Below are 1,015,272 nucleotides of genomic sequence, written 5' to 3'. Positions count from 1 at the left end.
CTACTCGGCGGTTGATATCGCTCTGGCGGAGGAAGTATACCGCTCCACGTGTTGGTGCCGCGGTCATCGCAAAGTCGCTTATTGCATTCCATAGTAGATCGTGGTATGCTCGGGTTGACATTTCGACATCTCTGTGATGGAATGCTTGAGTATGGTAGGAGAAAAAGACAACTTGCTGAACTTCCTTTGTCGCTTTCGACCGAATGACCTTGAAATAGGGCACAGCTTGGAATACCCTAACAAGTGGAATCTTCAATCTGACGTCAACAACCTCCACTGTACTATCAAGGTTGATGATAGTGTCTAAGGAATGGGCGTTCTCTGTTCCAATGACCATAACGAGTTTTGAGTATCGATTGAGCGACCGGTTGAGAAGGGACTTTTCCTCGATTCGCTTCCAGTTAGGGTAATTGCTCTCCCAGTCGATGCCGCCGGCCTGGTAATGTTCCCGAATGGGCAGTCGATTCTGAGATCTGACAAGAGGACTCAAGCCAAACTTCTCCTTTTGTGCACGGAGGGACGGATTAGTTGGGTCCATAACATGTCCCCATAAAGGCGACTTGCTGCTCCATGTTGGGTAGTGCCAGTTGCATGTGAGTACCGCTTTCAATGGCCCAGACGGCTTTGACAATGAACCGACAGTGATGGCACCTTCAGCTAGACCGTGAATCTCGGAGGCATAAGCGTCCCATTCATGGTCAATCCGTACGTCGTGGGTCGACCAACTTTCCCTGCCGTAGCGGTTGAGGTAATCATCGATCGGTTCCGCAGATTCTTCTCGGTAGAGCATTTGAGTCTTGCAATCTCCGATGAAATTCTTGAGGGGGAGCATGTAGTCCCCTGTCTCGCAAAGGTCCAAAAGAATATCGCCCCACGATGACACGGTGGTAGAGGTGGAGATTCCCATGTAAGCCAAGAGCTCAGTGGTATTCTCTTGAAATGATGTTTCCGCACCCAAGCGTTCTTCTAACAGGACAGTGGTCTGCTCCTCATCCACTTCCGCTCCGCCGATATCCTGGGACGATCTTAGAACAGCTTCTACTAATTCGATCTGGATTGCGTTTTCAAGCTGATTGATATCGATGACCAGACTTTGGTCTGAGGGATTGCCGTGCTTGGGTTCATCAGATTCGAGTCTAAGTCGTTTGGCTGGCGGCTCGTGGGCAATGTATGAGTCCAATACACCTTCGCTTGTGGTATTCGTTCGAGTCGTACTGATGACATCGTCAGTATCAATTGGGCTAGGGACGAGATCAAACTGACTCTTCGAGGCTAGAGTCCTCCTATGGACGCTCGTGCTTTGCTAGATGGCTTGGGTACAATGGCATGGTCCGTTGGTTACTCGGGCCCTCATCCATAATGCTTATTGGACTGCAGGAGTGTCAGCAAAGTGTCGATGGGGGAGTCAATTCGACGTCAGAGTGCTTTCCATACGTCCCAGAATTCCGCGGTGAAAGATCCATGGCCAGGCTGTCGCTCCTCATGAGGGAATGCCATTCGACACAGCCAACGGACTTCGATCGACTCGGGTTCGAGTAATGGTGAAGTAGCAAGATGCACCCCCTCAACGAGGAAAAAATGTTGGGGTGGGGGCATGATGTCGGATGCGGAAGGAGCAGATCGTGGTTTCTGTTTTGATATGGCTGGGAGGGTGCGCGAAAAGAGTAGAGAGGAGGGAGGAGCCAAAGTGACCTAGTAATTTAATGAAGAGTCCCAGCTCACACAACACTGGCAGTATGCCTCCCAACAAAAGAAACTGTTAACCAAAACAGCAGCCTGATTCTTTATTAGCAGTATCCCAATAGGAACAGAAGATTGGCGGGTAGTTAAGGAAATACTAAAAAGAGAGGCGAGTTGAGAGCAGAAAAAGCAGTAAATTCGGAGTTTAATAAGGAGTCCCAGTCGTTACCTACCCTGACGAGGGCAGGTACGCAACTCGGCTGGGAAGAAGGGATGCTGCGCCCACACGGTCCTTCTCTTTCCCATTAACGTCAATTAATGGACAAGCTTAAAACTGATACGTTGAAAGGCACTGTAACAGAGTGTGTTGCGCTTTTTTGCTTTTTTGCTTTTCGCCCGTCAACTGCGCCTCTCAGGCATCGTGAACCTAGTCAATTGGTGTAACGGTGAGGTTGTGGCTCAGAGTGGGCATGCTGGGTTAATGTAGGTACGCAACATTAGCTGGGATGAGGAGGTGCTGTGCCTCCATGATCCCTCACCCCATTGAAGGGGGCAGGTGACTCTGCTACTCTAAAAGGCACTGTAGCAGCCGGAAGGGTGTTGCGCTTTTTTGGTCTTTCGTGGTTTGGGGCTCCTCCTTGTCGAGGCGAGGTGCTGATTGTAGACCTAGACCTAGGCGAGTTTGTTAGTAGAGATTCTTGCTTGGAGGCTTTGAGTAGAAAGTAGAGAGTATATAGGAGGAATCCAGAGAACTCGTTCAAAAGTGAGGGCCCAGCTGAGCTCCGCAAGCGGTACGCAACATCAGCCGAGGCGGGTCGAGGTATCGGTCCATACCTAAACAGCTGTTGTTAGTATAGCAAGAACATGGTGCATTCAAAGAAGTCGCTATGGGGTGGAAGATCACCTCAATCCAGTTTGGTTTTGAAAGTAACGCGGCGAAATGGCAAGGAAGAGTCGATTGAATCCTGGCTGCAACTCAGGTGGGCAACAACAGCAGCCAAGGCGAGGACATCCACGCGCTGCACCTGTGCGTGCCTCAGCTCCCGCGGAAAGCTGTCGGAGGTAGCCGACGATGATAAAGGTGCTATCGACGGTCGGAGTTGTTTATAGATGTGCTGTGCTTTGCGTCTTCGTGTAAAGAGTGGGCTGAGATGGTAACGTGAAGTGGCGAGGCAAGAGTCGGTGGCTAGCCTCGCAACGACGTATGAGACACGACCGCGTAGGACTTCAAAGCTATGCATGACGGCGACGTCGAGCTGCAGTGGTTCAGACTGGGGTTTATGCATTCTTTTGGATCGTGAACGGGAGGTGGGAAGGTCAGGAGAAGTTTAGGCAACACTGGTTGCAGCTGCGTGACAGTTGTTGGAAATTAAGTAGCCAATCAAGTAAAGCAAGCCACACCGGTCAAACTCACAGTTAGGGCAGAGTTTTCAAGGGCTTAGGGTGATTGTAGGAGAGCGGAAGCGGCGGGAGGCAGTGAACGGAGCAATCATTGTCTCTATAAATATTGGCATCTGGCAGAGGTCGAGGGACGATGACGAACTCCAAGCATCACCTCGGTCAAGAGAGGAAGGGAATTGGAGCGACATACGGACCAAATTGTTAGATCCTCCTATGCCTTATCATGTTTTGCGCCCGTGAAATGGAAGGTGTTCAATATAAACTATCTAAGTAAGACATGGAATTTTATAGACTGCGATTGTTGTCAAAGCCTGAGTTTACGTGGCCGACCTTTCTGTTGGTCTTAGGGACCTTGTTATTACTGACGTTGCCTTCGTCGGCACACGGCACTTTCCAATAGTTGCTGCTGTCATTAATCACGTCGCGAATATTTGTCGTTGCTGTCCACGTCAATGTCGTCACCGCCTCATCCAGGGGGAGGGTTTTAATGATAAGTGGTGCGAATTTTGCAAGCATTACAGGCCCGGCCCAGTAGGTTTCATGATATTAAAATTGAAAAGAAATATACTTCAAGGTCCCACGAGGAAGGGGATGAACTTGTTCACCGAGAGAAACACTCCTGCTGGTTGTGCCCTCAGGGAAAAGAAATCCTCAAAATATATATAAAACCGACATGCGACATAGAGGGCACAGGTGATAGAAACTGGAAACAAGATCCGCAGCGGAATAGCCATGTTTGGGTCTCGGCCATCAGATATATTTCTGCAATCTTTGATCCAATCCACCACGCTTCTCAAAATCCTTTCTCGAAATGTATTTGGTTGTTCATCAACTTGGACAGTCCTCTGAGACTCCAGGTCTTGAAGCGGGATGGCACGCTCCAGAGGTGGTCCCCGCACTCGCCGCAGGAATTGCCGGCGGTTTCGGAACATTTCGATTAAATAGTAACCGCCACCATAGAGACTGAAGACTGCATGATAGGTACTACAGATTCTCCACAGGAGTTGTTCGGTAGGTGTCGGAAAATGGAAATTCCATGCTGGGAGAAACAAGACGCTGAAACCGACTAAAATAGCCGCTGCAACCGGAGCGAATACCAGGTCTGGGCAGATCCAGAGGTCTGATGGGAATCTGTCCCAGGGGCGGACTTTGATGGGCCGGGAGACAATCCAGAGGTGTAGTTTGTGTGTCACCTTGACATAGTACTGCCAGTGAGCATTGATTCGAAACCGTTCTTCGCCGATAAATTCCAATGGTGTCTGATACCACGTGTCAGGCATGTTTGGGTGCGTCTGCAACCATCGAACGTTAGTAAATGTAGCCACCAGCGGCTAGGGGAGGGGAACCTTACATTGGACCTGGCAAAATCGCGGATTGCCGCGATTGTTTTGTTCTCTTTGGTGCTGATGGTACGCGGTTGCGTGATAGATGGCTTCGCGTACCACAGTATCGATGTCGAAAACATAATGAACGTGAATGAGAGCGCGGTCAGCTCGAGTGTTGTCATTGGCAAACCGATGTGGTATCTTTGTATCTCCGTGACGACGAACCAGAAGGCTTGGAAGACAGTAATGAGTCTAGCAGCACGGTTCAGAGGTTATCAACATTGAACCAGGCCGTGATGCTTACCGTGAAAGTCTATCAAGACTGTTTCTCTCTGAAATCTCCATCGTCTCCATATCCGGGAAGTCGAGATGTTTATGCAAAACCAGATAGTGTAGTTGTTCGGCATTGATGGGGAAGCCGCCTTGGAAATCGGGACTAGTGAGATGAATTCCTCCCATGTCGATGAAGAATGCGTGAGTGTATGTCCATTTTTCGCCGTTGCAAAGATGCTTGTCTTTCTGAAAAGTCTGTAGGGAAAGTTGCAGTTAGCGGTGGTCGCTCGGTACGCTTTCCATTCCAGTTGGAAAGCCAATACTACCACGGGTATCGCCAACCTTGACACTCCTCCTAGCGCTAGACCACTGTCCAAAAGCTATACCAAACAGAAAATCGGGACCGAGAATACTGATCATCGCCAGGCTGATCTTGTCGTAGAAAATGTGGTACCATTTATCGCTCGGCGAACCAACGTTTGGGTATGTCGAAACCCAGCAGCACAGGATTATGGTGATGCAGGAGGACCACATAATGTCGATGGTCCCCCTGTCGTTGCTAGAGCCAACCCATCCTAGGATTTGTTCGTCGGTGGTATTGTTCTGGGTCATCGAACCGGTCGATCTTGGATTTTGTCAAGGTAACAAGCGGGAAAGTATCGAACACATCACGACACCGGTGCCGTTAGATTGATGATTGAGAAAGAAGGCAAGAGGGGAGAGAGAGGGACAAGCGTCTGCCTGAAACAGGCATTGTATCTTTGGCCCCCAGGATTACCTCCCTTGGTAAGGACCAATAATTTAGCCAGCCTGACACCGCGTCTGCAGGAAAATCTGCCGCCAGATCTCAGTCCATTCAAGCCCTCCACTATCCTGTGGCGCTCGGTTGTTCAGGCTGCTAACTTGTATGTAGAAAGGTGAGCATGGGGGCCAAGAGAGGGCTGGAAGACACGCTGTATGGATGAACTTGAGACGGCGGAGCCTTGATGGCTAAATCAGGTTACTAGCAACACTTGGTGGCAGGCGCCGCATCAGATGGTGCTTGGATTCACTGAGATGTACGGCATCCTGGTTACTTCTCGGCAGGATCCTCCACTTTTCTAGTCATTCATATCCCAGGTAGCAGTTGTGTTGGTTGGACATGCAACCAACATGCAACGCACGTTGCTCATTGCTCCAGCCCTTGAACTTCCTCAGGGCTCGCGACCAACGGGCATCATTGCACAGCCGTTAGCCATCCCCCAATCTCCTCGCCGAATTGGAGATTTATCCTCCGCGAGTTTCTCACCTTCCCAGGTACGAGTATTTGACCTTTCCGAACAGACTTAGCCACTAAATTCGTCATCGGGCCGGGCCGCGAAACAATTATGGAGCAGAGCCAATTTGGCGGGGCTGGCTGAGCCCCTCCCATCGTGATTGCCTACGTAGCGCTATCATGGGATCAGCGGTTCGAGAACCAATCAAATCGTTGATCAACTCCCATCACACCCAGCCTCAAATTACGTAGGCCACATCGCCCCTCGTTTTCTTGAGTGCCTAGGTAGGTGTTATTATTCGCACAGCCTTTGTCACATAACCTCACACTTTTTGCCCCGCATTTAGCATCTTCCCCCGTGCAACGTTCTACATTCTCGAGGCAGTCTGAAGCAAGCTGAAAACGTTATTGAACAAGTTATAGCATGCAAACAATAGATGAATTGGTATCCAGCTAATGCTAGAAGCACCTGGGCCCTTAAGTCTCGCAGCTGATACTTGCAGAAGAATGGGATAGACGTAGTATAGAAGAAGGAGTTGAGGGGAAGATGGCAAAGGAAGGGGTCACGTGACAAAGGCTGTACAAATAGCAATAAGAGACTGTACGAATAGCAATACTCTTTCTTTCACGTGATATGAGATGGCCCCAACAGCTCCGACACCAAGGCAGACTTTCCTCCAGACAACGACACGACTACAAATTCATTCCCCTCTCGACCTGCGGGTTTCTCCCTAGCACCTGCGATCTCGAGTCAAACTTGCGAAAATGGCGTCCGATACTGAGTCTGAGCCATCGATCAACAACAACCCCCAACTTCAATCCTACTACCTCTCGCTCGAATCACGAATCGGATATCGATTGTTCCTTGGTGGCACTCGCCACTTTGGCTACTACGAGAATGATACATACTGGCCCTTTCCCATCGGCCGCGCCCTAGCCGCGATGGAGGATAAGTTGGCGGAGTCCCTCGGCCTTCCCTCGGGCTCCGATGTCCTGGATGCCGGATGTGGCGTGGGCCATGTCGCATTGCATCTCGCAAAGCAGTACGGATATCGCATCCAAGGCATTGACGTCGTAGCCCATCATGTGGAAAAGGCGAAGAGGAATTTCGCTCGCTCTGGTCTTCCCGACGGTCAGGTCTCGGTACGCATGATGGATTATCACAATTTGAAAAAGCTGGACACGGAGTCATTCGACGGCATTTACACCATGGAAACGTTTGTGCATGCCACAGACCCTCAAGCTGTTCTTGCTGGCTTCCACCGTCTTCTTCGTCCGGGTGGCCGTATATCACTCTTCGAATACGACCATGAATTGATTGATGGTTCGCCCGATGAGATGGCACAGGCAATGCGGAAAATCAACAAATATGCCGCCATGCCGACAAATGAAGTTTCTCATCCCGGCACTTTCCAAACCATGCTCGAGGAAGCCGGGTTTACAGATGTGGTTGTCCGAGATTACTCTGACAACATTAAGCCTATGACAAGGCTGTTCTTCTTGGTCGCTTACATCCCCTACATCATAATTACCTTCCTTCATCTGGAACGGTATTTCATCAACACCGTCGCGGGGGTACAGTCGTACCGAGGACACGGGCATTGGCATTACATTGCTATCTCAGCAACGAAACCCGGTGACTCGATTGAGGATGCCAAGACACGGTGATTTGATGGGGGTCGCTAAGACTCGATGAGTCCTTAGGACGGGAGTCCTTCAGGTCAGTGGGTATCTGCATCTTCAGCCTATTGGCAATGCGACTGTAGAGGTCAGGTGCTCGTGTAGAGCATTGGAGTTGTATCTTAAGTAGGGTAGCACTGGGTCTATGAATACCATTTCATGAAAGTAATTTCGCAATCTATTGAGATTCCATCTAGGTTTTTCCTAATCTGCACTGTCGTGCACCATTGGGAGGAATCGCTCGGGCTAGGTCAGCCGGTACAGCAAGTCCATGACGACGAGACACATCGCGCCGCTGAAGATTGTGTGAGGCACCATCTCCCTGCAGACGAGGCTGATGAGCTGCTCAAGGGACGCTACCAGACCATCAATGTGTGGAGAGCCATCTCGCACCCTGCAACAAACTTCCCGCTACAGGATTGTCTCGCAGATTTTGCTAGCTATAAATCTCCCAGAGAGTTGCACCAGTAAAAGGTGCCATTAAAAGCGCAATAACGCGGAAACAGTTCCACCCTCTTCTCTCAGCGGAGGGGCATGGATCGCACAGCGCCGCAATATTCTCAAGCCATCCGAACATCAGCGACAACTCAGAACGACATTCAGGAAGTCGGGGGCTTTGACGGCATAACCTCAATGCTAGAAACATGGTACCAAGATGCGCCCACCGTATCAAATTCCCTCTTGGTCCTAGGCCCTGGTTAATGGCAAGTTCACATTGCTTGTAGAAGGTGCGGTGTAATGGTGCTGTGAGGCACCTAGGAGTTCTAGTCAGTCAAGCCCCGAGTCCGCTAGTGTCTCTTGGGTGCTAGGGTTTAGAATTCACTCAGAGTAAGCGGTAAATGTATCCCCCAAGTTGTCTATTCCTCTCTGATTACTTCAACCTGGGCAAGAGTATTGGTGAAGCTAAGAGCCAGACAGTGACGAGGTAAGGAAGTCATTCATTCCAGTTGTTCGATGCGGGATCGTGTCCCGGAAAGCAGCAGTTATCCCGGATGACATAGAGACACGAAGTAGTTATGGATTTTAAATCATTGAAAAATAGTTATTGTTGCTCTACTCGCCGCAGGGCGACCCTTGGTCAATGCCATGGTGTGTCCAACAGGAATGGAGTTTAGATGCGGCCTATTTATTGGTCTTGCAGATGGCGCTTCGTTTGCGGATCTGCCCCACATCGCGATGGTGAGCAAAGTCAGTCGTCGAACCTCAAACTCCGGGAACGTCAGTCAGTTGCATCCGTCACATCCCCAGCTTCAACTAGGAAACCCGCCAAAATGACTCGATTTCGGCCATGCATCGATCTTCATGCGGGTCAAGTGAAGCAGATCGTCGGTGGCACTCTCGACAGTGCTTCCTCGGCTCTCCAGACGAACTTTGTCTCTCAACACCCCCCTGCTCACTTTGCTCAGCTGTACAGGGACAATGAGCTCACGGGGGCGCATGTCATCATGCTGGGCCCTGGGAACAACGGCCCAGCGAAGGAGGCACTGCAAGCTTGGCCAAGCGGGCTTCAGGTTGGAGGAGGCATCAACGACAAAAATGCGCAGGAGTGGATGGACGCTGGCGCGGAGAAGGTATGGAACCAAAATAGCCTCACCCTTGCGATATTGGCCGACTGATTACGGATCGGCAGGTCATTATCACTTCTCATCTCTTCCCGGAAGGTCACTTCAGCCAGTCGAGGCTGGATGCAGTGCTTGAGGCACTTGGCGGCGATAAGAACAAGCTGGTGATTGATCTCAGCTGCCGACGGCGAGGAGAGGACTCCTGGTATGTGGCCATGAACAAATGGCAGACAATTACCGACATGGAGGTCAATCAAGGTTCGTGTTCAAGACCGCATGCGCACACCAATATCTAACCAGGATCAGAATCCATCAAGGCGCTAGAGCCGTACTGCTCCGAGTTCCTCATCCACGCGGCAGACAATGAGGGCCTACAGAAAGGCATCGACGAGAAGCTAGTAGAGCGACTTGCTCAATGGTGCACGATTCCGGTTACTTATGCCGGTGGTGGCAGAAACCTTGAGGACCTAGAGGCTGTTAAGCGACTGAGTGGTGGCAAGGTGGATCTCACGATTGGGAGTGCGCTAGATTGCTTTGGAGGTTCGGGCGTCAAGTTTGACGATTGTGTGGAATGGAACAAAAAGCAAGGCAATTGAGAGGTTTGTGGAATGGATCCAGATGTCGGTTGCTCAGAGGGCGTCCACTCTTGGTCCATGGGCATGGATGGGTGTGTGGCTTTGAAACCGAAAGCCGAGAAATGCAGCCAGCAACAACCCGCAATGAATCGCACCGCATAGAGACTGAAGCAAGTTTGAGGCAGGTTTGCGGATACGGGTGGACTCGTGCAGGATGGTGGTCAATTGCATCACAAGAGGCTGGCTAGTGCTGGCACACAATGCTACCTCGGGGAAGGGCCCAAGAGTTCCTGTATCATGCATGCATGTCCCAGAAGTGCAGACCAACAGTTGACACCCAACAATGGGGCGATGGTGTTGAGAACGAGTCTCGGGAGTCTACAGTAGGCGTCGAGTCTACAGCACCAGCAAACGGGTTACATACGTAGCACTGACGCGGCGGAAATCCAGAACACAGTGAGAAACAAACACTAGAGAGCAGAGCTGATGCTTGGTGGGCCGTGCCAAAGTGCCGGCATCAGATTCTAGTGCCGAAATGGCCTCAACTGGCGCTCGGGAAGATCTCGATGCAAGACATGGCGAAGGCTCTGGGCAAGACTAGCGAGGCGATGGGTGGATATCGTGAGTGTTGTCGTTGTCCCTGGGTCCGCAGGTGCATCAACAACATGATTGAATCCGTTGATAAAGGTGCTGGCGGACTGATGATGGGAACCGGAGCATCGATGCAAACGAACGCAGACAACCGCCAGCCCGAACCTTTTTTGCCAACGCCACAGGTACCTTGGGAGCCGGAAAGAGAAAAAAAATCGGCTTGGAGGGTGGCTTTGTGATGATAACACAGACTCGTAAACAACCGCAAGCTCGTTGAGTTCCAGGGTCATGCCAGCATCTGCCGACACAGGCTCAGCCAATGTGTGCTCGCCACCCGCTTCATGCGTCGCTGCCATGGCGACTTCAGCTGTAGGGCGCTGCGCGATGCTGCAACAGCGCTGTCGGAGCCCCAGTAAAAGCGCCTGGAGGGACGACTTTAGCGGAGCGGGGTCGGGATCCCAGCGCATTGTAACAGACTGATTAGCACTCCGCCGGTCCTGCAGGGCCCCGAACGCCCAAGGGCCGTCAGCGTTAGCTCGCTTGGGGCAGCGGTTTCCACGGCAACAACCACGAAGCTCCGCCGATGTTTGTTTTCCCCACGGCCAATGAGCAACATCCCCTGTTGCGCTCGACTGTGCGTCCCTTAAACACATGAACCTCGCCAGTGCGCTCCTCCTCCCACCTGTCCATCCATCGTCAGCAACATCACTCACATCGTCGAGTGATCGATAGAGTCGCCGTTATTGACCTGCCCAGAGGGCGTGTTTTCTTCTTCCATCAGCAGACTTGTCGTCGCATTTGATACTTTGCATTCATTCTCTCCGTCGCCGGCCAGTGTTGACATTCACGCCCACCTGCGACATTCCACCTCCGTTTCCCTGGTTATACTACATTCCGCATGCCAATGCATCCAGAGTCATCCTACCTACAATAGGCACCCGACTAGATTCCCACTCACTGGCGTAGCATGGCCACTGAACAGGTATGTTCCATCGCGCTACTCGCTCGCTTGTCGGGTTGTCTCTGACACTGGATGTCCACAGGTGCACCCCTTGCGCATCAACAAGCACACTCCGAACCCGTCTACAGCAAAGATGCCCAGCGGGATCCCTCGCCCGCTCTCGGAGCTGTCTCCCACGGAAATGAGACGAAACTCCCCCAGCTGGCATCAGCACAGCAATGGTTCCCCCAAGGTTCGTTTAACTACCCTGCCAACCCCGACCATGATGTCTTGTGTTGACAACATGACGCAGAAAGCGGGCCAAAACCCCGATTCATCCCCATTCCAGTCCTCGCCGATGGACTCTGTAACCTCTCCTCGAATGTTTTGGCAGAACCGCAACACGGAGAACCTTTACAGTGGGCGAGGCGGATCACCTTCACCAAACCGACGGTCTTCGATTGAGCGACTCCAGAAGGCTTCTCGTGTCAGGAACAGCAACATCCTGGCACTTGAGCAGAAGCAGGAATATGATCCCACTCGGATCACTCAGATCGAGAGACCGCTCGCAAAGGTCCAGGACAGCCCCTTTGGGTCTTCTGGATCACTCCGCTACTCCACCAGCGACCGCCCAGTTCTCGGCCATTTTCGCAGCGAAAGCAAGACGAGTGTCCCAACAATGAGCCCAACCAAGTCGTCTGTACCTCAGCCGGTCTCTCCAACTCGGCCTATGACGCCCAGCAAAGATCAGGTGTCACCTACCAAATCATCTCTCTCCACCTCAAGGTTCAAGAGCAGCTTTGACATGGAGACTGGAACGTGGTCTGGCGATTCGTCGCTCGACGACCGCGAGCTGCCTCCTGGACGGTCGTTGCATCGTCATGCGAAGAGCGTAACATTCGACGCTGCACCTCCTCAGATCAACGAATACGAAGATGCCACACCCGACCTTTCCTCCATCGGCACTAACTCTCGCGAGGGAAGCTACGAGTCTATTGAAGATGACGATGACGATGATGACATGCTCTATGATCCCGCCCACGTGGATCTCGAGGGGGATAGCTTTGATGCGTCTCTGGAAGACACGGATAAGACTCCCGTTGTCGGTCCAGATGACTGGAGAGGAGACAGCCCCATGGTGCACCGTGGAGGGCCACAAGAGTACGAAGCCAGTCCCATGCCTGACAATGCTCCCTCAGTAGCTTCAGCCGCGCTCCCATCCCACGGTCGCACTGACTCCTCCAACTCCAACGGAGAGCATCGTCCCCTACCTCCACTTCCCCCCTTCGGCCATGCCCGCAACCACTCCCGTGGTTCATCGCCAGCCTCCCCCGGGCTCTCGGCGACTGCAGAACGGATGCTTGGGTCGCATAGAAACTTGCCTTCTCCTCCACCCGCTTCCGCCACGAGCAAGTCGGACATGCAGAACATTGGCAATGGACGGATGTCGCTTGAGGAGCGGTTGAGACTCATGATGTTGTCCGACGAGAGTGATGGAAAGAGCGCCGCAGAGCAACAGCGCGAGCGACGCCTTCGCCGAGCAACTGGTCGTGATCGACTCAGCAGTCCTGTATCTGAGCCTGAATCAACCGTCAGCATGCTCTCCGCTCAGGAAGAAGACGACGCTGTTGGTGATATCTCAGGCCTGGGTGACTACCAGTTGCCACCCCGCATCTCGCGCGACTCTATCATGCGCAAGGTCAATGGCAGCAAGACTGCCGAGCCGGAGACCGACTATAACTTCTCATCACCCCCCGGCTCCAGCCCCATCAGAAGCCCCGAGCGCCAGTTGCCTCTGGATCCAGATGTTCCTATTCCATCTACTGAGGACCCCATGGATGAGTTCTCTGAGGAGGAAGACGGCAGCGTCATCATTACCCGGATGCCTGAGGATGAGATTGAGTTTTACGAAGACTCAGACTATGAGGATGATGAGGACAAGATGCAACAGCCTGGAGATACCGATAGTGAGAGCCACTACTCGGAACCGGACCCAGTCGAGGAACAGCCACAACCAGAGGTCAAAGAGGAGGCGTCCACCCCTCGGGCAACTACTCCCACCCCGAAGCGAAGCTTGGATGAGTCTCTTCCTGATTTCGGTACCAACTCCAAGGAGGGTTCGTTTTCGCGAGGCTTTGAATCTTTTATGATTCCTGAAGCCAAGGAGGAAGAGAAGCCCGCACCTGCGCCTGCGCCTGAGCCTGAGGCCCCAAAGATGGCTGATGCCCAGGCCTTCCTGCAACGGCCCTTCACGCCCGAGCAACCGCTGTCCAAGCCAGAGTACGATGGCTCAGGATGGGGTGAGCCCGAGGATGAATACGATGAAGATCCCGGAACCCCAGAGTCCGTCATCCACCATCCCGTGCCCGACATGGAGGAGGATGAGGAGCCAGAGCCCCCCGCCGTCTCACCCGTTATCCCCGAGCGATACGCGACAATCAAGAGCGCTTCCGGCTCCAGGCTGAAGACTCGAGTTTCCAACACTCCCGCAGACATTGCCGCCATGCGAGAAGCTCGCAGGCAAGTCAGTGTCGAGATCCCAGATGTACCGGTTCTTCCCGAACGGCTTAGCAAGCGCCTCTCTCAAGACGTGAACTCGAGTATGCTTTCAACTGGTGACGAGTTCATTGAGCGACACCCCAGCTTCAAAAACCGCAGCCTGACTTTGGATCTTGACTTGGGCCTCAGCCTTGATCAAGACTTTGAGAGAGTCATCGAGGCACAAAAGGTCGCTTTTAACCATTCCATTATTCAATCACGTCAACAACTCCATGTCAACAATGACACTCCCAGTGGACAAGCGTCTACAGAATCCGCCCAGTCAGATATTAAAGAACTCAATGCTAACGTAACATCTCGTCAACAGCGCGGTTACCTTATGCGACAGAATACGAAGCTCATTTCCGCGAGCGATAAAGACACCGACGAGCCGCGAGGCGCCCGATCAGTCGGCAACTCTCCTGTCAAGGAGGATCGACCTCTTTCATGTGTTGTTGAGCCTTGGAACAGTAAGCCGCGCCAAAGGAGTACGCGGAAACGCGTAGGTGGTAGTGTAGGATATATTCCCCCGATGCCCGGTCAAGAGAGCAACGCAACCACCGCCTTGAACCAGGTGGTCGAGGAAGATATTGGCCTGGAGATGGCAACACCAGAGAGCGGAGAGCGAGGTCGTCTCTTCGTCAAAGTCATGGGTGTCAAGGATTTAGATCTTCCTCTTCCCAAAAGTAAGTCATCCACCGCAAGCTGGCTGTTTTTGAATGAGACTCTAACAAAACTAGATGAACGGACTTGGTTCAGTCTCACGCTGGACAACGGAGTACATTGCGTCACAACTGCATGGCTTGAGCTAGCGCGGCAAGCCCCCATCGGCCAGGAATTCGAACTCGTTGTTCCCAACGACCTTGAGTTCCAGCTCACCCTCAACGTCAAGCTTGAGAAGCCTGAGCCCGTCAAGGTGGCTCCTCAGGCAGCTAGAGTCCACAAACACAAGACGTCGACCTTCAGTAGGGTATTCACATCGCCCAAGAAGCGCAAGGAGCTTGAGATGCGACATCGCGAAGAGGAAGAGCGAGTCGCGCAGCAAGAGCGAGACGCCCAAACTAAGAAGCGCAACACTCCTCCTTCTGCTTACGAGATGCTATCTCCTCTCGCAGCTGAAGACGGTAGCTTCGGCCGAGCTTATGTTTGTCTCCGAGAACATGAAAGCCGATGCTTCGGCCGACCCTACATGGCCGAGGTTGCCTGCTTCAATGAGTGGGCAACTGAAGAAGCTGCCTTCGCGTCGAGCGTCAAGAGCAAGCGTGGTAACACTGCCGTCGTCCGACGAGCTCCCTACAAGGTCGGAAAGCTTGAGTTGCAACTGCTCTTCGTCCCTCGCCCTAAGAATGCGACGGATGACGACATGCCCAAGAGCATGAACTCGTCTATTCGAGAGCTCAAGGCGGCTGAGGAGAGAATGTCCCGAAGTTGGGAGGGTCACCTGAGCCAACAAGGTGGTGACTGCCCTGTATGTATCCCTTACAACACTTTTCGCGACCCAAAACTAACAATACTACAGTACTGGCGCCGACGATACTTCAAGCTGGTCGGCACCAAGCTGACTGCCTACCACGAGGCAACACGCCAGCCTCGCGCGACAATTAATCTAGCAAATGCCAAGCGACTCATTGATGATCGCCGGACCTTGACCGAAAAGGAGACCACGGTACGAGGTGGCCGACGTCGCCGATCTGCATTTGCGGAAGAGGAAGAAGGCTACATGTTTGTTGAGGAGGGCTTCCGCATCCGATTCAACAACGGTGAGGTCATCGACTTCTACGCAGATACAGCTGAAGACAAGGAAGGCTGGATGAAGGTCCTGTCTGATGTTGCCGGGCGCGACGGCGGTGACGATGACTCCCGAGCCAGAGCGAAGTGGTGCCAGCTCGTTCTTAGACGGGAAGAGCAGCTGCGCCGCCGAGCATCCGGGCGCCGAGTGAACTCACGACCTAAGAGCATGTTCCTCTGAGAGAGTGATGCTTGTTAGTTTTGGCATTTATGGTGAGCACAGGTACGAGGCAACGCCGGGATGATGGATCTATGACACACGCCTGGACCAGGAGTTCGGGGTGGGCGGATTGACTCGTGATACCTCTTTGCTTGTCTCGTTTGAGACGGTGTGGTCTGGCATTTGCGACACTGGAGTTGTTAATTTGATGAACTTTGGGATGGAGTCAGGCAAAAGAGGTGACGAGCAGTTGGATGAAAGGGGGCATTAGCGCCGTTTATGCACTTTCCAGGCGTCGGCAGGGATATGGTTGTTTCATTTTTGTTCGGTGGCACTGGTGCTGCGCATTTGGGATTTCTGTACTGTAACCCGGGGATCATAATGAATGTCTAAAATGTGTCTACAACGTTGCGGTGTTGGTTTTTGCATTGAGGGAGCCACGAGGCGCGTCGCACATTGGTTGGCGAGCATGGGGTTTGGTTGTCGCTGAGACGCTCACGTGACGCCGCTTTGAGCATACGTAGCATCCTTGCACGGCCATGTTGCCATGTCAAGCGACGACAGGCATCGCTCCACTTGGTTCTCGACAGTGGGGAGCTTGCGAGGCGCAGCGGACTCTCAGTGGCTTTGCAGCAGTCGTCCCAGTACATCTTCAGCAGCTAGCACTACGAAGCTACCCAAGTATTCGACTACAGGACCTCTCCTCCAGCCCACGGCCGACCTTGCCCAAACACCAACCTCGCCGTCAGCCTCGATCCTACGCTCGCGCCCTACTGACGCCGCTTCCTCCTTCGCCCCTCGCCGTTCTCCCTGTTCTTCCGGTCTCGTCGCGACCTCCAACCGCCATCATGGCCGGCCGTTTTGTGCGGGCGTCCAAGTACCGTACGTGCTGGCGCAAACCTCCCGCCCGCGCCGCATCCGTTCTGACACGCTGACGCTGCTCTCCAGGCCACGTCTTCGGCAAGTCTACCAGGAAGGAGTTCTGCTACGACAATATCCATATCAGCCGCAATGCGTGGGATACAAACTTGGTCAAGGTGCGTGCCGGCCCGCCGGATCAGTCCATGGTCACCTTAAGAGGCTGGCGCGCTGATTAGGGGTATAACTAGGCCAACCCCGAATTCCTCTCTGTCAATTGGGATTCTTCTGGTGGCGGCGCGTTCGCCGTCATCCCCTTGGAAGAGCGAGGAAAGGTGCCTGACCAGATCCCGCTGTTCCGTGGACACACCGCTGCTGTCCTCGATACCGATTGGTATAGTGCCCCTTGCACTGGGCTCTCGAGCGTTGGCTGACAGGCATACAGGAACCCCTTCAACGACCACATCATCGCTTCCGCTTCCGAGGATGGAAAGGTCTTCATCTGGGAGGTCCCCCAGGGCTTCACGCTCCACACCGATGCCGAGGAGATTATCGACGTTGCGCCCATCAGCAAACTAACCGGTCACACGAGGTTGGTTGCCCAGCACTCACCCCAACTTCGTCTTGGCTGGAATGCTAATCTCCACCATCAGAAAGGTCGGACAAGTCCTCTTCAACCCCGCGGCCGAAAACATTCTCGCCTCTGCGTCCGGCGACTTCAGCGTCAAGATCTGGGATATCGGCACCGGCCAGTCCCCCCTCGCCCTGAAGCACAGCGACATCGTCCAGAGTCTGTCATGGAACGCAAGCGGTGACATGCTCGTCACCACCTCGCGCGACAAGAAGGTGCGAGTGTGGGATGTCCGTCAGGAGAAGGCCGTTCACGAGTCCGCCGGCCATGGCGGTGCCAAGAACAGCCGTGCTGTCTGGTTGGGTGAGCACAACCGCTTCGCCACGACCGGTTTCTCGAGAATGAGCGAGCGACAACTAGCTCTATGGGAGCCCGGAAACCCTGAGCCCCTTGGCGGATTCACCATGCTGGACTCCATTTCCGGTGTTTGCATGCCTTTCTGGGGTAAGTTGGCATTATCCAAGTTTTTGAATGCGCTCGCGCTGACATGGAGCAGATGATGGCTCGAACTGTCTGTATCTTGCTGGAAAGGGGTAGGTTTTTCTCGGTTTTCGACTTGACGGCATAATCTAATTATCACCAGTGACGGCAACATTCGATACTTCGAATTTGACAACGACAAGTTCGAGTTCCTCAGCGAGTACAAGTCTGCCGACCCGCAGCGAGGTATTGCCTTCGTTCCTCGACGAGGCATCAACGTAAGTTTCCACTGATGGCAGGTGTTGACACAGAGCTAACAATGGCAGGTCCACGAAAACGAGGTCATGAGGGCCTACAAGACGGTCAATGATGCTTACATTGAGCCCATCTCTTTCACCGTGCCCCGACGTGCCGAGACCTTCCAGGCCGATATCTTCCCCCCTGCTACAGGCCAAAAGCCGGCTGTCAGTGCCAAGGAGTGGCTTGAGGGAAAGACCGGAATTCCCGCCAAGATTGACCTTGAGAGTATCTACGATGGCACTGCTCCTAAGGAGATTGCCTCCGACTACAAGGCTCCTGCTCCGGTTGCTGCGCCTGTTGTCGAGAAACCCGCCCCCAAGAAAGAGGAGCCTAAGCCCGCCGTAGTTACTCGAGCTCCTCCCCCTACCGCGAATGAGCAAAAGGGTTCCATTTCTGCTATGGCCTCAAAGTACCAGGACAACGAAGAGTCTGAGGAAGAGGAGGACGACGATAATTCCAGCTTCGAAGAGGTCTCGCGCCCTGCCCAGCGCACTGCCGTGCCCATCCGATCTGAGCCCAAACCTGTTGCCGCTCCCGTCAAGACTCAGACCATCCCCGCTGCTGCTCCCGCTTCTCCTGTGAAGCCATCTTCTCCCATCAAGCCCGTCGCCACCACCTCGACTCCCCGAGCCGTCGCGTCCTCCGCTTCCGGCAGCGAGCCCTCCCTGGCCCAGATTAAGGAGTTGATTGAGAATCAGACCAAGATCATCACCAGCCTGGCCACCGAGGTCGAGTCGCTCAAGCGCAAGGTCGGTACTGGTTCGCAGGACCAGAGCGAGCGCATCCGACAACTCGAGCTTGAACTGGAAGAGGCGAGGTCTTGAGAGGTCTTTAGAAGCTGCGCTTTCTAGACCAACAAGACGGTGGTTGTTGCATGTTGGAAAGTTGAATGTGGGCGGATGGTTGTAGCGACTACGTGTATATAGGGTGTTCAAAAGGCTGCGTTTCTGATGTCTGCCACTCTTTTTTGCTCTCTCATTCTTGCCAGTGTTTCCAGGGCTTCCAGGGTCGAATATTTGGTTTTTCGTTGGTTCCACTGATGCATCATGGTTGTTTTTATTCTCCAGCCTTCCTGAGTTACTCACTCTGTTTACTAGTTTCCCATACCAGATGGGATGTGCTTAACCAAGTCACTTGAACTAAGTCGAGTCATGTGTCCCCTATCTCAGTGCCGAAATGTGGTGATCCCCATCCTATGTGAGGTGGAGGCGCAGCCGCTCGAAACCCAGTCGCAGCCAACCAACAACCGTGGCTTGCTGGGAAGCAATTGTTGGTACTATAGCCAATAACTTAAGGATAATTATTGTATACTGAGTTTCATAACTGCAGTAGTCGCTCTAGGCAGGGCCGCTCTAGGCAGATGACGAGGTATTTCATGATTTATTTCTTCTTGTGGTCTTGCTGTCTGACAATCGCGCTTTGCGTGGGGGTATCGACACATCCCAAAGTCCCATCGCCAAAGGACAAAGGGTACCACGGAGTCATCGATAGACTCAGCCAGGCCTGTATTGGCCTCCTCGGGCCGGATTATTTGTTCGCATTAGCTGGCGGGCAGCTTTTTAATGCCCGCAGAAGTGTCAAGGTCGGTGTCTTTGACTCACCCAGCCAGATCTCGAGTCTAGCTTGAAGCAGAAATTCAATGCGCGTCCAGAGATCCTCCAAGGACGAGAATGGTCGTTAATGCATGCCTTCTTTGCTAATATGGGGGGCTTTATCCTCACTAGTTCGGATTATCCTGACGGGTTCCCGATTGATGCTGAACAACTCTTCTTTCCTGTGAACAAGTTCTGGCGCATCGGACAAGGGTATCCCATTACTACCCTTGAGCTGACGACGATTACACTTTTATTCCTCATGTTGGGGATTTCAAACCCGTCGTATCGTCCGCAGCGGTGCTCCGTACTCGGGACAACCGACTATTCTAGATATTCGCCGAACTGCGAGAACCTCGGTGCGTGTGCTCCTGACAGTTGGCTTTATCTTGCTAACCAGATCAACTAGACGCATCCGGAACTTCAACATACTTGGTATAGAACACCGCCTTTCTATCACGTCACAACTTGCATTTTGACAGACACTAGGCATACTACTCCAACGTCAGCTTTCGACTGCATCTTCCTCTTTTCGGTCGAGAGGTCACTGCCACCCCCTGGGACAGAATTCCTGGTGACATTTTGTACCCACTGGAATGGGGCCATCCCGATGTGTATCTCATCCCCTTGGGTCTTCTTGTCCAGGTCCCTTTCTGCGTGTCCTTCCTAAGAGCCTAGTGTTTTGCATTCCCAACCAAAACTAAACACGTAATCTAGCAGGCTTACACCGTCTATCACACTGTTTACTCTCTGGTCGACACTTTCTACTTCACTTACATCTCATATCGAGATAGGAATGGTCAGCAATCACTTCTACCCAAGGTGTCGCCTCACCGTGAGATGATTTCATACCCAATTGCTCGGGTCCCTTCCCCAACCCAAGAACCCATCAGCTCCGACAATATGGAGCTTCAGCGGCGACTACTCGGATCTATGACGAACCTCAAAATTTGGGCTGCAAGCCTCAGAAACATCTCACCAGATGAAGACCCAGATATGGAGATTTCGCTGAGGTGGACGAGCGCGTTTTTCTTTCCGACAGTTGTCTGAATTTTTCGTCGACGCTATTTCTACATTGAGGACTTGATCAGTCTTCGGTCACGCCGGCAGGGGTCTACAGCTCGGCTCAGCGAATATTTCCATTCATCTGAAGCCACATTTTCGTCATCATGTCGGATGTTCTCTATTTAATCCAGAAGACACGCGTTGTCCTGAAACGTACGATACTTGATCTGCGTTTTGGCGAATGTATGGGAAGGAAACTCGGGGATTTTGGTGTTTCGTGCTATCGCGGCTCTTGGGTTCTGGCCTGGCGTTTGGAGATGTGTACAAACAGGGGACAGGATAAACTTATGATACCCTCTACTATACACAATGAAACTTTTGCCAATATGTCCGTCTCATTACCATTGCTGACTCTATTGGGTCTTAACACGGCATGTTATGTTCGCGTATCATTTGCAACCCTTGTGTTCATCAGTCAACGCGTATCTTGTCTCTAAAATTGCGCAGCAAACAAGTCCGATGTATCAGATACCGAAGCAAGCGTGAAGACCACAATGAAAAGTCATCCCAAGCAAATGCGCCACTATCAAAGTCCTGTATACTCCTGTACTCGATGAACTTGCCAAATTCAGTAGTTCCCAAGTGAAAGTCCGCCTCAACGCGTCGTCTACCCTACACCATTCCACACTTTACACCAAAATAGTCAAAACGCGTCAAGACATTGACACAACCTTGCGATTTGTCATGACTCCGTTCAGTTAGTTCATCGTTCCCCGCTATACGAAATTCTGTTACTCGCTTTGACCCTTTCGGCTGTCAAAACAAGCTTGGCCGACAGGCGGCACAGTACATGACAAAAGGCCTACATCGGCGAGGCCTAGCTACAGATGCCCATTTATCTCCAGACAAGGAAATACTTCCGTATCCGGTATGGATGGCGGCTCGACCCCGAGGCTGACAAGAGAAGAAACAGATGACACAATGACATGGCCGAATTCATCGATGCATCAAAGAATCTGATACAGCTAGCTCCTACGCGCCGCCTCCAGCACCGCTCTGCCCGCAGCTTGCCCACTCGGAGAATATTCTTTGCATGGGAGATGGCCTATGAAACACAGCCGCCAGCCGATCGACCTCGTCGTGCGGAAGCGCAGGCCTCCTGGGGCGGATAATGGGGCCCGTCAGTTGGGGCTTTCGCTCTGCCGTCTCGGCCAAAACCCTCAAGTGGCTGGCAAGCCCGGGGATAACCTGTGATGAGAAGCTCACCAAGCAGCGTCAACCAGTCGGGGACCGCCGAGATGTGGGTTTGCCGCCGGCCAAGTTTATGCTGTCGTGCCGGGGATGCCTGCTTCACGGAGCCATGGCTGTTTCACGATAGGGGGCTTCAATGGTACGCGATGGGACATGATGGGACGTGGGGTCATGGGTCCGTCCGGAAACCGCCATAGACCGCTCCTTGATCGAGAAAGGTCTCCATGAATGAAGGAACACGATGGCGGCAAGAAATCCAGCCCCAAATCACGGTGCCGGGCCGCCGAAGAAGAGATGGACAATTCCGTTGCTGAGGAACATCCCTGGGAGCCAGGGTATTGGACTTGTCCGACAACTCCACCTCGGAGCTTTGAACCTGGGAAAGAAGATCCGCATCGCCCACGACTTACGCTTGTTAGATCCACGCGCGCCCTACCGGCAAGGAAAGGCCGCTGATGACCTTGGCGCGGGAGCTTGCTGCAAGCCTTCAAGGGAGATACCGACGAGCTTAATGTCAAGCTTGAGATGCGTCGTTTTACATGGACAAGTCCGAGGCTAGAGGATCCTGCAAGCCCCGCCAGCCACTGTGATGCAGAGAGAAGGGGGAATCCAGGAACCGCTCTTGGGAAAAGACGAACCAAGCCGAGTGACCATATGCAGGAGTTGGCTGTTATCAACGGTGTTAACGGCGCAACGCTTGTCACGGCCGGCCGAAAGAAGCAAGAAGATGCAACGGGCCCGACCTTAACCCGCCACCCGGATTGCCTAGTCACTATTTGCCACTGTAGCGGCAGATGAGGGACCACCGTCCATGGCCAAGGATCGAGACTCAGATGGCCGCTGGGGGCATGAGTCAAGCAGCGAGGGAAGAGTGCAACCGGGTCAGGCACAGTAACATCGCCAACTGGTCGTATCTGCAAGGCCTAGTGGACACTGCTAGCAAAGCCACGGGATCTGGACCCTTGGTACCCCGGAAACAAACTTGGAGGCGAGGGCCTTGGTGTCTGAGATGCGTGACTGCCTGCTTCAAGATGTTCTGGAAGATCGCGTGGCTACCCCTTGGGCGTTTCATGTACCTGAGCGCGGGAGCAGGGGACTCCCCATGAGGTTTCGGCTTCTGCACGAGAAGGAACAGACATCCCCAGGTCAGGCACGCGGAATCCCAGCGCTGGTCCAGTTAAAGAGTTGCAACCGAGTCTTCCACTTAGACTGGGGACCAAGTAGACTAGGACCGAGTTTGCGCCGGCTTACAACCCCCCGTCCCCACGCCTGGATGACGATAAGATCGGCCGTCTCACTTCATGCAAGGCACGTACTCGGGGAAAAGAGACGATTCCCTCCTCCCCGACCCAGTGCGGTGGATAGTGGCGGTGGTGACGGTGGCAGTGGCGGTGGTGCTTGCTGCTGGAGAAGATGCCATTGTTTCAACGGCTCAGTCATCGAGCCTGGGCTGTTTCAGGCCTGTTAGCAGGGCTATTTTGACAAGATAGACCAGCCAAGATCTGAAAATAGTCCTCCAGAACTGTGCCGAGTCAAGATATCCCCAGAGATAGTAGCATTCGGGGTTGGCGTTTGGCGGAGAAGTATGGAAGCGAGGACGCTTGTGGGATACCATACCACCTCCTCACCGAGCTAAACCGTCTGAACGAGGAAGGTTGTCCGGGCTGGTCTCTCGAGGCCTGGACTGGAGATGCCGACAAGCTGAACCAAAGGCCCCCGCTCCATCACTCAACAGAACCAGGTTCTATTTCCAGCCCCTGTCTTTTTCATCCTTCAGTTGGCGCCGACCTGGAGGGGATGATGAAGCCTTTGGACAACATCGTCTGGTCGAGATGTCATCTCAGCTTGTGATTCCACGATGAAGAGCGGCTCGGGAGCTCGACCCACCCACTCTTCAGGCCGCGGTCAGATCGGCCACGACCATGGGTAGCTGCTATTCCTGGCCCGTGCCGGGTGGGCGCGAGGCTGGAGGGGAAGTGGGCGACGATGAAGCATGAAGATGAGGTTGGGCTCTGAATCTGGCGGAGCCAATCGTTGCCCAGAACAGAATCCTAGACTGGACCCTTCCCCATGGAGCATCTGCGTGCCGCCAGGGAGTCAGCTCCTCAGGCCGTTGATTGGGTGTTTCGGGATAAGGTCGTACTAATTTTGGACTCTAGCCAGGCTCTGAAACGCCCGCGTCGAGCGTCACAACGGCCCGTTGGATAGGTTTGATTCTTTCTTCGCCACTCTCCCACACCCTGACGCCCCCCATTTCTTCATCAGTTTTGTGTCTTCTGTGTTTCTGCAGTCAGGCAGGCCAAATCCCCGAGGCCCAGTGGATCCCTATGCCCTCACTGATCAGATCAGATTGGCGAGCTAAACGCCCTCTGTGTTTTGTGACTCCTGGATCCTGTTCTTTGCCGTGGCCTTGTACGTGTGTAAGACCGTGGTAGGGCTAGAAACTTGTTGATGGGAATTTAGCTGCATGCGCGGCCAGAAAAAACGACCACACCTCCGGCAGATCGCCAGTCACTGGCACATGACGGTGAACAGCGCCTGTGGTTTCCTCAATACGCCCTCCTGCGGTTTGGCAACAAGTGATGGTATGAGAACACAGGCGGCCTCGAGCCCGTCATCACACCGTTTGATCCGATGAGGACCCTGTCCAATTGTGTTTCCCAAGTGTAGCCTGTCGTGATGGCGAAAATTAAAATTGCCCAAGGGGCTTTGCAGGTGATTCCTGATAGCCGATGCTACTGTAGCCCGACCACATGGGAGCCTTTCCCGCTTTCGTGTCTAAGAGCATTGGGGATGCAAGCCTTCAAGCCCTTGCGCAGCTATAAACGCGTTCAAGTTGGATCTAGTCCGAGCTCACCATCACTTAAGACGGTGAGAGTTGGTTCGCCGTTGGCGCGGGACGATCAAGCAGCCAGTTCAGGGCCTGGAGATCAAACCGCTCGGGATTTGCGTATGTGACTGGTCATGATGGAGGCGAATAATGCACCGCCAAAAAGAGGTTGCCACTCGGTCGAGCATTCTGGCCGCCACCTTCAGGGATCAGAACCTGCAAAGGCTTCGGACGAAGAAGCATTAATGCAACCGGTGGTCATCGCTGTGACCAATAAGCTACTCGTTCTAATGTGCATGACTGAGCCACGCAGCCTTCCTGCTTCATTCAAGACAGAGTAGCGTTTTGTTAGACTCTGCTTCGCATTTCATCGACGACATGTAAACGAATGGTTGTGACTGTTCAGAAATGGAATAGAGCAGACAGCTACATGTCGTCAACAAAACACGGAGATCACAAGCAGAGTGCCACCAGTACTGTGCTTCCCGGATGGGCGTCTCGCAGTATCTCTGGGGAATGCTTCGTCCTCCATCGCTGACTCTTCAACACTGGCGCTGGCGCTCGCACCGGCTTCTCCAACCGAACCTATTGGCCCACAAAAGCTACTCTTGCGCCCAATGAATACCCAAAGATGACAATGATGCGATTGATTCGATGTGGTCCACAAACAAGAATTGGACGAGCAGCGTAGCGCGTGGCTGGGCGGGAAACTGGGCTCGCCAAAGACTCACAAACACACAGACAAGAGACCGTGTTGGAGGGGGCGTGTCTCACTTCGAGGGCCACTGAAGAGGGGCGGGTGTCATTAGCGCCGGCGGAGTCTTGAGGCATCAGAAACGAGAATGACTTCCTGACGCAGTCCCGCAGGCGCGTTTCACCTTGACGAGGCCCCCTCCTCCCACACTTGACTCAGCCTTCGCAAGGGTCTGCGTGCCAGTAATCCTGGATTCCTGCCCCCTTGGGAGCCTCTGAGGCTTCTTTGCTCTGGACGGACTTTCTGGGTGCCTCGGGCCATATCCCTGTCTTGTAGCCTTGATTCCTGATGTCCGAATGGACGGTTGATGCTGTCTAAAGCGGCGGCGAGATGTAGCCGTTTTCTGCAGACCCCCGAGCGAGGTGAAAGCTGGCTGGCTGATGCAGTCTGCAACAAACGGGCAAGCGTGGGCAAGTGTGAGTAAGTGTCTGTGTCGAGAGGTGTCGATGGCTTCTCATGTCCGATGGCCCAAGATGGTGGGGTTGTTTCTTCAAACTGCAGAATCTCCAGTTTGGAGCATGGTAGGTCCGGTCGGCTTTGGAAGAGCACAACCACATTCTAGCCTAGCTAGGGTCTTCTAATGGCCTGATGTTGTGTCGAGGGCCCCATCCCTCATTACGTGGGCTTCCTAACATGGAAATGGTAACAGCCCAAGAGGGGCCGACTTGGACTCGATCTAAACAATGCTCACATGGAAATGTCGCGCAGATCATGGCGATGCGGATACGGACTCAGCCCAGGGAGTCGTACTGCGACCTCTGAGAGGGGTACCAAGACAACCTTAGACGGCTCATTTCGGTTCGAGCTGCTGGCCCTTTCGAGAGAGAAGAGGGGGACAGCCATTATCTGCGCCATATGTAGTATGTATTAGGGACGCCTAAATTCGGGTGGTAGTGTGTTACTTCTGTCGTTGCGGCCACTGATCCTATAGTGTGTAAAGCGAATCGCAGATCACAAAATCCTGCAGTGCAAGCACAGGTGGCATCGCCCTGATGTAAGGCACAATTGTACCTGTGCTGACCTGGGAGATTTTTACACATGCACCCGCAGTGACGTGCCCCAAGTAGCGTCGATTCTTCATCTTGGGAGACAAGTTTCTGGAACACGACTCTCCGGTTCGCGTGGGCAAGACGGCGAACGGACCACCTCGTCTCGCCGGGAAGCTCGGTACGCTGAGTCGCCGCTGGAGGTGTAATCAAATATCCGCTTGGCCCCGTCCTCCTCTGAGAGATATAGCGCCCTCAACCAACAGCACGAGGTGAGAGAGGCGCAGATAGGCAATCTTAACCCGATCAATATTGCTCACAACGTGGATGAGGGAAGCCGCAATGTTTGAGACAGGACGACACTCGGTGTGGAGTTGCTCGCTAATAGCAGAGACAGGACGGGACTCCCTTCAAAGGTCTTAAATGATGGCATCTGGATCCGGTAGTAGTAAGAGTACACGAGGTATATGGCATGGTATCTTACGGTGGCTTCAAGACATTAGGCCACTGACGTCGTGCCCGCGAGTGGGATTGCGACTGGTAGTATAGCTGGCATCAGCCTTAGTTGACCAAGTAGCGTCAGAATCATTTCCGGATCCAATAATTAAGCCACCTGGTCTTGGTCGGTTGGGATAATTTCGATTGTTTTCTTTGGTTTCGCGGAGACAACGCGGAGAGCCTGGGTAAGAGGACGCTAAAACCAGTCGCCTCGCCCTTGTTCGGTGGTCCACACCCGAACGAGGTGGTGATGATGGCTTGTAATCTCTCGGACTCCACAGTAGCTCGGTGTTTTGGTACGCTTGTGATGGGCAAGTCAACAGGCTGATTTCGAGATCCGGGTTATGAACAGGCCCGAGAGCTGATATGATACGGAGCCTCGGCCCTGGAAGTGTCGCCGCCCTGACCATCGGAGTTGCAGGCGCAGGAGGTTGACGGCATGGGCATCCCTGGCGCACGAGACGGCACGCCTCTCTCTCTGGTGGTCATCTTCTCCCTAACTTACCCGCTCAACAGACTTGAGCTGGTAGCCGGGGCACATCCGGCTGGAGATTGTCTCTGGGATTCTTCGAGCTAAGCTTCAGAATAACCTGCGGACCCAATCACAGGGCTCAGACAGGCGACCTGATGCGGCCGTGTTAGGAACCGCTTGACGCCTGTGTCGCGGAGTTTCCCTCCTGCTCGTTAGTCAATGTGCGTGCATGATCGCCGTCGCTTCTCAATCTCGTCGTCAATGTTGCCATGAGGGAACAACATGGGAGTACAGTAAAAGCCATGTCCTTTTGCGAGGAACTGCGAATGCTACTCCGGTTTCGTTTCCGCGATCCCCTGCCAGCCCGGTCGGCTCGAGTCTTGTTCAGCAGGTCTCGTCCGATGGTAATGGGGGTCGGTAGAAGGAAGGGGGCGTGGGACTAAGCACGCGCCCCCGGTAAGGGGAGCGAACAACCAGGCCCCTGCTCGTGTGTGTTGACATGCTCTGAATCCATCCTTCGTGGCTGTCTGTCGCCAGCGAGTCCGTCAGTGTTGTTTGTGTGCTCGGTCATCTGCGAAAGCAATGGGCAGCACTCTCCACTCGACGCCTCCCATATGCAGCCATGCTGGATTCTCACAGGCACCACAATCAGAGTAACCACACCCATCTCATCTCGCGCGTCCGGGTACACACCCACGCCGAACCCTCACGCCCATCAAACGCCTACTGCCACACCGCACTCGAAGTTGCGCACGGCACCACAGGCGCAGCCAGGAGCACAAGCCTCCTCCTGGGACGGACCCGACCCCAAGAAACAACAATCCACAGAGGGCACCGCACCCCTGGCAGCCTGTCCCCGTGGACCATGCCATGCCATGCCCATGTCATCCCTGGTCAAGGCAACGCGGCCCAGTTTTTTGGACGACCAGGGGTCCTATCAGCCCGACCCAAGACCCAAGACCAGACCCAGGATCCAGACCGAGGAGCGAGCGAGGAGAAGCGTGTACAGTACGGGCGCGAGGGGAAGGACGGTACAGAAGAGGCAAGGGACGCGCGATGAAGACGCGGTAGCACATCCATGGGGAATGAGAATTCGCCGGCCAAAAGCCAACGTGTAGCTTTCTGGTGTTCTGGCGTTCTGGGCTTCATAGGCTGGAGGCTCTCTGCGCCAGCAATAATACCGTAAGGTTTTCTGGCTGAGCACTGTATAGAACAGGACTGTCCCTGGAGCAAACAGCGTGGACGGCATGGAGCCAATGTACCTCTGATCTGTACCCGTCGGGTTTGTTGTTGCTGTCACTCGCTGTTGCGCTGGAGCGGCGCGCGCTCCGTTGGCTTGCGCCGCTGAGAGGTACCTCTCCTCCACCCTCCCATCCCACCTTGTCCCCTAAAAAAGCACCGTGCGTGTGTGTGGCTCACGGCTCACCCACTACTCGCCCACCCACTCGCCTCTGCGCGCCGCCTGGGCTTGCCCAATCCCCAATCCACCCTGCTCCTTCCCTCTCTACCTTACCTATCCTGCCCTCCCGTCGGCCGTCGACGCTACCACACAACTCATTAAACCCCCGAGTCGTCCTCACCCGCCCGTTTGGATTCTCTCTGAAATCTCTTCTTCTGTCGTTTTCTTATTTTCCCTTCATTTCTCACATTCTCCCTCCCCCCTCCCCTCCTCGCTCCACCGTCTCCGCGCCCCATTCCGGAGTCGCCCTCAACCTCGTTTCTCTTCCATTCAATAGGCCCCCGACGCCGCCCGACGCACATCACCCCCTCTTGCATCAGTCGCCCTTCGTGCTTCCATCACCACGAGGTCGCTGTTCGCTTGATGAGCATCGTCCCATCGGTCCTGTTGCCTTTTTTTCGTTATTGAATTTCTTCTCCATTCGCATACAGCTTTAATCCGGCTCGATCCCTCACTGTTTCGCGCGAAACACCCGGCTTCGATCCCCCACCATCGCCAACGCCTTGACGGTACTCTCTCGACTACTCCCAGCACCACTCGCTCGACGCAGTGGCTGGGTCTTGAATCGCATTGCAAAGCGATTCCATTATTCCGGGCTGGTCTCGAATTTTGGTCAACACGCATCATCTCTCAACACGTCGGCTCCAGGCAGCGCCTCGACCACTCACAACATCGCTTCCCTCATCGCGACCATCACCACGAGCTATCTCGTTCTCATCGGAAGCAGTTCGACCTGCGATTCAATTGAGTCGCCAAATTAGTTTGCCGGCAACTCCCAGCCTCACAGGCTTCACAACGACTGGCCGTTACTGGTCACGTCACCTCCAGACACCACATCACAACAGCCCAACATGTACCCACAACACCCCGGGATGGCTCCCCAAAAGCCGGAGACGTTCATGCTGAGCACCGAGGCTCAGCAAGCACTCCCTCACGATGCCCAGGTCGCTCTTCAGCAGGTTGATAACCGTAGGTTTACATGCATGGATGATTACCTCGACAATGAGAACTGACACTGCCTGCAGTCAAGTATTTCCTCATCTCTGCCCCCGTCGACTGGCAGCCAGATCAGTACATTCGCCGATTCTTGTTGCCAACCGGCGAATACGTGTCTTGCGTTCTCTGGTAAGCGCCCGCGCAAGACAAACGGACCCAGATGACTGTGGCTAACTCGACACGTGTTTAGGAACAACCTCTTTCACATCTCTGGAACCGATATTGTGCGATGCCTGTCGTTCCGATTCCAGGCCTTTGGTCGACCTGTCAAGAACTCTAAGAAGTTCGAGGAGGGTATTTTCTCCGACTTGCGAAACCTGAAGTCGGGAACCGATGCTTCTCTGGAAGAGCCCAAGAGCGCTTTCCTCGACTTCCTCTACAAGAACAACTGCATTCGAACCCAGAAGAAGCAAAAGGTCTTCTACTGGTACAGCGTGCCTCATGATCGTTTGTTCCTCGATGCCTTGGAGCGGGACCTCAAGCGCGAGAAGATGGGCCAGGAAGCCACTACCGTCGCTGTCAGCGAGCCTGCCCTTTCGTTCCAGTACGACTCCTCTCAGTCGCTGTACGAGCAGCTCACCAAGGCTCAACAAGCCAACTCGTCGTCTTTCAGCGCCCAGCAGGCGTCTTACTCCCAGAGCCAGTCCACTTCCCCCGTCATGAGGGCGATGGACTCGATGCCCCCTCCCCCATCCATGATGCCTCAGTCCATGCCCCCTTTAGCGGAGGGGATGGACGCAATGGTACCATATGGAGCCATGGGGGTGGCCCCTCAGATGGCACAGGCAGTCCCTGTCAAGAGGGAGCCTGATTACACGCGCGTTCAGTACAACCAGAACGGCGTTCCCATCACCCAGGGCCACCAGCGCCATGCGTCCATGCCAGCCTATGGCCTCGAGTACTCTCCGGCACCTTCCTTCGTCTCTTCTCAGTATGAGGACTACAGCAATCGAGGAATCTCCTTTGAACCTATTACGCCTCCCCAACAGGCCCTTGGGATCTCTGCTGAGCCCGCGTACATCGCCAACGAAGAGACCGGTCTGTACTCTGCCATTCCTGACCACCTGGCTAGCATGAACGGCTTGAACGGTGTGGTCCAGCTTCCTCCTTCCAATCTGGCTGGACCCCAGTTCTCCCGCCCATATGGCACAAACAACGTCTACTCTGTGATCGAAGGCTCGCCGACATATAAGCAGAGAAGACGGCGTTCATCCATCCCCCCATCTATGTCGGCAATTGCAACCACGACTGCTCCCAACACAGCCCAAACCCACAGGCCCTCTGAGCTCCGACGATCCATCTCTGCCTCGGTCGGTCCCCTGGCTGAAGGCGATGAGTCCGCGGACAACTCGCCCCCTGGTCTTTCCTACAGTGCTTCGGTGAACAGCCAGCACCATAAGGATGTGGTTGACATGTCGAGGCACGGCACTCCCCTGTCCACTGTTGAGGGAAGCCCTAACCACCACCCCATGGGACTTCACCAAGAGTTCCCTCAGCTTAACAGCGAGGAATTCCACAGGGAGGGTTCCGTGAGCGAGCGACGATCCGCACCTGCCCCTGGTAGTGGCGGTGTTGTTCGTCGCGCCCGTTCAGCCACCGTCATAGAGGTTGGACCCTACCCTCAGAAGTCCCACTCCTGCCCTATCCCAACCTGTGGTCGTCTCTTCAAGCGCCTAGAGCACCTCAAGCGGTAAGATAATTCTTGTTTCTTTTACAAACGTCCATCTTCCACACGGAATCTGACCATCGACTTAGACACGTGAGAACACATACACAAGAGAGACCCTACATCTGCCCCCATTGTAGCAAAGCATTCTCCCGATCAGACAATCTCGCACAGTATGCCTCCTTCTTTTCTTCACGTTTTTCCTTTGTCCCCAACGCAATATGCCCACCCTGCAACCCCTTCAACGCTGGAACGCAACCCAACCGTAATGTTGAGTATATGCTAATCATCACTTCTTGCAGACACAAGCGTACCCATGGTCGCGAAGACGGTGGAGAAGGACCGTTCAACCTCTCGGGTGAGGACGAGGAGGAATTCTCTGGGGAGGACCAGCTTGGTTCTCTCGAGGAAGCTTCCCCCAACTCTGAGCACGCCTATGTGCCCGGCTCCATGAACGCCATTGCCCATGGCTCAACACCACCCTCGAGCGGAATGTCCATCCCCAACACCATGGCGCCCTCGCAATCCTTCAACAGCCTTCAAACTCTTAGCATGCCCATGACCATCAGCCAGCCGGCAGCTATCAACGCTAGTGGTATGATGTAACGGAATTACGGCACGCCTCGCGATTTTTTTTTATATCTGGGTTATGACTACAGAGGATTTATGGCTTAAATTTTTTCAAGGAGAACTGCACTAGGTGTTTTCAAGTCGTCCTGTCCAGGACCTTTCATATGTTCATTTTTATGTTATTTTTATCATTTTTTTCAGAGCGTTCGTGGAGAGGCAAAACGGAGAGAACCCTGATAGATTAAGCTTGGATGGGTAGGCGGGAAATAAGAGCCCGCTCTCGGCCTCTGAGCAAGAGGAGGACAAACAGGGAGATGGGACGTGTACAGGATGCATCTGTATATAAAGCTGCCTTTCTTTTTCACGGAGGGGATGATATATCCCATGTGATACCAGTGATGGACAAGTGCGCTTGATCAGATGTGGCTAAATGCATCACAAATGGAGAGAAACTAGAATCGTTAAATATCTACTTCGTGGATGTGATTTGAACCTGATGCTAAGGTCTGTCTGGTATATGCCGTAACAGTTCCATGCGCCGTGTGCCGCGCAAATGTCAATCTCTCTGTCGCCCCCTGGCTGACCAAGGCTTCCCTATCTCCTCCCTCGTCTTCCAAATGTGTCTCTCACTCCTTCGATACCTCTCACGTCTCTGTCGCTCAGTCGCAACTCAGCTCCTCTGAGTCTTCCTATGCCAGGCCGATCAACGCCCAAGTCCCGCCCTCGATCTCTCTTCTTCGACTTCTTGCCAGTCTCCCTCTCGAGAATGACACCGTTTTCCTTGGCCTCTCTCCTGCGCTTGGACTCGCGAGCGCCAGCGGCAGCCACGATGCCCTTGCGCATGTTCATGGGCATCTTCTCCTGCTTATGAATGGACAGCTTGGAGCCAAGGGCCTGGACGCGCAGGTCGGTCGCCTTTTGGCGGGTTTTGCCGGCTGCGAAGGCCTTGGGTGCGACGGCGGTGCCGGCTCCGGCGAGTGCGGGGGCGAGGAGGTGGGACTCGGCGAGGAGACGGCGAAGTTCGAGATCCTGCGCGAGGAGGGAGGGAGCGTCTTCGGGGAGGGTTGTAGTGGAGGATGATGAGGTGGTGATGGTTTGTTCGGTGGGCCGGGAGGTTTGGTCGGGTGGGCGGGAGGCCTGGAAGCGCACTGGTTAGTCGTGATGTAGGAGAACAATTATGATAAAACCTACCATGAAGGCTTTGTATTCTCGTTTGGACATGGGTGTTGGTTTGGGTGGTTGTGCGCCAGAATGGTCTACGACTTCGATCGGTGCAGCTTTGAACGAGGTTAGTTGAAATGCTCCCAAACAGACGCTATTGAGGACATGCCTTCTTCTTCTTCGTTGGACTCGTCGCCTGAAAGATCCCCCCACTCGTCGTCGTCTCCATCTTCCTCCTCATCTTCCTCCTCGTCGTCCTCAGTGTCTTCATCGTCGACACCATCGGCGGGCGCAGCTTTGGCAGCTTTGGTCTGGCTGGCCGGGAGCGGCGAGAACTGCGCTTCAAAGTGCCGCCGGAAGATGGCGGCGGCGTCTTCCTGTGAAATAGAGGGCTCCTCCCGGGCCTTTCGCTTACCGAGGACGGCCATTTTGGATTGCGATTAGGTGGTAGGGTGCTGTCGGGCAACGGCGGTCGGGACGCTGTGGTTATGCTGGATGGAAATTTTTGGCGACGGATCACTCAGCCTTGTGGTGGGATGCGAGGCTGCCCCACTACCTATGATTGGTGACGACACAACCATGAGCCAACACCTTTCTATGCTTAACCTCCGCGTTTGCCATATCTTTTCAATAAACTAGAGCATTCAGTGATAGACAAGGTATGGATATTGCGCAATTAGGGAAACCCTGGCCCGAGTCTGTTCCACCGACGCCGTACATCTACTACCTATGCAAGTGACCGTATGCTGAGGAGCCCAAATTTCCCTGCTCATATTGTACAATCGAGTGTACAAGAAAACCAATCCGTGGTATTATATCCCAAACTCCATCGATAATCCAGTGCTCTTTTATACCCGTCCAGACATTCTTGCTCTTCTTGAGTCCTCGTCCCTTTTCGCCTCGCTCCTCGCCAGGAAGTCCTCCCTGGCCGTGTATGAATGTTTGGACTTGCCCGCCAACTCGAGTTCATCTTTGATGCCTTCCTTGTCCACGTAGCCAGCCCAATCCATACGACTCTTTTCCACCGTATTGAGCTTCTTTGCCTGCGCCTCTTTGCCAGCTTTGATCAGCGCTGCCATCCCGAGGTTGAGATCTGCGCGTTGGGGAAGCGGATCGGTCAACGGCTCAAAGGCGGAGCGGAATGCCTTTTTAGTGATGCGCTTGGCGGCAGGTTCCTCTGAGGGTGCATCTGGTGCTTGCGATGCGAGGTAGAGCTTTGCTTCGGCGGAGTCGCGGTGCACTAGCTTCTCCTCTGTGTGGACTCGGCCGGCGAAGTTGTATGTGCGCTTGATACGGATCATCGCTGACGAGTCGTCGGGTGCCGTAGAGTCGCCTGACTGCTTGTCATCACTAGTTTCTTTGGAGCTCGCGGCCTCTGTGTCTGGCTTGCCGCTGCCGTCTTGCGCTTCGTCGGTCTTCGTCCCAGCGACTGCTGGTCCTGCGATCATCTGTGCCCAGAGAGCATCGACATCGACAGTGACTGGTTCGGTATTTGTGGCATACTTGCGCTCTTCTTTTCTGCTCGAGAGTTAATATGTGCTTCCTCCATGAGACCGGATAGGAGCACTTACTCTGCTGCGCGCTGCCTTCGAGTCTTGATCAACCCTCCCTCGCCGCCTTCGTCATCCTCGTCCACTCGCTTCGACCTCTTCTTCCGTCGCTTCTCTCCTTTCTTGATAATCGCTTCGTCGCCAGAGTTGTCGTAGCCAGCATCGGCCGCATCCACATCGTCTACCGGCTTTCGTTTCTTGGTCGGTTTGTCGCCGTCGTCCTCGGATCCAGAATGGTCTGAGGCCTGATCCGCGGCCGCATCGGGCGCGAAATCGGAATCCTCGGATGAAGCATATTGCTCCTCTTCATCGAGAAGGGGATCGGGTGGCATTTTTGTGTGAGAAGGTGGGGTGGGAAAGGTTGGACGGCAGATGGATTCGCGTAAAGCGCGACGAGAAGTTCACGGTGAGTGACCGATCTGGGTGTGCAAACACTTCCGGGGAAGGTGAGTGACCAATCAGCTCATTGCATTTTACGAACCACCTTGGCCTTGTCCCTCGTTGAAGATTTCGAAACTGCTCTCTCGCAAGCCAGAACAATGCATCTTACGCACGACTGACGCCATATCTCTGTTGTTCAAATGCAATCTTCTATTTAGGAAACTTGATTAATTCACCATGACATGCATTCTCTACTCAGCGACTCACTTAGTTGAGATGGCAACTTTTGCCTTCATGACCAAAGGCCAATTAACTACATCTCCGACCTAGTGCATCCGTATTTCAGGAATGGGTGGAGCGTATCAATCATGGTTGGAAGTGCGAGTAAGGACGAAGAAGGATGGAACTGCGGAGAATGGCAGGTTGAGATTTTGGGTGGCCGGAGTGTTCTTAGTCGTGGATACACGAAGACCCAGAAGGGCCACGGAGCGCAGCCCTCAATAACGTGGAACATGCGGTGTGATTTAATGCAATGCGGTATGGGTCCTGTCTGTGACGTGCGTCGCGCCATGGGATGGCCGTCTCCTCACGGTAGTTCCGATGGCCATCCCAACATGGAGGCAATTGACAACTGTCTCGAGTTGACAGATGAACGAGCAATGCTCCGTTTCAACGGCGGTAAGTTGCCCCGGAGCAACAGAGCAAGACGGAGGCTGGCATACCAGACTAGACTGCCTAATATTTCCCAACTGCGATGGCTTGAGACACAGCCAGAGCGGTCTAGGCAGTGGTGGCGTGGGATTGTCAATCTGCCGTTCATGGGATGACATCCTGTCCCCCCGCAAACAGGGCCTAAAATAATCGGGGCGGTGGGCAAAGGCTTCCCAGTCCGAGAGCCCAACCAGCGCTGAACCCGGATGACAAGACCGCCCTCCCACCCACTTGAAGATTAAATCTCGCCCTACTTCGTCCCCCCACGCCGTCTCTTCCTTCCTTCACCTACATACCCTCTTGGCGCTCGCCCCGACGCCTGCTCGTCATGAGTTCCGACGATGATTACGAAGTCGAGGTGCCCGACCTGGCTGCCGATGACCCTATGAGAGCATTCCTGCCTACTTCTTTTGGTAAGAAGTCCAAGGAGACCGATATTGCAGCCCAAATCGACCGGAGCCGGCGAGTGGTGGACAAATCAGGCGGGGATGGCAGCGGTGGACAGGGAAAACGGCTACAAGAGCCGAAAAAGGCACACGATTCGAGCGATTCCGATAGCGACAGCGACGATTCCGGCGACGACGACGACGAGTATCCAGTCTCCCATGAGCTGGTGCTGAAGACCCACGACCGCGCTGTCACTACAGTTTCACTGGATCCTACAGGAGGGCGCCTGGCGTCAGCATCCTTGGATTGCACCGTCAAGCTCCACGATTTCACCTCCATGACCCCGACGACATTACGAGCATTTCGAAGCGTTGACCCCTTCGAGACGAAGTCTTCCGCCGCCAGCTCCGAGTCCCACCCAGTACACCATGTGGAATTCAACCCGCAGTCCGGTGGCGTGTTTCTCTGCATCTCCGCGCACCTACAAGCTCGGATTATGTCGCGAGACGGAGATGTCTTGACCGAGTTCGTCAAGGGAGACATGTACCTCCGCGACATGCACAACACCAAGGGCCACATTTCCGAAATCACGACAGGAACTTGGCACCCCACAGACAAGAACGTCTGCGTCACAGCAGGAACAGACAGCACGCTGAGAATTTGGGACATCAATAATAAGCGCTCGCAGAAGGAGGTTATTGTGTTCAAGTCTAAGGCTGCCGGTGCGGCTGGCAGGACTAAGATGACGACGGTAGCCTGGGGCTCTCCCGCGCAAGGAGGAAACAATATCCTCGTCGCAGCAGCACTGGATGGCTCACTTGTCATGTATAGCGGGAACAGCCCTTTCTCGCGTCCTGCAGGAGAAATCCGGGACGCCCATAAGCCCCAGACATGGACAGGTGGTATCGACATCTCCGCTGACGGTCGCATGATTGTCACGCGCGGCGGCGACGACTTGATCAAGCTCTGGGATACTCGAAAATTCACCAAGCCCCTCGTGACGGTTTCGCATCCCTCGACATCGGATCACTACGCAACGAGCAACATCAGATACGGACCCAATTCGACGAGCATCATCACCGGGTCTGCGACAGGCCATCTCCACATCCTAAACCCGGGCAACTTGCGGGCAGAACACGTCACCCCGATAACACCTGGATCGGCTCTTATCACCGTGGATTGGCACCCCAAGATTAACCAGATCATCACAGGTTCAGCTAACGCGGAGACTCACGTTCTCTACAATCCTACAATGTCAAGTCGCGGAGCGGTAGAAGTCATGTCAAGAGCCCCGAAGAAGCGCCACATCGACGATAACCCCGAATTCACAATGGACCAATCCGTGGGTATTTCTGGAGACGCAATTGTGACTCCAGGTGCACTATCCGGTTCGCGACGGGCTGGAGTGACGGCATCCGGCCGATCGAAGGACCCCCGACGCCCCAACATCCCACAGCAGACGCCGTTCCAGAAGAACCAGCCCGACGAACAGCGCATTGCGGAAAACATTCCCCTGGCGCGCATGCTGCACGAAGATCCGCGCGAGGCTTTGTTAAAGTATGCTGACAAGGCCCAGAGTGATCCCATGTTCACCAAGGCCTGGAGTAAGACGCAACCCCAGACTCAATATGCAGAACTCAGCGACGAGGAGGACGAGGGCCCCGACAAGAAGAAGGCTAGGAGGTGATGCGACAAACACATCTCGGGCGATTGACTGCGCTTTTTGGAGGAGACGCCCCAATAATGTAAGGCTCGTGTAACACCCCTCGTAAAGCGCCGAGACGCGTTTGCAAACGCTTTTGGTGGATGCAAACAAGCTGCCGCCTCACTTTCCCACAACGAGCCAGGACCCACTCACGCGATACGGCAAAACGTTGCCTCGATAGCAGACAGTTTGGCTACTTTACCCACATCGGCATACCCTTTGCTACAGAGTACTTACAATTTCTGGGGAGGACAAGGTATCGAAGACAGAGACGATGGACTCGGTGGTCACGTGCATGTACTCGTAATAAATTGTTCCGCGCCGTTTCCAGCCAATTGAGACATGGGTGCCTCAGGCGCAAGTTGCAGCCTGCCGTTCGTGGTCACCATGCAGGGGGGCCGTGCTGAGAAATACTGTGGCCGGCCGTCTCAATACCGCACCAACCATCACGCTGAATCTTGTCCAGTTGTGTCTTCACCACTCCCCATCATCAACGGCGAGCGCGCGCATCCAAAAAATCGCCAGGGCCCTCTCAAACCATCGGCTCCCATCTCGAGACCTCGCCAAATCCGTGTTGCACGCGATTTGCACGCCGCACCGGCACCCGGCACCGGCCCCGACGCGCCCGTCGCCACAGAACACACTTTTTCCCTTGGACAACGACATTTCGCGGGCTCTCTTCGCCTGTTCCCCGTTCTTCGTTCCTCCACGCGGCGCTCCCCAACCCGTGTGCAGCTACCATCAAACCGAGCCTCTCCCACGCGCATCCACGACGTGTCGCCAACCACTTGACGACGCTGTCCGCCATCAGCCATCCATTGCTCCTTCTCACCACCCCGACGCGCTCGCTTTCGCCCTCGATTTCCTTCTCGACACTCTTTTTTGTTTTCGCGACAACTCCACACGCCTTGACCCTCGCGCGACGAGCATCGATATCGATCCCAAACGCCACGCTCGACATGCAACATAGATAACCGGATTACGCCCATCTATTTATTGGACAATCCACTGTCGACCACCATCGCGCGTTCAACACCACCATCACCATGGCGTCGGTGCAAGCTCCCCCGGCGGTCCAGCATCCCGGCGCGCCTATGCCCGCTGGCGCGACTAAACAGCAAGCCGAGGAAGTCTTCCGAGTATGTTCCCCTTTCGCGCTGCCCATGCATGACTGAGTTTGCCGCTTGAAATTTACCGCAGTTCCCTCCTGGCTGACTCGTTTTCAGAAACTCAAGCAGATGAAGGAGCAGGGTGTGCCACCCACAGACCCCGAGTATATCAAGGCGTCTCAGTTCTTGTTGAGTTTCCAACAGCAACACAACATGCGCCGGAATCAGCAACAATACCTGCAACAGCAACAACAGCACCAACAGGCACAGCAACAACTTCAGCAGCAAATGCAGAATGCGACCAATGGTGCTTCAGTCAATGGCGTTCAGGCCGCCCGTCAACAGGTCGCGCCCCAAGGTGTCCAGCCTCCTTCTAATCCCCTAAGTGCTTCCGCCATGCCGAACCAGAACCCTTCCGCGACGGCCACCAGCGGCGCCTCGCCCTCCAACGCGTCTTCGTCAACCCATTTCAGCCAACAGCAACTTGCCTTGCTGCGACAGCAGATCCATGCGTTCAAGCTTCTCGGCAAGAACGCTGGTGTCTCTGTGCAATTGCAGCAGGCCATCTTCAACCAGCGTCAGCGCAGACAAGCTGCTGCCACTGATGCTGGTCTGGGCGCATCCTCTGCGAAGGCAAGCCAAGCCAGCCCCGACGCTGGAAAGGCTGTTGCCAACGGGCCCGAGCCTGCGATGCAGGATGACAACTCTGGCGCTCCCAAGGCTCATACCTTCAAGACTGTCAAGTCGCCTTACGGCACGAGCATGATCCGCCCATCGATCAAATACTTCGACCACTCCCAACGCAAGAACCGATGGTTCATCCCTGGCGTGTTCCCCACTGGCATCGATTTTGACCACTTGCGATGGGAGCGAGAGATTGTTGTCTCCAACAGAATGAGACAGCGCTACGCTGAGTTGAAAGATCTGCCTGGTGACCTCGCTCACTGGGACTCTTCAAAGGACACGGTTGAGGCCGATGACACCCTGAAGAGGAAGGCGATTATCGAGATGAAGAGTCTGGCTCTTTTCGCCAAGCAACGTGCTCTCCGAGACAAGATTGGACGCCAAATGATGCACTACGACAACCTAGCCATGACCACCAACCGGACCAACTACCGTCGCATGAAGAAGCAGAACGTGCGAGAAGCCCGCATCACTGAGAAGCTCGAGAAGCAGCAGCGCGATGCTCGCGAGAATCGCGAGAAGAAGAAGCACACCGACTTCCTCCGAGCTATCTACAACCACCGACAGGAGATCCAGGAGTCTGCCTCCGCGCAACGAACCAAGTCGCATAAGCTCAGCCGACTCATGTACTCCCAGCACTTCAACATTGAGAAGGAAGAGCAGAAGCGCATTGAGAGAACCGCCAAGCAGCGTCTGCAGGCTCTTAAGGCCAACGATGAAGAGGCCTATCTTAAGCTGCTTGACCAGGCCAAGGATACTCGTATTACCCACTTGCTCAAGCAGACTGATGGCTTCTTGCACCAACTTGCCGCATCCGTCAAGGCCCAACAGCGCCAGGCTGCCGAGCGTTATGCCGATGAGACTGGCGGGTCCTATGTGGACGAGGAGAGTGAAGTCGAAGATGAAGAGGAGAGTGGAAAGAAGATCGACTACTACGCTGTGGCACATCGTGTCCGCGAAGAGGTTACTGAGCAGGCCAACATTCTCGTTGGTGGAAGTCTGAAGGAGTACCAGATCAAGGGTCTCCAGTGGATGATTTCTCTCTACAACAACAATCTCAACGGTATTTTGGCCGATGAAATGGGTCTCGGAAAGACAATTCAGACCATTAGTTTGATCACGTACCTGATTGAGCGAAAGCAGCAACCCGGTCCCTACTTAGTCATTGTCCCGCTAAGTACGCTGACCAACTGGAACCTCGAGTTCGAAAAGTGGGCTCCGTCGGTCAGCCGTGTTGTTTACAAGGGTCCCCCGAATACCCGTAAGCAGCACCAGGACAGGATCCGACGCGGTGAATTCCAGGTGCTACTGACGACTTACGAATACATCATCAAGGATCGACCAATTCTCAGTAAGATCAAGTGGTTCCACATGATTATTGACGAGGGTCATCGTATGAAGAACTCGAACTCCAAGCTCAGCGCCACCATTCAGCAATACTACATTACTCGCTTCCGACTTATTCTCACTGGTACTCCCTTGCAAAACAACCTGTCCGAACTTTGGGCCATGCTCAACTTCGTCTTACCCAACATTTTCAAGTCAGTCAAGACGTTTGATGAATGGTTCAACACTCCCTTCGCCAACACTGGTGGTCAGGACAAGATGGAACTCACTGAAGAAGAACAAATCCTCGTCATTCGACGTCTGCACAAGGTGTTGCGCCCGTTCTTGCTGCGTCGGTTGAAGAAGGATGTCGAGAAGGATCTTCCCGACAAGACCGAGAAGGTCATCAAGTGCAAGTTCTCTGCGCTTCAGTCTCGTCTTTACAAGCAGATGGTCACCCACAACAAGCTTGTTGTTAGCGACGGCAAGGGCGGCAAGACTGGTGCTCGTGGTCTGAGCAACATGATCATGCAGCTTCGAAAGCTTTGCAACCATCCCTTCGTCTTTGACATTGTGGAGAATGTGATGAACCCCTTGAACGTCAGCAACGATTTGTTGTGGCGAACAGCCGGTAAATTCGAGCTGCTGGACAGGATTTTGCCCAAGTACGAGGCAACTGGCCATCGTGTCCTGATGTTCTTCCAAATGACTGCGATTATGGACATCATGGAAGACTACCTACGCTACCGCAAGACGGAGTACCTTCGATTGGACGGTACGACCAAGTCCGATGAACGTTCTGATCTTCTGCGAGAGTTCAACGCCCCCAACTCCAAGTACTTTATTTTCCTGTTGTCGACTCGTGCCGGTGGTCTCGGTCTGAACTTGCAAACGGCCGACACTGTCATCATCTACGACTCGGATTGGAATCCTCACCAGGATTTGCAGGCTCAGGATCGTGCTCATCGTATCGGTCAGAAGAATGAAGTGCGTATTCTCCGACTGATTAGCTCGAATTCTGTCGAGGAGAAGATTCTGGAGCGTGCTCGTTTCAAGTTGGACATGGACGGCAAGGTTATCCAGGCCGGTCGCTTCGATAACAAATCGTCAGAAACGGACCGTGACGCCATGCTCCGAACGCTGTTAGAGACGGCCGACATGGCCGAATCCGGCGAGCAGGAGGAGATGGAAGATGATGAGTTGAACATGCTACTCGCCCGTAGCGACGAGGAAATTGCCGTCTTCCAAAAAATGGACGAGCAGCGACAGAAAGAGAACATCTACGGTAACCGCTCCGGCCTCAAGCCACGACTGATGGGTGATTCGGAGTTGCCTGATATCTACCTGAGTGATGGCAACCCCATCGAGGAAGATACCGAGGAGGTGATACTGGGCCGTGGTGCGCGTGAGCGTACCAAAGTCAAGTATGACGATGGACTCACCGAGGAGCAATGGCTCATGGCTGTGGACGATGATGATGATTCTCCTGAAGCTGCGGCGGCGCGCAAACAGGCGCGCAAAGACAGGCGCGAAGCCAACCGGGATAAGAGAGGTGGGGATGACGAATCTCCGACAGCCAGCCGAGCTAGTAGCGAGGAGGTTGAAGAGACCCCCAAGAAGCCGCGTGGCCGCAAGCCTGTTGCCAAGAATGAGAAGCGTAAGGCTGAGGAGGGCACCGAGGAGCCACCAGCCAAGAAGCGACGTGGACCACAAGGAAGAGCCAGCAAAGTGGGCGCCAGCGACTCCCGCCTACTCCCCCAGCAACGCGAAGTGCTTCAAAAGAGCCTGCGATCGTTGTATGATGCGCTTATGCTTCTGGAGGTTGACGACATTGAGCCTCCAGCAGAGGACGATGAATCTGACGCCGGGAAGCGACTGATCATTGGGCCCTTCATCAAGCTACCTCCTAAGCGCGACTATGCCGACTACTACCTCATCATTTCTAATCCTATCTGCATGAACCAGATCTCGACGAGGATTAAGAAGGAGGAGTACGGCAGTCTCAGCGCCTTGCGCAAGGACTTCGAATTGATGATTGTCAACTGCCAAACCTACAATGAGGATGGAAGTATCCTCTATCAGGATGCGAAAACCATGCAGGTGAGTGAAATAACTGATACCCCGAGCGTAGGATTTTGTTTGGTCAGTTTTAACCGTCGGACAGGAATTCTTCAACGCCAAGTACCAGGAGCATTTGACAACACACCCCGAGCTCCAGGAACTCGAAGATGGAGGCAAGGATAGCTCGGTAGCACCCTCTGGAAGCGGTGGCACACCACAGCCGAGTGGAACTCGGATCAAGTTGATCTCAAGCAGCTCAAGGGAACAGAATGGCGGTAGCACTGCTGCCCAGAGCGATGAGGACTGAGGCGGATACTGCAGCCTCAGGACCTTTCGCGAGGACCTGTGCTGATGGACATTAAAAACAACCCGGCCGCATGGCATTCATCGGGACTTGATGGAGGCCATTCGAGACGGGGCTTCTTGGAGTGATTGCTTGATGATATATGCAAAGGCGTTAGGCAGGACAGGTGTCATGCACGTGTATTCCAGGAAAGGGGAAGGAAAGAAGGGGGCAACCAATACCATACAATGGATGGATCGTCCGGAGCCAAGGCCGGGCAATGCTGCCAAGGGTGGGCTCTGGACGGACGCCATCGAGCCTGCAAAGGGCTAAACAAGTTCGCTCTGTGTGTCTAGATAAAGTAAACTGTATTCTAATAGATGTTGATGTGAGCGTATTTTTCTTCTGCAAGACCGTAGTCCAACTTCGAATGGAATGTAGTTGTAAGAATGTCTCGTATGGCCGCCATATAGAGGCGTCAGGTGGTTTGGCGTATGTATTCTTGCTGGAGGTCACGCAGCTCCGTCGGCAGGTGTTAGCGGGTTGTTCGCCACACAGCCTTACACAGCCATCCACATCTTACACCATCGCGTCTTCCGATAGACAACTACCGACGTTCCATCGCGAGGTCAATGGCCGGGACAGCAAAATGAAGAAGACGTTGATACTCTGCTTCATCCACGGCTTCAAGGTGCGTTCTCTATGTGACTCGCAGCCCAGCGGTCGTCGAGGGACAGCTCGCTGATGCCATGTTCCGCAGGGCGGCGAAGACACGTTTGGCCACGACTATCAGTTCACCAAGCACCTTCGGGACCTGGTTGCCCATGCACTGCCCAAATTAGATGTTCGTGTGCTCGTGTATCCAAAGTATGAGACTCGCGGGGATCTTGGAGATTGCGTGAGCCGCTTCCGCGACTGGTAAGTGATGTATTGGAACGCCCACTTGAGGACTTCGCCTGAGACTGACGGTGCCCGCCGCGCGCAAAAGGCTGCAGGATAAGGTCATCGACTTGGAGGTCGCGGCTGGGACGCCGTCGCCAACCATCGAGCCGTCGGTGCGCACAATCCTCATCGGCCACTCGATGGGCGGCATCGTCGCCGCCGAGATGCTCATCGGACTGGCCTCAGAGAAGCCCATCTACTCCGAGGACGGCATCCAAAAGCCCGACTCGCCGTCGTTCAATGCCCTCATGTTCCCGTACATCCAGGGCGTGCTCGCCTTTGACACGCCGTACCTGGGCATCTCACCCGGCGTCGTGGCGCACGGCGCCGAGGGCCAGTACCAGCAAGCCAGCAGCACCATCTCGCAGCTCAGCGGCCTCGGGGCCTCCCTCTGGGGCGCCAACAAGGCCGCGCAGTCCACGGCGCCCGCAAAGACCACGGCCGGCGCGCTGCCGGCCCCGGAGCAGCCCGCCGGCAGCCCGTGGCAGAAATGGGGCAAAATGGCCATGTACGCCGGAGCTGCCGGGGCCGTAGCGGCGGGCGGCGCGGCGGCGTGGGTGAACCGCGACCACATTGGTGAGGGATGGATGTGGGCGACGTCGCACCTCGAGTTTGTCGGGTCCCTTGCCCGTCCAGAGGAGCTGAAGAAGCGAGTCAGCTTCCTCATGCAGCTGCAAGAGGAGCTCGACGTCGGCTTCGCAAACCTCTACACACGGCTAGGCAAAGCGGCGCCTTCCAAGCAAGTGAGTATGGTCGGGACGGTGCTTGGATCAGATCGCACGTTTTGCAACCTACCCAAGAGGCAGGTGGCGGGTGTGTGGAGGGAGGCTGTCAACGACAAGGCCACGGACGAGACGCATGCACACATGAGTGAGTTGTTCCAGGCGCACGATCTAGCAACAGCGATGAATAGATGGACTGACGAGTTGAGCAGGCATGTTTACGCCACAGGAGAACCCTGGATATAAGACACTATCGCAGGATGCCGCGGGGTTGATTGCGGGGTGGTTGCAGAACGGTTGGTATGAGACCAGTGTCGAGGATCGGCCCTTGTTAGAAGAGGTCGCTGCGACTTGAGGCCGCTGGGTGCTTAGTTTGGAAGGATCGCGATGTCTAGAACATGAGGCAAAGTTCTCGGTGCGTGCGACGACTCTTGAAATCTTTATGATATATATTACATTAGTCTATGCCAGGTCCCAAATCCCTACAACTCCTCTTCAATTCCATACGTGTGTTGTTGGCTAAATTCTCTCCGCCTTTTCCCCCATGCCCAACTCCACGCAAGTCCACGCAAGTCATTTCTTACAACTCCCCTGCTTACAGCCTCTACAACTCTTCTACATACAGCCTCTACAATTATTCTGCTTGCAACATCTACTGGGCCTTGCTGCTCTGGGCCTTCATGTTACGCATGATCTTGCGTCGCTGGCTCATCATGTGAGTGAAGAGCATGAACGAGCCTGCGATATGTTAGCAACAACTTTTTTGCACGGGAGCCACGCTACACTTACCAGGAACGTAGATGGCCAGAATGCCATACAGGGCCCACGGGTACATGGGGTTCAGCTCGCCAGCGGGCTCAATGGCCTTCCAGATGAGAGCGCATTCGCTGCTGATGCCAATGGGGTATAGGATGTAAAATGTGGTGTAGCGGAGCCAGGTCAGAGGTCGAGGTTGGAAGCCAGAAATCGTCATGGTAAAGAAGGAGTAGCGGATGACCTCGGTGACGGACCAGGCAATGAGCATGGACGAGTACCAGGGCTGAACGGCGAGCTGGGGGAACATGTCGACGACAGGCCAGACGAGGAGGAGGCGCGATGCGACCTGGGCGAGCGTGGTGAGGAGAGGAGCGCGGACGACGCCTGTGGGAGGGAAGACTCCAAGTTAGCAGTGGGATTGGGAGACAAGACGGAAGAATGACAATGACAGAACGTACCAAGCAGGGAATGCATAATCTCCATGGCAGCCACCGTCTGCGTCCACTTGGTCCACTCGCCGACGCCGGCGTAGACAGACTGCGGCCCGCTCTGGCTCAGCAGCGAGACGGTGCGGCCGAGGACGACGGACCAGGCGACGGCGGAAGCGAAGTTGTAGAGAATGAGGTACGTCTTGTTGAGCACCGACGGCTGGCGCTTCGGCGCGGCGGGGGCGGAGGAGGCCATTGCTGCGAGGATCCGGAGTTCGCGGGGAGATGGATTGGGCGTGCGATGGTGTGTCTTTGCAGACGAGAAATTCGCTGGTGTCGCAGCTTATGTGGATGTTGAAGGACAATTGTCATGGGAATTAATGTTGAGGATGGTGCATGCTACTCCATTCAATTTCCACATGTTAGTTGCCTGTTCCGGTTTAGCGCACCCGCAGCCCGAGACAGGGGAGCTTGGGCTCTGGGGCATTTGCATGTGCTTGCAGCTCCTTCAACATGATCCTCGCACTGGCGCTCTTCTTCTTCGCAATACAGTGTAAAGCTCCCGTCTTAATTTGGGAGGAGAATGGCTCAGGGTATTTCCTGATGGCATACCAGGTGAGAAGGATTTCTGCTGATATATCGTCCCGGTTTGTTGGAGATGGTCCCGGGAACACTCAACCTCTCCAGGGCGACTACCGTATCGACTCGATAAATTGGCCCTGTTTTTTTGGACTAAAGCTAAGCTATATAAATAAGGCTTAGATTTCCTAAATCATTAGGTATATAAACCCCCGAAGGCAATAAGTGGGAGAAGGATTCAGGGCTAATTTACTGAGTCGATACGGTATAAGAGGTTTGATATGCTAATTCTGATCGTCTATCATTACTCTTGATTGGCTTGATGCCTCAAGAAACAACCTCAACTTCTGTAGTTCGAGATCGTCTCTGCCTGTCTCGACAACTCGGTCGATCCGTCCATCCTCGAAGGCGATGCCGCGCCAGAGTAGAATTCCCAGCTTTTGTGCAAGCCCAGCATCTTGAACCCACGACGGCGATTCCGCGTCTCTTGTTGCGGTCAGTTCAAGAAGCTTGTTCCAGAACACCGTCCTCAATTGTTCGTGTTCTTCAAAGAACCGGAATCCAGTTTGTGCATCTTCAGAGCCGAGGACTTCGTCCAGGCCATACAACCCAACGCCAAATGGCAGCCATTCCCCTTCAGCCCAGTCAATTAAGCCTGTTAAACGCCCGGTAGAGGGATCGACCATGATGTTGGCAGGGACGAGATCGCCGTGGGTTAAGCACCAGGGCAAACCCTCTATATGGTCGATCCTAGAGGCGACGTCGCTTACTGTGTCCAAGAGGAAGCTTTCGGAGAGGGTTTTAAGGAGGTTAAGACGCCACCGCAGCGAACTTCCAATGTGGCCCTTCTTGAAGGTTTCATCTTCACTTGTGTGAGTTCCGGGGCGTCCATGATGGAGGCCGATGGCGAACATCTCAGCCAAATCCCCAACAAGGTGTCTTCGACATTGCCCCTGCCTCTCATCATTCAACATCTCCATCTTGTGGAACTCTTTCAGCGTCACCCCGGGGATTCTTTCCTGGATATACACATGCAGTCTTCGCTCGCCATCTACTGTGTGACAGTCTGGAACGTAGCCAATGAATTGGACGCGAGGTACCAGGCTGCCGAAGACCATTCTTGCCTCTTCGCAGACTTTGAGGTCTAGCTGATACGTGTCGGAGCGGAATTGTAGCAAATGAGTCGTCGAGATGGCCAGGGTGTATGAACAATATCCCTGTGGCCTCACCGGTGTTATCTCTATGTCTGGATAAGTCGCCTGGGCAAATACGTGACAGGCTTCTTTCGCGTGGTTGTCAAAGCCATTCCGTGCAAAAAAGTCATCGACATCTTGAACCTCCTTGCAGACCCAAGTCTCGGGAGGATAAGGAAGAGCTGGAAAAGATGTCAAGAGGGAATGTGAATGCAATGACGGCCGCTCCAGCCTGACGATCTGAGTTGACGACGAAGCCATCGTTTACGGCAGAATAAAAATCGAGTATTGGTTATATAGAGAATCGCAAGGCCAGAATTCGAAGTGAGTTCAGATTGTGGTGCTTCTTCTCTTATAATGTATTCGTATAGAATCAGGCTGCTGCCCCCCACGCTTGTGAGGCAGATGACTTCCACAGTTCCATTTGCAAGTCACGACCACGTGAGATGGCCGTAGTACCGGCCACGCATGACCCCTCTTGGCCTGCACCGTACAGCAGCGATAATGGCGCAAATTCCCGTGACAATATGTTTTAATGTGTTCATTGAGCTCGTAATTCCCTCCTAGAGAGTGACTACAAAATAGCAGTCCAGAATGCCATGACGTTCCCCATTTTGTATTCCAGCCACGCTGCCATCAGATACAGGCCAATACTTCAGTAGGTGGCAGTGAGTCTCTGCACCAAGTAATCGCCGCTGTTGATCCCGCCGTACTTCTTGTCCTGCTCGGTTGAAAACGTGCCTGGCAGAGCCTCGATGTGGCTCTCGAAGTTGGGGTTGCAAAAGTACCTAGAAGCATGTTGGCCACGTTTCATGGAGAATAAAGTGCAAGTGGCTACTTACGCGATGCTGTATCGTGGGGGGTAGGTTTGGTCTGTTTTCCGGGGCGGCTCGACAACGCGGTGGATGGTGCTCTTGATGGTGTCATTGCTCCATCGCGCAAGCAAATCACCGGCGTTGACGACAACGGTGCCTTCGATGGGGGTGGCATCGACAAACTGCCCATTTGGACTCTTGACTTGCAAACCACCGCGGTTGTCTTGGAAAAGCAGAGTGATGGATCCGTAGTCCTGGCCAAGTTAGCAATCTCCACAGGACGGCCTTGCTCAATGTCATGACTTACGCTGTGCTCTCCAGCACGCACAGCACCCGGGTTGATCTTGAAGATTTCGCTCTTGATCTCCGGGTAATGCAGCAACCGCAGGGTGTTGTCGCCCACATCCACATAGCGATCAAAGAACTCCTCGTCCAGGCCCATGCCCACAGCGATGGCCCTCATGACTTCGACGTGCAACTCCTTGCACTGGTCAAAGAAGCCGAGCATATCGGTCCGGAAATCGGGCACGGCGCCGTCTTTGGGCCACTGGTTTGGGAGTCCGTCGACGCCTTCACGGCCAATCTCGTAGCTCTCCTTCAGATCTGGCGCCGCAGCGCGGACCTTCTCGACATCGTCGATTTCCTTGAGCTGGGTGACCTTTTCTCGGCCTGGCGCCGAGTATCCGCGATTGGCCTCGGGCGTTGTCCAGCCGAGATCCAGCTTATCATCGAGCGGCTGGTCGAAGAAGCGCGCCGACGTGGAGAAGGCATGCTTGAGGTCATCGAGCGGGACCGAGTGGTTCTTCAGGTAGATGAAGCCCGCCGTCTGGAAGCCATGGAGGATTGCCTTGGCCGTCTCGGTGCGCTCTGCGGGCGTTCCGCTGAGGAAGCGCGAGAAGTCGATGAGCTTGTGCGAGGGTTAGCTGTTAGTTGAGCAGCGTGGAGGCGGGTGGTGGCGGCACGTACGGGGATGAGGAGGCCCTCCTTACTAACAGCAGCGTCGGAAGCCATCGCGGTGGGTAGTCGGGATTGCAAAGTCACGAGATGGTCACAAATGGGCGTGAATCTAGAGTTGATCGCATTAAATGAGGGTAATCAGAACAATGAGAGCAATGAGAACCACAAGCGTCGTCGCCGCAGATATAAGCCACAGCCGGGAATGCTACACCAGAATAATGGCAAGGTTCGACCATCCTCAACTCTCAGCCACGCGCCAGCCCGTCCCCTTCCTAGCACAAAGGTAGGTCGGCGCCGGCCGAGAAAGAGGAGGTCTCGTACTCCGTAGATATGATAGGCAATGGCGTCGCAACGTCATTGGGACGGAAGGCTCCCATGTGTGCTTGTCCTGCAGGACGACCCCTCAATCGGCGCTGATAAGAAGCAAGTGAGATGTCTCGCAGCTAATAAACAGCCGCCGGCCGGCCAGCGATAACGCCCTATTCCGGAGTGGGGGCCAGGGATCTCCGCGGTTGCGACCTTCCATTTCTTACCAATGTTCATTTCGGCATTGGCCTAGCATGGAAAGCCTGCTTTCGGAAGGTCTATTGGCTGTGGTTTATTTGGTTTAATTATTGACACATCGGTGAAAATCCTCGGTACTTGAGCATATTGAGACGTCTCGGCTCGTCTGCTTGACCCCGCCATCAACCCTATCATCGCATTCATCCCACCACACCACACCAACAAGCCATAAGCTCAATCAATCCTCCGTACCATCCTTCCAATACCCGCCACTCTCTTTGCTTTAATTCAGTCACGCGACCTCTCCCGAGTCACACGCCGTGCTCGTCTGAACCATGTCGTCCTCCACGCGTGTCGTCGACATTCACACGCACATGTACCCTCCTTCGTACATCAGCATCCTCGAATCCCGCTCTACTATCCCGCTGGTTCGGAGCTTTCCTGAGACGCCCGATCCGCGGCTTATCCTCCTAGAAGCAGAGGTCAAGACTCTTGAGGAGGCCACCCAAGATGCTGCCGCAAAGCTACCCGGCCGTCCTTTGACGTCGCATTATGCGTCCCTCGCTCAGAAGATGCACTTTATGGACACACACCACATAGACATCTCTGTCATTTCTCTCGCGAATCCGTGGTTGGACTTCTTGGACCCGTCTGAGTCAGGCCCAATGGCCGAGTCCGTCAACAATGAGTTCTCGAGCATGTGTGGTCAGCATCCTGGACGGCTCTACTTTTTCGGCACACTCCCCCTTACAGCGTCGCTTGACGTTGTGCTCTCCTCAATAGAGCACCTCAAAGGCCTCAAATACTGCCGAGGAGTCATCTTGGGAACATCTGGGCTTGGGAAAGGACTTGACGATCCCAATCTCGTCCCCATATTCGAGGCCGTCGCCGCTGCCCAGCTGACCATCTTCCTCCATCCTCATTATGGCCTCCCCATCGAGGTCTGGGGCCCAAGGGCTAGCGCCGAGTACGGCCATGTCCTTCCCTTGGCTCTGGGCTTCACCATGGAAACCACCATTGCGGTGACGAGAATGTACCTCTCGGGCGTGTTTGACAAGGTGCGTGAGCTGCGCATGATCCTCGCCCACAGCGGCGGAACGCTGCCGTTCCTCGCTGGCCGAATAGAGAGCTGCATCATGCATGACGGGCAGCTTGTGAGCGAGGGCAAGGTTGGCAAAGGTCGTCGGACGGTGTGGGATGTATTGAAAGAGCAGGTGTACCTCGATGCGGTTGTCTACTCGGAGGTTGGACTCAGGGCCGCTATTGATGCCAGCGGTGCAGACCGGCTCATGTTTGGCACTGACCACCCATTCTTCCCTCCTCTCACTACCGATGAGCAAGGGGAGTGGGAAAGCGTTAGCATGAATGCTGCAGCAGTCTCCAAGGCGGTGGGCGAGGGCTCGGCTGAGGCCAAGGCCATCATGGGAGGGAATGCCATCGATATCTTGCGTCTCAACGAGGATGCATGAGACTATATACTCAATATTAGCAACAGAAATAAGCAAGCCATTGTGGTATATTAAGACTACCTGTCATATGTCGTTCGTTATTCGCGTTAGCCTTTTAGGCCGCTGATTTCTCCTCGGCAAATTTCACTTCGGCTTGATGTATCCTCAGCTTCGCCTCCTGGAGGCCATTTTGTGCTTCCTCCTGCTCCTCGAATGTGGATTCTCGCTTGCTCAGATTTCTCATAGCCTGCACAGCTCTAAGCTTGTCGCAGACCAATTCCCAATACTTTCTCCTCTCCGTCCCGGAGTCGAAGACGTAGTCTCCTGGGACCACAATGACGCCATTTCGGGGCGCTTGAGGTTGTGATTTGCCGTCGCCGGCGCTGGCAGCCTTCCTGGACTTTCTTAGGAACTTCTCCCTTGCTTCGTCCTGCTTCTTTTTCTCTTTCTTTTCCTTGAGGCGCCGTTTCGCTTCGGCAAGGTCCTCCAGCTCCTGCGCGGCATCGACCTGTCGCTTCTCCTCCTCCTCGCGCATCCGTTGTTCCTCATGCAATCGCGTCCTCTCCTTCTCGATCGCATCCTTATCGCTTTGTTCCTTCTCTTCTCTCTGGCGCTTCCAGGCGTTCTCGCGAGCCTCTAGGTCGTCGACAAAGTGCTTGCGCTGGTTGTCCATGGCCTCGCGCTCCTGCTTCCGCAGCAGCACGGCCTTGATGGCATTGTCGTACGCCGCTCGCGCGTCGGGGTCGGAGAGGACATCGCGGGCGCGCTCGAACAGCTGCCACTTCTCGGGGTCGAACTTGGAGCCGGCCTTGTCGGGGTGGAACTTCAGGGAGCGCTTGCGCCATGCGCGGTGGATGTCGTCCTTCGCGGTGAGGGCGTCGATGCCCAGCAGATCGTAGAGGTCGACATCTTTTGACGCGTACTCTTGCGCGTACTGCAGTAGGTCTGCGGCCTTGGAGTCCATGGCCGTCTCGTCGGTGGTGAATTAGCGATAGGCAGTTGGCGAAGGCCGTGGACCAAGCTTCGTCTGCATGGATCGTGGTGAAGGGAAGATGGCCAGCTCGGAAAATGGATCGGATTGCCAAATGACGCGCTATAACCCGAACACAATGCGATGCATGCTAGAAAAGCGAAACAGAGCTCCTCTGAGAGAAGAAAGACTGCTCGAACAAGAGGACGAAGTGGAATCTCGAAGCCTGTCCGCCCACCAAAAAAGTTCCAGGCATCTAAATCGGCCGTCGCAAAGCGCGACCACACGTGACCATGACGTTGCCACCATCATCTAAGTCTTCTCGGACGTCGAGTCAGGTTTAGGTGAAGGTTAAAAACAACCTCCTCCATGAATCTTCAGTAATCCATGGCCTCGAGGTTATTTATGCTTTAATTATCGACACAAAGTCTACAGGCAGCAGTGTAATCATTCTTACCATACCATATCCTATCCTCCTTCTAGACTCTTCATTCAGAACACCACTCGATCTTTGTGTTTCTTCTTGGCCAATTTCACCGTCCCTAGTTTCTTTCAAATCAACGCCTCGAACATAACCCGCTTGGTTCTGATATATCCCAGATCCTCAAACCCCGTCAGTGGATGTCCTACTCCACAGTATCCGCAAAATGATAGACATTCGGCGCGCCGGCCGACAACTTCAGCAGATACCTCTCGTACGGACCAAGTGGTTCTTCAACCATAATCCGCTGCTTCTTGTCGGTGGGCGCATTCTTTTCTTCGCCACAGTACTCCCAGATCCATCGACCCTTTTTCCAGTCACTGGGGTGACCAAAGGCGTCTTTCTCCATCTCAGGATCCCAGTCAGGGTGGAATGGTACAGGATCTTCATAGTCCTCCTGAGTACGCTTCACCTTCCAGCTCTTCAACAAGGCGGGGCAGTCCCAAACGGCCTTGTCGTTGAGCCCGAGCCCCTTACAGGCGATACGAATCCGCACTGAGCTGTGAATCCGCTCGTTGGTATCCATGAGGAACCGGTCGGCATCAATCTTCGTCTTCGGATCGGTGGGCTTGTATAGTCCCGGGCTTCTGATTGTCTGGCCAGAGAGCTTGTACAAGAGGCTGCTGGCTTTGTTGATCGCACCAAGACCCCAGGGCCGAATTGGCAAGTTGCCCTCGTAAATGGGGCTCACAGCCCAGTCCAACCCCTTCTTCTTCTTCCCATTCAAGGCTACAGAGGTGGTCTCATAGTACGCCTTATTCTGCTGGAAGACTCTCTCCAAGGACGGCGCATCAAACTCTATGCCCACAGATGCCATCTGATCCATCATCCCTGGGCTTGAATTAGCCATGCGACATCACAGCCTTGAGTTGCACCGCAACCCTGTCAACACGACGGGTGTGGAACAGTCCCCCAAGGATAATGAATGATCAAACTTACAAGCGAGAGTGCAGTTGGCTATTCCCTGGTCCTCCCAGCCACCACCACAGTTTGCATGGTTTCCGGGGAACCAGACTTGTCTCAGATCCGTCGTCAGCTTGTTGCCGGGAAGCCTCTCCCAGACGGCTGGGCTGAAGGGTGGACGAGTCTCATCCAAGGCAAGGGCATGGAAAGCATGCTCGATCCGATCCGACAAGCTCGTGTCGTACCACTTATATGTGCTCTCAAGTCAGTATGGAACGGGACCAAACACAGAGTGGGAGGACTTATTCTTCATTGTCAGCGCGGATTCCCAACTTGTCCAGCCAGGCAACACGGGGGACACCCAGACTGCCCACTGTGTCCCAAACACAGACGGCCTTGATCTTGATCAGCTCACCGTCCCCACCATCTTGCTTGACACGAGTGTAACCCAAACTCTCAAGGCGAGCCCGGTACTCCTTTGCAGCATTTGGGCCCTTGGGCTTGTTGGGGAACGGCACATTGGGGAATGGATCCTTGTAGTGGTCGTCCATCCAGTGCTGCATATCCTTGAAGATTGGGTAGAAGTGCTCAACACCCTCTCGTGTTAAGAGACCCAGAGCTCCCACCATGCCGGCCACTGAACGAACAGTGAAGGCACCGCGAGAGTAGCCAACCAGGATGATCTCATCGCCATCCATGTAGTTGGCACACAGGTAAGAGTAAGTCTCTCGCATTCGCTAATGAGGCGCTGTTAGTCCGCTGAGTGTCTCAGGTCATCAGAAGGAATGCATACCTCGGAAAGGCCCAGACCAAATGCACCTCCGGTGATGCTGTCGAGAGTGTTGCTACCAGTCCCGACACCAGACTCGTAAGAGATGATTTGAAGCTTGCCGTCACTACACCTCCGCTTGAAGCAGCGGGAAATACGAGTGACGTTGGAAGGAACTTGAAGTGTGCCTTCGGATCGCAGCAAGCCGGGCTCTTCGTATCCATTGTCGCTGTCCATCCACGTCCCATCGCAGCAGGCGATCAATCGCTTGGTTGTGACGGGCGCCATTGCGAGCGACGTGGAAGAGGGAATCGAACGTTGAGGTGGGCGCTTCACAAGAACTCCGAAGGAAGGTAAAGCTTGAGAAGAATGGACACAGACCAACTGAGGAAGAGTGCGGGAGCCTCAGCAGTTATATATGTTTAAAAAAGAGGCTCTTGAGTGACAGGGTGCCTGGCAATTACAAGGCGGACAAAATAAGCGACACAGCCAAGAGTCTCCACCAACAACAATTGACAGGACCCAAGTTCTATGTAAGCTGGAAAGGGGCCAATCCTCCCTTGAGAAATGCAGGCTGACAATATTGCTCATAAACAGGCGATTTCCGGTGCAGCTTGTGAGGATGCCAAACCCAATCAGCACTCGATGCAATATTGTGCTCGGCGTCCTCAAGCCAACAGACCCCGAGGCTTGAACGACGCACACGAAGATGACGCAAGGGGCTCTCGATGATCCCGCTCATGCACGGTGAGCAAGCAACAAACACGCAGATTGCGAATCACAGGCGCTCCTCGACGGCCCGTGAGAGACTCGGCGCCCAGCCACTCATACCGACCCGTGCCCAAGGGTGACGGCGATAGGTCATCCCGTCATCCTCGGGCCTCCTCGCGACTCAGTTCCAGCTCTGGTCGAGTCTATCCCGTCTCTGCTAACATGCATGTCTCTGTTTGTGTGTCTCGATGCCCGGCCATGTCCAGACCGGTCAAAGTGATAGACATGACCGCGGCGCCAAGAGTTAGCTGAGGCAGCCCCCTGGTCGAATCATCGGGCACCAACCGCGCAATCACCGGGAGCGACACATCGTGGAATCCACAGCAGCGGACGAACGACAGGCTGCTCGATGGGTCTTGTCCTCCGTGCCATTCACACCGGTGCCAGCGTCGCCCAAGGAGGTGACGATTTTCCCACGCACCAACGACGGCCGCAGCACGCCGTCTGCACTCCGCCCTGCCGGCCCGCGCCGGGGCTGGACAGGCCAAAGAGCGGGAGCGAATACGTGCCGGGGGCTGCGCCATGTCTCACTATTTCGCTTCTTGTGTCCCGTTAGCAGCCTCTCAGAATGGCTGGATTGTCGGATCGCCGCAGCGGCTTCTGTCGGCGGCGCCACAACTCTGCCGTGATGCGCAGGGTTGACGGCTGATCGAATCCCCCGAGGTCACGACTCGCCCAAGTCCAGTCCGGGGACCAAGGTTTTGCAAGGGAGAGCCTGCCATGGTGGTCCGGTGGTCAAAATAAATCGGGCGCATGCGGGTTTCCTTTTGCTCCGCCCTTTCAGCCCTGTCGCATATCATCGGACAGGGTGGTTTTGTGTTTCACCAAATGGGCCACAAGCCTATCCTAGTGACCTCCCGCAGCGGCCACTCCGGGTTTGGAAGAGGATCGAATTCGATGAGTTGAATTCAACTTGATATTCTATGTTTCGATTTCGCGGGTAAGCTGGGACGAACGATGGATCACAGGGCCACAATTCAACAAGAGCCGCATTCCGCTCATCTGGCTTAGTTCAGCATGTCGAGACAAGCCAGTCCGAATGATCAGAGTTGGGGTATCTTCTTCCTACTAGGACAAAGGTATGTAATACACAATCGTACAGCGTCTGTCTCTCCTCTTCCTCTTTCCATTGATCAATGCTTCTGTGTCTCTAAGCCTTGTCTCAACCACTCGGGCACAAATGCCTTGACCTTGACGCCCGTCTTGCTTCCATCTTCTCCCCATTCCAAAACGAATTCATCCTCGGGCTTGAAGGTTGCGGCGGCTGTCTCCCCAGGGAGAACGTCAGTCATAATTTCCAGGCGGCAGAGACCCAGACCTATGTTGCCCACGCCATTGAGCCACTTGCCCGCACTGCGGCCACGCTTTTCAAAGCGACCAATACTCGTGGCCTGTGGAATCATGTCTGCGGTCACACTCTCGAGCGAAGTGCTCTCTGCGTGGTATGCAAGGGTTGTCGGGGCTGCGTGGTCCTTCTCGTAAACTACACATGGCAGGATGCGCTTGCGGACGACTCCACGGTGCCTAGTGCGGATTGTGAGTTCCTGACCGACGTAACAGCCCTTTCGCCAGTCGATCCCGTTCATGAAGTCCATGTTGCTCTCCTGTGGCAGGGAATGTTCCCTCGGCATCTCTTCCTGGCCTTCCGGAACTCCCTGTAGATATCGTCGAATTGTGTACGCATCCTCGGTGCTTCGCTCGATGTCAATCTCGGGTGCCTTTTGATCCAGCCGCGCAAATCGATATCCCAAGTCGGGCGCTCGGGAGTCCTGGAGAGAAAACTTGGTAGATGCCACAATCGAGTCCCAATTGGTCTTGGCTGAGTCGTCCCAGGCGTGCCAAACGCTTGCTTCGTCCTCGCCCAGCAGCTTAACAGCCAGCTTCGCCCTCAACTTATATCGCTTGATATGCTTTGCCAACGTCTGCGCCTGGCCCGCATCCACCTCGATCAAGAACCCGGGCTCGTCGGCTGACGCTCCCGAGGCGCCGTGATTGGGATACACGAACACATCGAAGAGCACTCTGCCGGTGGCGGTCAAGAAGGCCGTATAGAACCCGTCATTCCTCGGCTGCCCGTCGTTGGTAGTGACATTTGCCGTCACGATGCCTTGCAGGAACTTTGCGGCGTCGGGACCAGCAACGGAAATGAGCCGCCGTGACGACAGGGACGTGAGGCCGGTCGCGGCGGGGGAGGGCGGAGCGGGGGATGTCGCGAATTGACGACGCTGTAGCCGGCAGCTGCGGCAGATGAGGCCCGGTGACAGCTCGTGAGCGAGGGCGCGCTTCGGGAGATTTCGCATGACGGCGGCCGCGAGTGGCTGTGAGCAATGTTGCCTGGTCGTGTTGTCGCGGACGAGGATATGACTTTGGGTGGTTGATTTCAAAAACTTCCACAATGACCGATGACGTACCGAGAATGTGGACCGTGCACGCCGTCTCCCACCTCCACCCCGAAGCTCAAGCCAACGAGACTCAACCTTTAAACCCGGGGACTCATCGTCGGTCGATAGGGAAGTCAGAGATTATGCAGCTTCAAGGGTACTATTCCAGACACGGGGGATTAGAAACGGTTTTACACATTGACGATAGAACTAAAGTCAGGTTTGGCTTCTTATTAATTAGGCCCAGCATTCATGATTGGGGATGAGGACTAAATATGACGATCTGTTGTTTGGACTAAGCGTTTAGGATTAAGGATGTCTACTACTAGTATGAAGCGATTGGAAAGAATTTCGGGCATTATCAAGCTGATTACTTTAACGCACATCACCCCAGGCGTCACCTTCATCAGCACCCCCATCCTGCTCGGCCTCAACATTAACAGCTTGATACTCCTTAACAATGCCAGCTCCAATTTGATCCTCCCCAACAGGCTTAGTATCACCTGAATCCTCCTCCTCCTCCACAGCATCCTCGTCCTCAATAGTCACCTTCCTCCTCAGTAGGTTCTATCACCTTGCTCTCCTCGGTTGTAACTAGCAAGGTCGTCTCTGCCTTCAACTGGCTCATCTCCACCCGTTCTCGCATAGTTGTAGTCAAACCTACCTCAGCTGCATCGCGGGACATCGTCTGACGCATCACCGACGCCTGAGCCCGGCCTCCATCATCACTAAGGAGAGATCCACGTTTGGCAAACAGCCTTGCGAAACTTGTCGCGTTTGCTGGAGGAGGAGCTGCCGTAGTTGAAGGGGTAGGGGCTGCGGTTCACCTCATCATTAGGCATGGGGCCGAGGTCTAGGAAGTCTAGAAACGGCTTGACAGCATGCGGGCAGAATCTTAGAGCGTTGTTGTAAGCGCAGCGGTTGTTTCGCGATGCTTGGGCGTAATGAGACTCTTGTTGGCGATACCCGGAGTGATCTGCCTCTTTCGTTAGATCGCGTTTAGCTCAGCGAGCCACTCCCTCTGGCACTGAAGAAAGGCATGAAATGGGCCCACTTACTCTTCTTGCTCAACTGAATTCATGGCTGCGAGTAAGTTTTCCATTTCGCTGAATCTAGCTACAGATGTTTCGGGATCCTCATCTTCGTAGTTGTCTTGCGCAGCTTCAGGGGTAGTTTCGACAAAAGCTTGACTAGCTTCCATCCATCCGCAATTGACTGAAGCCGGCATGACACCATCACATTTTTTGGTTGTCAATGTGGATTTCTCAGCGCCTAGTCTTCCAGGGCCAAGAAGGTAACCACGTTTGGAGCTTGAAGAAATTTGGTCTACTTCATCTGCTCACGAACATATTGCCCTTGGTCCAATCGAGGTGCAAGTTCTGGGAGTCCCTGCAGTATGTTCCCTGCAGAGATTTTGGTCAACTCAGAAAAGTCCGGGACATGCTCCCACCAGCTAGCAACAGGTGAGCTAACATCAATATTGGCCATGGCCGTAATGACGGCGCATTAAGCTTGGCGGAGCTGTCTGGCTCCTCGTACCACAAGGGACCCTTGAGATTCTTGTTTCCGCCATGTTTGAACATTTTAGAACATGATTTGCATATCGCCGACGATTGGTAAATACCAGCCGTTCATCATCTGGGAATGCGACTCGAGCAGCATCATCTGGTGACGTGCCAAAGCAAGAAGGTACCTGTCCTCATCTCCGCGGTAAACACCCTCCCAGATAGTGTGTGTACAAGAGGGAATCTTCGCAATCCAAACGTCGAGGGAAGTCTTTTTCTCCTTCTAGATTCAAAATTTGGGTCTCAAGCTCGCGATGGGCGTTCTCGGCTCGCTGAGTTGCGGCCCGAAATGCAGAATCCAAATTTCTTGCGGTGCGGTTATACTGGCGAAGATCGAGTACGTAATTGCGAAAAATTGGTCGTCCACCGCGTGGAATGCCCAGAAACATTATCACTGGGCTTTCGGTTAGATAAATCCTGGACACGGGAGAGAGGAAAGGGAAGCACACTGACGAGCATATCTTGCTCCGTCCATCGAACGCCATATGTATCCAGCGTTCTCATCAATGAGTGCGAACTTGTCGGCGAAAACCTTCACATTCATGGCAGTCGCAAACATGCGCGCCTCTTTGTCTCTCAGGAACTCGCATTCATTCATCTTTGGCACCAAAAAGGAGTTCGGTACTCGTGACAACAAGACATCAGCTTTGGCTTTCGCATTTGGATATAGTTTGCCTGCATCCAATCCTGAATTCACCCGGTCGATGCATGGTGCTCTTCGTCAACACCATGGCGGACATCGGGAGCCGTGCGGACTGCTGTGGCGAAAAACCATGTGTCCTTCTTTTGTCTCTTTCGGGAAATCATTGATCGCTGATGCACTTGGCAGGCAGTGTCCACGACAGAGGTCCAAGGTCTTCTCCCTGATAATGAGCAGCCATACAAGATTTACTTGCGCGTGCCAATTGGTTTCCACAACCCCCCAGGTATCAATTCCGGCCATGCTATGCAGCAGGTTACGAAAGATATCTGTGAGGATGTATTGAAAGTCGAAGCACAGGCGAGTCAATAAAACTGTGCGCTGATCCTGAGTGATGTAGCTGCTGACAGCAGGGACTGAATGGGCTGAAATTTGCCACAACTGTCCTGTGCGTGAGGTCGTTAATGTCGAGCTGCTTGACTTTCACGCCAAATTTCGCATATGGGCTAAACGTCGAACCCACCGATCGACTTGTCTGAGGGCTGCTGAGATCTTTCCACTTCAGCCACAGGTGAAACATCAGATGGAGGCGCCGTTGGTACTTCGAAATGAGGGTAAAAAGAGCTCTAAGATCCGAACTACTGCGGCAGATTGTCTTGAAAGAGTGAAAGAATGCATTTGATGAGATGAAAGCCATGTCCGGGTCGGTGATCACGCGGAGGAGGCGAGAGTTCTTTCGGCGGAATCCATGCTATCTTCCAGCGTATTTGCGACCGTTTGGCAGATGCGAAAGGCGTCAATGATGGCAGCAGGCTAGTAAGTACTTCAACCCCTATGGAGTAGAAGCGTGGACGAGGTATTGTGAGATAGTGAGGTCTGAAATGAAATTAGTATAAAGGTTGAGAAAGGGAAAAGGAATAAAGAGGCATACAAATTTCGTTGGTTTTCGGAAAGTCCAAATTTGTGTCTCAGATGTCAATAGTCGTCACACAAATTGTACGAAATTTACTTTCAGGCGGGAGTGAGTTGGCTGGTTGTCTTGACGGCTGCGCGTCAACCAGGGAGCGGGCTTCGGGACGAGTGAACGCATGGGTAAATTGCCTTGCGGTGTGTGTCGAATAAGAGTATGAAGGGACTCTATTTTGGAGTGTCGGAGCCGTAGTAGTCTCTAAATAAAACGGTAACGCAGAAAAAGAAAAAATAATTGAGATTGTAGATGTGAAGGGGGATAGATAATATGATAATCCTAGCTGCAACCCTTTCAGGAAACAACAGCAGCTAGGGCGAGGATATCCACGCGCTGTGCCTGCGCGTACCTCACATCCCGTGGAGACCCATCGGAATTTCACAAAAGAGGAAATGGTACGTCTTTGGAGTGTGTTGTTTTGGGGCTTTGTGTGACGGGCTTCGGTTAGGACTTACCTGAGATCTGCATTTCCCAACTCATCGGACATGGTCTCGCATTTCTCGAGGTTTCTTAGGGCACAGATGACCGTATACTCATTCCTAGACGGTAGATGCTGTATTGTAGATGTACGTTAGTTTGAAGCGACTTGTAAATGATGAAGAGAGTGTATACATACCTGCTTGGGGTTGTGGCCTCTTGACCTCGGTCGCCAACTCCAGAAGGATTCGCATTCACGTCGGCCGATGCCAAGACCATAGTGACGAAGTTGTCATTTCTCGAAACTGAAATTAGCTGATACGTGGGGAATGTGCCGTCTTGTTGCATAAACGATACCCATTGTCTGAAATACGCCTCCCAGAAGCATCAGACATGGCCACCAGACTTGGACCTTGAATCCCAGTACCTTCCTCATGCTAAATTCCAAATACTGTCCATGAATCCTAGACACCGTGATCAAACTCCATACTCCCGTCGTCCCCCCGCACCATCTCACTTTTCGTCCAGTGCTGCTTGTCGAACGGATTTGGATCCCTGGTCATCGCCAACATCGCGCCTTGTCACATCCTTCAAGGGATCAGACGATCGAACCCATTCTGTCCCAGGAGAACCACTCCATTGTTTTTGAATGAGCTCGATATGTCGCTGGCGGCAAATATCTCTGTTGCTATCGATTCCATCAAATGCATGTGGGTCGTATGACTGGATCAAGTCTTGGAATTGCTTCATGACGGGGCAGCGCTCTGGCAGGATGAAAAGCATCCCATCCACGAGCTTTTGGAGATCGGCTCGGCGTTTCTCGGTATGATCCTCTGAGGATTACAGTGCAATTTTTCGCTTCTTAGCTGGCGAATCCATCGACATTGTGATTCCGTTGCTCATGTCGTTGATGCTCGTATTCATGATATGGATGGCCTGACGTACTTCATTCACATTCACAGAATTGCCTTCTTTTTCTATGCATACCTTGAAGTCGTGGAGGGCTTTAGAAAGTACTTCGGTTAATTCTTTCATTTTGCCCTGGGACCACTCGTGTTGCTTGGTGTACAAGTCCGTGAGATCGACCAAATTCCGAGCCATCGCCTCGAACCGTCTTCGTGTAGCAGGCTCGAGCGTCTTCGCATGTTCCACCAAGTCGTGGAGCGGGTTAATCACCTTCTCCAGCGTCCCCAATGGCTCATGTGGAAGTAGGTCGGTTGTAGTGTAAGAATACTCCATCAGGTCGGCGGAGGCCTTTGTGATCCAACTAACCACAGGGTGAGGGGGTGTGAAGCGCCGGCCCCATAGTTCGACCCTATCCTTGATTTCACCTGGGAGCACTCGAACCTTGTGCTCGTCCAGCCAAGCTGCCACCTCATCCTTAAGCACATTTTCTTCAGATTCACGCTTCTCCAATTTTTTAACGATCTTGCTTCCAGCAGCCAGAACATCTCCACGGTTGACGGTATATTCTAGTTGGGAGGTGGAGCGCGGAGTGGATGGGACCGTAAAATGGCGAGCCAAAGGGAGGGTCGGGCCTAAGGGAGCAAGCTGAGCACCAGTGACTGGCTCGTTCAGCTGAGCATCCGATGGCCCAGCAGGAGGTGTGTCCATGGCTATGAGTTGGACCCTGTGTCTCATTGATACCATATTAGCGTAGGTCCTAGATTGGAGGTGTCTCTGGCTTGTATTTGCCTTGGTAGCTCTGCAGATCGAGGAAGGATAGCTTGAAGAAGACGTTCGAAGGGTGTGTGTGCGGAGATCTAGAGAAACGCTTGTGCCAGCGAGCCCAAGCATCTGAAACTCACATGGATATCATCGTACGTTGTCGAAGGGGTTGGTGTCGCTTGGGTATCCAGAATGTTCCAAATCTCAACTTGAAAGAGTGTTTGAATACCGAACCAGTATGGCAGGTTCAGCCCAAGGGACGTGATAAATTGTGGTGGGACTTGGAAGGAAGGAATGAGGAGAAGTCGTGCGTTCCGAAGACGTTGAGTTGAAATACACTTCTGCTTCAGGATGTGTTGGGTTGCGCTATAAAGCCCTTGACTCTTTGTCAGTGATTCACGCTGGCTCTTGCTGCGATTGAATCCCCACCCTGGCCAAGAGGGCACACAGCCAGGGCAGGAGCGAGGACATCCGTATTAAACGTGTCTGGCCGCGGGGTTTTTTATCGTCGAGCGACGATTCATCAGTTGTTGGATGCCAGGAGCGATTCCCATCCCCATCTTGGAGTTTGGAAAGCAGCTGACGGATGGCTGTCTTGTTAGACATTGAGTGGAAAGCTGTTTGCTCCCTCCTATTCCCCGCGATTTGAAGGACGCTGTCGCAGCGCCTAATTTGAGATTCGATCCGATCACGGAACAGATGGTTGTCAACCTGCCATCGCCACACGAACTTCCTAAGGCATCAACCAGATCTCCACAACACACAGTGCTTGCCGAGAACCACGTCGACCAGTTGACAATGTGAGGGAAGTTGCATACGCAAATAGGTATGGTTTTACTCCCTCCCATGCTTAGCATACTATTCGAGCAGTCTTCCAGCTTTGATTCTGCCGCGACTCAATATGCCCTCAGAGCTCCCATTAAGTCTGATCGTCACTCAACGCTTCCCTTCAACCTTCCCTTTGGCCCAACCAATAAATATCCAAGTGGGTTTAATCTGCAGCTTATAACGCCAACGAGGAGGGAACAACCCAAGCGCAGCAATGACTGATCAAGCGTACTTGTTTAACCAGGTCACTCGCAGCTCGCACATTCATTCTGAGAATCGGGACCATCGACAAGCAAACCAAAATGTCGTCCCTCTCTTCAACCCTGGCCTTCATTCTCATCACCGTCTCCCCAGATGCATCGCATCATATATACTACTATACCTTTTCGATGGCGACAGAGAAACAGGGGGTGAGAGACCGCGGCAGGAACCGGCGTGGATAACAAGCCCGTCTTCATGCTGAAGAATAAGAACATTTTTCCATCCCCATTTATACCTCCGCTGCGCCAGCGAGCGACCACAGGAAGGCTTGGTAGAACCATGTTCTGGGGTTTGAAGTTTTTAGCCTCGAAACCCGAGGTTTGCTTGTTGACTTTCCGATCTTGGGAGGAAGATAAAACGACGGCGCATACCAGGGCGAGCAATATGAGGCCATCGGCAAGCTGAAGAACACAAACTTCGGCCGAGTCACCATAATGGGTGGTCCTGATGCCGGAAAATCCACCTTGGGGATTGAAATCTGCAATGCTGTCTTGGCTGGACCACCACAGGCTCATTGTGTGTAACGCGACAGTCTCCCCTTGGTGCAGACAAGCATAGTCGATGGTGCAGAGGACGACAATGACGACGGTGCTGATGGCATGAAAGGTGTTCTAAAATGGCCTGGCACCGACCAGATGGAGGTGATTCGCGCGAAAATCAATGAGGTCGATGTCGATATGCAAGAGACGATAGAGACAAAGGATTTCCCAGCTCCACACGACGGCTGCATCATTGGTTCCGGATAAGATGATGCACTTCAGGTGACATCACAATCCGCAGATCCGACTGCCAATGTCAATACTGAGAGCAGAATTGCTTGGTTGGCTCCCCAGAACAGACTTGTCGACGGCGCCTTACCGTACCGACTCGACATCGAGGAATATACTCATGTATGCAGATAGAAATATTCTAGCCACGTCGAATGGAAGCCGGATCTAGTCATCGTTGACGAAGCTGGCCGAATGACCGAGGCAATGGCAATGTCAATGGTCCCAGTGGCTAAATGTCCATATGCTGCTATTATGTGAATGGGTGATATGAGGCAGCTCAAACCAACCTAGCTCGACAAGATGTCGTTTTCCGCGACATGTTCGGACCCCAGCGCGAGACCAGCTACCTCTATCGCGCCGATACTCTCGGGAAGGTTGATATTGTCCTTTATTCGAAATACCTAGCTTTGGGAACAGTTGCTACGTGGCCTAATGTCTACTTTTACCACGGCCGGGTGGACATTGTGAATCAAGCTGTCACTCCTGTTACCAGTCGAATGTTGAGCTGGCTTCACAATTTCTCACCGAAGCTTCAGGTCAACTCGATTTTCTGCCATGTTTAAAATTCCATGGAGTGTCCCGTTGGTACATCGTTCACCAATCCGACAAACGCGGCATTCGTAAGAGAGCTTGTTGCTACTCTCTACCACGACAATCCCATCCAAAACACGCGGGATTCTCTTACGAAGGACCCTGAGGAGATTCGAAAAGGATCGGTCCTTGTTCTTACGGGGTACCGCCAGCAAAAGTATGAGTACAATGCACAACTCGCGCAGTTGTGCTCCGCCAAAGTCCCTGAAGGTTGTGTCTCTGTCCGCACCATCGACGATTCGCCCAGTCACGAGGCTGACGTTGTCCGTACACTGGAAGATGGTTTCATCAGCGATCACTATACCTTTTATGTCTTATATTAGCTATTATGATATGATTCTTATTTCCTAACATATAAATATCATTTCTTAGCATCTTGGGCTTATTCCAGTATCAAGAAATGTCAAGTCTTGGAAAGCTAGATGATGGAAAGCTGGACCGATGTGTTGACGGCCGTGACGAAAAGGGAATAGTGGTAAAAGATACGGTCACCCATGCTAATGTTCAATTCCCGTGAATCGTCTTCTGGTGATTGCGGATTCTCGCTACAGTGACGTCGCTGAGCTGTCAACTGTGGATATTGATGGTGCTCAAGGATCCCGATCTGTCTAATGCCTCAAAGCACAGATCACAATGGAGCGCACGCCCCTCCCCGGTCGGATCCGACACGGGCGTCCTAAGCGTGGATGCAGGGGCTTTCAAGAGAAGAAAAAATCTCTGCATACTACGTAGTACGCAGGTGACATCTCGGTGTTGATGCGGGCTTTAGTTTGCGAATGCGAGGGTCCTGCTATGGGGCGGTTTGTGGCGTGCTTCGCGAACATGCATGGAACATGCGTGGATGCATTAGCGAAGCTTCCAAAGAAGGATCGTCGTCACATCTGCGGGCTCGACAAGGGCTCGACAAAGGCCTGACAGCGGCACTCCGTCTCCATCAGTCCACCGATGTGGCACCGCGCGAAGCTGGGATTGCAACAGACTGCGAATTTTTCGGTTTAGAGATGCCGGGTTGGTGGTTTAGGTGTGTGCTCTCCTGCGGGAGGACGGCATTGCGGAGACTTGGCGGAGACTCGGCGACTCGGCGAGCTGCACGTCTATTACAAAGACGACGCCGGGCGGGGGGGCGGCATCCTGGGCTGGGAGAGGGCACCCTGGGAGAGAGCGCCCTACCAGGGGAGACGTGTGACGTAGGTGGTGCTTTCAATATGCAGTGGCCGTGTGTGAGATTAATCAACGAGAGAAGAGAGACGAGATTTGAAATCAACGCGCTTGTTGGATGCGACCTTTGCATGTGGTTGCGCGCCAGTATGAGGTTTCACAGCGTCACTGTGGTGGTCAGCGACCATTCCACTTACGGATCCAACATTAAGTAAGTAAGTTAGACATGGCAGGCGTGTGTCCAGAACTGGTTAAGAGCACCATGCGTTTTGCTGACAGAGAAAGTGAAGGTGGCGAGGGAGCAAGTTGTGAGTGGTCTGCCAAGACCTGCGAAGGAGCAAGATGATCCAACATGCCACCCTCATACCCAATAGGAGCTTAATAACAGCAGGAAAATGGAATAAAAGAAAAGAAGTAAGATAAGCATATGGGGCATGATCTTGGGTATTATCGAAATAGTATCACCATGATTTCGAGTGTGTCCCCGTTGATGTGCCACCCTACACGACTACCAAATTCGGCGAATTTGTAATTTTTCAGAGTCTGTACACCTAGACGTAGCCAACACAGCATGTTTGGGTTGCAATTACGTTAGGGGTGCCATGACAAACGCTCAGATGAGACAATTGAATATTTCATTGCGAGCATCAAGATTCGTTGGGTTTGCCTCGCCAAATCATACATGATAACCGCCATCTACACCAGCGCAAAAACGACTTCGCACCAATAACACTGCACCATCACCTTTGACATGCACACCTCCGTCATGGGAGATGGGAAATGCAATTGAGTTGAACAGACTACAGCGCGACAACTCACAACCTGCCGGTCAGTCCGCCAGTGTTTCGTCTTGGCCTGAGTATCCTCGTTTCCACCTGTCAAATTTGCAGCTTCACATTCACTAACACTTACTGGGAGCAGATGCTACCTGCTGTAAACGACTAGGGGCCGTCGACACCGGTGAGGCATGTAAGTTAGAGTAGACCCATCGGACTGGGATGCCAAGTTGGAACCCGGAGAGCTGTGGCCGTTTCCGTGGTGAAGGCGATTTTCGTATCCAGTCCCTTGAAGGACTCTCTAGACAGGGGAATAATAGAGACAGGGACGATCGGAGATCCACTCAACGAGGCTCTTGCATGCGATGTCGCATGGAGGGAGTGTGCCCTGGATGAGGTCAAGGCTCGCGACTCGGCCTCGGCATCTTGACACCACATCCTCCGTTATGGCCGGGCTCCCGATCCGTACGGCCCGTACACGTCCCATGCCGTCTGCCGAACGGCAGGAACCGGCTTCAAGGCGCTAAACACTCCAAAGAAGCGCAAGGAACGAGGAGAGAACCGGGAGTTAGGCGCGATGACGGACTCATAGTGCCGCAAGACCCGATAACGGGGTATGATGAGTTGCCATGAGGCCTGTGCGACTTGAGCGGCCAGGTGACAGTTGCAAAATTCCCAAGATCCGTGTAAGCCCTCAACATTAGCGCGTTGACGTCCCAAAAGGGTTCTGGGTTCTTTAGCTGCCGGGTTCAATACGTGCCCGTCGGGACTTCTCGGTGGGTCGGCGGCCGTGGGTCTCCGAAAGAGTGCCGTGCGGTTGCCATGGGACGCCTTGTGTGCGTGCTGGTGTCAGCGTTGGCGGTGCATGCTACGGATTCTGGAAATGGATAAGCCCAATCAACCTCAGATAGGCATTTGGTTGCGACCAATACAGTGAGAACCTGGGGATGCGTACTCTCGTGCGTGTGAGCAGGTGGCTTGTGGCTGCGGAGGTTGCTCGAATCAATTCCTCCGTCCGGGTGGTGGCGGATTTACGGCACGGGGCTAAGAGCTTGTGAGCTGCGACGTACATGCGTAGTAGTAGAAATATTCTTGAAGCTGATTCAGCGAATGAGAGATGGCTTGAATGCTTTCCTCGTTGTAGATAAGCAACCAAGTTGCGTGAGTGGCTTGCTTCTGCTGGCGCTGCTGTCCATATTCCCCTAGTTAACACCGACCGGAATTACGGGCTTTGGCTGGTGTGCGATGATGCGGGTGCTCGGGGCTAGGAGATACCAATACCACTACGTCAGTATTTCTTGGGGTCCATGGCCAGCGTGGTCCTATCGACGACCCCAGGCAAAAGCCAAAAGAGGCAGACCCCGGACTGCGCATGATGCGCAATCAATCTGATCTGAGGGACGGGATCCAGTTCCTCCGCAACGGGCATGGAGGTATCGGGGTGGTTCACGACCCCGAAAGCGAGCGATGGCTTCTACGACGCAGTTTACAGCCACAGCACAGCAAGAGGCGCAGCGTGTAAACGCAATTAAAGTTGTCTGTCGGATCGCCCAAGGGGAATACGACCAAATTAGCAGAGTCATGGACGCTCGGCTCCGGCATTGATCCACCCCACAACACAGGACCCCCTAGAAGGTTCGCATCTCATTAGGAAGCAAAGCCCCCCAGAGGTGGAATTAGGCATCGACTTAGGGCCTCCGCTCGTCTCGGTGTGAGGCTGCCACGGAAGTAAGGGGGGAGGGGGGGGGGCGTGTGCGAGGGAGGATGTGCGAGGGAGGATGTGCGGAAATACAGGCTGCAGTCATCTTGCTCTTTCGGCCGGGTGGATTACAAAATCGACGTGACTGGGATGTCGGAGTGAGGGGGAACTGACAAATCTCCATCTCCGCCCTTTTGGTTGCTGGGACGCTGACTGTGTCCAGTCAGTGTGTCCAGTGAACCTTAACCAGACCAGCGGTCAGTCAGTCATCTGCGAGGGGATGGCCGGATGAATCACCACCGCACGCCGTGCATCTGGGTTGCAATTGTGGCTTGCCGAACGGGTCCTCTGTACATTGGCCCGCGTTTCAAAGTCATGCGGAACTGAGGAACCCAGGACCTCGCTGCGAGGAGCCAAATGGAGGTGAGGAGCACGAATGGAGGTGACGAGCACGCCCTGCGATAGGTCATTGGGGGGTTGCGATTGCGACTGAGGCCCGACAACGAGGACGATCACTCACTAAGCACCATCTGGAGAGTTTACAAGGCGTCCAGTAGCGAGGCCTGGAGTTGCGATTCTTGGCGCTGTCGCAGCCAATGCCGGTGCCATTCGGACAGTCGTCGGAGTTTGGGAATCCCCGTGAGATCGCCGCATTTGCTGGGGGAAGAAGGCAGAGAGGAGCCGTGTGTGCCGTCGCCGTCGTCCCACACCCGGCGGCCGTGATGGCCCCGACGCCGAGACGGTCCCGTTTTTGCGTTGCTGTGGGCGTCGCTGCGAGTGCGAGAACAGGGGCCTGGCCAAGGCAGATCTGAACACCTTGCTTGCCCTGCAACTGTAATTCTGGTGCCTTCCCTGGCCGACCAATGTTTCCTTTTTAGACGAGACATACGTGGGGGATGCGTGGCACAGGTACGCATGTGAATGAAAAGGGGAACGGCCAAAGGGGCAGCGCAATGCCTGGCCAAAACCTCCACGCGAGGTTGTCATGCCACGATTGGTGACGAAACAACCTCCAGGCTGAGGATCAATGCCCTGTAACTAATGCCCTGGAGGGCAAAGGGCGAGCACGCTTACGTGGGCAAGGCCATGGAGGAGCGGCCGCCAGGGACTTTGGCCGAGGGAGGCTGCGTGATTGGCTCGCTTTGGTCGGTTTTGGTCAGTTTGGGCGTCGCACTCGCTCTCGCCCTTGGCTGTGGTACGGCGCAGGCGACCACTTTTCTCAGCCCTACGTTGTTGTGGTGGTACATCGCCTGTGCCTTACGTAGGATGTGCGTGGCCGAGCGAGGCCGAGCAGGCGTCGAGCGCTGGAGCCTGTGGGACGGTGCACGCACGTCGCTTTCGCTCCCCTTTTGCTGCCCTAACGCGCAAGGTTTTTCGCATTTTCGGATTGCTCGCGTTCGTTAACCACCCCGGCGCCGGCCTGGGAGGCGGAGCTACCGGGGGGGGCGTGTGGCTTCACCTCTCAATCGGCGACGGGCTTTGGGCGGGCTTTTGGGGGTTCATGATCGGCGGAGCAGCCTTCAAACTGCGCAGCAATTAGGCCATGACGGATGGACATGTTGCCCGGTCCTCCGCACCCGCGGGGAGCTGTTCAGTGGTGAGAGCGCTGTCTCTCAGCAGGGCGGGCCTTGTGCCGTGGCCCGACGCAGGGCCTGGTCACCCAGGCTGTCATCGTGACGGGGACGAGACACGGGGAGGGGAGACGGCACACGGCCAAAACGCCAAAACGTCGAAACGGTTTCCCTGAGAATGCGGGTGTTGCGATGGCTTTTGCGATGTGTTGCGATGGCTGTTGCGGACCCTCGTCTCCGTCATCAGGGTTCAAGCGTCATCGCAACTCCAAAGGGCGCGATTGCGGAGCGGGCTACGTGCGGCGTCGTGAGGAGTCATCAGTCATCCATCGACATCCATCGACCAGAGCGAGAACGATAAGGTTCGGTTGCTGAGAAATGCGGACTGTAGGCTTGCAAATGCCCCCCAAGTCCGTCTAGCTCCGCAGAGGACGACAAATCCGTTATGCTCCAGCGTCACCTCTGCGTGAAGTGTGTGTGTGTGGGTGGGTGGTTTCTAAGCCGTCGGCACCGCAATAGCTTAGGAATCCAGGAGGAGGAGCGTGCGGACGGCCGATGTCAGACCTTCGCCGGGGGTACCTGCGCAACGCTCAGGAGACACGGGCAGCCCGAAGTACCCTTGGGTGGTGAGAGACCTGGGGTGGGCTGCTGGCGGCGCCTCGCTCGCTCTCGTTCGCTTTTCGGACACATGGTACTGTCCGCCCGGGGATTTTTTATCACCGGGAGCCACACATTCGCGAGCCTATACGCCTATACGCCGCCTGCACGCCCTTGCACGCCAGCGCCCTGCACACGCCCGCACACACCCTCCCCACCCAGTATTACCAAGACTCACACCCTTCCGCGCGGAGTCACCCCAAAGACCGCGCCCCACACACGGAGTTTGCAGGCGTGCTGCTAGACGCCCCGAGTCGTCCGCGATCACTGTAGTTAAAAAGATTCTGATGCCCCGTTCTCGGTCAGTCTTTCCAAACAGTCATCTCATCCATCAGCTTCAGACAAGATCACGACATCGCTTCTAGAACTCATCTACACTGACGCAAGGATCACCACCAAGAGCCAGACGCCCCTACCCCACAACGCCCAGCTTCTTTCACCACCACGAGAACCCGGCTAGCATCACCCAATCCCACAAGTCACTGTCACCACCGCGACCCCTGCCACTAATCAGGCTTGCCGTAATCGGGATTGTTGCCTTGACTCACATCATCTACCACGAAACATCATAAAGGCAGCACACCTCCACTCTTGGAGAGCCTCTTTTCACCATGTCGACATCAACAATCAACAATATCTACAAGGCCACCGCCTCCCACTCTTCGCAATCTCTCCGCCAGACTGCCATCAAGAAGAACATGTCCATCACTCAGACCTACTACCTCGCCCACAAGGCGCGGGCCAAGCTCTCTCGCGAGGCTGCCCAACCCGATCACGACCTCCGCCTCCTGGTTGGACACGCTAACCTCCTCGATTCTCTGATGCTTGAGCTTGCCGATGCCGAGCGGGAACAAGAGCGATGGTTCAACCAGTCCGTCCGCGGTGCCAGCAACACCAAGGACCGACATGTTCAGTGGGCCGACAACGCCATCAACGAGGAGGACGAGCAGGAGTACGACTCCGACTCGTCTGATTCGGACGACTACGACTCCGAGGACGAGGATATTGAGATGACCAACACCGTCTCCGCTCGATCTCCCGCTAAGGCTGTCATTCCCCAGATCAGCCACATCGACGATATGGAGGAGGACGATCTCGAGGAGGACTACGCACAGCTTGAGCTTGTCCGAACACACTCCCACTCCACATCCCCACCTGAGCTTGTCGCGGAAGACTTCTCAGATTCATCCGACGACGACTCCATGCCCCCATCGCCCCCGCAACCCATCATTGCCGACTTCGACCAGAAGGACGCCAAGAAGCAATCGCAACAAGACGGAACAATCTACCAAGATGACTACTACCTGCCAGCTCGAAACCCCGCGAGACTGGTATCGGCCATCACGGTCTACTAAGAGACTTCTTACGACCTAAGAACTGTACCATCTTGACGACTTGTTTCAACTACCAAAAAGCGATAAAGGGCATGGCGCGGCGTTTTCATTTACTATACATCGGATACCACAGGGAGATTTTGGAAAAAAGCAATACAGCATACAGCATTTGCAGCCACACGGATACACATTGTTTCATTATGTCTTGGTATACAATACAGGAGGATCACCACTCAGCAGAGAAAGGGGTCAATCGACCAGGGAAATGGGGATTACGATTGAACGAGTTGCCGCTCCCGGAGCACCACTGGATGGGATCATGGGTTGAGTGGCAGCGCCTTTCATACAGGCCCCACGGAAGGGTAGATAGCTCACCAAAAACAGAACAGCGGGGCAACCCCAAGGATAAGGTGCACGACACCGAGAAACCAATTGAATAAACATTCAAAAACACTACTTTACTTGACTCTCTTTCATTGTGACTGTGACATTTCATCTCTCTGCCTCTCTGCCTTGCATAATGTGACCGCTCTTTGCCGTGGCAGCGCGATAAGAACTGACGCCATCGACATCCGGCAGTCCGCCAACAGTCCGCCAGCAAAGTCCGCGGGAACCCGCGACATCGGATTCCACAGAAGCCGCGCCCCCCGCGACTCGGGCTTGAGTGAGCGGCCGCGAGAGTGCTGGCGTAACTCTGTACTAAGCCCACACCCCCTGACGAGGCCCATTGACTTGACTCACCCTCCTTGCGCCGCGCGCTGCCGGCTCGTGGCTTGGCGCATCTCGATTGCAAGGGCGAATCAGCGTGCGACTCGGCTGCATCGACCGGAATTGACGGACGGGATTGGGTTATGTCAGCACGGAAATCAGTCAGCAGAAGCAAAGAGGCTTTCGCCTGTTTCTCGGTTTCTCGCTTGTCGAGCTTACTGGGCTTTTGACTTGCTGGACTTTGACTCTGGACTCTGGACTCAGTTCTCGGGGCTCGGGGCTTAACCAGGCCGTCCAGCCCGTTCTGCCGCAAGGGCGCCGCAACGCAAGGGCGTACTGTAGGCGAAAAAGAAGCGAGAAACCCGCCAAGTCCCAAAGTTCCGAGGCTGTTGATTGATTTCCCTTAGAAGCCGGCCTCCCGAGTGGCACCGCGGGATCGATGACTCTTTGCTCCATACTTGAATTTTTTTTTCTTTCCTAAATCGCCTGCGGATTGGTGTGCCGTCGGCGTCCCTGGCAAGTATCGGCTCTCGTTCCCGCTTTTTCAGTCGTTGCGAAAACCTCGTCTGTTCTGCTGAGGCCCTACTTACCCACTCTTCCCGTTCCCTACGATGCGAGGATCCACGAGACTATCGCGGCCGGTCCACCGCCCCACGCCAAGGGGACCGGGATGAGCCATGCACAGAATTTTGTATGCGCGGGTCCTTGGGCTTGAGGTGACTCGCCGCCAGCCTGGGAGCGCTCGTGATACGTGGTTGTCTGGGCTGCGTGGGCTGCGTGCACGTAAACGTGTTGGGCTGTGTCCGTAACCTCGTTGAGGCGGCCCGCTGACTGGATGCCCAATGCCCCTTCCATGATCTGATTGAAACAGGAGAATTTGCCAAATTTCTTTTTCTCATCGCTGATTCCCTGCATCAATAGTTGCTGTGGAATATTGGAGATGGTTCTCGACGAATCTGATCAACACACATCTTTGGGCCCCTTGGCCGCCAAGGCCTAGTGCGGTGTAGCTCCATCTCAGTTCGGTACTGGCCCTTAATCAGGCACCTTCATGCAAGGGCACATGGCGTGCCGGGCTTGTTGGCTTGCTGGACCAGAGCTGGACCAAAGCTGGACTGACCGCCTCTAGTCAACGGACGAATGACTGACCGACATGGCACAAGAAGCAACTTCTTTGTGAATTTTCTGTCTTAATTGGTCTCGGCTGGTGTATACGAGACCGCCGCTGGCGACCCAAGGGCCGGGAAAGGGGCACGGTGAGAGGGATTGAAGGGTCACCGCTCCAGCCACCAAGTGTTCATGCGAACCGAGACACCCCGGCGAGAAAAGGAGGAACACTATCTACACGTCCGTATTTCCCTGGAGGAGCAGGAGACGTGGCCGCGACAATGCGAGCTGGCGACTGCGAGACTAGAGCCACAGCAAGCGTCTGCGGGGCCACGGCATTGCAAATCCATACTTACGGGGGTTGGAAGCCAGAGTGCAGATTGGGGCTGGCCCTCGGGGATTTTGGGCCACCTGATCTGGATCATGAGATTGATAAGGGGGGAGCGGGAAGCACAAACGAGAAGCGAGTGGTCTGGGCATTGGATCCGCGGACTCCCGGAAAGGGGGTCTTACAGCCATCACCCCCGCAAAATCCATGAGAAGCAATGGAAACACCATCCGTAAAGGCCATTCTCTATCAGGATGTTGCAATGTCTTCTAGCTAGCATCGCTCTCGGTCCTCGGCCATCGGTCAAGCACGCCGAGTCGGCCACCCAACATCGTGAACACCATACGGCCGGTCCATTCCCGGTCCAGGTGACCAGAGAGCCCCACACACCTCCGCCGTCGACTTCCGGCCGTTTTGCCGGGGGCCGGGATCGGACTTTGGTGAGCAAACGGCTGAAGGAATGCCCTCATTGGTCATGGCACGCCCTGGCCTTGACTCATGGGGGTGCGAAGTCTGGGGCAACGGCGTTGAAGCTGGTCCCGCGGATGGACGGACGGGGAGAAGAGAAGCGGCAGTCACATCATCCCGCTTGCCGATAGAAGGCCGAGCTTGTTCGGAGAAAGCTCATGCTTGAGCGAACTTCGGCTCGTGCTCTTTGCTCATGATGCTGCACATGCTAAAGGAAGTGGTCTGCTGACCGTTGTTCCGAACCCTCCGTCTGGACTCTGGGGTATCACTGACCTGCGAGTGCAACGCTTATCTGAGACTTCCGAGACGGTGCATGTGGTATTGGCCAGCCGACCCAAACTGCTGCTATCTTGAAGGAGGGGGAGGATCGTCATAGAGTACATAGGCCCGGCATATTTGGCATCGCTGTCAGTGCGCCGACGCTTCCGCCGGTCTTTCGCACTGCAAGAATAGTGGCCAAATTTGGCCACATTAACCGAAATTGTTAAAGGGGTTGCTCGCCGCATAAGCTTAAACCCGGGGAGCCTGTAGTTGAGTATCTCCTGAGCCTAGAGGTCGACATGACGCAAGGCGACTAGGGCATTGTACGGGGGATTCATCCCTTTCTAGGGTCCCTAGAGTATATCTCAGGTACCAGGTGATGGTTTCCACAAGGACGTGCTCTTTGCGGAGCGTTGGCTGGGGAGCCATTCTTTTTATAGATCCCAGGAGGTGGTGTACTATATGTATTTCTGGACGTTCTGAAACCCGTCAGTGCATTGTTCGGACGATACCCTTGGAATGATGCTATGGCAGAGCGTGGCAGGACGGTCACTTTAATGGTTTTAATTTAAATTAACAGTCCTAAGTCAATGGATGAAGCAAAATAACATAGATGCCCGTGTTCGTGTCTATCCCCCCTGGCCATCACTGTCTTCCCGGCTGCGATCTGAGGTAATGGCCAAAATATCCGAATCTAAAAAAAGGACAAGTCCTCCGACCTCTTCACAACCCTTGTCATCAAATTATGCTTGGCCTACCACCTATCTAGCTCTCGATATCATCAAACCTCACATTGATTGGACTGACAAACGCCAAGTTGAGCCCTTTCGGTGCCGCCAGACTCCTCAGGCGATGTATTGATGCTGCGAGTGCGGTTTACCATACTACACCGAGATCAAGGGGAATTACATTCATTCGTTCATGCACGAATCTACCACGCCCTCCTGTACTTCGGGTGCAACAAGGAATTCGGCCGTCTCTTCCTCGTCAGTCAATATTGTCTTCTGGCCCCAAACGGTGTCTCTATCTCGAGACCGGTAGGATACCCACCGAGCCGGTTACTTACACATCAAAGTACGAGGGCATCGACTTGTCGAGAATAGTCTTCCGTGGCCTGAAGAGAAAATCCTGTACATCAACTTGCTCCCAGTCCGTGACGTTGGTCAACAGGAACAGGACATGACACCTAGAATGCCACTGGTGATGACCGGATTATACTGGCTGATTTCTATCTACTTGTGGTCCGCAGGCTATTCGCCAACTGGCATCTTGGCCATGTGGTTTTCAATCTGTTCCAAACCCGTGCCCTTAAACTAGGCAGTGCTGTGTCCGTCTTCGATGATCTTGAAGGTCGGCTCCATCTTCTCGCCGACGGAAGAAAGCTCCCCATCCGTTCAACGGCGAGCATTTGGGGATAGTGTCATAGTAGACGCGGACCTCGATGGAGTAGTCCTGGTGTTCGAACCAGCCACCTGCCTTGAGGCAGCGGAAGACTTCCAGTTAAAGTGCGGGTTAGTCCTGCATGCAGCTCATTAAGCACTGGATATGAATATAGTCGAAGTGGTCATCAGGTTATGGCCAATTGAGCTGGGCGTCATCTAACTCAAACTTGCAATTCACGGGGACCTAAGTTGATTGGAGAGATGAGACTGTAAAGGTCGAGGAAGATCATTAGCTCAGACGCTTAAACTGGTGATAGATCGGAGCCCGTGAAATGTGGAGAGAGGAATTGATCCGGAAAGTCGGTAGAGCCGCCAGTGTCGTCCACGGTCTGGGAATCCAACTTCACATTGCCCAAAGTCCAGTTCCCGTTCCTGCGTCGAAGACTCTCTGTGGATTCTCATCAATATGGGCTAAGAAGAGCTTATCATCCATACCCAGGGAGAGCAGGTGATGGCTAAGGCCAGTTAGACGTAAAATCATTTTGCTTTCATCGTTGGGTCCCCTAGAAAGACCAATAACTAATAAACGATACAGATGGTAAACGCACCACCATTTGGTGCCGTTGTTGAAGTTTTGGTGAGTTCTTCCTTGGAGCTTGCGGTACTCGAGGACGCTAGCGCTGATAGACGTGGCAGAGCTGGTCCTAAGACTTGTTAGGTCTCGTGTCGCATTTTCATCTTTCTAGGTCCATTTACAGTTGACTAATGGTGGAATCGCGGTCAGGTTCGTCGTCCCAATTAGGATCCTAGTTCTGTCAGAATGCGTAGCTCTACAACGGCCATCTGTTGGCGACTGTCCGCAGGCTCAGCCATGATTGCTTTCACGCTGTAGTTTTTGCAGAATGGCTCTCAGCGAAGACTCTAGTCATTGCTACTGGAGGAGAGACATTTAAGGCGGCCGGGTGGGTGGAGTGAGATATTCCAAGTCGGGCGTTGGGCCGGATAAAACCTCCGCCCCCGTTGCTGAAGCATCTACAGTAATTAGTATGACTATGCACCGGTACAACACTATTTACATGATAGCGGCGACAGTCTCGTTTCATTTAGTGCAGCGCCAATGTATTTCACCTTAAATAAAGAGTCAAGACTGAGCGAGTGTATGGAAAATTGTGTGGAAAGCTTAACTCCTAAGATACAAGACACCATTGACTGTATGAAGCCATTGTGCTGCATCATGTAAGTATGACCACATGTACACGATACGATCGAAAAAGAAATGAGTAGCGACATGATTTTGCGGTAGTGAAGCGCTAGATTCACATATCGTTAGTAGTTTAGAGCAGAGTGAGCAGGTCGACACACAAACGTCTACGACTTCCCAACGCTCTTCCTTTTCCCCCGCAAACGCTCGCGGTCTCTGTGAGGGCTTTTGGGTTGCTGTATTGAAATGATATAAAATAACTGCTACACACTATATGCTTATGGAAAGGGGCACCGGGACCTCCAATGACTTTTGTGCTCTTTCAACTGCAATCTTCAGCCCATCGAAAGGAATTTCCCACTCTGCTTCTGGCATAATGATTTTGCAACTGTTAGCCGTGGCATGCCAGATTATGTGATTTGAGAAGCTTTCCGATATCCACATGCGATATAGGGCCTCGAAAGATCGCCTATCAGTCTCCCGAAGAAAAGAAGTGAATATTTCGTCTGAGAGACCCGACTGTCTACCAAAGGCCTGGGCCGTATCGTACCGAACCCAACTCGGATCGTCTAACGAGGCCACAAGGGCCTGGAGAGTCTTCTCTGACAGAGCCGGTTGCCTACCTAAGGCAATTGCTGCAGAGGACCGAACATCACTATCCAGATCCTCTAATAAGGCCACAAGGACCTGAAGAGTCTCCTCTGATAGGGGTGTCTGCCAACTTAACGCTTCTGCAGCAGAGGACCGAATATTACTATCCGAATCCTCTAATAACGCCGCAATAGCCCTGAGAGTCCCCTCTGATGGAGCTGGCTGAATATCTAAGGCATCTACCGCAGAAAATCGAACATTACTATCCGGATCCGCTAATAGCGCCACGATAGCCTTGAGAGTCCCCTCTGATAGAGCCGGTTGCCTACCTAACGCATTTACTGCAGAAGATCGAACATTGCTATCCAGATCCTCTAATAACGCCATAAGAACCTGAATAGTCTCCTCTGATAGAGGTGTCTGCCAACTTAAGGCTTCTGCAGCAGAGGACCGAATATTACTATCCAGATCCTCTAATAAAGCCACGAGGGCATTAAAAGTCGCTTCTGGTAGAGCCGCTTGCCTCCCTAAGGCCTCTGCTGCAGAGAACCGAATAGTACTATCCGGATTCTCGAATAAGATCATGAGGGCCTTATGGGTCTCTTCTGATAGAGCCGCTTGCCTCCCCAAAACCTCTGCTGCAGAGGACTGGATATCACTGCTCGGATCCTTTAATAAGGCCACGAGGGCCTTAAGAGTCTCTTCTGATAGAGCCTCTTGCTTCCCCACGGCCTCTGCTGCAGAGGACCGAATATTACTATCCGGATCCTCGAATAAGATCACGAGGGCCTTAATAGTCTCCTCTGATAGGGGTGACTGGCTGCCTAAGGCGTCTGCCGCATTGGACCGAATGACACTATCCGGGTCCTTCAAAAGGCCACGAGAGTCTGAAGAGTCTCCTCCGACAGGGCTAGGGGACGCCTGAATACCAGAATGGTTGCTCTTTTCAATTGTATTGGAGCATTACCTCCCAACCAAGGAGCAACATATTCTATCATGAGCTGAGAAATACTCGGTCTTACGCTCAATGAGGCAAGGACCTGCACTTTAACGCTCTCGCATTCTTCTTGTAGAACTGCTTGCAGAATGGAGTCTGGGAATCCCACCTCGTTTGATAAACGTGGGTATATTTGCTTTTTGAAATTACATTCAAACAGTAGCCACTGCTTCAATTGAGCCTCTAGGTTCCTTCGAAGCCGGTTAAACTCTAGGGTCTCCTGCGATGGGCCAACTTCGCTCAGGCAATGCATGACCAGTCGTTGATGCACTGGACCCAAGAGGTCTCGTGGTTGGCCCTCGATCGTGTAAAAAAATCGACACAGTTGCACTTCATCATGGTTGGCGTAAAGAAGGCCAGCAACAAGACGCCAAAGAATATTGTATCGTATGTTGTACTTTTCCTTCTGCAGGAACTCTTCAGGATTGCTCTCTGTGACACTGGACCTCTCCCGTCGGCTGTCGAACTTCGGTGTCCAGAGCTTCTCTCCGGATGTCCACTTCCGGACAAAGTAGCGAGCTGCGAAATACTCTTGAAAGGTCAGGTGTAGGAAGTGATAGTTGAGGTGGCGGTCTTTTGGCGAGGCATCTGAATTCCGCAGAAAAGAAAGGCGTGGAAGTGTCTTATCAAGCACCAGTTTCGTGTCCTTGAAATACCTGGATATAGTTCGCAGATGCTCTGACTTAAACTCCAATACGTCGTTGTGTAGTCCCGTGAAACCGAGGTATTCAAGGAAGCAAACCTCATGTTTGACGAAGTCTTCAATATCTGCTGCCTGAATTTGGGAGCGCGTCACCCGTTCCCCACCATGCTTCTTCTCCAATTGCAAGATATCTTTCTTTCACAACTTTTCCACAATAGCTTCGTAAATATTGGTTATTGTGTCTAGTTGGATTTCAGAATCAAAGTCTTCCCAGGTGAAACAAAGTGCATCCAGTTGAATCGGGATTCTCACATGACCCTGCATAAGCCAATGATCTCGAAGGAAAGAGAGGACTTCGTTGGCTCTTGGATTAATGCTAGGGTCGGCCTCCAGATATGCTTTCACCTGATCTGGGTAGAACCCAATTGTTTCCAACTTAAGATCGGGATTTCGGACGCTAGGAGGAAGGCCGGTATGTGGCCGGGAGGTAATAATGACGTTGGGTTGGTATAAAAGATCTCGGAGAAACTCGAACATCTCGTTATCTGGGTCCAAGAGCTCGGATACTTCGTCCAATCCATCGAGAACGAACAGGGTTCTGCTGCTGTTGGTATCATTCAACGTTTGCCATAGTCTCCCAGCAGAGTGGCGGCCCCTGTCGCGTCCCTGTCCAGAAAAGTGTTGGTGGTAGAACAATTCCTCGTGGTTATACCCCAAAGATGACTGTCTTTTCAGATTCCTCAAAGGCACCCACAGCAAGCGGTCGAACAATTTTGCCCATGTGCGATGAAGTTCCGTCTGCGTTCCGTGAGTAAAGTCATAGACCATCTTTTTGCACAGTGTGGTCTTGCCAACTCCCGCGCGTCCGCGAATCAAAATTCGTCTTGGGTGTATCGTGCGCTTATCGTGCGCAATTCGTTGACCGAAGAGTGCGGCCAACTCGACTTGGATTGTCTCGTCCGGTGTCTCAACTTTCTGTCGAGCAAAGAGTGAAAATGGAGAGGGCATTCCGTTCCCTCCCCTTGTGTGACCTGCGTCCTGGCCAGGCTTCTCCACGACGGCAAGATTGATGTAACACTGATCCATCGGCAACAAGTCACCCGACAGTCGTTCGATCTTGAGCCTGTCTGCATTGTAGTGTTTGTCGCGAATCCAGGCGTCAGCATCGGCAACATCTCTCTGATTTTCACGCTCAGTGTCGCTGCTCATGTTGATAAGCAATGCCCAAAGATCCTCAGCAGAGGTGTGGCCTTCTGATGGTTCAAGTGCCCTTTTGAGTGTAGCGATGGGAATAGCCTCGCGAAAAGACGCACGCCTTTTCAAGGAAGATCTGCCTACGCTTGAGATCATGCGGTTCTGAACATCAGATCCTGGTATCTTGGGGATTGTCTCCATCAATGTGTCCAAGTTTCCCTCTCCTTCAGCCCGTCTCAAGGCACCACGTAGTTTGTTGTTCACATCACTATCGCGGGCAGAACCTTCCAATCTGTCCTGCATGTACACCAGACAAAGTGAGTACAGAAGAGATATTCCATGCGTCATGTCGATAACTATTTCATCTTGACGACAGAGTCCGCCAGAAGACTTTTTGTACAACAGAGAGTGCGCAAATCGATTGTATAAACTCTCCGCAATATCGGTGAGCTGAATTTCGAACATCACACCGCAGTATTGAGAAAGAGGGCCACTGGTCCTTGGTTCCACTCCGACGCGATAGTTGCAGGTTTTGTAGGCTCCAAACAATGGTTGCCAAATTTCGCTGACTTTTCGGTCAGGGGAGAAATTATTTAAGGTCTTCAGTTATTGAAATGTTGTCTGGATGAAAGAAGAGACGTTCTCAATGTCAGACCGGAAGTCGACCACAATTCGAATCCCTGCGAGATCATGTATATCGTCGATCACTTCTTCAAGGCTTTTGTACTGCTTGTTCTCCTTCTCTATGAGGTTTTTTTCGCGTCGGTGAAGGGATCGGCTGATAGAATCGCTACATTTGACTCTGCCGGTAACATTGCAAGAAATGGGGTTTTCGTGCAGTTTGTTCTTGCAAAATTCGACTAGTTCTTGTACCATCGTCCCATAATCTGCTTCTATGATGGGCCATACATCCTTGGCAAAGACATCTCTGGGCGGTTCGCCTTGGGGGGCTTCGCGAATCGTGCGAGCGAATTTTTCTTGGAGTGATGCATTCGAGGTGCTGCCGCTGCCTGATGGGATACAAGGTAGGGATTGTGAGTCCATGGCTTGTTTTAAGTCGGCATGTGCCAGATGAAACACAAGTGTCGCTAAGAGGAACGGTGAATGTAGAGATCGTCGGCGAGCCTTGTAAAGCAAGAAAACAAAGTTGTCCGCAATAGAATAGTTGAGAAGGTCGTAGCTAGAGGAGCGTCGTGAAAGATGTGCGAAAAATCAGCACACACCAACAATACTGCGGTACAAGGTCAAGCGCGCAATCATATTGGCAGTGTCCAGAATAGTTTGTCGGTACTCCTTTGGCGAGGTTGGGGGATGAGGGCTCGAGACTGCTGGTGACAATTTGCCTGCAGCCGACGAGGCTGGCTTATGGTCACATGATGCCCTCAAATACGGCTGTTGGTTCAAAGACGGACATCGGTAAAACTTGCATCCGACACTATTGGTGTTATGTGTGAAGGGCAGAGTTAATCGTCTTTCATTAAGTCCTTCATTCTCGCCACGACGCCGCTATATTCCATGTGACTCTGGAAGTGAATTCCACCACGGCGGCGGGATCTCGAACACGTCCCTGGGGTTGCCGCCGCGTACTGTATCATTCTTGTACATGCAGGCCATCGCCAAGTTGAGATCTGCCCTGTGATGCAGCAGTCGTTATCCCATCGCCAGTCCCCACGAACCCCTACCCACCAAGGCATCATCTTTCTCAGGGTTGCCACGGGGTGGATCACGGATAGTAGTCTTTGCCAATTCTAGAACTAGACGCCTATCCTAGAGCTAAGTAGCCAGGTGCCAATCCCGCAATCCCGGGGGTCTGGTTCGGGACACGGCGGGAACTGCTGCGACTGGCCGCACGCCCTTGCCAATCATTTTTCGATGCCGCCTGGTCAAGGGCGCTGGAAGCCGGTGTTTGTATCCAAGTCCAGTGAAACCACCGTGCAGAGAGCTGGGCGATAGGGCAGCTTCCGTGGGCCATGGCGGGCAGGCAATTATTACCAAACGGATCACAAAAGGCATAAACGAGGGCCCACTGGTGGCACCGTGTTGGATTTCAGTGGAGTCTATTAGATATACAAGTTCAATTTATCGAAGGCTTTGGGGTGTGTGTTCTTCGCGTCTTTCAATTGTCCTACACATCTGGTTCAAAATCAAGGCCTAATAAAGGCAGTATCCATGAGGAAGTACACATGGATCCAGAGGAGATTCGTCTGTACTGGTCCGGTTGGAACCCGAATGGCAATACTGTTCTTCAGTAAAGTCGCCTGATCTACTATGCTAGTTTTGCACAGTGACCTGAGAGCAGAACTTCCGGGGACAAACTCAGTGCTACCGGATATGAGGGTAATCTATCCGGTACCTCTGTTGCAAGCCCTTATCATAAGCCCGTTTGACACCGTCTCGAACAACTGTTCTAACCCGAGCTCGAATTTTTTCGAGCTAAGACATAGCTTAGCATCGCTACATACGCCATGCGAGGTAATATATGTACTTGAGAGGTCATGGGTTAGTAATGGTTATGCTTCTTAGGTTAACAGTAGGTTACAACAATTCATTACGAAGAGAATTAAGGTGGGGAGTTGGAGGCGCAAGATGCTACGACATTACCAAACCATTAGTGCGTATGGCAAGCCACTCCTGTCAAGGAGTGGACAGACAGCAATTACGAAACTCTAAGCTATGATAGGTGTGATCCCAACAAATTGAGTTGCAACCCAATTACGGAGGACCGACATCCCGAACAGTGTAGGGTAAGCGGGCGGACTGGGAAATGTCGATGGCTTCCCAAACCACTTCCACATCTTCCCAGTGAACTCTCTCAATGCCTAAATTTCCCCGCACTCGTGTGTTGGCGCATGGCTTTCTTTACGGGCTCAATATTACTGGAAAGGCACGGATGTTGAGTGCCGAGGAACAGGGGACATGTCTCTTTGGTTGGATCCCCTCAGCCAGCCTCATGTAGCCTGGACAGTATTGACGCCTCGCTGACAATAACATGGCCCCATTTGATCAGCCCCCTCGTCTGCGTCGTAATCCAAAAAGTCCCATCAAACCTTATACCCCTGTCAATTAACATTTTGTATCTTTCATACGCTTGCGTCACAGCTATGGGCATCGTCCGCCGGTTCCGCGTCGACCTAGTCTTGACCGTTGTTCAAATCAGCTTCACCAAATATCACGCGATACAAGGCACTGCCACTATGCTGGACATTGGCGGGCATTGTACGATCCTCCCGATGCTGCGTTCATATTCACAACTTCAGAAAAATCTGCAACGGCTCTGTTATTCATGTGGCGCTCGTGTTAGCACATAGTGGCTGCCATTCATTTCATTTCCACGTATTCTGCAGGTGTGCCACCGTTTTCGACGAACAGCGCATGCTGGCGCACCAGAGCAAGCCTCTCTTACCGCATAAAATACTACACCATGGCGGCCATCGTGGCCAACGTCTGATGGCCGATGACCTTCTGCCCTCGGCAATGAATTCAATGGGCAAGACAATGGTCTACAAACATTAGGAGACTCATCGTTCAATCCTTGTCGGATGAGTGGTCTTGTTCTGGCAAGACCACCACGTTCTCTTCACGAATTTTATTTATATCCTCTCGCATCGCCAAGAACGCGAGTAGATTCTCCAGCGAATGAGATTCCTCCGGGACGCCGGTGCCATGTTTCTTCGCAAGCGCTTCGAGTGACATTGCTGCATCTCGGCACATCACTGCAGCTCATGGGACCCCGGCCGGCTGTCCTCTCCACCGGCAACCTCATGTTAGCAACCAAGCCCTGTTGATTGGAGGCCCCTGATCTATTCCTTGGGCTTTCTCCACTGCCGATGGTTGGCCTTCAAGCTTATGCCGTCCCGTCATCTACCTCTCTCATACACCATCCAGACCTTGCTACACCCTGCACATGCTATTACAGGATCATTTGGTCACTACCAGAGCGAAATTGATTCCTCATTCTTCCTTAGCTCCGATATCCTTGCACACAGCGTCTGCCAAGGTTTCCGGATGTCGTAGGTTCCACAGCCTATGCCGTTCCTAGTTACGAATCCGAAGAATCATACCCACGGGACCAATGCCAGCTGCTTGCAGAATTGGATGCCCGACGAAGTCTATTAATCCACTGACTTGTCCACTAAGTTGTAACCAGGTCTCTTGGTACCTCTTCTAACAAACATCCCGGCAGGGGTCGGTGTGTGCTCTAACGAAGTCTTGGTTCAAATGACATGGCAGAATGCGGCTCGACGCAGCCAAGATGTGAAATGGCCTGGTTTAAATCACTCAGCTTAGGATATAGGCTTGTTAAGATGAGAGTGTCCTACAATTACAGCCTAGTATTTTGATGCACAGCGCTGCACTACTCTATGTAGTGACGTTCTGACCTCCCGGAAATCCGGGCTTGCATACCCCCGCTCCACGCCACTTGCACCCTCTCCTCTTGCGCGACCCATTGGTTTGTCTGTGGATGGAATCCGTTTTGGCCTGTCAGACATTTGTCACTTCCCCTCGAAGTATAAGTAGACTTGGGGAAGCTCCTCCTTGACCGGGCCACACTGTTCAAAGACAAGCAAGACCCATCCGGGAGAGCTCATACCCCTCCTTGACCTTGATCTTAGAGCTTCAGCCATGGTTTCCTCCGTCCTTCTCTTTGCCTCGATTGGCCTGGCTACTTTGGCTGCTGGTCAATGCCCTTATGCTGACCCGGCCAGTCTAGCAGCCAGAGGCGACGACGGCTCTCGTGACCATGTGACCGAATTTGAGGTCGATGATAGCGAGGGATACCTCAGCTCTGATGTTGGCGGTCCAATCGAGGATCAGGAAAGCCTCAAAGCCGGAGAACGAGGACCTACCCTGCTGGAAGACTTCATTTTCCGCCAGAAGATCACCCACTTTGACCATGAGCGGGTATGTTGCACAGCATACGACGAGAATGCCGTGATATTGACGCCTCATGCAGGTTCCCGAGCGAGCTGTTCATGCCCGTGGTGCTGGTGCATATGGAACCTTTACGAGCTACGGCGACTATAGCAACATTACCGCGGCCTCGTTCCTTAGCTCCAAGGGCAAGACTACTCCCACATTTGTGCGGTTCTCAACTGTGGCCGGATCGAGGGGTAGCGCCGACACGGCGCGCGATGTCCATGGTTTCGCGACCCGGTTGTAAGTCATTTCTCCGTGGAACAGCAAACACTGCGCTCACCATCGTAGCTACACTGATGAGGGCAACTTTGACATTGTTGGAAACAACATTCCTGTCTTCTTCATCCAGGATGCTATCCAATTCCCTGACCTGATTCACTCCGTCAAACCGTCTCCTAATAATGAGATTCCCCAAGCTGCCACCGCCCATGACTCGGCGTGGGACTTTTTCAGCCAGCAGACCACAACTCTACATACCCTGTTCTGGGCCATGGCTGGTAACGGCATCCCTCGAAGCTTCCGACACATGGTAAGGGATTTGTACCTTGATTGGATACAGAGCTGACATGTGTAGGACGGCTTTGGTGTACATACCTTCCGCCTGGTGACTGATGAGGGTGACACCAAGTTCGTCAAGTGGCACTGGAAGACCAGGCAAGGCAAAGCCAGCTTGGTGTGGGATGAAGCGCAGCACATTGCTGGCAAAAACGCCGACTACCACCGCTCCGACCTTTGGAATGCCATCGAGTCTGGACACGGCCCCGAGTGGGAGCTTTCTGCCCAGATCTTTGACGAAGATCAGGCTCTCTCCTTTGGATTCGATGTCCTAGACGCCACAAAGATCATCCCCGAGGAGTTTGTTCCTCTGCAGCCAATTGGTCTCATGAAGCTGGATGCGAATCCTGTCAACTACTTTGCCGAGACCGAGCAAATCATGGTATATTGTCCACCACATATGTCGTGAAAGACAGCTAACCCATCTTAGTTCCAACCTGGCCACATTGTCCGCGGCATCGACTTTACCGAAGACCCGTTGTTGCAAGGTCGCATCTTCTCCTATCTCGACACTCAGCTTAACCGTCATGGCGGCCCCAACTTCGAGCAGCTCCCTGTCAACCGACCGGTCGTTCCCATCCACAACAACAACCGAGACGGAGCTGCCCAGAACTTTATCCACAAGAACACCGCGCCGTGTAAGAGCTCAGGCATACCATTTGGAGTAAGGACAGTGCTGATACAACTTAGATTCCCCCAACACCCTCAATAAGGGTTTCCCCGCTCAAGCCAATCAGACACAGGGCAAGGGATTCTTCACTGCCCCTAATCGAAGAGTCTCGGGCAATCTCCTGCGTGCCAGGTCTTCCACCTTTTCCGATCACTGGAGCCAGCCCCGTCTGTTTTACAACTCCCTCACCAAGGCGGAGCAACAGTTTCTCATTAACGCGATCCGCTTCGAGACTAGCCATCTGCTGTCTGAGGATGTCAAGAAGAACGTCCTCACGCAACTGAATAAGATTAGCCACGACATTGCATTGAGGGTAAGCAAGGCTCTGGGAATTGAAGCCCCTGCCGCTGACTCGACCTACTACCACGACAACACCACAACTGGTGTCTCCATCTTTGGGACCAAGCTGCCGACTATTGCGACTCTGACGGTCGGCATCCTTGCCTCGACCGATTCGGACAAGTCGATTCAGCAGGCCAAGTCCCTTAAGACATCCCTCGAGGCCTTGGACTTGGTTGTCACAATTGTGGGACAGGTCCTCACAGACGATGTCGGTGCCACCTACTCTGCTGCCGAGGCCGTTGGATTCGATGCCATCGTCGTCGTCGCAGGCGCGGAGGGAGTCTTTACGACGAAGTCGACCTTGTATCCTCTCGGCAGGCCCACCCAGATCGTCACGGATGGTTACAACTGGGGCAAACCTGTGGGATTCCTTGGGAGTGCCCAATCTGTGGCCCAGATCGCCAGTGTTAACAAAGGTGATGGTGTTTACTTTGAGACCAATGTGGGTGCGATTGTGGATGACCTCAAGGACGGCTTGGCAACGTTTAAGTTTACGGACAGATTCCCCCTGGATAAGCAAATTAGTTGAATATGGTAGTGTATTATGCGTGGTAAGAGGCTCTTGCATAGTCTAACCCCATGATTCTTGTTGGCATGACCCAGCAACTTTCTGAATACAAGTTCTCTGACCAAGGCCTCCCCCTGAGATCTGCATCATGCTTGTAAAGGTATAATCACCCGCTTTATAGCGAGAATTCGAATATATAAATACTGCACGACATGCATGCATTGCATCGGTTTTCCATCACGTGGAGGTCGCAGAACGGGCCTCACAGGTAATCCCCCGTTTGGTCAAGAATAGAGGAGCTACGCGAGGGCAGAAAATGTCTCAAAAAGAGGGCCCTTGTTGGAAAGCACTAGACCGTGAATGAGAGAAGTTCTCACGAGGATGGGCTGGTGAAGCGCGTATGTTGGAGCGAGGGGCTGTGATAGTCCCAGGGGTGGCATGACTGCAGCAATGCAGTGTTACCATAGGGGCGAGTTGTATGTAAGTGCTGCTCTACGCGACCAATATGCTACGGCTACTGCTTCCCTAACTGTAAGACAACGGAGAATACATTTCTCAGACCATAAAACAGAGAGGAATTAAATAATACTGCCGACGACCCTAAGTTTAGAGTTAGGTCTGAGTAAATGATTCTGAGCTCTAGTTTCTTTTTATCCCGATGCCCTTGCGTCATCACTGAGTGCCAGCGAAGGTGTTTGTTCAGCTAGGCACCGAGTCGCTATTTTAGCGCCTCCGCCATCGCAACTGCCGCCTGACTCGAGCACATGAGCCTTATTTCGAGCCAAGAGGCGGGCATGAGGAAGGCACGGGGGCAGGCCGCCTCTGGCTCCTGCCCCTGCGCCCGCCGGCGGCCGAGCCGTCTTCCGACCCCGGACCTCGACCCTTATCTATCGGCAATCAATCTGCCCGGACCGTGTCGTACATAGAATTGCATCTCTCCATCGTCATCCGTTCCCCCACAATCTCGCCAGCGCCGCCCCCGAAACCTCCGAACCTCTGACCAACGACCAAGGTTGCATTTCGAACGAGCAGCGTCGGTTCTGGCGCTTCGGGCAGGCGACGAGTACGGCACACCCTCGAGACGGGACGATTCACGAGCACGCGACGCACTTCCGCCCACCATCCATGGCGTAGAGCGCAGCCAAACGAGTTATAGCGTTTCCCGGGCCACGCATCCTGCCGCGCGTGCTGGCTGGTTGACTCTCCTGAGTTCGACGTGCAATTGCCAGCAGGTTGCACCCTCAACAACACTGATCAACATCGACCGAGATAACAAGATAAGAAGACGTCATGGATCGCATTCGGAGGGCCCTCACCCGTCGCCTGTCGACCGCGTCTGAGTATGCGCCTCTCACTGGCAACGAGGAACCGACTGCCCTCGAGGGCTCCGCCATTCTCCAGGGCCAGCATGAGTTGCCCTTCTCGTGGATGGAGTACGGTGTCTTTGCCCTGCTTGGCATGGCGATGCTCTGGGCATGGTACGTCCTTTCTACGGCCTCTACATGTAGGAAATCGCATCCGTTAACCCATCAACAGGAATATGTTCCTCGCTGCCGCTCCCTACTTCGCGACCCGCTTCGCCGGGGACGACTGGATCCAGGGCAACTTCCAGTCGACAATCCAGGCCGTTTCGACCGTGACCAACTTGGGTGCCATGATCATCCTCACCAACATCCAAGTCACGGCTTCGTACCCCTTCCGTATCAACCTGGCCCTGATCATTAATGTTGTCACATTTTCCCTCTTGACCGCATCCACCGTCATGTTCCTGAGCGCTTCGCCCGCTGCATACCTTACCTTCCTCCTCATCATCGTTGCCGGCACGGCTTGGGCCGCTGGTCTCATCCAGAACGGTGCCTTTGCCTTCGCTGCTAGCTTCGGTCGCCCCGAGTACATCCAGGCCCTCATGGCTGGTCAGGGTGTCGCTGGCGTTCTGCCCCCGATTGCACAGGTTATGACAGTCCTTGTCTTCCCCCCTGTGGAGGAGAAGGGCTCGGATGAGGGCCCATCCCCATCCGATGGCTCATCATCTGCCTTCGTCTACTTTCTCACGGCCGTGGCCGTCTCCGTGGTCGCCCTCTTCGCTTTCATCCCCTTGGTGCGGCGTCACAACCACATAATCGAGAACCGCATGGTCGAGCAGATGGCTGAGTCCATGCAGAGCATTGAGGACGCTGAGCGCGCTGCCCGCAAGGGCTCCTCTATGTGGCACCTATTCCTCAAGCTGCATTGGCTTGCTGCAGGTGTCGCGACCACCTTCACTGCGACCATGTTCTTCCCTGTCTTCACAACCAAGATTCACTCTGTCCAAGAGGACAGCGGCCTGCTCTTCCATCCCGCGGCCTTTATCCCCCTGGGCTTCTTTTTCTGGAACCTTGGTGACTTCTGTGGTCGCATGTCCACCATTCTGCCCTTCTCCCTTCAGCACCGACCGTTTGCTCTCTTCGCTCTCTCCGTCGCCCGCGTTGGCATCCTTCCCCTCTACCTCCTGTGCAACATTGGCGGTCGCGGCGCTATTGTTCCCAGCGATTTCTTCTACCTTTTCGTTGTCCAAATAGTCTTTGGCGTTACTAACGGCTGGCTTGGCTCGAGCTGCATGATGGCGTCAGGTGAGTGGGTCGAAGAAGGTGAGCGCGAGGCTGCTGGCGGCTTCATGGGCCTGTGCCTGGTGGCCGGCCTGACGTGTGGCAGTCTCCTGAGCTTTACGATATCGGATCTTTAGATAGTAGAGTGATTTCTCATTACATTGCATTTTTCTTTTGGCGTTTTGTTTATTTATGATCACTGTATATGAGAAGACATTTAGCACATTTCGAGCCTGGGTCATTGCATGGGAGTCATAAATGGATGTCATGATTTAAACCCGTATAAAATGCTGTCCAGAATATGCAACCTCCGTGATATGTAACCTCCATGATATGTAACCCCCGTAATGTGTAACCGCCATGATAATGTAACCGCCGTGATAATGTAACCGCCGTGATATGTAGCCAACCCAAATTCAACCCACGCTATGCATACCAATGCTGCCTGCCGCCTGCCGCCTGCCGCCTGTAATGCACCAAATGTAAATAAATCAACCCGCCGTAGTTATGCTTGAATGCCCCGCCCATCCTTGTACACCAACAGAGAAGAAACCATGAAATTGCTAGCAGTTTGAGGCGTTTTTACCACTGGATTGGTAAAGCCCTGTAATGTGTCAGCAGGGGTGCCCTAGTTGGGATGTTGGGGGCGGGGGGCTTACATGGGCTTGGTCCTATACGGACAAACCTTCGCTTTGGGACTGTCCTTGCTGAATCGCTGGAGCATCACCTTCAGCAACGCAGGGCGGGAGCGAAGGTTGCGGATGGTTCCCTTGGATTCTAAGGGGTCGAGAAAGTCGCGCCAGGTGCTGGACAAGCCGGGCTCGCGGCGAGTCTTGTCCTGGATATTGATGATGTGCAACGGTTGGCCTTGGCGCCGAGTCCATTCGAGTAAGCACATGGTTGGCGGGTGGTAGTACTTTCCATCGCAGAGGATCCAGTCGGCGGTATAGCATCCAGATGAAATGAGGTTTCGCTCGGCGGCCTGCCACCGTTCGAACTTGACAGACGTATCCTTGAAGTCAAAATCGCCAAGACGGAGCCGGATGGGTCCTTCGGGGCCGGGGTGAGCTTTGTCGGGGAAGATCTGGACGAAACAGGTACAGTCGCGAACGGTCATGGCAAAGTTGAACATGGGGTCATCCTTCGAAGCATTGAGGGGACCATGCGGATCTGCGAGCTTTTGGACTTCCCGCAGGTCCTGTATGACCTGGTGGTTGGCCGCGCTATAGAGACTTGAGAGGATCGTCGAGCTGTTCAACTTGGCTAGTTGGGGAGCGAGTCGAAATGGGGAGCTGATATCGAGCGGGGCGTCGGGGTTGTCAAGGACCAAGGGGCACGGTTTTGTTTCTGGAACCGATCTGGTGAGGCTTGGGTCCTTGACGAAGTTGTAGAGCTCCATGGCGCATTGCCTGCACCGGATGGCTCCAGATGGCGCCGTGGGAGACTGGTTGAGCCATTTGGGCTTGAACTCGATGAGAATGCTCTTTGTGGGATCTGCAAACATTTGGGTGAGCACGAGAAGTCCCGAGGGTTCTTGGAATGCCTTACCCGTCGGCCGCATATCCTCCACTAGGAACCCCCAATTAGTCTGCGCGATAAAGGAGCCCCGAAACTTTTCCTTGCGTTGGTGGTCCATCCGCCGGAGAAAGGCGTTCAGCTCATAGACAATGTCGGAGTCACGGACAACAACGAGTTCCTGTTGAATGACGTGGTCCTTGAGATGCGACTTCACCTTGTCGGCATAGAATTCTTGTTGTTTCAAGTAGTTGTATCTCGGAGGGGCGCCGTTGGTAGGGGTTTTAGCAACGCGGAGAAGCCAGCCTAAATCGATCCATGGTCAGCCCAGATGGAATCATGTAAAAAGGAGAAATTTTACCAACCCTTGAATTCAGACGATGGAGGGTAACCTTCTGGTAGGGCCAGTTCGAAGACGGCATTTGCAGCACCCTCGCCGATCAGCTTGACGGGCCGAGCACCTCTCGGGAGTCTCTTCAGGGAATGTCGATCCCAGGAGAGCGGTGCCGCACTCCCGTTGAGCATAATGGCCATCTCGGCGACATCCTGAGAAGTTGGCCATAGGTCATCCTCGTAGTAGGGGCCGTGGGTGAGAAGAATATCAGTGTCGGTTTCGGAAGGCGTAAGCTGGCCATCAGATACCGACGGTGTCGACATGATTGGAGGCCTTGCCTTGGTCATGCAGGTCGCTGCAAGGCACGGCCAAGCCACCGGATGTCTCACGTCGGCGGGGTGGGAGAGTGAGCAGAGGGGAGAGTGGGTGGAAGTGGAGGAGGATGATTCGATATGAGAGGCGAGAAGGGAAAGTGATGGGGGACGGTCTAATGACCCAGAGAGAATTGGCGAGGAGGAGGAGGATGAGGAGGATGGAGTAGGAGATGGGGGAGGAGTAAAGCTCGCTGGAATCTGCATCAGTGTTCGTGTTTGCATTTGTCCGCTGCTGGTCTGTTTCTGCGCCTTGGTCTGGGCAGGTCTAGGTTTGGGTTGGCTGCGACGGCGTAGGTCGGGTGCGTTTGCGGGCCTCTTTTGCAAGGAGCTGGCAAGTAGAATAAGAGAGACGAGGAGAAGTCGAATGGAATGAGGGACCGGGAAGAAGTTGAAGGAAGAGGCGGAGAAGGAGAAGGAGAAGGAGAATGACAAGGACAATCAAGGTTGAAAAGAGGCGTCCGGGAATGACCCTAACTGGCCTCGCTTGTCAGAGTCTATCGTCGCCTTCTCGTTCCGGCGAGTTGAATGTAAGGCGACTTGAGGCGACAGGGTTTGGTGCAGAGTGATGCGATGCGATGCGATGAGCGGTAGCAACAAGAGGCATGTACTGTGTTGTGCTGCAGGACGTATGCGAGGGCATGTATGTCTTGTCTGCATATGTGGCAGGATACTTGGGGAGTATGAGGGAGAGGGTGTGGTCGAACAAGATCTCGGTGCAGGCAGGGAGGAGGATCGTGGGACTGGCAACGGGCCATGGCTGGCTTTTACCGGCACAGCGTCATCATGGCTTGCTTTGGACAAGGGAGAGCCGACAGTCGGACCCGACAGCGTGGGTGACGGAGAATAGGGCGGCCAGCGAGCCAACTGCGCAAAGGGCGGAGAAGACGATGACTGTCTGGGGGCGTCAAGGCGTCTAGGCGCCCAGAGAAAGAGGAGAGGTGTGGGCGTGTGGCATCCACGATGCGATTTGCCTCGAGTTCGCCGCCGCCTCCGCTGCACCTGGGAGGAGCCATTTACAAGCCAGCACGCAGACACACCACCTAAAACGGGGACTGGAGACCCCGTCGACGTGTGTACTGTAGGTACGGAGCACGGCACGGTACAGCACGTTGCGGCGAGAGGGCCTGACTGGTGCGTTGCCAGCGGCCTTGGTCTGGTCCAAAAGTCGACGATTCGATCTGGGATGGTGACGCACAGGTTTAGGCGGTTTAGGCCCTTTGCCATGGGGCCGGACCTGGCCTAGGGCCTGCGCCAATGCCAGTCATCATGGCTGGCAGCATGCTGGTCTTGCATCTGGTGGGACGTGGGACAGGGACTGGGCGTGTGTGTGGACGTGTGTGTGGACGTGTGTGTGGACTGTGTGGACGTATATAGTGTATTAGTGTAATGATGGTGCGTGCTTGGGTGCTCGGGTCTTTGGTGTCGTGGGCGAGTTGGGAGTTGGTGGTTGTCTGGATGACTCCGACTTGGGCGGAGATCTGGCCGTTCTGGCCAGCCACAGCGAGGCATCTGGCAGGGGGAGCGCCAGCGGCCAGGGGGGGGGGACCCTACAGCCACTGCAACGCCCCTACGGCCCTTACAGCCCCTACAACCCCTACAACCCCTACAACCTGACGATGGCTTTTGGATGGCTGTGCGTGGCTCTGGCAACGTTCTGGCAACGCTCTCGCAGCATACTGGTTGGCTGCCCCGAAACCACCATCGAGCGGGTGACTTGACTGACATGGTCAGGGGCCTCCAACCCGTCGAGTGGCTGTCCGTTTTGGTCAATCCACCTCCGGGGGGTGATGCGGTGCAATGCGCAACTTTGGGACCCGTGCAGGCGACGCAGCGGCCACTGCGCAAGGTCGGCCCCTTGGTGGCGATCTGCTTTGGCTGGCGACGGTTGACACTAGCTGGCGACGGCTTTCCTTGGCTGGCAAAGTACGGTCCAGGTTGTCCAAGGCCGCCTGGGGTGGTGTCCAAGGCCCATCGAGAACCCTTGCAACCCTGGTCGGGTTTCTGGCACAGCGCAGGCACAGGCACGGGGACAGGTACAGGCACGCGCTGCTTTGGGATCAGGTCCCAGGTCTGAAGCAAAAACGAGCCGAAACGGATACGGACAGGGAGGGAGGGAAGCGGGCTTGAATGCGGTCAGAGCAGCTGGAACAGGCTGACAGGACTCAGCAAGCAGGGCTGAATCCGGCTCAGCTCTCATCACGTCGCCAGCCGCCCAGCCTTGTGACGACAGACGGACGGACGTGTGGAGAAGCGGGAGGGAACTTTCTGGTCTGAGAGCATGGAGCATGGAACAGGGCGCATGGAGCTCTAGGAGGCCAACGCCGAGGCACGTCCTGTACTACCGCGCATGTACTGTACCGCCCGTGTTTTGCCCGAATCCGAATAAAGAACAATGCAGCAGTAGCTCTTCGACGTTTCATTGAGCGGCAGCTGTGGCCACGGGATCAGAAATCCAGAAACAACGTGGGCATCTCGGTCATGGCCGGAGCCAGATGATGTCACGTTGACAGCCCGCGCCCCCCATGCTCACCCGCCCGCCTGGGTCCTTCAGGTACCTCCTACGTAGCTGATCGCCTGTGGCTTTATTTCGTCACCGACAAACGGAGACGGTCAGCGTTGGCATCCACGGCATCCACGAGGAGAGGCCAAGTTGCCACGGGTGGATGATATGGGTCAAGCGATGACTCTGTTTGTTAGCCGCCGTGTCTGATGAACTGGATGAAAGAACGCCTGCTAGCCGTGTCCCGTGCGGGGCTCTCTCTGGTGGGCGCAGGGTCTTCTGGGACCGAGGCCTCACCGTCTCGTCACCCACAACCACAATCACAATCTTCGTCCATACATATCACGCACTTGTTAGTCTCTAGTGACGATGGATGCCTCCGTCTAGCACAGTACTGTACTTCTCACTTCCAACTGTTACTATCGACGCAGGGCGCAGCATAGTGCTCCGTAGACGCCCGCTCATTCTACCATTGCATGATTAGGGCCTGAGCGATGCATCGTCGTTGCGCTAAGACTATAAAATCTAAGCTTGGGCTTGGGTGATTCGCATTGTCGTTGGTGGTGATGCGCGCACGCCGACGTGTAATGCTGCCATTGTGGGATAACGAAGGCGTACCATAAGGCAAAACACAAAGTAGCACAGCCGGGGATTATCTTACCAGCTAACGAGATCCTTTCCAGCTGTGCGACCCCAGTAATCGATGTCACCGTGGTTGAAAATGCTGGTGCTGCGGCTGCGGCTGTTTGCCAACTTGGCAACTCCCCCAAGTCACGATACACCCGCATCTCGGATCTCACAGGGAGATGCTGGTTGTGCAACGCCCGAAACGGTGCCTTGCATGAGGGCCATGGAGGGCAGGGTGATGGGGCTACCGCGACTGGGTGCGATGAGGAGAGCAGGCGGTGGTGGCAGTGTGCTTATCCTACCTGACATAGTCCGAATAGGCGCTTCGTTATTGATGATCGAAGATCACCAGACCATGTGTGAGATTGGCACGATGGAACGCTACCAACTCCACTGCCCACCATCATCGCTCACCCTCTTCCCCTCACTCGTTCGTCCGTTCCCCTCAATCGTTCGTTCGCCGACCTTCGCTTCCGAGCCGCTTCCGGAACGGCCCCCATCCTCCCCCACAGTCATCCCCCTCTTGGCCTTATCATCGGCCGTCGGCGCCGGTGGTGGGTTAGATTAGGGTACAGTCCCGTTGGAAAAGTCAATACGTGCGAGGAGGCAGGGTCCGCGAGGAGAGTCGGCAAGACGGGGGGGCCGGGTGCCCGGTTGGAGCCGCTGGCCCGTGTCTTTTCGTAAGAGGCTGCATGAGGAAAGATCTTGGGTTCTTGGGGTGGGAGGCAGATTTCCTGCCCCGGAAAACTGGACGAACATCGAACCACCTGACGCAGACGTCGTCCCACAGGCCGGCTTTCACGAATATCATATGATGGTGACGGCGTTTTGAAGGAGAGAAGAACGCTGGTTCGGCAATGGACGGGATCCGGGGTTTTTTTATCGGGAGGAGGGGAATGGGTAAACACGGAGAGAGAATTGTACAAGATTAGCCATGGCCGCGCATTGCTGCTCATCTGCTGCGGGTTCAGACGATCCATCTCGCAATTAATTGAATCTGTGCGAACACGCATTGCATTGACGCACCGCACGCGTCTAGTCGTCAAACACGCCAATTCGTGCCCACGCTACGAGACAACACGATCCAGCGCATCACAGCGCGATACAACGCAACGAAAACGCAGCGCAACAACACGTCCCCGCCTCCCCTCTACCGTCCTCCGCCAGTGACCTCCGCAGGGTCACGCGACTTGGGCCCGGCCCGGCTGACTTGACGGAACCATACCCCCGTGGACCACCGTCGAACCCAACCTCGGCCTACGGTTCCGCGCCAGCCAACTTACGCGCCCCGTCCTCTGGCCCGTCCAGACCGCCGACTTTGTGGTCGCGGGCAGTTTGCGCGGCCATCTCGTGCGTGGCATTGTGTGGGAGAGTGCGTGGGAGCCGCTGGTTGAGCGAGCCCTGCAGCGACCGCCGCCGTTTTCCATTAGCGAGGCCGTGCTTCGGCGCTAGGACCACCTGTCCCGGCAGGATCGGGTCCAAGGCTAGGCCATTCAGTGCCTCGCTATTATTGACACTCGACGCTCCCCAGGCGTTTCTCGTCGCCCCTGTTCGTCCCGACACAGCGCGCACTGCACTGCGGGCAGACCTTGCTCTCCGCTATCCCGATCAACTCCGGACCCCGAGCACGTCGTCACCGTCACCCCCGGCCAGCACCTGGACTGACCATCAGTCACTTGCTCCTTGCTTCCATCGTGAAACAAACCAGCTGGACCATCATCGTGTGCGCATTCAAACCAGCCATTCTTCTCCGCTTTCACACTCCATCTCACACTTCGCCTCCTGCACGTCCACCGCCTCTCCAGGGCAACCACACCGATCTCGGTGCGCGTCCAGCTGTGGGTTGCCGGCAAGTTCTTCAAACGCATCGCGTCCACTAAATCGGTCCAGCGTCAGTTGCATTGGACGCCATCCGCCCTGGCGCCGCAGAGCCCTGCGCGAAAAAAAATTATTCCTGCAGCAGTGCCAGTGCGCCTCCCCAGTCCCGAAGCTCCCCACTTTCCTCGGCCTCTCCCCCAATAGCTAACGGCTCCCGCTCCGGGAATTCCTGTAGCGTCATCTCCACGATCTGCCCTCCTGGGAAATACAATCCATCTCCAGCCATCCGTCCTAACTTCTTCCTCTCCTCCACCGTCCCGTCACGTCGAACGTCATCTGTCAACGCCGCGTCTCACTTTACCTCCGACGACTTCGAATCCTATTCGCACCGTCGCATTTCCTTGTCGCTCCCTCGTTGCGACAGTTCCTCGGCCTCGAGCTCCAACAACACGCGCCTCTCTTGCTTCGCTTCCCGCTTACTTCCCTCGCGATTCCCTCGCTGCCGACGACGGCACCTCTTCGCCCCATCCATGGTCTTGAGAACGTAAACGCCATTTCAACATGGCCTTCAACTTCAACTGGTCGCCGCTCACGGCCGATGCCGAGTTCTACCGGCGCGCGCGCGACCTCTTGACCAAGGCTCTGAACAAATCCCCCAAGCCGCCCATCATTGTCGATGATATCCTCGTCAGCGAATTCAACCTCGGCAGTGTGGCGCCCGACCTGGAGATCCTGGAGATTGGCGACCTTGCGGAGGATAGGTTCCGAGGCATTTTCAAGATGAGCTACACCGGCGACGCCTTCTTGACCCTGAAGACGAGAGTTCAAGTAGGTGCATCTCTTTTTTTTCTTCCTGATCGTGCGTCATCTTTGGCGGCGTTTCGCTTGTGAACCCCCGGGAAGCCCCGGCATAACCGTTCGCTCCCCCCAACTTTAATTCAATGTTCCAAGATGCAATTGCAACTATTGCTATTGCACTCCGCCATTGAATCCCCTGCCTTTTGTCAACCAGACGAGTCGTTTGGTCCCCCAGATGGCTTATCGGTTTACCCATCCTCATCCTCATCCTCATCCTCTCGACTCCTCATTTTTGCCAAGCCTGTCTGTCTCAAGTATGAGACTAGCTCTCACTTCAGACTCGATGAGTTGTCACCCTCACTCACCGCCACTGTTTTGGTCCCATCTTTTTGTCTAATTACATACGCATTGAATGTTGTTTCCCTCCGTCCGGGATGCGCGTTTTCGTTGGCGCCCAAGCGTGTCTATTGAGTTCATGCGGGGAATTTGTGTTATATCAGGGCTAATATGAAACAACAGGCCAACCCCCTGAACACATACCTCTATTCCAAGCCCACCTTCACCTCGCCACAACCCCTGGCAGCTGCGTCAGGACTCACTATCCCTCTCTCCATCACCCTGTCAGAAATCAAGCTTTCGGCATTCATCATTCTCGTCTTCTCCAAGCAAAAAGGCCTGACCATTGTCTTTCGCAATGACCCACTTGAGTCACTCAAGGTCTCCTCGACCTTTGATTCGATACAGTTCGTTCGCGACTACTTGCAACGGACCATCGAACAGCAACTACGCAACCTGATGATGGATGAGCTACCCACCATTATCCACAGGCTATCGCTCCAGCTCTGGTGCCCCGACCAAGTTAACAAGGGAACTGAAACGCCCAGCGAAGCTGAAGATGAAGCGGGTGTCGACCCGCTCGCAAGCCCCCCATTGGACCCCGTGGATGCCAACGGCAACCTGGTGGATCCGAATGCCATCTCAGAGCTTACCTTGAACGGTGGCGGTGAGGTCCAATCGCTCTTCTCCCAAAAGAACCTATTGCGACTTGCTGCCTTGACGGATTCTCATCGCACCCTCTCCCTCTTCACTCCTGGTATCCGCGACGTCGTCTTCCGAGCCTGGACTGGGCATGGGGATCGATCTGATGCCTCGACACCATCCATCGGAACACCAAGCCTCACAAAGACCCACTCAATTGTTGCGGGGTCAACTACGACGTACACGTTCTCCGACTCGGGTAGCACCGCTCATGGACACCTACCGTCTCGGCCCTCGCTTGTCAGCCTCAACTCGGCTACTACTGGACTGTCATTAGGGGCTGGTGGTCGGTCACGACCAGGCCGCAAGAAGAAGAACCGAGTTGTCAACCTCAGGCGCACCAAGTCGGAGGCTGCGACCCCTGACAATGTTAGCGAGGCTTCTGATACGGCCTCTGTTGACGTGCCGTCATCAGAGCCGATGATCTCGGACTCGATCCCGGAGGAACCGGAAGACGGATCCGTGATTGCTGAGGCACCTACTCCGAACAAGGTTCGCTTCAGATCCTTGGAGGACCCGACCCATCGCCCACTGATGGCTGATCTGTACAAATTGTCCCAGATGGGCGATGGTTCCTCTTCCATCAAGGCTTCAGAAAACGCCACCGAGCCTCTATCCACCTGTGCCACGGTTGCCGCGACCAGCAGCCTGGGTGTCAACAAGGAGAAAGCCGCTTTTCTCGAAACCCAGAGCGCCGCCGGGTCTGACTCCTCTTCGGTCATCCTCGAGCAAGCATGGATCATGAAGATGGCTGGCGAAATTGCGAAACGCGTCTACGACGAGAAAAACCGACAACGCGGCACCTGGGAGGAAGGGGAAGATGCCCCACCACCAGCCTACGAAGCTGCAACCCGTTGAGTTGTATAAAGCAACTGAACCCGTATATAAATCACATCCCCACACACTCTTTAAGCGTTTTTCTTTTTCCTTGTTTCTCAGTTGGACAGGCGCTGGAGTTGAAGAGGGTTTAGGTTTTCGGCGCGTCCCGAAAGCATCTTTTATAATACATATCCCGGGCGTTGGTAGGAGATGGCTATTTGAAGAACAAAATGGTGGGCCGGACGGAGTGTTACATGACCGGCCAAGTCATGGAGGTGGTTTCGAGTTTATTTTTGCTTTCTTCCCCTCGTTTTATGACGAACAAGTCAGCAACATGTGGCATCGCACAGGAAGCGACCGCATTCTTTTTTATCAGTTTTCCTTTGTCGAATCGGCTGCGGATCCCAGGTGGATTGACTGCGCGAGTTGTCCGCATCACAAGCGGAGGTTTTGTCAATTGGGATCTGGCACTGGGATGGGATGGTTGGGATGGTTGGGATGGTTGTGGACAGGCACGGTTGGTAGGGACCTACAAAAATAGGTGGTAGGTCATTTGGAATTTTGGGATACATGGACGGAAGGCGAAGACGGCGGGATGGCAATGGCTAAGCGTGCGAGCAGCAGCAGAGACCACTCCAATTCACATCATTTGAAAGATGCATCTCGGGCTGTGTACCCTGTCCGCTTCGTGGTGTCGTGATCTTGTGGCTGTGATTGACGAAAAGCCGTGAAGAGTGAATACCGTCTCTGGTATGACGCGTCGAGTATGCGCAGTGCAGGGGAAATACGGTGTGGTGTTGTACATACAGTCTGTGGTCTGTAGTCGCACGGAGGGTAGGTCAAGATCTTATAGGACAGCGGAACAAGGCGTCCACAATCACATTCTCATCTACTGGCTGTCATACAAGAATGCTTGCGCTACCATAATCTAGGACTCGCTCGCTGCATAGGTACCTAGCCATATATGCGGCTCCTTGTATCAATACGTCCTCATTTCACGCTTGTGGTACCTCTCCACATCCCTGCGTTGGACACTTTTAATAGTTGTTGAGCCCCAGGCAGCTCGTATATGCATACTTCGATTGTCCTGGGGGCCATGTCACGACACAACATCATCTGCTGTTTGGTACCTCCGAGAGTATCAGTCTGGAGGTACTATTTTGGGACGGGATTCGGCGGTTGCGGGTTGTGGGCGTGCTCGCCGGAGCTTCCGCAGTTGCGTTACCGGGCCGGTGAATGAGCCCTTGGCTCTGGAGGAGCGCAAGGGAGGCTTTGCTCATCCGACGGGCCCGTTATTGTGGCCGATGAATCCGAAACCGAGGAGCCCTCAAATGTGCCCGAGGACGACTAGGACGAGTTCGCCGGCACGTCCTCGTTGCTCTCTCAGTCAGAATCCTCCTCCTCCTCCTTTGTCATGGCCTTGCGGCTTCGACTCTTGCGCCCTCGGTTGTTGCGCTTGCGGTCCGAACCCCCATTCTAGGAGGGCTTGACTGCAGCGGCAGCCGTGGCGTTCTCTGCCTTGAGGCTGGCCAGTAGCTCCTCCTTGGCCTTGAGCTCGGCGAGTATCTTCTTGCTCATCTCCTCGGTCTGTGCCTGGGCATCGGCCAGCTTCTTAATCTCAGCGGCCTCCGTCTCCAGACTGAATGGTTGCCCCGGGCGGTTATGCGCTGGAATCATGGCCGAGTGCTCCCAGACGTCCTGACTGTCGGCTGGCGGCAATGCGGGTGGTGCGCGGTTCTTCCCCTTGCCCTTTCCGCCCGAGGGTTTCCATCCCTTGGGGACTGCGCCTGCGGTAAGCAGGTTGTAGAAGGCTTCGTAGGGTTCGTTAAAGAGCTGCTCGTCGTAGCTCCAGGATCGGACCTCGCCGCTGCTGGTCACCATAGATTGCTTTTCCTCTTCAGTTCGACCGTAGGGGTGGAGGCGCAGGTAGTGGTACAGAGTCTGGGGCTTCTCGCCAGAGTCATTGACGTAGTATAGCTTGATCGTAATGTCGAATTCACCCCATCCGGTTTCGCTGACGAGGAATGGCTTTCCCGCTTCGCCCTCGACCACTGTAGTTCAAGGTCAGCATGCGCCGGGGGCATTAGGAAATGGAGCTTTGCCGAGCGTACTTCGCACATAGTTGGGAATCGACTCGTGGAGCTTGAACTGCACTCGCCGCAGCCAGTAAGTGATGTCGGTGTCGTCAAGGCCTTTGACAAAGACATCCCATGAGTGAGTGTGGTTGTCGGGGATGCCTGCCGGTCGCGGGTTGGTATCGGAGAATGGGCGAGCAGTGCTTCCGACGATGAACGGCCGACGGATCTGCGTCAGCTTGACGCGCTTTCCGAGCTGGTTTTGTGGCGCCATGTTGATACGGAGGGTGTCGAGAGCCTGGGGTGGTTCGGGAAGCCGTGGCGCATTCGAAAGAGGGAGGAGTCGGTTGAAGGCGACAGCGACGACGCTCGTTAAGGCGGGCCTGGATGGAGAAGATTATTTGAGGTTCAGCCTTGCAGAGGCGACACGGTTTGGTTGGCCAATGATGGCGCGTACCGGGGCGGACCACTAAAAGATGGATGGTGTTTGCTACTCGACAACGACTTTGGCCGTTAACGCACGCCTAAAGGTGGTGTGGGATTGTAGCTGGCTATGAAGACTATATGACACAGTTCAGCACTTTAATCAATTAAATGGGAGTTTGAATTAACAGAATTTAATCCCTTCCAATATCTGTCGGATTTTTGGAGTAGCCTTGGTGTTAGAGATGGGGTGGGTAATAGCGCTGAAAGTAACCCAGCGCAGCTGTAGCTTTAGGTAGCCTAGAGAGCTTCAGCCTCGGGCAAAACGATGACTTCATGATTTCCATCGGTGGCTCGTACGGCACTCGTACTGTGTATTGGGTTAGCCTTGAGACTCAATTCCAAAATCCATACCCTCACCTGAGTTGTTCTTTTACCTTGATAAACCCCTTTTCCGCCGTATTCAAAGCTGTTGAATACGACACCTCCCCACGCCTCCGGACTCGGCTCTGTCTGCCCGTCTTCCTCCGCCGGCCCTCCGTGTCTCTCGCAAATCACACCACTTCCAACACCACCACAGCCGCCATGTCCACAGTGAAGAAGCTCGTTGTCTGCGGAGGCTCTGGCTTTCTAGGCTCCCGGATCTGCCAGTTCGCCGTGGCCCGAGGCTGGGATGTGACCTCCGTCAGGTAATTTTCCCTCGCAGACGCCGCTCTCTCACAAGGTATCCAAGCTCACTTCGTCACGAAGCCGCTCCGGCGAGCCCCAATGGGACTCCGTCACCTCCTCCGCCGCGCCACCTCCTTGGGCGCACAAGGTGACGTGGGAACGCGGCGATATCCTACGCCCCGCCACGTATGCGCCGCTGCTCAATGGCGCCGACTTCGTCGTCCACAGCATGGGCATTCTGCTTGAGGCCGACTACAAAGGCGTTGTCTCCGGCAAGGAATCGCCCATCGCCGGCCTGGCCAAGGCCTTTGCTCCCGTGCGTGATCGGGGCGTCGACCCATTGGCGAGAAAGGAGGGCGAGGACATCAAGCCGCCCAACCCCAAGGACCAGTTCTCATACGAGATCATGAACCGAGACAGTGCCATCACCCTCGCCAAGCACGCCGCCGCCGCCAACGTGAGTTCATTCTGCTACATCTCGGCCGCCGGCGGAGCACCTGTTCTCCCTGCGCGGTACATTTCTACCAAGCGACAGGCCGAGACTACCATCGCCAACAGCTTCCCTGAACTGAGGAGCCTCTACATTCGGGCTCCCTTCATGTTCGACAGCTCGCGCACCCTCACCGTGCCATTGGCTGCCGTGGTCGGCTTGGGCACCATGTTCAACGGTATCACCGGTCACTATTTCAAAAGCCTCATGGGCGCCGCTGGAATCAAGCCGCTCAAGGTCAGCACCGTCGCCGAGGCCGTGGTGGAGGCGTTTGGCGATGAGACGAAGCGCGGGGTTGTGGAGGCTGCCGACATTGAGGAACTGGCAACTCAGTCTTGGAGAAAGACAATGCTGTAAGATCTTAATTGTGCTGTAACAAACGCTAGACTGTACAATACCCCCCGAGAGGACTAAATCAAATACAAAAATCTATGAACCGTCTTCCTTTTATATCATGGTGCCCCGCTCGAAGCTGTCTCGAATCTCCGCCGTGTATTTGTTGTAGAACCGCGACAGCTTTTGGTTAAACTGCTTGTTCTTCTCGTTGATGTACGTCACGTCGCCATCGTCGCCGTTCTGCGCCATCCTCTCCTTCCTCTTCTTCAGTCTCTGTTCCTCTGCCCGTTTCAGATCCTCGACTAGTCGGTCCACGGCAGCCTTGTCGGGCTTGTTTTGAGCAAACGAGGTCGAGTCGGCCGTCGAGTAGAATGACCCATCTTTGTCCACGGCGATGAGTTCGCCGTCCTCTGTCTCCACGATGTCCAGGCCACCCGAGGCGGCGGCCTTCTCAACAGCAGCCATCTTGTCCTTTTCGTACTTGTCCATATCGGGGTTGATGTTCCGCAGCTGTCGTTTGTAGATCTTGTTGCTCTCTTGCGTGTCGTCTCGGAATGCGTTGTTGTCACGAGCTGATGCTTTCTTCTTCATGCGCTTGTCCCACTTCTCGCTCTCGTCAATAGTCCAGTCCCATGCTCGCTTGCGTTCAAAGTCCTCGCCGGCTTCCTCGACATCCGCTTTGAGAAGCTTGTGAGATGCGATGGCTTGCTTTCGGTGCAGCGCGGTGAGTTGGTTTGGATCGGTGGCCAGTCTTTGGGATTCCAAGGTGGCCTCCTTTAGATTTTTCTCCGAGGATGTCTTGGCTCGGGCTTGAAGGGCTTTGAAACGGGCCATCCGGTCCTTGGCTTTGGCTGCAGGGTCGGCATCGGCGCTGGGAGCCTCGCTCTTCTTCTCGACAGTGGGCTCCATCGGGGGCGCTTCGTCTTCCTCTGGAGGGTTCTGAGTCTTGATGGCCTCGACGGGAGCTGCTTCGACTGGCTGTTCTTGGCGCTCTTGCTGATCTTGCTGCTCCTGCTGCGCTTGTTGTTCTTGTTCTTGTTTAGCGGAACTTCGCGTGGTTCTTCGCTTCTTGGCTGGAGGAGACATGGTGGATTCGAATGTATTTGTAAAGCGAAGATCTGACTAAATTTCGGACGCGTAGATGATGTGAGTAGAACTGGCCAGGGGGTTTGTTGTTATATGTTCGTCTCGTCCATCAAGGTCTACCCAAAGCCTATTCGAACATGGAATTGATGCGCCTCGGATAAACGTAGTTCCGGGGTTCAACTCCTGTGGCTGAGGAAAGAGCACCGCCACATCATATGCCGAACAGAAGCTCGAGGTCAAGACCCTCAGACCCCGCTTTCCCCGGATGTTCTCGGGCGGGACCGCTAAGCCCTAGGCGGACATTTTGGCCGTTGGGGGAATGTCTCCCCTGTTGCAGCACCTGTAACCTTCCAACAGTGGACGGCTGGCGAGCCTGGTTTGAAATCAGTCCCCTGGAATGTTTGTGTAGGTGCCGTGTGCTGCAAGGGGTAGGGGGGAATAGGCGGCTGATGACGCGGAACGTTGTCCCCAGTTCTTCCCGTTGGCCACCCTTGAATGTCGCATCGCCATTTCCGCGTTTGCAACTCATCACCTCGGGCTGGCCTCGTCCTTCCACCATCAAGTTACCGATGAGGATTCGCCCATATTTACACATGCTCGGCGGATAGAAAATCCCCAGTCTCACCAAAGATGATACGCACAGCCGCCTCCCGCAGACCGCAGGTTGCGATTCCATCACTCAGCGGCGGAGCGCATCAAGCACGCTCAAAGACATTCATCCGCCAATCCAGCGAGGACAACGATCACTACTATACCATCAACAAACTGGGGCCGTCATTGCCCAAGAAGCCCCACGATAGCAAGCTTTTTCGGATTAGCGATCTCCTTCTCGACCTCGACGACTTGGACAGCAAGCACGTGCGCCCATTTGCTCCGGACGACGAGGCCCAGCTGCAGGTGAAATGGGACGTGAACCCCACACGTGAGAGACTCAAGAGTCGTCTCGGACAGGCCAAAGAACAGCTGGATCGCTCGCGGCAAAAGTCATTCGATATCATGAACGGGCCTTTCAATGCCTGGCGACTGTCAAGTCATGACATCCTCTCAGCAGCTCTCCGTGGTGCTCCGACGACTCCGCTGATCGACTCAGGTGAGGAGGCTCAGCGGGGGGACATGGGTGACTTGACTGCTTCCGAGGTGTTGGATCCGCGCAATCGATTAGACACGTTCCACACTATCTGCTCTGAGAATGCCATATCCGACTACGCACTTGGGAATGATGAGCTACTGCTGCAATGGCTCAAGACACGCCAAAGAGTTGTTCAGCTTGGGCGCCAACCGAGTCAGACTCCGCCCTCCCCCGACACATTCATTGCGGCGCTTGACGACCAGATTTCGATTGCAAGCCTCCGCAGGCTAGTCTCAAAAGCTCTGTCGTCTGGGTTGGACACCACCCTTTTCCAGGTCTCCCAGGCCCCAGGGAAGGAAGCACCGCGCAACTTTTCATCGGCGATTCGACGAGCATGCGGGAGAATACTATTCCAATGCGACCCCCTGTATCCAGCTCTCCTCGAGACCATGGCCTTTCTGGGAAACCTAAGACAAAGACTGGCATCCGATGGGCTCCACATCGGAGGCTCTCTTTGTGGACTTGGGCTACAGCTTTCGGCTCGCATTGCCAACTCAGAGGCAACATTGAAATATCTCGGGCTTGGTTTTGAGCATAACATCTGGACCGAGACGCCTGGGCAGATGATGAAGGATGTGCTGTTCGCCCTAGAGACGTATTCGGCTCATCTTACCACACCTTCAGAGGCACCACCCCTCGACGTCTCTGGTCGTGAGTCACTCTTGCAAATTTTAACAGGCCATGGCGAAGAAGATGAGGCTTCACCAGTGTCGTTTCGATCTGTCGCTCTTCTCTTCCTCTCGGAAAAATCGACTGTCAAAGAGAGGGACGACGCTATGAAAGCCTTGAGAGCCTATATCTCGACATTGGGGAAGCTCGGGGCTGTCGCGACGTTGTGGAAGGAGTGGCGCTTGATAGGAGGCGGTGTCGAAGGAAATGCCCAAACTGGGAATAATATCCAAAACTGCGTAAACGCAGAGGACTTCGTGGCTGCAGTCAGGGCTGCACTATCAGTTGTGGCTCTGCGCGAAGAGTCGGTTCCGACGCACCTGGGACTGGCGGGCTGTGCCATGCTGGACTGGCAATCAATCGAGTTGCAGAACCCCGATGCATGGCTGGGTAGCCAGCAGGATGCTCACCCAATTGAAGGATTCCCCGACGGCGACACCCGTGCAGCGCTAGATCTTCCTCTAGATGGTTGGCTGAACGCAGTGCAGCGCGCTGCCGGGCCAAGAGGTGGTCCCCGAAGTGAGTCGGTGGGTGAGATGGCGGGCGCTTGAAACAAGGGACAAGGATGACCGGTACTTCCCTTACACAGACGGGATAGACTGTGGCGGCGTCTGATTCATCTTTGCAGATACTACTCCGTACTTTGCTAGCCAGCCAGTTGGGCATGTCAACAAGCCGCCCACAAATCTTTTTATTGTCAGGTTTCACCTGCGGCAGTCAGCCAAGGATCCGGAGGCTTCGAGGCTTCAAGGCCCCAAGGTTCAATGAAGAAATTTCCATCCGTCAAATCCGATAAAGGAGAGAGCGCAATCAATCAAACAACCTGCGCTTTGGTCTCGGACGGCGGCTTGAGCCCACTCTGGCGTAGCCGCGTCGCTCGTCCCAATAGAACAAAGTTCAACAGACGCTATTTGGGATATTAAGCGAAGTGGGCACAGCTCCATTCAGCCCTGTGGGCAAGCCAACATTCAGGGCGTTCCAGAGCACTCTAGCAGCGCAGGGAGGGATACCGCTGCTGGATGACTAGATGAAGGAGGGATGCATGTCCCGGCCCAAGCCCCCAGGAGCTGAATGAGAGGACAACAGCTCGCTATTGGCGGCTGCCCACAGCGCTGGCCCCCTAGCTGCGTCCAGCTCCCAGCCATCCCCCGCGCCGTGCGAATCATCTGCCGGTACGAGGCCTAGTTCTGCAAGCCAGGTACCACCAGCTGGATGGATACGTGCTGGATACGTGCTGGCCGGCTGTCGTCTCACCACACTCATGGCTGGGTCGGCAGGAACAGGGCAGGAACACGGGTGCCGTCATGGACAATGGGATGTCAATGGCGTCTGCAGCCATCTCCTCAGCCCCCTTCCTCCGGTCATGGATGGCCCACGATGGCGCTCGCTGGCTCGGGTACCTCGTACAGGCTACGGGATAGTGAGCTGCCGGCCTGGTCGAATACGGAGGCACCGCTGCGACACACTGTGGAGCAGCCTCCCAGGGCTTGGGCCGGCACGAGTCTGGACCACAGAGATGGTCAGCCCCGGATTCCGCCTCCGCCACTTCATCTACCATCTGCGCTGCCTCTCGGGCGTCCCAGGCGTCCCCAAGTGTTCCAGGTGTCCCAGGTGTCCCAGACGTCCCAGGCCAGGCCGCCATCCATGCTCTGATCCTAGCCCACACTCGTTCCCATCGCTGCTTATGCTTTGACACCTTGCTCTGACGCTCTGACACTTTGACGCCTTGACAACGTGGTTTCCCTCCTTGTCTCTCCCTCCCATTATTCTTCGCCTAACAACTATTGTCACGCCGAGACGTTCGTTCCATTCCAGCGGCCTCTTACACCCCATCGCGACGGTTCGTAGATCACGAGAACCCGCCTCCAATCTGGTGCCCAACGCCCAGGGCATGCCTACACCATCTCGGTGTCAGCCAGAATGCGGACCTCTCCATCTCGGATCAGCCAAGCACGAGAACACCTGGTAACCTTGGTGTTGCTGGCTTGCTATGTTGGAGTGACCGTTCAGCAGCGCGACCCTATAAACGACTTCTGTCGGAGATGGGGTCACCAAACTGCCGTCATTGACGACAAGCTCTACATCGATGGAGGATTAATCACCTACAGCGGCTCAGAGAATCCGGAGAACGTCACCAGTACGTCGTCGCGAATTCCATCGCCTACCCAAATGCAAAAGACGCGGAGCTGTGGACGGCGCCGGACAAACGAAGACTCTGCCTGCTAACAATGAGACACTAGACCCCTACTTGATTTACCATGATTTGAGCACCGTTTCCAGCTCGGGCATGCCACCGCCCCACGCGAATCTCAGCAAGAATTCGACTATCCCTAATGTTAATGGTGGAATATTATGGCCCGACGATGTCAACAAGCGAATCTACCTCTTCGGTGGCGAATTTTACGGCGAGACTCCCTGGTCCTTCGACCTCTACGCATATGACGTCCTGAACGACTATTGGGACAACTATGGATCGCCCCGGTCCACCGACATCATGGGTCTCAGCTACGGCGCCGGCCTCTCCATCTCGAGTCGCGGAGAGGGATACTACTACGGAGGATGGATGAATAGCGCCACGGACCCGAATTGGGGCGACGCCCCTGGCATCCCAACCTCGTACATGTTGAAATACGACATGGACAGCAACAGTTGGTCGAATACGACTGGACCAGACGAGGTCGGTCGTGCGGAGGGTGTCATGATCTACCTCCCCGCCGGCGACGGAGGCTTGATCATCTACTTTGGAGGTATCCGTGGGACGGGCAATGGGGCTTGGGAGGGTCAACCGATGGAGGAGATCATGATTTATGACATTCTCAGTGGTAAGAGCTACTTGCAGAATGCTACAGGCTCTGTCCCCGAGATGCGACGTCGGTTCTGTGCTGGAGCGACTTGGGTCGACGACCAGTCATCCTACAACATGTGAGTGTTGCGCATTCTGTACATTATGATGATCAACTAACTTCATTTTAGTTATCTGTATGGTGGCCTCGGCGAAGCGGAAGGTAGCATCGGCTTCGACGACATCTACGTCCTGACGATTCCCACCTTCACTTGGGTCAAGATGTACCCACTCAACACCAACCAGACAGGCGAATTCCCGCATCACAGTATGTCATGCAACGTTGTCAATGAAGCCCAGATGCTCGTCCACGGCGGCTTCTTCCCCCTGACCAACGACTGCGACTCGGAGGAGCAATGGGGCATGCACAACATGGATTTGGGCAAGCAAAACAAGGACAACTCGCCATGGGCCTTATACGTTCCGGACAAGACCAAGTACGTGGTCCCGACTGATATCCTCTCCGTCGTGGGTGGCAAGTCGACTGGCGGAGCTACCAAGACTGCACCGGCGGAGGGGTTCGCTGCCCCGGATCTGAAGGCTCTCATGACGCGCAAGGCCGAGGCTGCTGTGAGGACAGCCACCCGAGATGTGGTGGGCGCGAGCGAGACGAGCAGTGCGCCTACCAACACACCGAAACCCAAGTCCGGCCTCTCAACCGGGGCCATTGTCGGGATCGGAGTTGGCGGTGGTGTTGTGGCAATCCTAGGACTCGTCGGCGCATGCTGCCTCATGAGACGACGCCGCGGCCGTGATTCCACCAACGTGTCGCAGCAGGCGATGAACCAGTCCTATGACTACCATCCAGCCCAGACCAGTTCCCACTTCTCGCAGGGCCCCTGGAGCCCCGGATCTTCCCACTTCAACACTACGAGCCCGCCGCCTTTCCACTCGTCCAGCCCTAACACCGTTCAGTCCAACGTCCATCCGCCCGCACCGCCAGTAGAGCTGCCCACGGAGACGAACGATATGCTTCATGTGTCGCCATACGCAGAGACTCCGGGTATCGCGGAGCCCAAATATGACGCGCAAGGAAACCTGTGGGTTCCTCAGGTCACTATGATGGAGCCGAGCCCCTCGCCAGCCGGAAGCCCCCAATACGAGCACAGCCAGTCACATGTACAAAAATATGACCAGAGCTATTCGCCTTCACGAACACCTCAGGAGCTGGCCACTGAGGCAGAGAGGGTCGCACAAGGCGGGGGGAACGGCCGTCATCAAACGTACTATCATCCATGATTAGCGTTAGCCAACGGAACATGCTTTGATGTTTTTCTTTTGTATTTTCTTTTTTGAACTTGATGTTCAAATCTTTAACTTACTGGAGAATGCCCTCATCGGGCAAGGAAAGATACGGAGTATTGGAGTAGGAATATTCAGCGTTTTGCAGAGATGCTCTCGTTGTCGGGTAAAGGGATTGGGTCCTACATAAGGGTAGCCTTGGCTTGTTCCTTCCTTGCGAGCCGGGTCATGAATTTTTGGATTCTGCACATAGGTGCAATAATGTTACAGCGAGTGTAGCAGCGCGCTCTTCAGTACAGTCTTGAAGAGATGTGGTAATAGGTTAGCACGGGACACGGTTCCCTCACGGCCAAGGATATGAACAAAAAGTCTTTCGTCATTAATGCTCATTTTGCAGTGCCCAGACTGTTTGTTGTCATGTGTCCCCAGGTTTAGTGAAACGAAGACCCATCACATCATGTCGTCTCCCTCTGGCGTTGTGCGTTACGCTCAAGGATGTGAGCACAGTGAGAACGTCAGTTGAGCCGTGGCATGCGGTTTCGACATTAAGCACGCCATTTCCATATGCGGGGAGATCCAATTCACCACCTCGAAGAAGAGTACCGCGATCAATCGTTGTAATAATGCCCCAGCGAAGACACGGATCCAGCAGAGGGGTGTGTTGGTGGCTTGGTATGATCTGCTCAGGGTCCTTGGTGAGATGATACAGGGCGGAATGTGACAATCGTGCATGGGGTGTGTTAAAGACTCAGTCCAGACCCCGGATAAAGTCTCAGGTTAGGGCATTTGGAGGGTTGCGTTGAGCAGGCATGCCTGTGTGAGTTGGAGTTTATCTGGTGCATCATGGCGCGAAGAGGTTGTTTATGGCGTTTTGGCAGTCTCTCGTAAGACGTCATTGGTGAATGAATTGTATCAACCAAAGAGACCTAAGCTCCCGAGTGAACTGTACACTGTCCTGCGAGTGTAGTTGTCACTTGAGAGAAATTGATGGAACTCGGTGTAGTGTTTGCGCTTGTGTCTGACCACGGCTGGACAGCATTGCTGCCACGAGAGTCTCGCGATAACACATTTATCTAATATCAAAACCCTGACATGGCTCAAAGAGTCCCGTTGATTATATTAAACACCGCCTTGAGTTGGTCAAACACTGTAGGCCCAGGAAATGGTGCTAGGCCAGGTGCGCAATCGCAGCTTCAACTGACGCGATGCGGCTCCACGCTGAGGAGCAGCCCAGACCCCGCGATAGACAACAACAGAGCCGCAGGAAATGATGCAATCTCATAGCTGCCGCAACGGGTCCCTTAGCCTGGGTCAACTCTGGGGTAAGCTGCAGGGCCGATCTCGCCCCATGGAATGTTCCAATGCCTGCAGAGAATGGTGTGACGGGGCGGGCGGCGAGGGGGGAGAGAGCTGAGTGCCGTCGGTGAGAGCACGGCGAGCGGGCGGTTAGTTGCGGTGAAAGCAAGAAGCAATGATGCCATGATGGTGTTGTTGGGCATCATGGAAGTTACGGCCGTGTGACACCAGAGATGTCATTGACGCAGAAGACAGCTCATCTGATGATATCACGTTTCATGTTCTAGTCTGGCAGAATGGCTAATGCCTATCAGCTCGGATTGACCGAGGTGCGACCCCGTAACGACGAGAGATGGGGATGAGGAGCAGGATAAAGCTAAGGTTCACGAGTGGAAAGACTGATAAGAATGCGAGTTTGCGGTGCACATTCGGATGTAAGTCGGCATGGAACGCGCGACGGCTGGAGCGTGGAGAGTGAAGAGTGGAGAGTGGAACATGCAGCGGGTAGATTGAGGCGGGAAGATGTCCGTGGTGATTGATGGGGTGGGAGGAGACGGTGGGAGGAGGAGGAGGGGTCATGAACACCCAAGTCACTAATAAGCCGTGGCGGTTGATCATTGATCATTGATCATTGATGCAACTGTAACCGTGGTGGCAAGCCAGATACTGTAGCGTTCTGCGGCAGGCAAAAGCTGAGTTGATAGACGAGAGGTGGTAGGGCGAGATAAGCAGCAGTCACGAGGACGGCTTCTGTTAGCGGATCGACCAGCCCGAAGGAGAGAAGTGAGGAGACGAGACGGGACGAGACGACAATCGCGGCCAAGGCGATAAGCTTGCAGGAGAGAGTGGCCGGGAGAAGGGGAATCTGGAGGCTTGGGCCAAGCTGAAGAAGCTCCAAGTAAGCTGGTGATGGAACTTGACGAGTCCACTGCCACGGGGGAACCTGGCACCATGGCTGCAGTTCGGCAGCGGCTTGGCCCCGCATGCATAAGTACAGGGCATCCAGGGCATACTTACAGGGCATCCAGCTAGATTGATAGATAGTGCAAGAAGGGTCCTCTTCCCTCCTCTACAGTTCTTACTCCGTACTCCCGATAAAGACGACATCCCGCGGCCGTGGGATGGATGGTGGCAACGGCGCTTGACGCTTCGGCAGGAAGCGGAAGGGGTGGGTCGACGACCGGGCTTTGTTCAATGGATCGAGAGAGTTCCCGCAAATCACGACAAGGACAAGGACGCGCGAAGAAGCATGACGAGGAAACGTGATAAGACGACGTCAACGAGTGACGAGTCCAGGACTCCAGGCGACTCCAATCCAGGCCCAGGGACGTCATGTTCCTGCAGCATCGGGACCCTCCCAGACAAAAAGCCCATCAGCGCTACTCCTCTCCCGAGCCCTCCCTCCGACACGGCCACGGAGGCGCCGGCCGGACAAGGACCGAGTTGAGTCGAGGAGGAGGAGGAGGGGGAGGGATGAGATGAGATGAGATGAGACACCATCGCCCGTTGCCCGTCGCCCGTCGGGTCGGGTCACGATAACATGGGAATAATAATAGCCTGGCGGGTATGGCGCCTCGTGCCCATCTCGTTCGCGTCCGTCCCTTATCTCCTGCGCCTGTATGCGTTGCGTTGCATGGCGCGCCAGGGTTATTAGTCCAGATCGTTTCGTCTAGGCCGCTCGGTAGACTACGGACGAGGTAACTTGGTAGGTTCGCAGGCTTTCGCTGCTTCAACTCGTGCCCTCGTTCGCTCGACTTGTTCCGAAGAGGCTGCTGACCTCCCCCCATGCCACCACCACCACCACCACCACCATCTCGACATTATCGAGGCCCTCCTCCCCTGGCCTCCTCCCTGGATGGGAGCCCTGGGTCCAGCGGATTGGTCGGCGCCATGCACATTGAGATGAATCGAGTATAACCGCATAATCGCCCATCATCAAACCGCCCATCCACAGGCCTCGCTGCCCTCCCACCATCCAGGTTCAGCCCAGCCCAGCCCACGGGGGTTCTGTTAGTTCCCTCCATTCAGCGCTTCCCATTCCCCCCAGTTCGGCGTCTTGTTCAATGCAGCCGCAACCGCCAACGTGGGCGCCGTTCTGACCTTTTGTTTTGTCGTGAACAACACCGGCCCTGGGATTGGCCTGTTTCGCCTGTTGGGCGTCATCGTCCATTTTGTGTACGACCCCTTCTTGTTGTCTCGCTTGCACCGCGAATATCCGCTGCCAGCCAGCGTGCCAGAACGATTGGCCCGTGAGCCTGAGCACTGATGATGTGATTCTGGACCATGGCGGCTCGCTCGCCCCTCGCCCCTCTCTCTCCACGAGTTCCACGCCACAGAGAAGAAAATTCTGCTCTTCCACTGTGGATGGACGTGCACTCATATCATTTCGTTTCTGTTAGTCCGTGGTACTACGTTATGAATCCGTCCAAAAGGCGGCCCGTTCTCCATTTTCTGCGCCCGCGGCTCCAATTTGCATTCGTAGTACCGAGCAGCTCCCAATTAAACCGTGGGCTACTCCCGAGCCGCAAGTGGCCCGCTTGCCTCTCAAGGTGAGAAAGATGAAGACACTCCGGCGCTGTGTGAGAAGGCCTGTTGAGAAGTGAGCGTCGTCTCAATTGATTGGAGAGTGACATGCTTTCGCTAGGTACCTCGGTCTGGGCCCGAGACGACAGCAACAACGACGACGACAACGACGACGCTGATGGAGACGCACCCCTCCCCCCCCCCCCCCCGCGCGCGTTGTATTCCATTTCTTGCATCTGATTCCATGTTTTCCATTTTCTACGCCGCTTCCGCCCTCGTGGGTTGATGCGACTCTGTCAAGCACGCTGTCGTCGGCGGCGCAGCTCCTGCATGGGAATCACCAGCATCATCGATGTCTTGGTCGCAACCCGGAGCTCCAGGGCGTGGGGAGCTGGCCCTCGATGGGCAAAACAGAAGTCGGGGAGGTGCATGCCTGAATCCCACGGCATGCTCCCTGCCACGAGACGGATCCCATGGGGATCAATGCCATAGGATGTTACATCCAAACCTGGCAATCCCGAGCCAGAGCCGCACACACCACCCGGGGGCTGCAGATCACTTCAGAAGCCACCAACCGTGATGGCCAGGAGAATCCTAGAACCCCAGTGTCTATACTTCGCATGTACGTACCATCCGTAGTATTTTGTCACCTGCCCCAGATTGGCGGGAAACAAAATAGCCCTCGGCCTGGAGAGAATGCGTAGCTGAGGTAGGGATCATGTACAGATGGACTGACACCCCAGACAGCCAAGACTCCAAATGAGAAGCGACCCCCACTCCGCCAGTCAATCACCCCACGCCGACCCTGATGCTCCCGTTGGAATAGTCCACGTCCCAGCCGTCAGGGTGTTGTTTGCCGCAGCTGCTGTCGGGTCTCGGACCTCCTCGAGGAAGCTACCTATCGCATCGTCCATCGTGTCGTGTCGTGCTGCGTAGTATCGTGCCGCGTCGTATCGTATCGTCCTACCTTCACAGGTCAGGACTTTCCTGCCTACACCTACGGCTCGGGTCTGTCATGTACTTGCATGCCCAGAGATCAACGCAAGATGCCTAGGGCAACTATCGCCCGGTGGACCGAGGAATGGAGCGGGCGCGGAAGTGAGTGAGTGAGTGACGGGGTTCCAACTTCCAACACGGCCAGCAGATCCCATCCCATGGCCCTGGCTTGACTCGGATGAATCGCTTGCTTCTGGTCCCTTGCAAAATCCAAGCTCGTGGCCGAGCCGGCGTCTTCCTGGTGTCTTGCCCTTGTCCGGGGTGTAGCGGGCGTTGGCGCTCTTGGCCCCTCCGCTTGCCCAACTCCAGGTCCAACCCCGCAACCATTGACACCGGGAGATAGACTAGCTGCTACCAACTGTAGCCATGTAGCCATGGTTCTACCACGTAACTTAGGTAGGGAGGGGATGAGCGGGGAGAGCTAGAAGGACCACAACTGCTACTAGCCCACCAGGTCACAGCAGCTGGAACCCGACCTACCGAGGATGGCCGAGACGATGACGATCAGATGAGGCCCATTGAGGGCAATGGCGAGGGGAATTGAGCGAGAAGAGAATGGCTAGAATGATCTGAGCGGAGTCCCGCAGCTCGCGACCCGAACAGCCGCAATGCGCAATGGAACATGAGTTTAGCATGAGCGTGAGCAGGAGGGAGGCATGCCAAACCCCGGCTCCGCGCTCCGGCCATGGTGGGGGTTTTCTCGTCGACGATGCAAGAGTGCACAGGCAAAATGGAGAGGATGGAGACATCGTGCAGTGCAGCAGCAGCGACGAGGCATGGATAGGCCAGCCACACTACAGTAGTTGAGAGGGGGGGGGGGGGGGGGGGCTTGTTTTGGATGTCACAGAAACCTTGAGAGTCGAGTGGAATGAGGGCCTTGAGGAATTGGGCGGCGTGCTTTGTGTTTTCCGGATCTTGGCCGTGTCTGTGATTGTGATTATACATCATACATGGACACAGACACAATGTGCGGATGTGAGGTGGTGTATCGTCTCAGATGCTGGGACAATCCAATGCAGTTAGGTTGGCGGTGATGGTTGGTGGTTGCTGGTTAGTGGTGCTGTGTTATGCTGCGCTGTGCTGTGCTGCTTGCTCCTCGTCTTCCGACCAAAAATAAAAATAAAAATAAAAAGAGGCACCTTGCTGAGCCATGTCGAGCGACGCAATCCATGACATGTCTCATCGTTCTGCCAGCCGCATTCTCCGAACAAGTCCTAGCAACTCGGCCTGCATGAGGACCGACACCGCGATCCAATCCAAGTCCACATGCCCCGATTCCGGCAGCGTTAGGTTGGGAAAGCTTCCGATGGAAGCACGAGAGAGCATCCGGCATGCCTTAGCTACCTCAGTAGGTACAGTAGCTGTACCTACCTTAGGTAGGTACGCTGGGCCCCCGCGCGCTCCAGTGGGAACCTAGAACTTCGCACGTAGCAGCGGTAGCATTCTCACGTATCATCAATGACAGGAACAGCGTTTTTTTTCCCTTCGTTTTTGGGTTTCCTTTACACTTTGGCTCCAGGTACCCCCGAAGGGCCCGGCCAGCCGGAAGAAAGAAACGGGCCGTCGACGGGGAGGGCGGGCTGCGGGTTGGTCGAACAAGAGAGTTTCGTTGGCGTAATGGCTTTCGCAAAGACGCAAGAATCGGCCAGCAACACGCACCACGACGCAGCGAAACGTGCTCGGCGGGGTGGATGAGACGACCAGCCCTCAGTGGTCCAGCATCTAGCGGTCCAGCATCTAGCGGTCCGCAGGCTTTGTGCTGTTTCCTCCCCGGCCAGCGACTCCTCCTCCTCCTCCCCAGACCCCCAGTGAAGCCGGCCCCTCCCCAGTGACCGGTTCAGTGGGGACGCCCCGTATCTGGTGGAGAGCTCCAGCCGGGGCTCAAGGGCAGAGAGGGAGGAGAACTGCGACATGTTCTGTGCGGTGTAGGTGTAGGTGTAGGTGTACCTCGGGCCTACGCTCCGGCGGGCGGTCGTGTTATGCGTAGGTACCTAGGTAGGTACAGAACCGCCATTTGCCAGTTGTAGATGGGTCTTCTGGGCCGCTCCAGACTAATACGCTGTGCACCGCAATTCCACAATTCCACCTGGATGGACTCGTTGGCTGGCTTCGCACCGAACGAGTGAGTGCATCATCGACGCAACTGTCTGCACGCTTGTATCCGTACTACCCAACAAATTGTGCCATCAATGCCACAACTGTCACGACCCCGTCCAATCCATCGCCATCCCGTCACCTGGCCACGCCCCCTCCTCACCCTCCCCTCCTCTTCGCCGTCCACTTTTAGCCATCCGAGCCTCCCACACGCTTCTCGCTCCTGCAACCCTCCCCCCTCCATGAACCCACCGCCGCTGCACGTCGCAGCCCGTTGACTGGACCGTCCAGCCTCTGTCTCACGACCATCCGCACGCCCCTCAAACCACCTTGCTGGGGACGGCACAGCAATGGACGAGGAGCTGCTGCTGGGATGGGTGCGTGCCTGACATTGTCCGTGATGCTAGCTCCGATCGGGATGGACAAAGCCCTGCACGCGCGACGTGCGCAGAGCAGCACAAGCACAGCTCACGGCTCACCTGGAGCTCCAGTGCAGCGCCGCGCAGCACGCCGTCAAAGCCAGGCACCTGTTGTTTTGGTTTGGCCCGTTGTACCATCGAGGTCCCCTTCGCGCCAGCTTCGCGGAGCTTCCATGCGGGATCATGCCCCTCATGCCTCGTGGGTGATGACGAGATTCGCTCCAGGCGGTGCCATGAACGAGGCCCCTACTAGCCCCCAGGCATTCGTACATGCCGGGAAGGCTATGGTACGCCTCAGGTCGGCTGCATAGGTGGGCAAGGTACCTAGGTAGTATTCCCTGGTTCGCTCGACCGCCATCCAGCTTTCTTGGCTGGTTACTTGTTACTTGTTCCTGCTCCTGCTCCTGCTGCTTTCATCCCCATGCCATTCCATCCATTACTCAGTTGGCCCTGGTGCGCAAAACATACAAGAGCTGAGCTTCCCCATCCCATCCCCATGACCATCTCCCCCCCTCGCCCCTCACCTGTCCCAAGATTGATGGTCCGTGGTTATCTTTTTTTTTTCCAATCCGCCTGCTCTGATCTCCGTCGCCCATCGTCGATTATCCGTCGTCCCTCTTAGCGAAGGACCCCATAATAGCACCGTACTCCTGTTCTAAGTGTACGGTACCCGACTCCATCAGTTCTTATCAATCTGGCCGGTGTCAATTGCTCCTTATCATAGCGCCTGCCTACTCAGCTGCTAGTGCTCTCTACCTAACCCAACCCGTTCCCTCATACTGCAACGACGGTCGCCTGGCTTCCCGTTGTTATTTCGGCCTCGACGCCTTCGTCAGCGGGTGTCAGACACGCCCACACTCCCAGAGCGTCACTCACCCACGAGGCAGCTCTCCCTCACCCTCATCCTCATATTTGCTCACGCCCTCGCCTTCTCACCCTCTCACGCACAGGCACGCCGTTCCCTTAAAGAACACATTACCACCACACCACGCCACTTACACTCGCAGGGCGAATCCCCAACGGGAACGAACCCACCAAAAACGGTCACAAGAAGTCGTCCATTTTTTACCAACCAGGCCCGCTGCCGCTGCTCCTCCTGTGTTGGAGGGTCAGTTCCCTGCGCGTCCCTGCCAGTCCTTGCCAGTCCTTGCCAGTCCCTGCTGAGTCCCTGCTGAGTCCCTGCCTTGGCCGCAGCGAACTGGGACGACCGACCCAAACCCCCTGTCAGAGTCAACAGCCGTCGCGATAGTTGTAGCCTCGATTGCGGACAGCGATTGGCCGGTTTCTGCGGGCAAACCATCTCCGCTTTCGGCTCCTCGCTCACTCAATCACGACGACAAAGTCGAGTCACAGGTGCCCCAGCTTTTGGCAAGCCATCTCGTACAAAAGGTCTCGCGTGCCCCGACTTCGCCCATCTCGCCGCGTGGTCCAAGTTTTGCAGCGTATCTACGTATCTATCAAAGTCGAGTCAAAAGAGCTCCGACAAACTCCCACCGTCTCCAATCCAACCTGCGTCGTTTTTTCTCCTCTCCCCCTTACCACTTCTCCCTTTTCTCCTGTTAGCGAGAGTATCCGCTCTTCGCCAAACAAACCCAGCCGCCTAGTACTACACTACTACGCTACGACGACCGCCGCCAGAACAACGCAACAAAGAACGGCTTGACACCCCCGGCGCCCGCTAAACCACCGCCGAAAAAAACACCCCCTCATTAATCCACATCGAACCAAGGACGCCCCGGCTCCGTTTCCCGTTTCCCTCCAACCTCGACTTACACCGGCGAACTACCACATAGTTGGCTACACAAGGACTGACACGCCCACTGGACGCTTAAAAGTCTCCAGCAGCCAACGCACACATCTCCCTACCGCGCCGAACCTGAGATAGTTCAGCCTCGTCCCCACGTCGCAGATCTGCTAGTCCTGCGAGTGCCTGATCGGTGACGCAACTTCGACTTGTTCTCCCGTCAGTTCCCTGGCGCCCTTTTTTTTTCACTCCCTCGACTCATCGAGATCGGGAACGGGAATTAAATCCTGTGCCACCCTCAAAAACCCGGCCGCACCTGAAGCCTAAAACGCAGCTCCTGTCCTAGTCCGTCTTTTTTCTTCGGTCCAACACCTCGCCTGTCGCTGTCACTGTCGCTGTCGCTGTCGCTGTCCGCTGTGCGAAAATCCCCACACTAACATCCACCGACGTCCGCCGTCGGGGAATTGTCGTCCTCTCGTCCCTGCACATGCGCAGACGCCCCAACAATAATTTGCCACCGCGAAGAACCAACCCTGGCATCACACATTCTCGATTGTCCAGGCACGACAAAGCACAAGAAAAAATTTGCATCCCATTTCCCCTAGGTCCCCGTTTCTTTCCACCAGGCCAGGCAAAGGGGCACTGAATTCTGCAGCCTAGCGCCCGCGATAAGCAAGTTCCCCCCCGCAATCGAACCACTGAAAAGCGTTCGCCCACCCGCCCAGCGCCCAGTGGCTCCCCATTGCCCCTAACAGCCCCCAGGCGGTACTGCAACTACTGGTACCCGGACCTCTTTATCTCTGCTCCTCCTCCTCACTCTCCACAGCACGTTCTTGGTCATATCATCCTTCTACTCCCGGCCACACAAGGCGGGCTTGTCTCTTCTTTTTTTCCCTCGCCTCTTCCATACTTCATTCTTTTCCTCAACCCCATGCATCACAGCCGCAAGAAGTCGGGCCACGGCCTGCCCAACACGTCCATGACGGACGTGCGAAAAGCTGTCACCGCAACCGATCCCTCAAAGTACAAGCGACCCGCCATGACTCGGAAACAGACTCCCCAGAAGCTGGGCCGGAGCCAACGTGAACGGGAGCGAGAATGGAGTGAATCTTGGGAAGACGAGAGAGAGAGTTTTCCTCAGTTCTGGTATGTCTCACGTCAGCCCTCGGCTTCGAATTCATCTTTTTTTCCTTCTTTCGCCTCAACGCCCCGTCCATCCCGCCCAGTGGACCGGCGCCGGTTCCTTGCTTTTTGCCCTGGCAGGCCGCAGATGCCGTCATCCCAGGCGCCCGGCGAGCGGGATTTCGCACCATCTTTAGACACGAGAGCCGTGAGAATCCTGTGCTGACCTTGGACCTTGTTTACAGCATGACCTGCGAGAAGCAATTCATTCCTCACGACGACATGGGCTTGTACTGCTCCGACAAGTACGTGCAAATCCGCTTCTCGAGTGTGGATCTTCGCATTCCACATTCGCCTCCCCCGCGTAACCCGTCTCCCGTGAATCCGCTCCTGTTGCTAATAATATCGCTACAGCTGCCGCAGAATTGATCAGACGTCGACGTCACAGCCCGCTTCTTCAGTCCGCAATTACGCGTCTGGCAACTACCCATTCTACTCAGTCGGCAACCCGGAACCCAAGGACATCATTCCTCGAGCGTCGCCCTCGCGGCCCAGCTCCATGCACTACACTTCTCCACCGGTGACGCCCGGTACCGGCTCCGCAGCTTACCAACACACTTCGGCCATTTCAGCGCTCCGATCCTTGAATGTCCGCCCTCCGAGCCCTCCGTCGCCGACGGGCAGCTCCAACAACCTTTGGCCCTTTAGCCGCAGCGCCGCAACCAGCCCGCACAACTCGTACTCGCGACCCTCGGCGGCGTACTTTTCATCCACGTACGACGGAGGCTACTACGGCGGCGGCGCCTACACCTACGACGTGAGCTCGGGAGGTATGGACCGTCCGCTTCCCTCGCGTCACCCCGGGACGTACTCGCGGCCCAAGAGCATCGAGCTCGTGACGCCCATGGTCGGCAGATGAGGTGAAGCAGAGGCGCCGCCGCCGCCGCCGCCGCCGCAGCACCGCTTGACAGGTCCGGCGTGGCCCACCACCCTGTTGCCCGCCGACTGCCGCCTGGATGAGCAGCAGTCGGACGCAGTGTGTGACCTCTTGTCCACTGAAGGCGTCCACTGAGGGCGCAGGGCTGGGTGTGGTTGCACCGCAGAGCTGAAAGTCCTGCGGGCGAATCCTGTGGGGGCACTCGTTCTAGTGCCTCCCGCGCGCGGTCTCGGACGCAGCCCCCGCCGCGAGTGTTGCCCGAGATGGCTGATCACGATTGCGGGGGTGCAGGGATCTTTGCTGCCTCATTGCGAACACTCTGGGGCAGCAGATCCTGTGCCTGTTCCCACAAGACACCACTGGAAGCACAGCACAGCACACCCGGTGTCTCGTGGGTTTTCTTGATTTTTTTCTGGTTTGTTTATTTGTCGAAACTTGGGTGAGACCCCGTCACATCATGTACGTCTCTATTGACGGGATCTCGTCCGCGGCGCTCAAAAGTTCCTCGCATCATGGCAGCGGAGTTGGACGGCCTCCTCATCTGTCTCTCACATTCTTGCCCCAGCAGATCGGTAATTTCCCTTGACGATCCCAAGCTGGGGGCGCCGTCCGGTCAACTCTCACACAAGCCTCGCTCGCGCAGGGTCAGCCCCTGACGTCCCAACCCCGCGAACTAGTGAGAGTGCTACAACGGGTTCATCTCGTTGACTCTTCCACCCCTGAGCCTCGCCTGGCCTGGCCTGGCTTTGCCAGCGAACGGCACATCAGGGCAAACTTGGCATATAGAACGCATTGCGCATGCATGCACTGCATTGGCTGGCGGTTACCTCGGCGGATGTATAATCTTTTTGGGTCGGTTTATGGGGTTTATTGGATTTACTTTTCGTCATCTTCATCTTTTTCTTCTACTGGTTGGCTTCTGGCTTCTGGTTTCTGGTTTCTTCTTTCTGGTTTTTTCTTTGTCATGGATTCCGCGCCCCGGTTGTGTCGGCGTCTAGATCACCCCTCATCATTTGTCTCAACATACACACAAAACAGCCTCAGCCCGTCATTTGCTTGATCAGGCGAGGTATCATATCATCCATCATATCATCAACATCATCATCATTAGCACAGCACCATGACATTTTCAACGGCATATTCTGTCTTTGACAAGGAAGGCATATATACCAATCATGTATGAATCGCGCACTTTACCGCGCCGGGAACATCGGATCGCATCAGGAGGGGAAGGGAGGCATCGCATTGCATGACAGTTACATGGCATTACATGTTACGTTTTTTACACTTTTACACTTTACAACTACAACGAGATAGCAAACGCATATCAACAAAGAAACGGACCGGTCCCCGCCACGACGGGTAGAGCGGCCCTTGATTCTAGAACCCATGCTGAGCCACTCTGTCGGTGTCTACTTGGCCGCACCGAGATATGTGAAAGTTCAGCCGGTCTCGATGCCTCCCGAAAGCCAACTGATGACTAGGGTGACTTCTAGCTTGATTCAGGTCTCCCTGTCTCTCCGTCACATCGGCCTCACGCCACCTCCTCAACTACCGCCGCTGCAGGCCCACGTAGCTCCCCCTAAGACCTCTCCGGCGCTCCGATCGCCTCACCATTTCTTTCTCCGCGGGGGCCCCAGATTTTCCCCAGACTAAAAAAACGCGGGAGAAGCAAGCTAGGCCCCCCTTTCGTAGTGGTCGTAGTGGTCGCAGTGGGACAATCGAGGGGGGAAGGTCGGAACCGAAAGCCGCTGGGAGGACAAGTTTGTAATTATTAATTAGGTGCAGCTTGGAGGAACGAAGTACATTGTGCAGCTCGAGCGGTGCTCCTCTACCTCTCGAGTAGTGCTATATTGGTGCTGTACCTATTGGTGCTACTCTCTCGGTACTACGGTAATACAATGCAATGCATTCATTCGAGCAGGAACGCCGGGTGAACGAGGCGTCATGTGAGCTGGCACGCAACCACCCCCGCTCCCTTTTCTGCGTCGAGGGAGATGAGGGTTAGCACCTGGTGACCAGCAGACGAGGCAGCCGACCCGTGGGGGGAGAAACAGAAAAACGTCAGCGGCCGGTGTGGCTCCGTGCGTGTGTTGTTGTTCTCGTGAGAGTACGAGGTAGGGATGAGAGATTAGGGGGCCAGGATTAGGGGGCCTTGGGGAGGCTGAAGAGGTTGAGCTGGTCATGAATCCATCCGTGTTATGCACCTCTTTTTTGCTGATGGGCGGTTGGGGCTATTATGACCTCATTGGGCCTCGTGCCGCTTTCCAGCAGAGCCACTCTCTCCTTGACGGCAAAATAATCGGCCTGCAGACTGGAGCACGCTCCCATATTCATAATCCCTAAGTTAGCCTAGGCTACTGCTTACTCTTAGAATAGGAGTGGGGGGCCCTTTCTACGTCAGAGGCCGAGTCTGTCAAAGGCCGAGTCCGTCATGCGCCCATAGAGAAAGATAAGGGCTGGAACTCGTTCGCCAGTGGACGAGGCGTCTTGGCCGGTTTTCTCGTGTTGATCCAACCTCAGCAATTACAAGCTAGCTGTGAGAGCTAGCTGTGAGAGCTAGCTGTGAGATGGGGGTCATGTGAAGGGGCGCAACGCCGTCTCAACTTGATGGGGGAGGCCAAGATGGAGTTGACTGCACCTCTCGCCTTGTTTCATCACGTCCTTGAGGGTTGCCTAAAGAATGAGACATTGAGGCTGATGCCGGGGCTAGGTGACATCTAGCTTCCCATGCGAGTGCGGGTGCCCTTGATTTAAGTCCTTGTTCAAAAGTTGGCTTGCATCTAAAATGTCGTAGAGACAGGAGTCACATTTCCCCATCATGACTGGCATCTTTCGCCCGATAAAATACATAACACAATACATGTCAGTCCAAGTCCCCATCCCATCCCGTCTCGTCTCGTCCATCCAGTCCAGTTCAGTTTCATCCAGTGCCATCATCCCAGACCTCTCCGCCTCCGAACAGAGCGCGACCCAGCCTTGCAACCCAACATCTAACTAAGACTATTTCCCTCTCCTCGAGAGAGCCATCTAAGATCGTCGTTATTTCCACAGCGTCAAGCCATGTGATAAGGGGGGGTGACCCGCCAAGAATCAACCAGAAAACAAAAAGGCCAGGTGGGTAACCGGAGGGCAGGATCTGGGATCAGTCGCCGCCCGCTGCGCGATGGTGGACAACGAAGAGAAGTAGAAAAAGCAACCAAACAATGTCAAAAAGCAGCATCCAACTCCTAAGCAGGCCCGGGGTTTTTATTTCGTCATGCGCAATAAATCACGGTTTCTTTCCATCCCGAGCATCCACGCCGAGTTCGAGCCGTGGCCGGCTACCTCCCACCCGGCCTCGAGCTCACCATTTCTCCGTATCTTCCACGGTTCTTCGTTGTGTCGTATGCCTGGAGCACACGCGTTTGACTCTCATCTGCCTGAGAGAAGGCGTAGCCTCGCTGCTTGCGCATGCGCTGCACTTGCCGAACCTTTCGGATGGCCTTCTGGAATTGCTCCATTCTACACATTCAATCAGTATGGACATAATATTAAGAGCGGCATCATGAGAGCACACCTCGGTCGGTAATCCTGGATGTTGTACTTCTGGATCTCCTGGATGTGGTGGTACGTTTGCGGGAAGTACATGCGCTTCGCAAACTTCCACGCAATGTCTCGAATCAGACACAGGATGGCGAGAACAATGGTCTGGAGCCAAAAGACGGGGCTGCTGTAGAGCCTGGGCACTACGCCGTGATACTCATTGGACACATTGGCCATGGGTGCCACGATACCGTAGACAGCGATGAAGAGATACCAGAAAGCCATGCTACCGGGGATGGCAAGCACGTGGTACTTGGTCCAGTTGTTGGTAACCAAAGCCGCCTTGCCCAGGACAGTGAGCACAGTCGCGGCGTACAGTCCGGTTCCCCAAACCCAATGGCCAGCAATCCTACCATCGCCTTGGATGAGGTCACCATACCAAAAGAGCTCGCCGCCAATGTAGAGGATAATGGAGTGGTATACCGCATTCGCGATCCATTGCGCAAAGACCTTGAGCTTGAAGAAGTAGTTTTGTTGGCCCATCATGTACAGCTGAGGGTAGCGATCCAGGAGGCGCGCCGAGATGAACTGATCTAAGATACCAAGGGCCAGAGGTGGGAGAACGGTGTAGAAGACGTTGTAGAAGGATAGAGTCCAGGATTCGTAAATGACCTGACCGGAGAAGACGTTTTGGAATGTGAACTGGAGCAAGAGGGTTAGCTGAGGTTGGTCTAGTTGAATATTCTGTCAAACTTACCCAGAACTGTGTCATATACAAGGCGATGTTCTTATAGAATGAGAAGAGAATCGTCTTGCTCACACGCTGGTAACTCCAGGCGCCGTGGACCAGCAGCAGCTTCCGAAGATACCTGAACTGGCCAATGGCCACATCGGCACTTCGCGCAGCTTGGAGACCTTCCATACCACTGATACCAACACCAATATGAGCAGCCTGAATCATGGAGACATCGTTGGCTCCGTCGCCAATAGCGAGGAGGATTGAGCCCTTTTGATACTTCTTCACCAGCTTAACAACCAGTGCCTTTTGTAGAGGCGAGACACGACAGCAGATAACAGCCTTACACATGACGGCGAGGTCGAGGAACAACTTCTCCAGATCCTTCTCCAGGGCATAAGTCAATGACTTTCCGTCGATAATCAAGGCCAGTGTCTCGGTCTCAATCGTGCCGTCGCCCTGAGTGCGGATGGCATCAGTCTTCTTTTGGAGGTTGTCTCGAGTAGCAGCAGCCGTTTCTTCGTTGACAATCAACAGCATCATGTCCTCGCTGAGCAGTTTGCAACTCATGCCAATGTTGATAGCCGTCTCCTGTCGATCTCCAGTCAATACCCACACCTTGATGTTGGCCTGCTGCAGAGTGTGGATCGTCTCAGGGACACCGTCCTGGAGTCGATCTTCAATAGCCGTTGCACCGAGAAGGAAAAAGTCATGCTCGATAAGCTCCGCGGCTTTGTCGACTTCGTCCGCACGGTTTCCACCAACAGTCATTTGAGCGGTGTCAAAGATCTTGGCCCAATCCTGATACTCCTGCTCCGGGATTTCTCGCATAGCCAGACAAAGAGTTCGCAAACCTTCCGAGGCGTACTCCTCGAGATGCTGCAATGTGATTTCGACGTGGGGGTTCTCCTCGCTCAGACGCTCCAGGATAACAGTATCAGCACCCTTGCAGTAGCAACGAATCTTGCCGTCGGGGCATCGGTAGATGGTAGACATTCTCTTTCGGGTTGAGTTAAATTCGCAAACGGCCAGGAGCTCATACTCGAACTCCCGGTCGTTGGCCTCGATAATGACAGCTTTGGGCTTTCGTGCAGTGAACTTGTATCCGAGCTCAGCCGCACCTTGAACCAAGGCGCCCTCGTCGGGAGAAGCAGCTTGGTACTTCATAGTGCCTTTTTCACTCATTTCCGGGATGACAGTGTGACAGGTTGAGAGGAGCGACAAGAAGTGATCGATGACGGGCGCGGAGTGGTGGTTCTTCCGGTTAACCTCGAGGGCCTTGAAGTCGAAGATGCCGACTTCCGTACCATCGTCTTGCATAACCGGGCGTCGATCTTCTGGCACGTCGTCGCTGTACTGGATTCCTGCGATAGAACATTGCTTGAACTCCATCATATTGCAGGTCAAGGTTCCAGTTTTATCCGAGAAGACGTATTCGACCATGCCCAATTCCTCGACGAGACTCGAAGTTCGGCATGTGGCCGGCGTATCGGTCTTGTCGTAGTACATATCGAGATCGTCGTTGATGAGAATTCCGTGCCAATACTTGACCAGTTCGACAGTGACAAAGAGAGAGATAGGGACCAGCGCGGAGAACAAAACCCAGTAGGTGACCATGTCCTTAAAAAACACCTTCACGGCTGCTCCAGCAGTGTCCGTATCCTCCAGTTCAAGGTATGAGAGCGCATCGCCTTCGACATTCCGTTGAACGAGGTCACCGACAGTACTGACGATGCTCAAAACCATGAGCAAACCAATCAGCACCAGAACCAGCCAGTTGAGCTGCTTCTCGACCTTGGTACGCTTGATTGGGGTAGCCGTGGCATTTCGCATCAGTTTGGTCTCATGTCCCGTGAACACGACTACGCCGTACACCCAGGGAGTGTTTCGCAGGGTAGCACCTCGGAGCAGAAGCTGTTCAGGGTTGAGAGCGAGTTCCTTTTCTCCACCTCCGGATTGCATCGTCAAGGTCGCTTCGTACGTATAAAGACTGCTGTTGGGCTGTTCCGACTTGATTCGGCCGCCCAGTCTGCTCAGCTCGCTCGGCGACACCATGGTGGATGTCTCTGGCACAGCCTGCTTGATCTTGAGGTTAGTCTCGCCATCCAGGTTAGCTGTTTCGATATAGCAGAGACCCTCGGGCTCAGAACTAGCCAGAAGAACCAGGTCAGCGGGGAAGGGCTCTTCTGATTCCACTCTAATGATATCTCCCACGGCCACGTTGATCCATTGCGCCTCTGAAAATGTAGAGCCTCGTAGAACCTGGGCCTTGGACGTGTTGAGGGCATTGTCGGCCTGCTTTCTCCTATAATCTTCGACCAATTCCTTTCCAGCTGAGATGAGAAGCACCACGCCGAGGGGCGCAATGGTGGTGTACGGGTTCGTAGGCGACAGGTTGGGAATCTGCTGCAGCGCGGCAGTGAACAAGAAGAAGACGTTGGCGAACTTGGAGAATTGCTCGAGAAGGAACTTGGGTAGGAAGGTGGCAACGTTGTACTTGGCCGTGGAGATGTGGTTGTCGACGAATTTGTTGGCGGCATTGGCGGGAGGGTTGTTGAGGTAGATGAGTCTGGGACCCAGGGTTGAGGGATCAGGTTTGCTTTTCCCGAAGCCGAATTTGAAGTTGCCCATGTCAAATCCCCCCTTCTTGAATTGCTGTTGTTGCGAGGAACCTCCAACGGAGTCACCTCGTTCGTGGCCTGGCTCCGTCAAGGGCAGATCCATCTCCGAATAACCCTGGCCCATTCCCAACTTGTTCTTTACCCTGCCCAAAAAACCTCCGCCCAGGCCCAGGACACTATTTCGATTCCGCGCATTGTTCCTGGCCATACCTGGAGAGTTCTCGTTCGCCCTGGGGCCGCCGTGGTAGTAGGATTCGCCTTCAGCAGGGTAGTCGTCGTCGTCGTCGGCGTAGCGCTGGTAGTTGTTCAGGTCCGACGTCTGACTGTATTGCCTCGTCAGGTAGGGGTTGTTGCCAGAGTCGGGTCCTCCTGGGACTCCCAAGCCGCCTGCGGAGCGCGATGCTGGTGCTGTGTTGGAGGTACCTCCGCCGCCGCCGACGAAGTCATCGTAAGAGACGGACGGCCGGCCCTGGGGATCTTGTTCTTGGTTGTGGAATCGCATTAAGTCGTCATCGTTGAGGGTGGACCGCTGGCCATCGTTGTAGACGGGCTGGTCGTTGTCGAGATCCAGGAGCAGGTTGTCGCGATTGTTGGAGGGACCCCCTTGAGGCCCTCCTGGCTGGCGTCCAGCCATGCTGGCGGACAATTCGAGGTCAGGCAATCAGCTGGGGGGAGGGACGGTCGGCATGCGGAATGGACGGAAATGCAAAGACGCGAATGAGAGAAAGATGGGTGATGGGTGATGAGAGCGAGTCAGCGATGGAGCGAGGGAAGAAGCAAAGGATGGACGGTCGGTGGGAGGTCGTAATCGTGGGATCGTCGTGGGTGTCGTGCTGTCGCAACAGAAAGGATTCAAGCGCAGCTGATGGTTGAATGGTGCAGTAGTTGGTGCAGTAGTTGGTGCAGTTGGTGCAGTTGGTGCAGTGGCTCAGTGCTTCGGTTTCGGTCGGTGGCTCGGTGGCTCTGGCCCGGTTGGTTGCTGGCTGAGTTCGCCGTCCACTCTGGAGTCGGGATTCTAGGCTTGGAAAGGCTGCACAGCCTCCTTTCTGGGCGTAAGCTCGAGGGACTGGAAGGACGCACTACAGAGGACCTACGCCACTAAAAGTCGGCAGGTATGCGGCCGCGGGTGCCAGAATGCGTACGAGGCGCTGGGCTGGTGCAGTGGTGCTGGAGGTGCTCCGTTGTAGGGGTAGCGCGCTGCGCAGTGGAACGTCGACTGAGGCTCAAAGGCTGAAGGGGCGCTCGTGTGGCCAGCTTGCATGCAGCGATTGGCCGGGTCCCTGAGACTGCGTGTCGAGGTTTGGGTTTGGGGGTTGTTTCTGTGGTGAGCGGATGGTTGAGCGGGCGGGTCGCGAGACGCCTAGCGCACAGTGGAGCAGCAGGGCAGTAGTGCGGGAAGAGTACCTAGGGTAGAGGCAGAGCAGAGCAGAGCAGAGCAGAAAGCAGAAAGCAGCAGAGCACCACCGCAAATGGAACCTGCAAACCGGCATGCACGCACACACGCACACACGCACCCGGAAGCTACGGCGCCGAGTGAATGGCTGCGTCTTCGTATTTTGTCACTTGTTTGAAACTTGACAGAGCCACACTCCTGTCGTCGATGGCAGTAAATGTGGACGTGGCAGAAGACTTGGCGGGTCAACATGCCGGATTTCCCATGCCTCTGGGTCGTCGTCACTGGTCCAGTGGCCACAGCGCCCCAGTGCTAAGCTGCCCCCAGTACATAGCTGCTGCAGTGGGTGCCTACGGGTACTGTCCATAATACGAAGTATGTACGGGGTCCTGGCTAAAAGGTGCCGTAGCTGATTGCCAAAGGGAGTCTGGTTGCTGACAGGAAACGAGTCGTCCCCTGGCAATGCGCGGTCCCTAGCAGCGTCCAGTTTCTTCAAACAGTGAAGGGGATGGCATCCGGCAGTGGCCCTGTACTATGTAAAACGACAAGTAAAAAGTCTGAGCCCCTGACAGGAGCTGTCATGGGCTCTGGCGTCCTTTGGCTTCTCCTCGGGCTTCTCCTCTTCTTCCAGTGGCTCCTCGACTCTCCTCTTCTTCCCCCCCTGCCAGGTGCTGGGCTGTGTGTTGCTATTCGCGACGTCTTGCCAGAGCCACATCACCCGCCACCCAACAGGTCGTATTCGCGAGGGCCCAGGCTTCCCATGTACCCCGCCAGGCTAGCTTCGGGTATCTCCTCCCGCCAATTTCCACTGAAGAGGTACTTGTTCTCCAGGTGCCCGACTTGTGACAGGTACATCGCGGCCGACTGGTGGGGAACCCCTCGCCCCCTGAACGTCGTCATCTTCGCTGTCCCCACCTTAAGCCAGCCACTTCCATCTAGGTACTAGACGATGCTATCAAGTAAGCTCTACCTCCAACGGGATTACAGGTATCAGCATCCAAGAACTTGACATTCACGACTTACCACAGCGGGAACTACCCTTGGGCAAATGAACCAAAGGATTCTCTAAGCGCCTCTATTCTCCCCTGTGTCTCGTTGTATAATAATACCGGAAGGGTCGCTCTGAGTGGTCTTACATTACATCACACCTCAGATCTTCATGATCGGCGCAAATGCTACCATTCGTCAAAAAGAATTCTCTCAGGCGATTCCTCCCGATTCCTGGGCACTAACGCGCGCATTTAATCCCACCGGTAAATCCCAGATAATTGGGAGGATCAGCGTAGTCAGCGAACGCCTTCGACGAGCCTTGGCATCTCACTGTCAGTGTTCGCCGACTAACATCCCCTGCTCGTCTACCAAGGCTGACGGAAGAAGTTTTACAACTTCCGAATCAGCTGTACAGTGTAGTACAGTGTATGGGTAGATATCTCTCAGTAGAAGCCCTTAAGACCCTTATTTAGTACTTGAGCGATGCACTTGAGTTGGTTCTTATTATCCTAAAAGTGAGGTTTTAGTTACTGTTAGCGTAAAGTATACTTGGTAGCACATTGTATGAGACCCTTGCCCATCCACCAGTGCACACAATGTCATAATATCCAATAAATCTGTTCGTTTCCAGCTTCATGATTCATCCTCGGTCATACAAACATCCCTCCGCCTTAAAGAGATGCCTTCAAAGCCCCCTTCAAGACAGTATTCGCCCACTTGGCCACTTGTCCATTGACCGCCTCTGATGCCTGAGTCAACGCCCAGTGCGATGCTTTCACCTCCCCTCTCGTCAAGTCGTCAAAGTACTTATCCATACCCTTCGACATCGATGGCGGCAACGCCACGTCTTCCGTCGCGGTGATGAAAAGTGCTGGCATCGCAAACTTGTGGCCCTTACCCGCAAGCTCCAGCTCGTCGTCGAAGTTCAGCTTCCGCAGGCGGTACCAGTTCAGTGGCCCACGCAGCTCTGGGGCACCGTTGCGCAAGTATTCTTCCGTGTAGTACTCGATTTCCTCCTCCGAAGCCAACCGCGCGGGTCCCAGGAGCGGCAGGTTGTCGAACTGCACGCCTTCCTGCGCCTTGAAGCCGACCTCGCCGTTGGGGCCTCGGCCGCCGTACATGGCGTTCAGGAACTGCCGGACCTTCTCCTTGCCCTGGATCTCGGTCTGCACATCGGGGCCCTGGAACTGCAGCTGGTACGTAAAGTTGGGTAGGTGACCGGCAGCGATGATAGCGTCGAGCGGGACGTAAGTGGGCGACGGCGATGTGTAGGGCGTGCACACGACGAAGATGGCCTTGATCAGCTCGGGGTGCCACATGGCAATTCTCCAGGAGACCGCACCGCCCCAGTCATGGCCACCGAGGATGATCTGCCCCTCGCCAACGAATTTCTTGGCGAGCTCCTTGATGTCTGCCGCCACGCTCTTGTACGTGTACTCCTCCAGGGCCTCAGGGGCATCGGTGCCGCCATACCCAATCATGTCCGGAACGACGACTTGGAAGCCCAATGACATAAAGTAAGGCACCTGGTAGCGCCATCCGAATCCCAAGTCTGGGAAACCGTGGACTAGGATCATAGTTTCGATGGGTTCGCCCTCCGGCTTCCCCACGATGTACTTGTAATTCTTGCCTCGAATCTGGGCCGTCTCGATGCTGACCCTAGGGTCGTTTGGCACCAGTTTGGCGGAAGACATGATTATCTTCCTTTCCCTGAAGGCCAGACGTTTTGTATGTTCTGGTTACGTGTCAGCTTGTCTCTCGGAATCTTGGGACTACAATTCTCAAGCCCAGTGAGACGTCACAAAGAATACTCTCCGAACAATACCATACACGCTATCGGGACGACAACGTCCCTTAAAATACCCCAAACAACGCGACAACTCAAACCCCGGGGCAGTTACGGAGTATAACTTACGTAGTTGCGGGCTGAAGCCGACTCGATGAAGCGCTTAGCGGCTCCAGTTCAAACCAGGGGTTCTCCTGTCAGATCGAGCGAGAATCAATGGCGAGCCGACTAAAGAACCTAAAGATGGCAACCGCACAGAGAGGAGCTGAAGCGCGGTGCTTTTATATATGTCGCCGTGTGTAATGGAGACAAAAATCGGCTGCCGAAGCATGGTCAACGGTACGAGGTGGGACGTAGCTTCGGAGGCGAACTAAGACGCAGAGTGGGGGGGCCGAGGTTCAATCCGGAGGCGACTTCCCATCCTGTCTGTCACCGCCGTTGATGACGCCAGAGCGGGCTGGTGTCGCTTTGTTGGGCTGTGTGCGGTGAGCGGTAAATGTGTACCATGGGGTGAAACGTTCGTTTAGTTGTTTCGTCAGACCGGAGAGTTGATGCGGGAAGGGAGGAGCGTCGAAGATAGTGGATATGGGTTCCGCAAGACAACTCACGGGCCGATGAAGGCGCATGAAAATGGCCGAGGTAGTCCTTCTTGCGCTCAGGAGTACCCTGCAAGTTATCACACACATCTTATGACAACAATCATGCCTGTGGACCTTCATTATGGGTATCGAACAATAGTTTGGTATCTTAAAGGTTGGAACCCCCCGGCGGTAAAGGCTCCCGGCGATTGCAACAAACATTTTTCGTCCTGGCGTTAACAGCTCGTGCCACCCACGTAATCACCGGTCCAGCTAAATCCCCGTCCCCATTCCCAAAGAAAGCTCCAAGAAAATGGCAAATGGTAATACAAAGTCACGGTTGTCAGGATATGGATGTGCATGAATTCCGTCGAGGGAATATAGTTAGTAGATTACCATGTCCTCGTCAGCTTCCTCGAGCACATCCGCCGACTCGTCGTGATGATGATTGTGGTGATGATGATGATGATGATGATTGTCTTGGTTCTGTTCCTTATCCGGCGCCTTAGCCGCCTGATCTGAGCCGTTGGTGCTGCGCGTAGGCTTCTCGGCAGAATCCTCGCCAGAAGGCGCCGGCACAGGAGGCTCTCCAGGGGTTGGGGACCGAGCGGGTCGGGAACGCTGTCCGTAGTCTTTGTCGTGCCGCTTCTTCCGCTCATTGAAAGCACCTAGTTCCTTCTCGATAGTTGCTTTCGCGTTCTGTAGTTGGTCGTCGATCTCGTCTTCTTGGTCCGCCGTAAGCTTCCACGGGAGATAACACTGAGGATTTGGTCAGCTGCAAGATATGAGTGAATGGAACCTCAAGTAACGTACAATCTGTGGGTGTGCCTTTGTGCGCAGGAACTTCGCCATCGCGAGCATCTTAGAGTGCTTATTCCGCATCTGGTTCCCAAGAGTTAGCTCCCAATATGAGGTTATTCTCCAACAGGCCTAGACTCACCACTTCTTCCTCGAACGCTACCTGCTCCGACCTGCGAATCCCCGTTAATCGCGAGAGCTTCTCGGCCCTCTCTTTGTCATCCACGACCCGTTGTTTCTGCTGCCGTTCTTGTTGTCGCCGCTCAATCTCGAGGCGTCGTTTCTGCTGCGAGCTGCCGGTCGTCTGGCTCAGAGTGCTGAGCAGGCCACCGAACAGGCGCTTCCCGCGCTTCTTCTCCTCCTGGGTCGCGGACTTGCGGCGATCGTGATCAATATTCGTAGCGCTCCCGTACGAGTCGCGACGAGCTGGGGATGAGTCCCGTCTTGATCGTCGGTCGTAATGGTCGCGGTCGTCGTCATAGTGCCTAGCTCGCTTCGGGGAGCCGTCTCGGTCGTCATTTCGCGATACCTTTCTCTTGAGGTTCTCTGGTTCGATCATGTCGCGGGGGGGCGCATCCACATCCGCGTTTAAAATGGCTCCGTCCATTGGACGCTCTCTGCGACTCGATTAGCAGGTGGCATGAACGGGCCAGGATCAGGCTGCATGCATACTCCTCTACAGTGGCCATAACTGGTGGCGACAGATGTCGGATGGCTGTCGCATAAACTGGGGGCCGGTATCCAGGGTCGCGCAATATTCACACGACAAACCCAGGGCAGCCAGGAGATAAAAAATAGTTGGCAGACGGAGGGAGCTTGTCGAGGCTGAAGATCAAGTCCAAAAGGTGGGACTGTCGAACGGCCATGTCGTAGGAGCTTCTGAAAGTGGCACCAGCCACATCGGCCCCGCCTCGGCTCATCCTGAAGCGGGCGACATGATTGGCCCGTGCCGTTGGACGCCTCTCGAACTCGTCCGAACGCCGCGGCAAGGCTGAGAAATCTCCATCTAGCGGCCATCTCCAAGCTCTCAGCGTCCAACGCCATCTTCTGCTTCTTCACCCACACAACCTCCCAACACAAACCTCCCGCTGCACCCCCCTCAGGCTCCTTCGCCATGTCTCGCCATCACCCGTAAGTCCGATTTCCATTCACAACGAATTGCTGGTTGCTAACATTTCCTCCAGCGATCTCGTCATGTGCCGCAAGACGGCTGGCATCGCCATCGGCCGCCTCTGCGACAAGTGTGACGGCAAATGCCCCGTCTGCGATTCCTACGTCCGGCCCACCACCCTCGTCCGAATCTGCGACGAGTGCAGTTTCGGAAATTACCAGAACAAGTGCGTCGTATGCGGAGGCGAGGGCATCTCGGACGCCTTCTACTGCTTTGAGTGCACCCGGCTGGAGAAGGATCGCGATGGCTGTCCCAAGATTATCAATCTGGGTAGTTCAAGGACAGATGTGAGTTGGCATCTCCCCTTTGTGCTCGCGAATGTGTACTAATTCATTCCCCTCTAGTTATTCTACCAAAAGAAAACGAATCGGACAACGAATTATTAACGAAGCGGCGGCCTGGGTTGGGTCATTGGTTGTTATGGTTGCAGGAAAACGAGCTTCGATACCTTGCATCGCTGGCGTTTGGCGCGCTGTCAGGATGGGAAATGTCACTGTGAAATCTAGCCGCTATGGAATACAATAAATGTGATGCATTTTACGTGGTCATTCTTTATGTAACATGATGATGGTGACATTTTGTAGCTGTGATTACCGATTCAGACTTGAATATACAACAACCCATCCTAAACTCCTCATGATGCATGAAAGGATATTATGATACAAAACAAAAACAGATCAAATATATGTGACCTTGACTCCCATGCCGGCGGTTGTTTTGATCTTGTTCCACGATGAGCCCAGTATTCGCTGGACACGTTCGCGGATACCTCGGTGACCAAGCATGAGAATAATGCCCACGATGAACGCCATGAATCTAGCCAGCATCATGGGGTTGGAATTGAGCGACATGCCGAGCTGCTCGATTACATTGCGCAATCGCATAATGACCATTGATGCGCGCGAGCTTAGTGTCGGAGCGGCCACGGCCTTGCCGTTAGGTCTCTTGGTTTGTCGGGATGAAGCGGCCGATGGTGATCGCGCAGGTCGGTTTCGGTTCACCGCCGGGTGACTAGGCGTTTCATCGACACCATAGTCGACCTCGCTCCCTTCACGGAGTGAGCGTTCCTCTTCTATTCTCTTCCGCTCCCTCTCCTCATTCTCGGCACGCAGCCTTTTAGCCTCTTCAATCTCCTGCCGCAGCTCCTCCTCCTGCCGCTCACGTTCCTCATTAGCCTGTCTCTCCTGCTCCTCCTGCTCATCTCGGAGACTCTGCAGGGCTTGCAGAAAGGCTTCACGACGCTCGTCATCAAGCACGGGGCTCACACTAATGAACTCACGAGCGTAATCCCACTCGTTGTTACGCAGGAGAACATGTAGCGTGTATAGTTCCAAGATCTTAACTCTAGAGTTAAGATCCCTAGGGGTGTTGGCACCGCTCGCGCCCTTGACTGGCGATCGGTAGCGATTCGCCATGCGCGATTCGGGGGTAGGCGATTCGCCAAGTCGGCCGGTGATGTCGAGGTTGGGCGTGCTGCAGGCAGCGAGATAGGCCTCGAGCTTCTTCTGGTTGAATAACTGATCGCGGGCATGTGCCAGTAACAAAGTCGCGCTGTCTCAGTTAGCAAACCGGTCAAAGGGTCTCAGGCAGGCACATTCCAGAACTCACAGGTTGATGACCACATCCGAATCAACATCGCCTTCGACGCCGTGGTAGCCGTTTCTGGTCACCTCATCCCAGACCTCTCCTTCCCGGACCTTGGTGCACAAGGCCCTCCACTCCTGATTACCAAAGGCATCCTTGCCCTCTTCAGGCTCCAGCTCGGCAATAGCATTGAGGATGGTCAAGTAGAGGCTCCAAACTTTGACGCGAGTCGTCTTGGAGGCACGCGCGACGGGCGGAGGCTCGCCATCTTCGACAGGGTCGGAAAAGGCGATGAGCGGCAGCAGCGTAGTCAGGGCCTCGGGGAGACGACGCGTGAGGAAGAGGGTAGATGCTTGGCGGTATGTCTTTGAGATTTGGGAAGGCTGGCGGGAGGAGGTTGATGAGGCCGAGGCCGACGGAAGCGTGGCGGAGATGGGGGCAGCCCAGATGCTGTTCGAGAGGCCTCGGGGGCCACCAGACGTCGTCGGTAACGGGCTGAAGCCGTTGTAGTGGCCGTTGGTAGACATGGCGATGAGGGGATGACGGTGAGGTCAAGCGGAGCTCGGGACGGACATGGAAGCGATTCCGACGACGATGGCTCTCGCGAGGTCGGCGGTCAGAGTACGACCAGCGGCCAGCTATCTGCGGCGGGTGCGGGTTGAGGGGGATTGCGCAAGGCCGTGAATCAATTGAGCAAGCGGAGTGAGGTGGTGATGATAAGATGCGATGGCATGTCGTCGTGGAGCAAACAAGGAGATTGGGCGCGCGCGTCAGGGCGAGTTCGTCGACGAGCAAGGCCGTGACATGTGGTTCAACATGCCAGCCAGCCAGAAGCGAGCGAGGTGGGCATGTTTTTTCGGCCGGTGTCCTGGCGATTTAGCCTCGGCACCTGGGCCTACAAGTCAGCTGCACACCCACTGTAGCTTTCCGCTGGAGCCTTTCAGCAGAGTATGTGCGCTAATACAAGTGAGGTCACAGGGGGCGTTAGGGGTGCCGAGGACGCAGGGGTGAAGCCCGGGGCAGGCCGAGGCCAGACGACTTGCCGATGAGATGAGTTCGGAGCTCTGTTGCTCTTGTTAGATGGTACCTGCATCCCAACAAAACCTCCCCGCTTCCGGCGGCCTTTAGCGGCTGTCAGCAGGCTTTAGTGAGCTTCAACAGGGTCTAAGCGCTGTATCTCCCTAACCTCCGCCTGGATGATCCAAGCTCTCCGGAACACTGTCCAGCGAGGCACCTCCGCATTCCGACCAGGAAACACGGAGATCACGAACCCATTTGAGCTGGCAACCTCATTTCACGCACCACCTCCCATTACCTGCATTGGGTTTATAATGGAGGGTGGCTCATCTCCATTTCTCCCAGGCTCGTCCTTGTAACGGATTGCCGACCATCTGTCACAAGCCTTTTTGTTGTTGTCCGAAACACCTTCCGCCTCTTGCAGCTCGCATGCATGGAGGATTGCTCCGGACTTCGGTTGAAGCCCCGACCCACATGACTTTCCGGTGATGGGAGCCGCTAGGTTAATTTGCGGACTTCTTTCCGGGGATCATGGATGAAGGAACAATGAACTCTTGAATAAATATAGCCACATGGCCGGATGGAAAAGAAAACAATGTTTGTAGTAGACCTCGACGTCGGCTGCGCCTTCAGTTGATTGGACCTCACTTAACCAGCCTATGAAGAATCGGGAAGTTGACCTGCATCGAACCATCTCTAAAAAGCAAGTAAGCTGAGCGCAATGTTTTGCTACGATACGGCATCTATTTCGTTCTATCCAAGTAGGCAGGCCTACGCGTGTGGGTTATCGTAACTACGACCAACACAAGGCAGCCCGATGGTATCTATTGCCAGAAACGCCGTTTACCCAAATCCAGATCCTCCCAGAGATGAAATGCCTAAATGCCAAACAGTCAAGCCCCATCGTGCCATGCTACGTCGGTCGTTTTCGGGATGATCTTCGCAGCGGTGTCCCCTCCTGGGATTCCTGGACATCCTCTCGCGGGGCTTCTCGTGGAGCCTCCCGTAGACCATCTCGTAGAGTTTCTCGCGGGGTCTCTCGTGCAGTCTCTCGTGGAACTATGATACTGTCTTCCCGCTCAAGCACCGAGTCTTCCACTCCTATAAGCTGCTCCTGTGTCATCCATCCGGATTCCACGGCAAAGCAGACCACGTCCGCCGCGCATCCAAAGCACGGAACACTATCCTTGGCGTCCGGGTTTAGATACGTCCACATCTCCTTCGTCTCCTTCTTGAAGGCCGCGAGCTCCTTCTTGTCTCCGGTGAAATGACCCGTTAAGTACTCGTACAGGTACGCCAGCCAAAGTACATTAGTGTATGGAGCAAAGGCGTCCCAGGATAGAGGCCCATCGATGCCCTTGGCGTAAGGCGTATCGTGGGCCGAGGGAGGAAGGCATTTCCGGTCGGCCCGTAATAAGAATGATCTCATCTGGCGATATACTTTGCATTGTGGCGCGTGCGTGCTGGTGAAGAGGCTGAGGTCCTTTTCCAAGTCGAAGGCCACCGGCGCCACGTCATCAATGGACAAATCCTCAGCTCGGGATAGTCCGTAGTCCAAGATGGTGATGTCCAGCCCCGAAAATCCAAAGAACCCCTTGGATCTAGGACCCATCTCACGTGGAGGCCTTCTTTGCTTGATGCACAGGTTGCCCTCGTGGAGATCACGGTGCTACTCCAGTTAGTTGAAATCCACATTGCTCAATACACATATTCTTACCTCAAACATGGCAAGATCCTCGGCCCTTGCCAGTGCAATTGCCTCTAAGAAGAAGATATCCCAGAGCTGGGCCTGAGTGTCCAACTTCCAATCCTCCAATGCCTTTCCAGCATCACCCAACTCCACCACCAAGAACCGGGTGCCGTCGACATACCGGCTTGGGGAAGGGTAGAACTGCGCCCTGTCCGGGTCCTGTCGCTTCATCTTCTTTTGGAACTTTTGGTGTGTTTCGAGCAGCTCCACCGTGGTCTTCCCTTGAACCACGTATCGCTCTTTGTACACGACAAATCCAGGGATGTCAGCCAACCACTCGGAAATTCGCAGCTCGCCTTGAACGTCCTCTTCCGAATGGGGCTCCTCATCCACGAGGCCAGATTTGACTTGGGCTTTGGTCTGAGGCTTGATAGGCGATGGTAGCCGAATAACTTTGATGATACTTGTTCCGCGGTCGTTTGTGACGCGGTACACTTCTGCGTAGGATGCCTCCGCAATCTTGTCTATCCTGTCCCCTGGAGGGCAAACATCATCCCACGTCAGAGTTCGTAGCGAAGTTCCAAGTTGTTCATCTTCTGACACTGGCTCTCCATCATTCTCGTTGACCTGCGGTTGGACCTCTGGTGCAGGTTCCGGGACCTCAGTTTGTGGGGTCACATCCGTGTCTGGTTCATATGTCGCTTGGTCTTCCTCTTCACATGTTGCCTCAATCGGTTGATCTTCGACTGGTTGGTCCTCGATTGGTTGATCCTCGATAATGAGAGACACCTTATTCGATTTCCGGGGTGATCTTCTAAGAGAGGGCACTTCTTCAATTTTGAGTGAGGACACCCTCTCTGTTAAAGACTCCAATTGGTCCTTCTGTGTGTTGGACTCCGGCTGCCTGCGCACCGGGCTCTGGGGCAACTCGGCGAACAGCCGCTCCGCTTTTGATTTCTTCGATGGCTTTCCATATTTTCGGGCGGCAGTTGATCGTGACATTTTGATGGCGAGGCCGTGGACACTTGAGCATTCTGGCTTCTGTCGCGTTGATGACTCTCGCTGATGTCGCGCATTAGGGGATAGGTTCTATGTGTTGGCACGGTAACGCGTCACATGTAAAACCCAATCAGGTGAGACACTCCGCATGCAAGTGGGACTCTCCCGGTCTCTCGCACGAGAGAGTGGTGTGTCCATTACTTATTGATTTCTTCCAGAACATTTCTGTAGGGGCTTTTGGGGGGTTGTGGTAATAAATGACGTGGCGTATTTCGATGGTGAATTAATGTTGAAATTCGACGTTTTTGGTTCACTTCGTAATACGCTCTCAATGATAGAGCGGGCGAGGCACCGATTTGGATGCCCATCACCTAAGTTAATTATATAACTATTCCTCCCCAGTCACCCAACGACATCCAACATTGCGGTCCATGCGAGCCAGCACGGGGGTGTCAGGCACTTGAGATCTGGGGCGGCGGGATCGAGGGTTGCAGAACGCCACTTCGACCGTTGTCGACTGCAGGGTAAGGTATGTGAGAAATCTGGGTTGTGGCCTTTGAAGATCAGAGCTTCTTCAAGTATTAGTGTGATTGGTTCTATGGCACTTGACTAGGATCCTAGACTTGACATGCTCTTCCCCAAACATTTTATTCATCGACTTTAATACTTTTTTGTACTCCGTAGAAGCGCATAGAATGGATTGTTAGTTCGAGGAGTGTGGAGAAACAATGGCGTGACTAGGCCCTTGTCCGCTTGGCGGGACGTTATCTCACCGTGTCAAACAGTTAGAAATTGACAATCGCGACCTGGGAGCCCCATCCCAAACCATCAGGAACCCGGCATGTCGAAGCGAAAACTATTGCAAGGGATATATGCGAGGAGCCGAGCTGAGAGGCCGAAGCTGTCACTGAAGGTAGTGGCCTCGTGTTACGTACCTACCAGACTGTGTGCGACGAACGAGAGTAATCCATGCATGCCCCAGATTGTCGGGCCTGCCTGCCCCACTCTTTTCCGTCCTGATTCAGCAGGAGCTCTGCGAGCCCACTCCTCCAGTTTTCTACCTCCTGTTGGCGTGGCCACAACCTCCTCTTCCTCTCCCCAAGGCTCAAGCTTCCTCCGTCATCAACCGCGATCATGGCCGAATTCTTCAGAAATGCCTTTGGCGGCGCCAAATCTGAGGCGCCTGCCGCTGCCGCAAGCGCCGACTCGGGTGAGTTTTCCCCTCTTCTTGCCGATCCCGCGCGTTGTCGTCGTCGCCGTCGTCGTGTGGTGTGGTGTCGATGCGACGCGCGAAAATGCCCATCCGATAGCATCATGGGAATCGAGACTGACGCACAAATCCCACAGATTTCGCAGACTTCGCTGAAGCTGCCAGTCCCATCCCCGTACCCGAACCCGCCGATGCCACCATCGCCGCCGCCATTCCCGCCGCCACGGCCCCTCCCTTCACCAAGTGGTACAACATCCATGAGCGTCACTCCCTCTCCGAGTTCAAGACCGAGGGAATCATCATGGTGATGGCGTCCATCGTCTTCTTTTTCCACATCCTTGGCGCCCGCTCCAATCGCTCCAAGGCCAAGTCTTGGATCCGCGCCAATGCCTCTGCCCTCAAGAGCGAGTTTGCCCTCGTCGGCTTCGGTGGTGTTGCCACCATGGACAGCGATATCAAGCCCGACAACCTCATCAAGGAGAAGTCGCTCTTCGAGTTTGCCACCTACGCCACCGGTCGACAGAACACCGCCTTCATGGATGTTAAGCTCACCTTGACCAAGAAGTTCAACCCCATTGTCAACATTTTCGAGGCCGGTCTCGGTTACTTCATGGAGAGCTTCCCTGTCCCCCAGGATGTTATGGAGGCCATTGCCTACCCCTTCGATGGCAAGGAGAACCTGACCGTCCCCGGTATCCCCGGCTCCGCCGAGGTGCGCGCCAAGGACCCCAAGAGCAACTACGACGGCTTTGTCTGGGCTATTGTCAACAAGGACAACATGCAGCAGGCCCGCGAGGAGCGATACGACCTGTCCCTCACCTTCACCAAGGACAACTCTAAGCTCCCTGTCTGGACAACCGTAATGAGCGAGAGCGCTGAGATTACCGAGGCCCTTCTCACCCCTGAGCTGGCCGATGCCGTCAAGTCTGCTGGTGATCTGCTTGAGTACCTCATCATCTCGGACCAGCCCATTGACAAGCCCGCAACCATTGAGGAGACCACCCCTCGCAAGCGTCTCTTCCTCAAGTACCGTCTACCCTCCGGCAGTGACTACGATGCTCTCCTGCCCCTCTTCACATACTTCCTGCAACTCCCCGACGTCCTCGTCAAGGCCGCCCACTTCCGCCCCGAGGTTCTCAAGAAGGTCCGCAACACCCGTGAGGGTATGATTTCCGAAATCAAGAAGGCCTCCGAGGATGAGCGCAACGAGGAGCGCCTCCTTGAGAAGGAGAAGGCCCGAAAGGCTAAGCGCGATGCCGAGCTTAAGGGTCTCGACGCCAAGGCCCAGAAGAAGTATCTCGACAAGGAGAGGGAGAAGGAGATGCGCAAGTCGCAGAAGAAGTCGACTATGCGCGGTTGAAATTGCCCGCTAACTCGTGTCGTGTCTGCGTCAGGTTGGGTCTTGTAAAAAGATTTGAAAACCACTGTATTACTAGTATACGGCCCGCTTGTGGTAATCTGGGTGTCTATGTGCAATCTCCGCGGCTGTCATCTAAAACAAAAAAGGGCATATATGTTGCCTAGTTATTTAGTAATTTTTCAATCTGATTACAACTACATCCATCCGAACCTGATACGAAGGAATAGTATAAAAACCTGCATGAGTTACAATGAACAGAGGGAACCAATTGGTGTAAACTTTCACAGTCCATTTGCTGCGATGAGATATTGAATTTGACATTACGAACAAAGCACTTAGCCTACCTATGACTTTATGGTCTTTTTTTTGGGTTTGTTTGACCAGCCAACCCACCGTCCATGTTTTCCTCCCGCATATCCAAAAAAAAAGAGCCCCTCCACCTTTGTCAAGACGACCCGACAATATCAATGACCAAGAACACCACTCCCTAAAAATAATAAACGTACATACGGTTTCAAGTTGCGGTTACGCATCCTACACCTCGAAGTGTATCTTACAGGTTATTCCTCAGAAATACCTGTCTATCCGTGCCAGCCGCCCAGGCGCCCGATATTGGAGCACAATTGGACCTGGAACCCACCACTCTCCAGCCTTCAAGACGGGGCGAGTGATGGGCTCGACCGATTTATGCTCACCAGCTACGGCTGTAGCATTCGATGCCCTCAAGCCACACGAGGTGTGTATCACCGACTGACCAATGTCGACCATGGAGGCGGTGAGCGAGAGACCTGACCTGACGGAGTCTTCGGAATGGTGGACCTGGAAGGATCGCCGACTTATGGCATCCCTAGCCATAGATAACACACTGTATGGCTCCCTGGCGGGCCATTTATCTTCCCCGTTGCTGTTCGACATGGACTGCCGACTCAATGGGGTCGAGTGTGAATCCGTTCAAGGTCCCATCCACATACCTCCGTTTCCAGTGCCGGCCATGCTTTCAGGGCTCGGTCCGAAGCCGTACCCGAATAGTGTAGAGAACTCGTCCATAACCTGCGGAACTGACGGGAAGTTCGCATCCATCCCGATGAAAGGGCTTGCGGCATGCATGGCGGGTATGCCCGGCCTCGTTGCGTTTCCGTTTCCGTTTCCGCGCCAGAATGCCGAGGGGTTAGGAGGCAGAGGCAGCGATGCTTCGGGAGACTCCTCCTGCCTTATCTCCTGGGTTGGTACATCGTTCTTCCAGAGAAGCTCCCACTTCTTGAACCGCGAGTATTCCGACTCGCGACCGGAAGGGTCGGCAGTGGCGTCGAGCCGCGAGATGGCACGCTCAAACACCTCGATTAAGGAAGCCTCGGAACGAGCCGATTCGCCGCCAGCCGACATCTCCTTAATCATAGATATACCATTCCGCAGACCCTCGCGGAGCCTGTCCGTCTTTTTCTGAAGGCACTGGGTAATGATGACGAGAAGGGCCGCGCGGCAGGAGCTGAACTCGGTATACGACGCCCGTGCGAGGCCGATGGTATTCTGGAGCAGGTGGCACGTGTCGATGATGGTCAACGCTGCTTCGACACAGTCGGCGACTAGGATGGCACGGGGGTTCGACTTGTGAGGGGTCGCGGGTCGTTGGTTGTTCGAGTCGGTTGGGGAGCTCGAGGTGCTCGCATTGCCCTTGATGGCTTCACGAGGGAAGATGAACGGTCGGCCCGCGTACATGCGCAGGAGGCAGTATTCCAGCTTCAGATGCATATCCGCCCGCGATATGGGGGCTTGGAGATTGACCTCCTTGCGGAATGCTGTCTCTGGGAGACTGTCCCACCACTTACGGAGCTCTTCCTTCATCTCGATGACTCGGCCGAGGCCTTCGGTTATCTCATGCTTCTGGGACGTCCTGAGCACCGATCTAAGGGGAAATAATTAGCACATGGCCATCCAGGGGAATCAACTCGTTGTGACTAGGCACCCTTACATTTCGTGTGCGATATTTCCAAGGGCCTGATTCAGCCGCAGCGTTGCGAGCATGTGCGCTACATTCGTGGGGTTAGATGGCATGATGTCAGGCCGATCAACAGGCATCTCCGCATCCACATCCTTGCTCAGAATGGAAGTTGGTCGGCCGTGGTATATCCCGACTCGCCTGTCAACACGTTAGTCTCCTGATATGAAATTGGCAAACAGCTCGAGCGTACTTTTCGGTCGTGTAGGCTGTCCACCACACGCGATTCCTCGTCTCACGGATGAAAGGATCCAGCCCTTCGGCGGGGTATCGCCTGTGCAGACCATTTTGGATGGCGAGCTTCACTGCCAGGTTAAGATAGATGTACGACAGCCCCGAGGCGTCTAGCGGCAGGGTGTAGATGCCGATGAGAAGAATGGCCTGGACACTTTCGAGTGAGGCGACAGTGATGACATCGGGGACCAGCTTGCAAGCCTGCTGGTAGAACATGACCCCGATGGTGTCCTCCGAAAACGGACTGGTGTCCATGCCACCCTTGCTCGGGTCGCCGCCCCTCTCTGGGCGTGAGTCGAGATAGGCGTATTGAGTACCGATGGCAAAGACGATCCAGATCAGGCACACAGTACCAACCTCTCTTCGAGAGAGAGCGGCGGGATTCTGGTAGACAAGATCGAGCTGTTCGGCAAGCCAACCCCTTTCGACATAAAAGTAATTAGTCTCGGCGTGCTTATAAAACGCCTGGACCAAGAACTCGGCCACATATCGAGGTGGCAAAGCAGAAAGCGAGGATAGTGTGTTTGCGGACTGGAGCTCCTCGGCTCGGTAGTACTCCTTGAAGCTGAGAGACCCCGTGCCATCCTAAACAGCCATGAGATTAGACAAGCCCACGAGCATGGTATTGTGGATTGGATACAACATACAAGCCGAGCACCGTCTGGCACACACTGTTCAATCCACTGCTTGATTCGCATTGAAAAATTCCAATGCGAAAACTCACCAGAGTAGTCTGTGACAAGTGTTAATGAGTGCACTTGAGGATGACCGCGGTGCGATTGGTGATGGGTTCTTACGAGTGGTATTGTTGTCGAGCGGTTGAACAGTAAAGTTCTCATCGTCAACACCAAGATAATCTGAACCTGGCGATGCTACTACCTGGTTCTGTCGGTGACTCCTGGGGGCATCAGGGTTCTTGTCTACCGATTCCGCCATTGCCTTGAGAGTCTCCGAGTCAAAGGAAATGTTGCCAGCGTAGTGAGTGATGATCTTCTCCATGTAGGCGACGCGCTGGAGGAGCTCGGTGCTGCTGGCGCCAGTGCGATTTCTGGAGAGGGCGAAACAGAGCTATGGTCAGCAACGAAGTACAACGGCCAGCTTCGACACGAGAGATGAGTCGCAGGAGCTTACCTAGCAGCGCCATCACCAGCGCCATCACCGTCCCTGGCCGTTGGGCCTAGGAACTCACATTGGCGATGCAGACGGGTGCATCGCCGGCAGGGCACGCCACCATCACACTTCTCCTTCTGGCGTCGGCAGCCGTCGCAACTGTCAGGCGAGAGAGAGTCAGCATAGAGATTAAAGCAAGTGACTGGACAAAGGGATTGCGGGCATAGAGTGAGGTGAAGTGGGCGGGGAGTGAGTGCCAGTGACGGCATGTGACGCAGACGAGGCTGAGGCCAACGGATGAGATGTCAGGGTCTCAGAGGCCATAGCAACCAGCTGGAGGGCGGTGGCGAGGAAATAGCGATTAGGAGCAGAAGACTTACGCTCGAAGAGCTCGTTTGCGCTCTCTCTCGGCCTCGCGACGCTGCCTGTGCTTCTGCAAGCTCTGTTGGTTATCCATTCATTCAGGAGCGCGCGCGCGGCGCGGGGCCGATTGCGGCGGGCGGACGGATGGGCTCCTGGGACGCTCTTTCGGCGCGGAGGCCGGAGATCCCAGCGACGAGGGCAGAGGAGCGCGGGTTGGGTACGGCACGACGGGGGCGGCTGGTGGAGAGGCGGGACGGAGGTTGAGAACGGACGTCGATGTTGAAGGGATCACGGGTTTTGCGGCTCAGGGCTGGATCGAGGTTCGAGGGACGAAAAGCTCCATCCGGGACCCGGCGCGGCAGCAGCAGCAAGGTCGTGCGGGTGGGTAGGGGCTAATAATGGAGCCTGGACGGAGGGCCGCTAAAAAGCTGGTTTGCTAGGGGAGTGGTGGGTGCTGGAAGCTGGGATGGGCGCTGACGGGTGTTGTGAGAGCCGGTGAGCGAGTCAATGAGTGAGAGTGACTGCGTGAGTGACTGCGTGAGTGAGTGAGCGAGCTCCTGGTACCGTGCTACTGAAGGCAAGCAAGGCAGGGAGGCAGGTACACGATGTAGGTAAGGTGCAGCGGCGCGCAGGCAAGGTAAAGTACTGGATCGAGCAAGGTTGGCCTTCGGGGGAGACAAGGCAAGGAGGACAAGGAAGGCAAGGACGGCAAAAGGTAACGTCGTGGCCTGCTGGTGCGTCTTGTCACTCTTGTCAGAGACAGGTTCGCTTTACACTGCTGGGGCGGGCTGGCCTGGGTCTAGGTCTAGGTCCAGGTCTGGGGCGGCGCTCTTCTTCCTCTTGGCTGTGGCCGCGAGATAAGTAAGACGCGGGGATCGCGGCTAGTGCCATTTTTAGTGCCATTGGCGGAGTCGTTGCGCGCAAGTCACTCAGTGACTGGTCAGATTAGCCCGCTTCGGCTCCGCTGATGGGAGGATGGGAGGAGAGTCCACTGTCCCAATTGAACCAGAATGCGACCAGCAGCCGTTGGCGGTCGTCAGTCGTCCATTGCTAATACAGGCCGGGTACCTCCAATGTCGCTGTGTACTGTCTACACCACGTAGGCTGGCAGAATCGGGGCAATGAATGACAAGTGTGCTGATACGTACATAGCACGCCGCCCACCGACAGCCCCACGATCAGGAGCAGAGCGCCCGCCGCGCGCGCAAGGTACAGAATGAAAACACCTATCGAGGCAGGCTGGACGCTAGGCTATCTACGGGTCTGCTGCAGAGGATGCAGAGGATGCAATGGTGGGACGGACGTGCAGGCAACGGCATCAACAGAAGCAATTCCAGCAACAGGCCCAAGATCCAACACATACAAGGCTTGATGGCCGCGCCTGTCGTACATACGCCGTCGTCTCGGCCGTCTTCGGTCGCCGGGGGGGTGGTTGCTATACAGATTTGCTATTTGCTGCAAAGCCGTGGACCAAAGGTGCAGATGCAAGGTGGCGCAATAGCGCACGGTGGTCGGCCACAAACGCTGGTTGGTGCGGGCGAAGCCCATTGGTGCAGCGTGCGACACATTGCTTTTTGGGATTGGGGGACGGTTTTGGGATGGATGGACCTTGGGGCAGAAGCACAGCTGCACGGCGAGGGTCGGGTTGGATGCGAGGAGGTGGGTGTGCGAGTGGACGGGCTGTGAGATGGCGACCTGGACGCCCAAGTTTGGGGGGTTTTGAAGAGCACGCCTGAGTCGAGCAGAGTCGCCATTGCAGGCACGGTACGTGGGAGGCTCGCAGCGACGCGCAATAGCGATAGTGGAGGCGGTTGTGGGATAATGGGCTGTGGGATACTCCGTACTCCGTAATGGGTCGTGGGATATGGGCTGGGAGAAGACATGGGATGGAAGGACGTGGGAGTCTTTTCTCAGTACGGATGCAGCGGGCGGCGTTGGCGGGCGGAGGAGACAGAGGGGCGGAGGGAACGGCGAGTTCTTCCAGGGTCTGTCGAGGCACGTGTGCCAGGGGACCAGGATTCTACTTTATTGGGGCTCTCGGCCTGTAACAAGGCTCGCAAGCTGCGGACGGATCCAACGACGGATCCAGCAACTGGAGAAGGCCTGCAAGCGAGAAAAGCACCGAGAGAGAGAAAAAATCGCAGTAAAAAGCAAACAACGACACTCCTGACAGCCCTGACAGCCCTGACAGCATCTCCCCCGCCTCCATCAGGCCTAGTGCGCCCTTGATCCCCCCTTGCTCGTCGAGCCTCGCACCTTGAAGGCACCCTGGGAGCCCCTCGTTGAGTGCGCCCACGCGCCGTAGCACCTCATCCTCGGGCGGGGCGGAGCGGGGCGGAGCGGGGCCAACCGCCTCGAGGCAACAAACTAACTCACGTTCGAGTCTCATCTCTCACATCCCGCAACACCGCAGCACCGCAACTCGATGCACACTCCCCATGAGTGCAGGGCCGTGGAACTGAGACGCACACACGCACGCGGAGTTGCCAAGCACACGGCAGACCGGGATCTGCTGACCAAGACTCGATACCAAGACAGCGGGCTCGAATACCAACAAATGACACGCCTCCGATCCCCATTCAACCTCTCCACCATGGAACATGAAATTCCAGCCGCACTGACCAACAAGACGAGACACGACACACCTCTGTGACGACTCGCTGATTGGGGATCCGCGAGTGGAGCACCGCTTGAGCTAGGACGTGACTTGGCTTAGGGTTGGGGGGTGATCTACCGAACTAGCAACTTTTAACGTCCAAGGCATTGATTCAATTGACTATGCCGTGGCTGTACTACCGTATATCCAGGGTTCAACGTAGTTGGTGGCTCTGTTGGAGACGACATCACATGGATCTACGCTTCGCCTCACCCCCGGGATCTGGCGAATGTGTGCTTTTTGCGGGGTTGGCTGATGTTGGTTGATGCTGGTCAGTTGGTCAGTTGGTCAGTTGGCCCGCCTTGCTTATCGTCATGTCGCTCAACCATGACGACGCTCCCTCCCGTCAGCATTCGGCATCAAGCATCCAGCATCCAGCATCCAGGCTCCCAAGATCCAATATCTCTCATCCAGTACCTCATCTCGATCACCTCCCTCGCTAACCACCCCGGCAGCAGCCGCTAGGATGCGAGATGGTTTCCGATCTCCAGCATCCCGTCGCCGCCAGTGCACTACGACCCCTCGGCCAAGATATCCCATAGACACACCCTCGCCAAGCGGTTGATGCGGGTAAACTGTCTCCGACAGTCTGCGTATTTCGCCTGCCTGCACGCCTGTCAAGCTATACCAAGCTGACGGACTTTGGCTGCCGCTCCCGGCACCACGCCCCCCAGGCAGGTCGTGCTTCGGGAGACCATGTTGAGATTGGGTACATGCAGGAGGGGGCACGATCCAACCCAAGAACGGTGTTCAATGAGAGAGAATCCTGGCCTGGGGTTGTATAAGCCGAGACAACCCTTGCGCTTATCAAATATCATACTCTCCCATGTCCCCTATTGAGAACCTTAGATAGCAAGGGAGAAACTGACAGAACTCAGCGGATGACAGAGTTCCAGACTCGTCCTCGGAATTGAGGAAGCCGCCCATTCGAGGAAAGTCGACGAGCCCATCCCGTCTCGTCTCGTCAGCCGTCACCGTACATGATGCCTTCCAAAAGCAAGCCCTTGGCGTTGTCGACGCGCAACCACAATCCGAAACCTGTCGAGTGACAACTATTTGCGCTTGGCCTTTCCCAATGGTCTTGCCCCAATGTCTTCTCCCAATGGTCCGCATAACCGCTTTCGTACTCAAGTGGCTGCTCGACCTGCATGGCCCAACCTCCTTTCCCCTCATTGTTGTCCCGTCCCAAGCCCCAGACACACACACACACACACACACACACACACTCAGCGCAAACATGCCCCTGCCCATGCCCCCAGCGCCACCACCGCCCAAGCCTACCTCTGCCATATTCCCTCAGGTTCTACCACCGTTCTTAGCTTCGCCTGGGAAGGTTTGGTCGGGAGACGCAGGTTCACGGCGTAGGGGGGTAGGTAGAAGGTATTCGCGCTCCTCGGGAAGGGGTGCCGTACAGCGGCCCGGCGCCCCCAATCCTCCGCGTAGCTAGTGTGTCGGCCGAATCCGACGACAGCAAGACCCTTGTGATCGCAGATTCCCGATCCTCCGTGATGCGATGCAGCAGCCGAACAGTCGCGTCCAATCCCTTCGTATGCAAGCCACGCAGAGGGATCCAGATGGCTCGCTGACGTGCCCCGCCCAGACCACACCCAGTCCAGCCAGAGAGCAGATTACCGCTGTCACGCCTCGACCACTGCATGTTGCCGGTCGCAGCCGTTCGTTTCGTTCGTTCGCTTCTGCGATAAGATTAGCACGTGGCAGTCTTCTCCAGGCCCAGTCTTCCGGCAGACAAGGGTTGTCCGACGCAATCCCGAGTGAGCCGCGATGGGACCGGACGTGCACCGGCCTTGGGTTTCCTTTGCCGAGTTGACGTGTTGCGTGTAAGACTGCCACCCACAAGTCACTAACCAGTCACGGCTCCTGGCCATTGCTCAGAGAATGCTTACCAGGAGTGATGAGGTGAATAAAAAATAACTCAAAACGAGCCGATTGACCTTCACCAGAAATCCAGAACCGTGGTAGAACTTCATGTATTCCCATTTCCTGAAAATGTACGCCCGGCGTAGAACTACTTCGTCTTATACGACACTCGTCTGTTCCCATACCCAGGTATTACCGTATCAAATCATCATCACCCTTATTTTCCCACAGTTCTCCTCATAAACAAATGCACGCTAGTTAACATGATGGTATAAACTCCGTCCTGACAGGCCACTTTTTCTTCGAAACCAGTCGCCTAAAGAGCACCGATAACCTTGTCGAGGGCGTTGACGAGGATGGGGATGTGAGCCTCCTCGAAGATGAGCATGGGGCGGAGGCGGACGGTGTGGGTGCCGCAGGTGCCGATGTTGACGCCAATGGCGCGCATGGAGCGGACGAGAGAGGCAGGGTCCTTGGTGTCGAAGGCAATGAAGTGGCTAAGAGAAACAGTCAGTTTTGATACTCTGTGAGTTTAAGCTCGCGAACAACTTACCCCTGGTGCTTTCCTCGGAGGTTCTGGATGTACTCGGGATACTTGGCAGCGAGGGTCTCGAGCTGGTTGTAGAGGAGGCCACCGACGCGGGCAGTCTGCTCAACCAGCTTCTTGTCGAGGATCTCCTTGATGACAGCCTTGCACATGATGACACGGGCAGGGTCGCCGATCCAGCTACGTCCAAGTTAGAATCAAGTGTTGATACGGAGTGAGAAAGGGGAGACGAACGTGTTGAACTGGCGGTAAGCCTTGTCAGGGATGATCTGCTCGTTACCGAAGAAGTAACCGGCAGTCTGGGCCTTCTTGGAGAAGGTGACCATGTCAGGGGGAGAGCTCAGGTTCCAGTGGTCGTGACCCCAGAAAGAACCAGTGGCACCGAAGCCGGTCTGGACCTCGTCGGCAATCAGGGCGACACCGAGTCTCTTGGTGATCTCACGGAGGCCCTGGAAGAAAGCAGGCGAGGCGTGGTTGTCGCCACCCTCGCTCTGGATGGGCTCAACAATGAGACCGGCCACGGGGTGGTGCCACGACTTGATGAGGCGCTCAACCTCCTCGAGGCAACGCTTCTCCTCAGCGGCGTTCTCCTCGGTGTGCTGGGCGAGGGGGTACTTGAGGGCGGGGAAAGGAGCCTGGGGCCAGTCGAAGCTAGGGATATCGAGCTTGTGGACAGCCTTGGAGCGGGTGGTGGAGAGGGAGCCGAAGCCACGGCCGTGGAAGGAGTTCTGGAAGCTCATGATGGCGAGCTCGGGGGAACCGGGCTTGGAGTTGTTGAGGCAAGACTTGGTCTCCTCATCGGTCCACTCGACGCCCTCACCACGCTTGCGGCGGGTGTAAAGCATGAAGGCAGCCTTGTAGGCCAGCTCGTTGGCCTCGGAGCCGGACTGAGCTGTGAAGATGTAGCTGAGGCCCTTGGGAGCGACCTTCATGAGGCCGTCCCGGAGGATGTCAACCCACTGGTCGGAGGGGAAGTTGCCCATGGCGGGGCGGTTGACGAGGGCGGAGGCCATCTCGGGGGACTTGGCAGCCTCGATCAGGGTGGTGTTGTTGTAACCAACGGGGATGGAGGCAATCTGGGCGTAGCTGGAGAAGGGTCATGTTAGCATGGTTAAGGATGGATGGGTTGGTGGGTAAATTTAGACATACACATCGAGGTACTTGTTGCCATCGACATCGACAATGTAGTTGCCATTGCTCTTGTTGTAGTCCACAACGAAGTGGACGGCACGAGCATCGAAGATGGCATCAAGTCGCTTGGTGCTGGCCCGGGAGACGGGGCCAGGGATCTCGGTGGTAACGGGGGTCTCGACGAAGGAAGGCATCGTGAAGGGCGTGTATGAGTTGACTCTTCGGATGACTCTTGAGGAATGAAGATGAGAGATGGCTTGGACTGGAGATGGAAAAGAAGAAGCTGGGGGAGGAGCTATTATAGCAATTGGCCGTGGCTAGGCGCTGGGCCGAGGGAGAGGGCACGCCGGCCGAAGGAACCCATGCACAGCGGCCATTGATCTGCGAGCGTGGAGCTGAGCGGAGTTGAGCTAGAGCGACGTTCAACAAGAGAGAGAGGAGCGACGGGCAGCTCAGGCATCGGGCATTGCGGCTCGTGGGACGGCCGTGGGACCGGAGTCGAGGCAACCGGGACGAAGCCGGAGGCTCACGAGACCACGGCGCCGCCACATTTAGGGTGTAGCACTGGGCAGGAAGGCAGGTACCTCTAGTGTGTACTACCTACCTTACGTAGCAGCACGGGGGAGGTGGAGGTGGAGGTGGAGGCGGAGGAGGTGCAAGAACAACCTGGAAAGGCAAGGACAGCCAACCTCGAAAAGGCAAGGGCGACGGCCAAGGAATGGCAGTTTGCAAGTTGCTGCCCGTGTTTGGGGTAGGCACGGTACTTGGACCAGGGACCCGCGTTGGTCAATCTTCCTTCCCTGTTGCGCATTGGCACGAACGACGCATTTGCCGATGCACGGCGGATGTCCATGTCCCCCAAAAGCCAAAGCGCCTTGTGCAACGACAGTGAGCTGGATGTAACTTGGGCGCTTGATCTTGGCTCTTGCTAACCCGCAACAACATACCATAGCAGCTCAACAACATGGCAAAGGAAAGGAAGGCAGAAAACAGGGCAATGTCCGTGACGATTATTACGGAGCACAGCGCCACTGCCAGGGCCGCCCGGCCACTGAACCAGCCAGCTGCCAGCGATCGCTGTCTCTGATCCTCGAACCACCGACCACCCGCAACAGGACAGCTGGTCGAAGCGCCTGGAACCAGCTCCCCCACTGGCTCTTACCGACCGTTCAGTGGCCGTCTAGTGGCCGTTCAGTGGCCCGGTCCCCTGGCTTCGTTGCCCCCGTGTGACATGCCGAACCTTTTTTTTTTTCTCCTTCTCCAGGGCTCCTCAATGGAAACCAGCCCCCCCCCCCACTGTAACTACAGTGCATCGTACACCTTGGAACTGCTCCCCACTCTCGACACTAGACGCCACCTCCGTACACGCCCTCACCACACCCCATTGCGAATTAATCATGGCCGTTGCCGGTCCGGGACAGGCCCAGACCGGCCGGCTTCAACGGCGGCATCGTGCTCCTCCAAGCAAAACGCATTTGCGATCGTCGTCGTGATGGGTGGGGAGCTTGTCGATGCTGACGATGCCGCGTCTGCCCAAAGAGCCAAACCGCCAGCCGGGAGCGTTGCCGTGTCTTCGGTCAAACTCCTGACCTAGCTCGGAGGTATAAGGCATCATGGCCGCTGGGCATAGATAGGGATACCGGAAGGGCCGAAGAGAATCTTGTTTGTAGAGGACAGAGGGAGAGAAAAAAAAGATATCCATCCTCTTGATCCTGATCTTGATCTCTCCATCTGAATCTCCATCTTGATCTTCACCTTCATCTTGACCTCTGAGCCGGGCCTCACTTACACCGAGTCTCTGCACCAATCTTTCCCCTGTCCTACCATCTCCACCACGCCACCATCATGATCATGGTCGTCCCAAACACAACCACCTCCTCCAAGGTGCGTTGCCGCCCTTGTATGCTGCAGCTCGACGACCCTTCGCTACTGAAGGAGGCCTGCTACGTCAACGGCCAATGGGTTGCTGCAAAGTCCGGCAAGGTCTTCAGCGTCGAGAGTGAGTTGCAACCAACCCATCCCGTGGGAGCAGCAATAGCTACAGCCTACACCCCCCTGACCCTGACCCTCAACAATTATTTGACCTTTGCTTTCCCCCCCGTTGGGCCGTTACTCGCACCAACAGCAATGAGCAAATCCGCTGACCTGTGCATCGCGCTGCTGCAGACCCGGCGACCCAGGAAGAAGTGGCCCAGTGTCCCGAGTTCGACGCCCAGGATACCGAGGCCGCTATCGAAGCTGCCGCCGTCGCTTTTGCCTCGTACCGCAAGACCCCGGCTCGCCAGAGGGCCCGCCTGCTCCGCCGCTGGTATGATCTCATGATCGAGAACGCCGACGACCTGGCGCGTCTCATCACCCTCGAGAACGGCAAGCCGCTGGCCGAGGCCAAGGGCGAGGTCACGTATGCCGCCAACTTCTTTGAGTGGTTCTCCGAGGAGGCTCCTCGCATCTACGGCGAGACCATTGAGGCCAGCAACCCTTCGTGCCGCATCGTCACCCTCAAGCACCCCGTGGGCGTCTGCGGTCTTATCGCACCATGGAACTTCCCGGCCGCCATGATCACTCGCAAGGTCGGCCCTGCGCTCGCCGCTGGCTGCTCCGTTGTTGTTAAAGCTCCCGCTGAGGCGCCCTTTACTGCCCTTGCCATTGCTGAGCTAGCCCATCGAGCCGGTATTCCCGCCGGTGTGGTCAATATTATTACTGCTTTGGATAACACGGCTGAGGTTGGCAAGGTCCTGACCACTCACGCCGCTGTTAAGAAGGTTTCCTTTACCGGCTCTACTGGAGTAGGGAGAATTCTCATGAACCAGTCTTCGTCGACTATTAAGAAGCTGTCTTTCGAGCTGGGCGGGAACGCTCCCTTTATCGTCTTTGAGGACGCAGACCTGGAGGTTGCTGTTCGCGGCCTGATGGCCTGCAAATTCCGAAACTCCGGACAGACGTGCGTCTGCGCCAACCGCATCCTGGTGCACCGCAGCATTTATGACAAGTTCGTCAAGATGGTTCTCGACGTTGTCCAGACCTTTACCGTCGGCAACGGCTTTGTCGAGGGAACTACTCACGGCCCCCTCATCCACGGCCGCGCCGTCGCCAAGGTCGAGGAGCACGTACAAGACGCCGTGGAAAAGGGCGCTCGTGTTCTCCACGGAGGCAAGCGTCTGCCGCATCTCGGCGCCAACTTCTTCGGACTGACTGTCCTCACGGATATGAAGCCTGGTATGAAGATCTGCACCGAGGAGACTTTTGGCCCTGTCGCTGCCTTCTTTGCCTTTGATACCGAGGAGGAGGCTATTGAGATTTCCAACGACACTGATGTCGGTCTCGGAGGGTACTTCTTCAGCAAGGATGTTAGTCGCTGCTGGCGAGTGGCTGAGGCCCTCGATGTCGGCATGGTCGGCGTCAACGTCGGTAAGTTTTCCTCTCAACAATGTGAAGTTGTTTTCACGCAGAATTGACTAACACGTATTTCCAGGCGTTTTGAGCGATCCCGCTGCCCCATTCGGCGGTGTAAAGCAGAGCGGTTTCGGCCGTGAGGGAAGCAAGTACGGCATTGACGAGTTTACTGTGACCAAGATGGTCATGACTGGCATTGACGCATGAGTTTTCTTTGAGTTTTAGACGGATTACGGAGGATCATGGAATACCCAAGAGATGTGCTTAGAGAGCCGAGCGTTGGTTCTATATAATGCGAGATAGATGCGACATGAATAGTAGAACTTGCAAACCCACCAACTCAGCGGCTTCTTCGGCGTGTAAGTGAAACTGTGACCCGTATACGCCACTTAGACGCGGGCACCTATGACTATGCTACGCAACGGAGCGGCAAACCGCGGTAACGCAAGAACGCGACATGGGTGCCGACGAGACACCGCCAAACCCGCGAGGCTCTGAGCTGTGACAGAAGAATCCCTGGCAGAAGCTTCCATGGCCTTGCCTCTTTGGGTCAGAGGGAGTGGGCCATGCCATTGCCACGGCTGCCACCGAGGTGAGAGAGGGAGGGCGTCATTCACCTCGTCAACACCACGGCGAGGATCACGGGACGGCGCAGACAATGTTCAGAATCGTTCGAAATGGCCTCAAGAGCTTGAAGGATTTTGATTTTGTAAATTTTGTTGCAACATGTGCTTGATTCTGATGTGGTGGAAACTAGGATGTTTCGGTTCTACAACTCAACATGTGCAATACAAGACAAAGCTCAGTGTTGCGGTGTCAAATCTACAAACCCAGTTATGAAACCATCGAATTTTATCAATTTTGCGTACTCCCTTGCTCCTGATTCCAGTTTAAAAGCCGGAGCCGCCTGCGTGCCGGTGAGGTTATCACCATCGCTCAAGCCCCGCCACCGGCACCCGGGGCTGGTGTTGTCTTGCTGGGCCCAGGCCATTTTCGTTGCGCGCACGCCTCCCAACGCAGCAAATGGGGGAAAATAAAAACCAGATCGCCGGGTTACACGCCTCCGGTCCCATCAGATCTTGATCGCCGCTCAGCATCAAGCGACGACCTTCAGCACACGCCCTGTCCGTGGTCGTCGTCGATGCGCTTGGGCCGGCTACGGCTCCCAACCGCACCGCGAACCGGTCCGGTTCCGGCCTCACCGAGAAAGGAAGGTCACCAGAGACCGAGTAGCCCCAGAAGCTTAACTAGGTGACACACCAGAACGGCGGGAGAATTGGCTAAAGGAGCGACGATTGCAGGGCAAAGCCACACCCCGCCACGACCGGGAACGATTGCCGGCCCCACTTGGCCGCCGGGGAGGCGTGCGAACCGCGGGGAACAGCAAGCCCGTGCTCGCCGCCTCGGAGATCAAACACCACCGTGACGTCGACTGGTCATGTGTCTGGATGGGCAAAACGTGTCTTTGTACACGGACGTCTGTGTGTCACGTCAAGAGCGAAAGGGAGGGAGCACTCCCGGTACCCGTGGCAAATTGGAGCGGCATCTAGTTGCATCCGCGCGGGCGATTGGTTTCCCGGCGTTTGCGAGGAGACTGCTGGGCTTTGGCTTACAGCTGTGTCGCGACATGCTGCATCGTCGACTCAGCTGCGACACTGACAGCAAGCTTCTGCAGCTGGAGACACATTTCCGCCCGGAGGGTCTCCCTGCATGTCAAGACGCGGAGGTTGCTGATACAGACGCCTGCTTCCATTGGGCGAGCGTTGTCGCCGCTGCGAACCATACACATGTTGACAGCGATAGTCCAGAGAGAGTGTTGCGATGCCGTGATACGGGCCGTGATACGGGAGCCAGATAGGCAAAGACACGGGATTGATTACCTACGACAAACATCTCATCAGATAGACAGACTTGTCCTTCCCGCCGGCCGGTCGGTCGTAGATAGCCATGACACCAACTCTAGGCCCATTGACTAGGTAGTTATTGACCAAGTTTGTCTTAGGCCAGGCTCCGATCTCGCCCGCGGACCGCCAGACCGAAACATCCAGCAACAAGTGATGGGGAAAAAATCGACGTCTCCACCCCGGTACCTCCGTCATGGGACCGCCCCGGTGTATTAACCGCCACTACGAACGTCTCTGCGCAGCAAACGGCTATTGTAGGAACCGAGCACCAAGCGCCAAACCCCCGAGTTTCCAGCTAGCCAATTGCACACCCTTCAAATCCCCCGTGCGAGTAAGCTACATGCGCCGCCGACGGGACATGGTCTCCAGGACGCTGGCGGGGGGAAGCCGGAGGGGGACGGCGACGCCGGGGCAGTCGACCTCCGGGGTCCGGCCGGATAACAGAGCATCGCCATCGGAGGAAAGGCCATCTCCCGGGCGGGGGCGGGCTGTACGTAATAGACCAGACAGGCAATCGAGCCGCCGGTATATTCCCCCGGATTTGCGGGGCTCGACTACGAGTTGACACATTGTTTTGGCAGTGCCGGCGGCCTTCGATGCGAGGACGGGGGGGTGTGCGAGGCCGCCGTGACCGGGACGGCAGCGGAAGACTTGTTTTTTGCCCGGTGGACCGGAGACTCGTGGGCTGGGACACGGCATCTTGGCAGCACTGATGGGAGGCCAGATATGGAGTTTCATGTCATCTATTTACGTATCTCGTCCTCCACTGTTTGACTGCCTCGGCATCTATGGACCCATCCGCAGATGGCGATGCAGAATCCAGAGGCTTCATTGCCCGTATGGCGCCTCACTTGCTCTCCCCCGCCGCAGCCAACAGGCCCTCCACCCGCTTGACCTTGTCCTCGGCCGTCTGCTTCTTGTCCGTCCTGCCACAGCACGATCCATCAGTATCTCCGCGCACATGATATGCTGCGAAGCCAGGATGCGGAAAACTCACCTACTGCCGACCCTCATGGATGACTGAACCCTCACGACGCCACGCTTGTGCACCACGGCGTGGGCCTTGCCAACCGCCGCCATGACTTCGTCCCACTGGCCCTCTGCAAAGTTGACATGTTAGCTTCTGCGCGTCTCTGCTACGCCTTGACGAGAGCCTGGTCGCAATGTGGGTATAACGGGAGGAAGCGAGAGGTAAATGACTCACCAACAGTCGTCCCAGCAGAGTGCAGAGTATACTTCAGCCCGCTCGCCTTGAGCACCTTCTGCACCTCTGCAATATCCTCTGCCACAGAGACGCTGCCAGTGCCAATCTATCCCAGCCAATGTCAGCGCCAAAACGGGACCCCGAGACATGCGGTGGCAAATCAGGCACGCGACTCACGGGGAGGAGGCAGAAGTCAGCATAGCAGGCCGACGGCGTAGCAATGCTGGCGTAGTCCATCGCTCCTATGGTGCTAATTCGTTAATCTTGGAGGATTTATGCTATCGTTCGGGGGGGGTGTTGGATTGGAAGGTGGCGTTGGCCGAAGTCGAGATGAATGCGTATGGAGTGCTCGGAAGTTGAAAATGCGAGTGCCAATTGGGCAGCGAACCGTCACGGAAGCTAACAAAAACACCAACGCTGACTTACGATTCATCTCCACACTGCCATCAGCAGCAACATCTCACGCAAAGGCATCGGGGCCAATCAGATGAATCAACTTGTGGCTTTTTTTTTTTTGTGCCTTGTCATTCATGAGTCTATCTAATTGTGTTCGGTCGCCGATTTCCATCTACGGGAAACACGGCTTCAATCTCCAGATGATATAAATCTATTCCAAAAGATGCCGCAACCAAGAAAACCAACCAGCAAGAAAATCAATTTTCGGGCAAAGCCCTTCCCAATGCAAATCCGCTCCCAAAACGCCTCGCTTTATGCTCAATCAATAAACTCAGGTGCTTAAATGCCCAACCCGTCCATAGGTTGGTGTATGGGTATATGTATGTGTAGGTGGTGTGGTAATGAAATAGACGGGTCCTTACACCAGCATGATGACCGCTGCGACGAACGCGATCAGAGCAACAGGGCCCATGCCCTTGTCGCCGCGGCTGGCATTGGACTGGTCGTCGGCGCTGCTTGCGACCTTCTCACGACCGGTGGCATCGGAAATATTGTTCATGCGGTCGAGGGCCGTGAAGACGTTGCCTTCCTCAAACAAGTCAACGAGGACAAAGTTCGGGATGAGACCCCACTCGCTCTTGCAATCCTGCAGATGCAGACCCAAGTTACCGGCCTCGGTGGTGTTGGCGCTGTTGACAATTTCGATATTGGACACGTCGGGGATATAGAGCGAGAGCGTAGTGCTGAGGCTCTGGTACTTGAAGTGGTTGGCCAAGCTGAGGAAGCCGCTGGAGAGGGCGGAAGCCGCGGAATCGGCGCTGGAGGGGCGATCGAGTGTGCAGTTGAAGCCGTCGAGCGTGGCGACCTCGAAGGCAGTCTCGAAGACGTAGTCGAACTCGGGCAGCAGGAAGGCGTAGTCGGTGCTGGCGTCGATGTTGGTGATGAAGTTAACAAGGCGCCCACCACTGCTAATCATGGACGTCAAGGTGGGCCAGTCGCTAGTCGGGCTCTGCGTACTAGAAGGCGTGTAGGCCAGATCGGAAATGCCGGAGCTGTTGAAGACGGAGCCGAATTCAGAGGCTGTGGCATCATCTGAGTTGACGAGCAAGAGAGTGACGACCTCGTTGGGGTTCTGGTTCATCCAATCATAGATCTTAACCAGCCAGTCCTCGAGGGTGCCGGCGTCGAGCAACTCGCACGAAGTATGGCACAGGCGAAGCACATTGCTGGACACGTGGACCTGGGCCTGGAGAAGTCGGATGCCGGCGTTGAGGGCAACGGTGGCGTTGTTGAACTGGTTACCAGCGGCTGCGACGCTGCTGGTGCCGTCGCGAAGGAACGAGCTGCCGTGGGCGCCCATGTGTGTGATATTGTTGTAGTTGCGGCTGCAGAGGCTGGGTGAGTTGTTGCAAGCCGTGGCAGCGCTGACGGAAGCGACGGCGGCAAAGAGAGCGAGAGCTCCGGCGGTGGCCGAGCGGTAGAGTGACGAAGGAAGCATCATGAGAGAAAGATGTGGATGTGTGGTGAGGATGTGTGGTGTGGATGTGAGAGTGACTGTCTATGAGAATTCCTCGTAGAGGCAGTAGCAGCGAAGGACTGAAGTGGAAGAAAGTGGAACCCGGACAGACAAAGGAGCAGGAGAATAGCAACAGAACAAAGTGAATCCAAGCAGGCAGAAAGGTTGAAGAGGATATAGTCGATACGAAACAGAGCAAGGGACAGCCCAGACTGCCTCATCTGCAGGTAGTGGAGCTGAAGCGCAGCCCTTTGCCCCGTGCTAGAGAGAAGACAGAGAGAGCTGACGTCGCCTGGCCCCGGTTTTCTGGGTGCTGAGTTGTGTGTGTGCTGCACTGCAAGTCTTCACAGTTCTTCGGCTGTGTAATACTGTATCCCTCCCCAGAGCCCCTGTAATGGACCACCCAAACAGCGCCTGGGTCCCTAAATCGGACGCCCGACAGAGGAGGACCCCTACTATGACACTATGACACACGTACAGTACGTAGGTACGTACGTGCCAGTACGAGGCGGCGGGAGGCGGTTTGGAAGAGCCAGGCCAATGGCGCTCCCTGCAGTGGACCCAACGGGGGAAAACAGCGCTGCTGCGCCTCCCGAAACGTCAGCAGCGGGTCGGCATCTTGTACTTGGTACGCTTTTGAAACCCCTTGCGAGTTGTGGCATAACGAGCCGCGCTACGTATTCACGACTCTGGACGCACGCAGAGTGACGACTGCATCCCAACAGCGCCTGATTCGACCAATGCTGCTGCTTTTGCACTGCGCTTTGTGTGCCGTCAGAAAAAGGGCTGACCACGAGGGGTTGGAGCTATCGATGCCAAGGTCAGCACTGCCTTGTGCGGGTTTATTTACAGTGGCCGCTATAGCGCCGTCTTGGAACGGCACCACGGCTATTCGCCAAGATGCCCGTCAGCCTGGACATGGCATTCAAAGACATTGCATCGCAAGCTACAGACGGTGGATGCTAGGCAGGTAGTGCTCTCTCGCGGCGGCCTGCGTAGTAATTACATTGAATTTCCTACTCGTGTACGGAGTGCTCAGTACTCAGTACGGCCTCCAGGGTTGTTAGAGTGGATACACGTTCCGTTCCCTGCTGGCTTGGACCATGAGACAAACCGAAATGGGCTCGAGTGCTAGAAACTTGGCGTGCGAGATTAACATCTCTGATGTCACGGACTACTCCGGAAGCTCTTTGATGATATAGATCTGCACTAATTATGGGGGTCAGGATTTTTTTTCCACCGCATCTTCACAGCCCATCGAAAGAGTGGTTTCCGCAGAGGTGGCGGCGTACTTACAACAGCCCGGTATTATGAAGTAATACGGCAGACATCCAGAGCTTCATGTTCAGAGGTGATCGATCAGGCCAGGGGACCCCGTATTCAAAGGTCCACAAATATCTACCCCGGCTCCCTGGATTCTAGAATCTGGCAGGCCAACATTCGACCTTGTTCTGTCCGTATGGTTATGCATTTCGCATCTCGCATCTACAAAGAGCAATCCAGCCTCGTGTGCGCCCACTTGCATGTCATCCACACCCATAAACGTCCAGCTGCCTCGTCAGCCCCGCCACCGGATGACTGCGTACTGTACAAGCACAAGCACAAGCCCAAACGCAAGCTGCATGTACAAAAGTCGGTGGCGGTGGGGAGGCAGTGCAAGTCGCAGGACTCGAACGCTTTGTTGTCCCAGGTGTAGTGGGCACTGATGCTATTTTTATGCACCGGCGCCGAGAGCCAACGGCCCAGCGCCGAGAGCCAGAGCCACGGTGCTGAATTATACACGCGTCCCGCGCACCGCGCCAGATGGTGTGTGATGCAATGCTACAGTGCTGCAGTGCCATGATGATCGATCCATGCGACCGGCTTGGCGCAACTGCCGAACAGGAACTGTTTGAGGATTCCGCTCCGGTCCAAAATCGACATTTGCATCGTGGACACCGAAAGACTGACAAAATTCACGTCCGTCCCACTGCCAACCGCATGACATCATCGCTGCATTCACCCGACAAACGGTTTGGGTCGACGTTGGTCATCATTGAGCTGGTTTCTCACCACCATACTGTAGCTACTGCTGCACCCATCCGCCAACTACCGTTACATGTACTACGTACGTGATATTTGCTTGCGTTTGCTTATGTGATCTGCATCCCACCCGTGTTCAATGGTATCCTCGCACCGTATCACACACCATGGTCAACATCCTTACTCCGGGTCGGCATACTTCGGCTGCGTGCTGCCCTCCGCCGCCGCAGCCTCAATTTCCTTGAGCTGCTTCTGGCCCTCCTCCGTGGTCGCATCGATAATCTGTTCCTCCAAACTCAAGATGTTGGCCTGTCAACCGCTTTGTTAGCTTTTGTTCTGGGGGCTGGAGACAAGGGACACAGTCACGTACCTCGCCAAATAGACCGACCAATTCCTCAGCCTCGTCAACCTTCATGTTGCCCAGCACCTTGTTCACCTCGTCCAGCTTTCCCGACTCCAGGGCCTTCTTCATCTCCGGCTTGAAGCTTTCGTAGACCTTGCGGGCCTCCTGCTCCTCCGGGTCTTGGCTGTCCGCCGCCGGCACCTTGATTTGGATCACCGTTCCGGGCTCCACTGCGTGCAGTTGGATCTGCTCCACGCCCTCCGCCTCTCCGTCCCTGGCTCGTTCCGCAATAATCTCCCGTGACCGTGTTCGGATCTTCATGAATGTGTCCTGGACATCCTTGTAGAAGACCTCCTGTGCCTGGTGGCCCTTGGTCGTGATTCGCTTGAAAAACAGGCCCACGCCGTCCTTACCCAGAGCACGGCAGTACTGTAGGAGCAACGCCTGGTGCACGTATTGCCGAGCGAGGTCGTCCTTGTTCTCAAGGGCGGCATCAAATGCCGAGACCAGCAGCCCGTCGGTCTCCTTCTCCACCAGAATCTGGGGGTTCTGTGACAGGAACTGCAAACTCGACGAGTAATCATTGGCCCGGATCGTTCCAAACTTCTTGCCTGCCGGGGACGACTCGATTTCGTCATCATTGTCCACCTTGACCGGCTCATTCGCACCTTCAGATCCAGAGGCAGTCGCGAAGCCTGGGTTCAGGAGCTCCACCTGGGTACCCTCCGGCTTGTCTGCGGGCTTCGACTTGTTGACATGCGAGCTGTTGAACCCAGTGTGGAGACCCTCGCTGGTAATCTTCTTGCCCTCCTCCTTCTGCAGCTCCTCCAGCTTTGCCACAAGCTCTGTCTGCAGAGTCTTGACCTTGTTCTCGTGCTCTTGGATCTCCGCGACCATCCCATCGTACCTGCTCTCGGGCTTCTTCTCGTCCAGGGCCTTGTTGACCTGGTCCAGTAGAGTGGCCATCATCTTGGAGTATGTGGGGAGCTCCTTTTCGTCGCTGTGGACACCCTCGGGCCGTGGCGGCGGCTTGTCGTCGCCAGGGTTCCCAGCCGACTCCATCACGGCCTGGAAAGCAACCTCAGCGGGGTTTCGGGTGGCTGCCTCGGATGCATGGGCTCGCAGCGAGGCCAGGAGCGCCGAGATGCGCTTCATCAGGCCATCGTTGATGATGCGCTCATACTTGAGCGTCTCGATCTGATGCTTCCGCTGCTGGCGCTCCTGGTGGATCTGGTTCTGCTTGGCGCGAATGAAGGACCTCTTGTCGACGTTGGGGTGAACTTCGATATCAGAGTCATCACTGAGCTCCAGGGCGTCCTAGACGAATAGCGCGTGTCAGCAGGATCTGCCAGAAGCCGAGAGGGGTGAGGCGAGGTCAAGACTGCATACCCATTTGCTGTAGTCGACCGGCATCTTTGCAAAGAGGCTCGTGCTACCACTGGACAGTTAAACCTGAAAGTGGCGTGATACAGACAAAAAAGAATTGCCTACCAGTTGATGTAAAGAAAGAGCTGTATTATAACCGCACACAGTGGAAGATTCTGGACGGGGCTTGAAGCTGGAACATGATAGCGGGGTTCCCAATCGAGCACCCCACCATCGAGACTCGAGCGGGTGTGGCTTTGGCACCGTGCGCCACAGTCAACCACCAGTTCGCCAACCACACATTCCCCGGCAAAGAGACACGCAAGGCACAAAACACCAACAAGAAATTCACAGGAAGGGCAAAAAAAGAAAAGTCGCAGAGCCGATGAGGCACTTAATACGTTGCGTAATCTGGGAATCGAACCCAGGGCTCCCCGACGTTGCTCGAATGGCAACGGAGAATTTTACCACTAAACCAATTACGCTGGTTGATTGATGCAATGCTTGTCATGGAATTAGGTATATGTCCGCTGTGCCAGATGTATGGGTCTGAAAACGCATCATCTTGGATCAGGACGTTACGCTTCCCACTGTTGGCTTCTTTTGGGAATGGCGGCTCTCAGAACTTCACCTAGGGTCTTTTGATGCGAGTGTTGCTACTCACACACACAAGTCAAGCCTTGGAATGCATTACCGCAGTTGGAATAAAGAGGAACTTGTTCATCGAGCTGGTTGATTCTAAGTGAGAGGTTTCCCGGATTCTGGCACAGTATTAATCTATGACTGAAGAAATGTCAAGAGGGCCACCAAATGGAATTGGTCTTCTTATTCTCCCTTGGAGATAGAAGTGGTGAAGATCGTCGCATCCTCATTTCTTGTTGTATCATCTACTAGCAAAGGGCGAACACAATTGAAACTTGGTTCGGTTGGTGTAAAACCGTAGATCCGCTTTCTCGGGTCCCATTGACATTGATACAAACAGTAATACTCCTTCGCTAATGTTCTATGATACAGGCAAATAGGTATTGATGAGCCCCAAAACACCCTTTTCTCTAGCAAGACCATGCTCGTCCCAGTCTCCTCGGTGGCCCAATTAGAAATATGTAGGATCGTTATCGTCCAGCTAAGTTCTAAGCAACTCAGGACATGGTCTTCATGAAGTCGTCGAGGTCGAAACTCTCCTCGTACTGCTTGTTGTCCCACAACTCTCCTAAGTCGTCCAGCCATGCCTTCTTTCCAGGCTGGACGACATCGCCTGTTTCGAGGTCCACCATGTCCTCTTCTCTGCCTTCCATGCTATTTTGAGGCTTGTCAGATATGAGGCTTGGTCCAGAGTCTCCCAGGTTGAACAAGTCTAGGATCTGGTCCGTATCCATTGTCGAAAGACCGGCGTTTTGCTGATTGACGACGGTTGACGCCACATCAATCTTGAATCGCTGGAGGCTCAAGATCTTCTCCTCGAGTGTTCCACGAGTGATGAGTCGGTACACGTTCACCACCTTCTTCTGACCGATTCGATGAGCTCGGTCCATGGCCTGCAGATCCTTCTGAGGATTCCAGTCATGTTCCACAAAGATGACGGTATCGGCTCCCGTCAGGTTGAGACCAAGACCACCAACGCTGGTAGTCAACAAGAGGACGTCATACGACGGGTCACTGTTGAACTTGTTGACAATATCCTGTCTCTTGTTGGCCTCGACGGAACCATCAAGCCGCAGGTGAGATACTGAAGGAAGCAGCTCCTTCAAGACCTTGTTCTGAACCATGTCAAGCATCTCCTTCATCTGACAGAAGATGAGCGCGCGATGAGGTTTGATGGGTTGGTACAGGGGGTCGTTGGAGTCTCCTCCCTCGACGCCAATACCGCAGTCCACCAGAAGATCTCTCAGGGCAGTCAGTTTCGGTGCATGTCGGGGATCATCAATAGATGTTCCTTGCTTCCGGAGAATCTTCTGCGTCTCCTCGTAAAGGGTATTCCCAGGCTTCATGACCATGGCAGGCGAGTTGCACAGCTTGCGCATGTATTGCAGAGCTTGGAAGATGTGCTGTTTGGATTCCTTGTCCTCGCGACCAGCCTCGGCCTGGATCTTCTTGCCCTGTTTCTTAGTAAAGTCATCGAAGAGCTTCTTCTGCAGATCGCTCAGATCGCAGTAGTAGTTTTGCAGGATCTTCGGTGGGAGGTCGTTTAGCACCTCCTCCTTGAGACGACGCAGCAGGAAGGGAAGAACCTGCTTGTGGAGGGCCTCAATGGCGAGCGCACCAGCTTCCTGCTCCTTGGAGGACGCTTTGCTGTATCGACTCGCCGCGATTGGCTTGGCAAACCGATCCAAGAAGACCTTCTCCGCGCCCAAGAAACCAGGCATGAGGAAGTCGAACAGAGACCACAACTCAAGAACGTTGTTTTGAATTGGCGTGCCGGTGAGAATAAGGCGATGGTTACTAGCCAGTCGCTTAACCGCCTGCGTGATCTTGGCCTTGGGGTTCTTGATCAGATGGCCTTCATCCAACACGACGTAATTCCAGTTATGTTTATCGAGGATGTCGGAATCATTGCGGCACACATCGTAAGAGGTGATGACAATATCGGTTTCTCCAAGCTTATCTCTCATCATCTTTCTCTCGATCGGCGGCCCCACGTACGCGGTCACACTCAAGAATGGGGCATAGGCCTTGATCTCCTGTTGCCAATGCCCAGAGAGTGTCGGTGGGCAAACGATGAGCGACGGTAACCTTCGAGCATCAGGGGACTGTGTCTTGGCGTATTCCTCGGCACGTTGATGATGATCACTGGCAACGATGCAAAGAGTCTGGAGCGTCTTTCCAAGACCCATGTCATCACAAAGGATGCCGTGGAGGTGATATTTGTTGAGGAAGTGGAGCCAGTTGACACCTTCTTGCTGGTACGATCGCAATTCGGCTTTGATGGCCACAGGGATCTGGAATGCCTCTACCTTCTTAGGGTCCAGCAGCTGTGCGATGAAGGTTCTTTCGCGGTCTCTGCCCTTGAACATCTCCTCGGATAGACCAGGTGGGTCGGGAATGCCGGCTTCTAAAGGTACAAGCTTCACGAGCGTAGCAAAGGATGTTGTAGCGATGAGACGAATCTCGTTGTCGGAATCGCTCATCCGTCCCAGCACGGGCACGATGAGGAAAATGACATATGGGAGGATGGAATCGCCCATGACAGCGATGAGGTGGTAGATGGCCTCGATGGCACCCTGGCGGAAGCTGAGGTCGATGGGGTTGTTGATTGATGGCAGAACCTTCTCGACGAGTGCAGTCATACCATCCACGGTGATAACACTGCAAATGGTAGCAAGGCACTTGGCTGCCATGTAGCGGAAGACCGAAAGTTCCGAGTGGAGAGCTTTGATAACCAGGGGCATCATCTCCATCACGAAAGAGTGCAGAGCCGTGTCAAGAGTCGGTGTCATAGTCCGAATGACAGACATAGCATCGACAATCTCCTGTCCAAAGTTCTGCTCGGGGTCCTTGGCCTCCTCGGGGAGGCTGTCTGAGAATGCCTTGACCAGGGGCGCTTCCATGAAGGTTCGCAAACTAGGCACCGTCTCCAGCAGTTTGGCCCCATAGGTTCTTGAGAGGATCTCGAGCGCCTCCTTGGCACCGCGTCTGGTGATGCGAGCTGCTTTCGCCTCTTTGGCCCATTTGGCAGCATCGGCATGGTCAACTCTATCTTCCTCCTTTTGCATCGAGAGAACGCAGTCAGTCTTAGTGGCATGGACAGGGAACTCCGGTGTCTCTGCGACCTCGACGCAGGAGAATTTGACCAGGTTTGAAACAACCTTGTCAGCTGGGCCTCTCCGGCCCTTGTTGGTAAACAGCTGCACCAATCTCGCGATGGTGTCTGCAGATCGGATTTGCAGCAGCTGACTCTCCTCTGTTTTGACGGAATCCATGATACCCTTGATCAGAGGGCTAGGCTTCTTGGGTAGAATGTTCATTGCAACCATAGCACAAGCGGCTGCCGCCTTGATTCTGACATCTCTAGCCGCCTTGACACTCTTGGCCTCCTGAATTGCCAGGAACGTCACATCGCGAGCCTCGGCAAGTTGCTGGCTGGCAATCAGACGTTGACCTGGAGACATGATTTTCTTCAGCTTCTCGTAGTCGTCGCTAACGCATTTCTCAGCCATAGCAATCGAAAATGCGCTAGGGCCGGCCTCGGCTTCTCCTTGAACCACCACAGGAAGGGTCGGCAATCTGCTGTGGGACACCTTCCCGTGATCTCGGAAGAAGTGGAGCAGCTGCTGACATTGCGTTCGGACTCGCTGGATAAAGTTGACCAGATCCCTGTACGCTGCCGGACGTTCCGACTCTACCATGCGTTGCAGGTTATCGAGGTACCGTGAAGAATCGCCCGGAGTCTCGCAGTTCTTTGCGTACTCATCGATGACGGCACAAGCTGTGAGTTGAGTGGATGAGAAGGCGGATGAAAGTCCAGGGACTAGTAGTGCGTCGTAGTCGTCGAGGTTCGGTACTGGAACAGCAGACATGATCAGGCCCATGGCCTTGGCCGCCGATACTCGGGATCGGATCAACACGTCCATGCCAACGAGGTCGACATCGCCTTGCATCATGTGGCCATCCACATCATGGGTCAGGCTACTAGTAGGCACATCGTCAACCTTGGTCGATTTTCTTCGGCGCTTCGGGGCTCGGTCTGCACCATCGGGCGAGGACAACTTTCTGGGGACGTGTTGAACAACTCCTGGCATGGTGTAAGTGCCGCCGGATGGCTTCTGGAAGAGGGTGGCGTTCATGGGGATCGGATTGCGCGAGACTCCAATAGGGTGCAACGTAAGCTGCATCATTGGATCTATGTGTGCCGCGAACTCATCAGCAAGAACAGCAGGGTTCTTAGCCAGACTGCCGACCAAAGCCGCCCATAAGTCCATAGACATGTTTAGAGCGTCCTTGTCCCTCTCAACTAGAATGTTTTGGAAGATCAACCTCAAGATCCTGCCGTTGAGCCAGCCCTGGGATGTGTCATCGCCAAGGTTGGCAAAGGTCAGAAGGGCCTTCAAAACGGCCAGGCGAACTGATGTAATAGTGTGTCGGAGGAAAGGGTATAGGCGAGGTACGAGGAGAGTGAAGGATCGCTCCTCGTCCTGAGCTGCGGATGTCTTCATTGCCTCCAACACCTCAGGGAAGCTGCAGAGTGTGGCAAGCAGATCCATGATTCGACCGGTGCTTGCGCTGAGATCGTCACCGAGGTTGGAGAGACTTTCCCAGATGATGTTGACAAGACCATCCAACTTCTCTGGTCGCATCGTCACAAACTCCTTGGCCATCGGTATCAATGTGGCGGCACTGACTGAACGAACATCATCGTCCATGTCACCCAGGCCCTTCATGACAGCTCGAATGACACCGTCGATCATATCGCCGTCCTTCAGAAGCAAGTCTTTCCGGACTGCCACCACGTATCTCAGGCCGACCATGCCACCATGGCAAACAGCCCAAACTGGCCGATCAAGCTTAAGATCGTCCTGCATAACCATGCGATATAAAATTTGGTAGGTGCTGTAGACCGATACCGAGGGAAGGTGTTTGAGAACGGAGCCCAAGGATTGGCCGATGGTTTCCCTAATTGGTGCCACGGATGTGTCAGAGCTGTAGTCGGTAAATCGATCGAGCATTAGGACGCAGCTGAGGCGACATGCCAGGTCATCGAGCCATTTCCGATTGAGAGCATCGTTTTCTTCTCTGGTTTTCCCATGTCTTCTTCCAGCACTTCCACCGTGGACACGTATCACCTCTCGCAGACCCATTGCGGCTCCGTGTCGTGTTTCCCAAGACGGGTCGAATATATCCACCTTGAGGAAATCACACAGACGTTCGTAGGGCCACTCTGAGCCTTCAGTAGTATCCTCGGCCTCAAGTTCTGACTTGATGGGGATGACGGGACCTTTGAACTCGCTGACCACTTTGGTGTCCTCGTCGAGGTCGGCGGGTCGGTCGAGGTTGAAGTAGTCATTCACTTTCCCGTTCTTCTTGGCCTCTCCGTCGGCGGTTTGAGAGTCGTCGACTAGGATTTCGGATCCCGAAGTCAATGACCGTCTGACAGAAAGATCGCCAAAACTGGCTTTTCCCTGTGACGCCTTCATGGCCTCTCGTTTTCGTTTTCGCTTCAGCACATTCAGCTGTCTCGAGCTCAACTGAGACTCTTCAGACGGTTGGCTTTGGCCGGCGCCATCAGTTCGGTTCACACCATTGCCATTGCTAGCATCCATGGGGGCCGTGGGAGCGGCTTCAGCGCCAGAAAAGGGCATCTCCTCGTCCTCGAACTTCCTCCCGAGAAGACCCAATCGCCCGAGGAGTGTCTTTTTCTGATGCGCCAGGCGGGCTTGAGGTTCCAGTGATGCAAGACTGTATTCGATTCCGCCGCCTCGTAACAACTCTCGGCCGTGCGTAAGAATCATCTCGACGTCGAGAGACTCAAGCTTAAAGAAATCGTCGTCTGGTGAAGCCGAGTCTTTATCCTCTTCCTCCTCCTCATCCTCCTCCTCCTTTTTAATGTGGCCATTTTCGCCGGCGGGCTCCTCCTTTTTAGGCTCACTTGGAGCATCGTCGGCGTTGGGGTCGTGTAGAGGGGCATTATCTACAATTTTGCCAATTGCCGAGGCAGCTGTCCTCCTTGTCTCCCACTCTTTGTGGCGCAAGTACGGTACAACGCGGGAAAGGAGGTTAAATAATTCATCTGGGTGTTGCCTCTGCCAATCGGCAAGTTGGTTGACGGCAGTATCTCGAATTAGTCTCGTACTCCCCGTCTCGAGAATCCTGGTTTTGTTAGCTATGGGTTTGCAGTGCTTGGGTTCCCGCTGGTCGCAAAGACTTCACAAGTGAAGACAATCACCAGCGATCTTCCGAGATAGGTGGGGAACGTGTACTCACGTGACTAGTCTGTCAAGTCTGTGATGACGGTTAGGGCGGTCATGGACAAAAACGAAGCAGGAGATGGAAGCCTACCTTGATGCCATTTTGTCTGGAAGGTGAGTGCGTCAATAAGGTCGGCATTCATGACATTTCGATCTCTATGGTCAGGATGTTAGTAGCCGCAGGGTTGCAGAAATGGGGATTTAAGGAAGCACCGAGGCCAGTCATTTAGTACCCGGCGGCGCGGGACCGTGTAGCGCGACGCGACGGGATGCAGTGGGGCACCGGATAGAGATGCATGCATCCGAAGACGATGTATCTCGGAGCGCAAACAAAGTCCGCTCCGATTGGCAAGGCAAGGGATTGGGGGTACGTCAAGGGTAATTAAAAGCCACTGCCATCAAATCATGGATGCTTGATTAAAGGGCAGAGAGCAATGAATCACCCATGACGCAGTTAAATGGAGGTAAGGTAGTGTGGGGAAGAACGATCGGGATAAAAGGAACGGGCTGGTGGAAAATAGTGAAGAAAAAAATCGGCTGACGCGCGCAAGGGCGCCGAGGTGACTTGCCTGAGTTGGAGTTGGTGCAGCGATAGAGCCCCCAGGGGCAGGGTGTCGTGCGCCTTGGCTAAAAAAGCACTGACTGGTGAGGCCCCCGGCCCAGTTCGGAAGGTCCAGCAGTAGCAAGATGGGTTACCGTCTTAGGTGCATGCGGCGGAATCGACGGGCGATTGAAAGCGTGATGAAGTTGTATGACGAGGAAGGCGAGGCGATGCGAGGCGATTCAATGCGACCCAACGCGACTCAATGCGATCCAACGGGCGAAATACGAAACGGATGGATATTGTATCGGGTGGTGACGTTATTTGCTGGATCCGCCCCGGTTGGCCCGGTTGCGGAAGTTGACGGGCGGGTGGATTGGGGCCAGTTTGCGAGGCGTGGCGGCTGGGGATGCCTGAGGTGCAGGGTGGTTGCAGCACGGGAGTTGCAGCACGGGAGGAGCAGTGTAGCGGTACAGCGCGGTGCAGTGTAAGTGAGCTGGCTGGGGCCCGGGCCTGAGTTGGGAACGGCTTCGAAAATGATAGGGAACAAATAAATGCAAAAGGAAAAAAAGTGGACAGGCGCGGGATTCGGGTCCGTGGCAGCCGGCGCTGGGATGATTGATTTGGTGTTGGTTGGTTGGCTGGCTGGTCGGCTGGGTGCGTTTGGAGCTGTGGTGGTGCTGGAGCTCCTGTCGCTGGAGCTGCTGCGGTCCCGGTGGCCAGGTGGGAAAATCGGGGTGGAGGGCAGGCCGGACATTCTATATGTGTATGCTGTATTTTTATACACGCGGCGCGGCTTTGCCAGCAGGCCAACGGTTTCCCTCGCTGCGCTCGCCTAATTTCCTCTTGCTTTGCTAGCGCCATTTCCGGGGCCCCTGCTGGCTGGCCTGTTCCCTCGAGGGGGCCCACTCCGCACTCCACTGGGGCTTGTGCTGGGGCTTGAGCTGGGGCTTGACCGGCGCGAGTCGCTCGACTGGTGCTTGACGGCCTCGACGCCGACCTTGACACCCACTCACCAGCCTCAAAGTGGAGCCCGCGCGTCACTCGCTGCTCAAGAACGGATTGGGACTTGATGGGACTCGAAGGGACCCTGACGACGACGCCAACGCCCGACAGCCCTTTTTTTTTCTTCTGCCGTCCTCCTGATTGGCTGCCATCCCGCTGCCTTGCGCTCGCCGGTGCCTTTTCAAGTGCAAACCTGACCCATACCAGTCCAGTGGTAATGCCCCCAACCCGCTGCCTGCTTTTGCTTTCACGTACCTTGATACAGATGCATCTCGAGCCTCAAACTTACCCTAAAGTCCCCGATTCAACCACGGCTCATGCACGGATAACGCCCAGGACACACCCACCATCCCTCGGCCCAACTGATTTTAACTTGCACCAGGCATCCCAATTCTCTGGCCAACCCCTCTCGCCAATTCCACCGTGGTCACGTTGGTCCAGGGCGTTCCCGTCGCTCCCGTCGCTGTCAACATTCGTGATAAAAGTGCCAAACTCAGTTGCCGATTTGTTCTTCTGCGTAATCAGCCTCTCTGCGCGACGTCATGTTGGGGGACAAGACGACGCACGTGCACACTCTCATACCTACCCAGCCTTGCGTGAACGGAAGTACCTGATTGCACCCGTCATGTCGACGACCTTGCCATCTGCCTCGGACCACCGCATCTTGATCACGGCCATGGCTGATCACCGCCCTACCACGACCCCACCATCTCGGGAAGAAACACATGTCAAGCACGCACTCGATCAACGGTGATTCGACAGACCCTCCTCACGCGACACACCCACTATCATGAAGCGGTACATCCCATCTACAGACTGCCGTGCGGGCTTGAACAGGCTTGGCTCTGGTGAGAAACCTGCAACGTGTCGCTTGATACACGGCAGCTTCAGGTCGGGACCAGGAGCAAGCATTCGTAGCACGCCCATCCGAATGCTTCACCCACTCTGCCCACTCCGCATTCCCAAGTGGAACATGGCCGGGTGGGTCGGTCGATGCAAGGACAAATGGTGCAGTTCTGGGCCTTTGCGCGACCTCAACGACTGGTCCCGGAACGTTCACCAATCCGGGGGAGAGATGAGGAAACGCCGTTGCCGCGACTCCCCCTCCATATTGGTCGCCCATCTTCATCTCCCTTCCGAACCCACATGGCAGCATGTGTAAATGTTCCGAGCGTAGGCATTCTGCTTCAGACAAGGAATCCACCTCTTCCGGTAGCCACAGCCGTCCTGGAACTTGTATTTGTTTAGCTTCCGGTGTATCCTGTCGTGGTGGCTTGATTCTTCCTGGCTGAGATTGATGCGCGAGGTCCAAAGTGGCTGTCCGTCATCCGCTATCCGATACTTAGCACCGAATAGGGTGCGGGCATCACGCCACCACTTGTTACATAGTCTTTCTTTATAGCGCTTTACCTGGAAGGAACGGCGATACTATGCCACCCGATAGGAGTGATGGAAGATCAAGCTTGCCGAGTCAGCTCTGTAGCTTCAAAGCCTCGCAGCTTCACATTCGAGCTTGATGGCTATGGCATGGTGCTGCATTCTGATCGTCAGCAGGGGTGCAGCGACAAGGCCAAGCTTTCCACGGCCGGGCACGGGCCACATACGAGAACCAGAGAGAGAGCGGCACAGAAAAGGCGCCAGATTCGATGCCTGATTCACAAGGCACCAATCCACGTCGCAACCACCGTTACGCGAAAGCCCACTCTTGATCGCGGCTCTTGAGGCCGACGCGTCGAGTCGCATCAGTTCGCATCCCAAGCGCCAAAAATCACAGCCAGCGCCGGGACTGTGCCGTGTCTCGCAGACAAGCTCCTTAACCCTCACATGTTGCGCAACAAGCGCCGGCGCAGCTCATCATGTATATCAAGCAGATCATCATCCAGGGCTTCAAGAGGTATGATGCTGTGCCCGTTGCTATCTCTCTCTTGCGTCCCCCTCTCGCGTGCGCATCTCCAACGCTGACAACCCCCACAGCTACAAGGAACAGACCGTCATTGAGCCCTTCTCTTCCAAGACCAATGTCATCGTCGGCCGCAATGGCTCCGGAAAGAGCAACTTCTTTGCGGCCATCCGCTTCGTCCTCAGCGATGCCTATACCCAGATGAGTCGCGAGGAGCGGCAGGGTCTTCTCCACGAGGGCTCGGGCTCCGCCGTCATGTCCGCCTACGTCGAGATCATCTTCGACAACAGCGATGACCGATTCCTAACTGGAAACAAGGAGCTCGTCTTGCGCCGCACCATTGGACTCAAGAAGGACGAGTATTCCGTCGATCGCAAAGTCGTCACAAAGGCCGATGTGATGAACCTCCTCGAAGCTGCGGGCTTCTCGCGATCAAACCCCTACTACATTGTGCCCCAGGGCCGAGTCACTGCCCTCACCAACATGAAGGAGTCTGACAGATTGAACCTGCTGAAGGAGGTCGCTGGAACCCAGGTCTACGAACAGCGTCGTGCCGAGTCGCTCAAAATCATGAACGAGACGAACAACAAGCGAGAAAAGATCGACGAGCTCCTGGAGTACATCAAGGAAAGACTGAGCGAGCTGGAGGAGGAGAAGGAGGAGCTGCGAGGTTTCCAAGACAAAGATCGGGAAAGGCGATGCCTCGAGTACGCCTATCACCACCGGGAACAGGTCACTATTCAGTCAGCGCTCGAAGATCTCGACAACGCTCGACAGGACGGCCTCGACACATCCGACACCAGCCGACAGGAGTTTCTGGATGGAGAAAAAGCCATTTCGAGACTCGATGCCGAGATCCACAAGCTCCAGAGGGAGATGGAGCTGCTGCAAATCGACCGAAGACAACTGGAAGAAGACCGTCGCGATGGTGCAAAGGGCTTGGCCAAGGTGGAGATGAAGGCAAAGAACTTGAAGGAGGGACAGTCCGCTCAAGAACAGGCCCGAGCACAGCACGCTGCTGGCCTGGAGTCCGTACAGGCCGAGATCGCCGCCAAAGAGAATGAGCTCTCCTCCATTCTGCCGCAATACAACCAGAGAAAGACGTCAGAGGACGAAATCAGGCGGCAGCTGGACACTGTCGAGGCGACGAGGGCACGTCTCTTCGCCAAACAGAGCCGCGGTTCGAGGTTCAAAAACAAGACTGAACGAGACGCATGGTTACGACAGGAGATTAATGAGCTGGAATTGACCCTCAGTACCCAGAGGGCTAACAAGGTCGATGCTGACGAGGAGGTGGCGAGGGTCCTGCAATCCATTGGCCAAACCGAGCAGGAAGTAACCGATCTGCGATCACGTTTGGCTGGCTGGAGCGGCCAGAGAGCAGTTCTTGCGGACGAAGCAACCAAGGCGCGCGATACTCTCGACAGACTCAACGACGAGCGAAAGGTGGTCCGACGCGAGGATGACAAGTTGAGCTCGGTCATTTCCAATGCTCGCCAAGAGAGAGACAATGCGGAACGCGAACTATCCCACACAATGGATGGAGCCACTGCCCGTGGTTTGGCCACAATTCGACGCTTGAAGCAAGACCGCGATATTCCAGGGGCCTATGGCACGCTAGCTGAGCTCCTCGAAGTCAGCGATGCCTACCGACTTCCCGTTGAGCAGATCGCTGGTGCGAGCCTCTTTCATTATGTTGTCGACAATGCAGAAACCGCCACCTTCCTCGCCGACGCCCTGTTCAAGCAGCGTGGAGGCAGAGTGACATTCATGCCGCTCGCCCAGCTACGTCCCCGAAAGATGAATCTGCCGAGGTCAAATGATGCCGTGCCCCTTTTGAGCAAGATCTCCTACGACTCCAAGTTTGAGAAGGCCTTCCTGCAGGTGTTCGGCAAGGTGGTTGTATGCCCCAACTTGACTGTGGCTGGTCAATACGCCAGGAGTCACGGTGTGGATGGTATCACGGCGGAGGGTGATACCACAAACAAGAGAGGTGCAATGACCGGTGGATACATCGACCCTCGCAAGTCGCGCCTTGAAGCCGTCCAAGCGGTCAACAAGTGGCGTGAGGAGTACGAGGAGCTCATTTCTCAGTCGCGCGAGATCCGCAGACAGGTAGAGCTGAAGGATCAAGAGATCACTGCTGCCATGTCCGAAGTTCAGAAGTTTGAGCAAAGACTGCGCCAGGCTGATGACGGCTTCGAGCCATTGAAGCATGAACTAAGGAATAAGTCGGCACACCTCGAGAATGAGCGAACCCATTTCGACTCCGCAATCAAGCGCCGAGACGCTGTTGAGAAGAACATGAATGGATTCATGGAGGAAGTCGCCGCTCATGAGGCTGAGGTCGGTACGGACTTCAAGAAGAGTCTGACATCCCTCGAGGAGAGACAGCTAGAGGAACTTAGTGGCAATGCGCAAGAGCTGCAGAAGCAGTGGAACGACATTAGCAAATCTCGCCGAGACCTGGAGCGACGGAAACAGCTCCTTGAAGTTGACCTTCGACAAAACTTGCAGATGAAGTTGGACCAGCTCAACAGCCAGGCGTTTGAGAATTCCGCCTCGAACTCTTCCGCAGGCGGCCTGAAGGAGACACAGAGAGAGTTGAAGAAGGCGCAAAGTGTGCTCAAGACAGTCGAGGCTAACCTCCATGAGACTGAAGCTAAGATGGACGATGTGCTACTTCGCTTGGAGCAGATGGGTACAGAGAAGAGCGAGCGAGAGCAGACACAGCAAGAGCTCTCGGTTAGAATCGAAAAGCAGCAGAAAAGGATGGACAAGAGCCTCCGAAGGAAGGCTCTTCTGACGACGCAAGCGGCAGAGTGCGCCAAGAACATCCGAGACCTAGGTGTTCTTCCCGAAGAGGCTTTCGACAAGTACGAAAACATGGAAGCCAAGCCAGTAAGTGGTGTGTGAAATACTAGGAGAACTCGGTGATCTAATTTCATTTCACAGATTACTTCAAAGCTGAAGCGAGTCAACGAGGCCTTGAAGAAGTACAAGCATGTAAACAAGAAGGCGTTCGAGCAGTACAACAACTTTACTACTCAGCAAGATCATCTGATGAAGCGGCGCAAAGAGCTCGATGCGTCTCAAAGCTCCATCGAAGAGCTCGTCGAGCATCTGGACCGTCGCAAGGACGAGGCGATCGAGCGCACCTTCAAGCAGGTGTCGAAAGAGTTCGCGACCATCTTTGGAAAACTGGTCCCGGCCGGCCATGGGCGCTTGGTTATTCAGCGAAGGACTGATCGTCGACAAGAGCCGGAAGAGTCTGACGAGGAAGCCCGTGGAAGCGTTGAGAACTACATCGGCGTGGGGATCAGCGTTTCTTTCAACTCCAAGCACCTGGACGAACAGCAAAAGATCCAGCAGCTCAGTGGTGGTCAAAAGAGTGAGTTTGAATGTTGGATGATTGATAGAAACGCCGCTAACAGAGATAGGTTTGTGCGCTCTGTGCCTGATTTTCGCACTCCAGCAGACTGAGAGCAGTCCCATGGTCATCTTCGACGAGGTGGATGCCAACTTGGATGCCCAGTACCGAACAGCCGTCGCAGCCCTCCTGGATTCCATATCCAACGAGATCGGAACGCAATTCATCTGCACCACTTTCCGACCGGAGATCGTCCACGTTGCGGACAAGTGCTACGGTGTAACGTTCCACAACAAGACCAGTTCGATCAACTGTGTCAGCACCGAGGACGCGCTTAACTTTGTCGAAGGCCAAGCAAAGCCGGCTTAACCCCTGCCGCGAGCGTTGACCGGTATGGGATGTAATCTGGGTTGTAGCTAGCACTACGGACGGAGAACTGGCGTTGGGGTTGCGACGATTTATGCGGTAACGAATGTATTTCTGGGTGCTATCTTGTTCTGGTAGACGTAGGATGGAGATGACATTGCTCCGCGCCGCGTCGTGCTGCGATGAATACCTATTTGTATCAACAGGCCAGCAGTTATCATGGTGTTGAAAATTGCAACTCGTGCATGGGGTTTACAATCTATTGTCCGGCGTGGTGTTTCTCGTGAACGGGAGAAAAGTACGAAAGTGACCATCATCATATTACCTGCCTAACTAAGTCCAATGGAGCATGTTAAGACTGCTATCCACATCGAGGGCATTGGTGCCCCTGGATAGGAAAGTCCACCTGCAAAAGTAACTCCTGATTCGACACTGGTCCACGAGAGCTCTTTCCTCGACACATGCGGCGCTTTAACCCCCTGAATTGCATATCTACCTACCTACCTACTTACCTTAAGTACTGCCCCTCGTCCTCGCGATTTGTTCTGATACACACCAACACGAATCAATCTTTCAACATCACAATTACATCCAGTATCTCAGCAAGCGAACAAGATGGAGATCGACGCCGGAAACTTTTGGGAACTGCTCCCGACTCTACTCCTCATCATTGCCTCGTCCGACTATGTCGCCATCAACCTTCAAATGACCGACCCTGCGATCAAGGGCGAACTGACCTCGGGCGATACCATATCCCTCAACCAGGTGTACGGCAGAGTCAAGGATGCTGCACCGAAGTTCGAAGTTACCCATCTGGGCATCACAGCGCTTCACTGGAACGGAAGTAAGGCTGAACATCTTCTTCAATCAATGCTTTCGCGCTGACCAGACGCGCTAGACGGCTATACATCCCATTCCTTTAGGATCGCCATCAACCCCCTGCTTCCTGATACAACCCAAGAAGAGCAAGAGTTATCGAATCATCTTGATCGGCGGCTCAACCTCTCACAGACATCACTTCGGTTTCTCCAACAATACAAGCTCGATTTGTCTGCAGCCTTTGGCAATGCTGTTCCGTACCTCACCCGCCGCGAGTGCAACCTCGCCAGGCTACGGTTGACCAGGGAGATCTGGCCGGCAAAAACAGATCCGATGGCAATTAATCGGAAAGACGTGGCAAGCATTGTCAAATGGATTGAAGATGCTCTTCAAAATTGGCTTAAAGGTGACTCCATGAACAGTCCCGTATGTTGTCAAGTTGTCTCTCCATTGCGACGATACATGAACTGACGAGGATAAGCTTCACGTATATGATCCATCGGGGGGAAGAATGACAAAGTTGACATCAGAAGTCATACTCGAGGTCGTCCGGAAAAAGTTCCCGCAATGCCACTGTTGGAGGCATAATGATAACTAGGGAATGGTCATTTGCCACCTTGATCAAGCTACTCTGGAAGCCGTGAGTTGGCACCTAACTTCCCAAGTTTAATTTTAAGCCACAATAATTGACAGCGTTTGGAAGACCAAATTCAATGAGCTAGAGGTAAAGAGAGGAATTATTGTGAATCAACTGGGTGAGTTTGTCAACGCACAACAATTATTCAACGTAGTTTCTAATGGACTATCCCTCACGCAGGCCTGTTGTGGATTTTCGAGGCACTCAGCGGCAACACTAAGAAGTTTGCCGAAATGACACAGTTTGGGCTTAATCCTCGCATACAGCCTCCTCGTCCTGAAGTCTTGGTATCACTGGGGCAGGATCTAGAGAAGTGGCAAGGAAGTGCTGCCGAGCAGCTTTTGAAAGTATTTCGAATGGCGGAGAGCAGCCAACCAACGCTTTTGGTGCATAATGCCCTCGTAGACCTGGGGTTCCTCTACACCATGATCTCCGGGTCGTTTCCTCACACTAAAACCGCTTTTCAACATCATATCCATAAAGACCTCTTCCCATCTGTCATCGAGACCAAAGTACTTGTCACTCAACTATTCAACCCCACCGTTCACGAAGTTGAGATCCATAACATGTACCATGAAATGAGACACATGGTGCTTCCTGTTCCGACGGTGCAAGGATGGGGGCATGACATTAACTTGGGTGCCGATGGTACTGTTCTTCTTCCCTATGAAGCTGGCTCTGAAAGTAAGCTGGCTGTTTATTGCGAGCGTCCTGGGAAAACATTGACTTGGTCTAGGTTACATGACTGCAATAGTCTTTCTTAAGGCCGCCTCTGAACGATGGCAAAGCTTGAGACTGGAGAAATGCAAGACGGAGCCCGCAACTGACGACAATCAGTCGTCGGTGGAGGCTGGCAGTTGCGGCGAGGCCTCCTCCCAGAACTTGGACACAAGTCTCTCAGAAATGGACACAAGTCTCTCAGAAATAGACAATCGCCTCCCTCGTCTGTCTAACGATTTCTGGGCGAACATCCTTAACCGAATCTTCGTGGGCCCTCGCCATCTCTTGGAACTTGACGAGGAAATCAACATCGCATTCGCCAGCCCCGGCTCCCTTACTCCAGAGGATAGTTTTTGGTCACCCCAAGAGGCGTCAGAGCCCGAATCGGAGTCTCTACTGGGCTCAGAGAATTTGGGTGCTCCGGATAGCCTTCAACAACATGTCCCTATCACCTGCGAGCGACTCCTGAAGGATGCCCATGAGCACGGCGAGAATCTGCAGCTGTTTTCACGCATATGCAGGGAGGCCTTCATTAATGAGGACGAAGACCTTGTCCGGGGTCAGATCCGTGAGATAGTGCGTGAGCTTGGTGAGGTACGGGGAACCTTTTACAAGTTTCTACAGAGCGGGGGAGATTAAGGAGTGGGAGGACGGGATAGCGTTTGTTAGAGGAACCGGGGCCCATAGGAGCGGTGGAATTCTGTACAGCAAGTATACATAGTAATTGTACACGCAGCACCCAAACGCTGCTCTAGTTTTTCTACCTGTCCGCCATCATGTTGCGAACGCTGTGGAAGTACTCGGGAGACAGCTCCTTCTCGAGCTCCTCGCGGGTCAGCCACTTGAAGTCGGAGTAGCCGAAGCGGTTTCCGCCAAGGTCAGCCTGACCAGCCATAATTCGGCCCTTGAGGAAGAAGGTCTTCTGGCCCTTCTTCTCCACGGTGCCGTCGGCCTTGACGACGGGCTGAGTGACGACGTGGGCGACGGGAACACGACCTACGACCCAGGTGTTCATGTTGACACCGGCGGCCTCCTCCAGAGTTCGCTTGGCGGACTGATGCGGTGTTAGCGGCTGCCTTCGTCTCCATCATTCACTATGGGGGGAGGGAAACTCACCTCATGCAGGTTCTGGTCCTTGGGAATCACATCGGCAGGGAAGACCCAGTTGTCCCCGCTCTTGACAACCAAGTACAGCGTGCGGTCGAGCTGGCGGTCCAACCTGCGCACGTCGCCCTTCTTGTCGGCCTCGGTGATCCGGCTGACGGGGGGCTCGATGGGGACGACGTCCTCGGTGTTGATGACCTCTGCGTCGTCGCTGACGCGGGCCTCGGCGTCCTTGAGGAGGGCCTTGACGATGCTCTCCTGGTTGCTGAGCTCATCTCCGACGCGGAGCTCGTCGTCCCACGCCTTGGAGCTCTTGCCGTTGTAGACGCCCAGCTCCTTGGCGACGGTGCCTTGGCGGTCCTGAACCTTGAGGTTCCAGTCGAGGCGGCGGGCCGTGTCTGGCTTGTAGTAGATGCTGGTGATGAAGGGGGTGTTGAGACGCTCCTCGAGGCGTTTCTGGTAGAAGAAGAAGGAGTTCTCAAACGGGTGCAGCTTGCGCGTCACCAGCGGCGGCCGGGTGAGGATCATGCCGGAGCGTACGTCGTATGGCGGCGGCGGGGGGCGAGCGGCGGCCGGCGAGGCATCGGAGCTGGCACTGGCAGCGGCAGCGGCAGCGGCAGCGGGGGCGGAGGAGGAGTAGAGGCGTGAGGGAATTCTGGCGAAGGCGAGGGGGGAGGCGGAGGAGGCGCATCGGGCGCAGACGTTGGGCGATGCTGTGTTGGTGATGGCATCATGGTCAGCTTCAAACTGGTCTCCCCTCCTTGATGCCCTCGCACGACCTCGTTGCGAGGCCAATTGGGCAGTGCAGGGCTTGCGACTTACTTGAGAGAACGGCCTGCATGGCGCGTCCGCCCCTACTTGAGGCTGTCATTGTGGTGGTGTCTTGTGGTTGGCTCTTGACCGTGTGCGAGCAGCGAGCAACCCAAAGCTGTTCCGCGATTCTTGAACTTTTTCCATCCGCCTGGGCTGGTACTGAGAGTTGGAGGGTACGTACCTGCGGTCCCGCCCCATTGGACACATCCGCTGGAGGGGCCAATAGGCGGCTTACATAAGGTATCTCAACTGAAGAAGCCTCTCAGGTAGCTGGGTTCCACTGCCAGCCCTTCATACCTCAGGCACACATACCCACTCCCAGCAAGGCCCATACAAAACCAATTTCCCCAGCGATTTTGTTTCCTTTCCTTCTTTCTCTCCTCAAGGCGCTCTTTCCTTATCGTCAAGACCCGTTCCACCTCCAGAACGTCCTGACCATTTATGTGTGCCGAGAGTGACCAACGCAGTCTTTTTTCGCTAGCGGGGCCTGCAAAAGGGATCTCCTTTCATTCCTACCGGGTTCTGTTAGATAGATACTGCTGACATATCTTTTTAAATATTTCAACCCTTCTTGTGAAGGGGTCGATCTGGTGTTTAAAACAGCGCCTCGACCACATACATCGTGGAGCGAAGCAACCAAACTAGCCACCATTGGCCGAGTTCAAAATGCCTCCTTACGAGGCACTCGCTGCCGCGCCGCAATCGTGACCTCGCAATGCCCGCCGGTTCCTCAGGCTTTTTTGACTTGTCGTCGAGTGCAGACTGGACCCCTGCTGGGGATTTATCCGACCGCCGGTTCCCCCGTGACTCACGGATTTCTCGCTGGTAACTCACCGTCAGTTGTCCAGCTCATCGGCTAAACGCTTTCTGTCAGGTGCCCCATCAGACGTGTATCACTCAATGCGCGCGTGGTCAGGTTCTCATGCAACTAAACTGAAGCTGCGCCGTCTTTGATTTCCTAAACCCTAGGCCTCACAAGCCTACCGCGAGAGACGATATTTAGACAAAACTACCTACACATTGGAGCCAATCAACTGTGGCCAATAACAAGATGACCAGACCTGACCATGTAATCCGATACGACTCCCGCGCGACACCTCGCTACCAAAGCTAACAATCATGTCCACCGTGTCAAATGATGCTGGGTATCAACCATATCGACCATCCGATAATGCCAGAAACGCCTGATAAAACACTCCCGCTCGCTCTCGTCTTCGTGATTAATCAAGCCTGAAGCTCCGCGACGGCCTGGGCCACCTCCTTTGTCGCTCGTTTTTCCCATGACCGCCGGGCATCTCCATTCAGCGAAATTGTGTCTTTGACCTCGTCGTAAAGTTTCCTCGAGATGTCTCGATTGATGGTGGCATACTGTTCCGTCGTCAGCTTCTGAGCCCGCCAATGGGGTCTCAGAGCGATTTTGACAATGTCGTTGATGCTCCTCTTTTCTTCTTGGGTCATCGTCCACCTCGTCGGAGATTGTTGTTCCTCTGGCTGCGCCGGGACTTGGTGGGGTCGCCGCGGTCGGGGCTGGCGCAGCTCGAGGGGGCGACCCTCTGGTCTCATGGGTCGCGATTCCGAGTCGCTGTTGTCACTGCTCATGCGACGAGTAGGCGAATAATTGGCTGGGAGATACCTCGGCTGGATGCGCGTGCTGAGGGATAGGGTCGGGGAGAGGGGAGGTGAGCTTGTTCGACCATTCACTCTGGGCCGCGATTCCGAGTCGCTATGATCACTGCTCATACGACGATTGGGAGAGTAGTTTGCTGGAGGGTAGATAGGCTGGATATGGGTGCTGAGAGATAGAGGCGGAGATGTTGGTCGGCCGCCCACACTGGGCAATGGGGGTGGGGTGAGCGAGAGAGCGCGCGGGCTGCTGTACGCTGAGGGGGATGGAGAACCGGCTGGAGAATTGGCTGGCGACGATGCGTCTGGCGGATTTCGCCATCCGGCGACCGTCACGGACGTCTCATCTTCCGATGTGACATTAGGTTCGAGCTCTTTGAGAAGAGAAGAAACGAGGGGTGGATCGATATGGTTTCGGCCAGGAGCACCGTTCGTGGCCGACGAGGATCCATTGGTGGCCCGAACGGTCGAGGGCCCTGCTGTAGTAGCGGGTGAGGACATTGAACTGGAGCCCTCACCGTTCTGAGTCGCCAACCGTCGAGTCCGCGGTCGCTTAAGCTTGCGTTCGGGCTCCTGGACAGGTTCCCTGGGCGACGCAGAGACGGACCGCACCTTTCGCTTCCGGGAGCTGGGATTGGGGGCTGGGTCATCAACTTCGCGAGCACGATCAAGAGCGCCCCAGGCCCGCCTCTCGTCGCGAGTCTCCTCGACTGGCTCGGGTATAGGCTGCAGGCGCTCGCTGATGGCAGGTGGGATATTGTTCACAAAGGCTTCGCTCGCGCCAAGGCGATGGGCAATGTCCATCCGCTGCTGCCATCGCTCAAGTTCCCGTCGACCGAGTTCTTGGAACCGCCGGAACTGCTCGAGCTCTTCGTCTTCGTTGTCATGGTTGTCCAGGTCCAGTTCGCTCATCTCGTAAAAGCGTCCAGAGAACTGGCCCCAGGCGCCTTGCCACTCGACGTTGCGAGCTTGTCGGCGAGCCCGTCTGAGGCGTTCCCGCGTTCGAACGTGGTATCCGCGGACGTTTCGGGGATTTGGGCGTCGGACATGTTGCGGACGCGGCGATCGCTCGCCAACCTCGGCGGTTGGCGATTCATCCACGAGCTGGAAGAGATGGGAACACTCCATGCAGTACCAGTCGCCGTCGGGAATGCACTCGAGACCGACGCAGTGGGTATGGTATGCAGCATCGCAGCTATCGCACAGGAGGAGGACATCTTCCCGCTCGGCGGAGTTGCAGACCGGGCACGGGTTGCCTTGTTCCTCCTCTTCTTCGGGGTTATCGCCTAGCCACTGTTGGACGTCGAACTCGGCGACTTGTTTCTTGTCTTGGACGTTGTATTTGGAAATGACGGTGCCTGCATGGAGAAAGTTGTCAGTCAGCGGGTGGACGCATGCATGGCGGCAGGGACGAGGCAACATACCATCGACACCGTTGTACACGCGCACCGAATGAAAGGGATTGCGGCAAATGGGACAGGTGTTTGTCTTTTGAGCCCAGGAGCGAATGCAGGCATCGTGGATGATGTGGTTGCACCCGTCAAGGGCGGCGACAATATCGAGGTAGCTGGAGTCTTCGTTGTTGATGTCGACGTCGACGTCGAGCTGGACAGCCTCGGGGGCGGTAGCGGCGGGTACCGAGACGGCGTCACCAACACCACCACCATGATCGTCGTCGAGGGACGAGGGACGCGGAAGGGGATCCAGGCATATAATGCACTGCTCCGGTTCAGACATGACGTCGAATTCGATAATACAGACTGGCTCTTGATGGAAACATGTAAAAATAATCGAGAGGGGATTTGATGATTCGAGCGGAGTGGGAGCAGCGGTCGACGGTGATGGTTCTGGGGCGGGATGCTTGGGGGGGGCTAAAGCGTCGGGCCTGGGTGGTGATGTATTAGTGGGTGGTTCTGGTACAAGACGCCTGAGTGAGCCTGCTGGGAATTGAAAGAGGGAGAGTTGAGCAGCGGGCTCCAGAGGCGGTTTTCGCGCGTGTTAGGGGACCATGGCGGGGCCAATCAGCGTGCTTCGGGGGCCGGGGGTTGCCAGGACCCTGCTGGCTGGTGCTGCTGGTGCTGGCTGGCTGCTTCTGCTGCTGGCCGGCCGCTGCCCCATGAGACCAGACCCATGAGATGAGACCCATGAGGCCTAGTGCAGCGTCCTCGACGACGTCGACCGAGGGAGTCGTCTAGCCAATCCTCGGTGAGGGAAGCCTTTTGGTCTTGGGTATTGGGTCTTGGGGCTTGGTCTCTCGCGTCTGATCATGCACGAGCGCTTGGTGGTTTCATATACGTACCTATACTTTACTGCTTTCCGTCTTCTTCTTCCTTCTCAGCACCGAGTCCTCAATGACTGTGCCCGAGTACAGGACCAGAGTTGGGTTCCGATGTGGATTGAGGGATGAATCGATGGATGGGATGGTGCGAGCGCTCGGTACAGCAATAATAGCTTGCAACGACTAATAACAGGCACCGAGAAGTGGGTGGTGGCGACCCTGGTGAGATGGGTGGGTGGCCAACCAAGCGTTGAGGGTGGCCGGCCCGTCTTGTTCCCCTTTGGTGAGTGAGGAGGCAACTTTATCCGGGGAAGTGAAACTGGCAAGGCGAGAACGAGGAAGACAAGTGGAATGGGAATGGGGGCAAGAAAGAGGAGGAGAGAAAAGACAAGAGTCTCGGCTTTTAACAGCGCCCTGTTTGGGAGACGAAGAAATGCAGGTCCGTCGTCGGTCGGTCGGTCGGTCCACCGCGATGTAGGTACGGTAGGTACCTAGGGAGGTAGCTGCGCTGAGGTTGACAAGGCAGAGCCAAAGAGAGAGAGAGAGAGAGTAAAAGAGGAGACGGGGGAATTTCTGCAGCTTGCGAGAAATAAAGATGGGAAATAAGTGTAAGAGTAAGAGTCCAGGCAGGAATAGGAATAGGAATAGGAATGGAATGAGAGCACTGGGTGGATGGATGGATGACGGAGACCGGAGGGGGGAAGCCCTGATGAACTGTGCTGTGCTGTGCTGTGCTATGCTAGGTACCTCCACCTACACTATAATACTGCGCTGGACGGCTTGTCGCCGCCGCCTGTCCAGCTGGGGATGGGGAATGGGATAAGTAACTTATTAAGTAAGGGATGGATGTGCCAATGTGGATGGGCAAGCCCGGAATCTCACACGTGTGACCAGACCGGGTCATCCATGGAGTGTAGGTACCTACGTAGCCAACTGGGGCGAGAGACATGCGACTCTGGTGTGCATTCATTCGAGACCTCTTACAGTATTAACACAGCTCTGGCTCCCGTCACTTTCACCGAGAGAGTGGTCCCCCTCTCCCTTCGGCAGCCAGCCGACCATCACTTCCTCGTGCCACGCAACGGCCGTATACAAAAACAGGCAGCCCTGCTCTGCTCTGTGCATACACTGTACGATGTACGATGTACGATGTGCCATGTACCCTCCCCGACCCTCCCCTACCTTAGGGATGGATGGGGCTACCTCCTGTAGGTACAGAGTAGGCTTTTTGGGGGGGCGCAGCCGGTGGGTAGTGGGCGGGCACCACCATCTGGCACCCGCTGGCAGGGCATCTTGGTGGTGTCGAGCCGCAAGCGCTCTCAAGCATGAGCACGAGCATGCAGCATGGGGCGCATGGACAATGGACACGGGGGGGCAGCAGCAGCAGCATGGCCTCCGACTCACTGAGCTGGCCTCTCAGTTGAGTTGAGTTCAAGCGAGGTGAGGGAAACAGGGAGGTTGGTTCTGTCAGTTTTCATTCTGCTGTAAGTCGTAGTTCCGCACATGAAGCGAAGTGAGAGAAATAATTAGAGAGAGAGAGCCGGGCCTCTATCGCGCACTCCGTGGTCCTAAGCTGCCGGCCGGGTTGAGCGGCCCCGTGATGGTTCTTGTGCTGGGTCTTGGCCTTGTCTGCCTCCGCTGGATGGCTGAATGGCTGGATGGCTGGTTATCGCCGCGGTCCCTCCCACTCCCAGGCCATTCCTTCGTTTCTTTTCCCGTCTCTTTTCCCGTCTCTTTCCCCGTTTCTTGTTGGTCCCTTGCTGCCTTGGTCTCACTGCAAGACGGTCGACTTCGAACTAGTTCCCTAGTCTGTCCAAACTGGCGACCTGCGTTAGACGAGTCACGCACGCCGCATGTCGATGGGATCTGTCTGGTCGCCGTCTGCCCACATCGAGCTGTCTGGCTACTGTCTTACATTGCTTTCTTCAGCCTCTGCGAACCCTTCACGTCCTACTGCACATCATCGTCCGCGCCTCGTGAATCGAGTCATCGCCCGTGGCTTTTCGGTGCGCCTCGTTGCCATCCAGCCTTGATGTCACCTTGAGCGCATGGGTCAGCGCCCAACCCGCCAGGCACAGGGCGGATCGGGCACGGCCCCCTCATCTGCCGACGTGGCCCGCTCAGGGACATCGTCATTCTCGGCAACTGATGACGAGAACGACGCGCAGATATTTCATTTTGTTTTGATTTCTTTGTTATTTATTTTGGGGGTGGTTGGTTGTCGGCCGACATCGTGACCCAGCCGAGGGTGGGCTTCCAATGTTGGCCGAGCTGACGATGAGTTGTTCCATGCGCGTGCAGCAACCCCACTGCACTATGCTCGGGAGGGAGGATATGATAGAGTCTGACCCACTGGCCTTGTTTCGTGCTCTGCATTTGTCACGGCATCTCTTTAAATGAACGCGCTCGCGGTTGCGCTGCGCTGGCTTACAGCGGCCTCATTGCTCATCCCATCGCCCACTGCGTCACTCATCACATCACTGATAAACATCCCCTTATCCCGTGGCCGATCTACGAAGCCAAGTCTGTCGAGGGATCCCAGAGCCCAAGCCGGCAAACGTGTTGGATCCTCAAGAGCTGCCAGAATCGCATCCTAGACGAGATCGAATCTGTGCCCACGAGTCCAAAACGCCGGCCCTGGTTGGTCTCATCATCACGTTTTGGTAGTGGCCCGAACAAATCCGCATCCTCTGGTTGAAGGGTCCGAGACCATGCAATTTTTTTTTCATTGCTAATCGACCAGCCTCTATGACCGAAGATCGGGTGATGACGTCCAGTTCGTCAACTCGTAGTGTAGGCACGAAATCCATGTCCCCCCATACACCAGACCGAAAAGCAAAGCCGAAACTTCCTCCGCCAAAGTCCACTCTTTTAAACCTCAGCAATCTCCCTCAGTCGTCGCAGGGTCGATCGCATGGCGGCGGCAGCGGGGGTGCTGTATCACGGTTAGCTCTCCGTTGTTGAATCCGGCTTGGCCAGACTCGGGGTTGGACGCACGAGACGGTGTAAGCACCACCAGCAACGGTGCGCTTGCAAGACTTGCAGTCCCAGATACCGGTAGCGTTTCGTCGGACGGTGGTCTTGCCGCAGAAGGTGCAGGTGTACTTGGCGTGCTGGGTGATTTCCATCTTCTTCACCTGCTTTCGGAGCGAGGCACCATAACTGGATAGCAGTTTCGTTAGTTGTGTGTTCCCCTAGGGCTGATGCCGGACCCGAGTAGGTTGTTTGGACTTTGTCGTTGAGATCCGTCACGACCGCACAAACGGCGCCCGAAGTTCTTCCCCTCTTTGCGAGGCGTATTCCTCCTCTTGATATACTCCGGGGCGATAGTGTAGGTCGTGACAGAATCCGGGACGCAGGTCCAAAGTCGTTCTCGAGGGTTGTCGGCGATGAGCTTCGTGGGACTTACCGGACACCATATTTACCGCTGTCAGGGACGTTAGCATTTTCCTGACGATAGATCAATTGGGGGAAGGGATACGCACGTCACGCCGACCTTCTTCGTTCGCTTGGTCATCTTGGAGGATTATGTGTGGGACGTCTTGGGGAGAGTGAAGACGAGAAGATGGACGAGGGCAGGTGTAGTTGCTCTGGAGGCTGACGGCGCCGAAATGTCAAGAAAGTTAGAATTGTGATTTTCCTTAGGGCAAGCACGTGAGGGGGAAGCGAATGGGACCCACCTCCTCGATTTGTTCAACACTCGATTTTTTTGTGAAAGGGGGGAAACTTCGGCAAAACTACCTGGACGGACATGGATGACTAACTTACCTAGGTAGCTCTCCTAGGTACTACTCAATCCCCCCAGCACATTTTCGCAATACTGAATCATGTCCCATGTTCCATGTTCCTTCACCCCGATCCTACGGAGGGCTCTTTCAAAAGTCTTGTCCAAGCGCTAGTAACATCATATCCATTTATCCCTGTCGGTTACCTGAGATACATAAAGCTGTCACAGTCTCGTTAAACGGCCGCTATAACTTCAGGAGTAGTACGCTGCTGATCAGGATATAGCGGTTGCTGTATGCTGTAGCCTGCTATCCTTTAGGGCCTATAGAAATCAGGAAGTACTTAGTGTACTTATTATCTAACCTAATGATTAGGACTTACTTCTTATGGACAAGACTTTTGAAAGGGCCCTCCGTAGACCACATGCGGTTTTCGCATAGGTACTGTGTACGACAACATCGCCGAGGCAAAATGGAACCGTTTCATGGCGGCGCTCAATGCCAATCCTGTGAAGTGATGAGGCCTGGTTACAGAACCACGTTTTGTAACATGCTTGATCCAAGCAAAATATGTGAGCATTAAGCTCTTGTGAATCGGAGACATCCAGGGCATCACGGCTCTTGGCCTTCTGTCTACAAATGCTCCAAGTCAAGTGTATATAAGATGCTGATGCTGCTGAATCGCGACACGGCCCCTGTTGGACGCCCAATCCGCCCACGAGTCTCTGAGTGGGCCGTTTGTAGCACGACCGCCACTGCGGACCAGGTTTATTAGGAGGCGAGAATCATGTCAAAGCTGGCCAGGTATCGCGTTTAATATTTTGTGCATTCCCCTACCCCCCTCCGCAATTTGTTTTTTTGCTCTTTCGATATTATTTAAGTAGTAAACTCTCTGTTTGGTATATCACCGTCATTATGCCGATTAAGGAACATGGTCGCCAGTACGACGTTGTCGTCTTTGGAGCCACCGGTGAGCAAAAGGCGGAACGTTGTCAACAGGACAGGGATGCTAACGATCTCGCGAGGCTACACCGGCAAGCTGACGGCGGAATACATCACCACCCATTTGCCTACCGATTTGAAGTGGGCGGTTGCAGGCCGCTCCGAGTCGAAGCTCCAGACCGTTGTGGATGAGTGCAAGCGACTGAACTCTGACCGCACTCCTCCAGGTATGTCGTGGCATCGCCAAGCATCTGCCATATCGGGCCTTGAGATGAGCATATTGCTAACACGCACCAACGAATTACAGCGATTGAAATCGCTAACCTCAATGACGAGGACTTGAGTGCCCTGGCAAAGAAGACCTGTGTGCTCCTCACGACGGTCGGCCCGTATGCCCTCTATGGTGAGCATGCCTTCAAAGCCTGTGCTGAGAATGGAACACACTACGTCGACGTGACCGGCGAGGCTGCCTGGGTCAGCAAAATGATCAAGAAGTATGAGGAGACCGCGAAGGTCAGCGGTGCCATCTTGTTCCCTCAGACAGGTGTCGAGTCTGCGCCTGCGGATCTCACCACTTGGGCTCTGGCCAAGGCGATTCGCACTGAGCTGGGTGCTCTTACCAAGGATGTAAAACTTTCCATCCACAACATCAGGTATTTTGGCCGCGGTACTCCCAAGAGCCCAACTGACGAGAAATAGCTCGACACCATCTGGAGGCACCCTTGCCACCGTGATGGCCCTCTTTGACGTGTTCTCAGTTGAGGAGGTGAGGGCGGCGAGCAGCCCGTACGCTCAATCCCCTATTCCCCACGCGGAGCCCTCGCGGCCTAGGGATTCCATCTTGGAGAAGGTCTTTGGTGTGCGGAGCATTCCCAACCTGGGCATGTTGACAACGTCTCCCATGGGATCTACCGACATTGCTGTTGTTGAACGTACTTGGGGCCTCCTCTCGGAAACGCCATCCAGGAAGGACCAGTTTTACGGCCCCAAGTTTACGTGGGGAGAGTACCTCAAGACTCGAAACTGGCTCAGCGGCATGGCCCTCCATTGGATGCTAATTGTTGGCATGGCGATCCTCGCTCTTGTCCCCCCGGCGAGGACCGTCATCAAGCGCTACGTCTTTCAACCGGGAGAGGGCGCGAGCAGGGAGGACACAGAGAAGGAGGAGATTGAGTATCGAGGAGTTGCATACCCAGACTCTGAGAAGGCTGCTGGCAAGATTGCCTACTGCAGGACCTGGCACCGCGGTGGCATGTATTATTGTGAGTTCCAACGTCTGTGTGATGGATGGTAAAACGAGCCCGCTAACCATGTGCAGTGACGGGAAAGCTGCTAGCCGAAACCGCGGCAACCATCCTTGAGGACGACAATGAGCTGGATGGGGGAATCTACACTCCAGCTTGTTTGGGACAAGGCTTGATTGACCGACTTGACAAGGCTGGCCTCAAGTTTGAGGTCAAGCTTCTCAACGCGTGAACCCTTCAATGGGGTGTGCAACGCCATGATGTAAGGAAGCAATGAGCAAGGGGGATGCTTGACCCTGGAATGCAGTCAAATTGGATATGATGGGAGCCATATTGGAGGATACATCCTTAGATCCAGGGAAATACAGCTAGACTCGAATTTTGCTTCGACTCGCGAAGGACTCGCATTGTTTAGGTACCCTCGTGATGCACAGCATCTGTCGAGGCGTTATTCCGGATTCGCGGTAGAGTGGACTGGGCCTGGATTGGAAGCCAGCCCGCTGGAGGCATGTGCGCTGTAGAGGTTGCTTTAGTGGCTTGACCCACCTGTAAACGCCCCCGCAGTAGCTCTTCAGTGGGTCTCACTGTGGCCCATCTGGCCCCGAAATGGGACAAAACCTTCTTGCGCAGAACGTCATCACCGCAGAACATTGGCCTCGACCCCCAACAGGCTCTTCACTCGAACCGGTCCATGCCGCTCTACTACTTTTATCACCATCCAACATCGACACCATCACTATCGCGATAAACCGTCCGTCTCGATCCCCAATTCTCGTCTTCCCTCACCGTCTCTTGAGCTCAGGGACATGCACCAAGTGTTTTGATTTCGCATGTGGCTTGCTTCTTTGATCCTCGACCACCGAAACCGCAATGGAGTCTCACACCACCACATCCACGCCCGGCGCGACAACCGGCGAGGTTACGCCTCTTCTGCCCACTTCCACAACCTCGACAACCCGTCCCAAGGGACACCGTACCGTCACATTTAGCGAAAATCCCGTTACCCGCACCTTCTCGCCCATCCGGCAGCAATTGCCAGCTCGAAATCCCAATCACCACGCCTCCAGCCCAGTCACGTCGCCAAGTGGTACCAGCGGCCCTCCCATGCTCGCCGCTCTCAACAACAAGCTCCGCCGACGAAACAGCCAGAGCGCGGTGCCCGCCGTCGCACAATTGGGTCTTGGTCCCAAGATTGGCCCCCAGCGAAGCACGAAGAAGACGGAAAAGCTTAAGCTCCTGCCCAACCCCGATATCGACGAGGAGGGAGTTGACGAGGAGAGCGGGAGGGACGTCTACTCCCAATACACCCGAATTAAAGACCCCACAGCGCGTAGAGATGCCGCACGACTGGGCAAGGCAGACCGTGCCCGGCTGCCACGCGTTACAGCCTATTGTACCGCCAATCGATACGAGATGGACGGCCTGATGCGGTTCCTCAAGGGAAGGGGGAAGTCGAGGGGCGCGAACCCAAAACTCATCGACGAGTGTATATACACGCCTTACAACTACGCAAAAAGCTCCCGCAATCGCCCAGATCCCGTTCAGAATTATGAACGTCGACATTCGACGGGCGGCGAAGGCATCAACGGAGGGCAGCAGATCAGAGAAGATTTGATAAACCTGCACTCGGATGGCGCCGAATCCGGGAATGGGATCCCGCCCTACAATGGCCATGCCGACGGAGACATTGCCCACCTAGCCAACCAAGACCTCCTGGGTTCGGGCCTGGGCGACGAGAGCGCTATCGCAGATACTAACCCCGACTTTGACACCCAGATTCACACACCCGAGGTCTTCCTATTTGACTACGGTGTCGTGGTGATCTGGGGAATGACGGAGGCGCAGGAAGCCAAGTTCCTCAAGGACATTTCCAAGTTCGAAACAGAGAAGCTCGCGCCTGACGATGTCGAGACGGAGCTTTTCAACTTTTACTACACCAGAGAATACCAGGCTCGCATCTACAACGACTTCATCACGCTGCGTGACAAGACCAACTACATGACAAAGCTGGCAATTTCCCACGCCCTGGCACAGAGCGTCAAGGTAAGTGATGATTTAGCCGATTGCACCAAACAATACTAATGGCCGTGTTAGACCTCGCTCTTCGAAGAGCTCATTGCGTCCACAGTCGAGACATGCAAGGATATCCCCACCCAGATCGCCCTGACCGGCAAGATCGCACTGCGCCGCTCCCAAATCAACATGCAAATTGGCGAGCTGTTCATCCTCCGTATCAACATCCACCTGAACGGCTCCGTCCTCGACACCCCGGAGCTGTTCTGGGTCGAGCCCCAGCTAGAACCCGTCTACCAGGCTGTCAGGAGCTACCTGGAGATGGACCAGCGCGTAGGCCTCCTGACCGAGCGCCTAGACGTCATTGCGGACCTGTTGGCGGTGCTCAAGGGCGAGTTGAGCCACGGCCACGACGAGAAGCTCGAGTGGATTGGTGAGTGGTCCCCAACGTACTGTGTGAGCTCCTGCAGAGGCTGACCCCGGCTTATAGTTATTGTTCTCATCGCTGCAGAAATCCTAGTCGCCGCCGTGAATATTGTAGTGGATCTGTACATGGGGGAGTAAACCTGCAGCTCAACGGCGTTTCTTTGCTTATCTTGTTGTTTAATGGCGTGGGTGACGGGTCCCTTGCGTGTAATTCTTAAACTTGGATTAGGTCACCTCAAACGTACAATCCGGAGTGCCGATGTAAATATACAGTATTAGATAGAATGGCTTCGCGGCAGGACTGAACATGATACGCGGCAACAGTGTCTTTTGCGTGATTCCCTTCTTTCTTTTCTAGATGGCGCAAGTACCAATTCTCCATGTAAAGCCGAACGGCTCTATAGCCGAGCCATTAATGTGACAGATGATCCATAAACCCACCGAAAACGCCTCCCTGAAAAGCCTCCCACCAGTCGTAGCTCACTCCTCGGCCTTTTCACCCGCCTGAGTGTCTTGATCCTCAGTGTCGTAGTTGCCCATCTCGACATCCTCATCCTGGGTCTGGGCCTTGTCTGCCTTTTCAGACTTCTCCTCCCTGTCGTCCTTGGCTTCGCTTTCCTCCTTCTCCTCCTTGTCTTCTTTGTCGTCGTTGTCCTCCTTCTCCTCCCTCGGAGACGACACCTCGTCCTTCTCGGTCTCCTTGGCTACCGATTGCTCGAACTTGATTTGAAACTCCTCCTTTTCAGCGTCAGGGAGTTCCTTCCAGCTGCGGGCTAGCTCGTCCTCGACGTTGAGATCTTCATCGCCATCCTCCTTCTTCTTGGCCTCGAGAGAGGCTCGGTTCTCGTCGCAGTAGACTTCGAAGGCATCGACAGGCTTCTTAGAGGAGACGCCATTGGCGCGGTCCTTCGCCCGGCCATCGGCGGCGTGGGAGGCAGTCTCGGAGACGGGCGACTGGGCTTGGTTGGTCGTGAAGGAGCCCGCGGGGTTGGCCTTGGCGTCGACGTCGACGGCCATGGACTTGCGATGGCCTCGCTTGGTGCGCAGTGGCTTATCCTTGGGCTTCCGGGGGTTAACCATCAACTCAGCTAAACTGGCGAGGTCCTATTCCAGGAGGACACAAGTATCAACATTGAAACAGGGTGAGAAAGTGGACCAACGCGTTGGCTGGCCAGTGTACGGTTCCGAAAGCAAGGCAGAGAGACAGAGGAAAAAAGGCATCCATACCGTAGGAGGCGGGCTAGGGCTCCCGTCGGAGTCTTCAACATTGGTGCTGGTACGCTTGGCGAGTTGCTCAAGCAAGAAGGCGCGCTCTATCCGGAGCTTCTCGACCTGACGCTTGATGCGCGCGAGGCGCAGGCGGGCGGCATCGTTGGCGTCCTCGACCTCGTTCGTGCGGTTCTTAAGCTGGACGCACTTCCGTCGATAGGCCTCCTCGACGGAGGGGGGGAGGGCGGATGGGATGGCTGATGATGGACGAGAGTTGTCAGCTTCGGGGGCTTTCCGCTTCAGAGTAACAGGCATGGCGGATGGGATACGAGCAAGCAGTGGGCAGGTTGTGAGGTAAAGAACGATGTGTTGGAGACGAGGAGAAAGGCGATGAGGCTGGTGGATGGGGAAGGGATGCAAGGGAGAGTGAGGAGAGTGGCCAGACAGACTCGAGCCTGGTCGTGTGGGCTCCCGAGGCTGCGATTCAGAGCCGATGCAGCATCAGGATTGGAGGATACAGAAGGCGAGAGCGCCGGGAAGGCACAGTCGAGGATCATATGCATGATACAGGCACGGGAATGTGCAAAAAAAAAGAAAAAAGCAAGGAGCAGGGCTTACCGGGCATGATGGGCGGTACCCAGCGTGTGTGTGGTGTATGGTGTAGGTAGGGAGAAGGTGCGTGGGCTTGCGCTGCGCTTTGCGGCGCTGTGACGACTCCAACTCGGGCGGTTTCGACGGGGAGCGACGATGGCAGCGCAATTGGCGATGGCCAGGGATTGGATCGTGCGGCGTTATGCGGGAGGACGTGGGTCAATGGCCGGTCGTGACGGAGAACGCGACGATGGAGGAGGAGATGGTTAAGCAGGAGTGTGAAGAGCAATGCGCGCGCGGAAAATGTCCATTCACCATCACCAGCCGCGGCGCGCCAGGGTACGGGTCCAGTGGAAGCCATCCGAGTACGGTGTTTCTTTGTAGGCACGCCACAGGGGGACGAGGCTGAAGGATAGCACCAGCCTCAGGGGGGCGTCGGGTGGGGCTTGTGAGGCTGCAAGGCTGTGAGACTGTGGCTGGAGCCAAGTACAGAGCAGGCTGCCACTGAAGCCAGTTCCCTCCCCACTAAAGCCCGCTAAGAAAGCCCACTAAGAAAGCCCACTAAATCCCACCGCCCACCGCCCACCACCACAGAAGGTCCTGGATTGCCCAAGATTTTCCGAGCCAAAGGTGGGAGACTGAAGCTAGCGACGACTCTCCTCCAAAACCTCCAACCCTTCACCCCCTGAGCATCCCGCAACGACCAGACTTGCACGTATCGTGTAGTGGCCGCCAGCATGTCGCTCAACATCCCCAACGCCCCTAACGCGGGTCTCTTCAAGGGGGGCTACAACAAGTAAGTATTGCCTTCGTCTCCGTCTCTATATCTTTGTCCCTGCTTTGCCTGGATGTGGGTGAAGCTCCCCCCCACTCTCCTCTCCTCCACGCACACATACACCACATATCTATCCATCGTCACCATTTTGTCCAGCTACGACCGCCTGAGTTACTGCCATAGCCACTGCCACTTCCTCCACCTCTTCCTCTGCCACACAACTCCTCGCTGACCATTCTCTTTCTTCCCTCCTCACAGCTACGACTCCGAAGATGGCGCCGTCCTCCGCAACATCGACGCCTGCCGCGCTATCGCCTCCACCGTCCAGACCTCCCTCGGTCCCTACGGCCGCAACAAGGTCGTCATCAACCACCTCCAGAAGATGATCCTTACCTCGGACGCTGCCACCATCCTCCGTGAACTCGACGTCGTCCACCCCGCCGCCAAGCTCCTCGTCATGGCCTCTCAGCAACAAGAGGCCGAGATGGGTGACGCCACCAACCTCGTCATCGTCCTTGCCGGCGAGCTGCTCCGAAAAGCTGAGGACTTGCTGCGCATGGGTCTCAAGGCCGCTGATATTGTCATCGGCTACGAGAAGGCCCAAAAGTTCGCCCTCGAGACCCTCGAGGAGCTTGCTGTCGATAAGGTCGAGGATATCCGTGATCAGGAGGAGCTCAGCAAGGCCATCAGCACCGTCATTGCCAGCAAGCAGAACGGCAACGAGGATTTCCTTGCTAAACTCGTCTCCGAAGCCGTCCTTGCCGTCCTGCCCAAGAACCCGGCCAACTTCAACGTCGACAACATCCGCGTCGTCAAGATCATGGGTGGAAGTCTGGATCAGAGCAGAGTTGTCAGGGGCATGGTCTTCCCCAAGGAGCCCAACGGTTCGGTCAAGAAGGCCACCCGCGCCAAGGTCGGTGTGTACACCTGTCCCATCGATACCAGCCAGACGGAGACCAAGGGAACCGTTCTCCTGCACAACGCCAAGGAGATGATGGACTTCACCAAGGGCGAGGAGACTCAGCTCGAGGCCACCATCAAGGAGCTATACGACTCTGGCCTGCGCGTCGTTGTCTGCGGTGACCGAGTCGGCGACCTGGCCATGCACTACCTTAACCGCTTCGGCATTCTGTGCATCCGAATTCTCAGCAAGTTCGAGATGCGACGAGTGTGCCGCGTCGTCGGCGCCACCCCCCTTGCCCGGTTAGGTGCTCCAATGCCCGATGAGATGGGCAGCATCGACGTTGTTGAGACTCTCGAGATTGGCGGTGACCGAGTTACTGTGTTCCGACAGGAAGATGAGGTTACCAGGACCGCCACCCTGGTCCTGCGTGGTGCTACCCAAAATCATCTCGACGACGTCGAGCGAGCTGTCGATGATGGTGTCAACGTTGTCAAGGCCATCACACGAGATCCCCGACTTGTACCTGGCGCTGGTGCCACAGAGGTTGAGCTGGTTGAGAGGATACAGGCCCACGGCGAGAAGACCCCGGGTCTAAGCCAATACGCCATCAAGAAGTACGGTGAGGCCTTCGAGGTTGTGCCCCGTCTCATCGCCGAGAGCGCTGGTCTGGACGCCACCGAGGTTCTGAGCAGACTGTATGCTGCCCACCACAACAACGAGGACTGGGACACTGGTGTTGATATCGACGTGAGTTGAATGCCCCTGACTTTAGCCCAGAGCGATACTAACTCACAGCCCTAGAACGATGATGACACCGGCACTCTGGACGCCAAGGATGAGGGTATCCTCGATCTTCTCATTTCCAAGACCTGGGCCATCAAGCTCGCTACCGAGGCTGCCCGAACAGTCCTCTCGGTCGACCAGATCATCGTGGCACGACAAGCTGGTGGACCAAAGCCTCCGGGCCCCAACCCTGTATGTTCTCAACCGTAACCTACTGGTGCATTCCCTGTTGCTAACCATTGTGTACAGAACTGGGATGAGGACTAAATGATGGCGCCGCATTTAAAGGAGGCTGGGCAAGGCAAGGGAACGGTTCAATGTAAAAACCCTCGAGGCACGGATGATTAGATGTCCCCAACGAGGCGGTTTCTGCATGTGCAGGTGGATGGATGGAAGGGGAAAAACGTATGGCGTGCAAGAGAGTTGCTACGCATATCACCTAGAGTACCAACCGACCCGGGGACTTCTTATTGGAATATACCCAGGGATCGTCGCCCAGTAATGCCACACCTTTACGACAATACCTAATGTCATCAAGCTTCCGCCAAGCTGACCTCTGGGAATCCACGAGTTGTCGCACCATCGATAAACCTGTTTCAACAGTGACAAATTATTGGTCAAGGACATTGGTGGTTGAACTCATAAATTCTTCGACGTTGCGCATATCTAGCTAGCCAGGTACAGATATATATCAAGGTATGTATATATATGCATCAGTCAAAGACCGTCCGGCACATGAATTATATATATGAAAATCAAACAACCGGGAAAGTACCAGTGGTATAGGCCAAAAAGCGCAGAAACACGACCAACAAAAAACTAAATCGCCCAGAGGGCGCGACCTCGTCTCGTAACACCTATTTCTTCTCTCTCAACAAATCGGAGCTTGTACGAGATAGCATGAGAGAAACAGCCAACCATTGTGCTGTTGGCAAACAGATTGCCGATCAAACAAGAAAATCAAGCCAGTACAAGTCAAAGCCAAGATACGAGGTGCGCCTAAATGGGAAAGGGGGTATTGTCAAACTCCCCAAGAGGGGACGTTTGGATAGGGTATGATGAGATGGTATCGATGTCCAAACAAGCAGAACAAGCGCGTGCATCACACGCCGCATAAAATGCAGGTAGAGAAAAGGACATGGGGAACGTCCAGGAATTGGGTCGTTAGGGTCATAAACCAAGCCGGAAAACCAGACGCCAACCGTTGTAGCGCCGATAAAGATGCTGGAGAAAACCAGTCTCAAGAGGAGAAAACGATTACGCCTCCTCCATAATGCCAACTTCGCCGCCGCCATCCTCACGCCATTCACGGCTCTTCTCGGTGAGGCGTCTGACACCGCCGACACGGGCAGACCAAAGACCCTCAATGGGGGTTCGGAAGGTGAAGGCGCGCTGTGAGCTGATGACGCCAATCGCCTGCAAAACTGCCTTCCGGCTGTCCCGGCTGAAGACGGCGGGGTGGTTAATCCACTCCAGACTACTCTCAAGTTCCAGGTCCAAGGCATTGACGGTGGTCACGTCAATACCAGCGCCAAGGCCCAAGCCATCGTTGGAGCGGCTGCGGGCAATCTGCGACGAAGTTGGGAAGCCGTTGGCACCAGAAGATGTTGCCGAGGCTGGCGGCGAGGGGCTGTTCTTGCGATCGGGGGTGGTCGATAAGCCAGAGTGGCTATCGTTTGCAGGGTGAGGCGTCGAAGGTGTCGACCTGTTATTCATGGGAGGGATTGGGGGGAGGCCACCCTTTCCGAGACCCTTCAGAATCGAGCGAGTCTCGTTCAGAAGAGTGTGTGCACGATCGTGCTGACCGCGGCTCACCAGAGTCAGGGCTCGAGTAAGCATATCAGAGGTAAGCAATTCCATGCGACGCTGGACGATGCTGGGGTGAGGCGGAATGGGCGGCGAGTTCTGCCACGGCTTCTTCGAATTCGAGGTAGCTGGCAGCATAGTGATGGCCAACAGAGATGGTCGAGGCATGTGGGTGACGGTGCCATCACGCAGGATGTCGCCCCAGTTGAGATCGGCCTGGATCAAAGGAACCTCCTCAACCGAGAGCGTTCTCTCACCATCGGTATCCATCGACCCGCCGAGGGCCTCGAGACCCGAAACGATGTTGTCCCACGGGTCTTGAGGGAGTTGCTCCTGAGACGCGTTGTCGGGGAGAATAACCAATTGGACGAGAATGTCACGCTTGTCGCCGAACCGGAGGTCGCCAAGAGACGCCTCCGCATCTCGTCCAGTGGCTCGCTTCGTGATCTGCAGTGCGCCGCTGATTTTGTGGAACTTGGCCGGCGAGCCCTCGGGAAGCTTGAGCTTGAGCTTGACGTTCTGATGCGATAGGGTCTGCATGCTACCAAGACAGCCTGCAAGACATTCTCGGAGCATCATCCAGTCCTTAACGTAGGTGTACGAGGCCTTGGTCCTCGTGGAAAGCTCGATCATGGTATCAGGCTTATGGGTCATGCCAAGCCCGAAAGAGTGGATGGTAATCTTGGCAGCTTCAGCTCTCGAGACGACGAAATCCACGCTATCGGCATCGGAAGTGGATGCATCGCTGATCAGCATGATGGACGCAATGGGGTTGTTGTGCTTCCGTTGCATGAGCAGATCCATAGCAACGTTAGCGCCCTCAACCACGTCGGCGCGATGGCTCTTCTGGCCAACAGGCTTGATAGAGGACAAGACATTGCTCCAGCCTGGCCAAGCCTTGGTGGTCATGCCGACGATCGGGACACCACCACCTCCCGATCCAAAGGTAACCAGACCCATGCGATCACGCTCGCCAAGGGTGTTGACCATGAATTTCAAGGCATCGCGGACAAGGTTGATTTTAACTCCCTGCATAGATGAGGAGATGGGAACCACGATGACAACGTCGATGGGGACATGGATAGAGTTCAGCACCGGGCTCTTGGGGAAGTTGGTGTACTCGGTAGGAGCCGTTGTAGCTGACCGGGCACCACCCCACGAGGAGGTGACTGAAGAGACCCTCTGGGGGCGTGATGCTGATCGTTGCCATTCAAGTTCTTCGTCAGTCTCCGATACCTCTTCACGATCATATTCAGGGCTCCGCATAGGAGATGTTTCGACGGCGTTCAGATCCACCAAAGCCTGCTGCCACAACTTGAGCTGATTTCGGTTCTCAAATCGGAGGTGGAACTGGGGCAACTCGGCAACCGAGAGGCTGAGTGTTAGGACGTTCTCGTCGATGGTACCAGTCTCTGCCACCTCATTCAGGTGTTTCTTGATGAGAATTGAGCCCTTCAGCGTGCATCGTGTCGTCTTACGGGGCGCACCATTGTCATCCCATTGTTGCGCCAGCTGTGGCGGGAGCTTCTTCTCCTTAACGCAAATAAGCATCTCGGCGAACAGAAAGCATTCCAGCTCCTGCCAAGATACTTTATCCTTCCCGACCCTTAGGGTGCCATAGAGCCTCAATTTTCCGAATCTAGGTTATGTTAGCCGTCATGTCTGCGCTTCGGGGTGAAGGTGAACGCCACCACTTACCGGCTAAAGTCTAGGCCATGCCAATTATCCACGCGATTGCGTAGGCTCTCCGTCATCTCCTCCAAAACCTCTGCCGACTCATAGGGGTAGAATCGTGGCGCGCTTCTGGCAGGAGATGGCGGGCGTCCACCAAAAGCTGCGTCAATGCGGTGGTTGCTAGCAGTGGGCTGCGGTGCGGGGACACCCAAATCTTCGGGATCCGGCCGCCACTTGTTATCGGGTACCTCAACGGTAACTAGGCAAGTGAGGGTTTGCTGTTGTCGCGATCGGTTCATAGTTGGGAATTCTGAGCGGACAGTGACGATCGGAGCCGGAATGGGATTGCGAGTAATCGGGCGTGGGCTTGCAGGTGTCGTCTCCATAGCCTGGACATCGTAGTCATGGCGGCGATGAGGCCCACTCTGAGTCGTCTCGGGATATCCTCCTGACGATGCTACTCCGGTAGCCTCACTGTCGCTCCGGGCGTGGCGTGAAGTCCCATACCGCTCTGACAGGGGCGCTTCTCGACTATCTCTCATGCCTCGCGTGGCACTCTCTCGGCCGCTAGCGCTGGAAGACTGTTGTTGCATGAGCCGCCTCTGGTTGCTCTCAAGACTGGGCGGGCGCACAGTCTGGTTGTCCCACGGTGTTGCAGTAGGCGTCGGGGATAAGGCGGCTCTAGAGTCAAAGGCCGGTCGAGAGTCAAAGGCTGCTCGCGAGTCATTACCGACAGAGCGCACGATGTTACTAATTTTTTCTGTGTTCATATTAGAAACCAACTCATATTTTCAATGTGGTTAGATGACATACCAATATCGATTACATTACCGCCTCGGCTGGTATCCAGGTGAAGTGGCGCGTCGCATGTCGGGCAATATTGTGATTCGAATTCGCGAATGAACTCGTAAAAGCATGCCTCATGAGAAACATGGGAACATGAAAACTGAAGGATTCGCTCTCCACGGAGAGTGTGCTCGAGGGGCTCCTCGCACACAGCGCACTCGCTACCCACGAAAGTCCGCTCTCTTCGAGAGCGGCTTCTATCTGTGTTGGTCGCCATGACGTTGTTATCTATGCCACCGATTCGGCGCGAGACGTTGCTGAGTCCCGATCTTACTGAGGCAGCGGACGAGTTAGATCCCTGGCCGTAGTAGGTCCTAATAGATCCCGCTTTGATTGATCGACCTGGAAGGACAGAGTCAGTAAGAAGTTACTGGTAACAGTCCTCAAGATTCTTTCAGAAAGCAATCCACGATGCAGCGGGCGGGGCATCTCCAGTCCGAGGTGAGTCAAAGACGCAACAAACATACCTTTTTCTGGAAAGGTAGGCACATCAGAGAACTGCTGAGATGCTGAGCCAGTTTCAGGGCGGGAGGCGATGGATTTCGAGGAGCGAGAGCCAAGTATACCAAGATCGCGAAGGTTCGAGGTGAAGCCGTGGTCGTCGCCCGAGTTTTTGGTAGAACCTGATTGCGCGCCGTAACCCTGATTCTTGTGATGTCGACGGAACATTTACGTGGAAAACTGCTATCGTGGAGCACGATCTGTGGAGTTTCGGTGCGTAGCAAGGGATGCTAGATGAATGATAATCGCATAGCAGGGTTAACGAGTTGCATCTGCGCAATCGATCGAAGAGGTCGAGGGATCGGAATAGGGGTCGGATCTAGACGTCGCGTGAGAAACTAGTGAGGGTGTGGGACAGAGAACGGATCGTGTTTCGGGTGATGGCGTGGGCGATGGCAATTAATTAGAGGGGAGATGGCGGGGATGGCCTGTGCATGATGATGCGAGATCCAAGAAACCCCAGGCGCGAGCGAAGTTCCCTTTTGGGCACTGCAATCGCTAACTCAAAGCTGAGGGCGGGAAATGGAAGTGGTGGTGGACTGGGAAAAGTAGGCAAGATCGCGGGGGTTGCGACGCAAAATGCAGTGTAATGCGATGCGATGCGACTCTACACACCTTGCTTGCAGCACCGTCTGAGCCAGGATTGAGTGCTGCCGGTGATTGAAGTGTTCGGCACAGCCGTCAGGAATTGCTTTCAAATTCCTAGTGGAAGAGGATGTGGGAAAAGAAGGAGACGTTGGATTATCAACGGGTCGGGGCGAATCCGGCGGCTCGAGAACAACGGTCGGCCGCGGTCGCAAAGTTGGGTTACGCTGCGCTGGATTCCGATACTTTTGCTTTTTAGCAAAATGCGCGATGTCTTCCTGATCCTTGGTCGTCGCTCACTTTGGGACGTGACACCCGAATTCTTCTCCACTAACGGCAGAAGCAGCCACAATCGTCGCACCACGGTAGTCGTCAGGCGATGTCTTTGCTTTTTAGAGTCGCGGGCTCGTCCGATGAAGAATTGTCGTAGGGCCGGACAGTGGGGATCGTGTATCGTGTACGTCGTACGGCCTGTCGTCTTTCGTCTTTCTTTTTTATTGTGACTCCTTCTCAGCTGAAGGAGACGTTGGTGCGTCGTGGATGTTGAGTTGTGTTGTGCGAGTAAGTGAAGGAGTGGGTTTTGGGAAGGGGGGAAGGAAGGAGGGGGGAGACGGGAGGGAAGGAGAGTGGTAGGTACGGTAGGTATAACCAGAGAGCACCGAGAGAGGGCGGAACTGGAGGAGCGGGCGGAGCGGGCCAAAGCGACTTTTAATTGTTCGTCGATTTCATTTGCACCGTACGACCAGGACTACTCCATTGCCTCTACCTAGCAGCAAGCCCGGCCTGTTGCTGGCCCTGGTGCTTGGTAGGAGCTTGGTGCTACTCCCGACCGACACTGACCCCGTCCTCCGGACAGCACCAGGACGCTGGTGAAGGCGCTGCTAGGAGGGCGCACCTCCGGCTGGGTAACTCCCCTAGCCTGCTAGAGTGCTCATTATGGTTGCCGGGCGGGGCCCTGTTGCAAGCATTAACAGGGGTCCCACCTAGGCGACCCAGAGGTCGGTTGGCCGTCTAAGACCTGGCGGTCCAGCGGTCGCTCCAGGGGCGCCACAGCGGCTTCGACAGCGCGCCTCAGGGCCCAGGAGCTTCCTAGGTCGTCACTGGGTCCTACAAGTGGTTTTGTGCCTACCTACATACAGCAAGAGTCACGGCCGCCAGCCGGACAGCGTCGTTCTGAGCAGCCCAGTCATCTCCTGAGTCCAACCACGCCAGTCCTGAGAGGCCATCAGGGCTAGGGTCAGGGCCATTCCAGGATCAGGCCTCCAGAGAAATACCATCGCCCAGGCTAGCGAGAGCAATGGGCAAGCTTCGCGTTGGGGTGGCCAAGTTGCCCGTGTATACGGTACATCCCAAGGTACATGCTCCCGCCACGGTGCCGCTACGCAGTAGTCCGTGCGACGTGGGCCAGACAGCGGTCTTGTGGGGCACATCCCAGAATTATTACCATGGACGTCTGTCCCTGTTCTACGGGCTGGGGCCAGGGCCGTTCAGGGATCCAGGGGTTCTTCCAGGGACACCTCTGGGTTTTTGACCCGCAGAAGCGGCCAGGCAACTCGGCCGGGACCTTTTCACGTGGCCGTAACCACTGATCACCCTCTGTATAGGTATCCGCCAACTCAAGCTCCGGCTCCTGCAGGCGGCCGGCCGGCGGCTGGGCTTCCCATCGTTGTCGCCACTTCTGTGCCGTCCAGATCAGTGGGTCGTGGAATGTCGACAGCACCAATGCACTAAGGCAAGGAAGAGGCAGAGGAACGGCTGGTGTCTCACTTGAATGACTGAATACGCTGGCTCGACCCGTCCTCACACGCCACACTGCGCTCTGCAGCTGCCGACTCAACCTGACGTCGTGGACATTGAATATCTCTCATCCAAGGGGGATGTACGTGAGAGGTTGCAGATGATGCGGCCAGTAATGATGCACTGTGCATTCCATTGATGCGCCTCCACTGCGTACTGCGGGAATCGGAGCATCTCTCGATTGCTGTGTCATGTGCAGCACCCATCATGTACTCTGGGGACGGGCCGTGTGGATGAATGGAACAATGAGAGAAGATGTCAAGAATCCCCCAGGAGTTTAGCCAAGACTGTCTTGTCTCAAGTTCTCCCAGCATTTTCCCGACCCCCGTTTTTCGTTCCAAGCACGGCCACTCTCCAACCCGGCGGCCAGCGCTCACGGCCGACAACGGGTCCTCGGGAGTGTCCTTGTTCTAAAGCTTGGGACGCTGAGGCGAAGCACACGTTCGTATTCCAGTACGTATTAGTATGTATCCGTATACTATAGTAATCCTTCAACCCCGTGTTTCATTTTACATCTTGTCGCAAAAAAGGTTCCTTGTTGCACTGGCGTCCAAATCTGTCGGAAGTGGAGGAGATGCGCGTAACTCCACATCCCTGCCAGGTGTCGTATCAGACAGTCACGAGTCGACAATTGGAAGTGCTTGCAGGAAACAACTTGCCTTCGATACAACGAAGCAATACTGGGAGAAGCTGGGTAGCGTCACGATCTGCCCGGTGAGTCGCATTGCATGAAACTTGTTCTAAAAACAAGGCGAGCGACGAATCCAACCTCGAAAACTAACTACGAAGATGATTCGACAGATGCTAGGGCTAGCAAAAAGAAGACAGCGATGCACTAGAGGAAAACAAACCCTCAACACATGGCCATTTGTGAAATGCGGGCGGGCGGATAGTGATAGGGTACTGCTCCATCTTCGTTATGCACCCAGTTAACTGACGCAACTCACCCATGAGCGATGCAGGCCCCTCAGGTTCGGTATAACCCCTGTGGGATCGGACGCTGGCTGAGACGGACTGAGCAGGTGGTGGCCACCGCGGACGATGACGGCATCTGCAACGGGGTGTTACGGCGAGGTCCCTCCCGTCCCTCGTGGGAGCCTCCCGTCGCCGTTGAAGAATTCGGAGACGAAAGAAGAAATGAAGGTGAGACAGGATCCCCGGTGTCAGGGGGGTTGAGGGGTACGTAGTGTCCAGGTACGTGTGCCAAATCCGTATCTGTTCTGAAACAGAACAGCCTCCAAACGGTTGTTGGCGGCGTCCCCCAGACACGTCGACGATCCGCTCCATCGCCGGTGGGTTTTGCATGAAGCAAGCACAGTGTGAAGAGATACTGTATGCGATATTGGCAGCTGCTACACCCATCTCCCGGTTTGCCAGCCCAGACACTGAGCCAGCAAGTACGTACCCGTAGTTCTCTTACCGATGACACCCTAGTCCCAATGCCCTCAAGCCTCAATGGGAACCTGGTCATCGCTCGCCTTCCACACGTTGCCAAGGGCGGGCACTTTCGTTGACGAGAGTCAAATGCGCTGATAGTGCAGCTGTCAAGTGCACCATCGAACCGAGCAAGAGTACCGATAGCGCTCCGTGCGGCCTGCTGCCCTGTCATGTCGCCAAGCAGGGACAAGACTAGACCGGCCTGGAAGGAAAGGAGACGGGTGGCCGGATAGCGAACCCAGGATGCAACCCATGCGCTGGGGCCGGGGTTATGGCTGCAAAGGTGCACGCAACTTCCTGAGTCTTGACTCTCGTTGCGTCGGACCATTTTATGGCAGGGCTGTCTCACAAGAAACTCGAAAGGCCTGCGCCTCAGAACCACGGCAGAGGAAAGCTAAATTCTGGCTTGCCCGCGCCAGCTTATCGACTACTGCAGAGTAATAAACGCCTTGAGAAACCGCCCTTCGTTCGAGATCGCCCATAGGTAGCCATCGTTACACGAACCGTGCGCGGCAGCCGGGCGAGTGGCCTGAAGGAGAAACAAACAGCCACAACCCATCCTAATAAGTCAGCGGATAAAGTACTGGCAGCCGCACTGCCTCGGCCACGGCGGCGGCGACTGTAGCGTCTACTTTGAGCCGTAGCAAGACGAATGTGCAGCTCGACTCCTTGTTAGAACGAATCTTTGCAGTGGGCGAGTGTACCAATGCGCGTGGATGGGCGGCGTGGTGACGGTGAGCGGGGCAAGCAGGGGCCTCCCGTGTGCCGTGACATTGGAAAGAGCAACGGCGGTGGGCTAGTCCTTATATGGGTCTAGCGCGCACATGGGTCCAGCCGTGATGCACCTTGGCCCTGCGTCGCTCCTTCCCATCTGACCTAGCCTTGGAAATCTCCAATTGCGGAATCCAAATCGGAAATGAATACGCCGTTCTGCTCGGTTACCTCTTGTCCTTGTGGGACAAATGGGCCGTACATTTCCCAATCCAAGGTCACTCGCATATACAACCCGAGTTATATAGCTTTGTTTGGTTTGGTCCCTGGAACAAAGTTTCCTTTCAGTCTCTGTTGGTCTTGACGTGGCCCACCACGGGCAACCCGACGTAAGAGACGCAGCTAGCGACTGGCAACACCCGGCGGCGATGTTCCTTCTTGTACGGAGCAACGGTCAACCTGCAGCCCTTCCAACTTCCAGTCCGCATTGTCAAACGACGATAGGCTCGACTTTGTACCAACCAAGGCAGTATCCGGCTCGTGGATGGCCGTCGGTCTAGGGTGCTTCCGTGGCCCGCCCGTGTTCCAAGTGCGTGGCCCAGCGAATCCTCCGTCGACATCTGCTTCACCGGGTGGAAGAGATGAGACGAGACCGGACGAGCCGCGTCGGGGCAAGCCGAGGGGGCAAGCCAAAGGATGTCACCGGCAGACGGGCAGATGGGCAATGCATTTGAGACCCAAACAGCCACCAGCCTTCCTTCATCGGCACTCTATGCCGGTGGATAAACTCATCTCATCACAGCTCTTCACCGAATCTCGAAAACCGATCTTGCAGCTTCCCACATCCCCATCTGGTACCGGCATTATCTTGACTGCCGCTGTTCCTCCTCGCCACAGCTCCCACACACTGGCACACAACATACTAGACACCCGTCTCGATTGTGTCGCCAGACTGGGGGATGCCGGGTTAATGATTGACCAGGTGCATCACGTCCGAGCGCGGATGTTAGCGGTACCAGGCTCTCCCATGTCAGTGTGTCCCATCTAGCATTGATACCTGACCGGTCACTCTCGTGGTGACAGACACACGACTTCCTTTTCTGGGAACGGGGATCGGGTTTACCAGCGCCGACGACTCGCATCCGTTTTACCAGATGCCTCCAGTTTGTCCTAAGCCCGTTTCCTTTCCGTCCCATCCCCATCCCATTTGCGTCTCTCTCTCCGCCGCTTTCGAGAAGGATTCCAGGATCCATCTCCCACCCCCGCTCGGCACAACTTGAACGCCACGGCCCTTTCAATGCGGCGGGAGAAACACACGTGTCCAACCAGCTGCCACCCTGAACTATGGCACGGACCTAACGTGCAGACGGCTTGGAGCTTTCAACACGCCGGTCTTTTGAGGCTTGGGCAAGTCCTGGGTACAACGGCGGCACATGGCTTTGCCTCTTCAATGCAAGTTTAGCCCGGTGATGATCTTTAGTGCGCCCCATCTTAGCCCGCATTGCAGCCAGAGCGAATCACGCCCTGGAAGCCATCAGTATCGGCTCGTCATTCAGCTTGCTTGGCCCTAGAACGCAGATCGCGAGTTTCCTGTGGACGAAGCGCAGGATTGCATGCATTTTGCCGCCCGAGATCGCGCAAGCTCTTGGCGTCATCGCCAGCGCTCTTGTGAGATTGGGACAGTGTTGACAATTCCCCGCAGATTTGTTCCGTCGTCGTGATCGGTGAACCGTTATTGCTTTTTTTAATCCAAACTATTTTAGCCTTTCCATACGAACAATGACTGGTAGGCGCGGGTGTCGCTTCCATATTCCGGATTGAGGAAGCACACAGCTGACAGCCAACTTACTCCGTTGTAGGGACACTACCTAGATGTGGAGGCTGAAAGCGATATTGGCAGTGCAAGAGACTGGTGTAATGCATCATAGGAAATACGCCGACCGACTGTGAGATTTCCAGTGATGATTTGCCACAATGACTTCCAGAGCTTCCAGGTATGGCTTCCATGTAGCCCGCTCGAACCTGTCTTGCCACTTGACTGACACTGGCTGTCACCTTGCAACCACGTGGCGACACTATCACTGCCTGGCCGGGTAAGCATCCGATTCTAGAAGAGCGCTAGCTAGAGGCTCCGGGCTTCGTTGGTGGCTCAGTCCCTCTCCACGTCGATCACCAATAACAGCCCATACGCCATGTCTTCCAGCGAGCCACGAGTCAGGGCGTCTAATTGCTTGCGTCGATCTCCCGAGGAAAGCAGAGCCACGGCAAGAGGCACCGACTGGCCAACAAGTTGTCTCATCAACTCTGGCTTCCAAATTTGCAAGCATGATATTTCCATCCCCTTCCAGTCCTGAAGCAACGGATGTGCCGTACCAACTCTCTCAATATTCGCGACAGAGCTTGGGACAAGAGTTGGTATCAGAAGGCCCCACAATTGCGAGTGCCGAGGCGCAGCACTTATGCTTACCCCGGAGAGTTGGAGAATTGTGCAGTGTCCCGGCTTGCCTACTTGCCTACTACCGGCCAAGTTGTCTCTCCTTCCTCACAGTTGTTTGGGAAGTTGTTTCTTTGTCTCGGGTCCAGGGATTGGTAGCTTACTCTGACATATATGTCACTTGTTATAGCCTCATGGGTATTGCCACTATTGATTTCATCCCCGTCACCCTCCTTTTCGTCCTCATCTCCCGAGCTTCGGCCCCCCCACCGCAACTTCGCGACGACTAATTACAATAGGGCCAACGGAGAAACCCAATTGGTATTTCTTGCGAACACTTGCAATCCTTTGGGGTTGAGCGTTTAGTCTCCTACTGAGGCCTTCACTCCCCACTCGAGGCTTCATCCTTTCCACTGACCGGTTGTCGCAGCTGTCCAATCGCAACACGCCGACTGCGCTGGTCGTTATCGTGCCCTTGAACAGGGAACAGCCCTGTTGGAAACGTCTCGGCTCCTGGCTGGTCTCAATGGGTCTCAATGGGTCTCAATCACTGGTCCACCACCGGATGCACCTTGACGCGGGGAATGGCAGCAGTGAGTCCATCTTCCCCCACTACTGGATATGAAGCTGCAGACTGCAGCTCTCAATTACCTGCGTGGCCAGCCTTGCATTCCGGTTCGTCAAAAGTCCCCGTTGTGTTTCTGTCCTTCCGCCCATGTCCCGGTCTCACATTTCGCACCTGCACGAAGCGATGCTGTGACGACCGTCGCCACGCAGCTGACACTGACAAGCACCAACCAACACGCGGCCCACAGGATATTGACCACATTATTGCCCTGTCACCCGCTGTTGGGGCCGTCTGGGTGTTTTGTCCAGGTGAGCCCTGCAAAAGGTACGCGAGTTCTTAGCGACGTATTTTACCCTCGAACGCAGCCGAGTTGGGTCCCAAGTCTGTTGGCTGGCTAGGGGTTGACTAAGAACTCCTAATGGTCAGCGTTGCGTCGGTAGTTCTAATTTAATTGTGAATTCCCTCGCCGTGGAGTCGGGTTGATTTGCTTTGAGTCGGAAACATCCTCCGTGGGCCCTTTGGGTGGCAACACCTTCACTGTGGAGTAGCCGCGTACCTGGTTTGCTAAGCGAGATGGCCTTCACATGGTATCAGAATGAAGTTGTCACACAATGTGGTCCAGGGTATGGCGCGTCCAATATGACCGTGTGAATGAAAGAAAGCTGTGAACTAAATATATGCATTCGCTGGCCTAAACTGCCAACGTAACTCTTTACACTGTGGGATATTAAGATAAAGTCCGGACGACAAATTTTGGTTATGTCCTTTCTAAAGCCGTGCTGGTCCTTGTTGAATACCCTTATAACTGGATGCATTTCTAAGTACCGTGCATTCCTCTTGATACCACCTTGTGTTCCTCCTGCATGCGACGTAGTTTTGATCCGCAACATGCGGCTCTAGGCGGCCAGAAAGATTTGCATGTGGAGTAATCGACCCCGACAGTCTGACATGAGTGCATATGGCACCAAGTTGACCGCTTCCAAAGAGTTTGTTGGGACAAAAAGCAAACAAGACGTAACGTAACTGATTACACTGTAACTTCGACCTCACTTCTTTACCAAGAAGCCCGAGCGCTGAGGTTTGACGGCGGTGCGATTCCTCTTGAGCAGTAAATCCCTCGAACTTTTGGCATACTTGCCCAACTTCGGGGCCATCCGCTCGTCCACCTTCTTCGCCACGCGATACACGGTGGAGCCAACCCTTTCATCTCGGGGCCCCCTGGACTCGCGCGCAAGACTCTTCTGAATTGTGGTGATCTTTCTCCTCTTTGGGCGCCCGGCGGAGACCAACCTGTCGTCCTCGGCCTCATCCTCGCTCGACGAGTCCGTGAGGAATTCGGCGGGTAGGAGGTTGGGCACCTGGACCTTAACGGTCTGTCGTTTCCTGGTGAGCGACTCGCTCTGGACTGTGTCTTCAGCTGCCAGGGCTTCTTCCTCAGCCTTCTTGCGCTCCTCAGCTTGTTGCTTGAGGAGGGTGTCTCTTTGCTGGCGTTTACGCTTCAGCTCCGCGGCTTGTCTAGGTAGAACGGGTTAATAAACGCTCGTGACCAGGGAAGACATATAATGGAGGAGACTCACTCTCGAGCGGCCTTCTGGGCTGCTTGGGCGGACTTCTTGATATCAGATGCTACCTTGCTGGTTGACACAGCCTCTGGCGCCTCATCATCGCTATCCTCCTCCTCCTCCTCCTCAAGGGCCGGAGCAGCGGCCTTCGAAGGTGCCACTGAGACCGGCTTCGCGTCGTCTTCATCCGTGAACACCTTCATGCTCCCTTGCGCGGGTGTTGAAGTGGCTGTGGGGGCCTCGCCATCCTTGGCTCTCACCGGCAACTTTCTTTGACGCTTAGAGTCCTCCGGGCTGGCTGAATCAATGGTTTTATAGGTAGGCAAGTCCTGACCCGACTTTCTCTTTCGGGTTTTTGCTGGAGCCATTGTTTGCGTGTGGGACTAGATGGCGGAGGAATTTGGAGTGAGAGTGAGATGAGATTCAGGAGCCGTTAATGCGGCTAAGGCGCGAAAAGAAGGTATAAACGTATTCCGTGCCCTGTGCGCCGTAAAATTTACAACGACAGGGAGTCAAAAGAGTACTGTGAGTTGTTGCGTTGTTGCGTTGGGGCGTGGGTTTTGTTGTCACAAACTGGTGTCGACCAATCTCGAAAAAAAATTATATCTGAGGTCGGTTTTTCGGTGAGTGTTTGTTCACCTTGAAGTCATGCGGCCCGTGATTGGCCCACTGGGCTGTGGCTGCCTCATGTGTGGCTGGTGCTCCATCCAACCTCACGCAATCACACAACTTGGGGTCTTCAACCTCACTTATAGAATCGCTTCCCTTTCGACGAAGCGGACGAATTGGGATATCAAATTTGACCCAGCGCTCACTACTGCCACTTGTATTACCCAGTTTACCACCATGTCTCGCCATGTGAGGGCCCGGCAGATGTGCAACCAGCTGCTGAGTTCCAGCTCAGCATCACCATCGGCGGCACTCACATTGTCAAGTTTACACGCTGTTCGCTCAGGGCAGCTCATTTCTCACGAAACTTGTCAAACTCGTTCATACGCTGCGCCGCGTACGCCGCGTGCACCGCGTGCGCCAAAGGTGGGGCCATCATTTGTCGAGGTCTACAATCTTGAAGGCATCACGCTGCAGACATTTGAGGACGTGATCAAGATGTCTGGCTTGTTCGACAGTCTGCCCCCAGCGCAGTACTATGAGGTTGCACGGAGATTTGCCGAGGCGATTCAGAAGGGCTCATCTCCCTGGAGTGTTAGGCTAGCAGGACGTGAGTAATTTCCGGGATACCTCTCATATTGATCAGCGGCTAAATCAGTGGTGTCAGAAAATGCCATTTCCGCCCGCGTCTTGTATGATGTCGGCTGTATCATGAGACACATCAGGGAGCCTAGAAGCTCGCAATCATTTGCCGTTGCAATGTGGGCATCCGCCACAGACATGGGTCACCGTCCTGCCACCCTTTCCCTAGCCAGGCAACTCATCCATTCGCACGCCTGGGGCCAAAAGTTGCAATTGAGAAAGGTCGAAACCCGGTTCAAGCAGTTGGTCTCCGAAGGGAAGGACCCCAATGCCCTGACGGTTGAGGGCGAGATGCTTTACGAGCTTGGGAAGCACGACGCCGCGGCCAAGATCCTAAAACGGGCTCTCCTTCTCGACGGGGAGGATTTTGAATGGAAGTCCCAGTGCCAACTGTACCTTGGGAAGGCATACGTGAAGCTTCAACGGCCTGCAGAAGCGAAAGAGGCATTCCAGGCGATACCGAGTTCTGGTTCCTCGGAGGCGGACGTTGAGCTTGGTCAACTGCTGCGGTCCAGCGACGTGGAGAAGGCAGAACAGCATCTCTACGCCGCAGCCATCAATGGAAGACCGGAAATGTTCCGCCATCTCTCAGAGATCGCCTTCGACAATCAGACCAGAGCCACTGATAAACAGACTATGAAAGACCATCAACTCTGGGCGATGGAGTGGTCCCGCTTAGCGGACCCAAAGGAGCAATTTTGATGCTTTTGTACGAGACAGCTGAACATCTAATATCAAGAGGTTAGGGTGCCCTAGTACACACATACCCAGAGGAGAGACTAGAAGCTCAACAGTAAAAAAAATAAAAAAAAAAGACCAACCATAGTATCAACAATACAGACCATATACCCAGTCCATTCAAAGGTGAACAGTATACTCAGATAGGCGAAGGTTTCTAGTCCAACTGAACATGTAATATACATCTACTCTTGGTCGAACTACAGCTTTGATAGTATTTCGAAGTGTGTTAAATCAACGTCTTCTGCTTCTTGGATGATGTGTTGGCGTTGGCTTTACCGGCACCTCGTTTGCTCGTACTTCCCCCGTGCTTATTTTCTTGGTGGCCTCCGTTGTCGTCGCCACCAAAATCTCCTTGCATCTCCGTCTCAGCACCGTCCGGGAACATGTCACGCCAAGTCCCATCCAGGACTCGACTGTCATTACCATAAAGTTTGACATTGTAGGCCGTCTTCATGGCGGTAAGACACACGGTTCGTCTCTGTGAGAAATCAAACATTGGCTTGGGATATGTCCCCTTTTCCACCTCAGTTAACCCATTGCCCTTGATGCGGACTCCGGCCTTCTTCTGGTCTAACAGGGGGGCTTTCCAGGGCTCGTATATGTACTTCTCATCCATGCCGTTCAACTCAGGTACCCATCGGCGGATGAAATTTCCCTGCTTGTCCCACTTCTGACCAAACGCGATGGGGCTGTAACACCGAAAGTATTGAGAGAAGAAGGCCGTACAAGAAAGCCATTGCCAGTTCCCCGCGTTGCAGGCTGGTTCATGGTCCAATAGCCATTCTTCAAAGACTTCGGCACCGCGCTCCCAGTCAATATAGCATCCGCCTCTCGTGAGGAAACAGGCGACACTGTGTCGCCCAAGATGGTGTATCCATCCTTCAACCCTGAGTTGTCGCATCAGGGCGTCGATCCATGGAAATCCCGTAACCCCCCACTTCCACCTCTTGAACCAGATGTCCGCTGCCTCCGAATCCACGTGGTACTCGCCTGTTACCATGCCGGTGGAAGGGTCCCTCTTCGATGGCAGGTGCCAGGGGATAAATCGACAGTATGGGTTCTTTGCAGTCTGGGCAAAAACCGGCCCCAGTGCCGCCTGGGCTGCAAAATACATGTCCCGGAAGAGCAGTTGCCCAGTGAGACTCTCGGGTGGTGACGAAGCGCCTTTGCCAAAGGACGTGACGACGTCTTGAACGCGCCAGTAGAACTCCCGCACAGAGAGAGCTCCAAAGTGGAGGAACGGAGAGAGGAACGTTGTTGATTGCGGCTCGAACTGAGCAGGGCTCGTCATGGGCTTCTCAAATGTGGCCGTGTACCTCTTGTCCGCGATGATCTTATCAAGCATTCTCAAAGCAATGGTTTCACCTCCTCGGTGTGGAGTCGTGGCAGACGGGAAGCCCAGTTCCTCCATTGTTTCGATAGCAAAGTCTCCATTTGGTCCCGCAATCTTGTTGTATCCTGTGTCTGTTTCTGTTCTCTGCTCGGAGTTGAGGTCGGGTTTTGTCTCTGGATGGTCTTGGTCAAAATCGACAGGCATGTCCCCGGGGCCTGGGAGGTAGTCTGGAGCTGGAATCGGTTTGCGTATGTCTCCAACTTTCTTCCCTGCTGCTTGCAGTTGGGAGATTGACATGGTGGGTTTTCCCATATGTTTTTCAACGACCTGGTCACTATCCCACAAGGTTCGACCAGAACGGATGATGACTTCAACACCAGCATCTTTGGCTGCTTGGATGACAACGCTATCGCGCTCACGAGCATAGGAATCTGTATCCTTTTCAAATACCAGATGTGTAACCTTCCAGGCTTTGAAAAGTTTGGGAAACAGCGTCTGGGGAGCTTCTCTCAGCACGAATAGCTTGGACTCGGGGTTAAGCTTGGTGATGGACTCGGACAAGTCATTTTGGCAATCCAAACTGCGCATGATTTAGACACGGCATATCAGAGACCAAAAGACTCCATGATTCACTCACAGAAATTGCCATCGATTCAGCCCCCCTCTGGCCCGATAGACATAGTATGGATCCCAGGTGAAGATGGGCCACAGCACGGCGGGGTCAAGATCCAAGGCCGCTTTTAGGGCTGGGGAGTCGTGGAGGCGCAGATCGGTACGGAACCAGTAGATAACCCGGTGTTTTGTCATTTCTGTGATCCAGGGGCGATTCGGTATTCGGGTGTAGATGTCAAGTCAATGGAGTTGTGACTTCTGAGAAAGGATTTAGAAGAGGCTGGGCCGCTGCCTAAAAAAGTCATGATGTCAACGCTCGTTTGGCCCAGCCACAACAAGCACGCACTTGCGGTGAGACAAGGCTGAGAAGAACGAGCACGATCAAGGTTTTTCCCCACAACTTTATGATATTGCTTTATGTACTGAATTAATCGGAATTTTATGAGACTGAAATTGAGTCTTCAAATGTCACCAGTGTTGTCTCGCCTCCCAGTTACACGACCTTGGCCCATTCATGGTTGGAGGCCTGTTACCACTCCAATGCGGTGAGACCTCGCTCTATGACATTTTTTGCTCGCCAGGTGAACAGACTACAGCCAGGGTGATTGAGATAAGACGAATGTGATTCCCGATAATGATAGAATTACCCGTGGCCACAATACCGCACGCTCTACTCTCTTGTGCCTGAGATGCAGGTCTACATATATACGTGTAGTCACGGGAAAGTTACCCTTTCAATGCGGCCTATCAATTGGCGAATATCATTTCTAGTCGGCTTCAAGGGAGGTCTAGTTCCCTGATACTGGACTTGTCGTGGTGACCAGCAAGGAACTTACCTAGCCACCCTAGAAATCGAGCTCAGTTCCATTGGGCACCATTGGGTTGTTCAAGCTGCAGGGGCAATATCTCGTGCAGCTGAATTTGCCATCTCTCCGAATAGCGGAACGACATGCTCGGGCTGAGACTGGGGCTAACGAGTGTCACATTCAGTCTCGTCTTGGACGAGCGGTGCCGCCTCACATGTGGTCTCATGATTCCAACCAACGTTTTCACTCGTCCACGTGTCTGGAGAGAAGAGACTTCATTGTCATTCCGTGCCGTCTGGGCATAAAAGCGCGCGGCTGGCAATTGTCGGTCAGTCACCAGACCAGTGGGTGGTTGAGGGGTTCCTGGGCTATCAGAGACATTGACTCAAATGGAGATCGAATGACGAGCGCAGTTTGCCGGGTTCGCCAGGGGTCCTGCGGCGCAGCATGGGATTCTCAGAAGCCGGCAGGGGAGACAAGATGAAAGAAGAAAAACCCCATCATGCTCCTGTCTTTCGCGGGCGACTCATCGGCCGATGAGATCATGGGATGCACGGGGCGCAGGCACCGAGGTCCCGGGATGCATGTCTCAATTTGAGCTTGCCCAGGGTTCAAGACAATGCGAGTCCCATACGTAGCCGTGGCTCCGTGGTTGATTTGCCGGCGCCGTCAATATGTGTGATTTACCTTGCAGAGGGGGGCAGCAGTTGGGAGAGGGCGGGTTTTTACGCATGTTGTATTGGCCAAACTGGGACCGTTGTTGCTTCTTCGTGTCACTCCCCCACTAGACTATCAATGTCGCCAAAGGCGAATTTGGGATCGTCGTTATGCATTGGGTGGATGGACAAAGACGTGGTGGCCTTCGGGTCTGGACCAGATCGGCATTGCTCGAACCTAGGAGCTCGTCTCCTCCCAATCTGTCCGTCTCTGCATGGAGACCACGTATGGTTCGTTTTGCGTTCATCACGGACTAGCAATTTGTGCCTTCATGGTAAGTAGGGGGGTGTGCATACGATGTCTCATTATCTGGTGGCTCTCTACTCGACGCTCCCCTCAATTGTGCATTCTCACCGTAAACGGGCTCTCAGGTGCATGAACGGGTGAGGTGGCCATCGTCTCCATTAATGAGCTGAGCCGTCATTACCACCGCAAATTTCCACCATGCACCTGGTCTGGGCAAGGTGATTGATTTTGTGGCATTGCTGCGACGTCGGCTACCCTACAGTCTCTGTTGATTGCGACGAATGGTCAATGACATTATTAACCACAACTGACGTGTCCGGATTCGGCACTGACGCTCACTGCTGGATCCAAGATGATAGTGGCCCTCGCAGGTCTTCCTGGATTTGTTTGTTTGTTTACTTTCTTCCTAAATAGTCGGTGCGATTGTGGGGATCTTCTTTCCGCCAACTTTCGTTCATGAAATCTGTTTCAGAGAACTGTGCGAGCCGAGGAAGCCGCTGTTTGAGTGGTCGAGGTAGCAGAACAGACCCGCAGTTCTCCAGCGGGCCTCAATCCACAGACCATAGCCTCGAACTAAATATTTAGTAGACCCAATTTCCAGAGTCCATCTACCTGCATGAATGCTCCTGAGCTACGGACAGTATTCGGAACGAAATAAGTCCAGAGACGAATACGCCAGACACTAGCTGGGCAGTCATGGACTAATGAACACTGCACCCTAACTGCCAGCCAATCAGGCGTGCAAAACTGGGGCAAAATGGCAGCGTGTAAGCCAAAGCAACGTAGTACGCTTTGAAGTACCGTATTACTCTGGCTTGAAATCGATATCTATATGGCGCGAAGCCGGGAGGTTGGGCGGATCAGTATTGATATAGAACTGTAAACATTGAGATTGCGTTGAGATTGTAAACATCTAGAGCTGTGACCATGTAAACATACGCTTGCCCGCAACGACGTTGGGCCCGTGACCAATATTAGTAGCAATTATCAAAACAAGGACACGCTGGCGAACGCCAATCTCGACGGCGCGGGTTCCCAAGCATCGATGCTCGGGTGATCCAGGCTGCCATGAATGAAGGAAGGGTAACCCGTCGACGATTCGCGAGGCGCGGAGACGCACGGCGGGCTTGGCTCACGACGTGTTGGCCGAACGAGAAAGCAAGTGGTTCCGACGTGGGGAACACAAGGCAGAAGCGACAGTGTCCATGTTTGCCAGCACTGATGCGCTCCACAGAGTCCGTCGAGATTCTACACGATGCCTGTGTGCTAAGCCAAGGTGTGAGACACGTCATGGTGACTGGCGTCGGATTGATAGCAACACGAGGAGCTCAGCCCGAAATGGGTAGACGGGCGGTTCGTGGCAGCGCAATACAGGGCTTCTAGACTGGCGATTTGGCACAGACATCCACACACGCACACATGAACACAGCTAACAACGCAGACCGAAGGCTCGACTACTCACGAGAGGGACAAGTAAGGCGAGGGAGTTCGTATTAGCGGTTGGGCGGAGGGCACGGTGAGTCTTCGGAGGGAATGGTCGATCCTGGAGGGGAGATATCCCGGTGAGTATGTGGGGGCCGGTGGATGATTGGTAATGGACAGCTGGACGGATTGGCGGAGTGCGAACTAATTCGTGGACGCGGAAGCTGGGTGCGGAGCAGATGATGGAGATAGAGAGCACGGGACTAGGCAATCGGGCAATCCTATCGTCAACTGCAGGATGAGGTTGGCTGCGTGTGTATCCGTCCATGGCGTGAGATGGGTGCGACGTGTCGACTCTCGCCCGCAGCCAGAGCCGGCGGTACTCTATTCTTAGCAAAAGTCTCGGCGCCGGATGCGGGATTGTCGATCAGGCGAGGGAGGCGAGGGAGTGAGAAGTGAGTGGTTCAGCCCAGGAGCAATGTCTGGATGAGAGATGTCTGTCGGCCGCCGCCACTCAAGCCAAGATAAGAATGGACGAGAGGCGTCGTGTAACGTCCATTGGATGGCATCGAGTGGGCGCACGTGTAATTAGGACTGCAACCATGAGGCATCGGGATCTCTGTCGGCAAGGGCTGCTTCACTGACGGGACTGGCTGCGTAGCTCGGAGAAGGCTGGAGAGGGCTGGATGGACAGAACTCTATTGCATCGCTTCTGCTTCGTGCATCGTAGTGCCGTCCGCGATGACATGTTGGTGACACAATGGAAAGCCTCAGCAGCAGCCTCGATGAGAAGGAGGGTTGCCTCGTTTACCAATCAGGACCAGCGTCGGCTGCCGTCTCGATCTCCCCGGAAATGCCGCTACTGGGACAGCCCTACCTGGGGCAAGGCGACTAAGCAAGGTACGAGGTTGGCGATCAGAAGGCAATGCTGTGTGTGCTGTAGCTTGCGAGCCCGGCCTCTCGGGGGGGGCTGGCCGGGGAGGGAGTTTTGGAGACTGAGGGTGAGCTCGGGTGAGCTCGGGGCGAGGGCTTCGTTGTTTCGAGAGCATCTCATCTGCGGCCAGGATCTCGGCTCGCAGGGCTCCGCAGAGTGGGTTTGACAGAGATGATCAGGAATAACATCACCAACAACGAAACCCGGAGAGGCCGGAGAATTACATGGAAGGGTTCTAGCGTCGTTGCGAGATGCACTCGGCGAGAAGTCATCGAGCTTGTCGCGCGCCACCTGAACGGCGACTGCGACAGCCAGGCCGGGGATTTCAGGGCGGAACCCAGCCATTGTGTCTTCTGCAGGGCACTGACCGCGTGCACTGCTGCAATTACCACCAGCCCGGGCTGTGAGGGCTCTCGACCGCCAATGAAGCGAGCAACGGGCAGCTTTTGTGAGAGCCGTGTTAATGCTATGCTATGATGTGCTGTGCGGTGGGCACTGGACAACGTAATTAGTGTGTGGGATACTGCCAGAGCCAGAGGCGCACCCGTACCTGGGGCTAAGGCAAGTCGAGCATGGCCCCGGGACGTTGAAACATGGCTTCCCGCGCCGCCACCTCAAGTGCAACTTCTCTTCAGGGCCGAATACCGTTTTTTCTAGAGGGGGAGGCGTAGTTAAGTACAGGCCGCGTCAACGAGCGCTTCGTTCCTGGCGTGACATGACGGAAGGAATGGAGAGATGGCCAGATCCTCGGCCTCAAGGGGGCGGCGGCCACGGCGGGAAGGGAAATCAGAGACAAGGCGCAAGTGACAGCGACGGAGTCAGAGCTGCGGCCCGGGTTCATCAGCTCAATGAGAAACAAGGGGAAGAAGCCCTGGTGAAGACGACAGACAGACGAAGAGCACCGGGTGTGTGCTAGCGCCTTGATGGGAGGGAGAGAGGGTCGAACAATTTCCGTTTACTCCCCGTCTTGCTTTGCCTTAGTGCTGGCTTCATAAATTGACATTTCTTTCTTTATTCTCGTCTATTCTATGGTAGTGGTGGTGGTGTGCTATAGCACGTCTCCGTAATGGACCCTCCCGGCCACTTCATTTCTTTTTCATTTCGCTGCTGACGGGATGCTCACTGGACGCCGCTGAGCTCACAGTGCACTAAATTCGGCCTGGCCCCCAGTGACCTCCCCTCTGATGCGATGCAGCACTAGGCGGCCACTGCCAATGCCAGCCGCTACAGGCGCTTTTCGCCCACTGAAGGCCCGCACCTCAAGTACCGTATCGGTTCGATAAAATGACCCTGTTTTTATGGACTAAAGCTAAGCTATATAAGGCTTAGATTTCCTAGATCATTAGGTATTTAAAAAGCCCGAAGGCAATAAGTGGGGGAAGGATTCAGGGCCGATTTACCTACTGAGTCAATACTGTGCATCAGAGTAAGTAACGGCTGGCGATGTGGATCCCGATCAAGGGTCTAACTACGCCTCCCTCCGCCTCTGAAAAAACAAAACAAAAAAAAACAAAGGCAGCGGAATAAAATAGAGAGAAAAAAAAACCTCCCAATGTGAAACATGCGGAGCAGGCATGGGCCTTGAAACGATTTGAGACAGAGGGTTGGCCACCAAGCGTCCAGGGCTTTTCAGGGCCTTTCTCTCCCCTACTCAGCCCCAGCATTGGCCCGTCTCTGCCCTGTCCTCCAGGAGTCCAGTGCATCTCCTCGAAACAACGAACATGGCTGCTAATTGCCATCCATGTGGCCCCCGATCCATGTGGCCAACGGGCGACAGGAAAACACTCCAGACGATGGCGGGATGATTCTCGCAGTCGCAGGGGAGCCCCTCGCTCCGATCCCAGATCCCAGACCCCTCTCACTCAGCTGGCTCTAATAACAGTACCAATTCCGGTTCTAGTTGGAGCACATGTTTTTGGCCTGCTGTCGGCAAACTGCGCGCTCTGATGGGGTATCGATGGGATCACTGGAGATCATTGGGCCCAACAACAACAATTTTTTTTTGATTTATTTCTTGCTATCGGTTGTTCATGGAGGGTGACATCGTTTCCCATCGGGACCTTGGCCCGGCCTGGTGATGCTACTGAAGCCCTCGGGTAGTAGTCGGTCGAAACTCAAAGAAAACGCGCTACCATCTCCAATCTAGTTATTTACCTCCAACCGTTGTAACGCGTCTGATGCGACATCAACGTCAACAAAACAACCATCCGAGGGTAACAGCAACGGTTAACGCCGCCGCCGTCTCGCCTCGCCAGCTGGGCCTCCAAAAAAGCTGACGTGCTGCCGCTACTGAACTTGACTACCTTAGCACCAGGCCCGGCGCCGTTACGGGTGGGCTTGGTGGGCTCAGTGGGCTCGGTGGGCTCGGCGGGATCCCGTACCACGATGTCGTCAGCATTGAGATGAGACGGGCGTGGAGATGGGCCTTTGTGCGTATGGGCTTGGAGGACGAGGGTAGTGACAAGTTGCTAGCCGGTTGGAGCCCTAGCGAGGATGGAGGGGGATTGTAGGGCTTGGTCCTTCTTTACTCTCCGAGATGATTCCTCCCGCGCGGTATGATGGTCAACCTTGCCTCGCGCTGATGACTGGAGGGGCATTGCAATGTATGTCTTGTGCCTGGCCGGTCTTGTTGGGGAGTTGGGATTGACGAGTGACGGAAAGAGAGAAGAGATATTATGGAATCTGCCCCAAAGTACAACGGCAGTCTAGGTAGCCGACATATGCATGCAACAGCAGGAGTAGCAACAGTAGTAGCAACGGCAGTAACAGCGGAAGTGAGCAACATTGGTCCAAGTTGATGCACAACTGACCTTGGCCGGCTTTGGCATTGACCTTGACCTTGCTTTGGGACACACATACCTGATAACCAATGTAACCACGAATAGGAACCCTCTCCAACACCAATACGACTTGGGTATCTGGACGCGACCGAACCGACATTGCCGGACCGCTCGAGCAAGAAGCGTTTGGAGGCACCTCTGAAGCCAGGCTTTTTTATTATTATTTCTTACCCACAGACACCCCTTCTCCACTCGGCATGTATTGCGAGCTCATTGGGAGCCTGCTGGAACCAAAAGGAACGAGGCCCTTCATCACTTGCAGCACAGCGCAGCCACCACCACAACTTCGGAGATCGGACGGGGGGGGGGGGGAGGGCGCAGGGAGGGAACCCCTGTCGAGTGATCCAGGAACCAGGGCCTTTGGTGTGTGTGAGAGGTTTCCAAGGCTTTGAGCGTACCTGAGAAGTGCCCTGAGTGCCTGAGTGCCTGAGTGCCAGCCCGCCCCGGACCACTCCGGCCCCAGCCTGGCGCCGGTGTCCCGTCCACGCAACGCTACGCTGCGCACAACCATTTCTCGTCCCCCCTCCCCCATGCTCGACTATGGCATGCAATCCCGGGCATATTACAGGGCAAGGTCGCGATCCCACCACTTGCTTTTGGGGGGGAGAGATGCACGCCGTTGGTGTTGGTGTTGGGCTGCTCGATGGAGGCAATACACGAGTGAAGGTCGAGGAAGAGGCAGATGAGGAGGCAGATAGATGATAAGGTAGGAGAGGAGGTGGAGATGAACGCAAGACGGTTACGCTCGTGCTTCGCTTGCTCACTCGCTCACACAGCTCACAAAGACGCACACACGCACACTGACACTCACATGGACCTACTACTACCCAAGGTAGCTTGGCCTTCTTGCTCGTGCTCGTGCTCGTGCTCCATCAGCTCCGCGTTCCACACCCTCGCCCACTCCATCACCCGTTCACACCCTCCTCCACACCCTCGTCCGCACACTCCTGCGTCGCTTCTTCTTCTTTTAGTCCTTCCCTCTGCCGGTTTCTCTGCTCCTCCGGCCTCTGCTTCTTCTCCCTCATTCTTCTTTCGTTGGTTCCCCGTTCCCATCCCCCGTTCCAATTCCCCATTCCCCGTACCCCATTTCCTATCCTATAACACACCCTTCGTTAACCTTCATCTCAACCTCGTCTTTCACCTGAAGCCTCCTTCGCTCGGCATCGGGTTCTACGTCTCTCACTACCGTAACAATCTTTTCTTGCCCCGGCGCCCCAGCACCCACCTTTCTATACGCCTACCCGTGACGGAAGCACAGTACCCGCTTCGTCTTGTCAGACTCGGATATCGTCCTGGAATATCTCCTCACCGTCAAGGAACTCGGCCTTCGTACACGACCAGGGACCCCATCGCATTTCTCTTACACATTGTTACCGACGACATTCGCTTTTCGACTCATCAACCATCTTCCAGATCGGCGGATCTGCCCCACCCGCGATTCTCGTGGCGACATCGAGTTGACGGAGTTCGCTGGCTTCCAGCCTGCGATGCACCATCTTTCAACCTTCCTTCGACAACAGCAACTCGTTCAGCAACCCCTTTTTCGTCCTGTTCTAAAATAAGGTAGACTGCTACCGAGTGGACGGTCGTCCCCCAGGTAGCCCTCGACCCCGGCGAACTTGGTCAAGTCACCCGACTTTTGTTTCATATTCAGACAATGACCATGCAGCGTGCTATTTCCGTGACACTGGGCTCCGTGGCTCTGCTCGCAACAGCATCCATCATCGGAGTCCTCATCGTTCTTTCCATCCACATCCCTCAGGCCAGTGGCCGGGCATCCTCGCAGGTATCTGTTGCTGTTGAGGCCATCGTCCTCATCTGCATTGGCTGGCTGGTTGCGACGTATAGTTCAGCCTCTGTGCGATCTTGGTCCAGGCGATGTCTCGGAGTCGACCAGGGGCTCTGCCTTTTGGCCATCACCTTCGCTACCGTCGCAGTCGTGGCTACTCTCATTCAACTCAGCAAGGCAACCGTGGATCACCATGACAAGGTCCTCGGTGCCAACAAGAACAACTTCCTCACGGGCTCTTCAGTTGCCCTTGGACTCTCCTTTGCTCTCCAGAGCGCTTTCCTTCTGTTTCACTTCATTCTTTCAAGGTCCTCTGACCCGGCCCAATCCCTTCACTCCACGGAGGAGGAACGGAAATTACCGGTCAATCGGGTCAAGGCCATCCGGTACAGCCAGACTTCCCCCGACCCGGATATGGCAACCCGGTTGGACTCGATGACTTCTCATACTCCTGCTTCGTCCATTGGTGGGCGATCGAGATCTGGCACCATGACCTCGATCAAGTCGTCACTCTCGCATGCAATTCGCCCGGTTACTTCCAAGACTCAGCTCCTGCCAACCAAGGAACTGCGACGACCTGCCTCGATGGACTCGTACGGACCCCGAGCTAGCGGCGAGGACGCCTTTGACACGTGGGACACGTCGTCGGTTGATACCCAGAACCGTCAAGCCGTCTGGGAAGCGTCGACGCCTCCGCTGACGCAGGGCCGCTTCCTCGAGACGATTCCCGGAAGCCCGACAGTGAGCCGGACTCCCAGCCCCAACACCGAGGTGATGCCCTTTGAACCCCCTCGCATCCGACCCCGGAGCCGCAGCTACAGCCCCGTGCCCCGAAGACGGGAGCAGTCGAGCCCCATCCCGGAGCCGCCGCCATCGATGAACGAGATGCACATCCACCCCCTGTTCCGATCCGACTCGCCCGACCCACCCCCAGTTACTACGCCAGGTACCGTGGTGATCGCATCGCCGAACGCCGGACAAGTGATTACGCACCGACAGAGCGTCCGATCACTGAATCAGACACGTGTGTCGAGCAACCCGCTCTTCTCGAGCCCCCTCAGCAATCGCGATAGCACTGTACGAGACGAGCAGAGCAGCAGCAACGTCAGCATTACGGAGGAGGAGACAGATGTAGAGACAGAACCGACACCAACGCCATCAGAGCGAACGATGACGCCTCCGATTCCAGAATGGGTACTGGGTGCAGGCACTCGGACGAGTTGGTCAGGATATAACAGCCGCAAGGTCAAGGCTGATGTGGAAGGAAGCCCGGAGGAGGAGCAGAAGACGAACTGAAACACTTAACGACTTTTTGATGCGCGGATGAAGATATCCAGCAGGCAGGATCATGACTTGGACTTGGACGGGCGACGATGGCCAGTCATTCATCTCCCCTCTTTGTCTCGGGAGGACACAATTTTTCTTTTCTTTTCTTGGATATTGGGATATGGCGGACTCTACCCAGGTGTGGGTTTGGCGGGTGATACCAGAGGAAAACCTCAGCGAGGCGTTTTATGATTAAAGCCAAGTCTCCGCGCCTAGAAGCGGGAGAGATGAATGACAGGAATGAAACTAGGTAGACAAAAGTATAGATTCAAAAGAATAAAAAAAGAAACCAAAAAAGAAAAGAAAATCGGTCCGTACCGGTGAATGTGTGTGAGTTGCAATCGATGAGTGAGAGATTTGTTGATTCTGTCATTGTAGTGCTGCTGCTGCTGTTAGAGGGTTGCTGTCAACCGAGATGGATAGGGCTGATGTCTCTTGTCCGGTTTGGCTTGGCGGAGACGTGCAAGTAGGAGGTGATTACTGGGTTGTACCAAGCTGCACGGTGCGACTGGCGAAAACAGTTGTGCCTAGAGCTACTTTGTACGGTACCGATGCGGTATCTCTGTGTCGCAACTCGGAGCTCCCCCCCACCTCTCTGTGAGATGCAAGGTAAGCAAGGTGAGTTGAGGCAACGTGAGGCTTCACCAGGCACCAGAGCGACGCGCGCACCGCCACTTGGCTCCGCCGCCCAGTTGCCTGGGGTGGGTTGGAGTTGGAGCCTCGGGGGGCGTTGGAGCGCTGGAGCACTGGAGCCTCGGAGTGGCTGAACCAAACAGAAGCGCGGCTTTCCCCCACGACCCCTGTAACCCTAGCGCCCAGGCAGGCTAAGCTTGGTAATTAGCCTCTCCTCCGTGTCCAGCGGGACTGGTACAGTACCGTACAGTACAGCGACGGACACTGCGTATTATGGCGTAGTGTAGGTACCTAGCTGGCCACCAGAGCACTGCCATCTCAGGCTCCATCCATTGTAGACAGGTGCAGAACTTGGTGCAGAAACTCGGCTGCCCCACCCCGCGTTGGCAGGCGGCTTGCTGGACTGGCCCCAGCCCGGCTCTTCCTGGCGCCGTTGCCCGTTGCTTGTTGCTGCTTGTGGCTCTTGGCTCTCAACGTCAAAAGCAGCATCACCTACTCGACTCGACTTACTCTACCTGGTACTCACTCTCTCCGCCGCCGTCTCCCGCTCGCCAGTCACCTCTCCACCCTCTCCTCCTCCTCTTCTCGTCATCCACGTCGCCGATTCCTGTCGACTCGGCCCTCTCCAGCTGCCGCCGCCACTATTCAACGGCTGCTGCGCTCTCTCGCTTGCCGTGCTCACCTCTCGTCTCCCCGCTTCGCAGACTCTTTCGCCCATCATGAAGGTCACTTTCAAGGTGCGTCACCACCTGCACCTTCTGCCGTCGCCCGCCTCGTCCCCTCGGCGCCCTCGCTCGCCTATCTGCTGCAGACCTCTCGCAGCCTCGTCCATTTGCTCACCCGCTCTCTAGGATCTCAAGCAGCAAAAGTTCACGCTCGACGTCGAACCCTCCGAGCTGGTATGCCCACCCCGCGCCATCCTCCCCCACCACCCGGGCGAATTCCCCGAACTGACGACCCCCTCCAACAGATCTCCGCTGTCAAGGAAAAGATTTCCGCCGAGAAGGGCTGGGATCCCAAGCTGCAGAAGCTCATCTACTCTGGTATTTCCGCATTCGCCACCAGCCGCATTGCCCTCGTCCAATCCGCTTACTGTGATATCAGGCAAGATCTTGAAGGATGAAGAAACCGTCGGCTCCTACAACATCGAGGAGAAGGGCTTTGTTGTCTGCATGGTGAACAAGGTGCGCACCTTCAACCTTCTCGTCGGCCCCCTTCTTCCGCTGACGCTTCCGTCGTGATAGCCCAAGGGAAAGCCTGCTCCTCCCGCCCCCGCCCCCGAGTCCTCTGCCGCTCCCCCCGCGACGCCCGCTCAACACATCGCCAGCACGCCAGCTGCCCCCCCCGCTCCCATCCAGGCCGCTTCGCACTCGTCTGCTGTTCCCGCGACCCCTACCCCTCAGCGCTCCGCCGATACTGGATCTGGCAATGATGCTTCAACTCTGGCCATGGGCAACGCGCGCACCGAGGCCATTGCTAACATGGAGGCCATGGGTTTCGAGAAGCCTGCGATTGAGGCTGCCATGCGTGCTGCCTTCAACAACCCCGATCGCGCCGTTGAGTATCTCTTGAATGTACGTTAGCAGAATTGTCCACCTCGCAACGACACATTGTGGCCGCTGACATTCACTGCTCAGGGAATCCCCGACAACATTCAGCAGGAGCAGCAACAACGTCAAGCCGCTGCCGCCCCTAGTTCTGGCGCTCGACCCGCTGCCGCTGCCCAGGGCGGTGACGATGGCAACGTGAACCTGTTCGACCTTGCTGCTCAGCATGGTGGCACTCCCCGAAGTGGAAGTGGCAACAACCAGGAGGCTGCCGCCGCCGCCGCTGCTGCCGCTGCCGCCACCCAGGGTGGCGATTTGGGCAACTTGGACTTCCTGCGACACAATGCTCAGTTCCAGCAGCTGCGCCAAGTCGTTCAACAACAGCCCCAGATGCTTGAGCCTATCCTCCAGCAGCTTGGCGCCGGAAACCCCCAGCTTGCCCAGCTCATTGCCTCAAACCCCGACCAATTCCTTCAGCTTCTTGGCGAGGATGCTGGTGATGACGATGTTCCTCTTCCCCCTGGCGCCCAGGCTATCTCTGTCACCGAAGAGGAGCGCGACGCAATTGAGCGAGTAAGGACCCTTGAGCCGCCCTCTATCTGAACCTACGTACTAACTACCATCACTCAGCTATGCCGACTAGGATTCGACCGTGATCAGGCTATCCAGGCCTACTTTGCCTGCGACAAGAACGAGGAACTCGCCGCCAACTTCCTCTTCGACCAACCAGAGGACGACGAGACTGGCCCCGGAAACTAAATACGGGGCTGGGATCGCTGTGCCAGACAGTGCTTGTTACGATTATGACAGGAGGAAACGGGGCATATCCAGGCCTTGGCCAAAGTAATATGGTTGCCGGACGACAGTCTGGTTTGGAGATAGCGCGGTCACGTTACAGAAACGCCTCACAAGTTCGTGATGCCACGAAGGGACGGCGTCGCCTTATCACGGGGAGCATCTACATGGCATGATATGTGCGAAGCCAAGGCAAGGTAGTAAAGTCGACGAGATTGACGAATTCAAAAAATTTGAAGACCACATGCTTGCTGCGTCTTACCGGGTGCATCGTTTGTACCCATATTCCGTCCTAAGGATGATTGAATCCTATATCAATAACTAGGTTGATTTCTATTCCATGTGGAAAAAACCTAACGGGTATCATGCCGGTCTCCTTTGCGCCGTTCTATTGTTTTCCGTCTCCCGATCCTCAAGGCCCAGTCCTTAGGACTCTGCGGCAATGGGCTCTCCATTCAACCCGTAGATGACCTTCTGCTTGCCCTTCTTGCCCTTCTTCTTCTTGGCAGCATCATCGTCGTCGTCGGCGAAAAGCTCCTCACGCTTCTTACGCATGATCTCGGCCTGCTCGTCAGCGACGCGTTGCTGCTCGGCCTCGAAGTCCTCCTGAATCTTGCGCTGCTCGGCCTCGATGGACTCGACCGACTCGAACTCAGAGCCAGTGAAGGCCTTGTACTCGTCTAGGTCCATCTTTATCGTCTTCTCGCCGATGATGGCGGCGTCGATGCGGCGGGGGCGGTGGCGCTCCTCGCGGTTGAACTTGAGTTTGATGTGGCGGCGCTGCTTGCGGGGAAACATCTTGGAAATCATCTCGAAGTCGGTGCCGAACATGCGCAGGCCGCGGTAGAAGAGCTCCGTCTCCGGGTCGGTCCAGATGTTTGGGCCCTTGAGCTTGGATGTGTTCATGAAGGAGTTGCTGGTGATTAGTCGCGTAAAGTCGTTCTCTTCGACCGTCTCCATGTCTCCAAGGACCGCGGCGGCGCGCGCGTGCCGATCGACAGCCAGAGAACTCTGGTCGACGACAATCTGTCCGTCCACGATGCGAAATTGGGGACCTGATGCGGGAGCAGGTGCCGATGTGGTCGCCGGGCTATCTTTCTTGGGACCTGGTTCGGTCCTGTCAGGTGTTTCCGAGCCATCACGCTCTCCATCCGCGTCTAAGCCAACCTTCGCCTTAAGTCTGGTCCGCCTCTCTCGCTCTCGGAGTTCGTCGTGGCGGCTGAACTTCTTGCCAATGTGCAAGTCCTTGGTTAGATCCGCCATCTTCAGTTGTTGCAAGTCCACAATCTGATTCTCCGAATCCTCGGGAGTGATCGACCGGGCGCGCCTACTCCTAGCCTGGCCTTCTCCATCGGTCTGTGTAGGTGTTTTGCGCTTCCTTGGCTGCTTTGGCGCCGCACCCGCTCCATCTTTTGCGGTCTTCCTTGGGCGCTTCTTTGGTCGAGCGCTGTCATCCCCATCAACAGTTTCTTCTTGCGCAGTCTTTGCCGATTGTTTCCTGCTCCTTGGTTTCGGCGCTGGCTTCTCGCGAGCCTCTTCAGGTGCTTGTGATGTGGTTTCACTCGACTCGGCCGGGGTAATTGATGGTGTTGCGGAACTCTCCGTCGTCGCAACCTCATCTACTGTATGGGGCGCAGGCGTTGGAACTACCGTCGTGTCTGGTTGTTGCTCGCCATGTGAATCATCAGGGATACTGATGTCTTTCGCTGGAGCAGGCTGGACTCGTTCAGGTTCTGTGGTTGGTGCCGACTTGAGCGCGGTCGCCTCAAGCTGGGTCTCGGGCTCACCAACGGCTGTTTCGTTCTCCACGCGGGCTACCGTAGGTACAGCTTCGGGCTCGTGCGGTTTATCGCTTGTCACTTGGTCGAGTGTGGTGGTATCGTCGTGTTTCGCATTCTCAGGAACCGACTCTGGTGGGGTTGGAGATGCGTGGTGGGGTGGTTCGTGAGTCACTTGCGTCGTAACGGCACTCGAATCTACCGTCGGGGTCGCCGAATCAGGAGTCTCGGGAGTTTCTTGATGCGCTGGTTGCGACTGCGCATCAATGGACGGTTGACTCTGAGGAGGTTTCGCAGGTTGTGGTGGTGGTACTGGGGCCGCGGGGCGAGCTCGACCGGACGGGATCTTGGGCTTGAAGGCGAGCCCGCCTTTTTTCTTGAACATAGAGCTCATTATGGTAGTGAATAATCGCCAGTGTGATATTGAGGGTTTGAGAGTCGGTCAATCACCTTACATCGTGCACATCGACCTTGTTCATGAAGAGGTTGAAAATTGTATGCACCGCGAACTCTGAGAAAATGCGGGATGGTGGAGAGGCAGCCTGGTTCAGCGAGGTTTAGCCGGTATGCAAATCGATAAGGGAGTCGCCCAATTAGGCTAGCGCACCACTAAGCCCCTTTGAGGTGGAGAGAGCGCGCTTCTCGATGTGCGACTCAACTTCGAAATTTCAACTCCTGGCCTAGGGAACGTCCCATCAGCACTGCACGACTTCTTCGCGCCGCTCATTCATGACGGCACGCACGCCCTACGTCGGGACGGGACTTGGCTCTATTGCGCTCTCAGGACCGAGCCCTCGCTCTCTTTTCGCCTCACGCCTCCTTTGCACCCGTTGCCACGCGACTTCTGATGCCTCTCACAGCGACCCCCTCTGCCTCGCCTCGTCCATCCACACTCGCTAAGATGGAGGACAGGAAGAGGCCTGCCATTAGCAGCGCCGATGACTTGGCTCCTCCTAGCAAGAGAGTCGCTGTCAATGGATCCAAGGCCAAGGAAGACGCCCTCGAAATGAAAGAGGAGGGCTGGATTGAGGTAAGTGTCTGACCGACCCCGTTTCCTATTGCGAGTGCTCGCGGCCCGTCCTACCGTCTTGCCACCTCTCCTATGCTGTTATGTGAGGGCCTGCGCACTCGGGATCGCCGCATCTTCTTATCAAAGTCCGATGCTGGACCCCTAGCTCACCAAGCCAGCGATGATGCTCGCTCCTCAGCGACAGATATCCCCGGCTTTGAAGAGGCGATCTGAATGCGCCCGATTGCCCGCGCCCTCGTTCCATGCCTCCACAAACCCGTACACGTTGTTCGACGCGCTGAGTACGAAATTGTCGCTGACCTCGGTTAACCAGGCCTATACGAAAGGATCCATCTATCGACAGATGCAAGAATACAGTCGCAAGGCAGCAACGGCTGAATCGCGACTCGAAGAACTGCATAAACGATCCGTACATCATGACGATCATTTGAGAATCATTGATGCTTGGTGGCGACAGGTTCGTTTGTGCAATGCGACTTTGATTGATCATGGCTGATATTGGGCAGGTTCTTGAAGAGTTGGAACTCCTCGCAGAGTCGACCGTATCGTCCTCATCAGCCTCTTCCGGTATGAACCTCACTCCCGTATTTTGCGCGTGTGCTGATGTGGTGTCAGATCCACCCTATCTGAGTGGCGTGAGCTTCAAAGACCTCCACGATTTCCAGAAACACCTCCAAGACAAGGGCAAAGCAATCAAATCGAAAGCCGAAACGCTCCTTGCTCGACTGGCTGCCAAGCGTGGAGAGATCACCCCGGAGGCGGCCGCGCTGGAGAACAAACTTACCAAGCTTCTAGCCACGCAAAAGGAGTACCTGTTCAAACTGGATCGACTAAGCGGCGAGAAAGACCAACTCTCAGAACAACTGAATGCGGCTACTTTGCGATACTTCAAGGCGGAGAAGAAACTGGATCGGGCCAAGAGCTCACAGGTGCAGAAGTTGGAACAGCAAGCCTTTGCCAGTGCCACCCGCCCGGCAGCGTCCGGGGACAGTGGTTCGGAAGGCTCCGAGGTCAACGGGACATCTGGTGAGTTGTTGCTCAAGTACGAGGAGGCCACCGCTGCTGCGACGAAGCAAAAGGAGCAGTTGGACACCATCCTGGCGGAAATCAAAACCATGCAGGACGAAAATTCGAGCCTCAAAGCACGACGGGAAAACCTGACGGACGAGGATTTCATTCGAACGGACGTATTCAAGCAGTTCAAGAGCCAGAACGAGGACCTGATTAAGCGGATCAACAACCTGGAAGCCACGAACAAGCAGTTGCGAGAAGAGGCCGAGAAACTACAAGCGGAGCGATCCGCATTCCGCACTCAGTTAGAAGCCGACGCGAACCAGGTTACACAGGAGCTTGAAGCAGAAATTATGTCTCGAGACCAAGATCTGGCTCGCGTTCGCTCAGCAAGAGACGAAATTCTAGCGGAAAACATGCAGCGCAAGGCAAACATGGATCAAGAACGATCCTCGTTCGACCACGTCAAGGAGCTCGTAAGTGCCAAGGACGATCGAATCTCGGCGCTTGAATCCGAAATCACGCGCCTCAAGTCGAACGAGGACCAAGAGATGACCAACGCAGATGACGAGGAAATTTCACACGACGAACTTCGACAAAAGTACAAGAAACTGGAGCAAGACTTCCAGTCCATCAACCAAGAACTGCCGTCAATAGAGAAGGCGTACAAGAAGATGAAGGACCTGGCCCAGAAGAAGGTTCTCGACTTCACTGCCATGGAGGAAAGAGTGGTGATTCTGATCGCGGAAAAGAGCAAGGCGGATCAGAAGTACTTTGCTGCTCGCAAGGACGCGGACACCAGGAACAACGAAATCCGATCCCTCCGACACCAAAATAGCAAGAGCTCGGAAATCATTGCGCAGCTCAAGGACCTTGAATCGCAAAACCGGACTTTGCTGGGCAACTTGGAGAAGCAGTTGACGGATCTGAAGCAGGCAAATGCTACTTTGGTCTCGGAGAACAAGAAGATGGAGACAACGAGCCTGGAAGCGGTGCGACGAACAGACTCCCTCAACAAGCAGGTGGGTGACCTGACCAACCTAGTCAAATCCAAGGACGCGGCATCTGCTGTGGTGAGGGAGCGAAACACGATGCAGGAAACCGAGGTGGAGAAGCTGAAGGTCCGCATTGAACACGTGCAGAAGGACCGCGACAACTGGAAGAGCAAGGCGTTGAGTAACTCGTCAGAGGAGGAGGAGATGCTTCGAGTAAGACTCATGACCATTGAATCTGTTGAATTATGCTAACTCTTATCACCAGACCTTTGCTTTGTGCACGATCTGCCGCAACAACTTCAAGAACACAGCGCTCAAGACATGTGGTCATCTATTCTGCAACCAGTGCGTGGACGACCGGATCAGCAATCGCATGCGCAAATGCCCGACCTGCTCCCGAGCATTCGACAAGATGGACGTCATGCCTGTGCACCATTAAATGGGCCAGGGAGAGTGCCTCTCTGCAACCCAAGCCCACCCCTTTTCAACATTCGTGTCACGATACCTCTCTTTTCTACTTTAATTGCGTTTATCAAGCATTGTACAATCCGTTACTGCTTATTTCTGATGGCTTGGCTTGGTCTAGGGGAGCCAAATCGTCAAGGGTGGCGAGTGGATGTGGAGCTCGTCACAACCAACGTTGACGCTTCTTTCTTCTTCTCTGGGCTAGATGGTGGCTATGTTTGGAAAGTTTTCCGTGTACTTTTATTCGCCAGGGGAGCATGAGATGTGCTCAACGGCGTGTATATACTGTGTAGCAGAAGATGGCGCACCAGGCAAGGCTTACGATGGGGATGGGGATGAATAAGGGTCTGCTGGATAAATGGAAAGGCGTCGATTAAGCTACCAAAAATTCTTTGCTGAGCAGTGTGATGCTATATCCTAATTGCTAAAACACATGACTTGGAGAGTCGTTGTGGTATGTTTGTTTACCTGCGACTGGTAGAGCCGAAGCCAGTGCTCTCGTGGCGGTTGGACGTATTGGAGCCTGATGAGGATGATCTCCCGTTAGAGTTGCCACCCCATCCGGCATTTCCTCGCCCGATGCTTCCATAGTCGTGCTGGTGGCCGTCGTTGCGGTTTCCTCTCCCAGCCATATAGCCAGCCGCGGCGCCTCCAGCCATGCCAGACCAGAAGCCCGGGGTCCAGCCCTGACCGGACGGCTTCGTGCCTGGGTAAGGAGGAGGAGGATCATTGCCGGGACCCCAACCGGGACCCGGACCAGGACCCCAGCCTCCGCCAGCACGATGAATGCGGTCACGTCGAGGCCCTCGGTTTTGCTGTGCCCCGATACAGGCCGAGTAGATGATGAAACCAAGGACGAAGACGAAGATGATGGTGAAGAGCCATGCGCCCCAGTCAGTACCGCCTCGGCCGTCGTTGAACCAGCCGCCGTTCGCAAGGTTGGGATACCGTCGTTCACCCTTGCTGGTCAGGGCGAGGCGGTACTCGACGCCGCAAGAGCCCTTGAGGACGTACGGGTCATCCGGGGATGAGTAGCCTTCACAGATGACGTCGGTGCTGCCGAGCTTGAGCTCCTCGGGAAGCGACGCCGAGCAGCTCCACTGGATGTCCTCGTCGCCATAGGAGGAGCCCTGGTTGGTGCAGCGCAGCACGTCGATGTCGTAGAGGTCGCAGATGCCGCGGGAGGAGATGCACCGGAGCTGAGGAATGGCGGGGACACGGCGATGGGCCGTCTTAGCGCCATCACCGCGGAGGGTGAGGGACTCTACATCGGAGAGGAGGATGGCGTTCCTGGGGCGCGCGGCGACGGCCAGCACCGGGAGGGCGAGGTAGAGGACCAGTGTGGTTGGGATCATGGCTGCGTGGTGGTAGCTGAAGGTGGTGATGCTGTGTGATGGTGAGAGCCGGTGGAGGTTTAGTGATGACCAGGTAGCGGGCAAATCGATGTGCCGTTTGCAGGGCCCAGATCCCGGATGGCACGTTGTGCTGGATGCGTGGTTCGAGAGCGTGAGGACACAATGTTCACACTCAAAAGATGTAGATGATGAGACCACGTGGAAAGACAGTTAGGCTGCAGGGCTGAAAGCTCGCAGGCACCAGAGTGGCCAAGCCTTGAAGGAGGTGCGACGTGGCGAGGAACGTCGAACCAACCAGCAGTGGAAATAAATCACCATGACGTTTTGTCTAGGGTAGCAACAGTAGTAGGACGCCGCCTTGCACCACAAGGTGCCTCAGGTATTATCCGATGAGGCTAACCAGGACAGAATATGTTCAACAAAGTAATAATTCCATGGTCGTGCTTTCGTGCTAGGCAGTCATTCCTTTTCTTTCTGCGAATCTGGATGCACGTTCCATTTGCCCATCTCAGGGGTGAATCTGTGACGGCCTCTTCACACCTCCACCTTGGTCCACCGCGCGCGTGTTGTCTTCGCTTTTCACAACCATATATATCACCAACAAACAATAGGCGCACACACTTAGCGTCACACCCAATGGCGGGAGGCAAGTAACTCATACAATAAGGATTTGCGCGTTTACCCTAGTCTCGAGTTTTCAATCCGATACGCCCCGTCTTACTCATTATTCCCGGCGTAGTGTGAATATCTGACCACAGTCAGCCACACCCGCATCATGGCGAACCACCACAATGGGTGACTCCTTGTTGCGAAGCGAGTTCTGGGAGTGCGGCACGCGGGAGGTGCGTCACACGGCGAGATGAATAATTCCGGATGCCGACATTGGAAGGACACGGGCTTCGTCAATTCGCAATGTACATGTGGGATTCGGATTCATGGTGAGTCCAACACCCTACACGAGTGGTGCAAGATGCACGGCCCCGGCAAAACGGCCCTCCAAGTCCCCGAATAGGCATGGAGTAAGTACGAAGCGAAAGAAGCAAGGAGAAAATGTAAGCAAGAAATACTGTAGGGCTGATCGACTAGGCACGTAGTCTAGAAGGAGTCATCTACAGTGCGCGAAAGAAAAAACGACGACCCGGAGGTGGTGTGTTCCTATCATGGCAAGCTCCCAAGCGAGCCAGGCCAGGATCCGCTCGCTGGGATTCATGGATCAAGATTCCGTTGCATATTTAGCAGCGGTCCAGCCAGCGCCAGCAAAAATCAGGGGACAACACAAGGAGCAGCAGCCCCACGGGATGACTTCTCAATAAGCCCCACTAGCGTCGTACTCCCTCCATTCAGCGTCGGCCGCTGGGTCCCCTCTCTCGTCTACGGTTGGATTCAGATTTGCGACCGGGATTCGGGAGTAAATGTGAGCCGTAGCTCGTGCGGCTGCTAAGCTTTTTGGTAGTGAATGCCACGCGATTAGCTCGTCAGGAGGAAGATCACGGCGGCCGGAGCAAATGACCACCGATATCCGACCTGGGCACAAAGTCGGTGGTCGGGAGAGTCGTCTACCCGGGCGCCGGGTTCTTGCTGGATGAGAATAATGGAAGATGAAGGATGTAAAGAGGACGAGGTGGATATCAACCGTGAATAGAAAAGAAGCAAGATAAGAGGGGTAGAGAGCGAATGGTAGAGGCGCCCGTTTGGATGTGCGACATACTTCCGTGATACGAGATGATACGCGGCGTACGAGGCGTACGAGGTGTTACTGGGTGCGCCATTGAGCCTCATCGAGGTGTGACTCTGCAAACCCCCCTAGAAATTCGACTCGTACGATCCGATCGACGTGTTGTTATTGTGCTGGACTCGGCACTGCGAGTATGTGTGCAAAAAGGGCGAGGCTTGGAAAAGTCTAGGCTTCCTATCGCGTCGGGATAAGCATCGGGGTAGAGTTGCAGATGAGATTTGCGGTGACACTCTGCGCCGGAGCAGGTCGCATACGGAGCTCCGTACGGGGAAACAAATCACGGTTCCCCTTGCTCCAATCTCGACTGTGGCCCGAATGAGTGTGCGAGATGGGGGCAAGGCGACGACGCAGACAAGGCCGTGCCGGGAAGCCGATTCTTATTTACCATGACGTATTCGCCGTTCGAGACTGCGAGACTGCGAGACTCGAGACAACCTAGACCACCGACGACGCGAAAGCGAAAGCGAGAGCAGCCAATCGCAACTGGGGACCGGCCGGACTTCAAGTCGTATCCAATCCGAAAACAGGCACCGTTTCGAGATGACAAGCGGAGCGTGGCCAACGAAGCCAACTCCGGTCCCCACCCTTCGGCCGACAAAGTAGGTCTGGCTGACCACAGACCAGCAAGCGCACGCCTCGAGATGAGGCTACGGCCTCGGGCTACTGCAAGACCCCGAAACTTCCTTCGACTGCCTGCAGCAGCGATGTGAGGTGCGAACCTGTGTGAGATCGGCGGATGGGAGACATGCATCGGCATGAGTCAAGTGCTTACACCGGGCGCTGCCGGGGATGGCTCCCCTCGGAGGCGTCATGAGCGTCGGAATTGTGAACGGAGTTGGGGCCAAAGCCACATGGCGGGAGGTTATCGATCCGAGCCAGATCGCCAAGTTGCGTCTGAGGGCATCTCAGGGATCAACTGAGGATCGGAACAAAGCAGGAGAACCGTCTCACCGTGTCCCTGGGCCGGACAGTGGGGGTGGCCCCGGACAAATCTTCAGCGCCAGCGTTGCACTACGCCCCGCCTACAGTGGCCAGTGGCCGCCTGGGCGCTCTGGGGTACCTTAGTAGTAGAGGATTGCCCACGGCTTTGGGACAGTATCGCTGAATCCCTAGGTACCTAGGTAGCCCGAGATCCGAACCCCCAGTGACCGCTGCACACCCGCTGCTGTGGGTGATTTTGGGGGATGGGTGCGACCAGTCGACCACTGAAAGCCCTGTGGCTGCATGCACCGCAGCAACCCCGACAGCAGCTGCACACCACTGCAACCCTACAACACTGCAACACTGCACCGCAGCCAGGACCTCGGCACCGTGTGCACTGTGCAGGCCGAGACACCGCACCACGCTGGGGGGCGTGGCCCCAGAGACCCGGGCCGCTGGAGATGGGATGGAGATGGCGACGGAGACCAGCGACGCTAGGGAACAAGGGAAGGTGCGCGTGATCGGGACCCTTTTTGTCTTCCGCCCGACTCAACCTGGCAAGGCATGGCAAGATATTAACGCTGCTTCTCCGCCTTCGCTTTTTCCGTCCTCGTTCCATTTGTATTTATTGCTCTTCAAGAGACAGTCGCCGAGCTCTCATTCCTCCCCGAGCCCGTGTCTTGCTCTTAGGCCATGTCGTTGTCCAGTCGTTAGCGCCTCTTTCGCCGTGTTATTGCCCACCTTCATGCTGCGCTCGTCTTAACCACGCATATTTGAACCGTCGGGTTCGCCCGCTCAACTTCGCGAGCGCATTCTCCACAAACCGTCCCGCGAATCCTGCGTTGCCTTTCGGGCCAACGGCCTCCCGTCTCACGGCCGGACCTCAACCCTTCCCTCCGCAATGGCCGCCGAATCATCAGAGAAGAACTCCGGCGCCGACCGCTCGCCGCCCTCCAGCCGAGGCGATTCGACCGAGGTCGACGTAGCTCGTCCCGCCAAGGAATCGAACGCCGACCCCGAGAAGCTCGCCCTGCAAAAGGCCGACTCACAGGTCGTGTCGCCGCCCAAGGGACCATCCTCCGACGACCTGTATGCTCATCTGCCTCCCGACCAAGCTGAAATACTGCGCCGCCAGGTCATCAGCCCCGAAGTCAAGCAAGGCGTCGCTGTCTTGTACCGCTACGCATCCCGCAATGATATCATCATCATATTCTTCTCCTCCATCTGCGCCATCGGTGCCGGCGCCGCTCTCCCTCTCATGACGGTCATTTTCGGTAACCTGCAGGGCATTTTCCAGGACTACTTCACGGGCCTCAAGACGTACCACGAGTTTACCAGCGAACTGTCCCATTTTGTCCTGTACTTTATTTACCTGGCCGTCGGCGAATTTGTTACTACCTATATCTGCACCGTCGGCTTCATCTATACCGGCGAGCATATCAGCGCCAAGATCCGTGAGCACTACCTCGAGAGCTGCATGCGCCAGAACATTGGCTTCTTCGACAAGCTCGGTGCCGGCGAGGTCACCACCCGCATCACTTCTGATACCAACCTCATCCAGGATGGCATCTCCGAGAAGGTCTCCCTCACCCTTGCCGCCGTCGCCACCTTCGTCTCAGCCTTTGTCATCGGCTTCATTAAATACTGGAAGCTGACGTTGATCCTGTTCTCTACCGTCATCGCCCTTCTTATCAACATGGGCAGCGGTTCCGCCTTTATCCTCAGGTACAACAAGCAAAACCTGGAGGCGTACGCTATCGGCGGTAGTTTGGCCGACGAAGTCATTAGTTCGATCCGTAATGCCGTCGCGTTTGGTACCCAGGACCGTCTCGCCAAGCAGTACGATGACCATCTTAAGAGGGCCGAGTTTTTTGGCTTCCGTGTTAAGGGTGCCCTCTCCTGCATGATTGCCGGCATGATGATGGTTCTGTACCTCAACTACGGCCTGGCGTTCTGGCAGGGTAGCAAGTTCTTGGTTGACGGAGATACATCTCTGTCTAATGTTCTGACCATCCTCATGTCCGTCATGATTGGTGCTTTCAATCTGGGGAACGTCGCCCCCAACATGCAAGCCTTCACCAATGCTGTTGCCGCCGCTGCCAAGATCTTCAATACCATTGATCGCGTGTCGCCCCTGAACCCTACCGATGATGAGGGTGAGAAGCTTGACCATCTCGAGGGTACTATTCGATTGGCCAACATCAAGCATATTTACCCTTCTCGGCCTGATGTAGTTGTCATGAATGACGTCAGCCTCGAAATCCCTGCCGGTAAGACTACTGCTCTGGTTGGTGCGTCTGGGTCCGGTAAGAGCACAATTGTTGGCTTGGTCGAGCGATTCTACGATCCTGTCGAGGGCAATGTCTATCTCGACGGACACGACATCAGCAAGCTTAACTTGCGGTGGATGCGCCAGCAGATGGCTTTGGTGAGCCAGGAACCCACCCTGTTCGGCACTACCATCTACCACAACATTCGACACGGACTTATCGGTACCGCTCACGAGAACGAGAGCGAGGAAAAGCAACGGGAACTTGTCATCGAAGCAGCCAAGAAGGCCAACGCCCACGATTTTGTCTCCGCTCTCCCAGAAGGTTATGAAACCAACGTGGGTGAGCGAGGATTTCTCCTATCTGGTGGCCAGAAGCAGCGCATTGCGATTGCCAGAGCCGTTGTTTCGGACCCCAAGAGTAAGTTCTTCTTCTAAATATTCTGATATCCCTACTAACACTGTTGCAGTTCTACTTCTGGATGAGGCTACATCAGCACTCGATACCAAGTCTGAAGGCGTGGTGCAGGCTGCCCTGGAGGTGGCTTCTGAAGGACGTACCACCATTACCATTGCTCACCGATTATCCACTATCAGAGATGCACACAATATCGTTGTCATGACCGAGGGTCGTATTGTCGAACAAGGAACGCACAACGAACTCCTTGAGAAGCGAGGCGCCTACTTCAAGCTCGTGTCCGCGCAGAATATCGCTGCTGCCGAGAAATTAACTGCCGAGGAGCAAGCCAAACTCGACGAGGAGGATTTGACTCTTATTCGAAAGATGTCAACAAAGGATGGCCTCGTCCTGGCTGATCCCGATGACGACATTGCTGCCAAGCTTGACCGCTCCACAACAACCAAGTCCGCGTCCAGTGTTGCCCTCCAGAATCGCAAGGCTGAAGAGGAGGAAAAGTACACACTGTGGACGTTGGTGAAGCTAATTGCTTCTTTCAATGCTCCTGAATGGAAGTTTATGCTGATTGGTCTGGTCTTCTCTGCCGTCTGCGGAGGTGGAAATCCCACACAGGCTGGTAAGTTCATTCCCCGTCATACTCCAATGCAGCACCACTGACTGACATTTTATAGTGTTCTTTGCCAAGGAGATCGTCACCTTGTCTGTACCAGTCACCCCCGAGAATCGTCACCAAATGAAGAAGGATTCGGACTTCTGGAGTGCCATGTATGTGATGCTGGCATTCGTTCAGTTCCTGGCATTCGTGATCCAAGGTGTCTTGTTCGCCAAGTGCTCTGAACGACTTATCCACCGAGTTCGAGACCGCGCCTTCCGCACCATGCTTCGACAGGATGTTGCGTTCTTTGACAAAGACGAGAATACCGCTGGTGCCTTGACCTCGTTCCTCTCAACCGAGACCACTCACGTTGCTGGTCTGAGCGGTGTGACCCTGGGGACAGTGCTGATGGTCATGACGACTCTCATCTCTGCGTGTGCCTTGGCACTGGCCATCGGATGGAAGCTCTCCCTTGTGTGCATTTCGACTATCCCGGTCTTGCTGGGAACTGGTTTCTTCCGTTTCTGGATGTTGGCACACTTCCAACGGCGGTCAAAGGCTGCCTACGATTCCTCGGCGACCTTTGCCTCGGAAGCTATCTCTGCCATTCGAACTGTCGCTTCCTTGACTCGCGAACACGACATCCTGGGCCAGTATAAGGCATCTCTTGCCGAGCAACAGCGCCGCAGTCTGATCTCCGTGATGAAGTCGTCGCTCTTGTACGCCGCCTCACAGTCTCTTCTCTTCCTTTGCTTCGCGCTTGGTTTCTGGTATGGCGGCACCCTTATTGCCAAGTACGAGTACGGCATGTTCCAATTCTTCCTATGCTTCATGGCTATCATCTTTGGTGCCCAGTCTGCGGGTACCATCTTCTCCTTTGCCCCCGACATGGGCAAGGCATACCATGCTGCAGGTGAGCTGAAGAGGCTGTTTGATAGACAGCCCGTCGTGGACACCTGGTCGGACGAGGGTGAGCGCTTGCCGGAAGTTGATGGTACCCTTGAGTTCCGGGACGTTCACTTCCGCTACCCAACCCGACCGGAGCAGCCTGTGCTCCGCGGTCTCAACCTCACGGTCCGACCTGGACAATACGTGGCTCTGGTGGGAGCATCTGGCTGCGGCAAGAGTACTACGATTGCTCTTCTGGAGCGCTTTTACGATCCCCTTTCTGGTGGAATTTTTATTGATGGGCATGAGATCAGCGGGCTGAACGTCAACGACTACCGATCGCACATTGCCCTCGTGAGCCAGGAACCGACTTTGTACCAGGGAAGCATCAGAGAAAACATCCTTCTGGGAACGCCAGTCGAAAACGTCCCGGATTCGGCCATCGAGTTTGCTTGCCGCGAGGCCAACATCTATGACTTCATCGTGTCCCTGCCGGATGGCTTCAACACTGTCGTGGGTAGCAAGGGTGCTCTGTTGTCGGGTGGTCAGAAGCAGCGTATTGCTATTGCCCGTGCGCTGATCCGAGACCCCAAGATCCTCCTGCTCGACGAAGCGACGTCCGCACTGGACTCAGAGTCGGAACATGTGGTGCAAGCGGCGCTGGACAAGGCGGCCAAGGGCCGGACGACAATTGCCGTGGCCCACCGTCTCAGCACGATCCAGAAGGCGGATGTGATTTACGTGTTCGACCAAGGCCGCATCGTGGAGCAAGGAACTCATTCAGAGCTCATGAAGAAGAATGGACGATACGCAGAGCTTGTCAACCTGCAGTCCCTCGAGAAGCATTAAGATGGCGTGGGGCAGTGCCAGTCTCCCGGATGCGGATGACGGGGATGCCATGAGGAATCCTCTTGGGCGGTAATAGCTTGTGATTTATTATTGCATGGTTATCCAATAGGACAAAAGTCTGGGAAACACTTTCGCATTGGATGGCGTTAAGGGATGGATGGATACTTTTTTATACATAGATCAGGCGAGTACCATCGCGACGCGAGGCTGCCAATCTCTACACTCATGTAATGTCTTCTTTGTACATTACCTCTTATTATATATCGACGCCGCTCGAAATTGAACAAAGATTTTGCAAATTGCGTTTTAGATGTGTGCGATGAACACCAACACCCCCTACTGGCTGAGTCGGATGGATCAGGCTGATAGTTGCGCCGACTCTTGGCTCTCGACTCTTGGCGGAATATACGTAATAGTACGTAGACAGTCAGGTAGATGTCAAAGTCAAAGTCGCTGCCAAGATATTATGACAGTCTAGAATACGAGCACTCGGAAAAGACGGAAGACAGAGACAGCTGCTGGGTGATGAGTGGTAGATGAGGCTGATACTATAACAGACACTACGCATGGAGGCAAGACCAAGGCAGGCGCCACAACGCAGAGCGAGATTGGAAGAAGGCCTTGGGTGGCGCGGCGAAGAAAAGAAGACATGCGGGCTGGCGGCTGGCGGCTGGCCACGGGGACATGCTGGATATAGAACGCCGCTGTCCCTATTCCGAAGGGGGGATGATGTCTTAGGCCTAGACGCGGCGGCGGCACGCCTCTCGCAAGTGTGCTCAGGTGTGATTACCTCTATTGTGGACGAGGTAGGTTAAGGCAAGCCCGGGGTTGCGAGCTACACGTGCAGAAGGCGAACGGATGGCGTCAAAAAGGAAATACGATCGAGCTGTGGTGGTGATGATGGAGACGATGGGAGTCTTGGCAGGGGAACATGACTGGCGATTGGCCGGCTTTGAGGTTAGCTGTTAGCTGTCTCTGTGGAGGCGCGCGGCGACGGACCCGGACTTGCGGATGGAGTCGACGGCCTGGAGTACCGTACATGGCATCTGGGTTACGCGGACAGAGCGGGTTGCGCGGGAGTTGGATCATGAGGACCAAGAAGAGACCGGCCGCCTTTGATGGTTCCACAGCGGCATTCTCGAGGCTTGGTGTCAGTGAAAACTAGAGGTGACGGGCGCTCACCGGAAGGGCTACGGCGAGAGTCGACGTGCCCCATCAGAGCCGCGTACTATAGGGAGATGGGAGGCATAGTCCGCGCGGCAGAGCTACCTGAAGCTGAAGACAAACGGTGAGACTGAGGCGACGAGAGTGGGCTTTTGCAGACGGGCAGATATGGGACGAGAAGCCATGGTTGACGCAACCCACGTAGCCGGCCGGCTTCACAGAGAAACATCCAAGTCTTGACTGGCAAATAGACAAGCCAACACCTGCCGACGAGGAAACGATCCTGCCAGATGCTGGGGGAGACGGGCTCCGGACAGACAGGGGATCCCAGGCCACCAGCAATTGAACATGGAGTCTAACATGGAGTCGGGCGTGGAAGCCAATGGCGATTTGTCTTGGTGGCATGGTGGCTGCTTTTGCTCCGACCAAGCGAGATTTGACGGCCACGGTGGGAGCGCGTCGGTGGCCTCGGGCTCCCCCCCCCCCTATCCTGCGTGGCCCTCCCGTTTCTCCCATGTACAGTACTTGCGTGTATTTTTGTTTGATGCGCTCCGGAGCACCATTGCGCGTATTGTGTGGGCTGATGGCCCCCGATTGCTCCCAAATGCCGTCGCCCGGTGTCTGCTGCATGGTGAAGAAACAAAACAAGGTCGGGGGCGCCCGGGAACTTCTGCATCACGCGCAACCACGATGCAATATTGGTTCCCAACTTGGACTAGTTGTCTTGTGGAGTGAAGGCGTGGTGCTGGCGAAAGTCGAAATAGCAATCAAGCACGACAAAGGAGGCTGAAGCTAAATTAAATCTGTCTTGCTTCGTGGCTTCCTAATGATTCTCTGATTCTCAACTCTCTTCTTCTCACATTCTTCTGCTGTTCTGGTGGGTAACTTATCCTCCGCCCACGTGTGTCTCATTTCGGCCTGCGCGAAATAGCTGTAATGCGTGGGATGTTAGTGTCCCATGGCGCATGAAGGAGCACGGAACGACGACAAGCGTCGCCCAGAATGTAAGGTAGGATTTCCATGCTGCACCGAAGAAAAGATTCAAGTAGTACAATGTGAAAATTCCCTCTCTCGCCCATCCAGAGTCGCACTGCATAATCGCCATGGCCAGCAGAGGAAAAGGGCAGGCAGCTGCAGGGACCAACTTGGGAACGCCGTGCATATTACCACAGGGCGGGGATGCAGTGCATGTATGCGCTGGCCCTTGTGCCAAGATGCGTTAACAATAAGCCCTACTCAACAAGCCCGGTCTCTGGCATGGCTGGCCAAGAGCTCCGCGAGTCTAGACGCTGGGCGGGAAACCGATCTCGCAGCTTCTAGCGCTGCTGACTTGGATCGGGCAGGTTGGTTTGGAGGAGGAAATCACGAAAATGGCATCCATGGCGTTTTGGTTTCTGCCCATTTGTCCTCTTTGGTTAATTGGCAAATCTAAATGACCTCCTGCCTCCATCTAGGCGTTATTATCCCTCCATTCATCCTGGAGAGACGAGATGTCATCTCTGGCTTCTCATGTCCGGGTCCGTCCAATCCGATGGCGAGTTGTCATCTAGATGGTTCGGTTGGCTGCCAGCAAATAATGGCGCGCCTGCGTGCCGTGGAATCAGAACCGCGGATCAAGCAACGGCCGAGGGCGCGGATGAAAGCTTAACTGCCGTAGGGTCGCATTTGGGTTAGCAACTGTGCCGCTGCTGGATGTCGCGTTCCTCGAGAGGAGTCGACTGCGTGGTACGGGAGTACTGAATATAGAGCGCGACGGGGAATCCGAAAGAGGGGACCCGACTGGCAGGAGCGAGCAAGAAAGCAAGGAAGCACCCCAGCGGCCCAGTCAATAAAGCGTAGCGCTAGTCTACTGCAACCCACCAGAGCCCCAGAAGGCCAGAAGGGGAGGGAAGACCCACACTACGGCCACCCGCGTTGCTAGTAACGCACAATTGGGACACAGTGCAGGTGCTACGGCCGTAGGCTCTTGCTAGTGGTTGTCGGTAGTCAGGTACCAGCGGCAGGTGCCCCCCCACTAGGTGCCCCCCCACTAGGTGCCTACCTACCTACCTAACCAACGTCCACCGTTGCTGCCACTACCGTTGTGTACCACCGCCGCCAACACCGACCGCTATTACCTCAAGCACCGTGGATATTCACCCCGCGACCAACCATCTCCAGCAACCTCAACGCGTCCCCCACCGCTCACCTGCCACGCCAGCGGAACTGATCACCACGCCGTGCTACATGCGTACCTAGGAACGCAGATAGCCGCGCCCCGGGACGGTAGGTGACCACCAGCTCACTTCCAGGGACCCTGGCTTTCGGAGGATGCCCTTGTTCTTTGGCTGGGGTCGCCCTCCGCCTCCTTTGCCCAGTCATGCTCCAATGCCGCGCCATGGCTGTTCTCGATTCGGGCTGGGGTTGGATAGTGCTGCCTCTTCAAGCTGGCGCGCTGGTCAGCAATTATCTTCCCGCTTGATGCGGTCCCTGATTGCGTGGTCCACCCACACACCCACATGCAGCCTGACCCTGGTCTCTATCCCCGTCTTCAATCCCCGGCCCACCCACGACCAGTGCGTCCTCTGGGTCCGGCCGTCTAGTGCTTGGCCTAGTTGTCGTTCCTGGGCTTGGGGACTCGGTTGATGTTATTTCCTCCACTTGCCCGCCTGTTGCCCATCTTTGCTCCTTTCTATCTCGCGCACCGTTGCCCAGAGCCGCCGACGATCATTCCTCCTGGGCCCGCTCGTTCTCGACCTCACTCGCCTTGACGATCCCTCGTTAAGCCCAGTCCCGACGTGCTCGACCCATCACGCCCTCTGCCGAGACATCTGCTTCGCTCCTTTGGCCTTGTCTCCAATCCTCTCTCTTACTCCTTGATCGTCGTTGATCGAGGCCTCGACTCAGCCCACCCGGCCGCCGAGACAACGGCCCCGACCTGCGTGCGAGCCTCGCTGCCAACCACCTCGGACGACCACATCTCAGCTGCTCTCGTTCTCCTTCGGTCTCGACCAATCCAGTCTCTTGGCCGCTAAATACCGCCATCGTGGTCGACATCGGAATTGCTCTTCGTCTGGCCGGTCACGCACGCGGTTGGTTCTCATTCATTTGAGCCGCCATCTATCGCCTGGCACAATCTCCCCTCGAGGGCTCGTGTTCTTCACCTCAAAGACGGGTTATGACACCTCGGCCTTGACGACATCCGGCGTTGTCTCGTAACATAAAACACCGACACCCCTCATCGTCTCGACCTGTCGGCTTCTATTTTTTGTTCGGCTGCCTGTCTGTGCTGAACTGTTACCTGTTGAGCCAACCACGCTCCCTATACCGTCGACTGGGTCCATCGTGGTGAAACACGCAGCAATCTCGCCCATCCCAGCCCAGCCAGCTGCCACTACCAGGACCGCCCAAAGCTGTTGCTGAACGCGCCCAAGACAGGCGCATTTTCTCTCTCATCTTCATCTCAATCTAGTTGGGCGACTTTTCGTCTCGTCATTCGTTACCATGGCCACTTCGGCTCCCCCATCCCGCATCACTCGCCCCAGCCTTCGATTTTCCTTGGGCCTGCTGCTCGTTGTAGCTTGTCTCGCCTCAGGAACTCTGGCCCGGACTGAGACACACCACCCCCGCATCCGGGTTCGCCGTGCGATCGATCTCGCCGGTTCGGAGGCCTCGAACCCCCGAGCGATACACGACACATCCGTCCAAGACCAACTGTGGAAGCGTGCAGACTCAGCAGCAAGCGACGACGAAGAGACCACCAAGACCAAGACTGCAACAAAGACCTCAACCAAGACCTCGAGTTCGGCCAAAGCCACAACCGAATCTGAATCCAAGGACAAGGCTATCGCAACCGTCACCACCCTTACCATCTCCATCACCGACTCCGAAGCCACCTCGACAGCCGATGTCACTTCTTCACCCCTTCCCGAGGCCTTTGATGGAGATCTCGATGGCGAATTGAACACCGATGCCGACAGCAACTGCCCTACCTTCCTCGATGGCGTTCTCGCTGATCCTTCGTACGAGGCCTGCTATCCTCTCTCCATGATGCTCCAGGTAAGCTCCCACTATATATCCACTGCGTCATGCTATAAATCCTAACTCGAGATCAGACATCTCAGGGTTTCTTCAACGCCCAGAAGCAGCTACTTAGTGTCGTCAGAGTCCTGGATGCCACCTGCGCCGCCAACGTCACCTACTGCACCGAGTTCTTTGACGCCGCCGCCGCGAATCTGACAGCAGAGGCGAACTGCAAGAAGGAATACAACAACGGCGACAGTGTCGTTAAGCAGTTCCTCTTCGGTCTCCAGGCCTACGAAATGATGTATCAGGCTACTTGCCTCCAGGACCCTGATGACGACATGTATTGTTACGCAAATGCTGTCACCAACCTTACCACCGCCTCCAACGCCTACTTTTACTACCTCCCATACAATCTTACGCTTCCTGGCAGCACCGTTCCCGCGTGCAGCTGGTGTGTCCAAGAGACTATGGCTATCTTTCACACTGCCTCAGCCGATCGATCCCAACCCATCTCCAATACGTACGTAGACGCAGCCAGGCAGGTTAACACAATATGTGGCCTCAATTTCGTCAACGGCAGTCTCGCTGAGGCGACAGCATCTGCCAGCTCCATTTTCATGCCCTCTTGGACAGGCATGATCACCTCGGTCGTGGGAGCTGCCCTCATCAACACTCTGTTATAGACGGATTCCTTTGCAAAACATGGCGGTCCGCGGCTCGTTCCTTTACGGCCCTTCGACGAGGACCCTCATATTATCACTTTTAATCGCGACGCCTGCAGATCTTCCTTCATTTTGGATCTGCCTTTTCTTTTCGATACGACCATTGGTATATATTCACGACTCTGATACCCTCACCCAGTTTCCTCGGCATATTTCTTTTTACACCACTATCACGGTGCTTGTCTTATACGGCCGCGATGGAATACTCGGTTATATTACCATTTTTAATCTCGGACGGGAGGTACATCAATCATTATTTTTTAGTTCCGGTATTAGACGGATTCAATTGTCAAAAGCGAGCACAGCCCGGAGTTTGCATTTTGGGTTGGCAAAGATCTCCATTTCAACGCATGGACATCCTAACACAGAGGATGGAGGAATAGTACGGCGCAAGCTGTGGGACGCGGCCAAGGACGGATGGAATAGCCTCCGTGCCTGGAGGGCCTTTACAGATGGAACATATACGACCTCTGTATGGAGATGAAACGCAGAAGAATCTGTGATGGGTAGATGGCCTAGGCCAATGAGCTACTGAACAAAACAAGTTTAAATCATTCCTGTTTTGTGTGATGCGGTTTTATGATGTGACGTTGTGTGAGTCTTGAACACGTAAACCAAAACAGCTCACTCAATCACTCTGTCTTTATTTCCCAGTACAAAGTAGACACTAATTCCCTCACCTTCCTACTTCTGCATGTTGACTCGTATGAGGAAGGAGTTTTCCCTTTTCATTGTCTACCGTGCCGTTTCGAAGTTCGCGTAAAGAGTGAGATTAGCCAGCATGGCACTGCAAGAACTACAGCCTATTCGACCAGTTGCTCGGCTGAGTTCTCTTGCTACCCAAACGAGCCGCACCAATGTAGCACTGACACCATATTTCCGTTCCTAGTGGGATGTTGGTGGCTGGACATCCGCCGCTGGACATCCGCCACTGGCTGTCGGAACGATCTTCCGGCTGATCTCATAAGCTGTGCCGCAGCCTTTATCGTGGCATTTTCTCAAATGTTAGATAGGTTCGGTCGGTTGTTGGGGCCGACGGAGCAGGGACCAGCTGAGGAGCCTTGCAAGCCTGCCACTTCCATTGTGGGCATAGATTACGAGAGAATATTGCGAGCATGCATAAATCGTATCTCGCCGAGAAGTCCACGACGCGAATGCGGACCGATACTTGATCCTAGCATCATAGTAAAAAGGCCTCATGTTTGGGTTTCGATTTCTTGGGCAGCAGCAAATGGGAAGATTTTGTCAATCTGAGCGAACCTAGCAGTATTCGGATAAAGGTGCATGACGTGCATGCCGGTGAGGAATTAGTCTCCCGCACTCTTGAATTAGCGGCCCGGGATGTTTCCTTGATGGAATATTGGAAGCAAGTCCCCGGCTCGGTGTACCATCGGCACGGCAGTTGGACAGAAGTAACGCGGCAACATCGAGAGACAGGGAACCGTGTCCCGGGTTGATGACGGGGATACCTCTGAGCGATGGAGAGAATTGATCATTAATGCCACGGTGCACACACGCCTACGTGGTTGACTATATTTGGTATATCTGGTTGGTGATGGCAGCGTGGGGTGAACGGGAAGCTTGCCATCTCGGCCCGAGCCCCCTCGAGGTGAACGCACCAGGTGAAGATTGACGGAAAGGACACCTGTCACGCCTCGGATGAATGTAACACACACCGTCTAACTGTTTCGTGCCCGGGCTACCTTGACCTAATGTTGTGTAACTCTGCTTATATTGGCTGAGACTGCATCAAGACCGACGAGTCCAAGCTTCCCATTGAGATGTGCCCTCACCCGACCTGTCCGAACAGTCACCAGAGTGAAAGATGATTGAGGAACACCTGGCGGATTAGTCCAGGTATCTTCTAATTCGTCGGGCTGCGAGTAAACAAGAGGAGAGAAGAAGCCCTTGATTCGCATCCAGCCAGTCTTAGGTTAGAGGGGCGTCTGTGACGCGCAATCACACTCACTCCACGGCAACTCTCAATGGATAAAAAAGCGGCGCATCTGAACTTGTGCGGTTGGGTCGACTACAGATACGTCGAGCCGGGACAGCCTTCGGATCAGCCCCGGTCCCCGTCTGATCACTTGTGGCTTTCTCGACATGGCGTATGACCAGCGCAGTGGTAGGGACCTGATAAGCTTATGTCAAAGCGGAATCATGACCTACGCTGCTATTCAAGCTAGCAGGAAGGAGGAATCGAGAGGGTAGGCTTCTCAGCTAGGGGCGTATGTCTGATGGCGATATACTCGTACCTGACCCAACAACGGGCTGGGAAAACGAAAGATCGCTAGCCCTCGAGATGGATACTACTGCAGCACGCCCAAAGCGGGGGAAGAGGGGGGAGGGGGGTTATCAACGCAGGATGGGGCTGTTGTCATCGCATGACGGGGAATGACGACGAGTGAACCTAAGACATTTTTCTTTTAGTCCACCGCACCCTCGACAACTCAACCATTGTTACAGGCCGATCGAATAATTCACGCACTCAACACCAATCAAAAGTTGGGGCTGGCTGAGAGGCGCGGGATGTTGTTGCATGAGGAAACGGCCTTGTTGCCACGTCTGGGCCAATACGAGCTGCGAGCATTCGCTATGGCCCCGTCAGATGTCATATGCATCATCGATTTTAACAGGGCGGCCTCGGCTGTTGATATGGCGGAACTGCTGCGATAACTCGGCGGTCTTCCCACCCGTTGCAGCGGGCGGATTTGGCATCACAAACGCCCGTAATGGCCTGCATCAGACTGCGAGCGGGCGACTGGGGAAATGGTCTGGTGGAGGCTTGACTTGGTTTCGTCGATCCACCACACTGATCCCCCAGCTGCTAGCATGGATGCTTGGTGACGAACCAAGATGCACCACTGAGAGTCAACTGCAGGTCAGGGCCATGCTGTCAGTGCATGCTGATGCCGGCTGATCATCATCCACGGTCCGGGTCCATGGCGCTCACCTCCCAGGATAGTTTGCCCGGGGACGGACCTAGTGATGCGGTGCGGCTGCTCATCCACCCTACCTCGTCCTCCATGAACAAAATAACCTCGTGCAAAGAGCACTAGGGGTCCAGAGCTAGCAGGTGGCTAACAGCAAGCCTCAGGATCGACTGAGGCGAGGCCGGAAAGTAGCGTGCCTTGTCAATAGTCTGGGCCGAGCGTGGCTGCTTGAGCGCGATCTCCTTGCCTGATCCTCTTTGCTAGCTTGATGGCGGCGGGGATGGGAGATGATGGCGGCTACTCTCTATTCGCGTCTCTCCAGGTCGCAGTCCCCAGGTCGCAGCTAACTCGCGTACCCGAAACGTGGGAATGAATGGGCCATGGCCACGCATGATTTGCAAAGAAAGCGGTGAGGATCAGGCCTGCATAGCTCCCTTGCGTTGGATTGAGGATTGGCTCTGCTGGATTTCACTGAACCCAGTCAGTGCCGGCGAGCAGATCAACCCAAGCTGCATCGGAAGCGTGGGCCGTGAACCAGATGATGACGGGCTTCGTCTCGTGTAACGTGGGGAAAATGCCCACAACGCCAGCAACGTCGCAATCACAGCAGCTGGCTGGATCGGGCCAAGGCGCCAGTCTGAGCGGGAGAGTGCTCTGCAGCACCGCTAATCAGAACGTGGCAGCGACACCCACATCGGACGATGCTGTGCTGATACTTGCTTCTCGGCCCTGGTGGGCGGCGGCAATATTCAAGTTTGAACCTGCGGCGTCCGGCGTCCAGCGGCCGGTGTCCAGCGGGGAGGTTTCAGCTTGCAAAACCCAGCCACATCATGCAACCAGGGGATTGAAATACAGAACCGAGGCCAACGCGTGTTGGCACCTTGATCGAGGGTTGATATTGTGGTGTGGGGTTCAGAGAAACGAACGGCCTGGTCGCGGGCGCTACTGTTAGTCGGACAAGCATCCCCTGCGCTTCATCGATCCCGCTGTCGAATCAGACTCGGCCGGATCCATCCCCGGCCGTCCGCCAGCACCCAAGAAGCATATGGCCAATGACCAAAGACGGCACGGAACGCCAGGCGGGGTATTTTAGGCGGTCCAGGGTCCGAATCCCAAATACCAAAAGCAATGAACGAATGGTCATGGTCAACAAACCTGAGCCCACCCGACTTGTAGTTCTCAGAGAATTTAGGATCGGGAATCGTTCTCGGTACCGGCATCGTTCTCGGTAATTGATGAGCAGTAGAGAGTCGGCAACTCGGGCTAGGTTATCGATTGCTTGGAGTTATGGTCGAGTCTGTGAAAACAAAAAGGCACAGCGGTTCGTCACATTGTTGTGCAATTGCAGGTGGTGGATGACTTGTGCCGTGTGAGGGGCTGAAAACGCCACGCACTGGTGAAAGAGGGAAGAGACATCTCGCCCAGAAGCCTTGGTGAACAATGCGCCAATGGTACGCTAGACCAGCCCAGATAGCCGGGTCAGGATCCGATCGGAGGCAGCTGGGCGGGGAGGGGAGGAGAGATTTGAGATGGATGCTGTACTTTGAGGCTGGCGGTGACTGGGAGCCGGGGTTGACTGGCAACAAACGTTGGGAGGGTGGGCTCGCTCGTGGAGACGGTGTGAACGTGGCAGATCTAGCAGTCAGCACAATGGTGAGAATTGAGAGGCCATGGATGCTGTGATGTGCCTCGTGCGATGGGTCATGTCTAAACCGTCCGCCATGTTCCATCTAACAAGTGCTTTGAGTCCGTGAGATTTCGCTCCACAATGAGGTGCGGCTAACCGACCGGCGGCATCGAAGCGATTCCCATCGAGTCCAGCAAGCTGGGAGTCTGGGCGAACGGGAGATGGAAATGCAGGGACCGGGATTGCCATGACGCAACGATGAGCACAATGTGTTGGTAGGGCACGACAGGTTTGGTGGTGGTACGGTGATGCAGCGATGCAAGGTAGGGAGAGTTGTGGGTTGGAGGTTGCCAGTTCGTTGGTACCTGAGGCCCGGGATCAGCGGGGTGTACTCGCTTGCTGACCTCCCTGTCTGTAAGGGAGGTGCAGGCGGCAAGAGCGAGCTGCCTATCTCGGGGCCATGCAAATTCGGCTCAGTTCAGCAACATCGATCCAAATATAGCCTCCTCTACCCGTCCCTTCCACAAGGTTGCAACTACCTAGGTAGGTAAAGGTAGGTAGGGAATTGTTTAGAATACGCGCATAGACTCGCAACTATCATAGCTCGATGTGAGTGCACACGACCACATGTATATGTGCATGAATGCGCATGTGGACTTGCGTAACCACCTGTCAATCCGGTGTCATCAACGTCAACCATGCTACACACAGGTGTACGCCCCCACCACTGTAACCTGTGACCTTGACCACCGCCGTCAAACCACCACCATGGATCCACGACCAACATCTGTCCCATACCCCCTGGGCGAGTTCGCCGGGAGTGTGTGAAGCCCCCAGGAGCGTATAACCAAAGTGGCATGGTCACCTCATTCCCTTTGGCTCCGTCCCAAACAGGCTTGACCTGGGACTATCAGCCATGCATGCGGATCAACTCGCCAGCCTGGCCTGGTCGCGGTTTTCATAGAACCGTACAATGTAGCTACCCTGCTTAGAATTCTTGGGTCGAGGTAGCCAAGCATGTAGGATTGTCAAAGCGCCAACAAAACATGGCGGCGAGTGAGGCACAGGAGGGGCGAGGAGGGAGCATCCTGCCCACCCACTCTGTTCAGTAATTTACCACCCGCAGATTCACTTTTTGTCGATGATTGAGCCATAGGGCAGACTAGACCACTCCCGGGGCCTTTCTTCGCTCAGCCGGCCGGTCACCGGGCTGGAGATTTGAGATCCTTGGCTGCAAAGCTGTGGATGATGGTGGTGGCGTGGGCATGGCATCCAATAGCGCCACACTCGCGTCCACGGACACCAGCGAGTGCCCTTTGTAATTAACTCGCTACCATCGTAGGCCCTCATGACGGAATGTTTCCCAACGACTGACTAACTGCTTTTGCCTGACCCGGCAGGTGGGTTAGCGTTTTTCCTTTCCTTTCCCTTTCGTCCCCGGTAACCGGTTACTCGAGGTTTCGTTGAACTGGACGCAAGGAACTTTGGCACTCTTCAGGCAGGCAAAAGAACCAAGCTTGGACTGACTCGAGCATGTCCTATTGGCTCATCAGAGTCCGGGTCACTCGGTTAATGGGAGCTGAGGTAAGGGTACCCAGGGAAGCTCATAGTCGATTAATTCCAAAAAGAGAGAGGACAGCGTTGTGATTTTACCTCCAGCCTGGTTGGGTCGCCCACGCCCTATTACTAGCCTCCTCCCTGTTACTAGCCTACTCCCTGCACTCCCGTCCGTACCGCACGGACGCTCGTAGTGCAGCCCGCAGCCTGCATGCTCTAGACACAACCACCTGTGCGCTGACAACTACCGCTGTAGTTGGGCGGGCCTCGTTGCTCAGGTTCTTAACCCTCGTCCCAACTTTCGCGTCCCTTCCATCCTTTCCAATTCACTATTTCGCACTCAGGCCTCTGGCTAGCCCACACGAGGCGGCCTTGCGTATCCTGTCGGCCGTGTCCTGCTTGGCTCACTCTCTTGGCTACTAAGCCTCACTTCGTCTTCTGGCCGATTTCGATTTGGAACGAGAGCTTGGGCTACAGCTACCGGCTCCTCCACCCTCTCCCCCACTCCTCCACCTCTGCTATCACCATTTCCATCGCCATCATCCAAGCTCTGGCTTGCCTGCCGTCCTGCATACATCCCGCCCCTTTTGCGTCGTACCCCTTCCGATCCTACGCTCTCCTTTCTTTTTCTTTATTGTGTCTGTGTACAAGCACAGCACAGCACAGCACAGCACAGCACAGCACAGCAAATCCACGCCCCTCCGCGCTGATCGATCCCCTCGCCCCTCTGCCGACACACGCCCTCCCGTTGCTCTCATCTTCTCGCCCCTCAATTCCGCAACCACAGTACCTAAGTTACAGCTACGGCCATCACCCTACTTGAACCCACCGACCTGGGCCTCTCTGTCCTCCACCTCGGGAAGAATGCGCCGTCTCGCGTGAGACGGATTCATTGACGTCTCGTCCGTTGCTCTCACGCCTGAAGCGCCCAGTTCGCTCCGTCCGCCCCGTTTCCTGGTGGCATCTGGCCGCCACAAGGCTCGGCAAACACCAAATCCGGCCGTCTTTGGGGTCGACCAGCCGCCGCCGCCGCCGCCTCTCTCAAAAGCCGCTTCTCTCACAAGCTCTTTCCTTGGATCTCGATTCTGACTCTCGGTCCCTCGCCGCCGCCGCCTCACTGCGCCATCAATCGGGGCCCAACTGAGGGTTTGACCGGTCTGTTAGGGTCTTCCTCGTGTCTCTCCAGCTTTCGCTTCACACTCCCCCCCTGGCTGCTTAGGGTGTCTCTGTTGGTTCCCTGCCCTGCGACAACCACCACCCGCCCAGTGGACCCATCCGCATTCCTTGGACGAAGGTGGGCTGCTGGGGCTTCCCGTCGCGCTGTCCCTTAAGTAGGCCGATCTCACCCCTCATTGGATGCGACCTGGGTGACCATATAGGGTCAACCTGCCCATGTAAGTTTGCTCAATCGATGCAAGCGATTCAAGCTGCCATTTACCTCGCCTAAGCTGGACATTTGTTTCTTCTTGCATGCAACTTTTTTCTTGGATGGCAATACTCCCATCCTGAGGGCTCACTGTCCATGTCCTCCACCACCGTCGAGACTGCTGCCAACAGCTTTGGTGTCCCAGAAGCCATGGCTCGTCCATATACACCTGCCTGGGCTCCCGATTCTCGCCAACCGCCTCGCGATCCTGGCCATCACCATCCCCAGATCTATAATCAACCGCCCCAAAGTATTCGATTGCCTCCTCCAGAGAGCCTGGTATCCGGAGCGCCTGGGAGCCGTGGTCCCTCGCATCTGCAATCTTCACAGTACCCGAGGCTTGCTCCTCTATACCAGGGCCCCGATGTGCCGACCTCTACTCCGCACGCCTCACGCCCTCCACCGCCGCCTGGGCTGCCGTCTCACCACGGTTCAGCCATCGTGGTCGACCAGCAAAGGCACCATGGACTACATCCAGCCCAGACCCCGCCTATTCTATCCCCTCCCCCAAGCTCCAACCCGCCAACTTTTCAGAGCCAACGCATTTTGCACCCTGCCCGAGAACAGGCTACCCCAGGACCTCAACCTGCACTCCCCACTCGTCCTCCAGCTGTCGATACCCGTGGTGACCAACGCCCAGACATCCAACCAGCTCCCCCAGCTGCAACCGCAAAGGTACTTGCGCCCGCCGTTAGTAGCCCCCCCGTTTCCCCTTCCTCATCCAAACCGCGCCACATGAGCATTCCCAACCTCCTTAGCGATGATGGAAAACGAAGCGCCATTGTCAACAGGCGTGCCAGTGGACTAGATGCTGAATACAACCTTGAAATTCGCCAGCAGCCGGTAGCCGCACGATCGTGTGGCTTTGGAGAGAGAGACAGGAGGGTTATTGACCCACCTCCTATCGTTCAGCTCACCATCAACAGCATCTACCTCAGTAAAGCGGAGATTAACGCACGACTAAAATATCCTCATTATATCATGACTTGCTCGATTTATGATGATTCTGGGACTCAGGATGCGGCTTTCATGCCCGAGGAATACCGACAACAGCGACGACTCATGGGCTCTCTGGTCGGTGCGCCGTTTGTGGGAAAAGACGAGTTTGGAAAAGAGGGGTGCTTTTTTTGCTTCCCTGATCTGTCTTGTCGGACGCCAGGGGCATTTCGTCTCAAATTCAGTTTAGTCATGATTGACCCCTCTCGTGCAAGCGATGTGGTGCATTTCCCGGTTCTTATCGAAACTACCACCAACGTCTTCACCGTCTTCAGCGCCAAAGACTTTCCCGGAATGCAGGCTAGCACGAAGTTGACAAAGCGACTAAAGGAACAAGGGTGTATCATCTCCATCAAGAAAGGCAACGACAGGTCGAAAAATTCCAGGATCCACGATGACTTGAGTGATCAGGAGCAAGACGAAGGGGGCCCGTCTTCTTATGGCAAAAGGCAACGGCTTTCCGGTCAACAATAGCTACTCGAGGTGGGAGCTACGGGGCGTTTGGATAGGTTGCAAGGTAATCGTGTTTCGGAGACACATGACTGGGGCAGCTACTGGTGATCGGATTGGGTTTGTTTATGGTTTTACAGTTTCATTTTCCCGCCATTTCACAACGGGAACCTCTGCATATTGTTATACCCACGACCTGGCCTAGCCTCATGACATGCAGCGAATGGCCTTTTTACCCTTCTTTTAAGCAATTATATCACCGAAAGGGTGTTTATAGGGATCGGGAAACAACGCCAATATTCGGGCATGAACGAGAGAATTTTATTTGATATTCTTGGGATATTGTCTCTCGGACCCTTTGCCTGACGCAGGTGTACAGAGCCTATGGTTCATGGATGCCACTAAGTATCTTCTAACTTGCAAGCGGTTCTTGAGAATGCCAAGTGCCAATGACCACTTTCTAGCGTGCGGGAGTTCATCAATATCCATATTCACCTCGGTTGATTCCAAACCCCCGGGCTACCGTGACGCAGCTTCCGCGCAGGACATCTTACCGCTATCCCAGTAGGGGTGGAGCTGTGGCGATCCAACTCCGCCATTTAATAATCGGCGGCAGGTTTGGATTGGTGGAGTCTCAGGGAGGTAGGCGTTCCGAGACCCAGTGCGGCCTTGGTCTCAGCCAAACTCGGGTTGGGGCAGTGTGCGAGATGATGATTCGGGGACCGACGATCGATGGGATCTGCAGAGACATGATCAAGTTTGGAAACTATCTTTTCTCCTATGACACTTGTCAAAGACAACCGTTGGGAGCTGGGGTTTCAATTGTCCAGCCACGTCGCCCTGTCCCGTTCCGAAATCCTGACGCTGTGCTTCCGAGCCTATCCGCGGGGGAGATGGGGGTGATTTGGAACGGCTGGCACTCCGTCAATGTTGGTTCAACAGTTCTATTTTGCCTCAGATTGAACAGCACTGGGAGGGTGACATGGTAGCTGGTGGAGCATGCGTTCGTTCAACAAGGACGGTATTCGTTTAAAACCATAATCAAAAACACGGATCTACGAGACCTCACCAACGTGGAAATTCGAGGGAGGAAACTCTGATCGAGCCCCGCAGGAAACACGCCCCGACACTCCAGTGTTTGGCAAAAGCAGCTTGCTTCTGGCATAGAGGCGTGGGCCTCGGCATCGGCTGGCAGCAGAACTACAAGAACTGGACATGAACAGGGTGCCTAACCCGCCACTTCGGGTTCACCAATGGCCGAGGGCCCTGCAGGACAAAGCAATTTCAGGTCTCAACAAGCCCTTGCGTCGTGATGACCAGACAGTGTGCAAGGGTTGACAATTCAGTTGTCTCAGAGGGGATGTCTCAGAGGGAGGATGTCACCAGTGAGATCCCAGAGAGTCCTTGATTGGCCGGGAGCCCTGAGCGGAACGCCGCCGGACGACATCGGCTTCGAAGCCCTCGATGGTCCACTGCATTGGTTCTCTTGTTGCCGCTTTCGAGGACGCCATGGTCGGGCTCCAAGGGGCCCGAGCTGCCGAATACCACATGCTTCAAAGGAGGAGAAAACATGTGAGTGTGGTGCTTGGGCTTGTCTCGCCTGCATCTGACCAACAAGCCAGCCATCATGTCTTTTAGGGCTTGCTGCATCCCGCAGGTGACTTGCCGTCATCTCGATTGGCCGCGGGATGTTGACCCAGCCACGGGATTGTCTGTTGGGAGGGGGGCGGGGAAGACGCTCAAAGTATTGATATTTACTTGTTTTTACCATTGACGCATTCGAGATAGAACGAAGTGAGCGTCCGCCCCAAGAGGAGCAAAAAGAAATTACAAACCCAGCGGAGTGGGAAGAGATGGCGTCTTTCCCGCCTTGTTGACTCTTGCCGCAACTCTTTGTCCCAAACCCGCAATCTGCCATGACCGCCAAATGACGTTTCCGTTTCGGCTTCGCGAGCATTCCAGATGGACTTTCCAGCCCCATAGCGCCCCATCGCCATGTATTGATGGCTTTTTAGCTTCCACTTGCCGCCGTGTGCCGGGTACGGAGCACAGTAGCTTCAAACAGCTGAAAGGCTGCTCACTCGGCCATTGGGCTAGGGAGTTCAGCCACGCGATTGTGATGGAGGGTGCTGGAGGGTGATGGAGGGGAGCCGGGATGCGAGGCTGTCAAAATGGCAATCTCAGGACGATCGGAAACCGGGCGGCCTGTAAGGCATGACGGGGACAACTCTGCCGTGAAAATGACCTGTCAGTGAGACTATTCGGTCCTAGTTTGTTGGGGTGAGACCTGGACTTCTCGAAGAGGCAGGGCGGATTTTGATCGGTGAGCCGATGGCAAATCAGCAGGGTCGAGAAGGGTCCTTGGGATGTGTGTGTGCGTGCGTGCGTGCGTGCGTGCGCGCATTCATGTGTGTGGAATACGTTCACTTGTTTATGCGAGTTGCACAATAACCGATCAGCCACAGCTGCGGGCGGCCCAAAGCGAAGGCGGCATCACGAAGGCGGTATCCCAAGCCGGGACGGAAATGCGCAAGATCAATATTCACACCCCACTGGCGGAAAGACGTCGTCACAATGGCATTTGGTTCTAGACTAACAAGTTCCCTCGCCCGTTCGTGGCTTGGCGGGAAGTTTGTTGGTTGTCAACTCTCCACACCGGAAAGCCACGCGGCGAAGGATCACAGCCGGCTGCGAATGGACTTGTGCTTACCGTGCTTGTCTTCTCCATTTTATCACCCTGCATCCGTCCTCACTCCTCCTTACTCGTCCTTATTCGCCACTAACATTAAAAGCGGCTGGTGCAAGTTGAGCATGTCTCGTCGCCATGTCGGGCGGGCGAGAACCTCCGCCCGTCAACGCTCGAGTCGTGTTTCGGAAGAAGCCAACCGGTCAACCTTCCACCCCCCATGGTGCATTAGGCTGACCATCCTCCTGGAGCTTTCCAGTGGATCTCGAGGAGACGTTATTGGAATTCATTGACTCACAGGGTGGAACAGTCTCAGCCCAACATCCAAATGTTGGGTGTGTTGTCGACCTGTCGTTTTGTACAAGACAATATCCAACACTGCCTGTCTTTTCTTTTGGGGCGCCGATGCCGCTCACATCCGGCTGCGTGTTTGTAGTTGTGGTTCGCTACCCAGGAAGAAAACCCGGGATTGGCGAGAATAATTGAAGTCCCCTCGGTAACCAGAGACTAGATTTTTGACGTCAGAGGGAAACCCTTTCCGGTCACATCGTATCTATCAATCTTGAGTGAATGCCTGCCAATACCATGGATGTGGCTTAGAATGCCTCAGGATCTGGCGGCAAGCTCGCATCTCAAACACCTTGCCCGATCTGCGTCCTACAATTGATCTCTAGCTTCCTTGCCGCAGTCACCCAACGGTTATTATGCTCGTTCAAAGTCAAACACCCAAGATCTACATCACTCTTTCCACTCGCAGCTTACGGCGTCTGTAAGTGGCAAGCCTGAAATCCAAATGTCTGCATTCCTGGTTGGATGGACTGGCTCCATCTGCTGTTAAAGAGAGCCCCATGTGGTTGGGCAGAAAGAAAATGAAAGGCAAAAGAACCGCATTCCACTATTGAGGAAAGTGACCACATTAACTTAGGGCAACGACGTGTCGAAAACGGCTGATCCATCCCGGGCCGATCTGCCGATCTTATCGAGGTCTGGAGATGATTAAGATGGTGTCTCTCATTGGCCTCGTGTCCGTTGGGCAGAACAAGCCAAGGGCGAAGCTTTGATTGTAAGTTTCAGTTACTTTGCCTTACGTGCTGCAAAGTGGTTACTCTCCTCAATCGGTGCTGACACGTTTATGCAGTCGAATAGTTATCCCTTGCTTACCCTCAACATTCCTCGCCCCGAGTTTAAAACATGCTCTTTCGCCTTCCGCCACAATACGGTTGTGGTTATATCACGATCGCTGCCTACCATGATTATATGTACTGAGTGGCAAATAAAGTATATCAATAGAACGATGTGTATTGGAACATTGCATGTTCGCAGTATAATTATCACTAACTCTCCAGGGTTAGCTGTATCAGTTGAATAACAATGGCGGAAGTCGACTCCATGCCTGTGACCAATTCAAGACACTCCGAATACTCATGTTTGAGTGTTGGATCCCATTTCTCGGCAACAAATAAACGCCCCTAATTGAGTCACCGCTGAAATCCACATGAGTGTTTAGAGGTGTTTGTGAGATTTGAAAATGATGTAATTGATTCAGCGGTAGTGCTGAGAAGATATCACCAATGCCGATCATTATCGTTGTATCATAATCCTGGCTGTGAGCGAATAATGATATTACGAGGCGTATCAAAGAGAACTGCCACAAGTCCAGAGATGAATGAAGTGACATGGGGAAATATGCAGAACCGCCTGCGTAACTAGCGACCGAGAGAGTGATCACAACACTTGTTGTAGTCGCCGTCCAGTCCAGCCAATGCAGTATTTAGTATCTCTAGGACGTATGAACCAAATAAAATCTCCTATACTATGTAGATCACAGCAATAAATTGAAACGAAGTTGATGATTTTTCTTTAAATAAATGATGTGTTCGTATATATGTCCATACGTACATATGGCCCGGGTGTTGAGTCAAACCCAATCAAGTAATATGGAATGATGGCTAATTGCACTCCAATTGAGCTCTAAAGCTCAAACTCCGAAAGATCATTAGCCTCATTTTCTACCGAAGTGGTTGAAAATGAATTGATTTGACACGAGCCATATGTGCCTCCTTTGTTTCCTGGAGATGGTCGACCAGGAGATTACGGAGTGGGTTGCACAGATATGTGAAAAGGGAGGAGAATCTACCAGTGTACTCGTAGTTGAAAGGCTTCATAAGAAACGCATGATGATTGTCTCTTTTCGAGACCATGGCGCATCGAGATATTTGCGGGTGATAGTGAAGTCAGAGTGGACAAAACACCAGGCTCAACGTTTCGCGGTTAGCTTTCCCGGGATATAGCAGGTGGATGGGTTATGGCACATTGGGGCGCCTTAAAGCGGCAGTGTTATTGACCGCCATCCATCACTATAAGGCGATGTTCCAGCTTAGAGATTGGAGAGCGATTAGGTAGTTAGCCGTCGTTGATAACACTATGGGATGAAGGCTACAACGGTCCACCTATCTTTTCACGCAACGCAGAGTACCGATCAGCACTTGACTATTCAGGAGGATAATATTAAGTCATAATGACAATAAGGTGACCGTGCAGATGCCGTGTCGAATTCTCACGTTTGGGCATACCGGGAATGGTCCCTTTGTTGGCGGGATCAACCGCGGTGTCACATGCAGTGCTTGATCCGTACGCCACCAAAATGCAGATAACACACATGTACAGGCGCTTCAGGGCATGCTAAGGAACATGCTCTGGTAGAGGCCTCAAGACCGAACCATTGCATTGACAAGCGTGCGACAAGCCCACGCCGTGGACGTTGTGACGGTCACTCTTGTCACCAACTCACCTGCCACATGATTCACCTCGACGGCCCGGCTCGAGTTGCCCGATCAAGGATCTGTAACATAGGTGTACCTTCAATACTAGTAGGAAAAACAGTCTCCTTATATCCTTAATTTGATGGGTTGAAAGAGTACATCGCAGTCGGCGGAACTTACTTTAGCCCGGACGGTTCAATGGCCATCATATTTGTTGAATTGGTACTGGGAGAGACCGGATGTGACATACCCCGGCGTCAATTGCTTTCTTATCGCAAATTTTAGATGCGACACACCGCCGAGAGCAGCTGAACCGAAGCCATGGCAGCACCTTATGGGAGGGAAAAGGTGGCGCCCGCGAGTGGGACAGGGTGGCAGTGAGCAATATTGAAGCGGTCTGGTATAGGTGGTTCAGGTCTGAGGATATAGTGCTCCCGTCCTACTCGGGCCATTGTGCTGTGAGGGGCTCGGGAACAGGTGTCGGAAGTCTCTCACGGCGGTGGCTTGAACACAGACACGGCAAGCGCTTGTTGTCACACCTCGACTCAGGAGTAGTGATGCGATGAGTACTGTAGCACGAAGTACATGGGTCCAGTCGTGGGCTACAGAAGCGCTGGCCAGGGGAATGGGCTCGAAGAGTCGCGGCCGTCTTGGACCCTTTCTTGGGTGTGAGCTGTTTCTGCCTTGATGCTATTTGCGTAGATATTTTGCTTTGGAGGGAGCGCCCTGAAAACAACGAGACCAGCAAGGATGAGGTTGTGACAGGGGTAACAAGAGTCGGGCTGTATCATGGTGAGGTCCGGGCCGAATGGCGGGCCAAACCAGGGCGGAACGGCTTGCTGTTGGGTTGGTGAGTCTGGAACCTCGAGAACAGGCTAGCGTTACCTCATACAACTCCGCTGTCGGGTTCATTGGCCTCGACATGGGACGAGGCGCTGCCACATGCCGCTTCGCGAGTGGGCAGGATGGTTGGATTGAGATGTTGGCAGTCAGCCACATTTGAAGTTTTATTGAACTAGCCGATAGTTGGGTTACTTGGTGGGGTTTAAGTGTGCAAGAACTCGCTTCGAGGACAGATGCATGAGGCGAATGGATGATCATGCTGATAAGTGGTGCCGAACCAGGTTGAGCCATGGAGTCGGGAGCGGATGAGCAAGAGTGGGCCTAGTTCCTGGGATGGGTAGCAGTGCCAACACTGTAAGTTACCGGCCGGTCGTTCCGAGAGAAATAGCAGGAATGTACTGTCGGTAATTGGCGAGTTGGAGGGATGGGAACGGGAGCAAGCAGCGGCCGCCACGGCACGGCAGATGGAAATGTCCCCTGGAGTAAATATGCAGGTGAAAATATCGCACCTAAGCGTCAATACTACCGACCAATGAGAGGGTTGAGGTTGCCCTAAACGAAACGATAACCATGATCGGATCCTGATAGGTTGACGTTGCAACTTAAACCTAGATATACGCTTTTTTTTTTGGGGTGGTGATAGTGGTGACGGAAGTGGAGGAGGAGAGGCTGCAGGCTGCGGGCCGTAGGCTCGAGGTTGGCCAACTCAGAGGCTCTCTCAGGCACAGCCGTCACCTTGCAGTGCTTTGCCCAATCACATGGCCGCGGCCTTGTAGTGTGTTTCATGAGCTGTGCCCCTGAGCGCATGCTTAACCCCTGGCTAAAGAGCTGGACGGCAATAGGGCGGATCATGGCCGGGAGCAAGAGCTTATTCGCCCCGGAGGATCGCACGCAAGGGTTAAACGCAAGGGCAAGGGGAGATATGGAGCCGAAGCGCAATGGAGCAGGTACGGAAGACAGTAAGCCGCATGGTCGCCGACCTACCGACCTTTTTGTTGTCTTGAGAAGCGCTGCCGGGCTTTGAAACGCCCGGTCGGTTTTGCCTCCTGGGAAACGCATGTGAGCTGAAAGAGCACGTACTAATTCTTACATAGCTTCTTCATATGTTTGCTATTGCCAGCATCTCCATGACAAATAAATAATTAATTATAAAAATGCCCTGTAGAAGAGAGGGGGGAGACTACAAACATCAAAAGTGAAAGTTTTTATCTTACTCTAGGTATTTCTCAGGCGCCAATGCCAAGGAAACAGAAGCAAGATGCCCTCTTCTACCCCCACCCAAGCGGCCAACTTACCCACCGGGATCGATAACAACCCCTGTTTTCATCCCCCGTGGGCCAAGCTAGATCTACGAAAGGCACCGAAGTCAGGAAACGACGCATGGTGGCCCTGTAATCTCCATTGATCTGCATTGGTTGGCGGCGGGGACTGTTCTGTTCCCTTTTCTGGGTCGTCTTTGTGAGACGACGACGCCATGCAACAGGGCAAGTGCGCCTCATCCTCCAATATCGTCAATCCTCACCTTGCACGTCAGCAATCCGCATCCATCCTCCGGCAGGATGCATCTTTTAGATGGCGCAGTCGTGTCATGTACCGGTCAAAGGTCACGATGGTCTGGAAGAAAACTCAGTAGACATTTCCATCACCACCCCACCATCTGCCATGTTCCGCATGCACATGTTGGTGTGCCTCATGATGTTGCACCAAAAGCCAACACATCGTCGCCAAGCACAAACTCCAGTCTGTAGAGCAGCAGAGTAACCCGCCAACAAAGCGGAGATGGTGAGCCTCCACTCTCGTCCGGTCACACATCCCTGTTGAGGCCCCTCATCGATATTCCATCTCATCCTCCCATCATTCCATCTCGTCTCCCGTCTGCCTCAAGCCAACCGCCACAGCCCAATCTGCCATGTCAATGCGGGCGTTGGATGCAGGTACGGAGGAGGCGAGAGCCCCCAAGGCAACCCTGCAAGGCACTTGCGACCTGGACCAGCCGGAATTGAGGGCCATCTGCAGTGTTATACGGCATTATCTTTGACAACAGCCAAAGGGGCGCACACACATGGAACACACAGAACGCAACACAACCTCGGGGTGGCGTGAGAAGAGGGCGAGCTGGACCAATCCTTGGCGGCTGCTGCTACTTGACACACCTACCGTACTCCGTACTATAGTAGTAGTTATCGCGGCCATGCTTTCCTACCTCATTCTAGGGGTGAAAGGAGTGGCCTCGCCCCCTCGGCTTGGCGACCCCTGAGGCGCATCTCTGGCCCAGCATCGGCATCCATCGTTCAGCTCGCTGCAACAAGCCGAAGTGGCCAAAAATGCCACCCACAGTGCACGCGCGCGCAAGCTGCGTGGCCCTGGCCGCTGTTCTAACCACTGAGCTTCCAGGGCTTACAGGGCCGGTCCCGCAGAGGCCAGCGCTGCCAGCAAACCAGCCTTAGGCTAGGGAGACTGCCGAGCTTGGGCCCTCACCCGCGCACCCGCCCACTCACACTGACCTGACAGGCCGCCTGAGGTACCTAAGGTAGGTACCCTAATCTGAATCTCCGCTAATAAGTACAGTTTGGGGGGCTGAGGTTGCCCATCTCCCCGTTCACAAGACCTCATCCTTCGTCCAACCTCGCCCTCTTCTTATTCTTCGCTCCTTCACCCTCTTTTTCCCCTTCGTACACCGCAGAACCTGCTGAGCACGTCCTCTCTTTTTCTTCTCTCTTTTCTTGCAGCAGGTCCCACGTCTGTTTGTTCCACTCCTTCTTCATCCTCTTCTTCGTCGTCAACCTCGTCCCGTCGACTCGGCTGTGATTCACACTCGCTGCGACTCACTTGGTTGCAACACGTTCATTCTCACGGGTGCTCCGGTATCACCTGCAGCTTCTGCCCCTCACATTCACCTTCGCCTTCAACTTCACTCTCTCAATCCCTTCCAAGTGAAGAGAAATTCCACTTCATTCTTGGTTGCCGCTGTCCTAGAGACCGTCTCCAATAACTGCGTTTTTGCACTCCTACTTTCGAAACACCAAGAACACCTTCCGTTTGATTCAAACCCACAACCACCAACATCATGAAGTTCACCATCGCCACCTCCCTTGCGGCCCTTGCAGGCGCCGCCATGGCCAAGGACACCGGAACCTTCGCTGTCCTGCGCTTCAAGGGCAAGGAGTTGACCAAGGGCCGCATGGATCCCATCATCACCCCCGGCGAGACCTTCCACCACGTCCACAGCGTCATGGGTGGCAGTGGCTTCAGCATCAGCGCCACTGGCAAGGACATGCAGAACTCCAAGTGCAGCAACGCCCTCGTCAAGGGAGACAACAGCGCCTATTGGTTTCCTTCGCTCTACTTCCACGATCCCAAGACCGGCGAATTCGAATCCGTCGACCTCTACTACTTCAACGCCTACTACTTGTAAGTTCTCGCGCCATTGCCGCTCCGCATTCGACTGTTTTCGTAACGTCACAACTCCCAAGCATCGTCTTCTCTGAAGTCAATCGCTAACACAAGTCCAGCTTCGAGGCAACCAATGATGATATCAAGCCCTTCCCCCTCGGCCTCAACATGGTAGCAGGTGACGCCATGACCCGCGTCATGCCCAAAACTGGTGCCAAGGCCAACCTCGACCCTTCAAAGGGACCCGTCAACCCTGCCCGGATGACCTGCCCTCGTTTGCAGAATATCTATGACCCCCCGTCCTGGAAGCCTGATTCAGACGGTACCACGGCCGGAGTCGGCGATTCAATCAACCTGGGTGAGGGTGTGGGCTTCCCTTATCGAACTTGTGACGGCTTGTATTCTCCTCTCCGTGCCGATATTCATTTCCCTTCTTGCTACAACCCCGACGCCGGCCTCACCAACTACAAGACGAACATGGCGTTCCCCGAAGACAATAATGGAAAGCTGGACTGCCCTGAAGGATATACCCATGTTCCCCAACTTTTCTACGAGGTGTACTGGGACACTCAAAAGTTCCAGGGCCGTTGGGAAGAAGGAAAGGAAAAGGACCAGCCCTTTGTCTTCTCCAACGGTGATGTCACTGGCTATAGCAGTCACGCTGATTTCCTGGCTGGTTGGGACGAGGACCTCCTCCAGCACATCATCGACACTTGTGACACGGGCACCGGTGGCATGGACAAGTGCGAGGGTCTGTTCTACGGCTTGAACGAGGACGAGTGCACCATCGAATCCGAGATCGACGAGAAGGTCTCTGGCACCCTGAGCAAGCTCCCCGGCGACAACCCCCTCAGCGGCTTCCAGTATGGCAGCGGTAGCTCCGACGATTTTTCCAACGACGATGACTCGACTGCAACTAGCAGCAGCAAGGCTTCGGGGGGCGAGAACACCGTAAGCTCATCTGTCGCATCTTCCACCGTCAAGGATGTTGCCTCCGATAAGACCACGACCAAGTATGCTGCCGCGGATAAGACCATTGCAGAGGCGCCCACCCAGGTGACCGACTCCGCTGACGCTGTCGCAACCTCATCTGAGGCTGTTTCTTATTCAGAGGCTCCCGAAGCCGTCACCGCCAGCTCTGAATCCGAAGATGCCAAGGCCACGAGCCTCTACAGCAGCCCTGACAAGACCACATGCATACGCAAAACTCACACTGTCTGGAACACCGTCACTGTCACCGAGACGGCTGAGAGCGCTCCCACCCAGACCGACAATATCTACAAGAGGGATAGCGTTCGACGACACATGCACAACCATGTTCGAGGTCGCTACTGAACAGATGCGCCACACAGATTTATTCGCTTCTTGAACAATTGGTTCCTAGGGAAACCGAGATGGTACAATCATTTAGGACGACTCTCGGTTATAACATAGCGTATTTCGCACACGGATCTGGGGGTCTTGTAGATGGATGGTTAAAAGCGTGGGCGATCTCGGTGGGACAATTCTTCATTCACCAAGCTCTCTATGAGAGTTGGATATTTCAATTCTTAACTTGTACATTTTGAGGACATAGTTTTACTTCCCAAGGGCAGATGCGCAAACGCAACTCTTGCCCGCTATGAATTTAGGGCCCCAAAATGGGATTTAAATGATGGGCATCACCTCTCTTATCTCGCGTTGCCACAGCATGTCAAGTAAAAGCCGACTAACAGACGTCTTAACTAACACCTGATTGGGTGATACTAAGCATTTTGCTACAAACCCCAGTTTAAAGAGCACCGAAATCTTTAAAAATATTCTGTCTGAGACCAAACCCTGGAATTCATAAAAACAAAGAAAACATATGTATATCCATGTTCCGAAATGAGAGTTCGTCTTGACAGCTAAGTTATGTACCCAGGGTAAGTAGGAGCCTCCCAGGTTGAGGCGGGTGAATTCCGGGTAAACTTTCCATCCGTCGCGACTGGCAACAGGCAATTTTCACTCCCGCAACAATTCATCAACAAAACTTTCTCTCTGTTTCGACACCGCAACATGTCTCTCTATTACGAGGCGGCCGAATTCCTAGTAGGCTCGTCCTCTGGAGGAGGTAGTCTCAAGTCTCGTGTTTTTAAGAAGAAAAACCTCAAGTCTCCGCCCAGCCAACTGTATGCGCTTGTCTTGGAAAGTTGCAAATGGAGTCCGGTCATCAAGGAAGTCATCGAGAAATCCGATCTCCTTAAGCTTGAACGCAAGGTTGGCACCTCATACCAAAAACCACCCTCATTCTATTGAGCATTCGCTAATTACTGGTCTCAGCTCACGCCACCTTTGTCATTGCTCTTGGTACATGATTTATTGCTAGCCAAGAAGGGCATTGCTCTCCCCCATAGCCATGGATTACGAGCATCTGTCGAAAGACACAAGGGTCGCCTTACTTCTGAGCTTACGCGGGCTCGATTGCGAAGAAGGGCAGCGTCACTCGCGGAGTTGAAGGAGCAGATTGACAAGGAATCTGCCGGCGAGGAAGCAAACTACCCCCGATGGGTTCGCGTGAATGCAGTAAAAACCAGCTTGGAGGACCAGCTAGAAACGACATTTTCTGCTTTTGCAAGGGCTGGCTCCGTCCAGGATGTCATCACAAAGTCGGGCAAGCATCTCTTCATCGACCCACATGTTCCCAATCTTCTCGCCATCACGTCTGGAGTCGACTTGACAAAGACGGAGGCCTATACATCTGGCAAAATCATTCTTCAAGACAAGGCATCGTGCTTCCCGGCCTATCTGTTGGACCCCCGGTCTGAAGATGGGGATTTGATCGATGCCTGCTCCGCACCCGGCAACAAGACCACACATTTAGCAGCTATCCTGAAAGAACACCAGCCGGAGTTTGAGACACCACCCCAGACAATATATGCGTTCGAGAAGGATCCCAGGCGAGCGCAGACCCTGGACAAGATGGTAACAACAGCAGGATCTAAGACGACGACGCGCATTGGATTTGGCCAGGACTTTCTGCAAGTGGACCCACGCGCGGAGAGATACAAATCTGTGGGAGCCCTACTCCTAGATCCGAGCTGCTCCGGGAGCGGCATCGTTGGACGAGATTCTATGCCGGAGCTCCACCTACCAGAACTATCCAGTACCATGACGAAGGAAACGACAGGGAGGACGAACAACCGTAAGAGAAAGCACGTGGAAGTTGAAACGGAGCCTCACGCCGTCATGGTGGACGACGACGGGAACGAGACGATCATGAAATCTGACCAAGACCTCGAATCCCGATTGGAGGCTTTGTCAGGCTTTCAGCTGACCCTGCTCCTGCACGCATTCCGCTTCCCAGCAGCAACCAAGATAACATACTCGACATGTTCGGTTCACATGCAAGAGAATGAGCGCGTGGTTATGCGGGCCCTCCAATCAGATATTGCGAAAGAGAGGAACTGGCGCATTTTGCTGCGGAAAGACCAGGTTGCGGGCATGAAAGAGTGGCCCGTTCGAGGACTAACCTCGGCATGTGGAGATGATGGAGACATCGCCGACGCTTGCATACGCTCTTACAAAGATGATGGCCAAGGCGTCATGGGGTTCTTTGTCGCTGGCTTCGTGAGGGTTGGATCCCGAGACGCCGGGTCTGGGGACGACGACGAGGGCCCATATTTACGAGATGATGATGGCGCAATCATTCGAGACGTGCTTGGAATGCCGGTTCTGAAATCAACGGGAGCCCCGGTCTCGTTGAACGCGCGAGACGAGGTTGGATCCGATCAAGGCAAGAAGGAGGATCACAATGAAGATGACGAGGAAGAGGAAGAGGAAGACGACGATAGCAGCTACAGCGACGACAGTGCCGCAGAGATTGCTAGAGATGCAAGATACCAACAGGAGGTGGGGGTTTCGACCACTATCGAGGATGAGTGGCAAGGATTTGGAGATTGATCCACTCTGTCGGAGAGTAGGCAGACACAATTCGAGACACGTCAAGCATGGATAACTACAAGTGATTGATTTTCGACCACGACCAACGGTACGAGCCGAGGCACCGCGACAGCGAGCGACAACCCTGAAAACGCCGACAGTGGATGCGGCTCTGGTGGGCAGGGCCAGGCTAAATCGAGTCATATCTCCTGATCTCAGGCCATTTAAAGTGAGCCATGCGCCACGGGACTGGGTTTAAAAAAAAGGTGGTCCGCCAGCGGCTAGGCCAAGTCCGAATCCCGCTCATGAACCATTCCAAGTTGAGAAATTACCAGGATCAACCGCACCTTTAAATGGTTGCCGGACGATACAAGGTCAGCAACGGTCGGGAATAAGAGACCAGCCGATCCGCGGCTCCGTCATGGCAACGGAGGGCGATGAGAACCGAGTTTTCTGCAGCCGTAATACAGCGACGTCAGCTTTCAACAGCGAGGCTCTGCGTGGAGCCGACCGAAGACTGTTGCCCCTACCAAAGTGGCGAGGCGGTGGACTGAACTGAGAGAAGACTATCAACAGGGCTATCGGCTTTGACTCTTCGCTAGAGCCAGACTAGAAGCACGGAGTACGTGGACGTCTCCATCATCGAATGAAAGGCCGACGGGGATGTTTACTCGCTCAAAGATTAGGGAGAAGCGAAAAATTGAGCAACCCACATCCTAAATATTCGGAGCCGAACACACGGACGAGATAGTCGGCCCTTAGGCGTAGTGCGCCGCCCAAGCGCCACTGTTATTCCTAAAACAACATGGGTCCCGCGAATCCGGGCCCTGCGTCATCCTCTCCCGTCGGAGTACTGAGATAAAGCTCCGACGGACTTTCCAGGGATGGGCCACGGTTCCTCCCTTCTGCTGGGCTTCTAGGCCCCGTATCGATACACTCGTGCTGTAGAGGGCCCTGGGCCTCGGAGATGCTCCGCAGGCAAGGATGCCGGTAGAGCGGCATACCAGAAGAACGAGACGCGAGATGAGCAACATGGTATGGTTGGATGAACCTGGGACCCAGACGACCGGGATTGAGCCTCGCCTCTGAGCCGCCACGCACCTCCGATCTGGCATCCAGGATCTGCCTCGTATGCTATCTGGACGGCTTTGGCGCTGGCAATTCCGTCTTGCTTGCCGCCAACAAACGTCATGTCAGCCCGCACACTCGCCAGACGGACAAGGTCGGTGCTCTCACGGACCCGATGCACCCTTGCTCCCGCGGGATATCGGTCGGATCCACGACCCATTCCATGGACGACGGGCGTTTTTGGGTCTTGGGTGGATCTTGATTAAAAATGAACCCTGGATTGAATCTCGTCGACATGACCATATATATCTGCATTGCCTGCACCATGGCGGGTTCCATTCTGATCCCGTTCTGCTGATAAGCTGTAGCAACCGCTTATACTGACCGGCTCCTGACCATTCTCGAGGACTCCCGTCAGAGAACCAAACTCGACCGACTTCGATCACGCCACTCCCTATCTCCTATAGTGTGCGTGAATTCCATTCTTACCACGATGTCGCCGACTACGCCCTCATCCTCGTCGTCGTCGGTGACCGCCCAAGACACCGATATCGAAGCTCAGCAGCCTGACGTCAAGGCTTCCCACTTCAACCTCATCTTCGACCAAGCCGGCGTTAACCAAGCCGTCCTCAACCACAAGTATGCCGGCGAGGGCACCGCAGAGTCACCTTATATCGTCGACTTCCTCCCTAATGACCCTCGCAATGCCATGAACTTCTCTCAACCCAAAAAGTGGTTCATCACGATCCTACAGGCTATTGCCACCCTGGCCGTTGCCTTTGTGAGTACCGCCTACTCAGGTGGTCTCACTCAAGTTCTCATCGACTTTGATGTTTCCACTGAGGTGGTGATTCTTGGTATCTCCCTGTTTGTTCTGGGCTTTGCTATCGGCCCGCTGTTTTGGGCCCCGTTGTCCGAGCTGTACGGCCGCCAGATCCTCTTCTTTATCTCTTACATGGCTCTGACGGCTTTCAACGCTGGCGCCGCCGGTGCTCCTACTATGGCTGCCCTTATCGTTCTGCGATTTTTCGCCGGTTCTTTTGGCTCCTCGCCCCTGACCAACGCCGGTGGTGTCATTGCAGACATGTTTGACGCCAACGAGCGAGGCATGGCCACCGCGCTTTTCGCGATGGCCCCCTTTCTTGGTCCCACCATTGGTTAGTGAATCTTGATCAAATAAAATCGATCCAACATGCTGACTCTTATCAATAGGTCCTATTGCTGGCGGCTTCCTCGGCGAGCACGAAGGCTGGCGCTGGGTTGAGGGCATGATGGCTATCTTCACTGGTATCGTTTGGATCATCAACTCCCTCGTCATCCCGGAGACCTATGCGCCTGTGCTTCTGCGACGACGTGCTGCAGCTCTGTCTAAGAAAACTGGCAAGGTCTACGTTTCCAAGGTCGATGTCGGAAAGCCCCACGCCACCATTGGTGCGCAGTTCAAGGTTTCCCTCCTTCGCCCGTGGATCCTCCTCTTCAAGGAGCCCATCGTTCTTCTCACTTCCATCTACATGGCCATCATCTACGGCACTCTTTATCTCTGCTTCGCCGCGTTCCCTATCGTCTTCCAGCAGGGTCGAGGATGGAGCCCCGGAAAGGGAGGTCTGGCTTTCATTGGTATCGCAGTTGGAATGGTGTTTGCTATTACGTACACTCTGATTGACAACCGCCGTTATATGCGCGTGGCTGCTGCATCCCCTGGTGGCTATGCGCCCCCCGAGGCCAGACTCCCTCCTACTCTTCTCGGATCCATCCTCATCCCCGCTGGCCTGTTCTGGTTCGCCTGGACCAACGGCACTGACATCCACTGGATTGTATGCATTATGGGCTCAGCCGTCTTCGCCATGGGCCTTGTCCTGGTGTTTCTTTCTCTGATGAATTATCTCGTCGATTCTTGTAAGCTTCTCTCCACCTCCAGACGGCACTATGGCCTGTTGCTAACCCCGCTTAGATGTCATTTTCGCCGCTTCCGTCCTTGCATCCAACTCCGTTCTTCGATCTCTGTTCGGTGCCGCATTCCCCCTCTTCACGACTTACATGTACGAGGACCTTGGCAACCACTGGGCCAGCTCCATTCCCGCCTTCTTGGCTGTGGCTTGCATCCCCTTCCCTTTCCTGTTCTACAAGTACGGTGAGAGAATCCGCATGAAGTGCGAGTTCGCGGCCGAGGCCGCCACTGTCCTCCAGCGCATGCGCACTAAGCACGAGGAGATCACCGAGGAACAGGCCGTGATGGAAGCCGAGGCCCACGAGAAGGAGCGTCGTCAGAGCAACGCCTCACGCCGCCAGAGCAATGCTACTCGACGCACCCTTACCCGAGAGCAGTAAACTGCCTAAGATTCTACATTAAAACCCCTCAAAATGAGAGGCAACAAACACGCAAACAACAACTAAACCAAATCGAACAGCGGATCAACGCTCCCCCTTTATGAGAGACGACATACCATTTTGAGAAGGCGGGAGTGAATCCTGCTCTCCACTTATTCATATTATCTATATTATTTCTTTTTTTGTTCAAGAACCTAGAATACCCGGAGGCAATATAGACTTGACTCGGTTGCAGCATGGGATCTTTGGGTGTGGTAATCAGCATTTGGGCGGCGTTCTGGCTCTAGATCTTTGGACTGGAAGGCATGATAGAATGGATAGAGAACTCTACACTGAAGAATTCAGGTCCTCACAAGGAGAGGAGGTACAGCTTACTATAAGAGCTGGCGGTTTGAGCACGTATTCGGTCATACGTCTCACGTTAGGAAGACTCTCATAGGAGGGCCTTTGTATGTACCTGCTGCATCACAATAGACTTTTTGCACATAGCACAGACCCAAATACATAAACATTCACTTAAAAGCTAAAGCAAACGTCAAGTGCATGTGCTGAGGTTCGAATCAGACCGTCTGAAGGCGTGACAGTTGTAACTAAGAGTTTGGGATTCAGGGGCATGGAAGGAAGTAGCCCGCGTGGTCCTGGTACGGTGCGCAGAAACAAGGCTGTGCACAGTGTTTAGTGGCTGTGGCGCCGTGTTCAGTGGGCGGTCCGCGCCACAGCCCGGTGGGCCAGCCGGTGCGAACCAGCGCTAGGCTGCCCCTCCCCACTGTGCTCGAGTGCCTTCGTCGGTACCCTTGATAGTGTAGATTGATTGGGTAGGCGCGCTTCGCGCAGTCCAACACATCACCGCGTAAAGGCTTCATCTGCGTCCTGCAACCCGCATCCACATCCCACATTCCCAGCCAAACGTCAACACGAATGTTGACAGCGCCCAGAACGAAATGGCCCCGGCGTCGCCCACCTCCTCCGAGTTGTCGTCGCTGGCATCTTACGTGACCGCCCGCGACTCTTCCCTCGAGAAATCGACCGCCGCGAGCAGTCCCGTCCAGGACAATCCCTGCCCATATCGCGATGCGCGACACCTGCCCCGCGAGTTGAAGGACCACTGCAAGATCTTTCTAGAGGAACAGCTCTGTACGTGCCACTGCTGATTTATGCACCGCACACCTTGTCTGACTATTGAACAGACACTTGCGCCATCAACCTCCTCAATTCTATCGCGGGTTCCGGAGGATCCAAGCGCGCCTCGACCAACAGAAAGTCCATTGCGGTTCCTCCCCCGGGTCATCTCGCTCTCTTAGCCACGCTCGTCGTCCACCCGCTACATACCACTCGCGCAGAAAAGAAGGAGCACTTGGATGTGTCGTCTCAAGCTCTTGACTATCTCCGCAACCTACTCACCATTGTGGGGCCCATCAACGCGGATTTCAGAACAGCGTTTCGGTTCCATTCAATTCCAAGATTTGGGAGGCGATGGGGACAGCACACACATGCAAACGACAGTGATGCGTCTGATGCTGACGTGGATGGAGATGAAGAGCACCTTCGAGGAAAGATTTCGAACGAGAGTAGTCTATGGAGCCGTGGACAAGACTTCTGGTCCACTGTCGGTTGGGCCTTCAACTGTAGTACGTTGTACCCACATCGGTGGCAATACTGGAAGGTTTGGCTGGGGTTCATGCTGGATGTGCTCGAAGCCGACTGGAAAGAGAGGGAACGCTGCGACAGGGAGGCCCATCGAGCCACAGGCGAAGATGGCGAAATGCCGCGAGAATCGCGCGAGGAAGCCATGATTCTCATGTACATGGATCAGCAGGACGGCCGGACATACGGAATCAAGGGCATCCTCAAGGCCCTCTTCGCGGATGGTAGCGAAATATCATCCTCTGCATTCCGCGAAATATTCGACAGGGAGCCCAAGGGACCCAGGAAGCAACCCAACAAACGGAAGCGAGAACAGGTTCTCGACCTAGAGAACGACAAATTTGGCGACTACTTTGAAGAGGAGTCTCAGTCGTCGGGTATCTCGGAGCCTCCCACACCCCAGAAGCCAAAGGATAAGAGGAAGTCCGGATCTGCCGGAGCATATCAGCCTGGGTTGGTCGAGTCGATTAGCTTCCGGCTGCGGCTGTTTAAACTGCTCTCAGCCGCTACATTTGCAGCCCGGAAGCGATCTGATCTCGATCGCCTCTATGAGGGATATGCCGCTTCGGTCAAGCTATTGCCCCTGCAGACCTTTACGCTCCTCGTCAGTCAGAGACCAAATCCGCTTATCGCTGAGGCACATATCACCATCACTAAAGAACTGTTTCACATACTTCTACCAGCTTCATACAAGAACCCCGCCAAAATAGACCCTGATGCCGACGCACAAGGATCCCTGACGACACCGATGTTAGAGCATTGCTACATCCTTAACCCTGCCAACACAGTTGCGATCGAGGACAATGCCAAATTATCGTTGCTTGTCGAGAACGCCATTCAACTGCTGTGGACGTGCGAAATGATGGAGTACAGCGAAAGTTTTGCTGCGGCCGCGGAGAAGGGGATTACAGCTCGCGAGACTAAGGCAAAAAAGAGACGGACGGGCAAGATGAAAGGGGACGCGACTGACACTTTGGCGCAGGATGTCTTGGAGAATTCGGGGCACAGGATTCGGATATTGCTGGAGGCGTTGAAAACAACGAGTGAGGCGGAAGAATGAACCGGCGTTGGTTCCCTGGATTGCATCTTGTAACAACATATAGATTACCCCGTATATAGACCGTCCATGCTTTAACGAATGATGACCATAGGCCGCGGGTTATTACTCCCTCGGCGCTTAATATTGGAGATATTTTGGATCCCTGGTGTACAATAGAGTTACAGTCGGCACACTGCCCCACGTATGCTGTTGTCGCTGTGGGCGTGTAGACCGAGCCTGATTGACGAGCCGTCGCATTTGCCGTGCAACATCGGCACCTCATCGCTTCTTCGCCGGTGTCGGGGTCCAAGCAGCAGGCTGCCAGTTCTCGCTCGGGCCTTGAGCCTTGTTTGCCTTTGCCTTTGCCCACGGGTCCTCGCCCTTTTCAACTTCCTCTCTGACCGGTATAGGACGACGAGCAGCTGCCGGCCGCGGGGGTTCAGCATTCTGTGTCGGCGCAGGGGCATTGACTGGGGCCAGTCTCTGGGCGGTCTCCTCAGGGGCCTCCATTACTCGCGGCTTGGACTCCCAGCGCGCATCGGCCTGGGCGGCCAGCACCTTGATCCGCGCCTGGCGCACCACGTCGTCTTGTTGTTCGTCGAGGGTCGGGGGTTCCTGGCGGGTGTGCCGCAGCCACTGATGCCACTGCGGGTTGACCTTGACCTGGGAGTAGTGCGTCGATCGGGGGTAGTTGACGATGCGTCGCCAGCGCTCGCCGCCTTCGGTGCCGCGCGTGAGGCGGAACTCCCAGTATGTGTTGCCCTCGAGGTCATAGCCTATAACAGGGAGCCATGTAAGTCAACTGGCCGGACAGCAGCGATTGCGGGCCGGGGGAGGGACTTACCCATCAGGAAGCGCTTCCGCCATGGCAGGCGGAGGGTCTTCCACCTGTACCATGCTTGCGCAAAGGTGCCTATGCGTTTCGGGGCCATTTGCAAGTCGGCGGTCGGTTGTCGCCCGATAGTTAGTTTTGGGAGGGGCGCGATGGAACTTGGATGGGGATGAGGTCAAGATTCTGCCCGCCACCAGCCACACTATTTTTCTTTGGTGCCACACCGTGCACAGTACATATTACACCCCTAAGGTTCGAGCCATTATGCATTATGCATTATGCATGCAACCGCAACCATACATTGGGCAGCACTGCGCCACCAGTCACCAGCCACCCCAGCCCACGTCATTCCCAGCGGGTGGCGGACGGCGGACTCTTCGGCAGGATGTTAGGCGGCGTGGGGAGCGTCGTACCCAACTGCGCAATACAACTTCGCTACGGTTGCTTGGGGCCGCCAACTTCTCCCTCTTCCATCTACAATCCTCCACCATCCACGGCTGCGATCGAATCTCGCCGTGAACGAAGAAGCCCGCGACGACGGCCAGATCAACCCCCGCTAAGGCAAAGCGCTCAAAGCTGGGATCATCGCTTTGCCTCCCATTGATCCGCCTTCTTGCCAAGGCGCCCGTCTTGCGGCGGCGTTCCATCAACGGCTTCGCATTGCCGACTTGAGTAGCGAGCCACAAGTCCCACGAACCTACTCGCTGACCTCCACCGACCAATCTCCTGCAAAGACATCCGTCTGATTCAAGATGGCGTCCGTCACGTCCCTCGACAAAGATTTGCGCAAGATGCGCCTTGATAAATACACACCCGCGGCCGCAAACGAGGCCCGCTCATGGGTCGAAGAGATTCTAGGGGAACGTCTGTCATCCTCAGATCTCCTCGAGGCCCTGAAAGACGGCGTTGCTCTTTGCAAGTAGGTGTTTTGTTTTATATCCCCATCTTATGCCGCCTTGCGTTCTAACCACTTCCGCAGACTCGCGAACCTTGTTCTTCCTCCTCCAGGTGTTAGATTCAAGCAGTCGGCCATGCCGTTTGTTCAGATGGAAAACATTTCCCTCTTCCTCCGCGCCTGCCAGTCCGCGCCTCTCAACCTCCACCAGCACGATACGTTCCTCACCGTCGACCTGTACGAGCAGAAGGACCCAGCGCAGGTTCTACAATGCCTGGGAGCCTTCAGTAGAGCTGCTCATGCCGCGAACCCACAGAAATTCCCTGCGCCCATCGGCCCCAGGAACCGTTCTGATGCACTGAGCCCACAGGGAACTGGCCCTATCACACCAGCCGGGTCCCGCAATCGGGGGGGCTCCGTGACCGGTCATTCCCCGTCGGCTTATGCTGCCGCTGTTCCCCACAGGACCGGGGATTCCGGGTCAGGACGGTGGAGTCCTACCAAGAGTCCTACCACTGGGGGTGGATCTCCCCGGGCCGTGACCAGCTGGAGCAAGAGAGAGCACGAGGGCTCTACTGCACCGGCATGGAATATTGCACAGTATGGATACTTGGGAGGAGCCAGCCAGGGAAATTTGGGCATTGCATTTGGTGGACGACGACAAATCACGACGGCTGGCCCTCACGTGCCTAACTTGGCCGAGAAAGAGCGGCGTCGAAAGGAACGAGAAGCAGAGGAGGAGCGCCTTCGCCAGGAGGCAGAGGCCGAGGAACGCCGGAGGGCGGCCGAAGAAGAGCGTGCCCGTTTGGAGGAGGAGCGCAGATGGGAGGAGGAAGCCCAACAACTACGCGAAAAGGAGCGACAGGAGGCCCAGGAGGAGAAGCGACGATGGGAAGAGGAAGAGCGCCAGTGGAGGATAACCGAAGAGAAGCGGCGCAAAGAAGAAGAGGACGCCGAGGCTCGCCTAGCCGATGATCGACGCCGCACAAGAAGCCGAAGCGACGCCAAGCTGAACGGACAATTCCTTAGTCAGTACCGCGCTGAGGAAGCTGCATCACAAGACGGCGCGGCGGATGGATACAGGAGCCGAGTCCAAGAGCTGGAGAAGGAATTGGAGCTCGCGCGGCAACGAGAGGCAGAGTATGAGCGAGAGCGCCAGGAGAAAGTCCAGAGTCCTCGCGGCGGCGATGCTAAGCCCAGGTCCCGGTCAAGGGCAGCGGCTCGTGATACCAAGCCTAGACCTAGATCCCGGAGCCGGTTGGCAAGCCCTCCAAGCCGACAGGACTCATGGTCGAGGTCGGATCGCGAAGTCTTGAGCACCAAGCTTCCCCAACAGCACGACGCAGAACAACAGGAAGCTGTTATTATCCCTCCCAGGTCACCCCGTCCCCTTCCCGTGCCAACCACTGCCCAGCAGGTCAATACACATCACACGGGCAGCCGTCCGCTCCCTGTACCAACCCCTACTCAGCAAGTCAAGACGCAACACACGGGCAGCCGTCCCCTCCCCGAACCAACTCCTGCTCAGCAGGTCAGGACACACAATACGGGTGGCCGTGCCCTCCCTGATCCCATGGCATACGCTTCCAAGCCTGCTGCTCCCAAGCCCGCTGCGCCTAAACCTTTCGCGCCGAAGCCTGTTGCACCCAAGCCGGCCTTGCCGAGCCGCACCGACCGATTCCTCTTCAACAACCCGGCCCCCGCGCCGGTAGCCCCCCAACAGACCTATTCCCGGGAGCTTGGTGCCACGGCAGAGCGTGACGGCGAGGACCAGCGGCGCGCACAGAGCCAGGCAAAGACCAAGGCGAGCGGATGGGCGTCCAAGTCGCTGCTAGAGCGCGAGATGGAGATGGAGCGCCAAAGACAGCAGGAGTGGGAGGAGGCGCAGAAGGAGACAGCGGCTGCAGTTCGAGACGGCGACGGCGTGGACGGCATCGGCGGAGGCATCGGCGGGCGTTGGGATGTCGGACAGTGGAGCGGTTTCACAGGCGGCGACGGCCAGAACAAGGGCGCGCAAGGCATCGGGGCCGGCCGGAGACAGATCGTGGGGCCGAGGCCGCTGCCGGAGCCGAGGTGAGGGGCCAACGCGGAGGCTGCGGGAGAAGGAGAAAAGGTGCGCAGTTGATGGGAAGGAATCAAGGGCTACAGTTAATAGTCGTATAGATGATAGCTTAAATGCAAATTAGTCGGTCCTGGATCACCGAGCCTTGAGTATCAGAGACTGGCGACTGCTATATTGCAAATGTGACATGAACATTGATGGCAGGGCCGTAAGAATTCTTCGCATTGAAACTGTTCACTTTTTGTCTATACTCCATATCCTGTAGATCCTTCCGTGCCATGTCTAGTGGGCTATCCCATTTCGCCCTTTTTGATACACCTACGCCAGGTAAACACCAGCTCAAGTACGGTTCGCCTCGTCGGCTGTTGCATCATCGCTTGCCTTGGTTTCCTTGCCGACATTTGCCTCCTCGCTGGCCTCGTCCCGACACCGCTTACACATGCACCAACCGCCCAAGCTCCCGCTCGCCCACTCCCTGCGCTGCTGTACGGGCAGGTCGACGTCGCAGTAGTGGTTGAGAATCTCCTCGCCACGCCTGATGCCTCCCGGCCGGCCGCCCACGACGCGCTCGCGCCGGGCCTCGAGAACCATGCGGCCTCCCCATTCCCAGGTGACGTTGGGGTCGCAGTCGTGGTTGGCGAGGCACCAATAGGGGTGAACAGCGGCGACGTCTGGGCGGCCGTCTCGCAGGCTCTTGCGGGCGGATGCGGTGCCGCGGAACTTGGCGTAGAGGGTGTTGAGTGTCCAGAGGTCGTAGTCAGCCAGGGTGGCGTAGATGTCAATATCCATCTTCTCAAGCACGTGGAGTGGCGTCTCGATGTTATACTTGAACGAGAAGGGTAACGTCCACTCGGGCGGCGGGCCGGCATTGGGCGAGACGTTGATGTCGTTGAAGCGGGTCGGGACGAAATCGCCCCAGATGTACTTGACCTCGCGGACCTCTAGGGGATGGACTTCTTCGTGAGCAGAGATGGCCAGCACGCGGGTGAGGAGTAGGAGGTAGAGGGTGTCGTCTGCTTCCAAGGCATCGGGGTCCTTGGCGATGGCGTCGACGTCTTTTTCACATACAGCAGGGTGATATCGCTCTTGGGCCTGGTCGAAGCAGTACTGGGTGCAGAAGACGGTGTCATAACAGTCGGGACAGCTGACGGACTCGTTCTTGCTGCCTAGGGGAGGCAAGTCGCAGCTGCAGGCGTCACAGAGCGCATCCTTGAGGCGGTTGTTGGCTGTCAGGAGGGAGTACTCCCGGAGGACAGCCTCACCTGGCTCAATGTCCTCCTGTGCGAAAACACCAAGCTGTTTACACGTAGGGATAATTTCGTAGTTGTCAGTGTTGCTGGCTCCTTCTAAAAGCACAGGCAGGGTTGCCACTTCAACAGCGCATTTCGGGGCCATGTGGCTCAAGTGCGAATTCAGGTCCGCGAGGGACTCGGGGGAGAAACGATCGGGCTCGTGGTCATTCCAGGGATATACTTCACGACGGACGTGGCCATGGTCAGGCAGGTCGGCCGTACTGATATCGACATCGTCGCGGCGGAGTCTCCGTCGGGCCACAGTGCTGATGTTCTCCTTGGTGTTGAGCAGTTCCTGGTTTTTGGGGGACAACTGGAGACCCCGTTGGCAAAAGTTGGCGGCGCTCTGGAGAGATCCGCAGAGCAGGAGACCCATGGAAAGGATCTGGTATGAGCGAACGGAAGCCAGGGTTGCGAGGCGGCTGGTGGCATCCTGGCTTGCGTTGGCGTCGTCTTGAAGAGTGGTAAGATCATCTGCGGCGAGGCTGCCGTGGGCTAAGACGTCGGGGAGGGGCACAGCAGTATGCATCTGCAGGGATTCCAGTGCCTGTTCATGGTACTCGAAGCCTTCGTTGAAGACTTCGTCGACGAGGAGAAGGGCTCGGTAAGCATCGCTAGCGGCCAGGTCGGGATATCCCAGGTCTGAGTGGACGACGGCGCGATCGAGATACAGAATCAAGTCGTAGGGCAGACTGGAGAGTCCCTCGGTCAGCTGCAAGCGGCGGTCAAGCAGCTGCTCATGGCGGCCGGCATGGTCCATACTGAGGGACGAACTGTCGAGTAGTCACTCGACCAGGACAAGGACGAAAGGAGGATGCCGGAGTAAATTTGTGGGTATAGAAGAGATATGGGAGTTGACGGCGAGGTGGGACAAGTGCAACTAGTCTCGGCCGGTCTGAGAGAGTCGGGAAGCGGCCAAGACCGAATTTGATAGGGCTCTAATTAATTACCGGCAGTCTAAGTGCTCCAGACAAGGGTTGACAAGGGTTGACAAGGATTTACTAGGATTGACTAGAATCCATGGGGCAGCCACACGAAGTCGTCGATGGTGGCCAGCTATCGATCTGGAGCGGTGACGCAGATACTCGGAGGCAGACCGACGCTGCAAGTTGGCTAAACAAGGGTCGGTAGACGCCTCACGGAGAAGCCCGGGGAAGGGCTGAAGGAATCCTCCGGGAGGGGAGTTCCGTGTCCGATGGTGACGGGCAGAAGATGCGGGAGAAGATGCGGGAGGAGATGCGGGAGGAGATGCGGGAGGAGATGTGGGAAGATATGCGGGTGGTGGAGTTGCGGGAGGAGTCAGGCGCGGGGCCGTGAGTTGTTGTGGCAGGACTGGATAAAATGCTACGCTGGCTTCACGCATGGGCATGCGATGCGGGCGGACGAGTGAGGCTGCGAGGCAATGAGACAGCGAGGTATACGGAGTGCCAATGTGCAGGATCAACACAATGTGAAGCCTAGAGAGGTGTGGCTCATGTATGACTTTGGCAGCCAGGGACCCATTTTGGCCAAGCGAAGAACCCCAGGCAGGCCCGTTAAAGCCACTGAGGGAGCGATGCGCGCCTGGGATTGGATGCTGGAGGGTGGGACCTTAGGACGCCCAGATGCCGAGTAGCGGGGGATTGGGGAGAAAAAGAGAGGTGAAGGTGAAGGAAGCCGAACAAGAGGTGCGATGCGCCGGAAGTGGGATGCGGCAAATGAGGCGCTGAGTGAGGTGCGGAGGAGTGTTCGCTCCGGGGGGTGGTGATGAGCGTTGGTTGCGTTGGCAGCAGTTGCAAGCGGCAAAGAAAAGATTGAGATAGGGATAGAGATAGGGATAGAGATGGAGAGACTGCAACTATCAAATCTCAACCAGCAACTCAACAAATGAGGCTTTCTCTGTCAAACCATAACACTGCAACTTTGCAAGTCGAATTGTTTGGTTATTTCCAGGGTCCAGCCAAGTCTCCCCCCCACCTCTTGACCTCCACACGCACCACGGGTGGGAACCAAAAGGGGGAAAAATCAAATAAAAGTCTTCGGCCGATATTTTCCTGAGAGCGTAGTTTACTTGAAAATCAGGGCCCAGACACACCACCCCCCGCGCATGCGCCGGTCCGGTTGTGTGAAGACGACGATGCTCAGGCCGCAGCCGCCAGCGGAACGAGGTGCAGCAAACGGGCCCAGCGCTAGTTGTGTCGTCAACGGCTTTGGCTTTGCACCCGCACCACACACACGCACGCACACACACACACTCTCTCTCTATCTCTCTCTCTCTCTCTTAAACCCGCTGACATGTGCGCCAAGTGCCCAACGCTATGCATCTCCTAGTTGGGTCTTGATTGGTTCAGGCCGACACACGCAGGCACAACACAAAAAAAAAACTCAGGGTTTAGTCCTGCAGAGAAGAAGCAAGCCCAAGGACCGAAGCAACCGTTCGACCGTTCGACTACCATGGCCAGAGAAATCGAACAGAGATTTGAGAGGTGGCATGTGTGGGAGAGCTCCAGGTGGGAATGGAGGGGTCGCTCGCCCATGGTGGGGTTGCGGGAACGGCCCAATGCCACAGTCCCAGGGGGCTGGCCATTCCACTAAACCCCCTGGAAGGGACCCCACTACGTCATGACGTCCTCCCCCCTGGGGCTGCTAGTATCCAACTAGAGGTACCTATCCAACTAGAGGTAGGTACCTATAGGCAACTAACCATGCGAAGACGGGGGCACCGCCGACAACCACCGACGCTGCACGCTGCACGCTGCGGGCGGAAGTATCACCGCTGGACGGTTGGGACGACTTCACGGCGTTCGAGGCTGGACCTGTTTTTTGGGGGGTTCTTTTTTTGTTTGTTCTTTGCAGTCTTATCCCATATGCCCAGTACTGTATAGGGATGAAAGAAGTGTAGCCGAGGTTGCGTGCCACTGCTGCGTTTTTCCGTCCGCCTCCCTCGGTGACCGCCCTCCGCCGCCGAGTTATACCCATGCCCATGAACCCATGAAACTCCAAAATAACTGCTTCATCCGCACATCGCCTGCATCAACCGCAACCAGATATTCAACGCCAACCCGCACCGCACTGTACCTACCTTAGCCCAGAACCGATGAGATGACTCCCAATGCATGCCACGATTATACTATCCCCTCGTCCCCGGCCTAAACCTTGCTCTCCGGGCGGGCGACTGGGGAAAGCAACGCCTCTCGTCTGTTCTCCATCGGGATCCCGTCTCACCCAACCAACCAACACCTGTCACGCACGCGCACTCGGCACGCCACTGCGCGCATCGTTCTTACGCCCGTCGCGGCGTCCAGGTTGTCCGCTTCTGGGCTGTCTTGAGCATCACAGCATCGCATTATCGGTCCTGGTCGACCTCGCTCACACCATCTTGGCCCCAGTTGATTATTGATATTTTGGTCATCCACCACCCAAAACCACCGGCCCGCCTCGCCGGGAGTTGACCGTCCGTTTTACAGATTTTTTTTTGTCTTGTGGAATCGCAATCCCCCGCCTTCTCTGGACCCTCTCTTCGGGTCTTCTTCTGGGTCTTCTTCTCTGTTCTGGCGGGTGAACTATTACCGACCATCGGGGGTACCTTGTCGTTGCACATTGCACGCCCAGGTAACCCAGCCCAGCCTAATTAGAGGAAGAAATTCGAACGAGCTCCCCCCCCCCCCCCCCCCCTCCAAAAGTCGAAACCCCGCCCCCTCCATCCCAAATACCAAACCCACTTGTCCCAAAATCCAGCTCATCTCAACCTCCATCTCTCATCTTCATACATCTCGGGCTTTCTTGCAACTCCATCGCCAATCTCTTCTCCATCTTCCGTTGTCTCTCGCCACTCCTCCATCTATCCCCACCCCCCTCACAAGCCGCAACTCCACCGCCACAATGGGTAAGACTCAACCCAACCTGTACGCTTTCCCCAGCGTCAACGCCCTCGCCCCGGCCCTCCGCTTCTACATTATTGAGGCTCAAAACGCCGGCTTCGCCCGCCATGGCGCCTTCAAGGTCGCCGTCTCCGGCGGCTCGCTCCCCAAGACGCTCGCCCAGGCGCTCCTTGCCCCGGCCTCCGGGCCCAACGACCAGGTCGACTTCACCCGCTGGGAAATCTTCTTCGCCGACGAGCGCGCCGTGCCCCTCGACCACGCCGACTCCAACTACGCCCTCCTCAAGGCTGAGCTGCTCGACAAGCTCCCCGCCGACCAGCAACCCAAAGTCCACCCCATCGACGTCACCCACCTCGATGACCTCCAGGAGCTCGCCGACCAGTACGAGCAGACCCTCGTCGCCAGCTTCGCCTCCCGCGACTCGGTCCGCCTGCCCATCTTCGACCTCCTCCTCCTCGGCTGCGGCCCTGACGGCCACACCTGCTCTCTCTTCCCCGGCCACCCGCTCCTCCGCGAGACCAGCGCCTGGGTCTCGCCCATCGACGACTCCCCCAAGCCTCCCCCGAAGCGCATCACCCTTACCCTCCCCGTCGTCAACCACTCCGTCCGCGTTGCCTTTGTCGCGACCGGCGGCGGCAAGAAGGACATTATGAAGCAGATCTTTGATCAAAACATCGGTCTCCCCTGCGCTCTCGTCAACGAGGGTACTGGCGAGCGTTGCAGCTGGTTCGTCGATGAGCCCGCTGTCGAGGGTGTCAGCTTCCCCCGAAGAGCCTTCCTGTAGAGCCCCATCTCCAGCCCAGACACACTTATCCAGCCAAGATCGCGCTCTTGTGCCATGACAGGGGCTTCTTCACATGATAAAAAAACATGGCGACAACGGCGCGGGGCAGATGGACCACTCCGGAACTTCCTTTCCCGCATGATTCGGTGCAGAAATCAACAACGTTCATGAAACCTTGCGCCTTTACCTCCGACGGAACATAGAGATGGGATAGGTCCTTGTTTTACTGTTTTTTTTCCTTGTACCCCTTACCCACCCGACCCGAGCTTGATGACGATTTATGCGGAAACCATTTAGAGGGGGCGTTGTGAGGCGGAGGATATTTATGCTCTACCACGCCAATGCCATGACACACACACACCGAAAGTTAGAATGGGAGGTTACATTCGTCGCTACGTTGATTCATCCTTTTTTTTTTAATATCCCATCGTCCTGACTAGAGGGATTCGAAGCGGAGAAGTTGAACGGCTCGTCTGGCTTCCCTCTTCTGTCCCTTGGCTCGTTCTGCGAAACGTCTTAGTTAGAGCGGCCTTTTTCTGAAAGTGACAAAAGCAGTCTATTTCACCATACGGAATGGAATGTGACCGCGTCCACGGCGCCTTTGTGATTAATGTTGCAATCTATCCATGTATATATGCCCTGCGCTTTGCGACTGTCCCAAAATCAAGGAAAGCCTTTAATCGTCCTCTATACCACTCGCCATATCGCTCCAGCCCTGGGGGTATCATCGACATCATCATCACGGTTCATCCTCTCGATCCAGTCGTCCTCTCGTGCAAGTGCCTCCCGTTCAATCTCCTCCATGAGGCTCAGCTCTGCAAGCATGCCCTCGACTAGTGTCCGTGAATTCTCCATCATGTGCTTCAGGCTCGATTGTTCCTGGTTTTCTTCGTCTGGCACCTGGCCCAGGTCCTGCAATTGCCGTTTCATTCCGTCCAGGCGGCGGATAAGACCGGTGGACTCCTCTTTCCACGCGGCATCGAGTTCGCCGATGAAGAGGACGTCTTGCTCCTGGAGGAGAGCTCCATCACCGCGGCGGGCGTCCTCGATTTCGCACATGCGGTCAACCCAGCGCTCAAATCGTCTGATGACGCGGGCGTACCGTCCACCAGGCTCTCCCAGCGTCCACGCCCCGTTTATCACGGCATCCAGAGTCTGGATCCTGTCTTCTAGACCGCCTCCTACGGCCCAACTCCTCAGCGCCAACACATTCTCCTTTTCAATTTCTGCCTTCTCGTGTTCATCCACTTGTCTCCCCTCAGCCGCAATCTTTGCGAACCGTTCGCCCAGCTTCTGTTTCGCGCTCGCCTTCCACTCTATATCGACTGCTCCTGCATCTCGGTGCAAGAGGTGTAGTTGGAGGAGCTCCGTTTGGAGCTTGCTCGTCTCGGCGGAGGCAGCGACGTTGGCAGGTAGCTTGGAGGGGGACGGCGGTGCGAGAAAGGTGGCCGTCAGGGGTTTCGGGGCGGCAGACTTGGCCGGGGAGTAGTGTTGCTGAAGGGTTGAGAAGGCCGGCCGTAGGCGAGGCTGAGCCTGTGTGGAAGCGGCGGGAGGTTTGTCGTGGCCGGAGACCTTGCGTGTGACAGTTCGCGTTGTGGTCGAGGATGCTGACGAGGTTGAGCCTCCAGAGGGCGGTCGTAGCACTGGAGCTGCCCTGATTGAGGCGGTCGGAGCGATGGCGGTGCTCTTAGCACGGGTATGCGGGAGGGCTCGTCTCGATTGTGCGGGCGGCCCATCGGAGGAGTTCGGTCTCACCGCCGGACGAGTTCTGGTGGTGGTGGTGGATGGCGGATACCGACTCGTCTCCCTTTTCGGCGGCTCTTTTGTAGTCGTGGGCTTCAAATTCGACGACTGCCGTACGGACGACGAACGAGAGAGGCTACTTGACGCCGCAGAGCCGCTCCTCAACGTCCTCGTGGTGGTGGTGGAGGAGGCCGCGGTGGCGCTTCGAGTCAGCGGCTTGACGGGGAGCCGACTCGGGGAGCCGTGGCGCGGCTCGACGTCCTGCTTCCGCGATGGCGGGTCGTTGGCGATGGTCGTTGCTGAGGGATTCCGGAGAGACCGGGAGCGCTGGAGGGAGGAGGACATGGCGCCCCTTGTTGTTTGTTGTTTGTTTACGGTTTTTGCAGGGTGACCGGTGAGCTGACGGGGGAGATTTGGAGATCTGGGGCAAGGCTCGGTCACCGGTGAGAGTACGTAGTTCCGGACTCGGTAGTAGTGGCAGTTGCCGTAAGTTTGGGCGTCGTAGCGGCAGCTGTCAGCTGTGGGGACAGGAAGCAGCAACCCCCTGACTGCCGACCCACAGCAGAGCCCACCAGCTGCATGATTATCAAGCTAGATTCACAGCTGTCTAAGCTGGACCAGAGATCTAAAATCATATACAGCCATCGATCGGAAATCCGATATTGAATCAGATCAGATGGACCACATGGATCGGATTAATCGGGTAGATTGCAGATCCCCTAGCCTGTAAATGTGAGGAGTCAATTTCTCCCGGCAGTCACGGTAGCATCCAGCTTGTGGCGTCCACCGTCTGTCTCGCTTTGCCACGTCGATTTGCAGCGGCATGCTCCAGTATCACAAAGTCACCGACCAGAAGCAGAACGAAACTGTACGACAGCTCGTACCAGATCAACAGCGCAGGTCGTCCCTTCAAGGACGCCGCAAAATATAATGTACCTAAAAGAACCCGTAAAGAAAATGGCCGTCATCGTGAGATCAATCTCAGCGCTGTTCAAATATTCTCCCGTGTAACTACAGGCCAGCGCTCCCATTCACCCCCAGCGAGCCATGTGCGCCGAGGGTTGAAGATTGGTATCGTCAAACTTTCAAAGAAATATCCCCAATGGGCCTTCTATGTTTCCCGTACAGCCGTTTTTTGCTCACTCCTCGTATGATACATGCAACCGTGATCCAGTCCTGTGAGCGCGTTCTATGCTTTGATAAAGGAAAAAATGTGGTTTGGGTGTAAAGTGGACAAGATAAGAAGGATAAAGTTAAGGATTGTGTCAATGGGTACCCAGGAGGCCCCTAGTTCTCCGAGGATGGTGTCTAGGTTGAGAGTTTTTGCCTCAAGTCTTCGACCAGATAGCGTAGGTCTCTCTGCTGTGCATTGAGTGTCGTGAAGCACGATTCACAGACTCGCAGGTGACAGAACGTGCAGGTCCACCGGTCTTCGGCGTCCGGCTTCTCGCAACTCTGGCATGTGAGTGGGTAATTCCTGTTGCTTCGTCGGTTCATTGTTCGGTGCGCCTGGTAGCAGCGGAAGTGAGAGTCCTTCAGTGGCATTGCTTTGAAAATTTCACCATCTGAAACGATGTCATTTGCCTGCCTGGGGAAGTAGGTCGCCTGTGGATCAGCCTCACGTGTGACCTTCATCTCGGGATATAACGTTCCGTCTCGACCTTTATAGAGAAACCCTTGAGGCTCAACCGGGCCGAATCTCGGGTCCAACTCTGCTGCGGGTTGCCGTGACTGCTCCAACAGTTTAGGCGCATTGGATCGTACAGACGAACCTCGCGGGGGAAACTTGGTGGGGACATCGGCAGAATGATACGTGCGACTAGCCGGGGATTCGATAGCAGAGGTTAGCAGTCGAACATCATCCGTTGCTAACGGCGGCAAGGAGCCGGTCACTGGAGACTCGGCCTCGGCCACGACTCCAAGCTTTGGGTTCGGGAGTGGTTTAGCTTCATTGTTCACCTGTGGAGGGGCGGTGACCTGAGGGACCTCTTTCGGTTCCGGCAGAGGCTTGGTTTCGCCAAGATGTTGTGTGAGTGGGGGCAATGCCTTGCGAGCGAAGACCTTGGAGTCGGTTGAAGGTGAAATGGGGGAAACCACCCGTGCAGACGCCTGAGAGGGGTTCCTAGGGAGTTCCTTGTGAAGTTCCTTGGGCAATTCCGGGGACACCTCTGCTCGTGGCTCTGGGGAGGAGGCAGGTGACAAAGGCGAGATGAAAGCATCAACAATAGGCGTCTTGATATCTTGTTTCTGGTACTCCGGCGTCGGGGGCCGTTGTGCGCCTGGTCGGAGGGTGGACTCGCTTGCCGTGTCACTCGAAGACTTGCCCTTGCGATGAAGAGTGTGGAGCTTATCCTTAAGACGATTAATCTTAGAGCTTCCACTACCCATGGTTTGGTTCTCAGTCTCGGGTGCCTGCTCCGGTGCCGCGGCTGGAGCTGGGGCTGGGGCGTACTGGGCGGCCTGGTTGGGAACGACCCGGGGCTCGTTGCTCTGGGGCTGTTGATACGTCAAGGTCGGCGGCACCTTGACGGCGCCCTGTGGAAGGTTCGGTTGGGTCACGGGTTGGATCACGGGCTTGTCCACTGGTTGAGCCACGGGATGCGTTGCAGCAGTTGATCCGTGACTGATGATCAGTTTCAGGTCAGGGAGCTCCAAGCTCCGGTCAGTCTTGACGGATCGACGACGCCAAATTTGAGGCCGTGGTGGCGATGATGAGTCGACGGCCGGTGCTGGGTTGCGGCCGGCGGCAGGCGACGCCGGCAGACCGTATTTGACGTCCTTGGTAGGAGGAGGTGGTGGTGGGCGACTGCTCTCGAAGGTAGGAATAGGCTTCGGTGCAACATGCTGATGTTGCGTGGTTGGGAAATGGGTGGTGGTGTTCAGCTCGGTGGAGGGACTAATAAGCGGCGCCGGTTTGGTGCTGGCAGGTGGAGCTTGGTGGCTCGGCGAAGAGTTCACATCGGTCTGACGTGTGTCGGTTGTGGCATCGGATGTCCGGATCAGAGACTCGCCTGAGCTTCGCGAATATGCAGACAAGATGCTGGAAATAGACTGAGCGGGCGATGCAGGTTGCGCCGGCAATTGGTCCTGTTGTTGCGGGAGGCGTGAGGGCTGGCCGACTGGGCGGCGCGGGATAGCCATCTTGGGCGGGCCAGAGAAAGGACTGACAGAGGTGTTGAGGAGATGCAATGGGGGTAATGATGCTGGGAGAAGCTTCGCATTTGCCATACTAGTCGACCTAGGAGGCGGTGGCACAATAGGAAGCCTGGGAAGGTTTTTGGTTGGGGGGGACACGGGGGAAATCTCGTCGTAGTATTCGTCATAGATGTCGTCAAAGTCAACGCCCGGAACCTCTGGGAGAGCCTTTGACCAGCGCGAGGAGCCTGTTTTAGGCGGCTGGAGAGAGCCGGCGCTCAGCATGGCGGGCATGATGGGCACTGACGTGTCGGAAGTCGACAGGGTATCGTCAACCTGAGGTAGATGAGGTTGCGAAACGCGAGCTGCGGCAGGACAGGATGAGGGCGCGCAAGGTGGACGTCGAGGACAGTGACAGTGGGTTTGGGTCGTTAATAGCGTTGTAATGCGCAATCACAAGGCGCCAGTCCGGGGACGGTGGGCCAGCATCCGGCGTCGAGGCGAGGGTGAAGGCAGGGCGGTTTGACGTTGTGGAACCAGGAAAGAGGAGCCGAGAGGAGGAGAGCCAGGAGGAGGAGAGCCAGGAATAGACACGGGGGGGAGAAACATGAGAAATAGGGAAGCAAAGAGGATGAATGAGGGACGGATTTGAGCATCGGATGGGATGGGATGGGATGGGCTGCCTCGACAGACGACTGCTGATCGCCCCCCAGTGTCTTGGGAACCCGAAGGCCCGAGCCAACCGTTAAAGAGTTGGTGGGAACTGGGAGCTAGGAACTGGAAACTGGGAACTGGGAACGCCTTCTCTAGCTCAGGTACCTGCAGCTGTGCCTCCCAGCCTAACCCCCCGTTCTCGCCTGCCCCCCCGCGCCGCGACCGCCGCTGCCTTGATTGATTGAATTGTGCTCGACAGCGGCGGGGAACGTGGGATACCTCTCTGTACCTCTGCGGTGCAATGCATGCGGTGGGCCTTGAAATGGAGGGAGACTTGTAGCGAGCGGGGCCTCGGAGCTTGGCGCATAGTCCACTGTGGCTCCCGGTGGTTCCAGCGACCATCCCGGCCCTCCGCAGCCAGGGACTAGCCCAGATCGGCTGAAACAAGCCACGATGTCACAGCAAAAAAACTGGCAGGCTACCAAGTACGAACGAGTTACAGCGAGTCCAGCCCCAGCGTTCAGGACCATGCCAGCTGAATCCATCTCATGGCAGGCACGCACGCCCTGCATCTGGAATCCACCTTGGTCTTGAGTTTTTTTAGTGGTTTTTTTTTTTACTTCTTCTTCTTCTTCTTTCGCTACCTACTTCCCTTTACTTAATCTTAACGAGCATTGGCGTTGGACATTCCTGCAGGCAAGAGGATTGAAGCCAGGGAACAGGGAACCTAATTAAAATTGATGGCGACACGCAGCTTTTGGTGCTATGTCGGTATGTAACCTGCTCGTTGGGGAACCCACCACAACGTGTTCGTTCATCAAGTACCTGTCCGTGGTACCTGAGCCTGTGTTCCATCAGGTACCTTACATTACCGCACTTCGGTTCCACGTTGTCGGTCGCGCGTCGTTGCAGCTTAGAACGGTTGAGCACCTACCGAGGTACCTACGTATGTACAGCGCTTTTTTTTAGTGGCTGTTTTCCCTTCCCGTCCTCCCGTCTTCACGATCGGACGATGAAATATATCTGCATCAACCGCGAGGGGGTGGCTTTTTTTCCTCTTAATTCCGTGTCTCAGATCCCAACTTCTCGCCCGCCGTAGCCCCCGAGGAACACATTGCTGAGACACCGGCCGCAAGCGAGCAACTGGCTGTAAACTCTCGCCCGCAGAACAACGTGTCCCCTAGAGCCCTGGAGCCCTGGAACCCGGACGATCGACCTAACCTCTCCCTCGAACGACAAGAGTAAAGCGCCGATCGTCGGTAATAATAAGCACGATGAAAACTCCAAGGGCATCGTCACGTCACTGGCCTGTCACTTGGTCACTTTGACACACGCTCCAGGCGATCGACACCCCCTCCATCAGCTAGACCAGGGGCCTGGCGTGGTTCTCTCCATGCCCCATATCCATGATCCAACCGTCCAACGTGGTCGCCAGTTAAGTGCGACCGCCAGTGGCCTAGTGACCCTGTGGTGCAGTGGGAGGGTTCCTTTCATCCCTTCAATCCCTTGTAGCCTTGACAGGTCTGGGTCCATCCCTCCATCCATCCCTCACCATCTCCTCCTCCTCCTGTAATACGTATCTAGCATGACTGTCAATGTCAATGCCAGAGGCTCGCGGCCCTGGCATGGGGCACCCACCCTCTATTAGTGCTCAGCGCACAGATCACCTATGACGAAAGCCAGCCGCAATGCATATCCATTTCAACGGCGGCCTCTGGGGTTAGACAAGGGCCGGGAAGCCAAATGCCCAAATGTCCCAGGTACCAAAAGTCTAGATGCACCGCCGAGCGTCCCGCACCATCACTCATATGCATTTACGCGTTGTTGTTGTTGTCGTCGCGTGCAATCCGCGCCGTGCCGTGCCACACTCACGATGCGAAACATCTAATTATACTTATTTGTACTAGTTGTACCAGTTGCACCAGTTGCACCAGTTGCCGCGCCAGTCCAGCGCCAGCCCCCGTCGCAGCACCAGTCATACTCGGTTGAAGGGTAATATCTCCGTCTGCCGGCCGATCAGACAAGGGCTCCCGACACGGAGCACCTCCACCCGAGAGCCAGGAAGCATTTGTTGAAGCGAGGCCGATCCATCGGAAACCATCCTGGTTCGTGGTTCGTGTGATGTACCGCCTGCAATGGCACGGCCGCCGACGACCACGACCAACTACTCCCGTTCCCTGTCCGAGGGTGTTTCGGGACATTGGTGTAATGAATCGTCCCCCGTTGGATTGGCTATTCCAGGACTCTAGGTATTTAACTTGCCCACCACGAGGCATGACAATAAGTGGTCCGGCGCTGTAGAAGGATGCACCCGCACAATCTATTTGGTGCTGCATCATCCCCTTGATAATTACCGACTCTCCCGAACCACACGTCTCCCCATATAAAGGTCCTGTTATTTCTCTTCCCATCCAACCGACTATAGCCCTCATGCAGATCTAATCCAATTGCAGAAAATGCACCGCCTAGCGTTCTGCAGTAATATATCATCAATGATGCTGTTCGCATTTCACGAGTATGTGGCTTCCTATGGTCAGTTGCATGAGCCTCTCTACCTGGGGCACAAATCGGATACGTAATAAGCTTGAAACCCATTCAGAACACCGCCGATGTCGTGGACTGGGGAATTCTGAACTTGCCCGAAGGTACAGTCTAAATCTTCACCATCACGTCTCTTTGCTCTAGAATCACACAATGCGGTCCCACGAAGTTTTGGTTGCATTTGGCCCTATTAGACCATTCGCCGGGCCGCTTTTCAGTATCTGCGGGGGCGGCCCGCAGCCAACCCAGGTTTGCGCGATCGCAGCCCAGAATTGACTCCGACGGCAAATATCCTTCTCCCAGCTGCTTCACCGAACCGTAGTGGCCTTCTCTTCATCCCTCTGTAAACCGAGTAGTCTATTCCCGGTTCCGAACCAGTCATCCCCGCCCCGTCAGGAGCCCTGTGAGCCCGAGTCCGCCCCGGACTGTAAATTGCTTGTTCGCCGGACCGGCCAACCCCGCTTCTCCGAGCTGAAGATGCCGGCCACCGGACCCGACGCCGGAGCCTTGGGCTCTCCAACTGAAACCTCTCCCCTCCTGGGTGACCGCCTAGGCCAAAATGCCGCCAATCAAGACGCAGAGAATGGCCATGAAGATGAAAATGGGTCGGAGCTGCGAGCTGTGGCCAAGAAGATGCACGTCATCTTCCCAGCCGTTGGCCTCGGAATATGCACCGACCAGGAACTCGTGAAAGGGGCCATATTGGGCTAACGAACTCAATAGGTGTACATGGTTGCCATTGACCAGCCGCTCTACGGCAAGCTCAGCGACATCTTCGGCCGCAAGCCCTGCCTCCTCTTCGCCTACTCCGTCTTCGCCCTTGGCTGCCTGGGCTGCGGCCTCGCGCGCTCCATGGGCGAGTTGTGCGCCGCCCGCGCCGTTGCCGGCATTGGCGGCGGCGGCATGAACTCGGTTGTGTCTATCCTGCTGAGTGACTTGGTGCCGCTGCGCGAGCGCGGCGTCTGGCAGGGCTATATCAACATCCTCTGGGCCGCGGGAACGTCAACGGGGGCGCCTCTGGATGGTCTGTTAGCGGACTCGATTGGTTGGCGATGGTAATTTGACGCCCTGTACCTCCATTGTTTTGTTCATGTACATGGTTTAACTCCTCTAAAGGTCTTTCCTAGGCCAGGTTCCCCTGTGCTTCGTCGCCTTCTTCGCCGTCTACTTCGTCCTCGATCTGCCGCCCGTCTCACACGACCACTGGCTCACTAGGATGCGCCAGATCGACTTCCTCGGCGCCTTCACTCTCGTCGTCGCCGTAGTAGCCTTGTTAGTCGGCCTCGATTCCGGCTCCAACCTTGGTTGGACTCACATCATCACCATGATCGCCCTCTCTCTGACCCCAGCTCTCTTTGCCCTCTTTGTGTTTGTCGAGATCAAAGTGGCTTCCAATCCGTTCGCGCCAGGCCATATCATCTTCGACCGCAGTTTGTTTGCCTGCTATCTCGCCAACTTCTTCGGCGTGGCGGGACAAATGGCCATCATCTTTTCCATGCCCCTGTTCTTCCAAGCCGTTCAGGGAAACAGCGCGACCCAGAGCGGTGCCTTGTTGGTGCCGGGAATGATTGCCGGTGTCCTTGCTTCCCTCTTCGGGGGATGGTGGATAAAACACACTGGGAGGTTCTATTGGGTCACGGTATCGGGGTATGGAGTGCTACTCTTCGCACTCCTGCCCTTAATCCTGTCGGTATTGTTCAGGTCTACCCCTGGTGAAGTACTGGGGCTCGTGATCACGTCCCTCGGAGCTGGATGCGGTAGGACGCCGACCCGACTGTAACACGCGATATTCAAAGTGCTGACTATGTACAGGCATTACCACTACCCTCGTTGGTCTCCTCGCCAACGCTGCCGTTGAGGATACAGCCGTAGTCATCGCGTGCTCATATCTCTTCCGCTCCCTCGGTTCCAGCATCGGTATCAGCACTGGCTCGGCAGTCATCCAGCAAGTCCTCCGAACACAGCTCGCCGCTCGGCTGCCAAACGGCGATGAGGCTCATGGGATTGAGGACAAGGTGCGCCAAAACTTGGACTACATCAAGGAGCTGCCACCACACATCGCGGACCAGATTAGGTCGAGCTACCAAGCAGCTACCTTGGGTGCATTTGCACTGATCCTGTTGTACCTAACTACTTCGTTCCTCGTTACATTCTGGATCAAGGAAAGGCCGCTAAAGAGGTAAAGATTGGACTGTGGCCTTTATATAAGCTTTTAAATCAATAGACTCTCAATAAGCTTACAGACTAATCCTCGTGTGAACGTCTCACAAACAGTAGCTTGGTTGTTGAGATTCGCTTCCTATTTCATCTTAATCAGCCGATAATAGATAGATTCGCCTCAAATGCAAATAATGTTCGAAAAAGAACTTGGTCTATATTTAATCATATTCAAGAATTCAACAACGTCAAGTAGGTCAGGGTATAACCCACCATGCAGGCTCGCTATCAGTATGTAGGCTCCTCAACTCCACCGCTTCCACAATTCTGACATATAGTAGCCATCATGATACATTTCCGAGCAGTTTTCTAATGCATTGGAGTAGACATTGTGGTATATCTCGATCCGTAAATAATCACAGTTGCGGGTCCTTCGACTTGCGGATTGGTTCCAGCCCAAATATCTCATCCGAACTCAATGGGTTTCGACTCTCTGCATTTGACGTCACTTCGCCAAATAAGAAGGCATTCCTCTCACGATTTGTGCTGTTGGAAATCCGCTTTTTATGCTGAACAGGCTGCGACTTCTTGGCTGCGAAGGATGGTTGCGACGACCCAGGCTCGTCCGGCTCGAGCATCCAAGAGAAGGACGATTGGGCCAGGGTAGAACGTGTAGGTACGGGGCCAGTAGGTCGAGAGTCGGTCACTGGGCCTGCTGCCAGCGGGTCAGGGGGCACATTATCGCTGGATATGTCCATGATGTCGTGGTTTACGGGAGACAAGGCCTCGTCCTTCTTGGGTATGTGAGCATCCTCGGTTATTGTGAGTGCGGCAATGCCAATATCCACCGGGACTGGCGGCATTGGGTCGGGCTGGGTCTTGATACCTAACCCATCGTGAATGTCATTGGCTCTTGCGGCAGATATTTGATCTTCCTCCTCAAGCGGTGGGGGGTCCAGTAGTGGTACCTCCATCGACGAGTCCTCCAAGTAGATCTTGACGAACTGGACCTTGGCGGCCGCGATCTCAATAAGCTCAAGACTTTTAGCCTTATCATCGAGGTTAGATCCAGATAGCGCCTTGAGGTTGTTGACTGTCTCATCGAGCATGGCTGCCAATTGTCGATTGCGCCTCTCTAATGCCATGAGACCTCGTGCGGCGCCTTCCTCGTCGAAGACCTGTCGGGGAGACAGGGCTGTCTGTCGGGCTTCGTTTATGTTGCGTTTGATCTCTCCCATGGCGTCCCTTACCGCTTGGTTAATACCCAGCTTCTCTCCTCTTTCCAGTACCCCTTTAGCTCCCTTGGCGGCTCCTTGGAACAGTGCTTCCATGCCGCCTTGCTGCTGCATGAATCTTGACGGTGATGACAGAGGCGATTTTGCGCCGAATCCTCGATTACGGAGCGAGTTGAAGCCTCGGAAGTTCGGTGCTGCAGACCGTGAGGCATTGTTGGGTGATGATACAGTTGGCATCTTGCCAGTATACTTCATGATCAGGGACGCTCCACCAGAAGGGGAGAGGTGGTTCTTGAGGTAGAGAGCATCATCGACGAACGTATGAGGGCCATGTGGCCGGGCTGGGGGTGGATATTTTAGCAATAATTGCAAACAAACTGAGTAGTCTGCTTCTAGTACTATACGGCATTGTTAGACGATAAAAGATGAAAGCCATATAAGTGTGACTTACACTCCCATCGGATTCGAATCAACATGGCTACACAGATGAGATCTATCAGTTCCAAGGACGGGTCTACAGCGAAGATTGTATCCCAAAGAACCAGAAACTGCTCGAAAGGATACTCTCTGCTGAAAAGCAACCGGACCCATCGACTTGCCGCTTAATTAGTATCATACCACATATTGAACGGGCCGGTACGTCGGCATCGATACTCACATAAGGAAGATTTGTGGTAGGATTTCGATGTTGGTGAGATGAGCCGCCAACTCCGGATCCACTTTATGCAGGCACACCTCGTGAATGAACTTGCTTCTCTCCACGATGGCTGAGCTCTGCTCTGACATATGGGAACCTGGAGCCGAGCCGGTAGTGGATTCCTTGATCTCGTAGAAAGATTGCGCATGCTCCATCAGCCGGGCGAACAGGATAAAGGCATCATGTTCAATGAAGGTCGCATCAAAAGTCTTCAAGAAGACATCATCCAGAGCGACATCTGACGCGACGGTGGTAACGTCAAGGGCGTCTTCCTGGATGGCATAAACCATGGGAGCCAGGAGTTCGTGCATGCCCTGTCGATAGCCACCTCTCTCCGGGTTTAGCTTGCAGTACATGAAGAGGATGTCCAGGATCATGGCTTGAGTGCGAGGCTCGTGGTAGGATGCCTCATCGGGGAGCCGTTGAACATCCTGCTTGATTTCGGCGCGGATAATCTCATCCTGACGAACAGTGTTCCAAGGCGACTCGAGGTCTGTCAGTGGGAGGTGAACAACTGAGACGAATGGCACCGAAACTCACGTCGGGGTCATCCGCCAGAGGGTCGATGGTGAGCTCAGTGAGGGTTTCGGGGTGCTGGATGAACTTGAGAAAGTGATCATGCTTCTCCGCGTATAGCCGTCGTCCCTCGTCCAAGGCTTGAGACCAGCTCATGCCGGTGGCAGGACTCGATAGCAGGAACATCTAGGAGTGGGCTGCGTCAACTCAATGCCCAGGCTCTCATCTAAGGTGCGCAACTCACTTTCCAGCACAAGGAGCGACTGCCCGAGAGACAGGGGCTCGAGGGTCCGTTGTACTTGACGGCACGCCGCAAGTCGGCGAGATGGGCGCCATGAGCCTGCGTCTGGCGCCATCGCGACCTATCGGGGAGAGTTCCTATCAGTCCGCTGATGTCATGGCAAGGTTCCTTCGGCGCGCAACCTACAGCAGCTCCTCGAGGGACTTCATGGCGGGCTTGCGTAAAGAGGGGTGGGACAAGACGCGAGGTCTCAGCTCTTTGCTCTTTCAAATTCCGGCTCTCACCGAGCGGCGGAGGAGGTTAGTTGTGAGGCGTAATTCCGGTTTGAAGTCTGGACGGGCGGGATGCGGGATGCGGGATTCCACCGAGGATGCGGAAAGTCGGGCAGAGTGGGCAGGCAGCTCGGGCCCCGCTCCCAGCGCTGGAAGCGCCCGTGACTGACTCTGCTAGGGGGGCCCAGAGGGATCTAGGGCGGTACCAACTAGGGGTGACAGGGCGTCTGCGGCCTCCACATTCAGGGGCTGGCCAGTGGCCACGCCACCAGAATGCCTGGATCCGTCTCCCGCTCAGCGCCTCAATCTTGGACTGCCCACTCTAGCTCTAGCCTCGTGGCAGTTCTCCGACTCGAGTTGGCCTCTCGTCAGCCGCATCCTCGACCTCGACCTCGTCCTCGACCTGGCCCTCGCTATTCGCAACCTCTCTCCTCCGCCTGCGCAGACCCAGAAACTGATCTTGCTGGCCTCGTCATCCCCGAGGCCGGAAGCATGCATCGCCCCGTGCTTCACCATGTCCGCGGATCTGTTTGCTGAGTTCAATGACCTCTCGGATCGCCCACCACCAGCAACCCAACCACAGCCAAGCCCCTTTCACACTCAACCTCGCTTGCAATCGCAGCCTCCGCCACAGGCCGCGCCCAAGGACCCCTTTGACTTCTTCAACACTGCCAGCCATGCCTCCCCAGTAGTCGCACAGCCCGCGCAGGCGACGCAGCAGTGGCCAGTGTTCCAATCCCAGCCTGTGAGCACAAGCCCGTGGGGAATTGTGTCGGCTCCCCCGGCTCCGACGGCTCCGGCAAAACCTGCGATCGTGATTGAGGAGGACGATGACGGCTGGGGTGACTTCGAGGTAGCCGAGCCAACGGGTCCCTCTCATGCTCCAGTCCACGCCCCGGCTGTAGTAGCTAGTCCAAGCATCTCGTCATCAATCTCATGGCAGAATCCAGCTCAACCTGCAGGTCCAGCTCCAAGCATCTCTCCATCAATCGCATGGCAGAGCCCGGTTCAAACTGCAACTCCAGCTCCAAGCATCTCGCCGTCAATTTCATGGCAGAGCTCTACTCCAACTGCAACTCCGGCTCCAAACATCTCGCCATCAATTTCATGGCAGAGTTCCACTCAAACTGCAACTCCAGCTCCGAGTATCTCGCCGTCAATAGCATGGCAGCGCCCGGCTCCGGCTCCAGCTCCGGCTCCACAACCAACAACTACTCAAGGGCCACCCGCAAGGACCCGGGTTGTGCGAGCTTCCACTCTTGATCTCATGTCCAACAACCTCGTCGATACTAGTGGTCTACCACAACAACCAGCCGGAACCTCCTGGGGACAGCGGCCGGCCCAATCGTCTGCCCAACGAGCTGCGCAGGAGACAAAATCAAACGAACGAATGAAGCCGAAGCTGAAGGCGGGTCCTAGCGACCCTAATGTACTCTTCGATGCTGAGGACTTTGAACTTCAGATCCCCGAGGACGATGAGGATGAAGATGATGATGAATTTGGTGACTTCGAGACGGTCTCTCCCCCGCCTCAACCCAAACCAGCTCTCCCGAAGCCAGCTCCCGTAAAGACATCTCCGCCTCCTCCCTCCATGGACCTCCTTTCTCTAGATGACCCAGTTCCACCTCCAATGCAACCAGCCAGGGGGAAACAGCCACCTAGCCAACTGCTTGGGACGCTTTCATTTGGTTCCACGGCTATGAACTACCCACAGGCACCGAAGTCCCCATCCTTCCAGGACCGCAATCCCTTTCCCGAATTGGCCATCAAAACGCCCACAGGTCCTGCACCAAAGGACGACGGGCCCAAATCGGCCTCGCCAATTACAGCATGGCCAACTCTAGACAGCGCTGTCGAGGCCAAGCATGAAGAGTACAAAGACGAAGATGAAGGATGGGGGGCTTGGGATGACTTCCCAGCCAACGACAGCAAGAAAGGGGACAAGAAAACAGACGTTGACTCAACTGTTCCTCCAGAGAGCTGGGACTGGGATGCAGTCGACAACGTCCAGCCCTCCAAGTCCAAGATCAGTGCTGACGCTCCTCCGCCAACAAACGTCCCGCCCCCGTCGGTTATTCTTTCGGTGTTCCCGGAACTCCTGAACACGGGCGACGCGCTGTTCACGCCCATATCTGGCCAGAATACATCTATCAAGCAACGGATATTATCAGATCCCAAGGCCGTTGACTTTCTTGAGGCCTATGTTCTGCTAGCGACAACGGCAGCGCGTGTCATCGCAGGCCGCAAACAACGCTGGCATCGTGACAAGATCCTCGCCAAGAGCATGTCCATCTCCGCAGCTGGAAGCAAGGGGATGAAACTCGCGGGCGTCGACAAGACACAGTCGGCGCGCGAAGACCGCGAGGCCGCTGATGTTGCTGCGGTGTGGCGGAGCCAGGTGGGTCGGCTCCGGTCCGCTGTCGCGGCGGCCAAGGCAGCCGGCAAAGCACCAATGCTCCGGGTCCCGGAAATTAGCGAGATCATACCGGTCCACGCGGCGAAATTGGTGCCGACAGCTCCCAAGCCGTGCATCATCTGCGGGCTGAAGAGGGAGGAACGGGTGGCCAAGGTCGACATCGAGGTTGAAGACAGCTTTGGAGAGTGGTGGGCGGATCACTGGGGCCACAAAGCATGCAAGAACTTTTGGATAGAGCATGAGCAGATGCTACGACAGCGATGATGAGTTTGTGGGTGATCTCTGGCTACACTTCTCTAAGTTGGCGAGATGTGGCTCAGATATATATATCAAATCCTATGTCCAGATTATCAACCCCTGCCTTTATTCCCCATATCGTTAAGTTATCGCACTTACATAACAGCATAAAAAAAATAGATATAGAACTTAATAATAAACAAGAAGGAGAGGGGATAGACTCGCAAGAGTGGGAAATACATATTCATCACCATCTTAAGGACTAATTCGCCACTCCAAAGCTCGACCAAGGGAAAGAGCGCGGCGAGCTCACCCTGTACCAGAAGCCCCACTGCGGCCGTGTCCGTGTCCGGGCGGGCGGATCGGAGCGGCCACCTCCAGCCAGAGCCACGGAGGGTTCCTCGACAGCTTCTCGTTCTGAGCGTTGGGGCTGTTTATCACATTCTCTTTCCAAATCCGTAGACTCATTTCCACCCATTAATAATTGTAGATGGAAACTGGAACACGAGGTAGGCGAAGCCATTTTCTATCTACGCCAGCTTAGGAGGCTATGGGAGACACCTACCAAATTTAGCTCCGGCTAACAGTCACAAGAGCGTACAACCCAACCCTTAATTTTAATCTCCAATAGTCAGTCTTCTATAACTTCTATATTTCTTAATTGTTACCGTCGTTCACTGCGTTCCTTATAGCAAGCCAGTCAACTACTGCTATCTCATTCCACCTTCCCAAACATCCATGCAGTGGTCATATAGCTCGTTACATATAGCGCCTGGACTGTAAGTCTTGTACGGAACGAAAGGGCGGATGAACAGTCAATGATCCAGAGCGGCTCAATACTGCGCGATACCGTGATTATCTGACGACCATAATCGTGTCTGCTGAAGGTGGTGTGCAGGAATCAGTAGCGTCCCCGGTACTAAGGCAAGGTACAAGAGGTACATCGAATCTAGCAGCATCTCTGCCAACCAGCATGAGACCAAGCACCACGCAGCATACATAGCTCCCCACCCGGCCAAATCGTGATGCGTTGAGGCGCATGGTTAAGTGACTGCTGCAGCATCCACGACGTTACCCCACCCTGGAAAGGGCTTGAAGTGACCAATCCGCCCTGGACATAGGCTGGACTCGGTGACCGAGTCTGAGGAGCAGGCTTGAGACTGCAGCCACTTGGAGGTACCCAGACCATGAGGAGAGGAGGGAGGCACTCTATAGTAGTACTGGTAGCGTGTGATTCCGGACCTGAGAGGAGAGCACATCCAACCTAGCCACTCAAGTTATGCTGGGGCCCGGAGTACGGTTGCACTGCATGAAGCCATATACCAACGGGAAGCAAAGTGAGGCGACTGTCATGCGTATAGTGTCTGTAACAATCTAGACGCAGCCGACTGGATCGTCCTTCCATAGCACGTCCTGTCTAGAGCCCAATCCGATGCGCTTCTGGACACCCGCTCATGCGCAATGGTGACGATGGCCGCGGGATAGGTTCAGAGTAAATTAGTACTCAATTGAGCGAGTTTATTTGATGGGGAGAGGCAAAAATATGACGAGGCTGGGAACTTCGGAAGGAATCACTTGTCCACAACCCTGGCTGTTGTGCCGGCAGCGTTGTCGCACAGACGAATGGGACTGTCGAGTGCAGAATCCAGTATGTCATTGGGCTTTAGAATGTCGCTGATGCAGGGAGCCCCAAGTAGCCAGGCCTGGTCTGGGGCGGAGTTGCAAGGAGTGCCTCCACAACAAGCAAAATAATACAACTATTTTGCTTGCTAGAGAGCCCAGCGGCTGACAATGATGGCTGAGTGAAGTCAGAGCCCAGATCGATTGATCGACGTTCGACAGGTGCTGGAACCAGCCCCGCCAAATGGAAAATCTCCCGACTCAACCGCTTCCACTTTGTGGCGGGGAAGCATGACATTTCGTCACATCCATTCAAACCAGCCCAAAGGCGGCTCCTAGGTCGAAGGATGTTGACAGCTATCAAGCGGCATTGGACCCCCGTCACATTTGTCCGCAGGCTTTCGGTAGACAACGGGAGAGCGGGGACGAGTACCGAGTACGACAGACAACATATAACGTACGACGGCGCGCGGAGAGGCAACACAGACGCGACAGCCAGCCAGCCAAATCATCCCTTGGCGCCGCCGCCCCCGCGCAGAGGCGCCAGGGCTAGAATGCTTGGCTGCACCAGCGTGGTACCTTGCCTTGATCTGATTTGAGGTACACTGCTGGTCGGCTCGGCCGGGAGTGATGGGACCATGATAGGTGCGGGGAGCTCTGTTGCTTCTGTTGATGGTTGGCCGGGCTGTATGTTGATCATCACTCAGATACCGCCCAATGCTTTGAGTTTCGACGGGAATACCTGCCTGTCTCTGGCATCTCAGTCTCGCGTTACCTCCGTTCTAAATAGGGTCTTTGAGGGAGAGCAAGGCGATAAGCTCGGGGGATTTTGCGTCTGGGGTAGTAGTTGGCCATTAACACGACAGCTTCAAGGAGGGTGTGAGCTAAGGTACATGGGACGGCAGGTACTAAAGGTAATAAGAAGGTACCGTCCGAAGGGAGGTACCACGTAAGGCAAAGTTGGAAAGACGGCAGACGGGCAAGTAATAAGGTAGACAAGTGCCGTCCGTTCCTGTCCCGTGCCCATCCTTTCGCAGCTCCCACAATCACAACGGCCAGGAGCCTTGGAAAGTGTACAGGTCGGTACTTTGTCGGTAGCGGGTGTAAGGTAGGTTCCCCGCCTTTGCCCATGATCGCAGGTTCAACTTGGTCCAAGAGCCATGCGGTCGCACACATGATGATCGGCCGGGCGTCGGAGACGGCTGGCTGGTGCACAAGATGGGAAAGCAAAAAGCAGAGCCCCATCTGGGTACCTTCCCCTGTCCGAGGTGCTGGCAGAAGCACTGAGAACTGCTGGTCGCAGTTCTAGGTCGGCATGATTGTGGGTGTGTGATCCGGCAGGTGGGCTGGGCTGGAGCTTGGCGGGTGAATAGGTAGAGGTAGCTAGGTAGGCAGGCGAGGTGAGCAGGCGAGGAGGGTACTTGCTACATAGATCAGGCAGGCTCGGCACACGTAGGACGCAGTACCTCTAACCCGGTCCGCCAGAGAGGACGCACTTTGGTCACTTTTCCAAGAACTCCCATGGCTGCATGCTTGCGGTGCCATGTACAGGGAAGTACCTGGGTGGGGACCTTTCCTCTGCGTGGTCATAGCATCCCTCCTGCCCAGGTAGGTTCTGTCTCTCTGTTCCCTCCCCCTCCATGCTCTCCTCGCTGGGTCTGTCTCCTCTTTGCCAATGGTTCTGGCGCTGGCCCATTCTTCCATTCTCTGTCACTCACCTCACCTTACGTCTCTCACCTCACCACCTCTTCTTCTTCCTCCCAACCTCATCCTCCATCCTCTCCATCCTCGCAAAACCTCATCTACCGCTTCCCTCCCTCGTCTTCCTCTCCCCTCCCTCTCCCCTCCCCGTTCTTCCTCCCCCCCCCCCCACTCACCCACCAAATCCTCCTTCGGCGCCTCGCCCTCCGCATTCCGCCTCCCTTCCGCACAGCGTCCCGCCGCCGCTTTTCTTCGTCATCAGCGCTCGCGACCCTCTAACCCCGCCATATCCCGCCTCGCGAACACGACCGCAGGAAAAAAAAAGCACTGCACCGCACCACCATCTCCATTCTCCTCCCCCGCCAATCCTCGGTGTTGTCGCCTCTCCCAGCGTCAACTTCTAGGTCAGTAATCGCCCTCCGCCCAATTTTTTCCTTGTCCAGTGCGCTTGGACGTTGTCGCACCGCTCTCGTGTGTTTCGTCGCTCTAGTTGTTGTGCGCCGCACATCACTGTCGTCGCCCCAAGCATACGTGCTCGCGTGCTGTCACTACAACAAGGCTTCCCCTCCGCATCAGCAGACCTGACACTCTCTAACAGCTTCCTACCGGACAAAACTCCCTCTGTCCAACATTCGCCCTCCGCCTTTTCCAACTCCCACACACAACTTCACCCCGCATCTCCCGACATCGCACCAACCTACAAACATGTCGGTTCCTCAGGATAACATCCCCTCCAACGGCAGCGACCTCCTCGACCCCATGGACCAACTCCGCATGGAAGACCGTCTCGGACCTGATGGCGAACCCGCCCCTAAGACGGACGAGGAGTACGCCCAGGCTCAACTGACCCTTCGCGCCATCGTGTCTTCCAAGGAGGCCGGTGTCATCATTGGCAAGGGCGGCAAGAACGTCGCTGACCTCAGGGATGAGACTGGTGTCAAGGCTGGCGTCAGTAAGGTGGTACAGGGCGTCCATGACCGTGTCCTGACCATCACCGGTGGTTGCGATGCCATCTCTCGCGCCTACGCCATCGTTGCCCGTGCTCTCCTCGAGGGCGCTCCCTCCATGGGCATGGGAGGTGTTGTCCAAAGCAACGGCACCCACCGTACGTCTAACTTTACAAACTCCCCAAACGATGCACTCGTCTTGGTCTCACTAACCATTCCCGTGCAGCCATCAAGCTCCTCATTTCACACAACCAGATGGGTACCATCATCGGAAGGCAGGGTTTGAAGATCAAGCACATCCAGGATGCCTCGGGCGTTCGCATGGTTGCTCAGAAGGAGATGCTGCCTCAGTCCACCGAAAGGATAGTCGAGGTCCAGGGTACTCCCGAGGGAATCCAGCGGGCCATTTGGGAAATCTGCAAGTGCTTGGTCGATGATTGGCAGCGTGGTACCGGAACCGTTCTCTACAACCCTGTCGTTCGCACCCAGCCCGCCACAACCGGAACCGTTGGCGGCGGTAGCAGCACCAGCGGAGTGGGATATAGCACTGGTTCAAGCAGGGGCGAATTTGGTAGCCCTCGTGTGATGCGAACAGGCAATGGTGCCGACTTCAGCAACGGCAGCAGCCGGCCCTACAACCGCCGCTCTGATTCTGACGCTGCCATTCGAGGACCTCCTACCCACGATGAGAACGGTGAAGAGATCCAAACGCAAAACATCAGCATCCCTGCGGACATGGTGGGTTGCATCATCGGACGCGCTGGTAGCAAGATTAGCGAGATCCGCAAGACGTCTGGCGCCCGCATCTCCATTGCCAAGGCAAGTTGTTTCTACCCAGCGAAAGATTGACAAACGGAGAACCATCGTAATCTAACAGAAATCACACTTTAGGCTCCCCATGATGAGACTGGCGAGCGAATGTTCACCATCATGGGCACTGCCAAGGCCAACGAATCGGCGCTGTTCCTCTTATACGAGAACCTCGAAGCCGAGAAGATGCGCCGAAGTCAGATCCAGGACACCGAGTAGGCGCCGCCTAGCCCGGCTAACCGTCTAGTTGAGTTTTGCTTCGCATGTTCCATGCGACTTGCTGAGGTCGGGTTTGGCAACAACGACCTGGGCAGTTCCAGATCTGGCTTGCCGCAAGGCTTCTGTTTTCTCCGTGGATGATACCAGACGATGTAACGACGAGCACTCCCTCCCCTCCCCCCGCCAAACAGCATCATCTCAACGCCGTTCTCTTTTTCCTGTCTGTTCTCCTTCTCATTCCTATCGCAACAACGCCGCTGGCGCGAGCCTTCAATGACACAACCTGCGGTCATTGCTTGCCTCGCTGCCCTTCTTCTTGATATCGCCTCATCACCCCCCAATTTGACCGAACTCACCCCCTTTGGTGACGGTGCGATGCATCGCTATCCTTGCCATGTGGCAAACCGTCTGTATCAAATCCTCTCGACTAAACTCTCGCGGCACCCTCCTTCTCATGACGGGATACTGTTTCATGACTCTCCGACATGGCACAGTACTCCTTCTAACGACTGATGGCACCATTTCGGATTTGACCGAGATGGCTGGGGCTTAATGACCAAAAAAAATACCAAAAGAGCCGGTGATGCTCGGGACAGCGCATTCCTTTCAGGGGTCGAGAAGGGCACATCGTGGTCTTCTGCCTTGAATCTCTACTCAATCCTTACGACACGTTCCCCACCCATTCCCCACGCGCAACCGGCTTTCTCTCTTACAACCTCGGAATTCGACACACCCACGCGACCTGCGCCTACCGACGTTACCGCTCACATAATCCCGAACCACGTATCGCTCTTACATACCCCATCCCCCTTATTCTCAACGCTCACCTCACCCCCTCAAACTTGTTCCTTGCCGCTTCACACCCATGCTATGGCTTGCAATATCGTATCCAGATTTCGGGGTAGGATGTCTTGCTGGGAGTGTATCTAGTTAGGAACGAAGAGCCACAAAAATAAAACTATTTGGGCATAATTTAGTTGCCAAATTCCAGTGATGGTGCCTTTTTCCCTGCCTGCTGTGACGACGTTTGAGAATGGAGCTGCATGAGAAGCGCCACAGCGAGCACCGCCAAGTATTGTGGCGCAGCTGGTGGGGTTCGATCTGATTTGGTCCTCAGCCTCAGGGTCCTGTATGTCCCTTGACGGCTAGGGTAATGAAGCCAACTGTCAAGTTTCATGATGGCAACTCAGCGAACTTAAACGAACCTTGCTTTGGTGCGATCTCATTTCCTTCACTCCTACCTTTCCTGTCGCTCTCTTCTAGCGTTGCGCCATTACTTTGACCACCTTTTGTTTGGGACACTTGTCTGTCATTTCCTACTTCCTATCATTGTTCGCGACTTGCGTGATACCCTTCAAACACCATGGCTCGAACCAAGCAACCGGCGATCAAGCGCGAAGCGTCATCCGAGTTCTTCAACAAGACTACGGCGACCTGGGAGGATACCAATGGCAGCGGCAAGGGGGACAAGATGGCCAATGGCCATCCGGCGACGGCCAAGACGGACGCGGCGCATGAGAAGCCCGAAGCAGGTGTTGTGCAACTTGTCGTTGCTGTCGCGGGCATCTATGCTTCGTTGTAAGTCCATGATCCTCTGCTGCGGCTACGTCGCAATACAACCAGCGGCAATCCAGATGCTAACGGGCAGCCTGTCATAGCCTGACGTGGGCGTACCTCCAGGAGAAGCTCACGACGACACATTACGGCCCGGCCGACGCGCCTGAGGTGTGGCACTTCCCCGTCTTCCTCAACACGATCCAGTCCGTCTTCGCCGCAACGGTCGGCGCCGTATACCTCGTCGCGTCGACGCCCACCGGCGCCAGCATCGCACCCATCATCCCGTCCCAGCGCATCCTCGCTCCCCTCGCTCTCGTAGCCGTCACCAGCAGCCTGGCCAGCCCCTTCGGCTACGCCAGCCTCGCCCACCTCGACTACATCACCTTCCTGCTCGCCAAGAGCTGCAAGCTGCTGCCCGTCATGTTCCTGCACATCACCATCTTCCGCAAGCGCTACCCGCTGTACAAGTACCTCGTTGTTGCCGCCGTCACCCTCGGCGTCGCCGTCTTCACGCTGCACTCGGGCAAGAAGAGCAAGAAGTCGGCCCGCGCCGACGACGCCAGCACCGCCTGGGGCCTTCTCCTGCTCGGCATCAACCTGCTCTTCGACGGCCTGACCAACAGCACTCAGGACTACATCTTCCAGTCGTTCCGGCCATACTCGGGACCACAGATGATGTGCGCCAACAACATGATGAGCACCCTCGTCACCGGCGCATACCTAATCCTGAGCCCCTGGCTCGTTGCCACCGGTCTCGGCGAGTGGTTTGGCATGGATGTCGCTGGCAGTGCTGGCGAGCTCACGGCTGCACTGGACTTCATGAGCCGGTACCCGGCCGTGTGGAAGGACGTCCTGGGCTTCGCGGCGTGCGGCGCCGTCGGCCAGGTCTTCATCTGTAAGTTATCCCCATCTCCACTTTCTGCCATCTCCATTTCGCAATCTAACATGTCCCCTACCAGTCTACACCCTCTCTACTTTCTCCTCGGTACTCCTCGTCACCGTCACCGTCACCCGCAAGATGTTCACCATGATCCTGTCCGTCCTCGCCTTCGGCCACCGCCTCACCCAGATGCAGTGGCTAGGCGTCGCCCTGGTCTTTGGCGGTATCGGGGTCGAGGCTGGCATTGCGCGCCAGGAGAAGATTGCCAAGGAGGCGGCCAAGAAGGCGGCTGGGGGTGGGAAAAAGAATCTATAGACGCTACGGACGGAACGGGAGACAAATGCATGACTAGAAAGATGACGCACAAAAAGATGGCGTTGGGTGTGAATCTATATGATTTTGTTTATAAACATAGCACAGAAAGTCAACATTCAAAGATACCGACAAGTCAGATCACGGAAATGCACACATTTAATGTGAAGATGAACATCTTCTCCATTTCACTTCATGCGATTATTTAATCACATCTGCAGACCGAATCTCCACCATAGGTATAAGAATCCCTTTGCTTCCAAACTCCCTGCTATAACCCAAGATAGCAGTTGTCTTCCCCATTTGCCATGGAGTTTCCTTGACTTCCCCTGCTGCCCACTATCCCCCTCGCCGTCTGAATCAAAACTGAGCAGCTTCCTAAGCTACCCATACGCCACTCCGTTTTGTAGTCCAAGCGCAGCACGAACCAAAGACATAGAGAAAAAAAACAGAAGTGAAGACAGGCCATCGTCTAAATTACACTAGTTGGGTCAACAACATGTTGACACCATGGGCTGCACCGTTCGACGCCGTGCGCTGTGCTTTGTTGAAAGAGAAACGAGAGTAGATGGGTGGTGTCGAATATAAACGATTGATTGGGTAGTGGCGACAAAAGGAATTTTAGTTGAATACGTATCATCGTACGTCAATGTTTCGAGATCGTCGAGGCTCGAGTGCCTGCTGGATGATGCACAAGTGGTATGTCCCCCCTGTAGCAAGAACGCCCTGAAAATGCCGTGTAAGAATGTGGTCGAAAATTGCCGGTTATGTAGCGAATAAAAGAGGCGAATGTCAGATACTGGAAGCGAAGAACCAATATGTAGCTCTTTACCATGATAGCCTTTAGGCGTCTGTAAGGCCAGCCATGCATCGTGACCTCTTCATCATAACAAGTCGTCGATCGAACGCACAATCGGCGCCTCTCCCATGGTGGGAGGACTTCGAGGATCCGACACAGGTTGAGGTCCCACGAACGACGAGAATGGATCCCGGGGAAACATGCCAGCTCGGGGTGAGAAGAGGCCCTCGCTTGGTGTTGGGGGACACTCGACGAATCGCATACTAGGTGGATCGGGGTAAGAGTGAAGTGGGTTTTTGGTCATCGTTTCGACCCGAGGAGACATGAGAGCCTCATCATCTTCAGGATATCCACCGGGGATGGAAATGGTCCTTTCGACAGGCTCGTCGAATAATACCAACTTGCCAACTGGCTGCTCGCTAAATCGGGGATATGACAAGGTTTGAAACCCGAAGTTCGCAGGCGAGGAGAATCCAGGTGACGGAGGCGGTTTAGACCATGGATTCAACACTGGACCTGGTGCTAGACTTGCAGCCGGAGCGAGGCTTGGAGCTGGAATCGGAGACTCAGCCAAGGTTGGAGGGAAACCCAGAGTTGGATGGGGCCTGCCATGGCCGGATTTCGGTCGTGCAGGCAACTCACCCAACTTGAAAGGGTTCAAACGTTCCTCGGTCTTTTGCTCGATTTCCTCCGCCCATGTGTAGTTGGGTGGTGCTGAGGCTGGACCTGGCGAGACTGCTGGTCGAGGACCTGGTGTCGAGTTCCCTCTCAGTCGGTTGGGGCTTTGTCCAGGGCTTGCCTCGTTGGATCGGTCATCCGTCTCGGGCAGAGGCGCAGTTTTCGGCTCTTTAGGGTTGATTTCAATGGCATCGGCCGAAAGTGTCAATCGGTGCTTTGTTGGGCTTCTTCCAGTACGAGGTCGGAATGAGGGTGGGGATGATCGCTTTGTTGACATCTCCTTCTGGAAATCCTGCAATGAGTACATGAGTTTCATGTTGGGACTGATCCATCTGCTCTTAGCTTGTGCTGCATAATAAGCATCGTTGACTGTCATTTCGGGTTTCTGGTATAGGCCGTAGGCGATGATGAGGCTGGCAGAGCGGCTAGCGCCCTGCTGGCAATGGATAAGCACCTTCTTGCCCTCTTTGGTCCGGTTTTCAATGGTGTCGCACAATCTCATTAGATCCGGTGCAATATCGGTATTGTGGTCCCAGGGTATGTGAATGTATTCCGGGTCCTTGAAGGAGAATGCCTTCGGGGTGGTCGGTGTTTCGATCGAGTCCTCAGCAAGGGGGTACTCGAAGGCCGTAGAAAAGCTAGCGGTTGACACAGCGGTGTCAGGGATGGGGCTTTCTTCCTCAGGCGTGGGTTGTCGGAATTGGTTGAGTCTTGTCTGGTACTCCTGGGCGGCCTTTCGAATCTCAAAGGGGTTTTTAACCTCGCGGGCGACGTTAATTACCACGTCAAAGCGGGATGCTTCCTCAGCCGTGGGTTCCAGGTAGAGGAAAACGTTGTCGCCATAGATAGCAATGGGTCCGTCGGGATAACCTGGAGTCTTTAGGTCCTCGTTATTCTCGTTCTCCTGGAACGGCTCTAGCTCTGATCGGTTGGCCAATTGAGTCTTGATGGGTGATTCCTCCTCCGTAATCACGGCATCAAACGACATCTTCATACTCGACTTCATTGGTCGCAGAACCTCAGACAGACCCGATTCGTTGCGTTCTAAAACCTTGGGGAAAGTCATGCCGCCTGCTGGACCAAAGGTGGTTGACTTGAGACCAGACAGCATGTGAGGAGATGACGTTGAATGCTTGAGGGCACGGCGCTGCAACATCGGGGGCATTGCTGGTGACGCAGGAATCTCGAGCGTAGTCTTGGAGATGAAATCGGAGGTATTAGTCTTAAGACTCAACTGACTCGGCTTTCGCTTCATGGCAGGTATCATGGGCTTGATGAAGGATGGAGAAGAAGGTTCCGATACTAAAGACACCGTTGTTGTCGTCGAAGTTGCGAATGGGGGCTGAATGGAGAGACCCTTCATGTTCCGCGCCCGGCGTGGTGAAGGCGAAGTCATAGGCCGCTGCAGGCGTGGGGGGCCCGGCAAGTTAAGGTTGTTTGAGATGCTGGCAGTGTTGCTAGAGAGGTTGCCAAAGGTAGTCGCGGGGAAGCTGCTCAAAGGGATGAGGTTGACGGGGGAGTCGGGAGATGAGGACGGAGAAGGGTCCGAGAGAGAAGCTGAGTCGGTTGTGGACAGCGTCGTCGTGGGAGAAGAGTCGGTCGACTCTGACATCTGAGTGGAGGTGCTTTCGTGGTGTTTGTGGGTTGGATCCGTAGGAATCATGGCCGTGCGGAAAGGGTGTTGCTGAGAAGGGTTCATGAGCCCAGGCGCCTTAGACTCCATGCCGGCGAACTTAGGGTCCACAAGGGTGACGGTTTCTTGATCGGCCATGGTTTCGGCATCCAGATCAAACACGGTCATAAAAGAGGGTATTTGATCCTCGTACACTCTCCGATCTGTCGCTGAAGGCATGACGACAAGACGCGGTGCGGAGGTGTGGGTGTGGTTGTTGTAGGAATCTGTGGTGGTTGAGATGGCGTCGCTCCGGAGGGGTGTCACTCTGGAGGGTACAGTTCCTGGGATTGGCTGGTCGTCTCAGTTGACCACGGTACTTTCCACCGGGGACAGTATCGTTTGGAATTATAAAGTTATGTTTGAGAAGGGCGACGGGAAAGAAGTCGAACCGGGAGAAGGAGTGGCTTCGCGGACGGCGATCCGATCGAGAGTCGGTTCGAGTGGGTGGACAGCGCAGCTGGATCCTGTCACTGAGGTATGCGAGGATAGCAGTGTCGGTTGAGAATGGGTATTGGGGAACCCTTGGGGCGTCGGTCGGGGTGGTGCGAAGGAGAGAAGGGAGCCTCGCTCAGAGCGGAAAGGGCGATTCTTGGTAGGAGAAGAAGAAGAACGGGATGCGACGAGAAACAGGCGAGAAGCTATTGTCGTCGGGCCGAGCGTGTGGCAGGGAGGAACACGGACGGATCCCAGAAACGAGGTGAGACAAAGAATCGGCGCCTCGGGAAGACCATGCGAAGGAGAGCGGCTGCAGGGCTGGGTGTGGCGCCGTTATAACAACGGGATCATGATTCCCTTGGGGAGATCGACTCTTGGGGAGGTTTGGGCGTCGTGGAAAGGAAGAAGGGAGGAAGAGGATGGAGGAAGTGAGAATGAGGAAGAGAAGAGAAGAGAGACGAGGGCGCCTGGGATTGGATTGAGTTTGGCTGGTAACAGGACAGGGCAGACAGGGTAGGACAAAACAGACGCTGGGGGTGGGCGACTAACTAGGTGGGTTAGCAAGGCAGGCACTGGACGCTGGGAGTTGGGAACTGGGAACTGGGCGCTGGGCGCTGGGCGCTGGGCCACACAGGGCACCGCGCAGCGTACGCAGTAGTGGAGGCACAGGGTACTTGGGGGAGTGGAGGCGCTGTACTGTGCTGTACGCGGGGCGTTACTGTGTGTTCTCGGGTTACTGTGGGAGGGGCGTCCCAAACCCCGAGCGAGTTCGAGTTGAAGCGCTGAGGAACCGACCGACACAGCAACGGCGGCACCCAAAACTAACCTGAACCAACTGCAGCCAGCGATTCACCGGCAGCACAGCAAGCGACGGGAGCTGGGCCAGGCAGGACGTCGTCTCGGGATAGGCGACAGGGCGACAGGTGACGAGAGTCACCTAGACCCAGACCCAGGCCCAAACCCCGGACCCGGTGCCAGGCCAGGTCACAGCACAGAGCACATAATAGCACACAAGATACACCACAGACCCAGAGAGGGAGGGCGCTCTAAGCCCAGCGAGCCGAAAACAGGGGTCCGCGCTTTGCCTTTGGCCTGGCAACTGGGCCAACAAGCACTGCTGAAGCCAGCTGAGGCAGTCAGCCGAAGTGGCCAACTGAAGGAGGAATTGGGAATTGGGAAACCGGGGACTTGGGGACTTGGGGGACTTCGAGACCGAGAGACCACTAAACTAGAGGCTGGGGGGCCAGCTTTTTTCGAATGCAGCGCTACGAGGGGCCACTGACCACCCCCTGTTTCCCTTCCCGGTTAGACCATCTGCGGCCCTCTGTGCCTCTGCTGCGTCGCGCCGCGTCCTCACTGGCCCGCGACCGGCAGGGGTGCGGTGCGAAACAGGTCGAGGCTAAATATAGAGCATGCGCAGCACGGTAGGCGCTTACGCCTGGCCAATCACGGTCGCGAAACCAAATTTGGGATTCGGAATTACAGGGGGCGGGGAGGGACGAGGGTGGAGAGTTGGAGGGTTTAAATTTAACCCTCCGGCGCGCGAGTGCTCCGTCAGCAGATACATCTGAGCACTGTGCGATGGGCGTCCACTGATGGTCCTCGAGGGGACGGACTGGCAGATGTCCGAGTGCTGTGAAGGAGGAGAGCCAGGATCGAGGGAAGAAGGAATTCCGTTGAGCAGAATAGTCTCACTCTCTCCGTCGAGGACATCGCCACCTTCGCCCGAGTCTGAGTGAGACGAAACAACACGTCGTCTGTCAATGAAACACCCTCGACGACTTCGCCTTCGCCTCGCTTCGCTTCGGACTCATCGACAGACGAACACAGATCGCTACCGTCCTGAACCGGTTGCCGGGTGCCGCTCGTCCAAGCCAGACTCGCAGCCAGATCAGGGCAGGGATGCTCCAACAGGCTCAACAGCGCTGGCTGACCCTCCCCCGGTACCCCGTCGCCCCTGTCCCCCCCGTTCGTCCCCTCGTCTCATCCAATGTTCGGTGATTCGGGCGTTTGGCGTCACAGGTGGGCAGGGGGGCCGAAGAGAGGGGGGCCGCTCCCACCGTCAACTAATACTGCGTGCCGTCAGACGCCCTGTGCCCCGGCCCCAAGATGCCTGATCAGTGAGGGTCGTTGCTGGACCCGTCACGTCGTCTCCCCTTTGGTTGGTTTGTTCGCTCTCTCTCATCTGGCCTGCTACCCAGCGTCACGCCGTCACCAACGTACGTCGCAGAGAGCAGGGTCGGGGGGGCGAGAACGACCGCTGGAGGCCGAGGCTCGCGTGGCCTTGGTTGGTCCAGCCAGGCTACCGGTTCCCGAAGGATGGTTGAGATGCAAGGGTTTCTGATCTCGGGCGGCGACTGAGGTCAGCAGTTGGTTGGTCACTGGCATCCTGGGCCTCGTGGCTCGGCCGGGTTTTTGGTTGCGCCACGACGGCGCCCATCATCACCACGGCGCCTCCAGTGGCAACGGCGGCGCCAATACTGTGCTGGACGAGGAAGAAATCGCCTGTGATCCAGACGAAAGGTACGCTGCATTGTGTTGCGTCACGTCGCTCTGGGCTGCATCCATCCTTACCTGGCTGTATTCGTTAATTACCTTTATGCCTACTTAACCCCGTACGGACATGCCTAACCTGCAGTAATCAGAGAGTGAGCCACCCCGCGGAGACATATGCGCGTTATTAGGAAGCGTACTATGTAAGGCGAGTATTATTAGCATGTTAGATCCACCACCAGGGAATCACGGAAACCAGGGATCAATTAGCAACGGACAATTACGTTATCCTGGGAGTTGAGCTCAGATTGTGTCTTGCAACTCTAACTCAGCAGTCGCCCGTCGTCAGTCGCCATCTTCATCGTCATCCGCCGCAGTACTAATCAAACTGCTTCCCTGCTTCCATACTGGTAGTGTCTCGCATGCTCGGTCGGGCGGCTCCTCATTACCATGCAGAAGCACTCGCTCTAATAACGGGGAATTCTAAGTGGGCGAAACACGACCATCTGCATCCAATGTCACTGACGAGCGACCGACCGACAACTAATTGTTAGTTCAGAGGGAGCCGAGCGGCACTTCCCCATTAGCCTCATCTGGATGGGGCCGCGTCTGGTGGTAGATCAGCTAAAGCCACAGCGATAGTGGCACAGACGAAACCGCCACTTTGTACGAGGAGCTCCATTAATTGTTTGACCGCCAAGGCTATTATTATATTGCTTCCAGCCTCTAACGGGCTTTCAGCGCCTAGACGAGTGTCCGGCCCTGTAACCGAACATACCACGTACGTAAGATTGCACGCTGGGCGATCGATGCAAATCAAATTGCTCAGAACAAGGGGAGACATCCAGCACCCAGCATCCAGCACCCAGCATGCCCACCTCGACAAGAGAAGCCTTTTTTAGTTCCGCGCCGCCCCGAAGCTAACCCTCGGTGGTCGATACAGGCAGGAATCGATCTCGCTGCAGGGTTCGTCCGCCCTCCCGCGCACTGGCCCTGTCAATGCCAATGCCGGCAGCGCGGGTTGTCATCTGCTTGTCCGCTATTAGATGCCACGGGCGTATAGTAATTATACAACGCCTGACCCTTGAGTTAATAAGCCACCTGAAAGTCGCAGCAGTATTATGGGCACTGTGCCGCGCTTCTTCAAGCCCCCCCCGCCCCCCCCCCCCGGACAAACTCCCGCATCTGGAGTTCTGGAGCCCTGGACCCTTCTTGGGGCGGAGATGAGATTTGGGGTGACGCGTTTTTGGACTGGCGGGGACGAAAAATGGACGTTGGATCTGAAACGCGATTCCCCATTACAGGGTCGCGTAGCGCTTTGCACCCGTATTCATCACCCTCCCCGCCTCGTCCTTCATAATTCATTATTTGCTCGGCTATCCTATTTCTGCATTCCCATTCCGTCTGCGGTGACAACCGCCATTGCGCTTGTTTCGTGATATGCACCATGCCTGTATTACCGCGGATGAATTTGGCTTCTGTACTCTTGCGTTCATATCACGACTCATCCCAGTTTGTTATTCGACTCGGCCGAAAGAGACCTGTGAGGGGCGAAGCCTTGCACAGGCCCAGCAAAGATGACAAGCGTTTACCACCTTTCCATATTTAGGCGTCATATTCCTGTTCATGTGGTGAGATGGGATCTTTTATCCAACTCAAGCCTGGATACCTCTTCTATTTTCGAGTTACATAATGAATGATGCTGACCAAACACGATATTCTCACATCATGTTCTCGTTCCAGGCAGCTCGTGACCACAAAGCGTGGCTCGTATCTTTCTCGTGGCGAAAACATCCTCACGCCAAGTCATCAACTCGCCCTAAAGTTCCACCAACCGGGACTTTCTTGGTCGCGTGCTTGAACAGTGCCAAGCAGGTTTGGAAGCCGGCGTCCAGGGTAGGCCGGAAACTGGGTGCGCAAGGTGTAACACGAGGTGTGGTTGTTCCGGAAACCAGGCGAGGCTCAGACAGTTTGCACTGCTTCAGCTTCACATTGGAAACAACCTGACCAATGGTCCGAGCATCATCTGTGACAACAAGGCAACCAACCGGTCGGAAAATTCATTGCCATCATCCTCAAACATGATCCACGGGCGGTGGCCAGGCAGCGGCCAGGCTCGAGCTGCCTTCTTACCATTCCTGTATAAGACGAAGTATAAGAGGGGTGTCTGGCAAGTTTCAACAGGCCCCATCTTGGAGTTTCAGGTGTATCGGAACATCCCGAAACTCGGGCCAGGTCAACAACGTGTTATTACGCCTGGAGAAAATACCTTCCTTGTATGCATGTTGGGAGCCTGCTTGCGATCCTCCGATTTCAAGACGAATATCACGCCGGCTGCAACGCGGGTTGTCACTCCGTCGACACACTTGTGAATTCCGGATTCACTTCGGCCACCGCATCGCTGCTCGGCCCGGTGTCATACTGGTATCGGTGAGTGCTTCTGGTCTGGTAAAGGTTTGCCTAGAAGGACATCTGTTGGTCTGACAGCACTGTAACCGCGCTGCATGGATGGTGCGGCGTAACCTGGGGTAGCTATTCAAAAGTGGCACGGTGGTTATATCATGTATTTTACCGTCGCGGACGTGGCTTGACTTGCGCAACACAACTGGAAATCAAACTGTGCAATGTTACAGCCATTGACATCTCAGTTACAAGTCCATCGGCTTTGAGACCTGTCATGTTCCCTGTCATGTCGTGCATCCTCTTTCCATGAACGTCTACTGGAGGCACATCGACGTAGCGTCTCTGTTAACTGCGCTCGGTTTATTGGAAATTATAATTAAACCAAAAATACTCCTCCTGGTTCATTTGCGATGTAATTAATACCAGGATAAGTGTTAGTACCAAGACCAAAGTCCGCTTCGGTCTCACAAAATGTTCTTCCGATTGTTCACCTATGTTACTCTCTGCTTTGGTGAGATTACTTCTTGTGGCAATCGTTCTTAATCCGATGGTTGTCAATCTATGCCCATGATAACATAGTTATCCGCGTATACCAAGCTAGAACAAGACTAACTGCTTCTTACCGTAGATCTGGACCCGAGTGTTGAGGTTTCAGAGAATACTGCAGTGATAGTATAGGGTAGCCGACAAAGTCGGGTGGTGTATCCGAGCAATTGACCATCACCAATCTACGGAGTACAACACTGCCGTGTTCCCGGACCCCTTCTAGCGGATAAGGATATTTCGCCGCACAATTGAATTGTTCCTAGGCCTGCGTAATTCACATCAGGTTGTGGTTGAGCTATGACGAACTCACAAGGGTTTTCGGGTTCTAGCCACCGAGCACGGTTAGGAGGATATCTCCACCATCAAGGCTACAGTAGTAAACCGATTAATTGGGATTGACTATTCGGGAATGACAGCAGGATCAGGGACCGAAAAAGGTAGGATGGCACTGTTGCAACATTAGTTGCTGTCTCAATAAGCCCATTAGTTGACCTTGAAGCGTTAGTCCCTGTTCAATATTTTACAGTATGCCCGAGGTGAATGGAACGAACAGGGTTCATACCACAACAACGGTTTCCTCCAGTCGACGGAGATACGATAATTCGCCTGGGACCTGCATTGCGCCAGCTAGACTACGTACGTTGGACGCCCGTAATCAGGCCAGAAGAGAAGCTCGGTCGAAGTGAGGATTGGTTTAATTAGAGTCAATGGTCTAGAGACCCGTTGTGAACCCTAGAAACTTCCCCCTTGGGACGGTTAGCCACGTGTGATGGGTTGCTGGGGGGAGTTTGCATCTCCACATGAACTACGGAGCGATTCCCGCAAATGCACAAACGTCTTTTATGTATGAGGTGCACGGAGCGATTACACGGAGCCATCGTGCGTGGTTTGGAGCTCGATGGCATCGATGGATCTTGCAGGAGGGCACACGCACTAAGTACTTGCCCTGCCGTCAGCCACGATGGCTGCTGCGAGAAAGACTTCTATAGATTTTTTTCTTCTTTCCTTTTTCTTTTCTTTTCCGTAGTGAAACCCCCACCATGGCGACCAAGGCGTTTGAAGATTGGCCTCGCAAGTTGGTTAGAGGATGAGGGTGTGAAATGATGTACATAGTCCGCAGCTGACTTACCTAGGTAGGCGGCTTTACCAGAATAGGGGTCACGCAGATTGTCCGGCGTGATAGGGGAATCTCTGGTAAGGGGAGAAGCGCCCTAGCTCTAGACTCTGAGCTAGCAACGAGTTGACATGCTGTGCGACTTCAAGCCCGCGTCGCTCGGGCGCTGCAGGATACGGGGGCACATATGACGGATCGGATTTGGCTACTTCCAACGGGGGGCAGATACGGAGTACAGTACCTCCCGACGGCTACGTGCTTTGCCCAGGCCGGTTGCCGGTGGCTGGTCGTTTGCGATCTACGCTGCTAGGGAAGGGGACGAAACGCTTCAACAAGGGAAGAAAATTAGAGGTGGTCCTGTCGTAACAAGGGCCCCTGGGACGGATGGTCCTTTCATCGAGAGGAATGCCATGGATGTGACAAGGTTTGTATGCCATTGCAGCGGAAAGTTGGCCGCGGGAGACACAGCCAAATGATGCCGTCGTGACGGCGCAACTACGTGGCTCTTACTCCGTATGCTTGAGCCGCTTGACTCGCGAAAGGCACAATCGGGTGCGGAATTGAAGCTCAGAGTAGCAAGCGAAGAGAGACACGGCACGCCGGCTTGTCGACAATGGGCCAAGCGCCAGGAGCCAAGAGCTGAGACGGGGGCTGAATCGAGGAATGGAGAATATCCCCGTGTACAACGAAGTACATTCTGCACAAACACGAAGCTAATGCAGAGCCGCCCCTGCTGGCTTCCACTGGCTTGTCTGCGGGCTTGCACGCGAACGAGGCTCGACCAACAGCCGGCCGCACAACTGCATGGAAAATGGATCGTGGACTGACTTGACGGAGCTTTTGGGCAACGATGCATACAAAATGCTGCCAGCCTCCCGATTGATTCTGGAGGTGGCCACGCGACTGCAGCACACTGGTCTGTTTTCTGATGGTCAGTGGCACCGAGTAGACGCAGTTGGCGAGCGAATAATTCCAGCACCCCGTCATGGACTCCTCTAACCATCGACTGAGGCCGATGGCGGAACGAGACCTTTACAGGTGGTCAGATCATCCTGGGATAACCATTTCATACCGTATTCTTCATACATACATACATACATACATACATACATATATATTCATAGCAGCATACCGGGATGAACTGCTGTGGATCGGGGTATTTTGTATCTGGTGGATTGACAATCGTCCACCATGTTTCCGTCAAATCCATCCCTTGAGCGTCGACAACCCTATCCCAGAGTCCGACCGCAGAGGGAGCCTCTTGTTTCAGCACAGGGATTGGAGATGGGAGTCCCCCAGCAAGCACTTCCCATTCCCACGAGGCTAGACAACCGGCTGGCCGAAGCTCCTGGCGCTATTCCCTGGAACGGAGCCTCCCCCCCAGCCTCCTCGAACGACAACGCCCGGCCCTTGTATTTTCTAGCGATTCTTTGTGGCGGTTGAGTCCAACGGCGGCCCTTGCCTGCCCCCCGCGCTATCAATTCGACCTCCAGACGAGGTAGTTCGCAGTTAGAGGGACGAGGTGCCCCTGTCTGAAGGAAGCGCCCCTGGCCGGGCGAGGACTGAACTGGCTAGGAATCGCTGCCGTTTCCTATCGTCGAACCGGCCAAGCAGGGCGCGGACAGACGGGAGCTTGAACCTCGAGCTTGGGGGCATGGAATGGGGGCACAGAGCTCGCCGGCTCAGACGGAATGGTTCCACGGATACCACCTAGGGCCGCAAAAGGAGGGAGAGTTCTTGTAAGAGGCGCAAGGCGAGACACAACGCCGTTGTTTGCCCAACAAACTGTGTCCCACCAGTGGCCCATGGGTGAGATGTATGGAGGTTGCACAACATTCTGTATGTTTGATAGTCAGTGTGAGGGGCCGGGGGGCTCGGCGCTGGGTGCTTGGGACTCGAACCTCGTCCTTCTGCATATGGCAGGGGAGTCGGATTGCAGATCAAATCCATGGTTGGCCTACTGCAGCGGGCCTGTGTGATGTGCGTGCTCTGCAGCAATTGGGTTTGGCCTGGGTTCGAGAAAGGCGCCGCCGCGAACTGCATCCACACACAAATCCACATGCCATAATTTGAGAGTCTCCATCCATTTCCCTCCATGTCTTCCCCCCCGCCCCTTTGGCCCTTTGGCCCTTGGCCGGTTTGCGAGCAAGCAACGTGAAGGCGAACGGACGCAACGCGCCACAGGTAGTGCCTTGCTTGCGTAGTACGTAGTGCCGACGGTAGCAGGGTGGCAGGTCAAGGTAGGTACAGTACATCCATGCCTTGACCGAGGAGTCCGGAGCCGTCGACTGCACTTGACCGTCCCGTTGCCCAAAGGTCAGGTATCCATACTGCTTGATCCTGTCCTTGTTGGGTTGGCTGGTCTCCATTGGATCGAAAGGGCCCGTTCGTGGTGGCCCTGTCTGTCGTGGCCGACGTTTGCTCGCGCGCACCAAACCAAACCTTACAGACTGACAGACCCCTCCTCTTTCTCTCTGCTCTCTGCTCTCTGCTCTCTTCGTTTTTTCCCTCTCCTGGCTCATGGGCTTTCTCCTCCTCGTCCTCTTCCGCTTGTACTTCCTTCTCATCCTCTCTTTCCCTCCTGTTCGATTCCCCAAGCCTGGTTCTTTCTTTCTCTGCCCTCCTTAATCACCTAATCATCGGACCCGAGGCCGTGACCGCCTCCCGGTTTCGCTCCCCGACTTTTCTTCCCCGGATAAAACCAACCTCTCCAGCATCTGGTTGCTTGCTACCTTACCGACCTTGCTACCCCAGGCCGTTGATGAGACAGACAGAATTGTCGCTGCACTCTTCGTGCCTTTCGCCCTTGGAGGATCCGTTGCATGCCGAAGTTTGGACGAAGGCGAGACATCCGGAGCCACTTCTGTCCCGTGTTCCATGGAACGGTGTAGGACCGAGACCCGACCACGACAGTGCCACCTGTATTAATCTCTAATTATTGCGAAAGAACCGCCCGCCAAGGACTCGGAGACCCGGAAATCAGGAACAACAGCAAGCCAAACACGGCATAGCAGATTCACCAAGACCGATAACGACGTCGCCATTACCGCCCGTTGAGTGTTGCGCTTGCAACACCACTACCGCGACGACGACCACAACCACGACGACGCTTTGTGTGAGCGAGGGACCCCCCGGGAAGGGCTCCGTGTCCAGCTCCAGCGGCAGCGGAGCACTCGAATCCACCGTCAATCCGCTGCAGAGCACTTGCTGGGATGCTACAGTGGGCGACACCATGAGTGCAAAGGTTGGTTTCACCAGTGCGGGCCACTTGGGCCACACTCTCAACGGTGCCGACATGGTCCAGAACCTGCCCACCACCACGATCCCCCGTGCCTCAGCACCGAGCATCACCAACACAGATTCGCACCGCCAGAGCCACAGCTCGTCCAAGTTGCCCTCTTTTCGCTTTGCCGACCGCAAGACCAGCGGCAGCAGCACTGACACCAACAACGACGAGAGCATTGACGCTAGCGCGCAGAACCACAGCGGCATCAACAGCGCCGACGACCCCAACGGCGCCAGCGGCGCCAGCACCTCCAGCACATCAGCGGTGCTGTCGCACCCGTCGCTAGCGCACCACGCGCCACCCTCGCCAGTCTCACCCAATCCGAGCCCCGGCGCTGGCCCCGTCACAAGCCCAATCCAACTGCCATCAGCAGATACAGGCCCATTCCCAGGTCCTTTAGCAGGCCCGTCCACTGGCTCATCCACTGACCCAGGCCCCGTCGCCGCCGTTACTGGTCCCCTTGAGGCGCCAGATGTGGTCCCAGCATTGACGCTCCCAGCGACTGCCCAGAACCTTGCTCACCCGACAACGCATCACCACATCGAAAAACAGTCTGCGTCTGCATCTGCACCCGCGTCCACTTCTGCATCACCGCCGTCCGCCGCAACTTCGACTTCCATCGCCGCCATCGCCGCCGTCGCCTCACCGCCGCTTTTGCAACACCGCTCACGAACCTCCTCCTCCCAGCCCGACTCTCCCGTCTCCGTTGCTGAGCCGACCGCCCCAGCCAGGCGTCCCGCATCATTCCCCAACACATCTCCCGTCCAGGACGTCGCTGATCTGGAATCCCCGCATTCCGCATCCGTTGTCGCTCGATCTCGGAGCCGGCGATCCCTTACATCGCGCAGGTCGAATGTTGCTGCATCCTCCTCTTGCCCGCCGCCCACACTGAACTCGGATCGCCTACAGGCCGTCGAGGCCGCCCAGGCTGTCCACTGGTCATCCGACAGGTCATCGAAGGATTCTTCACCCCCCGGCCAGCGAGAATTGATCCTGCCCAAGGCGCTATCCAACTCAAACTCCCTCGATGACAGGCGAGTGTCCGTCTCGCATCGACCTCCAGTCTCGTACCGACCACCCGTCAACCACAACGCACAACCATCCACGTCAACGCCCGTTCGCGTCCCGCCAATTCGAGCCTTCCGCTCCTCTGGCTCTCGCAAGAGCCTGACCCTCGACATGCCTACGAGGCCCCGCGCCTACGATTTTGGGGACGACCCTCTCGACTCCAGCTACGACCGTACCCTTCGCGCCCTTGAGGGGAGAGTCGACCAAGATTTTCTGCTTTCGGCAACCTCCGGCTCTGGCCGTCGCGATACCCTCGATGGTGACGACACTGGTGATGTTTTCCTTAAGATTGCCCGAGAAGAGTCATCTAGGCGCCGGCCCGACGAAAATCTGCCAGATGAGACCCAGAGTGTAGTAGTAAGTCATTTTCCCTTGCGTCTGGATTTTGTTTTTCGGTGTGTGTCTCAGCGCCATGCGTGTCGAGAGACGCGGACCTGTAACCGCCTCTGCCTCGACTTCCAAAAGACTCCACATGAAAAAAAAAAAAAAAACCTAGGGATTCCTATTCTTGTCCATTTATTCCACTCACCAGTCCCTGAACCTGCGATTTGTCACTCTTCATTGCCTTGTTCGGAGCTAACCGGAACAGTCACGGGTGACACGCTCCCACCGTCGCCCACTGTCCAACGTGGTCCCGACCTATAAACCGACTTCACCTCCTCAAATCCGCCGACGACTCTCCGATCAGCAAGAGACCTCACGCCAAAGACACTATGACGATGACCGAGCGAGCGAAGTGTCTCGCATGTCCACCTACCGAACATTTGCGAGGGAAAAGGCCGCCTCAGCCCATCCTGGAGAGGACCTGGGCCGTATACGAACTACCGGTTCTAGTTCGCGAGCCCCCCCCTAACCCCTCGATCTATGGCCTTCCAGGAGTCCGAAAATGCGTCGCAGTCGCGCCGCCGACCGTCGATAACCGACAACAACTCCACGCCACAGGCGAGAGGCCCGACGTTCAGGACCCCTACTGCGCATAATCACAGCAAAGCCTACAACTCATCACCGCTGGTTAAATCATTTGATTTTCCTCCCCAGCAACAGCAGCAACAACCCGCGGCCGAAGCTAGCCAGGTTGAGGGAACCGAATCAACAACCTCCAATACTGCCCCATCAACGGTATGGGATGAGCTTGACGACCTCAAATCGCGAATCCATCGCCTCGAACTTACGGGGAAACTGCCGTCGACATCTGGTGCCGCAGTGTCGCGACTTTCTGACGAACGGCCGCCCACAGCAAACACAACAGTGACGACGATGTCTTCGTCGCCAAAGCGACCTGGAAAGGACAACCAGGTGATTGATACACTGAGCAACACATCCATTCAAAAGGAAGCTCACCCGCTACTCCACGCGGCCCTTACCAAGTCCAAACACCTCCTTGATGTGGAGGTGTACAGGGCACTGGAGTCTGCCGCAAACGATGCCATGGCGCTTTCGACGATGATGGGCTCACCGGGTCAACTTGGCCCAATTTCCAGTGGAGCCAGTACCATTGGCTCTGGGACAACCATGACAGATCGCCAACTGAGACGGAAAGCAGACAGTGTCTGTCGCAGCTTGACAGAACTTTGTGTTGCGTTGGGTGAAGATCGCGCTCAATCGCGGGCACAACACGCAGTGCAGGCTCCAGCTCCAGCTCCAGCTCCAGCTCCAGCCCCGGTCCCAGCTCCAGTTCTAATTCCAGCTCCGGCACCGAGCGACGCCCCAACAACGCCTACTCTGAACAAGACATTCTCTGGGTTTACCTCACAACGTCGCCCGAGCATCAGCGCGGAACAAAACTTGGCAAGGTCTAATACTAGTCCTAGGACCCTGTCCAAGTTTGAGGAGAGGAGACTCAACCTCCTCAACGGCAACCCTCTGCCCGGCCCTCGAACCACCACTTCAACACCATCGACCCCACTTGAGTCGATTTCCCAACGGAGGTCATCCCTCATGGTGGCGAGAACCCGCCGTGCGGGCACAGAGGAGCCCGAAGATGGCAGAAGATCGTCCGTAATGCTGAGAACTAGACGGGCAGGCACCGAGGAACCCGAGGAAGGCCGGAGAACCTCCCTGCTTGTCCGAAACCGTCGGGGAACTATGGGAGAAGATGACGGGGACCAACCCATATTCCGCTCGCCTTCACGGGCTCACACGGATCTCAATACGATGCGGAACGTGACACAGGAGCAACTTTCTCAACCTCAAGCCTCCGAAAACAGCACATTGGGGTCGTCAGCTCTCCCCCGACGCAGATTTGCATCTTCCAACTTGAACCCCTCACGACTGGCCACGCCTTTGACCTCGAATGTCCCCTCCCCTAGGCGATATCTAGAGAGATCGGGCCAGGATCGCGATGGCAGCAATGTGACAGAGAAAATCCCTGAGGAGCGTTCGCAGCGCCACATGTCAATGGGGCAGTCTTTGCTGGGTCGAACCAGCAGCATGATCAGAAGGCCAAACCGGGATAGCACTGTCACCATAACCCAATCCTCTGCAGCTGCTGGCGGCTATAGGTGACCTTTTTGATGATTTGCACCGATTTATGATTGTACTACTATACATACTTTATGCTTCTTTCGCGGGCGTGATCATTTGTTTTTGTATTCCTCGGTGGAGGGCATTCCGCATTATTTTCGCCTTTCACTTCATTCGGCTTGACGATTCATGATGAGCAACATTCCCGAAGACTCAAACGCTGTTCAACGAAGTGTACATCAAGCATTGCTCAATCACACATATACACGAGCGGAAAAAACCGAACAAAGACATGGGAAGATGGGTCTTGGTGGCACCAGAAGTACTCTGGTGCCACCAGAATGGCCACGAATCTCGGTTCAACACAGACACGGCACATTAGGGTTTCTTTTAAGGACATGTCGGATAGGGGACAGGAGTGAACGGGTTGGCATTCTAGGCAGGCATGGGTTACTGGCACCAAGGTTAATGTATGATATGGCGAGGGTCGCGTAAAGCAGATCCATTTCTTTTTGGTTAATGAACGGCAGGCATGCATTGTGTCGGCGAATATTTTGCTTCTATTTTGTGTTCCTTCTTGTGTGACGAGATGGCGGCTTATTCAGATGCAGCGTGCTTACGAAATGACTCTCAGTGATGCTGTTACATGACGCGTATGTACATGATGACGCATTCCTGTCTCTGAGCTTTATTAGCATATGGCGATTGATTCTCTGGGCATGTAGGAAGCCATAAGTCGAGTTCCTGAAACGATGGCTTGACTTGTGGCGCTGAGTCAGGCCGGCGGCGGCAGAGACTCATCAGGCGCAGCGGCTCCACAGCCTACCTCAGGCAGCTTAAGAAGCCATTGCTCTCACTCAGAGAGATGCTCTTCACCTCCTTGAGCAGGCCAACATTGCGAATTTTGTCAGAACGCTTCTACACATCACCAGTTTTCTTGCGAGATATCGACGCATTTCGCACGTCACCGCCGCAGAATCGATCTGTGAAGCAACTCAAGACCCACCAGTGCACTTCTCACCTTGGCAGAATGGCGGGGGATTCACATGCAGAGACGTCGGAGCGCGGGCACGAAGCGCTCGAGGACCGGGTTCTCAACAAGGCAGAGCGGGAGAAGAGAGGAGGCGGCCGCGGTAGAGGAGCAGGCGGCCAGAGCCGTGAGGTACTGGTGTCCAAGGCGCTGTCTAAGCTGCTGCGGCATCAGGCGGATAGTGCGAAGATCAAACTCGACGAGGAGGGATATGCCCCGTTGGGCCAAGTGGTAGGACTCACGCTGATTCCTTCGTGGCGATGAGTGCGTTTAAATTTGCGGTCGAGTGACCTGGGTTTGCACTCATCTCAAGATTGCTGTGTATCTCATCCAAGAACCCATTCTAATGCCGGCTTCACAGCTCGCTTGGGGTCCGTTGAAGTCTCTCAACGTCACCTTAGCCGACGTCCAGTCCATCGTCAGCTCCAACGACAAGCAGCGCTTCTCTCTTAAGCCCAACCCCAGCACCAACGCCGACCTCTCAACGGCCAGCACCGACGCTGCAGACTATCTCATCCGTGCTAACCAGGGCCACTCCATCAAGCTGGAGTCGGCCGCCCTGCTAGCACCCATCACCGCCGAGGAACGCAACATTCCCTCGCGCGTCCTGCACGGAACGTACTTTTACTTCTGGCCCAAGATCGTCGAGTCCGGCGGGCTGAAGGTCATGGGGCGCAACCATGTGCACTGCTCGACGGGGACGCCCGAGGACGGCGTCGTTAGTGGGATGCGCAGGGACGCGGAGCTCATCATCGAGATCGACGTCGAGGCGAGTCTGCAGGACGGCGTCAAGTGGTGGAAGAGCGACAACGATGTGCTACTGACCGAGGGCGACGCCCAGGGCGTGCTGAGCTCGCGATACTTCAAGATGGTGATGGGACGACAGTTGGACGTGGGCGTGCTGTGGCAGGACGGCGAGTGGGTGGCCGACTTACCGGCGGGCATCAAGATCAATGTGCCCATGGGCAAGGGACGGGGCGGCGGAAGAGGAGGCAGAGGAGGACGGGGAGGACGGGGAGGCCGACGTGGCTCATAATAAAGGATATATCCCCGATGACAAAAAAAGACGCAACGATATATAGTATTGCCATGAACTCATCGTGCTATTAATAATGACGTTGACTTGACCAAGATCCGGTCCTCAATATCAAATTCGCCGCCCATATTCTGCGTAATTACCATCGCCAACATCAGGTTTGGAGCTTGTGAACCATATTCCCAAGCATGGTATCGATGTCCTTATTCCGCCTCTGTTCCTCTGTGGATAACCACACGAGCACCCGTTCCGCTGCCTTGATCTTTGCCTGCGGCTTATTCGGAGCATTGCGGACGAGGCCCATGGCTTCGGGCATCAGCCCGTCGGCCCAGAAACACGGTAGACAACACCAGCCGTCGGGCTCGCAAGTGGTTATATACTGTGGAGCATCAATACCCATCATCTTGCATTTTGTCTCGATACGCTTGAAGATGGACGCGCTTTCTTCCTCGTCTTCGTTGATGTTGTCGTTGGCCAGTGACTTCACAGAGGCTTCACTAAACAGTGGTCGAGGGCCGATAGGGGCTCCATCTTGTACCTCAGCATCTTCGATCTTCATCTTCTTGGATTCGGGAGAGTTTTGCGTTGTGGGCCGTGGATGGTCAACCTTGCCTTTGCCTTTGCCGCTGTCGCTGCTGCTGTCACCACCATCACCATCGTTATTCCCTACCTCCCCACCATTACCTGAAGCATCGTCATGGTTGCCGGGAGGATAATCTGAAGTGGGCGCCCTGTTCAGCCAAGCAAGAGCCTGCTTTGCAGCGAATAGTTTCGCTTTCTATCACGGCCGTCAATATCTGGATACTAACAAGTGGCAACAACTAGCAGCATACCTTCTTCTGCGAGAATTTGGGAGCCTCCTCACCAGGAGCGTAGCCAAATCTTTCCCTGGGAAACTGCCCCTCGACCCCGGGTAGTTTGTACCACACGCGGAAGCGGCTCTGCTTAGAGAAAGGCTCAACTAGCACTTCCTCGTCCGGCTTGCACACAATCGCACCGTACTTCTTTTGAATCCATTCTAAGCCGTCCGGCTGGTGTTAGTGGTGTTGTTTGACAATATGAAAAGGAGTCAGACCAGGACTTGCCATTGAGCTCGCCAATGTAATTTCGATCATCGAGGTTCGGCTCCGGGTCGGGTGGGAGGAGAATTGATATTGCGTGTCTCTGAGCAGGGCTGAAGGGCATGGGCATTCCCTGCTCTCTCTCCCATGCCTTCCAGGCCCTGACCTTGGATTCTAAGGCGTCCAAGTCGATGGCGGTGACATCGGGTTGATCATTGCCAGGACCCATAGTGCTTGCGTTTGGGTGAGGTTGCAGTGTATAGAGCTAGAGTAAAATCAAAAATCGAAAAAATGGCGACAGGTTGCTGAGGATTGATGGGGGAGGGTATTGGTGGGTGGAAAGGTCGAGATAGAAATAGTTCGGCGGGCCGTGCGATAGACGCAATTGCGCACCATCCAAGCCGCGGGCTTGACAAGACGGCGAGCGCGATATTGGGCAGCCGACACTTGGGGGCGCTGCGTGGTCTGGTGGTGGGCTCTCCACTCAGGCTACGAATGGGGGGAGATGTTTCAAAGTGGGAAATGTCGGCTGGCGCAGGATGTCGAGTTGAGTGATGAGGCTGAGTACGGCGTGGTCGCGGCCGCAGGTGGTCTCGTTGCTGGCCAAGCTGTGGAGGACACTGAAGCTGGCCAACACCGAAAGGGCGAGGCCGATTCCAGGGCTCCCTTCTGCTTTTCTCGTACCAGGCAGATATATTTATACAGTGAACAGTATAGAATTAAAACCGCGTGCTGCATTCGTAGGTACTAACATGTTCTCCATCACATGCAGCGCGCCCCGCAGTTTGGCCCATGTACCTCACATTGTCGGTAGCTCGACATCTCCTGCATCTCAACTTCAACAACACACCCTGAAATAAATCATAATAATTATGATGAGGTTAGGATCGCACGCTCGAGAAACTTGCTTATTCTGGCCGTCTGTGAGGGGGCTGACGAGGGTCTGATGCGGACAGGCGTGGGAGGAGACGGATGACAATGGAAGCTCGATGACGTTTCGTTGCTCAGCCGAGTCGACCAACCACTGGGGTATCTACCAACATGCAAATGATAACGCCGCTGCCTGACACCAATGTACATTTTGCAGGCCCATGCAAACCAACTTTCCTGCCTCACCCTTAGCCCTCCTCGAAAAAGCCGCCGTCGTCGCTGTCGTCGTCCTTGCCGGTGGCCGTTCCAGCCTCGCGCATCAGCCGTCTGCGTTCCCTCCTGTTCATATTGGCCGGCGCGTCGCCGTTCTTCTGAGGTGCCGCCTTTTCCTTCTGCTGCTGCGTCGGCTGCGCCCTTGCAGCAGGCTTGTTCTGTGTCTGTGTCGTGGTCGGCCGCTGCTTGCGTTGCTTTCGCTCTGGCTGACTTCCGCCTTGCGCCTCATCTGACGACCGCCTTTCCCGCACCATTCGCAGGGCAGAAGGACCTTCCCTCATTGCCTGTTCTATCGTCGACCACATGGGCGGTCTCTCGGCTTCCAGCAACGCCTTCGACTTGGCAGCCTTGTCCTCGTCCTTGTCATCCTTGGCCGACTCCGTCTTGTACAAGCTGACGTACGTTTCCAGATGCGGGAAACTCTGGGTGTATGCCTCGTCCACTTCAGCAATGTGTAGGTGTCGCTTTAGTTCCTCTGTCTCCTCCGGGGAGCTGCTTTGTTCGAGCCTCTTCCGGACCTGCTTCGCTAGTCGCATGGCCCTCTTGCGTTCTATATCCCGCGTATAAGCATCCCGCAACCACCGGGGTTTCCATCTCAAACCACTTACCAAAAAAGCGGACCATGTGGTACTTGCCGATCATGGCGCTGCGTTTCTTCTGGAAAGCCTTGTCGGTGACGGTCGTCTTGTGTGCGGCCAGCTCTCGTTCGAGGTCATTGCGAACGTTGGCAGGCAAATCTTGGTTTCGTTGCAGTAGCCGGTCGATGTTGCGCGCGCGCTTCCTTGCCCATTGGGAGCTTCCCTCGTTCGGCCGGTTCTTGGACTTGCCGCTCTGTTTCTGCTTCTTGGACGGGCCGGAAGAATACGGTTCGGGAGAGCCGTGGTAGGGGGAGCCGACTTGGTCGAAATCTCTCTTGCCCATAGTGTATTGGGCCTGGTGGCGGTACTGTGAATGCCGTCGAAAAGTATCAACAACTTGAGACTGGCGTCGTCAACTTGCACAAGGAGTGTCCGTAGCTGAGCGAAGGGAACTTTTTTTTTGGCTGGCGGGGAGCAAGGAAGGAAGAATTGATCTGCCGAATCCACGAGTTATCTTATCAGCGGTGACCATATCGGGACTAGCGCTTTCTCTTCGGTGGCGGGTCGCTTTCTGGTGAAGGTGCGCTACTCCAGACTTCAAAGTCTCATGTGGGAGCTGGATGACCAATGACCGCCTCGGTCAACTCTCCGCCTTGAGCCGCAACTCATTGCGAAGCCATGCGATACATGCCCTTCACCTCCAATGGCTCCAGATTGCGGCTTCTAGACAGATCTATTACTTAACTGCCCGCGTCTCTCTCCCGAACCCTGTTCCCCTTGGAGCTGTCGCCTGATCAACAGGGTGACGCTCATATCCTACCAGCGCACTCGGCCATCGCAAGCACGCAGTCGTCGTCGCACACAATCTTCTCTTGGCTGGACAATACTTGGCTGGACAATACTTGGCTGGACAATACCACCCGTCTTCTCATTTTGGAGGCCTCGGGCTTCAATTGATACCTCTCCGCCATGGATCGACCGGAGCCTGGCCTGGTCAAGTGGTGCACCCAGTCCTCAGTCGACAGCTTCATCCACATCAACCTCCAACACCGTGTCGTCCAGGTATATGAGCCGACCGGGCACGCGCGTGCCGGCCGGTTCGATTATAAAAAGGTCAACCGCCACGATGATGTCCCTCCCCTCACGACGTACGACTGGTCCCCGACCAACCCGGGACTTCTGGCTGTCGGCACCGGGACTGGCATCGTGAATCTGTTGAAGATCGACGATGGCTCTAATGCCTATGTCGAACTCGGCCTCAAAATGTCCCGCACATGTCAGGCAGTGGCCTTCAATACCACAGGGCTGTTGGCGGTTGGCCTTGACCGCGTTCGCATGGATCAGTGTCTACACGTCTGGGATGTTAGCCGTCTATCGTCGTTCGACAAGCACACTAAAGGCTTCCCCTTGGATGCAGCCAACATTACAGATCCAAAACACCGCCTCGAGCCTAGTGTTTCAGTCTCCAGTGTCAAATTCTTTGAAGACAGCCCCCAAACACTCGTGGTCGGTATCAAGGCTCAGGGGCTACGAATTCACGATCTTCGAGGTAAGGGAAGCTCTCAGGAGCCACGAACGTACCCTCGCTAACCATGCCGACCCTTGTATGACAGATCCCGGAAGTGTTATCACTTTCCAGACGAAATGTAACAACAATCTTACAGTTGATAATGACCCGAATTATTTCGCCTCATCTGCTCTTGATCACCCCGGAATCATGATATGGGATCGGCGTGCTACGTCAAGGCCGATAGCCTCCCCTGGCTACTTGCAGGCAGTTGATGAAGATGAGCTTCCGTGGGGAGGAGCCCTCCGACTTGATCGCGTCATTGAGACCGACTCAGATCCCTTTTTGGCAGAGGGCAAACATTCCCTTATCCGTTCACTCAAATATTCCCGTGATCAGTGTGGCCTACTTGCTGTGCTGTCACGTACCGGTCAACTCAAGGTGTTGCAGACCAACAAGGAAAACCCGACTGTCATTGAAGAAAGTGGCCCCGAACTTCTGCAAGTTCAGAAATCACATGAAATGGATGTCTCCTACGTGGAGACGTCAAGGAAGAACGACCGGATAGTTGCCTTTGACTGGATCCCTTTAGGATCCACAGTCTTGCGACCGAGATTGCTTGTACTACGGGCAAATGGCAACTTCGACATTTTGGAACAGCCATCCAACACAGCTGACCACGTCTTCAAGCTGGTACCATGGCAAGCGCCCCATCGTGGGCTGGAAGGTGTGCAAAGGAATCCCCGTGATATAACCATATATCTAACATGACACAGATGGTGCTCCATATCATAGCATGATGAAATTTGAACCTTCTCAAGCCTCTGGGATGTTAGGGCCTCTTCTCATAGAGCAAAGTTTAGCAGAAGTTGCCCTGTTTGGGCCGGAGAGTGCCAAAATCAGGGCAGATGTCGAAACTACGCTAAAGTCCAACACTCTGTCGTCAATAACGATCGATGATATTGCAGCAACTGCGACCCCGTTGCCGGAAGAATTCCGCAGCGCCCCGGTTGTTGGCGCCAAGGTCCGCGCATTGCGGGCATTTGCCCGCGATGAGTTCACGCCATCTGCTTCGGTGAACGGGGTGAAGCCACGTGTTGGCGATACTAAGATGGTCCAACCCGAGACTAGCAAGTTGACTTTGGCTTCAGATAGCCTGGGCTCATGCCGAGAGATCCATGATGCTCTGTTGACTTCTCTGGCGGAGGCTGATGGTCTCCCAAGAGAGGCACAATGTGTTCTTGACCATACCATGCTCTTGCGTGCCAAGGAGAAGTACCTTTTCGATGCTGTTGCAAACAGAGACATCGTTGCGGATGATCCTTGGGTCAAGTATGTCTGGGATTGGATTGCAAGTGAGTTTATCGTTGGTCGTAGGATTCGACTTGAGCTAACTCGTACCAGGCGCAGAGGATATGGCAGATGACGGTGGTTTGATTGTGTCAAATATCGACCTCAGCTATATGGGCGTTCACTCTATATGGACCAATAACCTTGGTAAGATGCAAAGCTTTAACAGGTATGGAAACTGCTAATATCCGTCAGGCCGGAATCCTGGCTTGAGGCTACCCGCCGGAGCATCAGTACCAGATCGATCTACCTGGGAGCGCAGCATTGGGGCATTCTGCAAAAAGCACCATCTACCCAAGTTTGATGGAGCTTATACCAAGTATCCTCACCATCGTCAGTTGTGTCTCGAGATTTGCGGCTGGGGCGACTCGGAGAAGCATGACCCCAAGGGCCGTAATCGCGAGCCAGACCCCGAGTATCCAACGACGATCCACACTATGACTGCAGCGCGGGCCCTCTTCGCCGGCGACACTAAGCAGGCTATCCAAATCCTCAAGAAAGCCAGCACGGCGCATCCGGAGCTGCTCTTCGTCTCTCTTGCCCTCCAGCTCATGGGCCGTGGCGATAAGAAACTTGCCGAGGAGCAGCTGGACTTTGACGAGGCCGTGGCGTCCAAGACGGACCCCTATCTCCGTGCCATTTCGTCTCTGATTGCGACGGGCGACTGGGCCGCCATTGCCAACCAGCCTTCGCTACCCCTATCGGATCGTGCCTATGTTGCAGTCCGCAACTTTGACGATGACCAGCTCGCCGCGTGGCTAAAGGACCAGGTTGCCCAAGCCGTAACGGATGGAGACATCGAGGGCATCGTGCTCACCGGCATCACGGAGACCATGGTGGACATCTTTGCCCGCTACATCCAGAAATTCCACGACGTCCAGACTGCCACGCTCGTCCTCTCCATTTGTGCCCCTCGGTACATTGACGACATCCGCTGCGGTGCCTGGCGCAACGCCTATCGCGCTCACCTCCAGCGCCACAAGCTCTTCTTCCAGCGCACCAAGTTCGACGTCGAGTCGACCAAGCGCTCTAAGCGGGACGGCACCCCCAGCCTCAAGCCGCCATCTCGCCAGATCGCCCTGCGTTGCGTCTTCTGCGATGCCGAGACCTCGCTCGCAAATACCCGCCACCTAGGCGCCCAAGCCGTCGCCGCACCCGCGCCCTCGGCCTTCGAGACTCGGAACCCGCTGCTTGCCACCACTATCAACGCTGGTATCTGCTGCCCCAATTGCGGGCGCCATCTTCCTCGCTGCGTCGTCTGTCTCGAGGTCGTCGGCGTGCCGCGCTCTGACAAGCCGGAGGAGAAGGAGGAGACTCGCATGGCCGGGCGTTTCCCGACCTTCTGCTTGCGCTGCGAGCACGTCCTGCACCTCGACCATGCGCGACAATGGTTCGCTCGACATGTCGAATGTCCCGTGCCTGAGTGTCGGTGCCGTTGCAATTTCAGAGCGAATCCAGAGTTGAGCTATCACTAGTTAAGAGTTGGTGAATGCATGTATTCGGGGCCGGTTGGGGTGGGTGTTAATTAGTTGCCATTTCTCTCAGTTTCACACCTTTCAGCATAGTCCAAAGTGTCACGGCCAACAATTGAGATCGCTTAATGATAAAACCTCGTCGTCTCCCAAAGAGACTTTACCAAAATGTTTCCCGGGCTAATAATACGGTCCATGCATTCTGCCCTTCCTCGTCTCTCACAACACAACCGCAGCAAGGACACCTCCTATCATCGCTCATAATTCCATTCATATCTTCTGAAACCTGCCTAGAAAGCCCCGATGATGATGTACATCTTCCTATCCATGCTCCGTTCTCCCATCTACCCTCGAATGTCTCACTTTACGTCCCTTCTCATCTCGTCTGAATCTCTATCTTTCCATCTCTTCAAGCAAAACACATCTCTCTATCACCCAAACAGACAAAAACGGTGAGGTCTCCTTGTTTGAGGGGGTATCATGACCAAAAGGTTTCAAGCGGTAAGTATGAGTTTCTGTCGATGGTCTGTCGTCGTTTTTTTTTCTCGGTGATTCCTCCTCCGGTTTTCATGAAGCAGTAGCCTTGCACCAAGGGTGGTCAAGCACCTGGTTGATGTCGTAGCGCTTGGTGACATCACGTTCCAACATGCAGCGGATGAGATCGATACTCTCCTCGCTGAGTATAAAGGGGATGCGGAGGTCGCGGTCCATAATCTCGTCGATGCTGTAAAACGGGTTCTCCTTGTAGACAATGGTGTACAAGAGGATACCCAGAGCCCAGACGTCTTGTTCTGTCCCACCATATGGCTTTCCAGCAAGAACTTCGGGAGCGGCATAATCTAGGGCACCAGAGTTAGTTACGGCATGAGATTCAACGCGAAGGAGTGATGCCCACCAATGGTTCCCACAAACACGTCAAAGGGTCCGCTCTTAATGTACGCGGCACTTCCAAAGTCTATGATCTTGATGTTGCCCTCGCCATCGAGGATGACATTCTCGTCCTTGATATCGCGATGGACCACCTTGGCCTTGATATGAAGGTGGTGGATGGCCTGGGCTACTTGAACGAAAATGCTGCGGCACTCGGATTCGTCCATGTTGGCTCGCAATTCGATGTAGTCAAAAAGATCCATGCCAGGTAGTCCATGGGGTTTCATCTCGATGTAGTAGTTCACGTCGTCCTCGAAGAAGCCCTCCATCTCAACAATATTAGGGTGCTCAAACTCCGGTTTTCGCAGGTACTCCAAGACATGGATCTCTAACGGGACGGTGCCCAATTTCCTGTCCCTGGTCCACGTGTCCACGAGAATACGGCGTTTCGTGACATACTTTAGCACAATCTTCTTACCCGATTGTTTGTGACGAGCAAGCTTCACTTGGCCATATGCCCCCTGGCCCATGTCCTCGAGTATCACGTAATCGGCTATGGTCTTCTTATGGGGAGGTTCGACCACCTTGGGAACGGAGGGCTTTTCAACAGGCTTCGGCGAAGGCTTGGACTGCCCAGTGAGCTTTGCAGCCGCACTGAGAGCGGCGTCCTTCAACTGTTTGGAGAGCGAAGTTGCTGCCGAGCGCAGCTCCTTCTTGGGCGTGTCATCGTCTGACGCGATTTCTATGGGAGTATGAGCCGGGGTCTGCCCTGGGGAGGGCTGGTGCAGGGGCGTCGTAGTTCCGGACGGAGAAGGGGAGGCGATGTTGAGATGGGGCTGTGTGCCATGTAGATGGCGTGAGTAAGTAATCCACAGGGCATACACTATTTCCGAATGTGTCACTTCGAAGGTCGCGTCGCCGGCCTCTGGGTCGGCGTTCTCTTCATCACTGCCCTCAACGACAGTTTCACTCCTTACCAGGGTTTTCTTTTCGCTCTTGACAACACGCATTTGGACGTCAACTTTCAGGTCTGAACCGTCGCGGTGTTTCCCGAGGATGCCTGCAGGACTGAGAAACGCAGCAGCGGCATCGGGCCGATGCTCCTTGAGAGCCAGGAATGCTGAGGCTTTTCTGAACCGGTGCTCAGGGACGACCATGCCATCGAGGAGCTGGATACCGTCTTCGTTTATCAAAGATTGCAAAAGCTTGTCGAAATCGGGGATCAAAGCGTTAATGGGCATGCCGTCAGCCTTTTCAAACCCGAAAAGGGCACCACAAAAGACGGAATTCGAGCTTCGAACTTTGAGACCTTCTGGCTCGACCACAACGATTCCAGCCATATGGGGAAATGTGGACACGCGGAGCTCAAGTTTGCCCCTCACCTGCTCAACGGTGCATGGGATGTTGACTTTGGGCGAATGAGGACAAGTGAAGTACTTCCGCCGTGTGGCCTGTGCAAAATCGATCTCACCGGTGTTGGGATCGATGCCTTGCCGAGGAATCCGTGGGATAAGCGTCGCGATATCGAAACCTGATGGGGCGGATTCAACACCCCAGATGGGGCCTGTTGCACCAGAGACACTCTGGATGATACCTTCTTCGTCTAGACTGATGTGGGCAACGTCTTCATGGATTTCTTCCAGGACCCAAATGAGACCGACTCGCTTCTCCTTGACCCAGAGACTAGCAGAACCTGTAGCACCATTCCGCTTTTGAATGGGAACCACATCGCCACAAAGCAGGACCCCTCTAGATAGAGTGTTCTTATGGTGATTGCTACCTCTTGTCTTGGGTGGGCTTGGATCTCCACCATGGACAGTTTGAGCACGTCTTTGAGCGTAGCTGAGTGGTTGGGATCTCGAGTTCGGTTTGTTCAGAAGCTGAGCAGTGATGCCCCCGCGGCCACCAAGAAGTGCCGAAGCCGCCGAGGCAGCTGGCGTAGTTTGACCAGAAACAGCTTTTCCCTCGCCAAGGTCATCGTCGGGTTTCCGAAGGAGCTTCCGCTCAAGCCACGCTCTCCTCTCCTCTTGCACTACCTCGAGAATTCCCATCTTCCGAACCTCCGCTTTTGTGACGCCAAATACTAAACAAGCAAGATCGTTGGCAGCGATAATCGTCCATGGAGGCTTGACTTCAGTTGTGAAAATGGCTTGAGCAGCAGGGACCCATCGGTTCGTGTTCCCGTGAACAGAAGGACCCAGAGGCGAAGCCATGGACGTGGGGAAGTTGAGGGTTGATGGAGTCGGCTGCAAAAGAGGAGATGCTAGTGGTTCCTGATAAAGAGGCTGGCCAGGAAAGAAAGGTCGACCCATGCTGTCAGTCAATCTATCTTGGACCGAGATGGATCTTGTATCTGTCATTGTTCTTTTCAGGCTGGTGGGTCTAGGAGGCGGGAGAGAGGTCGCTGTGGTTTTCTCGTCTTCAACTGCACTCGCAACCTTTGAGGTGAATGTAGGCTCCGCAAGGTCGGATTTTTGGTTGCTGTCATTTCTCCAAAGGTGGGCAGGACCCGGAGGGGCCTGCTCATCAGGGCTTGAAAGTTCAAGGGTGGAAATGCGAGGGCTAAACTGCCTATCGAAAGCATTGTCATCCGACCCGCGTGTTGGGCCTGTCAGCCCTGGAGGAGTGGAACTATCATGATTTGGTAGGTTTCCGGCACCCAGAAGTTGTGCTCGGGCGATCAGCTCCAGCATATTCTGAGCATCGAGGTCACTAACGGCTCTGGCTTGCGGGCTGACAAGTCCCGGTGGGTTCGAGTTGACGGACAATCCCATCTGATCCTCCATAAATGCTATGGATCGTCTCAGGACATTCTGTCGATTGTGCATGAAGTCTTCTGGTTGGTGGGCGAAGGAAAAGGAGTGCAGCGATTCAGAGGGAAACCGGGACAGATCCTCGGAGTAGCTGGGGGACGTTGGGCCTCCGGCAAGCGGCAGAGTGCCGGTACTCGAGACCATAGCACTCATCGAGGTGGAGCGAGAGAGCGCGACGACGGAAGGGCTTCGGGAAGGGGCATTGGAGCCGGGAAGGGTTGGATTACGAGACTGAGGGTTATGCTGTCTTATCCGGCGAAGGCCAGACAGACCCAAGCCATGCTCGTGGTCGGTTATGATGGGAGACCTGGAGTTGACGTGGTGGTCAGCAGGAGGCAGGCTGAGGCGGCTCGCCACTGTTGGGCCCAGTGACACATGTTTTGCACGACGAACCTGGTGATCAACTCAAGGTCGGCGGCGACGGACGCCGCCGCATTCGCATCCAACGACATCCGGTATCGTCTGCGGTCTGTGGGCTCGGCGGCAGAGGCCAGGTTTCCAGTGCTTCGATTTTTGGGTAGAGAGAGCTGTGTTCCCAGCCTACCTCGTCCGCGATCGTCGTCTCCCGTGTGGTTTTCGGCGCCTGCGCGAGTGTCATGGTCAGCTGTCGGTGGGGGCAGGGCACTGGCGGCGGCGTTGGGGGTGGACAGTGCAGGGCGGCGAGACGGGCACGGGCACAAGCACGGGCAGGGCAATGCGTACCATGATCCTGATGTCCGCCATGCGTCTGTAGCATAATTGAGGGCGGCCGGAGAGAGGCAGCGACAACCGGTCTGGTAGAGCTGGAGAATGGGAGGAGGGATGGGGCGTTTGCGGACGGTGGACGGCGGATGGCGGATGGCGGATGGTGGGGTTCCAGAGCAGCAAATCCAAGTCTGGTTGAGAAAATGCTAGGGTATGAATCGAGGCCGTCGCCACTAAGAAAGGGCCCCTGTCACACACGGCGAGAGAGAACCAGGCCGGGCAGTCTCGTCGTGGAATATCGATACTCCAGGGCCAGAGAGAGAGGGGGGAGACTGCGGTTGGTTGGCTAGGGGGCGGCTGGCTGGGTCTGTCTGTCTCTGGGCGGGATGGATAGAGGAGACGACGAGTGGAGGAGACGGGTCGAGGGCGAGGGCCAACAAGGCTGCAGGTGACGGACGCTGCAGGTGACGACCGACGGGCTCCGGGCGTCGGCAGAGGGGGAAGAGGGGGACGTGAGAGAACGGAGGAACTGGGGGAACGGAGAATGAGGAACAGACAGACGGGACGGGGGCGTCTGTTTGTCTGGCGATGCTAGGAGGTTGGAAGATGAGTCGAGATAGGGATGGAAGCTGCCCGTCTCACTCTCCGACTTCATGTGAAGGAGGAACCTGGCGGCGCTGGTGATGCTGGGGGTGGTTTTGACAATCGAGTGGATTGGATCGCGCCAGGGTTTCGCAGGATTGATTGGACTGGATTCCATCGGCTGCCCGTGGATGGAGGCGGGTGCAACAAGACAGCCGTCTGGTTGGGCAAAGACGCCCTTCTGGAGCGGCCCCGTGGCATTTCCCTCCTTTCAGCGGGCTACAGTGGACAAAGATGTGTGAATTACGGGACAACACAACTAAATGCGGCGCTGCCGTGCCCTGGACTTTAGTAGGTCGCCGCCCTGGCGCCCTATTGTTGGGTCTGGCCTAAGCAGATGTCCTTTGTTGACAAGCCAAACCCGGACTCAGAAAAACTAACTTAAGACGCAGGTGGGCGCCCGCAACGACGCGTACCTCGGACAACTTGGACCAAGCGGCGAGTTCATCGCCGGCAGTGCATGGAAGGCAAGAAGATGGATCGTGCATGAGCTGCCATCGATGCAGGTTTTTATTTTTATTTATTTTTTAAACCTGGAGCGAGGCATGAGGCTCATCTCAATGCTTTCTTCTAGTCCCACAACGAGTTCTCGGCGAACCCACCCTCCGTCTGGTGGCTCTCGACTTGTTGGTGAGGAATGGGGACTAATGACCGCATCGCTGGTCAGTGCTTCAACGTCGTGGCTGGTTGGTCCGCTGCAAGATGGATGGATAGATCATGATTTCTTCATCAGGGACCGACATGCCCAGGGCGCTTTTACAGCATTGAACGTCTCCATGTGAAAGTCGGAATGCTGCGCGGAAGAGACGCGCCCCTGTTGACACTTCCCGGGCGCTGGGGACGCCGGAAGGGGCATAGGGAATGAGACTACGACGTATGACATGCGTAGTACGTACTCTGACATCCAGACCAGCAGCACTTCAAGGGACAAATGCCTCTCCCTCACCAGGGGCACGTGGGAGGCAGCTGCATCGCGCAAGTAACCCCTTGCGGACCCGTCCGAAGGGTGCCAATCGTTATCCCTCTGTATCATGCCCTCGGATTGCGTCAGGGTCCACTGTCCATGACTCCACTGGCGAGAGGATCAACGACTCGGCGCAGTCGGACAAAAGTCGACGGGCAAGCCTATGTGTTTGCTGGTACGAAATCGATGCGACTCTCCAGCCCTGCGGTAATCACATCTCTACAAGGGCTCACGTCGCGGGTGACGAGGCAAAGAACTCTAATGCGAATAAAAAAAAAAGTAGGACGGAAGAGGGCACACCGCAATTAGAGAGTATGCCAGCCTAAGACGAGCTTTGCTTGATCGTGGCCGTTCCTTTTCCCGTCCCCGTTCAAACATGACCAGCCGACGATTAACATTAAGTTATGGTTTGAGTGCCACAAATCAAATGGACAGGTAATCTTCGCGTCTCGGCCTCGTGCCCATTTCCTTCTTTCAACGAAATCTAGCCTTGTCCAGCAGGATATCCATAGTGCGAAGTCGCAATTGGTGTGAGAGAGTCAGGAGACCACCTGCCTTGGACAGTTGAAAGACACGCTGACTCACGAGGGCACGCGACGGCGACCTCTTGCTGCTTGCCAGTGGGGGTCAACGTACAAGCGGTACAGCGACTCTTGGTGGTCTCCACACACGAGACTAGGCGGTGTGTTGTGTTATCTTTGCGACAGGCCGCCAAAGAGTAGGTTAGGAAAAGTTGAGAAATGAAGTATTCCTGTGCGGCGAAGTGAGCAAAAAAGGTGAAGACATCGAAGGGGAAAACGACCGTCTGGAGCCGCGGACTTCGGGTGCCAATGCTAGAAGAAAAGCCCACTGAGCTGGTGCAATAATGGCTCGGAGCCGCCGTGAAGGAAATTCAGCCCCGAACACTCTACTCTCTCTAAACTGAGCAAGGTCCTCAGCAGGCTAATAAGGTGGCAAGCGATTGCGATTGCGATAAAAAGGTGTCGCGGGGTCAGTCTCCGGGGATGAGGGGCAGCGGGGTGGGTCTCCCACTTGGGATGGCCAAGGGTCCCGTCCTGCCATACCGTGAAACTCACCACAGCGACGAGGACAAGACTATTGAATTCTATTGGGGGGGAGGGGGGAGGCTTTTAGGGGCAGGCTTTTAGGGGGCTCTCATGACATCTTTTTGTCTAACATTTATGCCGCACTTATTGGTCCTGCAATAACCAATGCCCGATGATCTGGGCTGGTTGGCCTTGCTTGACCCCCGGGTGCAAGCACGACAGTGGTAATGTATCTGTGGTGCAATGTAATGCCGTAATGGCCTCAAATCATCCCCTTTTCCAAGGCTATTTGTGGCCACCTTCCAAGCCACAACCAACGGCATGCGAAGGGGCGCTCATGGCTTGGTTCTCCAGCTGTGTATCATGACTGGTGGGCGGCTGGACTGGGCTGGGACCGGCGAGATGCTCTCGAGTCAGGACCAGAGCACCATTTAGTTTGCCTCCCGGGCTGCTTGGCTTTGCGTCTTGGTCTTTGCGTACCTTGTGTCAGAGAAACCTAGAGATCCACGGGTCCATCTAGACTGTCAAGTTTGAGCGCATATTGACTTGTTGGGCTGGGTTTCGAAGCAACGGCGAGTAGCCTTTTTTAGTGAGCATATTGCCTCGTCCATCTCGCCATCCTTAGCTGCTTTTCTGGGTGTCAGTCAGTCAGTATTCTGAATGACAACCCAAGATAACGAACAACACAAAAAGTCAACAAGAGCCGGGTCTGGCGCCCTCAGCGAGATAACCGGCCACGGCCATCTGATCACGGCTCCCCCAACAACACAATGGTAGCGCACGAAGGCGTGCCACGCGGACACGAGGACCCGGTCGTCATATCGTCCTGGGATGGGGAAGGGTTGGGTGGAGGACCACACCAAGACCCCTCCAAGGCCCTCGGGACCCTCTATGGACACCCAAGACCCTGTAAGGACCCCCTGAAAATCGTCGACTGATTGGCCGCCGGGTCGCCGCTCCGCTGGGTCCTTTGGGGCTTATCCTCGTGTGAGAGCGTGGGCGGGTGTGGTGTGTGTCTGGCCAGTACGGACGAAGCAATTTAGTGACAGCCCCGGTCTTGGCTCTGGAATGTCTGCTGAGGGTTTTATCGATAGCAGACTCCAGGGTTCTCTCCCGGCGATACCTACCGTTGGGCCGTCTTTCCACAGTACCAGTCGGTACTAACTATCCAGACTTGGACCCAGACTTAGACCCAGACTTAGACCTAGACCCAACCAAACAAGGGCCGATCTTTTACAAGACGCTCTGCAGAGACCCGCTAGAAGCTGCACGCGATAAGCCAGTGAAACCCAGCGCCGCAGCCGGGAAGACAGGGTCCATCCTCCCAAAACCCGCGTGGGCCGTTGTCTAACGAAGTACTATGCTACCTGTGTAAAGGTGTAAAGGCAGTGGGCAGAGTGCCGCCGAGGGAAAGGGAAGAAAAGAACATGGCAGCCAACTTTTTTTCTCAAACACTCGCACCCTCACACGCACTCCGTCTCTCCCCTTTATTCAGTCTCGTCCCGGTGATCACGGTCATGTTCCCATCGCCCCTGGGCATGTGCCCCTGCTCGCGCACCTAGACAGAGATCTGTTTACCTACCTCTCTCCCCATCTACCTCTCTCCCCATCTACCTACCTACCTACTACCTATTTGCCTATCTCTTCCTGACTGCGCTGTAACTGCACCGCTGTACTGTACTGCACTGCGAACCGCCCCGCTGACGACCCCCCCACCATCAGCCGTCACCCTCGTCCGTCTGCTGATCTCGCATCCCCGGCTCCCAGACACCGACCGCCCTCTCCTCCGTCCTCGACAATCTCGACATTCATTTTTGCTCGTTTGCAGTTGTTGCGTCCGCGTCTGCGCCTTTTGCGTCGAAAATCGGACCCCGTGGCTCTCCTCGATCGGCCGTCCCTCGCTAGCGATGAAATAGACTGCGTCCCGCCACCAGCGAGGACCAAAGAACCCCCGACCACAGCCCCCCCACCTCCCGCCGACAGTGGCGACAGCCTGCTCTGCGAGCCTTTTCCCTTCATTCTACCTGCTCCGAGACCACCTGGATGCGAGCATAAGCGGTCGCAGCGGCTGGCGGCATCGGGTGCACGAATAGGGAACCAACCCGCCTGTTCTTCATTTTTTTTCTGCTTTGCGAATACCTTCACCCATCTCTTCCCCCACCATGGCCGAGGTGCGCGAGATGGCGTCCGGCAGCTCGAGCCCGGCCCCAGAAAGCGTCTCCACTTCGCCTTCACCTTCGCCCCCGCTTGCGCCGGACATGCCGGTCAAGATTAAGGGCCGTCACCGTCTGCTCCGCGGCATCCAGCGCATATCTTCGACGCCGTCGCTCACGGGCTTGCGCCGCTCCAGGTCTGTCGGGAGCCCCTACAGCACCCGGAGCACCCTCTCCTGCGTCAGCCTCGCCGCGACCGGGCCCCCGTCCACTCCCGGCAGCGCCCGATCGTCCACGCCGCAGACATCCCCCCTGGGATATCCGAGCTCGTCGTCAACAACCACTTACACATCCACCGGGGAGTTCCCCTTCGAGAGCATCGCCAGTCACCTGGCCGTTCGAAGAGTCGAAGCCGGCACACCGGCGTCCTCCTACGCAACCGTTCCGCTCCCCGCCGATCTCAAGGCCAAGCAGGTCCAGAAGCCCCCCTTCCGCTTCTGGGATGTCGTCCCCTACGAGGTCCAGATTCATATATTCTCCTTTCTCCGTCCGAAGGAGCTGGTCCAAGCATCCCGAGTGTCCAAGGCATTCTACAAGTCCTGTTTCGATGGTCAGCTTTGGACCACCCTGGATGCCTCAGAATTCTACCAGGAAATTCCAGCCGAGTCTCTGTCCAGGATCATTGTCGCCGCCGGTCCCTTTATCAAGGATCTAAACCTCCGGGGTTGCGTCCAAGTCGAGCATTACAAACGCACAGAGGCCATTGTCAAAGCATGCAAGAACCTTATGAATGCGACACTCGAAGGGTGCGAGAACTTTCACAAGTGCACTCTCCACACTCTGTTGAGGAGCAATGAGAAACTGGTCAGCCTCAACCTGACTGGGCTGGCTGCGGTATCCAACACATCTTGCACCATAATTTCCGAGTCCTGCCCCCAACTTGAGGTCTTCAACATTTCTTGGTGCGGTAGAGTGGATGCTCGGGGTGTCAAGTCCGTAATTACAGGGTGCCCTAGGTTGAAGGACCTTCGGGTTGGTGAGGTTCGCGGCTTCAACAACATCGAAACTGCCGAGGTGATTTTCAACACTAACAATCTCGAGAGATTGGTCTTGAGTGGTTGCGCAGACCTCAATGACGAAGCTCTCAAGGTTATGGTCCACGGAGTCGACCCCGAGATCGATATTTTGACCGATCTTCCTGTTGTTCCTCCCCGAAATCTGCGCCACCTGGATTTAAGCCGCTGTGAACTGCTCACCGATGTTGGTGTGAAGGCGTTGGGCCATCAATTGCCGAATCTTGAAGGCCTGCAGCTGTCGAGATGCAAGTTGTTGACAGACACAGCCCTCGAGCCCATTCTGGCCTCTACCCCCCGCCTGACACACCTCGAGCTGGAAGACCTCGAGAACCTCACAAACACCCTTTTGTCGGAGCACCTTGCCAAGGCGCCGTGCGCCAGCACCCTGGAGCACTTGTCCTTGAGCTACTGCGAGAACCTTGGCGACATGGGAGTGCTCCCGGTCATGCAAAAGTGTGTAGGGTTAAGGCGAGCTGATCTAGATAACACACGAATCAGCGACCTCGTCCTCGCCGAGGCGGCATCGATGGTCAACAAGCGCTCGAAGCGGTCCCTCAAGGCAAACAAGTGTCCAGAGCTCACACTGCAAATGGACGTCTACGACTGTCAGAATGTGACCTGGACCGGTATCCGAGAGGTCCTCTTCCGAAACACCCAGGTCAAACCGGCTGCGGGTCATCCCGGCCGTGTCAGCTACCCCACCGAGGTTATCGGCCTCAAGTGTTTCTACGGCTTCCAGATGACCGTGGACGAGCACCAGAAGCGTGTTCTCCGGAACGACCTTGCGTCCGCCGGCAGATTAGAGAGGAAGTGGGCAGACTACATGCAGGCTAGCGAGGAGGCCGGTATGGCGGGCGCTGGGTATCGAAGACGCAGGCGTCGGGCCCGGGAGGCTCAGGCCCTCCACCTTGACGAGGAGGATGGCGTTGTTGGCGTCAACGGTCGCCGCAGGGCTCGGACTCTAGGTTCGTGCGCCGTTATGTGAGTCGTGGGCTCCGACTACAAGAGCACACAGCGAAAACACCATTACGAAATATGACGAATCATCCCGATACTGCGAGGCAATGTTGAGGAACATGAGATATGTGCGGCGACACGGGTAGGAATCTGGGAAATATGGGTTTAGGATCGACTGGTGGATTGGATTTTTATTTCAAGGGACGGATATTTGGCTGCTGTTGTTTTATTTTGCAGCGGGAGGCGTCATGGTAGATCATTGCATCCCTTTGCCCGGGTGTAAGCCTATGGTTTTGGGCGCTGGGCATACTCTGTGCGTACAAGCAAATCATGTCATCTACATCGGCGCACATATTGCTCAGGAGGCTCAGTTTATTGAACGAGGCTCACTTACACACATAGACAGTCGCATTTTTCAAGACATCAATCATCTTCGAAGCAATTTCAATCCTGTTAAACATGCCCCCGTCCAATTTACGCCTACCGAAGTCTTCCTCCTTCGCATTACATCAACTAATCTGCAGAACGCCCCATAAAATCAAGGCTCTGGTAATATTTACGATATTTCGGTTACGCGCTCGCCCCTGAGCGACCTCCACCAGCGAGACTGTCTTGTCAACTGACCGTCCTCGCCGCCAACTATCAGTTCCCACCTTTGAAGAAACAATTCGCTGGCCTCCCAGCTGCGGCTATCCCATGGCGAGCCTGTATGTGCCCCCTTGACGCTCCCCCAGCATGTCATGTGGTTCAACGAGTCGTGAAAGAACTCATCCTCATCAATTTCATCCGCGTAAGCGATGAGATTGTCGCGGATGTCAGTGAAGGGAATAGCGTCGAGGAAGGGATGGTGATTCGTAACGATCTGCTTCCGCGTCGGCCGCAAATCAAAGTGCAGTCCTCGGAATCCGCGCTGCACCGATTCAACGAAATCAGCTCGCTCAGCCGGGTCTTCGATCTGCGGGCGGTAGAAGGGGGAGACCGAGTCTTCGGCGCAGTACATCCGTTGGGTAATGCCGACCTGGAGGCAGTTCTCAAGGAGCGCGCCTAAGGAGCACATGATATCTATGCGAAGCGTGTTCATGCGCAAATCAGGGATGACGGGTAAAAGAACGGATGAGAGGTGCACGCCGATGTGAAGGATGGGGCAGCCACAGTTGAAAAAGACGACTGGGGGAACGGAGGGGTCGACGGGATATGCTTCTGCAAGCCATTGGTCGAATTCGGGCGAGAGGATATCCTGGTCCCATGTTTCCCCGGCTCCTTCAACTTCTTCCGAAGGAGTTGTTGAGAAGGTAACGGAGCTGGTAGTGCTGGGTTGGAGCTGAGACGGGTTGATCGTCGACACCTCGAGGGAGGCCTGTCCTGTAATGTCGACAGAACTTGATGAAGGTTCCACCACACCCTGCTGGTCGTTTGACGGAACATTGACCGAGTTAGATCCCTCAGCAAGTAGCTCTAGTTCCTGGATCCTCTTCTTTTGTTTTTCCCCTGAAATGGATCATGTCAGCCAAACCAAACTTATTCATCTAAGCACATATCCCGGAGAGCCGTCCAATAGCAGTCGTTAACTCCCTTTCAGTTACTGGTTTAGGAAACAAACCCCCGTAGTACTTACTGTACGTCTTCTGGGCCATACGGTTCTGCAGGCGCCTCTTGTCTGGGTCGCGGCGGCGGACGGCCTTCCTACGAGTGGAGGGCTTCTCGGCCGGGGCGTCCTGCGTGCCACTCGGAGGATCCACTATATATCCTTCTTCCATTGTATATCAGTGTCTTGAACTGCGAGGTGCTTGGCGTAGGAGATTGTGTAAGTGGAAGCTTGCGACGGCTGCGGCCGGTGATTATGAGGGCTCATGTCAGCCAAAATGGCTGATGTCAGCCACAGCATTATGGAGTCCCACTTTTAGCTACCTAAAACTTCCTAATTTGGATGGTTCTTCATATTGGCCTAATTGGCGCCACCCTAAAGCACGACAAGATGAGGACTCTTGGGATTCTGCAGCCCAAAAAATTTGTAGCATTATTGGGGCTTATAATTTCTATACGGGTTTCTTGAATTATAACAAAGCTCGGCTGTGTATGCAAAGTGAGGTGGCACCAACCACAACCATAATATTGTGCGTAACGACTTCACTCACCAACTCCCACCTCTTAACTTCAATTTAGACGTCCAAGCCCTCAGCTAATAAAAACTGTCAATGACGAGTGAACTCAAGGCAAAGACTACGTCTCATTTATGGAATCCTCCGACAATGTACTGGGCCATTATTTCCAAACCCTGCCAGCACGAAGTGAACCAGTCTCAGCCGTCAAGCTTACGATCAACCTCCTTCATGGCATTCTCTCTTTCCATCTCTCTTTCCACCGCGTCGGCCATCTCACCTAGACTTCTAAACTTCCAAGAAAAGCCAACCTTTTCCTATCACCAGGAGGGCGCCGGTTGTCTGTGAGAGGGCGCCGCATTCCTGGGACCGAAGAGGGCGGCGCGAAGCCAGAGCTGGGCCGCTGACGCCGTTTAGGTGGGGCCGACCCTAACGTTGCACGAGATCGTCATGTCAGTACTCCGTATTTCGCTACCGAGATCCCGAGGTCCACCAAGATCTTGCATCACGCCGGGTTCAAAGTTGCTCGTCGTCGACTCAAACTCCACGCCTCTTCGAATCGCTCTCATCCGACGCTATCCGACGCTGCTTAACCATCCGCACCCACTACTCATCTGGGGAAGTCAAAAATGCCTCTCGAGGTCATCTACGTTACCCGCCACGGCGTAAGTTCCCGACGAGGACGGGCTATCAGCCGCGACAAACCCTCCTACTGAGAGCCACTTATCTCCCCTTGTTCCATCCAGTGTTGACATGCCGGTCCTGGTATCAGTTCCGGTCTACCTGGAGTGTCGACCCTTCCACAGGCATCTACTCAGCGTCCATCCCCTCGCCCACTGGCATCCCCGCAGACCCAGCCTTGACCTCCCATGGAGTCGCTCAGGCAAAGCAGATGGGTACCCACCTGATGACCCTGGACCCTCCAGTCGACGTCGTGTACTCTAGTCCCTACTACAGGTGTCTTGAGACCATCACCCCTTTCGTGGAGCTCAAGAAGCAGCAGCTAGAAAATGCACCTGCTGGAACCGACGCTACGGCGGCAACCATCCGTCCCGAGTATGGACTCTGTGAATTCTTTGGCGCGGCTCCGTTCAATCATCCAATCCCAGCGTCACCCGAGAAACTAAAGGCTTTCTTCCCGTCTTATGATGACACATACGCTTCCGCCTTGGCGCCGTCGAGAAAGGGGGAAGGGATTGATGACCTTTACCGGAGAGTTGCCGGGGCAATGCAATCCATTATCGACCGCTGTGACGCGGAAGGAAAACGCGCAGTGGTCTTATGCACCCATGCCGCCGTCGTCATTGCTCTGGGCCGTGTCCTCACCGGCCGTATTCCAGACAGTGTTGAAACAAAGGACTTCCACGCCTACACCTGCGGGTTAAGCGTCTACCGCAGACAAGGCGCACAGGGCAGCGTGACTACGGGTGAGTTTGCAGCTCAAGTGCGCTCCCAACCTTGGCTGCATTAGAGATTCTAACAAACAACGCACAGAACGCGCGTCTGGTATGTCGGCTGCCGACGCGGAAGACATGGGAAATTGGGAATGCGAGCTCGATAGCGATTGCAGTTTCCTAAGCTCTGGAGAAGAGCGAGGCTGGTAAGTTGATATCCCCACTTAGCTGTCACTTGCTTCTCCCCGCCACCAGGTGAATCATTTCAATCTCGGGCCGCGTTGACATTAAGATCAGGATGTTTTCAGGGGATGAGTCCTTTGCTGGAACTGGATCAATGTCCCAAGAGCCAGATGCGAAACTGTAGAGCCAGGCCGCGATCAGACTCGTGCCGACACTTAGTGAGATTTGCGGTAGGGCCGTGGAGGCACAGTCGCAGTCTGCTGCAGGTACTTGGTCTCCTCTAGATCAGATTTTTCCCTCCGAGAGACGGAGTGAAAGCTAATAGGCCATCAGACAATGCCCAGTTGTGAGACGTGTGAGGCCGAGGGCGCCCCATGATGGCTGTGTATGAGCGCGATAGTACCTAGCCTAGACATTGTCTGGCGCACAGACGGACCCCTACCCTAATACATGGACACACGGCGTGCCGGCTATGGAGCAGCTGCCGAGGGCTTGAAACTTGAAATAATACCACCTGAGGCTTGCATCGTGTTGCCACATATGGACATTGCCTGCCAGCGCCTCAGACATCCCTGGATCGATAGTTGGGTTAGCTACCGACCTCCGCGACGGAAAAATGGCTACCGACATTGCGGCGTTCATCCCATCTTCCTTCAAATCTCGAGTGCAAGCACATCGATACTCTAATTGGACCCTCAGGCAAGATGCTGAGCCTCCTCGTATCGGCTAGCATCTGATGACGTTGATCAACTTTCTTCTTTCTTGTAGCCACTGTGAGCATCTGTTAATTGCAGGGGGACAAGGGTAGTGTGGGAAATTATGCAGTTCATAAAACGGACTGCGGGACAGGATGCAAGGATACAAACCCAGAGTTGCCAACATGTGTTTGGCAACTCTGGTGTGGATGACTCCAGCATCAAACCGTCTTTGAGGTCACTTGCTACTAATCGGGATTGTGACGAAGGGAGTTTTAGGGACTTTGGGACGGAAGGCTAACGTGTGCCAGTGTGCTGGCGTACTGGCGTGCTGTTGGATGGTGTGATGGGGGTGGTTGGTCTATTTTTCGGACGAACACACGGGGACGGATCATGACCCCGGCACTAAACCATGATGGGCACGGGATCTCCATCGATCTGCAACCCCTTGTCCCTTGTGCTAACATCCCTTGCTGCAAGGTGCAAGGTTGAAGCCTCGCTAATGATAGTGGGGAGCGAAGCCTCGATAGTGTCCGTCATCCGGACCGGCACAGGTTAGCCACTCATCAGCCGCGGATGTTCAAGAAGGCACTCCCTTGACTACATCCGTCCCAAAACTCGCTAAGCTATATGTGTGTGTGTTCCCGAGGACGCCGGATTGCCCAAGTGCAGTAGAACCGTACCCTGATTCTGAGAAGTGATATGCGAGAATGATCACGCCGAGCCACCCGTCCGGCGGCCGGGTGACGGTGAGGCTTGGGGCATCTTGAGATGCCGCCCAGATAAAGACGAGGCTAGGGAAGGGTGGGCGGAACGGGATCGATGGCGTCTCTCTTCCGAGGTTTCTTCAGATACCGGCTGTACCTGCTTGCGGATCCGAGCAAGGTAGAAACTCTCCGATGCGAGACTTTTTCACTGACAGCGTGGGTTTGATGGGTATCTGATTGTGATCACCGAGCCTCGTGTAGCGGGGGATGGGATTTCAGACGAACACGATGCACACTGATATCAATAAGAAGTAAAACAAGACAATTGGAGACAGGGGCCGTGGCTTGGAGAGTGGGAGACGATGGTGTTTGAGTGTGGTTGTGGGAGTTCTCATGTCAGGCCGGGGCGCTTGGCGGAGGCAAAGACATGGAGGCAAAGTCAGACCGGGAGCAAACTACTCCGCGCGTATTACACAATCTAGGAGTGCAGTAGCGTGGAATCGTAGCACGCCAGCGCGAACCACCATATGAACGGTCCGTCCCCCTGGTTGAGACGTGGGGAAGATGCGTGGATGGAAGTGGATTGAAGTGAACCGGGGGAGTGGGGATGCCGGTCATCAGAAGGAAGACGATGACCGGCGGATGAGAGGAGGACTCGACTCGCTCTAGATCACAGCTCGGATAGGGCCTCAGGCAAGACTAAGAGACGTGGTCGGCTCTTGTCTGATTCGGTAGGCTCGGTGTATTGGCAGGGACGGCTCCGCAACGCCGTGTACGACTAGAGGGAGTGTGTGAAGATGGAGGGAGGAGCGAGCGACGTTGACTGGCCAGAGCGGAACAGAACCAAAACAAAGAAAAAGAAAACATTCGCTGACATGCGTCGTACCTGTACTGTAGTTGGAGTTGGTGTAGCACAAAGGCAAAACCCATCACCCCTCAACACAGAGCGGACGTCCAGAGTGCTGCAGTGGACGGAGGAAGGATCGCGACCGAGGGAAGCAGGTAGTCAACAATTAGCGCGACAGACGCCAGGAGCTTGCACCAGGAAGGAGGGACCACAGGTGGATGTTGATGCCTGAGGAACAAGGAGATGGCCCCGTGTTTTCAGAACCGCGCAGTGCACCATCCATCATCACCTGTGACGGGATGGCAGTCCCAACGTAACCCCGGCCCTCTGCTCCACGTTGCTTGTTGCGAGGCTCTGTCGGTCATATCTCCTCGCTAAACTGCGAGAGCACGGGCATCTCGCTGGTCATCTCTCACTTTACATTGCCTGCCACAACCACTAACGCCTCAATAGCAGCCGACAGCCTTCTGCACCACTGGCCGAATTGGGCGGGCAGCAGGTGGTGGCGTGCTCCAGCTTGCTACAATGTGCGGCCGGCCTAACGCGTAGTCGGCGACCGGGGCAACAAACCCCAGCCAAGAACCACAGAGCCAAAAAGCAACTCCTCAGCTGTTGGTGACACAGTTTACGTTTATCACCAGGAGTCTATGACGCCCCGATGCAGGCCCAAATGACGGCCATGCCCATGCCATACCTTACCTTGCCTAGCGACGCCTTGCTGCAATGCCCGTCCAGCTGGTGGTAGTGGTGGCTCACGCGCCGTTCTAACGGATATCAGCCGCCATTCTGGCTCTTTGAATTTTGGCCCGTTCGCTATGGGCTCAGACGCTTAATTACACCGACCAGCCGGTTTGCGTGCCGCCCGACTCCAGCCGCTTGCCCGCGTTTACTCGCGCCTGGGAATCCACGAACGTGCCGATATGGAGAAGAGAGAAGAGTGGACAGGAGCATCAACGCCATGCCACAAAGAGTTTGCCTGGTGAAGACGAGGAGAAAGCCACCGAGACTGAGAGATTGGGTGGAGGGGGAATGGCAGAGCTGAGCCTCTGGCTTCGATGACATCCCTCACCAATGTTACAACTCGCCCCTCCCCAAAGTTGGGTGGCCCTGCATCGCCATCGAGACATACAATTGGCTAGTGGTCGCACTTGTTTTGCCAGAAGAAACGACAGGTCGAGGAGTTCGAAGCCGACGACGTAGTTCGCTGTCGAGCGTCTGCACTCAAGCGGAACTGGGGCTCCAAGCATGATACCTGTCAGTTTTTCATCCGCTTTTTTTTTGGTCCTTTCCAGGATTATCTAGCCCGACTACACCAGCACCCTTGTCCTTGTATGGAGCTATGCCAGTGCCCTCCCTACCTTTACTTTTACCGTCTCGAGAGTAACATGCAGTACGGTAGCATCCCGCTAAGTCTGGTGTGGAAAGGTAAAAGATAGAGGGTAAGGGTGGAGGGCAAGCACGTAAGGTAGGGAACGAAACCATCAACCCTTTGTGCTCCACAATCGCCGATCTTGCTGTTTCCCGCCAACAGGGCCACGCGCGGCGTTGAGTCTCGACGATGCCTGCCCCCCACACAACGATTGAGCCCGTTACGACCGTGGTGGCGGCTGTCAAGGCTGCCTGTCATATGACGGAGGTTGGACGGGACTCCGCCTGCCGCGTGCGTGTTCTCTAGTCGAATACATGCCACAATCTGCCTGGCCTGCTTGGTTTGCTTGCTTGCTGACTCTCGGGGTGGTATCAAGGACATTTCGTAACTTCTTCTGAAATGGATATGATCACGCTCTCCTCGTCAACACTGTTCTAGCAGGCTGATACTAGTCGACCGCCGTGGCCATTCATTGTGGCCAATATATTGAAGGACGGGGGGACATGGAGGGGAGGGGAGGGGGAGGGGGAGGGGGAGGAAAGGCAAACAAACTTTCCCAATATCGCTATCCGGCTGTCGTCATTCAGCACCAGTCCGCCAGCTCAATTGCAGCGTCTGCGACGCGGTTGGCGGCTTGGAAGGTGCCCAGTGCAGTGGCAACCCCCGGCTTCGAGACCCTGGCCAGATGCACGTCGCAACCATCTCGGGCCAATTGAACAAGATCTGGCAAGGATCTAAGCGACAGGGTTGACCCTGAACAGTGCCAGCTTTGATTCGCGATCTAATGTGCGTCAGGACGGCTGGTCAATCGCCCCAGATGTGGGCTTCTGGCCCAGCCTGCACCTACAGTGCTGACTTTAGCGACCTCACTACTTCAGCCGCCATCATCTCGGGTCTCGGTCCCTGACCTCTCTGATCAATAGGGATCCATAGCTGGCTGTCAATCCCCTGGAGGACCGTGCGGTTCGACTCTTCAATGTCGCCCGCCTCCGGACCCATGTACGCGGCGCTGAGTCCACACAGTCACAGTGGTTAGCCAAGTTGCCGTGGATGGGTCTCTCCGCTAGCTATCAGCCCCTTGCTTGCCGGCGGAGCGGGACCCCTCCCCAAAGTGATGGGACTGTGAGCCAAGGGCGGCTCTTACACTCTCGCTGTGTGTGAGAGTGAGGTGGTGGTGGCCCAAAACATCCTCTTCTCTGTTTTTGATACGACGCCTGGTACATACGCAGATGACATACCGCTGCTCCCACATCACAAGCTGTGCAGGTGCCTTGTTTTGCCCTTCTCTGAGGCGGGTTTGAGGCCAATTGTTACCTCCTACTTGCAGCCGCTGTCTTGGAACATTATACACCCACATCCCCGCGCTCCACTGTGGATGATATACCTGGTCAGCTTGCAGCAAGCGACCGCCACGGCAAAGCAAGGTAGATCCTTCCGGGACGGGAGTGTGTCGACAGTGCTTCCGAGAGAGCCTCTCGGAGAGCCTGCCCTGAACTTACAACCACGAGACGCTGTACGTACTTGTCTCTCATAGCCGCAGGTACAGTCCTTGCCGAAAACTGCACATTGGCCCACACTGTCTGGTGGATGAAGGAGGGGGCGCCCAGAGTCCAGAAGAGGCGCTTTGCCCAACCGCATCTTGGACCTGTTGGTAGCGTCCCTTTCGTGTTCCGCAGGGGTGGCACACAGACCCTCGCAAAGTCGAGACAATCAGCGGTGCCATTTCCTCCGGGGCTTATCACTGTTGATTCAGGTACCAGGCAGGAGCAGAAGAAAAGCCTGCATTAGTAGAAGTGATTGGACGTCCCTCAACTTGGCTAGGGTCTCGACACTTTGCCGGCCGTGAGTACAAAGAGAGCCACAGCCCCTCATGTCTCGATGCCATATCTCGACATAAACCCCATGTATACAGTATTCCCGTCAATCCTCCCTTCCTACTTAAGACCTTCACCTTCCCCTTGCCTTACACCAGTGCTTTGATACGCGTCTACTTTCGACACTGTCTTGCTTCTTGCCCCGGAACCGCCTCTATCCTTTAAGGATTCGACCCGCAGTTGTGCTGTCTTATAACCCTTCAAGAGGAGACGTCCGTCTTCCTGGAACAGTCTTCGTCAACGGAAGCCCTCTTCAAGTCCCGCCTGGTCTGTGACTAATTCTCCGTCACTATGGGTATTGAGCCTCTGCTTGATGTCGTCGGGGCCCCCTCTATGGCACCGACCATCTCGAGGGGCAATCTCTCCTTGGCGGTTTTGGCCCAGCAACAGCTTCAACCACAGACCCCTCCAGGTTCAGTCTCCGGGAGCCCTAGAATGAATATTGAGGGCGAGTAATTCCCATGTGGCCTGCTAGTTGGATAGCCAACTCGTAACTAACTGAGAAAGTAGGCCTGTGTTCAGGCTCTCCACAGGAATCCACTTCACTTCCCGGTATCCTTCACCTCAACTCGCTTGGCTGCAGCCCACACGTCAGACTTCCCAGTTTGGGGGAGTTTGACCAAGGCGTCGAGGCGCTGGCCCGAACTCATGGGCCTGCCAACTCCTGGACTCTACCCAGCATCACTCGAAGCCCCTCAGTCCTCCAGCCAGTCACCCCATCTCGACCTTCATGGCCACTCAGAGACCGTAGCTTTGAGGATCCCGCCGCCGACTTCTTCGTCTCAAGAAGAGGAACGATTGCCAGTTTGAGCCAGTACGCGCTCGCCGCTGACCAGCTCCGGCAACCACTTCCAAGCTACATGGCCCTAGATAACTACCATGGCTACTCCATGAACAGCCCAGACATGGACTGCTATCCCAGCCCACCCCCAGAATACGAGAACCGACACATCAACCAGAAGTACACAACCGAAGAGGGCGACTTCATCATCTATGCGTGGCACGACAAGAAGATGAAGTGGCAGCGGATCAAGCAGGAATTTGCCGTGCGCTTCGGCTGCACGCCTGAGCGTACCGTCCAAGGACTCCAGGCCTGGTACTACCGCATGAACCAACGCATCCCCATCTGGGACCAGGAAGGCTGGCTGTGTTTTGACAACGAAGATGAGCTCGAGCCCCAGCATGTCAGCATCAAGTGCCGTGAGCGCGACAGCCAGGACAAACCAATGGAGCCCCTTGGTCTCGCCCAGCGCTACCCCGAGCGTGCTGTCAACTACTCATGGGTTGACCCGGAGCTGAAGCACAAGGCCCGCGACTGGGGTAAGTCTTTGATTTAAAATTGCTGCCCCCCCGAAAAGGATTTTGCTCTAACTATATATACAGCTGCGAAACGTGCCATGCAATACCGCGAGCGACGAGATCGGAGACACAGAAAAGAGCAACGCCGGATGAAGCTCTAGACAAAGAGCGCATGAAAGCTGAAGGCGGTGTCCGACAGTGGCATTGGCCCTTCCCCCGAGACAAAGGATTCGAGTCGTTTGCTACCAACCAATCACCCGATACGACCGGACGTAAGCTCCGACGATACGAACATTTATGTATTCATGTACTATTACCCCATTTCCTTTGTCCCCATTTATGACTACCATTTGACAAGAGACGGAGAGAAGGCAGAATAAGGAGAGGACGAGTCCCGGAGATGTTAGGTATGGGACCAGAGGACCATTGTGTCCTCGTGGCCTTATTGCCACAGTTGTACTATTAGATGATTGACATTCAAAAATAATGAGGAGGGCGGCATGAGCGTGACTATTGTTAGTGGCGTTGGGCACGGTAAACAAGTCAGCGTGTACAAAGGCTACATGATTATAGGTACTTCATAGTTTCTTTTTCTCTCGCAATGCTACTTTCCACCGTGGCTTCGTCCGGTTGGCATATTATGATTTATCTGATTTCTGTCATCACCCCCCACTAACACACGGTCGCCCCCGCGTGGCGTTGATCCTGGTCACACATCCTGGGTAGTTGAGGGAACAGGGCTGGAGTGGTCTGTCAAAGAGAAAAGAGAGCCCTCTAGACCGGTCGACGCAGCCCGGGGGATTGGCAGTCCCAAAAAAGGACCACGCTGGGTACACGTGTCTCACCCCCGTCAATACGACCCTCCTGCAGTCCCACTGCATACCAGGACCAAGAAAGGCGGGTTTTGCATATGCACTCGCCCGCGATAGGAACAGATAGAGTGCGCACGCTGTGTGGAAAGCCGAGTCTCAAAGACGCCGCGTTGCGATTGGAGATGCGCGAGGACCTTGGCAATCAACGGTCAGGCCCAACGGCCGCCCTGTGCTGCAGGTTCGGCTAGTGGACGAATGGAGATGGTGTCACGCATCACGGGGGCATTGGCGGTGTGGCTGGCTTGGCCTAGAGTATCTATCGGTAGCACAGCGTGTGTTTGTCCAATATTCACACCCACGCGTCATTGTTTGCTGCATATTGGTATTGTCTATGTTGGAGTGCCGCCCCGTCGAACATGAGGCGTTGTATCGTGCAGCCCAGGGTGTCGAGCGCCCAGTGGCCCGTCTGCACTACTTGAATGCGCGGCTTCGTTTCATGTACGCCTTGATGCGGGCCATGGTTGCATCCTCGTCGGCCCCTTCTATCACCATCTCGTCGTCGCTTTCGTCAAAGTGCGCATTGTCGAATTCCTCGTCGTCTGAGGCGTTCCCATTGCGATAGCCGTAGGGTTGCAGACCATACTCATCATCTGACGCAACCTCGTCCTCGGGGTAATCAGCCGTGTAGTAGTTTTCGGCTATCACATTTCTCCTGTTAGCCTGCTCGCCCGATAAAACTTCTCACACTGGGTTGTGCGCCTCATAATAGGAACGTACCGTTTTCATCGTCCTCGTCATCATCGAGATCATCGTCCTCGTCGCGTTCTGGTCCAAAGAACAAATTGTTATCCTCCTTGCCATCTAGGACCAGCAATCCCACATCAGTAGGAGCGACTCCCACGGTCATGGCGTGTGCCGGAATGCGGACGTATTCATCAATGACCCACTCATCATCATCGTCATCAGGATCACTGATGTCGCTCATTGCTGTGTCAACCCCGGCGGGCTGAGGAGTAGCAGGGGCGACTCCGGGGTGGCGATCCTGATATCTTTTTGCCGGGGCCTTGGGCTTAAACTTGGCTCGTTCTGACTTCTGCTTCTCCTGTTCCATACTGTCGAGGTTCGCCCCAATCTCTCTCATCACCCAATCGTTCATGTCTGCCGCAACCTTGGTCATGTCCTGATTGTGGGGGCTCGTGGCGGACGCCGGTAGAGGGGTGCGTGGTTGAGGAGAACGCGATCTGCTCTTAACACCAGGCCGCTTGAGGCGCTGCTCCTCAACCGGGCCGTCTACAGCCATCTCTGTAGTCTCATCATGCTTCCCAGGAGTCTCAGCTGGCGATAGTTGGGACGAGGTAGTGGCTCGTGAAGCCCGCTTGGTTGCCTTAGCTCGACTGCGCTCGACAAACACGGCTGGGCCATATCGTGTCTTCTTCGAGACTCCCGAACCTGGCGCATTGCCCCCAGTCGGCATCATCATTTTTCTTGAAATGTGGAAGCGTCGCGGTTCGGCCAGTCTGTCGGCATCGGACTGTTTCGGGATCTGGGTATCGGGGGCATTGCCTGGTGGTTGCGCAACCTGGGCTTCATTGTGTTTCCTCGTCTTGGAGAGGTCATCGTCGGGGCTCGAGACGTGGATGATGGGCTTGGCATCGCGTGAAATCCTCGCAGAAGCATCTGCCGGCGATTGGGTTACAGCTTGCCTGCGTTGATATACCCAGTTGCTTCCAGTCCGGTGTCGCTTCGCGTTTTCGTCAAACTCTACACGGAGTCAGATGGAATGCTTCGCAAGACGGGGACGGCGTAGGGGAGGACATACGGAGGAAGGTCACGGGTGACTCATCAACACGTTTCCGTTTGACACGGATGAGTTGTGGCGGGATGGACATGTGGGAAGGTTGGAGGCGGTTCTGTCTTCTGATGGGCTTCGATGTTTCCCAGTCGGAGAGTTTTTTGCTCAAAGGTCGCCAGCTGAGTTGAGGCTGTATAGGGGGTAGATTAGCCAAGGCCTTTGTGATGATGCGCCAAGAGACCGAAGCCAACAGAGACTGGAGGCCGGACTGCGGACTGGAGGCTGAATATCAAAGGCGCGAACTCGGAGATGGATGCGGCTGAAATTGAATCTCAGAGGTTTACGGCGTTGCCGGACTGAGCATGTGGAGATTCAGGACGCTGAGAGCCTCACCCGGATAGTGGGGGCATCTAGTGGCAGCTTAGCGTGGCCTCTGGTGGAGAGTGGGAGAGCTACAGTGGAGGGGCAGCTTAGAAAGGGCCAATCCACAGTTGACGTCTAACATCGCGCTTGATGACGGCGTTTGGATAGGTACGAACGCTCTTGGTGGCATCATATTCTGGCTGGAGCCGAATCATTGGTACCGGATTTCAGATTTCGTTATCAGGGCATTAGTACTGGAAGACTAAGGCCTGCATTGGGCAAATTGTCGGGGTTGTTCGGGGCCAGTACCACTGTCTGGCGGTGGTTGGCAGCATTCATCGGATGAAATGACAACGGATCTATCATCAGCCGATGAAGACAGCTTTCATCTCTCAACAGGGATATTCATTCGATCGGGAAGCCCGAGGTTCTTGAGGTTGGGGATTGCCCAACCACATACACAGTAAGGGAGGGCTGGCCCATCCCTTAATTATGTCTTATCTTGTAGCGCTCTCAGGGAATGCGGGGTTCAGTCGCCAATACCAATATCTGGACAAGTTCCATGTTTTTGAGACTTAATCCGCCCTCTGCGTTTGCCCAGCCCGCTGGGTCACTTTGACATGTGACAAGTCCAGATGGTGGCTGTCTTCCCCAGACATTTAGGACCATTCATGGATCTGTCGTACTGCATCAGCTGTCTTGAACGTACTTGGAGTCTGCAAGTCATGGAGTTGGGCCCTGGTTTGTGCTGGCATCGGAGCTATAGCTCTGAGGTGCGGCTAGCATTTTCCATTTTCCACCTGGTATCACAATCGTCAACATCATTCCCGTCATCGTCACCTTCGCCTCATATCATCCGCGCCCGTCGCCACCCACCGGCGCATTGCTTTTGCAGTCTTCGCCGTCTAGATTCAGCTTTGGCGCGCATTCTCCACTCCACCAACCCCCTCTTGACTTGCATTGCCTCCTTGCCTCCTTGCCTTCGATCTGTCACTAAGTTTCTCCTAGTACCTTCCCCTTACCTGTTACGTCGTCGAGTACCTGACCCGACTTTGCACGCATTCGGATGATGCGTTCTTCTCCATTAGAACCGAGACGTAACTCCAGCACAAGTCGGCCGGTACATGGTCCATGTACTGTTCCATCCCATCCCATCTTTCACGTGCACGCCTCCTGCCCAGCCTCCAGGTACCTGCCGTTTTACCGGCCGTTGCGGTGCCTTGTTCTTACCCCAACTCACTCACCACCTTCCCAACAATGCCGCCGTGTCCCAGCTCGTGTCGTCATTTCATCTGAACAGCTGGCGCTGCATCATCGTCCTCACATTTACACATTTCTCCTTTCCCTAGCTCCTCCATCCTGTCCGCCTTTTCCATCCTTGGATTCCCTGTAATGTCGTCGCGACACCTCCAACCATAGCATTGCCACCAGAGGTACCCCGGCCCGTCGTCTGATTCTCGCAGCATCCCACACCGACGAGACCAGAACTGACACGATGCCTTTCTAGCATCAATTTCCAAGATTGGGGACTCCGTAACATCTCCCGTACTGCCTTCGTCGCTCTTCTTCGCCTGACCTGATTCAACATTCTCTCCCTTCGGCACCGTCGTCCATCACGCTCGGCTCGGTCATCTAACGCCCTGACACTCCGACACTCCGAACGAGTCGCATAAAGCCGAATACTTCCTCCATCATCGCTTTTCGTCATGTCATCCAAGATTCCTTCTACCATCACCTTCAAGAGGCCAGGAACTGCGCCTCCCCTTTTCCTGGCGGGCTCCTTTTCTGACCCAGAATGGGAGCCGAAGGAGATGGAATACAAGACGGAGGACGATGGAGAACATACGTTCCAATCCGAGGTCATGATAACACCCGGCGAGGACTACCAATTCAAGCTCCGAATGGGCGAGGGTAGCTGGTGGATTTTAGCTGAGAACTATCCCATCGGTATGCTCTTTCTCATCATCCTCTCACATATGTCCATAATGTCTCATACCTTGCAGCGACGGACGACTCGGGTAACCAGAACAATGTTCTAAATGTCCCGAAGCCTGTGTCTGATGAACAGGCCGTCCCTAACGGTATAAACGACCTATTGACTAACGGCAGAGCGGATGATCCACCACCGCCAAACCCCAAAACTCGGGTCTATATCCCCGAACCTGAAACTAACAGCAAGGATGTGGCCGACGAGTTGAAGACACCTCTCTTTGCCCATGAGTGTTTGGGCGCTTATGATTTTGAAGATGAAGAATCTGAAGAGGAGGCGTGCCCAGGCGTTCCCCCAAAGTCAGACGTCAATCTGAAATCAGACGACCACAGCCCGGTCAATGTTGATCTCAACGACCCTACCATCGAGAAGTTTCCCTCCGATCGCACATCTATTCTAGATGCGTTGCGGACGATCCAAACTCACCTAGACGAGGACAAACCTCATCTCGACGACACTCAATCCTCGCCTCGAGCTGTCTCCTCTAATCGACCTAACATTGACACCGTGGACGAGATGAGCCTCTCTCCTAATAGCACGAGGACTCGAGAACACCGATTGTCCCATAGCAGCTTCGGGAGAAGTCGATCAGTAGTGTCCCTCGGTTCCATTGCAGAAGAACCCAAACCCGATGCCATCGACCTACGGGGCCCACCAGTCATCTCGTTGCCAAACCCGAACACCGCTTCAGTTCTTGAAGAACCACGATCTCCTCCGAGCGAAGAGGATGAAGCCGTCGCGATGAAGTCCTCAGAAGAAATCCCGAAAGACAATGTTAGTAAGATGCCACCTTCTCAGGATACAAGCCAGGAGTCTGTTCCCGACAAAGAGCGCATGGAACTAGCCGCCACTTCAAATGTTGTGCCCGTTCAAGTCGCAGATGCGAACTCGCTACTCACAGGCGACCAAACAAATTCTCGTTTAGTGCCACTTGGCGAAGAATCCGGGGACAACATAGTCTCTAGCCGTGTTGACACTAGTTCCGGTGCTACTCTGAAGGACAAGGCGAAGGCTGCAGTCTTAGAGAGGGGTTCTCGTCAAGAGGTGATACACGGACATAATCCCGCTGAAACTCGGATCCCAGGGCTGTTGAACAGCATGTCGGCCAACAAGCTGCCCATGTATGTGAATTGATTCTCTCTGATATGAAGGCGAAGAGTGAAGCTGACGAATTACACAGAGTACTAACCGGGGCAGTGGCTCTCGCTGTCGGGATTAGGTGGTGGAATGGCTCAGACAAGTGAACGATTTTTTTGGTCCAGTTGCGAATGCTTGGATATTGCCTACCTGCATATGAGTGAAGTGCTAATTGTGAGATGCGAGGGTGCATTGTGCGATAGTTAACGTGTGTATTTGACGGTTCTCTACGATGAGTTGGGGGAGGGTCTACTTGATAGGAATGGGCGAACACGGGAACAGAATAGGCCAACTGCTCTTCCTTCTCATTATTCATTCGATAATACAGCAAGTGTCTTTAAATTTGTTGACATGTTGATACAATTCTTTCACGAGTGATTTTTCGAGGTTGCGTAGTTCACTGTGTCGTGCAAGGTACAGCACCTTAGTCTTGCCGCAACGGACTTCCACGTGCCGCGGGCCCAATAGCTCCGACGACCGACATGGAGGTTCAGAAAAAAAACCGGCCCCAAATCACTACCGAATCTTTTCAAGCAACCGATGGCACGTCACGTCGGTCATTTCTTCACCACAAAATGCATCGGGTCACAGCAAACTCGATATGTTCGCTCTGCCTTTCAACGGGTCGACCCATCGCGGCAGTGCGCGCCCCATTGCAGTCATGCATCGCCCAGCGCTTCGTTTCGAACCACATGAAGCCTCGCCCCTCCCGCATGGTTCTCTCTGACCGAGTCGACCGACCCCCACCGTCTCGCGATGACCGACGAAAGCGCCAGAACTTCGCCCCCGGTCCCTTTGGTGGCATGAACAGGAAAGTGGCTAATGCCGACCCGGACCGACGAGGAGGGCGGAATCGTGCCCTGACGTCCAAGGACTCGAGAGGGAAGGGAAGGGACACCAAGCGAGGGGAGGACAAGGACGACCGAAAGGCGCTTAAGATGCAGCGCGCCTTGACGACTATTTCATATGGGAGGAGGACATCGGTTAAAGAACGCATGGCAGAGTACGATGCCTTTGAGAACTTCGACCTTCTTCCGTCCCTCCAGGTCGCCCTCACCGACGAGCTCTTCAAGGGCATGGTCGACATCAAGCCAACCCCCGTACAACGGCTGGCAATCCCAGCGCTGCTGGGCCAGACCTCGGTAGTGGGCAGCAAGACTCTCTCTAAGGAGACGCAATCTTTCCTGATTGCGGCCGAGACGGGCTCTGGAAAGACCCTTGCCTACTTGCTGCCAGCGATCGATGCCTTGAAGATCGCCGAAGCTGAAGACCCGGAGATAAAGTCCTACAAGGAGCGCTGGATCATTGAAAAGGAGCGACAGGAGGCAGGAAATGCAAAGGGCAAGCCGTTTGACGAGCCGCACCCTACCATGGCTCGCCCCAAGGTTATTGTGCTTGTCCCTACGGCCGAACTCGCCCATCAGGTTGTCAAGGTTTCCAAATCCATCTCCCATGTGGCCAAGTTCAAGACGGAGATGTTGGCGTCCGACCTGAAGCCTCAGCAGATCCAGCGCAACCTGTACGGGCCCAGAGGTGTGGATGTGATCGTCTCTACCCCTCACCTTCTCGCATCCATCGCCGACTCGGATCCAAACATTCTTTCCCGCGTCACTCACCTGATTGTGGATGAGGCCGACTCGCTGTTTGACCGAAGCTTCGCTCCAGTGACCACTAGCATCATTGAGCGGGCGGCGCCCTCTATGAAGCAATTTATTTGCTGCTCGGCTACCATCCCTAGAAAGCTCAACAACTACCTGGCTACCAACCACCCGAAGATGATTCGAATCACGACGCCTAACCTCCACGCCATCCCTCGTCGTGTTCAACTGGGTGTCATTGATGCCTCCAAAGATCCTTACCGCAACAACAAGGACCTGGCATGCGCTGACGCCATCTACGGCATCGGCCGCGAGGCGTCTAAGCACGAAGGCACGGTGAAGGACGAACTCGATGTTCGCCGCATCATGGTCTTTGTGAATGAGCGTGAGAAGACGGAAGAGTTAGCCGCATACCTCCAGTCCAAGGGCATCAATGCCGATGCTCTGCACCGAGACACCCCCGAGAAGCGTCATGGCGAGATTCTCGATACTTTCACATCGGCCGAGCCACTCAGAATTCCCATGCCTCAGACGGCCTCTCGTCACCGATCGTTGCCCAATGTGAGGGTCCTTGTCGTGACAGATCTGGCATCCAGAGGCATTGACACACTGGCTGTTCGTCATGTCATCCTGTATGATGTGCCTCACACAACGATTGACTTCATTCACCGTCTTGGCCGTGCTGGACGAATGGGACGTCGTGGCCGTGGTATCGTACTTGTTGGCAATGACGACAGAAAGGACGTTGTGGCGGAGGTGAAGACCAGCATGTTCATGGGACAGGCTCTGATTTAGTTGGCGAAGTGTGTGGAATATTGACATGACGTGTACGATGGGGGTTAAAATCTTGTACGAACAACGGCATTGACGCTTAACTTTTTAGGCATGAGGCATGTGGCGACATGTGTAAGGAATAGGAAGGGACTTGTATACTGCTTGAGGTGGCTGTTTATAGACGATCTCAACCTTGAAGATACCAGCGTGCAATATGCTATCAAATGACACTCTAAACCAGTTTTTGTCTGAAGTTTTTTAAGAGAATTGTTGTTGTCGTCTGGAATCCCATATTAACTTGCCGGAGCAGCTATCAACAAGCTCCGGGTGGTGGTCCGAGCGTCCGGCGTTTTTCAGTGGGCCAGCGCCCGATGCAGGTAGTCTGTATTAGTGTGGTGCGTATTACTCGGTATCTCTACCACAGTCGCGTCGCGTGTGCGGGCGTGTTTCCCTCCCACAATATCCTCGTAGCTTGAGTCCGCCAAGTGCCAAATTCCCAAATTTTCCAACCACCAGCTCTGGGCTGTCGGCAGCCAAATCAATCTCCTCACAAGGCAGCTTGAACGCCCAGAGAACCTCCCATACTTTGTGCAATCCCTGCGTTTACTCTACGATGCCGCGGCCGAAGCGTGCGCGTCGTGCGCCAACCCAGACGACCAAGCCGACGGCACGACCGCCCACCCCCGAAGTCGAAGCCAGCGATAATGATGCCCCGGGGCCGGCTCAGTCTCCAGAGCGAGGCCGAAGAAGGACGACGCGCTCCATGGGATCCCGCGCCAGTGCCGCCGACGAACAGGCAATTCGGACAGCGATCCAGCGTCGCGATGCGGCCCTCGACAGGCTAGCCAACGAGGACCTCACCACCAGCGGTAATACCCTCGATGATGCCGAGTCGGGCAGTTCCGTTGAGATTGGACGCCGCGTCATGGCGACGCCTGCTCAGAGACGGGACACCACGGGCCTGGATCTGGCTGACGACGATGTGTTCGGGGATCTCGACGACAGTTTCGAGGACGGAGATGTCCCAAGGGGCGTGCAATCAACCGACACATCATCCCTGAACCTGAGCAATTTCAAAGGGCGACGACGCCAGTCCAGCATAATTGGCCGAAACGATCCTCCAATCAGACCTAGCAGCCGTGGTGGCAACACTCCAAGTATCAGCTCGACTCTGCACTTCGGTACCTTCAGGCGACGCGCAAGAGAACCCAGCATTCTGGGCACTGGACGAAAACCGCGACCCGACGAGACTATCACGGGGCAGGAGGACAATTCTGAGAGCGAGGAGGACTTTCTCCCCGAGGCGGAGTCAACGCCCTTGAACAACCGACGCCGGACTCAGCCTGCACCCGATGTGGAGGATGAACGCGACGAGTCACCAGAAGCTGGCGACAAGCCCGGATCCAGGAAGCGAAAGAGTGAAGATGCGCTACTGAGCAGTGAGAGGCCAGAGAAGATGTCTCGTGTTGAGCTGGATGAGCCTGAAGACAATGAGGCGGATGAAGACGCCGCCAACGACAGTGATTCGTCTTCGCTGTCGTCTATCTCGTCCCCGCTTGGGCCTTCCCCTATCCTACCGGACAGACCTGTCACTCCTGTCAACGAGGATGAAATTCTTGCACCACCTGCCAGCAGCGATTCAGAAGGTGGAGCTGATATCTGGCCCGATATCCACACCTTGGCGAAGCGACGAAGACGCCCTTCTGTTACTACTCCAATTCGAGCTGATAATATGTCGGACATGTCTTCGCCACCCTCTCTAACACACTCACCCAATTTTAATGAGTCCAAAGCCCCTAAGACGAGAGGGCGTGCTGCAGCGAGGCGCCAGCCTTCTCCCGAGGTCACTACTGCTGATCTCACAAGCATGCTCCCAAAGCGTCGGTACAGGAAGGCACGAGACGACCCGTTTGGCCTGGAAAGTGATGGAGAGCATGACACCTCGGAAATGCCACAAGATGAGGACGAGTTGTCGTATGTTCAGAGTAGAGCCGCACGAAGGAGACAAGGTAGCCGACCACCAAGCCGTGCAACATCAGCCAGGCCACGTTCACGAGGCGGTCGTACGGCACACTCAGCTCTGAAACCAAGACAGACACCTGCGTCTACCAGACCTTCCGCACGAAATACCCGGACATATGCCCCTCGATCTTCCGATAAGGAGAATGAGGGCGAAGATGATGATGAAGGCGAACAGAGCCGCTTCGAACCACTCCCGGATGACACATTCGATACCGGAGACAACCAGAGCGGTGATACCCCATCAGCAGATGAGCTGAGGCAGGCCGCAAAGAAGTTCGTCGAGGTGGACAAGTGGGAACTAGAGTATGAGGAGGTCACACAAAGCTCGTCACCGCAGGGGGCGCGATGAATGTGCGAAGGAAGCTGGGGGAAAGGGAGTTGCTTGGCGTTGGGTCAAATATGGCCATCAGTATATGGGAGTTACGGGGTTCATGAGCTTGAATGATGGTTTTTGCATGTGCCAACAGCTTGGGAACAGGCCCTATTGGGGAAAAGAGGTCCATTCCAATATGCCTTCTGATATCAAATCAAAACACACTTATGCTACCATAGGCTTTTGTCACCTTGCGGGTCGTGACTTGCATAAAATATATCCGGAACGCCGTCGCGACTTGCAATGCAGTCCCTCAAAAACAGTCGTCGTGGTCTCATGCCCTCAAGTTGACGGCTTCTCTTCGTTGTTCGACAAAGGGGAGCATGGGGGCAAGTAGATTGGGATCTCGCAGGGCAATAGTGATGTCGTCGGGCAGTCTTCCAGACATTAATAGCTTCTGTGATTTAAGGATTAGTAGGAACATTTAACAGGATTTCAGATGCACGCAGATCTAGACTCACCCTCTTCAAGTTCTCAAAGCTGTCCTCTTGGGCAGTGTACTCGCGGATCACCTCGTCCGTTTCAAAGTCGACGTAGACACGGGTGTCGCGCACCCGGACGATGACGTTGTCGAGGCGCATGAATAGGCGGCACAGCAGCAGCATGCGCTTGTCATGCACGCGGACCTTGACGCTAAAGATGGAGATGCCATTGTCGTCGAGCTCGCTCTCATACAACATGACATCGTCGAAGAACAGGATCGGGTCTCGGCGCTTCAGCAACTCGATGGGGATGGGCTTCTCCGAGGGCTGGAACTGCTTCTCGGCGGCCGGGTCGACGGTGCCGGCGTAGTCGGTGGAGTAACTCCAGTCGTAGGGCTTGACAACCTCCTTGATGCCCTGCGTGGTACCCTCACGGGTGCTCTCCCAGTCGCGGGCGTAGGCGACCTTGAGCATGCGGCGATCGGTCTTGTCGACGGCGTCCAGGGCCTCCGGGGTGGAGAAGGCCATAGACCAGCCCGAGGGCGCGTGGGTGATGGCAACGAGATTGTCGCCGAAGATCATCTCGGGCATGGGGATGCCGAGGCGCTCAGTGAGGTCGTCGATGACACCGGCCTTGGAGATGGGGAGCTTGCGCGTTGAGATGCGGAAGCGGTGCTGGGCGTGCGTCGTCGTACCGGCCGCAAGCGCCTGCGGCGTCGGAAAGGGCTCGTTCATGGCGGTGACGTGGCTCATGTTGGCGCGATGCGGGAGTTTCTGAGAATTAAATAGGATCAGGGCCGCGAGAGTGAGGATGTGGGCGGCGGATGCGGAGTGATTTCAGAAGTAGGCTGCTGTTTCGAATTCGAAGTTGAAGCTGTAGTGGGGTTTGGTGGGGGAGCTCCGAAACTGCTCCAAACGGCAATGGGCAATGCTCTACCCCGCCAAAGTTGACATGATCCCGATATCGTCACATGTTGAGTTGGAATTTACACACCCCGAGAGGCACAAGGGGCGCAAATATTTTGCAGGGATGAATCAAATATCAGCTACATATTTTATCGACAGTAGGGAACGTCCAAAATTGCATAAATCACAAGCGGACCTGGCAAGTTGCAGCTAGCCTGGCTCCTCGGATGCTCGAGGACGTGTTGGAACTCGAGTGGGCTCTGTCAAGCCATTTCTAAAAGTCACAAAGGTAACGGTCATAGGAGAAAGAAAGAAGTTAATGGTATGGGATTTCAAACCCGAGTCCCTTGCTGGCCTTACCAGTTGGAGCCTATGGTATATAATTGGGTCATAGTCGCCATCAAGGGAGTTGTGGAAAGCATCATGACCTTAATAGTTGTCAGATGTACCCGAATGGTTCAGAGTTGACCACATGTATCTCCGATGAGATTTCAGGAATTATTATAAGAATCGCCCATCTCTTCTCCTTCTGCAGAATGATCCTCATACCACGACTTGTTCTTTATCTGCGAGTTCAAGTGGCACCCGATTCGCATTCTACTTATAACATTTCATCAGTCCACAGTCCACAGTCCACAACATGTCTTACTTTAACCCTCAAGAACCCCCCGAACAACTCGTCTCCGATCAGGAGTCGGAAACTTTCGACATGACCAAAGACGACCCGATACCTACCCGACGGTTTATTCGGTCGCTCACCGAGGAGGCCCAGCAGATCCTGAGGGAGTCGTCTGTCGCTGAGTGCATGTCATTCATCTACAACACTGGCTATGGGACTTGCACCAAACATTGCTGCCAGGTTCTTACAGATGGGCAACGGCCAGAGATGTTTGCTCCGGCCCTGGATCCCGAACTGAGCCCCAAGAATATCGACGGCTCAACCAAGATTTCCCAATGGTTCGTTCCGAACATGCCAAGGCTAAGATCAAATGGCCACGCCAATGCTGCGGATGTTCAAACCATCGTCTCACTCATCTCAAAGTTCTGGGAGGTGAAGTGCCAAGATGATACCAGAGCAAAAAACATCATGAACTCCTTGACTGAGGATGCGGCGTGGTTACCGCCCAATATCCTTTACAGGATCTCCGCCGAGCGCTTTGCGTATGCCAACCAACGCGCTTTCCTGCTGCTGGACCCAGCAATGGTTCAACGAGAATGGGACCTCAGATCTAAGAGGGAGGCTACTCATAAATTCTTGGAGGAAAAAGTCCTCTTTTCTCTGCCGCCAGCCTGGTTTTCTGACATGGTCTTCTGGGGCCGCCCAGCCAAGGGCTACGATGAGCTCTCGAAGGCATACCTCGCATGGCGCAAGGTCTGGTACGTGCGTGTCTTCCGGCCTGACTCCAAGTCTATTCCTGCCAGGATCGAGTTTCTCGAGTCTCGCCTCAAACGCATCATCCCAATCTTGCACCTATGGGGCAATGTCCAAAACGACTACAACCTCTATCACTACCAGGAGTTGACCCGCAAGGACCTGCGCTACACCTACGAGCAGGAACCCGAGGCTCTCCGGTACATCCTCGAGAATCTCAGTTACTGGAAGGAGGAGTGCCAGATCCTCAACGACTATGTCGGGCTTCGCCGCGAAATACCCCAGGACCAGTTCCACTCGGCCAAGCGAGCGGCGCAGCGGGCTGGAACGGCAATGGACAACCTCCTGCAAGCTGAGGAAGCTCTTAAGAAGTCCATGTGTAATGCAAATAAATGCATCCAGCAGCAGAAGTTTTATATTGCGAAGCAGCGCTTTCTGGAGATCCAACGAGCTCTTTTCGAGAAGCCTATTCCTGGGGGAAGCGAGCTGGCGGAGCTAATTAAGAAGGGCTTAGTGTGAGCTACCCCCTTACGGCTTCTAGGACGGGATGGGAAGGTTTTTGATTGGAGTTATTGCCTGCCTCGGTGCGTTGGTAAGAGAAGGCTGGAGGAAATGGGGTTTCTAGAATTGATTCCATTGGAGATGTTTTTGATACCGGAGTTGGATTTTGAGGCTGGGATGATGGCGCAAAGAAGACACCGAGGACGAGTGATGATTTAGCCATAGTAGCGTCGAATTTCGCACGAGTATAGGATACCCAGGGGCTTAAAAATTACAGGTTAGACAAATACCCATTCATGATGAAAATAGGGTGTCATTGCAACTTAAGTGGCGGTAATAATAGTGTTGTTATTATGATGGCAGCTGAGGTCCGTTGCCAGGGCTTAGTCAAAGTCGCATGTCGCACTAAGCGCCGTGTTGCCCCGACAACCGGGCACCCGCACTTGTTTGCCCCGTCCACCAGCATGACCACCACGATATATGTCTGGGCCGCTTTGTATTTGAACTCTCCCAAGCAAACACCCTCTTCATCCTCCAACTTCCTACTAACCCCAGCACTTGCGCAGTCCTCGACCACAATGGCTGCCCGTACCCTTGAGGCGCGCTTTGAGCGCATGTCCGTCAACGATGAGAATGATCCTCTCGGCGACGGGTCCAAGGTCTACTCCAAGTCCAAGGTACGACCGATTTGTTCATGATATCGACCGCATGACGATCAAGTACTGACTGCAACAGGCGGCAATTGCTTCGGGATCCTCGCAACTCCCCCACGGCGCCAGTCGACCGAACCTCTTCAAGGTTGCGCTTCAATCACAAACCAGCAACACCGTCGTCACCCTGCCTTCGCAGGCCGCGCAACGAAAAGTCGCCTCCCCTACATCTCCCCCCAGAAAAGCGCTCCCTTCCTCGTCATCCCGCGCCTCCGGCGAGACTTCCGAGGAGCAGGCCGAGGCCAAGGCCCTCACCATTCCCAAGCAGCCGAGCATGCCTAAACAATTCCACCTCGGCATGTTCGAGATCGGCCGACCCCTCGGCAAGGGCAAGTTTGGGCGAGTGTATCTCGCCAAGGAGCGAACGACTGGGTTCATTTGTGCACTGAAGGTGCTGCACAAGTGTGAGCTGAACAAGAGCATCAAGACACAGGTCCAGAGAGAGATCGAGATTCAGAGCAACTTGAGGCACCCCAACGTCTTGAAGCTCTTCGGTCACTTCCACGACAGCAAGCGAATCTTCCTGATCCTGGAGTTTGCCGGCAAGGGTGAACTGTACAAGCACCTGCGACGCGAGAACCGTTTCCCCGAGTGGAAGGCTGCGCAGTACATCGCCCAGATGGCCTCAGCCCTCCGCTACCTGCATGGCAAACATGTCATCCACCGAGATATCAAGCCCGAGAACATTCTGGTCGGTATCCACGGCGAGATTAAGATATCGGATTTCGGATGGAGCGTCCACGCCCCCGGCAACCGAAGACAGACCCTTTGCGGAACTCTCGACTACCTTCCCCCAGAGATGATCAAGCCCGGCACTTCGCAAAACTGGTACGGCGACAAAGTTGACCTGTGGAGCTTGGGCGTCCTGACTTATGAGTTTCTGGTGGGCGAGGCACCCTTCGAGGATTCGGCTCCTGTCACTCAACGGAGGATTACGCGCTGCGATATGACCATCCCATCATGGGTGAGCCCTGAGGCTACTGACCTCATTAAGAAGGTAAGCGTTCAATCCCGAACTGCGAATGAGACCTCAATGACTAACATGATATTAGCTCCTGGTGTTGGACCCTGAGAAGCGAATTCCTCTTGACCAAATTCAAGTTCACCCTTGGATCGTGAAGCACTGTGTCAAGGGAGGCGAGAAGGCTGCCAGCCGCGAGAGGAAATCATGACGATGTAATGAGGTGGCATGAACCCACCGGTATGCTAAGGGCTTAAGGCGTTTTGATATATATGGCACATCATCGAGGGAAATTGGGCGTGTGCATAGGAAGGAGTAACGAGTTTTCTTTTGTGGATTCAATCATAACAGTCAAACGCAATGAGAACGCTGTTTTCATATGTTTGTCTGGGGGTATCGTTAAATGGCATTGGAGTAAGTAGAGGGGCTTCACGCTGCTCGGTTCGGAGCCCCTCGTCGAGTCTTTTTTCTTATATAATACACGCCTGAAACAGGGTAAATTCTATCATCTGTAGACTTCGTCGAACGGCCGAGTGTCTGAGAAACATGAGTCCCAGACCTGGTTGATGACCTTGTTGGCGTGGGTCTCGTCTTTGCATTGTGGACGAGCCATGACAGACTGCATTGCCCTTTTCCGCACGCAGTTCTGGAACTGTTGTGTCAACTTCCAGTTTCCTCTCGTGAAAGCCTCTCTGGTCCACCTGCACTCTCCACTGAGCATTGACGCACGAATCTTGGTAGAACAGTTAGCATTCTGTCCGCGGTTTTATGTGGAACCAAAGTTGAGTACTCACCTCGGTGCATGCGGCGTGCTTCAAGTCCTTGCCGCCGGTCCAGTCCACCTTCCATCGCAAATGGTCCCACGCGTGCACCATCTCATGCGCCAGTGTATCCTCCAAGTGTTTCCGATCGCGCACCTCGTTAGCGCACAGCAGGATGCCGTGGTTGGGGCTGAAGCCGCCAGACTGGCGATGGACTTGGCCGTCCTCCTCCAGATGCGCGGGGCAGCGGCGGCAGACGACATTCGACCGATCTAGCCGCCCGTTGAGACCCTCGATCTTCTCGGACATGAAGCGCACGACGGGGGAGTAGGTGAAGAGCCAATCGCGGTAGTCCTCGCAACGCTTGCAGTCGCGCTCCTCGTGGACTCGGTACCGCCATTCACGGTAGTGGAATTGGCCCTCGGGGGTCATCTGGCCAGCGAGGATCTTGAAGTAGTTCATCCACCATTTCGTCTCGGGGTCGAAGCCAGTGCGCAAGGGATCGTTGACGACCTCCTTGGGCTTGATGGAGGAGGGGCTTGGAGGTGCTGCCGGGGTCGAAGTCGGTGCCGGGGATTCGGATGCCATGGCTGCGAGGAATTCCGGGGTCGTGATCTGGCCAGAGTCAATTCGCTTGGTTGATGGTGCTAGTGATTGTCCTGTCGTTGCTTGGCAAGGAACCGATCGATGTATATAGCTTTCGTGATAGTCGCCGCGACACAAGCCATCGCTCTGCCTTCTGCACGGCAGAAATTCTGCCGCTTCGGGTCGGTCCCGCACCCGAGGGCGGTGAGAACCCTAGAGCGAAATGGGTGGCCAAAACAGTCAAAGCGCCTCGCCCGACATCGGTTCTGGCGACCTCTTTTACACTAGTAACTTACGTTCCGAGTCAGGCAGCCCAATCAAGCGAACCGCTGAAGAAGGAATCGCCAGGGTTCTACAACACAGACGCCCACGCCCAACGCTTGACAAAAACGCAGTCCCACATTCAAGACGACAGGGCGTACGAAATGACAAGTGAGAGCGTCGGCCAATGTAAGCGGTGTCCCCCTCATGCATGATACGATGCCCCTGTCTTGACTCTTGAGCTCTGGTATATATATTTTGTAGCCTGGGTGTTGTTGTATCGCCCAGGGCCAAAGACTCAATCAGTCAATCACCCCGCCACGAATATTTACTGATCCCTAAACCCCGCCGTGTTGCAGATATGAAGGGGAATAAGCCCTTGACGATTGTCATCAAGCTGGGTATGCTTACTCCAGGCCTGTGTTTCCTGTCTCACCGCCGCTTTCTCGGTTGCCAATTGCCCTCGCTGACACGCCTGGCGCACAGGAACGAGCTCCATCGTCGATGAGAAGACTCACGAGCCCCTGCTGCCGATTCTGACTCTCATCGTCGACACAGCTGTGAAGCTGCGCAAAGATGGCCACCGAGTCGTCATTGTATCCTCAGGGGCCATTGGAGTTGGTCTGCGACGCATGGATGTTGAAAAACGACCAAAGCATCTAGCACAGCTGCAGGTGAGACTTGAGTCGACGAAAATCCCCCCTGTGGCAGAGATTTTAACCATCCCGCACAGGCACTGGCAGCCATCGGCCAATGTCGCCTGATCAGCCTATGGGATAGCTTGTTCAACCACTTGAGGCAGCCGGTTGCCCAGATTCTACTCACCCGAAACGATATTGCAGACGTATGAGCGCCCCGGAGTGGTGTGGGATTCGTCCAAGCTAACACTACAACCCTAGCGAACGAGATATCACAATGCCCAGAACACATTTAACGCCTTGCTGGAACAAGGTGTCATCCCAATTGTCAATGAGAACGACACTTTGGCCGTTGCCGAGATCAAATTTGGCGACAACGACACCCTTTCTGCCATTACCGCCGCTATGATCCATGCCGACATGCTGTTCCTCATGACGGATGTCGATTGTCTCTATGACAAGAATCCTCGCACGAACCCAGATGCCCAGCCCATTGAGGTCGTAGATGATATTTCTGCATTGCAAGCCGATGGTATGTATAATGTGTTTAACGACATGTGATCAAGAACTAATACGGCTCAGTATCGAGCGCTGGCTCCTCGCTCGGCACTGGTGGCATGAGCACAAAGATCGTCGCTGCCCGGTTAGGAACCTCGGCAGGAGTTACAACAATTATTGCCAAGTCCTCAAACCCAGGAAATGTTCTCAACATCGTCCGCTACCTCCAATCAAAGCGAAAGTCATCCTCGTCAGCATCCCCGTCCGCAGGGGAGCATAGTGAGGAGTCCCTCTCGCGGTCAACGTCGTCTTTGAGACTATCAACTCCCCCATCAGAAGAAGATTTGGCTGTCCCATTGCACACACGGTTCTTGCCCTCAGAAGATCCCATCCGAGACAGGCATTTCTGGCTCCTACACACTCCGAACCCACATGGCACCTTGTATATCGACTCGGGGGCTCACAAGGCGCTAATTGGCAAGGCGGGTCTGCTGCCGGTAGGAGTCGTCGATGTAAAAGGCAATTTTGCCCAACAGGAAGTCGTTCGGCTTGTTCTCGTGCAACGGCGCAGGTCTCCTGGCCCTGATGGGAAGCTCTGGGAGGCGCCTCAAGAAGTGGGTAGGGCGATAGTAAACTACGCAGCCGCTGAGATTTCTCGAATCAAAGGGCACCAGAGCGTGGATATCCAAAGCATCCTGGGATATGCGGACAGCGAGTACGTTGTGCATCGTCAACACGTCGGCTTCTTCAGGAGAGAGAGCCGGCCAGTAACGCCGACCCGGGAGATTAATCAAGCGATGATGGAATAAGATACAAAATAGATGGGGGGTCAAGCAAATACAGCGTCTTTGATTAACAAGTGCCTATCTGATAATCCAAATCTTGATTGACGTGACTGCCAATTTTTCCATCCCCGGAACGCCACTCAAATGGACAAACACCCCAACGCCAGTAATGTCCTGGTATCGACCGTCTAGACTAACCAGTCGCAAACAAGTTGTCCTCGTCACGGAGGAACTCTCCGCAGTCCGCCTGCCGGAAGCAGACAACTCCGGTGGGATCCAGCCTCCTGGCCTCAGCGGTGCTGCGCGCGGTGACACCGAATCCCAGGGGGGTATCGTTCATGCTGTAGACGACGACACCCTGGTGTTCGGGGCAGTCCTCGGACCAGCGACCGACGTGCGCCTTGACGGTGTTGCCGCCGTACAGGAAGGGCATCGTTCCGTTCTCCTTGACCCAGATCTTGTAGCGCGCATGCTCGGAAATGATGGGCAGCGCGGTGATGTGCATTCGGAACTTGCCAGACTTGGTGAACTTGCCTGGAGGGATTGGGTTAGCTGAGGAGTGCGTACCAGGGTTTAATCTTCGGGATAGCTAACCAAGACAGGTACCGAGGGATAGAAGCTTCTCGCGGGCAATGGAGGTCGCAATGTTCGCGATGGAGAGGCGGACGTAGTAAACTCGGTCCTTTACCAGTCTGAAGACGTATCGGTCGGCATTGGGAGAGTCGTCGAGGGGCGCGATGAGGTTCTTGAGAGAGTTTCCAGTGTAGGTGGCAAGCTTCTCGAAGAGGACCTGAGTCTCCTTTTCTGTGAGGGGGCGCATCTTGTCTGGAGGGGAATGGACAATGTCGTGATGCTGGTTTCACTGGTGTTGAGCAAGCGGTCGTCGTCGCCGGGGCTAGGAAAAAAAAGTTCCCAGCCCAGGCGCCGATAAGGAGCTTATCGGGGGAGTGGGGTTGGTTGGTTAGCAGATGCGCCACTCTAGCCGTGGCTGAGAGCGAGGCTGCTTGTTCGTGGCTGCACGTACCTCGAGGCCCTGAAAAGTCCTACAACAGCGCCTGGAAGCCCTTGGAGGTCAATAGAGGGGTAAATGGTTCTCCCCCAGGCAACCCAGAACGCCCCAGAACACCCCACCGCCCACTGAAAAGGGCCCTATCTCGGCGAATCGAAGTTCCCGCGAGACTGCTTCTGAAGTTCCAAACGCGCAAAAGCTTTAGAAAAGATAGGGTAAGGTACCGCCAGCGACCGGCAAACCAATCAGCGACTAGAGCCCTGCAAGCAAAGTCGCACCAGGCAATTCCCCCACCATCCACCACCGTCCATCTCAGACCAGAACAGAGGAACCAAGTGCGGTTGAGCTTGTGACTCACGCACTTCTTTCCTCGCGGCCCATCGACCCAGTGGATGAAGCCAATTCGTCTCCCCTCGCTCTCCGCACCGCTCGCAACTTCGTCATCGACATCGACATCAACATCGGCACTGACATTTGCACCGTCGCTGCCAACTCGCTCCCCGCCGTCGTTGACGCTCCATCGGTTCAGGGCCTGCGCCGCCAGACGACCTCCCCGCATCGCCTGCTCCCGCTCGTTCGCTACATCGCGACCCCTCCACGCATTCCAGGTGCACAAGCAGCAGAAGTACAAGCCAGACACCATGACTTCCTCCGCGACGACCCTCAAGGGCCAGCCCCTCGACAAGGGCGTCCTCGATACCATCCTGCGCCGGCGCCTGTTCTACACCCCCTCCTTCGAGATCTACGGTGGTGTAGGTGGTCTCTACGACTACGGTCCCCCCGGCTGCTCACTCCAGGCCAACATCGTCGATGTGTGGCGCAAGCACTTCATCCTCGAGGAGGACATGCTCGAGGTTGACACCACTGCCCTGACCCCGCACGAGGTCCTCAAGACCAGCGGCCACGTTGACAAGTTCGCCGACTGGATGTGCAAGGACCCCAAGAACGGCGACATTCTCCGCGCCGACCACTTCGTCGAGGGCATTCTCGAGGCCCGCCTAAACGGCGACAAGGAGGCTCGCGGCCTCAAGGTGGAGGAGAAGGAGGAGGACCCCAAAAAGAAGAAGAGAAAGGCCAAGACTGAGGCTGTTAAGCTCGAGGATGCCGTCGTCAAGGAGTACGAGGAGGTCCTCGCCAAGATCGACAACTACGGTGGTCCTGAGCTCGGTGAGCTCATCAAGAAGTACGACCTCAAGAACCCTGCCACCGGTGTCCAGCCCTCCGACCCCGTCGCCTTCAACCTCATGTTCCAGACCGCCATCGGTCCTAGCAGCAACCTTCCCGGTTACCTGCGCCCCGAGACCGCCCAGGGCCAGTTCCTCAACTTTGCCAAGCTCCTCGAGTTCAACCAGTCCCAGATGCCCTTCGCGTCCGCCTGCATTGGCAAATCCTACCGAAATGAGATCTCCCCTCGTGCCGGTCTCTTGCGTGTGCGAGAGTTCCTAATGGCTGAGATTGAGCACTTCGTCGACCCTGAGGGTGGCAAGAAGCACTCTCGATTCCACGAGGTCGAGGACGTCGAGCTCGTCCTTCTTAACCGCGACACCCAGCTGTCCGGCAAGACCGAAACCAAGAAGGTCAAGGTTGGCGAGGCCGTCAAGTCTGGTCTTATCGACAACGAGACTCTGGGTTACTTTATTGCTCGTATCCATCTTTTCATGCAAAGGATTGGTGTTGATGAGTCCAAGATGCGCTTCCGACAGCATATGGCCAACGAGATGGCCCACTACGCCTGTGACTGCTGGGACTGTGAGCTGTTCACCACCTCCGGCTGGATCGAGTGTGTCGGCTGCGCTGACCGAAGCGCCTATGACTTGACTGTCCATGCCAACAAGACCGGTGCCCCCCTAGTCGTCCGCGAGCGACGTGAGGAGCCCCTCGTCATCGAGGAGTGGCAGATCGATATCGAGAAGAAGAAATTCGGTCCCCTGTTCAAGAAGGACGCCAAGGCTGTCGAAGCCGCTCTTGAGGGTACCTCTCAGGAGCAGCGTGAGAAGCTGGCCAAGGAGCTGAGCGAGACTGGCAAGATCACCCTCGAGGTGGCTGGTGTCGCTGACGGCAAGGTCCAGGTTGCCAAGGATTCAATTACCATCGAGTTCCGCAAGCGAGTCGAGAACACTCGCGAGTACACCCCCAACGTTATTGAGCCCTCTTTCGGTATTGGCCGAATCCTATACTCTCTCATGGAGCACTGCTTCTGGACTCGTGGCAGCGAGGGTGGCGACGAAGCTCGTGGTGTAAGTAACACCCGTCCTTTTATTGACGAGCGTATGAGCTAACCCATTCTTAGGTTCTGTCCTTCCCTCCCACCGTGGCTCCTACCAAGGTTCTCATTGTGCCTCTTTCTTCCAACGAGAAGTTCAAGCCCCTGTTGAAGACGCTTTCCCAGCGACTGCGTACCACCGGTATCTCGAACCGCATTGATGACTCATCTGCCACCATCGGCAAGCGTTACAGCCGAAACGATGAGCTTGGTACTCCCCTGGGCATCACTATCGACTTCCAGACCGTCCAGGACGGTACCCTTACGCTCCGAGACCGTGACAGCACGACTCAAGTGCGCGCTGACGAGGACAAGATCATCGAGGCTATCAAGTCCCTCGTCGACGGCAGCAAGAAGTGGGCCGACATTGAGGCAGAGCTTCCCAAGTTTGAGGGTCAAGAGGTTGAGGTCGTTAGCCGATAGAAGAGATGGGTGTAGAGGTGATGTAAATTATAGACGACTGAGCGAACTTGGCTGCGTCGGTGGATGAGCAGAGTCAGGCTGACCATTGGGTCGAGGAATTGCCCAGATTCGATCTAGATATCCCAAGGAACAAAATAAACCAAAAAAATGTGGTCAAAAAGAAACTCTACTGATCAAATGTGCCAGACTGGTTTGCCTTTAATGTGATGACCATCTATCTAAAGAGGGCATGTAACGAAGAGTCACCACAAACTTAGGTCCTCCGCACATGTCCAATGCAGTCCTACAGTAATCTCCAATCCCTTCAACGGGATGTTCCAATTGGACCTTCCAATAGTACGCAGGTAGTCTACAGATATGCTCATTTTGGGGGTAGAGTTCCCGTTAAGGTTAAGGGGTGACCTGGAGGCCGCCGTGCAACACAGTTACCTCATCAAGGCTCAGATGTACAACAGGACACGGCATAGGGCGAAGACGGCCGTGTTTTGGAAACACGCGCTGCGTTTCGGGCCGTCGCGGGCGGTGCTGGAAGGTGATTTATTTATTCTTGGACTTTTATGGTTCGGCAGCGTCTCAGGGATTCAGGATTCAGGATTCGGGATCCAGGATCCAGGGATGAGGACCCTTCAACAACAGAACAGCCGTGGATCTGCAGACTAGGGGGCTGCAAAGACCACCATCCACATTGCTGCCCGGCGGGGATTCTGTGCTCCTTAGCCAACGGCCAAGCAGCGGTATGGCAAGCGAGACAGCAAGAGACATGGCGATAAAGGTACTCGTGGCCCTCTGTTGGTTTGTCTCGGAAATCAAAGGCAATTCTGGTTCTGGCACGTTGGAATATTACGGCGATGGTAAACAACGCCATGCAATCCCCTCCCTTGAGTATAGTGTCATTTCCATCTGGAACGGGACGAGCTGGCCGAGCCTCCAGGGGGACGGACGCCAGGAACAGACGCCAGTGACAGCCTTCACCAGGGGCACCACCATTTTACTTTGCGGAGCATGATGACTACGTGCTCGCAGAGATTGGGTTGCAATGGCGGGGCCCCTGCCCGTCGATATCTCGTCTTTGGTGACAGACGAGGAACATCCACAGGTGAAGACGGTGGGATGGTTCTTAGATGGGACGTATTGCGGCAACGCGGAGGTGATCCGAGTGCACCAATAGCGTCCGATCCGCTGGCGCCGTCGCCGTCGCCGCCGCCGATCCTGGCTCGCACGCGCTGGAACAGTGGAAAGGGCCGTCGCCACATGTTTACGGCCTCGGCCTGGCCCATGTTTGGCTTGTCAAGATATGCCGATATGATAACAATGCTCATGGCGTTTCTGTATGGAGGACGACAATGCGAGAGCCCACTGGGGGCCTCAGCAGCCTGTGTTTGGTTCATTTTGATCATTTTGATGGCCCACCCTGTCTTGCAATGAGGTGGTGTTAGGACCTGGGTCGAGCCCCTGGCATCTGAGTACATCTAGGTACATCTGCACAATGGCGATGGTGATGGCACATGGAAACTGCAGTGCACCGCACAGCAAGGCACAACCCCAGACCATTCCATGGGGCGATCGCGACGCCAATGTCACCCAAGGAGAACATCTACGACGCGTTGGCCTACCGTCACGTTGCAACCCCGACATGGACATGGTTGAGGCCAGGGGAAGACAAGATTGGACTGTGCGATTGTGCGGTGGTAAGTGGACATGGCCAAGGAACCCCAGCTCACCAGCTCACCAGAAGCCAGAAGTGCTAAGCCGGAGTAGGTACGTACCGCGCCCGCAAGAGTCCTCCCATGTACCTGGCACCTTAGGTAACTTCCAGTACTACCTACCTACCTACGTGAGTTGGTAGTTGCGGCGGGCTAGACCCGACGCCTTTGTGGCCCGCCGCCACGGGCGAAGGAAGGAATGGGGTGTGGGCTGGCGGTGCAGCCCCCCAAGCCCAATCCCAAGGTCCGCTAGAGCTCATTAGCACTCAGCACTGAAGGCTCTATGGGCCTAGGGGGATTAGTAGGTTTCTTGATGCCTCGAGCTACCAAACGTAGCCGCAAATACAGCAGCCGGGGACCGAATACACGTCAGAATCAGCTAGGCATTGGCAGGTATGTGTCCATACAACGTGCCCATACCCGTCAGGCAAACACAACATCGGGCACCTCGCAAACAAACAACAGGAATACCGGTGCAGCACGGCCGTCCGTCGCACAGCGTGTGCCTCGTTACGGAGTAGAGGTGAGCGCAATGGAGACATTGCAAAGAAGCGGGGCAGCATTTCTCCCTGACGAATTCGGCGTTTTTAAGTTGGTTGTTGGAGCAGGATCCAGGCTGGAGCAACGGAAGCTTCTGCTGACAAGTGCAAGGCGGCCTGTGGCAGAGCTTCTTGACGGCGGTGGGCTACCGCTATTCGGCAAGCCCCAATCTTATGACGGAGTTGGTAAGTGCATCAAAGGTGAGGAGTTGTTTGCTTCACCTGAAAGACGCCCAGTCAACCGACGTCGAACATGTGTACTATGGATGCGGGAGCAGAGGCCCGTCTATTAGCTGGAGTTTCCCACTGAATCGCTCACCCGCCGACTCGCTCACTGGGGACCTGTTTGCTGTGGGAAGGGGGGTCGGATGCTGCAGCGGGCAGCAGCGGGTGCTGGAGCGTGCTGGGCCTTTGCTGGGCCTTTGCTGGGCCTCGCCTGACACCTCCTTCCCCACCCCTCGTTTCCCCCCCGTCGCCGCCTCCTGCTACTTCTCCTGCCTTACCTGCTCCTACTAATTACTCCCTCTTCTTCTCCTTGGTCGCTCTCTCATCCACCCTCATCGCCCGACCTCCTCCTCCTTTCACCATACCTTCTCTGGATGCCTTCACCAGTTTGAGTCTGCGCTGTACCAGAAATCCCTGGCGCATCTTGGGGTGACTGAATCCCTGCGCAGTCCTCTGGCTCTGCGCTCCATATCCTGCCAGAGCAGGCCGCCCTCCACCCGCCCATCATTGCCGCCCAGGCGCCTCCACCCATTCCCCCCGTCTCTCGTCACCGACGACGGGCGACCTTTCGCCTTGACCGCCGCTCCAGCGAACTACATGCACTTCACGCCCTCCCCGTGAGAAGGGCTTCTTGCTGCGCCGACGACCAGATTGCGCACGGCTATTCGATTGCAGCCTCGCTCATTCTCGTATTCATTCGACCCTCGCACCGCCCACGGCAGCGCTCCCGGAGGCCGTCACCCTCAAACACCAAACGCAGCCGCAACCTGAAGCGACTCAGCGAAACAGCAAGCGTTGCATCTACCCGGCGCATCGCCACAACCACTCCTCGCGTTCTTAATTTAGTATACAATTGCGATTAATACCCTCCCATACCTCCTTGAACTCAATTCAAGATGGCTCAGAACAGGTACGTCTCTCAAACTCGCTCCTTGAACCCAATCCTCAAGAAGCGCGCCTCACGCGGCAGAGCGGGGTGAGGGGCCTTGATCTTGGTCCTGTGTTGTCAAGGCTTGTGACAACGGAACCACCAGAAGTGGCGCTCCCACGACTCACTTCCCGCTCAGCGTGACAAGGTCTGGCGAAATGGCAGTTTGTCTCCCGCGATAAAGGGTGGTGCATCTTTATTTCGCCACCAACGCCGCAGACCTTGTCCAACCATCCACACCACACCGAGCTTTGTTGTAGATGGTCGGCGACTAACAACCTACAGTATGTACGCGTCTGGCCAGTTTATGAACCCTGGCCCAGCGCCACGACCTCCCACCGACCGCCCACGCCTGGCCCTCACCCCCAACGCCAATCTTCCTGGGAGCATGGCCAACATGGCCATTTCCCCTATTCGCAGCACCGCGACCTCGACCTACACCGGTTCCACCATCTCGCTCCCAATTGCGCGCCAACAGTCCAACAATACTGATGGCATGGGAGGCGTTGCCGTCAAGAAGGAGGGCTGGGCCTCAGTCAAGGAGAGCAAGAACTTCATTCAGCCCTGGAAGCAAAAGTACCTGATCCTCCGCAAAGAATCTTTGGATTTCCACAAGACGGAGGGTGGCAAAGTTTCATATACCCTCTACTTGCGGGACGTGGTCAATGTTGGTCGAGTGGAAGCTGCGGGTACCATCTTTGAGATCAAGCGGAAGCCAGATGGCTCATCCAACAGCCCCGGCGATGATGACGGTCAAACCAAGACACTCCAAATCAAGGTGAAGAGCGACGATGATCTCTACGAGTGGATTGATTTCATCTACGGCGCCTGCCCCGGCATGGGCGGTGTCAGCAACCCGACCAACTTCTCTCACGCCGTTCACGTCGGATTTGACCCCAAGACCGGCGAGTTTGTAGGCTTGCCGCCAGAGTGGTCGAAGCTCCTCAACTCGTCTGCCATCACCAAGGAGGACTACGAGCGTAACCCCCAGGCCGTCTTCGAGGTCCTAGACTTCTACACGGACCTTGCCAAGAGAGCAGAGAACCCTAACCAGTACTCCAGCCTCACCCCTACTCCCCCTGCTTCCAGCCAAGGAAACAAGCAGCTTGGATATGGCGGTGGTTCATCAGTGGCTCCTCCTCGACCGGCGCCTCCTTCCAACGCGCCCCGGACTCCAGGCTACACCAACACTTCTCCCTCGAATGCTCCTCGGCGCCCTGAGCGCCCTGACCGGCCTGATCGCCCCCCGGTTGCGGACCAGCAGCAGCAGCGCCAACAGATGCAGGCGATGGCGCCCAACTACGTGTCACAGGAGGCTTTGAGAGAAGAGCAGCGCAAGAAGCAGCTAGAGGCCCAGCGACAGCGAGAGCAACGTGACATCGAAGAGCAAAACCGTCGCGATCTCGAGGCTTTCAACGCCGCTATTCCCAAGACCAAGGTGCCTCTGGCTCAGCAAGAGATTGGCGGCGGATACAGCAGTGCATCCCAGGCAGACCGCTACAACCCAACGAGAGCGGCTCCCCCTGCGCCAAAGCCCGCACAGTCCAACGGGCTCCGCGCTCAGAGAGCTGCCCCCTCTCCTCCAACTACATCCGCCCAGCGGCCCCAGCTGGCCACTCAGCAGAGCTCGGGCGCGCTTCGAGACCCCTCTCAAGGGCGCTCTCGCAACGACAGCCCAGGTGGCCATGCCAATGCCCCTCGGTACCCCAACGGCAACCAAGCGTCGCAACCCCGACAGCCCCAGGCTCAGGCCCAGGCTTCACGGTTGCCTGCCCCTGTTAAGCCGCTCAATGTTGCTCCTAAGCCTAGTCAGACTCAGCAGTCCGATAGTGTCAAGGCTGCCGAGGCCGCACTGACAGCTAAACCCTCAGCTTCGGAGCGAAAGCAGGATGTTCGCATGTCCACCATGTCTGAGAGTGAGGTCATGGCCAAGTTGAAGGAGGCAGTGTCCAAGGACGACCCCAACCTGTCCTACTCCAAGCAGAAGAAGATCGGACAGGGTGCTTCTGGATCAGTCTACGTTGCCAAGATCAAGGAGACTGCCGTAGGAATCGCCCGTGAGGTGATTCGCCAACAGGGACCTCGAGCCCAGGTCGCCATTAAGCAGATGGATCTTGCTCATCAACCCCGCAAAGAGCTGATTGTGAACGAAATCATGGTCATGAAGGACAGCCGACACCGGAACATTGTCAACTTCTTGGACGCATTCCTGCGCAACAACAATTCTGAACTTTGGGTAGTCATGGAATTCATGGAGGGTGGTGCCCTGACCGATGTCATCGACAACAACTCATCGATCTCGGAAGAGCAAATCTCGACTATCTGCCACGAGGTAAGTTGCTTCGTGATGATGCATTTCTATCCAATGTATTAACATATTTCCAGACATGCCAAGGACTGCAGCACCTCCACGCCCAAAGCATCATTCACCGAGATATCAAGAGTGACAACGTCCTTCTAGACGCTCGCGGGAATGTCAAAATTAGTAAGTCGTCAGATCCGGAGATGGCTTGGACCGATAGCACTGACACCACAAAGCCGATTTTGGCTTCTGCGCCAAGCTCACGGAGACCAAGTCAAAGAGAGCGACCATGGTGGGTACTCCTTATTGGATGGCCCCCGAGGTTGTCAAGCAGAAGGAGTACGGACCCAAGGTCGATATTTGGTCTCTGGGCATCATGGCCATTGAGATGATTGAATCGGAGCCCCCATACCTCAACGAGGAGCCTCTGAAGGCGCTGTATCTTATCGCTACTAACGGCACGCCTCGCCTCAAGAAGCCCGAGAAGCTGAGCAAGGAGCTCAAGGCTTTCCTTTCGGTCTGCCTGTGCGTGGACGTCAAGAGCCGCGCGTCGGCCGACGAACTCCTGGCCCACGACTTCCTCCGCCACGGTTGCCCTCTGAGCAGCCTTGCCGATCTGCTAGCATTCAAGAAGCACGCCAAATAAGGGCGAGCACTCGAGTAAATTCGAAAAGCATTCGCTCTATTCTGATTTGGCACTTTTGATGTGGTTTTGGAAGCAGAGCTGACGCATATATTCCCCCCAAATGATGGTTTGGCGTTTAGGATTGGGACGAAGTTGATTTGCACCCTTCTTGGCATGATATTGCCCCGCAGCCTCAAGCTCTCTACGCCAACTTATCCAAGGCACCATGACAGGGCGCTTATCGATGATGATGCTGATGTCCTGTGCGAGAGCTGGCAAGTAACCACATAGGCCGGGCCAGGTCACATGCGGACCCTTTGTGGCTTTTTAGGAGAGGTTCATACAGGAGGACGGCAGGTTCCCTTGTCAAGGAAACGAGGTTTACGCAAGGCTAATGTAACTGTCGCCCACATGGGAAACTATTCCCAGGAAATGACTAGAAGACAACATAGAGGAAATCAAGGATTGCAATGTTTACGTGTTTTGTACATGGCCTGCTGTACTCCGTAGAATGTATGCAGATGCTCTTGTCCAATTGTACAGCCAATCTTTGTTTAAGTGAGTGCATGTCGGCAAAGAAGCCGTTATGGGCAGAAAATTCCCAGGCCTCATGGGAATCTCTAAAAGGGGGAATGCAAATGCAAAGCTTGACCAGTAGCATCAGGATGCAGTGACCAGACGCCGCATCCACCCACTACCAAGTCGACACGCAATGAGGCAGTGGATGGGGTCTCGCTAGCATCCCATTCACAAACAGTGGCTGGCTGGAGCACCTTGCACAGCAGCGTGGGCTCTTGGCTTGGGCCACTAATACCTACGAGTTGAGTGGACGAGGAGTGCTTATGGAACACAGCCCATCGAGGCCCGCATGCGCATACGAAAGCTTGCCTCTTGTTGGTGATGTGGCTGTGGCCGAAGAGAGAGCAGGTACAGTAGGCGTCAACACAACCTAGCCCCCACTTGGCACTTGTAGTCGTGGAGACCCATGCCAGCTAGTGCCGACGTAACCCCCGGAAGTCGATACATATTACGATGAAAAGGGATGCAGCAATAAGAAACGAGGAGGGGGGACTTTACCAAGTGCCGAACCGAGAACAAGACGAGAGCCGTCGGTACGAATACAGAGGGCGGCCTTAATTGGCTATGAATGGCCGGCCAGAGGTGGGAGATGAAACGGGGGGAGGTGAACCGTCCCCTGGGAGAAAGGGGAGAAGGGGGAGAAGGGGGCGGCGGGTGCCACAAGGCGGATACCAAGCCAAGACCACAAGGGCCAGAAGGTCTAGAAGGGCCAAAAGGTCAGCCCAGTCGGGCGGGATGGTGAGGGCGGCGTAGTAGGGGGTGTCAGCCGCTGGGGAAACCAGGGCTTAGTCCAAAAGTGGTTCTTCAAGGGCCGGCCCGTCAGCATCGCGGAGGGGAAACAGCATCGTGAAGGGGAAAAAAAGAAGCAGGTCATCGATGAGAGGAAACACGGCTGCGAAGAGGAAAAGATCAGGGTGGCGGAGAGGATGGATGGACAGTGACGGCCAGCGGTGCGAGAGATAAGGGATGAGGGATGGCCAAGCAAACACAGACACGCAGATGCACCATGTAGCGGTACCAACTTACATGATAATGATAGCACACGACACCGAAACGGCTCGTAAAATGGGCGGGGGCGCTTTGCGGACACATGTACAGTCTGTAACTCACTCCGTATGCAATGCATACGAACAACTAGCTTGCTTGCATATGTGCGGGTAGGGGGCATTGTAGGGCTTGTTTCAGCATCGTGGTTAGCAATCCTCGACAGGGCAGTGCAGGCTGGTGATTGGTGGGGACATTCGTTGGGTGAAAGGGGAGCGTGTATGGGGTTGCCGCCAATAGGAAAGTCTCCAGGTGGTGTGTCGGACTGTGGAGGGAAATTGAACTATGAACGAGAGAGTGAGTAGAGTGCGTGTGTGAGAAAAGAGCTGACGGCATATCGTTATCCATCACAGCTAATGATCACAGCTAATGCATGCGATCATCGTCAGGGTGTCTAGTGAAAAGGCGGTGCCAGTGTCTGTGCCAATGGCCAGCTCCGTCGTGGCTTTCTTGCTGCGACGCACGACAACGACTCTGACGAGCGACTCTGACGAGCGACTCTGACGAGCGACTCTGACGAGCGACTCTGATGACGAACGACGCTGGATTAGCTGGCCGTTGTTTAAAACGCATCCGGGGAAGAGCCTTGGCAAACGCTAGATAGATATTTGATCGATTTTCAAACCAGGTGGACTCACAGAATCCATTGATTCATACTACCTACCTTATTCACACCTTGTGTGTCGGATATCAATCGAGCAAACACAGCATCTCATCAGTGCTGTAGTGCCGTTCGTGCTCTCTCTCTCTCTCTCTCTCACACACACACACACACACGCACACACATCGGACATCGGACAGGGGGGTATCACAAAGCGAAGGATCGGGGCAGGCAGCCTGCGCCATGGGTTGGGCCCCCTGGGAATCGGGGCGTACCGACCAGAAAGGGGACGGAAAGCGGAGAGGGAGAGGCAGGGAATAACGTACGTGGTAACGAAACCAAGGCAAACCCATCACCTCCTGTAACTTTAAAAACCACAGGTACTGTACTACAAGTGCTACGGTGGATTTGTACTTCGTACCTCCCTAGGTGGTAGGTAGGTACCGCTACTCAGGCAATATACCTTATGCGCTGAGGCGGACGGGACAAGACAGCTACTTAAGCATAGAAGCTGGACAAAGCAAGGAAGCCACCTGAATAGCGTGTCAGGTACAGTGGTACATGACCATCTGAGGCAAGGGGGGGGGGGGGGGTTGACGATGACGATGCAGAGAGAGAAGGGAAGGGAAAAGAGGGTGACAGAAAGAGATACGTTCTTCTCCCCGCCGCCGACGAAGGCAAGTCTGTCCCTGAAGTTGTGAGGGAAGACAAATTGAGGGGGGGAACTAATAAACTGGATCTATCCAGAAGTGAGTTCAGCATGCGTGCGTATGGGTGTTTCATCCTGAGCCCAGGGTGGAGGATGCTCTGTGATGCAGGACGCACACGCGTTCTCGGGTGGTTGAGCCCGAGTGTGGTACCTGGATTCGGTCCCAGTGGACACTCGTCTGGCCACTTTACTGGCTCCCAGGCCAAATAGGCCAAATCCAACGCCGAGATGCTGACTGGGGGCTTGTCCACTGTGAATCCACACCAGTTTCCACACCAGTTGCCTTTCCATCCGTGGTGCGGTGATGGAGTAACTCCGTAGGTACCCAAAAAACGAGGCTGTGAGGTGAGCAAAGTGTCCAGATACTCGCTCAGGGGCCGGCCCCCACAGAGCACACAGCTCGCACTGCCGCAACCAGCCAGCGTGCCATGTACGAGGTGCAGCGCCGGTTGCCCTCGCCGCGGCTCCCCTCGTTCGGATTCTCGAGTCGGGGGTTGCAACTGTACAGCGCGAGCACAAGCACAGGTGCGCAGAGCCCCTTCGTTGAGGGTGTGGGTGGCACGTACAGTGACAGCTCGCCACTGCTGCTAGGTAGGTACCGTAGACAGCTGAAGGCCGGGCGCCAGAGCCACCAAGAGGCCCTGCAGACTGCAGCGCAAGCCCTGGAGGCGCCCGGTCAGCGCGCTGTGCGGTGGTGGTCGCCCTCTGCTCCCTAATTAGTAGGTAGGTACCTAGCTGGGAGGACTCCATAGAACCGTCTTGGTCCGGCCTTGTTGCACTTGTGTTGTCTTGCCTGTCTCCTTCTCCTGCCGCATTCTTCCCTCTCACTCCTCCACCACCACCCCCAATTCTCCCCTTCTCCCCTCCCCCATATCGCGCGCGTCCCGTCTCCTTCTCCAGGCCCCCCCCCGAAAAAAAAACCTCTTTTTTTTCGTCCCCATGAGGCCTGTATATTGATCGTTACGTACTTTGTTTGTGCCTCTTCTTTCCCCTCCCCTCCCTCTCTCCCCGGCTCTCTGCCCCGTTTCCCTTTTTCCCTTCCTCTTTCGCATCTCCCTGGCCGCGGGCTCGGACGACGCACGCTGGGCGGCCACTCGACTCCTCTCAGTTAGCCTCTCTGGCCAACATCGCATCATTCGGCAACGTCGCTCCTCGCATTTTTTTCCCACAAACCTCACAACCTCACCCCCGACCGGCCGTCGACCTGCTTTCGACTTGGACCTCGACATCGTCACCGTCACCGACGTCGACATCGACCCATCCGATCTTGTCCTCTTCTACGAGAACTCTCCTTGTAATACCGGCTCCTGGATCTCCTTCCTGTTCGCACCGCGCTCCTTTAACCCCCCGTTCCATCAGCCCCGATCCAGCATCGCCCTCAGCACATACCTCGGCGCACCACGTTGTCCTCTCCCATCGCTAGACGCACAACACACGACACACGACGCAACGCCCGAAGCTGTCGCGCACTTGGACCTTCCTATTCTCCAGCGCCTCGCCAATAAAGACTCCTACGTCCCGATCCACGAGTCAATCCCCCTTTGCGAATAATATCCAGTGTCCGGCCCGACACCTTCCGTGTCACTGTCTCATGAGGTCGGCTAGATAATTGATAATGTCAACTGCCAGATCTGAACACTTGACTCGCGGCTACTCCTCCCAGTCCGCCAGTCAAACCCGTTCCGCCTCCCCTTCCGCAAACAACTCCCCCATCGACCATCCCTTACCATCCTCCAGGTCGCCATTTGGCATGTCTGGTGCTCTCAACCCCTCTGGCAAGATGGCGAGCAACTCGCGATCCGGGGCTGGTTCTCCGTCGCACGAGATGGCTGGTTCCAGCCGCCTGTTCTCCAAGAGGTTTGTTCATCCCCGTCCTCCTCCTCCTCTTCCCATCACCTCTTGTGCCCTCTCCCAGCCCTTTTCTTGAAACTCAGGCTGACTAGAAGTCCGTCTGTGCAGAGCTCGCGAGATTCAGGCCCAAGAAGGCGTCCCGGGCATGCCGGGAAGCCTCTGGGGCGGCCCTCCCACCAGCGGCAACTCGACGCCGCTGCGCGAGAACATCCCTGAATCCCCCACCGATGGCTTCCCTGACTTTGCCCAACTCCCCACTCCGGACACCATGCCTCAGACCCGCCGCGCCCGCGCTGGCACTGTCCCATCTCGATTCTCCCCTGGCGGTGCCGCCAACGGCCTCCTGGGCGTCGCCGGGCTCGCTCCAAAGTCGGCCAGGCCCACTCCCTCCCAGAGTCCTTTCAACAAGTCGCCTTCCCCCAACCCGGAGCCTCTCGAGAACCCCACCAACAGCTCTACCCTCCTCTCCCGCCTCCGCGCCGGATCCATGCCACAGAGGAGCCAGTACGCGCCCATTCCAGGAACGAACTCTCCGTTTGGCCCCTCCATCTTCAGCAGCTGGAACCCAGCCGGTGTTGGCCGTGAGAGGGCTTCGACTCTTGCCAGTATTGCCAGTGTCGGTTCCAACGGTCCTAGCTCTCCTGCTCAGTCCCAGTTCTCCAAAGAGGGAGGTGGTGAGTCCGATGTCCATATGAGGACTCTGGATTACCTTGGCCTCGCCGAGACCCCTCAGCAGTCCCGCGCTCAGCTGGCTACTCCATACCTGGCCAACCTCGACTTCACCAAGCAATCCAGCCGTTTCCGATCCTACTCGGTAAACAACAAGGACAAGTATGCTGATGATGACGACGACTACGATTCGGAGATGCCATTGGATCCCCAGTACGTGGCTGCTCTACAAGACCAGCTGGCTGCTACTAACGCCGCGATCCACAATCACAATCTAGCCGTCCAGGCCTTTGCAAATCAGGCCTCTGTCACTCGCCCCCGTGCTCGCACCGCCGGTGTCTTGGATACTCCTGGAAGTCGACTCATGAGAACCTACATGTCCGGCAGTACTGGCATTCCCAATCCCATTGCGCCCGCCGAGATTCGTCTGCAGGACGACAAGGATTACGAGGACCTCCCTCAGGCTGTCACCGGCATGAACCTGGGCAGATCCAACAGCCGGAATGCTGGGCTGCTGAGTGCAGAGGAGCAGGGCCTTGAAGGCCCTACCAGCGCACTCTGGCTCGGCAGCATCCCTACCTCGACCACCACCTCGACTCTGATCGAGATGTTCAAGTCCCATGGCCCCATTTTGTCCGCTCGAGTCCTCACCCACAAAAACTGCGGCTTTGTCAACTTTGAGCGGGTTGAGAGCGCCATTTCTGCCAAGGCCAGCATGAACAGCAAGGAAATCTTCCCTGGTGCTGGCCCTATCCGCATCAACTTCGCCAAACCCCCTTCTGCTTCCAACACTCCTGGCCACGACGGTGTCTACCCATCTCCCAGCCCTGATCCTTTCGCAAAGGGACAGGACAACGCTACGGGCTCTGGCTCTGCCGCTCCTGCGAGCGAGAACGCCCCTGCGGCCGCTTCCACGAACAGTGCTCCCAAGCTTGCTCCTCTGCATGAGATGACTACCGATATTGTCGAAATCGTCAAGCAGTTTGGCGCGACGGACGAGGACAGGTTCAGAATCTCCAGAAACCTGCAATCCGCGATCCAGTTCAACACCTTCCTCGAGGAGATCCCACCGATCCGTGAGCCTGCCCACACCCGAGTCCACGATGCGCCCAAGCTCCGGGATATCCGCAAGCGAATCGACAACCAGACCCTGTCGCAGGCTGAGATTGAGAACATCGCCGTCGACATGCTGCCCGAGATTGCTGAGCTCGCATCTGACTACCTGGGCAACACTGTTGTCCAGAAGCTCTTTGAGCACTGCTCCGACCAGCTGCGCGATGCCATGTTGGCCGAGATCGCTCCCCACATGGCCGAGATTGGTGTACACAAGAATGGCACCTGGGCCGCTCAGAAGATCATCGATGTCTGCAAGAGTCCCGCTCAGATGAACATGATTGTCGAGCACCTGCGACCCTACACCATCCCCTTGTTCCTGGACCAGTATGGCAACTACGTTCTGCAGGGATGCCTCAAGTTCGGCGCCCCCTTCAACGACTTCATCTTTGAGACCATGCTCGGACGCATGTGGGAGATTTCCCAGGGCCGATACGGTGCCCGCGCCATGAGGGCTTGCCTGGAGAGCCACCATGCTACCAAGGACCAGCAGCGTATGCTTGCTGCCGCCATTGCTCTGCACAGCGTCCAGCTGGCTACCAACGCCAACGGTGCTCTTCTCCTGACGTGGTTCTTGGACACCTGCACATTCCCCCAGCGTCGCACCGTCCTGTCGCCGCAGCTCGTGCCTTATCTGGTCCACCTGTGCACTCACAAGGTTGCTTACCTAACGGTCCTGAAGGTCATTAACCAAAAGGCGGAGGCCGACGCCCGGGATGTCATCCTCAAGGCTCTCTTCTTCACTCCGAATGACCAGGTGCTGGAGGCGATCCTCAGCGACCACGCCTGTGGTGCCACGTTGATTTTCAAGGTGCTTACCACGCCCTTCTTCGACGAGACGATCCGAACTCAGGTGGTTGAGAATGTCAAGAATGTCCTGATTCGAATCAAGGCACAGCCTAGTCAGGGTTACAAGCGGCTCATGGATGAGGTTGGTTTGTCGACCCGAAACTCTGGAAACAACCGCGATGCCAGCACCCACTCGGAGCACCGCACGCGACCATCTTCCAGACAGGCCAATGTCAACGGTGGCGGGCATCATCCCCAGTCAGGTCATTCCAACAAGCCATTCTACAACCCTCTGAACCCACCGTCCAACCCCCCTGGGTTCGAAATGGGCTACAACAACCAGAGGAATGACAACGTTGACGCCGGTGTTTCGTCTTTCCCGCAATACAACCAGGGCATGATGTACAACGCACCCAACGGCCCCATGGCCGCGGCCAACATCCAGCAACTGCAGTTCCAGCAGAACATGATGAACAGGGGTCCGCCACCGATGAACTACAACTTTCCCCCCATGCAGGCCGGATATGGCGGCTACAACGGCCCGAACCCGAGTGTCGACCAGTTCCGCCAGCAGAACATGCCCAATGGCAGCCCTATTCAGCCGCCCTCGTCGCACATGCCTCAGATGCCCGCTGGTCAGACCCCCTTTGCCCCTCCGGGTTTTGGTATGAGCATGGGCGGATATGGCTATGGAAACATGCCCAATATGCCCAACATGGGCTACATGCAACAGGAGCAGGGCAACCCTAGACGCGGCCGCGTAAGACATTCCTAGTTTCGAAACGAACTGCCAAGAACCCTGAGCTAATCAGATTCTGCAGAGATGATGAAACGTCGCATTTCTGTGTTGCTAAAAATGTGCCTTCTATTCTTAGACGAATCTATTGACACTTTCTTTCTCGCTTTATCAGGCCATTTCTGGCACAAGATGCCATGAGGAGTTGGGGGGATATGGGATTATCTGTCATTCGGATGCAAGACACCGCATTTGACGGCCGCGTTGTCATGATGGTCCACTTGGACCGTGTATTCTCTGCACATCTTTGGATGCCCCATCCTCTTGCTTCGATACCTCCCTCTGTCACTTTGCTTGCGGCGCGGCGCGTGGGCGTCTGGCAGGCCTTTCATGCTGTACGTCGCCGCCCGCCAAAGACAGGAGAGGCAGGACTCTTCCACGATTGAACGAACCCGGAAAAAAGAAGAAAATCATACAAAAACCAAACCCCTCCGGTAGCCGAGGCCCTGAATTCTGTTTGTTCGCTTCTCTGTAGAAAAATTGCAGCTCTTCTCCCGCAGATCAGTCTTGAGCTTGCTCTCCGTTCTGCTCTGTGGGCGAGGGCTTGGCTTGGCTTGGCTTGATTAGCGGATATAAGGGGGGCGAGACGATAGGATGATACGACGGGACAGTCTGCGAGTACTTGCTTTATGACGTGCGTCGCAACCGTTGCGCTGGCTTGTCTGTCTGTCTCTCTCTGGCTGGGGTGGCAGTGGTCCGATTGCTTTGTGAACTCGTTCACTATTCCTAGACTGAGGTAGCTAGCCAGCGATGCCTGTCGAGGATTGTATATTATCATGGAATCAAAAGGCCTGTCGGCACGTTTTGACGATTTTTTGAATTGAGTTATCCGTTAAATCATGATGCAGTAAGTGAGTGTAGCAGGATGACGGGAGACAAGCAAGGTGATTTGACGAGCCAACTGGCTATGCGATTTGCGTATTTTGGTGTCTTCAGTGCCTATGGTATATGTTCTCATCTTTCTCGCGATTCCTTTCCTTTCCTTTCCGTTCCTCCCCGTGGTGGTATCAAAAAAACAATCCCACCTCGTCCATCCGATTATGATACAACAAAAGCATTAAAAACGCAGAGCGAAGGCTGTAAAGTCCTCCATCGTCCCTTTTTCACTTCCCCGCCGATCCCTCCCGCCCCTCGAGTCCCTCTGTTGGCAACGCGATACAAAGCGCTGCCGCCCGCAGTCTGGGACCTGAGAGGGCATTTCCTCACATAACAAATCGTAGAAAGGACAACCAGGCAAATCAGAATGGTCTGCGTGAGTGATGGTGGCGGTGGTGGTAGTGCGGGGAGGGTACGAGAAAGAGCAGAACAACCAACGAAGAAAATAACCAGAACAATAACAAAGCATAATAAATTTGGGAAGAGCACCCGAGTCGTCTCTATGCCATGGTCATGATGGGAATACCAAAACCCTTCCAAACTCCTGTGTCCGTAGTCAAGGCTGGAAAGAAAAGGGGAGGCTATGAAGGGGTGCATTTGTGTGCCAACAACTCATACAATTCTATAGGGGCAAGGGGGTACGCCGTAATCAAACAAGAGTGCCAATTTTGTCGAGAAAGTCGTCATTCTCAAAGGAAAACAAGGGAAATACTAGTCGAGGTCCATGGAACCTTCAGCATGGTCGATAGTAGAGGGTGGTGTTGGTTCGGTGACCGGGAGAGCTCCAGTCTCCTTTTCATCAGGTTCGGCGATGGCCGAGTCTTGGGGGGATGGGACGTCAAGGACTGCAGTATCCTGGCCAAGCCTCGTGGCGGTGACGTTTGTGGGTGGTGCTTCGCCGAGGGCCTCGCGGATACGAGCACTCATGGCATCCATCTGAGCAAGGAGAGCTCTGAGGCCAACCTTGTCGTCATTGGTGAGCTGTCCCTGCGCAATATTGTCCACATTATTCTTTGCCATCAGGGCCAAGACACTGGGGTCTGCAGCAGTCTAAGCAGCTGTTAATATTGTGATGAGTGAAGCCGGATCAGCAAAACTTACAAGAAGCGCCGAGATCAGGTGGTCAACATTCTCCGATCTCTTCACCTTCAGGCTAGTCAACGCAAGTGACACCTGCATCTCGTCGACGGTTCTCTGCAGGTCAGAGCCCCTGGTCGGATGGTGAGCAGCATTGACAGGCTTGGCGGGCTTGGCGGGCAAATAAGACGCCCATCGAGGTTCATCCTGACGGTGTCCATAGCCAGCACCATCGCGGTGTACCCTACAAAATGGTCAGCGTAAGAAGAGACAACACTGGATCGGGAATCTCACTGCTCAATGAAATCGAGGATAATGCCTTTGGACTGAAGCTTGTGGGTATAGCCAAACGAGTCCGGGTCTGGCCAGCCAGAGTCGTCGGATGGTTCAGGCTCATCACTCCAGTCCACTTCGATGTGGCCATTGTTCTTGAGACCTCGAGAGAAGGCCGGGGTAATCGTTTGGCCTCCTTTGATCTTGCGAAATCGATGGGCTGGCCCCAGGTGAGGAGCTTCTGTCAAGACATCGTCGACATGCGTAGGACAGCGCCAGGTCTTAGGAACGGGAGGAACAGCCAGAGGGGGGTCCAGGCAATCCAGGTGCCAGTGCAATGGACAGACGCTGCACGAGACGATGGCGCGGACGTCGGTTGCCGATTTCTGGCAACCGTGGCAGAGCACTGCTTGGCCGTCTTCGCGCTGCTTGAAGAAGTCGGTAATCTCTTCGTATCCATTCTTCTTCCTGCGCACATGGATTAGGCTCTGTGGGACTGGACAGTGCGAGACGGTGACTTACTTGACGGTCTTGGCGGCCGTGGCCTCCTCATAATCGCCATCACTTCCGGCCTTGACGCCTTCGAAACGGGTCTGAAGTCGTTTCGGGAGGCTGAACGCGCGAGGGATGCTCTTCTCGAGGTTGTTCAACGCATTCGCAAAGACGCCCTTGTGCACAGGGACTCGCGACGGGTATCGTTTGAACAGACACTCGTTGCAGAACCACTCGTCGGGCAGGTTCTCAGACTGCACCATGCCCACGCACTCGAAGTGGAATGACCGAGGGCAGCCGTCGCAGCAGACGACATCGCCAGCGGCGCCGCAAGCGGAGCAATCCTCGTCATTGTCAGATGCCTAGGGGTCTCGTCAGCGCCTACATCCTGTCACATCGCCATGCAATTCCAACGCGTCGGGGTTCGGGGGCTGGCCGGAAAAGCGGATCTGCAGGGGCCGCCAAAATTGCCGTGTCTGGTGATCCTGCCTGGACGGAGGGAAAAAGGCGCCATGACCTCAACAATCTCCAGAATAGCCGTGGCCCCCTTGATGCATCGCGAAAAACCGGCATACACGCTCCTCGGAAGCTCGCCAAGAGGGGCATGTCACACATACCTGTTCTTTAGACGCGCCGTTGGCTGCTGACGCTTCGCCCAGGGATCGAGGAAGCCCTGCGGCAGTTCCTCCCTTCTTCTTCACAGGCCTAGAACGAGACGTAGAGTTAGCACAGCTCATCTCAGATGATCATCTCAAAAAGGAGAGGGGATGTGTGTCCATGGGCTCGAGGCGCGCGACCATGTTAAACGCGACATTTGAGAGAGAATGAGAATGGGAATGAGATAAGACGTGGCCTCTGACGCGCTGAGCCGTTTCTCACCCCGATTCTCGCGATGCAAGCAAAAACACGTTGCCCTCCATGTTTGTGCCCAGAGCAGTGATTGTGGTGATGGCAAACAACGGGAAAGCTGATGAGGTAGTGACTTACGATGACTTGACACGAAGTCCAGATCTCTGCTTCTTAGGCATGCGTAGCGTAGGAGTCACAGCTCGCGACCCAACAGTCGAGCTAGCTTCGGGTGGTCCGTCGCCCTGAAAGGACCAGGCCACGGGCGAGGTTGCGATGTCGACCTCGTCGTGAGGCCGCTTGCTGGCTGATCGTGTGGCCCTGGTGGTGGCTGGGATCGCCATGGACTGACGCGTTTTCCTGGTCTTCCTAACGGGCGTGGCGACCAGTTCCTCGTCGGCGCCGCGCACCGAGCTCTCGCGGACGGTGACGCTGTTGGCGAACTGTCGCGCATCTCGTCGCCTGTCCCAGAAGACATCCGGGTCTTCCCCGTCGCTGAAGTCGTCGGTCGACATGGGCACAGGGGCCTTGCCAGTGTTCTTGACTCCCTTTGATGACTTGCTGGGGAGGTTGGGGAAGAGCTGAGCAGCGGAAAGCCTGCCCGGCATGTTGGCACTGGCATGGGCCGTGGGGGTGTTGGATGAGATGGGTAGTGTGGGTGAGGTTGATGCGGACGGGCTGGACCTGGCTTTCTTGGACTTGGAGCCGAGTGATTTGCGGCGGGTGGTGATTGGCTGAGATTTTGGCGCATCGCTGGAGTCGGGTCCAGGGCGAGTGGTGGCCCCTCGACGGGCTGGGCTGCCGCTGGCGATGCTGGCTTCAGGCGATGACAGGCTCATGGCCGACGAGAGCGATGAGTCGCTAGATGCAGAGTCGCGTCGAGCTCGTTTGCGTGAGGGCGTTCTGAGCTCGCCGTTGGGGCCGTGGCCGTGGCCGTGGCCGCTGCTGCTGCTGGCCCCCGACGCCATTTTTCGGGGTGTGTCGCGGGTGGCGTGGCTGTGGGTATGGGCAGAGTGAGACGTTTTTGTCCTCTTGGCTGCTCGGCCCTCCGACTGCGGTTCCTCAGAATGCTGTAGAAGCTTGCCGTAGGGTGCGGCCTTGGGCTTGTGAGGAGTAAAACGGCTGTTGGTCGACGGCGGGATGAAGTAGTAGCAGCCAATATTATCCTTCTTGCCCTCACGCTTCTTCTGCTCAATCTGCTTCGAGAACTTTCGGAGCGTGGCCGCGTCTGCTGTCTGGTTGAAGACTTCCTCGATCATGCCCACAAAGTGGGCGCTGTGCGAGTTTTCATCGTACAAGTTCCTCAGTGCCCAGGCAGTAGGATAGCGGTAGTGTTTGAGAGCCTCATCGACGGCGGATTCAATGACTTTGTCTGTGAATTCTTTGACCTCAGGATCCGGTGGAGCAAGCTCCTTGGCCTCCTTTGCTTGCTTGGCCTCCCTGGCCTCTTCGGCCTCCTTGGCCTCTTTGGCTTCTCTTGCTTCTTTGGCTGCTTTCACTGCTTTCACTGCTTTCGCCTCCTTTGCCTCTCTCGCCGCCTTTGGTGTGGTCGGCTTGGTTACAGCAGTCGTGGAGCTCCTCCTGCCGCCTGACGACTGACGGGTTCGCTTACCCAGGGATACACGACCAGACTGACGACGTTTCGGTGCCTCCTTGGGCTCGTAGTCCTCGTCGTCGTCGTCGTCCGCTACTGCTGCTTCCACCGCTGTAACCTTTACGGCGATAGACCTCCGTCGTGGCGGTGTAGGGGGTCCTGCTAGAGGTGGAGGGGAGGACGCAACTGCCGGAGCCTTCGGGGCGGGCTCTGAGGCAGAATTTGCAGCATTTCCACCGGACGGCCGCAGAATGATCTTTCGCACGGCGGGGCCCGTCTCAGAGCCTGCCTTTTTAGCCTTGGGCAGCGATCCCAGCGGCGCCATGTTCTCCAGGACGCCATATCGAACCAGGCCGTCGTCCTCGAAGCTCGCCTTGGTCTGCACGGAGGGCTCCAACCACCTCTGCATAAAGGCCCGTGATGCCTGATTCGAAGAAACCTTTGACGCGTCGGCGAGTCCATTCCAGCTGGTGGTCTGGGGTTGGGCCGGGCTCGAATAGCGAGATCGCGTAGCTCGAGTGTTGGAAATCATGGTGCCGGGCTGGCTGGTCGCCCCTGGGCCGCGGGACGGGCAGCGCACCTCTTCAGGCCTGGGGGGGGGCGATGGTCAGCGAAGGGCACTCGCAGCGTCGGGGGGTGGGCAGCGGTTACTTGACTCTTGGGCTGCAGCATGAATTTCTGCTGCGTGATCGCGTCTTTTGGAAGAGAGGACGCGGTTTCTTGACGAGAAGAAAAGGGTGTGGGTAGGTAGGTCGCAGGCGGGCTGCGAGACAGGCGTCGGGGGAGGCGGGCGTGTCGGACAAGGGGCCAGCCCGCCCAAGCACCCAAGAGCACTACAAAAGCAACTGCGAACCACTGCTGCACAGCACAACACGGCACAGTGACGGGTACAGGCTGTACCGTACGGCAGCGAGGGCGCCCTGGATACCCGCCTCCAACCAACTGCTTGGTGATGCGTGCTTTTGTCTCGTCTTTCCTTTTGGCCCGTTTGGGCGTGGCCGGCAGTTGGCCATCTTGTCGCTGTCGTCCATTTCCATCGCGTCCTCCACCGGAGCTAAGGTCATAAGGGAGCTCCAGCGAGCTGGGGGGGAGCTATCCACCTCCTCCACCTCCAGCTACCCAGAGGCTAAACCCGCGCTCCCGTTCTGCTTGAACTTGGCTCGACTCGACTTGGATCCGCCTCGAATCGACTTGATCTGCCTCGACTTGATCTGCTTCAATTTGATCTCCCTCGCCTTGTCCAGGGGACCCAGCCCAGAAGCTCGCTCGCCCATCCCATCCCATCCCATCCCGGTGCCGGTTCAGCGGTCCGGCCATAATCCTCCCGCCCTGTCCACGCCTCCCCAACCTCACACTTGGTTGGCACTGGCACATGGCACCCGGCATACGCACAGTGAGTGGCCCGGGAGGAGAGAAGCCCACCCGCCCTGTCTAGGACTTGCATTGCCTTGCCTTGCCTTGCATTGGTCCGTCTCCGCCAGTTGCCTCGTTCATCAAGGCTCTGATCAATCTGCAAGTTGGTCGCCTTCGCCTCGCCCTGTCTCTGATGGTGGCCCCCTCCCCGACCTCGTCTTGCCCTCGCTCTCTCTATCTCCGTCACATCTCACATCCCACGAGTCATTCATATGACGCTTGTCCCTTCATTCATCTCCTCCCTCGCTCGCTCACTCACTCACTCACTCACCTTCTCGCTCGCTCTCTCGCCCGCTCTCCGTTCTCCATTCTCCTGCACAATCACACATCCACCCGTCCCCTCCTCACTGGCCACCTGGTTCTAGACCCTTCCATCTGTCCCCAGCCGTCATGTGAATCAGAGCCCGAATTGCAAACCGGAACAAACACCTAGAGTCGGTATTGAGAGAGACAGCTTGTCAGTGCCGAGCTTTGTTGGGTTTCTATATACCTGACCTTGCTCGACTACCTTAGCTAACATGAAATGGATACCGCTTCCGGGGAGCTCTACCGTCCCTGGCAGCCTTCGAGAGACCCGGCGCCGTGGAACGTCCTCGACCAACGAGGCCGGCCCCCACGACAGCCTGACCGTGGCCCGACTTGCCGATATACACATCTGTAAAAATTTGCGCCTCTCGCCCCAGCGGTCATTCAGATTGCCAACTCTTGGCCCCTGAACTGGTCATTTCTGCATCGGCTTCATTTACGCCTCGCCCTCCTTCTTGGTGGCCTTCTTCTTGTTCTTGTTCTTCTTGTTACCCGTGTTTCGGGACAGGGGCTGCTCCAAAATCTTGAGTACCTCCTCGTCCTCAATCTTCTTGTCGGACTGGAATTTACTCAGGTCAAGCGCAGGGGGGGCACCCAGCTTGGTGATGCCGTTCTTGGTGATGGCTGTCTCCTTGTTAGCATGGACCGCTATATTGCTTTTTTGGGGGCTGACTCTGCTCTGCTCTGCAGAAAATTACTTACCAAAGGTAGTGAGATATCTAGCGACCTCGCCGTTGTCCTTGTCGCCGACCAGCTCGTACTGGCGGAAGACGTTGCCTCGGACACACTCGACGACACCAGACTTGGCATCACGCTCGTCCTCTAGCTGCCTCAAACTGAAGGGGAAGGTTCCGAACTTCTTCTGGACCTCGGAGAGGATCTTGCGAGAAGTAGGTCGCTTCAGACCGTAGGTCTGGTTCGTGCGGCGGTGGAGGGTGGCACGCTGATCGATGGACTTGATCTTGCCAGAGCCAGTGCTGACGCCAATCTCGACACCCCAGACCTCACCGGCCTCGGGGACGCCATCACCCTTGGTGCCCTCAGCGGGAGCAAGCACAATCTTCTTCGTACCCTCAATCTCGTTGCGGTCGAACAGCCACGAGGTGGTGCTCTCGACAATGTTGACGTCATAGGCGCTGGTCACCTTCTCGAGGAGGCTGGTGATCTTGGACTGTGTAGGGGCCTTCTGGGCGGCGGCCTTGGCCTTCTCCTCCTCGGTGCCCTGGGCCAGGAGGCCAGGGGGCACCATCAACCTCAGAAGAAGCTCATTGGCATAGTGAGTGGCCAGCATCAGGTCGGCCTGGCGGCCGGTGATGGGCTCGCCAGCCTTCTCGGGGGTGGTGGCGATGACGGTGTCGCAAACAATGGAACCGAAGCCATCGATCTGGGCGCCGAGCTGGATCTTGATGGGCTCGCCCTCCTTGATCTCGATACTAGCCTCGCTCTCATCGGAGGTGAGAGGGGTGTAGGGAGTGACGTAGGACGCAGGGGAGACGGTGGTGGGGTGAGAAAAGCCTTGGGTCGGGTCAGTGACGGCGGCGCAATTGGGGGCGGGAGAGGTTGCGAAGACAGACCCTTGGTGACCTTCTTGCCTCGGTAGACCTTAGCGACCTCCTCCTCGATCAACTTGTCGCCCTGCTGGCAGATGTCGACGATCTTGGCGCCGGGGACGACAAGCTTAGACACCTCGGCCAAGACCTTCTCGGAGATCTGAGCAGCGGTCTTGTACTTGGTGAGGGTGTCGGGGTTACTCAAAGAGTAGTCTGGAGCTTGCGTTAGCTTCTGTTTTGCTGACGGTTTGGGAGCGGCGCGGTGGTCGCCAAGCAGCGGATGGCAGCAGTGTGGCCGCAGAGCTCTGGCGTTGTGTCGATGTAGCGGGGCAGCAACTGAGGGGCATGGGCCGCCGCAGGGCACCAACAACAGCTGGAGCAGCAGAATTTGGCCAGGCGGCAGTGGCACAGCCATGTGCACGTGTGCAGCAACGACACGGAAAAGGCGCGAGCTGGGAGAGTGACTGACCGACAACTTCCTTTTGTTCCGACATGGTGGGCGCGATTTGCTCTGACCTGGTGGCGGGAGAGGAAGGGTTCTGGGTTGGGTATGATGGGCGGTGGTGGTGGATGGATGCTCGGAAGAGAGCAAATGGGATTTGCGAGAGGAGGGGTTTGGAAGAGTTTCGAGGGTTGGTCGAGGGATGGTGGACAATGGACGGTGGACAGCGGAGGAGGGGTTATTGTCTTGTTATTAGTTAGGTTCGGGGCAGGTAAACTCGCCCCATTCATTCATTCTGTGTGCGCGGGTGTGTGTGTGTGTCTGTCCTTGTGTGTGCGTGGTGCGCGGGTGTGCGCGTGCGCCACAGAACCTGAAGCAGCAGCATCAGATGCATGACCAACCACCAAACCCAACCCCATCGAGGAGAACCTTGCTGTACCCCACAGCGGTCGTTTCCAGCTTCCTGACCTGCCTTGGCACTAGCAGCCACGCCTCGCTTCGGCCGGGAGCAGAGGGCAGCTCGGTGGAGCGGGCTTTGGGACCTTTTCACGGCGCGTCGTGGGAGCTGGAGCTCGGTGTTACTGAGGAGTGGAGGAATGACGGAATGACTTCATCCAGCCCTACTTTCCGTCTTGGGCAACTAGTTACCCTGCCCCTCCAATTAGCCTTTTTGCCTACCCTATACTAGGCGTGCCGATGGGCGTCATCACCAGGGGTCTCCTGTTGCGAGTTTCTCTTGTGTGTGCTGCAAATGTAGCAAGGTTTGCTCTAATCCATTTGTCTGCTACGTATGTTGAGGTTCAATCGCGTTGATCCTCAGCAGAATGATAGTGCTATTCTCTCGTCCATGTTAGCTAGTGAAAACCCGCATTTGCAGGCACCATTTAACATTCAACCACAGCATGACGCCAATGACGTGAGAATGAGAATACCTCCTTAAAAAAAAAAAAAAAACACGTTACAACCCTACAATGTGTGCCGAAACGAGCCTACGGAACGTAGCCACACCCGTCGCGGTTAAAACCAAAGGGTAGGTAAGGTAGACACCCCTATGATGCTCAAGCGTGTAAGAGACAAGCTGTGCCTGAGATGAGCCGCAAGCCACACTTCAAACATGTGGCGCACCGTGCATATTCAGCCACACCGCTGTGGCTGGTAAGGTACTGTATACCACGGCCAGTGCAAAATTAGAGCGCCGCGACAAGTCCTGGTACATGTCACGACAGCCTGCTCGGACAAGACAGGAGGCTTCGCATTTCGCGGCGCGGCAGAATCCTCTCTCACTCGCACCTGCACCTGGAAGCAAATCCAGCCTCACTGCCTGGCAATTTCTGGCCTCGCGCGCTGCCACACGCCCACACGCCCACCCACACATCCGCCCATCCACCATCCAACTCCACCACTCCCGCCTCGTGTCGCGCATCGAGATCCGACATCCGCGCGTCCCATCATCTCCCGCCATCGTCGCGGCCCTTTCGCTGCGCCGCGACCATCCGCCATGGCCGCTCAGCCCTCCGCGTCCTCGGCGCCCGCGACGGGCTCGTCTTCGACCGCGACGTCGGTCTCCGGGAAGGACTCAGCCGCCAAGTCCGCCGCCGCCAGCATGCCCGTCCGCACCAAGGAGACGTTCGATAAGCTCATGGTCGAGCGCTTCATCACCCGTGATGCCATTGCCGCCGCGGCGCTCGGTGGTCAGCTCGACCAGACTCGCAAATCCACCGCCGACACGCGCGACAAGATGCAGGAGTATCGCATGGTCCGCACCGACTATCGCCAATGGTTCCCCCCGGGCAGGTTATACGGCGAGGGCTACAACGGCTTCGCCAATGGCTACACAGAGAACCAGGCGCCCTCCAGGATCGTCTATCCCTCCCAGAAGCCCCGACCTGGCCAGCGAACCACTCCACCCTTCAAATACAAGCGCAAGGACATGCTGAAGCAGGCCGACCAGCACGAAGAGCTGGTCCCCTTGCGGCTCGAGGTCGAGTGGGACAAGATTAAGCTACGCGACACCTTCACCTGGAACCTGCACGAACGCCTCCTCCAGGTCGAACTGTTTGCAGCACAGCTTGTTGAGGACATGGGGTTGAAGCCCCCGGCGTTCCAGCCCGTCTACGAGCAAGTTGTTCAGCAGATGCGCGAGCAGCTCAACGATTTCTATCCCTTCGCATACACAGACGAGGACGCGCTGGACCCCGAACTCCCCTACTCCGCGTACAAGAACGACGAGATGCGCATCCTCATCAGACTTAACATTACTGTTGGACAGCACACTCTTGTTGATCAATTCGAGTGGGAGATTAACAATCCAGCCAACTCGCCTGAAGAATTTGCCGCCAACATGGCTAGAGATCTTTCCCTGTCTGGAGAGTTCGCAACAGCTATTGCCCATTGCATCCGAGAACAGACACAACTATTTACCAGGAGCTTGTACGGCATCGGCCATCCCTTCGATGGACGACCCGTCGAGGACCCCGATCTTGTCAACGCCTTCCTCCAGACCCCTCTCCCAGCAGTCTTCCGGCCCCAGCAGCAGGCCAAGGACTACTCTCCCTACTTATACGAGCTCAGCGAGGTCGATCTCGAGCGAAACGAAACCATCATGTCGCGCGAACAACGGCGACAGAAGCGATCGATCAACCGAAGGGGCGGCCCCACGCTCCCCGACCTCCGAGAAAGACAGCGCACCATCCGAACCCTCATTGTATCGTCTGTCCTCCCTGGCGCTGCCACCTCGATTGACGATACCCGTCTCTACAAGCGGGCCGCCGGTGCCAACCGGAAGCGTCCTATCCGTGACGGCGACCTTTCGGAGTCTGACGAAAGTGAAGATTCAGCGCCCGACTCACCAGCTCCCTCACAAATCACTGGCGGCACCGCCCGAACACGGGGTATGCGTGGAGCGGCAACTGTGGCCCAGGTCAGAATGGCGAACCTGGGCCGTTCAGAGACGCCCGAGACTAGCTCGGTCACACACCACCACGAGACGCGGACATCTCGCCGTGGCAGAGAGGAAACAGAGGAGCCGGGTCAACTGATTGTGACACTGAAGGTGAACCGAGATAAGCTGAGGAGGCTGCTCAGGGGCGAATATCGCACCCAGAGGACGCCTTCGCAGACGCCTGTTCCCAACCCACGCGCCACCAGCGTGACGGCACCCGTAAGGGCCATGCCTCCTCCATCTACTCCTACCGCACCTACTCCCCAGACCATTCAGAACTCCTCAACCTTCCCGCCCGGCCAAATAGGCCGTCTTCCAGCTCCCCCGCCCGTACCCGGGCAATCACCCCCTCCTGCTGTAAGTTGGCCCTACATGCCATAAATCCCCTTTCCGCAGTACTAACGTCACTTCTCTTATAGCCCCCACCGCCCGAGTGGCTCATCAACGCCCTCAAGCAGTTGGAGAAGCAGTATCCCAACGGCGACAAGTTCGAGGCTATTATGAAGTACTCCTACCTGGACCCCATCACCGAGCTTCCCACCCAGATCCAACCACTCCCCGAGGGTGTCAAGTACGCCTGGTTGCCACGCATCCGCTGTCTGGACTGCACCACTAAGCTCTACACCCCCGGCCCTGATATGACGGCTCAGAAGTTCGAGGCACATCTGAAGTTCTCGGGCCACCGCGAAAAAGTCCGGCTGCGCCAGGCTCAGGAGGCCGCTGCTGTTGGAAGCTCCGCCTCATAGACGGAGGGAAGCTCTGTTGACAGCAGTTCGTAGGAGGACCGATGCACGCTATCACGCAGCATTCAGGCATGCGCCTCTCTGGTTGCGCTACTTCGGCCTTTACTGTAGAGATGGAGATGATAGGAGGAAGGACAGGGGGCGTTTTTTTCCTTATCAAAGTAGTCTTGGGAGCAAAATCTGTACATACACACATAAGCGCCGTTGGGAGGAACGGGGGCGGACGAGGAAGAAGCGATGGGCTCGCCAAGGGGGGCCGAATCCCCCTTTTCCTCAAGGTTGGTCTATTTTCTGGAGTCTTTGTCTGGAAACTGGGGAGGTTTCCAAGACCGAATGTATAGCTGGTAGGACACCGGGAATATTCAAAGCGTTATTCAGTCACATATGCGGCATCACGACTCGATTGTAGCCGGCCTCTGAAACCACCGTGCCCATACCATACCAAGGACACCAGGAAATGAGCATCAAGAGTCTTTATGGCCACAGAACGAGAAGTGGGTATACGAATATAAGTAAATACAAGGGTCTCCAGACTCCACCTGGTATCAAAGCAGGCAGTCCGTCCGTCCACATCTGCCCAGCCATCGTTACCTCCCTCATTCAGCCTAGAGAGAAGGAAGAACAAAAACAACTGCTCCCACAAGCCTCCCATATACCTGATAAGAACCGACTTTAACCACCCGGCTACCCCGGGTTATTTTTGAACGTACACAAATGTGCTACTACTTGCGCTCCTTGATCATTCGTCGCTGTCCACGTCCATCTCGTCCTTGCCGCCCCGACGCGACCTAGTTGACCGAGAGGCACGCTGCCCCTCTGCCAACGCGCTGGCCTTAGCAGCTGTCTTGCTTCCATTGGACTTGGGCGGCTCGGGCTCCTCCTCGGACTCGGGGGCCTCCTCATCGTCCTTTGGTGGCGCGTCGTCTTCCGATTCCGCGTCGCTGTCACCATTGTTGTCTCCATCATCATCCGAGGGGGCGTCCGATAGCTCTGAATCCCGATCCGAGTTGTCCTTTTCATACTCCCACTCAGCCACGCCTTCCAGCATTTCCTCCTCGTCTTCCTCATCATCTCGCTCGGTGTAGACAGATACCCGGTGAGCACGACCGCTCCGGCGGCGCTCCCCAGGAGGCGGGGATGAGTCGCCCTTGGAAGGCCTAGGCTTTCTAACCTTACTGCTCTTCTTCGCCTTTGCCGACTTGCTCTTGCCGACACGTTTTTCCCGAATCACGGTCTTGATTTGTGTCCTAGCCCGCTTGGCAGGAGGATCATTCCGCTCACTCATGGACTTACGTTTCTGTCGAGATTTGTTAGCTCCAATCCTTCCCATCCAACCATTTTCACATACCTTCTTGCGATCCAGGGCCCTGATCAAATCATCTAGCTTTTCATCCAGCTCATCTGGAATGTATTGCTTCTTGGCAATTTCTTGAGCCACTTCGCTGGAGGGAAGGGCCTGGTAGAGTCCGGTTGGCAGACCAACCTTGCCTGGCCAGGCTTGGAAAACCCAACTCCTCTTCTCCTGCCACTTCCGAACGACGGCCTGTGCGAGGTCACTCAAAACATAGAGCCTGTCGCTTGCCTCGGGGTTGATACCGTCCCGAGTCTGCTTAACCCTTTCGGCGTATTTGTAGATCAGGGAAATGTTCTCCTCAGAAGCTACGACACCCAGGTAAAACAAGAAGTAGTTGGCGAAGTCAGCGAGATCATGAGCATCTGAGCTGTAATCGGGGTGGTGAGCCAGCAAAGGAATCAGCCTTCCCATCATGGCCTCCATGATATTCCTCTCAGTCTCGGCGTAGTATCTCACACGAGACCTGATCCAAGTCTCTACCCTGCTCTTCAACTCTGTCACTGGCTCAAAAGCAACCAGGAAGAGGATTGTGTAGAATCTCGCACGCAGCCGGCCCCTGGTGAGGTAGTTCTGGAGCTTCTCCATGAACCGACGACGGACCTGAAGCTCGCTATCTTGCACAAGCTCGGCCAATTTGTTAAAGCTTGCCGCGTCCAACTGATCGTCATACTTCCGGACGGTGCAGAGCTTCAAGATCAACTGACCAGCAAGAAGCCTGAGGCGTTTCTTATGGGCCAAGGGGGTGTCCTTGACCTTGCAAAACTCTCCCTCCATCACGACAATCGTCTTGAGCAGCTTGAACACAGGCTTAACTCGCTCATCGGCATCGGGCTGCTGCTCATTTGCAAGCACCTGATTGACCAGTGTTTTCAGAGCGAGGCACTTCGCTTGGAGCTCCTCATTCATATCCGCATCGTTAACCCACGAAACCTTGGGGTCCTCTTCCTCTGTACGAACTTGGCGCAAGATCTTTTTGATGGTAAGTTCATGAATCGCATCGTCGAAGTCCACGGTAACTGTTGGTGCAAGTCGCCCCAGCTGGCTAACAGCGGCCAGCCGGTTGAGGAAATGAGGTGACCCATAGTCCCAATCCTTCATGACTTTCTGGAGAAGCGTGGTGGCAGTGACCTTGCTCTTGTCGTCGTTCTTGGCGAGTAGAATGTTCACGGCATACTTTGCGGCTCTGGGGGGAGTGCCATAGAGTGCATATTCCATGAGGACCTGGATGAACTTCCTATCGTACGTGATGTCGTCGGGATATCTTTTGGAGTATGAGGAGTACGCTTTGAGGATATCCACCAGACCGGGGTCGTTAGGTCGCGTTTCTGATGGCACTTGGCTAATGATCTCTTTGCGCAGGTTCTCTGAATGAGCCTTGAACAGATCTGGGTTACGTTGTGAAATATCGTTGAGAATCTCGTGAGCAACCGTGGCAAACCCGTCCTTGTCGTTCTTGGAGTAATCCATGATGGTTGAAAGGTGACTTCGGTTGAACATGAGAGAGCTGGAGCGATACAAGAGGGGAATGAGGGTGTCCAGGCAGCTCGCTGCCGAGCTAGCCTGAATTTTGGCAATCAACTCATTGATCGCCCTTCGCACGGTCTTGTAGTCGCTGTCCGAACCAATGGCAAACTTCATGAGTTGGTAGTTGCGGCGCTCATTGAGCTTTGCGAACTTTTGAAGATCGCTGCGAACCCTAAGCGGATCGGGGAAGAATGTACCGAACCATTGCAAGGTCTTGTTCAAACCGGCCTTGACCTTCTCCTCGTTTGAATCGATGACACCACCGTTGTACGCCTCGCATTGCTGGATGAACACAGCAACACCTTTGGCGACCTGCGGCTGGCGAGCCTGCATGGCGAAGAAGGCCTTCTTGGCAGGGGCATCGAGCGACTTCAACATCAGCAAGATTCTCTCAGCTCGGATTTTGTCTTGATCGGTCTGGCTTCCATTTGCCTGTCCTTGGGACTGAGAACCCCCGGCAGCAGCCTTTTGCCCCTTTCCCTTGATCGCAGGGTACTTGAGAGGGACAAGGCACTCGAACATGACACGATCCAACAGGATGTTTAGATCGGGGTCATTGGCATAGAATGCATTGATAATGCGAGATGGAACTCCACCGAGACAAGCCGTGACGGCCTCCTGGCCTTCGGCTAGCTCTTCGGCACCGACAGCCCAAAGCTTTCCAAGAAGAACCATTGCATCGACTCGCACGGCGGGTTTCCTGTCTCGACACCGGTCGGCAAGGCTCGCGAAGATGGACCCCTCCTTCTCAACACCGCCATTGGCGCCAAGCTTCAGGATGATGTCACGGAATTCGAAGAGCTCGATGGCTTTGACGGCAGCTAATCGGACCTTCTCTTCGCTGTCGTTCAGCTTGTCTGCCAATCCTTTGATGAGTTCGCTCTCGTCCTCTCGACTTAGACCAATACCGCCAGCAGACGTGGATAGGATGTAACCGGCGGCCGAGACCCATGCTGTGCGAATGGTGCCAGTCTTGTCATTCTTTCGGCCAACAAAGTTGCGATAGGCAACGTGGTGAGTTTGAGCGAAAGACTGCGGAGAGTAGGGCTTGGTTAGGACATTTTCATCAGTAGGCGTTGCTGGTGCATCGTCCAGGAGTCTGAGTGGAGGGTAAGCAGTTGGGTCCAGCCCTGGGGGAGGGGGAGGTCCTGCAGCGCCGATCCCGGAGACCATATCTCCAATGGTCTCAGTGGCAATTTGGCGGAGGTGGATGTTGTCCGCGGAGAGTTCGGCCTCGATCTGAGGGACAACATTCTGGAGGACGGCTGGGGCAGCTCGCCAGAGCTCACGGATGAGGAGATGAGCCTGGCGTAGGCTCTTCAAATCTGCGTCTGAAGGTCCTGAGGTGCCGTCTTCATCATCCGAGTCGTCTCCCTGTCGATGGCCATTGGCTTTTGTGGCAAACCCAGATGCATTGAGGATGACATCGCTGAAGTACTGGCTCACATAGCGGGCCATTTTGTCCGAGCATCCGTTGCAGATGTTCTTGGCCATGACGTATGCAGGGGGCTCCGTTTTGACGAGGAGGGTAGACTGATTGCCGTTCTGTTCTCGATTTCGATTTCCTCCGGGAGTAGCAGCTCGCAAGAACTGGCTAATGATGGCGTCAATGATCGAAGCCGATACACTGCCAGACTCGTCGATTAACTGGATGAGCATCTCGGTCAAATGTATTTCGACATCCTTGGCGACCTGTTCTTCGGAGGCAGCTTTGGAGGCTGTCGATACTCCATCAAAGGTGGAGTTGAAGAGACGCAAGAGGAGTTCATCTGCACCATGAACTTCGGTGATGAGGAGAATACTCTTGACATCGGTAAGAGACATCAAGACATATTTGTGCTGGCTGTCGTAAGGATCTGTCGGATTGTGAAGAGCCGGTAGGATGTCCTTGATGAACAAAGTAAACATCATCTAGATCGTCTTGTTAGCTGGCATCTGAGGGCGAGTCTGGAGGCTGCATTGGTGCGCACCTTGAGCTGGTCGTCGGTCAAGGGGGCGTCGGGGACATAGAGCCGCAAAATATCAACCAAACAGCACGCGGTGTAGGCCTTGACGCCGCGGTCCCTGTGCTGCAAGAGGTTGCGATGGCCGAGCTTGCTGGCGACATCCTTGAGTGACTCGAGGTCGGTTGCGCCCTGGTCGAGGTCGGCAAGCTCTTTGGAGAGCCTCTCGAGACGGTCCAGGAGCGTGCCGACGGGAATTGACTTGGCTGGTCGCCACGAGAGCTCTTCGTCAAACTGTAGGCTGCGCTGCTCTCCCTCGTCTTCCTGTTCGGAGCCCTGCTCGGGGTCCTCCTGCTCGGATTCCTGGTCTGGCTGGCCCTGCTCCATGACTTCTTCCTCTTCCTCCTCGACCTCGACGGGCTTCTCAACGCGTGCGCGACGGCGCGCCATGGTGCGCTACGGGTGGCTGGCGGTCGTTAGATGCAAAAGGACGACTCCCGGGCGCTGACGGGAGGATCGATTCGGCCGTGTTTGGAAGGTTGCAGACGGCTGCGGTGAGGAAATGTTTCGAGTGGTCGCAGTGGTCGGGTCGCGGGTAGTGGCGCGCAACTGTTACGGCATCGCACCCACCAGACGGATGACGGAGGACAGTGCACAACAATGGGGATCCAAGCCAGCACCGGGCGACGGGCTCGAGAGGATCGGGTAGCTGCAGAAATTGGGGCGACGGGCGCGTGGGTTGATGGCAAAGACGCAGAGGCGAAGGCGAAGGCGAAGGCAAGTTTGAGGGAGGATGAGGAGCTAGAGGTGCAGTGTAGCTGGCGGTGCTGTGATAAGCGGAGGAAAGGTGCCGTGTGCCGTGCGTGTGCTTTGCGTGTCTCTTTGCAGGTGCCGTGCGTTTTGGGGGTGCTACGCGCGACGCGACGAGCTGGCTGGCTGGCTGTCTGTTTCCTCATTTCTCTTTGCTGGCCCATAATAGCAGCAGCCCACTTTGCAGGCCCGCCCAGTAACTTGACTTATCCTGCCCTGGCTGTGCAATTAGCGCCTCGAGTTGGCGCCACCTCCTCCACCTCCCTCCTCCACCCCCTCCACCCTAGCAGCTTTACTCAATTTATTTGCGGCTTTGGCCTTGCTTGGGTGGACCCCGCCAATGCGTGCAAGACTCGGATAGTAGAATACCTTCAGACGCTGTCATAACCCGCCTTGTTTCTCCTACAGGCACGCTTGTTGATGCGTAACTTACCTGTTCAGGTGTAAATGTCCAACATTTCAAACTTGCTGACGTTTTTGACTACTGTGATCGACCTCTCTGGTCTTCGTGTGAGGAGAGTTTCTGCTTATTTTGATCTTCGTACGTTGACCTGAGAAACCGAGATAGAAACCCCCATAACCACCATCCCTAAATAATGGTGTGGATGGCAGCTGGCAAGCGTACTGAATATCTGTAGCATCAACATTGTCCAAGAATTGATAGGAACCCCCAAGGTTACTCCTTGAACCCGAGTGGCACCCTCACATCCCACTGTCGTGTCATCGCCAGCGAGTTTTGGTCGTGACGTCCTGAGGTTGAACAAAACCGGCCATCTGCTGGGGAGATAAGAATCGTTACTTCAGCGGGAGGTGGATTTGCGTACCTACCTATGTATGCCGTGTCCACCGACCCCGATGATCTCTCATCTCTCCGTTCCTTCTCGTTAACTCTTGTCTGACGACGTCCAGTCGTGGATGGCACCGCAGACTCGACGATATGGATTTGCTTGTGGGACGAGGCATCTGCCGCGGACCCTAGAGTGAGTGCTGAGCCTCAAGGTATGATATTTAGAGGAGTTCAAATCTTTGTTCAACCTTCCCACCAAAGATCGGAGACCCCTTGAATATCCATCCCTTGCCCCTGACAAGCTTCGGCGCCCATCGAGACTGTTGGCGACTTCCTTTTGCCGATAGCAAGCCTCCCAAACCGCACCCGTATTCCCAGAAGCGGACCCTTTATCCAAAATCCGGAAGTGCATGCGTTGTGAAAATTACGGTGATACTCGGCCGTTCCATCACGACCGTTGATGTACGACTCCGGCCCTGTTTGCCTCATTTCACATCCGGGCGACACAGTCCACGATGCACGGCACACGAGGTTGTGACTCCGTCCTGGAACATGTCTATGGTTTCGCCCTGCGAGGTTTAGGAGGCATTCGTCGCACAGCTCTATTGTATCGTTTGCCCGCGGTCGAATCAATTTCATGCCCCATAACATGTAGTCCCCGTCGCGCCGCATCTTGTTGAATCTCGGCTAGGCGGGCTTCCCGTTGAATGACGAGGGAGATTGGATTAGTTTGTATGTCACGGTTGCTCTTCCTAGTCCCCCGTGGAGCATATACTTGCCTCCATCTCCTCCTTCCAAGGCACCTCCGCTCACTCTCCTACACATAACTTCACTTCACTCGCTCTTTGTTCGACCCGATTCCTATACTCGCAGGTTTGACAAGAAATCAAGAGAGCAACAGTCTGACGAAAGATACCGAGTGTAAGTTGCTCTAATTTCTTATGTTCCTTGGCAATATTTCTCTTTACCTCCTCTCCTGCCAAGGCTCACCAATCCTCCCCATTGCGCAGCGAATACACCAACGCCCATAATCGTCCAACTCAGAGATATTGTTATTGAACTAGACCTATCGTGCGGTCATGGGTTGGTGTCTTCTTGATGTTTATACCTTCGCCACCTAAGGTACAGGTGCCTGGTAGGCCCGAGTGCTGGCAGCTGTCAACTCTGCACCTCCCGCCAGCTGCGAGCCAGCTGCCAGATATGACACCTGCACCTGTTTCTCTCTCTTCCCTTCACTGATTCACTGCCAACATTCACCGATTTTCTTCTGCCTTGACCGCGGTGACAATAAACACTCCCACCGCGTTACTTGTTTTTCTCCTCCGCACCTCACACCTGCATCCTGCATCCTGCTCTTGCAACTTCCTCGCCTCGTCTCTCCTTTTCAACTTGTCTTCGTCGTCAGCATTCTGACTTGGTTTACTCTCAGCAAAGCATTGGTGCCAACTCAAGTACGTGTTGCACTTCTCTTCTTCCGTTTCTCCGTTTGTTGCTCCTTCGCTTCCCCTGTACAACCTCCCGCCGTACAACTTCCTGTTCGCCAGGCAAACCACTCCTCTCCCCAGCACCTCTTCTTTTACAAACACGCCATCCTCTAACCTGCACAGCAGACACACTCGTTTTTACCTCGGTTTAGTTACCGTCTTCGATTCAAGTAGGGCTTGCCCCTCCACCTTCGCCCCCCATATCTGTGCTGACGACTCGCGACTAGTGTCGACCGCGATGGATGCCGAGAAGGGACACGAAGTCCAGGAGGTGGACCAAAATGTCTCCAAATTCCAGAACCTCAAGACCTGGCTCACTCCGAAGAAATTACTCGTCGGCTGCGTTTTACTCGTCTGTATGCTTGCCGTCATGTTTGGCATGGGCATCCTCTCTGCTCAATATGGTAAGCCAAAGAGCCCCATTCTCCAGTCCATGCTAACTCAGGGCTACAGTAGAGTCGGAGGCTCGCTTGGATGATGAGGCCATCATGATTGAGGGTATGGGTCACGGTAGTACCCATGGTTTTGTTCGCCGCCATGATGATCACGATCACGATGGTGTTCCCATTCCTATTTCGTAAGTCCACCTTGCCATCCCTTAATTTGCCCCTCTCTGACCATTTACAGGACTCAAACTGCTCTCACTACTCTCTACAGCTTCAGCCACGCTCCTGAGGTGACGACTAAGACAGAGACCGTTACCGGTTACACCTACATCACGGTCGAAGAGCCCGAGCCGTTCACATCTGTCTCGCTCGTCACCATCGAGAGCTCTTCCGAGGTCTGCAACATGGAGGTTATCACAATGACCCAAAGCGTCACAATCACGGTTATTCCGACCCCGTCATCTCCTGAGGATGCCACTGTGACGGGTGGACCTTCAACCGTGACCGCGGTCCAGACTGATCTCTCCATCTTGAGTGGACTTCCAGATGCCACTGTTTCTGGAAACCCGGACACCGTCACCAACGTGAAGACCGACTGGTCTGTTTCCAGCGGGCTACCCGACGCGACCATCTCGGGGGATCCTGCCACAGTAACCAACGTCCAGACCGACTTCTCGATCACCAGTGGCCTACCTGACGCAACCGTCTCCGGTAGCCCTTCAACTGTCACCGAGGTCCAGCATAGTTATTCCGTGACTGGGATTATGACAGTCATTACCATCTCAGGCGACCTATACCCTCCCAAGCACACCTTGAGCACCGTCATCAAGGTCACCACTATCCAGAAGACCATCACAACGCATGAGTCCGCCATTGTCGTGGTCACTATCTCCCAACCTTACTCCGATCTCTCAACCTTCGTGGGAGCGACCTCTCAGGCTGCTGGCGAGGCCATCACCGCCGCCTCCCCTTCGCCTAGCACCACCCTTACCATCTTCGTCACCGAGACAAGTGGTGAGCCTCTTCTCTCAACTACCACCGTCCAGGTCTTTGAGCCCCCCTACCCAACCGCGAACAACACCATCGCGAATGGCGCCTCGGGCACTGTCACTGTCCTTCCCAACCCTACGACCCCTGTCGTCGTCGTTTCTGGTGGGAGCAAGAAGCCTGAGCCTCGTGGCTGGGGTGGCGGCACCGGCACTTCTAACCTTGGCTGCGCTATCATGTTGATCGCAACCATTATGTTCATGCTCTGAGCAAACCAGAGCGCCCCGTAAACCCTTGGATTGGGACGAGGAGACGCAGCCCGAGAGAGTAAGGGCTAGTTGGGGATTTTTTTGAGTCTCGTCAGATTAATTTGGCATGGAAACACTGGAAATCAAAACCACGGGGTCTATTTTGGGCCGTTGACTGCTACATACCTAGATAATAAGTCGAGATGGGGGGCTAGGTAGAGTTCAAATCCAGTGGCGTCACATGGCTGTGTTTAGTAGACCTACAAGATCCAACAGTGACTCTAATTTTGTAGCAGGCGCCTAGAATATCGAAACAGAGGCGAATCCTCGAGAAACATTGCAAACTAATGTTCCCTGTCCTTCCAAATCTTTCGACCAAACGCCTCGCCCTATCATTGAAACACCCTCCACAGACGCCATCTCTCTCTCCTCACTCAAGTGGCTCCCCCAATAAACTTGCCAAGGAGTCAGGAATAGGGGGCGGAGCCATCCTTCTCTACCTAATTCGAAATTTCAGCCAACGTGCCATGTTCCGCCTTGTGCCATGCTCCAGTGCTGGCTCGGCTGCGAGAGGAGCCTACCGAGGGCGAGCTTGGCGGGCCTTCCAGCTATCGCGGATCCGGCCGGCCGCCTTGTAAAGATCCTTGTCGCAAACACGGTCGTTGATGCTCTCGAGAACACTCGTGATCGTGCTCTTGTGGTTCGCCTCGCTCTTGTCGTCTCGGAAACGGACGATGCGCCACCGGTTTTGCTCGTCTATGTTACACTCGACAATGCGGTCATTCAAGGGATCGTTGAGGCCCTTCAGAACCTCCCACTCATCCTCGGTCATGAACACCTCGTGGAAAGGCTCGTAACGATCTGGGCCACTGTCTCCTTTGAAGACGAACAGCTGAGCCTTGGGGACGCTGTCGTAATCGACGAACGGCTCTGTCATGCCCTCACGCCTCTCCAACTCGTCGGGCTCGACCGTGGGGAATGTCAGGCGCAGGCGGCAATCCACAGTGTTCTCCTCCGGAGGCTTCCACTTGAGGATGTGTGGGTCGGTGCCGTGCTTGTAGGGCGTGTTGCGGCAGGTGAAGATAAGGCCATCGTTGCCGTGCTTCAAGCTTGGTAGGATTTGCTTGAACATCATCTCGATGCCGTAGCCCAGCTGAAAGGGCTTCATCTCCACGTAGAAGGGCTGGAATCGGAGCTCATCGGGGAAGTCCTTGAACAGCTTCTTATATGGATTGTACAGTCGTTCCTTGAAGTACGCCAACCGCTTGTCCAATGTGCGATCCATGAGTTTGTTGCCGTCCATGACGAGGCAGTCAAAGACGAGGAACCGAGGCTCAGCCTTGCCATTGGGCAGGCTATCCCAAACAAGCTCGCCATCGACTAGGGTTGCCGTATGGAATGCTCCCTGATCGTTCTCGAGAGGAAAGTGGAGGTTTCTGTTGGTGATGAACCAGTAGTCGTTCTTGCGATCGATCAGATAGTGCGCCTCTCCACCGCCTTCGTCGGATGTCGAGTAGAGAAGGTATCGGATGCCGTCCGACTTCTCGCAGACGTAGTAACTGCCGGTCAACGGTTAGCAGTGGTCTAGGAATCGGGCATTCTTCGCGTCGGGGCGTGTGTACTCTTGCTTGGTGAGCTCCTCCAAGTGCTGACGAGCAAAGCTCACTGGCTGTGCGCCGGGGAAGCTGGTCTGGTGACGGCCTAGCAGCTCTGCCACCTCCTTACGCATTGAGTACAGCAGCTGTCCCTCAGCCTTGACGCCAGGCTCGGCGATGGAGGCGATGGGGCCGTCGGGACCTTCCATGGTTGCTTGATGGGCTCGTAGAGTAACGCGTCGCGCTCAGTCGAATGGGGACGCGCGTGGTTGAATCAGTGAATCATCAAATACGACGCGGGCCAGGCTCCGTTAGAAGAACCCGGAGGCATAGTGCAGTAAAAGTTTCTTTTTCCGTTTGCACTTGGAGGTTGCGACGCAACGAGCGTTTGTCGCAACGACGCACGCCCCTTATCGATAAGGGCGTTGACGCCGCATTGCTCAGGCATCGTCTTGAACAAAGCCTGAGCAGCCGCAGCGAGGAATGATTCACCGTACAGCGATGCTGAGGAATGGAAGACTGAGGAAGAGGGATTCTATCATCAAAGTGCAAATTCATTGTTAGAATGCTACAACGCCTCTCCTAAACTGATCACCTGCATGCGTCTCGCTCTCGCAGTGACCACCAAGTTGCGTCAATCTAGGTAACCAACAGGCAACCGAGCTGTCTTGACGTGGACCAAGAAAGAAATATATGGGGCAATAACGAATCTCACACTCTCATGTTGAATGGAACTCGGAGTCCTCGAGAACTATTAGGAATCTCTAACAAAGCAGACCTGGCCACATCCGTGGGCCTTGTTCCAATCAATGCCAGGGGCTCTTCGACACCCTTACATCCCCATGAATGCCACGACGAAGAGAGCCGTCAGCTCCGTGAATTAATGTAGTTTACCTTTTTATCTCCTTGCTCATTCTCCAAGTCAAACTCGCTGATCAATACAGAAGCAGGCACATCATGCCTCATCAATCTTCTCCACTTCGGCCCTAGCTTCTTCCCATTGCAGCTTGCTCTTCTTTGCCCACTCGATTTGACTCTGGGCATAAGCCAGCTAGGTATCAAATGTTAGTATCATGGGGTGACCAATACGAGTCTAATTAGACTTACCATGTATCGCCGCAAGTCTTCTTCCTTGTCCTTCTGAAACCGCTTCAGATCCTTCAAGACGCTTGCGCTGGCATCCTTGACGTCTCGCTCGGCCGCGACCTGCGCTTGTTCCAACTGCCCAATACTTTCTCTTGTCTTTCCGATTGTGTCTCGTCGTGTTCGCTCAGGGTCAACGTCCACGACGCCCTGCACGGCATGGCGAATGGGACCGAAGATCTTGTTCGTTATCGAGTTTCCACTTGGCATCTTCTTATGTGAGGGTACGCTAGTGCTCCGCTCGGGAAGTCCTTGACTCGCTGAAGGTGTCGTTGGAAAGTCGCCGTGTGTTGGAGGGAAATCGGAGTCGATGGATTCAGTGTCCTCGCTGCCGCCATCGCGTCTATACTGGGAGCTGGGCTCCTTAAGACTTGTTGATCTCTTGGGCGGCGGAGAGATTTGTTGGCTACCTGACAGATAGTTTTCGATGCGCCGCGCTTCGGCCTCGGTGCGTTCTAACTGGTCGAGAAGTGCTCTCTTCTTGTTTAGTTCCTCACTTGTCAAGTCCTGCTGCACACGCTTGAGAACCCTGTATCTGAGAACATTCCGAACAACGCCAGCGAACTGCGCGTTCTCCCGCATCGGCTCGGCGAAACTCGCCCCAAGAGACCCTGATAATTCCTCGGTTGCAATGTACGACAAGTCTGCGGCTTGGCCGACTCGCTCAATGGCTGGACCGAGGGATGGAGCTTGTTCCGAGACGGCAAATCCATTGTATACAGACCCTAGCTCGCAAAGATCGGCTGCCAGAGACGACAAGTGATTGAGCGTCCGACGATTGACTTTTTCCATTGGACCGGTCAGGAGGAGTTCCATCTCTTTGATTGAGGCCTCGTAGGAGATGAAGTATGGATCAAGTTCTTGTTCACTCAAGTTGTGAGATTCGGGCGGGAATCGACCGAAGGCATGAGGGCCTGCCTGAATAGCCCCCGAGCTGTTGTCGTGATTCGGTCCAGCAATTGTCTTCAGCTTTGCCGACACTGGAGGAATGGGGAGATAGTTGTGGGCAATAGAAGGGTTTGCTGTATCCAAGGGCGGTGCTTTCAGCACTGATTTCGGAATCGATGCTACTGGATGGGAATGGAGAACCTCGCTCTATCATAGAGTAGAATCAGCACATGCCATCGTCGTGTTAGCAACTAATAACCTACCCAGCTGGCGTTGGGATCGAGAAACCTCCACCAAACTCCATCTGTTCTGACAATATCCATCCGGCGACAACGGTTCAGGAAGACCGCTAGCATACGCTTTCGCAGATCGATAATCTGTTGGTCCTGTTTCGCATTTGTCGGGTTCGCGGCATAGTCGGCCATGGTATGCTTCTCCGGGATGGGGGGAATGACGAGAGTGGGATGGAGGCGGGTCAAGGCGTCGCGGAGGGAGGCGAATTCAGAATATCGGCGTCGAACCTCTAGATCCTTTCCTTCCATGTCAGTACAGGTCGTAGAGATGAAGTCGAAGGCCATACCCCGGTCTTGATGGTGTACACAATGTATCTGCCGCCGCTCTCGAGGCTCTTGCCAGCGTCGGTAATGACGATGGGTAAGTCGGGATTCTCGTAGAGGATCTGCTCGATGCGACTGTCATAGCCGCCAGGCTTGCGCCGGGGGCCAGCATCATCTCTCGACACTACGTCGTCATCGCTGTCGATATGACCGGCGGCGTGGCCAAACTGCGGCTGCTCGTCATCGCTGCCAGAAGTTGGAGTGTGAGGGGGTTCGAAGGATCGGTCTATAGATGCGCAAGAAGAATAAGCAGAGTCCTGGCCGGCGCGGTTGAACCAGACCGAGTGCATCATGTTGAATGGGGTAGATCGCGGGACGGAAGAGCAGCGAGGGACTCACATTCACGAGTTGTCGGGGAAGTCGGGTTTGCGGTGGAGGATGTTTGCGAGTCGCGGCGGTCGAAGCTGGTCCCGTACGGGTTGTTATCTTCGTCGTTCCACATGGCGATAGATTGTTTGCGAGGTTGCGGGCAAACTGCAGCGTTGTTAAGCTGGCGCCTAGTTGGAGAGGCTGTGGCGGAGATGGAGCTCCAGTGGTACCGAGGGACGAGGGACGAGGATTGAGTGGTGGCTGGTGGGGGTCTTGGGAGGGGCAAGGACGGTTGACGGGAGAGTCAAGGAGACTGTTAGGCAGGAGCGCAAGTTGATTCAGGGCGCTGTCGCCATTCCGAAAGCTCCAGGAGATTGTAGAAACGGGTGCGAAGGCAGAGACAGAGTGTCGCGAGCGCGGGCGGTGTCGGCGGATGGGTTGACGTTTGGACGGGGCTGGATGGGCTGGTGGATGCGGATGTGAGGTGGTGGCCGTGCTAAGGCTTAAGCGTGAGCACCCACGTAGGAGTAACTAATGGATAGCTCTAGAAGTGGTACACGGCCTAGGTAGGTAGCCTACAGGGGGTTCTTAGGGAAGCCTGGAGCCCTGGACACGATGATGACGCTGCCAGTCAGCGCATGGGCCAACAAGCTGCCGTCGTGGATGTCATCAGGAACTGGGTACGTACCTCCTTACCACTCTTGGAGGCATCCACCAAACAGAGGCGAGCGATGCCACTGCGAAACCCGTTGAGGAATAGGGTGGGTTCCATTGCTGAACAGTATCTCTAATGTACCACACGTCACTTGTCTAACTAGGAAGCGGACCGTACGCAAGCCCCATGTGATGCGGATGGAAGTGGCAACAGTTTCGAGCTTCATGGTCATCTACTGGACGACATATCAGGGCTAGAGCCTGGTTAATACTCTGGCCGCTCTCATGCCGACAACCGCGCAGCACACACTAGTGTAGTCGTCCTCCCCGCCTACTCCAGCCGAAGGGCACTCTGGTTATGGCATCGCAAGATCCCACTTCTGTATCAATTGCTTTCAATGCATCCGCCTGGTCCCTGCGCCTCAACCCTCTGTCCTCATCCCCTTCGAGTGGTAGATATACCTCCCTTGATGAACAGCTTCAGGTGGAAACGGACCACTCCTGCTATCATCACTTATCTCGCTTGGAGCAAGATGCCTGTGGAAATGTAATCATTAGCACGATCCCGGTCCATGATTCTTGAGCTTGTGATACCTTCTGTCCCATTTCATCCTGTGAATTTCTCGGCCACGATGGTTTTGCCCCCTTGACCGATGTTTTCGTCTTATCATTCGAACCTCTTCGCGACGAGATGTAACCATGTAGAATGCGAGTCGCCTCAGAGACTGCAGCGAAGTGAGAAAATCTCCATTTACTCTGCGGTGGCGCCGCGGTTTTGCCACTCCCCCCATTATCGATGCCTCTGGTGGCCCGCGACACCTCCCTGAGCGTTAGAGCCCTGCAACATTACGGGCTCGACGTACCTTACAGTGGCGTCGTATACCCATTCGAATGGCCTGCAGAGGCAAGCTGTGACAGTATATCTGCCTCGTTTGTCTTGAAACTGGGATCTGTTTGTCCTGTCACCGGCGTGATGGATCTCGAATCTGGGCTCCATCCTGACCGACATGAAGAGACTGATGGCAGATAGTGCCTATCATCTGAGTAAATGTTGCTTTCGAAACTGCTGTTGCTGTTTGCTGCCCCATTTCCGGAAGCGGTGATTGGGAGGTGATAAGAGGGTGTCACTTGGCCCGCAGATACTGGCGTAGGCTGTAGTTCAAAGTCGTCACTGTGGACAGTTGCAACATCGGTTCGCGGAGAAAGAACCACACTCTCATCGCTTTGTTGTGCAGTAGAGGTATGGCGAGTTCGGACCGACCGGGTAGGACTCACAGAGTAAATCCTCCCGCGGTGATTGTGTGACGGCTCTTGAACTGAGCGAGAGCTTAACCTGGGGGTGGTCTGCCCGCCCCTCTCAAGTGTGACTGTGGATTGAGATCTAGAGCGGATAGGAGTTCCAGGTGCGGAGGAGCTTGCTACCGTGGAGACCCTTCCTACTGGAAGTGCGAATACGCGACTCAGCCGTTGTCTCCAGGTTGGCTGCCGTGGAGGCGATCCCATTGATGAAGGTGACAAACTGATACGAGCTGAGCCTCCACGGTGGGGTTCGGGCTGGAAGTTTCGTTGAGGGTTTCGAGATTGATAGGGTGGAACTGGGTAGACCATGGGAATTGGCGGCTGAGGAACTTGACCTGCAGGTAAGTGACCCGGAGCAGGTAAGCGACCCGGAGAGAAATGTCCCAGGGGATAATGGACAGGAACCCCCCCAGGATTGCACAGCACCGGTTGGTACATGACTGTTGATTGGAAGCTAGGGTGTTGCTGATGAATAGGTAGCTGTCCCATAACGATATTTGGCGCCGAATAGCGGCGATGCCGTCGGCGGCTGCGACGACGAGCCAGCACTAGTTCTTGGTGAGATGAGGTTATCCTACCAAGATAGTACATGTAGGCAAGTATCAGAACGACCGAAGTGACCACGATACTGAAGATTATTCCGAACCGTTGTGCTGTTGTCAAGCAGTTCCAACCGGAGCACTGATCGGTCTGGCGGCGGAAAACGGAGAAGTAAAGGGCCTTGCGGGCCGAAAAAGCCTCTATAATTCGAGCACAGAGATTCATTTTATAGTGAATCTCTTTCTTCCTCTCTCTGGTGTTTCGCGTCCTGTGCGAGGTCGTCGTTTGAGTCCCACACAGTAGTCGAGGTGCGAACCCGGTCAAAGCAATCGAGCACGAGTGCGAGAGGATGAAGAAAGAGAAAGGATGACTGAGTCGGTAGGTGCCTCAGAATGAGCGGCTGTGCTTGTAAGTTGTTGCGGGCAGCTGATAGAGAGTGCCTGCCAGCTGGCGACTCTCGTCTGCTACCTACCTAGGATTTCAGGCCATGTGGGTGTACATGTGCTCTACCATAGGTATTCTACTACCAGGGACTTGTCTGAGGAGGAAGTGAAGAACGACCATGGATTCACACCCGAGCTACGACTTGAACGCACACAATGCACTGCACCTTCTTGAGGGCAGCTTCTTGATTTGAGCCATCTTGACACCTGGGATACAGCTGAGGTCGACATTGCTAGGCTCGGCTCGATACCCGCCGTAAATAGAAATATTGGATGCTTGAGAGAAGAAAACATTAAAATCCGAGGTAAATAGGGTTATATAGTTGATAATTATTGTTTGCAAAAAGCAACAAAAAAAGCACCTCTAAGTTGACATCGCCAAGTGATGGACATGTAACTTAGCAGTTTAACACTGAGACGAGGTTGAAAAAGGCGTCTCAGCTCCATTGAGACAGCTGCAGGTGGCCTGTGGCCCGTGGTCCAGCGACCAACCACCAGCCGCGCTTTCACCCCCCGTAGCACGGGCCACACAGCCGCTCTGCCAGCTGGGGGCTTCTAATTCTCATCAGCCTGGCGACGCAACAAATTTAACACGACCTTCACTTTCACCCGCGAATAGCCACGACCGTCGTTCCATCGTCCACGCGAATCCGCGCAATCCATCCAAACTCCCGGGCCTCGCGATTGACTATGCTCTTTGGATTCTAAATTGGCCGATGAGCTGCAAGTCCGTCGACTCGAGGCGCATTGCTAGCTGCTCCGAGCGACGCGTTCCTGCTCCCACCTCCTACCCCCCGACGAACTCGAACTCCTCGCCTCCCCCATCCTTCAACATCTCGTTCCGATAGCCATGGCGACGCAGCAGAATGGCGCCGCCAATGGTATCAACGGCGACGCCGCTGCTGGCCCCGTGAGCACCCGATTCACCGACATCCCTTCTGCCATCGACATTCCCGTCCAGGGCGACCAGGAAGATGAAGCCGTGGAAATCGATCTCGAGGACCTCGTAGATGACCCTACCGAGCTCTGCACGCTTTTCGAGAATGAACGCGCCGCGAAAACATACTGGATGACCGTCGCTCTCGCATACGCAAAGCAGCACAAGATCGACCACGCCATCGAGATGCTCCTCCGTGGCGGCAGCGCCATCCAGAACAACAGCACGAACCCGCGTGATAAAGTCAGCATGATCTGCTGTCTGTGTTGGATGTACTTGTGGAAGAGTCGAGAAGCCCCTCGCGTCGCGCCAGATGGAACTCGAGTGTCCGAAGCCAAGACGAAGGAGTACTATCTCCAGCTCGCGACATCCTCTCTCAACGATGCCGCTCGACTCAACCCGTCGTTCCCACCCATCTTTCTTGCCCGTGGCGTTCTCTTGCTTCTGAGAGCATCGCTACAGGCGCCGTCCAAGACTGCTGGAGGTATTGGATCAGAGAAGCATGAGCTCCTGAAGACGGCCGTCAAGTCCTTTGACGATGCTCTCCGAGTCTCCCAGGGGAAGAATATGCTCGCACTAATGGGAAAGGCGCGTGCACTCTTCTCTATGCATAAATATCCGGAATCCTTGACCATCTACCAAGATGTGTTGCAGAAGATGCCCGATTTGGTGGATCCTGACCCCCGAATTGGTATTGGCTGCTGTTTTTGGCAGCTCGGCTTCAAAGACGATGCTAAGATGGCCTGGGAAAGATGTCTTGAGATCAACCCCGACTCAAAGGTGGCTAATATCCTCTTGGGCTTGTACTATCTTGACGCGAGCGGTCATGTTCCGGTTAACAGCGATGACTTCCTCAGGCTCTACAAGAAGGCCATGACCGAGTATACGCAAAAGTCCTTCAAGCTTGACAAGGACCTGCCCCTCACCTGTTCCACCTTTTCTAGCTATTTCCTATCCCGAAAGGCATGGGATAATGCGGACAAGCTGGCACACAAGGCTATCCAGTTTACTGATGTCAACGCCATCGCCAGTGATGGCTGGTATCTCCTGGCAAGAAAAGAGCACTACGGTGGCAATACGGAACGTGCAAGCGATTACTATCGACGTGCCGACGATGCGCGTGGAGGTGCCGATACGGGCTATCTTCCCGCGAAGTTCGGAGTAGCGCAGCTGTCTGTTCTGAAGAATGACCTCGGAGAAGCCAAACTTCGATTGGAGAAGATGATCCAGCAGTCAAAGAACCACGAAGCGATGATCCTTTTGGGTACGTTGTATGCTGAGGAGGTCTTCACGAACCAGTACAGCGACAGCAAGGAGGATAAGTCTGCCGAGCTGAAGAAGGCCATCACCCTTCTCGAGGGGGTTCGAACTGCCTGGAAAGATCCGAAGAAGACTCTGGCTCCAGATGCTTCGGTGCTCCTCAACCTGGCGCGTCTATACGAGACTGACCACCCAGACAAGGCCTTGCAGTGCTTGCAACAAGTGGAACAACTCGAACTTGAGCAGGTTCCTGCCTCGGAGCGCCCAACAGATGTGACGGATGAGACTGAAATCCGTAGCGCCACTCGCAAGTTTCTGCCTCCACAACTCCTCAACAATATCGGCTGTTTCCACTCACAAGCAGAGAAGCATGAGCTTGCTAGCGAGATGTTTGAGGCTGCTCTGAGCGCTTGCATGAGAATCGGCGAGAAAGATCCTGACATGGACACTGATGCCCTGGTCTCGACTATCAGTTTCAACCTCGGCAGGAGTTACGAGTCTCGAGCCCTCACGGATAAGGCTGTTGAAGTCTACGAAGGCCTCCTTGCTCGACATGACGACTACACGGATGCCCGTGCCAGACTTGCATACATCAAGCTCAGAAAGAACCCCAACAAGGAAGGGCCAGATGCAGTCGCCAAACTGTACCAGGAAAACAACACCGACCTCGAGGTCAGGTCACTTTATGGCTGGTACCTAGGCAAAGTTCACTCCAGGAAACGACCTGCCAATATCAATGAAGATCCCGAATTCCGTCATTACAAGCATACGTTGCAGAACCATGACAAGCATGACAGGCATGCTCTGGTTGGAATGGGCAACCTCTACTTGGCGCAAGCAAGAGAGATGCGGCGGGAGTCAGATTCAGAGAAGCAGAAGCGAAGTGTGACGTACGGCAAGGCCGTCGAGTTCTTCGAAAAGGCCCTCTCCCTTGACCCCAAGAATGCCTACGCCGCTCAGGGCATCGCCATTGCTCTTGTTGAGGATAGGAAGGACTACAAGGGAGCCCTTGGAATCTTCAACAAGGTTCGAGAAACTCTCAGGGACTCCCACTTGTATGTCAACCTGGGCCATATTTATGCCGAGTTGAGGCAGTACTCGAAGGCGATCGAGCACTATGAGATTGCTCTCTCTCGGGATGGAAAGGCCAACGATCCTCTCATCCTTGCTTGCCTGGGCCGCACTTGGTTGAACCGAGGCCGGGCGGAGCGCGACATTGATGCCTACACAAAGGCGCTTGAGTGCGCCCAGAAGGTGAGCTTCGCCATTGATGAATCATTTTGCAACATACTAACTGAACTGGCAGGCCCTTGAAGTTGCTCCGGAGCAAGTCCATTACAAGTTCAACGTTGCCTTTGTGCAGATCCAGCTCGTTACCACCGTTCAGCTGCTGCCAGAGAACAAGCGCTCATCAGAGCAGCTCGAGAAAGCAGCGGAGGGTCTCGAGGCTGCAATTACGGCTCTGGACGAAATCGCCGCCCATCCTCAGACTCCCTATCCTAAGCATGATGTTGAGCAACGTGCCAACATGGCTCGCAACACCATGCGCAAGCAGCTAGAAAGGGCTATCGGCAAGCAAAAGGAGTGGGAGGAGAAGAACAAGGAGAAGATCCAGGCTGCCAGGGAGCAGAGAGAGGCCGAGTTGAAACGCCGCGAGGAGGAACGTGAGAAGGTCTTGGAGAAGGAACGGCAGCGACAGGAGAAGATCAAGAAGGAGCGTGAAGCGATTGCAGCACGCGACAGGCATCTGGCTGAACAGCGAGCGGAAGAGGAGCGTTCTCGCGTTGAGGCAGAGATGACGACGGACAGCGAGACGGGAGACAAGGTGAAGCGGAAACGCAAGACTGCGCCACGTGCCTCCGGCGAACCGAAGCCTAAGAGGTCGTCGGGTGGAAAGAAGAAGAAGAAGGCCGAGCGAGACGATGATTCAGAGGAGGAGACGCAAACCAAAAAGAGACGTCGTCTCACAAAGAAGGAGTCGTCCAAGTTCAAGTCGGCTGAGATTGTGGTGGACAGCGACGAAGACGACGAGGACGCCCTCGAACGTGCTGAGAGAAACCTCGAACGAGATGATAGCCCTCTTACGGAAGCGGACGAGGAAGCCGCTGACGACAAGATGGAGGTCGATGACGAGGCGAACCACGAGGGTGAAGACGACGACGAGGTGGCTCCCCGTCAGCAACACAAGCGGTCGCGTCGTGGACGGGTCGTCGAGAGCGACGAGGAGGATGAGGATGAGGAGCCCACACGGGCCAAGAGCCGCTCTGATGAGGAGGATGGTGGTCGCAAGGCGGATACCAGTATGGCGGACGCTGATGACGATGACGAGGAGTAGTGAAGATACAGGATGGGAGTGCTCTATCTAGAATGTTGTGTTGTGCTTAAAAGCCTCGGGTTGGCCCCAGGCAGGTTGTACTTATATGGCTAGATGCTCTTACACCTGGACTAGGGGAAATGGAAAGCGTGCTTGCAATAATTTGTCATTTTTATCGTACCCAATGTGTCATTACCATGGTGGGACAGCTCCTACGCAGACAAAGGCGTGTCTATTGGTGACGGCCGAGTGATGAACATGATAAACGTGATTGTACATTAAACGATGCATTCCCGTCACATACGATATATAAGCCGTCTAGTCTTTTCACTCTATGACGAGAGCCACTTGTCTTTAGATGCATGTTCGTATCATTTTTCCTTCCTTTTGAATGTGCATGCGTTGGGGTCCTGTCCAGCGAAGGCGATGCTCCCTTGGACAAACATGGGGGTATGCTTAGAAGGCAAAGATCTGGTCCTCAAGCTTGCTGACGGGGCGGGCCTTCTTGAAGCCAAGGCTCTCGGCGGACTTCTTCAGGCCACTAACCATCGGAGGAGGACCGCAGAGCAGGATCTTGACGTCGTCCGCAGGTGCCGGCAACCATTTCTACAAGAGGTTAGTTCGTTGACTCGCACATGCCAAGCGCCGGGACGGAGACTTACTGTAATCATGTCGGCCGTAACATATCCGACACCACCAGTCCAGCCCTCCGGGGGCTTGTCGAGGACGTAGTGGATACGGATGCCAGCGTCCTTGGCGGCAAGGGCATCGAGGTCCTCCTTGAGGAGAATGTCTTGAGGAGTGACATTGGCAAAGATCAGATCAACCTCGGTCTTATCCCCGGCGGCCCGGCCACGGACAATGGCCCGCATGACCTGCAGCATCGGGGTGATTCCGGTACCACCGGCGATCATTCCGAAGTGCCGAACCATGTTGGGAGTGTAAGTGAAAGCACCCTTGGGGCCGCGGACACGGATAGTCTTGCCCACAACGAGAGAAGCCATGTGCTTAGAGATGTTGCCCTGGGGGTAGGACTTGATGAGGACGTCAAAGTGGCCAGGCTGGTGGTCGCCAGACACAGGAGTGTAAGAGCGGACAATTTCCTTGGTGGTGCCATCAGGCTGGGGAAGCTTAGCACCGATGGAGATGTGCTGGCCGATGGGGAGACCGAGGATGGAAGAGGGGTTATCGAGCTTGAAGCGGTAGCTGGTTACAAGGCAGACGAGTTAGAATCAAATATCGCTGTTGCTGAGGGAATTGGCAGGGGAATAGCCAAGCTGGAGACTTACATGGCAACGTTGTGGGAGATGACAGTCTTCTCCTCGAGCTCAAACTCCTGGAAGACGTCGGGCTTCAGGACCTTCTTGACCTCTGCGATTCCGAGTGTCAGTTTGCATTCCCCCTCAAAGACCCGAAGAGACAGCGGGGAAGGAAGTTACTTACTCAGGGCATTGAAGTTGTAGATGCCAAAGGCAAGGGCCAAGAGCGCAGAGTAGGGCACCCAATCGCGCTTGACAATGAGGGTGCCAAAGATGAGCAGCGCAGCGGGGACATAGACGTAGTCAATGTACTTGCGCTGGAACAGCGAAGCGTCGTCGGAGGCCATGGTTTGTGCGAGAGTGGAAGTTCCCCACCAAGACCAATATGGAGGGCTTTTTCGAAGCAAGATCTCTGGGCGCCCGGCAAGCGATTGCAGGGAGCTCAAGCGGGGGCAATGACAGCACGGTCAAGGCCAGAAGTAGTCTCACGCTCAAGACGCGAGAGCAAGGGCTGGAAGTCGGCTTGCTGCACGACTTGAGGGGGGGGTTTGGATGGCGATATAAAAAGTGTGGTGGTGGTGAGGAGAAAGCCGAAGACCGGTGGCCGAAGGACACCGAATCCCAATGTTGGACCGTTCCGTTGAGTTCTGCCACCGCCAGTGTTTTCCATTTCGGGTTAAGGCCGAAATATTCCGAAGGCGGTGACAGGAGTGGTTTCCCCCACTGGCAAAACCGGAGCAATGGAAAGAGTGGGGGAGAGATAGGATTATTAATGATCCGATGAGCCACATTCCGGGGAAACCCGCCACACCTATTAGCCACATATATCAGCCACAACGTAACAGCCACATAACCAAGCCACAGGAGACAAAAGCCACCCAATACCGCCACAGGCTCGTCTAGCCTCAACCCGGCTTGGAAGCACGTCATATGTGGGGACTTGAGCAGAAATAGGAAAGGGGCGGACATTCTCCACCTTTACTTGCCGAGGGGCTGGGACCGGCCGGGTCAGATGCAGAGTACTGCGGCGTTCCAGTCGCTCACTGGCTGTTCGTGTTCGTTCCCTTGTTCCGCCCACCAGGATCATCAAATGTGTACATTTGTGACATCGCTTCAGTACAAACGAGAGTGAGATGCCTTCAGGCTCTTAGCGAAATATGAAAGCGAACGAGTACCGATAACCCCCAATATCTAATATAGCAGGCTATTATGGTCTCAGTATTTTAGACACCTTGTGCGTTGTGCTGAAAGCTTGAAGAGGAAATGTTAGTGGCACAGGTTACCGCCAAGAAGCACACATTTTATTTAATCCCTGTATGCTATCGAGCATCACCTCCATTACCAACCCCACAGGGGCCATCCATGGCTGGAGAGGGCGAGCTGCAGAATACGATGATGACCCTGCCGCCACGGACTCGCCGGAGCTGGCCTGCTGGACAAGAGCCGCTGGCGGGTTTCACCACTTGCGCACCCAATCCTGCGCTGTCATAGCGGCGTCGGGCGCTACCGTGGTGACGGTCTGGCAGCTAGGAAGCACCACAAGAATTGCCCGAATGGTTCCAGCTCGCGATGGATCAATGAGCCGGTCTCGATTCAAGGCGGGTCGAGGAGCGTTGGCGTTGAAAACAACGGCGATGAGTGTCTCAAAGGGCTGCGCTACGGGGATCCAATAATTAGTAGTGGGAAGGCTTGGTTCATTGGTCTGGCCTCATCAAGACTCGTTCCTCGTAACCGACTCAACGCGACCAGGACCGTATGTCATCGAGTCACAAGGACTCGGGAGATATACGTCGGAGGCGGCTACACCCAAGGGACCAGAAGCCGAATCCACTAGGGAGCGGGTACGGTAAATAGATGGCTCGTGGCTTACGAGGGCTTGTTGAATCTGACAATAGAACGGAAAACACGACATGGGCAAGCCACGCCAAAACACGAGATGTCGATACGACACCGTCAGGATGCAGCCAGGGCCGCCAACGACGAAAATGGACGCCATGTGTGCCGTTGCGGGTTCGGGTGCAGGTTTCCCACCGACACCGCCGATGGCCCACTTGCGGACGCGCACGCACGCATGCACATGGACTGAGTTATGGATGCATGCGAGACAGTCGACATCTTGGAACCGTGGAGCAGCAGCGGTTTCTTGGCTTGGAGCGGCGGGTTGGCGAGTTGGCGGCGGGTTGGCGGGTTGGCGGGTCGGCGTTGGGTGGAGAGGGGTCGTCTTCTTCAGCTGTCCTTGATTCTGACAATGGGACCTGTCGACCGAGCTAAGGTGCGAAGACGGCGAACGGCAGCCATCATTGGCGGGCCGCCCTTCATCATGGGGGCATCATGGGGGCATCATGGCACTCTGTCGGTCTGTCCCTGGTTTTTGGGGTTTGCCTAAGCCCAAGTCAGCCAGGCCCAGAGACGACGCCCAACCGCCGCAACAGACAGCACCTTGGAACCTTGAACCACGCCATTTGGATTCTTGGTAATCGGGCCCTTTGGCCCTTTGGCCCTTGTTCTTGCTGATTCCTCCCGGTATTACGGGGGTGGCCTTGCTCAATATCGGTGACGTCCTGCAATCTCTGGGTTGGTTTATTCAATTCGCTGCAGCGCTCCATGCCACTGATCGAGATCTCGTTAGGGGACGTTAGTTCTGGCTTGGCGCCCCCAGTTCGGTACCCTACCGGGCTGGGGCTCCGGTTTCTAGGCGTGAGCGGGCGGCTTATCTGCCAGTGCACAGTGGAGTGCACACCACTGCACCACCAATGCACACCACTACGCTCTGTTAATCGTGGCCCGCCCGCCCAGTGGCTTCAGCGCGTCCAGCGCGGCCGGGGCCTCCCTTACTGGTGGGGGTTGTAGGGGTCGCCTCCGCCGCTACCACCCCGGCGCAGCACAATGACGACGCTTGGTGCGAGATGCTAGTGCTGGGGCTCTCTCGAATAACGAGACAGCGACCACACCATTCAACTTCTTCTTCTCCCTCCGCTGCGTTGTTGTTCTCTAACTCTACTTCTCCAAAGTCCCTTTTCCACAAGGCTGTAATCCGCCACTGGCCTTTTCTTTTTGTTTGCTTGGTTTGCCTCCTCTTTCTCTGTTCTTTTGTTCGTTCTTGAGCCAACTCATTGCCGGCGGTGGTCTGCCTAATTCGTCTCTCCAGCCCAACCACATCTTCCTCCCGCATTGTCGCCGGGCTAGGCTACGCTTCCTCTCGTGAAGTCCTCACCTCTCCTTCACACCTCTCTGGCAAATCTGTGCTTGCCTTGCCCCTCGCTCCGCCCCCGTCTTCGTCTCCCGTGCCTGGCAACCTCCAGCATGCCTGCGACGTGACCCAGACCTGACATGTTCTCGGGCCACCCTTGGCCTCGCCTCGACGTCATCCGCAACGCCAGAGCTCGTCACAGCTCCCCCGTTGTCTGGCGGCAATTCCCTCCCTCCCATCGATCCCACAACCCAACCAGCCCTCTTCCGTGATTCCCCAATCCTCCTTTACGCCCACATCGAGTGTAGCGCTGTAGCGCCTCTTTCTGGGCTTCATACCTACGTGACCGCCGCGCCTCGGCCGAGAGCTCGGGACATATCAGATTCCTCAGCTCGTCACGGTTCCAACTACCAAACCCAAATCGCTAGACCACGGACCTGGCGGCAAACCCTCCCACCACCGACGCATGCGGGAGGTCTTGGATTGATTTTGCCAAATTCCAAGACAAGTAGCCGAGTCCTGAGACAAATTGACGTCGAACCGAACCTCGATCTATCCTCCCCGATTGCCCGTTCACCTGGCTTCGCCCTGGCTCGTTGTCGCCCTGCGAGACGCCCCCTCGTACCCAACCCCGGTTGCCTAGTCCTTAAGCATCGGTCTTGTATTCGGCGACATGCTGGACGGTCCTTGAACCTCTTGCCGGATTCTCCATTCATATTCTCCCTAAGACACAATCACGACAACCGCTGGGTCCGGATCCGAAACGTCGATTATCATCCCATTTTTTAAAATGCACGCCGACAAGTGGAGGAGGAAGACCCTTCCTAGCCTCCGAGCATCTTCTCCTCTTCCAATACCGCGTGATTCCACCGAAGAAACAGACACGATGGAATCCAAGAAGCCCCGTGCCTTCTCCAAGGCTATCCGGTCCCTCAGTAATTCATCGATGGAGTCCTTGTCACATAGCCCTTCCAGAGGATCCACGAATGCACGACGACTCCAAAAGACCCATTCCGGTTCGGGTTCCATGATCGATAGGATTCACCGACGAGTCTCGAGCCACTCGCCAGTGAGCGCCTCTCCGCCAGAACTGTCCGCCACTCCTTTGGAACTACCATATACATCGATGGAGATTCTCCAACATGGCCCCCTTAAGGCGGATATCTCGATCCTCAAGGCCCGCTCTGAATATCTGGTGCTGACGGATCACTGCTTGATCAAATTTGGCAACTTGGAAGCCGCGAAAGGCGTCTTCCCGCAACTGGGTCAGCCGGTCGGAAAGAGAGGCAGCATCATATATCACACGAATAAGCCAACTGCGTCAGAACTCCGTCTTGAAATTCCCCTCCGCTCCATCGTTGCCGCATTCAACGAAGAAGGCTCGAGTCCTCGATTCGGAATCGAAGTGTGGTGGGCTTCTCAGTGGCCTAAGTTGTCATACGGCAAGATGCAACTTTTCTTCTCGCTCCCAAAGGACCGAGACGAGTGGTTAGCCGAAATTCAACGAACTTGCAAAATGAGCCTACGGCGATCTCCTGGTCACTCTCTCGTCCCCGATAACCTCAAAGCCCGCATCAACCACATCGTCGAAACCTACGAACCAACCGCACCCGACGGAAGTACCAAGATCCTGACGTTCCCTGTTGCAAAACGTATCATTGGGCTACCGCAGAAATCATCCTCTACTGAGGAGGCTCAGCACCTTGTCGACGGCTCGTCGTTTTATGTCGTTCTTGGCCCTTGCATGTGCTATTTCCTTGAAGTTCTAAAGGCAGATTGTACAACAACCGCCGGCGATCTACGGGTAAAGGTGCAGTCTTTTGGCACTGTAACAATTACCCGCTTCAAGGCGTCTGTGGCCTCGCAGGAGCAGAGATTTGTTATGTGTTTTCGGTGAGTCAAGGACAAAACAACTCCAGTTGCAACAACAATGGCTCCAGTGCTAACTAGTTTAAGTCTTCCCTTCGGGCGTGAATCCCGGTTAGAGCTTGCCAGCATCCACTATCGGCGAATCATCGAGACCATGACCAAACTCGATCGAGAACTGAAACCTATGTGGCCACAACACTTGCAACAAGCCATCTTCGATGTCAAAGGCTTGCCCCCGCCGCTCCAATTGACCTCTGGAAATGACTTGGGAGGCTTGCAGAGAAGCCTGAACGCTTACTGTGCCGCATTTCATACCCAGGTTCCCCGATGGACTATCGAATGGGATGCTCAGGCCCAGGCAGCCTTTCGTCTTCTCCCTTCTGGTGGCTCGGCATATTCCCCACTACAGCTTCTTGCCGTGTTTCGGGCATTAAGGTACAACAGTTACTTCAAAGCGCTGTCCTTTCGCAACGTCGATTTGTCGTCTCTTATTGGAAAGCACGATTACTCCCAATATGGCGATTCGGTAGTGTATAACTCTTTGAATGGTACAATCCCTGGCCCCAATATCTCTCATCAAACCACTGACGGTTCATAAAGGACGACGCATTTCTGAAGAGCATTACGATCTCCTGATGCAGGCGCCAATTCTTGTTTTGGAGATTCACGCATTAGTCTTTTCCTCCGAGTCCATCCGAAGCATCGACCTGAGAAACGTTCTGGGATCCCGAAGTACAACAAGTCAGCCAGGTCGACCTAAAGTTGACCTCGACTACGCGCGGAAGTTAACGTCAGAAGTATTTCGACCAATCCTATGGTTATTGAGGTATGGGGCGTGTCGTTGCCATAGCATCGCTATGTCCGGTAACCTCCTATCTCCAAGTGATGTTGAAGATCTAGCAAATCTTCTTGTTCTCGATCACACGTACTTGAGAAAGCTGGAGATTGCAAGCTGCGGCCTTGGAGATGCCGGACTGTCAAAAGTATGGACTGGAATTTCCGCACAGGCCGCTAGCCTCGAAGTCTTAGACACATCCGATAACCAGGGAACTGTCAAATTCGATGTTATCCAACATTCTCTCAGCGAACTTCGGGCTATCAAAAAGTTGAAAATTGCCGGAAATACCCGTCTTCATCCCGAAATTCCTTTGTTTGATGAAGCAGCACTTAACTTCTGGACCCTAGAGGAACTGGACTTGTCTGGCATTGCTGTAAGAAGGCCGCCTCTATTTAGCATTTCCCATAGCTGACATGTGATTACTAGCTTAACGAGTCAACGGTCGACTTATTGGCCAAGTATTTGAGGCAGCCAAGTTCGCTGGATCTCCGGGTCCTTCGCCTCAACAACTGTGGCCTAACCGGACAACAAGTCGCTCAGCTATTCTGGGAGATGGGCCAGGCAAGGAAGATGACGGTTTACATCAACGCCAATTACCTAGACGAAGGAATTGACAATTTGTGTGAGGCCATCTCCTGTGGCTTTGGGCCTTGGAGCTTGTTCGTGGAAATGGTCGAGTTCTCTTCGGAGATGAGCTACATCAAACTTATGCGGGCATTGACAGTCAACAAGACGATCGAGTGTCTCAGCCTAGCAGGAACGGCCACCATTGAGTCGGCCAGCGAAGAGACCTGCGAGGCCATATCAGACTTCTTTTCTGACAACGACACGGTGAGATTTCTTGACCTCTCCGGGTTTGAATCCAAACTGGATGAAGGACATCTCGGTCAAGATTTCTCAAGGGCCTTGAGCGGCCTCCGCTCAAATACACGAATCGAGCACCTTCGCGTGCGAAGCCAAATGTTGAACGTCAATATCGGGGATCTTGCAGAGGCCATTTCAGCCAATAAGACCCTGCACAGCCTGGACTGCGAGGGCAATGGCTTCAACCTTTCCAACTTCCGACATCTTGTCAGGCATATGGCTGATAACGCGACAATTCGATACTTTTCTGCCTTTGAAGATCGGGATCTTTTACAGACAATTCAGAAGTCGATTGATAAGGCAGTTCAACAAGCTGCTACATCTACACGACGACAGTCTATGATTTCCATATTTCGGGCTGACAAGGTCCCTCAGAACGTCAGTCAGCCACTGACACAACAACTGAGAGAGGGATGGGAAGATGCCGCGCAGACACTACAGCAGATCTTGACAAGAAATAGGCTTCTATTTCAGGAGGGTCAGGACGGTCGCCACGAATTAGGGGAACATGTGTCCCTCCAAGATGTGGTTGGCGATGCTGTCTTCTCCAAGGACTTTGGTGGACTTGCCCGCCGAGCGACTGAGTCTCCCCGAGTTACAGGTCGGTACGGCTCCGGCAACTTGCAAAAGAGGGCAAGCACCATCTCCTTGGCGACAAGCATGACTCGACTATTACCCGATTCAACTACCCATGGAGTGAGATCATACTCCTTTGTCTCGGGCGATGACGCCGGAAGTCCGGCGGTGGACAGCCAGAGCACGGGTTCGGCGATCCCCACGCCTCCCGAGCTCGAAAGTCCAGTGGATAGAGAATACAGTCTGGGCAACCAGCAAGATCAGGGGATTGGCGGCGAAGAGTCCCCTGATTATGATTACAGTTTTACGGATGCTCAAGATGCCGATTTTGGCCTTGAAATCACAGCGCATCGGCGGTTCTGGAGTGACGAAGCTGGGTGCATTGAAGAGGAGGATAATGGTATTCCGGTTAATGAACGGCGTGTATGAGAATGAGTAAATGGCTATGGGCGGATGGATATTCATCGTTTGGCATTTTCGGTTCGGTTTGTTGGAGTGCATTGGGAGAATAATCCGGATAATATGGCGTTCTAGCGATGTGGATGGACATCGGCTGTTTCTTGTTTTAAGGCGCATACGTGTGCTGCGAGTTCTTTGATACCCTTCTCCAGGTTAGAAAATAACAATGATTGCGTGGTCTTTGGGGGAATACTGTGTCAACCTAAGTTGGAAAGGATGCAATTTTGGCTGCGGTGACCTTGTTAGCTGCCTATGGTGACCTTGTTAGCTGTGGTGATGCCTTGTAAGTGCCAGAAACCGGCACTACCTATCGTGAGATGTATGCAAGTACACGCCATAGTAAGCTAAACGAAACGCAATTGCTGTTAGCACTCAGCAGGATGTTCCAATGCTAAAGAGAATCATCAATAGAGCACCCAATTCGGTACTATAATAATGATATTTAGTAAGATCCGTTGGTGGTATTTATCGCTCGTAATGAATAATTTTGTTTATTTTATTTTAGTAATTGAGTAACGAATGTAAACCCTTTGCCTAAGCGTGTAATGACGACTGCTCGCGGGGGACCAGGCACATGGATTAAGCTGGGGCTTGGGTGAAAAGATACCTACCTACCTATGTATTTGTACCCATTTGTGAATGTAGTTATATGCATATGAGCGAATAGTGCATATAGGCGAATAGTAATATCTACTGCTACCATTCAAACGAACTGCATTCGCCTCAGCCACGAGCTACCTGCCCAAAGTGGAACCCTACTGACCCCTGCCCGAGCCAAGCTGCTCATTTTCATAGGGGGGAGAAGAGGCATTACTCGGCGGTTGCCCAGCCCCATTCTTCTGCAGAAAGGTGGCTGCTGGCGGCGAGACGAGACGCTCCAGTCGTCATCAGCGTCGTCCACTTCATCCTCCACCATCACATACATCCGTGGATACCTGCCTCCTTATCCATCCGCCATCCGCATCCGCACCCGCGCCCGCCATCTGTTGGCTGCGACCTCTTTTGTTTCTAATTCCTTTTATTCTGATTCGTGTTCTTACTTCGCCTCATTCTCGTTACTGCGGAGCTTCCGCGCTCCTCCTGCGACCTCATTTCCTCCTCGACGACTCCCCTCGATCCCGCGAGCTTCACACGTGGTCTTGTCTTGAGGAGACGCTCGCACCGCCATGTATTCCAACTCCAACGCCTTTTTAGGCGGCAACAGCCAGCGTCCTGGCGCGCCACAGCAATATGGCGGAGGGTCGTTCAACAACTTGGCTCCTGGCCAGCAGCAGCAGCAGCCCGGCCAGCAACCAGGCCCCTTTGCGCCCCAGCCTACGGGCTTCGGCCAGGCTCCGCTACAGCAGCAGTTCACCGGGTTTCCGGCGCAAGGCCAGGGATTGCAGCCTCAACAACCGCTCCAGCAGCAGTTCACGGGCTTCCCGGGACAGGCGCAGCCCCAGCAGAGCTTCCAGACTGGCGCCCCTCCCATGCCCTCGATGCCACCGCAGTTCCAGCAGCAGTTCCAACAGCAGCAGCAGCAGCCGCAACAGCAGCAACAACCTCAACCTGGCTTCCAGATTTCCCAACCCACCGGTTTCTCTGCCTCGCCGCAGCCCGCTGCCATGCCCTCCAACCCACCGGTTCCGATGAAGCCTCAGCCGACCGGCTTCACCGAGATGGCCGCATCATTCCACACCGGCGGCACGGCGAAGCCAAGAGGCCGCAGGGCTGAGAAGGCCACGCCAAACAAGATCCCCAACATCAGGTTGTCCTTTATCACTGCCCAGGACCAGGCCAAGTTTGAGACATTGTTCAAGTCGGCCGTTGGAGATGGTTCAATGACCATGTCAGGAGAAAAGGCTCGCGATCTGCTTATGCGATCAAGGCTTGACGGTGATTCTCTATCGCTCATCTGGTAAGGCAAAGATGCAGTCCTCGCTCGAGAGGTCTCTTGATCTTACTGGGAATGAGTACTAACATTTTACACCAGGACTTTGGCTGATACCACCCGCGCCGGTCAACTGTACTTCCCTGAATTTGCGCTTGCCATGTACCTCTGCAACATTAGACTCACTGGCAAGCAGCTGCCTCCGAACCTGCCCGATACTATCAAGAATGAGGTCTCCAGCATGGTGGATATCATCAACTTCAGTGTTGCGGATGAGAGTGGCCAGGCTACCAGCAGTACCCCTGATATCAGAACCAACACCGCGACTCCGCCCACCATTCACCAACCCCAACCCCAGGCGTCGAATTCGCAGCTACTTCAGGCTCAGATGACGGGTTTCCCTGGCCAGCAGGCAGGATTTGGACAGCCCCAAGGTTTGCAGGCTCAGCAGACTGGCTTCCCGGGCATGCAGAACCCCCAGGCTGTTGGATACACCGGCCCACGCCCCCCGATGCCACCGATGCCCACAGGCTACGGTCAGTCTCTGTCGCCAAACGCCGGTGCTCCCGGTATGGCTGCTCCCCTCAATGCCCAGCCCACGGGGCGGCCTGGTCAGTGGGGTCTAGTGAATGCCCCGTCCACTGGCCTGCCCAACATCGATGCTCTGCAGGCCCGCATGATGCCCCAGCAAGGCCGTGAGGCTGGGACATACACTACCCAGGGTCTCCAAGGCAATGCTGATATTCCTTGGTCAATCACCAAGGAGGAGAAGACTCGTTACGACGCGCTCTTCAAGGCTTGGGACGGACTCGGCAAGGGCTTTATTGGTGGCGAGCAGGCTATTGAGATCTTCGGCCAGAGTGGTCTCGAGAAGCCTGATCTGGAGAGGGTCTGGACTCTGGCTGACAACGGCAATAAGGGTCGTCTTGATCTGGATGAGTTCGCCGTCGCTATGCATTTGATCTACAGGAAGCTGAACGGCTACCCCCTCCCCAACAACCTTCCTCCTGAGCTCGTCCCCCCCTCTACTCGCAACTTCAGCCAGTCCATTGGCACTCTGAAGTCGATGCTTCATGAGGAGTCAGACCATCGCAAGAACTCCGGGGCTGCTCTGCTGCCCCAGAAAACTGGTGTCAGTTATATGAAGAATCGATCATTCAGAGGAGGCGCTGGCGGTAATGCTGCCGGTCGCAAAGATGCCACTGTCTTTAAAAACGAGGACGAGCAGTTTGGATATCGGTCAAGCGCTCGTCGCAGGGTTGGGAACAACTCTCCCCGACCCGATTCCCCGTCATCTGTGGCCTCAAATGATGACTTGACCCTGGACCAGCTGAGGAAGAAGATTAAGGAGAAGGAGATCTTGTTGGATGCCATGGATTTTACCGATGAAAAGAACCATGAGGAAGACGATATTCTGGACAGGCGGGACAGACGTGAAGCTGAAGAGCTCTACCGCCGTATCCGCCGTACTCAAGAGGACATCGATGCCCATCCCGATGCGGCCTTGATCACTGGCGACTCCGATGCTGAGAGAAGGACTCTCAAACGCCAGCTTCAGAAGCTCACGGATAAGATCCCCGAGCTCGCCTCCCAAGTGCGAAAGACGGAGAGGGCCATCATGGAGGCTAGACTCGAACTATTCCGCCTCAGGGACGCCAAAGCTCACCCTAGCAGCGGCACCCCCATCATCGGAACTGGGCCTGGTGGAGCTGTTACCGAGTCGGATCGCCTTAAGGCCCGAGCAAAGGCCATGATGCAGCAGCGAACCGCCGCTCTGACTGGAAAGAAGATTGACATCGGCACTGAAGACGTCGATGCACCTAAGCGACTAGAGGAGGAGAGTATCAAGGTCAGGAACGAGAAGGAGGGTAACGAGCGCATGGTCCAGGACGTGGAAGAGAGTGTCCGAGACTTCTCCCGAGGCATTGAGGACAGCCTTAAGGAGGGTAGCAAAGATAACACCAGCGAGCACGAGAAGCGTCGTTGGGAAGATGGACTGGGTGTTGAGGACGAGGTACGAGACTTCATCTTTGATCTTCAGCGCGAAAGCCGATCCACTCGAGTCCGCGCTCAAGACAAGCGATCCGCGCGACCTTCAGTCGCTGCAGAGGAAACTCGATCGGAACGGATTGCTAGTCCTCGAGTTGAGAGCCCTGTGTCGACTTCTCGAACCGCTACGCCACCCGCAGCCGGGGGCTCTTATGCCTCATACAAGACTCCCGAGGAGCGCGCTGCTTTTATCAAGCAACAGGCCGAGCAGCGCATGGCCGAGCGGCTTGCCGCTCTGGGAATCAAGGCTCCCTCAAAGCCTGGCGAGACTGCTGCTCAGCGTATAGAGCGCGAACGAGGCGAAAGGGCCGCCAAGTTGCGTCAGGCCGAAGCAGACGATGCTCGCAGGGAAACTGAGCGCCAGGCTCGCCTTGCAGAGGAACAGGGTGTTCCTCCGCCTGCGCCTGCACCTGAGCCGTCCAAGACGGAGGCCAAGAAACCCCCACCTCCGCCCACCAGACATCGGGGCAAGAATGACGCCGCCGATGCTGCGAGGAAGGCCGAGGAGGACCAGGCTGCCAAGCAAGCCGAGGAAGAGCGACTGTCTCGTGAGCGTGAACAACAGCAGCGAGAGTCCCAGCAGATGGAGTGAGTGCCAATGCCAGTCGCGTAACATGCAATAACTAACTGATCTACGTAGGGAGCCTGCAAGAGACCCGGAAGATGACTTTGCCAAGGAACGTGAGGCGGCCGACGCTCGTCTCAAGGCTCTGGAAGAGCAAATGAAGCAAAGAAAGCTTCAAAAGGAAGAGGATAAGAAGCGCAAGAAGGCAGCCTTGGCCGAGGCAAAGGAAAAGGAATCCAAGCTAGCTGCACGACGAGCCGAGATTGAGGCTGCACGTCAGCGCGAGCTTGAGCTTCAACGCCAACTCGAGGCCATGGACGACGACGATAGCTCTTCGTCGGATGATGATGAGGGCCCTCAGCAGATCACTCCCCAGGCGTCGACAGTCGGCAGCCAGGAGCTCGAGAAGAAGGCAACACCACCTCCAGTAATCCCCTCGGTCATCACCTCGCCGCCTGCTGAAACAGAGAGCAAGAACCCCTTCTTCCGAATGATGTCCCAGTCATCTGAGAGCCCATCTGCCACTCCTGCCGCAGCTCCCCCGGCTCCTCCGGCTCCTCCGGCTCCTCCTGCCCCTCCGGCTGCGGCTGCTCAGTCGGATGCGTCTACGAACCCTTTCCACCGCATGACTCAGGAGAGCAAGGCTCCGCCAGCACCTGCGGCCCCGATTGCTCCGGTCTCTCGCCGGCGTGCTGATTCGGATGACTGGGGCTCTGACAAGGATTCTGAGGATGAGGAGTCCGACGATGACCGGCCAGGCGGTGGCAATGCTGCTCAGCTGGCGTCTATCCTGTTCGGCACCATGGCACCTCCTCGGCCGCTATCTGCTGCCGACAGGGAGTCGACTCCAGCTAGCCCGGTGCCGCTAAACACTGATTCCCCTATCGCTTCTCCTCCTCCTCCTCCGCCAATGCCCGGCACTGCTGCCCCGGGAGCGCCGCCGCCTCCTCCTCCCCCTATGCCGGGTTCCGGAGCGCCAGCGGCTCCTCCGCCACCCCCTCCGATGCCGTCAGGCGGAGTCCCTCCCCCGCCCCCTCCTCCTCCTCCTCCCGGCGGTGCTCCAGCAGCCCCGGGAGGTGGTGGACGTCCCGCGGGTTTCTTGAGCGAGATTCAGTTAGGTCGATCGCTCAAGAAGACGGCTACCAAGGATTCTAGCGGTGCAGCCGTGACCGGACGCGTTTTGGATTAATAGTATTTGCTTGCATGGGCTACGCCGACTAGGTTATCACTATAGCGTCACTAGAACGGAGGTTGGCCGGGGATGCAAGGTTGAGGAAAGAGAGAGAGTCGGTGTGTAGACTTTAGTGTTGAGGCTGGAACGCGGCTAATGGCGTTGCCAGCAGTTTGATATGTAATTGTGACCATTTATCCCCTGTATAATTGTCCGAAACCCCAGTGGTTCCTCGACTCTCGGTTCATGTCTCTCTCCGTGTGTCTCTGCGTCGCTCTGTGTCGCTCTGTGTCGCTCTATGTCTCTCCGTCTCCTGAATAAAGCCGGTTCCTGCATTGAACAAGATGGCTTGGATCTCGCGTGTCACATGAGGAGTCGAGGTTTCAGCCAGGTTCCAGTCACCCTTTGGGACCCTTTGGGGCGGTCTCAGTCACATTGGGCAGGGCGAGTGTCTTGCCTTGGAGTGGCTGACTGGTCTCAACCTTCAAGGGCATACCGAACAATCGGCAGGTTGGGCACACGGTTATTCCAGCAACGTAGTTTTTTACGGTAGCTTGCAGTAGTACGTAACAGTACCTGGTACGCACCCGCCCATAGAGTAGTGTGGGCGCACAATTTGGATGAAACAATAGTCGGCAGATTTGTACATGATGGCTGAGGCACGGATCGCGACGTCCCTGGCACGGATGTTACCCACACCTGGCCGCCGACGCCGGGGCCATGCCAATGGAACGAAACGGAGAGATAATAGAAAGACTCACGCCCCGAGAAGCCGAGAGCTAGATGGGGCATGTGGGTGAGTTGAGAGGTTTACGTATTTAGTGGTCAGACGAGAGGAGGAGCTTAGACGTGGACTCTCAGCTGGGGCATTGCGTGTAAGTCCTCGGATACCACGGGGCGCCCGGTGTAAGTGCAGGGGTAAAAACCGGGATGGCAGCTGAGAAGTTCCGTCTAAGACCAAGCCCAGCCAGGGGGGGGAGTGGGCCGCGTCGCTGGAGGAAGGGAGGAAAGTGAGAAAGCGAGAAAGTGAGAGAAAGAAGAAGAAGAAGAGTTTCTATTCGCACACGGCAGCATTGCTGCGCAGTTGAATCGATGCGCTTACCATGCGTACAGTCAAAGGGTACGTTGATCAAAAGTTTGCCTTTCTCAGGTATTGAATTGAACCCAATAGATAAAGTATGACCAGTTGTTATCATCGTCATAAGGGAGAAATAAGAATGGTTTCAAACGTCGAATTTCTTGAACTAACTGCTTTGTTTTATTATGACGATAGATATTATCAGTGCTACGTAGGATCGAGGATGCAGTCATGTGTGCAAAGGATGCGTGTGCGCAGAGTCAGGCTTGAAATCTCTTTGGGAATAACGAAACCTGAAATTCTCCGGGGGAGGAGCCAAAGGAGGGAACAGGCAGAAATTATACCCGAAAGGGAAAAGGGACGGGACTCAATGGGGAGATGCTCAGATCAGATGGATGTGGTCGGTTCCCTGAACCAGCCCGAGAAGGCGTGCTGGCCACAGAAGACAAGGGAGGCGAGGCTTTGTTGGTTGAGGGAACTAGACTTGGAGCTAGATGAGTTGTCACGTCGGTGAATCTCCCAGGCCCGGTTCCGGAAGATTAGCGTCTCATGCGGCGATCGGCAGACGGGACCATGGGACCATGGCGCCGACACGGATAATGAATCGAGGCCGGGAAGATTGGGGCTTCAGCTTCGGCTGCAATTCTTCTCTTGGCCGGCCTTCTTCTTTCCAAGCTCCACGTCGGGCCCAGACAAAAGGCCAGACAAAGGCCAGGCAAAGGCCCGTGAATCATGGGAAACTCAACAGGCGAATGGCTTCGCGGAGCGTGGTCCAGAGTGGACACGGGTTTGATTGGGGATGGAGCCACACGGGACGCGGGAGAGACGATATCGATTGGGATTGGATCTTGGACGAGGGATGGGCCTAGTGATGGGCCTACGAAATCAAGGACCTGATGATGGTGGACCTGATAGATCAGTCCTTTTTTTCTTTTTCTTTGTTTCTGTCTTTGCTTTTCTTCTCAACGCTCATCACCGGTGACCCGAGGGCGGGCAAAGACATACATGATGTCACTGGGTTCATTTCGCAGTTCACTTCTCAAAGCACCTCCGTCGTCGTCGGGACAGCAAGGGATGGGATGAGACGCCACGAGATGAGATGTCATTCACGGAAGCCGGATCAAGAGCCGACAACCGCGGTGAGCATCAGGCTGAAGCGACATGGCCGCGACCACGACGACAATGCGGCCACGACTACGGTACGGCCACAACCACGGCCACATGCGGTCGCATTTCCGATGGCCTTCATTCCTCGAGTGATTCCCGCGGAGCGAGGCCATGTTGCATATCTGCCAGCTCGGGTAGAGAGGGAATGAAGTGTGGAGGGGTCGACATGTCGGCAGTGGACACGACCTGACTTGGTTTTGCACTCCAAGGGTAACTGGAGCAAGGATGGTGTGTACTTTATACTGTAGATGGTGTTTGCAGCGGAACGGCTGCGGCTGAAGACGAAACCACCCAGCGAACGGGCAAGGTTTCGACAGCGAGCCCAAGCACCGTGGACAAACAACACACTAATTATTCTCCCCGAGGACGGACCCGGCTAGATGAATGACAGCATGCCGTTGGCAGCGTGCCGTTGACAGCCTCCGGTCCGTGTACCATCATGAGGAAAGCATGAGCACTACCTGGACAGGCAAATGCCCGATGACGCGCACCTACCGCACTGCAGTCGACAGGGGATCCTGTCCGTGGAGTTTGACTCTGGGACGAACCACCTTTGTCCTCCAGTCTCGTGCGATTGATCGACTGCCACCTCGGGGATTTACAGTTGATGCCCCCATCGCGGGCTATGCGAAGAGGGGAGGGCACGGCTGAGAACCACCGTTTCCAAGCTAGTAACAAGTCAGGAAAAGGTTCAAGCCGCCGGCCGCGTTCTTTATTAACGTAAGAAAATGGATCGTCACTATAAAGTATACAACGTGCCAATGAAAATATATGGATATGAGAATGTGTACTTGAAGCAGTGGGTTTCTCTGACTGGGTTTCGCAGCAGTACCTCTAGGCAGTTGCCAGTAAGTAGGCCCCGGGCGGGCAGCTTTGGATAATTGCAGCGGGCAGTACGTACCCCAGAGGGAATCCAAAAGCCGTAATTGGCCGGTAAAGGTGCCGGGGCGTCACCCCACCTGCTTAAAGAGGCATTTCTCCACACAAAGCCCAGTAGGCCAGCTAGGTACGTACGTACCCGTGGGTACAGCACCAGCTCCGGTTCGAGCTCCAGCTGCCACTTATTAAACCCTGCGTCAAGTCAACTAAGTAAGCCAAGTCAGCTCTCACTGACTCTATTCTATTTAAGTATCATCGAGCCTCCAGGCGCGCGCCCCCTCCCGAAGAGGGGCGCTGCTTGAGAACGCAATTTCGCTTTCGGACAGCACCACGCAAAAAGATTTACACAATGCAGGGAGTAGAATCTTATTATAGGTCCCGCGAGTAGGATATAAATCGCCAGGTTAGGGTTTGCGCGGCGGTGAGGACGATCCAACCTCGTTGGGAGCGCCATCTTCCCTCCGGAGGTACCTATGTACCCTGCGCTGCCCTGTTTCCCAGCCCTGTTTCCCACCCCCGTCATGGCGAAAGTGACCGTGAATGCGAATGACGACGATACTTGCGCCCATGACCCGGGCCTGGCCTGACCAAGGCACTGTAAAATGTGGATCCTCCGTTCATAACGCCGGACGCATCACGGTCCCACACAGCCCACGGTTGCAGCTCCGTGCAGCTCCGTCCAGCGTCAGACCCTGGAGGCGAGCCGCACATGATTGGCCACGACGCGTCGCCGTCCAAAACAACACAAAAAAGGGACGCGTCGTGTGCGACCCCAAAACGCGTCCCCTCCAAAGGCCGACTTGGCCTGGACCACCAGCGGCCGGGGCTTTCAGCAGCAATCAAACCGCCGGCGCACGCTGGCTCACGCGGGCTCACACGGGCTTCACGGGAATCTCGCTTTCTCTCTCCGTCTCCCTTTTCTTCTAATTTTCCTTCCCCGCCTAGCACCATGGCATAGCTCTCCCTTGGGCGCAAGGAAGGACTCTGCGGGGGCCAATCACGGCTGACGCAGAGACATGGCCTGCAACCCCAAGAGACTTTTCTGGTTTCTGGTTTCTTGTTTCTTGTTCCTGGTCTCGGCCCTGGTCCGTCATGTGCATGCGTGGGACGGAAAGGGAGGCGGCGGAATCGATAAGGATGGCGGCGAGGGTGGCGTTCGCTAGAAGTTCATTACGCTATCCGTATCTCGTACGGTAGCCGAGATATCCAACACAGAGGCACAGTCAAGACGTCCATACCCGAGACGGGTTTTGCTTGGCTGTGGCTGGCTCGGTACCTACGATAGAGGCGCTCCTCTCCAACTGGTTCCGGTGTGCGATGCGGAGCTGGTGTGTGTCAGTGAGAGAGTCCCCTCCCCACCGATCTGATCCACAGAGACAAAATGGTTAGCTGGTCGATCGAGCGAGCGAGAACTATCGATTTGGCGATGCTCCACGCACCACCACCGAGGCACGAGGCTCGATGCCACACCCCAAGTACAGTACGTACTACGGCGCACCATGTCGACGTTGGTGCAACTGGTTTCTCAGCAACACCTTCTGTCGTTTGTTGGGGAGCATCTTTTTCTGTGTGTGCATATCGTATCGGGCACCGCCCCGATTTCCGAAGCTGTGAGCAGGGTAGCATCGCATACTGTATCAGCAAGGCATTAGTTTCTCGCATCAACGTCGCATCTTGCCTGCTGCCGGTTCCCGTTAATAAAGGCAGGCTTGCTTCTAGCTCTGGTGCCACTTTGTTCCTTGACTGCGCGGAGCTACTGTATGTACAGTACAGAGCGTTGATGTAACCCCCTGGTGGGTGGGCAGCTTTTGGGCTTGTCTTGTGCAAGAGAGTGCGCAAAGATCGAGATCGGCCGCTCCACTGTGCTCCTCGATTCAAGCTGCCCCGGCATTTCAGTTTTGGGACTTTGGGTAAACCCTCGTCGATATATCTCGTCATCCGCTCCTCATCCTTACCCGAAACCCGCGCACTCCACGGTGGCCCCCGGCTGTGGCCCGGCTGTCGATATCATCCCATCAATCATGGCCGACGAGTAATATAGAATAACCAAGTACACCAGGCCGCGACCACTCGTCTCAAGCCCACTGCCGCGTCCAATCCCACGACCTGCCTCGGGACTGCCTGGTCCCTTCGCGCCGTCTCTCCACAGGCAATCCCACGGGCGCGTCGACGACGCCTCTAGAGGTCGATGGTCCTGCACGGCTGGACCTTTGGCTGGCTGAACGGTGCATTAACGCAGGGCTCCCTGAACAGCAATCCCTGTTCTGGGCAGCCCTTGCGCCGCTAGCCTGATACCTCGCACCGTACTGTACTGAGGACTGCATGCTGGTGGTGCAGCTTGCAGCTTGCAGCGGCATCCGCGACGGCTGTACGATGCACTTGTCCTCTGCCTATCGGTATCCCATCCATCCATCATCCCTTGACACAGAACGAGAGAGATGGTCGTTTCTCTTTGGTCGAGCCGAGCCATACGCCCATTCCGAAACCCCCGCTCTTTCTCTTGTCTCCAATAGAATTGTCTCCAATCCTTTCCTGTGCCGTGCTCCAGCGCCAAACCAACACGCCCCACGCCTGTGAAGGCGACACGCCCACGTTCACGCTCGCCTTTCATGCTCGACACTGACCACTTCAACTGCCCAACTGCTTCGATAGTCCTGCTGCTTGGACGCGATCCCTGCGACCCGTCGCCTTTCTTCCAAAACCTGTGACCTCAGAGCCCACCCGCGTCGACGCCCACGACCGCACTTCGCACCTCCTCTCGCACCCTCTCATACAGTTTCCTTTCATACCCTCTCACACCCCCCTCGACGCACCTCGCACGTCTCACACACCCCCTGGTCGCTCGTGTCAGCTCGGACGCTTCGCACCCAATCCCTAGCCCGCTCATCCTCGAATCCTCCCTGCGCCGGGCTCCACTCGGCCTCACACAGAGCCCAGAGGTCGACGTCGCTGGCTTCTGCGCTGGCCCCAACCCAACCTTGGGCCTTGGCTGAATCATTCAATCAATCGCTCAGTCAAGTCGTCAAATTGGTCCCTGCGAGCGGAGAGTGCAGGGCGGAGAGCGGAAGGCGGATAGCGGGCAGCCGACCTGTGACTGTGACTTGTTAATTGTTGGTGCACTTGAGAGCCGCTGCGAGCCTGAGCCACAGCGCCTGAAAGCCTGTCGTGCCTACCTACTGTACTTAGGTAGGTAGGTTTCTCTCCTACTTGCCTTTGCCGTGGCCCTCCCCTCCCACCTTCCATAACCTTGTTTAATCCATCCACCCATCCATCCACTCACACTCACTCACTCGCTCAACTCAACTCATCCACCCACACCAATCCGTCCATCCATCCATCTACCTAATCCATCCTCCTTCCCCTCCCTTTCGCGTTACTCCATCTTTCTTTCACTCTACCTACTCTTTCTACACCCTCTCTCCCTCGCGCTCACTCTCTCATCCTGTAACCATCACCACCGCCTCGCATTTATCTCTTCGCCGCTCCTTCGCTCTCTCCCCCTATCCGCCGCCCCTTTCACACGTTTTTCCGACGCGAGTTCCCGCCCGCTGTCACCGCCGAGCTTGCTTCTGCACGCCTCGACTCACCCGCTACACTACGCCTTGATAGCCCCCCCAGCACCCACCCACTCGCCTATTGAACGCCTCCAGACAAGTCACGATAGCCCTGTCACGGAGCCCCACAGGTCATTAACGGACTGCTCGCTCCATCCAGGTGAGCTTTGAGCCTTTTCTCCTCCTCTCTTCCTTGCCTTCATGCACTCTCGTCCCATCCCATCCTTCTCTGCCGATGCCCACCCGAACCATCCCGCCCGCGAGACCTTATCTGCTTCCCATCCCCGGCCCGGCTAACTCTCCAAGTGACATTCAAACTATTACCCATTGCCACGCGATTGAGTCGACATATCCATCCCGACTAGGCCGCCATGGCCCGGAACACGCGTTTTCCGGCCTCAAACGAGCCGCTTCACATCTTCCAAGACGACCTATTCGAGAACGCCGCTCCTATGACCAGTCACGCACCTATGCCCGCCGTCTCGAAGCCTAACCGCCGCCCCCTGACGAGCTCAAACTCCAACGTCGTCCTCAACCCACCCGCCGCCTCTCACCAAACCTACTCTCCTTTCAAGACGAGGCCGATGTCGTCACCTCAATCTACCCTCAGCTCCTCCCACGGCAGTAAATTGAATATGGTCGCCATGGCTCCTCCCTCCGGCAAGGGACACAACACCGACTCCCTACACAAGAGACCTTACCTCTCAAAGTTCAAGACCGGTCCTCAAAGACACTCGATGGACGCCAGCTTCGCCTATGGAAAGGAGAACGTCCACCCTCAAATATTCCCGGCCCCTGCCACCATCAACCTTTCCGTCGAAAACTACCACCACAAGCCCAACGGCAAGCGAGGACTCATGGATGCCGCCCCTATCAAGGACTCGAGACCCTCGAAGAAGATCAAGACGGAGCCCACTACCACCATCCCTCACCCCGACTCCTTCCCTGTCATCATCGACGACGGCGCCAAGCCACCTCACAGCTACGCCCAGCTAATTGGAATGGCCATCCTTCGATCTCCTATGCATCGCCTGACACTCGCTCAAATTTACAAGTGGATCAGTGACCACTACTCTTTCTATAGCCCCACCGATGCCGGTTGGCAAAATAGTATCCGTCATAACCTGAGCCTTCACAAGAACTTTATCAAGATCGAGCGACCCAAGGACGACCCCGGCAAGGGCAACTACTGGGGCATTGAGCCTGGCACCGAGTCTCAGTTCCTTAAGGAGAAACCCACTCGCAAATCTGCCCCCACAGCCGAGAACCTCCCAGTTATGTCGACCCGCCTTGAACCCTCACGGCCTGCTCCCCAACCTATGCAGGAGCCCACCTTGCCTCCACCGATGCCCATCAGCCAGTCTCTCCTGCCACCCCTTCCTACCTCGCAGGCAACCATGTCGATGCCCGTAGAGCTTTCATCCGATGCCACCATTCCCGTTTCTGATAACGCCGGCCCCGAGGACGCTGCGGATAAGGCTGGAGAGAACGATCTTCTTGACTCATCCCTCTATTCGCCCCTCCCCGCAGCCATGCATTCCTCGCCTCCAGTCTCTCGTCATCAAGAGCCCCGGAGCAACACTCCTCCTCCGATCTCCCGCAATCCTGCATCATCCATCACCCGATCCCACAAGCGCAAGTTTGCTTCCATGGACGATAGTGGCTACATTTCCTCGCTCGAGTCATCAGTGATGCGACCAAACCAAAAGGCCCTTTTGCTTACCTCTGAGGCTGATCGACCTCGAATCAAGCGGGGACGTGCAGAGGAAGAGATTGCACGGTTGCGAGGCTCATCTCCCTTCAGCCCGACCAAGTCCCGATCTTACTCCGCCTTTGGTCCCGTATCTTCTTCACCACTGCGACAGAACCACGAGAACCAAATGCTCCCTCCACTCACGCCAATCGTCAAGATGAAACCTCCCGTTCGCCCACCCCCTTCGGTCTCCCCAAACACCAACCTTCGCATCCACCGAGACAAGGTTCGCCACATGCTTCAATCCCCACTCCGCCGCGTCACTGGTGTCGCCGACGACGCTGTGCCATGGAGCCCTGCCTTCAACCTCGATGAGACGGCCTACAACTTCGACGATGTCCTCAACACTGCCGACTTTGATATCTTCCAGGATCTCACCAGCATGGATGAGAATGTATTTGCTACCAACGCCGCAGACGGCTCTCCAGTGAAGCGTTCCGCAAAACGTGCTCGCTTCGACAGATCTTTCTCCACATCCGCTTTAGGCGAAATCACGAACTCGACGATGAAGAAATCTATTGCTTCGGCTCCCTTGCTCAAGGCTCCGGATACGCCTATCCAGTTTCTCGAAACCCCGAGCAAAGTCTTCGAAGACCTCGGTTCGCCATCAAAGCTATTCCAGCAATCCCCGATTCGAAACCAATCCCCTTCGAAATACTCGGGCCTTTTAGAGATTCCTGGTGATGGCGACTGGCCAGGTTTGATGATTGATCCTGTCGACTTCATTTCCAACGGCAACACAGAAGTCACGGACTTTTCTGGTCTCGATATTCTCCAGGGCTTTGAGAAGATTGGGTCTGGTTCACAAAACAAAGGCTCCAAGGGTAGCAAGCCCGGTCTGGGTCGAAGCTATTCTACTGCTTTCTAGGTGGTGAAGTCGCCGGGATTACGAAAGAAGCATAATGATGAATATTAATGACTTGACGAAGACAAACACAACAACTTGGTCGAGATATAGCTGTGTCTGGCTCACCCGTGGCGAGTTAGACGTTGGGCTTGTCCGCTGTGAAGTAGAACAAAGAGGCTCGGCACATAGCCGTGCTCTCCGGTAGCTTCGCGGCTGGCTATTGACGATAATGATGATTTCGGGCGCGTACGCTCGCAAGGCTCGGGATACTGGATGGTCATTTGGGATCTATGCTTGGTTGCGTTGTTTTTTTCTTGTTTTTTTCTTGTTTTTTGCTTTGTTTACTTTGTATGTTTTGCTGCCCGGAGTTTGGATTCTACCGGGGGGGATGGAAAGGATTGGTTGAGTACGTGTGCTCTTGCGTTGGCTGAGATTGGGCTCGACTTGGGTTAGGAAGGGCCGTCTGATTACTAGGCTAGCATGATATCTCTTGTGTTCTGGACTCAATAACATTGTTTTCTATTGCTGACACTACGAACTTTGTGTACCGCCTAAGTCGTTTGCCGTGTGCAGAGTGTGGAGAGTGTCCTTCCAGTGTGAGAGCAGCTTCCTCGGCAATGGCTGTGGCTTCTCTCGCTCGTCAGTCGACATTCGAGATAGAACTCCGATCCATTCATCATACGGGTTGCTTTTTACGAGATCACTCAGGTTGGTCAGGTCAGTCAGCCACGTCTTGGAAAACGAAAATGCGTGTCATACAATTATCGTGTATTCACCGAGTCAGCCATGTCAACGGGGTATCTATTACTGGCAGCTAAAACCCTGACCGTGACTCCGCCTCCTGAACGCCCATGATGCCCATGCCCAAATTAAGATGTTGTATGTACAGAGCGACAGTTCCATCGTGTATGGGCCCTTCGCCCATCTCTAACTAACCCCTAGAGTTGGAGAAATATCCAACGAACAGGGAAACCCAATAACGTATACATGTGCTGCAGCCGCTTTTGCTACTAGTAGATGCGCATGCGGGTGGCCCAGCTCGTCTCCTTTTGGTCGAGATTGATCTTGTAGGGGAACGGGTTGGTGCCTTGTGTGGTAATCGGGGGTATGTGGTCTTTGTGGGTGTTGGCGAATGTGACAATCTTCATGGCGGTAGTCAGGAGGGTTTGTTCCATAGCGCGGCGAACCTTTGCTCTTTCTGTGGTGCCCATAGTTAGTATTAGGTCCAGCCTGAGTAATAGAAGGGCATTCGGGTTGAATTGTTGTGATGAGTATTGCCGGTGTCGGAGGACGGCGCATCCCGATCGAGTTGGAGGCAAACGAGCAGAGCGGACGGATTTCTGGATTGTACGCACCGCTTTCGGTCCTGGGCTCTGCCACTGTCACCTTGATGGTCCAGCACTCCCAACAGACCTCCTCATCACCACGGGACAGCCAGGCCTTGCGGCGACGCTTCTCAAAGAACTGGACGACGAGCTGGCCGCGACCACCGCCGGGGGCGCCGCCGTTGCTGGTGGCGTTGGCATTACCGCTGGAGGAGGAGCGCTGAGCGTCAAGTTGGCTCTCGAGGGCGGTAGCGCGCTGCTCAATCATGATCTCGAGCTCGTCATCGTCGACGTAGGGGAGGGTTAGGTCGAGGACCTCGCGGGTCTGCGGGGTGAGGGACGGGAAGAAGCGGTGGAAGAAGATGGTGTGCAGGATGCCTGCGTCTGCTGTTAGCGACACTCGGGAGACACACAGTATCCGAGGAAAGAAGACGAGGTGTATGCGACACATGCTGGTAACGGAGTGGTAGATGACGATTCCGGGATTGCGGGGGGATGTGGTATAGGGTAGCGGGACGAGGAAAGAGAATGGAGGGGGCGCTGCTGACCTTTGACGACGTCGCGGACGGAGCGGGGATCAGCAAAGACGTCGAGTATGAACTCGGGGGGGTCTTGCTGGTCCATGGCGCGGGCGGTGTCGTGTAGGCGATTCTGCGCGGCCAGGATCATTGTTGTGGGAGAAGAGGAGGTTGACGTTGATGTTGAAGATTGAAAATGCTTGATGCGGGCCTTGAAAACTCTCAACGTCACTTTGCTGAGCTGACATTGCGGAGGGGCAGTGAGGCGGCGTGTGGGCCCGGTCTTTGGTGTAGATTAGCCGAGTTGAGTAAGGTTCGCCCGGGTCGGATGACAACAGCGGGAAAGTGCCTCCGGTACCTACAGTACAAGCTGCAGAGGCATGTACGCAAGGTACCTCTTGGTACTACAGGTATGTCGTACCTTTCTATGCCACAGCAGCACGCGCGCGAGATAAGATATGAACGATAAGGGATAAAGCCGCCGGATGCACATTCCACGGCGCCCCGGGATCCGCTCAATTCATGCACCAGCCACCACCATCCACTCACCAGCCACACATACACGCTGCGCGCCTCCTCCACCTCCACCTCCGCATAATATCATATCCATCCACGATCCATACTATGTCTGCATTTTCTGGGGCCGAGGTCCGGTAACTGGCTGCTAACAACTCCCGTCTCTACCTTACCGAACCCAACGACGACAACCGAATTCGACCACCTCCCCTCTCCATCCTCGAACTTGACCCATCCGTCAACGCACACGTGTACAACGCTCCAACGGTCGTTCCCATCCAAGACCCAGGGCTCCTTTGCCCTCACACATGCTCGCATCACCTGGCCACATCTCGATCCGCCGCCTTCTATAATACACACAGCTTCCCCCATGAACCGTTAGCCAATTTTGACCTTGTCCGCCGCCGTCAACGCCATGTTCTCGTCCGCCCGGCGCTGGTTGCGCCATAACCGGACGCCCATCGCCGTCGGCGTCGGCGTCATTGGTGCTGGCTACGTCGCCACTCAATATGTCATCACCAAGATCAATGATGCGCGCGAGCGCATGAGCAGTGACCGCATCGCCAAGGAGAAGTACGTCTCACCGCCCATGCTCCCTATCCATCTCCACCTGGTCATCGACTGACTGACCATGCCCGGTGCAGCCTGCGACGCCGCTTCGAACAGAATCAGGAGGACTGTACCTTCACCGTCCTGGCTCTGCTCCCGTCAGCCACGACAGCCATCCTCGAGGCCATGAACACGGAACAAATCACATATGAGATTCAGCAGATGAAAGCCGCCAAGGCTGTCAAGAACGGTGGCGCCGAAAACACCACGCCCCCAAGTATCGCCGATACTACTTTGACCGAGGATGACAGCAAGAGCATGATTAGCGCCAGTATGCAGAGCGAGAGCGGAGTTCACGCAAGTCAGATCACGACCCCGTCACCCTTCAATGCCGGAGGGGACAATGGCCAACAGGACGGAGGAGCTACCAAACCTCGAAAGACCAAGCGACAGCTGTGGGATGACGTGACTATCAGCGGTGAGTAACCATTATGGTTTCTCCTATGTCTTCCAATGCGGAAAGCTGACATCTACGGTAGCATTGACCAGAGCCTTCACCTTGATCTACAGCCTCGCGCTGTTGACGTTGCTGACGCGGGTCCAACTCAACCTGCTCGGCCGAAGGAGCTACCTCTCCAGCGTAGTGGCCCTCGCGACGGGTGCCCAGCAGGCGACCATCAGCCTCGAGAACAACGACGACGACAACACGGAGCAGTCATACGGAAGCGACTTTGGCACGAACCGCAAATATCTGACCTTCAGCTGGTGGCTGCTGAACAGGGGCTGGGCGGACCTTAGCGGCCGGGTAGAGAGCGCCGTGCGGACCGTCTTTGGTAGCCTGAGCCCCCGTGACCTGCTCAGCTTCGAGCGTTTCTCAGACCTGACGATGGAGGTTAGAAAGCTGGTCGAGGGAGCGACTATTGAGGAGCGCCGAAAGGCCGATTGGCTCAAGTTCCTCCTCCCACCTAAGGATCAGGAGGACGAGGTGATTCGCGAGTCTGGCATCCTCGAAGATGCTCCGGCCGAAGGATCCCATCCCTCATCCCCGGCCATCCTGAGGCGTCTTCTCGATGAGACTGCCGACCTCATTGAGTCTCCTTCCTTTTCTCATGTTCTCACCCTGCTCCTGGACTCTGGCTTCTCCTACCTCGTCGACAACAAGCTGTCTACCGAGGCCTTTCAGCTTCCAGCCACGGACGGCATCGTCACCCCGGAGCTCAAGGACCAGCAGCGCTCCAAGGTCATTTTGCTGCCCAAGATCCTGTCGGTGCTGACGCGCCAGGCACACGTCATCGGCAACGGCATGCCCAATGAGTACCTGCAGCGGATGGAGCTGGTACGTGACCTGGAGGCCTTTGCCGCCGTCGTCTACTCCAGTAACTGGGAGACGGAAATCCGCGATGACGGTCTGATGGAGAGCGCCGTGGACGTGAGTGCACCAGCCTCGCAGACCAACAAGGGGACGCAAAGCCAGGACGAATTCAGCATCGTCATGGTGGATAATCAGGGGGGGTTCGAGAGTGCGTGGAACCGGGCCGTCGACCAGTAAAGAAACGGCGGTCAATGTATGTATATTCAAACACTGGGCGAAACGATCAGGCAGGGATGGATGGAACATAAAGGGCGGATACATTGGATCAATCACACATACACAAACTTCGGGGTAGAGCAGAGTATAGCTTTTAGGGTGAATTCGGGGATATCCCGTGTAACATTGGTGCCGGAGAGTTCGGCGTTGGGTATAGCTATCTCTTGTCTTTGTGTCTTCCTCTATTTTGACCAACCCCGTCAACCTCCTCCTTGACGCCGGAAGGTCGGCTCCCTGACGCTGTCTTCTTTTCCCGCTGCCGTTGGTTCCACATGCCAGCGTGTCGTCTGGACAGGCCGAGGGCCCCGGAGAAGGGGGAGGGGCGATCGAGGGCTTTGGACACCAATGACTGGCACAACCGGAGAAGGTGATGAGCCGGATCCCGTCATGCCGTCGTCACTCACTAGAGGCTCCTCCTGGCGGGCTCCTTCGTGGGCTGGCATCCTTCGTTTTTCGGGCCGTCGGTCCCCGAAAGGCGAAAGGGGGTGATTTTCCTGCGACACCTCGTGGGTTGCCGAGGATGCTCATATGAGTCCCCTAATGAATTGATCTAGACCCAGCTCAAAGAGCTCGTTTTTGACTCCGTCGCCGCCCTTGTGTTCAACAGGGGCTAGAGGATTTTTCACCACTGTTGACGCCACATGTCAGCATAACATCCTCACTGGTAGCCAGTCCATTCGTCTCAGCGCTTCCCAACTCCCGAGCGGAGAGTTCCCGCAGCGAGGAGATGAAGGTGGAGACGGGTGTACATACCGTACTCAACCCACAAGTTGATGTAAATCTGGTGCAGGACATTGCGCATGCTCGGGGTCACGGTGTCGGTGAGGATAACGAAGCGCAGGTTCGCGGGGGTTTCGTAGAAGTGAAGCTTGTACTGGGCGGTGCGGAAGCTGATGAAGGCATCGTCGTCGCCGCCGAGCTTGCGGACCATGTTGCGCAGGGAAAAGATGGTGCCGAAGATGAGCTTCGCCTCGTCCGAGGAGGTGTGCGACGTCGTGGTGGTCGCCGGGGCACCGCCGGCGCTGGCGGGCGTGTCCGGGTTCTGCGGGTGCTGGACCCAGGATTTAGAGTAGACGCATTCAGCTGGAGCGAAGGAGAGGCGTTAGTGGGGGGGGGGAGTGAGGAGGAGGGAATCATGTCGTACTGTGGCGGTCGAATATGTGGAAAGAGTAGACGGTCATGGTGTCGTCGGTCAAGGGGGACCAGGGCAGCTGTGCACCTGGTCCAGCGATGGGATGGTTGTAGAGTAGGTCGTCGAGGGTCGTCGAGGGTAAGAAATGCGATGCGCCGTGGATTTATGAGGGCGAGCGTCGAGCTGAGATGGCGGGTTGTGGCGGGTTGGAGGTGGTGGTATGTTGGGAGTCGACGTTGCAATTGGATGCGACCGACTGACGTCTTTGATGGCTCCAGATTGCCGGCGTCGGGGGGGTGCGGGGACGCTCTAGGGTAGTGAGCTGGTCGCCTGCGGCTGCGCGCGCGCTGAGCCTCAAGAAGTCCTTCAGGGGGCACCCCAGTGAAACGTCAGCAAAGGTCGAGGTCGCTAACGTCTAGTGGATGACGGATGACGGGGGACCTGGCGGCCGGGGGGTCCTTTCGCTACAGTACCTAAGGTAGGTAGGTAGGTACCTACTCCGTACCTCTAGGGAAGAAGCAAACCTGGAACGCCCTGGGAACCTTGGAATCCAGCCCTATCCAGGGGTAGTAAGCGTCCCCCGCTCGGCGGCCCGGCGTGCACTGTGGTCCCCTTTTAGCGGTAGTCTCTGTAGCCACAGCTCAGCTGGGCTGACCACTTGACCTGGCTTGGCCTTGTCCAGACTGCTTTTTCTTCCCTCTTCTCTCTCACCCCCAATCGATTTACTTTTGCTTGCTGGCCTCTTCTTTTATCTCTTCCTCATCCTCCCACATTTTCCGGCTTGGTGCTGTGCTTGTATCCGCGAGAGACCCAATTGTGCAAGTGTGAGTGTGACGTTTGAATGCCGTCGCGGGGCCATTGAGTGGAGCGGGGCACCAACACCACAGGTCTGAACTCGTCCAAGTACGTAGTACCGTCTGAACTTCTTGCTCCTCCTCACACTCCTCCCCCTACTCCTCCTCCCACTCCTCCACCAACTTCCGCTCCTACCGACGTCTTCGTGGCCTCGCCTTGCGCTGGGCACAATGCCTGCCATGGATCCCTCCGACGGCCTCCCTGCCCCCATTCCCGAGATCAAGCCCTCCTTCACCTTCCCAGCGCCCCAAGTCCATATCGACGACATAGACGACCATCCGCCGCCCCTCGTCCACCACCTGTAAGTGCCACGTCCCGCGCCCGCAGCCTCGTCGCGAAGCCTGGCTGATCGCATCATCACTATATCAGAACCGAGCCAACCCCGGCGCATCGATTTGCCAGCCCTATGCGGCACCATAAGCGAACCCCGAGCGCGCATCGCGAAGTCAAGGTACGAGCCTGTCACATGCCCCGCGCGCTGGGCAGGCGAGGCGTGGTATGCTATTGCAGAGGCTCATGGCTACAATAGGAGACACTGAATGCCCAGACTGAATTCTCCAACGAAGACGCCGATGGGAGAACCCACCATCGGGTAAACCAATACACAATCTTGGAGGAGATTGGGAGAGGCTCCTACGGCGCCGTCCATCTAGCTACAGACCAATTCGGCAATGAATATGTGAGCCGTCCCTGCAATTTGACAACCAGGCTGCTGCGCAGCTGCCATATCTCAACGCGCCTGCTGACCCTCCTCCATTGCTAGGCTGTCAAAGAGTTCTCCAAATCTCGCCTGCGAAAGCGCGCCCAGTCAAACATCCTCCGACTGGGCCCACGCGGGCCCAAGCGCATCGGCCCTGGGACACCGCTGGGTGCTGGTCTTCGCAAAAGTGAGAGCAAGGATGCGCTGTTCCTCATCCGAGAGGAAGTTGCCGTTATGAAGAAGTTGAACCACCCCAACCTGGTCCAACTGATCGAGGTCCTGGATGACCCCGAAGAAGATTCGCTCTACATGGTCTTGGAGATGTGCAAGCGGGGCGTCGTCATGAAGGTTGGACTGGACGAGCAAGCTGAGCCGTTTGACGAGGAAAAGTGCCGCTTCTGGTTCCGCGACCTCATCCTGGCTATCGAGTACTGTGAGTGACATTGAAGTAGATCGCGAATATGTGACTGACCCCGTGCTAGTACACGCCCAGGGAGTCATCCATCGAGACATCAAGCCAGACAACCTGCTCTTGTCCGATGACGACGTCCTGAAAGTCGTCGACTTTGGAGTGTCGGAGATATTCGAGAAGCCTCAAAACATGAGAATATCCAAGTCAGCTGGCTCCCCCGCCTTCCTACCTCCCGAGCTTTGCGGCAAGCACGGCGATGTATCTGGCACGGCAGCCGACATCTGGTCTATGGGTGTCTCGCTCTTCTGCCTCAAGTATGGGCGCATCCCTTTCAACAGAGACGGCATGCTGGATATGTACGACGCCATCAAGTCGGACGAGCCGCAGATCCCAGAAGATGAGAACCCCGACTTTGTCGACCTGATTCGCAAGCTGCTGGACAAGAACCCAGAGACTCGCATCACAATGAAGGAGATTCGAGTTCGTACTCCCTGAAACCACCATTTCAAGCACTGGACGCTAATTGGCTTCTCAGAACCATGCCTGGGTGACTTGCAATGGGACCGATCCCTTGCTCTGCGCCGAGGACAATTGCGTGAACATGGTGGAGCCCCCGAACGAGTTAGAGGTCAGCCGCGCCTTGACCAGAAAGTTCAACCACTTGCTCTGTGTTATGAAGGCCATCCGCAAATTCAAAGCTATCCTTGACAGGACACGCTCTGAGACGGCGGCTCGATCATCGAGCGGGAGCCCCACCACTCCCCAGGGCGTCTTCGACTCCAAGGACATTGCCAAGGCCGAGGTCATCACAGCACTCCTCTCCCAGAGACGAAAGGTCCGCGCTCTGAACCTCATAGGCAACGGCAATGGCGATTCAAAGGGCTCTGGTAGTGGCATTGGCGAGCAGGAGACCAGATTCCTCGGCATCGGCACGGGAGCCCGAGACGACTTCGCCATGGATGAGGCAACGCCAGACATTGTCTCGGACTCGCCCACTGCAGTCGACTTCAACGTCTACGACCGAGCGTATGAGAGTGCAGTAGAGCAGATCAACTCGGCCCAGAATACGTCGCAGAAGCCAACCGTGTTTCTGACCAAGCTTGTCAAGGACGCTGGAGGCTTGCAGGGAGGTGACCAGTCAGCAGTGCAGGCTTCGGATTTGCCCGCACAGGCCGCTGCACAGCAGGAGCATGAGACATCCTCGTCCACCACCGAGACACTCGCACAACTTGCCTCTAATCTGGACGTATCGGACAACAAGTGAGGTTAGCCAGTTGGGCAGCTGGCCGGCCGGAAATAGAGTCGCGAATGAATTGCCATGGCAGGTGGCGGGCTGTGGGTTGGATACCACAATGGGACAACGGCGTTTGGGGAAGAAACAGCGGAAGGTGTGTTCAGATTGATCGAGTTGGACAGGTGCGTTAGTGACACCATACATAAGCATGAGGGAACCACAAGATAAGGGTGGTCGGAAAATCCACAAGTATTCCCCGAGGAACACACATCTGCACTTCTGCAGCCGCTACCCCGGTACGGCAGCACCCTAGACTGGATGATCAACCATGCATGCTACCTGTCGAGGGGGTCGAAGTCCCTGACAGTGCTTAATCAAGGGCAGATAACCTGTCACTTTACGCCCCGGGCACGACATGGCTGTCCCACCTCGACGAATGACGGTGAATGCAAAGGAAAGTTCACCGCTGGTACCTCTCACCATGTGGAGCTGCTAATCCCGGGCAGGCACAGCGAGTTGGGGTCGAGGCGGTGGAATAGTCAGTGAATCATTCATCTTCATCTTCATCGTCGACAGAGGGCGATATGTTCGAGCTGCCTGCGGAGGTGCTACTTTGGGAGGGAACCGTGTGTTCTATTCCGAGCTCGTTTCATTGCGATCGGTCCGGGCATCAATACCTGCAAAGGAGGCCGCGCCACTTGGAACTCAATCAGTTGTCGCAGTGGCACCTGGGCCGAAAAGAAGTTATCAGTTCGGGGCCCACGCCGTACGAAGGCTGGCGGAGGAGGTTTGACAACTTTGATGGTATCCAGGCAGCCCCCACACAGTGCGATATGCGGCCCGTCACTGGAGCAAACAGGGCCTCAAGGGAGCTCACCTCTAAAATTGGAAATAGATAAGTAATTCAATATGATATACTGTAGGGTACTCTGAGTTAGCAGCACCTATCGATCCAATCCCTCACCATTCGGAGAATAAGAATACAAATCTAGTGCGTTACCTACTAAATAATAAAGGTTGTAGGGGCTTATGGTGGACTGTGCTACACTGTACAGCTGGTACGTACTTGTACCTCGGGAAGTTGTCAAACTTCCTGCGCTAGCCTTCGTACATAAGCGGGAATATTGGAGATGCCAGTCTCACGTAGAATGACTAGAGCCACGTGGGAGGCGTTGCCATAGGTACGACCTCCTGCCCAGGATTCCTAGCTACGGGGAGCTGCCGTGAGACATGCACGGGTACGGAACAGGGGCAGTGGCTATGTGACAGCTGGGCTTAGATGGAATCTTCTGTACATTGTACTGGCGTGTAAGCTCGAGGTGTGGGTTCCCGAGAAGACCTACATCAGTACCCTGCGTGGTGAATGTTGGTGAGCCACTCATGTGCGGGCGATAAAGCACGAGGCGGCGACAGAGGGAGTCCCAAGAGATGTGGCTTTTCGGTGTGATTACGGGTGCAAATTGAAGCAAAGGAAGACGGTGTGACGTCAGAAATTGCTTGGCTGGTTGAACGGTGAGGTTGCAGTAGTTGACATCCCAGGCATACCCAGCTAAAAATGTGCAGATAGCACACCCAAAATGTGCCCATTGATAGCACGGGGAGGGCGTGGGACCTGAGGCTCCGGGGCCGTATGCATCTTGCTGTGTCTGTATATAGAATTAGCGACTGATAGGTCAGCTCGTATAATTCGTCCAAGAGCACTTACTTGAAGCGTCTCATCCACTGTCGCTAATCAAGTCGCGGATATCCTGAACGAGGTGGAGATGTCGTGGGGACAATGGCCGGTGACGGAAGCAGGGGTAGTTTATCCTTGTCCTTGACAAATTTAGAGTATTTTGGCGAAGATGAAACCCGCAGCAATTGTTCGATTGTGGAAGCAGGTTGCTGGGATGATTCCTGGGGGATGGCCAGCCTCATTCTGGCAACCAAGGATGATGTGGTGCCGTATGCCTGTCTGAAGAGGATGGGATCCACAGCTTCAAACAAGCGTCTGGCCTAGGTCCTCGCGGCCTGCCTGGACGTTAAGACGAGGTATAGACTACGACCGGGGCGTATGATGCGGCTCGCGAGAACTGGCCTCTGCGCGACCCGGGCATTACTACGTGACATCTGGGCCAAGCCGGATATGGGTGTCGGCTGGCGGGCTCTCGGCAGCGAGATGCTTGGCCAGAGGGATTCGGCCTTCACATGTAAGCATCTACGATAAAAAGCTGTGGGAACTGACCTCATTTCAAAGCAGGGGAGCATCCGAGTTCGTTGTCTGTTTTCTTGGCTGGCGGGTCGCTGCAGACTGGGAACTGGCCCGGGCGCCGCAGGAGGCCTCATCGAATGCACACCGGCGGCAGACGGGGAAGTGCCGCGCTCGACAGCTCGGAATTCAGGCCAGGGACTGGGGGTGGCTGGAATCTTGGCCACTCTGGAGTCTGATGGAGGTGTCTGGAGCACCGCAGACAACGCGGAAATGCACGTCCAGTACCGACGACCCAGGGTCTACCAGGGATAGTTGATAGTCGAGAAGCGGCAACGGCAACGGCAGCAGCAGCGGCGGCGGTGGCGGCAGCAGCACCCTCGGAGAGCCATGCCACTTCACTCTTCATCGACCCGGTCGCACGGAAATGCCTCATATCCCAATTGGCGAGCAGAGCCGATTCGCGGGGACGGACGAGGCCAGAATCCTGCGCTACAGCGTGGGAAGATTAGCTCAACTGCGGACTTTGCCTCGGCGAAATTTGGCCAAGTTGGAGATCCATTGGTCGAATTCGAAAGGGCCGAGATAGGGCAGTGCGAGGCTGTGGTCCATGAAACATGCCCCCAAGCATCAGTCTTATACTTCACCTAGGAAGTCTCCCGTCGCCTATTTCCGGATGCTCAACATACTGGAAATGCGGAGCAACAGGTGCGCAGATGTCTCGCTTGTGTAGACCGGAGGCTCGTGTGCCAATCCCCAACAGAGGGAATCCTTGGGTCGGCTCCCCTTGACTTACATGCATCCGACAGATTGACGGCTGCAAGTGGGTAGGCATGTAGCGGACGTGTGGAAACGTGCATCACACGCTCCACCAGTTGCCCTGGACAGCAACAAGCGACCTCGTTATCCCCCTCTCGACTGGGCGATCCAACTTGAGATGTCGAGTGGAAGGGTCGCGAGGCCATATGGTCGGGAGGGGGTGGCTGACTGACGGTGAGGATGGCAGGGTGGCTGCTGTGGTTGGTGGTTGGTGGATTATTGAAGAGTCGGTGGAGGGAATATGAATGTTTGACTTCATAACTGACCGGAAGACTGAAGTTACGGTTCGTGATGTCAGGTACTTCCTTCCTGATCTACCTCTCCAACTACCGACCTACCTAGGTACCTACCTGGTAGGTACCTTAACCTGAGGCAACTACCATTGGAACCTTACGGTTGGTACCTGCCTAGGTTCCTACCAGCCAGCCGAAAAGCGGTGCAGGTGCAGCAGTGAGAATGAGAGGACAACCTAGCAAGAACAAGCCCATCGAACCTAACGCGGGATTGCGGGTAATGGCGTATTCGCAAGGGCGGCCAAAGTCCAGGCTGGCGGTGCGGCTGGCGCCTTCGTGGGACAAAGGATCCTGGGCGTCTTCGTGCGTTCCATATTCCAGTGGCTTTCATGCATCCTCGAATGTCTCGACCACAGTGGATGACGTCGCTGGGGTCTTGACTGGTACAGCGCGCGATGTACCCTGCCGATGCGGTGAAATGAAAGTTGGGCCTCGGCCTGTACCTGCTACGGGGTCAATCGAAACCGACGGGAGACTGTGTTGGCATCGCCGTTTCTGATCGTGGTCGGATCGGATAGATGAGCCATCTCCAAAGGTTTGGACCCTTCTCGATTTCCGAGTTTCTGTTCTGACTCTCGAGAGGCTCCAGTCTGGTGGCAGAGAGCCTTGGCACTCCACATCACCAGCGTGACTGTGTGCAAGGTGCAAGCTCCCCCCACCACCCGGCCGCCCGGGGTTCGTGGCCTTGCGCTGCCAAGAGGGGTTGACAGAATACGGTGCCGTCCAGCCTTTCCTCCGCTCGTAATTTTCCATGGCAACGAGAGTTGACGGGGAAAGAATTGGTGGGTCAAAGACCTGGAGCGTGTAGAACAAGGCAGTCCTGAGTTCGATTTTGTCCAATTCCAAAAATAGGCTCATCTTTACCGGTTGTTTGGATGGGCAATCCCATCGACTTGGTACTTAATACCTAGCCAACGGTCTGAGAGCAGCAGTGTTTCTTTCACTGCGTGGGGCTGGCTGCGTCCTTGTGGGCTCCTTGCTCTCTCCACATTTTGGAATCCCTGTCTAGCCGGATCTTGTCCATCTGGGCTGCTGGCGCTCGAGCCGTGCAGCAGCGCTGACTTCTGCGCCATTATGCTTGGCACTTCTGGTGTGGACCGGGGGCTGTCGACTCTCTCGCGTGGATTTATCATCAACGGCAGGTGTCTCGCAACACCACGAAAACACACGGCACGAGGTCGCCGTGGCACCTGCGAGAAGGTTCGGGACACGGAGGCGAAGATGGAGGCAAAAACCGGCGCACCATGGCTATGTCGGCACCATGCGCAGCACGCAGCAGCGGATATCGCGGACAGAGAAGCAGCGCAGCACAAAGGCTATCCGTGTACGGCAGGTCGGGTGGTGTCTGGGTCGCCGCCCGGTTCGTCCCAATACACAGGACCTGCTGTACCACCCTCTGTAGGACCTGCTGTAGGGCCGCTGTAGCCACAGAGCGCGCGCTCAGGTGGTACCGTTCACGGCCTGGCCCCTGGAGGCCCCTAGTGCCAGTCCCGGGCGCGGGCGCGCGTCATGGAAATGACGAAACCGGCGACGACATCCAAACCCATTGGTTCCCTTTCCTTCATTCTCCCTCGTTCGCCCCAGATTCACCAAGCCCGGAAACTTCTGCTCCTCATCCATCGTCGCAGACGCAGACGCAGACGAGGGCTCCACTGCCGTGCACCGCACCGCATTCGCACTGGTCCGCATCGCGTGGTGCATCGCTTTCTCATCCCACTCGCACTAATGTTAAACTGTTGGCTGTCTCGCCCTGACTGGACTGGGTTTCTGGACGGTTGTTCGACGAAGGGACCATGCATGAGTCGTTTCTCTCCGTCATCGTTTCCCGTCCACTTCCCGTCCACTTGTGCCCGCCTCCTCGCCATTCTCACACGCGCGCGGCTGAAAACCAAGAAGTGGCAATGTCCTGATGTCCCTGGCGTGCCTCGCTTTGCATTGCCTCGCCTTATTACTTCCGTCTACCTACGGGTAAGAACATGCTAATTGGTTGTTGGTTCCGAGGCTAACGGGCGGGTTAGAATTGACGTGAGTGACCTTCGTCTACCTTCCTGTCCCTCTATTGCGGCCATCCAGTAGTCTGCTAGCCCCCAGTTCCCGCCTGTCAAATGCCCGGCGGTTGCTCGTTTTGCCGGTTTTGATTCTCGTCGTCACTTGACTTCACTTCTCGTCTTACTAGGGGTTCACTTGCATCCCTACCATACATACCTACGTCACTTAGGCATAAGAAGGAGGAAAAGCATTTTCTTTTACTTCTTGTGCCTTTTCAAATTTGTTATTGCTGGGATTTACCTCACGTTCAGCGCATCCATCGGAAGAGATCTTGCACCTTGCTTCACCGTCGAGGGACGGGGGGCCGGGGAGCACGCCCCCCTCTGCAGGGCTCACATCGCCTCAAAGCTTGGCTCCTTGCGGGCTCCTTGTTGGTCTTTGTGCTGGCTACTGGGCTGGATGCCCTTGCTCGAAGCACATACTGTACGGACTCATTGGCGTCGGGTGCGTACCACATACTTCACCCGCACCTCCACCTCGACAGCGAGCGCTTGGCGGGTTCCGGCGTCAGGTACCTTGCCGTCTTGGCTCAGCCCGAAAGGGACCTCGCAGACCGGGACCATCCTCGCGCTGTACTTGGCTTGGATTCTCCTTCGGGTATTCGTACCTCGAAACCCGCACCCATTGATCGATCCATCCCGTTCTTCCAAATCTTGTGCCCGTCCTTGCCTCTTCCAGCCTTCCAGCCCTTCCAGCCTCTCAAGTCTTCGATTTTGCACGCCCCTCCACTCGCACGTCGTGCTGCTTCGTGCTTCGCTGACCCGGGATTTGGCAGCCGGCCAGCAGTGCATCACCACCACCCCTCCCCTTCCGGGCCCTGCTGCTCCGGGGCCTTCCTCATACCGCCGTGGCCACGGCTAGAACTCGCTCCCATGTCATCCCATGCATGCCCTGCCCTACCTACCCTCCCTCAAGAGATGCATGACATGAGAGAAGGGGGGTCGGTGGCACCTACATTGTACGGCTAGAAGGTCTGAGCTGGCCTTCTGACCCCCCTGCCGATGGAGCACGGAGGGCCTGGCTGGAAAGCCACCGCCAGCATCATCCACTCCAGCCTGCAGGTACCTGTGTTAGTTAGTTCATCCTCCCATATGTACAAGTCTCTCTGGCCCTGACCACAGAGCCAGTGGCAGAACCAAAAGACCGAAACAGGTGCTGCAGCGCCTGCCCGCCTACCTTTGCCTTGTACAGTGGCCGAGCCGGCCTACAGTCTCCACCTAGACCCTCGACCCTACCCGCTCGCCCTCGCACTTCTCTCATTTCACTCACCACTAAGTACATTACCTCAAAGCCCTCACTCAACTTTTTCCCGTCCCCGTCCTTCTCCCAAGCTTAAATTCCCGCTCTCCTATTGCTTCCTTCCACACTCCTTCTCTACTCCCCTCCTTCCTCTCTCCCCCCCCGAATCCCGTGGTCTCCTGGCGCGGCGTGGCAACCAGATCGCCCCATTTTGCCCGTGGTACGAGCAGCTCCAGCTGGGCCTGAGCCCATCACGCCCCGAGGCGTCCCTTTGCGCCACTGAGCGTCCTCCGATTTCCCTGTGCTTACAGTCGGTCCCGCGGCCCTGGCCAGCTCTCCCCCAGCGGTTCCTCTCAAGGCCCCCAGAGCAAAAGACTCCATCCACTCTTGTGCCGTCGCTGTCCTCGCCAGCTTCTGCACGACACGGCATCGCACACGGTTGGCCTGGCTGTCTGCTTGTTCGCCTCGGCACTCGTCAGCCAAGAAACTGCGCCAGCGCCAACGCCAGCGCCTGGTCTGGTTTGAGGATCTGCGCTTGCGCTCTGGACCTGTGTGTGGTTTGAGTCGGCGTCGACAATTGTTCGGTGGCCTGTCCATCAACCGCCCGGAATTGTCCAGCGCTGTGCCCTGCACTGCACCACTGCACTGCCCAGTGATCCACCACCCCGCCAGCATCCCGGCCACTGTCACCATCCACTCCGCACCCTACAACCCCTACAACTCCTACAACCCCAATACTACAACCGTCATCCATCAGCCTGCTGTCCCGCGCTGCACCACCTGCACCACCTGCACCTCGCTGCAACATCTGCACCTTGCTGCAACGGCCTGCGACTCACATCATCGTCGCACACCCGCCGCCCGCAAAACCCGCAGTGTCTTGGTTCACCCCTGCGCGACACATCGCCTTGCGCCGTGCCGCCTCGTTCTGAGCTGAGCTGTGCTTGTCCTGGTGCTCGTGCGATTTCTGCTTCCGCCCTTGCTCTTGCACCTGCTCCTGCTCTTGCTCTTGATTTTGCTGCACCTCGGTGCGCGCATCTTCTTCTACCAACACACCCTCATTCACTCTTCCCTCCGCTTCGCCGCCTCTCCCTCCCTCTCCCTGCGTCGCCGCCTCTCCTACGAAAATGCCGACTCCTCCCGTCTCCTCGATCAAACCGCCATCCGCCTCGAGTTCTAAGCCCTCGTCGATCAAGTCTCAGGAGGGCGTCAAGAAGTCCCCGGGCTTGGTCCCGCAGAATGGCACCAACGTCAACGGCAGCCCCGTTCCTGATGCCCACCTCAAGCCCTCAGACAGAGGATCTGTGAAGGAACGCTTTACTCGCATGTTCTCCAAGGAATCTGTTCGTCTGGGCACATCCACTCCTCCTCCCGCCGACCCCGCCAACCGCCCAAGAACCACTTCGATCAATGGCGCCGCCTCTCCCCTTCCCCGCAAGCCTGGCTCCATCGAGAAGGGCGCCGAGAAGCCCGTAGCGAAACCTGCAGACAAGGCTTCCTCCTCGGTCAAGCCCGCCAAAGCCCCCGCGACAAAAGAGCCTCAGCAGCGCTTCGTCCTCCTTCCCGACGCCACTGGTGGCCATGAGCACCACTTGAAATCGAGCCGCAGACAAGAGAAGCTTTCGGACATGTGGAGATCCATACTGGGCAAGAAGCAGGAGGCAGCGCCTGATCATGATCTCTCGCTCGTCTCCAACTGGGTTGATTCACTAAGACTGGAGAAGGAGGAAGCTGGTGAGAAGAAGGCTGGACCCAACGCCAACGCGACATCCACCCTTGTCGAAAAATATGGAAAATGTCAAGAAGTCGTCGGCCGCGGTGCTTTCGGCATCGTGCGAATCTCCCACAAGAAGGTGGGCGGGAGCGGCGAGAAGCTCTTTGCTGTGAAGGAGTTCCGTCGTCGACCCGAAGAGACGGAGAAGAAGTACAGCAAGCGCCTTACGGCTGAGTTCTGTATTTCTTCCTCACTTCGACACCCCAACGTTATCCATACTCTCGACTTACTCAAAGATGCCAAGGGTGACTACTGTGAAGTCATGGAGTTCTGTGCCGGTGGTGATTTATATACTCTTGTCCTTTCAAGTGGCAAGCTTGAGGTTCAGGAGGCCGACTGTTTCTTCAAGCAAATGATGCGAGGTGTTGAGTACCTGCACGAAATGGGCGTTGCGCATCGCGATCTTAAGCCGGAGAATCTCCTCCTTACCACTCGCGGCGGCCTCAAAATCACCGACTTTGGCAACGGAGAGTGCTTCCGAATGGCTTGGGAAACAGACGCCCACATGGTCTCGGGTCTATGTGGCTCCGCACCCTACATCTCTCCCGAGGAGTATACAGACAAGGAGTTTGATGCTAGAGCCGTCGATGTCTGGGCCTGTGGTGTCATCTATATGGCCATGCGCACCGGTCGCCACCTCTGGCGCTTGGCCAAGAAGGATGATGATGAATTTTATGCCCGTTATCTAGAAGGTCGACGGGACGAGGAGGGATATGGACCTATCGAGTCCCTTCATCGCGTAAGGTCTTCCTTCCCCAACGAGATTGTAGTGATGTACTAACACGATGGACAGGCGCGTTGTCGCAATGTCATCTACTCGGTCCTCGACCCTCATCCAACCCGTCGCTTGACAGCTGCCCAGGTCCTTAAGTCGGAGTGGGTTCGCGAGATCAAGCTATGCAAGGCTGGTGAAGAGGGTCTGTAATGGATACCCACCTACACGGATAGTGTGTTATCCCGACCTGGCCTTCTAGTCGACCACGTCCCCTGACAGGCCACGCCGGTACTTGCTTCGTGATCCAGACAAGCTCGGAAACGCATTATGCGCCAACGACCTGGAGCGGAGCATAACTCTTCAAGAAAGCCCCTGCTCCTCAGGGGACTCGCCGAGGCAGGATCCTTCCCCGTCCTGCCGTGGAACGGACAGGCTTCAGACGGTTCTTCTGTTCCTGCCCCAGCTGACGATTCGATGACTTACGTCCATTTGAGACTTTCCTTTTCCTTTTGTCATATGTTACCCAGCATCGGTGTTTGGCGCATCTGTTAATATACAGGGCTGTTTTTGCTTGAGCGTTTTTCGCATCCTCTCGGTTCCGACTTTGGTTCCACGACAGAGGGAAAGGGTGGGCGGTAGTTCTCAAACCAGCCGGGGTTCTTTCGGCCGGCAATATCGGGGGTAGGCTCATTTCTGTTGATGGCATCTCCAAGTCGCTTTTGTACACACAGGACGGCGCTCTACTTCAGGCCGGCGAGTCGGATGGGCGTATTCTCCAAGGCAGAACAGAACAGAGCAGAGGCAAAAATGATTATTTTTGGCAGGATTGGATATGGATCCCGGCAGGAAAATCCCGGGGCTACGTTTGTAGGGTTGGGAATGGTGAATGAATGGGCATGGAAGGACGCCGTCAGAAAGGAAGTCCATCTGAGGCGACGCGTTGGGCACGATGACGAGGGACGGGGACTCTTGTTTCTCCTGTGCCTCATGGTTGGCTAGGTAGATGTGTCTCTCTGAATAATCTCACTCGCTTTGCTGTTCTTCTCTCAAGAGAGTGAGTAGAGTGAGGTGCTTGAGATGGGCAGTTCTACTCTTTGAACACGGGGATAACTTGACATCCCATGGCCAAAACCATATACAAAACGACTCAACCCCTAACTGAATGGTGAACGTGGCGAGCGAGCGTGTCTGGAATTTCGGTTTTCAGCTCATCTGATTTCTACAGCACCGCGCAATCCCACGTCGCTGTATTTGCAATTTATCGACGCCATCGTGGGTTTTGTTCCCTCCGGCCTTCGGGTCAAGGTGGTTCGGGCAGTCTAGACTCAGGCTTCGCACGAAGCGGCGGTCGGGACCGAGCCTCTCTGTCGCCGAGTCAGGTTCCGTCGGCACAAAAAGAAGCTGAGATTAATGTGAGTGGGCCGAGGCATAGCTCACACGGGAGGGACGGGGAATGGTGGATTGGATTTAAGGTCATCACGGGGGGAATATGCTTTGACAGATGTTCTCATGTGGAGGATCTATTCAGGTCTGGACTCCTGAGTGGCCTGTCTAACTAACTACGTCAAGCCGGCAATTACACACGACATATCACATCGACCGGGCAGTCAACAGAGTACTCAGAGGAGACTAGAGCACAGAAGTTGAGCAGAGTACGCAATGCTGTAGGTGCGTATATCCCATTTCGAGTTATCCTATATGAAACTCGTCTTGTTTGCGAGGTCGACATTCCTCGACAAGCCAGAAAACCCTTTCCCTCCACCCAAACCTGACGACAAAAGGTACCGTGTGAATACAGACGATACCTGCCAAAAATCCATGCACAAACCACCAGAAGAACCCATTCACCCCAATTTCCGTCGAAGCCCTATCCAAGGGACCGATAGAAAGCCCAGTTTCCTTCCCTATGCATGGGGCCCCCAGGGCAGAGGACGACATGGTAAGAATAGCGAAATCCAAAAAAGAAACAAGTTGCATGCAATGGCCGCTTGGCATGCCCAACAGTATATATCGTTGCCCGTCCAATTTCAGAATAAAACCCCCAGGGAGAGTCCAAGGGACCTTGCCCCCTTCACTCACAAACCCCCAAGATGCGTTGACGCAAAAGACTCGTGGCGTCGTAGACAAAGACATTACATCCGCGCTCAATAAACCACCCCCGTAACCACCGGATCCTCATACCGTTTTGTGCCAATTCGGAGTAGCTGCGATGAAACCGGAAAATAATAAACAAGAATGAGGTCTGGATTACAACGCCCAACAAGCGTCAGGCCAATCCGAGGTAATTATAGTTGCAAAGCATCATCGATAGTTGTGCGATTGCATCAAGAGTGGAACAAGTCCCAAGCTCGTTCACATAATCGAATAAACTCATCCTTCTTCTGTTTTTGGGTTTCAGGGCTATCGCGTCCAGCGCCAAAGGGACCACGACGGGTAGCGGCCGGGCCGTGGCCCAGAGGCGGGCTGCCATCCTCGTATTCAGCTCGTGTCCTTCGCTTGCTGGCGCTTCGGGATGCATCGATGGGTCGGCCACCGGGTGCGGGCGAGGGGGGAGTAGGGGGCTGGTGTCCGCCATAATGCACCAGCTTGGGGAGGAGCTCAGCTCGGCCACCGGCCATGTCTTGCTGGGCCTCTTCGGCAGATCTATATTCGCGAGGGCGCCCAGGGGTGGGGGCCTGCGGGATAGGAGGGTGTCCGGGAGATGCCAGGGGAGCTCGAGCACTTCCGACATTGGGGTACAAGGACTGAGGGGCGTTGTCAGGGTGTGCTGACAGGCCCTGGCCGAAGACGTCGCTAATGGGCGGTAACCGGTTATTGGTCTGGTTGGCGGGGACGTGGTGGATGTGAGAGGTGCTCGACAAGTTCGAGGGTTGGTTGGCAATGTGGCGAGTCAATGGCGCCGGGTGCTGTCGGCCAGTAAAGCTGTGGCCCAGAGGGGCAGACTGAATAACTCGCTCGTGGGCGAACTGCTCGTGCGAGGGCGCAACAATAGACAAGCCAGGGGGGGCCTTGTTTCTGCGCGACATGCCGGGCGTCTTGGCAGCAAACCCAGACATAGGGTCCTTGTCGGGACCGTCGCCTTTGGCCGACTGCTGGTGAAGTCTGGCCTCGATAATGTGTCGCTGCTGTTCTCGCACCGACATACTTCGCTGCAGCTGCTCCTTCATGACGGGGTCCTGGGTGACAAATCCGGGAGAGAGGCAGGCGATGCCGACCTCTTGGATGCCGAGGTTATCGCGGGCCGTCAGTGGCCGTGCGGTAGCAGGCTGGTTCGATTTGGATGTGTTTTTGGAGAGGTCGAGTCTCCTGGGCCGGGGTCGCGAGTTGGGCATGCTGGGGGATGCGGGCTCTTTCTTGACGATGATCTTTGGGTTAGGGGTAAGGCCACCCGCACGAGATCTATCGACAGAACGCCAAGTCAGCAATCAACTCGGGAGTGGAATGGGGCAATCTAGACTCACGCGCTGGGAGGGGATGACTTGGAGACAGCAGCGCCGGCCTTGGGGCTGCTGCTGGTGGAGGATTGAATTGTCGCATTGGCAGCGCCTGAGGGGGCGCTGGATCTCTGGGTGGATGAAGCGGAAGGCGCTGGTAGCTCCGAATACGAGGGCCTCTCGTGAGGAGCAGGAGAGGGAGCCATTGCGATTGCTGCACTCATAGTGAACTGAGGGCGTGAAGCACGGCTGTTGTGGAGATTTGCGCAAGTAAGTAAACAGGACAGCGTCGCGATCCCTGGTCTGTGGGTCGACTCGGAGGCTGGGGTTTCGTGTTTCGTTTCTCGCGGGCGGATGTTCTTTGGGGCCCAAGCTCAGGCGGGCGGTTCAGCTCTGTCGGGGTTGTGACGGGGCGATGCCGGTGCTGAAGACAGTTTCCAGAAGAAGCAACGAGCGAGAAGAGTTGCGGACAAGACAAAGCAGGAGTGAGCGGGAGTGAGCAGTAGAGGTCGAAGCTGAATTAAAGGCTCCGTCGCGGCGATGCGCAGCGAAGAGTGCCGGATGTCGAATGGCTCGGTCGGTCGACTGGCGACTTTCGAGATTGGGTTGGTGGTTGGTAGTGTCGGCAGGTCCGAGTGTTTCGCCCACCAGAGTAGTGGTGGCGGTAGTGCGATTGGTAGCGCTGCGGTAGGACAAATAGATGGATGGTTATGCTGGGTGCAAGCGAATGGAAGGGCCGACAAAAATTAATAAGGCTATGAGAGAGTGAAGGCGATGGAGCGCGGCCGGGCCTCGGGAACCCAGTAATAGTTATTGCGTTGGATGCACGAGCAGGGAGCCAAGCGCAGCACAGGTCAAGCGCCGAGCGAACAGCGAAGGATGCAGGACGTGGGCCAGGTGGGCGGATTAGCGAATGAAGGGATTCCAGCAACCGACAACAAATGTGACGAGGCGGCGGAGGCTGCGGCGGCGACGGTGGCGGTAGTAGTGGTAGCGTAGTAGCGAAGTAGCGTAGCGGCAAAGGCGAGAGATAGCGATGGTGATGGGAACGACAATGGCAATGCACTGGGAAGCCAAAGGGAAGAAAGAAGAAGCGCCGACGAAGTTGGGTGGATTGGCGAGGAGGGGGATGGGATGGGATGGGATGGGAGAGCGGGGAGGAAGAGTGGGAGGCTCAGGGAAGAAGAGGTAAAGTAAAAGAGAGAGAGGTCGCCTCGTGCGAGGAGGGGTCGGGTCCCTGGTGATGTTTTATTTCATGCCTTGTATTTCATGAAAGGGGACACGGGGAAAAGTGACACAGTCATGGCGTCCGGTTCGTGTCTTGAAGCAATGGGTCCCCAGCCAAAGGAAAGCCAAAGGGGCCAAAGGGGGCCGTGGGCATGGGATCGGGAGGAGGAAACGGGGGCCCTGGACCAGCTAGGGGACAGTAGCACGGAGTAGGGGACGAGGGGACTAGGGGGGGGATGATGATGGCGGAACGCTGGGCTACGTGCTAGAAATGGACGAGGATTTAGAGGGGACGAGGATGGGGGTGAGGCTATCAACAACGTCCAAATCGAGAGTCGACACGACGGGGGGGCCAACCCAACCATGGCATTGGGACTCCACGTCGAGATGACGAGCGACTCAAGACCCAACGCCAACACCAACGAGGAGGCACAGCACCATTATTTCGCACACCAAGGACCACAGGATAGACCACAGGAGGGACTACGAATGTACCATGCACCACAAATGCACCACGGATGCGCCGCTGGAGCGGGCCACTTAACCACTCAACCACTGAGCCACAGGGCAACCGTCACTCTTCGTCAGCAGAGCGGGGGGCTTTCCTTCTCTACTGCACTGCGTAACATATCTTGACCCTCTCAACCCACCGCCGACACGCAGAACCCGGAACTCTAGAAGACGGGACGAGCCAAGCAGCCAGAAACAAGACCTCGCTACGGGGCAGCAGGCCCAAGTCGTGCAGGGGCCAGGGATCCAAGGCCCTTTTAACGGAGTCTTTTGTGCGTACTACGTTAGCAGTAGGAGGTAGACCATTGCAAAGGACCCCCCATCCCCTCCCTCACCCACCTGAAGCTCGCTGCTGCTGCTACTGCTGCTGCTGCTGCTGTCGCCTCTGCACGCGACCCCGGCGAGCCAAGGCCAACCATCCGCCACTCCTCCCAGTTCTTGGTCATCCTCGGAGTCGTTCTCACCGTCGCTGGCGGTTTTGGATTGATGCTAACAAAAGTCGCGACGTGGCCCCTGCTGTTTCTGATTGGGCATCTCGTCTTCCTCCCCCTGTCCCCCTCTCTGTTGCAAGCCAAACCCGCCAGTCACGAGGCTGCGATGCGCTGCCCTGAGCTGCACTGCGATGCCATGCGATGCCATGCACTGTGTTGTCGTTGCTTGTGTCTGCCCGTGTATGTTGGTGGTGTGCCGGGCGTCTTCACTTGCAGTCGGGCCCGAAGAATACGGAGCGAGGAGACGGAGAATGGGCAGTTGGGTACGGAGGGTACCACCCCGACGAGAGACCAGAGTCTAGAGACATATTAGAGGCCCGTCTCCAGCTGGAACTGACCGCCTCTTGTTGTCCATCCGGCTCTGTGTCAATCCCAGACACGTAGACAAGAAACTTTGTCGCAGTCCCTGGCACCGCCGCCGCAAATGCGCCGTCCCCCCCAACAATGAAGCCGAGGCGCTGTGCGTCGTGACACGGCCGCTGTGGGTTCCAGTGGTTTCGGAGGGGTCGCCCGCTGTTGCAGCCCTGAAGCGGATGGTGTGGGTGACGCTCCAGCGGAGTAGCACCCCGTGGCGCTGGTAAGCTAGTGGGAGGTTGGAAGACGAAGCGGCCGGCCCCAGGCCAGGCCTAAAAAGAAGAAGCCCAGAAGAAAACCCCATAGTCTTGGGTCTTAGCCTCGATGGGCTTTAGGTTGTTCGTCAGCGATCCACGACGCTGCACCCACTCTCTCTCGCAGGTGTTTCGATCCAACGCCAGAGGAGACGGAAAGGGCTCATGGTTCGTTGGTGGTTGGGTTCGCATCCTGGACCGACAGGCGGCTTGGGTAATAAGTTGCCGGTCCTAGGGCGTTCCAGAGTTGTCGATGGATGGTTTGTTGCATGGCTGTTGGAGACTTTTTGGCTGGGGGATCAGCGTCCTACGGTTCCACCGAAACCACCATCGCGTCGACTATCGACTGGTTGTCGGCTCCTTCAAGGGCTTACTGAACATGCTAGCCATATAGTAGCCACGAAATTTCATGTGCAGCAGCAGGGCACCTCCTACTTAATACACAATTTATACTCCCAGGGGAGAAAGGTTGCGTCTGGCTTCTCAGTCCCGCTGCACAACAAGCCCAACAGCAACCACATCGCAGTCAAGGGAAGGCATCAACCCAGCGATCTTCAATGCAAACTGCCAGATCATCATCTTGAGGCCAGCCATCTACATCAAAGCTAGGGTTGTCCCGTCCGTCGTCGTTTTCGTCCCCCTCCATCATCTTGCCCGTTGCCACTCGCTCAGTGGTATCCGTACTGTATGTGCGTGCGGAGTACTCCAACCCGGATCTCACTCCCTCCCACCTGCTGAAACCTGCCCCTCACACACCCCAGAACGTCCCTGACGATCTCCGGCCATAATTCTTCCAGCAAAACGTACCCCAGGCGACGCATGCGTGACCTCGCCACGACCGCTACGACCGCTGCTACCGCTTCGTCCCGAACCCCGAGCATGGCCATGTTTGAAGATGTCGATGAGGTGGCCGATGAAGCACGACATGAGGAAAATGAAAGGATGCAAGCCCTTCCGAAGACCATCTTGGTGCCTCACTGCCTCGCCTCGCAAGTCCTCACAATGTGGCCTGTTCGTTGTCCTGTCCCACTGTCACCGTCTCTCACCGTCTGCTCTTTCACTGCCCCCCTGCGGATGTGTTCAAGTCAGCTCTTCCTTGTCCCCCCAGCGCCTTCGTGGGCACTATTAGCATCCTACAGCCAAGGCGGTTTAGCTGGTCCTGACACCTGCATCTGCTGCACCATTTGGGCTCCCGTGGTTTTGCACTCCACCTCCCCTACGACGACACCCTCAGCTCTGACCCGTGAAACACACCCCCACCACCTTCTTTCTTCATCGTCGCCTGGTGCCAATCTCGAATCTGTCAAACCATGAGAAGCCCGCTTGTCACGACCATCACGGACCTCCTCCAAGTGGCGCGGGCTTGAATGTGTTGTATATAGCGACCCATGGGCCGCAGTCTTGCTCTTGATCACCCAACCTCCTACTCCAACAGACCTGGCTATCCACCAGCAGTCTCTCACAATTTCCATGGTTTGAAGACAACCATCAGGAGATCTGGCTATCTGGCACGACGAACACGATGATAGCGCTCTATTTCCGCGCAGAGCCGTCTTTGGTCGTCCTCGCCCCTGCCCACGACCCCTGTCTCTGATGGCCTCGCTGCCGTCGCCCGACTCCAGCTTGCCATTCGCTGCATGGCCAGGTTCCCCAACGCCCAGCTGGTGCACCGTCCAGTCTGGTGCCACATGTCCCTACAGCACAGTGTTGTTCGCGGCGAACACAATGGGATTATCTTGCTAGCGGCGACTGGAATGCAGATCCCGTGCCACCTGCATTGGGCTGATCTGAGCCAGCGCTCAGAGACATCTTCAGATCAGTGGCCTGAGACATCCCATCGTGTCCCTCCCCGACACACTCCTAGAACGGTCCGGTCCATGCGGAAACCAATAGTTTGTGGGCAGCTGCTGCATTTCTCGGCGCGCCGGTGCCCCGGTTGCTGACCAGCCGAGTCTCAACGCCATCCCCCCCTTGCGAAATGAAGAAAAAAAAAACGGCCGTCGACCTGTCCACCAGCGCCTCAGGTGGCTTCGCCATATTCCTTGCTCCCACGAGACATTCTGATGAAATGATAATATGTGCTGATATTCTCCATCTCACCGGCGACCGATGTGGGTTTTACCTCCCCTCTCCGTATCCACGGAAAATCTGGATGGATGTGCTTCACCTCACCTGAGACAACGTCTCAGGTCGTGAGTCTGTTGGGGGGTGGTTCCATTTGCATTTGCATGCACTGGAACTGCACTGTACCACCCCGAACTGCGCTGTTACCACACCCAAGCACCCACCAGGGCGCCGTCGTTTGGGGACTTAGGATCAAGGGTGCCCTTGCGCCTCGATTGGGTCGACTATGCGGCCATGTTTCAAGGCCGTGTTTGTTCCCAACGCTGATTGGACTGACGATCTCGCACTTCCAGATCCTCAAACACACGTCCAGTCCTGCCATTGCTTGCCCCCGCCTGTCTCCTTTTTTCGGTTAGTCCCGGGTGTTTCGATGGCCGGCTGCCTCGCCATCCAAGTCCATGTTAGGATGCGACTTCGTCCCATCTCAGCTTGGCAGACCAGCGGACGTGAGTCGTTTCAAGGCATGGCCATGGGTGGCATCATGAGTTGGCATCTGGAGCACATCCGCATTATGTTGCCCATACCGGAAATCTTGTCCGGCTTACTGGACTCAGGCGACTCATCGTGGTGACCTCGGCTGGCATGAGCCTGAATCCTTGCGGGCTCGTCGGACAACGTGGACGGCCTGGAGTGCATCCTTGCCCATCTAGAAAATCTCGCCTTTGCCTCGTGGGATACCCTGGAATATCCCTGTGGAAAATGCCATGTCCAAGAACCATACCGTCGCTGACAAATTTGAGGACCGTACGTGCGCGGCACTTGGCATAGAGGATTTCTTATTTCATCCATCGGCAATTATAGTCGCACATTCTCCGTCGCAGCCGGACACCGACATCGTATCTCCCGGCGGACGCCTGGAGTTTGCTCTACCGACTCCCGGTGCCGACCCTCCGTGGCCAACGATACTTGCCAAAGTATCAGACTGCGTCTGTTCTCGCCTGCTGCGGAAATATTTGGCCAACAATTTCCCTGCATCGCTGCAGGCAATATTCCCCATCGAAAAGTGGCTGTAAGTGCTAGCGCACGGCAATGGCACTTTAAATTATCATGCCTTTGTGTACCGTACCACGCGGGTCCCTGCTTTTTTGTACGATGGCCTATATTTGGAGTTCCCTCGATACCACGCTATATCATGCATCAGCGAATGGACCATTATCGGTTGCACTACCTAAACGGGCGCGATGACTCCAGTGGCATGAAGCTGTGTCCTATTTTGGCGACCATCTAGATTAAACTGCTACCCTACACGTGTACCCCATTTCCCGCGCCGCCAATGGTCTGCCAGGTGACAATTGCAACCCGTTTAATCTGGCCCAACAGCACTGGTGTTTTGCTGTCGCGGTCTATCGCATAATTGAGTCGGCTACCTATACAGTAGGTACAAAACAAAGCGTACCCGGTGGTGGTACCTAAATGCTGCATTACACAGGTCAGAAGGAACCAATATAACTTGTCCAAAAGTCAAATTGTCAGTATTTATCCTCTAACAATCCTCTACCTCGTTTTATTAATTTGTATTAAACAGCATTTATTAATAAATATATACCTTATATCTAAGGATTCATAAATACATACTGTATTTATTCAATTTCCCCTGGAGTTTAAACATAATAGTATAATATTATCCTCGAGTGCGAATAGCAGTACTATTAAAAATAAACCAAGTGCAGCCCGTCTCCAAATACTCAGAGGACAACAATACTTCATTTCGAGAAATGAAAGTCCAAAAAAGTATAGCACCTATGGGGGTGACTGCGCCCGCCCGAGGAGGGGCTCGAACCCTCAGCCTTGCGGTGACTTGTCTTGAGGAAGACGTAAAAGCCGCACGCTCTGGCCAATTGAGCTACCCGGGCTGGGTAATTGAATTATCACAATGCGACTCTAATATAACCTATACAGATTACCGAGATTTGTCCATTCTAGGAATCGCCTAGCTGGCTCGTGCGTGACGCCACTCTGCGCCACATGCCCCGCCACCCTGGTCCTCAAAATTTCCTTCAGTGACGGCCGGTGAACTTGGACTCGTGGGAGAAAATGCAACTTTGACTTGAAGTCAGCCTTGTTTCGTGGTCGCTTCGGAACCTGTTTCTGAATCATCAACAAATACCCACTATACTCACACTTCTCACACTTCACAATGCCCGGACGCACAAAGAAGCAGGAGGATCCCGTGGAGGACACCAACATGGAAGACGCACCGCCATCCGCCCAGGTGGAGGATGTTAACGATGAGGATGTTGAGGAGGAAGAAGAGGAAGAGGAAGAGGAAATTGAGCCTCAGCGTGTGAAAATTGTGAGTTCGGGCTACACAAACCCCGTCCAGGGAAGGTGCACCACTAACCAAACACGCAGCTTCCCGGCTCAACAGATACTGCTGCCTCGTTTGAGTTCATCGACGAGGGTCACACTCTCGGAAACGCCCTGAGATATATTGTCATGAAGAAGTACGCCATTGCCCACATGTCTAAATTGTAATCAGGACTAATATTTACAGCCCCGATGTTGAGTTTTGCGCATACTCTATCCCTCACCCCTCTGAGCCCAAGATGAACATCAGAATCCAGACATACAGTGAGTTCCATGCCAGTCCCCCATCATGCGCCATGGAGAGAGATGCTGAATACTTTCTACAGAGGGGACCGCTTTCGATGCCCTTAAGAAGGGCCTGAGCGACCTCCAAGATGTGTGTGATGTGGTTGCAGATGAGTTCTGGACGAAGAGAGAGGCATACAATGGCGAGCACGGAATTGACCGGTAAAGTCTGAACGGGTTTGGATGGAAACCATGGAGACTTGGACGGGGTGCATTCCTAAATAAAAATCACGTCGAGGCGTGTGGGACTTTTGAGGCGTTCTGAGGATTCCTTTTGCTAGAGGTTCTAATGAGATATATACACGAGCAATCGTTGCCGTTCACCTTAGTTGCGACCCTGCGTATACGTGTCAGTGGATACTCAAGCCGAGGGGATTGTTAGTTTGTTCCTAACCTCCAGGAAACCAGTCATGAAGCTCGAGGGCAACCGCTTTTCGCCGCGGAAGTTCTCAGACTTGAAGTAGGACATCATGTGGTTGGTCTGCTTCCAGAAGTTCATGGTTTCCTATCATCCAACACACGCATTAGCCCACAGCCCTTCCCAACACCCGCGGCATTTCTCGCCCGCAATGTCCTTCTCGTACCTGATACTCCGCGTGGGACTTGAAAAGGAGAACATCCACAACGGAAAGCTTGTTGGCATATCGGTATCGCTCGAATTCTTGTCGCATTCGGGTCCGGATATCCGCAACGGGCATGGGCATGTTGTACATGGTCTGGACCTCAGGCGCCTATTCCACGCTCGTTAGCTGCCATCCACCGACGGAGTGTGCGTAAGTGTAAGTGGATCAATGGAAACGAATTGTTGTGTCTTCGAAGTCGCAGAGGGACGTCGGGGGGGTTCGTCAAACGTACGGCTCGGATCCATTCGCGGTAAGAGGAGAGCACTCGACGCTTCGCATCAGACCAATTGGCCGCTGTTCCGGGGTTCAGTACAGTCAGTGCAGCGGCTGAGGGGATTAGACTCACACTGCGCCGTCTTCTTCGCAAACTCGGTCGGCGTAATGGCCATGTTGGGCAATCAATGCTCTTGGACTCGGAAACCGCGCTGCTCTGACGTTCTGGAAACCAGCCGAGATCATGAAATGCAGCTCCCGGGACAGAGACACGTGATGCGACGCCACACGCTAAAGGCTCCGCCACAAGGCGAATCCCCCACTGACGAGGCTGCCTTTCGTCAGCGAAACCACCGTAAACATTGCTATCGACGCGCTGCGATTTCGGGGCTCCGTCAAGCTACACCCTGACCCGAACAACCCTCCAGAACAACCGCGACCATGCCCGCGATCCGACACTCATCGAAGCGGAAGCCCCCGCCAGAGGGCTTCAGCGATATCGAGACCGACCTGCTCATCTTTTCGAATAAGATGAAGGACGCCCAGAACAAGCCACCGCCCCAGGGTCCCATTCACCAGGCGCAGTGGGAGATTTTCCAGATCGCCCACCAGCGGAGTCGATATGTGTACGACCTGTACTATGAGAAGGAGGCGATCAACAAGAAGCTGTACGACTGGCTACTGAAGAACGGATATGCGGATGCGATGCTCATCGCGAAGTGGAAGAAGCAAGGCTACGAAAAGGTTGGTCTTTCTCCGCGTGTGGAATCTCATTTGGACCAAGATGCTAACTCACAACCAGCTTTGCTGTCTTAGGTGCATCCAGACTAAGGAGACCAACTTCAACAGCACGTGCATCTGCCGAGTCCCCCGATCGAATTTGAAGGATGAGCAAGACATCGAATGTGTTAGCTGCGGATGCCGAGGCTGCGCTTCAAGCGACTAGAACACCTGTGTCGAAATGTCGAAAGGATCTAGAGGTGTTTGACCATGGGATTCGTGCACGGGACTTGATATGGCGTTTGGCGCAAAAGGAAAAAACAAAGAGACGGCTTCATGGCCTCCGACTTTGGAAGATACAGGTCAAATCTGACGAGGTAGAAAATCCTTCATTTGACCAGTTCATGTCATTCATAACGTCGTGCTGATCATAGCCACCCAGCTTGGAACTTCTTGATACACCTATCTTTTGGAGAAACCTGCCCTACCTCTCCCGAACCGGACACTTGGGGGAACAAAGTTCAGTGCCGACATGGCCCCCGTAAGATCTGCCATGTCCGTGTCCACTGGGTCATCGCTGTTTGATACCTTCTCTGGTGACTTCCCAGTCTTCTTAGTTGGTGTTGACTTGGGCGTCGGCTCTCCTGCCTGTGACTCTGTCTGTGTTGGTGACCCTGCCGCTTCCAATAGACTCGCGCGGCGTCGTGACTCTTTTGACTGGGTGTTAGTTGAAGAGCGACGGCGGTGATGGCCTTCAACGAGGAGAGACCTCCTGCCGTCGATGCCATCCTTTGTGACCCCGAAGAAGAAGTTCTTGGGATACATGTGCTTGTCGATGAGGTGCATACGCCGCTTTTGATGTGTCAAACACTTGCGTTCACAGCCCTCGACAAAGCATGAGTACTGTTTGCCGTGTTAGAATGCTCAATATATATGAGTATAAACCCGTGGGTTGATACATACCGTGTGCTCCCCCTTTTCCCTTTGAACTAACACCATGGGATTATGGCACTCATCGATGTGGACGCCAAGCAGGTGCTCGGTTGGAAAGTTCTTACGACACTCGAGACATCGATTCGTGTGAGACTTGGTGTAATGGACCTCGTAATCGTCGTAGGACTGGAAGGTTAAGGGTTCCTTGTGAGGCGGTAGGAAGCATCTCATGGTGACGGCGTTTTCCTCGTCGTTCTCGTCCTCGATGGCGCAGTCTAGTTGGGCTGCCTTTGCTACCGGCTGTTGGGAGACTGTGGATGATGGCCTAGTGTCCGCTCGGAGGGCGTCCGAATCTAACTCGTCCTCAAGCTCTCGTGAGCGCTTCATCTTTTTGCGGTGAGCTTTGTGGGGGGTAGTGAATTACTTGAATCAGACCGAAGGAGCGGTAAGGCGAAGACGATGAGGGCTGCGGGGGCAGGATGCCAACCAAGGACAAACCAGTCGCAATAGGGAGCGGAGAAATCGGATCGGTTCGCGGGGCCAAGAGGGAGGATTGAGTAATATGGCAGCGGCGGAGAGGAGAGTTGAGGAATCGAGATTTTGATAGTGCCTACCTAGGTACGCGAAGTCCAAATATTGCCAGGCGAAGTGGTGGTATCGATAGAAAGCCAGCCAGCCAGGGCAGCAGTTTGGTGATGATCTAGTGCCTAAAAATACAGTGGGGTTGCCGACAGGGGGTTCGCTGAAGCTCGCTATGACGAGCACCTGGGAGGCGAGCCAGTGAGCCAGTGAGGGGCTACCTATGTAGAGGGGTAACTCCAGGTGAAGTACGGTAACCACCGCCACTGACACCACTAACCACCCACCTGCGCAGTCTTCAGGTTGGCGAGCACGGACCACAGCCCACGATGAACCGGAGAGACGGGGATGAACTCCAGGTCCCAGGATCGCCCCATGAAGACTTTTGGGGCCGTTTTTTTTTTAGTCCGAAGTATTCCCACCGCACTGTACTCCGTACACAGTAAAGCACGGCACGGCACCGCAAGATCATGACCTTGAGGGGTTCCCTGTTCTCGACCCTGTCACGTCAACGGCGGCTCAGAATCTCTTCACCACGCTCTCACCTCTGTCGCATTCACTAACTCCCGTGGCGCCCGCCCGTTTGTTGCCTATTTATGCTCGTCCCGACTTGCTCTATCGATCCTCCCTCTCCGCCAATGTGTCTCTCCTCGGCCGACGATTCCATTTTCGCGAGCCGAGGCCGCCCCCAGTCTGCACAACCCGACCAGCGCCCAAGTTATGGACCGTCTGCAACTCCGTGATCCGGCCTCGAGAAAGAATGAAAAAGAAGCCCGATAGCCCGCCCCCCACCGTCTAGACCGTCGTTGCGACTCCCCCTCTCCCGGTCTCGCCTGCACGCGCTCCCGAGCTCCCGAGCACTCGCCAAGTTGCCCTTCCTGACTTTGCTATCATGGAGCCCCCGGCCGAACAGGCCGATCTCGCCGGCAAGGCCAGACAGGCGTGGCGGTATGTCCAGTGTCCTGCCGACTCATCCCCGTGCCTACGATGCCGCGCAGTGGCGGAGGCTCAATGGAACACCGGCAGAGGTTGCGCCACCCCGTCCCGTTGCACAGTCACTGACTGCGAGGTTTAGTTCCGCTATCAAGTTGCGCAAACTCTTGACGAAACAACTCGAGAAGCTTCCCAAAGATAACACCTCTGGTGTCGACATTTCTCAATTCGAGGCGATAGATTCAATTTTGGATAAGTGAGGAACCCGACGGTTCTGGCCCTCGAGCACACCTGCTGAGATTCATCCACTAGATTCCGACTTGCATGTGTCCAGACCATCTTCCTCGACTTTGAATATGCCATCGCCGAACGCGCCGACCATATCTTGTGGACGGTACATACATCCATTAACCACGAATACCGACGAACTCTTGGCCGCCTTAAGCATTTGGCTCAGGCTCCCGAGAAGCAGCAGAAGAATGACAGGCAAACCACCGACAAGCGAAATGGTGACAAGCAAAAGGCCGACAAACAGAGCCCCTCAAAGCCAAAAGGTGATAAGCGCAACGTTGAGAAGAGAAAGCTCGGGGATAAGTACCTCGCTTTCCTAGGCATTGCTCAGGAGTTCTACAAGGGATACATCCAGAGGCTGTCGGCGAGATATGACATCCCGGAGCTGAAGCGTATTGCCCAGGGCATCGAAATCCAGGAATCAGGGAACAATGATATTATCAGCCCGGTCCCCGCCCATATCTACCACATGGTCCTTAAGTCCTGCCACTTTACCCTGATTTGCCTGGGTGACTTGGCCCGCTATCAGACCCAAGCTGGACTTAGGAAGTCGAGTTATGGAATCTCGATGGCCTATTACAACTTGGCTTATGACTTGAAGACGGACTCTGGCTTCGCTTTCCACCAAATGGGCATCATCAGCCTAGAGGAGAACAAGGACCTTGACGTCGTCTATTACTTCTATCGAGGTATCGCTGTTGCAGATCCTCACCCTAATGCAAAGCAGAATCTCGAGTCCAAGTTCAAGACGATTCTACAACCGGATAAAACCCCCCCAAGGAAAAATACTCGAGCCCCCCAGGATGCCTTCATCACTTGGTTCGGAAAGCTCCACGCCGTCTTCTATAAGGGCGAAGTGCTGCCGCAGAGCTCTGAACTGGAGAGAGAAGTGTTGCATCGGCTTGGCATGGCGTCAAAGAGCTCTTCCCACACCGAGGTTCTTTTTAAAATGACGTTGATAAACATGTCAGCCTATCATGTTGCCTCTCAAAAGTACACTGGTATGTTCTTTACCTTTCCGCATCGTCTAGTCTCACTGTTGACTGAAAAAGAAACACCATCCGTCGTGGCATCCCGGTTTTGTCAATACGCCTTGCGCCTGAATTCCCAGTTCATTCTGACATTCAGCAACGTTCTCGAAGTTGAGCTCACAGATGTCGTAATTCGCGAGAATACTGACCCCAAGGCTTCGGCCATGGCAAAGACGTCTGCTACCATCGAATGCCTGCTGCCCCTACTCCGCATCTATACTATGTGGCTCGCTGCGCGTCGCCTTGAAATCTTTGGGGCAGCGGCGGTTCTTGGCTCAGCCGTCCCTGAGATGGTCAAGGCCCTTGCAAAAGTATTCACCCTGCTTTGCACCGAGACATACACTCAGGAAAACCTGGCTACTTGCCCATACCTACTGCCGGAGGATGTGAAAACTCGCGGCCTGCTCCCGCTCTCCCCGGATCAAGTCCCCGAAGCATGTCGATCCTACTTTGGAGAAAACGGAGATCTGAAGCCTCATCTGCCGTCGAAGGAAAAGCAGCTCCCGCCATTTCAAGAAACCTTGGCCAGGATTCTGGATATTCTTCGTTGCGCCTACTTCCTAGCCGAGGACAATGTCTTTCCCTTGGTGTATAAAGTGGCACAAAGGGGGCTGGTATTTGAATACCAGGAAAAGAAGCCATCCCGCGATATCCCCATTGATCTCGGCCAGACTGCAGTGACAGCTAACCTCATTATTCCCGAGATGGGAAGCCAATTTACGGATCGGCAGCGCACTGTATCTGACAGTCATCGATCGGCTAGCCGGCCCATGGTTAACGATGCTCCAGGCCCGTCCTCCAGCGTCGTCTTGGTATCTGAGCCTCAACAGCCCGTTGCCGCAGCTGACCATGCCGAAAACACCGTCATCAACATGTTGGCTCCTTTCCTCAAGCCACCGACTCCCCAGCCCTCTCATCACCTACGTCATCTCGACGAATCCTCATATGGAATGCATTCTGCGACGGCACATGAAGTTTTCGGGATGCTTCCGCCCGAGCCAAGCCCTACCCGCTCGATTCCGTCTGGAAAGTTCGAGCCTCTACCTTGGAACTGGGTTTATACACCTACACCCCACAGTGCTCAAGATCCGTCCGTGTCAATGGCCAGAGATGCGTTTGACGGCCCGACAGGTAGTCCAAACTACTCGTCGAAAGAACTAGCTCAGATGGGTGGCGATCTCGAAGACCCCTTCACCACCCCGGAACAATCATTTCAGGCTCCAGTCACCCATCGGCCCGCCAGCGGAATGACGGGGAGCCCTCGAGTTGCCTCGACTGCTGAAGAAGCCCACAGAAACAGCTTGCTGCAGTCCTTTACGAATTCGAGCGCTCCTAGGACATCCACCTTCAGCCATTGGGGCCAAAACACCACACGCGTGCCCAGAGAAACTATGCCTTCGCCCTGGGGTCATCAGCCTCTGGACGGCCACCACATGTCCTCGGCGGCATCGGCGTTCTCTCACCCGAGCAGTCTATACCAAGGAACTCCCGCCAATGGAGCAGCCTTTGGTATGCCAGCACCAAACCACTTCGCTTCGAGCCGCAATGACCAAGGATTTGGCCAAGAAAACGGCTCTTCCTCCACCCGACATTTCCAGATGGACGACACAACCTCGAGCTACGACGCGGCCATTCTCCAGGCAGCCTTTTATAACAACAGGTAGATACCGTACGCTATGTTTTTTCCGTCTTGGACACCAGTACCTATGATCCGCCGACTTGGTTTACATCCCGTCCCTGGCTAGGCCACTCAGGATGTTATCTTTGCTTGCGATGAGTGAAGCGCATTGCTACAATTTTGTGCTACTACTGCTGCTGGCATATAGCCAAACTGGCCATCGGAGCTTCTTTTTCAGCTTCGACTGGAACTCCAATGGCGCAATCGATGCTCCAATCGATGCGTTGGAGGTATGGAGATCTACTGGGTCTGCAATCTGCTCGACCTCTGTACGACTTGTGGATGTCGACTTACCGTAATACGGCAGACGATGGCTTTTGTGAAGCCAAGCGATTGGCAAGTCGGAAATTGGCTTTTTGCAAGCAGGAAGACACTCTTTATTTTCTCAAAAAATTGCTTGATCAGATACTTGCGGTATCGTGGAGGATACCGCCCCGTGTGCGAAGGGGGCCCCCTGATCCGGGCACTCCCTTTGGATGCAAAACGCCGTTGTTGAAACCGTTTTCCCTTTACCCTCAACGCCGAGACATATTCAGTCCTACAGAAGGGTATGCAAGATGAGTTGTTTTGGGGGCTCTAGGAGGAGGCCTGGTAAGTCTGCTTGGGGAAGGGGTATCTGTGAAGGGTTAGCAAGACGAAATATCTTTGTGTTAGGGACCGGCGCCCTGCCGAGACGCCACGGATGTCGTAGGGAGACATAGGTAGCAGTGAAATGCAAACAAGGAAATTTTGAGAACTTACGAAGGCCCAAGCTCCTGGATGCTGAGTCGTGCAAGCCACTGGCCCATGTCAATGCTGGTCTCGAGGGACTTGCCCTCAATGATACCAGCCAGGAGACCACCGGCGAAGGCATCACCAGCACCGTTGGTGTCGTTGATCTTCTCCGTATCAATGGCGTGGACAGGGAACTCGTGGATGGCGTCCTCGCCCTGGATGGCAACCAGGGTAGCGTCAGTGCCCTGTGTGACAATGGCAATACGCTTCCTCTGGGTGTTGACCTTGGGGAGGTTGGCGAGGTGCTTGACGACGTCCTTGGGCTCCTTGCTGTCAAGGCCGTGGGACTCGGCGTACGCGGCGGCCTCGGTCTCGTTGCCGATGACGTAGTCCCAGTAGGGGGCGCTGGCATCGACGACCTCCTTGAAGAACTGAGGGATGAAGGGGGCAGAGAGGGAGAGGACGAAGGTCTTGTTGTGCTCGGCAGCCTGCTTAGCAAGCTCCATGATGGCAGGAGGGCAGACTGTTGACTTATATTAGCGCGTTGCTGGGGTCGGATTCTGGGCTGTTAGAGTCCTCACCAGTGAAGTGGAAGCCACCGACGTAGTAGACCTCGGCGTTCTGAACCAGGCTCCAGATCTCGGGCTTCTTCAGGTGGTCGAGGTCGTAGTGGTTGGCGGCACCCAGGTCGGTGCAAAGGGATCGGTTGTGGCCGGTGATGATGGCGCCGCAGCGGCCAGTCTTCTCCTTGGGGTCGACGCGATACTCGACTCGCAGGCCAGCGGCCTTGACGGCATCGTAGAGGATGGCGGAATACTTGTCGTCACCGGCACCGCCGACGTAGACGACACTGTTGGGGGGGAGGATGTACTGGGCACCTCGGGCGCTGTTCTGGGCAGCACCGCCGGCGATGAGCTTGGCATCGTAGTTGTTGAGGAGGTCCTCGTAGAGGGGGATGTGCTTATCCTCGGCGAGGATAGCATCGTTCTCCTTCAGGTCATACTTGTCAAGGAGGGTCTGGTCACCGTACGCCTGGATGTCTGTTGTCGGGAGAGAGGGAGCAGCTCGTCAGCACGCAATCGCAGGAGAGGAGGGAGTTTACAAGCGTGGCGGTATCAAGCATTGGGGGAGACAGAAGGGAGCAAACCATGGCAAAATACATACCAAGCAGAGGGTTCTCCAGGCAGAAGAGGGAGTATTCCTTGGCGGGAGCCATAGTGTTCAATTGTCTTGCGAAGAGTTGTGTGGATGATCTGGGGAAGCTGGAGGACCTGGAGGGGAAAAGTTTGAGGAGGATTGGGGTGGAGGGGTCACCGCTAGTGGTGGGGTTGAGACGACGGCATGGGCTCCTCGGCGTCCGAGCGGCCGCGACGCCGGAGAAGGGACGTACCCACGTGCGACAAATGAGCGACGGCATTCCAGTGGCTAATGCCGCTGGTCTTACCAGTGGTCTCACTAGGGGTAGAGGTGGCATAGTTAACTTACAGGGCTGGGTGGGAGTGTGGTTGCTGCGAGACTTTAGACGGTGAACGGTAAACAAGTTACGAGGCGCTGTCCCTGAGCTTCGAAGCATTTAAACCTTGGGTGGATTTATTCTTACGCATCATACGATGTGCTGTTAGTCGCACCTGGGATTGTCAGTGGTGCCGACAGGTGACCTTGCACCTGATCCAGCTTCACCACTATTCAACTTACGACGCCAATGGCGTGGCCCGACGCATTCTCAAGACACATACTGACATCGAAGAAAAGGGACATTGTGTGTGAACGGCGAGCTGGGCTTGGCTAACGGGATCGCATCCTTTCAACCAGCCTCGTAACATTACGAGGTCATTCCTGGTATTCCTGGTATCTCACATCTTCACAGAGAACGGCCTTCAGATTTTGTGCGCCAAATGCCATAGTACTTGCCCTCGGAGCTACCAGCCTTCTGCCCTCAGCAGTACCTTCAATAGTTGCAAGCAAGCCAGTATAACACCATCCCAATGAGACCATGAATTCCAGCCACTCTACTCCTTCGTCTTCTGAGTACCACGGAGGAGACCCGTTCTCCGCGCGGCAATAAGACCAGCCTTCTGTCCCTGGGCGGCGTATCGGGAAATGGTAGAAGCCTTACCAATATGTTGGTGGTTACCCTGTCGTGTGTCATTAGCAAGTCTGTCCTCCAGTGTACCCAAAGGGGAATACGTACACCACCGTGGGGATGGTCGACGGGGTTCATGGCAACACCACGGGTCTTGGGCCAGCAGGCACCACGCTTGACGGCGAACTTGTGCTTGGCGCGAGAAGCCTCTGTAGCAAGTTGTTAGATTTCAATCTCCACACACAAAATCCCAATTGGCTTTTCGCCATTTGGCATAGGAAAACGTACTCAGGAGAGGCTTGTCGGTTCGGCCACCACCGGCAACAATACCGATCATGCCACGGGCCTTGGAGTGGACGACCTTCTTGGCACCTGAGGGGAGCTTGATGCGGGTCTTGCCCTCATCGGGGTTGTGTCCAACAACGGTGATGTAGTTGCCGGAGGTTCGGCCCAGAGTGCCACGGTCACCAATCTTCTCCTCGACGTTGGAGACGACGGTACCCTCGGGCATCTCACCGATGGGGAGGATGTTGCCGACGGTCAGGGCAGCCTTCTTTCCGGCGTAGATGAATTGACCAGTGTACATGCCCTCGTTGGCGATGAAAGTCTCGGTGACCTGCTTGAACTTGTAGGGGTGGCGGAAGACAACACGGGCGAGGGGAGCACCACGGCCTGCATAGAACTCAACGTTAGTCGCAGTCCTCGGATATCAATTTGGTTGTTGTGGGAGGCTCATCGGGGAACTTGCCAGGGTCGTGGATGATCTCGCGGACGACACCTCGGACGTATCCATGTCGCTCGGCGAAATCGAGGTTGCGGAACTTGGCGGGAGCCTTGTTCAGGCGCGTGTTGGCCGCTATCCTGCGTCAGTATTTCGATGTTGATTTCGTTCGAGGTTCGATCGGTTACTGACTGAAAATGGATCCACGACCCTTGCGCTGGTTGCGAATGACTCTACCCATGGCGTCTGTTTTCACTGGGTGAAAATAGGAAAGGGTAGATGCTGTGAAGCTGTGGTTAGAAGAGGGTCGAGGGCAGAAGGGAGAGGAAGGGAATTTACCTGGCTTGGGCCGCTTGGTGTTTTGTCAAAGAGGGCCTTGCGTGCACCTTGGCTGATAAATTTTTGTGCGCGGGATTGTCAATGGGTGGAGGAGCCCTAGCACGTGACTGGGCTTTAACAAAATTGCGGGGCCGTTGCCAGCAAAAACAGCACTTCACTGGGCTGGTGCATGGGAAGCCCCAGCTTTTTTTCTATCTTAACCGCAAACGCGAGCAGCTGTTCGCAATTGTGAGAGAAAGTACTCCGACTTAGTGCTTCGTTTGAAACGGAAGTCGGTGTACCGAACCGAATCTGCCCTCTGTACCCACTAGATACCTCAAGACCCACGAGATTTTGTGAGGAATTGTTTTTCATGGCTTGATATCGAGCTTGATGTTGATCACAATAACAGAGTTCGAGTATGATATGACGACAGAGAGCTTCAATGCATTTAAAGGGCCCCAGGTAGAATGCTTATAGATTCCGGCACCGGTTTTGGATATTTATCGAATTGTTGCGATTGATCCGCATGCAATCAGCGTGCCTGACGAGACAAACCGCCGAGCTTCTCCAAAACCCCCCTTCTCCAAGCATTCTCGGCATCTACCTGCGCTTAAAGAGATTATGCACCGCGGTGATGACTGTGAGTCCAAAAATAAGCGTGAATACCTCGCAAGGCCATGGAGGTACCTAATTGTCCATTCATCGGACTGCAATCGCCGATAGCGTGAGCCACGCCGATAGCCAACTTACACGGAAGCCAGGAACCAATAGCAATGACGTAAAATGTCCTGGATGGCGCAGACCACTCAGGAGGCAGGGGATGCACTGAAAGTGAGACTGAAATCACGTGATCGCTCAAGCATTCGAGTCTTTGAGCCGAACAGAGCTACTCCTTGATGAGTCTACGAGCCAACCTTCATTAGGACTTGCATGTTATCATCATGGCGGGTAGGCAGCGCAGAGTCTCTGCTAACATCCCAGTCGGCTTGCATCTCCATACATGACCATGCTGAGGCAAGAGGCATCGTTGAGCCACCGTATTATATCTTGCAGTGGTGATATCTCTATTCAAAACCTTTCAAACCGGGCTTTCTTAACAGATGGCGTGGATTTTTACACCGTACTCTTCAAACTCGTGGAGCCCCTATGTTGATGCGGCCTGAACGAAACGTTTCTCGGGGTGCTGACTTGTGCTGATCTGCACGGGTCCAAACAATGGGCTGCGTGTGGGGAGAGTAGCAAGGGCGACGGCTCTGAGGCATGCGAGCGCAGGAGCTCCTGTTTGTCACCTTCAGGGAGCCTTAACCCACACGGCTTCGGCCTTCCAAGTTGATTGATGTTTTGCCTGGGCCTATCAGAATCCACAAGCCTGATTTGCGGCTCGTCGTTTCGCCTAGTGGGTGCAAATCCGCTTGAGAACCTAGTTACGTCGTCCTCACTTTCCCTCCCCCACATTCATCTCAACCTCACCACGACGCGCACCGCAAACATGTCCGCCGACGATGATTCCTCCGAGCTCTCGTCCTTGTCTTCGTTGTCGCCTGTGCCCTCCGATGACGAGCTGGATGTCGCTGGCGACGAAGAGCCCTCCAAGGCCAAGGGCGGCATCCTGAAGTTCTTCCCTAAGCTTTCGGAACAGCCCCCAAAGGAACCGTCACCGCCGCCGCGCAAACGATCCCCCTCGCCGCCCCATGAATATGTGCTGGCAGATAATCCTGATATCGCTGTACGTTTTGGAACATCCTTTGCGCGTCTTTGCAGCCGGGCAATTGCCTGGCGCGTTCTGCTGTGGTTGTGACGCGATGGCCCCGGCGCGGTCGCGTACAAACGTCATTGGGCCCTGCTGACTGCTGTAGTTCATTGTCATGTTCCGAAGCCGATTCCACGACGCTTTCCCTAAATCCCTTGCTCATTTCGGACCCCAAGAACTTGAGCGAGATGTTGTCGAATCTATTCCGGGCGATCGAGTGGAACATTTTCTCTGTGCGCTGCTAGGCCTTCTCCTGAATCGCAAGCAAGACGTCAAGTACGCTTAATACTATACGCCCTGATGCGACTACACGCTAACGACTGCTGTTTACAGACCGGGACATTACGGTCGAGCACTTGAGGATGCCGTTAGTACCCATAAGAGCCAATGGGCTCCTGCTTGGGAGGAAAAAAGCCCGTTGTCTGGTGGCGGGACCTTCACCTCCATGAACCCCACGGAACGAGTTCGTCTATCCGGTACCATCCGTCCATTTCAATTCGCTGACACATTATGCAGCTTACACTACTACGAACCCTCATCCTCTGGACCCTCGCGTCGTCTGACGTTGTCAAGGGCTTGATCAACCAGTCCTACAAACAGAATCGGCACGAAGATGACGTGAACCAGCCAAGAGCAGTGCAGCCATGGGGCTCGGATGGCGACAAGCGCCGGTATTTCCTAATCGAGGGCCAGGACGATACGGCTTTCCGCATCTATCGAGAAAGCAATCCTGCTGGTGCGAACCGAACGTGGTGGAGCGTTGCCGGTACGATCGATGAACTCACCGCCCTGTCCGACAAGCTTGAGACAAAGGACGGAGGACCAAAGGCAAAGAAGCTTAGCCAAAAGATGTTGCAAGCCATCCCTCGGTTCGAAGCTGGCGAAGATGTAAGTTCTTTTTCTGCCTACCAATTACGATGGCCCTATTCTTGACGTCGTGCTAACCAAGGTGACAGAAACGCAAGCGTCGCGAGTATCGTTTGCTGCGCAAGGAGCAGTTTAAACGTCCAGAGCCGGGGTTCTCAATGTATGAAGGTCGTACCCGTGGAAAGAAGATGAAGTACACATACTCGGACGACGAAGACGTGTCCTTCTCGGACTCCACCACCAGACGCTCAACTCGAAATACCGGAACCAATACCCCAGCCGAGCCTGGGCCCGTCACGACTTCGAGTGGGAGGCAGATTAGAGCATCTACCCGACTGAACGCAACTACCGGGAGCAGTGCCCCTGGAAGTGTGCAGGGCGATACCTCTGAACTAGAAAAAGAAGGCTCCGTGGGCCCAACTGGCCGACCTCGAAGGTCAGCAGCCGTGAATCATGGCACAACTGGCTGGGCAGCAACCAGCAACCGTTCCCGGCGGAATGTCGATGAGTCGGATGATGAGAGCGAGGCAGATTTCGGAGATGATGAAGGGGACGTTGACGCGCACGTACCTGAGGAGTCCGAAGAGGAAGATGAGTTTGATGAGGACGAAGCCATGGTCGATGATGACCTGGGTGATGAACCACAAAGTCTGGTTGTAAAGTTATCGGTTACGCCACCGCAACTGAAGCGCGTGTTGGCGCCAAACCTGCAAGCTGGCAACGCCCTTCCTCTATCCAGCCTACACGAGAGAGGTGGCGAATCCGAGGCACTACTCGTTGAGATGCAGGACGCTCCAACCGCATCGTCTCCTAAAAATACAACGGACGCTGAGCATGGGTCTAAGACTGAGGCTCTGGCAGGCCGAGGCCGGCACTCCCCTGAACCAGATTCCAAGGCCGCCGACTTCCAAGCAGCGACGCCAGCACCAATCCATGTGACCCCTCTCGCTTTTAGAGGAAGCCCAGAGAAGCCACACGCGCAGCCGCTTCCTCGGCCCCTGGATATTGGTGCTAAGGAATAGGAGATATGATCTAATCAATTGTTTTGTCGGAGTTGGGGTGAATGAGGCGATACATGGCATAGAATCACTGTCGCTAAATGATTGGCATTATGGGCTTGGGGAATAGATTTGGCCCCGAATTGTTGATTGTAACTCGGAAAACCACCGGTATTCGTCAATGAGACGAGCATCAAACCGGAAAAGTTCTCGTCGAGCCCATCACCTGATGAAGTGACGATTTAAGAATGAGTAAATATCATAGGTATTCTTCGGGTTAGATTACAATATTTATGTACACTTCACTTTGGTTGGTCTCTCGTGTCTAGAACCGCCTTCTCGGACTACCCCGAGTCTGTAACGGCCAGTTGTTCACTTCATACCACCATCTGCGAGCCCGGGCGCCTATTGTGTTGCCATGTAGTCGGGCATTCCTGTTCCAATGTTGCCAGCCACATAGGAATAGGTTGTATAGCAGACCCTGCGCTAAGGGCATCATAATCTAGAGTGAGTCAGTACTGGCCCCTCGAATACAAAGCGTTTCTTATATGTACCTGATCCCTGGTTGTGATTAATACCACCTTCCACCAAGTATCTGCCTTGGAGATGCTTCGAAGGTAGCTCTGTTCGAATCGTAGGTCTGGCAGAGGGGGGAGATTGTATGACCGAGGTGCGGGCTGCAGGACGCTGTATGGGATATCTTCTTCGTCTTCCTCGTCTATTTCATCATCGCTGGCATGCCTCAAGCTTCGAAGTATCACTGGTTCTCTAGTCGAGGAGGCTGTAGACGGGTTGAGATCGAGCTTCGGATCTGGGTGTCTGTTGATATGCGCGGCTTGGATGGTGGCCGCGAGCTCTGTGGGACCGGATTCCATTGTGAAGGGAGTGTCTAGGCGTGCCCTTATTTTGGCTACGGTCCTTGTAAGTCAGAGGACGTTGACAGACGAGGGAATGAACGACCCGGAGTAGGAATCGTTGCCGGCCGGAGGGATGCTATTGGGGGTCTCCGGTGCGAAGTGTGGTGACGCCGGAGAGCGGAGCATGTGGATACTGCCGGGCGGTGAAGAGACATGGGCAGTCTGGGGGTTCCAGCAGAGAACCCTGCACCTGTGGCGTTCTCGAGTCAGGAACCAAGGTCACCAGCCTCCCCCGAACTTGACCCGACTCGCCCAAGGTGGCGGTGCCAGCGGCCCACTCGGGTACCAAACTCTAGGCACCTGGAGTCCCCTGTGGCGGATGTTGTGTGGGTGCGTGTAGGTCATCGCTTGTTGCACGATAAAAATCTGGCACCAGCATCCAACTTTCGGGAGTCTCTTGGTCCCAGAACACACCGCAACCCGGAGTCCCTAGACCCGCGAGACACGCCAAATACTTACTCGCAAAGGCTCTCAAACACACCGCCAAGATGAGCGACCCGCAGGCGAACGAGGCCGAGAAGAACGTGAGTTGTATATTTTTGCCGGTTTTTTTGCAGCCCCTCCTCTACCTGCCCCGCGCTCGCGGAGTCAACTGTCTCAACCCCAGCTTTCGTCATGGCTAACGCGCTTCCGTCGACAGATCGAGATCTGGAAGGTCAAGAAGTTGATCAAGCGCCTCGAGGCCGCCAGAGGAAATGGAACTTCCATGATTTCCCTGATTATTCGTGAGTCAGCCCCTCCGATGCTGTCATGTTTTGGAAACCGCGCACTAACATGGTTCTTTTTAGCCCCCAAGGATCAGGTCTCGCGAGCTGCGAAGATGTTGGCTGAAGAATACGTACGATACCGACGTGTTTCATAGATGCTTCCCCATGGAATACTAACACCCATCTAGGGTACCGCCTCCAACATTAAGTCCCGTGTCAACCGACAGTCCGTCCTGTCCGCCATTACCTCGACCCAGCAGCGTCTCAAGCTGTACAACAAGGTCCCTCCTAATGGTCTGGTCGTGTACTGTGGTGAAATCTTGACCTCTGAAGGCAAGGAGCGAAAGGTCAACATCGACTTCGAGCCGTTCAAGCCTATCAACACCTCTCTCTACCTTTGCGACAACAAGTTCCACACCGAGGCCCTGGCCGAGCTTCTCGAGTCGGACCAGAAGTTCGGCTTCATCATCATGGATGGTAACGGTGCCCTCTTCGGAACCCTCAGCGGCAACACTCGCGAAATCGTCCACAAGTTCTCCGTCGATCTTCCCAAGAAGCACGGCCGTGGTGGTCAGTCCGCTCTTCGTTTCGCCCGTCTCCGTGAGGAAAAGCGTCACAACTACGTCCGCAAGGTTGCTGAGCTGGCTGTGCAAAACTTTATCACTGCCGACAAAGTCAACGTGGCTGGCATCATTCTCGCTGGTTCCGCCGACTTCAAGAACGACCTCAACGCATCCGACATGTTCGATAACCGTCTGGCAACCAAGGTCATCAAGGTCGTCGATGTCTCCTACGGTGGCGAGAACGGCTTCAACCAGGCTATCGAGCTGTCTTCCGAGACTCTCGGCAACGTCAAGTTCATCCAGGAGAAGAAGCTCATTGGCAAGTACTTCGAGGAGATTAGCCAGGATACCGGCAAGGTCTGCTATAGTATTGACGACACGCTTAAAGCCCTGGAACTCGGTGCCGTTGAGATTTTGATTGTCTTTGAGAACCTTGAGATCACCAGATATGTCCTGAAGGATAGCAATGGCACCGAGATCATTCTGCACACCACCAAGCAGCAGGAGCAGGCCACCCGAGATATGTTCCTCGACAAGGAGACCGGTCAGGAGATGGATATTGTCTCTCAAGACTCATTCCTGGAATGGATTGCTGAACACTACAAGGACTTTGGTACCACGCTCGAGTTCGTCTCTGACCGATCGACCGAAGGCAACCAGTTCGTCAAGGGCTTTGGTGGCATCGGCGGTCTTCTCCGATACAAGGTCAACTTTGAGCAGCTAGCTGATCTGAGTGACGACGATGATTACTACGACGGTGAGTGACAGACGTACCTAGTTGGTTGCTTTTGCCTTGCTAACTCTGGAGCAGATTGACCAGCGGGTCCCCTCGTCACCAGCGAGGGATCAACTCAAGTTCAACCGTCCACGCACGACCACAGTGCTAGGCGCCACGAGGCGCCGAGGTCGACCGATGCCGCGCCGATGTCATTTGCTCAAAAGCGCCTGATGGGGGGTGACTGTCTCGCGCCTCTCCATCATGAACACCAGGTGTCGCGACCCAGTCCACTTCGCACAATGATGACGGCCTCTTGAGTTGTGATCGACGGGAATGGAGGTACGAAAAGCCTTGGTCTTCTCGATCATGCATGCAGCTCACAAGATGACAGCCCCCATTATGAAAAATGAATAAATCCAGACGGTGCAGCGACTAGAGGGTTCGTCCAGGCCGTCGCCAATGTGCTGGCCTGAAGAATCTGCAGTCATAGAGTAGAGTCGATGCGTGCGCTGCGGGCTCATCCATCATGCTATGGTGGTAGACGAGGAGCAGCCGCGATTGCGGAGAGTCAACAAAATACAAGTCGTTTGCTTCTTGGGCAAATTTGTTCCGGGCATTATTGCCCTGATCGTGATACGTATCCGTACTCAGTGGCCCCAAGTACACACCTGAAGTACCTAGTAGGGGTCTGCAAACAAGGGTAAGTGCTTGTGGAGGCCCTTGTGAGACGACCCTGTGTCCAGGTGCCGTCCAGAGTCTCGCCTAGTGCTACATATAACAGTGCTGTCCAAGTTGTGAAATTTATATGAGAGGTGAGATGCGAGCAACGAACCCGCGTATTGCGTATTCCGCATTCGGAGGGGAGAGCTGCCGGGGCGCTTTGGCGTGGCTTGGGTCCATGTGGGGGTGTACGAGTGCGGTGCGAGGAAGGTGCCAGGGTAGGCAGGTACGGAGGTAGGTACGTCAACATGGGAAACAGGAAACAGGCCAGGCCTCCCATCACCGTCTCTTTGTGCCAGCACATCAGTCCATTTCTCACCGTCATATCCTTTCTCGCCTCAAGACTCCAGCGCAGTGACAGCTGTAGCTGAAGTCTGGCGTCAAGCATTCCTTACCATGCCCGATCCGCCGAGCTCGACGGCACCAGCCATTGTGCAGGCCAGCAGCGCAATCCCCGTCGGCCTCAACGAAGCTGCGCTCGACTCCCCGACGTTCCGTGTCACCGCCGCCAACTTCGCCGAGCAAGTCGACGCCATAGAACGGTGGCTTAACGGTTATGTCACGTCTACCTCGCGGCTCCTCCACGACTTCCTCACCCTCGAAGAGACGATAAATACATACCTCGCCAAGACGGTGCCTACGGCTGCTGATGGCGTGGTCGACAATGACTACACCTTCCTGGCTCTCAAGAGAGTGGGCGATGGCTGGCGCGACTATTGGGTGCACATGTTGAACACCATGAAGAAGATGGATGGCACCATTGTCGAACCGATCCGAAACTTCATCACTGGCGATCTCCGACACTTCAAGGAATGCAGGAAAGCGTTGGACAACTCTCAAAGGATCTTCGACTCGACCCTGGCTCGCTATGTCAGTCAGTCCAAAACAAAGGAACCGTCTGCTCTCCGCGAGGACGCCTTTGCCGTGTACGAGACCCGAAAAGTATATCTCAAGGCGTCAATGGACTACTGTCAGCTTGCGCCTCAGCTGCGCTTCACGATGGACAAGCTCATTGTCAAGATCTGTACCGAGAGATGGAAAGAAATGAAGCGATCTCGTGAGGCAGTGAGCAGTGCGCATAAGTGGAATCATGAAATGGACCGTATCCACGGATGGTCCAAGGAGATGGAGGCCTCGGAAGGTGTCTTCAGACGGGAGTTACAGGTCGCCCGAAGGGATCTTGGAGAGACTGCGCTTGCAGGCTTCAAGCCCTCTCGTGAACTCGAGGACTACAGCACCTCAACCGTCCCCTTTCTTGGTTCTCGTGGCCCTGTCAACATACGGCTTAAGGACGGCGCGACCGTAGTCTCTGAGAAGCAGGGCTGGTTATTTCTTCGCACAATCTCTGGAAAGCCAGCAAGACATGCTTGGGTCAGGAGATGGTATTACTGCAGGGATGGAATCTTCGGCTGGTTAATCCCAGGCCCGCTGGGAGTCCTCCAAGGTGATGAGATTGGCGTTCTGCTTTGTAACGCAAAGCCGGCCGTGGGCGAGGAGAGGCGCTTTTGCTTCGAGGTCAAGACAAAGAGCCAAACGATACTACTCCAAGCAGAGACTCAAGGTGAGCTTACGGAGTGGCTGGAGGTATTTGAAGTCACCAAGAAACGCGCCTTTGAGACCACGATAAACCGTGGTAACACCAGCGTTCCGGGTGCCGTGGACCCTGCTTTCTCTATCTCACCTCCAAGCATCCCCGAATTCTCCGCAAAGACGCTTGATGCTCAGGCGAGCATAGCCGATGAGTCTGGGCTCGCCCATGAACGATCGAGTACCCTACCTATCCCTGGTCCTGATGGTGGGCTCAGTGCGAGGCAGAGTTTCGACATTAACGGTAGCTTGACTCGCCGCTCCATCACTGCTCTAGGACGGGACCTTGCTCGAGAAGAAGGCGAGAGCGGTCGAGAGCATGCGGCTAGGATCATCCAGAGGCTTGATCTTCACCGTAAGGCTACGTTCGGCAGTATCAACGTCGAGGCCGCTCACGGAAGTGGTGTAGTATCAGCTGGGGCCGCTGGTCTCATATCATCCAGTAATAGTCTGGTCCCTGGATATCCCAACACCTTTGCAGCCATGCCTGGTTCGCCTCGACAAACACCAAACATGCTACCGGCAGTGAATACACATATCGGAGCTCTTGCTCCCCTAACACTCGCAAAACCCCCCTCCATGACTGGATTGAGCCGCATCGCGGTGTTGACTGCAGGAGAGCGGGGTCCCGTGGGCAACAACAGAAAGCTGCCGGCCTCGGTTGTGGCGAATTATTGGGGAAGTAATGTCTGGGGTGCCGTCAATGCACCTCCACAGCCGGTATTGCCTAGGCTGGACGACGATGACCCTATCGGCGTGGTTGTGCCTGGGACATCGCAGGCATCTCTTGGCAAAGGACCGCAACAGTCACACACTGGCGGCGAGGTTTTCCCTCGCAATTATCCTTCTGAGCTGAGAGCGCAACATGCACAGTTCCGACTGATATTCCCCGATGCTCCCCTGGAGGAGAAACTCGTCCTAGTCTTCTGTGCGGCTTGGACCAGTTCACCCGCGCATGGTCCCGGGAAGCCGGATATGGCTGGGGATGGCCGAATCTATGTCACACCCGATAACATGTACTTCTACGGCCAGCAAATAGGACTTGTCACGGCATACAGCATCAGCCTTGACATCATTACTGAGGTCACGGCAGCACCTGGGAAGGACTGTGATTTCATCTTCCTACATCTGGGCGATGATTCTAATGAGACGGGATACACCAGGATCACCATCAAGATATTCCTGGAAGAACTCGGCCTGCTCCATACCCGTCTAAATCTTTTGGTTGACGACCTCCAGGCCGAAGAGCCCATGGAGGTTGAGGCGATCATCTCGGCATTGATTAATTTGGAAAAGGAAGAGTTAGATCGGCCAAGCCCTAGTGTGGAAAGCTGGGAAGAGGTTTCAGCAAATACCCCCATTGACGATGGAACATCGTCTGGAAGACCAGCTGGCCGAGTAGTCAACGACTTCAGCCCGCGTATTCGCCCCTCGAAATCACGAGCAAGACCCGACCACAAGCTCCATCTGCCAACCAAGGCCGTCGTGTACGAACCCGAGGGAATGACAGAGCTGGCAGCTGAACGAACCTTTGAGCTCAGTGCCAAGGCCTGCTTCCATGTTCTATTTGGAGACAAGAGCTTCGTCTTTCCCAAGCTGTACTTTGAGAGACGAGCACAGCAGATTGCGCAGGGACCATGGGCCCTGGTTGATCAGGGGCGGATGCGGCGCGACTTCGAGTTCCAGGTTGATTACAAGGACGTTCTTGGACGATCCAAGACGGCCAATGTCAATGACTACCAAGTGATTGAGGTCTTCAGTGACCACGTCACATACGTGGTCACCCATGTCAAGACAGCGTGGCATCTGCCCCATTCGTCATGGTTCAAGGTCATCACGAAGATAGTCATCACGCATGTGGCCAAGTCAAAGTGTAAGCTAGCAGTCTACACCAAGATTGACTGGTCTAAGCTTCCGACCCTATCGAAGAACTTGGTGGAACGCCAAGCGCTCCATGACGCTGTAAGCGATGCCGAGGATTTGGCAGAGGTTGCTACGGACCAAGTCCGTAAGCTGGGCGCGCGTAGTCGAACGAACAGAGCCATCCAGGTATATGGCCAAATTGGACAACAGACGGAGGTGGTGGTTTTCTCCCCAGCTACAAAAGAGTCCACCAAGAAGCAAGTTATCAAGCCGAGAACTTTGACGGCCATGATCTTTGAAACTCTCCGGTCCTTCGGGGAGAGCGCAGTGTCGTCGATCATCATGTGGGTTATCGCAGGACTGCAGAAGGTTTTCGGCGTTATAACAGCGCACGGGTTCCTTCTAGGTCTTCTCGCATTCAGCACTTTGACCAACGTGCTGATAACGTCGAGCGAAATGTCAACGTGGTGGGGCGAGCGAAGGGCCGTGGGATTTATGCAGAATATGGGAATCCGGCCAAACACGATGATGAGCAAGGCCGTCTACATTGCCGACTTGAGCGAAGCGTCTAGGGCTGCCGGCCAGGAGCTCTCGTTCCCACAGAACAGCACGTGTTTTGATACCTTCAAGGAACTCCTAGATGCTACGGACATGGACTCGCCTTGGGAGGATGCCGGTTCGGCGCTATCAGCGCCCTCGAGCCAGGCTACGGCTCGTCGACTGCGACGGACAAGACAGCGGCTCGGGTCTTATCGACATGACCTGCTTGTAGCCATGAGGGTGGTCAACAGCGTTGAGCGGGAAATGCTCCAGTCTGAATGGGAGAACTGGCTGATCGATGAGAAGTCGCTTTGTGACGACCTGGACGTGGTGCTGCGCAGCCAGTCGGAGAACAAGAAGGCGGGCAACAAGAAAAAGCGAAGCGGAAGTCCACAGAAGGTCATGGAGGCGATGTCATCGGAGCGAAGGCGAGAGTTGGAGGAGTGGCGCGACAGTCACTGTGGAAGCTGCATGATTGATCATCAAGCGGTGATGAGGCAGCGGAAACTGACGATGGCATAAATGGCGGTGTATGGTTGCATTGAAAGCATCTGGCCAGCGCTGTAGGAGACGGCGTTGTTGAGTTGGGCGGAGCAGTCATTTATTTTGAGGGACGGAAGCGAAGCGCTCTCATGACGGCCCGATGGTGTGTGTAGAAGGCCTTTATTTGTTTCATTGGGTAGATAGTAGGGTGTGATGGGATTAGGGCTTTTATGTAGAAGTAAAAAGAAAAAAACCTTGAGATTGATTGCATGCCAGGGAGCGAATTGATGTAACTAATAAGGGTTGAAGTGAGTGTGGCCACCCTTGATCATGCTGTGTGGGCACAAGTCAGTCAAATAACAACCCAGTTGCTTTCGAATGTAGGTATACGAACTAACTTACGGAGTACGAAGCCATAAGTTACGACGGTACACGTATTCGAAGCGAGGCTGGAAGTGTTCCGCGCATTCCCGGCGGGGCGCTTATCATCTGTCAGCATTGCTACGCTGCCATCGGTGATTTAGGTACTGATTTAGCGGCACCGCCGACGCCGAGCCCCCCGCTGACGTCAATGAGGCGCCGGACCCTCCAACCGGAACGAGCCTGTTCCTCCATCGTTTCCGTTGCCTTGATCTTATGGATTGGTCATCTCCTTCTTCTTCTTCTTCCTCCACCGCCCTCCCTCTCTCACCATTGAATATTTCTTGGCTATTTGATTTTTTGTCGACGGTTGAGGACCTGTACCGTTCCCACTGTATCTCCCCGCTATTGATCTCCAGGCTCCGAGAGTGTTGGTAGCATCATGGCTGGCCACCACGAGCCGCTTGGGGCCATGGCCCCCATCGATTGGGACGACGTTCCCCAGGACGATATCAAAGAGTTTCTCGAAGACATCTTGGCCGAGACGCAGACCGTCGTCGAATCCATCCCAGCACCAGCCGCGAAGCCTGCGGCCCCGAACACTGGGCGAGCCCGGTCCAAGACGGAATCGGCGGTATCAATCGGCGACATCCAGCGAGCACCCTCACAACGACAAACAGCCGCAGCCATCGGCCAAGCACAGGATCTCCGCAAGGAATGGAAAGATATCAAAATAAACCCGCGCGATAACCCGCTCGGTATCAACGTTTACAAGCTGGGTGCCAAAGATGGCCGTGGCTCTTGGTTCGCCCGACGCAGCGTACACGAGGGACTCTCCTTTGACGATTGGAAGAAAGGCCTCGACATCGAGTTTGCAGAGACTATGAAGGTTCAAGGGTCCCCAGGAAGCGGCAACATTCGAGGCATCGGCGCCGACAAACGGGTTGAGAGCCGAACCATCCAAGACGTTGGTCAACTCCAGGGTAGGTCCACATCTGCGCGCTCCTCCATCTCACGCAAGTATCAGTCATGCTGACCGTGACCGTGATGATGCAGTTTTTCAACTTTCTGCCCAGTTCCCGGGCCCGACTGCGCCGCGCGATTTCGTAACCCTGCTCCTGACTTCCGAAACCTCGGCCAAGCCCGCCGACGGGTCTCGTCCGTTGAGACAGTTCATGATCGTCTCCAAGCCATGCGAGCACCCGGAATGCCCCCCGCGTCAGGGCATCATTCGCGGCTACTACGAGTCCGTCGAGCTGATCCGCGAAATCCCAATTGACCCTGTGGCGACTAAGAGATCGCTCTCATCCCTCGACTTGGGTAGGGACGAGTCTAGGAGGCGAAGCACCGTCAATGAGAGCCATGGCGCCTCAGCGGCTGCCAATGATTTTCCCACCGCCATCGAGTGGGTCATGATAACGCGAAGCGATCCTGGAGGAAGCGTGCCCCGTTTCTTGATTGAGAAGGGAACCCCGCCAGGGATCGTCGGTGACGCGGGGAAGTTCGCCAAGTGGGTTACGTCAATGTCTGCCAAAGGCTTCGAAAAACCCGGCGAGGACGATGTCACCAAGCCTGCCGAAGCGGCGGTTGAGCTGGAGGGAAACAAAGCCCTACACACCCCAGACATCATCACCACCAATACCGATCCCACCGTTCCTATCAGCGAGCCTTTGGAACCTGACGACGCCCCGATTCCCATTAGCAATGGCTTGTATGGGATCATCACTGGAGCGTTTGGAGCAGCCAGCTCCCTGGTCGCGTCCAGCCTCCTCAGGATTGGTACCTACTCAGATGTCACCTCTAACGATAGCTTTTCCGATGCTCCAACTATCGAAGAAGAGCATCATGAAGACGACAGTGTTGCCAGCGACACGTCGTCCGTTCGAAGCTTTGCCTCCGCCCTGGAGAGGAGCGTGACCGAAGACAAATCACCAGAAAGCACTACAGAGACCCAGTCCGAAACATCCAAGTCCAACATGCAACCCAACCAGAACGATAAGGAGCTCCGCAAGCTTCAGGAGCGGCGACGCAAACTCGACGAAAAGGTGGCCAAGATGCAGGAGCGTCGGAATACCAAGTTACTAGGAGAAAAGGAGAAAGACGCAGCGACTCTCGCTCGGATGCGCGAGAAGCACGACCGCGAGGTCGCCAAACAAGAAGAGAAGTACCGCCGGGAGTTGCGCAAGCTAGAGGGGAAGCGGGAGGCCGAGCAACGGAAAGCCGAAGAGCGCCGGCGCAAGACACAAGAGCGCGAGGAGAAGGCCAACATGACGATCGAGCTCGAGAAGATCCGAGCCGAGCGGGACCTCGCCAGGCGGCAGATTGATATCCTCGAAGGCCAAGTTGGTGAGCTGCAAGCACAAAACACCATGCTGGTGAGGAAGTTGGGCAAGTTGGGGCTGCTGGAGAGGTCCGATTCTACGCCGTCGCTCAAGAGCATACGGGACTCCAAGCCAGGGTCACCGGTGCTGTAGGGGAAGATGGCCAAATTAACGATTCATGTGAAATATAAATGGGAACGTTTGGGTATGCGGGGCGTTTGGGAGCAATTGAAATACAAAATGCTCGATTTGTTTATTCTAGTCAAACATGTGTTCTTTCCTTCAACGGCCGCAATAGTAGACCAGATATGTGACCTTTGCCACTCTCCAAGACATGGCTCGCCTTTTCGACAATTCCGCGCCGGCTGGGGTCCGGGTGATGCTTCATCAGCGCGGCAGCGGCCTGAATGACGCGTGACAGGATGGCAAAGACCTGGGGCTTCGATCCGTATCCGAGAGGGCCATCCTCTTCGCTCGTCAGATGATCGACTGAGACCAGCCCTCCACATACAGACAATGTCAGATGTTTGAGGGCGTCGTCTTCTAGGCTCCATTGCATGCTCTCGAACGCAACCACCCAGCGCTGGGACTCTCTGACCTCGTCGATGAAGAGATTCTGCTCCTCGATGACGAAGAGGGAGTCGTCGAACTTCAAGGCCTCCTGGAGTTGATCCGCGAACTTGGTCTCGCCATTGTCGACACCGGGGAATTGGATGTCTCCCATGATTCGGCCTGCCACGATGCGGCGGAACGCTGGGCTGTTGCTGAAGTGCTGAGCGAGCCAAGCCACAAGCCGGTTGGCGGCTTCGATAGGGACGAGAGGTTGCCCGAGGATGTTCTTTACGGCGGCTGAGCCAATGTCCCGGATATCATCATCGTCATCGTTTAGTGAGTCATAGACGGCGAGCAGGGCCGGGAGGCATTCCTCGACGGCCCATGCTGAGTCCGTGACGCTGAAGAACGAGGCCAGAGACTCTGCTGCGGCTAGGCGGGTATCGAAGTCCTGAGAAAGCATTAATACCAAGATCAAGAAGTGAGAACATCAAGAACAAAAATAAACCGACCTTGTCGTCCAGCCCCATGTCTGACATCATGTGTCCCCAATTCTGAATGCCTGCCACAGAAACCCCTTGTCGTTGTCTTAGGATCGCCATGATACAACCGCTGATTCTGATGACGGCATTGGTGAGGCCAGGGTTCAACAAGCCCGAATGCAGGCTATTCCATAACCGAGAGAGCGATGAGGCAGAAAGAGCGGATGTAGTATTCGTCTTCAGCGAATGGTATAGCAGCTCCGTAAGATTTTGCAGGGCAACGACTCTTGGCTCGGCCGGACCGATGGCTAAGCAAACGTCCAAGTAAAGGTCGCAGAAGCTAGAGAGGTCAGTCTCGGAAAACGTTGACACGTTCCAGAGCTTCGGAATTGTCTCCAACCCAACCACCAGGCTGTTCACACCCATTTTCTGGACCAAGAGCAGATCTCGGAGATTCTCGACTGGTGTTCCAGACTCTGAGGCGGAATAGACCTCATGAATCACCCGCTGACCCCTCAAGAGAGCACTTTGGGACTTGCCGAAAATTGGAAACTCGAATTGGAGACGCCCAGCGGCTTCTGGTCTTGGAAGTGCTCGCACCATGTTCACAACCTCGAGATACGCAGCTGCGATTTCCGGGGAGTTGAGAGCCTGTATTTGACTCCAATACTGCCCAAGGAATTGGACAAGTCTTGGCACGTCACCTATGGTGTGTTAGTTGCATGGCCCACGATGTGTTCGGGTCATGGACTTACTTTGAAGACGATCTTGTACGACCTCCTGAAGTCTCTCGATGACGAACTTGAGAGATAGTAGAACACCATGTACATAGTTTTGGAAATTGATATTTGCGGGCTGCACAGACTCCGCAGCCAAAGCGGCGATGGCATCGAGCCACTTGTCATGCAGGAGACACGAGCAAAGGGTTCGAGCTGCAATCTCACGCACATGCCAAACCGGGCTAGCTAGGTACCTGGTGATGTGGAGCTGGAGTTCGTCTCGGAGTAGCTCAGGAGGACCGGCTCGTCGGATGATATCGAGTGCTGGAAAGACAGACTCTGCCGCCGCCGAGCCCATGGCTGTGGGTGCCATGATCTCATGACCCGACATGAGAAGATTGAGGAGAACCTTTGGAAGGGAAGGGTAGCGGTGATACGCAATGCGGTTGGCCTTTCCATCCCACCCAGCCTCCATGGTAGCCTTGCTTTCATGGGAGCCGAATAAGCAGTCAATGAGACTGCGCAAGAGGATCAACCCGCAGTTTCGAATAGCCCACAGTTCTGACTTGAGGCCATTAGCGGCCAGCTCAAGACACTGCAGCAAGTACTTCTCCGATTTGTTTCCAACTGCAGTGAGATACGAGCTCTTGAAAATGTCCTTTAGGCAGTTGAAGGCATGCACCTGAGGAAGGTTGGTGCCGTCGGTTTTAGAGACATGGGCTTCAAGGCTGGCAATTTCCATCAGCTTGACCATTACCTGCTCGAAGGAAGGACTTGAGGCATTGGCAGAGAGCACGCCGGTCATCATGGCAGGGATTCCTGCAGATCTTCGAGTTGTCGAAACTTGGGCGACAATGGCATCCATGGTTCCATTGTACCATTTCTCGAGCAAGGTTGGCGTTTGTTGGTCCTCAGCTTCTTGATCTAGGTGCTTGACGAATTGACAACACGTCGCGAAGGTTAGGGATACTGTTGTGAATGCGCCTCGATGCCTCAACGTGGATAGCTGAGTGAAAGATAGATTGCCTATCCTCTCGTATACCTCCCTTGATGGGTGTATTCTTCCCGATTTGGACGTCTGCTTGATGGAGAGAATCAGAGCCCGCATAAGATTGCTGTGAGGAATGTTAACAACGAAGAAAAGTATGGGAGAGTAATTCGGGTTACCTCGCTTCGTGAACTGCTCGGAAGCTGTAACTTAGAATGTCCTTGGTATCCAGCCCATCGACCTCTTCTAGGTCCTCAGGCAAATGGCCCTCTGGTGAGTCGTCGCAGAGGATGTCCCGGACAGCTGCCCACACCCGCTCGCTGCATATCATAAGTCGATCCTGGAGAACTTGCACAGCCTGCAACTCGCTTTCAGAGAACTGCAGCTCTGAGACCACCTGCCAGGTGTAGCAGAGGGAAGAAAAGTCACCATGGACTGGCGCTTCCAGGACTGCTCGGCCCAGATCCTTCTCAGCCACTGACAATTTGGTTTCGAGCCCGCTGATTAGGGTCGACAAAAGAGAAAGGCGATTTTGCTCGCCGTTCGAGAACTTGTAGAGAAGTTGACATACTCTAGCAACACCGTCGGAGTGGTCCGCTCGAGCTGTTCTCCTCGCTAGCTCCTCCGCTCTTTGCAAAAGTTCAGAAAGTTCTTCAGATGCACTGATCCTGCCTCCTGTTGACATGAGAGTAAAGCATGTGTACCGTTCATCCGAGAAGATTTGCTTGAGCACAACAGCTGAATGTTCTCGAACGTCATCAAAGGGATCCATTATCAAGTCAGACAGAGCCCTCAGCCACGTGCCGTCGAGTCGATCGAAGAAGAGCCGCTGATCATCGGATGTTTCCCATGTCTTGCCCTTTTCTCCTTCCATGCGAAGTATGAACTTGACTGCTTTTAGAGATGCAATGTGTCTTTGATAAGAAGCAGTTGGGGTCAATTCGCTGCACAGGAACCCGATATACCAGAAAAGGAACTTTTCATGACACTCCAAGTATTCAACCAGCTGCGCCTCGGGCAGTGATATTAAGTTGGCGCGATAAATCACCGTGTTTGACTTGCTCGAAGAAGTGCCTTGTGCCTCATTCTCCTTCTGGACTTGGGCAGCTGCTCGAGGTATGCTTCGCTTCAGCACGAAAATGGCACCTCTCACTCTCTTGAACATGTCTCGAACCTTACTGGAGATGTCGTTTCGGAATTTGGCATCCGACTCGGCGAAGAAGGCCGCCATATGTTTCCGTAACAACTCCAGCGCCTTGGAAGAATAGGGCCGCGTGGTTAAAGGAGAGCTGACTAGAAGAGAGAAGGCAAAGGATCGGACCTCGGGCGAAGGATGAGCTAGAACACTCTCTAGAACCTTTTCGTCGAGAATAATGGATAACGCTTCCTCGCTGGGCTTTTCATTGCCGCTCAAAGCTGCAATCATTAGCCAGTATCTTGAGTCACTTTGGTGGAGCAAATTACCTGGTTCCTCCACTAGTCCAACCTTCTTTCCAGTCTCGAGAGCAGCCAGCTGTAAGAGCGCTGGGATATCTAAGTCCAAGCTGGTACTTGCTGAGACAGCTTCGTAGTTATTCATCCTCCTCAGGAACAATAAGGCCTCTGACTTATCAGCCTTAAAAAGAGAAAGAAATATGTAATTCTTGACAGGCTCCAGGATCGAAGACTCTTCGGTTAGTGCTTCCAGCAGCCACTGGTGCCATATCTCGATAGTTAGATCCGCTGGCTTCTCGGGGGTCCGTCGGCGCAATGCACGGTACAAGACAACAATGAACCTCCCAGCAACTGGGCAAACAAAGTGCAATCTCATCCAGTGAAATAGCTCAAAGAAGATATCCTTCCATACTTCAAGACTGTCACTTGACACTTCTTTTTGCTGGAGAGTCACATAACTTGAGTAGATCTCTTCAACAGAGACGATGTCCTTAGTCAAGAGATGATCTAGGGCCTTGATTGCGGACTTGGCCAGGGGCTTAGCCGATATTCCTGCAACGATGGAGACAAGGTTGTCCAAGATCCCTCCCTTTGTCAATTGTGAAGCGTCCTCATCTGGATTCCTTCTTATGAGCCGGGGCAGTAACTCCAAGACTAATCTCATGGAGCGGTGGTTGTCTGATTCATTCCACTCGATGTAGAAATTGAAGAGCTTCAGGGTAATATCTCTGGTAAAAGCCCACACCCGGAGAACTTGTGATCTTGATTTTGAAGCCTGTTCCACGAAACCACAAAGTTTTACGCAAGAGTTTCCAGACGCTGATCTGGGCTGTGCGGCATTGTCAAGGAGTTGTGTAAAGATTGACTCGGCCCAACTATTTTGTCCGCTTAGAATACATGACTGGAAGTTTTTGGAATAAATGCGCACCTGGCCTGGCTCTCAGCTGGCTGCTCTTCGACCCATTTTGAGATGTGATTCGAGTTGGCAATTAAGTCGTCAACCTGCTGGGCGTTGTCCCGCATCGTGATGTCGGATTTTCCAGTCGATGCAGGAGGCAAACCCTTTGTCTCTGCGCTTCCCCGATACAATAGCAGCAGAATACAAGATCTAGTCCACTCTGATTAAAGAGATTTCCTCTTTATCCAGAGCTGTCGTCGTCCCTCACGGTGATCTAGCTCCAAGGCTTGGTAGGCTTTTGCGCCATAGGAGCTGCGAAGGCCCACATCACGTGCCAAACCCCGTGAGAAAATTTTGCCCTCCCGCAGTGCCCCACCACTACCGAGTCCCACACCCGCAGAATTTGGATTTTAGCAAAATCTTGAAATTCTACCTGAATCCGAACCTCAACAACACACGCTCCTGACCACCATTAGATACTAGTGAAATCTATTGGGAGACTGTCAAGATGTCGAAGATCACAGTCGGTACGATTACCCTCGGGCATTGCGCTCTAGTCTCTAGTCTAGAGTCTCGATGCCCTCGTCGCCGCAAATTGTTCTCGTGCTAACTGCGATACAGCTAATGTCCGGACGCAAGTCGCTGAGCTCTTGGAGTACTCCAACGAGACCAAGAAGCGCAACTTCCTCGAGACCGTCGAGCTCCAGATCGGCCTGAAGAACTATGACCCCCAGCGTGATAAGCGTTTCTCTGGCACCATCAAGCTGCCCGCCATCCCCCGTCCCAACATGGCCATCTGGTACGATTCGAACGTAAACCCCTGATTAGAGAAATCTTGCTGACTTGGTCGTGTAGCATTCTCGGTGACCAGCACGATATCGATCGTGCCAAGCACGGAGGTGTCGATGCCATGTCCGCTGATGACTTGAAGAAGCTGAACAAGAACAAGAAGCTCATCAAGAAGCTTGCCCGCAAGTACGATGCCTTCGTCGCTTCCGAGGCTCTCATCAAGCAGATCCCCCGTCTCCTCGGACCCGGTCTGTCCAAGGGTAAGATATCCAACCCAATTAACCGCCATCGGCATTGCTAACTCCATCACAGCCGGCAAGTTCCCCACCCCCGTCTCTCACGCCGACGACCTGACTGCCCGAATCAACGATGTCAAGTCCACCATCAAGTTCCAGCTGAAGAAGGTTCTCTGCATGGGTGTCGCTGTCGGAAACGTCGAGATGGCCCAGGAGCAGCTGATTGGTAACATCATGCTTGCCATCAACTACCTTGTCTCTCTTCTCAAGAAGGGCTGGCAGAACGTTGGTAGCCTGACCATCAAGGCTACCATGTCTCCCCCCAAGCGTCTGTACTAAGTGTACTTTTGGGATCTTGGCCTAGTCTGGAAGATTCTGTCTGCTGAAATGCGGGAGCTGGCATAGATTTCGGGTCATGGTGACAAAAAGAAAAAACACAATCAGACCACTCTACCTCGTCTCTTTCTCATGTGAAATGCCGTGTATATGCAGTGCAAAAATGGGTTGTAATGCAGTGGGCCCTGGAGAGCGCATAAACCCAAGGCACAAAGTACGGAATCACCGGTGGGCGATGTAACACGGGCGCCGCCTTTGTCCTGAACCTCTCCTCGCGCGAAGCGAAACAGGGGATAAAAATACCATTGGAGAATTGGTCAGCTTCCGTCTCCATCTCTCGTCTCCATATTGGGCAATGCGTCACCCGTACGTAGCTATGCAGGCACTCATGGAACCAGAAAGAACACGGACAATTCGCGGGGAAATGAGAATGTGGACAAGGGTGAGACATATGACACTATAATTTCGCTGGGGTGACACGTAGCGCGGGCAATAACAACAAAAGCAATGAGTGGGTGGAGAACAAAGTGAATTCATGGGCCGCCCCAAGAAAAAAAGTTGAGGTCATCATTAATTAAGTCTACGCAAGTGTGTCCTATCCCGGTATCAATTCGGGCAGCTTTTGGTGACTCGCCAAGCAACCAGACCCCGCCGCCCAACTACTCTAGACAGGGTGCCCCAAACGCCATCGTCCTCAAAGTCCATGTCGTCCAGATTTAAGTGCCGTCGATAACGCCAAACCTCCCTAAATCGCAGTCCTTCCAACCCCTTGTTCGGGAGATAGGGGTCGAGCCACGTCGCTGACGCCGGGGCAATCAGATACGTGCCGTTCTTCTCCTTCAAATACTCCTGGCTCCGTCGATCTGCGGGGGTGTCACACGTCGCGAGTTGGGACAGCTGCTCAAGCAGTAAATCGCCCTTCATGCCCATTACATCTCTCGTTGTGAGCACTTCGTTCTTGCCGTTAAGTAGCCAGACCGGAGGGGTATAAGTCTTCCACCAAATGGCCTGAGTCGCATCTGGCTGCTGGCTTAGAAACACCTGTCCCGGTACAACTCCTCCCTGGTGATAGATGCCCATCAAAAGGCCCAGGAAGATATTGAAAATAATCCAAACGGCTAGCCAAATGCGTAAGACGACCTTGTTCCTTGGCAAATGGATAGAGGAGAGCAACAGGGGAACGGTCGGTAGGAGGAATCGCGCCTCTTGATGCTGGAAGGCCGATAGGACGAGGAGACCCGAAATCGCCGAGTAAAGTCGTAGAGAGAGGTCGGGTTTGAAAATGAGTAGCGCTGCTGCGGGACCTAGCAATAGCGGCAAATTTGCGACCATGTGCTGATACCAAGGATGGATGCCATGCTGGGCCAGGTTCTCGGTCGCGGAGTTGTAGACGAAGTTGTTGAGAGGGGTGATTACGGGGTTGTTGATTAGACCGGCCCAGGTAACGGGTTCAGGGAGGTAGAATGCGGTATCCAGCGCAATGGCAATTACTGAGGTCGTAAGGGCAGCCAAAACCAGGGCTGCAAAAGATGCGGGCCTTAGGCGGCGAGTTAGTTGTGACTCTCACAAGACAGGCTCATGGGGTGATGAGTCTCACCTTTTCCAGAAGACGGGGATCAACCGAAGCCCAGGGACGAAGATAAAAGCTGGAAAGGTGATTCGGTTGAATACTCCGAAGACGGCGACTACTCCAAGAATAGTAGAGGATAGGACACATGATCGTTGCTGTGTGTTGGTTTTATCAGCTGACTTGTACTCGAGAGCCAAAATTGGGGGGGCACACGAACCCGTGCATCGGCGAGACGCTGAATCAGGACGAGACTCCACGCAACCACTAGTGTTTCCACCGAGTTGGAGAACGTATGGGTCTGATAAGTCCAGGTCACGTAGGAGGAAGCAACCAGCAGGACAGCGACGCGACGGTGCCTGGGTGACTGGATCAACTCGTGAAGCGCCCAATCTTCCAAAACGAAGCTGATGACGAACATGAGGACGCGGAGGGTCCAGAAGACGGCGATCGGGGGATCTCGCCATCTTTTCCGTTACCGATCCACAGCCATCGGAGTAGGAGCATGGGGAGACCGTAGACGGGCCATAGTGGGAAGACGCTTCGGATGGGGTTCTCGCTCGTGAATTCCCAGGTGTGTCGGACTGGGTAGCTGAAGATTTGTCCTGTTGGTAGAAAGTGGCATGTTAGTATAGCACCCTTGGTAAAGATCGACAGCCAAGCAAGCTGGGAGATGGGCATCATGCGGGGGAGCAGAGCTGTCTCCCGGGAGAGTAAGGAGTCTGGTCGCCGCGAGACGACGGAGCGCAGGAGGAGAGATTGAGCGTACCTGCGATGACCTCGGGGCCTTGGAAGTTCTCGTCGGGGTGGAGATAGCTGGGCGACAACGCAAACCACAGCCGGATGAGGATGAGAAAAAGATATGTGCGCCGCCACATAGTTTGTCTAGCAGAGCGAAGCTGGCGAAGCGGGCATGGGCTTAGAAGTAGGTCGCAACGGCATCTGGCATATGCGACTGCAACCGCAACTTTTCAACGGCACCGAGTCGGAAGACGGAGAACCGAGTTCCCGGTTACCCTGCGCAAGTTGCAAGACGTTTGTGGGCGCGCGCGTGTACGAGGGTGGACGGCGGGAGGGGATGGAGCTTGGCTGGATGTTGGAGACGTGGCGCGCGAGGGGAGTCGGAGAGTTGGAGTCGATACGTATGCTCTAGGTTGTTGGCGGCGGGCTCGAACTCGGTGAGGGGAGAGAAGCGATAGAAATATTAGGTGCAGCAACGGTGCGCTCGAAAGGTCAAGTAGGCAGATAAGGAGAAAAACATAGAAGAAGAGTAGGTAGCAGAGGGGAGCAGGGTGTATGTATGATTCTCGTGGGGAGGGGGGGAGAATCAATGAGTTTTTGGGGGTCGTCCGCACACAGAAACAGACACACCACAGTGACCACCCACACCACTGCCGGCTGCCGTGTGCAGCGACGGCAACCAAGACACCAGCGTCAAGGGTCAGACAGTTGACGCACAGGGGGTGAAGAGCAGCCCGCCGCCGCCAGGGGCTGCATCCGTCCAGTGGGAGCCAGTGGGAGCCAGTGGGAGACAGCGCCGGAGTCCGGGATGGGCGGAACCACGGATGGAGGCGCCGTTCCCCCCGATTCTCCATCCTTCGCTTCCTTGTCGAATCCGCCACAGAGGGCCGCTAGAAGGCCTTGCCTAGCATGATTTCCAGTGCTTGGCCTTGCTCCCCAGCACTCCCCCAGGGCTGTCCAGCACCTGCTACAAGATGGACACCCAAACCCCCGCCCCTAAGGGCATTGGAGTCCAGTAGCCCGCCCAGGAGGCCCCCCTAAAGCCCTGCTGGATCCTGCCCAGAGCCGTGGGCGCTAAACCGCCCTCGGCGACGATCTCAGCTCGGCGGCCACTGATACGCCGGCCACTAGCAGCAAAGCAGGCAATTCCCAGGCCCATGGTAATCTTGAGCAATTAGAATTCCCAGCGTCCATGGCCTGTTCTTGGGCCTCCCTGCAAACACGTGTTGGCCTCCTATTCTGCGGTTCTGCGCACAGCCATAGCATCACCCGATTTCTTCTGCACCACGGGAGTCCAAGTGCTCTGCACCCACCACCTATCTAGGTAGGTTCCTGTAGTCAAACCACCGGTCGTCCACCAGTCATCCACCGCTCCAAGGCGGTCGAGGGGCTTGCTGTATGCTTTTACGCTTGCACGCCTGCGAGCCTACTACGCAGTACTACCTACATAGTACTTCGAGACCTTCCCTTTTTCTCCCGGATAATACCAATGCCCCTGTCGCACCGTTGAGGTGAGGCGTGCGCGGCGTGGTTGTTGATGCCACTGCCGCTCCCCGCTCCATGTCTCGATGCCCTGCATGCCAATGCTTATCTGGGCAGCCATCACCGCCTTTGTTGGACGATTTGCCCTGTCCATCATGATTCCAGTGCACGCCACAGGAACGCCCGTAGCAACAAGACAACGCAGACAGAGACCACCTTTGCGGGGACTCGGCCGAGCAAGGAGGCTGAGCGCTCCCTTGACCACCATTTCGACCGTTTTCGTTTTCGGCTTTCTTTTGACGGAGGTGAGGGATGGTGGGCGGAGGTGATATCTGACCATGCTTGCGTAGTCGCCGTTCTCAATTGAGACAGGCCTATCTACCTACCATCCACCATGTCCCGGAGGATCTGGCCGGGGCATTCCAGCATCAAGCATCAAGCATCAAGCGTCATGCATCCAGATGGCAGCATCCGACATGCTCTGACGGCGGGGCCACATCATGGTCTGTCCAAGCGCAAGGGTTTGCACGGCTGATGCATTCGTTGATTCCTCCCAACAAACTTACTGCACTCGTAATGAAACCCCACGGCCGACTACGACGCCAGCAAGTCCTCCATTGCCCACGGCCCATAGCCCATTACGATGTTTCGGGTCATAATTAGTGTAAGATGGGCACTACCCCCCACGAATCCTCCGCCGAGCAAATTCCCGGCAATCATTGTCCGTGCTGTTTTGCAATGTCGTAATAAAGGCAAGCTACACAGACGACTGAGGCACGTCTCTGGCTGGATGAAGCATGCCGAGTCTTACAAAGGCTCCCTGGTTTGACCACTTGCCATTTCATTTCATTCGCATTATACATGTCTGCCTTCGTCTCCAGTGTATTCACGATGGATCATGACATACAAAACGAGTCCAAGGCAAACCTAAGACTTGGTGGCTCGTGCCGCCAACTGTTCAAATTGTGAGGAATGCTATGGATCAACTAGTCCGTGTATGGTGGCTACTTTTTCTCTAGACTTTTACCGGATTTCTCCCCGCTGGCGTAACAGGGTAAGTGATGAGGTCTTTTGTAAATGTGGTGATCATGATTACTGACATGACCTTGGGTTAGAAAAGATGTGAATGTGTAAGCTTTGTATTTCGTCTCCTTTGAGTATACCCATCGCTTATGTAGTTGTAGAGTACTTTGCAGGTTATTTGGAGACGCCGTCTTGAACTCCATCATAGAGTTCACAGGCTCTGAACAAACGTTAGCGAGCATACCTATTGACGACCGCCTGACCATATCGAATATGACCACAGAATTTGGAGCTCTTGGTGGTAAGTCCGTGACATTATGGCACCAACTTTCCAGTTTCTAACGGATATTATAGAGATTTTCCTCGTTGATGAAAAGCTCATCTCTTGGTACCGCGCTAATGCCACCACCGCAGCTATGATGAACAGTCCTACGAGTGAGCGTATCAACCATGTGCGCATTGGAGAACTGGAGGAGAATAAGCTGGTAGCCGATCTTGGCGCTGTCTACGCCAAGAAGCTGTAAGGCCATATTTCATCGCACCGCTTTTAACCTGCTTGCCTACTGACAAGTCAGGTCCACTTTGAGCCCTTTCGTCTCCGGTCCCAACAGTGTCAAGGTTGCCATCCGCTGAGCACACTTGAGCCGCAGAACATTGAAATCCAAAAGGCATAGTATGTTTATAACAACCTCCGCCGAAATTTGCAGGGAACTTTTCAACTAACAGAGACAAGTAAACCTTTTATCTTGCACAAACTCTCGTGCTTCGGATATCGCAAATGCAGCGCGCTTGTTTCGCCAGGCTTCTGAGAATGGGGAAACCCTAATGTGCAAGGTAATTAAATGCAGGCTTAAAAATAGAGTATTGTTATTGCGAGCCAGTCCTTTCCTCTGTCTCCGGCAGGGCTGTGACCAGACTTTCGCCAGTCACTCTGCAGCTTGGATAGAGCATATATCAAGCAAAACTCCCAAAGGCAGGACAGTATCACAAAAAATATCCACAAGAGAACATTATTAACCTCGACTCGGCGCAACTGCTGAGAGTGCACACAGGTGATCTCCATTGTAACCAAATGCCATTCCACCAGAGTAGAAGATGTGCCAAACACTTTGAGCCCCTAGTCTAAGCCAACCGATCAGACATAAAACCTATTCCACCTCCGTCTAGAGTTTGTTTTCTCAGTCATATTTGCTCTGCACAATTTTAATGGCCTCAATCACCAGTCTTTAGTTGGCTATGGACGAGCTGAGTCAGCCCCCTAATGAGTGGTAAGGGAGGGAGGGACATCGCGCCCGGAAACGATTAGGTACGCAAATCACCCAAGGGTCGATGTTTGATTTGGGTGAAGCCCAAGAATGATCCAGAAGCTAGCGAACATCAAGGTATAACACGTTACCAGTGAAGATTGAACCTGTGGACAGGGAGCGGAAGAATGTACAGAGAATGAAGGCATGTTGAATTCCTGAACATGAAAGTCGGAGGCGCAAAACAAATGACCAGTGAATCTTTGAAGGTGGCATGGGGGATAGCAATGTTCCCTCCCTCCCCAGGTACTTGGGCACCTGGGTAGGTATTCACACCTCTCGGGACATGACAAAAGGGTGCGGCGGTGGGCCGCTAGGCAGGCAGCGTTCCACTGTCCTCGGAGCCAAACCAAAAGGAACAATAACTGTGCTTTGTTGGAGCGCCCATGTTCGTAGCCTGCGCCGCCGCCTCCAGCACCCGAACCCGAAGGCAGCAGTGGCCATTTATCTCCACTGCACGGCCAACTTAAAACACCTGGCTGCGGCCCTGATGAGCCAGCCTCAAATCTTCCTCCTTTCTCCGATAGCTTCAAAAAAACATTATAAAGCACAAGCAATTCCTCCAAGATCAGGTTAAGAATTTCTTTACCTTTACTTCACCCACACACACAGCTGCTTCATTTCGCCGCACCAAACGCTTCACCCCCACCAGGCTTTGCATCATCAATCTGCCGCACAACCCTGCACCCAATCACTCCAGCCAGGCACATCCCGTCGCGTTGGTTGGTTTTTGTTTTAGCCCCCGCGCTCAGCCCAACTACTTCAGTGCTCAGTGCTCAGCGGACCCCGCAGAATCTGGCTTCTGCCTTCAAGCTCCAACCTCCAACCTGCATCACACCCGCACACGAAACGCCAACCTTCGCTCGCATCATCGCATACAGGCCTCCTGCCGACACTCCATCACCGCTTTCAGATTTATCATCTCAAGTCATCAAAATGGCCGACGGATCCATCGCCCAGAAGGTCTGGCTGGCCTCGAACGACAGTGCCATCATTGAAGTCGGTAAGCTTGCAACACGCCGCCCTCGGGCCCATCTCTCCCTTCTCTCGTCCAGCTGCTAACTGCGCGCCTAGATCGTACCGTTGCCGAGCGATCAATGTTGATCAAGAACATGTTGGAGGACGTCGGTGACGAGCTCATGAACGTCAACAACCCCATTCCCATCCCTAACGTATGTTCGCCACTCTACCCTAATGTCTCCGACGATGCTGACTCACTGCTCCTTAGGTTAACGAGGCCGTTCTCCGAAAGGTCATCGAGTGGTGTGAGCACCACCGAAACGATCCCCCCCAGGCCCAGGACGACGAGTCCGACGCCCGCAAGAAGACCACCGACATTGAGGAGTGGGACCAGAAGTTCATGCAGGTGGACCAGGAAATGCTCTTCGAGATCATTCTTGTATGTCCCCCCCCCAGCGGATCACTTGCCACATGACATGATATGCTAACCATATACAAATAGGCCTCCAACTATCTTGACATCAAGCCCCTTCTCGACGTGGGCTGCAAGACCGTTGCCAACATGATCAAGGGCAAGTCCCCCGAGGAGATCCGAAAGACGTTCAACATTACCAACGACTTCACCCCCGAGGAGGAGGAGCAGATCCGCCGTGAGAATGAGTGGGCCGAGGACCGTTAAAGACGGTGTCAGGAATTGCGGCTTTCTCTCATCACCGTCCGGGCCTCCTAAGGACTAGTGCACGCGTGATGGAGAAGGTGCAATTATGCAATGCTCTCATGCAACGGCGTTGGGATAGCTTTTGGGGAAATTTTGCTGGTTTTTACTTGCATTGACATGATATGGTCGGACAAGGCTTGCTGCGGTATCGCCATTCCGGTCGGGCTCTTCCTAGACTTCACTCTAAATGAACCATTCGAATGTCACGCTTCAGCTCCGAGACCGACTACCAGGTGCTCTGGGAGCCACCTGAGAAACTTAATTCCACGTATTTCTTAACATGAATAGAAGCTCTTATGTAACTGCTCGAGGTCATTTGGTGTCATCGATGTGACACGAAGACTCTGCGACGAGGCGTACAAACGTCGTCTCCGTCGACTTTGTCGGACGCCCATTCCCTTAAACATGGTGAGTGTGCACGTGAGCCGTCTCAGAATTCACGGCGAGTCGACGAGAGCATCCCGATGGTTCAGGCCCGTACTGATGGGGCATCAAAGTCTTTTCATTCCTTTCCCTATGACCGACCGTGACATGCAGTAATCGCAAGAATCGAGAAACCAGGCAACCTGCCCATCCCGTGCACTGATGACACCCCCATGCCGTGACAGTCCTCCCCTCCCTCCGTCACATCGCCGTGATACCATGCCAATCGAGAAGTCGGGTGTCGATGCAGAGGCTCGAGAATGGACGATTTGAGCATTTAGATACCCAGGCGGGTCTTGCGCCAGTGCCTTCGCTTAGCGTTGTAGCTGAATCAGAAGAGTTAGCAAATGGGTTCGTTGTGAGCGTCTCCCGAGAGGATATTGTATGCGGGTTTGGGGGTAAGGATTTCGTGGGAGTCGTGTTTCGAGAACCGGCGTCGCCTGGGAATAATAACGCACCGAATGTTGTTGTCAGTTCGGAGCCTGATCCATTGCGGAACCGGGCGGTTCTGCTTCTGGGCCTTGGCCAGCTTCTGCTTGGTTCGGAAAGACTTGTGGCTCTGGAAAGGAAGATTCATCAGTGTCCAGGTCGGGCAATTTCATCGCAGAGCACGCCGACGACGACGCAGCTTCGCCAGAGGCGGCGCATCGGCGGTACGCATTGTCGTCGACGGGAATGGGCGTGCTCTGGAGGGATTAGGGTCGGGCATACCGGCATCTTGTTGACGTTGCTTATCGAGTCGGTCGATGGTGATGATGATTTTCGAGATGTTGGGACGTCGAAGAATTTTGGCCCGCACGCGCACCAGAGGGCGTAAAGCCCTAGCGAGAGGGGAGGGCTGTGGGCTGGTGGCTTGTGGCTTGTGAGAGTGTGGCGCTGACGCTTTGGTGCCTGAGGCAGACAAGGCTCCACAAGGTATCGAGCTTTGACCATCAGCCGCGAGCCGAAGGAATCAAGGTTAAGGGAGACAAAATAAAGCGTCGCATCCACAGGCGGTGGGCGTCTCGGCGAGCAGGTAACGAGAGGCCTCTATGGCGTCTCTCCCAGGTGAAGCTGGATTTCTCAGCGACATGAACAGCAGTACAGTATCCTGACGTAAGCTGCGATAAGCACTCTGACATGACACTCTGGATGAAGTTCTAGAGGCTGTTCTGAACCCCTATGCTGGCATATTCTCAGACACAATCAAGAACAAGCCAGCGGTCTGAGTGTCCTGTTTTGATCAAGTGACTGTGTCTTGTGTCTGAATAAGTCCGTAGCCTCCGGGCCCAGTAGTCACGGGGGCTGTTATCCCGGCACCAGCGCCGCGGCTAGGTTGCCTAGCAGGTACCTAGGAAATACTGCTTCGTCTTGACAATCAAAATCTGGAGACCTGAAGAAGTTTGGCAGATGAATGATGGATGTTGCACATTAGACGTCTACTACGTATGTAATGATCTAATAAAAGCAATGCGTTCCGCTGGAAGAAAAGAACCGGGCCTCCCCAGCAACGGCTTGCACAGCCATGCTAGATCTGCTGCAAACAGACAGGGGAAGGGGGGACTCAGCGCGCGCCGTGCAGCGCCGTGCAGCACCCTGGAACGCCCTGTAGCACGCTGAAGAGCCCCCAGGCCACGTCGGGTTATTTTGTCGAGCGCTTGGGCCAAGCTCACGGCCAAAAACCAGCAACTTGTCCAAGGCCCGCCCATGTCCTTTTGAATGCATCGGAGGTCCAGAAAAGGGGACCATCTTCTCAGTAATTAGTAAAGCCGCCCTTCGACTTTCTTGCCACGACGACCACAAACGACAACCATAATCCAGCCATCGCTTGCGCCTCGTCCGCCTCTGCCTCTGTCCCTTTCCTATCTGCGACTGCCAACGAAGCACGACGCTCGATCTCGCCGTAACCGAAGCCGCAAGAGCGAACCACCGCCCAGTACCGACTCGACGTATCCCGGGAGGATCCGTCATCTTAATATCTATTCATCATGGGCGCGGGCATGTCATGGCTGTCCGGCCTGATGTGGGCAAAGAAGGAGATTCGGATATTGATCTTGGGTCTGGTACGATGACGTCTACAGCCGCCAGCTAGATCACGACCGCTAACCGGTCCGTCCCAGGATAACGCAGGAAAGACGACGCTGCTGTACAGGTTGAAGGTATGGGAGACCTCTCTCTCTGGTGTTATTGACGAGGAGCTCTGCTAACGGCGTCCATCAGGTCGGCGAAGTTGTCACCACCATCCCCACTATCGGTTTCAACGTCGAGTCCGTCACCTACAAGAATCTTAACTTTAACGTTTGGGTATGGCACCCCTGATGAGGAACGCCATTTGAAACCATATTTTGGCAATGCTGACACATAATCTCGTACAGGATCTTGGTGGCCAGACCAGCATCCGACCCTACTGGCGGTGCTACTACGCCAATACGGCAGCCGTCATCTTCGTCGTCGACTCCACCGATATCGAGCGATTACAGACGGCATCGGAGGAACTCTCAGCCATGCTGAACGAGGAGGAGCTAAAGGATGCGGCGCTGCTGGTCTTCGCCAACAAGCAGGATCAGCCCGGTGCCAAAGGTGCTGGTGAGATCTCAGAGGCACTGCGCCTGGGCGAGCTGCGGGACCGCAACTGGAGCATCATGGCCTGCTCAGCTGTTGATGGCAGCGGTGTCAACGAGGGCATGGACTGGCTCGTGGTAATTACTCCCTCCTTTCGCTTCCCCCTTTCGGATACTCCGTCCTGGGCGCAATATACTAACCAACCCGTCTACAGCAAACCGTATCGTCGGACATCTAAGCGAGGGTGACGATTTTCCGGTTCAGTCGGCATTGTACAACAACGAAATGATGATACTACTACCTCACGGTTCCGTCGCATCTGGGTAGACAGCGTATATGGAGAGACCAGGAGATCTCGGCGTCCAGGGATGAAGAGGGATCGGGACCGAATCCGGAGACTGAACAGCATTTTGGGTGCTCATGAGAAGGACGTGACGGCGGACGCTGGAGTCAGAGTGACATATGATAGTAAGAATATCTAATGCTATACCCAGGAACATGTGTCCTGGCTATGATTCTCGTTTGTCGGGGTTTGCTGGCCACTTCGAGTGTATCCAGCGGGTCATCCGAAGGCGCTCTCTAGTACTCCACTCGATATAAGATATTAGTCAAGAGATGGAGACCGGTCAACCAAGTGATGAGAGAGCCACGCTCACAAGGCATCAGTTAGAAAACTGAGTGCGTCCGATACATTCATGTGTATCATGCTCCCAAAATGGTAGTCAAAGTGAGTTGAGAGAATTCGAATGGAACTCGAGAGTAGAGGGTTAGTAAGCTGAGTTCCGAACATCGCTATCCAACCCCAGCTAGTGGCAGGGGGGAAAACGTCACCAGTCGATGCTACTTTTGCCGTGCGTGCCATGTGTTTCCTGGAGTGTGCGTGTCATTGACTAGACTATTGTGATCTGTTATCTGTTCCTGAGCGTACAGTATCTCGCACCGTCAAATCCCTTCGCGCAGCCAGGTATTAGAAATCAACGGCGGGTGTCCCGAAAGGTGGGGGGGGGGCCTGGAGATCAATATCCAGCAAGAATTTAGACAATGACGATCCGAAAAGATTCTTTAGTTAGTGAAGGACTGTTCGTGTCACAGAATAACGATATCATTATCTGCATTTTATCTTAGGACGGATGAGAGCAAAATAGAAGAAGAAACGAGCATGTTGAACAGCTTTATTCAGCCGTGGAGTTGGAGCCGTGCCGATTCCGGGAGTCTTCGCCGACGGCTAGCCGCCAAGCGTCCGCGAAATGCAGCGTGACCTCGCGTTCCAGCAAGGCTAGCGGTAGCAGCGCAGCGCGTTGCCACACGCGTCTACATTTTCTGACCCCTCAACTGAAGCAAGCAGTGCGATACCGCAAGCGAGGGCGAGAGAGTACGTATTGGGCTAGGAACTGTTGCATTATCGAATCCTGCCCATGCCATATGATAAATGAGTTTTCACGCTCCATCCTTGCTGGCATTGTGCTCGGGCGATACCGCCGGCAATAAGGTGAGGTGGTGAAAGATTTGAGGAGCAGCTGCTCCGGAGCACAAGACGGCCGGATGATCAACAGCGGTTGGAATTTGGTTATCAGGTTATGGCGGGTGGGCGGTGGCGTGGCTGTCATCATAGAGCCTCCAACAACGTGGTCAAGACGCTGGTCCAGTGAGAGGTGTGGGACAGAGGATTAATAAGAGAGGGTGTGAGAGTGAGAGTCTGTGACGTTGTCGTGGTTGTGACTCCGTACAGTGTGCAATCCCCCACATGGCAGAGTGCAACTCAACGCGCCGTGCGTCGTTGCTGAGCGATCACTGCATGAAGGTGACGTCGTAGAGCTAAGTCAAAATCAAAAAGTCCCCGCCAGGGCCCAGGATCACAGTTGACCTCTGAGGTGGGTGGGGGAGGATACGATGGAGCAGCCTACCCCAGGGACCAGGACCCGCGATTTGAAGAGAGTAACAGTCAAGGTTTACAAATTGCGACGTCATGAACGGATTGGCCGGCATCCGCTTTGATCCCTTGGGACGGCGCGTAGAGTGAGGGCAAGGGAAGGCGACGGCGGCGAGGTGCGGCGAAGCGGCACAAGGTGCGGCGTGGGATGCGGCATCTGATGCGGCGGGCCTAGCAACAAGGCGAGAGGCAGGGGAATGACGATTCAATATGGACGCGCAACCAGCCAGTATAGCGTTGATCTGCCGGCTTGGATTTATCCCAGTCCTGATTGGCCTCGGGCCCACGGAGTGCTCTCTTGTGCCCATTTACAGCCAGCTCGGCCAGATTCCAAATAGAATTCTCTGAGCGGATATGGCTCCGCGAAGGTCCCCGCACGCCGGCTTGCCGCTTTGGATTGGGACACTGTACGGCGACACTGTACGGAGCATGCCGACACTCGACCGAGGGGAGTTGCAGGAAGGTACCAGGACCCAACGCAGGCAGGACACAGATGGATGCAGGCGGAAAGTGCAGCAGAGTAGGAGTTGCTTAAGAAGGTGCTTCTTCCTCCCTTTTAGTCACGATTTACCTCTTTTTGTCCCGCTTCCCTTTCTGATCTCTCCAATCTCTTCCCTCCTAACTTCAACGTCCACTGCTGTTAGAGCACCACAACCTCACTTACGCCCTCTACTATTCCAACGTTTTTAACTCACGCCTCATTTTCAAAATGCCCTCCAACGAGAAGTCGGGTCACCCGACGACCCTTCGGTACAATGAGAAGCCCGTCTACACCACCTCCAACGGCGCCCCCATTGGCAACCCCCAGGGCTGGCAGCGTACCGGGCCCTTGGGTCCTCTGTTGCTGCAGGACTTCCACCTGATCGATGCCCTCTCTCACTTTGACCGTAAGTTAATTTCTTGCCCTCTTGCCTGTTTGCGCTGTCCGTGGTAGCGCTCAATTGAAGTCAATGTGCTTACACCCGATTGCCTCAGGTGAGCGAATCCCCGAGCGCGTCGTTCACGCCAAGGGCGCCGGTGCCTACGGCGAGTTCGAGGTCACGCACGACGTCAGCGATCTCACCTCGGCCGACATGCTCAACGGCGTTGGCAAGAAGACCAAGGCCGTTGTGCGCTTCTCTACCGTCGGTGGTGAGAAGGGCTCCCCAGACTCTGCTCGCGACCCCCGAGGCTTCTCCATGAAGTTCTACACCGAGGAGGGCAACTGGGACTGGGTCTACAACAACACGCCCGTCTTCTTCCTCCGCGATCCCACAAATTTCCCCCTCTTCATCCACACTCAGAAGCGCAACCCTCAGACCAACCTGAAGGATGCCACTATGTTCTGGGACTACCTCTCCACCCACCAGGAGGCCGTCCACCAGGTCATGCAACTCTTCTCCGACCGCGGTACCCCCTACTCCTATCGCTTCATGAATGGCTACTCCGGTCACACTCACAAGTGGACCAAGCCCGACGGCTCCTTCGTCTACACCCAGGTTCACCTCAAGACCGACCAGGGCATCAAGACCTTCACTGACGCCGAGGCCGGCAAGATGGCCTCGGAGAACCCCGACTTTGCCACTCAGGATCTCTTTGAAGCCATTGAGCGCGGCGAGTTCCCTAGCTGGACCGTTTACGTCCAGGTACTCACCCCCGAGCAGGCTGAGAAGTTCCGCTGGAACATCTTTGACCTGACTAAGGTTTGGCCGCAGAAGGATGTCCCTTTGCGACCATTTGGCAAGCTCACCCTCAACCGAAATGTTCAGAACTACTTCGCCGAGATTGAGCAGGTCGCTTTTTCCCCTTCTCATCTTGTCCCCGGTATTGAGCCCACTGTCGACCCCGTCCTGCAGGCCCGTCTTTTCTCTTACCCCGACACACATCGCCACCGTCTCGGCGTCAACTACCAACAAATCCCCGTCAACTCTCCTCTACACGCCTTTAACCCCTTCCAGCGGGACGGCGCCATGTCTATCCACGGAAATTATGGGAAGAATGCAAACTACCCTTCAACTTACCGTCCCAACACATATCAGCCTGTATCGCCTGTCAACACTCAAGAGCACTGGGCTGGTTCAGCTGTCCACGCACTTTTCCAAGAGGTTAACGACGACGACTTCGTCCAGGCCAAGGGTCTTTGGGATGTCCTCGGCCGCACTCCTGGTCAGCAGGATAACTTTATTGGAAACGTCTCGGGTCACCTTTCCGGTGCTCATTCGGATACTCGCAAGCGAACCTACGGCATGTTCTCGCGCGTCGACGCCCGCCTCGGGGCCAAGATTGAGGAACAGACGGAGAAGCTTGCCAAATAGGTATTTGAGTCCTCGGGCTGTTTGTAATGTGATATGAAAATTTCTGTATGATAGTCGCTCTTGGAACTGTCGTCTAGACTCTTGGGTAGTGTTGAGTCGATACCAAATGAACTCAATTCATTAAAAGAACAAGCCTTGTGAGAAATCAATGTGTGAAGTGATAAATCATGCGTATACCTCGGGTTACAATCTAATCTCATCATAATTATGTTTTGGCTGAGGTCACAAGATAAGGGCTACTCCTTTCTCATCCTCTTCGGGATCTTCATGTCTAGCATTCAACCCTCTTCGCGACTATGATGATTGCTATCAAGAACCTCTACCCCGTTCGCCTAGTCGGATCAGGTCGAGTCCCTTGCCATTCGGGAGCCTAGCCTAGGTTGAAATGTTGGGATTAACGATACTGACTGGCCAGTTATTTGGCTAAAGGATTGACTTGGGTAGGTTTGGTACGAGGGGTCTCCTCGATGATATTATTCGGCCTCTGCATCGGCATACAATGAAAGGCCCCGTCAATATGGTCAACGGTGCTCACTTACGAGGTTCTATTTCGAGGCCTGAATTTGAGCGAAATCAATTGCTTCGATTTCCAAGGCTAATATTTACAACTCCATCACCTATCGTGTATATATGCCCTAACAAGCTGCAGCGCAGAGAACCATATCCCTTTCCACGAGTGCATGTCGCTCGTTTCAAACCTCCCAACTCGAGTCCCAGCTTAGCTAATTTCTATCTTGCACATGGCCCTCCTGTCACGAATCCCATATCGTAGGGGACCATGGACGGCGCCCAATTCATCCACACCCCTAACATCTCTTTCCCCTACCCGCCGACCTGTCACGCCGGACATATATCACACCTCGTTCGCATCCCGCAAGTCATTGTATCCACGTTTCAGTGGTGTCCGAGCTTGCTTGGTCGGCCGATAACCTGGCCTATTAAGGCTTGACTTGAACGCCAGGACGCCGCAGAGGTCGTTGGGGGCCGGAGCCGGGGCCGGGGTGTCGGAGATCTGTTCAGATCTGAATCTGAAACATGCCCGGGGTTTGGACTGCTATATAGGGAAATATCTAAAAAAAATTCCCGGGATTACTTGAAACGAGGACGTCGACTGCGATATGTCAGTCTCCAAGAGAAGTGGAGTTGATCTACTACCACAGGTCCAAGTCCCCCACAATACACTACAATTCACATCACAGGTGGGTGGAACGGAAACAAAGACATTGGTTGAACATGTGTTTGTGTTCGAATTAACTAATACTGCAACGACAAGACAACGAGCAGGGACGCTTTGTAGCAAGCAGGCTTGTCCTTGTGTGAGGGAACCGCCACCGGGGCGTATCCTGTTTCCCTCAGCACGCACTAGAGTTCCAGCATCTCATGCCGCAGGACCTAAAGGTCCGGGGTGTCGGGTCATTCCTGCGCGGCAGGCTCCCGATCAACCCACTTGCGGCCCTCCCAACTCGCCCTGGGCAGGCCTAAGCAGATCCGAGCTGCATCGGCGTGCCCGAAGCGAGGGGTTTTGTAGTGAGATGAAAGCTACCATTAGCCTTGGACGATCCTCGCCATAACCCCTTTGAGCCCCAACCTCCCTAGACTAAGTCGCCTGCAGATCTCTCCTCGAAGCGGCGTCCTCCACTTACCCACCAACCTGGCTGGCAGGTCCGGTGGTGTCATGGGTTAACCTCCACGCGGCGATCCGCAGTCTTCCATGTTCTATGAGATCGGTGAGCTCGAAGCGACCAGGGCTTGTTCAGAGTCGAGGATGTTCGTCCAAGGCGAGTCGGCCAGATAAAGAGGCCCGGCATCCGATCTCTGCGCAGCAGATGTGGGACACCGGGCCCGGCTCATTAGAAGATTCCCATAACCAGCTTCGTCCTTCCATGTTTCGTGCATTCTAGACGACGCTAGGTCGTCGAACGCAAGTGCAGTGATCCCGTTGACAGCCAGTGTCTACCTTCAGCGGGCATATTCCAGATACGCCGGCTTTGGCCACGTGATGATGTGTAGTCGAGACGGCCTCGTGACAATTGCGTAAACCCAGATTCCTGTCCCGGGTTGCATCTAGTCAGGGTAGTCATCAAGCCGAATGAACCGGTGTCTCAGTCTTCGATAAGCTTGTGAAAAGAAGTCATGTTTCGGCATCAAGCCGAAAAGTCGTGATTCTGTTCGTCAAGTCGTATCAGGTCTGAAATTTTTGTGGCCATCCGTCATCGATTCGTAAAAGGTCGTCATTAAATATCATTCGTAAGTCGGGAAAAATGCCAAGGGAAGAATTGAAGCGAGTGTCGTAGATCCATCGGGATCCAGGTGTTTGTTGTTTGTTTGGGGCATCTTCCGAGAAAACCTCTGTATGCCGGAAGAGTGTGTGAATAGAGTCGAAAGTTCGGGGAATCGAGAATCCAAAAGGGAATTTCTGTCTCGGACTCGGCCGAGCGTCGTGCATTGCTGCTGTTCCTCTTTTCTTATAACCAACCAAAAGACATAAAAAAAAGGGAAAAACACGGGGGAAAAAAAAGATAGCAAGCCGCCTGTATCAAAATCCCTGCCCAGATGTAAATGCATCCAAATACCCGCCCCGGATCCAGCCATGTAGTGGTGAGGTAGATGAAAAATCCAAATAAATGGAACTCGCGGAGGTTGTGCAACGACCCGTGGAGGTGTTTCCCGGAGAGGAAAAAAGAGACCATTCCGAAAACCAGACGCACGCTTGCTGTGTTGACGACAAAGGAAATAAAATGAAAAAATAAAAACCCATTTACTGGGTTGTCAGATGCCAAGAGGGGATATTTGTTGACTTGATCGAAACACCGTTCCTGATGCAATAAACGCCGAGATGCCTTTGAGGTCGATGGTTCTATGCCGCTGAGGATTGAGAGCTCCAACTTTTTCTCCGGGAAACGTGGAAGAGAGGCGCGCAGTATTAGATGGAGGAGGTCACCACTGGATAGCTGTCCTGGGGCGCTGGTTGTCACATGATGGTCGCATACTCCTGGTAGCGATCCCAGCCGAAGCCGCCCATGTTTGCACCCATGACGCTGCTCATGCCCATGCCCAAGCTGACGCCGCACTGGACGGGAGCGAGCATACTGGGTAGAGGCAGGGCCGGGATCGGGGCCGTGGCCTGTGGGGAGCTGAAGAAGTAGCCGGCTGTGGAGTGAGGTTGGCTGTAGGCGGGAGTCGGGGACAGCTGCACGTCGCTCATACCCATGGGGGCCCAGATGGGGCTGGTGTTGGAGTCGACCGAGGTAGAGGTGACGCTGGGGCTGGAGGGCAGGACTCTCCAGGCATCCACGGCGTGCATGTTGCTCTGGAGGGTGGGCTGCGACCACATGTTGTTGACGGAAGAGCTGGGCAGCAGCGGGGGCTGTCGGATAACATCGACGACACGCGGAGGGGGAGGGAGAAGAGGCTTCATGAGGTTCGAGATGTTGGTCTTGACCTCCTCGCTCTTGCCGCACAACAGCTCGCCGGCGCCCTCCTCCTCAAGGCCCTCGAGGGCCGAGACGTGGGTGCGGAAGACGAACCTGTTGATGGCCTGAACGAAGTCCTCGTGAAGCTTCTTGCACTGCTGCTCCTTCTCGGACCAGTCGTAGGTGCTGGCCTTGGCGTCGACGCAGAAGACCTCCTTGTGGTACTCAACCAGGGCATCGATGGTGTCGACGGTGAGCTTGTAAGCGACCTCGTTGCGCAGGACCATGTCGACGTGGACGATGTAGGCCTCGACGTGGACGAGCTGGTAGTTGAGGATGGCCTCGAAGAGCGGGTTGGTGGGATCCCGCTTGAACTCAGCCTCGGGCGTCTTGGGGAGCATGAGCGACGTCAGGGTCCAGATGGCATTGGAGGACGACAGGGTCTCGGTGAGGCATCGCTGGTGCTGGGGCACGCTGTTGAGAGGACGCTTGACGCGGTTGATGCGCTTGAGGGTCTGGGTAAGCCAGGGCTCGATCTTGGAGCCGAGGACGACGTTGACTGAGGAAGCTCGAGGAGCAAAGGCGGCGGCCGAAGCCGGGAGCAGTTGCACAGGCATGTTAGTTAGGCGTCGGGGGGGTTGTAGACCGCTGTGAGTGTAGAGGGCGGCCGCGCAGGGTAGGGCAAAAATAGGCGGGGTAGGGCGGTAGCGGTGGTAGCGAGAGCCGGGGGGGCGCTTTTATCGATCAGGCTGGAACGGTGGACAACGAACAAGAATATAAAAGGAAAAAAACGGATGACGGAGCAGAGCAGGGATTGGGCGTGTGTGCTTTAAGGTGGTGGGAGGGAATATTGAGGAATCGCCTGCTAAGCTGCCGCAACCGAGAGAGAAGAGAACGTAGGACGAGGTGGTCGTGAGGAGGAAGAGAAGAGGGAAGAGTGTGGTGGTGGGTGTGGGTGTGGTGGGGAGATATAGGCGCGAGGGAAACTGGAACGAGTGCCGGCTGCCAGAGGACTAGTTGACCAGTTGAGCGAGTTTGTGTGGGCAAAGTACCCTCGCAAGTGCCAGTGGCTACCTGCCATAAGTACATGGCCATTTTACAGGCTGTGTCCCAATAGCGCATGCGCACTATGCACTATGGCTGCACTGCTGCAGGTCGGCGCAGGGAAGACGGGACCATGGCCCACCACCGAGGGAGCCCACGGCCAGCAGCCCACTCACTCACTCACTCCCAGCCCAGCGCCCACTACCGCTACGGGGGGCACGGAGCAGGGACGCCGTTCCAGGGCTGGGTCGAGTTGGCCTCACCCAAAGTCAAGAGAGCGACCGCAGGGCCGCCAAAGCATGGAAACCCGGGCTCCATACCTGCAGCTGCAAGTCCCCCCCCTCTAGGAGGGTGTGGCCTACTAACTGGGGGGGGGGGGGGGGATCTTTTTTTTTAGGCTACGCGTCGTCTTCTACACACCCTCCTCGACCTGGGCTGTGCTCTGCGACGTGCATATGCTGCTGACCCAGCTTGGTCCGCGGAGGGAGGGCGGCCAGCATGGATGATGGGAGCTATCCAGGCGTGGATCGAGGCGACAATGACGGCAGCTGAAAAGATGCGCAGGGCTTGCTGCTGCAGATTGCAGGCATGGGTTGTTGATACCGGGTACGAAACAACCACGGCATCACTAGGGAAATAACAGTGAATGCACTCCGTACTCAGTCTTCCGTCCACACAATGGTAAACACATCCTATCCTACCTACGTACATGGCTTTCCATGGGTGAGCCAGATAGCACGTAGGTAGTAAAGAGTCATCACCTCTACCCACCAGTCCACACTCCACAGAGGGGTCCCAGCGCCACGCCCCTGGAACCTCCGTGCACTCCCCCCCAGGCTCCAAGCTTTCCATGTACCGGTACCTTGGACGAGGGCGGCCCTGCGTATACACACATCGGCGCAAACGATTCGTTTCCCTCCTCTCACTTCACCTGCTCTACGCATTCCGAGACCCGAGAGCCACAAAGGGGACAGATACTCCGTAAGTTAACTTAACTTCGATGCCAGAAACACGAAAGAGAAAGGTTTATCCTCGTCAGGAATTCACAAACAGGGTTGTCTGGTCCCACCCTCGGTCCCCTTTTGTGCTTGTGTGCACGTCTGTTTCTCATCACTCCATCTCACTCCATCACTCCATCTCGCTCCATCACTCCACCACTCTTCCGTCTCTGCTCACTCCATCTCCCGTCCCCCATCTCCGGCTTCAGCCACATAGGGCCTAGCCGCTGTCATGTCTAGGCGGAAACAAGAAACGAAACAGGCGCGGGCGCGGGCGCTTCCTCGGATACCCTGCCATGACCCCAGTCTCTTCATCTTGTCGTCAACAACTTGTCGACTTATTTGACCGTCTCAAAGGACTATCTTCATCTCCACGTAAACTTTACTTCCATCCACGGCTCTCTCTACATGTCCGTTTTCCGTAGTGATACCTGGTCGGGTGTGAAATGTGATATCTATCATACAGCCGGCTTGCCCCCTCCCCCCCCTCATCACCAATATTTCCGCATCCCCAACAGTCCTAGGGCCCGCCTGAGTTCGGCCGCCTGCGTCTCGCCATGGGCATGGTCTGTTCCCTCGCCTTATCCTGTGACATCCTCAGCCAGTTGCTGACACGTCGTCTCATACAGTTTCTACTGATGAGCACGGGCTGCTTTCGCACTCCTACCCGTATCGTCCGCGGAGAGAAGGAAAGCGACCCGAGACCCTAGAGACCACGAGGACTGCAAAAGCCAAGGACTGCAAAAGCCATCTGAAGCCAGTCTAAGCTCGAGAGGGTTGCGCCGCTTATGCAAGCTACAGGATCCAGTAAGCTTCAGGTCGGATCCTGCAGCCATCTTGTTTGCACGAGAGACAGAGGCCACTGCCCATTCGCGGGGGAAGGAATCCAGTACCTTGGTACACGCCGTCCCAGCACGACTCGGCGACGCCTTCATCAAGCTCCTGAAATTGCCTATCAATGCCCCATCTCCCCCCTTCTTCGCCCGGCGTCGCGCGGGCGAGCTGAACCCCAGACCCGCGAGATGATGGTCAACCTGGCGAGATGACGTTCATCAGAGGTGCATCTTCGACCTGTCAATAATATGCGCCAGAGCGCATTATCGAGAGGGTGCGATGGGATGACCTGCATACGTATACAGATAGCATCCAACGCTACCAGGAGCAACAGGCACATTATGGCCCCGACTTTGAAACAGCTGCGTGCGCAGTCGGGTTCAAGTTAGCCCCCAGATGAGCGGATCATGGCCGCACTCTCCGTGGGAGACGGCGTGAAGCCCTGCTCTCCGTGAGTCTGTTGTTGGGTCTGGCGGGTACTGAGATCCATCGGGGTGAGTTCCAAGGAGTCCAGTCTCCCATGTCCACGATAATCCCTGATCTCCTCCCGTCCGGGATCGTCCCCTCGTTTTGGCATTAAGCAACCGTTCGGGTCGGGCATTCCCTTTCTCAACGGCCCGGGATCCATATCATATCCGTCGTTCCCGTCTGGCAGTGTCTGGGAGACAAGCCAGTCTCGCGAGGTGGTTGGCTCCGAGACTCGTGCCGCTCCCTGACTCTCTCAAACCGCGGGAATGGCCCCATGAATCGCCAAACAAAGGCGAACCACGGGCAGTAGGGGGTCAGGGACAGGCATCCAGAGAAGGAGGGGGGCCGACCAAAGCGACGGATAAACCCAGAGGTTGGAAAGCAACGACAGCCCGTCGTTGACCTTTCATACGAGGTGAGCCATCCATGCTAGTGTCGGATGGTGAGCTGAGGCGTCTCTGTCAAAAGGGCACTTACAGCAGCTGATTGGAGGTTGCCTCAAGAGCCGAGAGCGGTCCCAGGTGGGGAACACTAGACAGAGCGGTGTCAATGACTCTGATTGGCCGAAAATCGCGGCCGATAGACCAATGGCGGCTCTGAGAAGGCAGTCCTTGAAGACATCACTGATCAGAGGAGGAGCCATCAAGGAACCAAGCTCAAAGTGGAATATGAGCGACTTGACAAGACCTTGTAACTAGGACGAGACCGGGCCCCTTGAGGAATCAGGAGGCGCTCCAGGGGAGCCATTTTCCTCCGTACCACCTGGTCCCCGGGTCTTCAGGGCTCGGCCCATAACGAAGTCGGCAGTCTTTCGAAGATACTGCTACGTAGTACGCCTATCCTTGTTGTCCGGTTTCCCCTCTGGGAATTGCGACCCGCCGGCGGCCCTCCTGTCGGGCCCTTGGGCTGGGGCTAAGGGGGCAAAAATGGCACTTTCGAATGTGTCGCAAGATGGTCTCCATCTGCCGTTGCATGGCTCGGTGGCCAATGGAGCTCCTGAAGACGACAGGTAATATCAGCGGCCCCGAGACATGGACATTGCGAGGCTTGCGTTCTTTAGCTTCTCGTGTCTTGTTCCAAGACGCGTGGACAATGTTGGCGTCGTCAATGGCTCGATTGTCTTCCTCCCTGGTTGTTCACACACTTCGGACCAAGTAGGCTGCGATCCACCACCGATGCTCGGTCGCTTGGCTGACTGGCGCCGTCGCGGCGTCAAGGTGACAAGAGAAACAGAGGAATGCAGATGCACGTGCGTCGTACCCACAATCCCAAAGACAAAAGAGCCCGTGCCGCAAGTACCGATACTCGGGTGGTTGCAGAGCGGTTGTACTGGTTGAAAGGTGCAACGTTGAAAAAAAAACAGGTAGTCCTAGGCGCAGGGTCCACGAAGAGGGAGCTAGGCCGACGCCCAGCGTGGCAGGAGCGCCTGGCCGGCGTCCGATGGCAGGCGTCCGACTAGGGTTGAAGGACCAGGGGAGTGGCACCTCCCTCCAAACCTGTGGCCGTGTGGGTGTGGCTAGGGGCTGTCCGGAAAAGGTAGTTCAGGTTATTTTTGGCCCCCAGCAGTCGGCCGGTCCGCCAGTAACCGCGCCTCCTTCTCCGATCAGTCTCTCTTCCTCACCTCTGTGCCTCCGCTCTTGCCCTGATCTGCTCGGCTCCGTATCCCTCACCTGCCACCGTTACGCATGCGCGGCACTGCACCAGATGTGCGGGTGGGCAACGTAAGGCAGGTACGGTACCTCCGTCTGCACCTACACCTGCCCTGCCGCCCCCCTCGTCGGCGGTCGTCCCCATCGATCTTCGCACAGCCGCAACGACGTTCCAATTGAACCGCATGTCCATCTCCATCTCAATCTGCATATCGGACCAATGTCACATGGCCGCCAACTTGTTTGTGCCCGTGACCTGCAACCCCAGGTTTCACAATGTCTCTCGCCTTGCCGCCCTCACTGGCTCCGAAATGACAACATTTGGGAATGGCCCCCGCTGCGCCGCCCGCGTCGGCGAGAATGCTGCCATGACGTCGTCGCGCGGTCACGGGATTCGCATTTCCTCAGACACGGGGTCGCCAGGTGAGCTTTGCGCGCGCAGCATCCGGGGTAAGCCCCCAACGGCCCCAACGAGTGACGTTGATGCGATAGCGAAGGTGCAATGGCCACACGAGATGGTTGGAGGCGCCAGTTCCCCGGAGTGACTGTGACTGTCTCCTGCATTTGCCCCTCGGGACGGATTCCAGTGAAGCTGCCACTGCTTGCAAATTTTACAACATGGGCATCCCGTCCTCCGTTCTGCACTGGGTCACACGGCCTAGGGAAACGGCCCTAGCTTTTTTGCCATCCAGTTGAAGGCATTGACATACATTCCCTTTCGTACAATATGCTACACGCCCTTCTGCATCCCAGCCCCCGCCGCTGCTTCAGTGGCCAGGCCTGTGACCATCCTCCGCAATGCACCCGCTAGCAGCAGCTGCCAGGCAAACGTCTCTGCATGCATGCGGCAGGCTCCTGCATGCCAATGTCCAAACTCCTGGTGGAATCTTCAAAACACATTTGGGAATCAAGAAATCCAAAAATAACCCAGAATAAGAAAAATAGCACCGGAAGTGGTTATTCGGCCTCAAACTCTTTTCCGCCTGATGCGGGTCGGCGCGGCACCCGAAGACGGAGCGAAGCGGGCCCCACGATCGCCCGCGTCAGTGGGAAAACTGGGAAACTCGCGGCGCTGGCAGGGCAGACTGGAGACACCGAAGAGGCAGACTGGATGTCCACGGCCTTGCCCGTCGGTGGGCTCAACTTTCAAGGATTAGGCTGTGGCTGACCTCATCCTGTGGGTACCGGGTGTACCAGGTATGTGGCGCACGCAAGGACGAGGTTCCCACACTGCTGGGTCTTATCGTGCATCATCCCTTACCGTACACTGACTGAGAAATCCGATTCCCGGTCCGCATCTCGCATCTCGCATCTTTGAACCAGCATAGCAGTTGAATAATGCAGTGCGGCGTTCGGTGTGGTGAAGAGGCGGTGTTGAAAGTGACTCAGATAGGTTCAACGGTGTCTATGATCCACAGCCATAGGTCCTAGTCGTCAAGCCCTACGGGGGACCCCAGGTCTACTCCCCGACAACCTGTGCTCACCAATTGTAACACCGATAATGTAAATTTGTGCTGCCGAAACACACAATAGACTACGCAGTCCATTCTAAAAACACCTTCACGCATGCATGGGTGCACGAAGTTTCCTAGGGACAGAGCTTAAACACGGGATACGATCTATCCGAACTCTGTAGGATCTATGTGGCGAGAGTTACAAACAACTCGCCGCCTCACCCTATAGCAAGAGCATACTGTAGATACCTACCTAAGGTAGGCAGCAGGAATCATATGACTAGAATCAATAACATTTCCAACCTACAGATAAGTGGCCATAGTCATATCAAGCTTGCTATTGCCCTTGTCTCGGCACTCGTGGCCTCTCCCGCCGACCTGCTTCCGCCTCTGACGTCTGCTGCAGCGCTCACCGAGGCATGTGACTCAACCCTCAGACAAGCAAGCCCTGGCCGTCTGCATCCTCACTCTCCCCCATGAACAGCTGAAATTCCCCGTCAAACTAATGCGGCCGCCGATGCTCGGGCCACCCAAAAAAAAAAAACACCCCTTCCGTTTGTCTGACTGCACACTGCACACTGCACACTGCAGGCGGTGGGCTGCATTATGCGGTATGCGGTATGCGGTTCCCGGGTCCTCCGCCGTGGCCGTGGCGGTGCTTGTGGCGCCACCCCATACTGACTGTATCTACAGTAGGTACCCGGGTCTGCGGGACGGGAGGCCTACGCTAATTAGTAACCCGCGTCAATCGGTCAATCAACCACCGCTTTTCGAGCCTCGCAACCGGCGATAAGTTGTCGATCCAGATCCACGAGCCACAAACCTGGCTGGCTCTTCCAACGTGGCACCAGCTACCGTTCTCCTGGGTCTCTACTAACGCTTTGCGATCCCAGCTCGCCACATGAAATCCGCTTCTTCTTATTTTGGTCGTCCTGGCTCGGTCGAGCATCCCAGATTCGCTGACGTAGATGCAGGGGGCCGCCACTCCTTCGGCTCGCGGCCTTGGCCTTCTCGCCGCTCTCGCTTCGTGGCTGATGGGTTTCGCTATGCGCTCGCTGCAACGATGCGCATGACTGACCACCCTTCCCTTGGCCGTGGCCACCTGACGATCTCGCAGGGCCTCTACCGAACATCCCGGCGAGAATAAGTTGCCGCTGTTGACTGACTGGAAGAGGCCCCGGAGCTGCATCCTTCCGGCCCTGTTTGCGTGAGGGGGAGTTGCGAGTGCGGCCATGGCTGCATCGCGCGTCACTGCGATGCCGAATACGGCGCGAGAGAGGCTCACGCGTCATAGGTATTCATCAATTATCTGTCCGCATTCGCGTAAAGGGTCTATCTTTGCTCATTGCGATATCCAATTGATCACATAGCTCCAAGGATCATGTACACACACTAGGGGACTTGTGACTCCCCTCCCCCTATCCACTGCGTTTGCAGATAGCGAAGTTCAGCCAGCCTCATTGCGCCTTCAGGTCGGCATCCACACCTCGAGATATCCAATCCGCAATGGCCATGATGGTAACCATAGGGTTCACTCCACTGGCGCTGGGGAACACGCTACCGTCGGCAACGTAGAGGTTGTGAGTGCCCCAGACCCGGCCCTTCTCGTCCACCACTCCCTCGTCTGGGCTCGCACTCATGCGACAGGTACCCATCTGGTGGGCCGACGACCACATCGTCGCAGGCGGCTTGTTGCCAACCTCGCGGACTCGCGCCAGCCAAGCGGCAAAGGCCGGGTCGTTGGTCTCTGGGTCGGGGACTGGGCCGCCGGCCTCGAGGGTATTCTCGGATGACGGCGCCACGGACCGGATAAAAGGTTCGAGGCCCGTCAGCAAGGGGCGAATCTCTGTCGCCCCCGTGACATAGCAGAGTTTGGAGAGAGACTGGACGCCCTGTAGAGTGTGGGACCGGTCGTAGTCGGAGGGAGTGTATTCGATCCGGGGCCGGCCTGTTGTCGGGTCCGGGAACACCTTGCCGGTGTCGCGATCCCGCGTGATGGAAACCCAACCGTCGGTGTGGCGATACTTGATCATCTCCAACTTTGCGTCCAGTCCACTTCTCCAAGGAAGCGTGGAGAAAACCGCATAGGGCTAATATACGCCAGGTCAGCTTTGATGCGGCAAGGTCTCGAGATATAGACCGCTCCTTACCACCATACATGTCGTCTCCAGCTTGACGCCATGGCCGACCCCATCGAGGTTTTCAAACTCCGAGCAGACGCTGGTAATGATTCCTCCCTCCCACGGCCGTGTCTCTTCTTTGTATACGGCTGTGACGATGTTGCAAGGGTGGAGATGCAAGTTTGACCCGAGATGTTGGTTCTAGTGAATCGGTCAGTTCCACAACTATATCTGCAGGGCCCAATGCTTTCACAACTCACATTGATTCCACTCTTCATCAAGACCATCGGACTCCAGAGCGTGCCGGCGGCGATGACGACCTTCTTGGCCCTGATGATTACTCGCCTCTTCACTCTCTCGCTATCCGGCCCGCTCACACCACCCGCCGCATCCCTCGACGTCCACTCGCCCTCGATCCCGATAGCTGTCTGCCCATCTTCCTCGAACAATATCTTTTCGACATTGAGGCCTTCTATGAACTGAGTTCCCGCCTGCGCGGCATCTGGGAGCCAGCTTTGTGCCGGACCTCGTTTCTCTGCCGAACCGCATCCTAGATGGCAGTGGCCACAGTAATGTTCTTTGCCTGCCGTATTCAGGGGAGTTTCGCGAGCTGCCCAGCCGAGCTTCTTGCTGCCGTTAAGCAAAACCTGGTTGCGGTGGTTGTGGCGGATCTGACCTGTCCCTGCTCCTTGCACGTCCCATACGCGGTCGGTACACTCATCAAACTCTGGTGATTCGAAGAATGGGAGGCCAGTGTCGGCCCATTCCTTTCGCACAGAGTCCTGCAGTCGTAGACACACGCTCCAGTTAACAGTGCCTCCTCCGCCCCACGCACTACCTGCGGATACGTTACATCCGCTATCTTCGGTAATGTAAAAGCCGTTGTTGTCGTAGAGGTAGTTGCATGCGGCATCCTGGGTCATAGGGAGTTGGGTGGGAGGGAAGTGATACGCCTTGTCTACTACGAGGACCTTGTGGCCCGCCTCGGCGAGGTTTTTGGCACTCACGCCTCCACCGCAGCCGGAACCGACGATGGCGACGTCGGCCTCGAGAACTTGGTCGTTTTGATCGGATTCGAACTGGATAAACTTGAAATCGAAGCCTTGGCCAGGCTTCCAGTCCTGAGGCGTATCCCTATACCCCGATAGCTCGTGAAGGATCTTGTTGGTGTGAGCCGTTGTCTTGAGGGCCAATGTTGTAAATGTCTTGGCAAGGGTCCTGATACGGACTCTTCTAGAAGCGAGCCACGACTTCAGGATGGCTTCCCGAACCTGGGTGGGCTGATTATAGACGGGTTGCCAGTAGCCGGTGAGAAGAAGACTTCCCGGCCGAGTGCTGCGATGTCCAATCAGCTTTTATGATGCGATTGGGCTCATAGGCGGAAACCAGACTCACGCCATCAGGCTCAGGAACCCGGCCAGCCTGCGCTGTTGGTCTGGAGGAGTGAGGCTCAGCGTTCTCAAGACGTTCTCCCGGAAGCGAGCGTCGTCTGATGGTCGTTCCTCGAGGAATTCTAGGAGGTTCCGCTTAGTGGCAGGGCCGGCGAGCGACGCGAGTGCGTCCTCGAGCACGCGATCCAGCTCATGGTCGGGGAGGATGATCTGACCATCTTTGTCCTTAAGGGCGGTCTTGGAGGTGATGGAGGGGAGGGCACCGTCGAGGAGAGCATAAACGACGCGCCATTGGGTTGGGTTCAAGAAGTCGTCGGGCGGAGCGTCTGGCAGGGTCGTGGCCACGGGAGCCTGAGATGCCATGATGGCGATGGAAGGCGGAGAAAGCGATTTGATGGGACTGGAACTGGAACTGGAACTGGAACAACCCTCATCCGTCACGGTTACTCTTCCGCCGGCTGTAGCGAAGACTGTACCTTGTGATATTATACAAGAAGCCGAATCGATGCGGACTCGGCCTTGTCGGGAATCATTGAAAGATAAAGACTGACGTCTTGTCCGTGGAATGTTTGCTTGGGAAGCGCCTGCCCTGGTGAGGTCTGTGGCACTAGCAGGGGGCGACAGCTCTTTTCCGGGTTGGTGTGGTGTGCATTCGGAAGAAGGAGCAATAGAGGAGAAATCGCTCTCTCTTGTGAGGCAGATGTGTACTAACGCAGTATCCCATAGTTGGTAGTAAAGCGCAAAACACAGAACACAAGACAATCAGTGCTATTGGACGCCGGTAGATCCCGTCTTTGACAGCCAGGGAATATGGTGGTATCGAAGCTCCGACACACGGGCCCCGTGGGGGTCACTTCCGATCCTACCTATTTTAGCACCCTCGTCAGCTCCATCAGCTCTACAAATCTACATGGTACTTCAGCGATTACTCTTCAATTATTCAATTCCACCCCTGCCCATTTCTCGATGGTTTTGTTGTCGGAAATCTGGAAATGCTGGTGGTACTGCACTGGGACTCTGCGAGCCCTGGCCCTTCAAAACGCCCGTGTGTGTATGACGACAGTGTCTCAATGTCAAGGATTTGACGGGCGGGGATCAGAAAAATGCTTCGTTTGGTTGGCACAGAATGCGCCGCATTGTCTTGCTAAACCTCCGATGCGCATATGCGCCCACGGTGAGGTTTCTAAATGAGTTGTTGTATCTGTCACCGTAACAAGGGATCTGGCTAGAATGCACCTACCCTAGAGGGAAAGCCTCGATTAAATGTGGCGACTTTGAAAGCAAGGCTTTGGAGTCTGCCCCTGTATCCAGGTGTAGCCACGAAAACACATATTGAAATAAAGCCTAAGAACCATCATCACTACTTATAAATGCTTATTCTACCCAAGCCTATCTATGACACCCAACACCGGAAAACAACATAACCTAGAAGCAGCTATGACTCACAGACATTCATACTCATTACCCATTCCCGCCAACAAGAAATCCAGTGCCAACGGGAAGGGCATCGTATGTAAGGCATCTGGCGACATGTTTAAACCAGCATCAAAGCTTTCGCCATACGACGGTCCCTGTAATACATCCCTAGAACCTGTCTCGGCACCCTGGCTCATGCCGAGTCCCCCATTCGCATGACCGGCATAGATAGACCCCTGGGCGGAAACGATGGACGATGGTGTGAATGTGATGTTGTTTGGGCTTTCGACAGGGTTGAACATGTTGACACTTGACATGTTCCCGCTCGCCATATTTATGGGATTGGGACGTAAAGAGAATTCAGGCCCCTCTCCAAGGGATCCATCGACTGGACGGTGGTTAGCTTCCGTGGCCGAAGCCTCTTGTGAATTGTGACTATGGCGGCTCTGATGGTTATCCCAAATGGTTCGTTCCTCAAAAAGGCGCAGGAGACTATGTGCAAAAATCCAATGCTGGGATAGCTCGCGAAGAGAAAGCAGGAGAGAATCGAGCATCCGCATCGACTTAGCCGCTACTAGGGGGTTGGGCGAGTTCAATTCGCTGCTGACATGTACAAGTGCTGTGAATAGGGCGTACATGGCCGGAATAGCTAGATGACCCATGCCACTTTTGGCACGTAACGACTCGAATATTGAGGTTATGATGACCACAGCGTCGCCGCAGATATTGAGATCGCTGGCGGCTTCAGCGAAATTTTGCCGAGGATTCTGCCGAGGAGGCGGCCGATGGAGTAGAATGAGGAAGTTATTGTAGCTGAGATGAAGGAAGGATTGCCAGGTATCAGCTTCAGGCTGAGGTAGACGGAGGCTTTCGGGCAGTTGGATTATAAACTGAGCAAGAGCTTCATCGGCCTGTCTTCTTGCTTCGATTTTCTCAGCTGGAGTTGACCGTAACGCTAGGACATTTCTCATAGACTTGGAAAATATGACACATAACCTAGTGTGTTCTATGACGAAGGCAGCGTTGGTCCGGGGGACCCCTTCAAAGTGACGCTCCTGAAGAGCTAGGGCATCTGACTCATCAAGGCGTCTTTTGATTTGGTTAGGATCATATTCGATCAAGAGCTGGGCATAAACTGCACTTACATTGCTTGAGGTTTACCATTGGCAGTCGAAATTAACACGTCAAACTGAAACAGCACCCACCACAGCCGTGTCCATTCTCGCTTAGGGACGGGGTCCATTCTAGAGTGAGTCAGATCACGATGCATTCCCAGACCTAGAGCTGTTCGCGCGGCGAAACCAACCCAATACCACGAATTCGAAACAATGTCCTCAAGGTTGTCACAGCTCCAGGTCAGAAGGAGGGCAACCTGGACGTATACCCTGCGATCCTCCTCCAATCTGGAGTCGAGTATTAACTTAGCCCGGCGGAAGAAGCGCGCCTTGAGAGCCCTGTAATTACTATGGCGTGAGGCAGAAGCGTGGGCCCCAACAAGGAAGACTGCATGGAGAAGAGGGAGCGGGATCGTTTCTCGAGGATCGGGAGAGGAGTTGTATTTAGTCATGAAGTCCTCTTCATCGACGATGGGCCACCCGGTGTTGATATGATTGAAGTAGGCCTGAACTAATTCATCTGCTAGAGCTTTTTCAGGCATCTCAAGTGCCTCGGCGGGTACGCGGCTCAGCTTTCGGGCAGGATGATGACTCCCAAAATGGACCCGGTCTGGGTTGACCTGGCGAGAGCGTTGTCGGACCAGATAGTTCAGGTTGGAGAATTCGGTACCGATGAAGTACATGCGAGTATTATCGGTGATCTCGGTGACCCTGACAGCCTGGATGTCAATAAAGTCGGCTAAGTTGCGTGTGCCCTGTTCATCGTCACCATCGCCATCGCGAGTGGACGAGGATGCAGATCCGGAGCTACGGCGTTGATACCGATCCCGGCGGATATCACCACTCTCCGACACCGTTGTCATTGCCGTTGCCACGGCTGAGACTGTAGCTGAATGGGCGACATGAGGAATGGAGGCATCTGGCCAGGGGTGGTCCATTTCTACCGGAGTTGAAGGCGCTGTGGCAATCTGTTGGCCCCGCGGTTGGATGGCAACATTACGGCGAGAATGACGGACCAGGGTGGATCTTGACTTCTTTTTCTCGTAGTAGCGACATGTCGAGCTTCCTTGAGACTGACAGTTGGAACACGGAGGACCCTTTGTAAGAATGTCGCACCGGACCTTGCGCTGGTGGCAGGTTATGCAGGCTCTACCATCTGCGGTGATGACAAGGTGTTAGTTAAGATATTGAATGACATGTTTAACGAGGCCGCGAGCATGGGTGCTATAATAAGCGACGCAACAAGAGTAACAAGGAGTTAATTGAGGGCAATCGACCACAACCATAACCACAGAGGAACAAGAAAGGGACTGAACGGGAGGGGAAGCCATACTGGTTCTGCGTTTGACACCCGGTAAAGCTTGCTGGGGAGCATCTTGAGGGCGGGCACCGGCTTGACGCCCTGCGAGACGCCCTGTGAGACGCCCTGCGACTGACATGTTGCAGTATGCAGATTGGCAGCAGGGCGCGCGCCCTGTGGATATGGTTACCCAATACGAACAGCTCGTTAGTGACGGATGGTCCTTGCTGGTGCGGAGTTGAGAGCTGAGTACTGGCTGTCAATTGAAGGAGGGAGTGTCCGTACGGCTTCGGTACTTCTGACCACCGAGATGGTTCGTCTGCTCGTTTAACCGGAAGAGTCATCGATTGATCAGATTAATCGAATCACATGGCCGGTTCACGTCTGCGCTGGTGATGGGAAGAGTAAGTCGGGAGTTGGTTCTCGGAAATGGGTGGAGCCTTAAAAGCCGAGCCCCAGTGCCGCGGAACGGCCTTTCCTAAAAGACTTCCTGCCAGTCCAGAGCCTTCGGCCGGTTTGACCAATAGCGGCGCTTTCTCACCGATAAGTCTTCGACTCATTGCAGGAAAGTGGCTCTCGTTGCACTTACTCGCCTCCACAGATGCAACACCAAAGACTCGTTCGGTCACCATCGGAGATTCAGAAAAGGAAAAAAAAAATTAACGAGATACCCACTTGGAATTGAATACCCTAGCGGGGAAGTCGCATGGATGGAAATGATATAAGACGTCGAAGGCTCGTAGTCTAGGTTGGTTCGTTGCCCTACTTTAATTATTAATTGTCAAGTGCCAGTGTTAACGACCGCAACATGGCATTAAAAGAGACTCGAGTTGATACTGACGTCGAGAAGAACGCGGTCCCCCAAGATATTGTCGATACTTCCCTCAGCTCCGACGAATCTGACGAATCTGGCTGGTCGGACAATGGAGCTCCGGACCCAACAAAGTTCTCCAAGGTTAGTAGATAACCAACCCACCCTATCGCAGCCTCAACATGAAGCTATCCAAAGCACGCACACACCACACACCCGTACATACACATGAATTCACAACCAATATCCAAGATAAACTAACATGCTGCTCGGACTTATAGTGGAGGAAGCTGCACATCATCATCGCCGGCTTCACCTGCACTTTCAACGGCAACCTAGGCTCCTCAATGCCCTCGGGCGCCATCGATGCCATCTCAGAACAATTCGGCGTCACAGACCACACTCACCTGGTCCTCCTCAACTCCCTGTACATGGTCGGTTATGTCTTGGGCCCTCTGCTCTTCGCTCCCCTGAGCGAGTACATTGGCCGTCGCCCGGTCCTCATCGGTACTTTCTTGGGCTACATCATCTTTATGCTCGCCTGCTCTGGCGCCCCCAAATACGCCGCTCTTCTTATTTTCCGCATGCTCTGCGGCGTCAACGCTGCGGCGCCGACCTCGGTCATCGGTGGGCTCTACGCCGATATCCTTGACGATCCCTCGGTCCGGGGCAACGCCATCGCCTTATACATGACCGTCACTACGATAGGCCCCCTGATCGGACCCATGATCTCCGGTTTCTCGTCCCCGATGGGCTGGCGGTGGCCCTTCTGGATCGCTGCCTTGATCACAGTACCGGGCATGCCCTTTGTGCTTACCCTCCCCGAGACGTACGCCCCCGTGCTTCACAACAAGGCGGTGCGCAAGAACATGAAGAAAAGTACTGGCGTATTCGACGAGCAGCAGACTCTTCGCCCTTTCGACGCCCGAAAGATCTTCCTCCGACCCGTCACCCTCCTGTTCACCGAGCCCATCCTTCTGTTCACCTCGGCCTACCTGACACTCGCCTACTCTATCCTGTACCTCATGTTTCAGGCATACCCCATCATCTTCCAGGATTTCTATGGACTCTCTGCAGGAATGGCATCCCTTGCCTACATTCCAAGTGAGTTACTCCGATGGATTGTCTGAGATAATATTCTCGGGGTTTTGGAGTTTGCTGGCTAACCTGCGCTTTTCCCCTACTCTAGTGATAGTCGGCACCATCGCAGCCTTGGGCACATTTCTCTTTTTCACCTGGTATCGTGACCGCCAGGCAGAGACTGGTAAGGCATGGGCAAAATCCGAGATCTATCGTCGACTGCCACTGGCTTGTATTGCATCCCCATGGTAAGTCTTGGAAAAATACGATACCGGATTTGACTGACACATCGCAGCATGGTCATTGGACTCTTCTGGCTAGGCTGGACCGTCTGGGAGTCGGTTCCTCCAGTGGTGGCGATGCTGGGATCCGGCTTCTTCTTTTGCGCGGGCGTCCAGCTGCTCTTTATGGGCATGATCAACTACCTCACAGATGTATTCCGCCAGTCTTCGGCTTCGGCCCATGCAGCGGCTAGTTGGACACGGTCGACCGGCGCTATTTTGCTGCCCCTGGCCGCGCAACCTATGTATTCGAGCCTGGGACTGCATTGGGCACCGTCCTTGCTGGGTTTCCTGGCGCTGGTCATGGGAGTTATCCCCTTCGTCTTCATCCGGTACGGTGACCGGTTGGCTCGGAGCAGCAAGTCGGCCAGAGCAGCTTTCGGAATCTAGAATTAATGAGTCTGCATTTGATTTTTACAACGGGCCCACGGATAGAGGATATCGGGATGCAATTGAAATAAAAGGCAGCATTGTTTCAGGGAGTCGGAAATGAAAGTATCCACATATAGAATGGCATGATAAGTTGGGTCATACGTGACTTTCACAAATACAAGAACATTAATGTCCTCTATACTACAATATAATTCTTGGCCGCTTCATCGCCTTACAATAGAGCCAGCTTATGGATACATGACTTTTTTGAAGAATGCTCAAAGATTCACAAACCCATCAACGGTGACGTGGGGTAGTTAGTTGTGTAGTGAAGAAGAAAGCCGTTCGGTTCGTTGGCTAGATACGGCTTTATTTGAGGAGAATATCTCCGTCCGCCAACTTCTAATTCGTCTTGTTAGTCCGATAAGCACCCTTGAGATTTCGCCTTCATTCTCATTCCCCTTCTCATACCTTTCCCCCTAGGATCCACAGGGCAGTTTTCGCAGCTTCAAGCTTCGGAACTTGTGGCCAATAGCGGCGCCGCCGGACCTCCGTCAGACCAGACATCGCACGCCAGACATGGGCACCAATCAAACACCTTGTCATATACCTGGTAACATGACCTGTTTACCTGCAGGAACAGATCGAATTGAGGAAGGGCATTGGTGTGAGAAGGTGTCCGAGAGGCGCAGAAGCAACCATCCGGCGGGGAATGGCGGATGCACTCTTGTGGTGTCGGCGATTAGAGTCTTGCGATCGGGCGATGCGGCTGTTGGACTCTGCATAAACATGCTTTCATCAATCACCAGGGTCTCTCTCCGACGGTCGGCGGAACATACATTCACTGAACTGGATATGCTGTTGATGTGCTCTTCATGTTTGATGTTTGAATATCTTTCTTTCTCTTTCGGTAGAGTCGTTGTGGAACCTCCGAGTTCCCTCCCAATCCGCCCAATGGGACCTCAGTTATCCTATTCTCAACAGACCATCCTTCCCTCTTATCATATATATCCCATCAAAGCAGTGAGTGACTCCACAACCCATCCTGTCGTCGTTGACCCAGACACATTGACATTCATTCCATCCCAATCCTGCGCCAACGCCCTTTCACGGTCCCCGGTCCCGGTCCCGAGTAACCCCTGTTCCCAAAAAGTTATGCTCCAGACCATCCTGAGTGAAGATCCCTCTGCACAGCTGCACTTTGCTGGGGTGGCGATATTCCCAGTTGCAACTTGCCCTGACCTGTCACGGAGGTCCCCTTTTCCGTAATGTACATATATATATACCGCAATCGCCTTACTGCGACTTTCGCCCGACATAACCTTGGCCATCGTGGACGCAAGAGCCCAGGGTTCCGATTGCATCCACCCGTATTGCATTGGGTTTGTCGTGGCTCATTTTATCGCCCGGTATCTGCTGCTGGAGGGCATACAACTCGAGGTGCGACCTCGCTGCGCTGACTGACGAGCTTTGTGCTGCTCCCTTCAGCCGGTCGAGTCCGTTGTTGAGCATGGTGAACCCGAGCCCTTATGCCTCCTAAAGAATGGAAAGTCCTTCATCCGAAATCGACTCGTCTTCTTCCGGAGGGACTTGCCCTCCGCTTTTCCAATGCTGCCACCAATGCTTCCGCCAGTGCTGCCACCGTTGCTGCCGATGGATCTCGTTTCGTCATCGCCGACTGAGCTGTCGTGATACGCCATTCCGGATGGATCGTTCAAGCTTGGGGACGAAACGTTAATTGTGGGAATTTCCATGGGGTGTTCCGTAGACTCCCTGCTGACGATGCTCGTGCCTCGCGTGCTTGGCGACATGGGCATCTTTCCTGTCGTAGCACTGGTTGCCTGTGAAGCCCAGTCCCCAGAGCAAGTGCCAGACACGCTTCCTTCAGTGGTTTCACTAGACCGCTGCTTCCCAGAAGGTATCGACTTCCCATCTGCACCACTGTCTTCTCGGTTCCGCGTGTGGAATGGATCGCTGTTCGCCAGCTCTCGGACGGCGTCAAATGTCGATGTTGACCCATTCATTTTCTTAAATTCTTCGAGAGTGCTGAGAGCCTGGGAGAAATCCGGGGTTGGCTGACTGTCAACCGGTGACGAGTCGTGCCCATCGACATGTGGGATTGGAAGCACTCCATTGCCTACCGGAGTTGTGTCTGATTTCCGGTCTGCGTCAATCTGCGTCGAGTCCTTGTTTTCTTCTTCCACTGGAACCGCAAAACTCATAGTTCTGGGGGAAAAGGTGCCCTCTAATTTCAAAAGGCGCCTCCGAACCGGGTCATCCTTTTGTACCTTTGCCTTCTCTTCCTGCAACTTCTGTTCGAAACGAGCCTTATTCATTTCGAGCTCATCGACCGTGTACTGCATGGCGGGCATGATGTCGGCGACGCCTTGGAATAGAGGAGTTGCAAATAGGTTCATGAAGCCCAACTGGCCCTTAGACAGTGATGTCATGTCCTGTTTGGGTGGAGACATGAGCGATGATTGAATCCCCAACTCGCTTTCCATCGATGCCTGCCGAGAAAACTCTTCTGAGAGAATGTAGGTCCATTGCAGCGCGGTCTCGTGGTTTCTCGCCTGGGCAAGAGTTAGCGGTCAAGTTCGGCTCGGTTGCATTAGAGAGGTTTGTACATACCACGTTGCTAATATCAGCACATTTGATCAACAAAGAGCAGGCCAGGGTTCTGTTCTCTTCCAACTGTCGCCCATTCCAACCGTCAGTGCTGTTGCTCACCTGCAGGCGTTCCTGAACATCGCCGAGCTTCTTCATATAGTCAAAATGTAAGCCCATGTCAGTTGCCAGTATAGAGCTGATCATCAGGTTGCGCATTTTGGTGTCCTCGAAGGCTGCCGGCCAGTAGCGGCGAAGGATTTGGGAGTAGGCCGCACAGTGGAATGACTCGAGCACTGATCGGTCATTGTACAATTGTGCCAGTGGTGCGTTGAGGGTGACTAGGAAACCGTTGTTGACACCAGGGTGCCCGACATCATGGCCGATAGCGGTAATGAGCAGAGTCAAGGCCTCAAAGGGTGTAACCAAGGATGCCATCGGGGACTTTTCGGGGATCGAGTTTGCTGGGGCATTTGGAGGATAAGGAGGGAGAGAACCGATGCGCACTAAGAAGTTGAAGGTCGCCTGCAAGACATCCACTACGTGTCGGAAGTTGTGGTACGGAACAAAGCTGTTGTAGGCAGCGCGACAAGCCACGAGAAAAGAGATGAGCTGGTCTGGTGGTAGGTGAGCATGGGTGCGAACAGAGTTAAGCGGAGATGGAGATGAGAGAGCCTGACTTACCTGCTGGGATCCGCCATCGTTCGAGTTCGGACATTGACAGTGCATGTTTGAACATAGCCATAGCAGCCACCAACAATTCATCATCGGTGAAGGAGTGGGCACAGAAATGCCAGCTCCCCACCGCAACTGCGATGGCGGCCTGTCGCTCCGAGGAGACTGCAATATGAGCCTTATTGATTTGATCGTCGTTGGAAGAGGACAATCGGCATATGCCTTTCATCAGGCCTGAGACCATGGCTTCGCGAAGGTAGGCGAACGGCTTTTCCTCGTTAACGCCGACCCATGATCTTTTCCTTCCCTGTCTGATCTCCATCAGGGCCTGCTGCTCTCGCGCGGCATCCCTATGAGCCCGATAAGCACATATTTCCAACGATGTGATGCATTTCGAACTCAGAGGGCTGATAATGATGTCGACAGCGCCAAGGTCCAGGCATCTCCTTATCAGTCGGCGATTGGAGGCAAGGGAGCCTAGCGGTGCGGTGAATGGCTCGACGGCTCCGTCGGTCATCTGCTCGGTGGCGGATGTGGACTCCTCTGAGCCACTGATCATGGGAATTGGGACAACCAATTTAGACATCCCTCGTAGGTGAGCCTCGGTGATGATTTTCTGCAGCAAATCTAAGCCATAAAGGGCTTCATCCGGAGTGTGGATATCGGCTCCCTCATCAGACTCGCAGGAGGGCGAGGGTGACATGGATCTGGTTCGCGGCTCGGGGACGCGCTCATCGTGAGGAGTATCGAGTAGCACAACAGTCGGCTTCAGATCGAGCATAGATCCCTCTTGAAGTTCAAAGAGTTTTGATAGGCAGGCGGCACCTGTAGCGCACACGTGGACTGATCGGGCGGTTAGCAACATCGAGCCGAGTAGGGGAGTGGAGGAACCAACCATCACCGAAGGCATCTAGCAGAGGCTGGATGGCTTGCCTCGCCTCGCCAGATTCCCAGCTCGGTGGATCATTTTTTGCCTTACTGGCAAGAGAATGAATCAATCCCTCCTCGCACACATTGCGATCAACATATATGACGTTGCAGGCGGCGCGTTCCATGGCGTTCATGGCGACCTACCAGTCTCACGACTGGAGCACCGCGGCCCTTCGGGCAATCGATCGACCGAACCAAGAGGCTATATGGGTACAAAAGTAGAGCCTATATGGACACAAAGATGGAAATATCTTGCCGAGAAGACTTGGGGCGATTTGCGATTCGAAGCCGTATTCAAGCAATGAGCTGGGACCTATCGTGGATCGAGGTTTATGTTTGGCGACACCCAAACGAATCAACGTAAGCGCGACTCAGGGTTTGCGAAGCATTCAAGCGATCGCAAGGTGTATCGACGACGATCGAGCGCGACGGGTGGCTCGGGAGAATGGTGGGCTTCGTGGAATCGTAGGACGAGATTCCTGGTTTCGCGGTTAACGTGGGTGTCGCGGTCACGACTGCCAACAGAACGAATTTTAGATGGATGGAAGAAGGAGTCGAAGCTGGAGGTTGAGAAGAAATGGTCAGCGGGGACGAATCGACCGTGGAACGAGCCCAGTGGGCAGTGAGTGGAGGGAACACGCGCACGCAGAGCTGGGAGGAGGAAGCGGGCAGGAGAGGAAGGGAAGCGGAGGGGAGGGCGAGATGTAAATGGTGCCGGGGGATGGGGGAAGGTGGATAGAAGGCGGGCAGGATGGAATAGGTTGGGCAGGCTGAGATGGGGTATGAGACAGCGGACAGAAGGGCATCGACAGGCAAAGCTTGGTAGTAGGGGACAAGCTGCCGTCTTTAGGGTGTATTGTGTGTCTGGGCGGGTCAAGGGCCGAGCACGCGTGTGCAAGCACGATGGTGTCAGAAGCATGCAAGCTTTGGGGTCTTACCAGGAGGTACTCCAATAACACGAGCTCGCCAGCGATAGCTGGAGGGTGTCGGGGCCTGGTCAGGTAGGAACCAGGACAGGGAAAGAAAGTAGGGTAAGGGTATCGAGCGTCGCGGCAGCTGGGGACCGGGGAGAAGCGATCTGCGAGCAAGCTGCAAGAGTAGGGACAGGGCGTGGTGGCGACGGAGGACAAAACGGCCCGAGGAGGAGGGCAGATGGCAGAGCGTGAGAGACGCGATGATGCTCGTGCGACGACCAGGTGATGGGAAGTGTCTCTTGAGAAGCAGCGGGCGACGCAAAGTCAAGTTGAGGCGAGAAAAAGCGAGAAAAAGCGAAGCCGGGAGACGTGTGATCGAACGTGGTCACGGCGCGGCCAAAGCGTGGAGAAGAGAATCAGGGGCGAGCCAGATCTGACCGGATCGATGGCCGAAGTCGACGAGTCGAATTGACCAAGGAACGGAATAAGTCAAGAGTCGGTCGGGGTGGGATGCAGAGGAAGAGTGAGGGCGAGGATGAGAAGGTCTCGGAGCCGGGGGGGGAGGGAAAGCGACTTTTGCTAACCCGGGCAAGACAGCAAGGGCCTGAGAGCAGAGACGGCAGGAGACTCCGGGGGGGGGGGGGGTTAGGACGGGGTGAAAAGAAAAATAATGGTTTCGCGCAAGGCGGGAAAAAGAAAGGTGAAAAAAGGAACAATGAAAGAAGAGAGGGAAAAAAGAAAACAGGCTATGACGGGGATGACGCAGTGGGCCTGGGGAAGACAAAGCTGGATCAGAAGATCCGGCGGTTGAGAGAAGAGAGCAGCCCGGTGTGGTTTACGCCAAGGTTGGCGCAAAAGCTGGCGCAAAAGTAGAGAGGAGGAGGAGGAGGAGGAGGAGTCTGCTGCTAGGGCTGTCTATTGCTTGTTTTTACGGCGAGGAAGCAGACAGGCCAGTCAGGTTGGTTGGTGGTAAGCCAGTGGCACCAAGAGGATGGATTGCGGGTGAAGAGGAGGGCGAGGAGCACGAGAGGAAGGGTAAGGGTGAGTATGAAGAGGCGAGGGGGCGTGGGCCAGCGGCGTGGGTGGGTGTGTGTAAGAGTCTTAGCGGGAGCGCGAGCGAGGCGAGTGGGGGAAGGGATTGCGGGTTTGGATGGGACGGGAAAGGGAAGGGAAGGGAATGGGGTGTTGGAGCGGCCTGGCTGCTGTGCTGGCGGATGAGACGGGGGGCTAGCAAGACCCGTCCGGGCTACAGCGGCGGCGAGATAGTAGGAGGTAGGATTCTACCACAACGAAACGGCCGGCAGCAGGGGAGGTCTCGCTGGCTCCGGGAGGCAAAAGGGGGGGGAGAGCTCCTTGGAGTTGATGGTTTGGGGGCACACTTCAGGTGAGACGGGGGGTCAACAGAGTGGTAGAGTGGTAGAGTGGTAGCCACGAACCATGCCCCTTGCCCCATGAACAGTCTGTGCTACCACGGCGGCCTCGATGAGATGGGGTGACAGAAGTAGGGGAGCAGAACCCACCAGCATCGAGGTCGCCCAGTCGCCCAGTCGCCATGGCCGTGTCCATTTTTTGTGCGCCGTCGACGATGGTGGTCGTCGCCCGGAATAGAGGGTGAGAGCACGCGTAGAGCACGCGGCATGGGGCACGCGGCACGAGGCATCAAGGCATCCACGCCTTGGGCCGGGGTGGAAGGCTGTGGCTGGATGAGGGTTTGGGAACAATAGCAGCCAATGAGAGCGGGCGAGAGCGGGCGATGGATTGGGTGGAAGCAGGATGGAGCACTTCCGGAGGGGTTCGAGCGGGTCCAGGCGGTCGCTTGGAAGTCTTCTGGCTGTCTTCGAGAATCTGGAATTGCCACAGTTCCCACCCAAGTGACAAGGGACAGGCCGCGACGGCCACGGGGGCACCGGGAATCATTCTCGAAGCCTGGACGAAAAGGTTGGTGCAGCCAGTAACTTGGCCCTAGTACACGCCACGACCACTTTAGTGCAAGGCGCGCAGGGCGTGCGGGGCGTGCGGGGCCTGCAGAGCTTGCAGGGGAGGGGATACCTGTGCGATACAGGGGAGCTGCACCAGCTGTGCGCCAACCCAACACCTTTCACTGCCTTTAGGGGGGGGGTCGCAGGCGCAAGGTCGCGGCGAAAGGGGTCTCTGGAGCTGGACAGGTAGTGGACCGTACCGTACCCTGCTGGTAGCTACAGCAGCCCTCGGAGAGAGACGCTCAGCTCTTCATCGCTCGCCGCGTCTGGGGTGGCAGCCCGTGGCCCCCGTGTCTGGCTCTCCGGTGCCCTGTCCGCCGGTACGGGGTGGAGGTACGTGTTCGTACAGTGCAGTGGAGCGCCGTGCAGCGCAGAGTCGCAGCGTTCCAAGGGGCCGGATGGTACAGCCGGGCGGACGACAGCGAGCAGTCGACAGAGGACGGAGTGCGGAGTGAGGGCGGAGTATGGAGTATGGAGTATAGAGTACGGAGCGCACACAGTCCATGGGGCCACTGCCGTGGACGGTGGATAGGTCATGGTGCCACATCTTTCCTCTCTCCTCTCGAGTTTCGTGCAGGTCCCAGGCCGGCTCTGCAGCCTGCAGCCCAGTCCGGAACCAGCTTGGAGCCTGAGAACCAACCAGCCTGTTGGGTTTGTCTGGGCGTCAACTCGCAAGTCTGAGGTGGGCAGGCAACACAGTCTCAGACCACTGTCGCACAGCACTGTGAAGTGTGAACCGGGGAGGGCCTTGCGATTGCCCAGTCTCTGTGCCCGCCCAGTCTCTGTCTTGTGGCCACTCTCTCTGTGCCCAGTCTCTGTGTTCCAGGTCTCACCAGCGGCTCAGTGTGGACAGTGGAACCCTTTTCCTTCCCTCGCCCCCATCGAAGCCTTCGATGGAAGGATTCCATTCCATCCATGTGGCGCACTCTGAACCCTGTATCCCTGCGACCTGCGACCTGCACCCTGCACAGCCCCCCTCTCACTTTTCTTTTCTTTTCTATTCATCTTCTCTCTGGGCTTCCTTTGCTGATTCCGAGGCTCCTTGCGCACTGTGCTTGTGCGACATAACGTCACATAACATCACATCACATCGCATCACATCGCATCACATCGCATCGCATCACATCACAGTGGAGGTGTTTCTCCTCCCCTCCCCCAGCCGCTTTCTATCGTCTAACGCCCCACTAGAGCTACAACTCGTCAGAAACCTGCCGAAATGCAAGGTGCAGGCCGGGATATAGGTAGTGCACGGTACCTACACAGCTACATGTACGCATGGACCTATAGTACTGCTACAGTGTCTACTGTGCGTCGGTTTCCTCCTACCTAGATGGAAGGTGCTACCAAGAAACTGCAACTGCCCTGTGCTCTGTGCGCTGCACGTGCAGTAGCTGAGTCGGTGCAACAGTGCAGTAGCAGGTGCTATGGTGCTAGGTATGTAAGGTGGTGCTACGTAGGTCATGTACGTACAGTGCACCTGCATCGGATGAGAGCTCCGCGCACCCCGGCTTCCCACACTCCATCTCATCTCATCCCATTCCCATTCTCATTCCCCATTCGCGAGCGAAAAAACCCAAGCTCAAGCCTAAGTTCAAGCCCACGCCAAATCCATACAACTGTGACTTTGCTGGTCACGGCTTTTGGACGGAGATCCTTGGGTCCCGTCCCGCCATTCCATCTGCGCTATCAGAAAATGCCCGTGGATGGATGTGTTGCCCCGCATCTGGCACACCACACCAAATCGAAACTCTCGTCCACGTCGATGGATCTGCCTTTCCTGTCTCAGCCAAGATCAGCATCTTATTTTTGAGATGGGGAAAGGTTTGACGAGATACTCCGGAACAGGACCAGAGTGCTTGCAGTCGGGCTTGGTCGCGTTTCCCTGTTTCTGTCGCCATCTCGCCGTCCTTTGATGGTCTGCGAGGAATGCATCTTATTCAATCCAGGGAGCCCACGCTTTCAGTTAGGTAATCTTTCGAGCTTCGACTATCGCCTGCGTCTGCGCCCTCGTATCGACTGAGTCCTCAGTCTGGCCAGAAAGCGCCACTGCTGCGGACTACGAAGTACGTATTCCAAGACCCAACGCCAGAGAGGCTCCAGAACCAATGCCGAATGTGGCCAAGCCAGGACTCTCACGATCCAGCTCGACCAACGGGATTCGCTAGCGGAGTTTGCAGGGGATGGGGGATTGTGCAGAGGCAGATCCCAGGGATTTTCCCGCCCATCTGGCGCGCCCGACTAATAAGACCAGGGAACCATCGGTCTCCAGAAGAAGCAGTGATTTAGCGGGATTCTGAGATGGGGGATCATCCTGTTCTCGACCAGCATCGCCAATGCGGCATTGCGCTGGGTTATTCCTGTCCGCCAGCCCGGTCGCCCGTTGAATTCATCTCAGTTACCCAGCCATGGCGATGGCGTTGCTGCTGCAGCTGCCATTGATTCTGGCTTGACGGTCCTGGCTTGTTGACGACATGGGGACATCCACATCAAATCTATGATGCTCCATCCACTCCACTCGGCGCTCTGCCTCTCTCGCAAGAATTGCCATCTTATCACCTCACATAATCTTCTAATCGCTCAGTCAACGAGCCAAGCGAAACAATTATGTTTATCGACTCCATCGACTCCATCGACTCCATAATCCTCCATCATCAGCCGAGGTACTACACGTCAACCTCCCCAAAGCGGACAAGCCCGCTGACCTTGGTTTGACATTGGTTCGGCCACAACTCTTCTTATCCGCATCTCCCAAACAAGTGTGCCCACATTCAATCCGTCCTTCCCCTCGTTTTAGGCCTCGCCTGTCTACTATGCCTCATCTGGGCTATGGTCTCGACCATCCTCCTCAGACCCCTCAGTTCCCAAAGCCTTTTGAAGTTACCAGCTCCGTCTACGATCTTGCGTCACCTTCCGACTTCCCCTCCGGGCTGTTCTGCCCGCTGCTAGTTGACGTAGCACGGAAACCGCCCCGCTGGCCTCCACAAGCGCCCTATCTTCGGGGCCGAACCTGACAGTTCCGCCCATTATTACGTGCCCGAGAGCAAGAGATGAGGCTCCTTTGTCTTCTCCACGGCCATGAGACCCATGTAACTAAGCATTGATCGCTTGTCCATGGCCAACAACAATGCCTCAAGGCGGATATTCATACGTATGAGTCGCTGCTGTCCGCATTCTTCGGGACACCAAACGAAGCATTGGATCGCAGTCTGGGATCTACAGGATGCCTAGCTCCGTCCCCCGCTCGTCACCCCAGATAGCAACCAGACCTGACGATTACCTCCCTTCATAGGCAGGTCAGTAACGGGGTGACAAGGGTGGGAGAAGCCTGCGTGCCAAGCCTGCGACCCTGGCCAAGAACGACTCAAGGCGATTAAAGGCGGTTCTAAGCAAAGCTAGATCGCTCTCTGTCTAGTTGGTGAGGCTGAGGCTTAATTCTTGACATCGACATCGATCCTTCAGATGGCAAACAAGACGTGCAAGGGTTAGTGATCAAGACAAGACCACGCGACCCAACGACCCGGAGCCTCGTCCCGACCAAGAGCGATCGCCTAACCATGGGACCACCACATTGGCTTGCCTTCTAGCCGCCCGCAACGAAGCTGTCAGCCAACTCACTTACCAGCTCGCCACCAGCCAGCGCGATCCCCCATCCCCGCGGACATACGTCCGTACTGTACGGAGCAGGCTGTACGACATTGTGCCCACGCCCGCCGCGCGCCCTCAAACGAGCGGCCGTTCCCCGCTTAATTTCAGCCCGTCAGAGTGGGGAAGCCGACAGGTCGAAGCTATGCCCTGGCAACCCTGCCAAGCCCCGAAGCTGGGCCCTGGTTCCCTGGACTGCATGGCATGTACCCTATCTGTCAATCTGTCTGTACCTGGGGCGCATCTATTCACCATCTGCTGTGCGAATATCCCAACTATCCGTATTGACCTCTCAATTCCACTCCTCATCTGCAACCGAGGGGAAGCTCTCCGGCGCACGGCCAACACCTGTCACAACATCGCGACCCGGGTTAGCAGCAGTCACTCACAGAAGGCTCCCGAAACGCCGGGCTGGGTTTCTGCGCACCCCCGGTCGGGCCTCCCCCAGGGTCGACGCCCTTATCTTCGCAATGACCAGGGCTTGCCAACTGGGGATAACCATGACCATGGACGGCGTCACGTGGCTCAGCCGTACCCGAACGAGCTGGTCAGGTCTACCAATAGCACGAAACTCAAGGCTCAGCGCTCCGACTGACGTAGCTTTGTGACTGCTACCTATTACATCGACTATCGATAATACACTTTGCTCTGCTTCGTAATGATATGGGTTTTCTTGTCAATCGCCTTTTTGACTTTACCTGACGCGGCTCGGGGATGGAGATGCCGTACCCCGCTGCCGCTCGGCACGATGGAGAAGCCGGTGTTTGAAGTCGCGATCTGCGTCACTCGTCTTCAATGCATCTTTGAGCGTACTACGGAGTACCGTCCGCGGAGTACCGTAGTACGTAGTTCACGTCACATTCACACGGACCACCTCCGTTCGGCGACGGCCGAAAAGAAGTCATCGACACTTCCAATTCATTATTTCCTGTGACAGATATCGGTATTTTTTTTCTTCTTAATCCACATGTCCACTCCGCAGACATGGTTCATGCAGCCAAACGCCGTTGTCCCTTCGTGCAGATGCGAGGCCAATGTGTGAGCGTGCACGCGCGCTGCGTCTATCTCTCTATCTACACCCTCCCCGACATGTTGCTCTCCCAGAGTCCCGTTCATTCATTCCCTTCATGCCATGACGTACCTTTCGTCAGTGTCCCACGTTAAAGTCGTACCGCCGTTACTGTTCTTGGACAACCACACCCGCGGCGTCTCGCCGAGCTGTTTCGGATCACGAGTCTACTCGGGACGGGCTCCCTTATCGCCCCCGAGATGGATCTCAGCAACCTCGTTCGAGTCGTGGTCGCTCTCCGCTGCCGTGGGCACCGAGATGACGGCCTTGCGCTCCCAAGCGGCGTTCTGGATGTCCGCAAGCGCTGCTTGTGCACCCTCGTTGGGTGCCGGAGGCTCCGCGTGCTCGTCCGCCGCATTAGCTCCCGTCATTTCAGTGTCGGGATCGTAGTACTCTTGACCGAGGACCTGCTCATCTGCAGATGAGTCCATCTGCACCTCATCACTGGCAAATTCGGCTCCCGTAGAGTCCTCAGCACCGCTGCCACCCAGAGCCTCAAAGTTCCAAGGCTGAGTGAGATTCAAGGACTTGGCACCCACGGGCTGATAGGAGTTCTTGATATCCACGCCCTCGTCCTCGATGCTATCGAGGAGTGACTCAATTCGGTTGGGACCCTCGTAGGCGGGGAGTTCGTCCTCCTCATCCGCTGTCGGCAATGAAGTGACAGCGACTTTATCCGAACCATGACTGGCTTGATGGCGAGTTGCTACGGCTCCGATCCCAGCGCCCGACGACCCATTCAGGGAGGAACCCTCGCCGAGACGCTGACCTTCCCCCGCCTCTGTCTCGTCGTCGTCGTCTTCATCGTCGTCGTCATACTTCTCAGAGATGACTCCAAACCGTGATCCGCCTAAAGGGGTGCTGGATCGACGGCGATAGAAGAGCAAATATGCGGCCTCAGTGATGGCGGTTGTCGGGTCTGCAACATGGCTGACAGATGAATCTGAGTTGTGGTTAGCATGACAGGATTTGAGTAGCAGATAGGGTTCGTCTCTTACCATTGTAATTGTACCAACGCCCGTCTACAAAGTTCTTGGCATACGCCGTGTAATGGCCGCCTCCAAGGCCACCGTAGTGGTCGTCAACAGCGATCAGATCGTAAACTTCGTCTTTACCCTCCTCTTTCTGGATAACCCGCGTCGTGAGGTCCAGTCCCTCAATGGGGAAATCGACGAGCACATCCAGCTTGTCCCGGCGCCATCCAGAGCTGCTGAATCGCTTCAGATGAGCCACAAGAATGTCTGGTGTCTTCCACAAGTCGAACTTCTTGCTCGCTCGTCGATGTTCCTTACAGCGCGGGCAGTACCACATATCCTGCTCGGAAAGAATCTCGGCCCTCTCAAATTCGTCCAGACACTCCTCAAGCGTGATACCACGCGTTCGGCGATGGTGACGTCTCCTCTGGCTAATCTTCAGAGCAGGATCATTGAGACTCTCCAGCTCGACGAAAGTCCTTGTGCCTTGATCCTCGGTGGGGTTTCTTGGGGAGGCACCGAAGACCTTCTCCCAAGCGTCCTCATTCCAGTCAACCACCAGACCCTCACCGAGTCGGATCAACGGGCCACCATCGGCGACTGCGGGAGGTGTAGGCTGGGGCTTTACGGCGGTCAACTTCTGGGCCTTTCCGTTTCGCGCCTGCTTCTCGCGACGCTTGTTGGCCTTCTTGCCGTATTTCATGTTGCCCTTGAACTTCTTGCGCCCGCCAGGGCCTAGCTTTGACGCCCGCGGACCAACCTTTTCCTTGTTAGCGAAACGAGCGCGTGATGTGGAGACTAGATGATGTACTTACTCGAGCAGGCTGAAGGGCATCTTCCTCGCTAGACTCATCGATCATACGGGTTTGGTTTTCCTCGGTCTTGGAGCTCTCGTCGTTGGTACTGTCTTCTTCATTGGTAGATGCCGTGCTGTTTGAACTCTCGGGGCTTGGCTCATCCTCCTCCTCCGTAGCAGGCTCAGGGATGCGATCCGTGACCTTAGGGAGTGCCCGATGATGGTCAACATTTGACCAGCCCGTGGGAACGGTGCCGTCGGAGTTGTCTGTGAAGTAGCTGAGCTCGAATAGATTCTGGAGCTCGGGGTCAAGGAACCCATCTCGCTGAATGAACTTGGGCCTCTTGGTGTTGAATTGCTTCAGCATCTTAGGTTGATGCATGGGAGTGCTATTAGCATCCTTCATGGTAACATCCACAATATCATCCTCGCCTTCCACCGAGTGGGCAACAACCTTGCCATCGCCGGAAGAGTCCGCATCTGAGGCGGAGGTAATGACAACATCACCGTCAGTGTTATCTGAAGTCTCGGCCTCATTTGAGTCTTGGAATTTTGACCAAGTGGAGAATGTGGCGATCTTCTCCAACACCTTTCGTTGAATGAGGTCGATGTTGGATGCCTCCTCCTTTGTCAAGCAGATGAAGTGAGGGGGAGAGGCGCCTTCTTGACCTCGTCCAGTGCTTTGCGGTCGCCGATGGAACACAGGTACTACCATCCTCTCATAGCGGGGGTCGTCCCACTCTGTAGCATCGAGAGGGGTGTCGATATCCAACATAGAGCGGTACTTAGTCGATCGAGCCTTGTGTGGCCAGTTGGTCGGAATAATCTCTAGCTCATGGATGGTGGGGACATCGGACGACTGGATCTCTTCGGAAATGTCCTGGGTGTTGTCATAGATCTTAAAGAAGCGATCTTTGAATTCTTCGGCTCCAATCAAGCGGTCCACAGGGACGCCAGTTCGAATGGATAGGAACTGCTTAAGTTGCTCAATAGCGCTATGCTTGGGCAATTCGACCTCGATAAACACGGGCACGTCATTCAGCGGCAAGAACTTGACCGATTTTGCCCACATGTCCTCGACAGGGAGCGGAAGGGTCAAGTTGTTGAAGGGGTCAAAGGTGATGCTAATCTTGCCGCACTCGGGGCACTTTAGGGTTGACTTGTACATGCCGGTGAACAGGTCGGCGATGACGGAATCGTCTCGTTTACGGGTAATGTCCCACACCTTATCCGCCATTTCTTTAATGGCTTCTGGGTTGTTGACCATGTCATCCGTAGAGTCGGGCTTCTCGATGTACGGTTTGTTCTTGATACGGCTGAGATCCTCCTGAAGACCATCGAGGAGGAAGCCAAGAAACTCCTGGGTATCTTGTTGGCCCCAGCCGGAGAAAGTGCTCCGGCAGCGGCCAACGGTGGTCTTGAAGTCTCGGGGGCTCACCGAGCCCTTGCCCTCCATGTAGATCTCTTTGAGCAGGTTTCCATACGCCATGGCAACCTTGCCGTTGTAGCCCAATGGATTGGCTTTGTTCACCTCATCAGAGTAGGTGCCGGTGAGGAAGTATTTGGTCAACTCCTCCACACTGCGAACACACTGCAGGGCGGAGTTCATGTAGCACGTGTTTCCTAGGTTCTGAAGGCCGACGGCACCGATGCTGCGACCGGATTTCTTCTGGGCCCGACCTCGAGTCAAAGGACCGCCGGGAGCGGGACTATTTCGGCCACTGACTGGAGCAGAGGCGGAAGCCAGTGCATTGCCCCGAGTTGGAATGGCCTTGTCGTTCCCACGCTGACGGCCAGTATAGGTGCTGACCCAGAACTGGTCAACCGCCTCATCAATAACGATGGTCTGATCGGTGACAAGCTGGTAAAGCTGCAGGGCCGCCCTACCGTTGTAGTTCGGGTTGCCTGTTTGGTCGTCAAGGGGAGCCTTAATCCTCTCATTCCGGACCTGGGCGAAAGTCGCAACATCAAGCAGAAGCTTTGACCATGAATCGGCGGGATCTTGGCCACCGACACGACCAGGAGAATCCGGGGGAGTAAGGGCACGGCGAGGTTCGGAGGGGCCAGGGACGGGTATTGTCTGGGGGATCAGCCACAAGCGGACCTTACGGTCCATGGGGACTCCCGTGTACGTCTTGATCTCCCTGATGAAGGTCTGGGCGTGATAGTTGCGGCTTCGGGGGAGTAAAAGAGGGGTAGGATCCTTAGCCTTGAGAGACTGCTCGATGGGGAGCGGGCTGACCTCGGACCACAGGCGGTGGATTTGGAAGATTGGCGGGTGGTACTCGTACATGATGTTGGGTTCGGCGTCGTGCTCGGCAGTGTTGATAGCAGTGCGAACAATGGCCGGCTGGCCGTCTTTGACGCCATACCAGTCGACGACCATCTTCCAGGCATCTTCGGAGAATAATTGAAAAGATTCGTCGCCAGATTCCGGCTTGAGGCGGACAAAGATGGCGCCGCTGGGCTCCTCCATAATCTTCTCGATGATGTCGGAGTTGTCGACGGGACCGAGAGGCTCGGTTGATGGCTCTGCCTTGCTATCCTTGGCGTCGCCGCGCATGGCCAGCGCCTTGTCCACCCAGGAGCGCGAGACGAGATATGCTTGGGTGCCCTCCTTCATAGGCTCCTCCGCAAACGCCTTGAGGAGAGTCTCGATTATCTTGACCTGCTCTTGGAGAGGAGGCACCGCTGTGAAGATGTGTTAGCCATTCCCGTATAACTCGAAGAGGCGACTCTATCAGGAGTGCTTAACTTACCCTGAGAAGAAGATCCGTTGGCCGAGACGGGTGGCTCTGGAACATCGACGCTCATGGCTCGGGGAAGGGCGGCGGAGGACTGCTGGGAGGCGTCGACATCGGTGACAGGCTGGGAAGTAGCCATCTCGACATCTCGGGCCTTGGCCGCCTCGTTCTCGGGGTCCATGCTTGAAGCACGTCGTTTTAGTGGTGATGAGGATCGGTGGGGGATGTCTGCATCGCCATTCATAATGGCACGCCTGGAAACGCGGAAGGGAGACTGGCTTCTGGGGAACGGGCCAGTGTCGTCTCCCCCACGGTCGCTTTCGATGGAGAGGTCGGCGTAGGCGGACGCGCAGGGCGACGAAGCGGCGGAGGAGGCGTAGTCGGCCGAGACGAGCGAGCTGGTCTGGTGCTGGAGGCGCGGGGGCAAGCTGGAGGCGGGTTGGGAGTCGGCCCGCAGGTATGAGGGCGTATCAGGACCCGAGGCCACGGAGGCGGCGGAGAAGGAGAGGGCGGGATCGTCGTCGATTTCGCACGAGGGCAGGACGGAGTCGGGCGAGGGCGAGTCGTCAAGCGGATCCAGGCCGTGGGTTCGGGGACGGGAAAGCTTTCTCTTCTTTGAGGACGACGTCTTGACAGCGAGCTGCCCTGGCGGAGGCAGCTCGGAGGAGGCAACGGGGACGGAGGGGTCGGTGACGACGACCAGGGCGGGGGCGGGCGGCGGCGGAGGGATTGCGAGAGGAGGAGAAAGGGAGGCGAAGACGAAGGCGATGGCGATGGGAAGCGTCTTGCATTAGAATTAGACCAAGGCCGGTTTGGGGGGGAATTTGGGGGGTGGATGTGGATGGATCAGCCAGCAGAGGTCAAAAACGAGTGAGGGCACACGGGCAGCACACACCCAGACAGAGAGGCACGCACAGCCGTATCGGGGCTGTGGAGGCCGGCGGTGACGCGGTGGGGCTGAAAACAGGCCCGCCACCCAGCGGCTAACTTTAGCAGGCAGACCTGATGAGGGAGGGTTGCTACAAGACCTGGAGGAGGAGGAGGTAAGCCGTGGCAAGCAAGCCAGGGGAATAATGCCAGAAACGTCTATTACTTACTTAGGTAAGTTACCGGCTAAAGTATTTATCAACCCCCGTGAGCCAAACCAAGTTGAAGGCGACTCATCTTTCCAGTTTATGCCAAATGTCTGCCATCAAACACAGCATCCACTCCATGAAGCTAGCTCTTCCTCGATGAGATCCCATCACACCCTAAAAAAAAACCACATCCATTCGCTGCAGGGGCGAATCAGTGATGTCAAGTACAACCCATTGTCGTTGGTTGGCTCCGTCCACATGCCTGCTTTTGTAGGAATTTTCTCGCATTGCCCAGACGCAACTCCCCGCATCACCGTCCCTCGATGTACCTACCACGTTCGTACCTACATCCGTGCTACCGTTCGTGCTGCAACACATCCAGCTCACCGACCGCCTTGGAAGCACCCATGACAATTGTGGGGGACCTTGAGAAAAAAAATCACCAAAAAAATATCGCCCTGGGCCATTCCAAAAGAACCACGGTGGGTTCCCGCCAGTGGCCTGTGCCCTGAGCCAGCGCCTTGAACCCCCCCTGTATTTGTTCTGCAAAACGCCCTAAACCTTTTCCCCTCCCCCTCCCCGCCTCCAGGGAACTGACTGGCCGGCATATCGTCGCTTCGAATTGTGACACACTCCTAGTGGACGTCGCTATCATGACATTGGGTGTGTTTCCTTCTTTCTTCTCTCATTCTTACTTGTTTTCGGGCTCCCTCAGCGTCTTTGTATTCGAAATATGCAAAATATTGAATACCTACAACGGAGCTTCACAGTTGAAAGTGTGCTGATTCATGTTCGCAAATATATCATGCCAAGCCTGTGTGTGCACCAACAGTTCAGAATCCGTTCAGATCAGCACTGCGAGATGTGATTAAAATTTTCTCACCCACAAACCGACCCACTTCGTCGATGCATCTATTTTTCGGAATCAGAGCCAGTCGAGAGTTACCGGAGATAACCTATACATTACCGGCCCGGGTACATATTTCGCCAATTATGTTTGGCACAAACAGGTCGCCTGTTGTTAATAACGTGGCATGCTGAGAGCTTAATCATAAGTAAATTTAGTAGTAGTAATCCGTGCAATCGACTTGTATCACCCGAATAATCGGTGTCATAGGTAGTCATCATCGTAGCATCAACAACCACATTCAACGTCGCGACTGTACGTCTCGCATTTCTCATACTCTAGCTTCACCATAAAGGAACTCAGTTTGGTCATACGGTTTAAATTGAGATTCCGAAAGAGTTGGGCGGTATTGGTTGAGAGTAGGGCCATTCTGGGTTGAGTGGCCTCCTTGTTGTAATTGTATTCTAATTATGTTCGAACTACCAGGAGCTGTTTGCGCAAATTGCAACACCTTGGTCAGCTAGCAACCTAGTAGCTGGTGTCTTTAAAACTATGGTACATGACACCGAGCCAGTCAGACCTGACGTAACGGCCAGTCATAAGCCTATGGTGCCATCACGAGTCATCATTCTTTATGTCAAATCAGGCTTTTTGTGCAATATAGCAATTGCTTTCTCGATTCTATTCCGATATTCAACTCACCCATGAATGCTGCTCCCTCACGGTCCACCCGGGCAGAGTAGCTGGATCCTAACACTGTGTCTATCTGCTAATTCCTCCATATCTCACCGTCCTTACCGCCATACATATCATACCATACCCACCCTAGGCAGGCCTCCAACAAAATATTCCCAAAAAGCCTAATCCGGTCATAACTTCCTTCATCTACCCATGCAAGTGTATGTCTAAACATGCCCACCAAGCCCTCTTGCCAATCCGGTCGATACTTCATTCTACAACACAGAACCCAAGTCAACAACCCCTAACCAGCAGCCCCAGTTATTCATGACAACATTCTTTTACAGCTTTGCGTCCGTATCCTCATACTCGACCAAATCCTTGACTGGACGCGCCCCGGAGCTCGCGGTCAGCTTGGACTTGAAAAGGCGCACATCTGTGATTTCTGTCGCGTAGTCAACGACTGTTGTGCCGTTCAAAGCTCGCGGCTCATCGGGCTTGGTCTGCTTCACTCCCAGAATCTCAGCCTGCTCTAACAGTACCGTAATTGTCTTCTCAGGCAACTTAAGAGCCTCTCGGAGGTGATCTCCCAGTGATTCCACTGTCTGCCAGATCGATGGTGATGGGTCCTGCGAGCCCAGGCCCTCGAGGAGCCGTCGGATCTTGGTCCCTGCATCCAGTTCCTGACCGAGGAAGTACTTGGAGTATTCTTGTTTCAGTTTCACCTTCTCCTCCTCCGCAGTTTCGTGGGCCTTCTTTTGGGCATCCTCTTGTCGCTTCTGGGCACCCTCAGCTTTCCCCTGGGCATGAAGGTAAATAGCGAGCCGGGCTCGTTGGGTTGAAGATGGGTTAAAGTGCTTGTTGAAGAATTCCATAATCTCTGGCTTGGTAAGAGGCTTGATATGAGCCGCGTCGAGTTGGGCTGTTCTTGGTTAGCTTTCAAGTTCAAATATAGTCTCATATATCACTGTCACATACCAAGTTCAAAATCATAGTACTCGTTGGCAATCTGAGCCCAGTGTCGGGAAGATTCTTGATCAAGGTTCCTCAGCTTCTCAAGGCGTCGAATCACCAGGCTTCGTTTGTGGCCCTCGAATTCGGAGTCCGACATCTTTGCCAAGGTCTCTCCAAACCTGGTCAAGAATGCCTCAATTCGAGAATCGAGGTATTCTGGTGTCATCTCACTTTGGAGAAGGAACCGGAGTCCATAGGTGCCTGAGAAGCCTCGAGCACCGCTGAAGACGATGTAACCAAGCTGCTCCTTGGTCCTGAGCTGATCGAAGGCAGGCTCGTGGATCATTTGATCAATCAAGAGCGTCTTTGCACGAACTCCACGATCGCCCTTATCTCCCGCGTAGAACCACGTCTCAATACAGTGGTTGACGTTGGCAGGGTCTTTCAGTGTCTTGTTAAAGACGTAGTTGGATCCCGGAGGCAGAATGAGTGATCGGAGGATAGGCCACTGGGCCCGAGGCAAGATGCGAGGCTTCAGAATGGACTCCACCATATCCGTCACCTTTAGGGCATCCTCCCTATACATGTTACCATGCACGTAGACTTCAATGTGGAGTTGGGCCAACATCTGCTTCTGGAACAGTCGGACTGCCTCGACAGTGATGTTGGGGAGTTCGGCAGCGAGCTCCTCCACGATGTAATCCCTCTCCTCCGCGTTTAGCCAGTTGGTGTAGTCGCCCACCTGGTGATAGGAAGACTGCAACTGCCAGTTGTTGTACCCTCGGGTGAGCCGCTCTTTGATGATATCGAAACGGTCTTCTTTGATGTCAAGGTCGCGCATTGTCGTGGTGACCTGCTCTAGAAGTACTGGAAGTTTGTCATTGTAGCCGCTGATGTCCAAAAACAGGCCACGAGAATCAAGGCTGACGTTATACTGTAACCCAGCCAGCTCCGCATCATACGAGTACTCCTCGAGAGCGTCACGGACCAAGTCAGTAAATAGACGGGCCTTGACATTGTTCTCGGCTGAGTCGTAGATGAGTGGTGTCTTCAAACTGACAATGACGTTGGCGCGGGGGACCCAGAAGGTGTCATCCTTCTTCCACCACGTTACAGCACTAGTGTCGTTGCGAAGAACACGTGGGGCCAGGGCAGGCTCTGTCACTTCCTTCTTCTCAACCTCAAGTTGGCTCGGGATGAAATTGTTCTTGTGTGGTAGATGAAGGGCAGGGAGGCGCTGGTCAGGGGTTACCGAAGCAGCCTTCTCGAGGGCTGCCATCAGCTCGCCAGGGATCTTCTCATATCGATACTCCGTGCCGTACCACTTCTCCTTCTGATCCCAGTTGCCAGGGTGGTTACGAGAAACAATGGTCATTCGGAAGTTGTCTGGGCGAATGGTGGCCAGCGCATTCTCGATCTGTTGAGGCTCAAAGGTCCGCAGGCGGCTGTGGCCGCTTAGGAGCCATTCGCGTGGTAGAGGCTTCTGCATGACCGAACTAATCCTGCTCGTGAAGCGACTGGCGGGTGTCTTCTGCTTGAACTTGAAGTCTACATCTGCCATTCCCTTCTGTTCCTCGAAGATCCATTCCTGCGGAGGTGTCTCGCGGAGAAGAGAGATGTACTGGAAGAAGATCTTGACGATTTCAGGATAGTTCTTCAGGCCCTATATTGGTGCATTAGCAATCAAATTACGTCATATTTTCAAAATATTGAATTACCTCTTCCGTCAGGCGAACTTGCACGTCAAAGACGCCTGGAGTACCAGGGCACACTGGGTATGCGCCGGCGCTGAGCCCATTGGCCCATCCCTTGGCCTTGATGTAAGACATGACGCTGCCAGGGCCTTCATGTCCAATCAGATGGCTAATGTATCTGCTGGGTTGACACGCGTACAGTGACTCCTCATCGATGAATGGGAAGTAAAGGTTCAGTTCTCTTGAGTCCATGACAGGCTTCGCGAAACATTGCATGCCGAGGTCAGACTTTCGGAAAGGAACCTCGTCAAGCCACCGGTTGGGGGGGAGCTTCTTGTTGACGACGGGGGAGAACAATTCGACGACCCATTTCTGGAGAACATCGAGCGACTCCCGGCCGAGGACTACAAGCTTCATGCGGTTGGCGGAGTAGTGCTTGGCATGGAACTCGATGAACTTGTCCCGCACATTGATGCCACGTGCTTCCGGCAAGGTCTTGAGGACCTCGAAGTTTCCGGTGGAGAAGTGGCAATACGGGTGGTTGGGGTTTGAAAGGGATTTTTCCAACTGGTGAAGTCGCCAGGTGTCATTCTGCAAGTTTTTCTTGTTCTCTGAGTCAACCGCTTTGAGCTCTCTGTCGAGGGTGCTCGGGAGGAAGAGGGGTTCAATGAAGAACTGGGCAAAGCGGTCAAGGGCCTCGCGCAAAGGCGAAGGATTGCTATCACAAGGATTCTCGTCATTGGCCGGCTTGGCGCCGACATCAAAGAAGTAGTTGGTGGATGTAGGACCGGTATAGGCATTGGAGCTTCCTGAGTGAGCGGACAGATACTGGCCGTACTCGTTCTCAATCGGGAATTTCTTAGTGCCCATGAAGAGGAGCTATCCGGGTGGGCGGGGTCAGTCAAAGCTGCAGCAGATTTGGGATTGATGAGAATCAAGGAGAGCGTGGCTTACATGTTCGACGGCATGAGCCATGCCGGGGATGCCCGACTCGTCACTGAAGTTTCCAACATTGACGTCGAGGGCGGCACTGGCCTTGTCCGTCTCGGGATCATGGACTAGAAGAGCCTCGAGCTCATTGTCAAGCCGGATGACTCGATAGTCGCGGTCGTCAAGCAAGGGCTTCTCCAAACGGTCGGTGAGCAGAGTCACAGGGGCAACAGGCCCGCCAGAGGCGGCGGGGGCCTCTTCCTCGTGCTGTGAGTGAGGCATGGTGCAAAAGCAGGGACGAACAGGAAGTCAGGGACAGGAACAGGGACAGGGACAGTTAGGCCACGACACCGACACGGCACAGAGGAACCGGAATCTGACGACGGAGAGGCCGTATCGGGCGATGGTTGGCGGATTGGAAAGAACTGCACTTGGGGCGCTCGTTTGCGAAGCAAAGATATGTTGGCAGGTCGTCGTTGGATGGGCTGGCGCAAATACACTGATCCGAGCCCGGAGAATGTGCGGGTCCTGAAGTAAGGAAGGTATGGAAGGTATGTACGAGGGGAAGGGAGAGCGGGTGGGCTGCCGGGGCAGCTGTGGGGGAAGAAGATGGCAGCAAGATGGGCTACGAAGCTTTGGTGCGTGTACTGACTGGCTGTGCTGAAGGCGAGTCGCGCGAGAGGACGTACTTTGTATGTACGAGTACGTGGTAGGTAATGGAAGGTAAGGTATGCTTGACAAGCCCTGCAATGCCCAGCTCGAGGTGCTGGGGAGGAGCCTATGGAACCCTGTCGTGGCCCGTTGTAGCCTGTCAGAGCCTGTCAGCCTGTGAGGTCAGTGGAGGGCGCAGGGCAGGACAGTGGATGGCAACTGGAGGGTAGTGGATGGTAGTGGAGAGCGCCACCACTTAAGAGTAGTGATGGACGCGCCAGGGTCTGTGCGATGGAGCGATCCCCCCGGTGGAGCCGCTATTGGGGCGAGTACCCAATGTCCCGACGGCCTGGACGAGGCGGGAGGGAGGGGGGGCTTTGAGTTCGTTGGGTGCCGGTGCGCTTCCGCGCCCTGCTGCGCGTTGACAAGGGGAACCTACGGAGGATCTAACTTGGGCGAGAGGCAATCGGAATCGGAAGGAGGGAAGACCCGCGAGCCCCAAACCAAGATGCGTGGAGTTGTACGGGTTGATGTTGTCGCGGCTTGCTAGGCTCAAGTTATGAAGCTTGCGCCGGCGAATGAGTCGTGGAAGCGTACAGAGGGTACTCCGTACAGGGGCTTCAGAACCTGGGTACCTGGGATGGGAACTCAAGGGAGGCACCTTGTTGGGGCGACAATGACGGAGGCGACGGACAGCTGCCTTCTGCGACCTTCTGTGGGCTGCTGTGGCAAGCCCGCTGGTGGACTTGGGGCACGCACACAGTGGATCGTCCTGACGGACAAAGTACCTGTGAGTCAAGTACCACGCGGTAGCGCAGGACTCCAGATCGTTCGGTACGGAGACCGAGACCGTGGTCTGCCAGATGTAAGTAGGTACTTATGATGCGGGCGTGTAGTAGCCCTGTCGGTCGTGACGGGAGTGTAGCTCGGCAGGTACGGGGCTTTTGTGATACCGGCCGGGAACTGGTGAGTTTCGTACGGGCCAGTGCGGTGGGTGCCGTGCGTTTAGCTACGTCGTACCAAAATGTCCCAGTCTAGACGCCGTCGTCGACCTGTGTCTGAGGTTGTAGCTTTCCGCTGGCTCTTCCAGAATGAGAGGGAGGGGCGACAACGAAGATGACGGGCTGAGAGCATACGTCAGCGAAGCTAATGTGTAACTCAAAGGATGCCCGGATAGAGTGCTGGAACGAGGTCAGTCCTGGCTGTGGCATAAAAGGAGGTGGCGGTGATGTCGATGCCAACCACGGGAACAGCGATGGTTACTTTGCTGGAAAACGTCGCTCGTCACCATCCGCCTGGCATCAGCTACTGGCCTCTGCCCAGGACCTGCCTCACTCTAGGGGGTACGATGTTGCAGGGCTCCACAAGGTCGCCTCAATTGACACCAGAACCAGAGGTGCTAGGCGATTGTGCTAGAGTCCCCAGGTCAGCGCCAAAGGAGTCTGACAAACGACAAGGGCTGACGAGATGAGGAATATGGCGTTGCCTGGTTGGGAAGTGATCTCTCGGTGTCATCCATCAGCCTCTTACGGCTTCCACGGCTTCCTTCCACGGCCTCAGGTGAGGTATGCAATACTAAGACAGCGGCGCATTGCTTCTTCCACCAGGCAAATTGCGCGACGGTGACAATGGCCATGTGGCCCCGAATGAGAGGGATCCATTTCTGGCCCTTCACCGTCAAAGTGGCGCCTCGCAAGCCTTCCTCCCGGTGCAGAGGTGTGCAGCGGGCAGCCGATCCCCGGCCTGAGAAAGTCGCGTGGTGGATGAGCCAGCCGCCAACCGAGCCCGTTTTTGATGCGCGGGGGCTGCGGGTGAGCGCCGCGAGGGCCTTGAGGGCCACTGCAGCGTCCGCCCTGTTGCATAGTCTAGTCGCGGCAACGTTGCGGGCGGCAAGGCAGGGACAGCCCAGCTAGATATCTCGGCGATGGGTTGGGCGAGGCGGATGTGCCGTCGTTGGGTCCCCGGCGGCCGCGGTCCCTCGCATCATCCGTGCGAAGCAGCGTAGAGAGGGCCATCAGGTTGAACAGATTCCAGGTTGCAGCCGTAGATGGACGGCGTGCCGCGGCTCCAAAAGAGACCAGAAGCCTGGAGGGGACACACGCGAGGAAGAAACAAAATGACGACAGCAACAGGAAAACAATCGACGCACTCACTTGATGGTGCTGTGGGTTGTATGTAGTAAACGAGATGCCCGGCCGAGTCGGTATGCCACCTAATGCAGCTGGCCTGGCTCTGTTTCTGATAGGGCTACGGTTGGTCTCCGTGAGGGGATGAGGTAGGACGAGGCAGGTACCTTGATGGGAACCGACAGGTCAACTCCTGCAGCTTCCAGCGGTTGGATCTAGACTCTGTCTTGCTGGCGGTGGCACAAGATTTGAGATCGCCGGTGTCGCGTCAACGGCAGTACTTTGTTTGGCGCCTGTTCGCCGACGTTCGAGTAAGCAGGGGGGGCTGGTTGGTATGCGAAGCTTGTTGAGCTATGTGGTCAAATATCCCAGAATATGGCGGCAGCAACGTGGCTGAGATGGGGACATACTCAGAGAGAGAAATTGAAGAGGAAAAGAAAAACATGAGAACCGCATCCTACGCCAGTACGAGTGCCAATATATAGCTCGACTCTATATACCAATTCACGAACCACATCTCCTGTGTTGCGATTCAAGACTACGCTGACAATTCTGTTTCACCTTCGCCATGTCCAACCCTTGCAGCGAAGCCGCCCACTATCCTCAAGGGTCTCTATCAAAGCGAGAGTGAACGAGTTGTACTACGTAGTAGGCTGACCCATGGACACCCACACTGCCGCGTTCTCCTCCCCATATCTTCAATGGCCCCCGGATGTGCGTCCCTGATGCTGGCCCTTGCACTTGTTCAATGATGGACTGCCCCAGTCACTTAATCACAGGATCCGAGCTTCAACTCCCAACCTAGTGGACTTACTCGTGCCAGCCGAGATGCCGCGGCCTTATTACGCCTGGGAAACTCTCGCTAGATCATGGAATAAAACCCCTTGGCCAGGGGCGGCTTCAAGACTCACATGGCGTCCAATCCAAGGGCAGCCGAGGTGAAGTCCCCTAGACTGCACGCAACTTTATCCGTATTCCCGAATTATCCAGTCGGCACCCTTGCGGAGAATTTGAACCATGTCTACTCAAGTTAGTGCCGCTGTCGAACTCGAGAGACAAGTGACACGCGCGGTCAAGACCGTCCAACCCCATGCCATTGAGTCTCGAGAATGAGGCACGGAGTAGATATTGTGAGATTATCCAATTGCTGCCCCCTCAGTGCAACAACAGAATCAAGTATGGAGGAGCACGACTCGCGGCGCGCTACGATCCCCGCTTTGATGACTCCAACACACAGTAGATGGCACGTTTTCTTTGAGCGGGAACCTTTCCCGATGTTCATGCCTTGCGCTGCTAACTGCGGTAGCAGGGAACGAAGCGAGGGTGCTACTCTACGAACTTCTTGATGGAGCACATGACTCAATAGTACTGCGCCGATAGTTGCAACCGCTTCGGGTGGCTTCTCTGGCTTCTTCCTCCCAGACTAGGACTTGATTCATGTCGTACATCTTCACTCGCCAGCCACAGTGGGAACTCGCTTCTTTCTTCCCTCAGCAGGCCAGTGGGATTGGCACGATTTCATTCGAACTTTCATACAATCAATATTCCATTCACAGTTCCTTGTCATAGGGTGGACACCATCGTCGGCCCGATCTTGGTGGATGAATTACAGAAGTGGTTGCGGACGCTAATATCATCTATCGAACTCAAAGATGACTTGCGCAGATTATAAGGGCTAGTGCCACAGTCATTCTAACTTTGACTGCATATCTCTATTCTATGGTATCTCGATAAGCGACTCCACGGTCGTAGTGGTGGCGTTCCTTCGTTAATGCATGTAGCAGAGGTCTGATCCGCATGTGCACCTACGATGTGTGTTATTATGCTAACCGTAACTCTGCCAGATCATCCAAGTGACGACGCAAGGGAGGTAGCATGTATTGGTTGGTCACTAAACCCGAGGGCTATGTGCGCTGGTCGGTCAAGAAGCCAAGCAGTCATCCTGCCCAAAGCTCAGCACGTTGAGGCAGGGAAATGGGAACACGCGTGCTGATATAGACTCGGTGACCTGGCGTCTCTTTGCTGTGATGGGGAGGGCGGATATTGAGAGGAATCTCAGTACCCTGGCTAGGGTCGTCTACCTCTTCGATCGCCCCCTCGAAGTGCCCGATGTTGGGCAATCTACAGCTTTGTGGCCGGCCTGATGGCATTTGTAGCATGTCATGGACTTGGCGTTTGACGGCGAGAACTGGCTACCGCCACCAGAAGAAATGGAAGTCAGTTTACTAAGCTTCACTTCCTTCTTCTTTCTCTTCTCGCGGAACTCCTTTGCTTTGGCACTCTCCAAGCTCTGTCGGGGTTGTGATCTAGAACGTGAGCGACTTCGCGCGGACTGAGAGTGCGGGCTATCACTGGATGGCTTTCGCTTGCGTCCCGGGGTGGGCTCATCTGATGCATCCGAGTCTGCATCACTCGAGTCATCCGACTCATCTGCAGGTTTTTGAGCAACTGATGGCTGTATGAAAGTCAGTCAACGCTCTGGGACATTGCATTATTTCGTTATTAACGTGCCTTTGTTTTAGAGCTTTTAAAGTTGCTTGTAGATGTTCGTCCGTTCGATGGCACGTCTTCATTGTCGCCTGACTCATTAGATGAATCAATGTCACCATACCCGACGTAGACGACATTGAGTGGTGCCTTCGCAGTGTTTGTGGTTTTGGAACCAGCCCACGTGTTGTTGAGAACCCAATGTGTGTCGGCGCCAACATGCTTCTCCAGAGCCGCCAGGCGCTTGGCCTCTTGGTCATCCAGAGCAGCCTTGATTGTTGCCTGATCAATGTTCAGGTTGATGCGACCTTCTGAAGGCGACTCTCCCAGCCTGCGCTTCTTCGCAGAGTGTGTGTCCGAGTCTGGAGAACCTGTCGATGATGCTGAAGCAGCTGCCCTTTGCATGAATTTCATGGTGAGAAGTCTCGAAGAGACTGCTCTGGGTGTTTCGGGCGCCATGGTAGAGTTGATATCGAAAGCGATGGGATCGGTTTGGGTTGAAGTGGTCGTGGGCGGACTGGATCAGTGTAACAAAGATCGCGTTGTGTAAAATACGTTTTTGGAGAAGACGACCTGCAGTGAATAATCGTGTAAGGCCGGACGCTCAATATTCGGAACGTATTCGCGGAATTCGACAGTTGGCGACGACGAGGGTGTAATTTCTCCTAACGATACTTCTTTGAGCGAGCGCGTCACCATGGGCGTGGTGTAGAAATTGTTCCGGGTCCGGATAAACAGCTCCCCCGGGCTCAGACGTCTGCAGCTTGAATGCCTCACGACCCTCAACTGGCATTACGAGCCGACACCTTTGAATCGATCCGCACACCCGGTTTCCGTCGCATTTGCAATGGCCACGTCTCAATTGAGGGCAATTGGCGCCCTTGCGCGCAACGCGCGCCTGTCACAGCGTGCCTTCACCACCTCCGCCCGGCAACTCGAAGCCGCCGTCACCAAGCCCACGACCGAGACGGCCCCCGCCGCTGCCGATGAGACCAAGTCTCTCGAGGCCAACCAGGCTCCCAACCGCGTGGGCGTCTGGTCTCGAAGCCAGAAGCCTCGTGCCGTGGCTATGACTGGTCCTCGATTTGAGCAGACCGACTTCAGCGTCCAGGTACGGCAATGATCTGGACACCATCCCAGGAAACACGCGGCTAACCACCTGACAGCCTCGACCTCAATCGGCTATCGAGTTGATTCACAAACAGCCTGTGCGGTGGACTCACGATCGCATCGTTGCCTGTGATGGCGGCGGTGGCGCTGGTGGACACCCTAGGATCTTCATCAACACTGACAAGGCCGAGATTGCTTCCTGCAACTACTGTGGTATTCCCTACGTACGACACCCTATATTTGTTGCGTGCATGCTCGATTCTAGAGCTAATGACTCATCAGGCCAACGAGCATCACCGAAAGCACCTCGAATCCCTCCCCCAGACCTCGTACCCTCTGCAATAATTGGGCCTCAGCCGCCTGGAGTTTGAACGATTGGAAGCTCATCGGGACAACTCGGCGTGTCAGACACGAGATTTGGGATACCATGTACTGTGCTACAGCTTAGGAGTGTTTGCGAAACATGTATATACTACCCGAATACAACAAATGATTCAACGTATACTCGTACGGAAGTGTAAATGGTATCTGAACAACTCAACGGGTTAGAGTCCAATGTAACAAGACAGAAATACCGCTGATCCAGTAACCACGCCATGGAAGATGATCAGTTGATTTATATTGCTACATGGGTTTAGTGCTTTGAATCACGGAACCAAAAATGGTCTTTGACGAGGCAAGGCAAACAAACAAAATGTAATGGATATGTACGGGCTGTGATTGGCCAATAGCTCCCCACTGTCTTCAATTTGACCACCATCAGATGTCGTCGTGGGACTGGTCCAGCTCAACATTCTCACACCACAAGCAACTGTATGGGCTTTGCTCATGCCAACGCTAGTTTCAGAAGTCATGCTCCACGACCCTTCCCACTATCATTTCACACATATTGACTATGTGTGAAGACGAAATGGGAGGTCTTGTTCGCTCAACGCCCATGATTAACCATAGATCGCTTGTTCAGTGGCGTATTAAACCTAGAGGTTCCGTGACCATTTAGGTAGAGAAGACGGAGGTGGTGAGGGAGAAGCCCCAACTGCCGTGAGAACTATGCTGAAAAACAAAATCAGATAGATAAAAGTCTTGCCCGTATCTACACCGACAACGCCAAACACCATTGCATATTTTAATCCCATATCCAGACTATATCAGCTGGTTCCATTCTCCTCCTTCATATCCGTATCATCGCCCGCCAACACCTTTGTCTGAGGGACGTAGCCATCTGGAGCACCCGACCCAGGTGTTGCTGCAACGACGTTCCCCTTCTCGTCAACAAATTGGAAGTTGTATCGGCTTAGAAGATGGGGAATAGCGGAAAGTTGCGGCCCGTAACGAGCAGTGTTATCGTACAGCTCAAAAAGAGGGACAGCAAGCAACTTCATGTTCTTCGGTACGCTCAACACCTCTGTTCTAGGTTAGTCTCGGTCGGCAAATTCGGGGGCGAGAAAACGTACTTGTCTTTGGCAATTGGATGAAGTAGAGTTTCTTGCACTCCTTCGGTCGCGTTACATGCGCGGGGACGAAGGGGTACATGAATGTCTCGAAGTTTGGTCGCCACCATTGGGCCAAGCAATCTCCAATTTGCCAGTCACCAGCTTCTTCACCCTCACCCAGGCGCCCGACCGGTGCCAGCCTCTCGTCCAGTCGTGACTTGAAGCCTTCAACCTCGTCATCTTCGGGTCGCAGGTAGTCGCCAGGTAGCTTGAAGAAAGCATTCGCAATCTGAAGCATCAGGATGTGTGGGTGGTTGTGCTCGTGGCACACCAGGATACCCTCGCAGGTGCGGCGCATGCCATGCTCAACGTAGTGTTCCTCGAGGCGTTTCAAGCGAGCAATTACGGATGGATCTTCTTCAGGCTGCGTCTCTTTGACGCCAAATGTATAGTTGGAAAGCGGGAACAGCGTAATTTTCTCGGGTTGGTTGGAGTCGAAGGAGAGCGGGATGACGGGCGGGTTTCCTGACTGGAGCGCGGTCGAAGTAATGGTCGACATGGTGCGACGGGCGGGTAACTCTGGCTTGGAAGTGTGGTCGTGCAAATATTTTCGTCACTGCGGCGCGCTTGGGCGAAGTAGGTCGGAGGAGTGGAGGTTTGTTGAGGGAGCTGAGGTAGTGATGAAGGTATCTTGACGTGGGGAGGTAGGTGCAGCTTGAGCTCTGGGAGACAACAATTTCTGCCCAGAGTGCTTAGAATAGAAGGCGGTGTGGGTCATTCAGAGGTCGCGCGCGGCCCCAGTACCGCGCGCAGGCTCGACGGTTTACAGATGGCAATTGGATCTGAAGCGCAGTCATTGATGCAAGGAAATAAATTGTTATTGTTTATTTTATTTTTTTCTGCATGAGAAGTTGAGTGGGCATGGAACAAACATTTCTGTTGTGACGTTTCGGCCTCTACACCACCTGTGGATTCATTCGCGAGCGTTTGAATGGCTCCGAACCATCAGAACAGAGCGGAGTTTAAAGGTGCAATGGGGACAAAATTATATAGGAATGCTTGGATCAGCTTGATAAGCGATCTATTCAAAAGGTATTCGAACGTGGCTACGTCCGGGAAAGTACGTCCCGAAGGCTGGCGCAGGAAGTTTGACAACTTCCCAATAGGAACACACCGGTCTACAGTATGATACAGTGCGTACCTAGGCGGTGTTTTTCAATACCCTAGTTGATCAGCTCATCAAATCTTTATTATTTAGTACTTGGGTAATGTACGAAAGTTCAATTCTTGTTTCTAAAAGTAAGGGTTTATTGCTATTGCTTGCCTCAAGGAGTTGATCGATCGCAGAGTACACTGTGTGGGTACCGTCCTAATACCGTTTGAAGTTGTCAAACTTCCAGTCTTCGTAGTATGCATGTCAGACGTCATGTGAGTTGTGACTTCATATCACCTTCGTCAAGCTGACAATTAAGAGGCCGAGCAGTGATCCGGGCAGCACGGCGCAATCCACATTGAGTGGCTGGGTGGGTGTCTTCGTAATCAAATGTTGAGGATGACAACTTCACATCGGCATACCAAAGCAGGCGTTCCGTACCTACGGACCAATTACTCGCCGATAACGATCTAGCACCATGTCTCAACCCCTCTGCCGGATCTCGCTAGAGGTACGGGTAGTCGACGCAATGTTGAGCTAGCAGGCTCTAGACCTGGAGGTGGTGATCTTCAGTGGTAGTTAACGTTTGGTTTGGTTTGGGATCATCATCGGCTGCACAACACTGCTTGTGAATGATGCTGTCCATTCGCGCCGAATCTCTCGCCAGGGAATTAGCTGGTTTGGCTGCCAAGTAGGTCGCACGTGCATGGCTCACCAGCTGGGTTCACAAACCCGCTTCACCAAAGATGCATGGATGCGACTTATCGAGAACAGGTCCGACGCAGCCCGCCCTCCGTACTCCGTATGGGTACCGGCATTCCCCTCTCGCGCTGCCGACAGGTACGTAGATGAACGAGGAGGAGGCTGCCAGCGGGCGAGACCACTGAGCCCCAGGAGGGCTCAAGACCCACAATCATCCTCGTGGCCGTGGAGCCCAGCATCCGACCCTGTCGAGGCTCCTGCAAACCTTGGTTCGCGGGGTTCGCCATCGGCCCTCATGACGGACAAGCTCCCAGCCATCCAATTGACGGCGCACATGCACATGCTTCGAAACCATGGACGGGCTTGCCAATGACGAATGACGAAGCGAGCAGCGCGTAGGCAGAGCACCCCCTCGCTCGCCTTGCAGCCTTCTCCGCAACCGGCCAGCCAAAGTCTGTCAGCACGCCCACGAGACTTGCGATGCATTGTGGGATGCACTCCGCTGCAGTGGACAGACCGGTGTACGATAGAGGCTTAGCAGGCGTGTTAGCTACGTCGTAGCAGGCACATCCCAACCCCCAATCGCCTGATAGCCTCACCAGGTCGGTTGAGCCAGCGCCCTGAGCCCGCCGCTAGCAACAGCACAGTCCCTCCGCCGGGCTACTGGATCCAGAGGCCGCATCCAGAGGCCGGAGCGAGAAGCACAGAAGCACAGCGCTATCGAAAACCCACCACCACCACCCGTCCCACATCCACATCCACGTCCAAATCCACATCCACATCCGATTTCCTCGCCCACGCGGGCCAGCCAATTCCACAACTCTCGTCGCCCCAGACTTCTGGCACACATCTCCCGAGCCCCGAGCCCAACCGGAAGCCACACGCCTTGCGTCATGCGCATACCGAGAACGTTGCGATTGTCCACTCCGGTTGCAGGAACCTGTTAGGCGCCATGGAGGAGGCGAGGCTCCTAGAGAGCCTGCAGCACAGGCTGGCTGACCTCGACCGCAAGGTTCACGCCTATCGCCACGACATGGAGGCCGACTTCCTGCGCTACTACCGTGAGCTTCTCCACGATGTCTCTCCCTCCGTCGCCTCCCAAGTTCGCCAATCCCTTGCCAAGTCTTTGTTCGATTTTCCAGCCCTCACTCTCGACCTCGATCTGGCTGACTCACGAACGTTCGCCCGGCCCGGATCGGGCCAACGCCACCACTCTCCGCCGACTGTTGTCTCTGCCCCCGGATCGGGAGCCACGGAGCCCCCAGGGAGTCCTCGCGACCGAGAGCAGGAGCTTCGGGGTCTGTTCACCCCAAGTTACCTACCGTTGCTTGACAGTTCTCCCAGACTGCAGGCTCTCCCTGTCGCCGTTGCCGGTCCCTCCAATCCCCCTCGTCCCCTGCTGTTGCCTGACGTAGGCATCGAAGCGGAGGGGCAAGGCGTAGACATGGATCAGCAAGCAGGTTTGCAGGCATTTGAGGCATTGCAGGACGCCTTGCCAACGACTCCTCCGTTGCCTACTCGGCCACGCCACGTGCGTCAGTCGACCGATGACACAACCTCGTCGGTATTTTCAGATCGAAGCGACGTTAAAACCCCACGAAGCGCACTTCGCCGGTCTTCCAGCGCGTCCAAACCTTCGCAAAGTCCGAGGCGCGTCCGGTTCGACTTCATGGGAGCGGAGGTCCTTCCTACAGCCTCGCCACAAGCATCTGATTTCATGACTCCTCCTCCCGTCTCACCCACCCCATCAGCCGAACCTGTGCGCTCTGCGTCCATGCTAGACGACGAGTTCGAAGACCAGCCACCCCCTCGCAAGATATCCTCGTCGGAAGCATTAAGGGCCCTTTCTAGAGCACCTCTTGACTCGGGAACAGTCTGGACAGTTGTTAACCCTAACCGAGACGAGATCATTGTGGAGCAGGAGGAGATGGTTTCATCGCCTTGGAGCGACCATAGCAGCTTCCTCCCCGCAGCACCGGAACCTCCGATGCAGTCTCGCGGCCCCGAACCACTTCGAGCCTCACAGAAATTAGGAAGCGTCAGCGAAGAGCCAGAGGATGTTGACGATGATGACTCTTCCGATGAAGAGTTCCTTTCCATGGGCAAATCGAAATCGTCTACCAACAAACAAGTGCCCGCTTCACCATCCCCGACAAAAGAATCTCATGATGTGAAGCCTGACGCCCATACCGCGAACTCGCACGGCGGGCCGAAAGACGTAGACAACGACGATTTCGACGCCGAGGAAGACGACATGTTTCACTTCGAGGCTGGTGGTTTGTCCGCTCCCCCAAGGCCACGGCCAAAACCACTTCCTGTTGAGGAGGAAGAGGAGGAAGATGTGGAAGATGCACCGGAGATCAAGCCGTCATTATACGCAACATCGCCGGCAGTTCACATCGCGAGGCCCTCTCCTCTAGCGGCGGCGCCAACAACACCAACAATGGCCAAATTTCAAGCTGGCTCTCTGGGTTCATATAAAGGACGACCAGTCATCATGCCAGTGGTGCGTAACCCAGAGGTTCATGCTCAAGCCGCCTCGCTGGGGCAGTTCAATACGTTTGTAGGGGGGTTAGATGGTCGGAGCGGGATGGACGAGGGCGACCTTAACAGTTTCCGCGCCAGCGTTTCCAACATACCATTCTCCGGTACCCCTCGCAGTTTTACAGAGCGTCTGATGATGGAGGATGCAATGATGAAGAAGAAGGAAGATTCGAAGCTGCCTCAGTGAGGGCGGTTCGGGTCAGGACGGAGGAGTTTTGATTTGGGCTCTCCTGCATACGGGTCACGGCTACCGGCCTCGAATTCTGGGCACAATCACGTTGGCGGCGTTGAATCAATGGTGGCATTGCGGTGTTCATAAATGGAAGGGTGGGGATGGGGATCTTGTGAATATGAAGCATCATTCTTCTTCTTCAGCAGGCTTTGCTCAGAAGAGAATGCACTAGGGTTTGGTGATGGTGTTCAGAGGGTCAATCCAGCATATAAATCGTATATAATAAGAACCCAAGAAGTCATGTTTAACATCTCGTTGCGTGCACATGTCTGCTTCCTCTCGACGAACTAGCCCACCAATCACATTTTTCGGAATTGGTGGTTCGCCAGAGTATCACTTTACCGGGGCTATCCATATAGCGGCGTCATCGCCTACCCACTCAAACATTTGCTCTCTCTCGCTACATCATACCATTTGCAATCGAACCAGCGCAAAAGGTTCCAATTTCTCAACATGGGCGGTCTCAATCTGGAAGTCTTCAAGGTAAGAGAGACTCGATGCTTTACACTGGACGCCCAAGCAGCAGCTCACAATGACTTGTGCATTAGTTCGGCACGTATGTCATGTTCCCCATCGGAATCATGTACTACTTCGGCACAAACCTCGACGACCGCTTCGCCATCCAGGGTTTCTGGCCCAGGCCCGAGGAGTGCAACAAGCTCCCGCGTGATCGCGACGAGATCAAGGCCGAGTACGAGCGCATCGTGGCCCGACAGAAGCTGCGCCTTGCTCGGAAACTGGAGGAGGAGCGACGACTCGCCGAGGCGCATCCCGAACAGCAGCCACAGCAGAACGAATCCTAAAATGCGAACGGCTCCAATTCTCGAGGCGATACCACGGACGTGTATGATATGGATGAGAGACGGAGGGAAATTGAACCGGCATCACGATGTATTCACGGCGTTCGGAACGGGCATTGGAAGCAATCACACCTCAACTCTGGGGAAAGGACGACATTGTGTACAAGTGGATATGTTGTTTTACATGTTATACATCTAGGTTCCTTTCTACCTTGTCCCACTCTTCCTCCTCGACCGATCCTCTGCGCACGTTGGCGTAAATCGCCTTGACCTCTGGGTACTCTTTCAATCCAGAGAAAAGACCATCGAGCGTTTCGGCCATGGGGGGAGAATCGATGTTGACCTTGGTGTCTTCGTTTGGGGCCCAAACAATCTCTGAATCGAGAACCTCGAGCTCGAACTTCTGGGACAGAGCCTCAGTGATGGCCATCACTGTGTTGGGCTGGGTCCATGCCAGGAAGTTGCCGTCTGGGAGCTCTTCAACATCTTCCATGCCATCATGCTCAATTGCCTCGTCCAGGATTTCGGAAAGCGTAGGGCCGCCCTCCTTTGCCTTGAATACGGCCCGACCACGTCTCGTAAAGTAAAATGCTGTTGATCCGACGACACCGCCGGCCTTCTTCACCACAAGTCGGAGGTCATGTAAAGTGCGGGTCTTGTTGTCGGTCTCGGCATCAACGATCAGGGCGATGTCCGGTGGCATGAGGACTTCAAGTGACATGGACTCCAGTTGGGCGCCAGTGGTGGAACGGCCTTGACCTCGTGCAACGGCGGCCTCGATCAGGTGCTTCGGAATGCTTGCTGTTCGGACATGTTAGTTGCTTAGATCAGCGTGATAAAACATCAGTCGGTACCTTTGCTCGCTGCAGTAATTGCGTTCGCCAATTGGGGGTTGAAGTTCAAGTTGTCACCATACACTGCACCAGATCAGATCAGACCAGGCTCGGCAAGCGAGGAGGGTTAGTTCTACTTCTTGAGTACATGGCAATAGTCTTTGTAAAAATTTGCCGCTCGCTCATCTTCTTCTTGTCAGTGACTGCTTTGATGTGTTTCGTCTTGGACCACTTGTTGTGGCCCGCCCATGGGGCCGGTGTTGTCGTGAATGATCGATGACATTGTCGGCAGATATTCGACGATGCTCGCGGGCCAACAACGAGAGAGCTGGGCTTTGCTCGAAGCGGATGCAATGCTTGGCGGGCAGACATGTCGACTCAAACAAACGGAAGGCTCTCTAGAAACGAACGAACCTTCGTTCAATGGCCCAATATTGCTCCGTGAGCACCAGTTTATTCCCGGGTTAAGCACTCAAGCCCATTCTCGTCGACCTGACAGCTTCCAAAGATGCGCCGGGTTAAAGATCTTCCCAGACGGTGCTGTTAGGGGGGGTAGTGGGGCTTGATTGGCTACTCCCTGCACTCCCCTTGGAGCATGTGGTATGGAACGTCATGGGCGGAAGCACCAGGTAACCACTTCGCCCTTTGAAAAGACGTTGAAAAAGGCGAAACTCGGTCAAAACACAGTCCCGACACATCTCAACCTCAGCAGGGCATCGTTGACGGCGCATCGCCTTGCCCGCCATGTCAACAACCCAGGAGCCCGAAGCTCCAAGCCGAATCAGCGAGGCGGCGCAAGCCCCCCCCAACTCCGCGACGGCGAACCCTGAACTCGATGTTCAAAAGCTCCAATCCTTGCCGGCCGAACAACAAGAGCTCTTCTTGCTCACCTTCGTGTCGGGGCTGAGCAAGCATGTGCTCGAGCTGGCCGCCGACGACTGCACGGCCCAGCAGTTCTATCTCAAGAAAGAGATCTTCCAGATCATCAACCTGTCTTCTCCGCAGCCGTCCCGAGTAATAAGAAACAACCTGGGAAAATGCTTGGCACACATATTTGGGAATGGGGACAGGAAGCTGCTATTCGAGACGATCAACGACCTGGTTACCGTCATTTCTGGGGGGAAATCCAAGACCGATGCTGAGATTCGGACGAAGCATGCAGCGGTCAGCTGTCTGGGCGACGTGTTCGCCGCAGCTGGTGACAGCGCCATTGGATTGCACCAGTTGTCATGCTCCACCTTGATCAAGCTTCTCAAGTCCTCCTCGAACCATGCAGGACTTCGCGCTGCGACCCTGGCTGCCCTGGGGAAGATCGTGAGGATGGTGGAAGGGAGCATGGACGAGGTCATTGCGCGAGACGTTTGGAAGCAGGGACGCAATCACGCCTCCTCCGACAAGGGATCGCTGGTCGTTGCATCGGCTTGTCGATGTCTCAAGGCGCTGGTGAAGCATACACCCTACTTCCAAAACTCGACCGATTTCGACAAGCTGGAGTCGGCAATCTTCAAAACCTTCGACTCCTCTTCAGTCCAAGTTCGCCAAGCTGCTGCTGAATGCTTTTCCGAAGCTCTTGTGCAAGGCCACTCGGAAACTGGATTCGCTGATACCCCCGCTGGAAGAGGCAAAAAGCCCAAGTCGAAGGCTCTCAAACGAGTCTCCACCCATCCTGGCATTGGAGGAGATGACGATGAGATTCCGTCCAGGCCATCGAGCCCTGCTCCATCTGGCAGGCGAAACCAGGCACTTGCACTATCCTTGGCAGACATGCTGAAGATCTTGGCTACACACTACGTTAAACCAGCAACATCAAACAAGGCCCGAGCTGCCATCGGCATATGCTATGGGAAACTGTTCCGCCGGTTAGGCGAGAAGCTCATCGAGACCAATTACTTGACAATCGTTGAGAGCCTCACAGTCGACGTGCTCGGACAAGCGACCATCAATAATAACCGGTATCGTCTATTGATCTCAAGGAAAATCATAGATACAGTCATTCAGGACGTTGTCGGGCGAAAGATCTTGGGAGAGTCGGGACAAATCTCCGCTGCCAAGACCCTGATCAACAACATCCTGAAGAACTACCCCCAGGCCCTGACCGAGCGGCCGGAGCCCTCCAAGCATACTCTTATTACCACCCTAAGCGCTGTGTCTTCACTCATCGAGTCGTTAGGCTCGGCCGCGAACGGCTTCGCAGAAGCCTGCAGAGATGGTTTGTTGCAAGTTCTGCAACACCCGAGCTATTCTGTCCAGGTTTTCGCATCTCATTGTATGAAGACGTTCGTTCTTGCATGCCCACAGCAACTGCTTCCATGCCTATCTGTCTGCATGAACAGTCTTAACCGCGAACTCTCTTTGCTCAGCGGAGCGCGAAACTCGCCCAGGAGGTGCATAGGATTCGCCCATGGATTGGCTGCGACCCTAAGCGCGAGCCCGTCTCGTCCCCTCCATGGCTCAGTTGACATCAACAGTCGAGTGCTGACGATGGCAACGAACCTGCTCAAGTCTAGCAGCCAGTCGGAGCTTCGCGTCTCTGCCACACAGGTTCAAGTTGCGTGGATTCTCATTGGTGGCCTGATGTCACTGGGTCCAAACTTTGTCAAGATCCATCTGTCACAGTTGCTACTCCTTTGGAAGAATGCCCTCCCAAAGCCGCTGGCGAAGGACAATACATCCGCTCGGAGTTTCCTCGAGGCGTCCTTCTTAACTCATGTCAGGGAGTGCGCTCTTGGGTCAATCTTGGCCTTCCTGGAGTTCAACAGCCGGCTTCTCACCGTTGATGTGTCTAAGAGAATTGCGACAATGCTTCAAAGCACCTCTGCGTTTTTGAAGACTCTGCCATCGAAGAAGACGACCGATGATATCTCACAGAGGCTCAAACCCGCTCTGCAACTCCACGATCTAGATATGATGGTCCAGCGCAGAGTCCTGCAATGCTACGTTAAGCTTGTTAACCTCAGCCCCGCCGGCGGTAGCGAGGCTCTGTTGCAGTCCAACCTCCTCACTCTCGCGATCTCCCTTTTTGCGGACCCAGAGAATTACTCCCCAAACTCGTTGAGTGCCTCCATCGCCAACGCGGCTGCTACTTTCGAATCCATCTGGGACGTCGGTGACAACTCTGGATTTGGAATCACCGGTCTTGTTTCGGGCTCCAAAGTCAAAAAGCTCCCTGGACAACAAGACTCCATGGAAGAGGTCGCTGAGGATGACAGCCCCGAGGACTCTATCAACAGTCTCCTCCGATCGCCAATCTGTGGCAGTCTGGAACACGATGCTTCGGTGCTGTACATTGGCAACATGAACAGCTCCTCTCCCGCCCCCCACCCTCCGTCCACGGAGGTAATCAACACCGCAATCCAGTTGTTTGCATTTGCCTTTCCTCTCACCCCAGCAAAGGTCCAGGAGAGCATACTGGAGCAAATTCGAACATTTGCATCCGCAGGAGTTCTGCAAAGGGACCCAGGCCGCAAGGCTGCGATCAATGTCAACCTCGCGACAGCTATTTTAGCTACGTTGAGGGTTGCGGTCAAGGAGACACAATCCCCTTCTGGAGACCTTTCGAACCATGCTGTTGAGGCATTGCTGCAAGACATCGTCCGCGATTTTGTCCTTGATCCTGATCAGCATGTCCGAAGCCTAGGTTACGATGCTGTTGCCAGGCTCTGCAATGTTTACGGAAACGGGTTCACGAACAATGAGATCAAGTACCTTGTCGACACCATTGTCGGGAACCGTGAGCCTAGTGCTAGAGCAGGTTGTGCCATGGCCCTTGGTTCAATCCAAACCAAGGTCGGCGGCATGGCGGCTGGCTATCACCTAAAGACTATACTAGGCATTCTCATGTCTCTTTGCAATGACCCTCATCCTGTTGTCCATTACTGGGCTTTGGAGGCATTGTCCCTTGCGTCAGACGCTGCAGGGTTGAGCTTTGCCGGGTATGTTCCTAGTACTTTGGGCATGCTGGTCCAGCTCTATGTCTCCGAGACACACCACGCAGAAATATCCTCGGCCATTACCATGAATCTCGAGATGGAACTTTCCACGCCATCTGTCATCGCACGTTGTGTTGATTCCCTGATCAATGTGTTGGGACCTGACCTACAAGATTCGGCGAAGTCTAGGGAGCTCATTTTTACCCTTGTTGGGCAGTTTCGTGAGGAAGATGAGGTTCTTGTGCAAAAAGCTGCTCTGGGATGCTTTGAGCATTTGTCTCTCTACGCCCCTGGATACATGCACTTTGCGGACTACGTCAAGCTTATGCAGAAATATCTTTCATCGGAGTCTACTACTTTGCGGGACGTTGCTGTTGATGGACTTCATAACATGATGAAGAGAAATCCCAACGATGTCCTGCGAGAGGCAGAGGACGGCTTTGAGGAACAGCTATGGCTTGTTTTGGACACATGCCCAACTCATGACGGAATTCGCAACATTATCCGCAACTGGATGCATCAAACATGCCTTGTTGAGACTAACAAATGGTTACAACGGTTCCAGGCAGTGTTGAAGATGACTAGAGCACGGGTAAAGGTCGAGGATGCCCAATCTGGACCTAGGGGCGGTGGTCTTCCTGATTTACAGGACGAAGAGGTTGCTGGATTCGCGGCTGCGGCAGGCACTGCGAGCGACGAAAAAGAAGCTCCAGCTACCTCTGAAGTCGAACCCCTGCGATGGCAAGTGACGACCTTCGCCATGAGTTGCGTTAACGACATGTTCGCCCTCGTCGCAAAGGATGCAACTACAAATGGAGAGTCCCAAGCACAAAACGACCTCCAGAACAAGGTGGCAGATGTCGTCCGCATGGCTTTTTCCGCCTCCACATCAAGCGTTCTTGAACTCCGGATCTGGGGCTTGAAGATCATCGGTGCAGTCCTCAAGATGTTTGGGAAAACGCCGGATCCGGACTTTGAGGAAGCAATGCTGCTCGAGCAGTACCAAGCTCAGATCAGCTCAGCCCTCACTCCAGCGTTTGCCGCAGACTCTTCTCCCGAACTTGCGTCAGAGGCAGTCAACGTTTGCGCAAGCTTCATATCGATTGGAATCGTCACGGACGTCGACCGAATGGGCCGTATCTTGAAGACCCTCGTCACAGCACTGGAGAATTTCTCCAAAGACAGCGAAAACGCTGCCATTGGAGATCTGAAGGGGCTGAGCTCCAATGCCCAAGTGATGGTCAAGATCTCGGTCTTTTCAGCCTGGGCAGAACTCCAGGTTGCGAGCTCGGAACAGCAATATCTACTGGACGTCCTGAGACCACACATCGGCACACTGACTCCTCTGTGGCTCGAATCTCTCCGAGAATTCGCGAGATTGCGATTCGAACCTGACATTTCGATGACACTTGGGCCCCCATCCCTGTCGGGAAGTCTCGATACAATCTACGCCGCCCTGAACCGGGAAACATTGCTCCGGTTTTACCAGGACGCTTGGCTGAAGTTGGTTGATGCCATCGCCAGTCTAATCGAGCAAGACAGCGAGTTCGTGTTCGATGCCTTGGATGGTAAAGAGTCAGACGGACCTTCGACCAATGGCAAAACCAAAGGATCAGACATCAACTATCGAGATGAGCCGGTAGCGTTCTTCTTCGTACTTTTCGGCCTTGCCTTTGAGGCACTCGCAACTCGCTCCGGACAGAACGACTCTCTAGCCACGAACGAACAAACTCTGGCAATTCTCAAGGCGCTAAAGAAGATTCTCCACCCCAGCGTTTCTGGGCATGCCATATACAGACCGGACGTGTTTTCTGAGACGATGGACCTCCTCGACCGCCTTGTTCTAACGGAAGGGCTCGACGTTCAAAGCGTGATTGTAGAAATCGCAAGTGTTCTTGTGGTTTCGCATCCCTCTGCGAGAAGACCTAATGAGGAGGAAGGCGATCTCTCGGATGACATTGAGCAGCTCTTTGAGCTCACCCGAATCATCGTACTGGTTCTTGCTGGGCTGCTCCCAAATCTATCTGAAGGAAACCAGCCAGCAAGACACCAAGTGAATGAAGAAGCAATTCTCTTGATCAGGGCGTCGCTGAACGCCCTGGTCAACGCCGCCGAGGTGTTCCCGTCCATCATCAAGACAGATCTTCATGCATGCATCGTTCACATATTCGCCACCACTCTGGCCACTGCCGAGTGCCAGGAGATGATTGCACCCCAATCACTGCCCATCTTGAAGCGATTCGTTGGAAGCATGTCCAACTCGCGAAGGGGCTCCAACAAAGAGGGGCCCACGCCGACAGATATCCAGATGCAGGGCTGCCTCCGCCGTTTCCTCTCCATTTACCTCAACGCGCAGAAGCGTGAAACCCCCCAGTCTCTTACATGCGTCAAGAACTGTCTATTGGCTACGACTATCCTCTTCACTGGTGGCCAAAACCATCTGCCCGCGACTGAGCCTCTCGTTGCACGGTACCTGGACGAGTTGCTTGATTGCCTCACTGATCGAATGGTATGGACTCACACTCTCTCCGCCCCCCTACTTTGACCAAGTGCTAACCGTATTGGAACCAGACTGCCAAAATTGCAGCAAACTGTATCAGGTCTCTGCTGCTGCAGCCCTCGGCAACAGCTGCAGACCTCAGCATTGCCCGTTTCCTCTTCCCCCGCCTGATCGGTTTTGTTACTGACACCAACCCGGAGGACCCGGAAAACGCAAGGACTCTAATTGCCCATGGACTCTGCCAGTACGTGGGCACTGTGGATAAGAGCCGGGTGGTGGCTGCGATGTCACTGGTCATCCCGATGCTCATGGCGCGGGCCACTGCAGAGGGAGATGAGGTGTACCGCGAGACTAGCGCAAGACTCCTGGAGCTCGCAGCAGTGGACCAGGCGGCGTTTAGAGCGGTGGTTGGTGGAATGAGTGACGGCCAAAAGACGTTCCTCGAGGAGGTGATCCGCTCTGGGCGACAAACAACTGAACAAACAGACAAGACGGACTCTGGCGCAGCGGGCCAGCCAAGTATCGCGCTGAAGATGGACTTTGGAGGTTGAGCACGCCGTATTCATGTATCAGCCTGGGCGCAAAGGGGGGGATACCACGTGTAGTTGTCGAGCCATCAACGACGATTGTCGGTCTTTATGCAACGGCCCCTTGGCAAGCCAAGTGTAGGCCTCGTTCGTCCATCCAGGACTAGTGATGTTTGATATTTAGATCTCGTCCCTCAGCGCCCGTATACCATATCGTCACTGCAGGGGAAGTGACCAGGGTGACAGCGGGTACTGACATATATGGGATCCAGCGGTGACACGATGAGCGGACCACACTAGGCCAGCCTCTGGGTTCACCGGGCGGTTGCGGCTCGCTGACGGTATACGAGGCATCGCCACCATCGACTTCCACGACTTCTCGGAGTCGCAGACTCGTGGAGGAGACACTTGCGGCGAACGACACGGGGCCGCCGCAGCCCGGACACCGAGTTTGCCCTGCCACGACAACGCAGGCCGTTCTCGACGTTCCGTCCCGTGCGAGGTTGCACCGGACTCAATCTGCCTCCCAATGGGCCATCCTCTCAGCCGTCTCCGGGGAGCGGCCTGCCCCGCTTCCGGGCTGGCGGGTTTGTGGTGGTGTCGTGACAGTTGTCATGGTGTCACAGCAGGTCGCAGCAGGTCACACAGCAGATCACATCAGGGGTGGCAGTTGGCTGAGGCTTGTACCGCAGAGATGTTTGCTGCCCTCCTTCATCTCCGCCGGGTAGACGTTTGGCTGCGACTCGGCGATTCTGCGTGTGACCCTCCCACTCTCTGCCACTTCTCCAGTACCACGCTCCCGCTCTCCCACCTTGCCAATCTAGCCCTCGCCCGGCTGTTCTCGCTGTCATCCTGCAACATCTTAGCACCTGTCACCTTTTGTCTCGTCAGCTCCTCATCTCGGTCAGCAAACACATCCCTGCAAGACGCGGCTGACGTCTGCCCATCACCCACCACATCGCTTTGAAAACCATAGTCACCGTCTCTCTGGCCTTTAGGTGGAAGTCGTCGTTTCGAGTAATGTAACAGATGCGCTAACCGACTTCATACTCCCAATAATAATATAACCGCCTCAATGACGCCACGCCTCCCTCTCAAGTCAGCCCAAATCAGAAAGCATGGCTGCCCTTGGATGTGTAGAAAATCAAAACCGATGGCTCGTAAACCATCCCGATACCAGAAACCCAAAAGGAAACCCCGTGAGCTACCAGCCATCCAAACCCGTCTACCATCTCAAACGGGTAGCATGAAAGTAAACCATGTCCCTTTTTTCTACCTCCCTCGTCGGCCTAGTGGGAGTCGGTCATTACCACCCCAACTACCCCCATCGAAATCCACATCGGACAGGAAACACGCGAAGGCGGAGAGGGAGACGTTGCACCCGCCGGGGGGATTGCCGCCAAGATGGGCTTCTTCCTACCGCTTCTCTGGCTTGCGCGATGACCCGTCCGCAATGACAGGGCCGGTATACACGGGTTCCTCATCCTTGGGTGACGGCTTCTTGTCGTTCGTCTTGCTGGAGGAAATGGGCTTCTTGGCTGATGAGGCCCGCGTCTTATCCGAGCTCACAGACCCTGTTTGCTTAGAACGGTGGCCTTTCTCGCCCCGATGGCGGTCAATGTATTTGGGGCCCGTGGGAACCACTGGTTCCGTTCGCTTCAGTTCTTCATCAACTTCCAGGTTTGTGACGCCCTCTTGGCACAGTTTCGCCTTCATTCGCTGATTGTCGAACTTGGACTTGTTCACCCGGCCCATCACCGTCTTGGCATCTTCTGAATTTGCGAAAATGACAAAGGCATGGCCTCGGAGGTATCGGCTGTTCTCGTTTTGGGGGACTTCTAACGTGAGTGTCTTAATATTACCAACCCTGCTGTCAATCCATTTAACCACCCTTTTTTTATCTGCCTGTTGCGGGAATGGCGAGATATGCAACTTCCGTTGCTCTGTGGCTCTGTATTCAGGCTGGTTGTCCCCAGACGTTGCATAGCCGTCGTTATAGGTCTGGGACTGTGTTTGACCGTGGTAAGGGGCGGTAAATTGGGCTCCTTCGTTCTGGTATGCGTTCTGGTATGCGTTCTGGTGGCCGCTCTGATAACCGCCCTGATGGCCGCCCTGATATTGAGCCGGGTAGGCAGGCCCGAATTGGCCCATCGGGGCGGCTCCTCCGGCCTGTGGGCCGCTGGCTTGTGAGGCGTAGTTGAAGGGGTTCCCCGAATTCGCAGTCGCATAGACCGGTAGCATCCTATTATTCGTCGCTATCGATGGCTGTTGGCTGTAGTAGGGCGCTGCCACTGATGGACCAGCGTACGGTGTCGCATTTCCTTGGCCATAGCCTGTCGGGTAATTCTAGAATACCAAGAGATCCAATTAGAGGAGAAGTCCATGCCGCGGGCTACTGCCGGGTGATCATACCTGACCGTGAGAGACCCCCCGTATATCTGATTCACGCTGGGTTGGAGGAGCTGTTTGATAGGGCGACGTTTGGTAGCTCTCAGGCCGGAGCGGATCGACATGCTCCTTGATCGTAATGGGATTGGTCCCATTCGTGGCACCTGAGACAATACGACGGCCTCGGAAGAAGCCGTCGGTATTAAGAAACTCTAGTCCCCTGTCAGGTTCCGTTCTGCCAATAAGTGGGGAGTGCAGCGAGGCCTTACCCATTGCCTTATTGAAGTTCGCCCGGCCGTTGACGCGGATCCATCCAAATGTGCTAGCTGGGAAGATTTCGACTCGGTCAACTTCGACGATGGCTGAGATCCACTGTTTCACAGGATGCCAAGTGATGCCAAAGGGTAGCTAAAGACCTCAGTCAGGCTTGCCTGCACAGCAAAGAGAAAAGACAAATGACGGAAACTTACGTTAGAGATTGGGATATAGTAGATCCCTGTCTGGTCCCCTGGACCAACTACCTTCGTGGTTGTGGACATGGATTAAACGGGAGGCTGTACCAGGCCGGGTGTGCTTTGATCGATCTTCCTGTATTACGCTGTATCAGTGTTGAGGGGAGACAAGAGTGGCCGTGTGACACCACAAATGATGAGAGAACTGCTTGGGTTGGAGTATCGGAGCAGGGGGGTCTTGGAGAAAGGGGGTGCTTTATAACTAGAAGCTGGAAGAGGGGGAAGATGGATCAAAGCCAGGCACACAGCAATTCAGGGCCCATTTCCAACGTGCATGTCTGCGTATACCTGATGCTTGAATAGGCTGTCAAAGAGGAGCCCATGGCTTACCCAGCTACCAGGCATCTTAAAAGGACCTGCCCTTTACCAGCTCGGGACCCAAGTGCATCCAATCCCAGTCCCGCAAGCGCTTGGCAGCAGGAGATGCATATTGACAGAACAAGGCCGTCGAAACAGTCCAGTGCCGTCTCGTGCCTCGTGGACAGTTGATCCTGAGAACAGGCGCGGCCACATTTGGTAGCTGGCGAGTAGGCTTGGTGACTGGCTGCGGGTGCCACTCTGAATGGCCCTATAGAAACCCCAGCGATCTCAGCCTCAAGATGTGAATATGTGGGGGTCCAGTAGGTCGAGAACTCCCAGGCCAACCTCAATATGTGGGAGACAAGCCGGCGGGGCTTCGACTGCATCACGCACAAGAGTTATGCAGACTGAAGAAACTCCAATCATTCATTTCAGCTCCAACCCTAGCCCACAGATCATATCCAAGCAAGCCACAGACAAGTCCAAAGGCCCTAGGCCCATCCTTTCTTGGTCTATATGCAGAACGCCAGGTTTGTCCCGCTTTGCCAAATGACCTGTCATTTTGCGATCAATGCTCGCCCACTAGTCAGGTTGATGCGCGATCATGGACCATAGCTTGAGCAAAACTCGTTCAGGACCCCTTGATCGCGCTGCAGATATGGAGCGCCAGGATAGATCCTTCTTACATCCAGAGGGGAGGGGAGGACTTTGATCTCGGCATGGGCCGTGTCTCCCAAGCTCACCGGTGTGTTTGATGGCTGTTGGACTATTACCACGCCGTCTCAGCTCTCATTGGACCTCCTCGATGCAGAGGGGGTGCTGAATGGGGGAAGAGAAAACAAGACAGATTAGTTCTTACTGTGTACTGAGGGTGTTATGCGGTCATGCCTGACACGCCCAGTCATCACAACATAGCGCCACTGCGTAACCTTGGACCCAGGTCCGAGGAGAGCCTGTTCGACAAGGATTTTCGCATGGAATTGCCTCCTCCCTTGAGTGGTCCAGTTGCCGCATCTACAACAGGCACATTTTGGGCGATTGCCAATATGCCATTTCAAGAGGCAGTTAGTTGATCTGTGGAGTGCGAGTTGGAGCCGGAGTCTAGTGGTGATTTGAGACAAGATATGCTTGCCAATCGGTTCTCATGGATGCTTGAACAAGAAGGTATCGTCCAGGGTCGACGTGTCGTCTGCCATCAACGCAGACATGTCGCCTGCATCTCCGACCTCCTGCCCAGGAGAAAAGCCCGCTCGCCCCGAACCGACAACTCTCTCACTTCCTGTCGCCTCACGCCAAGGTGTCGGGCATTGCTCTACATCCGCACACGACACCATTAGGTAATGTTGTGCATCAGATATGAGAAATACCGGAAACTCAGTATCCCCGTCGAGCCAGGCGGATTGAGGTTTCCCCACAACCTTGCCATCTGGCAGGAACGCTTCCAGAGAGACGGGCTTAAGTCCGTTGGATAACGGATCCCAGAGAAACGAGACGCCGCGATAGTTTTCATCTTGGCATGTCACCAAAAGCAGCTCGTGAGTCGTTGGGTGCCAGGTAAAGTTGACACTCGAGTGGAACATTAGTACCGCTCGGAGTTCTGCAGCGGCAACGTCCCAAATCCACAAAGTGGACGGCGAATCGTCGAGCCTCGTTGCTAAGAGGGCGGAAGATGCATCGAATGCTAGCAAGGAGCAGCCGGGCTTCATATCCACTGAAGGCTTTCCATCGACCAATCGACTCTGGGGGGAGACCATCTGCGTGGCACGAAGGAACATGTAATTGGCACGCCCCTCGGACGACGCGCTAAGCTGTTCCTGCCAAACCTGGTGCAATTCATCAGGAACCGCATCGTTTTAGAGGTAGGAAATGGTCTCACCTGAAGTGTGTCTGTCGGTACAACGGTGGTAGGGTGAATGAGCCTCAAGCCATCCCTCCACGTCTGCGTGCCAAGCACACGCACTCCCCTGCTGTGGTCACCCACTGCACAAAAAGCGGAATCGGGACTCGGACGGCACATCTTGATCCCGGGCTCCAGATCGGCGTCCTCCCCTCCCACGATTGTGGAAGCACCAATGGAACGGAAGAATTGACCATCGGGTGTGTACAACAGGAGCTTGTGCCCGTGTGCCGGGGACTCCCACAACAGTAGCCATTTCCCATCAGGGGTCCATGCCAAACCCTGGGCGTCAACTGTTTCCGGGTACCAGGATCTTTGGATCTGCCGGGTGATGGGATGGTGAATGCTAACGGCGTCTCTCCCGCTAGCTCGCGTCAGTAGTGCAAGGTGGTGCGTCTCGGGGCGCAAGGAGAGGCCGCGGGCGACGAAGGAGGGGATATAGAATTTGGGGTTGTTGATCTCAACCGCCTTGGAAGTAGACAGGTCGAAAATGACCAGTTTCAGGCCGAAGGCAGCATAGATGAAGATCTCGGCGTCGCGGGCTCCAAAGTGGACGAGGGGTGACTTCCCGCTTCCTGCCACTGGGTTTCGAATCGCAGCGTGGAATGACGAGTCGCTTGCAGAGAAGACGTGGATCTGGTCCGTATTAGCGACAAGGATGCGCGACGACGAGGGCGCCCAGGCAAGAGTCGTAATAGGCCCCGAAAAGTCTGCTGGGAGCTTCACGACATGGACAGTCTGCAACGACTGTGTTGAGCGAACAACGATGGTCGACGACGACGAAGTGGCAATGAGCCTGCCATCAGGGCTAGCACTGCATTGTGGTGAGCCTATAGACAGGGTTTGTTAGAGCCAATGTTCAGTTGCGAAGTGAGAAGAAGACGCAGAAGAGGCGATACTGTAGAAAGGAGGGGACCAAGAGGGAAGAGATAGGACGAGAGCCAGGGGGAGACGTGTTACATTTGAAGCAGCGCGAAGGATGCATAGTGACTTAAGCGTATGGATCCGCTCGGTCGGGCATCCCATGCAAATACCGAAGACGACTTATCGTTGGAAGGGTTTGGTGATACTCCCGGTACAGAGACGGGAAGCCAAATGGCTCCTCACGTGGTCGCGAAGATTCAGACAGAGTCGCACTCGGCACAAGCGGTTGACATGGAAAGGAGTGGGAAAAAAGAAAAATAGAGACGGATCTGGAATCAGACGGCGATACGTAAGCAAGCTCGTTGCACGCTGTACCTTCTCAAATGGCCGGGTGACGGGTCAGGTTTCTGGCCTCTCGTCTGCGTGATATCGCGTTCCAGATTTGATTGATCGTCTTCAGTGACGACAGTGGGGGTATGGTGTTTACTTGCTGCCCTATTCTGGTTAGCGCCCACGACCCCGCTAAGGGAATTCAAGGGAGGAAAGACTCTGGGTACCACAGAGTAGCTGCTACTTGTCAGCGATACCTGCGTAGAGGTAGGTAGTATTTTATTAGCCTGGAACGCAGTGGTACTGGGCGTTACATGAGTAAATCGGCCCTCGTCCGCGATCTATGTTATCCAAAAGCGTACCTTATCCAAGGTAGGTACCTGGGTCTCCCAGGAAGGAAGGTACAGCGGCCACGGGATCGCCACCTTAGCTTGGACTTTGGTCTTGCCCTTCCCCTCGCTGACTCATCCAGAGTGACGAACATCTCCGGAGGGCAACGAACGTCTGGTATTCGTTTCTCTTCTCACTCTTCAAGAGGACCTGTATTTCGCCCTAGGCCATCACTTGGGTTAACGCTGTGCAACCACGCACGACGCCAACGACCGCCCTATCCACCCCTCGCCCCAGGGCACAACATGGCTTCGGCATAGGCTGCTGTCGAGCCAGGTTGTGAACGAGATCGAGGGAGCACCTTTTATTAGAACACCCAGAGGGTCCGAGGCGTGATGGCTTCGCTACGACCCTCGATGTCCCGGGTTCTTCGGGCCAGCCGCTGCTCACCCTTGTCATGCCGCTCGCCGCTCACTCGACCTCCGGTATGCAGTGCCAGGACGGTGTCAACGGCTGCGGCCGCTCACGAGGACTCAGCGGATGTGCCTTCTCCAGAGGTGGGATTCCGTCGTCAACGAATTCACGACGCCAAACCCTTCTCCGAGTTCTTGACCGACACCTTCCACCGTCAGCATGATTATCTGCGCATCTCGATAACTGAGAGATGCAATCTACGCTGTGTCTACTGTATGCCGGAGGAGGGTGTTCCGCTCTCCCCAAACAAGGAGCTGCTGACCACCCCCGAGATTATTCTCCTGTCGTCGGTATTTGTCTCCCAGGGTGTGACTAAGATTCGCCTAACTGGGGGAGAGCCAACTGTCCGGCGTGACATTCTACCCCTGATGCATCAGATCGGAGAGTTGCGTCGGCATGGCCTCAAAGAGATCTGCATCACAACAAATGGGATCTCTCTCCACCGAAAGTTGGATAGCATGATCGAGGCGGGATTGACCGGTGTTAATCTCAGCCTCGACACCCTGGACCCGTGGCAGTTTCAGATCATGACGCGGAGAAAGGGATTTGATGCCGTACAGAAGAGCATCGATCGGATTACGGAACTGAACAGGCTCGGTGCCGGCGTCAAATTGAAGATCAACTGTGTAGTGATGAGGGGAATCAATGACAGGGAGGTTCTTCCCTTCGTGGACATGACCGAGAACAAAGACATTGAGGTCCGGTTTATCGAATATATGCCTTTCGATGGGAACAAATGGAACCAGGGGAAGATGTTCAGCTACTCGGAAATGCTTGACCTCATCCGGACAAAGTATCCAACTCTCGAAAAGGTCCAAGATCACAAGAATGACACCAGCAAGACCTGGCACGTCCCTGGCTTCACTGGGCGCATCGGCTTCATCACGAGCATGACACACAACTTTTGTGGCACTTGCAATCGGTTGCGCATCACGAGCGATGGCAACCTCAAGGTTTGCCTCTTTGGAAATGCAGAGGTATCATTGCGTGATATTCTCCGTAAGTCCAACCAGGGTGAGCCCATCGACGAGCAAGCGTTCGAGGCTATGAAACAACTCGAAATGGACCGCAGGGCAGCACTAAGCGCATCAAACCAACCGCCCCTGGGACTGGCACCTAACGAAATGGAGTTGCTCAATGTCATTGGCGCTGCCGTCAAAAGGAAGAAGGCAAAGCACGCGGGCGTTGGGGCCCTGGAGCACATGAAGAACCGACCCATGATCTTAATAGGTGGGTAAAGGAGCTTCTTGTGTGATATGAAACATATGGAACTGTCGTGTTGCGGATGGTGAAATTGGACAATTATGGACACGGAGTCGTGAGGGTTAGGTTATGGAGTTATGAGTTTTGACATTGAATGGAGATATGCTGAACGAGTTCCTGTAGATCCTATGCCTACGTCCATGTATGGGGACATGCCTCGTCGCATTCGACACATCCTTGGTGACGGGGCTCTCGTCGCTGGCCACATGGCCCTCCAGCAACGGCGACTATTCTCGCAGTCTCGTCACACTGGAGAAGGCGAACGTGGGAAGCCAGAAGCCCCCCAGTTGACACACGTATCTGAGTCTGGATCGGCGCGGATGGTTTCCATCTCGGACAAGAGCATCACATCCCGGGTGGCTAAGGCGGCTTGTACGGTCCGGTTCTCCAACAAGACGGCGATCGATCTCATCCGGGAAAACCAAATGAAGAAAGGAGACGTCCTTGGAGTCGCCCGAGTAGCAGGCATCATGGCATCGAAGCGAACACCGGACCTAATCCCCCTCTGCCACCCAATCGCGCTCTCCAAGGTCAGCGTTGATCTCGACGTCAGGGGCGGCGACATGATCGAGATCTTGGCGACTGTCACGTGCGATGGGAAGACTGGAGTAGAGATGGAGGCGCTCACGGCGGCGTCTACAGCGGCATTGACGGTCTACGATATGTGCAAGGCGGTGGACAAGGCAATGGTGATTGAGGGTTTGAGGGTCGTGCTCAAGGACGGAGGCAAGAGCGGCAGATGGGAGATGGATTGAAGCGCTTTCCCCCTCCTTGGACGGGGCCATGGCGGGGCAAGCAATACAGACAATGGTGGAGAGGGCCCTGAGAAGAACTCGTGCACCTATGGTGGGGAGCACACATGGATCCGATTACAATACGACGCGGGGTTGTTTTGACGAGCGTTGCCTGGGGTCGCATAGAGTGGATATTGTCTGAGGATCAGGGCGGCAAGGGAGAGAAGAGGAGGGGGGGCCTGGGAGGCTGGAGTGTTGCGGCTGAAGACTGGAGGCTGGGGGCATGACGATCAAGCAACCAAGGCGAACCAGCTGGAGGAGCTGGAGTGATGGGGTGCAGCACGGTAGTTGTCTCGTGAGAGAACAAATACCTAGGCAAGTTACCTCTTCGGGTGGAGACATGGGTCTGTAGGTAGCTAGCGGTTAGTGGCCGCAGTTGCAGTGCGCCTTAGTGAGTCTCACAGGATGCATATTAGCTGGCAATTAAAGACGGCGAGAACGGAGTCCAAAAAAGCAAAGCATCGAGGCCCAGACTCTGAGCCTCTGAGACATTGAGGCCCCCTTTTGGTTGAGCACAGCATTACTTGCCTTGCTACGCAGCACCAGCTGGCGAGAGTCGAGACCCGGCGCTAACTCCGGCGGATGTGTATTGAGGCCTCGTGGCCCTTCCTCCGGAGCCGCTCCGAAGCCGTCGCTGTCCCTTGCAAGCAAAGGAGGGGACGGACCGTTGGGCTCGGGGCACATGACCGGCGGCAGGCGCTGGAGACGGAGGCACGGGCGGGAGCACGGGCAACGGCGGCAGAAAGGCGGTGGGAAGGCGGTGGAGGGAGGATGAGGCGAATGGGTGTGTTCGCTGCAGGTTTGATTGATCGGCCGCGATGACGATAGCGATACTCGCATGTGGAGGCCCGAGATGTCTTTGAAGCTGGACAGCAAGTGGCCAACGAGTGGCCAGCGAGTGGCTAGCGAGTAGCCAGCCAGAAGCAATTCCCAGAGGCGTACTGCAGTCGTGCATGTCATGCCTCTGACTGACAGGGATCCTTCTGGAGTGGAGAGTTTGTCCAGCCTGGGGAACACATTCGGAACTGGTCTCGGCTCAGCCAATTGCGCGGCAGCGATAAGAGAGGTGCAGACTTGCATGCCATGTCCCCAAAAGAGCAAAGCGCCGCTCTGCCTGCCTCGTCAAGCATGGGTGCTGGCTGGGCCGCCCTACTACGTTAGTATGCAGCTAGCTCCCCGGGAGTGGATAAGGTCGCATCGTGTGTCCCGGCCAGTCGAGGCGTTGGTATTGATTTCCCCATCAAGAATGACATTCATGAGCGTTGAGAGGCTGCAGAGGCTGTGGTGGAAAAGAGCTGACCCACGATGGAGCTTTGGAGTGGCATCCGTTGCTAGTTCCGGCAAAACTTGCCTCGCGTTTGAAGTTGCACTCTGGCTTCTGCCAGCTTGCGCCTCGTTCAGCGTTGTGCGGCTGCGAGCGTCCGAGACCTGCAATGTGGAGGGGGGGAGTGTCGCAGCCTTTTCATGTGTGCGCGGCTGGCATCGGCCATTTCCATATCTGTTCCAACCGCCAGTGAAACCTCATGCATGCCTGACGGGCTGTACTTGGACAATCCTCCACTGGTACAGTGATATACATAGCATTACGTCGTGTTATGTCACGTCCGCGGCGAGGTTGCTGCTGTCCGACATCTGGTGGGCGATGTGGCGCGAGCATCCACCTCCGCATTCCGTACCGTATCCGACATCCAGCATCTCCGGGCAGTTGCAAGTTGCCACGTACAGGATAGTACCGGCCTAGACCCTTCATACTCTCGCCCAGACCTTGGCCCGGATCCTTGGGGCTCTGTTCATGCCAGACAGAATGCGAGGTCGACGATCTCGGGGGCGCCAAAGCCTGGCATGCCGATCTCTCCGGAGCTCTCTTCTCTCCTGTCCATCACAGCTCTTCCCAGTTGGCAAACATACAGTAGTGGTGGCGGTGACGATGACACACGGCGTTACAAGGATATGGCCATTTGGTTCCTGAAGACGGCCATTGGCCAGCTTTCATCTCTCACTCGGACCCTCGCGAATCACTTTGACATCACTGAGGCGCTTTGGAGGAAGGAGAAAACGTGGCTGTGGCAAGACCAGTGGATTTAGTCGCACATCGGCAGCGCCTAGCGGATCTGGGCGGAGATGGTTGGAGACCGGACGGCGCGCCAAGAGGACTGGCCGGCGGAGCGCGGTACGCTCAGACCACAGAGCTATTCTCCATCAAACACATCCCCACTGTTCCAGCGCTCAATTCGGTGGAGGCGAGTTTGAAACCCGAGGTGGCGGCGAGCTGGCTGAGACCCAGGAGATGACGGCACGAGCTGGCGCGTGAGAGGCGAAAGAAGGTTGAAGGGCTGTATGCAGGGTTGGAATGACGGTGAAGGGATCCGCCTGGGTCTGTGTTTTGATTCAAGCCTCATTGGCCGTGTCGAGGAGGGATCTGTCCCGCTGATGGCAATCTGTCATGCACCTTTTGCCTGGGAATTATCACTTACAGCAGCCTACAGGCAGTGGCGCAAGGCATGGACACGAGCGCCCGGCATCGATGGTGGCATACCGATAGCGGCACAATTCAATGGAATCTACCGACCAAGTCCCGAACCAAGTGGTAGCGACACCGTCATTCGTCCAATATCTGCCTCACCGTGTCAGCCTCGAGGCTATTCGCCTGGAGGGACCCGACGTGGTTCCAAAAGCCTTCATCTTGCCCAGTGGGAGATGCCGTATTACCCAGGATGGCTCGAACGTTAGCGGTTGCTTTCTGGCGCGGCAGGGTTTGGTGGGCTTGTTGGAGGGACTGGGGAAAGGGTCACGAGACCAGGTGAGCTGCAAATGGGTTGCAGCAGGGAGGATTGATGATCCGGCTCAGCGAGAATGGTATCAAGACCGACAAGGGTTAGTCGCTGGGGCCGGAGGCGTTCCAGACGTTCTGGAAGAAAAAGCAAGTGACGGCGCGACCAAGAGCGGGAGCACTTGCGGTTCCAGGATGGCCAGGACCAGGTCCGGCCCGGTGAGCTCTCTTCAGTTTGCGCGCTCCGATGGCTTGTCTCCGCTCTGTCCCGTTCCCAGAGCGACCTGTCTACTCTCAGTTCTCACATCTCATTATTATGTCTCCCCCTTGCAAGTGAAGGCCGTCGGCGATCCTCTAGACCCACCATGTGGCGCTAATGTGTCCAGGTGGAGCATGCAGTGGAGAGTATTAGGTCATGAGAGAGAAAGGGGAACGCCGTCAGTGAAGTGAGAGACCCCTGTGGGGGTGAAGGCGTCGCCATCTTGGTCTCGCTCATGAAGCCAGACCAGAGAAGAGAAGAGAGGGGCGGGAGGAGGGGCGGGAGCGACGGTCCAGTGTAAGTGGGCTTGTGTAAGTGGTTTGGTGATCTGAAGCACACCGACAAACTGGCTGTGCAAGACCGAAGTAGTTATGTGAAGTTATGAGCCATGACGGCATGAATATAACGCAGTTCGGTGAGGGGGAAAAGCCCAGATCTTGACCAAGCGTTCGCAGGATGATCGGATCGAGAACCTGGAAGAGGAAAAAACTAGCCATGGCAATATGGCATGGATGGTATGTAGGTCCCGGGAGTTGTAGGGCGCTTAACTGAAGAGGTGCGAGATTTGCTTCTTGGTGCAGGACCATCGGGCCTGACGTGGGGGATTGACGAGTGATTGACGAGGGGTTGACGAGGGATGGTTGGAAAGTCGGCTGGATGGGGGATAGTCTATGGACAGCGGACGCCCCGTTTACCGAAACTCTACGCTTGCAATTGCAGGGCTCATTCCTTTCCGTGTCTCGGAAGTTCCTACTACGTACAACGTAGCAGTTGCTGAGAGACTTCGGAATCGGGCAGGCAGGATGCAAGGGCGGGAATTACACCACCTTGTTGCTGAGCCGGGAGGGCAAGAGCGTATGGCACGCACACAATGCATCTCCTTCCTCCAGTCGACAGCGATTCCTAAACCTGGGCCCCTCTTTATTTTTCTTTCTTTTTTGTTGATCTCCTCCAATGAGTCCTCTTCGTTCTCCATCTCCCCATTTGGATTTGAGACTCCAATGATTCTAGATCGCGGCTCCGCTGGATTAGCTCCTACGTAACAGTTGCCTCATTCAAACACGGAAGAGCATCTCATCGCAATCGCATTATCGAATCGTCTTCGCATCGTCGCATCGGCAATCCCGTTCGCTCGATCGGCCGGTCGCGTCAAGCCCCATGTCCTAGCAAGTCCGTCCCGGCGCCGACCGTGACGGTCAACTCTCAACCCGAAAACGCAAGACCGTTGGACCCGGCCCCGGGACGAGATGCAAGAGACGCACAACACGCCAGGGCTCTGTTGCTGTTGGCCGGGGTGGCCCTGGTCGGAACGACTCTTGGACGAGCAGCCTACTGCAAGACTAGAGGCTTTGGGGAAAGGGCTGTTCGCCCAGGAGCAGAGACGATCCAATCATTTACACGCCGGGCGGTCTTGGTTTCGGGCCAATTGCCGCCTTACGATAGCCATTCATCGGACCTGGTGTTGGGCTCGCTGTGAGGCTGCCATGGCCTCCCACACACGCGCGCGCTGTCGGTACACCGGTCTCTCATGCTGTTCGCATCCCTCCTCCACTGACACCCCCCCTGAAGCCCTCCATCGCCCACTCCCACACCACAAACACGGAGCGCACTCAAGGCACTGTCGCTCCCACCTCCACGAACTGGGTAAGCTGGTGGTTAGCCGGTGTTAAGTTGGCCGTGAACTGGCCGTAGCTCTCCGGGGTCGGTGTGTCGTGCAGGCACGGCTGCTGTCTGCCTGACTCGAATCGCCACGGTCGCCCCGACGGTCGATGATGAGGGTTGAGATCGCTGGACGAGTAAACCTTGACTACTTACTGTACCGAGTACATCCACTAATTAACTTCTGAACCTCGGCAGCTGGCAAAGACGAGCAGGCACTTCTTCCCAATACGTGGTAGGTTCCCCGATGCCAGCAGAAGCCTTTCTTCGACGTGGAAGCGAAACTACCTACCTACTACGTAGTAGGTACCTAGCCAGTTTTGGCAGTGTGCCATTTTGGTCACTGACATGCCCGAACCCCGGCATCTCGTTCGGATCCTCGACTCAATCGAGGACTTGACTGAAGCTCGACTCGCCCCGTCGGCTGGGCCCAACTTGATTCGCCTTTCTCCGTGGCCATCCCGGCTGTGCTCCAACTGCGGTCCAACTGCGCTCCAGCTTGGTTATTAAATCCGGGCAGGGGGGGATCTCTGGGTCCCCTTCGATCGGCCATCCCATCCCAACCCATCTCGCCCATACGCGGCGCGGTGGACACCTCATCCACACACACTCACAAACCACCCCCGTCTTTCCCATTCTCCATTCCCCATTCTCTCCATTCTCCATAGCCCCGGACCATCCAACCAGGAACTCGGGATAAAAAACAACTCATCGTCTTCGGCCATTTGGCTCTCGCCCAGTCCAGTCCAGTCTGTTTCCCCGTCTCGCACCGAGCACCTCGCGCCTCGCGCCTCCCTCCTACCACCACCTCCCACCACCTCCCACCACCTTTGTTAGCCCACCCATCCCATCGCCTCCCGCTCCATCTACCGGTGTTCTCGGTGTCCTTAATTCCCTTGTCCTCATATCCGGCTGTTGTACCTCCCGGTACTCTCAGGGCTCTCAGGGCTCCCAGTGCTCCCACCCACCACCACCTCAACCAAATACCCGCAAGCCCTTGAAGCCGGGACCATTTTGTCTTGGTCGAAAGCAACCACAAGCCAGAGTCAAAGCCAAAGCCAACACCAACGCAACGCAACGCCCAAAAACACGCCCAAAAAAACAACCCACACACCCTTCGCTCGCTGCTCTCTCTCGCGGATACTTTGCTGAGACATTGCCGAGCACGAGCGCCAACGCCCGATCCTAGCAAGCCCCAAGCCACCGAAAGCGACTTCCGCTCTTCTCCACCGCCTCTCCATCCCTCCATCCCTCCTCCATCCCGACATCCACCCATCCACCCACATTACGGACTACGGGGCACCCAAAAACAACACTTACAGGGCTCCCCCCGTCTCAGTCTCACGCAACGCTCGGTCGCGCCCATCTGGTTTAAACTCTGGCTTAACCCTCCTTCGCCCTCAAAGCCGTTGTTCACACCCTCCTCTAGTCTAATCGGTTATCTATCACATCTTCCTCGTCCGCCATTCCCCTCCGCCTTCTTCCCCCTCCTCCTACTTCTCACCTGCAAGCCTCTTGACGACCACACGATCAACTTTTACCATCACCACATTCTCCCCTCGAAATCCATCCTCTGCCACGGCCTCAGCCTCATCTTCCGCCGCCAGCATCACGCCCACATCCGCCACCATGGCCGCCGACCTCATCATGCCCACGCTGCCGGGCGACCAGCAGTCCCGCCATTTCTTCCCCCAGCAGCGCCTTCACCAGCGCACCCAGTCCTTCCAGATCCCCGTTGGACCTCAGATCTCGCCTCTAAGCACCTCGCAATCTACAAGCCCCGACTCAGTCTCAAATCCCACCTCACCCAAGGCCTACCACGCTCGCCATGTCCGCCCTGTGTACATGCCTGCCGCGCTGCGTCCCAACCTGTTTCCGTCCAAGACAATGAAGCCAAAGGCCGACGATGCTGCCTCAGCCTCGAGCTCCGACTCCGACCTCACCCTGCGACGCACCAACAGCACCATCATGAATCTGCCCGGCATGTCCGTCTTCGGCCACCGTCTCACCCGCACCTCGACTGGCGGAAGCAGTCGGAGCAGCATCGACGGTGATTTTGACTTGGACTTGTTCCCCGAGGTGACGGCCCTGCCCACCCGCAAGCACTGGAAGGTGAGTTTATTGATTGCGTTCGCCGCCCGCTTTGCCCTTGCGCGAATGTCGCATTCCCCTCGCGCCCATGTCTTATACGTCCTCATCCTGCCATGTACCACTGCATGCTGTTTCAAGTCGCGCACTATACCCCGGGTTTTGTACTCGTGACTAACACCTGCTACTCCAGGCCGACATGGAGTCCTCAGTTTGCGATGATGCGACCTGCAAGCGCTCTTTCAGCTACTTCACCCGCCGTCATCACTGCCGCAAATGCGGCAACATCTTCTGCGACTGGCACTCAAGTTTCCTGGTACCCCTTGACCAGAACGCCACGTTCAACCCCCGGGCTGCTCCCGCGCGCACTTGCAGTCACTGCTTCGAGGAATTCAAGGTCTGGTACAGCCGCAACAACAGCCAAGCTTCGAGCGCCGCGTCGTCCGATATTCATCAGGACACTCCTTCCACGCCCATCTCTGCCGGGCCAGGTGACGGCGCAATGCTCCCCCGGGGTCCCGAGATTGCGGCTAGCGTCCCTCGGGACTGGAATTGGAGCACATTCTGAACGCACTCTGCTACATCTGATTCTCCCATCGTCATTTATTGACTCACAACACACCTACCACCCCACCGCTGCTGCCTCGAGAGCCAGCGAGAGATACCCGAAGCGATTCGATTTGAGTCGCTTCATGAAGCCATGACCGAACGACAATAGATTGATAGAAATCGCACGACGATGGACTCAGGTCTCAGCCTGAGCCCTCCAATCACCCCCCAATCACCCCATCCTCCTTCCTCCTTCGGGCACTCCTCACTAGCGCCACATACACCATCACCACCCGGTTGCAGCCGTCAGCCACTCCCAGAACCCTGTTTAGTTGTTGTGATCTTCCAAAGCGAGGCGTCATGGATTAGCAGGATCACCCAGCCTGCCTTTTTTTTATCTTGCGGTCTTTTTTGGTCCGTTTATGGAGGGTTCACGCGGCACACGAGTTGTCATCTTGGCGCCCGGACCTCCTCCCAGACGGGAGGCGGGAATATTCATCGGGTTCGTCACTAATGCTTTTTTCGGCGAGAGGCGTTACGCACACACACACACATAAAGGGTGGGGTTTATGAGCCATATCAGGCACGAATACATCAGGATTTAAGTCTTGTTTTGCGGCTGGCCATGGCCGGGTCCATAGACCACAGCAAGGGGATATAGATAATTACATGATTTAAAAGACTTGAACACGTTTGCACCCTACATCATGGTGATCTTGAGTGGCTTTCGTGATTATGACAACGGAGGAACTCCGAGGTTTGTCTCGATTTAGTGATGTTGGATATATCATGTTCAAGTCGGGAGACTTGAAGGTAAGCCGTGAATGATCTTGTGAAGAGAATATCTCTGTAGCAACTCCGTGATATTGGTGATAAATATAGGGATGTATGCTGTGCGCTTCGACCAGGAAAGCAACGTGACCTACGTAGAGCACGGGGACTACTTACTATGCGCAAAATCCATCCATCCGTCATGGCAAATTACTACTGAGATGTCTGTAGTAAACGCAGCGCTGTAACAAATCCACCTTATTTTGATACGTGAAATAAAGCAAAAAGCCATGTTCAATAGAGACGCTCTATCGCTTGTTTCTTATTCCATTCCTTCTTTTGAGTCTATGCAAGTTCAGATGAATCGTACCCTATGACATGTAGCTTCAGACCTCTCCAATGCAGCCAAGGACATGTATACCCTTTAGACAGCCAAAAATACCCTAAATAATACGCCTACGTGCATGAGTAACTTCCAATTCCCCACCAGCCGTTTTTTCCTCTCCACAAAGCTCATATCCTCATCGACTCTCTACGCCTTGCGTCGGGTCTTGCCATTAGCCTTCTTCGGCGTAGACGCGGCGGAGGCCTCGTCAGACGAGCCGTTGATCATGCTCTCTCCGCCATATACCTCCTTCTCGATTCCCTTGGCAGCGTCCCAGCCAGCCTTCTCAGCAAGGGCGACGTTGTCGTTGACGCTAGGCGGGGCCTTCTTGCCACTGATCTTAGTAGCGGCGTTGCTGCGCTTGACATAGCTGGCGATGAAGAAGCTCACGAAGAGGTAAGTCAGAGGTGCCAAGTACAACACGTTGAGCCAGATAGCGAAGGTCTCGCCAGTAGTAGCGATGCATGGCTGGGTAAGGTATCGGGTCTCAGTAGAAGCCATCATCTCGACGTGGGACGGCTCGGCGACGGGCTGGGCACCAGGAATCGCGGTCTCGGCAGCACCAAAGATGTACATCTTCAGAGACTCGATTGCATTGGCAGCAACGGTAGGAATAATGGAGTCCGAGGGAGGAGCGGGCTCGCCTCCAGCGACAGGGTTGGTGCGAGTGAGGGTAACAGGGGTCGTGTAAGCCACGAAGGAGTGAACCATGGCGTTCGAGGCGCCAACAAGGAACTGGGTAATTTGCATCGAGGTGAGGGTACGCTTGATGGGCGTAGGAACCCTGACCGAGAATGCAGTCAAAGTATAGTAGAAGTACTAAAACGACGAAAGGTTAGCGTGGGGATCTCATTTTCAAAAGCATTTGAGCGCAAAACTTACCATCAAGGCATGAATGAAGGAGTTGACAAGGACGAACATCCAGATGGGAGCAGACATGTAGCGCATGCCGGCCCACATAGAGAGCATAGCACCGGCGTGGTGGTAAGTCTGGAGGGTAGAGCTGAGTTTGCCCTTGGCAAGGATGATGAAGGTATCAAGAACCTCGTAGAACTTGCTGAGGTAGAAGATCCAGCCGTAGTAAGCCAGACCCTCGTTCCACATGCGGCCCATCTCAGTGCGGCTGGGAATGCCATCCACAATGGGAGCGCCCCCAACAGCGGAGAGGAAAGAGCTCGAGGTTTCGTCGTAGTAGATAGAGTTGCCAGGGCCTGAGCTACCATGCAGACGGCAGAAGCTATCAACCGTTCCAACAAAGCCAGCGGGTCCCATCGGACTTATAATACTCCTCCTCATGGTACCGACCATACCCCAGAAGGTCCAGGCGGAGTAGACAGCCAGGAAGATGTTGTGGAGGACCACAAAGGCGAAGAAAGGGCGGGTCTTGCTGATAGCCCAAGGCTTCTTATTGCGGGACTTGTTGTAAACGTTGAGACTCTTGATGGTGACAGCATAGAGAGTGGCAATGGTCAAGGGAACCGTGTAGTCGAGCGCAGCAACAAAGATGTGGTCGGGGATATTGAAGGGGCGCATGATCGAGGCCGGGACAGCCATGGGAGAGATCGGCACCGGGGCATTGGCAGGAGGGAAGCCGAAGAGGCTGGCGTCCGGCAAGGTGCGGAACAGTTGAGCAGGGTTGGCCATGGCGACGGTTCTGCAGGTGGTGAGGGAGGTGGTGAGGAAAGCAGAAGAAGTAAAGGCTCCAGCAGCCTTGTCGTGTATCAATTGACTTGGTCTAGCCGTTGAGGGAGGCGAAGACGGTCGATGGAGGGAGGAATTGCTTTCCGTGGTGATTCGCGAACGTGTATGACCTCTCCGGAGAAGTTCTATGTGAAGGCTGAGAACGAATAGATCGGTTCCCGGGACCGTTGGGGACGATTGAGTCCTTGTTGGTTTTTCTTTTGACCGTGTGGGATCTGTTCGTCAAGAACCAGGAAGGAGATGGGGGGAGAGGAGGAGGGGTGGTGGAGGAACGGGATGGCCAAAGCAAGGCAAGCTAAGAGGAGGTATGAGGGTATAGAAGAGCGATTGAGAAGTCGATATGACGACAGAGGATTCTGGAGAAGGGACAAAGACTCGGGAGGGAGAGGAGAAGAGTGCGAGCGAGCGAGAGGACGTCTTGTTTAAGAGTCGACCTCGGGGAGCTTGCTGGGCACTTTTTTCTCCTTCGCACCTTCGCACCTGGACGGACCTAGGTACCTTACTTGCTAAGGGTGGGGGGAACTGGGGACTGGGGGCCGGGGCCGGGGCCAAGGCAGGAAAGGGCCAGGCAAGCGCGTACCGTACATGGGGCGAGATTGACACCCGCTAGAGTTTTAAAGAACTGGTGCGCAGATCGGTCGGGCCTGCCCAGCCAAATTCAGCTACCAAAGCTACCACTATTTGGGGAGCTTTGCTGGTATCTTAGAGAGGGAAGGAGGGTTACAAAATCGTGCCTCTTCTGTATAGCGTACATGAGTGATTTTAGAAGAATAAACATGTTGGAAATTTGTACTAGTTAGTGGTGGTGACGTCTTGTGCGTGCGTGTGTGTGTCCTCTGAGGTCGTGTCCAGTGTCCCATTGCATCTGGCTCCCGCGACTGACTACAGTAGCTCTACGCCCCAGGGCATCTGTGCCACCATGTGCCAATCATACCTTGAACCTCTGATGTCCCTATTGTCTCTCCCAACACGGGGCACAGATACGTTACATACTTGGCCAACCAAAATCCTGGCTTTGGATAGGACTCTCCGAAATGACGCCCAAATTCGTGTATCAAGCCGTGAAAATTCCCCTCCCTCCCCTATCGCATCACCGAACGAGGAAAAAATAAGACACGAGCGAGTGGCACGCGGTCTGGGGGGGCGAAAAGTACCACATACGTGGTAGGGTACCTCCTCTGCGGCGCCTGTGGGGTGGGTCTGGGGGACCCTGAGCCGCGGCTCGCAAGCTGGGCCCTGCAAGAGGCTGGAACATTTTGCTGGGGCTTTACTGCAGTGGTGGTTTTGCGCCAAGTACTCCAGATCCATCATGGCACTTCAACTAAGTTACTTAGACGGCTGATGACCACCGCCGTAGCTGGAAAGCGATGCGATGCGACACAATGTTGATAACCAGATAGACCACTGGCTGTAGCATCTACCCGTCTTCAATTGAGCAGTCCCAGATCGGGGACGTCAAGAGATGCCATCATGCGCGTGAGCTACGCACCCCGCGGGCCCGAGCCCCAGAGAACCTATGATGGCGGCGCAGGGCTAGACGGGACGCATCGGGATCCCGGTGTTGAGCTTCATCCGTGTCCGTTCCCCTCTCCTCTCGGGCCTCTCCCTCTTCGAGAAGCCAACGTCGAACAGGGTGTCTCCGTGTGTGTTGACACAGGTACGTAGCCGCGGCTTGGAGAAAGCGGGAGTTACGTCTCGTCTGTTAGTGGTTCTAAGCCAAACAGCCAGCCAGCACCATCTCGACGTCTGTATCTGTGAGTAGCATGGCAAGGTACAATACTTTGTACAGTGTTGCAGTTTCAGGCACGCGAGGGGGGACGCAATGGCAACTCCCACGGGTACCAGCCGGTATCTGGCAGTTGGCAGCGGACAATGCCCCGAGAAGAGCACATCCAGAGACCGAAACCAGCCAAACAGTCCCAGCAATCGCTCAGCCGATTTTTGTTGGGGAAGCACTAATGCAGCACCCGATTTTCGCCTCCCGTGGCTGTGGAGCCTGTTCTTGTCCCCATTAATATTGGGACGCCAAACTTCCAGCCTGAACGAGACGAAGACGGCATCTCCTACGCCGCCCGCAGTCATGATGGAAACCTCGCGGCGATCTTTCCATGTCCAACCTGTGCGACTCGAGCGGGATCGGATCACGCCTTCAGATTGATCATCGCCAGTTTCGTGACTCTACTTGCTACTTTCTGGCCTTGCTGCTGGCGTCGTTCATTTAGTGTGCCGATGTTGTAGCTCCAACTCCAACGGTCCAAGCAACCCCTGCCTCTGGCTCTGCTCCTGTTGTGATCTAATTGAGCGCCAGGTGCTCTACAATTGACGTATTGACGTACTGAAGCATTCCATGTACAGTATTATCCCTATCCTGGACTCCATCACATGCCGCATTCTTTCTCTCTTCCCACCTTGTCATTCCATCTGCAAGCTTCCATCCCAAATACGGCGGCCTGTGCTGGTCGTTATTGCCGACCCCGTCTGTCTCTCTCCTTGACAATGCCTTCCAGCTTTGAATTTTTTTTTTTTTTATGCACGCCGTCCGCCGAGCCGCGGATGACGACCTCACCGACCCGGACGGGCGAGGTCCTCAACAAAACCGCTTTGCGTTCTCTTCTCAGAGGTGCCCGCCCGCCCGTCCGGCTTGACCGCCCAAAATAGTACCTACCCGGTCAATATTTGGCACCCGGTGGGTGGGAGCCCTGGACCCATCAGATATAGGTACGTACCACGCACGCGACCGGGATGGACCTGAGAGCCGAGTGTCACCCACCCGCTCACCATTCGGGCCCTTCCTTCCCAAACAGGCAACCCTCATCGCCGCTGGTTGGCGCGAATGAGTTGCCCACCGCAGCACCGAGAAGATGCAACACTCAACACATGGCCGCCGAACTCTTCCGAAGCCATTATCGTATCTATACGCAGGCACATGTCAAGCCATTTGGTAACCTAGGCTCCGTCCAAAGGCTCAAAAGGGCATCAACAGGGGCATCCATCAGCAGGACCTACGTAGTACCAAGTACCTACAGCATACTGCGGTAGATCTCGCAGTCATCTTGACAAACCAGGGTCCTCATCCCCTCTCTCCATCCCATCCTCGCTTCCGCCGTTCGGCCGAGAGTGGGGACCTATCGCCGTTCAACTCTCCGTTCAACTCTCCGTTCAACTCTCCGTTCCACTCTCCGTCGGACTTACACCACCCAGCATCCAGCGACGCCAATGGCCTCTCCCTGCACGTCTTCCAGTTTCTGAAAGAGATAGAATCGGATTTACGAGTCCATAGACCCTGTTCATGCAATCAGCCATGTGTATCCCTTAGGTTGAGCCATCCCTATTTTAAGGTAAGCTCAAGTCTACGTCACGTGCGTCCTCTCATGTCACATTCATAGATCAAGACTCCAGTCAACACATGCGCACACTTAGTTCTTGGTCATTGATACATTCGCATTTATCCATATCTGCCAGTCGGCTAACAGGTTCGCGGCTTGTCAGCTTCATGACTCTGCTATCTAACTAACAATCCGACATCCAACATTCGTGCACTTATACATGGGCAGTATTCATAAGCTCCTCGCATAGGCAGCAAGTCCCTTGTCTCTCATACAGGCTGTAGCTCCATTTAGAACCACTCACCACCCAGCCAGCGGTTGAAGAAGTCAACCGACGACTCAGGCTGGTCCATGGGCACCATGTGGCCGGCGCCGTAGATCTGCATGAAGGTGAAGTTACCGCTGGACTTGACCTTGCCGTACTCCTCTGAACTGCCGTCAACCTTGAGGGACTTGATATCGGCCTTCACGAAGCCATCTTGGCCGGGCCACTCGAGAGCGTTGGTCCAGGCCTGGTTGCCGAGCCAGTTGCAGATGAAGTCAGCATCGCCGGCGTAGATCAGGACGGGAATCTTCTCCAGAATGCCGGGGACAACCTGGTGGTAGGGCTTCATCCAGTCACCAGCAAAGAGGAAGTTGCGGTTGATGTCCATGTTGCAGCTGTCGTAGCTGCTGACCTCAGCGCCGAGGGCCTCCTTAACGTGGTCCTGGTTGAGGTAGTCTGAGATGTAGCCGAGGCCAGAGTAGCACAAGTTGTTGCTGTCCTCGCACTTGCCTCGGATGTCGTAGACGTTCTGGCCAGTGCGCTGGTAGGGACCCATCATCGCGTTGTTGCAGTAGATGCTGGCAGGCACACAAGACCAGGAGCTTCCAGTCTCGTAGCAGCTCTTGATCATGCTCTGACAGCGGGGCAGAGCGTTGTCCATGGACTGGCACTCACTCTCATCAAGGACAGAGGGGTAGCCGCCCTCGCCGCAAGCCATGGGGCGGTAGTAGGCATACTGGGTGTAGCCATCGGTGAGACCGTTGCCAATCAAGACACTCTGGAGGTTAATATTTCGGTCCTCGTGAGACAGAATCTCGGAGGCGAAAACGGGGATGTAGTGGCCAGCGTACGACTCTCCGGCAATGTGGAAATCCTGCTTAGCATACTCGGGAAACTGGTGGAAGAAGAGAGTGAGAAGGGCATAGATGTCCTTGCCAGCGGCAACGGTGTTGCTCACAGAGCCACCGCTGTAGGAGTAGCCGACGTTGACGGGCTGATCGAGGAAGATGACTGAAGCATTGTTGTTCCATGATGAAGGGTTGTTGATAATCTCGAGCTTCTTGCCAATGGAAGAGGGTCCCAACTCAAGGAACAGGCCGGTCAAGGAGGAGCAGCCAGGACCGCCGTTGAGCCACAGGACAACGGGGTCATTGGCGGGATCGTTGCGAGACTCGAAGAACCCTTGAGTTCGTTAGCATGGTCCAAATACAAGTCAATTCGGGGAACTCACAGTAGAAGAGATGCTTGTCCTCATCCTCGTCATCGAGGTAACCACTGTACTGCTTGACCTTGTCGACGCCAAGGCTGGAGGGATCGACCTTCTTGGCGCGCAGGTTGTAGTTGTCGAGCTTGCCACCAACCTCACGGTGAGGTTTGCCATTCTTCTCGACCCAGACGGACTGGACGTCAGCACCCTTGACAATGTGGTCCCAGTGGCTATCAGGCCGGCGGGAGACGGGCTTGGGCTTGGTGCCCAGAGCCTGCTTCTTGAAGGCCTCGACGGCCTCGGGGACGAGCATGGAGATCTCGTCCCAAGCGGCCTTGGCCTCGGAAGTGATCTCGCCGAAGATATCCTCGAGGGGCTTGGTCCAGTCGGGCAGGCTGTTCCGGTCCAAGTCGATGACGGACTTGTCGGGGGTGCCACCCATGACCTTCTGGTCCTGGAAGCCAACCGCCGACGAAGCGGCGCCCAGCACGAGGGCGGAGGTTGACAAGCGCATGATTGCTAACTTTGCCGGGATCGATTCTGATGGTTATAGCAGTGCCGGCGATGAATGTGATGATGATGGATGCAGATGAGGGAGATACTGAAGATGGAGGAGGAAGGATGGCGGAGTGAGAATGGCGGGTGCGGCACCGACGTAATATGGGAAGGTGCTCGGCTCGAAACCGGGGGAGGAGCTGCCCAGCAACTAGGACCTGCTAAGACGTCTAGGAAGGAGCAGCATGACCCAATCAGCCCCCGTGCTTGCCCCCCGTTAGCGCTAGTGGCAGGCGACTCCAGGCAGGTACCACGTCGCTGATAACGTGACGCATGTCCGCATTGACCTTGATGAGTTATGATAAGCGCCACTGAAGGTACGAGCGGCGTTCCTGCGCAGGATGGGCTCCCTCATTACCGCCTCTTCTTCGCCGTAGACAGCGGCGATGGGAATCTCCAAGGTAGCTCCGTATGTCTTCCAAGAGCTATCGATCGCCAAATTCCGTTATCACGAGCGTCCGCGATAGCTGGAGCGAGGCGGATGAGCCGGGATTAGCCATGATCAAGGCATGACATGACGTAAGGGAGGTGCATGCCTCAATCGGTAGGTGGCTGAGAGCTATCCACCTGCATTCCATGATAACGAACAAGCACATCCAGTTTTAGTTCTAACTGGGCGAGGACATCTAGTCTGATTAGGCTCTTGCTGCGTATGAGAATTGCTTGGATGAGGCATCACAACATGAGGCGAATCGTGCCTCGGCTGCGTTGTTCATCCGGGTTCATCACTGAACGTCACCGCTCTTGTTTCAGCGTCTCGCGTTCGCAGCTGCATTGTCTCGCACGACCCCTGAAACGCACATGGCGTCAGCTGTCTAGAATGGATAACCTAGAAGGCGTGGGGTTGATTGATTGGTCGAGCACACATAACCATGTTGTTGACATTCAGGCACACGCCCACGCCTTACCGCCTTGTTCTACCCTAGACGGCGCCTTTGGAGATTCGGATCTAATGTGTCCAGCTTAATGTCTCACAGGAATGGCATAGACACTAGAATCAAGTCCTGAAATGCCGTATAGGTAGGCAGCTTGAATATACTCTCATGGATCCTGTAATATACAGATCTGGTCGAAATGGCTGGTCGCCTACAGGAATCCCCCTGGTCTATGGTGTCATCACCCAACAGCGCATCCAAGGCCTCAACAAAATCATCAAGAAAGCCTCCCAGTCATCAAGAACCGATGTGATGGCTTAAGATTTCCCCGTCACGTCCCACAATACCCTCATGTAAACCAAAAATGTGGTAGTGAGGAGATAGATACGTAACACCTACGTCTAACCCTGAGCTGTATGTCGCGATTCTGCCCTAATGTTTTCTGGATTTTAGCCCAAGAGAGGGAATGACTAGTCTACTAGAAAACGGGAGCGAAAAATCCCGAACAAGTTGTGGGCACAACACATAAGTACCTGTGTACATCTCTTGTAGATGTGTTCGGGGGAAATTGTCAGCTGAATGTGGCGTCTGGAACGAGTATGCTTTGCTACGTTCGTTGTTGGATGAAGGCTGACTGATCTCCCGCCCAAGAAGCCGACACAATATCAATTTAAATATCATTATTAGACTCTCCTATATTTTCATCTCCCATGATATCACGCTGCCCAGAAATCGGGTTCTTTATCAGACCCGGAGGATAAAATGATATCTAACCCCTGTTGGCCCCTTGTAGCGCTGTTGATGGTCGGAGAATGGAGCACATTGCTACCTTTCGGCTTCGAGCAGTGAATTAGCTTACCCATTGACTGTCTGCAAACGAACTTCAGGAAATAATTAAGTAGTTATCAGGCCCGTCCAAGTCTTTCTGGCCAGGACCCGTATTGCTAGCAGCCCTCGTACTTCACAAATCCCTTCACTTGCCAAATGGAGACGAGCAGGCAGCAGAGCAGCATTGACCATGCGACGATGCCAGATACCCAGCCTGTCTGAGCCTTTCAGCCGTCCAAGAGTCACAATTTACGACAGAGGGTCGACGCCGAGTCACTCCGTAGGCCTTTGATCGTTGGTGACTCAATGACGAGGGTTCCAGTTTTCCGATCTAGGATGAGTGGGGCATTGCGCAAGAAATTCCCCAGCGCTGTGCCTTCTGCGCTTGATGGCGGGGTCGAAGGAAAAAGTGCAGTTGCTTTATTAAACACTTTTGACGTTACCTGACTATTCCAGGACTGATTCCTCCATCCCACTTCACGCCCAGACGACCAGACGACCAGACGACAAAGCGATCCCAGCCAGCTGAATTGTCTTATTTGCATTTCTTCTTGTCCTTCATTTGCTTCTTTTTGCAAATCGCAATACACCCCGCCCACCATGTCGCGCATCAACCAACCCTCCAACCAGATCCGGCTCACCAACGTGTCGCTCGTCCGCCTCAAGAAGGGCAAGAAGCGCTTTGAACTGGCCTGCTACAAGAACAAGCTCCTCGAGTGGCGCTCCGGTATCGAGACGGACCTCGACAACGTCCTGCAGATCCCCAACGTCTTCCTCAACGTCTCCAAGGGCCAGACCGCACCCCGCGAGGACCTCGACAAGGCCTTCGGCAAGGGCAAAGCCGTCAACGACATTATCCTCGAGATCCTACGTAAAGGCGAGATGCAAGTCGGAGAAAAGGAACGCGCGGCCCAACTCGAACGTGTTCACAACGAGGTCGTCAGCATTGTCGCCAGTAAACTCGTCGACCCACGCACCAAACGAGTATATACCTCCGGCATGATTGAGAAGGCACTCGACATGCTGAGCTCCCAGGCGCACGCTACCACCGACAAGAGCGCTGCCGGCAGCGGGACTGGGACGCCGGCGACTGGTGACGATGGCGAGGCCAAGCCCCGAGTCAAGGACCACAACTGGACTGGTGTGGTTACGACTAAGAACGCAAAGAGCCAGGCCCTCGACGCCATGAAGGCCCTGATCGCCCACCAGCCCATCCCGGTTGCGAGGGCGCGCATGAGGTTGCGAATTGCTTGCACTACCAATGTCCTCAAGCAGTCTGTCAAGGGAGGTGCTAAGGGAGCAAACAGGGATGACGAGGGCGAGCAAAAGGCCCCCGGAACAGTCAAGGATATGATTCTGGGATTCGTTGAGCAGGTCGAGAGCCAGGACGTGGTAGGCTCTGAATGGGAAGTAGTAGGATTCGTCGAGCCGGGAGCTTTGAAAGCCCTGTCCGACTTTGTTGGCAACGAGACAAAGGGTCAAGGACGAGTCGAGGTTCTAGACATGGCCGTCACTCATGAAGATTAAGATGATGAAAACAAGATACCCTCATGCCTTAAACCCCTTTTGCGTCCACAATGCGCACCCGAGTCTACCATCGCTGTGTACCGATCATATCATGAGTTCACGCAATATTTTAAGAACCCCTTCCGTCATCCAATGGAACATTTGTTGTTGAATGCTTTTGATTCGTGACTCTGACCTAGAGTACAGCCCTAGCTGCGTATGCCGCAAAGCAATCCTCTCGAAATGCTCAGAAAAGATGGAGAAACCAGCCGTCACGCCTGTCCACCCAATACCAACACCATTGTTATATTTAACCACCCTTCTTCTTGGAGACACCGACGGTTCGGCCACGGCGACCGGTGGTCTTGGTGTGCTGACCACGGACACGGAGGCCCCAGTAGTGTCGGAGACCACGGTGAGCGCGGATCTTCTTGAGGCGCTCGAGATCATCACGGAGCTTGGAGTCAACACCGTTGGCCAGAATGTGAGAGTCCTTGCCGTCAACGATATCACGCTGTCGGTTCAGGAACCAGCTGGGGATCTTGTACTGGGTGGGGTTCTGGATGATGGTGACGATTCGCTCGAGCTCTTCGGAGGTGAGCTCACCGGCGCTGCAGATGCTTGTCAGTATATTTCGTCCTCGCCTGTGGTGCTCTCGGGTCCCATACCGCTTGTTCAGATCGACATCGGCCTTCTTGCAAACCAAGTTGGAGTATCGGCGACCGACACCCTTGATCTTGGTCAAGGCGTACATGACCTTCTGCTTTCCGTCGACATTGGTGTTCAGAAGACGGAGAATCTGCCCACTGTTAGAATCATGTTGGAATTCCTCGTTGTGGCCGATCCAGGTCTCGCGAAGCCGGGACCGCGCAGGCCAGCGCGGCGGTGGTGGCGACGACGTCGAAGATGCATCAGCGGAGGGGATCACTTACGAACTGGAAGTTCGACTTCTCTCCCGTTACGAGCGACATGATGGGCAACTTCGATAGGTCGTTGCCTTGTGCTCGTTAGGATTCGATGGTTCGGGGTTGAAGGTAAGAAGGCGGAGATTTCGTCGCCCTCGCTTAAGGTGGTGAATTTTCGAGCCTGTGGGGTCGCGAGTAGGGCAAGAATGGTGCGCACTAATTCGCGGCAGGACACGTGATAAACTTGGTGACCTAGGACAGTGTTTGGGGTCTGTACAGACTGTGTCGCTTGCACTGTGCTTCTCCACCTCGAGACACCAACCAAGAAGGGCCTTTCTAAGATGTGAGTTTACGAGATCTGAGAGTGCTCAGCTGCCTTATGATGAATTGCCGTCTGGATAATTCGCAATCATTTCCGTTAAATTTCCAAATTATGTGACGATTTGAGTTTGAAGTACCTAGTCGAGTTAGGATTGCGCGTACCGTGCAAGAGACCGATTTCACACTCATCTCACACATTAAGTCCTGAGGCGCTTGAAACACAGTGTGGAGTACTGGCCCCTGTCTAAGAGCTCGCCTAGCCGCCTCAAATTTTCACTGAAATCCCTAACTCTCTCTCCTTGTACCCTACAAACCCGATTCGAATCCATGTGAGCAGCTACGCGCCGCCTCCGCTCAACTCTCCATCTAGAGTCCTGTATCATAATCGCGGATTACTGCTACGGTAGGTCTTTGCTCAAATGTGACGCGCCCGAGGCGCAATTGCCACGTCGTCTTATGCCATTGCTCGATCAGCCCAGTCGCAACGACTGATCTTGAGCCGGATGCCCGTACTTTGTGCAGGCACGAGACAAGATGAACACACCGTTTTTTGAGTACGGGGTCTTTAGAGTGAATTCACCGAATGAAGACTTTCCGTAATTTATCTGTTGTTACATTTCGTACACACTCTTTTCAGTGTTCAGCACCATGTGCTCGCATGGTTCGAGTGATGCCTCCGCTAAGTAGATTCCTCAATGACTATACCATTAGCAAACCATTATTGCCCAGCCAGTGAATTGTGATGCCTGTCCAGCTCGTATGTGATACAACTACCATATGACAAAACTTGGTTCCGTGTCGATTCTTGTGCGCCTGAATACCAATCACTCCTCAACCGACATGTTGTCTTCCTACATGGCGTCAGTTCTGAACACGTAAGACTTATTGTCTCACGTCTTACCTCCTTCGGTTGCTTTAGCAGAGTCGACAGAAGCTCCGCCAGATTGGCCCTGTCCATCTCAACCGTAAGATTCGCGTTCTTGGTCTGAGCATGTTGGACCGACACTTCCTGCAGACCCCGGAGACCCAAGAGTTCATCTAACCCCAGGACATCTGTTATTCGGATATTCCGGTAAATAAGCGGAAAGTATGATTTCATCAGGTCCGTTCTTTCGCTCAGGTGCGCCAGGGTTGACTTGGAGATGCTGAGTGCCAGGCCCTCCAGTTTGGTACACTCAGACAGCTTCTTGAAGGCGGTTGCAGATTCTGGGCCGCACCAATGGACCTTGATCTGGCGGACATTACGGAGTAGCTGCCCGTTGTGCTGGAGGTGGTTCAGCATCTCACAGCAGCATCGAAAACGGACGCTCTTCTTGCGGAAGAAGATGCGGAAGAACTCGCGGTTGAGTGCCGGTCCGAGAAGTGATGGTAGTGCCTTCATCTGTGGTGTCTGAAGAAAAAAGTCTCGCTCGATCTTCGGACAGTTGCATGTGATTCTCTTGGTTGCAGGTTTGATTCCCTTTGCTCGGAAGACATTGTCGATCATGAGGTCCATGATTGTATCTCGAATCTCCATAGGTAGTCTCATGAATGGGAAGCCTTGGCTTGGGACTGGTCGGTCTGAGGTTATGTTGTTAGCCTGTATGCGCGGCTCCGACATAGTCAGGCACTCACCTGCAATCTCAAGAATCTCCGTGCACATCTCGATGATGTCGACGCATGTCTTGAGTTCTTCGGGCTCCCTCTTGATCATGTCGGCGCACTTCGAAATGGTATCGGCAATCGCAGATCGTCGCTTTGGGCTAAGGCGAACGAGGCGACCCAGCTCGGTGGCATCAATGCTCCCTGTGTAGAACTTGTCGAGCGCCTGAAGCAGGGTCTGGATGTTCCTCGACAAGCCATATCTTGCGGGTACTGACTTCATCTTGAGCATGTACCATGACTTTGACGACATTGTGTCTGGTGGTTAGAGCCTGGGTGACGAAGGTCGTAACGGTGGCTGTTGTTTCTTGCAGGTCCGCGGGCCTTGGATTGAGGTCAAGAGAGAAGGTGGTATTCGGAGGACCTCAGGCACTCGTTCAAGGCGAAAGGCTTGAATCAACGAGCGCCGGGTTCCGCTGAATCAGAGCGTCGGGGGCACTGTTCGTGGCAGGAGCGCTGTGGTTGTTGCGCCTTCCGCGTGACGTACTAAATCTCGGTTGCTGCCAATAAAGGCCAAGGCAGTCAAGGAGCAGAGCCATGATTGATCCAATGTCGACCAATTTTTCTTTAGGGGAGACTTGGTTGGCTGCCCGCTAAGTCCAGTTGCGAAGTTGATAGCGATAGGTGGTCTAGCAGAAAAGAAATCACTACTCACCAGTCCAGGGATGTCGCGCATAACTCAGCATCTGGGACTGCATCACTTGTGCCTGGGTCCAACGCAGCAAGTGTAAGAAGAGCTAAGAATACCTATGCAAAACGCCAGACGGTCTAGACCAGCATCGAGCTAGTCATGGTGGCTTCACGGGCACGGAAAGTTATTTTGTCACAGGAATTCGGAAACGAAAATCGAAGATGAAACCCCATTGTCTAGGATGTATCAATTGAACGCCGCCTTCTGGTGTCTATGCCCAGCCCATGGCCCCATGTTTAATATATGTTATGCCCTGTCTCCAAATCGCTAAAGCCCAAAAATACATGTTACTCGTGTTGCGTTGTATCAATCAAAATTAGTATGTCCCCGTATTGCCTTGATCCATGAATGTTCCATAGGCCCTGCGATGGAACCGACCGATGCGCTCTGCTTTGAAGGTCGTCTGGTGTATGGTTCTGTCTAAAATGGTCGTAATTGAGGTGAGGGTACACGCCAAGATCCCCTCACCCATGCGTCTCTGCGTCGCTGGGCGACGTCCCGCGTTTTGGCGATGAGTGCTCCGGCAGTTGCCGAGATGACACTGATCGGGAGGCGAGTGTGGCTTCTGATCGGCGGAAGAGGTGTTGCGCTGTAGGTACCGTACCAAGGCGCGCGCGAGTGGGTGTGTGAGTGGTTGGTGATTAGCGTATTGTGGCGAGTGTTGGTGGTGAGTGTGTTTGGTGGTAGCAGTCTAGACTCTCAACTGGATCCCGCTTTTGGAACTGGCGTCGAGAATCGGTGTGTCCGCTTGATTTGCGATCACCTTGCCCGTAATGGAATGGTTACGGCAGCTAAGAGTCCTGAGATGACGATGAGCCATCGCTATCGCCGCTGGGGTCGTAGTCGGCGAGGCTGGGTGTTCGGGTGCAGCAGGGGCTGATGCCGATGAAGCTGTCGCTTTCAACCTGATCCGGCTTGGATGCACCGAAGGTCCAGGTGAATTGCGATAGCATCTCTTGATGACGCAGGTTCTGCTCCGTAAGGGGCTTCTCGCTCGGGTGGACGATGCGCTTCTTCGGCTTGCTCTTGGCCTTGCGTTCCTGGGCGGCTTCCTGGGTCTGCTTGTTGTTGGAACCCCAGGTCCATGTTCGTGTACGCGTCAGACGCGATCCAGATGACTTGGACGAGACGGAAGTTTTGCTGGATGAGGAAGCGATGGTGGTTGAGTCTGCTTGGGAGGAGGCGTCGGATTCATCGGATCGGCGCAAGACCCGGCGGAAGGATTCTCGAATGGCCATGGCTGCGAGTTGAGGTAGGTAGATTGTTGGGTTGGCGGAGGTGGATGCAGACGAAGGTAGAAGTGCAGTCGATGAGTGGTGACTGTGGTTGAATAACGGTGGTTGAGTAACGATGATGATCAAGATGGGGGATCAATCAACGGGGGGGACGTTTAATAGATGAATTCAAGATCAAGGACTCAGGGCTGAGGATTGAGGAGCAGATGCCGCAACCTTATACTACGCTTACTACCTAGGTACGTGTCAAGGAAATAAGGAAATAAGGAAACCGAGAAAACCCCTCAGAACAAAGACCGTTTCGTCCAGGACCAGCCAGGGAAGAGCAAGTACCCGGGGGGGTCCATAGTGGCAACAGAGCAGCCACATTTCGTGAGAAGGTCGCCGTGGCCATGTGGTGTGGATGGCTGCGTGGGAGGAGCGGGCGGAGGATTCGGGCTGTTCACGGCGGCTTACGGGCAAGGACCCGCTCGATGAAGTCAGCCATGACCCTGATGTGCAAGGGCCCCGGACGGACGCGATAAACCGACTGGAGAATCCCTGTCGACGACCGGGGCTTCCTATGGCTTGCGGAGGCTTTGCGTCGTGGTCTGGGACAGCCTGGGGCGGCCTGGGGCGGCTTGGAACAGCCTGGGACAGCCTGGGACAGCCTAGGTGCGCCACGCCACCACCAGCGCCCAAGGCTCAAAAGGGGCAGGCGAAGCGTGGTGGTTTTTTTTTAGCCGGCCTCTGGTGCCTTTGGTGCCTTGGCTGGGAGCCGAGGCGCATCCTGCATGCGTCAGGGCGTCAAGACGACAGGGTTGGTGCGTGGTTGGCCCCCTCTGGTCAGTCAACGGCGATTGCGGATCTCCGGAGTACATACGGACTTCGCTATTCGGGCCACTGACGGATATGCACCACGTCTAGTCTGCCCTGTCCTGTCCGGGCTGTTCCCGACGGCTTTTGGAGCTGATTAGAGCAGACCCGATGCAAGACGACGACAACGTTATCAAGGCAGCGTTGGCCGGCTGCCAGCTCTCGGGACCGTTGTTCCAGGGGCTAAAATGGCGGCGGCCGCGACCTTCCACCGTGCTACGCAGTACGTGGTACACCACAAGGCCGAGCCGTCTGCCTGCCCCCGAGAGGGCGCCGCCTCGGACAAATGAAAGGGCCAGTGTGACACGAGACAGGAAGGAGAAGAAGAAAAATTCTGTTCCTGTTTCCGAACGCAGCCTCCAAGATTGATCAGCGGCTAGCTGGCTTCTCGCCGCCTTCCAGGGTCACAGCGGCTCTTCGCGGAGGGTGTCCGCAAATTTTCAGCGTCCTCCGTAGGGGCTGCCGTTGGGTCCTTCGCTACCACCCACCCTCCCATGCTCTCGGGGCCGGCGAACCAGTCCAGCCGTGGAGGCCCAGATTTTCCCCTCAATCCACTGCTGCAATTGCTGTTGTGGACTCGGGGTTCTGGTGGAGAGACGGGGTCACGACGACACTAGGCGGAGACGGTCCTGGGGTCCGCACTGTCACTTGCTCGCAGGTAAGGCCGAGTTTGTCCCGCTGCCGTGATTCTGCAACGATGAGATCCGCGCCGTTTGCAGAACTAACTCGGAGCGAGAAACTGGAAAGGAAGCATCTCGAGACATTCAAATTCAATCCCGGTCCGACAATACGCAAACTACAACGTAAGTACATATGCAACTGTCAAACCTTGACTGCATATCGTACCCGCTAGCGTCGATCAGCCAAGTCTTCACCAGTGCACCACTGCCCCAAAACCTCGCCCCCCCTCCTCCCACCCTTGCCGTGCGGTGTGAAGTCCGTAGGAACGTGGTACAGCCCCGGGCTTCCTTCCACAGGATGTCATCCCCTAATTAATAATAATTATGCCCACTGTAGCGCCTATCGTGCAATGCACTCGCCTCCAAACGCCCCGGCACTGCCGACGCCCAGCCCCCCTAGCGCAGTCAAGCCCCAGACCACAGCCGCCGATTCCCAGTTTAGTCCATCGCCTGGGGGCACATCGCTTTCATCAGTGGCAGCCACTTCACTCGGCGATGGTTCGTAGGCGCTCCCGCTCGGATCTTCGTGCTTGATCTTTCGCGATCTGCCCCGACGCCTCAGGGGAGCCCCTTCTCCGTCTGCCGAGGGTGCTCCGACGCCGCCAGCCATCGATGCCTTGGCTTGTCCACGTGTCACCCTATTTGGCTCCGGATTTGTTTCTTCCTTGATTCGCTCTTGGCCTTGATAGGCAGGTATTGTTGATGCCAGAATGGCTGACACATCGGTCGCCCGAGTTGCTACCCAGAAGCCGATGCTGACGCTCGAGAGAATTACATCCCAACCGGCGGCCCCGACGACAGGATGATCAGCTATAGCTCCAAGGACCCTCCCGAACGCGGATGTCGTCCGCTCCCAAGCGGATCGTTGCTCTACATCAAAAGGTAGATGAACGCTGTGGCGGTGGTAGTAAGCGTCGGGGGCGTTGTAAGCCAATCCAACCACCGACGCCCGGGCATGCAGCCCGAAGCTGGCCAGAGAAATGGCCCGGAACAGGTGCTCATAAGTGCCGTACGCACCGTGAGGATCCTCATACGTCTTTCCCCAGCTTGTGGGCAAGATGTGATATACAGCTAGAGGAGCAAGGCTGAGAGACCGAGTCGCAATGGCCGAATATCTGAAGAGATCTGTGTTGACCTGAAACGGCATCGACAGTATGGCCACGAAGTTTAGGGCCAGGATGGTAGAAAACACTAGCACATGTGGTGTCCAGCCGGCAGGTTTCGGAGGAAATAGTTTGTTCCTCATACGAACGTATCTGTGGGTCATCAGTGCCAGTTCGACGATGATAGCAGTCGGGCATCATACCGTGAGAGAGGCAAGGAACCATTGACTTCAACCGGGAGTGGTGACGGTGTGAGCAACATTGCCACGAAAAATACGTTCTGGGCAAAGGCGAGGGATACCAACTGCCCGAGCAACTGGTAGCACCAGAGGAGTGGGATGTTCCGACGCCGTCCTTCGATGGCGAGAAGCATGCTCCATGATACCAAGCCCAAGTCAAGCTGTTGTCCCCACCAGAATCTCCGAGCTTTCTCTGCGATGATCTCAAAGGCATCCAGATAAATAGGTGTATCACTTAACCATTGCAGAATATGAACACGGGTCGCATTTTCTCCGAAGGGGAAAATACCTTTGTCCCCATAGAACCTGTGCCCAATAAGATGGGTGGTCAGTTTATTGCTTTCCATGGGGGTTGGTTGACATACCGAGCGGGTAACTCAACACCAGAATCGCTAGCCCAGACCTTGTAAGACAAGACAGCATACGATGCGGAACCATAAACTGCCCGTATCAAGCTGAACAATGCCAGGCCGGCAAAGATGGGCAACAGCGTCTTTCTCCGAGAAATCCGCCCTCGAGTATCTTGGGACGGGCCGAGGCCACGATAGGCCCAGTGGAGACTCCGGCCGGCCTGGACCATCAGGTAGCCCGCCACCAAGAGGTGGCTAGCCACGGCGACAACGAGGCCATACCTAGACAAGCAGTGTTAAGCCCCGGGAGGAGAGTCAAGGATGCAAATATTCGCGCACCTGGTCTCTGGTTCAAGTTGGACAGGCGCCATGATGATAATCTGCGATGCTTCGTCGCTGCCGCTGTTGAAGTCGTTTGTGTGGACGATCGAATCGATGACGGAAGACGAGCCAGTGAGGGGCACCGCCGTGGGGTGCAAGTTAACGCTTGCCCAGCGCCACAGCGTGGCTGGAAACATCGGGATTAATCGGTCTTCTACGGACTGCAAACGTTCAGGTTCGGTGTTCAGTAACCACAGAAGGCATCTGAGTTGGATTTTGATGGGGAAGCGATGCCTGGCCTGCTTGCATCATCCCTGGGTCCCAAATCCTGCTACGCGCACCCTGGTCGGCGCCACGTGAATAGTTGGCACCCATGACGATATCGATATCGATATCGACGCATGGGCTTTGGAGATAAGTCACTTCAGCAACAGAGTGGTATCTATTTGCGTGTTATTTCGAGCTGAAAGCTTGGAAATTGAGAGCGACTTTGGTGTATCTACGGATGTGTAACAGTCGTCGTCTTTTTTGGTCTGGCGTCTAACCTCTCTACTGTGATTTATGAGTGTGGGTTATCCTGGTGAGTTCGTGATTACTGTCTTGTGATGTATGTTTATTATTGTGCAGCTGCTGCCTGACAGCAAAGTACCGCCATTTTGACAAGCATTATCCCCTTAGCCACCACCTTCAAGACACCCTAGCCCTGTTATAATTTTTAATATGGGATCATTCGCTGGGCGAGTAGTTCAGTTTGAGATGCCCATCATCAACACCAATGTAGGGTAGGCATTGCGTCATAGGCCCCCAGTCATGATCTGCAGCATTGCAGCTGGGGGATATCCATGGTCAGGAACAAGCAGGAAATTGAGATCGAGTCTAGGATTGTGGTCATCCTTGTTTCCCATTGCTGATGAAGTTTCAGCCTGGATCTTGGCTCGCTCTGTGTTTCTTCTCGCCAGCCTACGTAGCTGACGATCAGAGAAGTTCTGTCCCCGCACCCCATGACCGCTGTGACGGGACAATGACACCGAAAGCCAGCTCGGCAGATTGAGCGCTGGAGCACTTGGAGCACTCATCATCGAGCACACCATCTGGTCATTTCTGAGGAACGAGAACGTGCCGCTGATTTGCCAACCCAACGCGGCCCAGCCCCTGTGAGGCCCCCGGCACGACCCAAACCAGGCACCGTGCTGATCCCACACGGCACCGTTCGGTTGGCTGCAGTTGACACAGCCTTGGCCATCATGACCTTCATGACCACCAACGAAAGGGCTCAGCTTGCACCTGGTCTGCGTCTCGTGACGGCCTCCCAGCGGGACCACCTGATGGCATCGATCTGACTTGCTTTGCATCCATATTTGGCATACTCGCGCTCCCTTGCGCTCTTGCTCACCGACCTGAAGTCCTCGTTCTCATATTATATCCCGGCGCTGGTGCTACACCCCACGTTTGGAGCTTCCATCTGTCGCCGTTGGGCCGGCTCCATTTCTTCCGAAACCCGCGACGTCACGGCAACTTCACCCCATCACCCCCAAGCCCCGAGCTCCGCCATCCGTTCAATGACTGCGGCTACCGCGGCCTGAATACCTCGTCCTAGAATGACGTCGTCCTCCGAACCCGCTGCCGGCGCTCGTGAAGCTGGCCAAGCGTCGCCTTCGACGCGCCACCATGGCGCAAGCATTCCCTCTAACCGCTCCCTCGACCAACCGGCCGAGAGCTCCAACGAACGATCCCCTCTCCTCAGCAGCGCCAGCGACGAGCAAAATGGCCTCGCGGATGAAAACACATGGCTCGGCGATGGGGATGACAACCAAAACACCAAGAGCGTTTGGTACCTCATCTTGCTGACCATCAGCATTGGCGGCCTGCAGATCGCCTGGTCTGTCGAATTGTCCAATGGCTCGCCATATCTGCTGTCGCTTGGCCTGAGCAAGTCCCTAATGGCCCTGGTATGGATCGCAGGGCCTCTGACGGGCACTTTGGTTCAGCCATATGTCGGCATGCTGAGTGACAATTGCCGTCTGCCCTGGGGTAAGCGGAAGCCCTTCATGGCAGGCGGTGCCATCGCCACCATCATATCTCTCTTATTTCTGGCCTGGACAAAGGAAATCGTCGCCAGCTTCTTTGGAATATTTGGTGCCAACCCCGAGTCCGACAGCGTCAAGACAATTACTATCGTCGTTGCCGTTATCGGCATTTACGTGCTGGACTTTGCAATCAACACTGTCCAGGCGGCCATCCGCGCTTTCATCGTTGACTGTGCGCCAGCTCATCAGCAAGAGGCTGCGAATGCGATGGCTAGCCGGATCACTGGTTTTGGTAATATCGTGGGATACATTGCTGGATATACCGACCTCCCGAAGTATCTATGGTTCCTTGGGAGGACTCAGTTCCAGGTCCTCTGCGCCATCGCCAGCGTCGCCCTTGCTGCGACAATTTTCGTGAGCACCACCCTCATCCACGAGCGGGACCCTCGATTAGACGGGCCTGCTCAAAAGGATAGGCCGAACGTCATATCCTTCTTCTTCACCATATTTACGTCCATCAAGCGCTTGCCTCCCCAGATCAAGCGTGTGTGTGAGGTCCAGTTCTTTGCATGGATTGGTTTCTTTCCTCTACTCTTCTACACATCATCGTACATTGGAGAAATCTACGTCGAACCCTACCTCCAGGAGAATCCCCATATGACACCGGCTGAGCTCGATAAACTTTATGAGCAGGCAACGCGCATCGGCACCTTTGCTTTGCTCGTGAACTCGATTGTGAGCCTACTCACTAATGTCTTCCTTCCCTTTTTTATTGCACCAACCTATGATGTGCAACCTAGCACAACTGTAGGACTGGGAGAGTCGGATACTGCCAGGGAGTATGACGATGATGATGATAGGCATTCATGGTTGGATCGCCTGAGGATCCCCGGTTTCACGCTCAAGCGCGCATGGTTTGCGTCGCTAGTTCTCTTTGCCGGAGCCATGGCTTGTACCGTCCTTGTGCGAACTGTGGAGGCAGCGACGGCTTTGATCGGCCTCGTCGGTATCACATGGGCCATGACTCTCTGGGCGCCGTGGGCCATCATCAGCGCGGAGATTAGCAAACGTGATGCCCTAGTTCGGGCGCAGAAGCTTCGGAGACTGAATCTTGAATCAAGTGCCGATGGCGCTTCTTCGTCGGCCGCGGCAGATGAGAATGGAGAGTCCAGTGAAAGCTCAGAAGAAGATGAGGAGATTGACCAGGCTGGAGTAATCCTCGGGATTCACAACATGGCTATCGCAGCCCCCCAAATCATTGCGACTGTGGGTTCCAGCATCATCTTCAAGATTTGGCAGAAACCTCGTGGTACGCCCGGCGACCACAGCATTGCGATAGTGCTCGCTCTTGGCGGTGGTTGTGTCTTGTTGTCCTCCTTCTTCGTCGCAAAGATCAAAGACGACGCATCAATGCCAGCCGATGCCATGATTGAAGCAGAACAGGGCCAGGCAAGTCGGGATGTCACATCCCGGCCTGGGTCTTCATGGAGTCGGAAGTCTAGCTATGAACGGCTGTCAAGGGCAAGCCAAGGGCAGGCAACATTGACGAGGAACAAGAGCTTCAGTGGTGCAGAGATGCATTGATTTTGCATAATAATTGGCGCTCGGTTGATGAATATGGTATTTTTATTTTTGCATATGGTTTTGAGGAGCAACTAGGGCATTTGGCCGGAGGGCCACAGCCACTCGCTGTTACGCACATGGGATTTGGGTCACTTGCATCACTGGAATACACTTTGGATAAGACTTAGAGATCCAAGATATGTCGGTCTCAATGAGTTCGACAACTCCAATGTCATAAGCATGGGGGATATAACACTGTTGCTTTTGTATTGATTATGTTCCCGCTTCTGGCCTTTCTTGCTGAACAGACACAAGAATACACACATTCGGAATTGAAGTCACTGTTATGCTTGATCTGCTGAGGGACATAAAGGAACTATTAATGATTTTGTTGAAACTGCTTGGCATGGATCATGGTACTTTCTCGGACAGTAATAACAGGGTTGTATGCATCATCAAACTGAGGATGGAATCAATAATAGAGGTTATAGACTCGAACCACACCCGCTCTAGTCCGTCCTTCCGTTCCTCATGGCCAAATATTGTTATCAAACCACCCAGACCCAACTCCACACCCATCAAACTGCCTTCAAAAGCCCCAATGCATCTTCAGAATGTTGGCACCGCGGTCCCACAAGGTCCCAGTGATGTCCTCGTCTCACCAGGAAGCGGTCCCAGGCTGATGTCGAATGTGGTGAATGGGGCAAAGTAGAAACACCATGACGTGTCACCGTCACAGTACTTGTAGTCACAGTCGATGGAGTGGGTGCGAGCTGTGATGCTTGACGAGCTGGTGGTCGCTCGTGACGGTGGTGTGGTGATGGTGTGTTTGTCATGGGGAAGAGCCATGGCACTGGCGGAGGCTACGAAGATGGTGAAGAAGCGGAACGAGAGCATTGTAGTGAGCTGGCAGGCTGCTGCTATTGTTGCATAACTGGGAGGAGGCAAAGATGATGGAGAAATCGAAGCCCGATGGTGTATTGAGGCGGATTAAGACTTATATCCGTGTTAATCATCCCGCCTATGAATGTGATTCGAAGAGTGAAATGACGTACCTGGAAGCGTAATGAATGATGTTGGTGATTCAATGCCGTTGAAGACCAGTGTGGGAAGGCTGGGCTGAATGATTTTTTATACTATTCCGAAGTAGAAGTACCGTAACACAGCCGGTATTGGTAGATCACGCTCCCCTTTTTAGCCTGGATCCCGTGCTTGATAGAAGAAACGCAAACATTGGACAAGGAGCACAACTAAGCGAATTGCTTGCAGGCTGACCGTATGTTGGAGAGGCTCACCGGCGTCAGCGGGCGAGCAACGTCAGTGGTGTCACCATGCCGATACGGAAATCAATCATGTTTCACCACTGCCTATTTCCGGAGACGGCAACTTATCTCTTCCTTGAAATCTGTTGAATGAGGTTGTGGGAGATAAAATTGATATGAGAGGGGAATTTATTCAGTTATTAGCCCTACGTGTCTAAACGTCTATCCAGTACTCGTCTATAGAAGCAACCATATGCGAGAAGATACATATTTAGTTCTCCAGCGCCTTGTTCCCGGCTTTGATCCACAGAGTCACGGCAAGCGCAATGCCCGTGACCCAGGACACGCTGCGCACTCCAGCCAACTTGCGGTTCTTCTGCAGCCAGATGTAGGTGACGTTGTAGATGATGCGGGTGACAATGTACCCCAGCGTCAACATGTTGAGGGTCCGCACATCAACGCCCGTGACGTTGGCGGCTACGACGGCGGTAGCATATAAGCCCAGTGTCTCAAAGCCGTTGGCCGACGCGGCCTTGGCCCGGAGCATGCATTGTTGCTTCTGTTACGGTGAGGCGGCTGTTAGCGAGATAAGTGGCGGAGGAGGGAAGACAATAACTGACCACCTTGTCCAGTGTCTCAGACTTGGCAAGGCGCTCTTGGTGGTTACGAGGGTTGGCATTGTCGTAGTGCACCCGTGACGAGAGAACCGAGTAGGCGTGTGGTAACGCGGCACTGAAGAAGGCAGCGGGAACCTAGCGTTGTGGTTGAGTAGAAGCTCGATGAAGGACCTCGGATCAATGCAACTTGGAACATACCGAGAAATACGAGTAGTTTCGGGAGAGATCGAGGCCAAACAGGGAGTCCATTGTAGATGGTGGGAGTGTTGTAGATATAATTGCGAGGTTCTTTTGAAGGAGTCAGATCAAGTTGGAGTTGGAGGCTTGAGGAGTGAGGAGTGAAGCTGAGCGCATGCCTGGATATTTATATAAAACTATTCAGCCCCAACAACTTCTCACACGTGTACTAGGTATACATTACTGCCAATCAGACAATTGCACCGATCACTTTCTCCAGGGGTGGCATGTTAGATTGGCATAACGCCTCGATCCTAACGGAGGCCTGTCGAGCGTTGTTGGGCCCCACAACCCCAGGCTGACGGCGTTATTATATAAATTGCCGATTTTGGAAGCACGGCGACGCTCATTCTTCTAGCTGGGAGAGAGACCATGACTGACAACCTAGAGGTTTCTGACTTGTTGGGACTTTCCGAAAGTTGCATTTTCTGGAGGGTCTCAAAGGGGATCGCCTGGGCTAATTTGCACTGCCAAGCTAGTGGAGGCAGCCACAACATCCAAGATCTAACCAACCCATTGCCATTGAGTCCAGCGGAAATGCAGAGGCGCCTGTAAAAAGGAATTCATGGCCCTGTAATTAACTGGCAAAAGCACCGTGTGCTGCGGGAAGACAGATGTCACGAAAGCGGCCCACCAGGGCAAAAAGAGAGGTCTCGGAGGGAGTCGAACCCTCGCTGGCGGAATCAGAATCCGCAGTCATAACCGTTAGACCACGAAACCATGGAATTGGATGATGCCCTGACCAGAATCCTCGTCTCAAGAAGCCTTGATTTTTGCTGGTGGTGCTTGTGCGCACTAGATAGACTGTGGAGTGGAGACACGACAGCCTCCAGCCGAAGTGGGTATAGGGCAGAGGTACGGGTCCGGCCGTGTAAGTGGACTAACACCACAAGTTCACGACTACTTCATTATCACAACTACAATCATCACTTTCACTACGACTGAGTCGGGACATTCATTGCAGCTGCTTGTGGAGACTTGAGAGTGAAAATTCTCTTCGTATTTGATGGCTTCGCTCCAGATGGTGCAGACCTCGAGATGGCTGCCCACGGCCACGAAGCTTGATCTATATGTACAACGAATGTGAAGACTTTGACGTATGTCCTGCTTTAAACTGTCCAAAATGTTGAAAATCATCATCAACCACTTAAACGCCTTGGGTGTCCCTGGTCGAATCCATTTCCGACCGCCGCATCCAGATCCGGGTATCTCTGAAAGACACCATCCCTTTCCCCGCCTTTGTTTTTCCACCATCTCCAAAGATATCATTTTCGTAAATGCTGTGAGAGTGGGCACCTTAACCCAGGTAGGGCATGGGCTTGTGGAGAGTCGCCCGCTTGACGGTGTAGTTGGAAGCGGTCTGGTCGAAGGTCTTGATGGAGTTGATGAGCCAGTAGGCCTCGGTGAACGCAGCCGGGTTGGCGGCGACGTAGTCGTTGCAGGTGGAGGAGAGAGCAGAGCACTCGGCGTTGCTGTTCCAGACATCGGTAGAGCCGGCCCAGTCTCCGCAGAAGGTGGTGTCGAAGATGAGGTTGTTGTCCATGAAGTGGGTGTCGATGTCGCAGCCAGAGCCGCCGGCGAAACGGGCGGCGGGCAGGCCCCAGGTGGAAGGGTCGGGGGTGTCGCTCTTGACGTTGTTGGGGATCTGGCCGCGGGCAAAGAACCAGACGGAGATGTGGTCCGAGGTCCACTCCATGGCGTAGACGCCGCCGCCGTTGTCGTTGAAGCCGTCGCCGTAGTTCTGGTTGTCGGCGGTGTTCTGGCCGCAGCCGGTGCCGGCGTCGCCCGCGTTGCAGTTGGACTCCTTGAGGGTGGTGCTGTCGCAGGTGCCCTCGTTGGTGATGGAGCAGCCGGGGCCGGTGTGGAGGGTGATGGTGTCCTGGGTCTGGGTGTTGACGCCCTCGATGATATCAATCTCTCCAGAGGCGGGCCAGTTGGGTCCGAAGAACCACATGGCGGGCCAGACTCCGCAGATGCTGCCGGGCATGTGGGCAATGTCGGCAATGAAGAGACCGTGGGTGAAGGACGCCTGAGAGGTCACGCGGACCGACTTGCGGCCGTTGGTAGGGTTGACGGTGGTGGTGTCGACGCCCATGTAGATGGCGCCGTCGTGGTAGCCGGCGAGACCTTCGCCGTTAGCGGTCTCGGCGTTGACGTACTCGACGAAGCCATTGGTCGGGTCCTCTTCGTTGAAGAAGTCGAACGAGGTGAAGAAGTTGGTGGCATCGTAGGTGGTGTTGAGGGTGTAGGTGGCGGCCTGGGCGGCTCCGGCGAGAAGGGCCGTGAGGCCGAGAGTGACAGTTGAGGTGTGCATAGTTGCTGATTTTGAGTGTGGAGTTGTCGCTTTGAGCGCTGGAAAGAACAGACAGAAAAGGATTGTGGATCGTAGCAAGACGAGTGAAGCCAGTCACTAGGGTTTGCGAACGAAGGATACTTGAAGTAATTATCAAGTAGAGCAGGTATCAGGTCTTCTGGGTCGTTATTTTCGTCAATGAGGGGATGTGGCGGTATGTGTATAAGCACCACGAGGCGTCGCCTTGAAAAGGAATGCAAAAAACAACAATGGAGTTGTTCAAGGGCTGGGGACGGGGGGCTTGACTAGCAAGGCTGAATGAATGAATGAATGGCCGTGTTGAGGAATGCTCAGTGTGTATTGGGGATTTGGGCCAATGGACGGGGGTCTCTAGTCAATAGAGATTGTGTGAGCAACGAAACAATGACGGCGTGCCAGCTGCCGGAAGGATTGAACGGCGAGGTGACGGATCGGGTGAGGGAGAGGTGAAGAGAGGGTGAAGGACGGATGCGGTACCAGACGCTGAGGAGGGAGAGGGAGAGGAGGCAGCCTCACGGGGGAATGTGGCCCAACTATATACGGGTTCAGAGACAGTCGGTCTTTGGCTGACGACTGGCTCAGACGCCTCAAACGACGGGGGATGGCGTTGGGTGAAAGCAGCAGCCCCTGGCATATCCGCAAGCCTCGTGTACATGGTACGTACGTAGTAGTTAGTATACAGTAGAGGCAGCTCAGCTCAGCTCAGCTTGGCCAACCCAGCCAAACCCATCGCATATCGCGCCGGCACATGGCACGCTAGGTGGTATACGGGAATGTCTCTGTCTGCGTCTGTGTCTCGCAGCAGCCGGCCCCCCGAAAAGACCCCAAATAAACCAACCTCGCGAGTCAAGAGGCGGCGCCGAAAAAGGTCGTCCCTGCTCCCTCGTAGCGGGCAAGTGCGTTTCTATGCATGGTTTCTTTGTCGGTTTGGTTTCCCACGCCCCTCCCTCCCCCCCCTGAGCCTCTTCTCTTGCCTCTCTCGTCTGCAAGCCTGCAAGCCTGCAAGCCACCAAACACGACGCCAGTCCGCATAAGGTGCCCGTTCCTGGATTACAGGTTCTAGTGCCGGACAGATCTGGGCGAATCACGAGGCAGAAGCGGCCCTTGTCCTGCGAGGCGGGCAGCCGTTGTTTAGGGTTTTTTTGCTCGCAGGGGGAGTTTGTTGCAACTATCTGCGTACGTACTCCGTACAGTAGGTAGTAGTAGGTAGTATTCCCTGCTTAGACCTCCTTCGTACTGGTACTGGTCCAGACCTAGCGAGGGTTGGGATGAGATGGATCGATGGTAGCTAAGGAACACGAGACGCTCACCTTCACAGCCTAGGTACCTACCCACCCACCCAGGTACATACAGTACAGCCGCCCGTGTCGGACCGTCCAGGGGCAAAGATCGTGGCAGGGGGTGGTCGCTCCAGGGCCGGCTCCACTGTTGTACTCACTGGACTGTTCCGAGTTTGGTAGAGGTAGCGCCGCCGCATACTTACCTACGCTATGGCCAATCGCCGCAGCGAGGTTGGATCCATGCCAGGCGCGGGCTGCGGCGGTCGCCCCCACTGGGCCTGTCACTGGCGCCTGGAAGCTGCCTGGGGGCCACTCCGCTGGGGGCACTCGCTGGGGGCCACCACCCAGCCGAGAACCGTCAGTCACTGTAACCCTGGGACGGTCCACTGGAAAACGTGCCAGACACCCAAAGAGACGTGCAAGGAAACGCCCCCGCCACACTGAAGCTTGGCGCTGGGACCGGTGGATCGTGATCGTGGACAGAACGCGCAGTCCCAACGGCTCGGGGCTCCATCCCGCTGCGAGTCCACGACATCTTCCGCAAGGGACGCGCGGGCCGGGGCCTCGAATCAAGGGAGTCGGAGGAGGGAAACAACTCAGAGAGAGAAAAGAAGAAAAAGAAACAACTCGGGATATTACGAATCCTCCCCCTCCGCACAGCCCAAGACGCCAACGTACAGCACCAACCCAGCAGCGTACGTTGGCTCACTGCTGCCGAGCCCGAGGACTAGGGACCCTTCCCTTCCCTTCCCTTCCCTTCCCCCCCGTCCCTTTTTGGCGCTGCCGGGACACCCGATGTCGATAACGCACCCACTAACACCCCGAGGCAGAAGGAGGATGGAGATGGGACGGCATGGGACGGATGATACGACGCCAAGCGATGCGCCTTGAAACGGGGCAAACACCTAAAACGAAACACTTCGTCCCCCGTCTTTCCTCGCACACGCCCGCTCTTATTGGGGGCAGCCGGATCTTAGAACCGACAGACCAACGAAAAAAACGAAAGAAGAGCAGTCATGTACGTGCGTGCGTGCGTGCGTGCTTCCGTCCGAAGCACACAGACGTCGAGATGCCACTGTGGCCAGAGACACGGAGACACTATTACAGCAGAGCGACATGGTTCAGGGGAAGTCCACACCAACCTCTGCCCGCTTGCTCGCTCGCTCGCCCTCTTTTCTCTCAGCTATCCGCTATCTGCTCTCGCCCTACGCCCTCGAGAGGCTTGCGCAGGCCCCCTACGTACGCACTTGCGTAGGGCATTAGACCACAAATCGACAAACCAGCCTCGCTCAAACGAAAAACATTCCCCCCCCCCCCCCCCGTTGTCTCTCCTTTCATCTCAACATGTGACGCAGGAAATCCTCCAGCCTCTGCCTCGGAATGTTGGTTGTTCCTCATGCGAGCTTACCGCCGCACATGCTCCATGCGCTCTCTACACCGGGTACTACCACCGTAGGGCTATCATGATAGACTTTACCAGCTTCCTTCTCACCGTTCATGGCGCTTCCAGATAGATTAATAGCCGCGCGCACCTAAGGACGTCGTTCGCCGAGCCCCTGCCATGCCCCGAAACGACCCTAGTCCGCTCTCCACCGTTCGGCACCACGCCTCCAACTGGCACTCACATGCTGCCGCCGGAGTGGAACGAGGACGCCGATCCTAAATGCAGGTGTAGGGTAAGGAAGGCTACAAAGGAAGGCTCCAAAAAAAGACGGACGTACTACGTAAGTAGTAGACAAAGAGAAACCCGCGGAAGAGGCGTCATGCTTTGCATCCTTTGCATCCGTTAGGCGCTCTAAATGCCTGGAATAGATACTCGCGCATTATGCGGCTGCGCTACTACATCGTACGTGGCCTGATCGGGCTGATGAATTACCTCTTTGAGAACTGACAAACGCTGCATGTTTGGCGCGCGGTTCAGGATCCAACGAAGGATCTCCTGACGAAGGATCCAACGAAGGATGAGATGCCGTAATATCTTCAACCGTCAACCGCAGCAGCCCTACGCCAGGTTGATGCATCTTCACGAACACTATGCCGCACATGAACACACCTATGTTTGAAACGCAAGCGAGTCCCATTGCGAGCGGGTTTCATCCCAGCTTCCTTCTCACCTGCATCCCCGTACGCGTCCCATTTATAGCAATAACCTTCTTTCGCCATCTCTCCATGCATCTCCCCATCTCCGTTTCAGACACATTGCTGCTGTTCTCCGGATCGGCCGACACGGGCCATTCCGGGCCATGCCTCCGAGAGCAAGGACTCGGATCCCGCGGCCGTGGATCGATCGTCGGCTTTTGTGTAGGGGTTCTCTGCGGGGGGTATATTGTCACCTCCCTAGTTGTGAGCGGAGCATCGTAAAGGATGGCATGGGATAGCCTTTGTACTGTAGCCGCCGCGGCCTGGTTAGATTGAAGGCTCGGCGGTCATGGGGCGTTTCCGTTTCGCTCGCTTGCCCTCTGACATTGACTTGCCTCACCATAGCCGCTGTCACTCGGTAATAAGCAGAATTGGTCCATAGTCACGACATGCATCGTATCATCTTGAATGGGTTGAGATCTCCTCAGGACCTCCAAAATCCCCCCATACACTCTGAGCCGGCAGTTTGCTGATTGCTCTTTCAAACACGGGCCGATCCTTCACATCAGCCTCCTCGTTCCGGGCCGGTTCTAGAAGTTTGCTGATTCCTTGGCCTTTCTCCGTTTGACACAGCGTCGCCCTTCATCTTTAGCCCTTCCCCTTTTCCTAATCCTCTCATGCGCTATACAATGAAACGTCCCCCCCTCTCTTTGCCCCCCTCCATCATAGAACACTGACATGCAGTTCATCCCGTCTTGAAATACACAAATATGTCACAAACACCCCCTTCTCCAAGTTGAACCGCAGCATCGGAATGCTACAACGGCCCTCTTCATTGTCTGGACCTGGTGTCCGGTGACCTCTCCATCCTGCCTTTCTAATGCTTTGCGGAAAAGGGTATAAGCATCCCAGAAAAGACCAACCGATAAAATGCAGCGCCAATGCGATGCCGTCGCGTGAGCAATGAATATAAAAACAAAAGGTGCTTCGCCAGCACCAACGGCTTCCGCCATTTCGAAATTAATGATGCGCCTGGCAACAAATTGTCGCGTGTCCAACGTGGCAGTATTTAAACAAGTACGTCGTGTCCGGTTTAGTAGCCGCCTCGTCATGGTTGCTTTACAGCTTGACCTTCTGGCCGGTGAGTTTGAACCAGATGACGGCCACCAACTCCTCCTTGAACAGTTCCCAAGGGTTTCGGTTGAGCCAGTAGCTGTACTCGCGGTAGTGGTACATTTCGCCCCAGCAGTCGCGGCCCCATTCGCATCCCGCCATGTTGACCAAAAAGTCACGGTCGCTTCCGCTGTAGTGGACCGCGTCATCCGCAGGATAGTTGCCGTCCGAGTCCGCATTCTGGTTGCACGCCCCGGGTGGGAAGCTGTTGATCATGCGTTGTGGTAGGAACCCAATGTGTTGGCGGACCCAAGGTTGCGTCGAATAAAGCTGCTCTAGGGCATCTTGTTCCTTGTGGCCCCAGGCCATGTGCCTTTGTTCGTACGTCACGGGGTCCCACCAGACATCAAGAAGCTGTTCGATCCACGGGCTGCGCCGGACGAAGAAGGAACCCAGGTTGAAGCCTCCACAGTCTTGCGAGAGAAGCATGTTGACAGAATTGATTTTCCCATCGCCAACGGGACTACGTGCATCGGCATCCAGGTAATGCTCCGTAAATGGATGCGAGAAGTTGTGGGGGTTGTACTCGTTGATGTCGCGGTATATGTGACTCTCTAGCTCGTTGAAAATGTGGTCCTGTAATGAGTAAGAGGGCTCCATGACAAACGTGTTCAGGTCCAGCCACCAAACCCTGCATCTGGTCAGTCGCATTCGCAGGAGAATGGGGAGGACGCGCGTCTATGGAGACTCACCACTCGGCCTTGGGATATTTGCGCAGGGTCGCCCGGATAAAATCGACCTTCTCCCAGCTTTCTCTCCACTCGTGTGCGTACTTCTTCTTGGTGCCCATGTCGACAACCTCCAGGTCGTAGCCCCATCTCGCAACGTATTTCCTTTTGTTCCGCACGCTGTCACGCTCAATGGCCCATTCGCGTGCGCCCTTCCACTCCATGACACCACCTCCAACGTTGGCAGCCAGGATAATGACGAACTTGTTGCCTCCGCCGCCGAACGATGCTCTTCGCCAGTGATATACGAGCGCTAGAGGTTACTTGTTAGCAGGAGAACGCAGGCAGGAAGAGGCAGGTAAGACTCACGGGAATTATAGAATATTATAGTACCGAGGAGTAGCAAGAGGAGGAGGAGTAAGATCAACTTGAGCCTCCTGCCCATGCGCCCATAGATGGATCGTATCCTGCCGGCCAAAGGCACCTTTCGAAACCACGGCTGTGTTCTCTTCAGATGCTCCTTTTCTGCGTACGCTCCGTTGAAGCGTGGGAGGCTGCTCGATATGCGGCGCATGTGACGGGTGAAGAATCCTTTGTTCTGTGTCGAGAAGGACGGATATGAATTGGGGTTGTGATGCCTCATTTTGGCCGACTCCCATGCGACTGGACCGCCGGTCATGTTGGAAGGACTGGACCTGCCACTGTTGATGTTGAGGCCAGGACTTGACCAGCCGCCGCCGGGGACGGGTGACGGGCTGCGGGAGAGGGTCATGTTATCGACGGGGGTACCTAGAGAGAGGCAAGGGCGCTGGTTAGTCTAAGCGCAGCAAGCGAGTGGGAGACGGTGCATGTCATGCAGGTTTGAGACGTAGGCGGTTCGTGCATGGGTGATGGGAGGACAAGTGGACATGTCATTGACACGACTTGGGCTGAAGGATTGAACAAGATGCGGCATTGCGGGAGAGTGGGACAGGATGAGGATACACCCGAGGCGGGAAGATGAGGCGAAAGCGCATCGTGAGAGGTGAGACAGGGAGAGAGACAGTGGAAAGACAAAGGACGGAACCAAGACATGGTATGAGACATCCGCGCAATCAAGCATTGGGGGAACCACGTACCGAGAACTGGGGAGAGTGATGAATGGCGAGAGCCGGGCGGCATCCGAGGATCGATGGTCAACAACTGGCCAGATCGCTGCTCACTCAGACTGAGGGTGACGCCGTTGGAGGAGCGCCGGCGATGGTGAGACCGAAAAGGGCGGTCGCTGAAAGAGCTCGAAGAGCCGCCGAACGGCCGTGAGGAAGCCAGCTTGAATGAGGTCGCCCGATGCGACGGACACGGCCTGTGCTTGGAGCAAGTAGCGAGCGAATCGGGCCAAGACAGCGCCGGGGAGCCCCAAGAGGGGAGCACGGAGTGTGAATGCGAGACCCGGGAGCGGTGCTTGTAGTCGCAGATGCACGACGGGAGCTCTAAGCGCGAATCTACTGCAGGTGGCTTGGCCTGCGACTTTGGCGAGGATGTGGAGGCGGGTGTGAAACGTAGACGGAGTGGTGATGTCTGGCTGTAACTAGCGAACAGGGCAGACCAGAATTGATCAGTTTCGCCTCAGCTCAGGCACAGCCCAGCGCCAAGTCACGAGATTTGACGGATCGAGAGCGGGAGGTTTTTGGGTTTCGGCGAGTCGACGAGTGAGATAGCGAATGGTGTCTTGAGCTACACGAGATGTGGCTGCGTGCGCTCTGTCGCGATGACAGGTAATCCGTAAGCGATGCACGAGTACGGACAGTTGCGATGCGAGGCTGACGGGACGGATGCCGTGCTTTGCACTGGATTGCACGAATATCGAGATCCTGGGGTCGTACGGGGAGGCTTTGTCGGTCGGTAGGTGGACTGGTACTTCGAATCTCGGTTGAATTGAAGTGCGATGGAGGGGCGGATTGGTTTACTGTGAGGATTCAGGTGCACGGGGGGCAGCGATGCGATGCGATGCGACGTAATGCTGTTGTGCAACGCAGATCCAGGGGATGCGATGCGGTGCCGAATGCGACACGGTCTGATGTGATGCAAGTGGTGAGTCGTCGGTCGTGGTGGTCGTAGTCGTTGGTGGTTGTCGTGTGTCGCCGTGTCGCCGTGTCGCCGTGTCGCCGTTTGCGCTCGTCCCCTACAAAGAGCGGGAGGGATGTTGGAAGGGAAAAAGACGGCTGCCAGAGCTGGACCTGGGGTGAAACCAAAGACAACCGGCAAACCGGCCAGGTCAGAAGTAATTAAATCGCCAACGTGCTCGGTGACGGTGGGCACGGAGGCGGGGGGTTACAGGGGCGCAATCTGGACAGACTCCATAGCACTGGTCCTCTGCGATAATAGTACTGCAACAATAGGGAGTCATGAATTTCCTCGCGCTGTCCGTAGTAGATGCACTGATCCAGATGGGCCACCTTCACCGTTCTGCGAGGCGGCTAAAGCACGTCTAGCAGCGAGGACCCTCTTTTTCCAATCTTAAAATTCCCTGGCGTGCCAAATAGAAAGGCTCTCGGCAAGGCGGGATTGGATTGCCCACAACCCGTTGGGCCATCCTGGGACCTGGGAACTGGGTCGACGATAAGCCCAGCAGATGGATGAAAGGCTGCAAACAGTCGACGCTATCACAAAGGGCATGGCGCAAGGACAGAAAGAGCGGTACGGTAGTTGGAGTCAGAGCCCCGAATCCGAAAACAGAAGCAATCCGAGACTTGTGGCGGGCGCACCTCAACTCTTTAGTGTCTTCACGCCCCATTCTTCCTCCTCCATTGAGCCCATCCACGCGCGGGCCCGGACGCCCAGGTGATCCTGGCGCTGACTATTAGGTGGGAGGGGATGGTTTTAGCGTTGAAGAGGGGTTATGTTAGGTCATTCGGTGGCCCGTCCGTGCTCCTTTTCTGTGCTCCACAGGTCTGGAACGTTGGAATAATGGAAAGACCCTTCTTTTCTTTTCTTTTCCTTTTCTCTTGTTGCTGTCTTGCTATCTAGCTATCTTGCTCTATTGCTGGGCTCGCTGGTGTGCATGGTGTCTGCTTGGTGGTTGTTTGCCCGTGCGTAATTTGACGAGGAGAAAACCGCTACAGACCGTAATGCAGATGCACAAACACCATTGCATGCAAATAATCAACATCGAACAAACCACAAAGCTAGGGACAGTGCAGAAGAGTACCGATATTCAGTACCTGCAGCCGGAAAAAGCAAAGGGACCTGCTGGCTCTGGTGGCTCACTTTTCCGATTTTCAGGGGTCCAACCGCTCTCGGTGGCTTTTTGGTTCGCAGCCGCCCAGCTAGTGGACACCACTCTGCATCCACCGAGCCACAGTGGTAACACTCCACTCGGCGGCGACTCTTCTTCTTCAGAAGCGAGACTCGTCACTGCTTTCAACTGCTAGCTATGTAGGGATAACGTCCGTGGGTGTAAATGACTCTTCAATGGGAATTCAATCCACGCAGCATCTCTCTCAACTTGGCACCAAGCTTTGCAGCCGTGTCTGACCATAACCCTATTTCAACAACAACCTGGCTGCTAGAACAATGTCCAGGCTATTTTCCAGGCTCTCATCATGGCCCGACATTAGCACTTCCGCATTCTTCCTTTTATTGTCTCTGCATATTCCAATTACGGGAGCCCGCATATGTACCTGCCTGTTGTAATACAATGCACTGCATAGCACGTACCAAGTCCCCGATTGCATCACCGACGCCAAGCCCAGTCTCGTCGAACCCACTCCTCTGGGGCCGGTTACTGGAACTAAGTTTGAAATAATCTCCAATAAGCGGTTGCTTGCATGTCATTATCCGCCCCTCCCATTCTCGCCCTCTACCAAATAGGCAACTGAAAGAAAATGGAAATTGGGGATGGCGGTGTACGAGATTACGGGTGGTATGCCTCATATGTGATTCTTTTACTTCTCTCATTCTATACCCCCATTTTGGTTTGCTTTCTTATGGGCGACCACCCATCCACCTTACTTAGCGAAATGACAACATATATCACTGCGACCTATCCAACCAAGATGAACCCCTCTCCAAGTCTTGGCAAGCCGCCTCTTTTATCCTTGCCTATGGGAGCCAGCCAATGACAGGCTGCAGTTGCAGAGGACCACTTGCCATTTACCAAGTCCAAGCCTGACCGAGGCACATCAGTTATTGGATTGGCGGGGTCATCCGAACGACAAACCAGCCGGAGAACGAGGCGGAGAACCAGTACCGGGACATATGCAAACTCCCCCATCCAACAAACCCAGAATCCGGAGGTGAGATGGCCCCGCGCCATCTGGTTTAGGAATCCGTCTCGAGTTGGTTCCCGGATTGTTGGTGGCCTCGGTTTCAGACTCAGATCCTCCTCTTCCTCAGAACCCCCTGCGTCGGTCCCGTTTGAAGTTCTGTGGCTTGTGGCTTGTGGCTTGTCAGGCCCGTTGCTTCCAGTCATGTGATAACGCGCAGTGGATCATTTCTCGGCTCGTCCCTCAGCCACTCATCCTCTCCATCAACCTCACTCTGCCGACAGTTCAGTAGAGTCACCGACGACCCATCAGCTCATTGCGTCACCCAAAACGTCGCCGCACATACTGCAAGGGGTGGATCTGTGGCACGGTCGGCTGATGAGCGTTGCTGTGAGGCGGCCAAGTGGCCGTCGCAGAGCCACCGCCGCGTCAACCTGCGGGTTGAGATGCGCTAGTCGACCCTCCACCATCCGATTCAGTGATTGACGACAACGACGACCAATGAATCCACCGTGCGCACCTCCATTTGAGGTCCTCTTTTCGCCCGTCTCCCCGGTCCCTGTGTCGTATTGCCGTCGCATGGTGCAGACGCAGTCGCCAATCCCACGGCCGCGACAAGCACCCAATCACACGCGTGCCTTAGCTCGGCGCATAGCTCTCACCAATCGTAACGCTGCAACACCCTCTCCGGGCGGCTATTCCATACCTTTGATGCGCCAACTCGATCCTCCCCAGCCCAAGCGGCCTATGAGTTGTGGTCCTTGGCCTGGATTTCCCAGCAGGCTTTATTTAGCAATTTTGGCAGCCCATAATTCAAGTCCAATCATGACGATCCGCGCTCGGTCCTGTTGGGCCGTGGCGGGCCTCTGGTGTTGGCTTCCCTCCCCATTCTCTATTGACTTGCCATCGGCCGCCTGATTGTTCTCGCGAGAACAATCAGTCATAGGCCGCATTATTCCCCCCATTCATCTGCCTTTCTCTTCTTCGCTCGTGACTTTTCAACGTGCTTGTCACTTTTTCTTCATCCTCTCACTGACGTTTTTGGGGTTCTTTTCTTTGTCATTCCAAGCAATCGTCTCTTTCTTACAACTCGCAGTCTTCAAACTCCTCACTCTTTGTCCTTCGCTTTCTCAGCCATTCCCAATCGCCACTCGTAATCAGATTGCTCTCGTCGTCATTCCTTCGATTCACTACCATCTCGATATCATCAACTCCACAGAACGGTCCACATGACACACACGAGCCACATCACGACATCCAACTTTTCATGACTGAACATCGGCGTTGTCGCTTCCATATATTTGCTCGATTCTTCCTCATCGACCACGACTAATTACACCTTCAACACTACAAAACATGGACACTTCCGCTTCTCCTCGTCCCCCTCCCTACACTGCTTCCCGAGCACCGGCCCACGAGGACTGGGAGGACTGGGAAGATGATGAACCCATCACTCCCATCGATGCCGGTGAGCAGGTCTTGATCGGCGCCCCTCCTCCCCCCATGGCTGCTACACGAACGACAAAGCCCGCGGGACCGCGAGTCTCACGAGCATCTGTTATCAAAATGAAGCGGGTCAAGTCGAAACATCGGCAAAAGGCCCAAAATGCCAGGGCCGGAATCAAACTGATCACCGACATGACGGCATTTCGGCGTCAAACCCGGCTTTTACGCACCCCAGACGGCCGACCCGTCAAGTTCGTGGACGCTGCTGCCTTGAAGGCTCTTGAAGGAGAACCTTCATCGGCCTCGGTGGGAAACTGGGGCTGGCTGAAGAAAAATAAGATCCACAGCCCAGCTACGGCCTCGCCTCAGCAGCCAGCTCTGAGTCCCGATCATGAACTGTCGCCCGAGGACCGGCCTATTGTCATTGGAATCTCTCTTCCATCTGATGGGATGAGTGACCGCGAGATGAGCGATCGAGACATGTCACCCCAGACAGCTACGACTCTACACACACCTCATGATCTCCAACAAAGACTGAACGCCTTCCCCAACCCTCCTTCCTCGGCGCCCTTTCAACCAACTGGAGCCTCGACACAACAACAACAACAATCCGTGTGGTCACCAGACACCCCCACCCCCGACACAGCTTCCTCGTTTAGCCCTGCACGCTACACATCCAGCATCTACTCTCGCGCCCCATCTATCATTGCTGGACCTGCGCGCTCCGATGCCGTCCCGCCGGTTCCAGCTGTACCAGCCAATTTCAGGAAGACACCCCATCAAAGACTCATTAGTCTTGAAGCTGGAGAAAACGGTGCAGAGGAGAGTGAATCTGGTACCCCCTGCACCCTCTTTGAAGAGGACGGTACCCCGAGCCCCCAGAAGCAGGTCAAGGGAAAAACACCTGCGTTTACTCCCGATAGCGCCGGATCCAAATCTCATGGGTGGTGGGATCATGTAGTCACCCCCTTCATGGATAAAAGACTCAGCTTTGCCTCACGGAGAAAGATGGAGTCACCAAGGGACGGCCAAGGCGAGTGGTGGAATGGTTCCGAACCCAAAACGGCTCAAAGCAATCAATTCAGCCAATACCTTACCCCGACGTTGGCACCCGCCTCGTTTCAAACACCTATCGTCAGAGCACCTACACCACGCCGGACGCCATCCCCACGGCCCGAAACTACCTCGGCCGCGGAATCTGGCCCCTCGACTGCGGCCTCTTCTCCGGCTCCTGTCGAAACATTTCCCGTTACGGAGAAGCCGCGGATTATTATCACAGAGGAGGTCCATGTTGAGCAGCCGCCTCCATACTCCCCCCCTCAAAAGCAAGACGGTACCGTCCAGGTGAGATACAGGGCTGTGTTCCCTCCCAACCACCCTCTCAACGCTCAGTTCCCGCCATCTCCTGGCCCAGCTTCACCCGGCCTTTCGGCGACTATGACATCGCAGGGTGCTACTCAAATGACCGAGATCCCCCTCTCTCCAGGACCCCACGGAAACACGCCACTCTCGCAGCCTGCTCTTCCCACCCGTCAATTGGGAACCTTTGTGCCGCAGGAGCATTCGGAAGAGACCTCAGGCCAAATGACGAGAAGTGAACGGCAGCGACGCCGCCACGAGAAAGAAGAAGTGATTGCCAGGAAGGCTGGTGGCTTCTGGAGGGGCAGAGGGTGTATCCCCAAAAGTGGTTGCTTTGGCCGAACCGGCCGAGAAGGACGACAGCGAAGACGAGTCTGGATGATTGTCCTGGGCATCATCCTCTGTATCATCATTCTTACGGTCACGCTGGCTGTCGTTTTGACACGCCCGCATCACTCCGAAGAGATCCCATCGATCTGGGTGAACTTGACCGACTTCCCGCCCATGCCCACCGGAGTTTTGACAGTCGTCGGCCCGGACAATACTGTCGCTAAGGATGGCTGTACCGAGCCCTCGACCATGTGGAGCTGTTACCTGCCCAAAGAGCAACACGACTCGGGCTCTCCATACAATGCAGACCAGCCAACGGTCATCATGCAGATCCAATGGGATAACGGTACGAGAAACAGCTGGAATGTCTCCAACGGGGATGCCCCAACGCCTATTCCTCGGAGAAGTATTGGAGGCGCTTCGCACGCGAGCAGTGTGATTCGGGAGCGAGCCCTCAAGTTCAACCCTAGTCCTGACGCGCCGGACTACCAGGAGATGTTCTTCTTGGGAAACACTACTGACGACATCCAGTCGGATGAGAAAGGGGGCGAACCGACCCCATTCTACATTAGCCTGCTGGACTCTCTCGATAGTGTCGATTCCGAGGAGCTGAGCAAGAGAGCCACGTCGGACGTCAACATTAGCATTCCCGATGTCCTGCCATCCCCGGATCTTAACACAGATGGCACTCCCAAAGCCGCCGTTCTGCTTCCGACGCCTGTCCAGCAGCCGGTGAGGCTCTATGACCGCGGGCTCCCCACGGAGCACTACGGGTTCTACACGTATTTCAAGCGGACCATCTACCTGAAATCGGTGACGGTCCTTAACGATACTGGCGACACCGACGTTCCCCTGGACAAGGATGGAGGCTGCCGCGAAAGCGAGGCCGACTTTCTGACGACGTGGAGCCAGACGCGAGTTCTTGTTCAGATCTGGACCCAGACACTCGACGCCAACTCATCAACGCTGCTCTCGTCTAACGGGCAGAGCAGCATCAACGGGACAGATCTGATCCGACCAGGCACGATGCCATACCCGGTGACGGTGACTACGGACACGCACGGTGGAGACCCCACGGAAAAGTTTGTTTGGGCGTGGCCGATCAACGACCGTCAACAGCTGGACGTGGAGAATCCTAAGTTGTTGGCCAACAACATTGGAGTCGGTGGCACGTGGATCAACAAGCGATCCCGTGGGGATGAAAAGTATGGAGGGTTTGACGGTGGCACGGGAGGATGTCAATGCCAGTGGGTGAACTGGGTAGAACAATCATCATGAGATGGAGGAGGTGGAATTGCATGCATTGGCTTGGGCGTTTAGGCACATGGGCATTTGGGCATTTTAGCTCGCAAAAGAGCAGGATTATGGTATTTCGACAGATAGATTGAATCTACGAAGAATTCTTTCAAAACTGTCTGACTGACTTTGCTTTCTTCCTCTCATATCTGATTACCGTGAACATGTCGGAATAGACGAAGCGAACCTCCGTTTGGCCGCCGGCTTGTGGGGCCGTCCCGAGCCGTCATCTGCGGCCGGAAAATTCCCCAGGATTGTGAGCCGACGACCAAAACACCAACCGCATCCGATCACCACTGCCCCCACGCCGACTCCTGTTACCGAACCCGCCGTCCATGCGCCTCCTCCACCGATGCCTCTCTCGACGGCCCCTCTTCCTCCGTTGCGGTAGCCTCCCGCTCCGCAGCCGTAGCCGGTCCCTCGTCACCCTCGCCATCGAGACGTCCTGCGACGACACAGGCGTCGCCGTCCTCCGCCACTCGCCGCAGTCGACGGACCTCCTCTTCAACGAGCGCATCTCGTCCGACAACCGCGCCTTCCGTGGAATCCACCCCCTTGTCGCAGTCCGGAGCCACAGCGAGGCGCTGGCGCCGCTTGTTCGCCGTGCGCTGGCCGCCCTCCCGGATGCGGCCGAGGCAACGGATGGACACGGCGGCGACGGCGGGGGCAGCGCACGCGTGGCAGTTTGCTTCACCGAGGACGGTGTGCGCAAGCAGGTGCCGGACTTTGTCGCGGTGACGCGAGGACCGGGGATGCGCTCGAACTTGGGCATCGGGCTGGATATGGCAAAGGGCCTGGCTGTTGCGTGGGGAGTGCCGTTGGTGGGCGTGCACCATATGCAGGCGCATGCGTTGACGCCGAGGTTGGTGAGGGCGCTGGGGATGAGCATGGGAGAGGCTGAGATGGAGGCTGAGATGGAGGCTGAGACGGAGACGGAGACGGAGACGGACTCGAAGGACATCAACTCGAAAGACAGCAGAGGCCACCGGACAGGACCACACTTCCCCTTCCTCTCCCTCCTCGTCTCGGGCGGCCACACACAGCTCATCCACTCGGCCGGCCTCACCGACCACTCGCTCATTGCCACGACAGGCGACATCGCCATTGGAAACCTGCTTGACCAGACGGCCCGCGATATCCTCCCGCCCGACGTCTTCGAGGCAAGTGACCACGTCATGTACGGCCGGCTGCTCGAGGCCTTTGCCTTTCCTCCTCCGGACTCCGCCGCAACCTCCGAGTCCGGCTCCGGCTCCGGCGTCAGCTCCGGGTCTCCCCCCTCCCCCTCCGTGACCGCCGCTTACGACACCGTCTTCACGCCTCCGGCCTCCCGTGCCGCCGAAATGACACCCCCTCAAACAGGCTACCCTTGGACCATCCCCCTCCCCTTCCGCCAGTCCCGCAAGCTCGCCTTTTCCTTCAGCAGCATCTACACCGACGTCCACAACATCGCCACCGCCTCGTCCTCCTCGATGGACATCCCCGAGCGCCGCGCCCTCGCCCAGCACACCATGATGGCCGCCTTTACGCACCTGGCCGGCCGTCTCTGTGTCGCCCTCGAGGACCGCCCCGAGCTGCAGAGCGCCCGCACACTCGTCGTGGCCGGCGGCGTGGCGAGCAACAAGTTCCTGATGCATGTGCTGCGCCGCACGCTGGCCGTGCGAGGGTTCGGTGACATGGACATTGTGGCGCCGCCCGTGGAACTGTGTACGGACAACGCCGCCATGATTGCGTGGACGGGCATGGAGATGTTCCAGGCGGGCTACGAGTCAGAGTTGTCCATCACGAGTATCGGCAGGTGGCCGATGGACCCCGAGCATGGAGAGGGAATACTCGGCGTGGATGGGTGGGTGAAGAGAGTCGTGCGTGAGTGAATGATGGAAAGGAAAATGAAGAGATGTGACATGACGATACCCAGCTCTGTAACATGTACCAACAGACTTGTCAAAAAGCGCCATGCTTGTTTGTACATTACTGTAGATTATTTACGTACCCAGATGGATGGGCTTATGACTTCACGTTGAGTATGGGATCCAGATCGCTTGATTTCAAGAAAGCCTTTGTTGTACAAATTACACAGCCCGTCTTGAGTTTCTGGGCCACTAAACCCGGCCAGGTACGATGACCGGTACAAGAAACCACTCTCTATCAGCCCTTCCCTTGACCTTGCCTGCCACAGACAATGACTCGCCAGATTCCGGTCCTGCGCTTCTCTTGATGCACTGCGTCTAATCCAGCGAGCTTGTCACGTTGGTGAACTCGCCCTTCTCAAGCTTGGTCTTCCAGAAGATAGGGTTGGTGTCGTTGAAGCCGTGCTTGACCCAGCCTTCCTCCTTGACGTGGTAGAGGTTGATGAATCCACCAGAGTAGGCATCTCGGTGGGTGGCAGCCAAGATACTTCGCTTACCGAGCTCCAGGGCCTCCTCAGTAGTCAGTTCGTACTTGTACTCGGCATCGAGGACACCGTAGGCAAAGGTCTGACCGGAACCAACACAGAAGAGGTTGCCGGCGAGACGGGTGCCGTCGCTGTCGACGTAGTAGAGGGCCGGTCCCTCCTCCTTGGTGACACCGGCGCACATGGTGCCCATGCTCAGGCCCATGCCCTTGTAGCTGTAGACGAGGTTGGCGAGGATCTTGCTGGCGGCGGCGACGCTGATGCGGCGCTTGTGTCGGAGCTCGTGTAGGCGGCACTGCATGCCGAGCCAGGCGAGCCAGTACTGGCAGTCGGCAGCGCCACCGGCCATGGTGCCCAGGAGGACGCTGTTGATCTCGATGACCTTCTTGACAGTCTGCGAGGCAATCCAGTTGCCGGCGGTAGCTCGGGAGTCGGTGGCGACGATGATGCCGCCCTGGAAGCGGAAGGCGAGGGTGGTGGTTCCGTGAGCGATCTTGATGGGGCAGTCGGGGTTGGATCGATCATCGGTGGCGGCGCGGAGCCATGATGAGGGCTGGAACGAATCCGTCAGTGATGCAGGGACCCAGCTGTGGGATCAACGACGACAAACCTGGGCAACCGGGGGCATGGCAAACTTGACGGAGAGGTTGGCCATGGGGCTCGACAGCTCATCGTGCTCCTCAAAGGCGTCGTTCTGCTCGTACGACGCAGGCCGGCTGTATCTTGCCACGAGGGTATCCATCTTGGGCTATGTGAGGGAGAGGTTGAGCGTCCTGGAGTTGGTGGGATGTCGTCGGAGTCTTTTCGCCGATGACGAGGGTGACGCCGTTGACGGATGCGGGAGCGGGATGGATTGGAGGTGGAGATTCGGAAGAATGCAGAGCGAGCAGTGACGATGCAATGCTGAAGACGAAGAGCGCGGGCCCTTGTTTGGTGGTGGTGGATTCGGCGGGCGCGGAGATGTCGTCGTAGTTGGAGGGTTGATGTTGGTTGGAGATGGATTGTGGAGGTGGAAGCTCTGCGGCTCAGGCTCAGGCAGCTCCCGTCTCGCGCGTCACGGAGCTTGCCTCGCACGCTCCAGCGCCTGCGGAAGGTACCTACCTACCACACAGGCTCCTGCCAGCTGGCGACGCTGGGCGTGCTGGATGCCTGAGGTTGGTGCCTGATACCTTAGGCCTAAATATACCACTCCACTTTAGCATGTCCTCCTCCTACTTAGAGACTCGTCACCATCGATTTCATCACATCAGCTTCTCCTTACCAACAATACTCAATGCACCATTTACGATAATAAACTTGTAGTAAAATTCTCAATTCATTTCGTTGTCTACCCCATTCCAGCCCTAGAGTGCTCCCGTCTCATCCCCTCATTAGGCACGGGTGTACTCTTCCTCCAGAGCGCCATCAAGGAAACCGGCCCCAAAGTCCAAAAGGCTATCAATCTCATTAAATTCAACTTCTCCCCCAGCCCTTCGTCCGCAATCTCGCCCCCGTCTCCTTTCCCATCCTTCCCTTTTACCCGGTCCCTAGTCCCCAATGGAATTCTGTGCAATAAAACCTATACAGCTCGCAACAATGTCGTGAGAATCGATCATGTATGACCAGGGAAACATCTCTTACCCCCAGCCGAGAAATAACAAGAAACAACAAGAAACTCGAAGAGTGAAATCTGCCCCGTACAAACACCCGGTCCTCGAACAGAATAGCTTAGGGGTTTGGTGTCGTCTCCCTGCTGGATCGTCCCTCCCGCTTGCTGAGGAAGCTCCTGCGGAGGTGCGCCTTGGGGCTGTCAGGGGTCAGGGTCGGCTCCGCAGGCTGGAAGTTGCTCTTGATCGTCACAGTTCCACTGCCCACGGCGAGGTTCTTGGCTGAGCCGTCACCGGACTCGTCAACAAAGTAGACGTGCTCGCCGAGTTCATCATCGCTGCCAAACAAGTGTTCACCCTTGGCCTCCACCTTGAATTGCGCGTCTGGAGAGCAGTGGAACTTGAACGTTTCGTCGAATCCCCACTGCCCGGTTCCTGACTTGTAGTGTTTCGTCTTTCCAACCGACTTCTCCTTGGGGGAGATTTGTGTGATGATGATGTACAGATCAGACGCCGGGGGGAATCCCGTCGCACTAACCACCGTAAAGTGGGCTGTACCACCTGGTGCGCCCCCGGGCAGGGTGCTGTGGACCGACGACTGCCCGATGCTCTTAGACCGAGTGTGGCCATTGTGGCCGTTGCTGGTTGATGGGCGACCAAGGGGGAAATCCATGTCCTCCGTCGTGATGATGGGTGTTCGTCGGAGGCCGCCGTTAGCTACTGGCGCTGGCGCTGGCACTGGCACAGGCACTGGCGCAGGAGGTTCCACAACCTCTGATTCCTCCTCGAGAATATCGTTCGTATCCTTCTTACGGAACAAGCCACGGCGAACAAACGACGCACCCTTTCCAACACCGTGACCCACGACTCCGGCAACTGCCACACCGCCCTTGAGGGGAGCACCAGCCACGCCGGTGACGATGCGTCCTGGCGCAGAGCTGAACGTTCCGCCAAAGGTGGAGGTGCCCTGCCGAGTTCGGGTGACGTAGTCGGGTCGGAAGAGAAGTCGGATTCTAACGCTTCCCGACTTTCCATCTAGGATGTACTTGGTCTCCGAGGGCCTGAAAGGATCCAGCGATTCCAAGTTGATATCCGCCTCTCCCAGCAGGTCAGGCTTATCGGCAAAGTCGTAGTCGTACACGGTGACCTTGAAGTTTGCTCCAGTCCTTGAGGGAACGGGGACTTCGAAGAACTCGTTCCACGTGGGGTTGAGCGTCTTCTTCTGGACCTTGGTCTTATGGATCTCCTGGCCGTTGAGCTCAAACTTGCAGTATGGGTCACTCTTGCCGTTGCGGTCGGCAGCGGGCAGGTCGGCGGCGTCAAGAATGTCCACTCGAAGCTGACCCATATTGTTCATGCTCTCGCTGGGGTCGAGCTGCATCTTGACTGGGATGTACTTCAAGCTCACCTTGACGCTGGCAGGCCGGCCGTCCTCACCCTTGAGCTTCAGCGTCGTCGGGTTGTTCTAGATATTGGGTTAGCTGTTTGGCACGTATATCAGCTGCTTGCGAGGGGGGTCTTACCAGGCACTGTTTCAACGTCTCCAGAGTGTTGCCAGTCAATTGAGCCAAGATGTCATCGCCGTCATCGCCCTTCTTTCGACACTTCAGGGTGAGGCGTGAGACATCCAGTTCACGAATAAGGCAGTCTCCAATCTCCTCAAACTTGTGGGACTTGGTGCGAGCGGTTGAAGAGACATAGGAGGGATAGGCCATGTCGTCCACGAACACCTCTAGCAGAGTCCCGCTCTCTGGCATCTCGGCTTCCATAAGCCTGAAAATGAGCAGACCAGTCTCGTATTTGAGGAGCTCCTCGGGTGAGAGGCGGATCTTGGGAGGGCCCTTGCGTCCGTCAGTTGAAGGTCGCTCGGTCGTCGACAGTCGTCCGGTGGTTGTAGGCGTGAGAGGTTCAAGATCCTTGGTCTTGTCCAGGTTGGCGTTGAACTTGCCAGCATCCAACGATCTCGGCTCCGGTTTGGCAGCCTCCTCGTCTGAGGAGGAGGAAGACGAGGAAGACGTGTCGTTCTTGGCGGCCGCCTCTTCCTCCTGCTTCTCCTTCTCCTTCTCCTCCTCTTCTTCTTCCTCAGGGTCTGCGACATTGAGGCAGGGGTAAAAAGAAACGTTGTAGGTCAGGACTCCCTTGGCAATGCCCTTGCCGTGAATACGTAGGCCATCCTCTCGGAGCTTCTTTACGTCGTTGGCCAAGTACTCGCCGTTTTCGTCCTGCACCACGTAGTCGCCGGCAAATGCCTCAACAGATCCCAAACTCCTGTCCTTGCCGACCTTTTCGGTGTCCATCACCTCCAACGTAAGTCTGTCACGAGCGGAATGGATGGGCACATAGAGGACCTCGTCCCATTCAGGGTTGAGATCGTTTCGGAAGGTGACTGTTCGAGCCTTCTCAATACCGGAGAGCAAAACACGGGTATAGGGATCGGATTTTCCGAACGCCTCGAAATTGCGCAAATCAGTAGCCTTCTTGAAATGGAAGCGCATGACACCGATGGGAGTGACATAGCCGCCAGTGCTGGCAATGCCGGAAATGGCTACCGGCTTCCACTGTGCCATCATCTTGACACGGCCGGTGTGAGCGCCAGCCAGGTTGTACCATTCCTTTCCTTGCGCCATGCACTCCAACATCTCATCGAGCTTGATTTGGTACTTGCCAAGGACTTGATCACCAGTGAGGTCTCGCTCGTCCTTGACCGTGAGACCGAGCTTGGCCTTCTTGCGATCAGTGATGAGAATTTCCTTGGAGCCGTTGTCCCAGATAGGGTTGTTGGTGCGCTTGAGTTTCTTGGTCTGGTGGATCTCCTTGCCATTGAGGAACATGACGGCATAGGGGTTAAGCTGACCGACGAGACTCTTGGTGCCGTCCAGATCCTTGGCCTGCTCTACAGTGAACCGAAGAATACCCTGGTTGGACTCGGGGGCGGGCTCCTCCTTTCCATCCTCGTTGGTTGTAGCCGCGAGAACAGGGAAGAAGCGCAAATCACAAGAGATGACGCCGCGAGCCTTGCCGTCGGCAATGACCTCGATGCGCTCGTTCTCGTACACGTTCAGATCCTCAATGCTCTCGAGCTGGAAAGAAGCGACACCGAGCTCCTTGGACTTGCGGAAGTCATTGTGATCGAACACTTGCATATCCAGGGAGTCGTTGAAAGAGGTAATGATGATGTAATGTGTCTCGTTCCATCTGGGGTTGGCGTTGTCGTGGATAGTCTTGGTCCGGGCGAGTTCCTGGCGCCTGTTAAGGCTCAGCGAGGCATACGGATCGACAGTTCCGCCAAAGTTGTCGCTGTTCTTGAGGCCCTGGGCACCGTGAAGAGTCACAGCGAGGACACCAACCGCCTGGTCAACGGGAGATCCAGCCAGCATCTTGGCCACCTCAATGGGGAAGACATTGGGTGCATACATCATGGGTGCCAAGTTGCCGTGGATTTGCTCCAAAATGAAGGTCTCGAGACCGGGGATGAAGTTGATATCGAAGCCAAAGTTATCACCACCGAGGGGCTTGCAGACGTAATCAATCGTGGGTCGCTCAAGGAAGCACATCTCAACGCGGTCGATATGCGGGAAGGGAATCTGCAGCTTGATCTTGAGGCGCATAATGCCGGAGAAGGCCATATCTTCGACAATGACATCGAGGCCCTTGCTAATCATGGCCTTGCCGATGCGGATTTCGAGGACAATCTTGGGGTTAATTTTGTTCTTGACCTGTCGGGCAGTCATGTCGGCGGTGTCAGTCGGGGTGAAGCTGAACTTCCAGTCCATCATGACAATATCATCCTCGGTTTTGGGATAAGTCTTGACGTGCTCCATGCGCGGGGGCTTGGTGCCCAGGGTGAAGGTCTTGAGCTTCAGGCTATCGAGGAAGGCCGGGGTGGCAGAGCTAAGGACCTGATCGACTGAGTTGATGATGGTCTGGGCGAGGACGGGTTGGTAGATGGGCCAGAACTTGACCATGAACGAGTTGATCCATTCTAGCGACTCGTTGTCGTTCTCGAGCTTCTTGAGGGACATCTCACGAGCAATATCGTCGCGGAAGTTGCGTCGTACTCGGCGCAAGGAAGTCCGGTAGTAGGTTGAGCAGATGGCCATGACGAGAAATACCCAAGCGAGGCCGCCACCAAAGACGGCCACGACCCAGGACGAGATACAGGCGAAGATGATGATGCCGGTGTTGTGGTACCAGTCTAAGTCTGTTAGCCATATGTTTGCAATTCGACCCAGACTCGAAACTTACCACCGTAGAGGTGATCTGGGAGCTGGCCTTCGACCCAGGTCGCATGGTCGAGCAAGCTCTCCTGCTCTAGCATCTCGTCCGTGGGCCACCCGAGCCTGGGAGCCCATCCTGTGCGCGAGTAGGGAGGCTCTCCAGAGGCAGGGTCCTCGCCATCAGCGAGGGGCTTTCCGTCTTCATCACGGGCAACGTCTAGTACACCGTCCTTGCTCGGTTCGGGTAGGTCCTCGACAGGGCCGGTGCCATCATCAACATCGGTGATAATGGCCGCGCCCTTGGGTCGTCGACTGTTCTGGAGCTCGCGTGGGATGGCCTGTTGTACAAGACGAGTTAGCGAAAGCTTGGGGCGCAAGTAGAACGGGTAGCATACAGCTCTGGCCTGGGCTCGCTTCTGTTCGGGAGTGGCATCGGGGTCGAAGGTGAAGGCCGCGACACCGGCGTTCTTGGACGCCTCGACTATCGCCTTCTGGGCGTCGTCGGCAGTGACTGAGCTTTGGGGGTCGGCGGCAGCTTCGAGAACTCCTTGCTGCTTGAGCTCACTGGCTTCCTTTGCGGTCGACATGTCGCCGGGGTCGACGCTTGGGTCGGCGTCGCAAGATTCGTCGCCGGATCAATTGGCACAATTGGAGCTTGGCCAACCGTCGTGAGGCATCCAGAGGTTGAGAGTCGTGGGGAAGGTTGGCGAGTGGTGGCTCGAGGGGTCAGTGGGAGGTCCAGATGCCTACGCTGGGGCAGGAGTCGACTCCAGCCAGAACAGTGACGACACTATCCAGGATGGGGGAAGGGGAACTAAAAGCAGGGAAAACGAGAGAGAGGCCGGGAGAAAGAAACAAAAGGATGCGAGGTCAGAACCGGCGGCGTGCGTTTGGTTGCAGGGAGGCGGAGGTAATCCTGGCGTATGCTGGCGTATGCTGGCGAAAGGCAAGCTACCTAGGTTAGGTGGTCTGGCTGGCCTGGCTTGGACTGGAAAGTGAGGTACCATACAGTATGAGTACCTCGGCCGGATAGGTAGGTCAGGACTGTGGGTGGTGGTGTGGCTGTTTTCGGGCAAGCCACCAAGCGATGGAGAGTGGAGGATGGGCAGCGGACGGGCCGAGAGGGGGGAAAGCGGCAGGATAGAGGTGACTATTGGGATCCGTAACTCCGTGCAGAGAGGCCTAGTGGTTCTAGTGCTTTGACGCAGCGGGTGGTGGTTCGAGATAGGCAGAAGAAGGAGGAGGACGCGGGTTGAGAAAAAGAAGCCCGTGTGAGACGCGAGGCCGCCCAGGGAATATCAGTGACGAAGGGAGGGAGAATTGAATCACAACACGAAAGGAGCGGAAGGCGAAGGACAAAAAGCCAGAAGATGAACGACAAGCGCCCGTCCAGTATCCGGTACGTGTCCGTACAGGTTTCCGTGTAACGAATATCTCCACTCGCCGTGGTTGCGGCGGTCGGGCAGAGCGGTTGTTGGGAGCTGGAACTTGTGGTGGACTTGTCCTTGCGACGTGCGAGGCAGCGCCATCATGGCCTCCCGATCCAGGCAGGACCCCAGCAGCTGTCCAGCTCAGCCGGGGTACGGCCCTCCGGCCACTGAGTGGGGCTCCAGGGTGTCGGGTCGCTGCGGCTGCGTCACTCCATCAGCTCCATCAGCTCCATCAGTGATCACTCCAGCGGGTGGAGGCCGGCGCCGCGGCGCGTGCTAGTAGAGGGGGGTGGCCCTGGAATTAACCCTGTCCGAAAGCACATGTAGTTCCTGTTTTTTTTCGAGCTCAGCACACTTTTTTTTTGCCTTCTCTGGCGCTCTCACCTGCGCGGGATTGAGTTGCCTGAGGTAGGTTTTGGGTCTGTGATTCACAGGGTTTTCCACTTCGTTGGGTGGGCGACCGGTGGGTTTCGACCTCAATCTGCCATGGAGCTTCGTTGGCGCACGACGATGGGGGGCAATCGGGATCTGGGACATGGGAACTGCAAGTGTTCCTCTCCATCATCGCAATTGCGGGCTTGGACGCTCAGTACAGGAACAGTATACTAAGTTACAGAACAGTACAGTACCGTACCGTACCGTACCGAATGTGCGACATGGGGGCTGGCAATCCGGCCACCACGTTTGGGGGACACCGCATGCTGCCATGAGCTTGCTTTCATGACAATATGACGTTTGTCTTTTTGCCCGCAGCGCCTCTACGGGCCCCTCAATCAGGTGCTGCTATGGACGGACCCTCCCTTGGCAGCTCCTCGCAACCGGGGGATGAACCGGGGGATGAACTGGGAAGAGCTCGGTCGTCCAGCTCCAGGCGCCTAAAGAGGGGCGTGCGTTGGCTTGCACGGGTAGTGTCGTGTGTACTCGCCCGGTCAGTCAATTCGTGTGAGGCTGTGCAAGTGAGAGTGTAAATCTGGTGAATGTGGTGAGTCCATCGTAATCTCGCTCGACGCGGGGGTTTGATTGACGCGTGTTTCTCTCTCTCGCTCCCTTCGGCTTTCAGTTTGTCCTCCCACCGTCTTTCCCGCGTACCAATATTTTCTCAGACAATCCGGGATTCCTTGGACAATAGCAGAGCGAGGTGCTAAATCTGCGACTCCGTAGCACATCCACCTTTGAGGTTTGCCCGTAAAGTGCATCCATCACTCGGCGCACTGTGCCAGTGCCTCGCGCTCCACCCTGCCACCGCGGGGATCCAAATCTCCTCCATTCCATCCCCATCTCTCTCTTGGCCTGAACCACTGTGCCTCGCCCTCCATTGCAATATCCTTTGGTGATTTGCCCCTTGCACAGCCAAGTGCACCATCCTACTTGCGTGGAGCCACTTTTGCCGTCACCCAAAATTTCGGGAAATCACTTGACCGTCTTCCTTTGATTTCCTTTCTTTTTTCCCTGCTTCCTTTCTTCCATTTATCGAGAAGCGAGGGCCCCTCTTGTCCAACCCATATCTATCACATTCCCCTGCGCATACATAACCGACCTTGGCTAAGTTATTGTCCCAATGGGTCTACCGATGAATGGGCCTAAGTTAGGTCTCGACTAGATGGCGTCACCTATCATGATCAACCCATTGAGAGCTATCCCAATTCTCAGCCTGTGCTGGCAAAATATCCTGTCTGTGTCATCGTTGCCATTGGTCTACATAGTACCTCCAGCTCCTAAATTGACACCGCACTCTTTGCCATATCGATGTATAACTTCAGTCTATTTTTCTATGACGATGCTCTTATATCTACTTGGATATGAGCTCTAACATAGACCTGCTGCAGCTTCAGACACACGGAATTTGAGTGCCCGATTGGGCTTAAAGCACAGGCAAGATAATCTGTCCACACAGGCCAACAAGCGATCCATCAAGAGAGAAACAAGCTCCTCCCAAGCTCCTCCCAAGCTCCTCAAACGGATACCACTAACGAAAACATGCAGTTCGCTAGGAACAAAAAACGCAGCTACTAGTTTTTTAGCTTCGGGACCACGCAATCCACGTAACCCTCCAGCCCGTCGCTTCAGCTGGAACAGTTCGCCCTCATAGCCCAAAGCCGCAGCTTGCTGGAACCACCATCGCATTCTCCGTTCCCCAGCCCCTTGCTGCTGGTCTCGTTCAGTTCACCATGCCGACCGACGCCAGCCTGCAGGTTGCAACGCCACCACACTGTCGCTCGTCCCGGACATCTGCCATTTGCAACCGGAGTCACCGATCAGTCCGTCTGCAGATTGGCGAGCGCAACTCCGTGGTGTCCGTTTGTCGCACGCGCCGTCCTCTAACCACCAACCAGCGGCCCTGTATCAATCAACTTCCTGTCCCAGCTGCATTCTTAGTTCTCGGCTGGCTGGTGATCCCTGCCGCCGCCTCCGTTCCCTAGCGGTCGTTCGACGTGCGTCGCTGCAACGGGACACACCACCTGCACCTCGCAAGCCGGCCGAGTCCTGGCCAACCCCTCGAACCTAGTTCTGCGCCATCTACCGCTTGTCAAAAACCCCCATGTCCATTGTTGGTCGTTGAATTGATGAACCCTTCTTTCTTCTCTTGTGTCGGGAACACGAAGCGATCCTACCTTACCCCAACCACCACACGTCTTGGTGGACCCTGGTGGCTTATCCTGGAATCTGACTTGCAGCGTCGATCACGATGACGTCGTTGCGAACTCCTCTTGCTGCAAGGCTCGTCCTATGCAGACTACCCGGTCCAACCTCCAGCAAGGGGGTTTGGTACGACATACCACAAAGAACATCTCAGTATGGAAGCAAGATTGCAATGCAGCGAGCAAACGATTGAGTAGAGCATAATTCGCTATTGTTATGAGTATCTAACGGCTCATCAATTCGTCTCTTCCACCTCATATCCCTGCTCTTCGCATCCCTTCGCCCATGATGAAAAATGAGGGTAAGCTATGAGTGGCCGAACGGTCACTCGCGTCTAAATGCAGCAAAAAACATACTAATACGCTCGCAAAAACCAACCAGTCCATACTCCGTCCCATATGCAACGAACCAAACCAAACCAGCTCTCTTGATCAACGCTTGCTTAATAACCAAACCCGTCATGCTGATGAACCGGGCATCGCCCAGGGTGGTTGACGAACCACGCCGAAATGCAAGACCGATGAAATCGACATAGGCACTCTAGTCGTGCCATGGGAATCCCGACTGTAAATTCCTCGAGACAAATGGTGCACTCCGCATCATCAATGCAGTCCTTCTCGGTTGCCGGATACGTGTACATGCCCGTCCGTCGTGGTGCGGCTGGAGGGGCAGCTGCTTCATCTCCGCTGCGGGGTGTCCCGTAGGTGCTATGTGTCTGGATACACATGGTGATGTGGGATTCTCGAAGAGCCTCAGAGTTGGGTAGGCTCTGAGATGGGAGCTCACGGTGGCAGATTGGGCACTCATCCTCCTCTGCAATTTGGGGAGTCGGCGGGAGAGCTCGTTGCTGTGAGGACGATGCTGCTTCCCCGTGCCGGCTGTATCGGTTGGGGTATGATGAGGATGAACCGCCCGACAGTAGCCGCTCGATGGGGGTTTGATGCGTCCCGCTTCTCGTGCGGCGAGAGGAAGACCCGTGTGTTGAACTCGACCCCTGAGTGCCCTGAGAAAGTTGTCAGCATTGCGAACCCGTCCAGCCCATACCAAGCAACTTACCACAGTGATGCTCCTTGACCTAGAAGCAAGGTATTGATACTGGTCGGTGCTAGTTCCTGGGACGAAGATTGTCCCATGCCGGTTTGACGCGGGCAAAGTGCCATATTGGCCCGTAGCACTGCTCCTGGATCTTTGGTGTGAAGATCGTGGTGACATGGTCGCTGGAGTGCCTGGGCTTTGCGGTGGCGCTGTGTTGGGGTCTGGAACGCATGGATTGCATAACCTCACCCGCTCACCACCCGCTATACTGTTGATATCGAAGTATCCCGCCCCTAGGCCATCGAGTAATAGAGACTGCGGTATGCCGACATCTGAACCTGGAGGTCGGACGATGTACTGATGCGGAATGATGATCCTGTGCGGCGAACACGAGTTGCAGACAACTCTTCCACATTTCCTGCAACACGTTAGACATCTGAGATGGGAGCATCATGGGCAAGAGGTGGGTGTCAACGAACCTGCAGTGATGTTTGCGCACGAAGAAACTAAACTGCGCACGGCAAATAGGACAATAGGTCACCTCAGCATCGGGCTGCCATCTTGGGACAGACCACTCCGAGGTTGTGCTTCCTTCAACCTCACCTTGCGGCGGGGGTGGGAGCGGTGGTAGAGCTTCACTTTGTACCCCACGGGGGGATGGTAGAGGGGCGTCCATCCTTTCGCGGGATACGGGAGTCCTCTCTCTCCGAGGTTGGGGTAAGTCTGGCAAGCCTGGTAGGTCTGGCAACCCCCTCTCCTGTTCACTCCTCGGTCTGGAATGGCTTTCCGTCTGTCCAGGATGTAGGTCTAGTTGCTCGGATCGGGCATCAACTCTCGAGCGTGAGCTGCTTGCCGGCTCGTCCTCAGTCGGTGTAATCGGCAGTGCGGGCAGCGCGTTCATGAGATCAGTGTTATCTGCCAAACCAGCGATGTCTTGGGTGGGGCTATCCGGGTCAATGATTTCTGCCGTAAGAGCTCTACTATGGATTTCTTCTAGGTTGGGGGATTGTTGGGGGCTGTAGATATCGTCTTCTCCCGGCGTCGATTCCGAGAGCACGGCGGCACTTTGGCCGTTCGGGCTACTATCGTCGCTAGCCGGGTCGGGATCTGCTATTGCACCATCGTCATGTGCAGGCTGCGTGTGAATCGAGCCGGTAACTGATAGGCTGCGCTCGACGAGGTGAGATGGGCAGTCGAAGAAGAGAGAGCATTCCTGGTCGTGGAACTGGGTCGTTCGCCAAGGGCACGGCTCGGGGTTATGGTTTGGGTCGCTGTCGGCGAAGGAATCTGAAGACTCAGAAGAACTGTCGAGCAGAGATTCGTACGCCCTCGAATCACCAAAATGTAGAGGGCTTGAAGCACCCGGAGGGCTGGCCATGATGGTGCATCAGGACGCGGCCAGCAATGACAGAGAGGTCGTGTCGGGAACTGATGGCCCGTTCTCTCACGGTAGCATAAGTATCAAGTATGGCTGTGCGGGCTGGTCGGTGGGAATAAAATTCTACGAGGTTCGATATGGATTCGATACGGATTCTCGAGATTCGATGGCGGTCTGAGACTGCGAGTGGCAATATTGGGGGATGGTGGTTTGCCTCGGGGCGCCTGATGTGCGATCAGCAAGTGGTTGGCCGAGCCCAATCATGCATAAGGTAGTAGGCAGGGCGGCATGGACGGTGCGGTGACGGACCAAGATGCGACACTGCAGGTGGCATACGTACCTGGGAGATGCAGCAAGGGCGCAGGAGCACGGGAGCACACCGCGAGCCAAGGTCTGACGATGTTGCAAGAGACAGGAGATGGAGGGCACGTCGGATCGCCGTGGGTAAGAAATGTAAAAGACGGGGTCTGCCTGAGGGGAAGTCGACACACGCGATCAGCCCTTGCATGCGCTGAGGCGACGGCGACGGCGATGGCCGGAGGCTAATAAAGGCGCTGTTGGTTGACTGCCGGCAGCGCCTGGGGACGTATGCTGCAGAGCCACAGGGCCACAGGGCCACAGAGCCACACCAGAGACCCTCCCTGTTGTGGCGAGCCTGTAACCGCCTAACAAGGCACCCACACGCTAACCGTCGCGTCGCTAATCAACCGGGCGCGTGACAGGTTCGTCGGACGGACTGGGTAAGGTAAAGACGATTAAGTGACCTGGACCTCATTACAACAGGTTCAGCCTCATTTGCGAGTTGACGCTATTAATTATGGTCTGGCACAGGAAAGCCTCTATTTGCATTTCCAATTTCCGGCGTCTAACTTGAGCATGTTTCGACTCCCGAGTGTGTCTGTCTACTGCGGCCCGCTTGGTCATCCCCAGCAACGCCTAATATGGTGGCCCCCAGCACCCAGCTCATTCTTAGTTGCCCGAAGGACGCACCTCTCCCATACCTACGCCGTATTCCTCACCCAACGGCTTGCCTCCAGCAATCAACGGCTTGCTGTCCTGGAGCACATACATCATCCTCGCCCATTCCGTCTTGCTCGCGTTTTCCCACTCGTGCATCGTTCCGCGCTGGATCGTCACGTCTCCGCGCTGCATCAGCCGGCTCTCGCCCGAGTCGAGCCGGATGATGACCTGACCCTCCACCACGACGCCGTAATCGAGGCTCACCGTCCGGTGCATCGGGGACACGCCGCCGGGGCGGATATCGACAAAGCGTAGCACGGTCCCGCCGGGGATAACGATGCCCGGCTCGTTGGTCAAGTATTCGCTGTATGTGTCGACGTCCTTGTTGCCGTTGATGTCAACGGGTCGCTCGTTTGTGGTGTAGCCGAGGAAGAACTTGTCTCCGCATTCAATGACCCTGGCCGGCAGCTGCTCAGGGATTTGGGTGCTGAAAACGGCCTTGCCCTCTGCATTGTTCTCGGTGATGAACCGCTTTGGGGGGGTGAGTTCTTGGGCAGACATGTTGGTACGAGCTGGGAGTTGAATTGGTTTGATGATGAGACGAGAGATGTAAGATGTTGTCAAGACGGGATAACCTTCAACTCGCCGCCAGGGGAATGCGGGGACCTTTGACTCTTTGGGGAATCCCTCCTAGAGCCCACATTCGGAACTCCTCCCCCATCAGGGCCTCTTCTTCCAACTCCATACCCCACAAAGTTCCACGGAGTATTGGCTCGGTACGGCTCATCGTGGTGGTTAGATGCCCGCCCGGCAAGTGGGGTGTGGAGCCGAGAGACCTCTAAATGACCGTCATGGCTATTACCAATCGGAGCTGTACGAGCATTACCAATAGAATATGTGTAAGCGGCGAAATGACGGACGTTGAGGCATCTGAGGGATAATATGCCGAGTCTGGTTCCCGAGCCTCAAAACTCCGCCGGGCTGAGTTGGGATGAGGGGTTGATACGGAATATTAACATGGCCTCACATGCGAGCCTGCGGCGTCAAGTCTCAAGTCAAGGACATAATATTTTGGCATTACTTCTTAATGTATAAAGAGTATTCAACGTGTAGTGTGGGGTGAAGTTTCTAGGAAGATTTCTTGATTGAAATCAAAACCGTACGAGTTGGTGGACAAGGATACGCCATTCTGACATGTTTTAATATTCACTCTAGAAATACTCAGAGACAAGGCTGAAGTAAAGGAGATGCTGTTCTGACATTGTTTTTCAACTGAAGATATACCGTGACCCTCCATCACCTACTCAATCCGCTTGCATGCCGCCACATTGGGGACGCCGTTACCTTCTACCACCTTGGCACTAACCACTGAGTAGATGGGGATCTGTGCCAGGCCCGCCGCAACATGGTGTAGAGTCGGAAGCGACTCCCAGTCCTGGGCATCCAGCTTGACCGAAGCGTTCTTGGATCGTTGCACCCTGTTCACCTTGGATGGTACATCTTTGGACTCCTCAGCGTGTGACACCACCGTGGCATACTCGCAGTCCGCCTTCCCTGGCTCTCCAACTGCCGGAATGTATCGGTATGCCAGGATGCCATAGTCGGCCTCGCCACCAATGATGCCCCCCTCGCTCTCGGGTGCATCGTCCGTCAGGTCCTTGAGCGTCATCTCGGCGAAAGTAGCGCCTCTCCACGAGGCCTTCATGCGGAATGAGTTCGATCGGGGGTGGACCTCAATATCGCAGAAGAGCTTAGGCATAGCCAACTCCTCACGGCCTGAGACGATAGGATCACATAAGCTCTCCATCAGAATAGGGAGGAATGTGCCATCAATCGTTGACCCGTCCTTCTTGGTGTATTGCACGCCGTGGATATACAGGCCAAAGTGGTTATATCCCTGGCCGCCGAGCCAAGACATCTTGTCGAGGGTTGTCGCAGAGAAGCTTGCCTCGCAGATGGTCGAGGGAGATTTGAATTTGAACTGCTTTGTGGGGAAAAGCGTCTCGAGGTATGTCCGCGACGTCTTGAACTTGACTGACGCGGTTCTAAAGGTTCGCTGGGCGGCGCCGGGCTGACGGCGGCCAAGGTGGTCTTGGCGAGGACCAGGGAAAGGTCCGAACGAGATGGGCATTCTCCAGTAAAGGTCCTGCTTTTGCTCCCACAGCCACCTCTTGAAGACGTCCCCTGCGTGATCATACTCGTCGTGGCCGAAGTTGTAATTGGTATAGCTCATCACTGGTCGTCATGTTAGCAGGCTGGTCTCGAGTTGAACATGCGGAGCACTTACTGTCAATCTGGGGCTTGCCATCGATCCAGTCCTTGCCTGCCTGGCGAGAATAGTCCTGGATCTTATGAGCTCTCTCGTATCTGATCTTCTCGTACAACTTGAGCCGCTCAGGCACGTCCTCGGGCGCAGTACCCTTGGGCAGCACAACCGACAAAGCAGCGGCATCCTCCATAGCCTGACCGGCGCCCTGTCCCTGGTCTGCATCTCCGGTTAGCTTGTGAGTACAATGGACGAGGAGGGCGCTTACGAGGTGTGAAAGGGTGGGCTGAATCTCCCAAAAGAGCGAGCTTGTTGTTTACCCAGGTGGGCAGGTTCTCCATATCCAACAGTTGCCAGACCTTGAGCTCCTCGGGTGCCACCTTCTGGATGAGCTTTAGAAGGGCTGGCTCAAAGTCATTGTAGACCTTGAGGATTTGCTCAAGCGAACCAGTCTTGTTCCATTCTGTACATCATGTCAGCCTTCGTTTCGATTCCTCGGGAGGGCCATTCTAACCATCGGTAGCAGTGGCGTGCGACTCGGTATCGGGGTGAATGCAGACAAAGTTGAGCATCTCGTTGTGGTTGCAAGGGTAGATAACAACCCGTCTATCGTCTCCATACCACATGGATAGGCAATTGTCGAGAGCGACGAGGGGTCGGGTTTCAGGGTCCTCCAGAGCGACGCTCTTGGGGATCAGAAAGCGGAAGGCGGCCTTGCCGGAACCGAAGAGCTTCGACTCGACGCCAGTAACGAACTTGCGACTCCGAGACTGGACACTAAATCAGCACAAGCCCTCAACCATCGACTCACACGAAAGAAACGGGCGATGCTTACATAGATGCCGTCGGCGCCCAAGATGACGTCGGCCTCCACAACGGTACCATCGGCCAAGGTGATGGTTCCCTTGGCTGGGTCAACTTCCTCGACCTTGCTAGCTGTGTTGAGGACAGCGGGCTTGCCAGGCCTCTCGGTTTCGGTGGCAGCCTTCTTCAGAGCCTCATGTAGGCCAACCCGGTGAACGAGCTGCCAGGGGTGCTGCCACAGCTGGTTAGGGCCGGCGAGGTCCATTTCCTTGATGGTGGCGCCGTTGTGCTGGAGCTCTTTGTAGTGACACATGAGGTTTGCGCCGAAGTTCTCGGGGACGAGACCCCATCGTCGAAGGAGGCCGTTGGCGTTGGGGGCCATGTGGACAGCCGCGCCGACTTCGCTGGCCAGCCGAGATTGCTCATATAGCTGATTATGCGTCAGAGGAGACCTCAAATACGAGGGAGAAATCGACCTGGACATACAGTAATGTCATGGCCCTCGCGTCGAAGGCCAATGGCGGCGCTGAGACCGCCAATACCGGCACCGATGATGGCAACCTTCAAGGGATGCGGGTGGTCATGCACCAGTGGGTTCCTGGGCGCGCTGGCCGCGGTGTCATGGTGTCCATTGAGCGTCGCCATGGCTCGAATATTCCAATGATGTCGAGTTCCTGTGGTGTCGAGTTTCTGTGTTGTCAAGTACAAGGCCGATAGAAGCGAAGCAGCACAAGGGCGAGGAAAGAGAGGAGGCCGGGAATAAGAAGAGGGAGTAGAGAGAGTAGAGGCAGATCGTCGGAACGTTTCAATTACAGGATTGAGCCTTCTTTATTACCACACGACCGACCAGGCTAGCTCAACCAGAAGCCTGGCCACCTCCATGCGAGCGGCCGGGACCCGGAGTCGAGGCTCAGGCCATACAGAGGTCGAATGACAGCCGAGGCTTCGCCAAAAGCGGGCGCCGGAAGCTGTAGCAAGGAAAGACTGTCGCCTGAACTCGCGGCTGTGCAAGTCAGAGGGGTTTACGCAGGCATCACAGACCCGTCGAGATCGCATCCGGCTTGCTTGATAGGTTCCTCCACGTCCCGGCGGCGCGGTGATGTTGCACAACGCCGGTAAGTGGGGCGCCACAAGTGCGCATCACGGGGCGGGCAGTCGGGCGAACGAGGTAGGATGGGGAGGAGTCTGGGGTATCACCAGGGTGTTTCGTTAATGTAGTAGAGGCTAATTACAGCAGATGCAACTTGAGCCAGATAGGGCGTTGGTATATGTGACAACCACGAGGACTAAAGCCGGAGGGACAATCCAGTGGCATGGGGACGGACTCAAAATGCTACGACTGCTCATGGCCTCCCTCTTCAGCCTCCGTCAAGACGTTGGAGACTGTTCCCCAGAATAATGCTCTGCTAGCCGTCGTCACGCAGATCCAACCCCGCAAAATCGGCAACATGGCCGCAGCTAGCAGCCGCACTCCATCATCGGCACGGAAACCCATGTCTGCACCTTCGGCTGAGGTGGGGGGACATCCCGAACAATGCCGCAATACCGCAATGCCTCAATGCCCCAATGCCTCGTCAACTCCTCCCCGCACCCTCGCAACCATACCACCATCACCACCGGGCCGTGTAACCATGGGCGACCCTTGGCCTTGTGAGGGGTTGACAAGATGAGGGAGGTCCTACATAGAACGGATAAACCTCCCTCTCTACTCTCTACGCCATATCAATTGCTATCACAATCTGCTCGACCCCGCATCCCCGAAGCCGGTCCGTATCCGGCCGAGCTAACCGGCGACGCCCAACTTCATCGCAATAGGGGAGGAGCAGGATCCCCCTTCCTTCTTCTTCTTCGTTTGCAAAGGGAAGAAGAAACACAGAGACACAGAAACACGGAAACACGGAAAGCACAAGACCTACACCACAACAGACTAGAACAACATCGTCATGACCGCATCTCGCCCCCTCGTCGCCCTTATCACTGGTGGCACCGCCGGTCTCGGTGCTGCTACGGCTCGCCTCTTTGCCCAGGATGGTATGCGCGTCGCCGTCAACTACCACTCCAACGCCGATCGTGCCTCTGCCTTCGTCCAAGAGCTGCACTCGATATCGCCGCTGCCCCACGACGACAACAACTTCCTCGCTTTCCGCGGAGACCTGGCCGTCCGGGACGACCTGCGCACGCTGGTGCGGGATGTCGTGGGCTCCATGGGCCAACTCGACGTCGTCTTCTCCAACGGCGGGTGGACGCAGCTCCGGGACATTACGAACCTGGATGATAATGTGGTCGAGGAGGACTGGGATCGGTGCTTCAACATGAATGTCAAGTCGCACTTGTTCCTCATGCATGCTGCCAAGGAGCATCTCGACAAGACGGAGGGTGCCTTCATTACTACTGCTTCCTTTGCCGGCGTCAAGGTCAGCGGAAGTTCGCTCGTAGGTTTCCATTCTGTCCATGTCATGTCGATTGTGCCTCTGCGCACTCTTCTAAGCTAACGTCCTCAGGCGTACGCTGTCACCAAGGCAGCGCAGATTCACCTCGTTAAAGGCCTTGCACTGGCCGCAAGCCCCAAAATCAGAGTCAACAGCGTCTCTCCTGGACTAATGCTAACGGTACGCAACAATTCTGCAAGGTATAATCGTATCAAAGGAGGTGTGCTGACGAGAATAGGACTGGGGACTGAGCTTCCCACCAGAGAAGCAGGAAGAAATGCGAAACAAGACGAAACTCGGGCGTCTCGTCACGGTCGATGACGTGGCCCAACAGGTTCTTTGCTTTGCGAAATCAAGAGGTGTGACGGGTGTCAATGCTGTGCTGGATGCTGGCATGTCACTCTAATCATGACGCACCACCCAACAGGGACCCAACGTTGCTAAACGAAACAGACTAAGATCTTGATTATAGAGGGTATATCGACGTAAAGGCATGCGCCAACGGATAAAACATAATTCGCCTGCTATACAAATCATCAACATTATCATCACTCTCCAACTTCCCGATCATCGTCCCAATGGATGAACGAAATGAGCGGCCAATGCCAAGTGACATGTCTGATCTTCTTGCCCCAGAGGTAAAAAGGGACCCACATCAACAGCACCGACGCCGCGATGCCAGCCATAGCTCCGTATGCATTCTGGTAGCCCGACTCGTTGATCCATGGGTTCGTGTAGAATGAGAGGAGGAACCCAAACATTGCTGTTCTAGTTGTTAGCTCCGACAACAATAGGGCAATAACGACAACTCACATTTGAAGCCCAAGACCGATAGGCTGACTTCACCGGCCACAGGGCGATAAGCATCAATGACGTAGACGAGGCTGACACTTGCAGCTTGTGTGATTGAGAAGTTCACTATGCTGAGTTAGATGGTGTCTGCAAGGAGGTAAAGATGGCTTACAAAGACCAAGACCGATCGTCGGCATGATCCAGTGGAGTTCATGTTGAATCCCGACGCCATACATCACCAGCGCCAGCGGTGTGGTGATCATAGAGAGTGCCACAACAGGCAGTCGCATCTCAGGCTCTCTGATTCCCCCATTGCGTTGGGTGAGATAGTCGGCTACCTTGTCTCCAAAGTGGCCGCCAGCTGGGATACCAAGCAGCGACCCGATGACGGCAGACAAAAAGCAGAGGCCCGACTGGTAGGATTCAAATTCATAAGTGGCTTCGAAAGCTACGCCAATGTTGGACGACACGGCGACCAAAAAGCCAATAGTCACTGCTTGGACGAGGGCTGCCCAGAGCACAGGGGGGAGCAGAATCAAAACGAACGGGCGGAGAAACATCTTGAGCACGCTTTCACTGGTCAATGACCCGTTCCAGAAAGCCAGCGTCTTCCAAGGACTTTTCTTAGGAGGAATAGATGATTCCCCGAGTTCCTCGTTGTACGACGTTGAGGAATTCTTTTCATCCTGCAAATTGACGGTGGTGGTGGAGCCCTCGCGTTCGTCAGGTAGGCGGTGATATGAGGTTTCTGGAAAGGTAAAGAAGACGAGCACGAGCACGAAGCCGATGAGGGCGGATGAGACCTGGTATATGGTTCGCCACTCATGATGTATCGTGATGAGCCCCGAAATAATCATGCCCAAAGCGACGCCGACCGAAAGAGCGCAGTTGTAGAAAGACATAACAGCTCCTCTCTCGTGCAAGAAGAAGACATCGGCAATGGTTATGGGGGCGATGGTCTCAGCGGCGCCCGCGCCGAAGCCCATGACAATACGACCCGCGAGGAACCCAGCATATGACTTTTCAAAGATGAGCCACAACGTCGCCGCAAAGTAGACGACGTAGCTGGCAAGATATACAGGACGCCTTCCGTATTTGTTCGCCATGGGGACCCAGAAAAAGCAGCCGACGCCCTGGATGAGGCTGACTGTGGTGAAGAAGTAGGCCACCTTGGGAATGGCCGAGGTTGCCAGGGTGCCGTCCGTGGCTGCGTTGGGAAAGAAGCTGAATGCTGTGGCTACAATGGCAATCGACGGTCCGCCAGCTAAAAAATTGCACATTGTCATGGCCAGACAGACGAGCCCGGCAGTGTAGTATTTGCGCCATTGCGGCCTGGTGACGTTGGTTAGTTCCGCACTACGAGTACGAAGTCCTGCCGGACGATGCACTCACCAGTTCAACGGATCATTGGGGTCTCGAGAGGGCGTCGGAATCAGGATGAGGGCATTCGAGTCTTCATCGCGAAGCCGCACATTTCCCAACGTGTGTTTTCGGCACTTTACAGCCCTTTGGTCGACGACAATTGCGTGTGCCGACGTGACGGGGTTCTTCATGGCGGACATGATGACCCGCGATGCCCTAAGAGCCGTTGAAGGCTCTAGTGTATTTGAAAACCGAGTCGGGGCAGTCCATTAACCACAAGATAGGTCTTGGTCGCGATAAACGCGATAGGAGGAGCAAAAGTAACCAAGAATTGGATTGTTAGGGCATCATTTTGGACAGTGGAGGTTGAGAACAGGAGTGATATGACCGAGTCGAAGGCGACGCGGCACGAGCCCCTCCACCAGCTGTCCGCGGGAACCTACGTCGCAGCGACTAAAGCACTTGCCGCTATAAGACGGAGTCGGAGGGGAGGCCGAGACAGACAGGGGGTTGTGTATGGATGGGGCGCTACACATGTAGCACTCGCCGCTGGGGGAAGAATGGGGGAAGAAGGAGAGAAGAGGAGACGATGGCTGATGAGTGATGACGATGGTGATGTCTCAGGCACAATGCTTGGCGTTTAAGCATCCGCGACGACGGGGATGTGGATGGGGACTTGGGTACCCAGGTAACGATGGATCTGATCAATGCCCCCAGGTTGGCGAGACGTGAACAGCGGATTAAAAATACAACTGCTCCGTAATTAATAGCACTGATGGGGAATCTCAAGATGCCCGTCTGGCCAAGCATGCTGGTTTGACGGGGCATTTCCAGCTGGGCAACTAATTTGTCCGTGCCATCTCCCGCGTACGTATGTGCTTCGTTTCGTACACGATGAGAGGATTAGCGCGATGGGCCAGGGATGCTGCTGAGACTCGATCAAGGCTAGCTCATGCTCTCTGATGCATTGGTGCATTGGTGGCGTCAAGCCAGTCATCTGCCAAGAGCCTTGTCGACGGACTAGGGCGGATCATTGCGAGGGTGTGAGCCATAAGGCGAGAGCGAGCGGAGGATATCCTTTTGTTGGTGGTTCGTTTCTTTTTCTTTTCAGTCGTGCGCCATTGAGATCGTCAAGGGGGGGGCCTCGTTTGGGGATCGAGGGATAATGACGATCACTGGAGATGCGGGCATCGTGGAAATCGAGTAGATCTTGACCTGGAGATACGGGTACTCCCGAGAAATGATGGCAGCGGCAAAACAAGATCAGAGAGGACAAGACAGGACAAGACAGGACAAAAGGGCCCGCATCCAGTGCCCGGACATGGTAGCAAGAGTCCGGTTCCAGGAACGTGGTTGTGATTCCAGAGATAGGACAGGGTCAAAGAGAGATTCTCGTCTGATTCCGGCGGGCGTTCAGCCCGACTCCGGTGGTCATTCACCTGGTTCAAAGGGTCTAGAGCCAGGTCTGTCTACCCAAGCAAGACATTATCTGGGTCGGCGACTCGGCATGGGCCTGGGTGGAATGGAGTGGCGCTTGTTCGCAGTGCAGGATTGACCAGTTAAGCTTACATGGGATCCTCCGGATGGATCCTCTGTGCCGAGTCCCCCATCAATCTTGCAAAATGTGATGGATCAAAAACTGGACGGCGAGGCCATCCACAGCGGGCCATCCACAGCGGGACGAAGCCAAAAGAAAACACAGCCAACGTGGTGCATGCTACATATTTACCGAGGACGCCGAGGCAGGTCAGCGTACAAACCGAAGCGCTCGAAGCAGGCAGTACCTTGTCCTGCGTACGGTAGGTACCTACTACGTAGTACGTTCGCAGAGAACTGTTTATTAGGCTGACTGTGCTTGCAGGGCGTCCGAACCTGGTAAATTACCACGCAGCAATGCTCGAGGCCTCGCCCGTGGACGGCGGTTCCATTGGCCATACGGCCGATGTTACACGTTGAACTGCAGGGGCCCTGGCTCCTCCTGTGCTAAACTGTGCTAAACAAGGTTAAGAGGCTGACGACGACAGCAGACGTTTGATCTCGGTGGGAGTGACGCCAAGCCGGGAGAAGCCAGCCTGCGAACCGGGCTGCGAACCGGGCTGCGAACCGACCTGCGCAGCCATGACTAGCGATGACGGGAATGACCCTTACGAGGACACCCATACGAATACTCGGCCTCGTAGTTTTCGCATTCACGGCCTCGCTCGAGAGCCCGACGACACGGACAGCCGCGTACGTACCTGATTATGCAGGCGTCCTGCACGCGGCGTTCTAGGCCTGTTCCCGTCAACACACCAGAAGCGGCAGAACCAACCATCGAGACGCCCTCGCCCATCCAAGAGGCAAGTCGGTGCCAACGGCAGCGTACGTGCCAAGTACCTCTACCTCTCTACCCTCTACCCTCTGCCCTCTACCTCTGCCACTACCACGACCACAGTACTGCAGTACTGTTCTACCGTACGTCCACACCGCGGCCGCACGCACCCACGCACACCAACGCCACCGCCGCGTATCGCCGTCTCGAGCCTGCATCTCCAGGGCGCTGTTGAGGCTCACGCGGCGACGTTATACGTTATTCCACCTGGCATCACTTGTCGTCGCCCATTTCTAGCCTCCTGTAGTGTAGTTTCCTACCTAGGTAGTTTCCTAGTTTCCTCGCTGCAAGGGAAGACTTCAAACTCACATGGCCGCCCCCAGTCTAGTCCCGTCCCACCTCCAACTTCTCCAACACACGTCCCTCCTCCCCCATTACTGACACGGACACACGCACGACGCACACACTCCGGATTCTCACAGTCTTTACTAAATTGGCCACCCCACGACCCTCTTCTCTCCTCTCCCACTTGCGCGGACTCTCATTTCACCTCACCTCACTTCACTTACACTCGCGCCCGCTTCTACTCCCCTCTCTCGTGCGTCACGGCTCGCTCATGCCCGCCCCAGTCGCCATTGACGATTGGCGGGTCCGCTGCGCCATCGCCTGAGCCCAGCCATGGCGGGTTCATCACTATCCCACATACTCGACCCTCCGCGGCCTTCGACGGGGCCGGCGATGCTCGCGACGCAGTCTTATCCTCTCCATCCGCCCCATCTCCCCGTGTCAGGCGTCGCAGCCCCCGGAGCTCCCAACGCCTTGCGACCAGCGCTGCTCCCGCCTACCTCCGCACCCGTCGTCGCAATCCCCGGTCCTCCGGCCGGTCCTCCGCCTCCCAATCTTCCGGACTCGCCCACGGCCTCGACTCCAAACCGAGGCCATACTGGTCCCTCACTGTACGCCTGCGGTGACTGCGGCCGTCGATACTCCCGCCCCGAGCACCTCCAACGACATGTGCAGACGCATACTCTCGGCCGGCGCTTCGCCTGCCAGATCTGTGGAAAGACCTTTGCCCGGGCCGACCTGAAGAAGCGTCATGAGGTCAACCATGAAAACGACTCCTCCAAGAAGCGCCGCCGCACCGCCATGTCCCCCAACGCCGGTCGTGTCGCCCATGCTTGTAAGGCCTGCGCTGTAGCCCGTGTCAAGTGCCAAGAGGACAAGCCTTGCCAGCGCTGCGTGCGCCGCGGCTTGACATGCGTTTCGTCCGAGGCCGGGTCGACCGCCGCCATGCACCTGGTGCACCTCTCCGCGAGTGCCCATTCCACGACATCCTCCATTGCCGACAGCCTGGAAGACTCGAGTCCTCCTGCCGGATATCCCCCGCCCAGCATGTCGGGCAGTGTCCCAGGTTCTACCTCGCTAGGCGCCCAGCTCAGCGTTGACCAAGCATCTCCCTTGGATCTGACAACTCCCCCCCGGCCCGATGCTGGCCAGATGGCTACCCCGGACACTGTTATAGATCAAGGTCAGTTCTTCTTAAATCTCGCCACTACCCACATGCGGTTCCTCCCCTATTGCAACCCCCAGTCTTGCTGCATATCAACGTCGTCAAGCTCAGGACTGACCTGGCTTAGGCTCCTCTGACAACTACCCTCAAAAAATGGACATGGGAGCCAAGGTCCCGCTCGATATGGACCGTCTTCCCTTTGGCGATTTCCTCCGGGACATTCTGTATGAGCAAAACTTTGACAATCAAGACAAACTGGTTGAAGGCCAAGGCTTGGCGGTCCTAGACTTTTGCGACGATACCAACATGGAGCTCTCCGACTTCGACTTTAACACATTGGACACTTGGAATTCCGACACCACGGGCAATTTTCCGATCCAGCAGGAGACTCCCGAAACCGAAACGTCAATTGACATTTCCCAGATGCGCCAGAGAGTCGTGAAGGTCTGGACTGATTCGGCTTGGAGGTGGCAGCCCAACGGGACAGAGGATACATACGGTGAAACCAAGAACCTTCCTGTGCCAAGTGGAGAAGCCAACAGCCTTCAAGTCCGGGAGACGAGGAAGTGGCTAGTCCATGACAAGCTGGAGCAATCAGGGCGAGATCGAGTGCTCGGTCTCGTATTGAAAGCCTGTCGGCAAGAGTCGATATTCAACCGGGTCGCCGCGTCATTCCCGTCCTGCGATCTGGTGGATACCTTGATTCACATCTATCTCAACTTCCACGTATCCCAAGTATCGGGATGGATACATTTTCCGACGTTCAAGCTGAACGAGCAGTGGCCGGAGTGGATTGCTGCTGTCGCCGCTGCCGGTGCCGTCCTTGCGCCATCTCCCACGCTACGCAGATTCGGGCTCGCTCTGCAAGAGTCTTACCGTAAGTGACAAAGCCCATGTCCGCTGCGCCTTGGAATTTTGCTAATGCTGTTGCGCCAGGTCTCACTATACCATTGCGAGTATGTCAATTCTACGCTGACGAGTTCAAATCCGTCCCTTGGCGTCTTTGTTACTAACGGTCGTAGTTCGAAGAGGATCACAGGTCAATACAGGACCTGGGCCTTCTCCAGTCTCTGATTCTGACACAGGACATTGCACTGTGGAGTGGGAATCGACACAAGATGGAGATTGCGGAATGCCATCTGGTCATCCCTGTGACTGTGAGTGTGCCCAAGTTCAATATGGTAGTTCCTGGTCCAGTGCTTATTCCCATAGATGATGCGGTATCGCGGTAGGTATCAGCGGTCATCATACCCTGCCATTTCAGTCGATCCCTCAGACGCAGGAGAGGTACTACAGGAAAAGTGGAAGAAATGGATTGGTCAAGAGCAATGGAAACGGTATGTGATCATTCAGTTCCCAGTGATTATATATGCTAAGCCCCAACAGTTTGGTCTTCCACGCGCAACATCGCGATGCTCAGACATCGATGACAACCTTGACAAACCCTGCCATATCGTACGCCGAGCTTACACTTCCTTTGCCTGCGTCGGGAGACCTATGGTTCGCCAGAACAGCAGAGGAGTGGAAAAGACTGTACCTGGAACGAAATGCCAGCGAGGCCAAGAGAGCGCCCTCAGTTGGCGATCTATTGCATGATATCAACCTTCTCACGGCCAACCGACATCGCTTGGATGTGCAACTCGCGTTATCAATTTTCCTCCACGCCTTTTGGGCCTTGATCTTGGAGTACAGATCGCTGAGTGCCGCCCACCGGTCGCGTTCCTACACGCGGGGCTCTTTTGGGGGATCGGCCTTGCTGCTCAGCCCTCGACATCAACACCTAGTCCAGGACCTACACACGTTCCAAACATTGACATCAGAGTGGCCAGAGATGTCAGCACAAGAGCGAGTCGTTCTCAACCTGCTGATGATGAATCTGCACGTGTCGTTAGATGACTTGCAGCTCTTCGCTGGAAAGGAAGGGGAGGACCAGGCGCGGCGGATCTACCCAGTACTACAGCAGTGGGCCGAGAGCACTGATTCCCGATCAGCCATCTGGTATGCCGGGCAAATTCTGCGGTACGCAAAGCTGTTCCCCGAGGGTCACCTGAAGGCGTTTTACGCGGTTGCGGTGCACCACGCGGCGCTTGCGCTCTGGACATATGGCGTTGTCACGCGAGCCAACCGACGGGAATCAAGGCTTTCGCAACAGGAACCGATCTACATGGATGGACCGGAATCGCCAGCGCTGCAGAAGTTCATCAACCTTGGGCAGGGGCGGACACTGATCCGAGGACCTGGCCCGCAAACCCGGGCATCCCAGGCGTCCATTGAGGATCCGCGACAATGCATGGAAGTAGCACAGGAAGTGTTGAAGGCGAACTTTTCAGGTGCCAAGGAGGTTGTACCAGCGATTGTCGAGAACCTGTGCGGGTTAATCCGGCAGCTGGGGAATGCAGCGTGGGCGGTAGGGCTTGGTTGATAGATGTGACAGGCGTTCAGGTCAGCTGGACAGTGTACATAGTGAGACTTGACATGAAGATGAATAACATGATCTGAATGAGCAATGACGGTCGGGTTCAATTACAGGTGGTCACAATCCTGATAGGGACGAACCCGAGAGCAATATGAAGATTACAGTTATATTCGCTCGATGGAGCTATACAGACGGGTTTAGATTGTTGTATGGCGTAGCTAAAGCTAAAGTTGAAGAACATGCTCCCCGGTAGAATATTGGTCTTTTCCTGTGTCCAAGTCTATCCTCTCTTCTCCATCTTTTGTCCTCCATTCGTGTCACTGGGACCAACCATCACGGCGTCTATTGTAGTTTGTGCAGAGGTTGGACAGCTGACGACCCACGTGGGTGAGTTCCTTCTCCCTGAGAGGGCCCCACTGAAGCCTCCGCCTGCCGAACCGTCCGGCCGGGAGCTATGATGTCAGGTAGCGCGGGCAGGTGCGTTCCGTCCTCCCAGGAGAGCTCCGATACTCCTCAGCTCCTTGCTCCTCTCTCCCGCTTCATACATCTTTGGCGCCATCCTTCGTTTCTTTTTCTCATCCTCAAGTACCGGTACTGTGCGGTACATGTACATGCCTTGGCCTGGAAGTGCGACACATTCATTCTTGGCTTTTTCAGCTTCTCTTCAGCCTTCCATTGCCGTTGCTTTGGCTGTCTTGGGACTTTGGCCGGCGTGACCGACTCGCTCAAGTGGCTGCGAGGCGTCTTGCTTGCTGACTACCTAGAAGGGGGTGGCTTTCGCAATCTCACATATCACTCCTCAGCCTTGCATACACGAATAATCACACAGCACGACGGCGGCGTCTCGTTTTCAGACTTCAGCTCTCAACTTTCCGTCGGGTTTCACCGTCCCGTGAAACTTGCAGTCGCTCCTAGACTCTCGCAGCCTCCCTTGCTTGCTTATTCCTCCACACCCTCAACGCACTTTCAGCTCCGAGTTCGCCGAGATCCCTTCACCGCATCGTCACCAGGATACCGCACGGCCATGGCCTCCTCCTCAGACCTCCCCAGCCCGGCGCTCGTCGCGACCACAGCTGCCTTGGCAACCGTCGGTGTCCTCGCTCTCGCCCGCGCAGCTCTCTGGCCCGCCCGTCCCAAGATCTTCCCCAGCCCACTCAAGACCGGCTCCGGCTTGTCTACCGCCAATTCGAACTCATCTACGTCTTCCAAGGCGCTAGTTTACCACCCAGATCTGTTACCCGGTGCGCGAGACGTCGACACGCCGGTGAGTAACACCCTCCTCGCGGCTCTCGGACCTAGCGAAACTCTCGCGATGCATGTCTTGCCTGCACATGTCGAGCCATGCGTTGCTTTTCCAACTAGATCCTGACTCTCTTGCAGTATGGTAGCATCCGAGTTTACGAGTTTGGCCCTGAGACGGGCGAGAAAGTCCTCTTCGTCCACGGAATCAGCACTCCGTGCGTTACCCTCATGCCCATCGCCAACGCCCTTGTGGAGCGTGGCTACCGTGTGATGCTCTTTGTAAGTCGTCGGCCCTATTCTTCTCACTGGAGAAGGGAGACTCGTACTTACAATCCCTCCCAGGATCTCTTTGGTCGTGGCTTCTCGGACGGCGTGGCAGACCTCCCACACGATGCCCGCCTATATGTTACTCAGATGCTCCTAGCCCTTGCCTCCAGCCCACTCCCTTGGACTGGCAATCAGGCCCTACGCGTCATTGGCTACTCCCTCGGCGGTGGCATCGCTGTCCACTTCGCCAATGCATTCCCCCACCTCGTCAAGGACCTTGTCTTGCTCGCCCCAGCTGGTCTCATCCGGGCTGAGTCCTTCGGCCGCGTCTCCATGTTCCTCTTCAAGTCCGGCTTCATCCCTGAGCGCATCCTGGCTGTCGCTACTCGCAGCCGCCTCCAGAAGCCCATTGCGTCGGGTCGCAAAGGGAATACCCCCACCGCCGACGCCGTCTCTGCCGCCGCTAACGTCGCTGTGGCTGAGGCTGCTGATCCGGCTTCCGGCGAAGCTGTTACGCCTCTCGAGAGCCGTGTCTTAGAATATGTCCGCTGGATGGTGGTTCACCACCTCGGATTCGTCCCTGCCTTCATGTCCAGCGTCCGCCACGCACCCCTCACCGACCAGCACGAAAGCTGGGCTCAGCTCGCCAAGCGTGAGCCCGGCACCACGGCAATTTTCTTGGCAAAGTCGGACGAGATCATCGATCTCGATGACTACCGCCGCGAAGCCCTACCTCTAGTTGGTGGAGAAGAGAGTGTTAGGTGGAGAGTCCTGCCAGGAGGCCACGACTTTGTCATGACGCACTCAGACCATATCCTTACGGAGCTAGAGGCCATGTGGGAGACGCAGTCTTGAGCGAAGTGCAAGAAATCTTTCATCGACATACCATTTGGAAGCCATGTTGTATATTTTGAACCACGAGAGAGAGCTTCAGTGAGGAGTTGAAATACATAGAGGTGGTTATTATTTACTTCTAGGGACGGAATGGTGTTACGAGAATCGAATACAGAGTAGAATATAGATACCAATACCAAATTAACGCCGCAATGATGAGGTGCGCATATGCCTGTATATCTACCCTCGTACATGGTCCTAACATGCTCCCAGCATGGAATACGCTTTTACCGATCCAGAGCTTGGCTCTGACACTATTCATACAGTTAGTAACTCGAGCGCAAGGCGGTTGAGCGTGAAGGTTCCCACTTACCATGTGCCAATATACACCCCTCTTCTTCAGCAACTCAGCGTGGCTGCCCTGCTCTAGCAACTGCCCTTCGCCAAGGACAAAGATGACATCTGCGTTCTGCACCGTTGCCAATCGGTGCGCAACCACCACCATGGTCCGACCCTTGCTGGCTCGCTCAAAGGCGGCCTGCACGAGCTTCTCGCTCTCCGAGTCAAGAGAGCTCGTAGCTTCATCGAGGAGGAGGATCTTGGGCTGTCTGATCAGTGCACGGGCAATAGCGATGCGCTGCTTCTGACCGCCCGACAGCGAGACGCCGCGGGAACCGATGTTTGTGTTGTAGCCTTCCGGTAGGGAGACGATGAATTCGTGAATCGAGGCGTCGCGGCAGGCCTGGTGGAGTTCTTCGTCGGTGACAACGGTTGGGTCGACGCCGAGAAGGATGTTCTCTCGAAGGGTGCCTGAGAGCGAACAAGTCAGTTAGAGGTCTGCGTATGTGAAAAGGGGCAATCGTACCTTGGAAAAGTGTAGCCTCCTGGGCAACCAGGGAGAGATACTTGCGGTATTCAAACAAATTGACGTCGGTTGCGTCCTTGCCGTTACAAAGAATTTGACCCTTGTCAAGGTCGTAAAACCTCTCAAGCAAAGAAACAATGGATGTCTTTCCACAACCCGAAGCACCGACAAGAGCAGCAAACTGGCCTTTCTCGATAGTAAGATTCAGACCCTTGAACACAGGTGTGCTGCGAGTGGGATACTTGAAGTGAATGTTTTTCAACTCAAGCTTGACGCCGCCATCAACGTCGGGAATCTCTTGGGTTTTCGAGGCACGGTCTTTCACTTGTGATTCTCTCATGTTGAGAATTCGGTTGGCCGCAGCCGTAACCTGTGCGGCGTTCGGGCCAAAGCCCAGAGCTTGTCCCGCTGCCTCGCTGCCTTGGGTAATGGCCATGAAGCAGACAAAGAAGCTTATTAGACTGATATCCTTGCTTGCGAGGAGACGACCGCCGTAGTAAAAGTTCAAGGCCTGACAAGCCATGCTAGCACTGTCGGAGAAGCCGAATATGAGGCTCACCCATCTGGCCTTCTTGTAGGCCGTGACGACGTGCTCCTTCAGCAGCTTCTCGTAGCGGTCGCAAATGGAGTCTTCCAGCGTCAGAGCAGTCACCGTCCTAAAGGCACCGATCGACTCAGACGCAAACTTGGAGCTCTCTGCAAAGACCTCATTGTTCATCTTCTCAAAGCTCAGCTCATACTTGAAACGCCAGTAGGTGGTGGAGAGCATGATGGGCAAAATGACGCAGCAGGAAACAAGGGCAAGTTTCCAGGCAAAGGCAAAGGCAATGGAAATTGCTCCAGTGAGGTTAAAAAGGGCAATGAAGACGCTCGCCATGTTTATGCCCATAAGCTCCTCCAGCTGTTTTGGGTCTTGTGCAACTCGGGATGTCATGGTGCCATGAGAATGATCCTCGTCGTCAAAGAACGACGTCTTTTGAAACATGACGGTGTCGAAGTACTGCTGCTGATATTTGGCGCGGATTATGGTCGACATCCTGGTTGCAATGAAGATGACAGAGAAGTATGAGACGCCAACGCCAACGCCCAGCATCACCCACATCAGGGACCAGAAGTTGCCTTCCTTGCGCATCTTTTCGCCAGTGTACTGGAAGGCAACAATCACCTTTCCAAATAGCCACGCTTGGAGCGGCACTCCGGCACCAACGCAAGCTCCTGCAATGAGGGTGAAGACAAAGAGAGCCCAGACGTTCTTGGACTCGTAGAAGAATCGCCCGAAACTGGCGAACATGTTTTTTTGCTTTGAACCCGCTTTCTCAGTGATGTTTTCGCCTTCAGACGCTGCGATGCTCTTGATGGGCATCAACTCGGGCTTCTCGTCACTCTCATCCTCGTGGCTCGCCTCGGTAGGCTCCCCGAGGGACAGTGCTTGCGCATGGACGAGGGCAGAATACACGCCTCCTTCCATCGCAATGAGACTGTTGTGGTTTCCGGATTCTACAACCTTTCCCTTCTTCAAGACGAGGATGCGATCGGCCTTCTTGATGGTCGACAGGCGATGAGCAATAGTAATCGTAGTGCGGTTTTTTGCCACTCTATCCAGGGCAGCCTGGACAATTCGCTCGCCACGGACATCGATGGCACTCGTTGCTTCGTCGAGAATAAGGATCTTGGGTTTTCTCACAATGGATCGGGCGATGGCGATGCGTTGGCGCTGGCCACCGGAGAGCTTGGCACCACTGTCGCCGACGATGGTATCATAACCCTGGGATGCTGTGAGTGCAATGAACGTCAGGGAATCAAGAGTCGCTTACCTCAGGCAACTTGTCGATGAATTCGTCAGCGAATGCTTCCTTGCAAGCCTCCTTGACAAGCTCCCTTTTCTTTTCGTCGGATTCATCCGCCCATTGCGATCCAATCAGGCCGTAGACAACATTCCGGTAGATGCTATCATTAAAAAGGAATGGTTCTTGCTGGACAAGGCCGATTTGGGATCTCCACCATTTGACGTCGATCTTGTCCAAAGCTTGGCCAGCGGTAGAAATACTGCCGCGTAACTCAACGGGGGGGCCAGTCTCCTCAGGTTCGGGTTCCGCTTGGGTGTCATCCTCCTGCGTCTTCGCCTTCTTCTTTTTCCCCTTGTCCTTCTCTTTTTCCGTTGCTTTAGCTAGGATATGTTGATCTTGTAGCGAGTACCATTTTTGGATAAGGCCGACAATCGTACTTTTTCCTGAGCCAGACGGACCGACCACAGCATTGATCTTGCCTGACTCGATGCGCAGGTCCAGATCATCCAGGACTTTAACGTGGGGCCGGCCTGGGTACGCAAACGTGACACCCTCGAAAACAATATCTTCCTCGGCCGAAACGTCAGGGTCTTTCAGGTGGCCTTTGTCCGGCTGGGGCGCATCGATAACAATAAAAAACTCGCAAGCAGCAACTGTTGCTTTCCCCACGGCTAGTAGTGGGGTAGAGGTGCGTTCGATAGAAATCACCATCATCATGACAGAGAGCAACACCCTATAACTATCAGCAGGAGTACTGTGGTAGGTAGTGAAATGCTTACACCAGGATTTCTCCAACGTTGTCAACTCTACCCTCAAGATATGACTTTGTGCCATACCAGAAGGCAAGGCCAAAGCTCGAGTACAGTCCAAAGAACTACACAGATTAGCATAAGCAGTGAATGTGGCGGTGTTAACTCACAATTAGACCAAGCTGGGTACCAATGAGTGGGGAGAGAAGCCGACCGTGTTTCGCAGTCTCCTCGACGAAGTTGGCGTACTTTTTGGCGATGCGAGACTCGGCGCCACATGCAGCCACCATTCTGATGCTGGCCAGTGCCTCACTCGCAACCGCATTAGCCTTGCCTTCAGCCTAGTTTGGTGTTAGTTGGATGTGGCCGCGCAGGAGAGGACGGCAGGGGTACCTGTGCAACCCGGGCGTTTGCCTTGATGATGAATGGAAGAATAGCTCCGATCACAAGAACGAGAAATAAGATGACGGAGCCAGTGACGAGGGTGAGAGCCCAGTTCCAAGTGAAAGCCACGATGATTGCAGCAATGATTGTGGCATTAAACTCGACAAAAATACCCAGTTTTTCCGAGATTCCAAGTTGTAGGACATTGGCCGTTGCGGTGATGGTGGCCGTGGCATATCCAGGAGGCATCGAATCGAGAACATGGATGCTCTGACCAAACAAACACTTGATGTAGTGCAATCGAACAGCGGACGAGAGTCTAATGCCAATCATGCGGAAAACCAACTGCGGTTGTCTTAGTCATGACTGACCAAGTGTCAATAGGGGCGAAACATACTTTGTTGACGTAGTTGAGGGCAAATCGAGCGAGGAACAAGAAAAACATGTAGAGTCTGTGCCGTATTAGTAGGGGCGATGGCTATTGGGTTAAGACGCATCTAGGACGTACGCAAACTTATCAATAGTCTTTTGGAACTCGGCCTTGGTCGTGGTGCTGTTTTCTAGGAAGTAATCGGAGAATTCGCCAGTGAATTGGCCTGCAAATAAATCATCAGAGGTGGTTCGTTAACCAGGGGTTAGATTTTATGCAGTCATACCGAACACGACATTCATCAACGGCAAAGTCTATCAAAGAAAGTTGTCAACGAGAGAGTAGAGAAACGACTGTAGATGGATCAAGGAGGACTTACGACGCCGGCGCCGATGGAGGCAAGGAGTCCGGCGACATATGCGACCAAGTCCCACTTCGTTGCGTAGCTAAACACGCGCTACATGGCAATGGTCAGCATCAAGCTAGAAGTGCTGACACCAGACACGTAAGTTGCTAGTTACCATATAATCTCCAAAGTTCGCGGTTCGCTCAGGGCGGACTTTTGCCTGAGTGGCAGCATCATCGTCGGCGGTGGTCTGCGGCGTCTGGGGGGTTGAGACGGACGACGAGATACCCGAGGGCTTCTCAGCAGCTTTCTCGACTTCGCTGTCCATGGTGCTAATCTTGAAGTCAAGGCGACAAGCACATCACGGCCGAGGGTAGGAAGGAGGGGTGATCTAAAGGAAGGGACAGAGATTAAAGAAAACGGGAGCCTAGAGAAGAAGAAAACGTGGATTACAAGTGATGGACAGTCGTAAAGGCGTGGTGACGGAGGTGGCCCAAGATTTGAGGGATTCCTAATTAAGTACAGCGGGCCAAGGACACTAAGAGAACAACGTATACGAAATACGGCAGGGGTGCGTCAGCGGAGATGGTGGTGCCAGTTAGGCTGTTAGCTCTGACAACAGCTACTACCTTAAATTGACGGTTGGATATTTGGTGTAAAAAGGAGAAACGGACGTTCGAAATGGAGACGGCAGGGTTTAGTTTCGGGTCGGCGGTCAAAGTCGGCGGTCAAAGTCGGCGGTTGCGTTGATACTCCCCCCTTCTCCTCCCCATTTGTTACTTCGTAGATTTCGATGGATTCGGGCGCTCCGTTTATCCCGATCTTGAAGATGAGGTGGAAGCTCCTCAGTCTACCTCGCGCAATACCTTAGGTACATGCACGAAAGTGCGTACGCGAGCGGGGTGGGATGCCCTGCATCCGTTCAGAAACATGGATGTCGACTACTCTGAGAGCCACTGGAGGCGTTCAAATCAGCCAATGGCGACCAATGGCGAGCGAGTCATTGGACACCAGGCGTCCCTCACGCGCCGCCGCACTGTAGTCGGGGTATCGGGTACTATTCAAATCCCGAACCCCAACTGTGCTGTGGGGGACATGTATTCGGGAGAATGAAGACTTCCGATGCGAGATCTGGAGTGCGGAGTTCCAGGATCTGATACTGATACCTTGTCTTGGAAGGAAGGCTGTGCGAGAAAGCTTAACTACTGGAGTAAGTGCCATCCTCCTCGACACTTCTGCCTGGGGACGAAACCCGCGATCCCAAGGTAACTAAATTGGCTTTCAGCCACAGACAGGGTCTTGGACGCTCAAGCGAGAACGCCTCATCGCCTCGTATTCTTCGACTCACACAGTCACCAGGCAGCATCACCATGGCACCCGCCTAAGCTGAACCCAGGAGACGGACAGAGTTACGCCATGATGACCCGGTGGACGTTCCAGACACGTGTGATCTGACACACTCTTCGTTATTGAGTCGTGGTCACTTGAGTGCTCCATCACACGGCCCGCCCGCCCGACCATCCGGAGAGAAACGGGAAATGATACCTCGGAGCTGTCGCGCTGAGCAACGGTTCAATACGCGTATTCCTTGCCCAATCCGAACCCGACAGTTCTCACCATACCGAAACTGGCCATCTGGAACGCCTATGGGCCTTCGAAGTCGACACGAGGGTCATCCATTGTCCCCAACCCTTTTTTTTTTTTTTTTTTTTTTTTTTTTCATTTTCTTCTCTCCTTCTTCTGTCCAGATGGCACCGAATACCAGGGACCCGAAATCCGTAATATGAGGTCACCAAAAATGAGCCATCAACATCTCGTCTGTGCAACCCTCCTCTAAATGAGTCACCTGTAGCAAGCCACATTTCGAATGTGTATACCGAGTTTCCTTATTGAAGGCTTTAAAGCGGGTGGCCACGGGTCAGCCTCAGAACGCCTCGACCAAAAAAAAAAGGGTGGTAACAGTTGGGAGCAGTCATGTCAAGAGACGAGGCAGATTCTCTGCTCTGCCAAGGAATCGTGTCATTTTGCCGAGCTGACGAGTGACGATTATCGTTTGAGATCTACTTGATTTTCCTGCAGTGTTCAATCCATATCCAACTCAGCCTTGTAGGGAAGCATCAACGTGGTACTGACTTTTTGCTCATCACCGTGTAAAGGCCTATGCGGAACCTGGGGAGGAGCTCCGCGAACAAGCGCTTAAAAGATTCTAAACGACAGTTGTATTGATGCATATACCGGTCCCAGGTATAGGGAAAACTTTATGAATCTCATCAGGTTTTCCAGAATTCTTAACTTTGAACAGTGCAATTCAGAGCCATAGATCAATGTGACGATTCACGGACAGGCATTGTTCCCCTCCGAGCCACTGCAGTGAATGCCCCGCCAACCATGACGCGCGGGGCAGGGGACCATCAAACAGCTCCCAGCGGACTTCTAGCACACGACGGCGAGCCACTGACGGTTGCCTTAGCCGGTTTTTTCCCAGGTTTTTTCTGGCAAGTGCAATTGGCTTCTGAGTGACGCACTCTGCATGACGGGCAGGTGGGTTCCGATTGAGGAACTCCCACGCCCACCAAGCGCACAGAACGGATGACTCCAACCGTGACCAAATTCTCCCTGGCCAAACCAACACTGCGGTCTTCTCGCCTTCTGCGGCCGCCGCCCGGTTCACGCCTGTCACTCTCTCACCCTCTTCTCTTTTCGTCATCTACCATCTCTACGATCTCCACGAGCCACGCTTTCCCCGCAGGCCTTTTCCGTTCCCTCCACGCAACTGCCCCGCGCCGCGAGCAACCCCTCGAAATGGCGCCCAAGATCAAGTTCGAACTAAAGACCCCCAAGGGCACCAAAGACTGTGCGCCTCGTCCATCCGATCCGACATGTACACACATGAGAAACTAACACTATAACCAGGGGAGGGCAAGGATATGGTCATTCGTGACAAGATCTTCAGCACCATCGCTGAAGTCTTCAAGCGTCACGGCGGAGTCACCATCGACACTCCCGTCTTCGAGCTCAGGGACATCCTCTCTGGCAAGTATGGCGAGGACAGCAAGCTCATCTACGACCTTGCCGACCAGGGTGGCGAGATCTGCTCTCTGCGATACGACCTTACCGTCCCCTTTGCCCGCTTCCTCGCCATGAACAAGGATATCCAGAACATCAAGCGCTACCACATCGCCAAGGTGTACCGAAGAGATCAGCCAGCTGTGAGCAAGGGCCGGATGAGGGAGTTTTACCAGTGCGATTTCGACATCGCCGGATCCTTCGATGCCATGGTGCCCGATGCCGAGGTCCTCCGCATCATCACTGAGGTCTTCGAGGGCCTTGGCTGGAACGGCGGATACACAATCAAGCTGAACCACAGGAAAATCCTCGACGGTATCTTCGAAGTCTGCGGTGTGCCCGAGGACAAGATTCGCACCATTTCGTCGGCTGTTGACAAGCTGGACAAGATGCCATGGGCTGATGTGCGCAAGGAGATGACCATCGAGAAGGGACTGGATGAAGGTGTTGCCGACCGCATCGGAGAGTGGGTCGTCCTCAAGGGAAAGCAAGATCTGCTTGAGAAGCTTCGAAATAACGAGGAGCTGGCGGCCAACGCGTCTATGAAGAAGGGCATGGATGATTTGGCTCTCCTTTTCGAATACCTGGAGGCATTCAACGCACTTGACCGAGTATCCTTCGACCTCAGCCTGGCCCGAGGTCTCGACTACTACACAGGATTGATCTACGAGGTTGTGACGGAAGGATCTGCTCCCTCTGTGACCCCCAGTCAGGAGGGCGAAGCACCCAAGCCATCCAAGAAGAGGGGCAAGAAGGGCTCCGAGGATGACGACCGTTCCAACGACCCCACCGTCGGTGTTGGCAGTATCGCTGCTGGTGGCCGTTATGATGAGCTTGTCGGCATGTTCTCGGGCAAAAACCAGATTCCCTGCGTCGGAATTTCCTTTGGCGTGGATCGCATCTTCTCCATCACCAAGGCAAAGATGGCTGCGGACAAGAGCGCGGCGGCCGTTCGAAATAACGACGTCGATGTCTACGTCATTGCGTTTGGCGGCAAGGGCTTCCTGAAGGAGCGCATGTCAATTTGTGCCACGCTCTGGGAAGCCGGTATCAAGGTTCGTGGATTTGGTTTTCTTTCTCAATTTCTCAAAAAACAAGATCTAACATTTGTCGTTTAGGCCGAATTCCTCTACAAGGTTAAGCCCAAGGTTCCTGCCCAGTTCAAGGCCGCTGAAGTCAACGGCGTTCCCTTTGCCATCTTCCTCGGTGAGGATGAGGTCGCCGGTGGCAAGGTCAAGATCAAGGAGATGGGATTGCAGGATGGCCACCCCGAGAAGGAGGGTGTGCTTGTTGACCTTAAGGATATGACGCGAGAGGTCAAGGTCCGCCTCCAACGCAAGCGAGAGTTGGATGAAATGACACGACAGGCTGAGGGCCTTAGAGTGGTCCATGGAATCAAGGGCGACGAGGTCAAGGTCGACGAGGTCAAGGTCGACGAGGTCAAGGCCGAAGAGGTCAAGACCGAGGAGAAGGCCGAGGAGGCACCTGTCGCTGTTGAGCAAGCTCCCGTTGAGCAGGCCCCTGCTGAGCAGAAGACTCCTGCGGAGGAGCAGACGCCTGCGAATCCTTCGGCATAGATGGTTACTAAATGAATGAAACAAAACGAAGCAATACGCCAAGAATCCTCATGGGACTGCGATGTATAGAATCTGCAAGACCCGCTGACGCCACGACGATGGAGATTTGTTTTGGAACGGGGGTGACTTCGGTGAGATGTCTGTTACAGAATGCGGATGTTCTCTTGCTAGTTTCATGGAGTAAATGTTATTTTATTGTGTATCCGTGCCATCGGGCACTAACCTAGTGTACCCGCGCCTCTTCGCCGGGGAAAAACCATAATCATCTAACACGTTGAAACAACCAGAGGTTACCTCCTGGATGGCACGGATAGCACTTCCATCTCGGCCAAAAAAAAACCCCAAAAAAAAAACCCCAAAAAAAAAAAACCGTGTGTCTGCGATGGACGTGGCCGGTCGATTGGCGAGTGGTCGGACGAGGGGACGGTTCAAGACTGGACGGAGAGCAAGACGGACGCGACACGACTCTGTCTGCGACATTCGGGCGGACGCGGGAGAGCGCCACGACAGGCATAATTGGGGGATCTCGAGCTACCAGGTTCAGAAGGCGGCGAAAATGAATCAAGTTCATTAATAAAAGGCCCGTCGTACATACTACGTAGTACGTGCATCGCAGGATACCCCAGCCGCGGGAGCCCTGTGACGGTTGCATCGGGGGGGCCGGGGAGAGAGGCCACTCGCCGCAAGCGACTGGGCTCACCGCACACGATACACTGGCCGCGGCAAGAGGCGCCGTGCCTGTGTATGTGCGTCCTATATGAATGGAGTAGGAACTTATTTCTGCGAGTCATCCTCGCGACTCGATTGTCTGGGATTGGTGGCATGTTGGACTACCTACTTGTCGCCCAGACCGTGGCCATCCGCGCGCGGCCTCTCGTGACGGGTGACGGGTGACGGATGGAGACTCCCATTCTGGGTCCCTTTCTCTCTTCTCGTTTCTCCTCTCCCCCCTTCCCCCTGCCGCGGTACCGCAATTCGTACTGTAGCTATCCATCCCTTTGATTCTTTTCTTGGTTGGTTTCTCTCTTAGCGGCCCAGCTCATGCAGACCGTCCCGATTTTCCCAAGAAATGCGCAATCCGCATCCACGGGTGCCACACTGGCGTGGGGCGCTCCCCGCCAGGCGGTGGGGGGGAGGTTTGTGCAACACCGCCTATGAAGGGGCTGGCTGGTTCGTTCGCCAGGAGTCCCGAGGTTTTGCTTTGTGTAAGCTGGAGAAGAATACTCTCTGGCCTCCAACCAGAACGTCTCTGCTCCCTCGCTGGCCCCTGGACAAGGCATGACTAGTGGCCTCAGCTCGAGGTCTTGGGGATAAGTAGTCGGGCGTGGTAGCTCCCCCTCTCGAGGTCGGAGAGAAGAGGGATAAAAAAAAACACCACGTCGCGAAGCCGGTGACGGAAACGTGTTGCGTCTGTGTGTGTGTGCTTTTGTCAATCTTGCTTCCCACTTACTTGCATGCTGCCTGTGCCTCTTGCGCCGCTTCACTCGCTGTGGTGTCTGCTCTCGCGCTGCTCTCGTTGGCCGTCGCCTCGCTTGCTTCACTTACACACCCACAACCAACCACCAAAGCATACGGATACGTTCGAAGCAGTGCACCCACGCAGAAGCGCCAGCCCATTCCAACCACCCCGTCAACACACTCATTCGAGGAAGGGCCCTTCCGCGATCTGCGTCGGCCTCCGCTCCGGCAGTCGAGACGTATAAGGATTATAGCCACCCTCACATTAATTGCTTTCCGGGGGTTATCCTAGAGGATACAGCCAGTCGGCGGGCTCAGATATTGCCGGATACGGCATCGCCCGCACCAACGATCCATCTCCCGCACTGAGTGCTCCACCGGCCATCCATCACCGGCCGCCTCTCATCAACTGCTTCCGGCTACCCTGGTCTCCGATCAGATCTCGCCCGCACTCTTCGGGGTACTACAACAAGAGCCGTCCCGGGCGACAAATCTTAATCAACTGGTCGCAGCTTTCCTTAGCTAACTTAGTTCTTCCCCATTCATTCTTCTCATTCTTGGCTTTCTTGATTATCTTGAACCGCTCGAATCTACGTTCCACTCAGGCCTCCACGAAGCACTCATACCTCCCACCATCTATCCACTCGTCCTCCACACGATCAAACTATCAGCCTCCCTGTGTGTTAATCGACACATGGTCTCACCGGGACGCCCCATCATCACGCCCCCAAACTCAGACTCAGGACACTCAAGATTCATTCTCACCGACCCGTCGTGTGTCACGGCGCGGTCTCGCCTCATTGGATCGTACCCCACGCCAAAGGCTGAAATCGACGGCGCCCATATTGGCAACACAAGGCTTCCGCCACGCATTCCTGCCAGGACTCATATACCGTCCCCTCCACCAAGAGTTCCCGGTCTTGAGCATCTCGACTTTCTGTATTTCATCGGAAGAAGCACAATCATCTCATCATGATGGCGACTCTGCTTCCTCAGGCGCTGCCCGCTCTCCCCGCCGGCTGCCATGTCATATCGACGTCACCAAATCTCAACCTCCCCAGCAGCACGGCAGCCAAGGCCAAGGGCGCCAGATGGTCCGCTCCAACTTTCCCGGGATGCCTGCCCATTCTACCCTACACGTCCAGCGAGTGGGCAAAGGCCATCGCAGATGTGAAGAGAGAATACGTCAACCAGAGATACCGTCCGTGTGCAGCTCGCTGCACTGAGATATTGGACAATCTCCGTGATGCTGTAAGTCGCACTAACACGGCACTTCCGCCCATCCCAAAATACACATGAGACCTGAGACCTGAGACCATTTCCTGACTCTCCCATATAGTCCACCGTCAAGCCCGCATATCTCATCTATCTCCACTTCTACGCTGCTAGCGCCCAGGAGATGATGTCTCGCGGCTTACACCACGCCTCCACGGCCCGCGTCAACTTCCTCCATCAAGCGCGGGACCACTATCTCAAGGCGTCGCACCTCATCGCCACTCTCGACGCCGAAGAGGCCGCCATGAATTCATCTTTCCTGCGCTACTCTGACAGCAGCCTTGTCTACGACTACGACTATAGCGGCTCGCCAACCAGCATCCTCAGCTCTCAGCCCTCGGCCATGTGGAGCCCATCGTTGCGGTCCCGTGGACCGTCTCCGGCGTCGTCGTCCAGATCCTCGATAGAGTACAGCCATTCCCAGATCAAGCCGCTCAAGCTGCTCAAGCCGCTCAAGAGGACGTCCAACAGCCATTCTCAGGTATCTGTACGCCCAGATTCGCCAACCCTCGGCATAGCCCCGTTTGCCGACAGCTCGTTCCAGGACCTCCTTGATGCGATGCCATCTCCGCCCACATCTCCGGGCATCCAGCCAGACCTCCCATCACCCGCCGAGGCCGCCGAGTCTGCGCCGTCCGAGCCTGCTGAACAACCTCTCCCCAACGTCAACGCCATGCACCGGTCCTTCGCGCTCCTCTCCGGCCTGCAACGCCAGATCACCCGGCACCTCTCATTCATCGAGACGGAACTCGCCCAGGCCCGGAACCCTCCGCCGACGGCGACCAACCTCGGGCTTCACGATGATGAGCGCCGTGCGTTGGATCTGCAGGCTCGGGTTGAGCGACTGCGCGCGAGCGGGTGGCAGCGCCGGCGGTTCGACTTCCAGCGGTATGAGCAGCTACGAGAGAAGGCCATGGCCGACATGATGGAGTAGAGCTTCATCTTTCCTATTTATTGGATGGCTGCTTATCCTTTTTTTTTTTTAATTCTTTCTTTTTAGTCAAGGTAGATTCTCCGTCTGCTTTGGTGTATATCCTTGTCGGAAACCTTTGATAGGCCCGACATCCCGTCTCCTTTGTTGAGTAATGTGGGTGGCGTACGAGTAGAGGATCACGGTGTAATGTATCAATAGCATTTACGAGGGTCAGAGGTGCCGGAGAGAACACTGGTGTTTCTTCCTCCCGGAGTCAGGATTTGGGCTGGCTAGTTTACTTTGACGATACCACGTAATCATATGCAGAGTTGTAACGATATGAATTAAATCACTTGGGTGGATAATGAACTACACGGCTTCTCCCAGAAAGCACTGGTCCGAAACAAACACTTTCAATCAATGAACCATTGAGAACCAACCAAGTCGCATAGTCGTCGCGACCTATCCACAGAGTTGCCATCTGCCATGCACACCTGACTAAATCCCAGGGGCAGCCAAGAAGTCCCCAGTCTCGACAAGACCTAGTTTTAGAAGGATATCCCCACGTGTATTCCAGTCTTCGTAAACTCCCACACCCTGCAAGATTGGATGTATTCCCCGCGCCGCGTCGCCGCACCAATGCCACCGCCTCAAGCCTGGAAGCTGCCAGTCTTGGTCTCCTTCTCGACCTTCTCGGTGAGTTGCTGGACCTCCTTCTCTTCCTTATCGTCCATAATCTTGGCGAGAGCAACCTCGCGGAAGAGGTCGGACAGATCTGAGTCGATGGGGTCTTCCTCTTGCTCGCGAAGCTTCTGAATGCGTCGTGCGAGCCTGATCTTGGCAAATGCACGTCTGAGTCTGGAACGAGCGCGGGAGGCCCTGATCTCGGGCACCAAGTTGTGGTCGGTGGCGTTCTTACCACTGAGCCAGATGTGGTTCAAGGCTTGCTACACGTCGACTGTCAGTATTTATCTATCCAGAAAAGTGGACAGTGGAAACCATACCTCGCTTGTCCAGCGCTCGTCGGGGTTGGGGTTGATGAGGCGGAGGATGAAGTCCTTGGCGTCGTCACTGACGTCCTTCCAGTAGCGCTCATGGAAGACGACGGTGGCATCGGTGCACTCCCTGATCAAGTCCTGAAGCGTCTCGCTTCGGAAGGGGGAGTAGCCGCAGAGCAGGGTGTAGGTGATGACACCCATAGACCACATATCAACGGGCTTGCCGTGGCCCTCCTTTCGCATGACCTCTGGCGCAGCGTAGCCGAACGAGCCTGCCATTGTCTTGAGGGACTCGCCCTTGCCGTCAAGCATCTTGGCAATACCGAAATCAGCGAGGACAAGGTCGGATTCGAGGTCCTTGCTGAGGTACAGCAGGTTTTCGGGCTTCAGATCTAATTGCGTTTTTGTCAGCGGTGTCGGGAGACTACGGACCGAGTCGCTTTATGGACCATACCTCTGTGGACAATCTGGTTGGTGTGAAGGAAGTCGACGGCGTTAAGGACCTGCTTGATAGTCTCGGCGGCATCCTTTTCAGTGAACTTGCCCTGCTCGCAAATCCGATCAAAGAGCTCACCACCGGTGGCGAGCTGGGTTACGATGTAGAACTTGTCCTAGGGTGATGGGTTAGCTTGGGTAGGTTTGTCGGGGAAGCGAGGGGCATCAGCTTACCCTCGACTCGAACCAGTCGACAAACTGGACAATGTGGGGGTGCTTGAGCTTCTGCAGCATCTCCAACTCGTCGTAGACCATCTGTTCGTTACCCTTGACATTGCGCTTCAGGATGATCTTGACGGCAACCTTGCCAGAGGGACTGTCGGCCTCACGAACGACTCCATAGGTACCAGCACCGAGGGTTCGACCGAATCTGTAGAGAGACCTGGATTGGACGGCAAAGGTTAGGGATCTAGAATCGAGCGAGATGGACGGACGGAGAAGGGAGGAAGAAGGATCAGATCGCGTACTTCTTATCGTAACTCTCGGGTTGGCCCTGAAGGCGGTTGAGCATGCCGTGGACTATAGGAAAATGTCATGGTCAGCGGGGATCTGCAGGGAAGCTAGAAGGCTGAGAGGGTCGAAGGGCAATAGGAAGCCAGACGGAAGAGCAAAGGGGGACGCAGAAAAACGAGCGCATCGATCGTGAAGCCGAGATCAAAAGGGATCAAACGGGGCCCAACGACGGAAAGCGGGGAGGGGTGAGGCTGACGATGGTCGCAACTTACAGGCCATTGTGACGACGACGACGACGGGATGGCGGGGTAGCGGCGGTGGTGAGGAGCGAAGCGCTTGGGTGGCGATTTGAACAGACGGGTTGGAGGCGGCCGAAATTGACAAAGCCAGGACCAAGCGAGAGGCCGTTTGGAGAGGATCCGAGCCCGAGGTCGGCGAGGTGAGGCCGTTATCGAGACGCCGTGATGACGGGGAAAAGGTCGTGGGGAAAGACGGGCAGTGAGCAACAGCAACAGCAGCGGGACGAGCTGATGGGGATGGATGAGGAGACCTTTAACTAGGTTGCGACAGCTCCCACGGCACCTACGCCTAAAAAAGACTCTCGGGCCCTCCGTCCACCACTGCGCGTCGCTGGCTGCCCGCTGTCCCCGCTGTCCGCTACCCACTAATAGGGTCCCCTACCACTGCCCAGGTGCCCTGTCCGCCCCTCAGGGTCGAGGGTGGCTGTCAGCTTGCGGCCCACCAACACGGCCCCCATACAACCCACCAGCGCCCACGACGCGCCGCTACGACCAAGGTACCAAACGCAACCATCCATCCATCCGCCAAGCGAGGAGGAGGTCTCCAATCGATCTCTTCAGTGCCTCCAGTAAACAAGCCCGGCTTGCGCTTGCGCTTGCGGCGAGGTTGGGTTCCAAGGCACCTCTGACTCTAGGTACCTTACGGATAGGTACTCAACGGGACTTGAGATGGCGCTAAACACCACCACATGCCAGTGGCTGATGACAGTGGAGCGAGTGGCTCAGTGACCAGCCCTTAATCGCCGTCCTGAAAGCCACGCCTCCATCCATGGATGCCAGCCAGCCCAAGCTGCAAGCCGCCTGTGCCCAGCCCCTGCAGCCCTTGTCCGGGAGGTTGCACTACGTGGTGGCCGTGGCTGTGCACCTGGTAGCCAAGGCTGTTTGGTTCCCTCTCGCTGCGTGCGGCCGTCTTCTCAGCCGCTCATCATTCAGGAGAGGCTTCTCTCAGCCCTATCGGGTCCCGGACTCTCGGCCTGTCGTACTAGGAACTATTCTATTTGTACAGATTTAGCCCATCCACTCTCGCTTGCCCAGCCTCCATCCATGCCGGCACCCGCTGCCAAGAGATGGCCAACTTCATCTGTTAATATGCGTCAGTTCCGAGCTCAGCCCTCAGTCCATGACACCCACGTACTGGACAGAAAGTAATAGACATGGCCTGTCTGCAGGTCCATTTCTGCCTCGACTTGCACGGCGCTCCTTTTTCGTCCCAGTGAGTCACGGATTTATGGATGGACAGTGTCTGCCTTGACTGTGCTGGATAGTTCCATGGTGACTAAGAGACATCAATATTACGAAATACTGGTGCAGACTCTTTCAAATGGCGACGTTTGGTCACGTTGCTAAACTTGAAGACGTCCTGTTCGGCACAATGTGACAATGCAGATAACGGTCTCTAGTTCCAGTAGGACTAATCAATTGTTGAGACAGGGCCGTAAACCACTTGCTATGGGGAAACGACACTAAGAACAAGCCTGGCGGGCTAGGAAAGCAACAGGGTGAAGAGCGACGCTACCCTGTTTTCTCACAACAGTTATTCGCACACACAGGGATGCTTCATGCGAAAGAGAATCATGAATAGCGCAACTGAACTGGTGTTGTAGTCGAGTACGTTTAATGGGAGTAATATGTGTTCCCATGAGTAAAAAAAAATGTGTTATTACACAAATAGGAATTTGGCAAAGCAAATAGCAAATATAGGCCCCTGACCTAAGCATTATTGTAACCTACACCCACGGACTAGGAACATGAGTCAAGCTGAGGCTTAGGTGAAAGGATGTGTGTGTATATGTGCGAATAACAATGCTCCATACTAAATAATTCATCCCTTTCAAAACGCTCAGGTGCTTATCTTCCAGGGTAAGGACACCTTTGAGAAAGAATCATTATCAACGGACATGGCATCGCTAAAAACAGAATACTAATCAGTTTAATTATTTCGAAATTCATAATTACTGCCTTCGCGGGACAGCATAGTGATCGTGTCGTTAATCTACTTATGTTTGCGATGGGTCATGTACGTTTGGTTGTGTGATTGGCAGACAACTCCACTCTACAGTAACCCAGTCCGGTGAGCGCCAGCCAAATAATAACACACTATCGTATGATTTACGATGTACAAGGTATGGAGGATCAGCCTTTACCAAATGCGTGCAGCTTGTCGTGGAACTAGAAGTCAAGGGGCGCTTGGCCAATTGTCGAGACTCGCTGAGCCACTTATTAGGTTATGGTCAAGGCGCAGCTGGTCCGCCCCTCCAACAGACGACCATTCTGGGCCTGTTTGGTTTGGACCAGCTTCCTCCGTTCCACAGAACAGCCAACGAACAGCAAATTCTCCGACCTACAACCGCACCGCACACCTCTCTCGCGACACGTCAGGTCAAGGCAAGGCAGCCAGAAGGAAAGCCAAGGCAAGGCGACCAAGCATCTGAAGTGGCAAAACATGGCTGGAGCCACGCGGGACAGGCGCCTCGTCAAGGAGCTCGGCAAGGTATGTCCGCGTGCCTCTGGCTGATGGCTTCTCGCTTCTGAGAAGCAATAGAATGGCTGATCTCACGCCTGCTGGCGCACCGCAGATCCACAAGGATGGACTGCCTCCGGGTATCGAGTTGCTACAGCGCGAAGATAGCGTCGCCGGCGACTGGTTTCTCGACATCCGAGTCCTCGACGTCAACCCGCTCTACCAGGGCCAGATATACCGGCTCAAATTCCAATTCCCCAAGATGTATCCCATCGGTGCGTTGCGCCCGCCGCCCAGCGCATAGATCTCGCCCGGTTGTCAGACTAACATACATGTCCCTCAGAACCTCCTGAGGTCACCTTTGACAAGAAGCCCGATCGCCCGATCCCGATGCACCCACACATATACTCCAACGGCATCATCTGCCTGGACCTTCTCGGCCAGCAGGGCTGGAGCCCTGTGCAGAGCGTCTCAAGTGTATGCATGAGCATCCAGAGCATGCTGACGAGCAACGACAAAAACGAGCGACCCCCCGGTGACGAGGACTTCGTGCGGGGCAACAAACTGCGACCGCGCGACATCGAGTTTCTCTACCACGATAACACCGTGTAGCAGGCCTCGTGCAATTACACAATCCAAGGAGGATTTTTGAAACTACACACTGAGCTTTGCACGCATTTCTGGTGCTTTTGGCGTTGGGCCCCGGGAGGCAACCAGGCACGGACGGGACATGACACTTGACACTTGGTACGCGAGGGACATTTGGGCTTCCGGTTTTGATAGTTACTTGGGGCCGCTGACCCGGCCATATGGGCGTTCATCATCATCATACGCAAGGTAAATTCAACATGGCTCTGCCGCTGGGGAGCGATGGGTTGGTCACGACTCTGCTGGTTTAAACGATACACATACATCAAATAGCAAAGGTCATCATGATGGTTATGGCATGGGTCAGCCTGGGAGAAACGCCACCCACTGACAGATCAACATCGATACGGGTGCGGCATGTCATAACCGTATGGACGAGCTGGATAAATACCTCAAGATTCTTCTCTGTTAAATATACGCGGGTATTTACTGACAGCCTCATAAGGAGCTTCGAGGACTCTCGGGTCCGCACATGCGTGGATGTCCCCTTGTCCTACCCGAGCAACTGAATGACGTCGGTTTAGGCGACTAGGTACGCACCATTCAGTGGGAGTGGGCGGCCTGTGGCGACCTGTAGGCGCGCTGAGGCTCGGTGACCAGCCCCGCCAGAGCTTCACCGCCAGCGAACCAATTGCCCATCCATCACCAACCCAACAAACGCTCCCGCACCTCAGCTCTCCCTCTCGTCGCGAGCTTGCGTTGGGCCACCATGGCTCCTCGCACGGAATTCAGCACCGAACAGATCCGCAACAAGGCCCGCAAAGACCTTCTCTACCTGCTTGAGGGTGTAAGTAAGGCTCTCCCTCCCTCGGCCGGCCCCGCGGAGCTCCCAGCCGTCGCAAGCCAGCTCGCTAATCACTCCTGGGCAACCTCAGGTCCGCGGCAAGAAAAACGTCGTCCTTGATCGAAGCCTGGTCGGTCCCATTGGCATCATTGTCAAGGTCGCTGTACTCCAGGAGTACGGAGTCGACAAGTTCTTCATCCTCGAAAACAACAACGTCGATACGAGCCAGCGTAATGTCATCTTCATCGCGCGGGGCGAATGCGGCCGCCACGCCGAAGCAATAGCAGGTGCGCAGCCTAGATCGATCGATGCCACGACGGCCGTCTAACCAAGTCCTCCAGCCCAGGTTAAACGAGTCCAGCGCGAAAGCCAGACGCCCCATGACTTCCACATCTTCTGGGTGCCCAGGCGCACCCTAGTCTCCAACCAAATGCTAGAAGAGGCCGGCGTGCTCGGCGACGTCAACATCTCCGAGCTGCCGCTGTCTTTCTTCCCCCTCGAGAGGGACCTTTTATCCCTCGAGCTGGACGACTCCTTCCGCGACCTATACCTTTCGAAAGATGTGACGCCCAACTTCCTATTGGCGAGAGCCCTCATGGAGATACAACAAAACCACGGCCTGTTTCCGAAGGTGATCGGTAAAGGTGACAACGCAAAGCGAGTAGCCGACCTTCTCGTCCGTATGCGGCAAGAGCTTCTTGCGGGTGAAGATGCTACCGAATCCGACAAGATGGGGTTAACCCCTAGTACAACGAACGAGAGCGTCATCATCATTGATCGCGAGGTCGACTTTGTCACGCCACTTCTGACTCAACTCACATACGAGGGCCTGATCGACGAGGTATTTGAGATCCAGAACAACCAGACCAAGGTAGACACAACAGTGGTGGGGGCGTCCGCTCAGTCTTCGGCAGCCACGGCACAGAGCCGGAAGAGGACGATTCAGTTAGACTCTACCGACAAGCTCTACGACCAGCTCCGAGACGCCAACTTTGCCATCGTTGGCAGTCTGCTCAACAAGGTCGCGAGGCGGTTGCAGAAAGTGCAGAGCGATTACGAAACTAAACACAAGACAAAGACCATCGCAGAGCTCAAAGACTTTGTCAGCCAGCTGCCGGGTTACCAGCAAGAGCAACAGAGCGCAAGGATACACACGGGTTTGGCCGAGGAGATTATTAAACACACTCGGACTGATTTGTTCAAGGGACTGCTTGAGGTCCAGCAGAACCTGGCCGCCGGGGCCGACCCATCGTCTCAGTTCGAGGGCATTGAGGAGCTGATCGCCCGAGATGCTCCGATTCGAGAGACCCTGAGGCTTCTCTGCATCTACTCATGTATATCTGGGGGAATCAAGCCCAAAGATTTTGATCAGTTCCGGCGGTTGATTCTCGAGGGCTACGGATACCAGCATCTACTGACTCTCAACAATCTCGGGAAGTTACAGCTGTTCTTGTCACGGTCATCGCCGCTTGCCGGGATGATTCCTATGGCAGGAAATGCCGACCCCAACTGCACCAAGACCAACTACACATATCTACGCAAGCAACTCCGCTTGATCGTTGATGAGGTACAGGAAGACGACCCTAATGACATATCCTACGTATACAGCGGCTATGCACCACTATCGATTCGCCTTGTTCAATGTATCCTTCAGAAGCAATATTTGCTCTCAGTCACGAAAGGTGGCGGGGCCGCCGCGGCTGGAGCCCCAGCTGGTACCGGTACGCAGGGTTGGCATGGGTTCGACGAGGCAGTCAAGCATGTTCGTGGGCAGACGTTCTATGAGCATCAGAAGGGCGAGGACAAGGCTGTCAAGGCCAGAGCGCTGCTTTCAGGAAACGGCAATAAGCAGACGGTCTTCGTCGTCTTTGTCGGCGGTATCACCTTCACCGAGATTGCTGCTCTGAGGTTTATCGCGAAGCAGGAGGAGGGTGAGTTATCCCTTTCCTCTAATACCGTGAACTTATCTAACCCGATGGCTCGCTAGGTCGAAGAAATATTGTCATCTGCACGACATCTATCATTAGCGGGAATAGGATGATGGATGCGGCAATCGAGACGGAGTCATTCGCAAAGGATAACAGTGCCGCCACCCCCGCAGCCTGATTTGATTGAACCTGTATGATACCTGAGACGTGGTTGGTTGGCTGGCTGGCTGATTGAGCACAGCTCTGCGGCGATGCAAGACAGACGGAGTATGCAGATGCGGATATCTGCGAAGATGCTGAGGTAATTGTTGATCTCGACTTCAGGCTCTTTGTCGCTGGTGTCGATAATATATTGATAGATTTGAGCATTGGGTGTATGTCGTTGGAATGGATGCGAGACCCACCTCAGCAAGCTCAGCAAGCCTCTGATTTGGTCGTAGCGTCGCACGTGATCCCGCCGTGAACATGGTTTCCCCCATCTTGAGGGGCGCGAATGGCTGACAGAGTCAAGCCTTGCACCAGTGTCCTGAGACGAGAGCCGACAAAATCGCAATTGGAGCATCTGGCTGGACATGTCCTTTGGCCCTTGCCATGGATTGATCGACACCGGCAAATACATCATCGAGGGCGGCACAAGCCCGATCCAAAATTGAGCGAGTACTTCCTCAGTATATCCACCACTCGCCCAGTGTCATCGATCGTGGTAGGTGACCCGACAAGATGTGTATAAGATGGCCATCATCATGCTGATGAGATTAAACAGTTTACTCTGACCCTGCCTATATCGCCGCATAATGCCAATTTTTCTCATCTCATTCACCCATGACTTTCATTCCGACAAGAGTCGAAGTTGATCTCCGCTCCCAGCGATAGCGGTGATTTTATATCTCGTCCCCACGTATATACTGAGAAGCATCTAAGCCGACGCAGCTATGGGGTTAGGCTTCAGGAACAACCTCAAGACGGGCACTGGATTGCGGAAAGGAAGTTTGGGAGGCAAGGGAATCTTTGACTCACTGTCGCTCTCAGCGACAGTGATAGCGCCCAGTGTCCAGGTCCGAATGTCTCCCCCAACCACCCCGGACATCGCGTCATCTGCCCAGTCGCAACGGACCTCGACAGAACATACGCCAGAAATTGCGCCGGAGATAGTTGTATGGTCTGGAAACATGGAAATCGATGCTGAAAGCCCTCACGAGTCCGACGACTCGATGAGCGTGCATGTCAATGTTGGGTAAGTGGCGCCATTTTCCCAGGTTCTCTAACTGGATACCCATCTCTTCCGCCTTCTTACTTTTCTAATATTGATACAGGCAAGAAACCACTCCAGCTGACGATACCACACTACTGCATCCTACTGCTACTGGCGGCGCTATCGGCTCATTCGCATCATCGTTGTCGGCTCTGACGGAACTCACCGAACTCTCGTCAGCACCCTCGACCGTCTCAAGTAAATCGACCACTTCTGTTGAGGCAGATGGTCCCAGTGGTCAGATAAGTCAAGGCAATTCTGCCACTCTTCGGCAATCGCCTTCTCACAACGACACCGAGCGATACAACTTCAATATTCTTCCGAAGTCGTCAATCCCGACCGACCTTTCTCCTTACAAATATGCTAGCGAATGCACAATGGCGGCCGAGTCGTCTCGGCTCAATCCCTATGCACTGCACCCAGAAGAATATCATCTCTTACGCCATCACATTTCCCACACACAAGTTACAACCTATTTGAATATCAGGAATGGCATTTTACGTCTGTGGTTAAAAAGTCCTTGGGTTGGTGTGACCAGGCAAGAGGCGGTTGGTTGCGCGAATGCTCGCTGGTTCGACGCGGCAAGTGTTTGTTACGACTGGCTCGTGCGGCGTGGGTACATCAACTACGGATGTGTCCAGGTTCCTCAAGCGGAGTTCGATGACAAAGGCACCCCCATCATCAAACGTCAAAAGACTATTGCAGTCATCGGTGCTGGCCTCTCGGGGTTGGGTTGCGCCAGACAACTAGAGGGGTTGTTCAGGCAGTACGCCGATATATTCTACGAACGAGGCGAGGAACCACCTCGTGTTGTAGTCCTTGAAGGAAGAAGTCGTGTTGGAGGTCGCGTCTACTCTCGCGAATTCAAGACTAAGCCTGCTGAGGTTCAGCCGGCATTTGCTGGTAAGCGGCATACAGCAGAGATGGGCGGCATGATCATCACTGGTTTTGACCGGGGCAATCCCATCAATATTCTCCTTCGCGGTCAGCTAGGCTTGCCGTACCATCCCCTTACAGCAGACACAACAATCTACGACATTAACGGGAAATCAGTAGACCCAGTGCGGGATCAACTGGTAGAGAAGCTTTACAACGACTGCCTGGACCGGGTTAGCGAGTACAAGCACAAATTTCAACCTTCGAAACTTATTGAGGGCAACCGTGGTCTTCTCGACGAGGGACGGGATAGCCCCGGAGATGGTAGCAAGACGATGCTTCAAGCAGAAGAGGCAGCTGCGGCGCTACCACATGCTCCTCCTGTCGCCGAGCAGAACGTACCAGCAAAGGTCAACTTGGTTCCGGTATCGTCCGATAAGTTGACTGGCCGAGTTCATAACGAACCTGGTACGCCTGCCACATTGAAGGCGTCAGAAAAGGCAAAGTTTATGGGGTGGGCACTGCGGGATCAATTCGCAGAGGAAAAGAACATTGACTTGTCCAAAGCTGTTAGCGAGGACGGGGCAACTTTGGGGTCGGTTCTGGACTCTGCAATTTCCCAATACAAGGAGCTCGTCGATTTGAACGCCCAAGACTACCGTCTCATCAATTGGCACATTGCCAATCTAGAGTACAGTAATGCAACGAACCTGCATAACCTTAGCCTAGGGTTGTGGGATATTGATGCTGGTAACGAATGGGAGGGGAGTCACACAATGGTCGTGGGCGGCTATCAGAGTGTGGCCCGCGGATTAGTACAGTGTCCAACGTCGCTCGACCTGAAAACCAAGTTCGCGGTCAAAAGTATATCATACCACAGCGAAGATAGTCTCGGGTCCGCCACCATTGAGTGTGACGACGGGTCAGTAGTGGACGCAGATGCCGTTGTCTGTACTATCCCACTTGGTGTCCTGAAGCAAAACAACGTCACATTTGAGCCGCCACTTCCTTCGTGGAAAACGGACGTGATCGGGCGTCTGGGATTTGGTATCTTGAACAAGGTGGTTCTTGTGTACCGCAAGGTGTTTTGGGACTCTGATCGGGACATCTTTGGAGTGCTAAGAGAATCGTCAAACCGCCACAGCACTTCGCAGCAAGACTATTCGGGCAACCGAGGGCGGTTTTTCCAGTGGTTCAATGTATCGAACACAACAGGCCTGCCTTGTTTGATTGCCCTCATGGCAGGCGACGCAGGCTTTGAAACAGAGCACTCCAGCAATGACAGCCTGGTTGTTGAAGCCACGGAGGTACTGCGGAGTGTCTTTGGACAGGACGTTCCATATCCTGTGGAAGCGGTTGTTACCAGGTGGGGCTCAGACCGGTTTGCCAGAGGTAGCTATTCATCGGCAGCCCCAGGCATGCAACCGGAAGACTACGACGTGATGGCCCGCCCCGTGGGCAATTTGTTCTTTGCAGGCGAGCACACGATCGGTACGCATCCGGCAACGGTCCACGGCGCCTATCTGTCTGGTCTGAGGGCCGCATCAGAGGTCTTGAGCACAATGATTGGACCCATCGAAGTTCCCACGCCTCTCATTCTCCCTCGAGACTCATTGCTTCTTCGCAAGCGCAAGGAGCCCGTAAAGGATCCGAGACAAGCCCGCCTCGAAGCTTATGAGCTCGAGGTATGGGGCCACATTAAGGCTAAAATTGGGGAGCGTCCCGTTCGTCCGGGCAAGGTGGCAGGCAACGCGTATCTCCTCTATAGCAAGGCCTTCTTCGACGCAGCGCGCAATCGATGCGAAGAGAACCGCAAGCCAGGCCGAGGCGGTCGCGCCGTTCCCAATGAGGTCCGCATCATGACGTCCAAGATGTGGAAGGAAGCCTCGCCTCAAGATCGCAAACCCTTCGAAGACCAGGCCGCCGAGCAGAAGCATGGCTATGCCGAAGCCGTGCAAGCCTTCACACAAGCAGCTGAGAAATGGGATCAAGAGGCCATCGCCCTCAGGGTGGCATACGAAAAGGACCATCCCAATATTGCCAAGCCTGGAGAGCTAGCTCGCATGGCCAGGTCAGCTCAGAAGTCCCGGCGAACGAGAAACGTCAGCTACGCGGAGGACCGGGACAGTGATATGGAGTTTTAGGTTCATTATAGTTTATACATGGGCATTCGAATCACGGTCGGCGCTGGTCATTCATTTGGGGGGGGGGGAAGGCTGGTCTGGCGGCGTCATCATGGGGAAGACACCCCATCCTTTTTCCACATGTCCGGTGCTCGGAGCTTGAGGGGTTTTGACTTGTACGCAGCAACGTCCTTTTGGGCATTTTAATTTACACTTTCACGAAAACGAAATTGATTTCTATTAGACGGTCTGTGACATTTTTTATTGCTGCCACTCGTGGGGTTGTGGGCTACTAAGGAATTTATTGGAAGGCTTTGATACACTTGGGGAACCACGGGTTGGTGACCGATGGTGTTGATACAAAGGGAAGCGTCAGGCCCCGACTTGCATCTCCACTGTTTACATGTCCTCAGAGGCAGTAGCACCAGTGATAATCTCGACCAGCTCTCCGGTAATGACGGCCTGTCGGGTACGGTTGAAGAGAATCTGGTAGCGGCTGATCATGTCACCAGCGTTCTTGGAGGCGTTCTGCGGGAATTATTAGTACGGGATCGTAACTGGCAATATTTGTCTGGACTGCTTGTATAACTTACATCCATGGCATTTCGGCGGGCAGACTGCTCGCAGGCGTGGCCCTCAGCCAGAGCCCAGTACAGGGAGTTGGCAAGGCCGTACTCGCGCATGTTCGCGAGGACCTCGTCATCAACCTCGAAAGCCGAGAAGTTGGCTAAAAAACAAGAAAACCCGGTCAGTCACATGTTTACGGCCTCTTCAACCCAGGTCAGACTCACGAGACTGGACAATAGCCTCCTCGGAAAATGCCTCAATGATCGCGGGCTCGTAGGTCTGGGCGTTGACGAAAGAGTTGTACAGGATCTTGATGTCGGTGTACTCGGTGGGGAGCTGGATGATCTGGTCGGCAATGGCCTGAGCATCGGCGAAGGTAGGGACGTCCTTGCCAATGCCAGCAAAGCTGAGCTGGATAGCCTTGGGGTTGGTTCGGGACAGCTGAGCCTTGGCCTTCTCGCCAATGAGGACAAGATCGAAGGCAGGCTCAGTAAGGGCCTTGGCGCGAATGCGACGGCTGAGACCGGAGTGAATACCACCGCAGAGGCCCTTGTCGGAGGAGCAGACGATGTAGAGGGTCTTCGGCTCCTCGGACTCGACGGCCTTGGTCTCGGCAGACTCGTAGACCTTGTTGGAGGTCTCTCCGTACTTGCGAGAGTTGTTCATGGCACGCGTAGCACGGGTGAGCTTGGTGGAGGCGACAATCTTCATGGTCTTGGTGATCTTCTCGATGTTGCGGATGGACTTGAGACGGTCCTCGATCTCACGGAGGGTCGCATAGGTGGCAGCGGTTCCGGGCCGGGCAACGGCAGCTCTGCGACAAGCACACGGGCATCAGCAAACGCAGCTCTCTCACTGGCAGTAATTCCCAAGCGTCCTCAATGCGATATCCGAGCACGAATTGCGCGCGAGCCGTGGTGCTGGCGGGCGATTTCGGTGTCGTTGTCGCCCTCCAACCAGCTTCCGCAGCTCCTTCGGCAACAAAATCTTGGGGCCCGGACTCCGAGGGGGACTTACCGAGACTGCGCTGCAGTGGCAGCTCGGAGAGCTGGTCTGGCCGTTCGTGACAGCATCGTGACGGACGGAGGTATTCGGATTGAGCCTCTGCCAACGGTGGCCCAATTGATCGCGATGCTCGGATCAATTGATGGGGTAATCGGTCGTTGGAGGTCGGGATGAGTTGTATTGCGGACCAGCGTTTTGTTCTCGTCACTCTTTTCCGGTAAATTAGCGGCTACGCCCAAACCAACCGGGAGATCACGTGACTGGGCGCCTGGTAGCCGGGCACCCTCTGGGCGCTAGCACTACTTCGCTCCTCGGCAGGTTGCCTTCCCCGGCCAGCCTAGAAACACGCCGACGCCCTCTTCTTTTAGATTCCTTGCCCGCTTTCTATTCATCTTTCTCACCCAGTGCAACTTCTCTGTCCCTCATCTCCTTGTCCCAGGCGTTGAGGGGGCGCTTACTGCCGCAACAAGCTCTTTTTCCTCCCTTTTCCTACTTCGAATCGCTCTTCACAGGCCTTTCTTGTCGCTGTCTCCGTCTCGCATCCTAGTCCCTGACCTCATAGTCTCTGTTCCGCGGCCGGTTGCAGCGCGCACGACGACCACCAAACTCGGCCAACATGAGTTCTGCCAGCTCCGACGACGACCGCCCTCTTGCGAGGGCCAACGGCCGCCGTAAGTCGCCTTTTCCTCCGCTTTCCCGTCGCATTTTGGCCCTCTGCGGCGCCTCCTCGCCGCTTCAACAAAGTTTCCCCGATCAGACCTGCCTCGCCTCCTGCTACTGGCGCATACCTTGACTCGACTTGTACTAACAAAGTCTCTTTTCCCAGTGTCCTCGTCGAAAATATCGCACGCCCAGGACAGGGCCTTGGATCGCGACGGCCCCAAGAGCAACCACCTCGCCGGCCTATCAGTGCGCAACGGTCCGGTAGAGGACGACGACATGGACGTGGACGCGCCGGTTTCGAATGGCGCAAGCAAGCGCAAGTCGCGTACCTCCATCACCAAGATTAGCTACAGGGACGATTCCGACAGTGACGAAGGTGCTCCTCTGGTTCGTGATACTCCCAGGCAGAGAAAAAATTGTTGTGGGGCCAACTCAAGCTGACGATGCGATCATAGGCAAAACGACAAAGACAGGTCAAGAGAACCGCCCTTTCGGACTCGGACGATGAACCGATTATCAAGGCGAGAGGCAAAAAGCTTCCTCCCTCCTACGATGAGACGGCCCTGCCCGAGACCTCGGACGATGACCAACCCCTGGGCGTCAAGCTCTCGAAAAAGAAGGCATCTATCGAGAAGAAGGCGGAGCAGGAGGCCAAGGCCATTCGGGCTAAGAAAGCCACTCCTAGGAAGTCCATCAAGGACGAGTCTGATGATGATGTGCCCCTCGCGAGGTCGTCCGCCAGCAAACGCCAGTCAAATGGGGCCTCTTCGAAGCGGAAATCGAACGGCGTGAAGAAGGAGGAATCCGATTCCGATGCCCCAATCGCCAGGAAAGGCAAGGCGGCAGCGCCTGCCAAGAAGGGCGCCCGGGCTGCGCCAGCAAAGGCCGCGAAGAAGGTCAAGGAGAGTGACAACGAAGAAGACGAGTTCGCATGGTGGAACGCGCCGAAGCCCCAGGACGACAGCATCAAGTGGCGGACTCTAGAGCACAACGGCGTCCTCTTCGCGCCTGAATACGAGCCTCTCCCCAAGCATGTCAAGTTGATATATGATGGAAAGCCCATCAGCCTCGCCCCTGAGGCTGAAGAAGCCGCCACCTTCTGGGTAGCCATGATGACTCCCGCTTCATCCCACCACCTCGACAACCCCGTGTTCCGTGCAAATTTCTTCAAAGACTTCGCTGAGTTTGTCGATAAGTTTGGTGCGACAGACTCTAAGGGCAACAAAGTCCAGATCAAATCTATCGACAAATGCGACTTCTCGCAGATGCACGAGTACCTATCGGCCAAGCTCGAGGCTACCAAAACCAAGAACATGACCAAGGAAGAGAAGGAGGCTGCCAAGGCCAAGAGGGACAAGCTCGAAGAGCCCTACCTCCACTGCATGTGGGATGGTCGGAAGCAGAAAGTTGGCAACTTCCGCGTTGAACCCCCAAGTCTGTTCCGTGGTCGAGGTGAACATCCCAAGACCGGCCAGATCAAGACCCGAGTCTGGCCGGAAGACATCACCATCAACATTGGAAAGGATGCCAAGGTGCCAACTCCTCCAGCCGGACATAAATGGAAAGCGGTCCAGCATGACCAGAAAGCGACTTGGTTGGCCATGTGGCAGGAAAATATCAACAATGCCTACAAATACGTGATGCTTGGGGCTGCCAGTGATATCAAGGGTCAGAGTGATTTCAAGAAGTTCGAAAAGGCTCGGGAGTTGAAGAAGCATATCGGCAAGATTCGCAAGGAATACACCAAAGAACTTAAGAGCGAGGTGATGGCGGATCGGCAGAGGGCCACGGCCATGTACCTCATTGATAAGCTTGCTCTGAGAGCCGGAAATGAAAAGGATACTGAGAATGAGGCTGACACTGTGGGCTGCTGCTCACTGAAGTACGAGCACATCACCCTCGAGCCTCCCAACAAGGTCACCTTTGACTTCCTCGGTAAGGACAGTATCAGATACAACGAGACTGCCCACGTTGAAGCTCAGGTCTTCAAGAACTTGAAGCTTTTCAAGAAGGCCCCCAAGACCAACGGCGACGACCTTTTTGACCGCCTCAACGTAAGTAGATAAACCATCAGCGTTTTGTCTAGATGCCATACTAACACCCTCCCTAGACCTCGCAACTGAACAAGCATTTGAACAGCTACATGCAGGGCCTGACAGCCAAGGTCTTCCGTACCTACAACGCGTCCTGGACCATGTCAGAACTGCTCAAAGAACTGAGCCAGGATCCTCGATCTCGCGGTAGTGTTGCAGAGAAGGTGAAGCTTTACAACGACTGCAATCGTAAAGTGGCTATTCTTTGTAACCATAAGCGAACCGTCGGCGCTGGACATGAAGTGCAAATGCAGAAGCTTGGCGACAGGGTATGTGACATCTATCCTATGCTGAGCGTGAACATGAAGCTAACCTCTTCTCAGATCAAGGGCCTTCGGTACCAGAAGTGGCGAACAAAGAAAATGATTTTAGACCTTGAGCCCACGCAGAAGAAGAAGAAGGGCGCTGCCTGGTTTGAACTTGACGAAGACCTCGACGAGGAATGGATCCTGGAGCACCAACAGTTCTTGGTTGAGGAACAGCGGACAAAAATCACGAAGAAATTCGAAAAAGACAATGAAAAGCTCAAAGCCAACAAGGAAAAGGCTTTGCCTGACAAGGAGCTCAAGGAGCGACTTCTGGTCGTCAAGGAATTGGAGGCCAAGTTAAAGAAAGAGAACAAGACCAAGAAGGTCATTGCTGAAGGTCGAGGGCCAACTGTCGAGAAGTTCATCAGCGCGATTGAGAAGATAGATGATCGGATCAAGACGCTCGAGACGCAGGCTGAGGATCGTGATGGCAACAAGGAAGTCGCTCTTGGCACTTCCAAGATGGTGAGTATCTCCGATCTTTCTCTACGTCTTTCGCTTCGCTTACTCATTCATCCAGAACTACATCGATCCTCGCTTGACTGTTGTCTTCTCCAAGAAGTTCGATGTGCCGATTGAAAAGTTTTTCTCCAAGACTCTTCGAGACAAGTTCCGATGGGCCATCAAGTCTGTCGAGGATGCGGATGACTGGACCTTCTAAGTCAATCCAGACTTGTTTTTGGTTGTTGTTTTTTCGTCTTCCTTCGTCATTACCTTTGATTCTAGTTGCATTCTTTATCTGCATTTTGTGGTTTTGTAAGACTACTTGCTTTTATTCGCTCAACATTTACATCAGGGGAGCGGGGAGCCAGGCATGTCGCATACACATGCGCAAAGCGAGTGTCCACGACGCGGAGGGAGGACCTTGGATTCATGAACTTGAGGGCACGGCGAATTATACGGATCACCCATATGAGGTGTACGGCGGCACACATCTCTTATGAACGGACTCGCGCATACATAGAAGCTGGAAAAAGCGCGTGGGTCGGGTGAGCAGCGAGTGCTTGGGGAACCGAGTGGCCGGAGGGCTTCATAGCTTTGTTAGATCATACTTGCTTCTAGAACTCTGAAACGAGATATCTCTTGCTGAACACGATTAGTCCTGGTGACGTACTACTCGTTCGAGTGGCTTGCTACCGCTAACTTGAACTCTTCAAGTGTGTCAGTTGGGGCGGTCAGCCATGTCATGCTATCAATCAGTATGAATCAGGAGGAGCAGTAGTAAGCGTTGAAAGTTGATTCGTATAACAGGCATGTGTACCCAGACATTTTCTTTCATCCAATCTTTCATTGTTACTATGTGCAAATATATAATCATACATCAAATCTAGTTAGCCTTGCTGGCCTATTTTTCATCCCATCCGTAACGCCGTGCTGTTAAATCCATGATGTCTATCTATACCCGATGATGTTCATCATACGCCATCCATGCAGTGTTCTATACGTATCTATAAAAGCAAACCCAAAGGTCATTAAAATCCTTAATATCATGCATGCTCATGCAAATCCATAAATGTTGTGTCGTTCCCCCTCTTGCTTAGCTCGCCAGACTAGCCTCTTCCTTAAAAGAGTCTGACGGCAAAAGTCATAACGCCGGCCAGCATAGGAGCAAGTAGGAGCAGGGGAGAAGAGGCACGGAGGGCAGCGCCGGCGGAGATGGGTACAATCTTGCCCTCAGAGTTCATGGTCCAGCCGCTGGGAATAGCGCCAGTAGAAGGCCGAGCAGACGCGACCCAGGGCCAACCGGTCTGGGTAACCGTTGCTGTGCTGTCGTCCGCGGCAATACCGACGGGGACATCGGCGGTGGCAGTGGTTCCGGAAGCGGTGGCGGTCACGGTGATAGAGTCGCCGTTCGCGTTGCCGTTGACCGCGCCGCCGACGGCTTCGATGGACTCCCACGAACCAGAGGTGTCGGTGTACTTGTACTCGCTGCCCGTCGAGTAGTCGGTGACCTGAATGCTCTGAACCTGCATCGTGAAGGGACCGTGGGTATAGTCGGTGGGACCTTCTGCCCACTTGATGGTTCCCGCAGCGTTGCTGGAGTCACCTCCGGACCAGGCACCAAACTTGACCTGCATAGGCGTTTGCGGGTACTGGTTCTCGGCATCAGCATAGTTCAGAGTCCTGACGGCGGTGCCACCAGCCATCCAGATGATCCGGTCCTGGGTCCAATCGACGGTGTAGGTGATCCATTCCGACTGCGTGCCAGTGACATCATGGAACTGGCCTCGGTTGTACGTCGTAGTCTGGCCTTTGCCAAAGTAGTTGGACTGTATTTCGTCGGGGCTAGCACCCAGCCACTCGATGTCGATTTCGTCAAGGTCGTCGGACTGGAGGACGAGAGAGGAGACGATGCCGGCACCGGGAGCGGCCTTCATGGTGATCTCAACGCGGCCGAACATGATGTAGAAGAGGGAGGCGAGTTGCGGGGCATCGCCGCTCCGGGAGACGGTGAAGGAGACGCCGTTGTCGTCGTATGTGGGGGAGCCGGAGGCGGCGAATGAGTTGACCTCGCCTTGGGTGAAATCAACGTGGACAGACATGCCGAGGGCTGTGTCAGGCTCGCATGAAGCTGCGGGGAGGGGCTAGGTCAGCATCGATACACGGCTGGGTGAAGCGTAGAATAGCGACTTACTGCTCTCCAAGGGGTTGCAGGTGCTCCATGTCTGTGCTGAGACGGTGTCGGCAAGCAGAGCTGCCGAGGCTGCGAGGGCTGAGGTGTATGACCATCTCATGATGAAGGATATGTGGGTATGGAATGGAGAGAGTCGGGTATGTGACCAGACGCAGGGAGGGGCGGGTTCAAAGAGAAGGGATGTCGAGGTATGCAACAATTGCAATTGTGAAGCACGTGTCCGAGACAATGTTGGTTCGAGAACGACTCGGGGGACTCGACAATGTTACACAAAGGGTTGACTCGAACTTCGGGAAGAGATGTAAGATGCAGGATGCAAGATGCAAGGAGCCGAACAATGGGACAGTGGGAAGCCACGATATATGGGACGGGTAGCACAATAACGGGGCCGCGATTTCCAAGGCAGGGTTTCCCGGTTCCTGGGAATACACATCAGGCCCCAATTTCGAGCATCGCGTACGTGTTGAACGCAGGCAATTGGCCTGTTAATACGAACTTGGGAGGTTGGGAATATCTCGGCGTCACGCTTGGGGCCAGATGATGTCGTTGCGGGTGGGGCCGGAGTGGCTGGTAGTCGGAACACGGGTGGCTGGGGTGGGGCTAATGTGCTCTGAGGAAAACTACGCCACATCGCTTACCCTATACATGTTGCTTACCCTACACCACGTACTAGATAGGTCTGGACGGGATGAGTTCGATATTTAGTATCGAGTCTTGGGTTTGTTTGTGTGTTGTTGAGCTTTGAATGCTCATCCCTCATGTGTTATCGGATCGCTTACGGAAATAATATTGCAGTTACAAGGATTCATATTGTGTGGACTGCACTGATCTACCGTTAAGGAATGATGATAATTATGTGGGGTGTTGAAGCCACAACAAAACGGCTTCGAAGTTTAAAGCACAAGAAAACCATTCACATATACAGCAACTTGATATCAGACAAAAATTGAATTCTGCAACGCCCGACAAGGGACAAAGGCTCTGGGCTGCCCCAGAAGCAAGATGAATCTCAACGGCAGTTCAACTTACCCTACACAAGGTCATGCCACTACCCCTCAATTCTCACTGACGTGTCCCGACCGAAGCAATAACATCACACCATGTCACAACACAATGTTCCAAGCGGCTCCGAATGCAGTCAGTGCAAAGCAAAAACAACAACAAAAAAAAACCGAGTAATGAAAAAGAAACCTGAACGTCTGCGCCACCACCTACGCAATTCCGATGGCTCCCGCCTTCTCGTGATGCATCACGGATTTCGCATTCTTGTCACGGACAGAGTGGATGACATGACGTGTCAGACAGAAAGACGCCCCGAGAACATCCCATTCGACGTCTCATCCGCCCGCAAAACCCCTCTTCATCCGCAGGAAGACACGGCCCTGCATTTCAGATCTCGCCCTGTCCTCGGGCCCGATCCAACCGCCAAATCCCCTTGCATCCTCCCCACCCACACTCCGGTCCTTCACATGAGGCCATCCATCTCCCACCATCGCTACAACCTGTCCCAGAAGGACAGCTGATTCCCCACCCTCTGTCGTCCAAACGATGTGACAGCTGCATGCCCAATCTCCACCACAGGAAGCGTAACGAGTATCCGGGAGCCTTTATGGCGGAGCCGCCTGCTCGGATTTCAAGACGAAGGCGTCAACACTCCGGACCCCGCCGATGGCGATGGTGATCGACGGAAGGGCATGCTGATAGAGCCTAGGCATCAACCGATGTGACTTTCCAGAGGGCGTGCGTCAAACTAGCCCAAGCAACTTTGCTTCTCAGAGTTGAGCTAGACGTAATACCCTCATAACAACACACAAATGAGAAGTGACAGACTGTTTGAGCTGAGCGAACGGGTCCTCACTTGATATGCCCGAGCGCGTCAAACAAAACCCTGACAGACAAGTCCACCCACGGATGTCTGAGTAAATCGCCGAGCCAAGCAAGGAAGAAGAGAAACAAGTCTAGACTGATGTGTTGCACGCAAATGATGACATCGAGTGGTGTCTTGAGTCACGACGCCTCGGAGTGCTCCAGCGCTCCACTTGGAGATGCTCAACCGGTTTACTTCCCACGACCACGATTGGACCCATTGCCAGTCCACTTGACGCACCCTCACGCACATCAGAAGGCCCGCGTCTTGTGTCTCGGTTTCGTGTTGCTGCCCCTCGCGTCAGTGGTTCAAGACGACTGGCTGCCAGGTCCTCGGGCGCCCGTGTGAGATGCATATGAGACCTTCTTGGATCAGGCCATCAGTGATTCAAAGATATGATAGGTTTGCTCCAATGGACACGACGTGCATAACTCGCCTGCATTAGCACACAATGACCCTCGCATAGAGGCGCAATAGATCGTGCGATGAATCATGTAAGAAAAAGGAACAATATGAATGAGAGGGAGGGAAGAGACAGCAAAAGAAAAAAAAGAAAAAAGAAAAGTGAAGGCGGCACACTTTTCGGAGTGCGTCGATGTAGTGCGTCTCACGTCGAGACAAACAAAAAAAACTAGTGACACCATGGCGGGTTCAATCAGCGGTGAATGAGGCACGACGAGAGCAGAGCAAATGCCGAAATGAACTCGTCCTTCCCTGCTGCTCATTGTTTGCCATGACAAACCTTGGAAGCTTCGGATCACGTATTGCGGTGAGCCGAAGCTGCCGAAAGGCAAAACCCCAGGTCCTCGAGGTCAAGTGGGCGGTGACCTTGCAAGCCGTATACAACCAAAGACATGGGCTTGCGCTAGGCTCATCCGTTGCCGCTGGTCTTGGATATCACACTGATCACCAGGCATCCCGTTACCAAGAGGGGCCTCGTACCGCTGCATCCATCCTATATCCATCCATAGGAAGGCTTGACTATAGCCTCCGACAGTCTGCCGTTGTCTCCACACGTGCGACCCTCTTGCCGTGTTTTTGTCCCATTTCGGATCGAGGTACAGCTCGAAGGGCATGTCCAGCCCATCTTGCAACGTACGAAAAAAGAATTTTCATTTTTTCTCTCCGCTGTCTCTTTTCTTTTTGCTCATGGGGGTCATGGCGGGAAAAGTCTCACCCAACCTCCGGAGGCGGAAGCGTGGGACGACCCGCGGTCTGTACTTGCTTTTTCCTTGTCCCAAGACCGGTAGTTGAAAAGTCCACTTGGCCGAGGACCACTTTTCGACTGCTGGCTTCTTTTTTTCCCCATCAATCTGAGAGATCACAAATCTAGCGCCAATTTCGCCTGCCACGTCCTCTTCAGTGGCGTGGAAGGCCGTCCATTAGGTGTGGTCTCTGCTTTCCGAGAGGTCCAACCAGCTGTTCAGGTGAAAAGCAGCAGGTTGGACTAAGAAGAGTGGCTTGGAAAACTAAGAAATCGCCAGGTCCAACACAGAAGTTATGGAAATGAACGCATTGATCGTCTGTGGGTCGATATCAGTCATACATAATACGCCGAAGGCGGACTTGGGCTCCGAGTTGCTTTGGATCAAATTGCATGATGGTAACCAACAACTGAGACAGTCGTTTTAAGGTGTCACGTGAACAAGGTGCCAAGCACACCTTGCTTCTCTGGCATGTCTGTCATGTGAACTCCAAATGTTAGCTGATTGTTATTATAGTCAGATGCCTCCAAGTATTAAATGGTCAATTATCGGTATGGTGATCATAATGTACCACAGAGGTGCGATATGTCCCACGTAACGTAAAGCCAGTCACGAATGTCATATCAAGATACTCAGCCCATTTCATGTGACCCCACCCGATGACAGATAGACATCAAGTTGGTGATAAGTCCGGAGACGCTCACTCCATTAGATAGAGAGGCTTGGTGATAGTAGACTAGCCGGATGGTCTGTGTGTGCGTCCAGTCGTGGTGTTGATAAGTCACTGCGATAACAGTGATATACAGTAGTGTGAAAGCACAACTGCCCGCCCGGTTGTGTCAGCTCGCGTGGAAACCGGGGAAATAGAGAGACCACTTTGTGGCAGATACAGGCGGCTCAGTCGCTCACCGTCGCACTTTACTTTGTTAAGCATTGCTGTGGTGACTCGCTCAAGCCGAGGTGACGAGTCTTTCTCAGTTCCACCTTGCCAGATCGTCAACATGGATTCTGGAGGCGACATCACGAACCGAACCGGCCACCAGTTCATATCATTGAATGTTGATCTCGCGTCATGCTGGGTCGGGGCCTGAGATTGAGCTGGTGGGGTCTGAAACCTTCGAGAAGGCCCAGGGACATGGTCGGCGGAATGGCCATTCGGTCTCGCAGGGGTGAGAACCAGCGCTAGCTGGGGGTGACACCCAGACAGGGCACCCTTGGATACGGGCTGATTTCAAGCTGCCTCCACACTTGGTCGGTCGTTACGTCGGAGCATGGTGTATTGACTCGCGGTGAAGCGGACACACCATGTCTAGCTAGACGACTTAGGCCAACCTTGAGGGAGCTGTCAAGCCTAATTTGCGAGGCTCTTAGCAGCGGCCTCTGGGGTTGATCTGTGGACCTACAAGGCAGTCCCATGCTGATGAATGCATGAACGACACAAGAGGCATCCTGTCACTTGTCTGGGGGGCAGGACGTCAGCCGGGTTTCGGATACGTCTTAGCAATGACTAGACGACTCTTCTATCCGAGCCTTTCCTAGAAGATCCAGCAGAAGCCATGCGACGTTAGATTCTTGGCTGAGAGTCGCCACCGCCAGACGAAGTAATGAGGCCAACGACTCGTGAGCAATGCCGGGCTAGGGCGGAAGCATAGGCGATTGAGCCGCGGTGGACACACCATTGCTCAATGGCCTATAACGTGAGCTAATGAAGATGCGTATCTAGGAGGGGATCTTCCAGAATCATGTCAAAGTGTGGCCAGCCCCACGCTCAATGAGACAGGAAGGTGGTGGATTCGTTGGAATAGTATCGTCGCGGTGCATTTCGCCGGTCTGGAATCTGGGGAGCGTCCCAAAGGCCGGAGGACATGGGTGTTTGCGGTCCTAGTCCCCGTCGTTCTTATCAGCGAGATTGGCTGGCCACACGGCTACGTATCCGGGCCGTTGTCCAATTCCCAGCACCAGGATGCCAAGTCCCGCCGTCTTTTGGCCTCTGGAGGGGGCCCTGGGCTAGCGGGCTATTGAGACAGGACCACCATCAGGGTCCATCCATTGTCCCCCGGCCGAGCCAAGCTCGCTCGCTTCCAGGACGCCGTGCTGGGACCTCAGGATGGTACGTACTGCCGGGTCGAAAGGACCATTTTTGGGGGCTTGCGGCCCCAGGTTGATTGGAGGTGGTCAGGGTGCCGCGCCATCAATGACACCCACGCACGGTTGCAGGATTGAGGCAACTTCATTCAGTCAGACTGAGTTCTCGGGTCGGCGAAACTGCCCGGCATCTGCAGGCCGGGAAGAAGGAAATTTTTTCCTCGACGAGAGGTTGTTCTCTCATATGTAACCTCACGCCGTTGGTTGAAATCCCTGGGGTATAAGTCCGGGGTCGAGTGGTCGATGACAAGGGCCGAGGACCAACTGTACGACGGATCTTGTTGCTTGGTGCAGTCACATACGTTGTAGGACTTTAGTACTGGCCTGATCGGCGACGGCCCAACCACAGCTAATGGTGGCGATAGTCTGCCCCGAAACGGCTAGATGAGAGCGCTATACTCCCACGTCCTGCGGTTTGGGGTCGGGAGAGGGAACGTGATGACTCGTTGCAGATCGTTAGGTAAGTGCCCGCCGCATTGCTCGCACGTATCTCTATGCCACAATGCACCAGGCTGTGCGCAGCCGGTTCCGCGACGCCCAAACCCAGGACTAGCTAGTCACAGAGCTGACGACATCCTGGTACTTGGCCTGTGCCTCCCATCGGCCTACGGTGGTGTCGATAGCTTCAAAGCACGTTCCCTGGAGCTTATGCTATACAGGGAAGGCCGAAGAGTCGGCGAGGAGGATCAGTGGAACAGATAGGACCGGCTGGACCTTTGTTGTCAAGGCTTTGGTGGCTGGTTGTTGTGACGCTCGATGGCGATTAATGTTAGCGGATGAAGCAGCTTACAATTCTGGGAAGTTGGTGTGAGTGGCTCGGTGGCGACGGGTCAACGCGGGCAAAAGCTGGACGGGTGGAGGGTAGGAAGGTGGGATGGAAGGATGAGTGGCTGCCGTGGGCGGGTTGATGGGCGGATGAGGGTTGACAGATCGAAATCACAAACGGAGGACGGGCAAGCAGCGTTTGTGTGAGTGTTCACATTGTGGTACATACCTAGTGTGTGATAAGGCAGGCAGGCAGGCAAGTAGGTTGTGAGGAGGTATCGGAATGCCAATGGACGCATGTGGTTTGGCGGTTGGGGGTGCAGTTGCGCCCTCCAAGCTGAGGTAGGCTTGAAGGAAGTGACTGGATGGAGGACGACGCCATTGAAGGAACGGAACGCCACCGCTCTTCACATTCATGATTCGTTGGTGGCTCCCGGTACCTGCTCAAGTGTGCCAATGTGATAATGCGTTCGTGGCACCTTGCATTCTGCACAACGCGGACTGGTGCTACGGTGGTGCGGTGAGTGGCCACAACTGGCCGCCGTTCCTGTTCCTGCATAATGGCGGCGTCACAGGCGTCACAGGCGTCACAGTCTGCACAGCCTGCACCATGGGGGGGACCTGCACTGCAATCTGCAGCAGGACGCCGCTACCTATGCAAGGTACCAAGCAGCCAAGGCGAGGTGCACGAGGTGTCACCGCTGTGCCCCCCCGGCGGACCAGACGCAGGTGGGCGGTCACAGATGCGACACCGACAGTGAGGGCGACAGCGGCGACCAGGCCCCGTCTGGACTCGGTACCCGCCTCTTGGGATGAAGTTGACAGCCTCCAGTTTCAAGGCACTTGCCCGAAAGAGCAGGACGAGCAACGGGTGCAGCGAAGGCAGCGAGACAAGAAAAGAACCGCATGATGTGAGGACCACTTCTTCGGCGTTGACGAACACCCATGACCTGGTCCCGACCTGGCAGGATGATTCCCTGCGACATCGACTTCATCGCCGTTAGAGTGGTTCGGGGACGCTGGCGATGACTGCCTCTAGCGGCGACGATCGACAGCCGGCAGATGGATGAAGAGTCCCCGGTCCTGGAAGCCCTCGAGGGTATCGACGCGGGAGGGGTCCTGGGGGGCATGGAAGTCGTGGAGGCCCTGAGGCCTCAAGCCCTGAGAACTCAGGCAAAGCGAGGGCGTTATGCAGCTTCCTGAGTCGAGTCCCTGTACCAGAACGGTCAGCATCACCGCCAGGAACACCGCCAGCAACACCGCCATTATGCAGGCGCATGCACACTTACGCACTCGGCACACCGCGCTCGTGGTGCTTGTGGGAGGTGGGGGCTGCCGTTGCGAAATGAGCATGTGCGCGCTTTGTGCCGTGTTTGTGCCAGACACATGTCCACCCGCGGCCTCTTCCCCGCGCGCTATGAACGGAGTCCGCTCAGTTCCTGGCTAATGCAACGCCGAGCACAGCACCATCGATGACTTTTTATGCAGAGCTAGAGTTTCAGGTTCGGGATAACCTTGTGTGGCCAATGGGACGCGACCCGGCCGCTTAGCCTGCGATAGTGCAGCGGCCACAGTTCGGTGCGCGCCGTTCACAATCTGCCTGCGCTCGCCTGAGAGGCTTGCACCTATCTGCTCCCCCCACCTGGGCTTTCATCTGGTCTAGACGTGCGATGTGCACGTAGTACAGGGCGGACGGGCTCAAGAAGGGAAGGTGAGAAGATATGGACCCCGATCGACCAACGCCAAACCACACAGATAGAGTTCAGACGACGCCATGAGCATCGGAGAGAGACATCGAGCGGCCAGAGGGAGAGACATCAAAAAGGACACAGACTCATCATCAGATCATCGAGGCCGTCTAGCGGCCAACGCTAGATCCACGCACACGCTCCATGCCACAGGCTCGCCACGGGTTGGCGAAGATGTTTCACTTCCCAAATGCGACATCCATTGGTCCCCGCCGAAAACCCGGGAGCTTCTGGAACGTTGACGGCTTGAGGCCGACGCCGCGGACATTTTCTGGGGCCCGACTGTTGCAGGTCGTAATCGCGTCCAGGACGTCGGTTCAAAGAGAGAAGTTGCCCCGGTTAGAAGAGTGGGCGTTCGGTGCCATTTCCACGCTGAGCTAACCGACCCAAGGCATTGGGAATTGCAAGCCGGCTTCCAATACCCTTCTTGAACACCGCCTGCGAGGTTGGGTTGACAGGTCGTTAATCATGGGCGGGGGCCGGGCTGAAATCTATGCTCTGCTGCCCACCTCCCAGTCACTTGGGACGGGGGCCATGATTCGGCTCAGATGCTCTTTTACACCTGGAAATTCACGAATCCTGGCTGGCCGTTTGAACGTGCCCTCGCGGCTCAAGTGAGGCGTCCCAGGCTCTCTTACGATATGACACCACCATCGACAGACGGGGAGCGGGAGCAGGCGAAGCCACAAACGGCCGGAGCGTAGGCACAGTATTTGTTAGAGTTTACGACTAGCAGCGGGTTCAAGGAACACCCAAGCTCTGTTATCTGTTTGACACGAGGATGAGAGCGGCAGCGGGATTGGAAGCTGGGTTGTGCGCGTGCCATGGAACAGTGTGTTTTAGTGCAGATCTTGATCTGGGTGGTTCGCACCACCAGGCCTGCTGGAAATCCGACTCGGTGACCACGTTTGGAGGGAATGGCTGGCGGCCATGTTGAGAGGCCTGCGACCCGGTTCGCAGACCGCCGCCGTTAGTCGGTGGGCTCGGGGAATCGTCATGACAAGCCGTCGGCTGGGGTCCAAGCCGGGCCCAGTGCGAGAGGCGTTGTGGCCGCCGTCAACGCCGCCGCCGCCGCCGCCGCCGCCGTTGCCGTTTGTACGCTGCCCGCGGCCGGCGATGCATGCTGCATGGTGCATCGGTCTCGTGCGGTCGTGGGGACAGCTGAGCAGGATTCCCAGAATATGCAGCTTGGGCGGTGGCGGGAACCAGTGGACGAGGCCAATGGGCCTCACTTGGACCCGAAGAGGCACTGGAGCAGACGACAAGCGCACCCGAGCGCCCAGACCAGGCGGGAAAAAGCAATGAGACAAGGCGAGTGGCCGGACTGTGCCTCCCCGGAGGCCCAAAAGAGTTTGCCAGGAACCGCAATTGGCCGGGATCGGGGCCGGAACATACTGGATGCATCGCGGCTTGGTTTACTTGGGTCGAGCCAGGTGTTTTGGAGGGCGGCTCGCCGTCGTGAGTGGCTGGCCGGCTGTGCCATCATATTTTTGTGTGTTTCGTATTCAGCAGCACAACCTACCGTGGCAGGACGCCCTCCCAGTGGTTCTAGAGGCTACAATGCCCCAATGCCGCCCACGCAAGCCCCCCAAGCCCCAAGCCTCCAGCGGGCTGCACTGCGTAAGGTGCGTACGCCGCTCAGCGGGTTACGGCAATGCCACCAGTCCGAGACGCCCACTTACGCAACCTAGGTACCTGCTACGTATGTTGGCCGCTCACCTCATCGAGGCACGTCCTCACTCTGCCATATTGTCATCGTCACGCACTATCCACCGCCCACCTTACACTACCCACAATGCGTAATCCATAATCCACAACTACTGGTGCTGGCGTGCCCACACGAAGCCAGGTATAGTGCCATAGTGCATCAAAGACGGTTGGTACTGATTGTCCAATGCCCAAGTAGGTAGGTGCCCAAGGCCTCCGTCCCGCTATGCACCAACCATTGTGCGCGTTCGACGTCAGAGCTCACCGGGCTTGCCGCATAAAATTAATCCTGGCGGAGTCGTCGGTTTATCCCAACCCATTCGCGTTCTATCTTGACCTGGAGGGTGCAGTGGCATGACTGCTCGTATTTCTGACGCTGCGAGTGTCACCCTCCGCGACCGCATTGCGAGTTCTGTGGGCGGACTCGTAAACCAGTGGGAATCGTTGTGCGTATGTAACGGCGTCGGATACGTTATGGCATTGACGGGGATCCATGCCGGGTTGGGTCGTCCATGCGAGCGAGCAACTCAAATCAGTTCAACGGGCAGGCAAAATGCAAGGAAGGCGAAGGCAAAGGCAAAGGCGAAGGCAAGGGAAGCAAGGCAATCATTGAGCAGCAATCCATCAATCAATCAATCAAGAAAGCAATCATCCAAGAAAGTTCGGCCAGGCGCAGCACATGGAGCCAGCCAACGGCCAGTCAAGCCATTCAGCTCGCTGATCACCAACTGCCGGAACGGTTCCCACCTGTTTCGCTCGCGCCCGAATGGAATCAGACCCAACCAGAAAGTGACAGTGAGACCACCACCAGCGGGCTCCCTCCTCAACCTCGAGTCGGTGACGTCGAGCGGCGTCTCCCAAGCGTCCAAGCAGAAGCCTGCATCGAGGTGATCAGCGAGCGAGGCAGCGCGACGCCGGCGTCTGTACCTTGCATTGGCCGACTGGCGATGGGTCGGAACACAGCGCTCGAGGACGGGCGGATGTGACACGACATCAGCCCAGCGAATGGCTGTGCACATGTCGCGCCGGGCGAGTGCACAACACGGCCTGAGTGGACAAGTCAGAGTTGTGCACGGCCGTGATGAGCGAGTCGCGGTGATTCGCGGTGATTCGCATTGACTTACGAGGGCGCGGCCCTATCAGTGAGCGGGATTATGCAGCCATTGTGACGCGGTTTGCGTGCCACTTGGGACTTGGGACCGAACTGACGAGTGGGACTGCACAATGTCGCGCCCTCGACATATCTTGAGAGCGCGTCTGGTATCCGCGTATTCTACTGGCGGGTTGGGCCAGGGTGCGTGATGAGGAAACAGAGCACTTGAGTGGGAGAGGGAAGGGGGGGGGGGGGGCTGGATGGAGCAGGATAAGAGACAGGGCGAGCAAAAAACCGGCCGCTCGGGGGAGAGGATTGTGCGAGGTGTGGTGTGGGCTTGTGTGTGTGTGTGTGTGTTGACTTGTTGTGTGGACTGTGGATTGTATTGTGTGGATTGCTGGATTGTGGCCACATTCACAGACATGCATACGCACGCACAAGTACGAGACTGGGCCAAGAAACCAAGGCACAAGGTCTTGCACAAGCGACACAAGCGACGGCCGAGGGGGCCCCTACATTACGACACTACGGCGGTTCTCCGACACTGCTACACTACTGTACACTAATTTGCCCAGCTCGAGAATCAGTCGGGCATGGGTCTGTGTACGGGACTGGACTGGCTCCGAGCAGTGCTTCATATCGCGGCCCATCCGGGCGTCGAGGGCCGTCCAGAATTAGAAAGGCCTAGTGGCTGCGCCATGATGGGTGGTGTGGGCGGACGATACCAGGACACCACCGGGCCTCCACTACACGAGCCAGGGCCAGGCAGGGTCAGCCAGGGCCAACCTAGCCCAGGCCGCATCTGATGTTTCCCTTGCCCCAGACATGGTTGGACAGGGGTCTGGGGGACTCTGCCGTCTGGCCCGCCGGGTGGGATGCGGATGTGGATATGGACGTGGTGGATGTGGATCGTGGTGGATGGCCCTGCGTACCCACCCACCAACCCTGGCGCCGTCGAGTGAGACAGGACGTGGAGGCGACGGAGGGTTTTCCATCTGCCTATCGAGCCCTCTGCGTCGACCCGTGGGCGTCCAACGCCGGGCCTCGTCCTCGTACATATCAATCGATGGTCCCCGTGCCCTCCATCGCCCGACCTCTCCTTCACCCTAGGTATGATCGACAACCGTGTAGGATCTGGCGCCGTGTGAATCCTTCTTCTCTTTTATGACCTCCCGGTTCTTCCTTCTTTTGTGACTCGGTTTCTTTGCTCGGATATCCTCGTCTTCGAGAGTCCCTACACATTCATTACATCGCGGCCCTGTCGATCAACGTCTTGTTCCAGTCTTGTCCTGTTACATCTCGACCAGCTTGATCAGACACTTGAGTCCCATGTACAACAACATCCTCAACATCGCAACCACCCGAGTCACTCTATAGACAAAAGCTCTTGCTTCGCCAAAGCACTTGTCGTCCATTCACTCTCCGTCAAGGAACCGAACCACCACACCACCATCTTTAGGCCTGACTGCCGCTCCATCGCAAAACAACTGTACAATTACAATACCAAATACCTAATCTTTAAACAACAACCCAACGAAAATCACTAACACAAAGCCAAATCCAGAAGGTTTGTGCCACCTTGAAGTAACCAACACGAGCACCTGAGAGCCATGACTGACCCGATTTCCGCCTACAGCAGAGATGGAATCCACCATGATGCCTCCGGCCATGAGCCAAGCTCCCTTCTACTACTACAGCCCCGAGTCCAAGAACGAGGTGCAGCAACACGGCCACTTCTCTCCCCAGCAGCCCATGCAGCACCAGCAGCAGCAGCAGCACATCATGTATCCCATGGTCCCGACACTGCCCTCTACACCCGTCTACTCGCGACCCAACTCGGCCAACTCGCAACCTCCCACCCTCTACAGCAATGGCCCCGCGGTGATGACCCCCACTGCCTCGCCTCAGCCCATCTCTCACAAGTCTGCCATGATGCTGGAGCCTGAGATGTACGAGAACTCGTACTTCCCTTCCACCCCACCACTGTCCACCTCTGGCAGCACTATCGGCAGCCCCAACAGCTGTGAGGTGCTCCAGACCCCCATGAACCCCATGTTCTCGGGTCTGGATGGATTTGACGGTGTCAAGGAGTGCCTCGAGCCTGTTGAGGCCTCTGTCTTGGACTGGTCTAACTGCGGATCTCCTCCCATGACTCCTGGTAAGTTACTGTTCTTATTCTCAAGCAAACCACTGCTTTATGTTCTGCCCATCTTCTACGATTTGTTCATTACATCAAACACTGTCTCGTGCCTCACCCATTTTTTGGGCCACGGTAGTTGTTCTGTTCTCCGTTGGCGGCCGCTCCCCAAATCATTGTTGCGGCGGAGCGACATGCCGTGCGCTGTCATTAGTGGGGATTTCTGAGCTAACCGCGATTGGCAGTGTACCTTCAATCTCAACTTGGCAAGGTCCCCTCGCTTAACACCACTACCAGCGACCTCCTGTCAACACCCTCGCTGTCTCCTTCGCCAGCTCCCTACGCGCGATCTGTGACATCCCCGGACTTGGATGTGGACTTCTGCGACCCCCGCAACTTGACTGTCTCTGTCGGCGCAGCTGCCGCTCTCGCTCCCGAGTTTTCTTTGGCTCTGCCTGAGCAAGAGATCAAGGTTGAGCAGGTCACTGTCATCGCTGCCCCCAGCGCCCAGGCCGCCTTCGACTTCAACCCTGCCCTCCCTCACGGTCTCCCCACCTTTGAGGACTTCTCAGACCTCGAGTCCGAGGACGACTTCGTCAACAGCCTCGTCAACCTGACTGGCGAGCAGACCGCCAACGACATTGGCCGACCCCGTGCATGCACAGGCTCTTCTGTCGTCTCTCTCGGCCACGGCAGCTTTATCGGTGACGAGGATTTGTCTTTCGACGACAACGAGGCTTTCCAGTTCCCTACCCTGCCCAGCCCTCCCACTTCCGCTGTCTGCGAGGACATCCACCAAGAGAAGCGTATCAAGACCGACTGCTGCGCCGTGGCTCCCATCATGAACGTCGCTGCCAGCAACACCCAGTCTAGCGACGCCCAGGAGTGCTCCAACCACGCCGATGCTGATGGTGACTGCTCCGACTCCAACGCCTCTTCCGGCTCTGAGGGCACCCCTGCTGCTCTCCCCGCTCCTGCCAACCGCCGCGGCCGCAAGCAATCCCTCACTGAGGATCCCTCTAAGACCTTCGTCTGTGATCTTTGCAACCGCCGATTCCGCCGCCAGGAGCACCTCAAGCGACACTACCGCTCTCTCCACACACAGGAGAAACCTTTCGAGTGCAACGAGTGTGGAAAGAAGTTCTCGCGCAGCGATAACTTGGCTCAGCACGCACGGACTCACGGCAGTGGCGCCATCGTCATGGACCTCATTGAGGAAGGTCAAGTCCACAGCTATGACTCCAGCATGGTTTCACAAGCTACGTCAGACGACTACAGTACCTACGGCAAGGTTCTCTTCCAGATTGCCTCCGAGGTGCCCGGCAGCGCTAGCGAGATGTCTTCAGACGAGAGCAGTGACCTAAGCAAGAAGAAGCGCAAGCGCTCAGACTGAGCGGTGGCTTCACAGTCACAGCATGACAGACATGATTGAGAAAGTCAGCCGACTGTCTTAACATACGCCCGATACGACGCTGACGACCTTGTTCTTACTACTTCTCTTGGCCACCCGCGCGTCATTTCTGCGGGATAGGCAGTAGGGCCATTCACTTTCCTTGGGTATCACATTACCCAGGATAAAAGGAGCAAGCAAAAAAAGAGAGTGCAAGCGGTTATGAAATGCATTTACACCTTTCGAGTTCTTTGTATCAACACTTCTCAGAGAAGACCCTCCTTGCCACGCCTGAACGACATGGAGGATGCGTGTTTTTGATTTATTGTTTCGAGGTTGCATCACGGCCGCCACAAATTATCGCCAGAGCGGGCCTAGCATGGAAGGAGATTTTGAGTCTCCAGGGAAACAATTGGCGCGAAGGGCGGAATGATCCCTCTCGTTTGGAGAAGGGAGCTTTGCATTGTTGGGGAGGAGGCGAAGGATGAGGTTTGGCAGCGAGAAAAATGTCCACCAAAATTTGGCGGCTTGCCGTTCTTACGCTCATTGTAATCAACCTGGTAGCTGGACGCTGGTCCTGCCGGCTTGCTTGGACGACACTGCACTTGGAACCCGTGGGAGGAGGAGGGTCTTTGATGACCACCTTCCTGGCCACATTCTTGTGTTTACTTTTGATTCTTTGTCTGTCGTTTTCCTGTTGCTGGATCAGAGCTGTCGAGTGCAGGTGGCGTGCTGGTCACGACCATGACAGGCGCCTCATTCCTCACAACAATCATGTACACATTTAGAGAGTTTGACACCGGTCAATTTTATACAATGCTGCCACACATAATGTCTCTTTCATCTCTTCCGTGACATGATAGCATCAAACTCTTGCTCCAATGTCGCCGCTGTCGCTTATCAGGTTCATACTCAGCTAGAATGCTCCGATGGTGCCGCTTGCCAAGGCCTGGACTCGCCACACCTGAGTTGGTGCTCCGATGCGCCTTGAGTCATGGCTATTCTCACCTGTCATGTCAGTGCTTTGACGTCGACTAGGTATGAGTAGGCTCAGAGGCGTCAAAGTCAGCCGGGTAAGGCACAGCATGGGACGATCCGCCCGCGATGCCACGAACGCCTTAGTCCAGTAGATGCATCCACAAGTTGTCTTGGGTCGACGGAGAATTCAGTCGGGCCAAACCCAAGGGTTGTATCGTCGGAGTACTCCCCCCCCCCCCCCCCGCCGGCCATGCTCGTGCGACAAGGTGGCTAGCTGGGAAAACAACATAATGGAATTCCTCTAGGTGATTGGGGGTGCCACAGGTGGGTGGGCTGGTTCAGTCGCAACTAACTGGCGGGGTTGGTGCTCCGAATACTACGGGCGATCACCATCCGGAATCGATCCCCGCCATTGAGCTGAAGATGAGTTCAACGCCGGCGGTCTCGGGAGATTGCGTCAAGGATGGGACAGACCCCGACAAATGCAGTGACAACCTCGTGGCCCTCGCCAAAGGCCCGACACCCGTAAGGCACCCCCGTTGTTCGCTAGCTGGGGAGAGCTTAGCTGCGGCGTCCTTGTGCGAAGAGGCCGGCCTGCGAACGACGGTGTCGGCTAACAATTGCTAGCTGTGTTAGCCTGCAAATTAGCTTGCCCGGGTTTTGGGTATCCGGTGTTGACGAGTGGCTCCACCGACTCTCTGCCACCAACCTAAAACCTCGACTCTACATCTACAGTACACGCCAAGCTCAACCAAGGTTGAACGGAGCCGTATACCAATCGCGGCTGGTGCCGAGCAAGTGGCAGCCCGAGGCATTGACCCCAGGACGAACGCCTGCTGGATCGCCAAATTGCACTAGAAGTTCTCTCCTGGTTCCCTGTCCCCTCGTTCCCCAGCTACCTTAGACGGGATTGACTCGCCTGCTGCTCGCCAACCAAACTACCAACCAGACTACCACCCAACCAACCAACTGCTCTCGTCAGCGCCCGCAGCATGTCCTCCGAACGCCTCAATGTTATTGCGTTAATCTCAGGCGGGAAGGACAGCTTCTACAGCTTGCTCCACTGCATCGAGCGTGGCCACCGCGTCGTCGCTCTAGCCAACCTCTTCCCCGGGACCGGCACTGAGCCTGTCACTCCGGCTACCGGGGTAGGCATCCCGGCAGGTCTGCAGGATGAGTCGCGGCTGCGCTCGTCACACCCGCCACATGCCGTGAAGGCTGCATCCTCGTTTCCTCTTCCCCCGGGACTTCAGATCATTGACCCGGCGGAGTGGGTTGCGGCTGAGGCAGCCACCCGCGGCCACGGCCACGGCCACGGCCAAAGCCCAGAAGAGGAACCTTCCGAGAGAGACCTCAACAGCTTCATGTATCAGACAGTTGGCCATGAAGTCCTGCCCCTGTACGCCGCCGCCACGGACCTGCCACTGTATCGCTTGCCCATAGGCGGCCGCGCTGTCCACCACGAGCGGGACTACGACGCGACGGGCGCTCAGGACAGCGAGGAGACCGAGTCCATGCTGCCCCTGCTGCGGGCCATCATGAGTCGCCATCCTGAGGCCAATGCTCTGTGTGCCGGCGCGATCCTTTCGACCTACCAACGCACCCGCGTCGAGTCAATCGCCATGCGCCATGGCCTCGTACCCCTGGCCTACCTATGGCAGTATCCGGTCTTACCGCCCCCGTATCCCGCCACCGCCGCCGCAAGTGAGACCCAACTACTGATTGACATGGCCGGCGCGGGCCTGGAAGCACGGATCATCAAGGTCGCCAGCGCGGGTCTCGATGAAGCCCACTTGTGGGAACGTGTGTCGAGCGAGGATGGCGCCCGCCGTGTGAAGAGCGCCCTGCGTAAATTTGGTTCAGGCAGCGGTGCGGCTGCGCTTGGTGAGGGTGGCGAGTTCGAGACCCTCGTCGTGGATGGACCAGCGGATCTCTTTAAGAAGAGGATCAGCATACCTGAGCACGGTCGGAAGATCGTGCGTGAAGGCGGTGGTTGCTCATGGCTGATGTTGGGCGGCGCACGGCTTGAAGAGAAGGCAGATCCTGCACAAGACCTGACCGTGCGGACCCCTGATCTCCTCGACCCGAGGTTCAAAGCTATCCTGGACGACCTTCAGATCGGACCCCTGACCCAGGACTCTATGCAGAGTTTTCGATCATCACACCGATCGGCGTTATTGAGCGGTGGGAGCTCAGGGTCTGCAAGTGCCGACGTCGATGTGCTTTACTGGTCTGTTTTCGCTGAGCCCAGCTCAAGTGAGAGGTCGATCCAGGAGGAGACGATCCAGGTGGTGGAGAAGATCAGAGAGTTGGCATCTGCTGCCGCTCTTGATCCCTCTGATATCACGAATACCATTATCGTTCTTCGTCGCATGTCGGACTTTCCTAACGTAAATGGCGAGTATGGGAAACTGTTTCCCAAGCCAAACCCGCCTTCTCGGGTTACAATATCTTGCGGAGACCTACTTCCTGCGGGGACTAACATCGCTGTGTATCTCACCGCCCCTTGGTCTAAGAGGGCTGTAGACAGGAATGGATTGCATGTACAGTCCCGATCTTACTGGGCGCCTGCCAACATTGGCCCCTACAGTCAAGCTATTGACATGCCCGTCAACTTGCAGCAGGGAGACACGCCCGGCAACATGCGAGCCATAGGAACAGGTGTGCGGTCTATCGCTATCGCGGGACAGATTCCCCTGATTCCTGCCAGCATGTTACTCCCAACTCCTTCTGACACTTCGCACGATTTGCAGGTCGTCCTGGCTCTGCAACACTTGTGGAGAGTGGGACAAGAGCTCAAGGTTCAGCACTGGACCAGTTCCGTCGCATACTTCCCTCGAAGTGAATCCGTGACTGATATGGAGCGTAACGCCAAGGTTGCTGGCCTCGCATGGAAACGGGCTCATGGATCCCCCGAGGATGAAGATGACGAGAACGAACCAGACCCTTGGGATCTCAAGTACAATCCAGCGTACCAGACACTGGCAGGCAATGATGGGCATGAAGCAAGGCGTTCGGTCCCAGACTGGTCCATTCTTACACTCCGTCAGCAAAACGAACCTGAGACATGCATCCCCCCTATGTTTGCGATCGAAGTGGAGGAGCTGCCCCGGCAGTCTGCCGTGGAGTGGCATGCTCACAAGGGCCTGTCCAAGGTGGACGAGGGCAGCTTGGAGTTGAGCTACGATCCCGAAGTCGGGACTTCAGGTTGGACAGTATGGCGGTCTATTGTCAAAGCCGAGAAAGCCACTCTTGTTTACACCATGGTGTCTTGTAGTTTTGAACAGCAACTCGAAAGCCAGGCATTTGAGGATTTGGAAATGATGATGAACAAGGTCTATACGGACTCAATTCGACGCCTCGGATTAGAATTGGGTGTTCGGCAGTCTTATCTTGTCTACCTGGATGCCGTCGAATCTGAGGCGTGGGGACCTGCTGGAATCGCATCGGCCCGTCGTGCCATTATACCATGTCGATCGATGTGGTCTTCGTCTGGTGAAAGATTGAGAGTGGTGGCATTATTTGAGACGGCATTTTGTGCATGATATGATGACATGAGAGATGAGAACATGATACAATACAAAAGTTGTGATTTGGTTGACTATGGTTGCTATCTCTTATAAAACAAGTGCTTAACAATTATGACCAAGTCAAGAGGCCCAGTCACATAGCGCCAACGAGGACGGAATCTCGGGGGTCATGCCTAAAGATTTAGTAAGTCCATTGCTTGAGCAGGATAACGCGTCCCGGCTGTTGTGAACGAGGCCAAGATATCACCAATCTCGGCCATGTCCTTGTCGGTCAAGTCGAGGATGGTGGCATTCTCGCGGATACGGTCCGGGTTGGTGGACCCAGGGATGGGGATGATCTTGGGCATTCCTGGCTTGCAGGACAGGGCGAGGAGCCAGTTGATGGCAACCTGTCCTGAGGTGCAGCCTTTCCGCTGGGCGATGTCATCAACCTTGGCTACAAGCTCGAGGTTCTTCAACAGGTTGTCGCCCTGGAAGCGCGGGTGCGTCAACCGCATGTCGCCCTTGGGAATATCCTCGTGGGACTTGATCTTCCCACCGAGGAGACCTCTTCCTAGAGGAGCTGAAGCGAGGCGCATTAGTTCTGGCAATGTTCATGTCCTTGTTTCTCGGGGCTGGTGACTTACAATACGCGAGGACAGGGATGTTCAACTCTGCACACGCTTCAAGCAGGCCGTTGGTCATGGGCTCATTGTAGAAGAGAGATAGCTCCACTTCAACCGCGGTGATGGTGAACTTTGAAGCCGCCTCCCGCAGCGTGTGGGCGTTGATCTCACTACAAGAGATACCGCCAATCTTGCCTGCCTTGACATACTCGTCGATGGCAGCCAAGGTCTCCTCTACATAGTTGGCATTGGGATCCTTCCTTGCCGCCTCAAACTGGGCTATGGTACCCTTCGGGCCCAATGTTTGCAGGCACGCGTCGATGCTTTCACGGATGCCTTCCTTGGAGCCCCTGGGCTTGTAGTCGCGGCCGAGGCCGCCCTTGATGTTGACGACAATGCGAGCGGCGTCCTCTGGGTAACGCTCGAGATAGCGCCGCAGCAGAGCGGGCGAGTTGCCGTCTGGAGGACCGTAGAACTCGCCGCCGTTGAAGTAGTTGCAACCCGCATCAAGAGCGGCGCGGATAGCGGCGAACGCCTGGTCATCAGGGACAGCGCGGGCAGTGAGACCTGGTGAGAGGATGCGTGGTTAGAAATGAACGCTATATTGCTATGTTGTAGAGGATGAGGGGGGGGGGGGGGGGGGAGGGGGACGTGGTAATTACCCAGGAGACCGAAGCCAATGTCTCCGACTTCTTTTCCGGCGATCTTATAAGTCATGATGTTGAGGCGGTGTTATGGAGTGGTTGAAAGATGTGGTCGGTATTTTCGACTGAGGATGTTCAAGATGCTTTGCTGAGGAGATTTATTAAAACACAAAAGAGAGCTGCACCTATCCTATTTATGGCAATAATCTTTCTACGAGGCACCATAACCCTGATACTGTTTTCATGCTGTAGTCTCCTTCAAGGACCGGAGAGTGAGGAGTATGACGGAAGTAAGGCCATACCTCCGTGTACTTGGGTGCTAGTGTGGCTAGTGAAGAGCACTCGTGGCGCAGATGCCGAGATTGTTTTCCTAAAGAGGAATATGCTTCTTGCACTTGAACGCGCGCCACATTGTGGCCGATGGGGCACCGTCTTTATCTCCGCTAATAAGGCCCGGTGTTTAAGTTACAGGCCGGAGGATCAGAGGATGACGGGGCCGGTAGTGGGTAAGGGACCGGATTCTGGACGGACACAGCGGACAACACGGACAATATGGACAGCGCGGACGACACATGGTTTACTAGTATTGGTATTCACACACGAGAATATCAGTATTCGCACACCGGTACAAGTCCCTTGGCTAAAGCTCAGGGGAGACCAATGACGTAGTGTGCGTATTCGAATTCCGATACTTCAGGCTCATATTTGTCAATAAAATACACTTGATAAAAATCAATATCATGTAATAAAAAGATTTTAGTAGATAAACACTAAGAAGTAGTCTTTGAAGGATAAGATATGATTATTAGCAGGATTGAGGATGGAGTTACATGTGTGTACGAATAGCAATCCTCTTTTATGGGGCGCTGTCTGATTGGCGTTTTGCGCGGTGAAGATGAAAGATATACTGTGGACCGCATGACGTAGTAGGCCGTGCCTCTCTCCGAGACATCAATGAAGATCCGATTGTACAGATTCCGCGCAGAGTTATCTCTGGCGTGAACTTGCTTCTCAGCGAGCGGCCGACGAGAGATGTACACTATGAATTATTATTATTAGGGTACCGCGGCTAGGCTCGGAACTGCAGCGTGAAGCATGTAGCCCGTGTTAAGACTGGCGTATGACTGGTGCATCAAGAGGCTGGGTGAGCACATGGGCCCATTGGTCCGGGTCGTGTGATGTTGCTCCTGTGTCAGATGATGAACTGGGGGCCTGGGGATGCGCAGAGCTGCATTGAGTCGAGGGGACTCGGGATGGAGGCGATGGAGGCGATGATGAAGCTGTGGTACTGGAGTTGAGGGTGAGGAAAAACGAAACAATGTGTAAGATAACAACCAGAGCCGTTATCGAGCCGTTATCGAGCCGCTTGACGTATAAACCAATCCCAGACGGCTGTAGTGGTTGACGTGCTCGCGCTTCCTTCTGGTGCCATCTGTACTGCTCTCACTACTTCTCACTGCTCAACACCATCCCCAGAGATCGGGGCCTTGGCAGTGGTCCACCGTAGGGGCTTATGGCCAGTGAGGGCCACTGAAGGCCAATAGCAGTCAACCCCCCCCCCCCCCCATGCAGTGCTACCCTGAAAACCTAAAAGAAAACTGCCCGTCCTGGTACGATATAGCGGCCTTGCCCAGTCGGCTTATAGCGCCCGTAGCGCTCTCAACAGCCTCGGTTGGTCCCTACGAATGACAGATGGCGCACAATCTGCCACTAACCACCCCCCCGGCCCTTCCTGCAAACCCATCCTGCATAGAGGAGCCCTGCATCGGCTTGTGCTCTCCGTATCTTGCTTCCACCAACGATAACAGACGCTGCAAAGACGCCATCCCAGCTTCGCGTGCGCGATTGGGAAAAAGCTCTCGCCATCGCAACGCCCCCGGTCCCGCAATCGGGAACGACATCAATGGCCGAGGATGAGGCTCCCAAGCCACCGGATCCCGTCGTCCCCGCCTTGACGCGATCATCTACGGGTGGCTCGCTCTTGGGCAGGACCTCGTCTTCCATCAGCTTTCACCGTTCACCGACCACTGAGCGCATCAACGAGATCCTCGAGGTAGGCTTGCACTTCTATCCTTGTCCCAATTGTCTCGGACGACCTGCGGCGGCTTCTTGGTGGCTTGCTTTTGTATCATCAGCTCTCCCAGCTTGGGTTAGCTGGTGTGCTCACTTACTTCCCGCCTCGTCGATTTCCCTAACTCGCACCTCGGTTCTTGGGGCCCCAAGACATTGCACTTGCACAGATATGGACTCGAAGAACGCACATAGGAAGATATAATGCTAACAATCTTTGTCAATTGGCAGAACGCTCGTGAACGCGCCGAAACAATGGGCTCCGGCGCCGCACCTCCCAAGTCTCCCCGGGCTCCCGGAAGCCCCGTCAACCAGCACCCGTCTGCGAACTCGGCTCGCCTCCCCATCCCCGAAGACAGCAGCGCCGACGAGATGACGGGCATCATGTCCCGAGGCTCCGACCTCAACTACCAGGCCATCCATACCACAAACACCAACGGCTCTGGGCCTCGCGTCCGCAAGAGCTCCTCCCGGGGCTCCCGCCGCTCACAGCCCGTCTCCAGGCACTCCGACGCCTTCCCACCCACCTCCCTCCCTGATATGGAATACACCCGCCAGGCTAAGCCTGAGGAGAAATGCCAGCCGTGGTGGAAAGCCCAGCTGCAGAATTTCCAGTCCATTGAGCTGGAGAATAAGGGCAGCGTGGCGCGGGATCACCTCGCCATTGGTATGCTATTATTCCACCGGAACTTGCCATCAACTTACTAACACCCCATGTGCGTTGTAGAACGGACATTCCTTGCGTGGCTCCGAACTTCCCTCGCTTTTGCCTCTATCGGTATCGCTGTCACGCAACTGTTTCGCCTCAACACATCCCTTAGCGAGGGTAAACCAAATAAGAACACAGAAACGCTGCGACATATGGGCAAGCCTCTGGGAGCTACGTTCCTCGGCATCAGTATCCTGATTCTGTTCCTCGGCTATAGGCGCTATTTCCAAGCCCAACACTGGGTCATGCAGGGCAAGTTCCCGGCCAGTCGTGGGACTGTGACTATTGTTGCCTTTGTGGCGTTTGCCATCATGGTTGCCTCATTGGTGGTGGTAATTGTTATACATCCGTCCCCGACGTAGTAGGCGTGCCCTGTATTCATTTTCTGTGACATACTTCGTGAGCATCATTATATATGGCATGGGTTTAGGATTCTGGGAGCGATGTTTTGGTCCGGGACGGTATTGTGGAATGATTTAGATGTTCGATGCATATGTTGGAGGAGCTTTTGAGCGGGGCATGCGTCATGACTTTGATACCAGGGCGGTTGTGCGTATGGCTGGAACTAATTCCTACGGCATGATTTAAATGGACTGTTCTAAGCTGCAATAGCGGTACTAAATGGTTGTTTGAATACCCGGTGACTGGGATATGTCCTAATTTATTGGTGTTGTTGATGGTGACTTGTGACGATTCAGGCGGAGATGTTTTGGCTGTGGTGGGGTTCACCTCCAACGACATCCCACTTCATGCCTCCCTCCTCTTACTCACATACTCACCCGCCCACCCACTCTCCATTCTCCATCTCTCCACCCCTCGCCATTTTGCATTTCCCTCTTTAGCCTTGCAGCCATGGCCCCCAAAGACCCCGTTGATATTCCCGCTTTCGCCAGCACACAGCTCGCCCTGCTGGACCAGGAGCTGCAGAGCGAGATCCTCGAGACGAGCAGCCTCATTGCCAACCACAGCCCGACGGGCCTGCAACGCGCCGGCCTGGCCCTGACCAACCTCGTAGTCTCCGCTCAGCGCACAGGATTCGGCGGCCGCTCCGTGGTGGAGCTCGGGCCGGACGCCGCCACGTCCCGCTCCGGCAACGACGAGCTCCCGGAGCACGGCCTCCGGACCGGCGACATCGTCCTGGTGGCAGAGCAGCCCGCCGGGAGCGCCAAGAAGCGCGAGGTCAAGGAGCTGGAGCGCAAGGGCGCCCGAGGCGTTGTGACCAGAGTGCAGAGGACGTATGTGGGCGTTGCGCTGGATGAGGGCAAGGAGGAGGTTGCGTTTTCGGGGAGGGTGTGGGCGGTCAAGTTGGCGGATGAGGTCACGTATCGACGGTATGAGAGACACTCGCTATATTTGGCTACGCAACGTGCTGATATAGTTCCTTTGAAGGATGAACTGGACAATGGAGAAGCTGCAGAAGATGGTCGAGGCCGAGTACTCCAGCTTCATAAGAGTTCTCTTTGGACTGTCCAGTCCATCGCCAGTCCCCCGAGACCTGGCCACCGATGCTGACGTGGGAAACCTTGAATGGGTTGATCCAACCCTCAATGATTCTCAGAAAGATGCCATTCGGTTTGCATTGAGCTCTCGCGAAGTGGCCTTGATTCATGGCCCTCCGGGGGTAAGTCGAGCTCAACGTTGAAAAATGTATGTTTGTCAAATATTCTGCTAATACTCCGCTAGACTGGCAAGACGCACACGCTCATTGAGCTGATTCTGCAGATGATCAAGCGAAACCAGAGGGTACTAGTCTGTGGCCCTTCAAACATCTCTGTGGACAACATTGTCGAGCGTCTCTCGCCACACAAGCTACCTATCCTCCGGCTCGGACATCCCGCCCGCCTTCTACCTTCGGTAGTCAACCACTCGCTGGACGCCCTCACTCACACATCCGAGGCCGGAGCTATCGTCAAGGATGTGCGGACCGAGATGGACGCCAAGCAGGCTTCCATCAAGAAGACCAAGAGTGGCAAGGAGCGCAAAGCTATCTATGCAGACTTGAAAGAGCTGCGGAAAGAGTATCGCGAGCGTGAGAGGCGGTGTGTTAGTAACCTTGTCGGCGGGAGCAAGGTTGTTCTTGCGACTCTTCATGGTGCCGGTGGCTACCAGCTGCGCAACGAGGACTTCGACGTCGTCATCATCGACGAGGCGAGTCAGGCTCTCGAGGCTCAGTGCTGGGTGCCGTTACTCTCAGCTAAGAAGGTCGTCTGCGCTGGCGACCATCTGCAACTCCCCCCTACCATCAAGTCTGCAAACTCCAAGGTCAAGCTGACATTAAAAGAGGACGTGAAACCCATAAAGGGCGCGACGCTCGAAACCACACTCTTCGACCGACTCCTGGCTCTGCATGGACCCTCAATAAAGCGGATGCTGACTACCCAGTACCGGATGCATGAGAACATTATGCGTTTTCCATCCGACGAATTGTACGAGTCGAAGTTGGTTGCGGCAGATGCAGTGAAACAGCGACTCCTCAAGGAATTGGACTACGAGGTCGAGGATACCGAAGACACCAGTGAGCCTCTCATCTTCATTGATACTCAGGGTGGCGATTTCCCGGAGAGAAATGAGGAAGATGACAGAGACAATCCAAAGAAAGGAAGGGGAAGTTTACACGGAGAGAGCAAAAGCAATGAAATGGAGGCCGCGCTGGTCAGGCAGCACGTAAAACAACTGGTTGAAGCCGGGGTGCGACCCGAAGACATTGCCGTTGTGACCCCATATAACGCCCAGGTATGTTCTTCAGGCTGGGGGATCCATGTCTTGCAGAACAACAATTTTGACTTATCCCCAATCATCTAGCTTGCCGTTCTCGCTCCCCTCAAGGAACAGTTTCCCGGCATTGAACTAGGCAGTGTCGACGGCTTCCAGGGTCGCGAGAAGGAGGCTGTAATCGTGAGTCTCGTGCGAAGCAATCCGGAAGGGGAAGTGGGCTTCCTGGGTGAGAAGCGCCGACTTAATGGTGAGAGCATGATCCCTTCGCCAGCCCCGTTTTTTGCTGTCTGTTTTCGGAGGAAACATCGTTCGAGGATGGTCTCGAAGCTAATGCGAGGATTCCTAGTGGCAATGACGCGCCCGAAGCGTTCTTTGACGATAATTGGAGATTCGGAGACGGTTCAAAGGTGAGAACGATGTACCCCTTTCATGCTGAGCCTCCCAGCTGCAGTTTTAGCTCAACGAGAGTCTCCGGGAGGGTTCTATCCCCACCTTATGACGGAGTCTTACTGATGCGCTTGTATCACAGAGGGAGTAGTTTCTTGAAGAAGTGGATGCAGTTCCTCGAGGACAATGCCGACCTGCGATATCCAGACCTGTCGACGGTGACGCAGGAAGGATGAGAGCCTCGCTTGAGGTCATTCGTACACGGCAGGTCGCTTCTATTCGCGACGCCTTACTCCCAACTGAGGACCGCATTAGCGCGACATATGTCTGGGCCATATTGATCGACTTATAGCCCGAGGCCCTTGCTATTATTGGAAACTAAACAATAAGAAGCTGTCCGTTTGCTTGGATCTCGCTCCCGTAGATAGTCGAGTAAAGGCACTGGTGCTTGAGGTTGATGATCATGGAGGGTGGAGTCAAGGAGACCCCTGGAGACAAAGACACACTTCCTTTTTAGGAAACGGTCTACCGGTGTCCTGTAAGCCCCCGAAAGTGTGGTTTCTCCTCTGGTTCGTGTCGCCGATGATTCTGGGAGAGTTGTGGGCGTTTAGTTGCTCAAAAAAGTCGTGCTCACCATCCCTGCATTTGTTTCAGGTCATCCATTGCGGGACCAGTCGTGGGGGTTTGGTATCCCTGTCCCGGTTCGGACGCTATTTTCAACGGTTTCGTCCCCAGGAAAGGATGAAAACCTTGGAGTCTTGTCAAGCAGGCTTCATCAAAATTGCCCGTTGAGATGACGCACCCCAAGAATGAGATTGTAGTGAGACACAGAGGTGGTGACCAATCCGAATTCGTCGACCCGAGGCATTCCAGAGGCTCAGCCGTGCATGAATGACGCGAAGGCGTTGAGACATATTAGACCATCGCTCCTAAACTGGTAAAGTCAGAGAATTGATGGATCGGCCGTGGCCTCTCCATGTCCGGGTTGTCCTGGAAAGATGAAGTGTGGATGCATGCGTCCCAGCCACCTCGGCTCCATCAAGTACGCATGAGAGGAGACAGATATGAAAGCGACGAAGAATTGGCTCACCGAGAACCCCGGCAAAATTTGGCATTTGCTGTTCGCCAAGTTGGTTGCCGGTGGCGCCGTCATCTTTGCAGGACTGGACGACGCCGTTGTGTCGGTTTCAGGGACCCCTGACCTTGAGTTAAGTACGTGGCATGCATTTGGCGAGTCGCCGGAGCTAAGCAGCTTACTGTCCCATCTGCACAGCATAGCGCTTATTAGTATAATTAGCCACTAATATCTATTGCGCACCAGGCCATGAGCTGGAAGATCTGTTGACGCTGCAGTAAATCAAACCACGCACGGGCGAGTCCAAGTTGAGGAGGTTAGTGTCAGTGCGTAACTTACGTTGTGGAGAGATACTTTGATATGCCTGGCCAGTGGCGGATAGGATTCGCTCTAACGGGCGCCGCCAGCAATAATAAGGAGCTCTATACGACATATATCAGGCTGTCAGTAATCTTTGCTGAGTTGGCCGTGTTGAAGATCGCTGTTGAGGCCAATTGGGACGACGTATGTGATGCGCTTGGTGATGAGCTGTCACACCGTAGCTACATGCTGCTTGGTGCAGAGCCTACCGATTTGATGCATTGGAGCCTACCGGCAGGGATTGGATCCGGAATGATAAAGCTCAGGGCAAAAAGAAATAAAGTCGGGAACGCGGTAGTTGCTTCAGATGAAAGCGGAATCGCGTTCTGTAGTGTTCTGAGACCCGCCGCATCATGAGTGAGAGCCAGGGAGTCTGCTGGCCGAGTCCACACACGAAGCGGAACTGGAGTGTTGGTTGCTTTTTGCGGCGCCACTGACGCGATGCAAGTCACTTTGAGGAAACCCAGTCGGGAATTTCGAGGGCCTGGAGCCAACGATGGCTAGGGCTTGGCGAGGCTAGACTTGGAACGCTGTCGCATGTGGTTGCAGCGCGGAGCTTGCTGCAGATGCTGGAGACAATTGGTTGGGGACGGCTGGAGGTTGAGGGGCTTCGAGGCCTCGCCATCTCGCGATCTCGGAGGAAGATGATACTCGCGATGGAAACGCGTCGTATGTATCGTGGAGCTGCTGTAGCTCGAGTTGTCAGTTGGGAGGTTGTTGGCCGAGTCCCATGTCTCACCACGGACTCATAGCGCCTGTGGTGCTCTGAGGCAGCAGCTGTCTGTGGGCTCCGGAGCGCCTACCTACCTAGGTAAGCATCTGGATCAGATCTCATACGGGGCAGGCAGGTGAGTTGGGAGCTAAGGCAGGTGCATCCCTTGCACCTACTTTGAGCAAGATGAGACCTGATGAATGATTTCAGACGTGCCTACGCCATCACTCACGTGGCGCGGAAACACAGAAAGGTGTAATAAGACAGGCCGGAGACAGAGACCAGACATAGGTCAGGCAGGTGCGACACGAGCCGTACTCCTGCCGCGCCCTTGCCGTGCTCACCGGAAAGCAAGACTCCTTAGACTCCCTCAACGCAGCCACCACCAACTCGGGCGCGCCTAGAGTGCCGTGATTTGGCACCAGGGAACAGGGAGGCAGGAGCAGGGAGCCCTGCTGCTTCTTCGCCGCACCGTAAACCGTCACTCTTCCAAAACCTCGCACTATCTCCTCTCTGGACATAGTGTGCTGGCGAAGCCATCGAGAAGCCCCAGTTTGGCTGCACCCTGCATCGAGTTGGTGAGCCACAAGGGAGACTGGATACCAAGGTACTGGACCACCGCAACTTATTCAACCCGTTCTACTACCTAGGTATGTCCCTAGGTATGTACCTACCTACCTCCTGGGCTGTGGCGCTGTGGTCCGGGCCATATCCCTACCAGCCGGCCGCCGCTGCAGTCAATGACAAAGCTCCAAGCTCCAAGATCTCACGCGGACCCTAGCCCCAGCAGAGCTTTGGATGGACGGATGTGGTCAGGGCCCTTGGATCAACTACGGCGTCTGTTGAATGCTTTGCCTCTTCTGTCGATGAGACGACACGCCATCGGCCCGCCCAGCCAGCCCAGCCAGCCTAACACCGGATTCGAGCAACCCTGGTCGCGTCCCAACTCCGATGGTCTCCCGTCCGCGACTGGGTCCAAGCCCACGTCGAACACATGGCAAACCGTCCGTAGCCTCGTGCCAGGCCGACCTGTTTTCGAGGGCATCACCGCAGTGAGCCTGGGCGCCCAACGCGTCGAGGCCTTGGAATGCTGCTCCACAACGCGCCCCACGGCCGTCTGCGTCGTGAACAGGCTGTCCCTCGGAGGCTGTCCCTCGGCCGTTGAGGGTTGATAGCCGGTTCACCGCTGGTGCTGCTGCCGCTGCTGCTTCTGATGCAAAGTAACCCGAGCTGCTTCTGGATGCTGGTTGATCCCCGCCTTCCTGCCACCCCCGGTCGCCCTCCATGCCCCCTTTTGTCGTCCCCTTGTCATTCCTTGTCGTCCCTTGTCATCCGACGTGGCATTGAACATGCCCTCCTACAGCCTGGTCCTGCAAGCGCAGGTTCGCCAACCGTATCATGTACACCCTGCTGACCGGGCATTAATAGGTCCTGACCACCCACCTCCCACCATCCACTCGGACCGCTCTAAGCCCGTTCTTGTTTCAAGCCTCCTCTTCCTGTCTTGTCTTACTTCTCATTGCCCTTTCCTGCCCTTTCCTGCGCTCTGCACGGCAAGGGCGAACCTATCGCAATGCCATAAACCTGCCTCTCCCTCTTCCCCCACACTCGTTTCCTTGTCCCAAGCTTCGTCCTGTCGACTCCATCCCCGTCCCCGTCGCTCCTTAGGCGACGCTCCCAAGTCCTGTCGACTTGTGGCTTTACTCGTCATATGCACAATGATAGGCCTGGCTGCCCGGTGTAGATGAGCGCACGCATAGAGAGCTTCCCCTTTGGTCATTCCTTCATCTCGACATGTGTTGAGGCCCGCTGCCGTCCTCCATAACGTCCACCTCCCCCCCCCACCTCTTCTCTTCTCCTCCGCTCGCTGGACCTGCTTCATCGCCGCTCAACCGCCCAATTAATTCCCCTTAACTTTCGACTTAGTTCTCTCGATGAAGAAGCCGTGGAAGTCACCTCCCAACGCGGGCGGTAGTGCTGGGCCCCGGACTGGCCCGCACCCGATCCGTGGTCGAATTTCTGGTCCCGTTCCGATCTTGAGTTCCATGGACGACGAGTTTCCCATACGTAACCCTGGCTCGAACATCGCGACGCCTGTCCGCGCCGAGTTCAACGACATACAACCCGAGCCTGCCTGGTCAGGCCGAAATCAGCAACAAGCGGCTCCTCCCGTTGCCCCAAGCCCACTCAATGATGTTGTACAACCCGACAGTCTCGATCTGGGTACATCGCAGCCTATGCCCTCGCCCGTGACGACAATGCGAGCACCGCCCGTGCAGAGAACAAATACTTCTCATCTGGTCAGACGTTCCATTGTCAGTGCCGATACGGTTCAGATAAAAGACAAGGACCGCCCGCACCGAAAGCAGTCGAAGCTGCGTGGTGCTCTTGGAAAGCTTCTGGGTCGCAAGAGAAAGGCCAATGCAAACGATAGCCCTAACAACACAGATTCGGACGTCGCCTCGGCATCAACCACGCGACCAAACCATCACCGTAGCCTGACGGGCAAGGCTCCTCATCAGACTGATTCGGGACCCGTGGATAGACTGGATTCATCAAGGGCTCGGAACCGCCCATTCCCTGGTGCCGAATCCAAGCGCTCTGCCTCCCTCCCCATCACCGAGTTTGACCGAGCATTGCGATCTCATTCCGTCCGCCCCGAAGATGTTCGTGCCATTGAGAGTGCGCGCAACTCACTTAGCGCCGATTTCGGCCTATCTCAAAGACAAACAGGTCCGCGCAGGTCCAAAGAAACTGACCTCACCGGTCTCTCGCCGCGACCTGCCAGCAGCCAAGGTCGAGACAGTAGGGTGGCTCAACATGAAGATGATCCCGCAGAGATTGGACGTGCAATCACGAGCGACTTCACAGGCTCTCGACGCCGATCACGAAGCCTTTCGGGCTTACCAGAGGTTGAAGAGGACCAGGGTAAAGCTCGACGGCGCAGCGATGAGATCCGCTACTGGAGAGAGAGCTATGACCCGGCTTTCATGTCTCCGGTATCATCCAATGTCCCGGAGGGCGAAGAAATCGCGACTGTTGGCACTGAGACAACCAACAAGGACCCGCCTCAGACCCCCCCAGAACCGTTTCACTTCGACACCTTGCCCAACATGAGCGGGAATGGGGGGATGAAAATCACACACGCCGCAAATTTAGAAACCCGCGTTTGCAATCTAGAGGCTAGAGTGTATCAGCTTGAGCAGGTTCTCAACCAAGTTTGCCACGATGTCCCGAATTTTCGGCCCCAGGTTGACCCTCCATATCGACCAACCCCTCAAGTCCCAGTGGATGAAACACCCTTCGAATACAAGATAACTAGGCCTCTGACCTCACCAACGGGCCAGGCGAGAATAAACGGCACAAGGGACTCCCTTCATTCAGGAGGACAAAAGCGAAACGTCTCCGGTGGGTCGTTCGACGAGGCTCCTGGCCTCCTCGGCACATTTCGCGACTCAAATACTCTATCGGCCCTCGAAACTTCAGATCGACCCACGTCTACAGCGACCATTCGTGGAGTAAGCAGCCTTCCTACCCTTTCGAAGGATGCAGGCGGGCCTTTCACCACGGATCACTACGCCACACTCTTGGCTTTGGTTCGCACAGAACGCTCGGCCCGGGAAGCCCTCGAGTCGCAGGTTAAAAGTCTTGGTTACCAAGTCAGTGTCTTGGCCAAATCATCTGCCTCTCGAAGAGACACCCGATATGACCCACCTCCGACCGCCAAGTCGTTTGGGGACAGATCGGCGTTTGACCATGACGATGACGAAATCGAAATGAGAATGGCGATAGAGAGACATGCTCGGTCTATTGATCCCGAGGATTCGGGTATTGGTACGGGCCACGGTGACGAGAGCGAGTACTCCGAGACGTACGAGACTCCCCGCGAGGAAGGCTACAGCTTCGGTGCCTTTGGGGAGGATTTAGAAGAGGAGGACCAGGCCAAGAAGAAGTCGGCGAGGACACTCTCCTTGTCACAACTCACCCATGCGAAAAAATCCCCGGCCTCGCAGCTTCCACCACACGCCATTTGACGTGCCATCAATCCAGATTCATCTTTTATTTTCTACGATTATGACTCGCTCCCACAGCACATCTACTTTTAGCCATCTACTTCCCCCCCATTCACCTTCTTAGGGGCGATAACACCCTATGTACGATACCTCTTAAGTCAAGATTCATGAATTCCGTGCCGGGCTATTGCGTCGTCTTCAGTGGATTCTCCTTTCCTCATCTTTTCTGCAACAGCCTATGGCTTTTCCTTGTTGGCCACTTAGCGTATCCATCTCACTGTTTTGCGCAAGTCATTTTTAGCTATTTTGCATACGTTTGCGGGAACCATTGCCGCTCGGAGGGTTTGATCTTCTTTCTTGCTTTGTCCTCATCCCGGACCTTGGGCGCTCGAGGCGTCTCGGCGGTAATGTGTTGACGGATAATGCACCAAGTATATAGTCCTTAATGAAGAACATATGCATAAGGACTAACCAGTTGGACTAGAACCTTAGTCTGCCTGAGTAAACTGTTGACCTTTGAATGGACTGGGTATCAAGAGTGTAGGGTGCCTTGAAAAAAAACCAACAATAGTATCAACAATACAGACCATATACCCAGTCCATTCAAAGGTCAACAGTATACTCAGGCAGACTAAGGTTTCTAGTTTAACTGGTTACCTTTTGCAATATCTCAATAAGCTGCAGTAACAGTTACATGTTGAAAAAGGCAAAATCATGATAAATATAAAAGCTCTGCCTTACCTGCAGCTCATTGGGGTATTGGGAAAGGTAACCAGTTAAACTAGAAACCTTAGTCTGCCTGAGTATACTGTTGACCTTTGAATGGACTGGGTATATGGTCTGTATTGTTGATACTATTGTTGGTGTTTTTTTTTACTGTTGAGCTTCTAGTCCCCCCTCTGGGTATGTGTGTAGTAGGGCACCCTAACCTCTTGGTGCATAAAGGCGTTTCTAAGGGCAATGCTCTAGGGTTCATTGAATATTGTCTCCTGTTTATCATTTATGCACGGCTTGGGCCTATGTATCTATCTATTGTTTTTTATTGTAGTGCAGATCATCCTTGATACCCCAGCTGCCTACCAATGCCATGGACTTCTCATCGCCAGGTGCTAGCCTATGGTCTTGGAGTGTATCCGAGAGACAAGTCCAGGGATCCCGGCCACCACCCCATTTGAGGAGGTTTTCCTTCAGGCGCTCTCCGTTCTCGCGGCTAATGGCGGCGCCGCCCTCGCCAGCCTTGAAGACAACGCGCCAGACGCGCTCGGCCAGAACGCGGTCGAAGAGGTAGCTGTAATATGTGCTGCCGTAGCTGTGCAAGTGGCCGAAGAAGCCCTGCCAACAGGTACCTGGCGGATCTTTGGGTCCGTGTGCGAAGCGGGACTGGATATCGTGGAAGATGTCCGTAGAATTGAAGCCCGGGTTGGTAACGGCCGATGCGTGGTAGGCCTGGTCAACCATAGCGAGGAGGATCTGGTGCTCGGTGTCGATGCCCTCGAATCGCTTTGATAGGCGGATACGCTCAGCAACGAGGTCGTAAGGGAGAGGACGATCCGACTTCCAGTGGCGGGCGAAGAGAGAGAGGACTGTAGGGTCGGCGGCGAAGTGTTCCATGAGGGTTGAGGGCAGCTCAGCAAAGTCGGTGGCGCACCGGGTGCCAGATACGTTCTGGAAGTTGGTCCGAGCCAAGATGGAGTGGATAGCGTGGCCCATCTCGTGGAAGAGGGTCTCGACCGAGTAGAACGACAGGAAGGCTGGCTCCTTTGTATTGTCGCTCTTGGGGAAGTCACAGACAAGGGCAATTGTAGGAAGCTGCTTGAGCTTTCCGTTCCGAGTCGATATCTCCATGCCGTCATTGGCAGCCAGCTCGGCTGTCTCGAAGCTTGGCATATCGCCGGTCTGATCGGCGGCGACCTCGTCGATTTCACTCTGGAGAATCTCACGAGAGCAGCGCACGGTAAAGTGGGCTGGGTTTGGAGACTTCTGCGGCCGATAAAATAGATCACAGTAGAGGACTGCGACCTGCTCGCCATCATCAGATATGACATCGAGTCGCTTGACGTCGGGGTGCCATGTCTCGCCGGGGAGAGTCTCCCGTGGGACGAAACGGATACCGTATAGTCGGCTGAACAACCTAGACAGACCCTGCATTACGGTTCCTACAGAGAAGAATGCTGCAAGCTGGTCTTCCTGACGCTGTCGAGACCTCATGTCTGCCCTGATCTTCTCCATGTAAAAGTCTCTATCCCAGGCCTGAAGATGCGTGTCTGGGATGCTCAAGCGCTCACGCTTCTTCTCGATCAGCTCATTCAGTTCCCGCTGGATGGTAGGCGCATTATGGTTCCTTAATGCGAGGAGAAACTCCATGACCGAGGCAGGCGACTTGGCCATCATTCGGTCCTTCAGGGCCATGTGGCCATAGCTCTCGAAACCTGCCAGCTCAGCCAGCTCACCTCTTAGCTTGAGCATTGCCTCTAGGTACGTGATGGTCTCCCGAGATGCGGTTCTTTGGGCAACGTAAATCTCCTTCCTGGTATCCTCATCGTAAACGCTCTGCAAGGCTGCAGCTGCCTCAGACCCGACGGTGGGGAGGCTGATTTGCGACCGAACCTTCAGAGCCGCGGCCAAGTTAGGATATAAGCCGTAGAAGCGATGGGAAGGGAGTGTGATTTTCTTCTTCTCTGGCTGCATTCTTTGGACGAATGCGGAGCCAATATCACTAATGCGCGATGACAGGTCGACGAATCTATCTCGTGCAGCTTTGGGGAGATTGACGGCTGATTTCATAAAGTCCAACTTCAGCAACTCGGCGACCGACTTCTCCTCCTCGGACCACACCTTGGTAACCTCAGGGTTGGATATGGCTATTCCAAGCTGATCGCTCAAACCGGTCATGGTATTGAGTTGGTTCATGTACTGATACACCATGGACCAGGCATCGGTGGCGGCTTCCTGAAAGCGAGCGTCGGGATGTGTCATGCGCACGAAGTCGGAAAGATCCAGGACGCGGCATAGCAAGTCGCTAAGTCGGTCGAGATCCCGAACAATTGCTTGATACTCGTGAACGGTCGAAGCATTGAGGACTCTGTGAACGATCTTGGTGGCTAGCTGGAGGTTCTTCTGCGCAAAGCGAAGGAAGCCTTCCGGGCTCGTCAAGTATCGGTTCTTGAAAAGGCCCTGTCCCTTCTTCAGACTGAACTTGGGAAAGGGCCTCCCGGACGGGGAGTCGAAGAGGTTGCGTAGAACCGAGTCGTCATGATTGACGCTGGCGGCGTGGTCAACTGGAGAGCTCCCTGAGCTGGCCTGGGCGGCGGCGGAAGCGGCGGATTGCCATCGTCGCTGCAGAGGCTTAGTCGCGTGTCGTACACATTGAGTGCAGATCCAGACACGGCGGCAATTCGAGTTCAGCATGGTTGTCTCACTGGGATAAGTGTGGGCATGCGGCGAAGAGGAAAAGCAACCGGGAGTATACGCGAGTTGTAAGGGGGACAGCTGGGAAGGAAGGTAAAATGAACTGGATCACGAGGAATGGAGAATGAAGAATGGAGAATGAAGATTGCAGAATGAAGAATGGATAACGTCGAAATCCATCCTGTTGGCGGATACTTGTTGGCCCTGCCCTCCCTGTAACTGCGTAGTCGGAGTTTTGCGGCCATAGGGAGCCCCTGCCTCCCCTGCCTTGTGCCGGCTAATCGCTGGGGGGCTCCACTGCTGCTGGCCACTGTCACCCAGCGGGCCAGCGCTCACTTGCCGAAAGCCAGGCGGCGGTCCAGTGGCCGAACGGAACGGGTCGGGATTCTCCGCCTTCGTTTTTCCGTGGCCCGTGGACTCCATTTTGGCGATGATTCCATCTAGCAACGTCCGTCCACCTCGATCCCGCGTGACGTCCTCCCCTTGTACCAGTCAATTGAGCGCACAATGGCTGCAAGAGTGCTGCTTTCACGGGTAAGCATTCTCCCTCGAGCTGTTGCTTAGCTTGTTGATGCTAATTGACCTCTGCAGCGCTCCCTCGCGCCGTTGGCGACGCTTGCCCTCGGTGGCATGGCGCTGACTCCGGCTACCGTCTTCGCTGAAGGTCCCAGCAACGGCTTCAAGGTACGCTGCCCCTCTGCTGGCGAGGCCCACGAGAGGCGTCCATCATTCTAACACCTCGCAGCGCAAGCCCATCTACGACGACCTCGACGTTCCCTCCTCAAATCCCGCACCCGCGACTCCTCCTCCCGCCGCCCATCAGCCCACCGAACCCGCCGAGCATGAGCAGAGGCCCAAGGGCCCTTCGCCCACCGACCGGCTAGCCGTCGAGATTGGAAAGGTGCGCATGGTCGTTTACCAGTACGCCGTGGCCGCCGAGAACAAGGTCAACCAGACCATGGACTCTGCCTTCAACCTCGAGCAGTCCTTCACCAGCACCATCGCCTCCCTGGCCCCATCCCGAGAGAGCGGCGAGCAGCTCATGCCCGGCGCCATCTACGTCCTCGTCGCTGCCATGGCCGGCAGCATCATCACCCGGAACCGCAGCATCGTCCTGCGCGCCACCCTGCCGCTCGCCCTTGGTATCGGCGCCGGCTGGGCCGTTATTCCCATCACCATGCGCAACGTCTCCGACCTGACCTGGACGTACGAGCAGCGGTTCCCTGTCATCGCCGAGTCGCACATTAGGTTTCGTGAGAGCATTCTGAAGAGTGTTAGCTTCGCCAAGGTGCATACCGCGCTGGGAGCACGATACGTCGACGAGAAGGTGACGGATGCACGAGAGACCGTCGAGGGCTGGGTCCACAAGGGCAAATAGAGAGAGGTATGAAAAGCCAAGTTGTACCATCACATAGAGAATTCGGAACATGTTCATTTGTATCACAACGGGACCTCCCAGTGCGAGTTGTCGACCCGAGTCATCTAGATCTAGGTTTGAGAAGAGAAAGACGCGCTGATTTGACTGATTGATCGATTGTTTGCCATCCCCCATATATCAGAGTGATGTGATATGCTGTGTCTACAGACAGCAAATGCTTGTCTTCTATTCACCCTTTCCAGGGTCTCAAACTCCACTAATGCGATATGGACGACCGCATCAAAATGGTCCGTCCAAACAACGCTTTCCTTTCAAACCTGACTACCACTTCAGCCCGTCAACGCAACGGGGACCGGCTCGGATTTTTCGGCCTGGGTATTAAGCGCCCGATCAGACAAGGCCTTCTTCTTCTTCTTCTGTGTGTTATCCCTAGACTTGGCCATCTGACCACCCGCCGCCAGAGCACTCGCGTTGGCCCTTGCCTGCTTATTAGCCGCCTTCTTGGCTGCTTTTCCTTGGAGGGGTCGGTCTAGGCCCAGCTTGGAGTCGACCTCACGAGCCTGCTCCAGGTATTTATCCAAGCCAAGAGTCTGGCAGGTGCTGGCATAGCTCTTGCACTGGTTGACTGGCTGGTAGAGCTTCTCCTTTCCGGGGACTAACTGGGCCAGAAGGAATTTGGTGTTGCCGTATCGGTTTTCGACGTCCAGTGCCGCCTTGACATATTCGTCGGCAATTTCTCGCCATGGGGCAAATCCGCCATCCGCCTTGCTCCTGAAACAGCTGGGATTCTTCTCAGCCGAGGTAGCAATCATGGCACCATCCGCACCGAACTCCTCTGCGAGTTTCATGGCTTGGTCCCGGTTCTCGACGTCTCCGTTCATGAGGCACGCGACACCATACTCATGGCACACCTCTGTGATCATGCGCAACTGCCCTCGGATCGCCGCCTCTCTGGGTCGCATGGGCGTGGTTCGGCAGTGGATAGTCAGACCAGTGATGCCCGTAGCGCAAAGGCGTCTCACGAGGGTCTCGGTCTCGGCAGCCGTGTCCAACAATCTGATCTTGACGCTGATGCCGATCTCAAACTCGGGAGTGATGGTCTTTACCAGGGCTTCGAGGATGGCGCACAACTTGTCGGGGGTTTTGAGGAGAGCCGCCCCCATGCCTCCGTGGGTGCTGAAGGGCTTGGGACATCCGGCATTGACGTCGATTCCAGCAACATCGGCAGCGACCAGTCTTGCAGCTTGCACCGCCCGATCCGGATCCGAAGTGCCAATTTGGAAGATCAACTTATCCTTCTCAACCTCAGGGAGCATTCTGTAGATGATGCTCTCCTTGGCATCGGCAAGTGGCTCTTTGTGTCCTTGAGAAGAGGCACGGAACCATTCAATAGTCTTCGAGTCCTCGTTGAATCGACGAGTGGTTCCAATCATAGAGTGATCGACAGTTTCTGGGCCTATAGCCAAGCATTGCGAGTTAGCATATGGCAATCTATCAAGGGCGGAATTGTGCTACTTGCCCCAGACGAGGTCTGCTCCATACTTGAGTGCGAGCAGTCGCGAAGGCAGCTCTCCAGAGCGGACCATAGGCGCAAGGACAACCTTGCCACGGTAGTCGACGCCCCGAGGGGGGATATGAACTCGTTTGACCCCTGAATCCATGGCTCTTTTGATTATCTGAGAGAGCATGCCTTGAGAGCAGCGAAGTTTGACATGGATTCACATGCCCGAACGACTCATGACAAATTGTCGGGATGCGCGATGGGGCAAAATGATGGAATTTTTATCTTATCTCTCTTATCGATAGGCTGTGTTAGCATGGAAGTTGGCAAGAAATGTGGGCCTCAAGCCACTTATATCCGCTGCTGGATTCCCCCACAAACAAAACAAAAAGCAACAAACCACCATGTTGGCGGCGAAGCGAAACTGCGTTACATGGAGGAATCTCAGATATTGGTCTGGCCAGAGTTGACGACGTAGGTGGTCCGTTAGCCGCGCGTGCGGTGACTGCGCCAATACGCGGCTCGATGGCGCTTGTCGAATCACGGCCTCGGCATTGGCATCTATCCTAGTTCTCTCTTGCACGAGCAAGCGAGAATGGCCGCATCTCGTCCATCCTTAATTTCCGGCCCATCGACCACGGCTTTGACGACGTCGACCGACATCTCGTGATCCTGCATGACTGCAAGAGGAAGCCGAGACGCTCAGTTCTAAATCGGGTTCGAGCTAGTTCCTCATGGAGCGCGACAAGGCCGAAGTTCCGGATACGCGCTCCCCTTCTCGACTAGGTCGGCGAATGGCCCAAGTTGCGTTTTCGGTGACTGGGCGGTTCTAGTTCTTACCTAAGACTACACGTTGCGTTGCATGCCATCTTGCCATCCAACTCGCATTCAGACGTGTCAGGAAGCGGCCACGGGCCGGGGCTTGAACCACGAGCCTGGGCACGAGCTGGGGCCGGAGTCGATACGAGTCAACTTGTGAGACTGTGATGCCAAAAAGGGAGATGACTATACGAGAAGGGCCCCGAGCCGAGCGAGGTGGAGGACAAAGAAGCGCGGAAGTCGGTGCCTTTTTTTATTTATTTTTTATTTCCTATTGCCCGTGTTGCCCTATTGCCTTGTGATTCTCGTATCCTAAAAAAAGTTAAAAGAAGCTATGCCTCTCCTTGCCCGAGCGCCTCGTTAAGCTCGGCTGTCGCCGTCCCCACGAAAAGAAGATCTAGGGTTCTCACAAGGGCCGTCTCGCGCCTACACAGCCGCCGGTCACACCCTCCTTGAGCAGGTTGGCAGCGCAGAAGCTGCGGCATTCTCAAACAACACGTCCCAAATATGGTTGTGGCATACGTACTTCAGCGGGGCCATCAACGTCACTGGGATGGCGCTAAAACAAGGACCTGAGGGCGCTGTGAGGGCGTGCCGAGGGAACTGGGAGGAGGTCGTGTGCCCCACGTTGCGGGTACCCACTAGGAATTCAGGGAGATGGAGACATTGGAGGGGCGTTACAGAAGGGCTGATGGAGTTCAGGGACCAGTCGCCACTGAATGGAACCCTTGAGCTCCCCCCTCCCCCCATGGAAGCTCTGGGTCTCAGGGGTTGTTGGTTGGCTGCGTACTTCGTAGTAGGTAGTTGATCATGTTGCTGGGTTGTTGGGCCGCGGACAACGAGCAACGGAACAGCTCCCCTCCCCGTCATCGGGCACGCACTGGGCCATCTTTGGTTGCGATAGGGCTAATTAGTGGCAGCTTCAACAACCATAACGCCTCTGTTGTGGCAGGTCAGAGCTCAGCCGGAGACTATCCAGCCACCGCAGAAGAACCACGTCATGGAGTGCCCGTACTAATAGCGATAGCTATCTCAGCGCCTCACCCAATGTACATAGTAGGGCCCTCAACGGCAGAGCAGAGGCGGGCGGGTTAGTACCGACGCAGTTAGGGGATGGGGGAGTGTGGATAAGGTAGGGGGAGTGGGCGGGGCTTAAGGGTCCCCCTCACCACCCCAGCGCCGCCCATGTGTCGTCCAGCCAGGGCTCCAGGGCTCCAGGGCTGTTATCAGGTGCCAATAGTCCCAGGACACAACGGGTAGCAGCAACGCCAGTATCAGCACCGCCAGCACAACCCAACGAGCCCAGACCGTGATGCGTGATGGGGGGAGCTGTAAACAAAAGGCTCAAGGGATCTGCAAGCAAGTAATTAAAGTCCCCCCCTTTAAACAGGCAGCGCGGGCATCACCCTACCTTTTGACGTAGATTTCGTACCTCGATGCTGTCTGTCGTAGGAGGCTGTCGCTGGGGCGTTCCATGTTGATCCCTGTGTTCCTGAAACTCCCCTGGATCATCTCGTCGTTGCTGGCTCTGACGACCCTCGCACCGACTCTCTTCCTTTCTCTCCAACTTTATCTGCGACTCGGCCGTCGTCGTTGTCCTCCTCCTCTTCCTCTCACACCCTCCGGTCCCTTGTCGTTCCTCTCGCTGGCGTCCGCATCATACGGAGTCCCTCCTACACCACCGGCCAAGCAATCTTTACTCGCCATCTTGGCCCCCAAGAATCCAACCTGACGTCCGTACCGCACGTACGCAACGCCCGCTTTAACACCCCTTGGCAGCGGCCTCTCTATCCCTGCTTGCAACTGGAGCCCGGTGCCCAGACGACAAAGCAACGGGAATTGCCCAGTGTCTCCCCCCGGTCTCGGTGCCCTCGCACCCCGTTCCTATTCAGTCACAGTCCTTGAGTCGAGGCCTCTCTGCCCTGTGCCGTGTTGCAGCTTTAGGCTTGTACCACGCCCGACACTTTGCGGCGCCACGACACCACACCACCACTCCCGCCACCGCCAGCAACGTTCCCCGGCCACTACTTGATCGACCTCGACCTCGACCTTCCACACCATAACAACGACGGGCGCGGACGGCGTCAGCTTCAAATTCCTCTCCCAGTATCTCTCGTCGCCATCCCCCGTCGGCAAGTGCTAGCACTTACCCGCTGCCACTCTCGCCGACCAAAGCGCCACCTCCAACCGCCCGCGGCGATCCCCACATGTCCGCCAGTTCAATCTCGTGTCGCCTGCACCAGCCTCATTGGACGACCCCACTCCAACTATAGCATCAGCATCGTAACCGCACCGACGACGATTCTCCTTGCTCCTTCATTTCTAGGGCTTGTCTCCCAGCCTGTTCGGCGCGCTCGACGGCCGATTTCCCTTTGCCTCGAGTCAATGACGTTGCAATAGGCCTGGTATACGTCCCTCCCCCCTCGTCCCTCATACACTGTCAGCAATGGAGAACGAAGCGCCCGCCGCCGTTCAGGTTCCTGATGGCCGCTCCTCACGGAGAGACCGTTTAATGGGCAAGCTCTTCAAGGCCAAAACCAAACCCACCGAGCAGCAAGCCGCCGCCAATGTCGACGCTTTCCTACACAGCTCCTCCGATAATTTGACCGTCACCCACGCTCCCCCTCCAATCCCAACTTCGCTCCCCAAGCTGGCCAAGCTCGACACCACCTCCATCTCCCGCTATCCCCAGGCTCTGGCCGTCAACCAGCAGGCCCAGCAGAACCGCCCGCTCGCCCCAGGCGTCCGCCCCGATCCAAAGTCGGCCAGCCGCTCTCCACGACCGAATAAGAAGGGCCTATTCGTCAGGTTTGACGATTCAAGTCCGGACGTAATTGGTGAGGGCGGTGACGAGTCTGAGATACCCGTCATCGAGATCTCGAAGCGCAAGCCTCGCGCACCAAACCCCCCACCACACCGCCAGCCCGGTTATGTCCCAGGGAGGCCCCCTCCTCCTCCAATTCCAACAAATTCTGGGCCACCCGGCGTAGACGATTTCAGGCCCAAATCCCTTTCCCGTGCCCAAACGGGATTCTCCTCCATCTACACACCTGAGTCGGATGAGGAACCCCATATAGACTCTGGGTCTAAGTCTGACGAGCTAAGTTCAGCCGGGTCGGTCAACAATGCGCTGCTTCCCCTCCAGCCACCTGCTCCCAGGTTCCTTGGGAAACAGGACGAGAACAGGAGGTCGTATATTGAGATTCACTCCGCACAGATGCGCGAGGCTGAGGGCAGGGCCTTCGCTGAGGCTGCTCGTGTAGCCAGTGCCACTTCAGCGTCTTCTCACAATTGGGAAGATCCTCCCTCCGCCGTACCTCTAACCGCGTCCTCTCCAACCTCGACTCGACGACCAGGTCCCTCGCCCGAAGTCCAAGCGCCAAGACCAAATATCGAATACAGTCCAGCCTCGATCCATTCTAATACCTCTGGGTACTCTCCAACGACCGAAAACGAGCAGCTCTCGAGACAGGCCAGCATTGCCTCTCACATCTCGCGGCAGCCCAGCGTTGCCACCCCCCGTGACCCGCCTATGATGGCTAGTCGATCTCTTTCCGTTAGAGTAACCGATCCGGGAGCGGCCGACGAGGCCCTCATTACATTTGTTGAGAGGACGATGCATCTATTTGAGCTTTTCCGCCTACATGCCGAGACTATCAAGCCTTTGACAACATGCTCGTTCAAGGAGTGCGCTCGCGGAGGGCTTTGGTGGTTCATCAAGGGTCGGATGGGCTTGGAGACGGCGGTCCGAGATCGTCCAAACTCGCCCCAAGGCCAGATGCAGAACGATCGTGATCGACAGCAAGCATATGCGAACCTGGCAAAGGGATACTGGCTATGTGAGGAAATGATCCCCGAGATTTCCGAGTCTCAGGGACTCGCACCAGATGCTGAAGTCGTCGAGGTCAGCCAGTCTCTTGTGTCCGCACTAAAGAAACTAGCCATGTCCATGAAGCGAAACGGTTTCTTGCCACCAGAGGATGCCTTTCTTCCGCAAACAATCGACAAATCTGTTTGGCTCGAGTACCCACAGGTAAGTCAGGATATGATTGCCCTTCTCTCGGGAAACTGGGGTTCGGGCATGACTGCCATGACAAATCCCATGTCCGATCTCCGCCTCCTGGATGCTCTCCCTGTGGGCGACAACACGGACAACTTTAGCTACGGGAGGATGCCGGCAGACGTCTATCTCATGGAGCAGGGTCAGGAATCTCACAAACTGTATTTTCCATGTATGCTCTCTATGGTCCGGCCTGTCAAGTCCCTCAGCCTGGTATTTGTTCTTGCGAGCCAAAATGGTCACCTACAACTGGCCATCCAGGATAACAAGAACGTGGGCCCGGTGTGGGACGATGTCCGCTGGAGAAACGATACTTGCACACTTGACATTCGATTGCGTCGTGGTTTCGTCCTAGCCGTGCAGCTCGTTCAGCAAGACTACAGGATGCTATGGAACATGTACGACTTTGGGAAGAAGATCCAGACGTCTCTCTTCCCTCGAAGCGACGAGGAGATGGTTTTCCGAACGACACTGCGGTCATTCCAATACATGGATGCTGACCCCCAGTCCCGTCAGTTCCCCAAGGAGGCAGTCTCACAATGCGATGTGGCATTGTTCGAGAAACAATACAAGGAGAGTGGTCCTGCCGGTGTACGCGTTTGGCATCTTGGGTTCCGAATCGCAGTGGTAACTGGGGCTCGCACGAGGACACTAAGTGGCGTCAACCATGTGTACACGCCTTCTCAACCGATTCAGTTTGGATTCTTCCGCGGTGACAAAGATGCCCCGTCATTGTCGTTGAAATTCGACAGCGGAAAGTCCAAGGGCCGGATGGTACTCGTTTTCAGCGAGGAGAAGGCCAGAATCAAGTTTCACTCGCTCATTACCGGAACTGCCCTCGACCATGACGACAAGATCTATGCCGACGTTCCCATCAAAAGTTTCATCATTTCTCAAAGTGTTCGCGAGCCACTGGGCATGGCACCATTTTCTCGTATGCCATGGAAAGCGGCCAGGATTGTCAATGACGAGTGCGGTGGCGATCAGCCACCAACCGTCCTTGCGGACCGACTCAAGATCGTACTCGAGTATCAGAATGGCAACATGACTGACAGAGTCAATGTGGCGCCTGGAGAGTTACGGGTGAGATTGGAGGTGTCGAATGCCAAACTTTTCAGAGTTATGCGCCAACCGCAGAAGGACATGACTGTGTCGGTTTCCGAAGCTCAAGTCTCCAAGGAGATCCCGCGAAACATGGCAGACGCTCTGCAACTGCTACGGCATAACCAGACCATCCGGTCGTTTGAGTTCAACAACCTCAAGGATCTGCACGACTTCCAATTTGCCATGACAGGCTACGAGGTCATATTCGACGCCCTTGCAGTGACGTTTGCCATCTCAAGACGGCGCATGGTGGTACCAATTCACAAAAAGTGGGAGGCTGGGTATACACGAATCCAAGTGGTGCGGCAAGAGGACAGACAACTGCAGCTGCTTGCATTCTTTGAGGACTTCCACCACGGACACTGCATGAACTTTGTACTCAAGGGTACGGACATTTACGAGTCCTTCACCCGGAGCGGGAAGTCGGGTATCAAGTTTGTTGATGCCAAATTCCCGCTGCCACGGCTGCCGGCGGACAAGGACGGCGACTATGATGATATGGCGTTTGTCTGCCTCGATCTCCCGGATCTGCCGGGAGAGCATGACGATATCTCCATCATGTTTGAAAAAGAAGCTGGTAAGTAATCGCGTACCGTGATCCTGAGGGCTAGTGATCAAGGCTAACAATGTAATTCACAGACCGAGAGGCTCTCGGCCTATGTCTGCCAGCGCCGTTGAAGGGTTCGGCGAAAATGTCGTCACGATTGAAATGAGTAAATGTTGAGTTATTTAACGAGAGCGCCTACTCCACCAAGATGAGGTGAAGGCGTCAGCACAGAAAGACTATGGGGATATACCCAGCGAACCAGTGCGCGGAAGAAGTGAAAAACAAGCACGCTACAGCCATGGCGTACTTGACACAAAGATACCCATCGGGGGTCCGGAGAACACGAATAGGCCGAGAGACCGTGGAATCAGCAGGGCCAGAATACGATGAGGTCCAGAAAGAGAGATGGATCTCGGGGCTGGGAACAGTATGCGAGATACCCCGAGTCGGCCGGGGTTGGGCGGGAGATAATCTGCGGCGTTTTGGGGGCATTTGAATAGGCAGAGCCAAGGATAATGAAGAAAGACGGGTGGGGTATTCGGACAAGTTGAAGACCGAAAGGCGGCTGGCTAGAAGCCATAGACGCAAGCAATTGCCGGCGCTGCCGAGAGAAGCGGTGTGCATGTGTATACCCGGATCCTCGCCGGTTAGGTAGATGAATGGCCTCTCTCGCTGAGGGGCTTTTTGATGTAGGACTGAGATGTGGAATATGGAATGTGCAGATGGATGCCGGGTGGTAGGCAACTAGAAGGGATGAGAGTTACACAAGGCTAGTTGGCAATATCTTATTAGATGCCGATCTCCCTACCTCCTTGTCCGCATCCCCCCCTGCATGCTACATGATTTTTTACCCTCTAAGACGAGATAAAGTGATTTCTTCACTGTCCAAACTTGAGGCTTCACATCCTAGCATGTTGGTAGGTGTGTGTGGTCGCCTGTCGATTGGTTACGCACGGGGGGGATGCGCAGGCGAAGCGTTGGGAGGGTATCCGTAGACCACCGGCCGGATGTTTTAATTCCTTGTCTTGTAACATACATTATGAAGTCGACGAGCTGGAGGCAGTCCAGAAACAAGGGAACCAGACCACGGGGTCCAGTGAGTGGTGGAGGGCCCCCCTGTCGCTCAACGGTGTATGTGCTGTGGAGGCCTTGGCTTTGAGTGTTGGTGGGGAGCATGTAGGCTTCCATGACGAATGTGAGGTCACTGATTTGAGGGCAGGGTTATCACCTGTTAGTAGGTACCTTTACTTAGATGCCTCCCTACCTTGGGTACTGACCTACTGCGGTGTGTCCGCACTATCACCAACGCTGGGACTCGTCACATCCGTTGAATTAACGTATTACGGCACAGGCTCCCACTGAGTTAACGAACTGGTCAGTGCCGGACCGGGCTGGGGATGGTTGGGCTGGAAATGGAGCTGGAGGGGTCGGAATGGACAGGGTTGGATACGACGTCATCCATTTCCCCCACCATTTCAGCAGTAAGAGTACCTGGGTACCAAAGTACCTACCGATGATTGCCTCCCTTCGTTTTGAGCCTCAGCCGTCATGATGACCCGTCAATCATTGACTCTAGCTCTTTCTAAAACAGGATATACCAGGGTGCTTGCGGAAGGAGACATGATCATGGAGAGAGGCAAACTAGTGCATGAGCAAAAATGTACTCGTGGCGCGTTGCTCCTAGCTATAGAAGGAGGTAGCTTTGCACAATGCCTGTTGGAGCCTTTTATCCCAGATGCATCCGCCCATCTATCCCGAGCTGATGCGGGTCTAGGCATGCCTGCATGGATGCCAGGTAGATAATGTACACTTTTGTCTACTGGGTACCTAGTTTACTGTCAGCTTGTTAGCCTTTGCCACTCTGTATCACGCACATTGCCGCTAAGAAGGATAAGGCAAAGACAGCACCAGGGACCGCATGAGAGACAGCAAGTGTCTTGGAGAGTTGAGTGCTGCACCCGAAACTGGGACTGGTCAGGACATGTCGACATGAGTAGCGAGGTTGCCTTTTTCCTCATAACCAGAGACCTTGTTTTAGCAAACTGGTAGAATGAGCTTAGTTGTAGGTAAGTACTCGTATCCCATCGTACTTATATGCGTAACCTCTTTCCCAGCAGCTGTCTCCTGTCTTCGGATGCCATTGTTGCCCGGACCGGTGGTACTTTCCCTTACCTGACCCACGCTCCGGGACCCTGCCATCTTCCCACCCACCTCTACTCTACTAACCCTAGTCCCGACTCTAAATACCTACCACACTTCTACCTACCACTACCACTACCTTCTGTATGGATACATACCGTACGTTAGACAGCTACCGATGTACCGGGCTACATGGCCCCGAGGTATGGACGAATAAGGTATGGAGCGAGACAGGGAAGCAAGGGTCTAGGCAGGAAGCAGGGCGTCGGGCGCCAGGGTAGGTGGGCATGTAGCTATCTAATTCCCACCTTGATCCGCATCGCCGTCGTCACACGCGTGAGTCGCTGTGGCCTTTCCCGCCGGCTCATCCGCTCGTCATCGTCTACTTCTTTTTCTGCCTCGGCCGTCCTCGATTTCTTCCTCCTTCTTCTACTTTTTCTTCCTTCCCATTCCGGTGCCCTGTGGTGTTCCCATTACCCGCTCTCGTCGCATTCTCGAGGAGAGCCGAGCCGAAGCCCACGACGAACCGACCGCACCACTACAACTATCACTTCCAATTCTACCGCCCCAACATTTCCATCCCGTCAACAGGTCAACCAACGAAGCCGCCCCGCACCCACCCACACACTCGCTCTCGTCCAAGCCGTACCCGCTTCCCGCCACCCGGTGCTCAGCGCGCAGGCACCCTCAAACTACTTGGGCCGCAGCAAGGAAGCGAGGAGAAGAAGAAGAACAAGAATAAGAAAAAGAGTCCCACGACGCAGCTTGTCGTCAGCACGTGTAGGCGTCCGTCAGCGTGTCAGGCGTCGGCCAGTGTGTTCCAGCGTCAGCAGCTCCCGGCGCAACACCTCCCTGGTTCCAGCAGGCGCATCCCGGTGCCTGTAGCTGTCATGGTGATGCACCATCTTGTCTCGGTGCCTGGCCGCCGAAGAACCAGCAGTGAGTTCCGGCCAGCTTCATCCTATGTCCCCTGTCCTCCGTCCTCCGTCCTCTATCCTCTATCCTCCGCCGTGGCCTAATTAGTTTGTCCCGCCTTGCACCGCAACAATTCTCCTTGAAATATCCCCATCACATGCCCAGAAAAAGTCGAGAAAAAGCCCTATCCCGTCATTTCGCAGCCCCGGCCACACGGCGTCAAGGCTCTAGCCGTCTGCATCCACTCCGTTTGTTCCCCGGATGCCTAGCTGCCCACGCCCACCCACTCACTATACATGCCACTACATCCCACCAACCCCGCCGTCACCTCCGAATCCTCCGCGAACTGAGCTCCAGCCCGCCTAGACATTTCTCTCTCTCTGCCCCTCTCCTCCAATTTTCTCCCCCCCAGCGAATGTCGTGAGCCGCCTATCAAGTCGCCATGTTGACAAACTGGTTTGCCCAACCCACAGGCGCCCGCTCCTCGACCGAAGAGCCCCGCGGTCCCGACGGCGACGATGACACCTCCGTCATGGAGCCCGACCAGGGCAATGGTGAGTGACTATCGCTTCCTCCGAAGCCGCCGCTGTCGCATTCGCAGCCGCCGCCTCCCAGACGTCTCCGGGCCTCTGCTGACCACCGCAATCGCCTTCCAGTCCTCTCTCATATCATCTCCCAGCTGCGCCCAGGAGCCGACCTCAGTCGTGTCGTCCTGCCCACATTTATCCTGGAACCCCGCAGCATGCTCGAGAGGATCACAAAGTGCTTTCTCCCGTCTCCATATCTCGACGTATTCGGACTGACGCTTTCCCCATAGTTTCATGTGCCACCCCGAGATGCTCCTCCATATTCCCGAAATAGATGACCCTGTCGAGCGTTTCGTTTCCGTAGTCAAGTTCTATCTGAGTGGTTGGCACATTCGCCCTCCGTTGGTCACCCCCTGCCCCGAACCTGATTTTGCTAGCTACTGACAACAAGCAGAGGCGTCAAGAAGCCTTTGAACCCCATTCTCGGCGAGATTTTTACCTGCTACTGGGAATTCGACGACAACAAGCGAGCCTACTACATTTCTGAACAGACCTCTCACCACCCGCCTAAGTCCAGCTACTTCTATCTGGCCCCCGACCACCACCTCCGCATCGATGGCACCCTTAAGCCCCGAAGTCGGTTCCTGGGCAACTCTGCCGCTAGTCTCATGGAGGGCATTGCCTTCTTGACCCTTCTCAACCGGGGCAAGGACTCTGCGAGGGGAGAGCAATAGTTAGTCCACCCTTCTCCTAATTTTCTAACTTGTCCAATATTTCAGTTGAGCCGCATCGTGTAAGTGGCCGATAAGAGCTAACATCCATCTCAGCATCCTGACACAGCCCAACATGTACGCTCGAGGTATCCTTTTTGGAAAGATGAAGTATGAGCTTGGAGATCACAGCTTCGTTCGGTGTCCCGAGCTTGATCTAGTCGCCGACATCGATTTCAAGACAAAGGGCTGGGTTGGCGGTACTTACAATGCCATTGGCGGAACGATTAAGAAGGAGAGCACCGGCGAAATCTTGTACGAGCTCTCTGGGCTATGGAGCGAAGAGATGTTCATCAAGGACATGAGAGTGAGTGTTGTTGAGTCTCTCCAAGGCAGGCTAAAAGACTAACCAACGCAGACCGGCCACCGAGAAATGTTCTTCAATGCCACGCAAGCAAAGCCCACTTCCCCGGTAGTACGACCAATTGTGGAGCAGGAGGAACGAGAATCACAGCGACTCTGGGAGAAAACTGCCAAGGCGGTCAAGGAGCGGAATCACGAACTCGCTACCGACGAGAAGACCAAGATTGAGGATCGCCAGCGTGAAGAAGCCGCGCTAAGAGCTCAAGACACGGTTGAGTGGCACCCTCGATTATTCCGCCGCGTGAGCGGTGGCCCTGGTGGCCTAGAAGAAGGAGAGGAAGACCTCGAATGGGTCATTAATGCTACGATGTAAGTGCATTTATCTACTTCAACCAAGGGAAAGCAGGTCTAACAAACACCCAGCGATAATTCCGCCACTCCAGAGAAACAGGCCGAGCAAATCATGTCTATTTTCCCCATCGTCAAGGGCCAAAAGCCTAACCAGCGCCATCTCATCCCTCCCCACAGCCCTACAGCCGTCGTCGACAAGCAGCTTGGACATTTCGATGGCCGCGCCACACTCGAGAAGCCTAACCCTGAGGGGGTGAAGGCACAGAAGGAGCAGCCGCAGGATAACCTCATTGATTTCGACGAGGCACCCGCATCGCAACCCGCCCAACCCGCTGAGCAGAATGCTATCAAGCCCACGCCGAGCGAGGTCGAGATTCAGAACATGCTAAATTCGACGGGAAAGGCAGCTGACGGACCCCTCATCGACTTCGTGGCAGACCTCAAGAAGGACCTACCCGTGGACACGAAACAATAAACACAATTTTCAACCAAAGAATAGAGGGGCCAGGCGGCAAGGTTGGTTGACTACTTTAAAAGAACGGGGGTAGGCGACGGTTCGGGGCAGGGCATATATCAACATCGGCGCGGCATCAGGACTCGTTATAAAGGGATACCATTGTACATATCTGCATTATGATGGGTTGGCAATGAGTAAGAAGGATTCAACACCAACCCGGCAAGAATAATCAACAACAAAGATCATTCTTGTCGGGAACTCGACTTGTTTTGAATTCATATGAATTATCTGTATAAATGTGGCATCATCAACACACCCTAAATGAAGCTACCCAAAGCCCCTTCCTTAAACGCCATGACCCAGACCGCCCTCGGGAGTGGATTCTTTTCCTTCTCCCCTTGATCAATTGGATTGGAACCACAAAACACAACAACTAAAGACACTAGAACCGACGTCGCGTAGGCTCCGGGGTCGGCGAACGACTGACGCTCTTCTCGTCACGGCCGCGGGTTTTGAGCCACTTCTTAGTACTGAGTGTAAGGTCGCGATCGAGCTCCTCGCCGGGGTTCTTGCGGTGGATGAAGTTGCAGAAGCCGCCGCGGACGCAGCCCTCGCCAGAGTTAAGGCGGCAGCAGGCCTCGCGGAAGTCGGTCACCGGGCTAAGCTCGCAGTAGATGGGGCGCGCAGCGTACCAGCGGCTGTTGAGTTCGTCGCAGGCCTTCTGGGCAGATTCCTCGTACTTGAATCGCGCGTAGACGTTGCCGATGAGGTCTGTTGGAGGAAAGTGTTAGTACATTTGCTTTGAATAGATGGTGGAGGGGGTGGCACGCACGGTCATTGTTGTTGTCGCAGACAACGAGCTCCTCGAGCTCGCCGTACTTGCACAACTCGCACCAGATGTCCTCGTAAAAGGCGTCGAAGTGGTTCTGGAGCTGGGATGGGTTCATGCGATTCTTGGGATCGTAGGCCGGGTTCTGGTAGAGGTTGGGCATCAGGATGGTCTGGCTGTAGGAGGGCTTGACGTGTTTTCGAGAGCAGCGGTCGCCATGTCTGCAGGCACCAATTTTCTAATCCGGCGAGCGCGCGATGGCGCGAAAGTTAGCAATGCTGAGCCAAGGAATACTAAGCGAAGCTTCCACGCGCCCGCTGGGCAAGGCAAGGTGGGACTTACGAAGTAGAAGGAGCAGTTGACCTTGTCAAGCTCGGTGCCGAAAATAGAGGCGAGGAAGTTGGCCATGTTTGTGAAGATGAGATGTGGCGACAAGGTTGGTTGAGGCTGATCTGTGATGATGGTTGGCGTTGGAGGAGCTGTCTGGAGGAAGAATTGGGACGTCGGAAGATAGCCTTGCGCCACATGAGGCGGGTGAGGCTGGGTCACGTGTGTGGCGGGTTCGTCTCAAGATTATAAACTTGATTCTCATGACTACTAATGATTACTAGCGAATAGCATACCTTAATCAAAACATGTCCTAGACTTTAGCTTATTTCACGCAGCTAAAATCTCTTGATGATTTTTAACAATCATTCGGGGAACATTCTGGAGACAAAACCACCACAGCCACAAACGAAGTGGCTAAAACAAGGGCGCTAACATTGCCGGCCAATCCAGAGGTGTGGCTTGGAGCCGGTGAGACCGTTCACTAGCCCAGTCCTAAACTGGTAAAGTGGTTCATCAAATCGATTCAAGAACCAACCTTCCGAGTCTCCTGCGTCTCCAATGCAGTCTCACAACGACTTTCCCCCGCGCTTCGCGACTCACGACTCCAAACTCTAGACTGAGAAAAAAGATCGAGGCGGCCTAACACTGCCACTGATGCCAACTACGACATTACCGACAGCGGCCTGCTCCCTCTCCAACCCCAGGCAATGAATGCACCGGCATAACATCTCCTCCGTCCCCCGTCGCGTGCTTCTACAGCTTAAACTCGACCCCCGTCCCCGCCTCCCCGAACTCGAACGCGAACCCGAAACACAATGGATCAAGCAGACATCCCCGCGCTGCTTGCGCGCCTAGCCAGCGACGAAGATGCCTCGCGCAAGATGGCCGTCTTCAAGCTACAGAACTCGATTAACGACCCTGCCTTTGCCGACGTTTTCATCTCCTCGGGCGGCCTCGTCGTGCTGCGCCGCCTCATCATGACGGCCGCCGGCAACACCCTCGCCTACTCGCTCCAGAGCCTCACACGCCTCCTCGAAGTTGACATGGGATGGGACATCTTCGAGGGTCCAACGGCCAGTGACCTCGTCGAGCGGGTCGTGGAGCTCATCGTCACGAACCCACTGGTTAACATCCTCAGGGGCGCCATGTCCATCCTGGTCGCCCTCGTCAGCCATTCCCAGTCCACCGCCCTCGGAGGCGCCGCGAGCCGCACCCCCGGGACCTTTGGCTTCCGCGCCCTGAAGCCTGCCGTCGCCGTTTACCCGCAATTCTTTGAGCTGGTGATAGCCCAGCTGCAGAGTGCCGATCACGCCCTGTGCGCGAACGCCCTCATGCTCATCAATGCACTGATCCGAGATGCCGTGTCCAACGAGACCACCATGGGCGGCGGCAAGGCCAACGGGACCTCCCAAGGGGACGAGTGGTCCAAGTTTATCAAGAGGCTGCAAGACTTGGGGCTGATCAAGGCCGTCTATAAGCTCATGCAGAGTTCGGCCCTACAGGACTTGGCACATCCCCTGTTAGAGTTTCAGTCATTGACCAAGATTTTATTGAGGAAGTGGCGCGAGGTAGAGGTTGACCTGGAACGACCGGAGCATCGACGGGCCCTCAAGGGCTTGCATCTCGCCAGCGCTCCGGATCGCGCGTACGTAAACGGCCACTCACCGTCAATTGAGCAAAATGAGGCATCGGCAAAGAAGGGGAGCAGAAGGCACAATCCCGAGAAGTGGAGAAGGTTGGGCTTTGAGACCGAGAGCCCTGCGCAGGAGTTTGACATTACTGGTTTCCTGGGCATGATGGACATCACAGACTACGTGCGGAAGCATGAGGACCGGTTCCAAAAGCTGTTGCTAGAGCAGGCGGGCAAGCCGGCATCCCAACGTTCCCCCGTTGCCCGAGCGAGCTTCGCGGTCACGATGGTGCTGTATGAGCACTTTGAAGTCGACAAGGCCGACCTAGAGGACACCAAGGGGTACCAGGTGATGGAATCAAAGGACCACGACAGACTGTTTCGACCTCTTCTACTTCAGTGGTCTCGGCTGCATACAGCTGCCTTACATGCCTTTTTTCGAGTTTGGAAGGTCACTGGTGCAGAGCATGATGATTTTGAAAAGGTCGTCGAGCTAGTGCGGATCCTCGTTGACCAGGTGGTGGGCGGCGCTACGAGAACCAAGGATGTGCTGGAGGCAGAGGAAGAGATGCAAGAATACGATGTGGCGCGCCTACGAGAGCAACAAATGGACCTGCTCGAGATGTCATTTGAGGGCACATGGGGTCAACATCTATACCAAGTGCGGGAGGAGTTGAAGCAGGAGGCCTTACAGTTCGTGAAGGAGCAAAGGATCCGATGCCTCCTTGAGGGGTCGTGGTTCACAAAGCCGACGCCAAAGCGAGAGAACAACAACGGGTCTAAGCACCGACTCTTTACGCCGACGCCATGGCGGTATGCTAAGCTGTCTCACAATCGTCGATATCTCCACTATGCCGATTTCGAAAAACAGACACCCCAGGAGCCGACCCTGGAATCTCTAGGAGAGAAGATTGACCTCAGCACCATCAGTTCGGTCGTGTCCAACGTGTCGGCATCAGACGACGTAAAGAGCACGAATAGTGGAGCGACAACCAAGACTACGACGACAAAGATCACCGTGTACAGCTTTATCAACCCAGTGCATCCCAACAAGGGAATGGATACCAAGGAGCATCCGATTCTCTCGCTGTGGCCACTCAGCCACAGTCTCGCTTCTGAGTGGCTGGACGGGTTGCTACTAGTATTGAATCAGGCGCCAATTACGGCGGAGACGAACAAGTTGGTTAACATGGTGAGCGAATACGGGCTAAAGATCCGGTTGCTGAATGTGCGGATGGACTCGGCGTTCGATGGCCCGGTGCCTGGAGCCGGTGTGATTCCATCTCGAGAAGGGCTGGACGACGACTATTTCTTTGAGGTCTGAAGTGCTGAGAGAGATTTGGATTGCGACTTGGCTAGACGGAAAGACTCAAGACTCTGGGATTGGTTTTTGCATTCATATATACCCCTTTGCCCAGGATGGCCGTATGGACGGGCATAGCGAGCGTGCTTTGATGCGATGTTAGATTTTTATCAAGTGTACTAGGATACGTTGCGGCATTGGGCGAGAGGTTGAGGGGTGACATATTGCCTGTTGGTTGTGCAAAATTGATGGAGTTGATAAATGTGAAGATAATAGGACTGGAGCAGTCAACTTACTTTACGTTTGCCCCGACCAAAGTGTTGCCACCGCATCATATTATCACTGTGCGCCAAGTCATTATGTGCCTCCAAGGATTGCTAGCTTGATTACTATACTGAGCGTTCCCAGTTTTGCAGCCTAACATGGCGAGATATGTATCAAGTCCAAGAGCCGAGGCAACTCGGACATGTGAACCAGTCGTTTCCAACAGTTGCCAGGTTGCCAAGGTTAACTCAACTTCGAATCTTAACATAGATTGCCAAAATTTATTGGACACATATGAAGACTCAGAAATCGGAAAATCCCGTAGCTTATAATGTTATAGTGCTAATTACTTTCAAAAGGAAAATTGAACATCGTGTTGGTGACTGCCAAGGTATACATACATATGTACGGCTAACTAAGTATTATAAATCATGACATTAAACAATAAAACGAGGTTATTTCAGAGTGTATCCTGAATGCATTAAACGAAATAATTCTCACCCAGGGTATCAAGATCAAATACGAGGCATAACTGCGCAGTATCCCAAGAATAGCCCTTAGGTGAGGAACGAATAAGACTTGGCATGTCCTTTTTGTATAGTACGGGGATGAAGCAGTAGAAATTAACTGGTTCCACCACCACTGCCCGCCCCTAGAAGATTATCTCGGTCAAAGAGATGTGGGAACCAAGCCTTAGGTCTGGCGGATCGAAGTTCCTGAGTTGCTAGAGTCACAGCACTCGTAACAATCAGGCTGCGAGAAGGCGACTCCGTAAATGCTGGCAGTGAAGTCATAGGCCGAGTACATGCTACATTTGTACACGCCGTTCTTTTTGGCACGCGAGAAGAGCTTGCACCCCTGGGTCTGGTTGCAGCTCTTGGCACAAGTTGCGTCGCTGGTCGCATCACCAAAGCTCAGGAAAGTCTCCCTGCAGATCTCACCCTTCTTGTTGCAGATTTGGTTGCTCGACGGCTTAGAGATGAGCGAGTACGAGCTGCACGTAGCTGGGGGAGTAGTGGTTGTGGTAGGGCATGAGTAGCATTCCCGGTCATACCACTCGACACCGCAACCACCGTTGGACGAAGATGCGGAGCTGACTCCTCTGTCGTATAGAGTGCAGACGCTACCGATGCTGCGGTATGCCCAGGAGTCACAAGCGGCGTTGTTGAAGCAGAACTGGGCACATTGCGCGCGAGTGTTGGCAGACTTCATGTCAATATAGTTGACGCTGTTCTTCTTGGTGCCCTCCCTACCGCACACGGCTCCGGACAGCCCAGTGGTTTTCGGCTGGCAGACCGCAGGAGGCGTGGTGGTTGACTGGCATACGTAGCATGCATTGTCATAGAAGTAGTCGCCGCATGAAGACTTGGCATATGCAACTGCTGTGACTGAAGAGTCAAAGAGAGAGCAGATATCAGTCTTGGAGTTATATGAGAACGACTGGCAGTTTGTGTTGTCAGCGCAGAATTTAGCACAGTCTGACTGCTTCTGCTTGGTAGCGGTAGCAATAGCATGCTTTCCACTCTTAACACCGCCCTCAAAGCCACACTTGGCGCTGGATGGAGGAGATGGAGCCATCTGGTAGGCGTCGCAGGTCGGGGCTGCTGTAGTGGTTGTAGAGGTGGTGCTGCTTGTGGTCGTTGTGGACGTAGTGGTAGTTGTAGTGGTTGAACATCCGAAGCATGTCTTGTCATAAAAGTGTTCACCGCACTCAGACTTCGAGTGGGCAACAGCAGCGACTGAACAGTCGAAGAGGGAGCAGGTATGGCTCTTCGAGTTGTATGAGAAGGACTCACAGCCCACTGTATCAACACACAACTTAGCACAGTCGGACTTGTTCTGCTTAGAAGCCGTAGCGATAGGGGATTTTCCAGTGTTGACAACACCCTCGAAACCGCACTTTGCGCCAGACGGGGGAGAGGGGACCAGCTTGTAGGCGTCACATGTTGGGGCCGCAGTAGTGGTTGTAGAGGTGGTACTACTTGTGGTCGTTGTTGATTCCGTCGTGGTCGTTGTCGATTCCGTCGTTGTTGATTCCGTTGTGGTTGTTGTCGATTCTGTAGTCGTCGCTTCAGTTGTGGTTGTTGTCGATTCTGTCGTCGTCGCTTCAGTTGTGGTTGTTGTTGATTCTGTTGTCGTCGTCGTTGTGGTCGTCGATTCCGCCGTGGTGGTTGTGGTAGGAGAGGTAGCAGAGTTCTCGGGCGTCGTAGTGGGAGTCTCCTGAGGCGTCGTAGTAGGAGTCTCCTGAGGCGTCGTAGTAGGAGTCTCCTGAGGCGTCGTGGTGGGAGAAGTAGCTGAGCTCTCAGTTGTTGTGGTAGGAGAGGTAGTAGAGTCCTCGGGTGTTGTAGTAGGAGTACTCTCAGACGTAGTGGTAGAAGAAGTAGTTGAGTTCTCAGGTGTCGTAGTAGGAGTGCTTTCGGGTGTAGTGGTGGGGGCAGTAGCAGAGTTCTCCGATGTAGTGGTTGGAGAAGTGGTTGAGTTCTCGGGCGTGGTAGTGGGAGAAGTAGCTGAGTTTCCAGGTGTTGTAGTAGGAGTGTTATTAGGCGTAGTAGTAGGAGCAGTAGCAGAGTTCTCCGATGTAGTAGTAGGAGAAGTAGCTGAGTTCTCAGGTGTTGTGGTAGGAGTGTTATTAGGCGTAGTAGTAGGAGCAGTAGCAGAGTTCTCCGATGTGGTGGTTGGAGAAGTGGTTGAGTTCTCGGGCGTAGTAGTAGAAGACGTAGCTGAGTTCTCAGGTGTTGTGGTAGGAGTGTTATTAGACGTAGTGGTAGGAGAAGTAGCTGAGTTCTCGGGTGTTGTAGTAGGCGTGGATCCAGTTGTAGTCGTAGTCGAGCCGGGAGCTGTCGACATGCTAGTACCTGAGCAATCGAAACATGCTAGGTCATAGTACGGCGGGCAAACGGTACGAGCAAGTCGTACAAGACGTTGTTCTTGTCTCTCGCCGTAGAGAATACAGTTACCAGTCGTGAAGCCGAACTTGGAGCAGGCAGTCTGATAACAGGCATAGGCACATTCCTCGGACGTGGGGAGATTCAAAGTAGCAATGGTGGGAGGATTACCCGGAGGAGGGCCCTCTCCTCCGCACACTGCACCGTAAGGCGCTGCTGTGTAAGCCGTGCAAGAGGGCGCAGTTGAAGGAGTAGTGGTGGCACTCGTGGAAGTTGTCGTCGTAGTTGGAACTTTGCAAGGACCGGCGTTGATCCCAGGCAAGGCCAGGGCCACCAGGACGGCGGGAATCAACCTGACCATGATGAAGGAAATTACTGAAAGTAGGCGTTAAACAGTGACTGCAATACTGCTGAGCGAATGAACGCAACGACGCTGAATGAATGAATGAATGTAGCGATGCCGAACGAATGGATGCAACGACAGTGAACGAATGACTGTGGGGACAAGAAAGGAAGGAGATGAACAGCCAGAAACACCATCTCAGTCCACGCAGGCTTCTATATAATCGGCTATCTTACTTCATCCGTCCGGGTGCCGGCACGCGCCATTGAGGGAACCTCGAAACGGACAGCACATGGCATCGAACCGCCGAGATCCTGGCCAAGCCGTGCGGCAACACCAAGGCTACCGACCGTCGAGCCGACGTCAACGTCAACTTAACGCGAGCTAACGCCGCAGCCACCGTCGTAGTGTGATGGACAGACGAGATGCTCCCGAAAAGCCTCCTTTGTTTGACAGGGGCGGCTAGCCGTGAGGTCGTCGTGGGCCTCGTGGCGTCAAGGTGCCTGGGGCCCTTTTGAGAAACTCCCGTGCCATTCACACCTGAAGCTACGGACGAGTGTGTCCTAGTCAGCAGGAAAACGGTTACTGGCTTCGGAAACGGCATCTTGAATCGTCTTCGCCACGACAATTGTGGTGAGGTTCCTGGCGAACCCCTGGCTCAGCTATCGCTAGCTCTCTCGACTAGTCAGGGACCAGCGGCTATCTCCCAAGGAGGAGCGCCAACACGCAGCACCTTGATCGAACCGAGCTGCGAATGAGGGCAGGCACAGCAAGACACGAAATTAGGTGCGGCTGTGCCGGCGTCTGCACGATGCACGTTGGTGACTGAGGGTGTGGTGACTGACCTGACAATCAAGGGCCGCATCGGGTGTGCCTCACTAATAGAACATGGGCGAAGGCCGCCATGTTACGCACATGGGTATGAAGGATCAAATGCAATTATACAGATAAGCCCCGCCTACAGAGACTTCAGTACCTGGTACGGCTGTTGGGCGTTTATAATACGATGCTCCTGATGTTCCTGACGCTCTCCTGGACATGCCCGATCCTCAAATCCGAGCAGCCCGAGTCCCGGCTCCGACTCCACAAAATACCCCGTAATCCCGGCAGCTGGGAACCGAAAGGCCCGCCGTTGCTGCCGAGTTTCCGAGTCTTCGTCAGGGAAGCAATCGCCAAGACGCTCTGTAGGGCTCAGCGAGAACTTCTTTTCTGCCCTCACATGGGGCTCGCATGGGGAAAACCAACGTAGAAGCATTCGGAGGCCATGTCAAGCCACACCGGCCATTTTAAAATGAGGTTGCGCCCGCTTGGCTGAGAGTAGCCTAGATCACGATATGACAAGCGCCTCGCTCGTATCAACGGTCGAAATGACTTGCCGGCTCACTACACTGGTGAATCACGTTGCACCATTTTGGGATTCTCCCAACATCATGCCACACCTACTATTCGCAATCTACGCCAGGCTTCATCTCACTCCATAGCCGGCGTATCCCCCTAACTCTTCATAATTCGCTTATAACCTCCGAAGTTGTTGAGAAGGCCAGGCTTAAAATTCACTTTAGAGATATGCATTCCGATTAGCTATTGTCATCAGTGCAGGGTTGATTTGCCTGAGGGAACATGGGTGAGAAACATCAGGCAAGAACCGATCTAAATCCAGCCAAGAATGTTTCCAGCTCGCGCCATCAGTGTTTGATGCTTCCACCTCCATCCGCCGCCCCCCGAGAACGGCCAAAGCTCATTTCCTCCCCACATCTCCGAATACTAGTCCGTGGCATCGCGCTGCCGTGTCGGTTCCGAGGCTCCTTAGTGACGTAAAAGTGGACGGACTCGTTCGCTAATCTCAAGCAGAGGACACCTCCGGTGGCGCTGCGAACGCCCATTCGAACTTCAGTGCGCTCGTTTCTCTTACTTACGACAGTCCTGTGGGGTTGATCTTGTTCGGCCGGCCATAACCATGAGATACATTATACCCGGAGTGTCTGGAAAAAGAAATTACCGTCGGGTGCCTCTCGGATTACAGCAAATTGTTGGGCCCTCTTTGTTGGTCTTGTGGGTTTGATCTCAAGTGCTTCTGGCGAACTGGATTGCGACTGGTCAATCCCGAGTATGTTCCATAGACCTCTCTGAGTGTTGAAGAGCGCCGACTTTCCGGTGATTCTGACCTCCTCTTCTTGATAGCGGGAGAGGAAAGGCTAAGGCAGAACTTGATGTACTTCAATGTTGGCAGGGGCAGGGACAAAACGATTGGTGAAGCAATGGGGACTCGTCCATTCGGTATCAAGACGCACGCAGCGACGATACAAATAATCCGGAATGGATACCCCTATTTCGAACCTTCTCAGATAGAAACCTGCAGGAAAATAATACAAAGTAGCGACATACATATTATTGTCTCGACCTTGGCATTTATACCGTGAATTACCTATGTATGATAAAGTTGTAGGTTGGCAGTGGTCATTGGCGGAGTCGACGATTTCGAGCATCATCCAGGGTAGCTGACTAGACCGCTCAGCACGCATGCCACCCAAGCTCCCGATTGATTACCTTCCACTTCGTTGACCAAAGTGGATTGATATTCAAATTCGTGAACTGGATGTAATGGGAATTTGCCAGTTCATGGAAACATTCCGTTTCAGTGTACTCTTGAGAGACTTGCGGCATCACCACCCCGTTCAGGGTCCCGCCTCGATCCGAACCGCCTGTTACTGCCTCCACGCAGAAATCCTCGCGTTACTCTACCTGATCGTACGTCTCATAAATGTGTCGGATCAACTCCATATAAGAACATATAAACAGGCCCTCTGGAGACTTGAGACCTCGACGTGTTGAACGCGTTAGTGGCAGAACCAGTATTGCTTGATGTCTTCGTGTTTGGCAAACCAAGCAGTATTTTTTCCAGGTCCCGTTGAAAGAATCACCAATGCAATTTCGTCATGATCAGTCATGTATTCTCAGGCCTCAATTGCCGACGGAAGCTGCTCGCCAAGCTCCTGCAAGGAGGATCATTCAACAAAAGACAGCGCGACTATGATGGAGGCAGCAAAGTGGGGTTGTAGACAGTAGGACGGCTACCATGGGAAAGCTCCGCAACGGATCGCCGGGCACGGCGCACCGCGTGTTCCGAGCAAGTCAGCTCCGTCCGTCACTAGGAGATATGCGAGAGGAAATGCATTACAACCACAGGACAAGAGTGCCTTGAGAGGAGTGCCTTGAGAGGAGTGCCAACAGAGCAATATACATTGAGGCCCGACCAAGCCATCGATGGGGTTGCCAAACAACGTCATGCCACGCCGAAAAAAGGACCCATACAATGTGTGACTACGAGGGCCCGCAGCTGGAAGTTTACGAGGGTGAAGCCAATGTCAGAAGGAGTATGCCAAACAACAAGGCCAATGTCTCTCTCATCAATGCCCCGTCGTCTCTAAAAACGAACTAGATCCAAGCTCAACGTTACCGAAGAAGCATGCGGGTGGTTCGGGCCTGGCTCGGAGAGCCTCTGCCGGTGCAAACACCGAGGTCTGATTGGGGATCCCGTGGGGTCGTTGGGACACCAGAGATGGGGTATCGGGCATGGGGGAAGAGAGTGAAGCTCACGCAATAGCTGAGTTACCCAGAGTCCACAGTTGAAGAGGAGTTGGTAAGCGAGCGAGTGAGATAGTGCCGACCAAATTCCTTCCTTTTCGTCTTGTCTCGACAGCCGCCACAAGCAGCCAAACAGCCGAGCAGCCTCCCACCGCCCTCTCCAGGTGTTCCGGGTTCCGCGACGCCTCCCAAGGCCAAACAGAAGCAATGTGTCTCTAATCCGCCCGAGATCGACCCAAAGACAACCGGGGCCTGAGCGGAGACACACTTGGCTGGCTCTAACTTGCTTGATTCAAGTGTCGCGTGCATAAGCGGGGTGGACAATGGGATCATGGTCCGCGGGGCCTGGCCTGGTTTGCCTGGCCAAGTGAAAATTCTCCATCTACTACGTAGTAGGACGACGGGATCGGAACGCAGCGAGCCTTGGATTGGCACATGGATGCATGTGCCGTGCATACAAAAACCTGTGAGTGTGTGTGTGGTGCGTATGTATCCGTACCTCCGTACACTGTCGGTGAGCGTTGGGCTCGGCCAAGCTACGAGCTGCCCGCTTCAAAAAGGCGGCCCTCGACCGCTTCTTCTGATTTCTCCTCCTGTCTCCGCTATTCTCTTTTCTTCCGCAAGCCTTTTTCTCCGGGGGGGGTTCGTCGGAGAAGGGGAAGTCGAACGAACAAGCAAAATCCCCGCGGCATCGACCGACCTGGTCGTCGCCAGCACTGAGAGCGCAAGCCTTAGTTGCACACTCTGGAGGTCTCTCCGCCTGGTCCCTTTCCGTGCGTGCGTCTCTACGTACATTGCAGGGGGGTTCCAACGCGGCGGCTGAGCCTCATCGATTCGTCTCATTCCGCCAGGCATTCCACCAGGCATCCATTTGGCCATTGAGCGAGATTCAGGGGCTTCATCAATCCCTCCCTCTGTCAGAGATCCGAGGAATTGGACCGTGGGCCGTCGCTGAATTTAGGTACGTCAGTGGACCGCAAGCCCAACTCCCCGGAACGAAAAGTGGCCACCCCCCTGAAAGAACGCCCCAAAGCTGACAGGACGCGTCGCAGCAAATTGATTCGAGCAGGGCAATCTAAATCCAAATTCCGCCTTCGTGTCCTCTGCAAACAAAACACTGCCTCACGAACTACCGAGCTGCGGCATTCTTTCACACGACTCTCTCTCTCACCTCGACACCTCGCGTTTCGCATCTCGCATCTCGCCATCACGCGTTACAGTTCGCATCGGTATGTACCCACCCTTCGCCCTCCGTCCCTCGCCCCCTACTAGTTCTCAATATCCCATCCCCTGTGGCCCTATCTCCCCTACCGGATGAAAGTGGCTTGGTTGACGTGGCTGAAGACCAAAAAATCCCCATCCCCTTTCCTGGCTGCCTACAACCCAACTGCCTTGAACTCGGATACCTGGGCCAGCTTGTCTTTTCTTCCTCGTCTGATTGCGTGGCTCTCTGCATCATCGTGAGCTCTGGCTGACTTGCTACCTTCCTCAGATACTTGTCTGCCTAATTTCTCAGGACCCGCACGCAACCCATCCTGTCGTCATCCTTGATCAATTAATTTGGCTGCCTGACTTGCACCGACGCAACAAAAAACTTCGTGATCCAACCGCAACGACTTAAGAAGCTCGCTTGCCGGCACTCAACCTCTCACATCCATCAACACACACTCATACAACATCCAAAACACCCAAAACACACATCTCTTCGCAATGGCTCGCATCCAGATCCCCTTGGACGCCCTCACGTCCCGCCTGAACCTCGGCGAACGTTTCCAGGGCCTCCGCGCCGGTCCCCTCAGCGGTCGCTTCTCCAACCTGCGACCCGTCTCCGAGTTCTTCGACTTCAAGCGTGTCTCCAAGCCCGCCAACTTTGCTGAGGCTCAGTCCCGTGTCAACTACAACCTGAGCCACTTCTCCAGCAACTACGCTGTCGTCTTTGTCATGCTCAGCATCTATGCTCTGCTCACAAACTGGCTACTCATGTTCGACATCATCTTCGTCGTTGCCGGCCTGTTCATCATTGGCCGCCTCGAAGGACGCGATCTCGAAATCGGCACGTTCCGTGCTACTACATCCCAGCTTTATACTGGAATCATCGTCATCTCCGTACCCTTGGGTCTGATTGCTTCGCCTTTCTCGACCCTGCTATGGCTGATTGGCGCTTCTGGCGTGACCATTCTCGGTCACGCCGCTCTAATGGACAAGCCCATCGATGAGGCTTTTTCCGGGGAGGCGGTCTAGGTGGTCGGCCGCGATCTCCCGAATTTGCGCCCCAATGGGGAAGACCATCGAGGCGCAGGCGGCGGAGGGAGGAAGGGGATGCTGCGCTGTACGGATACGGGGGTGGTGACACCCGCGTAGAGGAGTTGGGCACGGATGAGGACGACACGGACTCACAAGGCGTTGGGGTTTCTACGGGGATGGTTACTCGTTTTGTTAGTGATTCTCTTCGATTCACGGGTATAGACTTGGGCGATCGGGAAGGCGGGGCTCCCCGCAGAGGGTATTTGGGAGGCTCGGACGAGGATGATGATGAGGAGGATGATGACTCGTCTTCCGGGGACGATGATGAGTACGAAGAGCAGTTGGCGCGAATGTCGCCGAGGGATAGGGAAGACTTTCTGGTCCAGTCGGCGATGGCACGAATCGAGCGGGCCCGGGCCATGGGCAGGAGTGACGTCGATCTCAACAAGCACGAACTTGCAGCTTTGGAACGACACCGAAAACGTATGGAGGAGGAGGGAAAGAAGAAGCGAAAGGGCGAACGCAAGAAACGAAAGGAACAGCGGATCGCGGTGCCGCTCACCGAATTGGAGCCTGTCTCACGCAAGAAAAAGGGGTCCCAGCAGGACCCTCTGCCTCGCTACCCATCGTCGAGCAGCAACTTGGGCGACGCTCAGGATAACCCAAGCTACCCTCGCATGGGGTACTTCCCTCCACCGGCAACATCTCGCACGCGATCGGGTACCTCTTCCTCGCAAAGACAACCCAGCCGGGCCCGAACTGAACGCGAGGGAGGCGCCTTCGAGTATTCGCAAGGGCCTGCGCCCAACACTCGCCAGGCGTCTGACACAGCGGCCGGGCAACGCTCAACCCGAGGGTCTCCTCCTGAAGACCCCTGGGTAGGTTCTCGGGGAGGCCATGATCCCTTCCAGTTCCAGACAGCGGGTCCGCGAGCTACGGCCGCCTCTCGACGGCCTGCGGCGGGCTCGAACGATTTGGCCTATCCGACCCGGCGAGGAGCTGGCGGCCCTGTCACGAGGAGCAGCCGTGGGTCCAGACGCCAGAGCGTTGACGAGGGTACAAGCGAAGAGGACAGTGACGAGGATGACGATGATGACTCCTCGGTGGGACAGGAGACAAGTTCCAGCGACAACACCGGAAACGGGGCGCAGATCCGGGAAGCCCCAAGAGGGCGAACCCCTGCGGTTATCGTTGAGGCGGATCCGGAGCCCGAATCCAAATCGCAGCCCGCCAAGAAGAGTGCATCCAAGAACCACTCCCCGGTGAAGCGAAAGCCGGCGAGAGGGGGACGACGCAGGAAGTGAGGTCCCGTGTCTTTGGACGAAGCAATGGCAAAAGCTTGACAATTTTGTAATCAATCCCTCCTAAAATTGGCATATAATAAGACGATTGTTCAACTTGTATTGTGGTAGTATGGAGTGATATTAAAAGCGATTGTTTCTATGATGTTTGTTATGATGATTGATAACATGGGGGTTTGTTGACACCTGTAAGCGGTGTGCTTGGTCAACGTGAGGCTGGCTGTTAGTGGTCCACACCCTGCACTTTCAGGTGCTATTGGTGGATGATGGGCATATTTTAGCCTTGTTTGGCCTGGTACGCACACGCTGTCCCAGGGTCCAACCAAAACCGGGACTTGGCCAGCCTCGGCTCTGCCCGCGCAAATCCCTGTCACCGAGTGACCGAGCTCTGGGGATTGGGCCCTGGGGAGCTGCTCCCTGTAACTCATGCACCGGCACTCTCAGCTAACTCATGTGCTTGGCGACTCGACTCGATTCATTTCATTCCATCTCAGACCATCATCACCCGCAAACCACCGAAACCCCCTATATCCTCTGGAATAAGGGCATCATCCGCCGATCGCTTGACTATCTTCTCCGGCCTCGTCATTCCTACGTCCTACGGAGTACATCCCAGCATCGTCACTACTTTCTCGATTAAACGTCATCCCCGCTGCTGCCGACGGAATCCCACGAGCCAAACCACCTACCACCACAAGCGCGCGCATACACAATGCCCAGGCCATCAGCATCCGGCGCATCTTCCTCGAGGACTGCGACGAAGCGACTCAGCAAGGAGCTCGACACATGGCGCGTTGAGAGCAAGGACGAGACGGGCATAGAGCGCCTCGGGCCCGTCGATGACGGCAACTTGCTCGAGTGGGAGGCCGTCATCAATGGCCAGGGCGTAGGCAGTGGCTACGATGGTACGCGCCACCTCTTCCCGCATCGCATCGATACTTGGAGCAATAGCTAACCTTTCCTTCTCTAGATGGCCGCTGGCTCATCTCCATCTCCATCCCGTCCTCGTACCCGCAGAAACCACCCAAGATGACCTTCGTCACCCCCATCGTCCATCCCAACATCGCCCTCCAAACAGGCGAGATCTGCCTCGACCTGCTCAAGGACGCATGGGCCGGCACCTACAGCATCCTCGAGTGCGTCCGCGCCGTCCGCATGCTGCTCAGCTGCCCCGAGACCGATAGCCCCCTCAACGTCGACGTCGCCGCCCTGCTGCGCGGTGGCGACACCCTCGGCACGCGCAAGCTCGTCGAGTTTTGGATTCACGACTCGGACGGTAGGTACGGCGGGCCCTAGGCCGTCGGGGCCTTTTGCGCAAGTGATTGGGTGCCGGGAAAGGAGAGCCGACGGGTTTGAACGAGTGTGCTAGTATTGAATGAGATCGAATCGAGATGAAAGCCCGGGACATGGACAAGATTGGTCTGGTTGAGGCGATAAGGAGATGGGCTACGAAGCACGCTTTTATCTGGAGTTTGGGACTGGGTTTTACACAATGGCTTTCTTCAGCTTGATTGTCGGCATCGGGATTGGAGACATTTGGGTGATTGAATCAGGCAGGCATGGGTTGAGCGACGTCGATTTGAAAATGATCAGATACCAGAACAACCAAACGCACCGTCAAGTGCGCACAAATACTAGTCAAGGGGACACTGCAGATACCGGAATTGGCGTGCTTTCCTTTTCGTAAGAATCAATGACAAGGCATCGCCCATCGCCGTGAAGGCGCGCACATGTACATACATGCCCCGTCTATCCCAATCCTCTCCCTGTCCATGCCTGCGTTCGTCGCGGTGGACTTGTATCTTACAGAAATTCACAATCGAAACAAGACCACAAAAAAACAGGAACCCTTCCAAGGCCGCCAATGCAATGCACACGGGGAAACCCCAACCCCCTCCGATGATGTATGGCGTCCGTACTCCTCGGCACCTGTCCCTTTCTCTTCCCCCTTTCTTCTCAGTTGCTTCACCGCCATTTTATTTCCTTGGTGGTTGTATGGATAGATGTATACTACAAAAACGCCGTAACCCTTACCCGCCCAGATTCGAAGACGTGTTTGCCGACGGTCGCTCGGGATGCAAGGGGCGGCGGCCGTGCTCCCTAGTGAAATGCACCGTGTCCCGTCTCTCGCATGTCATGTCGTAATAGGAGCAAGTTCGCCGAGGGGGTCGACAACCCCAGACATGAGGATCCACTACTCGTTATAATGGTAGACCTGGATGAATGTTAGGGCTTGCACACAGAATGACGTGGGTTGGGGTACTGACCTTGTAATTGGGCAAACCCCACGGTTGCCAGCCCAGCCGCTTCGCCATCTTGGCGAATCCCTCCGTCTCAATGAGGTGGTAAAAGGAGAAGGGCGGGAACATGGCACCATCGCGATGCACATCCGCTTTGACCAGGAGGGCGGTACCACCGACACCATCCAGGGGTATCACAGCTCGAGGATCGCCGTCCGCGGTTGTCAGGTACGCCATCAGCGTGCGGTAGGTCGCCATCTCGGCATAGCCCTCGAGAAGAATCTCGTCGGGGCCCATCTTGGAAGCCAACTCCAGCGCCGTTGGGCTGTCCTGCCAACTGTTGAAGTCGTAAGGTCGCTCGGCCATCTGCTTATGCTCCTCGTCATAGTACCGTTGGAAGCAGTTGGGAACGATCAGTGGTTTGTCGTAGGTAGCCAGGTCTTGAATCAGGTCAGGCGGGGTCTCAATGATGTCCGAGTCAAGCCACAAGACCCATGAGGTATCGGGGCCCAGGGTGGTGAAAAGCAATGAGTTACGAGCCTTGGCCATGACTTCCCGTCGAGCCTTCTGGTTATGCATCTTGTGTCGCTCACTCTCATCCTGAGACTGTAAGGCCGGCTCGAAATCTTGTCGCAGGATGATGATGCTCTTGAAGCGTTCTTGCTCGGGGCCGTGCTTCTGTGTCTTGTGTATCCTCTCCTGCAGTTCGGTCGTGGCCTGGTTGCCCTCCTTGGTTTTAGGGAGGATAAAGCCCAGAGTGATGAGCTCGTGGGGGTAGCTCAGTTTCAAGAGGTTGTCCCAATACCCCTGATAGAACCTGGCCATGGGGGTCAGGATCAAGACATTTTCTCGGTTCTCGATGGGCGACGTGGTGATGGTGACATTGTTCAGGTTGTAGTGGGCAACAGGCGGGGGCTTGAGCTGGATGCCAGAGCGCGAGCTGGGCTTTCGGTACGGGGATGTCGGCGGCGAGAGGTGATGCTCAGCGGTTACGGCATCGAGTCGGCGCGAGGTGACGGATGAACCAGAGGGGGCGACGAGGAAGACGATGATGAAGACGCAGAGAAGGACGCCGAGGGCGAGGGTCAAAGGGTTCGTCTTCTTAAGACGGACTGACCCCATGGGTCTAGCCATGGGCGCCGTCTGGGTTGGGTATTACCCAACAAAAGCAAGTCGAGGTTAGGCGATCGACGACGGGCGAGGATACCGACTATCTGGAGTCGGACGCTGGCATGAAGCTGGATCGAATGCGAGAAAGAATCGAGAGGCGAAGCGCACGCGCAACGCAAGAGGGTGGCGGCGGTTCTAGGGGGGGTTGAAAAGATAAAAGGGGAACCGAAAAGAGGAGCCGGGTCGCGATGATCAGACACACAGAAGAAACAATATCAGGAATACGACGGGATGAATTACCAGTCTAGGGCACCGGGCTGCCAGACACGCCAACAAGGGGATGGGGGCTCGTCCGTCTCGAGGAGGACAGCTTAGAGTTGAATTGGAGATCTCAAACTAGTTTAGCGCGTCTCAGGTCGGAGAAACAGCGGGCCGAAATGCCACGATGCTTGGTCTGGAGGGCAGTCCGAGAGGTGAAGATGAGGAAAGAGGGAGTGTAGAACAGCCAGTGTTCGGTGTACATGTTCACGCTGCAGCTGCGGTAATGCTTTTACAGGTAGGAATTGGTTCTCCGTCTCTTGCTCAACGTTGCCAAGCATGAAGTCTTCTCTCATCCGTCGCCTGCAATGCAAGGATCACTTACCCGTCGCTCCTTACAGCTGCAACTGGATGTGGTAATACCCCCACTTCCCCACGCCTTATCCCCCGATTCGTCCCAGACAATAGCGGCTCAGCCTCCATCTGCCTGTGGCTGAGAGCTATCGGTACGTACTCCGCACGCCGACGCCGAGTGCCAGCCAGGTGCCAACCCAGCCGCGTCGAGTCCACTGCACCAGCGTCGAGCCTTCTTCTCACCAAAGTCGCACTTCTTCCTTGACGCAACTTCGCCGCTTCTGCACAGAAATTTCTACTCTACACCTGAGATATCCAACCAATATCGAAGACTTCGTCTTGACCATACCCGCCGCAATGGTTGACAAAATGGATCGCGGTCTTGACGAGATCATCGCTGACACCGTATGTCGTCTTCCGGTCTCGCGCTGGCGCCAGCCTTGCGACCTGTTCCCGACTCGACTGACTCTCTCGCCAGCGACCCAACAATGGACCTCGCAACCGTCGCGGTGGAGGTCGCCGACGCGAGCCTCGTCAGGACTACCCCCGTGATGGGGTAAAAAAGGTCAGTCTCTTGCCATCCGCCGCGCTGCCTTTCTCCGGATTCCAGGGTTGACGTCGGTGTCCCAGGTTGATCTATCCTCCCTCCCGCCCGTCCTCTGATGATGCCTACTCGACCTCCTCAGCCCTCCTCGCAGTCCATCCATCGATGCTCGGAGCTTTTGGCTGTTGAAGACGGCTTGACACGCTGAAATTCGTTGCTGACCAGAGCATCCTTCCCTCCAACAGTCCTTCCGAGACGACTCCCGAAACCTCGACAGGTCAGTCGCCATCCAGAAATTTCCTTCGACCGTCCCCTAATTCGAAATAGTGAATGGGTACATGACCGATATGAAGAGAACAGTAACAACCTGCGCCCTCCATTTTGATTTTCTTGGAGTCTCACCTATTTTCAGACTCTCGCAGAGGCCCTGCTGCGCCGCGCCGTCGCCGCGAGTCGCCTGAACAGTATGCTCTCACCAACCCTTTCAACCCAAGCCCGACGATCTAACACCTTGCTCCTATAGCGACTCTAGGGGCTCAAAGGTCCGCGTAGACAACATCCACTACGATCTTACCGAGGACGACCTTGATGTACGTTTCGACTAACTAAACATACGCGCAACACGATTGCTCACTCGAATTTTAGGAGCTATTCAAGAGAATTGGTTCAGTTGTCCGACTGCAGCTGCGCTACGATCGTGCCGGTCGATCTGAGGGCACAGCCTATGTGACTTACGAGCAGAAGGAGGATGCCCAGGAGGCTGTCCGACAGTTCGATGGTGCCAACGCTAACGGTAGGTCCCAAAAGATCTCCTCTAAGGTCTCCATATGCTGAACAAATATAGGACAACCCATCCGGTTGACTCTGTTGCCTAGCGGCCCAGCCCGAAATCCCTTCGACACGGCTGTCATGCCTGGCCGCCCCTTGGCGGAGCGAATCTCTGCTCCTGGAGATAGAACTCGATCTCTATCCCCTCATCGCCGGATCGACGACGAGGATGCTTCCCGTAAGGGCATTGACAGATACGTCCCTGGCCAGGGCAGCCGATCGAGAAGCCCGATGCCTCGGAGACAACGTGGTGGTCGTCGCCCTGGTGCGCGCCGAGACAACAACAGCCGTGATACTCGAGACAACCGAGAAGGGGGCAGGGATCAGGAGGGTGGACGAGGAGGACGTGGCAACCCTCGCGGAAAGAAGACGCAGGAGGAGCTTGATGCTGAGATGGAGGACTACTTTGGTGGTAGCACGGCTGCTCCAGAGGCATCCAACACGGCGGCGGCCCCGGCTCCGGCGCAGGCTCATGCACCCGTGGACGACATGGACATGATTGAGTAACTGTCTTGCCAAAGTTCAACTATGTACATCACCAGAATGCTAAGCGCATCCATAAGCTGAAGATTACACCTTTCATGCTTTATAAACTCTTTACCTCGACCTGATTACTCGCAACCATGGAGCCTTGTTCAACAAATCGTGATTCCTATCGACCCCTCTACCTTGTTTCAGTGCGGTTATTCCCAGGCCAGGAGTAAGACAACTGGCCCTGGGTTGGTTAGTCTCCTTGTCCATCGCCAGACTGGGGAGGATACTTACACTACCCAGAGACAGGTTTCGCCCCGTCACAAACCCATTGAATGAGACATCAACACTCAAGCTCATATTCAACCTCAGACTATTTCCCCTCGATACCCCTCTCTCTTGTCCAGCTCTCGTTTCGGCCGTTGGAGATTGCTGATGAATGGTTTGTTGTCGGGTTGAGGTACCTCCGCGGGCTACAATCATGCCTCGAGACGATGCTTCCTGTGATCGTTGTTGCGCCACCATCCACTGCGTGGTTTCCGTTCGGGTCTGGAAAAATGCACCATGTGATTGTGACGCATCTTTATTGTCCAATCGAGCAACAGATGTCCGGGGATTTCGTGATGATATTGATCGTCTGGTTCCTGCTAAAGTTCGAGAAACTGTTCCAGGGCGTATCGCTTCGGGTTCGTCTGAGTCTGAAAGGTAGTCACTCTCCGCAGCATCGTCGTCTTCGTCGTCGTCGTCGTCGTCGTCGTCGTCTTCGTCGTCGTCATCGTCGTCATATTCTTCATCTTCATCACTCTCTTCCTCCGACAGGTCGATGCTCTCTATGTCATCTTCATCAGATGAGTCGAGACTGTTCCTGTCATCTTCGGAGGGTATGTATGTCCCTTCTGATGTAACGATCTCGTTTGGCCTTCGCACCTTTCGACGAGTGTGCACCGGCGCAGTGTTTGGTTGCTTTTGTTTCCCGGATTCCGACCCTGGTGCTTGGGATGTTAATTTGGCCGCCTTGGGTGCCATGATTTAAGCGGGCTTTTAAAGGAGCTGCGACGGCAATATACGTCTGGGATTTGATGACTTTGGTCACAGATTGAAGCTAACTTCACATCAATACGCTATAATTTCTGGGCGGGAGTAGTGTGTTATAATACAATCGTGTCTCTAATCGTCATGATGTAACCCTGTTGGGGCAATCGGGTGATCGAGAATACTTACCCCGCGACGACCAAATCTGGTTTTCTGGCAGCCCACGTTTCCAACCCTGGACGAGTGACGTCGACCAGCGCCGTGATGGGGGGTTACGGGTCGTGTTGAGACGCCGGCTGTTGTTTCTTGGCCTTCTGTCATCGACGACGACAGTCATACGACTATCGGGGTTCATGTAGACTCCGCAACAATGTGGATGGGGTCCGAGTCAGCCGTTACTTCAAAATGATGTATCTCGGTACGGCTGTGTGGATCTATATACCTACTCGGTATACTCCAAATATCGTACTTATTACGGTCCTCCTGATTGAGTTTTCGATTCAAAGTAGAGCTGTATATCGAGGTCGTGATGACTTGGGGCGAGTTGCCGTTCACTTACCCTATACTTGCTCCTCTGATATCTTGTGGATTAATCTTCACACTCCCCGGGTAGGTAGGCGCAGTTTCTTTTATTTTACTGGTATTGTATAGAATTAGGACATGCGTGTGCTCGCTTTGGAAGGCTATATTGCAACATATTCTCCCTTCGTTTGGCAGCATATAAGTCTTTGGCGGAATAAAAAGTAAGTCGAAAAGACTTGAGATGAACAAGTAATATTGAACATCATGAAGTTGACGGAGTCCTATAGTTGAACATCACACGGTTAATTAATTACGGCACCGAGATTAATGCACTGTCCCATATCCCCCCCCTATCATAGCTTCTCGTTTTGGTCTCATATAACCTCCCAAGGAGACAGACCTCTTAGATTGTGTTTCCTAATCGGGGAGCACCACGCCTGCCATGATTGGCCGTGTAATAAACAGACTTTGGCATACAGTAAAACTTTGCAAATCTCACACAAAGGGCAAACGCAACATCAAAACGGGCAATAGAAACTGCAATATGCAAAAAGATTCCGCTACATGCGCAAAAAAAGAACTTGATGAGACTGGGATTCGAACCCAGGAGGATTGCTCCACCAGGAAATTGAGGTGTTAAGGTTGACCTTAACCTGGCGCCATAACCAACTCGGCCATCTCACCAGATGCTGTGGTTGGAGCCATCCAAAATCAGAATATCCACCTCACGGGGATGTGCCGGCCAAAATGCCCGCCTGGTTCCCACTCTTTGGGATAGAAGATATCACCATGATTGGCTCAAATACAGACCAATACCTATTAGATTCCTGGGGGGAGCATATGCCAATTTGTGGCATATGTTTGAAGATTTACGAAGAAAGAATAATTACTCATGAGACCTATCAGTTGAGCCAAGATTATCTATTGTCGGATATATCAAGTTCATATTTAGGGGAGTATTATACATAGTTTCCCTCGTACACTTACACGTACAAAGCCTCCAGACCGAGCCTATCTGTGGCACTTCTCAGAAATAGAGGCCGTTCTCTGCAGCTAATCGGTCTTCCCAACAAAAACTCGAGAGTGTGGAACATTGAGTCTCCAGTCGTTGTTAAATCCCGGTGTTGTCTCAGCAGCAGCATCTGATGAGGTAACGAATACGCCCTCGTTCGACAGCGCACCGAATATATTGCCGAGGACGACTGGGCCGGCTTTAGGTCCCTCGTCTACGGGAGTGGGAGTGGCACCAGCCGTGCCGAACACGATGCCCGAGAAAGACCCACTTGCTGGCTTCGCGGGCGTCTCAGTTGAGGCAAAGAACTGAATTTTGGAGCCGACAGGGACAAAGTTGCCACCGTCCATGGCTTGGATGAACCTTTGCATCTCTTCCTCCTCAGATAACGAGAAATGGGTTCGCTGAGGGTCGAGCGATAGCAAGCCCTTCTTCGCACCCCAGCCACCGCCACCGCTCACTGGCCACTTGGATTAGCACTTTGCATTTACACCAGGTTGCCAGGGTACGTACATATCTGATATAGGCGAGCACCTTGTCCGTAGAGCTCCTGAAGGCGATTGGAAGTTGCTGACATCAACTCTGTGGCAGAGTGATTCTCATCAAAGGTCGCAGCTGGGTCTGGATCGTCTGGGCTAGAGATGCCGGCTCCGGATTGTGAATATACTGGGGGCATAATCATCGCCCAAACACCCATGGTAGACTGCTTCACTAGGTAGGACTTTCGGCTGTGAAGCTCATCGACCGCGGGTTCGAGTTCGTCAGACGCAGGAGTGGATTCGTTATTCAAATTCACACGCCTAACGATGTTACCGAAGCTTTCAGTTACCACGCGTGGGTGAGTGAGGGGAACCAAGGGTGCCCAGAGACCTAGATCTTTGACGGACTGCAACTGTTCTTCGAGAGGCAGAGTAATTTGTTGCCAGGTTTTCTCAATTCGCTCGCTGAGACGAGGTGATCCTTGGCTGAGATCGAATCGGCTCGCAAGGAGAGTAGAAGTCCGGCGGTTTAGGAAAGTGGTGTTGGCCAACGGGATGGTCAGATGAGGATTGCCAAAGTCGATGGTGAGAGCGGCGACTTTGTCAGCATCTTCAATAGCCTTAGGAGGCGCCGGAGTCCACAAATCCGGCAGGATCGAATCCTGGCGGCCTCGCAATATAGACAAGCCCTGCACCGGTTTGTTCTCGGGCACCGGAGGAGCAACATGGTCAACCACAGCACCGAGGACGTGGAACTGCTCTACCTTCTCAGTGCCCGACATGAAGTCGACAAATTCTTTCAAGAAGGCCTCATCTTCCAGGAGCTTTGCATACTGAGGTGTCGCAAGAATGACAGCTGCGTCATGGCGGTTGGGATTGGTCAATTTCACTTGCTTCTTGATCCCTTGAAGAAGTGACGACAGGTCCTGGGACAGGATCAGTTGGCTGTGGAACAGTGGCCCGTCGAGTAATACATACCCTTCTATCAGCACCCAAATCAACAGAGAAGCAGACGGATTCATTCCTGGTGGAATATGTTCTACGGCCGCCAGTCGCGATACTGCCCCAGGTCTGGCTCCTCGAAGCTCGCCATGCCAAGCGAAGTGCCATCAAGACAGCGTCATGTGGCTCTCGGAAAGACGGGGAAGTGGGCTAAGTCGTGAGGCGTTGTATCCAGGTATGTGACGAAGAGAAAGAGGGAGAAAGACCTGGAAAATTTGAGAAATAGCTTGGTAATAGCAAGTCACCATTGAGCTCGGTTCTCTCGAAAACATCACCATTTCTGGCTGAGGCTTCCCGAGTGTGGCTTTATCATGTGGCTGAAGCTGCCCCTCACCCCAGATGCTGCACCGCCACACGTAGCGCCTTGCCCCTCATCCCACCATGCACCACCACCCGATGTGAATGCCCGTGACTCAAATTTGTGGGCGATCTGACTATCAAGACTCTGACGCTGAGTCACTCTTGTTAGGTTTTTAGCCAATTTTCGTGTAGGACCCAGTCTGAGGCCCCATCTTACGGGCTTCATACATTCATCACCGGCACGACGTTTCGACTTGCGGTACGAGCACTTCGGGTGCGCTCAGTATCCCCAATTCGACCCTTGACGACCACGCGAGTTACTATGGCGACCAACACAGGACCAGGAAACCCAAGTAAGCATTGCTTGACGCCTATACTCGATCGGTCAGATCGCTAACCACTGGGCGGTATAGTTGCGGCCGGTGAGGGCTTTGAGCAGCCTACCGGCGCTGCCCCTGCTGGCGCTGCCACTGACGCTGGCGGTGCGCCCAAGGTGAAGACCGCAAAGGAGTGTACGTGCCCATCCTTGAACAATTACCCTCTGGCTCGATCGCAGGTCGGCTGACTGGGGTGCGCAGTGGAAAAGGAGCGAAAGAAGGCCGAGAAGCAGGCCAAGTTCGACGCCAAGAAGGCAAAGGTCACGACCGCCCCGAAACCCGCCAAGGAGAAGAAGGTCAAGGAGAAGAAGCCCGAGGAGGAGCCTCTGCCCAAGTACGTCGAAGATACCCCCGAAGGCGAAAAGAAGCGTATCCGATCTTTCGACGACCCCCATTTCAAGGCCTACAACCCCATTGCTGTCGAGTCGGCGTGGTACAGCTGGTGGGAGAAGGAGGGTCTGTTCCAGCCCGAATTCAAGCCCGATGGCACTGTCAAGGATGCGGGAAGCTTCGTCATTGTTCACCCTCCTCCCAATGTCACTGGTGCTCTGCACATGGGCCACGCCCTGGGTGACTCGCTGCAGGACCTCATGGTCCGATGGAGCCGCATGCACGGCAAGACGACCCTCTGGCTTCCTGGCTGCGATCACGCCGGTATTTCCACCCAGAGCGTTGTAGAGAATATGCTGTGGAGGCGCGAGGGCAAGACTCGTCACGACCTTGGCCGAGAGAAGTTCATCGAGACCGTCTGGGAATGGAAGGAGGTGTACCACAAGCGCATCAACAAGGCCCTAACCAGCTTGGGAGGATCATTCGACTGGACCCGAGAGGGTAGGTTCTATAATTTTGAGTATGTCAGACAAATACTAACGATACGCAGCTTTCACCATGGATGCAAACCTCACTGCCGCTGTCACCGAGACTTGGGTCAAACTCCACGAGGAGGGCACTATCTACCGAGCTAACCGCCTCGTCAACTGGTGCACGAAGCTCAACACTGCGCTCTCCAACCTCGAGGTCGCCAACAAGGAGCTGACCGGACGCACTCTTCTCGAGGTCCCCAATTACGACAAGAAGGTCGAGTTCGGTGTCATCGTCCACTTCAAGTACCCCGTTGAAGGGTCCGACGAGATGATCGAGGTTGCTACTACCCGTATTGAGACCATGCTGGGTGATACTGGCATTGCCGTCCATCCCAAGGATGAGCGATACACGCACCTTGTAGGAAAGACCGCCATCCACCCCTTCATTGAGGGCCGAAGGCTTCCCATCATTGCCGACGAGTATGTCGAGATGGAGTTTGGAACTGGTGCCGTCAAGCTCACCCCCGCCCATGACCCTAACGATTTTACCCTTGGTCAGAAGCATAACCTCGAGTTTATCAACATTCTTACTGACGACGGTCTGATGAACGAGAACGCTGGTCCGTACAAGGGCCAGAAGCGATTTGATGTTCGATACACAATCCAGGACGACCTGAAAGCTAAGGGTCTGTACGTTGACAAGAAGGACAACGCCATGACGGTCCCTCTGTGCGACAAGTCTAAGGACATCATTGAGCCCATAATGAAGCCTCAATGGTGGGTCAGAATGAAAGACCTGGCTGAGCCGGCTCTTGAGGCCGTCAGGGATGGCAGGATTAAGATCCGACCCGAGTCTGCGGAGAAAGGATACTTCCGCTGGCTTGAGGATATTAACGACTGGTGTATCAGCCGACAGCTGTGGTGGGGACACCAGTGTCCTGTCTACTTCGCTAAGATTGAGGGTGATGCTGTAGACATTCCCGAGGAGAAGCTCTGGTTTGCTGGTCGCACTGAGCAGGAGGCTGAGGAGAAGGCCAAGGCCGCCCTGCCTGGAAAGACGTTCACCCTTGAGCGGGATGAAGACGTTCTTGACAGTAAGTTGTGTAAGGCTTCTCTCTTTTATGACAGTGCTAACCATCCTCGCAGCCTGGTTCTCGTCTGGCCTTTGGCCTTTCAGCACTCTGGGCTGGCCTAACCAGACTCACGACTTGAAAACCCTGTACCCCACCTCCGTCCTGGAAACTGGATGGGATATTCTCCCCTTCTGGGTCACCCGAATGATCGTGCTTGGATTGAAGATGACCGGCGAGATTCCCTTCAAGGAGGTTTACTGCCACAGTCTCATCCGTGATTCCGAGGGCAGGAAAATGAGCAAGAGTTTGGGCAACGTCGTTGACCCCCTAGATGTCATATCTGGCATCGAGCTGCAGGCCCTACACGACAAGCTCTCCCAAGGAAACTTGCACCCTAGCGAAGTCCAGAAGGCCACCAAGTACCAGAAGACTGCGTTCCCTGATGGCATTCCCCAGTGCGGTGCCGACGCTCTGCGTTTCACCATGATCAACGCTACCACCGGTGGAGGAGACATTAACTTGGACGTGAGGATGTAAGTTTGTATACTGGACTTGTTTGACGCATACACTGACACGCAGTAGCATTCACGGATACCGCAAGTTCTGTAACAAGATTGTAAGTTACGCAAGTTATGACGAACTATTATGCGCCAACTAACGATTCTGTAGTTCCAAGCTACCAAGTACGTCCTGGGAAGCCTTCCCAAGGACTTCGTCCCTGCCAAGTCCGGCATTGCCCGCGGAAAGACCCTGGCGGAGCGATGGATTCTGCACAAGATGAACACCACTGCCCGAGACATCAATGCTGCTATCGAGGCCCGCGAGTTCTCCAAGTCCACCCTCATGATTTACCGTTACTGGTACAACGAGCTGTGCGACGTCTACATTGAGAACTCCAAGGCCATCATCCGTGACGGTACTGAGGAAGAGCGCCAATCCGCTATCCAGACTCTGTACACAGCTCTAGAGGCTGCCCTGACCATGATCCATCCCTACATGCCCTACATCACCGAGGAGATGTGGCAGAGAATGCCTCGACGACCTGAGGATAATACCAAGTCGATCATGATCGCCCAGTACCCCACTTACACCGCGGAGTTGGATGACCCCGAGTCTGAGGCCGCTTACGAGCTTGTTCTCGGCTGCGTTAAGGCTACTCGATCTTTGATGGCCGAGTACGCCCTCAAGGATGAGGTTAATGGTGAGTACTGATCTTCATATTACCGCAACCAAGTATGCTAACTCGTCTCTAGTCATCATCCAGGGTTACAATGAGACTTCCCTGACTACAATTAAGGAGCAGGTCGCTTCCATCAAGACCCTCAGCGGTAAGGGTATCAAGGGCGTTGAGATCCTCACCCCTGACGCTGCTCGACCCGCTGGTTGCGTTGCCTACCCTGTGTCCACCGACGCTGCCGTCTTCCTGCACGTCAAGGGCCTGGTCGACCTCGATGCCGAGATCGCCAAGGCACAGAAGAAGCTCGACAAGGCCCGGGCCAACATCCAGAAGCAAGAGAAGATCCTGAAAGACCCGGGTTACATCGAGAAGGTCTCAGCCGCCGTTCAGGAGGGTGACCAAAAGAGGCTGGCGGACGCCAAGCAGGAGCTCCAGAGCTTCGAGGAGACCATCAAGCAGTTTGAGCAGCTTAAGCTGGAGTAGGCTACCTAGATAGTGTGCGGTTTCGGATGGGATCTGTATTGCTTCTTCGCAATCAATGTGGAGGAAAGGTCAAAAAGACGGCCATGAAATAAAAAATGACGTACACATGTAGATCGCGGTCAAGAATTGAACAGATTAAATGTGTTTTCATGCTCATAGACTATCCATACTTGTTGATTTACTGACCCCAGCCTCCTTTCGAAGCCCCCCCTTCCTCTTTGTCCTTCCTTGCGCCGCCGCCTCCGTGCCGGACTGGCTTCGTTTGCGCAGCTTCGTGCCTCTTCAGCTCGTCTGGGACCTTGGAAATAGAGCTCTTGCTCAGGATCTGCTTCAGGTCGTACATGTTGTCGGAATCCTCCTGGCCCAAGAAGGTGATGGCCACACCACTCTTGCCGGCACGACCAGTACGACCGATACGATGGGTATAGCTCTCGATGTTGGTGGCCATGTTGAAGTTGACGACGAGGGAGACGTCAGGCACGTCGATACCACGACCCGCTAGATCGGTGGCGACAAGGACCTGTGTTTGACCGTTGCGCACTGAGCCCAAGGCCGCCTCTCTCTGCTCCTGCGTTTTGGAACCGTGCAGGGTGACGGCGGACCAGCCCATGGATTTGATATCGCGAGCGACGGCGTCGCAGTTGCGCTTGATGTTGACGAAGACGATGATGGGTGCCGCGTAGGCCCCGGAGGACAGAATCTCCTGCAGACGCTTCTTGCGGCGGTCTTCGCCGCTAATAAACTCAACGCGCTGCTCGACCGTGTCGACAGCCTCACCAGCGTTACCGATGGTGACGATGGCTGGGCGACGTAGGTATTTCTTGGCGATCTTCTCGACCTGCGGCGGCATAGTAGCTGTGTACATCATAGTTTGGCGGTAGCGATCACGGCCGCCGACGTAACGCTTCATGAGCTGGGCGTTCTCGGCATCGTCCGTGTCGGGCTTCTCGTTGGTGACGGGCAGGGCGTCTAGGATCTTGTTGACTGACTCCTCGAAACCCATGTCGATCATGCGATCGGCTTCATCCATGATGACGTAGCAGCACTGTTCTAAGACCAGCAGCTGGCGCTCGATGCAGTCGACCAGACGACCGGGCGTAGCCACGATGATTTCAGCACCGTTACGCATTTCGTAGGCCTGCTCCTCGAGGGAGTGACCACCGATGATGTTGACACAACGGAAGCCCAGGGGTTCGGCGAACTTCTTGGCCTCAGCCTCGATCTGCATAGCCAGTTCTCGAGTTGGGGCTAGAATCAGGGCATACGGGCCTTCACTCTTGTTCGCCTCGGTCAGGGGCGGCAGGTCGGAGATGTAGACCAGTAATGGCAGCAAGAACGCGGCCGTCTTTCCGGAACCGGTGACGGCAACGCCGATGAGGTCGCGAGCTTGTAGGGCGATGGGGATGGCGGCGCGCTGAATGGGCGAGGGCTCTTTATAGCCCACTTGGTCGACAATCTTGAGCAGCCGTTGCGGCAAATCCGACTCCTTCCAGCTACGCATCGGGTTTGGAATGACGCCGCCCTTGGTTGCGATGCCAAAGTCCTCCTTGAATATCCGCCAGTCTCGCTCGCGCATGTCGTCGAGCGTCTTCTCCGACCAGCGCTTGCCCAGTCCTGTCCGGTCTGCCCGCTGCCGGGCCTTCTCGCGCGCTCTGTAGAAGTCCTCCATTATGCCCTTTGCCCGGTCCCTCCCATTCTCCGGATCACGTTGCTCGATCATTCTGGCTCGTTTGTGTGCCCGCTCCTCGGCCTGGTCATCGAACTCGCCACCGACGCCAGCGAAGGAGCCTGATCGGTTGGCGCTCTGTTGGGTGTAGAGAGGGTCGTTGTCTCGCGAGGTGTCTTCATCTGCGTCCCATTCGAAGTTGAACTTGCGCTCCGTCGTGCGCATCCGCTTCTTCTTGGCTGAAAAGTTGGACTGTTGGTTTACTTCTGGGCCGAGATACCGCGATCGCAACAGTGATGCCTCGATGTCTACTGCTGAGCGCTTCTCTGCTGCCTTCTTGTCTGCCTTCTTGGCATCCCTTCCGCCTCGGGCATCCCCCCGACCTTCTCCTCGACCTTCTCCTCGAGAATCTCGGGCGTCTCCTCGACCGTTTTGCTGGTTCATGGCCCTGGGCCCTGTGGGAACTCGTCGCGAATCATTTGACGTCTCGTTGGCAGTCGATGAGCCGGTTGGTCGCGCAGCCCATTTCCTGTCATCTTCGCGCTTGCGCTGCGAGTCCTCGGTGGCCTTGCGCTTCTTGTCGTCTTCGTCCTTCTTGGCCTTTTCAGCAGCTAGTCGCTCTCGTTCGGCCTTGGGGATGAACCTGGGCTTCGCGGCAGCGGCGTCCGCAGCCTTCTTCTTGCGGAGGATCTCCTCGATGTCGAGGGGCATGTTGGTTTTTGCCTCGTCGGGATGGAGCACGGAAGAGTGAAAGAAAAAAAATCACCACAATCCCGGGGGCGCAAGAATTTGTATGGTTCTCGGAAAGCTTGTTCTGAGGCAGGCACGACGGAGTTGGCGAGGCTGTGGAAATAAGAGTTGGAGGCTGTCACGCAGCAGCCAATCGGGAGCTGCCTGATATCGGGTGGGACCACAATTGACAGGGTCGGAAAACCTGAGGTCGCAGCCTCGAGAACCGTCGAGACTCAGTCGTTCTGTCACCACCTCCGAACTACCCGCCAACCACCGCCCGCAGGACGTGCGATTGACCGGCCGCGGCGCCCCCTAAGCACCATGGCCTCCCCGTCGCACTACATCCAGCTCGCCAAGTCGCTGCCCGCACCGCTGCAGCGCTTCTTCGCCCGCTACCCGCCGCCCGCCATCCTCCCCGAGGCCGCCCCCAAGACGCACTACCAGGAGTCCCGGGCGAACCCCTTCCGATTCTACAAGCACCCCGTGACGGGCCGATGGCAGGACCCCGTGTACTCGCAACGCCGGCAGGCAGAGCTGGTCAAGATGGCGCGGGAGCACGGCATCGAGGAGCTGCTGCCCGAGACACGCAAGGGCACCGAGTACCGCCTGGCCCATCGCGTTGAGCACGGATTGAGAGTCAAGGGTACCGGTGTGGGACAGAAGGTCAAGGGTCACATCCACGAGCGACACATGATTGCCAAGTACGTGGACCATGCCGCAGCTGGGAGGCTGCGGATTTTGTTGGAGTGGCCGTGGCTAACTATGAACCAGGATGGAGAAGCGAAGAAAGGCCATGCTGGATATGCCCAAGCTCATCAAGGCCTGGAAAAAGGCAAGTTAAAATCTGCGAATGATGTATCTGATCATTCGGTTCGCAATGCTAACTGACAATTCGCAGACTGGCAAGCACGGCTGGACCAAGTTCCCGAAATAAAGAGAGCGATGAGAGAATGGACAAAAAACGGCTTTGGCGCACCTGTACATGTACCATGTATTTCTATGTACAAGAATCTCTATGAACGTCTTGTCGAAAGATTTTTACTACGCATTACCTGGATACGATGGCCTTTACCCGATCCGCTTAAATGACAGACACGAATGCATGCCCCCTTACGGATGGCGAAGTTTGGTAGCTTAGGCTAACATGAACATCCTGATGGAGGCAATTATAAGCCTAGAGAAATCCAAATGCCCTTTACTAGAGGCTCTCTTCTCAATGCATCATGTCCATGTAGACAGCTTCCTCCGTCAGCTTCCCGCACAACCCGATGTATCACGTGATATCAAACGCATCCAAAGCTTGAGAATTCCACATCTCGACATCTGGAGCCAGGGCCGTCCTCTCATCCGGGATATGAGCTCGCTAAATATACCTGAGTCGACTGCTCTCACTCATCATGGCGGCCGCACAACCCGTCGATGGGGTCACGCACTACCAAGTCCTGAATCTCACGCCCACCCTCATCGACACCCAGCACGACCCCACGGCCCTCATTAAGCGCGCCTACCACCGCGCCCTGCTGCGCAACCACCCCGACAAGGTCTCTGCCTCGCCAGCCTCAACTTCCTTTACCATCGACCAAATCACCACCGCCCTCACCGTCCTCTCCAGCCGCTCGTCCCGCACCGCTTACGACACGGCCCTGCGAGTCTCCCGCCCCGCAGCCAACGCCCAGAGCCGCGACGCGACGTTCCAGACGGGTGTTGAGAACGTCGACTTGGACGATCTGGCGTACGACGACGCGAAAGAGTGCTGGTATCGGCCCTGCCGCTGCGGAAACGACCGTAGTTATATCTTCCGGGAGACCGACCTGGAGGAGGTGGGGGATGAGGGGGAGCTTGTGGTGGCGTGCTTGGACTGTAGTTTGTGGCTTAGAGTGCACTTTGCCGTCGTCGACGACGATGAGGTACCAGAACCTGCAGCCAAAGAGAAAAGTTGATTCTTACCTGTGCCTGGCCTTAAGACCCGTATGCACCGTGATGCTTTGATACACTCCACCAATCCCGTCTATGATGGCCCAGTCAAGTGCCAAGTCATGTTGACTAATTGCCCGGCTCACATATCGTTGAGTAACAGACTGCCCCTCCCCCGCCTTTGTCGGTTAGAAATCGGAGCAACAACAAACGCAGCACGTTGCAAGGTATTATCTTGATGTATTGAAAGCAATTTTAGTATTTTTATTTGTCCAGACGGTCACGCATTAGAGTCTAAAGCAGAACCTCCAAAATGCTCTTCTTTCGGCCTCCTTGCCATTCCGTTGGGGGAAAAAAGTCAGCCCCTCCATGGTGCTTCTGTGTGTACCGAAACGATGCCGAAGCTCTTGATCAAAAACGAGGTCTTCCGTCCACTCCGTAGACACCAGCCTGCCCGAAACCTGCATAGAGTCATCATGATTGATAATTGTCAATTTACTCGGCAGCCTTGGGCTCCTCAGCGGGGGCGGGAGCCTCAGCGGCAGGGGCGGCGGCATCCTCCTTGGGGGCATCAGCCTGGCCACTGGGGGCCGTCTCGGCCTCGGAAGAGGTCCAGAGAGTCTGGTTTCCACATATTAGCTCACTAGTAATTGACCGTCGATAAGGAATCGGGAACATACGAGGTTGTCGCGGAGGAGCTGCATGATGAGGGTGGAGTCCTTGTAGCTCTCCTCGCTCAGGGTATCAAGTTCTGCGATATCCAGGTCAGTCTATTGATATGCAGCGAATCGTGGCTGTGCAACATACCGGCAATGGCATCATCGAAGGCCTGCTTGGCAAGGTGGCAAGCCTGGTCGGGGGCGTTGAGGATCTCGTAGTAGAAGACGGAGAAGTTCAGGGCAAGACCCAGGCGGATGGGGTGGGTAGGGGGCAGCTCGGTCTGGGCAACCTCAGTAGCAGCCTTGTAGGCCTCGAGGGACTTGTCGGCGGAGTCCTTGCGGCGGTCGCCAATGGCGAACTCGGCGAGGTAACGGTGGTAGTCACCCTTCCTGTTATCATGTTTTAGTCGTCGGGACGCAGAACAAAGGGGACAAGGCGGTTGGTGCGCACATCTTGTGGTAGAAGACCTTGGACTCGCCAGACTTGGCGGAGGGGATAAGGTGCTGGTCGAGGACCTCGAGGATGTCGTCGCAGATCTTGGCAAGCTCGGCCTCGATCTTCTGTCGGTACTCCTTGATCAGGGTGACCTGGGACGAGTTGCCCTTGGACTCCTCCTTCTGCTCGATGGAAGTGACTATTCTCCAGGACGCACGGCGGGCACCAATGACGTTCTTGTAGGCGACGGAGAGGAGGTTTCGCTCCTCGACGGTGAGATCGCGGTCCTCAGAGGCGACAATCTTCATGTTCTCGACCATCTCTGTGGACGCGCACCGGGTCAGCGCGAGGAACCCCTCGAAAAAAACACCAGCACAACCGGCCGAGATTGGAGATATGACATACCCTCGTAGCGCTCAGCCTGCTCGGCGAGCTTGGCAAGATAGACAGCATCATCGTTACCCATTTTGGCGGTGTTGACTAGATTCGGGTGACGGGTTAGTAAGGGGGTGGTTGTGGATTGTCAGAGAGGCGGTAAGGCACGGTGACGAGAAGGACGAGTGGCGGGCGCAAGCAAGGTAAAAGGATCAAAACAGGTGCGATTGTGACAGGGTGAAGACGGCAGGAAGAAATGGCGTTGCAGAAAACGATGGACGAGGGAAGAGGGAGATGCGCCTTGCGCGTGTGCAAATCCGAGGTGGACGACACGACGACGACTCGGTGAGGCTCCCCGCTCCTGGCCCGTCCGTCGGTGGCGGGGTTCGATGACACCTCCTGGCAGGGCGCGAGGGCAACGACGAGCGGCAATGGAGCAGCGACGGGGCGTCTCAGGAGCGTCGACGACGAAGCAGGCGAGGAATCGCGGTGGTTGAGAAGCCCGTTGGAAGGCAAAGAGGAGGGATGGGAGATGCGTGTTCGCTTTTGCCCTTGGGGGCAATGACGACAGAGGGGGGGGTAAGGAGGCACAACAACAACACAGCACAACAGCAGGAGTGCTGCGAGAGGGGGGCGACGACGTACGTACCGGGAGTCGTGGATGTTAGAGAAGGAAAGAGAGAGATCGGAGATGGGGAGAGAAAAACAGTTGCGACGGCGGTCTGAGAGGAAGAATCAGTTTTGCGGGACGGCGGAGATGCGATGGAGGTGGATGCAAGCAGGAGCAGGAGCAGGAGCAGGAGCAGGAGGAGCGTACAGTAGTAGGTCAGTAGGTCAGTGGTCAGTCAAGTCGGGGGGGCTTCGGGGTTGTTGGGGGATTGGGCAAGTTGGTTGACGAGCGAAAACGTGGGTGGATGGAAATTGGGAAGGGGCTTTTTGGGGGGCTCAAGGGGGCTCTACGTACCTATAGGTACCTTGGGACAGGGCGGTCCAGGGCAGGGCGGCACGTACAGCGGGCTGAGGGACTTGGGACTTGGGGGACCAGGCTGGGACGGACGGGCTGGGGACGGGCTGGGGGACAGGGTGAGGTGGCCACTGGCGGTGCAGCGAGCGGCGAGAGAGTGCGTGGGAGTGGCTCGCCCAGGGCGCCCGTCGCTGTTATGCACGCCCCGGATCGCCCAATCCGCGGTTGTGTTTTGCTCGGGGTGTGGAATGGGATCCCACTTGGAGTCTCACGTGCAAGCAGAGGTATCTGAGTGGTCACAGAGATCGGCCTTCTGGTCACTCTTTTGCGTGGCATGCACAGCCGCAGATAGTGCGGCTACTTGAACGGTACCTGACAGAACCAGGGGGTGGAGGGGAGGAGGGAGGCGAACGAGAGGAGGCGAGGTGGCCCCAGCACCAGCACCAGCACCAGCACCATTGGAACAGCTCCCCCTCCGCAACAAGCTCTCCCCCGTGCTACAGCAGCCCAGCCGTCTATCTCAGGTACAGGTAAGGAGGTGCGGAACAGCCCAGTACAGTACAGCCTGGACGGACGCGGTTTCAGTGACCCGACCAGGCACTGGTAAGGTACCTACCGATGGGGGGGATCCAGAGGCAGCCCAAGTGGATGTGATGATCGAGGCTCCTTTCAAGCGCTGAGCCTCCTGTATCCACCCGCTGCAAGGCCACTAATTCATCATCGCCTTGCCTTGGGTTTGCCTGTCTGCCTGTCTGCCTGCCTGCCTGCTGGTTTGCTTAGGGCTCCCACGAGGCTGCAATGATATCCCACTCGTCCAACGCACAGGACTTGGGATTGAAATGCCAAAAGACTCTGATTTGACCTCAATCTGAGCACCGGGAACGGGAAGCCGTTTCAATGGCTGTGCGTGGGCGACGGCCGTGTGTTTCTGCTCTGTGTTGCGTCGTGTTGTGCGTTGTGTCACAGGAGTCAGAGTGTGTGTGTGCGTGCCCGCGGTGGGGTGGGTACGAACGAACAAACGACGCAACGACGCAACGACGCAGCAGCAGGGAAGGGAGAGGAAGAGAGAGGAAGTCCCTCCATATCGTCATCATCATCATTGTCGTCATGCGTCCGGCTGGCTGGTACCCTCCATCCCGCCCATGGCCCCCCCATCATTCACCCCAAAACACGCCTGTACCAAGGCATTGAAGGCTTCGGGGAGGCAGAGGCAGCTAGAGGCCCGGTTCCCGCATTGAGTCATCCCCAGTCAATCTCCCGCCTTGTCCTTGTTTTGTCTCTGCGACTCGCCGCGACACCAGACACCACCCGGGATTCACTCGCAACTGGTGTTTCATGCCGCCCACTCGTTCGTTTCTTTCTTCAATGTGCCTGTGCCTGCGCCGCGTGCCTTGGCTGCTGCACCACTCACTCTCCCGTAAAGTCCCAGCCACATGGCTTTGCCACTGTGTTGAGGAGAGTGTCGTACTATGTAATTTGGCGTGCAATCGTCTGTTTTGTCTCGTCTTTGTTATCCACGCCTACCTAAGTTATCTGATTAGATCGATTTTGGCCCCAGCGCGCCTAATCCTGCCTCTCTAGCATCAATGGTTGAGTGTTTCGCCTTTGACACTGTACGACTCGGTGCCTGTCAAGAGACAATTCCCCCACTACCTGCCTCACTCTGCGTGGGAAGTTTGTCGAGTGTTGAGCGATATGCCATCAAGGGAGATAGAACTCTCGGCCGATTCCTGACGACCCCGCGCAGCCCAACTTGCTTGCCTGCGGACGTGCGCCCACGATCTCGTGATGTCTGCCTTCGCCTTACTGCCTCGCTCATCGCCGAGCCCTTTTTTTCGTCATTTGCAGCCCGGTTCACGCCACCCGCACTGTCACGGGACGACGTTTGCAGAGTAGGTAGGTGGTAAGGTGGTAGGTAGCAACGTGGTACGGAGCGCTAGCCGTGCAAGCTCCCATCTCAAGCCTGTGACGCCACAGTCCAAGTGAAGCCGTCATGTCACTCCCAGCCAATTCAACAAAGAAGGGACTTCACTCCCGGCTGTCGTAGAATCCCCGTACTCACAGAAACCACAGACCAAGAAACCCCAACCGACAGGGCTGACACCTTACCCAAGGCCCCCGACCAGGAACCCCCAGGACGCGATCCCGGACTTGGCTGCTCGAATTCTCGACGCTCGTAGGCTGCGTCCGGCTGCCCGCATCAACCCTCGTCGCCTTTCCTCCAGATCCGAGCTCCTAAGCGGAGACGGCCGGGATTTACCGCCACTGCCCGTCGTCCGCGTTACGCCGGTACCTCGCCTCCCACGGTTCCACCAAGCAACACGTCGGGTCCCCGCTTATGACGCCCAGAGTGCCCGTGACAGCCCCAGGAGCTCAATCAGATCATTCCTCCAATTGCTTGCCGGCTCGCTCACAACCTTTAACTACCCTCCCACGTCATCGTCACACCCAAAGAACACCGTCCAAACCACCAACCCTTCGACCGCACACCATCCAATTCTCGCAACCATGCTTCGAACATCTTTCCGCCAGGCCGCTGTGGCCCGTCCCCTCCGCTGCTTCTCCACCACCGCCCGCGTCATGACCGAGGGTGCTACCGGCTCGCCTCCCAAGACTGGCGGCGCAGGGTAAGTCGTCGAGCTTTTCCCCTCCCCAAAGAGACGCAATTGTCAATTGCCACACCCCGGCAATTGATTGCTCCCCGGACAGCGCTGATCATTCTTCCAGCGACGCGTTCCAGCGACGGGAGAAGGCCAACGAGGATTACGCCATCCGCCAGCGCGAGAAGGAGAAGCTCATTGAGCTCAAGAAGAAGCTCGTCGAGCAGCAGGGCCACCTCGACCGCCTCTCTAAGCACATGTACGCCAACCACCCTGCCTCCCCAATTGAAACCCCCACAATCCCAACCAAGCTCGAGACCATGCTGACCCTCTTCTTCTTCTCCTCCTTACAGTGATGAGATCACCAAGAGCCAGGGCGGCGAGCAAAACTAAAAACTCACAAACACCTCAAATTGTCGTTAACGGATAGCTCGGGGACCCGAGGTCGCGGGGAAGCTTGTTGAGGGAGATTGCTTCAACTCATCAGCACATCGCATCAAGGACATGGCAGATCATCCAGAGTTTGCCTTTCCACAGTCTAAGCTAGTGTACAAGAACATTTATGTATTGCACCCCGAGTGCAAAAACCAATCGGTCCCTCTCACTGCAACGTGTTGGCCATTACATTGGCTCCACGCCTTATATCTCTCCATCTTGCGGGGTTCCCTGTATTCCTTCCCAAACTCCAATACTAACACAAAGCGCTCTTCTCCCCGCTTCACCTCCGTCCCATGTACGATCGGTAGAAGCTCTCTGCCGCATCATTGTCCGAACCAGCGTAGTGGTTCCCCAGGTTGCTGCTCGCCTTCTGGGCTGCCGCCACCTTGCCTTGCAGGGCCGAGGCATTAGCATCGATCCACTGCAACTGCGTAAGATGGCCGTTGAGGACGCGAACAATCTGGCTCAGCTGCGTCGGTTCGTTAGCCCGTCTGTTTGTATTTGAATTGTCCGGGGCGGTACTTACAGGGTCTTCAGGCTTGACACCCTTGCTCAATGTGCCCGAAATGTCATTGATCTCCTTCACCATCTTGGAAAGGTCGCGCGACTTCTCATCCAGCTGCTGCGTCAACTTCTCAGCGAGCTTGTATGTTCTCTCACGCTCCTGGTCAGGGCCTGCTAGCTGCTCGCCAGGGCCAAGTTGCTTGGCAAACATGTCCTGGACTTCAGACTCATACCGATCTAGCCAGGCCTCAAGCTCATCCTGCTGGCTTTCGACAGCTGCCAGTTGGCGCTCGATCTCGTGGCTAGCTCGTTCGGCCTCAAAGGTATCAAGATACAACTTCTGGATCTTCTCGCCGTTTTCCACCAGGTTTCTGTCCCAAGTCGATACGGTCGTGGCCTGCTCCTTGAATTCCTTCTGGTACTTGGAGAGATCTGAAGCCCAGCGGGTCACAATATCCTCCATAGTCTTGTTCTTGAGTCGTGCCATCTGCGAAGTTGGTCCAGTCGTAGAAGCACCCAGCGCGCTTGTAGTTCCGTTCTGAGTTGCGGGCTTCGCAGCGTCCTTGGCAGCATCCGTGGTCGTCTTGGCGCCGAACAGACTGGCACTGGCCGGGGCAGCAGATGTCGTAGGCGTCGCGGTTGTCGGAGTAGTCTGGGCTTGGGTCGTGGCTGCGGTTCCGAAGAGGGCGCCCGGAGGCTTCGTCTCGGTTGTGGCTTTGACACCGCCACCGAACAAAGCTCCAGCGGTTGTAGCGGCAGCCGGAGCGGCTGTGGATGCTGCAGTTGTTGTAGGCTTTGCGCCAAACAAGCCTCCAGCAGTCGCAGTTGTCGGAGTAGATGTAGCTGGAGCGGAAGTAGTGGCTGCTCCTCCAAAGAGACCACCAGCAGGTGCAGAGCCGGGAGCCGAAGTTGTAAGCGACGCACTCTTAGCACCAAACAGAGTCGCCGCACTTGAACCAGCAGCAGGTTGTGTCGATGGAGTCGCCTGGGTAGTAGCAGTAGCGGTATTTGCGCCACCAAACAGACCTCCGGAGGCGGGAGCGGTGGTTGCAGCTGGTTTACTGCCAAAGAGTCCTCCAGAAGCGGGAGCGGTGCTCGTCTGGGCACCGCCAAAGAGACCTGACGATGTTGGTGCTGTTGTGCTGGGCAAGGCAGCAGGAGCAGCAGGCTTAGCCCCGCCGCCGAAGAGGTTGGATACCGCTGGTGATTGCGCGGTGGTATTCTGGAACAAATTGGATCCGGCAGGCTTCGCAGAGCCGGCGGGAGGTGCTCCGGCAGGAGTGGTCGATGCTAGAGAGAACATGGGCTTTGCAGGAGTTGCAGCCGTAGCAGGAATAGCTCCTTGGGCGGTGGCCGAGCTGGCAGCTTTGTTTCCAAACAAACTGTTGCCAGTGCTGGCGAAGAGACCCCCCGCAGGTGCCGCCGAAGTTGTGGCCGCTCCTTGAGTCTGGTTGGCATTGGCCTGGCCGAACAGACCACCACCAGTGCTGGGGGCACCACCGCCAAACATGTTCGATGCCGGCTTGCTGCCTGTGTTGCCCGCGCCTCCGAATAACCCTCCACTGGCTGGAGCGGTGCTGCTGGTCGCACCACCGAACATGCCTCCACTGGCCGGAGCAGATGTCGCGGGCGTGGTGGAGGTGGCGCCTCCTCCAAAGAGACCTCCTGTCGCTGGAGTCGTGGAGGTGTTTCCGCCAAAGAGACCCGGCCCAGATGAGGTCGGGGTCCCAGAGGAAATGGCTGGCGTGGATCCGCCGCCGAATAGTCCACCAGCAGGCTTAGCCGCAGCGCTGTTCTGCTGACCAAACAAACCGCCAGTGCTTCCAGCGGCAGCGGGTGTTGTGTTGTTATTAGCACCGGTCGAGCCGAAGGAGAAGCCGGTACTGCCAGTGGCACTCCCAAACAGTCCTCCAGCAGACGGCGCTGAGGTTGTTGCGTTGTTCGAAGGCGCGCTCGACGAGCTCGGGGTTCCAAAGCTGAACGACATGGTGGCTGGGGATGAGGATCAGGTTCCTCGACTCGCGGTGTCGTCGGTCGCAGCGCCTGCAAGACGAGGACTCAACAATCGGCCGTTCAATTTCACAGGGCCTTTTGAGAATTTCGTGAGACTGGCGGGCTCTCGGCGAGGATTCGCGATGAGTTGGTTGAGGGAGGTTGCGATGATGGCGATGGGATGCCGAGACTCCAAAGCCTTTGGTAGCTTTTTTTGTGGTGATGGTTGCCAGCTCCACGCGCTGGTCCAGGCGCCCAGTCGCGCCAGGCTCGCTGGGTGGAGTACGTACCGACCGACTAGACGGAATGAGCCGTCCACTGAAGCCTGCCCCACGTGATGAAGCTCACTGCGGGCGAGCTTCGAGGCTCAACGACCACACCTCCTTTCTGGCCAGTGTCAAGCAATTCCCGGGCCGACGTTGTGCTTCGTTTCCAGTCCAACCTGCCTGCTCGCTTCATTTCGGGGATCGCCGGCATGCTTTGGGCCTGATTTCTGTCATCTCCAGGCCAGCCCCGCGGTCAGACGAACCAACTCACACGAGCTTCTGCTCCCCTCGCCCCACGCTACCCATCGACTATTACATGCCCGTCTGGGCTATCGCTCGACTTTGAATAGCTCTCAGTAGCACTGTCTACCAATTTGACCACCATGACAGAGACGGAGAAGCTTGAGCCTCCGAAGGGATCTCCCATCGCGGACCCTGGAGCGCATGATTTGGGTACGTCTGGCCAACGGTAGTACGGTGACTTCTCACTGACCTGACTACAGCTGAGTCGTCCGACTCCGAAGATCAGTTCACCGACGCCCAGTCTGCACCCACAAGCCCCATTATGAGCACTTCAATTCCCACGACCCGGGTCGAAAGGATCGATGACGAGCCCGCCTATGGCGAAGTTCCGGGCACCGAAGCGTACGCCAAGCGAGAACAAGATGCTATCCCCGACGAGATTGCCGTTATCCATGACGATGCTTTGTCCCAAACATCGACCTCGACAATCGATGCGAAGGTTCCTACGACTCTTGTAGAGGAGGCTCCTGGGGATGTACCTGGATCACACTCTGCCAAGTTTGAGGATAGACGCATGGCAGATGCATCTCCCGATCTGGTCTTGGATTCTGAAGGGCGTATCAAGGAAATCAATGGCGAAAGCACATCCGGTACGGGAGGAGCAACACCCTAAAGACTTTAAAGATTTATATTGACCTCTGAATTCCGTTCGCGTAGATGATCCGCCGTCTCCTCCAGGCTCTCCATCCGAAAAGTCAGAAGTGGAAGACTCCAGCTTCCAAGCCCCTCTGGCACCACCAGTAGAGGATGGTGACGATGATGAGGAAGAAGACGAAGACGACGACGACGGTGACGGTTTCGGCGACGATTTCGACGATTTCGAAGAGGGCAACCAGGATGACGATTTCGATGACTTCGAAGATGGCTTTCAACAAGCCGAGGCCACTCCTGCTCTCAACTCTCTACCACCCCAACAACAAGCACAATTACCATTCGTAAGTCTTGTAACTACTCATCATTAGTTTGCAATACTGACAAACCCCCTAGCCCATACCTGACTTCGATGGTCTTGACTCAGAGAGTGTCATATCATGTCTGGAGCCCTTCTTAGCCGACCTCTTCCCTCCCGAGCAGCTCGATCTCCCCACCTTCCCCCCCCTCTCTAAAGAATCCTCCATCTTCCTCACTCCCCGATCTGCATCACTCTGGTCCCAGCTCGTGGCTCCTCCGCCCCTCGCTCCCCCCGACTGGATCCGATCACGCATACGCCGACTCTTCCTCGTTTCCCTTGGCGTCCCTGTTGACCTTGACGAAATCCTCCCCGCATCCAAGCAGAAGAAGCTTGTTCTCCCTTCTCTTCATGTCTCATCCACCTCTCCCCGCACATCTAGTGACTCGCGCTCTGTATCCCGGCTACGGCAAGGCGAAGGCAACACATCATCCACCTCAGTTGACACTCAGGGGAAGCCGTCAGCGTCTAAGAAGCGGAAGGGCCCTCCCCCGCAGCCAGAGCTGGATCTCGTGGCTGCCCGCCACTTGTGTATGACTACGGACGAGGCCCTGAACGGCATGACAAACGCGGAGCTCAAGACCCATGTGGCGAAACTAGAGGCCATGGAGTGGGTAGCCAAGGAGGCATTGGAGTACTGGAAGAAACGAACAGACGAAAAGCTTGGAGACAGAGAGGCATTTGAAGGTGTAATAGAAAACCTCGTGAAGCACGCAAGGAAAGTTAGGAAATAGAGGAATAATTCGGGCTCAATGACATCATCCAATCATGGGTAAAACCCTCATCAAACAATTGGCCTTGCTGCTTGTGGCGTACTTTTGTCTTTTCCGTGAGGCGGCGTGACCTCGTCATGCATTTACAACGTAACTACAGCTAGCTATCTGCTGCATGACCCCCTTAACTCCCCCCGGGGGCATGCCTGACCTTCATCCCCTTGTTTCCGAAGACCACAATAAACACCGGGCCTCATTCTTGCGCCAGCCATCTACTCAAAAGCCGCCGAAGACTGCCTTCCTTGGCATCCCGCGTTTTCAGAATTTGCGTAGCCGAAGATCGTGCGATAAGGGCTCTCAACCCGCTGATTTTAAACATTTAAGAAGTGCTGGGCTCAAGGGTGACACCGCTGAGAGTTCATGTTAGCAATGGCTCATAAAGGAGTTGAGGGAAGTAAAACTTACGCAGCGATGGTGGCCCATCCGATGAGACGCCAATGCTTTTCGATACGTCGGCTCAGAGCGACCTTCTCGCCAATGTTGGTACAGGCAGGGCTGGTCAGGACCAGCTTAGCGGCATCGTTCTTGATAGCAGCGACCTTCGCTCCAGTCGAGGTGGAACCAATGTTGACCATGATGACCTCGTTCTTGGCCAGCTTGGCGACCTTCGCCTGCTTGCCGTCGGCAGTTCGCACACCGAGCAGGCGGCGGAGGAGGTAGAAGTTAACCTCGATCTCGCTGTAAATCTCGGGCAGGCGTCCCTTGAGACCCAGGACGAAACCAACGAGACGATCGGCTCGGCAGAGGGTAGGGTCGATGCGGGTACCAACACCAATAAGGCCACCGGGGACGGCATACTTGAGGTCGTTGGCCTCAGAGTTGAGGGAGACGACACGGCTGAAGATGGGAGTGCACTTGAGAGCACCAGAATCGTCTCGGGAGACGATACCAGGTCGGATCTCAATCTCGTCGCCCAGCTTGATGACACCGTGCAGGATACTGCCACCAGCAACACCACCCTTGAGGTCGTCGATCTCGGCACCAGGCTTGTTGACATCAAAGGATCGAATGACAATCATGTGGGGGTCGATGCTGAAGTCTCGGGGAGGCACGGGGATGGTGTTGACGATGGCCTCGTTGACGGCATCGATGTTGAACTTGAGCTGAGCAGAGATGGGGATAACGGGGGACTTGCCAGCAACGGTTCCTCGGATGAACTTGAGGATAGACTGGTAGTGTTGCTGGGCGGCCTCTTCCCGCATAAGATCGACCTTGTTCTGGAGGATGATGATCTTGTCGAGCTTCATGATCTCAATAGCGGCCAAATGCTCCGAGGTCTGGGGCTGGGGGCAGGATTCGTTACCAGCAATGAGCAGCAGGGCGGCGTCCATGACGGCGGCACCTGACAACATAGTGCTCATTAGAATATCGTGACCGGGGCAGTCGACAAACCTGGTGGGGTCAGTACGGTCTCAGCTTATCCCAAAGGCGCAACTTACGAGACGTGTCGCAATAGTCTGTAGGTGCCCTCGCAACCCTCTCGCTCACAGGGAGGGTCAACTTCCTTCTCGCTCTTGTAACTTCGGTAGCATCCGGGTCGGGGGCACTGAAGGTTATCGCACTTGTAGATCTTGGCGTTGGCGTAACCCAACTTGATGGTAATGTTTCGGATCAGCTCGTTCTTGAATCGAACAGTCTGGACGCCGGAGATGGCCTTGACCACAGTCGACTTTCCGTGAGCGACATGGCCGATGGTTCCGATGTTGATAGTGGCTTGTCGGGCAATAATCTCGGGCGTCAGGGGAGTGAGGGTAGCGACGTCGAGGTCTTTGGGATCGGTTTGCGGGGGCAGCGGGGGTCTTTGGGCTGCCGGCTCGGCGATGGCTGGGTTCGACTTCTTCAGGGCGGACTTGAGAGACTTGTCCTCGAGGCCATCACCGGTCTCGTTGTGGTCGACCGACTCGCCGGAGTCGGATTCAGACTCGATGTCGTCGTACTTGGGGTCGCCGTTGGCAGACATGGTGGAGGTGGGGCAATTCGCCGGATTTCACGAGGAGTTTCGATCGGGGAGCCGCAGTCGGGGCAGTTGCGAGGGTGGAAATTGGTCGTCGGGGTCGGGAGAAAATTATACTCGGAGATTTGATGGTCTCTCGAGGGGTTCTTGGTCCTGGTGTCGTGTAGAGCCAAGTATTTGGATATTTCGCCTTGATGTTGGCAAAATTCCTCGTGTGCAGCCAGTTGGGACGACTATGACTCTTACGCTAAACCGGACAGGGCCCGATAAGCCGATAAGGATTGTTGCCCCTCCTCGGGTGAAGCTCGGTCGTACGCACCTGCCAGAACGAGCTCGAAGGCCTCTCTGAACCACGGTTTGCTTTGCCTGTGTCGTGAAGCACCTGCTCGGGGAGCTCAAACAGCTTTATTTTCATCTTTTCAAGCAACCGACATGATGGCAATCCCCTCCCACTAATCTTCTTCATAATCCTACGCCACCAACGCATCGATATTCGAAAACACGTTCGGATATATACACTCACGCTGTTATCATCGCCTCATCAAGAAGCCCGTTTGCCATGCGACAGCCCTAACCTAGCGGGAGCTTGGTGGTGTCGCGAAACCTAGGTATGTACGCAGCGGTTCGGCAGACTAGCTCAGCTCGACTAGATTCGCAATCAGCCACATAAACTAAGACCGATTGTATTCAGAGGTCAAGTCCATTAGTGCAATCATTTCAATGATTAGCAACACTAACAACCGAAGTGAAACGAATATGACCTCGAAGAAACTCAACCACAATCGGCGCAGCTAGTGATGTGGAACCTGCGGCTCGGAACTTCACCGTCCGTCCCTCGAAACATTTAGGCAACATTACCAAATCAATCAGCTATCACATGACATGACATGACTGGGGAAATTCGTCAAAGGATGTTAGTCGAATGAGATGCGGTTTGACGCACATCAGGTCATCGGGACATCACTCGATTTGAATGACAACCGATGAGCCGAGGGAGGATCAAGCGGGCAGAAACCCCGCCGTTGCATGCGACCTATATCACATTTTACCCGCCACTGCGGTGAATTTTGCTCTATATGCTAATTATAGACCTTGATTGGAGGTCAGACATGGGCGAAATTGGGGTTGCAGCGGCCGGCTCATTGATCAGTGATCGCCAAGGTGAGGGGGTACTTGTTGGGGGCGTCACCAACCACGACAAGGAGCAAGAAAAAAGCTCACTGCCGCATTCTTGTGCAGCCGTGCTATGTGGCCTCGCAGGCATATGTATCTGTGCAATATTGCAGGATTTTCTCGGCTGCCGAATGGGAGATAGAGACTCTCCGGCTCACCGAGGGCTTGACGTCCGGTCAAGGCTCCTGGAGAATTGTCAGCAATCGAGTCACTGCCCTCGACCAGAGCGAAGTCGTTGATTGCCGCTGAAGATTATTACACCAGGCGATGGAAGCCTGAGTTTGAGACAAGAACAACGTCGTCGACTATGGTTCCCGGCCAATGCTAGGAAGCCGGAGAGTCACGCCCGTCCGACCCGGAGGAAGTCGCCATGTCAGATGGCACCAGGACAAGCAATATGACCCCCGCGCACGCAAGGATGCAACAACACCTTGTCGCTGGTGCGTCGTCGGTGCGTCGCCGCGGGTGGACCTCGAGCGAGGGTGGGCCATAGCGAGGGCGACTGCGAATCCGGGTGTCGTTGTTGCCGCCGACATCTGCAGGTGGCTGGACGGCAATCACGGGCTTGGGGCAGCTGATTGGTGGTGCCGAGGTGAAGACAAAAGAGACAAAAGCGCTTGCAGCACGGCGACCTATCAAGACGGCAGATCACCTGCCGGGGTCGACCAGGGGGGCTGGCTACGGCTCCCGAAGACAACCAACCACACGGCCAGGACGCCTCTTCTCCACGATCCACGCTCTCGAGGATAGCCGCGGAGCTCCAATCATGCCGCCAAACCTCCAAGCAAGACCAGGCCAGGGATGCGACGACGCGGGCTCGAGGCCAAATGGGGTGCTGCCGGGTATTCCAGCGTCAGCCAGTGCCTATGCAGGCGTGTGCAGGCGTGGGTAGGACCGCTGCTGTGCTGTTCTGCGTTTGTTCCTGCTTGTCGTATCCTTGTTCGGCCCTGGTTTGCCTTCGGGCACCCTGCTGTTTCTCGCTGGCCTGTCTTGCGGTGTCGACCACACAAAACATCGAGTTTTCCGCCTTGTGGCTAGACCCCTCTCTGCTTGTTTCCAAACATTTCGTGATAGTCCTGCTCTCGTCCTCTTTTTGCGGCTCACTGCCTGTTTGCCTGTCTTGCTCCCTCGTTGTCGAAGATCCAACAGCTTGATCTCGCGAACCAGTCCGGCTTCCTCCCTCCCACCACTCTATCAAGCGACGAGTGTGAGAGATTGAGTGTGAGACCGCTCTGCAGCCGCCGGCCCCGTCTCTGCACCCGTCGCCACCTCCCATCACCTCCAACAAACGTGGGCGTCTAATTCAAGCCCGAATCACTTGGCCGGCGTTTGGGCCCTGCCTATCAGAACGCTTGCTCCCATCTGCCATCCATTCCATGTAAGGCCATCCAGATACTATTTGCGGTCACCCCCCTTCCCGAGTCCCTGTCCCGTTGCTGGCGTCTACTGTCGTCGAATGAGCTGGCTCCCTCCTCCCAAAGCTGCCATCCTCAAAACTCCCGTCTTCCCACATCTGCTCGCCCCGTTCGTCCTCCCTCTTGCTCCTCGATAGCTGGTCTCTCTGTTTGCTTTCGATTGATTTTATTTCCTTCTGATAATGTGCCTTCGACTGCGTTGAAGCACACTCCTCCCCCAACATCAACATCAACTCTTACCATTGCCGTCTTACACACTGCTTTTGCTATTTCTCTTCTCACTCACCAAAGATTAAGCATGGCTGGACAAGGTCCGTCGCTGCCGAAGCTGACATGAGAGCCCAATGAACCCCAAGCTGACATGCACTAGATGAGAAGAGGCGGCCTGCCGCTCTGAACCTCACACCCACCCGATCCGAGTCCTCCAGGTCATCTTCCTCGGACGGCTCCCTTAAGCCTCGCACTCCTCGTTTCGCCGAAGCCACATCGGTACACTCTCCCATTGACGCGCGCTCACCTTTCGCGGACCCGGAAAAGTCTCACATTGCTCAGGCCCAACCTGGCGACATTGGCTTTGGCTACATCGGTAACCGAGAGTCCGTCGCCGTCCCGATGACGCCCAAAACTCCCCTCAAGAGTGCCATGAAGGTGCCGGGAACTCCTGCGAGGCCCTTCGACAACCCCCTCAGCCCGACCTTCCGCGAGGAGGACATTCTCGAGAAGCGAGAGCTGTCAACTGAGAAGGAACAGGCTCGCGATGTGGTATGTTCCATCGTTTACTCACCCTCCAGAAATCACCTCACTTACACCTTGGTAGAAAATCAAGGCTCGCGTTCGGATGGCCAAGTTCGCCCTTCGCGGTGTCAACTTCAGCTGCTCCCTGATCATTCTTTCCATGCTTTCATCGACTTTTGCCGTGTTCAATGCCACCCGAGCCCTTCCGTCCCAGAGCCGCATGCCCTCTTGGGCCACCAACACCAACGCTTGGCCCCAGAAGCTCGTCCTCTCTATGGCTTGCGTGTCCCTCCTTGCCTGTATCCTTGTCTTCGCTGCGTACTTTCGAGGCGGTCACAAGCGCGCCGAGAAAGTCGGCACGTATTATACTCTGTTCGCTATCGGATGGGTAAGTTTCTCTCTGTGCTTCAAATCGAGTGTGCTGGTTCTAACATTCATCTCAGTTCATGCTCAGCTTAGTTCTCTGGGTCGTCACTGCTATCATATTCCAGCACTCCAAGAACAACTCGAACAACAAGGATATGTGGGGATGGTCCTGCCTTTCAAATACTCGAGCCCAGGTCTTTGGCGACAAGGTGGACTATGCCCTCCTCTGCCGTCTTCAGAACTGGGCCATGATCTGCATCATCATTGAGATCGTCATCGAGGTCCTCTGCATCATGCTCTACAGCGTCGTCTTCTACCGCTACTACACCAAGCGCCGCCTCTTCAAGTCCATGGATATGCGAGACCGTGCCCGCTCCGATCTCTATCTCGCGCAGCTCCGCAGCCAGTCCGCTCCCAACACCCCCGGTTTTGCTCCCAAGTCTCCTGCCCTGAGCCAATACGCCATGTCCCCCCGCCACCCTCCTGCCGCCTACCGAAACCTCACCGACATTGAGGAAAGCCCCTTCACCCCTGGAACCCAGTTCGTCGAGCCTCCGTCCCAGTTCCGTAGCAAGGGCGACTTGGACTTCAAGCTCCAGGCCCCTCCCACCAAGGCTCCCAACGCCACCCCCAAGATGGAGCAGTCCGGCTTCGCCTCCACCAGTGCCGCGCCCCCGCCTCCAGCCGCGTACTTTCAAGACCAGGCTCCTGCTGCCTCCAACGAGCCTACCTACGATGCCGTTCCCATTCCTGGTGCTTACACCGGCCAGGCCCTGCAGAGCCCGCCCCCCACTCAGACCACGTTCGGGCAGGCCCGTTAAGGAATGTGTCGAAGGGAATGACTTGCATTTTGAGTCTGCGGGCTTTAGCCAACATATGGCGAGGGCTTTCGCGACATGCTTTCTTGGGCGGTGATACCACATAGGCGTTTATTTTGGCGGCAAAGACTGTTTTCCTCGTCTGCATTTTACAGGGGACAGGAACCTGATCGTATATACCTTTTCTTAATTTTGGGGGATCTCGGTACAAATTTCACTGACAAAAGGATGTCGTGGGTTGAAGACGATGGATCTACATTACGATGGACGTAACCCTTTTTTTCTTTTGTATGATAAACCCTTACTATGATGGGGTAGCGGAAATACAGATATGACATTGAACCAAGACTACTCTCCTCTAAACGAAACGTGAAAAATCCCATTTACCTCATGGCTTTGACCGAGAGAAATTCACAAGAATATGGCGATTGATAGGGGGACTGTTGGAGATGTCTCGTTTGGAGTGGGACATTGCTCCAGCTTGGGGACCACTAACCACTAGCGAGACATGTAATGTAATCAGGGACTTCTAGTGCGAGGTATAAAGGCTGGTTCAGTTCACTTGCAGTCTAGGACAGTATCACAAATCATCTAGTCATATCGAGAGTAGGATCATAGTCGTAAAGGAAATAATCATCATGAAAACGACACCTAAATACAACAAGGACAAAAGCAGGGTGAAAAACCATTGCATTACTTTTGGTCGCCCACCGCACCTCCAGGTATTAGGTGCAAAGGACTTCCCGAGCCTTTGTCATGCAGCCAGTTTTGACCTCCTCCCCTCGATCGCCTCCGGACCGACGGCAGCGCCGTCCCAGATGGCACTCTAGAAAACGAGATCTATCAACTGCCTCGAAATCTCCGTAGACACTCCCAAGGATGCCAGACCGCCCTGCAGGTTCGGGTTGTTTCAACAGGGCAATCCGGGAAAAGGTTCTGGAAGACGATGCTTTTTTTAGATGAGGTCGGCGACGTTCATGGGCATCTCCTCGATCTGAGTGCTGTAGAACTGCTCAATCTCACGCATCATTCGGACGTCGTCAGCGGTGACGAAGTTGATGGCGACACCCTTTCGGCCGAAACGACCACCACGACCAATTCGGTGGATGTAGTTCTCGCGGTTGGCGGGAAGGTCGTAGTTGATGACCAGGGAAACCTGCTGGACATCGATACCACGGGCCAGGAGATCAGTGGCGATCAGGACACGGGAAGAGCCGGATCGGAACTCCTTCATGATCAGGTCACGCTGGGCCTGGTCCATGTCACCGTGCATGGCCGAGACAGTGAAATCACGGGCAGTGAGCTTGTCGGTGAGCCAGTCGACCTTTCTGCGGGTGTTGCAGAAGATGACGGCCTGGGTGATGGTGACAGTCTCGTACAAGTCGGAGAGGGTGTCGAGCTTCCACTCCTCCTTCTCAACGGCGATGTAGAACTGCTTAATACCCTCCAGGGTAAGCTCATCCTTCTTGACCAGGATACGGACGGGGTCGCGCATGAACTTGGTGGTGACCTCAAGAACGTCCTGGGGCATGGTAGCCGACAGAAGGACGACCTGGGTGGACTGGGGAAGGAGCTGGAAGATGTCGTAGATCTGCTCGGTGAAACCACGCTGGAGGAGAAAGCTGTTAGTACAGGGATTTCGGGTGGCAATAGGGGGGGCGGAATTTTCTTACAGAAAGCATCTCATCGGCCTCGTCGAGGACGAACATCTTCATGCCGTCAGTCTTGAGGAAGCGACGCTGGATCATGTCGTGAACACGGCCGGGGGTTCCGACAACGACCTGGGGGCCGTCCTGGAGAGCCTTCATGTCATCGCGCACACTGGTGCCACCAATGCAGGCGTGGCACTCAATGTTCATGAAGTCACCAATGGCGACAACGACCTTCTGAATCTGCTGAGCCAGCTCACGGGTGGGGGCGAGAATCAGAGCCTGGCATTGCTTCACATTGGTGTCGATCTTCTGGAGAACGGAAATGGAGAAGGTGGCAGTCTTTCCAGTACCGGACTGGGCCTGGGCGATGACATCGTGACCCTTGATAACGGGCATAATCGCACGCTGCTGGATAGCAGAGGGGCGCTCGAAACCATAGGCGTAGACTGTGTAGGGAGTGAGCGGCGTGCGGGAATAAGGGTTGTGGGAATGCGGGCGAAGAAGGACTTACCACCTCGGAGAAGCTCGGCCTTGAGGTTCATCTCATCGAAAGAGTCGACGGACTCGTCATAGTTGGACTCGATCTGTCCTGTAGGGAGAAAGCCATGTCAGTCGCGGGTGTTGCGAATAGAGAGAGAGAGAGAGAAAGGTAGAGAAATAGAGGTATTGTGGCGTCACGGCGCAGAGTGCGTGCGATGTATGTTGGGCTGTAGTGGGATTTGCGTGGGATATGCGGCCCACCGAAGGGGGGAAAACGCTCGACAGGGCATATCGCAGGGCACCACCAAGTCCAACCCCACGACAAAGCGTCAAGCGGGCAGGGCGCCAAACACGGTCGAGGGCGCGCAAAGTGGGCGGGATTGCGCTGGGCAGGGCGGGAAAGGATAGAACTCACCCTCGGGGACGTCTTCGAGTCCCTTGTCGGTAGCCATATTCGCGGAGGAGGCGGGTGAAATCTAGATCAAGCACAGCTCAATCTAGACGTTTGATAAAGCGCGGGGTGGCGGGTTTGAACAAAGAGGGCAGGCTTCGAAGAAGACTGCGCCGGGCGTGAAAAGAAGCTGGGTATTCGACTAGATCTAAGGCTCTCGCAAGAAAGACGAGAGTCGACGGGATCTAGGAAGGAGGATGGATATCGTTTGGATGGTCTTGATGCAGGATGGGAGAAGAGGAAAAAAAAGTCGATGAGGGGCGGCGCGGAGGCAGTATTTTTTCTCTTTGCTGCCCGCCTGCTTACCTACCTCGACGTGGAAAAGACGAGCAGCCAATCATTGGGGCTTGAGCAAGTGGTGGGCAAGTGGTGGACGAGTAGTGGGGCAGAAGATTAGGGTACCTCCTCCCACTCTGTGGCTCTCTCTACCTTACCTAGGTACCTCTCTACCCACTGTCGCACTCTCCCACGCCCCTCTGTGGCCCCTCTATGGCCCCTCTATGGCCCCTCTGTGCCCCTCCCTGTCGGTGCCGCACATGCCACTGGTCCCCTGGCATCAGGTACCTATCGCCTGCAGGTTTTTTTTTTTCTTTAGTGGCCAAGTCCAAGCGTTGAGGGGGAATCTTTTTTTTTCTGCCCGCTATCATTGCCCCTCCACCACCACCGCCGCCGCCTCAAAATGTGCCCCGCCACCGGGGCTTTTTTTTCTCTCTTTTTTTTCACACGAGCCATTGTGCGTGTGTGTGTTTGCTCGTTGTGAATGAGCTTGTGACGTGTGAGTGAGTTGAGTGCCTAGATGAGTGACTCGTCGATGACCGAAACCCATCCTCCGCGACTACATCCTCATAAGAGACTCGATCCTGCGAGCAAGGATCGATGAGTCAGTCGTGATTCAATCTGATTCACCCATGGTCGTCATCCTGTCGCCCGATCCCAGTCTGGTGCTGCGACCAACTATGTATGGGTACCTCCGTGCGGCTCTAGACTTGATTCCGCCTCTCGTGCCACCCACTCATTCCTCACGCGATTTTCTCTCTCACCCAGATTCGCTCTCACTACAGCTTCGTCCGCCCTGCGCTGCCCTGCGCTACCGTGCGCCCTGAATCGCTCAAGTCCCACCAAGGCCAGCACCATCGTACGGTTCCTCACTCTCCCCGCCCAGCCTTGAATTCTGTAGGCCATCAGGGACCACCCTTCTAATTGGCCTCGATACGTACTTGGATCTATGATACCCCTGCTGGTTTGTTCGCTTGTGTCAATAGCTTGCAACTTTTTTCCCTTCTCTTTCATCCTCTCCCACAACCACACCGAACCCGCGATGCCATCTCTTTTGCTGCCAGAAGGCGATCCTCGCCGCCACAGCTCACTGTGTGACAGAACTACTGATCTGACTGAGTTGACGCCTGACTCTATCCCTCTGCATCCCCTGGGCCTCAAGCCTCTAGGCAACCAATACATCTTCAATGGCCGGAATGCTCGAAGGTCCATCGGGGTCTGGAACATGTTGCCCGACGAGATTATGATGCTCATCCTGGAGCATGTAGATACCCATGAGCTCTTCAACCTTGGCCACACATCAAAGTTCCTTTACGCCTTTTGCCACTCGGACGAATTATGGAAGGCTCTGTTTCTTCGGTAAGCTTAACTCCGTGCCTCGTGCTCATCCTTGACTCCCACTGGACCAGTTGAGGCTGAGTCACACCCTGATGCCTAGTCTCTGAAAACCCGCGGTATCTATCAACTGCTATACGGGGCGGGAGCTAACCTGAGATCAGATCGGCTCCGAAGAATAGCAAATCGATCCGCTGGCAAGGATCTTGGCGGTCGACCGTACTTGGGCTGCCTGCTCCAAGCAATCAAGGGTCTCTGGTTGATTGCAGTAACGTTTTCTCCGACGTCCTCCATAGGCCCTTTGCCTGTAGCCATGTTGTTCTGTCACAGTTCGCCTCCAACATCCCCAAGGCTAACCAGATCCGCCGTTTTCAGAATTTGACATACGAGCAGTATGCCGAGAAATGGACTGAAGAGCCCTTTGTGCTTACCGAGTGCATACAGGACTGGCCCGTTTGCTCCGAGTGGTCCATCGAGTCACTCCTTGACAAGTATGCCAGCGTTGAGTTTCGAGCCGAGGCCGTGGACTGGCCATTTGCGACTTATTGCAAGTACATGGAGAACACCAAGGACGAGAGCCCCTTGTACCTGTTCGATCGCAAATTCGCCGAGAAGATGGGCATCTCAGTGGGGCACGAACCAGAGGCGGCATACTGGAAGCCAGATTGCTTTGGTCCCGACATGTTCGAGGTTCTCGGGGATGAGCGACCTGCTCACCGGTGGTTGATTATTGGGCCTGAGCGAAGCGGCTCGACCTTTCACAAGGACCCTAATGCGACGAGTGCCTGGAACGCTGTGATCCAGGGTTCCAAGTACTGGATCATGTTTCCACCCACCGCCCAGGTTCCGGGCGTCTACGTGTCGGAGGACAGCAGCGAGGTAACGAGCCCGCTGAGCATTGCCGAGTGGCTGCTCACGTTCCACGAGGAGGCGCGGCGATTACCTGAGTGTGTCGAGGGCATCTGCAAGACAGGAGAGATTCTCCACGTCCCAAGTGGGTGGTGGCATCTAGTGGTCAACCTGGAAAACGGCATTGCCCTGACGCAGAACTTTGTTCCTCAGTCTCCAAGCCTGAATCTCGTGTCTGAGGTGCTGTCGTTCCTCCGAGACAAGGCCGACCAAGTTAGTGGATTCGACGAGGGAGTCGAGAATCCGTTTGGACTGTTTTCAGAGAGGATGAAGAGCAGCTACCCCGATGTCCTGAAAAAGGCGTTGGACTTGGCCGACAGGAAGAGCGGGAGGAAGCGCAAGTGGGATACCACAGTCGGTGGCGGAGAAGAGGAACAACAGGGAGGAGGGGAGTTCAGCTTCGGGTTTGGAGGCGACGATGATGATGAGATACCCTAGAGTTGTCGGCCTCTCGGCTGAAGGATGACAATGAGCAAAAATGGTGCTTTGATATTTACACAAAAAGACGGTGTCGGGCTCGGTAGCTACAATTGACGATTGTCCCCGATTTTGTCCCCGATTTATCGACGGAGGCTAATAATGACGAGGCTTAAAATACCTACTGTTAGCCGATATGATGTGTCTGTCATAAGACGCGGGAAGGTATGGGGAAAGGGGGTATGGAATGCGGAAGTTTTACCTTTCAAACAAAGGGCGAAGAGTGATTCATTTCCAGTCTTCGGATCGGTTACGTCACCGAATAACTAAAATAACTTGGGATGGCAACATGGAACATGGCTTACAGTATCGGCGGTTGCGACGAAGGTTCAGCGCCTTGCAGGTCTTTGCTTTTTGGGGACTTGCATTAAAATAGGGGTCTGGAAGTTGGTTGATGCCGACAGGGGGTTTGTCCCCAGAACGGGTACCAACGTGGGGTGATTATAATGGGTGTTGCCGCTGCTCCATAGGTACGCACTCCGTACTCCCCACCTAATTGCCATGCAGGTCAGGCAGGACTCACGATGGAGACATTGGGACCAAATATCCACCAAGAGAATTCTCGAACTCGGATGCGAGTTTTTTCCGCGGGGTTGCAACCCGAGTGGACAGGAGTCAATTGGGAAGCAGGACAACCTCGAAGGAAGGCCCCAGCTGTCGGCTGTAACTCGAGAGAAACGCGGCGCTGCTGGAGAGCGCCAAGCCCACAGTTGACCCTGGTCCTCAATTACATATCCACCGTGATATTGAAAGGTGGATGGGTGCTAGGTCAGATGCAGAATATCTGGAGAACAAATCCCCCATGGTTACTAAGATTGGTACGCGCCGAGGGACAACTTGACACCTGGATCATGACTGTTCCCGCTGCCTCACGCTCGCATCACCACCATCACACGGGCGAACCGCCCAATGCCTGCGGGATACAACCCCACGACGGGCGCCCAGCCGCGGTGGCACTCCAATGGACGAGAGGCGGTGGGAAGCCTCCCGCAGGCGCCGGCGCCCCCTAAACTTACAGGGCGCTCCGTCCACTGAAATGGAGGTGGTGCGCGGAACGTCGCCCTTTCGGCTGGAGCTGGAGCTGGAGCTGGAGCTGGAGCTGGATGGGTGGCCTGTGGGTAGCGGGCTGGTAGCAGGTAGCTCGGCCTGTAACATTCTAGCTCCAGGAGGTACAGGGTACATCAGCAGTCGCTCGCTCTCACTGGACCACGCCCGCGTCGTGTCTCTCCTGTAGCTGAGCGTTGTTGTCTCTCTCCCCCTCCACCTGGTCATCTGCATACCTGGCCTCCTGTATCGCTATCCTATCAGCTGAGGTGTACTGAGCTGACACCCCAACAAGACGACGAGAAGCCTCCGGATCATGTTTGAGGCGAATTGACGAAACCATTGTCCGCCGTGGACGACCCAGAGCACGGCGCCGCAGCCTCAGCAGCGCTCATTCGCGTGACTCGCCGTTAGTGTCACCGACAATCTCTCATGCAATCTACCCAAGTACCACCTACCTCGTCTCGCAAGTAATTAACTCCCGCCCGGGCGTCTTATTGCCTGTATTTTTTTCTCCCCTACCTCTAGGGAGACACAGTGGGGGGGTTCCCTTAACCATAACCCATGTGAAGCCCGTCCTGGCCCGTCGTTCGGTCTTGCATCATCAAGCATCCATCAGCATCACCTCTGCTTCTTTCAACCGCCGACAGTTCTCCCTCCTCCTTTTCTTCTCTGTGCGCGCGCTTCGCTTCCGTTGCTTCTGCTCGTTGCATTCTTATTTTATTCTTCCTGTTGCTTTCGCTTCGTTTTCTTCCCTTTCTTTCTTATATTGCATCCGTAAGTGTGCTCTTGGCTGGCTGGCTGGGCTTGCTCTAACTCGCGCTCCGCCTCTCCACCTTTGCTCTGGTCCCTTTCTTCTCCGCGCTGCCGCGTCCCCGGCCACTGAAGCCAGGCTGACCATAGCTCGAGACAGCCTCTCCTCCCTTCCTTTGTCCTGCACCGCCAGGTCACGACACTCCCCTCTAGATCGACCCTTCCGCGGTCCATCCTCACTCGCCGCACCAGCTTCGCTCCTCCTCCGCTCCTCTGCTCCTCCTCCGCTTCGTCGCGCCATCTTTACCCGTCTTCCGACCCCCTAGACCCTTAGATTCCGTCCACCGCATCCCTCTCTCCACGTAATAGATCGATCCCCTCGTCAGGGGCCCGCGTCCCAGCCATGGTGTCCGACGAGCACTACGAGTTGGCTTTGCCCATCTTGCAGGATCTCACGCTGGAGGACGAGGACAAGACGGACAAGCTGGAGGACCTTTTCCGCAAGGAGACGTCCCTGACCGGTCCTTCACTCGACAACGCCATCCTGGATGCTCTGTGGCGCTATCGCGATAGCGGCGGAAGCTCCACGTCGCCACCACCCATCCGCCAAACCATTCTCCGACGTCCCTCTCCAGCATCGTGGCGCGGCTCGCCAACTCCCCTCTCCGGGTCTCCAAGGCTCGCCGTGAGCCCCCTTGCTCCTCCAGGCTTCGTCCCCTCCACCTTTGGCCGGGCCAAGTCATCCACAGCCTCACCCTTTTCGTCTCCACGAGCCTCGCCGCGCCTGGCCCTTGCGACCCCCGTGATCCCCCATAGTCCCAACCTGAACGCGTACGAGTTCGCAAGCGACCCGACCCCTGCCACCGAGATACTGGGCGAATACCAAACCGAGAACGTCGAGTGGCTCGTCAGTGACGATGCTGCGAGCGTTACCTCGTCCGTCGGCACCTCGAGTGGCCTAAATGCTGCCGCCCCCGAGTTTTCCTCCATGTCTGCTCAGTCGTCCGATATGTCGCCCTATGACATGCTACGCTCTATCCTCGGCCAGGCCAGGACTGACGAGGAGATCGAGGCTGCGCTGGCGCTGCACGGCTACGACCTGAGTGCGACCATTGTGTCCATCATGGAGAGCCAGGCCCAAGACGGCACCTTGTCTGCTACATCTTCGGAAGAGACCAAGAACGTCCTGATTGGAAAATCTGTATCCCCCAATAGCCGCCCAACCACGCCTCTCGGACAGCAAAAATCTGGGGTCATTTGCAAGTTCTACATGTCCACGGGCCAGTGTCTTCGTGCAGACTGTCGTTTTAGCCATGACCTCAGCAATCACCTCTGCAAGTAAGCCAGCCCTCTCTCTCTGATCGATTGCTGGGCGTATATCTAACGAGTTGCCCCTTTTAGGTACTGGGTGATGGGAAACTGCTTGGCTGGAGAGACGTGCATTTTCTCGCACGATCCTGCGAAGCTCATGAACAAACTCACTCTCGATGGATCCAGCACACCGCCCATCAAGGGGCAGGGAAGTTTACAACTAGGGGACCTCAACTCCTTCCCATCCCTCCAACCCGGAACCCCGGAGCAATTGAGCGCCTTCGTTGGAGGACTCAACCTCCCGTCTGTTGGCATCACTCCACCACCAGGTTTGAAACATTTCCATGGGACCGAGAGCCCGCGCGCACGATCTCGACCCGGCAGCCGGCACCAAGTTAAGGACTCGGGGGTTTCTGCACCGGCCTTTGATGACAATGATGCTTTCCCCTCGTTGGGGTCCGCTTCTGCCAAGCAGGGCAAGAAGCATCATGGCAAGCGTGGCGGCCACGGTCATGCTCACAAGGAGAACTTTGCCCCAAGTTCACTGGCCGATATTGTCAAGATGACTCCGGCTCCGGTTCCTGGATCCCCTCGTGTCGAAGCTAAGAAGGTTGGACGCAACGGCGTCGCAACAGGTGGGCGGAACGGAGAGAATAGCGCTACGGCTCAGGCGATTCCCAGCCCGAAGAATATTCCGTGGTTAGAAACGGGAGAGCGGGCGAACAGAGCCTACCTGAAGGCCCGCCAAGAGGCTATCAAGCACGGCGGCCTTCGTAACAAGTTTCTGCAAAGGTGTGTTCCTCTCCAATAGTGACACTTGTCAAGCCCAAGCTAACTGACGGAAATAGTGCTGCGCAAGCCTGGAACCGCAATGACGCCAGGGCAGCCAAGGCTCTCAGCCTGCGAGGTCAGAGCGAGAACGATTTGATGCGCAAAGCACACCGAGAGGCAGCGCGAGAATTGTACCAAGAGCGCAACAGGGGTAACTCGAGCGGACTAGAGATCTACGTTGACTTGCACGGGCTACACCCCGAGGAGGCGGTCGAGTACCTGGAAAAGGTGCTGATGGAGAACAGCAAGGAGTCTCGTGCCGTCTACGCCATCACCGGGTCGGGTCACCACAGTAAGAACGGCAAAGACAAGGTGGGCAGGGCCGTCCGCAACTTCCTCAACGAGTGGCGATACGCATACAGGGAGTTTTCGGTTCCTGGAGACCGTAACAACATGGGAGGCATCCTGGGCATCGACGCCCGCAGCTGGGACAAGTCGCTCGCGCGCGAGAGCGGAGCAGACGAGGACAAGGAGGAGGAGGAAGAAGAGGAGGAGGTGGATATCCTCAGCCAGGGCGTAGAGATCGGCGACGGCAAAGTCAGGCTGCTCGTGCGAGATCCGCCCAAGGGTCCCAGCGGGCGGCGATGACCACTCGAGATAGAAAGCAGTAAAATCGTAAAGAAAAATTCCCAACTAAATTTGCAGTCTGAAGAAGATGAATGATTGTCTTGACAATGATACATGTAACTTGGAATGTTACGAATATGCTAGATGGATAAGGTAGGTACAGGTTGGTATTGACGAGATGCCTTATTAGAGTACCACTGCACTTATCGCCTGGCCCTATATCCCTTGTATTTATAGGTACCGCAGACTAAACGTTAGCATGGCGTAGCGTCCATTGGTACCCGGAGGCTTTGGTGGGGCCGGGGCGCAGCGGGCTCTAACAAGCCTCAGAGGGTGCTGACACTAGCAAGCAACGGGACGTCATGCAAACTAGAAACGAATAGACTCGATGCAATCCGCTGCGTGGCTGCGTGTCTCACTCCTCCCCTCTCATCTCGTATCGTCCCGTCTCTCGGCTTCATTCTACTTCGTCCCGCCTCCGTTCCCATCGCCATCCCTCGCTCTCCCCTTCGCCATCGTTGCGCTCCTCTAAGCATCGTCGCTCCGGCTCCGACCCCCCGGTCCTTCAATTCGCTAGCTCCAGCTCCCTCGTCCGACTCCTCCGGCTTCGTCGTTGTCCCTCCGCTCGTTCCGACGACAGTCGACGTCGCTCCGAGACCAGCTTCGCATCAGCATGGCAGCGTAGCCCCGGCCTTTCTGTTTCCCAATTCAACCATTGCACGCCGAGACAGGGCCAGATTAGTCAAGACAAGACACGACCAGCCTCTCTCTACCTTTGCGATTGCGACTGCGATTGCGACCGTTCCTCAGCCAAACAAATACAACCCCATCGCAATACACAGCAGCCAGGATGCCTGCCGACTACCACTCTGCCGCCCAGGCCCTTGCGCTCTCGCCATCGCGCGGCTCGTCGCCTTCTCCCTCGCTTCCTCCGTGGTCGTCATCTGCCGCCGCTGCCCGCCGTCGCCTGTCCAACCCGCTCGCTCGCCCCTCGAGCCATGGCGCCGGCTCCTTCGTCGGTCGCATCGCCGCCTCGACCCAGCTCCTCGGCCAGCAGACCCTCAAGATGTACCTGCGCCTGACGCCGCTGCAGCGCCTGCTCGCCGCTGTCGGCTTCGTGGCCGCTGCCGTCTTCGGCATCCTCGCCATCATCTACTCGCACTCCTTCTTCGCCTGGCTGACCCCCTATGCCAAGTCGTGGCGCGAGATGCCGGCCGGCTGGATGCTCATCTTCCTCTTCATCTTCATCACCTCGTTCCCGCCCATCGTGGGCTACTCCACCGCCGCCACCATCTCCGGCTTCGTCTACGGCTTCCCCTGGGGTTGGCCCGTCGTCTCCGCCGGCTGCACGCTCGGCGCTCTGGGCGCCTTCATGGCGAGCCGCACCATCCTCAGCGGCTACGTGGACCGCATGGTCGGCAAGGACCACCGCTTCGTCGCCCTCAGCCAAGTCTTGCGCCAGGAGGGCATCTGGTACTTGACGGCTATCCGCTTCTGTCCGCTGCCGTTTAGCTTGAGCAACGGTTTCCTGGCCACAATTCCCAGTGTTACCCCATTGGCATTTACTCTCTCCACCGCATTGTCGAGGTATGTTGTTCTCCAACTTCCTCATCGCCGTCTCTCCATCTAGCTGTGCTAACAAACCCCTTAAGCCCCAAGCTACTCGTCCACGTCTTCATCGGCAGCCGCCTGGCCCTCCTCGCTGAAAAGGGCGACCAAATGTCCGCCGGCGACAAGGCCATCAACTACGTCAGCATGGCCATTGGCGGCGCCGTTGGCCTCACTGTCGGTCTCATCATCTACCGCCGCACCATGGCTCGCGCCGCTGAGCTCGCCCGCAATGACGCTCGCGGTGCTGCTGCTGAAGAGGGCGACGCCGGTTACGAGGATGTCGAATCCTCATCCCTCATAGACCCCGAGGACGCAGCTGTACTTATGTCCGATGACGATATCTCTCTGTGGGGCAGGGACGACGCCGTGTATAGAGACGAGGATGATGACGAGGATGCGCCCTTGAGCAAGGCCAAGACGAACCAGGACTAGAGGTTTTACGAGTTTCAAGCAAGATGTGTCATGTACAAACGAACAGGGACAATAATGGTTGGGTGTTCATGTACCGGGCAGAACCGGCGGACGGGGTCAGGTGTCTGCGGGATAGATGGCGTTCTGGGTATTGGTTTGCATTCATGTTACACAACCATCACGGGATGTAGATGATAGACGAAGATGATAAAAACAGCGTCTTTCCAGCGACGTCATACTGCGGGTTGTAATTCAATTTGGATATCATGTCGCTAATAATTGCACCGTTCTTGATCTCTCATCGGTGTGTGTGTGAAATCAAAATGTTGTAAAATCAACCAGCGTGGCAACGCTCCGTCCTTGGGATTCCTTCCCAGTTGTGGTTCCTCCTTGAAACGCCTTCGCTTATGCATTCTCATAATCCCTCGTAAAAATAAAAAATTAATAAAAAAGTACAGATGATGAACAGCTTCACTGATTTCCTCGATACTGGTTCATGAACTGAATGGCCTGGTCCATAGGGTAACCAATGAAGACGGGCCCCGTAAATATCATCTGGGGCATGTTGCCTCCACCCTTTGCCATGTCAGGGTTGATGAAGGTGGGTTGAGGAGGAACAGAGGTGTCGTGAGGAGCTTCCTCCTTCGGCGTGACAGACGGCATGTCGGGAGTTTCGAGTGCGGTTGAAGAAGGTTGGGCCTCATGGTGTGCGTGTGGTGGAGGCATCCCGAGAGCAGCAAATTTGGTGTGATCAAAGGGGCATTTCCCAGGTGCCTTTTTGGTGGGAGTCTGGGTACTTCGGACGCTCGGCACTGGACTCGGCATGCGAACTGGGGCGGCAGGCGGCGAGAGAAGCAGGTCGTCATCAAGTCCCAGTGGTTCGTATGATGGGACATGGATGCCCCATGGACGGCTGGGCGATTCGCCGACTCGGATCTCCTTGAGCGGACGGTCAAAGTTGTTTTGGCGGTCGTTGTCCATTTGGGGGGGCTCGACCTGGGTGTCCTCTGGGTCCGAGTTGACGCTAACTGCTTGGGCCCAGTTCTCAACCCTTTCATTCGGTTCTTGCACCACATCACTTGGTCGGGGCGGTTCTTCGTCTGCCTCGGGCAGCATAGGTTGGTGCAGTTGGCCGAGACCTTCGATCATGCTCACAATATCGCCATATTTGGAGTCTATTTTCTTGACTTGGTCTTCGTCACGCTGATAGCGTCGTAAACAAATTTCATGGCTGCGGGGCAGCTCATGCTTATGTGTTTCAACATAATGTGCAATCTCTGCGGGCGAGTGCTTGTCCATATAGCGAATGGGGCACTTGCCCGCTGACGAGCCATTGGTACGAGCTTGTTGGGACGTGGATTCTGCATACATGGCCGCACAGATGGGATCCGTCGACTGGTGGGGGGTGGGATCCCGTACATCATTTTGGTGGTCTTCGGAGCCGCTGGTTGTTGCCGGCTGGGAAAACGGGCACCCGAGATGGCCCTTCTTCCCCTCGACCGTAAAGTCTTGTTCTAAGGCTGTCGACATAGATGTCTCGGCACGGGACGTCTGTGATAAAGTATCTCTGCTAGAGCCGGTGGTTTTGCTTGCTTCTCCCAGAGAGGCAAGCTGGTTTGCCACCCGACGCCCGTCACGAATGACGAGAGCAATCTGATGCTGGGAATTTAGGTCGGACGACCGAGGGAGGGGAACGGGCAGCGAACTGTCCAGTGGGGTGTACGAAGGGAGCTGAAGCTTGGCCAACGTGTCGGCTATCTCAGGAGCTGCCGGGGCATATTTGTCGGCGAGGTACTGGAACTGTTTGTGGTCCTGAGTCAGCATGGTCGACATAACTGAGTCGGGATGTGAGGGCGAGTGGTGGTGGTGGTAGTGATGGTTTGTGAATGAAGAAAGGGATGATGAGGGAAGGAGAAAAGGATAAGAAGACGTCAGGTATCAGAACGTTGTAATGGTGTCAATCTCGGCAATTGAGCCAGTTGGCTGCATGCTCTTGATCTAGAGCTAATAACTCATCATACTGACGGGACCCAAAACCTGCCTGTACCGACCCGAGAGCTCCGGTATCGCCGAGCTTGGTCGGAAGGAAAAATCGGGCAAGGCAGGTAGGGGGTCCATTTCGAGTCCTTTTGGGGGTTGTGCATTGGCATAGGGTTGAGTGTGGATATGGAATGGGCAGTGAGGCAGTGGTGGTTTGATTTGAAATCCAACTAGAGAGGGAGTTGAAGGTGTGACAGTGGGTGACCTGACAGACAGGTGGGCAACTCGCGAGGTACCTCGCGCGTAGGACGTGACTTACCTGCTCATGGGCGAAGCGCAGCTTGTGCTCCAGAACAGTCTTTCGGTCCGTCAGAACCTGGACTTCGTCGGCAAGAGCGGTGAAAGCATCCGCCAGCGAGTGCGCGAGATGAAGATAGGCCATGCCCTTTTCCCTTGTTCCTGGTTCCTGAGCCCCTTTTGCGCGTGCTGCGATTATGGGAGGAAGAGGAAGAGAGAGAGAGGATGGAAGGGAAAGAGTTTGCTGAGAAGTAGGTAAGGTAGTCACGGATTGGAATTAGTGGGGAGCGTGGTGAGAAAGCTCCAGGGCCCCTTTCGGAGCGGCGGCTGATTGGTCCGATCCGGTTGCTGCGGGGACTGGCACTCCGTACAGTACGTATGCCGGAGCTCAAGGCACGCACGCCAATAATCCAACAATCCAACAATCCAACGATCCAATAATCTCCCTTGAACGACGACTTTCTTCAGCGCGACGATGGATCATCACAGAGGGACGGAGGGATGGAGGGACGGAGCAACTCCTTCCCACTTCCGATGCGTCTCGGCCATTCCTCACCGCAACGCAATGACGTGCATGGCCGACCCGCTCTCTCTCCTGGCCAACCTGGTCAACCTGGCCAATTTCTTACACGCTTTCCTCCGTCTGCGCCTCGTAGTGCGATTTCGGATGCAACATGTGTTGAAGACGCCCTGGATCGAAACATGCGATCGCCGCATGGATGGCCATCCGTGTCTCGGAGTCCTCCTGGAGAATCCCTGTCGCATAGCGGAACTGATGCGTGCAGACACGCCATCTGCCATCAATCCACGCCGTAGGTCGCATGAGAGTGTTCTCCCCTTCTCTGGGCCGTAAATATCTCATGACCAACCGGTATATCGCTTATTTGTGACATATCTGCAGTTGAGGCTGTCAGAACGGTCCCCGCATCGACTGCTACTCCTCATCTAAGAAGACTTGGAACGGTCAACCACTAGCCCAACTGCCACCTGGTATCTACTCTTTGAGCCGAGGCACCTCACTAAGCAGCTTACCCTACAGCCCTGGGCTCTCTTGCACTCCTTCGCTCCTCTTTCATTTGATGACACCAACTAATGATTCTTTGTGAAGCCCGTGAAACTGAGGTACTCGCTCGATAATCCGGGGATTACTGAAGTACCTTGCACTTTGCAATTTGAAGAAAGTTAGGCGTAGTATGCAGCCTCACCACTCCCGCTTGGTGACCCGCAGATAACGCTGCGGACATGGCCAGTTAAGACCTAATCGCGACAACCATCCACGCTGCTCTCTGATCGCTCGTGGGACAACTTGCTATCTGTCACACTCCATATGCAACGTTTTCAATCGCAGAAGGACCAGGCTAATTATCACACCACCAGAGATCCTTCACTCTTAATAGCAGGTCGCAGAGGTTGGCGAGAGAACAACACCTGGACTTGCGTGTGAGGCCCGCCTTCAACGCCCAATATCAACCATCACCACCATCGCCTCCGCCATGGCTACTTCCGGCCCCGCCATCCTCGACATCCCGCCTGCCAAACTCCTCAGCAGCAAGTCTCACGTCGTGCCCGGCCAACTCGTCGTCACTGAGCTCTTCTTCCAAGTCCCCATCGACTACGTCGCCGGCGGCAGCACCATTACGCTCTTTGCCCGCCGCGTCACCAAGCATGAGGTGCCCATCTTCCCGGCGGACGACGAGCCGCCGGCCCCGAAGCCGTATCTCGTCTTCCTCGAGGGCGGGCCCGGCTTCGGCAACCGCGAGCCCCAGGACCATCCCCTGACGCGCCCGGCGCTCGCCCGCGGCTACCAGCTGTTGCTCCTCGACCACCGCGGCGTCGGCCTCAGTACGCCTGTTAGCACCGACATGCTCACCCTCGTCCCCGGTGGCCCGGATGCCCAGGCCAAGTATCTCGGACTCATGCGCCAGGACAACACCGTGCGTGACTGCGAGGCCGTCCGCAAGTGCCTGACGGAGAACTGGCCCGACCGCAAGAAGCCGTGGTCCATCTTCGGCCAGTCCTACGGCGGCTTCATCAGTCTGTCGTATTTGTCCATGCACCCAGAGGGCCTGCGAGAAGTCTTCCTAACAGGAGGACTCGCCCCGGTGGGGAAAACACCCGACCAGGTCTACCAAGCTACCTTCGGCCGTACCATGGAGCGCAATGAGGCCTACTACGCCAAGTTCCCCGAGGACGTCGACACCGTCCGCGACATCGCCATCCACATCGAGAGCAAGGGCGGCAGCATCCCCTTGCCTTCTGGCGGCATCTTGACCGTGCCGCGTCTACTGACCATGGGGATTGCGTTCGGTGGCCACGGTGGATTTGACAACGTTCACTCGACGCTCCTCCACCTCAAGGCATCTCTAGAGCAATTCGGCTTCCTCACCCGGGCTTCCCTGGTGCCACTCGAGGGCTGGACCCCCTTCGACACCAACATCATCTACGCTATCATCCATGAGGCCATCTACTGCGATGGACCCGGTGCTCCTTCCAGCTGGTCAGCGTACCGCGTCGGAAAGGCCCTCGAGTCCTTCCCCTGGCTCAACTCGGATTTCTCGGTTGCCTCTACCGCCGGGCCGCTTAATTTCTCTGGCGAGATGATCTTCCCGCTTCACTTTGAAACCTACCCGGAGCTAAAGCCCCTGACCGAAGTTGCCCAGAAGCTAGCTGATCGTGATGACTGGCCCGCATTATACGACCAGGAGAGGCTGCGCAACAACACCGTGCCCGTCTACGCCGCCTCATATGTCGACGACATGTACGTCGACTATGAATTTGCAAAGGACACGGCAAGACTTGTCAAAGGCACGAAGGTGTTTGAGACAAATGCCATGTACCACTCAGCATTGAGAGCCAAGTCTGAAGAGGTCCTGCAAAACCTCTTCAGCCTACGCGACGATGTCATGGATTAAAGGACATGCATGCTTCAACCGGAAACTGGCTTAGACCATGGTCCCATGATGGAAATTTCATATAACGACATGATAGGTAATGAAAGACCACTTGTATAGATAGCTCGGTGCTCCGAATGCGACGCACGAATCCTCATGACAACCCTTTGTTCCAAATACCTAAAGCCTGGCCCCTCAATCGCAAAGCGCAGTCTGACCTACTCGATGACCCTAACACTGACACACGTAGTCTTTTGATGTCCGCTCGCGTTACTCCTCGTGTAAATGTGATAATGGCCCTCAGGAATTCTCCATCGAAGGCAAATCCGGCCTCAGCGAAGTTGCCTCATGCCTCATCACCGTCTCCCGCAGTATGGAAGCCGCCAGCTCCGGGTTCTCTACCAAGAACTGCGTCGTCTCCTCCGGCGCCCGTTTCCACAGCATGGGCTGCAGGAATCCCACCCGTGCGAGCACCATCTTCAATAACGGGTCCTTCTCGGGTACGCCGACGAACAGCTTATGGCAAAGACGCAGCACCTGCGGATGTGCTGCGTCGGTACCGGCCGTCTCCAGCATGTCGATGCAGGATCGCATCACCGCGTTGCGGAAGCCGTCCATGAGGTAGCGGTTTGCGCAAATGTAGACGTCGAGATTGAGCTCATACGCCATGAGCCAGGTTCGCATGTCTTCGCCCTTTATTCGAGAGGCGAGAGTGGTTACCGGCAAGGGTTGAGTCATATTGTTGACCGTCATACCAGGCCTCTGTTGATGGGGCAGTAAACCCCTGCCGGGTGGTTGCGGATGATGGTTATTACTCCGGAGTCGCCGGGCACCGCATTGCCAGCACCTTGAAGCGTCCTGTCTGACGACACACTGAGGACATTGGCAGCCAGGGCGGTGCATACCAGGATGCTTCTCCCGACTCGATTCGGCACCGCCGTCAAGGGCTCCTCGATTTCGACGATTACGTGGCGGTTGCCATGCCAAGCTAGCTGAATGGTTAGACGAACTGGACGAGCTAGATGAAGTTTCCGAATCCGACCCATCTGGGGTTTCTGGCTCAATGTCTAGCCCTTTCCCCTTATCGAGCGTGGGTTCTGAAGCTTTGGTCAGAAAGCGCTAGTTGAAGGTGACATATAAAGCGAGGATAAATACCAAGGGCATTGGCGGCAGGCATGATGGGATGGTAACGGTCTTCGTAGAGGAATGCGACAAGGAAATGGAATATCGCGGGATCCTCCTCGGGCAAGTCGATAACTTGCTCGTCGGCCTCTCTGAAGCTGCCGCACAGAGCCTTTCGAAACCACTGGGCCTTGATAAGAATGTCCCTGTGAACCTAGAAAAAAAATGCATTAGTTTGTCTGCGTTGCCGTTGCCGTGCCTTCGCAACAGAAGCCAACTATTGCCTACATGGAACGTTTGCATGTTGTGAAGCGAGCCGACTCGGACTGGGATGGGGGGAGACGAATACCGCCCATCCACAGTACTTAGCCAGAGATCCTCGGCGGCATTGAGCGGCTTCTCCTTCAGAGCATCGATGTCTTCCTGGTAAGTACAGTCAAGAACGACGACGTTCGGACGGGCCGAGGGGGCATTCATTGTGTCGGCCAGGGTATGCACCGGCATGGTCGCGCCGCTGCTCTCCGCATCTTGAGCCATTCTCGTCGCAGAGTGTGGTGATGGCGGGGGAGAGAGTCCAGAGGAGCGCGGGAGAGGAAAGGCGAGTGAATGAACAACTACAGGTACGTGCGAAAGAGCGAAAGAGCGAAAGAAGGCTTCCAATCATCCAGAGAGAGAGGCCGCTGAAACGCTCGCAGTGCATACGCTGCAGACGGTGCAGAGCTCGGCCGGCTTCACACCATCAGCCTGGGGAGCCTGGCACACCGAACCAACGGGCATGTCAACCATGGCGGTGGTGGTTGCTGGCTGCCAATGGCGAGGCGCAGCATGCATCCCCCATCTGCTGTTATGCGCGGGAAAAGTAAGCCGTGGAGACAGTGACTTCGTGAAACTGTACATATTCCCGACACAAGGCACCCAGATGCTTTGCTGGCCCCAGAACCAACAGGCACCCACCCAGACAGCAGCCCAAGTCGTGCGTTCACTGTTCGCTGTTCACTTGGTCTCGAAGCCCGTATTTCAGAGGACGGCCGAGAGCGAAGCAGCCTGTCTGGTACCACTCTTCGGGTAGAGCACCCTGCAAATGCCTGCGAGGTCTCCGCGCTTGGAATTTCCCGTCCTGCCAACCACGGATGGTTGAATGCCTGTGTGACCTGTGTGACCTTGCCGGGGGAATCATGGCGCAGCTCCAGCGGCGGCTCATCCCGGACATAACCAGCCCATTCTCTCCTCTCGCGCTGCAATCAATCACATGGCCGCATCTTGCCGATGTGACCTTCCAATGCGACCAGAATACTCTGCATGAGCGTTTGGCAAGGGAATAAGCAGCCTTAGCATCCGCCTTGAACCCCCGTTTTGTTTGATGCCTTCTTATAGTGGTATGAAATCCCGGATTGAATGATGGAAACGTCTTGCCCTGGTTGGCAGAATTTCGAATTTGGGACATCGTCTTGCTATTTTCTCGTAGCCCACCACCGCCGTTGATGACTGCACACCTTTATTCACTCCTCCTCGAGTTCCACCTGCATTTGGACTCCTGCATGTCGATTAGCCGCTGTCAAGTCCACCAAGTCCCAATCACCACTTACGCCATAGTTTGTTGGCCGACTCTGAGATAACCTTGGCCTTGACCATCAGCTTCTCCTCGTACTTTTCGTTGTCTTTCCCCTTCAGACGCAGTTTATTTGGTTGCGCCTACACAAGTCAGCAATGGTCAAATACGGAATCATGTTCCATCTGACCTGCATCAACACGGGTAGGAGTTCCATTGGATCAGCGTTGGCGATCGTCGCAATGGTTCGGAACCCGTTCTCCCAAAATACTCGACTGTGAAACTGTAAGTGAGGCGTTACTATCTGGGGAGAGCTGACGCACGCTGTCCGGCTCTTGATGAACGTGATCTTGGCCAAGGCCAGTAGCTCAGTCCTTGCACCAGCTACGAGTCTGTCTGAGAAATGGTCTAGACCGGCTGCCATCATCCTGGTATCATTAGCACCGGAATCCAATCTGCCGAGCATCGACCACTCACCCCCAGCCCATCTGCTCGCAAAATTTTATCATGCCAGCCGCAAATCCCTGACAAGTTTGGGCCAGATTCTGCACAGTCCCCCGGGGCACATCGTACTTCCGTGCTACGATGTGAATTGGCACCTCGTTGCACAGGTCGCGCAACTGTAGGGCAAAGTAGAAACGACGATAGACACGGGCTATGTCCCTTTCCTGCTGTGTGGTTTCTCGGAGGGAAGCGCCTTGGGCCCTGTGTCTAGTGAGTACCATGTGCTGCTTTCCATGAGGAGTAACTTACAACTTCAGGACTGTCGTGGGCTTGATTCCAAGAAGGCTCAACACCCGGAGACCACTTTCATCGAGCGTCTCCATTTCGTTCCGAAACACTTGCCAATTAACTGTGATCCCGAACTCCTGGACTGGAGTAAAGGTATAGAGTATGTGCATTTCACCATCCATGACGAAAGCCCGAAGTGCCCGGCTGAGTTCTTTGTGCACGAACACACCGTCGTCGGGATCGATGGCTGATGCAACGATGGCCTTTCCCAACTGCGTAGCTGTGAACATGTTTAATGAATCGCGAGTAATGAAGCCCATTGCCTCTATCTCTTCTAGGCTCGATGCGATGCATTCATTAACAAACTCTGCATCATGAGTATGACTTAAGAGCGACTTTGAGAAGTAGTCATGAATTGACTCCCGACTCAACGCCAGGCGAATCGATATCACCTCTAGAAGGGCACTGAAGATCGTCAAATATGGCACGCTTAGCGATTCACCTGGACTCACCGTTGGATCCGTCGGTTCTCCGTATTGAGGCAGCTCGCAACGTTAGGTAGCTCAGCGTGCATCAATTCCACGACCTGTTCGAGATCATTCTCGCGGCAGCAAAGATAGCTTTCTCCCACGGGGGCTTTGCCTTGTCTCCCAGCTCGTCCTCGCATCTGCCTTAGCATGGATGGTCCGACAAATTCTCTCCCCATTCGGCAGTTATGGAGAATCACTCTCCGTGCTGGCCTATTCCAATTAATCATGAGCGTTGAAGCGAATAATGTGTCTTACAAGTTTATACCAGCGGCAAGACTGCAGGTGGCGACGCAGACCAGGATCACTCCATCGTCGTATGCGGCCGCAATGAGATCCCTCTCCTCGCTCGTCAAACCGGCCTATTTTGTTAGAGATGGTCTATGAATACCGGGGACAGCTCACATCTGGATTCTGTTAGCGACAGCTATCAAAAAGGGAATCGAACTTTGTGGACTCACGATGAAATGCAACACCAAAGAGCACGGTTTCCTCAAGCACCGGGTCTATTCCAGTATTGAGGCTCCGTAGTTCCCCAAGCAAGTCCATTCTCTTATCGACCAACACAGAGTCCAGCTCATGTGGTGAGGGCATTACTCGACTGATCCAGCGTGCATCAGCCTCGCATACGCTACGGCTGCCGGCAAACACTAGAGCCCCATAACCAGCCGAGGCCGTTTCATGTGCTAAAGTCACCACAGAATTCAGCACCGGATCATAAAATTCTTTGTGAGACGATGGCTCGATTCTTCGAGTAGGAGTAGCCCGTCCTTGCGTCTGGGCAGTACCATTCAACTGTGCTGCGGTCTTAATCAAGCTACGCGTTGACCCGGCAGGGTATACGTTGCCATTGTAAACAAGATGTTCTTCAATGGGGACTGGTCGGTAGCGAGTTTCATAGCAATGTCCGTTTAACCATTGCGCCATCAAATCCATGTTCTAACGGTTTGTCAGAATGTGTGCGAAAAAAAGAATGAGGTGGCGGACGTACCGGAAGTGTCGCGCTCATCCCGATGATCTGGACGGACTGTTCTAAGCTGAGCAACTTGGTCGCTGTGAGTTCCAAGAGGTATCCGCGGTGGTCATCATCAATCATATGCAATTCATCCAGAACGACTGCCCTTAGCTGGGGAACAGAGCAGTCATCGATGGCAGTGTTCACAAGCGCGTTAGCCTAGGATAGTCTCCATTAGTTCCGATCACGCAAACAGGCTGGAGTAAGCACACCTTCTCCAATGTACAGACACCGATGTCGAAATCCTGCCAAGTCGCTCTGACTTTTCCACCACCAAAAAAGCCAACGACACGGACGGAACCTTCGTCTGCACGTCGGCGCCATATGCTTTTGTTCTCATCCGTATCTGAATCGTCAGGATACCGTAATTCTTTCACCACGTTTCGTAGCCACCGAACTTTCTCCTGGACGAGTGCGACATATGGAAGAACGAGAAGAGCTTTGGTACCCTTCTCCCCCAGTATCCTTTTGAGCATGAGAACTGGGCTATCATTAGTTGATCTGGTGACGACTTGCCGAGAGTATGATTTACTCACGGTCAGCGACCAGAGACTTGCCGCCCCCCGTGGGAGCACAATATACAAGATTCTTCTCTCCGGTTAAGAGACCCGGACCCTTGAGGCAAGCTTTCTGCCATGGGTAGATTTGCTTAATGCCGAGGGAAACAAAATTATCAACCAACTGCCTTGGGAGTCCGTATGTGGGATGAGCCAGATCTAACTCGGGATCAATAGACGCCGTCGGAGTAGCAGCTATCAGCCTTCGCTGGGAATACTCGGAAACTCCGTCTTCGGGCTGAAGGTTCACGGTGCGACTGGCAGATAGGCGGGAGGGAGCCGACGGGAGGCTAATAGCTCTCTGGAAAAGAACTGTGCCCCGGGAATCTGACGGGCGAGAGTGGGAGTCTGCCTCGTTGGACCAACTCCTTTTTTGGCCAGCGATGGACTTCGCAGCAAATGTTGTCTTTTGGTCATTGGCAGCATCCACAGTGGTCGTGTGCAACAGCCCTCGCATGCCCTTCATCTTGAGCACTGAGCAACGGGCCAACTTTGTGGGTCAGAAAAGAACTCATACATGCAGAAAACTAGAGTCGAGAGCCAAAGAAGAACCAATAATTGGGTTGTTCGCAAGGCACCCAGAGCAATGTCTGGCAGTCGTGACACCACTCTGCGGTCAGCGCGTCCCTCGAGCGTGACTGGCGAGACGAGCCAACACGCGATGTCACGTGGGTGGGAGCCTGGGCCTCCCAGAACGAAAGAAGCGGCGAAGCGCCTGCCCGGCAACACTGCAACTGTCCAGGGCCCGGCGCAGAGCCACTTAAACGCGGGGCGTTCCTGACACCACACGACAGGCTGCAGCCGATTTGCAGGGCTCCAGGAGTGGTGCCCCGCGGCGAGATACGACGCCACGATTGGCCAGCAGTGACAAGAGAGAACCCTGTGCGGTTCTCTCCGACGCCTAGAATAAACCGCCCGCTTTGACATTTCCCCTTGTCGCTCAGCGGCTGGTTTTTGGTTTTTGGCTACTTCCACCACCGCCTAGGGTAGGTACCTCAACCTGGGCAGTCCCCTTTGTCTACGGAGGGCCCTTTCAAAAGTCTTGTCCATAAGAAGTAAGTCCTAATTATTAGGTTAGATAATAAGTACGCTAATTACTTTCTGATTTCTATAGGCCCTAAAGGATAGCAGGCTACAGCACATAGCAACCGCTATATCCTAATTAGCAGCGTACTACTCCTAAAGTTACAACGACCGTTTAACGAGACTGTAACAGCTTTATGTATCTCAGGTAACCAACAGGGATAAATAGATATGATGTTACTAGCGCTTGGACAAGACTTTTGGAAGGGCCCGCCGTAGGTCTAGGTAAATCTCCCTCGCTCCAAAGTTATGAATGCAAACGGTCGCAGACGCCTTTCAATGATGTAGACGCACTTTAACTGGGTACCTCGGGAATTTAGCTAGACATGCACCTATCTACCTACCGACGGGTGGAAGTAAATTTTCTCACACGATGCACCGGTGCAGCCGACCGACGTCTTTTAGAAAGTGGCACTTTCGGGGTTGAATCAGAGTACCGCCACCCGTACAATATTGGCTCACCTCATATGGTACCGTTTTGCTTGCATGTTTAACATTTTTCCAGCAGGGCGATAAAAAGCGACACGACGATATCGCACTCATACACTGGTATTTCCCAGACCTTGGTTGCCATGCGTGTTGGAGCGTGCCTTTAGCATTCTCTTGGTCGAGTGTCGTTGGGTGCCGTGCCCCCAGCCCCACGACCCACGACCCTCCCGCGACCCTCCTCATCGGGGTTGCCCTCCCGATGTAGTCTTGATTCGACGACTGGTGCTAACAGCGCAGCCATTGCTGCAGCCCGGCCTAGGCCAAGCCCAGCCCCCAGCGCCTGTCCACCCTCGGGTCCTCCTGGATCCTGCGTTGGAGCAGCAGCAGGTGCCAGATGCACGAGTCTCAGCTGCTATCATCGGATCGGCTGATTGCCGGGCGATTCATCACCAAAGACATGTCCACCATCCACCATCCGCCATCCACCATCCCCCATGTCCACCCCCATCCCCGCGGCACTGTGAATGCGCGGGCGAGCAAGTAAGAGGGTGGTGTGGAGGTGGCCAAGTGAGAGGATAATTGACCGCGAGGGCTGCTCGGCTGGCTCTCTGAACCCCGGCCACGCCTGTATCCCTAAGCCATCCATCCATCAATTACGGAGACTGTAATCAATCCGACTACGCCATCCATCCTGGGAGGACCCTCTGCAAGAACCCATGAGCCTCATTCCGGCATCTTGAACCACCTAAGACCGCCTCGGGGGGGCCTCAAAGGGTCTCCTCAGTGGATGGCATTGGAAACTTCTGGTATGCATACTCGCGGTCGTTTGGATCGTCGACGCCTGAGTGGCAGATTGCGGCAACGAGGGAGTTGAGACATCGCCTGGCGGGACGTCGTACTAATGGCCGTGGTCAGCAAGGGGGGGGGGGGCGGCTTAAGCCCATTTGCGTGCCGCCACCCACCTGGGCCACACCTGGGATGTGGGATGCTGGATGCTTGATGCTGGGCGGATGCTTGGCCACCCACCCAACCGCCCCCCCGGCAAAGCCGGTGGAGCTACCTCCCAACGCCAGCTCAATCGTTAGCCCTATTACCGACTCACCCCGTCAGCTTCGACGAGGATTTGAAGAGCATCACCGCACATCCATTTTCCGCCGCGAAATTGGCCGCTTTTCCAAGTTGAACAGCCAAGGGGAGGCCGGCACGGAATCCGAATGATTGGATTGGGCCCATGCTATCGGGACTTGACCGCCCAGGGCCATGAGTGGCCCTCGCACCCCTAGGAGATGTCGTTGCTCGTGCATATGTACAGTCATTGGAAGCATGCGAGCTGGCCCGGCCAACTTGGTCGGCGAGGCCCCTAATGTGTAGCGAAACCCCAAACCAGGCCAGTATTTGTAGCCGAGAAAGGAAATCTAGTTGGTCGCCTTTTGCTACATTGCAAATGTCTGAGTGCGGCGGAGTGATGATGGGATGATCTGCGACTATGGCTTGAATGGTGCGCAGAGGCTCGTCATTACCCGTGACTGGTGTCAATGAGAAAGAAGGCAGCATGACGACAAGGGCATTGGGAGAGGGGGAGCGTCCCAGTGTGGCACCCTCTATTAGTCTAGAGTGAACAGCCGGAATCGCATGGAAAAGCAATGGGAACCGAAAGGCCCTGGTTCCCTGTTGCCGAACAATGGCGATACGGGGGGGGGCTAGACGGCGTCGACTCCGTGCCTACTGCCTACCTGACCTGGGCATGTCACGATTGACTTGAGGGCGTGCAAGGGTGTGTGAGATGGTGACGGGAAATGCGGATGAGTTGGCGCCCCATGCTCAGAATCGTGACGGCTTTCAAACCCGTGCGTTGCTCGGGAGGTCGAGTCAAATGTCGAGTCAACCGTTCTTCCCTCCCTCCCTCTCACACCACAGGTAAATCAACCCTGTCTAGTCGTAGTTGTCCTCCATCGGCCCAAGCTGGCGCATGACGAGTTCCCGATATGGGGGGGAGCAATTGGGGGGAGGTGGGAGGAGGGACGGGGTACCGCGTACGGCGTACATACCTACCGACCAGACCAGTCCGTCCAGGTTGTTCAGGTTGACCATGGCGGAGTCCAAGGTCGTCGCAGAGGAACAGAGGGAGGGCGTACTACGTATATCGCGGTGGGCAAAGCAGCAAATCAACAAATCAGCACCGCCGCGCCCCCCCAGAAGACTAGGTAGAGACGAAGACAAGTCAGGACTGGGTCGAATGCACAGGGCCGGCAATCGACCAGCACATGGACGACGGGAGCGAGCCTTCTTCTGGCTTGCGACGCAGAATCTTAACTCTTGTGCATCCCCCCCTCGTCGATCCCTCCATCACTCCATTGATCCATTGCCCCATCACTGGTCCCCTCCGGCCTGGCGCCCTGGGTCGTTCCGTGTTGGTGTGTCTGTCCTTTCTGCGCTTCTCTTCTGGTCTGGTCTGGCCTGGTGCTTGCCCCGGCCGGCTTGCTTCTGTGGGAGGACCTGTGGGCACGCCTCAAAGTTGGGTTGAGATCCGTCGGCTCGTCAGTGGTGCGAGACCCAGATGGGCCCGCGTGGAGACTGAGGTAACTCTGGGTGACCGGGGTGCCTCATGTCCACGCAAGGTTCTTCCGCATCACGTTAGGGGTGTGGATGAACCCTGGGGCGGGTGTGCTGGCAGCCGGGCTGCTAGCAGGTACCCACGAGGTACATGGATTCATAATGCCGCCCCCGTGCACTGCTAGTAGTGTGGATGTATCGACCAGGCCAGGGCCGCCGCCTCGGGGTGCCAGGACGTTTCTTCTTCTCCCGGCGCCTGGGAATCATGCCTCTTCCTCCTTCAACCTTGCTTCCACTCCATCTCCGAGTGCAATTCCTGTCGTTGACGCTTCGTTTTCGACCAGCTCGCACCCGATAAACCCCATTCACGCCTCGTCTCGCCTCCGGCGGGTAGAAATATTCTCTCTTAACTTTGCACCTTTTCGCCCTGCACACCCTTACACTTGCACCAACCTTACACCCTCCTCTGCCAAGTCACCACCTCCGGGCATGCCTTCATACGCGATCCGCCTCATCTCATTGCTGCGCAACTGATTTCTAGTTGGGTGTCATGGCACAACAAAATGTGAGCCTCCCCCGTTTTCGCCAAACCATTCTCATTCACACCTCTCTCGCCGGCCTTTTTTCTCCTCCCCTTCCCTCTATCTCATATGAGCCGCGTGCTGTCAAGCCCGGTCGCGACTGGAGCTCCTCTCTAACTCATCGCACAGGACTCCAAAGCTTCTGACCCAGACGCTCCGTCCGGGTCTGATTCGATGAATAGTCAGTCAGCTTCAGACGCCATGGGAAAGGATGCTGGCGGCGATTCGGCCTCGCCTTACGGGACTCGCTCTCGGAATAGGAACGGCTCCTCGCGTCCCAACTATGCCGAGGACAAGGACATTGATGCAGACGTGTATGACTACTACCAGGACAAGAAGGATGGCGACTCCAAAAAGTCGTCGCGCCAGGCCAGCGCTGCAGCAAATGGCGATGCGACTCCCCGGGGCGGCGCCATTTCACGTAAGGCTGGCACGGACGACACTCGAGGAGTGCAGTCGCAAAACGGTCCCAAGGACCAGAACTCGAGCGGCTCGAATGCTGCGACCCCGACGGCGCAGACTCCCACCGTCTCGCAGCCATCGCGGAAGCGCAAGGCCGCAGCTCAGTCCGCAGGTTCCACTGGCCAAGTGGCCTCCGCCAGCACCTCGTCGAAGAAGGCTGGGACTACTGCGGCGGCGGCAGCGGCGGCGGCAGCGGCATCTTCAACGGGCATTTCATGGCCTGAAACTAACATGTTGACGTTCGAGAATTGCAAAGCTCGCCCGGACAGACGCCGGATGGTAGCCGACGATGGCACGGTGCTGGAACCAAATGGTAACGCGCGCGAGGTCCACCGCAAATTGAACCATCGAACGGGCTAACCAGTGTTGCAGATCATGTGTACCTCGTTTGTGAGCCCCCGGGTGAGCCTTACTACCTGGGGCGCATCATGGAATTTCTCCACGCGCAAAACGACACCTCCAAGCCCGTGGACGCCATCAGAATCAACTGGTATTACCGTCCCAAGGACATTGGGCGAAAGGCGCCAGACACGCGCATGGTCTTTGCGACGATGCACTCGGACATTAGCCCGCTTACAGCGTTGCGTGGCAAGTGTCAAATCCGACACAAGGCTGAGGTCGCTAACATGGACGAATATCGCAAGACGCCCGACAGTTTCTGGTACGAGAAGTTGTATGACCGGTACATTCAGAAAAACTACGACCTTATCCCCACGACGACTATTGTCAACGTGCCCGCCAATGTCAAGAAGGTGCTGGATGAGCGCTGGAAGTACGTGCTAGTTGAGCAGGGGCGTGGCAAGGAGCTCACTAGCGCCGTTAAGCTCTGCAAGAGATGCACCGGCTATTGCGCCAGGTACGTACCACCTGCACTGCCCCACGTTCCACTTACGGAGTGGCTGACCACATGCCTCTAGCAACGACTCGGTTGATTGCGCAGTATGTCAGCACACTTATCATATGAACTGCGTCAAACCGCCGCTGTTGAAAAAGCCGTCTCGTGGATTTGCTTGGTCATGTGCCGCGTGCAGCCGAGCCCAGGAGCGGAAATTGGAGGCTCGCAACACGCCCAACATTACTGACCCGAATGGCGACGGCGATGATGATGACATGCTGGATGAAGAGGACGAGGATATGCATTGCGCCGGCACTGGTCGCACCAGCCCCTCTGATGATAATCCACACCATGAAGGCACCGCCGAGCAGGTTTACCAGGCGAGTTTATGGCCCTACCGGTACCTAGGCATGCATTGCAAACCCATCGACGCCCTTGACTACGACGACCGCATTTACCCTCGCGCGAGCACCCGTATCGGACCGAGGAACCAGGCGAATGTGGGAGCTTGGCCGGGCCAAACGGTCGAGTATGTCAAACCTCCGGAAACTAAGAAGAACGGCAAGAAGCAAACAACATTGTCCAAGGAGTCCCAGGCAGCCCTTGAGGCCCACAAAGCCCAACGCGGGAAACGGCCGAAATGGGTACAGGACATGCCCCCGGGATACACTGCACGAGGCGAAGACCACGATGAGGATGACCCCAACTGCACCGCAACTCGTATCTGGATCCCACCCACCAAGGACGCCATCTCGGAAAAGGAAATGAACGATTACATGGAGAAGGCGAAAAAAATGGCCAAAGACTTTGCGTTGCCCGAGCGCTCAACCAATCTTCAAGACGTTGCCATTGATACCTTGTACCACCACGAGTATAGCGCCAAAAGCGCTCTTGGTGCTCTGCCTGAGACGGAGAAGGCAGTCTTCAAGGAACCCGAGCTAACACCCGCGGAGCTGAAGAAATTCGAAGAAGGTGTCATGAAGTATGGCTCGGAACTGCATCTTGTCATGAAGCATGTGAAAAGCCTGTCTCCTGGCACAATCACTCGCTTTTATTACACCTGGAAGAAAACGGAGCGTGGCCGACAGATCTGGGCCAACTACCCTGGCCGCAAGGGAAAGAAGGAAGCAAAGCGAGCAGAGTCGGCTGCTAGCAAATTCGCCGACGATGTTGCTGACAACGACGACGATTCTGCGTTCGATACCGGGAAAGCTGCGGAAAAGAAGCGAGGATTCATGTGCCAGTTCTGCTCTACGACTAGCTCACGACAGTGGCGAAGAGCGCCAAACGCAACGCAGGGCCCAGTCACGGAGACTGGCGCTAAGGCTTCAAACAAGGACAAGGGCAGCCAGTACGTTGTCGCTCTCTGTCGTCGATGTGCCGAGCTCTGGCGCCGGTATGCCATCCGGTGGGAAGATATGGAAGAGGTGGCCAAGAAGGTTGCCCAGGCTGGCGGAAGGGCCTGGAAGCGGAAGCAGGATGAAGAGCTTCTCAAGGAATTGCAGGCTGCGCAGGAAATGGGTATGATGACGCCAGAACGAGCACCGACCCCGTCGAATGGACCTACACCAAGCAATGGACAAGAGCCGCCCCGAAAGAAACTCAAGGGCGCGCCGCCAGAGAAGGAGAAGGAAAAGGAGAAGGAGGCGGACCTCACCCAATCCGATGCAGGGAGTGCAGTGGGCTCTGGCGTATCTAAGAAGAAGGAAAAGACGGTGGAAACAGTTACGGCGCCAGAACTGCCCAAGGCTCGTGTCCTTCCTTGTTCCATCTGCGACCAAATGGAGCCCCAGGGAGACCAACATCTATCCTGCCGGGAATGCCGCCTCACAGTGCATCGAAGTTGCTACGGCGTGTTGGACAATCGCAATCCTGATAAATGGGTTTGTGATATGTGTGCCAACGACAAGAGTCCCCAGGTTTCAATTGTAAGTTGCCTGGTTGCTGATTGTTTGATGTTTGCTAATGCCACTGCAGCAATACAAATGTGTTCTTTGTCCCATTGAACACACGGAACATGACTTTGTGGAACAGCCGAAGCTCACACATCACAAGAAGAAGATGTCCGAGAAGGATCGCGAAAGGGAGAGGGTTGAGGTTCAGAAAGCTCGAAAGGCCGCCGAATATTACCGCAAGAGGCAGGAGGATCTCAACCGACCTGTCAACCCTCGCGAGCCACTGAAGAGGACGGCAGACAACAATTGGGTTCATGTAACCTGTGCTGTCTGGACCCCTGAGGTGAAATTTGGCAATGCTAAGGCGCTTGAGCCGTCAGAAGGTATTCCTTCAATCCCGAGGTCGAGATACGACGAGACCTGTCAGGCTTGCAACAAGAAGGATGGCGCATGCGTCTCATGTCACCAATGCCGGATACCTCGTATGTTATTCTAACATCACCACGATGACTCGCTAACGGAATTCTAGTTCACGTCGAATGTGCACGCCAACAAGGTCACGTTCTTGGTTTCGACATCGCGCCGGTAAAGGGCTCGCGTCGGGACCAATTCAACATTGTGACCATCAACGGAGATAGTGGTACGATGTCGGCAGCGGTTTGGTGCAAGGATCATGTCCCTAGTAAAACCACGGTTTATCGCATGCACGATGTGGCGACCGAATCGGGGCTGAACGCTCTGCAGCTCTATGTGCAGAATTTCAAACAGGCAGACCTCACACTCACGGGCACAGTACGCAAGGCGAACCTGATGACAACGGCAGCGAAGATGACGGGTACGCCGACGCAACCCGGCATGCGACGATCTTCGACGACGACGATGCCGGCGAGCGGCGTATGGAACCAGCAGCGGCAGGTTGAGTCGGGAGACGCCGCCTCGGATGCACGCCAACCAGGGGAGAAGGTCTGCATCACCTGCGGTATTGATGTCAGTCCAAAGTGGTGGCCCATCGACAACTCGCAAGAACGCGAGCTCACAAACGGACACTATGGCGCACTCGGAAGTGAGGCGCAGAAGTTTGTTGAACAACGAAGATTTCAGTGCCACAAGTGTCGCAAGGCAAATCGCACCACCAAACCGCACCCGCCGCGACCCTCGCCCCCCGTCGTCGAAGTGCCTCGACCACCTCCCCGCGAGCCCAGCTTGCCAGCCGCGGTGCCGCCGCTTCGAAGCCCACCACCCCCTATCTCCAACCACCGCGAACCGCATCCTGCTAGCTACGCATGGCCACCGCATGTCCCGCCTCACTCGGCCCCGCCTCACTCCGGCCCCCCTCCAATTCAGGCGCCAGCTCATGCTCCGGATCATGGTGTTGGCCCCAGATCGGCGCCAGCTTCTCATGCTTACCCACCTCCACCTCCGCCTCCACCTCGAGGCCCCTATAATGACTGGGGAGCGCGACCCGGAAGTCAGCACGGGTCTCCTCCTAGGCATCTGAACGGAGGACCGCCGCCTCTTCACAATCCACCACCGCCGATTACGAATCTTTCTTCCCTCCGACCTCCACCATTATCCGGACCCCCACCTCCGGCTCCATTACCCGTGGGCCATCAAGCTGGTCATGGCCCACAGCCTTATGCAAATGGACTACCCCTATCTCCTCGACGGGCGAACGGACCGGCTCCTCCACCACGATATGTCCATCCATATCATGGACACGCACACCACCACCCGCCCTCGCACTTGCCACCTCCTAGTATAAGTAATGGGGGGCCACCCCCGAGGAATGATGCATTTGCCCAAGGTTTGCACCCGCAAAGGACGGCTTTCTCAGCTTCCCATACCAGTCCTCCGGGCTCACGAAATGGGTTGCCACCGGCACACGAGGCACCACGGCCACCGGAGAGTCGGCCGGCCAGTGGGGCTAGTGCTAGTCCCTCTCTGAGAAACCTGCTCTCTTGAGGAAATGCCGATGTTTGTTGAAGTTGGGAGTGGAAAGTGGTGAATTGCAATTGATGAGTGGATAGGGTGTGTGTTGGGCAGCCAAGGCTCGGACAGACTCAAAGAAACGCGCATTTCTATAGAGGAACACACATAAATTAACACTGAGAGAGGGGGGTTGTTTTGTAAGAGGAGCGACGCTGATGTGGAGGCAAAGTCTTGTTGTACTCTCTGCATCAAGGGTTCAAATGGGTGGCATGGATAATTGGGAAACGAAGAACGGGAAATGAGAAACGGGAAGGAACAAGCAATGTATTGTGTTTAGAGCGGCATTGAAAAAAGCATATGGGGGACGCATGGCTTTTCTTTTAGATGAATTAACAAGGAACACGTTTGTGTTGTGAGTAAGTGATGGTATCTCCGGGAAGGGTTGGTTTTAATGCCCCTTAGTTGTGCAGGTACATCTTTCGGGGACACTATAGAGTACCTCCAGGGGTTACAGTGAAAGATATCTGCCGATAATCTCGACGCTGATAACATCTACGCCGGTACATATTAGGATGATATTACGAAGGGAGGTATGGCCAAGGTCTGCAGGGAGAATCACGACCCTAATTTTGGATCGACTACGAAGCCTAATGAAATACTTGTCTAGGTGCGCAGATCCTTTCGGTATTTTATGTATGTTGAGATAGCTTATAATACAACATTCTCGGAGGATAGTGCTGTAGGTACTCCGTAGTTTTCGTAGCGCTCCAATACCTAGGTACGTACCTGCCTAGGTACCTGCTGGCTCTCGTTGGATGGATTTGTCACCGAGGTAGGTACGTACCCACCCACCTTGGCATTGTGAGAGCTCCCCTACGTAGTACTCAGCTGGTATCGTGGCGTCTCAGGGCTGAGCTCTGGCCGAGTGGCTGAGCCTCACCCAAATTCTAACAACCAAGTCAGCTTTCCAACTGCCCATCGTCAATCCTCCCTATTCCTGTCCGCCTCCACCATCTCCTTTTTGCAAGCGCACGACGTCTCTGGCACCGCGCGACGACCCAATTGCACCTGCTTCTCCAGTTTTGCTGGCGCTGTCTCTGTCGCTGTTGCTGCGTCCATTGAAGCCCATCCTGATCCCGATCCCGATCTGCATCCACCTACTTCCGACATTTCGACGGGCTCCATTCTTACAGTCTTGGAGACTCTAGCGCTTGAAGATATTAGCACGGAGCAGGATACCACGGTTGAATTGCGGGATACGACACCACCAAATCACACCGCAATCTAGCCACGATGGCGCAAGTTCTCCTCGACCTCTTCTACTCCTTCGGGAACTGCCTTAACTGCTTCCCCGGATCGCCCACCCTCAAGATCAACAGCCGGAGCTTCAAGATCCAACGGCTCCTTGGCGAGGTAAGATACCAGTGCTCCTGAATTCGCCCGGCCGCGAGCCCGAAACGGCTTCCCCAACCCGACCGATGCCAAAGGCGGAACGCTGACCTTTTCTCTTCCTAGGGCGGCTTCTCCTACGTCTACCTCGTCGAAGACACCGCCACCCATGATCTCTTCGCCCTGAAGAAGATCCGCTGCCCCTTCGGTGCCGAGTCGGTCCAGCTGGCCATGCGCGAGGTCGACGCCTACCGCCTCTTCGCCCACGTGCCCACCATCATCTCAGCCTACGACCACTCCGTGGCCACGGAGCGCGGCGCCGACGAGTCGACCAAGACCGTCTACGTGCTTCTGCCCTACTACAAGCGCGGCAACCTGCAGGACATGATCAACGCCAACCTTGTCAACCACGACCGCTTCCCCGAGCGCCGCCTCATGCTGCTCTTCCTCGGCGTCTGCAACGCCCTGCGCGCCATGCACGACTACAAGCCCGCCGTCGAGCGCATGGATATGGGGCGCGAGGAGGACCAGGTTCAAAACGAGGGTGGCAAGTCCGGCAGGAGGATGAACACGAGGGGCAAGAGGACGGAGGAGGAGGAGGAGGGTGAACAAGAGAGGCCGCTGATGGAGGCCGAAAACCAGGTCAGCGGTGGCAGGACGACGAATCAGTCGTATGCCCATCGCGATATCAAGCCAGGTACGTCTTCGCTTTTCTCCCGTTCCGTTTTGAAAGTCCTTCTAACACCCGCTTGATAGGCAACATCATGATCGACGACACCGGCTCTATGCCCATCCTCATGGACCTCGGCTCCGTCGCCATTTCACCCATCCCCGTCACCTCGCAGTCCCTCGCCCTCCAGATCCAGGACACGGCCGCCGAGCACTCCACCATGCCGTACCGCGCACCGGAGCTCTTCGACGTCCACACCGGCACCGTCATCGACACAAAGGTCGATATCTGGTCCCTCGGCTGCACCCTCTACGCCTGCCTCGTCGGCAAGTCCCCCTTCGAGATGCGCTCCGACGAGACCGGTGGCACCCTGTCCCTCTGTGTCCTCGGCGGCGACTGGCGCTTCCCCGACGAGGGCCCCCAGGGCGTCAAGCGCTCCAGCAGCATGCGACCTCAGCAGCAGCAGCAGGCCCAGGCTGCCAACACTGTTGAGATTAGCGAGCCTATCCGCGAGGTTGTGCGAAAGTGCCTGCGTATCGAACCCGCCGAGCGACCCGATATCAACGAGCTTATCGACATGGTCCAGACCGTCATTGAGGAGCTGCCCGACGACGCCAACTGAGGGATGTTTACTGCTGGAGTTTTAATCTTGGTTAGGAATATATGAGAAGTGACGACAGAGGAGGAGAGGATGTAGGATATTTTGGATATTTTATCTTGTCTACCTGGGGGCACTAGTTTACGTACGACTTCGCTTAGCTTTACTAGGCCTATTTGCCGCGTCATAGGAAGGGGCAACGGCGTTTTAGGGAATTCCATCGATAGAGGTACTGATTGTACTCAGGCTAACCTTGTCCTACAACCATAATGCATTTCTGCCAGGTCTCCAATGATGCATAGCCTGCTGATTCCTGTCCTTGTCTATCATTCTGTCTCGTAATATCCCCAGACCCCAAGTTCAAAACCCAAGCAACACCCGGATTCCAGAGCCATCGCACTCGCATTCAATCTCCTCCTCGCCCTAAAGCTGGAGCTTGAATGTTGCCACCTCGTACGGCCGAAGCTTGATTGAAAATTTGCCATCCTTATACTTGAGCTCTTCGAGTTCGTCCTCAAGGATATTGGTCTTGGTGACTCGCTTGACATCAAATGTCGTCTCAATCGTGCCCCTGCTGTGGCCGCCCAGGGACTCGTACACTCGACAAATGATACTCTGTCCCTTATTAACATGCAGGTTCTGATCCCGGCTGATCTCCTCATCATCGTGGCCGCGCTTGATCGTATCCAGGATCAGAGACCGAGACTCGTCCGTGTTAACAAGCTTGATAGGCGATTGGGCAAGACTCGCGATGGTTGTCTTGGATCCCGAAAGCAGCTTAAGGGGGTTGTTCAAGACGTAGGCCGCTCTCACTGTTTCTGACGACAGGCTTCCCTTGTGTGGGAGGATGGCCCAACGAATGGAGTGGCGCCCCATATCTGCATTCGCATCGGGGGCCTTGGGAGATCGAAGAAGAGACAAACGCATCACCTTGCCAGCAGTTGCAAACCCGTACTTGCTGTCGTTGAGGATGGAAACTCCGTAGTTGTGTTCCGAGAGATCAGCAAATCGATGGCAGCACACCTCAAACTTGGCCATGTCCCAGCTGGTATTGTAGTGAGTGGGTCGCTTGGTGATGGCGTATGCCGTCTCGTATGAAGCCTCCGTGCTGACGATGTCGACGGGGAACTCGACCTTGAGGAACTTGGAGTCTTCGTGCCAGTCTACCTCGGCAGAACAGTCGACCTGCGAAGGCTGACCCTTGAGCGCTGCAGACAAGCTGATGTAGGATTTTACCGAGCTGTTCTCGCTGATCTTGATGTCCGTCACCAGAGTGACACGATGGGCCTTTTGCTCGAAGATGCTCGTCTGGCCATACTCCAGTGGTCTGCGGGTGTCTAGGTGATAGACCTCCACGTCCCAGGCCTGCCAGTAGAGAGGAATATCATCGAAAATGACAAACTTGTTGGCATTTCCGCCCTTGTCGACGATCTCACGATCGTTGACCAAATCACGGAGAGAGGTGATACATCCACCTTCGACGACGACGCGGAGCTGATCGTTTTGCAGAACGAAAACATTCCGCGACTCCTCCAGAACCGAGACGGCAGGCTTCTCTTCTTGTACCTTAAAGGAGCGAAGAGCAATCACCTGCCCATCACCGCAAGCAACGCCCACCTCCGTCTCAGAGATCTCGACGAGCTCCTTTCGGTGCCAGGGGAGGGTATTGACGACCGCAGACTCGTGAAGGCAATCAGAGCGAGCATCTGATACACCAAACACACTGTAAAGTTCCTTGAGCAACTTCTCTCCAGTCTTAAATACCTTGGCATAAACCTGAGAAAAGTTAGCAATACGGTATGAATGGTATAGGATAGAGCGCATACCTCGTTTGAATCATCATAGCACATGCCAATGCTGCTTCCAGGAAGACAGTCGTGAAACTGGCAAAGAAGCACGGATTCCCACATGTCGTCAATATCTCTGGTTGGGTATTTATACGACGGTTTCTTAATCGAGGCAATCGTAGCCAGCTGCTCGATATCCCTCAACATGACTTCGGCCTTTCGGTTGTAGTACTTGTTGTTGGCCTGGGTTGTGTAGGTACCTCGGTGGAGCTCAAAGTACAACTCGCCGTACCACGTTGGGAACTCGCCGATCTTGGGACTGAGTCGGTCAAAGAAGTCATCAACTGAGAGACCAAGCTTCAATTTGGGGATGCCACCGATGGTGTTGCTGATTCCAGCACATCGCCGAAGCTTCTCAAAGTGTTGCCAAGTAGGACCGCCTCCACCGTCGCCCTTGCCAAAGACAAGAAGAGACGAGCTATCCACCCGCATAGTCTTGTGTTGCGAGATGCTCCTTCTAAGATCGCCAAAATTGGCCTCGGCGGTGTAGGTCTCCGACGGGGGCATATGGCAGATGACCTGGCTGCCATCAGGGCTGACCCACATGAAAGTGGTGTGGGGGAAGTTGTTGATGTTGTTCCAGCTCAGCTTTTGGGTCATGAAACGATCCATGCCAGCCAGTCGACAGAGCTGAGGAAGTTGGCTCGAGTATCCAAATGTATCAGGTAGCCAGAAAGTACGGCAACGAGAGCCAAACTCGTTCTCAAAGAACCTCTGGCCATAGAAGAATTGACGAACAAGAGACTCGCCGCTGGGCATGTTGGTGTCGTGCTCGACCCAGCTACCACCGATTGGATGGAACTGGCCCTCGTTGACCTTGGACTTGACTCGCTCGTAGGCGGCGGGGTAGTTTTGTTTCAACCACTTGTATTGCTGAGCTTGGGAGCAGGCAAAGTTGGCCTCGGGGTAGCGCTCCATGAGATCGCACTGGTTGGTCCAGGACCGGACGACCTTGCGCTTCGTCTCAGCCCAGGGCCACAGCCAACAGCTGTCGATGTGGCAGTGGCCAATGCCGAACACAACGGGGTCCTTTCCCACTTCGTAAACGCGGTGGGAATCCACATCAGGACCCAAGATCTCTTGGGCAAGCTTGCGACACTTGATGATGGACTCTTGGTCGTTTACCTGGAAGGTATTGATGATCTTCATGGCAACGGAGAGGGCGTGGTTCTGCTCAGCCGAGTTCTCTGGAAGCTCTCGTGCAGCATCGCCAATCTCCCACATATCGAAGAGAAGCATGCGAGCCGGGAGGTTGACGGCAACGATGTCGGCCTTGGAGAGGGTGAAGTGCCTGTTAGGGTCTGGCGGCGCAATACTAGTCTTACCGTCGGGCGCATTTCCGAACATGCCATTGCATGCCATTTCAACATAAATCGTGTGCTCCTTGCCATCGCGGAAGGACTGGGGGATAATCCACTCGATGCGCTCGCCGCTACCGGTGAGGCCCTGGATGGGGATGCCGTCATGGGTCCAGATGGTACCTTCATTGTGGGCATCCCAGTGGAGCTCGATGCGCTCCTCATCATCAAGGTCACTGGGGATGCGCAGGACCACCTTGAACCAGTGAGTAGACCACGAGGGACCGAAAGAGGTGCCGACGTGGGTTTCTCTGAACTCGTGGGAAGTGGCCTCCTCGAAGGTCGGGCGGGTGGTTTCTGGGGCATCCCAGACCCATAGCTGAACGTGGGGCTTGCCTGAGAATGTGGCATTGTACATGTTCCTGCATCAATCACGTTAGCTTCGGGGATTTTGGGGGGTCAGGGAATTGCTACGTACGCCAATAGATTGACCTTCTCATATTGTCCTGGCTTATAGAACGGTTCGATACGGCCTTTCAGGATGCTCGTCTTAGGCACGCCGACGGGCCGCTCGGCCAAGACAGGGTAAGAGCCATGGCCCTTGAGCTCGCCGCCTCCACCCATAGTATGAGCGTCGAGAGGGTGACCGGGAGCGGGAGGTGCAGATCGATTGGAAAGACGTCGGAGCTTTCCTGGGAGCGGATGCCGACGCTGGTTATCGGGAGATGGCGTATGGCGGGGACAGCCGGCAGAGACAGGGAGGAGGTGGTCGACGAGAGTCTCTTGGTAGCTGTCGAGGGATGAGTGAGCAAGTCAATAGCGAGAGTGAGAGGCGGTAACGTGTGGATTGAAACACGAGAGTGGGGTGGTGTTGTTGATGGGATTGGTGGAATTGGGACTTGGGGGTGATGCAGGGTGGAAGATGGAGAGGAGTGAGCTGGGGGCTGGGAGTTGGGAGCTTTAATAGAAGCCAACTGAGCGACACGGGTTGTTTTGGGAAGCTCCTCAAGGTCAAACAAGCTCAGCTTCAGCACCCTGAGAACGGCGGAGGCTTGAAGTGGCGGGGTCTTGTGATGGAGGTGCAAGGCCCACAGCGGCCCCATCTACAGGGAGCCATAGGGAGCCCGGGTGCCGAGTCCCAGGCGCTGTCAGGCCCGGGGGGAGGACCCGCCAGCAGCAGAAGGAGCCCCCTAACAGCGGCCCTAGCATTGGAGACCATTGCGGCGCTGGTTGCGGGGAAGACCCAAGCCATTCCCCAAAGGGATCCGGCCGTGGAACCATCGGTGAGTGGGAGAGAGAGAACAAAACAAACCAAACGTACCTCATCATGGCTGGCACAGCGGCCGACATTGGCCGCGAGTCCAAGGGTTTGGGGTTGCGAAGGAGTCCAAGTGAAAAAGTATACCGTTTAAACCCTGATATCTGACGAATGACGCGAAGGAAGCTCAGGATCCGGACCCAAAAACCGCACGAGGGCGCACCCTGAGGACAAACGATGGAATCGGAGATAGGCGGACAAGGTCGAGGACGGACGGTCGAGGGCGGATGACGAGGAGAGGATGAAGAGTTGGAGGATGACAGTTTCGGAGATGGCTCAAGGCTTAACTACCTCTTCTATAGGCAGACGGCCAGCCATTAGAGTTCTCTCGTGGGTAGCCGTTGCCGATACATGCAAATGCAGCGACGTTGACAACAGTTCTTGCGGAAGTCTCAACTTTCATCCTGCGGCGGTTACGGAGCAGATTATTGACCAACCTTGAGAGTTACCCATTGCAGTTCCTGCTCCCGAAAGACATTTAAGCTCTAGATGCAAGAGCAAGGCAGACTCGTAAATTGAACCGTAATGGTTTCACGGCTTCCGTGTCTTGCCATGGTACCTTACATAGTAGGTGGTACACACGGCGTACAGTGTGTTCACGCCATGTATCAGCTGTGAACACCGTGCTCATCAAGCTGCACTTACCGCTCCACGCAGAGAGATGACGGATGATACATCCCCGTCAAAATCTTCACAATGTCACCTCAATCCGAGCACGGCTAAATTACGTCCCGTACCACCCTGATCTGCCTCGTCCCAGACGGTCGGGGCATGGCTGCCACGAACCATCTCTCCATCCCACCTCTACAGGGCTGATCCCTGGCCCCCATTTCATTCAGTGCACCATTATCTGCCCATATGCGCTCATTTTATTAGGGTCGAGGTTCATTTATTTTCTTGAAACAAGTTTGTGTGTCTTCTCATTTAAAAAGTAGGGCGCGTGCCGGCTGAGCTATGTACAGGTTTTTGTTGTACTATGGGTAGGTGGGCAAGCTAAGGTCAAAAGGTATCATGGCTGTGTATAAAAAGTGAGATGCTCTGACTCCCAAGGGTTTCTTTCGTGTGTTGGACCCATACCCGCCTGCCAGTTTGCGCCGGTGTAAAAAAGAGAAAAACACAGTACACGTGTAGATGAGTTGTCGCCGTCATTAATTTTCCATCCGAACCAAAAAGAAAAAAAGAAAAAAAAAAAGTAGTCATCATGAAGATTCACTCCGGTCATTGTCCCGGCTGCCTGAACCGGTTCCTGTCCCGTGGTGAACCACCTCGGATCCATCATCTCCATCGTACTCCATATCGTCATCGTAGAGCTCGTCGTCTTCCACTTCGTAGTACTCTTCATCTCCCTCGGGGTCATCGTCATCCTCGTCCATCTCATCAAGCTGATCCGGCTCCTCCGGCTCGCTCTCGCTGTCGTTGTCGCTCTCGTCGAAGTTGAGGACTCCCATGATGGGCACCTCGATTTTCTTGTACTGGCTCTTGATGAGATTATCGGCCATCTCAAACAACTTGGCGTCCTTGTCAGGTTGTGGGTCCTTGTCCATGGAGAACTCAGCCTCAGCCGGGTCGGTGATCATGGTGGTGATGGCGCTGCTAGGCGACTCTGGGGTTTCCGGGACCTGCTTCACCCAGCGGCGGACGACCTCAGTCCTGGTGATCTTGGGCTGTGCTGTGCGACGTCTCAGGCCCGACTTGAATCTCCTCTTCTCCCGTCGGCGTCGTCGTTGGATGCGATCCCTCACGTACCACGCCACTACCAGCATGGATGCTTGCATCATGTCCTGACACCTCTGGCGGTGCATGTTGGCCCATGCCTGGCACCTCTGCTGCTGGTAGTTGGCCACGGCCTGGCACCGCTGCTGATAGTAGGCAGCGATGCGAGAGACCATGGCGAGGTATTTGGGATCGAGGTTGGCTCCGCCCACGCTGGGAGGCGGTGGCGACTTCGAGTCGCTCTGGCTGGAGCTGCCGGCAGGGGATGAGGCCGTCTGGGGCTGCGAAGTCGGAGCAGGAGCAGGAGGAGGTATCGAAGGACCGGCAAGGGCTTCTTGCATTGTAGCCTTGCGCTTGAGACTATTTTGAAAGGGCCTTGGGACAGGAGGTTTAGGAAAGGCGAGGCTTTCCGGTGGGGGAGTCACCGGGGTGAAGGGGTTGACAGACGACATCATGGCCGCCATGTGGGCGCCTGGGCTTGGGCCGGAGACCATATATAGAGACTGTAGTATATATTGGGTGGGTTTCTAGAGACTCCCTAGAGACCCGAGTGTTTTGCTGGGGTTTGGATATCGTCTTGGCAGAGCGTTTTGGGTGTTTGTTTCCGGGTTGGCGGTTTATTCCGTGTTCGTCGGGGGGCGTTCTGGTGGTTGGATTTTGGTGTAAGTGGGTGGCGTGTTTGGCGGGTTGTGCGATGTAAGTGGGAATGCGTTTCTCTTGTGTAGTTCTGGTGTGTGCACGAGGGAACAGGCACGGGGACTCTGAGACGGTGAAAGGCTAGGAAGGGGAAAGTAGGCGTCCTTGAGCTATTGACCGCGCACAAAGGGGATATATAGGCTGGACTGGCTGGACTGGCCGTGGTGGCCGTGGTGGCCGTGCCATGGTCAAAATCGACAGATGCGGCCAAGAGAGGCCCAGGGGTCTGGCGACAAACGTGTGGCAGCGGATCCAAAATGGTCTGAGGCTCAGAAGAATCGGCCCACGCCGACCCCGCGACTTGGTGAGTGCCGTCAGATATGCTTATGCCAGCAGCACCCCATTGGCGGTGGGCCAGGATTCGGTCACGCCCAATCTATACCGTACTGTGTACTCCGTCCTGGCGCAGGGCCGCAGGGAGGTTCTAGGTCGAGAAAGGGTCCAGTTTGTGCGAGTTCGGTGCGGTGCGGTACGGTACGATGGATTGCAGCCCGGTGGGTGCAGAGCTGGCAGACCGGTGCAGTGCGGGTACAGTACATCCACAGTACGGGCTGAAGGCGCGGCGTGGCACAGCACAGCACATCACAGCACAGCAGCAACCCAAGGATGGAGGTGGCATGGATGGGCGACGTGCGGAGCATTGCTACCTCATCTAGAGACCAGAGCCCCCGTCAGCCAGCCCCGGCCAGGCCAAGCCAGGCAAGGCGTCCGCCGAACACACGGCATTGGGCATTGAGCGTGAGATGCAGCATGAGGCATGATCCGTGGGTGAGGCGTGCCTCAGCCGTGAGGGGATGATGATGACGCCGGCATGGGGCCATAGCGCATGGCATTGAGATGCGAGTTCTTGCTTTTTTGCTTAAAGGCCCAGCGGTCGAGGTGCCGACCGCCCAGTGGGTTAATGCACCTTTCGACACTGTATTTTGTCTCTGGGCTGTTGGCCTGGGGGCAGTTGGATGTTGAGTTCCCCCCCCCAACGCATTGAGGCCTGCCACCAATGCCACTGTCACTCCCTGAGTAAGTACCTACCGGAGTACGCCCATGCCACTGGACACACCACTGGAATCTTCCGGGACAACACCTCCAGCCGAGCCCTGGCCGCGCCCTGATCTCGCGCCGACCGTTCGGTATCTCCAGGGCCTCTCGGGTCTCTAGTGGCACCACCCCAGTGCCCGGCTGGACAGGCGCTCCAGGTCGCACAGGGCGTCTCCCTCCATCTCCCGCCAGAGAGGCATCTAGGCACCACCTCACCCTGGGCCGATTTACCTGTCGACCGCTGTTCTCTCCACTGGACTGGGGGGCTGTCCAGCGCACATAACACAGCGCAGAGGCCGCTAGGTACCTAACGTTTGAGTTGAGTACACGGCTGCTGCTCTGGCCATGATGATCCTTCTTCCCCAATCCATCCCATCCCATCCCATCCCATCCCATCCCATCCCATCCCATTCCATTCCATCCCATTCCATCCCAGGATCCCACCACGCAAGCCGCGGCCCGGTTTCTTCCCCTCCATCTCTCTATATCTGCCTCCAGCTGGCCCCAGCACACGCTGCGTCGGCGCCTCCATGGGCCCATTCCACCCGCTGCATGTGCTGTTCGCTCACGGGCTCCCGCGCCGCCGCTACGGTATATCTCCGTAAATCTCCCTGTGGCCCGTCTGGCGCCGTGCGTTCGTTCCGTGGTTCCTGGGACTTGGCCTCTGAGGTGTGGCCACACTGCGGGATCCACCGATGTTCGCTCTGTGTCTCCACAGTCCTTCCACTGTCCATCTCCACTGTCCACCCTCCGCTGTCCCACAGTCCATCGTCACACAAGGGAAAAATCGTAACATGGCTCTGTTCGGATGCCTCGTCCGGCTTGTATCTATATCGGGAGCCACTTTTTCGTGTTTGCTTTTCGGCTTTCTTTTTTTCTTTTCTTTGGCGCCTTGTTTCCGTGCGCCAGTCACCCCCCGTCCCGGCCTCTCCGCCTCTCCGCCCTGGACTCTCCGCCCAAATACTACGTAGGACATATCATACATGACAGTTCTCTTTGCAAACCCCGGTCCCTTGTCCTTTGTAAGCTGGAGATCAAAACATACGTCGGAGTTTGCAGTAGATGATCCCAAAGCCCCCTCCCCTGCGTGAGCCCTGCGTAAGTCGTTAGCGGCTGCACGGGAGCTCGGGAGCCCACCACAACGTGATGTGATGGCGTATTCCCCCATCCCGCGACCATCACCACATCGATCCCGACAATCGGTCCCCAAACAGCTCATCTTGATGTTCCGGCCGCATGGTGCCCCCCGTGTCTGCCATCTGCGGCCCCTGGCTCCATCGTCCGCCGCGTCTAAGCTGGATTCTGTTTCGACCGCGATTGCGGCTGTGTCAACGGTGCCTGCGTTGGCGCCAGTAGCACGAGCAGCCCGTGTTGTTGATGCTCCCCAACTTGGAGATGGAGCTCGACAAGCTCCATCAGCTGCCGCCCACTCTGCCGATAGCGCTTCCCCAGCTCATGAACATGCCCATGATGACGTTCCTCGTCTCACCTTGCGTCCGTGGCGTCCTCTCCTCCACAGTCTCCGCCCCTCACGTCTTCCTGGGCTAAGCGGCCATCTCTGGCGGTTCCTCCCGCCAGCATCTCCCCATTGCCCGCTCCAGGCCAGGGGAAACAAGACGAAAACGACCGTCAAGCTCTCGGACCTACCCCAGGGCCTCATCCAGCCTAGGGCCTCCCAGTTGTCATCGCCATCGCCGCCCCTCGATCCGCTACCCCAGGATGAACCGGCATACCCTACCGTCGTCCTTCAGGCGCGTCGGAATATGCGCAAGTTTGAGAACTGCGTACTACTAACACGTGTGGGCGGCTTCTACGAGCTGTACTTTGAGCACGCTGATGATTATGGACCCTTGCTCAATCTCAAGGTGGCTACCAAGAAGACCAATGCTGGCCCTGTGCCCATGGTGAGTCGGACCCTAAACCTCTACCAAACCTCCCACTACACACACCGGCTCGGATATGTTCAGATGCCTAGAAACACCCATAAACACACCATTCATAGGCACACCATCCATAAACACCCGGAAACACACACCCATAGACACACTCACAGATACACACACCCGTTACATCTGCAGATGCTCCCACAGATACTCTCACACTCAAACCATAATACCCCTTAACCAAAACATCTTCATCTCAAACTCACCCTCCTTCTCTAGGCCGGCTTCCCTTTCTTCCAGCTAGATCGCTACCTCAAAGTCCTCGTCCAGGACCTTAACCGCCATGTCGCCGTGGCCGAAGAGTTTCCCAACTCGGCCTCTGACAAGGTCAAGTCGGGAGGGCTGATGCACGACCGCCGAGTCGCCCGTATCATCACGCCCGGGACCCTGATCGACGAGAATTTCATGGATCCGTACGCCAACAACTATGTCATGGCCATCCACGTCCACGCCTACGCCCATCCCGGCGAGCTGCGGAGCTCGACTGCGGCGACGAATGTGGCGGCCCTAGCTCCAGCGCCAGAAGCGGCAGCATCGCCATCACCATCAGCCCACCAGCCGCCCTCAGCTGTTGGCTACCCCGTCGAGGACGTGCCACTCGGCCTGGCATGGCTCGATCTCTCGACGGGTCGCTTTGGCACCCAGCAGACCAATCTTGCATCCTTGCCGTCGATCCTTTCCCGACTCTGTCCGCGCGAGCTCGTCCTGGACCAAGATTTGGAGTCGAATCCGCACCACCCAGTCTTCCCCCTCCTGGCCGACGACCGTCACCTCATCACCTACTCACCCCAAGGTGACCTGCTCAGCCCGTCTGACTGGACCCCCATGTTGGAGGCGCCCCTGCCTACCCCTGCCGCCGCTGGCTTCTCCCCCGAGGAGGTTCTCGCCGTCGGCTTGGTCCTCAACTATGTGAAGGATCGCCTGCAGGGCGCGAGCATGAAACTGCAGCCCCCGCTGCGGCACGAGAATATGCAGATCATGGCCATTGACAAGAACAGCCTTCGCGCCCTAGAGGTCAAGCAGACCATCCGTGACGGCGCGTTCCGAGGCTGCCTTCTGCATGCTATCCGCCGCACAGTTACCAAGAGTGGTGCCCGCCTGCTCAATGAGTGGCTGAGCGCGCCCTCGACGTCCCTGGATGTCATTACTGCTAGACAGGATCTCGTCGCCCACTTCATCTCGGACGCAGATCTCCGTGACTCTGTAATACTTCTACTGCGCCGAAGCCATGACTCCCAGCGCCTGGTGCAGAAGTTCGCCCTTGGTCGAGGTGACGCTGACGACCTCATTGGCCTTGCCAACACCATCACCGCCACCAGGGACATTGTCACTCTCCTCCAAGATGCCCCGTCCGTTGCTGATGCACCTACCCCTGACTGCCTTGCCTCCTTGACCTCCCGGATAAGCCTGACTGAGCCTGTCAAGCTTGCGCGTCGTATCAAAGCCGCAATTGATGAAGATGGTATTGTCCAGCAGCACCAAGCTGAAGATAGTGAGGCGAGTCAAATGATTGCCCTCGCCGAGGACATAGTAAGTAGCGAGGGCTCGCCTGAGGATGCTGCCGCTTTACCCAAGGGCAAGCGGAAGCGTCCCACCTCTATCCGGGAGTACTATGCCGACGACAACGAGGCTTGGATCATGAAGCCAGCCGCCAGTCGCACCCTCAAGCGTCTTCACGCCGAGCTCAACTCCCTTCTCCAGGAGAAGGGTGACCTCAATGAGACATTATGCGAACGAACCGGTGCCCCGAGTCTCACCCTCCGCTGGACACCCGGCCTCGGCCACATCGCCCACGTCAAGGGCAAGGACGTCAAGAACTTTACCGATGTTATGGCGCTGTCCGCCAGCCGCTCGACACGCTCCTTTCACCTCCCCGAGTGGACGGCCCTTGGACGTCGCCTGGACCAGGTGCGCGTACAGATCCGGGCCGAGGAGCAGAACGTCTTCCACGCCCTGCGTGAGAACGTCGTCCGCAATCTCGTCAAGCTTCGCCGCAATGCCGCCGTTCTCGACGAGCTTGACGTCGCGACATCCTTCGCTAAGCTGGCTCTCGAGCAGAGTCTCGTGCGCCCCACGCTGAATAACACGACATGTCACACCATCGTCGGCGGCCGGCACCCCACTGTCGAAGGCGGCCTGTTTGAACAGGGACGCAGCTTCGTTAGCAATGACTGCCTGGTCGGGTCACCAACTGATGGCCGTATCTGGCTCATCACGGGTCCAAACATGGCTGGCAAGAGTACGTTTCTGCGCCAGAATGCGCTCATCACCATCCTAGCGCAGATCGGCTGTTACGTCCCGGCGTCCTACGCAGAGATAGGCATCGTCGACGCTATCTTCAGCCGCGTTGGTTCAGCCGACAACTTATACCGGGACCAGAGCACCTTCATGGTGGAGATGCTTGAAACTGCCCAGATCCTCAAACACGCAACCCCGCGATCGTTCGTGATAATGGACGAGATTGGACGGGGTACAACGCCCGAGGATGGCACAGCAGTTGCATTCGCATGCCTACATCACTTGGCGACCGTCAACCAATGCAGGACGTTATTTGCGACACACTTCCACCAAGTAGCCGACCTCGCCGCAACCGAGGGGTTGTGTGACGGGAATCGCGGCACTGTGCATACGTACTGCACGGACGTGGAGGAAGATGGCGAGGGTGGGTTCGTCTACGTACACAAGCTACGAAAGGGAATCAACCGGGAGAGTCACGCCCTCAAGGTTGCGAGACTGGCAGGATTGCCAGAGCGGGCAATCGGAGTGGCACGGCAAGTTTTGAATCATCATCCCATGGAGTCGGCTGGGGCAGGGCATAATCCGGGACGGGTCGGGACCGGGTGATTGGAATGATACGGCGTCACACGATGTAAGACGAGAACCAGTAAAATACGGCGACCTGTGATATATTTGTGTTAGCCTTGATACCCCTCCAAAGCAATTTCAAACATATGATTTTAAGAATATCCGTCATAGGGTGGTGATGTGTGTGTCATCAGGAGATATCAGGGTTAAAAAGCTCTTGAACGTTTGTATAATCATCCGGAAATAACGAAAACATGTGGTTGGACTAACCTTTGGAGTAGGGGAGGTGATTGGTTCATTGAACACGTTTCAGGGATCCTCTCACAGAATGGGGCACGCAATGTTGTGACCGTCGTGACAGGTTTAATTGTCCAGCAGACGATATATGTACCCGTTTTTTTTAGATCCATGATTCGTAAACCCAACCAAAGTCCTGAAAACCGGCCGTTCACCGTCGTAACGTGGCTACATAATTTAGTCGCTGTGAATCGGTTAGCATGCAAGTTGTCAATGGGGCTCGAAAGGGGCACATACAAGAGACCGCCGAAGCCCTCATCGTCCTCCTCCTCGGAGTCCTCCTTCTCCTCCTCAACGGCAGCGGCCTCAGTGGCACCGCCGGAAGCGGCACCGGCAGCAGGGGCGGCAGCAGCGTAGGCGTCGGGGTTGGCAATGCGGTCCTTGAGCTGCTCAATCTCGGGCCAGGTAATCTCAGTCTCCACGGCAACAGCCAGAACGTTCTTGTAAGAGTTGACAAGAGAGTGCATGACGGAGGGAAGGGTGGGGAAGTTGATAGCCAGGGAGATGGTGGCAACAGTGGCGATGGCAGAGGTCAAAGCCTTGAGGAGCTGCTCCTCACCAATGTCGAGAACGCTGGGAGGGAAGGTCTGGCCCTGGTCGTAGACCTGGGAGATGCCCATACCGTAGGTGAAGGGAGAGATGTTCAACATGTTGAGCAGGGTAGCCTCGGAGGGGCCGACCTTGGAGCCAGCCTCAACGAGCTTGAGATCGGTGGTGATTTCAATGGTACCACGGGCGATCTTGGTGGGGACACCGAGGGCCTGGAAGAAAGAGGTCTTGCCGGGCTCCATACCAGTGTTTCCAGCGGGAACCCAGACGTCGGCGGGAGCGAGAGCACCAGCACGGGCGGGGGCGGCGACCTTGTTGGTGAGGATGATGTCTCGGATGTCCTTGAGGTCATCGTTGGTGAAAACGAAACCGACGTTGCCCTTGACGAAAGGCAGGAGACGCTCGTACTCGGGGGAGTCGGAAACGAAGGTCTTCAAGGCTCGGCGAACCTAATCAATGGCGTTAGCAATCCAATTCTAGACATGGAGGAGCGCAGGGATCCTTACCATGGTGTTCTTGCCCATCAGGACAACACCCTTGGATCGCAGAGCCTGTCGGATCTCGTGCATCTGCTGAGAGCTGACATTGTCGATCTGGACGATGAAGATGGAGCTGTACTCCTCCAACAAGCCCTTGAGCTTATCGAAGTAGCCGGCCTTGTTTGCAGTCTTGCCCCCCATATCTTCTTACTTTTGAAGGCAGGTTGTTTAAGGGCAAGTGTCGGGTATTGTAATTTGTATGTGGTAGACGGAAGTTGTCGTGTGAAGGCAAGAATTCCGATTTTGAGCGCCGGCGATAAAAAAGTGTGTGTTTTGGACATTGGGCTGCTTAGGGCTAAGGGACACTAGTCTGTTCTGGGAATCGTAGTGGGCCGCGTGCAGGTGCAGGTACATTCGGATGTATCTTTTTTTCACATGGCGCCGTAGAGAGCTTTGAGCTTGGCGAATACGCTTAGTGACTGAACTGTCTGCAGTCTTTTCCACGGTGCCAACATATTGCCATTGGGAGCCGCATCGAAGTGCAAGATGAAGATCCCGTACAATGTTCTCCACGTCAGTGGAAATATTCTCTTTGCCGCCCGGGGAGGCAAGCTCCATTCATTCAACCTGGACGACGGGACTCATCTCTCGACATGGAAGCATCTGGATGTCGACAAAGTAGACGCTGCGGTCAAGACCATTGCCGACGAGGCTGCGAGTAAAAATCTCGTGAGCCCGGCTCCTGAGGCTGCTGAGGGAGGCAACGGCGATGAGCCCCCAGCCAAGAGACAGAGGATGGAGGAGCCGAAGGAAGAGGTCAACAAGACCGCTGACAATGAGGGAGCGCAAGAGTCGAACGTTGCAGAGGGCCCAGAGCAAAGCAAGGGCGAAGGAAAGGCAAACCAAAAGGGAAAGAAGAACAAGAGCAAGCAAAATAGCCAGCCGCGCAAGGATAACCAGATCTCAAGGGTTCCAGACCGTCCAGTTATCACACACCTAACAAGTACGACCGATGGAGCTCATGTCCTGGCCATTACCGGTCATGACAAGGCCATCTGGGTCTTTGAGCACGACGGAAAGGGTCAACTCACTCAGCTCAGCCGACGGTGAGAACCCATGAGCTCTTCAGGAAGATGGTGTACAACTCTTACTAACATCCTCATAGAACCATGCCCAAGCGTCCCAGCTCTGTCGCCATTGCTCCAGACTCCCAGATCATCTGTGCTGACAAGTTCGGCGATGTCTATGCGCTGCCTCTCATTGAGACTACCCCTCCTCCTTCTACCCCTCAGCCATCAACTCCTACGCCGGATTCATCCAAACCTGTCCGCAAGCCAGCTGCCAACACCACGACCGTGCACTCGCAGCGCAATCGTCGGGCTCTTGTCAACCAACAGCGACAGATGGAACTTGCCACGCGGTCAAAGGGTGAAAACGAAACCAAGGCCGAAAGCCCCAGCTTCGAACTCACCCTCTTGCTAGGACATGTCTCCATGCTGACTTCGCTCATTCTGGGCGAGAGCGACGGCAGAAGGTATATCCTCACAGCTGACCGAGATGAGCACATCAGAGTATCAAGATATATCCCACAGGCGTACGTTATCGACGGTTTCTGCTTTGGCCACAAGGAGTTCATCAGTTCCATGACGATTCCTCTCACAAGGGGAAATGTTCTCATCTCAGGGGGCGGAGACGAGGACCTGTTCCTGTGGGACTGGAAGGCGGCGAAGCTCCTTTCGAAAAAAAACATCTTATCACTTGCGCAAGAGATCGCGCCTGAGTTAACCAAGGTCGCTGTCTCTGGCCTTCAGACCTTGGTCTACCCCACTGAGGCGGGCAACCTCACCTACGTTGTGGCAATCTGCGAAGGGTAATGATCCTTTTATTCCCTCGAAGATAACTATACTAATTGTCCTAGAATCCAAGCAATCTTCTCCTGGCAGCTTACCGAGGACAACACTCTCAACCGCCCAGCTGTCATCCAACTTCCCGGCAAGCCCCTGGATGTGGCCCTCAAGCCAGCCAACAATGGCGAACCGCCCAGCGTCATCGCCGCCGTTGACTCCGGCGAGCAAGCTCAGGTGAAGAGCCTCGCCATCTACTCTTTGATTATGACGGATGAGAAGTTGGCTGTTGGCACGACTGCTTTTGTCAAGGATGAGGAGCTCGAGGCGGAAGAATTGGACGTGCCAGAGAAGGTGGTCCGAGGATTGCTGTACAATACAGAGAACCTGCGCAAGCAGCCTACGGAGCCGGGTGAAGAGCAGGGAGATGACCACGGCGAAGAATAGGTATATTAGAAGTAGATTGCGGCGTGAAATACTAGCCGAATGACCTTGAGTAAGGGGTTGACCATCCACTGGCCGTCATTATCCATCTCTGCGACAGTTTGGTTGAATTTGTTGCTTGTGACATCATCTCGACATCATGGGTCTTCTTCTGAGGCAAGCTGGGCAATACAACTATACAAGTGAAAATAGGAAGGCTCAAGAATCACAGAAATCGTCATGTTCATGGTCTACGTCTGCAACTACCAAACTCATTGAATCGTCTATGAACCTCCAAACGCCTTCCAGCCAGATCGAATGCTCCAACTACACCGAAACACGATCCGTCAAGCGCGTATATCCCCACCGTCCTCCACCCCGCTCGCTGCTTTCCCCAAGATGATGATCACTGCGCTGAAAGGAGAGAAGCTTCCCTCCCGTGTTTTGGTATCATTGAGAAGGTAATGATTAGGCGACGTCGATAAATGGCAACTCAACGTCCACACTCAACCGCTCTGTTGGTCCCCACGCAATTGATATCTGTTGCTCCCGAAGCGGGACATGCTGGGAATGGACGCCGTCTTTGGCATCGATGTTGTTTCTATACCCGATTTAGGGGTGCCTATGCGCGGGTCGCTTACTGCGAAGCGCACTGCACGCGCTCGCCACCGGGGTGACCATCCTCGTCGTCGTCGTCCATCATGCCATCAGGGTGGCCAAAGACCTTGTTGGAGGTCTGGCCGTCCATGTCCTCCAGGTCGGCGGGCTCAGTCATGGCCTCGGCCGGGGGGATGTTCTGCAGGTGAGCGGGAAGAATCTTTCGGAGAGACTCAAAGGCGGCCTCATCGGTGGTCCAGTTCTTTTCGGGGAACTTGACGTTGAACTGGATGTACAGGTTTCCGTGGTCGTGGTGTCGGGGGGCAGGCATACCCTGGCCACGGACCATCTTGACGGAATCTGGGGAAATTGTTAATTGATATTCAAGCAGGCATTTCGGGAACAAGAGACGTACCTTGAGCAATGGCCTCGCCAGGGAGAATGTCGATGCTGAGCCATCGCTCGTCGAGGTGCTCGATGAAGATGGTGCCACCAGCCAGAGCAGTGACCAGCTCGATGTCGCAGTTGTAGAGAAGGTCGTCCTCCTTGCGGGTGAAGCGAGGATGGGGCTTCTGCTCAATCTCGAAGACTACATCACCAGCCTGGACTCCAGGCGCTTGGTCACCCTCACCACGGAACTCAACCTTGGTGCCGCTGCGGACACCCTTGTCGACGTGGACGTGGAGGACCTTGCGGTCGACGATGGTCTTCTTGCCGTTGCACTGCTTGCAGCGGTCCTTCTCCTTGATGATCTCACCCTCGCCGTTGCAGTCAGGGCAGACGGTCTGGAATCGCTGGATCATGGGGCCCATCTGGCGCATCATGGTTTTCATACCATGGCCGTCACAGCCAGGGCACTTCTTAACTGCACCTTCCTTACCACCGAGACCCTCGCACTTGGGGCAGATGATAGACCGTTGCAAAGCCAGCTTAGAGATCTTGCCACGGTAGACGTCTTCAAGTGAGACCTTGTGAGTGTGGTGAATGGTTCGGGCCTTGGGGGGACCGCGCTGGTTCATGCCACCGAACATGCCGCCAAGGCCGCCGCCGAAGCCGCCGCCACCACCACCGAAGAACTGAGCGAAGAGGTCCTCGGCGGCCATGCCACCGCCGCCGCCGGCACCGCCCTCAAGGCCAGCCTCGCCATATTGGTCGTAAATCTGTCGCTTCTGGGAATCTGAGAGGATTTCGTAGGCGTGGGAGATCTCCTTGAACTTCTCCTCGGCAGAGGGGTTGTGGGCGTTCTTGTCTGGGAGGGGTTAGGTGAAGGGTTCAGGCCGGTATTAAACCAGGGTAACTTACCGGGGTGGTACTTTAGGGCACCGGTCTTGTAGGCCTTCTTCAACTCCTGCTCGGTAGCTGTAGGAGCGACCTGGAAACGATTAGTTTAGATGGGGTCTGCTGAGGAAGAGGGCAGAGTTGGGGACATACGCCCAGGGTCTCGTAGAGCTTGGTTTCCTTAACCATGATTGCGGTTGGTCCGGGGGGGTTCTAAAAGTGTCGGTTTGCGAGGAGGGATTTGATGACGCGAGGGAGAGGGAGGGACTCTGGAGATATTTGTAATTAGTTTTAAGTCGTAGAAACAAAGCAACCAAGAGCGCAAGAGTCGAGGCAGGGCGAGGATGACAATGCGGGCTCCAAACACAAGCGGGCCAACAGCGAACAGGAGGCGAGCGACAATGCGGCGCAAAGATGACAAAGGTGACTTTGGACAAGGGTCTTGTGCAGGCGTCGCAGGAACAAGGACGACAGTAGGAGTAAAAGGAGGGAGTAAAAGGAGGGAGGATTTGTTGAGGTTCGTACCTTGTCCACCAAAGCGTATCTCGAACTCGGACGGCGGGGCTGTGGGAGGCTGCACGGGTTCTGTCTCTTTTTGTGACTGGATCAATCGGAGGGGTTGGATGACGACGCCGGGCAGAGGGACGAGAGGCGGTCGATGTCGGAGGAAACAAGGCGAGTTGAAGCGCGGGACGGGCGAGATAACGAGATGCAGGGGGCACGAAGAGAAGGGAAGAGAAAAATTCCCGCGACAAAGAAAGAGGTTCTTCTTGATTAACAACGTCGAGGTCGAGATTAGGCGCTGGGGTTTGAGCGGACGGGTTTTGAGAAGGGAGGCTGCAGGCAGGGTCGTCGGCTGGCGGAGCGCGCGCCTCATGGAATTGTGTGGAAGAAAGTCGATTCTGTGGCGGTGCTGATAATGCACGACTTGGGGTAGCCCCCTCCGCCAAGGCGTGTTTGCCTACCTACCTTACCTAGTACGCCTAGGTACGCCTGCCTGTGGCTTGCCAACTTGTATCTACCGTCTGAGAAGGCAACCGGAGCAAGTAATCACCTATTACCAAGCAGCAAAAGAACAAGCTGGACGGTGTTTGCCTTGCGTCTGGGACTTTCTATCATTTTCCCTCTCCCACTTCCCCGCACTCGATTCCCATGTCTCGAGCATTTGCCTTGTCTGGAAGCCGACGACTCTCACGTCATGACGAGGCTGCCGGCCGAGGTAGACCACTAACACGGGGGGTACCAGTCGGCCCTGGCAAACCCCCCGGCAGCCCCCCCAAATAGTACAGCCACCCAAGTACCGCCGTAATTCTGACTGAGAATCTCTCTTTTTTTTTCTTCTCCAGCCGCAGGGTCCGATGGCGGGCTCCACTGAGCGTATCCACTGAGCACCCACTGAACGCCCACTGGACGCCCACTGAGTGGACACGGGCGACGCTTGCTTGGGTAGCATAGCACCCGACAAGCCCTTGGCTGATGCGCCACTCCTCCCATTCGCCGCCCGGGGCCTCTCATCCCGAGGCATACTCAGACCAGCTACAGCGCTGACAGAGCACTCGCCCGCCGCGGACTACCTATGCATCGGATCGGAGACATCCAGCCGCAGGCTAAAATGGATAGGTCGGAAAAGGGCTGAGATGCTGAGATGTGCAAAGGGGCCGAAAAAGCAAAACCTCACCCGGCCCTGGGCCAGCGTTGATAGCCCCACAGCGGATTGCCCAGCGTCCAAGTTCGAGGCCCTGAGAGCAACGAACGCCCTGTGGCTTGCTTTTCCACCGTAACTGTTGGGGTGCCTGGTTTCTTTAGTTCAAACGGTCGATCCAAGAACTCAAACGGCCGGGTCATTGTCCAAGATAACCTTCACCATTGGCAGCGAGTGAGTCACGGCTCGAGTTGTAATCCAGGCCGTTGCCAGTCCAAATCAGAACCCCCGCAGAGACAGGAAATTCCTTACGGTGACCATCCTTTTCCAGAAGACACATCAATTCCCTTGCCTTGTTCAATATCCCCCTGTGTACGAAGTATCTGGGCCGAAGGGCAATTCTCAGCAAGATATCGTTCGCTTGACACTCCAATTTCAGTGCCTCGGTGTGATGCATAGCGGGGGGCCGGTTGACATCATACTCCACCTGCTCCGGCCATCTCCCGATCCAACCCCGGAGCTTTGAGATGCGCTACCGAAACTACTATCAGCACTTCTGTTCCCCGTCGTATCGTGTCTGGGCCCGTTTGAAGCTATTCTGACTGGCATCGGTACATCTCTCTCATATTTTCGGCCCGGGGCGAGATGCTGCGAACGCGTCCTCCAGTATTCATATCCCTGGCAGGCATCACCGCCTCTTGTCGCCACCATGGAGAAACGATCTCTCAAGGGCAAGAAGCCAGCGCCCAGGCGCATGACCGATTCCAGGCGTGAGCAAAACCGGATAGCCAGTCGCAACTACCGTATGTCTCTATCGCTCGCGATACCTGCGCCTGGAGCTTGACGTAGCTAACGGCATTTCACAGGCGAAAAGCGGAGGCAGAAGCTGGAATTGTTAGACCAGTTCCTCGGCCCCGGTCCTGGTCTTGAAAGTTCTAGTCACAATACTTCTGTAGATAAAAACGACCACGAGAGCGAGCCAGTCATATCACAGTCGGTAATAAATCACATCGACCCTGCCGTGGACGTGGATCTCGGTATCGATGAGTATGTCGTACCGGGACACAACACCAGTTTTCAGCCAACACCCTTCATCACCGACAACTGGAGTAGTCTCTCCGTCACAACTCGTTTCACTTCGGCCGCCGTGTTTAATGACACGTCTGGGCCCTTGACGATGAATAGCAATCCATCCCAGGCAATACTCCGATCACAATCTAACCCAACGCAGACTATCCCAGACCCTCCTCTCTCTCCGCAAGTAGACGAGTCAATTGACAATGATGAATCTCTCCGTCAAGTTTTACAAGGGGTTAACAATCTCTCTGTAAACCAAAAACGAGTCCTCATCCAGCTCCTTCAACAACAGACACAAGATGCTACCACCACGTCATCACCATCGCCCTATTTCGCACCATATCCCCAATACCCGTTCAATAATAACAACTCCGCCTTCTCTCTGTCTAACAATACCCCGCTCTCCACGAGACTGCAAACCGAGGCATTGAAATTCTCCCTCGCTCTTAGTTTAACTGCAACTGCGGGCCCGTGTCAAAGTCCCAGCCAATACGCCATGAGTGCTGGCCTCTTCAGTGCCCTCTTTGCCAACTGCTACGCCCTCGGTATGTGCGATGTTCAGCCTCTCCTCACCGACGAGGGCTGGAGCGTGTTTGGTCTTGGACCCGAACTCGGCTATCACCCGTCCCAACTCTCGGTCGTCAGGGCGAAGTTCCGTAATCTGGCACCGGACCTACAGCCTTGTGATTTACAACTTACCTTTGCTCATCATCCCTACATAGTACGCTTACTTGTTTCCTGTATCCTCCGCATACTAATACATAGCTAGGACGTTCTACCATTCAAATCACTGCGCAAAAATATTATCAAAGCTCTGGATCACGAACAACTAACCATTGATGAGGATGAGCTCTGCCATGACCTTCTTAGCGGGCTAGTATGCTGGGGCTCTCAGCAGAGCACAATCGGCATGGGCGCTGCCGTACCTTGGGATGTCCGCTGCTGGGAGCCTAGTGTTTGGTTCCTACACAAATACCGCAATTTCGTTGGAGGTTGGGACGATGAGATGTGGAAGGGAGCGCGATGGTGGCATAATATGCGCGGTGAGCGCATCCAGGCTTCCCCTCAAACGGCGCCGTTGTCGTAAATGGTTGTGAGGTTTTATCGACACCATGTGATCAAGTCAGGACTAAATAACTGTAAGTTGCAGTCTATTGTTAATTAGTAAATCCGGGCTTGCCTATCAAATGTTGACCCAGGTTAGCAATAGACGGCACATAAGTAAAATATCGAGAGCCAATAATGCAAACAAGACAAATCACACCTAAACATCAAACTTCACATCATGCTTCATAGCAGTTGATAAAAGACACATCATCTGAACATAATCGTGTCGCGTAGTATTACAAAAGTCCTAACGAAGCAGAACAAAGCTTCAAGCTTCGAGGGTAAAAACAAAAAGGGGTATGGTATCACTAAAAATGCTCAGCCAAACGAATGCTCGAGAACAAGGCCGACCCAAGACGGCGGGACCAAGAAACAAGTCAAAAAGGCACACGCATGAGGCGAAATTCATCACGCCTGTTCACACCAAGCATAGTAAAGCGTCCTCCATCTGGTTCTTCCGCGAGGGTCGTGTCATGATCCTCTTCTCATCCCTTAGAAAAGTAGGTATGTCCATGTCAAGTAGGAACATGGTGTCCTTGTGAGTTTAGAAGGCATCCTCAAAGGGGCAGTCAACGCTGTCATGGCCATCGCGCTCACACACAGCGCACCACTTCTCCGGGTCCATGATGCCGCTCTCCTTGCCCGCCACAGGACCAGACTCCATCGGGTTAGGTAGGATATTGACGTTGGGAGTGGGAGGGCCAGTGTGCTTGAGCTTCAAGGTCGAGAGGGGCGCGGGGGCGTCATCGCCCGTTGGAGTGTGAGGCTTTAGCTCATCGTGACTGTTGTCGTAGTCCATCTTCACGTCACCAGTCTTGGAACCGTCGGGACCGAACATGTTGGTGCAAGTGAGGATGTCGTGGCCATTAGTCTCGCAGATCTCACACCAGAGAGTGCTTGTCTCGGTGGCGTTGGAGTAGACATCGCTCTCAGGCATCGTGTCGAGGGTGCTACCTCTTCGCTTGTGCGCAGCCTCGGGGGAGCGGGCCTCGTAGGCTTGGGCGAGGATGACAGTGTCACGGGAGTCCCTCAGAGAGGACCTGTTGTGGTTGAGTGTATTCCCTCCCTGGCGGAGTGACTCGACCTCGAGCTGAAGTTCCTCCTCTCGGCTGTTCTTCTTCTCAAGAATCGCTTGCAATTCGGAAACCTGTCGCTCGAGGTTATCGCGCGCAATCTTTATCTCAACTGCATCTCCCGCGATGAAAGAGCCGGGTCGCTGCGTTGGTGTCCTGTCTTCCCCACCAGGGATAGAGTCTCGGCTCAGGGAGTGGATGATGGCTTTGAGTCCCCTGATCTCATCGTCCTTCTGTTCCAGCTCCTTGGATGACACAGTGGGCTCTCCATTGTTTCCTGCAGCACCTGATGACGCCTTTTCACGTTCACGGCGCAACTCCGTTCTCGTTCGTTCAACTTCGCCACGCAAAAACTCAACTTCGCCGCGGGCTTCGGCCTCTCCTCGACGAGCGTCCTCTAAACCATCCTCTAGCTCCTGGACGAGTTCTTCCAGCTGCTTGAATTGGCTGGCCACCGAGTCGACGTCGACGTTTCGAGACTCGAGTTCTCGAACATCTGCCATCAATTCCTCTATTCGCTTTTCATACACACGCTCCGTCTCCGTGCTGGCCAACTCGAGGGTGTCGATAGTACTCCGAAAGTCTGCTCGATGCGCATCAAACTCTGTGGTGAGCATTGCGATCTTGTCGGTCTTTTCTCGTAGCAACTGTCGAAGCTGCACTGTGTCCTTATTGTCCAAACTGTTCCGTCTGGGTGGTGGCGGCGGTCCGTCGGCGTGCTCCATAAGTCCTTGTAGCTCGACTAGGCTGCTTTCCATCTCTGACAAGGTGGATGATTGTTCTTTGAGCTGGCGTTCACGCTCCTCGAGCTGTGATCTCAAGCGCTCAAGCTCCTCCTCGTTTCCAGCATTGCCAGCTCGAGAGGCAGCACGGGAAGCAGCACGGGAGGCAGGCCGAATCTTCATACTGAATGATGAGACGGATCCCATGCTGCCATTGGTCATGGTTCGCTGTACTCCTACTGGGGTGGCATCCTCATCCATCCCTGAAACCGACCCCAATGCAGAAATACTTCGCGGCCCAATGCTTGGCTTGCGTTCCAACTTGGACAACTTCTTGCTCGGATCACCAGCCGTCCCGCGCACGCTCTGGGCAAAGCGGTTCGTAGGGCTGCCATATCTTGGTGGCTGTGACTTGCCGGGAGTAGTCATGGACGGCCGGGGTCCGGGGGTCATCTGCATTCGGCGTACGGGAGAGTCTGGTCGGGGCAGAGAGGTTCTCGGCGGTGCCCGCTTCCCTTGAGGGCTCGGAGCGCGGGCGCCGGGGCCAACGGAGGCGCTGAACTTTGGCAGGCCGGGGGTCGGAGGTGTGTAGTTGATGGAGTTTTGGGTACCGGGCCTCAGACCACCGAAGGAGCTGGCCGTTGGCGTCAACGGGAACGAGGGAATCGATTCGCGCCGCACCAGAGCCTTGGCCACAGGCAAGAAGATGCCTGCGCCAGGGACGGTTGTGGTGAAATATGACACACTGTTATGATTCTGTCAGCACACTGCGAGCAAGACTGGACTGAGAGTAAGTGTAGACTCCAGCTTACCCTTCAACATCGCCACTGTTTTTTCCCCTCGAAGCAAAGTCCATGCTCAGCTCGACGCCGGCAAAGGTGCCCCTTTTACCTTGGACTGATCCGACAAAGCGGACGGTTCCGTGCATGCCACCGGGGACATCGACGGTGTCCCCAAGAGCAACGTCGGCGCCGAGGGCGCGGCTGGGGGTTGTAGGAATCATATTCTGGGACTGATCGCTCAGGACGGACTCGACGGCGTAGCTCTCAGTAACATCGGGGATGCTGGCGAGGGTACTCGGCGTAAGGGCAGCCAGGGAGGCTTTGCGCGGGAGCGGAGGGAGCGGCGGGAGGCCCAGTCGAGAATGGGACGAGTAGGCGGCCTTGAGATTAGGAGTAGACGCGGTGTTGGAGGGCCGTCGCAAGGATCGCGTAGGCGTCTTGGGCCGCAGTTGGGTAGTTGTTGTTGCGGAGGGCATGGTGACCTTGGTCGAGGCCAGCTGGGGCCTTATTTTCCTATCGGGGATGATTCGCAGAGGGCGTGTCTCATTTGTTTACACCCCACGCCGCAGCCGCATCCGGCAAATAGGGGGGCGACTTCTGGAGGAGAGATGCTGGCCTGTGCAACGGAGAGCAGGAGAACCAAGTTCCAAGTTCCAGCAAGTTCCGTTGCTAGTAGCTCCCGTGGACTAGCACAGGTTGCCGAGCACCTAAAAGCACCGACGACGGGAGGTGACCAGGCTGGCGGCGCGGTGTGGGCTGTGGACTGTGTGGACTGTGTGGACTGTGGGCTAATGAAGCTAATTGAAAATTCTGCGGGAAGAGAAATGAGCACGAGCGCCTGGCGATCGATCGACTTGGCGAAGGGCCCGGAGAGAGACGGGGGGTGGTTCTGATGAGTACAAGGTAGGTAGGGAGGTACCTCGAGGACGCCGTACAGGTGGTGGTGGTTGGTAGCGAGGTGAGAGAAGAAGGTCGCGGGCGGCTTTGGTGGGGTGCGAGGAAATGAAGCAGCTCAGCAGGAGAGATTGGGTGAGGGGGAAAAAAGGAAGAAGAGAGAAGAAAGAGCGAGAAGGAGGGGGATGCAGAGCGAAAAGGAATAAAGGCCAACGGGAGGCTGGTATTGATTGGTATTCGCGAATTGCAGACTGCGCGCTGTGCTGTTGAGACAAAATGCGCAGCGCAAATGGCCCGACGGACAAACGATGGAAGCAAGATGGTGGTCAACGCCAACAAGGGGGTGGCAGCGCAGCGCCCTTATGAGTGTCTTCGCCCTCAAAGGCCCTCACTGCGTGTTCACCGTCACCGCCTCTGCACGGGTCTTGGTGCAAGCCTCTGACACAGGTTCCAGGGACGACGCAGGGGAAGGACGGGCGGACGGTCAATGGCGTTCCGCTGTCCGTTGAGACCCTGCGCGGATGAGACGAACAGACTCCGGGGAAGCGCAGGGGTGGTGGCAACGGGGTTTAGGAGGGAGCGGAGAGTTGCGAGCTGCGAGCTGCTGGTGACGACGGTGACTGATGAGAACAAAGAACTAGTGAAGAGCGTCAAAGAAAATACGTGGCCATGGCGACAAGTAGATCCAGTTGGTGATGATGCTAGCAGCGGTGGGTGGTGTTGATGTCGATGTCGATGGTTCCAACCAGGGAATTCTACATCCGTCTCTCTCTCTCTCTCGCAATCAACCTCTCCCGCTCCCTCCAACCGGGCCGCCGTCGCTCTTTATTTACTTCGCCCGCTTTCCGGTTGAGGGGCCAAACATCGGCGCCCATGCACTGCGTTGTCATGATGCATCTACCTGCAGCTGTGTTTACCTGCACCTCAGCTCTGTCGCCGTGGCATCGCTGCACGAGCGGCATCACGCGTGGTGACCTCCCCGCTGGGCTCCAATGACAACCCAGGCCTGCGATGCAATCGCCGCCGAGAGCACCCGCCGTACCCTCAATCCGTCGTCCCATTCGCCCCGGCCGGTCCACCGCCGCCAAACTCCCTGCGCCGCCCCGGTTTGACGCCGCCGCTGTGGGATCGTGGGACTTCAAAGAGCTTCTCTGCCTCATGATTGACCGTTGATGGCCCGGACGCCCGGCCGGCCCCTGGTTAACGGTTAGCCTGGCCTGCAAGCCCACCGAACAGAATGTCCTGCCGCTGGCGTTACTCTGTCGCCCCGTGGGCCCTTGTCCGGTAGCCGCTGTGGCCTACCAGAGCCCAGTAATCAATCTACAGCCTGCGTCTTTGGTAGTAAGACGCATGGCCCCATCTTTTGCTGCTGTCTAGGCCTCCCAGGTCGGGAGACAGCAGGGGTTTGTGGCGCATTGCCGATGTGCCAAACAATTGCTCTCAATCCTAAGAGATAGTCAGTCTCGTTCGAGTTGATTCATTCCCCCCTCGTTGTCCGGATGAGATCCGGAAATCAAGCACCTCATGTCCGCGATCCGATGGAAGAACTCATTTCTAAGATTGCCACGATTGCCACGATTCCCCCTCGCAAGGACACCCATCCTTATTACCACCGCCACCCGCTTGAGTAGCGTTACATCCCGGGCCTGTCAGATCCCTTCACCCTGCGCAAGTAAGTGTCATCCTCGGTTCGTGTATCATCATGGAGTTCCATAAATAGGGGTATACACTTTCAGCGGCAGGCCAAATCTAAGGGTCCAGCTTCTCGTATGATTTAATGCTTTATTTCTAGAGTATTTTGCCATTCACCAATGCCACGCTTCTACCTGCGCTGTGCTCAGGTTTTCCAATCGGCATTCAGGTCCTCACTTCTTTGCTTGCTGGCGATCAATCCGTTGTCATTGGATGCACCATGGTCCGCGCTGCATAAGACCTCTTGATAGCGCTCGGCAGCTTTGTCATCGATGTTTCAACCTATGCATCCCCAAGCCCCGCGAGCGATGGAGTTCCACCCAATCTAATCCTCCTCCGTCAGCTGTGCGCATGTGCTTTGTCCTGTTTACTCCAACAAGGCATGGCCGCACGAATTTTAAGAGTAGGTAACCACGATGTGTGCTCAGAGCAGTATCGCGATTGCAATCTGTCATCCTCGGTCATAGTCGCTCCTCTTACTAAGTTGGCGAGCCGTGGTCTCTCTCGATTATGTCTTCGCGACCCAGCGGTCTGGTTCCGTCGTTGAGAACCATGGCTTCTCGATGTTGTCGCCGAAGCCGTTGCTCTTCAGCGGAATGTTCTCGGGTCCGAGGGACTTGCTGCTCAGCGAGTGGTCCACCTTGGATGTCCTCCTCAATCTCCATGATGAGGTCAGGAAGCTCTCGAATTCGCCGTCTTGAAACTTCCTTGTCAATCAGCCCTGCCTTTTCCAGTGCTCGCAAACCCCGTTTTGAAAGCCTGATCTTGTCCACAATGTCGACAATTCTATTGCCTTTTAGTTGCATGTAGTTTTTGAAATTGCGACGTCGTTCCTCCGAAGCATCGCCCCAATCTTGCTTTGCAAGCCATTTCTCGACGAAGCGGGCCTTAACCAGCATGCTAGCGCCGTACTTGTTAATTAATTCAAGAATGAACATGAGACAGAACCTCTCGGCCATATCGCGCAGGTAGTACTCGTCCCAGTGGCTATCAGTGAGCCTTGGGCGTTCGACGTCGGTTAAGCTGAGCTCGAGGGACCTCACGAGAGCTGAATACGCTTTGGCGTTGTTCAACTTAGCCAGTCCATCAAGACCTAGGAAGTTAGTTGGGCCATGGCTCATCACACTTCCAAAACTTACCAATAGTCTGTCCGGTAAGGAGAGCCAATGCTCGGAGGCATTGCATACGTTCATCATAATTTGGTCTAGTGATGCCGTAAAGCAGACCATGAGTGGTGTCGGGGTCGTTGACAGCTCTGTCACAGAGAATCTTAATCGCGATTTCTCGGATGGAATAATTCGGATGGTCCAAGAGCTTTTCCAGGGTCCCAAGCTGCAATGAGTCCTCGGTGTCTTGGGTGATGTACTGTGTCTTCGGCTGGGCCGGGGGGATCTCGTTGTCGTCGCGGATGATGGTGAGCGCAGTGAACACGGTACTAACAATGCCAAAGGTGGCCAAGCCCAGGGTCACGAGAACCACCCGCTCATCGCGAGAAAATGAGAGCAGGCTGCTTGCCCAGCTCATCTTGTTTGGTGGGGTTCTTTTGATGTCATGATACTGGCGAAGAAGGTAGTGCTCCACGTTCGGCGTCGCGGGAAGCTGTCAGGCTCCTGACGTGACGAGCATATTCTGCCACATCCCACCGCCCTTGACGAAACTAGACAGGGTTAGCGCCTCTAACATTTACAGTTGACGTCCCTCTAGTCGGTCCAGTGTTACTCAACCTCATCAGACTCCAAAACATTCCACTGGGTTCAGTCTAGACATTGTCTGAGAATTTAATTTTGTTCTCCTGTCACTAGCTCAAAAATATTTTCTCATAAAAGAAACCACTTCGGGCAGTGACCAGCATCCCAGAATATGTCTCGGAAGCTGGCTCTCAAGGGTGGGGCCGTGACGGATGCAAGGCCAATGGCCCCACACCCCATTACGGAACCGATAACGATAAGGATTTTCAGAGAAAAAATTCCCAGCTTCTGATTCTTGAAAGTCCACGGCAAGACTCCCACAACCACCAAAGTTGAGATGGCCGGCTCTCAGCTCAAGCGCCTCAAGGCGTCCCTCAGGGAGCAGGGAATTGTTGGTCCTCAGCAATCCAAGAAGCAGAAGCGACGCGTCGCACAGGATGAGCGCGCTCGCAACGAAAAGCGACTCCAGCGAGGGGTGGTCCTGGAGGGCATTCGCGAGCAGTTCAACCCTTTCGACTTGAAGCATGCCGCCCGAGGACCCAAATTCGACGTTACTACCAACCGTCCGACTGCTGCCGGCATTGCAGGTGGAATCAAGGGTCGCCCGGGGCAGACCAAGGCGGCCAGCGAAGCCAGGGTAACGACAGGAACTCGGATACATTGGTACATTGCTAACATAGGCACAACAGCGCCGAGAAACACTGCTCGTCGAGATGCAGCGTCGTAACAAGGTGGGCGGTATCATCGATCGTCGATTCGGTGAAAACGATCCCACCATGGCCCCCGAGGAGAAGATGCTGGAACGTTTCGCGCGCGAGAAGCAGAAGAGCCACAAGAAGGGTGCCATGTTCGACCTGGAAGATGATGAGCCTTCGGAGAGCTTGACTCACATGGGCAAGTCCTTGACATTCAAAGACATGCAGTCAATGGACGACTTCAAGGAAGACGACCTAGAGGAGTACGACAGCGATGGCTCCGTCCGCGAGATGCAGAGGCTAAAGCGTATTCGTTCCCTGGCCGCTGCAGGCAGCGATGGGGAAGACGAGAACGGTGAACCCGAACGGAAGAAGACCAAGAAGGAAGTGATGGAAGAGGTCATCGCCAAGTCCAAGCTGCACAAGTACGAACGTCAGGCTGCCAAGGAGGAAGACGATGACGTTCGAGCACAACTCGACAAGGAGCTACCGAACATCCATTGGCTTCTCTCCCAAGGTCCACAACGCCCCAAGCCCCAAGCCCCCGAGGATGCACCAATCGCCACCATTGCAGGTGTAGAGCGAGGCGCTTTCGAGCGGGACTTTGATCTCCAGGTCAAGAAGCTAGCTCAGGACAAGAGAGCTCAGCCTGCCGACCGTACAAAGACGGACGAGGAAAAGGTTGAAGAGGAGTCCCAGAGGCTGAAGGAGCTTGAGGATAAACGACAACGACGTATGAGAGGCGATGAGGTGACAGACAGCGAGGACGATGCCAAATCGGAGAAGGGTGCTCCGAAGGAAGACGATTTCTTCATGGATATGGGCGAAGACGACGAAGATTTTGGCCTGGGAAGCGGTCTCAAATCTCGGCCAACTGCAGCCGAGCTCGGGTTTGACGATGAGGATGACTTTCTCATCGATGATGACCTTGTGGCAAGTGGTTCTGATCTGGAGCTTCTCGAAAGCGACGACGATTCCGATGGTGATGGCTCTGATGAGGAGGACGACTTCACCAAAGGCCTGCTCAACGAAGAGGAGGCCAGAAATCCCGTTTTCGAGGCAGATTCATCGACAAAGGCTTCGGCAATTCAAAAGGGAGACGATCAAGGATTACCGTACACCTTTCCTTGCCCCCAGTCCTGCGAAGAGTTCCTGTCCGTCACAGCACCCTATCCTCCAAAGACCATCCCCACCATCGTTCAACGAATTCGTGCGCTCTACCACCCCAAGCTTGACAGCAGGAACAAGGAACGGCTCGCAAACTTCTCTGCAGCTCTAGTCGACTTTATCGCCTCTCCTTGGGATCCTGCGAAATCCCCATCGTTTTCCGTACTGGAGAGTCTCGTTCGTCATATCCACTCTCTGGCCAAGATGTTTCCAGTTGAGATCAGCAAGCAATTCCGCCATAACATGGAGGAGATGGCCAACTCACGCTCCCTTGCCCTGCAACCTGGAGATTTGATCCTCCTCGCAGCTGTCGGCTCCGTCTTCCCTACGTCTGATCACTTCCACCAGGTTGTCACACCTGCCATGTTGACAATTGCGCGTTACCTCGGACAAAAAGTCCCACAGCAGCTGTCTGACTTTGCGATTGGCACCTACCTGTCGATCCTTGCGGTCAGCTATCAGAAGCTGGCCAAGAGATATGTCCCAGAGGTCATCAACTTCTGCTTGAACACTCTCTGTGCCCTCTCCCCGGTCGCGGCATCGCAAAAGCAGGGAAGCTTCCCCATTCACAGCGCTCCCAGCAGTGTTCGGGCCGAATCTTGCAAGAAGACTCTTCTAAGGAAGCTGAACTTCTCCGATTGCCGAGGTATTGAGGTTACGGGCACACAAGCCAAGGTACTTAAAGTATCTATCCTGGACACGACCGTTCAAACCCTCGAGGCCGCTGCGGATACGTGGACTGGAAAGAGCTCCTTCCTCGACACTTTTTCACAGGGAGCCATCGTCTTGAGACATCTCAGCAGCAAGGGATGCCGGTCTCATCTGCCCCCTGCTCTGGTTGAACGGGTTGAGAAGCTTCAAACAAAGTTTGAGCGCATGCTCAAGGTGGCCCAACTCTCTCGTCGTAACCTAGAGCTACACCATCACAAAGCACTAGCAATCAAGACATTCGTGCCCAAGTTCGAGGAGACATTCGATCCCGATAAGCACTACGACCCAGATCGCGAGCGTGCCGAGCTTGCCAAGCTGAAGGCCGAGCACAAGAAGGAGCGCAAGGGCGCGATGAGAGAGCTGCGGAAGGACGCCAACTTTATGGCGAGAGAGAAGCTGCGCATGAAGAAGGCCAAGGACGAGGCGTACGAGAAGAAGTACAAGAGGCTTGTGGCCGAGATCCAGAGCGAAGAGGGACGCGAGTCGAACGCGTACGAGAGGGAAAAAGCGGCGCGGAAGAGAAAGAACAACAGGTAGAAGAAGGATATCCGGTGCACATAATACCAGAACATTTTGTTTCCATGTCCAATCTGCTGTCCCATCTACTGTCCCAACTGTGTTTGCTGCGAAGGTAATCCCTGCTTGGTGAATGAATTCTTTTAATACTGGAACGTCTCTACGTACTTGAATGTGTTGTGGTAACCTCGTCAGTTGTTGACGGCACTCGCACTGTACAGTCAGCTCAGTAACAGTACCCTGTGGGTCCCATAATCCACTATAATTCTATCAAAATACGGTGTACATTTTACCATCCCACTGTACTCTCATGCCAATTAGAAAGCAGGGGCAGAGAATCAATTCTGCCTGAAAAATCCGCGAAGCCTTCTGTAATACAGCGGCTCTCACTGAAGGTCAGCCCGAAGTACGGCTCAAACTCTTCATCTAACAGATCTCCAACAATCGACATTGCCACTTTGCTTCAGTTCCCGACCTGTGGCAGGTCTCCAATATCGCTTTCTTCATCGGCCCACGTTCGCCTCACGGCTCTTGGGACACCTTTACATCATGAGCGCGTCGCAACAGAACGGTGCAAGTGCACCAGACGACGACGATGACGACTACATGAATATGACCTTTGACGACCCTGCGCCCATCAAAGAGTCGTCCTTTCAGCGCACACAACGATTAAAAAGGGAGTCCCGCGCCAGAGGCATCATCAAATCCAAAGCTCAGATCGCCGAGGAGGAAGAAGCCGCGCGTGAGAAAGCGCTGTCGACATCCATGCTGGACGACCCACGGGCGAAGAAGAGCAAGGGCCTCGCCATGATGGCTAAGATGGGCTTCACGGGCGGGGGCCTTGGAAAAAAGATGGAGGACGGTCAGGCCCAGGGCAGGGCAGAGCCGATAAAGGTCAGCGTCAAGGAGGACCGTAGCGGCATTGGCTTGGAGAATGAAAAGAAGAGGAAGATGCGGGAAGCGGCCAAAGAGAGAGATGTGAAGATGGCCAAGCTGGATCCAGATGAATATCGCGAGCGCGTAAGGAGAGAGCGGGAGGAGGCACGCTTGGAGAAACAATTCTGGGCGGCGCAACGCGTTGCCGAAGGCATGGACGAGGAACAACCCAACATTCAAGACACCAACCCGGATGACGCCTCACCCGAGGATGCCGAGTCAACAAAGAAGCCGCGCTCAATATCATCTCGCCCCCTCAAGTCTATCCCCGTGCTGTACCGAAGCCTCGCCCGGCACCGTGAGGAAAAAGAACGCGACCGACGGATGCGGTATGACCTCGAACAGTCACTCTCCCGGCTTCCTACGTATGAGGATGACAATGAGGATGAAGACGACAAGAAGGCCCTGGGTAAGGGACATACGATATTTGCGACGGCTGAGGATCTAGACGAGGAGGATGAGGAGTTGGACGAGTTCAACGCATTGGAGATTGAGGAGCGATTGAAACGGGTGCTGGAGTACCTCCGGGGAAAGTATAGATACTGCTTTTGGTGCAAGATGGCATACGTAGACTCGGAAATGGAGGGATGCCCGGGCCTAACGGAGGAGGAACACGACTGAAAATCCATGTCCATGGCTGAAAGAGCGCAACAAGGTAACGCAGGCTGTTCAGACCTCTTTGTCAGAACATAGGCAATGTCAGGCTCTTACAAAGGCATTTGTCCTCAACCAGCGAAAACTGCGGTTTTGTTCGCCATGACAGGATCTCATTGTCGCTGCTTGTTCTATGGTAAAGCTCTATGATCCAAACTCAACCGACATAAAAAGGCATCCTTCCGCATAGCATACGAGGGATTGCACACATCAAAATCCCAATTCATTGCAAGATTATCACCACATTTCACAATCCCCACGATCTCATCATTCACTAACAACAACTCTACGGTTCAGATACATCAACAAGTGGACAGTAGGGCCCAGCCAGGAGCTGCCATACCAAAACTCTCAATTGTATCAATTGAGTCAAAATCACCATGTCTGCGGTCAGATATTTTCCGAACAATGTCGAATTTCGGGTCGAGCTTCGTGTGCTGCTCGCAACCACCGGAGACTATAACTCCTGGGGTTTCCTCGAACCCGAAACATTCCTTCACCGCGACGGACGCTCGATCAAAGCCCCTCCGGAGGGCTTCAGTTGCGTTCCACCAGAGCTCCGAGACCCCCAGGGTAACCCGATTTCCAATGGTAGTTACAAGGGGTGGGTTCTGTTTCTTGTCGCACAATCGATGCATGAAGCAGGACTGACAACGAACTGGACAATGCCCGATGGTCCCACATTGAATTCAGGTCCGCGGGTGGAACCAGGAAAGGAGTCCGCAACCAACACTGACGATATGTGGATGGTTTCTTACGACGAGGACATCAGCGAACATCAAGCCTCGGAGTACAGCTGGGTTGGTGTGAAGATCACGTCACCTGTTTATACGCCCGGCTCTTCTCTTTTCGAAGGTCTTCCCGAGGTCATTGAGGTTCTGACCAAAAAGTTCATCGCCATTGCCAACGCCGATACGCACCTGGGAGTCTTAGTCAGGCCGACAAGGGGAAAGCTGGATTTGGAAGGGCTGAAAACCATCTCATCGATTCTCTGGACGGCAGACCCTATTCTAAGTACAATCCACCCCCCTCATTGCGGACCCGGCTCACTTCGGGCCTTGGGTCTACAGTTCAGTAACGTCGCAAGAAATCAGAGACACGTCGACGTGCGTGTGGAACTTGCCTCTGCGGACAGAGTGCCAGACCCATGGGACAATCGTATCTCACCCGACAGACAACCATTGAGCCTTATCACGCACCCGGGTCAACTGAGCGCACCCAAGTTCCGCCATGGATTGAACAGAATCGAAAACGCCAAAGATTTTTCGGAACTCGTTCATCTTCTCGACCTGATTCCCATCATACATGACGGAGATCGCCGACAGCCTAGGCCCGCGTATGACTTTCAAGGACTGAAGGATGGCGACAGAGGTATGGTTGGGTTCAACCAGCACTGTGGAACCCTCGACCTTGACGCGATTTCTCATTGGGCTTGTGTCTGCGCGTTTCTAGTCTCGGCGGGTATTGAAAAGCCCCGAGCACTTGTCCACGATGATTTAAGAATCCTGCAACGCGATGTGCAACAACAAACAGTATCTCTTTTCGATTTTCTTGCCACGTGTAGTTTGGAAGATGTGGCAAAATACTATCAGCGGAGTTCGCCAGCAATGGAAATTCCCGACTTTGCCACATGGCCGAAGCTGAAGAAAGGAGTTCCAGGGCATAATTCAGAGCCCATTGTCAAGCCGGCTACATTCCCATTATGCATGGAGCAAGAAACAAACAAGTCGTATCTAAACAACCTCGGCAAGCAACTTGATAAATGGGACAAGTCAGCTAAACTCACAGACAATGGCTGTTACACCATAGGCGTCGAACTGGAGATGCAAACCCCTTCATCTGGCCCGACTGAGGAGGAGAGGGTTTCAATAATCACCGAGAGTCAATCTGAACATTGGTTTGGATCTGAGGAAGAAAAACAGAAATTCCACGACCGTTGGGGGAATGCTGCCAAACGGGGGCACGACCCTGACCCGGAGGATGGCCGAGACTACGCTTGCGGTCTTACGTTCGAGACGCGATCCCAGTCAGTTATCCAGATGGTGAAAAAGAACCTGGGTGTCTTTTTCTATAACCCTGGTACAAATACACAGTACTCCGGGATAGATCCCATCACCGCCCGGAAGAAGATGTTTGCAGAGGAAGGCGGCTCTTTCTGTGACCCCGAGTATGAGGCTGAGTGGCAGGCCTGGGGCGTCAAGGAGGACGGTTCGCTTGGAAATTCCGAGAACTGGAAAGGCTACGCGGGTCTCAACGGCATGGAGCTGGTCAGTCCCATCCTGAGAGACACGCCTGAGTGTTGGGAATCGATACTCGATATCCTTGCTGGTCTGCGGCGCACCATGAGGCTCGTCGTCGATCAGAGATGCGGAGTTCACGTCAGCGTTGGTAAAGGGACAGACCCCATGCCATTGCACTTTTACCGCAAGCTGGTCTGTCTCATGTATTGTGCTGACCCTGTTATCTTCAGCCTCTGTCGCCCGGATCGAGGGAATAATTATGGGTTCAGCCGTCCCTTGCGGGAGTGTGAAGGTGTCGGGCTGGTTGGTTACTATGACCCAAATTGGGAAAACTGCACTGCGACTCAGGACTTTGTTGACCACTTTCCCGTTGATACACTGTCGTCTAGCGATCAGGGCATCCTGAAGAAGCTCTGGAATGCACCCAGTAAGAGAGACCTCGAAGACCTCATTATCCATGCCGGAGCCAGAAGCTGCGTCAGTATCCTCCGCGTCAAAGAGACTCCCGTCCCTGGGTACTTCACAGGTGCTGTCGAGTTTCGCCATCTCGAGGGTAGTCTGGATCCCGACCTGATTCTCCGGTTCGGCCAGCTTCTGGTCGCTCTCTTCCAGTTCGCCGACCAAGCAGCACCAGAGGCGTGGCAGGAGCTCATCTCCATCTTGATGAAGTGCAGAAGCCCAGAACTCTACGACTCGGATATCCTCCGAACACTGCTCGTTAAAATCGGTCTAGGAGATGACTTCACTTATTGGACTGAAAAGATAGGGAAGAATCGGGACCTCCCAAGTGCCCAGAGCATGACAGAGTGGCGCCGAGATGATCCTGACGGCTACTTGAACAGTCTGGAAGTAGAACCACCGATTCAGTCAGAGCATGTGAAATCTCTCCGCCAAAAAGTTTGCCAAAGACAGCGAAAGCCGGGGTATACCATCCAGAAGCCAGAGGAGGGTCCTACCAAGCCCTCTAAGGTTATCAGTATTAGGGAGGAGATGAAGGGACGCACCGAGTCCCTTTTAAAGATCATCTCGTCAACCAAATCCATCCCCCGGGGCAACCTAGAGCATGTGCTCTCTAGAGCTCCAGAAGTTAGCCTCGGTGGCCAAAGGGGACCTAGAAACACTCCTCCAGAGGCTAGTCGAGGCACAGAAACCCGCCTGAGCAATCTTCTTATCCAGAGCCAAAAGAAGGCCCAAACACTCGCAGACCAGGAACTGAGTAAGAAAGAGCTCAATAACTTTGCTGGCCTAGATTGCAACGACAAAAATGGACCAGACTTCTTGGATCCCTTTCCGCAACTGGAGGGTCCGATGTTGGAGGTGGATATCACAGAGAAGGAATGGAAACTATTTCTTGGTGGCCCTTGAAAGCACCAGGTCCGGGTGGCTTATTTTGCAATACCCTCATATTTAGATAATCATGTATTTGGTTTTTTTTTTTTAGTTTAGCTTTACTCAATATCGTCAGGATAATTATGTATAATAAGTGATGAAAAATTGAAACGTCGTTGTCCCGTCCCTTTGCCGTCATCTGATGCTTCTCTATGCCACCATGTACCTCGGGCGGTAATCGGCACAAAAGACCTATATTTCATAAATCGGCTTTTCCAAAAATCATGTGCTCTTGATTCTATATTAATTGTTTTCCTTGGGCTGTGTCCCTGATTCCAGATTTTGCTGAACCGGAGGGGCGGGCGAGTCTTTCCGTGGGCTCCAACCTCCTTTCCATCCGACCCAGCCTGTCTCTCTAGGGCCTCTCGCCAGGGCGAATATCATGCCTGCACAAACAAATCCAACTAGTAAATGTTAGTGAAACTGAAGCTGAAAAGATGGATGTTATTTCCACGTACTGCTGCATCCCCCGCTATGCCTCCAACCTCCCTGGGCATAGAGTCTGTTTCCCACTGCCGTGCCTGTCAATTGACCTAGAAAGGCGCAAGCCATATATGCGGTGTTGACTCGGTTCCTCGCCTTGGGGTTGATGTTGAAAATGGCAGCTCGGTTTGCAACCTGCGCTGTTTGTACGCCGATGTCAATTCCGATGGCTTGTATAATTGGCCCTGCTATTGTAAAAGTGCTAATAAATGTTCCAATGATTGTGCCAGTCAAGGCTATAGCTTGACCGGTCAATGTCGACAGAAGCGGCACGAAGCGGTCGATAATCCTTCCGATGAAGGGGATCATGACGATTGTAGCAACAGCAGTGAATGAGAATAATCCAATCTGTAGAGATGAGTAGTCATAAGGCGGGGAGGCGAGGAGAAAGGTCAACGTGGTCCAAAAGGAGGTGAAGATACACGAGAGGCAAAAGGCAATCAGGCACGCCTGGATGAGCACCGGCTCCGTGAGCATCATGTAAGGAATTGACCAGAGTGCTCGGAAATAGTTGAGGCCATCGGGATTTGTCGAAGGATAGTCGGGCATGAAGCTGAAAAGTGTCAACGCAAGCAGATACTGTGCGCCGCAGGCGAACCAGTAAATGTTCCTCCAGCTCGTGAAGTTTGCAACGACGCCGGAAAGGACCCTGGCGACTAGCATGCCAAGAATCAACCCAGACACGACGATAGACAACAAAGACGATTTGCGATGGGGAGGAGAGAAGTCCCCGACCAAGGGAATCATCAGCTGCGGTGTTACGGTGGTAACTCCGCAGATGAAGGATAATGCTCGAAAGGCGGTAAAGCTATTGGTCACGCAGAGACCAATCCACTAGACTCAAATGTTAGGGACAAATTTGGACTGTTGATTAAGAGGATGAGTTTAGCTGACCAATGTAGCCGTTGCGACGATGAGAGAGATGATAAACGGTCGCCTTTCCAACATGTCACCCAGGGGAAGGACGAAGACGAGGCCCGCAGCATAACCAGCTTGCATCAAAGTTGCAACTTGAGAAGACTCTTCGTAAGTGACATTAAAGGTTGAAGCCACTTTATTAAGAATTGGCTGGTTGTAGTAGAGATTGGCGACTGTGAAGGTTGAGGCCTAGCGGGATGAAACATTTTGAGTTAGGCCGAGAGTGATTAAGACTTGAGACTTGAGACATGAGACATGAGACAAGAGATTGAAACCAACCATGGCATAGAGAACACACTGGGACACTGTGAGGGCCGGCGGAGAGTTGACATCCCATCGACAGTTTTTAGGTGTCAGCACCCTACGGATCCAGCTGGATTCATACTTGGAGGGGACAGGCGGAGCACTGCAGTCGGCCTCATCGCCCGAGGTAGGTGAGTTGTCGGAGTTGTGAGTCAAGGTATCCTGCTCGATGGAGTCTTGGCTGTTCGACGGCGTTTTGAAGTCTTCAACTTTGACGTTTTCGACATTGGAGGCTGGCGACTTTTCGGGATTAGAAGCGGAAGACGTCATGGCTTTCGATGTTGGGCCGAGGTTGGCTGGAGATGGGAGATGGAGGAATCGAGTACCCGGCAACAATACATTGACCGCGACGACCAATAGACAGGTTTAGCAGCTGTACGCAAGGGAAAGACGACGATAGCAATAGTCAACAATACGTGATGACGCGATCGGTGAGAAGAGTCTTCATTCACGTGCGATCTACAGACCAGGCCTCTCATTTTGGGGTGGTTTTTTGGATTAGCAAGCAGAGTGTCGGAATTGCAACATCGATTCCGATACTCCGGAGTTCGGAGCCGGGGATAATGGAGATTGATAGACGATGCCTAGTATTATTGGTGGATCAAGTCAACGCTACATGCAGAGCTGCAAATAAGCGGCTCCATCCATTTGCTGAGGGCCGAAGAGGTGGAGGAGTTGGTCGGATTTGGCCCGGAGATGACCGGGAATTCCACGGACACGATGTACCGGCGCGGGACATGGCGGGGACAAAGCCTGGCGGAGAAGAGTGCGAGGCCGGGGAATATGGCATCCAATGAGATATGAGTTGTGTGAGTGTGTTGTGGAGGAGAGAATTACGGTGTGGCCAAATAGAGATGGAGCAGTTGGCTGATGAGAGATGTTAGGCTATGCGATGCATCCACATCCGCGCGGTTTGGTAAGCCCGGTGTGAGAACCTTGAGTTAATAAAGACTAGTATAAAAAACAGATGGATGGCTGTCATGTAGTCAGAGCCGTTCGCGCCCGAATATGAATATCGCATCGGCCACCGAACATGCTGTCGGGTTGGTGGAGATTCTCTCTCTCTGCCGAACCAACACCGAAGTCGTTCCCACTTTAGTGGCGCCCAATAGCGTCGTAGACTTAGTATCTCAAAGGCGGTCTCAAGGGTTTCATGGGTGGCGCGTGTCTTGTCTTGTCTTGGAGGGTGGATGCGACGTTGATAAATGGAGTGCAGTACTCGGTAAGCTGGGCGATAATTGTTCCGCGCTGCAATGAGGGAGCAATGAAATGCGTCGTTAATCCGAAATGTGGTCTGTCCAGGATGTTCAGCAAGCATTAACCTTAACTAAATTTAATAACACAGCCCCCTGGGGAAATCAGATCCAGCCCTGCGGGATAAGTTAGTAGAGTCAGTCACAGGGGACTTGATTTGGAACCTGAGTCGAGAAACGCAGCGGGTCCAAAGCGTCATCAAAGTGAATCAATAAGAGAGCCCAGACTCCAGACCAACATCGCATGTCTCTCCTCTAATAGGGACTTACTCGCTCAGCCTTGCTTTTTCCCCCTTTACTGTACAACTAATTGCCCTTCTCAATCAAAGCGTGCTTGGACCTCACGCCACTCGCGGCAACCACTACACAACCAACAACCAACTCACGATCCCGACGCGTCTCACCGAATCACATCGCCTCGTTTCACCCGCCAAGATCGTCTCAAGCGTCCCCTAGAGTCCTATTAGCAGGGTCACGCCCTGCGCCTCCGCCTCAGCCTCCCAAGCTGAAGCCAAGCCCTAGTCCGTTGGTCCACCAGCGTGCCACCAAGACAGGGGATCGCCTCCTAGAAGCGTGTTAGTGGTGGCCCTGGTGGGGGGACGAGATTCGATGTGCCTGCAATTAACGAAATGTGACCCTTTGCCGCGCCTTGTACCCCAGTTTCACTCTGATTTCCTGTTGTAATTTTCGTATTTCCTCCCTGCAACACGAGAACGGCTTCTTTTTCTTCCCTTCTGTTTGCTCTTTGGACCTGCCCTTCGAGTGACTTGTCGATATCCAGCCCTCGGCGTGTCGACGGCTTCATCACAATGACCCAACCACTTCAACCCCAGCAACAGCAGCTCCCACCCCAGCAGCAACAACATGTGCCGCAGTATCAACAATCTCAATCTCAACAACCGCAGTATCAACCAATCCAGCCGCAGCAATACCAGGGCAAACCTCCGCCTCCCCATGTCTCTTCAAGGGGAATGTGGTCGACAAAGCTGACCCTGCGCATCATTTCAATCATCTTCTGCATCGTCATAATAGGCGTCGCCGCCTCCGTCGCCGTGGAGTGGAGCCTTTTCCCTCTCGTCACACTTGTTCCGCCTGTATGTTGTCCAGCCTCCGATTACCTATTCGCTTTTCTAGATTCCTAACACTATACAGGCCGGCGTCGCCTTCATTTGGAACTTTTCTGAGAGCATCTGCCTCTGTGTGCGCAGAGGCCATCGCGGTATCCATCCCGGGGCCGTCGTGGGCGTCGATCTGATTCTGTGGCTCGGCTATCTCGTCGCCATTGTCATCTTCGCCATCTGGACTGGCATTGCGGATGGGTATTACTACACCTACTATACTGCCTTCACGAACTACCGTGCCATCTTTGGCATTGGCATCATAGAGATGTAGGCCTTTACAAGTATCTCTGCCTCCCTGACGCTGCTGACGCGCTGCTTCTCTTTAGTCTCCTCCACATGATCTTGTTCATCATGGGTTGTTACGAAACCAGTGTCCGCAACCGCAACCAAGCTCCCCAAATCGTTTACGTCCAGGCTCCCACAGGCGCCGCCATGTACCCTGCCAACTTCCCCATGGCCCAGGCCTACCAGCCCGTCTATGCCCAGGGTCATCCGCCAGTACATCAATATCAGTATACTCCCATGGGACAACCCAAGATGACCGAGTTACCTACAACAACACCTACCCCTATTTCGCCCGTCTATAACCAACAGGCTGGGCATTGATGAGTTACTACAATTTACAAGAAACACTTCAAAATTTCAACGGCCAAGAAGAACAAGACAAATCGGTAATGACAATATTGGTTCAAGGATCATGTCGGATCACATCTTTCCCCGGGCGGACGTCTCAGGGCACTGTTTAACTCTAGTATATAACTAATGTAACAGGTCTTCGCGTTATGAGTAGCAAATACAATCAAGAGCTAGAATTTTGTATAAAAATGATAATAAAAACTGATATTAATATGCACCTCTCGTAAGGAATCCAGAGCATGGTCTAAACGAGAACCTCTTTGGAATTTTCCCTTCACCAACGTTTACCCTTCCTCCTCTCAAGATCGAAGGCAGTTCTCACGATGCCCTGGGTATCCTCCGACTGGTTGGTCGCCTGGTCAGCTGCGACGCACTTGCGACAGAGCCGCTTTTTCGGAGATTCCATGGACAGTGGATATATTCCTCGACAACAGTCTCCCGACTCATCTGCTACTTTACACACGTACATCTTACCGGTCGGTTCCAACACCTTGCGGCATGCAGCTTTCCAGCAGGTGTGTCCAACGGTAATAGAGATACACATGGTGTCCGTCTTCTCAAATCGAAGTCTGACAGCTGCTCTTGGCAGGGTTTTGTTTATGGTTCAGTGGCGACGCAGCCAGGCGGTTGTGTGCTCTTGTACGAAGTTCTGGCTATGTTTATAAGTTATCCAAGCGTCAGACTAGCTTGGAACAACGATTTATGGACAACAGATCTCTCGTACATCTCCCTACGAGCACATGTAAATTGAAAACACCAATGCTGTCAGTCCTGTCCCAACTCATTCAACTGTACAGATAGAGCTGGGACGACCCTCACCCCACGCAACACTGGTTAGCTTGGTGTTCAGTTGTTCCATCGCTGTCCTGTCCATGATTTCGCCTTCTGTTGAACAAGGCCACGGTTCTGAAAGGAATGGGATCGCAGTAGAACTGAACAGAACTTCCCAATCTAGTCTGTTCAAGAATCTAGCCCCAGCACAATCATGGGTTCTTTGTTCGTGAACAAAATGCACTGCAACAGCCACCAACAGCTCAGATATTCGGTGCCCAATTCCTAGCGTCCTTGTCACGCGCCCTGCTTTAATCCAGCTCTGAGGAACCGGGAGTCGAGCGACACCAGGCGCCAGCTAAATGGGAACCATGAACCAGAAGTGTTAAATCACTCCAGCAATTGAGAAAATCAGAAACACTAGCATTCACGCAAACAAGCATTGTTTGCCAACTAAGAAACTAAAAAGAAAAGAAAAAAACAGCTTGAGCACAATGTCAAGAAAAGGGCGGATCGGTCTTTATATTCACAAGGGTCGTTGAGGACAACATATTCTAAGTTAGAACTACGCAAAATTTGCTTCCTCGAGGCGCAAAACATTAGCATCAGAGGCCATAAGGGAGCCACCTAGCATGCCGTTCTATTTTCATCGCAACATTTTAGTACGGCGGCTATCTACGGATCAAGCAACCAAGCGCGATCCGTCCCGTTTACTTCTTTCTCCCCTTTCTCTTGTTGGCCTTGGCTCCCTGCTGGGCGCCCGAGGCCTTGGCCTTGTTCAACGAGTCGGTGCTCTTGTCGAGGATCTCAAAGTCCTCGCCTGCGGAGTCGGTGCTCGGGGTGCGCTGGGGCACATCCGATTCATCGTCATCGAGCTCGACCTCGATCTCGAGGTCGGCAGGCTTCTTGGGGATGAAACGACCGGCAGTCAAGTTGAAAAGCCAGATGGGAGTGCGAAAGACAGCGGTGTCGGTGAAGGTGGGCTTGGCAATCTCATTGGGCTGTATGATATTAGCACTCTAGTCACATACAAATGAGAGTGGAGAGTGGGGACTTACATCAAGGAGGAACTCATTGACAATTCCTTCTTCATCCTCCTGCTCAAGGTACACATCTCCCAGGGAGTCAACAATGAGGATCTTGCCATTCTCAGCGACGACCCTCTTGCGCGCACCAGATGGCGCAGCGGGTGAAGCTGAGGTGTCCTTCGCGGGGGTCTGGGCCTTGCGGACCTTCTTTCCGGCGGGCTTTGAGCCCTCGCGCTTAGTCTCCTTCTCCTGCATTCTTCGCTGTCTCCGGTTCATGGGCTGAGGGGGGCCTTCGTCTTCGTCAGAAGCCGGCGCGGGAGGCGGCGTAGGCGCAGTCTCAAGGATCGGCATGTTGAGACCATTGCCCCAGGCGGTATCCCTGGCGAACTTGATGTAGCGCTGGACAAACTCCTGCTGGCGCCTCCAGCTCATGTACATGATCAGGTAGTGGACGCCTCCGCCAAGAACGAGGAACAGGCCGGTGAGGACCGTTCCCAGACCAGGGCGGTATCGGTTGTAGTAGTAGTCGGTGCCCTTCCAGCGGGGGAAGCCATTGTTCAGGAAATGGTCGTAGCGGTCGCGCTCAGGGCCGCGGAGGATGTTGACAATGAGGCCGAGGCGAGCCTGGGCCTCACTGGCCTTCTTGACAGCAGTCTTGATCTGGGCAGGAGTAGGAGGCTTGATGTTGACGCCCGAGTTCTTCTCATTCTTGACCTTCTCGTTCTTGAGCTTCTGCTTGACCTTGTCGGGATGGAGGGAGCGGGTCATCTTGCGGTACGCCTTGGTGATGTCATCCTGGGTGGCAGAGGGAACAACGCCAATGATGTCGTAAAAGGTGACAGACGGGTCCGTCTCGTAGGCCATGATCTCATCTCTAATGCGGAAGATTTCACGATCTGGTAGCAGGTAAATGTCAGCGATGCGGCGGCAGTCCTGCTGTTGGGTTTGACAAACCTTCTTTGCTCCATGCTGCCGTCAGGGGGCTCAGCACGGCCAGAAGCCCAACGGAAAGGTAGGAGATCTTCATCTTTGCATGATACGTCGAGCGGCGCGATGACAGGTGGTCGGAAGCGTATCGACTAGGAGGTCAACGAGGAGGTTGACGGAGGTCGCAAGATACTGCGGCGGCAGCAACAAGCGAACGCTGGATCAGGAAGCCAGCTGTTGAAGACACGATTTGCCAGAGACTCCGAGTGCAGAGCCAATGGACCAATGCGAGAAAAGAAGGGGAACAAGAAAAGTCGATCCGCGCCGGGCAGGGTTGGGAAAAAAAGGACTTGCGACGTGAATGTCGTGGCCACTTGAGGACCCCTTGCGTTCCAAATAAGCCTTTGCGACAGGGGTACCGCGGAACCAATGTAAAGAAGACAACGTGGGGCTTGGCCCAAAAGGTGGGGAGCCACCCTGGAGCTTGACTTAACCAGCCACACCAACAAATCGGCTCAGCCACCGAACAGCTCCAGCGATCCACACGCGCAACGCAGGCTTATTATGGAGGGAACATTACCTCAACGCATTCTCCAACTCCGAGGTGTCCTTCTCACACTGGTTTCCACAGGGAAATCGACACGGAGCCTCCGTTTCTGGAACCAGGTTACTACAACCAGGGTTCCGCGAGCCCGTTTATCCTAAATATAGCTAGACTCTTCTTGATCTTTATAGTTGCTTGTGTGTTGTAGTCTGTAGCGCGCATAATGACATGATTTCCGGGGAATCCTACCTCTGAGAAAGCAAAGGTCAAAATCCATAAAACCCACCGCCAATCAGCATCAACTATAAACCGCCCGCCAACGTTACTAAAGCAAACAACGTTATGATTGTCGGATCGCCGAATAAGGCCCGTTAGCAGCCTGGGTTTCCCAGTCTCATGTGAATGTCTCGATGCGACCAACCAGTGGCGTGGTAACAATGAAAAACTTGAACCCGATCACTCATCTCATTAACAATGATCGGCGTGGTGGCGTATGACCCGAACAAAATGTCTGGCTCTTAAATCGATTTATGTGTGACTGTTGCGAGTCTGCCTGACTGATCGTCAAGCGAGACACTTGGCTGATCTTGTCATTGCCTGAACGAGCTGTTCTGGCGTAGTCTAGACCACTAGCGTGGATCCGGCTTCTCAGCTCCCGCCGACTATTGATTCCTAGGAATGCTAGACAGAGCCGTATCCGATCAGGGCTAAGCTAAAGTGAGGCGATGCCAATTTAACAGCTCCCAATTTTAAAAGGGGCTCAGCTAGAAGGATGCAAGGCACAGATATAAACTCTTCCCAAGTGCTGCATCTTGGTCACCAGCGCCGACTTGCACATCGTGTGCCCATCCAAACATGAATGTCGACACTAAGCTGAAAATGCGGCGACCCTGAGAGAGCTGAAAAGTGGCTGTTCTGATTCAGATTTGTAAATATGAGACGCTCAGCTTTGCTCTGGTTGGGCTTGCTGCTCTGCGTCCAGGCGCTAGTGAGAGCTGAGCGCCAGTATGGATCGCATGTCAACAGCAGTGAGTGGTTTCCGTTGCCTCAACTGTCGGGCTTGCCCAAGGCTGATCTCTCTCAATCTTTAAGAACCAGACTTACCCTACGATGGAGAATCCACTCTCTTGCCTGTGTTGAGGAAACCCGCTTTGCATCGCCGACGCTTCCATCACAAGCCCTCCAAAACAGTCATGGATACAGAAGATCACACCATTGAGGCCCGAGCCGCAGCCACCACCGCCAACCCTTGGAATGGCAAAACGCTCTTTGTCAATCCTGTCTGGGCCAATAAGTTGGAGCCCACATACAAATTGTTCAAGAACCGGACAGATGAGGCAAACGCCGCCAAGGTCAGAGTCGCTCAGGGCACTGGCACGTTTGTCTGGATCTCCAGCAAGGCGAATCTTCCCGACATCGACCAGGCCATCTCATCCGCCCGTGCCAAGGAGAAACTCACGGGAGTCCAACAGATGGTAGGGTTGGTTCTCTACGATATTCCAGGCAGAGACTGGAGTGGGGGAAAGAGCTGGGGAGAATTTCCAGCCACCGAGGCCGGCTTGACGGCTTATAAGGAGACTTACATCAAGCCTTTTGCAAAGAAGGTTGCTGCGGCCACGGACTTGGACTTTGCCATCATCCTGGAGCCAGACGCGATGGGGAATCTTGTGTCTCAAAGAAAAGATCAAGAATTCGTCAAACTAGTTGCCCCTTTGTATGAAAGGGCGATTGCCTATTCAATCATGTCGCTGCAGTTCTCGCACATCAGTCTGTATATAGACGCAGCGAACGGTGGTTGGCTAGGATGGGACGATACTCTTGGACCTAGTAAGCGTGATTCCAGTCCCATGATATACCCGTCATTAACACATCATAGCTGCCACCGAGTTGGCCAAAATCTTCAAGATTGCCAAGGACGCTTCAAAGGGTCGCGCAATCCAGATTAGGGGATTCTCAACCAACGTGTCCAACTTCAACTTGTTCAACGCCAAGGGCCCGGAATCATATACCGTGCCGTCGAAGTCGTGGGATGAGTCCCACTACATCTTGGCGCTTGTTCCGTATCTCAAACAGGTGGGGCTACCGTTGCGATTCATTGTCGACCAGAGTCGCAATTCTATTCCAGGTAAAAGAAAGTCGTGGGCGGACTGGGGTAATCTCAACCCTGCCTCGTTTGGGATACGTCCTGGAACACCTGTGGGAAACCAATACGTGGACAGCATCGTCTGGGTGAAACCCCCGGGCGAGAGTGATGGACAAAATATTACAGGGGGGTTCCCAGGAGCACCAAAGGCGGGAGTTTGGTTTCCCCAGTATGTTGAGATGCTGTTCAATAATACCAAGTTTTGAGATGTATCTCGAAACGGAGACCGGAGGCTGCTGTACACATTTTGGTCGTTGAATAGTCTACATTGGCCAAGAACCATTGTCAATGTCCAGTCATTTATTAGACGTTATATTGAGACACCACGCGCACCCAGTTGCTTGGGATTCAGAGTTGGTTCCCGGTTGTCTTCCCGTTGTCTTGAATCCCCATCCAGGATCGCACGTCTTATTGGCACGACACTTGGAAAAAGTTCAGTCAGGATGCCGGATCAATATGAGGATCATCGGTCACACCTTCACGAGAGGTCAGTCCGGCATGGGAGAGGAAAGTGCTCGACCCAGCAATAGGGTTTAAGTAGAGTTAGAAGAGTTTCTCAAATCGGAACTTCGACGAGTTGACCCGAAGTGAGTGCGCCGGCTTGTTGTGTCGTTGCAAAAATGAACATCACAGAGCCGCCTGGCCTAATCGAAGAAATCGTCCAAGAAAAAAAAAAGATAGCAATTGCACGTTTCGATCGTGCGACTAGTATGCTGAGTTAGTTCGTGTTGATGAATCTAGAGTCGAAGGATAGGCTTACCCTCCGGGTTATGAGCCCGGCTAGGGTGAGTTAGTAAAACGTCCGAGAATTCTTAGGCTCGGATGTTGTAACTTACCGCGCTTCCACTGCGCCAAATTGCTTTGTTTGGTTGCAGGTTACGGGCTAATATATCATTATATGCCTCAGCGGTGCGTCACAAACACGCGTGTGTCACAATGGGCCACTGACATGCCGTGCCGCCCCTCCACCTGGTGAGCTAGCGTGTGCAGAGGTACCGTGGCAGTGAGTCACTATGGTCACATTAAGAAGCGCCAAACAGGAACGGCGATGCTAAAGCGTGGGAAGCTGCAGTTGTGCATTCGTCAAGTGTGCCGACATGGTCTGGGAGAGTCAGAAACTCATCCACATTGTGAGAGTCAACAACTGCTAGGTGAGGGAATCAGAGTAGATTTATATTGATTAAAAAAAGGTAAATTCCGAGTCTAAAATGTACCCTTTGACAGCGCACGTGATTGGGACGTTGGTTTTGCTGAAGCTTTGGTGAAAAAACCTGTACTTGAATGAGAATGCCAATACCCCATATAATTGGATCGTCGTTCGGTAACTCTGAAAGAAAATTCTCTGTGTCGTACCCAGCTCGTAGTTGAGAAATTGGATGCAGGCTCCCTGATATTGTGGTCCCATCAACACGCTCAAGGACGCTCCAACGTGGGGAGCGATGTCGTAAACCCCACTGTGGCAGACGCACACTGCCCCGCCACAGGACTACCCATGAAGGTGAGAATAAGCAGACTGTTTCCAACGCAACAAAGCAATTTGGCGCAGTGGAAGCGCGGTATGTTTACACTTGAATTCTTCGATCATTGGTTCGAAACTAATTCATCCCAGCCGGGCTCATAACCCGGAGGGTAAGCCTACTCTTCGACTCCAGGTGCTCGCAACACCGCTAACTCAGTACATCAGTCGCACGATCGAAACGTGCAATTGCTAGCCTTACACCACCTCGAGTGGATTCTTTTTGGTCATTTTTGGTGGTTTTATCGTCGTTTTATTACTCTACTGGTTGACCTTTTGCTCGAACAGTGGGAGTAGGGCCTGGACCGAACATGGAACTCACGGGGAACGAAGTTGGCAGTCAACAGCTGGCAACACTTGCCCTCTAGAACGCCTGGCTGAGTGACTCACTTGTGGCTTTGTGGCGTGGGGCCTCCCAGTTTCCTGACTAACTTACTTTCGCCATCAAGAAAGCATTAGATAATTCACAGACAATAAAAAAGTAACAGTGTTATTTTGATGCAAAAAAAAATGAATGCTTCGAATGAGTTTCCTGTTTAGCAATTGCACGTTTCGATCGTGCGACTGATGAGGTGTGAGTTGTTGTTTGACTGCCTAAAGTTGAATGAAAGACGTACCCTCCGGGTTATGAGCCCGGCTGATGTCAGTCAGTAATGAATTCAGATTTCTTGAGAAGAGGTCAAGAACATACCGCGCTTCCACTGCGCCAAATTGCTTTTGTTATGCGGAAGGTCTGTCACTATTGCCATACTTAGTGCAGGTGGTAAATGTGGGAGGGGCATGCCCTGATGGAGTCCATTTCGTCTCAAAAATGATCAGGGATTTAAATTATGCTACAGATCAGGTGCATTCGCAACAACTTTGAGTACTGAAACTTCAATTCCTAGATATAATCGTGTCTCGACCTGAGCATTATACTTGGTGCGGCGCGGTATTGTGGTGGCATTATGTGGTGGCATCACAGGATGGCTTCAATGAGCCGCCTCATGCATCATCGCTGGGCCGTGCATGGCCCTGTGGATTTTACCGTGGTTAACAACCAGGCAAAACAATCAAGTGTAGGTAATAAGAGGGTCAAAGGGGTGGTTTTGAAGTCTTTCTATAGTATAAATATTGAAAACGAAGTCTTTGTCGGAGAGTGAAGCCCTCTGTCACTACGGTGTCAAGGCTCGATATTCGTATTACATCTCTCCCTCTCTATCGCTTTGGATATCGTCCTTACACGCATCTCGTTCAAGACTCGATGGGCTAAAAAGATGACGGGGCAAAGCAACAACGATTTCCCTCTCCAATACCAAAAAAAAAACTGCCTCGGATGAGGCGTATTGCTTAGCAATTGCACGTTTCGATCGTGCGACTGAATTCGGAGTCAGTTAACGCTGATCGTTGATGTATCAGAGTTGAATGTGAGACGTACCCTCCGGGTTATGAGCCCGGCTGGAGCAAGTTAGTATTCGAAAATGTGCTACAGACTTGGACTCTGAACATACCGCGCTTCCACTGCGCCAAATTGCTTTCTCCGATGGAGGGTCTTCTCGCCAAATCCCCGTTATCAACATGCCATAGTGCCCTAGCCCTTGGCGGAGACGAGACTCCATTCCTGTGTGGAGCATACGCTTGCAGCTCACGCGATCAATGACGAGCTTGGTGATCAATGCTAGCCAGTCCCGATTTTGAAATCGCATTTCTGTGACATCTCGACCACATTCCTTACTTGCAGTCATCATTTCGATTCTTCGAATTGTGTGATTCTGATGTCCTAGGTTGTCGATGTCCCCTGTTCGTGGTGGGTCCTAATCCAAGTCGACCTACCCGAGACCTCATGCCAACCAATTTCGAGAGACAGAGCAACTATCGATTGCTTGATTTATAAAAGGAAAAAACGAGGAGAGGAGTGAGTGACTCGATTATCTGCGAGTGACGACACTTGAATATACTGTCCGAAAAAGACAATTGTTGGCCATGGTGTTTTTAACATTCGTTCCGGACTGAGACAGAGAGCAACAAGGTAACACCCAGCTAAAAGTAGTGATTTAGCAAACGTACATAAACAGCAACGACACCAGAAAATGCCTCCCGTACTCTCACGCCCCCAATCCCAACAATACCACTGAATAGAACCAGAAAGAGCATGGGACACGATTTCACGCAATTTTTACAGTGGTGGCGCAAGGACTATAGTGGGCGATGCGACCAGTCGGGTGTCAGCCCTGGTTCTCTTCCCCACATTGGTAGCAGCATAGGGTGTAATATTTCTCCGCCTTTCACCCAAACAGTCACTTTGGCGGAGTGGTTAACGCGCAGCCCTGCTATCGTCTGAGTTGTCTGACTTGATTCAAGTTGTTCAATATCGATTCCAAGGAAGGCTGTGACTTCGGTCGCGTAGGTTCGAATCCTGCAGGTGACGACTATATCTTTTTGCCGCTTGTTCCTACAGTATTCTCATCACTATCAACACCGTGTCCTTGGGGCTGGATATTTGCCACCTCGATATCGAACAGTCACTTTGGCGGAGTGGTTAACGCGCAGCCCTGCTATATCCAATTGAGTATAATTAATTCAATCGGTCCTAGGAAGGCTGTGACTTCGGTCGCGTAGGTTCGAATCCTGCAGGTGACGATCTTATTTTTTGCTCAGTTTTTGTTGTCCTTCCTCCGCTTGCACGTTGTCCTTGGGACCCGATACTTCGTGAGCTTCCATCAATAGTCACTTTGGCGGAGTGGTTAACGCGCAGCCCTGCTAGTGTCCAAACATGATCCCCGTTGATCACTGTAGGTCCCAGGAAGGCTGTGACTTCGGTCGCGTAGGTTCGAATCCTGCAGGTGACGAATATTTTTGCTTCAATATTTTTGGTTAGGATGTATGTTGTCACAGTGCGCTCTCCTATGTCTTATGTCCTCGACCGCCCGGTATCACTTGCTTATTCTAGACTGGGGAATGTGGTAACTATGTATATCAATACTCTGTACATACCTCGCGACCCCGAACCACTGGAATGAACGGGGCTGGAGAGGCTGAAGGAAGAGGGAATGAAAGAGACGAGCGAACCTCGCCTGACATACGAGACTGCCACCTACCGTATTCAACCTACGGGCTGGGGCCGGATGTACCTTCGAGGTGAGTGCGACTAGCTGGGCTATGACACCGGACACAGTGGTGGTAACGGCTGTTATCTATCCCCCAGATTAAAGGACTAAGTTTGGACGAATATGGCCAGCCTGAGAAAGCCTCGAAGGGACCTCCCCTGGTATGTGCGTGTTGCTCAGGATGCGGTTCCGAAACATCGTCCGTAGACCACGCCCTGTCCCACGTGGAGCGTCGGCGTTTCTGGGTAACAATCTTTCATTTCATACTGGTCTTGATTTGGCGGAGGCTGTTGTTCATATGAGAGCCCCCCTTTAAAAGTGACCGTCGACTCTTCGACATAGTTCTCGGGTAATAGTAACTTGAGTAAAATTGAGTTTGCACCAGTTATCCAGCTGCGTGCTCCTTGTCCAAGAGACTCGGTCTGCGAAAAGAGGGTTTGGGTAGAGATCATCTTTGCCGTCTGCAGAATATATAAACAACTCAACTACCTGCAGCTCATAAAGGTATCGGGAAAGGTAACCAGTTGGACTAGAAACCTTAGTCTGTCTGAGTATATTGTTGACCTTTGAATGGACTGGGTATATAGTCTGTATTGTTGATACGATTGTTGGTGTTTTTTTTTTTACTGTTGAGCTTCTAGTCCCCCCTCTGGGTATGTGTGTACTAGGGCACCGTACCTCTTGATAAACAACTCAACATTCGACTTTGACTCAAGTAAAAGACAAAAGCGCAGAGGGTCTTGATTTAAAGACATTTTACTTTATACATCTATTGTAATCCCCATAGCCCACTTGAGATCGGCATCACTTCTATCCTTTCCAGGATTATCAACACTGTCACAACTCTACACTTCCGGAGTTTGTTATGTCTACATCTATAGATTTGCAGCATATTATTTTCCCTTTCAAGTTCCATCATTTACACACCTTTAGTCACTATTCGTTCATTTTCACATATCTACGTAGTAATGTCAACGATCAACGACCTTTGTACATCGAACGCTTAAGTATTTATAGAGGAACTGACCGCGATGGAAGAGTAGGGAGAAGAAAAGGCCGTGGTGGCAATGGCGGCGATATTGCGAGCGGAGATGACATCGTCCCAAAGCCCGCCAGCGCTCGAGGGTGAAAGAAGTCGAGGTGAGTGGCGGCGAATGCAGTAAACAACCCATTCGTCTATATGGCAATGAGTGCGCACACGAACAACAATACTTACTCACACGAAGTATTTACGGATGTTAAACATTTTGGGAATATGGTCCTGGCTATTGGGGATACACGTGTGGTTTGTGGTTTGAGAATGAAAACCGAGACGGTGGATCGATCATAAAGTGTCGTACGGGTTGCAAACTAAGCCTATATAAAGAGAAATTTACAGCAGAGAACATAACAACAAGAGTCACTTTGGCGGAGTGGTTAACGCGCAGCCCTGCTAAGGCTGTGACTTCGGTCGCGTAGGTTCGAATCCTGCAGGTGACGTTTCTTTTTGCTCTTTTTGCATTCCCTTCCATGACACAGCTTCGCAAGCATTGCGTACCGTATCCACAAGTGTCATTCTGATATTATGACAGTTCACAAACGGCCGCTGAAGAACTGAGAAGTCATGTCTGAGTTCTTGGTACCGGATGGAGCACGAACGCGACGTTATTTTATTGGTTACAATCCCTGCTTGCCCCGACTAAAAGCGCATCCCCTGTCGGCCTGGCTCCGCGCAGGGGAAGCGCTCCAGCCACTCGAATTTACGGTGAGGGAGGACCCCGTGGATCCAACGCCTGCTGTCTCTCTGGACTGACTTGCATTCGCGCATCCTGCATATTGCATCCCGCACTTCGCGTCCGCACCGGTTCTTCTCTCTCATAACACCGGCATAAACGAGAGAGGGGATTCAGACAAGCGAATCCATTCGGTTGCGCGATCGTACTCGCACAACTGTTCTGTTTGTTGTCAATTGACACGCCATCTCTTTCCCCGCTTGACCCAGCCTCGTCTCACTCACACAACGCCCACCAAGAAGAGAGAGAGAGAGAACCTCTTGCAACTCTCTCCCCTCTCGCAACAACACCCAGAACCCGCAACCATGGGCTTCCTCGACTCGTTCAACGACGGCGCCTCCATCATCTCCGGCCGCTCTTCCCGCCACAAGAAGCGCTCTCACAAGAAGCGCCGCTCGGGATCCCGTTCGCGCTCGCGCTCTAGTTCGCGCAACCGCCGCACCAGCGGCCGCTCCATCGCCGGCTCCATCTTCGGCGGCGACAGCCATGACCGCCATGACAAGCATCACTCGTCCCGCGGCTCGTTCTTCGGACTCGGCGGCAACACCAGCCGCTCCAGCTTCTTCGGTTCCAGTATGTTTCCCTCTCCACCTCTCCACCTCGCGCAATATCGCCTCTCGCAAGGACCACCTCCCACCAGATGGATCCCCCCGAACATGGTCCCACGAGCATAATGAGACAGGGACCTCCGATGAATTCCAACCGCTGACCACTGTCTCCACAGACCGTTCGTCATACTACAAGCGTTCTCCCCGCCAGGGCTTCGTCCAAAGGTCGTTCAAGCAAGTGAAGCGTCTATTTCGCGACCTGGTCCATTGGGCCAAGCGCCACCCCTGGAAGGTCTTCTTCCTGGTCATCATGCCCCTCATCACCGGCGGCTTCCTGACCGCCCTGCTCGCTCGCTTCGGCCTGCGCATCCCGCCCATGATCGAGCGCATGCTGAGCACCGCGTCCAAGGCCGTATCTGGCGACTCCGTTGGCCTCGTTGGCGACGCTGTCCGCATGGCCTCTGGTGGTCTTGGCGGCGGCTCGTCTGGTGGTGGCTTGACCGACATGGCCAAGAAGTTTATGTAACGGAATATAAAGTACACTGTGCGGCAAGACCTTGCCCTAGAGACCTTTTTTTTTTTTTGGAAATTGTGGGCGTTATGGATGGCATATTGATTACCTTGTTTCTTGCGTCCTGGGTGGCTTCATGCGCGGCCCTGCTTGCACCTTGTGCTCGACAGACAGACTTTGTTCTCACGTAAAGACAGACCAGGTAGAACCTGTACACAATTGATGATTGATGAATTAGATTGCAAGTCACCCAACTCCTATCAACATGAAACATGACACCAGACACCTGCGTTGTGCGGGTGCAAAGCTAGTTTCATCACTATGTTCATTAATAGTTCTGTATCAATCAACCCAGCTGTCCACCCTTGCCATTCAAGTGCCTAATCTACTCTACCCGGTCATCCCCAAACAACCGCCGACAAGGGCATATCATCCAATCTCCACCCCTCTTGTCCTATGTCCAGAGAAACCAACGTCCCTCTCCCTCTCCCTCCCCCTCCCCGCGAACCCCGACTCAACCATGGGCCATTGTTACTGGCTAGGGAGCCAGGGCTCGCTTGTGCCAAGTACCAAATGCTGTTCATGCTATCATTAAAAAACGCTGCGCCCTGTCCCTTTACTGAATAATAGATCCTTCCATGGGGCCGTGGTGCAAATCAGTTTGCCACGTACCCCAGTCGAAGCCTGTGCGCTCGCGTCTGGACCTAGCCGACGACAGCTTGTAGCCGAAGCAGGGATGACTGGATCTTTCGCGAGCGCAAATATGAAATGTGCTGTACATAATATCCATATACAATCGTCATGACATGGTCTGGAAAACGACCAATGCCTACTGTGGTGTGTTGAGAGCCTCTGTTGGACTGTTCTATTTGGATGCGCTCTCCTTGTGATGGGGCTTCCAAAACTGCATCATACGGCTCAGTCGCTTTGTCCGGCTGTTCTTGGACTTCTTGGAATTGGGCTCATTGTCCAATGTGACTTCCATCGAGAGCTTGCTGCGCTCTCCGTGTGAGCTGCTGATGAGCCGGCTGAGGCTGGCGAGACTTGATCGTCGCCGTCCGAAGGCTGTGGATGAAACCGAGACTGGTCGCAGCTCTCGCATCGTGGGTTGGGACATGCGCTGACCCGGGATGAACATGCTGTCTCGAGTCATGGTCGAATTGCTTGACGTCAGCGAGGGGATGTCATAGTCCATGGAGATTCGGACCTCGGGTCCAGGCTCCCCCATCAGAAGCAAAGACTGAAAGTTGTTCTCATCCGTGATCGACGACGGTGCTGTAGAGATGCGCTGTACTTCCACTGACATGGGTGACCTGGGCGATGGGAATGACGACGAGTGACTGATTGCGTATGGACTGTTGGGAACATTGGCCGGGGTAGGGAGATGGATGGGGCCAATGTCCACTGGAGCAAGGTCTGTGTTGCCTGATAATCTCCGCAGTGAGGGCGTGGCAGACTCTGAGGCGTCGCCCCGATCCAAGAACATGTTTGCAGTTCGGAAGATTACACTTGGCATCTCCTCAACAATGATGCTGTCGTGCAGTGAAGACTTTGATCGTTCTGCTCGGACGGAGCCCACTGCCGACTGTTCCTTGTCGCTGAGGCTCGAATTGGTTCGCCTCATGCTCTGGGCAGAGCTGTGAGTCGACATTCTGTCCTGGACGTCAAGCATGGGGTCTTTTGTAAAGACTGCCGGGGGTGTGACGTCGCTGTCCGACTCTGTATCGTCGTCAGACTCTAGCCGGGCGGCCCTCGACTTGGAATTTCCATGTTCATCCTCCTCGTCTTCCTCAAACACGTCAGCCATTGTAGAGCTGCTGTTAAAGCGATGAATGCCCGCCCTGCCAGGATCGAAAGGAGGTAGGTCTGGAGCAGATTCCGCGCGCCGATGGTAATGCATGCCGGGGCCACTGAACCCCTTCATGCCCTGGGCGCTGTGAAGTCGTCGTTTGCCAAGGTTGCCGGCCGCCCGCTGTGCAGCCTCCCACTCAGGGTTCAGAGGGAGGGGAGTATTGAACGGACCGAGCGCTGCATCCAAATCAATCATGGGGTATGAGGATTCTTCCTCCCAACGCTTCCTAGAAGATTTATCCTCTGGCAAGTCAGGGGACTCCGTCACAGTGACTGTTGGCATTGTCGATTCGAGTAATTCCGGGTCTTCCATCAGGATGTTATCCTCCTCATTGGGCGAGACGGTCGATCCGGGAGGAGTAGGAGGGCGAACCTCGTCGGATTTTGACCTTTTGCTGTGACCCTTAGGCTTCTTGGGCAAAATTGAACCCGCCCAGCCCTTGACCTTCTTGTTCTTCTTCTTCTTGTTTTTCTTACCGCTCTTCTTTTGCTTGGCAGGAGCTGCAAGAGGCATCTCACTCACTGAGTCAGATCCATGATCGGATGATGGGGCTTTCGCGACAGAATCTGAGGAACTAGAACTGCGAGGGCGTGCTCTGGTAGGAGACGAGCTGGCACTTGAGGGATCACGGGCGAAGAACGACCAGCGTTTGGGCGTCTTGGTAGGGCTGGCTTCAGGCTGCTCTACTTGGCAGGCTTCCGCCAGGTGGATGAGCGTGGGGATAGAGTTTCGGCGCCTCGGAGATGAGTTCATCGCTGAGAGATCCTGTGTACGCTCGAGAATTGCACCGGCAGTGCTGGGCCTTGAATCGGTGGGGTCGCGAGTTGAGGTTCGAGACAGAGGCACGCCGTCGACAAGGGCAGGACTGCTTCGGCCGCTGGGTGACGCAGCAGATACAATGGAGGAAATGCTGCCAGATAGGGAGTGTCCTGGGCGAACGGTCACAGTGCTTGAAGTCTCGTTGGAGACCAGAGACAAAGGTCTGGGGATGAATTCCAGGGTATCGGAGAACCCAACCCGCGCCTTGTTACTGGGCTTGTTTTGCTTCGGGCTGCTTTCGGGCGAGGACCGCTCGATGGGCTTTGGCGAGTGTTCAGGCTCCTCTGGTTTTGATTCAGGCGCCGGTGCCGCAGGTGGTAGGGGATCGAGGCATGAAGCCATTACGGCGGCGCCTGATTGCCCAAAGGTGGTGGGGCTCGTTGGCGCACTGCTGCCACGGCCAAGAGAGTTATCGAAGACTGGTGCTTGAAGAATGGGCAAGTCGTTGGTGGAAATGGCGCCCGAGATTCCTCTGCGGTGGCCCCTTCGCGGTGGTTGCAAGGTTGGCGTGTTGAACCCGCTTTCCGACTTGGTAGGACTGGTACTCATGACGGCGATTGAATTACCTTCTCGAAGGCGACCACCAACAAATTCACTTCCGCCTCGTCGGTGGCCGTGACCGGCCGGTCGATTGACAGAGGGGAGATTACGAGGAGAGGAAGGCGAGAGAGGCGGGCTCAGGAGAAAGGACGCCTGGGGATCGGCTGGAAGCGAAGCGCCGGGATTGAAACTGAACGTCGAGGGATCAGCTGGAAGTGAAGCACCAGGATTGAAGCTGAAGGCCGGCAAAGTTGATCTGTAAGCCCCATCATCCTCACCAGACAGGTCGAACGACTTGTTTGGAGACTCGATGGCTGACATTGGGCGCCTGGTCGTAGTTCGGGCAAATGTTATCGGAACCGAGGGGGATGCAGGTTGGGCCGGAAAGACGAATGGTGGGTTCGGGGGAGGAACATCACCACGAGGCGAGTGTTGAGATCCAAGAGAGGAGGCGTCGAAAGAGCCCATCGAGGTAGCTAGGTGATCCGGGTCGTTGTCGAAGTCCATAACTGCGGAGGCCCGTCTGAAGGGCTCTGGACCACAAGCGGTTGCCATCTTTTCCCCGGCCGCGCAGCGGCAACAGAAGCGATGGGCAACTAAGCGATTCGTGTGATCATAGGAGGAGCGAGACGCGTGTTCGGACCGGTTCAATGGGGATCGCTCGATTGTTTCGCTTTGTTGACCGAGTGGGCGAAGTGAGGCGGGAGGAGGCGAATGTTGAAGAGGCCTGGATCGGACTCTGAGGTGCGAAGAGAAGCGATCAGTCTGCTGTTTTATCGGTTGGCGAAAGCACGAGGAAGCAAATGACACGAGCTGATTTGGGCGGCGGACGGTAAGGACAGCGAAAAAAGAGCGTGCGACAGAGGGAGGAAGACGGACCAGATGGAAATAGCAACGAGGCTGCGGGATGAAAACCGCTGGCGAAGGACAGGACGAGTCTAGCTGGGTAGGATTAAACTGAAGAAAAGGAGTGGACGGCCAAGACCAGCGCAACTCTATGAGAGGAGAGCAACTGGAATCGCACCAAGGTAGTTATGGCGCTCGCGTGGAGGCGGCGATGGGGGGATGGAGATGGGAGAAGAAGGGAAGTCTTGGAGGAGTGAGGAAGAGACGGAGACGGGAGACGAGACGGGGAGGGGGGAGGCGGTTTCGAGATGGAGAGATGGAGGGAAAAGACAAAATGGGGCCTAGGCCGGGGTTTGGTGGGTTCGGGGGGGTGTGGTTCAGCCACCTAGCGCCCATCTGCGAGCGAAAGAGCCCTGGCGCCAGGGCGGTCGCGGCGCTCCACTCCACTGTGGGCGAGGTAGGTACCTGAGAACACGCACCAGGCGGTCCCATGTACGAAGTAGCGCGTGAGGGAATGCCCAGTGCGAAGTACATACGAACCTCCAAACTTGGATCCTGGGTCTTGGGTCTTTGGTCTTGTGTCTTTCCTGGGTGTGGACTTGGGTTTGAGGCTTGGGTTCGTACCGAGAGACACCACCTCAACCCACAACGGCACACGGTTGCGCTCCGTCTACGCCTGTCGCACCCAGAGACCCAGAGAACCAGAGACCATCAACTTACCCCCCCGACCCGCCCTCTATAACGCCAGAGTCAGCGACCCGACTGCACATACACGGGACAGCGGCCGTCCGTCTAAGCCGTTTAGAGGCCCTCCCTGTGCCCTGGCCGCCGTCCATCCCTCCATCCCTCCATCCCTCCATCCCTCATCCGCCCATCCCGTGCCGCACCGTAGCACTCCCATCCCAAAGGAGAGCCCAGTCGGGCAACTCTAACACGCCGCCCACGGAGTCCGGCCCTCCTGGGAAGCCATTAGAGACTAGGGGCCCGGCGAGGGATGAGAGGGTCGGAGGGATGGTGGATGAGGGATGAGAGGGATGCAGGACAGCCCACACCCCCTGTCAGACAGGCTCCCAGTTCAGTAAGGTACCATTACCCCGTCCATCCCATCCTGTCCAATCCCTCCATCCCATCTTCCAATCCCTCCAATCCCGCCAACCCATCTGATCCCTCGCGTCCAGACGGGCCACGGGCCATCTGGTTGAATCGGCACTGTGCCTGTTCCTGTGCCTTGTGCCTGTGTCCGTACCTGTTGCCGTCACTTCCTCCCTCGTCTCTCGAGGTAAAATGATTGTTGTTGCTTCCTCCGCCCGCCCGTCCCATCCCATCTCCGTCTTCATCAGGCTGCTCCGTCCTCCTACATGTACACCCTATATAGAATCCCCCTTCCTACATCCCCACTGTCATCGATCGATTGATTAATTTCTTGAGTGGTTGCTTCGATTGATTGGGCCACTGTCTAGGTAATAAAGGCTTTTGCCAGTACTGTATGGAGCAGCGCAAGGTTGTTCGCGAAAGTCCAACACTGGTCGAAGCTGGCCACCGCACATTCCCGTCGGCCTGTTGCCTGACGCAAGTGACGAGGATCCATCCATTAGAGGAATACCTGTAGCGATCAAGCGCTCCCCCACCATCCCATCCGTCCTTGGTAGGGACGGACGATCCGTGGTGCCCTGTCGGTGGTTGATGGTGGCCGCCATGGACGCCCTGGCCGCTGGCGCCGGCGGCCATCCCAGGCCTCTTAGTCGACCTCTGGATCCTCCCAGGCTCGTACAAACCTACCTTGTACACGCACAAATATGCTCACAACAACCGCGAAAGCCACAACCACCACAACAACCAGATGGATGGATCGATCCAACAACTTCCCACCCTCGCCGCGTACACACTGTGTTGGGCCCAGCACCTGGGCGCACCCCCTGCCCCCTTAGCCTGCGTCTCCCCGAGCACTGGCTGCCCCTCGGGCGTTGCGATTTGCCCGCTGTTTCTTTTGGGCCGCTCACCAAGCCTGCACCCGCCTGCACCCTGGCCCTTGTCGCCCTCAGCGGCCGTGTACCTGCACCTGAGAGGCACTTGTGCATGCATGCACCGGCGGACGGACGAACGAGCAAGCCTGCAAGCGAGCCCGCCAAGTCGTCAATTCAGCGCCGCCACCGGGGCAACGACTCCGTTTGGCTTTGTGAAGATGCGGTCGGTCAGCGGGGGAGGCGAATGAGACAGTGGAGAGCCACGGATGCGGCGGGCGGCGGGCGGCACGATGTCGTGCTTCACGGTTGCTGCGACTCAGTTGCCTTATACACGCATGTTGGTGCATCCATGCACCGTTATTCTTTGTTCTAGGCTCGCAGATGCGTACGCCAAGCTGCCCAGTACAGTGAACTACTGTACATTGTGCGTGCATAGGGACCGTTGCAGCAATGCCAACTTCACGCGGCCGTCCACCAGTCATACACCGGCATTCACCCTCGCCCTCGCTCAGCGACAGAAGCAATCATTGCATGCTCGGTCTTGGCCACTCGCCTGCAACCCCAACATCATGACTCGGAGATGCAATCGCAGATCCAATGAAAAGTAACTCTCCGTCAGCCGTCATTAACGTTACGGGGAACCCGTTGTGCACGCTATTGTGGAAAGTATACCATTGTCCAGCCCAGTCCAGTCCCGAGGCCATCTATCACATCACTCGGCGATTCTATTTGCTGGAGCTAGTCGTCACGGTCGCATCAGCTTGCTTGATCTAGGGCCGGGACTTCCAGGCAGCCCACAAGCCCACTAGTCCACCAGCCCACCACCCCTTCGGCTCGACACACACACACCGCGAGACATTGGCTTGCGCGATTGACTCGGGCACCCTGTCCCATTGCAGACCACAATGCGCCACAAGAGTCAACCAGGGCGGCCACGATAACTCTGGATTCCGCAAAGTGCTTTTTCCTCCTTGCTTCTTCCTCCTTGCTTCGATCCACCAGATCTGTCTGGGATGAGCTGGCCTCGGTTTTGCGTCCCACATCCGACGGTCCAGCTCAACGTGTTCATACGGCCACCTGAGAGATTACGAGGGCCACGCTGAGAACACGACCGGCCGCCTGACAGCCCGAACAGAGGCCTTCCGCATTACGTACCGTACCGAGAATAACGCCTCCCTAGCTCCAGCTCCGTCCGGCAAGCCATCGAGTGAACCAAATCGGCTCATGCGCCTCGGCTCCCAAAATAATACCATTAGTTCGTCAATGGTGCCTGCTATCTATCCGCACCTATTCCGTCTAGTGTTATAGACGCGGTATCTGCATACTTCCATGTCACTGTCCTCTTTGGCGCCTCGACTGAACTGGGACCCTGGTGCCGTTCCTGGTCGTTCCCCCGCTGCCCCTGTAGGGGGAATTGACGATGATGCAGCCGATGACGGGTGCAATCGCGGCTTGGTTTTCTTAATCTGGGCCTGCAGACCAATCTGTTCCGGGTTGGGAAGCGGATGGACACTCTCAGGCATGGCTAACGGTTTCCTAGACATGATTGGCGCCTCAACGCCCGTCTCGCAGCCCCGGTTGACAGATCTCTCATCCAAAATGGCATGTTTCATTCAAAAGCTGCGCTACTAGTGTGCCGACACCGAGTCACCAGCGACAATGGGACGGTGACGGGGTCGCAGCGCCTCTCCCGCCCGCTGCCCACTGCGCGGATGCTTCACTGGGCCCGTCGGGCTTTTGGTCGTTGGTCTCACCGTGTCTGGGGTCGGTTGACAGCAGTGGATGATCAGATCTGACGCCCGAAAACAGCCGCGAATGGTGGTACAGACGGCTGCTGGCCTCTTGGCGCGTCGGCATTGTCCCAATTCAGTTTGAAGGAGATGCATCCTGACCGTTGAGCCTGCTAGACAGGCCAGGTACCACACTCAACAGCCATTTGATGGGCGCCCTGACAGACGTTGTCGTGACAATTAGGGTCTTCATTAGCGTCCAACTGCACAACAATCCTCGTGCTCGTCCTCGCTCTCGTGCTCGTGATGGGGCATTGTCCCTGGCTTCCATGGGCCATCTCCACCTGCCAAGCCTCTTCAGGGATCCTCCCTCATTGCGGGCCCCAGTTCGTTGTCTCGCTTGACTCCACCGTGAGCAGGGTAATTTCATCATGTCCGAATTATTATGATGAAAGGGCTGAAATCTCACATCGGGCCTCTTCAAGAGCCCGCCAGCTTGTCACTTTCTTTAGCCTCCGCGAATTGCCTCTTGCAGATGCATCTCCAAACCGGCGCTATCCTTACATGTGCTTCTTGCATGGCATAGCCAATTTCGCCGCACATGAGCCACTCATAAGTGCCGCCGACTTCTCGGGATGCATTTATTTATATCGCCCTGTGATAAGCCAATTTGCCCAGCTAATTACAACTAATTCATAACACTCAATACAGTTCTTGTTCGCCGCCCGGGGAGTACAGTTCGGATACCGGAGCCTAAAATATCGTGGAAGGATCATGGTGGTTGAAGTCAATGGTCACTTGGTCCAAACCGAGATTCTCCATTGATCCCTGATGGCCAAAATATGCTCAGGGGCACTGAATTTGATCAATACGATGCCAAGTACCTACCTGCCCAGGATGGGCGAATCTTCTGCAGGGGCGGCGGCTCCACCAACCCCGGTCTGTCTTTTTGCTTCTCTGGCCATGTTTCCCGTAATAACCACAGCATGCGCGCGGAGGCCGTACTGTACGGAGCTAGATACGTCAGTACGCACATCGTAATTCATACGTTACGGTCGCGTTCCTTGACGCCGGTACGCGCGTTGGTAATACGAGGCAATACCCCTGGGACAGACGTCATTAACTAGCATTCTTAAAAAGACACCCGAAGTCCTGGGAGCGTGGGAGGCCGTCCGGCCTTGGCTGGCAGGACAGAGCTGAATTTGGTCGTCCTATCCAATAACAAACAATTCCCCGGGTATGAGGCTCTAAATCCCTTGATCCCTTTGTGCCAATCTTTGGCCCTGCCTTCACGGGAAGTCATGCATTGGAGGTAGGTGTTCATCCCATGGTGCCGCTCATGCTAAGATGGACATTCATAATATACCAGAATGGAGACCAATAGGGCAAATATCTTCACCTCGAATTGCCTCTGCATGCGAACGGCGAAGTTCAACATCGTGAAACGAAGCGTTACGCGACTTGACAAGCCCCCTGATCGGCAACCTCTTTCGCCAACTTGTGTGGGGTGAGGACCCTGAATTGCAGCCACACTTTGTGTGGGGTGCGAGGATCTTAGCCACAGTCGCGATTGCTACACCGCCTTGGAGGAATCCCCGCTGTAACTTTTCAAACGGCAGAAAATTTGGATATCGAAATCGGGTGGCGGGCAGCTCATTGAACCGTCTTGGAACTACACCTTGGAATCTAAGCGGCCATTACAGAACCAACAATGTCCGCCGAAGCAAGCACCGCCCCGACCACTGCGCCGCAAGTTGCGAAGCCTCTGGGCATGCGCAAGAACGGTACCGACTCTCCCAAAGCTCAAGAATTCTTGTCCGAACTAACCGTGCGCATTCAGGCAAGCAATGGCACATGCCGAAGAAGGCATTCCGGCCGACTGCTGGACTCAAGTCCTATGAGAAGAGGACCCAGGAGCGCGCCCTAATTGCGCAGATGAAGGCTAAGGAGAAAGAGATGAAGGAGGAGAAGGAGGAGGCGCGAAAGGTAAGCACGGGACACCACTTGGGCCATGATCCCACAGTCTCCTAACCACCATGACAGCAAAGGATCCAGGCCCTGAAGGACAAGCGAGCGAGAAAGGAGGAGAGAGAGAGATATGAGAAGATGGCGGAGACGATGCACAAGAAGCGGGTTGAACGCCTGAAGCGCAAGGAGAAGCGCAACAAGCTGATCAACTCCTGATCTGCTTCAGTCTGCCAAACCAACCAGGAATTTCGACAACGTTACGAGATATGATGCGGCAACACCTCACCTCATGCGGGCGGGTGGTCTGGCGACCAGGGCACATGCGCGGCGCCGAGACGAGTCGAGACAGGAGCTGAATGTCAACGGGCAGGTGACGATGGTCATTCAAGACAGAGTGACAGCCTCACACTGTGATTTTTCCGGACGGATCAACTATCGGTGGGCTCGAAGTTGGTCAAGTCTGATTGTTTTGAGTCAAAGGCGTTTGATGGACGTTACGGCGCTGGAAAGTGAAAGTCGAAAGCGAAAGCGAAAGTTGATAGATGGTCGAGGAGGATCTAGATGAGTGCCCCCAGTTTAATAGCGAATACGCGTGGGGTAATTCCCGAGTCTCTCTGAAGCCCTGTAACCTCGCGACTCACGTACGATGTATTCCCGACCGTCGGACGTTATAACCAGTATCCGAACTTGCTCGACGTCTATGTAGTAGAATTGTCCCGAGAATCCAAGAGACGGCCCGGCTGTGACATGTGAACCCGGCTGGGTCAGTCGCGCGAGTGCCCCACTCTCCCGGGCTCGGCCATTCGGTGACTCGGCTGATGCAACACGCTGAGCTGCCCCCTTGCGTCACACAGCCTGTGAATACAGGGACGAGCAAGCACCAACAACCAACCACCAGGTTCCAAGGCCAGCGCAGCTGCAGCGCATGGGGTTGCTCATCGACGAATCGGGACCATCGCACAACGGACCATCTCAGGCCACTGACCATGGCATTCAGCCCACGGCACTCGATCGACGAGGTTCGGCGGTCCAAGTCAGGCAACCGCCACCAGCTCAAGCGCTCCATCACCGAGCTCGCGTCGCCCGTGAAGCTCTCCCGCCAGCAGCGCAAGGACCGAGACCGCCACAATGACGACAGGCCCCCGCACGCCGTATCCGCAAACCCGTTACTCTGGAGCCGAACATCTGTCGACATGCCTCGCTCCGAGGGCGTAACGCCCATCATCAGCCCCGACCAGAGCCGTCGACCCAGCATCATGCTGCAACGAGAGGAGGAGAACCGGACGTCGAACCCCTTGCCGCCGCCGCCGGAACCCAAGGTCAACAAGGAGGAGAGGCTTCGGGAAGAGCGAGAGAAGACGTCCTCTCAGGTCGAGTAAGCCGTTCCCCGACTTGTTCCATCACCGCAGGATCAAGCCTTGCTAATCGTCTCATGTTCTCAGAGGCCTGAAGAACTCCCTGCTAGACCTCAGCACCTTTTCGACAACTGCGTCCCGCCGACTGGATGATACCTACTACGCCGTCTTGGAGAAGATGAGCTCCCTACAACACACCGTTGCCGCCCTGAAGGACATGGCTGAGACATCACGCAACATCCACAACGACTTTGACAAGGACTCAAAGGAGATTGAGTGCGATATCACATTGCAGATCGCCTCGATGGGGCAGTTTGAAGAGCAGGAAGCAAGCATCGAGTCCCTCCAGACCCGGATCCAGGACGGCCGGGCAAAAATCCGGTCGCTAAGTGACCGTGTCGAGGTTGTCCGCCAGCGCGTCGAGGGTTGGGAACGACTCGACAAGGTGTCGCAGGAAAAGACCCGCCGGCGGCTCAAGGCCATCACGATCTGCATGTCTGTTGTGACCTTGGCCATGATACTCATCTACGTCTTTGGTGTCCAATATGCTCCCCCGAGCACAGCTTTTATGCAAACGGAAACACGCATGGCCGAGTCTATCATCGAGTCTCGCAAGGAAGCAGGTCATACGGAGGTTCCGGTTGAGAGACATGAGGATGCCGACGGAACCTATCTACGGAAGAGGCCTGTCGATGGGGGCGAGAGGCTGCGGGTCTTCGATGAGCTATGATATCTTTTCCCCATTTGCCGCATGTTACGCTGGTGCTCTCGTCCAAATTGGATGACATAGTCGATGATACCCAAAAGGCATCCATACCCAAATAAATCAAGTCGCCAATTACCTAAGAAACGGGACTTTCCCGTCCGCCCAGCCAAGATATGGGCTTTCAAGGCAAACAACAAAGGCCCTTACTATTTTGCCGCCTTACGCAATGTCTCCATACAACATGCTCGCCGAGCCGCTACCACCGTCGGCGCGCCCGACCGACCAACGTGGGGCCCATGCCCGTGACACCGAGCCGCGGCTCTGACATCCCGTACGCGGTCTTCTCCGGCGTCGGTTACGTAGCTAGAAAGCCCAATTGGTGCGGGATGACAGGAGACGGCTGTATATTTGGGTTTTCCGGCGTACGTACAAGGCTGATACTTCGTACTTTCCCTTGGGGAACCGTGTGTTACGTGTTTCGCACAAGCCACAGCGTCTGAGCCCCCGTGCCAGCCCAGCGGTAATCTGCCGGCAGGTACGGAGGGCTCTTTTAAAAGTCTTGTCCAAGCGCTAGTAATATTATATCTATTTATCCCTGTCGGTTACCTGAGATATATAAAGCTGTTATAGTCTCGTTAAATAGCTGCTATAACTTAATCAGGATATAGCAGTTGCTATATACTGTAATTTACTATCTTTTAGAGCCTATAGAAATCAGAAAGTATTTAGTATATTTATTATCTAATCTAATAATTAGGACTTACTTCTTATAGATAAGACTTTTAAAAGGGCCCTCCGTACTCCATACTATGGATGAATGCCGAGTGAAATTAAACGCAAATGTGGGAAATCCCGATGCTGTGGGGATGGGCTCGGCCTAGATACTGATGTTGTGGAGTAGCGTGGCTGCTAGTTTGCTGGACATTTGGTTGCTTTTGCTTTATATTGGACAAATCGACGCGGCAGCCAGAATTGTGCGCTAGCAGTCCGAGTTTGACGACGATCACACAAGCCGTCGTCCAGACAACGAATATGCTAGCCAAGATCTCATTGTTCATTTAGGTATGGGAGACCGGAACACGCCGTTGACCCGGTCCAGAGGGTTGGGAACTGTCAGGACGCCTTAGTTTGTGGAGGGTGTGGCGGCATGCGGACATGTCTTGTGTCGAGGCCCACGAGGCTTCTGGGTCCTGACTCTAACTTGTGCGGACGGCCACTTGCAGTCACATTTTAATACTGGAGCCGAATGTAACAGCGCATTGCGAGAGATGGTCGAACCTATGCTTCAGGTTTCTTACACTAGAGGGTTGATAGGCTCTGGTTCAAGACAGCCAAGGGATGAGCTGGCAGATACGAGTTTCCACCACAACCTTACATCAGCCCTCGCAAGGGATACCCAAATCTAGATCTACAAATGTCTAACTTAAGTATGGTCCCTCGTTACGCATTTGAGGAGAGTTTCTGGGTAGCGGCTTAGGACGTGGCGTGTTTTGTAATATAGTCCACTGTTTCGAGCCAAATATGGACGCCCGACGTTGTGGACTTACACAGCGGGTAGGCGAGTGAGTTTTTGGCGTCCTCCACCACGGCCATATTTCCCCTTAATGCAGACCCTTGCGACTCCGTATCCTGGGTATCGATACGCGGAAAGAACAGTCGGACCTTTTGCTTCGCGGCGTCTGGATTACTTCGCCAACGGTGCGCTATCGTCCTGTCGACGCTGCCAAGGCGCACTTGCGTGTGCAACAATGGTGCCAGTCTGAAGATGCGTGGGGATCAATGCGAAGGCACACTCGCGACTTGTATGATTGGAACCCTGTCTACAGGGTTGGTAACCGCCACTCCCACCAAGCTGAACAAGTGGATGCCATCGAGGCTGACAGCCAACTCATATCCGAAGGCATTTCGAATTAGCCATGTCAGTGCCGTCGCTTCCGTCGCTTGCGTTGCTTGCGTTGCTTGCGCCGGGTGGCATGACACGCGCGGGAGCGCGGGAGAAGGAGGCGACGATGCGGAAAATGCGAAAATGACGACGGGATACTGCGGCGAAGAAATCTTGGAATGCATCCCAAATCTCAAATCTGCATTTCGCCATGCCGCCCTACGGCAATGTGATCCCGAGCAAACAGGGCTGTGGGAGTCTGGGCGGGTGGCTTGGGACTTGGCAGCACACGTCATGCCCCTCACTTTAGCGCTCTCCACGCGCCAGCGCTCAGACGGACTCATGACTACATAAGACGGAGCGCAGAGGGCAGCCAGCCAGACGCCAAACGCCGTAGACGAAATTGCCGTATCCCGAGATTCCAGCGACCTGCGCGCTTTGCGACCGACGGCCTTTTACGACGAGGTGCAGAGTGGCTGCTGAGATCCTGCGTGCTTGTGTGGAGCTTCTGTCGGCCTGACGTAGTTGCTGACGGAACCTTTACGGCCTGGCGAACTGTAGAACAGCGCTAGGAGACGCCCCCTCCTCCACTGAAGCGCTGCCCCGCCAAGTCGACTCAGCACCAACGCTGCGACCAACGACCCCCAACGCAGACCTTCGAGTCGTCGAGCCGTGGCTGGGGATACATCTTTAACAACCCCCAACAAAGAGATTGACGCTCCGGTCGATATCCAGCTCTCGCCTGGCCGATACCCTCGATCCCCCTCGTCCTCCTCGCCCTGACACCCCGAGCGAGATCCTCCTTCTCGCAAACTATGGCTGCTGATTCGGGAGAAAAGCCCGCGGACGCCGGCGCCGCTGTCCCAGCTTCCACCGTCGATCTACCTATCCGCACCGCCAAAAAGGAAGACACTGTGCCGCCGCCGGGCCAGACCCTCACCGGCAAGCAAGAGCACTGTAAGTCGTGTCGCCTCAAACCCCCGGATTGGTACGATGGACGCTGATGGTTGGGCGACTCCAGATCTCAAGAGAGAGCTCATCTCCGAGCAGGTCAAGTGGGAGATCAGCGAGCTCAACTCCACCACCGCTCTCCAGCGATTTGGCGCGCCCTTCCGATCCGACCATGGCGAGGTCTCTCCGCAAGAGTCAGAACTGCCTCTCCTGCGATACATTTTCGTTCATCATGTCCGCGACTTTCCCTTCCTGGACAAGGCGCGCGAGAAGGAGTTCTGGCAGGATAAGCTTCAGGTGGTGAGTGGTGGATCCCTCTGTGCTCTTCGTGTGTTACCGTGTTGACCAGCAAAACTGCAGTTCTTGGAGTCGTTTGCGGGGAAGCAAATCTCGTCCTCCGAGGACCGCCTCGAGGAGACGAAGCGTCGCAAGTTGGCAATCAAGGCCAAGAAGCTTGTCGAGCTTATGATGGTCTCCGGAATTGGAACTTCTTCCGGCTTCGAGGAGCGCATCAGGTTCTCGGAGATTGAAATCGTCGACAGCAATGCCATCGAGACCGGAGTAATGCACACCCTGCCCGAGGGTAACTACATCAATGGGTGGGACGTCAATGTTGCTGGTGTTCGTGTCACCAACATCAAGCATACCATCAGGCACCACAAGCATGCAGAGTTCCTCCTGCGTGTGAAGAAGAGAGGAGAGCTCGAGTACTTTGTTGGCCGGAGATACAGCGACTTTGCCCGGCTTCTCAAGAGGTTGCGAACCGAACTGCCGGGACGGATTTTGCCAGAAATCCCCAAGAAGAACAAGAGCAACACGACGACAACATTCATCCCCTCGTTTAGCAATGGAAACGACTCGGATGCATCATCCATCTCATCAGTCTCGACTCGATTCACAAGCCGAGCGCTTGGAGTTGACGGGTCATCCTCTATGTTGAGTCCCGGAGGTATGGTTCCTGGTTTCACTATTTCAGCGCAGTGCATGCTAACATGAGTCAAGGTCATCGCAGAGCTGGCTCTTCTGCCTCTGTGCGGTCAAGGGGTCTCGCGTCACCAAAGGGTCTCGCGTCCCCTCGGGCCTCCGAAGATAGATTAAGCCCGATGGGGGCATCAACGCCAGACAAGCCGGAGGTATGTGTGGACCAGACTCTCTGCTGTAACCTGCTAACTAGTACCCAGGCCATCGTTCTCTGGCGTGAAAACCAGCGAATTTCCCTTCGGGCCTTCCTGCGCTCCCTTCTGCACAACTCACAGGTTGCCAACACGGTGGCCGTGCAAGAGTTTCTAAGTGGCAACCCTATCACTCCAACTGATGAAGATGTGGAGGACATTATTCGAAGAAAGATGATCGACGAGAAGCGGATGGAAGAACAGAAGCAATTCTATGAGATTGCCAGGAGACGAGCCGCCGAGCTTGACGAGTACATGGAGCAGTGAGTACACCCATTTTTTGGTCCTTGATGGGATTAACTGACATGTTTAGGTTCCGGCGAGATATTGTCGAGAGCAATGGACTCACCAAGCTGTTCCAGGAGATCAAGGAGAAGGAGACAATCCCGGACCTCAGCATCCAGTATCGGAAATTTGCCGAATGGCTTCGAATTGAGATTGCCGCCGTCATCTATCATCTCTTCCTCGCCGAGGACAACTCCCCCGAACTCTTCGCCCAGGCACGGCGCATCCACTCTCTCATCCCTTACACGGTAATCAAGAACGTGATTCGAATCGCCAATCCTGCAGCTGTCATGTCTGGTGTCCTTGACATCTTCCTCGCTCAGCCTTTTGGAACTCGATCTCTCATGCAGCGCATCTTCTCTCTCACCCTCAACGACGGCATCAAGAGTTTCCAACGATCGATTGAAGCCCTGAGCGCCAAGATTGCAGACCCAGTCTTTACCGATAAGCTGCAAAAGTACACGAAGGCTGAGGAGTACATCAAGATCGGGCTTCGTGAGGAGGCGGAGGCTGAGAATGTGGATTTGATTGTGGTGATCCTGAGGTCGGACTTGATCGAAGGCGAGCTCACCGGGGAGCAAATCCAGAGGCTGTTCAATGCCTACGTCGCCTTCAACAACGCAGTGGAGAACGTTGACGAAGAGCTGCGACAGGGGGCTCAGTTGTTTTCGTACCTGAAGCAACTCCTGAAGCTATGTACCCGTCAGCGTGACAAGCAGATGATGCTTGAGTTGATCGAGGAGCCCGTTACGCTACAGCTCTTCCGGGATCTGTTCACCATCTTCTATGAGCCGCTTGTGCGAGTTTACAAGTCGGCAAACGTCTACAACAGTGTCACCGACTTTGCAGTGTTTATGGATGATATGATCCAGGTATGTTGTGTATCACGCCATGACAAAGATTCAAGTGACTAATGGAGTTCTTTAGGTTGTCGACAAGTGTAGGGAACAAGATGCCTCGGCAGATCCCAACCAAACGGTGCAGGCATTCATTGATTTGTGTCAACGACACGAGCACAACTTTTACAAGTTTGTACACGAGGTGCACACGCACGACAACGGTCTTTTTACTCAACTCATGGGATGGACCGAGGGTATCTTGGAGTTTCTGCGAAAGGGTCCCAAGAACGGAACGCTTAATGTCAACGCGCTATTCGAGGGCGGCGCCAGTTCGGGATCGATTAACAAGGAGAAGGCAATCGCAGAGATTAATTCTCTTATCGCATGGCAGGAGGCGCGAAAGAAGTGGCACAACGACAAGACGCGACAGAAGATGGCTGCCGAGGGACACGCGGGAAGTGACCTGGTACCAACGGGTCTGACCTTCAAGTCGGGCGACTTTGGACTAGATGAGGAGGACCTGGAAGACATGGCATATGATGATGGATCAGAGTCTGAGCGAGAGGCGGAAGAAGAGGATGAATTGGACCCGATTGAGGCGGAGAGGAGGCGGAGAGAGAAGAGGCAGGATCGACTACGGCGAAGTGCCGGAGAGCCAGCGAAGCCTGAGATCAGCGAGGTGCATAAGCTGAAGGACAATTTCTTGGTCATGTTGCGGGACGTGCTGGCTGATTAGGGGCAAGAGGGGAAATGATATCCTTGGTTGCGAGGCTGGTTGCTCCTGTTTCTGTACAGGCGATGGACAGGAGGCAACGTTTACATACACATGGGTAGTATTACTACTATAGAGGTCGAGAGGCAGAGATGCCGGGTGCGCTTTTATAATTATTATTGCTCTCCAACAACGGCAAGGATGGTCATTGTGCTGTACGTATGTGGTGTAGTGTGATGTGATGTGGTGTGGTGGTGAGGAGCAAAAAGCATTTAACATGGCTGCAAATTCTCGACATCTTTAATTGTATACGGAGGGCTCTTTCAAAAGTCTTATCCAAACGCTAGTAATATTATATCTATTTATCCCTATCGGTTACCTAAGATATATAAAGCTATCACAGTCTCGTTAAACAGCTGCTATAACTTCAGGAGTAGTATACTGCTAATTAGGATATAGCAGTTGCTATATACTATAGCCTACTATCTTTTAGGGCCTATAGAAATTAGAAAGTACTTAGTATACTTATTATCTAACCTAATAATTAGGACTTACTTCTTATAGATAAGACTTTTGAAATGGCCCTCCGTACGAGCAATTGGTATTATTACTTACATATTAGTACGTACATAAGTTAGGTAGTATTCCAGGTTTAATCAGGCCACGCCGGAGGTGGTTTCCCTTGGAACTCGGCTTTGTGTCCGTGTGGACCCGACGAAAAAAAGCCTAGCACCGAGAACGCAGCGCGGAGGAGTGTGTAATTATCGGAAAGAGGGCGGCGGAAACTGAGGCGAGAGCGACCTGGGGACGGGCGGAGGGGATGTGCGAATTGCGGGGAGTGGAGCCGGTGGATGAAAGGCGTTCCGGTTCGGCACGTGATGGAGCTTGGGAAAGTCTCGCCGTCATGGATTGAGGTTTGTCCCGAGGCGAAAAGACCCGGCAAGGGGAATAGACTTGGATGTGAGGAGCGCGGATATCGGATATGGAAAGGGAATAGAGCGATATTCGAGACTAGAGAGGCTGGCGGCGACTCTTGTTGGATTTGCCATGGCCGGCCAGAGCAGAGCGAGAGGCAGAGGAAAAAGAAAGACGCACCTCGGCCGGCATTCAATGTCCCGGGTCGCAGCGTTCCAGTGCTCCAGTGGCCCTGTGGGAAGCTATGGGGAGCCTATGGCAGCCTGTGGGAGTTATTAGTGGGAGCCAGTGTGAGCCAGTGTGAGGGTCTCTAAGGTCTCCGAACTACTAATAAGCGCAAGGTGATTGGCCGGATCAACCGAGGAGCCGAAGAAATCCGTCCCGGCCAGAGCCTCGCAGTGCATGCGCCCAAAAATCGTCACAAATTCGTCCATTGGCCAGGCGAACCAAACACTCTCTCCCCCCCCAAACCCAACCCAAGTTCCTCCCAAGTCGAGTCGTCGTGCCCCCTTCGATTCTACCTCGGATGCAGCTTGGCGATACTGACTCGAGTTGATGATGGCTTCTTCTATGGCATTGAGGCGGTTCGCCGCTGGCCCTTCAGTACGTGCTCTCCCTGCGTTCCCTCTCGTGCGCCACTCACGAACCGGCCCGGTCGCCGCCCTTCCCCGATCACCACCAGCTTCATGGCTTTTGTGCCCGTTCCGTGCTGACCCTTGATCACCAGTTCTCCCAGGCCTCAAGACTCTCTGCCAGGACTTCTGCCAGGACTTTCTCTACCACCAGAGCCGCCGGTAAGCCCGTCTCCCTGTCCTGTGCGCCGCAATTGCCGTCAATGCTGACCCTCTCCGTCTTCCAGCCCGCGTCATCGCGAACGGTCCTCTGCGGGCCAAGGAGGCCTCGCCCTTCGTGAGCACCAAGTACGCCGTTATCGTATGTCGACTCCTGCCCTCCCCCATTCGACCCAGCATGCGGCTGAAGAACACACCCAATTGACCCTCTCTTCTACAGGACCACGAGTACGATGCCCTCGTTGTTGGAGCCGGTGGCTCCGGTCTTCGAGCTGCCTTCGGTCTTGCTGAGGCTGGCTTCAACACTGCCTGCATTTCCAAGCTGTTCCCGACTCGAAGCCACACCGTGGCTGCCCAGGGCGGCATCAACGCCGCCCTCGGCAACATGCACGAGGATGATTGGCGATGGCACATGTATGACACCGTCAAGGGTTCCGACTGGCTGGGTGACCAGGACGCCATCCACTACATGACCCGTGAGGCTCCTGCTTCCATTGTCGAGCTTGAGAACTACGGCTGCCCCTTCTCCCGAACCGAGGACGGCAAGATGTGAGTTAATGGCCCTCGGAAACGCATCTCCGAAATCCAGTTGCTAATTAGTTTCGTCCTACAGTTACCAGCGAGCTTTCGGTGGTCAGTCGCAAAAGTTCGGCAAGGGAGGCCAGGCCTACCGATGCTGCGCTGCCGCCGACCGAACTGGTCACGCCCTTCTCCACACTCTCTACGGCCAGTCTCTCCGCCACAACACCAACTACTTCATCGAGTACTTCGCCCTCGAGCTGATCATGCAGGATGGCGAGTGCCGCGGTGTCCTCGCCTACAACCAGGAGGACGGCACTCTGCACCGATTCCTGGCCAACCACACCGTCCTGGCCACCGGCGGTTACGGACGAGCCTACTTCAGCTGCACCTCCGCCCACACCTGTACCGGTGACGGTATGGCCATGGTCGCCCGTGCCGGTCTCCCCAACCAGGATCTCGAGTTCGTTCAGTTCCACCCCAGTGGTATCTACGGCTCTGGCTGCCTGATCACCGAGGGTGCTCGTGGTGAGGGTGGTTACCTCCTGAACTCCGAGGGTGAGCGCTTCATGGAGCGTTACGCCCCCACCGCCAAGGATCTTGCCTCTCGTGACGTCGTCTCCCGATCCATGACCATGGAGATCCGTGACGGCCGTGGTGTCGGTCCTGAGAAGGATCACATCTACCTCCAGCTGAGCCATCTTCCCGCCGAGATCCTCGCTGAGCGTCTTCCCGGTATCTCTGAGACTGCCGGTATTTTCGCTGGTGTCGATGTCCGCAAGCAGCCCATCCCCGTCCTGCCCACCGTCCACTACAACATGGGCGGTATCCCTACCCGATACACCGGTGAAGTCCTCACTGTCGACGATGCCGGCAACGACCACGTTGTCCCTGGCCTGTACGCTTGCGGTGAGGCTGCTTGCGTGTCTGTCCACGGTGCTAACCGTCTGGGTGCCAACTCTCTGCTGGATCTTGTTGTCTTCGGTCGTGCCGTCTCGCACACCATCCGTGACAACTTCACCCCTGGCGAGAAGCTGAAGCCCACCGCTGCCGACGCCGCTGCCGACCACATCGAGGTCCTCGACAAGGTTCGAACCGCCGACGGCCCCAAGAGCACTGCTGAGATTCGCCTGGCCATGCAGAAGGCCATGCAGACCGAGGTCAGCGTGTTCCGAACCCAGGAGAGCTTGGACGAGGGTGTCCGCAAGATGACGGAGATCGACCAGATGTACAGCCAGGTCGGCATGAAGGACCGCAGCATGATCTGGAACTCCGACCTCGTTGAGACCCTGGAGCTCCGCAACCTCCTGACTTGCGCGTAAGTTTCTCTATTTTTGTACAACTCTTTGATTTTGCAATTGAAACTAACACAATCATCAGTATCCAAACCGCCACCTCCGCCGCCAACCGAAAGGAGTCTCGTGGTGCCCACGCCCGCGAGGATTTCCCCGACCGAGATGACGAGAACTGGATGAAGCACACCCTTTCCTTCCAGCGAGATCCCCACGGCCCTGTCGAGCTCAAGTACCGCAAGGTCATCTCCACCACCTTGGACGAGAACGAGTGCAAGCCCGTGCCGCCCTTCAAGCGTGTATACTAAGCGTAGGTCTGGACGACGGGGGAGTTTTATAGATTGTTGGGACTTGGTATGATTATGCGCTTGGCAGCGGCTCTTTTGTGGCAAGATGTGCGATATATCCGTGGTTGATGAGGTCAAGGGGAAAGAGAGGCTGGAAGTCCTGGGGCCAAAACGGAAGCCCCAGCAGCAACATGTATTTGTCGGCCTTGTAGTTGAGAAAAAACAAAAGACGTTTATACCAAATTCTAGTTCCTGGCATGGTGATAGACCGTCTCGTCAACTTTTGAATGCTGGGTGTCATGCCACCAGCGGACAATTGAAGTAGACGAGCAGCAAAGCGATCACAGCAGAGCGATCACGGCGAGAACGGAACGGTTCGCAATCGACATCTTCAAAGCTGCTAAAAGGGGTATATCTATATTTATTATTCCATGTTTCATCATTACCGTGGTCCAGCCATTGTTGTCCATTATCGTCACCGTTCACATATCTCTAATCAATATTACATTCCCACAGACTCCATTCATATCCAAACAAGCTCTCTGTCTCACTCTGGATTCAGTTATCCTCATACATCTTCATCAGATTGGCCTTGATGTTGGTCACCTGGCTCCGGTGCATCTTCTCTCGATTCTCCAGCGCCGCGATGCGTTCCTGCATCGAGGCAATCTTGTCGTCGCGGGTCTTGAGGCTAGCTCTCGCGGAGTCACGTCCCAAGGCGATGCCCTTGGCCCGACGGGCAGCGGTGGCCAAGGTGCTCCGTACGGAGCGGAGCACGTCGGGGCTGACATTTTGGTCACGAAGCAGGGCCATGACCTCATCCGTCACATCATATCCATCATTTGGAGGGCTGCTCGGGGGTGGTGCAACAGAGCGGGCAGGCGTAGTTGCAGGAGTGTCTCGACCCAGCGTGGCTTCCGTGGCTGGTGAGACGAGACTGACGTCCTCAAAGGTGACCTGCTTCTGGCGCTTGCTCTCGGAGGTCGGTGCCGGGAAGAGAGTGCGGGCGACGGACGGAGTGGGGAGGCCGGCGATGATATCGGTGGAGCGTGTGTTGGAGGGAGTGGCATATGCCCGTTGTTGAGCTTGCAGCTTTTCTGCGCTTTTATCGGCCATCTCGACCATTTGCCTTTCCTCATCCGACTCTAGGTCACTGAACTCATCGTCTTCGAAGGCATCCCGCTTCCTCTTGGACGAAGGGGGGCATGGCGTCTGCATACCGGCGGCTTCCGGAGCTCCGGCGTCGTCCGGAGCCAAGTCCTCGTCGGAATCGCTGACGTCAGGAATGCTAGGGTCGGCCTGAAGTCCTCCTCCGGGCGTACGCTGATAGCCGTAGGCCGTCAAGGGCTGCTGGGTCAAGGACGGTGTCTTGGGCTGCGGCGGCTGAGCAGCGTTCTTGGAGGGTGTGAGGCCGGTTTCACGGGCTTTGGCGGCATCCCACCACAGAAAGAGATTGCAGTCGAAGCACTTGTAAAAGAACTTGCCCTTGTTGGGGCCATTCTTCTTTGTTTCAAGAAGGGTGAGCTCCTTACGGGGTTCACAATTGCCTAGCCCAGGTGAGTTAGTAGTGAGATGGGCAAGTTGTGCACAATCGAGTACATGTATGAAGCGCAAACATGCAAGACAGAGAAATGAGAACGGGTTGAAAGGGATAAAGAGGTTAAAGAGGTTAAAGGGTTTAAAAGAGGAGACATACACCACCACACGCCGTCGCTGTAACGGCCCTTGTTTGGGCGTTTTCTTTCAGACCTGGGAGTCTCAGGTTCCTCCTGCTGCGGTTGCCGTGGACGACGGTATTTCCGATGAGGCGCAGTGGACATGGCCAACGATGAAGGAAGGTACCGAGGTCAAAATGAGGGAGGGTTTGGATACAATGATGAATATAATGGCGATTAAGCTGCCGACAAGTCTGGCGCAATCGACAAGTGTGGAGTTGTGAGGTTGGATGAAGGGGGAGGGGCGGGAGCTGCCGCAAGCGGTACAAAGGCGAATGATGCAGTATAGAAATGTGCGGGGGCGGGATGAAAACGTGACGAAATGCACGAGGCTGGGGGCGAGATAGCCGCTGTGGCTGAAGCTGTAACATCGCCAACACTCATCGCTTGTTGGTTCTGCATCTATCGCGGGGAACCATTGTTCACACACAATTCATTGTGTATGTATTGATTTAGATGGTTGTTTGTTCCAGTTAATTCGCAGCGGGTAACGCGTTCTCAACCAGAGTGCATACCATCCAGGCTAGATCCCACCAACCAGGACTCCGCTCTAACTCCGCCGCTGCGGACCGACCCTCCATGGTCAATTCTTAGCACGATTTCTCGCCCAAGCAAATCAGTCGCCTCTCGGAGGTGGCAGTTGGGTTGGTATAAACCAATCAGCCTATTTCTCGTAAATAGGGAAGCGTGCGGAAATGCAGGGCCCATGGCCACCACTGAAGTGAGTCTGGAGCAGATGGGATTGCGTGTCATCACTTGGGGCTGATGTTTTGCACCTTGACACGCCGACGGACGGGTCGGTTGGTAAGATCAGAGTGCTTACTCTACTGTCCGGCTTCAGCTCGATAGCTGGTTGGGAATTACTTCATAAAGATTGGATCCCATGTGCTGTCGAAATGGCAATAGCTGGTCCAGGCATTTGCTTTTCATCCGACCACCTAGATAGGAGATAGGGTACCGCGGGGAAGAATATTGGAAGTAACCAAGTCACCTGTGTGAAACATATTTGGTCATTTATTACACGGCACAGGTCGACAGCCCAGGTACATCTCAGTCACCCTGCACAATGACGGCTGTCCCATAGGATATGATCCCCACATGAAAAAACTACGACCGTCTAGACAGCTTCATCGCTTGCGACTTGGACTTCTCCGACCTGTTCGCTGCAGTGACGATTTTCAAGATGAGCATGCTGAGGCTGAGGCTGCAGGGTAAGACTCAAGACACGACACTGCCTGGACAGTGGAAATGTGTTAAGGAGACTCGGAAATCACCTCAACACGCTGCATTCTACTGCAAGCAATGCGAGAAGTGACATCGAAGCTTTCGATAAATCAAACATACTATTGATACTGCCATACAAGCACGATTTGTGTCTGTTGGAAGCCCAGCGGCGAACAATATACCAGTCACGTGACACGAACTCTCTCGCATGGCCCAATCAGGTTTGGTCTGCCTGGAAACGCGGCCGTGCTCTCGGACCTTCACCCCGTGCATCCAATTCTTTCCTGCCTCTCCACCAGTGCATTTTGTGACATTCCCGCCGTCTCCTTCACACCTCACCCACGGCCACCCCCGTCCGTCCTCCGATCCCGCCAAGCTGCCCCGGACGACCTTCCAACCCATTCTAGATGCTGGCCGTCGCCTGAACGTCATTCATTAATGACTTGTAAGTTGCCCTCGTCTTTCTTCCCTAGCTGCTGCTTCCCGCCGGTCGCCTTCTTGTCACCTGTTGCCGATCCCGTCTCGACTCCCGCCGCCTCGGTCGCGATGCTGGCCTCCGATGCCTATATATATAGCGTCTGACGCATGTTTTCGATGGAACCGATGCTGCTCGACAACCTGGACGCGTCTGCAGCTCGCTAGTTCTCGTCGTGGCCACCTGGCCTCTACAATTGCGGTGTCGGCTCGACGTCAGCCTCGCCATCGACAACTCGCGCCGGATGCGACAAGTGGATTATTTCCATCATCTGTCGCATGCTCGGCCCATGCACGAGGTTTTCCTGGATCGCTGGACTCGTCTCATGCCAATAATGCCTCAACCGGAACTACCACGCCTTGAAATCATCAGCTAACGTCGTCGCGTCTCTAGCAGGCCGCCTTTGCGAACACCGCCATGATGTCCACCCCTACCCTAGGGGGTCCCTCGAATGGACACTTGTCGCCAGATGATGTAATCGACTCGACTTTCGATACTGGTGGTCACCTAGACGATAATGACTCTCCCGAAGCTGACGAGCATCCCCTGAACCACACATCCCCGTCGCCATCGAACGATGCGAACGACACATCGAACATCGTTAATGATGACGTTCGCATGTCCGAGAGCGAGCAATCCAGCGAGGATAACGCGTCAGATGATGCCGACTTTGACATGGACGAGAGTGTCCCCTCACAAATCGAAGATGTGGTGGAAGAGCGTGCCAGCTCCACCGACTCAAACAGAGCCTCCAAGCGCAAGGCACCTGTAGCCGAAGACGAGTACATGAAAGCCAATCCAGAGCTTTATGGACTTCGCCGAAGTGTACGACATGAAAAATTTTCACCGTCAGGTTATTATGGTGACTAACTGGCCTTTACAGACTCGACCCAGGGAACAACGCAAAATCGTATGTGGTCGTCGGCCCTATGTCTGAAAACCGAACACTAACACCCGCGTTGTAGGTCGACTCCGATGACTCTGATTCTGACGTGGCTCCTGCCAACCGTCGCACCGCCAAACGCCGACGCGTGGAGACTTCCAGACCCAGTAAGTTTACACCTCTTAGCATCTCGGTTGAGAGCTTCAGTTCTCGGAGCACGTCTGACAGTATGACACTTAGCTTCCAAGATAGGCACACCAACCCTACGAGCATCAACGAACGACTCGGACTCGGACTCAGATAACTACGGTGGAGCTCGGGCGAAAAGTCTGCAGAAAAAAGCTCGACTACAACGAGAGTCGCAACCGGCCCTCGCCTTCGCTGAAAAGCGGTGGGCGAGCCGTCGAGCGGCGCAAGTGGTACAACAAGGTGCTTATGAGGAGAGCGATTTCGAAGAGGATGAGGATGAAGATGAACTCGCCCCCGCCCACTATGTTGCCGACTACGTGGACGACTCCCCATACGTGGAAAAAGTAGTCCGCCATCGACTAAAAGCCGGATTGGAGCTTTCATATGACTCTAGTCGGAATGACTTTGAGTACTTCATCAAATGGCAGGACAAGTCACATTTGCATGACACTTGGGAGTCCATCGATCTGCTCCGCAATGTTCGTGGTTTCCGAAAAGTCGAGAATTACTTCCGAAAACTCGTGGACCAGGAGCTTGATATCCGATTCGGAGATGACATCCCTCCTGAGACCAAGGAGCAATTCTTCCTCGACCGTGAGCGAGATGAAGAGGCCTTTGAGGACTTTACCAAGGTTGAGAGAGTGGTTGCCGTCAGAGATGGCGATGAGGGCCCCGAATACTATGTCAAGTGGAAGGGTCTCAGTTACGATGAGTGTACGTGGGAGGATGCCTCCGACATTAGCGCTGAGTTTCAGGACAAGATCGATCAATACCTCGACCGAGCCTCCCGCTCATGGCAGTCAGACCGGAAAGAATCCAACCCTGAAACCAGGTCAAGGATGGTAAAGCTGGAGGCCCAACCCGACTACATCCAGAACGGTGAGCTCCGACAGTTCCAGTTGAGAGGTCTCAACTTCCTCTGCCTCAACTGGGCTCGAGGAAATAATGTGATCTTGGCCGATGAAATGGGTCTGGGCAAGACAGTTCAGACTGTTTCATTCCTGAGTTGGTTACGCAACTGCCGTCGCCAAGAGGGTCCCTCGCTTGTGGTTGCTCCTCTCAGTGTCATCCCCGCATGGTGTGATACCTTCAATAACTGGTCGCCAGACCTGAACTACGTCGTCTACCTGGGACCCGAGGATGCTCGAAGTATCATTCGTGAACACGAATTGCTCGTTGATGGTAACCCAAAGAAGCCAAAGTTCAATGTCCTGGTCACCTCGTACGAGTTCATCCTTCAGGACTGGCAGTTCCTTCAGTCGATTAAATGGCAAGCGCTTGCTGTCGATGAAGCCCACCGTCTCAAGAACAGTGAATCCCAACTGTACGCTCGCCTGCTGAACTTTGGCATTCCATGTAAGGTTCTCATCACAGGAACACCCATTCAGAATAACTTGGCCGAGTTGTCAGCACTGCTTGATTTCCTGAACCCCGGCAAGGTCAATATTGATGAAGATCTGGACTCCCTTTCTGCCGTCGATGCCCAAGAGAAGCTTCAAGAGCTCCATAAGGCAATCGCTCCATACATCCTAAGAAGAACAAAGGAGACAGTTGAGTCTGATCTGCCTCCAAAGACGGAAAAGATCATTCGTGTCGAGCTCTCGGATGTCCAACTGGATTATTACAAGAACATCCTCACACGAAACTACAGTGCACTCTGCGACGCCACCAACGGACACAAGAACTCCCTTCTCAACATCATGATGGAATTGAAAAAAGTCAGCAACCATCCGTACATGTTTCCTGGTGCTGAGGAAAAGGTCCTGGGAGGTAGCGTACGTCGCGAGGATCAAATAAAAGGTCTGATCGCGAGCAGTGGAAAGATGATGCTGCTCGATCAACTTCTTTCAAAGTTGAGGAAGGACGGTCATCGTGTTTTGATCTTCAGTCAGATGGTCAAGATGCTTGATATTCTCGGAGACTATCTCTCCTTGCGAGGATACAAATTTCAGAGACTGGACGGCACCATTGCGGCCGGCCCTCGACGCATGGCAATCAATCATTTCAACGCTGACGATAGCGACGACTTCTGCTTTCTGCTCTCCACCCGAGCTGGTGGCCTGGGCATCAATCTGATGACTGCAGACACTGTGGTCATTTTCGATTCGGACTGGAACCCACAGGCAGATTTGCAGGCTATGGCCAGAGCCCATCGTATCGGTCAGAAGCGACCAGTCAACATTTATCGCCTGGTTTCCAAGGAAACGGTTGAGGAAGAGGTCCTAGAACGAGCTCGCAACAAGCTTCTACTGGAGTACCTGACTATCCAAGCCGGCGTCACTGATGATGGAAAGGCGGCGTTCAAGGAAGAGCTCAACAAGAAGGGCCTGAAGATTGATGGGCCCTCTTCAAACGAAGACATTCAAATGGTGTTGAAGATGCGCTCATCCAAGATGTTTGAGCAAAGCGGAAACCAAGAACGTCTTGAACAACTCGACATCGACTCGATTCTTGAGAACGCCGAAATCACCAAGACCAAGGTCGATGACAAAATCAACCTCAGCAGTGGTGGTATCGACTGGGACAACTTCATGCAAATCACCGATGTCAAGGTGGACGACATCAACCTCGACTGGGATCAAATCATCCCAGCTGACAAGATCGCCGAGATCAAGGCAGAGGAGGAAAAGCAGAAGAACGACGACTATCTCGCCAAGGTTGCGGCTGAAAGCGCTCCCCGAAGGGCTGCCGTCAAGAGCCGAAACCGAGAGACTGACAGGGCAGATCGTCTGAAGAAGCGTCAGAGAGAGCAGCAACAAGAAGAAGAGGAGCATAGGGCCCAACTTCGCGATCCAAAGCGGCCTTTGAGTGAGAAGGAACAGCGAAACCTCATCAAAGCCTACTTCCGGTTCGGCTCTATGGATGATCGTGCCGAAGACATCATTAAGGAGGCGAAGCTGGGGGAGAGAGACAGTGACTTCGTCAAGTCCGTCCTCGGTGATTTCATCAAAGCTGCCAACCAAGCATTAGACGACAACTATGCTAAGCTTGTTGAAGAGGAGAAGAAGATGGGCAAATCGTTGACCAAGAAGGACAGAAAGGCGGTCCTGATTGACTTTGGCGAGTTGAAGAAGGTGAACGCCGAGACTGCCATCGAGCGACCAAAGCAGCTGCAACTTCTCCACCAGGCAATTCGGGGTCATACTGACTGGCGCGCATTCCGTCTTCCCGATGCTACCAAAGCTGCCAACTACACTTGTCCATGGGGTGCTAAGGAAGACGCCATGCTCCTTGTTGGTATTGACAGGCACGGCTTTGGTGCGTGGGTACAGATTCGTGATGATCCCGACCTTGACATGTGCGAAAAGTTCTTCCTGGAGGAGCATCGTGTCGAGAAGAAGGAAGAGAGGAGCAAGGGAAATGACAAGATGAAGGCGCCTGGCGCTGTTCACCTTGTTCGCCGCTCCGAATACCTGCTTTCGGTGTTGCACTCGAAGCATTCCGGCGATCGAGGTGCGCAGAAACTGGTCGATAATCACCATCGTAACAACAAGAAGTCTCACCTCACCAATGGTCACCGTGGAAGTGCGACTGCATCCCCTGCTCCCCAGAGCAAGAAACATCGCGACAGGGATCGAGAGCATGGCCATGTTGACCATCATCGCTCTCGCAGCCATGCTGAAGAGCGAGGCACCCCTCGACCCGACTTCAAGCGGAAGCATGTGTCTCACGAAGACAATCGCAGTCCTAAACATGGCCGCATGGAAGACCGCCGTCGGTCTAGCAAGCACGGTGATGACCGAGAGCGAGCAGCTGATAAGCGTCGACACCGCGACGAAGATGACCGGCGACACGAGAAGCATCGCCCCCGCGATGATCGTCGCCAGGACAGGCACCGTGATGAACGCGATCGTGACCGTGATCGTGACCGTGATCGTGACCGAGAGCGGGATCGTGACCGAGAGCGAGATCGTGACCGAGAGCGGGACCGAGAACGCGATCGAGAGCGCGAGCGGGACCATGAGTCGCGACCGCAGGATGAGCGGAGAGCCAAGGCTCTTCGACGCCTTGACGAGCTTCGACGGATCGGAGACAACAAGGACCAGAGGGCTAAGAACAACGACGCCATGATCTGGTTCTTGTTGAAACCTGTCCGAGAAAACTTTGAGAGAATCCTTTCCACGACCAAGGACAACGTCAAATCGAGCAAGGAGCGAGCGTCCATCTTTGGTGTTGAGCTTGTTGTCATTGGCACATTCCTCGACGAAAGGTTGCAAGCGACGGTTGCCGACGAGGGTCTCAAGAACAACTTTTGGTAAGCACTGTGATGTATCTTTACGCCTCAGCATTTTGCTAACATTTCCCACAGGGACTTTTTAGCAGCGCTTTGGCCAGTGGACGACACTAGTAAGAGCGTTACTGGCAAGCGATTGAGCAACATGTATCGCACTCTGCATGCTCGCAACAAGGGCTCTGGGTCCAACTCGGCCAAGACGAACGGTGCCTAATATCATACGCACTGGGGGCCGTTGTCAACATGGCCTCTACAACATATACGAACAGAACCGTTGCCTGGATCGTATCCCGACGACTTGAGCAACATTGGCATTTTCTGCATGGTTTGGCGTTTGGTACACAGGTTGGCAGGGGTTTTCCCAGAGCGAAAAGCTTGACAGATCATACCCGGATTTGCATGGTAAAGGAAGCGCGTGGAGAGAGATTCCAGTCGGCCATGTTTGATTTTTCATCGTCCGGCCTGTCCAAAAAATTACGACATGTCACAGGATGTGGCATCGATGTGTTGTTAGCTTTGTTTTTTTCTGGCCTTTTTTCTTTTTCTCTTCTATGGAGTATGATGTTCGTGCGTCACGATCTGACGGCCACTTAGCAACTGTGACGGCTGCTCACTGGCAGAAGGCCTTGGTCATGGAGAGAGGAGGCGCACGCAATGGGATGAGCCGCCCCCTGTTAGATGGCTTTTTGTTACAGGCATAGGGAAAAGAGCGATGAGGGCCAAGCGTAGGGATTTGCTTGGTTCCATAGAGGATTAAATATATATAACTCAATGACAAACCCGAAGACCAAGATTTTGGCTGTATTTACTGAGTGATGTTTTGTGATGTATCGTAGTCAAAAAGTCAATCGAGTCGGCGACTTGATTGACGTGTAAGTTACGTGATAGGGAAAGGGAAGAGGGACGGACGGCACGACGAGGTTAACAGATGATTTCTTAAGACGCCCAGGCTGCTTCTGCGGACAGATTATGCGTGTACAAGATGTAGCCCCCGAGATACAAGATGCCCAGCCACACTTCTCTTTTATACAGTCGGCCAGGATGCAATTTCATGTCTCATAATTCCACCAGGGGCTTTCCCACCTCCCCCCTTGAGGTCTCCCAAGTTCTCATATCCCCCTACGCCTTGATGTAGGGAATGCCCGTAAGCCTAAAAGCCCGCTCGGACAGGATCGGCTCATGCAGAGGGCGGTCGCGAACGACATGATCAGGCTCGCCGTTGCGCTTGGCGACGTTCGAGCCGGTGTGTCTGGCGTTAGGCCAGTGTGTAGTTCCCACGCGGTCCTCAAAGGCACGCTTCTTGCGGAGCAGATCCTCGGGCGAGGCGTCGGTGACGGGCATGAAGCACGTGTAGATGGCCATGCGGTCCTGCTCGCCCTTGACGGGGACGTTGTAGTGCGGCGCGCGCGAGTCCCAGACGATGAGATCGCCAGGATCCGCCTCGACCTTGACCCATTCGCAGCCGTGGTCGCGCAGCCACTGCATGCCCTTATCGGTGAAGCCGTACCACTCCTTGGTCCACGCGGGGATGCGGTCCTCGGTGCCGCGGATGTCGTCGTGGAACTGCTCGCTCAGGAGGTGCGCGCCCTTGGCCACGATGAGCCCGCCGTCGTTGGGCCCGTTGGGCAGCAGGTTGACGAGGCCCTGGAGGCAGCGGAAGCCCGGGCGGTCCGGATCCTGGTCCTGGTGCGGCCACGGCTTGTTGGCCTCGAGGTGCGTGCGGTTGGCGAAGCCGATGTTGATGGCGTCGAACGACACGAGCAAGTCCTCGGTGTCGTAGACGCTCTCGAACGCCCCGACGACGCCGGGCTCGGACCGGATGGCCCACACAAAGTCCTCGTGCGCCGCGCCGTAGTTGAGGAGCATGCCCTTTTCCGTGATGACGGGGAGCTTCTCGGGGCGGACGGTCAAGGGGTTGTTGCGGTCGTAGCCAAGGCCGCTGAAAGGAGAGCGTGTTAGTGTGTTGAAGGGGAGAGGAGAGGACTCGAAAACCCAAGGAAGTAAAAAAAACCTACAAGCTCTCAACAAGACCATAGAAGCGGCTGGCATAGCTCAGCGCCCTCTCCTTGGGAATGGCGCCCTTGATAATGGCATATCCGTCGCGGACGAGGTCATCGCGCCAGTCACCATAGCGTCGGTCGGTGCCATCGACCTTCATACGGTCAGCACCGGCCGGCCGGAGGGTCAAGGTAGGCTGGGAAGCGGTGGTAGTGGTGATGGTCGTAGCCGCCATTGTGTAAGTCGCAGTCATGGATAGGAGTCTGTCTGAGTACAGAGCAAGAACAACTCCTCACCACCAGACTCGACGAGCCGCCGCTTTTATCATCATCCACAGAGCCCCAGCCGACGCTCTAGTGCTCTCCACCCGTGCCCGAGCCATGCTGAGGTCCATCATGCCTCCTCCACCGCGTCCGGTTGGTGTTGCCGGCGGCCGGTCATGTCTACGGAGCCGAAAACGGGGGGCTCGCTCGGTTCGGTTCAGCTCGGTTCGGAGCCCCGGGCCACGACGACGCCATCGTGGCGTTGGTCCCATGCACGATATAATGCACCCCAAAATCCCCAAGTGTGACTCGGCAGACCGGGGTTCCGTTACCCCACACCATCTGGGGTAATTGCAAAAGGTGTCACTGGGTGGAAAGCATTCACCTTCGGATTTTGTGTGTTGTTGGTGTCATACAAGGCCGGAGCAATTCGGTGGGGCCGACTGGCGAATACTTCGTGGGGCCGGATGTCAGGGCTGTTGGCCGATTGAAGCTTTGAGAGTACTTGCAGGTCGGTAGATTTGCGATAGAAGGCAAAGTAAACTTGAGAGACGCTGACGGGTATCATCGGAATAATGCCAGACAAGCTACAGACGACGTGATGTTTCCAACACCATGCTCAAGACATAGTCCTGAACTAGGACCTGATTGCTACCCCAATTGCTCCAAATGCGGAACATCCATCTGCCTCGTCAAAATAATCGTAGCAAAGAAAGCAGGTGCTACAGTAGAGATTATCTATTCAAAGTTGTTAGTAACTGCCGACGAATGGAGGAAAGACTTGTGCTTACCGTATATCATCTCGAGTTAAACATCGGGCCCGGGGAACTTGATGGCGTCAAGTCCCTCGGCGCGAGAATAGCCTTGGCTCTCATCATTAATTAGGTGTAACCGCAGAGCATCCTGCTTCATCATACTTCATCCGGCTCAGAAGAAACTATTCTGTTCATTGTTGCTGTTCATTACAAAGTCTCCACCAATCATGGACCAAAACTCGTCCAAAGGCAAGTCTTGAAAGGGATCATAGAATGGATCAGCTTGAGTGAAAGGTGCCACACCCATCGACACCAAACTAGGAGACATTCTTGTGTCAGCTGAAGGAGGCGTTCCAACGCCTTGAGATGTTACACTGGGTCGATGCTCCCTGTGTAATGTCATGGTCTCCAAGGCAGCATTCAACTTTTCAGGCAGTTGCGAAGCCGCCTGGATAAACTCTTCGTGCTGGCCAATTCTCTGATAGTGATCTCTCGCATATTCGGTACCCGTGATGACCAGTTCCATGTCAGAACGACCCATTCGCTTTTGTGGATTTTTGAGTATATTTAAGGCGAGGACGATGGCTGCCAGGAAGGGTTGCGTCGTGGTGAATATCAGGGAGTGAATATTGTGATCCGCAAGTTCGAGCACTTGCTTAATAATGGACCTTGCGGCTCCAATACATATGTTTTGGTTCTGGAGCAGCCTCAAGTTGTTTGTCAATTTTGAGCCATGCTTTTTGACCTCGTTCGCGTATGATTTCTCGGGGAAGACGAGCGACGCCCTAAACAAAGTGATTTGAGCCTGTCATGTAAGTCAGTTGCGGCGTTTCTAGAAGAGTGAAGAACATACCTGATAGTACTGGAGCGACAGAAAACTGGCAATGTGCTGACGATATGAGGGTTGTTGCCCTTCATCGTCGAGAAACACATCGTGTCCGGGCTTCATGCCTTCGGGCATTGCTTTTGACCAGTCAAGCAACGCCTGATCTAGTCGTGCGGTCTCACTCATGAGCATGAATGAAGAGGGCATTTTCCGGCGGTAGAGGTGCTCGCTTATCTGACCCAAAATTCTCGCAAGGGAAACCCACATGCTAAAGTAGTCATGTGAATGTTGGGAGTCAATGCGAGGGAGTAATTGGTCGCAGTCGTTGTCAGAAATAGCTGGAGGCCTTCCAGTCTCCAGCTCCATAAGCTTCTCCAAGGCATAGCAAGACCACCAAAGCCTAGAGTGTAGCTCACGATCCATCTTGTAGCCGGGTGATGAGCCGATGGGGATATCGCCACCCATCTGGAGTGAGATATGCCTATGCAAACCAATTGAGTGAGAAATCCGAATGGCTTGGCCTAAAAGATGCCACGCTTGGCCCTCCTTGCCTGCATCGGAAGTGTGATTAGCAACCGTACCCAATTGCTTCGCAGAAGGAGACGAAACCTACCCCTGCCGCGTAAAGCGATGGCCAGGACCAGTAGAGCTTGAACAGAGCCAATGTAGGGCATGCTGGTCAGGTGCCCTAGTAGGGTATATGCTCCTTTGATGTATGTTTCTCCGGCTTCCGTCATGTTACCCTCAAACTCATCGGTGCCGATGCTGATGACACTGTAGATTGTGGCTAGCGCAGCGAGATCACGGTGGGAGATGGCGCCCTGGAGCCGGTTCACATTGGACTCTTGGAGTTCTGTCAGACGCTGGATATCGGCCATCAATGTGGGTTGTTCAACAACCGGGAATAAGGGGTATATGCGATCGAAAAAGGTGCGTAGAGCTGGTTCGAGGGTCGAGGTGGGAGGGAGATCGGGCAACTGGAAGGAGAGCGGCAGAGAAAACTCCTCGACATGTTTCATTCCCCATCGAAACTTGTCTGACATGGGCGTCTGGCCATTTCGACTGAGGTAAAGGTCGACGAAAACGCAGAGGCATTGGAGACTGCTGCCGCCCATGTACTTTGATAGGAATTAGCAAGAGAGGGCGACATGTAAATGACTGCATAATGAAAGCGTACCTTGACCCGATGAGAGCTTTCATCAGTGTTGACGACAACATCTGGGCTGTCGTGCATCTGGTCTGCAGAAGGCGCATCCCGGGTATTGGTGTTTTCCATATATGCGCGTGTTACCCATGTGAGTTGCTTCCCTCCTGGGGAATTTTGTTGTTGCTGTTGTGCTGGCTGTGTAGATTCGGAGGCATTGGCTAGGGTTGGGTCGAATTGAAGGCTCATCATAGAGCTAGTTGCGCTGCGTTCGCTGATGGAACCTGCGCGATGCTCGCGATGCTCGCCCGGGAATAGGCCATCTCTGGTCGCCCACTTCCTCACGGCTGGTCCGTCGGGTCTTCGTGGGTCTGAAGTCTCGCAGTTGTCGCCGCGCAAGACACAATTCCGGCATTTGGGCGTCTCGGCGTCGCAGCGCACCTTGCGTTTGCGACATTGATTGCAAGCGAGGGAAAGCCGAATGCGCTTAGGAGCGGCAGGCCCATGCGCGGCCTGGTCATTCATGGCCTCGACGCTGGACGATGATTCTGGAGTATTCATTCTTCTGGTAGAAGCCAGGCCGGGTGGCGAAGGGGAGACTCCAAGGTGGGATGTGGTGATGGGTCGAACTGGACGTCTCTGGCTGCTGAGGATATGGGCAAAGCCTCGATTCAAAGCGAGGAACGGCGATGCACCATGAAGAACGAGGTGAGGGGGAGTATGGGAGTTGAGGAGGCGGCCATGCGAGCGGAGGGAGGATGGGCCTTTCTAGTTAGTTGGAGTCTCGAGGGGGTGCCATGATGAACCCCGCGAAACCGGCGCGGCTTCGGTGACGATACCCGGTGGAATTTAGCGGCCAAAGAGGATTGACGCCAGAAGAAGCTATAGAGGGAACCAGCGCGTGCAGGGATTCCTTAGAAGGGGACTCAGGACAGAACGGAGGGGATGGCTGACCGGGGAGAGCGGGGCCGAGGTGGGGGTTGGGTCTGTTACTGGGGAATTAGTGGCGAGCGTCAGATCGTGGGGAGAGGAAGAGGAGAAGCCAACTAACTGTAAAGTGAGGACTCTCTCCCGTACGTACGTAGTCCAATACCTAGTTCAGCTTGTGGCGCTGGGGGCGAGAAGTGCGGAGGTGGATGCGTGGGGCCAACCCAAACATCTCCGAAGTGCATCGTGCGGTTCGGACGTCGTTTGTCGAATCAGGGATTGTCCTTGAACTGCCACTCTCCAGAGCCGAATTTGCAATCCGCTTGCTCATTCCCCGCGCCCAAGAGCGAAAAATCTGCGAAAATGGGAACCCTTTCCCCCTTTGGTCCCTTTGCAGGAGGCGAAGAGCGTGGCGCTGTCTCGGTGACATATGTATGGAGTCCATCGTCAACGAGGGGATTTTTGTTCCACTAACGCTCCGCGTACTTGACCAAGACCCGGCAGCGGAGGTACTCGACAAGGGTCCGCAGCTGGGGCAGGTGCAGGGGGACTGGATTGAAAAGGGCAAAAAAGAGCAACAAAGAGCAAAAAATTGTCATGATGTGGTTGTTGTTTTATGCGGGTTGGCACAATGGCGAGATCAAGTTGAGGCCTGGAGTTTCGATGGATGCCTCGGTCACTGCACCTGCAAGTCCGGACTCCTACCTTAGGGAAGGCACCTACCTGTCTACCTTGCGTTACCACCTGAGGAAGGAGCGATACCCTGAGATTCTGTGCTCTTGGACTTGTCGACATCACTGACACATCTACGGCCGCAATATGATTTCTGTTGAAAACAGGTCGAAGGGGGATTTGACGCCTTCCCATCTCTTTCTTTTGGCAACTGCCATCTGCGTTGCCCCAGCCACCTTATCACAAGCTTGTAAATGCGGAGAGGTTCTTCTCAGCGCATCCCTGCATGTCCCTGCTTCCTCATAAGTTGATACCGTCATGGCAGTGAAATCATATGGTCGGCCTCCCGCATACATTTCCTGCTGGCCAATCATTTCCTCGCTATGGTCTGTGGCTTTGGCCCTTCGAGCAAATGAGCTTCATTAAGGAAAAAGCACTATGGCATAGGCCTATGATTATTCATTGTGACGGGGGCCAGAATGATCGCATCGTGGAGCCTAATCTTTGCCCACTAGGTCTTGCTTGAGGCGACAGTCTATGTTCACCCAGTGACACTCATCATATGTGGCTGTATTGCTATTGAAACAGAGACATGGCTGACTCAGAAACATCTCGCCTCCAGGACCGATTAGCTGAAGACATTGCACTCTTGTTCTATCTCACTAGGAATCATGCTCCGCCAGAACGACACCCCATGATGGACCCCAAACCAGACACTGGATCAGCTCGTACACTCTCTTTTCGCGACGAATGGCTTTTAACTTCCACTTTAGCATTTCTGTCTAGCGTTCGAGATGATCCTAGCAAGATCACCGCCGTTTGTGTTGAAGAATGCCCATCAGGCCTCACTATCATGCTGGCAGTCAACGCCAAAGACTCGTCGCCATCGCCGTACTTGCAGTCTGTGAAAGCAGGGATTGATAAAATATTCTCTCTTCTGCGGAATGTCTCAACAGGTAAGTGATCCGAAGCTTTAAGCTGAGGGAGGTCCTGGCTCACATAGTCTTCAGGTCCCCGACAGTACCACCTCGAGCGCGTTTTCGGCGCCATAGTTTCCACATGCCACCGGAAGATTCTCAGCCGTGCTAGGCTCACCAAAGCTGGACAAAAGCCGCCTCTTGAGAACGTTTTAGGAGATCTCGTCGCAGGATTAAGAACACTCTCAAAAGATAATAATATCGAGACGGTCGCTACTCTGAGTCAGAGCCTGATTCAGCGATTACGTCTATATCGCGGAAGGGTCCCCGAAATCGACCAATCCTCACCAGAGGCGGACAAAGATCTTGAAGCTATCGTGTACGACTTTTATCAGATTTCCAAGATTCCGAACATTGAAAGCATCATTCAAAGCGGCTTAGGTAGAATATCTCCAGACCTAACTGTCCCACTGGCCTTGTTCGACAAGGTCCGGAAGATTGCATCATATTGGAAATCAGCCTCAACTCTGCTCGGAATTGCAAGACACTTATCAACCGTTCGTCAGGCTTCAACACTGGCGGTGTCACTAGGGTCCATTTCATTCTCCCAGTATGAACGCACCCCTAACCACTTCCCCGAGCTCAAGGAAACCCTGCAGAGGATTACGGCCACCCACGAGATGGAATGGAACATGGAAAACCTAGGATCTTTGCTCTCGAAGAAGCTGAAAACTTCCACTTCGTTTCTTGATACACTGAAGCGTCTCAAAGCAGGGTCCAAAGTACATGCTGAAATCCAACTAGTTTGGTATTTGCGACGGCATCAAAGCTCAACCCCTCCAAGAATAATCGCCGCGAATAAGGAGGCTTGCTATCTCTGCAATAATTTCATATCACGTCAAACAGACTATGTCATCCCCGGCACTCACGGAAGACTTTATCCCGGCTGGCGCCTGCCTTCGGATGGCCTACTTGCCATGAACCAGCCTTTTATCATGGACTTGGAGCGCTTGGCTATTCGTAGAATCAACCAAGTCCTTAACAACGAAGCCACCGAGATGAAGGATCCTACCGAAAGCAGAGCCCCATCAACAATTGGTACGAGTTCCACAGTTCTGACAGTGGAAAATGGCGACCCAGAAGAGTCGCAAGTCTCCGACAGCGATGATACAGTGGTCCCCGAGCGTGAGCATTCTTATGCCAACGGCTTGATTGCAAAACCGCAGAACGCCACCGGCTCAAGTGCCCAGGAAGCGGATGACCAAGAAACTTTTTCTCACCCGCCGTCCGACCAGGCTCAAAGCATTGCCGCGAACTTGGTTAGTAGCTTGGCAGTGTCCGCCGTCTCATCAGTTCATGGAAAGGAAGAGGAGTCTGTCGCCGTCCAGGAGAAAGTAAAATGGCGGGACGTCAAGAGCGGCGACGTAGGCCACTTCCGACTTTCTGACTCCGTAAGCCTGTACATCGAATACACAACAAAACCACCGACCAGTGCATCCAAGAACCTACGGTTCATCGCAAAAAGACTTTCCGCAGAGGAAACTACTGCAGCTCTTAGCGGGAACTTGCCTATTTATGACTTGAGCAGCCTCAATGAGGTTGCATGCGGTACTGGATGTGATGGATTGATGCTGAGGCTAGATGGGCAGATGTTCCGGGTCGATTTAGAGGCTTTTGGGACCAAAGGCGAGAAGTGATTATATCATTGTCATTAATTTTTAGAGAATTTACTAATAAATATAAGACTAAAGTCCAAGACTTCCGATAATTAGGTATATTAGTTTGCTCTGGGGTTTAGCTAAAGAGCCTTGTACTTGTAAGTTGTGTGCGAATAGCAATACACCTTTTTTTTAGTCAACGAGAGTAAAGACTACCAGAAGAACAAGGTCTTATCACACCAATACCAGATTTATGACCTTGAATCTCAGTTGTGCTGGGATACTTGGGTGAGCTAATTTGTTCTTTTATTTGCGGACACCGTTCGTCTAGTGGGTGGAGACGCAAGTTGAACATCGCCAACAACTTCGCCAATCGTGGACTGACAACAAACGTGTTGCTCCGTCGTACATGTGCCGCAGCATAGAGTCATTAACAACAACTTCTTCCCGGCGCAGACCGAAAAGTTCCCTGCAACGTCCCACTCGCGTGGGCACACAAACCGGCTGAGTTACGTCAGTGCAAACGCTCCATCGGCGAAAAGCCATCCGCTGCCACCTCAGCATCTCGCTGATCCTCACACCACTCCACCAAGCCAACCTCACCATGACCGCCCCATTCACCCGCGAGCGGCACCTGGCTGAATTAGCTGTACTGAGAGCTTCTATTCTCACCAAGAAAGTCCTCTCCACCGTCAGCGCAGTGACAAAGGCCGATGCCTCTCCTGTCACCGTCGCCGACTTCGCCGCCCAGGCTCTTCTCATTAGCACTCTCCGCGACGTCTTCCCCGGCGATGCCTTCCTCGGAGAGGAGGCCTCAGAGGCGCTGCGAAGTGACGCATCACTGAGAGATCGCGTCTGGGAGTTGGTGTCCTCGGCGAGCCTCGCGGACCCAGAGAGCGGTGAGGTGCTGGCGACTCCGGCCTCAGTGGAGGAGATGCTGGAGTTGATCGATCTCGGGGGTCACGGCCAGGGAGGTCCGACAGGTCGTTTCTGGGTCATGGACCCGATTGATGGTACTGCAACATTTCTGCGAGGAGAACAGTATGCTGTGTCCCTTGCGCTGATCGAGGACGGGCGTGAGGTGCTTGGCGTGCTCGGATGTCCCAACCTGCGCCATCAAGACGGCAAGGTGACGGAGACGAGCGTAGACACCGAAGGTCTCGGTATTATGCTGTCGGCAGTAAAAGGACAAGGCTCGTCAATCCGCTCGATGACTGCCAGCGGACTCGAATCTGCTCGCCCCATCGAGCCGCTAAAGGCCGCGTCCAACCTCAAAGACGTCCATATCATCGACTGCCTCCAGAGCAAATCGTCCCGCCACGACCTCATCCGCCAGCTCGCCGACAAATTCGGCGCTCCGTTTCCTAGCACAGACGTCTGGTCCTCGCATATACGGTACGCAGCGCTGATCGTTGGCAGCGGCGACCTGCACGTGCGTATCCCCGCGAAACTGGAAACGAAGACTTACGTCTGGGATCACGCGGGAGCGCAACTCATCTTCACCGAGGCAGGCGGCAAAGTGACTGATTTGGATGGACGGCCGATTGATTTTGGCGCTGGGAGGGATCTGAGTCAGAACCGGGGGTTGCTGGCGGCGAGAGAGGGTGTTCATGAAGCTGTACTGGAGGAGTTGTCAGCCATTCTCAAGGGCGCTTCTTACTAAATATTGAGTTACGAGGTGAAAAGGACCAACTCGGCGAGGCACCTGGATCACGACCACGGTTGGAACGTCGAGAGAAAATTCATTGAGGACTGTTGAGACCAGCTGGTAGATTATCGGGTGCTTTTACCTATCCGCGTCATAGGATCCATATCTTACATCAAACTACTCCTCCCTCCAATCTCCATACTGCCCTGGCCATCGTTCATCTGCCCACTTCTTCCCACTACAAACTCGGTGTAGATCCTCTGCAGCCGCGCCTTCTCGTCAGTGCTGATACTGGCCCTGGTGTTGTCAAGCGCTTTGATCAGATGATCCCACCCAATTACTACCTCCCTCTGCTCACTGGCTTGTGCCTTGTTGTCTGCGATAGCAGCGGCGGGAATTCCCGGCCCCTGCTTCGATCTCTTGCGGGCTATCTTGATCTCGTCGAGCTTGGAAAGGATAGAAGCATTCTCGATGCCCGCGGCGGACTTGCTCTTGGCCGTTACGCCAGTGGAGACCTGAGAGTTGGCTCCATAAGGGAACTGAACGAAACTTGGGGTGCTGTTCGGCTTCCCAGAATGGCCATTCGGTCGTCGAGCATTGGCTGAAGGGCTGTCGCCGTCCAAGACATCATGAATCGCCTCCAGTTGTGCGTTAGACACTAAGGCTTGAATATCTGCCCCAGAGAAGCCCTCCGTCCGGCGTGCGATATCCATCAAAGGCTCTTCAGACTCAATCAACTCGTCAGCTAGTCGGACCTTCTGGAACAAAGCCTTGATGATGTCCACTCGATCCTCCACGTTCGGCATGTCACAGAGCAAGGATTTATCCAGACGACCAGGGCGGAGCAAGGCAGGGTCAATCAGATCAGGGCGGGAGGTGGCCGCCAGGACGTACACCCCCGACAATCCTTCAGCACCATCCATCTGCGTAAGAAGTTGGTTGACGACTCGATCCGTCACACCGGTAGAATCATGACCTCGCTTAGGCGCGATAGAGTCGAACTCGTCGAAGAAGAGCACACAAGGCCTCGCGGCCTGAGCCCTGTCGAATAGGTCACGGACGCTCTTCTCAGAGGCACCAATGTACTTGTTCAGGATTTCGGGGCCCTTGACACTTATGAAGTTGAGACCGCATTCACCTGCCACAGCGCTAGCGAGAAGAGTCTTGCCGCAGCCTGGGAATCCATATAGAAGGAGACCAGACCGTAACCGGAGAGGGCATTGAGCAAAAATTGGTGCATATTTGGTTGGATACTGCAAGGTTTCCAGAAGTACCTGGCGTGTTTCTTGCAGACCACCAATGGACTTGAAGCTGGTCGAGGAGCTTTGCAGGGTGACGTTCCTCAGCGAAGCTGGCGTAAATCCCTTAAGAGCCTTGTCGAAATCAGCTCGGCTAAGATGAATGGCGGCTGAATCAGAGTTCGGTGACTCGGCAATGGCTCGGATGATAGCCTCGTTGCGCGCTCTTGATACGAAAACCGTCAAATCTCCCGGCATGTAGCCGTCCGTTGAACCAGCAATGTCGAGGAAGTCAAGATCCGGATCCAGAATGAAGCCGCCAGACTTTGTTGCTGGCTGTTCTCGGCTTGTGTGACTCGCCCCATCCATCCAAGCACCATGTTCATCCCCAACGCTACCATCAGCAGTCTGCGGCCGACTATGGTCGCCGAACTGCGAGGGAGCATCCTCAGGGGCCAAAGCATCCTGGTTCACAATAGACTCCATAACTCGGCGCCTGGCCTCCTTGTCAGGAGCCTTTAGCTCGACAATGTCGCGAACGACGTGGCCACTAACGACCACGCCATTGAGAGAATCTTTACCCTCGGCCGTTGCCAGTAACACGACACCACTGTCTCGAGTACAGTATTGCCTTACAACCGAGCCAATGATCTCACTGATTTGACGGCTTCGGCCATTATCATTTCCGACTTGGAGTTCCGTTTCGACCGGACATAATTTGTCCATATCGTCAAGCACAACCACAGCCCGGCCGTTTAACCTCGCTCCCCAGCTTGCGGACATGAACAGCCGGTTGAGAGTCTCCTTGATGGTGGAGATCCTGGTTTCGTCATTGACTAGTTTCCGGCATGGATAGTATACAGTATAAAAGAGGGTTTCCTCTCGTAACTTTTGTGCCAAATGTTTCGCGACAGATGTCTTGCCAGAGCCCATGCCTCCGGTCAGTAGGACTGACGACATGTGGGCAAGTTGGGACTGTAGATTCTCTAGGAGGGAATCAATTCCAACCAGCAATGAGTTATGAGAGGGTTGTCGCTCAAACGAATCGGATTCGAATAACCACGAAGGCCGAGGTGTAGGAGGCTGAAAGTCAATTGGCAACTTGGAGTCAAGACCAATTATCCAATTAACAGCATCCTTTTTCTGCTCCTGGGATGAGAATTCGGAGCTGTACGTAAATTTAACGATGCCTCCTTCCCATCCTGCGGGAGCATCGAGACCATCGTAGAGCCCAATCACACCACCGTCGGTCAGAGGCCCCTGTAGTAGACCGTCAGAGCCCTTGGAGGATGCATAGATCTGACGGAAATGTTTGGCAGACTCTTCCTTCTTGGCTTTGGTTTCGCCACCGAAATTAAGGCCTTCTTGAGTCTTGGAGCCGGCTGCGAAAGGGAATATTTTGACGCCTTGGACGGTTCCTCGAGGAAGTTGTTGCGGGGCAGCCTGAAGCTTGACAACACCCCCAACCATGCCCGTACAGCCTAGAGTCGCGCAAAGAGGCGATGACAGAGCAACTGTTTGACTGTTCGGGGGATCTGCCCACGGTTTAAGGTGGGCGATTACTTTTGAAGATGCGCTCGTGGCAGCCGAGGCAGCTCCATCTTCCGGTTGTGGTTGTTGAAGACTAGCCGGCTTCATCACGTCCACAACGACGTAGTTGACCCCTCTGAATGCATTGGTAAATAGAAGATCTTGGTCAACCCAGACACTGAAGTCCTGGTCCACCGGCTCTTCATCAAACCAATCACCACAGGTCACCCTATCAAGGCCACGAAGGAACATTGTGGGCTTTCGTTCTTCCCGGGCGCTCCGTCGACGTACAGTACTGGCGCCACTTCGCTTTGACTTGGTTGTGCTGGCCACGCTTCGATGATCACCACTATTTTGCGAGCTCTTTTGCCTCGTCTTGGGCGCAACGATGACCTCTGCATCGGGCGAAATCTTGGCAAAGGGTGAATCTACGGGAGGCGCAGGATCCAATGACAGAACCTTGATATTTGCGGTCGAGGTCGGTGATAGATGGAGGGTAAGCGGATGGGCAGGGACGGTCGTCCCATCGCTGGTTTTGTAGGCAGGATTCGGAAGAGCCCTGATCTGGAGCTGGAGGTTGAATTCGAGGAACGCCGCGTGAAGTTCGATAATCTCCCAGTCCTCGGGGGTGAGGGGTTCGATATTGATCGTATGCGCCAACGGAGGGTCAATGTGTATGGTGGCCGTGACCTTCTGACCCTCAGAGAGTCCCAGAGTCTTGGCCAGCACCGAGTCAACCTCAACCAACTGGACTTCTTGGTCGCGCGACGAACCCCTCATGCCATTGAGTCCCTCGCGCCCAACTGGGGGTCCCGTCCTTCTCTTGCTTGGCATGCCCGTCCATCCCACAAACACGGAGCGCTGCTGGGAGCTCTTGTCGGTCGACGAGGTGTCTCGGAAGTTGAGCTCAACAATGACATTTTGGGCAGGCTGTACCAAAGGATCGGCAAATCAGTGGCTGGTCCAGAGGCATGGAATTGCAGGGGCAATTGCTTACAGTATTGACGTTGACAAGCAGAGATACCAACGGGGTGGGGAGGTTGACCAAGCAGTTCTTGAGGTGCGCGAGGGAGATCTCGGCAGAGACGGACTGAGGGTTCTTTCTAGGAGCCATGATGCGTCGCTTCAGACCTCATGGGCGCACCAAAACTATCGCGGAAGTCGTGGAAGTCGCGGGAAAGGGAGCGATGTCGCTCTTTTGGGCGGCGCGAGCTGGCTGCTGGATGCGACTCCGTTCCCGTCCCGAAGCCGAGGTAGCTCACACGTGCCGTCGGTGACTTCCCCGTCAGCTCTGACCTTCGGCAGACGTCCCCGCGCCAGACGCCACAGGTGGCGCATTCAATTAAGCAAGGGCATGTGGCGGTGCGACGCGAAAACGCGAAACGACGCGTCTCGTCCAGGTGGAACGGTACCTCTGGAAACGCAGGCGGAAGGTGCCCGCCCCCTGCCGCTTTCCCCAGCCCGCCAATTTGTGCATCACAACCATCTTGTTTGCGCCGCATCGTCCCCACCGCTGTAAACTGCATCTCTTCCGCCCCTCTCTTCACCAACTCACACAGCGCACCCAGGCTTTGCGTTCCGCAACACATCATTCACCATGGCGCTGCGCGAATTCAAGGCCCCCGTCAGCTACGAAAAGCAACAGAGTGAGCCCTCTCGACCCGAGCTGCCCAATTCCGTCGTTGTCGGCGCGCTAACCAAGCTACAGAGGCGTTCGAGGTTTTCCTGAGGGACTTCAAGACGTCGCCCGAGCAGACCATCACGACCGCTCTTGGAAACATCACCATCGACGAAGATGAACTCAGCGACGAGTATGACTTCATGGACGAGGACGAGCAGGCGGGGGGGCGCCGTCGCAACGACAAGGAGCGTAGACGACCGCCCCAGCACAAGTACAAAGAAATGCTGCAAAAGCTTGCCGACCGAACAATTATCGAGGCAACGATCGACTTGGATGACCTGGTAACGGTAAATACTTGAATAATTGAAGTTATCTCACATAGACACTAACAGCACTGCAGTGGGAGAACCAAATGGATGATGAGGAACACCTAAGACTCGTTGACAGCATCGAGCTAAACACCAAACACTACGTCGAGATCGTGTCAAGAGCTGTAGATGAGTTGTTGCCTCAACCAAGTACAGAAGTGACGTAAGTACTCTTTGGGTCCCCTAATATCAATTTTCGCTGACCCCATCAAGCTTCAAGGACGACGTGCTCGATGTTTTGATGGCACGGCGCCAAGCCAGAAACCGAGAGCTCCAAGAGGCTGCGGAACGAGATCCGACTATTGAGGATGATAAGTTCCCAGCTGAGCTCACTCGACGATACACTCTCGTCTTCAAGCCCCGGTCAGGCACTTCCAGCAAGCCCACAAAGGCCCTGGCCGTTCGGCAGGTGCGTGGAGAGCACCTCGGTCACCTCATCACCATCCGAGCAATTGCCACCCGAGTTTCCGACGTGAAGCCAATCGTTCAGGTCAGCGCATACACCTGCGATCGATGTGGCTATGAAATCTTCCAGCCCATCTCCGACAAACAATACAGCCCAATGACGATGTGTCCATCAGAGGACTGCAAGAAGAACCAGGCCAATGGTCAATTGAACGCATCTTCCCGAGCCTCCAAGTTCTTGCCGTTCCAGGAGGTCAAGGTTCAGGAGATGGCAGAGCAAGTGCCCATCGGCCAGATTCCTCGAAGTCTTACCGTCCTATGCCACGGCACCCTGGTCCGACAAATCAACCCCGGCGATGTGGTTGATATTTCAGGCATCTTCCTACCCACCCCATACACTGGTTTCAAGGCCATGAAGGCTGGCTTGTTAACCGACACCTACGTCGAGGCTCACCATATTCTTCAGCACAAGAAGGCCTACAGCGAGATGATTGTCGACCCTACCCTGGTTCGACGAATTGAGAAGTACCGCCAAAGTGGCCAGGTCTACGAGCTACTTGCAAAGTCGATCGCCCCTGAGATTTTCGGACATCTTGATGTCAAGAAAGCGCTTCTACTGCTGCTCATCGGCGGTGTTACCAAAGAGATGGGCGACGGTATGAAGATCCGTGGTGACATCAACATCTGCTTGATGGGTGACCCTGGTGTGGCCAAATCCCAGCTTCTCAAGTATATATCCAAGGTTGCCCCTCGTGGTGTATACACCTCTGGTCGTGGAAGCAGTGGTGTCGGTCTGACTGCTGCCGTCATGCGCGACCCCGTCACTGATGAAATGGTCCTTGAGGGCGGTGCCCTGGTCCTTGCTGACAACGGAATCTGCGCCATTGATGAATTCGACAAGATGGACGACAACGATCGCACTGCCATCCACGAAGTCATGGAACAGCAGACCATCTCAATCTCCAAGGCTGGAATTTCTACTACCCTCAACGCCCGCACATCCATCCTTGCCGCCGCTAACCCTATCTATGGAAGATATAACCCACGCATCTCTCCTGTTGAAAATATCAACCTCCCTGCAGCGCTCTTGTCTCGATTCGATATTCTGTTCCTGCTTCTTGATACCCCCACTCGCGATACGGATGAGCAACTTGCCAAGCACGTTACGTTCGTGCACATGAACAACCGCCACCCGGATATTGGCACCGATAATATCGTCTTTACCCCTCACGAGGTGCGCTCATACGTCGCCCAAGCTCGTACATACCGTCCCGTTGTCCCTGAGTCTGTGTCGGAGTACATGATCAAGACGTACGTTCGCATGCGAGACCAACAACAACGAGCCGAGAAGAAGGGCAAGCAGTTCACGCACACCACTCCTCGTACTCTCCTTGGTGTCATCCGTCTTGCGCAGGCCCTTGCTCGTTTGCGCTTCAGCAACCAGGTGTCCCAAGATGATGTCGACGAGGCCCTGCGCCTGGTCGAGGCCAGCAAGGACAGTCTCAATACCGATATTGGTAGCGGTCGGCGCGGTCTGAACGCCAGCAGCAGGATTTACAACCTGGTCAAGGCCGTGGCTGATTCAGGTGCTTGCCGTCCTGACGACGCTCAGGATGATGACGAGCTTGGCGCTGAGTTGAGCTTGAGGAAGGTCAAGGAGCGTGTAATCGCCAAGGGTTTCACCGAGGACCAATGGATGAATGCTCTGGAAGAGTACACCACTCTCGACGTAAGTTTCTACCCCTGTCACGCTATATATGCAATGAGACTAACAGTGCACCACAGGTCTGGCAAACGACTGGTAATGGCGCGAGGCTGATATTTGTCACTGCTGACAATGAGATGGAAGAAGATATAGACTTTTAGGAGGCAAGCGTGTAATGGGGTGAGATATCTGATGCAACTGGTTGGCGTTACGGCATTTCAGGGTAGATGAGGGATTGGTTGCCCGGTAGATTCCGTTGGCAATTTAGTAGTTATGAAGCAATGCAATTCCGTTCAGTAGCTCATATGTATTCTCTCGAGACTTTAGTGCAATGAGCAATGAAGGCGCAAAAAGCAAGGGTGACAGTTGACTGGTCGAGCACATTTCGAATGACATATGCTAACAGAGAGTGGAGGGAGCTGGTACGTCATTTGGTTCTACAGACACCGATATAGTACAGTTCTATAATACATTTACATTCTCATCTGCAAGAGTGTCGCCCGTTCCATCTCACCCACAATACCATGGCCACCCACGGTCCACTTCTCGGAGACGGTTCGCGAGTTGAGCACATTACGGACCAGTCCGCTGGCACCCCAGTACTCCATGAGGGACCTCGCCTCATCCTTGGAGACGCCGTCGACGCGGAGGACCCAGCTGTTCTTGAGTGCCTCGTACACCCGCTCGTCATATTTGCGCTCGTATGGGTTAGGCCTAGGGACCCTCTGGCCAGCCTGACCGGCCTCGAGCTGAGAGAGAACGAGTTCCTGCGAGGGGTGGTGGTGGGAGTTGTTCTCGGAGGTGACGCCGATGATGGCGCCACCGTTGGGCAGGGGAGTCTTGCCCGAGAGGGCATCGACGAAGGTGCGCACGAGGGAGAGCTCGTGAGCGTGCACTTCGTTGAATGAAGGATCGCGGTATTCGCTGATCTTGTTGATGTGGGCGAGTCCATCCAGGGCGAAGAGGATGGGGGGTCGGCCAGGAAGGGTGAGCTCCGTCCACAGAGCGAGGAGCGTGGGCCAGGCGTACTCGGCTTCTTTGGCGCTGAGAGCCAGGTCGGCGAGGGTGGCGCCTTGCTTCAGGTTAGTGAAGCGTGACCAGTCCTTCTGGAGCTGCAACTTCTCAAGAACTGCTCTGTTGGCCCGGTAGAGGTTCTGGATCATTTTCAAGCAGTACACGGGCTGAGCGAACTGCATGGGCTCGGTATCAGGAATGGGAGAGTACTCGGTATTTCCGTTGGTGAGGTCCTGACCTGGTTAAGAGTTAGTATAGGGGACGTAGGTGGTTTTGGGTGCTCTCGTACCTTCCGGGACATGGAACACGACCCAGTTGTTGAGAAGGGCATAGGCCATGGCTTGAAGCATGGTCATGCTCTTTCCGGAGAGCTTGCTGCCGGTCAAGACACACTTTAGGGCTTCCTTCTTCTCAACCGAGCCCTCCAGCTTCTTCATCAGCTCCACGGTTTCCTTCCGCAGCAGCACGTGCGGCCGGCGGAACAGGTTCCACGACTGCGTCGTCTTGAAGGCCTCGAGGGCACGGAGCTGGTCGACCACATGGTCGGGGATAGAAAAGACTTTTCCAGCGTTCTCGTCCAGTGCCATGTTTCCGGCCTCGAGAGCACCAAGCCCCTCGACGGGTAGGGCACTGTTGTTGCTGAGCTGGATGCGTTTTCGGAAGGCCTTGCGCTCGCCGGGGTTCGGTTTCCGCACAGGGGTGACGTTGGCCCGCTTCTTGTACGTCTTCTTCTGCTTCGCGGGGAGGTCTCTTCGGCTCTTGATGGCGGGCGGTGCCGCAGCCGCAAGGACGGCGCTGGTCGAGAATGAGGCGGCGGCGAGCATCATGGGCTGGAGTCGCGGCGCCATGGCCGGCCCCACGAGGCACCGCAGCGAGTTGGCGGAGGCCATGATGCCGGTTCGAGATGGCGAGAGGAGGGCCCTCGGGTGTTGGATGGAGCAGTCGGTCGTCTACCGTCGCATTGGCGCCAATTGGGCCGGTTGTGCACGCTGTCGTCGCTGCCGTCTAGAGCTTTGCCGTTCGATGGGACGAAAATCTCGAGGATTAACGACACGCCCCCAACGCTGAGAGGGGTGGCTCTTGGGGCGCTCTGATTGGCCGGTGGTCCTGGCGGCTCCGGAAAAACCGCCGCCCACTGATCCGGCCGCCAAGCATCTCTTATCGACCAAAAAAAAGAGGCTGCCGAAAAAAGTTCCAAGAGGCAGACCCGCGAAGAAGCAAAGGTTGGATTTTGCAATCAACCTCTACGCCAAGGAAATTGTCGGCAATCTGGTCAATCGTTCATAGCCTCCCGCCCCGAACCGAAGCAGCGCCAGTTTTGCACATACACAACCCTACGCCTACTCACACGATGGCGCTCCCAATCTCAAAACCGAAGCTGCCCGTCGCAGTCGAGAAGCCGACGCCCTACACCTTCGATCTCGGCCACCTCATGGCCGAGGACCCCAACCCTGTCGAGCTGGACCACGCAGCGCTTGAACAGTCCCTCGCCGAGCTCGCCCGCGACGGCGCCCAGTCCCTCATCAACCAGCTCCTCACCACCTGCCCACTCACCTCCACCACCGACGGCGTCCTCCTCTCGCTGCCCCAGCCCAGCACCCGCCTCCCCCGCGAGAAGCCTGTGCCCCAGCCCAAACCCCCGACCAAGTGGGAGCGCTTTGCCGCCAAGAAGGGCATCAAGGCCAAGACGCGCGAGCAGCGCAAGAACCTCGTCTACGATGAGGAGAGCGGCGAGTGGAAGCGCAAGTGGGGCTACCAGGCCATGAACAAGAAGGGCGAGAACGACTGGGTCGTCGAGGTTGACATGGAGGCCGAGAGGAAGCGCAAGGAAGGCACCACCATCAGGGGAGACGGTCGAAGGGAGCGCAAAGAGAGAGTCAAGCGCAACGAGCGCAAGATGAGGAAGAATGAGAGAATCGCCGTCGCCAAGACCGGTAAGAAGGCTTAAAACATGGCAAGACGGAGAAGGGATGTGCTTCAAAGGCCCGGGTATGAGAGATTTCACAGTAGGGCATGACTGCGGCGTTCAGGGTTAGGCGTTACCGAATCGGCATCAAAAGCTACGTATGGAGGATATGGGCGAGGTTCAGACGTGCAACTTGGAATGAGAAGAATCCACCACGCCCTTTTGTTGCGTGCTATCTCTCGCAATTTCTCCAATGACTTCCAACTCCTAGATTAAATCCTCTGTACATGCTCCTGGTTGTTGTACACAGTAGTCCTCCCGAACCCGCGCATGAAAAATGAATGGGGTACCAAACATGAATAACAAAATGCAAGCCTCCATCCTCCCACCCCGTTTTTCTCCACCTTAAGCAACTCCCCCTACTCCTCGTCCTTCTCCGTCTCTGCATCCCTCTAATATGAAAGGGCTTCCTCCCAGAAAAACAAAAATTGAATCGGAAATGCTTGATAAGAAAGGAAAAAGGAGACCGCCAGTGTGACAACGCTGACGGTTGTGCAAGAGTTCAAATGATCTCTAAAAACGAGAAAAGTACTCCCCAACGTCCTCATCCTATATTGCGGCGATGGGAATTCCAAACAGCAAACAAAAGTTGTTCCATTTGCTCCGGAAGCGGCGAGTTAGCTTTCGTTCTTCCCTAAAGTCGTATCCAGTGTATCGCGGAGCAAGGCCAGTGTCCGAAGCGAGGTAAGAGGATCGAAGAGTTGAATGATAAATGGTCATAAACGGCATGGTATCGTAAGTCGGCTAATGCTGAAATCATGTATACACGAGCTCCGCAAGCCGTATGTATGTTTGCGGAAAGGGGGATATATAAGCTCTGGAGGTTCAGCTAGTCGAGAGATATCGTTTAGAATCCAAGAGGCGAGAGCGGCTTTATAGGCGAGAGTGGCCTAATATCCCCCGATCTCCTACCCGGCTCAAGGTCGTTGTTGAGGGTCAAGGTATTAGGGAGGGATGGGTTATTGGAAGCCACGCTGCCGTTGGATGGGGACAATTGAAGGTTCTTCTTCTTGAGTCTTGCTTTATGGTCTGCGGTGGCTCTATGGTCTGCATAACCTTTAATATCTGCAGGATTTTTCATCTCTGTAGGGCCTCCGAGATCTGTAGGACCTCTGATGTCTGTAGGACTTCTGAGATCAGCAGGAGTTTTCTGATCAGTGGGAGCCTTGTGATTGGCGGGGGCCTTGTGATCAGGGGAAGCCCCGCGACTGGCCGGAGTCTTGTAATCAACGGGAGCCTTGTAATCGGTGGGAGCCTTGTGATCAGCAGGAGCCTTATGTCGAGGGGCGGTCTTATTCCGAGGGGGAGCCTTGTGATCTGCGGGGCCGAGGCCAGATCTCTTGCTGCTGTCGGATGAAGAGAGCTGCTGGCGTTCGTTGTCGGATTCCTGAGCCTTGGGCATCTGCGGCTCGGCCAGACCTCGCGGTGGGGGTTGGTCGAAGAGAGTATATTCCTCCTCGATGTACCTGCCCTCATTCTTGCACCCTTTCCAGCAGTCCCGCCAGTCGCACACAAGGAACTTGAAGCAGAAAGCATCAATCTTCATACATGGCTGGAAGCAGATGCAGAGGTTCCTAAAATCCATCTTGTTCTTGTCCGAGTGTGCAAGGAGAAGACTAAGGTGGCAGGTTATGGCGAATAGAAGATAGTAGTTGAAGGGGGAGAGGTTCGAGAGCTCTTCGATGAGCAGGTCGGGGACCTCCTCAGCGCCTGCGCATTCTCGCGCTATGCGGTCTTGTGCCGCTTTGGGGAACAGCTCGTCGGGTAACTCCCTCAGCCACGCCTTGAGCATGGAGCCGATGATGTTGATATCGTAGAGTTCGTGCTCTTCGAATAGGTTGACATCGTATTCTGTTCTTGGTTAGCTCAAATGCCACAATCTGGCAGGGCCTCAACTCACGCTCGTCAAACTTCCTCTGCCATTTCTTGATCTGCGGGCCGCTTCCCGGGACACGATAAAGGCCCTCCACCTCACACCCCTTATAGTTCAAGTAGTCAATAGCCCGCCAGGGGAATGCGGGCATCCAGAATTCCGTCTTGTCTCTCGAGTCTTCAAGTCGCGTAGAGATTCTCGTCAAACGAGCCTGCTCGACCAGGGGCAGGTTGATCACCTTGAGCTGATAATGCTCGTCGTCGATTCCAGACTCCCTCTCCGACGCGCCTCCACTACGCCCGCTCTTTCCAAAGAAACCCTTGCTGAAAATGTCGGCCGCGCGGGTAGATGAACTTCTAAGCCCACTCAGGAAGTTGGAGCCTCCATTCTCCCTCAGAGACGATGGTTGGGTTCTGGATTGATTCTCTCGGTGATGCTCTCTGGTCGCAGACGAATCTCGGGCGGGGGCGCGATCTTCAGATCGGTTCCGCACGGCGGAGCTCATCATGTCTCTGAAGGATCGATCCGGACCGACAGGTGCGGTCCTTAGAGGGATGGAGTTGAGGTAAACTTCGGGTTCGTTATTGTAGCCGTGGGTTTGGGCGTGGGCGTGAGTGTGAGCGTGAGTGTGAGCGCGGGTGTGGGCGGGGACAGGGATGGGCTTCAATCCAGGCTTGATCCCTTCTTTGTCGCGGTCGGATTTTGTGCGATGGATGCGGCCGAAGGGCTTCGGCTTGCTGCCTTTCTTCGATGACTGGGGTGAAGCGGCGTCGTACTCGCCAGCAGATGAGACGGAGATATCGCTTCGCAGAGGGTCGGCGGAAGTGGGTTTATGGAGAGAGTGTTCGGAGTATGAGGGGTCTGATGTGAAGGGGAAAAAGGTTAGCGTCCAGAGAACAGGGACGGATGGGGAATCAAGGGTCGCGCAGGCGCAGGCGTATGAAAGTCACTTGGGATCGACCCTCAAAGTTTGGACCATATTTACATACCTCCATGTTTCGGCCGGCTACGCCCGTCGGTGCCTCTAGACATCATTTGGTTTCGCGATTCGGTGTCCTTCCGGTGGTGGTGTTGCACATGTGGCTGGGAAGGGCCAAATGACTTGGAGGGTTTGCTGAAATGAAAGAAGCCGTTCTTTGTTCCTTTCCTGGCCTCGGCTTGGGACGAGGGTGTCGAGGGGGAGGCAACGGTGGTAGTGGCGGGTGGTGGGCCCGTGGCGGGCTGCGACGGTTCCAACGCGGACGAGATGGAAGAATAGAGTGAGGGTGAATCCTCGTCGGGGGTGTGGTCAACGGGCTCGTGGGGGCTGGGCTGGTCTCGCGCAGCGGCGACGGTCGCTGGTGTGACTGCTGCGACAGGGGAAGCCTTTTGTCTGCTGGCTTGGGACCTCAACGAGGAGAATCGGCTGTGGAAAGGCGAGCGGGGAGACCGGGGCGATCTGGAGTGGCCGGGCGAGACGCCTGGGGATGTTGTGGTGGTGGATATCGTTGTGGTTGTCGTCGTTGTTTCAGCAGTGGGCAGGTCGTCACGGTCGTCACGGCCGTCACTGCGCAGGGCGGAATCAGACTTGAGGGCCAGCGGCTGTGGTGCCGCCCTGCGTCCCATTTTGGAGCCCTGGCTGCTGACGTCGCAGGCCTGCTTCGCGTCGAGCTCTGCCACAGAAGCAGTGTGGGCGCAGGTGTACTTCGTACTACGCACGAAGTACCGTACGCAGTAGGCGTAGACGTAGGCGTTGGCCTGGGCGTGTGTGGGCGTGGGCGGAGCGGAGCAGGAGGGACAGGGCGGTTATGGAATTGCGGGTTTCGGGCAGCGCAAAACAGGCAGAATGCGACGAGGACGAAAGAAGGCAAGGCAGGATAGGACAGGACAGGGCAAGAATTTGGCGATTGGGCGACTGGGCGGGCGACTGGGCGATTGGGTGATGGTTCGGGCTCCGTCAGGGGCAGCGTCGGCGGCGGCACCCACGCGCAGGCAGCATGGGGGATGGTGGGTGAGAAAGGTGGATGACGTGAGGGGACGGGAGATGGGACAGGTGCCGAGCGCAGCGAGCAGAGAGCAGAAAGTGTAGAAGGGAGAGAGAGAGAATCGGGCGAGAAGGGTGAGAGGTGAGATGGAGGGCGCGTGTGTGTTGACAGAGGAAGGAGTCTAGTAGGGAGCGAGGCTGCGCTATGCTACGCTGCGTTGTGTTGCGTCGGGCGTCACTGGGCTTTCAGCAACACGCTGTGCCGTGCCTCTTGGTACTGGGGGGCTCAGTGTATTCGGACTCTCTGTATTCGGACTCTCGGAGCAGCCAGTCAACGGTCCAGTCAACGGTCCAGTCAACGGTCCAGTCAACGGTCCAGTAGCTGTCCAAGCATCAGACGGAAGTCAGCGACAGAGCCCACCCCCCCGGGACGCAAAATGCACAGTTCGGTGGCCCCGAGCAGAGGAGTTCCAATCAACTGGGTCCTGTCCGTGCTTGTGTTACCGAGAAGGGGGTCTCAATGGCTCGGCGAGCAAGGAAGCTGTCAGGTATCAGTTAAACAAACGACAGGGCAGAGCATTGACGACGGAACCCGCAGTCGAACGAAGCTGGCCAAGGAGAATCAGAGGAGAATCAGAGCGTACGTGGGACCTGGAACGTGGACCGTGGAACGTGGGAGAGTGGGACGTGGTGGGATCTGGGATGCGATCATCATACGAAATGGGATGGGGATTGTAGGTATGGAGACAAAACAGACTGACGGAACAGACTGGCGGAACAGACAAGCAAGGGCAGAGAGACAGTGAGACATGGAACAAGGGGCCAACCAGAGTGGCAGGTGCGTGTGTATGAGAGTGCGTCTACGTCCACGTCTCGTCTGAGTCTGCGTCTGAGGTGTCCATAAACAGGTGTGTTGGCAGCCCAAGAGCCCAGCAGCCTCCTGAAACCCGCTGTCGCACACAGCTAGTACGTAACGGCGCAGAAGTGCATCGCCAGCGTTACTCCAGTCACGTTCTGCACAGCACATGGGCCCGGCATGGTCTGGCATGGTCTGGTCTGGTCTGGCAGCTCTTCCGACTGCACCACGCGCAATCGGGGCAGCAAATCGGGCTACGATTCAGGGGTTCGCCATCCCATCCTCAAACCGGCCTCCTGCCACTGTCACAGCTGGTGCCGTGCGCTATGCCCTGCGTACCCTGCGTACCTACCCTGTGCTGCCCTGCGCCATCGCGGGCCTATCGCAGTCTAGATCCTAGTGAGGTCCTCTGATTCCCAGCGCCCCGCGCCCACTGAGCCCCCGCTGCTAAGCCCAATCCGCTGGCCTTGGCGGTCCTGGCTGCCCCTCGACTGGCTCACAGGCGACCGGAGACATCAGTGCCTGAGCAAGTGGCTTATCGTGGCGTTGCCTCTGGAAAGCGAGCCCTGTCTTCCCAGTCTTCCGAGCTCTCGAGCCTCTCGAGCCTCTCCAGATGCTACCGCCGCTGCGTCGTCCTGCTCGTGCGTGCCGCCAGACTTTGTGCTTCGGGAATGGCGCGAGCAGGTGGCGTTGTGATATCGATCCCCTGAATCGAGTCCAGCCTCGTTTGTGTCCGTTTGCGGTACCAAGCTCGTGAGTTGTGTGTCTTTGTCCCAGCAAACTATCCGTGACTTGCATCTCACACGCAATCAAAGGCACGAACTCTGCCCTCTAACCCCCGGCACCACTGGCCCCGAAAGAGACCCGCCGGCCCTTTCGGGAGGGAAACCAAGTGGGCCGGCCATGGTTCTTCCAGGGATGTTTGGACATGAAGCTTCAGAGTCCTTCGTATCATCAGTTGCCAGATTGGACAGGCTGCGCCCTCCCAATGTACGTACGTACATACAGAGTAATTACGACAGCTGGCGCTGAGGCCGCCTTAATCTTGCGCAACCTTGCTCTTACTACCTAGGTACGTAGTTGTCCCCTATCGTTGCCGCATAGAAAGCGCCATGTTCCCCAAAAAGTTGCACCGGGTGACGAACTGTGCGCCAGGGCGCCAGGGTAGCTCCGCATCTGGCTGACCATCGCCGGGATGGCGCCCGAGGAATCGGGGTTTCCCTGCCAATTCGTCCAACCTTGCAATATAATTTAATTCATCGCATCTCTCTCTCCCTTCACATCCATTCAACTGCTTTGTCTTTGTGCCTAACATGTCGGTCCCATGTCCTGGTACCGTCAAAGACCCCTCCACCACCAGTTCACAGTACATACGACCATAGCCCTTAGAGAATACGGGATCCCGTCTGCTCTCCCAGAGTCAAGCTGAGGAGCGCTTGAGTAGTAGTTGGGTCGGTGACGACCAGCGAATGCCGAGTGTTGTATGTTGCTTCTTTTTGTATTTTTTTGGGTCATGTCATGTTTATGCTGTGTCTCATGCCTGTCTCGTTGATCGTCAGCTCGACCCTGGAACCCTTGGTGGCATGGATATCAACAAGTACTATGAGTTTGTACCACGGGCCACCTGCGTTGCAAATCACAGTTTGCATAATATAACCAGAGGCTAGAGCTTCGGAACCGGCAAAAAGCACTGAATTAAGTGGTACCTTTAAAGCGAAGTGCTATTTCGAGATGTCGGGCTAAATTACACTGGGCGGCTTGGAAGGCTCTTTGCACGTCCATCACAAACCACCACCCCTACCACGGCTAACCAGATCCCCTTGATCCCTTGCACCCATTCGTAAACTCAATGATTTCTCTGTTGAATCGTTCCGGTTCCTCGTAAAAAAGCCAGTGTCCAGACTCGAAGACGGACGACCTTGCCAGGCCAGGGGTTGTCTTCTCCACGCGTCGGACTGTCTCCAGCATTCCCTCCAGCGGGAAACAACCCGATCGTCGCCCGGCCATGACCAGCGTCGGCACTGTAATCATCTCAATGGCTTCGCGATGGTCATATCTCGTGTGGTCCGCCAATAGACGCGCTAACCATGTCTGATCGCATAAGGCACTAATTTCCTTGAAGAATATCTCGTCCTTGGCCACCTGCTCGGCACTTACCCCGTCAACCGCTTCGGGTGCATGCCGATACCCAAGACAGCCCTTGACAAGATCCAAATGCGCCGCGTCCGAGTCCTCAATCCAGCTTCGCTGCGCCTCCAGCATTGTGGCTTCGTTATAGCAGCCGGTGTGTGCCAGAGAATGATCCCAGCCGTCAAAGGACGAACGATCTTGCAGTGGCGCCTGGTCCACGAACACAAGACCTGCAAAGTCACTACACCCAAACAGCTCAATGTACGTCCAAAGAACTGCGGCTCCAATGGAGCAGCCGACAGGTACAATTTGTACTCCATGTGCTTTCTTCCGGATGTGCTGCACCAGAGCTGCGAGATCAGATGCCAGACGCCCAACATGATATCCTCCACGAGTACGGTCTGATCTCCCATGGCCACGCATATCGGGCGCAACAACCCAAACAGACTCCCTTAGAGTACCATAGTTGCGAGTGAAGTAGTCGCTCGAACCACTGAAACCATGCATGAGCAACACACATGTCAAGTGGGAAGAGTCCCCGGCGAGGCCATTGAGGGATAGTGATGACTGGAAGGCGATCTTGCATCCGTCATTGGTAGTGAAGTTATCGTGGTGCATTTTGTCCATCTTTTGTTCTCACTTTCCGCCGTTGTATGGTCCGTATTGCCAAGGTTTGGGTGGGATCGGCGTTGAGCGAAATGGAGTTCTTGATGGCCGCACGTCGTGAACTTCGGATCGTAGCGTCTCCTTAAGCTGTGTGCAGCTCTGGAGTTCGTCCTAACCTCTGAGAAGAACTTAGCACCGAGTTGAGGGCTAATGATCAAGAATGGTGTGGTGATGTATGAGAAGGCTGACGTCACGCACAATCCTGTGGGATTGGGGCGGTTTAGGAGCTCTCCACTCAACTCACATACTTATCTGATGCGGGGATGCTCAATTGAGCGACTCAGCTTCAACCGTTGGAGTACAAGCCACCAAGAAACCTGATGGGACAGTGTTTAACAAGAGACACAAGCAAATCATAAGGAGACCGTAGCGATCACTCACGGATAGAGAAACGGCTACATTATGTGAGCTGCCGAGATCGACATCTCAGCAATATGCTCTAGGGTAGTTGCATGGCGCGAGACTAGGCGAATATCCTTCGATTCGAAAAGGTCTTCGCGGATCTGAGAGCTCAAGACCTAGGGGAGTGTTGAACAATGATACACGGTAAAACATAAGCTCTGTCCTGGATCGTTCCACTTTTGCCAAGTTTACAACATCTTGTTGCCTTGAGTGACTCGAAATGGTGGCATCGCGGCGAGCGGCTTACGTAACCTGACCACATTGGACATAATCTCTCACGACAAGTCAACCGAGACAAGCCGCCTTTCACCAAGCTCGCACTATCACAACAATATGGCACAGGCCAAAGAAACGCCCGGAGACCTGAAGCTTGCCACCGAAGCTCACGTCAGGTATATCCAGAGCTTGGATACGAGGAAGGATGAGCTGGACTACTGGCTGACGGAGCACCTCCGGCTGAGCGGGTTGTACTGGGGCTTGACTGCACTCCATCTGCTGGGTCGTCCCGATGCCCTCCCACGACAGGACGTCATTGACTTCGTGCTCTCGTGCCAACATGAGAACGGCGGATTTGGTGCGGCGCCCGGCCATGATGCCCACATGCTCTCCACTGTCAGTGCTGTGCAGATTCTGGCCATGACGGATGCCTTCGACCAGCTGGAAGTCAAGGGCAAGGGGAAGAAACAGGTCGGCAAGTGTAGGTATCATCGCATCCAGTGCCTTTTCTGCACCCACTAAAAAAACACAGTCATCGCAGACTTGCAGAACCAAGAGACGGGCACATTTGCTGGAGACGAGTGGGGCGAGGAAGACACCCGGTTCCTATACGGTGCCTTCAACGCCTTGTCCCTCATGGGCCTTCTGTCTTTGGTCAAAGTTGACAAAGCAGTGGCTCATATTGCCGTCTGTGCCAATTTCGATGGTGGCTATGGGGTTGGGCCTGGCGCGGAGTCTCACTCAGGACAAATCTTCACCTGCGTTGGCGCATTGTCGATCGTTGGGCGCCTGGACTTGGTCGACAGGGAGAAGCTAGGCCGATGGTTGAGCGAGAGACAAGTTCCTTGCGGTGGTCTTAATGGCCGACCTGAGAAAAAAGAAGACGTTTGCTACAGCTGGTGGGTGTTGAGCAGTCTCGAGATGATCGATCGCACCCACTGGATTGACCGAGATGCTTTGATTGCCTTTATCTTGAGATGCCAAGATGTCGAAAAGGGAGGCATTTCCGACCGTCCCGGCGATATGGTTGATGTTTGGCACACCCTGTTTGGTATTACCGGGCTGAGTCTCCTGGGCTACCCTGGCCTGGAGATGGTAGACCCGGTGTATTGCATGCCAAAGACAGTAATGAAGAAGATTCTTGGCTGAGCCAAATTGCTGACCGGTTGGACGTTGGACGCTGTCAAGCCGTGCCTTGCTTCAAAACAGTCATACCCCTGCCGTTCACCAGACACCCTCGCTGTGGAAGCCCCTACTACTTCAATTACACCAGGTGTCCGTAATACAGGAAGAGAACTTGTTTCTTTCCTAAGAGCATCGCCAATTCTCCGCGAACCCGTCATGTGAAGCCCTTCAGACGCCATACTCATTCGCAATTTGAACGCGAAGGGCGAGTCGCTGGAGACATTATCTACGATGGGTTATCCTGCAGCCGGCAGTGAGGATAGTGCCGTTGGACGCTGGGTCGCATGGGTGAAGTCACAAGCTGTCGACACTACGATGATGATGTCCGTATATTATACTATTTGTCCTCACCATCGTATCAACCAAAACTGAATTATGTTCCTCATTGAAGTTGTTTGGAGCGGGTATTCTAGTGCCCGTCTATCCCAAAACCCACCTCGAGTGTCCGGCGTGTGAGCGACACTCGTCCTGCTGTCGTATGGTTTTGCATGGTAAACCGCTCCACGGCCACGGCCAATCGCCTGAATAACAAAACACTACAACCCTAAAGCTAACACTTCATTGCTAAAAGTCAACCAAGTCCATATAAGATAAACCCCATGGGTTAACCTAGATAGCTGGACTGCGGTTGTTCCTCTCCTAGCCCCCTTTCGGATGCTGACCAGCTGCCCGGTGTTGCCACCTGCCAGAACCGCCAGACCTGGCCGCACTTGCCAGATGGACAGAGCCCCTCTCCTCCTCTTAACCGCTGACCTGAAATTCTTCTTTTCACAAACCTACCTACGTACCACCTACCATCGAAATCATCGATTGGCCACCTTCCTTCCCCCCAGGTCGCATCTACCCGCAGCCTTCATCTGGGCAAGAGGCCCTCTCTGCCTCGGTCACTTCCTCGATTTGCAACTCCTGTGTGTTTGACTTGACGCAAACAGTACTAAATCCAGAACCTGGAACAGAGGTAGATGGAAGGCGGCGGAGCGGGTACCGAGAGCTCATTGAACTGATTGCTTGTCGCTTTAGGGCCTTCTTGCTGACCACATTGCCAATCCTCATCTACCATACCTGCCGTATCCCCAAAATCCTTCGAATTCGATGCTCGGTATCTGAACCCTTGATTGACTCGATGGGTTACAACTTCGATCCAAGCCAACGTGGAACTCTGCAACACGCCGTGCTGTTCACGAACAATTTGAGACCGTGACCGTAAGACCAGAATGACTGGCTTGGAAGCAGCGACTTGAGAGTCTTCAGAATAAGACGGCAAGTGACAATCGGTTGCTACCCGCATCCTACCTTCCTTAGCAGACGGCCTGGTGCAGAACGCCCGGGACAGCCTTCTCCAACGGCACGGCTTTTGAACTCCTCCATCTCCTCAAGTCAACCACCACCCGACGAGAGCACTTCAACAGCCAAACTAGCGTACGGCAAGGCTTCTGCCATTGAAGGCTGCCATCAAAGGTCAGTTGCTGTTGCCTTGAGGCACAGCATGGTCCGTGGAAGGAAGCCAGCTGAGCGTGCTCCTGTAAGTCGTGCTGATCTAACATCATCTTGGAGGAGCCCACATCCACCTCACCCCTGAAACCTTGCGTCCCTTCTTCTGTCCTATTGACCATTGAACACAACTGGCTACTCCTGTCTTTGGTATCCAAGTTTCGACCCAAACCCTTCGTTTTTTGATGACCCTTCCCTGCTTGGCAGCTTCCGGTTGAAATCGCGCAGTTGTGAATCTTTGTACGAACTTGTCTCGTCCCGCCGACTCTGCCTTAGACTGCACTCACACAAGACCGATTTCTGTGATCCCAACCGAAGTTGCTAACAGTGGTATGTGCAGAAGATGGCCTCTGGAGTTACGGCGGGTACCGGTGCAGCCAACTCTGCTCACAAACAAATCCCACTCCTTTGCACTGTTTGCCCCGACGCCCCTCGCTTCTCCGATGTGTCGCATTTGCTCACCCACATTGCGTCCAAAGGCCATCTTCACCACGAAACTCAGACGAAACTCAAAGCGCATCAAGACATTGCCGCTTCTGTTGCTCTTCGGCAATATGAAGTATGGTACTCACAGAACGGCATTGAAACACTGCTTGTGGAGAGGATGAAAGCAAAGCAGGTTAAAGAAGCAGCGCGAACAAGGAGAAATCGAGTTCTTGCTTCAGTACCTCCAGCAAAGGTGAGTGTTTGCCACACCACGGGGGCCCCAAGACAATGCTGACACTTGGGCTAGCAGGTCAAGAGACAACCTAAGCGAAGCCTCAGTAGTAACACAGCCGTCAAGATTGAAGAGGAAGACCAGGGACCCGATTTTCCAATCTACCCTGACCCGTTGAATTCCGACAATGAAGCAGAAGAGCCAGAAGAATACCCGATGGGTGCTGACATGATGTCTCTCAAGGGGCAGATTTGGCCTGGCATGGGTAAAATGGATCTTGCGAACGAAGAGATGAAGCGTACCCGCAATCAAAGGAAGCCCAAATCAGTCATTGAGAAAATGAGGAGAACTTCCGAAGGCATCGCGCCCAATCAAGTTGTCATGAGTGCCGAGTTCGAGGTTGAAAGGGTGAAAGGAGTCTACGACGATAGCTCATCTCCCGTCCCTGGCCAGGAAGAATCTGTAAGTGTTATTCAACGAAGTTGGTTGACACAAGCTAAGGCCATTAGACGCCGCCACGCAAAGCTCCAAGAGCGAAGCGCAGAAAACCGGAACCGCTCGCCGAGATCTCCTCAAACATCCCAAGGCAGCGTAGGCCCAGCACGCGTGGCAACAAAACACAAGCCGCAAAGAAAACTGGAGGAAAGCTGAAGATAACTCGTCAAGAAAGCCCGTCAATTTCACTTCCACCTGCCCCTGCGAGGCTCAACCACGATGTGTTCCGCGATGACGATGGAAGTTCGAGTAGGTGGTCTCACAAAGCTGATGGATATCGTTAACACCCGTATCCAGACTCTTTTGACAGTCGCCGATTTGGAAATCCCCCTCAAAATGACCAAGGGTATGGCTATTCACGTCGATGTGGTCAAACCCACGCTGATCTCTCGTTGAACAGATTTGACCTACATGACCGACTTGGGATGCCCCCACTGAATCCCATTTCCCAATCGAACCTCGTGTCTCCGACTCCATCTTCTCGAGATTTGTCTTCGAGAATGTTTGGCGCAAGGGATGTGTCTCGTGGACGAGTACATGCCCAACCATACTTGGGTAAGCGTGATAAAGTCTAGCCCCCGATTCTGAATATTGCAACAGACTGAAAGGAATTTTCTAACGAGCAAATACTGATGGCGAAAAAGGCACCTTCAACCACATCGAGGCATCATATGCCATGAAAGATGCTACCATCTATAATGCCTCATCGAGACTTCCCTTTACTACGTCCTCCCAATTCAACGGGTTCAATCAAGAACCTTTCGGATTATCATCTAATGGTCCCCTCCAAGCCAAACAAGAGGACTACCCTCATTCAAGTGCCGGGGGCTCGGTGCATAGAACTAGTGGAAGCCACTTTCTCAATGTTTCTGGTACAAACCCCCTTCTTTCCCACGACCGGTTGTTTCTCAGCCCCTACACCCAAGCAGGGGCGAACCAGTCCCTCCGTTCTCTCGCATTTACACCAATTAATCGACCAACAGAGCATCTGCACATTGCTCGTGACATCACTCTTACATCGTCCAATGGCGGTAACCCCAAGTCTGAAACACAACCTTGTGAGGCTTTGGGTAGCGGCGACTTTTGCGATGGAAAAGACATGACCTTGCAAGGAGCATGGGGGTTACAAGCCCCAAGCAGCGAAATTGGCATCCAGATCAATCTGAACCCGGAAGACCTGCGCATCTGAGGACCAAAGAGCATTTGGTAAAGCATTACCTTCTCATCAACAAGGTCAATTATTCCTCGATTTTGTTCTGCACTGAGGCACTTACCAGCTTCAAAGAGGTATGGCATCACATCCTTTAGGATCATCGGCAAGCTAACGATCTCACTTGCGCAAGGCCTTGGGTTTGGTCCAATGTCGACCAACAGACCCAACCTATTCTGAAAATTTCATATGGCCACGGCAAGATGCTCTTGTCGCTGGGAAGTTAATATCGAAGATCGAATACACAACGCCCAAGAGAAATGATGGGGCTTTGATCGAGGCTGCCCTAACTAATTTTTGTTATCTATACAGGTCACTACTTCTGTTTCGTGTTTGTGGACTTTACTGACACCTGGACAGCAACATGCACAGAACCTAACAATTTCAATTTATTCTCGCCAGCCCCAACCTAGATTTCCTGACCGGGTCCAACTACAAGTGGTTACCAATTTCAGACAGACGCAAGATAATCGCCTCAACGGAGTCTCTCTGGTTTTACAATACAGCAGAAAGTACATGACAGACAGTGTTTCCTGGGATTTGAGCTTGGGGCGGTTTATGGGCGGGCTTGTTGACGGAGTAACGCAACATAGATATCGAAGGATTGGCCTTGAAGTGGGAACCATGGCAGTACGGAGTAGTTTTGGGTGTTTTGGAGGATTGGTGGAGTTTAACCGAGAACAGCAAAATGGTGCGACGCATGTGAATTCGCTTTGGAAGGAAAGTTTCTCTCTCATTAGGCCCCAATTACTAGTGATTTATCTTGCTACAAGACGGAAAGTTGCTAATTTGACAGGTGTATTCTTCATTATGATATATCTTACAGTTGCTCAATGCTGGCAATAAGCTGGTCAAGCTGATCTGACCCATTTTCAATGACATCGGTTAAAGTCCGACACACGCCCTTGAGGCGACGCATCCGCATCTCCTGCTCCAGTTGCTTCGATTTCCCGGCGGCGACATCAATGACCTTTTTGGGAATACGCGCCAACCTGGCAACGTTTAGGCCATAGGATCGGTGGGCAACACCCTCGCCAACCTCGTACAGGAAGGTGACTTCTTCTTCACCATCTTCACCCTTCTCGGCCTTGAATTTCATATGGACGTTTTTGACGCCTTCAAGACCGTCAACAACTCGAGCTAGGTTCTGGTAATGGGTGATGAAGAGGGTGAGGCAGCGAGTCTCAGTGACAACATGCTGAAGTACGGCCTGGGCGATGGCAGCACCGTCGTGAGTGCTGGTTCCACGACCAAGCTCGTCGAGGATGACGAGGCTACGAGGAGTGGCGGAGCGGAGGATGCGTGCCGTCTCGGAGACCTCGACCATGAAGGTGGACTCGCCCGCGAAGAGGTTGTCGCGGGCGCCGGTACGGGTATGGATGGCGTCGCAGAGTGTGAGAGAGAGGGCGTCGGCGGGGACAAAAGACCCGACCTGGGCAAGGAGAACGATGAGGGCGAGGGCGCGGACGAAGGAGGACTTGCCTCCCATGTTGGGTCCTGTGATGAGGTGGGCCAGGGGCGCTGGGTGGGCGAGCGAGGTGGTGAAGGGGATGTAACCGCCGTCAAGGGTGTGTTCGGCGATGGCGTGGCGGCCCTGGGTGATGGAGATGGTCGGGTCGGTGGAAGACGGGAGAAAGGATGGACGGGAGTAGCCAGGCTGGGCGGCAACCTTGGAAAGGGATAGGAGGCAGTCGAGCGTGGCGAGGGCGGAGACGGCATCGCGGAGAGGCTGGTAGTCGGCGGCGATGGAGGCGAGAAGGTCCTTGAAGGCCTTGTCGCACGCTGCAGCCAGGGCTTCACGATGCTGGTCCCGCTCGGTGGTGAGGCGCAGAACCTCAGGGGTATGGAAGCGTGACACCTTTTTGGTGCCCGAGATCTTGCTCCACGACGCGGGGACGTGCTTGACGTCACCGTTGGGAACCTCGATGAGGTACTCGATGCCGGCGACAGTCACATAGTCGACCGTCTTCTTCTTGATCTTCTGGGCGGCGACGGTCCGGTGGGCGTCGAGCTCGTGCTCCACGTGGAGGATGCTGAGCTGATGATCCTGCATGTCTTCTGTATGGTGCTCGTCCCGGAAGAAGGCATATTTATCATCTTTGTGAGCGGCTTGGGGATCGATGCGCTCGAGGTAGGAGACGACGGTGTCAAGGATCTGGGGGAGGGAGCAAATGGCGTTGCTGAGGAGGGGAGAACTGAAGGGGGCGTCGGAGGGATCCTTGACTGCAATGTAGCGATTGGCAATCCTCTGGAGAGTCTGGAGGACGGAGAGAAGCTCCGGGCGAGTGCATTTGCCATAGTAAATGCGGATGAGGCTGCGCTCGAGGTCAGTCTTGTTGGTGATTAGGAGCGTGTGGAGCTGGTCAACGGCAGTGGTGGACTGCTTGTCGAGGAGTTCTTGAACAGCACCGAGGCGTTCCTCGAGGAGCGTCTGGTCGAGCAACGGACGGCCCACCCACTTGCGGAGGAGGCGGTGGCCGAAGCGAGTGATTGTCTTGTCGAGGGCCCAGAACAGACTGCCCTTCTCGGAGTGGTTCGTGGAGTTGCGGTAGACTTCAAGGCTTTCAAGCGTTGTGCCATTGATGAGCATGTGTGAACGGGTGCTGAAGCTCTGAAAGTACTTGGTCAGGTCGAAGATGTGCTCTAGACCGTACTCCTGGAGGTGGTGGATCATTGCCGAGAGGCAGATGGTGACGGGCTCAGGGAGCTTGAGGACCTTGTCAAGGAGAGCGCTCGACGCCTCATCTTGAGCGTTCTCCTTGAGCTTGTCGGCATAGAATTGGGTGACATGAGAGTAGGCTTCGGCGGCCATGGTCTTACCCCTGGGAACGCGCTCGACTCGGCTCTTATCACCAAAGACATTGGTGCTACTGCCCGAAAGGTGCTGGACGAGTTTGTCGGTGCCTTTGGTGAGCTCGCCGACAATCAGAAACTCGCAGGGCGAGATGTGCAATAGGCGGGTCTCAATCTCGCTCCGCATGAAGCCATCCTCAAAGTTGTCGTAGATGATATCACCGGTAGCAGGCTGGACGGCAATAATACCGACATCAACCTTCTCGTCCGTGCCCCAGCCCTTGGCCTTGGTCTCGGTGATGCAGAGGAGGTAGCCACCCGAAGGGGCTCCAGAGGCGCCGCTGGGATCCAGCTCACCATTCTCGTCGATGTAAGTACCCTTGGTGTAGAGGTTGGTGAGTTTCCGAACGAAGGGTGCATTGCGGTTATCCCCAGCCTTCTTCAGAGCCGCCGTCTCGATTTGGCGGACGACTCCAACTTTGTGTCCTGCGGCAACGAGCCGCTTTGCATGGACGGGGAGTCGGTGCACAGGGATGCTGGCGGAGGCGAAGCGATCTATATGGGCCTCGGATGGGTCTGAGACACGGGTCAGCATGTAACAATCTGTTGCTTAGTGGAGGTCTCCTTACGTTCATCATAACGCATCTTCCCTGGGATACAGACAATGCTTAGCTCTTTGGCAGCAATCCGAGCGTCTTCACCAAAGAAGCGGAACTTGTATCCAACCTCCACAATGAGAACGGTATCCAGGTGCTTCCTCTTGATGTCGAGGAACTGAATCTCCATTGGCGTCAACTTGCCAGTCTTGGAACCCTTCTTCTTTGTCTTTGTCGGAGCCGGGGTCTCCTCTTCGTCGGCATCGGCGTCTGCGTCATCGTCATCGCCAGCTGTGGTTTCGGCCTGCTGGCCTCGCCTTCGCCAAGCTAGGGCATCTGGATGACCGAGCTTCTTGACGAATTTCTTGTGCAATTCCTTGTGCTGCCGCTTTGCTTCGGCGTCATCGTCACCGTTCTCGTCCGCGTCTATGGTCGTAGCATCTCGAGAGTTGGAGCTGTCGTATCGATAGCGCTCGGTGCGAGCTGTGGGGTTAATTGCTTGCCCGTTGGCCTTGGAGCTGCCGCCATTTGCAGGCTCACGCTCAACAGACTCCTGTGTGGGCTTGGAGGCGGCGAATGTGCTGGCTCCGCCATCGTCGACATTGGCCCTGGCCCTTTTTACGAGCTGTTTAGGCTGCTCATTGCCCTTGTCAGTGTCCTCGAGCGGACGCTTTCGGGATGGTGACTCGATGTCTTTCACTATGGACTGTGACGGGGATCGGGCTTGGCTTTGCTTCTCGAAGGCTGCGGCGAGACCATTGACCGTCTTGGGAGTAAAGAAGGATGTGAGCGATTGTTGCTTCTTGCCGGGCGTTTTCGATGCGGGGGCCATCGTGTGGGAATTGAAGCTAGGGCTTTGGGGTGGGTTGGATTTTAACGATGGGCTGGTTCATGGCAGCTCAAGCTGGAGTCGTGGCCGTGACGTCTTGACGTTGGAGAGCGCGTCTGGATGAGCGTGAACGCGTTGAGAGGTTACATGACCCACTTTTATCCGCCACCACGTAATTGTTTGCACTGTTGCCGCACGCACTGTACGGACTGGGCTGTGAACATTCTTGATGAGTTACTCCGTACCCAAAAACTCAACAGTAAGTAGAAATTATTGAAATACATTTTCTTGAAAGCTGATTATTATTGTAATTTAACACGTGCCGAAACTGCGTATACAATCGGATCGGTTATCAACTTGTCCCTACTTGGGCCAGATAACCGCTTTCTTATAATCCTTCGGCGTCTCATCCATTTCGCATACGGCGGTTCTGTAGACTTCGTTTTGCAGTTTCCACTTTTGCAACTTGGATCCTTTTCCAAAATCGCAACCGATCATTTTATCCGTTATATCGTGATACCTCTTGCTAGACCTCTCCAAACCCACAACGCTTTGGCGATCCTCGAAGTGGTCAGTCCATGGGATTGCACGCCACACGTGGTAAGGCGTTTCTGCCTCCTGCTAGGTAGGTAGCCGTGTCACACCCATGGACGTGCATAAGAGGGGCAGTCAAGAACTCCGGACACTACTTTTGATAAAGCCTCGGGAGTACGGATATCTACCGTCCTGTTCTAAATTCTACACTAGCCCGAAAGAAAGAAAATTATTTAGATGAAGGTGGCATGGAGGATGATCTTGATAGAGAGTGGAGATCACCTCTCCCTCTTGAACCCATACGCATGTACTCCGTACCTGGGCCACATCACGCATCTCTCTCTACCTTGCAATATATGATTTACTTGGAGTCGTTCTGGCCGAAATTCGAGATAGCGCCTCAGAAGTGCTCCCAAAGGTGATTGAACAGAAGTTGGAAAGGAGCTACAGCTCGCTCATCCTCTGGTCCCGTGCTCATGGTGTGGCCCAAGGCGAGTTGAACGATTTGTTGAAAAGATCCAAGGAGCTTCGCGTCAGGTTACGATGACATTTCTCGTTCACACCGGCTCAATCCTTGTGTAGAGTAAGAGCCGACGGCCCAGTCCCTTAGAAATCATGCAACTACCGGAGACTTTGAAACGCAAGATGGCAGGATTGACGACAGGGATTCTGATGTGCAGAGGGCATCTGGATCTGAGTAGGCGGAGGGCCTGGACCTAAGTAGGTAGGTATGATCCGTGGTTTGTAGTCCACTCTCTTACTACCTGGTACCTACCTATCCAGTAATTTATGTGTGTACAACAACAATCCCCATAACTAACTGGGTTGGCACTGAGGACTCATTATTGTCTTGCTATTTATTAACATCGAACCATTACCTGGTCGCGCACGTCAACGACTGTTTCTTATAAAAGGCGTATCGTGGATTGGCCCAAAGTCTAGGTTGACACAGCCTCTTTTGTTGGCGGGGAGTGACGACGTCAGCTGGTTGGTCGGTGGTCTCGCTACAACGGCAGCGGGCGCGTCGCGTTCACGTGTCCCTGTGTCCCCGTGCCCCCTTGTCTCTCTTCCCGTTCCAACTTTTCCACCCTCTGTCGCCTGCATGGTGTGTTCGGCCGGTGGGCTCCTTTGGGCTCTTTTGTTGGCCTCTTTGGCTCCTTTGGCTCTCTCATTTTCTTGGCTCGAAGTGTCGGGCGCTTGCGTGGAGGCTAATTCCTCGAGCCACAGTTGAGGGTCTCCAACGACGGACCAATCCGCCGCCATCCATCAGCCGCCCGCCATCGACGCTATCCACATGGGCCAGGACAAGGGTCATGGCCTTCCCCATCCTGGGATCTTTGGCCCCCAGTCCGTGTCACCCGTGGCACACTGTCGAAGCTCCCGGGCGCTTACAGGGTTGGCAATGTCGTCTGGGGCCAATCATGACGTCGTCTCGCTTCGGTGCCGCTGAAACAAACGTCTCCATCGCTGGCGGCGTCCCGGTTCCCGTCTGTCTTGGAGTCGAGTCGCAGTCCCAAGTCAGTCCCGGACAATGAGAGACTACCCAAGTCTTGCAGAGCAGTGTTTTTTTTCTTATTCTTCTTTTCTTGGCCCTGTTCAGTCGCACTAACCCGTCATTTGGCCCTGGTCCTTTGTGTCTTGGTGCTCGTCTCTGGCTGGTTGGAGGAGGGGTTCTTGTCTCGGTCTCGGCGGCTGTCTCGTCAATTCCACATGCCTCCTCAATCAACGCCTTGTATCTTGGCAACCGACCGAGTACCCTAGCTCTCTGCATTACCCTGTTACTTATCCGTCTGGCGTGTGAAGAGCAGCATCTTCTCATCTCGCTCTCGCCCTCACTCTCATTGCCACGCCACACAAAGCTCCCCTCCCCCTGCCCCTCTCCCCCTCCGTAGTCATACTTGTACAGCCAGCGCTTCGAGGACCCTCCCCGGTCCCATTTTCCTCTCCTTCTTCACCAGACATCCACCCGTTTCTGCTGCTGCTTGCTTGTTCCGCTGGACTTGAAACTTCTTCTTACATCCTTTTCCATCCTTCGTCCTACATCCTACATCCTACATCCTACATCCTACTTCCCGCTCGTCCCTTGTTCCTGGCGCGGCCGTTTCTGCGACCCGTTGGAGCTGAAGCTTTGCCGTAAACCAACAGGGGGAGCCACCTTCAACTCACGCAACCGACCCCGCCCAACGTCCAACGTGCAACATCCAGCGCTACCCAGCTTGCTCAAGCACGGCAAAGCGACGCCATCGTCTCGAAACTTCTCTTGGCCAGCGGCCTCCTATCGCGGCCAGTCCTCTACCCACCTCAGACCTGCATTTCCGCATTCGACAAAGCGATCCTCCAGCGCTTCATCGAGCTGCGCGTCATCCCGCTTCCACCCCTGTGACGACGCCTGCGAGCCCCGCGCACACCCAACCTACCTACACACACGCCGACCGAGCTGTCCGCGCAGCCCTCGCAGCCCTCACCCTGAACCCATACACGCCTCGCGTATCCTGCCAAGATGGAGCGTAGTCGCGGCGTCCCCGACGAGGAGATGTTCCTCAGCAAACCTGCGCCCGAGGACTGCGATAGCCCGACCGTCGAGCCCCTGCGCATTTTTAAACCCCAGAGCCCTCTACCCGCCGCCGACTCTAGGCCCTCGTCCTCGGCCTTCAGATTTCCTGCTCCTCCTTCATCCTCGTCTCCCGCCAGCAAGCACTCCTTCCCACTACCGCCTGGGGCCTCCAGCTCTGCCGCGCCTTTGCCCTTCCCAGACGACGACGACGTTCGCAAACCGACTCCCGCGAAGCCCTTTGGCGCCGCCTACAACGACACCAGCCCTCGCTTAGACACGAGCCCTTTTGGAAAGAAACCGGGCCTCGCCGAGCGCAGAGGCACTGCTCCCAAGCCCATCAGCTCCCCAACGAGTCCCGACGCCGACCAGGACCTCTTCCAGCGACCCTTGGTTGCTGCTGCTGATCATCATCGTCCGGGTTCCTCCAACGCAAACTATCCCAGCTATCAGAAGACCTACTACCCCCCGCCGGGCGCTGCTGCTGCCGCCCCGGCCCCGCAGAGTAATGCGGCACCGCACCCTTCCGCCGTCCAACACCTCAACATGAACGATCCCGGAGTGAATCGATTTGCCTCGACGGCTTCAACCTCGACGACCCGGGCTAACCGGGGTTCCCCACCACCTCCCGAGACACCGATTGTGGAACCCGGACAGACCCCCGCCGACGGCATCGAAGCCCGGTATGCCGCCGCTGGCATCTCCGGCACCGCGACACTCAACAGTATCGGAGCCCCGAGTGCTGCTGCTTCTCAGAGACTGGCCCAGTATGGAACCCAGCCGCCTCCACGGCCTTGGACCCCGACCGAGTCGCCCGATCAGGCACCCTCCGGCCCCCCGACCGTCTATCAGGGCATGGACCCCGTCTCGAGTCCTCAACCGCATCAGCAGACTTTCAACCTTCCGCCACAGAAGAATGCCCAGAACCAGGACGGCCCAGTACAAGTCAGCGTCTTGGAACAGGACTTCCAGCGCCTGAACGCAAAGACACCCCCACCCGCCTACTCCAGCGTGAACCCCAGCGGAGGCTCTTCTTATCCGGCTGAGAAGCAGCGACCCCAGCAAGCTGCTGCTACATCTAGTTCTGTCCCCATTCAGCAACCTGTCGCCACAAGTTCTCTCCCTCCGAAGAAGGTGGCAGCGGCTGGAGTAGCCGTAGCCGCAGCCGCAGTGGCAACCGGATCAACCGCTGCCAGTGGCCTCGCCTCCCCGGCCCTCCAACATCCGGGACACCCTGCCTTTGCCAACGACCCTCATCCCGAACAGCCTGCTCAGAGCGCGCAACAAGCTGTTCCTGCTACTCCATCTTTTGAGCCTCAGAATCCAGCCTCGCCGCCTCCACTACCCGAGGGATGGATTGCCCATCTTGACCAAAATTCCGGCCAGTATTATTACATCCATTTGGCTTCTCAAGCTACTCAATGGGAGTTTCCCAAGGGACCGAATCCCATCACTCATGAACAAGCACCGCTCTCCCCGACAGCATCAACGTACGGAAACCCTCTGGTCTCGCCCATGTATGGAAAGCAGTCCATGGCCTCTCCCATGTTCCCTCCCCACACTCCTGGATACGCCGAGAGCATCATGAGTGTAGCCGCGTCGCAGACGCCTACCGCGGCCGGATTCTCGGGACCGCCGCCAAGTGCTGGTGTGGACATGTACAGGATCCAACCGACCAATGGCGTCTACTTCGGCCCCTATCTGCGATACGTGAATATGGATGTGGAGAAGGGTATCTGGTTTGGAAGTATTCTGATTGTGACGGATGCGCCGCAGCCCCCGACGCTCCATCTCCATCTTAGCATGGACTTGTCGCCCAACCCACGTCAACTACAACCCCGCCCAATCTTCACTCATCAACGGTGGAAGTTCTACAAATATGATATTGAGCTTCAAATGGCCGAGGACACTCAGCGATGGACCTATGCCGTCACCTCACACCTGGGTTGCACCCGATACGAGTTTGTGGTGGCCGGTCGCCAGGAGACGAGCTGGCGCTTCATCGCCCACTCTGGCAACGATTTTGCCGCTGGAACATCTCAAAACGAGCGGGCAAAACTTGGCGGAGTTGGGTTCATGTGGAAGGACGTGCTACAGAAGAACGTCGAGTGCGGTGGCTTCCATGTCCAACTTGGCCTGGGTGACCAAATCTACGGCGATCGACTCTGGAAGGAAGTTCCCCTCTTGAAGCAGTGGCTCGCAATGAGTGGCCGCGATAACAAGAAGAACGTCCAGTGGACGGCCCGCCACGAAGAGGATGTCTCGCACGCCTACTTCCACTACTACACTAGCCATTTCGACCAGCCCTTCCTTCGTGAAGCATTCGCCCAGATTCCCCACGTCCTCCAGATTGATGACCATGATATGTGAGTATCTTGAGCCGTTTATTCCATCCGAGCATTGCTAACATGAACCCAGATTCGATGGATATGGATCGTACCCAGACTATATGCAATCGTCACCCATGTTTAAGAATATTGGACGAGTTGCCACCGACTTGTATCTGCTATTTCAACATCATACGACGGTCGAGATGCTGCGAAATGTCAGCAACGATCAAGACATATTCACCATCACCGGCACGGGCTGGCACTTCGTGAAGTATCTTGGACCTGCTGTTGTGGTGGTTGGCCCCGACTGTCGATCGGAGCGAACACAGGCCCAAGTTATGGCCGGGCCGACATATCAGGGCATCTTCCCCAAGGTTGCTACCCTTCCTCCCAGCGTACAGCACTGTATCTGGATGGTGTCGGTTCCGATCGTGTACCCTCGCCTGGACACCGTGGAGAGTCTGGCGAACACAGTGGCTGTCGGCAAGAAAGCAGTTAACACGACGTACAACATCCTGGGCAAGGTGACCAGCTCTGTAGCGGGTGTGGTAGGAGGCAAGGAGGTTGTCGCTCAAGGCTTCTCTCAGGTCAAGAAGGCGGTTGGAAAGTCGGGCCTCATGGGTAACGTGCTAAATCAGTTTGGTGAGCTCGATATCCAAGAAGTGCTCAAGGACATGTGGACGCATGACACCAAAGATCTGGAGCGGACTTACTTCATCCGGACTCTTCAGGGCATTGCTCAACAGAAGGGTATCCGCATGACTTTCCTGTCCGGAGGTAAGATAATAACGCCATAACCCATGATGTCAAGTACTAACTCGGTGATAGATGTCAACGCATCCGGAGCAGGCTTGGTCCATGACCCGACTCATCCCGGCGATCACAAGACCATGTATCAGGTCATCTCATCACCCATTGTGGCAGCCCCCCAGAGCAACTATGTTCTCAAAATGCTCCACAACCAGAAGACACTGTACGTGCCACAGAATGGCAAGAAATCAACACATGAGGTCTCGGATACCAAGGAGGACATGATGGAGATCTTCCATACCGACGCTAGCGGCTCAGCACGTGAGCTCAAGAAACTCATGGGTCGCCGCAACTACGTCGCCATCATGGCGTATGACCATGAAGCCGTCGCAGCTCAAGCCCAAACCCCCTTCAGCCCCAACCCGAGCCTCAACGGGCAGCAGCAGCAACAAGGTCTTTCCAAGCTAAGCTTGGCCGTTGACTTTGTCGTACAAGGAGACGGAGCGTTTACAACACCGACCAAATATGGGCCTGTCATTATCCCACATCTGGAGTTTGGGCGGTAAAGCAGAAAAGGGCGAAGGTGTGTGGGATTTTGCAGCAACAATCTATAGAGGATAGGTGTTGAGGGATGGAAGAGGAGGACTGTTTTCTTGGTGTCGCCATCTGACGTGGAACTTGTGGTGGCTGGACGACATGACGAGTCTATATATACACTTGGAGATACCTTTTCTTGATGATCACGGCCATGTTGTTGAAGCGTCTTCTAGCATCTAAATGATTAAATATATTCTTTTTGTATTGCGGAGCTGAATATGAATAGTTGGGAAGTGCACTAGGGAGAACTTAGGTATCTCAAAATAAAGGTACATGGCTCTTCCATCGAGTGCGAATCGAAGATTTGCGGTGGATTTTATTTGCAGAACATTTTTAATCTTGGTCTCGTGTCTATTATGTCTTCGATATTCTTTTCTACGTGGATCCTCATCCCTCACCAGCCTGTTATTCGCGGCTAAATGTCAAACAGTTCCTTGAGAATGCGCATGGTATCCTCAGGTCCAGTGACGGAGTGACCGATGGTGCGAGAGTCGGTGTAGATTTCGTAGTCGTTGCCACCCTTGAAGGTCTTGTCGCCGAAAAAGTGGATGGTCTTGTAGGCGATGCCGTCGGGCTTCTTGGCCTCGTTCTCGAGGTGCTGCAGGCAGTAAGTCTTGTCCCAGCCGGTGGGGAAGACATCGAAGGAGATCTGGCCACCAATGGAGAAACTATTGTTGGAGAAAGCTCGTTGATTAGCGAGAGGATGGTAAGAAGGTGGACAGGAACTGAAATTAGGGGAGGAACGTACGTGAGGCCGAGGTGGCCGAAGCGCTCCTTGAGGGCAGCCACAAACTTCTCTCGGACCTTGGCATCCTTGTCAAACTTCTCAAAGTCGTTGCGCTCCTGGTTGCTGGCGTTACGGCCAACGGGGCTGATGTTGATCATGCCATTGCGGAATTCGATAAAGGTACCGCGCTTGACGGGGATGTCGAGGTCGGCGATGTAGTGGAGGCAGAAGTTTGCGAGCTCCTTGTACTGGTCCTCGCCAATCCACTTGATGAAGCTGTTGGAGGGAAGGGGCTCACCGAGCTTGAAGGCGGTCAGACCGTTCTCGGAGAAGCAGAAGTCGAAGAGCGTGGTGACGGGGACACCAGCGGGCTTGCCCAGCTGCTCCTCCTGCTTCACCAGGTCGGAGCCGCCGACGAAGCCCATGGCGCACTTGGAGCGGAGGGCCTCGAGGAGGGAGAGCATTTCGGGGGAGACATCCTAGTTGGGGAGAGAAGAGAGCCGTGTTAGCGAGGAAGGCAGAGGAAAAGTCGGCGCTGCAGAGGAGAGAGCTCTTACCAGACGGGCGGGAGTGAGGGTGCCGTCGACATCGAAGAGACAGATGGTGTCCTTGAGGGGACGGTCCCCGAGGGGAGTGTATGAAGGAGGAGCAACCATTTTTGCGGGCGGCGCAGAGAAGAATGAGGAGGAAGCGGTGTTGATGTGTTATGGTGTTTAAGGTAAGCGTACCTTGGGTCAATTGAGGAGGGGGAAGGAAAGGCGGGGAGTGTGCGGGGCGGTCAACAGGGGGAAGCTACCATGCATGCTGTGGATCGGGAAAGAACAAGAGGGGAGGAGCTCTTCCATCGCTCTTCCGTTGCTCTTATACCTTTTCCCGACAACATACAACTTGGACAAACCGTCAAAGGACAACTCAACGTCTCCAAGGTCCATGGATCGGATTTGTCAACCCGGAAATCAATTGGGACCGTCAATCGGAACAATCTGGCATCTCCTCACCCTCGTCCGCGACTCCTCACATCTGGGAACTCGCCGACGCCCCCCGAGTGCCACGTTGCAGCCATTGACGATGCGAGGCTTCAAGGGATGCTCTTGGAGCTGACTCGGTAGCTATCCGCGTCGTCAACCCGTGGAGGCGCAGCTGGCCAAACGAAATGAGGACGGCATGATCATCGCTGCTGAGCCGCCTTTTAATTATACCAGCGTCTCATGACCACGCTCGCTGAGATGTGTCCAACTTTTTAGCGGGGTCCGTCTCGCTCCCACCCAACAAGTTGATGCCCCACGGTGGGTCCCGCTCGGTGAGCGCTCCGCGGAAAGCCACACTGAGGTGAGCCACCCTTCGGTGAGCCACAGTCCCGGTCAGAACGCGCGCTGTGAATCACGACCACAGGGTTCACAGAGTCACCCTTATAATCCAAAACTTACCCACCATCTACCATCGGCGGGGGAGCAGTGACGGGTTTAGCAAGGCTAAGCTTCTGAGCTCTCCCGCTGCCTACAACCTCTTTCGGGGGGTTGTAGGTTCAACTCCCGGACTTGCAACAATTTTCGGAACATCTAACCACATATAAGCTGCCATATACACCATTTACTGCCATTTAATCTGCCATTTAATTGCCATCTCTATAATTTTGCCAGTTGGTACAATTTTAGTTGCTTTTTTATTTCTTCTCTAATATTGGCTTCCTTGATGTTCTTTCTTCTCCCAATGCACTCACTGGTTTGACTCGTAATGCCTTCGCACAAGTTGGAATGGTGTTCCGAAAAGTTTGAGAATGAAGTAAGAGAAAGAAAAGAAGTATATACATAATGGATAATATATACAGATACTAGGCAAATAATATCGGTACAAAACAAGAAAAAACTCGTGCCCCGTTGCTCTTTCTTCGGCCGTGTTATTGCGCTGGCCGTTCCCATCCCGAAAGAAGAAAGATGCCACTTGTTCTACATGTCTCCAAAAGCGCCTGTGACTTCCACGATGACATTGATCACCGTGCTCACCGCCCAAAGTGCAATCAATCCCCACCCAATCTTGCGACTTAGCACCCACTTGTTCATTGGAACAATAATCAGCAGCCCCAGGAGCATCACTAGCAATGTAACGGCCGAGACCATCAATGTCCCGCCAACCTGCACCTTGTACGGCTTATACTCGATGGGGAGCTCTGGGTGCAGGTGGTGTTTGTGGTTGGCCTTCTTTATCATCATGGCCACTCCACCAATGCCAATGCCCAGCAGGATGTTCAACATCGGGCCGCCAAAACAAGCAGACCTAAGACCATTATCAGTACGACTCTGTCAAGCCAGTCAGGGTCACAACTTACAGTGCCATGACGGGATACCCAAGGCGGGCTACTGTGATGTCCGCAACCAAATCTCCAACGCTGTTGCCGGCCGCAAAAATGGTGAGTCCTAGCAATGCTTCCGAGATGCCAAGGACCACGCCAAACGTCTTGAGGACCCCAACCACCTCTCCTGCAATGGTCGAGATCCATGCAATGGCAATAATGAATCCCATGAAACACAACATGTAGTGGTACTTTGGCCGTTTTTCCTCCGTCGTAAGCATCAACATCAGTCCAAGCAGTACAAGCGAGCCAAGGAGCGTGTACAGCACCATTCGGAACAGCATCATCCCGGGATGTTCGAAATCTTCCATCATGTTCGCCCAGAGGATGAAGACAGCGAACAATGGCCCCGTAAAGAGCTGAAATCCGACCAGCCACCGGTTCCAGCCCGTACACTCGTTCTTGGAGGTGGTGGCAGACGGTATTTCAGATGCTGGTTTCATCACGATAGCAGGTGGTCCTAATGTCAATTCCGAGTCTGTGGGCACAAGTGCCCCGTCCCGCTCCAGCGCTACCACAAGAGGGGATCCAAGCGGAGAGACTAGGTAGCTATCGGAACGGCTCAGCGTGTGCCTGCGATACCGCTGCCATTCTGATTCCGGCTCCATGGTCTGGGGCTCGACGGACACGGGTGGAGCGGAATGTCCGATCCCTCCGGTGGGTTCGAGGATTGTAGCGAGAAGTGATTCATCATCATTAGTGGTTTCAGACTCAACCACAGGTAGAGTTGTGACTAGGAGAAAGATGCTCGGCACCGATATGGCACTGACAAACTTGTCCCAGATGGCCTTTTCATCCCATCCCTGCAGCGTGGGAAACAGGGTCGCAAGAAGAATATGTGGAGGTGGTAGAATCGCATACGGCCACCACTTGACTGGCGTGGGCTGACCAGCCGCCATGTGCAAGTCTGCAAAGGGACTATCACGACTTACCAGGCCAGGGGCCACGAATTCAGAAGGCTCAGAGTGCGGGTTGGGCGACAGCATCGCTGGGGAATCTGTATACATGGGGAATTGGCTGGCTGGAGATGATCGATCGCTGTAGCTGCTGCGACGGCTGGGGATCTGCAACTTTAGTTGAGGTGAGAGTAGCTGCACATGTGGTCCAGTGTCGGTATCGTCTCCTGTGGTCCCCGGTTGGCCCACGGGGGGAGGGGCCAGGTTCCCTCCAATGGTGTATGATGGACTCGGGCTTGCAGTCCTCACACTGCTTGATTGAGGAAGCGAGAGGTTGGTGTCCGATCTATCTCGTCCGGGGATTAGTAGGTCGGGATTAGCCACGCCGACTGGGATATCTCCGTGAGACAATGCCCTCTCTCGTCTGGCTGCCGACCCTGACTGAGAGGTGGAAGGACGGCCGTCAGACCGGGAGGTGTCTAGGACGACACTTGTCGTGTCTCTCCTGCCCCTCTTGCTAACATGATTCTCAGAGTAGCTCCGATCTGGAATGGTAGAAAGCTGCAAGTTGCCCTCACGCTGTAGCTGGGCCAAGGCAGAACGGAACTCGAGCGCGCCCACTAGACTTGGCCGAATAGGCGTCATGGTGTGGCTTCGCTTTCCCCTAGTCCGTAGAACGCGCATGCTACTCGCCACTTCAGCCGCAACCATCCGGTCGTGGTCTTCACTGGAGGTCTCTTCTTCCTCACTGTCAATGAAGGGCCTGTGGCCATCCACTTCAATCCTCGGTCCGGCTTCAAGGGCACTAATGTCGGGCGAGCGAGACGACGCTGTAGATGTGCCATGGTCGACATCGTCCGGATCATCTCGGTAGGGTTCGCCGGCTAGCTCGTCGCCGGAATGCCCTGATGGACCATACACATGGCTCCGGGCCTCTCCCTCCCTGCGTCTCCTCTGCTTCCTCCTGGTGGAGACCCAATGCCACCCTACGACAGTCGTGACATAGAGGGCATAGTATCCAATCATGAGCCAGCATTCCCAAAAGTGCAAGTGTCCATCGGCGAGGAAAACAGTGGTGAAGCATACAGCGACAATAAAGAAGCAAATATCACGAGCGTATGTCTTCCGGTCGACGCGGAACTCCCTAACAAGGGCCATAGACCCGGCGACAACGCCCGTGATAAAGCTGGCAGCACCAATGAGTTCGCCCACGGCCATGCTGGCGCTGTTGGAGCCCATGGCGGCAAATGTGCTGAAGACATCAGGCGACCCATTGCCAAAGGCAAGGAAGGTGACGCCTGCCAGGCTCTCGCTTAGACCAAGGATGGTAGAAATAGTACTTAGGTTGACGCTGAAGAAGTCGCTAGCGGCGATGCCTATGGTAGTGAAGAGAAGGGCGAGCCAAGCAACCAGGACGGTGAAGGCCAGCGGTCGGACGTTACCAAAGGTGCAGTAGTAGAGGTCGAGATAGGGAATGAGACCGGCATCGTCATCGGTACAATACTGGCGCACAAATGCGCACTTGTCGTCTGCAGCGTGGACGGCGCTACATTCAGGGATCTCGTTGCGCTTGAGCAAGGCATGGCTCTCGTCGGACGGGTCGCGACCACGATACTGCGTATGCGACAAGAAGGAATAAGCCGTTAACACGGACAGAAGCAGCACGGTAGTATAGAAGGGGCGAGAGCTCAGACGGCTGCCCCTTAAGAAGGTGGCGGTGGTGGTGGTTGTAGCCATGGTTGCTGTAGCCATGCTTCGGCCTGGACTTGGGTTTCGGTTTCGGCGGTCGTCATGTCATATCGCGGGGTTTATGAATGCTGAAAATGACATGGCCGGTGTTGGCGATGGTCGGAGTCGTCGGAGTCGTCGGAGTAGCTGATATCGGATAAGAATAGAGAGAGGCGCGGCAGGGTGTGGGTGGGATACCGCTCGGCGGTGGTGAATCAGAGAGAGAGAGGAGAGTGTGAGGTGTGAGGTGTGAGTCCACGACGCAGTGAGGGAGGGCGCGCAAGATAATCAATTGACCAGCAAATGTATCATGTCATAACGTCGCGGTGCGGACCAGATCATTCCGAAAGCGGGATGCTAAGCAGTTAGCGTCGCGTCCCCTTGAATGAAGAATGGAGCTTCCTTGGACTTGGGCCTTGGGCCATGGGCCTTATTCCGTTGCGTTGTCTTGTATAGGTGTAATGCCTGCTGCAGCGCCGGTATTAGGTGGCAATGTGGTGTGGTGGTGCGTCCATGCTTTAAGTTAGTAGGAGGCCGCCCAATCCTTGACCTGGGGAACTGCCGGGGGGCCGCACTTGCCACAGTAGGGAAAAAAAGCCACCTCCCTCGCTGGCACGTACTATGTAACTCAGAGACATGTGCCTTGAATCCGGGCGTGCGACATGGGACATGGGACATGGGGCAAGGGACTAGTTCAGGTTAATGCGTCCGATGAAGAGGTGCCTGGCTAATCCTGTCGGTTGTGTGATTGGTGGACGGTTGCGCTGTTCACTGCACTGGCTGCACTCGCTGCGGGGCGTTCAGGTGGTGGTGCGTATCTGCCACCTACCTTACGGAGTACCTTAAACCCTTAAACAGACTCCACTCAACCAAGTACCTCCGTACCTTCCTTGGAAGCCCGAACTTTGGATCCCACCGCCTTGGGTTTGCTGCCTGAACGCTCAGGCTGCAACAACCCCACGTCGCCATTATTTTGTTTACTTTAGTATGGCTCAACACCACCACCACGACGCGCCAGGCCTTGTCGAACCCAGCCTTCTGCATCACCAACCCACGCAACCACCACACAATGCCTCGCGTCGCTCAAGCCCCGCGCGCGGGGAGTGCCAGACCGACACCTAGCTCTGTCTCGGCGTCGCCATTCAAATCCCCCGTCAAGTAAGCTCTCATCCGGCCACTCACTTCTCGAAGCCCCCTAGCAACCGAGCCCTCATACAAGCTCCTAGGATTCCCCTCAACGACGATGCGCACGAGAAGGGCCAGCGAATCAGCTCCCGGAGAGCATTGTACGAGAAGCAGATCAACGAGATCAAGGCTGCTGCGACCCCTCGCAAAGTCAGCATCAGATTGGACGACATGGAGAACGCATCCCCAATGTCGGATCCCCGGACACCTCGCGCCGGTCGTGGCGGCGGCGACGACGACGAGGGGTTTGTCGTAGGCGGCTCTGTGGTCACGCCTATGAAGCGTGTCCCGCTTCTTGCCAACTTCGAGGAGTGGATGAAGATGGCCACCGACAACAAGATCAACGCTACGAATTCCTGGAACTTTGCACTCATCGATTACTTCCATGACATGTCGCTCCTCAAGGAGGGCGACGGTGTGAACTTCCAAAAGGCCAGTTGCACCCTAGATGGATGCGTCAAGATCTACACCAACCGAGTCGACAGTGTCGCAACAGAGACGGGCAAGCTGCTGAGCGGTCTGGCTGATAGCAACAACTCCAAGAAAAAAGATCGCGAGGAGGGAGAGGAGACTGACGAGGAGGAGCTCGATGAAGATGGCAACGTAAAGAAGAAGCCCAAGAAGAAGGTAGACATGACGGCTCCCGAGGTTCCCGGTACATGCTCACATTTCACAGACGCAGCGCTCATCCGAGGCCACCTTGGCCCCAAGTTTTAACTCGCTACAGCTTAAGAAATTTGAGCTAGAGTTCGCTGTTGACCCTCTCTTCAAGAAAGCATCGGCCGATTTTGATGAGGGCGGCGCCAAGGGACTCCTTCTGAACCACCTCATGATCGACTCACAAGGGCGCATCGTCTTCGACAGCAGCGATGACACTGGTGACGCGGATACACTTGGAAAAAAGAAGCAACGAGAGATGGGCGATGAGGAGGAGGAGGAAGATGAGGGCGATGAACCGCAAGAGGAGGAGCAAGAGGAGGAAGACGAAGCCGACGTTCAGATTGATCTTGGCGCATTGGGGGCCAAGTTCCTACCTGACCTCCAACTTCTAGACGAGCTGGATGTTTGCCCATCTCTCAAAACCTTTGATCTCGGCGATCCTTCAGGTTCCATGGATATCCCATTTCTGAAGGCCCCGGAGGACTGGAGGCAAGATCAAGACAAGGAAAAGACCCCTGGTGCATTTGGCGATATTTCTGGTCTTGTCATTGACGGCGACGCTCCCGCCGGCTTTGATGACGACGATCTTGGATTGGGTGCGTTTGATGTCGCAACCGATGTTGCTTTTGGCGAGGGTGGTGAGGCGTGGGCCCGTGAAGCGGCCCTCGAACCGCAGATGCGGGTTTACGATGCTGGCCTCGGTGAAGAGGGTGCAGACGGCGAAGGATTTGACGACAACGGAGAGTACATTGTGTCAATGACTAGCGCCCAGAAGGCCGACAAGATGCACGAGGATATTCTTGGCTTCTTCGACCAGGCACTGCAGAAGAACTGGAGTAGCGCCGAGCATTGGAGGATCCGGAAGGTCAAGGACGTCAACAAACCCGTCGGAGAGACCAAGAAGCGCAAGGAAAAGGAGCCTTTTGAGATTGACTTTGCTTCGCCTCTCGATTCCAACTTGGCGGACACCATCCACACACAGGCCAGTACCACCGCGGCCATCAGCATGCCCAAGAAGGACTGGAAATCTAAGTCACGCAACCTTCTCCCCGACGACAAGCACTTCAACTCCAAGTCGCTGCTAAGTCTCTTCTTGAAGCCCAAGGCGCGCATGGGTCGACGACGCACCGGTTTCGGTGTCAGAGGCGGCGCATTCGGTACGACTGCCCAGGACAACCAACCTGAAGGCGAAATGGACGAGGCGTTCTGGGCCAATCAGAAGGCGCCCATGCAGAACACAGAAGAGACGGCGCTTCCAGAGGGCGATTATGACGCAAACTTCTTCCAGGATGACGGCATGCCATTCCCTGGAGGCGATGCAGACGATGACGACGACTTGGAGTTTGCTGATGCCCGTGAGCACTTCTCGCCCGGCATGGAGGGCCAGGGAGGCCTCACCGAGGCTGGCGGTATCACGGCTCTCCTGAATGGTGAGACGATGACCAATACCATGGGAGGGGCGTTTGGAACGACACTCGTAACACAGACTCGACGAGTACGCCCCGAATATGTTCAATACGCGCGTGTGGCCAAGAAGGTAGATGTGCGACGGCTGAAAGAAGAGCTTTGGAAGGGCATGGGCATCGAGCAGCTCGAGGTAAGATTCCCTCTAGTTCCTCTGCAAAGTTGAAGTTGATCTAACGCGTCCCCGCAGCAGCCCGCCGAAGCCCCTCAACCAGGTGCTGCAGAGGAGGAACCTCTCAAATTCACGTCGGTTATGAACAACTTGCAGGCGGTGTATCCTAAGCCTGTCATGGATGATATTTCGACGTCGTTCTGCTTTATCTGCTTGCTACATCTGGCCAACGAGAAGGGTCTAACGATTGAGAAGACAAATGATCTCTCAGAATTGGAGATCCGCAGGGATTGGACTGCCGAGATCACCGAGGGAGGAGAGTAGTGACAAGGCTAGCCAGTTGCAAACAAAGGCAGTCGTGGTTTCAATGCATCTTTATGAGTGGCTGTCTTGTGTATATGGAAGGGGTATGCTATGGGACAGTTGGCAAAGCCGCCAGGGGCGGCGAGTTGTACCGTTCCCCTAGGTGGTCGGATGGATATATTGGATGAGATGTTATGACAGGTATATCGGCGCTGGGTAGTGCGACCGAACGAAGGAACGAAGGAACGAACAGACCACGAGCGGGTTGATGGACGAATAAGTCTCAGTGCGGAGCTTGATAGCTACAGCGGAGATATTGTTGGCCACGGAGTCGTCGGCTTTCTGGCGTTGGGGTCGGGAATAATTGCATCTGCATCTACTCAGCTGGTTATGGCCCATATACTGTGAATATGATTCTGTTACCAAGTTCCCTTTTAGCCATCACGGCACATCAGCTTCTCTCCACTGAAGGACAACTCCGAGGGAACGATACCAGGCTATCCACGCCACGCTCTTGACGGATGACATCGCCAGCGTCGAGAGCTCGGGTGAATCGCTCCGTGCAGTTCAGCAATAAGTTACAATTCCCCGTTTTTGTCAGGGATCTCCGCGCCGGCGTTGTGGGGCCGAAGACCCCGCCGCGGCCCCGGCCGGCGTGACTGCGCCATGACGTCGAAATGCTGACGGGGTCGAATGGGCTGGACCCTGATGACGACTTTTGCTGCCGGGCGCCGCCCTGCTTCCTTTTAAACCGCCGCCCATCCTCGCCGGTTCGCAGGTGATGATCGTCACTGCAAACATCGACTCCACGCTTGTTCACGGTAGCCCTTGGTTTCGCCAGGAAGCGAATGCAGGAGACAGGATTGATATACCCATTCGCTCCCTCACAACCAAGATATCATTTAAAGGTCTTCTCCCATGACATTAACATAGATTCGTTGACATGCATACAAGACAACCAAGAACTGCACAGAAATATGGAAATCAAAATATATCCATATACGGCAAGATGCCCCGTTTAATTTTCCGTCATGATACAATCCAAGCCGAAACGCCGTCGTCCACAGATGCGGATTCGATGCAAACAATCCATCTACCTGCAGCTCTTGCATTATAATTGGATCGGTCTGAAACCCGACCCAGACCATTCAAAAACTTAGGGGTATACAAGAACAAAGCATGCGAGCATGAAACGCCATTTTCGATGAGAGGCGACTGACAGCTGGCTCTTGTCGTAGCTGCCACTTCCGCCATTTTCGTCAATCATTTTCATCATCATCTCCGCTCGTCTCGATCATGCTTTTCTACAATCTCGCCAGCCTTTAGGAGAGCGCTGACTCCGTCCAGGCGGGTCCTGACGGGCCTATGCTCTCCTGTGGCAACGAAATGAGGCGCTGGCGTCATCAGCACTCCTTCCCCTGACTGATCAGCGTTCACCAGCTGGCCGGTAGATAGGGATAGCACGTCACGAGAGCCTTGTAAGCCAAATTAGCTTGACTCCTTGACAAAGTCTCTGTGCCGAGAGGGTCAAGTACCATATCCCCTTGGTCCCGCGCTGTGTCCGAATGGCGGCCTCACGAGATCCGTCGGGCTCGGAGTGGTCCCGCCATTCATTGACGCACCTCGGTCAAACGATCCCGATGCCGCTCCTCCAGGGGCCGGCAGAGTCTGGTGCGAGAGCAGTGCGTGAATGGGCAGCGGTCCTTCACCAGGTGTGCGCGCGATGCTCATGGCCGGGCTGGTGGACCCAACACTGCTGTTCGAGGATTGGTCATGTCGGAGGTGTGGCATTCTAGGTGCCGTCGTTGTTGGCAGGCCATTGAGCACCTCGGGGACTAGTCTAGGGTGGTTGGCAGCGACAAAACCTGACGAGTACGGGTTGCTTTCGCCCCCAAGGCTCGTTGGCGTTCCCTTCCTTCCGTCGTCGAGCATATCGGAGAGCGATGGGAGGTGCTGATGAAGCGGTTCGCCGCCTCTTCCGCCTTCTCGCCATGATGGTGGTCGATGAGGGTGGTACCGAGGTGGCTCATTCGGGCTCACAGTATCATAGTAGCTTCCCCGGGGTGACGACATGGCGTCTTCGTTCGAATTCGCCTGTGACAACATGGTAGGTGCTGCTGAATGCTGCGATTCGGCAATTGAAGCAATGGAGTTCATCCTTTCTTTTCGAGAGGGCGGTGGTTCACTCCCAGGAAACCTCTCGCTCCCGCTCCCGCTCCCGCTCCCACTCGGTGTGTTGATTCCAGGGGTGGCCGTGGTGCTGCCGCTGCTGCCGCCATTGCGAAGTCTAGCAGGCTCCAATTTCGGCCGCTTGGATACATCGCTAGCTGTTTCGGCCCAATTCGTTAGCTCAGAAGAACTGGAGACCTGTGCAAGATCATGTTGTCGTCACGCTAGGTCACGAACCTTGGGTCTGCTTGGCTTGCTTATCCTTGAACTCTTGGAGATACTGGATATACTTCTTGAACTCGGGGGTTTTCTTGTACTCCATCAAGCCGCGGTGGTATTTTTCCTTGTCAGCGTTGGCCTGGCTTTCATACGCCTCCTTCTCTGTTGGCACCAAATTCTGCCAGTTCTCGCCGACCAGTTTCGCGATCTCGGTGAAGCTGAGGTTTTGACTCTTGAGGTCTTCTCTCATCTCTAGGAAACGCAGCTTTGTTAGATTCTTTCTGCCTTCGCTCGGACGGCGCTGTCTGGTAGCTAAGATGGGCAATTGTGGACGAGACTTACTGTTGGAAAACAAAACATACGCAGAGGGCGGGCGTTCAGGGGCATTTTCATCGGGCTATATGTAATAGTCAGTGACTGGCCTTCGTTGGACCAAGTGGCTCAAATTCTCACGCACCTTGGGGTGGCGCCGATATTTTCGTTTTGCTACTCCTTGCACCTCGTGGGTGCCCTCCGGCCGGCTGAGTTCGGTCCGCGGGGTGTTGGGCTTGACATCTTCGACTGCCGGCCTCGCTGGTGATACCAGTGAGGTATTTGGAGAAATACCCCTGGCGTTGGCAATCCGTCTTTGGAGTTTCTAATTGTTTCGTTTCGTGTCAGTCAGCAGTCCAAGTGGAAGAGCAAGGAAACATACCCTTCGATGGCCCAGCTTAACACCTAGCACATCACTGGATTGGCATTGTCAGTCAAGTACGACGGGGTTAGGTGCGCTGCTGTACTCACAGGTCCGACTCTTGGATGTCAAGGATGATATCCCACTCATCAAACCCCTGCTCGACGAACGCGTCGAGATATTGGGCCAAGCCCAGCTCACCGAAGATTGCCTCGAGATCAGGCGCCATGCAGAAGGCGCGACCAATTTTGGAGGTCGAACTCTGCAGGTGCCAAGTTACTTGTTCACAACGAGACCCCCAGCGACGTATCAACATTTACCACGATTTGGTACAAGGTCGAGACGATGTCGTAGAGCCAGGACAGATCACCTGATGTGATTAGATGGAGAAGCAGTCGAGATGGGCCACCGCCACCACGTATTTGTCGTATCTTCCTATTCGATTCGAGTGTAAGGGTGGTGTCTTCGAGTGTCCTCCAGACGCAGTCGGTTCCAGGAATGTCTGGCCTCGTAATAGCTGTCACTGTTCCTGCGGGTGTTTCTTGAAGGGCCTTGCTGTTCGCTGGTGCTCGAACCAGTGGATACCTTAGGCGGGGTCAAGGATGACGGAGAATGCCGTTATTTCCCGATGAGCAACGACAAGGTCGAAGAAGCCAGCACAAGGGACAAGTGTGTGGGTTTGGAGAGGCTCTTGCGAGTTTGGTGATAGTCTATCCGTCTAGGAGAGTTGCTTGAAGACGAGGGGAGAGTGGTCAAGCCTAAGTGAGGACACTGGTCAATGTTGATCAAGTCAGGGCACGACGTGGAGTGAGAATTAGCGGCAAGGAGAAGGAAGAAAAAAGTTGTGATTGTTGGGGAGCCGAAGACATCCTTGCTGGTTCGAATTAGACCCCAGGAGGGGGAGGGGTGCTGACGAAAGGAGACAGGGACAGGTCGGCACCTACAGATGAGAGAGATGGAGTGATCAAGGTAAGAAGTGGGGAGTAGCAACTGCTGGACCGACTGATGGCGAGATGGCAAGATGGCGAGATCGAGGTAGACAGAAATGGACAAGAGGATGGGAAATCTATCATGGAAGAGCAATTGACATGGGACAACAGCCAGGTATCTGAAAGGTTAGGTGACGGCACACGAGAAGCGGCAGGGAGGAATCGCCGTGAGGGTGTGGATGTTCAATACTAACACCCCCAGAGACACGATCGGATATCTCGATTTGACAACCAGGGTTGGCTCGAGTGGATATCGAGAAAGTGTCTGTCCAACCGTGATCGAGGACAATGGCTAACGGTCAAAAAAAGGAGCCGAGCCTAAGAAGACGCGGTGACATTGGGGATCCGAGTGGACAGGTGATCTCAGGACTGATGTTATGAGGCAACGGATGAGGTGGCGGAGGCAGAAGACCGGACTGGGGCTGATGCAAGTTGGATAACTTGGATTTGAGGATCGAGGTTCTGGACCCTGGGGTTATAGCTCCACTGGTGTGGGTGCGCACGCGGCAGACGAGGCAGAACAAAGATGGATCCTGGTGGAGAGGCCAGGGGGGGTGCCTGTTTTCGAGGATGGAGCAAAGACTGCGGAACGGAGGGGAATGACAATGGGAGTGATGATGATGAGACTCCTCCACAAGTACGGAGCATCTGGGCAATAGAGCAATAGACACGAGTGCGCCTAGCTTAGAGCATATCGGGACCTAGGCGATGACAGGGTCCAGGGGAATGGTAGAAAAAAAATCTGAGGTGCCGCAGCCACCGGCAAACGAGACAGGCCATGGGAGAGACAGGGTTTGAACCGAAGACGGCGTCGTGAGAGGGAAGCGAAGGTGAGAGAGGTGTGTCCAAGCGAAAATAGAGGGCATCAGATGCCGGGGGTGTCTGGTGGAAGAAGGGGGCGTCGCCTCGAGACTGGAGCTGGCCAGGGGCGTGTAAATAGCCAGACCCAGTAGCGGTACATGTGGCCAGAATTTGGGTCTGGCACGACTTTGTCGGCAGCGTGCCTGATTCGAAGCGAGGCGCGAGCTTGTTTGGGCTGGCTGACCTACTTGTCTGTTTGACCTACTATGGCACTGTCATGGATGGGAATGGGCCATGGACAATGGGCGAACTCCATAGCCAGGGGAGTTCTCGTCGGCCGTGGCAGTCAGCATGGCTCTCTGGGCGATCACCAGACGTTAAATCGGCCCTTGCGGGCTCCGATCCCCATGTAACCACGAACCACGACCAGGGTCCTGGGTATTCCAGCGCTGTCTGGGCTCGTGAGATAGCCCAAGCGAGTGAGTGCCTTGGTTCTTCGGGCCAAGGGGCGAGGGTCAACCCGTCATGGGAATAGATGGGGTCCATCGCCGCAACCCAGCGGGGTCCCAGCCCTTGACTCACAAATCCCTAGTTCGGTTGGCTGTCTGCTGTGATACACAAAGCCTGCAGCCGTCTTACCATGGGCATGAATTGGAGGTTACCAACATGTTGCGTTTTGCATGACTATTCGTACTCGGTGGGTTTCTGAGAGTTTTGGCAGGGATCGTCAGCCAACATGCTCAATTGCAATTGACTTGTGCCGAGTCGGGATAGAGTCAGCATGCATCGGACTTCCCCAATGTGCCTGGCCTGGCAGCAGATTGTGCCGGGGAAGAGGAAGAGGAATGAATATGCAAAGGTGTGCAGACGTCCACGTCGGCTATAGCCAAATCTCGATCCCATCCTGGGACAACTACCCAGGCGAGAGTGGTAAGAGGTTTTTTTCTCATGCTTCGCCTCTCGATTGCTTTGCGTCTCAATCAATACAATCCAATGGAGCTTGGGATTGAAGTCGATGCATCCGAGGATCCCAGGATTCAAGGGGGTGGGTCGAGCTGGGATTAGACGCCCCCCATGCGGCCACGCCTTGCCCCGGACAGTGTTCTCTTCTTGATCGCCATCGAGCCATGAGCATTGACGAAAATCGAACTTTGGCTCGAGGATCGCACCACGCCCGGGCGGCAGCGGCAGCTTCGTCGTTTGAACGTCTGCCCGATTCCTATACCAGCACCACCACGCGGCCTCTTGCTAAAATGTCCCCTCTTCATGACCAAACGGATATGCCCACTGGCGTCATACTAGAATTTCACCGGCGGCCGTCTCTCGTCATGCCGCGCTGAACAGAAAGTCTCCCCAGTGGTGAGGCTGGCCAGATCGGCTAACGCATCTCGAGGAATAGGCCCTATTCCATGGCATCAAATCGTACAACGCGATCTCCTCGTCACAATTGGCTTACTTACGTATCCGTAAGGTATTATGATGGTGAGGTACCACCAGTTTTGGCAGCTTCAGTACTTGTTGGTGTGCTCAGCCCTTCAATGCCTGGGCCACATCTGATCAGTTTCCTTGGCAGCCCCCATGCGCTCCAAATGGCTCAGGGAACCAGTCGCCGTCAATAACTATCCATCAGCCTGTCCGGTGTGTCGGTTCTCGGCCGGGGGTGATACCATACAGCGGGCGCTGGCATTGGCCGTGGTGGAAAATCGCCCATCGCGATAATGGGAATTTGGTACCAGGGCCGTGGAATCTCCATCCATTTCCAGCCCGCCCTGGCGTGGGCCGGTATTGGCTGCCCGGCCCCCCGACGAAAGTTGCGGCGAGTCTCCTCCGCCCACCGGTTCGGCCTTGGCCGGTGTCTGGGTTTCTGTTCGAGCGCCACAGTCAACAAGGGTCCGTCACGGCCCTGATCCCGCAGCCGCCCACGGAACGCAAAACCCCAAAGCCAGTGTAATGATCCCGTCCGCGAGTATCCGTGTCCATAGCGACCGCGAGCCGTAGAGTGGGCAGGGCGGATCTATGACTCGGGTGATTGATCGATCACACGCACCAAGCAGCCAGCAAGAGTCAGCAAGAGTCAGCTAGAGTCAAAGCGAGTCCTCTGAGAGCAACCAGAGAAGAAAGATGGCGATTCGCATTCGCTTGGGGCTGCCTAGACGAGGCCGCTTCCCCGACGAGCAACAAGGTCGGATGGTCCATGAATGGATGGTCGGTCCACGGGCCTAGAATCGCAGGATTTGCAAGACCGCAAATAATCGGATGTAGATGGATGTGTTAGACGAAGGCTCGTGAGTCTAGAACATGGCAAGCCGAGAGACGTCGCAGCGTGGGAAGAAACAGGTGACCGGGGCCACGTTTGGGAAGCCCGGATGCGGGACTGGGGTGTGCGTGTTAACAAGGGAAGGAGCTCTGGAGGTATTGGTACTAAGGCTTGGGAGGCTCCAGAGGGGCGGCTTCAGAGTGGGCAGACCTTCCTTCGCACCTGTGGTATTTCCGGGGTTTACCGCTCAAGCCGATTTCCCTTTTAGACTTAGACTAGATCCCCCATTTAAGCTGGGGCTTCCTTCACAGCTGGGTCGGTTCCTTCAGCAGACATTGCAGTGGGCTTCGCAGTGGGCTTCGCAGTGGGCTTCACGAGGCTCTTGCGCGTAGTCCTGTGGACTCGACAGCGAACATTTACATACCTAGGTAGGTAGGTAGTACACAAATAACACGTCTTGGACAGTGGGTTTGGCGACCGATCTGGGCCCTTGCTTATTAGGTAGGTTGGTCCTCGCCTAGTTCCGTCCGGGGGAAACACCCCTATCGAGGTGCGTGATGCCGACGGCCGGCTCCCCAAAAGAGAGGCTCGACAGCTGCTGGGCGTGTTAGCTGGGCGTGTTAGGTGCTAGGGGTGCTAGGGGGTGTTTCCAGGGCGCCAGCGCGTCTCCGTCCGTCCCGAAGCTTAGGTTAGTCACCCGTTACACATGGCATGGCCGTGGCCTGAGCGGCCGAGCACCAAGCACCAAGCACACGGTTTTTAGTTCGGCTTCAGGTTCCCGCCTTGGCTGCCCGCCTGCGAACCATTCGTCCTAGGTGTTTGGTTTACGAGAAAGCCACGAGGTGGGCGTCGCAAGTCGTGTTCCAGACCGCAGGGCTGGCGATGGCCCGCCAAGGCTGTGGCGCCGACACGCAGGATACCGCACACCTGGACCCTCCACCCAGACTTCGGAGATATTCATGATTCGGGAAGTACGGTCTCAGTCGACCATTGGCACTCTAACTGACTTGGTCGACAAAGCACATGGGAAAAAGTACGTACACAGCAGTGCCACAGCCAGAGACTCGGGTACTCGGGTGCTCGGGTGCGTCCAAATGCAGGGTTGACAGGTATGTACCCGTTGTCTGGGAAGCACGTTGCTGCCATTGACACTCAGCTGTGAAGCCTAAGCCGTAGTACATGACGGCATCGCAAGACGTCCCGGCGAGATGGCTCCGTAGCTCATTTCCACCAAGACTCTACGGGCAATCGGAAAACACACATCCTCTGTCAGCTTTCCCATGTTCAAGATGGACCTCGTCTCACGGTCCGGTCCCAACATGGACAATTCCCATTGTCGACGTCGCCGGCTCCGCATCGTTCGACGTCTGATGTGGTCCCAGCACGTACGTACACGCAGGCTGCACCGTCGCGGTCCAGGCCATGTGGCTTGTGCCCAGACCGATCGATACTGCCCCCCAATCTGCGCAGATCCCAAAGCTCCGACTCCAGGTTTTCCCCCCTTCCCAAAGAGGAGCCGGAGGGAGCCACGGGAAGCCAAGGCAAGCCACACCACGCGCTGTCGACTTTTTTTTTGTTGGAAGCTCCTGCAGAAGCATTGCATAGCCTCAAGCCCAACCCGGCAAGCCCAGCCCGCTGGCAGGAGAGACATGCATACGGTGGGATGTCAAGGCCCAGGCGCTCTGGAATGCATGTGTCTTTGCTGCGGACGGATACCAGCATGTCCCACTACCATGTTCCACCATCAGCATGCGTCCAGTTCCGTTCCCATCTCCATGTTCAGCTGGCTTGGTAGCCCACTTCCCGGCGATCTAGACCCAATCTCCCATCTACCTGGGCACGGCTTTTGCCCACTTTCCCATCTGACGTGCGCCTGTTCTTGCGGTGGCTGGCTGCACACGCACCGCTTCTCACACGCCTACGATGCAGCCACGAACCGACGGTCGGATAGGTCTAAGCGGTGGTACTAGGAGGCAGTCCGTCTGTTCCACGTACCAGTACCACGCACCAATACCACGTACCCGGACAGAAGTCGCAGGGCAAAGAGCACGGGGCACAGGAATGCCAGGGAGGATAACAAAGACTGCTCAGCACAGGTGATGGAAAGGTCCCGGCACACAGGACGCACGCGCCGCATCATGGGGATGATTATTGATTATGGAGTACGACGTACGGAACATGCCGACCTTGAAAGAAGAGGTTGTCCCGGGTGCACATCGTGGGACCCTCATCGAAGCCGAGACCACGCCCAAAACCGAGATGCCATCCAAGGACCCACCATCCGATGTCTCCCTCCCAGATCCTCTTGCCCCATTCTCGTGCTTCCAAGACCTGAATTATCTCCGAATATCTTCGGGAGCTTAACCGTAGACTCCACCGGCGGTTCAGCTGTCTACCTCTGGTAGGACGGGCCAACCGTGCTGCTACTGGCTCGCTGCTGCTCTCCGTGTACTCGGTCAACGGCCTGCAACCCTGCACCTGCCCTAGCGCACCTCACGCACCTCACGCACGCGCCGCGATATCGGGACACCGCCTCCTCCGTGTTCCGGTCTGCGTCTACACCTCCACCATCCACAATCCGCCATCCACAATCCAACAATCGCATAGCATCGCATCACATCGCATCACAGTCACCGCCATTGCATCGCACCCTGTCGCTCGCCAGCAGCGCCATCATCTGATCTGACCATCCCTACGTCCACCACAACCATCATGGCCCCATCCAACGAGTCTGGCGCCAACAGCGCCCAAGCTTCCGGAGCGTCGTCCTCGGATACCGATTTGGCCCAGGTCAGTCTTCATGATTCATGATGCCCAGTCATGCCCATGTTCCCCATACCTCCATCTCTCGCGTGGGGACGATTTGAGACGGCCATCTCCATGTTGCCATTGCCATATGGCAGGCGATGTAGCCTAACTGGCCGGGTCTCACCGAGGCTCGCGAGTGAATGGCATGCCGCCCCATATCTCATCTCATCTCATCACTTCACTCATCCCGATTTCCCGCTTCCCGTTTCCCGTTCCCCGTTTCCCGTTTCCCGTCTCCCTCTTCCGTCTCCCGCCTCCCATGCCCTTCCCGCTGAGCTGGGCTTGTCTCATCCCAGCTCAGCCCCTCCCAAAGCCCCCCCCCCCTGGTCCCCTTCTTCAGCCCAGGGCTACCCAGCCATGGTCGAGGCCCCTCTGGCTGCCACGAGCAATCCCTGATGTGCATTCATGCATCCGGCATTCTGCATTCTGCATTCTGCAGTGCATCTTCTCGCTCCAAGCGCCACCGCTCAACTGACAGCCTCCACGTTCTAGGCCTACCGAGACCTCACCAGGTACATACCCCTCTAGTGTCACCACAGCACCTATTGCTTCTGAAAGGCCTTCTTGTCTGGATCTCTCCTCATCCATCTGATATTGCCCTAAGTCTTATTTCCCGCCATTTCTTCTTTTTCTTTCTTGCACCGTCTTGCTTCCGGGTTTCAAGTCTGTCATCCTGAAAGTATTTTTTACCCCCTTTCCTTTTTCCCCGCTTCATTCAAACTTCTCCCCGCGGTTAACGCATGCGTTCTGACCAACACACACCCCGCTGGTCCCATCTAAGTCTAATTGGGGCAAGGCCGCCAGACTAAAAGCCACATGCCGGCGTCGCCGAACACTTGTACCCGCCAAGATGGTCGACGCCGATCTGGAGGCGTTTGTTTTGCAGCCTTGACCGTCGAGTCTGTGCTGGTCCCTGAGGGTCTCTGCCGGTCTCTGAGGGCCCAGATTCTCGGGAATCCGCCCTGCATCAACCACAACCGCGATCGAGACCCGGTTGCCTCGTGGTCTCGGGATGTGGATACAACCTCTCAAGCGAGATCTGCACTTCTCTCCACCCCCTCAGCCACTTCTCAGTCCCTTCTCCGTGTCCGACTCCGTGTCCGTTCCATCCGCATCTCCGCCATATCACAGACATGGCAATTACCCATGCGCAAGATTTCCAACCAGTGGGGCAGCTACCATCCGTTCATTCATGCATGCATTCTTCCCCTTATTACACACGTTCACGCTTCTCTATCCACCCCTCCATCCCATCCCTAATCACTCGATTCCCGGACCAGCTGTTCCTTCGCTTGGTCTCGACCTTCTCCGACCCATCTCATCCCTATCTGCCCTGCTTGCCTTCTTGACAGAGCCCTAGTCGCGGCCCTTTTTTTTTGGTTCATAATAGACAGTAATCAGGGTGGTGGGCCTCACTAACATGACCCTTTCCCCCTTTCAAGGGGTGAGCAGACTGCCGCCGCTCTTGAAGCCAATCTATCCCATCTCGAAGACAAACTCGAGGCCATTCTAGCTGCCCTCGAGGCCAACGAGGCTGAGCAACCCAAGGCCCCGAAGCCTAACAAAGCCGACAACAATGGCAAGACTCTGTCTGGCAATGGTCCTGCGGAAGACGATGCCGACAAGGGGAAGACTGTATAAGTTGACAATCGTACTGTCACGTTTGTCGATGGGAATCATGGGTTGTAATTAATAACCGAATGAAGTATATCTTACTTTATAGATTGTTGGTCCCTGTAGCATCCATCGTACGCCCACGTCGAATTTCCCCAGCTCATAGGATCACTCATACTCTTAGATGTATGCTGTATCTGGGACTTCAATCCAGCCTCAGCTGTAGATATTATGACGATGGCAATGACAAACAAGGCAAAAGGCGGCTGATGTGTGAAACAGTGAGGGAATGATTACTCTCCCCCTGTGGCATTTCACATTCGCTACAATGGTCCCCCATATTCTCCCATGGACCACCACATAAGGCCAATCTCGCTACAAACAGGCATAAGTAGACACAAAGCCTCGCCTCTGTATACGTCTCCAAAACATCCCCATCACCCTTTCCTTCATTCGCATACGTCCCAGAATCCCCTTTACCCTTATCCCACACATCCACATAAAAATGATGAATCAAGAGAGGACGAGAAACGACGGGCTATTCGCAATGCCAGGTCTATCCGTGAGAGTCGGTGCCTTAAAACCTCCACGAAAATCGCCCTATGACGCGATGTTGGTATAAATTGGGGGAGGAGTCGAAACCCCTGGTGGTTGAAGAGTGATGTAGTAACAAGACAAAGGCGCGACAAGACTGGTTCCCAAAAAAAAAAAAACAAGATCTAGGAGTAATGTAAATACAATGGAGAAGAAAAGGCCGGGTGTGGGAAGGAAGCTTCAGCTATTCGGGCATATAATGCGCCCAATCATCCACCCAATCGCTCCTCTGCCTTCAAGAGGACCCGAGAGCCACATGTTGGGGAGGGTGTGTAAAACATGGGAAGCTCAGGTCAACCTGCCAAGGCGGAGGCGAGTACCGGATACTTCATTTGGAAAGCGTCGGCCGACCGGTTCTGGTCATAAAATTGGCCGGGATCGCTTTGGAGCTCATGGAGGCGCGGATTCGGTACCGAGTGAGTAGCACACCAGTGAGCAGTGGGCGAGGGGTAGAATCGCTCTTCATTGAATCTTAACCATGTGTTCCGCGGGCATGCTCTGAGCAGTTACGGTTGCTTTCGTTTATTAGGGCGCGGAACGGCAGGTACCCAGGTTCGGCACAGAACCAGGCATAGTCAAGTCGAAACGTACAACCATGAGCCGTACAGAACGTCCGACGTGATCAGGCACGGGCGCGTGCTTTCGTCGCCTATGTGCTATGCGATCTCATGAGAATCTGAGAGTAGGCAAACAGAACCCAGTTAGTTCGAAATGCTTCTCATATCGGAGAAATCGAGACGTGCTCTTGCCAATGCTTCTTCTTGCTCAGGTGACACAAGAGCAGGTACCTCCTTTCCATTGCTAGAAATGGGCTCCCGGGTAGTAAAAGATCGGCTTTCGAGAGTCGGTCGCAGCATGCCCTGTTCGGTACTCTTGTGTTTAGATCCCGACTTTGCTTCGGCGTGCATCGCGAGCTCGCGTTCGCGGTTCTTCTCGAGCAGGGGGCCCCCGAGGGTGGCGCACTTAAGAATCGTCTGGATCAAATGGTTCTGCTGGAGAGGCTTCGAAAGATATTCATCCATCTGCGCTTGGATGCACTTCTCACGGTCACCCATCATTGCATGGGCCGTCAGAGCGATGATCGGGGTCCTATGAGTTCCCATGCCCCGCTCGTATTCTCGGATCTTACCCGTCGCTTCGAATCCGCCCTGGAACGATGTTAGTCTTCTCCTCTGGCTGAAGGCCAGGCGCATCAGGAAGTGGTGCTTACCATAATCGGCATCTGAACATCCATCAGGATGACGTCAAACTTCTTCTCCTTGATAGCCTCTACGGCCTCCCAACCATTACCGACTACGGTGACGACGTGATGATACTTCTCCAGAATTTTAACTGCTAGTCTCTGGTTGACAGTGTTATCCTCGGCGAGAAGGATTTCGAATGACTTAGTGTTGTCTGCAAGGGATGGCGTGGCCCTGTTCTCGAGTGCAGGAATCATTCCGTTGCCCAGATCAATGAGTTTGCATGGCGTAGTCATGTATGACGTGATGCCCAGATCCAAGCACGACTTCAAGCTCACATGAACGACAGGCGCCAACAGAACGATGGGGAGGTACTTGAAGTCGTCGACAGCTCTCAGTCTCCTAGCAGTGTCGATTGAGTCCACAATAATGGCATCATAAGGAAGGGCGCCACCCGTCTGCAAGCGCGTGAGGGCTGTGCTCTTCTCCGAGTCAACCACCACGGGGTGTAGGCCAATCTTCTCAAGCATGCCTCGGATGGCAGTTCCAGAGCTCGACTGGGCCTTGTCCACGAAGAGGACTTGGTGACCTCGGTACGGTCGAATTTGCTGTTCGATCATCTCAGTATCGTCGTGAGCCAGCCTGACCCGGCAGGTGAAATGGAATTCGCTGCCCTTTCCTTGCTCGCTGTTGACCCATAAGTCACCACCCATCAGGTTAACAAGTCGCTTCGAAATGGATAGACCGAGACCAGTTCCACCAAACTTGCGAGTCATGGAGCCATCGGCCTGCTGGAAGGTGTCGAAAATCAGGTCCAGCTTGTCTTTTGCGATGCCAATACCCGTATCTTCGACGATAAACTCCACGGCATATTCACCGGGGCCAACGTCGCTCTGGTCTGGGCGCTCTTTAATGGTCAGACTAACTTCGCCGTGCTCAGTAAACTTGATAGCGTTGCCGACAAGATTAAGGATGATTTGCCTGAGACGGAAGGAATCTCCAATGACATAATCTGGTACAGAGCTGTCCACCTTGTATGTGAGATCCAAGAACTTCTCGTTCGCCTTGACAGCTAGAGTTTTGAGAGCGTTGAAGACGGTTCCTCGTAATGTATACGGGATCTCTTCAATCACCATTCTCCTGGCCTCAATCTTGGACAGATCCAGGATGTCGTCAATGATCGTCAGGAGGCTGTTGGCAAGATTATTGACAATATTCAGCATCTCTCGTTGATATTGAGTCAGATCGGTGTCAAGGGTGAGTTGGGTCATGCCAATGATACCGTTCATGGGCGTACGGATTTCATGAGACATGTTGGCGAGAAATTCTGATTTGGTCTTATTGGCCAACTCGGCAGCCTCTCTGGCCTGAGTATTCCTTTGGATCGAGTCTCTGAGATTGGATATCATTTGGTTGATCTTGCGTTTCAGTTCGTCCATTTCGCCGGAGGCTTCAACGTCGACCAGCTTGGTGAAGTCGCCGTCGGTTGCCAAGTTCGTAATATCTGAGAAGGCACGCACTTGGGTTGTCTGCATCATCATTAGCTTGTTTCTGCTCACCCTTCTACTCCGTCTTCGTATCATCACTTACCAAGTTGCTAGCCATGGTATTGACATCAGTCGTGATCTCCTTCCACCGTCCATCAAGCCCAGCCACGTCGGCCTGGGCCCCCATCTTGCCGTCGACACCCACGTCCTTGGCAACTCGCTGCACTTCGTAACAGAAGCTAGACAGACGATCAACCATGTTGTTGATGGTTTCCTTGAGGACTTGGATCTCTCCATTCGCCTCGACGTCAATCTTCTGACTCATGTCGCCATTGGCAATGGCTTGTGTTACGGCAGAGATACTCCTAACCTAAAGAAGGGGTTAGTTAAATGATCGCAGGTGGTAGTGCCGAGGGGTCCGCTGGTGGCTGGATCCCGAGTCTTACCTGGACTGTGAGGTTCGAGGCCATGGTGTTGACGTTTTCGGTCAAATCTTTCCATTTGCCCTCGACGTTGGCAACTTGGGCCTGTCCACCAAGAGTTCCATCCGTGCCGACTTCGCGAGCAACCTTGCTCACTTCCACGGCAAAGGTACCCAGTCGGTCCACCATCTGGTTGATGGTGTTCTTGAGCTCCAAAATCTCTCCTTGGACTTCAACCCCAATCTTCTTTGTCAGATCGCCCTTGGCCACAGCCGTTGTGACCTTTGCGATTTCTCGCACTTGGGTTGTCAGGTTCATGGCCATGCCGTTGACATTCTCGGTTAGGTCTCTCCAGGTGCCTTCGACATCGTGTACAGTGGCTTGTCCGCCCAGGCGGCCTTCAGTTCCGACCTCTCTTGCAATCTTGGTGACTTCGCGGGCAAACTGCTGCAGTTGGTCAACCATGGAGTTGATGGTAGATTTGAGCTCAAAGATCTCTCCTCTGCAGTCGGCCTGGACCTTTTGGGTCAAGTCTCCCTTAGCGACAGCTGTCGTAACCTTAATAATGTCGCGCACTTGGGTCGTCAAGTTGTTGGCCATGGCGTTCACATTGACGGTCAAGTCATTCCACATGCCCTGAACTCCCCCAACATCGGCCTGTCCACCCAAGATCCCTTCAGTTCCGACATCTCTTGCCACACGCGTAACCTCTGAAGCGAAAGTCCGTAATTGGTCAACCATAGTGTTGATGGTCTGTTGCAGTTGCAGGATTTCGCCTCGGGCGGGTCTTTCAATCTTCTTGGTCAAATCTCCGTGGGCGACAGCGGTTGTTACCGACGCAATTTCTCGCACTGCGTGGTCTCATGTTAGATACAGAGCAAGGAATTCGGCGAGCGCCATGGGCAATATTTACCTTGATCAGTCAGGTTCTGCGCCATTACGTTCACTGCAAGGGTTCGTTAGATGCTATTAGAGTGACGGGGCAGGGTTTGGTAGGATACCATTGTCTGTCAATTCCTTCCATGTTCCGTCGACACCACCAATACGAGCCTGGCCACCCAGCAAGCCTTCAGTACCGACCTCACGGGCCACGCGAGAGACTTCGCTGGCGAACGTTTGCAGCTGATCCATCATGGCGTTGATGGTTCGCTTGAAGGTTGTGATTTCGGGGTCCATTTCGACGGTATTCATTCGGACCTTCATGGTCAAATCACCGCGAGCGACAGCCGTAACAATCTCACCGATTTCTCGGAGGGCCTTTTGGAAAGCCTCGTTGGCCTTCTGATGCTTCCAGAGCTCACGTTCTAGGGTCGCAATGCGTTCTTGCTCCATGACCTCGAGGGCACGCTCCTGCAGCTGCTTCTGCTCAATAAGTTGGGCATTAACGCCGGCCAGCTCTTCGCGCTGGGAGTCGAGCAGCTTCGACTGGTCATCGACATGATCACGAAGGCCTTCGAGGGCTTCCTTTGTCAGCTGGATAGACGGCAGATGCGGAGAGTGCAAGCTACCTTGGGCGTGGAAGAGTTTAGGTTTGGGGCGGGATGGCAAGGAGAGACCATCATCACCAAACAGCGAGTCTATCGTCTCGCTGGGGGTCTCGGGCAAGTTGGTGGTGGTGTTGGAAGCCTGCCCCTCGAGCTTGCCAACCCGCAGGGCAAGTTTTTGGAGTTCAATCTCGAGGTTTCGCTTCGCGGGCGTCTCACGGCCGGGGAGTTTGACGGTGGAGGCTACGCCCACGGGGATCGAGCCAGGCGAGCGCGAGTCCGGGGCAATGGAGGCCACAATCTCGGCGGCGGCGGCCAAAGCCGCATCATCGACCATTCTGCAAGGCAGAGACTGCTGGGCCGCAGTCAGGCGACGAAGGCTTCGGGAGAGCGAGCGGAACGCAACCGGAAGGGTATTCGGGTGAAACGGCGATGGCAGGGGCGCAGGAATCAGGGTGTGAATGAGGAGGGCGCGGGACGTCGAGGGGCAGGTGGCTTGGAGGCGACTTGGAGGTGAGGCACAGCGGCGACCGAAATCAAGGGCAAAGCAGTGGCAGACCGCAGAGCATCCTTGGGCCAGGGTATCGAGGACGGGCGGCGACGGCAATCAAGGATCCAAACCGCGGTTGAAGCAGCACGAAGCGAAGAAGAGGTGGGATATTGTTTTGCAGGTCGGCCCTACGTTGTCTCGGGGTCGGAGGGGGGTTGCGACGGAGAGCCGTGAAGGGCGAGAGTGCAAACGAGGGGAGGGCGAGACTCGGGCGCTTGGGCGGTGCAGAATGATGGAGGACTGATTGGGACGGATTGGGATTGGGATGGGGCAGGGACAAAGGAGGGATGACACTGGCAGCGAGGTAATACGGTAATAGGATAGGGCTCCTCCTGGGCGTCTGGCGTCTGTAGGGAAGGCATGTAGGTACCTAGTAAGGTAGAGACGGGAGGTAGGTAGGTAGTGGAGGGTGCGTATTCGGCGAGGGACATGGGCGGCAGGCAGGGTACATGGCACAGCATGTAGTGCCAGTTTGTGCTGTGCTGTGCTGTGCTGGGAACGAGTGGGAATGAGAGCGCCAGAGAGATAAGGCGGGACCAGGCCAGCCTATTTCCAACCAGGTTTAGCCTCGTTTATTCGGGGAGTGAGGCGGGATTACCTGGCTCGAGCTCGGCGGCGGCGGGGATGGCGCTGGTAGAAACAGCCGCCACCCATGCCATTGCAAAAAGTACACCTCCTCTCTGGCGCAGTAGCGATGTGTAGAAGCCCAGAGCGCCCAGAACAGGGCTTGGCTTGGCTCTTGTGTTTGCTGAGACTGCACCATGCTTGGTGTACGCGTACATTGGTTGGTGAGGTGCCAATTATTGATTCCTGATTGAACCTGTGCTTGGCTTGTACTGACAATGGTCATGCAAGCCCAAGGTGCTGGGATGCACCTGGACGGCATGGCGACCACGAGCGACGAGCATGAACTTGGATGAAATGTGTGGATTCGACTGATAGTTCGATTTGGACCGACTGAACTGAAGCAGTTCTCATCCCATGGAATACGATCCTCTGTACTAGAGACAGATAAGTCTATGTACTTGGGTGCGGCAATTGGATATCGGTGTGCAAAGCACCTTTCAACTCCCAGCGCCTGTTGATGGAACAAACAGCCCGAGGGCGTTAATTCCCTGAGCAGGGGGACCCTTCCCGGGGAATCACACGCAAAGTCAGCCAATCGTGGCGTGCGACTGACGCCCCCGCCTCCATTTTGGGTCTAGCGCGAGTACGAACTGATCGATCGATTTCCCTCTCTGGATCAAGTGACCTCACTGGGCCCCGAGACCAGTCCAGCCACAACCCCTGGCAAGGCCAACCCGCTCAGAGATGGCCCACACAGCTGCCGCCTCGCGGCTGCTGGAGGCGACTCCCGACCATGTGCCAATGTGCAGGGACAAACTTGCCTTGTCGTCTGGAATGAGCATTCAGCACTGCATCCATCTCGTCCTGTGCTGTGTTGTTGGTGCCAGTGAGTTACGCTTCGTTGGCCACAGCCGCACCATCAGGCTCTCGTTGTCAGGGCCCGGCTAAAGGCTGCGGGTAACAATGCATGTGGATGCATGTGGTGGTGGCATGCGGCCTTCAATGGGAGGGAGGCTTACATGACCTCGTTGGGTTATTAATTTGCTTTCTTTTTGAGCTAGACACACAGCAATTCTTTGTCACATCTCCGGCATGCTGCATAGGACGCTCGGGAACCTTCGTAACGAGTCCCAGAAGACTCGCAGGCTCCGGTTCTGTGCGAGCGATGGTGCGGTCTGCTTTTTCCCCAGGGACCTGGTCATCTTGCGATTTTCATTTCTTTTTTTTTTTTTCGTGGTTCTCGTTGTCCAGGGATCTTTCAAAACGCCAGCCGCTAACTGCGGTACGTACCTCGAGGAGCGCAGACCGTTTGTGTGGGGAAGGGTGACGTAGTTCACACTGTACGGGTACGTGCAGGATTGGATTGAAAGCACTGCTTCGGTTCTGACTTGTGATACGCCATGGGGCAGAGCATGTTGAGGCCCCGCCGTCGGTATGTTGTGCCCTCGCGGGCCCAGCACGACTCGACCAAGTGTATGCCAGTGGGGCTGGATACGGGCAAACGTGCAATCTCGTGTTGAGGGATTGCTCTTCCTAGCACCATTTGCCTGCGGGCCGGTGAGCGCCCATATCGCCATGGGGTTTGAAACGGACATATCCCTCCTCTGCCCCCTTTGATCGGATCAAATACGAATGCCATCGTCGCACACCTCCGATATCTATAGTCAACTTCTTTCGGTTCCTGTACGTAGCAGATCGATCGTCCCAATGTGGTCTGTGAAGCGAAGAGTTTGGAGCCCTAGGTACAAAGCAGGATGCTAGCTGCCGACTAACACTCAGACTTGCAACCAGCCAACCCAACGATACCACCGGTGCACATACAGACGTACAGCATGTGGCGGATGCCTAGGGGTCGCCGCTTGAGATCTTGGTCCTCGGGCTGGCGTGCCCCAAGTAGCGGCACCGTGCCGGCGGCGTCGCCTACTGTCACTGTCATCAACCGTCTCCCCACTGGGCCGGCGGGCTGGGCTCGGAGCGTCCAGAACCCGGCAACCGTAGACCGCGGCGAGGAGGATGGGCGCGCGGGATGGACGGTAGCGCCATTGTGATGGACGCGCCTGTCGTTTCAGAGTTCTATTAATTCTCCTGGAACTGGTGGAGGGAGCGTTGGCACAATAGGACACCCCGTTCCTTACGAGATGCGAGGGGGAATCTATCTTCTCTCCCATTGATCGGCTCAGAGGCTCTACATTGGGTACGTACCCCGGTGACCCAGTCGGAAAGGAAGAAGTTTCATAGGTAGGTAGGTCGGCAGAATGATGGCTCCCGCTCCACTCCGTTAATGGAGCGAGCAAGATCAGACGGCCATGACATCGTTGGTACATAGCGTGCGCTTGTGAGTGTGGGTGGGGAGGCTTGCAGTGCGATGACGCGGGTGCAGGATCCAGGGATGGAGAGATTCAGGGATTCAGGGATTCAGGGATTCAGGGATTCAGGGGACGTGTGTGGGCCGAGGGCAATCAGCCACCGACGTCATTCGGAGCAGCACGGCCGATCAGCTTTTGATTCGTCCATGGTGAGACTTGAGTCGGCTTGTGGCGTCATTTTGTCTGATACCATGGCCTCGAGGGAGTCTGCCGCAGCTAGCGATTGTGCCGGAGAAGACCAAGAGGCCTCGAGAGTGCCTCTGAGCAATTTGATGACTTGGTCTCTTTCTCCACCACAGGACACTGCCGCAGACAGTGCGCCGAATGCATTGTAGTTCAGCTGCTGGCGTTACAGCTCGGACCACAGTCGAGGTCATGCTCTACCCCCGCAAACCAATAGAACGGCGGCCATGTGAGAGAACTCCGAATCTCTCAACGCTGTGGGGTTGGTGATATTAATCGATCGCTCTGGTGTGTGGAAGTTGCGGCTACCTTCACCGCCCACGCGCATGCCCACGTGAGGCTGTCTGCGGCCGCTGATGGCAGGAGCGCATCGGGGTGCATAACGTAGGTGCGACGTCTGCACTGTAGGTAGGTAGGTAGCTCTGTCCTCCGGAGGTTGAGGAAGGACGGGCTCTGATAAACGAGGCCCGAAAGAGGGGACAGGAAACAGGTGCACAAGATGCGTCCATCAACGCCTCCAGCACATCCGTCACATTAAGTTAAAGTGCAACTTTGGGTTGAAAATTCTCGTTCACATTCATGTCTCCGCAGCAAATGGGAGCTGTGGGAGTGATTTGTTGCAAGGCCGTCCACCCGCGTGCTGTTGCTGTTGTGCTCTGTCGAGAAGCCAAGGCCTCTTCAACCAGACGATGGCACGCCGCGCCTACGCGCTGTGGCTCCCATTGTAACCTTGTTGCAGGAGTCCAGACTCCTTCATCTTCCCCAACTCTTTACTTTCCCTCGCTGTTCTCTCGTCTCATCTCATCTCGTCTCACCTCGTGTCCATCTCCAGGTACCTCACCCCACCACCACCCGTCTGAGAGCGATTGGCAACCGCTCTTGTCGATCCCCCAGCTGTCGCAGATAGAGACATCTAGTGCGGGCATACGGCCTAAAAACGACAAGTAAGTTACTTAACCCCTCCAGTCAACGCCCGAAACAGACCCAAGGCCACCAGTGATCGTCACGGGGCCTTCCTATTCGTCCTGGCGCCGCCACGCCGTTCCGTCACGGCTATCAAAAAGAACTCTAAGCTCTTTGCTTCGCTTTGCTTTGCTTTGGTCCAGCCCTTGAGTATTAAGCAAGGGAATTGTTATAGAGTGCTAATCCGTATTAATGTTCAACATATTAAGTTACAGCCAAAGGACAATCAGAAGATGGCGGTCCGTCCATCTTGTCATAAATCAACCATTATTCCGAGACGGTTTCATCTTCATCTTCCTTTGCCAGACATGCATATGGTCTGCTCTACAATCGAACTTTTGAACCACTTGTTCTTTGTCATTTCTC

The 1,015,272-nt window shown here is 55.0% G+C and overlaps 335 protein-coding genes and 8 non-coding genes across 343 annotated transcripts in view; 172 read left to right on the top strand and 171 right to left on the bottom strand.

The window, feature by feature from the left end:
• Positions 1 to 1,596, bottom strand: part of BGZ61DRAFT_544076 (uncharacterized protein) — a gene marked incomplete at its 5' end in the record, with an annotated part of 2,445 nt that extends 849 nt beyond the window's left edge. Inside the window, 2 exons of the mRNA XM_046255263.1 lie at positions 1 to 1,303; positions 1,435 to 1,596. The exon at positions 1 to 1,303 is cut by the window's left edge and continues 849 nt beyond it. Coding sequence (XP_046112663.1) covers positions 1 to 1,303; positions 1,435 to 1,596 — 1,465 coding nt within the window. The remainder of the gene's footprint in view (positions 1,304 to 1,434) is intronic.
• A 581-nt stretch (positions 1,597 to 2,177) lies between these two features.
• Positions 2,178 to 2,966, bottom strand: BGZ61DRAFT_544074 (uncharacterized protein; the record flags this gene model as incomplete). Its single annotated transcript, XM_046255262.1, has 2 exons — positions 2,178 to 2,522; positions 2,706 to 2,966. 2 exons carry the CDS (start codon positions 2,964 to 2,966, stop codon positions 2,178 to 2,180), a joined length of 606 nt encoding a protein of 201 aa, XP_046112662.1.
• A 722-nt stretch (positions 2,967 to 3,688) lies between these two features.
• BGZ61DRAFT_501982 (uncharacterized protein) lies at positions 3,689 to 5,584 on the bottom strand (the record flags this gene model as incomplete). The annotated part of the gene is made up of 4 exons (XM_046251714.1): positions 5,022 to 5,584; positions 4,711 to 4,934; positions 4,433 to 4,658; positions 3,689 to 4,373 (listed from the first exon to the last, which is right to left on the bottom strand). Coding segments are annotated over exons 1-4 (1,404 nt in total), but the record flags the coding sequence as incomplete, so codon positions are not given.
• A 997-nt stretch (positions 5,585 to 6,581) lies between these two features.
• Positions 6,582 to 7,783, top strand: BGZ61DRAFT_439148 (S-adenosyl-L-methionine-dependent methyltransferase). Its single transcript, XM_046244327.1, has one exon. The coding sequence runs from the start codon at positions 6,700 to 6,702 to the stop codon at positions 7,600 to 7,602; it is 903 nt and encodes a 300-aa protein (XP_046112660.1). The 5' UTR covers positions 6,582 to 6,699; the 3' UTR covers positions 7,603 to 7,783.
• Positions 7,689 to 8,301, top strand: BGZ61DRAFT_23994 (uncharacterized protein). Its single transcript, XM_046238325.1, has one exon. It carries the CDS (start codon positions 7,774 to 7,776, stop codon positions 8,083 to 8,085), a length of 312 nt encoding a protein of 103 aa, XP_046112659.1. The 5' UTR covers positions 7,689 to 7,773; the 3' UTR covers positions 8,086 to 8,301.
• A 584-nt stretch (positions 8,302 to 8,885) lies between these two features.
• BGZ61DRAFT_338353 (uncharacterized protein) lies at positions 8,886 to 9,772 on the top strand (the record flags this gene model as incomplete). The annotated part of the gene is made up of 3 exons (XM_046239123.1): positions 8,886 to 9,185; positions 9,245 to 9,434; positions 9,483 to 9,772. 3 exons carry the CDS (start codon positions 8,886 to 8,888, stop codon positions 9,770 to 9,772), a joined length of 780 nt encoding a protein of 259 aa, XP_046112658.1.
• Positions 9,773 to 11,192: 1,420 nt separating this feature from the next.
• BGZ61DRAFT_23966 (cell division protein anillin-domain-containing protein) lies at positions 11,193 to 15,879 on the top strand. Its single transcript, XM_046238323.1, has 6 exons — positions 11,193 to 11,324; positions 11,386 to 11,535; positions 11,596 to 14,013; positions 14,149 to 14,506; positions 14,561 to 15,288; positions 15,340 to 15,879. The coding sequence occupies exons 1-6, from the start codon at positions 11,310 to 11,312 to the stop codon at positions 15,787 to 15,789; spliced, it is 4,119 nt and encodes a 1,372-aa protein (XP_046112657.1). The 5' UTR covers positions 11,193 to 11,309; the 3' UTR covers positions 15,790 to 15,879.
• On the bottom strand, positions 15,879 to 16,223 carry BGZ61DRAFT_23969 (uncharacterized protein). Its single transcript, XM_046238324.1, has one exon. It carries the CDS (start codon positions 16,146 to 16,148, stop codon positions 15,969 to 15,971), a length of 180 nt encoding a protein of 59 aa, XP_046112656.1. The 5' UTR covers positions 16,149 to 16,223; the 3' UTR covers positions 15,879 to 15,968.
• Positions 16,224 to 16,616: 393 nt separating this feature from the next.
• Positions 16,617 to 19,120, top strand: BGZ61DRAFT_544065 (coronin-6; the record flags this gene model as incomplete). The annotated part of the gene is made up of 8 exons (XM_046255261.1): positions 16,617 to 16,650; positions 16,717 to 16,805; positions 16,878 to 17,020; positions 17,072 to 17,218; positions 17,280 to 17,701; positions 17,751 to 17,790; positions 17,841 to 17,955; positions 18,004 to 19,120. The coding sequence occupies 8 exons, from the start codon at positions 16,617 to 16,619 to the stop codon at positions 18,799 to 18,801; spliced, it is 1,788 nt and encodes a 595-aa protein (XP_046112655.1). The 3' UTR covers positions 18,802 to 19,120.
• Positions 19,121 to 19,274: 154 nt separating this feature from the next.
• BGZ61DRAFT_23923 (uncharacterized protein) lies at positions 19,275 to 19,643 on the top strand. The gene has a single exon (XM_046238320.1). The coding sequence runs from the start codon at positions 19,338 to 19,340 to the stop codon at positions 19,602 to 19,604; it is 267 nt and encodes an 88-aa protein (XP_046112654.1). The 5' UTR covers positions 19,275 to 19,337; the 3' UTR covers positions 19,605 to 19,643.
• A 35-nt stretch (positions 19,644 to 19,678) lies between these two features.
• BGZ61DRAFT_582922 (uncharacterized protein) lies at positions 19,679 to 20,957 on the top strand (the record flags this gene model as incomplete). The annotated part of the gene is made up of 4 exons (XM_046256301.1): positions 19,679 to 19,928; positions 19,979 to 20,004; positions 20,059 to 20,214; positions 20,287 to 20,957. The coding sequence occupies 4 exons, from the start codon at positions 19,679 to 19,681 to the stop codon at positions 20,617 to 20,619; spliced, it is 765 nt and encodes a 254-aa protein (XP_046112653.1). The 3' UTR covers positions 20,620 to 20,957.
• Positions 20,958 to 22,609: 1,652 nt separating this feature from the next.
• BGZ61DRAFT_23919 (uncharacterized protein) lies at positions 22,610 to 23,512 on the top strand. Its single transcript, XM_046238317.1, has one exon. It carries the CDS (start codon positions 22,835 to 22,837, stop codon positions 23,291 to 23,293), a length of 459 nt encoding a protein of 152 aa, XP_046112652.1. The 5' UTR covers positions 22,610 to 22,834; the 3' UTR covers positions 23,294 to 23,512.
• A 1,501-nt stretch (positions 23,513 to 25,013) lies between these two features.
• BGZ61DRAFT_512374 (uncharacterized protein) lies at positions 25,014 to 27,724 on the bottom strand. The gene is made up of 7 exons (XM_046252147.1): positions 27,399 to 27,724; positions 26,908 to 27,342; positions 26,716 to 26,828; positions 26,431 to 26,630; positions 26,312 to 26,334; positions 26,101 to 26,255; positions 25,014 to 25,837 (listed from the first exon to the last, which is right to left on the bottom strand). Exons 1-7 carry the CDS (start codon positions 27,432 to 27,434, stop codon positions 25,486 to 25,488), a joined length of 1,314 nt encoding a protein of 437 aa, XP_046112651.1. The 5' UTR covers positions 27,435 to 27,724; the 3' UTR covers positions 25,014 to 25,485.
• Positions 27,725 to 27,896: 172 nt separating this feature from the next.
• Positions 27,897 to 28,637, top strand: BGZ61DRAFT_439134 (uncharacterized protein). Its single transcript, XM_046244326.1, has one exon. The coding sequence runs from the start codon at positions 27,980 to 27,982 to the stop codon at positions 28,481 to 28,483; it is 504 nt and encodes a 167-aa protein (XP_046112650.1). The 5' UTR covers positions 27,897 to 27,979; the 3' UTR covers positions 28,484 to 28,637.
• Positions 28,638 to 29,468: 831 nt separating this feature from the next.
• On the top strand, positions 29,469 to 32,200 carry BGZ61DRAFT_23881 (STE12-like protein). Its single transcript, XM_046238311.1, has 4 exons — positions 29,469 to 29,793; positions 29,850 to 29,949; positions 30,011 to 31,510; positions 31,576 to 32,200. Exons 1-4 carry the CDS (start codon positions 29,676 to 29,678, stop codon positions 32,090 to 32,092), a joined length of 2,235 nt encoding a protein of 744 aa, XP_046112649.1. The 5' UTR covers positions 29,469 to 29,675; the 3' UTR covers positions 32,093 to 32,200.
• Positions 32,201 to 32,524: 324 nt separating this feature from the next.
• Positions 32,525 to 33,711, bottom strand: BGZ61DRAFT_582920 (uncharacterized protein). Its single transcript, XM_046256300.1, has 3 exons — positions 33,387 to 33,711; positions 33,248 to 33,333; positions 32,525 to 33,193 (listed from the first exon to the last, which is right to left on the bottom strand). The coding sequence occupies exons 1-3, from the start codon at positions 33,643 to 33,645 to the stop codon at positions 32,651 to 32,653; spliced, it is 888 nt and encodes a 295-aa protein (XP_046112648.1). The 5' UTR covers positions 33,646 to 33,711; the 3' UTR covers positions 32,525 to 32,650.
• Positions 33,712 to 33,960: 249 nt separating this feature from the next.
• BGZ61DRAFT_23822 (bucentaur or craniofacial development-domain-containing protein) lies at positions 33,961 to 35,307 on the bottom strand. The gene is made up of 2 exons (XM_046238306.1): positions 34,789 to 35,307; positions 33,961 to 34,735 (listed from the first exon to the last, which is right to left on the bottom strand). Exons 1-2 carry the CDS (start codon positions 35,097 to 35,099, stop codon positions 34,066 to 34,068), a joined length of 981 nt encoding a protein of 326 aa, XP_046112647.1. The 5' UTR covers positions 35,100 to 35,307; the 3' UTR covers positions 33,961 to 34,065.
• A 638-nt stretch (positions 35,308 to 35,945) lies between these two features.
• Positions 35,946 to 38,238, top strand: BGZ61DRAFT_439127 (WD40-repeat-containing domain protein). Its single transcript, XM_046244325.1, has one exon. The coding sequence runs from the start codon at positions 36,188 to 36,190 to the stop codon at positions 37,931 to 37,933; it is 1,746 nt and encodes a 581-aa protein (XP_046112646.1). The 5' UTR covers positions 35,946 to 36,187; the 3' UTR covers positions 37,934 to 38,238.
• A 759-nt stretch (positions 38,239 to 38,997) lies between these two features.
• Positions 38,998 to 43,438, top strand: BGZ61DRAFT_471251 (SNF2 family N-terminal domain-containing protein; the record flags this gene model as incomplete). Its single annotated transcript, XM_046248189.1, has 3 exons — positions 38,998 to 39,090; positions 39,178 to 43,170; positions 43,202 to 43,438. The coding sequence occupies 3 exons, from the start codon at positions 38,998 to 39,000 to the stop codon at positions 43,436 to 43,438; spliced, it is 4,323 nt and encodes a 1,440-aa protein (XP_046112645.1).
• A 529-nt stretch (positions 43,439 to 43,967) lies between these two features.
• On the top strand, positions 43,968 to 45,495 carry BGZ61DRAFT_439124 (uncharacterized protein). The gene is made up of 4 exons (XM_046244324.1): positions 43,968 to 44,105; positions 44,175 to 44,332; positions 44,403 to 45,226; positions 45,291 to 45,495. The coding sequence occupies exons 1-4, from the start codon at positions 44,064 to 44,066 to the stop codon at positions 45,431 to 45,433; spliced, it is 1,167 nt and encodes a 388-aa protein (XP_046112644.1). The 5' UTR covers positions 43,968 to 44,063; the 3' UTR covers positions 45,434 to 45,495.
• A 14-nt stretch (positions 45,496 to 45,509) lies between these two features.
• BGZ61DRAFT_378655 (tyrosine phosphatase-like protein) lies at positions 45,510 to 46,622 on the bottom strand. Its single transcript, XM_046242592.1, has 3 exons — positions 46,293 to 46,622; positions 45,868 to 46,218; positions 45,510 to 45,816 (listed from the first exon to the last, which is right to left on the bottom strand). The coding sequence occupies exons 1-3, from the start codon at positions 46,516 to 46,518 to the stop codon at positions 45,731 to 45,733; spliced, it is 663 nt and encodes a 220-aa protein (XP_046112643.1). The 5' UTR covers positions 46,519 to 46,622; the 3' UTR covers positions 45,510 to 45,730.
• Positions 46,623 to 47,052: 430 nt separating this feature from the next.
• On the bottom strand, positions 47,053 to 48,388 carry BGZ61DRAFT_439121 (uncharacterized protein). The gene has a single exon (XM_046244323.1). The coding sequence runs from the start codon at positions 48,293 to 48,295 to the stop codon at positions 47,126 to 47,128; it is 1,170 nt and encodes a 389-aa protein (XP_046112642.1). The 5' UTR covers positions 48,296 to 48,388; the 3' UTR covers positions 47,053 to 47,125.
• A 133-nt stretch (positions 48,389 to 48,521) lies between these two features.
• Positions 48,522 to 50,264, bottom strand: BGZ61DRAFT_439120 (uncharacterized protein). Its single transcript, XM_046244322.1, has 4 exons — positions 49,816 to 50,264; positions 49,157 to 49,756; positions 48,877 to 49,103; positions 48,522 to 48,822 (listed from the first exon to the last, which is right to left on the bottom strand). The coding sequence occupies exons 1-4, from the start codon at positions 49,858 to 49,860 to the stop codon at positions 48,690 to 48,692; spliced, it is 1,005 nt and encodes a 334-aa protein (XP_046112641.1). The 5' UTR covers positions 49,861 to 50,264; the 3' UTR covers positions 48,522 to 48,689.
• A 381-nt stretch (positions 50,265 to 50,645) lies between these two features.
• Positions 50,646 to 51,779, top strand: BGZ61DRAFT_525910 (uncharacterized protein; the record flags this gene model as incomplete). The annotated part of the gene is made up of 1 exon (XM_046252851.1): positions 50,646 to 51,779. The coding sequence occupies one exon, from the start codon at positions 50,646 to 50,648 to the stop codon at positions 51,777 to 51,779; it is 1,134 nt and encodes a 377-aa protein (XP_046112640.1).
• A 94-nt stretch (positions 51,780 to 51,873) lies between these two features.
• On the bottom strand, positions 51,874 to 52,722 carry BGZ61DRAFT_525909 (uncharacterized protein; the record flags this gene model as incomplete). Its single annotated transcript, XM_046252850.1, has 1 exon — positions 51,874 to 52,722. One exon carries the CDS (start codon positions 52,720 to 52,722, stop codon positions 51,874 to 51,876), a length of 849 nt encoding a protein of 282 aa, XP_046112639.1.
• A 316-nt stretch (positions 52,723 to 53,038) lies between these two features.
• Positions 53,039 to 55,511, bottom strand: BGZ61DRAFT_23695 (uncharacterized protein). The gene is made up of 5 exons (XM_046238292.1): positions 55,473 to 55,511; positions 54,906 to 55,414; positions 54,419 to 54,849; positions 54,149 to 54,366; positions 53,039 to 54,040 (listed from the first exon to the last, which is right to left on the bottom strand). The coding sequence occupies exons 2-5, from the start codon at positions 55,167 to 55,169 to the stop codon at positions 53,355 to 53,357; spliced, it is 1,599 nt and encodes a 532-aa protein (XP_046112638.1). The 5' UTR covers positions 55,170 to 55,414; positions 55,473 to 55,511; the 3' UTR covers positions 53,039 to 53,354.
• Positions 55,512 to 56,785: 1,274 nt separating this feature from the next.
• Positions 56,786 to 57,952, bottom strand: BGZ61DRAFT_338963 (uncharacterized protein; the record flags this gene model as incomplete). Its single annotated transcript, XM_046239181.1, has 1 exon — positions 56,786 to 57,952. One exon carries the CDS (start codon positions 57,950 to 57,952, stop codon positions 56,786 to 56,788), a length of 1,167 nt encoding a protein of 388 aa, XP_046112637.1.
• A 175-nt stretch (positions 57,953 to 58,127) lies between these two features.
• Positions 58,128 to 58,608, bottom strand: BGZ61DRAFT_23683 (uncharacterized protein). The gene has a single exon (XM_046238287.1). The coding sequence runs from the start codon at positions 58,561 to 58,563 to the stop codon at positions 58,303 to 58,305; it is 261 nt and encodes an 86-aa protein (XP_046112636.1). The 5' UTR covers positions 58,564 to 58,608; the 3' UTR covers positions 58,128 to 58,302.
• Positions 58,609 to 62,609: 4,001 nt separating this feature from the next.
• On the bottom strand, positions 62,610 to 63,443 carry BGZ61DRAFT_512360 (uncharacterized protein; the record flags this gene model as incomplete). The annotated part of the gene is made up of 2 exons (XM_046252146.1): positions 62,610 to 63,252; positions 63,431 to 63,443. Coding segments are annotated over 2 exons (656 nt in total), but the record flags the coding sequence as incomplete, so codon positions are not given.
• Positions 63,444 to 65,718: 2,275 nt separating this feature from the next.
• Positions 65,719 to 66,063, top strand: BGZ61DRAFT_525905 (uncharacterized protein; the record flags this gene model as incomplete). Its single annotated transcript, XM_046252849.1, has 1 exon — positions 65,719 to 66,063. The coding sequence occupies one exon, from the start codon at positions 65,719 to 65,721 to the stop codon at positions 66,061 to 66,063; it is 345 nt and encodes a 114-aa protein (XP_046112634.1).
• A 33-nt stretch (positions 66,064 to 66,096) lies between these two features.
• BGZ61DRAFT_439110 (uncharacterized protein) lies at positions 66,097 to 67,393 on the top strand (the record flags this gene model as incomplete). Its single annotated transcript, XM_046244321.1, has 1 exon — positions 66,097 to 67,393. A coding segment is annotated over exon 1 (593 nt), but the record flags the coding sequence as incomplete, so codon positions are not given.
• Positions 67,394 to 71,255: 3,862 nt separating this feature from the next.
• BGZ61DRAFT_23641 (uncharacterized protein) lies at positions 71,256 to 72,029 on the top strand. The gene has a single exon (XM_046238281.1). The coding sequence runs from the start codon at positions 71,390 to 71,392 to the stop codon at positions 71,843 to 71,845; it is 456 nt and encodes a 151-aa protein (XP_046112632.1). The 5' UTR covers positions 71,256 to 71,389; the 3' UTR covers positions 71,846 to 72,029.
• BGZ61DRAFT_439105 (uncharacterized protein) lies at positions 71,876 to 73,391 on the top strand. The gene has a single exon (XM_046244320.1). The coding sequence runs from the start codon at positions 72,213 to 72,215 to the stop codon at positions 72,954 to 72,956; it is 744 nt and encodes a 247-aa protein (XP_046112631.1). The 5' UTR covers positions 71,876 to 72,212; the 3' UTR covers positions 72,957 to 73,391.
• Positions 73,392 to 77,491: 4,100 nt separating this feature from the next.
• On the bottom strand, positions 77,492 to 82,163 carry BGZ61DRAFT_525903 (uncharacterized protein; the record flags this gene model as incomplete). The annotated part of the gene is made up of 7 exons (XM_046252848.1): positions 77,492 to 77,637; positions 77,685 to 77,704; positions 77,798 to 77,893; positions 77,946 to 77,995; positions 79,324 to 79,923; positions 80,004 to 80,753; positions 80,934 to 82,163. The coding sequence occupies 7 exons, from the start codon at positions 82,161 to 82,163 to the stop codon at positions 77,492 to 77,494; spliced, it is 2,892 nt and encodes a 963-aa protein (XP_046112630.1).
• Positions 82,164 to 82,421: 258 nt separating this feature from the next.
• On the bottom strand, positions 82,422 to 82,859 carry BGZ61DRAFT_471239 (uncharacterized protein; the record flags this gene model as incomplete). Its single annotated transcript, XM_046248188.1, has 1 exon — positions 82,422 to 82,859. One exon carries the CDS (start codon positions 82,857 to 82,859, stop codon positions 82,422 to 82,424), a length of 438 nt encoding a protein of 145 aa, XP_046112629.1.
• Positions 82,860 to 83,245: 386 nt separating this feature from the next.
• BGZ61DRAFT_439097 (uncharacterized protein) lies at positions 83,246 to 83,909 on the bottom strand. Its single transcript, XM_046244319.1, has one exon. It carries the CDS (start codon positions 83,826 to 83,828, stop codon positions 83,589 to 83,591), a length of 240 nt encoding a protein of 79 aa, XP_046112628.1. The 5' UTR covers positions 83,829 to 83,909; the 3' UTR covers positions 83,246 to 83,588.
• A 2,529-nt stretch (positions 83,910 to 86,438) lies between these two features.
• On the top strand, positions 86,439 to 88,828 carry BGZ61DRAFT_488985 (catalase-like domain-containing protein; the record flags this gene model as incomplete). Its single annotated transcript, XM_046250168.1, has 6 exons — positions 86,439 to 86,717; positions 86,770 to 86,972; positions 87,021 to 87,261; positions 87,307 to 87,669; positions 87,718 to 87,925; positions 87,978 to 88,828. 6 exons carry the CDS (start codon positions 86,439 to 86,441, stop codon positions 88,826 to 88,828), a joined length of 2,145 nt encoding a protein of 714 aa, XP_046112627.1.
• Positions 88,829 to 89,952: 1,124 nt separating this feature from the next.
• BGZ61DRAFT_23479 (nucleoside transporter-domain-containing protein) lies at positions 89,953 to 91,788 on the top strand. The gene is made up of 2 exons (XM_046238263.1): positions 89,953 to 90,285; positions 90,344 to 91,788. Exons 1-2 carry the CDS (start codon positions 90,098 to 90,100, stop codon positions 91,527 to 91,529), a joined length of 1,374 nt encoding a protein of 457 aa, XP_046112626.1. The 5' UTR covers positions 89,953 to 90,097; the 3' UTR covers positions 91,530 to 91,788.
• BGZ61DRAFT_23475 (inositol-pentakisphosphate 2-kinase-domain-containing protein) lies at positions 91,752 to 93,945 on the bottom strand. Its single transcript, XM_046238262.1, has 4 exons — positions 93,273 to 93,945; positions 92,941 to 93,213; positions 92,052 to 92,886; positions 91,752 to 91,996 (listed from the first exon to the last, which is right to left on the bottom strand). Exons 1-4 carry the CDS (start codon positions 93,835 to 93,837, stop codon positions 91,975 to 91,977), a joined length of 1,695 nt encoding a protein of 564 aa, XP_046112625.1. The 5' UTR covers positions 93,838 to 93,945; the 3' UTR covers positions 91,752 to 91,974.
• BGZ61DRAFT_23482 (uncharacterized protein) lies at positions 93,946 to 95,147 on the bottom strand. Its single transcript, XM_046238266.1, has one exon. It carries the CDS (start codon positions 94,837 to 94,839, stop codon positions 94,054 to 94,056), a length of 786 nt encoding a protein of 261 aa, XP_046112624.1. The 5' UTR covers positions 94,840 to 95,147; the 3' UTR covers positions 93,946 to 94,053.
• A 3,974-nt stretch (positions 95,148 to 99,121) lies between these two features.
• On the top strand, positions 99,122 to 101,254 carry BGZ61DRAFT_582902 (uncharacterized protein; the record flags this gene model as incomplete). Its single annotated transcript, XM_046256299.1, has 2 exons — positions 99,122 to 99,388; positions 99,878 to 101,254. The coding sequence occupies 2 exons, from the start codon at positions 99,122 to 99,124 to the stop codon at positions 101,252 to 101,254; spliced, it is 1,644 nt and encodes a 547-aa protein (XP_046112623.1).
• Positions 101,255 to 102,691: 1,437 nt separating this feature from the next.
• Positions 102,692 to 103,564, bottom strand: BGZ61DRAFT_471234 (yeats family-domain-containing protein; the record flags this gene model as incomplete). Its single annotated transcript, XM_046248187.1, has 2 exons — positions 102,692 to 103,266; positions 103,327 to 103,564. The coding sequence occupies 2 exons, from the start codon at positions 103,562 to 103,564 to the stop codon at positions 102,692 to 102,694; spliced, it is 813 nt and encodes a 270-aa protein (XP_046112622.1).
• A 468-nt stretch (positions 103,565 to 104,032) lies between these two features.
• On the top strand, positions 104,033 to 105,306 carry BGZ61DRAFT_439088 (uncharacterized protein). The gene is made up of 2 exons (XM_046244318.1): positions 104,033 to 104,402; positions 104,464 to 105,306. Exons 1-2 carry the CDS (start codon positions 104,050 to 104,052, stop codon positions 105,227 to 105,229), a joined length of 1,119 nt encoding a protein of 372 aa, XP_046112621.1. The 5' UTR covers positions 104,033 to 104,049; the 3' UTR covers positions 105,230 to 105,306.
• Positions 105,307 to 105,319: 13 nt separating this feature from the next.
• BGZ61DRAFT_338896 (SYF2 splicing factor-domain-containing protein) lies at positions 105,320 to 106,042 on the bottom strand (the record flags this gene model as incomplete). The annotated part of the gene is made up of 1 exon (XM_046239172.1): positions 105,320 to 106,042. One exon carries the CDS (start codon positions 106,040 to 106,042, stop codon positions 105,320 to 105,322), a length of 723 nt encoding a protein of 240 aa, XP_046112620.1.
• Positions 106,043 to 106,924: 882 nt separating this feature from the next.
• On the top strand, positions 106,925 to 108,860 carry BGZ61DRAFT_525895 (uncharacterized protein; the record flags this gene model as incomplete). Its single annotated transcript, XM_046252847.1, has 2 exons — positions 106,925 to 108,611; positions 108,721 to 108,860. 2 exons carry the CDS (start codon positions 106,925 to 106,927, stop codon positions 108,858 to 108,860), a joined length of 1,827 nt encoding a protein of 608 aa, XP_046112619.1.
• Positions 108,861 to 109,905: 1,045 nt separating this feature from the next.
• BGZ61DRAFT_23413 (uncharacterized protein) lies at positions 109,906 to 112,382 on the top strand. The gene is made up of 3 exons (XM_046238253.1): positions 109,906 to 110,229; positions 110,333 to 111,014; positions 111,066 to 112,382. The coding sequence occupies exons 1-3, from the start codon at positions 110,013 to 110,015 to the stop codon at positions 112,171 to 112,173; spliced, it is 2,007 nt and encodes a 668-aa protein (XP_046112618.1). The 5' UTR covers positions 109,906 to 110,012; the 3' UTR covers positions 112,174 to 112,382.
• Positions 112,383 to 112,797: 415 nt separating this feature from the next.
• Positions 112,798 to 113,121, bottom strand: BGZ61DRAFT_439083 (uncharacterized protein). Its single transcript, XM_046244317.1, has one exon. The coding sequence runs from the start codon at positions 113,070 to 113,072 to the stop codon at positions 112,917 to 112,919; it is 156 nt and encodes a 51-aa protein (XP_046112617.1). The 5' UTR covers positions 113,073 to 113,121; the 3' UTR covers positions 112,798 to 112,916.
• A 32-nt stretch (positions 113,122 to 113,153) lies between these two features.
• Positions 113,154 to 113,535, top strand: BGZ61DRAFT_23405 (uncharacterized protein). The gene has a single exon (XM_046238252.1). The coding sequence runs from the start codon at positions 113,269 to 113,271 to the stop codon at positions 113,458 to 113,460; it is 192 nt and encodes a 63-aa protein (XP_046112616.1). The 5' UTR covers positions 113,154 to 113,268; the 3' UTR covers positions 113,461 to 113,535.
• Positions 113,536 to 116,834: 3,299 nt separating this feature from the next.
• BGZ61DRAFT_23399 (uncharacterized protein) lies at positions 116,835 to 117,486 on the bottom strand. The gene is made up of 2 exons (XM_046238251.1): positions 117,021 to 117,486; positions 116,835 to 116,958 (listed from the first exon to the last, which is right to left on the bottom strand). The coding sequence occupies exon 1, from the start codon at positions 117,365 to 117,367 to the stop codon at positions 117,032 to 117,034; it is 336 nt and encodes a 111-aa protein (XP_046112615.1). The 5' UTR covers positions 117,368 to 117,486; the 3' UTR covers positions 116,835 to 116,958; positions 117,021 to 117,031.
• Positions 117,487 to 118,027: 541 nt separating this feature from the next.
• Positions 118,028 to 119,776, bottom strand: BGZ61DRAFT_544021 (uncharacterized protein; the record flags this gene model as incomplete). Its single annotated transcript, XM_046255260.1, has 3 exons — positions 118,028 to 118,982; positions 119,338 to 119,515; positions 119,565 to 119,776. The coding sequence occupies 3 exons, from the start codon at positions 119,774 to 119,776 to the stop codon at positions 118,494 to 118,496; spliced, it is 879 nt and encodes a 292-aa protein (XP_046112614.1). The 3' UTR covers positions 118,028 to 118,493.
• Positions 119,777 to 122,009: 2,233 nt separating this feature from the next.
• BGZ61DRAFT_23309 (uncharacterized protein) lies at positions 122,010 to 123,430 on the top strand. The gene is made up of 3 exons (XM_046238238.1): positions 122,010 to 122,394; positions 122,616 to 122,675; positions 122,785 to 123,430. The coding sequence occupies exons 1-3, from the start codon at positions 122,180 to 122,182 to the stop codon at positions 123,287 to 123,289; spliced, it is 780 nt and encodes a 259-aa protein (XP_046112613.1). The 5' UTR covers positions 122,010 to 122,179; the 3' UTR covers positions 123,290 to 123,430.
• Positions 123,431 to 126,535: 3,105 nt separating this feature from the next.
• On the bottom strand, positions 126,536 to 130,932 carry BGZ61DRAFT_23279 (uncharacterized protein). The gene is made up of 2 exons (XM_046238235.1): positions 127,590 to 130,932; positions 126,536 to 127,534 (listed from the first exon to the last, which is right to left on the bottom strand). The coding sequence occupies exons 1-2, from the start codon at positions 130,821 to 130,823 to the stop codon at positions 126,824 to 126,826; spliced, it is 3,945 nt and encodes a 1,314-aa protein (XP_046112612.1). The 5' UTR covers positions 130,824 to 130,932; the 3' UTR covers positions 126,536 to 126,823.
• Positions 130,933 to 133,055: 2,123 nt separating this feature from the next.
• BGZ61DRAFT_501962 (uncharacterized protein) lies at positions 133,056 to 139,016 on the bottom strand (the record flags this gene model as incomplete). The annotated part of the gene is made up of 8 exons (XM_046251713.1): positions 133,056 to 134,272; positions 135,333 to 135,695; positions 135,750 to 135,818; positions 135,877 to 136,351; positions 136,864 to 137,171; positions 137,598 to 138,456; positions 138,514 to 138,939; positions 138,970 to 139,016. The coding sequence occupies 8 exons, from the start codon at positions 139,014 to 139,016 to the stop codon at positions 133,244 to 133,246; spliced, it is 3,576 nt and encodes a 1,191-aa protein (XP_046112611.1). The 3' UTR covers positions 133,056 to 133,243.
• Positions 139,017 to 140,419: 1,403 nt separating this feature from the next.
• BGZ61DRAFT_471222 (uncharacterized protein) lies at positions 140,420 to 142,198 on the bottom strand (the record flags this gene model as incomplete). Its single annotated transcript, XM_046248186.1, has 2 exons — positions 140,420 to 141,175; positions 141,224 to 142,198. The coding sequence occupies 2 exons, from the start codon at positions 142,196 to 142,198 to the stop codon at positions 140,420 to 140,422; spliced, it is 1,731 nt and encodes a 576-aa protein (XP_046112610.1).
• A 1,131-nt stretch (positions 142,199 to 143,329) lies between these two features.
• BGZ61DRAFT_525886 (uncharacterized protein) lies at positions 143,330 to 144,765 on the top strand (the record flags this gene model as incomplete). The annotated part of the gene is made up of 2 exons (XM_046252846.1): positions 143,330 to 143,405; positions 143,543 to 144,765. The coding sequence occupies 2 exons, from the start codon at positions 143,330 to 143,332 to the stop codon at positions 144,763 to 144,765; spliced, it is 1,299 nt and encodes a 432-aa protein (XP_046112609.1).
• Positions 144,766 to 145,716: 951 nt separating this feature from the next.
• On the bottom strand, positions 145,717 to 148,562 carry BGZ61DRAFT_471220 (fungal-specific transcription factor domain-containing protein; the record flags this gene model as incomplete). The annotated part of the gene is made up of 7 exons (XM_046248185.1): positions 145,717 to 146,668; positions 146,735 to 146,902; positions 146,955 to 147,580; positions 147,643 to 147,728; positions 147,793 to 148,043; positions 148,127 to 148,264; positions 148,486 to 148,562. 7 exons carry the CDS (start codon positions 148,560 to 148,562, stop codon positions 145,717 to 145,719), a joined length of 2,298 nt encoding a protein of 765 aa, XP_046112608.1.
• A 916-nt stretch (positions 148,563 to 149,478) lies between these two features.
• Positions 149,479 to 150,397, top strand: BGZ61DRAFT_544014 (uncharacterized protein; the record flags this gene model as incomplete). The annotated part of the gene is made up of 2 exons (XM_046255259.1): positions 149,479 to 149,532; positions 149,621 to 150,397. The coding sequence occupies 2 exons, from the start codon at positions 149,479 to 149,481 to the stop codon at positions 150,152 to 150,154; spliced, it is 588 nt and encodes a 195-aa protein (XP_046112607.1). The 3' UTR covers positions 150,155 to 150,397.
• A 1,401-nt stretch (positions 150,398 to 151,798) lies between these two features.
• Positions 151,799 to 152,526, bottom strand: BGZ61DRAFT_23156 (uncharacterized protein). Its single transcript, XM_046238227.1, has one exon. The coding sequence runs from the start codon at positions 152,412 to 152,414 to the stop codon at positions 151,932 to 151,934; it is 483 nt and encodes a 160-aa protein (XP_046112606.1). The 5' UTR covers positions 152,415 to 152,526; the 3' UTR covers positions 151,799 to 151,931.
• A 2-nt stretch (positions 152,527 to 152,528) lies between these two features.
• On the bottom strand, positions 152,529 to 153,465 carry BGZ61DRAFT_23136 (uncharacterized protein). Its single transcript, XM_046238222.1, has 2 exons — positions 153,029 to 153,465; positions 152,529 to 152,968 (listed from the first exon to the last, which is right to left on the bottom strand). Exons 1-2 carry the CDS (start codon positions 153,183 to 153,185, stop codon positions 152,568 to 152,570), a joined length of 558 nt encoding a protein of 185 aa, XP_046112605.1. The 5' UTR covers positions 153,186 to 153,465; the 3' UTR covers positions 152,529 to 152,567.
• Positions 153,030 to 155,315, bottom strand: BGZ61DRAFT_439051 (aminotransferase class-III). Its single transcript, XM_046244316.1, has 4 exons — positions 154,699 to 155,315; positions 153,784 to 154,635; positions 153,556 to 153,729; positions 153,030 to 153,499 (listed from the first exon to the last, which is right to left on the bottom strand). Exons 1-4 carry the CDS (start codon positions 154,872 to 154,874, stop codon positions 153,319 to 153,321), a joined length of 1,383 nt encoding a protein of 460 aa, XP_046112604.1. The 5' UTR covers positions 154,875 to 155,315; the 3' UTR covers positions 153,030 to 153,318.
• Positions 155,316 to 156,284: 969 nt separating this feature from the next.
• BGZ61DRAFT_439048 (Aldehyde/histidinol dehydrogenase) lies at positions 156,285 to 158,412 on the top strand. The gene is made up of 3 exons (XM_046244315.1): positions 156,285 to 156,679; positions 156,847 to 158,088; positions 158,153 to 158,412. Exons 1-3 carry the CDS (start codon positions 156,526 to 156,528, stop codon positions 158,278 to 158,280), a joined length of 1,524 nt encoding a protein of 507 aa, XP_046112603.1. The 5' UTR covers positions 156,285 to 156,525; the 3' UTR covers positions 158,281 to 158,412.
• Positions 158,413 to 160,600: 2,188 nt separating this feature from the next.
• BGZ61DRAFT_439042 (YkoF-like protein) lies at positions 160,601 to 161,686 on the bottom strand. The gene is made up of 4 exons (XM_046244314.1): positions 161,359 to 161,686; positions 161,182 to 161,287; positions 160,975 to 161,077; positions 160,601 to 160,903 (listed from the first exon to the last, which is right to left on the bottom strand). The coding sequence occupies exons 1-4, from the start codon at positions 161,416 to 161,418 to the stop codon at positions 160,825 to 160,827; spliced, it is 348 nt and encodes a 115-aa protein (XP_046112602.1). The 5' UTR covers positions 161,419 to 161,686; the 3' UTR covers positions 160,601 to 160,824.
• BGZ61DRAFT_439041 (PLC-like phosphodiesterase) lies at positions 161,687 to 163,494 on the bottom strand. The gene has a single exon (XM_046244313.1). It carries the CDS (start codon positions 163,076 to 163,078, stop codon positions 161,996 to 161,998), a length of 1,083 nt encoding a protein of 360 aa, XP_046112601.1. The 5' UTR covers positions 163,079 to 163,494; the 3' UTR covers positions 161,687 to 161,995.
• A 275-nt stretch (positions 163,495 to 163,769) lies between these two features.
• On the top strand, positions 163,770 to 164,312 carry BGZ61DRAFT_439040 (uncharacterized protein). The gene has a single exon (XM_046244312.1). It carries the CDS (start codon positions 163,834 to 163,836, stop codon positions 164,065 to 164,067), a length of 234 nt encoding a protein of 77 aa, XP_046112600.1. The 5' UTR covers positions 163,770 to 163,833; the 3' UTR covers positions 164,068 to 164,312.
• A 794-nt stretch (positions 164,313 to 165,106) lies between these two features.
• BGZ61DRAFT_439037 (uncharacterized protein) lies at positions 165,107 to 166,968 on the bottom strand. Its single transcript, XM_046244311.1, has 3 exons — positions 166,848 to 166,968; positions 165,486 to 166,775; positions 165,107 to 165,424 (listed from the first exon to the last, which is right to left on the bottom strand). Exons 1-3 carry the CDS (start codon positions 166,869 to 166,871, stop codon positions 165,296 to 165,298), a joined length of 1,443 nt encoding a protein of 480 aa, XP_046112599.1. The 5' UTR covers positions 166,872 to 166,968; the 3' UTR covers positions 165,107 to 165,295.
• Positions 166,969 to 167,226: 258 nt separating this feature from the next.
• Positions 167,227 to 167,308, bottom strand: BGZ61DRAFT_t14. The gene has a single exon. It is a non-coding gene; the product is annotated as a tRNA-Gly (tRNA).
• Positions 167,309 to 167,740: 432 nt separating this feature from the next.
• BGZ61DRAFT_23023 (SNF2 family DNA-dependent ATPase domain-containing protein) lies at positions 167,741 to 173,959 on the bottom strand. Its single transcript, XM_046238213.1, has 3 exons — positions 173,814 to 173,959; positions 173,739 to 173,756; positions 167,741 to 173,624 (listed from the first exon to the last, which is right to left on the bottom strand). Exons 1-3 carry the CDS (start codon positions 173,822 to 173,824, stop codon positions 167,963 to 167,965), a joined length of 5,691 nt encoding a protein of 1,896 aa, XP_046112598.1. The 5' UTR covers positions 173,825 to 173,959; the 3' UTR covers positions 167,741 to 167,962.
• Positions 173,960 to 174,329: 370 nt separating this feature from the next.
• BGZ61DRAFT_544006 (uncharacterized protein) lies at positions 174,330 to 175,995 on the bottom strand (the record flags this gene model as incomplete). The annotated part of the gene is made up of 3 exons (XM_046255258.1): positions 174,330 to 175,461; positions 175,612 to 175,778; positions 175,855 to 175,995. The coding sequence occupies 3 exons, from the start codon at positions 175,993 to 175,995 to the stop codon at positions 174,423 to 174,425; spliced, it is 1,347 nt and encodes a 448-aa protein (XP_046112597.1). The 3' UTR covers positions 174,330 to 174,422.
• Positions 175,996 to 176,924: 929 nt separating this feature from the next.
• Positions 176,925 to 181,310, top strand: BGZ61DRAFT_378609 (putative chromosome segregation protein SudA). The gene is made up of 4 exons (XM_046242591.1): positions 176,925 to 177,162; positions 177,243 to 180,069; positions 180,124 to 180,559; positions 180,609 to 181,310. Exons 1-4 carry the CDS (start codon positions 177,125 to 177,127, stop codon positions 180,905 to 180,907), a joined length of 3,600 nt encoding a protein of 1,199 aa, XP_046112596.1. The 5' UTR covers positions 176,925 to 177,124; the 3' UTR covers positions 180,908 to 181,310.
• Positions 181,311 to 181,519: 209 nt separating this feature from the next.
• On the top strand, positions 181,520 to 183,719 carry BGZ61DRAFT_525877 (ribonuclease H-like domain-containing protein; the record flags this gene model as incomplete). The annotated part of the gene is made up of 6 exons (XM_046252845.1): positions 181,520 to 181,748; positions 181,803 to 182,149; positions 182,257 to 182,363; positions 182,417 to 182,478; positions 182,541 to 183,044; positions 183,097 to 183,719. 6 exons carry the CDS (start codon positions 181,520 to 181,522, stop codon positions 183,717 to 183,719), a joined length of 1,872 nt encoding a protein of 623 aa, XP_046112595.1.
• Positions 183,720 to 183,840: 121 nt separating this feature from the next.
• Positions 183,841 to 185,055, bottom strand: BGZ61DRAFT_471210 (39S mitochondrial ribosomal protein L46-domain-containing protein; the record flags this gene model as incomplete). The annotated part of the gene is made up of 3 exons (XM_046248184.1): positions 183,841 to 184,134; positions 184,197 to 184,897; positions 185,007 to 185,055. The coding sequence occupies 3 exons, from the start codon at positions 185,053 to 185,055 to the stop codon at positions 183,841 to 183,843; spliced, it is 1,044 nt and encodes a 347-aa protein (XP_046112594.1).
• Positions 185,056 to 186,221: 1,166 nt separating this feature from the next.
• BGZ61DRAFT_338491 (uncharacterized protein) lies at positions 186,222 to 188,357 on the bottom strand (the record flags this gene model as incomplete). Its single annotated transcript, XM_046239133.1, has 4 exons — positions 186,222 to 186,555; positions 186,590 to 186,648; positions 186,699 to 187,978; positions 188,045 to 188,357. The coding sequence occupies 4 exons, from the start codon at positions 188,355 to 188,357 to the stop codon at positions 186,222 to 186,224; spliced, it is 1,986 nt and encodes a 661-aa protein (XP_046112593.1).
• A 2,056-nt stretch (positions 188,358 to 190,413) lies between these two features.
• Positions 190,414 to 191,176, top strand: BGZ61DRAFT_22919 (uncharacterized protein). The gene has a single exon (XM_046238199.1). The coding sequence runs from the start codon at positions 190,499 to 190,501 to the stop codon at positions 190,940 to 190,942; it is 444 nt and encodes a 147-aa protein (XP_046112592.1). The 5' UTR covers positions 190,414 to 190,498; the 3' UTR covers positions 190,943 to 191,176.
• Positions 191,177 to 191,769: 593 nt separating this feature from the next.
• BGZ61DRAFT_408525 (ribosomal protein L37ae) lies at positions 191,770 to 192,555 on the bottom strand (the record flags this gene model as incomplete). Its single annotated transcript, XM_046243196.1, has 4 exons — positions 192,384 to 192,555; positions 192,308 to 192,325; positions 191,896 to 192,060; positions 191,770 to 191,833 (listed from the first exon to the last, which is right to left on the bottom strand). Exons 1-4 carry the CDS (start codon positions 192,413 to 192,415, stop codon positions 191,770 to 191,772), a joined length of 279 nt encoding a protein of 92 aa, XP_046112591.1. The 5' UTR covers positions 192,416 to 192,555.
• Positions 192,556 to 193,538: 983 nt separating this feature from the next.
• On the top strand, positions 193,539 to 195,041 carry BGZ61DRAFT_338212 (Saccharopine dehydrogenase-domain-containing protein; the record flags this gene model as incomplete). Its single annotated transcript, XM_046239109.1, has 5 exons — positions 193,539 to 193,593; positions 193,649 to 193,792; positions 193,873 to 194,218; positions 194,265 to 194,827; positions 194,884 to 195,041. 5 exons carry the CDS (start codon positions 193,539 to 193,541, stop codon positions 195,039 to 195,041), a joined length of 1,266 nt encoding a protein of 421 aa, XP_046112590.1.
• Positions 195,042 to 195,679: 638 nt separating this feature from the next.
• On the top strand, positions 195,680 to 197,386 carry BGZ61DRAFT_338564 (uncharacterized protein; the record flags this gene model as incomplete). Its single annotated transcript, XM_046239139.1, has 3 exons — positions 195,680 to 196,852; positions 196,904 to 197,255; positions 197,313 to 197,386. 3 exons carry the CDS (start codon positions 195,680 to 195,682, stop codon positions 197,384 to 197,386), a joined length of 1,599 nt encoding a protein of 532 aa, XP_046112589.1.
• Positions 197,387 to 197,728: 342 nt separating this feature from the next.
• Positions 197,729 to 198,772, bottom strand: BGZ61DRAFT_525871 (uncharacterized protein; the record flags this gene model as incomplete). Its single annotated transcript, XM_046252844.1, has 2 exons — positions 197,729 to 198,352; positions 198,476 to 198,772. The coding sequence occupies 2 exons, from the start codon at positions 198,770 to 198,772 to the stop codon at positions 197,729 to 197,731; spliced, it is 921 nt and encodes a 306-aa protein (XP_046112588.1).
• Positions 198,773 to 199,785: 1,013 nt separating this feature from the next.
• BGZ61DRAFT_471205 (chaperonin Cpn60/TCP-1 family) lies at positions 199,786 to 201,777 on the top strand (the record flags this gene model as incomplete). The annotated part of the gene is made up of 4 exons (XM_046248183.1): positions 199,786 to 199,844; positions 200,082 to 201,474; positions 201,529 to 201,702; positions 201,760 to 201,777. The coding sequence occupies 4 exons, from the start codon at positions 199,786 to 199,788 to the stop codon at positions 201,775 to 201,777; spliced, it is 1,644 nt and encodes a 547-aa protein (XP_046112587.1).
• Positions 201,778 to 202,279: 502 nt separating this feature from the next.
• Positions 202,280 to 206,620, bottom strand: BGZ61DRAFT_22777 (uncharacterized protein). The gene is made up of 4 exons (XM_046238186.1): positions 206,304 to 206,620; positions 205,804 to 206,178; positions 205,015 to 205,750; positions 202,280 to 204,955 (listed from the first exon to the last, which is right to left on the bottom strand). The coding sequence occupies exons 1-4, from the start codon at positions 206,503 to 206,505 to the stop codon at positions 202,768 to 202,770; spliced, it is 3,501 nt and encodes a 1,166-aa protein (XP_046112586.1). The 5' UTR covers positions 206,506 to 206,620; the 3' UTR covers positions 202,280 to 202,767.
• Positions 206,621 to 214,915: 8,295 nt separating this feature from the next.
• Positions 214,916 to 215,799, bottom strand: BGZ61DRAFT_471202 (uncharacterized protein; the record flags this gene model as incomplete). The annotated part of the gene is made up of 2 exons (XM_046248182.1): positions 214,916 to 215,384; positions 215,447 to 215,799. 2 exons carry the CDS (start codon positions 215,797 to 215,799, stop codon positions 214,916 to 214,918), a joined length of 822 nt encoding a protein of 273 aa, XP_046112585.1.
• Positions 215,800 to 216,277: 478 nt separating this feature from the next.
• BGZ61DRAFT_525867 (uncharacterized protein) lies at positions 216,278 to 217,384 on the top strand (the record flags this gene model as incomplete). The annotated part of the gene is made up of 2 exons (XM_046252843.1): positions 216,278 to 216,650; positions 216,708 to 217,384. 2 exons carry the CDS (start codon positions 216,278 to 216,280, stop codon positions 217,382 to 217,384), a joined length of 1,050 nt encoding a protein of 349 aa, XP_046112584.1.
• A 265-nt stretch (positions 217,385 to 217,649) lies between these two features.
• BGZ61DRAFT_525866 (FAD binding domain of DNA photolyase-domain-containing protein) lies at positions 217,650 to 219,563 on the bottom strand (the record flags this gene model as incomplete). Its single annotated transcript, XM_046252842.1, has 2 exons — positions 217,650 to 219,336; positions 219,394 to 219,563. The coding sequence occupies 2 exons, from the start codon at positions 219,561 to 219,563 to the stop codon at positions 217,650 to 217,652; spliced, it is 1,857 nt and encodes a 618-aa protein (XP_046112583.1).
• Positions 219,564 to 222,205: 2,642 nt separating this feature from the next.
• On the top strand, positions 222,206 to 224,839 carry BGZ61DRAFT_471199 (uncharacterized protein; the record flags this gene model as incomplete). Its single annotated transcript, XM_046248181.1, has 7 exons — positions 222,206 to 222,490; positions 222,521 to 222,610; positions 222,857 to 223,014; positions 223,290 to 223,459; positions 223,624 to 223,941; positions 224,006 to 224,398; positions 224,823 to 224,839. 7 exons carry the CDS (start codon positions 222,206 to 222,208, stop codon positions 224,837 to 224,839), a joined length of 1,431 nt encoding a protein of 476 aa, XP_046112582.1.
• Positions 224,840 to 227,990: 3,151 nt separating this feature from the next.
• BGZ61DRAFT_525865 (uncharacterized protein) lies at positions 227,991 to 229,418 on the top strand (the record flags this gene model as incomplete). Its single annotated transcript, XM_046252841.1, has 1 exon — positions 227,991 to 229,418. The coding sequence occupies one exon, from the start codon at positions 227,991 to 227,993 to the stop codon at positions 229,416 to 229,418; it is 1,428 nt and encodes a 475-aa protein (XP_046112581.1).
• Positions 229,419 to 230,492: 1,074 nt separating this feature from the next.
• Positions 230,493 to 232,667, top strand: BGZ61DRAFT_439002 (XPC-binding domain-containing protein). Its single transcript, XM_046244310.1, has 7 exons — positions 230,493 to 230,818; positions 230,933 to 230,980; positions 231,052 to 231,124; positions 231,186 to 231,265; positions 231,326 to 231,655; positions 231,719 to 232,201; positions 232,259 to 232,667. Exons 1-7 carry the CDS (start codon positions 230,801 to 230,803, stop codon positions 232,385 to 232,387), a joined length of 1,161 nt encoding a protein of 386 aa, XP_046112580.1. The 5' UTR covers positions 230,493 to 230,800; the 3' UTR covers positions 232,388 to 232,667.
• On the bottom strand, positions 232,668 to 234,819 carry BGZ61DRAFT_438999 (uncharacterized protein). Its single transcript, XM_046244309.1, has one exon. It carries the CDS (start codon positions 234,593 to 234,595, stop codon positions 232,850 to 232,852), a length of 1,746 nt encoding a protein of 581 aa, XP_046112579.1. The 5' UTR covers positions 234,596 to 234,819; the 3' UTR covers positions 232,668 to 232,849.
• Positions 234,820 to 234,864: 45 nt separating this feature from the next.
• Positions 234,865 to 237,413, top strand: BGZ61DRAFT_22557 (BRE1 E3 ubiquitin ligase-domain-containing protein). The gene is made up of 6 exons (XM_046238161.1): positions 234,865 to 235,231; positions 235,545 to 235,688; positions 235,738 to 235,798; positions 235,847 to 236,718; positions 236,815 to 237,234; positions 237,287 to 237,413. Exons 1-6 carry the CDS (start codon positions 235,049 to 235,051, stop codon positions 237,317 to 237,319), a joined length of 1,713 nt encoding a protein of 570 aa, XP_046112578.1. The 5' UTR covers positions 234,865 to 235,048; the 3' UTR covers positions 237,320 to 237,413.
• Positions 237,414 to 238,166: 753 nt separating this feature from the next.
• Positions 238,167 to 239,057, bottom strand: BGZ61DRAFT_525861 (uncharacterized protein; the record flags this gene model as incomplete). The annotated part of the gene is made up of 1 exon (XM_046252840.1): positions 238,167 to 239,057. The coding sequence occupies one exon, from the start codon at positions 239,055 to 239,057 to the stop codon at positions 238,167 to 238,169; it is 891 nt and encodes a 296-aa protein (XP_046112577.1).
• Positions 239,058 to 240,779: 1,722 nt separating this feature from the next.
• BGZ61DRAFT_543996 (uncharacterized protein) lies at positions 240,780 to 241,691 on the top strand (the record flags this gene model as incomplete). The annotated part of the gene is made up of 2 exons (XM_046255257.1): positions 240,780 to 240,923; positions 241,038 to 241,691. 2 exons carry the CDS (start codon positions 240,780 to 240,782, stop codon positions 241,500 to 241,502), a joined length of 609 nt encoding a protein of 202 aa, XP_046112576.1. The 3' UTR covers positions 241,503 to 241,691.
• Positions 241,692 to 242,614: 923 nt separating this feature from the next.
• BGZ61DRAFT_337021 (ABC multidrug transporter Mdr1) lies at positions 242,615 to 246,732 on the top strand (the record flags this gene model as incomplete). The annotated part of the gene is made up of 3 exons (XM_046239018.1): positions 242,615 to 244,403; positions 244,453 to 245,016; positions 245,072 to 246,732. 3 exons carry the CDS (start codon positions 242,615 to 242,617, stop codon positions 246,730 to 246,732), a joined length of 4,014 nt encoding a protein of 1,337 aa, XP_046112575.1.
• A 4,647-nt stretch (positions 246,733 to 251,379) lies between these two features.
• On the top strand, positions 251,380 to 252,584 carry BGZ61DRAFT_471191 (uncharacterized protein; the record flags this gene model as incomplete). The annotated part of the gene is made up of 2 exons (XM_046248180.1): positions 251,380 to 251,934; positions 251,991 to 252,584. The coding sequence occupies 2 exons, from the start codon at positions 251,380 to 251,382 to the stop codon at positions 252,582 to 252,584; spliced, it is 1,149 nt and encodes a 382-aa protein (XP_046112574.1).
• Positions 252,350 to 253,189, top strand: BGZ61DRAFT_22516 (uncharacterized protein). The gene has a single exon (XM_046238154.1). It carries the CDS (start codon positions 252,604 to 252,606, stop codon positions 253,105 to 253,107), a length of 504 nt encoding a protein of 167 aa, XP_046112573.1. The 5' UTR covers positions 252,350 to 252,603; the 3' UTR covers positions 253,108 to 253,189.
• A 3,272-nt stretch (positions 253,190 to 256,461) lies between these two features.
• On the bottom strand, positions 256,462 to 257,340 carry BGZ61DRAFT_438988 (uncharacterized protein; the record flags this gene model as incomplete). Its single annotated transcript, XM_046244308.1, has 1 exon — positions 256,462 to 257,340. A coding segment is annotated over exon 1 (274 nt), but the record flags the coding sequence as incomplete, so codon positions are not given.
• A 2,922-nt stretch (positions 257,341 to 260,262) lies between these two features.
• On the top strand, positions 260,263 to 261,636 carry BGZ61DRAFT_525858 (velvet factor-domain-containing protein; the record flags this gene model as incomplete). The annotated part of the gene is made up of 1 exon (XM_046252839.1): positions 260,263 to 261,636. One exon carries the CDS (start codon positions 260,263 to 260,265, stop codon positions 261,634 to 261,636), a length of 1,374 nt encoding a protein of 457 aa, XP_046112571.1.
• Positions 261,637 to 262,870: 1,234 nt separating this feature from the next.
• On the bottom strand, positions 262,871 to 263,890 carry BGZ61DRAFT_22419 (uncharacterized protein). Its single transcript, XM_046238144.1, has one exon. The coding sequence runs from the start codon at positions 263,591 to 263,593 to the stop codon at positions 262,964 to 262,966; it is 630 nt and encodes a 209-aa protein (XP_046112570.1). The 5' UTR covers positions 263,594 to 263,890; the 3' UTR covers positions 262,871 to 262,963.
• Positions 263,891 to 270,970: 7,080 nt separating this feature from the next.
• BGZ61DRAFT_337403 (uncharacterized protein) lies at positions 270,971 to 272,631 on the top strand (the record flags this gene model as incomplete). Its single annotated transcript, XM_046239045.1, has 2 exons — positions 270,971 to 271,314; positions 271,416 to 272,631. The coding sequence occupies 2 exons, from the start codon at positions 270,971 to 270,973 to the stop codon at positions 272,629 to 272,631; spliced, it is 1,560 nt and encodes a 519-aa protein (XP_046112569.1).
• A 656-nt stretch (positions 272,632 to 273,287) lies between these two features.
• Positions 273,288 to 275,412, top strand: BGZ61DRAFT_408502 (S-adenosyl-L-methionine-dependent methyltransferase). The gene is made up of 2 exons (XM_046243195.1): positions 273,288 to 273,534; positions 273,598 to 275,412. The coding sequence occupies exons 1-2, from the start codon at positions 273,334 to 273,336 to the stop codon at positions 275,215 to 275,217; spliced, it is 1,821 nt and encodes a 606-aa protein (XP_046112568.1). The 5' UTR covers positions 273,288 to 273,333; the 3' UTR covers positions 275,218 to 275,412.
• Positions 275,413 to 276,757: 1,345 nt separating this feature from the next.
• On the top strand, positions 276,758 to 281,296 carry BGZ61DRAFT_488955 (major facilitator superfamily transporter; the record flags this gene model as incomplete). Its single annotated transcript, XM_046250167.1, has 5 exons — positions 276,758 to 277,421; positions 277,477 to 278,160; positions 278,216 to 278,442; positions 279,528 to 279,726; positions 279,780 to 281,296. The coding sequence occupies 5 exons, from the start codon at positions 276,758 to 276,760 to the stop codon at positions 281,294 to 281,296; spliced, it is 3,291 nt and encodes a 1,096-aa protein (XP_046112567.1).
• Positions 281,297 to 281,554: 258 nt separating this feature from the next.
• On the bottom strand, positions 281,555 to 282,207 carry BGZ61DRAFT_471185 (uncharacterized protein; the record flags this gene model as incomplete). Its single annotated transcript, XM_046248179.1, has 2 exons — positions 281,555 to 282,051; positions 282,120 to 282,207. 2 exons carry the CDS (start codon positions 282,205 to 282,207, stop codon positions 281,555 to 281,557), a joined length of 585 nt encoding a protein of 194 aa, XP_046112566.1.
• A 652-nt stretch (positions 282,208 to 282,859) lies between these two features.
• Positions 282,860 to 285,079, top strand: BGZ61DRAFT_471184 (uncharacterized protein; the record flags this gene model as incomplete). Its single annotated transcript, XM_046248178.1, has 2 exons — positions 282,860 to 283,026; positions 283,087 to 285,079. The coding sequence occupies 2 exons, from the start codon at positions 282,860 to 282,862 to the stop codon at positions 285,077 to 285,079; spliced, it is 2,160 nt and encodes a 719-aa protein (XP_046112565.1).
• Positions 285,080 to 285,403: 324 nt separating this feature from the next.
• Positions 285,404 to 287,116, bottom strand: BGZ61DRAFT_338124 (uncharacterized protein; the record flags this gene model as incomplete). The annotated part of the gene is made up of 1 exon (XM_046239099.1): positions 285,404 to 287,116. One exon carries the CDS (start codon positions 287,114 to 287,116, stop codon positions 285,404 to 285,406), a length of 1,713 nt encoding a protein of 570 aa, XP_046112564.1.
• Positions 287,117 to 288,395: 1,279 nt separating this feature from the next.
• On the top strand, positions 288,396 to 289,342 carry BGZ61DRAFT_22346 (uncharacterized protein). The gene is made up of 2 exons (XM_046238128.1): positions 288,396 to 288,998; positions 289,049 to 289,342. The coding sequence occupies exon 1, from the start codon at positions 288,443 to 288,445 to the stop codon at positions 288,959 to 288,961; it is 519 nt and encodes a 172-aa protein (XP_046112563.1). The 5' UTR covers positions 288,396 to 288,442; the 3' UTR covers positions 288,962 to 288,998; positions 289,049 to 289,342.
• Positions 289,343 to 290,217: 875 nt separating this feature from the next.
• On the top strand, positions 290,218 to 291,000 carry BGZ61DRAFT_471182 (6-phosphogluconolactonase; the record flags this gene model as incomplete). The annotated part of the gene is made up of 1 exon (XM_046248177.1): positions 290,218 to 291,000. One exon carries the CDS (start codon positions 290,218 to 290,220, stop codon positions 290,998 to 291,000), a length of 783 nt encoding a protein of 260 aa, XP_046112562.1.
• Positions 291,001 to 291,413: 413 nt separating this feature from the next.
• Positions 291,414 to 293,711, bottom strand: BGZ61DRAFT_543982 (uncharacterized protein; the record flags this gene model as incomplete). The annotated part of the gene is made up of 2 exons (XM_046255256.1): positions 291,414 to 293,318; positions 293,594 to 293,711. 2 exons carry the CDS (start codon positions 293,709 to 293,711, stop codon positions 291,688 to 291,690), a joined length of 1,749 nt encoding a protein of 582 aa, XP_046112561.1. The 3' UTR covers positions 291,414 to 291,687.
• On the bottom strand, positions 293,625 to 296,634 carry BGZ61DRAFT_438969 (uncharacterized protein). The gene has a single exon (XM_046244307.1). It carries the CDS (start codon positions 296,170 to 296,172, stop codon positions 294,052 to 294,054), a length of 2,121 nt encoding a protein of 706 aa, XP_046112560.1. The 5' UTR covers positions 296,173 to 296,634; the 3' UTR covers positions 293,625 to 294,051.
• A 1,766-nt stretch (positions 296,635 to 298,400) lies between these two features.
• Positions 298,401 to 298,951, bottom strand: BGZ61DRAFT_543980 (uncharacterized protein; the record flags this gene model as incomplete). The annotated part of the gene is made up of 1 exon (XM_046255255.1): positions 298,401 to 298,951. Exon 1 carries the CDS (start codon positions 298,941 to 298,943, stop codon positions 298,401 to 298,403), a length of 543 nt encoding a protein of 180 aa, XP_046112559.1. The 5' UTR covers positions 298,944 to 298,951.
• Positions 298,952 to 299,802: 851 nt separating this feature from the next.
• Positions 299,803 to 301,256, top strand: BGZ61DRAFT_339036 (major facilitator superfamily domain-containing protein; the record flags this gene model as incomplete). Its single annotated transcript, XM_046239190.1, has 3 exons — positions 299,803 to 300,128; positions 300,190 to 300,830; positions 300,886 to 301,256. The coding sequence occupies 3 exons, from the start codon at positions 299,803 to 299,805 to the stop codon at positions 301,254 to 301,256; spliced, it is 1,338 nt and encodes a 445-aa protein (XP_046112558.1).
• A 171-nt stretch (positions 301,257 to 301,427) lies between these two features.
• Positions 301,428 to 304,261, bottom strand: BGZ61DRAFT_378563 (rab-GTPase-TBC domain-containing protein). Its single transcript, XM_046242590.1, has 6 exons — positions 304,106 to 304,261; positions 303,923 to 304,040; positions 303,703 to 303,864; positions 303,124 to 303,647; positions 302,917 to 303,059; positions 301,428 to 302,863 (listed from the first exon to the last, which is right to left on the bottom strand). Exons 1-6 carry the CDS (start codon positions 304,126 to 304,128, stop codon positions 301,647 to 301,649), a joined length of 2,187 nt encoding a protein of 728 aa, XP_046112557.1. The 5' UTR covers positions 304,129 to 304,261; the 3' UTR covers positions 301,428 to 301,646.
• A 245-nt stretch (positions 304,262 to 304,506) lies between these two features.
• BGZ61DRAFT_438965 (uncharacterized protein) lies at positions 304,507 to 307,140 on the top strand. The gene has a single exon (XM_046244306.1). The coding sequence runs from the start codon at positions 304,706 to 304,708 to the stop codon at positions 306,869 to 306,871; it is 2,166 nt and encodes a 721-aa protein (XP_046112556.1). The 5' UTR covers positions 304,507 to 304,705; the 3' UTR covers positions 306,872 to 307,140.
• Positions 307,141 to 308,968: 1,828 nt separating this feature from the next.
• Positions 308,969 to 309,821, bottom strand: BGZ61DRAFT_22282 (uncharacterized protein). The gene is made up of 2 exons (XM_046238120.1): positions 309,211 to 309,821; positions 308,969 to 309,149 (listed from the first exon to the last, which is right to left on the bottom strand). The coding sequence occupies exon 1, from the start codon at positions 309,707 to 309,709 to the stop codon at positions 309,236 to 309,238; it is 474 nt and encodes a 157-aa protein (XP_046112555.1). The 5' UTR covers positions 309,710 to 309,821; the 3' UTR covers positions 308,969 to 309,149; positions 309,211 to 309,235.
• A 1,049-nt stretch (positions 309,822 to 310,870) lies between these two features.
• Positions 310,871 to 312,141, top strand: BGZ61DRAFT_488950 (uncharacterized protein; the record flags this gene model as incomplete). The annotated part of the gene is made up of 3 exons (XM_046250166.1): positions 310,871 to 311,270; positions 311,339 to 311,931; positions 312,004 to 312,141. 3 exons carry the CDS (start codon positions 310,871 to 310,873, stop codon positions 312,139 to 312,141), a joined length of 1,131 nt encoding a protein of 376 aa, XP_046112554.1.
• A 1,165-nt stretch (positions 312,142 to 313,306) lies between these two features.
• Positions 313,307 to 315,045, top strand: BGZ61DRAFT_438960 (UDP-Glc/Gal endoplasmic reticulum nucleotide sugar transporter). The gene is made up of 3 exons (XM_046244305.1): positions 313,307 to 313,719; positions 313,800 to 314,593; positions 314,658 to 315,045. The coding sequence occupies exons 1-3, from the start codon at positions 313,505 to 313,507 to the stop codon at positions 314,891 to 314,893; spliced, it is 1,245 nt and encodes a 414-aa protein (XP_046112553.1). The 5' UTR covers positions 313,307 to 313,504; the 3' UTR covers positions 314,894 to 315,045.
• A 729-nt stretch (positions 315,046 to 315,774) lies between these two features.
• On the bottom strand, positions 315,775 to 318,219 carry BGZ61DRAFT_338048 (dual specificity phosphatase; the record flags this gene model as incomplete). The annotated part of the gene is made up of 2 exons (XM_046239089.1): positions 315,775 to 316,211; positions 316,278 to 318,219. The coding sequence occupies 2 exons, from the start codon at positions 318,217 to 318,219 to the stop codon at positions 315,775 to 315,777; spliced, it is 2,379 nt and encodes a 792-aa protein (XP_046112552.1).
• Positions 318,220 to 326,692: 8,473 nt separating this feature from the next.
• BGZ61DRAFT_22206 (uncharacterized protein) lies at positions 326,693 to 327,697 on the bottom strand. The gene is made up of 2 exons (XM_046238113.1): positions 326,935 to 327,697; positions 326,693 to 326,870 (listed from the first exon to the last, which is right to left on the bottom strand). The coding sequence occupies exon 1, from the start codon at positions 327,598 to 327,600 to the stop codon at positions 326,974 to 326,976; it is 627 nt and encodes a 208-aa protein (XP_046112551.1). The 5' UTR covers positions 327,601 to 327,697; the 3' UTR covers positions 326,693 to 326,870; positions 326,935 to 326,973.
• A 631-nt stretch (positions 327,698 to 328,328) lies between these two features.
• BGZ61DRAFT_488948 (uncharacterized protein) lies at positions 328,329 to 331,892 on the top strand (the record flags this gene model as incomplete). The annotated part of the gene is made up of 4 exons (XM_046250165.1): positions 328,329 to 329,658; positions 329,689 to 329,744; positions 329,977 to 330,123; positions 330,222 to 331,892. The coding sequence occupies 4 exons, from the start codon at positions 328,329 to 328,331 to the stop codon at positions 331,890 to 331,892; spliced, it is 3,204 nt and encodes a 1,067-aa protein (XP_046112550.1).
• Positions 331,893 to 332,665: 773 nt separating this feature from the next.
• On the top strand, positions 332,666 to 333,946 carry BGZ61DRAFT_438946 (KptA family-domain-containing protein). The gene is made up of 2 exons (XM_046244304.1): positions 332,666 to 333,111; positions 333,242 to 333,946. The coding sequence occupies exons 1-2, from the start codon at positions 332,716 to 332,718 to the stop codon at positions 333,914 to 333,916; spliced, it is 1,071 nt and encodes a 356-aa protein (XP_046112549.1). The 5' UTR covers positions 332,666 to 332,715; the 3' UTR covers positions 333,917 to 333,946.
• BGZ61DRAFT_438944 (uncharacterized protein) lies at positions 333,947 to 335,678 on the bottom strand. The gene is made up of 3 exons (XM_046244303.1): positions 335,002 to 335,678; positions 334,750 to 334,934; positions 333,947 to 334,694 (listed from the first exon to the last, which is right to left on the bottom strand). Exons 1-3 carry the CDS (start codon positions 335,204 to 335,206, stop codon positions 334,071 to 334,073), a joined length of 1,014 nt encoding a protein of 337 aa, XP_046112548.1. The 5' UTR covers positions 335,207 to 335,678; the 3' UTR covers positions 333,947 to 334,070.
• BGZ61DRAFT_582842 (uncharacterized protein) lies at positions 335,679 to 337,205 on the bottom strand. Its single transcript, XM_046256298.1, has 2 exons — positions 336,729 to 337,205; positions 335,679 to 336,670 (listed from the first exon to the last, which is right to left on the bottom strand). The coding sequence occupies exons 1-2, from the start codon at positions 337,039 to 337,041 to the stop codon at positions 336,096 to 336,098; spliced, it is 888 nt and encodes a 295-aa protein (XP_046112547.1). The 5' UTR covers positions 337,042 to 337,205; the 3' UTR covers positions 335,679 to 336,095.
• A 101-nt stretch (positions 337,206 to 337,306) lies between these two features.
• Positions 337,307 to 341,133, top strand: BGZ61DRAFT_438942 (uncharacterized protein). Its single transcript, XM_046244302.1, has 5 exons — positions 337,307 to 338,247; positions 338,312 to 338,932; positions 338,982 to 339,560; positions 339,610 to 339,702; positions 339,751 to 341,133. The coding sequence occupies exons 1-5, from the start codon at positions 337,668 to 337,670 to the stop codon at positions 341,028 to 341,030; spliced, it is 3,153 nt and encodes a 1,050-aa protein (XP_046112546.1). The 5' UTR covers positions 337,307 to 337,667; the 3' UTR covers positions 341,031 to 341,133.
• Positions 341,134 to 341,594: 461 nt separating this feature from the next.
• Positions 341,595 to 345,446, bottom strand: BGZ61DRAFT_525835 (uncharacterized protein; the record flags this gene model as incomplete). The annotated part of the gene is made up of 4 exons (XM_046252838.1): positions 341,595 to 341,866; positions 341,923 to 345,017; positions 345,104 to 345,293; positions 345,413 to 345,446. 4 exons carry the CDS (start codon positions 345,444 to 345,446, stop codon positions 341,595 to 341,597), a joined length of 3,591 nt encoding a protein of 1,196 aa, XP_046112545.1.
• Positions 345,447 to 350,226: 4,780 nt separating this feature from the next.
• BGZ61DRAFT_338152 (uncharacterized protein) lies at positions 350,227 to 352,260 on the top strand (the record flags this gene model as incomplete). The annotated part of the gene is made up of 1 exon (XM_046239101.1): positions 350,227 to 352,260. The coding sequence occupies one exon, from the start codon at positions 350,227 to 350,229 to the stop codon at positions 352,258 to 352,260; it is 2,034 nt and encodes a 677-aa protein (XP_046112544.1).
• A 420-nt stretch (positions 352,261 to 352,680) lies between these two features.
• Positions 352,681 to 354,058, bottom strand: BGZ61DRAFT_438936 (uncharacterized protein). The gene is made up of 2 exons (XM_046244301.1): positions 353,848 to 354,058; positions 352,681 to 353,720 (listed from the first exon to the last, which is right to left on the bottom strand). The coding sequence occupies exons 1-2, from the start codon at positions 353,987 to 353,989 to the stop codon at positions 352,789 to 352,791; spliced, it is 1,074 nt and encodes a 357-aa protein (XP_046112543.1). The 5' UTR covers positions 353,990 to 354,058; the 3' UTR covers positions 352,681 to 352,788.
• A 902-nt stretch (positions 354,059 to 354,960) lies between these two features.
• BGZ61DRAFT_525832 (histidine phosphatase superfamily) lies at positions 354,961 to 356,092 on the top strand (the record flags this gene model as incomplete). The annotated part of the gene is made up of 4 exons (XM_046252837.1): positions 354,961 to 354,996; positions 355,104 to 355,758; positions 355,826 to 355,931; positions 356,023 to 356,092. The coding sequence occupies 4 exons, from the start codon at positions 354,961 to 354,963 to the stop codon at positions 356,090 to 356,092; spliced, it is 867 nt and encodes a 288-aa protein (XP_046112542.1).
• Positions 356,093 to 361,428: 5,336 nt separating this feature from the next.
• BGZ61DRAFT_22024 (uncharacterized protein) lies at positions 361,429 to 363,111 on the top strand. Its single transcript, XM_046238100.1, has 3 exons — positions 361,429 to 361,848; positions 361,911 to 362,720; positions 362,784 to 363,111. Exons 1-3 carry the CDS (start codon positions 361,692 to 361,694, stop codon positions 362,858 to 362,860), a joined length of 1,044 nt encoding a protein of 347 aa, XP_046112541.1. The 5' UTR covers positions 361,429 to 361,691; the 3' UTR covers positions 362,861 to 363,111.
• Positions 363,112 to 363,956: 845 nt separating this feature from the next.
• BGZ61DRAFT_22016 (uncharacterized protein) lies at positions 363,957 to 365,508 on the bottom strand. The gene is made up of 3 exons (XM_046238097.1): positions 365,331 to 365,508; positions 364,289 to 365,272; positions 363,957 to 364,209 (listed from the first exon to the last, which is right to left on the bottom strand). Exons 1-3 carry the CDS (start codon positions 365,398 to 365,400, stop codon positions 363,983 to 363,985), a joined length of 1,281 nt encoding a protein of 426 aa, XP_046112540.1. The 5' UTR covers positions 365,401 to 365,508; the 3' UTR covers positions 363,957 to 363,982.
• A 1,864-nt stretch (positions 365,509 to 367,372) lies between these two features.
• On the top strand, positions 367,373 to 373,536 carry BGZ61DRAFT_488943 (uncharacterized protein; the record flags this gene model as incomplete). The annotated part of the gene is made up of 4 exons (XM_046250164.1): positions 367,373 to 367,613; positions 367,670 to 368,641; positions 369,385 to 371,147; positions 371,818 to 373,536. The coding sequence occupies 4 exons, from the start codon at positions 367,373 to 367,375 to the stop codon at positions 373,534 to 373,536; spliced, it is 4,695 nt and encodes a 1,564-aa protein (XP_046112539.1).
• Positions 373,537 to 373,834: 298 nt separating this feature from the next.
• Positions 373,835 to 374,735, bottom strand: BGZ61DRAFT_525826 (TIP41-like family-domain-containing protein; the record flags this gene model as incomplete). The annotated part of the gene is made up of 2 exons (XM_046252836.1): positions 373,835 to 373,957; positions 374,022 to 374,735. The coding sequence occupies 2 exons, from the start codon at positions 374,733 to 374,735 to the stop codon at positions 373,835 to 373,837; spliced, it is 837 nt and encodes a 278-aa protein (XP_046112538.1).
• Positions 374,736 to 375,528: 793 nt separating this feature from the next.
• BGZ61DRAFT_525825 (uncharacterized protein) lies at positions 375,529 to 376,779 on the top strand (the record flags this gene model as incomplete). Its single annotated transcript, XM_046252835.1, has 1 exon — positions 375,529 to 376,779. The coding sequence occupies one exon, from the start codon at positions 375,529 to 375,531 to the stop codon at positions 376,777 to 376,779; it is 1,251 nt and encodes a 416-aa protein (XP_046112537.1).
• Positions 376,780 to 377,339: 560 nt separating this feature from the next.
• BGZ61DRAFT_338934 (kinase-like domain-containing protein) lies at positions 377,340 to 378,643 on the top strand (the record flags this gene model as incomplete). The annotated part of the gene is made up of 3 exons (XM_046239176.1): positions 377,340 to 377,438; positions 377,497 to 378,468; positions 378,524 to 378,643. 3 exons carry the CDS (start codon positions 377,340 to 377,342, stop codon positions 378,641 to 378,643), a joined length of 1,191 nt encoding a protein of 396 aa, XP_046112536.1.
• A 97-nt stretch (positions 378,644 to 378,740) lies between these two features.
• Positions 378,741 to 380,029, bottom strand: BGZ61DRAFT_21917 (peptidase M76 family-domain-containing protein). Its single transcript, XM_046238081.1, has 2 exons — positions 379,227 to 380,029; positions 378,741 to 379,165 (listed from the first exon to the last, which is right to left on the bottom strand). Exons 1-2 carry the CDS (start codon positions 379,779 to 379,781, stop codon positions 378,938 to 378,940), a joined length of 783 nt encoding a protein of 260 aa, XP_046112535.1. The 5' UTR covers positions 379,782 to 380,029; the 3' UTR covers positions 378,741 to 378,937.
• BGZ61DRAFT_438917 (Aspartate/glutamate/uridylate kinase) lies at positions 379,911 to 382,020 on the top strand. The gene is made up of 5 exons (XM_046244300.1): positions 379,911 to 380,440; positions 380,526 to 380,713; positions 380,773 to 380,883; positions 380,939 to 381,209; positions 381,260 to 382,020. The coding sequence occupies exons 1-5, from the start codon at positions 380,401 to 380,403 to the stop codon at positions 381,982 to 381,984; spliced, it is 1,335 nt and encodes a 444-aa protein (XP_046112534.1). The 5' UTR covers positions 379,911 to 380,400; the 3' UTR covers positions 381,985 to 382,020.
• A 133-nt stretch (positions 382,021 to 382,153) lies between these two features.
• Positions 382,154 to 382,780, bottom strand: BGZ61DRAFT_525821 (uncharacterized protein; the record flags this gene model as incomplete). Its single annotated transcript, XM_046252834.1, has 2 exons — positions 382,154 to 382,494; positions 382,555 to 382,780. 2 exons carry the CDS (start codon positions 382,778 to 382,780, stop codon positions 382,154 to 382,156), a joined length of 567 nt encoding a protein of 188 aa, XP_046112533.1.
• Positions 382,781 to 383,610: 830 nt separating this feature from the next.
• On the top strand, positions 383,611 to 385,655 carry BGZ61DRAFT_525820 (uncharacterized protein; the record flags this gene model as incomplete). Its single annotated transcript, XM_046252833.1, has 2 exons — positions 383,611 to 385,206; positions 385,260 to 385,655. 2 exons carry the CDS (start codon positions 383,611 to 383,613, stop codon positions 385,653 to 385,655), a joined length of 1,992 nt encoding a protein of 663 aa, XP_046112532.1.
• Positions 385,656 to 386,486: 831 nt separating this feature from the next.
• BGZ61DRAFT_543951 (uncharacterized protein) lies at positions 386,487 to 387,296 on the bottom strand (the record flags this gene model as incomplete). Its single annotated transcript, XM_046255254.1, has 2 exons — positions 386,487 to 387,114; positions 387,269 to 387,296. 2 exons carry the CDS (start codon positions 387,294 to 387,296, stop codon positions 386,624 to 386,626), a joined length of 519 nt encoding a protein of 172 aa, XP_046112531.1. The 3' UTR covers positions 386,487 to 386,623.
• A 255-nt stretch (positions 387,297 to 387,551) lies between these two features.
• Positions 387,552 to 388,393, top strand: BGZ61DRAFT_21866 (uncharacterized protein). Its single transcript, XM_046238073.1, has 2 exons — positions 387,552 to 387,751; positions 387,824 to 388,393. The coding sequence occupies exons 1-2, from the start codon at positions 387,642 to 387,644 to the stop codon at positions 388,188 to 388,190; spliced, it is 477 nt and encodes a 158-aa protein (XP_046112530.1). The 5' UTR covers positions 387,552 to 387,641; the 3' UTR covers positions 388,191 to 388,393.
• Positions 388,394 to 389,447: 1,054 nt separating this feature from the next.
• BGZ61DRAFT_339130 (kinase-like domain-containing protein) lies at positions 389,448 to 391,998 on the top strand (the record flags this gene model as incomplete). Its single annotated transcript, XM_046239201.1, has 3 exons — positions 389,448 to 391,382; positions 391,436 to 391,535; positions 391,589 to 391,998. 3 exons carry the CDS (start codon positions 389,448 to 389,450, stop codon positions 391,996 to 391,998), a joined length of 2,445 nt encoding a protein of 814 aa, XP_046112529.1.
• Positions 391,999 to 396,344: 4,346 nt separating this feature from the next.
• BGZ61DRAFT_21731 (uncharacterized protein) lies at positions 396,345 to 400,576 on the top strand. The gene is made up of 3 exons (XM_046238060.1): positions 396,345 to 396,767; positions 396,870 to 400,092; positions 400,154 to 400,576. Exons 1-3 carry the CDS (start codon positions 396,526 to 396,528, stop codon positions 400,157 to 400,159), a joined length of 3,471 nt encoding a protein of 1,156 aa, XP_046112528.1. The 5' UTR covers positions 396,345 to 396,525; the 3' UTR covers positions 400,160 to 400,576.
• A 1,018-nt stretch (positions 400,577 to 401,594) lies between these two features.
• BGZ61DRAFT_21717 (uncharacterized protein) lies at positions 401,595 to 406,190 on the bottom strand. Its single transcript, XM_046238059.1, has 7 exons — positions 405,938 to 406,190; positions 403,834 to 405,876; positions 403,464 to 403,551; positions 402,877 to 403,208; positions 402,376 to 402,822; positions 402,106 to 402,325; positions 401,595 to 402,054 (listed from the first exon to the last, which is right to left on the bottom strand). Exons 2-7 carry the CDS (start codon positions 405,816 to 405,818, stop codon positions 401,716 to 401,718), a joined length of 3,411 nt encoding a protein of 1,136 aa, XP_046112527.1. The 5' UTR covers positions 405,819 to 405,876; positions 405,938 to 406,190; the 3' UTR covers positions 401,595 to 401,715.
• Positions 406,191 to 407,441: 1,251 nt separating this feature from the next.
• Positions 407,442 to 409,049, bottom strand: BGZ61DRAFT_525816 (peptidase M24, structural domain-containing protein; the record flags this gene model as incomplete). Its single annotated transcript, XM_046252832.1, has 4 exons — positions 407,442 to 407,629; positions 407,708 to 408,520; positions 408,580 to 408,768; positions 409,025 to 409,049. 4 exons carry the CDS (start codon positions 409,047 to 409,049, stop codon positions 407,442 to 407,444), a joined length of 1,215 nt encoding a protein of 404 aa, XP_046112526.1.
• A 1,446-nt stretch (positions 409,050 to 410,495) lies between these two features.
• Positions 410,496 to 412,684, top strand: BGZ61DRAFT_338412 (Snf5 subunit; the record flags this gene model as incomplete). The annotated part of the gene is made up of 2 exons (XM_046239127.1): positions 410,496 to 412,295; positions 412,358 to 412,684. 2 exons carry the CDS (start codon positions 410,496 to 410,498, stop codon positions 412,682 to 412,684), a joined length of 2,127 nt encoding a protein of 708 aa, XP_046112525.1.
• Positions 412,685 to 413,420: 736 nt separating this feature from the next.
• On the bottom strand, positions 413,421 to 417,889 carry BGZ61DRAFT_336990 (armadillo-type protein; the record flags this gene model as incomplete). The annotated part of the gene is made up of 3 exons (XM_046239015.1): positions 413,421 to 413,978; positions 414,030 to 417,470; positions 417,530 to 417,889. 3 exons carry the CDS (start codon positions 417,887 to 417,889, stop codon positions 413,421 to 413,423), a joined length of 4,359 nt encoding a protein of 1,452 aa, XP_046112524.1.
• Positions 417,890 to 422,347: 4,458 nt separating this feature from the next.
• On the bottom strand, positions 422,348 to 424,233 carry BGZ61DRAFT_408439 (putative mRNA capping enzyme alpha subunit). Its single transcript, XM_046243194.1, has 2 exons — positions 423,827 to 424,233; positions 422,348 to 423,763 (listed from the first exon to the last, which is right to left on the bottom strand). Exons 1-2 carry the CDS (start codon positions 424,006 to 424,008, stop codon positions 422,782 to 422,784), a joined length of 1,164 nt encoding a protein of 387 aa, XP_046112523.1. The 5' UTR covers positions 424,009 to 424,233; the 3' UTR covers positions 422,348 to 422,781.
• Positions 424,234 to 424,334: 101 nt separating this feature from the next.
• BGZ61DRAFT_378512 (uncharacterized protein) lies at positions 424,335 to 427,317 on the bottom strand. The gene is made up of 5 exons (XM_046242589.1): positions 426,787 to 427,317; positions 426,411 to 426,673; positions 426,094 to 426,360; positions 424,907 to 426,037; positions 424,335 to 424,850 (listed from the first exon to the last, which is right to left on the bottom strand). Exons 1-5 carry the CDS (start codon positions 426,887 to 426,889, stop codon positions 424,755 to 424,757), a joined length of 1,860 nt encoding a protein of 619 aa, XP_046112522.1. The 5' UTR covers positions 426,890 to 427,317; the 3' UTR covers positions 424,335 to 424,754.
• A 957-nt stretch (positions 427,318 to 428,274) lies between these two features.
• Positions 428,275 to 429,300, bottom strand: BGZ61DRAFT_471141 (uncharacterized protein; the record flags this gene model as incomplete). The annotated part of the gene is made up of 1 exon (XM_046248176.1): positions 428,275 to 429,300. One exon carries the CDS (start codon positions 429,298 to 429,300, stop codon positions 428,275 to 428,277), a length of 1,026 nt encoding a protein of 341 aa, XP_046112521.1.
• Positions 429,301 to 430,289: 989 nt separating this feature from the next.
• Positions 430,290 to 434,358, top strand: BGZ61DRAFT_408432 (RNA polymerase II-associated protein). Its single transcript, XM_046243193.1, has 2 exons — positions 430,290 to 433,143; positions 433,196 to 434,358. Exons 1-2 carry the CDS (start codon positions 430,543 to 430,545, stop codon positions 434,222 to 434,224), a joined length of 3,630 nt encoding a protein of 1,209 aa, XP_046112520.1. The 5' UTR covers positions 430,290 to 430,542; the 3' UTR covers positions 434,225 to 434,358.
• A 301-nt stretch (positions 434,359 to 434,659) lies between these two features.
• On the bottom strand, positions 434,660 to 435,809 carry BGZ61DRAFT_471139 (uncharacterized protein; the record flags this gene model as incomplete). The annotated part of the gene is made up of 4 exons (XM_046248175.1): positions 434,660 to 434,809; positions 434,866 to 435,409; positions 435,493 to 435,574; positions 435,647 to 435,809. The coding sequence occupies 4 exons, from the start codon at positions 435,807 to 435,809 to the stop codon at positions 434,660 to 434,662; spliced, it is 939 nt and encodes a 312-aa protein (XP_046112519.1).
• Positions 435,810 to 439,442: 3,633 nt separating this feature from the next.
• BGZ61DRAFT_338078 (uncharacterized protein) lies at positions 439,443 to 448,931 on the top strand (the record flags this gene model as incomplete). Its single annotated transcript, XM_046239092.1, has 8 exons — positions 439,443 to 440,545; positions 440,609 to 441,069; positions 441,122 to 441,732; positions 441,786 to 443,220; positions 444,088 to 444,288; positions 444,411 to 445,155; positions 445,231 to 447,765; positions 447,818 to 448,931. 8 exons carry the CDS (start codon positions 439,443 to 439,445, stop codon positions 448,929 to 448,931), a joined length of 8,205 nt encoding a protein of 2,734 aa, XP_046112518.1.
• Positions 448,932 to 450,639: 1,708 nt separating this feature from the next.
• BGZ61DRAFT_21577 (uncharacterized protein) lies at positions 450,640 to 451,425 on the top strand. Its single transcript, XM_046238052.1, has one exon. It carries the CDS (start codon positions 450,888 to 450,890, stop codon positions 451,305 to 451,307), a length of 420 nt encoding a protein of 139 aa, XP_046112517.1. The 5' UTR covers positions 450,640 to 450,887; the 3' UTR covers positions 451,308 to 451,425.
• Positions 451,426 to 455,962: 4,537 nt separating this feature from the next.
• Positions 455,963 to 458,212, top strand: BGZ61DRAFT_525806 (uncharacterized protein; the record flags this gene model as incomplete). Its single annotated transcript, XM_046252831.1, has 1 exon — positions 455,963 to 458,212. The coding sequence occupies one exon, from the start codon at positions 455,963 to 455,965 to the stop codon at positions 458,210 to 458,212; it is 2,250 nt and encodes a 749-aa protein (XP_046112516.1).
• A 734-nt stretch (positions 458,213 to 458,946) lies between these two features.
• Positions 458,947 to 460,354, bottom strand: BGZ61DRAFT_438880 (DUF1649 domain protein). The gene is made up of 3 exons (XM_046244299.1): positions 460,065 to 460,354; positions 459,547 to 459,894; positions 458,947 to 459,389 (listed from the first exon to the last, which is right to left on the bottom strand). Exons 1-3 carry the CDS (start codon positions 460,183 to 460,185, stop codon positions 459,202 to 459,204), a joined length of 657 nt encoding a protein of 218 aa, XP_046112515.1. The 5' UTR covers positions 460,186 to 460,354; the 3' UTR covers positions 458,947 to 459,201.
• Positions 460,355 to 460,641: 287 nt separating this feature from the next.
• Positions 460,642 to 462,786, top strand: BGZ61DRAFT_501913 (Peroxin-3). The gene is made up of 3 exons (XM_046251712.1): positions 460,642 to 461,123; positions 461,195 to 461,577; positions 461,639 to 462,786. The coding sequence occupies exons 1-3, from the start codon at positions 460,966 to 460,968 to the stop codon at positions 462,646 to 462,648; spliced, it is 1,551 nt and encodes a 516-aa protein (XP_046112514.1). The 5' UTR covers positions 460,642 to 460,965; the 3' UTR covers positions 462,649 to 462,786.
• On the bottom strand, positions 462,787 to 464,047 carry BGZ61DRAFT_512257 (Longin-like domain-containing protein). Its single transcript, XM_046252145.1, has 3 exons — positions 463,832 to 464,047; positions 463,441 to 463,770; positions 462,787 to 463,315 (listed from the first exon to the last, which is right to left on the bottom strand). The coding sequence occupies exons 1-3, from the start codon at positions 463,866 to 463,868 to the stop codon at positions 463,212 to 463,214; spliced, it is 471 nt and encodes a 156-aa protein (XP_046112513.1). The 5' UTR covers positions 463,869 to 464,047; the 3' UTR covers positions 462,787 to 463,211.
• Positions 464,048 to 464,844: 797 nt separating this feature from the next.
• Positions 464,845 to 467,050, top strand: BGZ61DRAFT_525802 (kinase-like domain-containing protein; the record flags this gene model as incomplete). The annotated part of the gene is made up of 6 exons (XM_046252830.1): positions 464,845 to 464,975; positions 465,044 to 465,125; positions 465,204 to 465,353; positions 465,438 to 465,807; positions 465,857 to 466,266; positions 466,322 to 467,050. 6 exons carry the CDS (start codon positions 464,845 to 464,847, stop codon positions 467,048 to 467,050), a joined length of 1,872 nt encoding a protein of 623 aa, XP_046112512.1.
• Positions 467,051 to 469,341: 2,291 nt separating this feature from the next.
• BGZ61DRAFT_471129 (uncharacterized protein) lies at positions 469,342 to 470,173 on the bottom strand (the record flags this gene model as incomplete). The annotated part of the gene is made up of 2 exons (XM_046248174.1): positions 469,342 to 469,700; positions 470,005 to 470,173. The coding sequence occupies 2 exons, from the start codon at positions 470,171 to 470,173 to the stop codon at positions 469,342 to 469,344; spliced, it is 528 nt and encodes a 175-aa protein (XP_046112511.1).
• A 1,485-nt stretch (positions 470,174 to 471,658) lies between these two features.
• Positions 471,659 to 472,556, top strand: BGZ61DRAFT_21468 (uncharacterized protein). Its single transcript, XM_046238046.1, has 2 exons — positions 471,659 to 472,288; positions 472,339 to 472,556. The coding sequence occupies exons 1-2, from the start codon at positions 471,830 to 471,832 to the stop codon at positions 472,342 to 472,344; spliced, it is 465 nt and encodes a 154-aa protein (XP_046112510.1). The 5' UTR covers positions 471,659 to 471,829; the 3' UTR covers positions 472,345 to 472,556.
• A 991-nt stretch (positions 472,557 to 473,547) lies between these two features.
• On the bottom strand, positions 473,548 to 474,518 carry BGZ61DRAFT_21479 (uncharacterized protein). The gene has a single exon (XM_046238047.1). The coding sequence runs from the start codon at positions 474,299 to 474,301 to the stop codon at positions 473,744 to 473,746; it is 558 nt and encodes a 185-aa protein (XP_046112509.1). The 5' UTR covers positions 474,302 to 474,518; the 3' UTR covers positions 473,548 to 473,743.
• A 217-nt stretch (positions 474,519 to 474,735) lies between these two features.
• BGZ61DRAFT_337620 (kinase domain-containing protein) lies at positions 474,736 to 476,307 on the top strand (the record flags this gene model as incomplete). The annotated part of the gene is made up of 2 exons (XM_046239060.1): positions 474,736 to 476,121; positions 476,176 to 476,307. The coding sequence occupies 2 exons, from the start codon at positions 474,736 to 474,738 to the stop codon at positions 476,305 to 476,307; spliced, it is 1,518 nt and encodes a 505-aa protein (XP_046112508.1).
• A 2,027-nt stretch (positions 476,308 to 478,334) lies between these two features.
• BGZ61DRAFT_21457 (uncharacterized protein) lies at positions 478,335 to 479,852 on the bottom strand. Its single transcript, XM_046238045.1, has 2 exons — positions 479,561 to 479,852; positions 478,335 to 479,496 (listed from the first exon to the last, which is right to left on the bottom strand). The coding sequence occupies exons 1-2, from the start codon at positions 479,632 to 479,634 to the stop codon at positions 478,422 to 478,424; spliced, it is 1,149 nt and encodes a 382-aa protein (XP_046112507.1). The 5' UTR covers positions 479,635 to 479,852; the 3' UTR covers positions 478,335 to 478,421.
• Positions 479,853 to 481,212: 1,360 nt separating this feature from the next.
• Positions 481,213 to 482,812, bottom strand: BGZ61DRAFT_438868 (uncharacterized protein). The gene has a single exon (XM_046244298.1). The coding sequence runs from the start codon at positions 482,415 to 482,417 to the stop codon at positions 482,058 to 482,060; it is 360 nt and encodes a 119-aa protein (XP_046112506.1). The 5' UTR covers positions 482,418 to 482,812; the 3' UTR covers positions 481,213 to 482,057.
• A 178-nt stretch (positions 482,813 to 482,990) lies between these two features.
• On the bottom strand, positions 482,991 to 483,564 carry BGZ61DRAFT_438867 (uncharacterized protein). Its single transcript, XM_046244297.1, has one exon. It carries the CDS (start codon positions 483,330 to 483,332, stop codon positions 483,036 to 483,038), a length of 297 nt encoding a protein of 98 aa, XP_046112505.1. The 5' UTR covers positions 483,333 to 483,564; the 3' UTR covers positions 482,991 to 483,035.
• Positions 483,565 to 486,250: 2,686 nt separating this feature from the next.
• On the bottom strand, positions 486,251 to 486,344 carry BGZ61DRAFT_t13. The gene has a single exon. It is a non-coding gene; the product is annotated as a tRNA-Lys (tRNA).
• Positions 486,345 to 486,508: 164 nt separating this feature from the next.
• BGZ61DRAFT_438864 (DNA-directed RNA polymerase) lies at positions 486,509 to 487,340 on the top strand. The gene is made up of 4 exons (XM_046244296.1): positions 486,509 to 486,784; positions 486,844 to 486,935; positions 486,986 to 487,062; positions 487,125 to 487,340. The coding sequence occupies exons 1-4, from the start codon at positions 486,629 to 486,631 to the stop codon at positions 487,247 to 487,249; spliced, it is 450 nt and encodes a 149-aa protein (XP_046112504.1). The 5' UTR covers positions 486,509 to 486,628; the 3' UTR covers positions 487,250 to 487,340.
• On the bottom strand, positions 487,341 to 488,205 carry BGZ61DRAFT_438859 (uncharacterized protein). The gene is made up of 5 exons (XM_046244295.1): positions 488,053 to 488,205; positions 487,939 to 488,000; positions 487,668 to 487,814; positions 487,478 to 487,588; positions 487,341 to 487,420 (listed from the first exon to the last, which is right to left on the bottom strand). The coding sequence occupies exons 1-5, from the start codon at positions 488,093 to 488,095 to the stop codon at positions 487,409 to 487,411; spliced, it is 375 nt and encodes a 124-aa protein (XP_046112503.1). The 5' UTR covers positions 488,096 to 488,205; the 3' UTR covers positions 487,341 to 487,408.
• Positions 488,206 to 488,360: 155 nt separating this feature from the next.
• On the top strand, positions 488,361 to 488,865 carry BGZ61DRAFT_338083 (G10 protein; the record flags this gene model as incomplete). The annotated part of the gene is made up of 2 exons (XM_046239093.1): positions 488,361 to 488,663; positions 488,722 to 488,865. The coding sequence occupies 2 exons, from the start codon at positions 488,361 to 488,363 to the stop codon at positions 488,863 to 488,865; spliced, it is 447 nt and encodes a 148-aa protein (XP_046112502.1).
• A 236-nt stretch (positions 488,866 to 489,101) lies between these two features.
• BGZ61DRAFT_525796 (uncharacterized protein) lies at positions 489,102 to 489,959 on the bottom strand (the record flags this gene model as incomplete). The annotated part of the gene is made up of 2 exons (XM_046252829.1): positions 489,102 to 489,542; positions 489,603 to 489,959. The coding sequence occupies 2 exons, from the start codon at positions 489,957 to 489,959 to the stop codon at positions 489,102 to 489,104; spliced, it is 798 nt and encodes a 265-aa protein (XP_046112501.1).
• A 1,084-nt stretch (positions 489,960 to 491,043) lies between these two features.
• On the top strand, positions 491,044 to 494,070 carry BGZ61DRAFT_525795 (uncharacterized protein; the record flags this gene model as incomplete). Its single annotated transcript, XM_046252828.1, has 4 exons — positions 491,044 to 491,099; positions 491,227 to 491,340; positions 491,397 to 492,376; positions 492,428 to 494,070. 4 exons carry the CDS (start codon positions 491,044 to 491,046, stop codon positions 494,068 to 494,070), a joined length of 2,793 nt encoding a protein of 930 aa, XP_046112500.1.
• Positions 494,071 to 494,733: 663 nt separating this feature from the next.
• On the bottom strand, positions 494,734 to 496,649 carry BGZ61DRAFT_21209 (Ribokinase-like protein). Its single transcript, XM_046238024.1, has 3 exons — positions 495,963 to 496,649; positions 495,380 to 495,838; positions 494,734 to 495,321 (listed from the first exon to the last, which is right to left on the bottom strand). Exons 1-3 carry the CDS (start codon positions 496,369 to 496,371, stop codon positions 494,822 to 494,824), a joined length of 1,368 nt encoding a protein of 455 aa, XP_046112499.1. The 5' UTR covers positions 496,372 to 496,649; the 3' UTR covers positions 494,734 to 494,821.
• Positions 496,336 to 498,134, bottom strand: BGZ61DRAFT_438848 (translation protein SH3-like domain-containing protein). The gene is made up of 6 exons (XM_046244294.1): positions 497,942 to 498,134; positions 497,795 to 497,884; positions 497,630 to 497,737; positions 497,170 to 497,553; positions 496,990 to 497,090; positions 496,336 to 496,933 (listed from the first exon to the last, which is right to left on the bottom strand). Exons 2-6 carry the CDS (start codon positions 497,841 to 497,843, stop codon positions 496,808 to 496,810), a joined length of 768 nt encoding a protein of 255 aa, XP_046112498.1. The 5' UTR covers positions 497,844 to 497,884; positions 497,942 to 498,134; the 3' UTR covers positions 496,336 to 496,807.
• Positions 498,135 to 499,412: 1,278 nt separating this feature from the next.
• Positions 499,413 to 501,562, top strand: BGZ61DRAFT_471120 (uncharacterized protein; the record flags this gene model as incomplete). The annotated part of the gene is made up of 5 exons (XM_046248173.1): positions 499,413 to 499,649; positions 499,780 to 499,949; positions 500,007 to 500,136; positions 500,190 to 500,561; positions 500,630 to 501,562. The coding sequence occupies 5 exons, from the start codon at positions 499,413 to 499,415 to the stop codon at positions 501,560 to 501,562; spliced, it is 1,842 nt and encodes a 613-aa protein (XP_046112497.1).
• A 235-nt stretch (positions 501,563 to 501,797) lies between these two features.
• BGZ61DRAFT_438844 (uncharacterized protein) lies at positions 501,798 to 502,547 on the bottom strand. Its single transcript, XM_046244293.1, has 2 exons — positions 502,093 to 502,547; positions 501,798 to 502,040 (listed from the first exon to the last, which is right to left on the bottom strand). Exons 1-2 carry the CDS (start codon positions 502,411 to 502,413, stop codon positions 501,864 to 501,866), a joined length of 498 nt encoding a protein of 165 aa, XP_046112496.1. The 5' UTR covers positions 502,414 to 502,547; the 3' UTR covers positions 501,798 to 501,863.
• Positions 502,548 to 502,814: 267 nt separating this feature from the next.
• On the top strand, positions 502,815 to 504,760 carry BGZ61DRAFT_408398 (uncharacterized protein; the record flags this gene model as incomplete). Its single annotated transcript, XM_046243192.1, has 5 exons — positions 502,815 to 502,979; positions 503,096 to 503,180; positions 503,244 to 503,293; positions 503,351 to 504,482; positions 504,546 to 504,760. The coding sequence occupies exons 1-5, from the start codon at positions 502,944 to 502,946 to the stop codon at positions 504,758 to 504,760; spliced, it is 1,518 nt and encodes a 505-aa protein (XP_046112495.1). The 5' UTR covers positions 502,815 to 502,943.
• A 661-nt stretch (positions 504,761 to 505,421) lies between these two features.
• On the top strand, positions 505,422 to 509,930 carry BGZ61DRAFT_438841 (putative transcription factor SipA3). Its single transcript, XM_046244292.1, has one exon. It carries the CDS (start codon positions 505,560 to 505,562, stop codon positions 509,673 to 509,675), a length of 4,116 nt encoding a protein of 1,371 aa, XP_046112494.1. The 5' UTR covers positions 505,422 to 505,559; the 3' UTR covers positions 509,676 to 509,930.
• A 374-nt stretch (positions 509,931 to 510,304) lies between these two features.
• BGZ61DRAFT_21034 (uncharacterized protein) lies at positions 510,305 to 512,525 on the top strand. The gene is made up of 2 exons (XM_046238009.1): positions 510,305 to 510,979; positions 511,053 to 512,525. Exons 1-2 carry the CDS (start codon positions 510,439 to 510,441, stop codon positions 512,468 to 512,470), a joined length of 1,959 nt encoding a protein of 652 aa, XP_046112493.1. The 5' UTR covers positions 510,305 to 510,438; the 3' UTR covers positions 512,471 to 512,525.
• A 31-nt stretch (positions 512,526 to 512,556) lies between these two features.
• On the bottom strand, positions 512,557 to 517,726 carry BGZ61DRAFT_438838 (putative death-receptor fusion protein-domain-containing protein). The gene is made up of 6 exons (XM_046244291.1): positions 517,421 to 517,726; positions 516,523 to 517,367; positions 515,238 to 516,474; positions 514,107 to 515,185; positions 513,382 to 514,055; positions 512,557 to 513,320 (listed from the first exon to the last, which is right to left on the bottom strand). Exons 1-6 carry the CDS (start codon positions 517,513 to 517,515, stop codon positions 512,580 to 512,582), a joined length of 4,671 nt encoding a protein of 1,556 aa, XP_046112492.1. The 5' UTR covers positions 517,516 to 517,726; the 3' UTR covers positions 512,557 to 512,579.
• A 172-nt stretch (positions 517,727 to 517,898) lies between these two features.
• BGZ61DRAFT_488914 (ribosomal protein L1-like protein) lies at positions 517,899 to 518,754 on the top strand (the record flags this gene model as incomplete). Its single annotated transcript, XM_046250163.1, has 4 exons — positions 517,899 to 517,917; positions 518,012 to 518,189; positions 518,246 to 518,439; positions 518,492 to 518,754. 4 exons carry the CDS (start codon positions 517,899 to 517,901, stop codon positions 518,752 to 518,754), a joined length of 654 nt encoding a protein of 217 aa, XP_046112491.1.
• Positions 518,755 to 519,279: 525 nt separating this feature from the next.
• BGZ61DRAFT_438832 (Alg9-like mannosyltransferase family-domain-containing protein) lies at positions 519,280 to 521,109 on the bottom strand. The gene is made up of 4 exons (XM_046244290.1): positions 520,764 to 521,109; positions 520,539 to 520,725; positions 520,349 to 520,476; positions 519,280 to 520,288 (listed from the first exon to the last, which is right to left on the bottom strand). The coding sequence occupies exons 1-4, from the start codon at positions 521,000 to 521,002 to the stop codon at positions 519,358 to 519,360; spliced, it is 1,485 nt and encodes a 494-aa protein (XP_046112490.1). The 5' UTR covers positions 521,003 to 521,109; the 3' UTR covers positions 519,280 to 519,357.
• Positions 521,110 to 522,420: 1,311 nt separating this feature from the next.
• On the bottom strand, positions 522,421 to 522,881 carry BGZ61DRAFT_471112 (uncharacterized protein; the record flags this gene model as incomplete). Its single annotated transcript, XM_046248172.1, has 2 exons — positions 522,421 to 522,477; positions 522,507 to 522,881. The coding sequence occupies 2 exons, from the start codon at positions 522,879 to 522,881 to the stop codon at positions 522,421 to 522,423; spliced, it is 432 nt and encodes a 143-aa protein (XP_046112489.1).
• Positions 522,882 to 523,518: 637 nt separating this feature from the next.
• BGZ61DRAFT_471111 (uncharacterized protein) lies at positions 523,519 to 524,197 on the top strand (the record flags this gene model as incomplete). The annotated part of the gene is made up of 6 exons (XM_046248171.1): positions 523,519 to 523,530; positions 523,561 to 523,595; positions 523,657 to 523,671; positions 523,726 to 523,865; positions 523,919 to 524,084; positions 524,140 to 524,197. The coding sequence occupies 6 exons, from the start codon at positions 523,519 to 523,521 to the stop codon at positions 524,195 to 524,197; spliced, it is 426 nt and encodes a 141-aa protein (XP_046112488.1).
• A 1,607-nt stretch (positions 524,198 to 525,804) lies between these two features.
• Positions 525,805 to 526,507, top strand: BGZ61DRAFT_471110 (SCF complex subunit Skp1; the record flags this gene model as incomplete). Its single annotated transcript, XM_046248170.1, has 4 exons — positions 525,805 to 525,871; positions 525,943 to 526,040; positions 526,097 to 526,267; positions 526,331 to 526,507. The coding sequence occupies 4 exons, from the start codon at positions 525,805 to 525,807 to the stop codon at positions 526,505 to 526,507; spliced, it is 513 nt and encodes a 170-aa protein (XP_046112487.1).
• Positions 526,508 to 526,813: 306 nt separating this feature from the next.
• Positions 526,814 to 527,703, bottom strand: BGZ61DRAFT_438827 (ribosomal L39 protein-domain-containing protein). The gene is made up of 2 exons (XM_046244289.1): positions 527,428 to 527,703; positions 526,814 to 527,295 (listed from the first exon to the last, which is right to left on the bottom strand). The coding sequence occupies exons 1-2, from the start codon at positions 527,544 to 527,546 to the stop codon at positions 527,247 to 527,249; spliced, it is 168 nt and encodes a 55-aa protein (XP_046112486.1). The 5' UTR covers positions 527,547 to 527,703; the 3' UTR covers positions 526,814 to 527,246.
• A 1,094-nt stretch (positions 527,704 to 528,797) lies between these two features.
• Positions 528,798 to 529,955, top strand: BGZ61DRAFT_20807 (ADP-ribosylation factor family-domain-containing protein). The gene is made up of 5 exons (XM_046237983.1): positions 528,798 to 529,011; positions 529,069 to 529,107; positions 529,169 to 529,252; positions 529,324 to 529,647; positions 529,725 to 529,955. The coding sequence occupies exons 1-5, from the start codon at positions 528,937 to 528,939 to the stop codon at positions 529,746 to 529,748; spliced, it is 546 nt and encodes a 181-aa protein (XP_046112485.1). The 5' UTR covers positions 528,798 to 528,936; the 3' UTR covers positions 529,749 to 529,955.
• A 2,194-nt stretch (positions 529,956 to 532,149) lies between these two features.
• On the top strand, positions 532,150 to 533,734 carry BGZ61DRAFT_525781 (catalase; the record flags this gene model as incomplete). Its single annotated transcript, XM_046252827.1, has 2 exons — positions 532,150 to 532,327; positions 532,416 to 533,734. 2 exons carry the CDS (start codon positions 532,150 to 532,152, stop codon positions 533,732 to 533,734), a joined length of 1,497 nt encoding a protein of 498 aa, XP_046112484.1.
• Positions 533,735 to 534,785: 1,051 nt separating this feature from the next.
• On the top strand, positions 534,786 to 535,378 carry BGZ61DRAFT_20791 (uncharacterized protein). The gene has a single exon (XM_046237980.1). It carries the CDS (start codon positions 534,853 to 534,855, stop codon positions 535,303 to 535,305), a length of 453 nt encoding a protein of 150 aa, XP_046112483.1. The 5' UTR covers positions 534,786 to 534,852; the 3' UTR covers positions 535,306 to 535,378.
• Positions 535,379 to 536,705: 1,327 nt separating this feature from the next.
• Positions 536,706 to 537,764, bottom strand: BGZ61DRAFT_488910 (uncharacterized protein; the record flags this gene model as incomplete). Its single annotated transcript, XM_046250162.1, has 1 exon — positions 536,706 to 537,764. One exon carries the CDS (start codon positions 537,762 to 537,764, stop codon positions 536,706 to 536,708), a length of 1,059 nt encoding a protein of 352 aa, XP_046112482.1.
• Positions 537,765 to 544,068: 6,304 nt separating this feature from the next.
• On the bottom strand, positions 544,069 to 545,030 carry BGZ61DRAFT_20728 (uncharacterized protein). The gene has a single exon (XM_046237972.1). The coding sequence runs from the start codon at positions 544,826 to 544,828 to the stop codon at positions 544,322 to 544,324; it is 507 nt and encodes a 168-aa protein (XP_046112481.1). The 5' UTR covers positions 544,829 to 545,030; the 3' UTR covers positions 544,069 to 544,321.
• Positions 545,031 to 545,051: 21 nt separating this feature from the next.
• On the bottom strand, positions 545,052 to 547,468 carry BGZ61DRAFT_337738 (uncharacterized protein; the record flags this gene model as incomplete). The annotated part of the gene is made up of 4 exons (XM_046239070.1): positions 545,052 to 545,684; positions 545,745 to 545,915; positions 545,975 to 547,049; positions 547,110 to 547,468. 4 exons carry the CDS (start codon positions 547,466 to 547,468, stop codon positions 545,052 to 545,054), a joined length of 2,238 nt encoding a protein of 745 aa, XP_046112480.1.
• Positions 547,469 to 548,336: 868 nt separating this feature from the next.
• Positions 548,337 to 551,239, bottom strand: BGZ61DRAFT_438807 (fungal-specific transcription factor domain-containing protein). Its single transcript, XM_046244288.1, has 3 exons — positions 550,970 to 551,239; positions 549,667 to 550,792; positions 548,337 to 549,610 (listed from the first exon to the last, which is right to left on the bottom strand). Exons 1-3 carry the CDS (start codon positions 551,073 to 551,075, stop codon positions 548,548 to 548,550), a joined length of 2,295 nt encoding a protein of 764 aa, XP_046112479.1. The 5' UTR covers positions 551,076 to 551,239; the 3' UTR covers positions 548,337 to 548,547.
• A 312-nt stretch (positions 551,240 to 551,551) lies between these two features.
• Positions 551,552 to 553,728, top strand: BGZ61DRAFT_438805 (major facilitator superfamily transporter). Its single transcript, XM_046244287.1, has 4 exons — positions 551,552 to 551,891; positions 552,029 to 552,851; positions 552,937 to 553,075; positions 553,123 to 553,728. The coding sequence occupies exons 1-4, from the start codon at positions 551,745 to 551,747 to the stop codon at positions 553,496 to 553,498; spliced, it is 1,485 nt and encodes a 494-aa protein (XP_046112478.1). The 5' UTR covers positions 551,552 to 551,744; the 3' UTR covers positions 553,499 to 553,728.
• A 50-nt stretch (positions 553,729 to 553,778) lies between these two features.
• Positions 553,779 to 554,856, top strand: BGZ61DRAFT_20578 (uncharacterized protein). Its single transcript, XM_046237957.1, has one exon. The coding sequence runs from the start codon at positions 554,060 to 554,062 to the stop codon at positions 554,747 to 554,749; it is 690 nt and encodes a 229-aa protein (XP_046112477.1). The 5' UTR covers positions 553,779 to 554,059; the 3' UTR covers positions 554,750 to 554,856.
• Positions 554,857 to 557,925, bottom strand: BGZ61DRAFT_20679 (uncharacterized protein). Its single transcript, XM_046237966.1, has 4 exons — positions 557,664 to 557,925; positions 556,772 to 557,605; positions 556,112 to 556,704; positions 554,857 to 556,053 (listed from the first exon to the last, which is right to left on the bottom strand). The coding sequence occupies exons 1-4, from the start codon at positions 557,824 to 557,826 to the stop codon at positions 554,965 to 554,967; spliced, it is 2,679 nt and encodes an 892-aa protein (XP_046112476.1). The 5' UTR covers positions 557,827 to 557,925; the 3' UTR covers positions 554,857 to 554,964.
• Positions 557,926 to 565,463: 7,538 nt separating this feature from the next.
• BGZ61DRAFT_525775 (uncharacterized protein) lies at positions 565,464 to 571,295 on the bottom strand (the record flags this gene model as incomplete). Its single annotated transcript, XM_046252826.1, has 5 exons — positions 565,464 to 566,239; positions 566,295 to 567,030; positions 567,086 to 569,757; positions 569,826 to 570,594; positions 571,278 to 571,295. The coding sequence occupies 5 exons, from the start codon at positions 571,293 to 571,295 to the stop codon at positions 565,464 to 565,466; spliced, it is 4,971 nt and encodes a 1,656-aa protein (XP_046112475.1).
• Positions 571,296 to 572,752: 1,457 nt separating this feature from the next.
• On the bottom strand, positions 572,753 to 576,271 carry BGZ61DRAFT_525774 (Metalloenzyme, LuxS/M16 peptidase-like protein; the record flags this gene model as incomplete). Its single annotated transcript, XM_046252825.1, has 4 exons — positions 572,753 to 573,333; positions 573,390 to 575,028; positions 575,084 to 575,938; positions 576,014 to 576,271. The coding sequence occupies 4 exons, from the start codon at positions 576,269 to 576,271 to the stop codon at positions 572,753 to 572,755; spliced, it is 3,333 nt and encodes a 1,110-aa protein (XP_046112474.1).
• A 1,997-nt stretch (positions 576,272 to 578,268) lies between these two features.
• On the top strand, positions 578,269 to 579,274 carry BGZ61DRAFT_512227 (uncharacterized protein; the record flags this gene model as incomplete). Its single annotated transcript, XM_046252144.1, has 2 exons — positions 578,269 to 578,451; positions 578,510 to 579,274. 2 exons carry the CDS (start codon positions 578,269 to 578,271, stop codon positions 578,795 to 578,797), a joined length of 471 nt encoding a protein of 156 aa, XP_046112473.1. The 3' UTR covers positions 578,798 to 579,274.
• A 1,527-nt stretch (positions 579,275 to 580,801) lies between these two features.
• BGZ61DRAFT_20480 (uncharacterized protein) lies at positions 580,802 to 581,924 on the bottom strand. The gene is made up of 2 exons (XM_046237952.1): positions 581,278 to 581,924; positions 580,802 to 581,221 (listed from the first exon to the last, which is right to left on the bottom strand). Exons 1-2 carry the CDS (start codon positions 581,710 to 581,712, stop codon positions 580,844 to 580,846), a joined length of 813 nt encoding a protein of 270 aa, XP_046112472.1. The 5' UTR covers positions 581,713 to 581,924; the 3' UTR covers positions 580,802 to 580,843.
• A 92-nt stretch (positions 581,925 to 582,016) lies between these two features.
• On the top strand, positions 582,017 to 583,016 carry BGZ61DRAFT_438790 (uncharacterized protein). The gene is made up of 3 exons (XM_046244286.1): positions 582,017 to 582,364; positions 582,420 to 582,587; positions 582,646 to 583,016. The coding sequence occupies exons 1-3, from the start codon at positions 582,101 to 582,103 to the stop codon at positions 582,706 to 582,708; spliced, it is 495 nt and encodes a 164-aa protein (XP_046112471.1). The 5' UTR covers positions 582,017 to 582,100; the 3' UTR covers positions 582,709 to 583,016.
• A 54-nt stretch (positions 583,017 to 583,070) lies between these two features.
• BGZ61DRAFT_408366 (nucleotide hydrolase-domain-containing protein) lies at positions 583,071 to 584,570 on the bottom strand. Its single transcript, XM_046243191.1, has 2 exons — positions 583,818 to 584,570; positions 583,071 to 583,768 (listed from the first exon to the last, which is right to left on the bottom strand). Exons 1-2 carry the CDS (start codon positions 584,353 to 584,355, stop codon positions 583,512 to 583,514), a joined length of 795 nt encoding a protein of 264 aa, XP_046112470.1. The 5' UTR covers positions 584,356 to 584,570; the 3' UTR covers positions 583,071 to 583,511.
• Positions 584,571 to 585,427: 857 nt separating this feature from the next.
• Positions 585,428 to 588,382, top strand: BGZ61DRAFT_471096 (uncharacterized protein; the record flags this gene model as incomplete). Its single annotated transcript, XM_046248169.1, has 4 exons — positions 585,428 to 585,460; positions 585,724 to 585,789; positions 585,844 to 586,046; positions 586,216 to 588,382. The coding sequence occupies 4 exons, from the start codon at positions 585,428 to 585,430 to the stop codon at positions 588,380 to 588,382; spliced, it is 2,469 nt and encodes an 822-aa protein (XP_046112469.1).
• Positions 588,383 to 588,880: 498 nt separating this feature from the next.
• On the top strand, positions 588,881 to 589,230 carry BGZ61DRAFT_525769 (uncharacterized protein; the record flags this gene model as incomplete). The annotated part of the gene is made up of 2 exons (XM_046252824.1): positions 588,881 to 588,910; positions 588,976 to 589,230. The coding sequence occupies 2 exons, from the start codon at positions 588,881 to 588,883 to the stop codon at positions 589,228 to 589,230; spliced, it is 285 nt and encodes a 94-aa protein (XP_046112468.1).
• Positions 589,231 to 589,414: 184 nt separating this feature from the next.
• Positions 589,415 to 590,432, bottom strand: BGZ61DRAFT_525768 (transcriptional regulator-domain-containing protein; the record flags this gene model as incomplete). The annotated part of the gene is made up of 3 exons (XM_046252823.1): positions 589,415 to 590,028; positions 590,082 to 590,144; positions 590,198 to 590,432. 3 exons carry the CDS (start codon positions 590,430 to 590,432, stop codon positions 589,415 to 589,417), a joined length of 912 nt encoding a protein of 303 aa, XP_046112467.1.
• Positions 590,433 to 590,804: 372 nt separating this feature from the next.
• On the top strand, positions 590,805 to 597,040 carry BGZ61DRAFT_337621 (armadillo-type protein; the record flags this gene model as incomplete). Its single annotated transcript, XM_046239061.1, has 2 exons — positions 590,805 to 596,498; positions 596,561 to 597,040. 2 exons carry the CDS (start codon positions 590,805 to 590,807, stop codon positions 597,038 to 597,040), a joined length of 6,174 nt encoding a protein of 2,057 aa, XP_046112466.1.
• Positions 597,041 to 598,331: 1,291 nt separating this feature from the next.
• Positions 598,332 to 600,360, bottom strand: BGZ61DRAFT_20363 (uncharacterized protein). Its single transcript, XM_046237939.1, has 5 exons — positions 600,247 to 600,360; positions 599,875 to 599,992; positions 599,674 to 599,812; positions 599,429 to 599,616; positions 598,332 to 599,362 (listed from the first exon to the last, which is right to left on the bottom strand). Exons 2-5 carry the CDS (start codon positions 599,941 to 599,943, stop codon positions 598,433 to 598,435), a joined length of 1,326 nt encoding a protein of 441 aa, XP_046112465.1. The 5' UTR covers positions 599,944 to 599,992; positions 600,247 to 600,360; the 3' UTR covers positions 598,332 to 598,432.
• A 998-nt stretch (positions 600,361 to 601,358) lies between these two features.
• On the bottom strand, positions 601,359 to 603,098 carry BGZ61DRAFT_488901 (uncharacterized protein; the record flags this gene model as incomplete). The annotated part of the gene is made up of 3 exons (XM_046250161.1): positions 601,359 to 602,039; positions 602,093 to 602,943; positions 603,074 to 603,098. 3 exons carry the CDS (start codon positions 603,096 to 603,098, stop codon positions 601,359 to 601,361), a joined length of 1,557 nt encoding a protein of 518 aa, XP_046112464.1.
• A 955-nt stretch (positions 603,099 to 604,053) lies between these two features.
• On the top strand, positions 604,054 to 606,129 carry BGZ61DRAFT_338741 (uncharacterized protein; the record flags this gene model as incomplete). Its single annotated transcript, XM_046239157.1, has 2 exons — positions 604,054 to 605,341; positions 605,498 to 606,129. The coding sequence occupies 2 exons, from the start codon at positions 604,054 to 604,056 to the stop codon at positions 606,127 to 606,129; spliced, it is 1,920 nt and encodes a 639-aa protein (XP_046112463.1).
• Positions 606,130 to 610,631: 4,502 nt separating this feature from the next.
• BGZ61DRAFT_512220 (uncharacterized protein) lies at positions 610,632 to 611,656 on the bottom strand (the record flags this gene model as incomplete). The annotated part of the gene is made up of 3 exons (XM_046252143.1): positions 611,205 to 611,656; positions 611,013 to 611,144; positions 610,632 to 610,837 (listed from the first exon to the last, which is right to left on the bottom strand). Exons 1-3 carry the CDS (start codon positions 611,431 to 611,433, stop codon positions 610,632 to 610,634), a joined length of 567 nt encoding a protein of 188 aa, XP_046112462.1. The 5' UTR covers positions 611,434 to 611,656.
• Positions 611,417 to 612,309, bottom strand: BGZ61DRAFT_20262 (uncharacterized protein). Its single transcript, XM_046237932.1, has one exon. The coding sequence runs from the start codon at positions 612,130 to 612,132 to the stop codon at positions 611,467 to 611,469; it is 666 nt and encodes a 221-aa protein (XP_046112461.1). The 5' UTR covers positions 612,133 to 612,309; the 3' UTR covers positions 611,417 to 611,466.
• A 176-nt stretch (positions 612,310 to 612,485) lies between these two features.
• On the top strand, positions 612,486 to 613,512 carry BGZ61DRAFT_471089 (uncharacterized protein; the record flags this gene model as incomplete). Its single annotated transcript, XM_046248168.1, has 2 exons — positions 612,486 to 612,968; positions 613,138 to 613,512. 2 exons carry the CDS (start codon positions 612,486 to 612,488, stop codon positions 613,510 to 613,512), a joined length of 858 nt encoding a protein of 285 aa, XP_046112460.1.
• A 1,284-nt stretch (positions 613,513 to 614,796) lies between these two features.
• On the bottom strand, positions 614,797 to 616,293 carry BGZ61DRAFT_336835 (GNS1/SUR4 family-domain-containing protein; the record flags this gene model as incomplete). The annotated part of the gene is made up of 2 exons (XM_046238999.1): positions 614,797 to 615,468; positions 615,532 to 616,293. The coding sequence occupies 2 exons, from the start codon at positions 616,291 to 616,293 to the stop codon at positions 614,797 to 614,799; spliced, it is 1,434 nt and encodes a 477-aa protein (XP_046112459.1).
• A 3,673-nt stretch (positions 616,294 to 619,966) lies between these two features.
• On the bottom strand, positions 619,967 to 621,662 carry BGZ61DRAFT_471086 (carboxypeptidase Y precursor; the record flags this gene model as incomplete). Its single annotated transcript, XM_046248167.1, has 2 exons — positions 619,967 to 621,123; positions 621,173 to 621,662. The coding sequence occupies 2 exons, from the start codon at positions 621,660 to 621,662 to the stop codon at positions 619,967 to 619,969; spliced, it is 1,647 nt and encodes a 548-aa protein (XP_046112458.1).
• Positions 621,663 to 623,843: 2,181 nt separating this feature from the next.
• BGZ61DRAFT_438773 (putative ribosome maturation protein SDO1) lies at positions 623,844 to 624,951 on the top strand. The gene has a single exon (XM_046244285.1). It carries the CDS (start codon positions 624,007 to 624,009, stop codon positions 624,931 to 624,933), a length of 927 nt encoding a protein of 308 aa, XP_046112457.1. The 5' UTR covers positions 623,844 to 624,006; the 3' UTR covers positions 624,934 to 624,951.
• On the bottom strand, positions 624,952 to 625,967 carry BGZ61DRAFT_438771 (40S ribosomal protein S18). The gene is made up of 3 exons (XM_046244284.1): positions 625,845 to 625,967; positions 625,581 to 625,711; positions 624,952 to 625,523 (listed from the first exon to the last, which is right to left on the bottom strand). Exons 1-3 carry the CDS (start codon positions 625,881 to 625,883, stop codon positions 625,223 to 625,225), a joined length of 471 nt encoding a protein of 156 aa, XP_046112456.1. The 5' UTR covers positions 625,884 to 625,967; the 3' UTR covers positions 624,952 to 625,222.
• Positions 625,968 to 626,869: 902 nt separating this feature from the next.
• BGZ61DRAFT_438769 (uncharacterized protein) lies at positions 626,870 to 628,497 on the bottom strand. Its single transcript, XM_046244283.1, has 3 exons — positions 627,753 to 628,497; positions 627,040 to 627,698; positions 626,870 to 626,989 (listed from the first exon to the last, which is right to left on the bottom strand). Exons 1-3 carry the CDS (start codon positions 628,030 to 628,032, stop codon positions 626,963 to 626,965), a joined length of 966 nt encoding a protein of 321 aa, XP_046112455.1. The 5' UTR covers positions 628,033 to 628,497; the 3' UTR covers positions 626,870 to 626,962.
• A 764-nt stretch (positions 628,498 to 629,261) lies between these two features.
• On the bottom strand, positions 629,262 to 629,708 carry BGZ61DRAFT_471082 (uncharacterized protein; the record flags this gene model as incomplete). The annotated part of the gene is made up of 1 exon (XM_046248166.1): positions 629,262 to 629,708. The coding sequence occupies one exon, from the start codon at positions 629,706 to 629,708 to the stop codon at positions 629,262 to 629,264; it is 447 nt and encodes a 148-aa protein (XP_046112454.1).
• Positions 629,709 to 631,476: 1,768 nt separating this feature from the next.
• BGZ61DRAFT_20148 (uncharacterized protein) lies at positions 631,477 to 633,692 on the bottom strand. Its single transcript, XM_046237922.1, has 4 exons — positions 633,272 to 633,692; positions 632,948 to 633,214; positions 632,547 to 632,888; positions 631,477 to 632,496 (listed from the first exon to the last, which is right to left on the bottom strand). The coding sequence occupies exons 1-4, from the start codon at positions 633,448 to 633,450 to the stop codon at positions 631,581 to 631,583; spliced, it is 1,704 nt and encodes a 567-aa protein (XP_046112453.1). The 5' UTR covers positions 633,451 to 633,692; the 3' UTR covers positions 631,477 to 631,580.
• A 163-nt stretch (positions 633,693 to 633,855) lies between these two features.
• BGZ61DRAFT_582767 (major facilitator superfamily domain-containing protein) lies at positions 633,856 to 637,360 on the top strand. Its single transcript, XM_046256297.1, has 2 exons — positions 633,856 to 634,035; positions 634,851 to 637,360. Exons 1-2 carry the CDS (start codon positions 633,974 to 633,976, stop codon positions 636,862 to 636,864), a joined length of 2,076 nt encoding a protein of 691 aa, XP_046112452.1. The 5' UTR covers positions 633,856 to 633,973; the 3' UTR covers positions 636,865 to 637,360.
• Positions 637,361 to 638,276: 916 nt separating this feature from the next.
• BGZ61DRAFT_20128 (uncharacterized protein) lies at positions 638,277 to 639,088 on the bottom strand. The gene is made up of 3 exons (XM_046237920.1): positions 638,921 to 639,088; positions 638,726 to 638,857; positions 638,277 to 638,664 (listed from the first exon to the last, which is right to left on the bottom strand). The coding sequence occupies exons 1-3, from the start codon at positions 638,969 to 638,971 to the stop codon at positions 638,377 to 638,379; spliced, it is 471 nt and encodes a 156-aa protein (XP_046112451.1). The 5' UTR covers positions 638,972 to 639,088; the 3' UTR covers positions 638,277 to 638,376.
• Positions 639,089 to 639,607: 519 nt separating this feature from the next.
• On the bottom strand, positions 639,608 to 639,679 carry BGZ61DRAFT_t12. The gene has a single exon. It is a non-coding gene; the product is annotated as a tRNA-Gln (tRNA).
• A 577-nt stretch (positions 639,680 to 640,256) lies between these two features.
• BGZ61DRAFT_525754 (concanavalin A-like lectin/glucanase domain-containing protein) lies at positions 640,257 to 641,273 on the bottom strand (the record flags this gene model as incomplete). The annotated part of the gene is made up of 1 exon (XM_046252822.1): positions 640,257 to 641,273. One exon carries the CDS (start codon positions 641,271 to 641,273, stop codon positions 640,257 to 640,259), a length of 1,017 nt encoding a protein of 338 aa, XP_046112450.1.
• Positions 641,274 to 643,444: 2,171 nt separating this feature from the next.
• Positions 643,445 to 644,345, top strand: BGZ61DRAFT_20037 (uncharacterized protein). The gene has a single exon (XM_046237906.1). The coding sequence runs from the start codon at positions 643,588 to 643,590 to the stop codon at positions 644,083 to 644,085; it is 498 nt and encodes a 165-aa protein (XP_046112449.1). The 5' UTR covers positions 643,445 to 643,587; the 3' UTR covers positions 644,086 to 644,345.
• Positions 644,346 to 645,769: 1,424 nt separating this feature from the next.
• Positions 645,770 to 647,263, bottom strand: BGZ61DRAFT_337818 (galactosyl transferase GMA12/MNN10 family-domain-containing protein; the record flags this gene model as incomplete). The annotated part of the gene is made up of 3 exons (XM_046239077.1): positions 645,770 to 646,454; positions 646,516 to 646,804; positions 646,861 to 647,263. The coding sequence occupies 3 exons, from the start codon at positions 647,261 to 647,263 to the stop codon at positions 645,770 to 645,772; spliced, it is 1,377 nt and encodes a 458-aa protein (XP_046112448.1).
• A 4,387-nt stretch (positions 647,264 to 651,650) lies between these two features.
• On the top strand, positions 651,651 to 655,281 carry BGZ61DRAFT_438751 (uncharacterized protein). The gene has a single exon (XM_046244282.1). It carries the CDS (start codon positions 652,092 to 652,094, stop codon positions 655,146 to 655,148), a length of 3,057 nt encoding a protein of 1,018 aa, XP_046112447.1. The 5' UTR covers positions 651,651 to 652,091; the 3' UTR covers positions 655,149 to 655,281.
• A 7-nt stretch (positions 655,282 to 655,288) lies between these two features.
• Positions 655,289 to 657,037, top strand: BGZ61DRAFT_512205 (glycoprotease family-domain-containing protein; the record flags this gene model as incomplete). The annotated part of the gene is made up of 1 exon (XM_046252142.1): positions 655,289 to 657,037. The coding sequence occupies exon 1, from the start codon at positions 655,502 to 655,504 to the stop codon at positions 657,035 to 657,037; it is 1,536 nt and encodes a 511-aa protein (XP_046112446.1). The 5' UTR covers positions 655,289 to 655,501.
• Positions 657,038 to 657,391: 354 nt separating this feature from the next.
• Positions 657,392 to 658,300, bottom strand: BGZ61DRAFT_525750 (proteasome component PRE2 precursor; the record flags this gene model as incomplete). Its single annotated transcript, XM_046252821.1, has 2 exons — positions 657,392 to 658,111; positions 658,169 to 658,300. The coding sequence occupies 2 exons, from the start codon at positions 658,298 to 658,300 to the stop codon at positions 657,392 to 657,394; spliced, it is 852 nt and encodes a 283-aa protein (XP_046112445.1).
• Positions 658,301 to 659,212: 912 nt separating this feature from the next.
• Positions 659,213 to 664,290, bottom strand: BGZ61DRAFT_19999 (C2 domain-containing protein). Its single transcript, XM_046237904.1, has 4 exons — positions 663,757 to 664,290; positions 663,390 to 663,699; positions 660,668 to 663,339; positions 659,213 to 660,609 (listed from the first exon to the last, which is right to left on the bottom strand). The coding sequence occupies exons 1-4, from the start codon at positions 663,946 to 663,948 to the stop codon at positions 659,266 to 659,268; spliced, it is 4,518 nt and encodes a 1,505-aa protein (XP_046112444.1). The 5' UTR covers positions 663,949 to 664,290; the 3' UTR covers positions 659,213 to 659,265.
• Positions 664,028 to 664,527, bottom strand: BGZ61DRAFT_19970 (uncharacterized protein). Its single transcript, XM_046237899.1, has one exon. It carries the CDS (start codon positions 664,366 to 664,368, stop codon positions 664,108 to 664,110), a length of 261 nt encoding a protein of 86 aa, XP_046112443.1. The 5' UTR covers positions 664,369 to 664,527; the 3' UTR covers positions 664,028 to 664,107.
• Positions 664,528 to 667,873: 3,346 nt separating this feature from the next.
• On the bottom strand, positions 667,874 to 669,844 carry BGZ61DRAFT_525748 (FYVE zinc finger-domain-containing protein; the record flags this gene model as incomplete). Its single annotated transcript, XM_046252820.1, has 3 exons — positions 667,874 to 668,434; positions 668,488 to 668,884; positions 668,946 to 669,844. The coding sequence occupies 3 exons, from the start codon at positions 669,842 to 669,844 to the stop codon at positions 667,874 to 667,876; spliced, it is 1,857 nt and encodes a 618-aa protein (XP_046112442.1).
• A 764-nt stretch (positions 669,845 to 670,608) lies between these two features.
• BGZ61DRAFT_582758 (cupin domain-containing protein) lies at positions 670,609 to 671,365 on the bottom strand (the record flags this gene model as incomplete). The annotated part of the gene is made up of 1 exon (XM_046256296.1): positions 670,609 to 671,365. One exon carries the CDS (start codon positions 671,363 to 671,365, stop codon positions 670,814 to 670,816), a length of 552 nt encoding a protein of 183 aa, XP_046112441.1. The 3' UTR covers positions 670,609 to 670,813.
• Positions 671,366 to 672,104: 739 nt separating this feature from the next.
• BGZ61DRAFT_525746 (uncharacterized protein) lies at positions 672,105 to 674,519 on the bottom strand (the record flags this gene model as incomplete). Its single annotated transcript, XM_046252819.1, has 6 exons — positions 672,105 to 673,039; positions 673,092 to 673,289; positions 673,339 to 673,533; positions 673,585 to 673,840; positions 673,906 to 674,304; positions 674,361 to 674,519. The coding sequence occupies 6 exons, from the start codon at positions 674,517 to 674,519 to the stop codon at positions 672,105 to 672,107; spliced, it is 2,142 nt and encodes a 713-aa protein (XP_046112440.1).
• A 1,352-nt stretch (positions 674,520 to 675,871) lies between these two features.
• On the top strand, positions 675,872 to 676,776 carry BGZ61DRAFT_438735 (uncharacterized protein). Its single transcript, XM_046244281.1, has 3 exons — positions 675,872 to 676,306; positions 676,376 to 676,483; positions 676,542 to 676,776. Exons 1-3 carry the CDS (start codon positions 675,908 to 675,910, stop codon positions 676,707 to 676,709), a joined length of 675 nt encoding a protein of 224 aa, XP_046112439.1. The 5' UTR covers positions 675,872 to 675,907; the 3' UTR covers positions 676,710 to 676,776.
• A 75-nt stretch (positions 676,777 to 676,851) lies between these two features.
• BGZ61DRAFT_488886 (MFS transporter) lies at positions 676,852 to 678,657 on the bottom strand (the record flags this gene model as incomplete). Its single annotated transcript, XM_046250160.1, has 4 exons — positions 676,852 to 677,066; positions 677,117 to 677,221; positions 677,268 to 678,427; positions 678,488 to 678,657. 4 exons carry the CDS (start codon positions 678,655 to 678,657, stop codon positions 676,852 to 676,854), a joined length of 1,650 nt encoding a protein of 549 aa, XP_046112438.1.
• Positions 678,658 to 681,446: 2,789 nt separating this feature from the next.
• BGZ61DRAFT_337034 (uncharacterized protein) lies at positions 681,447 to 687,058 on the top strand (the record flags this gene model as incomplete). Its single annotated transcript, XM_046239021.1, has 9 exons — positions 681,447 to 682,296; positions 682,406 to 683,155; positions 683,215 to 683,234; positions 683,301 to 683,435; positions 683,491 to 683,615; positions 683,665 to 684,695; positions 685,705 to 685,958; positions 686,075 to 686,215; positions 686,279 to 687,058. 9 exons carry the CDS (start codon positions 681,447 to 681,449, stop codon positions 687,056 to 687,058), a joined length of 4,086 nt encoding a protein of 1,361 aa, XP_046112437.1.
• Positions 687,059 to 687,324: 266 nt separating this feature from the next.
• On the bottom strand, positions 687,325 to 691,866 carry BGZ61DRAFT_336810 (P-loop containing nucleoside triphosphate hydrolase protein; the record flags this gene model as incomplete). Its single annotated transcript, XM_046238997.1, has 12 exons — positions 687,325 to 687,351; positions 687,411 to 687,847; positions 687,903 to 689,667; positions 689,717 to 690,428; positions 690,469 to 690,563; positions 690,609 to 690,767; positions 690,841 to 691,167; positions 691,220 to 691,274; positions 691,331 to 691,418; positions 691,479 to 691,506; positions 691,572 to 691,649; positions 691,714 to 691,866. 12 exons carry the CDS (start codon positions 691,864 to 691,866, stop codon positions 687,325 to 687,327), a joined length of 3,924 nt encoding a protein of 1,307 aa, XP_046112436.1.
• A 784-nt stretch (positions 691,867 to 692,650) lies between these two features.
• On the top strand, positions 692,651 to 693,166 carry BGZ61DRAFT_438729 (uncharacterized protein; the record flags this gene model as incomplete). Its single annotated transcript, XM_046244280.1, has 2 exons — positions 692,651 to 692,748; positions 692,824 to 693,166. Coding segments are annotated over exons 1-2 (253 nt in total), but the record flags the coding sequence as incomplete, so codon positions are not given.
• Positions 693,167 to 694,340: 1,174 nt separating this feature from the next.
• Positions 694,341 to 696,181, top strand: BGZ61DRAFT_488883 (uncharacterized protein; the record flags this gene model as incomplete). The annotated part of the gene is made up of 3 exons (XM_046250159.1): positions 694,341 to 694,392; positions 694,452 to 695,659; positions 695,723 to 696,181. 3 exons carry the CDS (start codon positions 694,341 to 694,343, stop codon positions 696,179 to 696,181), a joined length of 1,719 nt encoding a protein of 572 aa, XP_046112434.1.
• Positions 696,182 to 698,205: 2,024 nt separating this feature from the next.
• Positions 698,206 to 700,134, top strand: BGZ61DRAFT_19776 (uncharacterized protein). Its single transcript, XM_046237875.1, has 2 exons — positions 698,206 to 698,890; positions 698,979 to 700,134. Exons 1-2 carry the CDS (start codon positions 698,612 to 698,614, stop codon positions 699,846 to 699,848), a joined length of 1,149 nt encoding a protein of 382 aa, XP_046112433.1. The 5' UTR covers positions 698,206 to 698,611; the 3' UTR covers positions 699,849 to 700,134.
• Positions 700,135 to 700,164: 30 nt separating this feature from the next.
• BGZ61DRAFT_438722 (kinase-like domain-containing protein) lies at positions 700,165 to 702,320 on the bottom strand. The gene is made up of 6 exons (XM_046244279.1): positions 702,046 to 702,320; positions 701,788 to 701,839; positions 701,495 to 701,702; positions 701,280 to 701,436; positions 700,832 to 701,217; positions 700,165 to 700,774 (listed from the first exon to the last, which is right to left on the bottom strand). Exons 1-6 carry the CDS (start codon positions 702,050 to 702,052, stop codon positions 700,478 to 700,480), a joined length of 1,107 nt encoding a protein of 368 aa, XP_046112432.1. The 5' UTR covers positions 702,053 to 702,320; the 3' UTR covers positions 700,165 to 700,477.
• A 1,879-nt stretch (positions 702,321 to 704,199) lies between these two features.
• BGZ61DRAFT_438718 (ubiquitin-conjugating enzyme/RWD-like protein) lies at positions 704,200 to 705,616 on the top strand. Its single transcript, XM_046244278.1, has 3 exons — positions 704,200 to 704,563; positions 704,649 to 704,808; positions 704,877 to 705,616. The coding sequence occupies exons 1-3, from the start codon at positions 704,300 to 704,302 to the stop codon at positions 705,143 to 705,145; spliced, it is 693 nt and encodes a 230-aa protein (XP_046112431.1). The 5' UTR covers positions 704,200 to 704,299; the 3' UTR covers positions 705,146 to 705,616.
• Positions 705,617 to 705,890: 274 nt separating this feature from the next.
• BGZ61DRAFT_488880 (Sec1-like protein) lies at positions 705,891 to 712,165 on the top strand (the record flags this gene model as incomplete). Its single annotated transcript, XM_046250158.1, has 5 exons — positions 705,891 to 705,968; positions 706,057 to 706,252; positions 706,307 to 707,896; positions 708,815 to 709,127; positions 709,207 to 712,165. 5 exons carry the CDS (start codon positions 705,891 to 705,893, stop codon positions 712,163 to 712,165), a joined length of 5,136 nt encoding a protein of 1,711 aa, XP_046112430.1.
• Positions 712,166 to 712,387: 222 nt separating this feature from the next.
• On the bottom strand, positions 712,388 to 713,913 carry BGZ61DRAFT_438714 (ATPase, F1 complex, gamma subunit domain-containing protein). Its single transcript, XM_046244277.1, has 4 exons — positions 713,729 to 713,913; positions 712,936 to 713,525; positions 712,738 to 712,871; positions 712,388 to 712,672 (listed from the first exon to the last, which is right to left on the bottom strand). The coding sequence occupies exons 1-4, from the start codon at positions 713,782 to 713,784 to the stop codon at positions 712,544 to 712,546; spliced, it is 909 nt and encodes a 302-aa protein (XP_046112429.1). The 5' UTR covers positions 713,785 to 713,913; the 3' UTR covers positions 712,388 to 712,543.
• Positions 713,914 to 714,034: 121 nt separating this feature from the next.
• Positions 714,035 to 717,873, top strand: BGZ61DRAFT_438711 (uncharacterized protein). The gene is made up of 6 exons (XM_046244276.1): positions 714,035 to 714,387; positions 714,543 to 714,766; positions 714,835 to 716,433; positions 716,490 to 716,741; positions 716,796 to 717,245; positions 717,301 to 717,873. Exons 1-6 carry the CDS (start codon positions 714,333 to 714,335, stop codon positions 717,439 to 717,441), a joined length of 2,721 nt encoding a protein of 906 aa, XP_046112428.1. The 5' UTR covers positions 714,035 to 714,332; the 3' UTR covers positions 717,442 to 717,873.
• Positions 717,874 to 718,048: 175 nt separating this feature from the next.
• On the bottom strand, positions 718,049 to 719,992 carry BGZ61DRAFT_438710 (family 16 glycosyl hydrolase). The gene is made up of 2 exons (XM_046244275.1): positions 719,416 to 719,992; positions 718,049 to 719,352 (listed from the first exon to the last, which is right to left on the bottom strand). Exons 1-2 carry the CDS (start codon positions 719,513 to 719,515, stop codon positions 718,343 to 718,345), a joined length of 1,110 nt encoding a protein of 369 aa, XP_046112427.1. The 5' UTR covers positions 719,516 to 719,992; the 3' UTR covers positions 718,049 to 718,342.
• A 1,854-nt stretch (positions 719,993 to 721,846) lies between these two features.
• On the top strand, positions 721,847 to 722,941 carry BGZ61DRAFT_19598 (uncharacterized protein). Its single transcript, XM_046237858.1, has one exon. The coding sequence runs from the start codon at positions 722,016 to 722,018 to the stop codon at positions 722,613 to 722,615; it is 600 nt and encodes a 199-aa protein (XP_046112426.1). The 5' UTR covers positions 721,847 to 722,015; the 3' UTR covers positions 722,616 to 722,941.
• A 2,455-nt stretch (positions 722,942 to 725,396) lies between these two features.
• BGZ61DRAFT_19588 (uncharacterized protein) lies at positions 725,397 to 726,352 on the top strand. The gene has a single exon (XM_046237857.1). It carries the CDS (start codon positions 725,813 to 725,815, stop codon positions 726,305 to 726,307), a length of 495 nt encoding a protein of 164 aa, XP_046112425.1. The 5' UTR covers positions 725,397 to 725,812; the 3' UTR covers positions 726,308 to 726,352.
• A 2,725-nt stretch (positions 726,353 to 729,077) lies between these two features.
• BGZ61DRAFT_19574 (uncharacterized protein) lies at positions 729,078 to 729,874 on the top strand. The gene has a single exon (XM_046237851.1). It carries the CDS (start codon positions 729,207 to 729,209, stop codon positions 729,741 to 729,743), a length of 537 nt encoding a protein of 178 aa, XP_046112424.1. The 5' UTR covers positions 729,078 to 729,206; the 3' UTR covers positions 729,744 to 729,874.
• A 539-nt stretch (positions 729,875 to 730,413) lies between these two features.
• BGZ61DRAFT_438700 (uncharacterized protein) lies at positions 730,414 to 730,976 on the top strand. The gene has a single exon (XM_046244274.1). It carries the CDS (start codon positions 730,539 to 730,541, stop codon positions 730,749 to 730,751), a length of 213 nt encoding a protein of 70 aa, XP_046112423.1. The 5' UTR covers positions 730,414 to 730,538; the 3' UTR covers positions 730,752 to 730,976.
• A 610-nt stretch (positions 730,977 to 731,586) lies between these two features.
• Positions 731,587 to 733,475, top strand: BGZ61DRAFT_471051 (uncharacterized protein; the record flags this gene model as incomplete). Its single annotated transcript, XM_046248165.1, has 2 exons — positions 731,587 to 732,103; positions 732,328 to 733,475. The coding sequence occupies 2 exons, from the start codon at positions 731,587 to 731,589 to the stop codon at positions 733,473 to 733,475; spliced, it is 1,665 nt and encodes a 554-aa protein (XP_046112422.1).
• A 2,284-nt stretch (positions 733,476 to 735,759) lies between these two features.
• BGZ61DRAFT_438696 (uncharacterized protein) lies at positions 735,760 to 738,051 on the top strand. Its single transcript, XM_046244273.1, has one exon. It carries the CDS (start codon positions 735,815 to 735,817, stop codon positions 737,993 to 737,995), a length of 2,181 nt encoding a protein of 726 aa, XP_046112421.1. The 5' UTR covers positions 735,760 to 735,814; the 3' UTR covers positions 737,996 to 738,051.
• BGZ61DRAFT_438695 (NADP-dependent oxidoreductase domain-containing protein) lies at positions 738,052 to 739,378 on the bottom strand. The gene is made up of 3 exons (XM_046244272.1): positions 739,248 to 739,378; positions 738,607 to 739,152; positions 738,052 to 738,542 (listed from the first exon to the last, which is right to left on the bottom strand). The coding sequence occupies exons 1-3, from the start codon at positions 739,300 to 739,302 to the stop codon at positions 738,154 to 738,156; spliced, it is 990 nt and encodes a 329-aa protein (XP_046112420.1). The 5' UTR covers positions 739,303 to 739,378; the 3' UTR covers positions 738,052 to 738,153.
• Positions 739,379 to 740,951: 1,573 nt separating this feature from the next.
• Positions 740,952 to 742,647, top strand: BGZ61DRAFT_582739 (uncharacterized protein). Its single transcript, XM_046256295.1, has 3 exons — positions 740,952 to 741,282; positions 741,531 to 741,966; positions 742,027 to 742,647. The coding sequence occupies exons 1-3, from the start codon at positions 741,133 to 741,135 to the stop codon at positions 742,368 to 742,370; spliced, it is 930 nt and encodes a 309-aa protein (XP_046112419.1). The 5' UTR covers positions 740,952 to 741,132; the 3' UTR covers positions 742,371 to 742,647.
• A 141-nt stretch (positions 742,648 to 742,788) lies between these two features.
• BGZ61DRAFT_19451 (DNA helicase) lies at positions 742,789 to 744,894 on the top strand. Its single transcript, XM_046237837.1, has 3 exons — positions 742,789 to 743,339; positions 743,398 to 743,629; positions 743,692 to 744,894. Exons 1-3 carry the CDS (start codon positions 742,861 to 742,863, stop codon positions 744,808 to 744,810), a joined length of 1,830 nt encoding a protein of 609 aa, XP_046112418.1. The 5' UTR covers positions 742,789 to 742,860; the 3' UTR covers positions 744,811 to 744,894.
• A 3,193-nt stretch (positions 744,895 to 748,087) lies between these two features.
• Positions 748,088 to 748,543, bottom strand: BGZ61DRAFT_471046 (uncharacterized protein; the record flags this gene model as incomplete). Its single annotated transcript, XM_046248164.1, has 1 exon — positions 748,088 to 748,543. One exon carries the CDS (start codon positions 748,541 to 748,543, stop codon positions 748,088 to 748,090), a length of 456 nt encoding a protein of 151 aa, XP_046112417.1.
• Positions 748,544 to 749,191: 648 nt separating this feature from the next.
• BGZ61DRAFT_471045 (uncharacterized protein) lies at positions 749,192 to 751,291 on the top strand (the record flags this gene model as incomplete). The annotated part of the gene is made up of 1 exon (XM_046248163.1): positions 749,192 to 751,291. The coding sequence occupies one exon, from the start codon at positions 749,192 to 749,194 to the stop codon at positions 751,289 to 751,291; it is 2,100 nt and encodes a 699-aa protein (XP_046112416.1).
• Positions 751,292 to 752,200: 909 nt separating this feature from the next.
• Positions 752,201 to 754,885, bottom strand: BGZ61DRAFT_438687 (uncharacterized protein). The gene has a single exon (XM_046244271.1). It carries the CDS (start codon positions 754,676 to 754,678, stop codon positions 752,300 to 752,302), a length of 2,379 nt encoding a protein of 792 aa, XP_046112415.1. The 5' UTR covers positions 754,679 to 754,885; the 3' UTR covers positions 752,201 to 752,299.
• A 230-nt stretch (positions 754,886 to 755,115) lies between these two features.
• Positions 755,116 to 756,201, top strand: BGZ61DRAFT_582735 (apolipo protein O-domain-containing protein). The gene is made up of 3 exons (XM_046256294.1): positions 755,116 to 755,212; positions 755,270 to 755,362; positions 755,424 to 756,201. Exons 1-3 carry the CDS (start codon positions 755,186 to 755,188, stop codon positions 756,054 to 756,056), a joined length of 753 nt encoding a protein of 250 aa, XP_046112414.1. The 5' UTR covers positions 755,116 to 755,185; the 3' UTR covers positions 756,057 to 756,201.
• A 184-nt stretch (positions 756,202 to 756,385) lies between these two features.
• Positions 756,386 to 757,717, bottom strand: BGZ61DRAFT_488870 (uncharacterized protein; the record flags this gene model as incomplete). The annotated part of the gene is made up of 2 exons (XM_046250157.1): positions 756,386 to 757,512; positions 757,576 to 757,717. 2 exons carry the CDS (start codon positions 757,715 to 757,717, stop codon positions 756,386 to 756,388), a joined length of 1,269 nt encoding a protein of 422 aa, XP_046112413.1.
• Positions 757,718 to 760,822: 3,105 nt separating this feature from the next.
• BGZ61DRAFT_339270 (uncharacterized protein) lies at positions 760,823 to 764,253 on the top strand (the record flags this gene model as incomplete). The annotated part of the gene is made up of 3 exons (XM_046239213.1): positions 760,823 to 761,466; positions 761,536 to 764,117; positions 764,180 to 764,253. 3 exons carry the CDS (start codon positions 760,823 to 760,825, stop codon positions 764,251 to 764,253), a joined length of 3,300 nt encoding a protein of 1,099 aa, XP_046112412.1.
• Positions 764,254 to 766,346: 2,093 nt separating this feature from the next.
• Positions 766,347 to 767,385, top strand: BGZ61DRAFT_19279 (uncharacterized protein). The gene has a single exon (XM_046237826.1). The coding sequence runs from the start codon at positions 766,419 to 766,421 to the stop codon at positions 767,109 to 767,111; it is 693 nt and encodes a 230-aa protein (XP_046112411.1). The 5' UTR covers positions 766,347 to 766,418; the 3' UTR covers positions 767,112 to 767,385.
• Positions 767,386 to 767,583: 198 nt separating this feature from the next.
• On the top strand, positions 767,584 to 769,567 carry BGZ61DRAFT_338500 (uncharacterized protein; the record flags this gene model as incomplete). Its single annotated transcript, XM_046239134.1, has 7 exons — positions 767,584 to 767,695; positions 767,798 to 767,903; positions 767,959 to 768,069; positions 768,123 to 768,401; positions 768,496 to 768,745; positions 768,797 to 769,110; positions 769,165 to 769,567. The coding sequence occupies 7 exons, from the start codon at positions 767,584 to 767,586 to the stop codon at positions 769,565 to 769,567; spliced, it is 1,575 nt and encodes a 524-aa protein (XP_046112410.1).
• Positions 769,568 to 769,840: 273 nt separating this feature from the next.
• Positions 769,841 to 771,030, bottom strand: BGZ61DRAFT_438677 (putative splicing factor U2AF 23 kDa subunit). The gene is made up of 3 exons (XM_046244270.1): positions 770,721 to 771,030; positions 770,382 to 770,616; positions 769,841 to 770,320 (listed from the first exon to the last, which is right to left on the bottom strand). The coding sequence occupies exons 1-3, from the start codon at positions 770,784 to 770,786 to the stop codon at positions 769,992 to 769,994; spliced, it is 630 nt and encodes a 209-aa protein (XP_046112409.1). The 5' UTR covers positions 770,787 to 771,030; the 3' UTR covers positions 769,841 to 769,991.
• On the top strand, positions 771,024 to 774,018 carry BGZ61DRAFT_438676 (ELMO/CED-12 family-domain-containing protein). The gene has a single exon (XM_046244269.1). The coding sequence runs from the start codon at positions 771,524 to 771,526 to the stop codon at positions 773,660 to 773,662; it is 2,139 nt and encodes a 712-aa protein (XP_046112408.1). The 5' UTR covers positions 771,024 to 771,523; the 3' UTR covers positions 773,663 to 774,018.
• A 580-nt stretch (positions 774,019 to 774,598) lies between these two features.
• Positions 774,599 to 777,151, bottom strand: BGZ61DRAFT_471036 (uncharacterized protein; the record flags this gene model as incomplete). Its single annotated transcript, XM_046248162.1, has 1 exon — positions 774,599 to 777,151. One exon carries the CDS (start codon positions 777,149 to 777,151, stop codon positions 774,599 to 774,601), a length of 2,553 nt encoding a protein of 850 aa, XP_046112407.1.
• A 67-nt stretch (positions 777,152 to 777,218) lies between these two features.
• On the bottom strand, positions 777,219 to 778,112 carry BGZ61DRAFT_438673 (uncharacterized protein). The gene has a single exon (XM_046244268.1). The coding sequence runs from the start codon at positions 777,735 to 777,737 to the stop codon at positions 777,366 to 777,368; it is 372 nt and encodes a 123-aa protein (XP_046112406.1). The 5' UTR covers positions 777,738 to 778,112; the 3' UTR covers positions 777,219 to 777,365.
• A 4,316-nt stretch (positions 778,113 to 782,428) lies between these two features.
• On the top strand, positions 782,429 to 782,959 carry BGZ61DRAFT_338302 (prenylated rab acceptor 1; the record flags this gene model as incomplete). Its single annotated transcript, XM_046239118.1, has 1 exon — positions 782,429 to 782,959. The coding sequence occupies one exon, from the start codon at positions 782,429 to 782,431 to the stop codon at positions 782,957 to 782,959; it is 531 nt and encodes a 176-aa protein (XP_046112405.1).
• On the top strand, positions 782,959 to 784,363 carry BGZ61DRAFT_438667 (uncharacterized protein). Its single transcript, XM_046244267.1, has one exon. It carries the CDS (start codon positions 783,139 to 783,141, stop codon positions 784,264 to 784,266), a length of 1,128 nt encoding a protein of 375 aa, XP_046112404.1. The 5' UTR covers positions 782,959 to 783,138; the 3' UTR covers positions 784,267 to 784,363.
• Positions 784,364 to 784,975: 612 nt separating this feature from the next.
• Positions 784,976 to 785,559, top strand: BGZ61DRAFT_336760 (ubiquitin-conjugating enzyme/RWD-like protein; the record flags this gene model as incomplete). Its single annotated transcript, XM_046238991.1, has 2 exons — positions 784,976 to 785,168; positions 785,234 to 785,559. The coding sequence occupies 2 exons, from the start codon at positions 784,976 to 784,978 to the stop codon at positions 785,557 to 785,559; spliced, it is 519 nt and encodes a 172-aa protein (XP_046112403.1).
• Positions 785,560 to 786,457: 898 nt separating this feature from the next.
• Positions 786,458 to 787,637, bottom strand: BGZ61DRAFT_488866 (family 62 glycosyltransferase; the record flags this gene model as incomplete). Its single annotated transcript, XM_046250156.1, has 2 exons — positions 786,458 to 786,478; positions 786,531 to 787,637. 2 exons carry the CDS (start codon positions 787,635 to 787,637, stop codon positions 786,458 to 786,460), a joined length of 1,128 nt encoding a protein of 375 aa, XP_046112402.1.
• A 762-nt stretch (positions 787,638 to 788,399) lies between these two features.
• BGZ61DRAFT_19167 (uncharacterized protein) lies at positions 788,400 to 790,149 on the top strand. Its single transcript, XM_046237804.1, has 8 exons — positions 788,400 to 788,630; positions 788,704 to 788,790; positions 789,015 to 789,046; positions 789,097 to 789,128; positions 789,182 to 789,233; positions 789,293 to 789,359; positions 789,415 to 789,562; positions 789,614 to 790,149. Exons 1-8 carry the CDS (start codon positions 788,583 to 788,585, stop codon positions 790,102 to 790,104), a joined length of 957 nt encoding a protein of 318 aa, XP_046112401.1. The 5' UTR covers positions 788,400 to 788,582; the 3' UTR covers positions 790,105 to 790,149.
• Positions 790,150 to 790,166: 17 nt separating this feature from the next.
• Positions 790,167 to 790,818, bottom strand: BGZ61DRAFT_438659 (uncharacterized protein). Its single transcript, XM_046244266.1, has 2 exons — positions 790,363 to 790,818; positions 790,167 to 790,312 (listed from the first exon to the last, which is right to left on the bottom strand). Exons 1-2 carry the CDS (start codon positions 790,591 to 790,593, stop codon positions 790,262 to 790,264), a joined length of 282 nt encoding a protein of 93 aa, XP_046112400.1. The 5' UTR covers positions 790,594 to 790,818; the 3' UTR covers positions 790,167 to 790,261.
• Positions 790,819 to 792,204: 1,386 nt separating this feature from the next.
• BGZ61DRAFT_t11 lies at positions 792,205 to 792,306 on the bottom strand. The gene has a single exon. It is a non-coding gene; the product is annotated as a tRNA-Leu (tRNA).
• Positions 792,307 to 792,675: 369 nt separating this feature from the next.
• BGZ61DRAFT_488865 (uncharacterized protein) lies at positions 792,676 to 794,223 on the bottom strand (the record flags this gene model as incomplete). Its single annotated transcript, XM_046250155.1, has 3 exons — positions 792,676 to 793,094; positions 793,148 to 794,039; positions 794,092 to 794,223. The coding sequence occupies 3 exons, from the start codon at positions 794,221 to 794,223 to the stop codon at positions 792,676 to 792,678; spliced, it is 1,443 nt and encodes a 480-aa protein (XP_046112399.1).
• Positions 794,224 to 794,527: 304 nt separating this feature from the next.
• On the top strand, positions 794,528 to 798,461 carry BGZ61DRAFT_438653 (tRNA synthetases class I-domain-containing protein). The gene is made up of 8 exons (XM_046244265.1): positions 794,528 to 794,768; positions 794,829 to 794,927; positions 794,994 to 795,623; positions 795,673 to 796,689; positions 796,742 to 797,201; positions 797,251 to 797,284; positions 797,338 to 797,869; positions 797,922 to 798,461. Exons 1-8 carry the CDS (start codon positions 794,738 to 794,740, stop codon positions 798,326 to 798,328), a joined length of 3,210 nt encoding a protein of 1,069 aa, XP_046112398.1. The 5' UTR covers positions 794,528 to 794,737; the 3' UTR covers positions 798,329 to 798,461.
• On the bottom strand, positions 798,462 to 800,834 carry BGZ61DRAFT_438652 (pre-mRNA-splicing ATP-dependent RNA helicase PRP28). Its single transcript, XM_046244264.1, has one exon. It carries the CDS (start codon positions 800,703 to 800,705, stop codon positions 798,507 to 798,509), a length of 2,199 nt encoding a protein of 732 aa, XP_046112397.1. The 5' UTR covers positions 800,706 to 800,834; the 3' UTR covers positions 798,462 to 798,506.
• Positions 800,835 to 800,903: 69 nt separating this feature from the next.
• On the top strand, positions 800,904 to 801,973 carry BGZ61DRAFT_19019 (ribosomal protein of the large subunit). Its single transcript, XM_046237791.1, has one exon. It carries the CDS (start codon positions 801,048 to 801,050, stop codon positions 801,612 to 801,614), a length of 567 nt encoding a protein of 188 aa, XP_046112396.1. The 5' UTR covers positions 800,904 to 801,047; the 3' UTR covers positions 801,615 to 801,973.
• Positions 801,968 to 802,870, top strand: BGZ61DRAFT_438647 (Diphthamide biosynthesis protein 4). The gene has a single exon (XM_046244263.1). It carries the CDS (start codon positions 802,124 to 802,126, stop codon positions 802,664 to 802,666), a length of 543 nt encoding a protein of 180 aa, XP_046112395.1. The 5' UTR covers positions 801,968 to 802,123; the 3' UTR covers positions 802,667 to 802,870.
• Positions 802,871 to 803,135: 265 nt separating this feature from the next.
• On the bottom strand, positions 803,136 to 804,201 carry BGZ61DRAFT_488862 (14-3-3 domain-containing protein; the record flags this gene model as incomplete). Its single annotated transcript, XM_046250154.1, has 5 exons — positions 803,136 to 803,261; positions 803,321 to 803,391; positions 803,448 to 803,689; positions 803,751 to 804,057; positions 804,141 to 804,201. 5 exons carry the CDS (start codon positions 804,199 to 804,201, stop codon positions 803,136 to 803,138), a joined length of 807 nt encoding a protein of 268 aa, XP_046112394.1.
• Positions 804,202 to 807,582: 3,381 nt separating this feature from the next.
• On the top strand, positions 807,583 to 808,030 carry BGZ61DRAFT_525704 (mitochondrial ATPase inhibitor, IATP-domain-containing protein; the record flags this gene model as incomplete). The annotated part of the gene is made up of 2 exons (XM_046252818.1): positions 807,583 to 807,701; positions 807,802 to 808,030. 2 exons carry the CDS (start codon positions 807,583 to 807,585, stop codon positions 808,028 to 808,030), a joined length of 348 nt encoding a protein of 115 aa, XP_046112393.1.
• Positions 808,031 to 808,243: 213 nt separating this feature from the next.
• Positions 808,244 to 810,828, bottom strand: BGZ61DRAFT_438638 (Nsp1-like C-terminal region-domain-containing protein). Its single transcript, XM_046244262.1, has 2 exons — positions 808,639 to 810,828; positions 808,244 to 808,581 (listed from the first exon to the last, which is right to left on the bottom strand). Exons 1-2 carry the CDS (start codon positions 810,601 to 810,603, stop codon positions 808,393 to 808,395), a joined length of 2,154 nt encoding a protein of 717 aa, XP_046112392.1. The 5' UTR covers positions 810,604 to 810,828; the 3' UTR covers positions 808,244 to 808,392.
• A 1-nt stretch (position 810,829) lies between these two features.
• On the top strand, positions 810,830 to 812,915 carry BGZ61DRAFT_438636 (uncharacterized protein). The gene is made up of 4 exons (XM_046244261.1): positions 810,830 to 811,327; positions 811,378 to 811,767; positions 811,835 to 812,112; positions 812,165 to 812,915. Exons 1-4 carry the CDS (start codon positions 811,258 to 811,260, stop codon positions 812,858 to 812,860), a joined length of 1,434 nt encoding a protein of 477 aa, XP_046112391.1. The 5' UTR covers positions 810,830 to 811,257; the 3' UTR covers positions 812,861 to 812,915.
• On the bottom strand, positions 812,873 to 815,050 carry BGZ61DRAFT_378346 (P-loop containing nucleoside triphosphate hydrolase protein). The gene is made up of 3 exons (XM_046242588.1): positions 814,339 to 815,050; positions 813,305 to 814,291; positions 812,873 to 813,249 (listed from the first exon to the last, which is right to left on the bottom strand). The coding sequence occupies exons 1-3, from the start codon at positions 814,857 to 814,859 to the stop codon at positions 813,219 to 813,221; spliced, it is 1,539 nt and encodes a 512-aa protein (XP_046112390.1). The 5' UTR covers positions 814,860 to 815,050; the 3' UTR covers positions 812,873 to 813,218.
• A 1,777-nt stretch (positions 815,051 to 816,827) lies between these two features.
• Positions 816,828 to 817,409, bottom strand: BGZ61DRAFT_18722 (uncharacterized protein). The gene has a single exon (XM_046237765.1). The coding sequence runs from the start codon at positions 817,300 to 817,302 to the stop codon at positions 816,880 to 816,882; it is 423 nt and encodes a 140-aa protein (XP_046112389.1). The 5' UTR covers positions 817,303 to 817,409; the 3' UTR covers positions 816,828 to 816,879.
• Positions 817,410 to 817,739: 330 nt separating this feature from the next.
• On the top strand, positions 817,740 to 819,363 carry BGZ61DRAFT_471020 (uncharacterized protein; the record flags this gene model as incomplete). Its single annotated transcript, XM_046248161.1, has 4 exons — positions 817,740 to 817,752; positions 817,812 to 818,203; positions 818,259 to 818,564; positions 818,620 to 819,363. 4 exons carry the CDS (start codon positions 817,740 to 817,742, stop codon positions 819,361 to 819,363), a joined length of 1,455 nt encoding a protein of 484 aa, XP_046112388.1.
• Positions 819,364 to 819,885: 522 nt separating this feature from the next.
• Positions 819,886 to 821,930, bottom strand: BGZ61DRAFT_18729 (ATP-dependent RNA helicase eIF4A). Its single transcript, XM_046237768.1, has 3 exons — positions 821,524 to 821,930; positions 821,034 to 821,458; positions 819,886 to 820,969 (listed from the first exon to the last, which is right to left on the bottom strand). Exons 1-3 carry the CDS (start codon positions 821,552 to 821,554, stop codon positions 820,316 to 820,318), a joined length of 1,110 nt encoding a protein of 369 aa, XP_046112387.1. The 5' UTR covers positions 821,555 to 821,930; the 3' UTR covers positions 819,886 to 820,315.
• A 1,331-nt stretch (positions 821,931 to 823,261) lies between these two features.
• Positions 823,262 to 824,901, top strand: BGZ61DRAFT_337781 (uncharacterized protein; the record flags this gene model as incomplete). The annotated part of the gene is made up of 2 exons (XM_046239073.1): positions 823,262 to 823,578; positions 823,719 to 824,901. The coding sequence occupies 2 exons, from the start codon at positions 823,262 to 823,264 to the stop codon at positions 824,899 to 824,901; spliced, it is 1,500 nt and encodes a 499-aa protein (XP_046112386.1).
• A 2,239-nt stretch (positions 824,902 to 827,140) lies between these two features.
• BGZ61DRAFT_471016 (uncharacterized protein) lies at positions 827,141 to 829,467 on the top strand (the record flags this gene model as incomplete). The annotated part of the gene is made up of 3 exons (XM_046248160.1): positions 827,141 to 828,075; positions 828,139 to 828,840; positions 828,897 to 829,467. The coding sequence occupies 3 exons, from the start codon at positions 827,141 to 827,143 to the stop codon at positions 829,465 to 829,467; spliced, it is 2,208 nt and encodes a 735-aa protein (XP_046112385.1).
• An 829-nt stretch (positions 829,468 to 830,296) lies between these two features.
• On the top strand, positions 830,297 to 831,489 carry BGZ61DRAFT_525696 (uncharacterized protein; the record flags this gene model as incomplete). Its single annotated transcript, XM_046252817.1, has 2 exons — positions 830,297 to 831,033; positions 831,099 to 831,489. 2 exons carry the CDS (start codon positions 830,297 to 830,299, stop codon positions 831,487 to 831,489), a joined length of 1,128 nt encoding a protein of 375 aa, XP_046112384.1.
• Positions 831,490 to 831,714: 225 nt separating this feature from the next.
• Positions 831,715 to 834,231, bottom strand: BGZ61DRAFT_438618 (uncharacterized protein). The gene is made up of 2 exons (XM_046244260.1): positions 833,768 to 834,231; positions 831,715 to 833,268 (listed from the first exon to the last, which is right to left on the bottom strand). Exons 1-2 carry the CDS (start codon positions 833,888 to 833,890, stop codon positions 831,940 to 831,942), a joined length of 1,452 nt encoding a protein of 483 aa, XP_046112383.1. The 5' UTR covers positions 833,891 to 834,231; the 3' UTR covers positions 831,715 to 831,939.
• Positions 834,232 to 835,238: 1,007 nt separating this feature from the next.
• On the top strand, positions 835,239 to 836,657 carry BGZ61DRAFT_337555 (Alpha/Beta hydrolase protein; the record flags this gene model as incomplete). The annotated part of the gene is made up of 1 exon (XM_046239055.1): positions 835,239 to 836,657. The coding sequence occupies one exon, from the start codon at positions 835,239 to 835,241 to the stop codon at positions 836,655 to 836,657; it is 1,419 nt and encodes a 472-aa protein (XP_046112382.1).
• A 139-nt stretch (positions 836,658 to 836,796) lies between these two features.
• Positions 836,797 to 838,392, bottom strand: BGZ61DRAFT_18572 (uncharacterized protein). Its single transcript, XM_046237745.1, has 3 exons — positions 838,047 to 838,392; positions 837,792 to 837,972; positions 836,797 to 837,733 (listed from the first exon to the last, which is right to left on the bottom strand). Exons 1-3 carry the CDS (start codon positions 838,293 to 838,295, stop codon positions 836,937 to 836,939), a joined length of 1,227 nt encoding a protein of 408 aa, XP_046112381.1. The 5' UTR covers positions 838,296 to 838,392; the 3' UTR covers positions 836,797 to 836,936.
• An 865-nt stretch (positions 838,393 to 839,257) lies between these two features.
• BGZ61DRAFT_337197 (uncharacterized protein) lies at positions 839,258 to 842,604 on the bottom strand (the record flags this gene model as incomplete). Its single annotated transcript, XM_046239033.1, has 12 exons — positions 839,258 to 839,292; positions 839,345 to 839,450; positions 839,498 to 839,582; positions 839,631 to 839,735; positions 839,785 to 840,012; positions 840,061 to 840,504; positions 840,552 to 840,779; positions 840,875 to 840,907; positions 841,024 to 841,505; positions 841,558 to 841,740; positions 841,812 to 842,062; positions 842,118 to 842,604. The coding sequence occupies 12 exons, from the start codon at positions 842,602 to 842,604 to the stop codon at positions 839,258 to 839,260; spliced, it is 2,667 nt and encodes an 888-aa protein (XP_046112380.1).
• Positions 842,605 to 843,456: 852 nt separating this feature from the next.
• BGZ61DRAFT_512147 (uncharacterized protein) lies at positions 843,457 to 845,204 on the bottom strand (the record flags this gene model as incomplete). Its single annotated transcript, XM_046252141.1, has 5 exons — positions 843,457 to 844,017; positions 844,123 to 844,283; positions 844,467 to 844,548; positions 844,613 to 844,706; positions 844,753 to 845,204. 5 exons carry the CDS (start codon positions 845,202 to 845,204, stop codon positions 843,814 to 843,816), a joined length of 993 nt encoding a protein of 330 aa, XP_046112379.1. The 3' UTR covers positions 843,457 to 843,813.
• Positions 845,205 to 846,461: 1,257 nt separating this feature from the next.
• Positions 846,462 to 852,088, top strand: BGZ61DRAFT_18537 (uncharacterized protein). Its single transcript, XM_046237736.1, has 6 exons — positions 846,462 to 846,768; positions 846,914 to 847,559; positions 847,619 to 848,102; positions 848,164 to 850,009; positions 850,059 to 850,458; positions 850,506 to 852,088. The coding sequence occupies exons 1-6, from the start codon at positions 846,754 to 846,756 to the stop codon at positions 851,936 to 851,938; spliced, it is 4,824 nt and encodes a 1,607-aa protein (XP_046112378.1). The 5' UTR covers positions 846,462 to 846,753; the 3' UTR covers positions 851,939 to 852,088.
• Positions 852,089 to 853,018: 930 nt separating this feature from the next.
• BGZ61DRAFT_18515 (kinase-like domain-containing protein) lies at positions 853,019 to 854,786 on the top strand. Its single transcript, XM_046237732.1, has 3 exons — positions 853,019 to 853,318; positions 853,421 to 853,991; positions 854,051 to 854,786. Exons 1-3 carry the CDS (start codon positions 853,199 to 853,201, stop codon positions 854,584 to 854,586), a joined length of 1,227 nt encoding a protein of 408 aa, XP_046112377.1. The 5' UTR covers positions 853,019 to 853,198; the 3' UTR covers positions 854,587 to 854,786.
• Positions 854,787 to 854,985: 199 nt separating this feature from the next.
• Positions 854,986 to 858,331, bottom strand: BGZ61DRAFT_338628 (family 38 glycoside hydrolase; the record flags this gene model as incomplete). The annotated part of the gene is made up of 3 exons (XM_046239148.1): positions 854,986 to 856,338; positions 856,389 to 858,129; positions 858,186 to 858,331. 3 exons carry the CDS (start codon positions 858,329 to 858,331, stop codon positions 854,986 to 854,988), a joined length of 3,240 nt encoding a protein of 1,079 aa, XP_046112376.1.
• A 1,761-nt stretch (positions 858,332 to 860,092) lies between these two features.
• Positions 860,093 to 861,425, bottom strand: BGZ61DRAFT_18501 (uncharacterized protein). Its single transcript, XM_046237730.1, has one exon. The coding sequence runs from the start codon at positions 861,230 to 861,232 to the stop codon at positions 860,225 to 860,227; it is 1,008 nt and encodes a 335-aa protein (XP_046112375.1). The 5' UTR covers positions 861,233 to 861,425; the 3' UTR covers positions 860,093 to 860,224.
• Positions 861,426 to 863,538: 2,113 nt separating this feature from the next.
• On the top strand, positions 863,539 to 864,675 carry BGZ61DRAFT_18433 (uncharacterized protein). Its single transcript, XM_046237719.1, has one exon. It carries the CDS (start codon positions 863,621 to 863,623, stop codon positions 864,590 to 864,592), a length of 972 nt encoding a protein of 323 aa, XP_046112374.1. The 5' UTR covers positions 863,539 to 863,620; the 3' UTR covers positions 864,593 to 864,675.
• Positions 864,676 to 867,514, top strand: BGZ61DRAFT_18475 (muts domain V). Its single transcript, XM_046237726.1, has 2 exons — positions 864,676 to 867,440; positions 867,499 to 867,514. Exon 1 carries the CDS (start codon positions 864,758 to 864,760, stop codon positions 867,254 to 867,256), a length of 2,499 nt encoding a protein of 832 aa, XP_046112373.1. The 5' UTR covers positions 864,676 to 864,757; the 3' UTR covers positions 867,257 to 867,440; positions 867,499 to 867,514.
• Positions 867,326 to 868,906, bottom strand: BGZ61DRAFT_438602 (ribosomal protein L10-domain-containing protein). Its single transcript, XM_046244259.1, has 3 exons — positions 868,570 to 868,906; positions 867,752 to 868,512; positions 867,326 to 867,698 (listed from the first exon to the last, which is right to left on the bottom strand). The coding sequence occupies exons 1-3, from the start codon at positions 868,741 to 868,743 to the stop codon at positions 867,692 to 867,694; spliced, it is 942 nt and encodes a 313-aa protein (XP_046112372.1). The 5' UTR covers positions 868,744 to 868,906; the 3' UTR covers positions 867,326 to 867,691.
• Positions 868,907 to 869,088: 182 nt separating this feature from the next.
• On the top strand, positions 869,089 to 870,833 carry BGZ61DRAFT_337153 (uncharacterized protein; the record flags this gene model as incomplete). The annotated part of the gene is made up of 3 exons (XM_046239030.1): positions 869,089 to 869,648; positions 869,708 to 870,412; positions 870,461 to 870,833. 3 exons carry the CDS (start codon positions 869,089 to 869,091, stop codon positions 870,831 to 870,833), a joined length of 1,638 nt encoding a protein of 545 aa, XP_046112371.1.
• Positions 870,834 to 871,446: 613 nt separating this feature from the next.
• On the bottom strand, positions 871,447 to 872,873 carry BGZ61DRAFT_336793 (DnaJ domain-containing protein; the record flags this gene model as incomplete). Its single annotated transcript, XM_046238995.1, has 4 exons — positions 871,447 to 871,766; positions 871,822 to 872,655; positions 872,709 to 872,778; positions 872,838 to 872,873. The coding sequence occupies 4 exons, from the start codon at positions 872,871 to 872,873 to the stop codon at positions 871,447 to 871,449; spliced, it is 1,260 nt and encodes a 419-aa protein (XP_046112370.1).
• Positions 872,874 to 875,035: 2,162 nt separating this feature from the next.
• Positions 875,036 to 876,490, top strand: BGZ61DRAFT_471001 (uncharacterized protein; the record flags this gene model as incomplete). The annotated part of the gene is made up of 3 exons (XM_046248159.1): positions 875,036 to 875,129; positions 875,193 to 876,124; positions 876,173 to 876,490. The coding sequence occupies 3 exons, from the start codon at positions 875,036 to 875,038 to the stop codon at positions 876,488 to 876,490; spliced, it is 1,344 nt and encodes a 447-aa protein (XP_046112369.1).
• Positions 876,491 to 877,054: 564 nt separating this feature from the next.
• On the bottom strand, positions 877,055 to 879,563 carry BGZ61DRAFT_488845 (uncharacterized protein; the record flags this gene model as incomplete). Its single annotated transcript, XM_046250153.1, has 2 exons — positions 877,055 to 879,050; positions 879,118 to 879,563. The coding sequence occupies 2 exons, from the start codon at positions 879,561 to 879,563 to the stop codon at positions 877,055 to 877,057; spliced, it is 2,442 nt and encodes an 813-aa protein (XP_046112368.1).
• A 2,137-nt stretch (positions 879,564 to 881,700) lies between these two features.
• On the bottom strand, positions 881,701 to 883,250 carry BGZ61DRAFT_408233 (uncharacterized protein). The gene is made up of 2 exons (XM_046243190.1): positions 882,813 to 883,250; positions 881,701 to 882,766 (listed from the first exon to the last, which is right to left on the bottom strand). Exons 1-2 carry the CDS (start codon positions 883,195 to 883,197, stop codon positions 882,153 to 882,155), a joined length of 999 nt encoding a protein of 332 aa, XP_046112367.1. The 5' UTR covers positions 883,198 to 883,250; the 3' UTR covers positions 881,701 to 882,152.
• Positions 883,251 to 883,698: 448 nt separating this feature from the next.
• BGZ61DRAFT_338805 (nucleolar protein 14) lies at positions 883,699 to 886,471 on the top strand (the record flags this gene model as incomplete). Its single annotated transcript, XM_046239163.1, has 2 exons — positions 883,699 to 883,998; positions 884,051 to 886,471. 2 exons carry the CDS (start codon positions 883,699 to 883,701, stop codon positions 886,469 to 886,471), a joined length of 2,721 nt encoding a protein of 906 aa, XP_046112366.1.
• A 311-nt stretch (positions 886,472 to 886,782) lies between these two features.
• BGZ61DRAFT_438596 (uncharacterized protein) lies at positions 886,783 to 888,304 on the top strand. The gene has a single exon (XM_046244258.1). It carries the CDS (start codon positions 887,000 to 887,002, stop codon positions 888,005 to 888,007), a length of 1,008 nt encoding a protein of 335 aa, XP_046112365.1. The 5' UTR covers positions 886,783 to 886,999; the 3' UTR covers positions 888,008 to 888,304.
• A 739-nt stretch (positions 888,305 to 889,043) lies between these two features.
• On the top strand, positions 889,044 to 891,698 carry BGZ61DRAFT_438593 (uncharacterized protein). Its single transcript, XM_046244257.1, has one exon. The coding sequence runs from the start codon at positions 889,414 to 889,416 to the stop codon at positions 891,643 to 891,645; it is 2,232 nt and encodes a 743-aa protein (XP_046112364.1). The 5' UTR covers positions 889,044 to 889,413; the 3' UTR covers positions 891,646 to 891,698.
• BGZ61DRAFT_438591 (major facilitator superfamily domain-containing protein) lies at positions 891,699 to 893,857 on the bottom strand. Its single transcript, XM_046244256.1, has 4 exons — positions 893,350 to 893,857; positions 893,047 to 893,259; positions 892,128 to 892,986; positions 891,699 to 892,073 (listed from the first exon to the last, which is right to left on the bottom strand). The coding sequence occupies exons 1-4, from the start codon at positions 893,641 to 893,643 to the stop codon at positions 891,913 to 891,915; spliced, it is 1,527 nt and encodes a 508-aa protein (XP_046112363.1). The 5' UTR covers positions 893,644 to 893,857; the 3' UTR covers positions 891,699 to 891,912.
• Positions 893,858 to 895,314: 1,457 nt separating this feature from the next.
• On the top strand, positions 895,315 to 896,600 carry BGZ61DRAFT_582693 (uncharacterized protein). Its single transcript, XM_046256293.1, has 3 exons — positions 895,315 to 895,720; positions 895,779 to 896,014; positions 896,074 to 896,600. Exons 1-3 carry the CDS (start codon positions 895,436 to 895,438, stop codon positions 896,351 to 896,353), a joined length of 801 nt encoding a protein of 266 aa, XP_046112362.1. The 5' UTR covers positions 895,315 to 895,435; the 3' UTR covers positions 896,354 to 896,600.
• A 1,051-nt stretch (positions 896,601 to 897,651) lies between these two features.
• BGZ61DRAFT_438589 (uncharacterized protein) lies at positions 897,652 to 899,514 on the bottom strand. The gene is made up of 3 exons (XM_046244255.1): positions 899,137 to 899,514; positions 898,213 to 899,078; positions 897,652 to 898,155 (listed from the first exon to the last, which is right to left on the bottom strand). The coding sequence occupies exons 1-3, from the start codon at positions 899,207 to 899,209 to the stop codon at positions 897,865 to 897,867; spliced, it is 1,230 nt and encodes a 409-aa protein (XP_046112361.1). The 5' UTR covers positions 899,210 to 899,514; the 3' UTR covers positions 897,652 to 897,864.
• Positions 899,515 to 900,846: 1,332 nt separating this feature from the next.
• BGZ61DRAFT_525675 (exoglucanase 3) lies at positions 900,847 to 902,002 on the top strand (the record flags this gene model as incomplete). The annotated part of the gene is made up of 2 exons (XM_046252816.1): positions 900,847 to 901,480; positions 901,530 to 902,002. 2 exons carry the CDS (start codon positions 900,847 to 900,849, stop codon positions 902,000 to 902,002), a joined length of 1,107 nt encoding a protein of 368 aa, XP_046112360.1.
• Positions 902,003 to 902,893: 891 nt separating this feature from the next.
• BGZ61DRAFT_512130 (uncharacterized protein) lies at positions 902,894 to 903,808 on the top strand (the record flags this gene model as incomplete). Its single annotated transcript, XM_046252140.1, has 4 exons — positions 902,894 to 902,926; positions 903,154 to 903,352; positions 903,406 to 903,425; positions 903,481 to 903,808. The coding sequence occupies 4 exons, from the start codon at positions 902,894 to 902,896 to the stop codon at positions 903,607 to 903,609; spliced, it is 381 nt and encodes a 126-aa protein (XP_046112359.1). The 3' UTR covers positions 903,610 to 903,808.
• Positions 903,809 to 905,587: 1,779 nt separating this feature from the next.
• BGZ61DRAFT_t21 lies at positions 905,588 to 905,719 on the top strand. Its single transcript has one exon. It is a non-coding gene; the product is annotated as a tRNA-Ser (tRNA).
• A 93-nt stretch (positions 905,720 to 905,812) lies between these two features.
• Positions 905,813 to 905,931, top strand: BGZ61DRAFT_t22. The gene has a single exon. It is a non-coding gene; the product is annotated as a tRNA-Ser (tRNA).
• An 86-nt stretch (positions 905,932 to 906,017) lies between these two features.
• BGZ61DRAFT_t23 lies at positions 906,018 to 906,140 on the top strand. Its single transcript has one exon. It is a non-coding gene; the product is annotated as a tRNA-Ser (tRNA).
• Positions 906,141 to 907,796: 1,656 nt separating this feature from the next.
• BGZ61DRAFT_t24 lies at positions 907,797 to 907,877 on the top strand. The gene has a single exon. It is a non-coding gene; the product is annotated as a tRNA-Ser (tRNA).
• Positions 907,878 to 908,146: 269 nt separating this feature from the next.
• Positions 908,147 to 909,457, top strand: BGZ61DRAFT_438584 (uncharacterized protein). The gene is made up of 2 exons (XM_046244254.1): positions 908,147 to 908,743; positions 908,895 to 909,457. Exons 1-2 carry the CDS (start codon positions 908,476 to 908,478, stop codon positions 909,242 to 909,244), a joined length of 618 nt encoding a protein of 205 aa, XP_046112358.1. The 5' UTR covers positions 908,147 to 908,475; the 3' UTR covers positions 909,245 to 909,457.
• Positions 909,458 to 910,094: 637 nt separating this feature from the next.
• Positions 910,095 to 912,995, bottom strand: BGZ61DRAFT_338272 (uncharacterized protein; the record flags this gene model as incomplete). The annotated part of the gene is made up of 2 exons (XM_046239114.1): positions 910,095 to 910,349; positions 910,437 to 912,995. The coding sequence occupies 2 exons, from the start codon at positions 912,993 to 912,995 to the stop codon at positions 910,095 to 910,097; spliced, it is 2,814 nt and encodes a 937-aa protein (XP_046112357.1).
• Positions 912,996 to 914,981: 1,986 nt separating this feature from the next.
• BGZ61DRAFT_470987 (uncharacterized protein) lies at positions 914,982 to 915,623 on the top strand (the record flags this gene model as incomplete). The annotated part of the gene is made up of 1 exon (XM_046248158.1): positions 914,982 to 915,623. One exon carries the CDS (start codon positions 914,982 to 914,984, stop codon positions 915,621 to 915,623), a length of 642 nt encoding a protein of 213 aa, XP_046112356.1.
• Positions 915,624 to 918,691: 3,068 nt separating this feature from the next.
• BGZ61DRAFT_525672 (uncharacterized protein) lies at positions 918,692 to 919,164 on the top strand (the record flags this gene model as incomplete). Its single annotated transcript, XM_046252815.1, has 3 exons — positions 918,692 to 918,764; positions 918,821 to 918,966; positions 919,024 to 919,164. The coding sequence occupies 3 exons, from the start codon at positions 918,692 to 918,694 to the stop codon at positions 919,162 to 919,164; spliced, it is 360 nt and encodes a 119-aa protein (XP_046112355.1).
• A 770-nt stretch (positions 919,165 to 919,934) lies between these two features.
• BGZ61DRAFT_525671 (uncharacterized protein) lies at positions 919,935 to 921,033 on the top strand (the record flags this gene model as incomplete). The annotated part of the gene is made up of 2 exons (XM_046252814.1): positions 919,935 to 920,323; positions 920,391 to 921,033. The coding sequence occupies 2 exons, from the start codon at positions 919,935 to 919,937 to the stop codon at positions 921,031 to 921,033; spliced, it is 1,032 nt and encodes a 343-aa protein (XP_046112354.1).
• A 2,673-nt stretch (positions 921,034 to 923,706) lies between these two features.
• Positions 923,707 to 930,675, top strand: BGZ61DRAFT_338352 (uncharacterized protein; the record flags this gene model as incomplete). Its single annotated transcript, XM_046239122.1, has 13 exons — positions 923,707 to 923,848; positions 923,913 to 924,142; positions 924,203 to 924,803; positions 924,824 to 924,911; positions 925,017 to 925,277; positions 925,328 to 926,171; positions 926,227 to 926,859; positions 927,866 to 928,055; positions 928,081 to 928,245; positions 928,565 to 928,698; positions 928,777 to 929,105; positions 929,170 to 930,393; positions 930,456 to 930,675. The coding sequence occupies 13 exons, from the start codon at positions 923,707 to 923,709 to the stop codon at positions 930,673 to 930,675; spliced, it is 5,061 nt and encodes a 1,686-aa protein (XP_046112353.1).
• A 537-nt stretch (positions 930,676 to 931,212) lies between these two features.
• Positions 931,213 to 932,474, bottom strand: BGZ61DRAFT_525668 (uncharacterized protein; the record flags this gene model as incomplete). Its single annotated transcript, XM_046252813.1, has 2 exons — positions 931,213 to 932,201; positions 932,351 to 932,474. 2 exons carry the CDS (start codon positions 932,472 to 932,474, stop codon positions 931,213 to 931,215), a joined length of 1,113 nt encoding a protein of 370 aa, XP_046112352.1.
• A 2,011-nt stretch (positions 932,475 to 934,485) lies between these two features.
• BGZ61DRAFT_339220 (SNF2 family chromodomain-helicase DNA-binding protein) lies at positions 934,486 to 939,588 on the top strand (the record flags this gene model as incomplete). Its single annotated transcript, XM_046239208.1, has 5 exons — positions 934,486 to 934,893; positions 934,952 to 934,978; positions 935,034 to 935,118; positions 935,192 to 939,395; positions 939,450 to 939,588. 5 exons carry the CDS (start codon positions 934,486 to 934,488, stop codon positions 939,586 to 939,588), a joined length of 4,863 nt encoding a protein of 1,620 aa, XP_046112351.1.
• A 905-nt stretch (positions 939,589 to 940,493) lies between these two features.
• Positions 940,494 to 941,607, bottom strand: BGZ61DRAFT_337413 (uncharacterized protein; the record flags this gene model as incomplete). Its single annotated transcript, XM_046239046.1, has 2 exons — positions 940,494 to 941,313; positions 941,390 to 941,607. 2 exons carry the CDS (start codon positions 941,605 to 941,607, stop codon positions 940,494 to 940,496), a joined length of 1,038 nt encoding a protein of 345 aa, XP_046112350.1.
• Positions 941,608 to 942,562: 955 nt separating this feature from the next.
• BGZ61DRAFT_488835 (fungal-specific transcription factor domain-containing protein) lies at positions 942,563 to 944,885 on the bottom strand (the record flags this gene model as incomplete). Its single annotated transcript, XM_046250152.1, has 4 exons — positions 942,563 to 943,195; positions 943,244 to 943,767; positions 943,830 to 944,334; positions 944,394 to 944,885. The coding sequence occupies 4 exons, from the start codon at positions 944,883 to 944,885 to the stop codon at positions 942,563 to 942,565; spliced, it is 2,154 nt and encodes a 717-aa protein (XP_046112349.1).
• Positions 944,886 to 946,551: 1,666 nt separating this feature from the next.
• On the top strand, positions 946,552 to 948,573 carry BGZ61DRAFT_525664 (uncharacterized protein; the record flags this gene model as incomplete). Its single annotated transcript, XM_046252812.1, has 2 exons — positions 946,552 to 946,915; positions 946,970 to 948,573. 2 exons carry the CDS (start codon positions 946,552 to 946,554, stop codon positions 948,571 to 948,573), a joined length of 1,968 nt encoding a protein of 655 aa, XP_046112348.1.
• A 919-nt stretch (positions 948,574 to 949,492) lies between these two features.
• On the top strand, positions 949,493 to 950,347 carry BGZ61DRAFT_438559 (uncharacterized protein). The gene has a single exon (XM_046244253.1). It carries the CDS (start codon positions 949,532 to 949,534, stop codon positions 950,195 to 950,197), a length of 666 nt encoding a protein of 221 aa, XP_046112347.1. The 5' UTR covers positions 949,493 to 949,531; the 3' UTR covers positions 950,198 to 950,347.
• Positions 950,348 to 950,349: 2 nt separating this feature from the next.
• On the bottom strand, positions 950,350 to 954,064 carry BGZ61DRAFT_470976 (P-loop containing nucleoside triphosphate hydrolase protein; the record flags this gene model as incomplete). Its single annotated transcript, XM_046248157.1, has 2 exons — positions 950,350 to 953,880; positions 953,948 to 954,064. The coding sequence occupies 2 exons, from the start codon at positions 954,062 to 954,064 to the stop codon at positions 950,350 to 950,352; spliced, it is 3,648 nt and encodes a 1,215-aa protein (XP_046112346.1).
• Positions 954,065 to 954,547: 483 nt separating this feature from the next.
• BGZ61DRAFT_525661 (MCM2/3/5 family-domain-containing protein) lies at positions 954,548 to 957,210 on the top strand (the record flags this gene model as incomplete). The annotated part of the gene is made up of 5 exons (XM_046252811.1): positions 954,548 to 954,596; positions 954,659 to 954,918; positions 954,972 to 955,102; positions 955,153 to 957,073; positions 957,130 to 957,210. 5 exons carry the CDS (start codon positions 954,548 to 954,550, stop codon positions 957,208 to 957,210), a joined length of 2,442 nt encoding a protein of 813 aa, XP_046112345.1.
• Positions 957,211 to 957,522: 312 nt separating this feature from the next.
• Positions 957,523 to 958,953, bottom strand: BGZ61DRAFT_470974 (mitochondrial ribosomal death-associated protein 3-domain-containing protein; the record flags this gene model as incomplete). Its single annotated transcript, XM_046248156.1, has 2 exons — positions 957,523 to 958,301; positions 958,353 to 958,953. The coding sequence occupies 2 exons, from the start codon at positions 958,951 to 958,953 to the stop codon at positions 957,523 to 957,525; spliced, it is 1,380 nt and encodes a 459-aa protein (XP_046112344.1).
• A 461-nt stretch (positions 958,954 to 959,414) lies between these two features.
• Positions 959,415 to 960,011, top strand: BGZ61DRAFT_525659 (ribosomal biogenesis regulatory protein; the record flags this gene model as incomplete). The annotated part of the gene is made up of 1 exon (XM_046252810.1): positions 959,415 to 960,011. The coding sequence occupies one exon, from the start codon at positions 959,415 to 959,417 to the stop codon at positions 960,009 to 960,011; it is 597 nt and encodes a 198-aa protein (XP_046112343.1).
• An 865-nt stretch (positions 960,012 to 960,876) lies between these two features.
• BGZ61DRAFT_338380 (uncharacterized protein) lies at positions 960,877 to 963,507 on the bottom strand (the record flags this gene model as incomplete). The annotated part of the gene is made up of 4 exons (XM_046239125.1): positions 960,877 to 961,038; positions 961,261 to 961,880; positions 961,930 to 962,763; positions 962,892 to 963,507. The coding sequence occupies 4 exons, from the start codon at positions 963,505 to 963,507 to the stop codon at positions 960,877 to 960,879; spliced, it is 2,232 nt and encodes a 743-aa protein (XP_046112342.1).
• Positions 963,508 to 964,192: 685 nt separating this feature from the next.
• Positions 964,193 to 964,710, bottom strand: BGZ61DRAFT_438554 (uncharacterized protein). Its single transcript, XM_046244252.1, has 2 exons — positions 964,510 to 964,710; positions 964,193 to 964,406 (listed from the first exon to the last, which is right to left on the bottom strand). Exons 1-2 carry the CDS (start codon positions 964,674 to 964,676, stop codon positions 964,340 to 964,342), a joined length of 234 nt encoding a protein of 77 aa, XP_046112341.1. The 5' UTR covers positions 964,677 to 964,710; the 3' UTR covers positions 964,193 to 964,339.
• A 1,395-nt stretch (positions 964,711 to 966,105) lies between these two features.
• On the bottom strand, positions 966,106 to 967,711 carry BGZ61DRAFT_438551 (Alpha/Beta hydrolase protein). The gene has a single exon (XM_046244251.1). The coding sequence runs from the start codon at positions 967,476 to 967,478 to the stop codon at positions 966,528 to 966,530; it is 951 nt and encodes a 316-aa protein (XP_046112340.1). The 5' UTR covers positions 967,479 to 967,711; the 3' UTR covers positions 966,106 to 966,527.
• Positions 967,712 to 968,252: 541 nt separating this feature from the next.
• Positions 968,253 to 969,284, top strand: BGZ61DRAFT_525656 (terpenoid cyclases/protein prenyltransferase alpha-alpha toroid; the record flags this gene model as incomplete). Its single annotated transcript, XM_046252809.1, has 2 exons — positions 968,253 to 968,616; positions 968,668 to 969,284. 2 exons carry the CDS (start codon positions 968,253 to 968,255, stop codon positions 969,282 to 969,284), a joined length of 981 nt encoding a protein of 326 aa, XP_046112339.1.
• A 1,522-nt stretch (positions 969,285 to 970,806) lies between these two features.
• Positions 970,807 to 973,153, top strand: BGZ61DRAFT_470969 (uncharacterized protein; the record flags this gene model as incomplete). Its single annotated transcript, XM_046248155.1, has 6 exons — positions 970,807 to 970,842; positions 971,152 to 971,490; positions 971,545 to 971,931; positions 971,979 to 972,213; positions 972,262 to 972,519; positions 972,609 to 973,153. The coding sequence occupies 6 exons, from the start codon at positions 970,807 to 970,809 to the stop codon at positions 973,151 to 973,153; spliced, it is 1,800 nt and encodes a 599-aa protein (XP_046112338.1).
• Positions 973,154 to 973,994: 841 nt separating this feature from the next.
• On the bottom strand, positions 973,995 to 977,395 carry BGZ61DRAFT_488828 (muts domain V-domain-containing protein; the record flags this gene model as incomplete). The annotated part of the gene is made up of 2 exons (XM_046250151.1): positions 973,995 to 976,543; positions 976,597 to 977,395. The coding sequence occupies 2 exons, from the start codon at positions 977,393 to 977,395 to the stop codon at positions 973,995 to 973,997; spliced, it is 3,348 nt and encodes a 1,115-aa protein (XP_046112337.1).
• Positions 977,396 to 980,426: 3,031 nt separating this feature from the next.
• BGZ61DRAFT_470966 (uncharacterized protein) lies at positions 980,427 to 984,123 on the top strand (the record flags this gene model as incomplete). Its single annotated transcript, XM_046248154.1, has 3 exons — positions 980,427 to 982,843; positions 982,896 to 983,584; positions 983,636 to 984,123. 3 exons carry the CDS (start codon positions 980,427 to 980,429, stop codon positions 984,121 to 984,123), a joined length of 3,594 nt encoding a protein of 1,197 aa, XP_046112336.1.
• A 446-nt stretch (positions 984,124 to 984,569) lies between these two features.
• On the bottom strand, positions 984,570 to 985,537 carry BGZ61DRAFT_470965 (eukaryotic phosphomannomutase; the record flags this gene model as incomplete). Its single annotated transcript, XM_046248153.1, has 3 exons — positions 984,570 to 984,822; positions 984,903 to 985,360; positions 985,439 to 985,537. The coding sequence occupies 3 exons, from the start codon at positions 985,535 to 985,537 to the stop codon at positions 984,570 to 984,572; spliced, it is 810 nt and encodes a 269-aa protein (XP_046112335.1).
• Positions 985,538 to 986,328: 791 nt separating this feature from the next.
• On the bottom strand, positions 986,329 to 990,327 carry BGZ61DRAFT_408189 (Sodium/calcium exchanger protein-domain-containing protein). Its single transcript, XM_046243189.1, has 2 exons — positions 987,208 to 990,327; positions 986,329 to 987,155 (listed from the first exon to the last, which is right to left on the bottom strand). Exons 1-2 carry the CDS (start codon positions 989,877 to 989,879, stop codon positions 986,828 to 986,830), a joined length of 3,000 nt encoding a protein of 999 aa, XP_046112334.1. The 5' UTR covers positions 989,880 to 990,327; the 3' UTR covers positions 986,329 to 986,827.
• A 597-nt stretch (positions 990,328 to 990,924) lies between these two features.
• Positions 990,925 to 993,600, top strand: BGZ61DRAFT_488824 (condensin complex subunit 2/barren; the record flags this gene model as incomplete). Its single annotated transcript, XM_046250150.1, has 4 exons — positions 990,925 to 991,013; positions 991,082 to 991,667; positions 991,717 to 993,297; positions 993,355 to 993,600. 4 exons carry the CDS (start codon positions 990,925 to 990,927, stop codon positions 993,598 to 993,600), a joined length of 2,502 nt encoding a protein of 833 aa, XP_046112333.1.
• Positions 993,601 to 994,916: 1,316 nt separating this feature from the next.
• Positions 994,917 to 997,207, bottom strand: BGZ61DRAFT_17829 (uncharacterized protein). Its single transcript, XM_046237656.1, has 6 exons — positions 996,751 to 997,207; positions 996,662 to 996,695; positions 996,425 to 996,604; positions 996,310 to 996,364; positions 995,986 to 996,219; positions 994,917 to 995,906 (listed from the first exon to the last, which is right to left on the bottom strand). Exons 1-6 carry the CDS (start codon positions 996,954 to 996,956, stop codon positions 995,107 to 995,109), a joined length of 1,509 nt encoding a protein of 502 aa, XP_046112332.1. The 5' UTR covers positions 996,957 to 997,207; the 3' UTR covers positions 994,917 to 995,106.
• Positions 997,208 to 999,108: 1,901 nt separating this feature from the next.
• Positions 999,109 to 999,338, bottom strand: BGZ61DRAFT_438533 (uncharacterized protein). Its single transcript, XM_046244250.1, has one exon. It carries the CDS (start codon positions 999,331 to 999,333, stop codon positions 999,115 to 999,117), a length of 219 nt encoding a protein of 72 aa, XP_046112331.1. The 5' UTR covers positions 999,334 to 999,338; the 3' UTR covers positions 999,109 to 999,114.
• Positions 999,339 to 1,006,404: 7,066 nt separating this feature from the next.
• On the bottom strand, positions 1,006,405 to 1,010,614 carry BGZ61DRAFT_525647 (histidine kinase 1; the record flags this gene model as incomplete). Its single annotated transcript, XM_046252808.1, has 6 exons — positions 1,006,405 to 1,006,851; positions 1,006,914 to 1,008,413; positions 1,008,475 to 1,008,741; positions 1,008,818 to 1,009,644; positions 1,009,707 to 1,009,739; positions 1,009,795 to 1,010,614. 6 exons carry the CDS (start codon positions 1,010,612 to 1,010,614, stop codon positions 1,006,405 to 1,006,407), a joined length of 3,894 nt encoding a protein of 1,297 aa, XP_046112330.1.
• Positions 1,010,615 to 1,012,635: 2,021 nt separating this feature from the next.
• Positions 1,012,636 to 1,013,831, bottom strand: BGZ61DRAFT_438525 (uncharacterized protein). Its single transcript, XM_046244249.1, has 3 exons — positions 1,013,186 to 1,013,831; positions 1,012,804 to 1,013,122; positions 1,012,636 to 1,012,740 (listed from the first exon to the last, which is right to left on the bottom strand). The coding sequence occupies exons 1-2, from the start codon at positions 1,013,716 to 1,013,718 to the stop codon at positions 1,013,059 to 1,013,061; spliced, it is 597 nt and encodes a 198-aa protein (XP_046112329.1). The 5' UTR covers positions 1,013,719 to 1,013,831; the 3' UTR covers positions 1,012,636 to 1,012,740; positions 1,012,804 to 1,013,058.
• Positions 1,013,832 to 1,015,272: the final 1,441 nt, after the last annotated feature.

Source organism: Ilyonectria robusta, assembly GCF_021365365.1.
Source record: "Ilyonectria robusta strain PMI_751 chromosome Unknown BGZ61scaffold_1, whole genome shotgun sequence".
In the NCBI taxonomy this organism is placed as follows: Eukaryota; Fungi; Ascomycota; class Sordariomycetes; order Hypocreales; family Nectriaceae; genus Ilyonectria; species Ilyonectria robusta.
The sequence above is the reverse complement of the archived record's forward strand: the minus strand, read 5'-3'. Positions and strand labels throughout refer to the sequence as shown.

Excerpts from the sequence above, each read along its gene's own strand:
- BGZ61DRAFT_20728 (XM_046237972.1), bottom strand. The coding sequence starts at position 544,828 with ATGGCCGCACTCGCAACTCCCCCTCACGCAAACAGGGCCGGAAGGATG.
- BGZ61DRAFT_20480 (XM_046237952.1), bottom strand. The coding sequence starts at position 581,712 with ATGGCGCCCGAAACACCCAGAGCAGTCTCTTCGAGACTTCTCACCATG. Across the intron at positions 581,222-581,277 it reads TTAAAAGCTCTAAAACAAAG|CCATCAGTTGCTCAAAAACC; the intron begins GCACGTTAATAA and ends ACTTTCATACAG.
- BGZ61DRAFT_438946 (XM_046244304.1), top strand. The coding sequence starts at position 332,716 with ATGCTCTTCACCTCCTTGAGCAGGCCAACATTGCGAATTTTGTCAGAA. Across the intron at positions 333,112-333,241 it reads ATGCCCCGTTGGGCCAAGTG|CTCGCTTGGGGTCCGTTGAA; the intron begins GTAGGACTCACG and ends CCGGCTTCACAG.
- BGZ61DRAFT_438591 (XM_046244256.1), bottom strand. The coding sequence starts at position 893,643 with ATGACGTCTTCCGCTTCTAATCCCGAAAAGTCGCCAGCCTCCAATGTC. Across the intron at positions 893,260-893,349 it reads AGTGTGTTCTCTATGCCATG|GCCTCAACCTTCACAGTCGC; the intron begins GTTGGTTTCAAT and ends TCATCCCGCTAG. Across the intron at positions 892,987-893,046 it reads TCGTCGCAACGGCTACATTG|TGGATTGGTCTCTGCGTGAC; the intron begins GTCAGCTAAACT and ends ATTTGAGTCTAG.
- BGZ61DRAFT_582693 (XM_046256293.1), top strand. The coding sequence starts at position 895,436 with ATGACCCAACCACTTCAACCCCAGCAACAGCAGCTCCCACCCCAGCAG. Across the intron at positions 895,721-895,778 it reads TCGTCACACTTGTTCCGCCT|GCCGGCGTCGCCTTCATTTG; the intron begins GTATGTTGTCCA and ends AACACTATACAG. Across the intron at positions 896,015-896,073 it reads GGCATTGGCATCATAGAGAT|TCTCCTCCACATGATCTTGT; the intron begins GTAGGCCTTTAC and ends GCTTCTCTTTAG.
- BGZ61DRAFT_438593 (XM_046244257.1), top strand. The coding sequence starts at position 889,414 with ATGGTTGGGTTCAACCAGCACTGTGGAACCCTCGACCTTGACGCGATT.
- BGZ61DRAFT_23482 (XM_046238266.1), bottom strand. The coding sequence starts at position 94,839 with ATGGCAAAGGGCCTAAACCGCCTAAACCTGTGCGTCACCATCCCAGAT.
- BGZ61DRAFT_438769 (XM_046244283.1), bottom strand. The coding sequence starts at position 628,032 with ATGTCGTCAAAGTCATGGTACATGCTCAAGATGAAGTCAGTACCCGCA. Across the intron at positions 627,699-627,752 it reads GGAGATTCTTGAGATTGCAG|ACCGACCAGTCCCAAGCCAA; the intron begins GTGAGTGCCTGA and ends ACATAACCTCAG. Across the intron at positions 626,990-627,039 it reads TGCTAAAGCAACCGAAGGAG|GAAGACAACATGTCGGTTGA; the intron begins GTAAGACGTGAG and ends GACGCCATGTAG.
- BGZ61DRAFT_19598 (XM_046237858.1), top strand. The coding sequence starts at position 722,016 with ATGACAAACCTTGGAAGCTTCGGATCACGTATTGCGGTGAGCCGAAGC.
- BGZ61DRAFT_20578 (XM_046237957.1), top strand. The coding sequence starts at position 554,060 with ATGGGCACCAATCAAACACCTTGTCATATACCTGGTAACATGACCTGT.
- BGZ61DRAFT_18475 (XM_046237726.1), top strand. The coding sequence starts at position 864,758 with ATGCACGACCGCCGAGTCGCCCGTATCATCACGCCCGGGACCCTGATC.
- BGZ61DRAFT_19999 (XM_046237904.1), bottom strand. The coding sequence starts at position 663,948 with ATGTCGACCGCAAAGGAAGCCAGTGAGCTCAAGCAGCAAGGAGTTCTC. Across the intron at positions 663,700-663,756 it reads AGCGAGCCCAGGCCAGAGCT|GCCATCCCACGCGAGCTCCA; the intron begins GTATGCTACCCG and ends CTTGTACAACAG. Across the intron at positions 663,340-663,389 it reads CCCAGATCACCTCTACGGTG|ACTGGTACCACAACACCGGC; the intron begins GTAAGTTTCGAG and ends TAACAGACTTAG.
- BGZ61DRAFT_438551 (XM_046244251.1), bottom strand. The coding sequence starts at position 967,478 with ATGGACAAAATGCACCACGATAACTTCACTACCAATGACGGATGCAAG.
- BGZ61DRAFT_439121 (XM_046244323.1), bottom strand. The coding sequence starts at position 48,295 with ATGGCTTCGTCGTCAACTCAGATCGTCAGGCTGGAGCGGCCGTCATTG.
- BGZ61DRAFT_438864 (XM_046244296.1), top strand. The coding sequence starts at position 486,629 with ATGCCCGGACGCACAAAGAAGCAGGAGGATCCCGTGGAGGACACCAAC. Across the intron at positions 486,936-486,985 it reads AGATATATTGTCATGAAGAA|CCCCGATGTTGAGTTTTGCG; the intron begins GTACGCCATTGC and ends TAATATTTACAG. Across the intron at positions 487,063-487,124 it reads CATCAGAATCCAGACATACA|AGGGGACCGCTTTCGATGCC; the intron begins GTGAGTTCCATG and ends TACTTTCTACAG.
- BGZ61DRAFT_18501 (XM_046237730.1), bottom strand. The coding sequence starts at position 861,232 with ATGGTCTCCGGCCCAAGCCCAGGCGCCCACATGGCGGCCATGATGTCG.
- BGZ61DRAFT_23695 (XM_046238292.1), bottom strand. The coding sequence starts at position 55,169 with ATGGCGCCCGTCACAACCAAGCGATTGATCGCCTGCTGCGATGGGACG. Across the intron at positions 54,850-54,905 it reads TTGGTCTGGGCCTTTCCGAG|CGAATGCGAGAGACTTACTC; the intron begins GTATGCATTCCT and ends GCGCCTCATTAG. Across the intron at positions 54,367-54,418 it reads ATCCGCGCTGACAATGAAGA|ATATAAGTGGTACGACACGA; the intron begins ATAAGTCCTCCC and ends ACTTGAGAGCAC.
- BGZ61DRAFT_439037 (XM_046244311.1), bottom strand. The coding sequence starts at position 166,871 with ATGCCGGTCGACTACAGCAAATGG. Across the intron at positions 166,776-166,847 it reads CGGTCGACTACAGCAAATGG|GACGCCCTGGAGCTCAGTGA; the intron begins GTATGCAGTCTT and ends CTATTCGTCTAG. Across the intron at positions 165,425-165,485 it reads TGGTCGGTCTATTTGGCGAG|GCCAACATCTTGAGTTTGGA; the intron begins GTACGTGACTGT and ends AGCGGTTGACAG.
- BGZ61DRAFT_21468 (XM_046238046.1), top strand. The coding sequence starts at position 471,830 with ATGGAAATGACGAAACCGGCGACGACATCCAAACCCATTGGTTCCCTT.
- BGZ61DRAFT_18722 (XM_046237765.1), bottom strand. The coding sequence starts at position 817,302 with ATGGGAGGTGGCGACGGGTGCAGAGACGGGGCCGGCGGCTGCAGAGCG.
- BGZ61DRAFT_21479 (XM_046238047.1), bottom strand. The coding sequence starts at position 474,301 with ATGGTGACAGTGGCCGGGATGCTGGCGGGGTGGTGGATCACTGGGCAG.
- BGZ61DRAFT_22557 (XM_046238161.1), top strand. The coding sequence starts at position 235,049 with ATGCCTCTCACAGCGACCCCCTCTGCCTCGCCTCGTCCATCCACACTC. Across the intron at positions 235,232-235,544 it reads AAGAGGAGGGCTGGATTGAG|GCCTATACGAAAGGATCCAT; the intron begins GTAAGTGTCTGA and ends TCGGTTAACCAG. Across the intron at positions 237,235-237,286 it reads AGACAACGAGCCTGGAAGCG|TCAAATCCAAGGACGCGGCA; the intron begins GTGCGACGAACA and ends TGACCAACCTAG.
- BGZ61DRAFT_582920 (XM_046256300.1), bottom strand. The coding sequence starts at position 33,645 with ATGGCCGTCCTCGGTAAGCGAAAGGCCCGGGAGGAGCCCTCTATTTCA. Across the intron at positions 33,334-33,386 it reads GTCCAACGAAGAAGAAGAAG|CTGCACCGATCGAAGTCGTA; the intron begins GCATGTCCTCAA and ends CCTCGTTCAAAG. Across the intron at positions 33,194-33,247 it reads GAGAATACAAAGCCTTCATG|GCCTCCCGCCCACCCGACCA; the intron begins GTAGGTTTTATC and ends GTGCGCTTCCAG.
- BGZ61DRAFT_378512 (XM_046242589.1), bottom strand. The coding sequence starts at position 426,889 with ATGTGGAACGACGAAGATAACAACCCGTACGGGACCAGCTTCGACCGC. Across the intron at positions 426,361-426,410 it reads TGTACACCATCAAGACCGGG|GATCTAGAGGTTCGACGCCG; the intron begins GTATGGCCTTCG and ends ATGGAAGGAAAG. Across the intron at positions 424,851-424,906 it reads AAGACTTGCGGCGATACATG|CTGGCTTATGCCCAGAGTCA; the intron begins GTAAGTCTAATT and ends TTTGATACCTAG.
- BGZ61DRAFT_438559 (XM_046244253.1), top strand. The coding sequence starts at position 949,532 with ATGGACCCGATTGATGGTACTGCAACATTTCTGCGAGGAGAACAGTAT.
- BGZ61DRAFT_439105 (XM_046244320.1), top strand. The coding sequence starts at position 72,213 with ATGTCGACATCAACAATCAACAATATCTACAAGGCCACCGCCTCCCAC.
- BGZ61DRAFT_21717 (XM_046238059.1), bottom strand. The coding sequence starts at position 405,818 with ATGATTTCCAACACTCGAGCTACGCGATCTCGCTATTCGAGCCCGGCC. Across the intron at positions 403,209-403,463 it reads ACGGCGCGTCTAAAGAACAG|GCATCTGACAATGACGAGGA; the intron begins GTATGTGTGACA and ends CGAGACCCCTAG. Across the intron at positions 402,055-402,105 it reads ACCTGATCTCGGCGCTTCTT|ACTGCTGCAGACCCCAGTGT; the intron begins GTAAGTTTTGCT and ends ACAGCTGCTTAG.
- BGZ61DRAFT_438676 (XM_046244269.1), top strand. The coding sequence starts at position 771,524 with ATGGATCAAGCAGACATCCCCGCGCTGCTTGCGCGCCTAGCCAGCGAC.
- BGZ61DRAFT_378655 (XM_046242592.1), bottom strand. The coding sequence starts at position 46,518 with ATGGCCTCCTCCGCCCCCGCCGCGCCGAAGCGCCAGCCGTCGGTGCTC. Across the intron at positions 46,219-46,292 it reads GATTATGCATTCCCTGCTTG|GCGTCGTCCGCGCTCCTCTC; the intron begins GTACGTTCTGTC and ends TCCCTCCCACAG. Across the intron at positions 45,817-45,867 it reads TCTGGCCATCTACGTTCCTG|GCTCGTTCATGCTCTTCACT; the intron begins GTAAGTGTAGCG and ends AACATATCGCAG.
- BGZ61DRAFT_439088 (XM_046244318.1), top strand. The coding sequence starts at position 104,050 with ATGATTTCCATCGGTGGCTCGTACGGCACTCGTACTGTGTATTGGGTT. Across the intron at positions 104,403-104,463 it reads TGGGATGTGACCTCCGTCAG|CCGCTCCGGCGAGCCCCAAT; the intron begins GTAATTTTCCCT and ends TTCGTCACGAAG.
- BGZ61DRAFT_439041 (XM_046244313.1), bottom strand. The coding sequence starts at position 163,078 with ATGATGCTTCCTTCGTCACTCTACCGCTCGGCCACCGCCGGAGCTCTC.
- BGZ61DRAFT_23479 (XM_046238263.1), top strand. The coding sequence starts at position 90,098 with ATGGATCGCATTCGGAGGGCCCTCACCCGTCGCCTGTCGACCGCGTCT. Across the intron at positions 90,286-90,343 it reads ATGGCGATGCTCTGGGCATG|GAATATGTTCCTCGCTGCCG; the intron begins GTACGTCCTTTC and ends ACCCATCAACAG.
- BGZ61DRAFT_23309 (XM_046238238.1), top strand. The coding sequence starts at position 122,180 with ATGCATCACAGCCGCAAGAAGTCGGGCCACGGCCTGCCCAACACGTCC. Across the intron at positions 122,395-122,615 it reads GAGAGTTTTCCTCAGTTCTG|CATGACCTGCGAGAAGCAAT; the intron begins GTATGTCTCACG and ends CCTTGTTTACAG. Across the intron at positions 122,676-122,784 it reads GGCTTGTACTGCTCCGACAA|CTGCCGCAGAATTGATCAGA; the intron begins GTACGTGCAAAT and ends ATATCGCTACAG.
- BGZ61DRAFT_408439 (XM_046243194.1), bottom strand. The coding sequence starts at position 424,008 with ATGGAAGGTCCCGACGGCCCCATCGCCTCCATCGCCGAGCCTGGCGTC. Across the intron at positions 423,764-423,826 it reads GAGGAGCTCACCAAGCAAGA|TTACTACGTCTGCGAGAAGT; the intron begins GTACACACGCCC and ends GTTGACCGGCAG.
- BGZ61DRAFT_23994 (XM_046238325.1), top strand. The coding sequence starts at position 7,774 with ATGAAAGTAATTTCGCAATCTATTGAGATTCCATCTAGGTTTTTCCTA.
- BGZ61DRAFT_438696 (XM_046244273.1), top strand. The coding sequence starts at position 735,815 with ATGTATCAGACAGTTGGCCATGAAGTCCTGCCCCTGTACGCCGCCGCC.
- BGZ61DRAFT_19970 (XM_046237899.1), bottom strand. The coding sequence starts at position 664,368 with ATGGTACCTCACTTTCCAGTCCAAGCCAGGCCAGCCAGACCACCTAAC.
- BGZ61DRAFT_438677 (XM_046244270.1), bottom strand. The coding sequence starts at position 770,786 with ATGGCCAACTTCCTCGCCTCTATTTTCGGCACCGAGCTTGACAAGGTC. Across the intron at positions 770,617-770,720 it reads TCAACTGCTCCTTCTACTTC|AAAATTGGTGCCTGCAGACA; the intron begins GTAAGTCCCACC and ends TCGCCGGATTAG. Across the intron at positions 770,321-770,381 it reads CTGCGACAACAACAATGACC|ACCTCATCGGCAACGTCTAC; the intron begins GTGCGTGCCACC and ends TTCCTCCAACAG.
- BGZ61DRAFT_408233 (XM_046243190.1), bottom strand. The coding sequence starts at position 883,197 with ATGAGCTGGGCAAGCAGCCTGCTCTCATTTTCTCGCGATGAGCGGGTG. Across the intron at positions 882,767-882,812 it reads CCTTACCGGACAGACTATTG|GTCTTGATGGACTGGCTAAG; the intron begins GTAAGTTTTGGA and ends CTAACTTCCTAG.
- BGZ61DRAFT_23966 (XM_046238323.1), top strand. Across the intron at positions 14,014-14,148 it reads TCATCGAGGCACAAAAGGTC|CGCGGTTACCTTATGCGACA; the intron begins GCTTTTAACCAT and ends TCTCGTCAACAG. Across the intron at positions 15,289-15,339 it reads AACAAGGTGGTGACTGCCCT|TACTGGCGCCGACGATACTT; the intron begins GTATGTATCCCT and ends ACAATACTACAG.
- BGZ61DRAFT_22024 (XM_046238100.1), top strand. The coding sequence starts at position 361,692 with ATGGGTATTGAGCCTCTGCTTGATGTCGTCGGGGCCCCCTCTATGGCA. Across the intron at positions 361,849-361,910 it reads CCCTAGAATGAATATTGAGG|GCCTGTGTTCAGGCTCTCCA; the intron begins GCGAGTAATTCC and ends CTGAGAAAGTAG. Across the intron at positions 362,721-362,783 it reads GCACAAGGCCCGCGACTGGG|CTGCGAAACGTGCCATGCAA; the intron begins GTAAGTCTTTGA and ends CTATATATACAG.
- BGZ61DRAFT_438735 (XM_046244281.1), top strand. The coding sequence starts at position 675,908 with ATGCGCGTCGCCGTCAACTACCACTCCAACGCCGATCGTGCCTCTGCC. Across the intron at positions 676,307-676,375 it reads AGGTCAGCGGAAGTTCGCTC|GCGTACGCTGTCACCAAGGC; the intron begins GTAGGTTTCCAT and ends TAACGTCCTCAG. Across the intron at positions 676,484-676,541 it reads CTCCTGGACTAATGCTAACG|GACTGGGGACTGAGCTTCCC; the intron begins GTACGCAACAAT and ends TGACGAGAATAG.
- BGZ61DRAFT_19019 (XM_046237791.1), top strand. The coding sequence starts at position 801,048 with ATGGCCTCCCCGTCGCACTACATCCAGCTCGCCAAGTCGCTGCCCGCA.
- BGZ61DRAFT_20363 (XM_046237939.1), bottom strand. The coding sequence starts at position 599,943 with ATGTCCACAACCACGAAGGTAGTTGGTCCAGGGGACCAGACAGGGATC. Across the intron at positions 599,813-599,874 it reads ACTATATCCCAATCTCTAAC|CTACCCTTTGGCATCACTTG; the intron begins GTAAGTTTCCGT and ends TGAGGTCTTTAG. Across the intron at positions 599,617-599,673 it reads GAACTTCAATAAGGCAATGG|AGTTTCTTAATACCGACGGC; the intron begins GTAAGGCCTCGC and ends ACAGGGGACTAG.
- BGZ61DRAFT_20037 (XM_046237906.1), top strand. The coding sequence starts at position 643,588 with ATGTACGTGCGTGCGTGCGTGCGTGCTTCCGTCCGAAGCACACAGACG.
- BGZ61DRAFT_439120 (XM_046244322.1), bottom strand. The coding sequence starts at position 49,860 with ATGGCTTCCGACGCTGCTGTTAGTAAGGAGGGCCTCCTCATCCCC. Across the intron at positions 49,757-49,815 it reads AGGAGGGCCTCCTCATCCCC|CTCATCGACTTCTCGCGCTT; the intron begins GTACGTGCCGCC and ends CCCTCGCACAAG. Across the intron at positions 49,104-49,156 it reads TGCGTGCTGGAGAGCACAGC|GACTACGGATCCATCACTCT; the intron begins GTAAGTCATGAC and ends TAACTTGGCCAG.
- BGZ61DRAFT_438832 (XM_046244290.1), bottom strand. The coding sequence starts at position 521,002 with ATGATGCCCATCTCCCAGCTTGCTTGGCTGTCGATCTTTACCAAGGGT. Across the intron at positions 520,477-520,538 it reads AGCGTCTCGCCGATGCACGG|CAACGATCATGTGTCCTATC; the intron begins GTTCGTGTGCCC and ends ACCAACACACAG. Across the intron at positions 520,289-520,348 it reads ATCCCCGTCTTCTGGAAAAG|GCCCGCATCTTTTGCAGCCC; the intron begins GTGAGACTCATC and ends TCGCCGCCTAAG.
- BGZ61DRAFT_408432 (XM_046243193.1), top strand. The coding sequence starts at position 430,543 with ATGGCGACGCAGCAGAATGGCGCCGCCAATGGTATCAACGGCGACGCC. Across the intron at positions 433,144-433,195 it reads CGCTTGAGTGCGCCCAGAAG|GCCCTTGAAGTTGCTCCGGA; the intron begins GTGAGCTTCGCC and ends CTGAACTGGCAG.
- BGZ61DRAFT_438960 (XM_046244305.1), top strand. The coding sequence starts at position 313,505 with ATGGCTCGAACCAAGCAACCGGCGATCAAGCGCGAAGCGTCATCCGAG. Across the intron at positions 313,720-313,799 it reads GCGGGCATCTATGCTTCGTT|CCTGACGTGGGCGTACCTCC; the intron begins GTAAGTCCATGA and ends AGCCTGTCATAG. Across the intron at positions 314,594-314,657 it reads CGTCGGCCAGGTCTTCATCT|TCTACACCCTCTCTACTTTC; the intron begins GTAAGTTATCCC and ends GTCCCCTACCAG.
- BGZ61DRAFT_439048 (XM_046244315.1), top strand. The coding sequence starts at position 156,526 with ATGATCATGGTCGTCCCAAACACAACCACCTCCTCCAAGGTGCGTTGC. Across the intron at positions 156,680-156,846 it reads CAAGGTCTTCAGCGTCGAGA|ACCCGGCGACCCAGGAAGAA; the intron begins GTGAGTTGCAAC and ends GCGCTGCTGCAG. Across the intron at positions 158,089-158,152 it reads CATGGTCGGCGTCAACGTCG|GCGTTTTGAGCGATCCCGCT; the intron begins GTAAGTTTTCCT and ends ACGTATTTCCAG.
- BGZ61DRAFT_23279 (XM_046238235.1), bottom strand. The coding sequence starts at position 130,823 with ATGGCTGGACGCCAGCCAGGAGGGCCTCAAGGGGGTCCCTCCAACAAT. Across the intron at positions 127,535-127,589 it reads TGTATATGACACAGTTCTGG|TTCACATTCCAAAACGTCTT; the intron begins GTAAGTTTGACA and ends CTCTTGCTCCAG.
- BGZ61DRAFT_19574 (XM_046237851.1), top strand. The coding sequence starts at position 729,207 with ATGACTGCTCGTATTTCTGACGCTGCGAGTGTCACCCTCCGCGACCGC.
- BGZ61DRAFT_438868 (XM_046244298.1), bottom strand. The coding sequence starts at position 482,417 with ATGGGGTTTTCTTCTGGGCTTCTTCTTTTTAGGCCTGGCCTGGGGCCG.
- BGZ61DRAFT_20807 (XM_046237983.1), top strand. The coding sequence starts at position 528,937 with ATGGGCGCGGGCATGTCATGGCTGTCCGGCCTGATGTGGGCAAAGAAG. Across the intron at positions 529,253-529,323 it reads ATCTTAACTTTAACGTTTGG|GATCTTGGTGGCCAGACCAG; the intron begins GTATGGCACCCC and ends AATCTCGTACAG. Across the intron at positions 529,648-529,724 it reads AGGGCATGGACTGGCTCGTG|CAAACCGTATCGTCGGACAT; the intron begins GTAATTACTCCC and ends ACCCGTCTACAG.
- BGZ61DRAFT_438841 (XM_046244292.1), top strand. The coding sequence starts at position 505,560 with ATGCCCGATCCGCCGAGCTCGACGGCACCAGCCATTGTGCAGGCCAGC.
- BGZ61DRAFT_23969 (XM_046238324.1), bottom strand. The coding sequence starts at position 16,148 with ATGATCCCCGGGTTACAGTACAGAAATCCCAAATGCGCAGCACCAGTG.
- BGZ61DRAFT_439051 (XM_046244316.1), bottom strand. The coding sequence starts at position 154,874 with ATGCCTTCCTTCGTCGAGACCCCCGTTACCACCGAGATCCCTGGCCCC. Across the intron at positions 154,636-154,698 it reads GGCAACAAGTACCTCGATGT|CTACGCCCAGATTGCCTCCA; the intron begins GTATGTCTAAAT and ends ACCCTTCTCCAG. Across the intron at positions 153,500-153,555 it reads CTCCGAGGAAAGCACCAGGG|CCACTTCATTGCCTTCGACA; the intron begins GTAAGTTGTTCG and ends TGTTTCTCTTAG.
- BGZ61DRAFT_22206 (XM_046238113.1), bottom strand. The coding sequence starts at position 327,600 with ATGAGAAGGAAGTACAAGCGGAAGAGGACGAGGAGGAGAAAGCCCATG.
- BGZ61DRAFT_408189 (XM_046243189.1), bottom strand. The coding sequence starts at position 989,879 with ATGGCTACAGCAACCATGGCTACAACCACCACCACCGCCACCTTCTTA. Across the intron at positions 987,156-987,207 it reads GGGTATCCCGTCATGGCACT|GTCTGCTTGTTTTGGCGGCC; the intron begins GTAAGTTGTGAC and ends TAATGGTCTTAG.
- BGZ61DRAFT_378563 (XM_046242590.1), bottom strand. The coding sequence starts at position 304,128 with ATGAAGTCCCTCGAGGAGCTGCT. Across the intron at positions 303,648-303,702 it reads CTCTGGCGGATGACCCCGAC|TCGCCTTGGAACACTGTTCG; the intron begins GTGAGTTTCGGT and ends ACAGACCTCGAG. Across the intron at positions 303,060-303,123 it reads CTACCACAAATCTTCCTTAT|TCGATGGGTCCGGTTGCTTT; the intron begins GTGAGTATCGAT and ends TTAAGCGGCAAG.
- BGZ61DRAFT_438807 (XM_046244288.1), bottom strand. The coding sequence starts at position 551,075 with ATGTCAGTCGCAGGGCGTCTCACAGGGCGTCTCGCAGGGCGTCAAGCC. Across the intron at positions 550,793-550,969 it reads GGGTGTCAAACGCAGAACCA|ATGGTAGAGCCTGCATAACC; the intron begins GTATGGCTTCCC and ends TCATCACCGCAG. Across the intron at positions 549,611-549,666 it reads AATGGTAAACCTCAAGCAAT|ACGCCTTGATGAGTCAGATG; the intron begins GTAAGTGCAGTT and ends CCAAATCAAAAG.
- BGZ61DRAFT_23156 (XM_046238227.1), bottom strand. The coding sequence starts at position 152,414 with ATGGCAGAGGTAGGCTTGGGCGGTGGTGGCGCTGGGGGCATGGGCAGG.
- BGZ61DRAFT_22419 (XM_046238144.1), bottom strand. The coding sequence starts at position 263,593 with ATGGGGCTGGAAAGTCCATCTGGAATGCTCGCGAAGCCGAAACGGAAA.
- BGZ61DRAFT_21866 (XM_046238073.1), top strand. The coding sequence starts at position 387,642 with ATGGGCCTAGGGGGATTAGTAGGTTTCTTGATGCCTCGAGCTACCAAA. Across the intron at positions 387,752-387,823 it reads AATCAGCTAGGCATTGGCAG|GAATACCGGTGCAGCACGGC; the intron begins GTATGTGTCCAT and ends AACAAACAACAG.
- BGZ61DRAFT_438687 (XM_046244271.1), bottom strand. The coding sequence starts at position 754,678 with ATGCTGAACTCGAATTGCCGCCGTGTCTGGATCTGCACTCAATGTGTA.
- BGZ61DRAFT_438602 (XM_046244259.1), bottom strand. The coding sequence starts at position 868,743 with ATGGGGGGCAAGACTGCAAACAAGGCCGGCTACTTCGATAAGCTCAAG. Across the intron at positions 868,513-868,569 it reads TGATGGGCAAGAACACCATG|GTTCGCCGAGCCTTGAAGAC; the intron begins GTAAGGATCCCT and ends GCCATTGATTAG.
- BGZ61DRAFT_438667 (XM_046244267.1), top strand. The coding sequence starts at position 783,139 with ATGGTTACTCGTTTTGTTAGTGATTCTCTTCGATTCACGGGTATAGAC.
- BGZ61DRAFT_22516 (XM_046238154.1), top strand. The coding sequence starts at position 252,604 with ATGGCGGTCCGCGGCTCGTTCCTTTACGGCCCTTCGACGAGGACCCTC.
- BGZ61DRAFT_582735 (XM_046256294.1), top strand. The coding sequence starts at position 755,186 with ATGGCTGCAAGAGTGCTGCTTTCACGG. Across the intron at positions 755,213-755,269 it reads CAAGAGTGCTGCTTTCACGG|CGCTCCCTCGCGCCGTTGGC; the intron begins GTAAGCATTCTC and ends TGACCTCTGCAG. Across the intron at positions 755,363-755,423 it reads GTCCCAGCAACGGCTTCAAG|CGCAAGCCCATCTACGACGA; the intron begins GTACGCTGCCCC and ends AACACCTCGCAG.
- BGZ61DRAFT_19279 (XM_046237826.1), top strand. The coding sequence starts at position 766,419 with ATGGCCCCGAGGTATGGACGAATAAGGTATGGAGCGAGACAGGGAAGC.
- BGZ61DRAFT_23641 (XM_046238281.1), top strand. The coding sequence starts at position 71,390 with ATGCTCCAGCGTCACCTCTGCGTGAAGTGTGTGTGTGTGGGTGGGTGG.
- BGZ61DRAFT_438944 (XM_046244303.1), bottom strand. The coding sequence starts at position 335,206 with ATGGGTCCTGGCAATGATCAACCCGATGTCACCGCCATCGACTTGGAC. Across the intron at positions 334,935-335,001 it reads TTACATTGGCGAGCTCAATG|AATGGATTCAAAAGAAGTAC; the intron begins GCAAGTCCTGGT and ends CGGACGGCTTAG. Across the intron at positions 334,695-334,749 it reads CCAAATTCTCGCAGAAGAAG|AAAGCGAAACTATTCGCTGC; the intron begins GTATGCTGCTAG and ends CGGCCGTGATAG.
- BGZ61DRAFT_21457 (XM_046238045.1), bottom strand. The coding sequence starts at position 479,634 with ATGCGACAATTCAATCCTCCACCAGCAGCAGCCCCAAGGCCGGCGCTG. Across the intron at positions 479,497-479,560 it reads CCAAGTCATCCCCTCCCAGC|ATCTCGTGCGGGTGGCCTTA; the intron begins GCGTGAGTCTAG and ends TTCTGTCGATAG.
- BGZ61DRAFT_18515 (XM_046237732.1), top strand. The coding sequence starts at position 853,199 with ATGGCGCAAGTTCTCCTCGACCTCTTCTACTCCTTCGGGAACTGCCTT. Across the intron at positions 853,319-853,420 it reads TCCAACGGCTCCTTGGCGAG|GGCGGCTTCTCCTACGTCTA; the intron begins GTAAGATACCAG and ends TTCTCTTCCTAG. Across the intron at positions 853,992-854,050 it reads CCATCGCGATATCAAGCCAG|GCAACATCATGATCGACGAC; the intron begins GTACGTCTTCGC and ends CCCGCTTGATAG.
- BGZ61DRAFT_438638 (XM_046244262.1), bottom strand. The coding sequence starts at position 810,603 with ATGTCGTTCAGCTTTGGAACCCCGAGCTCGTCGAGCGCGCCTTCGAAC. Across the intron at positions 808,582-808,638 it reads GTGTCAAGCCTGAAGACCCT|CTGAGCCAGATTGTTCGCGT; the intron begins GTAAGTACCGCC and ends GAACCGACGCAG.
- BGZ61DRAFT_19167 (XM_046237804.1), top strand. The coding sequence starts at position 788,583 with ATGGTTGACAAAATGGATCGCGGTCTTGACGAGATCATCGCTGACACC. Across the intron at positions 788,791-789,014 it reads CCCGTGATGGGGTAAAAAAG|TCCTTCCGAGACGACTCCCG; the intron begins GTCAGTCTCTTG and ends TCCCTCCAACAG. Across the intron at positions 789,563-789,613 it reads CGATGGTGCCAACGCTAACG|GACAACCCATCCGGTTGACT; the intron begins GTAGGTCCCAAA and ends GAACAAATATAG.
- BGZ61DRAFT_20128 (XM_046237920.1), bottom strand. The coding sequence starts at position 638,971 with ATGGACTCCCTGTTTGGCCTCGATCTCTCCCGAAACTACTCGTATTTC. Across the intron at positions 638,858-638,920 it reads GAAACTACTCGTATTTCTCG|GTTCCCGCTGCCTTCTTCAG; the intron begins GTATGTTCCAAG and ends CCACAACGCTAG. Across the intron at positions 638,665-638,725 it reads CTGAGACACTGGACAAGGTG|AAGCAACAATGCATGCTCCG; the intron begins GTCAGTTATTGT and ends TCACCGTAACAG.
- BGZ61DRAFT_23413 (XM_046238253.1), top strand. The coding sequence starts at position 110,013 with ATGCGGACCTCTCCATCTCGGATCAGCCAAGCACGAGAACACCTGGTA. Across the intron at positions 110,230-110,332 it reads GAATCCGGAGAACGTCACCA|ACCCCTACTTGATTTACCAT; the intron begins GTACGTCGTCGC and ends ATGAGACACTAG. Across the intron at positions 111,015-111,065 it reads GACCAGTCATCCTACAACAT|TTATCTGTATGGTGGCCTCG; the intron begins GTGAGTGTTGCG and ends ACTTCATTTTAG.
- BGZ61DRAFT_438859 (XM_046244295.1), bottom strand. The coding sequence starts at position 488,095 with ATGGCCATTACGCCGACCGAGTTTGCGAAGAAGACGGCGCAGT. Across the intron at positions 488,001-488,052 it reads TGCGAAGAAGACGGCGCAGT|CGGCCAATTGGTCTGATGCG; the intron begins GTGAGTCTAATC and ends ACCCCGGAACAG. Across the intron at positions 487,815-487,938 it reads ACCGCGAATGGATCCGAGCC|GCGCCTGAGGTCCAGACCAT; the intron begins GTACGTTTGACG and ends AGCGTGGAATAG.
- BGZ61DRAFT_439148 (XM_046244327.1), top strand. The coding sequence starts at position 6,700 with ATGGCGTCCGATACTGAGTCTGAGCCATCGATCAACAACAACCCCCAA.
- BGZ61DRAFT_21917 (XM_046238081.1), bottom strand. The coding sequence starts at position 379,781 with ATGGCATCCGAATCCCCGGCACCGACTTCGACCCCGGCAGCACCTCCA. Across the intron at positions 379,166-379,226 it reads AGCACGCCGCATGCACCGAG|ATTCGTGCGTCAATGCTCAG; the intron begins GTGAGTACTCAA and ends TGTTCTACCAAG.
- BGZ61DRAFT_438999 (XM_046244309.1), bottom strand. The coding sequence starts at position 234,595 with ATGAGCTCTATGTTCAAGAAAAAAGGCGGGCTCGCCTTCAAGCCCAAG.
- BGZ61DRAFT_18433 (XM_046237719.1), top strand. The coding sequence starts at position 863,621 with ATGGCGTATTCCCCCATCCCGCGACCATCACCACATCGATCCCGACAA.
- BGZ61DRAFT_22919 (XM_046238199.1), top strand. The coding sequence starts at position 190,499 with ATGGTTCTTGTGCTGGGTCTTGGCCTTGTCTGCCTCCGCTGGATGGCT.
- BGZ61DRAFT_582767 (XM_046256297.1), top strand. The coding sequence starts at position 633,974 with ATGGGATCATTCGCTGGGCGAGTAGTTCAGTTTGAGATGCCCATCATC. Across the intron at positions 634,036-634,850 it reads ATCATCAACACCAATGTAGG|AATGACGTCGTCCTCCGAAC; the intron begins GTAGGCATTGCG and ends ACCTCGTCCTAG.
- BGZ61DRAFT_439097 (XM_046244319.1), bottom strand. The coding sequence starts at position 83,828 with ATGCCTTTTGTGATCCGTTTGGTAATAATTGCCTGCCCGCCATGGCCC.
- BGZ61DRAFT_438838 (XM_046244291.1), bottom strand. The coding sequence starts at position 517,515 with ATGCGGGACAACGCCCAGCAGGTTGACGACTTAATTGCCAACTCGAAT. Across the intron at positions 516,475-516,522 it reads TGGACTAGTGGAGGAACCAG|CTTTGAGCGGCAATGAAAAG; the intron begins GTAATTTGCTCC and ends TAATGATTGCAG. Across the intron at positions 513,321-513,381 it reads ACATGGGGCTGGACGACAAG|GACTTCGATACCCGCCTAGC; the intron begins GTCGGTTTATTT and ends ATGCTTTCTCAG.
- BGZ61DRAFT_438969 (XM_046244307.1), bottom strand. The coding sequence starts at position 296,172 with ATGCCCGCCATGCTGAGCGCCGGCTCTCTCCAGCCGCCTAAAACAGGC.
- BGZ61DRAFT_23136 (XM_046238222.1), bottom strand. The coding sequence starts at position 153,185 with ATGGGAACAGACGAGTGTCGTATAAGACGAAGTAGTTCTACGCCGGGC. Across the intron at positions 152,969-153,028 it reads TATTCACCTCATCACTCCTG|TCTTACACGCAACACGTCAA; the intron begins GTAAGCATTCTC and ends TGTGGGTGGCAG.
- BGZ61DRAFT_21034 (XM_046238009.1), top strand. The coding sequence starts at position 510,439 with ATGGCTGGCCACCACGAGCCGCTTGGGGCCATGGCCCCCATCGATTGG. Across the intron at positions 510,980-511,052 it reads AGACGTTGGTCAACTCCAGG|TTTTTCAACTTTCTGCCCAG; the intron begins GTAGGTCCACAT and ends GTGATGATGCAG.
- BGZ61DRAFT_23881 (XM_046238311.1), top strand. The coding sequence starts at position 29,676 with ATGTACCCACAACACCCCGGGATGGCTCCCCAAAAGCCGGAGACGTTC. Across the intron at positions 29,794-29,849 it reads TCTTCAGCAGGTTGATAACC|TCAAGTATTTCCTCATCTCT; the intron begins GTAGGTTTACAT and ends CACTGCCTGCAG. Across the intron at positions 31,511-31,575 it reads CGCCTAGAGCACCTCAAGCG|ACACGTGAGAACACATACAC; the intron begins GTAAGATAATTC and ends CCATCGACTTAG.
- BGZ61DRAFT_439127 (XM_046244325.1), top strand. The coding sequence starts at position 36,188 with ATGAGTTCCGACGATGATTACGAAGTCGAGGTGCCCGACCTGGCTGCC.
- BGZ61DRAFT_438710 (XM_046244275.1), bottom strand. The coding sequence starts at position 719,515 with ATGAGATGGTCATACACCTCAGCCCTCGCAGCCTCGGCAGCTCTGCTT. Across the intron at positions 719,353-719,415 it reads CTGCAACCCCTTGGAGAGCA|CTTCATGCGAGCCTGACACA; the intron begins GTAAGTCGCTAT and ends CCCTCCCCGCAG.
- BGZ61DRAFT_438533 (XM_046244250.1), bottom strand. The coding sequence starts at position 999,333 with ATGGGATCGAGATTTGGCTATAGCCGACGTGGACGTCTGCACACCTTT.
- BGZ61DRAFT_439124 (XM_046244324.1), top strand. The coding sequence starts at position 44,064 with ATGAAGAAGACGTTGATACTCTGCTTCATCCACGGCTTCAAG. Across the intron at positions 44,333-44,402 it reads GTGAGCCGCTTCCGCGACTG|GCTGCAGGATAAGGTCATCG; the intron begins GTAAGTGATGTA and ends CGCGCGCAAAAG. Across the intron at positions 45,227-45,290 it reads CGAGACGCATGCACACATGA|GCATGTTTACGCCACAGGAG; the intron begins GTGAGTTGTTCC and ends CGAGTTGAGCAG.
- BGZ61DRAFT_20791 (XM_046237980.1), top strand. The coding sequence starts at position 534,853 with ATGTCAGTCTCCAAGAGAAGTGGAGTTGATCTACTACCACAGGTCCAA.
- BGZ61DRAFT_438659 (XM_046244266.1), bottom strand. The coding sequence starts at position 790,593 with ATGGTGGCGCAACAACGATCACAGGAAGCATCGTCTCGAGGCATGATT. Across the intron at positions 790,313-790,362 it reads GAAACCTGTCTCTGGGTAGT|GGCCAGTTGTCTTACTCCTG; the intron begins GTAAGTATCCTC and ends TAACCAACCCAG.
- BGZ61DRAFT_439002 (XM_046244310.1), top strand. Across the intron at positions 230,981-231,051 it reads ACGTCGAACCCTCCGAGCTG|ATCTCCGCTGTCAAGGAAAA; the intron begins GTATGCCCACCC and ends CCCCTCCAACAG. Across the intron at positions 231,656-231,718 it reads CCGTTGAGTATCTCTTGAAT|GGAATCCCCGACAACATTCA; the intron begins GTACGTTAGCAG and ends TTCACTGCTCAG.
- BGZ61DRAFT_408502 (XM_046243195.1), top strand. The coding sequence starts at position 273,334 with ATGTCTCTCTATTACGAGGCGGCCGAATTCCTAGTAGGCTCGTCCTCT. Across the intron at positions 273,535-273,597 it reads TCCTTAAGCTTGAACGCAAG|CTCACGCCACCTTTGTCATT; the intron begins GTTGGCACCTCA and ends TACTGGTCTCAG.
- BGZ61DRAFT_21731 (XM_046238060.1), top strand. The coding sequence starts at position 396,526 with ATGTCAACTGCCAGATCTGAACACTTGACTCGCGGCTACTCCTCCCAG. Across the intron at positions 396,768-396,869 it reads AGCCGCCTGTTCTCCAAGAG|AGCTCGCGAGATTCAGGCCC; the intron begins GTTTGTTCATCC and ends CCGTCTGTGCAG.
- BGZ61DRAFT_438647 (XM_046244263.1), top strand. The coding sequence starts at position 802,124 with ATGGCGGCCGCACAACCCGTCGATGGGGTCACGCACTACCAAGTCCTG.
- BGZ61DRAFT_21209 (XM_046238024.1), bottom strand. The coding sequence starts at position 496,371 with ATGCTTCGAAGCTCAGGGACAGCGCCTCGTAACTTGTTTACCGTTCAC. Across the intron at positions 495,839-495,962 it reads CCTGGAGAACCCTCTGCTTG|ACATCCAGGCGTACGGTGAC; the intron begins GTATGTATTTTG and ends TCCCGACAACAG. Across the intron at positions 495,322-495,379 it reads CGGTGGCTTCCACTTCACTG|TCTGCCCTCCTGCCATCATG; the intron begins GTGAGGACTCTA and ends ATAAGTCAACAG.
- BGZ61DRAFT_22777 (XM_046238186.1), bottom strand. The coding sequence starts at position 206,505 with ATGTTCCGTCGACATCACAAGAATCAGGGTTACGGCGCGCAATCAGGT. Across the intron at positions 206,179-206,303 it reads GCCTACCTTTCCAGAAAAAG|GTCGATCAATCAAAGCGGGA; the intron begins GTATGTTTGTTG and ends CTGTCCTTCCAG. Across the intron at positions 205,751-205,803 it reads CGGTAATGTAATCGATATTG|AAAAAATTAGTAACATCGTG; the intron begins GTATGTCATCTA and ends ATATGAACACAG.
- BGZ61DRAFT_438653 (XM_046244265.1), top strand. The coding sequence starts at position 794,738 with ATGGCGACCAACACAGGACCAGGAAACCCAA. Across the intron at positions 794,769-794,828 it reads CACAGGACCAGGAAACCCAA|TTGCGGCCGGTGAGGGCTTT; the intron begins GTAAGCATTGCT and ends TGGGCGGTATAG. Across the intron at positions 797,870-797,921 it reads CCTCAAGGATGAGGTTAATG|TCATCATCCAGGGTTACAAT; the intron begins GTGAGTACTGAT and ends ACTCGTCTCTAG.
- BGZ61DRAFT_23923 (XM_046238320.1), top strand. The coding sequence starts at position 19,338 with ATGACGAGGTATTTCATGATTTATTTCTTCTTGTGGTCTTGCTGTCTG.
- BGZ61DRAFT_438827 (XM_046244289.1), bottom strand. The coding sequence starts at position 527,546 with ATGAATCTTCCTTTCCAGAGCCACAAGTCTTTCCGAACCAAGCAGAAG. Across the intron at positions 527,296-527,427 it reads CGAACTGACAACAACATTCG|CTACAACGCTAAGCGAAGGC; the intron begins GTGCGTTATTAT and ends CTTCTGATTCAG.
- BGZ61DRAFT_23919 (XM_046238317.1), top strand. The coding sequence starts at position 22,835 with ATGCGTGACTGCCTGCTTCAAGATGTTCTGGAAGATCGCGTGGCTACC.
- BGZ61DRAFT_438525 (XM_046244249.1), bottom strand. The coding sequence starts at position 1,013,718 with ATGTACCAACGATGTCATGGCCGTCTGATCTTGCTCGCTCCATTAACG. Across the intron at positions 1,013,123-1,013,185 it reads CGGTGGTATCGTTGGGTTGG|TCTTCGCTTCACAGACCACA; the intron begins CTGGTTGCAAGT and ends AGGGCTCCAAAC.
- BGZ61DRAFT_438695 (XM_046244272.1), bottom strand. The coding sequence starts at position 739,302 with ATGACTTATAAGATCGCCGGAAAAGAAGTCGGAGACATTGGCTTCGGT. Across the intron at positions 739,153-739,247 it reads CATTGGCTTCGGTCTCCTGG|GTCTCACTGCCCGCGCTGTC; the intron begins GTAATTACCACG and ends TCCTCTCACCAG. Across the intron at positions 738,543-738,606 it reads CATCCCTGTCCTCGCGTATT|CTCCTCTAGGAAGAGGTCTC; the intron begins GTAAGTCACCAG and ends GCCTCGCTTCAG.
- BGZ61DRAFT_19588 (XM_046237857.1), top strand. The coding sequence starts at position 725,813 with ATGATTCGTTGGTGGCTCCCGGTACCTGCTCAAGTGTGCCAATGTGAT.
- BGZ61DRAFT_438751 (XM_046244282.1), top strand. The coding sequence starts at position 652,092 with ATGGACACTTCCGCTTCTCCTCGTCCCCCTCCCTACACTGCTTCCCGA.
- BGZ61DRAFT_438636 (XM_046244261.1), top strand. The coding sequence starts at position 811,258 with ATGACAGAGACGGAGAAGCTTGAGCCTCCGAAGGGATCTCCCATCGCG. Across the intron at positions 811,768-811,834 it reads CAATGGCGAAAGCACATCCG|ATGATCCGCCGTCTCCTCCA; the intron begins GTACGGGAGGAG and ends CCGTTCGCGTAG. Across the intron at positions 812,113-812,164 it reads AACAAGCACAATTACCATTC|CCCATACCTGACTTCGATGG; the intron begins GTAAGTCTTGTA and ends CAAACCCCCTAG.
- BGZ61DRAFT_438942 (XM_046244302.1), top strand. The coding sequence starts at position 337,668 with ATGGATCGACCGGAGCCTGGCCTGGTCAAGTGGTGCACCCAGTCCTCA. Across the intron at positions 338,248-338,311 it reads ACGAATTCACGATCTTCGAG|ATCCCGGAAGTGTTATCACT; the intron begins GTAAGGGAAGCT and ends CTTGTATGACAG. Across the intron at positions 338,933-338,981 it reads GCCCCATCGTGGGCTGGAAG|ATGGTGCTCCATATCATAGC; the intron begins GTGTGCAAAGGA and ends AACATGACACAG.
- BGZ61DRAFT_438584 (XM_046244254.1), top strand. The coding sequence starts at position 908,476 with ATGGGCTTCCTCGACTCGTTCAACGACGGCGCCTCCATCATCTCCGGC. Across the intron at positions 908,744-908,894 it reads CTCCAGCTTCTTCGGTTCCA|ACCGTTCGTCATACTACAAG; the intron begins GTATGTTTCCCT and ends CTGTCTCCACAG.
- BGZ61DRAFT_438554 (XM_046244252.1), bottom strand. The coding sequence starts at position 964,676 with ATGTCTCACTGTCTCTCTGCCCTTGCTTGTCTGTTCCGCCAGTCTGTT. Across the intron at positions 964,407-964,509 it reads GTCCACGTTCCAGGTCCCAC|CTTCCTTGCTCGCCGAGCCA; the intron begins GTACGCTCTGAT and ends GATACCTGACAG.
- BGZ61DRAFT_439040 (XM_046244312.1), top strand. The coding sequence starts at position 163,834 with ATGCTGCTGCTTTTGCACTGCGCTTTGTGTGCCGTCAGAAAAAGGGCT.
- BGZ61DRAFT_408366 (XM_046243191.1), bottom strand. The coding sequence starts at position 584,355 with ATGTCGACCATTACTTCGACCGCGCTCCAGTCAGGAAACCCGCCCGTC. Across the intron at positions 583,769-583,817 it reads CATCCAATTGCCAAAGACAA|AGGTGTTGAGCGTACCGAAG; the intron begins GTACGTTTTCTC and ends AACCTAGAACAG.
- BGZ61DRAFT_438700 (XM_046244274.1), top strand. The coding sequence starts at position 730,539 with ATGGGTCTGTGTACGGGACTGGACTGGCTCCGAGCAGTGCTTCATATC.
- BGZ61DRAFT_439042 (XM_046244314.1), bottom strand. The coding sequence starts at position 161,418 with ATGGACTACGCCAGCATTGCTACGCCGTCGGCCTGCTATGCTGACTTC. Across the intron at positions 161,078-161,181 it reads CTCTGCTGGGACGACTGTTG|AGGGCCAGTGGGACGAAGTC; the intron begins GTGAGTCATTTA and ends TCAACTTTGCAG. Across the intron at positions 160,904-160,974 it reads TCCATGAGGGTCGGCAGTAG|GACGGACAAGAAGCAGACGG; the intron begins GTGAGTTTTCCG and ends GTGCTGTGGCAG.
- BGZ61DRAFT_18537 (XM_046237736.1), top strand. Across the intron at positions 847,560-847,618 it reads CACGGTGCTGGAACCAAATG|ATCATGTGTACCTCGTTTGT; the intron begins GTAACGCGCGCG and ends CCAGTGTTGCAG. Across the intron at positions 848,103-848,163 it reads TGCACCGGCTATTGCGCCAG|CAACGACTCGGTTGATTGCG; the intron begins GTACGTACCACC and ends ACATGCCTCTAG.
- BGZ61DRAFT_439134 (XM_046244326.1), top strand. The coding sequence starts at position 27,980 with ATGCAGCCATGCTGGATTCTCACAGGCACCACAATCAGAGTAACCACA.
- BGZ61DRAFT_438618 (XM_046244260.1), bottom strand. The coding sequence starts at position 833,890 with ATGGCCTATCTTCATCTCGCGCACTCGCTGGCGGATGCTTTCACCGCT. Across the intron at positions 833,269-833,767 it reads TGCGCTTCGCCCATGAGCAG|TTCCAGTACCTCGCCGACAA; the intron begins GTAAGTCACGTC and ends GACCACAAACAG.
- BGZ61DRAFT_582842 (XM_046256298.1), bottom strand. The coding sequence starts at position 337,041 with ATGGGCAAGAGAGATTTCGACCAAGTCGGCTCCCCCTACCACGGCTCT. Across the intron at positions 336,671-336,728 it reads CCACATGGTCCGCTTTTTTG|AACGCAAGAGGGCCATGCGA; the intron begins GTAAGTGGTTTG and ends CGCGGGATATAG.
- BGZ61DRAFT_438917 (XM_046244300.1), top strand. The coding sequence starts at position 380,401 with ATGAAGGGGAATAAGCCCTTGACGATTGTCATCAAGCTGG. Across the intron at positions 380,441-380,525 it reads GACGATTGTCATCAAGCTGG|GAACGAGCTCCATCGTCGAT; the intron begins GTATGCTTACTC and ends CCTGGCGCACAG. Across the intron at positions 380,714-380,772 it reads AGCATCTAGCACAGCTGCAG|GCACTGGCAGCCATCGGCCA; the intron begins GTGAGACTTGAG and ends CATCCCGCACAG.
- BGZ61DRAFT_18572 (XM_046237745.1), bottom strand. The coding sequence starts at position 838,295 with ATGGCTCAAGATGCGGAGAGCAGCGGCGCGACCATGCCGGTGCATACC. Across the intron at positions 837,973-838,046 it reads ACAACATGCAAACGTTCCAT|GTTCACAGGGACATTCTTAT; the intron begins GTAGGCAATAGT and ends TTTTTTTTCTAG. Across the intron at positions 837,734-837,791 it reads GCCTGCCGCCAATGCCCTTG|AACCCACGCTCGATAAGGGG; the intron begins GTATTTATCCTC and ends CCAAAGCTTCAG.
- BGZ61DRAFT_19451 (XM_046237837.1), top strand. The coding sequence starts at position 742,861 with ATGGCCCCCAAAGACCCCGTTGATATTCCCGCTTTCGCCAGCACACAG. Across the intron at positions 743,340-743,397 it reads GATGAGGTCACGTATCGACG|GATGAACTGGACAATGGAGA; the intron begins GTATGAGAGACA and ends GTTCCTTTGAAG. Across the intron at positions 743,630-743,691 it reads TGATTCATGGCCCTCCGGGG|ACTGGCAAGACGCACACGCT; the intron begins GTAAGTCGAGCT and ends ATACTCCGCTAG.
- BGZ61DRAFT_438965 (XM_046244306.1), top strand. The coding sequence starts at position 304,706 with ATGTCCGCGGATCTGTTTGCTGAGTTCAATGACCTCTCGGATCGCCCA.
- BGZ61DRAFT_21577 (XM_046238052.1), top strand. The coding sequence starts at position 450,888 with ATGATGGTGGACCTGATAGATCAGTCCTTTTTTTCTTTTTCTTTGTTT.
- BGZ61DRAFT_23475 (XM_046238262.1), bottom strand. The coding sequence starts at position 93,837 with ATGCAAACACGAACACTGATGCAGATTCCAGCGAGCTTTACTCCTCCC. Across the intron at positions 92,887-92,940 it reads GGAGGATATGCGGCCGACGG|ATCCCACAAAGAGCATTCTC; the intron begins GTAAGGCATTCC and ends AAATGTTTGCAG. Across the intron at positions 91,997-92,051 it reads CCGTATAGGACCAAGCCCAT|GGCTTTACCAATCCAGTGGT; the intron begins GTAAGCCCCCCG and ends GACACATTACAG.
- BGZ61DRAFT_438936 (XM_046244301.1), bottom strand. The coding sequence starts at position 353,989 with ATGGAAGAAGGATATATAGTGGATCCTCCGAGTGGCACGCAGGACGCC. Across the intron at positions 353,721-353,847 it reads TATGGCCCAGAAGACGTACA|GGGAAAAACAAAAGAAGAGG; the intron begins GTAAGTACTACG and ends GATCCATTTCAG.
- BGZ61DRAFT_512374 (XM_046252147.1), bottom strand. The coding sequence starts at position 27,434 with ATGTGCCCCGGCTACCAGCTCAAGTCTGTTGAGCGG. Across the intron at positions 26,335-26,430 it reads CATGTGTAAAAATCTCCCAG|GATCAGTGGCCGCAACGACA; the intron begins GTCAGCACAGGT and ends TACACACTATAG. Across the intron at positions 26,256-26,311 it reads CAGTGGCCGCAACGACAGAA|ATAATGGCTGTCCCCCTCTT; the intron begins GTAACACACTAC and ends CATATGGCGCAG.
- BGZ61DRAFT_23683 (XM_046238287.1), bottom strand. The coding sequence starts at position 58,563 with ATGCTGTGGAGGAGGAGGAGGATTCAGGTGATACTAAGCCTGTTGGGG.
- BGZ61DRAFT_438805 (XM_046244287.1), top strand. The coding sequence starts at position 551,745 with ATGGCATTAAAAGAGACTCGAGTTGATACTGACGTCGAGAAGAACGCG. Across the intron at positions 552,852-552,936 it reads ATCCCTTGCCTACATTCCAA|TGATAGTCGGCACCATCGCA; the intron begins GTGAGTTACTCC and ends CCCCTACTCTAG. Across the intron at positions 553,076-553,122 it reads GCTTGTATTGCATCCCCATG|CATGGTCATTGGACTCTTCT; the intron begins GTAAGTCTTGGA and ends GACACATCGCAG.
- BGZ61DRAFT_378346 (XM_046242588.1), bottom strand. The coding sequence starts at position 814,859 with ATGTCTGCCAACGGCGACCCCAAGTACGACGACATCGAGTCTGAATCC. Across the intron at positions 814,292-814,338 it reads AGACTATTGCGACACGTCTC|GTTTGTCGACTGCCCCGGTC; the intron begins GTAAGTTGCGCC and ends TGACCCCACCAG. Across the intron at positions 813,250-813,304 it reads GGATGGGCCACCATCGCTGC|CGGTGTCACCCTTGAGCCCA; the intron begins GTAAGTTTTACT and ends ATGAACTCTCAG.
- BGZ61DRAFT_22282 (XM_046238120.1), bottom strand. The coding sequence starts at position 309,709 with ATGGGGCTCTGCTTTTTGCTTTCCCATCTTGTGCACCAGCCAGCCGTC.
- BGZ61DRAFT_438589 (XM_046244255.1), bottom strand. The coding sequence starts at position 899,209 with ATGAAGATCTCCTACCTTTCCGTTGGGCTTCTGGCCGTGCTGAGCCCC. Across the intron at positions 899,079-899,136 it reads GGCAGCATGGAGCAAAGAAG|ATCGTGAAATCTTCCGCATT; the intron begins GTTTGTCAAACC and ends ACCTGCTACCAG. Across the intron at positions 898,156-898,212 it reads TCAATGAGTTCCTCCTTGAT|CCCAATGAGATTGCCAAGCC; the intron begins GTAAGTCCCCAC and ends AATATCATACAG.
- BGZ61DRAFT_439083 (XM_046244317.1), bottom strand. The coding sequence starts at position 113,072 with ATGACGTCTTACGAGAGACTGCCAAAACGCCATAAACAACCTCTTCGC.
- BGZ61DRAFT_501913 (XM_046251712.1), top strand. The coding sequence starts at position 460,966 with ATGTTCTCGTCCGCCCGGCGCTGGTTGCGCCATAACCGGACGCCCATC. Across the intron at positions 461,124-461,194 it reads GACCGCATCGCCAAGGAGAA|CCTGCGACGCCGCTTCGAAC; the intron begins GTACGTCTCACC and ends TGCCCGGTGCAG. Across the intron at positions 461,578-461,638 it reads GGATGACGTGACTATCAGCG|CATTGACCAGAGCCTTCACC; the intron begins GTGAGTAACCAT and ends CATCTACGGTAG.
- BGZ61DRAFT_438673 (XM_046244268.1), bottom strand. The coding sequence starts at position 777,737 with ATGCCGTTTCCGAAGCCAGTAACCGTTTTCCTGCTGACTAGGACACAC.
- BGZ61DRAFT_20148 (XM_046237922.1), bottom strand. The coding sequence starts at position 633,450 with ATGTTTCCAGCCACGCTGTGGCGCTGGGCAAGCGTTAACTTGCACCCC. Across the intron at positions 633,215-633,271 it reads CAACTTGAACCAGAGACCAG|GTATGGCCTCGTTGTCGCCG; the intron begins GTGCGCGAATAT and ends CTGCTTGTCTAG. Across the intron at positions 632,497-632,546 it reads GGTTCCTTGCCTCTCTCACG|ATACGTTCGTATGAGGAACA; the intron begins GTATGATGCCCG and ends GATGACCCACAG.
- BGZ61DRAFT_20679 (XM_046237966.1), bottom strand. The coding sequence starts at position 557,826 with ATGAACGCCATGGAACGCGCCGCCTGCAACGTCATATATGTTGATCGC. Across the intron at positions 556,705-556,771 it reads ACGATGGCGGATCCCAGCAG|ACCAGCTCATCTCTTTTCTC; the intron begins GTAAGTCAGGCT and ends ACCTACCACCAG. Across the intron at positions 556,054-556,111 it reads GTGCTGATATTAGCAACGTG|GCGAGAAACCACGAGACCGC; the intron begins GTATGTACAAAC and ends ACTCTTGCCCAG.
- BGZ61DRAFT_438722 (XM_046244279.1), bottom strand. Across the intron at positions 701,703-701,787 it reads CCCGAGAGTTACGATAAGAA|GTCTCTCTACAGATTCGGTC; the intron begins GTACGCGATCTG and ends CGTCCAATCCAG. Across the intron at positions 700,775-700,831 it reads ACGAGCGCTGGACAAGCGAG|CAAGCCTTGAACCACATCTG; the intron begins GTATGGTTTCCA and ends GTCGACGTGTAG.
- BGZ61DRAFT_438711 (XM_046244276.1), top strand. The coding sequence starts at position 714,333 with ATGAGTTCTGCCAGCTCCGACGACGACCGCCCTCTTGCGAGGGCCAAC. Across the intron at positions 716,434-716,489 it reads ACCTTTTTGACCGCCTCAAC|ACCTCGCAACTGAACAAGCA; the intron begins GTAAGTAGATAA and ends CACCCTCCCTAG. Across the intron at positions 717,246-717,300 it reads CTCTTGGCACTTCCAAGATG|AACTACATCGATCCTCGCTT; the intron begins GTGAGTATCTCC and ends TCATTCATCCAG.
- BGZ61DRAFT_23399 (XM_046238251.1), bottom strand. The coding sequence starts at position 117,367 with ATGGCTACATGGCTACAGTTGGTAGCAGCTAGTCTATCTCCCGGTGTC.
- BGZ61DRAFT_512257 (XM_046252145.1), bottom strand. The coding sequence starts at position 463,868 with ATGACCGTCTACTCTTTCCACATATTCGACCGCCACA. Across the intron at positions 463,771-463,831 it reads CCACATATTCGACCGCCACA|CTGAATGCGTCTACTCTAAA; the intron begins GTACGACATGAT and ends CCTTCGCTCCAG. Across the intron at positions 463,316-463,440 it reads CAACTTGTGGGTTGAGTACG|TGGTGAAAAATCCTCTAGCC; the intron begins GTATGTACACCC and ends TGGCGTCAACAG.
- BGZ61DRAFT_438880 (XM_046244299.1), bottom strand. The coding sequence starts at position 460,185 with ATGATCCTGGCCGCGCAGAATCGCCTACACGACACCGCCCGCGCCATG. Across the intron at positions 459,895-460,064 it reads CGTCCGCGACGTCGTCAAAG|GCATCCTGCACACCATCTTC; the intron begins GTCAGCAGCGCC and ends CAGCAGACGCAG. Across the intron at positions 459,390-459,546 it reads AGAGCCCAGGACCGAAAGCG|AAAGAGCAAAGGTTCGCCGC; the intron begins GTGCGTACAATC and ends TGGGCACCACAG.
- BGZ61DRAFT_22346 (XM_046238128.1), top strand. The coding sequence starts at position 288,443 with ATGCGCCGGTCCGGTTGTGTGAAGACGACGATGCTCAGGCCGCAGCCG.
- BGZ61DRAFT_438790 (XM_046244286.1), top strand. The coding sequence starts at position 582,101 with ATGGCCACGTCTCAATTGAGGGCAATTGGCGCCCTTGCGCGCAACGCG. Across the intron at positions 582,365-582,419 it reads AGACCGACTTCAGCGTCCAG|CCTCGACCTCAATCGGCTAT; the intron begins GTACGGCAATGA and ends ACCACCTGACAG. Across the intron at positions 582,588-582,645 it reads ACTACTGTGGTATTCCCTAC|GCCAACGAGCATCACCGAAA; the intron begins GTACGACACCCT and ends ATGACTCATCAG.
- BGZ61DRAFT_438714 (XM_046244277.1), bottom strand. The coding sequence starts at position 713,784 with ATGCTGTCACGAACGGCCAGACCAGCTCTCCGAGCTGCCACTGCAGCG. Across the intron at positions 713,526-713,728 it reads GCCACTGCAGCGCAGTCTCG|AGCTGCCGTTGCCCGGCCCG; the intron begins GTAAGTCCCCCT and ends TGCTTGTCGCAG. Across the intron at positions 712,872-712,935 it reads GGAGGCTATTGTCCAGTCTC|CCAACTTCTCGGCTTTCGAG; the intron begins GTGAGTCTGACC and ends CTTGTTTTTTAG.
- BGZ61DRAFT_438596 (XM_046244258.1), top strand. The coding sequence starts at position 887,000 with ATGAGCGCGTCGCAACAGAACGGTGCAAGTGCACCAGACGACGACGAT.
- BGZ61DRAFT_438867 (XM_046244297.1), bottom strand. The coding sequence starts at position 483,332 with ATGGTCTTCGGAAGGGCTTGCATCCTTTCATTTTCCTCATGTCGTGCT.
- BGZ61DRAFT_20262 (XM_046237932.1), bottom strand. The coding sequence starts at position 612,132 with ATGGGTGGATGTCGGGATGGAGGAGGGATGGAGGGATGGAGAGGCGGT.
- BGZ61DRAFT_438718 (XM_046244278.1), top strand. The coding sequence starts at position 704,300 with ATGGTCAAGGCGCAGCTGGTCCGCCCCTCCAACAGACGACCATTCTGG. Across the intron at positions 704,564-704,648 it reads TCGTCAAGGAGCTCGGCAAG|ATCCACAAGGATGGACTGCC; the intron begins GTATGTCCGCGT and ends GGCGCACCGCAG. Across the intron at positions 704,809-704,876 it reads CCCCAAGATGTATCCCATCG|AACCTCCTGAGGTCACCTTT; the intron begins GTGCGTTGCGCC and ends CATGTCCCTCAG.
- BGZ61DRAFT_378609 (XM_046242591.1), top strand. The coding sequence starts at position 177,125 with ATGTATATCAAGCAGATCATCATCCAGGGCTTCAAGAG. Across the intron at positions 177,163-177,242 it reads ATCATCCAGGGCTTCAAGAG|CTACAAGGAACAGACCGTCA; the intron begins GTATGATGCTGT and ends CAACCCCCACAG. Across the intron at positions 180,560-180,608 it reads GCTCAGTGGTGGTCAAAAGA|GTTTGTGCGCTCTGTGCCTG; the intron begins GTGAGTTTGAAT and ends TAACAGAGATAG.
- BGZ61DRAFT_438773 (XM_046244285.1), top strand. The coding sequence starts at position 624,007 with ATGTCGCGCATCAACCAACCCTCCAACCAGATCCGGCTCACCAACGTG.
- BGZ61DRAFT_582739 (XM_046256295.1), top strand. The coding sequence starts at position 741,133 with ATGGCCGAGGATGAGGCTCCCAAGCCACCGGATCCCGTCGTCCCCGCC. Across the intron at positions 741,283-741,530 it reads GCATCAACGAGATCCTCGAG|AACGCTCGTGAACGCGCCGA; the intron begins GTAGGCTTGCAC and ends GTCAATTGGCAG. Across the intron at positions 741,967-742,026 it reads GCGGGATCACCTCGCCATTG|AACGGACATTCCTTGCGTGG; the intron begins GTATGCTATTAT and ends TGTGCGTTGTAG.
- BGZ61DRAFT_438844 (XM_046244293.1), bottom strand. The coding sequence starts at position 502,413 with ATGGAATCCGGTCCCACAGAGCTCGCGGCCACCATCCAAGCCGCGCAT. Across the intron at positions 502,041-502,092 it reads TAATCACAACCAGGGATCAG|ATTATGATGCCCTTAGCGCA; the intron begins GTACATATAAGA and ends GACTCACTCTAG.
- BGZ61DRAFT_17829 (XM_046237656.1), bottom strand. The coding sequence starts at position 996,956 with ATGTTGATACGTCGCTGGGGGTCTCGTTGTGAACAAGTAACTTGGCAC. Across the intron at positions 996,605-996,661 it reads TTAAGCTGGGCCATCGAAGG|AAACTCCAAAGACGGATTGC; the intron begins GTATGTTTCCTT and ends CGAAACAATTAG. Across the intron at positions 996,365-996,424 it reads AATATCGGCGCCACCCCAAG|CCCGATGAAAATGCCCCTGA; the intron begins GTGCGTGAGAAT and ends TATTACATATAG.
- BGZ61DRAFT_438848 (XM_046244294.1), bottom strand. The coding sequence starts at position 497,843 with ATGGGTAGAGTCATTCGCAACCAGCGCAAGGGTCGTGGATCCATTTTC. Across the intron at positions 497,738-497,794 it reads GGGTCGTGGATCCATTTTCA|CGGCCAACACGCGCCTGAAC; the intron begins GTCAGTAACCGA and ends GACGCAGGATAG. Across the intron at positions 497,091-497,169 it reads AACCGACAAGCCTCTCCTGA|AGGCTTCTCGCGCCAAGCAC; the intron begins GTACGTTTTCCT and ends AACTTGCTACAG.
- BGZ61DRAFT_438771 (XM_046244284.1), bottom strand. The coding sequence starts at position 625,883 with ATGTCGCTCGTAACGGGAGAGAAGTCGAACTTCCAGTTC. Across the intron at positions 625,712-625,844 it reads AGAAGTCGAACTTCCAGTTC|ATTCTCCGTCTTCTGAACAC; the intron begins GTAAGTGATCCC and ends AACAGTGGGCAG. Across the intron at positions 625,524-625,580 it reads GATGTCGATCTGAACAAGCG|CGCCGGTGAGCTCACCTCCG; the intron begins GTATGGGACCCG and ends AAGCATCTGCAG.
- BGZ61DRAFT_19776 (XM_046237875.1), top strand. The coding sequence starts at position 698,612 with ATGATGGCGACTCTGCTTCCTCAGGCGCTGCCCGCTCTCCCCGCCGGC. Across the intron at positions 698,891-698,978 it reads TGGACAATCTCCGTGATGCT|TCCACCGTCAAGCCCGCATA; the intron begins GTAAGTCGCACT and ends TCTCCCATATAG.
- BGZ61DRAFT_18729 (XM_046237768.1), bottom strand. The coding sequence starts at position 821,554 with ATGAACCTCAAGGCCGAGCTTCTCCGAGGTG. Across the intron at positions 821,459-821,523 it reads GGCCGAGCTTCTCCGAGGTG|TCTACGCCTATGGTTTCGAG; the intron begins GTAAGTCCTTCT and ends CTCCCTACACAG. Across the intron at positions 820,970-821,033 it reads AGGCCGATGAGATGCTTTCT|CGTGGTTTCACCGAGCAGAT; the intron begins GTAAGAAAATTC and ends TTTCTCCTCCAG.
- BGZ61DRAFT_22016 (XM_046238097.1), bottom strand. The coding sequence starts at position 365,400 with ATGTCCATCCCGCCACAACTCATCCGTGTCAAACGGAAACGTGTTGAT. Across the intron at positions 365,273-365,330 it reads GTCACCCGTGACCTTCCTCC|AGTTTGACGAAAACGCGAAG; the intron begins GTATGTCCTCCC and ends GACTCCGTGTAG. Across the intron at positions 364,210-364,288 it reads TGACGAGGACGATGAAAACG|CCGAAAACTACTACACGGCT; the intron begins GTACGTTCCTAT and ends GAAATGTGATAG.
- BGZ61DRAFT_438652 (XM_046244264.1), bottom strand. The coding sequence starts at position 800,705 with ATGCCCCTCGACATCGAGGAGATCCTCCGCAAGAAGAAGGCTGCGGAC.
- BGZ61DRAFT_23822 (XM_046238306.1), bottom strand. The coding sequence starts at position 35,099 with ATGCCACCCGATCCCCTTCTCGATGAAGAGGAGCAATATGCTTCATCC. Across the intron at positions 34,736-34,788 it reads CGAAGGCAGCGCGCAGCAGA|AAAAGAAGAGCGCAAGTATG; the intron begins GTAAGTGCTCCT and ends ACTCTCGAGCAG.
- BGZ61DRAFT_23405 (XM_046238252.1), top strand. The coding sequence starts at position 113,269 with ATGGCTCAAAGAGTCCCGTTGATTATATTAAACACCGCCTTGAGTTGG.